At 47.0% G+C, this 1153433-nt stretch overlaps 7 protein-coding genes, 1 non-coding gene and 3 pseudogenes across 21 annotated transcripts; 6 read left to right on the top strand and 5 right to left on the bottom strand.

Moving 5' to 3' along the window:
- Window positions 1-432996: 432996 nt before the first annotated feature.
- OCA2 (OCA2 melanosomal transmembrane protein) lies at window positions 432997-691992 on the bottom strand. The gene is made up of 24 exons (XM_057747088.1): window positions 691951-691992; window positions 665525-665794; window positions 613971-614069; window positions 610278-610466; window positions 607578-607635; window positions 605553-605625; window positions 601484-601644; window positions 599603-599685; window positions 597883-598036; window positions 575103-575174; window positions 573803-573868; window positions 565144-565200; window positions 563512-563636; window positions 561408-561546; window positions 542310-542442; window positions 534040-534187; window positions 531262-531319; window positions 528477-528585; window positions 480168-480295; window positions 472712-472771; window positions 471689-471793; window positions 448369-448462; window positions 434713-434806; window positions 432997-433974 (listed from the first exon to the last, which is right to left on the bottom strand). Exons 2-24 carry the CDS (start codon window positions 665770-665772, stop codon window positions 433890-433892), a joined length of 2538 nt encoding a protein of 845 aa, XP_057603071.1. The 5' UTR covers window positions 665773-665794; window positions 691951-691992; the 3' UTR covers window positions 432997-433889.
- On the bottom strand, window positions 522545-523236 carry LOC130859555 (CD302 antigen-like). Its single transcript, XM_057747089.1, is given in 3 exon segments — window positions 522545-522645; window positions 522648-522776; window positions 522942-523236. Coding segments are annotated over 3 exon segments (525 nt in total).
- Window positions 626889-627455, top strand: LOC130859556 (60S ribosomal protein L12-like; annotated as a pseudogene).
- A 13293-nt stretch (window positions 691993-705285) lies between the features above and the next one.
- Window positions 705286-937572, bottom strand: HERC2 (HECT and RLD domain containing E3 ubiquitin protein ligase 2). Of its 5 annotated transcripts, none has more exons than XM_057747098.1 (94): window positions 937261-937570; window positions 936782-936884; window positions 925757-925871; window positions 904597-904734; window positions 901007-901226; window positions 898256-898356; window positions 897603-897759; window positions 897044-897154; window positions 896357-896528; window positions 894461-894634; window positions 892402-892590; window positions 891653-891804; window positions 889496-889653; window positions 889294-889407; window positions 886123-886374; window positions 881026-881219; window positions 875600-875800; window positions 871162-871390; window positions 870933-871057; window positions 866192-866370; window positions 861289-861473; window positions 859570-859725; window positions 856801-856986; window positions 851740-851910; window positions 851261-851364; window positions 850082-850232; window positions 847787-848001; window positions 847426-847558; window positions 847191-847318; window positions 846903-847098; window positions 844516-844649; window positions 843794-843967; window positions 843581-843717; window positions 843312-843463; window positions 842468-842659; window positions 836777-836964; window positions 834530-834722; window positions 833073-833252; window positions 832807-832845; window positions 831047-831228; window positions 830280-830427; window positions 830009-830205; window positions 829528-829758; window positions 828425-828563; window positions 826848-826991; window positions 824172-824314; window positions 819532-819799; window positions 819247-819383; window positions 818660-818758; window positions 816492-816660; window positions 816265-816390; window positions 814634-814742; window positions 814377-814516; window positions 807757-807947; window positions 806927-807032; window positions 806751-806842; window positions 793526-793701; window positions 790034-790145; window positions 788629-788710; window positions 788383-788526; window positions 786866-786956; window positions 786379-786556; window positions 786109-786190; window positions 785857-786028; window positions 784747-784891; window positions 783856-784081; window positions 776310-776481; window positions 774816-775005; window positions 774113-774253; window positions 770059-770250; window positions 768706-768859; window positions 751374-751481; window positions 743617-743748; window positions 742997-743155; window positions 742795-742913; window positions 742070-742195; window positions 741487-741642; window positions 740971-741086; window positions 740673-740871; window positions 732480-732694; window positions 724827-725004; window positions 724136-724297; window positions 721940-722031; window positions 721598-721737; window positions 717756-717943; window positions 717035-717232; window positions 714527-714610; window positions 711217-711358; window positions 710908-711102; window positions 710138-710250; window positions 709200-709390; window positions 708171-708276; window positions 707644-707856; window positions 705286-706168 (listed from the first exon to the last, which is right to left on the bottom strand). In XM_057747098.1, exons 2-94 carry the CDS (start codon window positions 936851-936853, stop codon window positions 705896-705898), a joined length of 14550 nt encoding a protein of 4849 aa, XP_057603081.1. In that variant the 5' UTR covers window positions 936854-936884; window positions 937261-937570; the 3' UTR covers window positions 705286-705895. The 5 variants fall into 5 exon arrangements, with proteins under 5 accessions (XP_057603081.1, XP_057603080.1, XP_057603082.1 ...); XM_057747097.1 differs by having other exon boundaries at window positions 833073-833255; window positions 937261-937569; XM_057747099.1 differs by lacking the exon at window positions 832807-832845 and having other exon boundaries at window positions 833073-833255; window positions 937261-937569.
- Window positions 779714-780065, top strand: LOC130859564 (NADH dehydrogenase [ubiquinone] 1 alpha subcomplex subunit 5-like; annotated as a pseudogene).
- On the top strand, window positions 796636-796891 carry LOC130859565 (40S ribosomal protein S27-like). The gene has a single exon (XM_057747102.1). It carries the CDS (start codon window positions 796636-796638, stop codon window positions 796888-796890), a length of 255 nt encoding a protein of 84 aa, XP_057603085.1. The 3' UTR covers window position 796891.
- Window positions 915267-915373, top strand: LOC130859682 (U6 spliceosomal RNA). Its single transcript, XR_009055248.1, has one exon. It is a non-coding gene; the product is annotated as a U6 spliceosomal RNA (small nuclear RNA).
- A 30091-nt stretch (window positions 937573-967663) lies between the features above and the next one.
- NIPA1 (NIPA magnesium transporter 1) lies at window positions 967664-1010361 on the top strand. Its single transcript, XM_057746454.1, has 5 exons — window positions 967664-967862; window positions 986335-986382; window positions 987372-987462; window positions 1002454-1002614; window positions 1004535-1010361. Exons 1-5 carry the CDS (start codon window positions 967700-967702, stop codon window positions 1005044-1005046), a joined length of 975 nt encoding a protein of 324 aa, XP_057602437.1. The 5' UTR covers window positions 967664-967699; the 3' UTR covers window positions 1005047-1010361.
- A 6180-nt stretch (window positions 1010362-1016541) lies between these two features.
- On the top strand, window positions 1016542-1040855 carry NIPA2 (NIPA magnesium transporter 2). 7 transcript variants are annotated; one of them, XM_057745401.1, is made up of 8 exons: window positions 1016542-1016815; window positions 1017592-1017727; window positions 1020785-1020928; window positions 1024467-1024696; window positions 1026037-1026093; window positions 1032699-1032789; window positions 1033964-1034124; window positions 1038186-1040855. In XM_057745401.1, exons 4-8 carry the CDS (start codon window positions 1024558-1024560, stop codon window positions 1038818-1038820), a joined length of 1083 nt encoding a protein of 360 aa, XP_057601384.1. In that variant the 5' UTR covers window positions 1016542-1016815; window positions 1017592-1017727; window positions 1020785-1020928; window positions 1024467-1024557; the 3' UTR covers window positions 1038821-1040855. The 7 variants fall into 7 exon arrangements, with proteins under 7 accessions (XP_057601384.1, XP_057601379.1, XP_057601380.1 ...); XM_057745396.1 differs by having other exon boundaries at window positions 1032672-1032789; XM_057745397.1 differs by lacking the exon at window positions 1017592-1017727 and having other exon boundaries at window positions 1032672-1032789.
- On the bottom strand, window positions 1020661-1021750 carry LOC130859149 (DNA-directed RNA polymerases I, II, and III subunit RPABC4-like; annotated as a pseudogene).
- A 518-nt stretch (window positions 1040856-1041373) lies between the features above and the next one.
- On the bottom strand, window positions 1041374-1148940 carry CYFIP1 (cytoplasmic FMR1 interacting protein 1). 4 transcript variants are annotated; one of them, XM_057743774.1, is made up of 31 exons: window positions 1148838-1148940; window positions 1117548-1117670; window positions 1117384-1117473; window positions 1115414-1115491; window positions 1115000-1115101; window positions 1113984-1114165; window positions 1106859-1106955; window positions 1106641-1106769; window positions 1098739-1098843; window positions 1096658-1096749; window positions 1094088-1094205; window positions 1086729-1086851; window positions 1085729-1085854; window positions 1079948-1080114; window positions 1078563-1078710; window positions 1077279-1077432; window positions 1076197-1076353; window positions 1075047-1075143; window positions 1072831-1072907; window positions 1072613-1072721; window positions 1071566-1071685; window positions 1069624-1069823; window positions 1063535-1063622; window positions 1055540-1055683; window positions 1055209-1055299; window positions 1052736-1052866; window positions 1047024-1047096; window positions 1046369-1046463; window positions 1045374-1045612; window positions 1044808-1044955; window positions 1041374-1042176 (listed from the first exon to the last, which is right to left on the bottom strand). In XM_057743774.1, exons 2-31 carry the CDS (start codon window positions 1117662-1117664, stop codon window positions 1042012-1042014), a joined length of 3762 nt encoding a protein of 1253 aa, XP_057599757.1. In that variant the 5' UTR covers window positions 1117665-1117670; window positions 1148838-1148940; the 3' UTR covers window positions 1041374-1042011. The 4 variants fall into 4 exon arrangements, with proteins under 4 accessions (XP_057599757.1, XP_057599759.1, XP_057599758.1 ...); XM_057743776.1 differs by having other exon boundaries at window positions 1052781-1052866; XM_057743775.1 differs by having other exon boundaries at window positions 1117548-1117665; window positions 1148838-1148911.
- Window positions 1148941-1153433: the final 4493 nt, after the last annotated feature.

The following is a 1153433-nucleotide window of genomic DNA, read 5'->3' as shown; positions in this document are numbered from 1 at the left end:
TCCGACTCACTCTCTCTCTGCCTCTCTCCTTACTGCCCCCCCACCTGTCTAAAAAGTGGGCCGAGTTACAACGCAAGCCATGTCCAAAGGAACTCAAAACCCAAATGCACGTGGAATCCTAACGTTGTGGCAGGTGATCTCTTCCACTGCTTCTTTCCAAAAGGGTTCTGAAGATAAGTCCCTTGTACACTCTGTGTGGAGGGATTCTCCACTCACGCAGTTCATGCAGCATGTGCAACATGCCTGTGGCAGTTGCAGGAAGTAGGAACCCTTCTGAGAGTTGCCACTTGAATGTGTAGACACCAAGGTAGCTGAGTCTCTTGCTACAACTGCATCTGGGCGTCTAGGTCTATAGGACTTATCTCTGTGGATGCAATGAGTCCTCAGATCCCTCCCAGTCACTCCCTGGGCTCCCCTTTCTCCACAGCTCTCGAGCAATAGACAGTATTGGCTCTGTCTCATTCTCTCTCGCTCTCTCTCTCACTCTATCTCCCTCTCACTCTCTTCTTTTTCAACAGAAAGGAAGAGTCTGTTTCAAGAGCCACACAGGGAGGGATAGGGCTTCAGGGAAAAGAGTCTGAACCCAGTAGCCTCAGGGCAAGTAGGAGTGGAGTTCTGGAAAAGGATGCCTTGTGGAAAGGACGGGGCAGGAGGAAGACGGCATCAGGGGTGCTGGGAAACACTCAGATTGCTGTGGGCAGCAGGACATGTGCAGACTCTAGCAAGAGCTAGGTGCTGTGGCTGAGCCCCTTGGCGGTCCAATGCCACCCGCTCCAGAGAGACCTCGGAGCCCAGGGATGGGCAGTGGAGCCCCAACCTACAGTCAGCCAGTGGCCTGTGCCAAAACACACCTGTGGCTTCTCAGGAGACCCTGGCATCCAGGTAGAGCAAGGATGCCGCTCTCTCCAGCATCCTTCCACCATCTGGGTGGTCCAGGTGGGAGCCAGTGGAAGTCAGGCAGCCAGGGCCTTGGCGGGATGAGCCATTGAATCCCACGTTTCAGTGGATTCCCTTAGCCCAATCGTCCACCTTCTTGGGGAAAACCACCCTGATCCAACAAGATGGTCCCCCCACTCTCTGAACTCTGGCACTGAGGACAGGGAACTAGGACCTGGACATCCTCAAGACAACACCTTGGGCCTCCTGGGTCTGGCAGACAGCTACTCGTCCTGGTGGCATCCTTCCACAGGGACCATCTGACCACTGTCCTTAGTGGGTGCACAGAAATCAATCACACAGATCACACACACACACACACACACACACACACACACACACACACACACACACACAGGCCAGCATTAGGTTAAGGAATCATTGGCATAAGTCATCCCGTTCCCAGCTGTTTGCAATTAAGGTTATTGTCCCCATGTGAATCCAAATGGCTGAGATGTATACCCTCGTGTGGCAAAAGGCTTCGTGCATGATGGTTCTGTGTTTCCGTGTGTGTTCTCTCCCTTAACTATCTCAGTTCTCTGCAGCCTGAACAGAACACAAATGTCAGGGTGCTTGTATTTGGAATCCAAAGCATTCCTTTCAAACCAGCTCTGTCAGCATCCCACATCTAAGTTCCTTCATGCCTCTTCTTCTGCTTTTCCTTGTTTTACTTTCTTTCCTTCTTCTTTCTTTCTGCCTGCCTTCCTTCCTCCCTTCCTCTCTCCCTCCCTTCCTCCCTCTCTCCCTCTCCTTCCTCCCTTTCCTTTCTTCTTTCTTCCTTCCGTTCTTTCTTTCATGTTAACTACAGGTGGACTGGAGGGGTGAAACCTACTCCTCTTGTGGTCGCCCAGGAGATGCATTGAAAGCAAATTCTCTGGCTTATGATGCCTACAGTGTGGGGTGCCCTTTTCTCCCGTCCTCCCATGGCCCGTGAGCAAGGGTGTGGGTTTCGGGTTCCACTTGCAAAAGTCCCGAACGGCTGAGGACCACAGGTAGACCCTGGATCAGCAGTGAAGCTTCCTGTGCGAATTATCGGGCACTCAACCCCCAGGCGAGGAAATGCTTTCCAGGTGGGATGCAATGAGGTCCAGGAGAGGATGAGTGAAGTGGGACACGTACACAAGGAAAGCTGGGCTCTAGGCTCTCTCTCCGATGTGGAAAGCACACTGCCCCACCTGAGCGGGAAGAGCGCAGAGTCTGGGAAAGCCCCCTGGAGCAAAAGTATGCATGGAATGTGGAAAGGTGTGAAAACAGGAGAGGCCTGGAACCCAAGCTTCCTGGGAAAGGATGGTGGGGGCGGCAACATCAAAGGGACCTGGGAGCCTCCGAACGGGCCTCCCATTCCAGTGCCCACCTGCCTCAAGGGAGTCCTTCCACGTGATCCTCCAGGTGATGCCTCGGTCCACAACTATTTCCATAAATGGGGAGGGGCCTCTGCACCCTTTATAAGTCCCGTGCTTCTGGGCACGGAACAGTTGGACAGCAGCTTCTGCGCCATCCGGGTGGGTGTCCCACCATGGATTCCTCCAGCTGCTCCAGCACGTCCAGCAGCTCAAGCGGTACGTTGATCTCAGCATCTGGGCTCTGGGTTGCATCATCCGAGGGTCTCGATGCCCCCCACCCCCGACGGGGTGGATCGCCACGAAGATGGGTGGTCAAGGTCCAGCAAGATGGCACAGACAGATCTGCTGGGCCTTGTGTGTGGAATCAGTTGGGGAAAGAGACGGACCATGGCTGGGGCATTGGACGTGCATATTCCGGGCTTGGTTGTCTGTTGGTTTGCTTGCTTGTTTCTTGAAATGGAAAAGGAAGTTGGTAGCCCTGTTGCCCATCAATGGCTTCTCTACCAAAAGTCCCACCTCGTGGTTGCAGAGAACAGAACACGAGCATTTGGTCATGTTCCCAATGCAATTGACACAAGCTTGGGATTTGCAGTTGGTTTCCTTTGCTGTCTGCTTGTTGTTGGTGCAGATTTGCTCTCTTGGGGTTCGTTTTCCCTCGGAACTGGCTCACTTCTATGGTGTCCAGGGAAAGACACCACATCCAATTGGTATGAAGAAGAGAAGAGAGTTTTTGCTTTGAGCCAAATGGAAAACTAGAGCGTGGGAAGCACAGATGCCGCAAGCACTGGTACTGTGTCCCACGGGAGTCTAAGGTGGGGTTGGGGGAGCCTCTTGAAAGGCAAGTGCCAAAATGCGACCACTTGGTTCTTTGAGTTCTTTGCCAAGAAGGTTTCTTGGAGCAGCCCAAAGGCAGGGCACTTGTGAAGGCAGCCTTGGTTGGGGGTCTGAACCCCTTGCCTTGCCTCTTTCCAGGGGGAGACCTGGAGACGACCCTACATTGCCAGCTGCCAGCTGCTAGAGGAGGGGTCCCTTGGAGAAGGATGGGTGTTGCCCCAGAGTCGGAGCGAGTGGGGGAAACAAACTCAAGATCTCAGGGATGCGGCAGACGTGCCTGAAACCACCAAACACGCTTCTCTTCTGTGCCACCACAGAGACCCCACCTCCAATAGGACAGGGGCCCAGCCCTTCAGGGGTCCCCAAGGGAGAGAAGACCATGGACACATGGCAAGGCAGCATGTCTTTGCTGCCTAGAAAGGGAAGCCCATCTTCCCGGGAGGACTGGTGTTGGTAGGGGTGGGGTGTGGGGGTGGGGGGTGGGCGCCTTCAGAAGGGATAGCACAGTCGTCCTTGTCTCCAGAAAGTGGGTCTTCAGAGCAATCTCCTAGTGCGTTCTGTGTTGCGAGTTGTGTTGTGTGTGTGTCTGGCTTCGTTTCTGTTTTGTCTCGGTTCCTTTCCAATCGTGAGAGTGCATGTGCCCCGGGACTAGGAGAGGCCAGAAGACAGGCTCCTCTCCTCCACAGAGAGTGCCAGGTCTACCTGGTAGAAGCCATCAAGACTCCTAGGCATCGATAGGTGGAGAATCCTTGCAGGCACTGGTCACAATCACCTGTTTGTGGAGGGATTTCCATGCTGGCAGCGTGGCATCCTGTGCAGCATTGGCAGCCGGTGGGGAGATCCCCGTAGCCTTGGCTCTCAGCTGAGCTTGTACCCCCAGAGCGCCACGGGTTTGGCCTGGCTCTCCCGAGGGAACCCAGGGCATTCCAAATGCAGAGTCGTCCTGTCGCTGAGAGGGTCAGCCCCTGGCATGGCACGAGGACAGCCACTGGGCGGGCACCATGGGTTTGCAACTCCATGGATTCCCCGCTGACACAGGTCCCCTTTTCTCTCCCACAGGCCTGCTCTCTGGAGGTGCACGAAGGAGGAGGCTCGTTCTGAGGCTGAGTCAGAAGGACGCCCTGCAAGCGCTCTTTCAGCAGAACCCTTACCCTGGCATAGCCACCAGAGAACGACTGGCCCAAGAACTGGGCATTCCAGAAAGCAGAATTCAGGTATGCCCACATCTCTCCATCCCTTCTCCCTCTCGGGGTCCATGTCCAGATGCGCACGTCATCCTAGGCCATCTGGAGTCCCCGCCCCTGGCACTTCCTCTTCTGGCTCCTCGAGATAGCAGGGACTAGAGTCTGGGTGAGCAAGGTTGCCTCCATTGGGAAAATGTGGCCAGAAGGAGCTGTGTGGCATGGCGAGGGGTCCATTCAAATGGCTGGTCAGGAAGTGGAAAGGGCCAGAGACCAAGGAAGCATGAGGGGCTGTGGTGCCAGGGAGGGGTGGTTCCTTGATGGCTGGCCTCCAAGGAACTGCCTGGGCTGAAGATGTCCCTCTCTGGGCAGGTGAGAGAGGAGGCATGAAAGGAAGAGAGGGAGCCTTGCAGCACCCCACCTGCGACCTCGGGAGGCATTGCCAAAGACTGCTGGGCTTTCCCCAGGGACACTTTTTCCTGGGGTATCAAATTGTCTTCACAGAAACTTCAGAAAATGCCCAAACACATGCACACACGCAGACGTGCACACAGCACTTTGGTCTAGGAGAGTGAGGCAGCAAGCACACGGTTTCACTGTGGAAGACGAGGACACGGATGGTGAAGATGGGGAGCAGGGACACAAGAGCTTCCTGACGTCCACGTGACAGAGGCATGCAGTTGCTGAGAGGTAACTGACAACGAGCAGCTCCCAGGCAGCAGGGCACGTTTGATTTGGATGGGGGCTGTGGCCAGTGGATGTTATCGTGCGTGAGGAAACAGTACCGCCTGGAGGGACAGAAGAGAGGCAGGCAAGCAGGAATCAGGCCTGGAACATGCCAAAGAGGAGGCAAGGAGACCAGCTGAGAGGCAGAGGAGAGAGAGAGCCTGAGACAGAGACAGGGCCGCCATTGCAGTGGGGCGTGCGGAGGAGCGCGACAGAGACAGACATCCAAAGCGCGATGGAGAGCATTGGGTTCAGATCCCAAAGGACCCACAGAGAAACTGGTCGTTTGGGTGGGAACGCGGTCAGGGGGAGAGAAAGAGAGGAGGGACAGAGGGGCAGAGAAAGAGAGGGGCAGAGACAGGGACAGAGACAGGGAGGGAGGGAGAGACACAGGAAGAGAGAGACAGAGGCACACACACACAGAGAAAGAGAGAGGGAGAGAGAATGAAATAGAGAGAGAGGGCCACAGAACTAGAGGCAGAGAGAGAGAGAGTGGTAGCAATCTCATCCTGACCCTGGGAAAGCAGGCATTGTCTCCTCCTCTGTCACAGGCCATGCCTTTGGACTCCAGCTTGGTGACTAGAGGAGAAAAGATGATTTTCACGGACACAGGTTGTGCCCTGTGGAATCCTGTGCACTTCCCCAGAGAGGAAAGCAGGGCTCGAGCTTCTCCCGAGAGTCCAGTCCCTTTGAATCCTACCTCTTTCCACTGGGAGCAGACGGGCCCCAGTGCATTTCCAGCAGCTGGCTGGCTGGCGCGTTGGTTCTTGTGTCCGAGGGTGCCTCCCTGCAGTCGATCTTGGAGGTATGTGGGGCAGCACGGAGTGACAGTGAACTCTCTCTTTGTGCCTAGGTCTGGTTTCAAAACCAACGAAGAAGACGTCTAAAGCAGAGCCGATTGCTGTCTGAGGCTGTCTGCCAAGAAGGGCAGCCTCAGCCACCCCCGCTGCCACCACCACCTCAGGCTTCCACTCAAGGTACGTAGCCAGCAGGGCAAAGGTCCACCTCTCTCCGGGACACTGCGTGTGCTACGTCGCACACACTGCCTCTGCAGGCACTGTGCAGTCGGCCTAAATGGGCTCTCTTCTGTGTGTGTTCTCCTCTAGGAAGTGTGGGACGAGAGGCCAGGAGAAAGAGGACCTTCATCTGTCCTTCTCAAACCAGAATCCTTGTGCAGGCCTTTGAGAGGGATCGCTTGCCAGGTATTGCCGCCAGGGAAGAATTGGCTCGGCAGACAGGCATTCCGGAACCTCGCATCCAGGTAAGCTGTCCCCCAGTGGGTGGAACATGACGGGTCCCATGGGCAAGGAGTGGTGAGCCCTGGGTGGACGTAGGCTTCTGGTGAGGGTGGGAGGGGAGGGGTTTGGGGAGGGGGTTCTCTTGGCCCTAGCAGTTGGCTCATGGGGCTGATCTGAAGGCATCCACTTCCAGAATGGGAGAGGGCAATGGAGGTGCTGGGCAGCCAGGGGGAGGGGGGGAGCTGCCGTGGGAGCCAATCGATGGGGACCCTCCTCCAAGCTGGGCTGGGTGGTCCTGGGTTGCCCTGATGGTCGCCCTCATTGTCAAGGGCCAAGGCGACAGGTCTAGGGGAAATTGCCCCGAGCTAAGGCCCACCGAAACTTGCCCTGTGCCTGACAGATTGGAGGGCAGGGCAGGTTAGACGGGGCGGAGCATGGTGGGGCGGGGGATGGGCCGGTGGCGAGGCGATCTGGAGTGTCACACCTCTGATGGGCCTCTCTCCCCGTGTGCTTCCCTAGGTATGGTTTCAGAACCGAAGAGCTCGGCACCCAGAGCAGAGGGCGAGAGGGCCTGGGAGTGCACTGGCCGAAGTCCCCCCAGCAACCGCCACCACGCCTGCTCCGTGGGACCACAGCCCCCTGCCCACCGTCCACAGCAGCTCTCGTCATGCACCTGCCTCGCAGCCACCTGAAAGCGTGCCAGCCTTGGCTGCAGCAGCTCCTGGTTATGCCCCCACCTTCGTGGTGCCTGGGGCCAGCTCTGGGGCCTGTGTGGGCCAGCCGTTGATGTTCATGGTGGTCCAGCCCAGCCCGGCGGCTCTCCTGGGGAGCCAGTCCCCACCCCCTCCCTCGGGAAGTGTGCCCTGGGATGAGGTCTCCCACGCTGTCATCCCCAGTGGGCTGCCTGGCCAAGGGGCTGTCCTGCCCCCTGTACAGCCCGAGGCCCACATGTGGCAGCAGCAGTGGGCACCCTCAGGGGATGAGCCGGCCCCCCCACTGGAGCCCCAACCCCAGCCCCAGCATGCAGCCCTTCCAGGCTGCTCCAGCCTCCTGGATGAACTCTTGTCTGACACAGACATGTTGCACAAGGCAGGATCTTTGCTGAATGTGGACGCAGAGCAAGAGGAACTTGGGGCAACCCTGGAATCACCCCTCAGCGAGGAGGAATTCCAGGCCCTGCTCGACACGCTGCCAGGCTCCCCAGGGCCTCAGGCTTAGGGGCAGGCAGGAGTGCCTTCCCCTGAGCCCCTTTCAGGCCTTCTTGCCTGCAACCAAGAGCCACTGGGGAGAGAAGAGAGGAGACAGCCACACTCATGGGCGCGTCCCACAGCAGGACCGAGGCAGCAAGACTGGTGCTGGCAACGGGCTCTCATCGCATCCCTGAGCCTTGCCGAGCTGCCCACGGACCGTCAGGATGCATGGGCCTCAGGAGGGGCATCTCCCGCAAGCCTCCAAGCCTTCCAGCCTTCCAGCGACAGGGAGGAAGAGCCCACTCTGATCTGCCATTGCCCCTCATCTGTGACGTTCCATTGATCCAATCAATAAATGTTGGCACTCCATGCAAGTCCTTGCCTGGCCTTTGGTCCCTTTGTATTGTGCCCCCCATCGTTCCAGCAGCTCCTCACACGGGGGAAACCCCTCCCTTGGCCTGGGATAGCATGGGAAAGGGGTCCAGATGCCCCTGTCTAGGCCCTCAGCTTCCACCACACACACCCCCTAGTGGAATCACAAAAGCACTCTCTCCCTGACAACCTTCACTTGCTGTCTGGGGCGCGGTTTGGTCCGATTCCTTGAGGGCATAGCCATTGTGCACACGGACACAGCTATCCCAGCACTTTCAGTACCAGACTCCCGAGTCCCAAATGTGCACAGGATAGTATTATGCAGGCAAGTCACCTCTCTCTCTCTCTCCGACTCACTCTCTCTCTGCCTCTCTCCTTACTGCCCCCCCACCTGTCTAAAAAGTGGGCCGAGTTACAACGCAAGCCATGTCCAAAGGAACTCAAAACCCAAATGCACGTGGAATCCTAACGTTGTGGCAGGTGATCTCTTCCACTGCTTCTTTCCAAAAGGGTTCTGAAGATAAGTCCCTTGTACACTCTGTGTGGAGGGATTCTCCACTCACGCAGTTCATGCAGCATGTGCAACATGCCTGTGGCAGTTGCAGGAAGTAGGAACCCTTCTGAGAGTTGCCACTTGAATGTGTAGACACCAAGGTAGCTGAGTCTCTTGCTACAACTGCATCTGGGCGTCTAGGTCTATAGGACTTATCTCTGTGGATGCAATGAGTCCTCAGATCCCTCCCAGTCACTCCCTGGGCTCCCCTTTCTCCACAGCTCTCGAGCAATAGACAGTATTGGCTCTGTCTCATTCTCTCTCGCTCTCTCTCTCACTCTATCTCCCTCTCACTCTCTTCTTTTTCAACAGAAAGGAAGAGTCTGTTTCAAGAGCCACACAGGGAGGGATAGGGCTTCAGGGAAAAGAGTCTGAACCCAGTAGCCTCAGGGCAAGTAGGAGTGGAGTTCTGGAAAAGGATGCCTTGTGGAAAGGACGGGGCAGGAGGAAGACGGCATCAGGGGTGCTGGGAAACACTCAGATTGCTGTGGGCAGCAGGACATGTGCAGACTCTAGCAAGAGCTAGGTGCTGTGGCTGAGCCCCTTGGCGGTCCAATGCCACCCGCTCCAGAGAGACCTCGGAGCCCAGGGATGGGCAGTGGAGCCCCAACCTACAGTCAGCCAGTGGCCTGTGCCAAAACACACCTGTGGCTTCTCAGGAGACCCTGGCATCCAGGTAGAGCAAGGATGCCGCTCTCTCCAGCATCCTTCCACCATCTGGGTGGTCCAGGTGGGAGCCAGTGGAAGTCAGGCAGCCAGGGCCTTGGCGGGATGAGCCATTGAATCCCACGTTTCAGTGGATTCCCTTAGCCCAATCGTCCACCTTCTTGGGGAAAACCACCCTGATCCAACAAGATGGTCCCCCCACTCTCTGAACTCTGGCACTGAGGACAGGGAACTAGGACCTGGACATCCTCAAGACAACACCTTGGGCCTCCTGGGTCTGGCAGACAGCTACTCGTCCTGGTGGCATCCTTCCACAGGGACCATCTGACCACTGTCCTTAGTGGGTGCACAGAAATCAATCACACAGATCACACACACACACACACACACACACACACACACACACACACACACACAGGCCAGCATTAGGTTAAGGAATCATTGGCATAAGTCATCCCGTTCCCAGCTGTTTGCAATTAAGGTTATTGTCCCCATGTAAATCCAAATGGCTGAGATGTATACCCTCGTGTGGCAAAAGGCTTCGTGCATGATGGTTCTGTGTTTCTGTGTGTGTTCTCTCCCTTAACTATCTCAGTTCTCTGCAGCCTGAACAGAACACAAATGTCGGGGTGCTTGTATTTGGAATCCAAAGCATTCCTTTCAAACCAGCTCTGTCAGCATCCCACATCTAAGTTCCTTCATGCCTCTTCTTCTGCTTTTCCTTGTTTTACTTTCTTTCCTTCTTCTTTCTTTCTGCCTGCCTTCCTTCCTCCCTTCCTCTCTCCCTCCCTTCCTCCCTCTCTCCCTCTCCTTCCTCCCTTTCCTTTCTTCTTTCTTCCTTCCGTTCTTTCTTTCATGTTAACTACAGGTGGACTGGAGGGGTGAAACCTACTCCTCTTGTGGTCGCCCAGGAGATGCATTGAAAGCAAATTCTCTGGCTTATGATGCCTACAGTGTGGGGTGCCCTTTTCTCCCGTCCTCCCATGGCCCGTGAGCAAGGGTGTGGGTTTCGGGTTCCACTTGCAAAAGTCCCGAACGGCTGAGGACCACAGGTAGACCCTGGATCAGCAGTGAAGCTTCCTGTGCGAATTATCGGGCACTCAACCCCCAGGCGAGGAAATGCTTTCCAGGTGGGATGCAATGAGGTCCAGGAGAGGATGAGTGAAGTGGGACACGTACACAAGGAAAGCTGGGCTCTAGGCTCTCTCTCCGATGTGGAAAGCACACTGCCCCACCTGAGCGGGAAGAGCGCAGAGTCTGGGAAAGCCCCCTGGAGCAAAAGTATGCATGGAATGTGGAAAGGTGTGAAAACAGGAGAGGCCTGGAACCCAAGCTTCCTGGGAAAGGATGGTGGGGGCGGCAACATCAAAGGGACCTGGGAGCCTCCGAACGGGCCTCCCATTCCAGTGCCCACCTGCCTCAAGGGAGTCCTTCCACGTGATCCTCCAGGTGATGCCTCGGTCCACAACTATTTCCATAAATGGGGAGGGGCCTCTGCACCCTTTATAAGTCCCGTGCTTCTGGGCACGGAACAGTTGGACAGCAGCTTCTGCGCCATCCGGGTGGGTGTCCCACCATGGATTCCTCCAGCTGCTCCAGCATGTCCAGCAGCTCAAGCGGTACGTTGATCTCAGCATCTGGGCTCTGGGTTGCATCATCCGAGGGTCTCGATGCCCCCCACCCCCGACGGGGTGGATCGCCACGAAGATGGGTGGTCAAGGTCCAGCAAGATGGCACAGACAGATCTGCTGGGCCTTGTGTGTGGAATCAGTTGGGGAAAGAGACGGACCATGGCTGGGGCATTGGACGTGCATATTCCGGGCTTGGTTGTCTGTTGGTTTGCTTGCTTGTTTCTTGAAATGGAAAAGGAAGTTGGTAGCCCTGTTGCCCATCAATGGCTTCTCTACCAAAAGTCCCACCTCGTGGTTGCAGAGAACAGAACACGAGCATTTGGTCATGTTCCCAATGCAATTGACACAAGCTTGGGATTTGCAGTTGGTTTCCTTTGCTGTCTGCTTGTTGTTGGTGCAGATTTGCTCTCTTGGGGTTCGTTTTCCCTCGGAACTGGCTCACTTCTATGGTGTCCAGGGAAAGACACCACATCCAATTGGTATGAAGAAGAGAAGAGAGTTTTTGCTTTGAGCCAAATGGAAAACTAGAGCGTGGGAAGCACAGATGCCGCAAGCACTGGTACTGTGTCCCACGGGAGTCTAAGGTGGGGTTGGGGGAGCCTCTTGAAAGGCAAGTGCCAAAATGTGACCACTTGGTTCTTTGAGTTCTTTGCCAAGAAGGTTTCTTGGAGCAGCCCAAAGGCAGGGCACTTGTGAAGGCAGCCTTGGTTGGGGGTCTGAACCCCTTGCCTTGCCTCTTTCCAGGGGGAGACCTGGAGACGAGCCTACATTGCCAGCTGCCAGCTGCTAGAGGAGGGGTCCCTTGGAGAAGGATGGGTGTTGCCCCAGAGTCGGAGCGAGTGGGGGAAACAAACTCAAGATCTCAGGGATGCGGCAGACGTGCCTGAAACCACCAAACACGCTTCTCTTCTGTGCCACCACAGAGACCCCACCTCCAATAGGACAGGGGCCCAGCCCTTCAGGGGTCCCCAAGGGAGAGAAGACCATGGACACATGGCAAGGCAGCATGTCTTTGCTGCCTAGAAAGGGAAGCCCATCTTCCCGGGAGGACTGGTGTTGGTAGGGGTGGGGTGTGGGGGTGGGGGGTGGGCGCCTTCAGAAGGGATAGCACAGTCGTCCTTGTCTCCAGAAAGTGGGTCTTCAGAGCAATCTCCTAGTGCGTTCTGTGTTGCGAGTTGTGTTGTGTGTGTGTCTGGCTTCGTTTCTGTTTTGTCTCGGTTCCTTTCCAATCGTGAGAGTGCATGTGCCCCGGGACTAGGAGAGGCCAGAAGACAGGCTCCTCTCCTCCACAGAGAGTGCCAGGTCTACCTGGTAGAAGCCATCAAGACTCCTAGGCATCGATAGGTGGAGAATCCTTGCAGGCACTGGTCACAATCACCTGTTTGTGGAGGGATTTCCATGCTGGCAGCGTGGCATCCTGTGCAGCATTGGCAGCCGGTGGGGAGATCCCCGTAGCCTTGGCTCTCAGCTGAGCTTGTACCCCCAGAGTGCCACGGGTTTGGCCTGGCTCTCCCGAGGGAACCCAGGGCATTCCAAATGCAGAGTCGTCCTGTCGCTGAGAGGGTCAGCCCCTGGCATGGCACGAGGACAGCCACTGGGCGGGCACCATGGGTTTGCAACTCCATGGATTCCCCGCTGACACAGGTCCCCTTTTCTCTCCCACAGGCCTGCTCTCTGGAGGTGCACGAAGGAGGAGGCTCGTTCTGAGGCTGAGTCAGAAGGACGCCCTGCAAGCGCTCTTTCAGCAGAACCCTTACCCTGGCATAGCCACCAGAGAACGACTGGCCCAAGAACTGGGCATTCCAGAAAGCAGAATTCAGGTATGCCCACATCTCTCCATCCCTTCTCCCTCTCGGGGTCCATGTCCAGATGCGCACGTCATCCTAGGCCATCTGGAGTCCCCGCCCCTGGCACTTCCTCTTCTGGCTCCTCGAGATAGCAGGGACTAGAGTCTGGGTGAGCAAGGTTGCCTCCATTGGGAAAATGTGGCCAGAAGGAGCTGTGTGGCATGGCGAGGGGTCCATTCAAATGGCTGGTCAGGAAGTGGAAAGGGCCAGAGACCAAGGAAGCATGAGGGGCTGTGGTGCCAGGGAGGGGTGGTTCCTTGATGGCTGGCCTCCAAGGAACTGCCTGGGCTGAAGATGTCCCTCTCTGGGCAGGTGAGAGAGGAGGCATGAAAGGAAGAGAGGGAGCCTTGCAGCACCCCACCTGCGACCTCGGGAGGCATTGCCAAAGACTGCTGGGCTTTCCCCAGGGACACTTTTTCCTGGGGTATCAAATTGTCTTCACAGAAACTTCAGAAAATGCCCAAACACATGCACACACGCAGACGTGCACACAGCACTTTGGTCTAGGAGAGTGAGGCAGCAAGCACACGGTTTCACTGTGGAAGACGAGGACACGGATGGTGAAGATGGGGAGCAGGGACACAAGAGCTTCCTGACGTCCACGTGACAGAGGCATGCAGTTGCTGAGAGGTAACTGACAACGAGCAGCTCCCAGGCAGCAGGGCACGTTTGATTTGGATGGGGGCTGTGGCCAGTGGATGTTATCGTGCGTGAGGAAACAGTACCGCCTGGAGGGACAGAAGAGAGGCAGGCAAGCAGGAATCAGGCCTGGAACATGCCAAAGAGGAGGCAAGGAGACCAGCTGAGAGGCAGAGGAGAGAGAGAGCCTGAGACAGAGACAGGGCCGCCATTGCAGTGGGGCGTGCGGAGGAGCGCGACAGAGACAGACATCCAAAGCGCGATGGAGAGCATTGGGTTCAGATCCCAAAGGACCCACAGAGAAACTGGTCGTTTGGGTGGGAACGCGGTCAGGGGGAGAGAAAGAGAGGAGGGACAGAGGGGCAGAGAAAGAGAGGGGCAGAGACAGGGACAGAGACAGGGAGGGAGGGAGAGACACAGGAAGAGAGAGACAGAGGCACACACACACAGAGAAAGAGAGAGGGAGAGAGAATGAAATAGAGAGAGAGGGCCACAGAACTAGAGGCAGAGAGAGAGAGAGTGGTAGCAATCTCATCCTGACCCTGGGAAAGCAGGCATTGTCTCCTCCTCTGTCACAGGCCATGCCTTTGGACTCCAGCTTGGTGACTAGAGGAGAAAAGATGATTTTCACGGACACAGGTTGTGCCCTGTGGAATCCTGTGCACTTCCCCAGAGAGGAAAGCAGGGCTCGAGCTTCTCCCGAGAGTCCAGTCCCTTTGAATCCTACCTCTTTCCACTGGGAGCAGACGGGCCCCAGTGCATTTCCAGCAGCTGGCTGGCTGGCGCGTTGGTTCTTGTGTCCGAGGGTGCCTCCCTGCAGTCGATCTTGGAGGTATGTGGGGCAGCACGGAGTGACAGTGAACTCTCTCTTTGTGCCTAGGTCTGGTTTCAAAACCAACGAAGAAGACGTCTAAAGCAGAGCCGATTGCTGTCTGAGGCTGTCTGCCAAGAAGGGCAGCCTCAGCCACCCCCGCTGCCACCACCACCTCAGGCTTCCACTCAAGGTACGTAGCCAGCAGGGCAAAGGTCCACCTCTCTCCGGGACACTGCGTGTGCTACGTCGCACACACTGCCTCTGCAGGCACTGTGCAGTCGGCCTAAATGGGCTCTCTTCTGTGTGTGTTCTCCTCTAGGAAGTGTGGGACGAGAGGCCAGGAGAAAGAGGACCTTCATCTGTCCTTCTCAAACCAGAATCCTTGTGCAGGCCTTTGAGAGGGATCGCTTGCCAGGTATTGCCGCCAGGGAAGAATTGGCTCGGCAGACAGGCATTCCGGAACCTCGCATCCAGGTAAGCTGTCCCCCAGTGGGTGGAACATGACGGGTCCCATGGGCAAGGAGTGGTGAGCCCTGGGTGGACGTAGGCTTCTGGTGAGGGTGGGAGGGCAGGGGTTTGGGGAGGGGGTTCTCTTGGCCCTAGCAGTTGGCTCATGGGGCTGATCTGAAGGCATCCACTTCCAGAATGGGAGAGGGCAATGGAGGTGCTGGGCAGCCAGGGGGAGGGGGGGAGCTGCCGTGGGAGCCAATCGATGGGGACCCTCCTCCAAGCTGGGCTGGGTGGTCCTGGGTTGCCCTGATGGTCGCCCTCATTGTCAAGGGCCAAGGCGACAGGTCTAGGGGAAATTGCCCCGAGCTAAGGCCCACCGAAACTTGCCCTGTGCCTGACAGATTGGAGGGCAGGGCAGGTTAGACGGGGCGGAGCATGGTGGGGCGGGGGATGGGCCGGTGGCGAGGCGATCTGGAGTGTCACACCTCTGATGGGCCTCTCTCCCCGTGTGCTTCCCTAGGTATGGTTTCAGAACCGAAGAGCTCGGCACCCAGAGCAGAGGGCGAGAGGGCCTGGGAGTGCACTGGCCGAAGGCACCCCAGCCACCGCCACCACGCCTGCTCCGTGGGACCACAGCCCCCTGCCCACCGTCCACAGCAGCTCTCGTCATGCACCTGCCTCGCAGCCACCTGAAAGCGTGCCAGCCTTGGCTGCAGCAGCTCCTGGTTATGCCCCCACCTTCGTGGTGCCTGGGGCCAGCTCTGGGGCCTGTGTGGGCCAGCCGTTGATGTTCATGGTGGTCCAGCCCAGCCCGGCGGCTCTCCTGGGGAGCCAGTCCCCACCCCCTCCCTCGGGAAGTGTGCCCTGGGATGAGGTCTCCCACGCTGTCATCCCCAGTGGGCTGCCTGGCCAAGGGGCTGTCCTGCCCCCTGTACAGCCCGAGGCCCACATGTGGCAGCAGCAGTGGGCACCCTCAGGGGATGAGCCGGCCCCCCCACTGGAGCCCCAACCCCAGCCCCAGCATGCAGCCCTTCCAGGCTGCTCCAGCCTCCTGGATGAACTCTTGTCTGACACAGACATGTTGCACAAGGCAGGATCTTTGCTGAATGTGGACGCAGAGCAAGAGGAACTTGGGGCAACCCTGGAATCACCCCTCAGCGAGGAGGAATTCCAGGCCCTGCTCGACACGCTGCCAGGCTCCCCAGGGCCTCAGGCTTAGGGGCAGGCAGGAGTGCCTTCCCCTGAGCCCCTTTCAGGCCTTCTTGCCTGCAACCAAGAGCCACTGGGGAGAGAAGAGAGGAGACAGCCACACTCATGGGCGCGTCCCACAGCAGGACCGAGGCAGCAAGACTGGTGCTGGCAACGGGCTCTCATCGCATCCCTGAGCCTTGCCGAGCTGCCCACGGACCGTCAGGATGCATGGGCCTCAGGAGGGGCATCTCCCGCAAGCCTCCAAGCCTTCCAGCCTTCCAGCGACAGGGAGGAAGAGCCCACTCTGATCTGCCATTGCCCCTCATCTGTGACGTTCCATTGATCCAATCAATAAATGTTGGCACTCCATGCAAGTCCTTGCCTGGCCTTTGGTCCCTTTGTATTGTGCCCCCCATCGTTCCAGCAGCTCCTCACACGGGGGAAACCCCTCCCTTGGCCTGGGATAGCATGGGAAAGGGGTCCAGATGCCCCTGTCTAGGCCCTCAGCTTCCACCACACACACCCCCTAGTGGAATCACAAAAGCACTCTCTCCCTGACAACCTTCACTTGCTGTCTGGGGCGCGGTTTGGTCCGATTCCTTGAGGGCATAGCCATTGTGCACACGGACACAGCTATCCCAGCACTTTCAGTACCAGACTCCCGAGTCCCAAATGTGCACAGGATAGTATTATGCAGGCAAGTCACCTCTCTCTCTCTCTCCGACTCACTCTCTCTCTGCCTCTCTCCTTACTGCCCCCCCACCTGTCTAAAAAGTGGGCCGAGTTACAACGCAAGCCATGTCCAAAGGAACTCAAAACCCAAATGCACGTGGAATCCTAACGTTGTGGCAGGTGATCTCTTCCACTGCTTCTTTCCAAAAGGGTTCTGAAGATAAGTCCCTTGTACACTCTGTGTGGAGGGATTCTCCACTCACGCAGTTCATGCAGCATGTGCAACATGCCTGTGGCAGTTGCAGGAAGTAGGAACCCTTCTGAGAGTTGCCACTTGAATGTGTAGACACCAAGGTAGCTGAGTCTCTTGCTACAACTGCATCTGGGCGTCTAGGTCTATAGGACTTATCTCTGTGGATGCAATGAGTCCTCAGATCCCTCCCAGTCACTCCCTGGGCTCCCCTTTCTCCACAGCTCTCGAGCAATAGACGGTATTGGCTCTGTCTCATTCTCTCTCGCTCTCTCTCTCACTCTATCTCCCTCTCACTCTCTTCTTTTTCAACAGAAAGGAAGAGTCTGTTTCAAGAGCCACACAGGGAGGGATAGGGCTTCAGGGAAAAGAGTCTGAACCCAGTAGCCTCAGGGCAAGTAGGAGTGGAGATCTGGAAAAGGATGCCTTGTGGAAAGGACGGGGCAGGAGGAAGACGGCATCAGGGGTGCTGGGAAACACTCAGATTGCTGTGGGCAGCAGGACATGTGCAGACTCTAGCAAGAGCTAGGTGCTGTGGCTGAGCCCCTTGGCGGTCCAATGCCACCCGTTCCAGAGAGACCTCGGAGCCCAGGGATGGGCAGTGGAGCCCCAACCTACAGTCAGCCAGTGGCCTGTGCCAAAACACACCTGTGGCTTCTCAGGAGACCCTGGCATCCAGGTAGAGCAAGGATGCCGCTCTCTCCAGCATCCTTCCACCATCTGGGTGGTCCAGGTGGGAGCCAGTGGAAGTCAGGCAGCCAGGGCCTTGGCGGGATGAGCCATTGAATCCCACGTTTCAGTGGATTCCCTTAGCCCAATCGTCCACCTTCTTGGGGAAAACCACCCTGATCCAACAAGATGGTCCCCCCACTCTCTGAACTCTGGCACTGAGGACAGGGAACTAGGACCTGGACATCCTCAAGACAACACCTTGGGCCTCCTGGGTCTGGCAGACAGCTACTCGTCCTGGTGGCATCCTTCCACAGGGACCATCTGACCACTGTCCTTAGTGGGTGCACAGAAATCAATCACACAGATCACACACACACACACACACACACACACACACACACACACACACACACACACAGGCCAGCATTAGGTTAAGGAATCATTGGCATAAGTCATCCCGTTCCCAGCTGTTTGCAATTAAGGTTATTGTCCCCATGTAAATCCAAATGGCTGAGATGTATACCCTCGTGTGGCAAAAGGCTTCGTGCATGATGGTTCTGTGTTTCTGTGTGTGTTCTCTCCCTTAACTATCTCAGTTCTCTGCAGCCTGAACAGAACACAAATGTCGGGGTGCTTGTATTTGGAATCCAAAGCATTCCTTTCAAACCAGCTCTGTCAGCATCCCACATCTAAGTTCCTTCATGCCTCTTCTTCTGCTTTTCCTTGTTTTACTTTCTTTCCTTCTTCTTTCTTTCTGCCTGCCTTCCTTCCTCCCTTCCTCTCTCCCTCCCTTCCTCCCTCTCTCCCTCTCCTTCCTCCCTTTCCTTTCTTCTTTCTTCCTTCCGTTCTTTCTTTCATGTTAACTACAGGTGGACTGGAGGGGTGAAACCTACTCCTCTTGTGGTCGCCCAGGAGATGCATTGAAAGCAAATTCTCTGGCTTATGATGCCTACAGTGTGGGGTGCCCTTTTCTCCCGTCCTCCCATGGCCCGTGAGCAAGGGTGTGGGTTTCGGGTTCCACTTGCAAAAGTCCCGAACGGCTGAGGACCACAGGTAGACCCTGGATCAGCAGTGAAGCTTCCTGTGCGAATTATCGGGCACTCAACCCCCAGGCGAGGAAATGCTTTCCAGGTGGGATGCAATGAGGTCCAGGAGAGGATGAGTGAAGTGGGACACGTACACAAGGAAAGCTGGGCTCTAGGCTCTCTCTCCGATGTGGAAAGCACACTGCCCCACCTGAGCGGGAAGAGCGCAGAGTCTGGGAAAGCCCCCTGGAGCAAAAGTATGCATGGAATGTGGAAAGGTGTGAAAACAGGAGAGGCCTGGAACCCAAGCTTCCTGGGAAAGGATGGTGGGGGCGGCAACATCAAAGGGACCTGGGAGCCTCCGAACGGGCCTCCCATTCCAGTGCCCACCTGCCTCAAGGGAGTCCTTCCACGTGATCCTCCAGGTGATGCCTCGGTCCACAACTATTTCCATAAATGGGGAGGGGCCTCTGCACCCTTTATAAGTCCCGTGCTTCTGGGCACGGAACAGTTGGACAGCAGCTTCTGCGCCATCCGGGTGGGTGTCCCACCATGGATTCCTCCAGCTGCTCCAGCACGTCCAGCAGCTCAAGCGGTACGTTGATCTCAGCATCTGGGCTCTGGGTTGCATCATCCGAGGGTCTCGATGCCCCCCACCCCCGACGGGGTGGATCGCCACGAAGATGGGTGGTCAAGGTCCAGCAAGATGGCACAGACAGATCTGCTGGGCCTTGTGTGTGGAATCAGTTGGGGAAAGAGACGGACCATGGCTGGGGCATTGGACGTGCATATTCCGGGCTTGGTTGTCTGTTGGTTTGCTTGCTTGTTTCTTGAAATGGAAAAGGAAGTTGGTAGCCCTGTTGCCCATCAATGGCTTCTCTACCAAAAGTCCCACCTCGTGGTTGCAGAGAACAGAACACGAGCATTTGGTCATGTTCCCAATGCAATTGACACAAGCTTGGGATTTGCAGTTGGTTTCCTTTGCTGTCTGCTTGTTGTTGGTGCAGATTTGCTCTCTTGGGGTTCGTTTTCCCTCGGAACTGGCTCACTTCTATGGTGTCCAGGGAAAGACACCACATCCAATTGGTATGAAGAAGAGAAGAGAGTTTTTGCTTTGAGCCAAATGGAAAACTAGAGCGTGGGAAGCACAGATGCCGCAAGCACTGGTACTGTGTCCCACGGGAGTCTAAGGTGGGGTTGGGGGAGCCTCTTGAAAGGCAAGTGCCAAAATGCGACCACTTGGTTCTTTGAGTTCTTTGCCAAGAAGGTTTCTTGGAGCAGCCCAAAGGCAGGGCACTTGTGAAGGCAGCCTTGGTTGGGGGTCTGAACCCCTTGCCTTGCCTCTTTCCAGGGGGAGACCTGGAGACGAGCCTACATTGCCAGCTGCCAGCTGCTAGAGGAGGGGTCCCTTGGAGAAGGATGGGTGTTGCCCCAGAGTCGGAGCGAGTGGGGGAAACAAACTCAAGATCTCAGGGATGCGGCAGACGTGCCTGAAACCACCAAACACGCTTCTCTTCTGTGCCACCACAGAGACCCCACCTCCAATAGGACAGGGGCCCAGCCCTTCAGGGGTCCCCAAGGGAGAGAAGACCATGGACACATGGCAAGGCAGCATGTCTTTGCTGCCTAGAAAGGGAAGCCCATCTTCCCGGGAGGACTGGCGTTGGTAGGGGTGGGGTGTGGGGGTGGGGGGTGGGATGTGTGTGTGGGGGGTGGGCGCCTTCAGAAGGGATAGCACAGTCGTCCTTGTCTCCAGAAAGTGGGTCTTCAGAGCAATCTCCTAGTGCGTTCTGTGTTGCGAGTTGTGTTGTGTGTGTGTCTGGCTTCGTTTCTGTTTTGTCTCGGTTCCTTTCCAATCGTGAGAGTGCATGTGCCCCGGGACTAGGAGAGGCCAGAAGACAGGCTCCTCTCCTCCACAGAGAGTGCCAGGTCTACCTGGTAGAAGCCATCAAGACTCCTAGGCATCGATAGGTGGAGAATCCTTGCAGGCACTGGTCACAATCACCTGTTTGTGGAGGGATTTCCATGCTGGCAGCGTGGCATCCTGTGCAGCATTGGCAGCCGGTGGGGAGATTCCCGTAGCCTTGGCTCTCAGCTGAGCTTGTACCCCCAGAGCGCCACGGGTTTGGCCTGGCTCTCCCGAGGGAACCCAGGGCATTCCAAATGCAGAGTCGTCCTGTCGCTGAGAGGGTCAGCCCCTGGCATGGCACGAGGACAGCCACTGGGCGGGCACCATGGGTTTGCAACTCCATGGATTCCCCGCTGACACAGGTCCCCTTTTCTCTCCCACAGGCCTGCTCTCTGGAGGTGCACGAAGGAGGAGGCTCGTTCTGAGGCTGAGTCAGAAGGACGCCCTGCAAGCGCTCTTTCAGCAGAACCCTTACCCTGGCATAGCCACCAGAGAACGACTGGCCCAAGAACTGGGCATTCCAGAAAGCAGAATTCAGGTATGCCCACATCTCTCCATCCCTTCTCCCTCTCGGGGTCCATGTCCAGATGCGCACGTCATCCTAGGCCATCTGGAGTCCCCGCCCCTGGCACTTCCTCTTCTGGCTCCTCGAGATAGCAGGGACTAGAGTCTGGGTGAGCAAGGTTGCCTCCATTGGGAAAATGTGGCCAGAAGGAGCTGTGTGGCATGGCGAGGGGTCCATTCAAATGGCTGGTCAGGAAGTGGAAAGGGCCAGAGACCAAGGAAGCATGAGGGGCTGTGGTGCCAGGGAGGGGTGGTTCCTTGATGGCTGGCCTCCAAGGAACTGCCTGGGCTGAAGATGTCCCTCTCTGGGCAGGTGAGAGAGGAGGCATGAAAGGAAGAGAGGGAGCCTTGCAGCACCCCACCTGCGACCTCGGGAGGCATTGCCAAAGACTGCTGGGCTTTCCCCAGGGACACTTTTTCCTGGGGTATCAAATTGTCTTCACAGAAACTTCAGAAAATGCCCAAACACATGCACACACGCAGACGTGCACACAGCACTTTGGTCTAGGAGAGTGAGGCAGCAAGCACACGGTTTCACTGTGGAAGACGAGGACACGGATGGTGAAGATGGGGAGCAGGGACACAAGAGCTTCCTGACGTCCACGTGACAGAGGCATGCAGTTGCTGAGAGGTAACTGACAACGAGCAGCTCCCAGGCAGCAGGGCACGTTTGATTTGGATGGGGGCTGTGGCCAGTGGATGTTATCGTGCGTGAGGAAACAGTACCGCCTGGAGGGACAGAAGAGAGGCAGGCAAGCAGGAATCAGGCCTGGAACATGCCAAAGAGGAGGCAAGGAGACCAGCTGAGAGGCAGAGGAGAGAGAGAGCCTGAGACAGAGACAGGGCCGCCATTGCAGTGGGGCGTGCGGAGGAGCGCGACAGAGACAGACATCCAAAGCGCGATGGAGAGCATTGGGTTCAGATCCCAAAGGACCCACAGAGAAACTGGTCGTTTGGGTGGGAACGCGGTCAGGGGGAGAGAAAGAGAGGAGGGACAGAGGGGCAGAGAAAGAGAGGGGCAGAGACAGGGACAGAGACAGGGAGGGAGGGAGAGACACAGGAAGAGAGAGACAGAGGCACACACACACAGAGAAAGAGAGAGGGAGAGAGAATGAAATAGAGAGAGAGGGCCACAGAACTAGAGGCAGAGAGAGAGAGAGTGGTAGCAATCTCATCCTGACCCTGGGAAAGCAGGCATTGTCTCCTCCTCTGTCACAGGCCATGCCTTTGGACTCCAGCTTGGTGACTAGAGGAGAAAAGATGATTTTCACGGACACAGGTTGTGCCCTGTGGAATCCTGTGCACTTCCCCAGAGAGGAAAGCAGGGCTCGAGCTTCTCCCGAGAGTCCAGTCCCTTTGAATCCTACCTCTTTCCACTGGGAGCAGACGGGCCCCAGTGCATTTCCAGCAGCTGGCTGGCTGGCGCGTTGGTTCTTGTGTCCGAGGGTGCCTCCCTGCAGTCGATCTTGGAGGTATGTGGGGCAGCACGGAGTGACAGTGAACTCTCTCTTTGTGCCTAGGTCTGGTTTCAAAACCAACGAAGAAGACGTCTAAAGCAGAGCCGATTGCTGTCTGAGGCTGTCTGCCAAGAAGGGCAGCCTCAGCCACCCCCGCTGCCACCACCACCTCAGGCTTCCACTCAAGGTACGTAGCCAGCAGGGCAAAGGTCCACCTCTCTCCGGGACACTGCGTGTGCTACGTCGCACACACTGCCTCTGCAGGCACTGTGCAGTCGGCCTAAATGGGCTCTCTTCTGTGTGTGTTCTCCTCTAGGAAGTGTGGGACGAGAGGCCAGGAGAAAGAGGACCTTCATCTGTCCTTCTCAAACCAGAATCCTTGTGCAGGCCTTTGAGAGGGATCGCTTGCCAGGTATTGCCGCCAGGGAAGAATTGGCTCGGCAGACAGGCATTCCGGAACCTCGCATCCAGGTAAGCTGTCCCCCAGTGGGTGGAACATGACGGGTCCCATGGGCAAGGAGTGGTGAGCCCTGGGTGGACGTAGGCTTCTGGTGAGGGTGCGAGGGCAGGGGTTTGGGGAGGGGGTTCTCTTGGCCCTAGCAGTTGGCTCATGGGGCTGATCTGAAGGCATCCACTTCCAGAATGGGAGAGGGCAATGGAGGTGCTGGGCAGCCAGGGGGAGGGGGGGAGCTGCCGTGGGAGCCAATCGATGGGGACCCTCCTCCAAGCTGGGCTGGGTGGTCCTGGGTTGCCCTGATGGTCGCCCTCATTGTCAAGGGCCAAGGCGACAGGTCTAGGGGAAATTGCCCCGAGCTAAGGCCCACCGAAACTTGCCCTGTGCCTGACAGATTGGAGGGCAGGGCAGGTTAGACGGGGCGGAGCATGGTGGGGCGGGGGATGGGCCGGTGGCGAGGCGATCTGGAGTGTCACACCTCTGATGGGCCTCTCTCCCCGTGTGCTTCCCTAGGTATGGTTTCAGAACCGAAGAGCTCGGCACCCAGAGCAGAGGGCGAGAGGGCCTGGGAGTGCACTGGCCGAAGGCACCCCAGCCACCGCCACCACGCCTGCTCCGTGGGACCACAGCCCCCTGCCCACCGTCCACAGCAGCTCTCGTCATGCACCTGCCTCGCAGCCACCTGAAAGCGTGCCAGCCTTGGCTGCAGCAGCTCCTGGTTATGCCCCCACCTTCGTGGTGCCTGGGGCCAGCTCTGGGGCCTGTGTGGGCCAGCCGTTGATGTTCATGGTGGTCCAGCCCAGCCCGGCGGCTCTCCTGGGGAGCCAGTCCCCACCCCCTCCCTCGGGAAGTGTGCCCTGGGATGAGGTCTCCCACGCTGTCATCCCCAGTGGGCTGCCTGGCCAAGGGGCTGTCCTGCCCCCTGTACAGCCCGAGGCCCACATGTGGCAGCAGCAGTGGGCACCCTCAGGGGATGAGCCGGCCCCCCCACTGGAGCCCCAACCCCAGCCCCAGCATGCAGCCCTTCCAGGCTGCTCCAGCCTCCTGGATGAACTCTTGTCTGACACAGACATGTTGCACAAGGCAGGATCTTTGCTGAATGTGGACGCAGAGCAAGAGGAACTTGGGGCAACCCTGGAATCACCCCTCAGCGAGGAGGAATTCCAGGCCCTGCTCGACACGCTGCCAGGCTCCCCAGGGCCTCAGGCTTAGGGGCAGGCAGGAGTGCCTTCCCCTGAGCCCCTTTCAGGCCTTCTTGCCTGCAACCAAGAGCCACTGGGGAGAGAAGAGAGGAGACAGCCACACTCATGGGCGCGTCCCACAGCAGGACCGAGGCAGCAAGACTGGTGCTGGCAACGGGCTCTCATCGCATCCCTGAGCCTTGCCGAGCTGCCCACGGACCGTCAGGATGCATGGGCCTCAGGAGGGGCATCTCCCGCAAGCCTCCAAGCCTTCCAGCCTTCCAGCGACAGGGAGGAAGAGCCCACTCTGATCTGCCATTGCCCCTCATCTGTGACGTTCCATTGATCCAATCAATAAATGTTGGCACTCCATGCAAGTCCTTGCCTGGCCTTTGGTCCCTTTGTATTGTGTCCCCCATCGTTCCAGCAGCTCCTCACACGGGGGAAACCCCTCCCTTGGCCTGGGATAGCATGGGAAAGGGGTCCAGATGCCCCTGTCTAGGCCCTCAGCTTCCACCACACACACCCCCTAGTGGAATCACAAAAGCACTCTCTCCCTGACAACCTTCACTTGCTGTCTGGGGCGCGGTTTGGTCCGATTCCTTGAGGGCATAGCCATTGTGCACACGGACACAGCTATCCCAGCACTTTCAGTACCAGACTCCCGAGTCCCAAATGTGCACAGGATAGTATTATGCAGGCAAGTCACCTCTCTCTCTCTCTCCGACTCACTCTCTCTCTGCCTCTCTCCTTACTGCCCCCCCACCTGTCTAAAAAGTGGGCCGAGTTACAACGCAAGCCATGTCCAAAGGAACTCAAAACCCAAATGCACGTGGAATCCTAACGTTGTGGCAGGTGATCTCTTCCACTGCTTCTTTCCAAAAGGGTTCTGAAGATAAGTCCCTTGTACACTCTGTGTGGAGGGATTCTCCACTCACGCAGTTCATGCAGCATGTGCAACATGCCTGTGGCAGTTGCAGGAAGTAGGAACCCTTCTGAGAGTTGCCACTTGAATGTGTAGACACCAAGGTAGCTGAGTCTCTTGCTACAACTGCATCTGGGCGTCTAGGTCTATAGGACTTATCTCTGTGGATGCAATGAGTCCTCAGATCCCTCCCAGTCACTCCCTGGGCTCCCCTTTCTCCACAGCTCTCGAGCAATAGACGGTATTGGCTCTGTCTCATTCTCTCTCGCTCTCTCTCTCACTCTATCTCCCTCTCACTCTCTTCTTTTTCAACAGAAAGGAAGAGTCTGTTTCAAGAGCCACACAGGGAGGGATAGGGCTTCAGGGAAAAGAGTCTGAACCCAGTAGCCTCAGGGCAAGTAGGAGTGGAGTTCTGGAAAAGGATGCCTTGTGGAAAGGACGGGGCAGGAGGAAGACGGCATCAGGGGTGCTGGGAAACACTCAGATTGCTGTGGGCAGCAGGACATGTGCAGACTCTAGCAAGAGCTAGGTGCTGTGGCTGAGCCCCTTGGCGGTCCAATGCCACCCGTTCCAGAGAGACCTCGGAGCCCAGGGATGGGCAGTGGAGCCCCAACCTACAGTCAGCCAGTGGCCTGTGCCAAAACACACCTGTGGCTTCTCAGGAGACCCTGGCATCCAGGTAGAGCAAGGATGCCGCTCTCTCCAGCATCCTTCCACCATCTGGGTGGTCCAGGTGGGAGCCAGTGGAAGTCAGGCAGCCAGGGCCTTGGCGGGATGAGCCATTGAATCCCACGTTTCAGTGGATTCCCTTAGCCCAATCGTCCACCTTCTTGGGGAAAACCACCCTGATCCAACAAGATGGTCCCCCCACTCTCTGAACTCTGGCACTGAGGACAGGGAACTAGGACCTGGACATCCTCAAGACAACACCTTGGGCCTCCTGGGTCTGGCAGACAGCTACTCGTCCTGGTGGCATCCTTCCACAGGGACCATCTGACCACTGTCCTTAGTGGGTGCACAGAAATCAATCACACAGATCACACACACACACACACACACACACACACACACACACACACACACAGGCCAGCATTAGGTTAAGGAATCATTGGCATAAGTCATCCCGTTCCCAGCTGTTTGCAATTAAGGTTATTGTCCCCATGTAAATCCAAATGGCTGAGATGTATACCCTCGTGTGGCAAAAGGCTTCGTGCATGATGGTTCTGTGTTTCTGTGTGTGTTCTCTCCCTTAACTATCTCAGTTCTCTGCAGCCTGAACAGAACACAAATGTCGGGGTGCTTGTATTTGGAATCCAAAGCATTCCTTTCAAACCAGCTCTGTCAGCATCCCACATCTAAGTTCCTTCATGCCTCTTCTTCTGCTTTTCCTTGTTTTACTTTCTTTCCTTCTTCTTTCTTTCTGCCTGCCTTCCTTCCTCCCTTCCTCTCTCCCTCCCTTCCTCCCTCTCTCCCTCTCCTTCCTCCCTTTCCTTTCTTCTTTCTTCCTTCCGTTCTTTCTTTCATGTTAACTACAGGTGGACTGGAGGGGTGAAACCTACTCCTCTTGTGGTCGCCCAGGAGATGCATTGAAAGCAAATTCTCTGGCTTATGATGCCTACAGTGTGGGGTGCCCTTTTCTCCCGTCCTCCCATGGCCCGTGAGCAAGGGTGTGGGTTTCGGGTTCCACTTGCAAAAGTCCCGAACGGCTGAGGACCACAGGTAGACCCTGGATCAGCAGTGAAGCTTCCTGTGCGAATTATCGGGCACTCAACCCCCAGGCGAGGAAATGCTTTCCAGGTGGGATGCAATGAGGTCCAGGAGAGGATGAGTGAAGTGGGACACGTACACAAGGAAAGCTGGGCTCTAGGCTCTCTCTCCGATGTGGAAAGCACACTGCCCCACCTGAGCGGGAAGAGCGCAGAGTCTGGGAAAGCCCCCTGGAGCAAAAGTATGCATGGAATGTGGAAAGGTGTGAAAACAGGAGAGGCCTGGAACCCAAGCTTCCTGGGAAAGGATGGTGGGGGCGGCAACATCAAAGGGACCTGGGAGCCTCCGAACGGGCCTCCCATTCCAGTGCCCACCTGCCTCAAGGGAGTCCTTCCACGTGATCCTCCAGGTGATGCCTCGGTCCACAACTATTTCCATAAATGGGGAGGGGCCTCTGCACCCTTTATAAGTCCCGTGCTTCTGGGCACGGAACAGTTGGACAGCAGCTTCTGCGCCATCCGGGTGGGTGTCCCACCATGGATTCCTCCAGCTGCTCCAGCACGTCCAGCAGCTCAAGCGGTACGTTGATCTCAGCATCTGGGCTCTGGGTTGCATCATCCGAGGGTCTCGATGCCCCCCACCCCCGACGGGGTGGATCGCCACGAAGATGGGTGGTCAAGGTCCAGCAAGATGGCACAGACAGATCTGCTGGGCCTTGTGTGTGGAATCAGTTGGGGAAAGAGACGGACCATGGCTGGGGCATTGGACGTGCATATTCCGGGCTTGGTTGTCTGTTGGTTTGCTTGCTTGTTTCTTGAAATGGAAAAGGAAGTTGGTAGCCCTGTTGCCCATCAATGGCTTCTCTACCAAAAGTCCCACCTCGTGGTTGCAGAGAACAGAACACGAGCATTTGGTCATGTTCCCAATGCAATTGACACAAGCTTGGGATTTGCAGTTGGTTTCCTTTGCTGTCTGCTTGTTGTTGGTGCAGATTTGCTCTCTTGGGGTTCGTTTTCCCTCGGAACTGGCTCACTTCTATGGTGTCCAGGGAAAGACACCACATCCAATTGGTATGAAGAAGAGAAGAGAGTTTTTGCTTTGAGCCAAATGGAAAACTAGAGCGTGGGAAGCACAGATGCCACAAGCACTGGTACTGTGTCCCACGGGAGTCTAAGGTGGGGTTGGGGGAGCCTCTTGAAAGGCAAGTGCCAAAATGCGACCACTTGGTTCTTTGAGTTCTTTGCCAAGAAGGTTTCTTGGAGCAGCCCAAAGGCAGGGCACTTGTGAAGGCAGCCTTGGTTGGGGGTCTGAACCCCTTGCCTTGCCTCTTTCCAGGGGGAGACCTGGAGACGAGCCTACATTGCCAGCTGCCAGCTGCTAGAGGAGGGGTCCCTTGGAGAAGGATGGGTGTTGCCCCAGAGTCGGAGCGAGTGGGGGAAACAAACTCAAGATCTCAGGGATGCAGCAGACGTGCCTGAAACCACCAAACACGCTTCTCTTCTGTGCCACCACAGAGACCCCACCTCCAATAGGACAGGGGCCCAGCCCTTCAGGGGTCCCCAAGGGAGAGAAGACCATGGACACATGGCAAGGCAGCATGTCTTTGCTGCCTAGAAAGGGAAGCCCATCTTCCCGGGAGGACTGGCGTTGGTAGGGGTGGGGTGTGGGGGTGGGGGGTGGGATGTGTGTGTGGGGGGTGGGCGCCTTCAGAAGGGATAGCACAGTCGTCCTTGTCTCCAGAAAGTGGGTCTTCAGAGCAATCTCCTAGTGCGTTCTGTGTTGGGGGTTGTGTTGTGTGTGTGTCTGGCTTCGTTTCTGTTTTGTCTCGGTTCCTTTCCAATCGTGAGAGTGGATGTGCCCCGGGACTAGGAGAGGCCAGAAGACAGGCTCCTCTCCTCCACAGAGAGTGCCAGGTCTACCTGGTAGAAGCCATCAAGACTCCTAGGCATCGATAGGTGGAGAATCCTTGCAGGCACTGGTCACAATCACCTGTTTGTGGAGGGATTTCCATGCTGGCAGCGTGGCATCCTGTGCAGCATTGGCAGCCGGTGGGGAGATCCCCGTAGCCTTGGCTCTCAGCTGAGCTTGTACCCCCAGAGCGCCACGGGTTTGGCCTGGCTCTCCCGAGGGAACCCAGGGCATTCCAAATGCAGAGTCGTCCTGTCGCTGAGAGGGTCAGCCCCTGGCATGGCACGAGGACAGCCACTGGGCGGGCACCATGGGTTTGCAACTCCATGGATTCCCCGCTGACACAGGTCCCCTTTTCTCTCCCACAGGCCTGCTCTCTGGAGGTGCACGAAGGAGGAGGCTCGTTCTGAGGCTGAGTCAGAAGGACGCCCTGCAAGCGCTCTTTCAGCAGAACCCTTACCCTGGCATAGCCACCAGAGAACGACTGGCCCAAGAACTGGGCATTCCAGAAAGCAGAATTCAGGTATGCCCACATCTCTCCATCCCTTCTCCCTCTCGGGGTCCATGTCCAGATGCGCACGTCATCCTAGGCCATCTGGAGTCCCCGCCCCTGGCACTTCCTCTTCTGGCTCCTCGAGATAGCAGGGACTAGAGTCTGGGTGAGCAAGGTTGCCTCCATTGGGAAAATGTGGCCAGAAGGAGCTGTGTGGCATGGCGAGGGGTCCATTCAAATGGCTGGTCAGGAAGTGGAAAGGGCCAGAGACCAAGGAAGCATGAGGGGCTGTGGTGCCAGGGAGGGGTGGTTCCTTGATGGCTGGCCTCCAAGGAACTGCCTGGGCTGAAGATGTCCCTCTCTGGGCAGGTGAGAGAGGAGGCATGAAAGGAAGAGAGGGAGCCTTGCAGCACCCCACCTGCGACCTCGGGAGGCATTGCCAAAGACTGCTGGGCTTTCCCCAGGGACACTTTTTCCTGGGGTATCAAATTGTCTTCACAGAAACTTCAGAAAATGCCCAAACACATGCACACACGCAGACGTGCACACAGCACTTTGGTCTAGGAGAGTGAGGCAGCAAGCACACGGTTTCACTGTGGAAGACAAGGACACGGATGGTGAAGATGGGGAGCAGGGACACAAGAGCTTCCTGACGTCCACGTGACAGAGGCATGCAGTTGCTGAGAGGTAACTGACAACGAGCAGCTCCCAGGCAGCAGGGCACGTTTGATTTGGATGGGGGCTGTGGCCAGTGGATGTTATCGTGCGTGAGGAAACAGTACCGCCTGGAGGGACAGAAGAGAGGCAGGCAAGCAGGAATCAGGCCTGGAACATGCCAAAGAGGAGGCAAGGAGACCAGCTGAGAGGCAGAGGAGAGAGAGAGCCTGAGACAGAGACAGGGCCGCCATTGCAGTGGGGCGTGCGGAGGAGCGCGACAGAGACAGACATCCAAAGCGCGATGGAGAGCATTGGGTTCAGATCCCAAAGGACCCACAGAGAAACTGGTCGTTTGGGTGGGAACGCGGTCAGGGGGAGAGAAAGAGAGGAGGGACAGAGGGGCAGAGAAAGAGAGGGGCAGAGACAGGGACAGAGACAGGGAGGGAGGGAGAGACACAGGAAGAGAGAGACAGAGGCACACACACAGAGAGAAAGAGAGAGGGAGAGAGAATGAAATAGAGAGAGAGGGCCACAGAACTAGAGGCAGAGAGAGAGAGAGTGGTAGCAATCTCATCCTGACCCTGGGAAAGCAGGCATTGTCTCCTCCTCTGTCACAGGCCATGCCTTTGGACTCCAGCTTGGTGACTAGAGGAGAAAAGATGATTTTCACGGACACAGGTTGTGCCCTGTGGAATCCTGTGCACTTCCCCAGAGAGGAAAGCAGGGCTCGAGCTTCTCCCGAGAGTCCAGTCCCTTTGAATCCTACCTCTTTCCACTGGGAGCAGACGGGCCCCAGTGCATTTCCAGCAGCTGGCTGGCTGGCGCGTTGGTTCTTGTGTCCGAGGGTGCCTCCCTGCAGTCAATCTTGGAGGTATGTGGGGCAGCACGGAGTGACAGTGAACTCTCTCTTTGTGCCTAGGTCTGGTTTCAAAACCAACGAAGAAGACGTCTAAAGCAGAGCCGATTGCTGTCTGAGGCTGTCTGCCAAGAAGGGCAGCCTCAGCCACCCCCGCTGCCACCACCACCTCAGGCTTCCACTCAAGGTACATAGCCAGCAGGGCAAAGGTCCACCTCTCTCCGGGACACTGCGTGTGCTACGTCGCACACACTGCCTCTGCAGGCACTGTGCAGTCGGCCTAAATGGGCTCTCTTCTGTGTGTGTTCTCCTCTAGGAAGTGTGGGACGAGAGGCCAGGAGAAAGAGGACCTTCATCTGTCCTTCTCAAACCAGGATCCTTGTGCAGGCCTTTGAGAGGGATCGCTTGCCAGGTATTGCCGCCAGGGAAGAATTGGCTCGGCAGACAGGCATTCCGGAACCTCGCATCCAGGTAAGCTGTCCCCCAGTGGGTGGAACATGACGGGTCCCATGGGCAAGGAGTGGTGAGCCCTGGGTGGACGTAGGCTTCTGGTGAGGGTGCGAGGGCAGGGGTTTGGGGAGGGGGTTCTCTTGGCCCTAGCAGTTGGCTCATGGGGCTGATCTGAAGGCATCCACTTCCAGAATGGGAGAGGGCAATGGAGGTGCTGGGCAGCCAGGGGGAGGGGGGGAGCTGCCGTGGGAGCCAATCGATGGGGACCCTCCTCCAAGCTGGGCTGGGTGGTCCTGGGTTGCCCTGATGGTCGCCCTCATTGTCAAGGGCCAAGGCGACAGGTCTAGGGGAAATTGCCCCGAGCTAAGGCCCACCGAAACTTGCCCTGTGCCTGACAGATTGGAGGGCAGGGCAGGTTAGACGGGGCGGAGCATGGTGGGGCGGGGGATGGGCCGGTGGCGAGGCGATCTGGAGTGTCACACCTCTGATGGGCCTCTCTCCCCGTGTGCTTCCCTAGGTATGGTTTCAGAACCGAAGAGCTCGGCACCCAGAGCAGAGGGCGAGAGGGCCTGGGAGTGCACTGGCCGAAGGCACCCCAGCCACCGCCACCACGCCTGCTCCGTGGGACCACAGCCCCCTGCCCACCGTCCACAGCAGCTCTCGTCATGCACCTGCCTCGCAGCCACCTGAAAGCGTGCCAGCCTTGGCTGCAGCAGCTCCTGGTTATGCCCCCACCTTCGTGGTGCCTGGGGCCAGCTCTGGGGCCTGTGTGGGCCAGCCGTTGATGTTCATGGTGGTCCAGCCCAGCCCGGCGGCTCTCCTGGGGAGCCAGTCCCCACCCCCTCCCTCGGGAAGTGTGCCCTGGGATGAGGTCTCCCACGCTGTCATCCCCAGTGGGCTGCCTGGCCAAGGGGCTGTCCTGCCCCCTGTACAGCCCGAGGCCCACGTGTGGCAGCAGCAGTGGGCACCCTCAGGGGATGAGCCGGCCCCCCCACTGGAGCCCCAACCCCAGCCCCAGCATGCAGCCCTTCCAGGCTGCTCCAGCCTCCTGGATGAACTCTTGTCTGACACAGACATGTTGCACAAGGCAGGATCTTTGCTGAATGTGGACGCAGAGCAAGAGGAACTTGGGGCAACCCTGGAATCACCCCTCAGCGAGGAGGAATTCCAGGCCCTGCTCGACATGCTGCCAGGCTCCCCAGGGCCTCAGGCTTAGGGGCAGGCAGGAGTGCCTTCCCCTGAGCCCCTTTCAGGCCTTCTTGCCTGCAACCAAGAGCCACTGGGGAGAGAAGAGAGGAGACGGCCACACTCATGGGCGCGTCCCACAGCAGGACCGAGGCAGCAAGACTGGTGCTGGCAACGGGCTCTCATCGCATCCCTGAGCCTTGCCGAGCTGCCCACGGACCGTCAGGATGCATGGGCCTCAGGAGGGGCATCTCCCGCAAGCCTCCAAGCCTTCCAGCCTTCCAACGACAGGGAGGAAGAGCCCACTCTGATCTGCCATTGCCCCTCATCTGTGACGTTCCATTGATCCAATCAATAAATGTTGGCACTCCATGCAAGTCCTTGCCTGGCCTTTGGTCCCTTTGTATTGTGCCCCCCATCGTTCCAGCGGCTCCTCACACGGGGGAAACCCCTCCCTTGGCCTGGGATAGCATGGGAAAGGGGTCCAGATGCCCCTGTCTAGGCCCTCAGCTTCCACCACACACACCCCCTAGTGGAATCACAAAAGCACTCTCTTCCTGACAACCTTCACTTGCTGTCTGGGGCGCGGTTTGGTCCGATTCCTTGAGGGCATAGCCATTGTGCACACGGACACAGCTATCCCAGCACTTTCAGTACCAGACTCCCGAGTCCCAAATGTGCACAGGATAGTATTATGCAGGCAAGTCACCTCTCTCTCTCTCTCCGACTCACTCTCTCTCTGCCTCTCTCCTTACTGCCCCCCCACCTGTCTAAAAAGTGGGCCGAGTTACAACGCAAGCCATGTCCAAAGGAACTCAAAACCCAAATGCACGTGGAATCCTAACGTTGTGGCAGGTGATCTCTTCCACTGCTTCTTTCCAAAAGGGTTCTGAAGATAAGTCCCTTGTACACTCTGTGTGGAGGGATTCTCCACTCACGCAGTTCATGCAGCATGTGCAACATGCCTGTGGCAGTTGCAGGAAGTAGGAACCCTTCTGAGAGTTGCCACTTGAATGTGTAGACACCAAGGTAGCTGAGTCTCTTGCTACAACTGCATCTGGGCGTCTAGGTCTATAGGACTTATCTCTGTGGATGCAATGAGTCCTCAGATCCCTCCCAGTCACTCCCTGGGCTCCCCTTTCTCCACAGCTCTCGAGCAATAGACAGTATTGGCTCTGTCTCATTCTCTCTCGCTCTCTCTCTCACTCTATCTCCCTCTCACTCTCTTCTTTTTCAACAGAAAGGAAGAGTCTGTTTCAAGAGCCACACAGGGAGGGATAGGGCTTCAGGGAAAAGAGTCTGAACCCAGTAGCCTCAGGGCAAGTAGGAGTGGAGTTCTGGAAAAGGATGCCTTGTGGAAAGGACGGGGCAGGAGGAAGACGGCATCAGGGGTGCTGGGAAACACTCAGATTGCTGTGGGCAGCAGGACATGTGCAGACTCTAGCAAGAGCTAGGTGCTGTGGCTGAGCCCCTTGGCGGTCCAATGCCACCCGCTCCAGAGAGACCTCGGAGCCCAGGGATGGGCAGTGGAGCCCCAACCTACAGTCAGCCAGTGGCCTGTGCCAAAACACACCTGTGGCTTCTCAGGAGACCCTGGCATCCAGGTAGAGCAAGGATGCCGCTCTCTCCAGCATCCTTCCACCATCTGGGTGGTCCAGGTGGGAGCCAGTGGAAGTCAGGCAGCCAGGGCCTTGGCGGGATGAGCCATTGAATCCCACGTTTCAGTGGATTCCCTTAGCCCAATCGTCCACCTTCTTGGGGAAAACCACCCTGATCCAACAAGATGGTCTCCCCACTCTCTGAACTCTGGCACTGAGGACAGGGAACTAGGACCTGGACATCCTCAAGACAACACCTTGGGCCTCCTGGGTCTGGCAGACAGCTACTCGTCCTGGTGGCATCCTTCCACAGGGACCATCTGACCACTGTCCTTAGTGGGTGCACAGAAATCAATCACACAGATCACACACACACACACACACACACACACACACACACACAGGCCAGCATTAGGTTAAGGAATCATTGGCATAAGTCATCCCGTTCCCAGCTGTTTGCAATTAAGGTTATTGTCCCCATGTGAATCCAAATGGCTGAGATGTATACCCTCGTGTGGCAAAAGGCTTCGTGCATGATGGTTCTGTGTTTCCGTGTGTGTTCTCTCCCTTAACTATCTCAGTTCTCTGCAGCCTGAACAGAACACAAATGTCAGGGTGCTTGTATTTGGAATCCAAAGCATTCCTTTCAAACCAGCTCTGTCAGCATCCCACATCTAAGTTCCTTCATGCCTCTTCTTCTGCTTTTCCTTGTTTTACTTTCTTTCCTTCTTCTTTCTTTCTGCCTGCCTTCCTTCCTCCCTTCCTCTCTCCCTCCCTTCCTCCCTCTCTCCCTCTCCTTCCTCCCTTTCCTTTCTTCTTTCTTCCTTCCGTTCTTTCTTTCATGTTAACTACAGGTGGACTGGAGGGGTGAAACCTACTCCTCTTGTGGTCGCCCAGGAGATGCATTGAAAGCAAATTCTCTGGCTTATGATGCCTACAGTGTGGGGTGCCCTTTTCTCCCGTCCTCCCATGGCCCGTGAGCAAGGGTGTGGGTTTCGGGTTCCACTTGCAAAAGTCCCGAACGGCTGAGGACCACAGGTAGACCCTGGATCAGCAGTGAAGCTTCCTGTGCGAATTATCGGGCACTCAACCCCCAGGCGAGGAAATGCTTTCCAGGTGGGATGCAATGAGGTCCAGGAGAGGATGAGTGAAGTGGGACACGTACACAAGGAAAGCTGGGCTCTAGGCTCTCTCTCCGATGTGGAAAGCACACTGCCCCACCTGAGCGGGAAGAGCGCAGAGTCTGGGAAAGCCCCCTGGAGCAAAAGTATGCATGGAATGTGGAAAGGTGTGAAAACAGGAGAGGCCTGGAACCCAAGCTTCCTGGGAAAGGATGGTGGGGGCGGCAACATCAAAGGGACCTGGGAGCCTCCGAACGGGCCTCCCATTCCAGTGCCCACCTGCCTCAAGGGAGTCCTTCCACGTGATCCTCCAGGTGATGCCTCGGTCCACAACTATTTCCATAAATGGGGAGGGGCCTCTGCACCCTTTATAAGTCCCGTGCTTCTGGGCACGGAACAGTTGGACAGCAGCTTCTGCGCCATCCGGGTGGGTGTCCCACCATGGATTCCTCCAGCTGCTCCAGCACGTCCAGCAGCTCAAGCGGTACGTTGATCTCAGCATTTGGGCTCTGGGTTGCATCATCCGAGGGTCTCGATGCCCCCCACCCCCGACGGGGTGGATCGCCACGAAGATGGGTGGTCAAGGTCCAGCAAGATGGCACAGACAGATCTGCTGGGCCTTGTGTGTGGAATCAGTTGGGGAAAGAGACGGACCATGGCTGGGGCATTGGACGTGCATATTCCGGGCTTGGTTGTCTGTTGGTTTGCTTGCTTGTTTCTTGAAATGGAAAAGGAAGTTGGTTGCTCTGTTGCCCATCAATGGCTTCTCTACCAAAAGTCCCACCTCGTGGTTGCAGAGAACAGAACACGAGCATTTGGTCATGTTCCCAATGCAATTGACACAAGCTTGGGATTTGCAGTTGGTTTCCTTTGCTGTCTGCTTGTTGTTGGTGCAGATTTGCTCTCTTGGGGTTCGTTTTCCCTCGGAACTGGCTCACTTCTATGGTGTCCAGGGAAAGACACCACATCCAATTGGTATGAAGAAGAGAAGAGAGTTTTTGCTTTGAGCCAAATGGAAAACTAGAGCGTGGGAAGCACAGATGCCGCAAGCACTGGTACTGTGTCCCACGGGAGTCTAAGGTGGGGTTGGGGGAGCCTCTTGAAAGGCAAGTGCCAAAATGCGACCACTTGGTTCTTTGAGTTCTTTGCCAAGAAGGTTTCTTGGAGCAGCCCAAAGGCAGGGCACTTGTGAAGGCAGCCTTGGTTGGGGGTCTGAACCCCTTGCCTTGCCTCTTTCCAGGGGGAGACCTGGAGATGACCCTACATTGTCAGCTGCCAGCTGCTAGAGGAGGGGTCCCTTGGAGAAGGATGGGTGTTGCCCCAGAGTCGGAGCGAGTGGGGGAAACAAACTCAAGATCTCAGGGATGCGGCAGACGTGCCTGAAACCACCAAACACGCTTCTCTTCTGTGTCACCACAGAGACCCCACCTCCAATAGGACAGGGGCCCAGCCCTTCAGGGGTCCCCAAGGGAGAGAAGACCATGGACACATGGCAAGGCAGCATGTCTTTGCTGCCTAGAAAGGGAAGCCCATCTTCCCGGGAGGACTGGTGTTGGTAGGGGTGGGGTGTGGGGGTGGGGGGTGGGATGTGTGTGTGGGGGGTGGGCGCCTTCAGAAGGGATAGCACAGTCGTCCTTGTCTCCAGAAAGTGGGTCTTCAGAGCAATCTCCTAGTGCGTTCTGTGTTGCGAGTTGTGTTGTGTGTGTGTCTGGCTTCGTTTCTGTTTTGTCTCGGTTCCTTTCCAATCGTGAGAGTGCATGTGCCCCGGGACTAGGAGAGGCCAGAAGACAGGCTCCTCTCCTCCACAGAGAGTGCCAGGTCTACCTGGTAGAAGCCATCAAGACTCCTAGGCATCGATAGGTGGAGAATCCTTGCAGGCACTGGTCACAATCACCTGTTTGTGGAGGGATTTCCATGCTGGCAGCGTGGCATCCTGTGCAGCATTGGCAGCCTTGGCTCTCAGCTGAGCTTGTACCCCCAGAGCGCCACGGGTTTGGCCTGGCTCTCCCGAGGGAACCCAGGGCATTCCAAATGCAGAGTCGTCCTGTCGCTGAGAGGGTCAGCCCCTGGCATGGCACGAGGACAGCCACTGGGCGGGCACCATGGGTTTGCAACTCCATGGATTCCCCGCTGACACAGGTCCCCTTTTCTCTCCCACAGGCCTGCTCTCTGGAGGTGCACGAAGGAGGAGGCTCGTTCTGAGGCTGAGTCAGAAGGACGCCCTGCAAGCGCTCTTTCAGCAGAACCCTTACCCTGGCATAGCCACCAGAGAACGACTGGCCCAAGAACTGGGCATTCCAGAAAGCAGAATTCAGGTATGCCCACATCTCTCCATCCCTTCTCCCTCTCGGGGTCCATGTCCAGATGCGCACGTCATCCTAGGCCATCTGGAGTCCCCGCCCCTGGCACTTCCTCTTCTGGCTCCTCGAGATAGCAGGGACTAGAGTCTGGGTGAGCAAGGTTGCCTCCATTGGGAAAATGTGGCCAGAAGGAGCTGTGTGGCATGGCGAGGGGTCCATTCAAATGGCTGGTCAGGAAGTGGAAAGGGCCAGAGACCAAGGAAGCATGAGGGGCTGTGGTGCCAGGGAGGGGTGGTTCCTTGATGGCTGGCCTCCAAGGAACTGCCTGGGCTGAAGATGTCCCTCTCTGGGCAGGTGAGAGAGGAGGCATGAAAGGAAGAGAGGGAGCCTTGCAGCACCCCACCTGCGACCTCGGGAGGCATTGCCAAAGACTGCTGGGCTTTCCCCAGGGACACTTTTTCCTGGGGTATCAAATTGTCTTCACAGAAACTTCAGAAAATGCCCAAACACATGCACACACGCAGACGTGCACACAGCACTTTGGTCTAGGAGAGTGAGGCAGCAAGCACACGGTTTCACTGTGGAAGACGAGGACACGGATGGTGAAGATGGGGAGCAGGGACACAAGAGCTTCCTGACGTCCACGTGACAGAGGCATGCAGTTGCTGAGAGGTAACTGACAACGAGCAGCTCCCAGGCAGCAGGGCACGTTTGATTTGGATGGGGGCTGTGGCCAGTGGATGTTATCGTGCGTGAGGAAACAGTACCGCCTGGAGGGACAGAAGAGAGGCAGGCAAGCAGGAATCAGGCCTGGAACATGCCAAAGAGGAGGCAAGGAGACCAGCTGAGAGGCAGAGGAGAGAGAGAGCCTGAGACAGAGACAGGGCCGCCATTGCAGTGGGGCGTGCGGAGGAGCGCGACAGAGACAGACATCCAAAGCGCAATGGAGAGCATTGGGTTCAGATCCCAAAGGACCCACAGAGAAACTGGTCGTTTGAGTGGGAACGCGGTCAGGGGGAGAGAAAGAGAGGAGGGACAGAGGGGCAGAGAAAGAGAGGGGCAGAGACAGGGACAGAGACAGGGAGGGAGGGAGAGACACAGGAAGAGAGAGACAGAGGCACACACACAGAGAGAAAGAGAGAGGGAGAGAGAATGAAATAGAGAGAGAGGGCCACAGAACTAGAGGCAGAGAGAGAGAGAGTGGTAGCAATCTCATCCTGACCCTGGGAAAGCAGGCATTGTCTCCTCCTCTGTCACAGGCCATGCCTTTGGACTCCAGCTTGGTGACTAGAGGAGAAAAGATGATTTTCACGGACACAGGTTGTGCCCTGTGGAATCCTGTGCACTTCCCCAGAGAGGAAAGCAGGGCTCGAGCTTCTCCCGAGAGTCCAGTCCCTTTGAATCCTACCTCTTTCCACTGGGAGCAGACGGGCCCCAGTGCATTTCCAGCAGCTGGCTGGCTGGCGCGTTGGTTCTTGTGTCCGAGGGTGCCTCCCTGCAGTCAATCTTGGAGGTATGTGGGGCAGCACGGAGTGACAGTGAACTCTCTCTTTGTGCCTAGGTCTGGTTTCAAAACCAACGAAGAAGACGTCTAAAGCACAGCCGATTGCTGTCTGAGGCTGTCTGCCAAGAAGGGCAGCCTCAGCCACCCCCGCTGCCACCACCACCTCAGGCTTCCACTCAAGGTACGTAGCCAGCAGGGCAAAGGTCCACCTCTCTCCGGGACACTGCGTGTGCTACGTCGCACACACTGCCTCTGCAGGCACTGTGCAGTCGGCCTAAATGGGCTCTCTTCTGTGTGTGTTCTCCTCTAGGAAGTGTGGGACGAGAGGCCAGGAGAAAGAGGACCTTCATCTGTCCTTCTCAAACCAGAATCCTTGTGCAGGCCTTTGAGAGGGATCGCTTGCCAGGTATTGCCGCCAGGGAAGAATTGGCTCGGCAGACAGGCATTCCGGAACCTCGCATCCAGGTAAGCTGTCCCCCAGTGGGTGGAACATGACGGGTCCCATGGGCAAGGAGTGGTGAGCCCTGGGTGGACGTAGGCTTCTGGTGAGGGTGGGAGGGCAGGGGTTTGGGGAGGGGGTTCTCTTGGCCCTAGCAGTTGGCTCATGGGGCTGATCTGAAGGCATCCACTTCCAGAATGGGAGAGGGCAATGGAGGTGCTGGGCAGCCGGGGGGAGGGGGGGAGCTGCCGTGGGAGCCAATCGATGGGGACCCTCCTCCAAGCTGGGCTGGGTGGTCCTGGGTTGCCCTGATGGTCGCCCTCATTGTCAAGGGCCAAGGCGACAGGTCTAGGGGAAATTGCCCCGAGCTAAGGCCCACCGAAACTTGCCCTGTGCCTGACAGATTGGAGGGCAGGGCAGGTTAGACGGGGCGAAGCGTGGTGGGGCAGGGGATGGGCCGGTGGCGAGGCGATCTGGAGTGTCACACCTCTGATGGGCCTCTCTCCCCGTGTGCTTCCCTAGGTATGGTTTCAGAACCGAAGAGCTCGGCACCCAGAGCAGAGGGCGAGAGGGCCTGGGAGTGCACTGGCCGAAGGCACCCCAGCCACCGCTGCCACGCCTGCTCCGTGGGACCACAGCCCCCTGCCCACCGTCCACAGCAGCTCTCGTCATGCACCTGCCTCGCAGCCACCTGAAAGCGTGCCAGCCTTGGCTGCAGCAGCTCCTGGTTATGCCCCCACCTTCGTGGTGCCTGGGGCCAGCTCTGGGGCCTGTGTGGGCCAGCCCTTGATGTTCATGGTGGTCCAGCCCAGCCTGGCGGCTCTCCTGGGGAGCCAGTCCCTACCCCCTCCCTCGGGAAGTGTGCCCTGGGATGAGGTCTCCCACGCTGTCATCCCCAGTGGGCTGCCTGGCCAAGGGGCTGTCCTGCCCCCTGTACAGCCCGAGGCCCACGTGTGGCAGCAGCAGTGGGCACCCTCAGGGGATGAGCCGGCCCCCCCACTGGAGCCCCAACCCCAGCCCCAGCATGCAGCCCTTCCAGGCTGCTCCAGCCTCCTGGATGAACTCTTGTCTGACACAGACATGTTGCACAAGGCAGGATCTTTGCTGAATGTGGACGCAGAGCAAGAGGAACTTGGGGCAACCCTGGAATCACCCCTCAGCGAGGAGGAATTCCAGGCCCTGCTCGACATGCTGCCAGGCTCCCCAGGGCCTCAGGCTTAGGGGCAGGCAGGAGTGCCTTCCCCTGAGCCCCTTTCAGGCCTTCTTGCCTGCAACCAAGAGCCACTGGGGAGAGAAGAGAGGAGACGGCCACACTCATGGGCGCGTCCCACAGCAGGACCGAGGCAGCAAGACTGGTGCTGGCAACGGGCTCTCATCGCATCCCTGAGCCTTGCCGAGCTGCCCACGGACCGTCAGGATGCATGGGCCTCAGGAGGGGCATCTCCCGCAAGCCTCCAAGCCTTCCAGCCTTCCAGCGACAGGGAGGAAGAGCCCACTCTGATCTGCCATTGCCCCTCATCTGTGACGTTCCATTGATCCAATCAATAAATGTTGGCACTCCATGCAAGTCCTTGCCTGGCCTTTGGTCCCTTTGTATTGTGCCCCCCATCGTTCCAGCGGCTCCTCACACGGGGGAAACCCCTCCCTTGGCCTGGGATAGCATGGGAAAGGGGTCCAGATGCCCCTGTCTAGGCCCTCAGCTTCCACCACACACACCCCCTAGTGGAATCACAAAAGCACTCTCTTCCTGACAACCTTCACTTGCTGTCTGGGGCGCGGTTTGGTCCGATTCCTTGAGGGCATAGCCATTGTGCACACGGACACAGCTATCCCAGCACTTTCAGTACCAGACTCCCGAGTCCCAAATGTGCACAGGATAGTATTATGCAGGCAAGTCACCTCTCTCTCTCTCTCCGACTCACTCTCTCTCTGCCTCTCTCCTTACTGCCCCCCCACCTGTCTAAAAAGTGGGCCGAGTTACAACGCAAGCCATGTCCAAAGGAACTCAAAACCCAAATGCACGTGGAATCCTAACGTTGTGGCAGGTGATCTCTTCCACTGCTTCTTTCCAAAAGGGTTCTGAAGATAAGTCCCTTGTACACTCTGTGTGGAGGGATTCTCCACTCACGCAGTTCATGCAGCATGTGCAACATGCCTGTGGCAGTTGCAGGAAGTAGGAACCCTTCTGAGAGTTGCCACTTGAATGTGTAGACACCAAGGTAGCTGAGTCTCTTGCTACAACTGCATCTGGGCGTCTAGGTCTATAGGACTTATCTCTGTGGATGCAATGAGTCCTCAGATCCCTCCCAGTCACTCCCTGGGCTCCCCTTTCTCCACAGCTCTCGAGCAATAGACAGTATTGGCTCTGTCTCATTCTCTCTCGCTCTCTCTCTCACTCTATCTCCCTCTCACTCTCTTCTTTTTCAACAGAAAGGAAGAGTCTGTTTCAAGAGCCACACAGGGAGGGATAGGGCTTCAGGGAAAAGAGTCTGAACCCAGTAGCCTCAGGGCAAGTAGGAGTGGAGTTCTGGAAAAGGATGCCTTGTGGAAAGGACGGGGCAGGAGGAAGACGGCATCAGGGGTGCTGGGAAACACTCAGATTGCTGTGGGCAGCAGGACATGTGCAGACTCTAGCAAGAGCTAGGTGCTGTGGCTGAGCCCCTTGGCGGTCCAATGCCACCCGCTCCAGAGAGACCTCGGAGCCCAGGGATGGGCAGTGGAGCCCCAACCTACAGTCAGCCAGTGGCCTGTGCCAAAACACACCTGTGGCTTCTCAGGAGACCCTGGCATCCAGGTAGAGCAAGGATGCCGCTCTCTCCAGCATCCTTCCACCATCTGGGTGGTCCAGGTGGGAGCCAGTGGAAGTCAGGCAGCCAGGGCCTTGGCGGGATGAGCCATTGAATCCCACGTTTCAGTGGATTCCCTTAGCCCAATCGTCCACCTTCTTGGGGAAAACCACCCTGATCCAACAAGATGGTCCCCCCACTCTCTGAACTCTGGCACTGAGGACAGGGAACTAGGACCTGGACATCCTCAAGACAACACCTGGGGCCTCCTGGGTCTGGCAGACAGCTACTCGTCCTGGTGGCATCCTTCCACAGGGACCATCTGACCACTGTCCTTAGTGGGTGCACAGAAATCAATCACACAGATCACACACACACACACACACACACACAGGCCAGCATTAGGTTAAGGAATCATTGGCATAAGTCATCCCGTTCCCAGCTGTTTGCAATTAAGGTTATTGTCCCCATGTGAATCCAAATGGCTGAGATGTATACCCTCGTGTGGCAAAAGGCTTCGTGCATGATGGTTCTGTGTTTCCGTGTGTGTTCTCTCCCTTAACTATCTCAGTTCTCTGCAGCCTGAACAGAACACAAATGTCGGGGTGCTTGTATTTGGAATCCAAAGCATTCCTTTCAAACCAGCTCTGTCAGCATCCCACATCTAAGTTCCTTCATGCCTCTTCTTCTGCTTTTCCTTGTTTTACTTTCTTTCCTTCTTCTTTCTTTCTGCCTGCCTTCCTTCCTCCCTTCCTCTCTCCCTCCCTTCCTCCCTCTCTCCCTCTCCTTCCTCCCTTTCCTTTCTTCTTTCTTCCTTCCGTTCTTTCTTTCATGTTAACTACAGGTGGACTGGAGGGGTGAAACCTACTCCTCTTGTGGTCGCCCAGGAGATGCATTGAAAGCAAATTCTCTGGCTTATGATGCCTACAGTGTGGGGTGCCCTTTTCTCCCGTCCTCCCATGGCCCGTGAGCAAGGGTGTGGGTTTCGGGTTCCACTTGCAAAAGTCCCGAACGGCTGAGGACCACAGGTAGACCCTGGATCAGCAGTGAAGCTTCCTGTGCGAATTATCGGGCACTCAACCCCCAGGTGAGGAAATGCTTTCCAGGTGGGATGCAATGAGGTCCAGGAGAGGATGAGTGAAGTGGGACACGTACACAAGGAAAGCTGGGCTCTAGGCTCTCTCTCCGATGTGGAAAGCACACTGCCCCACCTGAGCGGGAAGAGCGCAGAGTCTGGGAAAGCCCCCTGGAGCAAAAGTATGCATGGAATGTGGAAAGGTGTGAAAACAGGAGAGGCCTGGAACCCAAGCTTCCTGGGAAAGGATGGTGGGGGCGGCAACATCAAAGGGACCTGGGAGCCTCCGAACGGGCCTCCCATTCCAGTGCCCACCTGCCTCAAGGGAGTCCTTCCACGTGATCCTCCAGGTGATGCCTCGGTCCACAACTATTTCCATAAATGGGGAGGGGCCTCTGCACCCTTTATAAGTCCCGTGCTTCTGGGCACGGAACAGTTGGACAGCAGCTTCTGCGCCATCCGGGTGGGTGTCCCACCATGGATTCCTCCAGCTGCTCCAGCACGTCCAGCAGCTCAAGCGGTACGTTGATCTCGGCATCTGGGCTCTGGGTTGCATCATCCGAGGGTCTCGATGCCCCCCACCCCCGACGGGGTGGATCGCCACGAAGATGGGTGGTCAAGGTCCAGCAAGATGGCACAGACAGATCTGCTGGGCCTTGTGTGTGGAATCAGTTGGGGAAAGAGACGGACCATGGCTGGGGCATTGGACGTGCATATTCCGGGCTTGGTTGTCTGTTGGTTTGCTTGCTTGTTTCTTGAAATGGAAAAGGAAGTTGGTTGCTCTGTTGCCCATCAATGGCTTCTCTACCAAAAGTCCCACCTCGTGGTTGCAGAGAACAGAACATGAGCATTTGGTCACGTTCCCAATGCAATTGACACAAGCTTGGGATTTGCAGTTGGTTTCCTTTGTTGTCTGCTTGTTGTTGGTGCAGATTTGCTCTCTTGGGGTTCGTTTTCCCTCGGAACTGGCTCACTTCTATGGTGTCCAGGGAAAGACACCACATCCAATTGGTATGAAGAAGAGAAGAGAGTTTTTGCTTTGAGCCAAATGGAAAACGAGAGCGTGGGACGCACAGATGCCGCAAGCACTGGTACTGTGTCCCACGGGAGTCTAAGGTGGGGTTGGGGGAGCCTCTTGAAAGGCAAGTGCCAAAATGCGACCACTTGGTTCTTTGAGTTCTTTGCCAAGAAGGTTCCTTGGAGCAGCCCAAAGGCAGGGCACTTGTGAAGGCAGCCTTGGTTGGGGGTCTGAACCCCTTGCCTTGCCTCTTTCCAGGGGGAGACCTGGAGACGAGCCTACATTGCCAGCTGCCAGCTGCTAGAGGAGGGGTCCCTTGGAGAAGGATGGGTGTTGCCCCAGAGTCGGAGCGAGTGGGGGAAACAAACTCAAGATCTCAGGGATGCGGCAGACGTGCCTGAAACCACCAAACACGCTTCTCTTCTGTGCCACCACAGAGACCCCACCTCCAATAGGACAGGGGCCCAGCCCTTCAGGGGTCCCCAAGGGAGAGAAGACCATGGACACATGGCAAGGCAGCATGTCTTTGCTGCCTAGAAAGGGAAGCCCATCTTCCCGGGAGGACTGGTGTTGGTAGGGGTGGGGTGTGGGGGTGGGGGGTGGGATGTGTGTGGGGGGGGTGGGCGCCTTCAGAAGGGATAGCACAGTCGTCCTTGTCTCCAGAAAGTGGGTCTTCAGAGCAATCTCCTAGTGCGTTCTGTGTTGGGGGTTGTGTTGTGTGTGTGTCTGGCTTCGTTTCTGTTTTGTCTCGGTTCCTTTCCAATCGTGAGAGTGGATGTGCCCCGGGACTAGGAGAGGCCAGAAGACAGGCTCCTCTCCTCCACAGAGAGTGCCAGGTCTACCTGGTAGAAGCCATCAAGACTCCTAGGCATCGATAGGTGGAGAATCCTTGCAGGCACTGGTCACAATCACCTGTTTGTGGAGGGATTTCCATGCTGGCAGCGTGGCATCCTGTGCAGCATTGGCAGCCGGTGGGGAGATCCCCGTAGCCTTGGCTCTCAGCTGAGCTTGTACCCCCAGAGCGCCACGGGTTTGGCCTGGCTCTCCCGAGGGAACCCAGGGCATTCCAAATGCAGAGTCGTCCTGTCGCTGAGAGGGTCAGCCCCTGGCATGGCACGAGGACAGCCACTGGGCGGGCACCATGGGTTTGCAACTCCATGGATTCCCCGCTGACACAGGTCCCCTTTTCTCTCCCACAGGCCTGCTCTCTGGAGGTGCACGAAGGAGGAGGCTCGTTCTGAGGCTGAGTCAGAAGGACGCCCTGCAAGCGCTCTTTCAGCAGAACCCTTACCCTGGCATAGCCACCAGAGAACGACTGGCCCAAGAACTGGGCATTCCAGAAAGCAGAATTCAGGTATGCCCACATCTCTCCATCCCTTCTCCCTCTCGGGGTCCATGTCCAGATGCGCACGTCATCCTAGGCCATCTGGAGTCCCCACCCCTGGCACTTCCTCTTCTGGCTCCTCGAGATAGCAGGGACTAGAGTCTGGGTGAGCAAGGTTGCCTCCATTGGGAAAATGTGGCCAGAAGGAGCTGTGTGGCATGGCGAGGGGTCCATTCAAATGGCTGGTCAGGAAGTGGAAAGGGCCAGAGACCAAGGAAGCATGAGGGGCTGTGGTGCCAGGGAGGGGTGGTTCCTTGATGGCTGGCCTCCAAGGAACTGCCTGGGCCGAAGATGTCCCTCTCTGGGCAGGTGAGAGAGGAGGCATGAAAGGAAGAGAGGGAGCCTTGCAGCACCCCACCTGCGACCTCGGGAGGCATTGCCAAAGACTGCTGGGCTTTCCCCAGGGACACTTTTTCCTGGGGTATCAAATTGTCTTCACAGAAACTTCAGAAAATGCCCAAACACATGCACACACGCAGACGTGCACACAGCACTTTGGTCTAGGAGAGTGAGGCAGCAAGCACACGGTTTCACTGTGGAAGACGAGGACACGGATGGTGAAGATGGGGAGCAGGGACACAAGAGCTTCCTGACGTCCACGTGACAGAGGCATGCAGTTGCTGAGAGGTAACTGACAACGAGCAGCTCCCAGGCAGCAGGGCACGTTTGATTTGGATGGGGGCTGTGGCCAGTGGATGTTATCGTGCGTGAGGAAACAGTACCGCCTGGAGGGACAGAAGAGAGGCAGGCAAGCAGGAATCAGGCCTGGAACATGCCAAAGAGGAGGCAAGGAGACCAGCTGAGAGGCAGAGGAGAGAGAGAGCCTGAGACAGAGACAGGGCCGCCATTGCAGTGGGGCGTGCGGAGGAGCGCGACAGAGACAGACATCCAAAGCGCGATGGAGAGCATTGGGTTCAGATCCCAAAGGACCCACAGAGAAACTGGTCGTTTGGGTGGGAACGCGGTCAGGGGGAGAGAAAGAGAGGAGGGACAGAGGGGCAGAGAAAGAGAGGGGCAGAGACAGGGACAGAGACAGGGAGGGAGGGAGAGACACAGGAAGAGAGAGACAGAGGCACACACACACAGAGAAAGAGAGAGGGAGAGAGAATGAAATAGAGAGAGAGGGCCACAGAACTAGAGGCAGAGAGAGAGAGAGTGGTAGCAATCTCATCCTGACCCTGGGAAAGCAGGCATTGTCTCCTCCTCTGTCACAGGCCATGCCTTTGGACTCCAGCTTGGTGACTAGAGGAGAAAAGATGATTTTCACGGACACAGGTTGTGCCCTGTGGAATCCTGTGCACTTCCCCAGAGAGGAAAGCAGGGCTCGAGCTTCTCCCGAGAGTCCAGTCCCTTTGAATCCTACCTCTTTCCACTGGGAGCAGACGGGCCCCAGTGCATTTCCAGCAGCTGGCTGGCTGGCGCGTTGGTTCTTGTGTCCGAGGGTGCCTCCCTGCAGTCGATCTTGGAGGTATGTGGGGCAGCACGGAGTGACAGTGAACTCTCTCTTTGTGCCTAGGTCTGGTTTCAAAACCAACGAAGAAGACGTCTAAAGCAGAGCCGATTGCTGTCTGAGGCTGTCTGCCAAGAAGGGCAGCCTCAGCCACCCCCGCTGCCACCACCACCTCAGGCTTCCACTCAAGGTACGTAGCCAGCAGGGCAAAGGTCCACCTCTCTCCGGGACACTGCGTGTGCTACGTCGCACACACTGCCTCTGCAGGCACTGTGCAGTCGGCCTAAATGGGCTCTCTTCTGTGTGTGTTCTCCTCTAGGAAGTGTGGGACGAGAGGCCAGGAGAAAGAGGACCTTCATCTGTCCTTCTCAAACCAGAATCCTTGTGCAGGCCTTTGAGAGGGATCACTTGCCAGGTATTGCCGCCAGGGAAGAATTGGCTCGGCAGACAGGCATTCCGGAACCTCGCATCCAGGTAAGCTGTCCCCCAGTGGGTGGAACATGACGGGTCCCATGGGCAAGGAGTGGTGAGCCCTGGGTGGACGTAGGCTTCTGGTGGGGGTGGGAGGGCAGGGGTTTGGGGAGGGGATTCTCTTGGCCCTAGCAGTTGGCTCATGGGGCTGATCTGAAGGCATCCACTTCCAGAATGGGAGAGGGCAATGGAGGTGCTGGGCAGCCGGGGGAGGGGGGGAGCTGCCGTGGGAGCCAATCGATGGGGACCCTCCTCCAAGCTGGGCTGGGTGGTCCTGGGTTGCCCTGATGGTCGCCCTCATTGTCAAGGGCCAAGGCGACAGGTCTAGGGGAAATTGCCCCGAGCTAAGGCCCACCGAAACTTGCCCTGTGCCTGACAGATTGGAGGGCAGGGCAGGTTAGACGGGGCGAAGCGTGGTGGGGCGGGGGACGGGCCGGTGGTGAGGCGATCTGGAGTGTCACACCTCTGATGGGCCTCTCTCCCCGTGTGCTTCCCTAGGTATGGTTTCAGAACCGAAGAGCTCGGCACCCAGAGCAGAGGGCTAGAGGGCCTGGGAGTGCGCTGGCCGAAGTCCCCCCAGCAACCGCCGCCACGCCTGCTCCATGGGACCACAGCCCCCTGCCCACCGTCCACAGCAGCTCTCGTCATGCACCTGCCTCGCAGCCACCTGAAAGCGTGCCAGCCTTGGCTGCAGCAGCTCCTGGTTATGCCCCCACCTTCGTGGTGCCTGGGGCCAGCTCTGGGGCCTGTGTGGGCCAGCCCTTGATGTTCATGGTGGTCCAGCCCAGCCCGGCGGCTCTCCTGGGGAGCCAGTCCCCACCCCCTCCCTCGGGAAGTGTGCCCTGGGATGAGGTCTCCCACGCTGTCATCCCCAGTGGGCTGCCTGGCCAAGGGGCTGTCCTGCCCCCTGTACAGCCCGAGGCCCACATGTGGCAGCAGCAGTGGGCACCCTCAGGGGATGAGCCGGCCCCCCCACTGGAGCCCCAACCCCAGCCCCAGCATGCAGCCCTTCCAGGCTGCTCCAGCCTCCTGGATGAACTCTTGTCTGACACAGACATGTTGCACAAGGCAGGATCTTTGCTGAATGTGGACGCAGAGCAAGAGGAACTTGGGGCAACCCTGGAATCACCCCTCAGCGAGGAGGAATTCCAGGCCCTGCTCGACATGCTGCCAGGCTCCCCAGGGCCTCAGGCTTAGGGGCAGGCAGGAGTGCCTTCCCCTGAGCCCCTTTCAGGCCTTCTTGCCTGCAACCAAGAGCCACTGGGGAGAGAAGAGAGGAGACAGCCACACTCATGGGCGCGTCCCACAGCAGGACCGAGGCAGCAAGACTGGTGCTGGCAACGGGCTCTCATCGCATCCCTGAGCCTTGCCGAGCTGCCCACGGACCGTCAGGATGCATGGGCCTCAGGAGGGGCATCTCCCGCAAGCCTCCAAGCCTTCCAGCCTTCCAGCGACAGGGAGGAAGAGCCCACTCTGATCTGCCATTGCCCCTCATCTGTGACGTTCCATTGATCCAATCAATAAATGTTGGCACTCCATGCAAGTCCTTGCCTGGCCTTTGGTCCCTTTGTATTGTGCCCCCCATCGTTCCAGCGGCTCCTCACACGGGGGAAACCCCTCCCTTGGCCTGGGATAGCATGGGAAAGGGGTCCAGATGCCCCTGTCTAGGCCCTCAGCTTCCACCACACACACCCCCTAGTGGAATCACAAAAGCACTCTCTTCCTGACAACCTTCACTTGCTGTCTGGGGCGCGGTTTGGTCCGATTCCTTGAGGGCATAGCCATTGTGCACACGGACACAGCTATCCCAGCACTTTCAGTACCAGACTCCCGAGTCCCAAATGTGCACAGGATAGTATTATGCAGGCAAGTCACCTCTCTCTCTCTCTCCGACTCACTCTCTCTCTGCCTCTCTCCTTACTGCCCCCCCACCTGTCTAAAAAGTGGGCCGAGTTACAACGCAAGCCATGTCCAAAGGAACTCAAAACCCAAATGCACGTGGAATCCTAACGTTGTGGCAGGTGATCTCTTCCACTGCTTCTTTCCAAAAGGGTTCTGAAGATAAGTCCCTTGTACACTCTGTGTGGAGGGATTCTCCACTCACGCAGTTCATGCAGCATGTGCAACATGCCTGTGGCAGTTGCAGGAAGTAGGAACCCTTCTGAGAGTTGCCACTTGAATGTGTAGACACCAAGGTAGCTGAGTCTCTTGCTACAACTGCATCTGGGCGTCTAGGTCTATAGGACTTATCTCTGTGGATGCAATGAGTCCTCAGATCCCTCCCAGTCACTCCCTGGGCTCCCCTTTCTCCACAGCTCTCGAGCAATAGACAGTATTGGCTCTGTCTCATTCTCTCTCGCTCTCTCTCTCACTCTATCTCCCTCTCACTCTCTTCTTTTTCAACAGAAAGGAAGAGTCTGTTTCAAGAGCCACACAGGGAGGGATAGGGCTTCAGGGAAAAGAGTCTGAACCCAGTAGCCTCAGGGCAAGTAGGAGTGGAGTTCTGGAAAAGGATGCCTTGTGGAAAGGACGGGGCAGGAGGAAGACGGCATCAGGGGTGCTGGGAAACACTCAGATTGCTGTGGGCAGCAGGACATGTGCAGACTCTAGCAAGAGCTAGGTGCTGTGGCTGAGCCCCTTGGCGGTCCAATGCCACCCGCTCCAGAGAGACCTCGGAGCCCAGGGATGGGCAGTGGAGCCCCAACCTACAGTCAGCCAGTGGCCTGTGCCAAAACACACCTGTGGCTTCTCAGGAGACCCTGGCATCCAGGTAGAGCAAGGATGCCGCTCTCTCCAGCATCCTTCCACCATCTGGGTGGTCCAGGTGGGAGCCAGTGGAAGTCAGGCAGCCAGGGCCTTGGCGGGATGAGCCATTGAATCCCACGTTTCAGTGGATTCCCTTAGCCCAATCGTCCACCTTCTTGGGGAAAACCACCCTGATCCAACAAGATGGTCCCCCCACTCTCTGAACTCTGGCACTGAGGACAGGGAACTAGGACCTGGACATCCTCAAGACAACACCTGGGGCCTCCTGGGTCTGGCAGACAGCTACTCGTCCTGGTGGCATCCTTCCACAGGGACCATCTGACCACTGTCCTTAGTGGGTGCACAGAAATCAATCACACAGATCACACACACACACACACACACACACACACAGGCCAGCATTAGGTTAAGGAATCATTGGCATAAGTCATCCCGTTCCCAGCTGTTTGCAATTAAGGTTATTGTCCCCATGTGAATCCAAATGGCTGAGATGTATACCCTCGTGTGGCAAAAGGCTTCGTGCATGATGGTTCTGTGTTTCCGTGTGTGTTCTCTCCCTTAACTATCTCAGTTCTCTGCAGCCTGAACAGAACACAAATGTCGGGGTGCTTGTATTTGGAATCCAAAGCATTCCTTTCAAACCAGCTCTGTCAGCATCCCACATCTAAGTTCCTTCATGCCTCTTCTTCTGCTTTTCCTTGTTTTACTTTCTTTCCTTCTTCTTTCTTTCTGCCTGCCTTCCTTCCTCCCTTCCTCTCTCCCTCCCTTCCTCCCTCTCTCCCTCTCCTTCCTCCCTTTCCTTTCTTCTTTCTTCCTTCCATTCTTTCTTTCATGTTAACTACAGGTGGACTGGAGGGGTGAAACCTACTCCTCTTGTGGTCGCCCAGGAGATGCATTGAAAGCAAATTCTCTGGCTTATGATGCCTACAGTGTGGGGTGCCCTTTTCTCCCGTCCTCCCATGGCCCGTGAGCAAGGGTGTGGGTTTCGGGTTCCACTTGCAAAAGTCCCGAACGGCTGAGGACCACAGGTAGACCCTGGATCAGCAGTGAAGCTTCCTGTGCGAATTATCGGGCACTCAACCCCCAGGCGAGGAAATGCTTTCCAGGTGGGATGCAATGAGGTCCAGGAGAGGATGAGTGAAGTGGGACACGTACACAAGGAAAGCTGGGCTCTAGGCTCTCTCTCCGATGTGGAAAGCACACTGCCCCACCTGAGCGGGAAGAGCGCAGAGTCTGGGAAAGCCCCCTGGAGCAAAAGTATGCATGGAATGTGGAAAGGTGTGAAAACAGGAGAGGCCTGGAACCCAAGCTTCCTGGGAAAGGATGGTGGGGGCGGCAACATCAAAGGGACCTGGGAGCCTCCGAACGGGCCTCCCATTCCAGTGCCCACCTGCCTCAAGGGAGTCCTTCCACGTGATCCTCCAGGTGATGCCTCGGTCCACAACTATTTCCATAAATGGGGAGGGGCCTCTGCACCCTTTATAAGTCCCGTGCTTCTGGGCACGGAACAGTTGGACAGCAGCTTCTGCGCCATCCGGGTGGGTGTCCCACCATGGATTCCTCCAGCTGCTCCAGCACGTCCAGCAGCTCAAGCGGTACGTTGATCTCGGCATCTGGGCTCTGGGTTGCATCATCCGAGGGTCTCGATGCCCCCCACCCCCGACGGGGTGGATCGCCACGAAGATGGGTGGTCAAGGTCCAGCAAGATGGCACAGACAGATCTGCTGGGCCTTGTGTGTGGAATCAGTTGGGGAAAGAGACGGACCATGGCTGGGGCATTGGACGTGCATATTCCGGGCTTGGTTGTCTGTTGGTTTGCTTGCTTGTTTCTTGAAATGGAAAAGGAAGTTGGTTGCTCTGTTGCCCATCAATGGCTTCTCTACCAAAAGTCCCACCTCGTGGTTGCAGAGAACAGAACATGAGCATTTGGTCACGTTCCCAATGCAATTGACACAAGCTTGGGATTTGCAGTTGGTTTCCTTTGTTGTCTGCTTGTTGTTGGTGCAGATTTGCTCTCTTGGGGTTCGTTTTCCCTCGGAACTGGCTCACTTCTATGGTGTCCAGGGAAAGACACCACATCCAATTGGTATGAAGAAGAGAAGAGAGTTTTTGCTTTGAGCCAAATGGAAAACGAGAGCGTGGGACGCACAGATGCCGCAAGCACTGGTACTGTGTCCCACGGGAGTCTAAGGTGGGGTTGGGGGAGCCTCTTGAAAGGCAAGTGCCAAAATGCGACCACTTGGTTCTTTGAGTTCTTTGCCAAGAAGGTTCCTTGGAGCAGCCCAAAGGCAGGGCACTTGTGAAGGCAGCCTTGGTTGGGGGTCTGAACCCCTTGCCTTGCCTCTTTCCAGGGGGAGACCTGGAGACGAGCCTACATTGCCAGCTGCCAGCTGCTAGAGGAGGGGTCCCTTGGAGAAGGATGGGTGTTGCCCCAGAGTCGGAGCGAGTGGGGGAAACAAACTCAAGATCTCAGGGATGCGGCAGACGTGCCTGAAACCACCAAACACGCTTCTCTTCTGTGTCACCACAGAGACCCCACCTCCAATAGGACAGGGGCCCAGCCCTTCAGGGGTCCCCAAGGGAGAGAAGACCATGGACACATGGCAAGGCAGCATGTCTTTGCTGCCTAGAAAGGGAAGCCCATCTTCCCGGGAGGACTGGTGTTGGTAGGGGTGGGGTGTGGGGGTGGGGGGTGGGCGCCTTCAGAAGGGATAGCACAGTCGTCCTTGTCTCCAGAAAGTGGGTCTTCAGAGCAATCTCCTAGTGCGTTCTGTGTTGCGAGTTGTGTTGTGTGTGTGTCTGGCTTCGTTTCTGTTTTGTCTCGGTTCCTTTCCAATCGTGAGAGTGCATGTGCCCCGGGACTAGGAGAGGCCAGAAGACAGGCTCCTCTCCTCCACAGAGAGTGCCAGGTCTACCTGGTAGAAGCCATCAAGACTCCTAGGCATCGATAGGTGGAGAATCCTTGCAGGCACTGGTCACAATCACCTGTTTGTGGAGGGATTTCCATGCTGGCAGCGTGGCATCCTGTGCAGCATTGGCAGCCGGTGGGGAGATCCCCGTAGCCTTGGCTCTCAGCTGAGCTTGTACCCCCAGAGCGCCACGGGTTTGGCCTGGCTCTCCCGAGGGAACCCAGGGCATTCCAAATGCAGAGTCGTCCTGTCGCTGAGAGGGTCAGCCCCTGGCATGGCACGAGGACAGCCACTGGGCGGGCACCATGGGTTTGCAACTCCATGGATTCCCCGCTGACACAGGTCCCCTTTTCTCTCCCACAGGCCTGCTCTCTGGAGGTGCACGAAGGAGGAGGCTCGTTCTGAGGCTGAGTCAGAAGGACGCCCTGCAAGCGCTCTTTCAGCAGAACCCTTACCCTGGCATAGCCACCAGAGAACGACTGGCCCAAGAACTGGGCATTCCAGAAAGCAGAATTCAGGTATGCCCACATCTCTCCATCCCTTCTCCCTCTCGGGGTCCATGTCCAGATGCGCACGTCATCTTAGGCCATCTGGAGTCCCCACCCCTGGCACTTCCTCTTCTGGCTCCTCGAGATAGCAGGGACTAGAGTCTGGGTGAGCAAGGTTGCCTCCATTGGGAAAATGTGGCCAGAAGGAGCTGTGTGGCATGGCGAGGGGTCCATTCAAATGGCTGGTCAGGAAGTGGAAAGGGCCAGAGACCAAGGAAGCATGAGGGGCTGTGGTGCCAGGGAGGGGTGGTTCCTTGATGGCTGGCCTCCAAGGAACTGCCTGGGCCGAAGATGTCCCTCTCTGGGCAGGTGAGAGAGGAGGCATGAAAGGAAGAGAGGGAGCCTTGCAGCACCCCACCTGCGACCTCGGGAGGCATTGCCAAAGACTGCTGGGCTTTCCCCAGGGACACTTTTTCCTGGGGTATCAAATTGTCTTCACAGAAACTTCAGAAAATGCCCAAACACATGCACACACGCAGACGTGCACACAGCACTTTGGTCTAGGAGAGTGAGGCAGCAAGCACACGGTTTCACTGTGGAAGACGAGGACACGGATGGTGAAGATGGGGAGCAGGGACACAAGAGCTTCCTGACGTCCACGTGACAGAGGCATGCAGTTGCTGAGAGGTAACTGACAACGAGCAGCTCCCAGGCAGCAGGGCACGTTTGATTTGGATGGGGGCTGTGGCCAGTGGATGTTATCGTGCGTGAGGAAACAGTACCGCCTGGAGGGACAGAAGAGAGGCAGGCAAGCAGGAATCAGGCCTGGAACATGCCAAAGAGGAGGCAAGGAGACCAGCTGAGAGGCAGAGGAGAGAGAGAGCCTGAGACAGAGACAGGGCCGCCATTGCAGTGGGGCGTGCGGAGGAGCGCGACAGAGACAGACATCCAAAGCGCGATGGAGAGCATTGGGTTCAGATCCCAAAGGACCCACAGAGAAACTGGTCGTTTGGGTGGGAACGCGGTCAGGGGGAGAGAAAGAGAGGAGGGACAGAGGGGCAGAGAAAGAGAGGGGCAGAGACAGGGACAGAGACAGGGAGGGAGGGAGAGACACAGGAAGAGAGAGACAGAGGCACACACACAGAGAGAAAGAGAGAGGGAGAGAGAATGAAATAGAGAGAGAGGGCCACAGAACTAGAGGCAGAGAGAGAGAGAGTGGTAGCAATCTCATCCTGACCCTGGGAAAGCAGGCATTGTCTCCTCCTCTGTCACAGGCCATGCCTTTGGACTCCAGCTTGGTGACTAGAGGAGAAAAGATGATTTTCACGGACACAGGTTGTGCCCTGTGGAATCCTGTGCACTTCCCCAGAGAGGAAAGCAGGGCTCGAGCTTCTCCCGAGAGTCCAGTCCCTTTGAATCCTACCTCTTTCCACTGGGAGCAGACGGGCCCCAGTGCATTTCCAGCAGCTGGCTGGCTGGCGCGTTGGTTCTTGTGTCCGAGGGTGCCTCCCTGCAGTCGATCTTGGAGGTATGTGGGGCAGCACGGAGTGACAGTGAACTCTCTCTTTGTGCCTAGGTCTGGTTTCAAAACCAACGAAGAAGACGTCTAAAGCAGAGCCAATTGCTGTCTGAGGCTGTCTGCCAAGAAGGGCAGCCTCAGCCACCCCCGCTGCCACCACCACCTCAGGCTTCCACTCAAGGTACGTAGCCAGCAGGGCAAAGGTCCACCTCTCTCCGGGACACTGCGTGTGCTACGTCGCACACACTGCCTCTGCAGGCACTGTGCAGTCGGCCTAAATGGGCTCTCTTCTGTGTGTGTTCTCCTCTAGGAAGTGTGGGACGAGAGGCCAGGAGAAAGAGGACCTTCATCTGTCCTTCTCAAACCAGAATCCTTGTGCAGGCCTTTGAGAGGGATCGCTTGCCAGGTATTGCCGCCAGGGAAGAATTGGCTCGGCAGACAGGCATTCCGGAACCTCGCATCCAGGTAAGCTGTCCCCCAGTGGGTGGAACATGACGGGTCCCATGGGCAAGGAGTGGTGAGCCCTGGGTGGACGTAGGCTTCTGGTGGGGGTGGGAGGGCAGGGGTTTGGGGAGGGGATTCTCTTGGCCCTAGCAGTTGGCTCATGGGGCTGATCTGAAGGCATCCACTTCCAGAATGGGAGAGGGCAATGGAGGTGCTGGGCAGCCGGGGGAGGGGGGGAGCTGCCGTGGGAGCCAATCGATGGGGACCCTCCTCCAAGCTGGGCTGGGTGGTCCTGGGTTGCCCTGATGGTCGCCCTCATTGTCAAGGGCCAAGGCGACAGGTCTAGGGGAAATTGCCCCGAGCTAAGGCCCACCGAAACTTCCCCTGTGCCTGACAGATTGGAGGGCAGGGCAGGTTAGACGGGGCGAAGCGTGGTGGGGCGGGGGACGGGCCGGTGGTGAGGCGATCTGGAGTGTCACACCTCTGATGGGCCTCTCTCCCCGTGTGCTTCCCTAGGTATGGTTTCAGAACCGAAGAGCTCGGCACCCAGAGCAGAGGGCTAGAGGGCCTGGGAGTGCGCTGGCCGAAGTCCCCCCAGCAACCGCCGCCACGCCTGCTCCATGGGACCACAGCCCCCTGCCCACCGTCCACAGCAGCTCTCGTCATGCACCTGCCTCGCAGCCACCTGAAAGCGTGCCAGCCTTGGCTGCAGCAGCTCCTGGTTATGCCCCCACCTTCGTGGTGCCTGGGGCCAGCTCTGGGGCCTGTGTGGGCCAGCCCTTGATGTTCATGGTGGTCCAGCCCAGCCCGGCGGCTCTCCTGGGGAGCCAGTCCCCACCCCCTCCCTCGGGAAGTGTGCCCTGGGATGAGGTCTCCCACGCTGTCATCCCCAGTGGGCTGCCTGGCCAAGGGGCTGTCCTGCCCCCTGTACAGCCCGAGGCCCACATGTGGCAGCAGCAGTGGGCACCCTCAGGGGATGAGCCGGCCCCCCCACTGGAGCCCCAACCCCAGCCCCAGCATGCAGCCCTTCCAGGCTGCTCCAGCCTCCTGGATGAACTCTTGTCTGACACAGACATGTTGCACAAGGCAGGATCTTTGCTGAATGTGGACGCAGAGCAAGAGGAACTTGGGGCAACCCTGGAATCACCCCTCAGCGAGGAGGAATTCCAGGCCCTGCTCGACATGCTGCCAGGCTCCCCAGGGCCTCAGGCTTAGGGGCAGGCAGGAGTGCCTTCCCCTGAGCCCCTTTCAGGCCTTCTTGCCTGCAACCAAGAGCCACTGGGGAGAGAAGAGAGGAGACAGCCACACTCATGGGCGCGTCCCACAGCAGGACCGAGGCAGCAAGACTGGTGCTGGCAACGGGCTCTCATCGCATCCCTGAGCCTTGCCGAGCTGCCCACGGACCGTCAGGATGCATGGGCCTCAGGAGGGGCATCTCCCGCAAGCCTCCAAGCCTTCCAGCCTTCCAGCGACAGGGAGGAAGAGCCCACTCTGATCTGCCATTGCCCCTCATCTGTGACGTTCCATTGATCCAATCAATAAATGTTGGCACTCCATGCAAGTCCTTGCCTGGCCTTTGGTCCCTTTGTATTGTGCCCCCCATCGTTCCAGCGGCTCCTCACACGGGGGAAACCCCTCCCTTGGCCTGGGATAGCATGGGAAAGGGGTCCAGATGCCCCTGTCTAGGCCCTCAGCTTCCACCACACACACCCCCTAGTGGAATCACAAAAGCACTCTCTTCCTGACAACCTTCACTTGCTGTCTGGGGCGCGGTTTGGTCCGATTCCTTGAGGGCATAGCCATTGTGCACACGGACACAGCTATCCCAGCACTTTCAGTACCAGACTCCCGAGTCCCAAATGTGCACAGGATAGTATTATGCAGGCAAGTCACCTCTCTCTCTCTCTCCGACTCACTCTCTCTCTGCCTCTCTCCTTACTGCCCCCCCACCTGTCTAAAAAGTGGGCCGAGTTACAACGCAAGCCATGTCCAAAGGAACTCAAAACCCAAATGCACGTGGAATCCTAACGTTGTGGCAGGTGATCTCTTCCACTGCTTCTTTCCAAAAGGGTTCTGAAGATAAGTCCCTTGTACACTCTGTGTGGAGGGATTCTCCACTCACGCAGTTCATGCAGCATGTGCAACATGCCTGTGGCAGTTGCAGGAAGTAGGAACCCTTCTGAGAGTTGCCACTTGAATGTGTAGACACCAAGGTAGCTGAGTCTCTTGCTACAACTGCATCTGGGCGTCTAGGTCTATAGGACTTATCTCTGTGGATGCAATGAGTCCTCAGATCCCTCCCAGTCACTCCCTGGGCTCCCCTTTCTCCACAGCTCTCGAGCAATAGACAGTATTGGCTCTGTCTCATTCTCTCTCGCTCTCTCTCTCACTCTATCTCCCTCTCACTCTCTTCTTTTTCAACAGAAAGGAAGAGTCTGTTTCAAGAGCCACACAGGGAGGGATAGGGCTTCAGGGAAAAGAGTCTGAACCCAGTAGCCTCAGGGCAAGTAGGAGTGGAGTTCTGGAAAAGGATGCCTTGTGGAAAGGACGGGGCAGGAGGAAGACGGCATCAGGGGTGCTGGGAAACACTCAGATTGCTGTGGGCAGCAGGACATGTGCAGACTCTAGCAAGAGCTAGGTGCTGTGGCTGAGCCCCTTGGCGGTCCAATGCCACCCGCTCCAGAGAGACCTCGGAGCCCAGGGATGGGCAGTGGAGCCCCAACCTACAGTCAGCCAGTGGCCTGTGCCAAAACACACCTGTGGCTTCTCAGGAGACCCTGGCATCCAGGTAGAGCAAGGATGCCGCTCTCTCCAGCATCCTTCCACCATCTGGGTGGTCCAGGTGGGAGCCAGTGGAAGTCAGGCAGCCAGGGCCTTGGCGGGATGAGCCATTGAATCCCACGTTTCAGTGGATTCCCTTAGCCCAATCGTCCACCTTCTTGGGGAAAACCACCCTGATCCAACAAGATGGTCCCCCCACTCTCTGAACTCTGGCACTGAGGACAGGGAACTAGGACCTGGACATCCTCAAGACAACACCTTGGGCCTCCTGGGTCTGGCAGACAGCTACTCGTCCTGGTGGCATCCTTCCACAGGGACCATCTGACCACTGTCCTTAGTGGGTGCACAGAAATCAATCACACAGATCACACACACACACACACACACACACAGGCCAGCATTAGGTTAAGGAATCATTGGCATAAGTCATCCCATTCCCAGCTGTTTGCAATTAAGGTTATTGTCCCCATGTGAATCCAAATGGCTGAGATGTATACCCTCGTGTGGCAAAAGGCTTCGTGCATGATGGTTCTGTGTTTCCGTGTGTGTTCTCTCCCTTAACTATCTCAGTTCTCTGCAGCCTGAACAGAACACAAATGTCGGGGTGCTTGTATTTGGAATCCAAAGCATTCCTTTCAAACCAGCTCTGTCAGCATCCCACATCTAAGTTCCTTCATGCCTCTTCTTCTGCTTTTCCTTGTTTTACTTTCTTTCCTTCTTCTTTCTTTCTGCCTGCCTTCCTTCCTCCCTTCCTCTCTCCCTCCCTTCCTCCCTCTCTCCCTCTCCTTCCTCCCTTTCCTTTCTTCTTTCTTCCTTCCATTCTTTCTTTCATGTTAACTACAGGTGGACTGGAGGGGTGAAACCTACTCCTCTTGTGGTCGCCCAGGAGATGCATTGAAAGCAAATTCTCTGGCTTATGATGCCTACAGTGTGGGGTGCCCTTTTCTCCCGTCCTCCCATGGCCCGTGAGCAAGGGTGTGGGTTTCGGGTTCCACTTGCAAAAGTCCCGAACGGCTGAGGACCACAGGTAGACCCTGGATCAGCAGTGAAGCTTCCTGTGCGAATTATCGGGCACTCAACCCCCAGGCGAGGAAATGCTTTCCAGGTGGGATGCAATGAGGTCCAGGAGAGGATGAGTGAAGTGGGACACGTACACAAGGAAAGCTGGGCTCTAGGCTCTCTCTCCGATGTGGAAAGCACACTGCCCCACCTGAGCGGGAAGAGCGCAGAGTCTGGGAAAGCCCCCTGGAGCAAAAGTATGCATGGAATGTGGAAAGGTGTGAAAACAGGAGAGGCCTGGAACCCAAGCTTCCTGGGAAAGGATGGTGGGGGCGGCAACATCAAAGGGACCTGGGAGCCTCCGAACGGGCCTCCCATTCCAGTGCCCACCTGCCTCAAGGGAGTCCTTCCACGTGATCCTCCAGGTGATGCCTCGGTCCACAACTATTTCCATAAATGGGGAGGGGCCTCTGCACCCTTTATAAGTCCCGTGCTTCTGGGCACGGAACAGTTGGACAGCAGCTTCTGCGCCATCCGGGTGGGTGTCCCACCATGGATTCCTCCAGCTGCTCCAGCACGTCCAGCAGCTCAAGCGGTACGTTGATCTCGGCATCTGGGCTCTGGGTTGCATCATCCGAGGGTCTCGATGCCCCCCACCCCCGACGGGGTGGATCGCCACGAAGATGGGTGGTCAAGGTCCAGCAAGATGGCACAGACAGATCTGCTGGGCCTTGTGTGTGGAATCAGTTGGGGAAAGAGACGGACCATGGCTGGGGCATTGGACGTGCATATTCCGGGCTTGGTTGTCTGTTGGTTTGCTTGCTTGTTTCTTGAAATGGAAAAGGAAGTTGGTTGCTCTGTTGCCCATCAATGGCTTCTCTACCAAAAGTCCCACCTCGTGGTTGCAGAGAACAGAACATGAGCATTTGGTCACGTTCCCAATGCAATTGACACAAGCTTGGGATTTGCAGTTGGTTTCCTTTGTTGTCTGCTTGTTGTTGGTGCAGATTTGCTCTCTTGGGGTTCGTTTTCCCTCGGAACTGGCTCACTTCTATGGTGTCCAGGGAAAGACACCACATCCAATTGGTATGAAGAAGAGAAGAGAGTTTTTGCTTTGAGCCAAATGGAAAACGAGAGCGTGGGACGCACAGATGCCGCAAGCACTGGTACTGTGTCCCACGGGAGTCTAAGGTGGGGTTGGGGGAGCCTCTTGAAAGGCAAGTGCCAAAATGCGACCACTTGGTTCTTTGAGTTCTTTGCCAAGAAGGTTCCTTGGAGCAGCCCAAAGGCAGGGCACTTGTGAAGGCAGCCTTGGTTGGGGGTCTGAACCCCTTGCCTTGCCTCTTTCCAGGGGGAGACCTGGAGACGAGCCTACATTGCCAGCTGCCAGCTGCTAGAGGAGGGGTCCCTTGGAGAAGGATGGGTGTTGCCCCAGAGTCGGAGCGAGTGGGGGAAACAAACTCAAGATCTCAGGGATGCGGCAGACGTGCCTGAAACCACCAAACACGCTTCTCTTCTGTGTCACCACAGAGACCCCACCTCCAATAGGACAGGGGCCCAGCCCTTCAGGGGTCCCCAAGGGAGAGAAGACCATGGACACATGGCAAGGCAGCATGTCTTTGCTGCCTAGAAAGGGAAGCCCATCTTCCCGGGAGGACTGGTGTTGGTAGGGGTGGGGTGTGGGGGTGGGGGGTGGGCGCCTTCAGAAGGGATAGCACAGTCGTCCTTGTCTCCAGAAAGTGGGTCTTCAGAGCAATCTCCTAGTGCGTTCTGTGTTGCGAGTTGTGTTGTGTGTGTGTCTGGCTTCGTTTCTGTTTTGTCTCGGTTCCTTTCCAATCGTGAGAGTGCATGTGCCCCGGGACTAGGAGAGGCCAGAAGACAGGCTCCTCTCCTCCACAGAGAGTGCCAGGTCTACCTGGTAGAAGCCATCAAGACTCCTAGGCATCGATAGGTGGAGAATCCTTGCAGGCACTGGTCACAATCACCTGTTTGTGGAGGGATTTCCATGCTGGCAGCGTGGCATCCTGTGCAGCATTGGCAGCCGGTGGGGAGATCCCCGTAGCCTTGGCTCTCAGCTGAGCTTGTACCCCCAGAGCGCCACGGGTTTGGCCTGGCTCTCCCGAGGGAACCCAGGGCATTCCAAATGCAGAGTCGTCCTGTCGCTGAGAGGGTCAGCCCCTGGCATGGCACGAGGACAGCCACTGGGCGGGCACCATGGGTTTGCAACTCCATGGATTCCCCGCTGACACAGGTCCCCTTTTCTCTCCCACAGGCCTGCTCTCTGGAGGTGCACGAAGGAGGAGGCTCGTTCTGAGGCTGAGTCAGAAGGACGCCCTGCAAGCGCTCTTTCAGCAGAACCCTTACCCTGGCATAGCCACCAGAGAACGACTGGCCCAAGAACTGGGCATTCCAGAAAGCAGAATTCAGGTATGCCCACATCTCTCCATCCCTTCTCCCTCTCGGGGTCCATGTCCAGATGCGCACGTCATCCTAGGCCATCTGGAGTCCCCGCCCCTGGCACTTCCTCTTCTGGCTCCTCGAGATAGCAGGGACTAGAGTCTGGGTGAGCAAGGTTGCCTCCATTGGGAAAATGTGGCCAGAAGGAGCTGTGTGGCATGGCGAGGGGTCCATTCAAATGGCTGGTCAGGAAGTGGAAAGGGCCAGAGACCAAGGAAGCATGAGGGGCTGTGGTGCCAGGGAGGGGTGGTTCCTTGATGGCTGGCCTCCAAGGAACTGCCTGGGCCGAAGATGTCCCTCTCTGGGCAGGTGAGAGAGGAGGCATGAAAGGAAGAGAGGGAGCCTTGCAGCACCCCACCTGCGACCTCGGGAGGCATTGCCAAAGACTGCTGGGCTTTCCCCAGGGACACTTTTTCCTGGGGTATCAAATTGTCTTCACAGAAACTTCAGAAAATGCCCAAACACATGCACACACGCAGACGTGCACACAGCACTTTGGTCTAGGAGAGTGAGGCAGCAAGCACACGGTTTCACTGTGGAAGACGAGGACACGGATGGTGAAGATGGGGAGCAGGGACACAAGAGCTTCCTGACGTCCACGTGACAGAGGCATGCAGTTGCTGAGAGGTAACTGACAACGAGCAGCTCCCAGGCAGCAGGGCACGTTTGATTTGGATGGGGGCTGTGGCCAGTGGATGTTATCGTGCGTGAGGAAACAGTACCGCCTGGAGGGACAGAAGAGAGGCAGGCAAGCAGGAATCAGGCCTGGAACATGCCAAAGAGGAGGCAAGGAGACCAGCTGAGAGGCAGAGGAGAGAGAGAGCCTGAGACAGAGACAGGGCCGCCATTGCAGTGGGGCGTGCGGAGGAGCGCGACAGAGACAGACATCCAAAGCGCGATGGAGAGCATTGGGTTCAGATCCCAAAGGACCCACAGAGAAACTGGTCGTTTGGGTGGGAACGCAGTCAGGGGGAGAGAAAGAGAGGAGGGACAGAGGGGCAGAGAAAGAGAGGGGCAGAGACAGGGACAGAGACAGGGAGGGAGGGAGAGACACAGGAAGAGAGAGACAGAGGCACACACACACAGAGAAAGAGAGAGGGAGAGAGAATGAAATAGAGAGAGAGGGCCACAGAACTAGAGGCAGAGAGAGAGAGAGTGGTAGCAATCTCATCCTGACCCTGGGAAAGCAGGCATTGTCTCCTCCTCTGTCACAGGCCATGCCTTTGGACTCCAGCTTGGTGACTAGAGGAGAAAAGATGATTTTCACGGACACAGGTTGTGCCCTGTGGAATCCTGTGCACTTCCCCAGAGAGGAAAGCAGGGCTCGAGCTTCTCCCGAGAGTCCAGTCCCTTTGAATCCTACCTCTTTCCACTGGGAGCAGACGGGCCCCAGTGCATTTCCAGCAGCTGGCTGGCTGGCGCGTTGGTTCTTGTGTCCGAGGGTGCCTCCCTGCAGTCGATCTTGGAGGTATGTGGGGCAGCACGGAGTGACAGTGAACTCTCTCTTTGTGCCTAGGTCTGGTTTCAAAACCAACGAAGAAGACGTCTAAAGCAGAGCCGATTGCTGTCTGAGGCTGTCTGCCAAGAAGGGCAGCCTCAGCCACCCCCGCTGCCACCACCACCTCAGGCTTCCACTCAAGGTACGTAGCCAGCAGGGCAAAGGTCCACCTCTCTCCGGGACACTGCGTGTGCTACGTCGCACACACTGCCTCTGCAGGCACTGTGCAGTCGGCCTAAATGGGCTCTCTTCTGTGTGTGTTCTCCTCTAGGAAGTGTGGGACGAGAGGCCAGGAGAAAGAGGACCTTCATCTGTCCTTCTCAAACCAGAATCCTTGTGCAGGCCTTTGAGAGGGATCGCTTGCCAGGTATTGCCGCCAGGGAAGAATTGGCTCGGCAGACAGGCATTCCGGAACCTCGCATCCAGGTAAGCTGTCCCCCAGTGGGTGGAACATGACGGGTCCCATGGGCAAGGAGTGGTGAGCCCTGGGTGGACGTAGGCTTCTGGTGGGGGTGGGAGGGCAGGGGTTTGGGGAGGGGGTTCTCTTGGCCCTAGCAGTTGGCTCATGGGGCTGATCTGAAGGCATCCACTTCCAGAATGGGAGAGGGCAATGGAGGTGCTGGGCAGCCGGGGGAGGGGGGGAGCTGCCGTGGGAGCCAATCGATGGGGACCCTCCTCCAAGCTGGGCTGGGTGGTCCTGGGTTGCCCTGATGGTCGCCCTCATTGTCAAGGGCCAAGGCGACAGGTCTAGGGGAAATTGCCCCGAGCTAAGGCCCACCGAAACTTGCCCTGTGCCTGACAGATTGGAGGGCAGGGCAGGTTAGACGGGGCGAAGCGTGGTGGGGCGGGGGACGGGCCAGTGGCGAGGCGATCTGGAGTGTCACACCTCTGATGGGCCTCTCTCCCCGTGTGCTTCCCTAGGTATGGTTTCAGAACCGAAGAGCTCGGCACCCAGAGCAGAGGGCTAGAGGGCCTGGGAGTGCGCTGGCCGAAGTCCCCCCAGCAACCGCCGCCACGCCTGCTCCATGGGACCACAGCCCCCTGCCCACCGTCCACAGCAGCTCTCGTCATGCACCTGCCTCGCAGCCACCTGAAAGCGTGCCAGCCTTGGCTGCAGCAGCTCCTGGTTATGCCCCCACCTTCGTGGTGCCTGGGGCCAGCTCTGGGGCCTGTGTGGGCCAGCCCTTGATGTTCATGGTGGTCCAGCCCAGCCTGGCGGCTCTCCTGGGGAGCCAGTCCCTACCCCCTCCCTCGGGAAGTGTGCCCTGGGATGAGGTCTCCCACGCTGTCATCCCCAGTGGGCTGCCTGGCCAAGGGGCTGTCCTGCCCCCTGTACAGCCCGAGGCCCACGTGTGGCAGCAGCAGTGGGCACCCTCAGGGGATGAGCCGGCCCCCCCACTGGAGCCCCAACCCCAGCCCCAGCATGCAGCCCTTCCAGGCTGCTCCAGCCTCCTGGATGAACTCTTGTCTGACACAGACATGTTGCACAAGGCAGGATCTTTGCTGAATGTGGACGCAGAGCAAGAGGAACTTGGGGCAACCCTGGAATCACCCCTCAGCGAGGAGGAATTCCAGGCCCTGCTCGACATGCTGCCAGGCTCCCCAGGGCCTCAGGCTTAGGGGCAGGCAGGAGTGCCTTCCCCTGAGCCCCTTTCAGGCCTTCTTGCCTGCAACCAAGAGCCACTGGGGAGAGAAGAGAGGAGACGGCCACACTCATGGGCGCGTCCCACAGCAGGACCGAGGCAGCAAGACTGGTGCTGGCAACGGGCTCTCATCGCATCCCTGAGCCTTGCCGAGCTGCCCACGGACCGTCAGGATGCATGGGCCTCAGGAGGGGCATCTCCCGCAAGCCTCCAAGCCTTCCAGCCTTCCAACGACAGGGAGGAAGAGCCCACTCTGATCTGCCATTGCCCCTCATCTGTGACGTTCCATTGATCCAATCAATAAATGTTGGCACTCCATGCAAGTCCTTGCCTGGCCTTTGGTCCCTTTGTATTGTGCCCCCCATCGTTCCAGCGGCTCCTCACACGGGGGAAACCCCTCCCTTGGCCTGGGATAGCATGGGAAAGGGGTCCAGATGCCCCTGTCTAGGCCCTCAGCTTCCACCACACACACCCCCTAGTGGAATCACAAAAGCACTCTCTTCCTGACAACCTTCACTTGCTGTCTGGGGCGCGGTTTGGTCCGATTCCTTGAGGGCATAGCCATTGTGCACACGGACACAGCTATCCCAGCACTTTCAGTACCAGACTCCCGAGTCCCAAATGTGCACAGGATAGTATTATGCAGGCAAGTCACCTCTCTCTCTCTCTCCGACTCACTCTCTCTCTGCCTCTCTCCTTACTGCCCCCCCACCTGTCTAAAAAGTGGGCCGAGTTACAACGCAAGCCATGTCCAAAGGAACTCAAAACCCAAATGCACGTGGAATCCTAACGTTGTGGCAGGTGATCTCTTCCACTGCTTCTTTCCAAAAGGGTTCTGAAGATAAGTCCCTTGTACACTCTGTGTGGAGGGATTCTCCACTCACGCAGTTCATGCAGCATGTGCAACATGCCTGTGGCAGTTGCAGGAAGTAGGAACCCTTCTGAGAGTTGCCACTTGAATGTGTAGACACCAAGGTAGCTGAGTCTCTTGCTACAACTGCATCTGGGCGTCTAGGTCTATAGGACTTATCTCTGTGGATGCAATGAGTCCTCAGATCCCTCCCAGTCACTCCCTGGGCTCCCCTTTCTCCACAGCTCTCGAGCAATAGACAGTATTGGCTCTGTCTCATTCTCTCTCGCTCTCTCTCTCACTCTATCTCCCTCTCACTCTCTTCTTTTTCAACAGAAAGGAAGAGTCTGTTTCAAGAGCCACACAGGGAGGGATAGGGCTTCAGGGAAAAGAGTCTGAACCCAGTAGCCTCAGGGCAAGTAGGAGTGGAGTTCTGGAAAAGGATGCCTTGTGGAAAGGACGGGGCAGGAGGAAGACGGCATCAGGGGTGCTGGGAAACACTCAGATTGCTGTGGGCAGCAGGACATGTGCAGACTCTAGCAAGAGCTAGGTGCTGTGGCTGAGCCCCTTGGCGGTCCAATGCCACCCGCTCCAGAGAGACCTCGGAGCCCAGGGATGGGCAGTGGAGCCCCAACCTACAGTCAGCCAGTGGCCTGTGCCAAAACACACCTGTGGCTTCTCAGGAGACCCTGGCATCCAGGTAGAGCAAGGATGCCGCTCTCTCCAGCATCCTTCCACCATCTGGGTGGTCCAGGTGGGAGCCAGTGGAAGTCAGGCAGCCAGGGCCTTGGCGGGATGAGCCATTGAATCCCACGTTTCAGTGGATTCCCTTAGCCCAATCGTCCACCTTCTTGGGGAAAACCACCCTGATCCAACAAGATGGTCCCCCCACTCTCTGAACTCTGGCACTGAGGACAGGGAACTAGGACCTGGACATCCTCAAGACAACACCTGGGGCCTCCTGGGTCTGGCAGACAGCTACTCGTCCTGGTGGCATCCTTCCACAGGGACCATCTGACCACTGTCCTTAGTGGGTGCACAGAAATCAATCACACAGATCACACACACACACACACACACACACAGGCCAGCATTAGGTTAAGGAATCATTGGCATAAGTCATCCCGTTCCCAGCTGTTTGCAATTAAGGTTATTGTCCCCATGTGAATCCAAATGGCTGAGATGTATACCCTCGTGTGGCAAAAGGCTTCGTGCATGATGGTTCTGTGTTTCCGTGTGTGTTCTCTCCCTTAACTATCTCAGTTCTCTGCAGCCTGAACAGAACACAAATGTCGGGGTGCTTGTATTTGGAATCCAAAGCATTCCTTTCAAACCAGCTCTGTCAGCATCCCACATCTAAGTTCCTTCATGCCTCTTCTTCTGCTTTTCCTTGTTTTACTTTCTTTCCTTCTTCTTTCTTTCTGCCTGCCTTCCTTCCTCCCTTCCTCTCTCCCTCCCTTCCTCCCTCTCTCCCTCTCCTTCCTCCCTTTCCTTTCTTCTTTCTTCCTTCCGTTCTTTCTTTCATGTTAACTACAGGTGGACTGGAGGGGTGAAACCTACTCCTCTTGTGGTCGCCCAGGAGATGCATTGAAAGCAAATTCTCTGGCTTATGATGCCTACAGTGTGGGGTGCCCTTTTCTCCCGTCCTCCCATGGCCCGTGAGCAAGGGTGTGGGTTTCGGGTTCCACTTGCAAAAGTCCCGAACGGCTGAGGACCACAGGTAGACCCTGGATCAGCAGTGAAGCTTCCTGTGCGAATTATCGGGCACTCAACCCCCAGGTGAGGAAATGCTTTCCAGGTGGGATGCAATGAGGTCCAGGAGAGGATGAGTGAAGTGGGACACGTACACAAGGAAAGCTGGGCTCTAGGCTCTCTCTCCGATGTGGAAAGCACACTGCCCCACCTGAGCGGGAAGAGCGCAGAGTCTGGGAAAGCCCCCTGGAGCAAAAGTATGCATGGAATGTGGAAAGGTGTGAAAACAGGAGAGGCCTGGAACCCAAGCTTCCTGGGAAAGGATGGTGGGGGCGGCAACATCAAAGGGACCTGGGAGCCTCCGAACGGGCCTCCCATTCCAGTGCCCACCTGCCTCAAGGGAGTCCTTCCACGTGATCCTCCAGGTGATGCCTCGGTCCACAACTATTTCCATAAATGGGGAGGGGCCTCTGCACCCTTTATAAGTCCCGTGCTTCTGGGCACGGAACAGTTGGACAGCAGCTTCTGCGCCATCCGGGTGGGTGTCCCACCATGGATTCCTCCAGCTGCTCCAGCACGTCCAGCAGCTCAAGCGGTACGTTGATCTCGGCATCTGGGCTCTGGGTTGCATCATCCGAGGGTCTCGATGCCCCCCACCCCCGACGGGGTGGATCGCCACGAAGATGGGTGGTCAAGGTCCAGCAAGATGGCACAGACAGATCTGCTGGGCCTTGTGTGTGGAATCAGTTGGGGAAAGAGACGGACCATGGCTGGGGCATTGGACGTGCATATTCCGGGCTTGGTTGTCTGTTGGTTTGCTTGCTTGTTTCTTGAAATGGAAAAGGAAGTTGGTTGCTCTGTTGCCCATCAATGGCTTCTCTACCAAAAGTCCCACCTCGTGGTTGCAGAGAACAGAACATGAGCATTTGGTCACGTTCCCAATGCAATTGACACAAGCTTGGGATTTGCAGTTGGTTTCCTTTGTTGTCTGCTTGTTGTTGGTGCAGATTTGCTCTCTTGGGGTTCGTTTTCCCTCGGAACTGGCTCACTTCTATGGTGTCCAGGGAAAGACACCACATCCAATTGGTATGAAGAAGAGAAGAGAGTTTTTGCTTTGAGCCAAATGGAAAACGAGAGCGTGGGACGCACAGATGCCGCAAGCACTGGTACTGTGTCCCACGGGAGTCTAAGGTGGGGTTGGGGGAGCCTCTTGAAAGGCAAGTGCCAAAATGCGACCACTTGGTTCTTTGAGTTCTTTGCCAAGAAGGTTCCTTGGAGCAGCCCAAAGGCAGGGCACTTGTGAAGGCAGCCTTGGTTGGGGGTCTGAACCCCTTGCCTTGCCTCTTTCCAGGGGGAGACCTGGAGACGACCCTACATTGCCAGCTGCCAGCTGCTAGAGGAGGGGTCCCTTGGAGAAGGATGGGTGTTGCCCCAGAGTCGGAGCGAGTGGGGGAAACAAACTCAAGATCTCAGGGATGCGGCAGACGTGCCTGAAACCACCAAACACGCTTCTCTTCTGTGCCACCACAGAGACCCCACCTCCAATAGGACAGGGGCCCAGCCCTTCAGGGGTCCCCAAGGGAGAGAAGACCATGGACACATGGCAAGGCAGCATGTCTTTGCTGCCTAGAAAGGGAAGCCCATCTTCCCGGGAGGACTGGTGTTGGTAGGGGTGGGGTGTGGGGGTGGGGGGTGGGATGTGTGTGGGGGGGGTGGGCGCCTTCAGAAGGGATAGCACAGTCGTCCTTGTCTCCAGAAAGTGGGTCTTCAGAGCAATCTCCTAGTGCGTTCTGTGTTGGGGGTTGTGTTGTGTGTGTGTCTGGCTTCGTTTCTGTTTTGTCTCGGTTCCTTTCCAATCGTGAGAGTGGATGTGCCCCGGGACTAGGAGAGGCCAGAAGACAGGCTCCTCTCCTCCACAGAGAGTGCCAGGTCTACCTGGTAGAAGCCATCAAGACTCCTAGGCATCGATAGGTGGAGAATCCTTGCAGGCACTGGTCACAATCACCTGTTTGTGGAGGGATTTCCATGCTGGCAGCGTGGCATCCTGTGCAGCATTGGCAGCCGGTGGGGAGATCCCCGTAGCCTTGGCTCTCAGCTGAGCTTGTACCCCCAGAGCGCCACGGGTTTGGCCTGGCTCTCCCGAGGGAACCCAGGGCATTCCAAATGCAGAGTCGTCCTGTCGCTGAGAGGGTCAGCCCCTGGCATGGCACGAGGACAGCCACTGGGCGGGCACCATGGGTTTGCAACTCCATGGATTCCCCGCTGACACAGGTCCCCTTTTCTCTCCCACAGGCCTGCTCTCTGGAGGTGCACGAAGGAGGAGGCTCGTTCTGAGGCTGAGTCAGAAGGACGCCCTGCAAGCGCTCTTTCAGCAGAACCCTTACCCTGGCATAGCCACCAGAGAACGACTGGCCCAAGAACTGGGCATTCCAGAAAGCAGAATTCAGGTATGCCCACATCTCTCCATCCCTTCTCCCTCTCGGGGTCCATGTCCAGATGCGCACGTCATCCTAGGCCATCTGGAGTCCCCACCCCTGGCACTTCCTCTTCTGGCTCCTCGAGATAGCAGGGACTAGAGTCTGGGTGAGCAAGGTTGCCTCCATTGGGAAAATGTGGCCAGAAGGAGCTGTGTGGCATGGCGAGGGGTCCATTCAAATGGCTGGTCAGGAAGTGGAAAGGGCCAGAGACCAAGGAAGCATGAGGGGCTGTGGTGCCAGGGAGGGGTGGTTCCTTGATGGCTGGCCTCCAAGGAACTGCCTGGGCCGAAGATGTCCCTCTCTGGGCAGGTGAGAGAGGAGGCATGAAAGGAAGAGAGGGAGCCTTGCAGCACCCCACCTGCGACCTCGGGAGGCATTGCCAAAGACTGCTGGGCTTTCCCCAGGGACACTTTTTCCTGGGGTATCAAATTGTCTTCACAGAAACTTCAGAAAATGCCCAAACACATGCACACACGCAGACGTGCACACAGCACTTTGGTCTAGGAGAGTGAGGCAGCAAGCACACGGTTTCACTGTGGAAGACGAGGACACGGATGGTGAAGATGGGGAGCAGGGACACAAGAGCTTCCTGACGTCCACGTGACAGAGGCATGCAGTTGCTGAGAGGTAACTGACAACGAGCAGCTCCCAGGCAGCAGGGCACGTTTGATTTGGATGGGGGCTGTGGCCAGTGGATGTTATCGTGCGTGAGGAAACAGTACCGCCTGGAGGGACAGAAGAGAGGCAGGCAAGCAGGAATCAGGCCTGGAACATGCCAAAGAGGAGGCAAGGAGACCAGCTGAGAGGCAGAGGAGAGAGAGAGCCTGAGACAGAGACAGGGCCGCCATTGCAGTGGGGCGTGCGGAGGAGCGCGACAGAGACAGACATCCAAAGCGCGATGGAGAGCATTGGGTTCAGATCCCAAAGGACCCACAGAGAAACTGGTCGTTTGGGTGGGAACGCGGTCAGGGGGAGAGAAAGAGAGGAGGGACAGAGGGGCAGAGAAAGAGAGGGGCAGAGACAGGGACAGAGACAGGGAGGGAGGGAGAGACACAGGAAGAGAGAGACAGAGGCACACACACACAGAGAAAGAGAGAGGGAGAGAGAATGAAATAGAGAGAGAGGGCCACAGAACTAGAGGCAGAGAGAGAGAGAGTGGTAGCAATCTCATCCTGACCCTGGGAAAGCAGGCATTGTCTCCTCCTCTGTCACAGGCCATGCCTTTGGACTCCAGCTTGGTGACTAGAGGAGAAAAGATGATTTTCACGGACACAGGTTGTGCCCTGTGGAATCCTGTGCACTTCCCCAGAGAGGAAAGCAGGGCTCGAGCTTCTCCCGAGAGTCCAGTCCCTTTGAATCCTACCTCTTTCCACTGGGAGCAGACGGGCCCCAGTGCATTTCCAGCAGCTGGCTGGCTGGCGCGTTGGTTCTTGTGTCCGAGGGTGCCTCCCTGCAGTCGATCTTGGAGGTATGTGGGGCAGCACGGAGTGACAGTGAACTCTCTCTTTGTGCCTAGGTCTGGTTTCAAAACCAACGAAGAAGACGTCTAAAGCAGAGCCGATTGCTGTCTGAGGCTGTCTGCCAAGAAGGGCAGCCTCAGCCACCCCCGCTGCCACCACCACCTCAGGCTTCCACTCAAGGTACGTAGCCAGCAGGGCAAAGGTCCACCTCTCTCCGGGACACTGCGTGTGCTACGTCGCACACACTGCCTCTGCAGGCACTGTGCAGTCGGCCTAAATGGGCTCTCTTCTGTGTGTGTTCTCCTCTAGGAAGTGTGGGACGAGAGGCCAGGAGAAAGAGGACCTTCATCTGTCCTTCTCAAACCAGAATCCTTGTGCAGGCCTTTGAGAGGGATCGCTTGCCAGGTATTGCCGCCAGGGAAGAATTGGCTCGGCAGACAGGCATTCCGGAACCTCGCATCCAGGTAAGCTGTCCCCCAGTGGGTGGAACATGACGGGTCCCATGGGCAAGGAGTGGTGAGCCCTGGGTGGACGTAGGCTTCTGGTGGGGGTGGGAGGGCAGGGGTTTGGGGAGGGGATTCTCTTGGCCCTAGCAGTTGGCTCATGGGGCTGATCTGAAGGCATCCACTTCCAGAATGGGAGAGGGCAATGGAGGTGCTGGGCAGCCGGGGGAGGGGGGGAGCTGCCGTGGGAGCCAATCGATGGGGACCCTCCTCCAAGCTGGGCTGGGTGGTCCTGGGTTGCCCTGATGGTCGCCCTCATTGTCAAGGGCCAAGGCGACAGGTCTAGGGGAAATTGCCCCGAGCTAAGGCCCACCGAAACTTGCCCTGTGCCTGACAGATTGGAGGGCAGGGCAGGTTAGACGGGGCGAAGCGTGGTGGGGCGGGGGACGGGCCAGTGGCGAGGCGATCTGGAGTGTCACACCTCTGATGGGCCTCTCTCCCCGTGTGCTTCCCTAGGTATGGTTTCAGAACCGAAGAGCTCGGCACCCAGAGCAGAGGGCTAGAGGGCCTGGGAGTGCGCTGGCCGAAGTCCCCCCAGCAACCGCCGCCACGCCTGCTCCATGGGACCACAGCCCCCTGCCCACCGTCCACAGCAGCTCTCGTCATGCACCTGCCTCGCAGCCACCTGAAAGCGTGCCAGCCTTGGCTGCAGCAGCTCCTGGTTATGCCCCCACCTTCGTGGTGCCTGGGGCCAGCTCTGGGGCCTGTGTGGGCCAGCCCTTGATGTTCATGGTGGTCCAGCCCAGCCTGGCGGCTCTCCTGGGGAGCCAGTCCCCACCCCCTCCCTCGGGAAGTGTGCCCTGGGATGAGGTCTCCCACGCTGTCATCCCCAGTGGGCTGCCTGGCCAAGGGGCTGTCCTGCCCCCTGTACAGCCCGAGGCCCACGTGTGGCAGCAGCAGTGGGCACCCTCAGGGGATGAGCCGGCCCCCCCACTGGAGCCCCAACCCCAGCCCCAGCATGCAGCCCTTCCAGGCTGCTCCAGCCTCCTGGATGAACTCTTGTCTGACACAGACATGTTGCACAAGGCAGGATCTTTGCTGAATGTGGACGCAGAGCAAGAGGAACTTGGGGCAACCCTGGAATCACCCCTCAGCGAGGAGGAATTCCAGGCCCTGCTCGACATGCTGCCAGGCTCCCCAGGGCCTCAGGCTTAGGGGCAGGCAGGAGTGCCTTCCCCTGAGCCCCTTTCAGGCCTTCTTGCCTGCAACCAAGAGCCACTGGGGAGAGAAGAGAGGAGACGGCCACACTCATGGGCGCGTCCCACAGCAGGACCGAGGCAGCAAGACTGGTGCTGGCAACGGGCTCTCATCGCATCCCTGAGCCTTGCCGAGCTGCCCACGGACCGTCAGGATGCATGGGCCTCAGGAGGGGCATCTCCCGCAAGCCTCCAAGCCTTCCAGCCTTCCAGCGACAGGGAGGAAGAGCCCACTCTGATCTGCCATTGCCCCTCATCTGTGACGTTCCATTGATCCAATCAATAAATGTTGGCACTCCATGCAAGTCCTTGCCTGGCCTTTGGTCCCTTTGTATTGTGCCCCCCATCGTTCCAGCGGCTCCTCACACGGGGGAAACCCCTCCCTTGGCCTGGGATAGCATGGGAAAGGGGTCCAGATGCCCCTGTCTAGGCCCTCAGCTTCCACCACACACACCCCCTAGTGGAATCACAAAAGCACTCTCTTCCTGACAACCTTCACTTGCTGTCTGGGGCGCGGTTTGGTCCGATTCCTTGAGGGCATAGCCATTGTGCACACGGACACAGCTATCCCAGCACTTTCAGTACCAGACTCCCGAGTCCCAAATGTGCACAGGATAGTATTATGCAGGCAAGTCACCTCTCTCTCTCTCTCCGACTCACTCTCTCTCTGCCTCTCTCCTTACTGCCCCCCCACCTGTCTAAAAAGTGGGCCGAGTTACAACGCAAGCCATGTCCAAAGGAACTCAAAACCCAAATGCACGTGGAATCCTAACGTTGTGGCAGGTGATCTCTTCCACTGCTTCTTTCCAAAAGGGTTCTGAAGATAAGTCCCTTGTACACTCTGTGTGGAGGGATTCTCCACTCACGCAGTTCATGCAGCATGTGCAACATGCCTGTGGCAGTTGCAGGAAGTAGGAACCCTTCTGAGAGTTGCCACTTGAATGTGTAGACACCAAGGTAGCTGAGTCTCTTGCTACAACTGCATCTGGGCGTCTAGGTCTATAGGACTTATCTCTGTGGATGCAATGAGTCCTCAGATCCCTCCCAGTCACTCCCTGGGCTCCCCTTTCTCCACAGCTCTCGAGCAATAGACAGTATTGGCTCTGTCTCATTCTCTCTCGCTCTCTCTCTCACTCTATCTCCCTCTCACTCTCTTCTTTTTCAACAGAAAGGAAGAGTCTGTTTCAAGAGCCACACAGGGAGGGATAGGGCTTCAGGGAAAAGAGTCTGAACCCAGTAGCCTCAGGGCAAGTAGGAGTGGAGTTCTGGAAAAGGATGCCTTGTGGAAAGGACGGGGCAGGAGGAAGACGGCATCAGGGGTGCTGGGAAACACTCAGATTGCTGTGGGCAGCAGGACATGTGCAGACTCTAGCAAGAGCTAGGTGCTGTGGCTGAGCCCCTTGGCGGTCCAATGCCACCCGCTCCAGAGAGACCTCGGAGCCCAGGGATGGGCAGTGGAGCCCCAACCTACAGTCAGCCAGTGGCCTGTGCCAAAACACACCTGTGGCTTCTCAGGAGACCCTGGCATCCAGGTAGAGCAAGGATGCCGCTCTCTCCAGCATCCTTCCACCATCTGGGTGGTCCAGGTGGGAGCCAGTGGAAGTCAGGCAGCCAGGGCCTTGGCGGGATGAGCCATTGAATCCCACGTTTCAGTGGATTCCCTTAGCCCAATCGTCCACCTTCTTGGGGAAAACCACCCTGATCCAACAAGATGGTCCCCCCACTCTCTGAACTCTGGCACTGAGGACAGGGAACTAGGACCTGGACATCCTCAAGACAACACCTGGGGCCTCCTGGGTCTGGCAGACAGCTACTCGTCCTGGTGGCATCCTTCCACAGGGACCATCTGACCACTGTCCTTAGTGGGTGCACAGAAATCAATCACACAGATCACACACACACACACACACACACACAGGCCAGCATTAGGTTAAGGAATCATTGGCATAAGTCATCCCGTTCCCAGCTGTTTGCAATTAAGGTTATTGTCCCCATGTGAATCCAAATGGCTGAGATGTATACCCTCGTGTGGCAAAAGGCTTCGTGCATGATGGTTCTGTGTTTCCGTGTGTGTTCTCTCCCTTAACTATCTCAGTTCTCTGCAGCCTGAACAGAACACAAATGTCGGGGTGCTTGTATTTGGAATCCAAAGCATTCCTTTCAAACCAGCTCTGTCAGCATCCCACATCTAAGTTCCTTCATGCCTCTTCTGCTTTTCCTTGTTTTACTTTCTTTCCTTCTTCTTTCTTTCTGCCTGCCTTCCTTCCTCCCTTCCTCTCTCCCTCCCTTCCTCCCTCTCTCCCTCTCCTTCCTCCCTTTCCTTTCTTCTTTCTTCCTTCCGTTCTTTCTTTCATGTTAACTACAGGTGGACTGGAGGGGTGAAACCTACTCCTCTTGTGGTCGCCCAGGAGATGCATTGAAAGCAAATTCTCTGGCTTATGATGCCTACAGTGTGGGGTGCCCTTTTCTCCCGTCCTCCCATGGCCCGTGAGCAAGGGTGTGGGTTTCGGGTTCCACTTGCAAAAGTCCCGAACGGCTGAGGACCACAGGTAGACCCTGGATCAGCAGTGAAGCTTCCTGTGCGAATTATCGGGCACTCAACCCCCAGGTGAGGAAATGCTTTCCAGGTGGGATGCAATGAGGTCCAGGAGAGGATGAGTGAAGTGGGACACGTACACAAGGAAAGCTGGGCTCTAGGCTCTCTCTCCGATGTGGAAAGCACACTGCCCCACCTGAGCGGGAAGAGCGCAGAGTCTAGGAAAGCCCCCTGGAGCAAAAGTATGCATGGAATGTGGAAAGGTGTGAAAACAGGAGAGGCCTGGAACCCAAGCTTCCTGGGAAAGGATGGTGGGGGCGGCAACATCAAAGGGACCTGGGAGCCTCCGAACGGGCCTCCCATTCCAGTGCCCACCTGCCTCAAGGGAGTCCTTCCACGTGATCCTCCAGGTGATGCCTCGGTCCACAACTATTTCCATAAATGGGGAGGGGCCTCTGCACCCTTTATAAGTCCCGTGCTTCTGGGCACGGAACAGTTGGACAGCAGCTTCTGCGCCATCCGGGTGGGTGTCCCACCATGGATTCCTCCAGCTGCTCCAGCACGTCCAGCAGCTCAAGCGGTACGTTGATCTCGGCATCTGGGCTCTGGGTTGCATCATCCGAGGGTCTCGATGCCCCCCACCCCCGACGGGGTGGATCGCCACGAAGATGGGTGGTCAAGGTCCAGCAAGATGGCACAGACAGATCTGCTGGGCCTTGTGTGTGGAATCAGTTGGGGAAAGAGACGGACCATGGCTGGGGCATTGGACGTGCATATTCCGGGCTTGGTTGTCTGTTGGTTTGCTTGCTTGTTTCTTGAAATGGAAAAGGAAGTTGGTTGCTCTGTTGCCCATCAATGGCTTCTCTACCAAAAGTCCCACCTCGTGGTTGCAGAGAACAGAACATGAGCATTTGGTCACGTTCCCAATGCAATTGACACAAGCTTGGGATTTGCAGTTGGTTTCCTTTGTTGTCTGCTTGTTGTTGGTGCAGATTTGCTCTCTTGGGGTTCGTTTTCCCTCGGAACTGGCTCACTTCTATGGTGTCCAGGGAAAGACACCACATCCAATTGGTATGAAGAAGAGAAGAGAGTTTTTGCTTTGAGCCAAATGGAAAACGAGAGCGTGGGACGCACAGATGCCACAAGCACTGGTACTGTGTCCCACGGGAGTCTAAGGTGGTGTTGGGGGAGCCGATTGAAAGGCAAGTGCCAAAATGCGACCACTTGGTTCTTTGAGTTCTTTGCCAAGAAGGTTCCTTGGAGCAGCCCAAAGGCAGGGCACTTGTGAAGGCAGCCTTGGTTGGGGGTCTGAACCCCTTGCCTTGCCTCTTTCCAGGGGGAGACCTGGAGACGAGCCTACATTGCCAGCTGCCAGCTGCTAGAGGAGGGGTCCCTTGGAGAAGGATGGGTGTTGCCCCAGAGTCGGAGCGAGTGGGGGAAACAAACTCAAGATCTCAGGGATGCGGCAGACGTGCCTGAAACCACCAAACACGCTTCTCTTCTGTGCCACCACAGAGACCCCACCTCCAATAGGACAGGGGCCCAGCCCTTCAGGGGTCCCCAAGGGAGAGAAGACCATGGACACATGGCAAGGCAGCATGTCTTTGCTGCCTAGAAAGGGAAGCCCATCTTCCCGGGAGGACTGGTGTTGGTAGGGGTGGGGTGTGGGGGTGGGGGGTGGGATGTGTGTGGGGGGGGTGGGCGCCTTCAGAAGGGATAGCACAGTCGTCCTTGTCTCCAGAAAGTGGGTCTTCAGAGCAATCTCCTAGTGCGTTCTGTGTTGGGGGTTGTGTTGTGTGTGTGTCTGGCTTCGTTTCTGTTTTGTCTCGGTTCCTTTCCAATCGTGAGAGTGGATGTGCCCCGGGACTAGGAGAGGCCAGAAGACAGGCTCCTCTCCTCCACAGAGAGTGCCAGGTCTACCTGGTAGAAGCCATCAAGACTCCTAGGCATCGATAGGTGGAGAATCCTTGCAGGCACTGGTCACAATCACCTGTTTGTGGAGGGATTTCCATGCTGGCAGCGTGGCATCCTGTGCAGCATTGGCAGCCGGTGGGGAGATCCCCGTAGCCTTGGCTCTCAGCTGAGCTTGTACCCCCAGAGCGCCACGGGTTTGGCCTGGCTCTCCCGAGGGAACCCAGGGCATTCCAAATGCAGAGTCGTCCTGTCGCTGAGAGGGTCAGCCCCTGGCATGGCACGAGGACAGCCACTGGGCGGGCACCATGGGTTTGCAACTCCATGGATTCCCCGCTGACACAGGTCCCCTTTTCTCTCCCACAGGCCTGCTCTCTGGAGGTGCACGAAGGAGGAGGCTCGTTCTGAGGCTGAGTCAGAAGGACGCCCTGCAAGCGCTCTTTCAGCAGAACCCTTACCCTGGCATAGCCACCAGAGAACGACTGGCCCAAGAACTGGGCATTCCAGAAAGCAGAATTCAGGTATGCCCACATCTCTCCATCCCTTCTCCCTCTCGGGGTCCATGTCCAGATGCGCACGTCATCCTAGGCCATCTGGAGTCCCCACCCCTGGCACTTCCTCTTCTGGCTCCTCGAGATAGCAGGGACTAGAGTCTGGGTGAGCAAGGTTGCCTCCATTGGGAAAATGTGGCCAGAAGGAGCTGTGTGGCATGGCGAGGGGTCCATTCAAATGGCTGGTCAGGAAGTGGAAAGGGCCAGAGACCAAGGAAGCATGAGGGGCTGTGGTGCCAGGGAGGGGTGGTTCCTTGATGGCTGGCCTCCAAGGAACTGCCTGGGCCGAAGATGTCCCTCTCTGGGCAGGTGAGAGAGGAGGCATGAAAGGAAGAGAGGGAGCCTTGCAGCACCCCACCTGCGACCTCGGGAGGCATTGCCAAAGACTGCTGGGCTTTCCCCAGGGACACTTTTTCCTGGGGTATCAAATTGTCTTCACAGAAACTTCAGAAAATGCCCAAACACATGCACACACGCAGACGTGCACACAGCACTTTGGTCTAGGAGAGTGAGGCAGCAAGCACACGGTTTCACTGTGGAAGACGAGGACACGGATGGTGAAGATGGGGAGCAGGGACACAAGAGCTTCCTGACGTCCACGTGACAGAGGCATGCAGTTGCTGAGAGGTAACTGACAACGAGCAGCTCCCAGGCAGCAGGGCACGTTTGATTTGGATGGGGGCTGTGGCCAGTGGATGTTATCGTGCGTGAGGAAACAGTACCGCCTGGAGGGACAGAAGAGAGGCAGGCAAGCAGGAATCAGGCCTGGAACATGCCAAAGAGGAGGCAAGGAGACCAGCTGAGAGGCAGAGGAGAGAGAGAGCCTGAGACAGAGACAGGGCCGCCATTGCAGTGGGGCGTGCGGAGGAGCGCGACAGAGACAGACATCCAAAGCGCGATGGAGAGCATTGGGTTCAGATCCCAAAGGACCCACAGAGAAACTGGTCGTTTGGGTGGGAACGCGGTCAGGGGGAGAGAAAGAGAGGAGGGACAGAGGGGCAGAGAAAGAGAGGGGCAGAGACAGGGACAGAGACAGGGAGGGAGGGAGAGACACAGGAAGAGAGAGACAGAGGCACACACACACAGAGAAAGAGAGAGGGAGAGAGAATGAAATAGAGAGAGAGGGCCACAGAACTAGAGGCAGAGAGAGAGAGAGTGGTAGCAATCTCATCCTGACCCTGGGAAAGCAGGCATTGTCTCCTCCTCTGTCACAGGCCATGCCTTTGGACTCCAGCTTGGTGACTAGAGGAGAAAAGATGATTTTCACGGACACAGGTTGTGCCCTGTGGAATCCTGTGCACTTCCCCAGAGAGGAAAGCAGGGCTCGAGCTTCTCCCGAGAGTCCAGTCCCTTTGAATCCTACCTCTTTCCACTGGGAGCAGACGGGCCCCAGTGCATTTCCAGCAGCTGGCTGGCTGGCGCGTTGGTTCTTGTGTCCGAGGGTGCCTCCCTGCAGTCGATCTTGGAGGTATGTGGGGCAGCACGGAGTGACAGTGAACTCTCTCTTTGTGCCTAGGTCTGGTTTCAAAACCAACGAAGAAGACGTCTAAAGCAGAGCCGATTGCTGTCTGAGGCTGTCTGCCAAGAAGGGCAGCCTCAGCCACCCCCGCTGCCACCACCACCTCAGGCTTCCACTCAAGGTACGTAGCCAGCAGGGCAAAGGTCCACCTCTCTCCGGGACACTGCGTGTGCTACGTCGCACACACTGCCTCTGCAGGCACTGTGCAGTCGGCCTAAATGGGCTCTCTTCTGTGTGTGTTCTCCTCTAGGAAGTGTGGGACGAGAGGCCAGGAGAAAGAGGACCTTCATCTGTCCTTCTCAAACCAGAATCCTTGTGCAGGCCTTTGAGAGGGATCGCTTGCCAGGTATTGCCGCCAGGGAAGAATTGGCTCGGCAGACAGGCATTCCGGAACCTCGCATCCAGGTAAGCTGTCCCCCAGTGGGTGGAACATGACGGGTCCCATGGGCAAGGAGTGGTGAGCCCTGGGTGGACGTAGGCTTCTGGTGGGGGTGGGAGGGCAGGGGTTTGGGGAGGGGATTCTCTTGGCCCTAGCAGTTGGCTCATGGGGCTGATCTGAAGGCATCCACTTCCAGAATGGGAGAGGGCAATGGAGGTGCTGGGCAGCCGGGGGAGGGGGGGAGCTGCCGTGGGAGCCAATCGATGGGGACCCTCCTCCAAGCTGGGCTGGGTGGTCCTGGGTTGCCCTGATGGTCGCCCTCATTGTCAAGGGCCAAGGCGACAGGTCTAGGGGAAATTGCCCCGAGCTAAGGCCCACCGAAACTTGCCCTGTGCCTGACAGATTGGAGGGCAGGGCAGGTTAGACGGGGCGAAGCGTGGTGGGGCGGGGGACGGGCCAGTGGCGAGGCAATCTGGAGTGTCACACCTCTGATGGGCCTCTCTCCCCGTGTGCTTCCCTAGGTATGGTTTCAGAACCGAAGAGCTCGGCACCCAGAGCAGAGGGCTAGAGGGCCTGGGAGTGCGCTGGCCGAAGTCCCCCCAGCAACCGCCGCCACGCCTGCTCCATGGGACCACAGCCCCCTGCCCACCGTCCACAGCAGCTCTCGTCATGCACCTGCCTCGCAGCCACCTGAAAGCGTGCCAGCCTTGGCTGCAGCAGCTCCTGGTTATGCCCCCACCTTCGTGGTGCCTGGGGCCAGCTCTGGGGCCTGTGTGGGCCAGCCCTTGATGTTCATGGTGGTCCAGCCCAGCCCGGCGGCTCTCCTGGGGAGCCAGTCCCCACCCCCTCCCTCGGGAAGTGTGCCCTGGGATGAGGTCTCCCACGCTGTCATCCCCAGTGGGCTGCCTGGCCAAGGGGCTGTCCTGCCCCCTGTACAGCCCGAGGCCCACGTGTGGCAGCAGCAGTGGGCACCCTCAGGGGATGAGCCGGCCCCCCCACTGGAGCCCCAACCCCAGCCCCAGCATGCAGCCCTTCCAGGCTGCTCCAGCCTCCTGGATGAACTCTTGTCTGACACAGACATGTTGCACAAGGCAGGATCTTTGCTGAATGTGGACGCAGAGCAAGAGGAACTTGGGGCAACCCTGGAATCACCCCTCAGCGAGGAGGAATTCCAGGCCCTGCTCGACATGCTGCCAGGCTCCCCAGGGCCTCAGGCTTAGGGGCAGGCAGGAGTGCCTTCCCCTGAGCCCCTTTCAGGCCTTCTTGCCTGCAACCAAGAGCCACTGGGGAGAGAAGAGAGGAGACGGCCACACTCATGGGCGCGTCCCACAGCAGGACCGAGGCAGCAAGACTGGTGCTGGCAACGGGCTCTCATCGCATCCCTGAGCCTTGCCGAGCTGCCCACGGACCGTCAGGATGCATGGGCCTCAGGAGGGGCATCTCCCGCAAGCCTCCAAGCCTTCCAGCCTTCCAGCGACAGGGAGGAAGAGCCCACTCTGATCTGCCATTGCCCCTCATCTGTGACGTTCCATTGATCCAATCAATAAATGTTGGCACTCCATGCAAGTCCTTGCCTGGCCTTTGGTCCCTTTGTATTGTGCCCCCCATCGTTCCAGCGGCTCCTCACACGGGGGAAACCCCTCCCTTGGCCTGGGATAGCATGGGAAAGGGGTCCAGATGCCCCTGTCTAGGCCCTCAGCTTCCACCACACACACCCCCTAGTGGAATCACAAAAGCACTCTCTTCCTGACAACCTTCACTTGCTGTCTGGGGCGCGGTTTGGTCCGATTCCTTGAGGGCATAGCCATTGTGCACACGGACACAGCTATCCCAGCACTTTCAGTACCAGACTCCCGAGTCCCAAATGTGCACAGGATAGTATTATGCAGGCAAGTCACCTCTCTCTCTCTCTCCGACTCACTCTCTCTCTGCCTCTCTCCTTACTGCCCCCCCACCTGTCTAAAAAGTGGGCCGAGTTACAACGCAAGCCATGTCCAAAGGAACTCAAAACCCAAATGCACGTGGAATCCTAACGTTGTGGCAGGTGATCTCTTCCACTGCTTCTTTCCAAAAGGGTTCTGAAGATAAGTCCCTTGTACACTCTGTGTGGAGGGATTCTCCACTCACGCAGTTCATGCAGCATGTGCAACATGCCTGTGGCAGTTGCAGGAAGTAGGAACCCTTCTGAGAGTTGCCACTTGAATGTGTAGACACCAAGGTAGCTGAGTCTCTTGCTACAACTGCATCTGGGCGTCTAGGTCTATAGGACTTATCTCTGTGGATGCAATGAGTCCTCAGATCCCTCCCAGTCACTCCCTGGGCTCCCCTTTCTCCACAGCTCTCGAGCAATAGACAGTATTGGCTCTGTCTCATTCTCTCTCGCTCTCTCTCTCACTCTATCTCCCTCTCACTCTCTTCTTTTTCAACAGAAAGGAAGAGTCTGTTTCAAGAGCCACACAGGGAGGGATAGGGCTTCAGGGAAAAGAGTCTGAACCCAGTAGCCTCAGGGCAAGTAGGAGTGGAGTTCTGGAAAAGGATGCCTTGTGGAAAGGACGGGGCAGGAGGAAGACGGCATCAGGGGTGCTGGGAAACACTCAGATTGCTGTGGGCAGCAGGACATGTGCAGACTCTAGCAAGAGCTAGGTGCTGTGGCTGAGCCCCTTGGCGGTCCAATGCCACCCGCTCCAGAGAGACCTCGGAGCCCAGGGATGGGCAGTGGAGCCCCAACCTACAGTCAGCCAGTGGCCTGTGCCAAAACACACCTGTGGCTTCTCAGGAGACCCTGGCATCCAGGTAGAGCAAGGATGCCGCTCTCTCCAGCATCCTTCCACCATCTGGGTGGTCCAGGTGGGAGCCAGTGGAAGTCAGGCAGCCAGGGCCTTGGCGGGATGAGCCATTGAATCCCACGTTTCAGTGGATTCCCTTAGCCCAATCGTCCACCTTCTTGGGGAAAACCACCCTGATCCAACAAGATGGTCCCCCCACTCTCTGAACTCTGGCACTGAGGACAGGGAACTAGGACCTGGACATCCTCAAGACAACACCTGGGGCCTCCTGGGTCTGGCAGACAGCTACTCGTCCTGGTGGCATCCTTCCACAGGGACCATCTGACCACTGTCCTTAGTGGGTGCACAGAAATCAATCACACAGATCACACACACACACACACACACACACAGGCCAGCATTAGGTTAAGGAATCATTGGCATAAGTCATCCCGTTCCCAGCTGTTTGCAATTAAGGTTATTGTCCCCATGTGAATCCAAATGGCTGAGATGTATACCCTCGTGTGGCAAAAGGCTTCGTGCATGATGGTTCTGTGTTTCCGTGTGTGTTCTCTCCCTTAACTATCTCAGTTCTCTGCAGCCTGAACAGAACACAAATGTCGGGGTGCTTGTATTTGGAATCCAAAGCATTCCTTTCAAACCAGCTCTGTCAGCATCCCACATCTAAGTTCCTTCATGCCTCTTCTTCTGCTTTTCCTTGTTTTACTTTCTTTCCTTCTTCTTTCTTTCTGCCTGCCTTCCTTCCTCCCTTCCTCTCTCCCTCCCTTCCTCCCTCTCTCCCTCTCCTTCCTCCCTTTCCTTTCTTCTTTCTTCCTTCCGTTCTTTCTTTCATGTTAACTACAGGTGGACTGGAGGGGTGAAACCTACTCCTCTTGTGGTCGCCCAGGAGATGCATTGAAAGCAAATTCTCTGGCTTATGATGCCTACAGTGTGGGGTGCCCTTTTCTCCCGTCCTCCCATGGCCCGTGAGCAAGGGTGTGGGTTTCGGGTTCCACTTGCAAAAGTCCCGAACGGCTGAGGACCACAGGTAGACCCTGGATCAGCAGTGAAGCTTCCTGTGCGAATTATCGGGCACTCAACCCCCAGGTGAGGAAATGCTTTCCAGGTGGGATGCAATGAGGTCCAGGAGAGGATGAGTGAAGTGGGACACGTACACAAGGAAAGCTGGGCTCTAGGCTCTCTCTCCGATGTGGAAAGCACACTGCCCCACCTGAGCGGGAAGAGCGCAGAGTCTGGGAAAGCCCCCTGGAGCAAAAGTATGCATGGAATGTGGAAAGGTGTGAAAACAGGAGAGGCCTGGAACCCAAGCTTCCTGGGAAAGGATGGTGGGGGCGGCAACATCAAAGGGACCTGGGAGCCTCCGAACGGGCCTCCCATTCCAGTGCCCACCTGCCTCAAGGGAGTCCTTCCACGTGATCCTCCAGGTGATGCCTCGGTCCACAACTATTTCCATAAATGGGGAGGGGCCTCTGCACCCTTTATAAGTCCCGTGCTTCTGGGCACGGAACAGTTGGACAGCAGCTTCTGCGCCATCCGGGTGGGTGTCCCACCATGGATTCCTCCAGCTGCTCCAGCACGTCCAGCAGCTCAAGCGGTACGTTGATCTCGGCATCTGGGCTCTGGGTTGCATCATCCGAGGGTCTCGATGCCCCCCACCCCCGACGGGGTGGATCGCCACGAAGATGGGTGGTCAAGGTCCAGCAAGATGGCACAGACAGATCTGCTGGGCCTTGTGTGTGGAATCAGTTGGGGAAAGAGACGGACCATGGCTGGGGCATTGGACGTGCATATTCCGGGCTTGGTTGTCTGTTGGTTTGCTTGCTTGTTTCTTGAAATGGAAAAGGAAGTTGGTTGCTCTGTTGCCCATCAATGGCTTCTCTACCAAAAGTCCCACCTCGTGGTTGCAGAGAACAGAACATGAGCATTTGGTCACGTTCCCAATGCAATTGACACAAGCTTGGGATTTGCAGTTGGTTTCCTTTGTTGTCTGCTTGTTGTTGGTGCAGATTTGCTCTCTTGGGGTTCGTTTTCCCTCGGAACTGGCTCACTTCTATGGTGTCCAGGGAAAGACACCACATCCAATTGGTATGAAGAAGAGAAGAGAGTTTTTGCTTTGAGCCAAATGGAAAACGAGAGCGTGGGACGCACAGATGCCGCAAGCACTGGTACTGTGTCCCACGGGAGTCTAAGGTGGGGTTGGGGGAGCCTCTTGAAAGGCAAGTGCCAAAATGCGACCACTTGGTTCTTTGAGTTCTTTGCCAAGAAGGTTCCTTGGAGCAGCCCAAAGGCAGGGCACTTGTGAAGGCAGCCTTGGTTGGGGGTCTGAACCCCTTGCCTTGCCTCTTTCCAGGGGGAGACCTGGAGACGACCCTACATTGCCAGCTGCCAGCTGCTAGAGGAGGGGTCCCTTGGAGAAGGATGGGTGTTGCCCCAGAGTCGGAGCGAGTGGGGGAAACAAACTCAAGATCTCAGGGATGCGGCAGACGTGCCTGAAACCACCAAACACGCTTCTCTTCTGTGCCACCACAGAGACCCCACCTCCAATAGGACAGGGGCCCAGCCCTTCAGGGGTCCCCAAGGGAGAGAAGACCATGGACACATGGCAAGGCAGCATGTCTTTGCTGCCTAGAAAGGGAAGCCCATCTTCCCGGGAGGACTGGTGTTGGTAGGGGTGGGGTGTGGGGGTGGGGGGTGGGATGTGTGTGGGGGGGGTGGGCGCCTTCAGAAGGGATAGCACAGTCGTCCTTGTCTCCAGAAAGTGGGTCTTCAGAGCAATCTCCTAGTGCGTTCTGTGTTGGGGGTTGTGTTGTGTGTGTGTCTGGCTTCGTTTCTGTTTTGTCTCGGTTCCTTTCCAATCGTGAGAGTGGATGTGCCCCGGGACTAGGAGAGGCCAGAAGACAGGCTCCTCTCCTCCACAGAGAGTGCCAGGTCTACCTGGTAGAAGCCATCAAGACTCCTAGGCATCGATAGGTGGAGAATCCTTGCAGGCACTGGTCACAATCACCTGTTTGTGGAGGGATTTCCATGCTGGCAGCGTGGCATCCTGTGCAGCATTGGCAGCCGGTGGGGAGATCCCCGTAGCCTTGGCTCTCAGCTGAGCTTGTACCCCCAGAGCGCCACGGGTTTGGCCTGGCTCTCCCGAGGGAACCCAGGGCATTCCAAATGCAGAGTCGTCCTGTCGCTGAGAGGGTCAGCCCCTGGCATGGCACGAGGACAGCCACTGGGCGGGCACCATGGGTTTGCAACTCCATGGATTCCCCGCTGACACAGGTCCCCTTTTCTCTCCCACAGGCCTGCTCTCTGGAGGTGCACGAAGGAGGAGGCTCGTTCTGAGGCTGAGTCAGAAGGACGCCCTGCAAGCGCTCTTTCAGCAGAACCCTTACCCTGGCATAGCCACCAGAGAACGACTGGCCCAAGAACTGGGCATTCCAGAAAGCAGAATTCAGGTATGCCCACATCTCTCCATCCCTTCTCCCTCTCGGGGTCCATGTCCAGATGCGCACGTCATCCTAGGCCATCTGGAGTCCCCACCCCTGGCACTTCCTCTTCTGGCTCCTCGAGATAGCAGGGACTAGAGTCTGGGTGAGCAAGGTTGCCTCCATTGGGAAAATGTGGCCAGAAGGAGCTGTGTGGCATGGCGAGGGGTCCATTCAAATGGCTGGTCAGGAAGTGGAAAGGGCCAGAGACCAAGGAAGCATGAGGGGCTGTGGTGCCAGGGAGGGGTGGTTCCTTGATGGCTGGCCTCCAAGGAACTGCCTGGGCTGAAGATGTCCCTCTCTGGGCAGGTGAGAGAGGAGGCATGAAAGGAAGAGAGGGAGCCTTGCAGCACCCCACCTGCGACCTCGGGAGGCATTGCCAAAGACTGCTGGGCTTTCCCCAGGGACACTTTTTCCTGGGGTATCAAATTGTCTTCACAGAAACTTCAGAAAATGCCCAAACACATGCACACACGCAGACGTGCACACAGCACTTTGGTCTAGGAGAGTGAGGCAGCAAGCACACGGTTTCACTGTGGAAGACGAGGACACGGATGGTGAAGATGGGGAGCAGGGACACAAGAGCTTCCTGACGTCCACGTGACAGAGGCATGCAGTTGCTGAGAGGTAACTGACAACGAGCAGCTCCCAGGCAGCAGGGCACGTTTGATTTGGATGGGGGCTGTGGCCAGTGGATGTTATCGTGCGTGAGGAAACAGTACCGCCTGGAGGGACAGAAGAGAGGCAGGCAAGCAGGAATCAGGCCTGGAACATGCCAAAGAGGAGGCAAGGAGACCAGCTGAGAGGCAGAGGAGAGAGAGAGCCTGAGACAGAGACAGGGCCGCCATTGCAGTGGGGCGTGCGGAGGAGCGCGACAGAGACAGACATCCAAAGCGCGATGGAGAGCATTGGGTTCAGATCCCAAAGGACCCACAGAGAAACTGGTCGTTTGGGTGGGAACGCGGTCAGGGGGAGAGAAAGAGAGGAGGGACAGAGGGGCAGAGAAAGAGAGGGGCAGAGACAGGGACAGAGACAGGGAGGGAGGGAGAGACACAGGAAGAGAGAGACAGAGGCACACACACAGAGAGAAAGAGAGAGGGAGAGAGAATGAAATAGAGAGAGAGGGCCACAGAACTAGAGGCAGAGAGAGAGAGAGTGGTAGCAATCTCATCCTGACCCTGGGAAAGCAGGCATTGTCTCCTCCTCTGTCACAGGCCATGCCTTTGGACTCCAGCTTGGTGACTAGAGGAGAAAAGATGATTTTCACGGACACAGGTTGTGCCCTGTGGAATCCTGTGCACTTCCCCAGAGAGGAAAGCAGGGCTCGAGCTTCTCCCGAGAGTCCAGTCCCTTTGAATCCTACCTCTTTCCACTGGGAGCAGACGGGCCCCAGTGCATTTCCAGCAGCTGGCTGGCTGGCGCGTTGGTTCTTGTGTCCGAGGGTGCCTCCCTGCAGTCGATCTTGGAGGTATGTGGGGCAGCACGGAGTGACAGTGAACTCTCTCTTTGTGCCTAGGTCTGGTTTCAAAACCAACGAAGAAGACGTCTAAAGCAGAGCCGATTGCTGTCTGAGGCTGTCTGCCAAGAAGGGCAGCCTCAGCCACCCCCGCTGCCACCACCACCTCAGGCTTCCACTCAAGGTACGTAGCCAGCAGGGCAAAGGTCCACCTCTCTCCGGGACACTGCGTGTGCTACGTCGCACACACTGCCTCTGCAGGCACTGTGCAGTCGGCCTAAATGGGCTCTCTTCTGTGTGTGTTCTCCTCTAGGAAGTGTGGGACGAGAGGCCAGGAGAAAGAGGACCTTCATCTGTCCTTCTCAAACCAGAATCCTTGTGCAGGCCTTTGAGAGGGATCGCTTGCCAGGTATTGCCGCCAGGGAAGAATTGGCTCGGCAGACAGGCATTCCGGAACCTCGCATCCAGGTAAGCTGTCCCCCAGTGGGTGGAACATGACGGGTCCCATGGGCAAGGAGTGGTGAGCCCTGGGTGGACGTAGGCTTCTGGTGGGGGTGGGAGGGCAGGGGTTTGGGGAGGGGATTCTCTTGGCCCTAGCAGTTGGCTCATGGGGCTGATCTGAAGGCATCCACTTCCAGAATGGGAGAGGGCAATGGAGGTGCTGGGCAGCCGGGGGAGGGGGGGAGCTGCCGTGGGAGCCAATCGATGGGGACCCTCCTCCAAGCTGGGCTGGGTGGTCCTGGGTTGCCCTGATGGTCGCCCTCATTGTCAAGGGCCAAGGCGACAGGTCTAGGGGAAATTGCCCCGAGCTAAGGCCCACCGAAACTTGCCCTGTGCCTGACAGATTGGAGGGCAGGGCAGGTTAGACGGGGCGAAGCGTGGTGGGGCGGGGGACGGGCCAGTGGCGAGGCGATCTGGAGTGTCACACCTCTGATGGGCCTCTCTCCCCGTGTGCTTCCCTAGGTATGGTTTCAGAACCGAAGAGCTCGGCACCCAGAGCAGAGGGCTAGAGGGCCTGGGAGTGCGCTGGCCGAAGTCCCCCCAGCAACCGCCGCCACGCCTGCTCCATGGGACCACAGCCCCCTGCCCACCGTCCACAGCAGCTCTCGTCATGCACCTGCCTCGCAGCCACCTGAAAGCGTGCCAGCCTTGGCTGCAGCAGCTCCTGGTTATGCCCCCACCTTCGTGGTGCCTGGGGCCACCTCTGGGGCCTGTGTGGGCCAGCCCTTGATGTTCATGGTGGTCCAGCCCAGCCTGGCGGCTCTCCTGGGGAGCCAGTCCCCACCCCCTCCCTCGGGAAGTGTGCCCTGGGATGAGGTCTCCCACGCTGTCATCCCCAGTGGGCTGCCTGGCCAAGGGGCTGTCCTGCCCCCTGTACAGCCCGAGGCCCACGTGTGGCAGCAGCAGTGGGCACCCTCAGGGGATGAGCCGGCCCCCCCACTGGAGCCCCAACCCCAGCCCCAGCATGCAGCCCTTCCAGGCTGCTCCAGCCTCCTGGATGAACTCTTGTCTGACACAGACATGTTGCACAAGGCAGGATCTTTGCTGAATGTGGACGCAGAGCAAGAGGAACTTGGGGCAACCCTGGAATCACCCCTCAGCGAGGAGGAATTCCAGGCCCTGCTCGACATGCTGCCAGGCTCCCCAGGGCCTCAGGCTTAGGGGCAGGCAGGAGTGCCTTCCCCTGAGCCCCTTTCAGGCCTTCTTGCCTGCAACCAAGAGCCACTGGGGAGAGAAGAGAGGAGACGGCCACACTCATGGGCGCGTCCCACAGCAGGACCGAGGCAGCAAGACTGGTGCTGGCAACGGGCTCTCATCGCATCCCTGAGCCTTGCCGAGCTGCCCACGGACCGTCAGGATGCATGGGCCTCAGGAGGGGCATCTCCCGCAAGCCTCCAAGCCTTCCAGCCTTCCAGCGACAGGGAGGAAGAGCCCACTCTGATCTGCCATTGCCCCTCATCTGTGACGTTCCATTGATCCAATCAATAAATGTTGGCACTCCATGCAAGTCCTTGCCTGGCCTTTGGTCCCTTTGTATTGTGCCCCCCATCGTTCCAGCGGCTCCTCACACGGGGGAAACCCCTCCCTTGGCCTGGGATAGCATGGGAAAGGGGTCCAGATGCCCCTGTCTAGGCCCTCAGCTTCCACCACACACACCCCCTAGTGGAATCACAAAAGCACTCTCTTCCTGACAACCTTCACTTGCTGTCTGGGGCGCGGTTTGGTCCGATTCCTTGAGGGCATAGCCATTGTGCACACGGACACAGCTATCCCAGCACTTTCAGTACCAGACTCCCGAGTCCCAAATGTGCACAGGATAGTATTATGCAGGCAAGTCACCTCTCTCTCTCTCTCCGACTCACTCTCTCTCTGCCTCTCTCCTTACTGCCCCCCCACCTGTCTAAAAAGTGGGCCGAGTTACAACGCAAGCCATGTCCAAAGGAACTCAAAACCCAAATGCACGTGGAATCCTAACGTTGTGGCAGGTGATCTCTTCCACTGCTTCTTTCCAAAAGGGTTCTGAAGATAAGTCCCTTGTACACTCTGTGTGGAGGGATTCTCCACTCACGCAGTTCATGCAGCATGTGCAACATGCCTGTGGCAGTTGCAGGAAGTAGGAACCCTTCTGAGAGTTGCCACTTGAATGTGTAGACACCAAGGTAGCTGAGTCTCTTGCTACAACTGCATCTGGGCGTCTAGGTCTATAGGACTTATCTCTGTGGATGCAATGAGTCCTCAGATCCCTCCCAGTCACTCCCTGGGCTCCCCTTTCTCCACAGCTCTCGAGCAATAGACAGTATTGGCTCTGTCTCATTCTCTCTCGCTCTCTCTCTCACTCTATCTCCCTCTCACTCTCTTCTTTTTCAACAGAAAGGAAGAGTCTGTTTCAAGAGCCACACAGGGAGGGATAGGGCTTCAGGGAAAAGAGTCTGAACCCAGTAGCCTCAGGGCAAGTAGGAGTGGAGTTCTGGAAAAGGATGCCTTGTGGAAAGGACGGGGCAGGAGGAAGACGGCATCAGGGGTGCTGGGAAACACTCAGATTGCTGTGGGCAGCAGGACATGTGCAGACTCTAGCAAGAGCTAGGTGCTGTGGCTGAGCCCCTTGGCGGTCCAATGCCACCCGCTCCAGAGAGACCTCGGAGCCCAGGGATGGGCAGTGGAGCCCCAACCTACAGTCAGCCAGTGGCCTGTGCCAAAACACACCTGTGGCTTCTCAGGAGACCCTGGCATCCAGGTAGAGCAAGGATGCCGCTCTCTCCAGCATCCTTCCACCATCTGGGTGGTCCAGGTGGGAGCCAGTGGAAGTCAGGCAGCCAGGGCCTTGGCGGGATGAGCCATTGAATCCCACGTTTCAGTGGATTCCCTTAGCCCAATCGTCCACCTTCTTGGGGAAAACCACCCTGATCCAACAAGATGGTCCCCCCACTCTCTGAACTCTGGCACTGAGGACAGGGAACTAGGACCTGGACATCCTCAAGACAACACCTGGGGCCTCCTGGGTCTGGCAGACAGCTACTCGTCCTGGTGGCATCCTTCCACAGGGACCATCTGACCACTGTCCTTAGTGGGTGCACAGAAATCAATCACACAGATCACACACACACACACACACACACACAGGCCAGCATTAGGTTAAGGAATCATTGGCATAAGTCATCCCGTTCCCAGCTGTTTGCAATTAAGGTTATTGTCCCCATGTGAATCCAAATGGCTGAGATGTATACCCTCGTGTGGCAAAAGGCTTCGTGCATGATGGTTCTGTGTTTCCGTGTGTGTTCTCTCCCTTAACTATCTCAGTTCTCTGCAGCCTGAACAGAACACAAATGTCGGGGTGCTTGTATTTGGAATCCAAAGCATTCCTTTCAAACCAGCTCTGTCAGCATCCCACATCTAAGTTCCTTCATGCCTCTTCTGCTTTTCCTTGTTTTACTTTCTTTCCTTCTTCTTTCTTTCTGCCTGCCTTCCTTCCTCCCTTCCTCTCTCCCTCCCTTCCTCCCTCTCTCCCTCTCCTTCCTCCCTTTCCTTTCTTCTTTCTTCCTTCCGTTCTTTCTTTCATGTTAACTACAGGTGGACTGGAGGGGTGAAACCTACTCCTCTTGTGGTCGCCCAGGAGATGCATTGAAAGCAAATTCTCTGGCTTATGATGCCTACAGTGTGGGGTGCCCTTTTCTCCCGTCCTCCCATGGCCCGTGAGCAAGGGTGTGGGTTTCGGGTTCCACTTGCAAAAGTCCCGAACGGCTGAGGACCACAGGTAGACCCTGGATCAGCAGTGAAGCTTCCTGTGCGAATTATCGGGCACTCAACCCCCAGGTGAGGAAATGCTTTCCAGGTGGGATGCAATGAGGTCCAGGAGAGGATGAGTGAAGTGGGACACGTACACAAGGAAAGCTGGGCTCTAGGCTCTCTCTCCGATGTGGAAAGCACACTGCCCCACCTGAGCGGGAAGAGCGCAGAGTCTAGGAAAGCCCCCTGGAGCAAAAGTATGCATGGAATGTGGAAAGGTGTGAAAACAGGAGAGGCCTGGAACCCAAGCTTCCTGGGAAAGGATGGTGGGGGCGGCAACATCAAAGGGACCTGGGAGCCTCCGAACGGGCCTCCCATTCCAGTGCCCACCTGCCTCAAGGGAGTCCTTCCACGTGATCCTCCAGGTGATGCCTCGGTCCACAACTATTTCCATAAATGGGGAGGGGCCTCTGCACCCTTTATAAGTCCCGTGCTTCTGGGCACGGAACAGTTGGACAGCAGCTTCTGCGCCATCCGGGTGGGTGTCCCACCATGGATTCCTCCAGCTGCTCCAGCACGTCCAGCAGCTCAAGCGGTACGTTGATCTCGGCATCTGGGCTCTGGGTTGCATCATCCGAGGGTCTCGATGCCCCCCACCCCCGACGGGGTGGATCGCCACGAAGATGGGTGGTCAAGGTCCAGCAAGATGGCACAGACAGATCTGCTGGGCCTTGTGTGTGGAATCAGTTGGGGAAAGAGACGGACCATGGCTGGGGCATTGGACGTGCATATTCCGGGCTTGGTTGTCTGTTGGTTTGCTTGCTTGTTTCTTGAAATGGAAAAGGAAGTTGGTTGCTCTGTTGCCCATCAATGGCTTCTCTACCAAAAGTCCCACCTCGTGGTTGCAGAGAACAGAACATGAGCATTTGGTCACGTTCCCAATGCAATTGACACAAGCTTGGGATTTGCAGTTGGTTTCCTTTGTTGTCTGCTTGTTGTTGGTGCAGATTTGCTCTCTTGGGGTTCGTTTTCCCTCGGAACTGGCTCACTTCTATGGTGTCCAGGGAAAGACACCACATCCAATTGGTATGAAGAAGAGAAGAGAGTTTTTGCTTTGAGCCAAATGGAAAACGAGAGCGTGGGACGCACAGATGCCACAAGCACTGGTACTGTGTCCCACGGGAGTCTAAGGTGGTGTTGGGGGAGCCGATTGAAAGGCAAGTGCCAAAATGCGACCACTTGGTTCTTTGAGTTCTTTGCCAAGAAGGTTCCTTGGAGCAGCCCAAAGGCAGGGCACTTGTGAAGGCAGCCTTGGTTGGGGGTCTGAACCCCTTGCCTTGCCTCTTTCCAGGGGGAGACCTGGAGACGACCCTACATTGCCAGCTGCCAGCTGCTAGAGGAGGGGTCCCTTGGAGAAGGATGGGTGTTGCCCCAGAGTCGGAGCGAGTGGGGGAAACAAACTCAAGATCTCAGGGATGCGGCAGACGTGCCTGAAACCACCAAACACGCTTCTCTTCTGTGCCACCACAGAGACCCCACCTCCAATAGGACAGGGGCCCAGCCCTTCAGGGGTCCCCAAGGGAGAGAAGACCATGGACACATGGCAAGGCAGCATGTCTTTGCTGCCTAGAAAGGGAAGCCCATCTTCCCGGGAGGACTGGTGTTGGTAGGGGTGGGGTGTGGGGGTGGGGGGTGGGATGTGTGTGGGGGGGGTGGGCGCCTTCAGAAGGGATAGCACAGTCGTCCTTGTCTCCAGAAAGTGGGTCTTCAGAGCAATCTCCTAGTGCGTTCTGTGTTGGGGGTTGTGTTGTGTGTGTGTCTGGCTTCGTTTCTGTTTTGTCTCGGTTCCTTTCCAATCGTGAGAGTGGATGTGCCCCGGGACTAGGAGAGGCCAGAAGACAGGCTCCTCTCCTCCACAGAGAGTGCCAGGTCTACCTGGTAGAAGCCATCAAGACTCCTAGGCATCGATAGGTGGAGAATCCTTGCAGGCACTGGTCACAATCACCTGTTTGTGGAGGGATTTCCATGCTGGCAGCGTGGCATCCTGTGCAGCATTGGCAGCCGGTGGGGAGATCCCCGTAGCCTTGGCTCTCAGCTGAGCTTGTACCCCCAGAGCGCCACGGGTTTGGCCTGGCTCTCCCGAGGGAACCCAGGGCATTCCAAATGCAGAGTCGTCCTGTCGCTGAGAGGGTCAGCCCCTGGCATGGCACGAGGACAGCCACTGGGCGGGCACCATGGGTTTGCAACTCCATGGATTCCCCGCTGACACAGGTCCCCTTTTCTCTCCCACAGGCCTGCTCTCTGGAGGTGCACGAAGGAGGAGGCTCGTTCTGAGGCTGAGTCAGAAGGACGCCCTGCAAGCGCTCTTTCAGCAGAACCCTTACCCTGGCATAGCCACCAGAGAACGACTGGCCCAAGAACTGGGCATTCCAGAAAGCAGAATTCAGGTATGCCCACATCTCTCCATCCCTTCTCCCTCTCGGGGTCCATGTCCAGATGCGCACGTCATCCTAGGCCATCTGGAGTCCCCACCCCTGGCACTTCCTCTTCTGGCTCCTCGAGATAGCAGGGACTAGAGTCTGGGTGAGCAAGGTTGCCTCCATTGGGAAAATGTGGCCAGAAGGAGCTGTGTGGCATGGCGAGGGGTCCATTCAAATGGCTGGTCAGGAAGTGGAAAGGGCCAGAGACCAAGGAAGCATGAGGGGCTGTGGTGCCAGGGAGGGGTGGTTCCTTGATGGCTGGCCTCCAAGGAACTGCCTGGGCCGAAGATGTCCCTCTCTGGGCAGGTGAGAGAGGAGGCATGAAAGGAAGAGAGGGAGCCTTGCAGCACCCCACCTGCGACCTCGGGAGGCATTGCCAAAGACTGCTGGGCTTTCCCCAGGGACACTTTTTCCTGGGGTATCAAATTGTCTTCACAGAAACTTCAGAAAATGCCCAAACACATGCACACACGCAGACGTGCACACAGCACTTTGGTCTAGGAGAGTGAGGCAGCAAGCACACGGTTTCACTGTGGAAGACGAGGACACGGATGGTGAAGATGGGGAGCAGGGACACAAGAGCTTCCTGACGCCCACGTGACAGAGGCATGCAGTTGCTGAGAGGTAACTGACAACGAGCAGCTCCCAGGCAGCAGGGCACGTTTGATTTGGATGGGGGCTGTGGCCAGTGGATGTTATCGTGCGTGAGGAAACAGTACCGCCTGGAGGGACAGAAGAGAGGCAGGCAAGCAGGAATCAGGCCTGGAACATGCCAAAGAGGAGGCAAGGAGACCAGCTGAGAGGCAGAGGAGAGAGAGAGCCTGAGACAGAGACAGGGCCGCCATTGCAGTGGGGCGTGCGGAGGAGCGCGACAGAGACAGACATCCAAAGCGCGATGGAGAGCATTGGGTTCAGATCCCAAAGGACCCACAGAGAAACTGGTCGTTTGGGTGGGAACGCGGTCAGGGGGAGAGAAAGAGAGGAGGGACAGAGGGGCAGAGAAAGAGAGGGGCAGAGACAGGGACAGAGACAGGGAGGGAGGGAGAGACACAGGAAGAGAGAGACAGAGGCACACACACACAGAGAAAGAGAGAGGGAGAGAGAATGAAATAGAGAGAGAGGGCCACAGAACTAGAGGCAGAGAGAGAGAGAGTGGTAGCAATCTCATCCTGACCCTGGGAAAGCAGGCATTGTCTCCTCCTCTGTCACAGGCCATGCCTTTGGACTCCAGCTTGGTGACTAGAGGAGAAAAGATGATTTTCACGGACACAGGTTGTGCCCTGTGGAATCCTGTGCACTTCCCCAGAGAGGAAAGCAGGGCTCGAGCTTCTCCCGAGAGTCCAGTCCCTTTGAATCCTACCTCTTTCCACTGGGAGCAGACGGGCCCCAGTGCATTTCCAGCAGCTGGCTGGCTGGCGCGTTGGTTCTTGTGTCCGAGGGTGCCTCCCTGCAGTCGATCTTGGAGGTATGTGGGGCAGCACGGAGTGACAGTGAACTCTCTCTTTGTGCCTAGGTCTGGTTTCAAAACCAACGAAGAAGACGTCTAAAGCAGAGCCGATTGCTGTCTGAGGCTGTCTGCCAAGAAGGGCAGCCTCAGCCACCCCCGCTGCCACCACCACCTCAGGCTTCCACTCAAGGTACGTAGCCAGCAGGGCAAAGGTCCACCTCTCTCCGGGACACTGCGTGTGCTACGTCGCACACACTGCCTCTGCAGGCACTGTGCAGTCGGCCTAAATGGGCTCTCTTCTGTGTGTGTTCTCCTCTAGGAAGTGTGGGACGAGAGGCCAGGAGAAAGAGGACCTTCATCTGTCCTTCTCAAACCAGAATCCTTGTGCAGGCCTTTGAGAGGGATCGCTTGCCAGGTATTGCCGCCAGGGAAGAATTGGCTCGGCAGACAGGCATTCCGGAACCTCGCATCCAGGTAAGCTGTCCCCCAGTGGGTGGAACATGACGGGTCCCATGGGCAAGGAGTGGTGAGCCCTGGGTGGACGTAGGCTTCTGGTGGGGGTGGGAGGGCAGGGGTTTGGGGAGGGGATTCTCTTGGCCCTAGCAGTTGGCTCATGGGGCTGATCTGAAGGCATCCACTTCCAGAATGGGAGAGGGCAATGGAGGTGCTGGGCAGCCGGGGGAGGGGGGGAGCTGCCGTGGGAGCCAATCGATGGGGACCCTCCTCCAAGCTGGGCTGGGTGGTCCTGGGTTGCCCTGATGGTCGCCCTCATTGTCAAGGGCCAAGGCGACAGGTCTAGGGGAAATTGCCCCGAGCTAAGGCCCACCGAAACTTGCCCTGTGCCTGACAGATTGGAGGGCAGGGCAGGTTAGACGGGGCGAAGCGTGGTGGGGCGGGGGACGGGCCAGTGGCGAGGCAATCTGGAGTGTCACACCTCTGATGGGCCTCTCTCCCCGTGTGCTTCCCTAGGTATGGTTTCAGAACCGAAGAGCTCGGCACCCAGAGCAGAGGGCTAGAGGGCCTGGGAGTGCGCTGGCCGAAGTCCCCCCAGCAACCGCCGCCACGCCTGCTCCATGGGACCACAGCCCCCTGCCCACCGTCCACAGCAGCTCTCGTCATGCACCTGCCTCGCAGCCACCTGAAAGCGTGCCAGCCTTGGCTGCAGCAGCTCCTGGTTATGCCCCCACCTTCGTGGTGCCTGGGGCCAGCTCTGGGGCCTGTGTGGGCCAGCCCTTGATGTTCATGGTGGTCCAGCCCAGCCCGGCGGCTCTCCTGGGGAGCCAGTCCCCACCCCCTCCCTCGGGAAGTGTGCCCTGGGATGAGGTCTCCCACGCTGTCATCCCCAGTGGGCTGCCTGGCCAAGGGGCTGTCCTGCCCCCTGTACAGCCCGAGGCCCACGTGTGGCAGCAGCAGTGGGCACCCTCAGGGGATGAGCCGGCCCCCCCACTGGAGCCCCAACCCCAGCCCCAGCATGCAGCCCTTCCAGGCTGCTCCAGCCTCCTGGATGAACTCTTGTCTGACACAGACATGTTGCACAAGGCAGGATCTTTGCTGAATGTGGACGCAGAGCAAGAGGAACTTGGGGCAACCCTGGAATCACCCCTCAGCGAGGAGGAATTCCAGGCCCTGCTCGACATGCTGCCAGGCTCCCCAGGGCCTCAGGCTTAGGGGCAGGCAGGAGTGCCTTCCCCTGAGCCCCTTTCAGGCCTTCTTGCCTGCAACCAAGAGCCACTGGGGAGAGAAGAGAGGAGACGGCCACACTCATGGGCGCGTCCCACAGCAGGACCGAGGCAGCAAGACTGGTGCTGGCAACGGGCTCTCATCGCATCCCTGAGCCTTGCCGAGCTGCCCACGGACCGTCAGGATGCATGGGCCTCAGGAGGGGCATCTCCCGCAAGCCTCCAAGCCTTCCAGCCTTCCAGCGACAGGGAGGAAGAGCCCACTCTGATCTGCCATTGCCCCTCATCTGTGACGTTCCATTGATCCAATCAATAAATGTTGGCACTCCATGCAAGTCCTTGCCTGGCCTTTGGTCCCTTTGTATTGTGCCCCCCATCGTTCCAGCGGCTCCTCACACGGGGGAAACCCCTCCCTTGGCCTGGGATAGCATGGGAAAGGGGTCCAGATGCCCCTGTCTAGGCCCTCAGCTTCCACCACACACACCCCCTAGTGGAATCACAAAAGCACTCTCTTCCTGACAACCTTCACTTGCTGTCTGGGGCGCGGTTTGGTCCGATTCCTTGAGGGCATAGCCATTGTGCACACGGACACAGCTATCCCAGCACTTTCAGTACCAGACTCCCGAGTCCCAAATGTGCACAGGATAGTATTATGCAGGCAAGTCACCTCTCTCTCTCTCTCCGACTCACTCTCTCTCTGCCTCTCTCCTTACTGCCCCCCCACCTGTCTAAAAAGTGGGCCGAGTTACAACGCAAGCCATGTCCAAAGGAACTCAAAACCCAAATGCACGTGGAATCCTAACGTTGTGGCAGGTGATCTCTTCCACTGCTTCTTTCCAAAAGGGTTCTGAAGATAAGTCCCTTGTACACTCTGTGTGGAGGGATTCTCCACTCACGCAGTTCATGCAGCATGTGCAACATGCCTGTGGCAGTTGCAGGAAGTAGGAACCCTTCTGAGAGTTGCCACTTGAATGTGTAGACACCAAGGTAGCTGAGTCTCTTGCTACAACTGCATCTGGGCGTCTAGGTCTATAGGACTTATCTCTGTGGATGCAATGAGTCCTCAGATCCCTCCCAGTCACTCCCTGGGCTCCCCTTTCTCCACAGCTCTCGAGCAATAGACAGTATTGGCTCTGTCTCATTCTCTCTTGCTCTCTCTCTCACTCTATCTCCCTCTCACTCTCTTCTTTTTCAACAGAAAGGAAGAGTCTGTTTCAAGAGCCACACAGGGAGGGATAGGGCTTCAGGGAAAAGAGTCTGAACCCAGTAGCCTCAGGGCAAGTAGGAGTGGAGTTCTGGAAAAGGATGCCTTGTGGAAAGGACGGGGCAGGAGGAAGACGGCATCAGGGGTGCTGGGAAACACTCAGATTGCTGTGGGCAGCAGGACATGTGCAGACTCTAGCAAGAGCTAGGTGCTGTGGCTGAGCCCCTTGGCGGTCCAATGCCACCCGCTCCAGAGAGACCTCGGAGCCCAGGGATGGGCAGTGGAGCCCCAACCTACAGTCAGCCAGTGGCCTGTGCCAAAACACACCTGTGGCTTCTCAGGAGACCCTGGCATCCAGGTAGAGCAAGGATGCCGCTCTCTCCAGCATCCTTCCACCATCTGGGTGGTCCAGGTGGGAGCCAGTGGAAGTCAGGCAGCCAGGGCCTTGGCGGGATGAGCCATTGAATCCCACGTTTCAGTGGATTCCCTTAGCCCAATCGTCCACCTTCTTGGGGAAAACCACCCTGATCCAACAAGATGGTCCCCCCACTCTCTGAACTCTGGCACTGAGGACAGGGAACTAGGACCTGGACATCCTCAAGACAACACCTGGGGCCTCCTGGGTCTGGCAGACAGCTACTCGTCCTGGTGGCATCCTTCCACAGGGACCATCTGACCACTGTCCTTAGTGGGTGCACAGAAATCAATCACACAGATCACACACACACACACACACACACACAGGCCAGCATTAGGTTAAGGAATCATTGGCATAAGTCATCCCGTTCCCAGCTGTTTGCAATTAAGGTTATTGTCCCCATGTGAATCCAAATGGCTGAGATGTATACCCTCGTGTGGCAAAAGGCTTCGTGCATGATGGTTCTGTGTTTCCGTGTGTGTTCTCTCCCTTAACTATCTCAGTTCTCTGCAGCCTGAACAGAACACAAATGTCGGGGTGCTTGTATTTGGAATCCAAAGCATTCCTTTCAAACCAGCTCTGTCAGCATCCCACATCTAAGTTCCTTCATGCCTCTTCTTCTGCTTTTCCTTGTTTTACTTTCTTTCCTTCTTCTTTCTTTCTGCCTGCCTTCCTTCCTCCCTTCCTCTCTCCCTCCCTTCCTCCCTCTCTCCCTCTCCTTCCTCCCTTTCCTTTCTTCTTTCTTCCTTCCATTCTTTCTTTCATGTTAACTACAGGTGGACTGGAGGGGTGAAACCTACTCCTCTTGTGGTCGCCCAGGAGATGCATTGAAAGCAAATTCTCTGGCTTATGATGCCTACAGTGTGGGGTGCCCTTTTCTCCCGTCCTCCCATGGCCCGTGAGCAAGGGTGTGGGTTTCGGGTTCCACTTGCAAAAGTCCCGAACGGCTGAGGACCACAGGTAGACCCTGGATCAGCAGTGAAGCTTCCTGTGCGAATTATCGGGCACTCAACCCCCAGGTGAGGAAATGCTTTCCAGGTGGGATGCAATGAGGTCCAGGAGAGGATGAGTGAAGTGGGACACGTACACAAGGAAAGCTGGGCTCTAGGCTCTCTCTCCGATGTGGAAAGCACACTGCCCCACCTGAGCGGGAAGAGCGCAGAGTCTGGGAAAGCCCCCTGGAGCAAAAGTATGCATGGAATGTGGAAAGGTGTGAAAACAGGAGAGGCCTGGAACCCAAGCTTCCTGGGAAAGGATGGTGGGGGCGGCAACATCAAAGGGACCTGGGAGCCTCCGAACGGGCCTCCCATTCCAGTGCCCACCTGCCTCAAGGGAGTCCTTCCACGTGATCCTCCAGGTGATGCCTCGGTCCACAACTATTTCCATAAATGGGGAGGGGCCTCTGCACCCTTTATAAGTCCCGTGCTTCTGGGCACGGAACAGTTGGACAGCAGCTTCTGCGCCATCCGGGTGGGTGTCCCACCATGGATTCCTCCAGCTGCTCCAGCACGTCCAGCAGCTCAAGCGGTACGTTGATCTCGGCATCTGGGCTCTGGGTTGCATCATCCGAGGGTCTCGATGCCCCCCACCCCCGACGGGGTGGATCGCCACGAAGATGGGTGGTCAAGGTCCAGCAAGATGGCACAGACAGATCTGCTGGGCCTTGTGTGTGGAATCAGTTGGGGAAAGAGACGGACCATGGCTGGGGCATTGGACGTGCATATTCCGGGCTTGGTTGTCTGTTGGTTTGCTTGCTTGTTTCTTGAAATGGAAAAGGAAGTTGGTTGCTCTGTTGCCCATCAATGGCTTCTCTACCAAAAGTCCCACCTCGTGGTTGCAGAGAACAGAACATGAGCATTTGGTCACGTTCCCAATGCAATTGACACAAGCTTGGGATTTGCAGTTGGTTTCCTTTGTTGTCTGCTTGTTGTTGGTGCAGATTTGCTCTCTTGGGGTTCGTTTTCCCTCGGAACTGGCTCACTTCTATGGTGTCCAGGGAAAGACACCACATCCAATTGGTATGAAGAAGAGAAGAGAGTTTTTGCTTTGAGCCAAATGGAAAACGAGAGCGTGGGATGCACAGATGCCGCAAGCACTGGTACTGTGTCCCACGGGAGTCTAAGGTGGGGTTGGGGGAGCCTCTTGAAAGGCAAGTGCCAAAATGCGACCACTTGGTTCTTTGAGTTCTTTGCCAAGAAGGTTCCTTGGAGCAGCCCAAAGGCAGGGCACTTGTGAAGGCAACCTTGGTTGGGGGTCTGAACCCCTTGCCTTGCCTCTTTCCAGGGGGAGACCTGGAGACGACCCTACATTGCCAGCTGCCAGCTGCTAGAGGAGGGGTCCCTTGGAGAAGGATGGGTGTTGCCCCAGAGTCGGAGCGAGTGGGGGAAACAAACTCAAGATCTCAGGGATGCGGCAGACGTGCCTGAAACCACCAAACACGCTTCTCTTCTGTGCCACCACAGAGACCCCACCTCCAATAGGACAGGGGCCCAGCCCTTCAGGGGTCCCCAAGGGAGAGAAGACCATGGACACATGGCAAGGCAGCATGTCTTTGCTGCCTAGAAAGGGAAGCCCATCTTCCCGGGAGGACTGGTGTTGGTAGGGGTGGGGTGTGGGGGTGGGGGGTGGGATGTGTGTGGGGGGGGTGGGCGCCTTCAGAAGGGATAGCACAGTCGTCCTTGTCTCCAGAAAGTGGGTCTTCAGAGCAATCTCCTAGTGCGTTCTGTGTTGGGGGTTGTGTTGTGTGTGTGTCTGGCTTCGTTTCTGTTTTGTCTCGGTTCCTTTCCAATCGTGAGAGTGGATGTGCCCCGGGACTAGGAGAGGCCAGAAGACAGGCTCCTCTCCTCCACAGAGAGTGCCAGGTCTACCTGGTAGAAGCCATCAAGACTCCTAGGCATCGATAGGTGGAGAATCCTTGCAGGCACTGGTCACAATCACCTGTTTGTGGAGGGATTTCCATGCTGGCAGCGTGGCATCCTGTGCAGCATTGGCAGCCGGTGGGGAGATCCCCGTAGCCTTGGCTCTCAGCTGAGCTTGTACCCCCAGAGCGCCACGGGTTTGGCCTGGCTCTCCCGAGGGAACCCAGGGCATTCCAAATGCAGAGTCGTCCTGTCGCTGAGAGGGTCAGCCCCTGGCATGGCACGAGGACAGCCACTGGGCGGGCACCATGGGTTTGCAACTCCATGGATTCCCCGCTGACACAGGTCCCCTTTTCTCTCCCACAGGCCTGCTCTCTGGAGGTGCACGAAGGAGGAGGCTCGTTCTGAGGCTGAGTCAGAAGGACGCCCTGCAAGCGCTCTTTCAGCAGAACCCTTACCCTGGCATAGCCACCAGAGAACGACTGGCCCAAGAACTGGGCATTCCAGAAAGCAGAATTCAGGTATGCCCACATCTCTCCATCCCTTCTCCCTCTCGGGGTCCATGTCCAGATGCGCACGTCATCCTAGGCCATCTGGAGTCCCCACCCCTGGCACTTCCTCTTCTGGCTCCTCGAGATAGCAGGGACTAGAGTCTGGGTGAGCAAGGTTGCCTCCATTGGGAAAATGTGGCCAGAAGGAGCTGTGTGGCATGGCGAGGGGTCCATTCAAATGGCTGGTCAGGAAGTGGAAAGGGCCAGAGACCAAGGAAGCATGAGGGGCTGTGGTGCCAGGGAGGGGTGGTTCCTTGATGGCTGGCCTCCAAGGAACTGCCTGGGCCGAAGATGTCCCTCTCTGGGCAGGTGAGAGAGGAGGCATGAAAGGAAGAGAGGGAGCCTTGCAGCACCCCACCTGCGACCTCGGGAGGCATTGCCAAAGACTGCTGGGCTTTCCCCAGGGACACTTTTTCCTGGGGTATCAAATTGTCTTCACAGAAACTTCAGAAAATGCCCAAACACATGCACACACGCAGACGTGCACACAGCACTTTGGTCTAGGAGAGTGAGGCAGCAAGCACACGGTTTCACTGTGGAAGACGAGGACACGGATGGTGAAGATGGGGAGCAGGGACACAAGAGCTTCCTGACGTCCACGTGACAGAGGCATGCAGTTGCTGAGAGGTAACTGACAACGAGCAGCTCCCAGGCAGCAGGGCACGTTTGATTTGGATGGGGGCTGTGGCCAGTGGATGTTATCGTGCGTGAGGAAACAGTACCGCCTGGAGGGACAGAAGAGAGGCAGGCAAGCAGGAATCAGGCCTGGAACATGCCAAAGAGGAGGCAAGGAGACCAGCTGAGAGGCAGAGGAGAGAGAGAGCCTGAGACAGAGACAGGGCCGCCATTGCAGTGGGGCGTGCGGAGGAGCGCGACAGAGACAGACATCCAAAGCGCGATGGAGAGCATTGGGTTCAGATCCCAAAGGACCCACAGAGAAACTGGTCGTTTGGGTGGGAACGCGGTCAGGGGGAGAGAAAGAGAGGAGGGACAGAGGGGCAGAGAAAGAGAGGGGCAGAGACAGGGACAGAGACAGGGAGGGAGGGAGAGACACAGGAAGAGAGAGACAGAGGCACACACACACAGAGAAAGAGAGAGGGAGAGAGAATGAAATAGAGAGAGAGGGCCACAGAACTAGAGGCAGAGAGAGAGAGAGTGGTAGCAATCTCATCCTGACCCTGGGAAAGCAGGCATTGTCTCCTCCTCTGTCACAGGCCATGCCTTTGGACTCCAGCTTGGTGACTAGAGGAGAAAAGATGATTTTCACGGACACAGGTTGTGCCCTGTGGAATCCTGTGCACTTCCCCAGAGAGGAAAGCAGGGCTCGAGCTTCTCCCGAGAGTCCAGTCCCTTTGAATCCTACCTCTTTCCACTGGGAGCAGACGGGCCCCAGTGCATTTCCAGCAGCTGGCTGGCTGGCGCGTTGGTTCTTGTGTCCGAGGGTGCCTCCCTGCAGTCGATCTTGGAGGTATGTGGGGCAGCACGGAGTGACAGTGAACTCTCTCTTTGTGCCTAGGTCTGGTTTCAAAACCAACGAAGAAGACGTCTAAAGCAGAGCCGATTGCTGTCTGAGGCTGTCTGCCAAGAAGGGCAGCCTCAGCCACCCCCGCTGCCACCACCACCTCAGGCTTCCACTCAAGGTACGTAGCCAGCAGGGCAAAGGTCCACCTCTCTCCGGGACACTGCGTGTGCTACGTCGCACACACTGCCTCTGCAGGCACTGTGCAGTCGGCCTAAATGGGCTCTCTTCTGTGTGTGTTCTCCTCTAGGAAGTGTGGGACGAGAGGCCAGGAGAAAGAGGACCTTCATCTGTCCTTCTCAAACCAGAATCCTTGTGCAGGCCTTTGAGAGGGATCGCTTGCCAGGTATTGCCGCCAGGGAAGAATTGGCTCGGCAGACAGGCATTCCGGAACCTCGCATCCAGGTAAGCTGTCCCCCAGTGGGTGGAACATGACGGGTCCCATGGGCAAGGAGTGGTGAGCCCTGGGTGGACGTAGGCTTCTGGTGGGGGTGGGAGGGCAGGGGTTTGGGGAGGGGGTTCTCTTGGCCCTAGCAGTTGGCTCATGGGGCTGATCTGAAGGCATCCACTTCCAGAATGGGAGAGGGCAATGGAGGTGCTGGGCAGCCGGGGGAGGGGGGGAGCTGCCGTGGGAGCCAATCGATGGGGACCCTCCTCCAAGCTGGGCTGGGTGGTCCTGGGTTGCCCTGATGGTCGCCCTCATTGTCAAGGGCCAAGGCAACAGGTCTAGGGGAAATTGCCCCGAGCTAAGGCCCACCGAAACTTGCCCTGTGCCTGACAGATTGGAGGGCAGGGCAGGTTAGACGGGGCGAAGCGTGGTGGGGCGGGGGACGGGCCAGTGGCGAGGCAATCTGGAGTGTCACACCTCTGATGGGCCTCTCTCCCCGTGTGCTTCCCTAGGTATGGTTTCAGAACCGAAGAGCTCGGCACCCAGAGCAGAGGGCTAGAGGGCCTGGGAGTGCGCTGGCCGAAGTCCCCCCAGCAACCGCCGCCACGCCTGCTCCATGGGACCACAGCCCCCTGCCCACCGTCCACAGCAGCTCTCGTCATGCACCTGCCTCGCAGCCACCTGAAAGCGTGCCAGCCTTGGCTGCAGCAGCTCCTGGTTATGCCCCCACCTTCGTGGTGCCTGGGGCCAGCTCTGGGGCCTGTGTGGGCCAGCCCTTGATGTTCATGGTGGTCCAGCCCAGCCCGGCGGCTCTCCTGGGGAGCCAGTCCCCACCCCCTCCCTCGGGAAGTGTGCCCTGGGATGAGGTCTCCCACGCTGTCATCCCCAGTGGGCTGCCTGGCCAAGGGGCTGTCCTGCCCCCTGTACAGCCCGAGGCCCACGTGTGGCAGCAGCAGTGGGCACCCTCAGGGGATGAGCCGGCCCCCCCACTGGAGCCCCAACCCCAGCCCCAGCATGCAGCCCTTCCAGGCTGCTCCAGCCTCCTGGATGAACTCTTGTCTGACACAGACATGTTGCACAAGGCAGGATCTTTGCTGAATGTGGACGCAGAGCAAGAGGAACTTGGGGCAACCCTGGAATCACCCCTCAGCGAGGAGGAATTCCAGGCCCTGCTCGACATGCTGCCAGGCTCCCCAGGGCCTCAGGCTTAGGGGCAGGCAGGAGTGCCTTCCCCTGAGCCCCTTTCAGGCCTTCTTGCCTGCAACCAAGAGCCACTGGGGAGAGAAGAGAGGAGACGGCCACACTCATGGGCGCGTCCCACAGCAGGACCGAGGCAGCAAGACTGGTGCTGGCAACGGGCTCTCATCGCATCCCTGAGCCTTGCCGAGCTGCCCACGGACCGTCAGGATGCATGGGCCTCAGGAGGGGCATCTCCCGCAAGCCTCCAAGCCTTCCAGCCTTCCAGCGACAGGGAGGAAGAGCCCACTCTGATCTGCCATTGCCCCTCATCTGTGACGTTCCATTGATCCAATCAATAAATGTTGGCACTCCATGCAAGTCCTTGCCTGGCCTTTGGTCCCTTTGTATTGTGCCCCCCATCGTTCCAGCGGCTCCTCACACGGGGGAAACCCCTCCCTTGGCCTGGGATAGCATGGGAAAGGGGTCCAGATGCCCCTGTCTAGGCCCTCAGCTTCCACCACACACACCCCCTAGTGGAATCACAAAAGCACTCTCTTCCTGACAACCTTCACTTGCTGTCTGGGGCGCGGTTTGGTCCGATTCCTTGAGGGCATAGCCATTGTGCACACGGACACAGCTATCCCAGCACTTTCAGTACCAGACTCCCGAGTCCCAAATGTGCACAGGATAGTATTATGCAGGCAAGTCACCTCTCTCTCTCTCTCCGACTCACTCTCTCTCTGCCTCTCTCCTTACTGCCCCCCCACCTGTCTAAAAAGTGGGCCGAGTTACAACGCAAGCCATGTCCAAAGGAACTCAAAACCCAAATGCACGTGGAATCCTAACGTTGTGGCAGGTGATCTCTTCCACTGCTTCTTTCCAAAAGGGTTCTGAAGATAAGTCCCTTGTACACTCTGTGTGGAGGGATTCTCCACTCACGCAGTTCATGCAGCATGTGCAACATGCCTGTGGCAGTTGCAGGAAGTAGGAACCCTTCTGAGAGTTGCCACTTGAATGTGTAGACACCAAGGTAGCTGAGTCTCTTGCTACAACTGCATCTGGGCGTCTAGGTCTATAGGACTTATCTCTGTGGATGCAATGAGTCCTCAGATCCCTCCCAGTCACTCCCTGGGCTCCCCTTTCTCCACAGCTCTCGAGCAATAGACAGTATTGGCTCTGTCTCATTCTCTCTCGCTCTCTCTCTCACTCTATCTCCCTCTCACTCTCTTCTTTTTCAACAGAAAGGAAGAGTCTGTTTCAAGAGCCACACAGGGAGGGATAGGGCTTCAGGGAAAAGAGTCTGAACCCAGTAGCCTCAGGGCAAGTAGGAGTGGAGTTCTGGAAAAGGATGCCTTGTGGAAAGGACGGGGCAGGAGGAAGACGGCATCAGGGGTGCTGGGAAACACTCAGATTGCTGTGGGCAGCAGGACATGTGCAGACTCTAGCAAGAGCTAGGTGCTGTGGCTGAGCCCCTTGGCGGTCCAATGCCACCCGCTCCAGAGAGACCTCGGAGCCCAGGGATGGGCAGTGGAGCCCCAACCTACAGTCAGCCAGTGGCCTGTGCCAAAACACACCTGTGGCTTCTCAGGAGACCCTGGCATCCAGGTAGAGCAAGGATGCCGCTCTCTCCAGCATCCTTCCACCATCTGGGTGGTCCAGGTGGGAGCCAGTGGAAGTCAGGCAGCCAGGGCCTTGGCGGGATGAGCCATTGAATCCCACGTTTCAGTGGATTCCCTTAGCCCAATCGTCCACCTTCTTGGGGAAAACCACCCTGATCCAACAAGATGGTCCCCCCACTCTCTGAACTCTGGCACTGAGGACAGGGAACTAGGACCTGGACATCCTCAAGACAACACCTGGGGCCTCCTGGGTCTGGCAGACAGCTACTCGTCCTGGTGGCATCCTTCCACAGGGACCATCTGACCACTGTCCTTAGTGGGTGCACAGAAATCAATCACACAGATCACACACACACACACACACACACACAGGCCAGCATTAGGTTAAGGAATCATTGGCATAAGTCATCCCGTTCCCAGCTGTTTGCAATTAAGGTTATTGTCCCCATGTGAATCCAAATGGCTGAGATGTATACCCTCGTGTGGCAAAAGGCTTCGTGCATGATGGTTCTGTGTTTCCGTGTGTGTTCTCTCCCTTAACTATCTCAGTTCTCTGCAGCCTGAACAGAACACAAATGTCGGGGTGCTTGTATTTGGAATCCAAAGCATTCCTTTCAAACCAGCTCTGTCAGCATCCCACATCTAAGTTCCTTCATGCCTCTTCTTCTGCTTTTCCTTGTTTTACTTTCTTTCCTTCTTCTTTCTTTCTGCCTGCCTTCCTTCCTCCCTTCCTCTCTCCCTCCCTTCCTCCCTCTCTCCCTCTCCTTCCTCCCTTTCCTTTCTTCTTTCTTCCTTCCATTCTTTCTTTCATGTTAACTACAGGTGGACTGGAGGGGTGAAACCTACTCCTCTTGTGGTCGCCCAGGAGATGCATTGAAAGCAAATTCTCTGGCTTATGATGCCTACAGTGTGGGGTGCCCTTTTCTCCCGTCCTCCCATGGCCCGTGAGCAAGGGTGTGGGTTTCGGGTTCCACTTGCAAAAGTCCCGAACGGCTGAGGACCACAGGTAGACCCTGGATCAGCAGTGAAGCTTCCTGTGCGAATTATCGGGCACTCAACCCCCAGGTGAGGAAATGCTTTCCAGGTGGGATGCAATGAGGTCCAGGAGAGGATGAGTGAAGTGGGACACGTACACAAGGAAAGCTGGGCTCTAGGCTCTCTCTCCGATGTGGAAAGCACACTGCCCCACCTGAGCGGGAAGAGCGCAGAGTCTGGGAAAGCCCCCTGGAGCAAAAGTATGCATGGAATGTGGAAAGGTGTGAAAACAGGAGAGGCCTGGAACCCAAGCTTCCTGGGAAAGGATGGTGGGGGCGGCAACATCAAAGGGACCTGGGAGCCTCCGAACGGGCCTCCCATTCCAGTGCCCACCGGCCTCAAGGGAGTCCTTCCACGTGATCCTCCAGGTGATGCCTCGGTCCACAACTATTTCCATAAATGGGGAGGGGCCTCTGCACCCTTTATAAGTCCCGTGCTTCTGGGCACGGAACAGTTGGACAGCAGCTTCTGCGCCATCCGGGTGGGTGTCCCACCATGGATTCCTCCAGCTGCTCCAGCACGTCCAGCAGCTCAAGCGGTACGTTGATCTCGGCATCTGGGCTCTGGGTTGCATCATCCGAGGGTCTCGATGCCCCCCACCCCCGACGGGGTGGATCGCCACGAAGATGGGTGGTCAAGGTCCAGCAAGATGGCACAGACAGATCTGCTGGGCCTTGTGTGTGGAATCAGTTGGGGAAAGAGACGGACCATGGCTGGGGCATTGGACGTGCATATTCCGGGCTTGGTTGTCTGTTGGTTTGCTTGCTTGTTTCTTGAAATGGAAAAGGAAGTTGGTTGCTCTGTTGCCCATCAATGGCTTCTCTACCAAAAGTCCCACCTCGTGGTTGCAGAGAACAGAACATGAGCATTTGGTCACGTTCCCAATGCAATTGACACAAGCTTGGGATTTGCAGTTGGTTTCCTTTGTTGTCTGCTTGTTGTTGGTGCAGATTTGCTCTCTTGGGGTTCGTTTTCCCTCGGAACTGGCTCACTTCTATGGTGTCCAGGGAAAGACACCACATCCAATTGGTATGAAGAAGAGAAGAGAGTTTTTGCTTTGAGCCAAATGGAAAACGAGAGCGTGGGATGCACAGATGCCGCAAGCACTGGTACTGTGTCCCACGGGAGTCTAAGGTGGGGTTGGGGGAGCCTCTTGAAAGGCAAGTGCCAAAATGCGACCACTTGGTTCTTTGAGTTCTTTGCCAAGAAGGTTCCTTGGAGCAGCCCAAAGGCAGGGCACTTGTGAAGGCAACCTTGGTTGGGGGTCTGAACCCCTTGCCTTGCCTCTTTCCAGGGGGAGACCTGGAGACGACCCTACATTGCCAGCTGCCAGCTGCTAGAGGAGGGGTCCCTTGGAGAAGGATGGGTGTTGCCCCAGAGTCGGAGCGAGTGGGGGAAACAAACTCAAGATCTCAGGGATGCGGCAGACGTGCCTGAAACCACCAAACACGCTTCTCTTCTGTGCCACCACAGAGACCCCACCTCCAATAGGACAGGGGCCCAGCCCTTCAGGGGTCCCCAAGGGAGAGAAGACCATGGACACATGGCAAGGCAGCATGTCTTTGCTGCCTAGAAAGGGAAGCCCATCTTCCCGGGAGGACTGGTGTTGGTAGGGGTGGGGTGTGGGGGTGGGGGGTGGGCGCCTTCAGAAGGGATAGCACAGTCGTCCTTGTCTCCAGAAAGTGGGTCTTCAGAGCAATCTCCTAGTGCGTTCTGTGTTGGGGGTTGTGTTGTGTGTGTGTCTGGCTTCGTTTCTGTTTTGTCTCGGTTCCTTTCCAATCGTGAGAGTGCATGTGCCCCGGGACTAGGAGAGGCCAGAAGACAGGCTCCTCTCCTCCACAGAGAGTGCCAGGTCTACCTGGTAGAAGCCATCAAGACTCCTAGGCATCGATAGGTGGAGAATCCTTGCAGGCACTGGTCACAATCACCTGTTTGTGGAGGGATTTCCATGCTGGCAGCGTGGCATCCTGTGCAGCATTGGCAGCCGGTGGGGAGATCCCCGTAGCCTTGGCTCTCAGCTGAGCTTGTACCCCCAGAGCGCCACGGGTTTGGCCTGGCTCTCCCGAGGGAACCCAGGGCATTCCAAATGCAGAGTCGTCCTGTCGCTGAGAGGGTCAGCCCCTGGCATGGCACGAGGACAGCCACTGGGCGGGCACCATGGGTTTGCAACTCCATGGATTCCCCGCTGACACAGGTCCCCTTTTCTCTCCCACAGGCCTGCTCTCTGGAGGTGCACGAAGGAGGAGGCTCGTTCTGAGGCTGAGTCAGAAGGACGCCCTGCAAGCGCTCTTTCAGCAGAACCCTTACCCTGGCATAGCCACCAGAGAACGACTGGCCCAAGAACTGGGCATTCCAGAAAGCAGAATTCAGGTATGCCCACATCTCTCCATCCCTTCTCCCTCTCGGGGTCCATGTCCAGATGCGCACGTCATCCTAGGCCATCTGGAGTCCCCACCCCTGGCACTTCCTCTTCTGGCTCCTCGAGATAGCAGGGACTAGAGTCTGGGTGAGCAAGGTTGCCTCCATTGGGAAAATGTGGCCAGAAGGAGCTGTGTGGCATGGCGAGGGGTCCATTCAAATGGCTGGTCAGGAAGTGGAAAGGGCCAGAGACCAAGGAAGCATGAGGGGCTGTGGTGCCAGGGAGGGGTGGTTCCTTGATGGCTGGCCTCCAAGGAACTGCCTGGGCCGAAGATGTCCCTCTCTGGGCAGGTGAGAGAGGAGGCATGAAAGGAAGAGAGGGAGCCTTGCAGCACCCCACCTGCGACCTCGGGAGGCATTGCCAAAGACTGCTGGGCTTTCCCCAGGGACACTTTTTCCTGGGGTATCAAATTGTCTTCACAGAAACTTCAGAAAATGCCCAAACACATGCACACACGCAGACGTGCACACAGCACTTTGGTCTAGGAGAGTGAGGCAGCAAGCACACGGTTTCACTGTGGAAGACGAGGACACGGATGGTGAAGATGGGGAGCAGGGACACAAGAGCTTCCTGACGTCCACGTGACAGAGGCATGCAGTTGCTGAGAGGTAACTGACAACGAGCAGCTCCCAGGCAGCAGGGCACGTTTGATTTGGATGGGGGCTGTGGCCAGTGGATGTTATCGTGCGTGAGGAAACAGTACCGCCTGGAGGGACAGAAGAGAGGCAGGCAAGCAGGAATCAGGCCTGGAACATGCCAAAGAGGAGGCAAGGAGACCAGCTGAGAGGCAGAGGAGAGAGAGAGCCTGAGACAGAGACAGGGCCGCCATTGCAGTGGGGCGTGCGGAGGAGCGCGACAGAGACAGACATCCAAAGCGCGATGGAGAGCATTGGGTTCAGATCCCAAAGGACCCACAGAGAAACTGGTCGTTTGGGTGGGAACGCGGTCAGGGGGAGAGAAAGAGAGGAGGGACAGAGGGGCAGAGAAAGAGAGGGGCAGAGACAGGGACAGAGACAGGGAGGGAGGGAGAGACACAGGAAGAGAGAGACAGAGGCACACACACACAGAGAAAGAGAGAGGGAGAGAGAATGAAATAGAGAGAGAGGGCCACAGAACTAGAGGCAGAGAGAGAGAGAGTGGTAGCAATCTCATCCTGACCCTGGGAAAGCAGGCATTGTCTCCTCCTCTGTCACAGGCCATGCCTTTGGACTCCAGCTTGGTGACTAGAGGAGAAAAGATGATTTTCACGGACACAGGTTGTGCCCTGTGGAATCCTGTGCACTTCCCCAGAGAGGAAAGCAGGGCTCGAGCTTCTCCCGAGAGTCCAGTCCCTTTGAATCCTACCTCTTTCCACTGGGAGCAGACGGGCCCCAGTGCATTTCCAGCAGCTGGCTGGCTGGCGCGTTGGTTCTTGTGTCCGAGGGTGCCTCCCTGCAGTCGATCTTGGAGGTATGTGGGGCAGCACGGAGTGACAGTGAACTCTCTCTTTGTGCCTAGGTCTGGTTTCAAAACCAACGAAGAAGACGTCTAAAGCAGAGCCGATTGCTGTCTGAGGCTGTCTGCCAAGAAGGGCAGCCTCAGCCACCCCCGCTGCCACCACCACCTCAGGCTTCCACTCAAGGTACGTAGCCAGCAGGGCAAAGGTCCACCTCTCTCCGGGACACTGCGTGTGCTACGTCGCACACACTGCCTCTGCAGGCACTGTGCAGTCGGCCTAAATGGGCTCTCTTCTGTGTGTGTTCTCCTCTAGGAAGTGTGGGACGAGAGGCCAGGAGAAAGAGGACCTTCATCTGTCCTTCTCAAACCAGAATCCTTGTGCAGGCCTTTGAGAGGGATCGCTTGCCAGGTATTGCCGCCAGGGAAGAATTGGCTCGGCAGACAGGCATTCCGGAACCTCGCATCCAGGTAAGCTGTCCCCCAGTGGGTGGAACATGACGGGTCCCATGGGCAAGGAGTGGTGAGCCCTGGGTGGACGTAGGCTTCTGGTGGGGGTGGGAGGGCAGGGGTTTGGGGAGGGGGTTCTCTTGGCCCTAGCAGTTGGCTCATGGGGCTGATCTGAAGGCATCCACTTCCAGAATGGGAGAGGGCAATGGAGGTGCAGGGCAGCCGGGGGGAGGGGGGGAGCTGCCGTGGGAGCCAATCGATGGGGACCCTCCTCCAAGCTGGGCTGGGTGGTCCTGGGTTGCCCTGATGGTCGCCCTCATTGTCAAGGGCCAAGGCGACAGGTCTAGGGGAAATTGCCCCGAGCTAAGGCCCACCGAAACTTGCCCTGTGCCTGACAGATTGGAGGGCAGGGCAGGTTAGACGGGGCGAAGCGTGGTGGGGCGGGGGACGGGCCAGTGGCGAGGCGATCTGGAGTGTCACACCTCTGATGGGCCTCTCTCCCCGTGTGCTTCCCTAGGTATGGTTTCAGAACCGAAGAGCTCGGCACCCAGAGCAGAGGGCTAGAGGGCCTGGGAGTGCGCTGGCCGAAGTCCCCCCAGCAACCGCCGCCACGCCTGCTCCATGGGACCACAGCCCCCTGCCCACCGTCCACAGCAGCTCTCGTCATGCACCTGCCTCGCAGCCACCTGAAAGCGTGCCAGCCTTGGCTGCAGCAGCTCCTGGTTATGCCCCCACCTTCGTGGTGCCTGGGGCCAGCTCTGGGGCCTGTGTGGGCCAGCCCTTGATGTTCATGGTGGTCCAGCCCAGCCCGGCGGCTCTCCTGGGGAGCCAGTCCCCACCCCCTCCCTCGGGAAGTGTGCCCTGGGATGAGGTCTCCCACGCTGTCATCCCCAGTGGGCTGCCTGGCCAAGGGGCTGTCCTGCCCCCTGTACAGCCCGAGGCCCACGTGTGGCAGCAGCAGTGGGCACCCTCAGGGGATGAGCCGGCCCCCCCACTGGAGCCCCAACCCCAGCCCCAGCATGCAGCCCTTCCAGGCTGCTCCAGCCTCCTGGATGAACTCTTGTCTGACACAGACATGTTGCACAAGGCAGGATCTTTGCTGAATGTGGACGCAGAGCAAGAGGAACTTGGGGCAACCCTGGAATCACCCCTCAGCGAGGAGGAATTCCAGGCCCTGCTCGACATGCTGCCAGGCTCCCCAGGGCCTCAGGCTTAGGGGCAGGCAGGAGTGCCTTCCCCTGAGCCCCTTTCAGGCCTTCTTGCCTGCAACCAAGAGCCACTGGGGAGAGAAGAGAGGAGACGGCCACACTCATGGGCGCGTCCCACAGCAGGACCGAGGCAGCAAGACTGGTGCTGGCAACGGGCTCTCATCGCATCCCTGAGCCTTGCCGAGCTGCCCACGGACCGTCAGGATGCATGGGCCTCAGGAGGGGCATCTCCCGCAAGCCTCCAAGCCTTCCAGCCTTCCAGCGACAGGGAGGAAGAGCCCACTCTGATCTGCCATTGCCCCTCATCTGTGACGTTCCATTGATCCAATCAATAAATGTTGGCACTCCATGCAAGTCCTTGCCTGGCCTTTCGTCCCTTTGTATTGTGCCCCCCATCGTTCCAGCGGCTCCTCACACGGGGGAAACCCCTCCCTTGGCCTGGGATAGCATGGGAAAGGGGTCCAGATGCCCCTGTCTAGGCCCTCAGCTTCCACCACACACACCCCCTAGTGGAATCACAAAAGCACTCTCTTCCTGACAACCTTCACTTGCTGTCTGGGGCGCGGTTTGGTCCGATTCCTTGAGGGCATAGCCATTGTGCACACGGACACAGCTATCCCAGCACTTTCAGTACCAGACTCCCGAGTCCCAAATGTGCACAGGATAGTATTATGCAGGCAAGTCACCTCTCTCTCTCTCTCCGACTCACTCTCTCTCTGCCTCTCTCCTTACTGCCCCCCCACCTGTCTAAAAAGTGGGCCGAGTTACAACGCAAGCCATGTCCAAAGGAACTCAAAACCCAAATGCACGTGGAATCCTAACGTTGTGGCAGGTGATCTCTTCCACTGCTTCTTTCCAAAAGGGTTCTGAAGATAAGTCCCTTGTACACTCTGTGTGGAGGGATTCTCCACTCACGCAGTTCATGCAGCATGTGCAACATGCCTGTGGCAGTTGCAGGAAGTAGGAACCCTTCTGAGAGTTGCCACTTGAATGTGTAGACACCAAGGTAGCTGAGTCTCTTGCTACAACTGCATCTGGGCGTCTAGGTCTATAGGACTTATCTCTGTGGATGCAATGAGTCCTCAGATCCCTCCCAGTCACTCCCTGGGCTCCCCTTTCTCCACAGCTCTCGAGCAATAGACAGTATTGGCTCTGTCTCATTCTCTCTCGCTCTCTCTCTCACTCTATCTCCCTCTCACTCTCTTCTTTTTCAACAGAAAGGAAGAGTCTGTTTCAAGAGCCACACAGGGAGGGATAGGGCTTCAGGGAAAAGAGTCTGAACCCAGTAGCCTCAGGGCAAGTAGGAGTGGAGTTCTGGAAAAGGATGCCTTGTGGAAAGGACGGGGCAGGAGGAAGACGGCATCAGGGGTGCTGGGAAACACTCAGATTGCTGTGGGCAGCAGGACATGTGCAGACTCTAGCAAGAGCTAGGTGCTGTGGCTGAGCCCCTTGGCGGTCCAATGCCACCCGCTCCAGAGAGACCTCGGAGCCCAGGGATGGGCAGTGGAGCCCCAACCTACAGTCAGCCAGTGGCCTGTGCCAAAACACACCTGTGGCTTCTCAGGAGACCCTGGCATCCAGGTAGAGCAAGGATGCCGCTCTCTCCAGCATCCTTCCACCATCTGGGTGGTCCAGGTGGGAGCCAGTGGAAGTCAGGCAGCCAGGGCCTTGGCGGGATGAGCCATTGAATCCCACGTTTCAGTGGATTCCCTTAGCCCAATCGTCCACCTTCTTGGGGAAAACCACCCTGATCCAACAAGATGGTCCCCCCACTCTCTGAACTCTGGCACTGAGGACAGGGAACTAGGACCTGGACATCCTCAAGACAACACCTGGGGCCTCCTGGGTCTGGCAGACAGCTACTCGTCCTGGTGGCATCCTTCCACAGGGACCATCTGACCACTGTCCTTAGTGGGTGCACAGAAATCAATCACACAGATCACACACACACACACACACACACACACAGGCCAGCATTAGGTTAAGGAATCATTGGCATAAGTCATCCCGTTCCCAGCTGTTTGCAATTAAGGTTATTGTCCCCATGTGAATCCAAATGGCTGAGATGTATACCCTCGTGTGGCAAAAGGCTTCGTGCATGATGGTTCTGTGTTTCCGTGTGTGTTCTCTCCCTTAACTATCTCAGTTCTCTGCAGCCTGAACAGAACACAAATGTCGGGGTGCTTGTATTTGGAATCCAAAGCATTCCTTTCAAACCAGCTCTGTCAGCATCCCACATCTAAGTTCCTTCATGCCTCTTCTTCTGCTTTTCCTTGTTTTACTTTCTTTCCTTCTTCTTTCTTTCTGCCTGCCTTCCTTCCTCCCTTCCTCTCTCCCTCCCTTCCTCCCTCTCTCCCTCTCCTTCCTCCCTTTCCTTTCTTCTTTCTTCCTTCCGTTCTTTCTTTCATGTTAACTACAGGTGGACTGGAGGGGTGAAACCTACTCCTCTTGTGGTCGCCCAGGAGATGCATTGAAAGCAAATTCTCTGGCTTATGATGCCTACAGTGTGGGGTGCCCTTTTCTCCCGTCCTCCCATGGCCCGTGAGCAAGGGTGTGGGTTTCGGGTTCCACTTGCAAAAGTCCCGAACGGCTGAGGACCACAGGTAGACCCTGGATCAGCAGTGAAGCTTCCTGTGCGAATTATCGGGCACTCAACCCCCAGGTGAGGAAATGCTTTCCAGGTGGGATGCAATGAGGTCCAGGAGAGGATGAGTGAAGTGGGACACGTACACAAGGAAAGCTGGGCTCTAGGCTCTCTCTCCGATGTGGAAAGCACACTGCCCCACCTGAGCGGGAAGAGCGCAGAGTCTGGGAAAGCCCCCTGGAGCAAAAGTATGCATGGAATGTGGAAAGGTGTGAAAACAGGAGAGGCCTGGAACCCAAGCTTCCTGGGAAAGGATGGTGGGGGCGGCAACATCAAAGGGACCTGGGAGCCTCCGAACGGGCCTCCCATTCCAGTGCCCACCTGCCTCAAGGGAGTCCTTCCACGTGATCCTCCAGGTGATGCCTCGGTCCACAACTATTTCCATAAATGGGGAGGGGCCTCTGCACCCTTTATAAGTCCCGTGCTTCTGGGCACGGAACAGTTGGACAGCAGCTTCTGCGCCATCCGGGTGGGTGTCCCACCATGGATTCCTCCAGCTGCTCCAGCACGTCCAGCAGCTCAAGCGGTACGTTGATCTCAGCATCTGGGCTCTGGGTTGCATCATCCGAGGGTCTCGATGCCCCCCACCCCCGACGGGGTGGATCGCCACGAAGATGGGTGGTCAAGGTCCAGCAAGATGGCACAGACAGATCTGCTGGGCCTTGTGTGTGGAATCAGTTGGGGAAAGAGACGGACCATGGCTGGGGCATTGGACGTGCATATTCCGGGCTTGGTTGTCTGTTGGTTTGCTTGCTTGTTTCTTGAAATGGAAAAGGAAGTTGGTTGCTCTGTTGCCCATCAATGGCTTCTCTACCAAAAGTCCCACCTCGTGGTTGCAGAGAACAGAACATGAGCATTTGGTCACGTTCCCAATGCAATTGACACAAGCTTGGGATTTGCAGTTGGTTTCCTTTGTTGTCTGCTTGTTGTTGGTGCAGATTTGCTCTCTTGGGGTTCGTTTTCCCTCGGAACTGGCTCACTTCTATGGTGTCCAGGGAAAGACACCACATCCAATTGGTATGAAGAAGAGAAGAGAGTTTTTGCTTTGAGCCAAATGGAAAACGAGAGCGTGGGACGCACAGATGCCGCAAGCACTGGTACTGTGTCCCACGGGAGTCTAAGGTGGGGTTGGGGGAGCCTCTTGAAAGGCAAGTGCCAAAATGCGACCACTTGGTTCTTTGAGTTCTTTGCCAAGAAGGTTCCTTGGAGCAGCCCAAAGGCAGGGCACTTGTGAAGGCAGCCTTGGTTGGGGGTCTGAACCCCTTGCCTTGCCTCTTTCCAGGGGGAGACCTGGAGACGACCCTACATTGCCAGCTGCCAGCTGCTAGAGGAGGGGTCCCTTGGAGAAGGATGGGTGTTGCCCCAGAGTCGGAGCGAGTGGGGGAAACAAACTCAAGATCTCAGGGATGCGGCAGACGTGCCTGAAACCACCAAACACGCTTCTCTTCTGTGCCACCACAGAGACCCCACCTCCAATAGGACAGGGGCCCAGCCCTTCAGGGGTCCCCAAGGGAGAGAAGACCATGGACACATGGCAAGGCAGCATGTCTTTGCTGCCTAGAAAGGGAAGCCCATCTTCCCGGGAGGACTGGTGTTGGTAGGGGTGGGGTGTGGGGGTGGGGGGTGGGATGTGTGTGGGGGGGGTGGGCGCCTTCAGAAGGGATAGCACAGTCGTCCTTGTCTCCAGAAAGTGGGTCTTCAGAGCAATCTCCTAGTGCGTTCTGTGTTGGGGGTTGTGTTGTGTGTGTGTCTGGCTTCGTTTCTGTTTTGTCTCGGTTCCTTTCCAATCGTGAGAGTGGATGTGCCCCGGGACTAGGAGAGGCCAGAAGACAGGCTCCTCTCCTCCACAGAGAGTGCCAGGTCTACCTGGTAGAAGCCATCAAGACTCCTAGGCATCGATAGGTGGAGAATCCTTGCAGGCACTGGTCACAATCACCTGTTTGTGGAGGGATTTCCATGCTGGCAGCGTGGCATCCTGTGCAGCATTGGCAGCCGGTGGGGAGATCCCCGTAGCCTTGGCTCTCAGCTGAGCTTGTACCCCCAGAGCGCCACGGGTTTGGCCTGGCTCTCCCGAGGGAACCCAGGGCATTCCAAATGCAGAGTCGTCCTGTCGCTGAGAGGGTCAGCCCCTGGCATGGCACGAGGACAGCCACTGGGCGGGCACCATGGGTTTGCAACTCCATGGATTCCCCGCTGACACAGGTCCCCTTTTCTCTCCCACAGGCCTGCTCTCTGGAGGTGCACGAAGGAGGAGGCTCGTTCTGAGGCTGAGTCAGAAGGACGCCCTGCAAGCGCTCTTTCAGCAGAACCCTTACCCTGGCATAGCCACCAGAGAACGACTGGCCCAAGAACTGGGCATTCCAGAAAGCAGAATTCAGGTATGCCCACATCTCTCCATCCCTTCTCCCTCTCGGGGTCCATGTCCAGATGCGCACGTCATCCTAGGCCATCTGGAGTCCCCACCCCTGGCACTTCCTCTTCTGGCTCCTCGAGATAGCAGGGACTAGAGTCTGGGTGAGCAAGGTTGCCTCCATTGGGAAAATGTGGCCAGAAGGAGCTGTGTGGCATGGCGAGGGGTCCATTCAAATGGCTGGTCAGGAAGTGGAAAGGGCCAGAGACCAAGGAAGCATGAGGGGCTGTGGTGCCAGGGAGGGGTGGTTCCTTGATGGCTGGCCTCCAAGGAACTGCCTGGGCCGAAGATGTCCCTCTCTGGGCAGGTGAGAGAGGAGGCATGAAAGGAAGAGAGGGAGCCTTGCAGCACCCCACCTGCGACCTCGGGAGGCATTGCCAAAGACTGCTGGGCTTTCCCCAGGGACACTTTTTCCTGGGGTATCAAATTGTCTTCACAGAAACTTCAGAAAATGCCCAAACACATGCACACACGCAGACGTGCACACAGCACTTTGGTCTAGGAGAGTGAGGCAGCAAGCACACGGTTTCACTGTGGAAGACGAGGACACGGATGGTGAAGATGGGGAGCAGGGACACAAGAGCTTCCTGACGTCCACGTGACAGAGGCATGCAGTTGCTGAGAGGTAACTGACAACGAGCAGCTCCCAGGCAGCAGGGCACGTTTGATTTGGATGGGGGCTGTGGCCAGTGGATGTTATCGTGCGTGAGGAAACAGTACCGCCTGGAGGGACAGAAGAGAGGCAGGCAAGCAGGAATCAGGCCTGGAACATGCCAAAGAGGAGGCAAGGAGACCAGCTGAGAGGCAGAGGAGAGAGAGAGCCTGAGACAGAGACAGGGCCGCCATTGCAGTGGGGCGTGCGGAGGAGCGCGACAGAGACAGACATCCAAAGCGCGATGGAGAGCATTGGGTTCAGATCCCAAAGGACCCACAGAGAAACTGGTCGTTTGGGTGGGAACGCGGTCAGGGGGAGAGAAAGAGAGGAGGGACAGAGGGGCAGAGAAAGAGAGGGGCAGAGACAGGGACAGAGACAGGGAGGGAGGGAGAGACACAGGAAGAGAGAGACAGAGGCACACACACACAGAGAAAGAGAGAGGGAGAGAGAATGAAATAGAGAGAGAGGGCCACAGAACTAGAGGCAGAGAGAGAGAGAGTGGTAGCAATCTCATCCTGACCCTGGGAAAGCAGGCATTGTCTCCTCCTCTGTCACAGGCCATGCCTTTGGACTCCAGCTTGGTGACTAGAGGAGAAAAGATGATTTTCACGGACACAGGTTGTGCCCTGTGGAATGCTGTGCACTTCCCCAGAGAGGAAAGCAGGGCTCGAGCTTCTCCCGAGAGTCCAGTCCCTTTGAATCCTACCTCTTTCCACTGGGAGCAGACGGGCCCCAGTGCATTTCCAGCAGCTGGCTGGCTGGCGCGTTGGTTCTTGTGTCCGAGGGTGCCTCCCTGCAGTCGATCTTGGAGGTATGTGGGGCAGCACGGAGTGACAGTGAACTCTCTCTTTGTGCCTAGGTCTGGTTTCAAAACCAACGAAGAAGACGTCTAAAGCAGAGCCGATTGCTGTCTGAGGCTGTCTGCCAAGAAGGGCAGCCTCAGCCACCCCCGCTGCCACCACCACCTCAGGCTTCCACTCAAGGTACGTAGCCAGCAGGGCAAAGGTCCACCTCTCTCCGGGACACTGCGTGTGCTACGTCGCACACACTGCCTCTGCAGGCACTGTGCAGTCGGCCTAAATGGGCTCTCTTCTGTGTGTGTTCTCCTCTAGGAAGTGTGGGACGAGAGGCCAGGAGAAAGAGGACCTTCATCTGTCCTTCTCAAACCAGAATCCTTGTGCAGGCCTTTGAGAGGGATCGCTTGCCAGGTATTGCCGCCAGGGAAGAATTGGCTCGGCAGACAGGCATTCCGGAACCTCGCATCCAGGTAAGCTGTCCCCCAGTGGGTGGAACATGACGGGTCCCATGGGCAAGGAGTGGTGAGCCCTGGGTGGACGTAGGCTTCTGGTGGGGGTGGGAGGGCAGGGGTTTGGGGAGGGGGTTCTCTTGGCCCTAGCAGTTGGCTCATGGGGCTGATCTGAAGGCATCCACTTCCAGAATGGGAGAGGGCAATGGAGGTGCAGGGCAGCCGGGGGGAGGGGGGGAGCTGCCGTGGGAGCCAATCGATGGGGACCCTCCTCCAAGCTGGGCTGGGTGGTCCTGGGTTGCCCTGATGGTCGCCCTCATTGTCAAGGGCCAAGGCGACAGGTCTAGGGGAAATTGCCCCGAGCTAAGGCCCACCGAAACTTGCCCTGTGCCTGACAGATTGGAGGGCAGGGCAGGTTAGACGGGGCGAAGCGTGGTGGGGCGGGGGACGGGCCAGTGGCGAGGCGATCTGGAGTGTCACACCTCTGATGGGCCTCTCTCCCCGTGTGCTTCCCTAGGTATGGTTTCAGAACCGAAGAGCTCGGCACCCAGAGCAGAGGGCTAGAGGGCCTGGGAGTGCGCTGGCCGAAGTCCCCCCAGCAACCGCCGCCACGCCTGCTCCATGGGACCACAGCCCCCTGCCCACCGTCCACAGCAGCTCTCGTCATGCACCTGCCTCGCAGCCACCTGAAAGCGTGCCAGCCTTGGCTGCAGCAGCTCCTGGTTATGCCCCCACCTTCGTGGTGCCTGGGGCCAGCTCTGGGGCCTGTGTGGGCCAGCCCTTGATGTTCATGGTGGTCCAGCCCAGCCCGGCGGCTCTCCTGGGGAGCCAGTCCCCACCCCCTCCCTCGGGAAGTGTGCCCTGGGATGAGGTCTCCCACGCTGTCATCCCCAGTGGGCTGCCTGGCCAAGGGGCTGTCCTGCCCCCTGTACAGCCCGAGGCCCACGTGTGGCAGCAGCAGTGGGCACCCTCAGGGGATGAGCCGGCCCCCCCACTGGAGCCCCAACCCCAGCCCCAGCATGCAGCCCTTCCAGGCTGCTCCAGCCTCCTGGATGAACTCTTGTCTGACACAGACATGTTGCACAAGGCAGGATCTTTGCTGAATGTGGACGCAGAGCAAGAGGAACTTGGGGCAACCCTGGAATCACCCCTCAGCGAGGAGGAATTCCAGGCCCTGCTCGACATGCTGCCAGGCTCCCCAGGGCCTCAGGCTTAGGGGCAGGCAGGAGTGCCTTCCCCTGAGCCCCTTTCAGGCCTTCTTGCCTGCAACCAAGAGCCACTGGGGAGAGAAGAGAGGAGACGGCCACACTCATGGGCGCGTCCCACAGCAGGACCGAGGCAGCAAGACTGGTGCTGGCAACGGGCTCTCATCGCATCCCTGAGCCTTGCCGAGCTGCCCACGGACCGTCAGGATGCATGGGCCTCAGGAGGGGCATCTCCCGCAAGCCTCCAAGCCTTCCAGCCTTCCAGCGACAGGGAGGAAGAGCCCACTCTGATCTGCCATTGCCCCTCATCTGTGACGTTCCATTGATCCAATCAATAAATGTTGGCACTCCATGCAAGTCCTTGCCTGGCCTTTGGTCCCTTTGTATTGTGCCCCCCATCGTTCCAGCGGCTCCTCACACGGGGGAAACCCCTCCCTTGGCCTGGGATAGCATGGGAAAGGGGTCCAGATGCCCCTGTCTAGGCCCTCAGCTTCCACCACACACACCCCCTAGTGGAATCACAAAAGCACTCTCTTCCTGACAACCTTCACTTGCTGTCTGGGGCGCGGTTTGGTCCGATTCCTTGAGGGCATAGCCATTGTGCACACGGACACAGCTATCCCAGCACTTTCAGTACCAGACTCCCGAGTCCCAAATGTGCACAGGATAGTATTATGCAGGCAAGTCACCTCTCTCTCTCTCTCTGACTCACTCTCTCTCTGCCTCTCTCCTTACTGCCCCCCCACCTGTCTAAAAAGTGGGCCGAGTTACAACGCAAGCCATGTCCAAAGGAACTCAAAACCCAAATGCACGTGGAATCCTAACGTTGTGGCAGGTGATCTCTTCCACTGCTTCTTTCCAAAAGGGTTCTGAAGATAAGTCCCTTGTACACTCTGTGTGGAGGGATTCTCCACTCACGCAGTTCATGCAGCATGTGCAACATGCCTGTGGCAGTTGCAGGAAGTAGGAACCCTTCTGAGAGTTGCCACTTGAATGTGTAGACACCAAGGTAGCTGAGTCTCTTGCTACAACTGCATCTGGGCGTCTAGGTCTATAGGACTTATCTCTGTGGATGCAATGAGTCCTCAGATCCCTCCCAGTCACTCCCTGGGCTCCCCTTTCTCCACAGCTCTCGAGCAATAGACAGTATTGGCTCTGTCTCATTCTCTCTCGCTCTCTCTCTCACTCTATCTCCCTCTCACTCTCTTCTTTTTCAACAGAAAGGAAGAGTCTGTTTCAAGAGCCACACAGGGAGGGATAGGGCTTCAGGGAAAAGAGTCTGAACCCAGTAGCCTCAGGGCAAGTAGGAGTGGAGTTCTGGAAAAGGATGCCTTGTGGAAAGGACGGGGCAGGAGGAAGACGGCATCAGGGGTGCTGGGAAACACTCAGATTGCTGTGGGCAGCAGGACATGTGCAGACTCTAGCAAGAGCTAGGTGCTGTGGCTGAGCCCCTTGGCGGTCCAATGCCACCCGCTCCAGAGAGACCTCGGAGCCCAGGGATGGGCAGTGGAGCCCCAACCTACAGTCAGCCAGTGGCCTGTGCCAAAACACACCTGTGGCTTCTCAGGAGACCCTGGCATCCAGGTAGAGCAAGGATGCCGCTCTCTCCAGCATCCTTCCACCATCTGGGTGGTCCAGGTGGGAGCCAGTGGAAGTCAGGCAGCCAGGGCCTTGGCGGGATGAGCCATTGAATCCCACGTTTCAGTGGATTCCCTTAGCCCAATCGTCCACCTTCTTGGGGAAAACCACCCTGATCCAACAAGATGGTCCCCCCACTCTCTGAACTCTGGCACTGAGGACAGGGAACTAGGACCTGGACATCCTCAAGACAACACCTGGGGCCTCCTGGGTCTGGCAGACAGCTACTCGTCCTGGTGGCATCCTTCCACAGGGACCATCTGACCACTGTCCTTAGTGGGTGCACAGAAATCAATCACACAGATCACACACACACACACACACACACACAGGCCAGCATTAGGTTAAGGAATCATTGGCATAAGTCATCCCGTTCCCAGCTGTTTGCAATTAAGGTTATTGTCCCCATGTGAATCCAAATGGCTGAGATGTATACCCTCGTGTGGCAAAAGGCTTCGTGCATGATGGTTCTGTGTTTCCGTGTGTGTTCTCTCCCTTAACTATCTCAGTTCTCTGCAGCCTGAACAGAACACAAATGTCGGGGTGCTTGTATTTGGAATCCAAAGCATTCCTTTCAAACCAGCTCTGTCAGCATCCCACATCTAAGTTCCTTCATGCCTCTTCTTCTGCTTTTCCTTGTTTTACTTTCTTTCCTTCTTCTTTCTTTCTGCCTGCCTTCCTTCCTCCCTTCCTCTCTCCCTCCCTTCCTCCCTCTCTCCCTCTCCTTCCTCCCTTTCCTTTCTTCTTTCTTCCTTCCATTCTTTCTTTCATGTTAACTACAGGTGGACTGGAGGGGTGAAACCTACTCCTCTTGTGGTCGCCCAGGAGATGCATTGAAAGCAAATTCTCTGGCTTATGATGCCTACAGTGTGGGGTGCCCTTTTCTCCCGTCCTCCCATGGCCCGTGAGCAAGGGTGTGGGTTTCGGGTTCCACTTGCAAAAGTCCCGAACGGCTGAGGACCACAGGTAGACCCTGGATCAGCAGTGAAGCTTCCTGTGCGAATTATCGGGCACTCAACCCCCAGGTGAGGAAATGCTTTCCAGGTGGGATGCAATGAGGTCCAGGAGAGGATGAGTGAAGTGGGACACGTACACAAGGAAAGCTGGGCTCTAGGCTCTGTCTCCGATGTGGAAAGCACACTGCCCCACCTGAGCGGGAAGAGCGCAGAGTCTGGGAAAGCCCCCTGGAGCAAAAGTATGCATGGAATGTGGAAAGGTGTGAAAACAGGAGAGGCCTGGAACCCAAGCTTCCTGGGAAAGGATGGTGGGGGCGGCAACATCAAAGGGACCTGGGAGCCTCCGAACGGGCCTCCCATTCCAGTGCCCACCTGCCTCAAGGGAGTCCTTCCACGTGATCCTCCAGGTGATGCCTCGGTCCACAACTATTTCCATAAATGGGGAGGGGCCTCTGCACCCTTTATAAGTCCCGTGCTTCTGGGCACGGAACAGTTGGACAGCAGCTTCTGCGCCATCCGGGTGGGTGTCCCACCATGGATTCCTCCAGCTGCTCCAGCACGTCCAGCAGCTCAAGCGGTACGTTGATCTCGGCATCTGGGCTCTGGGTTGCATCATCCGAGGGTCTCGATGCCCCCCACCCCCGACGGGGTGGATCGCCACGAAGATGGGTGGTCAAGGTCCAGCAAGATGGCACAGACAGATCTGCTGGGCCTTGTGTGTGGAATCAGTTGGGGAAAGAGACGGACCATGGCTGGGGCATTGGACGTGCATATTCCGGGCTTGGTTGTCTGTTGGTTTGCTTGCTTGTTTCTTGAAATGGAAAAGGAAGTTGGTTGCTCTGTTGCCCATCAATGGCTTCTCTACCAAAAGTCCCACCTCGTGGTTGCAGAGAACAGAACATGAGCATTTGGTCACGTTCCCAATGCAATTGACACAAGCTTGGGATTTGCAGTTGGTTTCCTTTGTTGTCTGCTTGTTGTTGGTGCAGATTTGCTCTCTTGGGGTTCGTTTTCCCTCGGAACTGGCTCACTTCTATGGTGTCCAGGGAAAGACACCACATCCAATTGGTATGAAGAAGAGAAGAGAGTTTTTGCTTTGAGCCAAATGGAAAACGAGAGCGTGGGACGCACAGATGCCGCAAGCACTGGTACTGTGTCCCACGGGAGTCTAAGGTGGGGTTGGGGGAGCCTCTTGAAAGGCAAGTGCCAAAATGCGACCACTTGGTTCTTTGAGTTCTTTGCCAAGAAGGTTCCTTGGAGCAGCCCAAAGGCAGGGCACTTGTGAAGGCAGCCTTGGTTGGGGGTCTGAACCCCTTGCCTTGCCTCTTTCCAGGGGGAGACCTGGAGACGAGCCTACATTGCCAGCTGCCAGCTGCTAGAGGAGGGGTCCCTTGGAGAAGGATGGGTGTTGCCCCAGAGTCGGAGCGAGTGGGGGAAACAAACTCAAGATCTCAGGGATGCGGCAGACGTGCCTGAAACCACCAAACACGCTTCTCTTCTGTGCCACCACAGAGACCCCACCTCCAATAGGACAGGGGCCCAGCCCTTCAGGGGTCCCCAAGGGAGAGAAGACCATGGACACATGGCAAGGCAGCATGTCTTTGCTGCCTAGAAAGGGAAGCCCATCTTCCCGGGAGGACTGGTGTTGGTAGGGGTGGGGTGTGGGGGTGGGGGGTGGGATGTGTGTGGGGGGGGTGGGCGCCTTCAGAAGGGATAGCACAGTCGTCCTTGTCTCCAGAAAGTGGGTCTTCAGAGCAATCTCCTAGTGCGTTCTGTGTTGGGGGTTGTGTTGTGTGTGTGTCTGGCTTCGTTTCTGTTTTGTCTCGGTTCCTTTCCAATCGTGAGAGTGGATGTGCCCCGGGACTAGGAGAGGCCAGAAGACAGGCTCCTCTCCTCCACAGAGAGTGCCAGGTCTACCTGGTAGAAGCCATCAAGACTCCTAGGCATCGATAGGTGGAGAATCCTTGCAGGCACTGGTCACAATCACCTGTTTGTGGAGGGATTTCCATGCTGGCAGCGTGGCATCCTGTGCAGCATTGGCAGCCGGTGGGGAGATCCCCGTAGCCTTGGCTCTCAGCTGAGCTTGTACCCCCAGAGCGCCACGGGTTTGGCCTGGCTCTCCCGAGGGAACCCAGGGCATTCCAAATGCAGAGTCGTCCTGTCGCTGAGAGGGTCAGCCCCTGGCATGGCACGAGGACAGCCACTGGGCGGGCACCATGGGTTTGCAACTCCATGGATTCCCCGCTGACACAGGTCCCCTTTTCTCTCCCACAGGCCTGCTCTCTGGAGGTGCACGAAGGAGGAGGCTCGTTCTGAGGCTGAGTCAGAAGGACGCCCTGCAAGCGCTCTTTCAGCAGAACCCTTACCCTGGCATAGCCACCAGAGAACGACTGGCCCAAGAACTGGGCATTCCAGAAAGCAGAATTCAGGTATGCCCACATCTCTCCATCCCTTCTCCCTCTCGGGGTCCATGTCCAGATGCGCACGTCATCCTAGGCCATCTGGAGTCCCCACCCCTGGCACTTCCTCTTCTGGCTCCTCGAGATAGCAGGGACTAGAGTCTGGGTGAGCAAGGTTGCCTCCATTGGGAAAATGTGGCCAGAAGGAGCTGTGTGGCATGGCGAGGGGTCCATTCAAATGGCTGGTCAGGAAGTGGAAAGGGCCAGAGACCAAGGAAGCATGAGGGGCTGTGGTGCCAGGGAGGGGTGGTTCCTTGATGGCTGGCCTCCAAGGAACTGCCTGGGCCGAAGATGTCCCTCTCTGGGCAGGTGAGAGAGGAGGCATGAAAGGAAGAGAGGGAGCCTTGCAGCACCCCACCTGCGACCTCGGGAGGCATTGCCAAAGACTGCTGGGCTTTCCCCAGGGACACTTTTTCCTGGGGTATCAAATTGTCTTCACAGAAACTTCAGAAAATGCCCAAACACATGCACACACGCAGACGTGCACACAGCACTTTGGTCTAGGAGAGTGAGGCAGCAAGCACACGGTTTCACTGTGGAAGACGAGGACACGGATGGTGAAGATGGGGAGCAGGGACACAAGAGCTTCCTGACGTCCACGTGACAGAGGCATGCAGTTGCTGAGAGGTAACTGACAACGAGCAGCTCCCAGGCAGCAGGGCACGTTTGATTTGGATGGGGGCTGTGGCCAGTGGATGTTATCGTGCGTGAGGAAACAGTACCGCCTGGAGGGACAGAAGAGAGGCAGGCAAGCAGGAATCAGGCCTGGAACATGCCAAAGAGGAGGCAAGGAGACCAGCTGAGAGGCAGAGGAGAGAGAGAGCCTGAGACAGAGACAGGGCCGCCATTGCAGTGGGGCGTGCGGAGGAGCGCGACAGAGACAGACATCCAAAGCGCGATGGAGAGCATTGGGTTCAGATCCCAAAGGACCCACAGAGAAACTGGTCGTTTGGGTGGGAACGCGGTCAGGGGGAGAGAAAGAGAGGAGGGACAGAGGGGCAGAGAAAGAGAGGGGCAGAGACAGGGACAGAGACAGGGAGGGAGGGAGAGACACAGGAAGAGAGAGACAGAGGCACACACACACAGAGAAAGAGAGAGGGAGAGAGAATGAAATAGAGAGAGAGGGCCACAGAACTAGAGGCAGAGAGAGAGAGAGTGGTAGCAATCTCATCCTGACCCTGGGAAAGCAGGCATTGTCTCCTCCTCTGTCACAGGCCATGCCTTTGGACTCCAGCTTGGTGACTAGAGGAGAAAAGATGATTTTCACGGACACAGGTTGTGCCCTGTGGAATGCTGTGCACTTCCCCAGAGAGGAAAGCAGGGCTCGAGCTTCTCCCGAGAGTCCAGTCCCTTTGAATCCTACCTCTTTCCACTGGGAGCAGACGGGCCCCAGTGCATTTCCAGCAGCTGGCTGGCTGGCGCGTTGGTTCTTGTGTCCGAGGGTGCCTCCCTGCAGTCGATCTTGGAGGTATGTGGGGCAGCACGGAGTGACAGTGAACTCTCTCTTTGTGCCTAGGTCTGGTTTCAAAACCAACGAAGAAGACGTCTAAAGCAGAGCCGATTGCTGTCTGAGGCTGTCTGCCAAGAAGGGCAGCCTCAGCCACCCCCGCTGCCACCACCACCTCAGGCTTCCACTCAAGGTACGTAGCCAGCAGGGCAAAGGTCCACCTCTCTCCGGGACACTGCGTGTGCTACGTCGCACACACTGCCTCTGCAGGCACTGTGCAGTCGGCCTAAATGGGCTCTCTTCTGTGTGTGTTCTCCTCTAGGAAGTGTGGGACGAGAGGCCAGGAGAAAGAGGACCTTCATCTGTCCTTCTCAAACCAGAATCCTTGTGCAGGCCTTTGAGAGGGATCGCTTGCCAGGTATTGCCGCCAGGGAAGAATTGGCTCGGCAGACAGGCATTCCGGAACCTCGCATCCAGGTAAGCTGTCCCCCAGTGGGTGGAACATGACGGGTCCCATGGGCAAGGAGTGGTGAGCCCTGGGTGGACGTAGGCTTCTGGTGAGGGTGGGAGGGCAGGGGTTTGGGGAGGGGGTTCTCTTGGCCCTAGCAGTTGGCTCATGGGGCTGATCTGAAGGCATCCACTTCCAGAATGGGAGAGGGCAATGGAGGTGCAGGGCAGCCGGGGGGAGGGGGGGAGCTGCCGTGGGAGCCAATCGATGGGGACCCTCCTCCAAGCTGGGCTGGGTGGTCCTGGGTTGCCCTGATGGTCGCCCTCATTGTCAAGGGCCAAGGCGACAGGTCTAGGGGAAATTGCCCCGAGCTAAGGCCCACCGAAACTTGCCCTGTGCCTGACAGATTGGAGGGCAGGGCAGGTTAGACGGGGCGAAGCGTGGTGGGGCGGGGGACGGGCCAGTGGCGAGGCGATCTGGAGTGTCACACCTCTGATGGGCCTCTCTCCCCGTGTGCTTCCCTAGGTATGGTTTCAGAACCGAAGAGCTCGGCACCCAGAGCAGAGGGCTAGAGGGCCTGGGAGTGCGCTGGCCGAAGTCCCCCCAGCAACCGCCGCCACGCCTGCTCCATGGGACCACAGCCCCCTGCCCACCGTCCACAGCAGCTCTCGTCATGCACCTGCCTCGCAGCCACCTGAAAGCGTGCCAGCCTTGGCTGCAGCAGCTCCTGGTTATGCCCCCACCTTCGTGGTGCCTGGGGCCAGCTCTGGGGCCTGTGTGGGCCAGCCCTTGATGTTCATGGTGGTCCAGCCCAGCCCGGCGGCTCTCCTGGGGAGCCAGTCCCCACCCCCTCCCTCGGGAAGTGTGCCCTGGGATGAGGTCTCCCACGCTGTCATCCCCAGTGGGCTGCCTGGCCAAGGGGCTGTCCTGCCCCCTGTACAGCCCGAGGCCCACGTGTGGCAGCAGCAGTGGGCACCCTCAGGGGATGAGCCGGCCCCCCCACTGGAGCCCCAACCCCAGCCCCAGCATGCAGCCCTTCCAGGCTGCTCCAGCCTCCTGGATGAACTCTTGTCTGACACAGACATGTTGCACAAGGCAGGATCTTTGCTGAATGTGGACGCAGAGCAAGAGGAACTTGGGGCAACCCTGGAATCACCCCTCAGCGAGGAGGAATTCCAGGCCCTGCTCGACATGCTGCCAGGCTCCCCAGGGCCTCAGGCTTAGGGGCAGGCAGGAGTGCCTTCCCCTGAGCCCCTTTCAGGCCTTCTTGCCTGCAACCAAGAGCCACTGGGGAGAGAAGAGAGGAGACGGCCACACTCATGGGCGCGTCCCACAGCAGGACCGAGGCAGCAAGACTGGTGCTGGCAACGGGCTCTCATCGCATCCCTGAGCCTTGCCGAGCTGCCCACGGACCGTCAGGATGCATGGGCCTCAGGAGGGGCATCTCCCGCAAGCCTCCAAGCCTTCCAGCCTTCCAGCGACAGGGAGGAAGAGCCCACTCTGATCTGCCATTGCCCCTCATCTGTGACGTTCCATTGATCCAATCAATAAATGTTGGCACTCCATGCAAGTCCTTGCCTGGCCTTTGGTCCCTTTGTATTGTGCCCCCCATCGTTCCAGCGGCTCCTCACACGGGGGAAACCCCTCCCTTGGCCTGGGATAGCATGGGAAAGGGGTCCAGATGCCCCTGTCTAGGCCCTCAGCTTCCACCACACACACCCCCTAGTGGAATCACAAAAGCACTCTCTTCCTGACAACCTTCACTTGCTGTCTGGGGCGCGGTTTGGTCCGATTCCTTGAGGGCATAGCCATTGTGCACACGGACACAGCTATCCCAGCACTTTCAGTACCAGACTCCCGAGTCCCAAATGTGCACAGGATAGTATTATGCAGGCAAGTCACCTCTCTCTCTCTCTCTGACTCACTCTCTCTCTGCCTCTCTCCTTACTGCCCCCCCACCTGTCTAAAAAGTGGGCCGAGTTACAACGCAAGCCATGTCCAAAGGAACTCAAAACCCAAATGCACGTGGAATCCTAACGTTGTGGCAGGTGATCTCTTCCACTGCTTCTTTCCAAAAGGGTTCTGAAGATAAGTCCCTTGTACACTCTGTGTGGAGGGATTCTCCACTCACGCAGTTCATGCAGCATGTGCAACATGCCTGTGGCAGTTGCAGGAAGTAGGAACCCTTCTGAGAGTTGCCACTTGAATGTGTAGACACCAAGGTAGCTGAGTCTCTTGCTACAACTGCATCTGGGCGTCTAGGTCTATAGGACTTATCTCTGTGGATGCAATGAGTCCTCAGATCCCTCCCAGTCACTCCCTGGGCTCCCCTTTCTCCACAGCTCTCGAGCAATAGACAGTATTGGCTCTGTCTCATTCTCTCTCGCTCTCTCTCTCACTCTATCTCCCTCTCACTCTCTTCTTTTTCAACAGAAAGGAAGAGTCTGTTTCAAGAGCCACACAGGGAGGGATAGGGCTTCAGGGAAAAGAGTCTGAACCCAGTAGCCTCAGGGCAAGTAGGAGTGGAGTTCTGGAAAAGGATGCCTTGTGGAAAGGACGGGGCAGGAGGAAGACGGCATCAGGGGTGCTGGGAAACACTCAGATTGCTGTGGGCAGCAGGACATGTGCAGACTCTAGCAAGAGCTAGGTGCTGTGGCTGAGCCCCTTGGCGGTCCAATGCCACCCGCTCCAGAGAGACCTCGGAGCCCAGGGATGGGCAGTGGAGCCCCAACCTACAGTCAGCCAGTGGCCTGTGCCAAAACACACCTGTGGCTTCTCAGGAGACCCTGGCATCCAGGTAGAGCAAGGATGCCGCTCTCTCCAGCATCCTTCCACCATCTGGGTGGTCCAGGTGGGAGCCAGTGGAAGTCAGGCAGCCAGGGCCTTGGCGGGATGAGCCATTGAATCCCACGTTTCAGTGGATTCCCTTAGCCCAATCGTCCACCTTCTTGGGGAAAACCACCCTGATCCAACAAGATGGTCCCCCCACTCTCTGAACTCTGGCACTGAGGACAGGGAACTAGGACCTGGACATCCTCAAGACAACACCTGGGGCCTCCTGGGTCTGGCAGACAGCTACTCGTCCTGGTGGCATCCTTCCACAGGGACCATCTGACCACTGTCCTTAGTGGGTGCACAGAAATCAATCACACAGATCACACACACACACACACACACACACAGGCCAGCATTAGGTTAAGGAATCATTGGCATAAGTCATCCCGTTCCCAGCTGTTTGCAATTAAGGTTATTGTCCCCATGTGAATCCAAATGGCTGAGATGTATACCCTCGTGTGGCAAAAGGCTTCGTGCATGATGGTTCTGTGTTTCCGTGTGTGTTCTCTCCCTTAACTATCTCAGTTCTCTGCAGCCTGAACAGAACACAAATGTCGGGGTGCTTGTATTTGGAATCCAAAGCATTCCTTTCAAACCAGCTCTGTCAGCATCCCACATCTAAGTTCCTTCATGCCTCTTCTTCTGCTTTTCCTTGTTTTACTTTCTTTCCTTCTTCTTTCTTTCTGCCTGCCTTCCTTCCTCCCTTCCTCTCTCCCTCCCTTCCTCCCTCTCTCCCTCTCCTTCCTCCCTTTCCTTTCTTCTTTCTTCCTTCCATTCTTTCTTTCATGTTAACTACAGGTGGACTGGAGGGGTGAAACCTACTCCTCTTGTGGTCGCCCAGGAGATGCATTGAAAGCAAATTCTCTGGCTTATGATGCCTACAGTGTGGGGTGCCCTTTTCTCCCGTCCTCCCATGGCCCGTGAGCAAGGGTGTGGGTTTCGGGTTCCACTTGCAAAAGTCCCGAACGGCTGAGGACCACAGGTAGACCCTGGATCAGCAGTGAAGCTTCCTGTGCGAATTATCGGGCACTCAACCCCCAGGTGAGGAAATGCTTTCCAGGTGGGATGCAATGAGGTCCAGGAGAGGATGAGTGAAGTGGGACACGTACACAAGGAAAGCTGGGCTCTAGGCTCTCTCTCCGATGTGGAAAGCACACTGCCCCACCTGAGCGGGAAGAGCGCAGAGTCTGGGAAAGCCCCCTGGAGCAAAAGTATGCATGGAATGTGGAAAGGTGTGAAAACAGGAGAGGCCTGGAACCCAAGCTTCCTGGGAAAGGATGGTGGGGGCGGCAACATCAAAGGGACCTGGGAGCCTCCGAACGGGCCTCCCATTCCAGTGCCCACCTGCCTCAAGGGAGTCCTTCCACGTGATCCTCCAGGTGATGCCTCGGTCCACAACTATTTCCATAAATGGGGAGGGGCCTCTGCACCCTTTATAAGTCCCGTGCTTCTGGGCACGGAACAGTTGGACAGCAGCTTCTGCGCCATCCGGGTGGGTGTCCCACCATGGATTCCTCCAGCTGCTCCAGCACGTCCAGCAGCTCAAGCGGTACGTTGATCTCGGCATCTGGGCTCTGGGTTGCATCATCCGAGGGTCTCGATGCCCCCCACCCCCGACGGGGTGGATCGCCACGAAGATGGGTGGTCAAGGTCCAGCAAGATGGCACAGACAGATCTGCTGGGCCTTGTGTGTGGAATCAGTTGGGGAAAGAGACGGACCATGGCTGGGGCATTGGACGTGCATATTCCGGGCTTGGTTGTCTGTTGGTTTGCTTGCTTGTTTCTTGAAATGGAAAAGGAAGTTGGTTGCTCTGTTGCCCATCAATGGCTTCTCTACCAAAAGTCCCACCTCGTGGTTGCAGAGAACAGAACATGAGCATTTGGTCACGTTCCCAATGCAATTGACACAAGCTTGGGATTTGCAGTTGGTTTCCTTTGTTGTCTGCTTGTTGTTGGTGCAGATTTGCTCTCTTGGGGTTCGTTTTCCCTCGGAACTGGCTCACTTCTATGGTGTCCAGGGAAAGACACCACATCCAATTGGTATGAAGAAGAGAAGAGAGTTTTTGCTTTGAGCCAAATGGAAAACGAGAGCGTGGGACGCACAGATGCCGCAAGCACTGGTACTGTGTCCCACGGGAGTCTAAGGTGGGGTTGGGGGAGCCTCTTGAAAGGCAAGTGCCAAAATGCGACCACTTGGTTCTTTGAGTTCTTTGCCAAGAAGGTTCCTTGGAGCAGCCCAAAGGCAGGGCACTTGTGAAGGCAGCCTTGGTTGGGGGTCTGAACCCCTTGCCTTGCCTCTTTCCAGGGGGAGACCTGGAGACGAGCCTACATTGCCAGCTGCCAGCTGCTAGAGGAGGGGTCCCTTGGAGAAGGATGGGTGTTGCCCCAGAGTCGGAGCGAGTGGGGGAAACAAACTCAAGATCTCAGGGATGCGGCAGACGTGCCTGAAACCACCAAACACGCTTCTCTTCTGTGCCACCACAGAGACCCCACCTCCAATAGGACAGGGGCCCAGCCCTTCAGGGGTCCCCAAGGGAGAGAAGACCATGGACACATGGCAAGGCAGCATGTCTTTGCTGCCTAGAAAGGGAAGCCCATCTTCCCGGGAGGACTGGTGTTGGTAGGGGTGGGGTGTGGGGGTGGGGGGTGGGATGTGTGTGGGGGGGGTGGGCGCCTTCAGAAGGGATAGCACAGTCGTCCTTGTCTCCAGAAAGTGGGTCTTCAGAGCAATCTCCTAGTGCGTTCTGTGTTGGGGGTTGTGTTGTGTGTGTGTCTGGCTTCGTTTCTGTTTTGTCTCGGTTCCTTTCCAATCGTGAGAGTGGATGTGCCCCGGGACTAGGAGAGGCCAGAAGACAGGCTCCTCTCCTCCACAGAGAGTGCCAGGTCTACCTGGTAGAAGCCATCAAGACTCCTAGGCATCGATAGGTGGAGAATCCTTGCAGGCACTGGTCACAATCACCTGTTTGTGGAGGGATTTCCATGCTGGCAGCGTGGCATCCTGTGCAGCATTGGCAGCCGGTGGGGAGATCCCCGTAGCCTTGGCTCTCAGCTGAGCTTGTACCCCCAGAGCGCCACGGGTTTGGCCTGGCTCTCCCGAGGGAACCCAGGGCATTCCAAATGCAGAGTCGTCCTGTCGCTGAGAGGGTCAGCCCCTGGCATGGCACGAGGACAGCCACTGGGCGGGCACCATGGGTTTGCAACTCCATGGATTCCCCGCTGACACAGGTCCCCTTTTCTCTCCCACAGGCCTGCTCTCTGGAGGTGCACGAAGGAGGAGGCTCGTTCTGAGGCTGAGTCAGAAGGACGCCCTGCAAGCGCTCTTTCAGCAGAACCCTTACCCTGGCATAGCCACCAGAGAACGACTGGCCCAAGAACTGGGCATTCCAGAAAGCAGAATTCAGGTATGCCCACATCTCTCCATCCCTTCTCCCTCTCGGGGTCCATGTCCAGATGCGCACGTCATCCTAGGCCATCTGGAGTCCCCACCCCTGGCACTTCCTCTTCTGGCTCCTCGAGATAGCAGGGACTAGAGTCTGGGTGAGCAAGGTTGCCTCCATTGGGAAAATGTGGCCAGAAGGAGCTGTGTGGCATGGCGAGGGGTCCATTCAAATGGCTGGTCAGGAAGTGGAAAGGGCCAGAGACCAAGGAAGCATGAGGGGCTGTGGTGCCAGGGAGGGGTGGTTCCTTGATGGCTGGCCTCCAAGGAACTGCCTGGGCCGAAGATGTCCCTCTCTGGGCAGGTGAGAGAGGAGGCATGAAAGGAAGAGAGGGAGCCTTGCAGCACCCCACCTGCGACCTCGGGAGGCATTGCCAAAGACTGCTGGGCTTTCCCCAGGGACACTTTTTCCTGGGGTATCAAATTGTCTTCACAGAAACTTCAGAAAATGCCCAAACACATGCACACACGCAGACGTGCACACAGCACTTTGGTCTAGGAGAGTGAGGCAGCAAGCACACGGTTTCACTGTGGAAGACGAGGACACGGATGGTGAAGATGGGGAGCAGGGACACAAGAGCTTCCTGACGTCCACGTGACAGAGGCATGCAGTTGCTGAGAGGTAACTGACAACGAGCAGCTCCCAGGCAGCAGGGCACGTTTGATTTGGATGGGGGCTGTGGCCAGTGGATGTTATCGTGCGTGAGGAAACAGTACCGCCTGGAGGGACAGAAGAGAGGCAGGCAAGCAGGAATCAGGCCTGGAACATGCCAAAGAGGAGGCAAGGAGACCAGCTGAGAGGCAGAGGAGAGAGAGAGCCTGAGACAGAGACAGGGCCGCCATTGCAGTGGGGCGTGCGGAGGAGCGCGACAGAGACAGACATCCAAAGCGCGATGGAGAGCATTGGGTTCAGATCCCAAAGGACCCACAGAGAAACTGGTCGTTTGGGTGGGAACGCGGTCAGGGGGAGAGAAAGAGAGGAGGGACAGAGGGGCAGAGAAAGAGAGGGGCAGAGACAGGGACAGAGACAGGGAGGGAGGGAGAGACACAGGAAGAGAGAGACAGAGGCACACACACACAGAGAAAGAGAGAGGGAGAGAGAATGAAATAGAGAGAGAGGGCCACAGAACTAGAGGCAGAGAGAGAGAGAGTGGTAGCAATCTCATCCTGACCCTGGGAAAGCAGGCATTGTCTCCTCCTCTGTCACAGGCCATGCCTTTGGACTCCAGCTTGGTGACTAGAGGAGAAAAGATGATTTTCACGGACACAGGTTGTGCCCTGTGGAATGCTGTGCACTTCCCCAGAGAGGAAAGCAGGGCTCGAGCTTCTCCCGAGAGTCCAGTCCCTTTGAATCCTACCTCTTTCCACTGGGAGCAGACGGGCCCCAGTGCATTTCCAGCAGCTGGCTGGCTGGCGCGTTGGTTCTTGTGTCCGAGGGTGCCTCCCTGCAGTCGATCTTGGAGGTATGTGGGGCAGCACGGAGTGACAGTGAACTCTCTCTTTGTGCCTAGGTCTGGTTTCAAAACCAACGAAGAAGACGTCTAAAGCAGAGCCGATTGCTGTCTGAGGCTGTCTGCCAAGAAGGGCAGCCTCAGCCACCCCCGCTGCCACCACCACCTCAGGCTTCCACTCAAGGTACGTAGCCAGCAGGGCAAAGGTCCACCTCTCTCCGGGACACTGCGTGTGCTACGTCGCACACACTGCCTCTGCAGGCACTGTGCAGTCGGCCTAAATGGGCTCTCTTCTGTGTGTGTTCTCCTCTAGGAAGTGTGGGACGAGAGGCCAGGAGAAAGAGGACCTTCATCTGTCCTTCTCAAACCAGAATCCTTGTGCAGGCCTTTGAGAGGGATCGCTTGCCAGGTATTGCCGCCAGGGAAGAATTGGCTCGGCAGACAGGCATTCCGGAACCTCGCATCCAGGTAAGCTGTCCCCCAGTGGGTGGAACATGACGGGTCCCATGGGCAAGGAGTGGTGAGCCCTGGGTGGACGTAGGCTTCTGGTGGGGGTGGGAGGGCAGGGGTTTGGGGAGGGGGTTCTCTTGGCCCTAGCAGTTGGCTCATGGGGCTGATCTGAAGGCATCCACTTCCAGAATGGGAGAGGGCAATGGAGGTGCTGGGCAGCCGGGGGGAGGGGGGGAGCTGCCGTGGGAGCCAATCGATGGGGACCCTCCTCCAAGCTGGGCTGGGTGGTCCTGGGTTGCCCTGATGGTCGCCCTCATTGTCAAGGGCCAAGGCGACAGGTCTAGGGGAAATTGCCCCGAGCTAAGGCCCACCGAAACTTGCCCTGTGCCTGACAGATTGGAGGGCAGGGCAGGTTAGACGGGGCGAAGCGTGGTGGGGCGGGGGACGGGCCAGTGGCGAGGCGATCTGGAGTGTCACACCTCTGATGGGCCTCTCTCCCCGTGTGCTTCCCTAGGTATGGTTTCAGAACCGAAGAGCTCGGCACCCAGAGCAGAGGGCTAGAGGGCCTGGGAGTGCGCTGGCCGAAGTCCCCCCAGCAACTGCCGCCACGCCTGCTCCATGGGACCACAGCCCCCTGCCCACCGTCCACAGCAGCTCTCGTCATGCACCTGCCTCGCAGCCACCTGAAAGCGTGCCAGCCTTGGCTGCAGCAGCTCCTGGTTATGCCCCCACCTTCGTGGTGCCTGGGGCCAGCTCTGGGGCCTGTGTGGGCCAGCCCTTGATGTTCATGGTGGTCCAGCCCAGCCCGGCGGCTCTCCTGGGGAGCCAGTCCCCACCCCCTCCCTCGGGAAGTGTGCCCTGGGATGAGGTCTCCCACGCTGTCATCCCCAGTGGGCTGCCTGGCCAAGGGGCTGTCCTGCCCCCTGTACAGCCCGAGGCCCACGTGTGGCAGCAGCAGTGGGCACCCTCAGGGGATGAGCCGGCCCCCCCACTGGAGCCCCAACCCCAGCCCCAGCATGCAGCCCTTCCAGGCTGCTCCAGCCTCCTGGATGAACTCTTGTCTGACACAGACATGTTGCACAAGGCAGGATCTTTGCTGAATGTGGACGCAGAGCAAGAGGAACTTGGGGCAACCCTGGAATCACCCCTCAGCGAGGAGGAATTCCAGGCCCTGCTCGACATGCTGCCAGGCTCCCCAGGGCCTCAGGCTTAGGGGCAGGCAGGAGTGCCTTCCCCTGAGCCCCTTTCAGGCCTTCTTGCCTGCAACCAAGAGCCACTGGGGAGAGAAGAGAGGAGACGGCCACACTCATGGGCGCGTCCCACAGCAGGACCGAGGCAGCAAGACTGGTGCTGGCAACGGGCTCTCATCGCATCCCTGAGCCTTGCCGAGCTGCCCACGGACCGTCAGGATGCATGGGCCTCAGGAGGGGCATCTCCCGCAAGCCTCCAAGCCTTCCAGCCTTCCAACGACAGGGAGGAAGAGCCCACTCTGATCTGCCATTGCCCCTCATCTGTGACGTTCCATTGATCCAATCAATAAATGTTGGCACTCCATGCAAGTCCTTGCCTGGCCTTTCGTCCCTTTGTATTGTGCCCCCCATCGTTCCAGCGGCTCCTCACACGGGGGAAACCCCTCCCTTGGCCTGGGATAGCATGGGAAAGGGGTCCAGATGCCCCTGTCTAGGCCCTCAGCTTCCACCACACACACCCCCTAGTGGAATCACAAAAGCACTCTCTTCCTGACAACCTTCACTTGCTGTCTGGGGCGCGGTTTGGTCCGATTCCTTGAGGGCATAGCCATTGTGCACACGGACACAGCTATCCCAGCACTTTCAGTACCAGACTCCCGAGTCCCAAATGTGCACAGGATAGTATTATGCAGGCAAGTCACCTCTCTCTCTCTCTCCGACTCACTCTCTCTCTGCCTCTCTCCTTACTGCCCCCCCACCTGTCTAAAAAGTGGGCCGAGTTACAACGCAAGCCATGTCCAAAGGAACTCAAAACCCAAATGCACGTGGAATCCTAACGTTGTGGCAGGTGATCTCTTCCACTGCTTCTTTCCAAAAGGGTTCTGAAGATAAGTCCCTTGTACACTCTGTGTGGAGGGATTCTCCACTCACGCAGTTCATGCAGCATGTGCAACATGCCTGTGGCAGTTGCAGGAAGTAGGAACCCTTCTGAGAGTTGCCACTTGAATGTGTAGACACCAAGGTAGCTGAGTCTCTTGCTACAACTGCATCTGGGCGTCTAGGTCTATAGGACTTATCTCTGTGGATGCAATGAGTCCTCAGATCCCTCCCAGTCACTCCCTGGGCTCCCCTTTCTCCACAGCTCTCGAGCAATAGACAGTATTGGCTCTGTCTCATTCTCTCTCGCTCTCTCTCTCACTCTATCTCCCTCTCACTCTCTTCTTTTTCAACAGAAAGGAAGAGTCTGTTTCAAGAGCCACACAGGGAGGGATAGGGCTTCAGGGAAAAGAGTCTGAACCCAGTAGCCTCAGGGCAAGTAGGAGTGGAGTTCTGGAAAAGGATGCCTTGTGGAAAGGACGGGGCAGGAGGAAGACGGCATCAGGGGTGCTGGGAAACACTCAGATTGCTGTGGGCAGCAGGACATGTGCAGACTCTAGCAAGAGCTAGGTGCTGTGGCTGAGCCCCTTGGCGGTCCAATGCCACCCGCTCCAGAGAGACCTCGGAGCCCAGGGATGGGCAGTGGAGCCCCAACCTACAGTCAGCCAGTGGCCTGTGCCAAAACACACCTGTGGCTTCTCAGGAGACCCTGGCATCCAGGTAGAGCAAGGATGCCGCTCTCTCCAGCATCCTTCCACCATCTGGGTGGTCCAGGTGGGAGCCAGTGGAAGTCAGGCAGCCAGGGCCTTGGCGGGATGAGCCATTGAATCCCACGTTTCAGTGGATTCCCTTAGCCCAATCGTCCACCTTCTTGGGGAAAACCACCCTGATCCAACAAGATGGTCCCCCCACTCTCTGAACTCTGGCACTGAGGACAGGGAACTAGGACCTGGACATCCTCAAGACAACACCTGGGGCCTCCTGGGTCTGGCAGACAGCTACTCGTCCTGGTGGCATCCTTCCACAGGGACCATCTGACCACTGTCCTTAGTGGGTGCACAGAAATCAATCACACAGATCACACACACACACACACACACACACAGGCCAGCATTAGGTTAAGGAATCATTGGCATAAGTCATCCCGTTCCCAGCTGTTTGCAATTAAGGTTATTGTCCCCATGTGAATCCAAATGGCTGAGATGTATACCCTCGTGTGGCAAAAGGCTTCGTGCATGATGGTTCTGTGTTTCCGTGTGTGTTCCCTCCCTTAACTATCTCAGTTCTCTGCAGCCTGAACAGAACACAAATGTCGGGGTGCTTGTATTTGGAATCCAAAGCATTCCTTTCAAACCAGCTCTGTCAGCATCCCACATCTAAGTTCCTTCATGCCTCTTCTTCTGCTTTTCCTTGTTTTACTTTCTTTCCTTCTTCTTTCTTTCTGCCTGCCTTCCTTCCTCCCTTCCTCTCTCCCTCCCTTCCTCCCTCTCTCCCTCTCCTTCCTCCCTTTCCTTTCTTCTTTCTTCCTTCCATTCTTTCTTTCATGTTAACTACAGGTGGACTGGAGGGGTGAAACCTACTCCTCTTGTGGTCGCCCAGGAGATGCATTGAAAGCAAATTCTCTGGCTTATGATGCCTACAGTGTGGGGTGCCCTTTTCTCCCGTCCTCCCATGGCCCGTGAGCAAGGGTGTGGGTTTCGGGTTCCACTTGCAAAAGTCCCGAACGGCTGAGGACCACAGGTAGACCCTGGATCAGCAGTGAAGCTTCCTGTGCGAATTATCGGGCACTCAACCCCCAGGTGAGGAAATGCTTTCCAGGTGGGATGCAATGAGGTCCAGGAGAGGATGAGTGAAGTGGGACACGTACACAAGGAAAGCTGGGCTCTAGGCTCTGTCTCCGATGTGGAAAGCACACTGCCCCACCTGAGCGGGAAGAGCGCAGAGTCTGGGAAAGCCCCCTGGAGCAAAAGTATGCATGGAATGTGGAAAGGTGTGAAAACAGGAGAGGCCTGGAACCCAAGCTTCCTGGGAAAGGATGGTGGGGGCGGCAACATCAAAGGGACCTGGGAGCCTCCGAACGGGCCTCCCATTCCAGTGCCCACCTGCCTCAAGGGAGTCCTTCCACGTGATCCTCCAGGTGATGCCTCGGTCCACAACTATTTCCATAAATGGGGAGGGGCCTCTGCACCCTTTATAAGTCCCGTGCTTCTGGGCACGGAACAGTTGGACAGCAGCTTCTGCGCCATCCGGGTGGGTGTCCCACCATGGATTCCTCCAGCTGCTCCAGCACGTCCAGCAGCTCAAGCGGTACGTTGATCTCGGCATCTGGGCTCTGGGTTGCATCATCCGAGGGTCTCGATGCCCCCCACCCCCGACGGGGTGGATCGCCACGAAGATGGGTGGTCAAGGTCCAGCAAGATGGCACAGACAGATCTGCTGGGCCTTGTGTGTGGAATCAGTTGGGGAAAGAGACGGACCATGGCTGGGGCATTGGACGTGCATATTCCGGGCTTGGTTGTCTGTTGGTTTGCTTGCTTGTTTCTTGAAGTGGAAAAGGAAGTTGGTTGCTCTGTTGCCCATCAATGGCTTCTCTACCAAAAGTCCCACCTCGTGGTTGCAGAGAACAGAACATGAGCATTTGGTCACGTTCCCAATGCAATTGACACAAGCTTGGGATTTGCAGTTGGTTTCCTTTGTTGTCTGCTTGTTGTTGGTGCAGATTTGCTCTCTTGGGGTTCGTTTTCCCTCGGAACTGGCTCACTTCTATGGTGTCCAGGGAAAGACACCACATCCAATTGGTATGAAGAAGAGAAGAGAGTTTTTGCTTTGAGCCAAATGGAAAACGAGAGCGTGGGACGCACAGATGCCGCAAGCACTGGTACTGTGTCCCACGGGAGTCTAAGGTGGGGTTGGGGGAGCCTCTTGAAAGGCAAGTGCCAAAATGCGACCACTTGGTTCTTTGAGTTCTTTGCCAAGAAGGTTCCTTGGAGCAGCCCAAAGGCAGGGCACTTGTGAAGGCAGCCTTGGTTGGGGGTCTGAACCCCTTGCCTTGCCTCTTTCCAGGGGGAGACCTGGAGACGACCCTACATTGCCAGCTGCCAGCTGCTAGAGGAGGGGTCCCTTGGAGAAGGATGGGTGTTGCCCCAGAGTCGGAGCGAGTGGGGGAAACAAACTCAAGATCTCAGGGATGCGGCAGACGTGCCTGAAACCACCAAACACGCTTCTCTTCTGTGCCACCACAGAGACCCCACCTCCAATAGGACAGGGGCCCAGCCCTTCAGGGGTCCCCAAGGGAGAGAAGACCATGGACACATGGCAAGGCAGCATGTCTTTGCTGCCTAGAAAGGGAAGCCCATCTTCCCGGGAGGACTGGTGTTGGTAGGGGTGGGGTGTGGGGGTGGGGGGTGGGATGTGTGTGGGGGGGGTGGGCGCCTTCAGAAGGGATAGCACAGTCGTCCTTGTCTCCAGAAAGTGGGTCTTCAGAGCAATCTCCTAGTGCGTTCTGTGTTGGGGGTTGTGTTGTGTGTGTGTCTGGCTTCGTTTCTGTTTTGTCTCGGTTCCTTTCCAATCGTGAGAGTGCATGTGCCCCGGGACTAGGAGAGGCCAGAAGACAGGCTCCTCTCCTCCACAGAGAGTGCCAGGTCTACCTGGTAGAAGCCATCAAGACTCCTAGGCATCGATAGGTGGAGAATCCTTGCAGGCACTGGTCACAATCACCTGTTTGTGGAGGGATTTCCATGCTGGCAGCGTGGCATCCTGTGCAGCATTGGCAGCCGGTGGGGAGATCCCCGTAGCCTTGGCTCTCAGCTGAGCTTGTACCCCCAGAGCGCCACGGGTTTGGCCTGGCTCTCCCGAGGGAACCCAGGGCATTCCAAATGCAGAGTCGTCCTGTCGCTGAGAGGGTCAGCCCCTGGCATGGCACGAGGACAGCCACTGGGCGGGCACCATGGGTTTGCAACTCCATGGATTCCCCGCTGACACAGGTCCCCTTTTCTCTCCCACAGGCCTGCTCTCTGGAGGTGCACGAAGGAGGAGGCTCGTTCTGAGGCTGAGTCAGAAGGACGCCCTGCAAGCGCTCTTTCAGCAGAACCCTTACCCTGGCATAGCCACCAGAGAACGACTGGCCCAAGAACTGGGCATTCCAGAAAGCAGAATTCAGGTATGCCCACATCTCTCCATCCCTTCTCCCTCTCGGGGTCCATGTCCAGATGCGCACGTCATCCTAGGCCATCTGGAGTCCCCACCCCTGGCACTTCCTCTTCTGGCTCCTCGAGATAGCAGGGACTAGAGTCTGGGTGAGCAAGGTTGCCTCCATTGGGAAAATGTGGCCAGAAGGAGCTGTGTGGCATGGCGAGGGGTCCATTCAAATGGCTGGTCAGGAAGTGGAAAGGGCCAGAGACCAAGGAAGCATGAGGGGCTGTGGTGCCAGGGAGGGGTGGTTCCTTGATGGCTGGCCTCCAAGGAACTGCCTGGGCCGAAGATGTCCCTCTCTGGGCAGGTGAGAGAGGAGGCATGAAAGGAAGAGAGGGAGCCTTGCAGCACCCCACCTGCGACCTCGGGAGGCATTGCCAAAGACTGCTGGGCTTTCCCCAGGGACACTTTTTCCTGGGGTATCAAATTGTCTTCACAGAAACTTCAGAAAATGCCCAAACACATGCACACACGCAGACGTGCACACAGCACTTTGGTCTAGGAGAGTGAGGCAGCAAGCACACGGTTTCACTGTGGAAGACGAGGACACGGATGGTGAAGATGGGGAGCAGGGACACAAGAGCTTCCTGACGTCCACGTGACAGAGGCATGCAGTTGCTGAGAGGTAACTGACAACGAGCAGCTCCCAGGCAGCAGGGCACGTTTGATTTGGATGGGGGCTGTGGCCAGTGGATGTTATCGTGCGTGAGGAAACAGTACCGCCTGGAGGGACAGAAGAGAGGCAGGCAAGCAGGAATCAGGCCTGGAACATGCCAAAGAGGAGGCAAGGAGACCAGCTGAGAGGCAGAGGAGAGAGAGAGCCTGAGACAGAGACAGGGCCGCCATTGCAGTGGGGCGTGCGGAGGAGCGCGACAGAGACAGACATCCAAAGCGCGATGGAGAGCATTGGGTTCAGATCCCAAAGGACCCACAGAGAAACTGGTCGTTTGGGTGGGAACGCGGTCAGGGGGAGAGAAAGAGAGGAGGGACAGAGGGGCAGAGAAAGAGAGGGGCAGAGACAGGGACAGAGACAGGGAGGGAGGGAGAGACACAGGAAGAGAGAGACAGAGGCACACACACACAGAGAAAGAGAGAGGGAGAGAGAATGAAATAGAGAGAGAGGGCCACAGAACTAGAGGCAGAGAGAGAGAGAGTGGTAGCAATCTCATCCTGACCCTGGGAAAGCAGGCATTGTCTCCTCCTCTGTCACAGGCCATGCCTTTGGACTCCAGCTTGGTGACTAGAGGAGAAAAGATGATTTTCACGGACACAGGTTGTGCCCTGTGGAATCCTGTGCACTTCCCCAGAGAGGAAAGCAGGGCTCGAGCTTCTCCCGAGAGTCCAGTCCCTTTGAATCCTACCTCTTTCCACTGGGAGCAGACGGGCCCCAGTGCATTTCCAGCAGCTGGCTGGCTGGCGCGTTGGTTCTTGTGTCCGAGGGTGCCTCCCTGCAGTCGATCTTGGAGGTATGTGGGGCAGCACGGAGTGACAGTGAACTCTCTCTTTGTGCCTAGGTCTGGTTTCAAAACCAACGAAGAAGACGTCTAAAGCAGAGCCGATTGCTGTCTGAGGCTGTCTGCCAAGAAGGGCAGCCTCAGCCACCCCCGCTGCCACCACCACCTCAGGCTTCCACTCAAGGTACGTAGCCAGCAGGGCAAAGGTCCACCTCTCTCCGGGACACTGCGTGTGCTACGTCGCACACACTGCCTCTGCAGGCACTGTGCAGTCGGCCTAAATGGGCTCTCTTCTGTGTGTGTTCTCCTCTAGGAAGTGTGGGACGAGAGGCCAGGAGAAAGAGGACCTTCATCTGTCCTTCTCAAACCAGAATCCTTGTGCAGGCCTTTGAGAGGGATCGCTTGCCAGGTATTGCCGCCAGGGAAGAATTGGCTCGGCAGACAGGCATTCCGGAACCTCGCATCCAGGTAAGCTGTCCCCCAGTGGGTGGAACATGACGGGTCCCATGGGCAAGGAGTGGTGAGCCCTGGGTGGACGTAGGCTTCTGGTGGGGGTGGGAGGGCAGGGGTTTGGGGAGGGGGTTCTCTTGGCCCTAGCAGTTGGCTCATGGGGCTGATCTGAAGGCATCCACTTCCAGAATGGGAGAGGGCAATGGAGGTGCTGGGCAGCCGGGGGGAGGGGGGGAGCTGCCGTGGGAGCCAATCGATGGGGACCCTCCTCCAAGCTGGGCTGGGTGGTCCTGGGTTGCCCTGATGGTCGCCCTCATTGTCAAGGGCCAAGGCGACAGGTCTAGGGGAAATTGCCCCGAGCTAAGGCCCACCAAAACTTGCCCTGTGCCTGACAGATTGGAGGGCAGGGCAGGTTAGACGGGGCGAAGCGTGGTGGGGCGGGGGACGGGCCAGTGGCGAGGCGATCTGGAGTGTCACACCTCTGATGGGCCTCTCTCCCCGTGTGCTTCCCTAGGTATGGTTTCAGAACCGAAGAGCTCGGCACCCAGAGCAGAGGGCTAGAGGGCCTGGGAGTGCGCTGGCCGAAGTCCCCCCAGCAACCGCCGCCACGCCTGCTCCATGGGACCACAGCCCCCTGCCCACCGTCCACAGCAGCTCTCGTCATGCACCTGCCTCGCAGCCACCTGAAAGCGTGCCAGCCTTGGCTGCAGCAGCTCCTGGTTATGCCCCCACCTTCGTGGTGCCTGGGGCCAGCTCTGGGGCCTGTGTGGGCCAGCCCTTGATGTTCATGGTGGTCCAGCCCAGCCCGGCGGCTCTCCTGGGGAGCCAGTCCCCACCCCCTCCCTCGGGAAGTGTGCCCTGGGATGAGGTCTCCCACGCTGTCATCCCCAGTGGGCTGCCTGGCCAAGGGGCTGTCCTGCCCCCTGTACAGCCCGAGGCCCACGTGTGGCAGCAGCAGTGGGCACCCTCAGGGGATGAGCCGGCCCCCCCACTGGAGCCCCAACCCCAGCCCCAGCATGCAGCCCTTCCAGGCTGCTCCAGCCTCCTGGATGAACTCTTGTCTGACACAGACATGTTGCACAAGGCAGGATCTTTGCTGAATGTGGACGCAGAGCAAGAGGAACTTGGGGCAACCCTGGAATCACCCCTCAGCGAGGAGGAATTCCAGGCCCTGCTCGACATGCTGCCAGGCTCCCCAGGGCCTCAGGCTTAGGGGCAGGCAGGAGTGCCTTCCCCTGAGCCCCTTTCAGGCCTTCTTGCCTGCAACCAAGAGCCACTGGGGAGAGAAGAGAGGAGACGGCCACACTCATGGGCGCGTCCCACAGCAGGACCGAGGCAGCAAGACTGGTGCTGGCAACGGGCTCTCATCGCATCCCTGAGCCTTGCCGAGCTGCCCACGGACCGTCAGGATGCATGGGCCTCAGGAGGGGCATCTCCCGCAAGCCTCCAAGCCTTCCAGCCTTCCAGCGACAGGGAGGAAGAGCCCACTCTGATCTGCCATTGCCCCTCATCTGTGACGTTCCATTGATCCAATCAATAAATGTTGGCACTCCATGCAAGTCCTTGCCTGGCCTTTGGTCCCTTTGTATTGTGCCCCCCATCGTTCCAGCGGCTCCTCACACGGGGGAAACCCCTCCCTTGGCCTGGGATAGCATGGGAAAGGGGTCCAGATGCCCCTGTCTAGGCCCTCAGCTTCCACCACACACACCCCCTAGTGGAATCACAAAAGCACTCTCTTCCTGACAACCTTCACTTGCTGTCTGGGGCGCGGTTTGGTCCGATTCCTTGAGGGCATAGCCATTGTGCACACGGACACAGCTATCCCAGCACTTTCAGTACCAGACTCCCGAGTCCCAAATGTGCACAGGATAGTATTATGCAGGCAAGTCACCTCTCTCTCTCTCTCCGACTCACTCTCTCTCTGCCTCTCTCCTTACTGCCCCCCCACCTGTCTAAAAAGTGGGCCGAGTTACAACGCAAGCCATGTCCAAAGGAACTCAAAACCCAAATGCACGTGGAATCCTAACGTTGTGGCAGGTGATCTCTTCCACTGCTTCTTTCCAAAAGGGTTCTGAAGATAAGTCCCTTGTACACTCTGTGTGGAGGGATTCTCCACTCACGCAGTTCATGCAGCATGTGCAACATGCCTGTGGCAGTTGCAGGAAGTAGGAACCCTTCTGAGAGTTGCCACTTGAATGTGTAGACACCAAGGTAGCTGAGTCTCTTGCTACAACTGCATCTGGGCGTCTAGGTCTATAGGACTTATCTCTGTGGATGCAATGAGTCCTCAGATCCCTCCCAGTCACTCCCTGGGCTCCCCTTTCTCCACAGCTCTCGAGCAATAGACAGTATTGGCTCTGTCTCATTCTCTCTCGCTCTCTCTCTCACTCTATCTCCCTCTCACTCTCTTCTTTTTCAACAGAAAGGAAGAGTCTGTTTCAAGAGCCACACAGGGAGGGATAGGGCTTCAGGGAAAAGAGTCTGAACCCAGTAGCCTCAGGGCAAGTAGGAGTGGAGTTCTGGAAAAGGATGCCTTGTGGAAAGGACGGGGCAGGAGGAAGACGGCATCAGGGGTGCTGGGAAACACTCAGATTGCTGTGGGCAGCAGGACATGTGCAGACTCTAGCAAGAGCTAGGTGCTGTGGCTGAGCCCCTTGGCGGTCCAATGCCACCCGCTCCAGAGAGACCTCGGAGCCCAGGGATGGGCAGTGGAGCCCCAACCTACAGTCAGCCAGTGGCCTGTGCCAAAACACACCTGTGGCTTCTCAGGAGACCCTGGCATCCAGGTAGAGCAAGGATGCCGCTCTCTCCAGCATCCTTCCACCATCTGGGTGGTCCAGGTGGGAGCCAGTGGAAGTCAGGCAGCCAGGGCCTTGGCGGGATGAGCCATTGAATCCCACGTTTCAGTGGATTCCCTTAGCCCAATCGTCCACCTTCTTGGGGAAAACCACCCTGATCCAACAAGATGGTCCCCCCACTCTCTGAACTCTGGCACTGAGGACAGGGAACTAGGACCTGGACATCCTCAAGACAACACCTGGGGCCTCCTGGGTCTGGCAGACAGCTACTCGTCCTGGTGGCATCCTTCCACAGGGACCATCTGACCACTGTCCTTAGTGGGTGCACAGAAATCAATCACACAGATCACACACACACACACACACACACACAGGCCAGCATTAGGTTAAGGAATCATTGGCATAAGTCATCCCGTTCCCAGCTGTTTGCAATTAAGGTTATTGTCCCCATGTGAATCCAAATGGCTGAGATGTATACCCTCGTGTGGCAAAAGGCTTCGTGCATGATGGTTCTGTGTTTCCGTGTGTGTTCTCTCCCTTAACTATCTCAGTTCTCTGCAGCCTGAACAGAACACAAATGTCGGGGTGCTTGTATTTGGAATCCAAAGCATTCCTTTCAAACCAGCTCTGTCAGCATCCCACATCTAAGTTCCTTCATGCCTCTTCTTCTGCTTTTCCTTGTTTTACTTTCTTTCCTTCTTCTTTCTTTCTGCCTGCCTTCCTTCCTCCCTTCCTCTCTCCCTCCCTTCCTCCCTCTCTCCCTCTCCTTCCTCCCTTTCCTTTCTTCTTTCTTCCTTCCATTCTTTCTTTCATGTTAACTACAGGTGGACTGGAGGGGTGAAACCTACTCCTCTTGTGGTCGCCCAGGAGATGCATTGAAAGCAAATTCTCTGGCTTATGATGCCTACAGTGTGGGGTGCCCTTTTCTCCCGTCCTCCCATGGCCCGTGAGCAAGGGTGTGGGTTTCGGGTTCCACTTGCAAAAGTCCCGAACGGCTGAGGACCACAGGTAGACCCTGGATCAGCAGTGAAGCTTCCTGTGCGAATTATCGGGCACTCAACCCCCAGGTGAGGAAATGCTTTCCAGGTGGGATGCAATGAGGTCCAGGAGAGGATGAGTGAAGTGGGACACGTACACAAGGAAAGCTGGGCTCTAGGCTCTCTCTCCGATGTGGAAAGCACACTGCCCCACCTGAGCGGGAAGAGCGCAGAGTCTGGGAAAGCCCCCTGGAGCAAAAGTATGCATGGAATGTGGAAAGGTGTGAAAACAGGAGAGGCCTGGAACCCAAGCTTCCTGGGAAAGGATGGTGGGGGCGGCAACATCAAAGGGACCTGGGAGCCTCCGAACGGGCCTCCCATTCCAGTGCCCACCTGCCTCAAGGGAGTCCTTCCACGTGATCCTCCAGGTGATGCCTCGGTCCACAACTATTTCCATAAATGGGGAGGGGCCTCTGCACCCTTTATAAGTCCCGTGCTTCTGGGCACGGAACAGTTGGACAGCAGCTTCTGCGCCATCCGGGTGGGTGTCCCACCATGGATTCCTCCAGCTGCTCCAGCACGTCCAGCAGCTCAAGCGGTACGTTGATCTCGGCATCTGGGCTCTGGGTTGCATCATCCGAGGGTCTCGATGCCCCCCACCCCCGACGGGGTGGATCGCCACGAAGATGGGTGGTCAAGGTCCAGCAAGATGGCACAGACAGATCTGCTGGGCCTTGTGTGTGGAATCAGTTGGGGAAAGAGACGGACCATGGCTGGGGCATTGGACGTGCATATTCCGGGCTTGGTTGTCTGTTGGTTTGCTTGCTTGTTTCTTGAAATGGAAAAGGAAGTTGGTTGCTCTGTTGCCCATCAATGGCTTCTCTACCAAAAGTCCCACCTCGTGGTTGCAGAGAACAGAACATGAGCATTTGGTCACGTTCCCAATGCAATTGACACAAGCTTGGGATTTGCAGTTGGTTTCCTTTGTTGTCTGCTTGTTGTTGGTGCAGATTTGCTCTCTTGGGGTTCGTTTTCCCTCGGAACTGGCTCACTTCTATGGTGTCCAGGGAAAGACACCACATCCAATTGGTATGAAGAAGAGAAGAGAGTTTTTGCTTTGAGCCAAATGGAAAACGAGAGCGTGGGATGCACAGATGCCGCAAGCACTGGTACTGTGTCCCACGGGAGTCTAAGGTGGGGTTGGGGGAGCCTCTTGAAAGGCAAGTGCCAAAATGCGACCACTTGGTTCTTTGAGTTCTTTGCCAAGAAGGTTCCTTGGAGCAGCCCAAAGGCAGGGCACTTGTGAAGGCAACCTTGGTTGGGGGTCTGAACCCCTTGCCTTGCCTCTTTCCAGGGGGAGACCTGGAGACGACCCTACATTGCCAGCTGCCAGCTGCTAGAGGAGGGGTCCCTTGGAGAAGGATGGGTGTTGCCCCAGAGTCGGAGCGAGTGGGGGAAACAAACTCAAGATCTCAGGGATGCGGCAGACGTGCCTGAAACCACCAAACACGCTTCTCTTCTGTGCCACCACAGAGACCCCACCTCCAATAGGACAGGGGCCCAGCCCTTCAGGGGTCCCCAAGGGAGAGAAGACCATGGACACATGGCAAGGCAGCATGTCTTTGCTGCCTAGAAAGGGAAGCCCATCTTCCCGGGAGGACTGGTGTTGGTAGGGGTGGGGTGTGGGGGTGGGGGGTGGGATGTGTGTGGGGGGGGTGGGCGCCTTCAGAAGGGATAGCACAGTCGTCCTTGTCTCCAGAAAGTGGGTCTTCAGAGCAATCTCCTAGTGCGTTCTGTGTTGGGGGTTGTGTTGTGTGTGTGTCTGGCTTCGTTTCTGTTTTGTCTCGGTTCCTTTCCAATCGTGAGAGTGGATGTGCCCCGGGACTAGGAGAGGCCAGAAGACAGGCTCCTCTCCTCCACAGAGAGTGCCAGGTCTACCTGGTAGAAGCCATCAAGACTCCTAGGCATCGATAGGTGGAGAATCCTTGCAGGCACTGGTCACAATCACCTGTTTGTGGAGGGATTTCCATGCTGGCAGCGTGGCATCCTGTGCAGCATTGGCAGCCGGTGGGGAGATCCCCGTAGCCTTGGCTCTCAGCTGAGCTTGTACCCCCAGAGCGCCACGGGTTTGGCCTGGCTCTCCCGAGGGAACCCAGGGCATTCCAAATGCAGAGTCGTCCTGTCGCTGAGAGGGTCAGCCCCTGGCATGGCACGAGGACAGCCACTGGGCGGGCACCATGGGTTTGCAACTCCATGGATTCCCCGCTGACACAGGTCCCCTTTTCTCTCCCACAGGCCTGCTCTCTGGAGGTGCACGAAGGAGGAGGCTCGTTCTGAGGCTGAGTCAGAAGGACGCCCTGCAAGCGCTCTTTCAGCAGAACCCTTACCCTGGCATAGCCACCAGAGAACGACTGGCCCAAGAACTGGGCATTCCAGAAAGCAGAATTCAGGTATGCCCACATCTCTCCATCCCTTCTCCCTCTCGGGGTCCATGTCCAGATGCGCACGTCATCCTAGGCCATCTGGAGTCCCCACCCCTGGCACTTCCTCTTCTGGCTCCTCGAGATAGCAGGGACTAGAGTCTGGGTGAGCAAGGTTGCCTCCATTGGGAAAATGTGGCCAGAAGGAGCTGTGTGGCATGGCGAGGGGTCCATTCAAATGGCTGGTCAGGAAGTGGAAAGGGCCAGAGACCAAGGAAGCATGAGGGGCTGTGGTGCCAGGGAGGGGTGGTTCCTTGATGGCTGGCCTCCAAGGAACTGCCTGGGCCGAAGATGTCCCTCTCTGGGCAGGTGAGAGAGGAGGCATGAAAGGAAGAGAGGGAGCCTTGCAGCACCCCACCTGCGACCTCGGGAGGCATTGCCAAAGACTGCTGGGCTTTCCCCAGGGACACTTTTTCCTGGGGTATCAAATTGTCTTCACAGAAACTTCAGAAAATGCCCAAACACATGCACACACGCAGACGTGCACACAGCACTTTGGTCTAGGAGAGTGAGGCAGCAAGCACACGGTTTCACTGTGGAAGACGAGGACACGGATGGTGAAGATGGGGAGCAGGGACACAAGAGCTTCCTGACGTCCACGTGACAGAGGCATGCAGTTGCTGAGAGGTAACTGACAACGAGCAGCTCCCAGGCAGCAGGGCACGTTTGATTTGGATGGGGGCTGTGGCCAGTGGATGTTATCGTGCGTGAGGAAACAGTACCGCCTGGAGGGACAGAAGAGAGGCAGGCAAGCAGGAATCAGGCCTGGAACATGCCAAAGAGGAGGCAAGGAGACCAGCTGAGAGGCAGAGGAGAGAGAGAGCCTGAGACAGAGACAGGGCCGCCATTGCAGTGGGGCGTGCGGAGGAGCGCGACAGAGACAGACATCCAAAGCGCGATGGAGAGCATTGGGTTCAGATCCCAAAGGACCCACAGAGAAACTGGTCGTTTGGGTGGGAACGCGGTCAGGGGGAGAGAAAGAGAGGAGGGACAGAGGGGCAGAGAAAGAGAGGGGCAGAGACAGGGACAGAGACAGGGAGGGAGGGAGAGACACAGGAAGAGAGAGACAGAGGCACACACACACAGAGAAAGAGAGAGGGAGAGAGAATGAAATAGAGAGAGAGGGCCACAGAACTAGAGGCAGAGAGAGAGAGAGTGGTAGCAATCTCATCCTGACCCTGGGAAAGCAGGCATTGTCTCCTCCTCTGTCACAGGCCATGCCTTTGGACTCCAGCTTGGTGACTAGAGGAGAAAAGATGATTTTCACGGACACAGGTTGTGCCCTGTGGAATCCTGTGCACTTCCCCAGAGAGGAAAGCAGGGCTCGAGCTTCTCCCGAGAGTCCAGTCCCTTTGAATCCTACCTCTTTCCACTGGGAGCAGACGGGCCCCAGTGCATTTCCAGCAGCTGGCTGGCTGGCGCGTTGGTTCTTGTGTCCGAGGGTGCCTCCCTGCAGTCGATCTTGGAGGTATGTGGGGCAGCACGGAGTGACAGTGAACTCTCTCTTTGTGCCTAGGTCTGGTTTCAAAACCAACGAAGAAGACGTCTAAAGCAGAGCCGATTGCTGTCTGAGGCTGTCTGCCAAGAAGGGCAGCCTCAGCCACCCCCGCTGCCACCACCACCTCAGGCTTCCACTCAAGGTACGTAGCCAGCAGGGCAAAGGTCCACCTCTCTCCGGGACACTGCGTGTGCTACGTCGCACACACTGCCTCTGCAGGCACTGTGCAGTCGGCCTAAATGGGCTCTCTTCTGTGTGTGTTCTCCTCTAGGAAGTGTGGGACGAGAGGCCAGGAGAAAGAGGACCTTCATCTGTCCTTCTCAAACCAGAATCCTTGTGCAGGCCTTTGAGAGGGATCGCTTGCCAGGTATTGCCGCCAGGGAAGAATTGGCTCGGCAGACAGGCATTCCGGAACCTCGCATCCAGGTAAGCTGTCCCCCAGTGGGTGGAACATGACGGGTCCCATGGGCAAGGAGTGGTGAGCCCTGGGTGGACGTAGGCTTCTGGTGGGGGTGGGAGGGCAGGGGTTTGGGGAGGGGGTTCTCTTGGCCCTAGCAGTTGGCTCATGGGGCTGATCTGAAGGCATCCACTTCCAGAATGGGAGAGGGCAATGGAGGTGCTGGGCAGCCGGGGGAGGGGGGGAGCTGCCGTGGGAGCCAATCGATGGGGACCCTCCTCCAAGCTGGGCTGGGTGGTCCTGGGTTGCCCTGATGGTCGCCCTCATTGTCAAGGGCCAAGGCAACAGGTCTAGGGGAAATTGCCCCGAGCTAAGGCCCACCGAAACTTGCCCTGTGCCTGACAGATTGGAGGGCAGGGCAGGTTAGACGGGGCGAAGCGTGGTGGGGCGGGGGACGGGCCAGTGGCGAGGCAATCTGGAGTGTCACACCTCTGATGGGCCTCTCTCCCCGTGTGCTTCCCTAGGTATGGTTTCAGAACCGAAGAGCTCGGCACCCAGAGCAGAGGGCTAGAGGGCCTGGGAGTGCGCTGGCCGAAGTCCCCCCAGCAACCGCCGCCACGCCTGCTCCATGGGACCACAGCCCCCTGCCCACCGTCCACAGCAGCTCTCGTCATGCACCTGCCTCGCAGCCACCTGAAAGCGTGCCAGCCTTGGCTGCAGCAGCTCCTGGTTATGCCCCCACCTTCGTGGTGCCTGGGGCCAGCTCTGGGGCCTGTGTGGGCCAGCCCTTGATGTTCATGGTGGTCCAGCCCAGCCCGGCGGCTCTCCTGGGGAGCCAGTCCCCACCCCCTCCCTCGGGAAGTGTGCCCTGGGATGAGGTCTCCCACGCTGTCATCCCCAGTGGGCTGCCTGGCCAAGGGGCTGTCCTGCCCCCTGTACAGCCCGAGGCCCACGTGTGGCAGCAGCAGTGGGCACCCTCAGGGGATGAGCCGGCCCCCCCACTGGAGCCCCAACCCCAGCCCCAGCATGCAGCCCTTCCAGGCTGCTCCAGCCTCCTGGATGAACTCTTGTCTGACACAGACATGTTGCACAAGGCAGGATCTTTGCTGAATGTGGACGCAGAGCAAGAGGAACTTGGGGCAACCCTGGAATCACCCCTCAGCGAGGAGGAATTCCAGGCCCTGCTCGACATGCTGCCAGGCTCCCCAGGGCCTCAGGCTTAGGGGCAGGCAGGAGTGCCTTCCCCTGAGCCCCTTTCAGGCCTTCTTGCCTGCAACCAAGAGCCACTGGGGAGAGAAGAGAGGAGACGGCCACACTCATGGGCGCGTCCCACAGCAGGACCGAGGCAGCAAGACTGGTGCTGGCAACGGGCTCTCATCGCATCCCTGAGCCTTGCCGAGCTGCCCACGGACCGTCAGGATGCATGGGCCTCAGGAGGGGCATCTCCCGCAAGCCTCCAAGCCTTCCAGCCTTCCAGCGACAGGGAGGAAGAGCCCACTCTGATCTGCCATTGCCCCTCATCTGTGACGTTCCATTGATCCAATCAATAAATGTTGGCACTCCATGCAAGTCCTTGCCTGGCCTTTGGTCCCTTTGTATTGTGCCCCCCATCGTTCCAGCGGCTCCTCACACGGGGGAAACCCCTCCCTTGGCCTGGGATAGCATGGGAAAGGGGTCCAGATGCCCCTGTCTAGGCCCTCAGCTTCCACCACACACACCCCCTAGTGGAATCACAAAAGCACTCTCTTCCTGACAACCTTCACTTGCTGTCTGGGGCGCGGTTTGGTCCGATTCCTTGAGGGCATAGCCATTGTGCACACGGACACAGCTATCCCAGCACTTTCAGTACCAGACTCCCGAGTCCCAAATGTGCACAGGATAGTATTATGCAGGCAAGTCACCTCTCTCTCTCTCTCCGACTCACTCTCTCTCTGCCTCTCTCCTTACTGCCCCCCCACCTGTCTAAAAAGTGGGCCGAGTTACAACGCAAGCCATGTCCAAAGGAACTCAAAACCCAAATGCACGTGGAATCCTAACGTTGTGGCAGGTGATCTCTTCCACTGCTTCTTTCCAAAAGGGTTCTGAAGATAAGTCCCTTGTACACTCTGTGTGGAGGGATTCTCCACTCACGCAGTTCATGCAGCATGTGCAACATGCCTGTGGCAGTTGCAGGAAGTAGGAACCCTTCTGAGAGTTGCCACTTGAATGTGTAGACACCAAGGTAGCTGAGTCTCTTGCTACAACTGCATCTGGGCGTCTAGGTCTATAGGACTTATCTCTGTGGATGCAATGAGTCCTCAGATCCCTCCCAGTCACTCCCTGGGCTCCCCTTTCTCCACAGCTCTCGAGCAATAGACAGTATTGGCTCTGTCTCATTCTCTCTCGCTCTCTCTCTCACTCTATCTCCCTCTCACTCTCTTCTTTTTCAACAGAAAGGAAGAGTCTGTTTCAAGAGCCACACAGGGAGGGATAGGGCTTCAGGGAAAAGAGTCTGAACCCAGTAGCCTCAGGGCAAGTAGGAGTGGAGTTCTGGAAAAGGATGCCTTGTGGAAAGGACGGGGCAGGAGGAAGACGGCATCAGGGGTGCTGGGAAACACTCAGATTGCTGTGGGCAGCAGGACATGTGCAGACTCTAGCAAGAGCTAGGTGCTGTGGCTGAGCCCCTTGGCGGTCCAATGCCACCCGCTCCAGAGAGACCTCGGAGCCCAGGGATGGGCAGTGGAGCCCCAACCTACAGTCAGCCAGTGGCCTGTGCCAAAACACACCTGTGGCTTCTCAGGAGACCCTGGCATCCAGGTAGAGCAAGGATGCCGCTCTCTCCAGCATCCTTCCACCATCTGGGTGGTCCAGGTGGGAGCCAGTGGAAGTCAGGCAGCCAGGGCCTTGGCGGGATGAGCCATTGAATCCCACGTTTCAGTGGATTCCCTTAGCCCAATCGTCCACCTTCTTGGGGAAAACCACCCTGATCCAACAAGATGGTCCCCCCACTCTCTGAACTCTGGCACTGAGGACAGGGAACTAGGACCTGGACATCCTCAAGACAACACCTGGGGCCTCCTGGGTCTGGCAGACAGCTACTCGTCCTGGTGGCATCCTTCCACAGGGACCATCTGACCACTGTCCTTAGTGGGTGCACAGAAATCAATCACACAGATCACACACACACACACACACACACACAGGCCAGCATTAGGTTAAGGAATCATTGGCATAAGTCATCCCGTTCCCAGCTGTTTGCAATTAAGGTTATTGTCCCCATGTGAATCCAAATGGCTGAGATGTATACCCTCGTGTGGCAAAAGGCTTCGTGCATGATGGTTCTGTGTTTCCGTGTGTGTTCTCTCCCTTAACTATCTCAGTTCTCTGCAGCCTGAACAGAACACAAATGTCGGGGTGCTTGTATTTGGAATCCAAAGCATTCCTTTCAAACCAGCTCTGTCAGCATCCCACATCTAAGTTCCTTCATGCCTCTTCTTCTGCTTTTCCTTGTTTTACTTTCTTTCCTTCTTCTTTCTTTCTGCCTGCCTTCCTTCCTCCCTTCCTCTCTCCCTCCCTTCCTCCCTCTCTCCCTCTCCTTCCTCCCTTTCCTTTCTTCTTTCTTCCTTCCATTCTTTCTTTCATGTTAACTACAGGTGGACTGGAGGGGTGAAACCTACTCCTCTTGTGGTCGCCCAGGAGATGCATTGAAAGCAAATTCTCTGGCTTATGATGCCTACAGTGTGGGGTGCCCTTTTCTCCCGTCCTCCCATGGCCCGTGAGCAAGGGTGTGGGTTTCGGGTTCCACTTGCAAAAGTCCCGAACGGCTGAGGACCACAGGTAGACCCTGGATCAGCAGTGAAGCTTCCTGTGCGAATTATCGGGCACTCAACCCCCAGGTGAGGAAATGCTTTCCAGGTGGGATGCAATGAGGTCCAGGAGAGGATGAGTGAAGTGGGACACGTACACAAGGAAAGCTGGGCTCTAGGCTCTCTCTCCGATGTGGAAAGCACACTGCCCCACCTGAGCGGGAAGAGCGCAGAGTCTGGGAAAGCCCCCTGGAGCAAAAGTATGCATGGAATGTGGAAAGGTGTGAAAACAGGAGAGGCCTGGAACCCAAGCTTCCTGGGAAAGGATGGTGGGGGCGGCAACATCAAAGGGACCTGGGAGCCTCCGAACGGGCCTCCCATTCCAGTGCCCACCGGCCTCAAGGGAGTCCTTCCACGTGATCCTCCAGGTGATGCCTCGGTCCACAACTATTTCCATAAATGGGGAGGGGCCTCTGCACCCTTTATAAGTCCCGTGCTTCTGGGCACGGAACAGTTGGACAGCAGCTTCTGCGCCATCCGGGTGGGTGTCCCACCATGGATTCCTCCAGCTGCTCCAGCACGTCCAGCAGCTCAAGCGGTACGTTGATCTCGGCATCTGGGCTCTGGGTTGCATCATCCGAGGGTCTCGATGCCCCCCACCCCCGACGGGGTGGATCGCCACGAAGATGGGTGGTCAAGGTCCAGCAAGATGGCACAGACAGATCTGCTGGGCCTTGTGTGTGGAATCAGTTGGGGAAAGAGACGGACCATGGCTGGGGCATTGGACGTGCATATTCCGGGCTTGGTTGTCTGTTGGTTTGCTTGCTTGTTTCTTGAAATGGAAAAGGAAGTTGGTTGCTCTGTTGCCCATCAATGGCTTCTCTACCAAAAGTCCCACCTCGTGGTTGCAGAGAACAGAACATGAGCATTTGGTCACGTTCCCAATGCAATTGACACAAGCTTGGGATTTGCAGTTGGTTTCCTTTGTTGTCTGCTTGTTGTTGGTGCAGATTTGCTCTCTTGGGGTTCGTTTTCCCTCGGAACTGGCTCACTTCTATGGTGTCCAGGGAAAGACACCACATCCAATTGGTATGAAGAAGAGAAGAGAGTTTTTGCTTTGAGCCAAATGGAAAACGAGAGCGTGGGATGCACAGATGCCGCAAGCACTGGTACTGTGTCCCACGGGAGTCTAAGGTGGGGTTGGGGGAGCCTCTTGAAAGGCAAGTGCCAAAATGCGACCACTTGGTTCTTTGAGTTCTTTGCCAAGAAGGTTCCTTGGAGCAGCCCAAAGGCAGGGCACTTGTGAAGGCAACCTTGGTTGGGGGTCTGAACCCCTTGCCTTGCCTCTTTCCAGGGGGAGACCTGGAGACGACCCTACATTGCCAGCTGCCAGCTGCTAGAGGAGGGGTCCCTTGGAGAAGGATGGGTGTTGCCCCAGAGTCGGAGCGAGTGGGGGAAACAAACTCAAGATCTCAGGGATGCGGCAGACGTGCCTGAAACCACCAAACACGCTTCTCTTCTGTGCCACCACAGAGACCCCACCTCCAATAGGACAGGGGCCCAGCCCTTCAGGGGTCCCCAAGGGAGAGAAGACCATGGACACATGGCAAGGCAGCATGTCTTTGCTGCCTAGAAAGGGAAGCCCATCTTCCCGGGAGGACTGGTGTTGGTAGGGGTGGGGTGTGGGGGTGGGGGGTGGGCGCCTTCAGAAGGGATAGCACAGTCGTCCTTGTCTCCAGAAAGTGGGTCTTCAGAGCAATCTCCTAGTGCGTTCTGTGTTGGGGGTTGTGTTGTGTGTGTGTCTGGCTTCGTTTCTGTTTTGTCTCGGTTCCTTTCCAATCGTGAGAGTGCATGTGCCCCGGGACTAGGAGAGGCCAGAAGACAGGCTCCTCTCCTCCACAGAGAGTGCCAGGTCTACCTGGTAGAAGCCATCAAGACTCCTAGGCATCGATAGGTGGAGAATCCTTGCAGGCACTGGTCACAATCACCTGTTTGTGGAGGGATTTCCATGCTGGCAGCGTGGCATCCTGTGCAGCATTGGCAGCCGGTGGGGAGATCCCCGTAGCCTTGGCTCTCAGCTGAGCTTGTACCCCCAGAGCGCCACGGGTTTGGCCTGGCTCTCCCGAGGGAACCCAGGGCATTCCAAATGCAGAGTCGTCCTGTCGCTGAGAGGGTCAGCCCCTGGCATGGCACGAGGACAGCCACTGGGCGGGCACCATGGGTTTGCAACTCCATGGATTCCCCGCTGACACAGGTCCCCTTTTCTCTCCCACAGGCCTGCTCTCTGGAGGTGCACGAAGGAGGAGGCTCGTTCTGAGGCTGAGTCAGAAGGACGCCCTGCAAGCGCTCTTTCAGCAGAACCCTTACCCTGGCATAGCCACCAGAGAACGACTGGCCCAAGAACTGGGCATTCCAGAAAGCAGAATTCAGGTATGCCCACATCTCTCCATCCCTTCTCCCTCTCGGGGTCCATGTCCAGATGCGCACGTCATCCTAGGCCATCTGGAGTCCCCACCCCTGGCACTTCCTCTTCTGGCTCCTCGAGATAGCAGGGACTAGAGTCTGGGTGAGCAAGGTTGCCTCCATTGGGAAAATGTGGCCAGAAGGAGCTGTGTGGCATGGCGAGGGGTCCATTCAAATGGCTGGTCAGGAAGTGGAAAGGGCCAGAGACCAAGGAAGCATGAGGGGCTGTGGTGCCAGGGAGGGGTGGTTCCTTGATGGCTGGCCTCCAAGGAACTGCCTGGGCCGAAGATGTCCCTCTCTGGGCAGGTGAGAGAGGAGGCATGAAAGGAAGAGAGGGAGCCTTGCAGCACCCCACCTGCGACCTCGGGAGGCATTGCCAAAGACTGCTGGGCTTTCCCCAGGGACACTTTTTCCTGGGGTATCAAATTGTCTTCACAGAAACTTCAGAAAATGCCCAAACACATGCACACACGCAGACGTGCACACAGCACTTTGGTCTAGGAGAGTGAGGCAGCAAGCACACGGTTTCACTGTGGAAGACGAGGACACGGATGGTGAAGATGGGGAGCAGGGACACAAGAGCTTCCTGACGTCCACGTGACAGAGGCATGCAGTTGCTGAGAGGTAACTGACAACGAGCAGCTCCCAGGCAGCAGGGCACGTTTGATTTGGATGGGGGCTGTGGCCAGTGGATGTTATCGTGCGTGAGGAAACAGTACCGCCTGGAGGGACAGAAGAGAGGCAGGCAAGCAGGAATCAGGCCTGGAACATGCCAAAGAGGAGGCAAGGAGACCAGCTGAGAGGCAGAGGAGAGAGAGAGCCTGAGACAGAGACAGGGCCGCCATTGCAGTGGGGCGTGCGGAGGAGCGCGACAGAGACAGACATCCAAAGCGCGATGGAGAGCATTGGGTTCAGATCCCAAAGGACCCACAGAGAAACTGGTCGTTTGGGTGGGAACGCGGTCAGGGGGAGAGAAAGAGAGGAGGGACAGAGGGGCAGAGAAAGAGAGGGGCAGAGACAGGGACAGAGACAGGGAGGGAGGGAGAGACACAGGAAGAGAGAGACAGAGGCACACACACACAGAGAAAGAGAGAGGGAGAGAGAATGAAATAGAGAGAGAGGGCCACAGAACTAGAGGCAGAGAGAGAGAGAGTGGTAGCAATCTCATCCTGACCCTGGGAAAGCAGGCATTGTCTCCTCCTCTGTCACAGGCCATGCCTTTGGACTCCAGCTTGGTGACTAGAGGAGAAAAGATGATTTTCACGGACACAGGTTGTGCCCTGTGGAATGCTGTGCACTTCCCCAGAGAGGAAAGCAGGGCTCGAGCTTCTCCCGAGAGTCCAGTCCCTTTGAATCCTACCTCTTTCCACTGGGAGCAGACGGGCCCCAGTGCATTTCCAGCAGCTGGCTGGCTGGCGCGTTGGTTCTTGTGTCCGAGGGTGCCTCCCTGCAGTCGATCTTGGAGGTATGTGGGGCAGCACGGAGTGACAGTGAACTCTCTCTTTGTGCCTAGGTCTGGTTTCAAAACCAACGAAGAAGACGTCTAAAGCAGAGCCGATTGCTGTCTGAGGCTGTCTGCCAAGAAGGGCAGCCTCAGCCACCCCCGCTGCCACCACCACCTCAGGCTTCCACTCAAGGTACGTAGCCAGCAGGGCAAAGGTCCACCTCTCTCCGGGACACTGCGTGTGCTACGTCGCACACACTGCCTCTGCAGGCACTGTGCAGTCGGCCTAAATGGGCTCTCTTCTGTGTGTGTTCTCCTCTAGGAAGTGTGGGACGAGAGGCCAGGAGAAAGAGGACCTTCATCTGTCCTTCTCAAACCAGAATCCTTGTGCAGGCCTTTGAGAGGGATCGCTTGCCAGGTATTGCCGCCAGGGAAGAATTGGCTCGGCAGACAGGCATTCCGGAACCTCGCATCCAGGTAAGCTGTCCCCCAGTGGGTGGAACATGACGGGTCCCATGGGCAAGGAGTGGTGAGCCCTGGGTGGACGTAGGCTTCTGGTGGGGGTGGGAGGGCAGGGGTTTGGGGAGGGGGTTCTCTTGGCCCTAGCAGTTGGCTCATGGGGCTGATCTGAAGGCATCCACTTCCAGAATGGGAGAGGGCAATGGAGGTGCAGGGCAGCCGGGGGGAGGGGGGGAGCTGCCGTGGGAGCCAATCGATGGGGACCCTCCTCCAAGCTGGGCTGGGTGGTCCTGGGTTGCCCTGATGGTCGCCCTCATTGTCAAGGGCCAAGGCGACAGGTCTAGGGGAAATTGCCCCGAGCTAAGGCCCACCGAAACTTGCCCTGTGCCTGACAGATTGGAGGGCAGGGCAGGTTAGACGGGGCGAAGCGTGGTGGGGCGGGGGACGGGCCAGTGGCGAGGCGATCTGGAGTGTCACACCTCTGATGGGCCTCTCTCCCCGTGTGCTTCCCTAGGTATGGTTTCAGAACCGAAGAGCTCGGCACCCAGAGCAGAGGGCTAGAGGGCCTGGGAGTGCGCTGGCCGAAGTCCCCCCAGCAACCGCCGCCACGCCTGCTCCATGGGACCACAGCCCCCTGCCCACCGTCCACAGCAGCTCTCGTCATGCACCTGCCTCGCAGCCACCTGAAAGCGTGCCAGCCTTGGCTGCAGCAGCTCCTGGTTATGCCCCCACCTTCGTGGTGCCTGGGGCCAGCTCTGGGGCCTGTGTGGGCCAGCCCTTGATGTTCATGGTGGTCCAGCCCAGCCCGGCGGCTCTCCTGGGGAGCCAGTCCCCACCCCCTCCCTCGGGAAGTGTGCCCTGGGATGAGGTCTCCCACGCTGTCATCCCCAGTGGGCTGCCTGGCCAAGGGGCTGTCCTGCCCCCTGTACAGCCCGAGGCCCACGTGTGGCAGCAGCAGTGGGCACCCTCAGGGGATGAGCCGGCCCCCCCACTGGAGCCCCAACCCCAGCCCCAGCATGCAGCCCTTCCAGGCTGCTCCAGCCTCCTGGATGAACTCTTGTCTGACACAGACATGTTGCACAAGGCAGGATCTTTGCTGAATGTGGACGCAGAGCAAGAGGAACTTGGGGCAACCCTGGAATCACCCCTCAGCGAGGAGGAATTCCAGGCCCTGCTCGACATGCTGCCAGGCTCCCCAGGGCCTCAGGCTTAGGGGCAGGCAGGAGTGCCTTCCCCTGAGCCCCTTTCAGGCCTTCTTGCCTGCAACCAAGAGCCACTGGGGAGAGAAGAGAGGAGACGGCCACACTCATGGGCGCGTCCCACAGCAGGACCGAGGCAGCAAGACTGGTGCTGGCAACGGGCTCTCATCGCATCCCTGAGCCTTGCCGAGCTGCCCACGGACCGTCAGGATGCATGGGCCTCAGGAGGGGCATCTCCCGCAAGCCTCCAAGCCTTCCAGCCTTCCAGCGACAGGGAGGAAGAGCCCACTCTGATCTGCCATTGCCCCTCATCTGTGACGTTCCATTGATCCAATCAATAAATGTTGGCACTCCATGCAAGTCCTTGCCTGGCCTTTCGTCCCTTTGTATTGTGCCCCCCATCGTTCCAGCGGCTCCTCACACGGGGGAAACCCCTCCCTTGGCCTGGGATAGCATGGGAAAGGGGTCCAGATGCCCCTGTCTAGGCCCTCAGCTTCCACCACACACACCCCCTAGTGGAATCACAAAAGCACTCTCTTCCTGACAACCTTCACTTGCTGTCTGGGGCGCGGTTTGGTCCGATTCCTTGAGGGCATAGCCATTGTGCACACGGACACAGCTATCCCAGCACTTTCAGTACCAGACTCCCGAGTCCCAAATGTGCACAGGATAGTATTATGCAGGCAAGTCACCTCTCTCTCTCTCTCCGACTCACTCTCTCTCTGCCTCTCTCCTTACTGCCCCCCCACCTGTCTAAAAAGTGGGCCGAGTTACAACGCAAGCCATGTCCAAAGGAACTCAAAACCCAAATGCACGTGGAATCCTAACGTTGTGGCAGGTGATCTCTTCCACTGCTTCTTTCCAAAAGGGTTCTGAAGATAAGTCCCTTGTACACTCTGTGTGGAGGGATTCTCCACTCACGCAGTTCATGCAGCATGTGCAACATGCCTGTGGCAGTTGCAGGAAGTAGGAACCCTTCTGAGAGTTGCCACTTGAATGTGTAGACACCAAGGTAGCTGAGTCTCTTGCTACAACTGCATCTGGGCGTCTAGGTCTATAGGACTTATCTCTGTGGATGCAATGAGTCCTCAGATCCCTCCCAGTCACTCCCTGGGCTCCCCTTTCTCCACAGCTCTCGAGCAATAGACAGTATTGGCTCTGTCTCATTCTCTCTCGCTCTCTCTCTCACTCTATCTCCCTCTCACTCTCTTCTTTTTCAACAGAAAGGAAGAGTCTGTTTCAAGAGCCACACAGGGAGGGATAGGGCTTCAGGGAAAAGAGTCTGAACCCAGTAGCCTCAGGGCAAGTAGGAGTGGAGTTCTGGAAAAGGATGCCTTGTGGAAAGGACGGGGCAGGAGGAAGACGGCATCAGGGGTGCTGGGAAACACTCAGATTGCTGTGGGCAGCAGGACATGTGCAGACTCTAGCAAGAGCTAGGTGCTGTGGCTGAGCCCCTTGGCGGTCCAATGCCACCCGCTCCAGAGAGACCTCGGAGCCCAGGGATGGGCAGTGGAGCCCCAACCTACAGTCAGCCAGTGGCCTGTGCCAAAACACACCTGTGGCTTCTCAGGAGACCCTGGCATCCAGGTAGAGCAAGGATGCCGCTCTCTCCAGCATCCTTCCACCATCTGGGTGGTCCAGGTGGGAGCCAGTGGAAGTCAGGCAGCCAGGGCCTTGGCGGGATGAGCCATTGAATCCCACGTTTCAGTGGATTCCCTTAGCCCAATCGTCCACCTTCTTGGGGAAAACCACCCTGATCCAACAAGATGGTCCCCCCACTCTCTGAACTCTGGCACTGAGGACAGGGAACTAGGACCTGGACATCCTCAAGACAACACCTGGGGCCTCCTGGGTCTGGCAGACAGCTACTCGTCCTGGTGGCATCCTTCCACAGGGACCATCTGACCACTGTCCTTAGTGGGTGCACAGAAATCAATCACACAGATCACACACACACACACACACACACACACAGGCCAGCATTAGGTTAAGGAATCATTGGCATAAGTCATCCCGTTCCCAGCTGTTTGCAATTAAGGTTATTGTCCCCATGTGAATCCAAATGGCTGAGATGTATACCCTCGTGTGGCAAAAGGCTTCGTGCATGATGGTTCTGTGTTTCCGTGTGTGTTCTCTCCCTTAACTATCTCAGTTCTCTGCAGCCTGAACAGAACACAAATGTCGGGGTGCTTGTATTTGGAATCCAAAGCATTCCTTTCAAACCAGCTCTGTCAGCATCCCACATCTAAGTTCCTTCATGCCTCTTCTTCTGCTTTTCCTTGTTTTACTTTCTTTCCTTCTTCTTTCTTTCTGCCTGCCTTCCTTCCTCCCTTCCTCTCTCCCTCCCTTCCTCCCTCTCTCCCTCTCCTTCCTCCCTTTCCTTTCTTCTTTCTTCCTTCCGTTCTTTCTTTCATGTTAACTACAGGTGGACTGGAGGGGTGAAACCTACTCCTCTTGTGGTCGCCCAGGAGATGCATTGAAAGCAAATTCTCTGGCTTATGATGCCTACAGTGTGGGGTGCCCTTTTCTCCCGTCCTCCCATGGCCCGTGAGCAAGGGTGTGGGTTTCGGGTTCCACTTGCAAAAGTCCCGAACGGCTGAGGACCACAGGTAGACCCTGGATCAGCAGTGAAGCTTCCTGTGCGAATTATCGGGCACTCAACCCCCAGGTGAGGAAATGCTTTCCAGGTGGGATGCAATGAGGTCCAGGAGAGGATGAGTGAAGTGGGACACGTACACAAGGAAAGCTGGGCTCTAGGCTCTCTCTCCGATGTGGAAAGCACACTGCCCCACCTGAGCGGGAAGAGCGCAGAGTCTGGGAAAGCCCCCTGGAGCAAAAGTATGCATGGAATGTGGAAAGGTGTGAAAACAGGAGAGGCCTGGAACCCAAGCTTCCTGGGAAAGGATGGTGGGGGCGGCAACATCAAAGGGACCTGGGAGCCTCCGAACGGGCCTCCCATTCCAGTGCCCACCTGCCTCAAGGGAGTCCTTCCACGTGATCCTCCAGGTGATGCCTCGGTCCACAACTATTTCCATAAATGGGGAGGGGCCTCTGCACCCTTTATAAGTCCCGTGCTTCTGGGCACGGAACAGTTGGACAGCAGCTTCTGCGCCATCCGGGTGGGTGTCCCACCATGGATTCCTCCAGCTGCTCCAGCACGTCCAGCAGCTCAAGCGGTACGTTGATCTCAGCATCTGGGCTCTGGGTTGCATCATCCGAGGGTCTCGATGCCCCCCACCCCCGACGGGGTGGATCGCCACGAAGATGGGTGGTCAAGGTCCAGCAAGATGGCACAGACAGATCTGCTGGGCCTTGTGTGTGGAATCAGTTGGGGAAAGAGACGGACCATGGCTGGGGCATTGGACGTGCATATTCCGGGCTTGGTTGTCTGTTGGTTTGCTTGCTTGTTTCTTGAAATGGAAAAGGAAGTTGGTTGCTCTGTTGCCCATCAATGGCTTCTCTACCAAAAGTCCCACCTCGTGGTTGCAGAGAACAGAACATGAGCATTTGGTCACGTTCCCAATGCAATTGACACAAGCTTGGGATTTGCAGTTGGTTTCCTTTGTTGTCTGCTTGTTGTTGGTGCAGATTTGCTCTCTTGGGGTTCGTTTTCCCTCGGAACTGGCTCACTTCTATGGTGTCCAGGGAAAGACACCACATCCAATTGGTATGAAGAAGAGAAGAGAGTTTTTGCTTTGAGCCAAATGGAAAACGAGAGCGTGGGACGCACAGATGCCGCAAGCACTGGTACTGTGTCCCACGGGAGTCTAAGGTGGGGTTGGGGGAGCCTCTTGAAAGGCAAGTGCCAAAATGCGACCACTTGGTTCTTTGAGTTCTTTGCCAAGAAGGTTCCTTGGAGCAGCCCAAAGGCAGGGCACTTGTGAAGGCAGCCTTGGTTGGGGGTCTGAACCCCTTGCCTTGCCTCTTTCCAGGGGGAGACCTGGAGACGACCCTACATTGCCAGCTGCCAGCTGCTAGAGGAGGGGTCCCTTGGAGAAGGATGGGTGTTGCCCCAGAGTCGGAGCGAGTGGGGGAAACAAACTCAAGATCTCAGGGATGCGGCAGACGTGCCTGAAACCACCAAACACGCTTCTCTTCTGTGCCACCACAGAGACCCCACCTCCAATAGGACAGGGGCCCAGCCCTTCAGGGGTCCCCAAGGGAGAGAAGACCATGGACACATGGCAAGGCAGCATGTCTTTGCTGCCTAGAAAGGGAAGCCCATCTTCCCGGGAGGACTGGTGTTGGTAGGGGTGGGGTGTGGGGGTGGGGGGTGGGATGTGTGTGGGGGGGGTGGGCGCCTTCAGAAGGGATAGCACAGTCGTCCTTGTCTCCAGAAAGTGGGTCTTCAGAGCAATCTCCTAGTGCGTTCTGTGTTGGGGGTTGTGTTGTGTGTGTGTCTGGCTTCGTTTCTGTTTTGTCTCGGTTCCTTTCCAATCGTGAGAGTGGATGTGCCCCGGGACTAGGAGAGGCCAGAAGACAGGCTCCTCTCCTCCACAGAGAGTGCCAGGTCTACCTGGTAGAAGCCATCAAGACTCCTAGGCATCGATAGGTGGAGAATCCTTGCAGGCACTGGTCACAATCACCTGTTTGTGGAGGGATTTCCATGCTGGCAGCGTGGCATCCTGTGCAGCATTGGCAGCCGGTGGGGAGATCCCCGTAGCCTTGGCTCTCAGCTGAGCTTGTACCCCCAGAGCGCCACGGGTTTGGCCTGGCTCTCCCGAGGGAACCCAGGGCATTCCAAATGCAGAGTCGTCCTGTCGCTGAGAGGGTCAGCCCCTGGCATGGCACGAGGACAGCCACTGGGCGGGCACCATGGGTTTGCAACTCCATGGATTCCCCGCTGACACAGGTCCCCTTTTCTCTCCCACAGGCCTGCTCTCTGGAGGTGCACGAAGGAGGAGGCTCGTTCTGAGGCTGAGTCAGAAGGACGCCCTGCAAGCGCTCTTTCAGCAGAACCCTTACCCTGGCATAGCCACCAGAGAACGACTGGCCCAAGAACTGGGCATTCCAGAAAGCAGAATTCAGGTATGCCCACATCTCTCCATCCCTTCTCCCTCTCGGGGTCCATGTCCAGATGCGCACGTCATCCTAGGCCATCTGGAGTCCCCACCCCTGGCACTTCCTCTTCTGGCTCCTCGAGATAGCAGGGACTAGAGTCTGGGTGAGCAAGGTTGCCTCCATTGGGAAAATGTGGCCAGAAGGAGCTGTGTGGCATGGCGAGGGGTCCATTCAAATGGCTGGTCAGGAAGTGGAAAGGGCCAGAGACCAAGGAAGCATGAGGGGCTGTGGTGCCAGGGAGGGGTGGTTCCTTGATGGCTGGCCTCCAAGGAACTGCCTGGGCCGAAGATGTCCCTCTCTGGGCAGGTGAGAGAGGAGGCATGAAAGGAAGAGAGGGAGCCTTGCAGCACCCCACCTGCGACCTCGGGAGGCATTGCCAAAGACTGCTGGGCTTTCCCCAGGGACACTTTTTCCTGGGGTATCAAATTGTCTTCACAGAAACTTCAGAAAATGCCCAAACACATGCACACACGCAGACGTGCACACAGCACTTTGGTCTAGGAGAGTGAGGCAGCAAGCACACGGTTTCACTGTGGAAGACGAGGACACGGATGGTGAAGATGGGGAGCAGGGACACAAGAGCTTCCTGACGTCCACGTGACAGAGGCATGCAGTTGCTGAGAGGTAACTGACAACGAGCAGCTCCCAGGCAGCAGGGCACGTTTGATTTGGATGGGGGCTGTGGCCAGTGGATGTTATCGTGCGTGAGGAAACAGTACCGCCTGGAGGGACAGAAGAGAGGCAGGCAAGCAGGAATCAGGCCTGGAACATGCCAAAGAGGAGGCAAGGAGACCAGCTGAGAGGCAGAGGAGAGAGAGAGCCTGAGACAGAGACAGGGCCGCCATTGCAGTGGGGCGTGCGGAGGAGCGCGACAGAGACAGACATCCAAAGCGCGATGGAGAGCATTGGGTTCAGATCCCAAAGGACCCACAGAGAAACTGGTCGTTTGGGTGGGAACGCGGTCAGGGGGAGAGAAAGAGAGGAGGGACAGAGGGGCAGAGAAAGAGAGGGGCAGAGACAGGGACAGAGACAGGGAGGGAGGGAGAGACACAGGAAGAGAGAGACAGAGGCACACACACACAGAGAAAGAGAGAGGGAGAGAGAATGAAATAGAGAGAGAGGGCCACAGAACTAGAGGCAGAGAGAGAGAGAGTGGTAGCAATCTCATCCTGACCCTGGGAAAGCAGGCATTGTCTCCTCCTCTGTCACAGGCCATGCCTTTGGACTCCAGCTTGGTGACTAGAGGAGAAAAGATGATTTTCACGGACACAGGTTGTGCCCTGTGGAATGCTGTGCACTTCCCCAGAGAGGAAAGCAGGGCTCGAGCTTCTCCCGAGAGTCCAGTCCCTTTGAATCCTACCTCTTTCCACTGGGAGCAGACGGGCCCCAGTGCATTTCCAGCAGCTGGCTGGCTGGCGCGTTGGTTCTTGTGTCCGAGGGTGCCTCCCTGCAGTCGATCTTGGAGGTATGTGGGGCAGCACGGAGTGACAGTGAACTCTCTCTTTGTGCCTAGGTCTGGTTTCAAAACCAACGAAGAAGACGTCTAAAGCAGAGCCGATTGCTGTCTGAGGCTGTCTGCCAAGAAGGGCAGCCTCAGCCACCCCCGCTGCCACCACCACCTCAGGCTTCCACTCAAGGTACGTAGCCAGCAGGGCAAAGGTCCACCTCTCTCCGGGACACTGCGTGTGCTACGTCGCACACACTGCCTCTGCAGGCACTGTGCAGTCGGCCTAAATGGGCTCTCTTCTGTGTGTGTTCTCCTCTAGGAAGTGTGGGACGAGAGGCCAGGAGAAAGAGGACCTTCATCTGTCCTTCTCAAACCAGAATCCTTGTGCAGGCCTTTGAGAGGGATCGCTTGCCAGGTATTGCCGCCAGGGAAGAATTGGCTCGGCAGACAGGCATTCCGGAACCTCGCATCCAGGTAAGCTGTCCCCCAGTGGGTGGAACATGACGGGTCCCATGGGCAAGGAGTGGTGAGCCCTGGGTGGACGTAGGCTTCTGGTGGGGGTGGGAGGGCAGGGGTTTGGGGAGGGGGTTCTCTTGGCCCTAGCAGTTGGCTCATGGGGCTGATCTGAAGGCATCCACTTCCAGAATGGGAGAGGGCAATGGAGGTGCAGGGCAGCCGGGGGGAGGGGGGGAGCTGCCGTGGGAGCCAATCGATGGGGACCCTCCTCCAAGCTGGGCTGGGTGGTCCTGGGTTGCCCTGATGGTCGCCCTCATTGTCAAGGGCCAAGGCGACAGGTCTAGGGGAAATTGCCCCGAGCTAAGGCCCACCGAAACTTGCCCTGTGCCTGACAGATTGGAGGGCAGGGCAGGTTAGACGGGGCGAAGCGTGGTGGGGCGGGGGACGGGCCAGTGGCGAGGCGATCTGGAGTGTCACACCTCTGATGGGCCTCTCTCCCCGTGTGCTTCCCTAGGTATGGTTTCAGAACCGAAGAGCTCGGCACCCAGAGCAGAGGGCTAGAGGGCCTGGGAGTGCGCTGGCCGAAGTCCCCCCAGCAACCGCCGCCACGCCTGCTCCATGGGACCACAGCCCCCTGCCCACCGTCCACAGCAGCTCTCGTCATGCACCTGCCTCGCAGCCACCTGAAAGCGTGCCAGCCTTGGCTGCAGCAGCTCCTGGTTATGCCCCCACCTTCGTGGTGCCTGGGGCCAGCTCTGGGGCCTGTGTGGGCCAGCCCTTGATGTTCATGGTGGTCCAGCCCAGCCCGGCGGCTCTCCTGGGGAGCCAGTCCCCACCCCCTCCCTCGGGAAGTGTGCCCTGGGATGAGGTCTCCCACGCTGTCATCCCCAGTGGGCTGCCTGGCCAAGGGGCTGTCCTGCCCCCTGTACAGCCCGAGGCCCACGTGTGGCAGCAGCAGTGGGCACCCTCAGGGGATGAGCCGGCCCCCCCACTGGAGCCCCAACCCCAGCCCCAGCATGCAGCCCTTCCAGGCTGCTCCAGCCTCCTGGATGAACTCTTGTCTGACACAGACATGTTGCACAAGGCAGGATCTTTGCTGAATGTGGACGCAGAGCAAGAGGAACTTGGGGCAACCCTGGAATCACCCCTCAGCGAGGAGGAATTCCAGGCCCTGCTCGACATGCTGCCAGGCTCCCCAGGGCCTCAGGCTTAGGGGCAGGCAGGAGTGCCTTCCCCTGAGCCCCTTTCAGGCCTTCTTGCCTGCAACCAAGAGCCACTGGGGAGAGAAGAGAGGAGACGGCCACACTCATGGGCGCGTCCCACAGCAGGACCGAGGCAGCAAGACTGGTGCTGGCAACGGGCTCTCATCGCATCCCTGAGCCTTGCCGAGCTGCCCACGGACCGTCAGGATGCATGGGCCTCAGGAGGGGCATCTCCCGCAAGCCTCCAAGCCTTCCAGCCTTCCAGCGACAGGGAGGAAGAGCCCACTCTGATCTGCCATTGCCCCTCATCTGTGACGTTCCATTGATCCAATCAATAAATGTTGGCACTCCATGCAAGTCCTTGCCTGGCCTTTGGTCCCTTTGTATTGTGCCCCCCATCGTTCCAGCGGCTCCTCACACGGGGGAAACCCCTCCCTTGGCCTGGGATAGCATGGGAAAGGGGTCCAGATGCCCCTGTCTAGGCCCTCAGCTTCCACCACACACACCCCCTAGTGGAATCACAAAAGCACTCTCTTCCTGACAACCTTCACTTGCTGTCTGGGGCGCGGTTTGGTCCGATTCCTTGAGGGCATAGCCATTGTGCACACGGACACAGCTATCCCAGCACTTTCAGTACCAGACTCCCGAGTCCCAAATGTGCACAGGATAGTATTATGCAGGCAAGTCACCTCTCTCTCTCTCTCTGACTCACTCTCTCTCTGCCTCTCTCCTTACTGCCCCCCCACCTGTCTAAAAAGTGGGCCGAGTTACAACGCAAGCCATGTCCAAAGGAACTCAAAACCCAAATGCACGTGGAATCCTAACGTTGTGGCAGGTGATCTCTTCCACTGCTTCTTTCCAAAAGGGTTCTGAAGATAAGTCCCTTGTACACTCTGTGTGGAGGGATTCTCCACTCACGCAGTTCATGCAGCATGTGCAACATGCCTGTGGCAGTTGCAGGAAGTAGGAACCCTTCTGAGAGTTGCCACTTGAATGTGTAGACACCAAGGTAGCTGAGTCTCTTGCTACAACTGCATCTGGGCGTCTAGGTCTATAGGACTTATCTCTGTGGATGCAATGAGTCCTCAGATCCCTCCCAGTCACTCCCTGGGCTCCCCTTTCTCCACAGCTCTCGAGCAATAGACAGTATTGGCTCTGTCTCATTCTCTCTCGCTCTCTCTCTCACTCTATCTCCCTCTCACTCTCTTCTTTTTCAACAGAAAGGAAGAGTCTGTTTCAAGAGCCACACAGGGAGGGATAGGGCTTCAGGGAAAAGAGTCTGAACCCAGTAGCCTCAGGGCAAGTAGGAGTGGAGTTCTGGAAAAGGATGCCTTGTGGAAAGGACGGGGCAGGAGGAAGACGGCATCAGGGGTGCTGGGAAACACTCAGATTGCTGTGGGCAGCAGGACATGTGCAGACTCTAGCAAGAGCTAGGTGCTGTGGCTGAGCCCCTTGGCGGTCCAATGCCACCCGCTCCAGAGAGACCTCGGAGCCCAGGGATGGGCAGTGGAGCCCCAACCTACAGTCAGCCAGTGGCCTGTGCCAAAACACACCTGTGGCTTCTCAGGAGACCCTGGCATCCAGGTAGAGCAAGGATGCCGCTCTCTCCAGCATCCTTCCACCATCTGGGTGGTCCAGGTGGGAGCCAGTGGAAGTCAGGCAGCCAGGGCCTTGGCGGGATGAGCCATTGAATCCCACGTTTCAGTGGATTCCCTTAGCCCAATCGTCCACCTTCTTGGGGAAAACCACCCTGATCCAACAAGATGGTCCCCCCACTCTCTGAACTCTGGCACTGAGGACAGGGAACTAGGACCTGGACATCCTCAAGACAACACCTGGGGCCTCCTGGGTCTGGCAGACAGCTACTCGTCCTGGTGGCATCCTTCCACAGGGACCATCTGACCACTGTCCTTAGTGGGTGCACAGAAATCAATCACACAGATCACACACACACACACACACACACACAGGCCAGCATTAGGTTAAGGAATCATTGGCATAAGTCATCCCGTTCCCAGCTGTTTGCAATTAAGGTTATTGTCCCCATGTGAATCCAAATGGCTGAGATGTATACCCTCGTGTGGCAAAAGGCTTCGTGCATGATGGTTCTGTGTTTCCGTGTGTGTTCTCTCCCTTAACTATCTCAGTTCTCTGCAGCCTGAACAGAACACAAATGTCGGGGTGCTTGTATTTGGAATCCAAAGCATTCCTTTCAAACCAGCTCTGTCAGCATCCCACATCTAAGTTCCTTCATGCCTCTTCTTCTGCTTTTCCTTGTTTTACTTTCTTTCCTTCTTCTTTCTTTCTGCCTGCCTTCCTTCCTCCCTTCCTCTCTCCCTCCCTTCCTCCCTCTCTCCCTCTCCTTCCTCCCTTTCCTTTCTTCTTTCTTCCTTCCATTCTTTCTTTCATGTTAACTACAGGTGGACTGGAGGGGTGAAACCTACTCCTCTTGTGGTCGCCCAGGAGATGCATTGAAAGCAAATTCTCTGGCTTATGATGCCTACAGTGTGGGGTGCCCTTTTCTCCCGTCCTCCCATGGCCCGTGAGCAAGGGTGTGGGTTTCGGGTTCCACTTGCAAAAGTCCCGAACGGCTGAGGACCACAGGTAGACCCTGGATCAGCAGTGAAGCTTCCTGTGCGAATTATCGGGCACTCAACCCCCAGGTGAGGAAATGCTTTCCAGGTGGGATGCAATGAGGTCCAGGAGAGGATGAGTGAAGTGGGACACGTACACAAGGAAAGCTGGGCTCTAGGCTCTCTCTCCGATGTGGAAAGCACACTGCCCCACCTGAGCGGGAAGAGCGCAGAGTCTGGGAAAGCCCCCTGGAGCAAAAGTATGCATGGAATGTGGAAAGGTGTGAAAACAGGAGAGGCCTGGAACCCAAGCTTCCTGGGAAAGGATGGTGGGGGCGGCAACATCAAAGGGACCTGGGAGCCTCCGAACGGGCCTCCCATTCCAGTGCCCACCTGCCTCAAGGGAGTCCTTCCACGTGATCCTCCAGGTGATGCCTCGGTCCACAACTATTTCCATAAATGGGGAGGGGCCTCTGCACCCTTTATAAGTCCCGTGCTTCTGGGCACGGAACAGTTGGACAGCAGCTTCTGCGCCATCCGGGTGGGTGTCCCACCATGGATTCCTCCAGCTGCTCCAGCACGTCCAGCAGCTCAAGCGGTACGTTGATCTCGGCATCTGGGCTCTGGGTTGCATCATCCGAGGGTCTCGATGCCCCCCACCCCCGACGGGGTGGATCGCCACGAAGATGGGTGGTCAAGGTCCAGCAAGATGGCACAGACAGATCTGCTGGGCCTTGTGTGTGGAATCAGTTGGGGAAAGAGACGGACCATGGCTGGGGCATTGGACGTGCATATTCCGGGCTTGGTTGTCTGTTGGTTTGCTTGCTTGTTTCTTGAAATGGAAAAGGAAGTTGGTTGCTCTGTTGCCCATCAATGGCTTCTCTACCAAAAGTCCCACCTCGTGGTTGCAGAGAACAGAACATGAGCATTTGGTCACGTTCCCAATGCAATTGACACAAGCTTGGGATTTGCAGTTGGTTTCCTTTGTTGTCTGCTTGTTGTTGGTGCAGATTTGCTCTCTTGGGGTTCGTTTTCCCTCGGAACTGGCTCACTTCTATGGTGTCCAGGGAAAGACACCACATCCAATTGGTATGAAGAAGAGAAGAGAGTTTTTGCTTTGAGCCAAATGGAAAACGAGAGCGTGGGACGCACAGATGCCGCAAGCACTGGTACTGTGTCCCACGGGAGTCTAAGGTGGGGTTGGGGGAGCCTCTTGAAAGGCAAGTGCCAAAATGCGACCACTTGGTTCTTTGAGTTCTTTGCCAAGAAGGTTCCTTGGAGCAGCCCAAAGGCAGGGCACTTGTGAAGGCAGCCTTGGTTGGGGGTCTGAACCCCTTGCCTTGCCTCTTTCCAGGGGGAGACCTGGAGACGAGCCTACATTGCCAGCTGCCAGCTGCTAGAGGAGGGGTCCCTTGGAGAAGGATGGGTGTTGCCCCAGAGTCGGAGCGAGTGGGGGAAACAAACTCAAGATCTCAGGGATGCGGCAGACGTGCCTGAAACCACCAAACACGCTTCTCTTCTGTGCCACCACAGAGACCCCACCTCCAATAGGACAGGGGCCCAGCCCTTCAGGGGTCCCCAAGGGAGAGAAGACCATGGACACATGGCAAGGCAGCATGTCTTTGCTGCCTAGAAAGGGAAGCCCATCTTCCCGGGAGGACTGGTGTTGGTAGGGGTGGGGTGTGGGGGTGGGGGGTGGGATGTGTGTGGGGGGGGTGGGCGCCTTCAGAAGGGATAGCACAGTCGTCCTTGTCTCCAGAAAGTGGGTCTTCAGAGCAATCTCCTAGTGCGTTCTGTGTTGGGGGTTGTGTTGTGTGTGTGTCTGGCTTCGTTTCTGTTTTGTCTCGGTTCCTTTCCAATCGTGAGAGTGGATGTGCCCCGGGACTAGGAGAGGCCAGAAGACAGGCTCCTCTCCTCCACAGAGAGTGCCAGGTCTACCTGGTAGAAGCCATCAAGACTCCTAGGCATCGATAGGTGGAGAATCCTTGCAGGCACTGGTCACAATCACCTGTTTGTGGAGGGATTTCCATGCTGGCAGCGTGGCATCCTGTGCAGCATTGGCAGCCGGTGGGGAGATCCCCGTAGCCTTGGCTCTCAGCTGAGCTTGTACCCCCAGAGCGCCACGGGTTTGGCCTGGCTCTCCCGAGGGAACCCAGGGCATTCCAAATGCAGAGTCGTCCTGTCGCTGAGAGGGTCAGCCCCTGGCATGGCACGAGGACAGCCACTGGGCGGGCACCATGGGTTTGCAACTCCATGGATTCCCCGCTGACACAGGTCCCCTTTTCTCTCCCACAGGCCTGCTCTCTGGAGGTGCACGAAGGAGGAGGCTCGTTCTGAGGCTGAGTCAGAAGGACGCCCTGCAAGCGCTCTTTCAGCAGAACCCTTACCCTGGCATAGCCACCAGAGAACGACTGGCCCAAGAACTGGGCATTCCAGAAAGCAGAATTCAGGTATGCCCACATCTCTCCATCCCTTCTCCCTCTCGGGGTCCATGTCCAGATGCGCACGTCATCCTAGGCCATCTGGAGTCCCCACCCCTGGCACTTCCTCTTCTGGCTCCTCGAGATAGCAGGGACTAGAGTCTGGGTGAGCAAGGTTGCCTCCATTGGGAAAATGTGGCCAGAAGGAGCTGTGTGGCATGGCGAGGGGTCCATTCAAATGGCTGGTCAGGAAGTGGAAAGGGCCAGAGACCAAGGAAGCATGAGGGGCTGTGGTGCCAGGGAGGGGTGGTTCCTTGATGGCTGGCCTCCAAGGAACTGCCTGGGCCGAAGATGTCCCTCTCTGGGCAGGTGAGAGAGGAGGCATGAAAGGAAGAGAGGGAGCCTTGCAGCACCCCACCTGCGACCTCGGGAGGCATTGCCAAAGACTGCTGGGCTTTCCCCAGGGACACTTTTTCCTGGGGTATCAAATTGTCTTCACAGAAACTTCAGAAAATGCCCAAACACATGCACACACGCAGACGTGCACACAGCACTTTGGTCTAGGAGAGTGAGGCAGCAAGCACACGGTTTCACTGTGGAAGACGAGGACACGGATGGTGAAGATGGGGAGCAGGGACACAAGAGCTTCCTGACGTCCACGTGACAGAGGCATGCAGTTGCTGAGAGGTAACTGACAACGAGCAGCTCCCAGGCAGCAGGGCACGTTTGATTTGGATGGGGGCTGTGGCCAGTGGATGTTATCGTGCGTGAGGAAACAGTACCGCCTGGAGGGACAGAAGAGAGGCAGGCAAGCAGGAATCAGGCCTGGAACATGCCAAAGAGGAGGCAAGGAGACCAGCTGAGAGGCAGAGGAGAGAGAGAGCCTGAGACAGAGACAGGGCCGCCATTGCAGTGGGGCGTGCGGAGGAGCGCGACAGAGACAGACATCCAAAGCGCGATGGAGAGCATTGGGTTCAGATCCCAAAGGACCCACAGAGAAACTGGTCGTTTGGGTGGGAACGCGGTCAGGGGGAGAGAAAGAGAGGAGGGACAGAGGGGCAGAGAAAGAGAGGGGCAGAGACAGGGACAGAGACAGGGAGGGAGGGAGAGACACAGGAAGAGAGAGACAGAGGCACACACACACAGAGAAAGAGAGAGGGAGAGAGAATGAAATAGAGAGAGAGGGCCACAGAACTAGAGGCAGAGAGAGAGAGAGTGGTAGCAATCTCATCCTGACCCTGGGAAAGCAGGCATTGTCTCCTCCTCTGTCACAGGCCATGCCTTTGGACTCCAGCTTGGTGACTAGAGGAGAAAAGATGATTTTCACGGACACAGGTTGTGCCCTGTGGAATGCTGTGCACTTCCCCAGAGAGGAAAGCAGGGCTCGAGCTTCTCCCGAGAGTCCAGTCCCTTTGAATCCTACCTCTTTCCACTGGGAGCAGACGGGCCCCAGTGCATTTCCAGCAGCTGGCTGGCTGGCGCGTTGGTTCTTGTGTCCGAGGGTGCCTCCCTGCAGTCGATCTTGGAGGTATGTGGGGCAGCACGGAGTGACAGTGAACTCTCTCTTTGTGCCTAGGTCTGGTTTCAAAACCAACGAAGAAGACGTCTAAAGCAGAGCCGATTGCTGTCTGAGGCTGTCTGCCAAGAAGGGCAGCCTCAGCCACCCCCGCTGCCACCACCACCTCAGGCTTCCACTCAAGGTACGTAGCCAGCAGGGCAAAGGTCCACCTCTCTCCGGGACACTGCGTGTGCTACGTCGCACACACTGCCTCTGCAGGCACTGTGCAGTCGGCCTAAATGGGCTCTCTTCTGTGTGTGTTCTCCTCTAGGAAGTGTGGGACGAGAGGCCAGGAGAAAGAGGACCTTCATCTGTCCTTCTCAAACCAGAATCCTTGTGCAGGCCTTTGAGAGGGATCGCTTGCCAGGTATTGCCGCCAGGGAAGAATTGGCTCGGCAGACAGGCATTCCGGAACCTCGCATCCAGGTAAGCTGTCCCCCAGTGGGTGGAACATGACGGGTCCCATGGGCAAGGAGTGGTGAGCCCTGGGTGGACGTAGGCTTCTGGTGGGGGTGGGAGGGCAGGGGTTTGGGGAGGGGGTTCTCTTGGCCCTAGCAGTTGGCTCATGGGGCTGATCTGAAGGCATCCACTTCCAGAATGGGAGAGGGCAATGGAGGTGCAGGGCAGCCGGGGGGAGGGGGGGAGCTGCCGTGGGAGCCAATCGATGGGGACCCTCCTCCAAGCTGGGCTGGGTGGTCCTGGGTTGCCCTGATGGTCGCCCTCATTGTCAAGGGCCAAGGCGACAGGTCTAGGGGAAATTGCCCCGAGCTAAGGCCCACCGAAACTTGCCCTGTGCCTGACAGATTGGAGGGCAGGGCAGGTTAGACGGGGCGAAGCGTGGTGGGGCGGGGGACGGGCCAGTGGCGAGGCGATCTGGAGTGTCACACCTCTGATGGGCCTCTCTCCCCGTGTGCTTCCCTAGGTATGGTTTCAGAACCGAAGAGCTCGGCACCCAGAGCAGAGGGCTAGAGGGCCTGGGAGTGCGCTGGCCGAAGTCCCCCCAGCAACCGCCGCCACGCCTGCTCCATGGGACCACAGCCCCCTGCCCACCGTCCACAGCAGCTCTCGTCATGCACCTGCCTCGCAGCCACCTGAAAGCGTGCCAGCCTTGGCTGCAGCAGCTCCTGGTTATGCCCCCACCTTCGTGGTGCCTGGGGCCAGCTCTGGGGCCTGTGTGGGCCAGCCCTTGATGTTCATGGTGGTCCAGCCCAGCCCGGCGGCTCTCCTGGGGAGCCAGTCCCCACCCCCTCCCTCGGGAAGTGTGCCCTGGGATGAGGTCTCCCACGCTGTCATCCCCAGTGGGCTGCCTGGCCAAGGGGCTGTCCTGCCCCCTGTACAGCCCGAGGCCCACGTGTGGCAGCAGCAGTGGGCACCCTCAGGGGATGAGCCGGCCCCCCCACTGGAGCCCCAACCCCAGCCCCAGCATGCAGCCCTTCCAGGCTGCTCCAGCCTCCTGGATGAACTCTTGTCTGACACAGACATGTTGCACAAGGCAGGATCTTTGCTGAATGTGGACGCAGAGCAAGAGGAACTTGGGGCAACCCTGGAATCACCCCTCAGCGAGGAGGAATTCCAGGCCCTGCTCGACATGCTGCCAGGCTCCCCAGGGCCTCAGGCTTAGGGGCAGGCAGGAGTGCCTTCCCCTGAGCCCCTTTCAGGCCTTCTTGCCTGCAACCAAGAGCCACTGGGGAGAGAAGAGAGGAGACGGCCACACTCATGGGCGCGTCCCACAGCAGGACCGAGGCAGCAAGACTGGTGCTGGCAACGGGCTCTCATCGCATCCCTGAGCCTTGCCGAGCTGCCCACGGACCGTCAGGATGCATGGGCCTCAGGAGGGGCATCTCCCGCAAGCCTCCAAGCCTTCCAGCCTTCCAGCGACAGGGAGGAAGAGCCCACTCTGATCTGCCATTGCCCCTCATCTGTGACGTTCCATTGATCCAATCAATAAATGTTGGCACTCCATGCAAGTCCTTGCCTGGCCTTTGGTCCCTTTGTATTGTGCCCCCCATCGTTCCAGCGGCTCCTCACACGGGGGAAACCCCTCCCTTGGCCTGGGATAGCATGGGAAAGGGGTCCAGATGCCCCTGTCTAGGCCCTCAGCTTCCACCACACACACCCCCTAGTGGAATCACAAAAGCACTCTCTTCCTGACAACCTTCACTTGCTGTCTGGGGCGCGGTTTGGTCCGATTCCTTGAGGGCATAGCCATTGTGCACACGGACACAGCTATCCCAGCACTTTCAGTACCAGACTCCCGAGTCCCAAATGTGCACAGGATAGTATTATGCAGGCAAGTCACCTCTCTCTCTCTCTCTGACTCACTCTCTCTCTGCCTCTCTCCTTACTGCCCCCCCACCTGTCTAAAAAGTGGGCCGAGTTACAACGCAAGCCATGTCCAAAGGAACTCAAAACCCAAATGCACGTGGAATCCTAACGTTGTGGCAGGTGATCTCTTCCACTGCTTCTTTCCAAAAGGGTTCTGAAGATAAGTCCCTTGTACACTCTGTGTGGAGGGATTCTCCACTCACGCAGTTCATGCAGCATGTGCAACATGCCTGTGGCAGTTGCAGGAAGTAGGAACCCTTCTGAGAGTTGCCACTTGAATGTGTAGACACCAAGGTAGCTGAGTCTCTTGCTACAACTGCATCTGGGCGTCTAGGTCTATAGGACTTATCTCTGTGGATGCAATGAGTCCTCAGATCCCTCCCAGTCACTCCCTGGGCTCCCCTTTCTCCACAGCTCTCGAGCAATAGACAGTATTGGCTCTGTCTCATTCTCTCTCGCTCTCTCTCTCACTCTATCTCCCTCTCACTCTCTTCTTTTTCAACAGAAAGGAAGAGTCTGTTTCAAGAGCCACACAGGGAGGGATAGGGCTTCAGGGAAAAGAGTCTGAACCCAGTAGCCTCAGGGCAAGTAGGAGTGGAGTTCTGGAAAAGGATGCCTTGTGGAAAGGACGGGGCAGGAGGAAGACGGCATCAGGGGTGCTGGGAAACACTCAGATTGCTGTGGGCAGCAGGACATGTGCAGACTCTAGCAAGAGCTAGGTGCTGTGGCTGAGCCCCTTGGCGGTCCAATGCCACCCGCTCCAGAGAGACCTCGGAGCCCAGGGATGGGCAGTGGAGCCCCAACCTACAGTCAGCCAGTGGCCTGTGCCAAAACACACCTGTGGCTTCTCAGGAGACCCTGGCATCCAGGTAGAGCAAGGATGCCGCTCTCTCCAGCATCCTTCCACCATCTGGGTGGTCCAGGTGGGAGCCAGTGGAAGTCAGGCAGCCAGGGCCTTGGCGGGATGAGCCATTGAATCCCACGTTTCAGTGGATTCCCTTAGCCCAATCGTCCACCTTCTTGGGGAAAACCACCCTGATCCAACAAGATGGTCCCCCCACTCTCTGAACTCTGGCACTGAGGACAGGGAACTAGGACCTGGACATCCTCAAGACAACACCTGGGGCCTCCTGGGTCTGGCAGACAGCTACTCGTCCTGGTGGCATCCTTCCACAGGGACCATCTGACCACTGTCCTTAGTGGGTGCACAGAAATCAATCACACAGATCACACACACACACACACACACACACAGGCCAGCATTAGGTTAAGGAATCATTGGCATAAGTCATCCCGTTCCCAGCTGTTTGCAATTAAGGTTATTGTCCCCATGTGAATCCAAATGGCTGAGATGTATACCCTCGTGTGGCAAAAGGCTTCGTGCATGATGGTTCTGTGTTTCCGTGTGTGTTCTCTCCCTTAACTATCTCAGTTCTCTGCAGCCTGAACAGAACACAAATGTCGGGGTGCTTGTATTTGGAATCCAAAGCATTCCTTTCAAACCAGCTCTGTCAGCATCCCACATCTAAGTTCCTTCATGCCTCTTCTTCTGCTTTTCCTTGTTTTACTTTCTTTCCTTCTTCTTTCTTTCTGCCTGCCTTCCTTCCTCCCTTCCTCTCTCCCTCCCTTCCTCCCTCTCTCCCTCTCCTTCCTCCCTTTCCTTTCTTCTTTCTTCCTTCCATTCTTTCTTTCATGTTAACTACAGGTGGACTGGAGGGGTGAAACCTACTCCTCTTGTGGTCGCCCAGGAGATGCATTGAAAGCAAATTCTCTGGCTTATGATGCCTACAGTGTGGGGTGCCCTTTTCTCCCGTCCTCCCATGGCCCGTGAGCAAGGGTGTGGGTTTCGGGTTCCACTTGCAAAAGTCCCGAACGGCTGAGGACCACAGGTAGACCCTGGATCAGCAGTGAAGCTTCCTGTGCGAATTATCGGGCACTCAACCCCCAGGTGAGGAAATGCTTTCCAGGTGGGATGCAATGAGGTCCAGGAGAGGATGAGTGAAGTGGGACACGTACACAAGGAAAGCTGGGCTCTAGGCTCTCTCTCCGATGTGGAAAGCACACTGCCCCACCTGAGCGGGAAGAGCGCAGAGTCTGGGAAAGCCCCCTGGAGCAAAAGTATGCATGGAATGTGGAAAGGTGTGAAAACAGGAGAGGCCTGGAACCCAAGCTTCCTGGGAAAGGATGGTGGGGGCGGCAACATCAAAGGGACCTGGGAGCCTCCGAACGGGCCTCCCATTCCAGTGCCCACCTGCCTCAAGGGAGTCCTTCCACGTGATCCTCCAGGTGATGCCTCGGTCCACAACTATTTCCATAAATGGGGAGGGGCCTCTGCACCCTTTATAAGTCCCGTGCTTCTGGGCACGGAACAGTTGGACAGCAGCTTCTGCGCCATCCGGGTGGGTGTCCCACCATGGATTCCTCCAGCTGCTCCAGCACGTCCAGCAGCTCAAGCGGTACGTTGATCTCGGCATCTGGGCTCTGGGTTGCATCATCCGAGGGTCTCGATGCCCCCCACCCCCGACGGGGTGGATCGCCACGAAGATGGGTGGTCAAGGTCCAGCAAGATGGCACAGACAGATCTGCTGGGCCTTGTGTGTGGAATCAGTTGGGGAAAGAGACGGACCATGGCTGGGGCATTGGACGTGCATATTCCGGGCTTGGTTGTCTGTTGGTTTGCTTGCTTGTTTCTTGAAATGGAAAAGGAAGTTGGTTGCTCTGTTGCCCATCAATGGCTTCTCTACCAAAAGTCCCACCTCGTGGTTGCAGAGAACAGAACATGAGCATTTGGTCACGTTCCCAATGCAATTGACACAAGCTTGGGATTTGCAGTTGGTTTCCTTTGTTGTCTGCTTGTTGTTGGTGCAGATTTGCTCTCTTGGGGTTCGTTTTCCCTCGGAACTGGCTCACTTCTATGGTGTCCAGGGAAAGACACCACATCCAATTGGTATGAAGAAGAGAAGAGAGTTTTTGCTTTGAGCCAAATGGAAAACGAGAGCGTGGGACGCACAGATGCCGCAAGCACTGGTACTGTGTCCCACGGGAGTCTAAGGTGGGGTTGGGGGAGCCTCTTGAAAGGCAAGTGCCAAAATGCGACCACTTGGTTCTTTGAGTTCTTTGCCAAGAAGGTTCCTTGGAGCAGCCCAAAGGCAGGGCACTTGTGAAGGCAGCCTTGGTTGGGGGTCTGAACCCCTTGCCTTGCCTCTTTCCAGGGGGAGACCTGGAGACGAGCCTACATTGCCAGCTGCCAGCTGCTAGAGGAGGGGTCCCTTGGAGAAGGATGGGTGTTGCCCCAGAGTCGGAGCGAGTGGGGGAAACAAACTCAAGATCTCAGGGATGCGGCAGACGTGCCTGAAACCACCAAACACGCTTCTCTTCTGTGCCACCACAGAGACCCCACCTCCAATAGGACAGGGGCCCAGCCCTTCAGGGGTCCCCAAGGGAGAGAAGACCATGGACACATGGCAAGGCAGCATGTCTTTGCTGCCTAGAAAGGGAAGCCCATCTTCCCGGGAGGACTGGTGTTGGTAGGGGTGGGGTGTGGGGGTGGGGGGTGGGATGTGTGTGGGGGGGGTGGGCGCCTTCAGAAGGGATAGCACAGTCGTCCTTGTCTCCAGAAAGTGGGTCTTCAGAGCAATCTCCTAGTGCGTTCTGTGTTGGGGGTTGTGTTGTGTGTGTGTCTGGCTTCGTTTCTGTTTTGTCTCGGTTCCTTTCCAATCGTGAGAGTGGATGTGCCCCGGGACTAGGAGAGGCCAGAAGACAGGCTCCTCTCCTCCACAGAGAGTGCCAGGTCTACCTGGTAGAAGCCATCAAGACTCCTAGGCATCGATAGGTGGAGAATCCTTGCAGGCACTGGTCACAATCACCTGTTTGTGGAGGGATTTCCATGCTGGCAGCGTGGCATCCTGTGCAGCATTGGCAGCCGGTGGGGAGATCCCCGTAGCCTTGGCTCTCAGCTGAGCTTGTACCCCCAGAGCGCCACGGGTTTGGCCTGGCTCTCCCGAGGGAACCCAGGGCATTCCAAATGCAGAGTCGTCCTGTCGCTGAGAGGGTCAGCCCCTGGCATGGCACGAGGACAGCCACTGGGCGGGCACCATGGGTTTGCAACTCCATGGATTCCCCGCTGACACAGGTCCCCTTTTCTCTCCCACAGGCCTGCTCTCTGGAGGTGCACGAAGGAGGAGGCTCGTTCTGAGGCTGAGTCAGAAGGACGCCCTGCAAGCGCTCTTTCAGCAGAACCCTTACCCTGGCATAGCCACCAGAGAACGACTGGCCCAAGAACTGGGCATTCCAGAAAGCAGAATTCAGGTATGCCCACATCTCTCCATCCCTTCTCCCTCTCGGGGTCCATGTCCAGATGCGCACGTCATCCTAGGCCATCTGGAGTCCCCACCCCTGGCACTTCCTCTTCTGGCTCCTCGAGATAGCAGGGACTAGAGTCTGGGTGAGCAAGGTTGCCTCCATTGGGAAAATGTGGCCAGAAGGAGCTGTGTGGCATGGCGAGGGGTCCATTCAAATGGCTGGTCAGGAAGTGGAAAGGGCCAGAGACCAAGGAAGCATGAGGGGCTGTGGTGCCAGGGAGGGGTGGTTCCTTGATGGCTGGCCTCCAAGGAACTGCCTGGGCCGAAGATGTCCCTCTCTGGGCAGGTGAGAGAGGAGGCATGAAAGGAAGAGAGGGAGCCTTGCAGCACCCCACCTGCGACCTCGGGAGGCATTGCCAAAGACTGCTGGGCTTTCCCCAGGGACACTTTTTCCTGGGGTATCAAATTGTCTTCACAGAAACTTCAGAAAATGCCCAAACACATGCACACACGCAGACGTGCACACAGCACTTTGGTCTAGGAGAGTGAGGCAGCAAGCACACGGTTTCACTGTGGAAGACGAGGACACGGATGGTGAAGATGGGGAGCAGGGACACAAGAGCTTCCTGACGTCCACGTGACAGAGGCATGCAGTTGCTGAGAGGTAACTGACAACGAGCAGCTCCCAGGCAGCAGGGCACGTTTGATTTGGATGGGGGCTGTGGCCAGTGGATGTTATCGTGCGTGAGGAAACAGTACCGCCTGGAGGGACAGAAGAGAGGCAGGCAAGCAGGAATCAGGCCTGGAACATGCCAAAGAGGAGGCAAGGAGACCAGCTGAGAGGCAGAGGAGAGAGAGAGCCTGAGACAGAGACAGGGCCGCCATTGCAGTGGGGCGTGCGGAGGAGCGCGACAGAGACAGACATCCAAAGCGCGATGGAGAGCATTGGGTTCAGATCCCAAAGGACCCACAGAGAAACTGGTCGTTTGGGTGGGAACGCGGTCAGGGGGAGAGAAAGAGAGGAGGGACAGAGGGGCAGAGAAAGAGAGGGGCAGAGACAGGGACAGAGACAGGGAGGGAGGGAGAGACACAGGAAGAGAGAGACAGAGGCACACACACACAGAGAAAGAGAGAGGGAGAGAGAATGAAATAGAGAGAGAGGGCCACAGAACTAGAGGCAGAGAGAGAGAGAGTGGTAGCAATCTCATCCTGACCCTGGGAAAGCAGGCATTGTCTCCTCCTCTGTCACAGGCCATGCCTTTGGACTCCAGCTTGGTGACTAGAGGAGAAAAGATGATTTTCACGGACACAGGTTGTGCCCTGTGGAATCCTGTGCACTTCCCCAGAGAGGAAAGCAGGGCTCGAGCTTCTCCCGAGAGTCCAGTCCCTTTGAATCCTACCTCTTTCCACTGGGAGCAGACGGGCCCCAGTGCATTTCCAGCAGCTGGCTGGCTGGCGCGTTGGTTCTTGTGTCCGAGGGTGCCTCCCTGCAGTCGATCTTGGAGGTATGTGGGGCAGCACGGAGTGACAGTGAACTCTCTCTTTGTGCCTAGGTCTGGTTTCAAAACCAACGAAGAAGACGTCTAAAGCAGAGCCGATTGCTGTCTGAGGCTGTCTGCCAAGAAGGGCAGCCTCAGCCACCCCCGCTGCCACCACCACCTCAGGCTTCCACTCAAGGTACGTAGCCAGCAGGGCAAAGGTCCACCTCTCTCCGGGACACTGCGTGTGCTACGTCGCACACACTGCCTCTGCAGGCACTGTGCAGTCGGCCTAAATGGGCTCTCTTCTGTGTGTGTTCTCCTCTAGGAAGTGTGGGACGAGAGGCCAGGAGAAAGAGGACCTTCATCTGTCCTTCTCAAACCAGAATCCTTGTGCAGGCCTTTGAGAGGGATCGCTTGCCAGGTATTGCCGCCAGGGAAGAATTGGCTCGGCAGACAGGCATTCCGGAACCTCGCATCCAGGTAAGCTGTCCCCCAGTGGGTGGAACATGACGGGTCCCATGGGCAAGGAGTGGTGAGCCCTGGGTGGACGTAGGCTTCTGGTGGGGGTGGGAGGGCAGGGGTTTGGGGAGGGGGTTCTCTTGGCCCTAGCAGTTGGCTCATGGGGCTGATCTGAAGGCATCCACTTCCAGAATGGGAGAGGGCAATGGAGGTGCTGGGCAGCCGGGGGGAGGGGGGGAGCTGCCGTGGGAGCCAATCGATGGGGACCCTCCTCCAAGCTGGGCTGGGTGGTCCTGGGTTGCCCTGATGGTCGCCCTCATTGTCAAGGGCCAAGGCGACAGGTCTAGGGGAAATTGCCCCGAGCTAAGGCCCACCGAAACTTGCCCTGTGCCTGACAGATTGGAGGGCAGGGCAGGTTAGACGGGGCGAAGCGTGGTGGGGCGGGGGACGGGCCAGTGGCGAGGCGATCTGGAGTGTCACACCTCTGATGGGCCTCTCTCCCCGTGTGCTTCCCTAGGTATGGTTTCAGAACCGAAGAGCTCGGCACCCAGAGCAGAGGGCTAGAGGGCCTGGGAGTGCGCTGGCCGAAGTCCCCCCAGCAACTGCCGCCACGCCTGCTCCATGGGACCACAGCCCCCTGCCCACCGTCCACAGCAGCTCTCGTCATGCACCTGCCTCGCAGCCACCTGAAAGCGTGCCAGCCTTGGCTGCAGCAGCTCCTGGTTATGCCCCCACCTTCGTGGTGCCTGGGGCCAGCTCTGGGGCCTGTGTGGGCCAGCCCTTGATGTTCATGGTGGTCCAGCCCAGCCCGGCGGCTCTCCTGGGGAGCCAGTCCCCACCCCCTCCCTCGGGAAGTGTGCCCTGGGATGAGGTCTCCCACGCTGTCATCCCCAGTGGGCTGCCTGGCCAAGGGGCTGTCCTGCCCCCTGTACAGCCCGAGGCCCACGTGTGGCAGCAGCAGTGGGCACCCTCAGGGGATGAGCCGGCCCCCCCACTGGAGCCCCAACCCCAGCCCCAGCATGCAGCCCTTCCAGGCTGCTCCAGCCTCCTGGATGAACTCTTGTCTGACACAGACATGTTGCACAAGGCAGGATCTTTGCTGAATGTGGACGCAGAGCAAGAGGAACTTGGGGCAACCCTGGAATCACCCCTCAGCGAGGAGGAATTCCAGGCCCTGCTCGACATGCTGCCAGGCTCCCCAGGGCCTCAGGCTTAGGGGCAGGCAGGAGTGCCTTCCCCTGAGCCCCTTTCAGGCCTTCTTGCCTGCAACCAAGAGCCACTGGGGAGAGAAGAGAGGAGACGGCCACACTCATGGGCGCGTCCCACAGCAGGACCGAGGCAGCAAGACTGGTGCTGGCAACGGGCTCTCATCGCATCCCTGAGCCTTGCCGAGCTGCCCACGGACCGTCAGGATGCATGGGCCTCAGGAGGGGCATCTCCCGCAAGCCTCCAAGCCTTCCAGCCTTCCAACGACAGGGAGGAAGAGCCCACTCTGATCTGCCATTGCCCCTCATCTGTGACGTTCCATTGATCCAATCAATAAATGTTGGCACTCCATGCAAGTCCTTGCCTGGCCTTTCGTCCCTTTGTATTGTGCCCCCCATCGTTCCAGCGGCTCCTCACACGGGGGAAACCCCTCCCTTGGCCTGGGATAGCATGGGAAAGGGGTCCAGATGCCCCTGTCTAGGCCCTCAGCTTCCACCACACACACCCCCTAGTGGAATCACAAAAGCACTCTCTTCCTGACAACCTTCACTTGCTGTCTGGGGCGCGGTTTGGTCCGATTCCTTGAGGGCATAGCCATTGTGCACACGGACACAGCTATCCCAGCACTTTCAGTACCAGACTCCCGAGTCCCAAATGTGCACAGGATAGTATTATGCAGGCAAGTCACCTCTCTCTCTCTCTCCGACTCACTCTCTCTCTGCCTCTCTCCTTACTGCCCCCCCACCTGTCTAAAAAGTGGGCCGAGTTACAACGCAAGCCATGTCCAAAGGAACTCAAAACCCAAATGCACGTGGAATCCTAACGTTGTGGCAGGTGATCTCTTCCACTGCTTCTTTCCAAAAGGGTTCTGAAGATAAGTCCCTTGTACACTCTGTGTGGAGGGATTCTCCACTCACGCAGTTCATGCAGCATGTGCAACATGCCTGTGGCAGTTGCAGGAAGTAGGAACCCTTCTGAGAGTTGCCACTTGAATGTGTAGACACCAAGGTAGCTGAGTCTCTTGCTACAACTGCATCTGGGCGTCTAGGTCTATAGGACTTATCTCTGTGGATGCAATGAGTCCTCAGATCCCTCCCAGTCACTCCCTGGGCTCCCCTTTCTCCACAGCTCTCGAGCAATAGACAGTATTGGCTCTGTCTCATTCTCTCTCGCTCTCTCTCTCACTCTATCTCCCTCTCACTCTCTTCTTTTTCAACAGAAAGGAAGAGTCTGTTTCAAGAGCCACACAGGGAGGGATAGGGCTTCAGGGAAAAGAGTCTGAACCCAGTAGCCTCAGGGCAAGTAGGAGTGGAGTTCTGGAAAAGGATGCCTTGTGGAAAGGACGGGGCAGGAGGAAGACGGCATCAGGGGTGCTGGGAAACACTCAGATTGCTGTGGGCAGCAGGACATGTGCAGACTCTAGCAAGAGCTAGGTGCTGTGGCTGAGCCCCTTGGCGGTCCAATGCCACCCGCTCCAGAGAGACCTCGGAGCCCAGGGATGGGCAGTGGAGCCCCAACCTACAGTCAGCCAGTGGCCTGTGCCAAAACACACCTGTGGCTTCTCAGGAGACCCTGGCATCCAGGTAGAGCAAGGATGCCGCTCTCTCCAGCATCCTTCCACCATCTGGGTGGTCCAGGTGGGAGCCAGTGGAAGTCAGGCAGCCAGGGCCTTGGCGGGATGAGCCATTGAATCCCACGTTTCAGTGGATTCCCTTAGCCCAATCGTCCACCTTCTTGGGGAAAACCACCCTGATCCAACAAGATGGTCCCCCCACTCTCTGAACTCTGGCACTGAGGACAGGGAACTAGGACCTGGACATCCTCAAGACAACACCTGGGGCCTCCTGGGTCTGGCAGACAGCTACTCGTCCTGGTGGCATCCTTCCACAGGGACCATCTGACCACTGTCCTTAGTGGGTGCACAGAAATCAATCACACAGATCACACACACACACACACACACACACAGGCCAGCATTAGGTTAAGGAATCATTGGCATAAGTCATCCCGTTCCCAGCTGTTTGCAATTAAGGTTATTGTCCCCATGTGAATCCAAATGGCTGAGATGTATACCCTCGTGTGGCAAAAGGCTTCGTGCATGATGGTTCTGTGTTTCCGTGTGTGTTCCCTCCCTTAACTATCTCAGTTCTCTGCAGCCTGAACAGAACACAAATGTCGGGGTGCTTGTATTTGGAATCCAAAGCATTCCTTTCAAACCAGCTCTGTCAGCATCCCACATCTAAGTTCCTTCATGCCTCTTCTTCTGCTTTTCCTTGTTTTACTTTCTTTCCTTCTTCTTTCTTTCTGCCTGCCTTCCTTCCTCCCTTCCTCTCTCCCTCCCTTCCTCCCTCTCTCCCTCTCCTTCCTCCCTTTCCTTTCTTCTTTCTTCCTTCCATTCTTTCTTTCATGTTAACTACAGGTGGACTGGAGGGGTGAAACCTACTCCTCTTGTGGTCGCCCAGGAGATGCATTGAAAGCAAATTCTCTGGCTTATGATGCCTACAGTGTGGGGTGCCCTTTTCTCCCGTCCTCCCATGGCCCGTGAGCAAGGGTGTGGGTTTCGGGTTCCACTTGCAAAAGTCCCGAACGGCTGAGGACCACAGGTAGACCCTGGATCAGCAGTGAAGCTTCCTGTGCGAATTATCGGGCACTCAACCCCCAGGTGAGGAAATGCTTTCCAGGTGGGATGCAATGAGGTCCAGGAGAGGATGAGTGAAGTGGGACACGTACACAAGGAAAGCTGGGCTCTAGGCTCTCTCTCCGATGTGGAAAGCACACTGCCCCACCTGAGCGGGAAGAGCGCAGAGTCTGGGAAAGCCCCCTGGAGCAAAAGTATGCATGGAATGTGGAAAGGTGTGAAAACAGGAGAGGCCTGGAACCCAAGCTTCCTGGGAAAGGATGGTGGGGGCGGCAACATCAAAGGGACCTGGGAGCCTCCGAACGGGCCTCCCATTCCAGTGCCCACCTGCCTCAAGGGAGTCCTTCCACGTGATCCTCCAGGTGATGCCTCGGTCCACAACTATTTCCATAAATGGGGAGGGGCCTCTGCACCCTTTATAAGTCCCGTGCTTCTGGGCACGGAACAGTTGGACAGCAGCTTCTGCGCCATCCGGGTGGGTGTCCCACCATGGATTCCTCCAGCTGCTCCAGCACGTCCAGCAGCTCAAGCGGTACGTTGATCTCGGCATCTGGGCTCTGGGTTGCATCATCCGAGGGTCTCGATGCCCCCCACCCCCGACGGGGTGGATCGCCACGAAGATGGGTGGTCAAGGTCCAGCAAGATGGCACAGACAGATCTGCTGGGCCTTGTGTGTGGAATCAGTTGGGGAAAGAGACGGACCATGGCTGGGGCATTGGACGTGCATATTCCGGGCTTGGTTGTCTGTTGGTTTGCTTGCTTGTTTCTTGAAGTGGAAAAGGAAGTTGGTTGCTCTGTTGCCCATCAATGGCTTCTCTACCAAAAGTCCCACCTCGTGGTTGCAGAGAACAGAACATGAGCATTTGGTCACGTTCCCAATGCAATTGACACAAGCTTGGGATTTGCAGTTGGTTTCCTTTGTTGTCTGCTTGTTGTTGGTGCAGATTTGCTCTCTTGGGGTTCGTTTTCCCTCGGAACTGGCTCACTTCTATGGTGTCCAGGGAAAGACACCACATCCAATTGGTATGAAGAAGAGAAGAGAGTTTTTGCTTTGAGCCAAATGGAAAACGAGAGCGTGGGACGCACAGATGCCGCAAGCACTGGTACTGTGTCCCACGGGAGTCTAAGGTGGGGTTGGGGGAGCCTCTTGAAAGGCAAGTGCCAAAATGCGACCACTTGGTTCTTTGAGTTCTTTGCCAAGAAGGTTCCTTGGAGCAGCCCAAAGGCAGGGCACTTGTGAAGGCAGCCTTGGTTGGGGGTCTGAACCCCTTGCCTTGCCTCTTTCCAGGGGGAGACCTGGAGACGACCCTACATTGCCAGCTGCCAGCTGCTAGAGGAGGGGTCCCTTGGAGAAGGATGGGTGTTGCCCCAGAGTCGGAGCGAGTGGGGGAAACAAACTCAAGATCTCAGGGATGCGGCAGACGTGCCTGAAACCACCAAACACGCTTCTCTTCTGTGCCACCACAGAGACCCCACCTCCAATAGGACAGGGGCCCAGCCCTTCAGGGGTCCCCAAGGGAGAGAAGACCATGGACACATGGCAAGGCAGCATGTCTTTGCTGCCTAGAAAGGGAAGCCCATCTTCCCGGGAGGACTGGTGTTGGTAGGGGTGGGGTGTGGGGGTGGGGGGTGGGATGTGTGTGGGGGGGGTGGGCGCCTTCAGAAGGGATAGCACAGTCGTCCTTGTCTCCAGAAAGTGGGTCTTCAGAGCAATCTCCTAGTGCGTTCTGTGTTGGGGGTTGTGTTGTGTGTGTGTCTGGCTTCGTTTCTGTTTTGTCTCGGTTCCTTTCCAATCGTGAGAGTGCATGTGCCCCGGGACTAGGAGAGGCCAGAAGACAGGCTCCTCTCCTCCACAGAGAGTGCCAGGTCTACCTGGTAGAAGCCATCAAGACTCCTAGGCATCGATAGGTGGAGAATCCTTGCAGGCACTGGTCACAATCACCTGTTTGTGGAGGGATTTCCATGCTGGCAGCGTGGCATCCTGTGCAGCATTGGCAGCCGGTGGGGAGATCCCCGTAGCCTTGGCTCTCAGCTGAGCTTGTACCCCCAGAGCGCCACGGGTTTGGCCTGGCTCTCCCGAGGGAACCCAGGGCATTCCAAATGCAGAGTCGTCCTGTCGCTGAGAGGGTCAGCCCCTGGCATGGCACGAGGACAGCCACTGGGCGGGCACCATGGGTTTGCAACTCCATGGATTCCCCGCTGACACAGGTCCCCTTTTCTCTCCCACAGGCCTGCTCTCTGGAGGTGCACGAAGGAGGAGGCTCGTTCTGAGGCTGAGTCAGAAGGACGCCCTGCAAGCGCTCTTTCAGCAGAACCCTTACCCTGGCATAGCCACCAGAGAACGACTGGCCCAAGAACTGGGCATTCCAGAAAGCAGAATTCAGGTATGCCCACATCTCTCCATCCCTTCTCCCTCTCGGGGTCCATGTCCAGATGCGCACGTCATCCTAGGCCATCTGGAGTCCCCACCCCTGGCACTTCCTCTTCTGGCTCCTCGAGATAGCAGGGACTAGAGTCTGGGTGAGCAAGGTTGCCTCCATTGGGAAAATGTGGCCAGAAGGAGCTGTGTGGCATGGCGAGGGGTCCATTCAAATGGCTGGTCAGGAAGTGGAAAGGGCCAGAGACCAAGGAAGCATGAGGGGCTGTGGTGCCAGGGAGGGGTGGTTCCTTGATGGCTGGCCTCCAAGGAACTGCCTGGGCCGAAGATGTCCCTCTCTGGGCAGGTGAGAGAGGAGGCATGAAAGGAAGAGAGGGAGCCTTGCAGCACCCCACCTGCGACCTCGGGAGGCATTGCCAAAGACTGCTGGGCTTTCCCCAGGGACACTTTTTCCTGGGGTATCAAATTGTCTTCACAGAAACTTCAGAAAATGCCCAAACACATGCACACACGCAGACGTGCACACAGCACTTTGGTCTAGGAGAGTGAGGCAGCAAGCACACGGTTTCACTGTGGAAGACGAGGACACGGATGGTGAAGATGGGGAGCAGGGACACAAGAGCTTCCTGACGTCCACGTGACAGAGGCATGCAGTTGCTGAGAGGTAACTGACAACGAGCAGCTCCCAGGCAGCAGGGCACGTTTGATTTGGATGGGGGCTGTGGCCAGTGGATGTTATCGTGCGTGAGGAAACAGTACCGCCTGGAGGGACAGAAGAGAGGCAGGCAAGCAGGAATCAGGCCTGGAACATGCCAAAGAGGAGGCAAGGAGACCAGCTGAGAGGCAGAGGAGAGAGAGAGCCTGAGACAGAGACAGGGCCGCCATTGCAGTGGGGCGTGCGGAGGAGCGCGACAGAGACAGACATCCAAAGCGCGATGGAGAGCATTGGGTTCAGATCCCAAAGGACCCACAGAGAAACTGGTCGTTTGGGTGGGAACGCGGTCAGGGGGAGAGAAAGAGAGGAGGGACAGAGGGGCAGAGAAAGAGAGGGGCAGAGACAGGGACAGAGACAGGGAGGGAGGGAGAGACACAGGAAGAGAGAGACAGAGGCACACACACACAGAGAAAGAGAGAGGGAGAGAGAATGAAATAGAGAGAGAGGGCCACAGAACTAGAGGCAGAGAGAGAGAGAGTGGTAGCAATCTCATCCTGACCCTGGGAAAGCAGGCATTGTCTCCTCCTCTGTCACAGGCCATGCCTTTGGACTCCAGCTTGGTGACTAGAGGAGAAAAGATGATTTTCACGGACACAGGTTGTGCCCTGTGGAATCCTGTGCACTTCCCCAGAGAGGAAAGCAGGGCTCGAGCTTCTCCCGAGAGTCCAGTCCCTTTGAATCCTACCTCTTTCCACTGGGAGCAGACGGGCCCCAGTGCATTTCCAGCAGCTGGCTGGCTGGCGCGTTGGTTCTTGTGTCCGAGGGTGCCTCCCTGCAGTCGATCTTGGAGGTATGTGGGGCAGCACGGAGTGACAGTGAACTCTCTCTTTGTGCCTAGGTCTGGTTTCAAAACCAACGAAGAAGACGTCTAAAGCAGAGCCGATTGCTGTCTGAGGCTGTCTGCCAAGAAGGGCAGCCTCAGCCACCCCCGCTGCCACCACCACCTCAGGCTTCCACTCAAGGTACGTAGCCAGCAGGGCAAAGGTCCACCTCTCTCCGGGACACTGCGTGTGCTACGTCGCACACACTGCCTCTGCAGGCACTGTGCAGTCGGCCTAAATGGGCTCTCTTCTGTGTGTGTTCTCCTCTAGGAAGTGTGGGACGAGAGGCCAGGAGAAAGAGGACCTTCATCTGTCCTTCTCAAACCAGAATCCTTGTGCAGGCCTTTGAGAGGGATCGCTTGCCAGGTATTGCCGCCAGGGAAGAATTGGCTCGGCAGACAGGCATTCCGGAACCTCGCATCCAGGTAAGCTGTCCCCCAGTGGGTGGAACATGACGGGTCCCATGGGCAAGGAGTGGTGAGCCCTGGGTGGACGTAGGCTTCTGGTGGGGGTGGGAGGGCAGGGGTTTGGGGAGGGGGTTCTCTTGGCCCTAGCAGTTGGCTCATGGGGCTGATCTGAAGGCATCCACTTCCAGAATGGGAGAGGGCAATGGAGGTGCTGGGCAGCCGGGGGGAGGGGGGGAGCTGCCGTGGGAGCCAATCGATGGGGACCCTCCTCCAAGCTGGGCTGGGTGGTCCTGGGTTGCCCTGATGGTCGCCCTCATTGTCAAGGGCCAAGGCGACAGGTCTAGGGGAAATTGCCCCGAGCTAAGGCCCACCAAAACTTGCCCTGTGCCTGACAGATTGGAGGGCAGGGCAGGTTAGACGGGGCGAAGCGTGGTGGGGCGGGGGACGGGCCAGTGGCGAGGCGATCTGGAGTGTCACACCTCTGATGGGCCTCTCTCCCCGTGTGCTTCCCTAGGTATGGTTTCAGAACCGAAGAGCTCGGCACCCAGAGCAGAGGGCTAGAGGGCCTGGGAGTGCGCTGGCCGAAGTCCCCCCAGCAACCGCCGCCACGCCTGCTCCATGGGACCACAGCCCCCTGCCCACCGTCCACAGCAGCTCTCGTCATGCACCTGCCTCGCAGCCACCTGAAAGCGTGCCAGCCTTGGCTGCAGCAGCTCCTGGTTATGCCCCCACCTTCGTGGTGCCTGGGGCCAGCTCTGGGGCCTGTGTGGGCCAGCCCTTGATGTTCATGGTGGTCCAGCCCAGCCCGGCGGCTCTCCTGGGGAGCCAGTCCCCACCCCCTCCCTCGGGAAGTGTGCCCTGGGATGAGGTCTCCCACGCTGTCATCCCCAGTGGGCTGCCTGGCCAAGGGGCTGTCCTGCCCCCTGTACAGCCCGAGGCCCACGTGTGGCAGCAGCAGTGGGCACCCTCAGGGGATGAGCCGGCCCCCCCACTGGAGCCCCAACCCCAGCCCCAGCATGCAGCCCTTCCAGGCTGCTCCAGCCTCCTGGATGAACTCTTGTCTGACACAGACATGTTGCACAAGGCAGGATCTTTGCTGAATGTGGATGCAGAGCAAGAGGAACTTGGGGCAACCCTGGAATCACCCCTCAGCGAGGAGGAATTCCAGGCCCTGCTCAACATGCTGCCAGGCTCCCCAGGGCCTCAGGCTTAGGGGCAGGCAGGAGTGCCTTCCCCTGAGCCCCTTTCAGGCCTTCTTGCCTGCAACCAAGAGCCACTGGGGAGAGAAGAGAGGAGACGGCCACACTCATGGGCGCGTCCCACAGCAGGACCGAGGCAGCAAGACTGGTGCTGGCAACGGGCTCTCATCGCATCCCTGAGCCTTGCCGAGCTGCCCACGGACCGTCAGGATGCATGGGCCTCAGGAGGGGCATCTCCCGCAAGCCTCCAAGCCTTCCAGCCTTCCAACGACAGGGAGGAAGAGCCCACTCTGATCTGCCATTGCCCCTCATCTGTGACGTTCCATTGATCCAATCAATAAATGTTGGCACTCCATGCAAGTCCTTGCCTGGCCTTTGGTCCCTTTGTATTGTGCCCCCCATCGTTCCAGCGGCTCCTCACACGGGGGAAACCCCTCCCTTGGCCTGGGATAGCATGGGAAAGGGGTCCAGATGCCCCTGTCTAGGCCCTCAGCTTCCACCACACACACCCCCTAGTGGAATCACAAAAGCACTCTCTTCCTGACAACCTTCACTTGCTGTCTGGGGCGCGGTTTGGTCCGATTCCTTGAGGGCATAGCCATTGTGCACACGGACACAGCTATCCCAGCACTTTCAGTACCAGACTCCCGAGTCCCAAATGTGCACAGGATAGTATTATGCAGGCAAGTCACCTCTCTCTCTCTCTCCGACTCACTCTCTCTCTGCCTCTCTCCTTACTGCCCCCCCACCTGTCTAAAAAGTGGGCCGAGTTACAACGCAAGCCATGTCCAAAGGAACTCAAAACCCAAATGCACGTGGAATCCTAACGTTGTGGCAGGTGATCTCTTCCACTGCTTCTTTCCAAAAGGGTTCTGAAGATAAGTCCCTTGTACACTCTGTGTGGAGGGATTCTCCACTCACGCAGTTCATGCAGCATGTGCAACATGCCTGTGGCAGTTGCAGGAAGTAGGAACCCTTCTGAGAGTTGCCACTTGAATGTGTAGACACCAAGGTAGCTGAGTCTCTTGCTACAACTGCATCTGGGCGTCTAGGTCTATAGGACTTATCTCTGTGGATGCAATGAGTCCTCAGATCCCTCCCAGTCACTCCCTGGGCTCCCCTTTCTCCACAGCTCTCGAGCAATAGACAGTATTGGCTCTGTCTCATTCTCTCTCGCTCTCTCTCTCACTCTATCTCCCTCTCACTCTCTTCTTTTTCAACAGAAAGGAAGAGTCTGTTTCAAGAGCCACACAGGGAGGGATAGGGCTTCAGGGAAAAGAGTCTGAACCCAGTAGCCTCAGGGCAAGTAGGAGTGGAGTTCTGGAAAAGGATGCCTTGTGGAAAGGACGGGGCAGGAGGAAGACGGCATCAGGGGTGCTGGGAAACACTCAGATTGCTGTGGGCAGCAGGACATGTGCAGACTCTAGCAAGAGCTAGGTGCTGTGGCTGAGCCCCTTGGCGGTCCAATGCCACCCGCTCCAGAGAGACCTCGGAGCCCAGGGATGGGCAGTGGAGCCCCAACCTACAGTCAGCCAGTGGCCTGTGCCAAAACACACCTGTGGCTTCTCAGGAGACCCTGGCATCCAGGTAGAGCAAGGATGCCGCTCTCTCCAGCATCCTTCCACCATCTGGGTGGTCCAGGTGGGAGCCAGTGGAAGTCAGGCAGCCAGGGCCTTGGCGGGATGAGCCATTGAATCCCACGTTTCAGTGGATTCCCTTAGCCCAATCGTCCACCTTCTTGGGGAAAACCACCCTGATCCAACAAGATGGTCCCCCCACTCTCTGAACTCTGGCACTGAGGACAGGGAACTAGGACCTGGACATCCTCAAGACAACACCTGGGGCCTCCTGGGTCTGGCAGACAGCTACTCGTCCTGGTGGCATCCTTCCACAGGGACCATCTGACCACTGTCCTTAGTGGGTGCACAGAAATCAATCACACAGATCACACACACACACACACACACACACAGGCCAGCATTAGGTTAAGGAATCATTGGCATAAGTCATCCCGTTCCCAGCTGTTTGCAATTAAGGTTATTGTCCCCATGTGAATCCAAATGGCTGAGATGTATACCCTCGTGTGGCAAAAGGCTTCGTGCATGATGGTTCTGTGTTTCCGTGTGTGTTCTCTCCCTTAACTATCTCAGTTCTCTGCAGCCTGAACAGAACACAAATGTTGGGGTGCTTGTATTTGGAATCCAAAGCATTCCTTTCAAACCAGCTCTGTCAGCATCCCACATCTAAGTTCCTTCATGCCTCTTCTTCTGCTTTTCCTTGTTTTACTTTCTTTCCTTCTTCTTTCTTTCTGCCTGCCTTCCTTCCTCCCTTCCTCTCTCCCTCCCTTCCTCCCTCTCTCCCTCTCCTTCCTCCCTTTCCTTTCTTCTTTCTTCCTTCCGTTCTTTCTTTCATGTTAACTACAGGTGGACTGGAGGGGTGAAACCTACTCCTCTTGTGGTCGCCCAGGAGATGCATTGAAAGCAAATTCTCTGGCTTATGATGCCTACAGTGTGGGGTGCCCTTTTCTCCCGTCCTCCCATGGCCCGTGAGCAAGGGTGTGGGTTTCGGGTTCCACTTGCAAAAGTCCCGAACGGCTGAGGACCACAGGTAGACCCTGGATCAGCAGTGAAGCTTCCTGTGCGAATTATCGGGCACTCAACCCCCAGGTGAGGAAATGCTTTCCAGGTGGGATGCAATGAGGTCCAGGAGAGGATGAGTGAAGTGGGACACGTACACAAGGAAAGCTGGGCTCTAGGCTCTCTCTCCGATGTGGAAAGCACACTGCCCCACCTGAGCGGGAAGAGCGCAGAGTCTGGGAAAGCCCCCTGGAGCAAAAGTATGCATGGAATGTGGAAAGGTGTGAAAACAGGAGAGGCCTGGAACCCAAGCTTCCTGGGAAAGGATGGTGGGGGCGGCAACATCAAAGGGACCTGGGAGCCTCCGAACGGGCCTCCCATTCCAGTGCCCACCTGCCTCAAGGGAGTCCTTCCACGTGATCCTCCAGGTGATGCCTCGGTCCACAACTATTTCCATAAATGGGGAGGGGCCTCTGCACCCTTTATAAGTCCCGTGCTTCTGGGCACGGAACAGTTGGACAGCAGCTTCTGCGCCATCCGGGTGGGTGTCCCACCATGGATTCCTCCAGCTGCTCCAGCACGTCCAGCAGCTCAAGCGGTACGTTGATCTCGGCATCTGGGCTCTGGGTTGCATCATCCGAGGGTCTCGATGCCCCCCACCCCCGACGGGGTGGATCGCCACGAAGATGGGTGGTCAAGGTCCAGCAAGATGGCACAGACAGATCTGCTGGGCCTTGTGTGTGGAATCAGTTGGGGAAAGAGACGGACCATGGCTGGGGCATTGGACGTGCATATTCCGGGCTTGGTTGTCTGTTGGTTTGCTTGCTTGTTTCTTGAAATGGAAAAGGAAGTTGGTTGCTCTGTTGCCCATCAATGGCTTCTCTACCAAAAGTCCCACCTCGTGGTTGCAGAGAACAGAACATGAGCATTTGGTCACGTTCCCAATGCAATTGACACAAGCTTGGGATTTGCAGTTGGTTTCCTTTGTTGTCTGCTTGTTGTTGGTGCAGATTTGCTCTCTTGGGGTTCGTTTTCCCTCGGAACTGGCTCACTTCTATGGTGTCCAGGGAAAGACACCACATCCAATTGGTATGAAGAAGAGAAGAGAGTTTTTGCTTTGAGCCAAATGGAAAACGAGAGCGTGGGACGCACAGATGCCGCAAGCACTGGTACTGTGTCCCACGGGAGTCTAAGGTGGGGTTGGGGGAGCCTCTTGAAAGGCAAGTGCCAAAATGCGACCACTTGGTTCTTTGAGTTCTTTGCCAAGAAGGTTCCTTGGAGCAGCCCAAAGGCAGGGCACTTGTGAAGGCAGCCTTGGTTGGGGGTCTGAACCCCTTGCCTTGCCTCTTTCCAGGGGGAGACCTGGAGACGAGCCTACATTGCCAGCTGCCAGCTGCTAGAGGAGGGGTCCCTTGGAGAAGGATGGGTGTTGCCCCAGAGTCGGAGCGAGTGGGGGAAACAAACTCAAGATCTCAGGGATGCGGCAGACGTGCCTGAAACCACCAAACACGCTTCTCTTCTGTGCCACCACAGAGACCCCACCTCCAATAGGACAGGGGCCCAGCCCTTCAGGGGTCCCCAAGGGAGAGAAGACCATGGACACATGGCAAGGCAGCATGTCTTTGCTGCCTAGAAAGGGAAGCCCATCTTCCCGGGAGGACTGGTGTTGGTAGGGGTGGGGTGTGGGGGTGGGGGGTGGGATGTGTGTGGGGGGGGTGGGCGCCTTCAGAAGGGATAGCACAGTCGTCCTTGTCTCCAGAAAGTGGGTCTTCAGAGCAATCTCCTAGTGCGTTCTGTGTTGGGGGTTGTGTTGTGTGTGTGTCTGGCTTCGTTTCTGTTTTGTCTCGGTTCCTTTCCAATCGTGAGAGTGGATGTGCCCCGGGACTAGGAGAGGCCAGAAGACAGGCTCCTCTCCTCCACAGAGAGTGCCAGGTCTACCTGGTAGAAGCCATCAAGACTCCTAGGCATCGATAGGTGGAGAATCCTTGCAGGCACTGGTCACAATCACCTGTTTGTGGAGGGATTTCCATGCTGGCAGCGTGGCATCCTGTGCAGCATTGGCAGCCGGTGGGGAGATCCCCGTAGCCTTGGCTCTCAGCTGAGCTTGTACCCCCAGAGCGCCACGGGTTTGGCCTGGCTCTCCCGAGGGAACCCAGGGCATTCCAAATGCAGAGTCGTCCTGTCGCTGAGAGGGTCAGCCCCTGGCATGGCACGAGGACAGCCACTGGGCGGGCACCATGGGTTTGCAACTCCATGGATTCCCCGCTGACACAGGTCCCCTTTTCTCTCCCACAGGCCTGCTCTCTGGAGGTGCACGAAGGAGGAGGCTCGTTCTGAGGCTGAGTCAGAAGGACGCCCTGCAAGCGCTCTTTCAGCAGAACCCTTACCCTGGCATAGCCACCAGAGAACGACTGGCCCAAGAACTGGGCATTCCAGAAAGCAGAATTCAGGTATGCCCACATCTCTCCATCCCTTCTCCCTCTCGGGGTCCATGTCCAGATGCGCACGTCATCCTAGGCCATCTGGAGTCCCCACCCCTGGCACTTCCTCTTCTGGCTCCTCGAGATAGCAGGGACTAGAGTCTGGGTGAGCAAGGTTGCCTCCATTGGGAAAATGTGGCCAGAAGGAGCTGTGTGGCATGGCGAGGGGTCCATTCAAATGGCTGGTCAGGAAGTGGAAAGGGCCAGAGACCAAGGAAGCATGAGGGGCTGTGGTGCCAGGGAGGGGTGGTTCCTTGATGGCTGGCCTCCAAGGAACTGCCTGGGCCGAAGATGTCCCTCTCTGGGCAGGTGAGAGAGGAGGCATGAAAGGAAGAGAGGGAGCCTTGCAGCACCCCACCTGCGACCTCGGGAGGCATTGCCAAAGACTGCTGGGCTTTCCCCAGGGACACTTTTTCCTGGGGTATCAAATTGTCTTCACAGAAACTTCAGAAAATGCCCAAACACATGCACACACGCAGACGTGCACACAGCACTTTGGTCTAGGAGAGTGAGGCAGCAAGCACACGGTTTCACTGTGGAAGACGAGGACACGGATGGTGAAGATGGGGAGCAGGGACACAAGAGCTTCCTGACGTCCACGTGACAGAGGCATGCAGTTGCTGAGAGGTAACTGACAACGAGCAGCTCCCAGGCAGCAGGGCACGTTTGATTTGGATGGGGGCTGTGGCCAGTGGATGTTATCGTGCGTGAGGAAACAGTACCGCCTGGAGGGACAGAAGAGAGGCAGGCAAGCAGGAATCAGGCCTGGAACATGCCAAAGAGGAGGCAAGGAGACCAGCTGAGAGGCAGAGGAGAGAGAGAGCCTGAGACAGAGACAGGGCCGCCATTGCAGTGGGGCGTGCGGAGGAGCGCGACAGAGACAGACATCCAAAGCGCGATGGAGAGCATTGGGTTCAGATCCCAAAGGACCCACAGAGAAACTGGTCGTTTGGGTGGGAACACGGTCAGGGGGAGAGAAAGAGAGGAGGGACAGAGGGGCAGAGAAAGAGAGGGGCAGAGACAGGGACAGAGACAGGGAGGGAGGGAGAGACACAGGAAGAGAGAGACAGAGGCACACACACACAGAGAAAGAGAGAGGGAGAGAGAATGAAATAGAGAGAGAGGGCCACAGAACTAGAGGCAGAGAGAGAGAGAGTGGTAGCAATCTCATCCTGACCCTGGGAAAGCAGGCATTGTCTCCTCCTCTGTCACAGGCCATGCCTTTGGACTCCAGCTTGGTGACTAGAGGAGAAAAGATGATTTTCACGGACACAGGTTGTGCCCTGTGGAATCCTGTGCACTTCCCCAGAGAGGAAAGCAGGGCTCGAGCTTCTCCCGAGAGTCCAGTCCCTTTGAATCCTACCTCTTTCCACTGGGAGCAGACGGGCCCCAGTGCATTTCCAGCAGCTGGCTGGCTAGCGCGTTGGTTCTTGTGTCCGAGGGTGCCTCCCTGCAGTCGATCTTGGAGGTATGTGGGGCAGCACGGAGTGACAGTGAACTCTCTCTTTGTGCCTAGGTCTGGTTTCAAAACCAACGAAGAAGACGTCTAAAGCAGAGCCGATTGCTGTCTGAGGCTGTCTGCCAAGAAGGGCAGCCTCAGCCACCCCCGCTGCCACCACCACCTCAGGCTTCCACTCAAGGTACGTAGCCAGCAGGGCAAAGGTCTACCTCTCTCCGGGACACTGCGTGTGCTACGTCGCACACACTGCCTCTGCAGGCACTGTGCAGTCGGCCTAAATGGGCTCTCTTCTGTGTGTGTTCTCCTCTAGGAAGTGTGGGACGAGAGGCCAGGAGAAAGAGGACCTTCATCTGTCCTTCTCAAACCAGAATCCTTGTGCAGGCCTTTGAGAGGGATCGCTTGCCAGGTATTGCCGCCAGGGAAGAATTGGCTCGGCAGACAGGCATTCCGGAACCTCGCATCCAGGTAAGCTGTCCCCCAGTGGGTGGAACATGACGGGTCCCATGGGCAAGGAGTGGTGAGCCCTGGGTGGACGTAGGCTTCTGGTGGGGGTGGGAGGGCAGGGGTTTGGGGAGGGGGTTCTCTTGGCCCTAGCAGTTGGCTCATGGGGCTGATCTGAAGGCATCCACTTCCAGAATGGGAGAGGGCAATGGAGGTGCTGGGCAGCCGGGGGGAGGGGGGGAGCTGCCGTGGGAGCCAATCGATGGGGACCCTCCTCCAAGCTGGGCTGGGTGGTCCTGGGTTGCCCTGATGGTCGCCCTCATTGTCAAGGGCCAAGGCGACAGGTCTAGGGGAAATTGCCCCGAGCTAAGGCCCACCGAAACTTGCCCTGTGCCTGACAGATTGGAGGGCAGGGCAGGTTAGACGGGGCGAAGCGTGGTGGGGCGGGGGACGGGCCAGTGGCGAGGCGATCTGGAGTGTCACACCTCTGATGGGCCTCTCTCCCCGTGTGCTTCCCTAGGTATGGTTTCAGAACCGAAGAGCTCGGCACCCAGAGCAGAGGGCTAGAGGGCCTGGGAGTGCACTGGCCGAAGACCCCCAGCAACCGCCGCCACGCCTGCTCCATGGGACCACAGCCCCCTGCCCACCGTCCACAGCAGCTCTCGTCATGCACCTGCCTCGCAGCCACCTGAAAGCGTGCCAGCCTTGGCTGCAGCAGCTCCTGGTTATGCCCCCACCTTCGTGGTGCCTGGGGCCAGCTCTGGGGCCTGTGTGGGCCAGCCCTTGATGTTCATGGTGGTCCAGCCCAGCCCGGCGGCTCTCCTGGGGAGCCAGTCCCCACCCCCTCCCTCGGGAAGTGTGCCCTGGGATGAGGTCTCCCACGCTGTCATCCCCAGTGGGCTGCCTGGCCAAGGGGCTGTCCTGCCCCCTGTACAGCCCGAGGCCCACGTGTGGCAGCAGCAGTGGGCACCCTCAGGGGATGAGCCGGCCCCCCCACTGGAGCCCCAACCCCAGCCCCAGCATGCAGCCCTTCCAGGCTGCTCCAGCCTCCTGGATGAACTCTTGTCTGACACAGACATGTTGCACAAGGCAGGATCTTTGCTGAATGTGGACGCAGAGCAAGAGGAACTTGGGGCAACCCTGGAATCACCCCTCAGCGAGGAGGAATTCCAGGCCCTGATCGACATGCTGCCAGGCTCCCCAGGGCCTCAGGCTTAGGGGCAGGCAGGAGTGCCTTCCCCTGAGCCCCTTTCAGGCCTTCTTGCCTGCAACCAAGAGCCACTGGGGAGAGAAGAGAGGAGACGGCCACACTCATGGGCGCGTCCCACAGCAGGACCGAGGCAGCAAGACTGGTGCTGGCAACGGGCTCTCATCGCATCCCTGAGCCTTGCCGAGCTGCCCACGGACCGTCAGGATGCATGGGCCTCAGGAGGGGCATCTCCCGCAAGCCTCCAAGCCTTCCAGCCTTCCAGCGACAGGGAGGAAGAGCCCACTCTGATCTGCCATTGCCCCTCATCTGTGACGTTCCATTGATCCAATCAATAAATGTTGGCACTCCATGCAAGTCCTTGCCTGGCCTTTCGTCCCTTTGTATTGTGCCCCCCATCGTTCCAGCGGCTCCTCACACGGGGGAAACCCCTCCCTTGGCCTGGGATAGCATGGGAAAGGGGTCCAGATGCCCCTGTCTAGGCCCTCAGCTTCCACCACACACACCCCCTAGTGGAATCACAAAAGCACTCTCTTCCTGACAACCTTCACTTGCTGTCTGGGGCGCGGTTTGGTCCAATTCCTTGAGGGCATAGCCATTGTGCACACGGACACAGCTATCCCAGCACTTTCAGTACCAGACTCCCGAGTCCCAAATGTGCACAGGATAGTATTATGCAGGCAAGTCACCTCTCTCTCTCTCTCCGACTCACTCTCTCTCTGCCTCTCTCCTTACTGCCCCCCCACCTGTCTAAAAAGTGGGCCGAGTTACAACGCAAGCCATGTCCAAAGGAACTCAAAACCCAAATGCACGTGGAATCCTAACGTTGTGGCAGGTGATCTCTTCCACTGCTTCTTTCCAAAAGGGTTCTGAAGATAAGTCCCTTGTACACTCTGTGTGGAGGGATTCTCCACTCACGCAGTTCATGCAGCATGTGCAACATGCCTGTGGCAGTTGCAGGAAGTAGGAACCCTTCTGAGAGTTGCCACTTGAATGTGTAGACACCAAGGTAGCTGAGTCTCTTGCTACAACTGCATCTGGGCGTCTAGGTCTATAGGACTTATCTCTGTGGATGCAATGAGTCCTCAGATCCCTCCCAGTCACTCCCTGGGCTCCCCTTTCTCCACAGCTCTCGAGCAATAGACAGTATTGGCTCTGTCTCATTCTCTCTCGCTCTCTCTCTCACTCTATCTCCCTCTCACTCTCTTCTTTTTCAACAGAAAGGAAGAGTCTGTTTCAAGAGCCACACAGGGAGGGATAGGGCTTCAGGGAAAAGAGTCTGAACCCAGTAGCCTCAGGGCAAGTAGGAGTGGAGTTCTGGAAAAGGATGCCTTGTGGAAAGGACGGGGCAGGAGGAAGACGGCATCAGGGGTGCTGGGAAACACTCAGATTGCTGTGGGCAGCAGGACATGTGCAGACTCTAGCAAGAGCTAGGTGCTGTGGCTGAGCCCCTTGGCGGTCCAATGCCACCCGCTCCAGAGAGACCTCGGAGCCCAGGGATGGGCAGTGGAGCCCCAACCTACAGTCAGCCAGTGGCCTGTGCCAAAACACACCTGTGGCTTCTCAGGAGACCCTGGCATCCAGGTAGAGCAAGGATGCCGCTCTCTCCAGCATCCTTCCACCATCTGGGTGGTCCAGGTGGGAGCCAGTGGAAGTCAGGCAGCCAGGGCCTTGGCGGGATGAGCCATTGAATCCCACGTTTCAGTGGATTCCCTTAGCCCAATCGTCCACCTTCTTGGGGAAAACCACCCTGATCCAACAAGATGGTCCCCCCACTCTCTGAACTCTGGCACTGAGGACAGGGAACTAGGACCTGGACATCCTCAAGACAACACCTGGGGCCTCCTGGGTCTGGCAGACAGCTACTCGTCCTGGTGGCATCCTTCCACAGGGACCATCTGACCACTGTCCTTAGTGGGTGCACAGAAATCAATCACACAGATCACACACACACACACACACACACACAGGCCAGCATTAGGTTAAGGAATCATTGGCATAAGTCATCCCGTTCCCAGCTGTTTGCAATTAAGGTTATTGTCCCCATGTGAATCCAAATGGCTGAGATGTATACCCTCGTGTGGCAAAAGGCTTCGTGCATGATGGTTCTGTGTTTCCGTGTGTGTTCTCTCCCTTAACTATCTCAGTTCTCTGCAGCCTGAACAGAACACAAATGTCGGGGTGCTTGTATTTGGAATCCAAAGCATTCCTTTCAAACCAGCTCTGTCAGCATCCCACATCTAAGTTCCTTCATGCCTCTTCTTCTGCTTTTCCTTGTTTTACTTTCTTTCCTTCTTCTTTCTTTCTGCCTGCCTTCCTTCCTCCCTTCCTCTCTCCCTCCCTTCCTCCCTCTCTCCCTCTCCTTCCTCCCTTTCCTTTCTTCTTTCTTCCTTCCGTTCTTTCTTTCATGTTAACTACAGGTGGACTGGAGGGGTGAAACCTACTCCTCTTGTGGTCGCCCAGGAGATGCATTGAAAGCAAATTCTCTGGCTTATGATGCCTACAGTGTGGGGTGCCCTTTTCTCCCGTCCTCCCATGGCCCGTGAGCAAGGGTGTGGGTTTCGGGTTCCACTTGCAAAAGTCCCGAACGGCTGAGGACCACAGGTAGACCCTGGATCAGCAGTGAAGCTTCCTGTGCGAATTATCGGGCACTCAACCCCCAGGTGAGGAAATGCTTTCCAGGTGGGATGCAATGAGGTCCAGGAGAGGATGAGTGAAGTGGGACACGTACACAAGGAAAGCTGGGCTCTAGGCTCTCTCTCCGATGTGGAAAGCACACTGCCCCACCTGAGCGGGAAGAGCGCAGAGTCTGGGAAAGCCCCCTGGAGCAAAAGTATGCATGGAATGTGGAAAGGTGTGAAAACAGGAGAGGCCTGGAACCCAAGCTTCCTGGGAAAGGATGGTGGGGGCGGCAACATCAAAGGGACCTGGGAGCCTCCGAACGGGCCTCCCATTCCAGTGCCCACCGGCCTCAAGGGAGTCCTTCCACGTGATCCTCCAGGTGATGCCTCGGTCCACAACTATTTCCATAAATGGGGAGGGGCCTCTGCACCCTTTATAAGTCCCGTGCTTCTGGGCACGGAACAGTTGGACAGCAGCTTCTGCGCCATCCGGGTGGGTGTCCCACCATGGATTCCTCCAGCTGCTCCAGCACGTCCAGCAGCTCAAGCGGTACGTTGATCTCGGCATCTGGGCTCTGGGTTGCATCATCCGAGGGTCTCGATGCCCCCCACCCCCGACGGGGTGGATCGCCACGAAGATGGGTGGTCAAGGTCCAGCAAGATGGCACAGACAGATCTGCTGGGCCTTGTGTGTGGAATCAGTTGGGGAAAGAGACGGACCATGGCTGGGGCATTGGACGTGCATATTCCGGGCTTGGTTGTCTGTTGGTTTGCTTGCTTGTTTCTTGAAATGGAAAAGGAAGTTGGTTGCTCTGTTGCCCATCAATGGCTTCTCTACCAAAAGTCCCACCTCGTGGTTGCAGAGAACAGAACATGAGCATTTGGTCACGTTCCCAATGCAATTGACACAAGCTTGGGATTTGCAGTTGGTTTCCTTTGTTGTCTGCTTGTTGTTGGTGCAGATTTGCTCTCTTGGGGTTCGTTTTCCCTCGGAACTGGCTCACTTCTATGGTGTCCAGGGAAAGACACCACATCCAATTGGTATGAAGAAGAGAAGAGAGTTTTTGCTTTGAGCCAAATGGAAAACGAGAGCGTGGGACGCACAGATGCCGCAAGCACTGGTACTGTGTCCCACGGGAGTCTAAGGTGGGGTTGGGGGAGCCTCTTGAAAGGCAAGTGCCAAAATGCGACCACTTGGTTCTTTGAGTTCTTTGCCAAGAAGGTTCCTTGGAGCAGCCCAAAGGCAGGGCACTTGTGAAGGCAGCCTTGGTTGGGGGTCTGAACCCCTTGCCTTGCCTCTTTCCAGGGGGAGACCTGGAGACGAGCCTACATTGCCAGCTGCCAGCTGCTAGAGGAGGGGTCCCTTGGAGAAGGATGGGTGTTGCCCCAGAGTCGGAGCGAGTGGGGGAAACAAACTCAAGATCTCAGGGATGCGGCAGACGTGCCTGAAACCACCAAACACGCTTCTCTTCTGTGCCACCACAGAGACCCCACCTCCAATAGGACAGGGGCCCAGCCCTTCAGGGGTCCCCAAGGGAGAGAAGACCATGGACACATGGCAAGGCAGCATGTCTTTGCTGCCTAGAAAGGGAAGCCCATCTTCCCGGGAGGACTGGTGTTGGTAGGGGTGGGGTGTGGGGGTGGGGGGTGGGATGTGTGTGGGGGGGGTGGGCGCCTTCAGAAGGGATAGCACAGTCGTCCTTGTCTCCAGAAAGTGGGTCTTCAGAGCAATCTCCTAGTGCGTTCTGTGTTGCGAGTTGTGTTGTGTGTGTGTCTGGCTTCGTTTCTGTTTTGTCTCGGTTCCTTTCCAATCGTGAGAGTGGATGTGCCCCGGGACTAGGAGAGGCCAGAAGACAGGCTCCTCTCCTCCACAGAGAGTGCCAGGTCTACCTGGTAGAAGCCATCAAGACTCCTAGGCATCGATAGGTGGAGAATCCTTGCAGGCACTGGTCACAATCACCTGTTTGTGGAGGGATTTCCATGCTGGCAGCGTGGCATCCTGTGCAGCATTGGCAGCCGGTGGGGAGATCCCCGTAGCCTTGGCTCTCAGCTGAGCTTGTACCCCCAGAGCGCCACGGGTTTGGCCTGGCTCTCCCGAGGGAACCCAGGGCATTCCAAATGCAGAGTCGTCCTGTCGCTGAGAGGGTCAGCCCCTGGCATGGCACGAGGACAGCCACTGGGCGGGCACCATGGGTTTGCAACTCCATGGATTCCCCGCTGACACAGGTCCCCTTTTCTCTCCCACAGGCCTGCTCTCTGGAGGTGCACGAAGGAGGAGGCTCGTTCTGAGGCTGAGTCAGAAGGACGCCCTGCAAGCGCTCTTTCAGCAGAACCCTTACCCTGGCATAGCCACCAGAGAACGACTGGCCCAAGAACTGGGCATTCCAGAAAGCAGAATTCAGGTATGCCCACATCTCTCCATCCCTTCTCCCTCTCGGGGTCCATGTCCAGATGCGCACGTCATCCTAGGCCATCTGGAGTCCCCACCCCTGGCACTTCCTCTTCTGGCTCCTCGAGATAGCAGGGACTAGAGTCTGGGTGAGCAAGGTTGCCTCCATTGGGAAAATGTGGCCAGAAGGAGCTGTGTGGCATGGCGAGGGGTCCATTCAAATGGCTGGTCAGGAAGTGGAAAGGGCCAGAGACCAAGGAAGCATGAGGGGCTGTGGTGCCAGGGAGGGGTGGTTCCTTGATGGCTGGCCTCCAAGGAACTGCCTGGGCCGAAGATGTCCCTCTCTGGGCAGGTGAGAGAGGAGGCATGAAAGGAAGAGAGGGAGCCTTGCAGCACCCTACCTGCGACCTCGGGAGGCATTGCCAAAGACTGCTGGGCTTTCCCCAGGGACACTTTTTCCTGGGGTATCAAATTGTCTTCACAGAAACTTCAGAAAATGCCCAAACACATGCACACACGCAGACGTGCACACAGCACTTTGGTCTAGGAGAGTGAGGCAGCAAGCACACGGTTTCACTGTGGAAGACGAGGACACGGATGGTGAAGATGGGGAGCAGGGACACAAGAGCTTCCTGACGTCCACGTGACAGAGGCATGCAGTTGCTGAGAGGTAACTGACAACGAGCAGCTCCCAGGCAGCAGGGCACGTTTGATTTGGATGGGGGCTGTGGCCAGTGGATGTTATCGTGCGTGAGGAAACAGTACCGCCTGGAGGGACAGAAGAGAGGCAGGCAAGCAGGAATCAGGCCTGGAACATGCCAAAGAGGAGGCAAGGAGACCAGCTGAGAGGCAGAGGAGAGAGAGAGCCTGAGACAGAGACAGGGCCGCCATTGCAGTGGGGCGTGCGGAGGAGCGCGACAGAGACAGACATCCAAAGCGCGATGGAGAGCATTGGGTTCAGATCCCAAAGGACCCACAGAGAAACTGGTCGTTTGGGTGGGAACGCGGTCAGGGGGAGAGAAAGAGAGGAGGGACAGAGGGGCAGAGAAAGAGAGGGGCAGAGACAGGGACAGAGACAGGGAGGGAGGGAGAGACACAGGAAGAGAGAGACAGAGGCACACACACACAGAGAAAGAGAGAGGGAGAGAGAATGAAATAGAGAGAGAGGGCCACAGAACTAGAGGCAGAGAGAGAGAGAGTGGTAGCAATCTCATCCTGACCCTGGGAAAGCAGGCATTGTCTCCTCCTCTGTCACAGGCCATGCCTTTGGACTCCAGCTTGGTGACTAGAGGAGAAAAGATGATTTTCACGGACACAGGTTGTGCCCTGTGGAATGCTGTGCACTTCCCCAGAGAGGAAAGCAGGGCTCGAGCTTCTCCCGAGAGTCCAGTCCCTTTGAATCCTACCTCTTTCCACTGGGAGCAGACGGGCCCCAGTGCATTTCCAGCAGCTGGCTGGCTGGCGCGTTGGTTCTTGTGTCCGAGGGTGCCTCCCTGCAGTCGATCTTGGAGGTATGTGGGGCAGCACGGAGTGACAGTGAACTCTCTCTTTGTGCCTAGGTCTGGTTTCAAAACCAACGAAGAAGACGTCTAAAGCAGAGCCGATTGCTGTCTGAGGCTGTCTGCCAAGAAGGGCAGCCTCAGCCACCCCCGCTGCCACCACCACCTCAGGCTTCCACTCAAGGTACGTAGCCAGCAGGGCAAAGGTCCACCTCTCTCCGGGACACTGCGTGTGCTACGTCGCACACACTGCCTCTGCAGGCACTGTGCAGTCGGCCTAAATGGGCTCTCTTCTGTGTGTGTTCTCCTCTAGGAAGTGTGGGACGAGAGGCCAGGAGAAAGAGGACCTTCATCTGTCCTTCTCAAACCAGAATCCTTGTGCAGGCCTTTGAGAGGGATCGCTTGCCAGGTATTGCCGCCAGGGAAGAATTGGCTCGGCAGACAGGCATTCCGGAACCTCGCATCCAGGTAAGCTGTCCCCCAGTGGGTGGAACATGACGGGTCCCATGGGCAAGGAGTGGTGAGCCCTGGGTGGACGTAGGCTTCTGGTGGGGGTGGGAGGGCAGGGGTTTGGGGAGGGGATTCTCTTGGCCCTAGCAGTTGGCTCATGGGGCTGATCTGAAGGCATCCACTTCCAGAATGGGAGAGGGCAATGGAGGTGCTGGGCAGCCGGGGGAGGGGGGGAGCTGCCGTGGGAGCCAATCGATGGGGACCCTCCTCCAAGCTGGGCTGGGTGGTCCTGGGTTGCCCTGATGGTCGCCCTCATTGTCAAGGGCCAAGGCGACAGGTCTAGGGGAAATTGCCCCGAGCTAAGGCCCACCGAAACTTGCCCTGTGCCTGACAGATTGGAGGGCAGGGCAGGTTAGACGGGGCGAAGCGTGGTGGGGCGGGGGACGGGCCAGTGGCGAGGCGATCTGGAGTGTCACACCTCTGATGGGCCTCTCTCCCCGTGTGCTTCCCTAGGTATGGTTTCAGAACCGAAGAGCTCGGCACCCAGAGCAGAGGGCTAGAGGGCCTGGGAGTGCGCTGGCCGAAGTCCCCCCAGCAACCGCCGCCACGCCTGCTCCATGGGACCACAGCCCCCTGCCCACCGTCCACAGCAGCTCTCGTCATGCACCTGCCTCGCAGCCACCTGAAAGCGTGCCAGCCTTGGCTGCAGCAGCTCCTGGTTATGCCCCCACCTTCGTGGTGCCTGGGGCCAGCTCTGGGGCCTGTGTGGGCCAGCCCTTGATGTTCATGGTGGTCCAGCCCAGCCCGGCGGCTCTCCTGGGGAGCCAGTCCCCACCCCCTCCCTCGGGAAGTGTGCCCTGGGATGAGGTCTCCCACGCTGTCATCCCCAGTGGGCTGCCTGGCCAAGGGGCTGTCCTGCCCCCTGTACAGCCCGAGGCCCACGTGTGGCAGCAGCAGTGGGCACCCTCAGGGGATGAGCCGGCCCCCCCACTGGAGCCCCAACCCCAGCCCCAGCATGCAGCCCTTCCAGGCTGCTCCAGCCTCCTGGATGAACTCTTGTCTGACACAGACATGTTGCACAAGGCAGGATCTTTGCTGAATGTGGACGCAGAGCAAGAGGAACTTGGGGCAACCCTGGAATCACCCCTCAGCGAGGAGGAATTCCAGGCCCTGCTCGACATGCTGCCAGGCTCCCCAGGGCCTCAGGCTTAGGGGCAGGCAGGAGTGCCTTCCCCTGAGCCCCTTTCAGGCCTTCTTGCCTGCAACCAAGAGCCACTGGGGAGAGAAGAGAGGAGACGGCCACACTCATGGGCGCGTCCCACAGCAGGACCGAGGCAGCAAGACTGGTGCTGGCAACGGGCTCTCATCGCATCCCTGAGCCTTGCCGAGCTGCCCACGGACCGTCAGGATGCATGGGCCTCAGGAGGGGCATCTCCCGCAAGCCTCCAAGCCTTCCAGCCTTCCAGCGACAGGGAGGAAGAGCCCACTCTGATCTGCCATTGCCCCTCATCTGTGACGTTCCATTGATCCAATCAATAAATGTTGGCACTCCATGCAAGTCCTTGCCTGGCCTTTCGTCCCTTTGTATTGTGCCCCCCATCGTTCCAGCGGCTCCTCACACGGGGGAAACCCCTCCCTTGGCCTGGGATAGCATGGGAAAGGGGTCCAGATGCCCCTGTCTAGGCCCTCAGCTTCCACCACACACACCCCCTAGTGGAATCACAAAAGCACTCTCTTCCTGACAACCTTCACTTGCTGTCTGGGGCGCGGTTTGGTCCGATTCCTTGAGGGCATAGCCATTGTGCACACGGACACAGCTATCCCAGCACTTTCAGTACCAGACTCCCGAGTCCCAAATGTGCACAGGATAGTATTATGCAGGCAAGTCACCTCTCTCTCTCTCTCCGACTCACTCTCTCTCTGCCTCTCTCCTTACTGCCCCCCCACCTGTCTAAAAAGTGGGCCGAGTTACAACGCAAGCCATGTCCAAAGGAACTCAAAACCCAAATGCACGTGGAATCCTAACGTTGTGGCAGGTGATCTCTTCCACTGCTTCTTTCCAAAAGGGTTCTGAAGATAAGTCCCTTGTACACTCTGTGTGGAGGGATTCTCCACTCACGCAGTTCATGCAGCATGTGCAACATGCCTGTGGCAGTTGCAGGAAGTAGGAACCCTTCTGAGAGTTGCCACTTGAATGTGTAGACACCAAGGTAGCTGAGTCTCTTGCTACAACTGCATCTGGGCGTCTAGGTCTATAGGACTTATCTCTGTGGATGCAATGAGTCCTCAGATCCCTCCCAGTCACTCCCTGGGCTCCCCTTTCTCCACAGCTCTCGAGCAATAGACAGTATTGGCTCTGTCTCATTCTCTCTCGCTCTCTCTCTCACTCTATCTCCCTCTCACTCTCTTCTTTTTCAACAGAAAGGAAGAGTCTGTTTCAAGAGCCACACAGGGAGGGATAGGGCTTCAGGGAAAAGAGTCTGAACCCAGTAGCCTCAGGGCAAGTAGGAGTGGAGTTCTGGAAAAGGATGCCTTGTGGAAAGGACGGGGCAGGAGGAAGACGGCATCAGGGGTGCTGGGAAACACTCAGATTGCTGTGGGCAGCAGGACATGTGCAGACTCTAGCAAGAGCTAGGTGCTGTGGCTGAGCCCCTTGGCGGTCCAATGCCACCCGCTCCAGAGAGACCTCGGAGCCCAGGGATGGGCAGTGGAGCCCCAACCTACAGTCAGCCAGTGGCCTGTGCCAAAACACACCTGTGGCTTCTCAGGAGACCCTGGCATCCAGGTAGAGCAAGGATGCCGCTCTCTCCAGCATCCTTCCACCATCTGGGTGGTCCAGGTGGGAGCCAGTGGAAGTCAGGCAGCCAGGGCCTTGGCGGGATGAGCCATTGAATCCCACGTTTCAGTGGATTCCCTTAGCCCAATCGTCCACCTTCTTGGGGAAAACCACCCTGATCCAACAAGATGGTCCCCCCACTCTCTGAACTCTGGCACTGAGGACAGGGAACTAGGACCTGGACATCCTCAAGACAACACCTGGGGCCTCCTGGGTCTGGCAGACAGCTACTCGTCCTGGTGGCATCCTTCCACAGGGACCATCTGACCACTGTCCTTAGTGGGTGCACAGAAATCAATCACACAGATCACACACACACACACACACACACACAGGCCAGCATTAGGTTAAGGAATCATTGGCATAAGTCATCCCGTTCCCAGCTGTTTGCAATTAAGGTTATTGTCCCCATGTGAATCCAAATGGCTGAGATGTATACCCTCGTGTGGCAAAAGGCTTCGTGCATGATGGTTCTGTGTTTCCGTGTGTGTTCTCTCCCTTAACTATCTCAGTTCTCTGCAGCCTGAACAGAACACAAATGTCGGGGTGCTTGTATTTGGAATCCAAAGCATTCCTTTCAAACCAGCTCTGTCAGCATCCCACATCTAAGTTCCTTCATGCCTCTTCTTCTGCTTTTCCTTGTTTTACTTTCTTTCCTTCTTCTTTCTTTCTGCCTGCCTTCCTTCCTCCCTTCCTCTCTCCCTCCCTTCCTCCCTCTCTCCCTCTCCTTCCTCCCTTTCCTTTCTTCTTTCTTCCTTCCGTTCTTTCTTTCATGTTAACTACAGGTGGACTGGAGGGGTGAAACCTACTCCTCTTGTGGTCGCCCAGGAGATGCATTGAAAGCAAATTCTCTGGCTTATGATGCCTACAGTGTGGGGTGCCCTTTTCTCCCGTCCTCCCATGGCCCGTGAGCAAGGGTGTGGGTTTCGGGTTCCACTTGCAAAAGTCCCGAACGGCTGAGGACCACAGGTAGACCCTGGATCAGCAGTGAAGCTTCCTGTGCGAATTATCGGGCACTCAACCCCCAGGTGAGGAAATGCTTTCCAGGTGGGATGCAATGAGGTCCAGGAGAGGATGAGTGAAGTGGGACACGTACACAAGGAAAGCTGGGCTCTAGGCTCTCTCTCCGATGTGGAAAGCACACTGCCCCACCTGAGCGGGAAGAGCGCAGAGTCTGGGAAAGCCCCCTGGAGCAAAAGTATGCATGGAATGTGGAAAGGTGTGAAAACAGGAGAGGCCTGGAACCCAAGCTTCCTGGGAAAGGATGGTGGGGGCGGCAACATCAAAGGGACCTGGGAGCCTCCGAACGGGCCTCCCATTCCAGTGCCCACCGGCCTCAAGGGAGTCCTTCCACGTGATCCTCCAGGTGATGCCTCGGTCCACAACTATTTCCATAAATGGGGAGGGGCCTCTGCACCCTTTATAAGTCCCGTGCTTCTGGGCACGGAACAGTTGGACAGCAGCTTCTGCGCCATCCGGGTGGGTGTCCCACCATGGATTCCTCCAGCTGCTCCAGCACGTCCAGCAGCTCAAGCGGTACGTTGATCTCGGCATCTGGGCTCTGGGTTGCATCATCCGAGGGTCTCGATGCCCCCCACCCCCGACGGGGTGGATCGCCACGAAGATGGGTGGTCAAGGTCCAGCAAGATGGCACAGACAGATCTGCTGGGCCTTGTGTGTGGAATCAGTTGGGGAAAGAGACGGACCATGGCTGGGGCATTGGACGTGCATATTCCGGGCTTGGTTGTCTGTTGGTTTGCTTGCTTGTTTCTTGAAATGGAAAAGGAAGTTGGTTGCTCTGTTGCCCATCAATGGCTTCTCTACCAAAAGTCCCACCTCGTGGTTGCAGAGAACAGAACATGAGCATTTGGTCACGTTCCCAATGCAATTGACACAAGCTTGGGATTTGCAGTTGGTTTCCTTTGTTGTCTGCTTGTTGTTGGTGCAGATTTGCTCTCTTGGGGTTCGTTTTCCCTCGGAACTGGCTCACTTCTATGGTGTCCAGGGAAAGACACCACATCCAATTGGTATGAAGAAGAGAAGAGAGTTTTTGCTTTGAGCCAAATGGAAAACGAGAGCGTGGGACGCACAGATGCCGCAAGCACTGGTACTGTGTCCCACGGGAGTCTAAGGTGGGGTTGGGGGAGCCTCTTGAAAGGCAAGTGCCAAAATGCGACCACTTGGTTCTTTGAGTTCTTTGCCAAGAAGGTTCCTTGGAGCAGCCCAAAGGCAGGGCACTTGTGAAGGCAACCTTGGTTGGGGGTCTGAACCCCTTGCCTTGCCTCTTTCCAGGGGGAGACCTGGAGACGACCCTACATTGCCAGCTGCCAGCTGCTAGAGGAGGGGTCCCTTGGAGAAGGATGGGTGTTGCCCCAGAGTCGGAGCGAGTGGGGGAAACAAACTCAAGATCTCAGGGATGCGGCAGACGTGCCTGAAACCACCAAACACGCTTCTCTTCTGTGCCACCACAGAGACCCCACCTCCAATAGGACAGGGGCCCAGCCCTTCAGGGGTCCCCAAGGGAGAGAAGACCATGGACACATGGCAAGGCAGCATGTCTTTGCTGCCTAGAAAGGGAAGCCCATCTTCCCGGGAGGACTGGTGTTGGTAGGGGTGGGGTGTGGGGGTGGGGGGTGGGATGTGTGTGGGGGGGGTGGGCGCCTTCAGAAGGGATAGCACAGTCGTCCTTGTCTCCAGAAAGTGGGTCTTCAGAGCAATCTCCTAGTGCGTTCTGTGTTGGGGGTTGTGTTGTGTGTGTGTCTGGCTTCGTTTCTGTTTTGTCTCGGTTCCTTTCCAATCGTGAGAGTGCATGTGCCCCGGGACTAGGAGAGGCCAGAAGACAGGCTCCTCTCCTCCACAGAGAGTGCCAGGTCTACCTGGTAGAAGCCATCAAGACTCCTAGGCATCGATAGGTGGAGAATCCTTGCAGGCACTGGTCACAATCACCTGTTTGTGGAGGGATTTCCATGCTGGCAGCGTGGCATCCTGTGCAGCATTGGCAGCCGGTGGGGAGATCCCCGTAGCCTTGGCTCTCAGCTGAGCTTGTACCCCCAGAGCGCCACGGGTTTGGCCTGGCTCTCCCGAGGGAACCCAGGGCATTCCAAATGCAGAGTCGTCCTGTCGCTGAGAGGGTCAGCCCCTGGCATGGCACGAGGACAGCCACTGGGCGGGCACCATGGGTTTGCAACTCCATGGATTCCCCGCTGACACAGGTCCCCTTTTCTCTCCCACAGGCCTGCTCTCTGGAGGTGCACGAAGGAGGAGGCTCGTTCTGAGGCTGAGTCAGAAGGACGCCCTGCAAGCGCTCTTTCAGCAGAACCCTTACCCTGGCATAGCCACCAGAGAACGACTGGCCCAAGAACTGGGCATTCCAGAAAGCAGAATTCAGGTATGCCCACATCTCTCCATCCCTTCTCCCTCTCGGGGTCCATGTCCAGATGCGCACGTCATCCTAGGCCATCTGGAGTCCCCACCCCTGGCACTTCCTCTTCTGGCTCCTCGAGATAGCAGGGACTAGAGTCTGGGTGAGCAAGGTTGCCTCCATTGGGAAAATGTGGCCAGAAGGAGCTGTGTGGCATGGCGAGGGGTCCATTCAAATGGCTGGTCAGGAAGTGGAAAGGGCCAGAGACCAAGGAAGCATGAGGGGCTGTGGTGCCAGGGAGGGGTGGTTCCTTGATGGCTGGCCTCCAAGGAACTGCCTGGGCCGAAGATGTCCCTCTCTGGGCAGGTGAGAGAGGAGGCATGAAAGGAAGAGAGGGAGCCTTGCAGCACCCCACCTGCGACCTCGGGAGGCATTGCCAAAGACTGCTGGGCTTTCCCCAGGGACACTTTTTCCTGGGGTATCAAATTGTCTTCACAGAAACTTCAGAAAATGCCCAAACACATGCACACACGCAGACGTGCACACAGCACTTTGGTCTAGGAGAGTGAGGCAGCAAGCACACGGTTTCACTGTGGAAGACGAGGACACGGATGGTGAAGATGGGGAGCAGGGACACAAGAGCTTCCTGACGTCCACGTGACAGAGGCATGCAGTTGCTGAGAGGTAACTGACAACGAGCAGCTCCCAGGCAGCAGGGCACGTTTGATTTGGATGGGGGCTGTGGCCAGTGGATGTTATCGTGCGTGAGGAAACAGTACCGCCTGGAGGGACAGAAGAGAGGCAGGCAAGCAGGAATCAGGCCTGGAACATGCCAAAGAGGAGGCAAGGAGACCAGCTGAGAGGCAGAGGAGAGAGAGAGCCTGAGACAGAGACAGGGCCGCCATTGCAGTGGGGCGTGCGGAGGAGCGCGACAGAGACAGACATCCAAAGCGCGATGGAGAGCATTGGGTTCAGATCCCAAAGGACCCACAGAGAAACTGGTCGTTTGGGTGGGAACGCGGTCAGGGGGAGAGAAAGAGAGGAGGGACAGAGGGGCAGAGAAAGAGAGGGGCAGAGACAGGGACAGAGACAGGGAGGGAGGGAGAGACACAGGAAGAGAGAGACAGAGGCACACACACACAGAGAAAGAGAGAGGGAGAGAGAATGAAATAGAGAGAGAGGGCCACAGAACTAGAGGCAGAGAGAGAGAGAGTGGTAGCAATCTCATCCTGACCCTGGGAAAGCAGGCATTGTCTCCTCCTCTGTCACAGGCCATGCCTTTGGACTCCAGCTTGGTGACTAGAGGAGAAAAGATGATTTTCACGGACACAGGTTGTGCCCTGTGGAATCCTGTGCACTTCCCCAGAGAGGAAAGCAGGGCTCGAGCTTCTCCCGAGAGTCCAGTCCCTTTGAATCCTACCTCTTTCCACTGGGAGCAGACGGGCCCCAGTGCATTTCCAGCAGCTGGCTGGCTGGCGCGTTGGTTCTTGTGTCCGAGGGTGCCTCCCTGCAGTCGATCTTGGAGGTATGTGGGGCAGCACGGAGTGACAGTGAACTCTCTCTTTGTGCCTAGGTCTGGTTTCAAAACCAACGAAGAAGACGTCTAAAGCAGAGCCGATTGCTGTCTGAGGCTGTCTGCCAAGAAGGGCAGCCTCAGCCACCCCCGCTGCCACCACCACCTCAGGCTTCCACTCAAGGTACGTAGCCAGCAGGGCAAAGGTCCACCTCTCTCCGGGACACTGCGTGTGCTACGTCGCACACACTGCCTCTGCAGGCACTGTGCAGTCGGCCTAAATGGGCTCTCTTCTGTGTGTGTTCTCCTCTAGGAAGTGTGGGACGAGAGGCCAGGAGAAAGAGGACCTTCATCTGTCCTTCTCAAACCAGAATCCTTGTGCAGGCCTTTGAGAGGGATCGCTTGCCAGGTATTGCCGCCAGGGAAGAATTGGCTCGGCAGACAGGCATTCCGGAACCTCGCATCCAGGTAAGCTGTCCCCCAGTGGGTGGAACATGACGGGTCCCATGGGCAAGGAGTGGTGAGCCCTGGGTGGACGTAGGCTTCTGGTGGGGGTGGGAGGGCAGGGGTTTGGGGAGGGGATTCTCTTGGCCCTAGCAGTTGGCTCATGGGGCTGATCTGAAGGCATCCACTTCCAGAATGGGAGAGGGCAATGGAGGTGCTGGGCAGCCGGGGGAGGGGGGGAGCTGCCGTGGGAGCCAATCGATGGGGACCCTCCTCCAAGCTGGGCTGGGTGGTCCTGGGTTGCCCTGATGGTCGCCCTCATTGTCAAGGGCCAAGGCGACAGGTCTAGGGGAAATTGCCCCGAGCTAAGGCCCACCGAAACTTGCCCTGTGCCTGACAGATTGGAGGGCAGGGCAGGTTAGACGGGGCGAAGCGTGGTGGGGCGGGGGACGGGCCAGTGGCGAGGCGATCTGGAGTGTCACACCTCTGATGGGCCTCTCTCCCCGTGTGCTTCCCTAGGTATGGTTTCAGAACCGAAGAGCTCGGCACCCAGAGCAGAGGGCTAGAGGGCCTGGGAGTGCGCTGGCCGAAGTCCCCCCAGCAACCGCCGCCACGCCTGCTCCATGGGACCACAGCCCCCTGCCCACCGTCCACAGCAGCTCTCGTCATGCACCTGCCTCGCAGCCACCTGAAAGCGTGCCAGCCTTGGCTGCAGCAGCTCCTGGTTATGCCCCCACCTTCGTGGTGCCTGGGGCCAGCTCTGGGGCCTGTGTGGGCCAGCCCTTGATGTTCATGGTGGTCCAGCCCAGCCCGGCGGCTCTCCTGGGGAGCCAGTCCCCACCCCCTCCCTCGGGAAGTGTGCCCTGGGATGAGGTCTCCCACGCTGTCATCCCCAGTGGGCTGCCTGGCCAAGGGGCTGTCCTGCCCCCTGTACAGCCCGAGGCCCACGTGTGGCAGCAGCAGTGGGCACCCTCAGGGGATGAGCCGGCCCCCCCACTGGAGCCCCAACCCCAGCCCCAGCATGCAGCCCTTCCAGGCTGCTCCAGCCTCCTGGATGAACTCTTGTCTGACACAGACATGTTGCACAAGGCAGGATCTTTGCTGAATGTGGACGCAGAGCAAGAGGAACTTGGGGCAACCCTGGAATCACCCCTCAGCGAGGAGGAATTCCAGGCCCTGCTCGACATGCTGCCAGGCTCCCCAGGGCCTCAGGCTTAGGGGCAGGCAGGAGTGCCTTCCCCTGAGCCCCTTTCAGGCCTTCTTGCCTGCAACCAAGAGCCACTGGGGAGAGAAGAGAGGAGACGGCCACACTCATGGGCGCGTCCCACAGCAGGACCGAGGCAGCAAGACTGGTGCTGGCAACGGGCTCTCATCGCATCCCTGAGCCTTGCCGAGCTGCCCACGGACCGTCAGGATGCATGGGCCTCAGGAGGGGCATCTCCCGCAAGCCTCCAAGCCTTCCAGCCTTCCAGCGACAGGGAGGAAGAGCCCACTCTGATCTGCCATTGCCCCTCATCTGTGACGTTCCATTGATCCAATCAATAAATGTTGGCACTCCATGCAAGTCCTTGCCTGGCCTTTGGTCCCTTTGTATTGTGCCCCCCATCGTTCCAGCGGCTCCTCACACGGGGGAAACCCCTCCCTTGGCCTGGGATAGCATGGGAAAGGGGTCCAGATGCCCCTGTCTAGGCCCTCAGCTTCCACCACACACACCCCCTAGTGGAATCACAAAAGCACTCTCTTCCTGACAACCTTCACTTGCTGTCTGGGGCGCGGTTTGGTCCGATTCCTTGAGGGCATAGCCATTGTGCACACGGACACAGCTATCCCAGCACTTTCAGTACCAGACTCCCGAGTCCCAAATGTGCACAGGATAGTATTATGCAGGCAAGTCACCTCTCTCTCTCTCTCCGACTCACTCTCTCTCTGCCTCTCTCCTTACTGCCCCCCCACCTGTCTAAAAAGTGGGCCGAGTTACAACGCAAGCCATGTCCAAAGGAACTCAAAACCCAAATGCACGTGGAATCCTAACGTTGTGGCAGGTGATCTCTTCCACTGCTTCTTTCCAAAAGGGTTCTGAAGATAAGTCCCTTGTACACTCTGTGTGGAGGGATTCTCCACTCACGCAGTTCATGCAGCATGTGCAACATGCCTGTGGCAGTTGCAGGAAGTAGGAACCCTTCTGAGAGTTGCCACTTGAATGTGTAGACACCAAGGTAGCTGAGTCTCTTGCTACAACTGCATCTGGGCGTCTAGGTCTATAGGACTTATCTCTGTGGATGCAATGAGTCCTCAGATCCCTCCCAGTCACTCCCTGGGCTCCCCTTTCTCCACAGCTCTCGAGCAATAGACAGTATTGGCTCTGTCTCATTCTCTCTCGCTCTCTCTCTCACTCTATCTCCCTCTCACTCTCTTCTTTTTCAACAGAAAGGAAGAGTCTGTTTCAAGAGCCACACAGGGAGGGATAGGGCTTCAGGGAAAAGAGTCTGAACCCAGTAGCCTCAGGGCAAGTAGGAGTGGAGTTCTGGAAAAGGATGCCTTGTGGAAAGGACGGGGCAGGAGGAAGACGGCATCAGGGGTGCTGGGAAACACTCAGATTGCTGTGGGCAGCAGGACATGTGCAGACTCTAGCAAGAGCTAGGTGCTGTGGCTGAGCCCCTTGGCGGTCCAATGCCACCCGCTCCAGAGAGACCTCGGAGCCCAGGGATGGGCAGTGGAGCCCCAACCTACAGTCAGCCAGTGGCCTGTGCCAAAACACACCTGTGGCTTCTCAGGAGACCCTGGCATCCAGGTAGAGCAAGGATGCCGCTCTCTCCAGCATCCTTCCACCATCTGGGTGGTCCAGGTGGGAGCCAGTGGAAGTCAGGCAGCCAGGGCCTTGGCGGGATGAGCCATTGAATCCCACGTTTCAGTGGATTCCCTTAGCCCAATCGTCCACCTTCTTGGGGAAAACCACCCTGATCCAACAAGATGGTCCCCCCACTCTCTGAACTCTGGCACTGAGGACAGGGAACTAGGACCTGGACATCCTCAAGACAACACCTGGGGCCTCCTGGGTCTGGCAGACAGCTACTCGTCCTGGTGGCATCCTTCCACAGGGACCATCTGACCACTGTCCTTAGTGGGTGCACAGAAATCAATCACACAGATCACACACACACACACACACACACACACAGGCCAGCATTAGGTTAAGGAATCATTGGCATAAGTCATCCCGTTCCCAGCTGTTTGCAATTAAGGTTATTGTCCCCATGTGAATCCAAATGGCTGAGATGTATACCCTCGTGTGGCAAAAGGCTTCGTGCATGATGGTTCTGTGTTTCCGTGTGTGTTCTCTCCCTTAACTATCTCAGTTCTCTGCAGCCTGAACAGAACACAAATGTCGGGGTGCTTGTATTTGGAATCCAAAGCATTCCTTTCAAACCAGCTCTGTCAGCATCCCACATCTAAGTTCCTTCATGCCTCTTCTTCTGCTTTTCCTTGTTTTACTTTCTTTCCTTCTTCTTTCTTTCTGCCTGCCTTCCTTCCTCCCTTCCTCTCTCCCTCCCTTCCTCCCTCTCTCCCTCTCCTTCCTCCCTTTCCTTTCTTCTTTCTTCCTTCCGTTCTTTCTTTCATGTTAACTACAGGTGGACTGGAGGGGTGAAACCTACTCCTCTTGTGGTCGCCCAGGAGATGCATTGAAAGCAAATTCTCTGGCTTATGATGCCTACAGTGTGGGGTGCCCTTTTCTCCCATCCTCCCATGGCCCGTGAGCAAGGGTGTGGGTTTCGGGTTCCACTTGCAAAAGTCCCGAACGGCTGAGGACCACAGGTAGACCCTGGATCAGCAGTGAAGCTTCCTGTGCGAATTATCGGGCACTCAACCCCCAGGTGAGGAAATGCTTTCCAGGTGGGATGCAATGAGGTCCAGGAGAGGATGAGTGAAGTGGGACACGTACACAAGGAAAGCTGGGCTCTAGGCTCTCTCTCCGATGTGGAAAGCACACTGCCCCACCTGAGCGGGAAGAGCGCAGAGTCTGGGAAAGCCCCCTGGAGCAAAAGTATGCATGGAATGTGGAAAGGTGTGAAAACAGGAGAGGCCTGGAACCCAAGCTTCCTGGGAAAGGATGGTGGGGGCGGCAACATCAAAGGGACCTGGGAGCCTCCGAACGGGCCTCCCATTCCAGTGCCCACCTGCCTCAAGGGAGTCCTTCCACGTGATCCTCCAGGTGATGCCTCGGTCCACAACTATTTCCATAAATGGGGAGGGGCCTCTGCACCCTTTATAAGTCCCGTGCTTCTGGGCACGGAACAGTTGGACAGCAGCTTCTGCGCCATCCGGGTGGGTGTCCCACCATGGATTCCTCCAGCTGCTCCAGCACGTCCAGCAGCTCAAGCGGTACGTTGATCTCGGCATCTGGGCTCTGGGTTGCATCATCCGAGGGTCTCGATGCCCCCCACCCCCGACGGGGTGGATCGCCACGAAGATGGGTGGTCAAGGTCCAGCAAGATGGCACAGACAGATCTGCTGGGCCTTGTGTGTGGAATCAGTTGGGGAAAGAGACGGACCATGGCTGGGGCATTGGACGTGCATATTCCGGGCTTGGTTGTCTGTTGGTTTGCTTGCTTGTTTCTTGAAATGGAAAAGGAAGTTGGTTGCTCTGTTGCCCATCAATGGCTTCTCTACCAAAAGTCCCACCTCGTGGTTGCAGAGAACAGAACATGAGCATTTGGTCACGTTCCCAATGCAATTGACACAAGCTTGGGATTTGCAGTTGGTTTCCTTTGTTGTCTGCTTGTTGTTGGTGCAGATTTGCTCTCTTGGGGTTCGTTTTCCCTCGGAACTGGCTCACTTCTATGGTGTCCAGGGAAAGACACCACATCCAATTGGTATGAAGAAGAGAAGAGAGTTTTTGCTTTGAGCCAAATGGAAAACGAGAGCGTGGGACGCACAGATGCCGCAAGCACTGGTACTGTGTCCCACGGGAGTCTAAGGTGGGGTTGGGGGAGCCTCTTGAAAGGCAAGTGCCAAAATGCGACCACTTGGTTCTTTGAGTTCTTTGCCAAGAAGGTTCCTTGGAGCAGCCCAAAGGCAGGGCACTTGTGAAGGCAGCCTTGGTTGGGGGTCTGAACCCCTTGCCTTGCCTCTTTCCAGGGGGAGACCTGGAGACGACCCTACATTGCCAGCTGCCAGCTGCTAGAGGAGGGGTCCCTTGGAGAAGGATGGGTGTTGCCCCAGAGTCGGAGCGAGTGGGGGAAACAAACTCAAGATCTCAGGGATGCGGCAGACGTGCCTGAAACCACCAAACACGCTTCTCTTCTGTGCCACCACAGAGACCCCACCTCCAATAGGACAGGGGCCCAGCCCTTCAGGGGTCCCCAAGGGAGAGAAGACCATGGACACATGGCAAGGCAGCATGTCTTTGCTGCCTAGAAAGGGAAGCCCATCTTCCCGGGAGGACTGGTGTTGGTAGGGGTGGGGTGTGGGGGTGGGGGGTGGGATGTGTGTGTGGGGGGTGGGCGCCTTCAGAAGGGATAGCACAGTCGTCCTTGTCTCCAGAAAGTGGGTCTTCAGAGCAATCTCCTAGTGCGTTCTGTGTTGGGGGTTGTGTTGTGTGTGTGTCTGGCTTCGTTTCTGTTTTGTCTCGGTTCCTTTCCAATCGTGAGAGTGCATGTGCCCCGGGACTAGGAGAGGCCAGAAGACAGGCTCCTCTCCTCCACAGAGAGTGCCAGGTCTACCTGGTAGAAGCCATCAAGACTCCTAGGCATCGATAGGTGGAGAATCCTTGCAGGCACTGGTCACAATCACCTGTTTGTGGAGGGATTTCCATGCTGGCAGCGTGGCATCCTGTGCAGCATTGGCAGCCGGTGGGGAGATCCCCGTAGCCTTGGCTCTCAGCTGAGCTTGTACCCCCAGAGCGCCACGGGTTTGGCCTGGCTCTCCCGAGGGAACCCAGGGCATTCCAAATGCAGAGTCGTCCTGTCGCTGAGAGGGTCAGCCCCTGGCATGGCACGAGGACAGCCACTGGGCGGGCACCATGGGTTTGCAACTCCATGGATTCCCCGCTGACACAGGTCCCCTTTTCTCTCCCACAGGCCTGCTCTCTGGAGGTGCACGAAGGAGGAGGCTCGTTCTGAGGCTGAGTCAGAAGGACGCCCTGCAAGCGCTCTTTCAGCAGAACCCTTACCCTGGCATAGCCACCAGAGAACGACTGGCCCAAGAACTGGGCATTCCAGAAAGCAGAATTCAGGTATGCCCACATCTCTCCATCCCTTCTCCCTCTCGGGGTCCATGTCCAGATGCGCACGTCATCCTAGGCCATCTGGAGTCCCCACCCCTGGCACTTCCTCTTCTGGCTCCTCGAGATAGCAGGGACTAGAGTCTGGGTGAGCAAGGTTGCCTCCATTGGGAAAATGTGGCCAGAAGGAGCTGTGTGGCATGGCGAGGGGTCCATTCAAATGGCTGGTCAGGAAGTGGAAAGGGCCAGAGACCAAGGAAGCATGAGGGGCTGTGGTGCCAGGGAGGGGTGGTTCCTTGATGGCTGGCCTCCAAGGAACTGCCTGGGCCGAAGATGTCCCTCTCTGGGCAGGTGAGAGAGGAGGCATGAAAGGAAGAGAGGGAGCCTTGCAGCACCCCACCTGCGACCTCGGGAGGCATTGCCAAAGACTGCTGGGCTTTCCCCAGGGACACTTTTTCCTGGGGTATCAAATTGTCTTCACAGAAACTTCAGAAAATGCCCAAACACATGCACACACGCAGACGTGCACACAGCACTTTGGTCTAGGAGAGTGAGGCAGCAAGCACACGGTTTCACTGTGGAAGACGAGGACACGGATGGTGAAGATGGGGAGCAGGGACACAAGAGCTTCCTGACGTCCACGTGACAGAGGCATGCAGTTGCTGAGAGGTAACTGACAACGAGCAGCTCCCAGGCAGCAGGGCACGTTTGATTTGGATGGGGGCTGTGGCCAGTGGATGTTATCGTGCGTGAGGAAACAGTACCGCCTGGAGGGACAGAAGAGAGGCAGGCAAGCAGGAATCAGGCCTGGAACATGCCAAAGAGGAGGCAAGGAGACCAGCTGAGAGGCAGAGGAGAGAGAGAGCCTGAGACAGAGACAGGGCCGCCATTGCAGTGGGGCGTGCGGAGGAGCGCGACAGAGACAGACATCCAAAGCGCGATGGAGAGCATTGGGTTCAGATCCCAAAGGACCCACAGAGAAACTGGTCGTTTGGGTGGGAACGCGGTCAGGGGGAGAGAAAGAGAGGAGGGACAGAGGGGCAGAGAAAGAGAGGGGCAGAGACAGGGACAGAGACAGGGAGGGAGGGAGAGACACAGGAAGAGAGAGACAGAGGCACACACACACAGAGAAAGAGAGAGGGAGAGAGAATGAAATAGAGAGAGAGGGCCACAGAACTAGAGGCAGAGAGAGAGAGAGTGGTAGCAATCTCATCCTGACCCTGGGAAAGCAGGCATTGTCTCCTCCTCTGTCACAGGCCATGCCTTTGGACTCCAGCTTGGTGACTAGAGGAGAAAAGATGATTTTCACGGACACAGGTTGTGCCCTGTGGAATCCTGTGCACTTCCCCAGAGAGGAAAGCAGGGCTCGAGCTTCTCCCGAGAGTCCAGTCCCTTTGAATCCTACCTCTTTCCACTGGGAGCAGACGGGCCCCAGTGCATTTCCAGCAGCTGGCTGGCTGGCGCGTTGGTTCTTGTGTCCGAGGGTGCCTCCCTGCAGTCGATCTTGGAGGTATGTGGGGCAGCACGGAGTGACAGTGAACTCTCTCTTTGTGCCTAGGTCTGGTTTCAAAACCAACGAAGAAGACGTCTAAAGCAGAGCCGATTGCTGTCTGAGGCTGTCTGCCAAGAAGGGCAGCCTCAGCCACCCCCGCTGCCACCACCACCTCAGGCTTCCACTCAAGGTACGTAGCCAGCAGGGCAAAGGTCCACCTCTCTCCGGGACACTGCGTGTGCTACGTCGCACACACTGCCTCTGCAGGCACTGTGCAGTCGGCCTAAATGGGCTCTCTTCTGTGTGTGTTCTCCTCTAGGAAGTGTGGGACGAGAGGCCAGGAGAAAGAGGACCTTCATCTGTCCTTCTCAAACCAGAATCCTTGTGCAGGCCTTTGAGAGGGATCGCTTGCCAGGTATTGCCGCCAGGGAAGAATTGGCTCGGCAGACAGGCATTCCGGAACCTCGCATCCAGGTAAGCTGTCCCCCAGTGAGTGGAACATGACGGGTCCCATGGGCAAGGAGTGGTGAGCCCTGGGTGGACGTAGGCTTCTGGTGGGGGTGGGAGGGCAGGGGTTTGGGGAGGGGATTCTCTTGGCCCTAGCAGTTGGCTCATGGGGCTGATCTGAAGGCATCCACTTCCAGAATGGGAGAGGGCAATGGAGGTGCTGGGCAGCCGGGGGAGGGGGGGAGCTGCCGTGGGAGCCAATCGATGGGGACCCTCCTCCAAGCTGGGCTGGGTGGTCCTGGGTTGCCCTGATGGTCGCCCTCATTGTCAAGGGCCAAGGCGACAGGTCTAGGGGAAATTGCCCCGAGCTAAGGCCCACCGAAACTTGCCCTGTGCCTGACAGATTGGAGGGCAGGGCAGGTTAGACGGGGCGAAGCGTGGTGGGGCGGGGGACGGGCCAGTGGCGAGGCGATCTGGAGTGTCACACCTCTGATGGGCCTCTCTCCCCGTGTGCTTCCCTAGGTATGGTTTCAGAACCGAAGAGCTCGGCACCCAGAGCAGAGGGCTAGAGGGCCTGGGAGTGCGCTGGCCGAAGTCCCCCCAGCAACCGCCGCCACGCCTGCTCCATGGGACCACAGCCCCCTGCCCACCGTCCACAGCAGCTCTCGTCATGCACCTGCCTCGCAGCCACCTGAAAGCGTGCCAGCCTTGGCTGCAGCAGCTCCTGGTTATGCCCCCACCTTCGTGGTGCCTGGGGCCAGCTCTGGGGCCTGTGTGGGCCAGCCCTTGATGTTCATGGTGGTCCAGCCCAGCCCGGCGGCTCTCCTGGGGAGCCAGTCCCCACCCCCTCCCTCGGGAAGTGTGCCCTGGGATGAGGTCTCCCACGCTGTCATCCCCAGTGGGCTGCCTGGCCAAGGGGCTGTCCTGCCCCCTGTACAGCCCGAGGCCCACGTGTGGCAGCAGCAGTGGGCACCCTCAGGGGATGAGCCGGCCCCCCCACTGGAGCCCCAACCCCAGCCCCAGCATGCAGCCCTTCCAGGCTGCTCCAGCCTCCTGGATGAACTCTTGTCTGACACAGACATGTTGCACAAGGCAGGATCTTTGCTGAATGTGGACGCAGAGCAAGAGGAACTTGGGGCAACCCTGGAATCACCCCTCAGCGAGGAGGAATTCCAGGCCCTGCTCGACATGCTGCCAGGCTCCCCAGGGCCTCAGGCTTAGGGGCAGGCAGGAGTGCCTTCCCCTGAGCCCCTTTCAGGCCTTCTTGCCTGCAACCAAGAGCCACTGGGGAGAGAAGAGAGGAGACGGCCACACTCATGGGCGCGTCCCACAGCAGGACCGAGGCAGCAAGACTGGTGCTGGCAACGGGCTCTCATCGCATCCCTGAGCCTTGCCGAGCTGCCCACGGACCGTCAGGATGCATGGGCCTCAGGAGGGGCATCTCCCGCAAGCCTCCAAGCCTTCCAGCCTTCCAGCGACAGGGAGGAAGAGCCCACTCTGATCTGCCATTGCCCCTCATCTGTGACGTTCCATTGATCCAATCAATAAATGTTGGCACTCCATGCAAGTCCTTGCCTGGCCTTTGGTCCCTTTGTATTGTGCCCCCCATCGTTCCAGCGGCTCCTCACACGGGGGAAACCCCTCCCTTGGCCTGGGATAGCATGGGAAATGGGTCCAGATGCCCCTGTCTAGGCCCTCAGCTTCCACCACACACACCCCCTAGTGGAATCACAAAAGCACTCTCTTCCTGACAACCTTCACTTGCTGTCTGGGGCGCGGTTTGGTCCGATTCCTTGAGGGCATAGCCATTGTGCACACGGACACAGCTATCCCAGCACTTTCAGTACCAGACTCCCGAGTCCCAAATGTGCACAGGATAGTATTATGCAGGCAAGTCACCTCTCTCTCTCTCTCCGACTCACTCTCTCTCTGCCTCTCTCCTTACTGCCCCCCCACCTGTCTAAAAAGTGGGCCGAGTTACAACGCAAGCCATGTCCAAAGGAACTCAAAACCCAAATGCACGTGGAATCCTAACGTTGTGGCAGGTGATCTCTTCCACTGCTTCTTTCCAAAAGGGTTCTGAAGATAAGTCCCTTGTACACTCTGTGTGGAGGGATTCTCCACTCACGCAGTTCATGCAGCATGTGCAACATGCCTGTGGCAGTTGCAGGAAGTAGGAACCCTTCTGAGAGTTGCCACTTGAATGTGTAGACACCAAGGTAGCTGAGTCTCTTGCTACAACTGCATCTGGGCGTCTAGGTCTATAGGACTTATCTCTGTGGATGCAATGAGTCCTCAGATCCCTCCCAGTCACTCCCTGGGCTCCCCTTTCTCCACAGCTCTCGAGCAATAGACAGTATTGGCTCTGTCTCATTCTCTCTCGCTCTCTCTCTCACTCTATCTCCCTCTCACTCTCTTCTTTTTCAACAGAAAGGAAGAGTCTGTTTCAAGAGCCACACAGGGAGGGATAGGGCTTCAGGGAAAAGAGTCTGAACCCAGTAGCCTCAGGGCAAGTAGGAGTGGAGTTCTGGAAAAGGATGCCTTGTGGAAAGGACGGGGCAGGAGGAAGACGGCATCAGGGGTGCTGGGAAACACTCAGATTGCTGTGGGCAGCAGGACATGTGCAGACTCTAGCAAGAGCTAGGTGCTGTGGCTGAGCCCCTTGGCGGTCCAATGCCACCCGCTCCAGAGAGACCTCGGAGCCCAGGGATGGGCAGTGGAGCCCCAACCTACAGTCAGCCAGTGGCCTGTGCCAAAACACACCTGTGGCTTCTCAGGAGACCCTGGCATCCAGGTAGAGCAAGGATGCCGCTCTCTCCAGCATCCTTCCACCATCTGGGTGGTCCAGGTGGGAGCCAGTGGAAGTCAGGCAGCCAGGGCCTTGGCGGGATGAGCCATTGAATCCCACGTTTCAGTGGATTCCCTTAGCCCAATCGTCCACCTTCTTGGGGAAAACCACCCTGATCCAACAAGATGGTCCCCCCACTCTCTGAACTCTGGCACTGAGGACAGGGAACTAGTACCTGGACATCCTCAAGACAACACCTGGGGCCTCCTGGGTCTGGCAGACAGCTACTCGTCCTGGTGGCATCCTTCCACAGGGACCATCTGACCACTGTCCTTAGTGGGTGCACAGAAATCAATCACACAGATCACACACACACACACACACACACACACAGGCCAGCATTAGGTTAAGGAATCATTGGCATAAGTCATCCCGTTCCCAGCTGTTTGCAATTAAGGTTATTGTCCCCATGTGAATCCAAATGGCTGAGATGTATACCCTCGTGTGGCAAAAGGCTTCGTGCATGATGGTTCTGTGTTTCCGTGTGTGTTCTCTCCCTTAACTATCTCAGTTCTCTGCAGCCTGAACAGAACACAAATGTCGGGGTGCTTGTATTTGGAATCCAAAGCATTCCTTTCAAACCAGCTCTGTCAGCATCCCACATCTAAGTTCCTTCATGCCTCTTCTTCTGCTTTTCCTTGTTTTACTTTCTTTCCTTCTTCTTTCTTTCTGCCTGCCTTCCTTCCTCCCTTCCTCTCTCCCTCCCTTCCTCCCTCTCTCCCTCTCCTTCCTCCCTTTCCTTTCTTCTTTCTTCCTTCCGTTCTTTCTTTCATGTTAACTACAGGTGGACTGGAGGGGTGAAACCTACTCCTCTTGTGGTCGCCCAGGAGATGCATTGAAAGCAAATTCTCTGGCTTATGATGCCTACAGTGTGGGGTGCCCTTTTCTCCCGTCCTCCCATGGCCCGTGAGCAAGGGTGTGGGTTTCGGGTTCCACTTGCAAAAGTCCCGAACGGCTGAGGACCACAGGTAGACCCTGGATCAGCAGTGAAGCTTCCTGTGCGAATTATCGGGCACTCAACCCCCAGGTGAGGAAATGCTTTCCAGGTGGGATGCAATGAGGTCCAGGAGAGGATGAGTGAAGTGGGACACGTACACAAGGAAAGCTGGGCTCTAGGCTCTCTCTCCGATGTGGAAAGCACACTGCCCCACCTGAGCGGGAAGAGCGCAGAGTCTGGGAAAGCCCCCTGGAGCAAAAGTATGCATGGAATGTGGAAAGGTGTGAAAACAGGAGAGGCCTGGAACCCAAGCTTCCTGGGAAAGGATGGTGGGGGCGGCAACATCAAAGGGACCTGGGAGCCTCCGAACGGGCCTCCCATTCCAGTGCCCACCTGCCTCAAGGGAGTCCTTCCACGTGATCCTCCAGGTGATGCCTCGGTCCACAACTATTTCCATAAATGGGGAGGGGCCTCTGCACCCTTTATAAGTCCCGTGCTTCTGGGCACGGAACAGTTGGACAGCAGCTTCTGCGCCATCCGGGTGGGTGTCCCACCATGGATTCCTCCAGCTGCTCCAGCACGTCCAGCAGCTCAAGCGGTACGTTGATCTCGGCATCTGGGCTCTGGGTTGCATCATCCGAGGGTCTCGATGCCCCCCACCCCCGACGGGGTGGATCGCCACGAAGATGGGTGGTCAAGGTCCAGCAAGATGGCACAGACAGATCTGCTGGGCCTTGTGTGTGGAATCAGTTGGGGAAAGAGACGGACCATGGCTGGGGCATTGGACGTGCATATTCCGGGCTTGGTTGTCTGTTGGTTTGCTTGCTTGTTTCTTGAAATGGAAAAGGAAGTTGGTTGCTCTGTTGCCCATCAATGGCTTCTCTACCAAAAGTCCCACCTCGTGGTTGCAGAGAACAGAACATGAGCATTTGGTCACGTTCCCAATGCAATTGACACAAGCTTGGGATTTGCAGTTGGTTTCCTTTGTTGTCTGCTTGTTGTTGGTGCAGATTTGCTCTCTTGGGGTTCGTTTTCCCTCGGAACTGGCTCACTTCTATGGTGTCCAGGGAAAGACACCACATCCAATTGGTATGAAGAAGAGAAGAGAGTTTTTGCTTTGAGCCAAATGGAAAACGAGAGCGTGGGACGCACAGATGCCGCAAGCACTGGTACTGTGTCCCACGGGAGTCTAAGGTGGGGTTGGGGGAGCCTCTTGAAAGGCAAGTGCCAAAATGCGACCACTTGGTTCTTTGAGTTCTTTGCCAAGAAGGTTCCTTGGAGCAGCCCAAAGGCAGGGCACTTGTGAAGGCAGCCTTGGTTGGGGGTCTGAACCCCTTGCCTTGCCTCTTTCCAGGGGGAGACCTGGAGACGACCCTACATTGCCAGCTGCCAGCTGCTAGAGGAGGGGTCCCTTGGAGAAGGATGGGTGTTGCCCCAGAGTCGGAGCGAGTGGGGGAAACAAACTCAAGATCTCAGGGATGCGGCAGACGTGCCTGAAACCACCAAACACGCTTCTCTTCTGTGCCACCACAGAGACCCCACCTCCAATAGGACAGGGGCCCAGCCCTTCAGGGGTCCCCAAGGGAGAGAAGACCATGGACACATGGCAAGGCAGCATGTCTTTGCTGCCTAGAAAGGGAAGCCCATCTTCCCGGGAGGACTGGTGTTGGTAGGGGTGGGGTGTGGGGGTGGGGGGTGGGATGTGTGTGGGGGGGGTGGGCGCCTTCAGAAGGGATAGCACAGTCGTCCTTGTCTCCAGAAAGTGGGTCTTCAGAGCAATCTCCTAGTGCGTTCTGTGTTGGGGGTTGTGTTGTGTGTGTGTCTGGCTTCGTTTCTGTTTTGTCTCGGTTCCTTTCCAATCGTGAGAGTGCATGTGCCCCGGGACTAGGAGAGGCCAGAAGACAGGCTCCTCTCCTCCACAGAGAGTGCCAGGTCTACCTGGTAGAAGCCATCAAGACTCCTAGGCATCGATAGGTGGAGAATCCTTGCAGGCACTGGTCACAATCACCTGTTTGTGGAGGGATTTCCATGCTGGCAGCGTGGCATCCTGTGCAGCATTGGCAGCCGGTGGGGAGATCCCCGTAGCCTTGGCTCTCAGCTGAGCTTGTACCCCCAGAGCGCCACGGGTTTGGCCTGGCTCTCCCGAGGGAACCCAGGGCATTCCAAATGCAGAGTCGTCCTGTCGCTGAGAGGGTCAGCCCCTGGCATGGCACGAGGACAGCCACTGGGCGGGCACCATGGGTTTGCAACTCCATGGATTCCCCGCTGACACAGGTCCCCTTTTCTCTCCCACAGGCCTGCTCTCTGGAGGTGCACGAAGGAGGAGGCTCGTTCTGAGGCTGAGTCAGAAGGACGCCCTGCAAGCGCTCTTTCAGCAGAACCCTTACCCTGGCATAGCCACCAGAGAACGACTGGCCCAAGAACTGGGCATTCCAGAAAGCAGAATTCAGGTATGCCCACATCTCTCCATCCCTTCTCCCTCTCGGGGTCCATGTCCAGATGCGCACGTCATCCTAGGCCATCTGGAGTCCCCACCCCTGGCACTTCCTCTTCTGGCTCCTCGAGATAGCAGGGACTAGAGTCTGGGTGAGCAAGGTTGCCTCCATTGGGAAAATGTGGCCAGAAGGAGCTGTGTGGCATGGCGAGGGGTCCATTCAAATGGCTGGTCAGGAAGTGGAAAGGGCCAGAGACCAAGGAAGCATGAGGGGCTGTGGTGCCAGGGAGGGGTGGTTCCTTGATGGCTGGCCTCCAAGGAACTGCCTGGGCCGAAGATGTCCCTCTCTGGGCAGGTGAGAGAGGAGGCATGAAAGGAAGAGAGGGAGCCTTGCAGCACCCCACCTGCGACCTCGGGAGGCATTGCCAAAGACTGCTGGGCTTTCCCCAGGGACACTTTTTCCTGGGGTATCAAATTGTCTTCACAGAAACTTCAGAAAATGCCCAAACACATGCACACACGCAGACGTGCACACAGCACTTTGGTCTAGGAGAGTGAGGCAGCAAGCACACGGTTTCACTGTGGAAGACGAGGACACGGATGGTGAAGATGGGGAGCAGGGACACAAGAGCTTCCTGACGTCCACGTGACAGAGGCATGCAGTTGCTGAGAGGTAACTGACAACGAGCAGCTCCCAGGCAGCAGGGCACGTTTGATTTGGATGGGGGCTGTGGCCAGTGGATGTTATCGTGCGTGAGGAAACAGTACCGCCTGGAGGGACAGAAGAGAGGCAGGCAAGCAGGAATCAGGCCTGGAACATGCCAAAGAGGAGGCAAGGAGACCAGCTGAGAGGCAGAGGAGAGAGAGAGCCTGAGACAGAGACAGGGCCGCCATTGCAGTGGGGCGTGCGGAGGAGCGCGACAGAGACAGACATCCAAAGCGCGATGGAGAGCATTGGGTTCAGATCCCAAAGGACCCACAGAGAAACTGGTCGTTTGGGTGGGAACGCGGTCAGGGGGAGAGAAAGAGAGGAGGGACAGAGGGGCAGAGAAAGAGAGGGGCAGAGACAGGGACAGAGACAGGGAGGGAGGGAGAGACACAGGAAGAGAGAGACAGAGGCACACACACACAGAGAAAGAGAGAGGGAGAGAGAATGAAATAGAGAGAGAGGGCCACAGAACTAGAGGCAGAGAGAGAGAGAGTGGTAGCAATCTCATCCTGACCCTGGGAAAGCAGGCATTGTCTCCTCCTCTGTCACAGGCCATGCCTTTGGACTCCAGCTTGGTGACTAGAGGAGAAAAGATGATTTTCACGGACACAGGTTGTGCCCTGTGGAATCCTGTGCACTTCCCCAGAGAGGAAAGCAGGGCTCGAGCTTCTCCCGAGAGTCCAGTCCCTTTGAATCCTACCTCTTTCCACTGGGAGCAGACGGGCCCCAGTGCATTTCCAGCAGCTGGCTGGCTGGCGCGTTGGTTCTTGTGTCCGAGGGTGCCTCCCTGCAGTCGATCTTGGAGGTATGTGGGGCAGCACGGAGTGACAGTGAACTCTCTCTTTGTGCCTAGGTCTGGTTTCAAAACCAACGAAGAAGACGTCTAAAGCAGAGCCGATTGCTGTCTGAGGCTGTCTGCCAAGAAGGGCAGCCTCAGCCACCCCCGCTGCCACCACCACCTCAGGCTTCCACTCAAGGTACGTAGCCAGCAGGGCAAAGGTCCACCTCTCTCCGGGACACTGCGTGTGCTACGTCGCACACACTGCCTCTGCAGGCACTGTGCAGTCGGCCTAAATGGGCTCTCTTCTGTGTGTGTTCTCCTCTAGGAAGTGTGGGACGAGAGGCCAGGAGAAAGAGGACCTTCATCTGTCCTTCTCAAACCAGAATCCTTGTGCAGGCCTTTGAGAGGGATCGCTTGCCAGGTATTGCCGCCAGGGAAGAATTGGCTCGGCAGACAGGCATTCCGGAACCTCGCATCCAGGTAAGCTGTCCCCCAGTGGGTGGAACATGACGGGTCCCATGGGCAAGGAGTGGTGAGCCCTGGGTGGACGTAGGCTTCTGGTGAGGGTGGGAGGGCAGGGGTTTGGGGAGGGGGTTCTCTTGGCCCTAGCAGTTGGCTCATGGGGCTGATCTGAAGGCATCCACTTCCAGAATGGGAGAGGGCAATGGAGGTGCTGGGCAGCCAGGGGGAGGGGGGGAGCTGCCGTGGGAGCCAATCGATGGGGACCCTCCTCCAAGCTGGGCTGGGTGGTCCTGGGTTGCCCTGATGGTCGCCCTCATTGTCAAGGGCCAAGGCGACAGGTCTAGGGGAAATTGCCCCGAGCTAAGGCCCACCGAAACTTGCCCTGTGCCTGACAGATTGGAGGGCAGGGCAGGTTAGACGGGGCGGAGCATGGTGGGGCGGGGGATGGGCCGGTGGCGAGGCGATCTGGAGTGTCACACCTCTGATGGGCCTCTCTCCCCGTGTGCTTCCCTAGGTATGGTTTCAGAACCGAAGAGCTCGGCACCCAGAGCAGAGGGCGAGAGGGCCTGGGAGTGCACTGGCCGAAGTCCCCCCAGCAACCGCCACCACGCCTGCTCCGTGGGACCACAGCCCCCTGCCCACCGTCCACAGCAGCTCTCGTCATGCACCTGCCTCGCAGCCACCTGAAAGCGTGCCAGCCTTGGCTGCAGCAGCTCCTGGTTATGCCCCCACCTTCGTGGTGCCTGGGGCCAGCTCTGGGGCCTGTGTGGGCCAGCCGTTGATGTTCATGGTGGTCCAGCCCAGCCCGGCGGCTCTCCTGGGGAGCCAGTCCCCACCCCCTCCCTCGGGAAGTGTGCCCTGGGATGAGGTCTCCCACGCTGTCATCCCCAGTGGGCTGCCTGGCCAAGGGGCTGTCCTGCCCCCTGTACAGCCCGAGGCCCACATGTGGCAGCAGCAGTGGGCACCCTCAGGGGATGAGCCGGCCCCCCCACTGGAGCCCCAACCCCAGCCCCAGCATGCAGCCCTTCCAGGCTGCTCCAGCCTCCTGGATGAACTCTTGTCTGACACAGACATGTTGCACAAGGCAGGATCTTTGCTGAATGTGGACGCAGAGCAAGAGGAACTTGGGGCAACCCTGGAATCACCCCTCAGCGAGGAGGAATTCCAGGCCCTGCTCGACACGCTGCCAGGCTCCCCAGGGCCTCAGGCTTAGGGGCAGGCAGGAGTGCCTTCCCCTGAGCCCCTTTCAGGCCTTCTTGCCTGCAACCAAGAGCCACTGGGGAGAGAAGAGAGGAGACAGCCACACTCATGGGCGCGTCCCACAGCAGGACCGAGGCAGCAAGACTGGTGCTGGCAACGGGCTCTCATCGCATCCCTGAGCCTTGCCGAGCTGCCCACGGACCGTCAGGATGCATGGGCCTCAGGAGGGGCATCTCCCGCAAGCCTCCAAGCCTTCCAGCCTTCCAGCGACAGGGAGGAAGAGCCCACTCTGATCTGCCATTGCCCCTCATCTGTGACGTTCCATTGATCCAATCAATAAATGTTGGCACTCCATGCAAGTCCTTGCCTGGCCTTTGGTCCCTTTGTATTGTGCCCCCCATCGTTCCAGCAGCTCCTCACACGGGGGAAACCCCTCCCTTGGCCTGGGATAGCATGGGAAAGGGGTCCAGATGCCCCTGTCTAGGCCCTCAGCTTCCACCACACACACCCCCTAGTGGAATCACAAAAGCACTCTCTCCCTGACAACCTTCACTTGCTGTCTGGGGCGCGGTTTGGTCCGATTCCTTGAGGGCATAGCCATTGTGCACACGGACACAGCTATCCCAGCACTTTCAGTACCAGACTCCCGAGTCCCAAATGTGCACAGGATAGTATTATGCAGGCAAGTCACCTCTCTCTCTCTCTCCGACTCACTCTCTCTCTGCCTCTCTCCTTACTGCCCCCCCACCTGTCTAAAAAGTGGGCCGAGTTACAACGCAAGCCATGTCCAAAGGAACTCAAAACCCAAATGCACGTGGAATCCTAACGTTGTGGCAGGTGATCTCTTCCACTGCTTCTTTCCAAAAGGGTTCTGAAGATAAGTCCCTTGTACACTCTGTGTGGAGGGATTCTCCACTCACGCAGTTCATGCAGCATGTGCAACATGCCTGTGGCAGTTGCAGGAAGTAGGAACCCTTCTGAGAGTTGCCACTTGAATGTGTAGACACCAAGGTAGCTGAGTCTCTTGCTACAACTGCATCTGGGCGTCTAGGTCTATAGGACTTATCTCTGTGGATGCAATGAGTCCTCAGATCCCTCCCAGTCACTCCCTGGGCTCCCCTTTCTCCACAGCTCTCGAGCAATAGACAGTATTGGCTCTGTCTCATTCTCTCTCGCTCTCTCTCTCACTCTATCTCCCTCTCACTCTCTTCTTTTTCAACAGAAAGGAAGAGTCTGTTTCAAGAGCCACACAGGGAGGGATAGGGCTTCAGGGAAAAGAGTCTGAACCCAGTAGCCTCAGGGCAAGTAGGAGTGGAGTTCTGGAAAAGGATGCCTTGTGGAAAGGACGGGGCAGGAGGAAGACGGCATCAGGGGTGCTGGGAAACACTCAGATTGCTGTGGGCAGCAGGACATGTGCAGACTCTAGCAAGAGCTAGGTGCTGTGGCTGAGCCCCTTGGCGGTCCAATGCCACCCGCTCCAGAGAGACCTCGGAGCCCAGGGATGGGCAGTGGAGCCCCAACCTACAGTCAGCCAGTGGCCTGTGCCAAAACACACCTGTGGCTTCTCAGGAGACCCTGGCATCCAGGTAGAGCAAGGATGCCGCTCTCTCCAGCATCCTTCCACCATCTGGGTGGTCCAGGTGGGAGCCAGTGGAAGTCAGGCAGCCAGGGCCTTGGCGGGATGAGCCATTGAATCCCACGTTTCAGTGGATTCCCTTAGCCCAATCGTCCACCTTCTTGGGGAAAACCACCCTGATCCAACAAGATGGTCCCCCCACTCTCTGAACTCTGGCACTGAGGACAGGGAACTAGGACCTGGACATCCTCAAGACAACACCTTGGGCCTCCTGGGTCTGGCAGACAGCTACTCGTCCTGGTGGCATCCTTCCACAGGGACCATCTGACCACTGTCCTTAGTGGGTGCACAGAAATCAATCACACAGATCACACACACACACACACACACACACACACACACACACACACACACACAGGCCAGCATTAGGTTAAGGAATCATTGGCATAAGTCATCCCGTTCCCAGCTGTTTGCAATTAAGGTTATTGTCCCCATGTGAATCCAAATGGCTGAGATGTATACCCTCGTGTGGCAAAAGGCTTCGTGCATGATGGTTCTGTGTTTCCGTGTGTGTTCTCTCCCTTAACTATCTCAGTTCTCTGCAGCCTGAACAGAACACAAATGTCAGGGTGCTTGTATTTGGAATCCAAAGCATTCCTTTCAAACCAGCTCTGTCAGCATCCCACATCTAAGTTCCTTCATGCCTCTTCTTCTGCTTTTCCTTGTTTTACTTTCTTTCCTTCTTCTTTCTTTCTGCCTGCCTTCCTTCCTCCCTTCCTCTCTCCCTCCCTTCCTCCCTCTCTCCCTCTCCTTCCTCCCTTTCCTTTCTTCTTTCTTCCTTCCGTTCTTTCTTTCATGTTAACTACAGGTGGACTGGAGGGGTGAAACCTACTCCTCTTGTGGTCGCCCAGGAGATGCATTGAAAGCAAATTCTCTGGCTTATGATGCCTACAGTGTGGGGTGCCCTTTTCTCCCGTCCTCCCATGGCCCGTGAGCAAGGGTGTGGGTTTCGGGTTCCACTTGCAAAAGTCCCGAACGGCTGAGGACCACAGGTAGACCCTGGATCAGCAGTGAAGCTTCCTGTGCGAATTATCGGGCACTCAACCCCCAGGCGAGGAAATGCTTTCCAGGTGGGATGCAATGAGGTCCAGGAGAGGATGAGTGAAGTGGGACACGTACACAAGGAAAGCTGGGCTCTAGGCTCTCTCTCCGATGTGGAAAGCACACTGCCCCACCTGAGCGGGAAGAGCGCAGAGTCTGGGAAAGCCCCCTGGAGCAAAAGTATGCATGGAATGTGGAAAGGTGTGAAAACAGGAGAGGCCTGGAACCCAAGCTTCCTGGGAAAGGATGGTGGGGGCGGCAACATCAAAGGGACCTGGGAGCCTCCGAACGGGCCTCCCATTCCAGTGCCCACCTGCCTCAAGGGAGTCCTTCCACGTGATCCTCCAGGTGATGCCTCGGTCCACAACTATTTCCATAAATGGGGAGGGGCCTCTGCACCCTTTATAAGTCCCGTGCTTCTGGGCACGGAACAGTTGGACAGCAGCTTCTGCGCCATCCGGGTGGGTGTCCCACCATGGATTCCTCCAGCTGCTCCAGCACGTCCAGCAGCTCAAGCGGTACGTTGATCTCAGCATCTGGGCTCTGGGTTGCATCATCCGAGGGTCTCGATGCCCCCCACCCCCGACGGGGTGGATCGCCACGAAGATGGGTGGTCAAGGTCCAGCAAGATGGCACAGACAGATCTGCTGGGCCTTGTGTGTGGAATCAGTTGGGGAAAGAGACGGACCATGGCTGGGGCATTGGACGTGCATATTCCGGGCTTGGTTGTCTGTTGGTTTGCTTGCTTGTTTCTTGAAATGGAAAAGGAAGTTGGTAGCCCTGTTGCCCATCAATGGCTTCTCTACCAAAAGTCCCACCTCGTGGTTGCAGAGAACAGAACACGAGCATTTGGTCATGTTCCCAATGCAATTGACACAAGCTTGGGATTTGCAGTTGGTTTCCTTTGCTGTCTGCTTGTTGTTGGTGCAGATTTGCTCTCTTGGGGTTCGTTTTCCCTCGGAACTGGCTCACTTCTATGGTGTCCAGGGAAAGACACCACATCCAATTGGTATGAAGAAGAGAAGAGAGTTTTTGCTTTGAGCCAAATGGAAAACTAGAGCGTGGGAAGCACAGATGCCGCAAGCACTGGTACTGTGTCCCACGGGAGTCTAAGGTGGGGTTGGGGGAGCCTCTTGAAAGGCAAGTGCCAAAATGCGACCACTTGGTTCTTTGAGTTCTTTGCCAAGAAGGTTTCTTGGAGCAGCCCAAAGGCAGGGCACTTGTGAAGGCAGCCTTGGTTGGGGGTCTGAACCCCTTGCCTTGCCTCTTTCCAGGGGGAGACCTGGAGACGACCCTACATTGCCAGCTGCCAGCTGCTAGAGGAGGGGTCCCTTGGAGAAGGATGGGTGTTGCCCCAGAGTCGGAGCGAGTGGGGGAAACAAACTCAAGATCTCAGGGATGCGGCAGACGTGCCTGAAACCACCAAACACGCTTCTCTTCTGTGCCACCACAGAGACCCCACCTCCAATAGGACAGGGGCCCAGCCCTTCAGGGGTCCCCAAGGGAGAGAAGACCATGGACACATGGCAAGGCAGCATGTCTTTGCTGCCTAGAAAGGGAAGCCCATCTTCCCGGGAGGACTGGTGTTGGTAGGGGTGGGGTGTGGGGGTGGGGGGTGGGCGCCTTCAGAAGGGATAGCACAGTCGTCCTTGTCTCCAGAAAGTGGGTCTTCAGAGCAATCTCCTAGTGCGTTCTGTGTTGCGAGTTGTGTTGTGTGTGTGTCTGGCTTCGTTTCTGTTTTGTCTCGGTTCCTTTCCAATCGTGAGAGTGCATGTGCCCCGGGACTAGGAGAGGCCAGAAGACAGGCTCCTCTCCTCCACAGAGAGTGCCAGGTCTACCTGGTAGAAGCCATCAAGACTCCTAGGCATCGATAGGTGGAGAATCCTTGCAGGCACTGGTCACAATCACCTGTTTGTGGAGGGATTTCCATGCTGGCAGCGTGGCATCCTGTGCAGCATTGGCAGCCGGTGGGGAGATCCCCGTAGCCTTGGCTCTCAGCTGAGCTTGTACCCCCAGAGTGCCACGGGTTTGGCCTGGCTCTCCCGAGGGAACCCAGGGCATTCCAAATGCAGAGTCGTCCTGTCGCTGAGAGGGTCAGCCCCTGGCATGGCACGAGGACAGCCACTGGGCGGGCACCATGGGTTTGCAACTCCATGGATTCCCCGCTGACACAGGTCCCCTTTTCTCTCCCACAGGCCTGCTCTCTGGAGGTGCACGAAGGAGGAGGCTCGTTCTGAGGCTGAGTCAGAAGGACGCCCTGCAAGCGCTCTTTCAGCAGAACCCTTACCCTGGCATAGCCACCAGAGAACGACTGGCCCAAGAACTGGGCATTCCAGAAAGCAGAATTCAGGTATGCCCACATCTCTCCATCCCTTCTCCCTCTCGGGGTCCATGTCCAGATGCGCACGTCATCCTAGGCCATCTGGAGTCCCCGCCCCTGGCACTTCCTCTTCTGGCTCCTCGAGATAGCAGGGACTAGAGTCTGGGTGAGCAAGGTTGCCTCCATTGGGAAAATGTGGCCAGAAGGAGCTGTGTGGCATGGCGAGGGGTCCATTCAAATGGCTGGTCAGGAAGTGGAAAGGGCCAGAGACCAAGGAAGCATGAGGGGCTGTGGTGCCAGGGAGGGGTGGTTCCTTGATGGCTGGCCTCCAAGGAACTGCCTGGGCTGAAGATGTCCCTCTCTGGGCAGGTGAGAGAGGAGGCATGAAAGGAAGAGAGGGAGCCTTGCAGCACCCCACCTGCGACCTCGGGAGGCATTGCCAAAGACTGCTGGGCTTTCCCCAGGGACACTTTTTCCTGGGGTATCAAATTGTCTTCACAGAAACTTCAGAAAATGCCCAAACACATGCACACACGCAGACGTGCACACAGCACTTTGGTCTAGGAGAGTGAGGCAGCAAGCACACGGTTTCACTGTGGAAGACGAGGACACGGATGGTGAAGATGGGGAGCAGGGACACAAGAGCTTCCTGACGTCCACGTGACAGAGGCATGCAGTTGCTGAGAGGTAACTGACAACGAGCAGCTCCCAGGCAGCAGGGCACGTTTGATTTGGATGGGGGCTGTGGCCAGTGGATGTTATCGTGCGTGAGGAAACAGTACCGCCTGGAGGGACAGAAGAGAGGCAGGCAAGCAGGAATCAGGCCTGGAACATGCCAAAGAGGAGGCAAGGAGACCAGCTGAGAGGCAGAGGAGAGAGAGAGCCTGAGACAGAGACAGGGCCGCCATTGCAGTGGGGCGTGCGGAGGAGCGCGACAGAGACAGACATCCAAAGCGCGATGGAGAGCATTGGGTTCAGATCCCAAAGGACCCACAGAGAAACTGGTCGTTTGGGTGGGAACGCGGTCAGGGGGAGAGAAAGAGAGGAGGGACAGAGGGGCAGAGAAAGAGAGGGGCAGAGACAGGGACAGAGACAGGGAGGGAGGGAGAGACACAGGAAGAGAGAGACAGAGGCACACACACACAGAGAAAGAGAGAGGGAGAGAGAATGAAATAGAGAGAGAGGGCCACAGAACTAGAGGCAGAGAGAGAGAGAGTGGTAGCAATCTCATCCTGACCCTGGGAAAGCAGGCATTGTCTCCTCCTCTGTCACAGGCCATGCCTTTGGACTCCAGCTTGGTGACTAGAGGAGAAAAGATGATTTTCACGGACACAGGTTGTGCCCTGTGGAATCCTGTGCACTTCCCCAGAGAGGAAAGCAGGGCTCGAGCTTCTCCCGAGAGTCCAGTCCCTTTGAATCCTACCTCTTTCCACTGGGAGCAGACGGGCCCCAGTGCATTTCCAGCAGCTGGCTGGCTGGCGCGTTGGTTCTTGTGTCCGAGGGTGCCTCCCTGCAGTCGATCTTGGAGGTATGTGGGGCAGCACGGAGTGACAGTGAACTCTCTCTTTGTGCCTAGGTCTGGTTTCAAAACCAACGAAGAAGACGTCTAAAGCAGAGCCGATTGCTGTCTGAGGCTGTCTGCCAAGAAGGGCAGCCTCAGCCACCCCCGCTGCCACCACCACCTCAGGCTTCCACTCAAGGTACGTAGCCAGCAGGGCAAAGGTCCACCTCTCTCCGGGACACTGCGTGTGCTACGTCGCACACACTGCCTCTGCAGGCACTGTGCAGTCGGCCTAAATGGGCTCTCTTCTGTGTGTGTTCTCCTCTAGGAAGTGTGGGACGAGAGGCCAGGAGAAAGAGGACCTTCATCTGTCCTTCTCAAACCAGAATCCTTGTGCAGGCCTTTGAGAGGGATCGCTTGCCAGGTATTGCCGCCAGGGAAGAATTGGCTCGGCAGACAGGCATTCCGGAACCTCGCATCCAGGTAAGCTGTCCCCCAGTGGGTGGAACATGACGGGTCCCATGGGCAAGGAGTGGTGAGCCCTGGGTGGACGTAGGCTTCTGGTGGGGGTGGGAGGGCAGGGGTTTGGGGAGGGGGTTCTCTTGGCCCTAGCAGTTGGCTCATGGGGCTGATCTGAAGGCATCCACTTCCAGAATGGGAGAGGGCAATGGAGGTGCTGGGCAGCCAGGGGGAGGGGGGGAGCTGCCGTGGGAGCCAATCGATGGGGACCCTCCTCCAAGCTGGGCTGGGTGGTCCTGGGTTGCCCTGATGGTCGCCCTCATTGTCAAGGGCCAAGGCGACAGGTCTAGGGGAAATTGCCCCGAGCTAAGGCCCACCGAAACTTGCCCTGTGCCTGACAGATTGGAGGGCAGGGCAGGTTAGACGGGGCGGAGCATGGTGGGGCGGGGGATGGGCCGGTGGCGAGGCGATCTGGAGTGTCACACCTCTGATGGGCCTCTCTCCCCGTGTGCTTCCCTAGGTATGGTTTCAGAACCGAAGAGCTCGGCACCCAGAGCAGAGGGCGAGAGGGCCTGGGAGTGCACTGGCCGAAGGCACCCCAGCCACCGCCACCACGCCTGCTCCGTGGGACCACAGCCCCCTGCCCACCGTCCACAGCAGCTCTCGTCATGCACCTGCCTCGCAGCCACCTGAAAGCGTGCCAGCCTTGGCTGCAGCAGCTCCTGGTTATGCCCCCACCTTCGTGGTGCCTGGGGCCAGCTCTGGGGCCTGTGTGGGCCAGCCGTTGATGTTCATGGTGGTCCAGCCCAGCCCGGCGGCTCTCCTGGGGAGCCAGTCCCCACCCCCTCCCTCGGGAAGTGTGCCCTGGGATGAGGTCTCCCACGCTGTCATCCCCAGTGGGCTGCCTGGCCAAGGGGCTGTCCTGCCCCCTGTACAGCCCGAGGCCCACATGTGGCAGCAGCAGTGGGCACCCTCAGGGGATGAGCCGGCCCCCCCACTGGAGCCCCAACCCCAGCCCCAGCATGCAGCCCTTCCAGGCTGCTCCAGCCTCCTGGATGAACTCTTGTCTGACACAGACATGTTGCACAAGGCAGGATCTTTGCTGAATGTGGACGCAGAGCAAGAGGAACTTGGGGCAACCCTGGAATCACCCCTCAGCGAGGAGGAATTCCAGGCCCTGCTCGACACGCTGCCAGGCTCCCCAGGGCCTCAGGCTTAGGGGCAGGCAGGAGTGCCTTCCCCTGAGCCCCTTTCAGGCCTTCTTGCCTGCAACCAAGAGCCACTGGGGAGAGAAGAGAGGAGACAGCCACACTCATGGGCGCGTCCCACAGCAGGACCGAGGCAGCAAGACTGGTGCTGGCAACGGGCTCTCATCGCATCCCTGAGCCTTGCCGAGCTGCCCACGGACCGTCAGGATGCATGGGCCTCAGGAGGGGCATCTCCCGCAAGCCTCCAAGCCTTCCAGCCTTCCAGCGACAGGGAGGAAGAGCCCACTCTGATCTGCCATTGCCCCTCATCTGTGACGTTCCATTGATCCAATCAATAAATGTTGGCACTCCATGCAAGTCCTTGCCTGGCCTTTGGTCCCTTTGTATTGTGCCCCCCATCGTTCCAGCAGCTCCTCACACGGGGGAAACCCCTCCCTTGGCCTGGGATAGCATGGGAAAGGGGTCCAGATGCCCCTGTCTAGGCCCTCAGCTTCCACCACACACACCCCCTAGTGGAATCACAAAAGCACTCTCTCCCTGACAACCTTCACTTGCTGTCTGGGGCGCGGTTTGGTCCGATTCCTTGAGGGCATAGCCATTGTGCACACGGACACAGCTATCCCAGCACTTTCAGTACCAGACTCCCGAGTCCCAAATGTGCACAGGATAGTATTATGCAGGCAAGTCACCTCTCTCTCTCTCTCCGACTCACTCTCTCTCTGCCTCTCTCCTTACTGCCCCCCCACCTGTCTAAAAAGTGGGCCGAGTTACAACGCAAGCCATGTCCAAAGGAACTCAAAACCCAAATGCACGTGGAATCCTAACGTTGTGGCAGGTGATCTCTTCCACTGCTTCTTTCCAAAAGGGTTCTGAAGATAAGTCCCTTGTACACTCTGTGTGGAGGGATTCTCCACTCACGCAGTTCATGCAGCATGTGCAACATGCCTGTGGCAGTTGCAGGAAGTAGGAACCCTTCTGAGAGTTGCCACTTGAATGTGTAGACACCAAGGTAGCTGAGTCTCTTGCTACAACTGCATCTGGGCGTCTAGGTCTATAGGACTTATCTCTGTGGATGCAATGAGTCCTCAGATCCCTCCCAGTCACTCCCTGGGCTCCCCTTTCTCCACAGCTCTCGAGCAATAGACGGTATTGGCTCTGTCTCATTCTCTCTCGCTCTCTCTCTCACTCTATCTCCCTCTCACTCTCTTCTTTTTCAACAGAAAGGAAGAGTCTGTTTCAAGAGCCACACAGGGAGGGATAGGGCTTCAGGGAAAAGAGTCTGAACCCAGTAGCCTCAGGGCAAGTAGGAGTGGAGATCTGGAAAAGGATGCCTTGTGGAAAGGACGGGGCAGGAGGAAGACGGCATCAGGGGTGCTGGGAAACACTCAGATTGCTGTGGGCAGCAGGACATGTGCAGACTCTAGCAAGAGCTAGGTGCTGTGGCTGAGCCCCTTGGCGGTCCAATGCCACCCGTTCCAGAGAGACCTCGGAGCCCAGGGATGGGCAGTGGAGCCCCAACCTACAGTCAGCCAGTGGCCTGTGCCAAAACACACCTGTGGCTTCTCAGGAGACCCTGGCATCCAGGTAGAGCAAGGATGCCGCTCTCTCCAGCATCCTTCCACCATCTGGGTGGTCCAGGTGGGAGCCAGTGGAAGTCAGGCAGCCAGGGCCTTGGCGGGATGAGCCATTGAATCCCACGTTTCAGTGGATTCCCTTAGCCCAATCGTCCACCTTCTTGGGGAAAACCACCCTGATCCAACAAGATGGTCCCCCCACTCTCTGAACTCTGGCACTGAGGACAGGGAACTAGGACCTGGACATCCTCAAGACAACACCTTGGGCCTCCTGGGTCTGGCAGACAGCTACTCGTCCTGGTGGCATCCTTCCACAGGGACCATCTGACCACTGTCCTTAGTGGGTGCACAGAAATCAATCACACAGATCACACACACACACACACACACACACACACACACACACACACACACACACACACAGGCCAGCATTAGGTTAAGGAATCATTGGCATAAGTCATCCCGTTCCCAGCTGTTTGCAATTAAGGTTATTGTCCCCATGTAAATCCAAATGGCTGAGATGTATACCCTCGTGTGGCAAAAGGCTTCGTGCATGATGGTTCTGTGTTTCTGTGTGTGTTCTCTCCCTTAACTATCTCAGTTCTCTGCAGCCTGAACAGAACACAAATGTCGGGGTGCTTGTATTTGGAATCCAAAGCATTCCTTTCAAACCAGCTCTGTCAGCATCCCACATCTAAGTTCCTTCATGCCTCTTCTTCTGCTTTTCCTTGTTTTACTTTCTTTCCTTCTTCTTTCTTTCTGCCTGCCTTCCTTCCTCCCTTCCTCTCTCCCTCCCTTCCTCCCTCTCTCCCTCTCCTTCCTCCCTTTCCTTTCTTCTTTCTTCCTTCCGTTCTTTCTTTCATGTTAACTACAGGTGGACTGGAGGGGTGAAACCTACTCCTCTTGTGGTCGCCCAGGAGATGCATTGAAAGCAAATTCTCTGGCTTATGATGCCTACAGTGTGGGGTGCCCTTTTCTCCCGTCCTCCCATGGCCCGTGAGCAAGGGTGTGGGTTTCGGGTTCCACTTGCAAAAGTCCCGAACGGCTGAGGACCACAGGTAGACCCTGGATCAGCAGTGAAGCTTCCTGTGCGAATTATCGGGCACTCAACCCCCAGGCGAGGAAATGCTTTCCAGGTGGGATGCAATGAGGTCCAGGAGAGGATGAGTGAAGTGGGACACGTACACAAGGAAAGCTGGGCTCTAGGCTCTCTCTCCGATGTGGAAAGCACACTGCCCCACCTGAGCGGGAAGAGCGCAGAGTCTGGGAAAGCCCCCTGGAGCAAAAGTATGCATGGAATGTGGAAAGGTGTGAAAACAGGAGAGGCCTGGAACCCAAGCTTCCTGGGAAAGGATGGTGGGGGCGGCAACATCAAAGGGACCTGGGAGCCTCCGAACGGGCCTCCCATTCCAGTGCCCACCTGCCTCAAGGGAGTCCTTCCACGTGATCCTCCAGGTGATGCCTCGGTCCACAACTATTTCCATAAATGGGGAGGGGCCTCTGCACCCTTTATAAGTCCCGTGCTTCTGGGCACGGAACAGTTGGACAGCAGCTTCTGCGCCATCCGGGTGGGTGTCCCACCATGGATTCCTCCAGCTGCTCCAGCACGTCCAGCAGCTCAAGCGGTACGTTGATCTCAGCATCTGGGCTCTGGGTTGCATCATCCGAGGGTCTCGATGCCCCCCACCCCCGACGGGGTGGATCGCCACGAAGATGGGTGGTCAAGGTCCAGCAAGATGGCACAGACAGATCTGCTGGGCCTTGTGTGTGGAATCAGTTGGGGAAAGAGACGGACCATGGCTGGGGCATTGGACGTGCATATTCCGGGCTTGGTTGTCTGTTGGTTTGCTTGCTTGTTTCTTGAAATGGAAAAGGAAGTTGGTAGCCCTGTTGCCCATCAATGGCTTCTCTACCAAAAGTCCCACCTCGTGGTTGCAGAGAACAGAACACGAGCATTTGGTCATGTTCCCAATGCAATTGACACAAGCTTGGGATTTGCAGTTGGTTTCCTTTGCTGTCTGCTTGTTGTTGGTGCAGATTTGCTCTCTTGGGGTTCGTTTTCCCTCGGAACTGGCTCACTTCTATGGTGTCCAGGGAAAGACACCACATCCAATTGGTATGAAGAAGAGAAGAGAGTTTTTGCTTTGAGCCAAATGGAAAACTAGAGCGTGGGAAGCACAGATGCCGCAAGCACTGGTACTGTGTCCCACGGGAGTCTAAGGTGGGGTTGGGGGAGCCTCTTGAAAGGCAAGTGCCAAAATGCGACCACTTGGTTCTTTGAGTTCTTTGCCAAGAAGGTTTCTTGGAGCAGCCCAAAGGCAGGGCACTTGTGAAGGCAGCCTTGATTGGGGGTCTGAACCCCTTGCCTTGCCTCTTTCCAGGGGGAGACCTGGAGACGAGCCTACATTGCCAGCTGCCAGCTGCTAGAGGAGGGGTCCCTTGGAGAAGGATGGGTGTTGCCCCAGAGTCGGAGCGAGTGGGGGAAACAAACTCAAGATCTCAGGGATGCGGCAGACGTGCCTGAAACCACCAAACACGCTTCTCTTCTGTGCCACCACAGAGACCCACCTCCAATAGGACAGGGGCCCAGCCCTTCAGGGGTCCCCAAGGGAGAGAAGACCATGGACACATGGCAAGGCAGCATGTCTTTGCTGCCTAGAAAGGGAAGCCCATCTTCCCGGGAGGACTGGCGTTGGTAGGGGTGGGGTGTGGGGGTGGGGGGTGGGATGTGTGTGTGGGGGGTGGGCGCCTTCAGAAGGGATAGCACAGTCGTCCTTGTCTCCAGAAAGTGGGTCTTCAGAGCAATCTCCTAGTGCGTTCTGTGTTGCGAGTTGTGTTGTGTGTGTGTCTGGCTTCGTTTCTGTTTTGTCTCGGTTCCTTTCCAATCGTGAGAGTGCATGTGCCCCGGGACTAGGAGAGGCCAGAAGACAGGCTCCTCTCCTCCACAGAGAGTGCCAGGTCTACCTGGTAGAAGCCATCAAGACTCCTAGGCATCGATAGGTGGAGAATCCTTGCAGGCACTGGTCACAATCACCTGTTTGTGGAGGGATTTCCCATGCTGGCAGCGTGGCATCCTGTGCAGCATTGGCAGCCGGTGGGGAGATTCCCGTAGCCTTGGCTCTCAGCTGAGCTTGTACCCCCAGAGCGCCACGGGTTTGGCCTGGCTCTCCCGAGGGAACCCAGGGCATTCCAAATGCAGAGTCGTCCTGTCGCTGAGAGGGTCAGCCCCTGGCATGGCACGAGGACAGCCACTGGGCGGGCACCATGGGTTTGCAACTCCATGGATTCCCCGCTGACACAGGTCCCCTTTTCTCTCCCACAGGCCTGCTCTCTGGAGGTGCACGAAGGAGGAGGCTCGTTCTGAGGCTGAGTCAGAAGGACGCCCTGCAAGCGCTCTTTCAGCAGAACCCTTACCCTGGCATAGCCACCAGAGAACGACTGGCCCAAGAACTGGGCATTCCAGAAAGCAGAATTCAGGTATGCCCACATCTCTCCATCCCTTCTCCCTCTCGGGGTCCATGTCCAGATGCGCACGTCATCCTAGGCCATCTGGAGTCCCCGCCCCTGGCACTTCCTCTTCTGGCTCCTCGAGATAGCAGGGACTAGAGTCTGGGTGAGCAAGGTTGCCTCCATTGGGAAAATGTGGCCAGAAGGAGCTGTGTGGCATGGCGAGGGGTCCATTCAAATGGCTGGTCAGGAAGTGGAAAGGGCCAGAGACCAAGGAAGCATGAGGGGCTGTGGTGCCAGGGAGGGGTGGTTCCTTGATGGCTGGCCTCCAAGGAACTGCCTGGGCTGAAGATGTCCCTCTCTGGGCAGGTGAGAGAGGAGGCATGAAAGGAAGAGAGGGAGCCTTGCAGCACCCCACCTGCGACCTCGGGAGGCATTGCCAAAGACTGCTGGGCTTTCCCCAGGGACACTTTTTCCTGGGGTATCAAATTGTCTTCACAGAAACTTCAGAAAATGCCCAAACACATGCACACACGCAGACGTGCACACAGCACTTTGGTCTAGGAGAGTGAGGCAGCAAGCACACGGTTTCACTGTGGAAGACGAGGACACGGATGGTGAAGATGGGGAGCAGGGACACAAGAGCTTCCTGACGTCCACGTGACAGAGGCATGCAGTTGCTGAGAGGTAACTGACAACGAGCAGCTCCCAGGCAGCAGGGCACGTTTGATTTGGATGGGGGCTGTGGCCAGTGGATGTTATCGTGCGTGAGGAAACAGTACCGCCTGGAGGGACAGAAGAGAGGCAGGCAAGCAGGAATCAGGCCTGGAACATGCCAAAGAGGAGGCAAGGAGACCAGCTGAGAGGCAGAGGAGAGAGAGAGCCTGAGACAGAGACAGGGCCGCCATTGCAGTGGGGCGTGCGGAGGAGCGCGACAGAGACAGACATCCAAAGCGCGATGGAGAGCATTGGGTTCAGATCCCAAAGGACCCACAGAGAAACTGGTCGTTTGGGTGGGAACGCGGTCAGGGGGAGAGAAAGAGAGGAGGGACAGAGGGGCAGAGAAAGAGAGGGGCAGAGACAGGGACAGAGACAGGGAGGGAGGGAGAGACACAGGAAGAGAGAGACAGAGGCACACACACACAGAGAAAGAGAGAGGGAGAGAGAATGAAATAGAGAGAGAGGGCCACAGAACTAGAGGCAGAGAGAGAGAGAGTGGTAGCAATCTCATCCTGACCCTGGGAAAGCAGGCATTGTCTCCTCCTCTGTCACAGGCCATGCCTTTGGACTCCAGCTTGGTGACTAGAGGAGAAAAGATGATTTTCACGGACACAGGTTGTGCCCTGTGGAATCCTGTGCACTTCCCCAGAGAGGAAAGCAGGGCTCGAGCTTCTCCCGAGAGTCCAGTCCCTTTGAATCCTACCTCTTTCCACTGGGAGCAGACGGGCCCCAGTGCATTTCCAGCAGCTGGCTGGCTGGCGCGTTGGTTCTTGTGTCCGAGGGTGCCTCCCTGCAGTCGATCTTGGAGGTATGTGGGGCAGCACGGAGTGACAGTGAACTCTCTCTTTGTGCCTAGGTCTGGTTTCAAAACCAACGAAGAAGACGTCTAAAGCAGAGCCGATTGCTGTCTGAGGCTGTCTGCCAAGAAGGGCAGCCTCAGCCACCCCCGCTGCCACCACCACCTCAGGCTTCCACTCAAGGTACGTAGCCAGCAGGGCAAAGGTCCACCTCTCTCCGGGACACTGCGTGTGCTACGTCGCACACACTGCCTCTGCAGGCACTGTGCAGTCGGCCTAAATGGGCTCTCTTCTGTGTGTGTTCTCCTCTAGGAAGTGTGGGACGAGAGGCCAGGAGAAAGAGGACCTTCATCTGTCCTTCTCAAACCAGAATCCTTGTGCAGGCCTTTGAGAGGGATCGCTTGCCAGGTATTGCCGCCAGGGAAGAATTGGCTCGGCAGACAGGCATTCCGGAACCTCGCATCCAGGTAAGCTGTCCCCCAGTGGGTGGAACATGACGGGTCCCATGGGCAAGGAGTGGTGAGCCCTGGGTGGACGTAGGCTTCTGGTGAGGGTGGGAGGGCAGGGGTTTGGGGAGGGGGTTCTCTTGGCCCTAGCAGTTGGCTCATGGGGCTGATCTGAAGGCATCCACTTCCAGAATGGGAGAGGGCAATGGAGGTGCTGGGCAGCCAGGGGGAGGGGGGGAGCTGCCGTGGGAGCCAATCGATGGGGACCCTCCTCCAAGCTGGGCTGGGTGGTCCTGGGTTGCCCTGATGGTCGCCCTCATTGTCAAGGGCCAAGGCGACAGGTCTAGGGGAAATTGCCCCGAGCTAAGGCCCACCGAAACTTGCCCTGTGCCTGACAGATTGGAGGGCAGGGCAGGTTAGACGGGGCGGAGCATGGTGGGGCGGGGGATGGGCCGGTGGCGAGGCGATCTGGAGTGTCACACCTCTGATGGGCCTCTCTCCCCGTGTGCTTCCCTAGGTATGGTTTCAGAACCGAAGAGCTCGGCACCCAGAGCAGAGGGCGAGAGGGCCTGGGAGTGCACTGGCCGAAGGCACCCCAGCCACCGCCACCACGCCTGCTCCGTGGGACCACAGCCCCCTGCCCACCGTCCACAGCAGCTCTCGTCATGCACCTGCCTCGCAGCCACCTGAAAGCGTGCCAGCCTTGGCTGCAGCAGCTCCTGGTTATGCCCCCACCTTCGTGGTGCCTGGGGCCAGCTCTGGGGCCTGTGTGGGCCAGCCGTTGATGTTCATGGTGGTCCAGCCCAGCCCGGCGGCTCTCCTGGGGAGCCAGTCCCCACCCCCTCCCTCGGGAAGTGTGCCCTGGGATGAGGTCTCCCACGCTGTCATCCCCAGTGGGCTGCCTGGCCAAGGGGCTGTCCTGCCCCCTGTACAGCCCGAGGCCCACATGTGGCAGCAGCAGTGGGCACCCTCAGGGGATGAGCCGGCCCCCCCACTGGAGCCCCAACCCCAGCCCCAGCATGCAGCCCTTCCAGGCTGCTCCAGCCTCCTGGATGAACTCTTGTCTGACACAGACATGTTGCACAAGGCAGGATCTTTGCTGAATGTGGACGCAGAGCAAGAGGAACTTGGGGCAACCCTGGAATCACCCCTCAGCGAGGAGGAATTCCAGGCCCTGCTCGACACGCTGCCAGGCTCCCCAGGGCCTCAGGCTTAGGGGCAGGCAGGAGTGCCTTCCCCTGAGCCCCTTTCAGGCCTTCTTGCCTGCAACCAAGAGCCACTGGGGAGAGAAGAGAGGAGACAGCCACACTCATGGGCGCGTCCCACAGCAGGACCGAGGCAGCAAGACTGGTGCTGGCAACGGGCTCTCATCGCATCCCTGAGCCTTGCCGAGCTGCCCACGGACCGTCAGGATGCATGGGCCTCAGGAGGGGCATCTCCCGCAAGCCTCCAAGCCTTCCAGCCTTCCAGCGACAGGGAGGAAGAGCCCACTCTGATCTGCCATTGCCCCTCATCTGTGACGTTCCATTGATCCAATCAATAAATGTTGGCACTCCATGCAAGTCCTTGCCTGGCCTTTGGTCCCTTTGTATTGTGTCCCCCATCGTTCCAGCAGCTCCTCACACGGGGGAAACCCCTCCCTTGGCCTGGGATAGCATGGGAAAGGGGTCCAGATGCCCCTGTCTAGGCCCTCAGCTTCCACCACACACACCCCCTAGTGGAATCACAAAAGCACTCTCTCCCTGACAACCTTCACTTGCTGTCTGGGGCGCGGTTTGGTCCGATTCCTTGAGGGCATAGCCATTGTGCACACGGACACAGCTATCCCAGCACTTTCAGTACCAGACTCCCGAGTCCCAAATGTGCACAGGATAGTATTATGCAGGCAAGTCACCTCTCTCTCTCTCTCCGACTCACTCTCTCTCTGCCTCTCTCCTTACTGCCCCCCCACCTGTCTAAAAAGTGGGCCGAGTTACAACGCAAGCCATGTCCAAAGGAACTCAAAACCCAAATGCACGTGGAATCCTAACGTTGTGGCAGGTGATCTCTTCCACTGCTTCTTTCCAAAAGGGTTCTGAAGATAAGTCCCTTGTACACTCTGTGTGGAGGGATTCTCCACTCACGCAGTTCATGCAGCATGTGCAACATGCCTGTGGCAGTTGCAGGAAGTAGGAACCCTTCTGAGAGTTGCCACTTGAATGTGTAGACACCAAGGTAGCTGAGTCTCTTGCTACAACTGCATCTGGGCGTCTAGGTCTATAGGACTTATCTCTGTGGATGCAATGAGTCCTCAGATCCCTCCCAGTCACTCCCTGGGCTCCCCTTTCTCCACAGCTCTCGAGCAATAGACGGTATTGGCTCTGTCTCATTCTCTCTCGCTCTCTCTCTCACTCTATCTCCCTCTCACTCTCTTCTTTTTCAACAGAAAGGAAGAGTCTGTTTCAAGAGCCACACAGGGAGGGATAGGGCTTCAGGGAAAAGAGTCTGAACCCAGTAGCCTCAGGGCAAGTAGGAGTGGAGTTCTGGAAAAGGATGCCTTGTGGAAAGGACGGGGCAGGAGGAAGACGGCATCAGGGGTGCTGGGAAACACTCAGATTGCTGTGGGCAGCAGGACATGTGCAGACTCTAGCAAGAGCTAGGTGCTGTGGCTGAGCCCCTTGGCGGTCCAATGCCACCCGTTCCAGAGAGACCTCGGAGCCCAGGGATGGGCAGTGGAGCCCCAACCTACAGTCAGCCAGTGGCCTGTGCCAAAACACACCTGTGGCTTCTCAGGAGACCCTGGCATCCAGGTAGAGCAAGGATGCCGCTCTCTCCAGCATCCTTCCACCATCTGGGTGGTCCAGGTGGGAGCCAGTGGAAGTCAGGCAGCCAGGGCCTTGGCGGGATGAGCCATTGAATCCCACGTTTCAGTGGATTCCCTTAGCCCAATCGTCCACCTTCTTGGGGAAAACCACCCTGATCCAACAAGATGGTCCCCCCACTCTCTGAACTCTGGCACTGAGGACAGGGAACTAGGACCTGGACATCCTCAAGACAACACCTTGGGCCTCCTGGGTCTGGCAGACAGCTACTCGTCCTGGTGGCATCCTTCCACAGGGACCATCTGACCACTGTCCTTAGTGGGTGCACAGAAATCAATCACACAGATCACACACACACACACACACACACACACACACACACACACACAGGCCAGCATTAGGTTAAGGAATCATTGGCATAAGTCATCCCGTTCCCAGCTGTTTGCAATTAAGGTTATTGTCCCCATGTAAATCCAAATGGCTGAGATGTATACCCTCGTGTGGCAAAAGGCTTCGTGCATGATGGTTCTGTGTTTCTGTGTGTGTTCTCTCCCTTAACTATCTCAGTTCTCTGCAGCCTGAACAGAACACAAATGTCGGGGTGCTTGTATTTGGAATCCAAAGCATTCCTTTCAAACCAGCTCTGTCAGCATCCCACATCTAAGTTCCTTCATGCCTCTTCTTCTGCTTTTCCTTGTTTTACTTTCTTTCCTTCTTCTTTCTTTCTGCCTGCCTTCCTTCCTCCCTTCCTCTCTCCCTCCCTTCCTCCCTCTCTCCCTCTCCTTCCTCCCTTTCCTTTCTTCTTTCTTCCTTCCGTTCTTTCTTTCATGTTAACTACAGGTGGACTGGAGGGGTGAAACCTACTCCTCTTGTGGTCGCCCAGGAGATGCATTGAAAGCAAATTCTCTGGCTTATGATGCCTACAGTGTGGGGTGCCCTTTTCTCCCGTCCTCCCATGGCCTGTGAGCAAGGGTGTGGGTTTCGGGTTCCACTTGCAAAAGTCCCGAACGGCTGAGGACCACAGGTAGACCCTGGATCAGCAGTGAAGCTTCCTGTGCGAATTATCGGGCACTCAACCCCCAGGCGAGGAAATGCTTTCCAGGTGGGATGCAATGAGGTCCAGGAGAGGATGAGTGAAGTGGGACACGTACACAAGGAAAGCTGGGCTCTAGGCTCTCTCTCCGATGTGGAAAGCACACTGCCCCACCTGAGCGGGAAGAGCGCAGAGTCTGGGAAAGCCCCCTGGAGCAAAAGTATGCATGGAATGTGGAAAGGTGTGAAAACAGGAGAGGCCTGGAACCCAAGCTTCCTGGGAAAGGATGGTGGGGGCGGCAACATCAAAGGGACCTGGGAGCCTCCGAACGGGCCTCCCATTCCAGTGCCCACCTGCCTCAAGGGAGTCCTTCCACGTGATCCTCCAGGTGATGCCTCGGTCCACAACTATTTCCATAAATGGGGAGGGGCCTCTGCACCCTTTATAAGTCCCGTGCTTCTGGGCACGGAACAGTTGGACAGCAGCTTCTGCGCCATCCGGGTGGGTGTCCCACCATGGATTCCTCCAGCTGCTCCAGCACGTCCAGCAGCTCAAGCGGTACGTTGATCTCAGCATCTGGGCTCTGGGTTGCATCATCCGAGGGTCTCGATGCCCCCCACCCCCGACGGGGTGGATCGCCACGAAGATGGGTGGTCAAGGTCCAGCAAGATGGCACAGACAGATCTGCTGGGCCTTGTGTGTGGAATCAGTTGGGGAAAGAGACGGACCATGGCTGGGGCATTGGACGTGCATATTCCGGGCTTGGTTGTCTGTTGGTTTGCTTGCTTGTTTCTTGAAATGGAAAAGGAAGTTGGTAGCCCTGTTGCCCATCAATGGCTTCTCTACCAAAAGTCCCACCTCGTGGTTGCAGAGAACAGAACACGAGCATTTGGTCATGTTCCCAATGCAATTGACACAAGCTTGGGATTTGCAGTTGGTTTCCTTTGCTGTCTGCTTGTTGTTGGTGCAGATTTGCTCTCTTGGGGTTCGTTTTCCCTCGGAACTGGCTCACTTCTATGGTGTCCAGGGAAAGACACCACATCCAATTGGTATGAAGAAGAGAAGAGAGTTTTTGCTTTGAGCCAAATGGAAAACTAGAGCGTGGGAAGCACAGATGCCACAAGCACTGGTACTGTGTCCCACGGGAGTCTAAGGTGGGGTTGGGGGAGCCTCTTGAAAGGCAAGTGCCAAAATGCGACCACTTGGTTCTTTGAGTTCTTTGCCAAGAAGGTTTCTTGGAGCAGCCCAAAGGCAGGGCACTTGTGAAGGCAGCCTTGGTTGGGGGTCTGAACCCCTTGCCTTGCCTCTTTCCAGGGGGAGACCTGGAGACGAGCCTACATTGCCAGCTGCCAGCTGCTAGAGGAGGGGTCCCTTGGAGAAGGATGGGTGTTGCCCCAGAGTCGGAGCGAGTGGGGGAAACAAACTCAAGATCTCAGGGATGCAGCAGACGTGCCTGAAACCACCAAACACGCTTCTCTTCTGTGCCACCACAGAGACCCCACCTCCAATAGGACAGGGGCCCAGCCCTTCAGGGGTCCCCAAGGGAGAGAAGACCATGGACACATGGCAAGGCAGCATGTCTTTGCTGCCTAGAAAGGGAAGCCCATCTTCCCGGGAGGACTGGCGTTGGTAGGGGTGGGGTGTGGGGGTGGGGGGTGGGATGTGTGTGTGGGGGGTGGGCGCCTTCAGAAGGGATAGCACAGTCGTCCTTGTCTCCAGAAAGTGGGTCTTCAGAGCAATCTCCTAGTGCGTTCTGTGTTGGGGGTTGTGTTGTGTGTGTGTCTGGCTTCGTTTCTGTTTTGTCTCGGTTCCTTTCCAATCGTGAGAGTGCATGTGCCCCGGGACTAGGAGAGGCCAGAAGACAGGCTCCTCTCCTCCACAGAGAGTGCCAGGTCTACCTGGTAGAAGCCATCAAGACTCCTAGGCATCGATAGGTGGAGAATCCTTGCAGGCACTGGTCACAATCACCTGTTTGTGGAGGGATTTCCATGCTGGCAGCGTGGCATCCTGTGCAGCATTGGCAGCCGGTGGGGAGATCCCCGTAGCCTTGGCTCTCAGCTGAGCTTGTACCCCCAGAGCGCCACGGGTTTGGCCTGGCTCTCCCGAGGGAACCCAGGGCATTCCAAATGCAGAGTCGTCCTGTCGCTGAGAGGGTCAGCCCCTGGCATGGCACGAGGACAGCCACTGGGCGGGCACCATGGGTTTGCAACTCCATGGATTCCCCGCTGACACAGGTCCCCTTTTCTCTCCCACAGGCCTGCTCTCTGGAGGTGCACGAAGGAGGAGGCTCGTTCTGAGGCTGAGTCAGAAGGACGCCCTGCAAGCGCTCTTTCAGCAGAACCCTTACCCTGGCATAGCCACCAGAGAACGACTGGCCCAAGAACTGGGCATTCCAGAAAGCAGAATTCAGGTATGCCCACATCTCTCCATCCCTTCTCCCTCTCGGGGTCCATGTCCAGATGCGCACGTCATCCTAGGCCATCTGGAGTCCCCGCCCCTGGCACTTCCTCTTCTGGCTCCTCGAGATAGCAGGGACTAGAGTCTGGGTGAGCAAGGTTGCCTCCATTGGGAAAATGTGGCCAGAAGGAGCTGTGTGGCATGGCGAGGGGTCCATTCAAATGGCTGGTCAGGAAGTGGAAAGGGCCAGAGACCAAGGAAGCATGAGGGGCTGTGGTGCCAGGGAGGGGTGGTTCCTTGATGGCTGGCCTCCAAGGAACTGCCTGGGCTGAAGATGTCCCTCTCTGGGCAGGTGAGAGAGGAGGCATGAAAGGAAGAGAGGGAGCCTTGCAGCACCCCACCTGCGACCTCGGGAGGCATTGCCAAAGACTGCTGGGCTTTCCCCAGGGACACTTTTTCCTGGGGTATCAAATTGTCTTCACAGAAACTTCAGAAAATGCCCAAACACATGCACACACGCAGACGTGCACACAGCACTTTGGTCTAGGAGAGTGAGGCAGCAAGCACACGGTTTCACTGTGGAAGACAAGGACACGGATGGTGAAGATGGGGAGCAGGGACACAAGAGCTTCCTGACGTCCACGTGACAGAGGCATGCAGTTGCTGAGAGGTAACTGACAACGAGCAGCTCCCAGGCAGCAGGGCACGTTTGATTTGGATGGGGGCTGTGGCCAGTGGATGTTATCGTGCGTGAGGAAACAGTACCGCCTGGAGGGACAGAAGAGAGGCAGGCAAGCAGGAATCAGGCCTGGAACATGCCAAAGAGGAGGCAAGGAGACCAGCTGAGAGGCAGAGGAGAGAGAGAGCCTGAGACAGAGACAGGGCCGCCATTGCAGTGGGGCGTGCGGAGGAGCGCGACAGAGACAGACATCCAAAGCGCGATGGAGAGCATTGGGTTCAGATCCCAAAGGACCCACAGAGAAACTGGTCGTTTGGGTGGGAACGCGGTCAGGGGGAGAGAAAGAGAGGAGGGACAGAGGGGCAGAGAAAGAGAGGGGCAGAGACAGGGACAGAGACAGGGAGGGAGGGAGAGACACAGGAAGAGAGAGACAGAGGCACACACACAGAGAGAAAGAGAGAGGGAGAGAGAATGAAATAGAGAGAGAGGGCCACAGAACTAGAGGCAGAGAGAGAGAGAGTGGTAGCAATCTCATCCTGACCCTGGGAAAGCAGGCATTGTCTCCTCCTCTGTCACAGGCCATGCCTTTGGACTCCAGCTTGGTGACTAGAGGAGAAAAGATGATTTTCACGGACACAGGTTGTGCCCTGTGGAATCCTGTGCACTTCCCCAGAGAGGAAAGCAGGGCTCGAGCTTCTCCCGAGAGTCCAGTCCCTTTGAATCCTACCTCTTTCCACTGGGAGCAGACGGGCCCCAGTGCATTTCCAGCAGCTGGCTGGCTGGCGCGTTGGTTCTTGTGTCCGAGGGTGCCTCCCTGCAGTCAATCTTGGAGGTATGTGGGGCAGCACGGAGTGACAGTGAACTCTCTCTTTGTGCCTAGGTCTGGTTTCAAAACCAACGAAGAAGACGTCTAAAGCAGAGCCGATTGCTGTCTGAGGCTGTCTGCCAAGAAGGGCAGCCTCAGCCACCCCCGCTGCCACCACCACCTCAGGCTTCCACTCAAGGTACATAGCCAGCAGGGCAAAGGTCCACCTCTCTCCGGGACACTGCGTGTGCTACGTCGCACACACTGCCTCTGCAGGCACTGTGCAGTCGGCCTAAATGGGCTCTCTTCTGTGTGTGTTCTCCTCTAGGAAGTGTGGGACGAGAGGCCAGGAGAAAGAGGACCTTCATCTGTCCTTCTCAAACCAGGATCCTTGTGCAGGCCTTTGAGAGGGATCGCTTGCCAGGTATTGCCGCCAGGGAAGAATTGGCTCGGCAGACAGGCATTCCGGAACCTCGCATCCAGGTAAGCTGTCCCCCAGTGGGTGGAACATGACGGGTCCCATGGGCAAGGAGTGGTGAGCCCTGGGTGGACGTAGGCTTCTGGTGAGGGTGCGAGGGCAGGGGTTTGGGGAGGGGGTTCTCTTGGCCCTAGCAGTTGGCTCATGGGGCTGATCTGAAGGCATCCACTTCCAGAATGGGAGAGGGCAATGGAGGTGCTGGGCAGCCAGGGGGAGGGGGGGAGCTGCCGTGGGAGCCAATCGATGGGGACCCTCCTCCAAGCTGGGCTGGGTGGTCCTGGGTTGCCCTGATGGTCGCCCTCATTGTCAAGGGCCAAGGCGACAGGTCTAGGGGAAATTGCCCCGAGCTAAGGCCCACCGAAACTTGCCCTGTGCCTGACAGATTGGAGGGCAGGGCAGGTTAGACGGGGCGGAGCATGGTGGGGCGGGGGATGGGCCGGTGGCGAGGCGATCTGGAGTGTCACACCTCTGATGGGCCTCTCTCCCCGTGTGCTTCCCTAGGTATGGTTTCAGAACCGAAGAGCTCGGCACCCAGAGCAGAGGGCGAGAGGGCCTGGGAGTGCACTGGCCGAAGGCACCCCAGCCACCGCCACCACGCCTGCTCCGTGGGACCACAGCCCCCTGCCCACCGTCCACAGCAGCTCTCGTCATGCACCTGCCTCGCAGCCACCTGAAAGCGTGCCAGCCTTGGCTGCAGCAGCTCCTGGTTATGCCCCCACCTTCGTGGTGCCTGGGGCCAGCTCTGGGGCCTGTGTGGGCCAGCCGTTGATGTTCATGGTGGTCCAGCCCAGCCCGGCGGCTCTCCTGGGGAGCCAGTCCCCACCCCCTCCCTCGGGAAGTGTGCCCTGGGATGAGGTCTCCCACGCTGTCATCCCCAGTGGGCTGCCTGGCCAAGGGGCTGTCCTGCCCCCTGTACAGCCCGAGGCCCACGTGTGGCAGCAGCAGTGGGCACCCTCAGGGGATGAGCCGGCCCCCCCACTGGAGCCCCAACCCCAGCCCCAGCATGCAGCCCTTCCAGGCTGCTCCAGCCTCCTGGATGAACTCTTGTCTGACACAGACATGTTGCACAAGGCAGGATCTTTGCTGAATGTGGACGCAGAGCAAGAGGAACTTGGGGCAACCCTGGAATCACCCCTCAGCGAGGAGGAATTCCAGGCCCTGCTCGACATGCTGCCAGGCTCCCCAGGGCCTCAGGCTTAGGGGCAGGCAGGAGTGCCTTCCCCTGAGCCCCTTTCAGGCCTTCTTGCCTGCAACCAAGAGCCACTGGGGAGAGAAGAGAGGAGACGGCCACACTCATGGGCGCGTCCCACAGCAGGACCGAGGCAGCAAGACTGGTGCTGGCAACGGGCTCTCATCGCATCCCTGAGCCTTGCCGAGCTGCCCACGGACCGTCAGGATGCATGGGCCTCAGGAGGGGCATCTCCCGCAAGCCTCCAAGCCTTCCAGCCTTCCAACGACAGGGAGGAAGAGCCCACTCTGATCTGCCATTGCCCCTCATCTGTGACGTTCCATTGATCCAATCAATAAATGTTGGCACTCCATGCAAGTCCTTGCCTGGCCTTTGGTCCCTTTGTATTGTGCCCCCCATCGTTCCAGCGGCTCCTCACACGGGGGAAACCCCTCCCTTGGCCTGGGATAGCATGGGAAAGGGGTCCAGATGCCCCTGTCTAGGCCCTCAGCTTCCACCACACACACCCCCTAGTGGAATCACAAAAGCACTCTCTTCCTGACAACCTTCACTTGCTGTCTGGGGCGCGGTTTGGTCCGATTCCTTGAGGGCATAGCCATTGTGCACACGGACACAGCTATCCCAGCACTTTCAGTACCAGACTCCCGAGTCCCAAATGTGCACAGGATAGTATTATGCAGGCAAGTCACCTCTCTCTCTCTCTCCGACTCACTCTCTCTCTGCCTCTCTCCTTACTGCCCCCCCACCTGTCTAAAAAGTGGGCCGAGTTACAACGCAAGCCATGTCCAAAGGAACTCAAAACCCAAATGCACGTGGAATCCTAACGTTGTGGCAGGTGATCTCTTCCACTGCTTCTTTCCAAAAGGGTTCTGAAGATAAGTCCCTTGTACACTCTGTGTGGAGGGATTCTCCACTCACGCAGTTCATGCAGCATGTGCAACATGCCTGTGGCAGTTGCAGGAAGTAGGAACCCTTCTGAGAGTTGCCACTTGAATGTGTAGACACCAAGGTAGCTGAGTCTCTTGCTACAACTGCATCTGGGCGTCTAGGTCTATAGGACTTATCTCTGTGGATGCAATGAGTCCTCAGATCCCTCCCAGTCACTCCCTGGGCTCCCCTTTCTCCACAGCTCTCGAGCAATAGACGGTATTGGCTCTGTCTCATTCTCTCTCGCTCTCTCTCTCACTCTATCTCCCTCTCACTCTCTTCTTTTTCAACAGAAAGGAAGAGTCTGTTTCAAGAGCCACACAGGGAGGGATAGGGCTTCAGGGAAAAGAGTCTGAACCCAGTAGCCTCAGGGCAAGTAGGAGTGGAGTTCTGGAAAAGGATGCCTTGTGGAAAGGACGGGGCAGGAGGAAGACGGCATCAGGGGTGCTGGGAAACACTCAGATTGCTGTGGGCAGCAGGACATGTGCAGACTCTAGCAAGAGCTAGGTGCTGTGGCTGAGCCCCTTGGCGGTCCAATGCCACCCGCTCCAGAGAGACCTCGGAGCCCAGGGATGGGCAGTGGAGCCCCAACCTACAGTCAGCCAGTGGCCTGTGCCAAAACACACCTGTGGCTTCTCAGGAGACCCTGGCATCCAGGTAGAGCAAGGATGCCGCTCTCTCCAGCATCCTTCCACCATCTGGGTGGTCCAGGTGGGAGCCAGTGGAAGTCAGGCAGCCAGGGCCTTGGCGGGATGAGCCATTGAATCCCACGTTTCAGTGGATTTCCTTAGCCCAATCGTCCACCTTCTTGGGGAAAACCACCCTGATCCAACAAGATGGTCTCCCCACTCTCTGAACTCTGGCACTGAGGACAGGGAACTAGGACCTGGACATCCTCAAGACAACACCTTGGGCCTCCTGGGTCTGGCAGACAGCTACTCGTCCTGGTGGCATCCTTCCACAGGGACCATCTGACCACTGTCCTTAGTGGGTGCACAGAAATCAATCACACAGATCACACACACACACACACACACACACACACACACACACAGGCCAGCATTAGGTTAAGGAATCATTGGCATAAGTCATCCCGTTCCCAGCTGTTTGCAATTAAGGTTATTGTCCCCATGTGAATCCAAATGGCTGAGATGTATACCCTCGTGTGGCAAAAGGCTTCGTGCATGATGGTTCTGTGTTTCCGTGTGTGTTCTCTCCCTTAACTATCTCAGTTCTCTGCAGCCTGAACAGAACACAAATGTCAGGGTGCTTGTATTTGGAATCCAAAGCATTCCTTTCAAACCAGCTCTGTCAGCATCCCACATCTAAGTTCCTTCATGCCTCTTCTTCTGCTTTTCCTTGTTTTACTTTCTTTCCTTCTTCTTTCTTTCTGCCTGCCTTCCTTCCTCCCTTCCTCTCTCCCTCCCTTCCTCCCTCTCTCCCTCTCCTTCCTCCCTTTCCTTTCTTCTTTCTTCCTTCCGTTCTTTCTTTCATGTTAACTACAGGTGGACTGGAGGGGTGAAACCTACTCCTCTTGTGGTCGCCCAGGAGATGCATTGAAAGCAAATTCTCTGGCTTATGATGCCTACAGTGTGGGGTGCCCTTTTCTCCCGTCCTCCCATGGCCCGTGAGCAAGGGTGTGGGTTTCGGGTTCCACTTGCAAAAGTCCCGAACGGCTGAGGACCACAGGTAGACCCTGGATCAGCAGTGAAGCTTCCTGTGCGAATTATCGGGCACTCAACCCCCAGGCGAGGAAATGCTTTCCAGGTGGGATGCAATGAGGTCCAGGAGAGGATGAGTGAAGTGGGACACGTACACAAGGAAAGCTGGGCTCTAGGCTCTCTCTCCGATGTGGAAAGCACACTGCCCCACCTGAGCGGGAAGAGCGCAGAGTCTGGGAAAGCCCCCTGGAGCAAAAGTATGCATGGAATGTGGAAAGGTGTGAAAACAGGAGAGGCCTGGAACCCAAGCTTCCTGGGAAAGGATGGTGGGGGCGGCAACATCAAAGGGACCTGGGAGCCTCCGAACGGGCCTCCCATTCCAGTGCCCACCTGCCTCAAGGGAGTCCTTCCACGTGATCCTCCAGGTGATGCCTCGGTCCACAACTATTTCCATAAATGGGGAGGGGCCTCTGCACCCTTTATAAGTCCCGTGCTTCTGGGCACGGAACAGTTGGACAGCAGCTTCTGCGCCATCCGGGTGGGTGTCCCACCATGGATTCCTCCAGCTGCTCCAGCACGTCCAGCAGCTCAAGCGGTACGTTGATCTCGGCATCTGGGCTCTGGGTTGCATCATCCGAGGGTCTCGATGCCCCCCACCCCCGACGGGGTGGATCGCCACGAAGATGGGTGGTCAAGGTCCAGCAAGATGGCACAGACAGATCTGCTGGGCCTTGTGTGTGGAATCAGTTGGGGAAAGAGACGGACCATGGCTGGGGCATTGGACGTGCATATTCCGGGCTTGGTTGTCTGTTGGTTTGCTTGCTTGTTTCTTGAAATGGAAAAGGAAGTTGGTTGCTCTGTTGCCCATCAATGGCTTCTCTACCAAAAGTCCCACCTCGTGGTTGCAGAGAACAGAACATGAGCATTTGGTCACGTTCCCAATGCAATTGACACAAGCTTGGGATTTGCAGTTGGTTTCCTTTGTTGTCTGCTTGTTGTTGGTGCAGATTTGCTCTCTTGGGGTTCGTTTTCCCTCGGAACTGGCTCACTTCTATGGTGTCCAGGGAAAGACACCACATCCAATTGGTATGAAGAAGAGAAGAGAGTTTTTGCTTTGAGCCAAATGGAAAACGAGAGCGTGGGACGCACAGATGCCGCAAGCACTGGTACTGTGTCCCACGGGAGTCTAAGGTGGGGTTGGGGGAGCCTCTTGAAAGGCAAGTGCCAAAATGCGACCACTTGGTTCTTTGAGTTCTTTGCCAAGAAGGTTCCTTGGAGCAGCCCAAAGGCAGGGCACTTGTGAAGGCAGCCTTGGTTGGGGGTCTGAACCCCTTGCCTTGCCTCTTTCCAGGGGGAGACCTGGAGACGAGCCTACATTGCCAGCTGCCAGCTGCTAGAGGAGGGGTCCCTTGGAGAAGGATGGGTGTTGCCCCAGAGTCGGAGCGAGTGGGGGAAACAAACTCAAGATCTCAGGGATGCGGCAGACGTGCCTGAAACCACCAAACACGCTTCTCTTCTGTGCCACCACAGAGACCCCACCTCCAATAGGACAGGGGCCCAGCCCTTCAGGGGTCCCCAAGGGAGAGAAGACCATGGACACATGGCAAGGCAGCATGTCTTTGCTGCCTAGAAAGGGAAGCCCATCTTCCCGGGAGGACTGGCGTTGGTAGGGGTGGGGTGTGGGGGTGGGGGGTGGGATGTGTGTGGGGGGGGTGGGCGCCTTCAGAAGGGATAGCACAGTCGTCCTTGTCTCCAGAAAGTGGGTCTTCAGAGCAATCTCCTAGTGCGTTCTGTGTTGGGGGTTGTGTTGTGTGTGTGTCTGGCTTCGTTTCTGTTTTGTCTCGGTTCCTTTCCAATCGTGAGAGTGGATGTGCCCCGGGACTAGGAGAGGCCAGAAGACAGGCTCCTCTCCTCCACAGAGAGTGCCAGGTCTACCTGGTAGAAGCCATCAAGACTCCTAGGCATCGATAGGTGGAGAATCCTTGCAGGCACTGGTCACAATCACCTGTTTGTGGAGGGATTTCCATGCTGGCAGCGTGGCATCCTGTGCAGCATTGGCAGCCGGTGGGGAGATCCCCGTAGCCTTGGCTCTCAGCTGAGCTTGTACCCCCAGAGCGCCACGGGTTTGGCCTGGCTCTCCCGAGGGAACCCAGGGCATTCCAAATGCAGAGTCGTCCTGTCGCTGAGAGGGTCAGCCCCTGGCATGGCACGAGGACAGCCACTGGGCGGGCACCATGGGTTTGCAACTCCATGGATTCCCCGCTGACACAGGTCCCCTTTTCTCTCCCACAGGCCTGCTCTCTGGAGGTGCACGAAGGAGGAGGCTCGTTCTGAGGCTGAGTCAGAAGGACGCCCTGCAAGCGCTCTTTCAGCAGAACCCTTACCCTGGCATAGCCACCAGAGAACGACTGGCCCAAGAACTGGGCATTCCAGAAAGCAGAATTCAGGTATGCCCACATCTCTCCATCCCTTCTCCCTCTCGGGGTCCATGTCCAGATGCGCACGTCATCCTAGGCCATCTGGAGTCCCCGCCCCTGGCACTTCCTCTTCTGGCTCCTCGAGATAGCAGGGACTAGAGTCTGGGTGAGCAAGGTTGCCTCCATTGGGAAAATGTGGCCAGAAGGAGCTGTGTGGCATGGCGAGGGGTCCATTCAAATGGCTGGTCAGGAAGTGGAAAGGGCCAGAGACCAAGGAAGCATGAGGGGCTGTGGTGCCAGGGAGGGGTGGTTCCTTGATGGCTGGCCTCCAAGGAACTGCCTGGGCCGAAGATGTCCCTCTCTGGGCAGGTGAGAGAGGAGGCATGAAAGGAAGAGAGGGAGCCTTGCAGCACCCCACCTGCGACCTCGGGAGGCATTGCCAAAGACTGCTGGGCTTTCCCCAGGGACACTTTTTCCTGGGGTATCAAATTGTCTTCACAGAAACTTCAGAAAATGCCCAAACACATGCACACACGCAGACGTGCACACAGCACTTTGGTCTAGGAGAGTGAGGCAGCAAGCACACGGTTTCACTGTGGAAGACGAGGACACGGATGGTGAAGATGGGGAGCAGGGACACAAGAGCTTCCTGACGTCCACGTGACAGAGGCATGCAGTTGCTGAGAGGTAACTGACAACGAGCAGCTCCCAGGCAGCAGGGCACGTTTGATTTGGATGGGGGCTGTGGCCAGTGGATGTTATCGTGCGTGAGGAAACAGTACCGCCTGGAGGGACAGAAGAGAGGCAGGCAAGCAGGAATCAGGCCTGGAACATGCCAAAGAGGAGGCAAGGAGACCAGCTGAGAGGCAGAGGAGAGAGAGAGCCTGAGACAGAGACAGGGCCGCCATTGCAGTGGGGCGTGCGGAGGAGCGCGACAGAGACAGACATCCAAAGCGCGATGGAGAGCATTGGGTTCAGATCCCAAAGGACCCACAGAGAAACTGGTCGTTTGGGTGGGAACGCGGTCAGGGGGAGAGAAAGAGAGGAGGGACAGAGGGGCAGAGAAAGAGAGGGGCAGAGACAGGGACAGAGACAGGGAGGGAGGGAGAGACACAGGAAGAGAGAGACAGAGGCACACACACACAGAGAAAGAGAGAGGGAGAGAGAATGAAATAGAGAGAGAGGGCCACAGAACTAGAGGCAGAGAGAGAGAGAGTGGTAGCAATCTCATCCTGACCCTGGGAAAGCAGGCATTGTCTCCTCCTCTGTCACAGGCCATGCCTTTGGACTCCAGCTTGGTGACTAGAGGAGAAAAGATGATTTTCACGGACACAGGTTGTGCCCTGTGGAATCCTGTGCACTTCCCCAGAGAGGAAAGCAGGGCTCGAGCTTCTCCCGAGAGTCCAGTCCCTTTGAATCCTACCTCTTTCCACTGGGAGCAGACGGGCCCCAGTGCATTTCCAGCAGCTGGCTGGCTGGCGCGTTGGTTCTTGTGTCCGAGGGTGCCTCCCTGCAGTCGACCTTGGAGGTATGTGGGGCAGCACGGAGTGACAGTGAACTCTCTCTTTGTGCCTAGGTCTGGTTTCAAAACCAACGAAGAAGACGTCTAAAGCAGAGCCGATTGCTGTCTGAGGCTGTCTGCCAAGAAGGGCAGCCTCAGCCACCCCCGCTGCCACCACCACCTCAGGCTTCCACTCAAGGTACGTAGCCAGCAGGGCAAAGGTCCACCTCTCTCCGGGACACTGCGTGTGCTACGTCGCACACACTGCCTCTGCAGGCACTGTGCAGTCGGCCTAAATGGGCTCTCTTCTGTGTGTGTTCTCCTCTAGGAAGTGTGGGACGAGAGGCCAGGAGAAAGAGGACCTTCATCTGTCCTTCTCAAACCAGAATCCTTGTGCAGGCCTTTGAGAGGGATCGCTTGCCAGGTATTGCCGCCAGGGAAGAATTGGCTCGGCAGACAGGCATTCCGGAACCTCGCATCCAGGTAAGCTGTCCCCCAGTGGGTGGAACATGACGGGTCCCATGGGCAAGGAGTGGTGAGCCCTGGGTGGACGTAGGCTTCTGGTGGGGGTGGGAGGGCAGGGGTTTGGGGAGGGGATTCTCTTGGCCCTAGCAGTTGGCTCATGGGGCTGATCTGAAGGCATCCACTTCCAGAATGGGAGAGGGCAATGGAGGTGCTGGGCAGCCGGGGGAGGGGGGGAGCTGCCGTGGGAGCCAATCGATGGGGACCCTCCTCCAAGCTGGGCTGGGTGGTCCTGGGTTGCCCTGATGGTCGCCCTCATTGTCAAGGGCCAAGGCGACAGGTCTAGGGGAAATTGCCCCGAGCTAAGGCCCACCGAAACTTGCCCTGTGCCTGACAGATTGGAGGGCAGGGCAGGTTAGACGGGGCGAAGCGTGGTGGGGCGGGGGACGGGCCGGTGGTGAGGCGATCTGGAGTGTCACACCTCTGATGGGCCTCTCTCCCCGTGTGCTTCCCTAGGTATGGTTTCAGAACCGAAGAGCTCGGCACCCAGAGCAGAGGGCTAGAGGGCCTGGGAGTGCGCTGGCCGAAGTCCCCCCAGCAACCGCCGCCACGCCTGCTCCATGGGACCACAGCCCCCTGCCCACCGTCCACAGCAGCTCTCGTCATGCACCTGCCTCGCAGCCACCTGAAAGCGTGCCAGCCTTGGCTGCAGCAGCTCCTGGTTATGCCCCCACCTTCGTGGTGCCTGGGGCCAGCTCTGGGGCCTGTGTGGGCCAGCCCTTGATGTTCATGGTGGTCCAGCCCAGCCCGGCGGCTCTCCTGGGGAGCCAGTCCCCACCCCCTCCCTCGGGAAGTGTGCCCTGGGATGAGGTCTCCCACGCTGTCATCCCCAGTGGGCTGCCTGGCCAAGGGGCTGTCCTGCCCCCTGTACAGCCCGAGGCCCACATGTGGCAGCAGCAGTGGGCACCCTCAGGGGATGAGCCGGCCCCCCCATGGAGCCCCAACCCCAGCCCCAGCATGCAGCCCTTCCAGGCTGCTCCAGCCTCCTGGATGAACTCTTGTCTGACACAGACATGTTGCACAAGGCAGGATCTTTGCTGAATGTGGACGCAGAGCAAGAGGAACTTGGGGCAACCCTGGAATCACCCCTCAGCGAGGAGGAATTCCAGGCCCTGCTCGACATGCTGCCAGGCTCCCCAGGGCCTCAGGCTTAGGGGCAGGCAGGAGTGCCTTCCCCTGAGCCCCTTTCAGGCCTTCTTGCCTGCAACCAAGAGCCACTGGGGAGAGAAGAGAGGAGACAGCCACACTCATGGGCGCGTCCCACAGCAGGACCGAGGCAGCAAGACTGGTGCTGGCAACGGGCTCTCATCGCATCCCTGAGCCTTGCCGAGCTGCCCACGGACCGTCAGGATGCATGGGCCTCAGGAGGGGCATCTCCCGCAAGCCTCCAAGCCTTCCAGCCTTCCAGCGACAGGGAGGAAGAGCCCACTCTGATCTGCCATTGCCCCTCATCTGTGACGTTCCATTGATCCAATCAATAAATGTTGGCACTCCATGCAAGTCCTTGCCTGGCCTTTGGTCCCTTTGTATTGTGCCCCCCATCGTTCCAGCGGCTCCTCACACGGGGGAAACCCCTCCCTTGGCCTGGGATAGCATGGGAAAGGGGTCCAGATGCCCCTGTCTAGGCCCTCAGCTTCCACCACACACACCCCCTAGTGGAATCACAAAAGCACTCTCTTCCTGACAACCTTCACTTGCTGTCTGGGGCGCGGTTTGGTCCGATTCCTTGAGGGCATAGCCATTGTGCACACGGACACAGCTATCCCAGCACTTTCAGTACCAGACTCCCGAGTCCCAAATGTGCACAGGATAGTATTATGCAGGCAAGTCACCTCTCTCTCTCTCTCCGACTCACTCTCTCTCTGCCTCTCTCCTTACTGCCCCCCCACCTGTCTAAAAAGTGGGCCGAGTTACAACGCAAGCCATGTCCAAAGGAACTCAAAACCCAAATGCACGTGGAATCCTAACGTTGTGGCAGGTGATCTCTTCCACTGCTTCTTTCCAAAAGGGTTCTGAAGATAAGTCCCTTGTACACTCTGTGTGGAGGGATTCTCCACTCACGCAGTTCATGCAGCATGTGCAACATGCCTGTGGCAGTTGCAGGAAGTAGGAACCCTTCTGAGAGTTGCCACTTGAATGTGTAGACACCAAGGTAGCTGAGTCTCTTGCTACAACTGCATCTGGGCGTCTAGGTCTATAGGACTTATCTCTGTGGATGCAATGAGTCCTCAGATCCCTCCCAGTCACTCCCTGGGCTCCCCTTTCTCCACAGCTCTCGAGCAATAGACAGTATTGGCTCTGTCTCATTCTCTCTCGCTCTCTCTCTCACTCTATCTCCCTCTCACTCTCTTCTTTTTCAACAGAAAGGAAGAGTCTGTTTCAAGAGCCACACAGGGAGGGATAGGGCTTCAGGGAAAAGAGTCTGAACCCAGTAGCCTCAGGGCAAGTAGGAGTGGAGTTCTGGAAAAGGATGCCTTGTGGAAAGGACGGGGCAGGAGGAAGACGGCATCAGGGGTGCTGGGAAACACTCAGATTGCTGTGGGCAGCAGGACATGTGCAGACTCTAGCAAGAGCTAGGTGCTGTGGCTGAGCCCCTTGGCGGTCCAATGCCACCCGCTCCAGAGAGACCTCGGAGCCCAGGGATGGGCAGTGGAGCCCCAACCTACAGTCAGCCAGTGGCCTGTGCCAAAACACACCTGTGGCTTCTCAGGAGACCCTGGCATCCAGGTAGAGCAAGGATGCCGCTCTCTCCAGCATCCTTCCACCATCTGGGTGGTCCAGGTGGGAGCCAGTGGAAGTCAGGCAGCCAGGGCCTTGGCGGGATGAGCCATTGAATCCCACGTTTCAGTGGATTCCCTTAGCCCAATCGTCCACCTTCTTGGGGAAAACCACCCTGATCCAACAAGATGGTCCCCCCACTCTCTGAACTCTGGCACTGAGGACAGGGAACTAGGACCTGGACATCCTCAAGACAACACCTGGGGCCTCCTGGGTCTGGCAGACAGCTACTCGTCCTGGTGGCATCCTTCCACAGGGACCATCTGACCACTGTCCTTAGTGGGTGCACAGAAATCAATCACACAGATCACACACACACACACACACACACACACACAGGCCAGCATTAGGTTAAGGAATCATTGGCATAAGTCATCCCGTTCCCAGCTGTTTGCAATTAAGGTTATTGTCCCCATGTGAATCCAAATGGCTGAGATGTATACCCTCGTGTGGCAAAAGGCTTCGTGCATGATGGTTCTGTGTTTCCGTGTGTGTTCTCTCCCTTAACTATCTCAGTTCTCTGCAGCCTGAACAGAACACAAATGTCGGGGTGCTTGTATTTGGAATCCAAAGCATTCCTTTCAAACCAGCTCTGTCAGCATCCCACATCTAAGTTCCTTCATGCCTCTTCTTCTGCTTTTCCTTGTTTTACTTTCTTTCCTTCTTCTTTCTTTCTGCCTGCCTTCCTTCCTCCCTTCCTCTCTCCCTCCCTTCCTCCCTCTCTCCCTCTCCTTCCTCCCTTTCCTTTCTTCTTTCTTCCTTCCATTCTTTCTTTCATGTTAACTACAGGTGGACTGGAGGGGTGAAACCTACTCCTCTTGTGGTCGCCCAGGAGATGCATTGAAAGCAAATTCTCTGGCTTATGATGCCTACAGTGTGGGGTGCCCTTTTCTCCCGTCCTCCCATGGCCCGTGAGCAAGGGTGTGGGTTTCGGGTTCCACTTGCAAAAGTCCCGAACGGCTGAGGACCACAGGTAGACCCTGGATCAGCAGTGAAGCTTCCTGTGCGAATTATCGGGCACTCAACCCCCAGGCGAGGAAATGCTTTCCAGGTGGGATGCAATGAGGTCCAGGAGAGGATGAGTGAAGTGGGACACGTACACAAGGAAAGCTGGGCTCTAGGCTCTCTCTCCGATGTGGAAAGCACACTGCCCCACCTGAGCGGGAAGAGCGCAGAGTCTGGGAAAGCCCCCTGGAGCAAAAGTATGCATGGAATGTGGAAAGGTGTGAAAACAGGAGAGGCCTGGAACCCAAGCTTCCTGGGAAAGGATGGTGGGGGCGGCAACATCAAAGGGACCTGGGAGCCTCCGAACGGGCCTCCCATTCCAGTGCCCACCTGCCTCAAGGGAGTCCTTCCACGTGATCCTCCAGGTGATGCCTCGGTCCACAACTATTTCCATAAATGGGGAGGGGCCTCTGCACCCTTTATAAGTCCCGTGCTTCTGGGCACGGAACAGTTGGACAGCAGCTTCTGCGCCATCCGGGTGGGTGTCCCACCATGGATTCCTCCAGCTGCTCCAGCACGTCCAGCAGCTCAAGCGGTACGTTGATCTCGGCATCTGGGCTCTGGGTTGCATCATCCGAGGGTCTCGATGCCCCCCACCCCCGACGGGGTGGATCGCCACGAAGATGGGTGGTCAAGGTCCAGCAAGATGGCACAGACAGATCTGCTGGGCCTTGTGTGTGGAATCAGTTGGGGAAAGAGACGGACCATGGCTGGGGCATTGGACGTGCATATTCCGGGCTTGGTTGTCTGTTGGTTTGCTTGCTTGTTTCTTGAAATGGAAAAGGAAGTTGGTTGCTCTGTTGCCCATCAATGGCTTCTCTACCAAAAGTCCCACCTCGTGGTTGCAGAGAACAGAACATGAGCATTTGGTCACGTTCCCAATGCAATTGACACAAGCTTGGGATTTGCAGTTGGTTTCCTTTGTTGTCTGCTTGTTGTTGGTGCAGATTTGCTCTCTTGGGGTTCGTTTTCCCTCGGAACTGGCTCACTTCTATGGTGTCCAGGGAAAGACACCACATCCAATTGGTATGAAGAAGAGAAGAGAGTTTTTGCTTTGAGCCAAATGGAAAACGAGAGCGTGGGACGCACAGATGCCGCAAGCACTGGTACTGTGTCCCACGGGAGTCTAAGGTGGGGTTGGGGGAGCCTCTTGAAAGGCAAGTGCCAAAATGCGACCACTTGGTTCTTTGAGTTCTTTGCCAAGAAGGTTCCTTGGAGCAGCCCAAAGGCAGGGCACTTGTGAAGGCAGCCTTGGTTGGGGGTCTGAACCCCTTGCCTTGCCTCTTTCCAGGGGGAGACCTGGAGACGAGCCTACATTGCCAGCTGCCAGCTGCTAGAGGAGGGGTCCCTTGGAGAAGGATGGGTGTTGCCCCAGAGTCGGAGCGAGTGGGGGAAACAAACTCAAGATCTCAGGGATGCGGCAGACGTGCCTGAAACCACCAAACACGCTTCTCTTCTGTGTCACCACAGAGACCCCACCTCCAATAGGACAGGGGCCCAGCCCTTCAGGGGTCCCCAAGGGAGAGAAGACCATGGACACATGGCAAGGCAGCATGTCTTTGCTGCCTAGAAAGGGAAGCCCATCTTCCCGGGAGGACTGGTGTTGGTAGGGGTGGGGTGTGGGGGTGGGGGGTGGGCGCCTTCAGAAGGGATAGCACAGTCGTCCTTGTCTCCAGAAAGTGGGTCTTCAGAGCAATCTCCTAGTGCGTTCTGTGTTGCGAGTTGTGTTGTGTGTGTGTCTGGCTTCGTTTCTGTTTTGTCTCGGTTCCTTTCCAATCGTGAGAGTGCATGTGCCCCGGGACTAGGAGAGGCCAGAAGACAGGCTCCTCTCCTCCACAGAGAGTGCCAGGTCTACCTGGTAGAAGCCATCAAGACTCCTAGGCATCGATAGGTGGAGAATCCTTGCAGGCACTGGTCACAATCACCTGTTTGTGGAGGGATTTCCATGCTGGCAGCGTGGCATCCTGTGCAGCATTGGCAGCCGGTGGGGAGATCCCCGTAGCCTTGGCTCTCAGCTGAGCTTGTACCCCCAGAGCGCCACGGGTTTGGCCTGGCTCTCCCGAGGGAACCCAGGGCATTCCAAATGCAGAGTCGTCCTGTCGCTGAGAGGGTCAGCCCCTGGCATGGCACGAGGACAGCCACTGGGCGGGCACCATGGGTTTGCAACTCCATGGATTCCCCGCTGACACAGGTCCCCTTTTCTCTCCCACAGGCCTGCTCTCTGGAGGTGCACGAAGGAGGAGGCTCGTTCTGAGGCTGAGTCAGAAGGACGCCCTGCAAGCGCTCTTTCAGCAGAACCCTTACCCTGGCATAGCCACCAGAGAACGACTGGCCCAAGAACTGGGCATTCCAGAAAGCAGAATTCAGGTATGCCCACATCTCTCCATCCCTTCTCCCTCTCGGGGTCCATGTCCAGATGCGCACGTCATCTTAGGCCATCTGGAGTCCCCACCCCTGGCACTTCCTCTTCTGGCTCCTCGAGATAGCAGGGACTAGAGTCTGGGTGAGCAAGGTTGCCTCCATTGGGAAAATGTGGCCAGAAGGAGCTGTGTGGCATGGCGAGGGGTCCATTCAAATGGCTGGTCAGGAAGTGGAAAGGGCCAGAGACCAAGGAAGCATGAGGGGCTGTGGTGCCAGGGAGGGGTGGTTCCTTGATGGCTGGCCTCCAAGGAACTGCCTGGGCCGAAGATGTCCCTCTCTGGGCAGGTGAGAGAGGAGGCATGAAAGGAAGAGAGGGAGCCTTGCAGCACCCCACCTGCGACCTCGGGAGGCATTGCCAAAGACTGCTGGGCTTTCCCCAGGGACACTTTTTCCTGGGGTATCAAATTGTCTTCACAGAAACTTCAGAAAATGCCCAAACACATGCACACACGCAGACGTGCACACAGCACTTTGGTCTAGGAGAGTGAGGCAGCAAGCACACGGTTTCACTGTGGAAGACGAGGACACGGATGGTGAAGATGGGGAGCAGGGACACAAGAGCTTCCTGACGTCCACGTGACAGAGGCATGCAGTTGCTGAGAGGTAACTGACAACGAGCAGCTCCCAGGCAGCAGGGCACGTTTGATTTGGATGGGGGCTGTGGCCAGTGGATGTTATCGTGCGTGAGGAAACAGTACCGCCTGGAGGGACAGAAGAGAGGCAGGCAAGCAGGAATCAGGCCTGGAACATGCCAAAGAGGAGGCAAGGAGACCAGCTGAGAGGCAGAGGAGAGAGAGAGCCTGAGACAGAGACAGGGCCGCCATTGCAGTGGGGCGTGCGGAGGAGCGCGACAGAGACAGACATCCAAAGCGCGATGGAGAGCATTGGGTTCAGATCCCAAAGGACCCACAGAGAAACTGGTCGTTTGGGTGGGAACGCGGTCAGGGGGAGAGAAAGAGAGGAGGGACAGAGGGGCAGAGAAAGAGAGGGGCAGAGACAGGGACAGAGACAGGGAGGGAGGGAGAGACACAGGAAGAGAGAGACAGAGGCACACACACACAGAGAAAGAGAGAGGGAGAGAGAATGAAATAGAGAGAGAGGGCCACAGAACTAGAGGCAGAGAGAGAGAGAGTGGTAGCAATCTCATCCTGACCCTGGGAAAGCAGGCATTGTCTCCTCCTCTGTCACAGGCCATGCCTTTGGACTCCAGCTTGGTGACTAGAGGAGAAAAGATGATTTTCACGGACACAGGTTGTGCCCTGTGGAATCCTGTGCACTTCCCCAGAGAGGAAAGCAGGGCTCGAGCTTCTCCCGAGAGTCCAGTCCCTTTGAATCCTACCTCTTTCCACTGGGAGCAGACGGGCCCCAGTGCATTTCCAGCAGCTGGCTGGCTGGCGCGTTGGTTCTTGTGTCCGAGGGTGCCTCCCTGCAGTCGATCTTGGAGGTATGTGGGGCAGCACGGAGTGACAGTGAACTCTCTCTTTGTGCCTAGGTCTGGTTTCAAAACCAACGAAGAAGACGTCTAAAGCAGAGCCAATTGCTGTCTGAGGCTGTCTGCCAAGAAGGGCAGCCTCAGCCACCCCCGCTGCCACCACCACCTCAGGCTTCCACTCAAGGTACGTAGCCAGCAGGGCAAAGGTCCACCTCTCTCCGGGACACTGCGTGTGCTACGTCGCACACACTGCCTCTGCAGGCACTGTGCAGTCGGCCTAAATGGGCTCTCTTCTGTGTGTGTTCTCCTCTAGGAAGTGTGGGACGAGAGGCCAGGAGAAAGAGGACCTTCATCTGTCCTTCTCAAACCAGAATCCTTGTGCAGGCCTTTGAGAGGGATCGCTTGCCAGGTATTGCCGCCAGGGAAGAATTGGCTCGGCAGACAGGCATTCCGGAACCTCGCATCCAGGTAAGCTGTCCCCCAGTGGGTGGAACATGACGGGTCCCATGGGCAAGGAGTGGTGAGCCCTGGGTGGACGTAGGCTTCTGGTGGGGGTGGGAGGGCAGGGGTTTGGGGAGGGGATTCTCTTGGCCCTAGCAGTTGGCTCATGGGGCTGATCTGAAGGCATCCACTTCCAGAATGGGAGAGGGCAATGGAGGTGCTGGGCAGCCGGGGGAGGGGGGGAGCTGCCGTGGGAGCCAATCGATGGGGACCCTCCTCCAAGCTGGGCTGGGTGGTCCTGGGTTGCCCTGATGGTCGCCCTCATTGTCAAGGGCCAAGGCGACAGGTCTAGGGGAAATTGCCCCGAGCTAAGGCCCACCGAAACTTGCCCTGTGCCTGACAGATTGGAGGGCAGGGCAGGTTAGACGGGGCGAAGCGTGGTGGGGCGGGGGACGGGCCGGTGGTGAGGCGATCTGGAGTGTCACACCTCTGATGGGCCTCTCTCCCCGTGTGCTTCCCTAGGTATGGTTTCAGAACCGAAGAGCTCGGCACCCAGAGCAGAGGGCTAGAGGGCCTGGGAGTGCGCTGGCCGAAGTCCCCCCAGCAACCGCCGCCACGCCTGCTCCATGGGACCACAGCCCCCTGCCCACCGTCCACAGCAGCTCTCGTCATGCACCTGCCTCGCAGCCACCTGAAAGCGTGCCAGCCTTGGCTGCAGCAGCTCCTGGTTATGCCCCCACCTTCGTGGTGCCTGGGGCCAGCTCTGGGGCCTGTGTGGGCCAGCCCTTGATGTTCATGGTGGTCCAGCCCAGCCCGGCGGCTCTCCTGGGGAGCCAGTCCCCACCCCCTCCCTCGGGAAGTGTGCCCTGGGATGAGGTCTCCCACGCTGTCATCCCCAGTGGGCTGCCTGGCCAAGGGGCTGTCCTGCCCCCTGTACAGCCCGAGGCCCACATGTGGCAGCAGCAGTGGGCACCCTCAGGGGATGAGCCGGCCCCCCCACTGGAGCCCCAACCCCAGCCCCAGCATGCAGCCCTTCCAGGCTGCTCCAGCCTCCTGGATGAACTCTTGTCTGACACAGACATGTTGCACAAGGCAGGATCTTTGCTGAATGTGGACGCAGAGCAAGAGGAACTTGGGGCAACCCTGGAATCACCCCTCAGCGAGGAGGAATTCCAGGCCCTGCTCGACATGCTGCCAGGCTCCCCAGGGCCTCAGGCTTAGGGGCAGGCAGGAGTGCCTTCCCCTGAGCCCCTTTCAGGCCTTCTTGCCTGCAACCAAGAGCCACTGGGGAGAGAAGAGAGGAGACAGCCACACTCATGGGCGCGTCCCACAGCAGGACCGAGGCAGCAAGACTGGTGCTGGCAACGGGCTCTCATCGCATCCCTGAGCCTTGCCGAGCTGCCCACGGACCGTCAGGATGCATGGGCCTCAGGAGGGGCATCTCCCGCAAGCCTCCAAGCCTTCCAGCCTTCCAGCGACAGGGAGGAAGAGCCCACTCTGATCTGCCATTGCCCCTCATCTGTGACGTTCCATTGATCCAATCAATAAATGTTGGCACTCCATGCAAGTCCTTGCCTGGCCTTTGGTCCCTTTGTATTGTGCCCCCCATCGTTCCAGCGGCTCCTCACACGGGGGAAACCCCTCCCTTGGCCTGGGATAGCATGGGAAAGGGGTCCAGATGCCCCTGTCTAGGCCCTCAGCTTCCACCACACACACCCCCTAGTGGAATCACAAAAGCACTCTCTTCCTGACAACCTTCACTTGCTGTCTGGGGCGCGGTTTGGTCCGATTCCTTGAGGGCATAGCCATTGTGCACACGGACACAGCTATCCCAGCACTTTCAGTACCAGACTCCCGAGTCCCAAATGTGCACAGGATAGTATTATGCAGGCAAGTCACCTCTCTCTCTCTCTCCGACTCACTCTCTCTCTGCCTCTCTCCTTACTGCCCCCCCACCTGTCTAAAAAGTGGGCCGAGTTACAACGCAAGCCATGTCCAAAGGAACTCAAAACCCAAATGCACGTGGAATCCTAACGTTGTGGCAGGTGATCTCTTCCACTGCTTCTTTCCAAAAGGGTTCTGAAGATAAGTCCCTTGTACACTCTGTGTGGAGGGATTCTCCACTCACGCAGTTCATGCAGCATGTGCAACATGCCTGTGGCAGTTGCAGGAAGTAGGAACCCTTCTGAGAGTTGCCACTTGAATGTGTAGACACCAAGGTAGCTGAGTCTCTTGCTACAACTGCATCTGGGCGTCTAGGTCTATAGGACTTATCTCTGTGGATGCAATGAGTCCTCAGATCCCTCCCAGTCACTCCCTGGGCTCCCCTTTCTCCACAGCTCTCGAGCAATAGACAGTATTGGCTCTGTCTCATTCTCTCTCGCTCTCTCTCTCACTCTATCTCCCTCTCACTCTCTTCTTTTTCAACAGAAAGGAAGAGTCTGTTTCAAGAGCCACACAGGGAGGGATAGGGCTTCAGGGAAAAGAGTCTGAACCCAGTAGCCTCAGGGCAAGTAGGAGTGGAGTTCTGGAAAAGGATGCCTTGTGGAAAGGACGGGGCAGGAGGAAGACGGCATCAGGGGTGCTGGGAAACACTCAGATTGCTGTGGGCAGCAGGACATGTGCAGACTCTAGCAAGAGCTAGGTGCTGTGGCTGAGCCCCTTGGCGGTCCAATGCCACCCGCTCCAGAGAGACCTCGGAGCCCAGGGATGGGCAGTGGAGCCCCAACCTACAGTCAGCCAGTGGCCTGTGCCAAAACACACCTGTGGCTTCTCAGGAGACCCTGGCATCCAGGTAGAGCAAGGATGCCGCTCTCTCCAGCATCCTTCCACCATCTGGGTGGTCCAGGTGGGAGCCAGTGGAAGTCAGGCAGCCAGGGCCTTGGCGGGATGAGCCATTGAATCCCACGTTTCAGTGGATTCCCTTAGCCCAATCGTCCACCTTCTTGGGGAAAACCACCCTGATCCAACAAGATGGTCCCCCCACTCTCTGAACTCTGGCACTGAGGACAGGGAACTAGGACCTGGACATCCTCAAGACAACACCTTGGGCCTCCTGGGTCTGGCAGACAGCTACTCGTCCTGGTGGCATCCTTCCACAGGGACCATCTGACCACTGTCCTTAGTGGGTGCACAGAAATCAATCACACAGATCACACACACACACACACACACACACACAGGCCAGCATTAGGTTAAGGAATCATTGGCATAAGTCATCCCATTCCCAGCTGTTTGCAATTAAGGTTATTGTCCCCATGTGAATCCAAATGGCTGAGATGTATACCCTCGTGTGGCAAAAGGCTTCGTGCATGATGGTTCTGTGTTTCCGTGTGTGTTCTCTCCCTTAACTATCTCAGTTCTCTGCAGCCTGAACAGAACACAAATGTCGGGGTGCTTGTATTTGGAATCCAAAGCATTCCTTTCAAACCAGCTCTGTCAGCATCCCACATCTAAGTTCCTTCATGCCTCTTCTTCTGCTTTTCCTTGTTTTACTTTCTTTCCTTCTTCTTTCTTTCTGCCTGCCTTCCTTCCTCCCTTCCTCTCTCCCTCCCTTCCTCCCTCTCTCCCTCTCCTTCCTCCCTTTCCTTTCTTCTTTCTTCCTTCCATTCTTTCTTTCATGTTAACTACAGGTGGACTGGAGGGGTGAAACCTACTCCTCTTGTGGTCGCCCAGGAGATGCATTGAAAGCAAATTCTCTGGCTTATGATGCCTACAGTGTGGGGTGCCCTTTTCTCCCGTCCTCCCATGGCCCGTGAGCAAGGGTGTGGGTTTCGGGTTCCACTTGCAAAAGTCCCGAACGGCTGAGGACCACAGGTAGACCCTGGATCAGCAGTGAAGCTTCCTGTGCGAATTATCGGGCACTCAACCCCCAGGCGAGGAAATGCTTTCCAGGTGGGATGCAATGAGGTCCAGGAGAGGATGAGTGAAGTGGGACACGTACACAAGGAAAGCTGGGCTCTAGGCTCTCTCTCCGATGTGGAAAGCACACTGCCCCACCTGAGCGGGAAGAGCGCAGAGTCTGGGAAAGCCCCCTGGAGCAAAAGTATGCATGGAATGTGGAAAGGTGTGAAAACAGGAGAGGCCTGGAACCCAAGCTTCCTGGGAAAGGATGGTGGGGGCGGCAACATCAAAGGGACCTGGGAGCCTCCGAACGGGCCTCCCATTCCAGTGCCCACCTGCCTCAAGGGAGTCCTTCCACGTGATCCTCCAGGTGATGCCTCGGTCCACAACTATTTCCATAAATGGGGAGGGGCCTCTGCACCCTTTATAAGTCCCGTGCTTCTGGGCACGGAACAGTTGGACAGCAGCTTCTGCGCCATCCGGGTGGGTGTCCCACCATGGATTCCTCCAGCTGCTCCAGCACGTCCAGCAGCTCAAGCGGTACGTTGATCTCGGCATCTGGGCTCTGGGTTGCATCATCCGAGGGTCTCGATGCCCCCCACCCCCGACGGGGTGGATCGCCACGAAGATGGGTGGTCAAGGTCCAGCAAGATGGCACAGACAGATCTGCTGGGCCTTGTGTGTGGAATCAGTTGGGGAAAGAGACGGACCATGGCTGGGGCATTGGACGTGCATATTCCGGGCTTGGTTGTCTGTTGGTTTGCTTGCTTGTTTCTTGAAATGGAAAAGGAAGTTGGTTGCTCTGTTGCCCATCAATGGCTTCTCTACCAAAAGTCCCACCTCGTGGTTGCAGAGAACAGAACATGAGCATTTGGTCACGTTCCCAATGCAATTGACACAAGCTTGGGATTTGCAGTTGGTTTCCTTTGTTGTCTGCTTGTTGTTGGTGCAGATTTGCTCTCTTGGGGTTCGTTTTCCCTCGGAACTGGCTCACTTCTATGGTGTCCAGGGAAAGACACCACATCCAATTGGTATGAAGAAGAGAAGAGAGTTTTTGCTTTGAGCCAAATGGAAAACGAGAGCGTGGGACGCACAGATGCCGCAAGCACTGGTACTGTGTCCCACGGGAGTCTAAGGTGGGGTTGGGGGAGCCTCTTGAAAGGCAAGTGCCAAAATGCGACCACTTGGTTCTTTGAGTTCTTTGCCAAGAAGGTTCCTTGGAGCAGCCCAAAGGCAGGGCACTTGTGAAGGCAGCCTTGGTTGGGGGTCTGAACCCCTTGCCTTGCCTCTTTCCAGGGGGAGACCTGGAGACGAGCCTACATTGCCAGCTGCCAGCTGCTAGAGGAGGGGTCCCTTGGAGAAGGATGGGTGTTGCCCCAGAGTCGGAGCGAGTGGGGGAAACAAACTCAAGATCTCAGGGATGCGGCAGACGTGCCTGAAACCACCAAACACGCTTCTCTTCTGTGTCACCACAGAGACCCCACCTCCAATAGGACAGGGGCCCAGCCCTTCAGGGGTCCCCAAGGGAGAGAAGACCATGGACACATGGCAAGGCAGCATGTCTTTGCTGCCTAGAAAGGGAAGCCCATCTTCCCGGGAGGACTGGTGTTGGTAGGGGTGGGGTGTGGGGGTGGGGGGTGGGCGCCTTCAGAAGGGATAGCACAGTCGTCCTTGTCTCCAGAAAGTGGGTCTTCAGAGCAATCTCCTAGTGCGTTCTGTGTTGCGAGTTGTGTTGTGTGTGTGTCTGGCTTCGTTTCTGTTTTGTCTCGGTTCCTTTCCAATCGTGAGAGTGCATGTGCCCCGGGACTAGGAGAGGCCAGAAGACAGGCTCCTCTCCTCCACAGAGAGTGCCAGGTCTACCTGGTAGAAGCCATCAAGACTCCTAGGCATCGATAGGTGGAGAATCCTTGCAGGCACTGGTCACAATCACCTGTTTGTGGAGGGATTTCCATGCTGGCAGCGTGGCATCCTGTGCAGCATTGGCAGCCGGTGGGGAGATCCCCGTAGCCTTGGCTCTCAGCTGAGCTTGTACCCCCAGAGCGCCACGGGTTTGGCCTGGCTCTCCCGAGGGAACCCAGGGCATTCCAAATGCAGAGTCGTCCTGTCGCTGAGAGGGTCAGCCCCTGGCATGGCACGAGGACAGCCACTGGGCGGGCACCATGGGTTTGCAACTCCATGGATTCCCCGCTGACACAGGTCCCCTTTTCTCTCCCACAGGCCTGCTCTCTGGAGGTGCACGAAGGAGGAGGCTCGTTCTGAGGCTGAGTCAGAAGGACGCCCTGCAAGCGCTCTTTCAGCAGAACCCTTACCCTGGCATAGCCACCAGAGAACGACTGGCCCAAGAACTGGGCATTCCAGAAAGCAGAATTCAGGTATGCCCACATCTCTCCATCCCTTCTCCCTCTCGGGGTCCATGTCCAGATGCGCACGTCATCCTAGGCCATCTGGAGTCCCCGCCCCTGGCACTTCCTCTTCTGGCTCCTCGAGATAGCAGGGACTAGAGTCTGGGTGAGCAAGGTTGCCTCCATTGGGAAAATGTGGCCAGAAGGAGCTGTGTGGCATGGCGAGGGGTCCATTCAAATGGCTGGTCAGGAAGTGGAAAGGGCCAGAGACCAAGGAAGCATGAGGGGCTGTGGTGCCAGGGAGGGGTGGTTCCTTGATGGCTGGCCTCCAAGGAACTGCCTGGGCCGAAGATGTCCCTCTCTGGGCAGGTGAGAGAGGAGGCATGAAAGGAAGAGAGGGAGCCTTGCAGCACCCCACCTGCGACCTCGGGAGGCATTGCCAAAGACTGCTGGGCTTTCCCCAGGGACACTTTTTCCTGGGGTATCAAATTGTCTTCACAGAAACTTCAGAAAATGCCCAAACACATGCACACACGCAGACGTGCACACAGCACTTTGGTCTAGGAGAGTGAGGCAGCAAGCACACGGTTTCACTGTGGAAGACGAGGACACGGATGGTGAAGATGGGGAGCAGGGACACAAGAGCTTCCTGACGTCCACGTGACAGAGGCATGCAGTTGCTGAGAGGTAACTGACAACGAGCAGCTCCCAGGCAGCAGGGCACGTTTGATTTGGATGGGGGCTGTGGCCAGTGGATGTTATCGTGCGTGAGGAAACAGTACCGCCTGGAGGGACAGAAGAGAGGCAGGCAAGCAGGAATCAGGCCTGGAACATGCCAAAGAGGAGGCAAGGAGACCAGCTGAGAGGCAGAGGAGAGAGAGAGCCTGAGACAGAGACAGGGCCGCCATTGCAGTGGGGCGTGCGGAGGAGCGCGACAGAGACAGACATCCAAAGCGCGATGGAGAGCATTGGGTTCAGATCCCAAAGGACCCACAGAGAAACTGGTCGTTTGGGTGGGAACGCAGTCAGGGGGAGAGAAAGAGAGGAGGGACAGAGGGGCAGAGAAAGAGAGGGGCAGAGACAGGGACAGAGACAGGGAGGGAGGGAGAGACACAGGAAGAGAGAGACAGAGGCACACACACACAGAGAAAGAGAGAGGGAGAGAGAATGAAATAGAGAGAGAGGGCCACAGAACTAGAGGCAGAGAGAGAGAGAGTGGTAGCAATCTCATCCTGACCCTGGGAAAGCAGGCATTGTCTCCTCCTCTGTCACAGGCCATGCCTTTGGACTCCAGCTTGGTGACTAGAGGAGAAAAGATGATTTTCACGGACACAGGTTGTGCCCTGTGGAATCCTGTGCACTTCCCCAGAGAGGAAAGCAGGGCTCGAGCTTCTCCCGAGAGTCCAGTCCCTTTGAATCCTACCTCTTTCCACTGGGAGCAGACGGGCCCCAGTGCATTTCCAGCAGCTGGCTGGCTGGCGCGTTGGTTCTTGTGTCCGAGGGTGCCTCCCTGCAGTCGATCTTGGAGGTATGTGGGGCAGCACGGAGTGACAGTGAACTCTCTCTTTGTGCCTAGGTCTGGTTTCAAAACCAACGAAGAAGACGTCTAAAGCAGAGCCGATTGCTGTCTGAGGCTGTCTGCCAAGAAGGGCAGCCTCAGCCACCCCCGCTGCCACCACCACCTCAGGCTTCCACTCAAGGTACGTAGCCAGCAGGGCAAAGGTCCACCTCTCTCCGGGACACTGCGTGTGCTACGTCGCACACACTGCCTCTGCAGGCACTGTGCAGTCGGCCTAAATGGGCTCTCTTCTGTGTGTGTTCTCCTCTAGGAAGTGTGGGACGAGAGGCCAGGAGAAAGAGGACCTTCATCTGTCCTTCTCAAACCAGAATCCTTGTGCAGGCCTTTGAGAGGGATCGCTTGCCAGGTATTGCCGCCAGGGAAGAATTGGCTCGGCAGACAGGCATTCCGGAACCTCGCATCCAGGTAAGCTGTCCCCCAGTGGGTGGAACATGACGGGTCCCATGGGCAAGGAGTGGTGAGCCCTGGGTGGACGTAGGCTTCTGGTGGGGGTGGGAGGGCAGGGGTTTGGGGAGGGGGTTCTCTTGGCCCTAGCAGTTGGCTCATGGGGCTGATCTGAAGGCATCCACTTCCAGAATGGGAGAGGGCAATGGAGGTGCTGGGCAGCCGGGGGAGGGGGGGAGCTGCCGTGGGAGCCAATCGATGGGGACCCTCCTCCAAGCTGGGCTGGGTGGTCCTGGGTTGCCCTGATGGTCGCCCTCATTGTCAAGGGCCAAGGCGACAGGTCTAGGGGAAATTGCCCCGAGCTAAGGCCCACCGAAACTTGCCCTGTGCCTGACAGATTGGAGGGCAGGGCAGGTTAGACGGGGCGAAGCGTGGTGGGGCGGGGGACGGGCCAGTGGCGAGGCGATCTGGAGTGTCACACCTCTGATGGGCCTCTCTCCCCGTGTGCTTCCCTAGGTATGGTTTCAGAACCGAAGAGCTCGGCACCCAGAGCAGAGGGCTAGAGGGCCTGGGAGTGCGCTGGCCGAAGTCCCCCCAGCAACCGCCGCCACGCCTGCTCCATGGGACCACAGCCCCCTGCCCACCGTCCACAGCAGCTCTCGTCATGCACCTGCCTCGCAGCCACCTGAAAGCGTGCCAGCCTTGGCTGCAGCAGCTCCTGGTTATGCCCCCACCTTCGTGGTGCCTGGGGCCAGCTCTGGGGCCTGTGTGGGCCAGCCCTTGATGTTCATGGTGGTCCAGCCCAGCCTGGCGGCTCTCCTGGGGAGCCAGTCCCTACCCCCTCCCTCGGGAAGTGTGCCCTGGGATGAGGTCTCCCACGCTGTCATCCCCAGTGGGCTGCCTGGCCAAGGGGCTGTCCTGCCCCCTGTACAGCCCGAGGCCCACGTGTGGCAGCAGCAGTGGGCACCCTCAGGGGATGAGCCGGCCCCCCCACTGGAGCCCCAACCCCAGCCCCAGCATGCAGCCCTTCCAGGCTGCTCCAGCCTCCTGGATGAACTCTTGTCTGACACAGACATGTTGCACAAGGCAGGATCTTTGCTGAATGTGGACGCAGAGCAAGAGGAACTTGGGGCAACCCTGGAATCACCCCTCAGCGAGGAGGAATTCCAGGCCCTGCTCGACATGCTGCCAGGCTCCCCAGGGCCTCAGGCTTAGGGGCAGGCAGGAGTGCCTTCCCCTGAGCCCCTTTCAGGCCTTCTTGCCTGCAACCAAGAGCCACTGGGGAGAGAAGAGAGGAGACGGCCACACTCATGGGCGCGTCCCACAGCAGGACCGAGGCAGCAAGACTGGTGCTGGCAACGGGCTCTCATCGCATCCCTGAGCCTTGCCGAGCTGCCCACGGACCGTCAGGATGCATGGGCCTCAGGAGGGGCATCTCCCGCAAGCCTCCAAGCCTTCCAGCCTTCCAACGACAGGGAGGAAGAGCCCACTCTGATCTGCCATTGCCCCTCATCTGTGACGTTCCATTGATCCAATCAATAAATGTTGGCACTCCATGCAAGTCCTTGCCTGGCCTTTGGTCCCTTTGTATTGTGCCCCCCATCGTTCCAGCGGCTCCTCACACGGGGGAAACCCCTCCCTTGGCCTGGGATAGCATGGGAAAGGGGTCCAGATGCCCCTGTCTAGGCCCTCAGCTTCCACCACACACACCCCCTAGTGGAATCACAAAAGCACTCTCTTCCTGACAACCTTCACTTGCTGTCTGGGGCGCGGTTTGGTCCGATTCCTTGAGGGCATAGCCATTGTGCACACGGACACAGCTATCCCAGCACTTTCAGTACCAGACTCCCGAGTCCCAAATGTGCACAGGATAGTATTATGCAGGCAAGTCACCTCTCTCTCTCTCTCCGACTCACTCTCTCTCTGCCTCTCTCCTTACTGCCCCCCCACCTGTCTAAAAAGTGGGCCGAGTTACAACGCAAGCCATGTCCAAAGGAACTCAAAACCCAAATGCACGTGGAATCCTAACGTTGTGGCAGGTGATCTCTTCCACTGCTTCTTTCCAAAAGGGTTCTGAAGATAAGTCCCTTGTACACTCTGTGTGGAGGGATTCTCCACTCACGCAGTTCATGCAGCATGTGCAACATGCCTGTGGCAGTTGCAGGAAGTAGGAACCCTTCTGAGAGTTGCCACTTGAATGTGTAGACACCAAGGTAGCTGAGTCTCTTGCTACAACTGCATCTGGGCGTCTAGGTCTATAGGACTTATCTCTGTGGATGCAATGAGTCCTCAGATCCCTCCCAGTCACTCCCTGGGCTCCCCTTTCTCCACAGCTCTCGAGCAATAGACAGTATTGGCTCTGTCTCATTCTCTCTCGCTCTCTCTCTCACTCTATCTCCCTCTCACTCTCTTCTTTTTCAACAGAAAGGAAGAGTCTGTTTCAAGAGCCACACAGGGAGGGATAGGGCTTCAGGGAAAAGAGTCTGAACCCAGTAGCCTCAGGGCAAGTAGGAGTGGAGTTCTGGAAAAGGATGCCTTGTGGAAAGGACGGGGCAGGAGGAAGACGGCATCAGGGGTGCTGGGAAACACTCAGATTGCTGTGGGCAGCAGGACATGTGCAGACTCTAGCAAGAGCTAGGTGCTGTGGCTGAGCCCCTTGGCGGTCCAATGCCACCCGCTCCAGAGAGACCTCGGAGCCCAGGGATGGGCAGTGGAGCCCCAACCTACAGTCAGCCAGTGGCCTGTGCCAAAACACACCTGTGGCTTCTCAGGAGACCCTGGCATCCAGGTAGAGCAAGGATGCCGCTCTCTCCAGCATCCTTCCACCATCTGGGTGGTCCAGGTGGGAGCCAGTGGAAGTCAGGCAGCCAGGGCCTTGGCGGGATGAGCCATTGAATCCCACGTTTCAGTGGATTCCCTTAGCCCAATCGTCCACCTTCTTGGGGAAAACCACCCTGATCCAACAAGATGGTCCCCCCACTCTCTGAACTCTGGCACTGAGGACAGGGAACTAGGACCTGGACATCCTCAAGACAACACCTGGGGCCTCCTGGGTCTGGCAGACAGCTACTCGTCCTGGTGGCATCCTTCCACAGGGACCATCTGACCACTGTCCTTAGTGGGTGCACAGAAATCAATCACACAGATCACACACACACACACACACACACACAGGCCAGCATTAGGTTAAGGAATCATTGGCATAAGTCATCCCGTTCCCAGCTGTTTGCAATTAAGGTTATTGTCCCCATGTGAATCCAAATGGCTGAGATGTATACCCTCGTGTGGCAAAAGGCTTCGTGCATGATGGTTCTGTGTTTCCGTGTGTGTTCTCTCCCTTAACTATCTCAGTTCTCTGCAGCCTGAACAGAACACAAATGTCGGGGTGCTTGTATTTGGAATCCAAAGCATTCCTTTCAAACCAGCTCTGTCAGCATCCCACATCTAAGTTCCTTCATGCCTCTTCTTCTGCTTTTCCTTGTTTTACTTTCTTTCCTTCTTCTTTCTTTCTGCCTGCCTTCCTTCCTCCCTTCCTCTCTCCCTCCCTTCCTCCCTCTCTCCCTCTCCTTCCTCCCTTTCCTTTCTTCTTTCTTCCTTCCGTTCTTTCTTTCATGTTAACTACAGGTGGACTGGAGGGGTGAAACCTACTCCTCTTGTGGTCGCCCAGGAGATGCATTGAAAGCAAATTCTCTGGCTTATGATGCCTACAGTGTGGGGTGCCCTTTTCTCCCGTCCTCCCATGGCCCGTGAGCAAGGGTGTGGGTTTCGGGTTCCACTTGCAAAAGTCCCGAACGGCTGAGGACCACAGGTAGACCCTGGATCAGCAGTGAAGCTTCCTGTGCGAATTATCGGGCACTCAACCCCCAGGTGAGGAAATGCTTTCCAGGTGGGATGCAATGAGGTCCAGGAGAGGATGAGTGAAGTGGGACACGTACACAAGGAAAGCTGGGCTCTAGGCTCTCTCTCCGATGTGGAAAGCACACTGCCCCACCTGAGCGGGAAGAGCGCAGAGTCTGGGAAAGCCCCCTGGAGCAAAAGTATGCATGGAATGTGGAAAGGTGTGAAAACAGGAGAGGCCTGGAACCCAAGCTTCCTGGGAAAGGATGGTGGGGGCGGCAACATCAAAGGGACCTGGGAGCCTCCGAACGGGCCTCCCATTCCAGTGCCCACCTGCCTCAAGGGAGTCCTTCCACGTGATCCTCCAGGTGATGCCTCGGTCCACAACTATTTCCATAAATGGGGAGGGGCCTCTGCACCCTTTATAAGTCCCGTGCTTCTGGGCACGGAACAGTTGGACAGCAGCTTCTGCGCCATCCGGGTGGGTGTCCCACCATGGATTCCTCCAGCTGCTCCAGCACGTCCAGCAGCTCAAGCGGTACGTTGATCTCGGCATCTGGGCTCTGGGTTGCATCATCCGAGGGTCTCGATGCCCCCCACCCCCGACGGGGTGGATCGCCACGAAGATGGGTGGTCAAGGTCCAGCAAGATGGCACAGACAGATCTGCTGGGCCTTGTGTGTGGAATCAGTTGGGGAAAGAGACGGACCATGGCTGGGGCATTGGACGTGCATATTCCGGGCTTGGTTGTCTGTTGGTTTGCTTGCTTGTTTCTTGAAATGGAAAAGGAAGTTGGTTGCTCTGTTGCCCATCAATGGCTTCTCTACCAAAAGTCCCACCTCGTGGTTGCAGAGAACAGAACATGAGCATTTGGTCACGTTCCCAATGCAATTGACACAAGCTTGGGATTTGCAGTTGGTTTCCTTTGTTGTCTGCTTGTTGTTGGTGCAGATTTGCTCTCTTGGGGTTCGTTTTCCCTCGGAACTGGCTCACTTCTATGGTGTCCAGGGAAAGACACCACATCCAATTGGTATGAAGAAGAGAAGAGAGTTTTTGCTTTGAGCCAAATGGAAACGAGAGCGTGGGACGCACAGATGCCGCAAGCACTGGTACTGTGTCCCACGGGAGTCTAAGGTGGGGTTGGGGGAGCCTCTTGAAGGCAAGTGCCAAAATGCGACCACTTGGTTCTTTGAGTTCTTTGCCAAGAAGGTTCCTTGGAGCAGCCCAAAGGCAGGGCACTTGTGAAGGCAGCCTTGGTTGGGGGTCTGAACCCCTTGCCTTGCCTCTTTCCAGGGGGAGACCTGGAGACGACCCTACATTGCCAGCTGCCAGCTGCTAGAGGAGGGGTCCCTTGGAGAAGGATGGGTGTTGCCCCAGAGTCGGAGCGAGTGGGGGAAACAAACTCAAGATCTCAGGGATGCGGCAGACGTGCCTGAAACCACCAAACACGCTTCTCTTCTGTGCCACCACAGAGACCCCACCTCCAATAGGACAGGGGCCCAGCCCTTCAGGGGTCCCCAAGGGAGAGAAGACCATGGACACATGGCAAGGCAGCATGTCTTTGCTGCCTAGAAAGGGAAGCCCATCTTCCCGGGAGGACTGGTGTTGGTAGGGGGTGGGGTGTGGGGGGGGTGGTGGGGGATGTGTGTGGGGGGGGTGGGCGCCTTCAGAAGGGATAGCACAGTCGTCCTTGTCTCCAGAAAGTGGGTCTTCAGAGCAATCTCCTAGTGCGTTCTGTGTTGGGGGTTGTGTTGTGTGTGTGTCTGGCTTCGTTTCTGTTTTGTCTCGGTTCCTTTCCAATCGTGAGAGTGGATGTGCCCCGGGACTAGGAGAGGCCAGAAGACAGGCTCCTCTCCTCCACAGAGAGTGCCAGGTCTACCTGGTAGAAGCCATCAAGACTCCTAGGCATCGATAGGTGGAGAATCCTTGCAGGCACTGGTCACAATCACCTGTTTGTGGAGGGATTTCCATGCTGGCAGCGTGGCATCCTGTGCAGCATTGGCAGCCGGTGGGGAGATCCCCGTAGCCTTGGCTCTCAGCTGAGCTTGTACCCCCAGAGCGCCACGGGTTTGGCCTGGCTCTCCCGAGGGAACCCAGGGCATTTCCAAATGCAGAGTCGTCCTGTCGCTGAGAGGGTCAGCCCCTGGCATGGCACGAGGACAGCCACTGGGCGGGCACCATGGGTTTGCAACTCCATGGATTCCCCGCTGACACAGGTCCCCTTTTCTCTCCCACAGGCCTGCTCTCTGGAGGTGCACGAAGGAGGAGGCTCGTTCTGAGGCTGAGTCAGAAGGACGCCCTGCAAGCGCTCTTTCAGCAGAACCCTTACCCTGGCATAGCCACCAGAGAACGACTGGCCCAAGAACTGGGCATTCCAGAAAGCAGAATTCAGGTATGCCCACATCTCTCCATCCCTTCTCCCTCTCGGGGTCCATGTCCAGATGCGCACGTCATCCTAGGCCATCTGGAGTCCCCACCCCTGGCACTTCCTCTTCTGGCTCCTCGAGATAGCAGGGACTAGAGTCTGGGTGAGCAAGGTTGCCTCCATTGGGAAAATGTGGCCAGAAGGAGCTGTGTGGCATGGCGAGGGGTCCATTCAAATGGCTGGTCAGGAAGTGGAAAGGGCCAGAGACCAAGAAGCATGAGGGGCTGTGGTGCCAGGGAGGGGTGGTTCCTTGATGGCTGGCCTCCAAGGAACTGCCTGGGCCGAAGATGTCCCTCTCTGGGCAGGTGAGAGAGGAGGCATGAAAGGAAGAGAGGGAGCCTTGCAGCACCCCACCTGCGACCTCGGGAGGCATTGCCAAAGACTGCTGGCTTTCCCCAGGGACACTTTTTCCTGGGGTATCAAATTGTCTTCACAGAAACTTCAGAAAATGCCCAAACACATGCACACACGCAGACGTGCACACAGCACTTTGGTCTAGGAGAGTGAGGCAGCAAGCACACGGTTTCACTGTGGAAGACGAGGACACGGATGGTGAAGATGGGGAGCAGGGACACAAGAGCTTCTGACGTCCACGTGACAGAGGCATGCAGTTGCTGAGAGGTAACTGACAACGAGCAGCTCCCAGGCAGCAGGGCACGTTTGATTTGGATGGGGGCTGTGGCCAGTGGATGTTATCGTGCGTGAGGAAACAGTACCGCCTGGAGGGACAGAAGAGAGGCAGGCAAGCAGGAATCAGGCCTGGAACATGCCAAAGAGGAGGCAAGGAGACAGCTGAGAGGCAGAGGAGAGAGAGAGCCTGAGACAGAGACAGGGCCGCCATTGCAGTGGGGCGTGCGGAGGAGCGCGACAGAGACAGACATCCAAAGCGCGATGGAGAGCATTGGGTTCAGATCCAAAGGACCCACAGAGAAACTGGTCGTTTGGGTGGGAACGCGGTCAGGGGGAGAGAAAGAGAGGAGGGACAGAGGGGCAGAGAAAGAGAGGGGCAGAGACAGGGACAGAGACAGGGAGGGAGGGAGAGACACAGGAAGAGAGAGACAGAGGCACACACACACAGAGAAAGAGAGAGGGAGAGAGAATGAAATAGAGAGAGAGGGCCACAGAACTAGAGGCAGAGAGAGAGAGAGTGGTAGCAATCTCATCCTGACCCTGGGAAAGCAGGCATTGTCTCCTCCTCTGTCACAGGCCATGCCTTTGGACTCCAGCTTGGTGACTAGAGAGAAAAGATGATTTTCACGGACACAGGTTGTGCCCTGTGGAATCCTGTGCACTTCCCCAGAGAGGAAAGCAGGGCTCGAGCTTCTCCCGAGAGTCCAGTCCCTTTGAATCCTACCTCTTTCCACTGGGAGCAGACGGGCCCCAGTGCATTTCCAGCAGCTGGCTGGCTGGCGGCGTTGGTTCTTGTGTCCGAGGGTGCCTCCCTGCAGTCCGATCTTGGAGGTATGTGGGGCAGCACGGAGTGACAGTGAACTCTCTCTTTGTGCTAGGTCTGGTTTCAAACCAACGAAGAAGACGTCTAAAGCAGAGCCGATTGCTGTCTGAGGCTGTCTGCCAAGAAGGGCAGCCTCAGCCACCCCCGCTGCCACCACCACCTCAGGCTTCCACTCAAGGTACGTAGCCAGCAGGGCAAAGGTCCACCTCTCTCCGGACACTGCGTGTGCTACGTCGCACACACTGCCTCTGCAGGCACTGTGCAGTCGGCCTAAATGGGCTCTCTTCTGTGTGTGTTCTCCTCTAGGAAGTGTGGACGAGAGGCCAGGAGAAAGAGGACCTTCATCTGTCCTTCTCAAACCAGAATCCTTGTGCAGGCCTTTGAGAGGGATCGCTTGCCAGGTATTGCCGCCAGGGAAGAATTGGCTCGGCAGACAGGCATTCCGGAACCTCGCATCCAGGTAAGCTGTCCCCCAGTGGGTGGAACATGACGGGTCCCATGGGCAAGGAGTGGTGAGCCCTGGGTGGACGTAGGCTTCTGGTGGGGGTGGGAGGGCAGGGGTTTGGGGAGGGGATTCTCTTGGCCCTAGCAGTTGGCTCATGGGGCTGATCTGAAGGCATCCACTTCCAGAATGGGAGAGGGCAATGGAGGTGCTGGGCAGCCGGGGGAGGCGGGGAGCTGCCGTGGGAGCCAATCGATGGGGACCCTCCTCCAAGCTGGGCTGGGTGGTCCTGGGTTGCCCTGATGGTCGCCCTCATTGTCAAGGGCCAAGGCGACAGGTCTAGGGGAAATTGCCCCGAGCTAAGGCCCACCGAAACTTGCCCTGTGCCTGACAGATTGGAGGGCAGGGCAGGTTAGACGGGGCGAAGCGTGGTGGGGCGGGGGACGGGCCAGTGGCGAGGCGATCTGGAGTGTCACACCTCTGATGGGCCTCTCTCCCCGTGTGCTTCCCTAGGTATGGTTTCAGAACCGAAGAGCTCGGCACCCAGAGCAGAGGGCTAGAGGGCCTGGGAGTGCGCTGGCCGAAGTCCCCCCAGCAACCGCCGCCACGCCTGCTCCATGGGACCACAGCCCCCTGCCCACCGTCCACAGCAGCTCTCGTCATGCACCTGCCTCGCAGCCACCTGAAAGCGTGCCAGCCTTGGCTGCAGCAGCTCCTGGTTATGCCCCCACCTTCGTGGTGCCTGGGGCCAGCTCTGGGGCCTGTGTGGGCCAGCCCTTGATGTTCATGGTGGTCCAGCCCAGCCTGGCGGCTCTCCTGGGGAGCCAGTCCCCACCCCCTCCCTCGGGAAGTGTGCCCTGGGATGAGGTCTCCCACGCTGTCATCCCCAGTGGGCTGCCTGGCCAAGGGGCTGTCCTGCCCCCTGTACAGCCCGAGGCCCACGTGTGGCAGCAGCAGTGGGCACCCTCAGGGGATGAGCCGGCCCCCCCACTGGAGCCCCAACCCCAGCCCCAGCATGCAGCCCTTCCAGGCTGCTCCAGCCTCCTGGATGAACTCTTGTCTGACACAGACATGTTGCACAAGGCAGGATCTTTGCTGAATGTGGACGCAGAGCAAGAGGAACTTGGGGCAACCCTGGAATCACCCCTCAGCGAGGAGGAATTCCAGGCCCTGCTCGACATGCTGCCAGGCTCCCCAGGGCCTCAGGCTTAGGGGCAGGCAGGAGTGCCTTCCCCTGAGCCCCTTTCAGGCCTTCTTGCCTGCAACCAAGAGCCACTGGGGAGAGAAGAGAGGAGACGGCCACACTCATGGGCGCGTCCCACAGCAGGACCGAGGCAGCAAGACTGGTGCTGGCAACGGGCTCTCATCGCATCCCTGAGCCTTGCCGAGCTGCCCACGGACCGTCAGGATGCATGGGCCTCAGGAGGGGCATCTCCCGCAAGCCTCCAAGCCTTCCAGCCTTCCAGCGACAGGGAGGAAGAGCCCACTCTGATCTGCCATTGCCCCTCATCTGTGACGTTCCATTGATCCAATCAATAAATGTTGGCACTCCATGCAAGTCCTTGCCTGGCCTTTGGTCCCTTTGTATTGTGCCCCCCATCGTTCCAGCGGCTCCTCACACGGGGGAAACCCCTCCCTTGGCCTGGGATAGCATGGGAAAGGGGTCCAGATGCCCCTGTCTAGGCCCTCAGCTTCCACCACACACACCCCCTAGTGGAATCACAAAAGCACTCTCTTCCTGACAACCTTCACTTGCTGTCTGGGGCGCGGTTTGGTCCGATTCCTTGAGGGCATAGCCATTGTGCACACGGACACAGCTATCCCAGCACTTTCAGTACCAGACTCCCGAGTCCCAAATGTGCACAGGATAGTATTATGCAGGCAAGTCACCTCTCTCTCTCTCTCCGACTCACTCTCTCTCTGCCTCTCTCCTTACTGCCCCCCCACCTGTCTAAAAAGTGGGCCGAGTTACAACGCAAGCCATGTCCAAAGGAACTCAAAACCCAAATGCACGTGGAATCCTAACGTTGTGGCAGGTGATCTCTTCCACTGCTTCTTTCCAAAAGGGTTCTGAAGATAAGTCCCTTGTACACTCTGTGTGGAGGGATTCTCCACTCACGCAGTTCATGCAGCATGTGCAACATGCCTGTGGCAGTTGCAGGAAGTAGGAACCCTTCTGAGAGTTGCCACTTGAATGTGTAGACACCAAGGTAGCTGAGTCTCTTGCTACAACTGCATCTGGGCGTCTAGGTCTATAGGACTTATCTCTGTGGATGCAATGAGTCCTCAGATCCCTCCCAGTCACTCCCTGGGCTCCCCTTTCTCCACAGCTCTCGAGCAATAGACAGTATTGGCTCTGTCTCATTCTCTCTCGCTCTCTCTCTCACTCTATCTCCCTCTCACTCTCTTCTTTTTCAACAGAAAGGAAGAGTCTGTTTCAAGAGCCACACAGGGAGGGATAGGGCTTCAGGGAAAAGAGTCTGAACCCAGTAGCCTCAGGGCAAGTAGGAGTGGAGTTCTGGAAAAGGATGCCTTGTGGAAAGGACGGGGCAGGAGGAAGACGGCATCAGGGGTGCTGGGAAACACTCAGATTGCTGTGGGCAGCAGGACATGTGCAGACTCTAGCAAGAGCTAGGTGCTGTGGCTGAGCCCCTTGGCGGTCCAATGCCACCCGCTCCAGAGAGACCTCGGAGCCCAGGGATGGGCAGTGGAGCCCCAACCTACAGTCAGCCAGTGGCCTGTGCCAAAACACACCTGTGGCTTCTCAGGAGACCCTGGCATCCAGGTAGAGCAAGGATGCCGCTCTCTCCAGCATCCTTCCACCATCTGGGTGGTCCAGGTGGGAGCCAGTGGAAGTCAGGCAGCCAGGGCCTTGGCGGGATGAGCCATTGAATCCCACGTTTCAGTGGATTCCCTTAGCCCAATCGTCCACCTTCTTGGGGAAAACCACCCTGATCCAACAAGATGGTCCCCCCACTCTCTGAACTCTGGCACTGAGGACAGGGAACTAGGACCTGGACATCCTCAAGACAACACCTGGGGCCTCCTGGGTCTGGCAGACAGCTACTCGTCCTGGTGGCATCCTTCCACAGGGACCATCTGACCACTGTCCTTAGTGGGTGCACAGAAATCAATCACACAGATCACACACACACACACACACACACACAGGCCAGCATTAGGTTAAGGAATCATTGGCATAAGTCATCCCGTTCCCAGCTGTTTGCAATTAAGGTTATTGTCCCCATGTGAATCCAAATGGCTGAGATGTATACCCTCGTGTGGCAAAAGGCTTCGTGCATGATGGTTCTGTGTTTCCGTGTGTGTTCTCTCCCTTAACTATCTCAGTTCTCTGCAGCCTGAACAGAACACAAATGTCGGGGTGCTTGTATTTGGAATCCAAAGCATTCCTTTCAAACCAGCTCTGTCAGCATCCCACATCTAAGTTCCTTCATGCCTCTTCTGCTTTTCCTTGTTTTACTTTCTTTCCTTCTTCTTTCTTTCTGCCTGCCTTCCTTCCTCCCTTCCTCTCTCCCTCCCTTCCTCCCTCTCTCCCTCTCCTTCCTCCCTTTCCTTTCTTCTTTCTTCCTTCCGTTCTTTCTTTCATGTTAACTACAGGTGGACTGGAGGGGTGAAACCTACTCCTCTTGTGGTCGCCCAGGAGATGCATTGAAAGCAAATTCTCTGGCTTATGATGCCTACAGTGTGGGGTGCCCTTTTCTCCCGTCCTCCCATGGCCCGTGAGCAAGGGTGTGGGTTTCGGGTTCCACTTGCAAAAGTCCCGAACGGCTGAGGACCACAGGTAGACCCTGGATCAGCAGTGAAGCTTCCTGTGCGAATTATCGGGCACTCAACCCCCAGGTGAGGAAATGCTTTCCAGGTGGGATGCAATGAGGTCCAGGAGAGGATGAGTGAAGTGGGACACGTACACAAGGAAAGCTGGGCTCTAGGCTCTCTCTCCGATGTGGAAAGCACACTGCCCCACCTGAGCGGGAAGAGCGCAGAGTCTAGGAAAGCCCCCTGGAGCAAAAGTATGCATGGAATGTGGAAAGGTGTGAAAACAGGAGAGGCCTGGAACCCAAGCTTCCTGGGAAAGGATGGTGGGGGCGGCAACATCAAAGGGACCTGGGAGCCTCCGAACGGGCCTCCCATTCCAGTGCCCACCTGCCTCAAGGGAGTCCTTCCACGTGATCCTCCAGGTGATGCCTCGGTCCACAACTATTTCCATAAATGGGGAGGGGCCTCTGCACCCTTTATAAGTCCCGTGCTTCTGGGCACGGAACAGTTGGACAGCAGCTTCTGCGCCATCCGGGTGGGTGTCCCACCATGGATTCCTCCAGCTGCTCCAGCACGTCCAGCAGCTCAAGCGGTACGTTGATCTCGGCATCTGGGCTCTGGGTTGCATCATCCGAGGGTCTCGATGCCCCCCACCCCCGACGGGGTGGATCGCCACGAAGATGGGTGGTCAAGGTCCAGCAAGATGGCACAGACAGATCTGCTGGGCCTTGTGTGTGGAATCAGTTGGGGAAAGAGACGGACCATGGCTGGGGCATTGGACGTGCATATTCCGGGCTTGGTTGTCTGTTGGTTTGCTTGCTTGTTTCTTGAAATGGAAAAGGAAGTTGGTTGCTCTGTTGCCCATCAATGGCTTCTCTACCAAAAGTCCCACCTCGTGGTTGCAGAGAACAGAACATGAGCATTTGGTCACGTTCCCAATGCAATTGACACAAGCTTGGGATTTGCAGTTGGTTTCCTTTGTTGTCTGCTTGTTGTTGGTGCAGATTTGCTCTCTTGGGGTTCGTTTTCCCTCGGAACTGGCTCACTTCTATGGTGTCCAGGGAAAGACACCACATCCAATTGGTATGAAGAAGAGAAGAGAGTTTTTGCTTTGAGCCAAATGGAAAACGAGAGCGTGGGACGCACAGATGCCACAAGCACTGGTACTGTGTCCCACGGGAGTCTAAGGTGGTGTTGGGGGAGCCGATTGAAAGGCAAGTGCCAAAATGCGACCACTTGGTTCTTTGAGTTCTTTGCCAAGAAGGTTCCTTGGAGCAGCCCAAAGGCAGGGCACTTGTGAAGGCAGCCTTGGTTGGGGGTCTGAACCCCTTGCCTTGCCTCTTTCCAGGGGGAGACCTGGAGACGAGCCTACATTGCCAGCTGCCAGCTGCTAGAGGAGGGGTCCCTTGGAGAAGGATGGGTGTTGCCCCAGAGTCGGAGCGAGTGGGGGAAACAAACTCAAGATCTCAGGGATGCGGCAGACGTGCCTGAAACCACCAAACACGCTTCTCTTCTGTGCCACCACAGAGACCCCACCTCCAATAGGACAGGGGCCCAGCCCTTCAGGGGTCCCCAAGGGAGAGAAGACCATGGACACATGGCAAGGCAGCATGTCTTTGCTGCCTAGAAAGGGAAGCCCATCTTCCCGGGAGGACTGGTGTTGGTAGGGGTGGGGTGTGGGGGTGGGGGGTGGGATGTGTGTGGGGGGGGTGGGCGCCTTCAGAAGGGATAGCACAGTCGTCCTTGTCTCCAGAAAGTGGGTCTTCAGAGCAATCTCCTAGTGCGTTCTGTGTTGGGGGTTGTGTTGTGTGTGTGTCTGGCTTCGTTTCTGTTTTGTCTCGGTTCCTTTCCAATCGTGAGAGTGGATGTGCCCCGGGACTAGGAGAGGCCAGAAGACAGGCTCCTCTCCTCCACAGAGAGTGCCAGGTCTACCTGGTAGAAGCCATCAAGACTCCTAGGCATCGATAGGTGGAGAATCCTTGCAGGCACTGGTCACAATCACCTGTTTGTGGAGGGATTTCCATGCTGGCAGCGTGGCATCCTGTGCAGCATTGGCAGCCGGTGGGGAGATCCCCGTAGCCTTGGCTCTCAGCTGAGCTTGTACCCCCAGAGCGCCACGGGTTTGGCCTGGCTCTCCCGAGGGAACCCAGGGCATTCCAAATGCAGAGTCGTCCTGTCGCTGAGAGGGTCAGCCCCTGGCATGGCACGAGGACAGCCACTGGGCGGGCACCATGGGTTTGCAACTCCATGGATTCCCCGCTGACACAGGTCCCCTTTTCTCTCCCACAGGCCTGCTCTCTGGAGGTGCACGAAGGAGGAGGCTCGTTCTGAGGCTGAGTCAGAAGGACGCCCTGCAAGCGCTCTTTCAGCAGAACCCTTACCCTGGCATAGCCACCAGAGAACGACTGGCCCAAGAACTGGGCATTCCAGAAAGCAGAATTCAGGTATGCCCACATCTCTCCATCCCTTCTCCCTCTCGGGGTCCATGTCCAGATGCGCACGTCATCCTAGGCCATCTGGAGTCCCCACCCCTGGCACTTCCTCTTCTGGCTCCTCGAGATAGCAGGGACTAGAGTCTGGGTGAGCAAGGTTGCCTCCATTGGGAAAATGTGGCCAGAAGGAGCTGTGTGGCATGGCGAGGGGTCCATTCAAATGGCTGGTCAGGAAGTGGAAAGGGCCAGAGACCAAGGAAGCATGAGGGGCTGTGGTGCCAGGGAGGGGTGGTTCCTTGATGGCTGGCCTCCAAGGAACTGCCTGGGCCGAAGATGTCCCTCTCTGGGCAGGTGAGAGAGGAGGCATGAAAGGAAGAGAGGGAGCCTTGCAGCACCCCACCTGCGACCTCGGGAGGCATTGCCAAAGACTGCTGGGCTTTCCCCAGGGACACTTTTTCCTGGGGTATCAAATTGTCTTCACAGAAACTTCAGAAAATGCCCAAACACATGCACACACGCAGACGTGCACACAGCACTTTGGTCTAGGAGAGTGAGGCAGCAAGCACACGGTTTCACTGTGGAAGACGAGGACACGGATGGTGAAGATGGGGAGCAGGGACACAAGAGCTTCCTGACGTCCACGTGACAGAGGCATGCAGTTGCTGAGAGGTAACTGACAACGAGCAGCTCCCAGGCAGCAGGGCACGTTTGATTTGGATGGGGGCTGTGGCCAGTGGATGTTATCGTGCGTGAGGAAACAGTACCGCCTGGAGGGACAGAAGAGAGGCAGGCAAGCAGGAATCAGGCCTGGAACATGCCAAAGAGGAGGCAAGGAGACCAGCTGAGAGGCAGAGGAGAGAGAGAGCCTGAGACAGAGACAGGGCCGCCATTGCAGTGGGGCGTGCGGAGGAGCGCGACAGAGACAGACATCCAAAGCGCGATGGAGAGCATTGGGTTCAGATCCCAAAGGACCCACAGAGAAACTGGTCGTTTGGGTGGGAACGCGGTCAGGGGGAGAGAAAGAGAGGAGGGACAGAGGGGCAGAGAAAGAGAGGGGCAGAGACAGGGACAGAGACAGGGAGGGAGGGAGAGACACAGGAAGAGAGAGACAGAGGCACACACACACAGAGAAAGAGAGAGGGAGAGAGAATGAAATAGAGAGAGAGGGCCACAGAACTAGAGGCAGAGAGAGAGAGAGTGGTAGCAATCTCATCCTGACCCTGGGAAAGCAGGCATTGTCTCCTCCTCTGTCACAGGCCATGCCTTTGGACTCCAGCTTGGTGACTAGAGGAGAAAAGATGATTTTCACGGACACAGGTTGTGCCCTGTGGAATCCTGTGCACTTCCCCAGAGAGGAAAGCAGGGCTCGAGCTTCTCCCGAGAGTCCAGTCCCTTTGAATCCTACCTCTTTCCACTGGGAGCAGACGGGCCCCAGTGCATTTCCAGCAGCTGGCTGGCTGGCGCGTTGGTTCTTGTGTCCGAGGGTGCCTCCCTGCAGTCGATCTTGGAGGTATGTGGGGCAGCACGGAGTGACAGTGAACTCTCTCTTTGTGCCTAGGTCTGGTTTCAAAACCAACGAAGAAGACGTCTAAAGCAGAGCCGATTGCTGTCTGAGGCTGTCTGCCAAGAAGGGCAGCCTCAGCCACCCCCGCTGCCACCACCACCTCAGGCTTCCACTCAAGGTACGTAGCCAGCAGGGCAAAGGTCCACCTCTCTCCGGGACACTGCGTGTGCTACGTCGCACACACTGCCTCTGCAGGCACTGTGCAGTCGGCCTAAATGGGCTCTCTTCTGTGTGTGTTCTCCTCTAGGAAGTGTGGGACGAGAGGCCAGGAGAAAGAGGACCTTCATCTGTCCTTCTCAAACCAGAATCCTTGTGCAGGCCTTTGAGAGGGATCGCTTGCCAGGTATTGCCGCCAGGGAAGAATTGGCTCGGCAGACAGGCATTCCGGAACCTCGCATCCAGGTAAGCTGTCCCCCAGTGGGTGGAACATGACGGGTCCCATGGGCAAGGAGTGGTGAGCCCTGGGTGGACGTAGGCTTCTGGTGGGGGTGGGAGGGCAGGGGTTTGGGGAGGGGATTCTCTTGGCCCTAGCAGTTGGCTCATGGGGCTGATCTGAAGGCATCCACTTCCAGAATGGGAGAGGGCAATGGAGGTGCTGGGCAGCCGGGGGAGGGGGGGAGCTGCCGTGGGAGCCAATCGATGGGGACCCTCCTCCAAGCTGGGCTGGGTGGTCCTGGGTTGCCCTGATGGTCGCCCTCATTGTCAAGGGCCAAGGCGACAGGTCTAGGGGAAATTGCCCCGAGCTAAGGCCCACCGAAACTTGCCCTGTGCCTGACAGATTGGAGGGCAGGGCAGGTTAGACGGGGCGAAGCGTGGTGGGGCGGGGGACGGGCCAGTGGCGAGGCAATCTGGAGTGTCACACCTCTGATGGGCCTCTCTCCCCGTGTGCTTCCCTAGGTATGGTTTCAGAACCGAAGAGCTCGGCACCCAGAGCAGAGGGCTAGAGGGCCTGGGAGTGCGCTGGCCGAAGTCCCCCCAGCAACCGCCGCCACGCCTGCTCCATGGGACCACAGCCCCCTGCCCACCGTCCACAGCAGCTCTCGTCATGCACCTGCCTCGCAGCCACCTGAAAGCGTGCCAGCCTTGGCTGCAGCAGCTCCTGGTTATGCCCCCACCTTCGTGGTGCCTGGGGCCAGCTCTGGGGCCTGTGTGGGCCAGCCCTTGATGTTCATGGTGGTCCAGCCCAGCCCGGCGGCTCTCCTGGGGAGCCAGTCCCCACCCCCTCCCTCGGGAAGTGTGCCCTGGGATGAGGTCTCCCACGCTGTCATCCCCAGTGGGCTGCCTGGCCAAGGGGCTGTCCTGCCCCCTGTACAGCCCGAGGCCCACGTGTGGCAGCAGCAGTGGGCACCCTCAGGGGATGAGCCGGCCCCCCCACTGGAGCCCCAACCCCAGCCCCAGCATGCAGCCCTTCCAGGCTGCTCCAGCCTCCTGGATGAACTCTTGTCTGACACAGACATGTTGCACAAGGCAGGATCTTTGCTGAATGTGGACGCAGAGCAAGAGGAACTTGGGGCAACCCTGGAATCACCCCTCAGCGAGGAGGAATTCCAGGCCCTGCTCGACATGCTGCCAGGCTCCCCAGGGCCTCAGGCTTAGGGGCAGGCAGGAGTGCCTTCCCCTGAGCCCCTTTCAGGCCTTCTTGCCTGCAACCAAGAGCCACTGGGGAGAGAAGAGAGGAGACGGCCACACTCATGGGCGCGTCCCACAGCAGGACCGAGGCAGCAAGACTGGTGCTGGCAACGGGCTCTCATCGCATCCCTGAGCCTTGCCGAGCTGCCCACGGACCGTCAGGATGCATGGGCCTCAGGAGGGGCATCTCCCGCAAGCCTCCAAGCCTTCCAGCCTTCCAGCGACAGGGAGGAAGAGCCCACTCTGATCTGCCATTGCCCCTCATCTGTGACGTTCCATTGATCCAATCAATAAATGTTGGCACTCCATGCAAGTCCTTGCCTGGCCTTTGGTCCCTTTGTATTGTGCCCCCCATCGTTCCAGCGGCTCCTCACACGGGGGAAACCCCTCCCTTGGCCTGGGATAGCATGGGAAAGGGGTCCAGATGCCCCTGTCTAGGCCCTCAGCTTCCACCACACACACCCCCTAGTGGAATCACAAAAGCACTCTCTTCCTGACAACCTTCACTTGCTGTCTGGGGCGCGGTTTGGTCCGATTCCTTGAGGGCATAGCCATTGTGCACACGGACACAGCTATCCCAGCACTTTCAGTACCAGACTCCCGAGTCCCAAATGTGCACAGGATAGTATTATGCAGGCAAGTCACCTCTCTCTCTCTCTCCGACTCACTCTCTCTCTGCCTCTCTCCTTACTGCCCCCCCACCTGTCTAAAAAGTGGGCCGAGTTACAACGCAAGCCATGTCCAAAGGAACTCAAAACCCAAATGCACGTGGAATCCTAACGTTGTGGCAGGTGATCTCTTCCACTGCTTCTTTCCAAAAGGGTTCTGAAGATAAGTCCCTTGTACACTCTGTGTGGAGGGATTCTCCACTCACGCAGTTCATGCAGCATGTGCAACATGCCTGTGGCAGTTGCAGGAAGTAGGAACCCTTCTGAGAGTTGCCACTTGAATGTGTAGACACCAAGGTAGCTGAGTCTCTTGCTACAACTGCATCTGGGCGTCTAGGTCTATAGGACTTATCTCTGTGGATGCAATGAGTCCTCAGATCCCTCCCAGTCACTCCCTGGGCTCCCCTTTCTCCACAGCTCTCGAGCAATAGACAGTATTGGCTCTGTCTCATTCTCTCTTGCTCTCTCTCTCACTCTATCTCCCTCTCACTCTCTTCTTTTTCAACAGAAAGGAAGAGTCTGTTTCAAGAGCCACACAGGGAGGGATAGGGCTTCAGGGAAAAGAGTCTGAACCCAGTAGCCTCAGGGCAAGTAGGAGTGGAGTTCTGGAAAAGGATGCCTTGTGGAAAGGACGGGGCAGGAGGAAGACGGCATCAGGGGTGCTGGGAAACACTCAGATTGCTGTGGGCAGCAGGACATGTGCAGACTCTAGCAAGAGCTAGGTGCTGTGGCTGAGCCCCTTGGCGGTCCAATGCCACCCGCTCCAGAGAGACCTCGGAGCCCAGGGATGGGCAGTGGAGCCCCAACCTACAGTCAGCCAGTGGCCTGTGCCAAAACACACCTGTGGCTTCTCAGGAGACCCTGGCATCCAGGTAGAGCAAGGATGCCGCTCTCTCCAGCATCCTTCCACCATCTGGGTGGTCCAGGTGGGAGCCAGTGGAAGTCAGGCAGCCAGGGCCTTGGCGGGATGAGCCATTGAATCCCACGTTTCAGTGGATTCCCTTAGCCCAATCGTCCACCTTCTTGGGGAAAACCACCCTGATCCAACAAGATGGTCCCCCCACTCTCTGAACTCTGGCACTGAGGACAGGGAACTAGGACCTGGACATCCTCAAGACAACACCTGGGGCCTCCTGGGTCTGGCAGACAGCTACTCGTCCTGGTGGCATCCTTCCACAGGGACCATCTGACCACTGTCCTTAGTGGGTGCACAGAAATCAATCACACAGATCACACACACACACACACACACACACAGGCCAGCATTAGGTTAAGGAATCATTGGCATAAGTCATCCCGTTCCCAGCTGTTTGCAATTAAGGTTATTGTCCCCATGTGAATCCAAATGGCTGAGATGTATACCCTCGTGTGGCAAAAGGCTTCGTGCATGATGGTTCTGTGTTTCCGTGTGTGTTCTCTCCCTTAACTATCTCAGTTCTCTGCAGCCTGAACAGAACACAAATGTCGGGGTGCTTGTATTTGGAATCCAAAGCATTCCTTTCAAACCAGCTCTGTCAGCATCCCACATCTAAGTTCCTTCATGCCTCTTCTTCTGCTTTTCCTTGTTTTACTTTCTTTCCTTCTTCTTTCTTTCTGCCTGCCTTCCTTCCTCCCTTCCTCTCTCCCTCCCTTCCTCCCTCTCTCCCTCTCCTTCCTCCCTTTCCTTTCTTCTTTCTTCCTTCCGTTCTTTCTTTCATGTTAACTACAGGTGGACTGGAGGGGTGAAACCTACTCCTCTTGTGGTCGCCCAGGAGATGCATTGAAAGCAAATTCTCTGGCTTATGATGCCTACAGTGTGGGGTGCCCTTTTCTCCCGTCCTCCCATGGCCCGTGAGCAAGGGTGTGGGTTTCGGGTTCCACTTGCAAAAGTCCCGAACGGCTGAGGACCACAGGTAGACCCTGGATCAGCAGTGAAGCTTCCTGTGCGAATTATCGGGCACTCAACCCCCAGGTGAGGAAATGCTTTCCAGGTGGGATGCAATGAGGTCCAGGAGAGGATGAGTGAAGTGGGACACGTACACAAGGAAAGCTGGGCTCTAGGCTCTCTCTCCGATGTGGAAAGCACACTGCCCCACCTGAGCGGGAAGAGCGCAGAGTCTGGGAAAGCCCCCTGGAGCAAAAGTATGCATGGAATGTGGAAAGGTGTGAAAACAGGAGAGGCCTGGAACCCAAGCTTCCTGGGAAAGGATGGTGGGGGCGGCAACATCAAAGGGACCTGGGAGCCTCCGAACGGGCCTCCCATTCCAGTGCCCACCTGCCTCAAGGGAGTCCTTCCACGTGATCCTCCAGGTGATGCCTCGGTCCACAACTATTTCCATAAATGGGGAGGGGCCTCTGCACCCTTTATAAGTCCCGTGCTTCTGGGCACGGAACAGTTGGACAGCAGCTTCTGCGCCATCCGGGTGGGTGTCCCACCATGGATTCCTCCAGCTGCTCCAGCACGTCCAGCAGCTCAAGCGGTACGTTGATCTCGGCATCTGGGCTCTGGGTTGCATCATCCGAGGGTCTCGATGCCCCCCACCCCCGACGGGGTGGATCGCCACGAAGATGGGTGGTCAAGGTCCAGCAAGATGGCACAGACAGATCTGCTGGGCCTTGTGTGTGGAATCAGTTGGGGAAAGAGACGGACCATGGCTGGGGCATTGGACGTGCATATTCCGGGCTTGGTTGTCTGTTGGTTTGCTTGCTTGTTTCTTGAAATGGAAAAGGAAGTTGGTTGCTCTGTTGCCCATCAATGGCTTCTCTACCAAAAGTCCCACCTCGTGGTTGCAGAGAACAGAACATGAGCATTTGGTCACGTTCCCAATGCAATTGACACAAGCTTGGGATTTGCAGTTGGTTTCCTTTGTTGTCTGCTTGTTGTTGGTGCAGATTTGCTCTCTTGGGGTTCGTTTTCCCTCGGAACTGGCTCACTTCTATGGTGTCCAGGGAAAGACACCACATCCAATTGGTATGAAGAAGAGAAGAGAGTTTTTGCTTTGAGCCAAATGGAAAACGAGAGCGTGGGACGCACAGATGCCGCAAGCACTGGTACTGTGTCCCACGGGAGTCTAAGGTGGGGTTGGGGGAGCCTCTTGAAAGGCAAGTGCCAAAATGCGACCACTTGGTTCTTTGAGTTCTTTGCCAAGAAGGTTCCTTGGAGCAGCCCAAAGGCAGGGCACTTGTGAAGGCAGCCTTGGTTGGGGGTCTGAACCCCTTGCCTTGCCTCTTTCCAGGGGGAGACCTGGAGACGACCCTACATTGCCAGCTGCCAGCTGCTAGAGGAGGGGTCCCTTGGAGAAGGATGGGTGTTGCCCCAGAGTCGGAGCGAGTGGGGGAAACAAACTCAAGATCTCAGGGATGCGGCAGACGTGCCTGAAACCACCAAACACGCTTCTCTTCTGTGCCACCACAGAGACCCCACCTCCAATAGGACAGGGGCCCAGCCCTTCAGGGGTCCCCAAGGGAGAGAAGACCATGGACACATGGCAAGGCAGCATGTCTTTGCTGCCTAGAAAGGGAAGCCCATCTTCCCGGGAGGACTGGTGTTGGTAGGGGTGGGGTGTGGGGGTGGGGGGTGGGATGTGTGTGGGGGGGGTGGGCGCCTTCAGAAGGGATAGCACAGTCGTCCTTGTCTCCAGAAAGTGGGTCTTCAGAGCAATCTCCTAGTGCGTTCTGTGTTGGGGGTTGTGTTGTGTGTGTGTCTGGCTTCGTTTCTGTTTTGTCTCGGTTCCTTTCCAATCGTGAGAGTGGATGTGCCCCGGGACTAGGAGAGGCCAGAAGACAGGCTCCTCTCCTCCACAGAGAGTGCCAGGTCTACCTGGTAGAAGCCATCAAGACTCCTAGGCATCGATAGGTGGAGAATCCTTGCAGGCACTGGTCACAATCACCTGTTTGTGGAGGGATTTCCATGCTGGCAGCGTGGCATCCTGTGCAGCATTGGCAGCCGGTGGGGAGATCCCCGTAGCCTTGGCTCTCAGCTGAGCTTGTACCCCCAGAGCGCCACGGGTTTGGCCTGGCTCTCCCGAGGGAACCCAGGGCATTCCAAATGCAGAGTCGTCCTGTCGCTGAGAGGGTCAGCCCCTGGCATGGCACGAGGACAGCCACTGGGCGGGCACCATGGGTTTGCAACTCCATGGATTCCCCGCTGACACAGGTCCCCTTTTCTCTCCCACAGGCCTGCTCTCTGGAGGTGCACGAAGGAGGAGGCTCGTTCTGAGGCTGAGTCAGAAGGACGCCCTGCAAGCGCTCTTTCAGCAGAACCCTTACCCTGGCATAGCCACCAGAGAACGACTGGCCCAAGAACTGGGCATTCCAGAAAGCAGAATTCAGGTATGCCCACATCTCTCCATCCCTTCTCCCTCTCGGGGTCCATGTCCAGATGCGCACGTCATCCTAGGCCATCTGGAGTCCCCACCCCTGGCACTTCCTCTTCTGGCTCCTCGAGATAGCAGGGACTAGAGTCTGGGTGAGCAAGGTTGCCTCCATTGGGAAAATGTGGCCAGAAGGAGCTGTGTGGCATGGCGAGGGGTCCATTCAAATGGCTGGTCAGGAAGTGGAAAGGGCCAGAGACCAAGGAAGCATGAGGGGCTGTGGTGCCAGGGAGGGGTGGTTCCTTGATGGCTGGCCTCCAAGGAACTGCCTGGGCTGAAGATGTCCCTCTCTGGGCAGGTGAGAGAGGAGGCATGAAAGGAAGAGAGGGAGCCTTGCAGCACCCCACCTGCGACCTCGGGAGGCATTGCCAAAGACTGCTGGGCTTTCCCCAGGGACACTTTTTCCTGGGGTATCAAATTGTCTTCACAGAAACTTCAGAAAATGCCCAAACACATGCACACACGCAGACGTGCACACAGCACTTTGGTCTAGGAGAGTGAGGCAGCAAGCACACGGTTTCACTGTGGAAGACGAGGACACGGATGGTGAAGATGGGGAGCAGGGACACAAGAGCTTCCTGACGTCCACGTGACAGAGGCATGCAGTTGCTGAGAGGTAACTGACAACGAGCAGCTCCCAGGCAGCAGGGCACGTTTGATTTGGATGGGGGCTGTGGCCAGTGGATGTTATCGTGCGTGAGGAAACAGTACCGCCTGGAGGGACAGAAGAGAGGCAGGCAAGCAGGAATCAGGCCTGGAACATGCCAAAGAGGAGGCAAGGAGACCAGCTGAGAGGCAGAGGAGAGAGAGAGCCTGAGACAGAGACAGGGCCGCCATTGCAGTGGGGCGTGCGGAGGAGCGCGACAGAGACAGACATCCAAAGCGCGATGGAGAGCATTGGGTTCAGATCCCAAAGGACCCACAGAGAAACTGGTCGTTTGGGTGGGAACGCGGTCAGGGGGAGAGAAAGAGAGGAGGGACAGAGGGGCAGAGAAAGAGAGGGGCAGAGACAGGGACAGAGACAGGGAGGGAGGGAGAGACACAGGAAGAGAGAGACAGAGGCACACACACAGAGAGAAAGAGAGGGAGAGAGAATGAAATAGAGAGAGAGGGCCACAGAACTAGAGGCAGAGAGAGAGAGAGTGGTAGCAATCTCATCCTGACCCTGGGAAAGCAGGCATTGTCTCCTCCTCTGTCACAGGCCATGCCTTTGGACTCCAGCTTGGTGACTAGAGGAGAAAAGATGATTTTCACGGACACAGGTTGTGCCCTGTGGAATCCTGTGCACTTCCCCAGAGAGGAAAGCAGGGCTCGAGCTTCTCCCGAGAGTCCAGTCCCTTTGAATCCTACCTCTTTCCACTGGGAGCAGACGGGCCCCAGTGCATTTCCAGCAGCTGGCTGGCTGGCGCGTTGGTTCTTGTGTCCGAGGGTGCCTCCCTGCAGTCGATCTTGGAGGTATGTGGGGCAGCACGGAGTGACAGTGAACTCTCTCTTTGTGCCTAGGTCTGGTTTCAAAACCAACGAAGAAGACGTCTAAAGCAGAGCCGATTGCTGTCTGAGGCTGTCTGCCAAGAAGGGCAGCCTCAGCCACCCCCGCTGCCACCACCACCTCAGGCTTCCACTCAAGGTACGTAGCCAGCAGGGCAAAGGTCCACCTCTCTCCGGGACACTGCGTGTGCTACGTCGCACACACTGCCTCTGCAGGCACTGTGCAGTCGGCCTAAATGGGCTCTCTTCTGTGTGTGTTCTCCTCTAGGAAGTGTGGGACGAGAGGCCAGGAGAAAGAGGACCTTCATCTGTCCTTCTCAAACCAGAATCCTTGTGCAGGCCTTTGAGAGGGATCGCTTGCCAGGTATTGCCGCCAGGGAAGAATTGGCTCGGCAGACAGGCATTCCGGAACCTCGCATCCAGGTAAGCTGTCCCCCAGTGGGTGGAACATGACGGGTCCCATGGGCAAGGAGTGGTGAGCCCTGGGTGGACGTAGGCTTCTGGTGGGGGTGGGAGGGCAGGGGTTTGGGGAGGGGATTCTCTTGGCCCTAGCAGTTGGCTCATGGGGCTGATCTGAAGGCATCCACTTCCAGAATGGGAGAGGGCAATGGAGGTGCTGGGCAGCCGGGGGAGGGGGGGAGCTGCCGTGGGAGCCAATCGATGGGGACCCTCCTCCAAGCTGGGCTGGGTGGTCCTGGGTTGCCCTGATGGTCGCCCTCATTGTCAAGGGCCAAGGCGACAGGTCTAGGGGAAATTGCCCCGAGCTAAGGCCCACCGAAACTTGCCCTGTGCCTGACAGATTGGAGGGCAGGGCAGGTTAGACGGGGCGAAGCGTGGTGGGGCGGGGGACGGGCCAGTGGCGAGGCGATCTGGAGTGTCACACCTCTGATGGGCCTCTCTCCCCGTGTGCTTCCCTAGGTATGGTTTCAGAACCGAAGAGCTCGGCACCCAGAGCAGAGGGCTAGAGGGCCTGGGAGTGCGCTGGCCGAAGTCCCCCCAGCTACCGCCGCCACGCCTGCTCCATGGGACCACAGCCCCCTGCCCACCGTCCACAGCAGCTCTCGTCATGCACCTGCCTCGCAGCCACCTGAAAGCGTGCCAGCCTTGGCTGCAGCAGCTCCTGGTTATGCCCCCACCTTCGTGGTGCCTGGGGCCAGCTCTGGGGCCTGTGTGGGCCAGCCCTTGATGTTCATGGTGGTCCAGCCCAGCCTGGCGGCTCTCCTGGGGAGCCAGTCCCCACCCCCTCCCTCGGGAAGTGTGCCCTGGGATGAGGTCTCCCACGCTGTCATCCCCAGTGGGCTGCCTGGCCAAGGGGCTGTCCTGCCCCCTGTACAGCCCGAGGCCCACGTGTGGCAGCAGCAGTGGGCACCCTCAGGGGATGAGCCGGCCCCCCCACTGGAGCCCCAACCCCAGCCCCAGCATGCAGCCCTTCCAGGCTGCTCCAGCCTCCTGGATGAACTCTTGTCTGACACAGACATGTTGCACAAGGCAGGATCTTTGCTGAATGTGGACGCAGAGCAAGAGGAACTTGGGGCAACCCTGGAATCACCCCTCAGCGAGGAGGAATTCCAGGCCCTGCTCGACATGCTGCCAGGCTCCCCAGGGCCTCAGGCTTAGGGGCAGGCAGGAGTGCCTTCCCCTGAGCCCCTTTCAGGCCTTCTTGCCTGCAACCAAGAGCCACTGGGGAGAGAAGAGAGGAGACGGCCACACTCATGGGCGCGTCCCACAGCAGGACCGAGGCAGCAAGACTGGTGCTGGCAACGGGCTCTCATCGCATCCCTGAGCCTTGCCGAGCTGCCCACGGACCGTCAGGATGCATGGGCCTCAGGAGGGGCATCTCCCGCAAGCCTCCAAGCCTTCCAGCCTTCCAGCGACAGGGAGGAAGAGCCCACTCTGATCTGCCATTGCCCCTCATCTGTGACGTTCCATTGATCCAATCAATAAATGTTGGCACTCCATGCAAGTCCTTGCCTGGCCTTTGGTCCCTTTGTATTGTGCCCCCCATCGTTCCAGCGGCTCCTCACACGGGGGAAACCCCTCCCTTGGCCTGGGATAGCATGGGAAAGGGGTCCAGATGCCCCTGTCTAGGCCCTCAGCTTCCACCACACACACCCCCTAGTGGAATCACAAAAGCACTCTCTTCCTGACAACCTTCACTTGCTGTCTGGGGCGCGGTTTGGTCCGATTCCTTGAGGGCATAGCCATTGTGCACACGGACACAGCTATCCCAGCACTTTCAGTACCAGACTCCCGAGTCCCAAATGTGCACAGGATAGTATTATGCAGGCAAGTCACCTCTCTCTCTCTCTCCGACTCACTCTCTCTCTGCCTCTCTCCTTACTGCCCCCCCACCTGTCTAAAAAGTGGGCCGAGTTACAACGCAAGCCATGTCCAAAGGAACTCAAAACCCAAATGCACGTGGAATCCTAACGTTGTGGCAGGTGATCTCTTCCACTGCTTCTTTCCAAAAGGGTTCTGAAGATAAGTCCCTTGTACACTCTGTGTGGAGGGATTCTCCACTCACGCAGTTCATGCAGCATGTGCAACATGCCTGTGGCAGTTGCAGGAAGTAGGAACCCTTCTGAGAGTTGCCACTTGAATGTGTAGACACCAAGGTAGCTGAGTCTCTTGCTACAACTGCATCTGGGCGTCTAGGTCTATAGGACTTATCTCTGTGGATGCAATGAGTCCTCAGATCCCTCCCAGTCACTCCCTGGGCTCCCCTTTCTCCACAGCTCTCGAGCAATAGACAGTATTGGCTCTGTCTCATTCTCTCTCGCTCTCTCTCTCACTCTATCTCCCTCTCACTCTCTTCTTTTTCAACAGAAAGGAAGAGTCTGTTTCAAGAGCCACACAGGGAGGGATAGGGCTTCAGGGAAAAGAGTCTGAACCCAGTAGCCTCAGGGCAAGTAGGAGTGGAGTTCTGGAAAAGGATGCCTTGTGGAAAGGACGGGGCAGGAGGAAGACGGCATCAGGGGTGCTGGGAAACACTCAGATTGCTGTGGGCAGCAGGACATGTGCAGACTCTAGCAAGAGCTAGGTGCTGTGGCTGAGCCCCTTGGCGGTCCAATGCCACCCGCTCCAGAGAGACCTCGGAGCCCAGGGATGGGCAGTGGAGCCCCAACCTACAGTCAGCCAGTGGCCTGTGCCAAAACACACCTGTGGCTTCTCAGGAGACCCTGGCATCCAGGTAGAGCAAGGATGCCGCTCTCTCCAGCATCCTTCCACCATCTGGGTGGTCCAGGTGGGAGCCAGTGGAAGTCAGGCAGCCAGGGCCTTGGCGGGATGAGCCATTGAATCCCACGTTTCAGTGGATTCCCTTAGCCCAATCGTCCACCTTCTTGGGGAAAACCACCCTGATCCAACAAGATGGTCCCCCCACTCTCTGAACTCTGGCACTGAGGACAGGGAACTAGGACCTGGACATCCTCAAGACAACACCTGGGGCCTCCTGGGTCTGGCAGACAGCTACTCGTCCTGGTGGCATCCTTCCACAGGGACCATCTGACCACTGTCCTTAGTGGGTGCACAGAAATCAATCACACAGATCACACACACACACACACACACACACACACACAGGCCAGCATTAGGTTAAGGAATCATTGGCATAAGTCATCCCGTTCCCAGCTGTTTGCAATTAAGGTTATTGTCCCCATGTGAATCCAAATGGCTGAGATGTATACCCTCGTGTGGCAAAAGGCTTCGTGCATGATGGTTCTGTGTTTCCGTGTGTGTTCTCTCCCTTAACTATCTCAGTTCTCTGCAGCCTGAACAGAACACAAATGTCGGGGTGCTTGTATTTGGAATCCAAAGCATTCCTTTCAAACCAGCTCTGTCAGCATCCCACATCTAAGTTCCTTCATGCCTCTTCTGCTTTTCCTTGTTTTACTTTCTTTCCTTCTTCTTTCTTTCTGCCTGCCTTCCTTCCTCCCTTCCTCTCTCCCTCCCTTCCTCCCTCTCTCCCTCTCCTTCCTCCCTTTCCTTTCTTCTTTCTTCCTTCCGTTCTTTCTTTCATGTTAACTACAGGTGGACTGGAGGGGTGAAACCTACTCCTCTTGTGGTCGCCCAGGAGATGCATTGAAAGCAAATTCTCTGGCTTATGATGCCTACAGTGTGGGGTGCCCTTTTCTCCCGTCCTCCCATGGCCCGTGAGCAAGGGTGTGGGTTTCGGGTTCCACTTGCAAAAGTCCCGAACGGCTGAGGACCACAGGTAGACCCTGGATCAGCAGTGAAGCTTCCTGTGCGAATTATCGGGCACTCAACCCCCAGGTGAGGAAATGCTTTCCAGGTGGGATGCAATGAGGTCCAGGAGAGGATGAGTGAAGTGGGACACGTACACAAGGAAAGCTGGGCTCTAGGCTCTCTCTCCGATGTGGAAAGCACACTGCCCCACCTGAGCGGGAAGAGCGCAGAGTCTAGGAAAGCCCCCTGGAGCAAAAGTATGCATGGAATGTGGAAAGGTGTGAAAACAGGAGAGGCCTGGAACCCAAGCTTCCTGGGAAAGGATGGTGGGGGCGGCAACATCAAAGGGACCTGGGAGCCTCCGAACGGGCCTCCCATTCCAGTGCCCACCTGCCTCAAGGGAGTCCTTCCACGTGATCCTCCAGGTGATGCCTCGGTCCACAACTATTTCCATAAATGGGGAGGGGCCTCTGCACCCTTTATAAGTCCCGTGCTTCTGGGCACGGAACAGTTGGACAGCAGCTTCTGCGCCATCCGGGTGGGTGTCCCACCATGGATTCCTCCAGCTGCTCCAGCACGTCCAGCAGCTCAAGCGGTACGTTGATCTCGGCATCTGGGCTCTGGGTTGCATCATCCGAGGGTCTCGATGCCCCCCACCCCCGACGGGGTGGATCGCCACGAAGATGGGTGGTCAAGGTCCAGCAAGATGGCACAGACAGATCTGCTGGGCCTTGTGTGTGGAATCAGTTGGGGAAAGAGACGGACCATGGCTGGGGCATTGGACGTGCATATTCCGGGCTTGGTTGTCTGTTGGTTTGCTTGCTTGTTTCTTGAAGTGGAAAAGGAAGTTGGTTGCTCTGTTGCCCATCAATGGCTTCTCTACCAAAAGTCCCACCTCGTGGTTGCAGAGAACAGAACATGAGCATTTGGTCACGTTCCCAATGCAATTGACACAAGCTTGGGATTTGCAGTTGGTTTCCTTTGTTGTCTGCTTGTTGTTGGTGCAGATTTGCTCTCTTGGGGTTCGTTTTCCCTCGGAACTGGCTCACTTCTATGGTGTCCAGGGAAAGACACCACATCCAATTGGTATGAAGAAGAGAAGAGAGTTTTTGCTTTGAGCCAAATGGAAAACGAGAGCGTGGGACGCACAGATGCCACAAGCACTGGTACTGTGTCCCACGGGAGTCTAAGGTGGTGTTGGGGGAGCCGATTGAAAGGCAAGTGCCAAAATGCGACCACTTGGTTCTTTGAGTTCTTTGCCAAGAAGGTTCCTTGGAGCAGCCCAAAGGCAGGGCACTTGTGAAGGCAGCCTTGGTTGGGGGTCTGAACCCCTTGCCTTGCCTCTTTCCAGGGGGAGACCTGGAGACGAGCCTACATTGCCAGCTGCCAGCTGCTAGAGGAGGGGTCCCTTGGAGAAGGATGGGTGTTGCCCCAGAGTCGGAGCGAGTGGGGGAAACAAACTCAAGATCTCAGGGATGCGGCAGACGTGCCTGAAACCACCAAACACGCTTCTCTTCTGTGCCACCACAGAGACCCCACCTCCAATAGGACAGGGGCCCAGCCCTTCAGGGGTCCCCAAGGGAGAGAAGACCATGGACACATGGCAAGGCAGCATGTCTTTGCTGCCTAGAAAGGGAAGCCCATCTTCCCGGGAGGACTGGTGTTGGTAGGGGTGGGGTGTGGGGGTGGGGGGTGGGATGTGTGTGGGGGGGGTGGGCGCCTTCAGAAGGGATAGCACAGTCGTCCTTGTCTCCAGAAAGTGGGTCTTCAGAGCAATCTCCTAGTGCGTTCTGTGTTGGGGGTTGTGTTGTGTGTGTGTCTGGCTTCGTTTCTGTTTTGTCTCGGTTCCTTTCCAATCGTGAGAGTGGATGTGCCCCGGGACTAGGAGAGGCCAGAAGACAGGCTCCTCTCCTCCACAGAGAGTGCCAGGTCTACCTGGTAGAAGCCATCAAGACTCCTAGGCATCGATAGGTGGAGAATCCTTGCAGGCACTGGTCACAATCACCTGTTTGTGGAGGGATTTCCATGCTGGCAGCGTGGCATCCTGTGCAGCATTGGCAGCCGGTGGGGAGATCCCCGTAGCCTTGGCTCTCAGCTGAGCTTGTACCCCCAGAGCGCCACGGGTTTGGCCTGGCTCTCCCGAGGGAACCCAGGGCATTCCAAATGCAGAGTCGTCCTGTCGCTGAGAGGGTCAGCCCCTGGCATGGCACGAGGACAGCCACTGGGCGGGCACCATGGGTTTGCAACTCCATGGATTCCCCGCTGACACAGGTCCCCTTTTCTCTCCCACAGGCCTGCTCTCTGGAGGTGCACGAAGGAGGAGGCTCGTTCTGAGGCTGAGTCAGAAGGACGCCCTGCAAGCGCTCTTTCAGCAGAACCCTTACCCTGGCATAGCCACCAGAGAACGACTGGCCCAAGAACTGGGCATTCCAGAAAGCAGAATTCAGGTATGCCCACATCTCTCCATCCCTTCTCCCTCTCGGGGTCCATGTCCAGATGCGCACGTCATCCTAGGCCATCTGGAGTCCCCACCCCTGGCACTTCCTCTTCTGGCTCCTCGAGATAGCAGGGACTAGAGTCTGGGTGAGCAAGGTTGCCTCCATTGGGAAAATGTGGCCAGAAGGAGCTGTGTGGCATGGCGAGGGGTCCATTCAAATGGCTGGTCAGGAAGTGGAAAGGGCCAGAGACCAAGGAAGCATGAGGGGCTGTGGTGCCAGGGAGGGGTGGTTCCTTGATGGCTGGCCTCCAAGGAACTGCCTGGGCCGAAGATGTCCCTCTCTGGGCAGGTGAGAGAGGAGGCATGAAAGGAAGAGAGGGAGCCTTGCAGCACCCCACCTGCGACCTCGGGAGGCATTGCCAAAGACTGCTGGGCTTTCCCCAGGGACACTTTTTCCTGGGGTATCAAATTGTCTTCACAGAAACTTCAGAAAATGCCCAAACACATGCACACACGCAGACGTGCACACAGCACTTTGGTCTAGGAGAGTGAGGCAGCAAGCACACGGTTTCACTGTGGAAGACGAGGACACGGATGGTGAAGATGGGGAGCAGGGACACAAGAGCTTCCTGACGCCCACGTGACAGAGGCATGCAGTTGCTGAGAGGTAACTGACAACGAGCAGCTCCCAGGCAGCAGGGCACGTTTGATTTGGATGGGGGCTGTGGCCAGTGGATGTTATCGTGCGTGAGGAAACAGTACCGCCTGGAGGGACAGAAGAGAGGCAGGCAAGCAGGAATCAGGCCTGGAACATGCCAAAGAGGAGGCAAGGAGACCAGCTGAGAGGCAGAGGAGAGAGAGAGCCTGAGACAGAGACAGGGCCGCCATTGCAGTGGGGCGTGCGGAGGAGCGCGACAGAGACAGACATCCAAAGCGCGATGGAGAGCATTGGGTTCAGATCCCAAAGGACCCACAGAGAAACTGGTCGTTTGGGTGGGAACGCGGTCAGGGGGAGAGAAAGAGAGGAGGGACAGAGGGGCAGAGAAAGAGAGGGGCAGAGACAGGGACAGAGACAGGGAGGGAGGGAGAGACACAGGAAGAGAGAGACAGAGGCACACACACACAGAGAAAGAGAGAGGGAGAGAGAATGAAATAGAGAGAGAGGGCCACAGAACTAGAGGCAGAGAGAGAGAGAGTGGTAGCAATCTCATCCTGACCCTGGGAAAGCAGGCATTGTCTCCTCCTCTGTCACAGGCCATGCCTTTGGACTCCAGCTTGGTGACTAGAGGAGAAAAGATGATTTTCACGGACACAGGTTGTGCCCTGTGGAATCCTGTGCACTTCCCCAGAGAGGAAAGCAGGGCTCGAGCTTCTCCCGAGAGTCCAGTCCCTTTGAATCCTACCTCTTTCCACTGGGAGCAGACGGGCCCCAGTGCATTTCCAGCAGCTGGCTGGCTGGCGCGTTGGTTCTTGTGTCCGAGGGTGCCTCCCTGCAGTCGATCTTGGAGGTATGTGGGGCAGCACGGAGTGACAGTGAACTCTCTCTTTGTGCCTAGGTCTGGTTTCAAAACCAACGAAGAAGACGTCTAAAGCAGAGCCGATTGCTGTCTGAGGCTGTCTGCCAAGAAGGGCAGCCTCAGCCACCCCCGCTGCCACCACCACCTCAGGCTTCCACTCAAGGTACGTAGCCAGCAGGGCAAAGGTCCACCTCTCTCCGGGACACTGCGTGTGCTACGTCGCACACACTGCCTCTGCAGGCACTGTGCAGTCGGCCTAAATGGGCTCTCTTCTGTGTGTGTTCTCCTCTAGGAAGTGTGGGACGAGAGGCCAGGAGAAAGAGGACCTTCATCTGTCCTTCTCAAACCAGAATCCTTGTGCAGGCCTTTGAGAGGGATCGCTTGCCAGGTATTGCCGCCAGGGAAGAATTGGCTCGGCAGACAGGCATTCCGGAACCTCGCATCCAGGTAAGCTGTCCCCCAGTGGGTGGAACATGACGGGTCCCATGGGCAAGGAGTGGTGAGCCCTGGGTGGACGTAGGCTTCTGGTGGGGGTGGGAGGGCAGGGGTTTGGGGAGGGGATTCTCTTGGCCCTAGCAGTTGGCTCATGGGGCTGATCTGAAGGCATCCACTTCCAGAATGGGAGAGGGCAATGGAGGTGCTGGGCAGCCGGGGGAGGGGGGGAGCTGCCGTGGGAGCCAATCGATGGGGACCCTCCTCCAAGCTGGGCTGGGTGGTCCTGGGTTGCCCTGATGGTCGCCCTCATTGTCAAGGGCCAAGGCGACAGGTCTAGGGGAAATTGCCCCGAGCTAAGGCCCACCGAAACTTGCCCTGTGCCTGACAGATTGGAGGGCAGGGCAGGTTAGACGGGGCGAAGCGTGGTGGGGCGGGGGACGGGCCAGTGGCGAGGCAATCTGGAGTGTCACACCTCTGATGGGCCTCTCTCCCCGTGTGCTTCCCTAGGTATGGTTTCAGAACCGAAGAGCTCGGCACCCAGAGCAGAGGGCTAGAGGGCCTGGGAGTGCGCTGGCCGAAGTCCCCCCAGCAACCGCCGCCACGCCTGCTCCATGGGACCACAGCCCCCTGCCCACCGTCCACAGCAGCTCTCGTCATGCACCTGCCTCGCAGCCACCTGAAAGCGTGCCAGCCTTGGCTGCAGCAGCTCCTGGTTATGCCCCCACCTTCGTGGTGCCTGGGGCCAGCTCTGGGGCCTGTGTGGGCCAGCCCTTGATGTTCATGGTGGTCCAGCCCAGCCCGGCGGCTCTCCTGGGGAGCCAGTCCCCACCCCCTCCCTCGGGAAGTGTGCCCTGGGATGAGGTCTCCCACGCTGTCATCCCCAGTGGGCTGCCTGGCCAAGGGGCTGTCCTGCCCCCTGTACAGCCCGAGGCCCACGTGTGGCAGCAGCAGTGGGCACCCTCAGGGGATGAGCCGGCCCCCCCACTGGAGCCCCAACCCCAGCCCCAGCATGCAGCCCTTCCAGGCTGCTCCAGCCTCCTGGATGAACTCTTGTCTGACACAGACATGTTGCACAAGGCAGGATCTTTGCTGAATGTGGACGCAGAGCAAGAGGAACTTGGGGCAACCCTGGAATCACCCCTCAGCGAGGAGGAATTCCAGGCCCTGCTCGACATGCTGCCAGGCTCCCCAGGGCCTCAGGCTTAGGGGCAGGCAGGAGTGCCTTCCCCTGAGCCCCTTTCAGGCCTTCTTGCCTGCAACCAAGAGCCACTGGGGAGAGAAGAGAGGAGACGGCCACACTCATGGGCGCGTCCCACAGCAGGACCGAGGCAGCAAGACTGGTGCTGGCAACGGGCTCTCATCGCATCCCTGAGCCTTGCCGAGCTGCCCACGGACCGTCAGGATGCATGGGCCTCAGGAGGGGCATCTCCCGCAAGCCTCCAAGCCTTCCAGCCTTCCAGCGACAGGGAGGAAGAGCCCACTCTGATCTGCCATTGCCCCTCATCTGTGACGTTCCATTGATCCAATCAATAAATGTTGGCACTCCATGCAAGTCCTTGCCTGGCCTTTGGTCCCTTTGTATTGTGCCCCCCATCGTTCCAGCGGCTCCTCACACGGGGGAAACCCCTCCCTTGGCCTGGGATAGCATGGGAAAGGGGTCCAGATGCCCCTGTCTAGGCCCTCAGCTTCCACCACACACACCCCCTAGTGGAATCACAAAAGCACTCTCTTCCTGACAACCTTCACTTGCTGTCTGGGGCGCGGTTTGGTCCGATTCCTTGAGGGCATAGCCATTGTGCACACGGACACAGCTATCCCAGCACTTTCAGTACCAGACTCCCGAGTCCCAAATGTGCACAGGATAGTATTATGCAGGCAAGTCACCTCTCTCTCTCTCTCCGACTCACTCTCTCTCTGCCTCTCTCCTTACTGCCCCCCCACCTGTCTAAAAAGTGGGCCGAGTTACAACGCAAGCCATGTCCAAAGGAACTCAAAACCCAAATGCACGTGGAATCCTAACGTTGTGGCAGGTGATCTCTTCCACTGCTTCTTTCCAAAAGGGTTCTGAAGATAAGTCCCTTGTACACTCTGTGTGGAGGGATTCTCCACTCACGCAGTTCATGCAGCATGTGCAACATGCCTGTGGCAGTTGCAGGAAGTAGGAACCCTTCTGAGAGTTGCCACTTGAATGTGTAGACACCAAGGTAGCTGAGTCTCTTGCTACAACTGCATCTGGGCGTCTAGGTCTATAGGACTTATCTCTGTGGATGCAATGAGTCCTCAGATCCCTCCCAGTCACTCCCTGGGCTCCCCTTTCTCCACAGCTCTCGAGCAATAGACAGTATTGGCTCTGTCTCATTCTCTCTTGCTCTCTCTCTCACTCTATCTCCCTCTCACTCTCTTCTTTTTCAACAGAAAGGAAGAGTCTGTTTCAAGAGCCACACAGGGAGGGATAGGGCTTCAGGGAAAAGAGTCTGAACCCAGTAGCCTCAGGGCAAGTAGGAGTGGAGTTCTGGAAAAGGATGCCTTGTGGAAAGGACGGGGCAGGAGGAAGACGGCATCAGGGGTGCTGGGAAACACTCAGATTGCTGTGGGCAGCAGGACATGTGCAGACTCTAGCAAGAGCTAGGTGCTGTGGCTGAGCCCCTTGGCGGTCCAATGCCACCCGCTCCAGAGAGACCTCGGAGCCCAGGGATGGGCAGTGGAGCCCCAACCTACAGTCAGCCAGTGGCCTGTGCCAAAACACACCTGTGGCTTCTCAGGAGACCCTGGCATCCAGGTAGAGCAAGGATGCCGCTCTCTCCAGCATCCTTCCACCATCTGGGTGGTCCAGGTGGGAGCCAGTGGAAGTCAGGCAGCCAGGGCCTTGGCGGGATGAGCCATTGAATCCCACGTTTCAGTGGATTCCCTTAGCCCAATCGTCCACCTTCTTGGGGAAAACCACCCTGATCCAACAAGATGGTCCCCCCACTCTCTGAACTCTGGCACTGAGGACAGGGAACTAGGACCTGGACATCCTCAAGACAACACCTGGGGCCTCCTGGGTCTGGCAGACAGCTACTCGTCCTGGTGGCATCCTTCCACAGGGACCATCTGACCACTGTCCTTAGTGGGTGCACAGAAATCAATCACACAGATCACACACACACACACACACACACACAGGCCAGCATTAGGTTAAGGAATCATTGGCATAAGTCATCCCGTTCCCAGCTGTTTGCAATTAAGGTTATTGTCCCCATGTGAATCCAAATGGCTGAGATGTATACCCTCGTGTGGCAAAAGGCTTCGTGCATGATGGTTCTGTGTTTCCGTGTGTGTTCTCTCCCTTAACTATCTCAGTTCTCTGCAGCCTGAACAGAACACAAATGTCGGGGTGCTTGTATTTGGAATCCAAAGCATTCCTTTCAAACCAGCTCTGTCAGCATCCCACATCTAAGTTCCTTCATGCCTCTTCTTCTGCTTTTCCTTGTTTTACTTTCTTTCCTTCTTCTTTCTTTCTGCCTGCCTTCCTTCCTCCCTTCCTCTCTCCCTCCCTTCCTCCCTCTCTCCCTCTCCTTCCTCCCTTTCCTTTCTTCTTTCTTCCTTCCATTCTTTCTTTCATGTTAACTACAGGTGGACTGGAGGGGTGAAACCTACTCCTCTTGTGGTCGCCCAGGAGATGCATTGAAAGCAAATTCTCTGGCTTATGATGCCTACAGTGTGGGGTGCCCTTTTCTCCCGTCCTCCCATGGCCCGTGAGCAAGGGTGTGGGTTTCGGGTTCCACTTGCAAAAGTCCCGAACGGCTGAGGACCACAGGTAGACCCTGGATCAGCAGTGAAGCTTCCTGTGCGAATTATCGGGCACTCAACCCCCAGGTGAGGAAATGCTTTCCAGGTGGGATGCAATGAGGTCCAGGAGAGGATGAGTGAAGTGGGACACGTACACAAGGAAAGCTGGGCTCTAGGCTCTCTCTCCGATGTGGAAAGCACACTGCCCCACCTGAGCGGGAAGAGCGCAGAGTCTGGGAAAGCCCCCTGGAGCAAAAGTATGCATGGAATGTGGAAAGGTGTGAAAACAGGAGAGGCCTGGAACCCAAGCTTCCTGGGAAAGGATGGTGGGGGCGGCAACATCAAAGGGACCTGGGAGCCTCCGAACGGGCCTCCCATTCCAGTGCCCACCTGCCTCAAGGGAGTCCTTCCACGTGATCCTCCAGGTGATGCCTCGGTCCACAACTATTTCCATAAATGGGGAGGGGCCTCTGCACCCTTTATAAGTCCCGTGCTTCTGGGCACGGAACAGTTGGACAGCAGCTTCTGCGCCATCCGGGTGGGTGTCCCACCATGGATTCCTCCAGCTGCTCCAGCACGTCCAGCAGCTCAAGCGGTACGTTGATCTCGGCATCTGGGCTCTGGGTTGCATCATCCGAGGGTCTCGATGCCCCCCACCCCCGACGGGGTGGATCGCCACGAAGATGGGTGGTCAAGGTCCAGCAAGATGGCACAGACAGATCTGCTGGGCCTTGTGTGTGGAATCAGTTGGGGAAAGAGACGGACCATGGCTGGGGCATTGGACGTGCATATTCCGGGCTTGGTTGTCTGTTGGTTTGCTTGCTTGTTTCTTGAAATGGAAAAGGAAGTTGGTTGCTCTGTTGCCCATCAATGGCTTCTCTACCAAAAGTCCCACCTCGTGGTTGCAGAGAACAGAACATGAGCATTTGGTCACGTTCCCAATGCAATTGACACAAGCTTGGGATTTGCAGTTGGTTTCCTTTGTTGTCTGCTTGTTGTTGGTGCAGATTTGCTCTCTTGGGGTTCGTTTTCCCTCGGAACTGGCTCACTTCTATGGTGTCCAGGGAAAGACACCACATCCAATTGGTATGAAGAAGAGAAGAGAGTTTTTGCTTTGAGCCAAATGGAAAACGAGAGCGTGGGATGCACAGATGCCGCAAGCACTGGTACTGTGTCCCACGGGAGTCTAAGGTGGGGTTGGGGGAGCCTCTTGAAAGGCAAGTGCCAAAATGCGACCACTTGGTTCTTTGAGTTCTTTGCCAAGAAGGTTCCTTGGAGCAGCCCAAAGGCAGGGCACTTGTGAAGGCAACCTTGGTTGGGGGTCTGAACCCCTTGCCTTGCCTCTTTCCAGGGGGAGACCTGGAGACGACCCTACATTGCCAGCTGCCAGCTGCTAGAGGAGGGGTCCCTTGGAGAAGGATGGGTGTTGCCCCAGAGTCGGAGCGAGTGGGGGAAACAAACTCAAGATCTCAGGGATGCGGCAGACGTGCCTGAAACCACCAAACACGCTTCTCTTCTGTGCCACCACAGAGACCCCACCTCCAATAGGACAGGGGCCCAGCCCTTCAGGGGTCCCCAAGGGAGAGAAGACCATGGACACATGGCAAGGCAGCATGTCTTTGCTGCCTAGAAAGGGAAGCCCATCTTCCCGGGAGGACTGGTGTTGGTAGGGGTGGGGTGTGGGGGTGGGGGGTGGGATGTGTGTGTGGGGGGTGGGCGCCTTCAGAAGGGATAGCACAGTCGTCCTTGTCTCCAGAAAGTGGGTCTTCAGAGCAATCTCCTAGTGCGTTCTGTGTTGGGGGTTGTGTTGTGTGTGTGTCTGGCTTCGTTTCTGTTTTGTCTCGGTTCCTTTCCAATCGTGAGAGTGGATGTGCCCCGGGACTAGGAGAGGCCAGAAGACAGGCTCCTCTCCTCCACAGAGAGTGCCAGGTCTACCTGGTAGAAGCCATCAAGACTCCTAGGCATCGATAGGTGGAGAATCCTTGCAGGCACTGGTCACAATCACCTGTTTGTGGAGGGATTTCCATGCTGGCAGCGTGGCATCCTGTGCAGCATTGGCAGCCGGTGGGGAGATCCCCGTAGCCTTGGCTCTCAGCTGAGCTTGTACCCCCAGAGCGCCACGGGTTTGGCCTGGCTCTCCCGAGGGAACCCAGGGCATTCCAAATGCAGAGTCGTCCTGTCGCTGAGAGGGTCAGCCCCTGGCATGGCACGAGGACAGCCACTGGGCGGGCACCATGGGTTTGCAACTCCATGGATTCCCCGCTGACACAGGTCCCCTTTTCTCTCCCACAGGCCTGCTCTCTGGAGGTGCACGAAGGAGGAGGCTCGTTCTGAGGCTGAGTCAGAAGGACGCCCTGCAAGCGCTCTTTCAGCAGAACCCTTACCCTGGCATAGCCACCAGAGAACGACTGGCCCAAGAACTGGGCATTCCAGAAAGCAGAATTCAGGTATGCCCACATCTCTCCATCCCTTCTCCCTCTCGGGGTCCATGTCCAGATGCGCACGTCATCCTAGGCCATCTGGAGTCCCCACCCCTGGCACTTCCTCTTCTGGCTCCTCGAGATAGCAGGGACTAGAGTCTGGGTGAGCAAGGTTGCCTCCATTGGGAAAATGTGGCCAGAAGGAGCTGTGTGGCATGGCGAGGGGTCCATTCAAATGGCTGGTCAGGAAGTGGAAAGGGCCAGAGACCAAGGAAGCATGAGGGGCTGTGGTGCCAGGGAGGGGTGGTTCCTTGATGGCTGGCCTCCAAGGAACTGCCTGGGCCGAAGATGTCCCTCTCTGGGCAGGTGAGAGAGGAGGCATGAAAGGAAGAGAGGGAGCCTTGCAGCACCCCACCTGCGACCTCGGGAGGCATTGCCAAAGACTGCTGGGCTTTCCCCAGGGACACTTTTTCCTGGGGTATCAAATTGTCTTCACAGAAACTTCAGAAAATGCCCAAACACATGCACACACGCAGACGTGCACACAGCACTTTGGTCTAGGAGAGTGAGGCAGCAAGCACACGGTTTCACTGTGGAAGACGAGGACACGGATGGTGAAGATGGGGAGCAGGGACACAAGAGCTTCCTGACGTCCACGTGACAGAGGCATGCAGTTGCTGAGAGGTAACTGACAACGAGCAGCTCCCAGGCAGCAGGGCACGTTTGATTTGGATGGGGGCTGTGGCCAGTGGATGTTATCGTGCGTGAGGAAACAGTACCGCCTGGAGGGACAGAAGAGAGGCAGGCAAGCAGGAATCAGGCCTGGAACATGCCAAAGAGGAGGCAAGGAGACCAGCTGAGAGGCAGAGGAGAGAGAGAGCCTGAGACAGAGACAGGGCCGCCATTGCAGTGGGGCGTGCGGAGGAGCGCGACAGAGACAGACATCCAAAGCGCGATGGAGAGCATTGGGTTCAGATCCCAAAGGACCCACAGAGAAACTGGTCGTTTGGGTGGGAACGCGATCAGGGGGAGAGAAAGAGAGGAGGGACAGAGGGGCAGAGAAAGAGAGGGGCAGAGACAGGGACAGAGACAGGGAGGGAGGGAGAGACACAGGAAGAGAGAGACAGAGGCACACACACACAGAGAAAGAGAGAGGGAGAGAGAATGAAATAGAGAGAGAGGGCCACAGAACTAGAGGCAGAGAGAGAGAGAGTGGTAGCAATCTCATCCTGACCCTGGGAAAGCAGGCATTGTCTCCTCCTCTGTCACAGGCCATGCCTTTGGACTCCAGCTTGGTGACTAGAGGAGAAAAGATGATTTTCACGGACACAGGTTGTGCCCTGTGGAATCCTGTGCACTTCCCCAGAGAGGAAAGCAGGGCTCGAGCTTCTCCCGAGAGTCCAGTCCCTTTGAATCCTACCTCTTTCCACTGGGAGCAGACGGGCCCCAGTGCATTTCCAGCAGCTGGCTGGCTGGCGCGTTGGTTCTTGTGTCCGAGGGTGCCTCCCTGCAGTCGATCTTGGAGGTATGTGGGGCAGCACGGAGTGACAGTGAACTCTCTCTTTGTGCCTAGGTCTGGTTTCAAAACCAACGAAGAAGACGTCTAAAGCAGAGCCGATTGCTGTCTGAGGCTGTCTGCCAAGAAGGGCAGCCTCAGCCACCCCCGCTGCCACCACCACCTCAGGCTTCCACTCAAGGTACGTAGCCAGCAGGGCAAAGGTCCACCTCTCTCCGGGACACTGCGTGTGCTACGTCGCACACACTGCCTCTGCAGGCACTGTGCAGTCGGCCTAAATGGGCTCTCTTCTGTGTGTGTTCTCCTCTAGGAAGTGTGGGACGAGAGGCCAGGAGAAAGAGGACCTTCATCTGTCCTTCTCAAACCAGAATCCTTGTGCAGGCCTTTGAGAGGGATCGCTTGCCAGGTATTGCCGCCAGGGAAGAATTGGCTCGGCAGACAGGCATTCCGGAACCTCGCATCCAGGTAAGCTGTCCCCCAGTGGGTGGAACATGACGGGTCCCATGGGCAAGGAGTGGTGAGCCCTGGGTGGACGTAGGCTTCTGGTGGGGGTGGGAGGGCAGGGGTTTGGGGAGGGGGTTCTCTTGGCCCTAGCAGTTGGCTCATGGGGCTGATCTGAAGGCATCCACTTCCAGAATGGGAGAGGGCAATGGAGGTGCTGGGCAGCCGGGGGAGGGGGGGAGCTGCCGTGGGAGCCAATCGATGGGGACCCTCCTCCAAGCTGGGCTGGGTGGTCCTGGGTTGCCCTGATGGTCGCCCTCATTGTCAAGGGCCAAGGCAACAGGTCTAGGGGAAATTGCCCCGAGCTAAGGCCCACCGAAACTTGCCCTGTGCCTGACAGATTGGAGGGCAGGGCAGGTTAGACGGGGCGAAGCGTGGTGGGGCGGGGGACGGGCCAGTGGCGAGGCAATCTGGAGTGTCACACCTCTGATGGGCCTCTCTCCCCGTGTGCTTCCCTAGGTATGGTTTCAGAACCGAAGAGCTCGGCACCCAGAGCAGAGGGCTAGAGGGCCTGGGAGTGCGCTGGCCGAAGGCACCCCAGCAACCGCCGCCACGCCTGCTCCATGGGACCACAGCCCCCTGCCCACCGTCCACAGCAGCTCTCGTCATGCACCTGCCTCGCAGCCACCTGAAAGCGTGCCAGCCTTGGCTGCAGCAGCTCCTGGTTATGCCCCCACCTTCGTGGTGCCTGGGGCCAGCTCTGGGGCCTGTGTGGGCCAGCCCTTGATGTTCATGGTGGTCCAGCCCAGCCCGGCGGCTCTCCTGGGGAGCCAGTCCCCACCCCCTCCCTCGGGAAGTGTGCCCTGGGATGAGGTCTCCCACGCTGTCATCCCCAGTGGGCTGCCTGGCCAAGGGGCTGTCCTGCCCCCTGTACAGCCCGAGGCCCACGTGTGGCAGCAGCAGTGGGCACCCTCAGGGGATGAGCCGGCCCCCCCACTGGAGCCCCAACCCCAGCCCCAGCATGCAGCCCTTCCAGGCTGCTCCAGCCTCCTGGATGAACTCTTGTCTGACACAGACATGTTGCACAAGGCAGGATCTTTGCTGAATGTGGACGCAGAGCAAGAGGAACTTGGGGCAACCCTGGAATCACCCCTCAGCGAGGAGGAATTCCAGGCCCTGCTCGACATGCTGCCAGGCTCCCCAGGGCCTCAGGCTTAGGGGCAGGCAGGAGTGCCTTCCCCTGAGCCCCTTTCAGGCCTTCTTGCCTGCAACCAAGAGCCACTGGGGAGAGAAGAGAGGAGACGGCCACACTCATGGGCGCGTCCCACAGCAGGACCGAGGCAGCAAGACTGGTGCTGGCAACGGGCTCTCATCGCATCCCTGAGCCTTGCCGAGCTGCCCACGGACCGTCAGGATGCATGGGCCTCAGGAGGGGCATCTCCCGCAAGCCTCCAAGCCTTCCAGCCTTCCAGCGACAGGGAGGAAGAGCCCACTCTGATCTGCCATTGCCCCTCATCTGTGACGTTCCATTGATCCAATCAATAAATGTTGGCACTCCATGCAAGTCCTTGCCTGGCCTTTGGTCCCTTTGTATTGTGCCCCCCATCGTTCCAGCGGCTCCTCACACGGGGGAAACCCCTCCCTTGGCCTGGGATAGCATGGGAAAGGGGTCCAGATGCCCCTGTCTAGGCCCTCAGCTTCCACCACACACACCCCCTAGTGGAATCACAAAAGCACTCTCTTCCTGACAACCTTCACTTGCTGTCTGGGGCGCGGTTTGGTCCGATTCCTTGAGGGCATAGCCATTGTGCACACGGACACAGCTATCCCAGCACTTTCAGTACCAGACTCCCGAGTCCCAAATGTGCACAGGATAGTATTATGCAGGCAAGTCACCTCTCTCTCTCTCTCCGACTCACTCTCTCTCTGCCTCTCTCCTTACTGCCCCCCCACCTGTCTAAAAAGTGGGCCGAGTTACAACGCAAGCCATGTCCAAAGGAACTCAAAACCCAAATGCACGTGGAATCCTAACGTTGTGGCAGGTGATCTCTTCCACTGCTTCTTTCCAAAAGGGTTCTGAAGATAAGTCCCTTGTACACTCTGTGTGGAGGGATTCTCCACTCACGCAGTTCATGCAGCATGTGCAACATGCCTGTGGCAGTTGCAGGAAGTAGGAACCCTTCTGAGAGTTGCCACTTGAATGTGTAGACACCAAGGTAGCTGAGTCTCTTGCTACAACTGCATCTGGGCGTCTAGGTCTATAGGACTTATCTCTGTGGATGCAATGAGTCCTCAGATCCCTCCCAGTCACTCCCTGGGCTCCCCTTTCTCCACAGCTCTCGAGCAATAGACAGTATTGGCTCTGTCTCATTCTCTCTCGCTCTCTCTCTCACTCTATCTCCCTCTCACTCTCTTCTTTTTCAACAGAAAGGAAGAGTCTGTTTCAAGAGCCACACAGGGAGGGATAGGGCTTCAGGGAAAAGAGTCTGAACCCAGTAGCCTCAGGGCAAGTAGGAGTGGAGTTCTGGAAAAGGATGCCTTGTGGAAAGGACGGGGCAGGAGGAAGACGGCATCAGGGGTGCTGGGAAACACTCAGATTGCTGTGGGCAGCAGGACATGTGCAGACTCTAGCAAGAGCTAGGTGCTGTGGCTGAGCCCCTTGGCGGTCCAATGCCACCCGCTCCAGAGAGACCTCGGAGCCCAGGGATGGGCAGTGGAGCCCCAACCTACAGTCAGCCAGTGGCCTGTGCCAAAACACACCTGTGGCTTCTCAGGAGACCCTGGCATCCAGGTAGAGCAAGGATGCCGCTCTCTCCAGCATCCTTCCACCATCTGGGTGGTCCAGGTGGGAGCCAGTGGAAGTCAGGCAGCCAGGGCCTTGGCGGGATGAGCCATTGAATCCCACGTTTCAGTGGATTCCCTTAGCCCAATCGTCCACCTTCTTGGGGAAAACCACCCTGATCCAACAAGATGGTCCCCCCACTCTCTGAACTCTGGCACTGAGGACAGGGAACTAGGACCTGGACATCCTCAAGACAACACCTGGGGCCTCCTGGGTCTGGCAGACAGCTACTCGTCCTGGTGGCATCCTTCCACAGGGACCATCTGACCACTGTCCTTAGTGGGTGCACAGAAATCAATCACACAGATCACACACACACACACACACACACACAGGCCAGCATTAGGTTAAGGAATCATTGGCATAAGTCATCCCGTTCCCAGCTGTTTGCAATTAAGGTTATTGTCCCCATGTGAATCCAAATGGCTGAGATGTATACCCTCGTGTGGCAAAAGGCTTCGTGCATGATGGTTCTGTGTTTCCGTGTGTGTTCTCTCCCTTAACTATCTCAGTTCTCTGCAGCCTGAACAGAACACAAATGTCGGGGTGCTTGTATTTGGAATCCAAAGCATTCCTTTCAAACCAGCTCTGTCAGCATCCCACATCTAAGTTCCTTCATGCCTCTTCTTCTGCTTTTCCTTGTTTTACTTTCTTTCCTTCTTCTTTCTTTCTGCCTGCCTTCCTTCCTCCCTTCCTCTCTCCCTCCCTTCCTCCCTCTCTCCCTCTCCTTCCTCCCTTTCCTTTCTTCTTTCTTCCTTCCATTCTTTCTTTCATGTTAACTACAGGTGGACTGGAGGGGTGAAACCTACTCCTCTTGTGGTCGCCCAGGAGATGCATTGAAAGCAAATTCTCTGGCTTATGATGCCTACAGTGTGGGGTGCCCTTTTCTCCCGTCCTCCCATGGCCCGTGAGCAAGGGTGTGGGTTTCGGGTTCCACTTGCAAAAGTCCCGAACGGCTGAGGACCACAGGTAGACCCTGGATCAGCAGTGAAGCTTCCTGTGCGAATTATCGGGCACTCAACCCCCAGGTGAGGAAATGCTTTCCAGGTGGGATGCAATGAGGTCCAGGAGAGGATGAGTGAAGTGGGACACGTACACAAGGAAAGCTGGGCTCTAGGCTCTCTCTCCGATGTGGAAAGCACACTGCCCCACCTGAGCGGGAAGAGCGCAGAGTCTGGGAAAGCCCCCTGGAGCAAAAGTATGCATGGAATGTGGAAAGGTGTGAAAACAGGAGAGGCCTGGAACCCAAGCTTCCTGGGAAAGGATGGTGGGGGCGGCAACATCAAAGGGACCTGGGAGCCTCCGAACGGGCCTCCCATTCCAGTGCCCACCGGCCTCAAGGGAGTCCTTCCACGTGATCCTCCAGGTGATGCCTCGGTCCACAACTATTTCCATAAATGGGGAGGGGCCTCTGCACCCTTTATAAGTCCCGTGCTTCTGGGCACGGAACAGTTGGACAGCAGCTTCTGCGCCATCCGGGTGGGTGTCCCACCATGGATTCCTCCAGCTGCTCCAGCACGTCCAGCAGCTCAAGCGGTACGTTGATCTCGGCATCTGGGCTCTGGGTTGCATCATCCGAGGGTCTCGATGCCCCCCACCCCCGACGGGGTGGATCGCCACGAAGATGGGTGGTCAAGGTCCAGCAAGATGGCACAGACAGATCTGCTGGGCCTTGTGTGTGGAATCAGTTGGGGAAAGAGACGGACCATGGCTGGGGCATTGGACGTGCATATTCCGGGCTTGGTTGTCTGTTGGTTTGCTTGCTTGTTTCTTGAAATGGAAAAGGAAGTTGGTTGCTCTGTTGCCCATCAATGGCTTCTCTACCAAAAGTCCCACCTCGTGGTTGCAGAGAACAGAACATGAGCATTTGGTCACGTTCCCAATGCAATTGACACAAGCTTGGGATTTGCAGTTGGTTTCCTTTGTTGTCTGCTTGTTGTTGGTGCAGATTTGCTCTCTTGGGGTTCGTTTTCCCTCGGAACTGGCTCACTTCTATGGTGTCCAGGGAAAGACACCACATCCAATTGGTATGAAGAAGAGAAGAGAGTTTTTGCTTTGAGCCAAATGGAAAACGAGAGCGTGGGACGCACAGATGCCGCAAGCACTGGTACTGTGTCCCACGGGAGTCTAAGGTGGGGTTGGGGGAGCCTCTTGAAAGGCAAGTGCCAAAATGCGACCACTTGGTTCTTTGAGTTCTTTGCCAAGAAGGTTCCTTGGAGCAGCCCAAAGGCAGGGCACTTGTGAAGGCAGCCTTGGTTGGGGGTCTGAACCCCTTGCCTTGCCTCTTTCCAGGGGGAGACCTGGAGACGACCCTACATTGCCAGCTGCCAGCTGCTAGAGGAGGGGTCCCTTGGAGAAGGATGGGTGTTGCCCCAGAGTCGGAGCGAGTGGGGGAAACAAACTCAAGATCTCAGGGATGCGGCAGACGTGCCTGAAACCACCAAACACGCTTCTCTTCTGTGCCACCACAGAGACCCCACCTCCAATAGGACAGGGGCCCAGCCCTTCAGGGGTCCCCAAGGGAGAGAAGACCATGGACACATGGCAAGGCAGCATGTCTTTGCTGCCTAGAAAGGGAAGCCCATCTTCCCGGGAGGACTGGTGTTGGTAGGGGTGGGGTGTGGGGGTGGGGGGTGGGCGCCTTCAGAAGGGATAGCACAGTCGTCCTTGTCTCCAGAAAGTGGGTCTTCAGAGCAATCTCCTAGTGCGTTCTGTGTTGGGGGTTGTGTTGTGTGTGTGTCTGGCTTCGTTTCTGTTTTGTCTCGGTTCCTTTCCAATCGTGAGAGTGCATGTGCCCCGGGACTAGGAGAGGCCAGAAGACAGGCTCCTCTCCTCCACAGAGAGTGCCAGGTCTACCTGGTAGAAGCCATCAAGACTCCTAGGCATCGATAGGTGGAGAATCCTTGCAGGCACTGGTCACAATCACCTGTTTGTGGAGGGATTTCCATGCTGGCAGCGTGGCATCCTGTGCAGCATTGGCAGCCGGTGGGGAGATCCCCGTAGCCTTGGCTCTCAGCTGAGCTTGTACCCCCAGAGCGCCACGGGTTTGGCCTGGCTCTCCCGAGGGAACCCAGGGCATTCCAAATGCAGAGTCGTCCTGTCGCTGAGAGGGTCAGCCCCTGGCATGGCACGAGGACAGCCACTGGGCGGGCACCATGGGTTTGCAACTCCATGGATTCCCCGCTGACACAGGTCCCCTTTTCTCTCCCACAGGCCTGCTCTCTGGAGGTGCACGAAGGAGGAGGCTCGTTCTGAGGCTGAGTCAGAAGGACGCCCTGCAAGCGCTCTTTCAGCAGAACCCTTACCCTGGCATAGCCACCAGAGAACGACTGGCCCAAGAACTGGGCATTCCAGAAAGCAGAATTCAGGTATGCCCACATCTCTCCATCCCTTCTCCCTCTCGGGGTCCATGTCCAGATGCGCACGTCATCCTAGGCCATCTGGAGTCCCCACCCCTGGCACTTCCTCTTCTGGCTCCTCGAGATAGCAGGGACTAGAGTCTGGGTGAGCAAGGTTGCCTCCATTGGGAAAATGTGGCCAGAAGGAGCTGTGTGGCATGGCGAGGGGTCCATTCAAATGGCTGGTCAGGAAGTGGAAAGGGCCAGAGACCAAGGAAGCATGAGGGGCTGTGGTGCCAGGGAGGGGTGGTTCCTTGATGGCTGGCCTCCAAGGAACTGCCTGGGCCGAAGATGTCCCTCTCTGGGCAGGTGAGAGAGGAGGCATGAAAGGAAGAGAGGGAGCCTTGCAGCACCCCACCTGCGACCTCGGGAGGCATTGCCAAAGACTGCTGGGCTTTCCCCAGGGACACTTTTTCCTGGGGTATCAAATTGTCTTCACAGAAACTTCAGAAAATGCCCAAACACATGCACACACGCAGACGTGCACACAGCACTTTGGTCTAGGAGAGTGAGGCAGCAAGCACACGGTTTCACTGTGGAAGACGAGGACACGGATGGTGAAGATGGGGAGCAGGGACACAAGAGCTTCCTGACGTCCACGTGACAGAGGCATGCAGTTGCTGAGAGGTAACTGACAACGAGCAGCTCCCAGGCAGCAGGGCACGTTTGATTTGGATGGGGGCTGTGGCCAGTGGATGTTATCGTGCGTGAGGAAACAGTACCGCCTGGAGGGACAGAAGAGAGGCAGGCAAGCAGGAATCAGGCCTGGAACATGCCAAAGAGGAGGCAAGGAGACCAGCTGAGAGGCAGAGGAGAGAGAGAGCCTGAGACAGAGACAGGGCCGCCATTGCAGTGGGGCGTGCGGAGGAGCGCGACAGAGACAGACATCCAAAGCGCGATGGAGAGCATTGGGTTCAGATCCCAAAGGACCCACAGAGAAACTGGTCGTTTGGGTGGGAACGCGGTCGGGGGAGAGAAAGAGAGGAGGGACAGAGGGGCAGAGAAAGAGAGGGGCAGAGACAGGGACAGAGACAGGGAGGGAGGGAGAGACACAGGAAGAGAGAGACAGAGGCACACACACACAGAGAAAGAGAGAGGGAGAGAGAATGAAATAGAGAGAGAGGGCCACAGAACTAGAGGCAGAGAGAGAGAGAGTGGTAGCAATCTCATCCTGACCCTGGGAAAGCAGGCATTGTCTCCTCCTCTGTCACAGGCCATGCCTTTGGACTCCAGCTTGGTGACTAGAGGAGAAAAGATGATTTTCACGGACACAGGTTGTGCCCTGTGGAATGCTGTGCACTTCCCCAGAGAGGAAAGCAGGGCTCGAGCTTCTCCCGAGAGTCCAGTCCCTTTGAATCCTACCTCTTTCCACTGGGAGCAGACGGGCCCCAGTGCATTTCCAGCAGCTGGCTGGCTGGCGCGTTGGTTCTTGTGTCCGAGGGTGCCTCCCTGCAGTCGATCTTGGAGGTATGTGGGGCAGCACGGAGTGACAGTGAACTCTCTCTTTGTGCCTAGGTCTGGTTTCAAAACCAACGAAGAAGACGTCTAAAGCAGAGCCGATTGCTGTCTGAGGCTGTCTGCCAAGAAGGGCAGCCTCAGCCACCCCCGCTGCCACCACCACCTCAGGCTTCCACTCAAGGTACGTAGCCAGCAGGGCAAAGGTCCACCTCTCTCCGGGACACTGCGTGTGCTACGTCGCACACACTGCCTCTGCAGGCACTGTGCAGTCGGCCTAAATGGGCTCTCTTCTGTGTGTGTTCTCCTCTAGGAAGTGTGGGACGAGAGGCCAGGAGAAAGAGGACCTTCATCTGTCCTTCTCAAACCAGAATCCTTGTGCAGGCCTTTGAGAGGGATCGCTTGCCAGGTATTGCCGCCAGGGAAGAATTGGCTCGGCAGACAGGCATTCCGGAACCTCGCATCCAGGTAAGCTGTCCCCCAGTGGGTGGAACATGACGGGTCCCATGGGCAAGGAGTGGTGAGCCCTGGGTGGACGTAGGCTTCTGGTGGGGGTGGGAGGGCAGGGGTTTGGGGAGGGGGTTCTCTTGGCCCTAGCAGTTGGCTCATGGGGCTGATCTGAAGGCATCCACTTCCAGAATGGGAGAGGGCAATGGAGGTGCAGGGCAGCCGGGGGGAGGGGGGGAGCTGCCGTGGGAGCCAATCGATGGGGACCCTCCTCCAAGCTGGGCTGGGTGGTCCTGGGTTGCCCTGATGGTCGCCCTCATTGTCAAGGGCCAAGGCGACAGGTCTAGGGGAAATTGCCCCGAGCTAAGGCCCACCGAAACTTGCCCTGTGCCTGACAGATTGGAGGGCAGGGCAGGTTAGACGGGGCGAAGCGTGGTGGGGCGGGGGACGGGCCAGTGGCGAGGCGATCTGGAGTGTCACACCTCTGATGGGCCTCTCTCCCCGTGTGCTTCCCTAGGTATGGTTTCAGAACCGAAGAGCTCGGCACCCAGAGCAGAGGGCTAGAGGGCCTGGGAGTGCGCTGGCCGAAGTCCCCCCAGCAACCGCCGCCACGCCTGCTCCATGGGACCACAGCCCCCTGCCCACCGTCCACAGCAGCTCTCGTCATGCACCTGCCTCGCAGCCACCTGAAAGCGTGCCAGCCTTGGCTGCAGCAGCTCCTGGTTATGCCCCCACCTTCGTGGTGCCTGGGGCCAGCTCTGGGGCCTGTGTGGGCCAGCCCTTGATGTTCATGGTGGTCCAGCCCAGCCCGGCGGCTCTCCTGGGGAGCCAGTCCCCACCCCCTCCCTCGGGAAGTGTGCCCTGGGATGAGGTCTCCCACGCTGTCATCCCCAGTGGGCTGCCTGGCCAAGGGGCTGTCCTGCCCCCTGTACAGCCCGAGGCCCACGTGTGGCAGCAGCAGTGGGCACCCTCAGGGGATGAGCCGGCCCCCCCACTGGAGCCCCAACCCCAGCCCCAGCATGCAGCCCTTCCAGGCTGCTCCAGCCTCCTGGATGAACTCTTGTCTGACACAGACATGTTGCACAAGGCAGGATCTTTGCTGAATGTGGACGCAGAGCAAGAGGAACTTGGGGCAACCCTGGAATCACCCCTCAGCGAGGAGGAATTCCAGGCCCTGCTCGACATGCTGCCAGGCTCCCCAGGGCCTCAGGCTTAGGGGCAGGCAGGAGTGCCTTCCCCTGAGCCCCTTTCAGGCCTTCTTGCCTGCAACCAAGAGCCACTGGGGAGAGAAGAGAGGAGACGGCCACACTCATGGGCGCGTCCCACAGCAGGACCGAGGCAGCAAGACTGGTGCTGGCAACGGGCTCTCATCGCATCCCTGAGCCTTGCCGAGCTGCCCACGGACCGTCAGGATGCATGGGCCTCAGGAGGGGCATCTCCCGCAAGCCTCCAAGCCTTCCAGCCTTCCAGCGACAGGGAGGAAGAGCCCACTCTGATCTGCCATTGCCCCTCATCTGTGACGTTCCATTGATCCAATCAATAAATGTTGGCACTCCATGCAAGTCCTTGCCTGGCCTTTGGTCCCTTTGTATTGTGCCCCCCATCGTTCCAGCGGCTCCTCACACGGGGGAAACCCCTCCCTTGGCCTGGGATAGCATGGGAAAGGGGTCCAGATGCCCCTGTCTAGGCCCTCAGCTTCCACCACACACACCCCCTAGTGGAATCACAAAAGCACTCTCTTCCTGACAACCTTCACTTGCTGTCTGGGGCGCGGTTTGGTCCGATTCCTTGAGGGCATAGCCATTGTGCACACGGACACAGCTATCCCAGCACTTTCAGTACCAGACTCCCGAGTCCCAAATGTGCACAGGATAGTATTATGCAGGCAAGTCACCTCTCTCTCTCTCTCCGACTCACTCTCTCTCTGCCTCTCTCCTTACTGCCCCCCCACCTGTCTAAAAAGTGGGCCGAGTTACAACGCAAGCCATGTCCAAAGGAACTCAAAACCCAAATGCACGTGGAATCCTAACGTTGTGGCAGGTGATCTCTTCCACTGCTTCTTTCCAAAAGGGTTCTGAAGATAAGTCCCTTGTACACTCTGTGTGGAGGGATTCTCCACTCACGCAGTTCATGCAGCATGTGCAACATGCCTGTGGCAGTTGCAGGAAGTAGGAACCCTTCTGAGAGTTGCCACTTGAATGTGTAGACACCAAGGTAGCTGAGTCTCTTGCTACAACTGCATCTGGGCGTCTAGGTCTATAGGACTTATCTCTGTGGATGCAATGAGTCCTCAGATCCCTCCCAGTCACTCCCTGGGCTCCCCTTTCTCCACAGCTCTCGAGCAATAGACAGTATTGGCTCTGTCTCATTCTCTCTCGCTCTCTCTCTCACTCTATCTCCCTCTCACTCTCTTCTTTTTCAACAGAAAGGAAGAGTCTGTTTCAAGAGCCACACAGGGAGGGATAGGGCTTCAGGGAAAAGAGTCTGAACCCAGTAGCCTCAGGGCAAGTAGGAGTGGAGTTCTGGAAAAGGATGCCTTGTGGAAAGGACGGGGCAGGAGGAAGACGGCATCAGGGGTGCTGGGAAACACTCAGATTGCTGTGGGCAGCAGGACATGTGCAGACTCTAGCAAGAGCTAGGTGCTGTGGCTGAGCCCCTTGGCGGTCCAATGCCACCCGCTCCAGAGAGACCTCGGAGCCCAGGGATGGGCAGTGGAGCCCCAACCTACAGTCAGCCAGTGGCCTGTGCCAAAACACACCTGTGGCTTCTCAGGAGACCCTGGCATCCAGGTAGAGCAAGGATGCCGCTCTCTCCAGCATCCTTCCACCATCTGGGTGGTCCAGGTGGGAGCCAGTGGAAGTCAGGCAGCCAGGGCCTTGGCGGGATGAGCCATTGAATCCCACGTTTCAGTGGATTCCCTTAGCCCAATCGTCCACCTTCTTGGGGAAAACCACCCTGATCCAACAAGATGGTCCCCCCACTCTCTGAACTCTGGCACTGAGGACAGGGAACTAGGACCTGGACATCCTCAAGACAACACCTGGGGCCTCCTGGGTCTGGCAGACAGCTACTCGTCCTGGTGGCATCCTTCCACAGGGACCATCTGACCACTGTCCTTAGTGGGTGCACAGAAATCAATCACACAGATCACACACACACACACACACACACACACAGGCCAGCATTAGGTTAAGGAATCATTGGCATAAGTCATCCCGTTCCCAGCTGTTTGCAATTAAGGTTATTGTCCCCATGTGAATCCAAATGGCTGAGATGTATACCCTCGTGTGGCAAAAGGCTTCGTGCATGATGGTTCTGTGTTTCCGTGTGTGTTCTCTCCCTTAACTATCTCAGTTCTCTGCAGCCTGAACAGAACACAAATGTCGGGGTGCTTGTATTTGGAATCCAAAGCATTCCTTTCAAACCAGCTCTGTCAGCATCCCACATCTAAGTTCCTTCATGCCTCTTCTTCTGCTTTTCCTTGTTTTACTTTCTTTCCTTCTTCTTTCTTTCTGCCTGCCTTCCTTCCTCCCTTCCTCTCTCCCTCCCTTCCTCCCTCTCTCCCTCTCCTTCCTCCCTTTCCTTTCTTCTTTCTTCCTTCCGTTCTTTCTTTCATGTTAACTACAGGTGGACTGGAGGGGTGAAACCTACTCCTCTTGTGGTCGCCCAGGAGATGCATTGAAAGCAAATTCTCTGGCTTATGATGCCTACAGTGTGGGGTGCCCTTTTCTCCCGTCCTCCCATGGCCCGTGAGCAAGGGTGTGGGTTTCGGGTTCCACTTGCAAAAGTCCCGAACGGCTGAGGACCACAGGTAGACCCTGGATCAGCAGTGAAGCTTCCTGTGCGAATTATCGGGCACTCAACCCCCAGGTGAGGAAATGCTTTCCAGGTGGGATGCAATGAGGTCCAGGAGAGGATGAGTGAAGTGGGACACGTACACAAGGAAAGCTGGGCTCTAGGCTCTCTCTCCGATGTGGAAAGCACACTGCCCCACCTGAGCGGGAAGAGCGCAGAGTCTGGGAAAGCCCCCTGGAGCAAAAGTATGCATGGAATGTGGAAAGGTGTGAAAACAGGAGAGGCCTGGAACCCAAGCTTCCTGGGAAAGGATGGTGGGGGCGGCAACATCAAAGGGACCTGGGAGCCTCCGAACGGGCCTCCCATTCCAGTGCCCACCTGCCTCAAGGGAGTCCTTCCACGTGATCCTCCAGGTGATGCCTCGGTCCACAACTATTTCCATAAATGGGGAGGGGCCTCTGCACCCTTTATAAGTCCCGTGCTTCTGGGCACGGAACAGTTGGACAGCAGCTTCTGCGCCATCCGGGTGGGTGTCCCACCATGGATTCCTCCAGCTGCTCCAGCACGTCCAGCAGCTCAAGCGGTACGTTGATCTCAGCATCTGGGCTCTGGGTTGCATCATCCGAGGGTCTCGATGCCCCCCACCCCCGACGGGGTGGATCGCCACGAAGATGGGTGGTCAAGGTCCAGCAAGATGGCACAGACAGATCTGCTGGGCCTTGTGTGTGGAATCAGTTGGGGAAAGAGACGGACCATGGCTGGGGCATTGGACGTGCATATTCCGGGCTTGGTTGTCTGTTGGTTTGCTTGCTTGTTTCTTGAAATGGAAAAGGAAGTTGGTTGCTCTGTTGCCCATCAATGGCTTCTCTACCAAAAGTCCCACCTCGTGGTTGCAGAGAACAGAACATGAGCATTTGGTCACGTTCCCAATGCAATTGACACAAGCTTGGGATTTGCAGTTGGTTTCCTTTGTTGTCTGCTTGTTGTTGGTGCAGATTTGCTCTCTTGGGGTTCGTTTTCCCTCGGAACTGGCTCACTTCTATGGTGTCCAGGGAAAGACACCACATCCAATTGGTATGAAGAAGAGAAGAGAGTTTTTGCTTTGAGCCAAATGGAAAACGAGAGCGTGGGACGCACAGATGCCGCAAGCACTGGTACTGTGTCCCACGGGAGTCTAAGGTGGGGTTGGGGGAGCCTCTTGAAAGGCAAGTGCCAAAATGCGACCACTTGGTTCTTTGCGTTCTTTGCCAAGAAGGTTCCTTGGAGCAGCCCAAAGGCAGGGCACTTGTGAAGGCAGCCTTGGTTGGGGGTCTGAACCCCTTGCCTTGCCTCTTTCCAGGGGGAGACCTGGAGACGACCCTACATTGCCAGCTGCCAGCTGCTAGAGGAGGGGTCCCTTGGAGAAGGATGGGTGTTGCCCCAGAGTCGGAGCGAGTGGGGGAAACAAACTCAAGATCTCAGGGATGCGGCAGACGTGCCTGAAACCACCAAACACGCTTCTCTTCTGTGCCACCACAGAGACCCCACCTCCAATAGGACAGGGGCCCAGCCCTTCAGGGGTCCCCAAGGGAGAGAAGACCATGGACACATGGCAAGGCAGCATGTCTTTGCTGCCTAGAAAGGGAAGCCCATCTTCCCGGGAGGACTGGTGTTGGTAGGGGTGGGGTGTGGGGGTGGGGGGTGGGATGTGTGTGGGGGGGGTGGGCGCCTTCAGAAGGGATAGCACAGTCGTCCTTGTCTCCAGAAAGTGGGTCTTCAGAGCAATCTCCTAGTGCGTTCTGTGTTGGGGGTTGTGTTGTGTGTGTGTCTGGCTTCGTTTCTGTTTTGTCTCGGTTCCTTTCCAATCGTGAGAGTGGATGTGCCCCGGGACTAGGAGAGGCCAGAAGACAGGCTCCTCTCCTCCACAGAGAGTGCCAGGTCTACCTGGTAGAAGCCATCAAGACTCCTAGGCATCGATAGGTGGAGAATCCTTGCAGGCACTGGTCACAATCACCTGTTTGTGGAGGGATTTCCATGCTGGCAGCGTGGCATCCTGTGCAGCATTGGCAGCCGGTGGGGAGATCCCCGTAGCCTTGGCTCTCAGCTGAGCTTGTACCCCCAGAGCGCCACGGGTTTGGCCTGGCTCTCCCGAGGGAACCCAGGGCATTCCAAATGCAGAGTCGTCCTGTCGCTGAGAGGGTCAGCCCCTGGCATGGCACGAGGACAGCCACTGGGCGGGCACCATGGGTTTGCAACTCCATGGATTCCCCGCTGACACAGGTCCCCTTTTCTCTCCCACAGGCCTGCTCTCTGGAGGTGCACGAAGGAGGAGGCTCGTTCTGAGGCTGAGTCAGAAGGACGCCCTGCAAGCGCTCTTTCAGCAGAACCCTTACCCTGGCATAGCCACCAGAGAACGACTGGCCCAAGAACTGGGCATTCCAGAAAGCAGAATTCAGGTATGCCCACATCTCTCCATCCCTTCTCCCTCTCGGGGTCCATGTCCAGATGCGCACGTCATCCTAGGCCATCTGGAGTCCCCACCCCTGGCACTTCCTCTTCTGGCTCCTCGAGATAGCAGGGACTAGAGTCTGGGTGAGCAAGGTTGCCTCCATTGGGAAAATGTGGCCAGAAGGAGCTGTGTGGCATGGCGAGGGGTCCATTCAAATGGCTGGTCAGGAAGTGGAAAGGGCCAGAGACCAAGGAAGCATGAGGGGCTGTGGTGCCAGGGAGGGGTGGTTCCTTGATGGCTGGCCTCCAAGGAACTGCCTGGGCCGAAGATGTCCCTCTCTGGGCAGGTGAGAGAGGAGGCATGAAAGGAAGAGAGGGAGCCTTGCAGCACCCCACCTGCGACCTCGGGAGGCATTGCCAAAGACTGCTGGGCTTTCCCCAGGGACACTTTTTCCTGGGGTATCAAATTGTCTTCACAGAAACTTCAGAAAATGCCCAAACACATGCACACACGCAGACGTGCACACAGCACTTTGGTCTAGGAGAGTGAGGCAGCAAGCACACGGTTTCACTGTGGAAGACGAGGACACGGATGGTGAAGATGGGGAGCAGGGACACAAGAGCTTCCTGACGTCCACGTGACAGAGGCATGCAGTTGCTGAGAGGTAACTGACAACGAGCAGCTCCCAGGCAGCAGGGCACGTTTGATTTGGATGGGGGCTGTGGCCAGTGGATGTTATCGTGCGTGAGGAAACAGTACCGCCTGGAGGGACAGAAGAGAGGCAGGCAAGCAGGAATCAGGCCTGGAACATGCCAAAGAGGAGGCAAGGAGACCAGCTGAGAGGCAGAGGAGAGAGAGAGCCTGAGACAGAGACAGGGCCGCCATTGCAGTGGGGCGTGCGGAGGAGCGCGACAGAGACAGACATCCAAAGCGCGATGGAGAGCATTGGGTTCAGATCCCAAAGGACCCACAGAGAAACTGGTCGTTTGGGTGGGAACGCGGTCAGGGGGAGAGAAAGAGAGGAGGGACAGAGGGGCAGAGAAAGAGAGGGGCAGAGACAGGGACAGAGACAGGGAGGGAGGGAGAGACACAGGAAGAGAGAGACAGAGGCACACACACACAGAGAAAGAGAGAGGGAGAGAGAATGAAATAGAGAGAGAGGGCCACAGAACTAGAGGCAGAGAGAGAGAGAGTGGTAGCAATCTCATCCTGACCCTGGGAAAGCAGGCATTGTCTCCTCCTCTGTCACAGGCCATGCCTTTGGACTCCAGCTTGGTGACTAGAGGAGAAAAGATGATTTTCACGGACACAGGTTGTGCCCTGTGGAATGCTGTGCACTTCCCCAGAGAGGAAAGCAGGGCTCGAGCTTCTCCCGAGAGTCCAGTCCCTTTGAATCCTACCTCTTTCCACTGGGAGCAGACGGGCCCCAGTGCATTTCCAGCAGCTGGCTGGCTGGCGCGTTGGTTCTTGTGTCCGAGGGTGCCTCCCTGCAGTCGATCTTGGAGGTATGTGGGGCAGCACGGAGTGACAGTGAACTCTCTCTTTGTGCCTAGGTCTGGTTTCAAAACCAACGAAGAAGACGTCTAAAGCAGAGCCGATTGCTGTCTGAGGCTGTCTGCCAAGAAGGGCAGCCTCAGCCACCCCCGCTGCCACCACCACCTCAGGCTTCCACTCAAGGTACGTAGCCAGCAGGGCAAAGGTCCACCTCTCTCCGGGACACTGCGTGTGCTACGTCGCACACACTGCCTCTGCAGGCACTGTGCAGTCGGCCTAAATGGGCTCTCTTCTGTGTGTGTTCTCCTCTAGGAAGTGTGGGACGAGAGGCCAGGAGAAAGAGGACCTTCATCTGTCCTTCTCAAACCAGAATCCTTGTGCAGGCCTTTGAGAGGGATCGCTTGCCAGGTATTGCCGCCAGGGAAGAATTGGCTCGGCAGACAGGCATTCCGGAACCTCGCATCCAGGTAAGCTGTCCCCCAGTGGGTGGAACATGACGGGTCCCATGGGCAAGGAGTGGTGAGCCCTGGGTGGACGTAGGCTTCTGGTGGGGGTGGGAGGGCAGGGGTTTGGGGAGGGGGTTCTCTTGGCCCTAGCAGTTGGCTCATGGGGCTGATCTGAAGGCATCCACTTCCAGAATGGGAGAGGGCAATGGAGGTGCAGGGCAGCCGGGGGGAGGGGGGGAGCTGCCGTGGGAGCCAATCGATGGGGACCCTCCTCCAAGCTGGGCTGGGTGGTCCTGGGTTGCCCTGATGGTCGCCCTCATTGTCAAGGGCCAAGGCGACAGGTCTAGGGGAAATTGCCCCGAGCTAAGGCCCACCGAAACTTGCCCTGTGCCTGACAGATTGGAGGGCAGGGCAGGTTAGACGGGGCGAAGCGTGGTGGGGCGGGGGACGGGCCAGTGGCGAGGCGATCTGGAGTGTCACACCTCTGATGGGCCTCTCTCCCCGTGTGCTTCCCTAGGTATGGTTTCAGAACCGAAGAGCTCGGCACCCAGAGCAGAGGGCTAGAGGGCCTGGGAGTGCGCTGGCCGAAGTCCCCCCAGCAACCGCCGCCACGCCTGCTCCATGGGACCACAGCCCCCTGCCCACCGTCCACAGCAGCTCTCGTCATGCACCTGCCTCGCAGCCACCTGAAAGCGTGCCAGCCTTGGCTGCAGCAGCTCCTGGTTATGCCCCCACCTTCGTGGTGCCTGGGGCCAGCTCTGGGGCCTGTGTGGGCCAGCCCTTGATGTTCATGGTGGTCCAGCCCAGCCCGGCGGCTCTCCTGGGGAGCCAGTCCCCACCCCCTCCCTCGGGAAGTGTGCCCTGGGATGAGGTCTCCCACGCTGTCATCCCCAGTGGGCTGCCTGGCCAAGGGGCTGTCCTGCCCCCTGTACAGCCCGAGGCCCACGTGTGGCAGCAGCAGTGGGCACCCTCAGGGGATGAGCCGGCCCCCCCACTGGAGCCCCAACCCCAGCCCCAGCATGCAGCCCTTCCAGGCTGCTCCAGCCTCCTGGATGAACTCTTGTCTGACACAGACATGTTGCACAAGGCAGGATCTTTGCTGAATGTGGACGCAGAGCAAGAGGAACTTGGGGCAACCCTGGAATCACCCCTCAGCGAGGAGGAATTCCAGGCCCTGCTCGACATGCTGCCAGGCTCCCCAGGGCCTCAGGCTTAGGGGCAGGCAGGAGTGCCTTCCCCTGAGCCCCTTTCAGGCCTTCTTGCCTGCAACCAAGAGCCACTGGGGAGAGAAGAGAGGAGACGGCCACACTCATGGGCGCGTCCCACAGCAGGACCGAGGCAGCAAGACTGGTGCTGGCAACGGGCTCTCATCGCATCCCTGAGCCTTGCCGAGCTGCCCACGGACCGTCAGGATGCATGGGCCTCAGGAGGGGCATCTCCCGCAAGCCTCCAAGCCTTCCAGCCTTCCAGCGACAGGGAGGAAGAGCCCACTCTGATCTGCCATTGCCCCTCATCTGTGACGTTCCATTGATCCAATCAATAAATGTTGGCACTCCATGCAAGTCCTTGCCTGGCCTTTGGTCCCTTTGTATTGTGCCCCCCATCGTTCCAGCGGCTCCTCACACGGGGGAAACCCCTCCCTTGGCCTGGGATAGCATGGGAAAGGGGTCCAGATGCCCCTGTCTAGGCCCTCAGCTTCCACCACACACACCCCCTAGTGGAATCACAAAAGCACTCTCTTCCTGACAACCTTCACTTGCTGTCTGGGGCGCGGTTTGGTCCGATTCCTTGAGGGCATAGCCATTGTGCACACGGACACAGCTATCCCAGCACTTTCAGTACCAGACTCCCGAGTCCCAAATGTGCACAGGATAGTATTATGCAGGCAAGTCACCTCTCTCTCTCTCTCTGACTCACTCTCTCTCTGCCTCTCTCCTTACTGCCCCCCCACCTGTCTAAAAAGTGGGCCGAGTTACAACGCAAGCCATGTCCAAAGGAACTCAAAACCCAAATGCACGTGGAATCCTAACGTTGTGGCAGGTGATCTCTTCCACTGCTTCTTTCCAAAAGGGTTCTGAAGATAAGTCCCTTGTACACTCTGTGTGGAGGGATTCTCCACTCACGCAGTTCATGCAGCATGTGCAACATGCCTGTGGCAGTTGCAGGAAGTAGGAACCCTTCTGAGAGTTGCCACTTGAATGTGTAGACACCAAGGTAGCTGAGTCTCTTGCTACAACTGCATCTGGGCGTCTAGGTCTATAGGACTTATCTCTGTGGATGCAATGAGTCCTCAGATCCCTCCCAGTCACTCCCTGGGCTCCCCTTTCTCCACAGCTCTCGAGCAATAGACAGTATTGGCTCTGTCTCATTCTCTCTCGCTCTCTCTCTCACTCTATCTCCCTCTCACTCTCTTCTTTTTCAACAGAAAGGAAGAGTCTGTTTCAAGAGCCACACAGGGAGGGATAGGGCTTCAGGGAAAAGAGTCTGAACCCAGTAGCCTCAGGGCAAGTAGGAGTGGAGTTCTGGAAAAGGATGCCTTGTGGAAAGGACGGGGCAGGAGGAAGACGGCATCAGGGGTGCTGGGAAACACTCAGATTGCTGTGGGCAGCAGGACATGTGCAGACTCTAGCAAGAGCTAGGTGCTGTGGCTGAGCCCCTTGGCGGTCCAATGCCACCCGCTCCAGAGAGACCTCGGAGCCCAGGGATGGGCAGTGGAGCCCCAACCTACAGTCAGCCAGTGGCCTGTGCCAAAACACACCTGTGGCTTCTCAGGAGACCCTGGCATCCAGGTAGAGCAAGGATGCCGCTCTCTCCAGCATCCTTCCACCATCTGGGTGGTCCAGGTGGGAGCCAGTGGAAGTCAGGCAGCCAGGGCCTTGGCGGGATGAGCCATTGAATCCCACGTTTCAGTGGATTCCCTTAGCCCAATCGTCCACCTTCTTGGGGAAAACCACCCTGATCCAACAAGATGGTCCCCCCACTCTCTGAACTCTGGCACTGAGGACAGGGAACTAGGACCTGGACATCCTCAAGACAACACCTGGGGCCTCCTGGGTCTGGCAGACAGCTACTCGTCCTGGTGGCATCCTTCCACAGGGACCATCTGACCACTGTCCTTAGTGGGTGCACAGAAATCAATCACACAGATCACACACACACACACACACACACACAGGCCAGCATTAGGTTAAGGAATCATTGGCATAAGTCATCCCGTTCCCAGCTGTTTGCAATTAAGGTTATTGTCCCCATGTGAATCCAAATGGCTGAGATGTATACCCTCGTGTGGCAAAAGGCTTCGTGCATGATGGTTCTGTGTTTCCGTGTGTGTTCTCTCCCTTAACTATCTCAGTTCTCTGCAGCCTGAACAGAACACAAATGTCGGGGTGCTTGTATTTGGAATCCAAAGCATTCCTTTCAAACCAGCTCTGTCAGCATCCCACATCTAAGTTCCTTCATGCCTCTTCTTCTGCTTTTCCTTGTTTTACTTTCTTTCCTTCTTCTTTCTTTCTGCCTGCCTTCCTTCCTCCCTTCCTCTCTCCCTCCCTTCCTCCCTCTCTCCCTCTCCTTCCTCCCTTTCCTTTCTTCTTTCTTCCTTCCATTCTTTCTTTCATGTTAACTACAGGTGGACTGGAGGGGTGAAACCTACTCCTCTTGTGGTCGCCCAGGAGATGCATTGAAAGCAAATTCTCTGGCTTATGATGCCTACAGTGTGGGGTGCCCTTTTCTCCCGTCCTCCCATGGCCCGTGAGCAAGGGTGTGGGTTTCGGGTTCCACTTGCAAAAGTCCCGAACGGCTGAGGACCACAGGTAGACCCTGGATCAGCAGTGAAGCTTCCTGTGCGAATTATCAGGCACTCAACCCCCAGGTGAGGAAATGCTTTCCAGGTGGGATGCAATGAGGTCCAGGAGAGGATGAGTGAAGTGGGACACGTACACAAGGAAAGCTGGGCTCTAGGCTCTCTCTCCGATGTGGAAAGCACACTGCCCCACCTGAGCGGGAAGAGCGCAGAGTCTGGGAAAGCCCCCTGGAGCAAAAGTATGCATGGAATGTGGAAAGGTGTGAAAACAGGAGAGGCCTGGAACCCAAGCTTCCTGGGAAAGGATGGTGGGGGCGGCAACATCAAAGGGACCTGGGAGCCTCCGAACGGGCCTCCCATTCCAGTGCCCACCTGCCTCAAGGGAGTCCTTCCACGTGATCCTCCAGGTGATGCCTCGGTCCACAACTATTTCCATAAATGGGGAGGGGCCTCTGCACCCTTTATAAGTCCCGTGCTTCTGGGCACGGAACAGTTGGACAGCAGCTTCTGCGCCATCCGGGTGGGTGTCCCACCATGGATTCCTCCAGCTGCTCCAGCACGTCCAGCAGCTCAAGCGGTACGTTGATCTCGGCATCTGGGCTCTGGGTTGCATCATCCGAGGGTCTCGATGCCCCCCACCCCCGACGGGGTGGATCGCCACGAAGATGGGTGGTCAAGGTCCAGCAAGATGGCACAGACAGATCTGCTGGGCCTTGTGTGTGGAATCAGTTGGGGAAAGAGACGGACCATGGCTGGGGCATTGGACGTGCATATTCCGGGCTTGGTTGTCTGTTGGTTTGCTTGCTTGTTTCTTGAAATGGAAAAGGAAGTTGGTTGCTCTGTTGCCCATCAATGGCTTCTCTACCAAAAGTCCCACCTCGTGGTTGCAGAGAACAGAACATGAGCATTTGGTCACGTTCCCAATGCAATTGACACAAGCTTGGGATTTGCAGTTGGTTTCCTTTGTTGTCTGCTTGTTGTTGGTGCAGATTTGCTCTCTTGGGGTTCGTTTTCCCTCGGAACTGGCTCACTTCTATGGTGTCCAGGGAAAGACACCACATCCAATTGGTATGAAGAAGAGAAGAGAGTTTTTGCTTTGAGCCAAATGGAAAACGAGAGCGTGGGACGCACAGATGCCGCAAGCACTGGTACTGTGTCCCACGGGAGTCTAAGGTGGGGTTGGGGGAGCCTCTTGAAAGGCAAGTGCCAAAATGCGACCACTTGGTTCTTTGAGTTCTTTGCCAAGAAGGTTCCTTGGAGCAGCCCAAAGGCAGGGCACTTGTGAAGGCAGCCTTGGTTGGGGGTCTGAACCCCTTGCCTTGCCTCTTTCCAGGGGGAGACCTGGAGACGAGCCTACATTGCCAGCTGCCAGCTGCTAGAGGAGGGGTCCCTTGGAGAAGGATGGGTGTTGCCCCAGAGTCGGAGCGAGTGGGGGAAACAAACTCAAGATCTCAGGGATGCGGCAGACGTGCCTGAAACCACCAAACACGCTTCTCTTCTGTGCCACCACAGAGACCCCACCTCCAATAGGACAGGGGCCCAGCCCTTCAGGGGTCCCCAAGGGAGAGAAGACCATGGACACATGGCAAGGCAGCATGTCTTTGCTGCCTAGAAAGGGAAGCCCATCTTCCCGGGAGGACTGGTGTTGGTAGGGGTGGGGTGTGGGGGTGGGGGGTGGGATGTGTGTGGGGGGGGTGGGCGCCTTCAGAAGGGATAGCACAGTCGTCCTTGTCTCCAGAAAGTGGGTCTTCAGAGCAATCTCCTAGTGCGTTCTGTGTTGGGGGTTGTGTTGTGTGTGTGTCTGGCTTCGTTTCTGTTTTGTCTCGGTTCCTTTCCAATCGTGAGAGTGCATGTGCCCCGGGACTAGGAGAGGCCAGAAGACAGGCTCCTCTCCTCCACAGAGAGTGCCAGGTCTACCTGGTAGAAGCCATCAAGACTCCTAGGCATCGATAGGTGGAGAATCCTTGCAGGCACTGGTCACAATCACCTGTTTGTGGAGGGATTTCCATGCTGGCAGCGTGGCATCCTGTGCAGCATTGGCAGCCGGTGGGGAGATCCCCGTAGCCTTGGCTCTCAGCTGAGCTTGTACCCCCAGAGCGCCACGGGTTTGGCCTGGCTCTCCCGAGGGAACCCAGGGCATTCCAAATGCAGAGTCGTCCTGTCGCTGAGAGGGTCAGCCCCTGGCATGGCACGAGGACAGCCACTGGGCGGGCACCATGGGTTTGCAACTCCATGGATTCCCCGCTGACACAGGTCCCCTTTTCTCTCCCACAGGCCTGCTCTCTGGAGGTGCACGAAGGAGGAGGCTCGTTCTGAGGCTGAGTCAGAAGGACGCCCTGCAAGCGCTCTTTCAGCAGAACCCTTACCCTGGCATAGCCACCAGAGAACGACTGGCCCAAGAACTGGGCATTCCAGAAAGCAGAATTCAGGTATGCCCACATCTCTCCATCCCTTCTCCCTCTCGGGGTCCATGTCCAGATGCGCACGTCATCCTAGGCCATCTGGAGTCCCCACCCCTGGCACTTCCTCTTCTGGCTCCTCGAGATAGCAGGGACTAGAGTCTGGGTGAGCAAGGTTGCCTCCATTGGGAAAATGTGGCCAGAAGGAGCTGTGTGGCATGGCGAGGGGTCCATTCAAATGGCTGGTCAGGAAGTGGAAAGGGCCAGAGACCAAGGAAGCATGAGGGGCTGTGGTGCCAGGGAGGGGTGGTTCCTTGATGGCTGGCCTCCAAGGAACTGCCTGGGCCGAAGATGTCCCTCTCTGGGCAGGTGAGAGAGGAGGCATGAAAGGAAGAGAGGGAGCCTTGCAGCACCCCACCTGCGACCTCGGGAGGCATTGCCAAAGACTGCTGGGCTTTCCCCAGGGACACTTTTTCCTGGGGTATCAAATTGTCTTCACAGAAACTTCAGAAAATGCCCAAACACATGCACACACGCAGACGTGCACACAGCACTTTGGTCTAGGAGAGTGAGGCAGCAAGCACACGGTTTCACTGTGGAAGACGAGGACACGGATGGTGAAGATGGGGAGCAGGGACACAAGAGCTTCCTGACGTCCACGTGACAGAGGCATGCAGTTGCTGAGAGGTAACTGACAACGAGCAGCTCCCAGGCAGCAGGGCACGTTTGATTTGGATGGGGGCTGTGGCCAGTGGATGTTATCGTGCGTGAGGAAACAGTACCGCCTGGAGGGACAGAAGAGAGGCAGGCAAGCAGGAATCAGGCCTGGAACATGCCAAAGAGGAGGCAAGGAGACCAGCTGAGAGGCAGAGGAGAGAGAGAGCCTGAGACAGAGACAGGGCCGCCATTGCAGTGGGGCGTGCGGAGGAGCGCGACAGAGACAGACATCCAAAGCGCGATGGAGAGCATTGGGTTCAGATCCCAAAGGACCCACAGAGAAACTGGTCGTTTGGGTGGGAACGCGGTCAGGGGGAGAGAAAGAGAGGAGGGACAGAGGGGCAGAGAAAGAGAGGGGCAGAGACAGGGACAGAGACAGGGAGGGAGGGAGAGACACAGGAAGAGAGAGACAGAGGCACACACACACAGAGAAAGAGAGAGGGAGAGAGAATGAAATAGAGAGAGAGGGCCACAGAACTAGAGGCAGAGAGAGAGAGAGTGGTAGCAATCTCATCCTGACCCTGGGAAAGCAGGCATTGTCTCCTCCTCTGTCACAGGCCATGCCTTTGGACTCCAGCTTGGTGACTAGAGGAGAAAAGATGATTTTCACGGACACAGGTTGTGCCCTGTGGAATCCTGTGCACTTCCCCAGAGAGGAAAGCAGGGCTCGAGCTTCTCCCGAGAGTCCAGTCCCTTTGAATCCTACCTCTTTCCACTGGGAGCAGACGGGCCCCAGTGCATTTCCAGCAGCTGGCTGGCTGGCGCGTTGGTTCTTGTGTCCGAGGGTGCCTCCCTGCAGTCGATCTTGGAGGTATGTGGGGCAGCACGGAGTGACAGTGAACTCTCTCTTTGTGCCTAGGTCTGGTTTCAAAACCAACGAAGAAGACGTCTAAAGCAGAGCCGATTGCTGTCTGAGGCTGTCTGCCAAGAAGGGCAGCCTCAGCCACCCCCGCTGCCACCACCACCTCAGGCTTCCACTCAAGGTACGTAGCCAGCAGGGCAAAGGTCCACCTCTCTCCGGGACACTGCGTGTGCTACGTCGCACACACTGCCTCTGCAGGCACTGTGCAGTCGGCCTAAATGGGCTCTCTTCTGTGTGTGTTCTCCTCTAGGAAGTGTGGGACGAGAGGCCAGGAGAAAGAGGACCTTCATCTGTCCTTCTCAAACCAGAATCCTTGTGCAGGCCTTTGAGAGGGATCGCTTGCCAGGTATTGCCGCCAGGGAAGAATTGGCTCGGCAGACAGGCATTCCGGAACCTCGCATCCAGGTAAGCTGTCCCCCAGTGGGTGGAACATGACGGGTCCCATGGGCAAGGAGTGGTGAGCCCTGGGTGGACGTAGGCTTCTGGTGGGGGTGGGAGGGCAGGGGTTTGGGGAGGGGGTTCTCTTGGCCCTAGCAGTTGGCTCATGGGGCTGATCTGAAGGCATCCACTTCCAGAATGGGAGAGGGCAATGGAGGTGCTGGGCAGCCGGGGGGAGGGGGGGAGCTGCCGTGGGAGCCAATCGATGGGGACCCTCCTCCAAGCTGGGCTGGGTGGTCCTGGGTTGCCCTGATGGTCGCCCTCATTGTCAAGGGCCAAGGCGACAGGTCTAGGGGAAATTGCCCCGAGCTAAGGCCCACCGAAACTTGCCCTGTGCCTGACAGATTGGAGGGCAGGGCAGGTTAGACGGGGCGAAGCGTGGTGGGGCGGGGGACGGGCCAGTGGCGAGGCGATCTGGAGTGTCACACCTCTGATGGGCCTCTCTCCCCGTGTGCTTCCCTAGGTATGGTTTCAGAACCGAAGAGCTCGGCACCCAGAGCAGAGGGCTAGAGGGCCTGGGAGTGCGCTGGCCGAAGTCCCCCCAGCAACTGCCGCCACGCCTGCTCCATGGGACCACAGCCCCCTGCCCACCGTCCACAGCAGCTCTCGTCATGCACCTGCCTCGCAGCCACCTGAAAGCGTGCCAGCCTTGGCTGCAGCAGCTCCTGGTTATGCCCCCACCTTCGTGGTGCCTGGGGCCAGCTCTGGGGCCTGTGTGGGCCAGCCCTTGATGTTCATGGTGGTCCAGCCCAGCCCGGCGGCTCTCCTGGGGAGCCAGTCCCCACCCCCTCCCTCGGGAAGTGTGCCCTGGGATGAGGTCTCCCACGCTGTCATCCCCAGTGGGCTGCCTGGCCAAGGGGCTGTCCTGCCCCCTGTACAGCCCGAGGCCCACGTGTGGCAGCAGCAGTGGGCACCCTCAGGGGATGAGCCGGCCCCCCCACTGGAGCCCCAACCCCAGCCCCAGCATGCAGCCCTTCCAGGCTGCTCCAGCCTCCTGGATGAACTCTTGTCTGACACAGACATGTTGCACAAGGCAGGATCTTTGCTGAATGTGGACGCAGAGCAAGAGGAACTTGGGGCAACCCTGGAATCACCCCTCAGCGAGGAGGAATTCCAGGCCCTGCTCGACATGCTGCCAGGCTCCCCAGGGCCTCAGGCTTAGGGGCAGGCAGGAGTGCCTTCCCCTGAGCCCCTTTCAGGCCTTCTTGCCTGCAACCAAGAGCCACTGGGGAGAGAAGAGAGGAGACGGCCACACTCATGGGCGCGTCCCACAGCAGGACCGAGGCAGCAAGACTGGTGCTGGCAACGGGCTCTCATCGCATCCCTGAGCCTTGCCGAGCTGCCCACGGACCGTCAGGATGCATGGGCCTCAGGAGGGGCATCTCCCGCAAGCCTCCAAGCCTTCCAGCCTTCCAACGACAGGGAGGAAGAGCCCACTCTGATCTGCCATTGCCCCTCATCTGTGACGTTCCATTGATCCAATCAATAAATGTTGGCACTCCATGCAAGTCCTTGCCTGGCCTTTCGTCCCTTTGTATTGTGCCCCCCATCGTTCCAGCGGCTCCTCACACGGGGGAAACCCCTCCCTTGGCCTGGGATAGCATGGGAAAGGGGTCCAGATGCCCCTGTCTAGGCCCTCAGCTTCCACCACACACACCCCCTAGTGGAATCACAAAAGCACTCTCTTCCTGACAACCTTCACTTGCTGTCTGGGGCGCGGTTTGGTCCGATTCCTTGAGGGCATAGCCATTGTGCACACGGACACAGCTATCCCAGCACTTTCAGTACCAGACTCCCGAGTCCCAAATGTGCACAGGATAGTATTATGCAGGCAAGTCACCTCTCTCTCTCTCTCCGACTCACTCTCTCTCTGCCTCTCTCCTTACTGCCCCCCCACCTGTCTAAAAAGTGGGCCGAGTTACAACGCAAGCCATGTCCAAAGGAACTCAAAACCCAAATGCACGTGGAATCCTAACGTTGTGGCAGGTGATCTCTTCCACTGCTTCTTTCCAAAAGGGTTCTGAAGATAAGTCCCTTGTACACTCTGTGTGGAGGGATTCTCCACTCACGCAGTTCATGCAGCATGTGCAACATGCCTGTGGCAGTTGCAGGAAGTAGGAACCCTTCTGAGAGTTGCCACTTGAATGTGTAGACACCAAGGTAGCTGAGTCTCTTGCTACAACTGCATCTGGGCGTCTAGGTCTATAGGACTTATCTCTGTGGATGCAATGAGTCCTCAGATCCCTCCCAGTCACTCCCTGGGCTCCCCTTTCTCCACAGCTCTCGAGCAATAGACAGTATTGGCTCTGTCTCATTCTCTCTCGCTCTCTCTCTCACTCTATCTCCCTCTCACTCTCTTCTTTTTCAACAGAAAGGAAGAGTCTGTTTCAAGAGCCACACAGGGAGGGATAGGGCTTCAGGGAAAAGAGTCTGAACCCAGTAGCCTCAGGGCAAGTAGGAGTGGAGTTCTGGAAAAGGATGCCTTGTGGAAAGGACGGGGCAGGAGGAAGACGGCATCAGGGGTGCTGGGAAACACTCAGATTGCTGTGGGCAGCAGGACATGTGCAGACTCTAGCAAGAGCTAGGTGCTGTGGCTGAGCCCCTTGGCGGTCCAATGCCACCCGCTCCAGAGAGACCTCGGAGCCCAGGGATGGGCAGTGGAGCCCCAACCTACAGTCAGCCAGTGGCCTGTGCCAAAACACACCTGTGGCTTCTCAGGAGACCCTGGCATCCAGGTAGAGCAAGGATGCCGCTCTCTCCAGCATCCTTCCACCATCTGGGTGGTCCAGGTGGGAGCCAGTGGAAGTCAGGCAGCCAGGGCCTTGGCGGGATGAGCCATTGAATCCCACGTTTCAGTGGATTCCCTTAGCCCAATCGTCCACCTTCTTGGGGAAAACCACCCTGATCCAACAAGATGGTCCCCCCACTCTCTGAACTCTGGCACTGAGGACAGGGAACTAGGACCTGGACATCCTCAAGACAACACCTGGGGCCTCCTGGGTCTGGCAGACAGCTACTCGTCCTGGTGGCATCCTTCCACAGGGACCATCTGACCACTGTCCTTAGTGGGTGCACAGAAATCAATCACACAGATCACACACACACACACACACACACACAGGCCAGCATTAGGTTAAGGAATCATTGGCATAAGTCATCCCGTTCCCAGCTGTTTGCAATTAAGGTTATTGTCCCCATGTGAATCCAAATGGCTGAGATGTATACCCTCGTGTGGCAAAAGGCTTCGTGCATGATGGTTCTGTGTTTCCGTGTGTGTTCTCTCCCTTAACTATCTCAGTTCTCTGCAGCCTGAACAGAACACAAATGTCGGGGTGCTTGTATTTGGAATCCAAAGCATTCCTTTCAAACCAGCTCTGTCAGCATCCCACATCTAAGTTCCTTCATGCCTCTTCTTCTGCTTTTCCTTGTTTTACTTTCTTTCCTTCTTCTTTCTTTCTGCCTGCCTTCCTTCCTCCCTTCCTCTCTCCCTCCCTTCCTCCCTCTCTCCCTCTCCTTCCTCCCTTTCCTTTCTTCTTTCTTCCTTCCGTTCTTTCTTTCATGTTAACTACAGGTGGACTGGAGGGGTGAAACCTACTCCTCTTGTGGTCGCCCAGGAGATGCATTGAAAGCAAATTCTCTGGCTTATGATGCCTACAGTGTGGGGTGCCCTTTTCTCCCGTCCTCCCATGGCCCGTGAGCAAGGGTGTGGGTTTCGGGTTCCACTTGCAAAAGTCCCGAACGGCTGAGGACCACAGGTAGACCCTGGATCAGCAGTGAAGCTTCCTGTGCGAATTATCGGGCACTCAACCCCCAGGTGAGGAAATGCTTTCCAGGTGGGATGCAATGAGGTCCAGGAGAGGATGAGTGAAGTGGGACACGTACACAAGGAAAGCTGGGCTCTAGGCTCTCTCTCCGATGTGGAAAGCACACTGCCCCACCTGAGCGGGAAGAGCGCAGAGTCTGGGAAAGCCCCCTGGAGCAAAAGTATGCATGGAATGTGGAAAGGTGTGAAAACAGGAGAGGCCTGGAACCCAAGCTTCCTGGGAAAGGATGGTGGGGGCGGCAACATCAAAGGGACCTGGGAGCCTCCGAACGGGCCTCCCATTCCAGTGCCCACCTGCCTCAAGGGAGTCCTTCCACGTGATCCTCCAGGTGATGCCTCGGTCCACAACTATTTCCATAAATGGGGAGGGGCCTCTGCACCCTTTATAAGTCCCGTGCTTCTGGGCACGGAACAGTTGGACAGCAGCTTCTGCGCCATCCGGGTGGGTGTCCCACCATGGATTCCTCCAGCTGCTCCAGCACGTCCAGCAGCTCAAGCGGTACGTTGATCTCGGCATCTGGGCTCTGGGTTGCATCATCCGAGGGTCTCGATGCCCCCCACCCCCGACGGGGTGGATCGCCACGAAGATGGGTGGTCAAGGTCCAGCAAGATGGCACAGACAGATCTGCTGGGCCTTGTGTGTGGAATCAGTTGGGGAAAGAGACGGACCATGGCTGGGGCATTGGACGTGCATATTCCGGGCTTGGTTGTCTGTTGGTTTGCTTGCTTGTTTCTTGAAGTGGAAAAGGAAGTTGGTTGCTCTGTTGCCCATCAATGGCTTCTCTACCAAAAGTCCCACCTCGTGGTTGCAGAGAACAGAACATGAGCATTTGGTCACGTTCCCAATGCAATTGACACAAGCTTGGGATTTGCAGTTGGTTTCCTTTGTTGTCTGCTTGTTGTTGGTGCAGATTTGCTCTCTTGGGGTTCGTTTTCCCTCGGAACTGGCTCACTTCTATGGTGTCCAGGGAAAGACACCACATCCAATTGGTATGAAGAAGAGAAGAGAGTTTTTGCTTTGAGCCAAATGGAAAACGAGAGCGTGGGACGCACAGATGCCGCAAGCACTGGTACTGTGTCCCACGGGAGTCTAAGGTGGGGTTGGGGGAGCCTCTTGAAAGGCAAGTGCCAAAATGCGACCACTTGGTTCTTTGAGTTCTTTGCCAAGAAGGTTCCTTGGAGCAGCCCAAAGGCAGGGCACTTGTGAAGGCAGCCTTGGTTGGGGGTCTGAACCCCTTGCCTTGCCTCTTTCCAGGGGGAGACCTGGAGACGACCCTACATTGCCAGCTGCCAGCTGCTAGAGGAGGGGTCCCTTGGAGAAGGATGGGTGTTGCCCCAGAGTCGGAGCGAGTGGGGGAAACAAACTCAAGATCTCAGGGATGCGGCAGACGTGCCTGAAACCACCAAACACGCTTCTCTTCTGTGCCACCACAGAGACCCCACCTCCAATAGGACAGGGGCCCAGCCCTTCAGGGGTCCCCAAGGGAGAGAAGACCATGGACACATGGCAAGGCAGCATGTCTTTGCTGCCTAGAAAGGGAAGCCCATCTTCCCGGGAGGACTGGTGTTGGTAGGGGTGGGGTGTGGGGGTGGGGGGTGGGATGTGTGTGGGGGGGGTGGGCGCCTTCAGAAGGGATAGCACAGTCGTCCTTGTCTCCAGAAAGTGGGTCTTCAGAGCAATCTCCTAGTGCGTTCTGTGTTGGGGGTTGTGTTGTGTGTGTGTCTGGCTTCGTTTCTGTTTTGTCTCGGTTCCTTTCCAATCGTGAGAGTGCATGTGCCCCGGGACTAGGAGAGGCCAGAAGACAGGCTCCTCTCCTCCACAGAGAGTGCCAGGTCTACCTGGTAGAAGCCATCAAGACTCCTAGGCATCGATAGGTGGAGAATCCTTGCAGGCACTGGTCACAATCACCTGTTTGTGGAGGGATTTCCATGCTGGCAGCGTGGCATCCTGTGCAGCATTGGCAGCCGGTGGGGAGATCCCCGTAGCCTTGGCTCTCAGCTGAGCTTGTACCCCCAGAGCGCCACGGGTTTGGCCTGGCTCTCCCGAGGGAACCCAGGGCATTCCAAATGCAGAGTCGTCCTGTCGCTGAGAGGGTCAGCCCCTGGCATGGCACGAGGACAGCCACTGGGCGGGCACCATGGGTTTGCAACTCCATGGATTCCCCGCTGACACAGGTCCCCTTTTCTCTCCCACAGGCCTGCTCTCTGGAGGTGCACGAAGGAGGAGGCTCGTTCTGAGGCTGAGTCAGAAGGACGCCCTGCAAGCGCTCTTTCAGCAGAACCCTTACCCTGGCATAGCCACCAGAGAACGACTGGCCCAAGAACTGGGCATTCCAGAAAGCAGAATTCAGGTATGCCCACATCTCTCCATCCCTTCTCCCTCTCGGGGTCCATGTCCAGATGCGCACGTCATCCTAGGCCATCTGGAGTCCCCACCCCTGGCACTTCCTCTTCTGGCTCCTCGAGATAGCAGGGACTAGAGTCTGGGTGAGCAAGGTTGCCTCCATTGGGAAAATGTGGCCAGAAGGAGCTGTGTGGCATGGCGAGGGGTCCATTCAAATGGCTGGTCAGGAAGTGGAAAGGGCCAGAGACCAAGGAAGCATGAGGGGCTGTGGTGCCAGGGAGGGGTGGTTCCTTGATGGCTGGCCTCCAAGGAACTGCCTGGGCCGAAGATGTCCCTCTCTGGGCAGGTGAGAGAGGAGGCATGAAAGGAAGAGAGGGAGCCTTGCAGCACCCCACCTGCGACCTCGGGAGGCATTGCCAAAGACTGCTGGGCTTTCCCCAGGGACACTTTTTCCTGGGGTATCAAATTGTCTTCACAGAAACTTCAGAAAATGCCCAAACACATGCACACACGCAGACGTGCACACAGCACTTTGGTCTAGGAGAGTGAGGCAGCAAGCACACGGTTTCACTGTGGAAGACGAGGACACGGATGGTGAAGATGGGGAGCAGGGACACAAGAGCTTCCTGACGTCCACGTGACAGAGGCATGCAGTTGCTGAGAGGTAACTGACAACGAGCAGCTCCCAGGCAGCAGGGCACGTTTGATTTGGATGGGGGCTGTGGCCAGTGGATGTTATCGTGCGTGAGGAAACAGTACCGCCTGGAGGGACAGAAGAGAGGCAGGCAAGCAGGAATCAGGCCTGGAACATGCCAAAGAGGAGGCAAGGAGACCAGCTGAGAGGCAGAGGAGAGAGAGAGCCTGAGACAGAGACAGGGCCGCCATTGCAGTGGGGCGTGCGGAGGAGCGCGACAGAGACAGACATCCAAAGCGCGATGGAGAGCATTGGGTTCAGATCCCAAAGGACCCACAGAGAAACTGGTCGTTTGGGTGGGAACGCGGTCAGGGGGAGAGAAAGAGAGGAGGGACAGAGGGGCAGAGAAAGAGAGGGGCAGAGACAGGGACAGAGACAGGGAGGGAGGGAGAGACACAGGAAGAGAGAGACAGAGGCACACACACACAGAGAAAGAGAGAGGGAGAGAGAATGAAATAGAGAGAGAGGGCCACAGAACTAGAGGCAGAGAGAGAGAGAGTGGTAGCAATCTCATCCTGACCCTGGGAAAGCAGGCATTGTCTCCTCCTCTGTCACAGGCCATGCCTTTGGACTCCAGCTTGGTGACTAGAGGAGAAAAGATGATTTTCACGGACACAGGTTGTGCCCTGTGGAATGCTGTGCACTTCCCCAGAGAGGAAAGCAGGGCTCGAGCTTCTCCCGAGAGTCCAGTCCCTTTGAATCCTACCTCTTTCCACTGGGAGCAGACGGGCCCCAGTGCATTTCCAGCAGCTGGCTGGCTGGCGCGTTGGTTCTTGTGTCCGAGGGTGCCTCCCTGCAGTCGATCTTGGAGGTATGTGGGGCAGCACGGAGTGACAGTGAACTCTCTCTTTGTGCCTAGGTCTGGTTTCAAAACCAACGAAGAAGACGTCTAAAGCAGAGCCGATTGCTGTCTGAGGCTGTCTGCCAAGAAGGGCAGCCTCAGCCACCCCCGCTGCCACCACCACCTCAGGCTTCCACTCAAGGTACGTAGCCAGCAGGGCAAAGGTCCACCTCTCTCCGGGACACTGCGTGTGCTACGTCGCACACACTGCCTCTGCAGGCACTGTGCAGTCGGCCTAAATGGGCTCTCTTCTGTGTGTGTTCTCCTCTAGGAAGTGTGGGACGAGAGGCCAGGAGAAAGAGGACCTTCATCTGTCCTTCTCAAACCAGAATCCTTGTGCAGGCCTTTGAGAGGGATCGCTTGCCAGGTATTGCCGCCAGGGAAGAATTGGCTCGGCAGACAGGCATTCCGGAACCTCGCATCCAGGTAAGCTGTCCCCCAGTGGGTGGAACATGACGGGTCCCATGGGCAAGGAGTGGTGAGCCCTGGGTGGACGTAGGCTTCTGGTGGGGGTGGGAGGGCAGGGGTTTGGGGAGGGGGTTCTCTTGGCCCTAGCAGTTGGCTCATGGGGCTGATCTGAAGGCATCCACTTCCAGAATGGGAGAGGGCAATGGAGGTGCTGGGCAGCCGGGGGGAGGGGGGGAGCTGCCGTGGGAGCCAATCGATGGGGACCCTCCTCCAAGCTGGGCTGGGTGGTCCTGGGTTGCCCTGATGGTCGCCCTCATTGTCAAGGGCCAAGGCGACAGGTCTAGGGGAAATTGCCCCGAGCTAAGGCCCACCAAAACTTGCCCTGTGCCTGACAGATTGGAGGGCAGGGCAGGTTAGACGGGGCGAAGCGTGGTGGGGCGGGGGACGGGCCAGTGGCGAGGCGATCTGGAGTGTCACACCTCTGATGGGCCTCTCTCCCCGTGTGCTTCCCTAGGTATGGTTTCAGAACCGAAGAGCTCGGCACCCAGAGCAGAGGGCTAGAGGGCCTGGGAGTGCGCTGGCCGAAGTCCCCCCAGCAACCGCCGCCACGCCTGCTCCATGGGACCACAGCCCCCTGCCCACCGTCCACAGCAGCTCTCGTCATGCACCTGCCTCGCAGCCACCTGAAAGCGTGCCAGCCTTGGCTGCAGCAGCTCCTGGTTATGCCCCCACCTTCGTGGTGCCTGGGGCCAGCTCTGGGGCCTGTGTGGGCCAGCCCTTGATGTTCATGGTGGTCCAGCCCAGCCCGGCGGCTCTCCTGGGGAGCCAGTCCCCACCCCCTCCCTCGGGAAGTGTGCCCTGGGATGAGGTCTCCCACGCTGTCATCCCCAGTGGGCTGCCTGGCCAAGGGGCTGTCCTGCCCCCTGTACAGCCCGAGGCCCACGTGTGGCAGCAGCAGTGGGCACCCTCAGGGGATGAGCCGGCCCCCCCACTGGAGCCCCAACCCCAGCCCCAGCATGCAGCCCTTCCAGGCTGCTCCAGCCTCCTGGATGAACTCTTGTCTGACACAGACATGTTGCACAAGGCAGGATCTTTGCTGAATGTGGATGCAGAGCAAGAGGAACTTGGGGCAACCCTGGAATCACCCCTCAGCGAGGAGGAATTCCAGGCCCTGCTCAACATGCTGCCAGGCTCCCCAGGGCCTCAGGCTTAGGGGCAGGCAGGAGTGCCTTCCCCTGAGCCCCTTTCAGGCCTTCTTGCCTGCAACCAAGAGCCACTGGGGAGAGAAGAGAGGAGACGGCCACACTCATGGGCGCGTCCCACAGCAGGACCGAGGCAGCAAGACTGGTGCTGGCAACGGGCTCTCATCGCATCCCTGAGCCTTGCCGAGCTGCCCACGGACCGTCAGGATGCATGGGCCTCAGGAGGGGCATCTCCCGCAAGCCTCCAAGCCTTCCAGCCTTCCAACGACAGGGAGGAAGAGCCCACTCTGATCTGCCATTGCCCCTCATCTGTGACGTTCCATTGATCCAATCAATAAATGTTGGCACTCCATGCAAGTCCTTGCCTGGCCTTTGGTCCCTTTGTATTGTGCCCCCCATCGTTCCAGCGGCTCCTCACACGGGGGAAACCCCTCCCTTGGCCTGGGATAGCATGGGAAAGGGGTCCAGATGCCCCTGTCTAGGCCCTCAGCTTCCACCACACACACCCCCTAGTGGAATCACAAAAGCACTCTCTTCCTGACAACCTTCACTTGCTGTCTGGGGCGCGGTTTGGTCCGATTCCTTGAGGGCATAGCCATTGTGCACACGGACACAGCTATCCCAGCACTTTCAGTACCAGACTCCCGAGTCCCAAATGTGCACAGGATAGTATTATGCAGGCAAGTCACCTCTCTCTCTCTCTCCGACTCACTCTCTCTCTGCCTCTCTCCTTACTGCCCCCCCACCTGTCTAAAAAGTGGGCCGAGTTACAACGCAAGCCATGTCCAAAGGAACTCAAAACCCAAATGCACGTGGAATCCTAACGTTGTGGCAGGTGATCTCTTCCACTGCTTCTTTCCAAAAGGGTTCTGAAGATAAGTCCCTTGTACACTCTGTGTGGAGGGATTCTCCACTCACGCAGTTCATGCAGCATGTGCAACATGCCTGTGGCAGTTGCAGGAAGTAGGAACCCTTCTGAGAGTTGCCACTTGAATGTGTAGACACCAAGGTAGCTGAGTCTCTTGCTACAACTGCATCTGGGCGTCTAGGTCTATAGGACTTATCTCTGTGGATGCAATGAGTCCTCAGATCCCTCCCAGTCACTCCCTGGGCTCCCCTTTCTCCACAGCTCTCGAGCAATAGACAGTATTGGCTCTGTCTCATTCTCTCTCGCTCTCTCTCTCACTCTATCTCCCTCTCACTCTCTTCTTTTTCAACAGAAAGGAAGAGTCTGTTTCAAGAGCCACACAGGGAGGGATAGGGCTTCAGGGAAAAGAGTCTGAACCCAGTAGCCTCAGGGCAAGTAGGAGTGGAGTTCTGGAAAAGGATGCCTTGTGGAAAGGACGGGGCAGGAGGAAGACGGCATCAGGGGTGCTGGGAAACACTCAGATTGCTGTGGGCAGCAGGACATGTGCAGACTCTAGCAAGAGCTAGGTGCTGTGGCTGAGCCCCTTGGCGGTCCAATGCCACCCGCTCCAGAGAGACCTCGGAGCCCAGGGATGGGCAGTGGAGCCCCAACCTACAGTCAGCCAGTGGCCTGTGCCAAAACACACCTGTGGCTTCTCAGGAGACCCTGGCATCCAGGTAGAGCAAGGATGCCGCTCTCTCCAGCATCCTTCCACCATCTGGGTGGTCCAGGTGGGAGCCAGTGGAAGTCAGGCAGCCAGGGCCTTGGCGGGATGAGCCATTGAATCCCACGTTTCAGTGGATTCCCTTAGCCCAATCGTCCACCTTCTTGGGGAAAACCACCCTGATCCAACAAGATGGTCCCCCCACTCTCTGAACTCTGGCACTGAGGACAGGGAACTAGGACCTGGACATCCTCAAGACAACACCTGGGGCCTCCTGGGTCTGGCAGACAGCTACTCGTCCTGGTGGCATCCTTCCACAGGGACCATCTGACCACTGTCCTTAGTGGGTGCACAGAAATCAATCACACAGATCACACACACACACACACACACACACAGGCCAGCATTAGGTTAAGGAATCATTGGCATAAGTCATCCCGTTCCCAGCTGTTTGCAATTAAGGTTATTGTCCCCATGTGAATCCAAATGGCTGAGATGTATACCCTCGTGTGGCAAAAGGCTTCGTGCATGATGGTTCTGTGTTTCCGTGTGTGTTCTCTCCCTTAACTATCTCAGTTCTCTGCAGCCTGAACAGAACACAAATGTCGGGGTGCTTGTATTTGGAATCCAAAGCATTCCTTTCAAACCAGCTCTGTCAGCATCCCACATCTAAGTTCCTTCATGCCTCTTCTTCTGCTTTTCCTTGTTTTACTTTCTTTCCTTCTTCTTTCTTTCTGCCTGCCTTCCTTCCTCCCTTCCTCTCTCCCTCCCTTCCTCCCTCTCTCCCTCTCCTTCCTCCCTTTCCTTTCTTCTTTCTTCCTTCCGTTCTTTCTTTCATGTTAACTACAGGTGGACTGGAGGGGTGAAACCTACTCCTCTTGTGGTCGCCCAGGAGATGCATTGAAAGCAAATTCTCTGGCTTATGATGCCTACAGTGTGGGGTGCCCTTTTCTCCCGTCCTCCCATGGCCCGTGAGCAAGGGTGTGGGTTTCGGGTTCCACTTGCAAAAGTCCCGAACGGCTGAGGACCACAGGTAGACCCTGGATCAGCAGTGAAGCTTCCTGTGCGAATTATCGGGCACTCAACCCCCAGGTGAGGAAATGCTTTCCAGGTGGGATGCAATGAGGTCCAGGAGAGGATGAGTGAAGTGGGACACGTACACAAGGAAAGCTGGGCTCTAGGCTCTCTCTCCGATGTGGAAAGCACACTGCCCCACCTGAGCGGGAAGAGCGCAGAGTCTGGGAAAGCCCCCTGGAGCAAAAGTATGCATGGAATGTGGAAAGGTGTGAAAACAGGAGAGGCCTGGAACCCAAGCTTCCTGGGAAAGGATGGTGGGGGCGGCAACATCAAAGGGACCTGGGAGCCTCCGAACGGGCCTCCCATTCCAGTGCCCACCGGCCTCAAGGGAGTCCTTCCACGTGATCCTCCAGGTGATGCCTCGGTCCACAACTATTTCCATAAATGGGGAGGGGCCTCTGCACCCTTTATAAGTCCCGTGCTTCTGGGCACGGAACAGTTGGACAGCAGCTTCTGCGCCATCCGGGTGGGTGTCCCACCATGGATTCCTCCAGCTGCTCCAGCACGTCCAGCAGCTCAAGCGGTACGTTGATCTCGGCATCTGGGCTCTGGGTTGCATCATCCGAGGGTCTCGATGCCCCCCACCCCCGACGGGGTGGATCGCCACGAAGATGGGTGGTCAAGGTCCAGCAAGATGGCACAGACAGATCTGCTGGGCCTTGTGTGTGGAATCAGTTGGGGAAAGAGACGGACCATGGCTGGGGCATTGGACGTGCATATTCCGGGCTTGGTTGTCTGTTGGTTTGCTTGCTTGTTTCTTGAAATGGAAAAGGAAGTTGGTTGCTCTGTTGCCCATCAATGGCTTCTCTACCAAAAGTCCCACCTCGTGGTTGCAGAGAACAGAACATGAGCATTTGGTCACGTTCCCAATGCAATTGACACAAGCTTGGGATTTGCAGTTGGTTTCCTTTGTTGTCTGCTTGTTGTTGGTGCAGATTTGCTCTCTTGGGGTTCGTTTTCCCTCGGAACTGGCTCACTTCTATGGTGTCCAGGGAAAGACACCACATCCAATTGGTATGAAGAAGAGAAGAGAGTTTTTGCTTTGAGCCAAATGGAAAACGAGAGCGTGGGACGCACAGATGCCGCAAGCACTGGTACTGTGTCCCACGGGAGTCTAAGGTGGGGTTGGGGGAGCCTCTTGAAAGGCAAGTGCCAAAATGCGACCACTTGGTTCTTTGAGTTCTTTGCCAAGAAGGTTCCTTGGAGCAGCCCAAAGGCAGGGCACTTGTGAAGGCAGCCTTGGTTGGGGGTCTGAACCCCTTGCCTTGCCTCTTTCCAGGGGGAGACCTGGAGACGACCCTACATTGCCAGCTGCCAGCTGCTAGAGGAGGGGTCCCTTGGAGAAGGATGGGTGTTGCCCCAGAGTCGGAGCGAGTGGGGGAAACAAACTCAAGATCTCAGGGATGCGGCAGACGTGCCTGAAACCACCAAACACGCTTCTCTTCTGTGCCACCACAGAGACCCCACCTCCAATAGGACAGGGGCCCAGCCCTTCAGGGGTCCCCAAGGGAGAGAAGACCATGGACACATGGCAAGGCAGCATGTCTTTGCTGCCTAGAAAGGGAAGCCCATCTTCCCGGGAGGACTGGTGTTGGTAGGGGTGGGGTGTGGGGGTGGGGGGTGGGATGTGTGTGGGGGGGGTGGGCGCCTTCAGAAGGGATAGCACAGTCGTCCTTGTCTCCAGAAAGTGGGTCTTCAGAGCAATCTCCTAGTGCGTTCTGTGTTGCGAGTTGTGTTGTGTGTGTGTCTGGCTTCGTTTCTGTTTTGTCTCGGTTCCTTTCCAATCGTGAGAGTGGATGTGCCCCGGGACTAGGAGAGGCCAGAAGACAGGCTCCTCTCCTCCACAGAGAGTGCCAGGTCTACCTGGTAGAAGCCATCAAGACTCCTAGGCATCGATAGGTGGAGAATCCTTGCAGGCACTGGTCACAATCACCTGTTTGTGGAGGGATTTCCATGCTGGCAGCGTGGCATCCTGTGCAGCATTGGCAGCCGGTGGGGAGATCCCCGTAGCCTTGGCTCTCAGCTGAGCTTGTACCCCCAGAGCGCCACGGGTTTGGCCTGGCTCTCCCGAGGGAACCCAGGGCATTCCAAATGCAGAGTCGTCCTGTCGCTGAGAGGGTCAGCCCCTGGCATGGCACGAGGACAGCCACTGGGCGGGCACCATGGGTTTGCAACTCCATGGATTCCCCGCTGACACAGGTCCCCTTTTCTCTCCCACAGGCCTGCTCTCTGGAGGTGCACGAAGGAGGAGGCTCGTTCTGAGGCTGAGTCAGAAGGACGCCCTGCAAGCGCTCTTTCAGCAGAACCCTTACCCTGGCATAGCCACCAGAGAACGACTGGCCCAAGAACTGGGCATTCCAGAAAGCAGAATTCAGGTATGCCCACATCTCTCCATCCCTTCTCCCTCTCGGGGTCCATGTCCAGATGCGCACGTCATCCTAGGCCATCTGGAGTCCCCACCCCTGGCACTTCCTCTTCTGGCTCCTCGAGATAGCAGGGACTAGAGTCTGGGTGAGCAAGGTTGCCTCCATTGGGAAAATGTGGCCAGAAGGAGCTGTGTGGCATGGCGAGGGGTCCATTCAAATGGCTGGTCAGGAAGTGGAAAGGGCCAGAGACCAAGGAAGCATGAGGGGCTGTGGTGCCAGGGAGGGGTGGTTCCTTGATGGCTGGCCTCCAAGGAACTGCCTGGGCCGAAGATGTCCCTCTCTGGGCAGGTGAGAGAGGAGGCATGAAAGGAAGAGAGGGAGCCTTGCAGCACCCTACCTGCGACCTCGGGAGGCATTGCCAAAGACTGCTGGGCTTTCCCCAGGGACACTTTTTCCTGGGGTATCAAATTGTCTTCACAGAAACTTCAGAAAATGCCCAAACACATGCACACACGCAGACGTGCACACAGCACTTTGGTCTAGGAGAGTGAGGCAGCAAGCACACGGTTTCACTGTGGAAGACGAGGACACGGATGGTGAAGATGGGGAGCAGGGACACAAGAGCTTCCTGACGTCCACGTGACAGAGGCATGCAGTTGCTGAGAGGTAACTGACAACGAGCAGCTCCCAGGCAGCAGGGCACGTTTGATTTGGATGGGGGCTGTGGCCAGTGGATGTTATCGTGCGTGAGGAAACAGTACCGCCTGGAGGGACAGAAGAGAGGCAGGCAAGCAGGAATCAGGCCTGGAACATGCCAAAGAGGAGGCAAGGAGACCAGCTGAGAGGCAGAGGAGAGAGAGAGCCTGAGACAGAGACAGGGCCGCCATTGCAGTGGGGCGTGCGGAGGAGCGCGACAGAGACAGACATCCAAAGCGCGATGGAGAGCATTGGGTTCAGATCCCAAAGGACCCACAGAGAAACTGGTCGTTTGGGTGGGAACGCGGTCAGGGGGAGAGAAAGAGAGGAGGGACAGAGGGGCAGAGAAAGAGAGGGGCAGAGACAGGGACAGAGACAGGGAGGGAGGGAGAGACACAGGAAGAGAGAGACAGAGGCACACACACACAGAGAAAGAGAGAGGGAGAGAGAATGAAATAGAGAGAGAGGGCCACAGAACTAGAGGCAGAGAGAGAGAGAGTGGTAGCAATCTCATCCTGACCCTGGGAAAGCAGGCATTGTCTCCTCCTCTGTCACAGGCCATGCCTTTGGACTCCAGCTTGGTGACTAGAGGAGAAAAGATGATTTTCACGGACACAGGTTGTGCCCTGTGGAATGCTGTGCACTTCCCCAGAGAGGAAAGCAGGGCTCGAGCTTCTCCCGAGAGTCCAGTCCCTTTGAATCCTACCTCTTTCCACTGGGAGCAGACGGGCCCCAGTGCATTTCCAGCAGCTGGCTGGCTGGCGCGTTGGTTCTTGTGTCCGAGGGTGCCTCCCTGCAGTCGATCTTGGAGGTATGTGGGGCAGCACGGAGTGACAGTGAACTCTCTCTTTGTGCCTAGGTCTGGTTTCAAAACCAACGAAGAAGACGTCTAAAGCAGAGCCGATTGCTGTCTGAGGCTGTCTGCCAAGAAGGGCAGCCTCAGCCACCCCCGCTGCCACCACCACCTCAGGCTTCCACTCAAGGTACGTAGCCAGCAGGGCAAAGGTCCACCTCTCTCCGGGACACTGCGTGTGCTACGTCGCACACACTGCCTCTGCAGGCACTGTGCAGTCGGCCTAAATGGGCTCTCTTCTGTGTGTGTTCTCCTCTAGGAAGTGTGGGACGAGAGGCCAGGAGAAAGAGGACCTTCATCTGTCCTTCTCAAACCAGAATCCTTGTGCAGGCCTTTGAGAGGGATCGCTTGCCAGGTATTGCCGCCAGGGAAGAATTGGCTCGGCAGACAGGCATTCCGGAACCTCGCATCCAGGTAAGCTGTCCCCCAGTGGGTGGAACATGACGGGTCCCATGGGCAAGGAGTGGTGAGCCCTGGGTGGACGTAGGCTTCTGGTGGGGGTGGGAGGGCAGGGGTTTGGGGAGGGGATTCTCTTGGCCCTAGCAGTTGGCTCATGGGGCTGATCTGAAGGCATCCACTTCCAGAATGGGAGAGGGCAATGGAGGTGCTGGGCAGCCGGGGGAGGGGGGGAGCTGCCGTGGGAGCCAATCGATGGGGACCCTCCTCCAAGCTGGGCTGGGTGGTCCTGGGTTGCCCTGATGGTCGCCCTCATTGTCAAGGGCCAAGGCGACAGGTCTAGGGGAAATTGCCCCGAGCTAAGGCCCACCGAAACTTGCCCTGTGCCTGACAGATTGGAGGGCAGGGCAGGTTAGACGGGGCGAAGCGTGGTGGGGCGGGGGACGGGCCAGTGGCGAGGCGATCTGGAGTGTCACACCTCTGATGGGCCTCTCTCCCCGTGTGCTTCCCTAGGTATGGTTTCAGAACCGAAGAGCTCGGCACCCAGAGCAGAGGGCTAGAGGGCCTGGGAGTGCGCTGGCCGAAGTCCCCCCAGCAACCGCCGCCACGCCTGCTCCATGGGACCACAGCCCCCTGCCCACCGTCCACAGCAGCTCTCGTCATGCACCTGCCTCGCAGCCACCTGAAAGCGTGCCAGCCTTGGCTGCAGCAGCTCCTGGTTATGCCCCCACCTTCGTGGTGCCTGGGGCCACCTCTGGGGCCTGTGTGGGCCAGCCCTTGATGTTCATGGTGGTCCAGCCCAGCCCGGCGGCTCTCCTGGGGAGCCAGTCCCCACCCCCTCCCTCGGGAAGTGTGCCCTGGGATGAGGTCTCCCACGCTGTCATCCCCAGTGGGCTGCCTGGCCAAGGGGCTGTCCTGCCCCCTGTACAGCCCGAGGCCCACGTGTGGCAGCAGCAGTGGGCACCCTCAGGGGATGAGCCGGCCCCCCCACTGGAGCCCCAACCCCAGCCCCAGCATGCAGCCCTTCCAGGCTGCTCCAGCCTCCTGGATGAACTCTTGTCTGACACAGACATGTTGCACAAGGCAGGATCTTTGCTGAATGTGGACGCAGAGCAAGAGGAACTTGGGGCAACCCTGGAATCACCCCTCAGCGAGGAGGAATTCCAGGCCCTGCTCGACATGCTGCCAGGCTCCCCAGGGCCTCAGGCTTAGGGGCAGGCAGGAGTGCCTTCCCCTGAGCCCCTTTCAGGCCTTCTTGCCTGCAACCAAGAGCCACTGGGGAGAGAAGAGAGGAGACGGCCACACTCATGGGCGCGTCCCACAGCAGGACCGAGGCAGCAAGACTGGTGCTGGCAACGGGCTCTCATCGCATCCCTGAGCCTTGCCGAGCTGCCCACGGACCGTCAGGATGCATGGGCCTCAGGAGGGGCATCTCCCGCAAGCCTCCAAGCCTTCCAGCCTTCCAGCGACAGGGAGGAAGAGCCCACTCTGATCTGCCATTGCCCCTCATCTGTGACGTTCCATTGATCCAATCAATAAATGTTGGCACTCCATGCAAGTCCTTGCCTGGCCTTTCGTCCCTTTGTATTGTGCCCCCCATCGTTCCAGCGGCTCCTCACACGGGGGAAACCCCTCCCTTGGCCTGGGATAGCATGGGAAAGGGGTCCAGATGCCCCTGTCTAGGCCCTCAGCTTCCACCACACACACCCCCTAGTGGAATCACAAAAGCACTCTCTTCCTGACAACCTTCACTTGCTGTCTGGGGCGCGGTTTGGTCCGATTCCTTGAGGGCATAGCCATTGTGCACACGGACACAGCTATCCCAGCACTTTCAGTACCAGACTCCCGAGTCCCAAATGTGCACAGGATAGTATTATGCAGGCAAGTCACCTCTCTCTCTCTCTCCGACTCACTCTCTCTCTGCCTCTCTCCTTACTGCCCCCCCACCTGTCTAAAAAGTGGGCCGAGTTACAACGCAAGCCATGTCCAAAGGAACTCAAAACCCAAATGCACGTGGAATCCTAACGTTGTGGCAGGTGATCTCTTCCACTGCTTCTTTCCAAAAGGGTTCTGAAGATAAGTCCCTTGTACACTCTGTGTGGAGGGATTCTCCACTCACGCAGTTCATGCAGCATGTGCAACATGCCTGTGGCAGTTGCAGGAAGTAGGAACCCTTCTGAGAGTTGCCACTTGAATGTGTAGACACCAAGGTAGCTGAGTCTCTTGCTACAACTGCATCTGGGCGTCTAGGTCTATAGGACTTATCTCTGTGGATGCAATGAGTCCTCAGATCCCTCCCAGTCACTCCCTGGGCTCCCCTTTCTCCACAGCTCTCGAGCAATAGACAGTATTGGCTCTGTCTCATTCTCTCTCGCTCTCTCTCTCACTCTATCTCCCTCTCACTCTCTTCTTTTTCAACAGAAAGGAAGAGTCTGTTTCAAGAGCCACACAGGGAGGGATAGGGCTTCAGGGAAAAGAGTCTGAACCCAGTAGCCTCAGGGCAAGTAGGAGTGGAGTTCTGGAAAAGGATGCCTTGTGGAAAGGACGGGGCAGGAGGAAGACGGCATCAGGGGTGCTGGGAAACACTCAGATTGCTGTGGGCAGCAGGACATGTGCAGACTCTAGCAAGAGCTAGGTGCTGTGGCTGAGCCCCTTGGCGGTCCAATGCCACCCGCTCCAGAGAGACCTCGGAGCCCAGGGATGGGCAGTGGAGCCCCAACCTACAGTCAGCCAGTGGCCTGTGCCAAAACACACCTGTGGCTTCTCAGGAGACCCTGGCATCCAGGTAGAGCAAGGATGCCGCTCTCTCCAGCATCCTTCCACCATCTGGGTGGTCCAGGTGGGAGCCAGTGGAAGTCAGGCAGCCAGGGCCTTGGCGGGATGAGCCATTGAATCCCACGTTTCAGTGGATTCCCTTAGCCCAATCGTCCACCTTCTTGGGGAAAACCACCCTGATCCAACAAGATGGTCCCCCCACTCTCTGAACTCTGGCACTGAGGACAGGGAACTAGGACCTGGACATCCTCAAGACAACACCTGGGGCCTCCTGGGTCTGGCAGACAGCTACTCGTCCTGGTGGCATCCTTCCACAGGGACCATCTGACCACTGTCCTTAGTGGGTGCACAGAAATCAATCACACAGATCACACACACACACACACACACACACACAGGCCAGCATTAGGTTAAGGAATCATTGGCATAAGTCATCCCGTTCCCAGCTGTTTGCAATTAAGGTTATTGTCCCCATGTGAATCCAAATGGCTGAGATGTATACCCTCGTGTGGCAAAAGGCTTCGTGCATGATGGTTCTGTGTTTCCGTGTGTGTTCTCTCCCTTAACTATCTCAGTTCTCTGCAGCCTGAACAGAACACAAATGTCGGGGTGCTTGTATTTGGAATCCAAAGCATTCCTTTCAAACCAGCTCTGTCAGCATCCCACATCTAAGTTCCTTCATGCCTCTTCTTCTGCTTTTCCTTGTTTTACTTTCTTTCCTTCTTCTTTCTTTCTGCCTGCCTTCCTTCCTCCCTTCCTCTCTCCCTCCCTTCCTCCCTCTCTCCCTCTCCTTCCTCCCTTTCCTTTCTTCTTTCTTCCTTCCGTTCTTTCTTTCATGTTAACTACAGGTGGACTGGAGGGGTGAAACCTACTCCTCTTGTGGTCGCCCAGGAGATGCATTGAAAGCAAATTCTCTGGCTTATGATGCCTACAGTGTGGGGTGCCCTTTTCTCCCATCCTCCCATGGCCCGTGAGCAAGGGTGTGGGTTTCGGGTTCCACTTGCAAAAGTCCCGAACGGCTGAGGACCACAGGTAGACCCTGGATCAGCAGTGAAGCTTCCTGTGCGAATTATCGGGCACTCAACCCCCAGGTGAGGAAATGCTTTCCAGGTGGGATGCAATGAGGTCCAGGAGAGGATGAGTGAAGTGGGACACGTACACAAGGAAAGCTGGGCTCTAGGCTCTCTCTCCGATGTGGAAAGCACACTGCCCCACCTGAGCGGGAAGAGCGCAGAGTCTGGGAAAGCCCCCTGGAGCAAAAGTATGCATGGAATGTGGAAAGGTGTGAAAACAGGAGAGGCCTGGAACCCAAGCTTCCTGGGAAAGGATGGTGGGGGCGGCAACATCAAAGGGACCTGGGAGCCTCCGAACGGGCCTCCCATTCCAGTGCCCACCTGCCTCAAGGGAGTCCTTCCACGTGATCCTCCAGGTGATGCCTCGGTCCACAACTATTTCCATAAATGGGGAGGGGCCTCTGCACCCTTTATAAGTCCCGTGCTTCTGGGCACGGAACAGTTGGACAGCAGCTTCTGCGCCATCCGGGTGGGTGTCCCACCATGGATTCCTCCAGCTGCTCCAGCACGTCCAGCAGCTCAAGCGGTACGTTGATCTCGGCATCTGGGCTCTGGGTTGCATCATCCGAGGGTCTCGATGCCCCCCACCCCCGACGGGGTGGATCGCCACGAAGATGGGTGGTCAAGGTCCAGCAAGATGGCACAGACAGATCTGCTGGGCCTTGTGTGTGGAATCAGTTGGGGAAAGAGACGGACCATGGCTGGGGCATTGGACGTGCATATTCCGGGCTTGGTTGTCTGTTGGTTTGCTTGCTTGTTTCTTGAAATGGAAAAGGAAGTTGGTTGCTCTGTTGCCCATCAATGGCTTCTCTACCAAAAGTCCCACCTCGTGGTTGCAGAGAACAGAACATGAGCATTTGGTCACGTTCCCAATGCAATTGACACAAGCTTGGGATTTGCAGTTGGTTTCCTTTGTTGTCTGCTTGTTGTTGGTGCAGATTTGCTCTCTTGGGGTTCGTTTTCCCTCGGAACTGGCTCACTTCTATGGTGTCCAGGGAAAGACACCACATCCAATTGGTATGAAGAAGAGAAGAGAGTTTTTGCTTTGAGCCAAATGGAAAACGAGAGCGTGGGACGCACAGATGCCGCAAGCACTGGTACTGTGTCCCACGGGAGTCTAAGGTGGGGTTGGGGGAGCCTCTTGAAAGGCAAGTGCCAAAATGCGACCACTTGGTTCTTTGAGTTCTTTGCCAAGAAGGTTCCTTGGAGCAGCCCAAAGGCAGGGCACTTGTGAAGGCAGCCTTGGTTGGGGGTCTGAACCCCTTGCCTTGCCTCTTTCCAGGGGGAGACCTGGAGACGACCCTACATTGCCAGCTGCCAGCTGCTAGAGGAGGGGTCCCTTGGAGAAGGATGGGTGTTGCCCCAGAGTCGGAGCGAGTGGGGGAAACAAACTCAAGATCTCAGGGATGCGGCAGACGTGCCTGAAACCACCAAACACGCTTCTCTTCTGTGCCACCACAGAGACCCCACCTCCAATAGGACAGGGGCCCAGCCCTTCAGGGGTCCCCAAGGGAGAGAAGACCATGGACACATGGCAAGGCAGCATGTCTTTGCTGCCTAGAAAGGGAAGCCCATCTTCCCGGGAGGACTGGTGTTGGTAGGGGTGGGGTGTGGGGGTGGGGGGTGGGATGTGTGTGTGGGGGGTGGGCGCCTTCAGAAGGGATAGCACAGTCGTCCTTGTCTCCAGAAAGTGGGTCTTCAGAGCAATCTCCTAGTGCGTTCTGTGTTGGGGGTTGTGTTGTGTGTGTGTCTGGCTTCGTTTCTGTTTTGTCTCGGTTCCTTTCCAATCGTGAGAGTGCATGTGCCCCGGGACTAGGAGAGGCCAGAAGACAGGCTCCTCTCCTCCACAGAGAGTGCCAGGTCTACCTGGTAGAAGCCATCAAGACTCCTAGGCATCGATAGGTGGAGAATCCTTGCAGGCACTGGTCACAATCACCTGTTTGTGGAGGGATTTCCATGCTGGCAGCGTGGCATCCTGTGCAGCATTGGCAGCCGGTGGGGAGATCCCCGTAGCCTTGGCTCTCAGCTGAGCTTGTACCCCCAGAGCGCCACGGGTTTGGCCTGGCTCTCCCGAGGGAACCCAGGGCATTCCAAATGCAGAGTCGTCCTGTCGCTGAGAGGGTCAGCCCCTGGCATGGCACGAGGACAGCCACTGGGCGGGCACCATGGGTTTGCAACTCCATGGATTCCCCGCTGACACAGGTCCCCTTTTCTCTCCCACAGGCCTGCTCTCTGGAGGTGCACGAAGGAGGAGGCTCGTTCTGAGGCTGAGTCAGAAGGACGCCCTGCAAGCGCTCTTTCAGCAGAACCCTTACCCTGGCATAGCCACCAGAGAACGACTGGCCCAAGAACTGGGCATTCCAGAAAGCAGAATTCAGGTATGCCCACATCTCTCCATCCCTTCTCCCTCTCGGGGTCCATGTCCAGATGCGCACGTCATCCTAGGCCATCTGGAGTCCCCACCCCTGGCACTTCCTCTTCTGGCTCCTCGAGATAGCAGGGACTAGAGTCTGGGTGAGCAAGGTTGCCTCCATTGGGAAAATGTGGCCAGAAGGAGCTGTGTGGCATGGCGAGGGGTCCATTCAAATGGCTGGTCAGGAAGTGGAAAGGGCCAGAGACCAAGGAAGCATGAGGGGCTGTGGTGCCAGGGAGGGGTGGTTCCTTGATGGCTGGCCTCCAAGGAACTGCCTGGGCCGAAGATGTCCCTCTCTGGGCAGGTGAGAGAGGAGGCATGAAAGGAAGAGAGGGAGCCTTGCAGCACCCCACCTGCGACCTCGGGAGGCATTGCCAAAGACTGCTGGGCTTTCCCCAGGGACACTTTTTCCTGGGGTATCAAATTGTCTTCACAGAAACTTCAGAAAATGCCCAAACACATGCACACACGCAGACGTGCACACAGCACTTTGGTCTAGGAGAGTGAGGCAGCAAGCACACGGTTTCACTGTGGAAGACGAGGACACGGATGGTGAAGATGGGGAGCAGGGACACAAGAGCTTCCTGACGTCCACGTGACAGAGGCATGCAGTTGCTGAGAGGTAACTGACAACGAGCAGCTCCCAGGCAGCAGGGCACGTTTGATTTGGATGGGGGCTGTGGCCAGTGGATGTTATCGTGCGTGAGGAAACAGTACCGCCTGGAGGGACAGAAGAGAGGCAGGCAAGCAGGAATCAGGCCTGGAACATGCCAAAGAGGAGGCAAGGAGACCAGCTGAGAGGCAGAGGAGAGAGAGAGCCTGAGACAGAGACAGGGCCGCCATTGCAGTGGGGCGTGCGGAGGAGCGCGACAGAGACAGACATCCAAAGCGCGATGGAGAGCATTGGGTTCAGATCCCAAAGGACCCACAGAGAAACTGGTCGTTTGGGTGGGAACGCGGTCAGGGGGAGAGAAAGAGAGGAGGGACAGAGGGGCAGAGAAAGAGAGGGGCAGAGACAGGGACAGAGACAGGGAGGGAGGGAGAGACACAGGAAGAGAGAGACAGAGGCACACACACACAGAGAAAGAGAGAGGGAGAGAGAATGAAATAGAGAGAGAGGGCCACAGAACTAGAGGCAGAGAGAGAGAGAGTGGTAGCAATCTCATCCTGACCCTGGGAAAGCAGGCATTGTCTCCTCCTCTGTCACAGGCCATGCCTTTGGACTCCAGCTTGGTGACTAGAGGAGAAAAGATGATTTTCACGGACACAGGTTGTGCCCTGTGGAATCCTGTGCACTTCCCCAGAGAGGAAAGCAGGGCTCGAGCTTCTCCCGAGAGTCCAGTCCCTTTGAATCCTACCTCTTTCCACTGGGAGCAGACGGGCCCCAGTGCATTTCCAGCAGCTGGCTGGCTGGCGCGTTGGTTCTTGTGTCCGAGGGTGCCTCCCTGCAGTCGATCTTGGAGGTATGTGGGGCAGCACGGAGTGACAGTGAACTCTCTCTTTGTGCCTAGGTCTGGTTTCAAAACCAACGAAGAAGACGTCTAAAGCAGAGCCGATTGCTGTCTGAGGCTGTCTGCCAAGAAGGGCAGCCTCAGCCACCCCCGCTGCCACCACCACCTCAGGCTTCCACTCAAGGTACGTAGCCAGCAGGGCAAAGGTCCACCTCTCTCCGGGACACTGCGTGTGCTACGTCGCACACACTGCCTCTGCAGGCACTGTGCAGTCGGCCTAAATGGGCTCTCTTCTGTGTGTGTTCTCCTCTAGGAAGTGTGGGACGAGAGGCCAGGAGAAAGAGGACCTTCATCTGTCCTTCTCAAACCAGAATCCTTGTGCAGGCCTTTGAGAGGGATCGCTTGCCAGGTATTGCCGCCAGGGAAGAATTGGCTCGGCAGACAGGCATTCCGGAACCTCGCATCCAGGTAAGCTGTCCCCCAGTGAGTGGAACATGACGGGTCCCATGGGCAAGGAGTGGTGAGCCCTGGGTGGACGTAGGCTTCTGGTGGGGGTGGGAGGGCAGGGGTTTGGGGAGGGGATTCTCTTGGCCCTAGCAGTTGGCTCATGGGGCTGATCTGAAGGCATCCACTTCCAGAATGGGAGAGGGCAATGGAGGTGCTGGGCAGCCGGGGGAGGGGGGGAGCTGCCGTGGGAGCCAATCGATGGGGACCCTCCTCCAAGCTGGGCTGGGTGGTCCTGGGTTGCCCTGATGGTCGCCCTCATTGTCAAGGGCCAAGGCGACAGGTCTAGGGGAAATTGCCCCGAGCTAAGGCCCACCGAAACTTGCCCTGTGCCTGACAGATTGGAGGGCAGGGCAGGTTAGACGGGGCGAAGCGTGGTGGGGCGGGGGACGGGCCAGTGGCGAGGCGATCTGGAGTGTCACACCTCTGATGGGCCTCTCTCCCCGTGTGCTTCCCTAGGTATGGTTTCAGAACCGAAGAGCTCGGCACCCAGAGCAGAGGGCTAGAGGGCCTGGGAGTGCGCTGGCCGAAGTCCCCCCAGCAACCGCCGCCACGCCTGCTCCATGGGACCACAGCCCCCTGCCCACCGTCCACAGCAGCTCTCGTCATGCACCTGCCTCGCAGCCACCTGAAAGCGTGCCAGCCTTGGCTGCAGCAGCTCCTGGTTATGCCCCCACCTTCGTGGTGCCTGGGGCCACCTCTGGGGCCTGTGTGGGCCAGCCCTTGATGTTCATGGTGGTCCAGCCCAGCCCGGCGGCTCTCCTGGGGAGCCAGTCCCCACCCCCTCCCTCGGGAAGTGTGCCCTGGGATGAGGTCTCCCACGCTGTCATCCCCAGTGGGCTGCCTGGCCAAGGGGCTGTCCTGCCCCCTGTACAGCCCGAGGCCCACGTGTGGCAGCAGCAGTGGGCACCCTCAGGGGATGAGCCGGCCCCCCCACTGGAGCCCCAACCCCAGCCCCAGCATGCAGCCCTTCCAGGCTGCTCCAGCCTCCTGGATGAACTCTTGTCTGACACAGACATGTTGCACAAGGCAGGATCTTTGCTGAATGTGGACGCAGAGCAAGAGGAACTTGGGGCAACCCTGGAATCACCCCTCAGCGAGGAGGAATTCCAGGCCCTGCTCGACATGCTGCCAGGCTCCCCAGGGCCTCAGGCTTAGGGGCAGGCAGGAGTGCCTTCCCCTGAGCCCCTTTCAGGCCTTCTTGCCTGCAACCAAGAGCCACTGGGGAGAGAAGAGAGGAGACGGCCACACTCATGGGCGCGTCCCACAGCAGGACCGAGGCAGCAAGACTGGTGCTGGCAACGGGCTCTCATCGCATCCCTGAGCCTTGCCGAGCTGCCCACGGACCGTCAGGATGCATGGGCCTCAGGAGGGGCATCTCCCGCAAGCCTCCAAGCCTTCCAGCCTTCCAGCGACAGGGAGGAAGAGCCCACTCTGATCTGCCATTGCCCCTCATCTGTGACGTTCCATTGATCCAATCAATAAATGTTGGCACTCCATGCAAGTCCTTGCCTGGCCTTTGGTCCCTTTGTATTGTGCCCCCCATCGTTCCAGCGGCTCCTCACACGGGGGAAACCCCTCCCTTGGCCTGGGATAGCATGGGAAATGGGTCCAGATGCCCCTGTCTAGGCCCTCAGCTTCCACCACACACACCCCCTAGTGGAATCACAAAAGCACTCTCTTCCTGACAACCTTCACTTGCTGTCTGGGGCGCGGTTTGGTCCGATTCCTTGAGGGCATAGCCATTGTGCACACGGACACAGCTATCCCAGCACTTTCAGTACCAGACTCCCGAGTCCCAAATGTGCACAGGATAGTATTATGCAGGCAAGTCACCTCTCTCTCTCTCTCCGACTCACTCTCTCTCTGCCTCTCTCCTTACTGCCCCCCCACCTGTCTAAAAAGTGGGCCGAGTTACAACGCAAGCCATGTCCAAAGGAACTCAAAACCCAAATGCACGTGGAATCCTAACGTTGTGGCAGGTGATCTCTTCCACTGCTTCTTTCCAAAAGGGTTCTGAAGATAAGTCCCTTGTACACTCTGTGTGGAGGGATTCTCCACTCACGCAGTTCATGCAGCATGTGCAACATGCCTGTGGCAGTTGCAGGAAGTAGGAACCCTTCTGAGAGTTGCCACTTGAATGTGTAGACACCAAGGTAGCTGAGTCTCTTGCTACAACTGCATCTGGGCGTCTAGGTCTATAGGACTTATCTCTGTGGATGCAATGAGTCCTCAGATCCCTCCCAGTCACTCCCTGGGCTCCCCTTTCTCCACAGCTCTCGAGCAATAGACAGTATTGGCTCTGTCTCATTCTCTCTCGCTCTCTCTCTCACTCTATCTCCCTCTCACTCTCTTCTTTTTCAACAGAAAGGAAGAGTCTGTTTCAAGAGCCACACAGGGAGGGATAGGGCTTCAGGGAAAAGAGTCTGAACCCAGTAGCCTCAGGGCAAGTAGGAGTGGAGTTCTGGAAAAGGATGCCTTGTGGAAAGGACGGGGCAGGAGGAAGACGGCATCAGGGGTGCTGGGAAACACTCAGATTGCTGTGGGCAGCAGGACATGTGCAGACTCTAGCAAGAGCTAGGTGCTGTGGCTGAGCCCCTTGGCGGTCCAATGCCACCCGCTCCAGAGAGACCTCGGAGCCCAGGGATGGGCAGTGGAGCCCCAACCTACAGTCAGCCAGTGGCCTGTGCCAAAACACACCTGTGGCTTCTCAGGAGACCCTGGCATCCAGGTAGAGCAAGGATGCCGCTCTCTCCAGCATCCTTCCACCATCTGGGTGGTCCAGGTGGGAGCCAGTGGAAGTCAGGCAGCCAGGGCCTTGGCGGGATGAGCCATTGAATCCCACGTTTCAGTGGATTCCCTTAGCCCAATCGTCCACCTTCTTGGGGAAAACCACCCTGATCCAACAAGATGGTCCCCCCACTCTCTGAACTCTGGCACTGAGGACAGGGAACTAGTACCTGGACATCCTCAAGACAACACCTGGGGCCTCCTGGGTCTGGCAGACAGCTACTCGTCCTGGTGGCATCCTTCCACAGGGACCATCTGACCACTGTCCTTAGTGGGTGCACAGAAATCAATCACACAGATCACACACACACACACACACACACACACAGGCCAGCATTAGGTTAAGGAATCATTGGCATAAGTCATCCCGTTCCCAGCTGTTTGCAATTAAGGTTATTGTCCCCATGTGAATCCAAATGGCTGAGATGTATACCCTCGTGTGGCAAAAGGCTTCGTGCATGATGGTTCTGTGTTTCCGTGTGTGTTCTCTCCCTTAACTATCTCAGTTCTCTGCAGCCTGAACAGAACACAAATGTCGGGGTGCTTGTATTTGGAATCCAAAGCATTCCTTTCAAACCAGCTCTGTCAGCATCCCACATCTAAGTTCCTTCATGCCTCTTCTTCTGCTTTTCCTTGTTTTACTTTCTTTCCTTCTTCTTTCTTTCTGCCTGCCTTCCTTCCTCCCTTCCTCTCTCCCTCCCTTCCTCCCTCTCTCCCTCTCCTTCCTCCCTTTCCTTTCTTCTTTCTTCCTTCCGTTCTTTCTTTCATGTTAACTACAGGTGGACTGGAGGGGTGAAACCTACTCCTCTTGTGGTCGCCCAGGAGATGCATTGAAAGCAAATTCTCTGGCTTATGATGCCTACAGTGTGGGGTGCCCTTTTCTCCCGTCCTCCCATGGCCCGTGAGCAAGGGTGTGGGTTTCGGGTTCCACTTGCAAAAGTCCCGAACGGCTGAGGACCACAGGTAGACCCTGGATCAGCAGTGAAGCTTCCTGTGCGAATTATCGGGCACTCAACCCCCAGGTGAGGAAATGCTTTCCAGGTGGGATGCAATGAGGTCCAGGAGAGGATGAGTGAAGTGGGACACGTACACAAGGAAAGCTGGGCTCTAGGCTCTCTCTCCGATGTGGAAAGCACACTGCCCCACCTGAGCGGGAAGAGCGCAGAGTCTGGGAAAGCCCCCTGGAGCAAAAGTATGCATGGAATGTGGAAAGGTGTGAAAACAGGAGAGGCCTGGAACCCAAGCTTCCTGGGAAAGGATGGTGGGGGCGGCAACATCAAAGGGACCTGGGAGCCTCCGAACGGGCCTCCCATTCCAGTGCCCACCTGCCTCAAGGGAGTCCTTCCACGTGATCCTCCAGGTGATGCCTCGGTCCACAACTATTTCCATAAATGGGGAGGGGCCTCTGCACCCTTTATAAGTCCCGTGCTTCTGGGCACGGAACAGTTGGACAGCAGCTTCTGCGCCATCCGGGTGGGTGTCCCACCATGGATTCCTCCAGCTGCTCCAGCACGTCCAGCAGCTCAAGCGGTACGTTGATCTCGGCATCTGGGCTCTGGGTTGCATCATCCGAGGGTCTCGATGCCCCCCACCCCCGACGGGGTGGATCGCCACGAAGATGGGTGGTCAAGGTCCAGCAAGATGGCACAGACAGATCTGCTGGGCCTTGTGTGTGGAATCAGTTGGGGAAAGAGACGGACCATGGCTGGGGCATTGGACGTGCATATTCCGGGCTTGGTTGTCTGTTGGTTTGCTTGCTTGTTTCTTGAAATGGAAAAGGAAGTTGGTTGCTCTGTTGCCCATCAATGGCTTCTCTACCAAAAGTCCCACCTCGTGGTTGCAGAGAACAGAACATGAGCATTTGGTCACGTTCCCAATGCAATTGACACAAGCTTGGGATTTGCAGTTGGTTTCCTTTGTTGTCTGCTTGTTGTTGGTGCAGATTTGCTCTCTTGGGGTTCGTTTTCCCTCGGAACTGGCTCACTTCTATGGTGTCCAGGGAAAGACACCACATCCAATTGGTATGAAGAAGAGAAGAGAGTTTTTGCTTTGAGCCAAATGGAAAACGAGAGCGTGGGACGCACAGATGCCGCAAGCACTGGTACTGTGTCCCACGGGAGTCTAAGGTGGGGTTGGGGGAGCCTCTTGAAAGGCAAGTGCCAAAATGCGACCACTTGGTTCTTTGAGTTCTTTGCCAAGAAGGTTCCTTGGAGCAGCCCAAAGGCAGGGCACTTGTGAAGGCAGCCTTGGTTGGGGGTCTGAACCCCTTGCCTTGCCTCTTTCCAGGGGGAGACCTGGAGACGACCCTACATTGCCAGCTGCCAGCTGCTAGAGGAGGGGTCCCTTGGAGAAGGATGGGTGTTGCCCCAGAGTCGGAGCGAGTGGGGGAAACAAACTCAAGATCTCAGGGATGCGGCAGACGTGCCTGAAACCACCAAACACGCTTCTCTTCTGTGCCACCACAGAGACCCCACCTCCAATAGGACAGGGGCCCAGCCCTTCAGGGGTCCCCAAGGGAGAGAAGACCATGGACACATGGCAAGGCAGCATGTCTTTGCTGCCTAGAAAGGGAAGCCCATCTTCCCGGGAGGACTGGTGTTGGTAGGGGTGGGGTGTGGGGGTGGGGGGTGGGATGTGTGTGGGGGGGGTGGGCGCCTTCAGAAGGGATAGCACAGTCGTCCTTGTCTCCAGAAAGTGGGTCTTCAGAGCAATCTCCTAGTGCGTTCTGTGTTGGGGGTTGTGTTGTGTGTGTGTCTGGCTTCGTTTCTGTTTTGTCTCGGTTCCTTTCCAATCGTGAGAGTGCATGTGCCCCGGGACTAGGAGAGGCCAGAAGACAGGCTCCTCTCCTCCACAGAGAGTGCCAGGTCTACCTGGTAGAAGCCATCAAGACTCCTAGGCATCGATAGGTGGAGAATCCTTGCAGGCACTGGTCACAATCACCTGTTTGTGGAGGGATTTCCATGCTGGCAGCGTGGCATCCTGTGCAGCATTGGCAGCCGGTGGGGAGATCCCCGTAGCCTTGGCTCTCAGCTGAGCTTGTACCCCCAGAGCGCCACGGGTTTGGCCTGGCTCTCCCGAGGGAACCCAGGGCATTCCAAATGCAGAGTCGTCCTGTCGCTGAGAGGGTCAGCCCCTGGCATGGCACGAGGACAGCCACTGGGCGGGCACCATGGGTTTGCAACTCCATGGATTCCCCGCTGACACAGGTCCCCTTTTCTCTCCCACAGGCCTGCTCTCTGGAGGTGCACGAAGGAGGAGGCTCGTTCTGAGGCTGAGTCAGAAGGACGCCCTGCAAGCGCTCTTTCAGCAGAACCCTTACCCTGGCATAGCCACCAGAGAACGACTGGCCCAAGAACTGGGCATTCCAGAAAGCAGAATTCAGGTATGCCCACATCTCTCCATCCCTTCTCCCTCTCGGGGTCCATGTCCAGATGCGCACGTCATCCTAGGCCATCTGGAGTCCCCACCCCTGGCACTTCCTCTTCTGGCTCCTCGAGATAGCAGGGACTAGAGTCTGGGTGAGCAAGGTTGCCTCCATTGGGAAAATGTGGCCAGAAGGAGCTGTGTGGCATGGCGAGGGGTCCATTCAAATGGCTGGTCAGGAAGTGGAAAGGGCCAGAGACCAAGGAAGCATGAGGGGCTGTGGTGCCAGGGAGGGGTGGTTCCTTGATGGCTGGCCTCCAAGGAACTGCCTGGGCCGAAGATGTCCCTCTCTGGGCAGGTGAGAGAGGAGGCATGAAAGGAAGAGAGGGAGCCTTGCAGCACCCCACCTGCGACCTCGGGAGGCATTGCCAAAGACTGCTGGGCTTTCCCCAGGGACACTTTTTCCTGGGGTATCAAATTGTCTTCACAGAAACTTCAGAAAATGCCCAAACACATGCACACACGCAGACGTGCACACAGCACTTTGGTCTAGGAGAGTGAGGCAGCAAGCACACGGTTTCACTGTGGAAGACGAGGACACGGATGGTGAAGATGGGGAGCAGGGACACAAGAGCTTCCTGACGTCCACGTGACAGAGGCATGCAGTTGCTGAGAGGTAACTGACAACGAGCAGCTCCCAGGCAGCAGGGCACGTTTGATTTGGATGGGGGCTGTGGCCAGTGGATGTTATCGTGCGTGAGGAAACAGTACCGCCTGGAGGGACAGAAGAGAGGCAGGCAAGCAGGAATCAGGCCTGGAACATGCCAAAGAGGAGGCAAGGAGACCAGCTGAGAGGCAGAGGAGAGAGAGAGCCTGAGACAGAGACAGGGCCGCCATTGCAGTGGGGCGTGCGGAGGAGCGCGACAGAGACAGACATCCAAAGCGCGATGGAGAGCATTGGGTTCAGATCCCAAAGGACCCACAGAGAAACTGGTCGTTTGGGTGGGAACGCGGTCAGGGGGAGAGAAAGAGAGGAGGGACAGAGGGGCAGAGAAAGAGAGGGGCAGAGACAGGGACAGAGACAGGGAGGGAGGGAGAGACACAGGAAGAGAGAGACAGAGGCACACACACACAGAGAAAGAGAGAGGGAGAGAGAATGAAATAGAGAGAGAGGGCCACAGAACTAGAGGCAGAGAGAGAGAGAGTGGTAGCAATCTCATCCTGACCCTGGGAAAGCAGGCATTGTCTCCTCCTCTGTCACAGGCCATGCCTTTGGACTCCAGCTTGGTGACTAGAGGAGAAAAGATGATTTTCACGGACACAGGTTGTGCCCTGTGGAATCCTGTGCACTTCCCCAGAGAGGAAAGCAGGGCTCGAGCTTCTCCCGAGAGTCCAGTCCCTTTGAATCCTACCTCTTTCCACTGGGAGCAGACGGGCCCCAGTGCATTTCCAGCAGCTGGCTGGCTGGCGCGTTGGTTCTTGTGTCCGAGGGTGCCTCCCTGCAGTCGATCTTGGAGGTATGTGGGGCAGCACGGAGTGACAGTGAACTCTCTCTTTGTGCCTAGGTCTGGTTTCAAAACCAACGAAGAAGACGTCTAAAGCAGAGCCGATTGCTGTCTGAGGCTGTCTGCCAAGAAGGGCAGCCTCAGCCACCCCCGCTGCCACCACCACCTCAGGCTTCCACTCAAGGTACGTAGCCAGCAGGGCAAAGGTCCACCTCTCTCCGGGACACTGCGTGTGCTACGTCGCACACACTGCCTCTGCAGGCACTGTGCAGTCGGCCTAAATGGGCTCTCTTCTGTGTGTGTTCTCCTCTAGGAAGTGTGGGACGAGAGGCCAGGAGAAAGAGGACCTTCATCTGTCCTTCTCAAACCAGAATCCTTGTGCAGGCCTTTGAGAGGGATCGCTTGCCAGGTATTGCCGCCAGGGAAGAATTGGCTCGGCAGACAGGCATTCCGGAACCTCGCATCCAGGTAAGCTGTCCCCCAGTGGGTGGAACATGACGGGTCCCATGGGCAAGGAGTGGTGAGCCCTGGGTGGACGTAGGCTTCTGGTGGGGGTGGGAGGGCAGGGGTTTGGGGAGGGGGTTCTCTTGGCCCTAGCAGTTGGCTCATGGGGCTGATCTGAAGGCATCCACTTCCAGAATGGGAGAGGGCAATGGAGGTGCTGGGCAGCCGGGGGGAGGGGGGGAGCTGCCGTGGGAGCCAATCGATGGGGACCCTCCTCCAAGCTGGGCTGGGTGGTCCTGGGTTGCCCTGATGGTCGCCCTCATTGTCAAGGGCCAAGGCGACAGGTCTAGGGGAAATTGCCCCGAGCTAAGGCCCACCGAAACTTGCCCTGTGCCTGACAGATTGGAGGGCAGGGCAGGTTAGACGGGGCGAAGCGTGGTGGGGCGGGGGACGGGCCAGTGGCGAGGCGATCTGGAGTGTCACACCTCTGATGGGCCTCTCTCCCCGTGTGCTTCCCTAGGTATGGTTTCAGAACCGAAGAGCTCGGCACCCAGAGCAGAGGGCTAGAGGGCCTGGGAGTGCGCTGGCCGAAGTCCCCCCAGCAACCGCCGCCACGCCTGCTCCATGGGACCACAGCCCCCTGCCCACCGTCCACAGCAGCTCTCGTCATGCACCTGCCTCGCAGCCACCTGAAAGCGTGCCAGCCTTGGCTGCAGCAGCTCCTGGTTATGCCCCCACCTTCGTGGTGCCTGGGGCCAGCTCTGGGGCCTGTGTGGGCCAGCCCTTGATGTTCATGGTGGTCCAGCCCAGCCCGGCGGCTCTCCTGGGGAGCCAGTCCCCACCCCCTCCCTCGGGAAGTGTGCCCTGGGATGAGGTCTCCCACGCTGTCATCCCCAGTGGGCTGCCTGGCCAAGGGGCTGTCCTGCCCCCTGTACAGCCCGAGGCCCACGTGTGGCAGCAGCATTGGGCACCCTCAGGGGATGAGCCGGCCCCCCCACTGGAGCCCCAACCCCAGCCCCAGCATGCAGCCCTTCCAGGCTGCTCCAGCCTCCTGGATGAACTCTTGTCTGACACAGACATGTTGCACAAGGCAGGATCTTTGCTGAATGTGGACGCAGAGCAAGAGGAACTTGGGGCAACCCTGGAATCACCCCTCAGCGAGGAGGAATTCCAGGCCCTGATCGACATGCTGCCAGGCTCCCCAGGGCCTCAGGCTTAGGGGCAGGCAGGAGTGCCTTCCCCTGAGCCCCTTTCAGGCCTTCTTGCCTGCAACCAAGAGCCACTGGGGAGAGAAGAGAGGAGACAGCCACACTCATGGGCGCGTCCCACAGCAGGACCGAGGCAGCAAGACTGGTGCTGGCAACGGGCTCTCATCGCATCCCTGAGCCTTGCCGAGCTGCCCACGGACCGTCAGGATGCATGGGCCTCAGGAGGGGCATCTCCCGCAAGCCTCCAAGCCTTCCAGCCTTCCAGCGACAGGGAGGAAGAGCCCACTCTGATCTGCCATTGCCCCTCATCTGTGACGTTCCATTGATCCAATCAATAAATGTTGGCACTCCATGCAAGTCCTTGCCTGGCCTTTGGTCCCTTTGTATTGTGCCCCCCATCGTTCCAGCGGCTCCTCACATGGGGGAAACCCCTCCCTTGGCCTGGGATAGCATGGGAAAGGGGTCCAGATGCCCCTGTCTAGGCCCTCAGCTTCCACCACACACACCCCCTAGTGGAATCACAAAAGCACTCTCTTCCTGACAACCTTCACTTGCTGTCTGGGGCGCGGTTTGGTCCGATTCCTTGAGGGCATAGCCATTGTGCACACGGACACAGCTATCCCAGCACTTTCAGTACCAGACTCCCGAGTCCCAAATGTGCACAGGATAGTATTATGCAGGCAAGTCACCTCTCTCTCTCTCTCCGACTCACTCTCTCTCTGCCTCTCTCCTTACTGCCCCCCCACCTGTCTAAAAAGTGGGCCGAGTTACAACGCAAGCCATGTCCAAAGGAACTCAAAACCCAAATGCACGTGGAATCCTAACGTTGTGGCAGGTGATCTCTTCCACTGCTTCTTTCCAAAAGGGTTCTGAAGATAAGTCCCTTGTACACTCTGTGTGGAGGGATTCTCCACTCACGCAGTTCATGCAGCATGTGCAACATGCCTGTGGCAGTTGCAGGAAGTAGGAACCCTTCTGAGAGTTGCCACTTGAATGTGTAGACACCAAGGTAGCTGAGTCTCTTGCTACAACTGCATCTGGGCGTCTAGGTCTATAGGACTTATCTCTGTGGATGCAATGAGTCCTCAGATCCCTCCCAGTCACTCCCTGGGCTCCCCTTTCTCCACAGCTCTCGAGCAATAGACAGTATTGGCTCTGTCTCATTCTCTCTCGCTCTCTCTCTCACTCTATCTCCCTCTCACTCTCTTCTTTTTCAACAGAAAGGAAGAGTCTGTTTCAAGAGCCACACAGGGAGGGATAGGGCTTCAGGGAAAAGAGTCTGAACCCAGTAGCCTCAGGGCAAGTAGGAGTGGAGTTCTGGAAAAGGATGCCTTGTGGAAAGGACGGGGCAGGAGGAAGACGGCATCAGGGGTGCTGGGAAACACTCAGATTGCTGTGGGCAGCAGGACATGTGCAGACTCTAGCAAGAGCTAGGTGCTGTGGCTGAGCCCCTTGGCGGTCCAATGCCACCCGCTCCAGAGAGACCTCGGAGCCCAGGGATGGGCAGTGGAGCCCCAACCTACAGTCAGCCAGTGGCCTGTGCCAAAACACACCTGTGGCTTCTCAGGAGACCCTGGCATCCAGGTAGAGCAAGGATGCCGCTCTCTCCAGCATCCTTCCACCATCTGGGTGGTCCAGGTGGGAGCCAGTGGAAGTCAGGCAGCCAGGGCCTTGGCGGGATGAGCCATTGAATCCCACGTTTCAGTGGATTCCCTTAGCCCAATCGTCCACCTTCTTGGGGAAAACCACCCTGATCCAACAAGATGGTCCCCCCACTCTCTGAACTCTGGCACTGAGGACAGGGAACTAGGACCTGGACATCCTCAAGACAACACCTGGGGCCTCCTGGGTCTGGCAGACAGCTACTCGTCCTGGTGGCATCCTTCCACAGGGACCATCTGACCACTGTCCTTAGTGGGTGCACAGAAATCAATCACACAGATCACACACACACACACACACACACACACACACAGGCCAGCATTAGGTTAAGGAATCATTGGCATAAGTCATCCCGTTCCCAGCTGTTTGCAATTAAGGTTATTGTCCCCATGTGAATCCAAATGGCTGAGATGTATACCCTCGTGTGGCAAAAGGCTTCGTGCATGATGGTTCTGTGTTTCCGTGTGTGTTCTCTCCCTTAACTATCTCAGTTCTCTGCAGCCTGAACAGAACACAAATGTCGGGGTGCTTGTATTTGGAATCCAAAGCATTCCTTTCAAACCAGCTCTGTCAGCATCCCACATCTAAGTTCCTTCATGCCTCTTCTTCTGCTTTTCCTTGTTTTACTTTCTTTCCTTCTTCTTTCTTTCTGCCTGCCTTCCTTCCTCCCTTCCTCTCTCCCTCCCTTCCTCCCTCTCTCCCTCTCCTTCCTCCCTTTCCTTTCTTCTTTCTTCCTTCCGTTCTTTCTTTCATGTTAACTACAGGTGGACTGGAGGGGTGAAACCTACTCCTCTTGTGGTCGCCCAGGAGATGCATTGAAAGCAAATTCTCTGGCTTATGATGCCTACAGTGTGGGGTGCCCTTTTCTCCCGTCCTCCCATGGCCCGTGAGCAAGGGTGTGGGTTTCGGGTTCCACTTGCAAAAGTCCCGAACGGCTGAGGACCACAGGTAGACCCTGGATCAGCAGTGAAGCTTCCTGTGCGAATTATCGGGCACTCAACCCCCAGGCGAGGAAATGCTTTCCAGGTGGGATGCAATGAGGTCCAAGAGAGGATGAGTGAAGTGGGACACGTACACAAGGAAAGCTGGGCTCTAGGCTCTCTCTCCGATGTGGAAAGCACACTGCCCCACCTGAGCGGGAAGAGCGCAGAGTCTGGGAAAGCCCCCTGGAGCAAAAGTATGCATGGAATGTGGAAAGGTGTGAAAACAGGAGAGGCCTGGAACCCAAGCTTCCTGGGAAAGGATGGTGGGGGCGGCAACATCAAAGGGACCTGGGAGCCTCCGAACGGGCCTCCCATTCCAGTGCCCACCTGCCTCAAGGGAGTCCTTCCACGTGATCCTCCAGGTGATGCCTCGGTCCACAACTATTTCCATAAATGGGGAGGGGCCTCTGCACCCTTTATAAGTCCCGTGCTTCTGGGCACGGAACAGTTGGACAGCAGCTTCTGCGCCATCCGGGTGGGTGTCCCACCATGGATTCCTCCAGCTGCTCCAGCACGTCCAGCAGCTCAAGCGGTACGTTGATCTCAGCATCTGGGCTCTGGGTTGCATCATCCGAGGGTCTCGATGCCCCCCACCCCCGACGGGGTGGATCGCCACGAAGATGGGTGGTCAAGGTCCAGCAAGATGGCACAGACAGATCTGCTGGGCCTTGTGTGTGGAATCAGTTGGGGAAAGAGACGGACCATGGCTGGGGCATTGGACGTGCATATTCCGGGCTTGGTTGTCTGTTGGTTTGCTTGCTTGTTTCTTGAAATGGAAAAGGAAGTTGGTAGCCCTGTTGCCCATCAATGGCTTCTCTACCAAAAGTCCCACCTCGTGGTTGCAGAGAACAGAACATGAGCATTTGGTCACGTTCCCAATGCAATTGACACAAGCTTGGGATTTGCAGTTGGTTTCCTTTGTTGTCTGCTTGTTGTTGGTGCAGATTTGCTCTCTTGGGGTTCGTTTTCCCTCGGAACTGGCTCACTTCTATGGTGTCCAGGGAAAGACACCACATCCAATTGGTATGAAGAAGAGAAGAGAGTTTTTGCTTTGAGCCAAATGGAAAACGAGAGCGTGGGACGCACAGATGCCGCAAGCACTGGTACTGTGTCCCACGGGAGTCTAAGGTGGGGTTGGGGGAGCCTCTTGAAAGGCAAGTGCCAAAATGCGACCACTTGGTTCTTTGAGTTCTTTGCCAAGAAGGTTCCTTGGAGCAGCCCAAAGGCAGGGCACTTGTGAAGGCAGCCTTGGTTGGGGGTCTGAACCCCTTGCCTTGCCTCTTTCCAGGGGGAGACCTGGAGACGACCCTACATTGCCAGCTGCCAGCTGCTAGAGGAGGGGTCCCTTGGAGAAGGATGGGTGTTGCCCCAGAGTCGGAGCGAGTGGGGGAAACAAACTCAAGATCTCAGGGATGCGGCAGACATGCCTGAAACCACCAAACACGCTTCTCTTCTGTGCCACCACAGAGACCCCACCTCCAATAGGACAGGGGCCCAGCCCTTCAGGGGTCCCCAAGGGAGAGAAGACCATGGACACATGGCAAGGCAGCATGTCTTTGCTGCCTAGAAAGGGAAGCCCATCTTCCCGGGAGGACTGGTGTTGGTAGGGGTGGGGTGTGGGGGTGGGGGGTGGGCGCCTTCAGAAGGGATAGCACAGTCGTCCTTGTCTCCAGAAAGTGGGTCTTCAGAGCAATCTCCTAGTGCGTTCTGTGTTGGGGGTTGTGTTGTGTGTGTGTCTGGCTTCGTTTCTGTTTTGTCTCGGTTCCTTTCCAATCGTGAGAGTGCATGTGCCCCGGGACTAGGAGAGGCCAGAAGACAGGCTCCTCTCCTCCACAGAGAGTGCCAGGTCTACCTGGTAGAAGCCATCAAGACTCCTAGGCATCGATAGGTGGAGAATCCTTGCAGGCACTGGTCACAATCACCTGTTTGTGGAGGGATTTCCATGCTGGCAGCGTGGCATCCTGTGCAGCATTGGCAGCCGGTGGGGAGATCCCCGTAGCCTTGGCTCTCAGCTGAGCTTGTACCCCCAGAGCGCCACGGGTTTGGCCTGGCTCTCCCGAGGGAACCCAGGGCATTCCAAATGCAGAGTCGTCCTGTCGCTGAGAGGGTCAGCCCCTGGCATGGCACGAGGACAGCCACTGGGCGGGCACCATGGGTTTGCAACTCCATGGATTCCCCGCTGACACAGGTCCCCTTTTCTCTCCCACAGGCCTGCTCTCTGGAGGTGCACGAAGGAGGAGGCTCGTTCTGAGGCTGAGTCAGAAGGACGCCCTGCAAGCGCTCTTTCAGCAGAACCCTTACCCTGGCATAGCCACCAGAGAACGACTGGCCCAAGAACTGGGCATTCCAGAAAGCAGAATTCAGGTATGCCCACATCTCTCCATCCCTTCTCCCTCTCGGGGTCCATGTCCAGATGCGCACGTCATCCTAGGCCATCTGGAGTCCCCACCCCTGGCACTTCCTCTTCTGGCTCCTCGAGATAGCAGGGACTAGAGTCTGGGTGAGCAAGGTTGCCTCCATTGGGAAAATGTGGCCAGAAGGAGCTGTGTGGCATGGCGAGGGGTCCATTCAAATGGCTGGTCAGGAAGTGGAAAGGGCCAGAGACCAAGGAAGCATGAGGGGCTGTGGTGCCAGGGAGGGGTGGTTCCTTGATGGCTGGCCTCCAAGGAACTGCCTGGGCTGAAGATGTCCCTCTCTGGGCAGGTGAGAGAGGAGGCATGAAAGGAAGAGAGGGAGCCTTGCAGCACCCCACCTGCGACCTCGGGAGGCATTGCCAAAGACTGCTGGGCTTTCCCCAGGGACACTTTTTCCTGGGGTATCAAATTGTCTTCACAGAAACTTCAGAAAATGCCCAAACACATGCACACACGCAGACGTGCACACAGCACTTTGGTCTAGGAGAGTGAGGCAGCAAGCACACGGTTTCACTGTGGAAGACGAGGACACGGATGGTGAAGATGGGGAGCAGGGACACAAGAGCTTCCTGACGTCCACGTGACAGAGGCATGCAGTTGCTGAGAGGTAACTGACAACGAGCAGCTCCCAGGCAGCAGGGCACGTTTGATTTGGATGGGGGCTGTGGCCAGTGGATGTTATCGTGCGTGAGGAAACAGTACCGCCTGGAGGGACAGAAGAGAGGCAGGCAAGCAGGAATCAGGCCTGGAACATGCCAAAGAGGAGGCAAGGAGACCAGCTGAGAGGCAGAGGAGAGAGAGAGCCTGAGACAGAGACAGGGCCGCCATTGCAGTGGGGCGTGCGGAGGAGCGCGACAGAGACAGACATCCAAAGCGCGATGGAGAGCATTGGGTTCAGATCCCAAAGGACCCACAGAGAAACTGGTCGTTTGGGTGGGAACGCGGTCAGGGGGAGAGAAAGAGAGGAGGGACAGAGGGGCAGAGAAAGAGAGGGGCAGAGACAGGGACAGAGACAGGGAGGGAGGGAGAGACACAGGAAGAGAGAGACAGAGGCACACACACACAGAGAAAGAGAGAGGGAGAGAGAATGAAATAGAGAGAGAGGGCCACAGAACTAGAGGCAGAGAGAGAGAGAGTGGTAGCAATCTCATCCTGACCCTGGGAAAGCAGGCATTGTCTCCTCCTCTGTCACAGGCCATGCCTTTGGACTCCAGCTTGGTGACTAGAGGAGAAAAGATGATTTTCACGGACACAGGTTGTGCCCTGTGGAATCCTGTGCACTTCCCCAGAGAGGAAAGCAGGGCTCGAGCTTCTCCCGAGAGTCCAGTCCCTTTGAATCCTACCTCTTTCCACTGGGAGCAGACGGGCCCCAGTGCATTTCCAGCAGCTGGCTGGCTGGCGCGTTGGTTCTTGTGTCCGAGGGTGCCTCCCTGCAGTCGATCTTGGAGGTATGTGGGGCAGCACGGAGTGACAGTGAACTCTCTCTTTGTGCCTAGGTCTGGTTTCAAAACCAACGAAGAAGACGTCTAAAGCAGAGCCGATTGCTGTCTGAGGCTGTCTGCCAAGAAGGGCAGCCTCAGCCACCCCCGCTGCCACCACCACCTCAGGCTTCCACTCAAGGTACGTAGCCAGCAGGGCAAAGGTCCACCTCTCTCCGGGACACTGCGTGTGCTACGTCGCACACACTGCCTCTGCAGGCACTGTGCAGTCGGCCTAAATGGGCTCTCTTCTGTGTGTGTTCTCCTCTAGGAAGTGTGGGACGAGAGGCCAGGAGAAAGAGGACCTTCATCTGTCCTTCTCAAACCAGAATCCTTGTGCAGGCCTTTGAGAGGGATCGCTTGCCAGGTATTGCCGCCAGGGAAGAATTGGCTCGGCAGACAGGCATTCCGGAACTTCGCATCCAGGTAAGCTGTCCCCCAGTGGGTGGAACATGACGGGTCCCACGGGCAAGGAGTGGTGAGCCCTGGGTGGACGTAGGCTTCTGGTGGGGGTGGGAGGGCAGGGGTTTGGGGAGGGGGTTCTCTTGGCCCTAGCAGTTGGCTCATGGGGCTGATCTGAAGGCATCCACTTCCAGAATGGGAGAGGGCAATGGAGGTGCTGAGCAGCCGGGGGGAGGGGGCGAGCTGCCGTGGGAGCCAATCGATGGGGACCCTCCTCCAAGCTGGGCTGGGTGGTCCTGGGTTGCCCTGACGGTCGCCCTCATTGTCAAGGGCCAAGGCGACAGGTCTAGGGGAAATTGCCGCGAGCTAAGGCCCACCGAAACTTGCCCTGTGCCTGACAGATTGGAGGGCAGGGCAGGTTAGACGGGGTGAAGCATGGCGGGGCGGGGGATGGGCCGGTGGCGAGGCGATCTGGAGTGTCACACCTCTGATGGTCCTCTCCCCCCGTGTGCTTCCCTAGGTATGGTTTCAGAACCGAAGAGCTCGGCACCCAGAGCAGAGGGCTAGAGGGCCTGGGAGTGCGCTGGCCGAAGGCACCCCAGCCACCACCGCCACGCCTGCTCCGTGGGACCACAGCCCCCTGCCCACCGTCCACAGCAGCTCTCGTCATGCACCTGCCTCGCAGCCACCCGAAAGCGTGCCAGCCTTGGCTGCAGCAGCTCCTGGTTATGCCCCCACCTTCGTGGTGCCTGGGGCCACCTCTGGGGCCTGTGTGGGCCAGCCCTTGATGTTCATGGTGGCCCCGCCCAGCCCGGCGGCTCTCCTGGGGAGCCAGTCCCCACCCCCTCCCTCGGGAAGTGTGCCCTGGGATGAGGTCTCCCACGCTGTCATCCCCAGTGGGCTGCCTGGCCAAGGGGCTGTCCTGCCCCCTGTACAGCCCGAGGCCCACGTGTGGCAGCAGCAGTGGGCACCCTCAGGGGATGAGCCGGCCCCCCCACTGGAGCCCCAACCCCAGCCCCAGCATGCAGCCCTTCCAGGCTGCTCCAGCCTCCTGGATGAACTCTTGTCTGACACAGACATGTTGCACAAGGCAGGATCTTTGCTGAATGTGGACGCAGAGCAAGAGGAACTTGAGGCAACCCTGGAATCACCCCTCAGCGAGGAGGAATTCCAGGCCCTGATCGACATGCTGCCAGGCTCCCCAGGGCCTCAGGCTTAGGGGCAGGCAGGAGCGCCTTCCCCTGAGCCCCTTTCAGGCCTTCTTGCCTGCAACCAAGAGCCACTGGGGAGAGAAGAGAGGAGACAGCCACACTCATGGGCGCGTCCCACAGCAGGACCGAGGCAGCAAGACTGGTGCTGGCAACGGGCTCTCATCGCATCCCTGAGCCTTGCCGAGCTGCCCATGGACCGTCGGGATGCATGGGCCTCAGGAGGGGCATCTCCCGCAAGCCTCCAAGCCTTCCAGCCTTCCAACGACAGGGAGGAAGAGCCCACTCTGATCTGCCATTGCCCCTCATCTGTGACGTTCCATTGATCCAATCAATAAATGTTGGCACTCCATGCAAGTCCTTGCCTGGCCTTTGGTCCCTTTGTATTGTCCCCCCCGTCTTTCCAGCGGCTCCTCACACGGGGGAAACCCCTTCCTTGGCCTGGGATAGCATGGGAAATGGGTCCAGATGCCCCTGTCTAGGCCCTCAGCTTCCACCCACACACACCCCCTAGTGGAATCACAAAAGCAGTCTCTCCCTGACAACCTTCACTTGCTGTCTGGGGCGAGGTTTGGTCCGATTCCTTGAGGGCATAGTCATTGTGCACAAGGACACAGCTATCCCAGCACTTTCAGTACCAGACTCCCGAGTCCCAAGTGTGCACAGGATAGTATTATGCAGGGAAGTCGGGGGTTGAGGGGGGGATTGGGTGTGGTGTGGGGATCGGGTACCGGGCAGGCCTTGGCAAGGGCTCCCCTATTCTGTCCACCCCCTCCTCCTCACACGGGTCCTCTGGAGTCTCCCGCGGAGTCACCCTGGGGATTGGGGTCCTCGGCGTTCCACCTCGGCTTTCCTCTCCTGCAAGACAAACTAAAGGGGTGATGGGGAGGGGGAGGGGCCGGAGGAGGGGGCGCGGGAGCACTGACGTGCTGTGAACTCGGCCAAGAATTCCCCTTTCTTCACCTGTAGCCACTGGCCCACTCCAGGGGGTTGTCCCAGGCTTTCCCAGGCATGATGCAATTGTTTTGGCCCGAGTTCCCATAGGTGCCCCATTCTATGCCGCTCAGGGACTCTCAAAGGGTAGAACGAGCCCCTTCCTCCTTGTGGACCCGCAGAGGATATGGATCTCTTGGTGGCTTCTCTCCCCGTTGCCTCTCCTTGCCCGGAGATGGCCACGCACCTGGTGCAGAGGTGGAGAGACAGCACCTCCAGGACACAGTCCACTCCCCCTCCCCCTAACCCTTCCTCACCAATGTCTATGTTCCTTCCTTTGGTCTTGGGGAAGTATCCTGGGCTTTGATGATCCCCCCAGGTCCTCTGGGTTCTCCCTCCCGCAATTCGACCCCAGGGCTAGGGAAACAGAGCCCCACCTCTGCCCTTCGTGGGACAGCTCCTGTGCTCACCCCCTCGCTTGCTCCGCTGGCTCACGTGTGCACTTCCTGTGCTGTGGCCAGATGACACTGCTGTCCTCACAGGCAGCTGCAATCAGTGAATCAGTGGCAATCACTGTCAGCTTTCAGAGGGAAAATTGAGGATGTGTTCAAGCTCCTACTTACCCCTGGGTTCCTCCTTCCCAGTGTGAAGACCCCTCTGCCACACTGGTCCCCACAGTCCCTGACACCCCATTCTCAGCTGTGCAGGTCTTTCAAGCAGACTTTTTTGGTCTTGACCTGCCATATGCCTCATCTTCCTGAAGCCTTAGGCCAGTCTTCCTCTGGTATTCATGTAAGAGACCCTGAATCACAGGAGAAGGGAAATGATGTCCCATAGACAGACCAGCCAGATAGACGTCCCGCTTACATCTTCTTCTCCAATTGGAGCAGGCAGGGCCCCTGCAACCATGTATCCAACCAATCAGCACTTTCTTCATTTTTCCACAAGGTGGTGTCCCTGAATGTGACACAGACTGTCCTCTGCCAGGATGACCCCTTCCCAGGGTAGAGCCCACCCCACATTGACAAGACTGAGATGATTTCTCAAGGCTGAATGGTTCACATTGGTTCACTGAGGAAAGACTGGACTTGGAGATCCCTAGGAAGGTTACCCCCTTAGACAATAGGAAAGGGGAAGAGACCCAACCCTTCCCACAACCTCCAAAATCAAATGAAAGATGCGAGGAATGCTCCAGCCAGCCTGGGGCTGCCATGTCTCAATGTGTAGAATGAAAGGCGCTCTCCTCCTGCTAACCACTGGAAAATCCAAATGCGCCCCTCACACGGGACAGGAGGCAGTTTTCAACTACAAGGTAACGTAGAAAAGGGGTTTCTCTCCCTGTTGGCCTGAGAGCATCAGAGCTGAGGGGGTGCACTGTGTAATTCACCACTTTTGTCCAGCACCCACCTTGAAAAATGGATCTTATCATTTGGAAATGTCTACATTGGCCCAAGGAGGGCAAACAATCCATCCATCCATCCGTCCATCCATCCACCCAGCCATCCATCCATCCATCCATCCTTCCATCCATCCATCAGCTTCTACATATGCCTGGCACACCACCAGACTCTGGAAATGCTCATGCCACTGCCACTCGCCCATCAGGGGAACTAGAACTACCCTTTACTCTGGATCCATGGAGTGGAGCCACCACACTCTCACCTAAGCAGCACGAGCACCCCATCTATGAAAAGCCACTTCAGTGGTGCCTGTTTCTCCAAGTTAGGCTGTTTATCCGGGGGGATGGTGGACCCCAAATTGAACGAGAACCAACCTGAAACCCTTCTGTCTCCTCTGTGTGTTAAGCAGATTCTCCGAGAAGCGGATGCTCCCAAATGCTGCTGGACAGGATGCAGCTGCCAGAAAGCTGGTGGGGACGTTTCCTTACCTGCTTCTGCTCAAGGGCAGGAGATCCTCCAGGGCAGATCCCCTGTCAGCCGCAGGATCTAACCCCATCGCATCCAATCAGATCCTGGAAAACAGGTCATCCTCTGCTGGTGACCTTGCCAAGCAACAGAAGATGGGCATACACATACATGCGATTCCTGGGACCACAGCTCCTTTCTGAGAGCAGAACATGCACACGGATCAAGACAGTCTCCTTCTTCTGAACTGTACCTGTGGACTCAAACAGCTCTTGCTAACAAGTCTCCCTGCTCACACAGCTCTCCTCGTTCACATTCAAGTCCAGCGTGCTTGGCCTTGCTCTTTCTTCAAATACAGAAGATGCACTGAGTCTGTCTCTTGTTGTTGGGGTTTCATCATTGTTGCTGGTGTTGCCGCAGGGGTGGGTGGTTTGCATCGTTTCTCCTGATTGGCATTTGGAGAGTCTCCAACATATCCCTTTCAAAGGACATCCAGCCCCAGGTGTCTCTGGAGAAGCATCCTTGTGAAGTCTCCAGGGCAACTGATGAATGGGTGACCGGGTCATTCCTTTCAGGTATTTGCACAAGGCCTCGGATTGACGGCCACCCTTAGAGCCTGCTTGCCCGGCTCCCATGGAATCCTCTGCTAGGTGTCGGAAATATTTAGACTTCTCTGTGCAGCACTGAGCCAGGCAGAGGGTATTTGGACCTAGGCTCATCTCCAGTTAGCCTTCTGTCCTTGCATCCAGACCTGGCTTAGACTCTAGCTCAACCCCCACCACCCCACTCTTCTGGTCAGTTTTCCTCTACTGACTACCCTTATCTGAGGTCATGTCTTCAAGGTGCAGGCCAAGAAAGATACCTGGCTCTCCTGCATGCAGAGAAGGTCACCTGTGAAGAGGTGGGAAAGAGAAGGTGACACATACCAAGGGCTGCAGCTGGTGCAGAGAGCACCAACTACACCCTTGTGGCATGGAAGGCTGAGGTACAGTAGACCAAGGTCCTCCCCATCCATCCAAGGGTGTGGAGAGGAACACAGCTGGGACAGGCACAGAAGCCAGTGGGCATGGGACTGATAGGCCAGAGAGGGGCTGCTCAATGCCCAGACCAGCCAGAGGCATTGCAGCAAGGAGGAGAGTGGAGTGGAAGGGTGAGGGAAGGTGGAGAATCCTGGCAGTCACCCCCAACTGCTGAGCCCTCCTGCCTGCTCAACCCTCTCCCAGCAGTCCTCTACAAGGCCACAAGGTGTCCCAACTAGCAAGAGACACCTTTCACCCTCACACCCACCTCTCTGGGCTCAGGGGCAGGAAGCACAGGACAGCAGCCACCTGGGGGAAAGCACACTGCAGTGAAAGCCACAGCATCCCCTGGGTCACCACCAGGACACACATCTGCAAGGTGCAGCAGCGCATCTGTCTCAGCCTCAGCACAAGCTGCCTGCCCTGACAGGGCAAGAGTGGTGGGGACAGGCACAGACCCCAGACACACATGGCACCCACTGCTGGCTGGGAGCCAGGACACTGCCAAGGGCAGGCATCAAACAAATAGTGGCCCAGACTCACCTCCACCACAGGTCCCAGCTGCATGGCCCAGGATCATCCCCTAAAGCTCCAGGGGGCACAGCCAAAGACCACCTGCAACAGAAGGAAGGTCCCAAAGGGACCATGGCAGCCACAGACACAGCATGAGCTCTCTCTTTCCTCTCATGGGCAGCACCCCAAGCCTAGACACCACTCCCCTCACCACCCAGCAGGCAGCAGGGCCTGGAACGGGGGGATACAACACAGGTGTACTCTCTCTGCACTTCAGATTGGGGTCCAGCAGCCCTGTGAAGACACCCCTTGCCAAGAGACCCTGGAAGGCACACACTCTAGGGAGCAATCGCTTGTGAAGCAATGCTCAGAGAGGCTCAGAGAGGCATATCCCAGGGAGGAACCCAGGGCCACAAGTGCGGTCAAAATGTCTATGATTAATCTGTCCTGCAATTCACATTAATTCTCACCACTAGCTGCATTCTTCATCAACTCACAAGCTGAGTGACCTACCATGAAGAGTCGTACAGGTTTGATTTTCTCTTGGCAGGGTCCACCATGGAGTACCACCCACAGCACAGCACATTTCCCAGAGGGGTGGCCTCTGGGTGACCAAGTCAGGTTGAAAATGTCAGACCAGAGGTGAAAACATCTCACAACAGGGCATCCAGCACTGACCCACAAGGGTGGGCTCAGGCACCCCACAGGTGCCTATGGGTTGCCCCCCCCCCCCAGGGACCCAGGGCACAGGCATACATGTGCCCAGCACCATGGCCCACTTAACAGCCACCAAGTAGCCCCCTCCCAAAGGGTACAGTGGGGGGAACCTGGCACACCACAGCTGGGCTCCCAGCCAGGGGTGGCGGGAGAGTCTGGGGAGAAGGGACAGGCCTCTCAACTCCCCTCAGACCCAACCACCCTGGCCCCAAGGCATGCAGGCAACCCCCTAAGGGTCTTCAAACCTCAATGCCACAACACACTAGGTGTCCAGAAAAGGGGAGGTGGGCACAGTGAGGATTGGGCACTCCATGGCCACAGCCTGGATGCCAGAGCACGATACTCCATCTCAGTCCACTCAGAAGACAATAAGACACAGGCCTCAGCACTGCCAACCCAGCAGGCATGGACTGCCAGGCACCAGCCAACCACCAGAATACCACCACCCTACACATCCATCAAAGCTGAGTGTACTCTCTTGTGCCTGGATGGCCCTCCCTGCACCCATGTCCCAGGCCCCTCTCCAGTGGCAGATGGAGCCTCCAACTGGAAGTAGGGCACAAGGGGGTTGGGGCACACAGGGACTGTGAGAAAGAAGAGAGCCAGATGGAGGAGAAACCCAATAGTCAGAGGGCAGGGAGAGGCACCTAGCCAGGGACAAAGTGTGAAGAGGTGCTCAGAGTAGAGGAGAAGAGACCAGTGTACTGGTCCAGGGCCTACAGAGTCACACAGGCAGCCATGACCCAGAGGCCACAATCAGCAGCAGCAGTGAAGGCACACAGGTTCACAGCCCCTCAGAACCACTGGGCCCACCTCCTGGGACATGGCAGGAGGTTGTGCAGAGGAGACATGCCAGAGGCAACATCACAGGACACAGGTCACCTGCCAGCCAGGGGCAGGGTGTCCAGGGGAGGGAGACAGGAGGAAGGAGAAGAGCCACCCTCCCCTGAACCCTTCAACCCCACCCCCTCCTTTACATCCCTCCTCTGGAAGGCCACCAACCTGACCACCAGCTGTCCAGGTGCACCATCTCCAAGGGCACACACCACTAGACACCACCCTCCCCCCTTCCCATCCCGCACTGAAAGGGCAGAGGCTCACAAGCAGGCTGATCCAGGCCACAACTCTCTCAGAACCAAGTTAATGATCCTTCCACAGGTTCACATATGGAAATCTTATTATGACTTACCTCTACTAGTCAAGTTCAACCATCTTCTCAGCATGCCACCAGGGACACAGGCCAACCCGAGAAGGGCCAATGGAGGGTCTCACTGAACCATCCAATCAGTAGTAGCAAAAGACAACATGTACAAAGGGCATTATGACCCACACTTACTGGGAATTCCCCCTTTATGGGGAATAATTGCAATCCTTGATCCCCATCATGAATGGGGTTCAAAAGGTGACCTGCAACTGCTGGTGTAAGGTGCATGCCCTGAGCCACTCAGTGTAGCACACCTCTCTTCCCAGACACCTCAGGGCATCACAGACCTGTTTTTGCTCAATCTCAGGTGGCTGAACACCACTAGTCTCTCTAAAAAGTTGGGGAGTACCAACTGCTTGTGTGTCAAGTAACTAGTCAGCATGTCAGTCTCATTCATTTGACTTTAACCAGACAAATCACTGCCCTAAGAACAGCCATGCACCACCACACACAGAATTGAGAAAGTGCTATCAATCTGTCAGTCCTGTCCATGTCCAGGCAAGGTTTTCTGTGTTGAGTCAAATTAAGCCACAGGCCCCACTCCTGGCTGGTGCCCTTCCATCAATTCAAGTTTCAGCTTTGCAATCATATTCCCCCCAGAACACAAAGACTGTGGTTTCCCCAGAAGCTACCCAGTGGGCCAGGGGCATAGCCAGCACATCACCTGTCAGCATCATGCGTGGTAGGAACAATGGTATCTGACTGTTTCCTAACCTCTCACTTCTGTTCTTAAGTAGTGAAAACATCCTTGGCAAACGCTTTTTGCTCTGGTCCATCTTATGCTGATCCAAAAATGTCACCTCTAGTGCTGCAATACAAATGCTCCCACAGCCTTTCCTCTTAATTAGTCTCAGTTCTGAAAACTACCAAAATTGAATCACAGTCCTATTCCACTATTCCTAGGTATGGTATCCAGGCAGCTCACACCTGCTTTGAACTTTCAACTTTTTTCCAAAGTAAATGCTTCCAGCCCCTCAAGACACTCAGCTAAGAGCATCAATGGGGCCATGGGAGGCAAGGGGCAGGGATGGGCACTGGCTCATCTTATGGCAGACAGCACACTTGCTCACACAATCCAACTAGGAGCTTTTTAACTGCAGCACTTTTAACATACAGTATTGGAGCTGGAATTACCATGCCTGCTGGCTTGAGACTTGCTCTCCAATGGATCAATATGAAAGGATTTAAACTGGACTTACTCCTCTTACATGGTTATAGAATAGTCCTATGTTATTTTTTTGTCACTAACTCCCTGAGTGGGGAGTGGGTAATTTGCACACCTGCTGCCTTCTTGGATGTGGTAGGCCCTTTCTCAGGCTCCCTTTCTGGTACTGAAACCCAGTCAGCCAGACACACACCCAAGAGCTGGCACACAGGCCCAGGCAGGTGGCTCAAGAAAGAAGGGCAGAGCCAGATGTAAGGCTGCAGACAATCCCAGAGTCCTGCACATGTCAAGAGGCCCCAAATCTTCAGTGACAAACACCATGCAAGGTGTTGTCACTACCCACCTGGCAGCCAAAAATGCCCACTTTGGGTGAAAAAATTACCACACCCTGCAGTGGGGTCTATGTATGAATTGCAAGGGGGTACCAGGACCACATTCCAGCCGCTGGCCCCCAGAACGACTCCATCACTGCCAGCCCTGGAGCCACTGGGGCCATCTGGTGGACCCCCGTAGCGGGGTGGCAGAGGGAGGGGGACTGAGGACGTGAGGGAGCCAGAGTGGGCCGGATACGCCCTCCCGGTTCGTCCAAGTGGACTTGGGAAAAATTCCACAGAGACACCTCTGACGACCAGGCCTCCATGAGGGACAGTGCCCAGGCCCTGCTGCCCTAACTAACTCCCAGGGCTTGGGGTCAGTCTCCACCTCCAGAGTGTGGCTAAAACATCGACCAGAAAGAACCCAGCAACCTGGACCTGAGCATGCCTGCCGCCACGCCTGTGGAGCCCTCCACGGGCCCCGCCACACGCCAGTCCTCGTCTGAGAAGTGGGAAGCCGAGAGGCCGTGAGAAACGAATAAGGCTGCCAGAACAACCCGGTCACAGGAGTCCGGGCTCCGGACACTCTCCCTTTCTACCGCGCGGCCGGACCCAGGTCACACCGGGCCAGGTGGGTTCCAGAGGCCAGGGGGGCACAGGCAGATGCTGCTGGACCTAGTCCAGCGGCCCCGCACCCGGTCCGGGAGCGCAACGACGGTCGCCCTCCTCGTACCCCTGCACGTCCAATCTCCGGAGACAGCAGGAAGCGCCCACGTCCCTGCGCGAGCAGGTCCATCTCCGCCAGGGCCCCCAGCCTCCTGGGAGCCGGCCTCGGCCCGGCGGCCCAGTCCGATTCCTCCCGAGTCTTCCAGCGCCCGAGGGAAGGGTCTATACTGGCAGATGGCGCCCGACAGGCAGCGCGCACGTCCCAGGGAGGGATCCCGATGGCTGCCGGCCTCCGAGGACTCAGCAGCGTCGGGCCGCCAAACTCCCGAGGTCGTCCCGGGGCGAGGCGGCAAGCGTCCGGCGTGACAGCGAGGCGTCGGTCTAAGAGCTCGCTCCGGCCTCGACTCGGCGCAGGACTAGGTGGCGCGCGACCTCGGCGGCAGACGGAGGGCGGGGCGGGGCGGGGCGAGGCGGGGCGGGGCGGCGTTCGGCGGGGGCGGTGGGGCTGGGCGGGGCGTGGGGCGGGGCGTGGGACTTGGCGGGGGCGCGGCGGGGGCACGGCGGGGGGCGCGGGGCGTGGCGGGGTGGCGCAGATCTCGCCTGGAGGCTGCCTCGCGGGAGACGCGCTACCCACGAGATTTCAGGGCGGGGGAAATTCCACGGAGAAGCCGGCGGTGCCGGGGTGGCCGGCACAGGCTGCCCAGAGCGCCAGAGCGAGATCCTGCTCCAGGCTCCCGGAACAGAGGGAGGGAGGGAGGGAGGGAGTGTGAGAGGGAAGGAAGGCGGCGACTGGCAAACCCACAGCAGGCAAGCGTTCAGAGAACAGCAGCTCAAGAATCCGTTTGGAGTTCATCCTTTCGAATGGAAACGGTCTTTTGAAAGCCCACAGGCAAAGCCCAAAAGCTAGAAAGGAAAAGGAGGATACCCTCCACCCCGTAAAAGTGGAAATAAAAACCTCATTTTTCAATGACCGCAACAAAATCCAAAGACAACAAATGGGGGCTCGAGGAGAAAGCACTTGAGATCATGATAACAAGGATTTCAGCATGACTTACCTCAATAACGGGAAAAAAAATGTGTGGGGGAGTCAATACCTGTCTGGTAAGTAAGCCGAGTTCTCGTACACCTATACAATGCAACACTATAAATGTGTGTTGTGTGTGTTTGGAATATACTAAAGGTTAATGAAAAACTGTAGTGTAATCAAAAATAAACACACCCAAAACTCGAGTTGTAGAACTTCCTCTGGCTTTGAAAAATATTAATAAAAATGGGGAAAAAATGCACACATATTTGATAAGCGATTCCTATCCAAAACCTATCCAAGACCAAAAGCTTATACAACTCAACCTCGTAAACACAAACAACTCAATGAAAAGCATGGACAGGAGACCTGAACAAACGGGAATCCCAAATGAATCACGCACTTCCACGTTCGCATTTGGCATACCATCTACAAAAATAAACTCACCAGGGGTCAAAGGCTTCAGCCTTAGATCTGAAACCCTTAAACTCCTAGAAGAAAACACAAGCAGTATGTGTGCTCCTTGACATCACACTTAGCAAGATTTTCTTTGGATCTGTCTCCTAAGGCAGTGGGGAAAAGAACGGAAATAAACCCACCCACAGGATTCCACCCAACTGTGAAGCTGTGGCACAGTGAAAAAAAAATCCGCAAAATGGAAAGGTAGCCTGCTGAAGGTGAGGTTTACAAACGATATATCCAATAAGGGGTTCCTATCCAAAACAGATTAAGAACATACAACTCAACCTCCAGAAAACAAAAAAACCTGGTGGAAAAAATAAGCAGGAGACCAGAATGGACTCCCCTGCCCCAAAGACATACAGATGGCCAAGAGGAACATGAAAAGATGCTCAACATCACTAATCATCAGGGTAGTACACACCCTCAACTGAAATTCACGAAACAGATATTCAGAGCCAGTTCAGACAAGGATAGTGGCTGCTTAAGGATTTTCAAAACCAAAGGTACCAGTTCAAAATACCAGAAAGTTAAGACTTCAGACCAAAAACACAGTACAGATTACCTCTGTCATGTGTAAATCATTATAACTTATACAATCATTTAATATGATGAGTCATATTTTTTGCTTTTTATATTTACATGAGTGTGATTCTCATTAGACTATTACCTCCTCAAGGGAATGACATGTATTTTACTCATCCTATGTTTCTACTGCCTAGACTAGGGCCTGATATACAGAAGTGTTCAAAAAGAAAATAATGAATAAGTAAACAAATTAAAAATGCATTCAGAGGTATTTGGTCCCTCCATCATGTTCACAAAATCTTACCAGAACCTTAGAATCTCTGAAGCATAGTGTCTTATCACTAACATGGTTACCAGGTGCAAACCCAGACAACAAAGGACCCTCTTCTTCCCTATGCCATCTGAAGAAGATACAGTGTAACAAATTCTCACTATCTTATGAACCATTACTTCATCTTTAAACAGCTAAAATTAGAAATCTGTATGTTTAGTGGAGCTGACATCTCTAGCTGAACATTCTAGTTGTGTCCATGGGACTGAGTGAGTTAATACAATCCCTCCGAAGATACTTTGCCATTAATTTGAGAGCCATGTCTGGGCCATATCTGAGTTTAGACTAAACTTCCTGCAGGTCTTAACTCCCCTCATTCACCAGCTCTCATAAAGACCATTAGAAACCCATATGCAATTGCTCAGAGCAGCAATAGCAAAGTGATGGTATCTTCTTAGGGTCTTCTCCCTGTTTACTCCAAGAAGGGAGAAAAGAATAACATGTTGTTGTCTACCAGCAGTGGGTGAGCTAGTTTCCACACATTTCTTGCTCCATCTGACTTAATTTGTCTCATCAAATTACGGTATAAAGTATCATTATTCACCTTTTGCAGAAAAACTAATAGAGATAGTCAAGGGAGTAAATTGTCCATGGTTCAAAAATATAATGAAACACATTACACATTGATTTGACTGAAGAATGTGCAGAAATCAATACACATTTTAAAAGCAAATTTATTGGTGTCAGAGAACTTTCAATGTACTCCCATATTTATTCCAATTAATCTGTACAGCAACAGCATCAGATGGGTAACTATTCATTCCTAATAATTAATTGCTAGTAAGCAGATAGGTAATTATAAATTACTTGTTAAAAATAGAAAGCCGCTATACAGGGAAAGGGAAGGATAATACACACGCCACATGAGCAAAACTTGGATCCCTCCATTAGAACGTGGATACTGTCTGAATAAGAATGTCCAGTTAAGGGAAGCCTTCTATTTGTCTAGATTCTCTGGCAAATTGTCTGACACTTGAGCCCATGAATGAGAGGCAGGGAGGACAGAAAAGAGGGAGGAAGGTGCTGCTACTAGCCACCAGCTCACAGAAAAGGACCCGGCTTTAGAGAAGCTAAAATGTGATGCTTAGAGCAATTATCACTTAAAACAAGAAGGAAACAGAAGTGGGGAACAGGGGTTTCTAAGTTCATGTTCCCAAGATTGTGGAATAAATACTTAAGTATTTATCAAGTATTAAGTATTGAATAAATATTTAATTATTTATTAGGTATTAAGTATTGAATACTTAATCCTCATCAGGATTCTTTTTATAATTGTATTGATAACCTTTATTTTATACTCATTTTTAAACTTAGTTGCATTTTCAGCTTATATATAACTTAACAGTCACATCATAATTTTATAGGTTATTTGCAAAAAGTAAGCTTATGTACACATGTTTTCTTAGAGATAAAAAGCACATAAGGAATGAACGTGAGACGAGGGGCCACATCTGGGGATTACACAACAGTTTAGCTCTGTGGCAGCCACTATAATACTCTAATATCTGGGAAAGCAGAGGTCAGAAAGATGAGAAAATGACCCTCAAAGAAACAATGTTGTCTTTCCATCACTTTCTGTGGATTGAGGCTAGTCCTAAAGAGACTTGCTAGGCTACGTCCATCCCACTTAGCTGAACAGGGCTGAGCTGCCACCAATGATTATGGGAACTGATTCAGGAAAGTCTAAATTTCTGACACAAGACCTGAATGTATCCAGCATTACACACCAGTGTTAGCATGCACTAGAAAACATGACTTAGTCATCAGGGAACACAGGAAGTCAATTTATTTCAAATAACACTACAAGTAATAGGTTCTCCAAGTCCTAAATCTAAGTCCTAGAATTGTTGCAACCTCTCCATCTCCTCTTGGTTCTCCAGATACATCCAAGCATGGCACCAGCTATTTGGGGAGGCTGGATGTCTCCAAGTTGTGTCAGTTTAGAAAAGGAGCAGAAACCACCTTCTCACTCACTGACCCACCACCTTTGGATTTCTCATGTCTACCCTCTTAACACTTTATCCTTTAGTTTTTTTAAACTGTGACCCACTTTTTGTTTTTCATTGTCCACTGGCAAAGTTTCTTCTTCTCTGAAGTTCTAATTCCAAAGAGATGGCTTCTGTTTTCCTTATTTACACTTAGATTAGGGTTGCATCCTCTCCATACAAAAGTGTATGCTTTTAGAGAGCTACCTCTATTTAAAATACTATTTTATTCACCCAGCGAAAATAGATCATGAACAAACAGCAAAATAAATCTGCTCTTCTTTGAGCTGCCTCTTGGCCTCTTCCCATCATAGGAAATGCCTTATTCAGTTTCAAGTTTTACTTGAGTGTGTTTAACTATTTCTGCTCAAAGAACTCAGTCAATGTAATATGGAAAGTACATCTCTGATCACATCTCCCTGTTTCTTCAACATGTATTTAAATTTCTACAATATTCCATACAGGATGAATTCATATAGAAGAACTGGGCTTTGGCTAAAACCCTTTCCACACTAATATCTTTAGTTTAGGTTTTCAATTTCTAGTAAAAGGTACATGATGTCTAAATGCCTTCCTGCATCTTCTGTAGTCTTAGGGTTTCTTTTTATCATGAGTTTTCAGATGTTGAGAAAGTTTAGAGTTTAGACTGAAAGCTTTTCCACATTGATTACATACAAAGGGTTTCTCTCCAGTATGGATTTTCATGTGCTTAGTAAGATTTGAACTATGGTTAAACACTCACTACATTTATAGGGTTTCTCTTTGGTGTGAATTTTTTTATGTCGGTTAAGGTCGGAGTGATAGCGAAAGGTCTTTTCACATTCATCGCATGTAAAGGGCCTCTCTTCAGAATGAATTTTCTGGTGTTTAATAACATTGGACTGATGTTGAAAGGTTTTTTCACAAACATTGCATTTGTAGGGTCTCTCTCCAGTATGAGTTCTTCGGTGTCGCGTTAGATCTGAGAAACGGACAAAGGTCTTTTTACAGTTATCACAGATGTAAAGTTTCTCCCCGGTGTGGATTTGTTGATGACGATTAAAATCTATGAGCTGGGTAAAGGTCTTCTCACATTCATTACATGAAAAGGGCTTCTCTCCAGTATGAATTTTCTGATGTTTGTTAAGATTCGATTGGCTTTTAAAGGATTTTTCACAATCATTACATTTGTAGGGTCTCTCTCCAGTATGAACTCTTTGATGCAGGAGAAACTGTGAATACGGATTGAAGTCCTTTTTGCAATGATTACATGTGTAATATTTCTTTCTAGTATGAGTTTTTTGGTGTTGAATTTTTTTCTGAGAAACTGTGAAAGGTCCTTCCACAAAATGTACAAAGAGTTTCTTTCGAGTATGAGTTCTTTGATGCTGAGTCAGATTTGGTCTCTTGCCAGCATGAAATCTCTGATGTGTAATAAGGGATGAAAGAAACCTGAAGGCCCTCTGACACATGTCACACTTGTGTAGTTTCAGTCCGCTGTGGATGCTCTGATGTTGAACAAACTTTGAGGCTCTGTTAAAGGTTTTGCCCCATTGATTGCATTCAAGGTGTTTATCCAGAATATACATCCTTTGTAGCATCGTAAATGATGCGGGATGCCTAAAGGTCTTTGCATTTTCATTGTATCTGTGGGCTTTCTCTACCTTGTGAATTCGCTGGTGTTAAGTTGTGCACTATAGCTAAAAGCCATGCTGCAGTCACCACATTCATAATGCTGAACAAAAGTAGAAGGTTTTTGATCTTTTGCACTGTGAGAGCTTTGCCTGAAGGTATTCATAGATTCATAAAGGGCATGATAATTCACCAATGATGGTTGACATGCTGGACAAGGAACACTTGTCACCTCTGTCTCCACCATCCAGGGCTCTTTCCCTCGCCTCAAAGAGGATATCACTTCAGCCTTATAAGTCCAGTGTCCCAAAAACACAAGGTGATCACAGGTATCCAGCATCACATCCTGATACAATTCTCTGTCTTCAGGGCTCAGTTAAGCCCACTGGTCTGGAGAAAAGACCACAGCCACATCTCTAAACTTCACTGACTCCTGTGATGTCACCTTTAGGAATGAAAGAACCATTTTTCTCCTCCTCCTCCTTCTGTTCTCAGGGCAAAACAGACTCCAGATAGCTCACACCCTCTCAGACAGATCAGCTCAAGCACAGTCAGCCCTCATCAGGATTTTGATTTCAGCCATATGCCTAACAGATCTGCCATGTGGGGCAAACCTCTTCACCTTTCTGGGCCGCTGTTTACTCATCTGTAAGATGAGATGTTTGGGACTCCCCAAATGGTGCAATGGTTAAGAATCCACCTGCCAATGCAGAGGACATGGGTTCAATCCCTGGTCCAGGAAGATTCCACATGCCATGGAGCAACTAAGCCCATGTACCACAACTACTGAGCCTGCGCTCTAGAGCCTGCGAGCCACAACTAATGATGAGCATGTGCTCTGCAACCACTGCAGCCTGCTCTCCTAAAGCCCATGCTCTGCAGTGAGAAGCCACCACAATGAGAAGCCTGCACACTGCAACAAAGAGTAGCCCCTGCTCTCCGCAACTACAGAAAGCCCGTGCACAGCAAAGAAGACACAACACAGCCAATAAAAAATAAATAAATAAATAAATAAGTTTATTAAAGAAATAAGTGAAATGCTTGGATCAGATTATCATTCAGATCCTTTATGACACAAACATTAAGTGGTTCTATAACAAATTATAGTATCTACTCTGAGCATATTATTTTTTGAGACAACATAAGGTGTTCACATTGCTTTAATCAATCACATTTAATTATCACTGTAGCTGTTTAGTATCCTAGTTTTAACACTTTTTCTCTCCAGATGTAAAATTCCTTAGATTGGAGAAAAGGGTACAATGAAGGATGTTATCACTCTCCATGGTGAGTAGCAGATCTGGGGAAGGAGTAACATTATTTGCAAAATAATGGACCTACCTGATTTAGCCAACCTCTAGTCAACTGACCTGCTCACAAGGGAAGGGGAAGATCAGGACAGATTTGGGAACACAAAGACAAACAAGGTAAAATGAAAGAAGGACAAACAAGAAAAGAAAATGAAGAACTGACAGGAAAAAAGGGAAGAGATGGGCCATCTCAACCTTAGCACTAAGTTTGTTAATGACGAATGTTATAAGTGGATCGTCAGATAGGTATGGAAGTCCCCCCTTTATACGTGGAAGAATTAACCTGCTGAGAGGTTGTGAAGGTCTATAAACATCTCAGCCTCTGAAGAAAGGATGTAACATCTTCTGGCTCTGGAGTCACTGGCTGAGTTCTCCACAGTGTCTGTGTTCTTAGCACCCCTCCAACCACATCAGAGGATTAATTTACCAAACTCAGGTAAGAACACCCTCTTCATACACATGGATAGCTAATCTTGAAGGGTGGTATATATATCCGGATGGCAGGGAGAGGTTTTTAAAAAATTTTCTTTCAGGTGAATAGATTTCAGGTTTTATTTTTGCCTCTCAGTGTAATTTTGCCTGAATCCCAAATATTTTGATTTGCCTGGTGACATATCACTTTTAAATGTCTTAAACAAGAAGATATTTTTAATGAAAATATATGTTTTGAATTTTATTTCTTGAAATTTAGAATACTTACTTTGTGCACAAATGGCATTCATGTTAGGGGTATTGCTTTCATCTTTACCAGCCAGGTTAACTGGAGTATCTGAGGATGTAGGCTGTGTTGGTCCACATGACACTCCTCTTCCCATAGATTTAGGGCTCTAAGTAGTTGTCTGAAAGTCTTCCCCAAATAAAAATTAGAGTCAGCTTTCAGGCTCCCTGGTACCCACTTGCCAGTGGGACATGAATTGAGCAAAGCAATGGATGGAACTGAATGGGCTAGTGGTTAATTTTCCTCCTCCTTGGTACATGTGAGATGCTTGTTGTGAATCCAGTAGGGAAAGAGTTATAGCTTTGTGACCACTGAGCCCAGAGTGTAATATGTGCTAAGTGAGGCACCTCCACGCCTGCCAGAGCAGTGACCTTGGCCCTGAGTAGATTTCTCTGAAGAGATGAGAGATAGTCTTAGGTGTGCTCATGCTCAGCCTGAAATAGATGCCTTGTTCCCTGGTAGTTTCCACAGAATTCCTTTTGGATCAGAGTTAGGATGAGTATTTGGACCACTCCCAGACTCCTGGAGCTGGCAGCATTGAACCTGCTGAGGGAAGAGGCCTCAGCCTTTTCTGGTCTGGAGGATCTATTCATGGAGTCCTTCCCACCACTGTTCATGGAGGCCTTTTAAGGGAGGCACATTGAGACCCTGAAGGCCATGGTGCTAGCCTGGCCCTTTGTCCACCGGCCTCTGTGGGTGGGGGGGGGGGGGGATGAGCTGATGGACATGCCTTATATGGGGCCCCTACAAGCAGAATTGGAAACACTTTATGTCCTCCTTGCTCAGAAGCTTTGCCCTAGATGGGTCAGACTCATGTAGCTTGGTAAAATCCTGGGCATACTGAAGGAGAGAGCTGGAGTCAGGGAAAGTGGATTGAAAAGGAATGGTGGGATCAAGAAAAGATGGCGGAGGAGTAGGACATGGAGATCACCTTCCTCCCCACAAATACATCAAAAATACACCTACTTGGGGAGTGGCTCCTGCAGAACACCTTCCGAGTACTGGCAGGAGACCTCAGACCTCCAAAAAGGCAAGAGAATTCCCACATAATTGGGTAGCACTAAGGAAAGAAGGGAAAAAAAGAGACAAAGGAATCCTGAGGAGACCAGCCCCTCTGGGAGGGAGCTGTGAGGGGAGGAAGGCTTCCACACACTGGGGAGCCCCCTCACTGGTGGGGACAGATGGGGGGAGACTTGGAGTCCCCAGAAGAGAGAGTGATGGCAGGTGTGTGGAGGGCAGAGCAGAGAGATCCCTGCACAGAGGATTCAGGCAGCACTCCCCATCCAGAGATGCTAATCTGCTTACCTGTGGCAGTGGTGGGGACTGGGTCCCAAGGGTTGGGCTTCAGAGAACAGACACCAGATAGAAATCTGGGGCTAGCTGTATGAGAACAGCCTGTGGGGCAGGTGCACCAGCTAGGTGGAAGGCAGTTTCAGGGAAATCCTGGGCCTAATGGAGAGGCAGGGGACCTTCCTTTCATAGTGCTTGGGAGGAGCTATCATCTCCATGAACTCAAAGGCTGTGGAGCAGTGTCTGTGTGGGAGCCACCCACGACCAGCAGCTATTGGGTCAAAATACAGAGATGGCCACCACCCATTGCCATGCACACTGCTACCCTTCCACCTCCCTGTCCCACTGCTTGCCTTCCACCATGCACTGCTGCACTCTGCTGCCACGTCCCACCACCTGTCTGCACATTGCTGTGCACCACCGCCAGTGTCCTGTGTGTAAGGCAGGTCATTGGCCACACCCTCCCAGCAGTAGGTGAAGCCTGCCAACACCAGAGGTCCCACCTTCAGGACCAGCTTCCCTGGGAGCATGCACAGCATGCCTCAGGCTCACACTGACCTCTGCTGCTGCAAGCACTCCCACAAATTTCAATTAGACTACCATATCCCTCCCTCCCCTTGACCCAAATTTGCAATTGAGCCCCAATCACCCTCTTTTGCCCCCTTTTGCCTGGGTGGGGAACTGACTCCTGAGAGCAGTCCACTTCCACATGTAAAGAAAGGACCAAAACCAAAACTGATCCCCAAGGACTGCAGGACCAAAGAAGAGAAAGGGAAACAGCCACAGGAGGAGCAGATTTAATACCTGCAATAGGCTTGATAGATCCTGCATCTGTGGATCACCTGAATAGACAAGTGTTGCTACAGTAGGGGCTTGTAGACTCAGGGGGCAACTGTGGACTGTGGTGACAAATACACACAGGACTAATACCAGATCACAGTCTGAGTTCTCCACAGTTCTCTCCACAGCAGGTGCAGAGACCTACCTAGAAGTATTGGAGGACTTCCTGGTATGTTTGACTTGTTTCTGGTTTTATGTATGATAGTTTAATCTATACTGTGTACGTTTGTATGTGGATTTGCTTGTAATTGGTATGAGTACTCCCTTCTTTCTCTTCTTTGTTCTCTCTCTTTCTCATTTCTTTGGTTTCTCTTCCTCTTCTCTTTTTGCAAGAGCAAGTGTCCACATCTCCTTGTATGATTTTGACTGATTAGAGTTGCTTTTGCCACCAATCTTGGGGATTTGTCTGTCCTTTCCCTTTCTTCCTTTTTCCCCCCTTTTTTTCTGTCCTCTCTTTCTACCTCCTTTTTCTCTGTTTTGTGCAGCTTCAAAGGGCTTGGTGCCCCAGCTGGGGTTCAAACCTGGACCACTGAGACAGCAGAGCAGAGTCCAGGATATTGGACCACCAGAGAACTCCCAACCCCATGGAATATTAATCAGCAAGTGCTCCCCCAGAGTCCTTATTTTCAACACCAAGCTCCAAATACAACCAAACTCTAGCAAGCTCCAGTGCTTGATACCTCAAGCCAAACAGAAGACACCCAAGAGGAATTACTACCAGGCAACATAGGAAAAGGAGACAGCAAATACAATAAATTAGACAAAATGAGAAAACAAAGAAACACCTTGCAGGCAAAGGAGCAAGATAAAAACCCACAAGACCAAATAAATGAAGAAGAAATGGGCAAATTGCCTGAAAAAGAATTCAGAGTAATGAGAGTAAAGATGATGCAAAATCTCAACAAAAAAAAGGAAAGAAAAAATACAGGAAACATTTAATAAGGACCTAGAAGTACTAAAGAGCAAACTTTAATGAACAACACAATAACTGAAATTAAAAATTCTCTAGATGGTATAAACAGCAGAATAACTAGGCAGAAGAATGAGTGAGTTGGAAGATAGAATAGGGGAAATAACTGCCACAGAGCAGGAAAAAGAAAAAAAGAATGGAAGACAGTCTCAGAGGCCTTGGGGATAACATTAAGCACACCAACATTTGATTCATAGGCATCCCAGAAGAAGAAGAAAAAAAAGGGGGGTCTGAGAAAATATTTGAAGAGATTATAGTGGAAAACTTCCCCAACATAGGAAAGGAAATAGTAAACCAAGTCCAAGAAGTGCAGGGAGTCCCATACAGAATAAACCCAAGAAGAAACACACCGAGGCACATGTTAACCAAACTAACAAAAATTAAACACAAAGAAAAAAATATTAAAAGCAGCAAGAGAAAATCAACAAATAACATATAAGGGATAACCAATAAGGATAACAGCTGAGCTCTCTGCAGAAACTCTGCAGGCCAGAAGGGAGTGTCAAGAGATAATTAAAGTCTTGAAAGAGAAAAACCTACAGCCAAGAATACTCTACCCAGCAAGAATCTCATTCAGATTCAATGGAGAATTCAAAAGCTTTACAGACAAGCAAAAGTTAAGGGAATCCAGCACTACCAAACAAGCCTTACAATAACTGCTAAAGGAACTCTTCTAGGCAGTAAACACAAGAGAAGGAAAATGCCTATAAAAACAAACCCAAAACAAAGAAAATGGTAATATAAACATACATGTCAATAATTACCTTAAATGTAAAAGGAATAAATGCTCCAACCAAAAGACACAGAATAGCTGACTGGATACAAAAACAAGACCCTTATATATGATCTCTAAAAGAAACCCACTTCAGACCTAAGGACACATACAGACTGAAAGTAAGTGGACCGAAAAACATATTCCATGCAAATGGAAGTCAAAAGAAAGCCAGAGTAGCAATACTCATATCAGACAAATTAGACTTTACAGTAAAGACTATTACAAGAGAGAAGGAAGGACATTACATAATGATCAAGGGATCAATCCAAGAAGAAGATGTAACAATTGTAAATATCTATGCACCCAACATAGGAGCACTTCAATGCATAAGGAAAATGCTAACAGCCATAAAAGGGGAAATTGACAGTAACACAAAAACAGTAGGAGACTTTAACACCCCTCTTACACCAATAGACAGATCATCCAATCAGAAAAAAATGAGGAAACACAAGCTTTAAATGACACATTAGACCATCTCGACTTAACTGATATTTATAGGACATTCCATCCAAAAACTACAGAATATACTTTCTTCTCAAGTGCACATGGAACATTCTACAGGATAGGTCACATCTTAGGTCACAAAACAAGCCTCAGGAAGTTCAAGAATGTTGAAATCATATCAAGTATCTTCTCTGACCACAACGCCATGAGACTAGATATCATTTACCAGAAAACAACTGTAAAAAATACAAACATATAGAGGCTAAACAATGCATTATTGAACAACCAGGAAATCACTGAAGAAATCAAAGAGGAAATTGAAAAATACCAAGAAACAAATGACAGTGAAAACACAATGACCCAAAATCTGTGGAATGCAGCAAATCACTTCTAAGAGAGAAGTTTATAGCAGTACAACCCTACCTCAACAAACAAGAAAAATCTCGAATAAACAACCTAATCTTACACCTAAAAGAGTTGGAAAAAGAAGAACAAAAAACCCCGAAGTGAGCAGAAGGAAAGAAATCATAAAGATCAGATCAGAAATAAATGAAAAAGAAATGAAGGAAACAACAACAAAGATTAATAAAACTAACAGCTGGTTCCTTGAAAAGATAAACAAAATTGATAAACCGTTAGCCAAACTTATCAGGAAAAAAAGGAAAAGATGCAAATAAACAAAATTAGAAATGAAAAAGAAGTAACAACTGATACTGCAGAAATACAAGGGATCATGAGAGACTACTCCAAGCCACTGTATGTCAATAAATTGGATAACCTGGAAGAAATGGATAAATTCTTAGAAAAGTACAATCGTCCAAGACTGAACCAGGAAGAAATAGAAAATACGAACAGACCAATCACAAGCACTGAAATTGAGATGGTGATTTAAAATCTCCTAACAGGGAACAGTTTCTCAGAGCTGTCTGGGATGCTGTCTCCCAGGTGGCAGTCCTAATTTTGCCTCAAATAAACTCAACTCGCAACTCTCACGTTGTGAAATTTTTTTTAAGTCAACAGTTTTGGCAACCATGAATAAGGGACCCAGAGTGGACTTCTTGGCCTGAACTCTGAGAGGAACCAGAGCCTTGGTACTAGCAGAGGCCCCTTGAACCCATCAGCTTCTTCGGGGAGTCCAGGTGAATTTGGGTAAGTCTCTCCAGGTTCTCAGATCTTCTGTATTTGTTGATGATCCTGAGTTTTATTTGGTGGTGTAGCAGGTACCTGCCTCCTCTCAGTTAAAAAATACTGGGGGATGGGGGGGATGGTTGAAAAATACCAGAGAAATACCCACCCAGAGGATAAATACTGGGTGGGGCTTGGTTGAAAGACACTGAGGAATACCCACCAGGTGAAATATCCTGGGGGGCCTGGTTGAAAAATACCAAGGTAATACCTACTCAGCAGATAAATACTGGTTGGGGCTCAGTTGAAAGATACCGAGGAATACCCACCAGGTGAAATATCCTGGGGAGGCCTGGTTTAAAGATACTGGGGAATAGCCACCCAGGTGAAAGGTGCTGGGGGGAGCTCTACTGAAAGATACCAGGGACAACCCACCTAGGTGAAATATCCTTGTTGGGGGGGGGGGGGGGCTGGTTGAAAGAAAACAGACTGAATGGAATGCTTACTTTGTTATATCTAGAAGCTTCTAAAGAGGAAACCAAAGAGTAACTTCTTTGCAGGAAACCCAACAATTAATTACTTGAAACTCTATCAGATCAACTTTTCAAAATCATTTTAAAAAAATAGCAAAAGGGGGTTATCTATGAAAATTATGAACCTTCAATAATGTCAATTAAGTACACAATGCCAGTTGAAGGTTTAATTGACCCCCATTTAATTCCCAACCAATAGAAAAAGCTAGTTTGAAGAAAAAAAAAATTATCTGCAGAATTCTGACCCTAAGGGAATAAGTCCTACTATGGAGATCCTGATTTTCTCTCCCTCAGTCTTGAGACCAGAGCTCTCAGGAAGAAATATCTTATCTAAACCATCTCTAATTCTTGAGATTGAAAAGGAAAAAAAACTGGAAGAAGCCCTTTAAAATTTTTCTTATTTCAACTGTTTATAAACTAGTGAGTTTTTATATTGTGATATCTAATTCATGACTAAGTTTGGAAAATGAAGCTTTGAGATCTCTCATTGTCTGTCTGGATATATGTATGTCTCAGTGTGTGTCTTTGTCTTTGGATATTGATTGTTGTTGAGGTTAATTTGTAGATGAACTCTATTTGATTGGCTTTACAATTCTAAAGTACAAGAGAAATTAAGCTAAATAAATTTCAGGTTAATGTGAACTGGGAAATATTTAGTATCAAATTAATAACTAATATTAATGTTTGTTTGTTGATCTAATTGTGGCTCCAAAAATAATCTGAAGTCCACCAATTCTTTTACCACTCCCAAAACCTTCCCTATTTATCTTAAGAGGCTTGTAAGTATTAAATGAGGGGAAACAAAGTCATCTTAGGAGGAACATCTGATCATCTAAGGAACCCTTATTAAATGCAAATTAAAAAAAGAGGTAAAGTAATTTAAAACTTGACTTGTCAAGAATAAACAGAAATCCTTCAGTGTCTTTTCTGTAAACAGTAAAAGGGTTTAGCCATCTAGATAGGTGACCTTTAGATAGGTGATCATCTGCTAGAAGCCAATTTGAATCCAACCCCTTGTAACTGACTTTTATATTGTACCTGACTCAGTGCTGAAATTTTGGAATTAGAATTATGAGGTCTCTGTGTTTGTTTGTGTGTTCATATGTATCTATATGTTTGTTGTAGGAGTATGGTATTGCCAAAAATGAATTCATAAAAGAGCTTTAATTGGCTTTAAAAAATTAATTAAGTGCTTATATAAATACTCAGGAATAGAAAATAATCTGGCCAGAATGAATTTCAGGTTCATGTCATCTGGAAAATTCAGTACTAAACTGATATTTGGTATTGAAGGTGGCTTAAACTTGTTGGTTTGATTAATATAGACATGTTTTAGAGTCATCAACATTAAGTATAATTCTTATATAAATTTTTATTGTGCCTAGGTGTAATATAAGCTAAATGAAATCTTATATCTGTTACAAATTTGTCAGCAAGGAAAGTAACTTGATGTGAAGAAACTTCTAAGGAAAGAAAATGTAAATGACATAAGAGCTTTTAGATAAACTCTGTTAAGAAGAATACTTATGCTTTAGGAATATCTACTTAAAATAGTCTCTCTAGATTCTGGTAACTTGAAATTTGAGAGTTGCACTAAATTAAATAATAAAAGCTTATTGACTAGCTAGGTCATTCCCAAATAAAATAAGATACTGAAACATTAATTACTGAACATTGGCTTCCTTTTACAGAGAAACGAAAGGGTATTTAGGACTATTGATAAATATGTTTGTGCCACACTCTGTAAAAAAAAAAAAGCAAATGTTTTTAGAAAGTATCACTGGTATTTATGTTCACCAATCTACAGAATACTGTCATAAAGGACAGTTCATGCTTGCTTAAGGAAAGTAGGATGTGTGTTTTCAGCAAAGAAGGCCTGAAGAATGGGATTACATTTTATTAAGGGAAAAGAAAGTAGGTCTGACTTACTGGTGACTATTTCTGAATGGGAAATAAAGTAATGATACAGAAAGTGATAAGAAGTTTTGTGGAAAGTGGAGCCTGAGAAAAGAGTTTTGTGCATTATCAGGATTGACTAAGTTTAGATAAATTTAGTTGAGTAAATTAATTTTAAAAGTAAGCTGGTGCAAAACTTGAATTTGGCTTTTCTCTCTGTTAAGAGGACAAGTTTTCTTAAAATGTTGAACTGCCTTTTGATAATAGATTTTAACTTTCCTTACCTTTTATGTGATCTGTTCTTCTTAGTTTGGGTATGTGAATAACTATTGTTTCACGGTGACCTGTGAGCCTATCTGACTGAGTGTTCTAAGCCTTTTTTGGCATTTATGACAAAACTTCCTAAAACAAATTCTGATGAAGTCCTTTTGACTTCTAGCTAACTTTGGGATGCTTCAAAGGGTCCCTGAAACATCCCAAAGAGAGATAAACTAGGTTCATTTGGTACATTAAGTTACATGGGCAGTATTGTCAGATGAATAATAAATCTTAGATTTTAGTGTATGGTAACTGTTATTAATACAGATATTCTAGAAATTATATGGAGTTCCTAAAATTCTGATATGTCCTGGTAAAATGTTATCAGTCATAATTCTAGTTATTATCTTAAAGTGTTGTATGTCAAAACAGTAACCAAATTTGTCAATTGACATTGCAGTCAGATTTTAAACATGCCTTCTTAAGCTTTATGTCATTATAGATGGTTCTGGTTTTATTCTGATGCCTTTGCAGAAGATTTATAAAAATGACTCTCGGATAAATACAGGTTTCTGACTTTCAGACCATAATGCTGAATGGGGTAAGAAATTAAGGAATCCTAATGAGAAACCTGATGGCTTCATAAGCTGTTAACAAAAAGGATAAGTTACATAGGACTGAGTAAACTGGTGAATATGATTATAAATTTTATGGTTTCTATCTGAAAAATTACTGGTTTAAATCTATGTTTTCCAGGTGTAAGGAAAACCTTCCCCTCAAACTAATTATGACTTACAATAATTTGGTAAATTATACATTAGTAAGCAGGAATGAAACATTTATATTTTCTATCTGTTCCCTCCAGACATTGGGCACTCTTAGGTTCCCAGCAGCTTTATCAGATAAATTAGAAAGGCTATCTCACTAACAGATATAAAAAACTCAAGGTATTTTGGGAATCTTGAAAAGGGAGGAATTCACCTACATCTGTTATGCAAAAATCTGTGATAACCCCAAGCCCTTGGTGTGGCTTTCCTAGCCCTGAGAAGTCTTTTAAAAGTCCAGTCTGAGACTCCATATAAAGAAAAAAGCCTAGATGATCAATTATAGTTACATAAATTATCAAGCCAAGTTTCTTTTGAGACCAGACTTATTTTGCAAACAAATTAGTCTCCATTTGGTTATATTGGGTAAAAATGAGGGTAATTTTAGAGAGAAAAAGATTATGTGCCAATTTTGCTGCTGGAGGTCTGTATTTACTAAGATTCACTCCCTGGGTAGTTCCTTGCTTTTACGCTATAGTAATGTAAAGTCCAACTGAGTTTTTAAAAGGACACTCAGTTTGTTTCTGAAGCTTATCTCAGTAATCTATCTTTGGATGAAAACCAGATGCCCCACAACCTGCAACCAGGGGATTATGGATACTAAAAAGAACATAATTTAAATAACAATCTCCAACCCAGACAGAAGAACTCTTATTGGAAAAAAAAAAAACTACACTCACACCAGGACAAGAAGAAGCCGACATCAGAAGTAGAGAGCTAGCCCAAATGCTGGAACTTTACATATAAATCAAAGGTTTTTCTACCATGGGCACAATCCTATGCTAATTTTAAAAATCAATCCAATTGTTGGGTTTGTGGCCAATTACCTATGACGTACTTTTGGGTTGCCTTGGTGGATTTCTCCCCTCCACGGATCTAATTGGATGGCCTTAGGAAATTTACTCTAGAGAAAGAAAAAATTATAGTCCTGTTCGGGGGATCCTGTCTCCTGGCCAATTAATACCTGCTCAGATTTCTGCTTTAAGCGACCCATTCTGAAGTCTTGACCTCTTCAAAAACTGGTTTGGCATGGGAAGCTCTTGGCTTAAGTATTTACTTGTAACTCTGTTGACGCTACTAGCTATGTTATTGGTATTTTGCCAGCTTTTCAAGATTATTGCTTCTTGTATTACCAAATGTGTGACTGAACTGCCAACAAAAATAACGATGACTAGGCTACTTGAAGCAGTTGATCAAATATATAGTTTTATATGCGATCAATGATTGTAATAGTGTAACTCTAGATATGGGAAGATGCAACAAGAGGGAATTTTTCCTGGACCATAACAGATTAGGAATACAGGTGGTCCAGAGAGCTTCGGCTTTTGTTAAAAAGACCTAGCCCAGTACCGGCACACTGAGTGGCCCACTGGTGAAATCTTCATCAGACCTAGGAATGAACCTTTCTAGCATCATGGGATGAAATGGTCATGAAATTCCTCCCAAAGGCATTTATGACCATGAGGGGGCCCTGTCAACTATAAACTGGAACTTGCCATCTGCCTGTACAAGGACTAAATCACATTGCGCTACTACTGCTGCTGACCTTCCACATCCCCTGAAGGGAATTCAGGGTGGAGATCAGAAATGAGGCACTCTGTGCTGTGGGGGATGGGCAGAACAGGTCTTTAGATAGTTAGATGTTTTCAGGAGCTGATTTTATGAGCCCAACCCTTGCATCCCCTCATATCTGGAAAAGCACTAAGTCCCTACATGGTGACATCTGCTCCTCATGACTAGCTGAAACCCCTTACAAAAAAATGTATTTGATTGCATTTACTCCTCCTTTACCAAGACTACATATATATTAATCATCTCCCCTGCCTCTTTGGAACAGTTTCTCAGAGCTATCTGGGATGCTGTCTCCCAGGTTGCAGTTCTAATTTTGCCACAAATAAACTCAACTTGCAAAACAAACAAACAAAAAATCTCCCAACAAACAAAAGCCCAGGGCCAAATGGCTTCACAGGTGAATTCTATCAAACATTTAGAGAAAAGCTAACACCTATCCTTCTCAAACTCTTCCAAAATATAGCAGAATGAGGAACACTCCCAAACTCATTCTACAAGGCCACCATCACCCCAATACCAAAAACCAGACACAGATATCACAAAAAAAGATAATTACAGGCCAGTATCACTGATGAATATAGATGCAAAAATCCTCAACAAAATACTAGCTAACAGAATCCAACAGCACATTAAAAAGAACATACACCATGATCAAGTGGGGTTTATCCCTGGAATGCAAGGATTCTTCAGTAGACACAAATCAATCAATGTGATACATCATATTAACAAATTGAAGGATAAAAACCGTATGATAATCTCAATAGATGCAGAAAAAGCTTTTGACAAAAATCAACATCCATTTATGATAAAAACTCTCCAGAAAGTGGGCATAGAAGGAAGTTACCTCAACATACTAAAAGCCATATAGACAAACCAACAGCCAATATCATTCTAAGTGGTGAAAAACTGAAAGCATTCCCTCTAAGAACAGGAAAAAGACAAGGGTGCCTGCTTTTACCACTATTATTCAACATAGTTTTGGAACTTTTAGCCATGGCAATCAGAAAAGAAACAAAATAAAAGGAATCCAAATTGGAAAGGAAGAAGTAAAACTTTCACTCTTTGCAGAAGACATGATATTATACATAGAAAACCCTAAACATGCTACCAGAAAACTGCTAGCACTAATCGATGAATTTAGTAAAGTAGCAGGATACAAAATTGATGTCCAGAAATCTCTTGCGTTCCTGTACACTAATAATGAAAGAGCAGAAAGTGAAATTTAGGAAACACTCCCATTTACCATTGCAACAAAAAGAATAAAATACCTAGGAATAAACCTTCCTAAGGAAGCAAAAGACCTGTATGCAGAAAATTATAAGACTCAGATGAAAGAAATCAAAGACGATACAAACAGATGGAGGGACATATCATGTTTTTGGATTGAACGAATCAACAGTGTGAAAATGACTATACTACCCAAAGCAATTTACAGATTCAATGTAATCGCTATCAAATTACCAGTGGCATTTTTCATAGAAGTATAACAAGAAATTTTATGATTTGTATGGAAACACAAAAGACACGAATAGCCAAAACAATCTTGAAAAGGAATGATGGAGCTGGAGGAATCAGGCTCCCTGACTTCAAACTATACTATCAGGCTACAGTGATCAAGACACTATGGTACTGGCACAAAAACAGAAATATAGATCAATGGAACAGAACAGAGAACCCAGAGATAAATACACACATATATGGGAATCTTATCTTTCACAAAGGAGGCAAGAATATACAATGGAAAAAAGACAGCCTCTTCAATAAGTGGTGCTGGGAAAACTGGGCAGCTACATGTAAAAGAATGAAATTGAAACACTTCCTAACACCACATGCAAAAATAAATTCAAAATGGATTAAAGACCTAAATGTAAGGCCAGACACAATAAAACTCTTAGAGGAAGACATAGGTAGAACACTCTATGACATAAATGAAAGCAAGATCCTTTTTGACCCACCTCCTAGAATAACAGAAATAAAATCCAGAATAAACAAATGGGACCTAATGAAACTTAAAAGCTTTTGCACAGCAGAAGAAACCATAAACAAGACATGAAGACAGCCCTCAGAATGGGAGAAAATATTTGCCAGTGAAGCAACTGACAGAGGATTAATCTCTAAAATATACAAGCAGCTCATGCAGCTCAATATCAAAAAAGCAGATAACCAAATCCAAAAGTGGACAGAAGACCTAAACAGGCATTTCTCCAAAGAAGCCATGCATATGGCTAACAAACACGTGAAAAGATGCTCAACATCACTAATCATTAGAAAAATTCAAGTCAAAGCCACAAAGAGATATCACCTCACACCAGTTAGAATGGCCATCATCAAAAAATCTAGAAACAGCAAATGCTGGAGAAGGTATGGAGAAAAGGGAACCCTCCTCCATTGTTGTGGGAATGTAAATTGGTACAGCCACTATAGAGAACAGTATGGAGGTTCCTTAAAATACTAAAAATAGAACTACCTTATGACCCAGCAATCCCACTCATGGGCATATACCCAGAGAAAACTATAATTCAAAAAAAAAAAAAAAATGTACCACAATGTTCATTGCAGCACTATTTACAGTAGCCAAGACATGGAAGCCACCTAAATGCCCATCAACAGATGAATGTACAAAGAAATGTGGCACATACATACAATGGGATACTACTCAGCCATAAAAAGGAATGAAATTGAGTTATTTGTAGTGAGGTGGATGGACATAATGTCTGTCATACAGAGTGAAGTAAGCCAGAAAGAGAAAAACAAATACTGTATGCTAACTCATATATATGGAATCTAAAAAAATGGTATTGATGAACCCAGTGACAGGGCAAGAATAAAGATGCAGAGATAGAGAACGGACTTGAGGACACAGGGTGGGGGGTGGAGATGAAGCTGGGATGAAGTGAGAGATTAGCACTGACATATACCCACTACCAAATGTAAAATAGATAGCTAGTGGGAAACTGCTGCATAAAACAGGGAGACCAACTCAATGATGGGTGATGACTTAGAGGGCTGGCATAGGAAGGGTGAGAAGGAGTTGCGAGAGTGAGGGCATATTGGGATATATGTATAAATACAGCTGATTCACTTTGTTGAACAACAAAAACTGGCACAATAGTCTAAAGCAATTATATTCCAACAAAGAGCTTAAAGAAATAAAATAAAATATCATCTTTTGTCTTTTCATAGGAGCATAGCTGATGACTCCCAAATTTTGTAAAATACAGGAGACAAGAAGAGGGAACAGAGCTCTGATTTCCCATTTTGTCAAAATGCAAATACAGACACACACACATAGGCACACACAGACACAGACATACACACACACACACCCTTAAACAACATTTACAGCCACACAGTTAAAATCAAACAATTCCAATCCCCCTCATAAATGGAGGCCTCCAGATAAACCAAACTAGCCCAATTCCCATAAGAGAAGCAAGGCTGAATTGGCTCAATTCTCAAAGAAGAATGAGCCCAGATGGAGGTGGATGAGGGTATTCTCAGCCTCTGTACCCCAGAGAAACCTACTTCAGAACAAAACCAAAGCCTTGCTGACGTGGCTGGCACTTGTCAGGAGTAGTCCCTCCAAGTTCCCTGGAGCAAAGTGGGGCCCTGGAAGCTGTTAGGAATTCAAGAAAGACCTGCCCCTGGCCAGCACTGACCTGCCATGGGCACAGGCTCCTGGCTGGCTCACCAGAAAATGTTGTCAAACTCAAGTTCATGTGCCTGATTCACAGTGACATCAAACAAAATGAAACATTGGAGTGTGGAGCAGAGAAAGGTTTATTGAAGGAGAGGTCACCAACCAAGAGGATGGGAGACTTAGGTTTGTCTCAGATCCATCTTGCTTGCTGGCTGAGGCTGATCTATTGTTTAAATTGTTACCAGTTCTCCTGGCCCAACTGCTATTCTTTGTTACCATATGTACACATTCTTCCAATTATTAATTCTTGATCTAGACTTTTGAGACTCAGGGGAGGTCTGGGAGACTAAAGCAAAAGCTTTATACTTCAAAAGATGGGGACGTGGGGGCTTGTATATGGTTCCATTGGAGGAAGTGACTTTGTAGTAGAAAAGAGGGCTAGGGCAATAGTGGGAGCACTATGACCATCAGATTTGCAAGGCTCTCAAAGGTCAGTCAGAAGGGGATTTTCTGTCATGGGGTTGGGAGAACAAGACTAGACAGAACTGGGTCAGGGAGATGGGTGAGTGGGTGACGTGATCCCATAGTTGAGCAGGAAATGTTCACAGGTGGGCGTTAAGGAGGACTGTTTTGCACTGTGATGCTCATGGCGGGCCCCTATTGAGGGATCTTGGAGGAAGGCATTTCATCTGGATTGGTGACTGAATGTAATCAGTTCAGGTGATCATTTGTGAGACGAAGAATCAAAATTTGGAAGGTCTGTGTCTGGCCTTATTCTAGATAAACAATGGGGGACATCCATAAGTCTTGTCTAAGTTACATGGGGCAGGTGGGGGGCTTTTAGTAAGTCATTTCTAGGAACATAAAGGAAGTTTCTTAACCTCCACTGTTTCCAGGAGCACTGACTCTGGGAAAATTTAACATCATCACTATGAATTGTTTCAAATTACTTTTATTCACACATCTTACACAAATTGTTTTGAATAGCATACTGTTGGTTATTGTTACAAGATAAATGTTTATCATCATGTGGAACAGCTCAGAGCCACAGAAGCAGCATCTGCACCAAGCTACCTTTTCCAAGGGACTGGACATTCAGCAATGATTTAAACTTCTTTTTATTGACCATTTCTTTTGTCAAAAATAATGATTTTATTAAATACACACTGAAGACTTACCTGAGTTGCCTGTGTATAATAAATTTTGTAATGATATATTAATCCACACACATTTTTTTTTCTTTCTTGAGGTCTCACCACATGCAAGGGCATCTGAGTAGTCTGATTGTATTAAAGAGTTTGCCAACACTTAGTAGCAGCCTCAGGGAGAGATTGAGTAGAGAGAAAGTGATGAAATATGGGCTTCTTTGTAAAAGCTCCTGGAAGGCAGGGGCTGGCTGTTTCCTGTTTCTTCTGTACACACCTCATGGGGCTTAGGCACTTAATTAGAAAGTTTGTTCTTAATTCATTCACAATATAAAATGTCCTCAAAATAGACATTCCTAAAGAAATCATTTTGCCACCTCTTAGTTCTGTTTCTTCCCATTGGCAGGAGAAAATAAACACTACACGTACATCCACTCTTTTTTTTTAAGAACTTTTATTGAGATACAGTTAACATACAATAAACTGCATATATTTAGAGTGTACTATTTGGTATCCCAATCTCCCAATTCATTCCCCCCCAACCCTCCTCACTTTCCCCACTTGGTGTCTATATGTTTGTTCTCTACATCTGTGTCTCTATTTCTGCCTTGCAAACTGGCTGATTCGTACCATTTTTCTATAGTGCGCATATATGTGTTAATGTAAGATATTTTTCTGACTCACTTCACTCTGTATGATAGTCTCTAGGTCTCTTTCTGACTCACTTCACTCTGTATGATAGTCTCTAGGTCCATCCATGTCTCTACAAATGTCCCAGTTTCATTGCTTTTTACAGCTGAGTAATATTCCATTGTATATATGCACCACATCTTTTTTATCCATTCATCTGTTGATGGACATATCGGTTGCTTCCATGTCCTGGCTATTGTAAATAGTGCTGCAATGAACATTGGAGTGCACGTGTCTTTTTGAATGATGGTGTTCTCTGGGTATATGCCCAGGAGTGGGATTGCTGGGTCATATGGTAGTTCTATTTTTAGTTTTGCAAGGGACTTCTATACTGTTCTCAGAGTGACTGTATCAATTTACATTCCCACCAACATGCAAGAGTGTTCCCTTTTCTCCACACCCTCTCCAGCATTTCCTGTTTGTAGATTTGCTGATGATGCTCATTCTCACTGGTGTGAGGTGATACCTCATTGTAGTTTTGATTTGTAATTCTCTAATAATTAGTGATGTTGAGCAGCTTTTCCTGTGCCTCTTGGCCATCCGTATGTCTTCTTTGGAGAAATGCCTATTTAGGTCTTCTGTCCATTTTTTGACTGGGTTGTTTGTTTTTCTGATATTGAGCTGGATGAACTGTTTATATATTTTGGGGATTAATCCTTTGTCTGATTCATTTGCAAATATTTTCTCCCATTCTGAAGGTTGTCTCTTCATCCTGCTTATAGTTTCCTTTGCTGTGCATAAGCTTTGAAGTTTCATTAGGTCTCATTTATTTTTGTTTTTATTTCCATTACTCTAGGGGGTGGGTCAAAAAAGATCTTGCTGTGATGTATTCCGAAGAGTGTTCTTCCTATGTGTTCCTCTAGGAGTTTTATAGTGTCTGGCCTTACATTTAGGCCTTTAATCCATTTTGAGTTTATTTTTGTGCACATACATCCACTCTTGATGGGCTGCTGTGGTGTGCAGGTGAGGAATGTGCTGCTGGTTGCTGCAGAGACTAACAAGAGGAACTAACATTCTGCCACACTCTTGAGAAAGGGGCGGGAAAGACTTTATTCCAGTCGATTTCAGGCTGCCTTGAAAACCATCAGCTATAATCCAACAAAATGATGTGCTTATCAATCATCTGTCCCCTGTTTCCTGCACACCAGGGCAGAGAGCCTTCTGAAGGACTTGGCTGAAGTTTCAGCTTTTGTCCTCTTCTGTCTTTCCACAAAGCTTATTTCAGAGCAGCAGCAATGGGTCTAGGACAAGTCTATATATGTCACAAGTGGTCTGCCTGTGTGTCACTGTGGGTGTCTAGGGGCCTACAAATTGGTGAGTTCAGCACCTAAAAGACTGCTGTTCATAGGCAAAGGCCAGGAGTTCCATCACCATACAGACAATGGATTTCAATCAAATGCCCTTGTTTTCAGGCCCTCTTTATGTCCTGATAGTGCTTGGTAAATGACTTCTATTGACCACAGCAGGGGAAGGAGGCTTCTTCCATTTAGTCTTGGTAAGGCTCCTTCCCAACACCAGCACTGTCACCCCCTCTAGACCTATCAGCCCCTCTCTCTACAACCAGCCCACTGATGCTGTCTTTCCACCTGAACATTGACAAGGTCTCTGCTCTTATCTTTTACCAGCTGCTTCCCTTTTCACAAGTGCTTCCCTGGAACCATTTCCCCAATGAAAGTTTTCATTGATTTCCTACCACCGTAGGATCCATAAAACAGTGTATGAAAGAGACTGAAAGTCAGTGAAAAGCTGGCTGAGCCCATTCACAACACAATGTCTGTGCCTTATTTTAGTGTCCCTTAGTACTAAAGAAATGCTGGTGTAATGGGGAGAAAACTAAAAACAATTATTACAATCTAGTTCTAGCCCTCTTCCTACCTTACCCTGGGCATCTGAGACTGCATCTCTGAGAGAGGGACCACCAGGGAGGAAGAAGGTGGTCTTTTCATAAGTTTACATATTAAGGTGTTTAAAAAAAAAAAAAGGAACAGTTAAAAGAAGCAAAGGCAGGATTGTGGGAATTTTACATAGAAAATGTAAGACTGGCAGGAATAGAAGATAAACCCAGGAAGGCTGGAGGTAGGTGGAGAAGGAATGGGCTGAGGGTGGGGCATTTGGGGCCCTGAGAGGCAGAGCTCAAGGACCAGCCAGTGCTGAAGACAGGGAGAGGGATGGAGAAGAAAGGATTTGCTCCTCACAAGTTCTGCTGTGGATTTTGCACTGGCTCTTTTTGTTTTCCTCCTAAGAGACTTTTGTGGAAGCAACTATTATGGGGTCTATTGCTCCTCCCTGGGATTGCACCTCCAGTGCCCCAGGCATAGAGCATTGTCTTAGCCCTAAAGTCTTCTTCCTCATTAGAAGAAATTTTTCTTTGTCCTGGGGTGAAATTTGTGTGGATGAAGTTTGCGGTGAACTTGCTTCTCCTGCTTAAAAGCTTGTGTGTCATACGATGCCTGGCAAGCCTGCTAGTTTATCTGCCCTGCAGTGGGTGCAGCTTGCAGTGGGCAGACCACTACTGGTGGTGGACGGCCTAGTATTCCTCACCTCCTCGAAATGAGACCCTCACCAGGGCTCTGTAGCTGGAGCTTCGGGCAGGACAATGCAGGTAAAGATTTATATTTGTATTCAGATACTTATATTTATATTGAAATAGTCTCAATTGCAAGATGGGTTTTACTTGAATGTTGTTCTATTTGAAACAGGGTGACCTAGGGCCCTGTGGTTAAACAATTGCAACTGCCAATGGCAAACACAGGCCCTCCAACTTCTTGTACTTTATCTCATGGTTGATTAGCAAAGATTAAAACTATTTCTCATGATTGATCAGCTAAAATGATAACCAAGACTTCCCCTTTCATAAAACAACTCTGATTGCAAATCACTCCATCTGCAGCTTGTTTACTTTTCACTAAAAACAGCAAGTCTACTCTTCTGAGACACTCTGATCTATGGATCTGGGGGTGGTCTCCCCATTGCAAATAAAATCAGTCTCCCTGCTTGCCCAACTTTTGTCTCTAACAGTGAGGGAGATAGCAGCAAGTTTCTAAGACAGCTGGGATGTGACCTTCTCCCTTCAACATGCCACTCATTCACTTAGCTTTTTCTTCCAATAAACCAATATCTAAAGTCCTTCCCTTGGGACTTCCCTGGTGGAGCAGTGGTTAAGAATCTGACTGCCAATGCAGGGGACATGAGTTCGAGCCCTGATCTGGGAAGATCCCACATGCCATGAAGCAACTAAGCCCAGAATCACAACTACTGAGCCTGTGCTCTAGAGCCTACAAGCCACAACTACTGCGCCTGTGTGCTACAACTACAGAAGCCTATGTGTCTAGAGCCTGTGCTCTGCAACAAGAGAAGCTACCACAATGAGAAGCCTGTGCACCACAACAAAGAGTAGCACCCACTTACCACAACCAGAGAAAGCCCGCGGGCATCAACAAACACCCAACACATCCAATAAATAAATGAATAAATTTAAATAAGTAAATAAATAACATCCTCCTCTTGGCCTACAATCCTGCAGGGTCAGACCCAGGATTCCTCTTCCCTTAGCTCACTCTGCTATGACAAGAACACCCCAATATACCCTTGCCCTGGGGGCCCACTTCATGAACACTAAGCAGCTCTTTCCTTCTTCAGACATTTCCATAGCTGGTCCCTCACTTTGTTTCTGCCCAGATATCCCCTCCCCAACCAGCCTATCTAGAACTGTTCACTGCACTTTTCTTCCCACCACCACCTGAACATATTTATTTAATCTACCCTTTGCCTCCCTTGAAGATAAATACCTATAGAGCAGGTGCCTAGAAAATTGTCCAGCACAAAGAACACACTCAGTAAGTGCCTGTCACTTGCCTGCAGAGAGAAAGAGCCCCCAGTGCAGCTAATGCACAAGCACAGGTAAGGCATGGTGTTGACAATGACACAGGGTCAAGGCCATGTAATGACATGGGAGAGTTTGATTGTATAAAGTAGAGCAAAACCATCAAATCTATGCTTATAGTTACCTCTAGTGGGGGGAGATGTTATTGGGAAGATAGAGAGTAGTCTTGGTTTATACATAGTATTTTTTTTTTAAGTAAGATGGGTAGTACACAGACAGATATTCATTATATTTTCCAAGTTTTGTATGCCTAAATTATTTATAGTAATAAAAAGAGAGTAAAATGAAAAAGAGATGTAAATGGCACAGAAGGAAATTGTTTCAAAAAGTTTTAGGGATGATATGGGGGCTAGAGGAAGATGATGATTTTTAATATGGGATTAATGGAAGTTCCATACAATTAGAGTTTTTTTTTGTTTGTTTGTTTTGTTTTTATCTTCTCACCTTTAGAACCTGGAAACGTTGCCTGCAACATAAAAAACATTATATAAATGTCTTTAAATGAATGAACGAGTAGATGAATGGGTGAGTGAATGAATGAAGCCTACAAAATCACGTCTGCTTGCGGGTGGAAATGGTGTGGTAGCTGATGCAGAGGAGAGTGGTTTCTTATTAGAAAAAGTGAAGCTTCTGAGAAAATGAGGGCTTAAGATTCAGAGCATACATGGAGGGCTTTGACAAAGCCAGAGGTACTGCTTTTATTCTGTAAGACAGAAATTTGGATCCAGCTCCAGATAAATTTGTAGTTACTGATGACAGTATTCTTCTCTGAGGGTCTACATGTACTCAGTGAAGTAAAAGCGGAAGTGGAGGTTGATACATTGTGAGGGCTTAGAGGAGAGGAGGCATGGAATCTTCCCAGAGCAAAGAAACATGAACTTCTTAGGTGAGCCGCAGCTCCTTCCATGGACCCAGAGGCTTATCCCTCCTTCCCCATCCTGCTTCCAGCCCAGAAGCTGGCCAACACAGGCAACATGAATGGTTTCCCACAACATGAATGTTGGTTGGGTTTGGCCAATGGAGATTGCTGGCAAGAGCTAGAAGAAAGGGAGATTGATATTGGTATTGCTTTTCCTCTTTCCTGCAGACTGGCAGGCTGGCTGCAGCCCTTGGCCACAGATCATCTAGAGGTCCTCTCCACATAGCTTTAGGGGTGATAATGCTGTTTCATTGTTACCAACTCCAGGCTCTTCACTTCCCTTTGTAGTTTTTTTATACTGTGCCCATACTTTGCAAAGTCCATCTTCATCAAACTCTTATTTTGCAGTTTGATTGTGTTTTCCATTCCCTGCCTAATCCATAACCTAAGTGGCCTCAGGAAATAAACTCCTATCATGAGAATTGGAATTGTTTTCCTCACATCTCTGAGGGAAGCAGGGCTAACCTCCATTCCAGGCAGAAATAGAACCAAGACCACTCACGGCTGCAGCAGTATCACTATCCCTGAAGGTCAGTGGGAGGGCAAGACATTGGACCCCAGTGGTCATTGTGTCTGGGATCACCTGGCTCCTCCTGACAGCCTGGGAGACCCTAAACAGGACCCAGGACAGGAACTGAAAGCCATGGGTATTTGTTCAACTGAAAACATGTGTGGTTGATCAGCAAAGTTTGAAGGCAGCTTGGAAGGAGCCAGCAGATCTGGGTGAGGCCCAGGCCTGGATTCTGACTGTGAGGGTTGGCAAGGATGCTGGTGGGGAAGAAGTGGGACCCTGATGGTGGGCCTTAGGCATGGGATCAGACTCAGATGCAGCTGAGAACTCTGAACCAAGAAACCCTGCCTGGGCCTCCCTCAGGAGTATGCAGGAAAGCAGCCTTCTCGTGTAACAACCATTTTGTTGCTGCACTTAGATCAGCTGCCTCCCAAGATGATATGAACTTGCCTCAAGACTCATCCCCAGTACCCCTCATTTCTCCAGGAACCTAACAAACTAGTATGTGCTGGATAGAGAAGCATAAAGTCTACTTCAAGAAAAACTACCTTGCCTATTGAAAAAGTTACTACTCTGTGTAGGGAGCACATAGGGGCTGGGAGTCTGTGGATACCACAGCAAGAAGAATGAAATATAAGGCTTCAACAAGCCAAACCTTGAGTCGGTGCACTCACCTGGAATTTGAGATTCCATGCGTTGGCTTCAGCACTTGGAAGAGGTGTTAATTCTAGGTAAAGCTGGTTAGTTCTTGGCATATAGATAAAGGAATCCAAAGGCTCAGACTGATTGTATATGAACTACCCCATGTCCCATGCATTCTCTGAAAGAGAATCCAGAGGCCACCTCCTTCCCAGAGGCATGAGGAAGTGCAGGGTGTAGAGGAGGGCACAGCATCCTTGGAAACCCCTGGATGGCTGTCCTCTGGAGACTACTGATAACAGCAGGGGACACAGTAATAGAATTGAGTCCTTTTTTCCCAATGGCAATAATAGGATCCCAAAGCAGGAGAGGCCAGGGAAGCATTTCATTGTCACAGTCAAGATGGGCACATTGACCACAGTGAGCTTCAGAGACCTATGCCAAAAGGCAAGTTGACCACAGAGTTCATAGTAGTGAATTATATGAGCAACTTCACATATAAAACTAGAAGGAATCTGGATCTGATAAGAAGTATAAAGGATCTTACAAAGGATTAATGACCTCAGCCACTTCCTGTGCCTAAGTGTGTTCTCTGAAGGGAGGCCACGTGGCTTTGAGAAAGAACCTGCAACACAGCTGCAGATGCACTTCTGCTCTCCCCTCACACCATCTTCAGACGAAGCTCAGAAAAACAGCACAAGTCATTTGTGGCCATTTAACAGGAAATTTGCACACTGGTGAAAATAAATTTTCTGGTGTTAATTTTGTGCAATTCTTGGTGACTCAAAAATGCCTTCTAGTTCACTTACAGTAGAGGCCTAAAGGGGTGGAATTGTAGATTTATTCTTGGCTAAGCTCATACAGTAGCTGATCCTGTGGAATAGCAGATCCATCCTGAGGTTATTTCCCAGATGCAGAATGAGTCCTGGGATGGGTAATATGTCGAATATCTGTCAGCATCTCCAAGTTTATTCTCTATCCTATTAGGAAGCTTCTCATTCCATACCAAGATAGTAAAACAAAAGAAATACAATATCCTGATGGAAATTTTAGAGGCTAGTGCCAATCAGTGACTTAAAATTACCGTGCAAAGTGAGAGACAAATTGTTGCACTAATCACACACAAAACCAAAAAAGTACAATTCTTGGTGTCCACTTTCAATCTTGCAAGAAACATATAACACATTAGAGAAGCTACTCCAACCCCGTTACCAGGTAACCTCCTGAAGCTGCAAGGTTTGAGGGACACTGAAGCAAGAAAAGGCCCTTCAGCAGGCCCAGGCTGCTGTGCATTTTGCCCTGCCACTTGGGCCTTCTGCAATAGCATAGCACATTGAAAGACTCCCCAGTGTCTGTGGCAGACCTCAATGGGAAAACCACAGTGCAAACCATGAGCAGTTGGATAAGATCCATGCCCTCCCATTTTGACTACCAGTCTCCACTTTAAAAGCAGCTCTTGGCTGCCACTGGGCCCTGCTACAGATTGAGGACCTTATTGTGGGAAACAATGTCACCAGGCAAGTTGAACTGCTCATTGTAAACCAAGTGTCATCTAACCAACAGATCCACAAAGTTAGATATGTACACTAGTCTTCTGTTATGCAGCATTTAGGAGACTGGGCCCAAGCAGGTCTAGAAGGCACACATAAATTACAGGAGGAAGTCATTCCAATCCCCACGGTAGCTGTGTCTTCTTCTCTACTTCTTCCTCCACCCTTGCCTGCACATGACCTCTATCTGGGGCAAGGTGCCTGTCAAAGCTGTACATAGCTACTAATGCAATTCAGGAAGGACAGGATTGTCAAGTGCAGCAAAAGAGCAAACAGACTCTTCGTCCTGAATTCAGGCTGTAAAAGTGTGTCCTCACAGTGCTTGTGACCTTTAGGGGTTTATGCATGAGGTGTCAGAACAACGCCTGACTGTGGGAGTTCAATATTCATAGCAAAGCCACCGTTTGCTCCTTCAGTGCTGTCTTTTTCTATCATCATGAAACAGGATTTAATAAGCACTGGACTGTTTACCTACTAATTCTGGAGACAGTATCAGGAGAGAGAATCGACAAACTTGATAGAAAATCTGATGGCATTTTCATTGTTTCCTGTTTTGCAGGCATGAACTTTTTTTTCATCTGCTGAAAATGGTGGGCAGAGCTGTGTATCTTCCATCTGCCCATTCAGATCCACTCTCCTACTTGTCCTGCCCTGTGTCCACAGGAGCTGACCTACATGGACAACATCAACAGTTCCTCTCGCCCCTGGCTCCTGGCTGGCTTCAGACAATGGGAAGGATGGTGAACATCACAGGGAGGAAAAGGAGTGAAATCAGACAATTCCCACAGCCCCTTGCCTGCAAAGTGATTCTTGCTGACCACAACTCTCCACAGAAGCTCCTGTCATGGGTCCCTTTCCATACTGCTCCCTGCATCTGCAGGTCCTGCTGACCCTCATCCTCAGAGGCCTGCAAGTGCCTCCTCTGACAAGTTCCAAGGACTGCACCATCCCTGATTGAATTCCCCAATTGAACAGCCATCTGTTCAGCCAGGGCTCTGACTGCTACACTGGGGAAATGTAATAAATGATCCAGGCAGCCTTGAGTGCTTGTTGATGTTTGTAATCTTTATTTTAAAATAAAGCCAGTCATCCCAGTCAAATGATTTACCTCAGTATCATTTAGGTGCTTAGGCACAAGAAAAGGTAGAACAGTGCCAGTTAATTGACAGAGTTTTGAATGTAAGAGCAGAAATAGAAAACTGAGCTTGGAGGGGACGGATGCAGGAAGTTAGAGAAAGGGAGGGGCCGATGAGTTGGAGCTGTCACTGGAGGACTCTGTTGAGGAGGAGAGAGCTGGGAATATCGGAAGTATCAGAGAGAGACATTTGAGATGAAGAATTCAAGGTGCAGTTACTGGTGATCCAGTTAGGGGTATAATGAGGCCTGAATGTCAAATCTCAGGGAATGCTGAGAAGGTTTAAGGGGTAAAGGGGAGAGGTAGAAATGAGTCAGGTATTTAAGAATGAGAAGGGATGACTGAGGAGCTGAGGTGGGAGGAGGAGAGAGAGAAGCTGTGCACCACAGGGGAGGAGATGCTGAAGGAGAAGAGGACAGACATGAATTAGGAGCAGTTTCTGGGCACAAGGAAGGTGCCAACACCACCTCCAGGCATGGAAAGGTGGGAAGATAGAAAAGAAAGCCTTTTGGTGGAAGGGTTGAGGGCATCTAAGCTTCAGTGAAATAGTATGAAAGGGAGCAGAGCTGCAACTCTGGCAGAGCTCCTTTCCTGAAAGACTGGGAGTGAGGGCTCCACCAGAGCACTGAGTCAGGTGAGCGTATGGTTTCTGTGACTTCCTCAACCCAGATTTTAAAGCAAAAATGAGGCTTTGTGTCACTTTTGCTGACAAGGAATTCAAAGATTGCTCATGAAGCTAAAGGACATATTTTCATAAACTTTCTCCTACTTTTCTGGAAAGAAACAGGTTGCCACTTTACAAATATAGATTCTAAACTATAGAAAGGGCACAACTACCCTTAGGTTGCCAGGGACAGAAATGGGATCTCCTATGTTTTAGTTCTTGGTGCCCTGGAAATCTTAAATCTTTCACAATCATATACCTTATACAACTACTGCTTCTGAGCAGAATCTCCAGAAAGCAGCTTCTTTATTTTCATCTCATCTCATCTCAAGGTATCACATACAGTAGACCAAAACTGACGAAGAGGTCTGCTGTCTGAGGCAGGGCCATAGTATTGACCAAGCAGAGAGATGAGACTTCAGCTGAAGCCCAGCTTCCTCTTGTTCTTTGCTCTCATTGTCCTTGCCTCATGTTAAATGTTCCACAAAAGAATAGCATTTAGTAAGCACTGACTGGACCACTGGAGTCCAGCAGGTGTGCAGAGCTGAATGTATTGGCAACACTTTGGGATAACTGATGGAAATAGCATACACCATCTTCAAAATCGAAGATTATTATTCCAGGTTGGTAAATATTCAAAATGTTATTTTTAAAAAGCACTTATTATTTCTGCAAGTCAAATTTCTGGACTTTTAGTTGATGACTTAAAAACTCTAGAGAAAAACATAAATGAGTAAAATGCAATTTTATATAATGTAAACTACTAAAAAACTAAGAGTAACAAGTCCTAAGACCCTTTGTCAAGGGGCAGTATTTTTTTTAATACATAGACTGTTTCCTTACAAATTGTATGCCCTTCCCAAGAAGAGTATGCATTCAGAGGGTATGCAATTTGAATGCTCATTATTTTAATATGAAAAGTGATTACATGAAGAAAAACTACTGATAACCTCAGGAGAAGTGACATTTAAACAACATAGGCCATTTGGAGTGGATTATTGCATTTGTGTATTTTCCTACAGAGCATAGCAAGATGTGTTTTGAAATATATATATTTTCCTGTAGTAGAATCTTGGATAAGTTATCTTGTATTTACCACAATTTGCCAGCATTACCCAAGTAAGAGTGTAGATAGCAAATGTGCTCATTCCAGAGCACCCCCATGGTAAGCACCTTTTCTTCTCCAAAGACTGGTTTTGGAGCAGTTTTCTACTGCTGTTGGTGATGGGTCAAGTTCCCCTCAGTCTTCACACATCGTATATCTACTAATTCCATCCCATCACAACATGTACAACAAGGAGGTAACACATCCCCACCATGCAGGAGACCACCATCATTGGGAAGCCCAACCTGAAACATAAAGAGAAGTGGATTATGGTCTCTGGTGTCTGGAGAGTACTGTGAGGCCTAGACTCATTATTATATTATGTTATTGCAAAAGAATGTGGCTTTACAAGCTTTATATGTCCATAAAGGTAATTATCTCTTATTTCTAGAAATCAAAAGTTAGGTTCAGCCTAGATGATCTGGATGCGTACCTCCATTAGATATCTCCCATGGTAACCCCCAAATGAACATCAGTTCATTTTGGCAGCATTACAGGCACCACCAATGTCTATTTTGCCCAGTTCCTGCACCCAAAGTGCAAAGGTTGCATATGAAAGCAAGCATGCAGGGGCCAGGACCCCAGAGCGGACCCGGCTTCCTCAAAGCAGGTCCTCCTTTGCAGGAGCTGGCATCAGCTGCTCTCCCCCATCCAGGGTCTCCTCTCTGTGCTGTCCTCCTGAGAGGTGCCTGCTCCCAGGCTGCCTCCAGTCTGCAATATTCCTTGGTCCTTTCAAATATGAAATTTCTTGCTGGGCAATCTGGTAGGGGGATGTAAGACTCTCTTTATGCACCCTCAACACAGACAGTCAAGGCACAAATCCCCATTGAAATTTTCAAGATAACAACAACACAAAATACCAATGTCTCTCTAATTATTAAAATATGCTTATATTAGTGCTTAGCAGTATGTGTGGCTGATTTTTTAATTAAGTTAGTTTAGGGAGTATATAAACAGAAATTTTAAATAAGGTTTTAAAGTACCTGAAAAATTCCATGAAAGAGAATCCATATCCGTGCTGCTCTGCAATTCCTGCACAAACCACATTTGCTGATGCTCCAATCAGTGTCCCATTACCTATAATCAAAATTCAGAAAGTAAAATAAAATCTCAGTTCATCTAGGTGGTAGGCTTCTCTTCTCTTTTGTTCTATAATATCTGGATCATCTCACAGGCTTTTGATTGATGATTACTTTACAGTTCACTATCAAAGTGACTGCTGTGCAAATATCTGCAGAAAAAAAAAACACTGGCAAACAAAAAATAAATTCACTGCTTGTAAATATAGTAATTCATTTGTGAATAGGGCTACTGCTGTTGGATGTGACAGGGAAGAGGGAATGCTAAGGAGAATTGGTAAATCACTGTGGGACATGGTGGCATACATTTTTTGAGGAAAATGCAAGTAGGGTTAACATCCACAAGAGAGAATGTGTGTCTTCAGAGCAGGGGGATCTCAGATGAGAACCACCATCCTCTGGACTCTAGGTCTGGACACCTACCAGGAGATCCTTTGTGTGGATAGAAAGATGGGTGTAAACAACCAGGATAATAAAATGCCTTTCTGCGGGGGGTGTGGGGGGATGCTTTTTGACAGCATGCATGATCTGCAGGGAAACTAATGTGCACACACATACACAAGTGTGGCCCCATAGTGAGGGATGTGACTCAAACTCAGCCCCCAGGAGGGGGATGGGTTCAGGGAAGGGTACATTTACTTGCTAAAGCCCATTGGCATCTTTTATCCCCCAACCACAGAGGTAAGGGATTGGGGATGGGCACACGACATGGGCTCAGCTATGTTGGATCAGTTCTGGGATTGTGCATCACTGAGGACTGTGAACTGTGAGACACAAAACTGCAGCTTCCAGCAGCCCTCATTGGCCTGAGGGGCTGGCCTTTCTGAAACTGGACAGTAGAGCTGGAGAGCAAGGACCAAGGAAGCTGTGCCCCTCAGTACTACAATGGCTCAGAACTCCACAGTGGAACACTGAGGATGGAGAAAAGTGAGGAATAAATAACCTCAGAGCCATGTCATCTATGAGGAGGACCACAACACCCAATCTGTTGCCCAGGAAAGGCCCTTGCAGGTGTGGTGTGAGCATTCAGCTGCACATGAATTCCCCCTCCACCCAGTCCTTAAATTCTCCTGAAACACAAAGGCATCCAACAGAACTGCCCGGCCCACAGGCTGCCAGTGCAAAGGCTCACGGAAGAGCCTCATCTCACCCTCCCTGCCTTTACTCCACATAAGAATTCGACTCAGGGTGTGTTGGTGAAAACTTCTGAAGTAGCATGCCACATCTATTTACATGCTTGCTCTAAGGATGCAATATATTTGACATATCAATAATCTAAGACTTTGGATGTTAAGAGCACAATAAAAACCTCCAGGGTCTCCCCAGAGCTCGGAAGCCCACCAAACCCATGCCCCAATCTGCTTGTGGTCGCTGTGTTTCTGGTGCCCCATTTTGTGACAGTCTCCCTGTTCCTTAGTGTAGTTCACAGTGTATGGACTCACCCAGAGTTTTAGGAAGGGTGCAATGGAGGTGGAAGGGCAAGACAGGCAACCCTATCACCAAAGGGAGAAGGACAGCTGCCCCACAGCTGGGGAGGACATGACAGGCCAACACCCAAGCTGCCTGTGCAGGACAGACTTTAGGGAGTCAACAGAGGAGGTATGGAGCCTGGTTGGCAGACAGTCCAGGCTAAAAGTGATGTTGCCTTATTCCAGGTGGCATTCAATAGAATGACGCCCACCCCCACTCCCATAGAGAAGCCCACACCTTGGTCCTCAGAACATGTGCTTATGTCATTAGGTTACTATGTATGGCAAGAAGGACTTTGCAGAAGAAATTCACCCCCTTGAGATGGGGTCTTACCCTGAATTATCTGAGTGGGCACAACTGACTTCCATGAACCCTTAAAAGTAGAGAACTTTCTCCAGCTGGAAGCAGAAGAGAAGCCTCAGAGGGAGAGTCATAGAGATCCTGGGGGCTCCAGAGGGCTGCAGTGATGGAAGGGTAGGAGAGATCCCAGAAGGGAGTTGGAGGGACCCTAGGGTGAGGAATTGGAGAGATTCAAGGAGGTGGAGAGATTCCCACCATGAACAGGATTCCACAAACCATTGCTGGTTCTGAGATTTAGGCCCAAGGGCCACAACTAGAGAGGCCTCTAGGAACTAAGGGCAGCCTGAGCTGATAGCCAGCTAGGGAACAGAGACTCAGTATTACAGCTCCAAGGAAGTGGATTCTGCCAAAAACCTGAGTGAGTTTGGAAGCAGACCCATCCTCAGAGCCACCAGAAGGGAGCACAGCCTGCAGACACCTTGATCATGGCCACATGAGGCTCTAAGCAGGGACCCAACCAAGTCATCCTTACTTGGAAGACAAGAACTTGTAAGATAAAAAATCCCCAAAGTTTGGGGGGAGGGAAAGATGGTGGTGGAGTAGAAGGACATGAAGTGCATCTCGCTCCACAGCTGCATCAGGACTACATCAAAAGATGCTATAATTCCCATAGAAAACTGGCTAAACACTAGCAGAAGACTTTGGACACCATAAAGGACTGCAAAGATCCCGACATAACTGGGTAGGATGGGGGCAGGGGGGAGAAAGAGAAGGAGAAGAAAGGAAAGAGATGGGTCTTACAACCTGGGTCAGGGGGAGCTGAAACAGAGGAGAGATTGCCGAATTTGGGGAAATTCCCCTTATCTGAAGAGGAACTCTCTGCTCCAATGGGGAATTTGATTGGGTCAGAAGGGAGGCATTTGGGACTGTCCAAAGAGGGTGAAGTGGCTGATCTGTGGCAGATGAGAAAGAGTGAGAAACATGCAGAGCGTCTGTACCACGGCTCTGTGTGTCCCGGACTGAGGCATGGGTTCACAGCTATATAGGGGGTTGGAGAGCTGGAACATGGGAACTGGAGAACTGGTTCAGGGTGAGAAACACTGTTGGCTGTGGGAAAACAGACTGAGGGGACAGGAGAGAAGAAATCCACAGCAGGGAATGGGTACCACAGAAAGCTGGGTGGCCATGGTGGCGGTGCGCTACTGCTGACTCGCAAGCAGGGGGGAGGAGCCACTGTTGTAGCCTCTCTCTCAGTGCCTGCAACAAACAAAGGGAGGTCCCCTCTGAGCCTGGATGTTGCAGTTGACAAGGGATAGAAAAATCCCCTGGCAAGGCTGGCCTGATGTGCCTGCAGCTGAAAGCCAGAAGAAGTCTGCAGAGAAAGACATCTCTGGAGACATTTTTATTACACCCAAGCCCATTGGCTTCCCTCTGCAATTGGCACTGCCACTGCCACCAGGGCTCCCATGAGCCAAGCAGGGCACTACTGCTGACTCACACGCAGGGGAAGGAGCCACTATTGTACCTTCTCTTTCCCCACACACCGGCACCTACAGATGAACAATAAAGGAAGCTCTGTTGGTCACAGAGTAATATAAAAAGCCCCTGAGTGCTGCCCATCAGGCACCTTGCACCAGGCACCAGTAAAGAAAAACACTAAGGCCAGATTTCCTATACGCATGGCTGCCAGCATCCCTGCACATTCGGCGTCATTCCCAGGGCTCCCATTATCCAAACATGAGGCTACTGTTGAGTCACATGCAGGGAGAAGAGCCACTATCAAAGGCTCTCTCTCTCCACACACCTACATCTGTAGATGAACAATAAAGGAAATCCTCAATGAGGCACACCCAAGAGCTCCAAGGCAGCCTCAGGACCAGACTCCGGCAGTTAGACCACATGCAGAAGCAGGGACAAAACCAAAGCTGAACACCAGGGAGAGGGGGTTAATGAAGAGGTTCTAAAATATATCCATCAGATATACATGCTTCAGACTAAATCCCTGTGATCAGCTAGGTAGACCCTATGTCTTTGGAATATCTAAGTAAACAATGAACATTCCCACAAATGAAAAAGGTCCAGCTGTGGACTGTGGGAGCAAACACACACAGGAACTGGGCCAGATCAGAACCTAAGTGGATGCCATAGGACCCACAGCAGGTCCAGAGCTCAACCCAGAGGCAGAAGAGGGTCTCCTGAGGAGACAAAGGTGGCCTGAAGCTCAAGGCAGGTACAAGGACACTTACAGCTGAGATGCGAAGGAAACAGAATTATTATTATTATTTCTATTGATCTGATCCATTCTGTGGTCAGTTCTAGCTTTTTTTTTTTTTTTTTTTATCTTTGTCCTAAGGGATCTCCATGTTTTATAACATGTTTTTTACTCTATTTTTTACTTTTATTTTTATTTTTAGCCTTTTTATATATTTCAATTTCTAGCTAGCTTTTTTGTAGTGCTGAGTTTATCTCCTGTATCTTCTTTTCCTCTTTATCTTTAATGCATTTCTATTTTATTTTATTTTTATTTTTCCAGTCTTCATGCTCTTCTGTTGCTCTGTGTTCTATCCCTTCTTATTAAAATTTTATTTTATCTTATTATACTTTTAATCAATATTATTGGTATGCACTGTTTCCTTGCTTTATTCTTCAGATGATACACTACTTTATGTTTTGATATTAGATTTTATCTTTATCTTAGTTCTAATTATAATTGTCTGATTTTGTTTTGGGGATCTTCAGTCTATCTGGTTGTTTTCTTGCTCTTTGTTATATTTGCTCCCTGTTTCTATTTGGTCCCTGTTATATTTGGTCCTCATTTTCACAATTTCCCTGTTTGTTTGTTTTGTTTCTTTTCTTTTTGTTTTGTTTTCTTCTCTTTTGTTTTGAATTTTTGTTTGTTTTCTCTTTGTCTGAATGCATTCTGGGGTTCTGCTGTCAGGTTGTTCTGGCACTTTATGTTCTATTGGGTTCGTTTTTGTGTTTCTTGTTCATGTACATGTAAGTCAGTATTTGTTTATTTGACTTAACCTTTTACCATTAGTCTGGGGCTTGGATAGTCTTTTTTAATCCCTTTTATTGCTGGGACACATGACCTTTGGAGTCTGGATTCCTCGACCAGAAGTCAAGTCAGAGGCTCTGGGGAGGGAGCACCAAGTCCAGGATGCTAGACCACTAGAGAGCCCTCAGTCGCAGATTAACCACAGAGAACTCTCATGGAGGCCTCTCTCAGCATCTAAAATCCAGCTTCATCATACTGCTTGCAACTGCCACTGTTCGATACCTCACACCAAACTACAAGCAAGACAGAAACAAAAACACACCCATCAGCACACAGACTACCTAAAGCCATATTAAGCCCACAGATACTCTAAAACACACCACCTGACATGGCCCTGCTCATCAGAGGGAAAATCTTGGATCCACACACCAGAAAGCAGGCACCAGAGCCTCCCATCAGGAAGGCTACACAAAACACCGCACCAACCCCACCACAGGGGGCAGAGAACAGAAACAATAGGAATTACTACTAGGCAGGAAAGGGAAAGGAGATAACAAATACTATAAATTAGAAAAAGGAGAAAACAAAGAAACACTTTGCAGGCAAAGGAGCAAGATAAAAACCCACAAGAGCAAATAAATGAAGAGGAAATAGGAAAATTGCCTGAAAACTAATTCATGGTAATGATAGTAAAGATGATCCAACATCTCAAAAACAAAATAGAAAAAATACAGGAAACATTTAATAAAGACCTAGAAGAACTAAACAGCAAACAAACAGTAATAAATGACACAATAACTGAAGTAAAAATACTCTAGATGCTATAAACAGCAGAATAACTGAGGCAGAAGGACGAGTAAGTGAGTTGGAAGATAGAATGGTGGAAATAACTGCCACAGAGCAGGAAAAAGAAAAAAAAATAAAAAGAATGGAAGACAGTCTCAGAGACCTCAGAGACAACATTAAGTGCACCAACATTCGAATCATAGGTGTCCCAAAAGAAAGAGAAAAAAAGAAAGGACCTGAGAAAATATATGAAGAGGTTACAGTGGAAAACATCCCCAAGATGGGAAAGGAAATAATTACTCAAGTCCAGGAAGCACAGAGAGTCCCATACAGAATAAACTCAAGGAGAAACACACCAAGGCACATATTAATCAAACTTACAAAAATTAAACATAAAGAAAAAGTATTAAAAGCAGCAAGAGAAAAGCAACAAATAACATATAAGGGAAAACCCATAAGGATTACATCTGATCTTTCTGCACAAACTCTGCAGGCCAGAAGGGAGTGGCAGGAGATAATTAAAGTCTTGCAAGTGAAAAACCTACATTCAAGAATACTCTACACAGCAAAAATATCATTTCAATTAGATGGAGAAATAAAAAGCTTTACAAACAAGTAAAAGTTAAGAGAATTCAGCACCATCAAACCAGCCTTCCAACAATTGCTAAAGGAACTTCTCTAGGCAGGAAATACAAGAGAAGAAAAAGACCTATGAAAATAAAACCCAAAACAATTAAGAAAATGGTAATAGGAACATACATGTCAATAATTACCTTAAATGTAAAAGGAATAAATGCTCCAACCAAAAGACACAGACTGGCTGAATGGACACAAAAACAAGACCCTTCTATATGCTCTCTAAAAGAAACCCACTTCAGAGCAAGGGACACATACAGACTGAAAGTAAAGGGATGGAAAAAGATATTCCATACAAATGGAAGTCAAAAGAAAGCTGGAATAGCAATACTCATATCAGACAAATTAGATTTTACAGTAAAGACTATTACAAGAGACAAGGAAGGACATTATATAATGATCAAGGGATCCATCCAAGAAGAAGATATAACAATTGTAAATATCTATGCACCCAACATAGGAGCACCTCAATACATAAGGCAAATGATAACAGCCATAAAAGGGGAAATCAACAGTAATACAATAATAGTAGGAGACTTTAACATCCCACTTACATCAATGGACAGATCATCCAAATAGAAAATAAATAAGGAAACACAAGCTTTAAATGACACATTAGACCATCTCAACTTAATTGATATTTATAGGACATTCCATCCAAAAACGACAGAATACACATTCTTCTCAAGTGCACATGGAACATTCTCCAAGATAGATCACATCTTGGGTCACAAATCAAGCCTCGGTAAATTCAAGAAATTGAAATCATATCAAGCATCTTCTCTGACCACAATGCCATGAGACTAGATATCAATTACAGGAGAAAAAACTATAAACAATACAAACCCATGGAGGCTACACAATACGTTATTAAACAACCAAGAAATCACTGAAGAAATCAAAGAGGAAATCAAAAGATACCTACAAACAAATGACAATGAAAATACAACGACCCCAAACCTATGGGAGGCAGCAAAAGCAGTTGTAAGAGGGAAGTTTATAGCAATACAACCCTACCTCAACAAACAAGAAAAATCCCGAATAAACAGCCTAAACTTACACCTAAAACAATTAGAGAAAGAACAACAACAACAAAAAAAAAAAAACCCAAAGTGAGCAGAAGGAAGGAAATCATAAAGATCAGATCAGACATAAATGAAAAAGAAATGAAGGAAGCAATAGCAAAGATTTATATAACTCAAAGCTGGTTCTTTCAGAAGATAAACAAAATTGATAAACCATTAGCCAAACTTATCAGGAAACAAAGAGAGAAGACACAAATCAACAGAATTAGAAATGAAAAAGGAGAAGTAACAATGGACACTGCAGAAATACAAAAGATCATGAGAGACTACTACAAGCAACTATATGCCAATAAATTGGATACCCTGGAAGAAATGGATAAATTCTTAGAAAAGTTCAATCTTCCAAGACTGAACCAGGAAGAAATAGAAACTATGAACAGCCCAATCACAAGTACGGAAATTGAGGCAGTGATTAAAAATCTCCCAACACACAAAAGCCCAGGGCCAGATGGATTCACAGGTGAATTCTATCAAACATTTAGAGAAGAGCTAACACCTATCCTTCTCAAACTCTTCCAAAAGACAGCAGAAGGAGGAACACTCCCAAACTCATTCTACAAGGCCACTATCACCCTGATACCAAAACCAGGCAAAGATGTCACAAAAAAAGAAAATTACAGGCCAATATCACTGATAAATATAGATGCAAAAATATTCAACCAAACACTAGCTAACAGAATCCAACAGCACATTAAAAAGATCATACACCATGATCAAGCGGGGTTTATCCTTGGAATGCAAGGATTCTTCAATATATGCAAATCAATCAATATGATAAAACACCATATTAACAAATTGAAGGATAAAAACCATATGATCATCTAGATGCAGAAAAAGCTTTTGACAAAATTCAACATCCATTTATGATAACAACTCTCCAGAAAATGGGTATAGAAGGAAATTACCTTAACATAATAAAAGCCATATATGACAAACCAACAGCTAACATCATTCTAAATGGTGAAAATCTGAAAGCATTCCCTCTAAGAACAGGAACAAGACAAGGGTGTCCACTCTCACCATTATTATTCAACATAGTTTTGGAAGTGTTAGCCACAGCAATCAGAGAAGAAAATGAAATAAAAGGAATCCAAATTGGAAAAGAAGTAAAATTGTCATTCTTTGCAGATGACATGATATTATACATAGAAAACCCCAAAGATATACCAGAAAACTGCTAGTACTAATTGATGAATTTAGGAAAGTAGCAGGATATAAAATTAATGAGCAGAAATCTCTTGCACTCCTATACACTAACAACAAAAGGGCAGAAAGAGAAATTAAGGAAACTCTCCCATTTACTATTGCAACAAAAAGAATAAAATACCTAGGAATAAACCTGCCTAAGGAGGCAAAAGACCTGTACACAGAAAAGTAAAAGACACTGATGAAAGAAATCAAAGACGATACAAACAGATGGAGGGATATACCATGCTTTTGGACTGGAAGAATTAACAGTGTGAAAATGACTATACTACCCAAAGCAACTCACAGATTCAATGTAATCCCTATCAAATTACCAATGGCATTTATCACAGAACTAGAACAAGAAATCTTATGATTTGTATGGAAATGCAAAAGACACAAATAGCCAAAGCAATCTTGAGAAGGAAAGACAGAGTTGGTGGAATTAGACTTCCTGACTTCAAAGTATACTACAAGGCTACAATGATCAAGACAGTATGGTACTGGCACAAAAATAGAAAGGTAGATCAATGGAACAGAATAGAGAACCCAGATGTAAACCCAAGCACATATGGGCACCTTATCCTTGACAAATCAGGTAAAAATATACAATGGAAAAAAGACAGCCTCTTCAATAAGTGGTGCTGGGAAAACTGCACAGCTGCATGTAAAAGATTGAAATTAGAACACTTCCTAACACCATACACAAAAAGAAACTCCAAATGGATTAAAGACCTAAATGTAAGGCCAGACACTATAAACTCCTAGAGGAAAACATAGGCAGAACACTCTATGACATACATCAAAACAAGGTCCTTTTTGACCCACCTCCTAGAATAATGGAAATAAAATGAAGAATAAACAAATGGGACCTAGTGAAACTTAAAAGCTTTTGAACAGTGAAAGAAACCATAAACAAGACCAGAAGACAGCCCTCAGAATGGGAGAAAATATTTTCCAACAAAGCAATGGACAAGGGATCAATATTCAAAATATACAAGCAGCTCATGCAGCTCAATATCAAAAAGGCAAATAACTGAATTCAAAAATGGGCAGAAGACCTAAATAGACATTTCTCCAAAGAAAACATGCATATGGCTGGCAAATACATGAAAAGATGCTCAACCTCACTAATCATTAGAGAAATGCAAGTCAAAGCAAAAATGAGGTATCACCTCACACTGGTCAGAATGGCCATCAAAAATTCTAGAAACAACAAATGCTGGAGAGGGTGTGGAGGAAAGGGAACACTCCTGCACTGTTCATGGGAATGGAAATTGGTACATCAACTATGGAAAACAGTATGGAGGTTCCTTAAAAAACTGAAAGTAGAACTGTCACATGACCCAGCAATCCCACTCCTGGGCATATACCCAGAGGAAACCATAATCCAAAAAGAAACATATACCACAATGTTCATTGCAGCACTATTTACAATAGCCAGGACATGGAAGCAACAAAATGCCCATCAACAGATGAATGGATAAAGAAGATGTGGCACAGATATACAATGGAATATTACTCAGCCATAAAAAGGAATGAAATTGAGTTATTTGTAGTGAGATGGATGGACCCAGAGTCTGTCATATAGAGTGAAGTAAGCCCCAAAGAGAGAAACAAATACCATACTCTAATGCATATATATGAAATCTAAAAATGTGGTACTAATGGACCCAGTGACAGGGCAAGAATAAAGATGCAGGTGTAAAGAACAGACTTTGGGACACAGGGTGGGAGTGCATGAAGGGGAACCTGGGATGAAGTGAGAGAGTAGCATTGACATACATACACTACCAAATGTAAAATAGATAGCTAGTGGCAAGCTGCTGAATAAAACAGGGAAATCAAGTCAAGGATGCTTGAGGACTTAGAGGGCTGGGATAAGGAGGGTGGGTGGGAGTCACGGGAGTGAGGGGATATTGGGATATATGTGTAAATACAGCTGATTCACTTTGGTGTACAGCAAAAACTGAACAACAGTGTAAAGCCATTATATTCCAATAAAGAGCTTAAAAAAAAACGAATCCACTTGTCAATACAGGGGGCACAGGTTCAAGCCCTGGGCCAGTAAGATCCCACATGCCACAGAGCAACTAAGCCCATGTGCCACAACTACTGAGCCTGTGCTCTAGAGCCCACAAGCCACAACTATTCAACCCACATGCCACAATTACTGAAGCCTCTGTCCCTAGAGCCTGTGCTCTGCAACAAGAGAACTTGCCGCAATGAGAAGTCCGCACACCACAACGAAGAGTAGACACCACACACCGCAACTAAAGAAAGCCCGTGAGCAGCAACAAAGACCCAATGCAGCCAATAAATAAACAAACAAATTAATTAATTAAATTTTTTAAAAAAGATGTCAATGGTTGTTTCAGTAGTTTAATAAGATGCTAGCAGGCTTTTGATAGTACCCACAAGGCATGGATTCCACATGGTGGGGAGAAAGAAGTCCTAGGTGTCACTACTCTGGCTTAAGTCACCTTGCTGGTTTCCATTTACAGAGGAGTGAATTAGAAGTTGGGGTGTGCACACAAATAGCTGCTGCTAGTCTTGGCATGTGTGGATAATCCTACATGAAAAGGTTATATATGGATCTAGAGGCAGAACAAGAACATTTTCCAAAACTATTCCTTGCCTTGCACTTGATGGCCATTTTAAACGTTTATAAAGAATCTTCATTCTAATGTCCTATGTCAACCAATCCAAGTGGAGTTAAATAAACCATGTTCTCAGACCAGTGATAATTTTTTATTTGACAGAAAACATAAAAATTAATTCTATGCACTGGCATTCACTTTGAAAGTATTAATAGAAGAACTACCTGCCACTCAGGATATGAACTTGATCAAAAGGAAGCAACAGGTTTTGATGTAGTCCTGTGCTGCCTGGATTACCCACAATCTCTAGATAACTTTGGCAAGGATGCCATGCGTACTTGGACCTAAAGCAGTCTTCAGTTTTATTTGTTTTCTGTGTCTTAAAAATAGGTATTTAAATTAGAAAATGTCCCATTCCCACCTAGCTAAAAACTGGCTTTGATTTCTTTTGAAGCTGTTACTAGCTTGGTAATAATGTACCTTGTATTTACTTTCTCTCTTTCACTGTCTCACCTCACTTCCTCCCTCAGTCTTTGTGCCCTAGGATTGCATGCAAACCTTCAGCATGCAAACTTGCCCCAACCTCTGCTTTCTAGGAAGCCCAGCCTAAGGCAGATTTTTCTTAAGACTTATTTGAATGGTTCTTAGCTCTTAGTAAAAAGAGCAACAAAAAGGCATTGAGATCCGACCAGGAAAGACTTCTTGTTTCAACTATTTAGTGACTCACACCCAATTTATAAAACAAATGACATTTCTCAAACCAACTGAAAACTTCTATTTGAAGTGGGCTTCAAAATGCCAAACCCTGTGGGACTGGGGAGTTAGGTTTAATGGGTACAAAGTTTTGGAATCGGGAGATGGATAGTGGTGATGATCACACAACACGAATGTACTTAATGCCACTGAACTGTACACTTAGAATTGGTTAAAATTGTAAACTTTATGTTATGTATATTTTACCACAATTTTTAAAGTTGTCAAACTCTGAGTTAACAAGCAAATGTCCCCCAACAGAATAAATGTAGAGCTAACATCCAGCACAACTAGGCATCTGCTGTACCAGGAAACAGGACCATTCAATGACCAGAGCTACTAGGTTAAAAAGATCCCATGGCTTAACACCTTTATTGCTCACCACAGTATATCCCTGCTACAAAAGGGGCTCAGTCAACAAATGTTTAATCGTACTTTAGGTTATTAGCCATATAAATGGTCCATGTTAACTTCTCTCCTTGATAATCCCCTCCATATTCATTCTACTTGTTCTGGGGGAATCCGAACTAGCCCAGGATGCTTCTCATCCCTTGAGACCCAGCTCAAAACTTCCCCTCTGGAGAGCCATTCCTGACATTCCCCAGTCTTCCTGGTGCCTCCTGAGTACTCTCTGCCCATGGTCATGAGGGGACCCATTTATGTTGTCAACTTAGCTTAGGTGACTACCTCTCTACTCAGGAGAACAATGCCAGCATATAGAACAGGCTCAATAAAGTTTAATGAACAAAATTCCACACATTTTGGAGGACACATTTCCAGGTATCTTTGGATTCTGTTTTCATCACTGATATTAAAAGTAGCTGTAATGCAGTTACCACTTTTCCTGGGGCTGATCTCAGATGAGAGCAATTTTAACAAGTCCGCACTCAGAACTTGAGGCCTCCATTGCTGAGTTAGGTGAATTAGCTGTCTCCAGAAATCATAGCAACTTCACTGAATGACATTAATCCCCCTTTACAAACAAGAAGATAAACTAAAAAGAAAGCTGTTGCTTTAATAGTCAGAGACCAATCAAAGAACAGAGAAAGCTAGATTATCTAAGCATACCTGGATGTAAAAATAAAAACTTAAAAGGTATCTAGTCTATCTAAGATTTTTTACAATCCTCTTGTGTTCCCAAAGGTACTTAGGCCTCCTTCCAAATACAATCACATCCAAAGCCCTTGTGTTTACTCACCAGAGGTTAGTCTATCCTGACATTTTTCTAATTGACTTCTCATTGTCTCCTAAGGATGACACACTCCTCCCACCAAAAAAAAAAAAAAATTTTTTTTTAATCTTTCTCCTTACTCTTAGGTTAGAGTCTCTACTTCTTAGCTTACTTATTCATCACTTCACACCCCATGCCCCCACCATCACACACTCCTTAAAAAGGGAATAAGAAGCTGCCACTGAGGATGGTTTCTGATTTAAAATCTGTTTCTAAACCTAAGCCACATCTGCATGCAGTGTGGGAGCATGTTAACTTTGAGCTATCAGTAAAGATCACCCTCGGGCCACAGCCTTAGAATGTTAGGGGCAGTTTTGCAGAGAGTGAGAAGTGACAGCCTTTGCAGAGGAACTGAATAGATCTAGAACTGCTCCAGTCAACGGTGAAAATGGGTTTCCACTCAAGAAATCCTCTGGACTATTCTTACTTTACTTTCAATTTGGTATACACTAATCATCACTTCAGGCTCACCACAGTGTCGGGGGCCCTTCCTCAAATGCATCAGCACCCCCTTACCTCCCAGGCAGGCACCGAGGGCCAGGGCATACATGAGTGGCGGTGCAGGCAGGCTGACCTCAGGGTCTCTGCTCAGGTTCAGGAGCACAGGAATCTGTGGAGGAAAAGGACACTGACATCATTTCCATGGAAGCCCAGGGGAGTTGACCAACTTGCAAAATCCAAAGCACTTTTTCACCAGCCAAACTGTACAGAGCACAGGATGTTCAAAAGAAAGCCAAAGCAAACTTTGGAATCCACAAAACCTTGAGTTTGAACCCATCGGTAAATCTTTGTTTCCAGCCACATGACCAGCTTGTTCACCTTCTCCTTAGTTTCCCCCAGCTGCTGCTGTGGATCCTAAATGGGGTGAAGTTATGTAGAATCTCACACAGTGCTTGGGACCACAACTTCTAACCAGCATTCATCAGCCCTGTAGTGGGTCAAGTCCTACACTAACTCCACACATACATCATTTTATTTAATCCTCGAACATCCTCCAAGTGTGTTTGTTATTCCCTCAATTGATAGATAAGGACATCGAGACATGGAGAGACACAGATCTTATAAGTGGCCAAGCCAGACATGAACACAGTTCTCTGATTTCAAACTGCATGCAGGTAAACCAGTGCTAAACCATTTCTCACCACTGCCTCTGTGGAGTCATCCCACACCTGCTGATGTTCATGATGTAACAGGCATCAGATTCAATGACTAGGAAGTAGTATTCTCTAGTAAATCATGATGACATCCAGTGAATTTATCTGATAGGTATACATTTCACATTATAGTAATCACTGAAATGTAGCAGTTGTGATGTTTCTGTGAGAAATTTGTGTTCCAAAAACATGTCCGCTTGTGGCTCATGTTTCTAATGAAGGACAGAAGGTGACGTAGTTACTGGGCCTGCTTCCAGCATGCTCAGATGTTGGTCCATGTTATCACTGCTAGGCACCTCAGAGCAGCCCATTAGAGGTTAAGGAGGGACCCCTGGACCTGATGCCTCAAGGCAGTTGCTTTGTGTGAATCTCTGTAAAGAGCAGGAGGAGGAGGGCTCCAACATAGCCCACCTGGAAAGGACTACCCAAAATCACAGACAGAAAGCTAAAAACAATGTGGATATATGTAAATGACATGAGATTTCATTTGCTATAGAGAATTAGGGGACAACAGAGCCACACTCTACTCGACATCAGGTTACCCAAAGCCATAAAAGCAATGTCTCATTGCTTATTTGGGAAGATTGGATCACTCCCCAACTTTTTATCCCTGCAACAGGACTTCACTTGCATGCCCTCTGCAGTGGCCCCCAGTGAAACAAACAGATCTACTTCCCCCTCCCACTGACTCTGGGCTTGGCCAGTGGCTTATTTGACCAATGGAGGTGGGTGGACTAGACAAAAGCACCACATGTTACTGCAAGCCTCTCTGAAGCTTCAGGCTTGGCTATAAGAAGAGCAAATCCCAGGAAGCTTTGCTGCCCTTTGGGGTACTCAGAGGGAGGAGGTTTGGAGGAGCCCCAGCAGCCCCAGCAGAGTCCTGACCAATGGGCTGCAGCCAACCCACAGACCCATGCACATACGGTATACACACTCCTCTTCCGGTCCTGCCAACAGCTCTCCAGAGTTGCTTTGTATGGTCTGAGAAAGAGCCCTTCCTATTAGCTGGGTCCAAGAAGCATTTTGAAAAGTTCATTGTTTAATTCTCAATAGCAGCAAATATTTCCTGGAAAAGAAATGAGTAACATCCTGGGAAGTCTACCTCACACAGAAGCAGAAATTCCTGGCAGAGTGGTCCCTGAGCAGTCCCCATGGCACATTTGAATCCTTGCTTCTGTTGTCACATGATGAATCCAATTATTGTCCCAGAGGCAATTTCAGACTTGAAGTCTTGGTTCTTTGGAGAAGCGAGCAAACTAGGGCTTCTCCCAGTACCCAGTCATCAATGAGCAGAGCAAACACACACACAGTGTGGTCATCAGGCACTATATACACCAAGCAGCATGCTGTCAGTCAAGGCCAGCCTCCTCTCTAAAAGACTTCATGTGCTACCTGGCTCGAAGAAACAGACTTGGAAAAACTAAGCACAGGATGCTGAGCCCTTGTCAGGGGTACTGAGGTGTAAAAGTAGGAAGGGATGCCTTGACCCTAGTGCTGCTAAAAATCAAGACAAGTGCTCCTGTGCACATGTTCCAAACTACATAGTTACACATGCCAGATTATGATATAGGCTGATGGCTGCAAAAAGCTATCCACCAAAAAAGCTCTGGGAGAGCTCTAGAGTCCGCTGAAGAAATGTCAGCAACATAGTGGAACAAAAAAATTGAGAATAACCACACGAAAGAAGGAAAACAACCTTGGTCAGGCCCCCACTCCATTCCTTGCAAGAATGGGTTGTTGTCTCACTGGCCTCATACCAGGTCCCAGAAAGCTTCGTTTTGCCTGCATCATCCCATTCCCCAAGCTGGAACTGCTCAACATCAAGGGGAAATTTCCTATCTAGAAATAGTTCTCCTCACTGGGAAACGGATAGCAGGGTAAGCAAACTATTCCCCCACCTTTGAGGGAACTGCACAAAGGACCCAGTTTGGTTTCACCCCAGCCATAAACTGTCAAACCTGAGATGTATATAAGCAGTTAAGAACAAGGAAGAAAAGCAGGTGCTACCAGTGTCAGCCTTGTATCAGGAGTTATTATGGTTCCCAGTGACCTGCTCTATAGATGATTTTGGTAGCTTTCACCACTGAAGCAACCAATGGCCAGCTGCTGCAGACCTCCTGAAGATTTTACTGGTTTTTCCCCCGCAAGTATTTGTTTTCACTGACACCAGCCACCTGACTCCCTTCCCAGGCCCTCACACAAGACACTACCATAGCCTGAGACCAGGACCAGTAGCCAGCCCACACCACAGCAGCTGTGCAAATACAAGACACCAGCCTAGAACCCTGTAGGTGACACCCACCCCCATGCATATGCTCAGGGTTAGCTCCTCCAGCTGTGCACTTATGCACCACCGGCCTGACACCAGTAATTGATTTGCCATGTACACACCCATGGCAAGATCTTGCAGACACAGGAGTGTACACCACCAGCCAAGGCCCCCACAGTTGCTTGTGGGCCCAGGTTCAGCTCTATATCCTATCACTGGCCTATAATGCTCTGCTCTACTATAGCTAGCCCCTCCAACTGTATACCTACATGCCCCCAGTCTGACTCCCAAAACTAGCCTCTATTGCCATGCACCCATGGGAAGAACCAGCAGCTACAGAAGTACACACAAAGAGCAGGGCCCCTGCAGCTTCCAGGGAAACTACAGCTGGCCTCAATCCTTGCTGCTTGGGCAGACCCCCACCAGTATATGTGTGTTTGTAGCTGGCCTTTGTGCCACCACACAGGCACTTTCTCCTGGCCCCTGCAGCCAAGTGTGTGTATATCACCAGCTCTGATCACCACTTTTACCAACCTTGGTCCCTAGCTGAAGGACCTTGGAGCACCAATGAGGACCACAACAGTCCTTGCAGCCTCTGCGAACCACTCACACCACTCACCAAGGACCACATAGTGCCAATGCTCTGGACTCAAGCATGCTGAGCCAACAAATCACCACGTACCCTGGAACCAGAGCAACCACATGCCCTCACAATTGGTGCCCTGTGGCCAGGTCATGGTACTCTCTAGCATGTCCCCACCTGCAGGCGAAGATATTTCCCTACTGAAGTCAGTTCATAAAGTCTGGAAGAGGTGACTGCTTCTCCAAATGTGCAAACACTTGTGCCAGGCTACAGGGAACATGAAGAATGAGGGAAGCATGACCCCATCAAAGAAAGAGAGTAAACTTCCAATGACTGACCCCAAAGAAATGGAGATTCAGGAATTGTCAGACACAGAATTCAAAATAGTTGTTCTAAAGATCCCCAGAGAGCTACAAGAGAATGCAAATAAACAATTTAGAAAAAATAGGAAAACAAAACAAGAACAAAATGAGAAGTTCAATAAAGAGACAGAAAACATTAAAAAGAACCAAATAGAAATTTTGGAGCTGAAGAATACAATGGCTGAACTGAAAAATTCAATAGAGAGCTTCAATAGAAGACTGGATTGAGCAGAAGAATCAGTGAGCTCAAAGACAAGTCATTTGAAATTATCCAATCAGAGAAGCAAAAAGAAAAGAGAATGAAGAGAAATGAAGTAAGCCTACAGAAAAAATCCGTGTATCATTGGAGTCCCAGAAGGGGAAGAGGAAAGTGGTCAGAAAGTTTATTTAAAGAAATAATGGCTGAGAACTTCCCAAATGTGGGGGAAAGATATGGATATTCCAAGTTCATGAAGCTAATAAATCACCCCAAAATTTCAATCTAAAATATTCTTCTCTAAGACACACTACAATAAGTGTCTAAAGTCAAAGACAGAGAATTTTAAAAGCATCAAGAGAAAATAAATTTCTCTCATACAAAGGAATCCCCCATAAGCCTATCAGTGGATTTCTCAGTAGAAATCTTACAATTCACAAGAGAATGGGATGACACATTCAAAGTGCTGAAAGAAAAAAAAAACTGTCAACCAAAAACACTTTACCTAGTGAAGCTCTGCTTCAGAAATGAAGGAAAAATAAAGACTTTCCCAGACAAATAGAATCTGAGGAAGTTCATCACCACTAGACCAGCCTTGCAAGAAATGCTGAAGGAATTTCTTCAAGCTGAAATGAAGACATGCTAACTAATAACATGAAGAAAGGAAAGTATAAAATTCACTGGTAAGTATACAGTCAAATTCAGAATACTCTAATACTGTAATGGTGATATGTGAATCACTTAACACTAGTATAAAGGTTAAAAGACAAAAGTATTAAAATAACTATAGCTACAACTTGTTAATGAATACACAAGATTAAAAGATGTAAATTGCAACATCAAAAACATTAAATGTGGTATGAAGTAAAACAATAGATTTTTTGTATGCAAATTACAGTTAAGTTGTTAGTTAAAATAGAGTGTTGTAAGATGTTTTTTTTTTAAGTGTATTTCCTTTCCACATATTTATTTATGTAAAATTATACCTTCAAGAATTCACATAATTTATATGGGGAAATGTTCTGCAGGGATTTTTGTCATCAATCTTTGTCGGAGCACATTTTTGTATTGGAGCAGAGTTGATTAACAATGTTGTGTTAGTTTCAGATGCACAGAAAAGTGTTTCAGTTATACAAATACATGTGTCTATTCTTTTTCAAATTCTTTTCCCATTTAGGTTATTATAGAGTACTGAGCAGAGTTCCCTGTGCTATACAGTATGTCCTTGTTGGTTATCTATTTTTTTTTTGTATGTTTTCTTTTTTTTTTAATTTTTTTATTTTTTTTTTATTTTTTTGGGGGTACACCAGGTTCAATCATCTGTTTCCATACACACATCCCCATACTCCCTCCCTTCCCCAACACCCCCCTCTCGAGTCCCCCCACCCTCCCTGCCCCAGTCCTCCAAGGCATCTTCCTTCCTCGAGTTGGACTCCCTTTGTTATACAACTTCCCACTGACTATTTTACAGTTGGTAGTATATATATGTCTGTGCTACTCTCTCGCTTCGTCTCAGTTTCCCCTTCACCCCCCGCCCCCTCCCATACCTCGAGTTCTCCAGTCCATTCTCTGTATCTGCATCCTTATTCTTGTCACTGAGTTCACCAGTACCATTTTTAGATTCCGTATATATGAGTTAGCATACAATATTTGTCCTTCTCTTTCTGACTTACTTCACTCTATATGACAGATTGTAGTTCTATCCACCTCATTACATATAGCTCCAGCTCATCCCCTTTTATAGCTGAGTAATATTCCATTGTATATATATGCCACATCTTCTGTATCCATTCATTTGTTGATGGGCATTTCGGTTGCTTCCATGTCCTGGCTATTGTAAATAGTGCTGCAATAAACATTATGGTACAAGTTTCTTTGGGGATTATGGTTTTCTTTGGGTATATGCCCAGGAGTGGGATTACTGGATCATATGATAGTTCTACTTGTAGTTTTTTAAGGAACCTCCAAATTGTTTTCCATAGTGGCTGTACCAACTTACACTCCCACCAACAGTGCAGGAGAGTTCCCTTTTCTCCACACCCTCTCCAACATTTGTGGTTTCCAGACTTTGTGATGATGGCCATTCTGATTGGTGTGAGGTGATACCTCATTGTGGCTTTGACTTGCATTTCTCTGATGATGAGTGATGTTGAGCATCTTTTCATGTGTTTGTTGGCCATCTGTATGTCTTCTTTGGAGAAATGTCTATTTAGGTCTTCCACCCATTTGTGGATTGGGTTATTTGCTTTTTTGGTGTTAAGCTTCATGAGCTGCTTGTATATTTTGGAGGTTAATCCTTTGTCCGTTGTTTCATAGGCAATTATTTTTTCCCATTCTGAGGGTTGCCTTTTAGTCTTGTTTATGGTTTCTTTTGCTGTGCAAAAGCTTTTAAGTTTCATGAGGTCCCATTCATTTATTCTTGATTTGATTTCCCTGATTCTAGGAGGTGGGTTAAAAAGGATGTTGCTTTGATGTATGTCATAGAGTGTTCTGCCTATGTTTTCCTCTAGGAGTTTTATAGTGTCTGGCCTTACAAGTAGGTCTTGAATCCATTTGGAGTTTCTTTTTGTGTATGGTGTTAGGAAGTGTTCTAATTTCATTCTTTTACATGTAGCTGTCCAATTTTCCCAGCACCACTTATTGAAGAGGCTGTCTTTTTTCCATTGTATACTCGTGCCTCCTTTGTCAAAGATAAGGTGCCCATATGTGTTTGGGCTTACTTCTGAGTTCTCTATTCTATTCCATTGATCATCCTTTCTATTTTTGTGCCAGTACCATACTGTCTTGATCACTATGGCCTTGTAGTATAGTTTGAAGTCAGGAAGCCTGATTCCACCAACTCCATTTTTCCTTCTCAAGATTGCTTTGGCTATTCAGGGTCTTTTGCGTTTCCATACAAATTGTAAGATTTCTTGTTCTAGTTCGGCTATGTCGGGCTCCCCACAGCCCTCTCTGTTGTCCGAGGCCGTCTGCTGGTGTTCAGCTGGTTCTCTGTGGGAATCACTGCGTCCTTCCGTGAATTCCCAATGCATCTGTGGAGAGGGATGCACTCCACGTCTCTCTACTTCGCCATCACCTTTTCTCCATCTCTGTAAGATGTTTTATTAAAGCTTTGGGGTAACCACACTACAAAAACCTATAGCAAATACACACGAGATAAAGAGAAGAGAATGAAAACACACCACTACAGAAAATTATCAATTTACAAAGGAAGGCAACAAGAAAGATACAAAGGAACTACAAAATAACCAGAAAACAACAGTTAACAAGATAGCCATAGTAAGTCCTTACCTATCAACAATTACTTTAAATGTATGTGGATTAAATTCTCCAGCCAAAAGGCACAGAGTCACTGAATGGATTTTAAAAAATCCCCAACTATATGCTGCCACAGGACACATATAGGCTCACAGTGGGTGATGGAAAAAGATATTCCATGCAAGTGAAAACCAAAAGAGAGCAGAAGTAGCTTTTTTATATCAGACAAAATAGACTTTAAGTCAAAAACTGTTGAGACCAAAGAGTCACTATATAATAATAAAGGGGTCAATTCATTGATAGTTATTACAATTGTGAATATATGTGCATCCTACATTAGAGCACCTAAGTATATCAGGCAAATATTGACAGGTCAGTGGATTTCCATACCCTGTGTAAAATACCCCTGGACAGATCATCCAGACAGAAAATCAATGAGGAAATATTGGATTTGAACTACACTTTAAAATAAATAGTCCTAACAGTCATATACAAAACATTCCATCCAATAGCAGCAAAATGCACATTCTTCTCAAGCACACACTGAGTATTCTCTAGGATAGATCATATATTAAGTCACAAAACAAGTCTTAAGACATTTAAGAAGAATGAAATCATATCAATCATCTTTTCCAATTACAGTAGTGTAAAACTAGACATCAATAATAAGAACAATGCTGGAAAACCCACAAATATGTGGAAATAAAACCACCTGCTCCTGAAGAATCAGTGGGTCAAAGAATAAATGAAAAGGGAAATCAAAAATTATCTAGACAAATAAAAATGGAAACACAGCATACCAAAAGCTATGGAACACAGCAAAAATAATTCTAAGAGGAAAGGTTATAGTAATAAATGCCAACATTAAGGAAAAAGAAAGATCTCAAACAACTTAACTATTTATACCTCAAGGAACTGGGAGAGCAAACTAATCCCAGAGGTGGCAAAGTAAGAAAATAAAGATTAGAGCATAAATAAATGAAACAGACTACAAAACCAGTAGAAAAGATCAACAGAAACTAAGATCCAGTTTTTTGAAAAGAAACAAAATTGACAAACCTTTAACTAGAATAAAAGAAGAGAGAGAGGACTCAAATAAATAGAAATGAAAAAGGAGGTATTATAACTGAACCACAGAAACACACAAGATCACAGGAGACTACTATGAACAATTATACAGAAAAGTTGACAGCCTGGAGGAAATGGACCTCAAAACATACAACCTACCAAGACTGAATCACGAAGAAACAGAAAATCTGAATAGACCCATAACTAGTAAGGAGATTGAATCAATAATCAAAAATCTCCCAAAAAGAAAAGACCAAGACAAGATGGCTTCACTAGTGAATTCTACCAAACATTTAAAGAAGAATTAATGCCAATCCTTCTCAAACTCTTCAAAAATATTGAAAAGGAAGGAACTCTTCCAAATTAATGAATTTTATGAAACATTTAGAGAAAAAAAAGTAAAACATTTAAAGAAAAATTAACACCAATACTTCTCAAACTATTCCAAAACCTGAAGAGGAAATATTTTCTTACTCATTTTATGAGGTCAGCATTACTCGTGTCAAAGCCAGATAAAGACACTGCAAGCAAATAAAACTACACACCAATATCCCTTAGGAAATTTGGCACCAAATTACTGAACTTCAGGAAGTCATTGCCTCTTGAAATATAAGCCAAGTGTAGAGACTCTAGGTCTCAGGCAAAAGAGGACAAAACCACAAAAGAAGCAGAAACACAGGTAACATCACTCAGGAAACAAGAAATAAAATTAAAAAGCAGCAGGGCTTCCCTGGTGGTGCAGGGGACATGGGTTTGAGCCCTGAGCCGGGAAGATCCCACATGCCATGGAGCAACTAAGCCCATGCGCCACAACTATTGAGCCTGCACCCTAGAGCCTGTGAGCCACAACTACTGAGCCCACATTCCACAACTACTGAAGCATGAGCACTTAGAGCCCATGCTCCACAACAAGAGATGCCACTGCAATGAGAAGCTTGAGCACCACAATGAAGAGTAGCCCCGCTCACCGCAACTAGAGAAAGCCTCTTCACAGCAACAAAGACCCAATGCAGCCAATAAATTAACTAATTAGTCATATTAAAACTTCTGTTGACCTCACAGTCTTATCAGTGCTTTCCATTCAAGGTTACAGTCTTCCCAGTCACTGCTGTGCAGGTGTGAACGTATTACACGCATTCATTTGTAACTGCAGTGCGAGCAAAAATGGATGCCGCACTTGTGACTTGCACGAAAGAAGGGCAGCATGCAGTGACTCATTTTTTTGTGCTCTGAGGGTGTATCTGATGCCATTATTTATTGACGACTTTGTGTGCAGTGTGGAGAAAGTGTTTTGTCATGAAGAAGGTCACCTATAGCTCCATCGGACTCTCATCTGTTTCGTCCCCTGAAAGCAGCCCTACGAGGATGAAGATTCACTTCTGATGAAGAAGTGAAGACAGTGGTGCATTCGTGGCTAAACAGCTCAAAATAGTGAATAAGTAAAATGTTGGGTGGTATAAAGTGCCATGGGAAAAAAATAATGCAAAAGGAAGATAGGGTGTTCAATTTAGCGCTGGGAAGAAGACATTTTACAAAAACTCAATAAAGGTGAGGAAGCAGGACCAAACCCAAAATAATATGTGTAAATAGAGCTGCTGGCAGAAGGAGTAGAAAGAGCAAAGGCCCCAAGGCAAGAGCTCACTAGACATGTCCAAGGGAAACTAAGGAAGACAGTGTGGTAGGAGCAAGATGGTCAAGGAGAAGAGTGATAGGAGAAGATTAGAGGTGACAGTGGCCGTATCTGTAAGACATGTAGGCCACCACAAGACTTGGAGTTCTGCTGAGTGAGGTGGGAATCTTCTCTGGAGAATAGACACCCAGGGGTGGAGCAAGACTGGAAACAAAGAGGACAACTTGGATGTGGCTGCAGTACACAAGAGGGAAACATTGGCTAGATTTTGGAGCAGTGGTGGATTTGATGTGAACTTGCCAGATTTAGAAGCTTTGAAACACAGCTGGTTGTAGGGTATAAGAGAAAGCAAAGAATCAGGCTGGTTCTAAGATGTGGGGCCTCAGAAACTGAGGAAATGGAATTGTACTGTTATTTATGAAAATGAGGAAGACTGGGGAAGGGTAGAATCAGGATCGAAGTTTACTTTAAGACACATGTCATATCCCAGTAGAAGTAAGAGAGGGAGCTGGATATGCAGCCTCCAGGTCTGAAGAGAAGCCCAGGAGTGGTCAGGTACAGATAGAGTTTAGAGAAGACCACTCACAATGAGTCTGGAGCACAGTGGCCAGAGCTGAGTCCAGTGTTTGGAGGCTGTAAGATGAAGGGGTCCATGGACAAGACTGAGAGGAAGTGACAGCATGGATAGAAGGAGAACCTAGAAGAGTCAGACAGGGAAAGGGTTTTAAGGAGGAGGGAGGTTGCCTCCAGCACATGTTGTCATTTGCTGTCGAGCCAAGTTAGGAGAGAACAAGAAGCATCACGGGATCTCTCATGAGGGTGGATACTGAGAGGTCATCACGACTTTTGAGGCAACTGTGTCCATTGATCGTGGGAAAAATGCTTGACTGTGGTCAAGAGGAAAGAGAGGTTACAGTGAGACTAGGATGGCAAGGGTGGACAACACTTTCAAAGTTTTCTGTCACAGAAGCAAAGGAATGGGAGGGAGCCAGCTGCAATTCATGGCCCTGTGAGAGTTTTAATGAGAGGAGAAAGGGCAGTGTATTTGGATACTGATAAGAATGATCCAGTGGAGACTTAAAAAGAAATTCTGCAGGGGACAGCTGTGGGATCTGGTGGCAGGTGAAGGGCAGGAATTCCCCCGAGAGCTGGAGGAAAGCAGCACGCATTGGGTTACAGAGCTCATCACTCTTGGAAGCCCTCACATGACTGTTTTCATTTCCTCACAAATGGGAAACAAGGTCATCAACTCAAGGAAGAAAGGGGAGGTGCCGGGGGCTTGAAAAGATGAAGGGCATGCAGAAGTGTTCAAGAGGCATGGGCAGATGAGGCCCAGGGAGCAGGTGTGTGACATGTGGCAGAGAGGGCCCTTGAAGGGCTGTGGTTGTGAAGCCAGATGGCAGCCTGGGCACTCGGTCAGTAGGTGGGTGGTGGGCTTCACCTACTTCACCTACTTCAGTGGGGGCTTTGCCAAGTGAAGGCAGTGAAGTCAAATAGGCAGAAGGAAGCTGACAGTTAATGCACAGAGATAATCATATGATAGTCATGACAGGCAAAGTGTTTAGGGAAGAAGGGGAGAGTGAAAAGAAGAGGGGCCAGCAGGAGGGGATCCATGTTGTCAGGTCTATTGACTTGGGTCACAGAGTTTTCAGCCATAGCAAACTCTAAGGCAGGTCCAGGACTGGGCAGTATTAAGGGAATCGATTTCCAAATCTTCCAAACATATCCAAGTGACCTGCTTTCAGTCTTAGACAATAGATATTCTAGGTCATGGCCATGTAGATGTGGAGAATTATGTAGGTATCAGAAGAGGTTCTGTTTGGGCCAATCCCAGCTGAGCCCCAAGGCATCCCCAACACAGGGAGGAACACAGGTTGAGGTCAGATTGCTGCCAACCTCAGGGCTCATGGGGATACCTGCCAGGGCCACAAGCACTGCCTGTCAGGCTGAGCCAAGACCCTCATTGTTCCCCTGAGACCACTGGTCTGACTTCAGTTCTGCATATGGCATTTTCCTCAAAACATCATCTTCCTGTCTGACATTGTCCTAGGACAGCTGTTTCTTCACCCCATGAAATGTTACTTGAGTCGGTCCAGCATACAGTGCTCCACAGAAGGACCAGCTGGGTACCTGCTCCTGGACTAGTCACCTCAGCCATGCTGCCAAAGAATTCTAAAAAAAAAATGTGACATGCTCATACATCTTAAGTGAATATGTAGTATTTGGCACCCCAATTAAAAATAGTTCCCAAGGATGTAATTGCTAACCTATGTTGACATTCTTAAACAAAAGCACTATATCATTCTTTTAAATGTATACATTTATTTCTTCCAGTTATACTGAGATATAACGGACATATAGCACTGCATAAGGTTGAGGTATATAGCATAATAATTTGACTTACAAACATCATGAAATGATTTCCACAAGTTTAGTGAACATCTATCATCTCATATAGATACAAAATAAAAGAAAAAGAAAAAATATTTATTTCTTGTGATGATAACTCAGGATTTACCCTCTTAACAACTTTCATATATAATATACTGTAATGTTAATTATATTAATCATGCTGTACATTTTCTTAGTACTTATTTAGCTTATAACTGGAAGTTTGTAACTTTTGACCACCTTCATCAAATTCCTCCTTTCCCACACCCCACCCCTTTCAACTACAAATCTGATCTTTCACTATGAACTTTGTTTTTGAAGTATAATTTACCTACAATACTATATTAGCTCCTGGTGCACCACTTGGTGATCTGATATTTCTATACATTGCAAAATGACCACCACAGTAGGTCTAGTTACTGTCTGTCACCATACAAAGATATTACATTACTATTGACTATATTCCCCATGCTGTACATTTCATCCCTGTGACTCATTTTGTTTCTTGAAATTTGTACCTCTTAATTTCTCTCTTTTAAATATATGCATTTAAATTTAAATACCATAATATCAATTCATCTAAAAAACATATGATGCACCTCTTTTGCACTCTGAACAAGAGGGCACAGTCCTTGCTGCTTGACATGTAGCCACTACAATGGACATCTGATCTAGGACCATGGGGAGGACAGCTCAGGTGAGTGCCAGATGAATAACAATGAAAAGGAGGCTGGTAGGACTGTCTCTTACAGGAATGACAGGACCCATGGATGGAGCTCCCAGGAGAGGAAATGTGGCCTGGCAGAAAAAAAGCAGAGAGTTTGGAGACAAGATGGCAGAGCAGAAGGACCCTGCAAGGCTCTCATTCACATTCAGTGGAGAAATCAACAGTTTTACAGAGAAGTAACAGCTAAGAGAATTCAGCACCACTGAACCAGCTTTACAACAAATGCTAAAGGAACTTCTCTAGGTGGAAAAGAAAAGGCCACAACTTGGAACAAGAAAGTTAAGAATGGAAAAGTTCACCAGTAGAAGAAAACAGTAAAGGTAGGAAGTCATCCACACAGAAATATGACATCAAACCCAGCAAATGTAAGATGAGGAGAGTACAAATGCAGGATATTTGAAATGCATTTAAAATTAAAAGAAGAGCAATTTAAAACAATCTTGTATATATATAGAGTGCTATATCAAAACCTCATGGTAACCACAAAACAAATATCTACAATAGATACACACACACACACACACACACACACACACACAAGAAAAAGGAATCCAAACACAACACTAAAGTTAGTCATCAAATCACAAGATAAGAAAATAAAAGGGAAGAAAAAAAAGACATACATAAACATACCCAAAACAATTAACAAAATGGCAATAAGAATATACATATCTATAATTACTTTAACTGTAAATTGATTAAATGCTCTAACCAAATGACACAGACTGGCTAAATGGATGCAAAAACAAGACTCATATATATGTTGCCTACAGGAGATCCACTTCAGGTCTAGGGACACATACAGACTGAAAGTGAGGGGATGGAAGAAAGGTATTCCTTGCAAATGGAAATCAAAAGAAAGCTGGAGTAGCAATACTCATATCAGACAAAATACACTTTAAAATAAAGACTGTTACAAGACACAAAGAAGGACACTACATAATGATCATGGGACTGTTCTAAGAAGAAAACATAACAATTGTAAATATACATGCACCCAACATAGGAGCACCTCAATATATAAGGCAAATACTAACAGCCATAAAAGGAGAAATTGACAGTGACACAATAATAGTCAGGACTTTAACACCCCACTTTCATCAATGGACAGATTATCCAGACAGAAAATCAATAAGGAAACACAGGCCTTAAATGACACATTAGACCATATGAACTTAATTGACATTTATAGAGCATTCTATACAAAAGCAGCAGAATACACATTCTTCTCAAGTGCACATGGAACATTCTCCAAGACTGACCACATGTGGGGCAAGCCTCAGTAAATTTAAGAAAATTGAAATCATATCAAGCATCTTTTCCAACCACAACACTATGAGATTAGAAATCAACTACAATAAGAAAAACTGTAAAACACACACACACACACACACACAAAAACACAAACACGTGAAGGATAAACAATACACTACTAAACAACCAAGATATCACTGAAGAAATCAAAGAGGAAATCAAAAAATACCTAGAGACAAATGAAAACAAAAGAACAATGATCCAAAACCTAGGCGATGCAGCAAAAGCTCTTCTAAGAGGGAAGTTTATAGCAATTCAATCTTACCTCAGGAAACAAGAAAAATCTCAAATAAACAACCTAACCTTATACCTAAAATAACTAGAGAAAGAAGAACAAACAAAATCCAAAGTTAGTAGAAGGAAAGAAATCATAAAGATCAGAGCAGAAATAAATGAAATAGAGATGAAGAAAACAACAGAAAAGATCAATGAAACTAAAAGCAGGTTCTTTGAAAAGATAAATAAAATTGATAAATCTTTAGCCAGATGCATCAAGAAAAACAGGGAGAGGACTCAAATGAATAAAATTAGAAATGAAAAAGAAGTTACAATGGACACCACAGAAATGCAAAGGATCATAAGAGTCTACTAAAAGCAACTATATACCAATAAAATGGACAACCTAGAAAAAGTCTTAGAAAAGTACAGTCTTCCAAGACTGAATTAAGAAGAAAAAGAAAATATGAACAGACCAATCACAAGTACCGAAATTGACTTAAAAACTCCCAACAAACAGAAGTCCATGACCAGATGGCTTCACAAGCGATTTCTAACAAACATTTAAAGAATAGTTAACACCTATCCATCTGAAACTATTCCAAAAAGATTGCAGAGGAAGGGACACTCCCAAACTCATTTCATGAGGCCACCATCACCCTGATACCAAGATTAGACAAAGATACCACAAAAAAAAGAAAGTTACAGGTCAATATCACAGATGAACATAGATGCAAAAATCCTCAACAAAATACTGGCAAAACAAATCCAACAATGCACTAAAAGGATCATACACCATGGTTAAGTGGGATTTATCCCAGGGATGCAAGGATTTTTCAATATCTTCAAATCAATCAGTGTGATACACTGCATTAACAAATTGAAGAATAAAAACCATATGATCATCTCAATAGATGCAGAAAAAGTTTTGACAAATTCAACACCCATTTATGATTAAAAGCTCTCCAGAAAATGGGCATAAAAAGAACCTAGCTCAACATAATAAAGGCCATAATTGACAAACCCACAGCTAACATCATGCTCAATGGTGAAAAACTGAAAGCATTTTCCCTAAGACCAGCAACAAGACAAGAAAGCCTACTCTCAACACTTTTATTCAAAATAGTTTTGGAAGTCCTAGCCATGGCAATCAGAGAAGAAAAAGAAATAAAAGGCATCCAAGTTGGAAAAGAAAAACTGTCACACTGTTTGCAGATGACATGATATTATACTTTAAAAGTCCTAAACATGCTTCCAGAACTCATCAATGTATTCAGTAAAGTTGCAGGATACAAAATTAGTGCATAGAAATCTCTTGCAGTTCTATATACTCACAATAAAATATCAGAAAAAGAAATTAAGGAAATAATCCCATTTACCATTGCATCAAAAAGAAAAAAATACCTAGGAATAAACCTACCTAAGGAAGCAAAAGACCTGTACTCCAGAAACTATAAGACACTGATGAAACAAATCAAAGATGAGACAAACGGATAGAGAGATATACCATGTTCTTGAATTGGAAGAATCAATATTGTCAAAATGGCTATACTACCCAAGGCAATCTACAGATTCAATACAATCCCTATCAAATTGCCAATGGCATTTTTTTGCACAACTAGAACAACAACAACAAAATCTTAAAATTTGTATGGAGGCACAAATGAGCCCAAATATCCAAAGTAGTCCTGAGAAAGAAAAAAGGAGCTGGAGGAATCAGGCTCCCTGACCTCAGACTATACTACAAAGCTACAGTCATCAAAACAGTATGGTACTGGCACAAAAACAGAAATATAGATTAGAAAAAGCCCAGAAATAAACCTATGCACCTACAGTCAATTAATCTATGGCAAAGGAGGCAAGAATACACAATGGAGAAAATACAGTCTCTTCCATAAGTAGTGTGGGAAAAACGGGATAGCTACATGTAAAAGAATGAAATTAGATCTCCAGTCCATTCTCTGCATCTGTGTCCTTGCTCTTGTCTTGTCACTGAGTGCATCAGTACCATTTTTAGATTCCGTATATATGAGTTAGCATACAATATTTGTCTTTCTCTTTCTGACTTACTTCACTCTGTATGACAGACTCTAGGTCTATCTACCTCATTACATATAGCTCCATCTCATTCCCTTCCATAGCTGAGTAATATTCCATTGTATATATATGCCACATCTTCTTTATCCATTCATTTATTGATGGGCATTTAGGTTGTTTCCATGTCCTGGCTAGGGCGGGGGGTGAAGGGGAAGCTGAGATGAAGTGAGAGAGTAGCATAGACATATATATACTACCAACTGTAAAATAGATAGCCAGTGGGAAGTTGCTGTATAACAAAGGGAGATCAACTCGAGGATGGATGATGCCTTAGAGGACTGGGACGGGGATGGTGGGGGGGGAGTCGAGGGAGGGAGGGAATACGGGGACATGTGTATAAAAACAGATGATTGAACTTGGTGTACCCACCCCAAAACTAATAAATAAATAAATAAAATGAAAAAAAAAAGAATGAAATTAGAACATTCTCTAACACCATACAGAAAAATAAACCAAAAATGGATTAAAGACCTAAATGTAAGATAGAATACTATAAAACTCTTAGGGGAAATCATAGGCAGAATACTATGAAATAAACTGCAGCAATATTATATTGCATCTACCACCTAGAGTAAGGAAAATAAAAACAAAGTAAATAAATGGGACCTAATTAAACTTAAAAGCTTTTACACAGCAAAGGAGATCATCAACAAAATGAAAAGACAGCCAACAGAATGAAAGAAAATATTTACAAACGATGCAACCGACAAGGGATTAATCTCCAAAATATACAAACAGCTCATGAGCTCAATATCAAAAAAATAAACAACCCAATCAAAAAATGGGCAAAGTAAATAGACATTTGTCCAAAGAAGACATACTGGTGGCCAAAAAGTGCATGAAAAGATGTTCAATATTGCTTATTATTAGAGAAATGCAAATCAAAACTACAATGATGTATTACCTCACAGCAATCAGAATGACCATCATCAAAATATCTACAAACAATAAATGCTGGAAAGGGTGTGGGGAAAAGGGAACCCATTTACACTGTTGGTGGGAGTGTAAATTGGTACAACCATTATGGTGAACACTATGGAGGTTGCTTAAAAAACTAAAAATAGAACTACCATATGACCCTGCAATCCTGGGCATATACCTGGAGAAAACTGTAATTTGAAAAGATACATGCACCCTAACATTCTTTGCAGCACTATTTACAATAGTCAAGAAATGGAAGTAACCCAAATGGCCATCAATAGATGAATGGATAAAGAAGATGTGCTATATATATAATACACACACACACATATATAATGGAATGTTACTCAGCCATAAAAAGAATGAAATAATGCTATTTGCAGCAACATGGATGGACCTAGAGAGTATCATCCTACATGAAGTAAGTCAGACATAGAAAGACAAATATCATATAATATCCCTTAAATGGGGAATCTGAAAAATGATATAAATGAGCTTATTTACAAAACTGAAACAGAGTCATAGACTTCAAAAACAACCTTACGGTTACCACAAGGGAAAGATTGGGGGGAAGGACAAATTATGAGGTTGGGCTCAACATATGCACACTACTGTATATGAAATAATCAATAAGGACCTACTGTATAACACAGGAACTCTATTCAATACTCAGTAATAACCTATAGGGGAAGAGAATCTGGAAAATAATAGATATATGTTGTACACCTGAAACTAATGCAACATGGTAAATCAACTATACTCCAATACAAAGTTTAAAGAAAAAAGAAGCAAACAAGCAGGAAGCAGCAGTGGTTCTGGGAGTTGGAGAGAGTGCCTGGGGCACAGGGTGCCATCCAGGCAACACTGCAAGGGCAGGCACGGCACAGGACTTCTAGATTGATGGTTATCCTGGGACATAATGAGTAATACCAGACAGAGAGCACTAAGAGTAGAGGCTGCTCTGGAAAAGAATATGTAAAGAGAAGCCAGAAGGATCTGTTTTGAAATTTTTATTTATTGATAACATTTGGAGTTGAAATTTTTCATAGAAAATTGTGCTATCCACCTTTTCTTGAAAAATCAGAGAAGTTCACAGGCTATGCCCACTTGCCTACAGAGAAAAGATGCAGTAGTCTTTTACAAGCAAAGACAGATGTTAATCTCCCCCTACAGCCTTATCCCCTGCACCAACCATGCCTGTCCTTTCTGCACGCATCACACATGCTTCCCTGTTCCAACCACACCTGTCCTCCCTGCACCCACCATACCTACAGAATGTTCTTGGGTCTCCTTCTTCAGTCCCCCAGAAAAATAGCAAAACTGAGAATATGGGAATCTCACCAAAGTACAAATCCACACAACAGCCAATCCACACAAATATCCACACAACCTTGAGCAGGCCTCCCCAAGAGTGTGCAGTGAGGACCAGGTACTCTAAGGGATGTCTGGTTGGAGCTGACCCCAGAAACACCCCAAGAAACTAGACCTCAAAGAGTAAAGGAGACACTACATTTCTAGAAATGCCAGAACTCTGTAGGTCCACACAAGCCAGGCCAGACCACAAAGATTCCAGAACACAAAGGATGAGGGCACAGTTTCAGAGGGACACAAATGGCTGCAGAGATCTCAGACAAGAGCCAGAGTCCCCCTTCCTTCACACACTCCAAGTTCAGAGGGCTTCTCAGCCATGCAGACTGAAGATGCTCCTGGTTGGGAGAAGGGCTGTGAAATGTGCAGGAGTTATCCTTTCTAGGAAGGAAATCTAAATCACCTCCCTAGGACCCATTCATGTCATTGCATCAGTCAGAGACCAGAAACAGGAGGAGATGTCTATATACATATGGACTTTTTATGAGGACAATTGCAGGGCTGAAATTGAGGAAGCCCTGTATCCACAGGGCAGGCAGCAAAGAAGGAAAGATGATGAACACCTGCAGCCCATAGTCTTGTGGTCAAGAAGGAAGGTCCAAGGGAAGCAGAGCATCTGAAAGTGAGCAGAACCCTGTTGGGCTCCTGGGGACAAAAGGCTTTCTGTGTCTCCTTCCCTGAGTTCCAAAGGGCAGGTTCAAGCAGTTGCTAATCAGGGAAGGGAGGGGATGCAGAGACAAGGGAGGAGCAGCCAAGAAACAATAGTGCAGCTTTGGTGCAGGGTCCTTGTTCCCCCTCAGGGAATACACAAAACAATATCTTTGAGCTCTTCTACAGAACTAAAACCCTCAACAAATGGAAGATGTTAACTACTTGATGAAGGACTCTTCACTCCAGAGAAAGTCACAGTTCACCCATCATCACCTTACACCAAATGATCTCTGGACTGAAGGAATGTGGGCCCTGTGAGGGCCCTAACCCTTATCAGCAACTCTGCCCCTTGACTATAAAATTTCTCATAAACCCCCTCCCCAGATTTGGACACACAGTTTTCAGGGCATTATCCCACTGTGGTCCCCTTTCCCTGGCACAGCAATAAAGCTATTCTTTTCCATGTCACCCAAAACTCTGTCTCCAAGATTTAATTTGGTGTTGGGGTACAGAGGCCAGATTTGGCTTCACATTGGCCAACCTTGGCAGTGTCTCCAACACTTATGCCTTCATAATATCCATCTATTCCCAGGGCCTTCTCGGGGCACACCAGAGATCCCCAGTGCTGATGCATTCCACCAGCAGTGACAGTGGCTGCCACAGGGAAGAAGAATCCAGAGAAGGGACAGCCTCCCACTGGGGGAACACAGAGAGCTCTATGGTGGTGAGACCAACTCTCAGGGCAAGGAAGGAGAGAGTTGAGGGGAAAGGCTGAAACCAGCAGCCAAGAATATTGTAGGCAAAGGCACAAGAAAGATGCCCAGCATCATGCTAAGAAAAGTGGCACCAGCCCAGATGGAAATGAGGGTATGTCTCAGATGTCAGGGAGGCCTGGCAGAGAGATGGTTCAGCAATATTGTCTGTGACTCTCAGAAACACAGTGAGCACTGAGGTGTCCATTTCCCTCAGTGAGTGTAACAGAGAGTTGCTGGAGGATGATAAGCCAAGGGTGAGGTGAAGCGAGAGTTACTTTGGAAAAATTAATCTGTTGCAGTTTATTTACTTCTTTATTCATATGCACACCTGCTAAATATCTTCTTGGTGTCAGGCACAATGCTAGTGAATAAGAGAATGCAGCTGCAGATGTCTCGATAATCAGTTCAATTATGGCCATAGTGGGGCTATGTGTAAAGTGCTCTGGGGCCTCAGAGGACAAGCAAGGCCCTGCTTGGAAAATAAAGAAAGCATTGCAGAGGAAGCATTTCAGTGGGTGTTGAAGGAGGCTCTGAGGAACTCCTGTGCTTGAGGAACTCTGCTTCATGAACTCTGGCTTCCCAAGGCAGAGGCTGGAAACTCACTGTCTCCACCCCTTTTCAGCTAGAACAGGCATGTGACATGGGCTTCTCCAATCAGACACTTCTACTTGAGAGGCAGGCTTGGAGAATTTGAGGAAATGTGGATATGTGCAAAACTCTGCTCTCACATGGGGTGAACTGGCTGCATGCTAGGTCAAAGGACATTTTGGGGGTGTCTAAGTATGAAATTCTACAGACCACATCCCCTGACTACACCAAAAATGAAAAATAAGTGGCAAAAAAGCAGCCAAGTGGAAAGGAGGGGGGAAGGAAGCAAGGGACAGTGGTGCAGACCTTAGTGCCCACTCAGCTCTCTGTGCTGCACACTTCCCAGGCCCCTGCCTGCATCTGGGTATGGCCATGTGTCCACTTCTCACCCAAGGACTGTGACAGGTCACTTCTGATGTCACTTCCAGACTAAAGCAGAAACTCAAGTGGCCTTCCACTGATGCAGCCACCATAGACACCAAATACTGACACAGTAAATGCAGGTGGCAGAGATCCATGAGCCCACACCTGTGCATGCCAGCTGTGCATGCAACGGCTGCTTTGGTCTCTCAGGAGTTAGTTTCCATGGCATGCTGACTCACACAAACCAAGATTTTTTTTTAATCCTTTCCTGTGGTATGCCCCAGATTTACGACAGTAGTTCCCTCAGGAGAGAGAAGGACAGAATGATACTGGGGTTGAGGAAACGAACAGAGAATGTCACATTCATTTATAATATTTTATTTCCTAAAAACAAAACAAATAAGAAAACCTGAGGCAGAAGGAATAACATTTTCCTCATTTTGGGTGGCAAGCAAACAGATATTTTTTATACTATCCTCTGTGATTCCCTGGAGGTATTTTATTTAAATTTTAAGTAGCTATTAAAATTTGGGGGAAAAAAATGTCAAAAGTGTGATATTTTTTAGAAAGTAGAGGAATCTAAATTTTCAACAATAGGGACCATTTTGTTCAGTCCAAAAGATTTTCGGGGTCCTAAAACCTGGAAGCCCCCCAGAAGGTGGGTGCATCAGCTGTAAGTGTGCAGGGCCTCGAGGAAGCACAGATAAAGGTTTGTGGATGAAACCCTCTGGGCTGTGGCTGCACAGCGTTCTTCTATAGAATCTACTTCAACTAAGAAAGGGGTTCACCCACAAGCTGATCTGGCATGTCAGGAGCCCAGGACCCTGCTGCTTTAGCCTGCCTGGGAGGTGCTGCTCTCCCTGGCCCCCTGCATGACCACAGTAATGACAGCACCTGCGGAGCATACCAGCACATTCAACAACACCCAGATGACTTCTCTAACTCAGGACTTCATGAAGAAATAATAGCCACAGAATTAACTCAGCATTATCAAACCCAGACCATGGAAGAACAATAGCTAGGTAACTGGAGCATCAACCCAGCAGATACTGTGATTCCCAGCAATGCACGGTGACATACAGTCCCAGTCACCCTGCGGTCCTGTTAGAGAGGAATTGCTCTCAAGGTCACAAGAACAAGAGATAAGTTACCCCTGTCTAGAATCCAGCCATGAGGAGTGTTCACACACACCCAGCACACCTGGAACACCAGGTGCTGTGTCAGGACCACAGATTCTTGTTCCCACCTTTACACTGTCATACCAGGGATTCAGAATTCTGCCTTAAGTTGAGCAATCAGTGATGTCAGAAGAAACAACAAGAACAGGGCTCCACAGCCTTTAACAGCCCTCTAATATGGACCCCTCATCTCGACTTGGGTCAAGACCACACAGATAATTCAAAATCTTATCCAGGCCATAGCACCAGAAGCTGCCCCAGCCAGATAGGATATCTTCTGCATTTGTAGGGAATAAAGGATAAACACCTTCAACCAGCCTCTGTATTTGGTGTCTTCCAATTTAAAAAAAAAAAAAAAAAAAAAAAGGAGGAAGGAAGGAGAAAAGAAAGGAAGAAAGAAAGAAAGAAAGAAAGATAAGGAAGGGAGGGAGGGAGGGAGGGAGGAAGGAAGGACGGAAGGGAGGGAGGGAGGGAGGGAGGGCTGTCTTTTTCATGGGAGGTGTCGGACTGACCCTGAAACAACCAACCTTCGGACTGACCCTGAAACAACCAACCTTCATGTGTTTCACTGCCCACAGCAGCTCAGCTTCCAGCTGCTATCCAGGATCCAACATATCTGTCCCCTAAACCTGTGAGTGTAGTAAAGGGACAGGGCTCCCTCTCTGCTTCCTCTGGAAGGAAGAGTGAGCCCAGGTTATGTGCAGGTGAAAGTTGGGCCATCATCCCATGCAGGAGACTGTGACTCACCATGGTAGCAGTGAATGGTATGTTGTCAATCAGGGACGATGCAATGGCTGAGACCCAGACCACCAAGATGATGGCAGCTGCAAGGCGCTGATCTTCTGGTACCATCTGGAAGGAACAGATAAGAGCAGGGTTGTGTACCACAGCTGCATAGATCATGCACACTGAGGATCTGATACTAGGACATGTGAGACTCAGAAGGGAACACAGGACTATTGGTCCTTCCTCTTCCACACAAGGAGACCAAGGGAGACCCAGGTGTGCAAACAAGACCAGCTGGGCTTTCCCAGCTCCCACCAGGAGACTGGGTCAGGGTCTAAAGTAACTGAGAGTAGTGACTCCCAACCATGCTCAAGCCAACCAACCCTTGGGAGCTGAGTGGGTGGGGGTGGGGACAGTGGGCAGAGTGTCCCCATTCCTGGTGGGACACCAGGTGACACACTGGTCACACTGACCTCATTTCCCGTTTGGTGACCCAAGGATGGGACCTCTGTGCATCACTTACTGAGACTGCTGTCTCGATTCTCTCCTTCCTATAAAGGGTTTAACTAGAGGCTAATAGCAAAATTGCAGGCATCTATAATATATTCTTTGAAAAAAGTCTCTTTTCATCTCTTGGCTACATAGGATAAAATAGGTTTCCTACTATACTTTTTTACATAATTAATGTGATCTATTCTTGCCAATTTTTTCTTTGCCTAAATTGGGTCTTTGTTGTTGCATGCAGGCTTTCTCTAGTTGTGGCAAACAGGGGCTACTCTTCGCTGTGCTGCACAAGTTTCTTATTGCAGTGGTTTCTCTTGTTGTGGAGCACCAGCTCTAGGGGTGCAGGCTTTGGTAGTTGTGGCACATAGGCTTATTTACTCTGCAGCAGGTGGGATCTTCCTGGCCCAGGGATTAAACCCGTGTCCCATGCATTGGAAGGTGGATTCTTAACCACTGTACTACCAGGGAAGCTCTTCAACAATTTTTTTTAAATCAAAGGAACAGTGGCTGGATCACATTATATTGCAGTATTTAATGTACCTTTATTAGTAAAGCAGTCGTTTCTCCAACATATTCTATTAAGTGCAGATGTGCCAATGCCTAGAAGAAATAGATTATGATGATAATCAGTTTAAAACTGAGAATATATCAAATTTTTAAACATCTTTAAAATCAAAATAAGTGAACATGGGGCTCTCATTTCTTATAAAAGATCAAACACACACAGTCTATAATTTACTATCATATATGCACACTGAAGATTCATTGAGAAGAGAGCACAGTAGCAGAGGCAGGAACTTCTCATTAATTGGTGTTAATATCCATGCTAAATTTAAATTCGGATGGAAGGCCATTTCTTTAAGATCACTGCATAGGAGTACTGTTCACCTGTACAGAATGAAATGTCTCTCCATATAGAATGTCTTTCAAGTAAGTTGCATCTGAAATTTCTTTTTAAAGTTAAACATAACAGAGTTTTAGAAGAATAAAAAGAAAATGCATGGTTTTTATAACTTTCAAAGGACAGTCTATTTAACTGAAGTGTGTACTCTTTTCATAGTAATTTAGAAAATTGTGTCCAGAGAAGGTAGGAAAGAAGATTAGATGAAGATGTAAGTGCAGGAGCCATTCTGCTCAGCCTGCCCACTTTATCCCAGCCGAGGAGGAGATCCTCTGTTGTCCATGACAGATCCCAGACAGGAAGCACCAAGAGGGAACCAGACATGGGGGTGACATAGCTCCTCTAGCATCTCTCAAACGTGGCCTTTTCACTGTGTTTCCATCATGCTGAATGATTACATATACTGAAAACATCAGCTTGACTATGTTTAAATATAAGTTTACAACTTCCCTATCCATGTGTAGAGCTCTTTGTTAGCCTTCATATAAAAGCTGTGGAGCCAAAATATTGGGTCTTCAATCACAATGATCAATCAAGATTGCTATCATATCAACTAAATCATAAATATAAATCTACTTAGAGCATGGTTTCTCAGTCTCAGCATTCTAGACATTGGGAACTGGATCATTGTTTCAGGAGCTGTCCTGCTCATTGTTGAATGTTTACCAGCATCCCTTGCCTCTACCCACTAGGTGCCAGGTGCATCTCCCTCTGACCTACCGTGACAACCAAAATGTCTCCAGACAGTGCCAATGTCACTACAAAATTGCCTCTTGTTAATAATCACTGATTTATACTAATCCAAATTTTACAAAAATGAACAAAATTTTTAATTTTCAAAAAAATTGAATGTAAGGCAAAAAACTTTATTGTGTTATATACTGTTGATTGAAAGAAAAGTAAGAGGTCTAAGCCAGATTAAAACTTTTTGCTAGATATTAAATAGAGATGATATACATACACACACATACATGCATAAACATTTACATACACACACAAGCACATACATACATAATGTATTCTGTGTACGCCTTGATGTATGCCTAAAGACAACTAACTATTTATACACTTAGTGTCATATAATTACCCCAAATATCATGGTCTGTGGTGCACAGTATAAGACAAAATAAAGTCCTCAAAATACTTGAACATGGCATCTAATAGTTCAGTTCAAACTAACTCATCTCTTAATTGAAAAAAGAAAGTCAACATATGAGGAAAATACAAATAGCCGATAAGTGCTCCTTCATAAAATGACAAATGAAATAACTACATAACATCTAATTCTATCAAGTCTAAAGTTGTAAATATATAATATATTTTTTACTCTTCAGCAAACTAAAGTTTGTGTATAGTTGAAGATTATACACATCGCTTGTCTCCTCCATCAATTTATATAGTGAAAAGATGATTGTGTAATATTATGTAAATCCCTCACAATAAGAAACATTATTATCCTTCTGTTGCAGTGACAGGTTGCAAAAAGCTGGTTCAGCAATGAGCTGACATCCCTGCCCCATTGAAATTAGAGAAATACAATAAATCAATGACACTACTTCCTTCAAAATGATGGACTAGGAGGTCCAAAGTTCCCTTCTGCAGCTAAATAAATAGATCCTGGATAAAACACACTTTTAGGGCATTACTGGATTAGCAAGACAATGAATCTCCCTTCCCATGAAAATGTTTCCTGCAGCTGGCTGGGAGCTGCAGACTTGAATGTCAAGGAAGATGAAATTGCCTTGAACTTGATGCCAACCAAGCCTGAAGTCAGGGCACTGAGGTGTGAGGAGCAGCAAGGTTGTAGGCTGAAACAAGGATTCTCACACTGAACTGAGAGCTTTGAAACAGGCTGAAAAAAATATCCCGTGGCATCCAGCAGAAGCAAACACAAGCAGTTTCTGGAAGAAAGTACCCCAGATGTAATCTTTCAAGGGTCCCACAGATTAAGATGAAGCAATAAAATTATAATCTAGGGTCATCAAAAAGACAAATAACATGAATGAGAACAGAAATAACCAAAACAGATTTGGATATACCACCAACATGCAAGAATGAGAATCCACAGGTACTGGATATAGTAGAGGAATTTTGTTTAAAGAAATTAGAGTTGAAGAGTGTAAAAGTAACAATTAACATTTGCCCTTGATGAGGCAATGTAAGTGTCATCTCTAGAGTAAACCACTAAAAGAGAATGTAACTGCCAAAAAGTGGGCAAACAAATTTTACATAATCCTTAATCAATTCAGATTAAGGAGAAAAAATGAAAATAAAAATATACAAGGTCAGACTAATAAAAAGATGGCAGATTTAAACCCAAAGATATTAGTAATGTCATTAAATGTAAACAGAATGAATATATTGCTAAAAAGATAAAGATTGTCAGACTGGACTAAAAAATTTGAGTTTTATACCCAAATACATGCTATTTGCCAGATACATGTTTTAGATAAAACATAGGTGAGAAAATTTGAAAGTTAAAAGATAGGAAAAAATGAAAGTTTTCTAACTTTCAGTACCTCATGAATAGTTAACAATTCTAAATTTCTACATGCCTAATAACACAGCTTCAAAATATATAAAGCATCCATAGGACTATGAGGACAATAAAACACACCCACAATCAATTTGGGAAATTGGCTAAATAAGAAAAAATAAACATGATTTAAGAAATCACAATAGAAATTAAAAAGAAGCTTGAATGAATGAAAATACAGTCCAAATACATACCAAGACTTGGGGGAATGTAGCTAAATGTATGCCAAATGAAAATTTATAGCACTAAATACCATATTGGAAAATATAAAGCATAAAAATTAAAAAGCTAAGCATCCATTTTGAGAAGGTAAAAAAATAACAACAAATCTAACCCAAAGGAAGAAGAAAATAATAAAATGGAAAACATTCAATTGAGAGAAAAGACTAGTAAAGTTTATATGCTAATGGAGACAAATAGAAAGGAAGAAAGAGGATGAGAGAGAGAAATCACAAGTCACCAATTTAGCAATGAAAAGGAGACCATCACTAAAGAGACTATTAAACAGATAAAGGAGTGCTGGAAAAATTGGACAGCTATATGTAAAAGAATGAAATCAGAACACTCCATAACACCATACACAAAAATAAACTCAAAATGGATTAAAGACCTAAATGTAAGGCCAGACACCGTAAAACTCTTAGAGGAAAACATAGGAAGAACACTCTTCGATGTAAATCACAGCAAGATCTTTTTTGATCCACCCCCTAGAGTAATGGAAATAAAAACAAAAATAAATAAGTGGGACCTAATGAAACTTTAAAGCTTCTGCACAGCAAAGGAAACCATAGGCAAGATGAAAAGACAATCCTCAGAATGGGAGAAAATATTTGCAAAGGAATCAACAGACAAAGGATTAATCTCCAAAATATATAAACAGTTCATCCAGCTCAATATCAAAAAAACAAACAACCCAATCATAAAACATGGGCAGAAGACCTAAATAGGCATTTCTCCAAAGAAGACATACGGATGGCCAAGAGGCACATGAATAGCTGCTCCACATCACTAGTTATTAGAGAAATGCAAATCAAAACTACAATGAGGTATCACCTCATACCGGTCAGAATGGGCATCATCAGAAAATCTACAAACAGTAAATGTTGGCGAGGGTGTGGAGAAAAGGGAACGCTCTTGTACTGTTGGTGGGAATGTAAATTGATACAGCCACTATGGAGAATGGTATGGAGGTTCCTTGAAAAACTAACAGTAGAGTTACCATATGACCCAGAAATCCCATTACTGGGAATATACCCAGAGAACACCATAATGCAAAAAGACACATGCACTCCAATGTTCATTGCACTATTTACAATAGCCAGGACATGGAAGTAACCGAAATGTCCATCAACAGATGAATGGATAAAGAAGATGTGGTACATACATACAATGGAATATTACCCAGTTGTAAAAAGCAATGAAACTGAGACATTTGTAGAGACATGGGTGGACCTAGAGACTGTCATACAGAGTGAAGTGAGTCAGAAAGAGAAAAACAAATATTGTGTATTAACACATATATGCGGACTATAGAAAAATGGTACAAATCAACCGGTTTGCAAGGCAGAAATAGAGACACAGATGTAGAGAACAAACATATGGACACCAAGTGGGGAAAGGGGGGAGGGTTGGGGGGGATGAATTGGGAGATTGGGCTTGCCATTTATACATCACTAATAAGAAAAAAAATACCAAATTGTATACTCTAAATATATGCAGTTTATTGTATGTTAACTGTATCTCAATAAAAGTTCTTTAGAAAAAAGTTTTACTGGATGATCTTCTCAACTAAATAAATGAGTAGTCATCAATATTAGTTTTTTGGGGATAGATGGTATTTGTTATCATGTATATGTTTTCCTTAGTGTTTCACAAAGTACCTTGCAGACAGTAAATAGTCAATGAATTTCTGCTTGTTCAATCATACTATGAATCAAAAACTTTCCTACTATTAAATTCTGATCAAATGATACCCAGATTTTTATTTTGTTCATTAAATTCATACTTGCGGTAGTGACTAGTAAACTCTTAACTGTTTATAAGTAAGAGCTTTTATACTGTAGCTGTGTGTGTATGTATACAAAAATAGATAAATACACAAATTTACTATTACTACATTTTACTACATTTTGTTACATCAAATATCAAAAATGATAACCTCATAACACTTTATTTCAGGGAGGTATTTTAAGGAGCTAGAGAAAATGCTTTTAAAATAACATTTACTGTTCCATTTATGTTAAAAAATTAAGGTTGATAATTAAGGTGCAAACAACCAGTCATTGACAGTGACAGATATGCTAATTTATACCATTGATGATTACACCAAAATTTAAACCTATATACTGTAATTCTTTTAAGTAATAAGGGAATTAATGCCTTACTGCATCTTTCTAACAATAATCTTATCTGCTTCTCCCAGGAGTTTGAGTAATTCTGATTCTTTTTCCCCATCATATACACTATGAATATTCATGCTAAATGAGAACTATTAAAACAAAGCATAAATTATTTACTGCTGCCCAGAGCTTCATTAACTTCATGGAATATTTCTAATTCACCAAGGCTTTGAACATCTACCTGAGGTCAGTTAAGCATTTAAAACACATGATTCTAAAAATAATGTTCTCCAAAGTGTGCAACTTTCAATTGAAAAAGTCAATACAAATCTAGTGGCAATGAGAAAAAAAAAAGTCTACAAACAATAAATTCTGGAGAGAGTGTGGAGAAAAGGGAACCCTCCTACACTGCTGGTGGGAATGTGAACTGGTACAGCTACTATGGAGAACAGTATGGAGGTTCCTTAAGAAACTAAAAATAGAATTACTATATGATCCAGAAACCCCACTCCTGGGCATATACCTGGAGAAAACTATGCTTTGGAAAGATTTTTCCCCATATTACCTTTAAAAAAAATTAAATACCATTTCACATCTACTAGAATGTCTGTAATCAAAAGGAATGGCAACATGTGACAGCTAGGATGTAAAGAGACTGGAATCTACTATGTTACTGGCAGGAATGTAAAATGGTACAGCCACTGTGAAAAACATTTTGGCAGTTTCTTAACTTATGATAAGACCTAGCATCTACATAAAAGAAATGAAAATATATGTCCACATAAAGACATACACAAATATACACAATTGTTTATAATAATAGGTAAATAAAATATGGTGTATCCATTTAGTGGAATGCTATTCAGCAAGAAAACAGATGAGAATAAGATACATACCAGAACATAGATGAACCTCAACATCATTATTCTAATTTAAAGAAACCAGACAGAAAGTAGTACATAGTATATCATTCCCTTTAGGTGAAACTTACAGCAAAGGCACATCAATAGATAGAAAAAAGATTAGTGATTGTCTAGAGCTGCAGTTGGGAGCTGGAACTGACTTTAAATGGGCATAAGGGTCATAGGGATAAAATGTTCAAAATTTACTAAAAATTATTAAACTGTAAACTTAAAATGAGTGAATTTCATGATATACAAGTTATATCTTAATAAGTTGCATTAAAAATTCCAGTATTTACCCTATCAAGTCAAAGAGAAGTATAAAATTGAGAACAATATGCCTAAAACCCAGATGAGATAGCAATTTACACCTTGAATAAACAGGTAATTGAGGCAGGGACTTCAAAAGCCAATCATAAGACAGTAACCAGAATTTTCCCCTCAATAGCCTATGTGTTTTTTGTGGAAAGAAGACTCAGAATAGAAAAGGTGAGGTTTTTGAGTAGGCAACTGATGCAGTAGAATATGATTCATGACTCCCTGACATATTTGGAGGGCGTATATGAGTCATTTGATTACATCTACACAATCCATTATGAGTTAAAGACATAGATTTCAATGATTCAGAGGCCTGTTTAAAAAAAAATTAGAAAAAAACTGCCAAAATTTTATTCAAGAGAATAATGAATATTGAATGGGCCTGTCATCAATAAGTTAGGGAAATTAATGTGAAACATTTGGTGTACTTAAGGGGATCCTTTGGAGAGTAGTATTTTTTTGCATCTGTAAAGCTTTGTATTTGAAGAGGACACAAGTTTATAAATCAAGTCTCAAGATTAAAAAGTATTGTGAATAATTTTGTAGCAACAATTATATCTAAATAAAACAATACATATTATTCATTCTTTTCTTTGGTGTAGTCTTTTCCATTATAACAGGATATTTACTTAAATATTGCACAAAATAGATCAAGATAATATCTCCCTGTAAACTTTCTGTAACAAGTTAATTTGTTCCAAAATTAGAGCAACTCTTATTGTACCTTGTAGCAAGTGAAATTAAAATAAATTTACAAACTACAAATGTTATTCAAGAAAAAAAAAGCAACCAAATAAATAATTTTATTAATTAATATTTAGGTGCCTGAGATAAAACTTGGTTGAACTTAAAGTAGTCTAACTTCAACCCCCATAATTTTCCACTTAGTGAATATGTAGAAAGACTTACAGACTTTGGGCTTTCTCTAATCACTAAATAAAATGTAAAATATAAAAATCAGGTAAAAAATCATATTGCAAAATTTCAACTAAAGTCTTACCTCCATCAGAACAAAAAGTGCTGCAAAGAATAGAAGGGTTGCCCATTCTACTCGGTGTAGAATTATCTCAAAATCATGGATATCAGCTAAAATTAGCAACCAGATGGCACCCAGAATAGCAATCCACCCTGAAAAACAAATAAAAAGACATAGATGTAGTTCAATTGTTAAAACACTAATTTTCATCTTTGGATTCCTTTTTAAAATTGAAGATAATTGATATTCTGCACACTGAACATAATTAAAATGTAGAATTTATATTTTGGCTTATGTGTACACCAAAGAATACATCAACACAACAATCAAGATAATAAATATATCCACCACCCCAGCAGTTTCCTCGTGCTCATGTTCTTTTCTCCCTCTCCCTCCTGTCACCCCACCCCACCCCCAGGAAACCATTTCTCTTTTCTTTCACCATGGATTAGTTTACATTTTCTATATTTTCTACAAATGCAATCATAAAGCATCTATTTTTTTATCTGACTGCTTCCATTCAGCACAATTATTTTAAGATTCTTCAGTGCTGGTGTGTGGACCAGTAATTCATTCTGCTTTATCGTTTAGTAAGGCATAGTATGGCTATGCCGCAATGGACATACTCATTCACACTTGATGGGCATTTGCATTGCTTCCAGGGTTTGGCTATTACATGTGAATGTGCTATGAACTTTCATATAAATTACCTGTATCTACATTACACCTTCAGTTCCCTTGGGGCAATATCTAGGAATGGAATGGTTGAATCATATGATTGGCTAGTATTATGGAATATTTATGTTTTAAGAATCTGTGAAACTGTTTCCCAAAATTGCTGTAGCATTTTACAATCCCACCAGTAGTATATAAGAATTACAGTTTTTCCACATTTTCAACACTTAGCTTTTTTGATTTTTGACATGCCAGTGGGTATGAAATGGTATCTCAATGTAGTTTCAAATTGTATTTCGCTAATGACTAGTGATGTTGAGCATCATTTCATATAGTTATTTGCCAACCATATACCTCCTTTTGTGAAGTTTTTGTTCAGATAGGCTGAAGAAATTTTTTTTTTCCAAGTAGAGCAAATAAAACTCAAAATAAATAGAAGAAAAATGTGCTGGATCAGAAATCAATGAAATAGAAAAATATTAGAGAAATGCAATAATACCAAAACTTGGTTCTTTGAGAAGATCAAGAATATTGATAAAATTTAACCAATCTGAATAGGACAAAAAGTGAAAAGGAAAAAAATGCCAGTATCAAGCATAAGATCAGTGATATGGCTAAACATTATACAGACATAAAACAAGTACTAGTTTTCTATAGCTTCCATAACAAACTACTACAAACATAGCAGCTTGAAATAGTACCTCCTTATTATATCACAGTTTTCATAGGTCAGAAGTATGATGAGCTCAGCTGGGCCTCTAATTAGAATCTCAAAATAAAGTCAAGGTGTTGGCCGGGCTGCATTCCTTTCTGGATGCTCCAGGACAAAAACTGTTTCCCTGCTCACTTGGGTTGTAGACATAATTCAATTCCTGCTTATTTGGGTTGTAGACATAATTCGCTTTAAACTGATGTCCCCATTTCCTCACTTGTTGTCATCCAGGAGTTGTTCTCAGCTTCTAGAGGCCATCCACATTCCCTAACCAATGACCCCTTTTCCTCTGTCTTCAAAGACAGCAATAGTGGGTCAAGTCAAGTCACTCTCACAATTCAAATCTTTCCTGCTGCTTCTGTTTCATTTCTCTAATCGACTCCTCTCCCTTCCACTTCCATTTTAAGGGCCTGTGTCATTATATTGGGCACACCTGAATAATCCAGGAAATTTTCCCTATTTTTAGGTTTGTAATCTTAATTTTATCTGCAAAATCCCTTCTGCCATGTAACATAACATACACAGGTATTAACATCATGAATCAGAGTGTGGACACATTTGAGGAACCATGTATAGATTAACTTGGGAAGAACTAGCATTTTAACAATATACGGTCTTCTTATCTATGAACATGGTATATGTCTCCATTTATTAAGGTCTCCTTTAGTTTTTCCTAAGAATATTTTGTAGAAATCCCAGAATTCACATGGAAATGCAAAGGACCTAGAATAGCCAATACAATCTTGAAAAAGAAGAACAAAATTGGAGAGCATACATTACCTCACTTTAAGACTTATTATAAAGCTATGGTAATCAAAACAGTGTTATATCAATATAGTCAAACTAATCAACGGAGAGTCCAGAAATACACCCACAAGTTAAAGATCAGCTGATTTGTAAGAAAAGTTCAATGATAGTTCAGTGAAAAAATTGCAATTTTTTCCATAAATGGTGCTGAAATAATTGGATATTCACAAGAAAAATTTCTTTTTTACTTTGATCTGTTCATTGAATCATACACAAAAGTTAGCCACATGGACAATAAGGCTAAATGTAAAATTTATAACTTTAAAACTTCTGGAATAAACATAGGCAAAAAATTATTTGGTCTTGGGGGAGTTTCTTAGATACACTAAAAGCATGTGTCCATAAAAGAAAATTTTCATACATTGGACTTTATCAAAATAATAAATTCCTGCTTCTCAAGTCACTGTTAAGAAAAAGCAGACAAGCCAAAGACTAGGAGAATATACCATTAAACCATCTAGGACTTATATCCAGAATACATTTCTTAATTCTCAAAACTCAAAAATGAGTAAACAACCCAATTAAAATGGGGAACATTTTGAACAGACACCTCACCAAAGAAGATAAAAGGATGGCAAACAAGCACATGTAAAGATGCTGAATATCACTAGTCACCAGGGAAATGCAAGGTAAAACCACATGACATTTCACTATGTACCTTAAAATGTATAAAGTCAAAAAAACCAACCAAACCAAGTGTTGACAGGTACATGGAGGAACTGGAAATCTCATATCCACTGGTGGGATTGTAAGATGTGCAACCACTTTTGGGAAACAGTTTCACAGTTTTCAAAACATTATTCATAAAACCTCTCAATGGTCCAACCATTCCACGTTCAGGTATCATCCCAAGAGAAATTAAAATATATGATGATACAAATGAACACAAATGTTCACTGCCAGTTTCATTGTCATAAGCAAATGCTAGAAACAATCCAATGTCCATCAGTTGGTGAATGGATGTACAAATGGTGGCATATCAAGCCATAGAATACTGTTCAACAATAAAAAGGAATGGACTATTGATGTACACTGCCACATAAATCTCATAATAATTATGCTGAATGAAAGAAGTCAGACTAAAAAATATTACTATACAATTTTTTATATAAACCTCTAGAAAATGCAAGTAGCAGATTTTGACAAACTACAGCCCATGGGCCAAATCTGGCCTACTGCCTCCTTTCATAAATAAATTTTTATTGGAACACATCATAACCATTCATTTACACATTTTCTATGGCTGCTTTAGCACTACAACAGCAGTGTGAGTATTTATAATGGAGAGTGTATGGCCTACATACACTCTCAAATATTACCTTCTCTGGCCTTTTACAAAAAGTTTGCTGGACTTCCCTGATGGTGCAGTGGTTAAGAATCCACCTGCCAATGCAGGGGACACAGGTTCAATCCCTGGTCTGGGAAGATCCCACATGCCATGGAGCAATTAAGCCCATGTGCCACAACTATTGAGTCCATGTGCCACAACTACTGAAGCCCATGTGCCTAGAGCCCATGCTGCACAACAAGAGAAGCCACTACACTGAGAAGCCCTCACACCACAACAATGAGTAGCCCCTGCTCACTGCAACTAGAGAAAGCCCATGCACAGCAATGAAGACCCAATGCAGCCACAAACAAAACAAAACAAAAAAAACAAAAAAGCTTGCCAACCTCTGATCAATAGTGACAGAGATCAAATCAAAGACAGCCTGTGGAGAGAAGGCCTGGTAGAGTCAGGAGGGGGTATTTGCAAAAGGCCTAAGAAAACCTTTGGTAGGACGCCTGCTCTGCTCTTCATCAGGCAGAGGGCCCAGCACTTCCTCTCTAAACATTCTGTGTCTGATGACAATTCTAAGGCTCACAGAATTTTACTAGAGTATTTGCCATCTTTTGGTTCATTGTTAATGTTTCTTGCAAAGTGAACTAAAAGTTCAAAGAACTAGGACACCATCAGGTTAATGAAACAGGCTGCACAAACTGATTTCTGCTTGCTTGTAACTGTGTATTTAAAAGACATTTCTCTGTGTAGTTTTCATTAAACCGTTACAGAGTTCATTAAACCATTACACTTTCAAGAGTTAGAGGCTACTGTTGTCCACCAAAAAGATAGAGGAGTTCTCCTAGGCCAAAGTTTGTAACTGGGAGAAGCAGGAAACTATTCATTTTAAAAAGAAAGCATTTAGACTTCAATTGTTTACATATTTGAGGAAAAAAACTCTTGAATAAGAATTATCTGGGTGAATCAAGTATCCTGTCAACCAACAATTCTTGACAATCCTCCACCTTTCACTTAAAATAACATTAAAATTTTATGTGCTGATTCCAATTCTTTATTACCCTTATTCTACTCTGAGGGCTTACATGTAGATTATCTTCTAGAAAACAATAGTTATTGCATGTGAGCTACAGAATTTGAAGATGTATATTCAAACTACCCCTTGTCTAGTACTCTCCTTCCTAATTTCTGTTTTTCAAAGTGTACCTACTGCCATACTCTTGTAAGACCAGTCTTCTTACCACAACAGAGGATACTCCTATTCATCTTGTCCTCACTGAGTGTCCCCTTAATCTAAACTCTTCTATATGTGACTCTTGGGTGCCTGTTCTGTGCCAGGCTCTGAGCTTAGGGGTTATGGGTGGAAATGTAAGCAAGATACCACATGAATTTCAAAAGGCTTACTATCCAGTGAAGAACACACACCTACAAGTAAAGAGTTATATTGGATGTAATAGTGTGTATGCATACAAACAATTACGGAGCAGCCAGAGAGTAACAAAATGTGGTGGCTGAAAGAAAGTTTCACAAAGAAGGTCATACTGAAGCAAGACCTTAGAGGATGAAAATAACCTTCCAGGTAAAGAGGCAAAGGGCATTCAAGCCAAAGGCAAAAGTACATCCGAGGACAGAGCATTTAAGAAGAAAGACGTCAGAGTGACACCAGCAAAACTGTGGATAGGCAATTCTAAGCTCTCATCCTATATAGAAATATCCAAAAACAAGCAGAAACTTAAAACTTTTTCAGACTCTAGAAAACAGTCAAATATTTACAACTGAGCAAATGCTAAACCAAGAAAAAAGCAATTTCAAAATGGTAGGAAAATCTCGTGACATTTTTATTTGCCCTTGCCCACCCCTCTCCCAAATAATTCAATGATCTTGAAGTGGTGACAGCCTGTGTTCCCTGGTCCCTACTTCACAGAGGGGAGAGAAGACCTTAGTCATAAACTATCGTATATGTCTGTTCTAATCTGACTGCAGCTACCTGAAGGACTGATGCAAGGCACTCACTCTGTTCCATCTAACTCAAAACTTAGGCCAGAAAAGTGGAGTCATAGCTGTTTTGAACAAGCCAGACTAACAACCCACAGATACCTGGGCAAAGAGTTCTAGTTGAAACATGCCACCTGAGGCACTGTAGCAAAGGCTAGAGTTTCTTTGGGAAATTAGGACATTCAAAAGCATCAATGTATTTGGGGGAATATAGATCTGCCCAGGGAAAGATTCAGGCTCAGAAAAAGCTGGAGATTCCCTAAGCTCTCACCTTCAGTTGATGCCTAGTCTCAGTGCAAGCCTGGATATGTGTGGGAGGAGTGCTCCTCATAAAGGCATCTGTAAAGACTAGGAGAGGTGCTTTTATTATTGTTGTGTTCATTTATTTATTTTTGGTTTTTAGCTCCTGGCTTTCAAGGAAATCTCTGTCAAAACACTAACTGAACACACTCAGAACACAGATTTCAGTGACCATGCATAACAAGAAATATAGCCTATGCAAAAATAGTTTGGGAAAATCACAAAACAAATGGACTACTACAGCCTTCAGTTATTCAAAATAAAAACAGCAATGTCTGAGAAATGGGCCAGGGAACAATTACCACAGTATAATATTCAAATGTCCCACTTTCAGCAACAACAACAATAACATCACAAGGCACACAAAGGAAATGGCCACTGAGGTGGTGCAGCAGAAACATGCACAGGTTTGTCCCCAAGTGAGAATGCCCCGGTTCACCAACTCCACAAGTCAGTGTAGCACTGGTCTGGGGCAAACAGGCCCTGGGAGAAGACTGTTATAGAGACAGTCCAGATTTCAGGCAGCAAAGCAGCCACCTCAATTCCTGCAGCCACAATGCCCCAACCCCTCAATCCCAGCCTGCTCAACACCACAGTCTTGCCCTAAATCTGGGATGAACACAACAGGAGAATGGAGTGCTTGGGCTGTTTCTGAGCAGAACCATGGATGCCCACAACAGTGACACATAGGTCCTCTGTGATCGCATGGGCTTCACTTGCCTCAGCAATCAGCTCCTTTAGGGCAGGCCAAGTACTCAAGGGCAACAGAACTTAAACCCTACCCTCAGGGCTTCTACTCCAACAACTAGGGAGCAGACCCCATCCCTGGCAGGGGAGCAACAGGCATGGAGCAGAGAAGTCCTGCCTCACATCCTATACAGGCTTTAGATCTCCCCAAAACCAACCACATGCCCTATCAAGGGGATAATGGCCAGCACACCCTGAGGAAAGACATAGGTTGCACCCATATCAAAACCAGACCTCCCACCAAAGACACTGGACACACAGAGTCTATACAGGGACATTCCTACATAAAAACACCCATTCAAGACCAGAGTAGATAACTATTTCTCCTAAATTCATATAGACAGAGAAAGTTAAGTGGAAAGGCAGAGGAACTACTCCAAATCAAAGGAGCAAGAGAAATCTCCTGAAAAAATAAATAATGAAACAAAGTTCAACAACCTACCAGACCCCAAGTTCAAAAAGGTGGTAATAAAAAACGCTAACTGAATTTAGAAATATTTTCAAGAGAAATGCTGATCACTGTAACAAGGAACTAGAAACTATAAAGATGAACAAGTCAAAAATAGACAACTCCATTGCTGAGATAAAAAAAAAATCTAGAAATGATGAATAGCAGACTAAATGAGACAGAAGAACAAATAAGTGATCTAGAAGAGAGAATAATGAAAATCATCCAATCAAAACAGCAGACAGAAAGACAAATTTTAAAAATGAAAGAAGCATACAATATCTATGGGATAATATAAACCATGCCAACCTATGCACAATAGGGATTCAAGAAGAATAGGGGATAGAGAAGGAGATTGAGTATATTTGAAGAAATTATGGCTAAAAACTTCCCAAACTTAAGAAGGAAGTGCATATCCAGGTACAGGAAGCACAGAAGGTCCCAAACAAGATGAACCCAAACAGACCCACACCAAGACATATCATAATTAAAATGGCAAAAGTAAAAAATAAAGAGAGGATTCTGAGGCAGCATAAGAAAAACAAAGAGTCGGTTACAAGGGGACCCCTATAAGGTTATCAGCTAATTTCTCTGGAAAAACTTTGCAGGCCAGAAGGGAGTGGCATGATATATTTAAAGTCCTGAAAGGGAAAAAGTTGCAATCTAGGATACTCTACCCATCAAGATTATCATTTAGAATAGAAGAAGGAACTAAGAATTTCTCAGACAAGCAAAAATTAAAGGAACTCATCAATACTAAACTTACCCAAAAAGAAATATTGAAACAACTCCTCTAAACAGAAAAGAAGCAAGCAACCACAGGAAAGGGAAAATTCCAATAAGAAAGGCAAATATATAGTAATGATTGAAGATCAAGTCAGAAGGTGGATCAAAAAAGCAATTTAAAATTATAAAAGGGATTATGACTACAATAAACACAAAAAAGATAAATATGAAGATGTAAAATAGGACAACAAATGCACAAAATGTGGGGGAAGACAGTACAAAAATGTAGATCTTTTAGAATGTTTGAACTTGAATGCATATCAGTTTAAGGCAAGTAGATATAGTTATGGGTAAGCATACTTGAACTCCATGATAACCACAAATCAAAACATACACTGATTCACAAAATCCAAAAGGAAAGGACCTCAAAGATACTGAAAAAGAAAATCATCAAACCACAAAAGGAAAAGCAAAAAGAAGAAATGAAAAAAGAACAACAAAAGCAACTGGAAATCAAGGATTCAAAGGGCAATAAGTACATACCTATCAATAATTACTTTAAATGTCACTGGGCTAAATGTTCCCATCAAAAGACACAGACTGGCATATTGGATAAAAAAAGAACTTACAGTATACTTCTTACAAGAGAGTCACTTCAGGGTGAAAGACACATACAGACTGAAAGTGAGGGGATGAAAAAGTATATTTCATGCAAAGAAATATATTTCATTACAAAAAATATATATATTTCATTACACAAAAGCAGGGATAGCAATATGCATCAGACAAACTAAACTTTTTTAAAAAGTCTATAACAAAAGACAAATGAGGGCATTATATAATAATAAAAGGATAAATACAAGAGAGAATATTATATTCATTAACATATGCACCAAATAGAAAAATACCTAATTATATGAGAGTGAGTCAAAAATTATCCGCACTCTAGTTATATTAAAACTTCTATAAATTCTACTGCCAGAGTGCAGATAATTTTTGACTCCCCTTCGTATAAAGCAAGTACTAACAGACATAAGGGGAAAACTGTAAATAATAAAATAATATTAGGAGAATTTAACACCCCACTGACAGAAATAGACAGATCATCCAGACAGAAAATCAATAAGGCAACAGAGGTCCTAAATGGCACAATAGACCACATGAACTTAATTAATATCTACAAGATACTATATCTGAAAGGAAAAAAATAATAATACATATTCTTTTCAAACACACATGGAACGTTCTCTAGGATAGACCATATACTAGGTCACAAAACAAGCCTCAACAAATTTAAGAGGACAAAATTATTTCAAGTTCTTTCCTGACACAATGGTGTGAAACTAGAAATCAACCACAGAGATAAAAACAGGAAAAGAAGAAACACATGGAGACTAAACAACATGTTACTAAAAACCCACTGAGTCAATTATGAAATCAAAGAAGAAATAAGAAAATAACTTGAGACAAATGAAAATGAAAACACACTTTACAAAATCTATGGCATGCAGCAAAAGCATTTCTAAGAGGGAAGTTCATAGTGATACAGGCCTTCCTCAAGAAACAAGAAAAATCTCAAATAAACAACCTAACCTACCACCTAAACAAATTAGAAAAAGAAGAACAAACAAAACCCAATGTCAGCAGAAGGAAGGAAAAAGATCAAAGAGGAAATAAATAAAATGGAGATCATAAAAAGAATAAAATAGATCAATAAAAGCAAGGGCTGGTTTTTTGAAAAGAAAAACAAAATTTAAAAAAACCTCTAGCTAGGCTCACCAAGAAGAAAAGAGAGAGGACAAAAATAAACAAAATAAGAAATGAAAGTGAAGGAATAAAAACTGATACCACAGAAATACAAAACACAAAAACAAAAAACAAGAGAATACTATAAACAACCATATGCCAACATATTAGAAAAACTAGAAAAAATGGACAAATTTCTAGGAAAACACAGCTTGCCAAAATAGAGACAGAAAGAAATAGATAATTTAAACAGACATCACTAAAGTGAATAGAATCTGTAATTTAAAAAAAACAAACAAACTCCCTGAAAACAAAAGTCCAGAACTGGACTGCTTCACTTGGGAATTCTACCAAACATACAAAGAAAAACTTATACCTATTCTTCTCAAGCTATTCTAAAAATTTGAAGAGATAGCAAAACACCCAAATTCATTCTATGAGGGCACCATTATCCTGATACCAAAACCAGACAAGTACACTAAAAAATGATAATAATAATAAAATCAGACCAATATCTTTGATGAATATAGTTGCAAAAATCCTCAAGGAAATATTAGCAAATTGAATCCAACAATATATAAAAAGGATTATACACCATGGTGAAGTTGGATTCATTGCAGAGCCTCAAGAACATTTCAACATATGCAAATCAATCAATGTGATACACCACACTAACAAAAGTAAAGAGAAAACTACACAATCATCTCATTAGTCACAGAAAAATCATTTGAAAAAATTCAACATTCATTCATGATAGAAACTCTTACCAAAGTGGGTATAGAGGCAACATATCTCAATATAATAAAGGCCATTTATGACAAACTCACAGCAAACATAATACTCAAAAGCTTAAAGCTTTCCCACTAAATTCAGGAACAAGACAAGGATGTTGACTCTCACTGCTTCTAGGTAACATAGTTTGGAAGTCCTAGCCAAAACAACCAGACAAGAAAAACAAATAATAGTCAACAAAATTGGAAGGGAAGAAGTAAAACTTCACCATTTGCAGGAGACATGATATTTTATACTGAAAACGTAAAATCTCTACCCAAAAACTATTAGAGCTAATGTATGAATTCAGCAAAGCTGCAATATACAAGAATAGTATACAGAAATCTGTTGTGTTTCTTTACACTAATAATGAAATATCAGAAAGAGAATGTAAAAAAAACTCCCATTTAACATTGCATCAAAAAAGAAAAACTATTTAGAAATAAACTTAATCAAGGAGATGAGAGACTTATACACTAAAAACTATAAAAAGTTGATAAAGGAAATTAAAAAATGATTCAAAGAAATGGAAATATACCCAGTGCTCTTGGATTGGAAAAATTAATACTGTTAAATGGCCATACTACCCAAACCAATATACAGATTTAATGCAATCCCTATCAAATTACCCAGGACATTTTTCACAGAGCTAGAACAAATAACCTAAAATTTATATGGAATAACAAAAGATCCTGAATTTTCAAGGCAATCCTGAGAAAAAGAACAAAGCTGGGGGCATAACGCTTCCAGACTTCAGACAAACCACAAACCTATAGTAATCAAAATATTGTGGTACTGACACAAAAACAGACACACAGACTAACGGAACAGAATGGAGAACCCAGATATTAAAACCATGCACCTATGACCAATTAATTTATGGCAAATGAAGCAGGAATATACAATGGGGGAAAGACAGTCTCTTCAACAAATGGTATGGGGGAGGGGTAAAGATGGTGGAGTAGAAGGACATGGAGTTTGCTTCTCCCTACAAGTATATCAAGAATACATCTACAAATGGAAAAATTCTCACAGAGCACCTGCTGAATACTAGCAGAAAACCTCAGACACCTAAAAGGACAGGAAAAGATCCCCATATAACCAGGTAAGATGAAAGGGAGAAAAGGAAAAAAAGAATAATGGAAGTGGGACAGGCCCTGTGTCCTGAGGGGGAGCTGAAGGAGAGGAGAGGTTCCTGCACCTGGGGAAGCCCTCTTACTGGAGGGGAGATCAGCTGATAGAAAGGGAGCTTTAGGGCAGGGAGGAGAGTGCAGCAACTGTTCTGTGGCAGGCAGGACAGAGTGAGACTACATAGATAGTCTTTACCACAGCTCTGGGCTCCCCAGCCTGAGATGTGTGTCCACCAGTGCACACAGGGGCTAGGTGCTGGAACGTGGGTTATGGAGAGCAGACCTGGAGAAGGACTGCTGTTGACTGTGTGGAGACAGCCTGAGAGGATGAGAGTGAGGATCTCCACAACTATGAATGCTCCTGGAGGAAGCCCAGAATGCCACAGAAGTGAAGCGCCATTGATGAGTGACAGACAAAGGGTGTGGCTGCCATTACAGCCTGTCTCCTCATACACTGGTCCCCACCTCTACAGGCACTACGAGGGACTCCCACTGGAGCAGGTTCGCATAGCTCAACTGGTTGCCACCACCACCCCTCCTGCCTGAGCAAGCATACATGCCCCAAGTGGTTGCCACCTGTGCCCCCTCTCACCTGGGTGGGGAAGCAGATGCCTGTGGGTGGCCCACAGGCAGAGCTGGGGCTGAAACCAAAACTGAGTCCCAGGGGCCATGCAACTAAGGAAGAAGATCTGAGATCTCTCCTTGCAGCAGTGTGAACCATGGATTAAACCCATGACCAGCTTGGTAAACTCAGCACCTGTGGGACATCTGAACAGACAATGAGTGCTTCCACAACTGAGATGTGTTCAGTTTTAGCAGCTGTGGACTTTGTGGTCATGTACAGGTGGGCCAGGTCAGACTCTGAGCTGCCTCCATAGCACCCACAGTAGGTCCAGATCCATGATTACTGCAATCCTGCGACCTGACTTCAGTGGGTCTACACTGGTGGCCTGGCAAACAGCATGGCTGAGAGACAACAGGGACACTTGCTGGAATACCCATGGTTAAGGTAGGGTCAAGACCAGTACCAACAACAGAGTAACTTGTGAGCTTGCACAATAGGTGAAAGGTGACACAACAAGCACACTCACAGGTGAACAGCTCCAGAGGAGGAATACTCAGTGGCTTCTCTCCCAGTGGGAGTGCTTGAAACCCACCTGCCTCACACCAAAGATCAGAAACACCGTGAAGAAAGAGCTCTGGCAGCCTCTACTCCAACAACTAGGGAGCAGTCCCTGCCCCCGATAGGGCAGAGACAACCACAAAACAAAGCGGAGGCCCTGCTCAATATCCAGGGAAGGCTCTGGTCACATCAGTCATACCCCCTTTCAAGGGGACAACAGCCAGCATACGTTGAGGAAAAAGGTGGTAGAACTCCATACCAAAAACAGCCTTCACACCAAAAATAACAGTAATAAGAATAAGAATAAACATGCAGACTACATAAGGACATTCCCATGTAAAAACAGACCTCCAAGGCAGTCTGAGAGTTTGGCATCTGGAAGAAGAACCCCCAGAGCATCTAGCCTTGAAGGCCATCAGGGTTTGAGTGTAGGAGCTCCACAGGGCTGAGGGAAACATAGACTCCACTTGTGAAGTGTGCATACAAGGTTTCACATGCACTGGGACCCAGCACAAAGCAGTACCTCCATAGGAACCTGGACAAGACCTACCTAGGGGTCTTGGAGGGTCTCTTGGGGAGGCAGGGGTTGGCTGTAGCTCACTGTGGGGGCAAGGACACTGGTAGCAAAGGCCCCAGGGGATATTAATCAGCGTGATCTCTCCTGGAGATCCCCATTTTGACACAAAGACCTGGCCCCACACAACAGCTTGCAGGCTCCAGTGTTGAACACCTGAGGCCAAACAACCAGCAAGACAGAAACACAGCCCCACCCATCATCAGACGGGCTGCCTAAAGTCATACTAAGCTCACAGCCACTCCAAAACACACTCCCTGACAGGGCCCTGCCCACCACTGGGACAAGACCCAACTCCACCCACCAAACAGCCTGCACAAGCCCCTTGACCAACCTTAACCAATAGAGGTCAGAAATCAGAAGCAAGTGGAACTACAATCCTGCAGCCTGTGGAAAGGAGACCACAAATGCAGTAAGTTAGACAAAATGAGATGACAGAGAAATATGTTGCAGAAAAGGAGCAAAATAAAAACCTACAAGAACAACTAAATGATGAGATAGGCAATCTACATGAAAAAGAATTCAGAGTAATGATAGTAAAGATGATCCAAAATCTTGGAAAAATAATGGAGGCACAGACCAAGAAGATACAAGATATGTTTAACAAAGACCTAAAAGAACTAAAAAACAAAAAGAGATGAACAATATAATAACTGAAATGAAAAATACTCTAAAAGGAACCAATAGCAGAATAACTGAGGCAGAAGAATGAATAAGTGACCTGGAAGACAGAATGGTGGAAATCACTGCTGCAGAACAGAATAAACAAAAAATGATTTTTTAAATGAGGACAGTCTAAGAGACATCTAGGAGAAGAATAAATGCACCAACATTTGCATTATAGGGGTTCCAGAAGGAGAAGAGAAAGAGAAAGTACCTGAGAAAATATTTGAAGAAATAATAGCTGAAAAATTTCCTAACATGTAAAAGGAAACATCACCCAAGTCCAGGATGCATACAGAGTCCCAGGCAGGATAAACCCAAGGAGAAACATACTGAGACACATAGTAATCAAACTGACAAAAATTAAAGACAAAGAAAAATTATTAAAAGCAACAAGAGAAAACCAACAAATAATGTATGAGTGAACTCTCATAAGGTTATCAGCTGATTTCTCAGCAGAAACTCTGCAGGCCAGAAGGGAGTGGCATGATATATTTAAAGTGATAAAAGGGAAGAACCTATAACCAAGAATACCCTATCTAGGAAGGCTCTCATTCAGATTCAATGGAGAAATCAAAAGCTTTAGAGACAAGCAACAGCTAAGAGAATTCAGCATCACCAAACCAGCTTTACAACAAATGCTAAAGGAACTTCTCTAGGCAGGGAAAACAAACAAACAAACAAAAGAGGCCATAACTAGAAACAAGAAAATCACAAATCAGAAAACTCACTGGTAAAGGCAAAAATACAGAGAAAGCAGGAAATCATCCACACAAAAAATATGATTTCAAAACCAGCAATCATAAGAAGAGGAGAGTACAAATGCAGGAAATGGGAATTGCATTTGAAATGAAGAGGCCAGAAACTTACAACAACCTTGTACATATATAGACTGCTATATCAAAACCTCATGGGAAATGGAAACCAAAAACCTACAATAGATACAGGCACCAAAAAGAAAAAGCAACTCAATACAACACTAAATATGGTCGTTAAACCACAAGAGAAGAGAACAAAAGAGGAGAAGAAAAAAGACCTCCAAAAACAAACTACAAACAATTCAAAAAATGGCAATAGGAACATACATATCGATAATTACCTTAAATATAAATGGATTAAATGCTGCAACCAAAAGACATAGGCTGACTGAATGGATAAAAAAACAAGACATGTATATATGCTGTCTAGAGGAGAGTAAATTCAGTCCTAGGGACACATAGACTGAAAGTGAAGGGATGGGAAAAGATATTCCATGCAAATGGAAATCAAAAGAGAGCTGGAGTAGCAATATTCATATCAGATAAAATAGACTTTAAAATAAAGACTGTTACAAGAGACAAAGAAGGACAATACATAATGATCATAGGATTATGCCAAGAAGAAGACATAACAATTGTAAATATATATGCACCCAACATAGGAACACCTCAATATATAAGGCAAATGCTCACAGGAGAAATCAGCAATAAATAATAATAGTGCGGGACTTTAACATCCCACTTATAGCAATGGACAGATCATCCAGACAGAAAATTAATAAGGAAACACAAACCTTAAATGACACATTAGACCAGATAGACTTAATTGATATTTATGGGACATTTCATCTGAAAGCAACAGAATACAATTTATTTTCACGTGCTCACAGAATATTCTCCAGGATAGATTACATCTTGGGGCACAAATCAAGCTTCAATAAATTAAAGAAAATTGCAATCATATAAAGGATCTTTTCTGACTACAAAGCTATGAGATTAGAAATCAGAGGGGAAAATAGTAAAAACAACAAACAAACAAAAAACACAAATATATGAAGTCTAAACAACATGCTACCAAACAACCAATGGACCACTGAAGAAATCAAAGAAAAAAATCAAAAAATACCTAGAGACAAATGAAAATGAAAACACAATGACCCAAAACTTATAGGATGCAGCAAAAGCAGTTCTGAGGGAAGTTTATAGCAATACAATCTTACCTTAAGAAACAAGAAAAACCGCAAATAAATAATGTAACTAAAAGAACTAGAGAAAGGAGAACCAACAAAACACAAAATTACTAGAATGAAAGAAATCATAAAGATCAGAGCAGAAATAAATAAAAGAGAGATGAAGAAAAAAAACAGAAAAGATGGTTCTTTGAAAAGATAAACAAAATTGATAAAACTTTACCCCAACTCATCAAGAAAAAAAAGGGGAAAGACTCAAATTAATAAAATTAAAAATGAAAAAGAAGTTACAACAGACACCACAGAAATACAAGGATCATAAAAGACTACCACAAGTAACTACATGCCAATAAAATGGAAAACCTAGAAGAAATGGACAAATTCTTAGACAGGTACAAACTTTCAGGTCTGAACCAGGAAGAAATAGAAAATATGAATAGACCAATCACAAGTACTGAAATTGAAACTGTGATTTAAAAACTCCCAACAAACAAAAGTCCAGGACCAAATGGTTTCACAAGTGAATTACATCAAACATTTAGAGAAGGGTTAACACCTATTCTTCTGAAACTATTACAAAAACATTGCAGAGGAGGGAACACTCCCAAATTCATTCTAAGAGGCCACCATCACTCTGATACCAAAACCAGACAAAGATGTCACACACAAAAAGAAAATTATAGGCCAATATCTTGCTGATGAACATAGATGCAAAAACCCTGAACAAAATACTGGCAAAGAAAATCCAACAGCACATTAAAAGGGTCATACACCATGATCAAGTGGGATTTATCCCAAGGATGAAAAGTTTCCTCAGTATATGCAAATCAATCAATGTGGTACACCACATTAACAAACTGAAGAATAAAAACCATATAATCATCTCAATAGATGCAGAAATAGCTTTTGACAAAATTCAACACTCATTTATGATTAAAAAGAAGCTCTCCAGAAAGTGGGCATAGAGGGAACCTACCTCAACATAATAAAGCCCATATTTGACAAACTCACAGCAAACATCATTCTCAGTGGTTAAAAACTGAAAGCACTTCCTCTAAGATCAGGGGAAAAAAAGGATGTCCACTCTCACCACTTTTATTAAACAAAGTTTTGGAAGTCCTTACCATGGCAATCAAAGAAGTAAAGGAAATAAAGGGAATCCAAATTTGAAAAGAAGTAAAACTGTCACTGTTTGCAGATGACATGATATTACTATACATAGAAAATCCTAAAGATGCTACCAGAAAACTACTAGAGCTCAACAAATAATTTGGTAAAGTTGCAGGGTAAAAAGCTAATACACAGAAATCTCTTACATTCCTATATACTAGCAATAAAAGATCAGAAAGAGAAATTAAGTAAATGATCTCATTTACCATTTATCATTGCATCAGAAAGAATAAAATACCTAGGAATAAACCAAACAAAGAAGGCAAAAGATCTGTACTCAGAAAACTATAAGATACTAAAAGAAATCAAAGATGACACAAGCAGAGAGGTATACCATATTCTTGGATTGGAAGAATCAATATTGTCAAACTGACTCTTCTACCCAAAGCAATCTACAGATTCAATGCAATCATTATCAAATTACCAATGGCATTGTCACAGAATTAGAACAAAAAATGTTACAATTTGTATGGAAACACAAATAGCCAAAGCAATCTTGAGAAAGAAAAATGGAGATGGAGGAAACAGGCTCCCTGACTTGAGATTACACTACAAACGTGCAGTCATCAAGACAGTATGGTACTGGCATAGGGACTTCCCTGGTGGTCCAGTGGTAAAGAATCCACCTTCCAATGCAGGGGACATGGGTTCAATCTCTGGTCGGGGAGCTAAGATCCCACATGCTACAGGGCAACTAAGCCAACATGCCACAACTACTGAGCTCACACACTTCAATGAGAGACCCACATGCTGCAAATACAGACCTCATGCACTCTGGAACCCACACATCACAGCTAGAGAGAGAAAATCCACATGCCACAACTAGAGAGAAGCCAGTGCACCACAACTAGAGAGAAGCCCACACAACACAACAAAAGATCCCACATGCCATAACTGAGACCCGACACAGCCAGAAAAAATAAAGAAAAATTTTTAAAAAGACAGTATGGTACTGGCATTAAAACAGAAATATAGATCAATGGAACAGGATAGAAACTCCAGATAAAAACCCAAGCACCCATGGTCACCTAATTTATAACAAAGGAGGCAAGAATATTCAGTGGAGACAAGACAGTCTCTTCAATAAGTGGTACTGGGAAAACTGAACAGCTACATGTAAAAGAATGAAATTAGAACACTCCCTAACACCATACACAAAAATAAACTCAAAATGGAGTAAAGACCTAAATGTAAGGCCAGACATTATAAAACTCTTAGAGGAAAACATAGGCAGAACGCTCTCTAACATAAATTGCAGCAAGATCTTTTTTGATCCACCTCCTGGAGTAATGAAAGTAAAGATAAAATGAACAAATGAGACCTAATTAAACTTAAAAGCTATTGCACAGGAAAGAAAACCAGAAACAAAACAAAAAGACAACCCACAGAATGGAAGAAAATATTTGCAAATGAAGTGACTAACAAGGTTTTAACCTTCAAAATATATAAACAGTTGCACAGCTCAATATAAAAAAAAACTGAATCAAAAAATGGGTGGCAATTCTCCAAAGAAGACATATAGACAGCCAAAAAAGCATGTGAAAAGATGTTAAACATCACTAGTTATTAAAGAAATGCAAACCAAAACTACCATGAGATATCACCTCACACTGGTCAGAATGGCCATCATCAAAAAATCTACAAACAATAAATGCTGGAAAGGGTGTGGAGAAAAGGGAAGGGAACCCTCCTGCACTGTTGGTAGGAATATAAAGTGGTACAGCCACTATGGAGAATAGTATGGAGGTTCCTTGAAAAACTAAAAATAGAGCTATTATATGATCCTACAATCCCACTCCTGGGCATATATCCAGAGAAAACCATAATTCAAAATGATACATGCACCCCAATGTTCATTGCAGCACTATTTACAATAGCCAGGACATGGATGTAACCTAAATGTCCATTGACAAAGGAATGGATAAAGAAGATGTGGTATATGTATACAATGAAATATTACTCAGCCGTAAAAAAGAATGAAATAATGCCATTTGCAGCAACATGGATAGACCTACAGATTGTCATACTGAGTGAAGTAAATCAGATAAAGACCAATATGATATCATATGATATCACTTACATGTGGAATCTAAAAAATGTTACAAATGATCTTATTTACAAAACAGAAATAGAATCACAGATATAGAAAACAAACCTATGGTTACTGGCAGGGATGTGGAGGGGGCAGGGGGAGGGATAAATTGGGAGACTGCGATTGATATATACACACTACAATATATAAAATAGATAACTAATAAGGACCTACTGTATAGCACAGGGAACTTTTCTCAGTACTCTTTAATGACCTCTATGTGCAAAGAATCTAAAAAAGAGTGGATATATGTACACATATAACTGATCCACTTTGCTGTACAGCAGAAATTAACACAACACTGTGAATCAACTATACGTCAATAAAAATTTTAAAAAAAAGTGGTGTAGGAAAGCTGAACAGCTGCATGTAAAAGAATGAAATTAGAACATTTCCACACAACATATACAAAAATAAACTCAAAAGTGTTTAAAGACCTAAATGTAAGACATGACACCATAAAACTGTTAGAAGAGAACAAAGATGAAACTTTTTTATTGAGTATAGTTGATTTACAATGCTGTGTTAATTTTTGCTGTATAGCACAGTGATCCACTTTTATATATTTTTTCATAATCTTTTCCATTATGGTTTATCATTGGGCATTGAATATAATTCCTTGTGCTATACAGTAGGACCTTGTTGTTTATCCATCCTATAAATAATAGTTTGCATCTGCTAATCCCAAACTCCCAACGCTTCCCTGCCCCCTAGGCAACCACAAGTCTCTTCTCTATGTCTACGAGTCTGTTTGTGTTTTGTAGGTAAGTTGAAACATTCCCTTCATAAACTGAAGCATTCTTTTCTTTTTTTTTTAAACTCTTTATTGGAATATATTTACTTTACACTCTTGTACCCGTCTCTGAGGTACACCAAAGTGAATCAGCTACATCTACACACATATGCCCATATCCCCTCCCTCCTGAAACTCCCCCCCACCCTCCCCGTCCTGGCCCTCCAAGGCATCTCCCATGAAGTTGATCTCCTTTCGTTATACAGCAATTTCCCACTAGCTATCTATTTTACAGCTGGTAGTGTAAATATGTCTATGCTACTATCTCACCTCATCCCAACTTCCCCTTTGCCCCTCACCCCAGGCCCATGTCCTCAAGTCTATTCTGTACTTCTGTATCTCCACTCTTGCCTGTCACTGGTTTCATCAGTAACATTTCTTCAGATTCCATATATAAGTGTTAGCATACAGTATTTGTTTTTCTCTTTCTGGCTTACTTCACTCTGTATGACAGACTCTAAGTCTGTCTACCTCATGATATATAGTTCAATTTCATTCCTTTTTATGGCTGAGTAATATTCCATTGTATATATGTGCCACATCTTCTGTATCCATTCATCTGCTGATCGGCATCTAGGTTGTTTCCATGTCCTGGCTATTGTAAATAGTGCTGCAATGAATATTATGCTACTTCTTTCTTTTTGGATTATGGTTTTCTCTGGGTATATGCCCAGTAGCGGGATTACTGGATCATATGGTATTTATATTTGTAGTATTTTAAGGAACTTCCAAATTGTTTTCCATAGTGGCTGTACCACCTTACAATCCCACCAACAGTGCAGGAGAGTTCCCTTTTTTCCACACCCTCTCCAACATTTATTGTCTCTAGATTTTTTGATGATGGCCATTCTGACCAGTGTGAGGTGATACCTCATTGTGGCTTTGATCTGCATTTCTCTAATAATTAGTGATGTTGAGCATCTTTTCAAGTGTTTGTTGGCCTTCTGTATGTCTTCTTTGGAGAAATGTCTATTTAGGTCTTCTGCCCCTTTGTGGATTCGGTTATTTGCTTTTTTGGTATTAAGCTGCATGAGCTGCTTGTATATTTTGGAGGTTAATCCTTTGTCCATTGCTTCATTGGCAACTATTTTCTCCCATTCTGAGGGTTGTCTTCTGGTCTTGTTTATGGTTTCTTTCACTGTGCAAAAGCTTTTAAGTTTCATGAGGTCCCATTTGTTTATTCTTGATTTTATTTCCATGATTCTAGGAGGTGGGTCCAAAAGGATCTTGCTTTGATGGATGTCATAGAGTGTTCTGCCTATGTTTTGCTCTAGGAGTATTAGAGTGTCTGGCCTTACATGTAGGTCTTGAATCCATTTGGAGTTTCTTTTTGTGTATGGTGTTAGGAAGTGTTCTAATTTCATTCTTTTACATGTAGCTGTCCAATTTTCCCAGCACCACTTATTGAAGAGGCTGTCTTTTTTCCATTGTATATTCATGCCTCCTTTGTCAAAGATAAACTGCCCATATGTGCTTGGGTTTATCTCTGAGTTCTCTATTCTGTTCCATTGATCTACCTTTCTATTTTTGTGCCAGTACCATACTATCTTGATCACTGTGGCCTTATAATATAGTTTGAAGTCAGGAAGCCTAATTCCACCAACTCCATCTTCCCTTCTCAAGATTGCTTTGGCTATTCGGGGTTTTTTGCGTTTCCATACAAATCGTAAGATTTCTTGTTCTAGTTCTGTTAAAAATGCTGTTGGTAATTTGATAGGGATTGCGTTGAATCTGTAAATTGCTTTGGGTAAGATAGTCATTTTCACAATATTGATTCTTCCAATACAAGAACATGGTATATCCCTCCGTCTGTTTGTATCACCTTTGATTTCTTTCATCAGTGTCTTATAGTTTTCTGCATAGAGGTCTTTTGCCTCCTTAGGCAGGTTTATTCCTGGGTATTTTATTCTTTTTGTTGCAATGGTAAATGGAAGAGTTTCCTTAATTTCTCTTTCTGTTCTTTCATTGTTAGTGTATAGGAATGCAAGAGATTTCTGCTCATTAATTTTTTATCCTGCTACTTTACTAAACTCATCAATTAGTGCTAGCAGTTTTCTGGTAGAGTCTTTAGGGTTTTCTATGTATAATATCATGTCATCTGCAAAGAGTGACAATTTTACTTCTTCTTTTCCAATTTGGATTCCTTTTATTTCATTTTCTTCTCTGATTGCTGTGGCTAACAATTCCAAAACGATGTTGAATAATAATGGCGAGAGTGGACATCCTTGTCTTGTTCCTGTTCTTAGAGGGAATGTTTTCAGTTTTTCACCATTTAGGACAATGTTGGCTCTTGGTTTGTCATATATGGCTTTTATTATGTTGAGGTAATTTCCTTCTATGCCCATTTTCTGGAGAGTTGCTATCATAAATGGATGTTGAATTTTGTCAAAATCTTTTTCTGCATCTATTGAGGTTATCATATGGTTTTTATCTTTCAATATTGATTTGTGTATATTGAAGAATCCTTGCATTCCAGGGATAAACCCCACTTGATCATGGTGTATGATCTTTTCAATGTGCTGTTGGACTCTGTTAGCTAGTATTTTATTGAGGATTTTTGCATCTATATTCATTAGGGATATTGGCCTGTAATTTTCTTTTTTTGTGACATCTTTGCCTGGTTTCGGTATCAGGATGATGGTGGCCTTGTAGAATGAGTTGTGGAGTGTTCCTCCTTCTGCTATAATTTGGAAGAGTTTGAGAAGGATAGGTGTTAGCTCTTCTCTAAATGTTTGATAGAATTCGCCTGTGAAGCCATCTGGCCCTGGGCTTTTGTGTGTTGGGAGATTTTTAATCACAGTTTCAATTTCCATACTTGTGATTGGTCTGTTCATATTTTCTATTTCTTCCTGGTTCAGTTTTGGAAGATTGTACTTTTCTAAGAATTTATCCATTTCTTCCAGGGTATCCAATTTATTGGCTATAGTTGCTTGTAGTAGTCTCTCATGATCTTTTGTATTCCTGCAGTGTCCATTGTTACTTCTCCTTTTTCATTTCTAATTCTGTTGATTTGCATCTTCTCCCTTTTTTTCCTGATAAGTTTGGCTAATGGTTTATCAATTTTGTTTATCTTCTCAAAGAACCAGCTTTTAGTTTTATTGATCTTTGCTATTGTTTCCTTCATTTCTTTTTCATTTATTTCTGATCTGATCTTTATGATTTCTTTCCTTCTGCTCACTTTGGGGTTTCTTTAATTCTTTCTCTAGTTGTTTTAGGAGCAAGGTTAGGTTGTTTATTTGATATTTTTCTTGTTTCTTGAAGTAGGACTGTATTGCTATAAACTTCCCTCTTAGAACTGCTTTTGCTGCATCCCATAAGTTTTGGGTCATTTTGTTTTCACTGTCATTTGTTTCTAGGTATTTTTGGATTTCCTCTTTTATTTCTTTAGTGATTTCTTCGTTGTTTAATAGCATATTGTTTAGTCTCCGTGTGGTTGTATTTTTTACCTATTTTTTCCTGTAATTGATATCTGGTCTCATGGTGTTATGGTCAGAGAAAATGCTTGATATGATTTCAATTTTTTTGAATTTACCAAGGCTTGATTTGTGACCCAAGATGTGATCTATCTTGGAGAATGTTCCATGTGCACTTGAGAAGAAAGTGTATTCTGTCGTTTTTGGATGGAATGTCCTATAAATATCAATTAAGTCGAGGTGGTCTAATGTGTCATTTAAAGCTTGTGTGTCTTTATTTATTTTCTGTTTGGATGATCTGTCCATTGGTGTAAGTGAGGTGTTAAAGTCTCCTACTATTATTGTGTTACTGTCAATGTCTCCTTTTATAGCTATTAGCATTTGCCTTATGTATTGAGGTGCTCCTACGTTGGGGGCATAGATATTTACAAGTGTTACATCTTCTTCTTGGATTGATCCCTTGATCATTATGTTGTGTCCTTCCTTGTCTCTTGTAATAGTCTTTACTTTAAAGTCTAATTTGTCTGACATGAGTATTGTTACTCCAGCTTTCTTTTGACTTCCATTTGCATGGAATATCTTCTTCCATCCCTTTCCTTTCAGTCTATATGTCTCCCTTGGTCTGAAGTGGGTTTCTTGTAGGCAGCATATATAAGTGTCTTCTTTTTGTATCCATTCAGCCAGTCTGTTCTTTTGGTTGGAGAATTTAATCCATTTACATTTAAGGTGATTATTGACATGTATGTTCCTATTACCATTTTCTTAATTGTTTTGGATTTGTTTGTGTAGGTGTTTTCCTTTTCTTGTGTTTCCTGCTTAGAAAAGTTCCTTTAGCAATTGTTGTAAAGCTGAATTCTCTTAACTTTTGCTTGTCTGGAAAGCTTTTGATTTCTCCATCGAATCTGAATGAGATTCTTGCTGGGTAGAGTATTCTTGGCTGTAGGTTTTTCTCTCTCAGGACTTTCAATATATCCTGCCACTCCCTTCTGGCCTGCAGAGTTTCTGTAGAAAGATCAGCTGTTATCCTTATGGGTTTTCCTTTATATGTTATTTGTTGCTTTTCTCTTGCTGCTTTTAATATTTTTTCTTTGTGTTTAATTGTTGTTAGTTTGATTAATATGTGCCTCAGTGTATTTCTCCTTGGGTTTATTCTGTATGGGACTCTCTGTGCTTCTTGGACTTGATTAATTATTTCCTTTTCCATGTTGGGGAAGTTTTCCACTATAACCTCTTCAAATATTTTCTCAGACCCTTTCTTTTTTTCTTCTTCTTCTGGGATGCCTATGATTCGAGTGTTGGTGCACTTAATGTTATCACCGAGGTCTCTGAGACTGTCTTCCATTCTTTTTATTCTTTTTTCTTTTTCATGCTCTGTGACATTTATTTCCCCCATTCCATCTCCTAACTCACTTATTCGTTATTCTGCCTCAGTTATTCTGCTGTTTATACCATCTAGAGTATTTTTAATTTTGGTTATTTTGTTATCTAGTACTGTTTGTTTGCTCTTTAGTTCTTCTGATTCCTTTTTAACTGTTTCTTGTATATTTTGGATCATCTTTACTATCATAATTCTGAATTCTTTTTCAGGCAATTTTCCTATTTCCTCTTCATTTATTTGGTCTTGTGTATTTTTACCTTGTTCCTTCATTTGTGGCATATTTTTTTGTCATCTCATTTTCCCCCCACTTTGGATGGGCGAAATTGTGTTCCTGCTGGGTCTTGGTGTTAAGCTGAGAACCTCTGGGAGACCTCACAGTAAAGGATATTTCCTGGGAACTGGGTTTTCCTGTTAGTCCAATGTTTTGGCCTCAGAGCTCCCACCTGAGGAACGCAGGCCTGACACTGGGCTTGTGTATCAAGATCCCACAAGCCAGTTGCTGCAGGGTTCCCACAGTCTGCTTGGGCCTCAGGTCCCCCGCTGGCATCTGGTAACTGTTCTATTTGTGGAGAGACATGATCTCTGTGTCTTCCCATGCCGCCATCTTGACTCTGCCCCCTTTGAAGCATTATTTTCTTAGATCAATCTCCCAATGCAAAAGAAATAAAAGCAAAGATAAACAAATGGAACATAACCAAACTTAAAAGCTTTTGCATAGCAAAGGAATCATTAACAAAATGAAAAGACAACATATGGAATGGGAGAAAATATTTGCAAACAATGGGACTGACAAGGGGTTAATACCCAAAATATTCAAACAGCTCAAACACCTCAATATCAAAAAATCAAACAACCCAATCAAAAATGGGCAGAAGACCTAAGTAGACATTTTTCTAAAGAAGACATGCAGATGGTCAACAGGCACATGAAATGGCGCTCAATATTGCCAATCATCAGGGAAATGCAAATCAAAATCACAATGAGATATCACCTCACACCTGTCAGAATGTCTATCATCAAAAAGAACACAAATAAGAAATGTTGGGACTTCTCTAGTGGCGCAGTGGTTAAGAATCTGCCTGCCAATGCAGGGACACAGGTTTGTGCCCTGGTCCGGGAAGATCCCACGTGCTGCAGAGCAAGTAAGCCCATGCACCACAACTAATAAGCCTGCACTCTAAAGCCCTCGAGCCACAACTATTGAGCCCATGTGCCACAACTACTGAAGCCTGCGTGCCTAGAGCCCATGCTCTGCAACAAGAGAAGCCACTGTAATGAGAAGCCTGAGTACCACAATGAAGAGTAGCCCCCACTCACCACAACTAGAGAAAGCCCACGTGCAGTAATGAAGACCCACAGCAACCAAAATTAAATAAAGAAATAAGTTTATAAAGAAAATAAGAAAAAAAGAAATCTTGGTGGGGCTTGGAGGAAAGGGAGCTGTTGGTGGCAATGTAAATTGGTGCTGCCACTGTGGAACAGTATGAAGATTCTTCAAAAAACTAAAAATAGAACTACAATATGACCCAGCAATTCCACTCCTAGGTACACATCTGAAAAAAAAACCACTAATTTTAAAAGATACATGGAAACCAATATTCATAGCAACATTATTTACAATTGCCAAGATATGGAAAAGCAACCTAAGTGTCCTTCACCAGATGAATGGATAAGGAAGATGTGGTATGTATATACAAAGGAATACTGCTCAGCCATAAAAAAAATGAAATTTTGCCATTTGTAGCAACATGAATGGACCTAGAGAATATTATCCTTAGTGAAACAAGTCTGACAGAGAAAGACAAAAATATACAATATCACTTACATGTGGAATCTAAAAGAATAGTACAAACGAATCTACATAAAGAATAGAAACAGACTCATAGACATAGAAAAAAACCTATGTAACCAAAGGGAAGAGGGAGGAGGGAGTGACAAATTAGGGGTATGGGATTAAAAGATACAGATTACTATATGTAAAATAGTTAAGCAACAGGATTTACTGTATAGCACAGGGAATTATATCCAATACCTTGTAATAACCTATAATGAAATATAATGTGCAAAAAAAAAAGAATTACTATGCTATACACCTGAAACTAATGCAATACTGTAAATCAACTATACTTTGCTAAAAAGGAAGGAAGGAAGGAATGGAGGAAGGGAGGGAGGCAAAGGAAGGTGCCAATGGACTAGTATAGAGAAACTCTTGCAAATATGGTCAAATGCTCTTCAACAAAAATGCCAAAGAAAGGACAGTCTCTTCAACAAATGTTGTTAGAAAAACTGAATATTCACATGCAAAAGAATGAAATTGGAATCTTATATTACACCATATACAAAAATTAACTCAAAATGAATTAAAGATTTCGATGTAAGACCCAAAACTATAGAACTTCTAAAGAAGAACTTAAGAGAAAATCTTCATGACATTGAACTTGGCAATGTTTCCTTGGCTATAACACCAAAAGTCAAGGCAACAAAAGCAAAAATAGGTAAGTGGAACTACATGAAACTTTAAAACTTTTGTGTATCAAAGGACACAATCAGAGTGGAAAGGCAACCCACAGAATGGGAGAAAATATCTGGAAATCACATATCTGATAAGGGGTTCATATCCAAAATATATAAAGAACTCCTACAATTCAGCAACAAAAAAAAACAAATTATGTAAACTGATTCAGAAATAAATATAAATCTCAATGGACCTAAAACAAGTAAAGAGATCCACTAATCAAAAACCTCCCAACAGAGAGTAATGTAGAAGCAGATGGCTTCACTGGTGAATTCTACCAAACATTTAAAGAAAAGTTAAACCAAATCTTAAATACTTCCAAAAATAGAAGAAGAGGGAATATTTCCTAATTCATTCTAAGAGGCCAGCATTACCCTAATACCAGAGCCAGAAAAATACATCAAAAGAAAAGAACATTACAGACTACCATCTCTTATGAATAGAGATGCAAAATTTCTCAAAAAAAAAAAAAAAACTAACAAATGGAATCCAACAGTATATTAAAAGGATTTATGCCAAGAATATGGTCAACATAGGAAAAATCAATGTTATATACCACATCAATAGGGTAAAGGGGAAAAAAGTATATCATTATCTCAATTGACACCGAAAAGGAATTTGAAAAAATCCAACATCCCTTCAAGATTACTATACATAAAATATCAGTTAAAATAGGAACAGAAAGAAAACTAGGAATAGAAGGAAAGTTACTTCATCAACATGATAAAGGAACTTTATCAAAAACCCACAGCTAACATCATACTCATTGGTGAAAGGACGAAAGTTTTTGCTTAATATCAGAGATAAGACAAGTATTCCCACTTTTACTACTTCTATTCAACGTTGAACTGGAACCTCAATGCAGAGCAAGCAAGAAAAAGAAATAATAGATATCTGAACTGGAAAGGAAGAAGTAAAACTAACTATTAACACATGACATGATCCTATACATAGAAAATCTTAAAGAATTCAGAATAAAGCTACAAACACAGACAATTTGCAGGGTATGAGGTCAACACACAAATATCAGCTGTGTTTCTACACACCTGCAATAAATTATCTGGAAAAAATTAAGAAACAACTGAATTTCAAAGGCATCTAAAAGAACAGACCATGTGAATAAATAAACCAAGAAGGTGAAAGAATTGTACACTGAAAACTACAAAACATTGCTGAAAGAAATTAACAGAAACAAATAATTGGAAACACATCCCATCTTCATGAGTAGAAAGACAATATTTCTAAGATGTTGATACTACCCAAAGAGACCTACAGATTAAGTGCAATTCCCAACAAAACGCCTTTCTTGCATAAATGGAAAACCCAACCTCAAAGTCATATGGATGGCAAGGGGTCCCAAAGAGCCAAAACCATTTGAAAAAGAACGAAGTCAGAGAACTCACACTTTCCAATTTCAGAACTTACTAAAAGCTACAGTAATAAAAACTGTGGTACTGGAATAGAATTTAGAGTCCATAAATAAACCCATATATCTATGACCAACTGATCTTTGACAAGGCGACCACATCCATTCAATAGGAAAAGAATCATCTCTTCACCAAACAGAGCTGGGACAACTGAATTTCCAAATGCAAAAGGATAAAGTTGGGCCTCTACATCACATCATATACAAAAATTAACTCCAAATGAATCAATGATTTAAATATAAGAGCTAAAGCCATAAAACTCTCAGAAGAAAACATAAAGGTTAATGTTCAAGACCTTGGATTTGGCAATGGATTCTTAAATATGACACTAGAACACAATCAACATATGAAAAAATAGATAAATTGGACTTCGTCAAAATTAAAAACTTTTGTGCATCAAAAGACATTTTCAAGAAAGTGAAAAGATAACCCATAGAAAAGGATACAACATTTGCAAATCACATATCTGATAATGGTTTAATAAGGAGAACATAAAAATACATAAACTCAGAGAAAAAAGATGGCAGTGAAGTAGAAGGACGTGGAATGCATCCCTCTCCACAGATGCATTGGGAATGCACCGAAGGATGCAATAATTCCCACAGAGAACCAGCTGAACACCAGCAGACAACCTCGGACACCAGAAAGGACTGCAAGGATCCTGACATAACCGGTAGGGAGGCATCTACGATGGCTCAAAGAGGGTGAAGTGGCAGAGCCGTGGCAGACAGGAGGGAGTGAGAAACATACAGAGGGTCTGCACTGTGGCTCAGCGTTCCCGGACTGAGATGTTGATCCACAGCTGAACAGAGGGTCTGGGAGTGGAAGTGTGGGAACCAGAGAGCTGTTTCAGGGTGAGAAACATTGTTGCCAGTAAGGTGAGGGACCGAGAGGTCAGGAGGGAAGAGATCTGCGGCAAGGAGTGCCTGCCGCTGAGAGCTGCCTGGCCATGATGGTGGCTGGATGCTGCAGGCTCATGGGTGGGGGGGGGGAGGAACCACGGGCATAGCCTCTCTCTCTCTCTCTTTCGTTGCCTCTGCAACAGGCAGTGGAGAGACGCCCTGTGGGCCACCTAAGGCGCTCAGGGATAACAAGGACCCTCAGGCACTCGGGCGGGGCTGGATTAAAACCCCTTGGAACGCCGGCAGCAGGAGGCTGCCAACAACAACAACAAAAAAAAAAAACCCAAGAGAGGCCCAACTCTGAGACTTTCTGTTTACACCTGAGCCACCGGCGTCCCTCTGCAACAGGTACCTCCAAGACCGACTGAAACAACAGTGCACCACTGCTCACTCACTCCCAGGGGAAGGAGCCACTATTGTACCCTCTCCCTCCCCACACACCGATGCTTACAGATGAACAATAAAGGAAGCTCTGCTGGTCACAGAATAATGCAAAAAAACCCAAGGCAAGTAGAAGGACACTTACAGCTGAGACTAAGGAAACAGAAATATTAGTATCAATCCTATTGAACTGGTCCATTCTGGGATCAGTTCTGGATTTTTTTTCTCTCTTTTTTTTTTTCTTTTTTTCTTTATTAATTAAGATCTTAGTCCTAAGGGATCTACAAGTTTTATAACATAATTTTTTAATGATATTTTTTATTCTATTTTTATTTTTTTGCCTTTTTATATACTTCTATAGCAAAGTTTTTGGTAGTATGGACAATACATCTCTCATACTTTCCTTTCATCGCTATCTTTTATACATTTCTATTCCTTTCTTTTTATCTGCATATTTCTTTCATCCCAATCTTTTATACATTTCTATTCCTTTCTTTATATTTACTATGCTCTTCTGTTCCCCTTTTTTCCAGCCATTTTTAGTTTATCTTAACATACTTATAAGCAACACTATCGATCTGCTCAGACTCCTTGCTCTATTCTCCAGATGATGCACCACCTTGGTATTTAATATTAGGTTTTTGTCTTTATCTTAGTTCTTAGTACAATTGTCTAATTTCATTCTGAGAATCTCCATTCTGTCTGGTGGTACTCTAGCTCTTTTCTATATTTGATCCTAGCTTACAAAATCTCCCTGGATTAATGTTTGTATGTGTAAGGTGTTATTTGTTTGTTTGTTTGCCTTTGCTTTTGTCTCTGATTTGTTCTGTTTCAGTTGTCTATTTCTGTTGGGTTTCTCTTTGAATATCTGATAGCACACTGGGGTTCTGTCAGGTCTTTCCAGAGCCTTATGTCCTAATGGATTCAGTAATTGTGTGTCTTATACATGTATGTGTTTCCTAGACTTAGTATTTGTTTAATCCAATACTTGGACATTAGTCTGAGGCTTGGACAGTCTTCTATAGACACCTCTATCGCCAGGACAAGCAACCCCAAAAGTTTGGACAACCATGAGGAAACAAAGAAACACCATGCAGGCAAAGGAGTAGGAAAAAAACCCACAAGACCAAATAAATGAGGAGGAAATAGGAAAAATGCATGAAAAAGAATTCAGAGTAATGGTAGTAAAAATGATACAAAATCTTGATAACAAAATAAAGTACAAGAAACAGTTCATAAAAACTCAAAAAACAAACAGCAATGGATAACAAAATAACTGAAATTAAAAATACTTTAGATGCTATAACCAGCAGAATGACTGAGGCAGAAGAACGAATAAGTGAGTTGGAAGTGAGAATGGGGGAAATAAATGCCACAGAGCAGGAAAAAGAAAAAAGAATAAAAAGAATAGAAGACAGTCTCAGAGACTTCAGTGATAACATTAAGCATACCAACATTCGAATTATAGGCATCCCAGAAGAAGAAGAAAAAAAGAAAGGGTCTGAGAAAATATTTGAAGAGGTTATAGTGGAAAACTTCCCCAACATGGAAAAGGAAATAATTAATCAAGTCCAAGAAGCACAGAGAGTCCCATACAGAATAAACCCAAGGAGAAATACACTGAGGTACATATTAATCAAACTAACAACAATTAAACACAAAGAAAAAATATTAAAAGCAGCAAGAGAAAAGCAACAAATAACATATAAGGGAAAACCCATAAGGATAACAGCTGACCTTTCTACAGAAATTCTGCAGGCCAGAAGGGAATGGCAGGATATACTGAAAGTCCTGAAAGAGAGAAAACTACAGCCAAGAATGCTCTACCCAGCAAGAATCTCATTCACATTTGAGGGAGAAATCAAAAGCTTTACAGACAAGCAAAAGTTAAGAGAATTCGGCAACACCAAACCAGCCTTACAAGTGCTAAAGGAACTTCTCTATGTAGGAAACACAAGAAAAGGAAAACACCTACACAAACAAACCCAAAACAATTCAGAAAATGGTAATTGGAACACACATGTCAATAATCACTTTAAATGTAAATGGATTAAATGCTCCAACCAAAAGACACAGACTGGCTGAATGGATACAAAAACAAGACCCTTCTATATGCTGCCTACAAGAAACCCACTTCAGACCAAGGGATACATATAGACTGAAAGGAAAGGGATGGAAAAAGATATTCCATGCAAATGGAAGCCAAAAGAAAGCTGGAGTAGCAATACTCATGTCAGACAAATTAGACTTTAAAGTAAAGACTATTACAGGAGACAAGGAAGGACACAACATAATGATCAAGGGATCAATCCAAGAAGAACATATCACAATGGTAAATATCTATGCCCCCAACATAGGAGCACCTCAATACATAAGGCAAATGCTAACAGCTATAAAAGGAGACATCGACAGTAACACAATAATAGTGGGAGACATGAATACTCCACTTACATCAATGGACAGATCATCCAAACAGAAAATAAATAAAGACACACAAGCTTTAAATGACACATTAGACCATCTCGACTTAACTGATATTTATAGGACATTCCATCCAAAAACGACAGAATACACTTTCTTCTCAAGTGCACATGGAACATTTTCCAGGATAGATCACATCTTGGGTCACAAATCAAACCTCGGCAAATTCAAGAAAATTGAAATCATATCAAGCATCTTCTCAGACCACAACGCCATGAGACTAGATATCAATTACAGGAAAAAAACTGCAAAAAATACAAACACATGGAAGCTAAACAATTCATCATTAAACAACCAAGAAATCACTAAAGAAATCAAAGAGGAAATCAAAAAATATCTAAAAACAAACGACAATGAAAACACAACAACCCAAAACCTATGGGACGCAGCAAAAGCAGTTCTAAGAGGGAAGTTTATAGCAATACAGTCCTACCTTAAGAAACAAGAAAATTATCGAATAAACAACCTAACCTTACACCTCAAACAGTCAGAAAAAGAAGAACAAAGAAACCCCAAAGTGAGCAGAAGGAAAGAAATCATACAGATCAGAGCAGAAATAAATGAAAAAGAAAGGAAGGAAGCAATAGCAAAAATTAATAAAACTAAAAGCTGGTTCTTTGAGAAGATAAACAAAATTGATAAACTATTAGCCAGACTCATCAAGAAAAAAAAGGAGAAGATGCAAATCAACAGAATTAGAAATGAAAAAGGAGAAATAACAACGGACACCTCAGAAATACAAAACATCACGAGAGACTACTACAATCAACCATATGCCAATAAAGTGGATAACCTGGAAGAAATGGATAAATTCTTAGAAAAATACAATCTTGCAAGACTGAACCAGGAAGAAATAGAAACTATGAACAGACCAATCACAAGTATGGAAATTGAGGCAGTGATTAAAAATCTCCCAACTCACAAAAGCCCAGGACCAGATGGATTCACGGGCAAATTCTATCAAACATTTAGAGAAGAGCTAACACCTATCCTTCTGAAACTCTTCCAAAATATTGCAGAAGGAGGAATACTCCCAAACTCATTCTACAAGGCCACCATCAGCCTGATACCAAAACCAGGCAAAGATGTCACAAAAAAAGAAAATTACAGACCAATATCACTGATGAATATAGATGCAAAAATCCTCAATAAAATACTTAGCTGACAGAATCTAACAGCACATTAAAAAAATCATACACCATGATCAAGCAGGGTTTATCCCTGGGATGCAAGGATTCTTCAATATACGCAAATCAATCAATGTGATACATCATATCAACAAATTGAAGGATAAAAACCATATGATAACCTCAATAGGTGCAGAAAAAGCTTTTGACAAAGTTCAACATCCATTCATGATAAAAGCTCTCCAGAAAATGGGCATAGAAGGAAATTACCTCAACATAATAAAAGCCATATATGACAAACCAAAAGCCAACATCATTCTAAATGGTGAAAAACTGAAAGCATTCCCTCTAAGAACAGGAACAAGACAAGGATGTCCACTCTCGCCATTATTATTCAACATCGCTTTGGAAGTTTTAGCCACAGCAATCAGAGAAGAAAAAGAAATAAAAGGAATCCAAATTGGAAAAGAAGAAGTAAAATTGTCACTCTTTGCAGATGACATGATATTATACATAGAAAACCCTAAAGACTCTACCAGAAAACTGCTAGCACTAATTGATGAGTTTAGTAAAGTAGCAGGATAAAAAATTAATGCACAGAAATCTCTTGCATTCCTATACACTAACAATGGAAAAGCAGAAAGAGAAATTAAGGAAACTCTTCCATTTACCATTGCAACAAAAAGAATAAAATACCTAGGAATAAACCTGCCTAAGGAGGCAAAAGATCTGTATGCAGAAAACTGTAAGACATTGATGAAAGAAATCAAAGACGACACAAACAGATGGAGGGACATACCATGTTCCTGGCTTGGAAGAATCAATATTGTGAAAATGACTGTACTACCCAAAGCAATCTACAGATTCAATGCAATCCTATCAAATTACCAATGGCATTTTTCACAGAACTAAAGCAAGAAATCTTATGATTTGTATGGAAACAACAAAGACCCCGAATAGCCAAAGCAATCTTGAGAAGGAAAAATGGAGTTGGTGGAATCAGGCTTCCTGACTTCAAACTATACTACAAGGCCATAATGATCAAGACAGTATGGTACTGGCACAAAAATAGAAAGGAAGATCAATGGAATAGAATAGAGAACTCAGAAGTAAGCCCAAACACACACGGGCATCTTATCTTTGACAAAGGAGGCATGAATATACAATGGAAAAAAGACAGCCTCTTCAATAAGTGGTGCTGGGAAAATTGGACAGCTACATGTAAAAGAATGAAATTAGAGCACTTCCTAACACCATACACAAAAAGAAACTCCAATTGGATTCAAGACCTACATGTAAGGCCAGACACTATAAAACTCCTAGAGGAAAACATAGGCAGAACACTCTATCCATCAAAGCAAGATCCTTTTGGACCCACCTCCTAGAATCATGGAAATAAAATCAAGAATAAACAAATGGGACCTCATGAAACTTAAAAGCTTTTGCACAGTGAAAGAAACCATAAACAAGACTAGAAGGCAACCCTCAGAATGGGAAAAAATAGTTGGCTATGAAACAATGGACAAAGGATTAACCTCCAAAATACACAAGCAGCTCATGCAGCTTCATACCAAAAAGGCAAATAATCCAATCCACAAATGGGTGGAAGACCTAAATAGACATTTCTCCAAAGAAGACATACAGATGGCCAACAGACACATGAAAAGATGCTCAACATCACTAATCATCAGAGAAATGCAGATCAAAGCCACAATGAGGTATCACCTCACACCGATCAGAATGGCCATCATCACAAAATCTGGAAACAACAAATGTTGGAGAGGGTGTGGAGAAAAGGGAACTCTCCTGCACTGTTGGTGGGAATGTAAGTTGGTACAGCCACTATGGAAAACAATTTGGAAGTTCCTTAAAATACTACAAATAAAACTACCATATGATCCAGTAATCCCACTCCTGGGCATATACCCAAAGAAAACCATAATCCCAAAAGAAACATGTTCCATAATGTTTATTGCAGCACTATTTACAATAGCCAGGACATGGAAGCAACCTAAATGCCCATCAACAAATGAATGGATAAAGAAGATGTGGCATATGTATACAATGGAATATTACTCAGCTATAAAAAGGGATGAGATGGAGCTATATGTAATGAGGTGGATAGACCTAGAGTCTGTCATACAGAGTGAAGTAAGTCAGAAAGAGAAAGACAAATATTGTATGCTAACTCACATATACGGAATCTAAAAATGGTACTGATGAACTCAGTGACAAGAACAAAGATGCAGATGCAGAGAATGGACTGGAGAACTCAAGTTTTGGTGGGGGCGGGGGGTGAAGGGGAAGCTGAGATGAAGCAAGAGAGTAGCATAGACATATATATACTACCAACTGTAAAATAGATAGCCAGTGGGAAGTTGTTGTATAACAAAGGGAGTCCAACTCGAGGATGGAAGATGCCTTAGAGGACTGGGATGGGGAGGGTGGGGGGGACTCAAGGGAGGGTGGGGGGGGAGTTGAGGGAGGGAGGGAATACGGGGATATGTGTATAAAAACAAATGAACTTGGTGTACCCCCCCAAAAAATAATAAATAAAAAATAAATATATAAAAATACATAAACTCAATGACAAAAAGACAAACAACACAATTTGAAAATGGACTTGAATAGACATTTCTCTAAAGATCTCAAAGAACCAATGAGCATATGTAAAGCATATCATCATTAGTTATTAGGAAAATGCAAATCATAGCCACAGTAGGATACCATTTCACACCTACTAGGATGGTTATAATTAGAGGACAAAAAACAGGAAAATAACAACTGTTGGAGAGGAGCTGGAGAAATTAGAACCCTTATATATTTCTGGTGGGAGTGTAAAATAGTGAAATTGATGTGGAAAAATAATTTTTCAGGTTCTCAAAAAGCTAAACATATACAAACATAAATGGTACCTCATTGTTTGTTCTGCTATATGGCAATAAGAATCTCTAAAACTCAGTAAAAAACACAAGTTATTTTCCATGATCATAAGAGAAATATCAGTCAGGACAGGAAGATGGAAGCTCCTCTAAGACTCTCTATTTTCCTTTATCATTTGTGGAGGCCTGAATTTTCTTCCAGCCAAAACTCCTGTAATAGTACTCATGAGGCCAACTTTATAATAGGTTCTCTATTCACAAAGTTTAATTGTGTCAGAAAAATTCCTTACAATAACCTACAATTGAATGAAGTCTCCCTGAAAAACCTCAATTTCTCCCTTAGTTTTAATAACACTTCCTGCAGAAACCAGTAGCACTAATCAAAATGCCTGTGCATAAGTACATCTGCTTGGAAATGCCTGGTGCCTTCACTGAGGAGTCCAAGAAGCACCTTGTAATGTGTCCCCCCAGGGCACTGTTAATAACATTTCATTCTGCTCTCATTCAGTGCTGGCTCCTCAATGACAGCCAGGGATAAAGGATGAAATGGTATTTCCTCTATAGCATGCTGGAAGAAAAGACTGCTGATGGGAACAACTCAATTGCCAGCTTCACATTCTATTAAAAATTCTAACAATGTGCCACCGAGACTTTTCTAAAAATTAAAAGTTTGGTTTGGTGGAGATGGATAAAGATAAAAAATACCATGTACCTGAGCTGTCTTTATCCTGTGGTGCTCCTACCAACCCCCTCCTGGGGCACAAGTCTCTCCAGGGCTCTGCCACTCCTTCAAGCAGAATCTGTGATCAGCGGCTCTGTATGTTCTCACTCAACCCCCCAGCAGGGCCAACTTTCAATGCAAAACAAAGAGCTAAATAGGTCACTTTACCCCCATTCCTAAAGCCTGGGCAACACAATTCAGAGGAAAGCAGAACAAGAACTTTGACCATTTGTTAAGCAACCTCCTTGGCAAGGTGCTCTGGTCACCTTGCAGCAACCCCTCCCATGAGGAAACCCTGAGGCTCCCAGTGATGAACTGGTTTTCTTCAGGCTACATGGCTGGTTGGAGACAAAAACCTAGATTTAGCCCCCAGTCTGTGGGAATGTCTTTCCATTGCACCAAGGTGGACTCCTCTCATGTGCTCAGTCTTCAAATGGGATGCTTTCACTACCTAAAAACGCATCCGGTAACTCCACATATGAAACTTCTCCCCAAAAGGTGATCTGTCACAGTTGCTCAGAGATACAACTTGAATGTGTTCTATCTGAAACCTTGCAGTCTTTTATAAAGCACTTATTGTACCTGGTCCTGCTCTGGACATTTTTCAGGTGCCTTTGATCAAAAGCAATACTATCCTGATGAATCCACTGCCTATGGTTAAGATGAGATAACCTGTATGTCGTAAGCCACACGGGAATCATCTCTAGAGAATATCTCAACAGCAACACACTTCATATTCATCCTTCAAACCAGAAAAACTCATGAGTGGGCCATGTGTACTGGATAGAGCTCAAACCACCCTGCCTTCCTCCTTTGGTGAGCTATCTAATGTGTGTTGGCCATTGACTACATGTAATAGGCCACATGAGATTTATCACAAATAATTAAAGACTTTCAGTTGCAAGGAAACACTGTGGGTGTCCAAGGGGTAGTTTTAAATCTACCACTGAACCTCTCATTCACCCAAGCATAGAGCTTCCAGGGTACTAGCTTGAGCCTGCTCTTGGGGAGCTCCCAGTCCACAGTTGGGTGGGCAGGTAGGACAGGCAGCATGGGATGAGTTAGATTCCAAGGTTACTATCAGCAGAGTCACCAAGAGCTTAAGGTCTACTAACCACACATAGGGCTACTGCCTAGGACCAAAAGGAGGGAGCATCTCACTACCTGTGCAATTATTATATAGTCTGCAAGGCGTACCCTCATGAGAAAAGTCCTATTCTTTCTAGTTTCCCTTTAAAATCTGGCAAAAGCAAAGCCATTTTTTATCATCCTGTATTTTCCTGAGTTGCTTAGCAATCAGTATAAACTATCCATTCACATCACATTCAATCTGGCACCAGGTGCTGTTTCTAAGACCTCTGCCTGCATGAGGTGAATCAGTCCTCACAGCCTCCTTACCGGGAGCACTGAGGCACAACTGCAGGTGCCCACTGGCATCAAGCACCTGAGTACTGGAGCTATACTTTGAGTCAGAGCAATCTGGCCTCAGATCTGCCCTTTCCCTGCTCAGTCCAGGGATGTGGCTGCAAACATCCAGCAGCAGCTCTGACATCAAAGCTCAGAGTGAAGCTCATAGCTCCATTTCAACACCTGCAAAGCTTCTGTGTGGCTTCCAATCAGGCTTAGGAAACACCATGATTACACTGTCATTAGTTTTTAAATAGTTGAGGTTGAAAAAATAAAGGTAATTTAAAAATAAGTGATCCTCTTTCTAAGCATTTTGCTGCAGCTAAAGCTTTCCACTAACACTGATGGGCAAACGTAGGTGGACAGGACTTTTCTGAGCTGCCTGTCCCACTCCATGCTCCTCCATCCCCTCCAGCTCTCCCACCTGTGTGGGCCAAAGCAAAAGGTTCTCATACCCAGGATTCCAGCTGTGCTCTGCCAAGGGGAGGCCCAGCAGGAGATGGAGTCTGGGTGTGAGGTCTCACAGCATTCATTATTTTGGACCCCTCCCTACAGGGTCCTTTCAATGAAGGTCACGTAACTCATCAAGGTGGCCTTGTCATTACATCCTTCTAGTTCCTAGAAAGAGTGCTCTCTCTCTCTCTCTGTCACACACACACACTCACACACACACACACACACACAACACACTCGCTCTGGGACACAACTTTACCTCTTGTGGATTCCTCCATCTTGCCCAATAGTAAATTCATTCAAATCACCAAGTTTGAGTATGCCATCTGAATCATACACTAAATCATTTTATAAACATATTTTTCATTTTATAAACATTTTAATTGAACTATGGCATACATGCAGAAAAGTGCATTGATTTTAAATAAACCATATAGCTCAATCACAAAGGAAACTCAACCATGTAATCTCTTCCCAGGGCAAGAAACAGGACATTATCAACATTCCAAAAGCCCAGTTAGATCTCCTTCTGTTCCTTACACTCTCCCTTCAACCCCTGATGGCTAACATCATAAAGCAGATCTGCCTGTTACTGAGTCTTCATACATGGAACCATACACTACGTGTTCTTTGAGTTTCTATCAGACTTCTCTTTTGCTCAACATGTTTGTGAGATTCAGTCACTCTGTTACAGTTTCAGTAACACATTTATCTTGATGTCTGTGTACTATTCCACTGCATGATTATCCCACAATTTACCAGTTCCAGAGTTGATAGATATGTGAATGGTTTCCCTTAGGGCTATTATAAATAATGCTGCCATGATCATTTTATTTTTTTTTATAAATTTGCATTGTTTTGTTTGTTTTTGTGTGTTTTTAATTTTATTTATTATTTATTGGCTATGTTGAGTCTTCGTTGCTGTGTGCGGGCTTTCTGTAGCTGCAGAGAGTGGGGGCTACTCTTCCCTGCAGTGTGCAGGCTTCTTATTGTGATGGCATCTCTTGTCGCAGAGCACCAGCTCTAGGCGTATGGGCTTCAGTAGTTATGGCACTCGGGCTCAGTAGTTGCAGCTCACAGGCTCTAGAGCACAGGCTTAGTAGTTGTGGTGCATGGGCTTAGTTGCTTCATGGCATGCGGGATCTTCCTGGACCAGGGCTTGAACCCGTGTCCCCTGCATTGGCAGGTGGATTCTTTTTTTTTTTTTAACCCACAAAATTTTTTATTTACAATTTTTAAGTAAATGGTAGAAAACATTCCATTGGTGTGCATACATTTTATAGTTTTGCTGTATTAACTGCTAAATGACAGAGATGCACAGGCAGTGGCTTGAGCTTTATAGCATTCTCATAGTTCCTTAGTACCACTTAGTATTTTAATGTTGTATTAGCTTCTGATATCCTGTAAATGTGAATTAGAAGGAATAAGAAAAGTTTTTCATTGGTTATTACTTTTAAATTCTGAACAAAATAGAGACTGTACACTACTCAAATTCCCAAGATTTTAAGAATGCAAATTCCTAATAAAATGTAGTTAAAATTAAATGGTAGCTAAAAGTAATGTTAGTAATAATAGCTGCCAAACATAAGAATTAAACTGTTAGAACCAAGATGTTTGAAGAAAAGCAGTTTATACATTCTGAATGTAAACAGGCATGCTTATGTTATTGTTAATATTAAAAATAAATACAGACTTGAATGATCCAGTTATCTGTTGACCACATATTGACAAGGGCTTGTTACAGATGTTTTCCGGTATATAAATAGGACTAAGATTTAGCACTGCATTACCGGCACCTTGCAGGACTTTTTTGAAAATGAAATTAAACATGGAAAATTACATAAGTTAAAACAGCCATTTTGGTAGAGCTGTCTGTCATTAGGTAGAATTTACTGAAATGAACTGAAGAAAATTTGTTATATAGAAGTGGGAGACTCTAGAGCAGCATTGTCCAGTGAAACTTTCTATGACATTAGAAATATTCTATAATTTGCATTGCCCAATATGCAAGTGATTTGAGCATTTGAAATATGGCTAGTGCAACTGAGGAAGTGAAATAGCCACATGTGGGTAGTAGCTACTGTATTAAATATTGTAAAGATTTGTGATAGAAAGTTTTAAGGAACAGAAGGCTGGTCTTAGTTCTTAAAGGATTGGTAGAATTTGAGTCAGAAAAGCAGGAAGTAATTCCAGTCTAATGTTCACAATTAGTAGCACTATTAATACTCTATCCACAATAAAATGGACATTTCAATCAATACACAAAATTTCAAAGCTTTTACAGAGTATAATTGTGTAATAACACAGTATAAAATTTGTTCTTTAGTACCACAGTCACGTTGTCATCACTTTGTAGTTATTCATGTCATTAAGAAAACTGTCATTAATGGTGGCCAGTGGGAAAAGATGGCACAAGCTAGGACTTTGTTGCCACTGGTCAAGCTTGAGAGACAGTGTCTCTCCCCATGTGAAAAATATTCCCATAAGATGACTGATGGGGTATGTGTTAGGGAGAGAGATTACTTTCTTTGCACTTTCAAGTTTCTACATATAATGAATACAATTTTATGTGAAGAATTTTCTAATACTGTGTTTTTAAGTTGTAAAAGTTGCTAAAGAAACCATTCTTCTTTCAGCTTTTTTCTGTTTTCATTTTTTATCTCCCAAATGATTATTTCACCAGTCTTAAAATATACAGTACACATACTGAAAACTAAACACCATCACTACAGTAGTATATAGTTTTTCTCTGCAGTTATTGCTTACACAGTCTTCATGTCATTGAATGATAAACTTCATCAAAGTTTGGGAAGCATGAGATACATAGGAACAGATATGGTGGTAGGAAAGAAATCCTTGAAGGGCACTATGATCCAAGAGTTATCCACAATGTCAGCCTCCTCTACACCTTCCCGGTATGGGTGTAATTCTTTTGGTTTCACAAGCTTTATTAAATCTTATGAAACTCTGACCATTTGTGATCAGTGCTAAATACTGTTTGTGGTCCAAAACAGCGTTCTAAAAGTACTGAAATTGTATAATTATGTGGCATATGGGGTGTTAAAATCTGTAAAATTTTCTACATCTACATCACAAAGGAAGATTGATATCTAAATGTAGAGAATCTATTTTAAGGTCAGGATTATCCTCCATAATTTATTGATAAAGGAGAAAGACCATAGAAATTGCTAAAGACCTAGTGATTGTTAAAACCATAGTGGTAAGCAGATTTTTTTTTTAACTCAACTATAAACTAAGGTGGTTGAACTCCTTGGGAGGGAAGATAGAGGAGGTAAGACAAGTAGACTGGCTTTTTATTTTTACCTGATTTACTATTAATACTTGGGCTTTAAACTTTTTTCAAGTGAAAGGTACATTTGGGGAGGTGGTTAAAACCATTAAATTATATCTAAGATTATTCCTTTTTAAAAACTTTGTTCTTATAATGATCTTAAAGATTATTTTTTATCACAATCAATGATTACATGAGAATAGTGAATGTTACTAGAATAAGGTAATATGAAAACTGATTTTCATTGTCAGGTTCTATATTGAAATCTTGCATAAGAATCACTGTCAAGGTATTTGGTGTCTTAATCTGAGATTTCCACAATCTCAGTCAAATTGAACATCATATTCATTTTCCTCTGCAACTACTAAAACACAGTCATCATTATAAGGTGATTGGGGTGCAGCTGAAAAAACTGTGGTGAAACAGAATCCAAACTTCTTTTGTACAGGAATCAAACGACTGCTCCCAAAACTATCAAAATTACTGTGCTGGCAATCACCAAAGCTGATATTAAAATGTGGTTATCTGATAAATATTTCTTTTCATATGGAATAGCTGCTTTACAAAGGGTTCCTTCCACGGAAAAAACTTCACAATTTCCTTTCTTCCAATCACCTGTCTTGGTGTGCAAAAAGGCACGGGTGTCAACCAGATCCTCGCCATCTTCTCGGTCTGACCACTTAACAAATGTCACATTTGACTTAACAAACCACTTGAAACTGGCATCATCTGTGTCAAAAGACATGCCTAATAGGATATCATCTGGGCCTTTCCATTGCTTTTTCAAAGTATCCAGTATAAAAGCATTTTCTTCCTCATTATGTATGCTTATCATGTCAGCTCCATGGTCAGTACACTGATTTCTGACATCCTCTATGCTTTCTACTTTGATGGCTTCTTGAAGAAAAATGTAACAACTGTCTTGGAACTGAACCCAGGTGGATGAAGGGCAGTCCGCGGCGGCGGCGAAGCCCAGCAGCTGCAGCAGGAGAGCTGGCGGCGCGGCGCGGGGCATGACGGCGCTGGCAGGTGGATTCTTAACCACTGTGCCACCAGGGAAGCCCAAGCATAAGCATTTTAAGACATGACTTTTTGGTGTGCATACATACACGTTTCTGTTGGGCATATAACTAAGAACAAACTTCCTAGGCAATAGATATGCATTGTCCTAAATTTTAGTAGATGCTGCCAAATCATTTTCAAAAGTCTGTACAAATTTACAATCTTATCAGCAATGTATGACACTTCCTTTTGCTCTATATTCTCTAATATTTGGTGTTGTCAGCCTTTAATTTTAGCCACTTAGGTGTGGATATAGCAGTATCTTGTGGTTTAGATTCACATTTCACTAATGACACAAGGTTAAGCACCTTTTCATATGCTTATTGGTAATTTCATTCATTTTAATATCCTTTTTTGCAAAGAGTCTATTCAGGATTCCTGTCCATTTTCTATCTTTCAATTAATTTATAGGTATTTTTAATATTTTAGTTATATTTTCCTTTTAATTTGTTTGGCCATGCTTTCCATGTGACCCTGTTATACTGGTCATAATTTCTGGGTTAGGAAAGGAAATTAAGCCAACCTAGGGCCAATCAAACTCTTCTCCAGGGAATTTGGGATCCAAAATAGTCTTTTCTCTGTGTGTGGCTGAAACTGAGATCCTATAAATTAGGAAACTAATGAGACCATCTCTATTCTGCCGTAAGCAGAAAAAAAAACAAGAAAATGGTCCATGAAGAAGCATGAGGCAATTAGAAGAGAAGAGAAGAGGGTGTTTGTGGGACAGGAGCATCCCTTCAGACTGGGTGCCTTTCTACTCCCTAAGTCTGCTTCCCCCACCCCACTCCAACTCCTGTCCCCCAGAGCCCACTGTCCCTTGAAGTCTGAGGGTTAGCCTAGTATATTTCTAATAATCCCCTATTTTGCTTAATATCAAGTAGATTGTTTTACTGGTAGCTAAAAATACTTTAACAAAGGTAATAAAATTTCTCAACAAAGGACACCAAGAGATACTGACAACACCAGCAATTTTGAAGACATATCAGGAAAATAATTACAGAAATATCTCCAGAACTGAAATCTAATCAAACTTATTGTAAGAGAACCTATGCCTTTGGGTCCTTTGGGGTTCTCCTGTCACTCACAGAAGTTTGTGGCAGTGCCCAGCTCTGTGTAAATGTGTTCTCATACAAGTGTGCCCTGACCAAATCTGCCTTTGAGCCCATGCACCAACACCTGCTTCCCAGATGGGGCTCCTCTGGTGCGTGGCCTTCGTGCACTTATTAGCTGAATGCACTTGCAAGTTGGCATTCCACGGGGATGAACTTGGAGCAATGGGTGATGGGCACCAATGGGTAAATGCTTCCTCTTTCTCCCACGCAACCCCATGGACAGTTCTGAGACACATCTCATATTTCTTCTCAGACTATCCTATGGAATGGAGTGACCAGTGGCCCATAATGTGGGCAGATAATGACTCAGCCTTGCTTTGACTCACACCCTTCTCTACTCTACTTCTCTTTCCTGGAATTACACTCTCTAGTGAAGAGTATGAGAACAGTAGATACTCTCATATGAGGCTTTGCTCTCTAGAGAATCCAGGCTGAGTCAGCCACACATGACATTCTCACAATAATGAAACTGGAATCTATGAGAATCAATAAGAAGTTTGTTCATGCATTCTATTAACCTATATCTTACATCTACTAATGTGTCAGTCATTAAAACAAGGCACTGAGTAGAGAAAAGCCTAGAAGGCATGGACCATGCCCTTGAATCTAGCTAGGGAGGGGGACACCAGAGGACAGAGAGGTAAGCAAATGATTATCACACATGAGTTCTAGATTTAAAGAATAGTCTAATTATGCCAAGTGCTGGTGAGGATGTAGAGCTGCTGGAGCTCCCATATACTACTGTGGAAGTGTAAAGTGCTACAGTCGCTCTGAAAAATGGTACAGCAGCTTCTTTTAAAGCTAAACACACACCCCCAATATGATCCAGCAATCCCAGTCTTTGAAAATTACCCAAGAAAAATAAAAACTTAAGTTCACACAAAACCACATACACAAATGTTTGGAGTAGCTCTATTCACAATCACCAAAAACTGGAAACAATCCAAATGTCCTTCAATGGGCCAATGGATAAACAAAATGTGGTATATCCACACCATGGAAGACTACTCAGCAACGGAAAGAATGAGCTATTAACACCTGCAATAACTAGGATGAATCTGAGTGAGAGAAGTCAAACCCAAAGGTTGTCTGATTTCACGTATATGACATTCTCCAAAAGAAAAAACTATAGTGATGGAGAACATATCGGGAGTCACCAGGATTAAGGCAGAGGGTGACACAAAAGAATAACACAAAGAAATTGGCGGGGGTGGGTGATGGAACTATTCTGTATTCTGATTATAGTGGCAGTTACATAAATGTACATCTTTGTTAAAGTTCATAGAATTTTGAATTTGAAAAGAAAAATCAATTTTGCTCTATGATAACTTAAAAAATAAAGTAAGGGAAGAAAAGAATGATAATCACTGCTGTGCTTAGGTTATGTTGTTTACATAAAGGAATGTGTTTTGTGATGTCATGTTTTATTACATGACATGGTGTTATATGACACCACATTGTATTATGTGATGTCATGTTGTGTTACATGGTACAGCTTACATGACACCATCTTGTCATATGGCATCACATTGTGTTATACGATATCACATGTTACATGATGCACATTGTGTTATGTGACATCACCACACGTTATATAGCATTACATTGTATTATGTTTGACTTACCCAGTATTTCATATTCAAAATAGCACTTCACGAAAGACAAATGATCATATCTCTATCTGCTGAATCCCTGGGAAGATCCTGTGTTAATTTTGCCCCTGTTCCCATTTAGAGAGTGACTGTAACTCTAAGGAAACTGTATTCTGTTTAAAATATATGCCAACCAAGCTTTTCTCCTAGTCAACCTAATTTTTTCCCATCACGGTGAATATGCAAATGTATAGCTTACATGTTCTAGGATCCCCAGATAAAAGCATTTGTACACAATCTTAACTGAAAACACAAGATTTAAAAGCAGAAACAAAGCCCTTCAATCCCAGATGCAACAACCACACAAAGATGTGACTAACTTAGTAAGAAGTGTAGACTTCTAAGGCTAAAATAAAAATTTAGGGGTAATCAAGATTTTTTTAAGTCCATAGTTATGGTAAAATATCTGACTTGAACTTTTAAAAGCATTGTCATCTCTACAAAGACCACTGCCAAATGCTAACAAAATTACATGCAAACTCCAATATATTTTTTCAGTCTTTAATATACATGATGTGTTCTTTTAAAGTAGAATCTCAAATAAAATTAGAAACAAAATAACAAGCTTCTACTGTAGAGCACAGGGAACTATACTCATATCCTGTGATAAACCATAATGGAAAAGACTATGAAAAAGAATGTATATGTATGTATAACTGAGTCACTTTGCTATATAGCAGTAACACAACATTATAATTCAAATATACTTCAATTAAAAAAATTGTAAGCAGAACAAATGAGAATATGATGGTAAAGTTTAAATATAATTTTATGACTTGTTTCTCATAAAGTAGCTGCCAGTGGAATATTACAGATTTTAAAGCTCCTGCAGCTGAGACAATAACTTTCCTTCAAGCTTAATAAACTTAGCCAACATGGAGAAAAAAAAAAAGAAAAGAAAAGAAACAGAATAATCTGTGAACACCAAAAAAATTAGCTAATGGAACCCTTCTGCCCACAAAATACCAGTTTTGTTGCATTTGTTTAACCTTTAGAGATATAAAGGTTCCTAGTGGTAGCCAAGAACCAAAGGAGCATAACCAAACCTGCCCATTTTATGTGTCTATTTTACACAGTTAAGAGGCTTTGCTTTCTACAGAAGTTATATTCTTCAAATGTTGCAGTAGTCAAATATTTATAAAAACAAAGTAGCAGAGCTCACTTTTGAAGGAAAACCATAGGTAAAGATTTTGTTTAAAGAAAATATTCCTTGACCCTTCCTCAAACTTAACTTTCTCATAAATCTATACTTTCATGTGAGGTGGGTTTTGGAAGTGGTTTTATTTTGTTTTCAATAATGACAGCAATAGAGAAAACTATTAAATCAATTAGAAAGATCTAAGAAACATGGGAAATGTTGATGGAGAGTGGAAGAATGCCAGGGTAAACAAGATACCTGGTGAGCTTCTTCTGTAAGATGGCCATGTCTCAGGTGGGGATGGGCCATGCAACCTAGACCTTGGGGCAGGTACAGAGTGAGAGCCATAGCTTGTGAGAGTGAGAGAAGAGCAGATGGGAGAACAGAGTCCTGCTACACAGGGAAAATGGATGCACCATCGGGTAAGGAGAGGGACCAGTGTAGACTTCTAGTAATTCTCTGGCCTTTTCACTAACAGTCTCTCATTTAATCGTCAGGTGGGTTGCACAAACTGCAGGACTGGGGGCTTGCTGATATGACCTCTTATCTCTTCTGGAGATGCTTCTCAGGTAACAGTTTGAAGATCTGATTATTAAGTATAATGGATATGATGCTATCCACCCTGTTCTCTATCCCTTCTTTTTTTAATTTTATTTTATATTTATTGGAGTATAATTGCTTTACAGTACTGTGTTAGTTTCTGCTGTACAACAAAGTGAATCAGCTATATGTATACACACATCCCCATATCCCCTCCCTATTGAGCCTCCCTCCTACGCTCCCTATCCCACCCCTCTAGGTCATCACAAAGCATCAAGCTGATCTCCCTGTGCTCTGTAGCAGCTTCCCACTAGCCATCTGTTTTACATTTGGTAGTATATATATGTTAATGCTACTCTCTCACTTCATCCCAGCTTCCCCTCCACCCCCACCCCCACCCAGTGTCCTCAAGTCTGTTCTCTACCTCTGCATCTCTATTCCTACCCTGCCACTAGGTTCATCAGTACCATTTTTCTAGATTCCGTATATATGCATCAGCATATGGTATTTGTTTTTCTCTTTCTGATTTACTTCACTCTGTATATCCCTTCTAATGGGTTGAGGGATAAACCTGGAGGGGCTGAGGATGTGGCACTGAGATGTATCTCTTTCTCCCACTCCCTCTCCTCCAGAAAACTAGCCCTGTCGGCCCTCACCAGTGTCTTGAAACAAGCTTTGAAACCTTCCCTTCCAGACGGTGATGCCACTTGAAAAGCCTACCAACAAAAGATATTCAAAAAATTAGACTCACCAAGATCAAGATGAACACCAGGGACAAAGGAACTGAGAAAGAACATGAGGATGACGAATCCCAGTACTGTCAGGCATTTGGCAAGCAGGGTCCTGTCTGATATCCTGTGCTGGAGAGAGGAAAATATCTTTTACTCAGTACAATCTGATTTCTGTGATGTGTCCACAATCCTACATGATTTGAATCACTACAAATTTCTCCTTATGATGGAAAATATAACATCTTGAACCTGAGAGAAGATGATAAGATCATGCCTTACAAGGAAAACTACATATTCAAGATGACAGCATTCAAAATCTTGAAATCAAAATCAATGAAAAATAAACACAATAAATTAAAACCTAGTACAATCCTTTTTGTGACAGCTGACTAAATAGATTTTCAATATGGCACAGAGATGCTAAGCTGTTTCCAGCCCCACTGTCAGCATTAATTGAGATAGAACCATTGGGAAACCCACGCATAAGTTCCAGGGACCTGGCCCTTCAAGACACATGCATTTCCATAGGTACTGTGTATTCACAGCCTTTAGCTCACCTTTCCCTCTATTTTGCGAATCCCTGCTCATGTGGCACTGAGGTTACAATGTTCTTGCAATAATAGGACTCCTGCTGAATGCACTTAGCAGTCCCCTAGTCACCACATGGCACATATGGGATCCTGCCCCAGGCATTCAGGGGGCGAGGCGAGGTGCTGTGCAGCACCTTCATTAACCTTGGAGTTGCAGACCTCCTTCCAGTGGGCCTGAGCCGCAGGGCAGGACAGGGCAAGATCCCCAGAGGGTGCTGTGCTCCGAGGGCCACAGTTGTGTGGGGCTGGGGCAGGGGGTGAGGTCCTGACAAGCACACAGATGCTTGCACATGGGGCACAGCTAAACAGGCCCCTGTGTGACTCACACTCTATCGCGTGAACCAACAACTGCATCGTGTCCTTTCTCCAGTGTGGTCTCCCCAGCACCTCTGTCTGGTGGTCTATGCCTAGGATATCCACGTCTAGATGTAAATATAGATAAGGCTATAAATAGAGATTTAGGTATAGGTATAGGTAAGTATAGACAGAGCTATAGGTAAGATAGGTGTAGATAAAGATATAGATATAGATACAGAGATAGATATAGATATAGACATTGCTACACACACAAGTACAGACATGGACACAGACACAGACTTGAGTATGGGTGTGGTGGTAGGTAGACATACAGATAGAGATAGATTTTCTCTCTTGATTTCTCTGGTCACACAGTTAAAGCTGCTGCCACAAAAACCTCAAGCATAACTGTCTGTGTCACAGTGGCTCTGGTGGCAGTGTCTGGCCCCCTGCTCACAGACTGTGGGGGCTGCCTTGGGAGCACTGTCTTCCTTCCCCAACCACTGCCAAGGCTAGCGGCTTGGCTGGCACCCACTCATCCTCCCCTTCCCCCTTCAAGGAAGCCAATTTTGCTAGATGGGTCTGTGATGAACAATCAGGAAGGAAGGGGCATGGCACTTCACTGGGCCAGGTTAACCATAGAAACTGGGTATTACTAGGGCTGACTCCAGGATTGGAAACAGAGGGAGCAGGGAGGTCAAAGGATAGTCCAGTGTCGTTCAGCTGGTATAAGATGATCAAAAGTTTGTGCTTTGTTATCCTGGAGTGTCTGTCAAATTTTATCCCTTGGTTATCTGGGGTCATCACAGTGAGAAGTCTGAGAAACAATGCAGGGGTAGTGCCCAGCGCCCCACTCCCTGTCCACCAGGTACACAGAGAGGTACACAGTCTCACCCCTAACTTGCGGCCAGAACTACACAGTCTAGGAAAAGTGGTCAGGGTCTATTTAAACCTGAGGCCAGAAAAGTGTCACAGCCACACCCGTCTTCCCTAACCCTGACCATCTGAGTGGGACAGATGCTGGGAGGAGAGACACCAAGAACACGTTACCCACCAGGCCCCAACATCTAAATTTCCTTTAGCAAAGGAAAATATTCCTATCATAATTAGAGAGTGGGTATTCAGCCTCTCCCTAGGAAAGAAACCACCTGGATTTGAAATTTCATGAAGATACAAGTGACTTCCAGCAGATCTTGAGCAGAGCTCTCTTGGCTGGGAGAGGGGCACTATGTGTCCTGAAATTCCACCAAGGCAGGCAAATGAACAAAAGAACCCAAAATGGAGATCAACTCAATGATGGGTGATGACTTAGAGGGGTGGGATAGGGAGGGTGGGAAGGAGTTGTGGGAGGGAGGTGACACGGGGATATATGTTTAAATACAGCTGATTCACTTTGTTGTACAGCAAAATCTGGAACAACAGTGTAAAGCAATTACATTCCAATAAAGCCCTTAAAAAAAAAAAAAGAACCCAAAATGAGCTTTGCCTCATGAAGTGAGAGCCCTATGGCAGAAGACATACACCCCATCTCTGGCCCCAAAAGGTGTTTCGTCTCAAGCAGCATGCCTCTCTCATCTTGGCTTTCATCTCCTCAGATGCACAGTGGGAACCACAGACTTGCCTTTCAGGGTCAGGGGAGCTGAGAGCCGGCCAACGTTACCTGTGGCCACATTAACCACAGAAAGAGCTGCCCTACCTTAAAGGGAACATAAAGAGTTTAACTTTTCAATTCCTGGACAAAATAAGCCCACCATGTCTGGAAAATTATCTTTCCCATTAATTCCTGGAAATAACTTTTGTCTTATGTATAACTACAGGAATAAAAGAGAGATGACTTTCAGTAGCAGCTTCACATGAAGCAAAGAAAAGGAAGCTACTCTGTTCTTCAAGAAATCCCCAAGAACAGAAACCACAGTACCTTTCTTTGTAGTTCCTGGATGTTGGTCTCCCAGTTTTTATCTTCCTGTGAGATCTGTCTAAAAGAGAAAAGGGCAGACATCATTTTCCTGGTGGCATCGAGCACTGAGGCCAGCAGGATGGCAGTCAGCATCGTCCCCTGGCCTGGACGCTGTCCACTGGGTGACTCCAGGTGCAGCCATGGAACGGGGCAGGCATCATGGTGTAAGGTGCCCAATGCAGCTGCATTCATGGACTGGGAGAGATGCTCACTCAAGATTTCCAAGGAAAAGTAATACATGAAGTGACCAGACTGTTCAATGAGGCATGTGTGAGCACAGCACAGGAAACATCAGAACAACACTGGCCAAAATGTCAACAGGGGAATGACACAGTAAGCCACCTTGGTTTTCCTCTTTTTACTTCTTAATTTCCTGAATTTTTTTTTCAAAATTAGGATGTATTACTCGATGATTGGTGATGACTTAGAGAGATGGGAGGGAGGGGATATGGGGATATATGTATAAATACAAATGATTCACTTTGTTGTACAGCAGAAACAGGCACAGCAGTGTAAAGCAATTATACTCCAATAAAGAGCTTTAAAAAAAAGGAGGATGTGTTATACTTATAATTTCATTAAAGGAAAAAGTAAAAAAAAAAAAAATGCCAGCTGCTTCAGTGGTGATTTTTATCAATTGGAAATCTACTTTGAAGCATTTATGTCTGCCTCCTTCCCCTGTGGTCATGGCTCCTGCACATCTCTGTTTCCATTCCAGTCACCTCTGTTTGTTCCAGCTAGCCTTTCTTTTTTAACCTTTCCTATTGACACATCTTTTCTGCTTCATTTCCTCCCTCACCAGTTAGGACAAAGAAGCCGTGCGGTGGAGAAGTTAGTCTACATGAGCACTCACGTGTCATAGTATCAACAGAGGTCGACCACGCAGCCAGTACGGTAGACCCAAGTGAGTGGTTCTAAAGACAATTTTTTAAAGCTCTTTATTGGGGTGTAATTGCTTTACACTGTTGTGCCAATTTCTGCTGTATAACAAAGTGAATCATCTGTATTTATACATATATCCCCATATCCCCTCCCTCCCACGACTCCTTCCTGCCCTCCCTATCCCACCCCTCTAAGTCATCACCCATCATTGAGTTGATCTCCCTGTGTTATGCAGCAGCTTCCCACAAGCTATCAATTTTACATTTGGTAGTGGAAAATTTTTTTAAATAAAATGTAGAAACAAGACCTGCAGAGATAGTACACACCTTAGATCACCCTTAGATCAGTGACTGTGTGGCCTTACAAAGCCACTGCCCCCTCTGGGCCTCAGTTTCCCTTTCTGTGATCAAAACAGGATGAGCTGATGGAAACTTGGTGAATCTCTGAGGTCACATGTTTCTTCACATTTTAACCCTCAGATACACTGACTGTGTCTTAACACCCATACCAAATGGAGCATGTTGAAACTTGAAGGTTAGTCAAATGCATGCAGGGCAATTTACTCCTGCATCTTTAATTTACAAAGTCTTTCCTTTTAACACCTATGCCTGTTGTTGAAGTTGTTCACTCTGTCCCAGCCTGCAACTCAGGGCCTTCCTGTAGCCTGGGGACACCAGGTCCTGCTTCTCCAGCGTCACGGGGTACAGGTAGGTCCTGGGCTGAGATGGAGCTGAGGCCACTGAGACAGAGCTTCACCCTGGGCTGCATCTCTGGACAAGTGAGTCTCCACATACGTGCTTGTGCCGTCTCCCCCCACTTCTCAGACCCGGCTGCAGCTACGCTGGAAGACCCTCAGCAGCTGCTGGTGGCAGTGCACCCAGCTCCTGTCCTCAGCCTGCTTGCCTGGTCTCTGGGAACACAGGGCTGGTCTCAGCAAACTGCCACATGTAAGATCATTCTCACTACCTTCACAAGCACTCACATTTCCCCTGCTGTGACAGACTTCTCGTCTCCACCCAGTTCCCGACCCTGCTGTGGGCACGCGTCCACACCCCTGAGGGGTGAGCCCACTCTTGCTCTTCTGCCAGTACTTCCAGAGTAAAGACAGGAGGGAACTCAGCACCTCATCGGAGTGGGGAGGAAAAACTCAGCACCTCACTGCTACCGTTAGGTCTCAGCTTTGATTAAAAACAAACCCAAGGGACTTCCTTGGTGGTCGAGTGGTTCCGACTCTGCGCTTCCAATGCAGAGGCCGAGGGTTCAATCCCTGGCCAGAGAACTAAGATCCCACATGCTGCACAGCAACCAAAAAACAACAACAAACAAACAAAAAAGTCCAAGAAATGAACTGAGTAAGACTAAGGTGTTCTTTGAGCTCCCTGAAAATCAACTACTGGGAGAATATTTTGTTAGATTAGTGTGTTATATTAATTGATTTTTATTCTTTTTATGCATCAAGTGTTAGGTGTGAAGTGTGACAGGCAGTAGTTGAGTGTGAGCTCAATTCCTGGCAACACTCTTTCCTAGATGTATAACCCTGGGCAAGTTGCTCAAATTCTCGAAGCCTCCGTTTTCTCATCCTTAAACTGGGGCTAATACCAGCACACATTCCAGAGAGCTAACTGAGGGTTAAATAAGATAATGCACCGTGACAGGCTTGGCACAGCAGCTCAGGTACTCTCTCACAGTACCCTGTACCCTGCAGTGTGCTTCACGATCATTTTAGCTCACATTTTGCACATGACTTTTGGACACTCTCAGAGTGGTCATAAATAGGTTGTTGATACAATCCATCCATTGAGCATAACTGGTAAAGATGAGAACCAAGAGTGGTCTGAGTAGGGCCTGGCTTGATACCTGTGGAAGCTGTGCAGCCTTCGGGCCAGCAGGTGCTCCAGCGCCAGCACCTTCCCCAGGAGCAGACCTCGAACCGCTGTCTCCTCGCGGCTGGCTGGGCTAATGCGCTGTGCAGTCAGGCGCCAGACGTGGATCTCATGCTTCAGTTCTGCAGGAAAGGAAAGCCGAGGCTTCAGTCTCCCGCAACCTCAGACATCAGCACCACCAAGAACAGAAAACACGCACCCGTGATGCAGATCTCCAAGGGCCAAATCAAAGCAATGGCTTCTTAGCTTTCATGTTATTGTGACAGAACCAGAAGACAAAGCTGACTTCTAAAAATTGCAGTGAATGCAAAATAATGTAATTTCAATGCTTTGAGTGAAGAATAAATTCCTCAAGAGGCATATCAAAGCTAGCACCCAACAACCTTTTCCCTCCCAAGAAATTACTTCTTGCAGCCAGTAGTTCAGATCTCAGTTCAAAATCCAGACATTGCTTAATCTTTGAAACAGATCTAGTAAACGTTGGAAATACAAGTTTAGTAGGTGGTGCCTGGTCTCCCCAACAGGGCAGTTGGTAAAAGCAGGAGATGCGGAGAACCCTCCCTCCTGATCAGGTCCCCAAGTTGAGCTTGCATCTACAAAAGCACACAAAGGAGAGAAATGTAGACAATTTTATGAACTTCTGAAATTAACATAATGAGGCAAATTTTTACCCATCAATGAATTCAAGCCCCTTCTGATATAGAAGAGTGGAGAGAAATGAATTTTCAATTCATTGGCTCCTAAAGTACTAGAATATCCTTTGAAATTTTACTTTTAACTTCTTTTTTACTGTTAAAGATACTACATAAATTTCTCAAAATATCCACTAAAACAATATAAGGAAACACAGTATTTTCATGAATCACCTGTTATGTGCAATGGACTATATTATTTTTAAGTGCAATGCACTACTTTTATATCATAAAAATTCAAAATGAAATTATAATACCACACACTTTCAAGCAAGATTAGAGCTTAGAGCAGAGTCAAGGCAGGGCAATTCTCCCAAGACCTGTGAAGCAGTGCGCACGTCTGGGTTCAGTTGACAAGGAAAACACCACTGTGGTTTTCTCTAAAGGGTCAGCATTTGAAAGATGAAAACTCTTTAGAACCAAGATAAGTAAAGTGTTTCCATTTAGTACATATTTATTCTTTGCAGCTTGCTAAAACAGAAGAAACTTGAGTATAATTTGAAAGCTTCTTCAGAGAAACAGATCCATAATTCCCTCATGAAACATAATTTGCACCTCATTAGACAACCTATGAGGTTGTGATAATATAAAAAGGAGGAGAAGGAAGAGGATAAAAACATATGAGCTAGCCTTCTGAAAGGTTAAGCACGTGCATGCGCACGCACACACACATACAGACACAAACGCCACACTGGGACAAGAAAGGGGAGACAAGGTTGTGCAGCAGCTTCAGAGAAGGTGTAGACAGTGCCGTTACTTCGTCCAATGCTCTGAACCTCATTATATAGTTGATATCATTCAAAGCCCATCCCTAAAGTATCAGAGACTTTCTAGCCATCTTTTCAAGCCAGACTAGTGACAGCCACTTTCTCAAGCAGCTGATTGACCTTGAAGAGCTACACAAGACTCCCAGGGCAGTCTATGGGATCCTCCCCACCTCTGTGTTTAGAGAAGCAGAAACTGTGAATCTGGCCTTCCAGGTCCCCAGGGCTCCTTTCTGCAGGTGTCTTCTCCAGCGGCACCCTCAGCCCCTCATGCACACCCAGAGCTTAGTTGCTTCTAAGCCATCAAATCAAACAGGATGGGCTGCTCTCCCCAGATCAACCCATGGGTTAATGCTCATGTAGTTTTCCTTTGTTTCCCTAGTTATGGAATAAAATAAATATATCATCCATTGTGGGAAAATTTAGTCGAGAGAGATTTTGGCCAGGAGAAGGAAGCTCACTGCCTGCACCCAGAGCTCAGTTCAGTCAAGTGTCCACTCCTCAGTTCCCAGGCCTCCCCTGCACCCCCTCTGCCATTTCCCCACCCTGTCTCTGCTGAGCTCTAAGACTTTGATCCCAATCAGCTACTTGATATTGCCCTCTGAGCCCTATGCTACAAGATTCACAGATAAACATTCCATCTTCCCCCACAAAACTCTCTCTCCCCTCATTGTCTTAGTTTTTATATGACATCATTAATCTTCCAGGTACATGAACCTGAAATGTCATTTTGGTCTTATCAATGTCATTTGCCTCTACATTTCTGCACTGAACATGTAATAGGTGTCAGATACCATGCTAGATGCTAAAGGAGAAGAGTAAATTCACAAGTTATAGGACAGTCCTCCAATAAGCTAGACAGAGAAAAAGATACATCATAAATGAACATGGGCTAAGGCAGTAGTGGGCCACAAGAGCAGTTCAGGACACAATGGCGTGGGTCTTGCAGGGTCCATGTGTTCCTGCCTCTGGTCACCAGTTTATCCGGGCTTCATCTCCTCACATTTACCAATGCTGACTGCTCCTCAGTAAACTTTGACTAAAGTCACTTCCTACCAACCCACCCCCTGGTTAATCATAAAACACTGTTTGCCCTATCTATCTATCTATCATCTATAGAAACTATATATCTGTTTATCTATCTATAAATAAATACAGTTATAAAGATACATAGAAACAAAGAATCTATCTTCCTATTTACCTATCTTCTAAGAGGATAGATCTATCTAGGCCGACCAATCTAAAAGGATATATGATAGACAGATGATAGACAGATAGCTGATAGATGATAGATATAGATAGATAGATGATAGATAGATAGATAGATGATAGATAGATAGATAGATAGATAGATAGATAGATAGATAGATGATTGATAGGTAGATAGATGATAGATAGATAGATAGATAGATAGATAGATAGATAGATAGATATAGATAGATAGATAGATAGATAGATAGATAGATAGATAGATAGATAGAGATAGAGTCCTTCTTTCATATATCTAGTGGTTCCCCATGGCCTGCAAAGATCTTTGGGGACAACTCAAGAACCTCAAATGGTGAGCGCCATTGTGAGCTCTGATCCCAGTGTATACATTTTAGCTCTTGCCTTTGCCCAACTCGCCCTAACCAGAACACATCATCAGATGTCTCATTTCTACCTCTCCAATTACCACCAGCCACTATCTTCCTGAGCTTCTTAACCAACCTCTTATGGGATTACTTTTGTTTGCCCTATACATGTTACAAACCAGCAAAGCCATTACCATGTGGGATGTGCTGTCTCACAGGTGGTGGTGGCTGCCAGGGAGCCTAGAGGGGGGTCACCTGCTCTAACTCAGGATGGGGGAATATACCTAGGCCAAGTGATATAATATAACTTGAAGTTAGTGATATAATTATAACTAAAATCACAATTAGAAAATGCAACATGATGATACACTTAAATTCAACCATATCACTAATCAGGTTAAATATCAATGATCTAAGCATAATAATTAAAAGACAGATTATCAGATTAGATAAAAAAGCAAGACCCAGCTATAAGCTATTTGCAAGAAATGCACTTTAAATATGACACAAAAAGGTTAAAAGTAAAAGGATGACAAAAATATGCCACACTAACACTAGTCAAGAGAAACCTGGAATTGCTATGTTAAGATCAAATTAGACTTCAGAGCAAGAATATTACTATGGATAGGGAAGGTCACTTCATAATGATAAAGGTGTCAGTTCTTCAAGAGGACATAATAACCCTAAATGTTTATGTACCCTAGTGACAAAATTTTGAAATATGTAAAGCAAAAATCATAGAATTGAAAAAATAGACAAATCCACAGTCATAATCAGAGATTTCTATATCCAGCTCTCAGTAATTGATAGAACAAGTGGACAGAAAATCAGTAAGAATATGGATGACCTGAATAACGTTATCAGCCAACTTGACCTAATTGGTCATATTGACATAACTCCAACCAACAACAGCAGAATATGTATTCTTTTCTAGTGCAAATAGAATATCATGAGAATAGGCTACATTCTACCATGAAACAGGTTTCAATAAATTCAAAAGGATTCAAATTTTACAAAATATATTCTCTGACCACTGTGAAATTAAATTAGGTAACTGCAAAATTCCCCAAATTTGATCTAAGTAAATACACCTAAAATATCCAAGGATCAAAGAAGAAATCAAAATGTAAATTAGAAAGTAATTTGAACCGAAGGGAAATAAAACAAAACATATCAAAATTGGTGGGAGGCCACTACTTAGAAGGAAATTTAGAGTACTAAATACCTGTATTAGAAAATAAGACATATATAAAATCAATAACCTCAACCCGCACGTTAAGAAACTAGTAAAAGAAGAATAAATAAACCCAAAGTAAGCTGAGAAAATAAATAATAAATATCAGAGTATAAATCATTAAGAGAGAAAAAAATGTAGAAAACATCTATATAATCAAAACCTGTTTGAGATCAATAACACTGATAAATCTTTAGACAGACCAATCAGAAAAAAAGTGAAGACATAAATCCAATATCAGGAATGAGAGAGGTTACCTTACCAAAAATTCTATAGCCATTACATAATCCTCCCAGACTTCAGACAATACTACAAAGCTACAATAATCAAAACAGCATAATACTGGCACAAAAACAGACATATAGCTCAATGAAACAGAATAGAGAGCCCAGAAATAAGCCGAAACACCTATGGTCAGTTAATCTATGACAAAAGAGGCAAGAATATACCCCTACAAATTCCTTTAAAGACATAAACCACCAGTGAGCCCTCAAGAAGAAATAGGTAACCTTAATAGCTAGCCCTATATCTATTAAGGAATTTGAATATGTAGTTAAAAACTAGAAGGAACAAAGAGAGGGAGGGAGGAAGAGAAATCAAGAGAGGGAGAGAAAGAGGAAGGGAGGAAGGAAGGAAGGAAGGAAGGAAGGAAGGAAGGAAGGAAGGAAGGAAGGAAAGAAGGGAGGGAGGGAGGGAGGTGGGGCTAAGCCTTTAAATTTCCTGGCAGATGTTTAAGGGAAAAGATAATAGCAATTTAACACCATCTTTTCTCAAAAACTGAAGAGGAGGGTATATTTCTATATTCATCCTTTGAGGACAGCAAAAAGTAGGCATTTCAAAAGAGGACACTGCACACCAATATCCCTAATGTACAAAGATATAAAAATTCTATATAAAATACTAGGAAGAAGCAGCATGAGTTTTTATTTGGTGGCCAGAAGGACATACTCTGGTGATATTTGTGCTTTTCAACAAATAAGTCAAATTCTGTCCCATTCTGACCACTTATCAGGCTGACTCATCCTGGCCCCTGCTACTGTGGGGGCCTGGTGATAGTCAGGATAAGCTGTGTCACTCAGTGGTAGAGTGGAACACATGGCTCTCTGTCTATGATGATCAGCAGCTCAGGGCTCTGAGAACTATCAGCCAGCAATGCACTGCTAGCCCACAGTGGACATGAGGCCAGAGTGAGGAAGAGCCACCGAGATGTCAGGGTTACTTTTTACTGCAGCATAACCAAGCCTATTCTAACAGATGCTCTGGACACCCCACAGACCTGCTGAACCCAAATCTCTGGGGTAAGGCTTAGGAATCTAAAGTTATACCAAGCAACCCACATTGGAGACCCGTTTACCCAATGGTGGCTCAGAATGCTTGCTCTGGCTCTGCACAGCTCACTGTGCACTGATTACAGCCTGTCTTGATATTGCCATGGGGTTTCTGCATCATCTGTGTCCCAGCCACCGCCTCCATCTCCCCTTGAGGCTTTCCTCATCTCCTTACTCAGGAGGAGTGGAGGAGTCAGTTATACAGATTTGTTTTCTACACTTCCAAATCAGTATATCCAAATTAATCTCAAGATACGACTCTCCAGAAGATCTTATTCACAGCATAGATGTTCTGGGGGTGGGCCTGGTAATCTGCATGTGTAACAGTCATTCCTGAGTCATTCGGATCACCAGGGAAGTTGAGGATGCTGGGGAGAGGGGCAGCTGTGCCCCCACAAGCTTCTAGAGACAGATTAGCCACTGTGATTGATGACAGTCTCCCTAGCTATCCATTGTATGATCCTTTCCATGAGAAAACTAAACCTAAATATTGTTACCCCACTTTCCATATACTAGTTGATGATAAAACATTTTGAACACCTCTAACTGGTGGCTATGGGTTGAATTGTGTCCCCCTAAAAATTCATGTGTTGAAGTCCTAACTCCCAGTACCTCAGAACATGACCTTATTTGAAAATAGGGTCATTGCAGATGTAATTAGCTAAAGTGAGGTCATTAGGATGGTCCCAAATTCAAGATGACTGGTGTCCTCACAAATGGGGAAATGTGGACACAGACACACACAGGGAGAATACCATGTGAACATGAATGTGGCTGTCTCAAAGCCAAGGACACAGGCCTGGAGCAGCCCCTTCCTCACAGCCAACCAGTACATGACTTTGGACTTCCAGCCTCCAGAACTATGAGGTAATAAGCCACCTATTGTGGCTGACTAAGCCACCTTAACTTCTACAGAAATAAGCCATCTTCTGTTTAAGCCACCCAGTCTGCAGTACTCTGTTATAGCAGCCAAAGCAAGTTAATACACTGGTCAATGAGAAACACAGATCAAGATATTGTAAGAAATAACTATTCAAAAAAAAAAAAAGCAAACATTGATTACAATTCTCTTCAAAACAGAGAAGTAATGGAATCACTTGCAGTTGTCCTCTCTATAACAGCTGTAAGAGGATCTGGGACTCTTTTTTTCCTCAAGGGAGGCACATGTCCTGCTCTATAGACCACCAGGATGAGGAATTATCTATGCTGTCAAGAAAACACATTCTTCCTAAATGAAGAAAACTATGCTACATGGTAGGAAGCTTCCATGGCCCTGCGGCGTAAAGGACTGTTCCATTTGGCACCCCAGCACTTCTGTCTGTGTCCCCCCTTCCCTCCAGCCCCCCACATGTGATCACCCCCCACAGTTTGGGGCTACTTTGATGAGGCCCAAGCCCACGCCTCCACGAGCAGCTGAGCACAGGAAGCTGCCCACTTGTCTTGCATCTACATCACCTTCACCCACAGCTGGGCCAAGAGGCTGCCCAGGAATTTCCTGCTGTTTGATTATATTTAAAGTACCATTTTTACATCCACAAGAGTACTCCAAATTTTTGTGCAGTCAATAAATATTGCCTAGAATAGAAATTTCTGCTTATCATCCCATTTCTCTGGTAGAGGTGGATGACTAAATTCTACTAGGACAAGCATGTTTTATATAGATGACTCCTGAGAATGTATATATGATATGTTCCTAACTAGAACAAAAATGGTCAAATTCTGAATACAAAAGTCACACAGGAAAGAAAGGCACATCTACCTTGTATAGTCACCATCTGATGAGCAGGAGGGCTCGTGAGAGCACACTTAGGTCCCCAACTATTTACACAGAAATGGGATTTGGTTATCTTAATATTATCTTAATAAAGACAAAGCTCAAAGTCGGAAGACAGAGGAATAACAGAGGTAAACATACAATCTATGAGCTCTGTGAGGACACCCATAAACTACATCATCTGAAACTGCAGAGGAAGAAATGCACCTTCATCACTATGCTCCACTTCATCAGATGTGCCCTGTTGTCCAGGCAACCTGCACAGTGTCCTGCTCGGGGCCTGGCCAAGAAAAGGCTGGCTGTTTCCCAAGTAATCTATTGCTTCTAATCTATCCTGACCAATAATGTTCTCAATAAAACATCTACTAAAACTTTTAAAAATTTTAGTGAGGAAAATGCAAACCCACAAGATGGCCATGAGCCCTCTTCCTCCTGGCTGCTCTCTCACCAATAAGACCTTGATTGACGTGGCATTTTATCCCCTGTGCTGGGTTATGTTGCCATTTTTGTAATCACATTTAGTTTCAAACTACAACATATTGGAACAATACAGTCTATATGCTATGCTATTTGTATTGTATACACGTAGTTTAATGCGGTCTTGATGTGTAAACTGTATACAGTGGACACTGCTTCCCACATTTCACCACACCTCACTCTACAGAAAACTAAAGAGGTAAAGCTCATGGACTTAAAGCTCCTGAAAGCACGCTGGTACCAGGAGGCAGATGAGGACATACATGCAGCATCCCAATGACGGATACATCCCTGATGTTTTGCATGTGGTTAACCTCCTGCTTCTTTTGTGGCAACTTCCCTGGGAAAAAATAACATCATGGTCATAAACTCAGGCTACATGAGGAGGCACTTTCACTCACCAACAATTTCACTGGGCTCCTTGTTATAGAGCTTTTTGTTCCAGTAAAGCAGTCTGAGGAGTGGAAAGGAGAAAAGCAGAACAAAGCAAATCCCAGCGAACATGTGTGCGGTGAACCTGGCGAAGTCCAGACCCTAGAGACAGGAAAGGAGAGGTGAAATCACAGATGCACCTTCCTGTGGCACAGGCACAGCCCCATGCACAGGAAAGGGTGCAGAAGGGCTGAGCTTTCTGGCCTCGGAACCTAGCAGAAAGCCCACAAGACAGCTACTCTTCACCACGATTTGAAAACATTCAAGATTTGTTTCTTTCACAGCGAAAAACCAATTATTACCTGAATTATAAGCAAACTTGGGAGGAAACAAAAACAGGTCATCACATCTAATCCCAGCCTTAGCTGGTTCTACTTCACCGCTGGACTGACACGTTCCCCAGGATCTGGTGACACAGGACCGAGGGGGACAAAACATAAAACTATCACTACTATATATAAAATAGAGAACCAATAAGAACCTACTGTGTAGCACAGGGAGCTCCACCCAACATCCAACATACCTATAAGGGAAAAGAACCTGAAAAAAAGAGTTATATACATACATATAACTGAATCACCTTGCTGTACACCTGAAACTAACGCAATGTTGTAAATGAACTATGCTTCAATTAAAAAAAAAGACTATGAGGCAATATTCACCCATTTGAAGTTAAATTGGGTTTTTAATATTTCACTGAAGTCACTGCCATCAATTTGAAAGGCCACTGCCATGGCTGGAAAGCACAGTCCTCCACTGGTCCCCTGGTGGCCATTAGGACTGAAGCTCCCCAGGATGTCCCGACAGCCTCAAGGATCCCAAGCAGGAGTCCCCTCCTTCCCCTCATGCTTCCTTTGCCCATCTGTGGGCTATTTTCCATGGTTAGCCACTGAAGACATCTTTGTTGTTGGATAAACCCCGCTAGGTTAATTTGTTAGGGATTAAGTCAGCAACAATATTGGTCAGTTTTGTCCTTTTGTTTACACTGTGCTTAAACCTTCAGAAAATACATGTTGGCACCCTCTGAGCTCCTCCTAGGAAGAGGAGGCTGCTGTCCCCACAAAGTGGGCTGTGAGAACCAGCCTCTCACTAGCAAGACTCCAGGTCTTCTCTGTAGTGTTAATGGACCACTGATGCCACGAAAGAGGGTCAGAGGCACAATGACAAAGCATTGGGGGTGATCCCCAGGCAAAACCTGTACCAAAACTATAAAGTTTGTCCCATTAGAAATGATGAAGCAGTTGAAGAAAAAATGACTGAATTAAAGAAAGAAAAGGATGAAAGGGGTCCTGGGAGGGCCTCTACAGTAAAATAACACAGCGTGGAGTAGAAGTATTTGGTTGCATCTAGAACTGTAATGAGGAGATTTATTAACTAAACAATACAGAATGGAAAAATCCAAACTGAAAACTTTAAGACACAACACAGACAGATACAAGAGACAATCAGCAGCACATGTTTTTTCTAAGCTTCTTGGGTGCATGTGTCAAGGCCCTCCAGCTGCCTTTACATGTCTCTATAGTATCCTAGACTCCTCTCCTTAATGTCCTCAGTAACAAGCGATGCGCTATCACACTCACATCAGTGTGGTGCTTAAACGCAGCCCTTTCTTGCAAGGTGCTGGTTCTGCTTCTTCCCTCCTAGCCTCATTTTGTACTGTTTTGGTTGTGGCTCCACTAATCCACTTTCTTCTTAATTTTCCACAATGTCTTCATTTGATAGAGTAAGTGGTCAAATGTTGGTCAAAACCAAGGATCCCTCAGAATCAGATTAGAACATTCAGAGCCTCATAAAATACATATATTTAAGGGAGATCCAGCTCCTGGCCCACCAGTGCCAGTTTCTAGGGATGAGGCTTTCAGGCTAGCTTTGTGACAAGTCAAAACAGTCCGTTGGGTTGTAGCAGGGCAATTCAAGAAACAATTTTGGCTTGAATTACACTGCTACAACAATTCCTTCAAAGAAATTCTCCTGAAGTGTTTAACTGAATCTATTGAAGATTTTACTAAATATCATGGTGTAATTTGCAGGCAGAATCGTGTCTGGAGACGCAGCAAGGACATGACCCCAGCACTGCACAGTGGGTGTGATCTGACCTGGGTGGGGCATGCTGTGTGTGAGGGGTCTATCAAGTACGTGGAGGAGAGGGCACCAGCACACACGATCTGAGGGAGGTAAGACTCTGGCAACGACACGGAGGTGGGCAATCCCAGCACATAGGGAACAGAGCAAGCCATTAAGGGCATGAGCTCCACTACAAAATGCTGACCCAAGAAGGAAAAGTGTCCCAAAAGTAGAACCCTAAGGTCCATAGATAAGCAGAAAATGCACAAAGGAAACTGAGAAGAACTGACTGAAGACGCAGCATGGGAACTAGCAGAGAGTGACACAGTCAACGTTGTGGGTGGAAGAAAACAGTAGTGGATGAGCAGCGGAAGCATGCCCCAAGGACACAGCTGCTGGCAGGAGAGCTGTGAGCAAGGTCCCAGCACGCACACCATGGGGTCCTTTGGGGAAGGCCTGAAGACTGCCCTAGTGTAAACATCTCTGGGGCTCAGTGGGAAATGCCTTCCTCTCATGTGGGAGATGCCGTTCAGAAGCACAGGGTATGTGGCTCCCCTAAAGAGACTTTTCTAGTGTTGTCTAAAAGGTGGTTGAATAATTGTGTTTACTAGTGGTGAGCCTGCCTAGAACTGGCAAAACAAAAATGTCACCAGCAACGGAGGACAATATCCCCTTCAGCCAGTTGGGAGATGCAGGGACAATGCGTCATTGCACGTGGTATCCTACAGCCCTGCACACTGGTGCCTACCCTGGAGGTCTCCTCATCTGCCTGTTCAGTACTGGAAATTCTGCCAATGGCAAGCCCTCCCAAGAGACCTAGGAGGAGTGAGCAGAGTGTGCAAAGGGTAAATTGGAAGAACATTCCTCACAACTTGCTGTAACTTCTGCCTCATCTTCAGACAGAGAATGTAGAGATTTTTCAAATGCGACTGCTGACTGTTCTAAATCCTAGGAGTGGTTTTCTGTTTTGTTTTGTTTTGTTATTTTATATTTTATATTGGAGTACAGTTGTTTTACAATGTTGCGTTAGATTCAGGTGTAGAGCGAAGTGATTCAATTATACATATACCTATATCTATTCTTTTTCAGATTCTTTCCCCCTATAAGTTATTACAGAATATTGAGTAGAGTTCCCTGTGTTATACAGTAGGTCCTTGCTGGTTATCCATCAATATTTTATATATAGTAGTGTGTATATGTTAATCCAAAACTCCTAATTTATCCCTGGCCCCCATTTTCCCCTTTGGTAATCAAAAGTTTGCTTTCGAGGTTTGTGAGTCTGTTTCTGTTTTGAAAATAAGTTTGTTTGTATCATTTTTAGATTCCACATATAAATGATATCATATTATATTTGCTTTCACTGTCTGACTTACTTTACTTAGTATGATCATCTCTAGGTCCATCCATGTTGCTACAAATGGCATTATTTCATTCTTTTATATGGCTGAGTAATAGTCCATTGTATATATGTACCACATCTTCTTTACCCATTAATCATGGACATTTAGGTTGCTTCCATGTCACGCTGTTGTAAATAGTGCTGCCAGGAACATTACGGTGCATGTAACTTTTTATATGATGATTTTCTCCATATATATGACAAGGAGTGGGATTGCTGAGTCATGTTGTAGTTCTATTTTTAGTTTTTAAAGGAACCTCCCCATACTGTTCTCCACAGTGGCTGTACCAATTTATATTCCCACAAAAGTGTAGGAGGGTTCCCTTTTCTCTGCACCCTCTCCAGCATTAATTTTTTTAAATTTATTTTATTAAAGTATAGTTATTTACAAAGTTGTGTTAGTTTCTGCTGTACAGCAAAGTGATTCAGTTACACATATATTCTTTGTCATATTCTTTTCCATTATGGTTTTTTTAAGCTCTTTATTGGAATATAATTGCTTTACACTGCTGTGCCAGTTTCTGCTGTACAACAAAGTGCGTTAATTTTTTTGTAGATTTTTTAATAATGGCCATTCTGACCAATGTGAGGTGATATCTCACCGTAGTCTTGATTTGCATTTCTCTAATAATTAGTGATGTTGGGCATTTTTTCATGTGCCTTGTGGCCATCTGTATGTCTTCTTTTGAGAAATATCTATTTAGGTCTTCTGCCCATTTTTTTGATCAGGTTGTTCATTGTTTTGATATCGAGCCACATGAGCTGTTTGTAAATTTTGGAGATTAATTGTTTGTCAGTCGCATCATTCACAAATATTTTCTACCATTCAGTAGGTTGTATTTTTTGTTTGTTTGTTTATGGTTTCCTTTGCTGTGCAAAAGCTTTTAAGTTTAGATACCATTTCTTTATTTTTGCTTTCATTTCCATTACTTTGGGAAATGAATCAAAAAACATCTTGCTGCACTTTATGACAGAGAGTATTCTGCCTATATTTTCCTCTAAGAGTTTTATAGTATCTGGCCATACATTTAGGTCTTTAATCTATTTGAGTTCATTTTTGTGTATGGTGTTAGGGAGTGTTCTAATTTCATTCTTCTACACATAGCTGTCCAAATTTCCCAGCACCACTTATTGAAGAGGCTGTCTTTTCTCCATTCTCACCTCCTTTGTCATAGATTAATTGACCATAGGTGTGTGGGTTTATTTCTAGATTTTCTATCCTGTTCTATTGATTTATATTTCTGTTTTCGTGCTAGTACCATACTGTTTTGATTACTGTAACTTTCTAGTATAGTCTGAAGTCAGGGAGCCTAATTACTCCAGCTTAATTTTTCTTTCTCAGGATTCCTTTGGCTATTCAGGGTCTTTTATGTTTCCATACAAACTTTAAAAGTTTTTGTTCTAATTCTGTGAAAAATACCACTGGTAACTTAGGGATTGCATTGAATCTGTAGATTGCCTTGGATAGTATAGTCATTTTGACAATATTGATTCTTCCAATCCAGGAACATGGTCTATCTTTCCATCCGTTAGTGTCATCTTCAGTTTCTTTTATCAGCATCTTATACTTTCCAGAGTACAGGTCTTTTACCTCCCTAGGTAAGTTTTTTTTTTAATTTTCTATTTTTTTAATTTTTACAATAAACTGCATATGTTTAGAGTGTACTATTTGGTATCCCAATCTCCCAATTCATTTCCCCCCAACCCTCCCCCCTTTCCCCACTTGGTGTCCATATGTTTTTTCTCCACATCTGTGTCTCTATTTCTGCCTTGCAAACAGGTTGATTTGTACCATTTTTCTATAGTCCACATATATGTGTTAATATGCAATATTTGTTTTTCTCTTTCTGACTCACTTCACTCTGTATGACAGTCTCTAGACCCATCCATGTCTCTACAAATGTCCCAGTTTCATTGCTTTTTGCAGCTGAGTAATATTCCATTGTATATATGTACCACATCTTCTTTATCCATTCATCTGTTGATGGACATTTCGGTTGCTTCCATGTCCTGGCTATTGTAAATAGTGCTGCAGTGAACATTAGAGTGCATGTTCCTTTTTGAGTTATGGTGTTCTCTGGGTATATGCCCAGTAGTGGGATTGCTGGGTCATATGGTAATTCTATTTTTAGTTTTGCAAGGAACCTCCATACTGTTTTCCATAGTGGCTGTATCAATTTACATTCCCACCAACAGTGCAAGAGCGTTCCCTTTTCTCCACACCCTCTCCAGCATTTACTGTTTGTAGATTTTCTGATGAGGCCTATTCTGACCAGTGTGAGGTGATACCTTATTGTAGTTTTGATTTGCATTTCTCTAATAATTAGTGATGTTGAGCAGCTTTTCATGTGTCTCTTGTCCATCCCTATGTCTTCTTTGGAGAAATGCCTATTTAGGTCTTCTGCCCATTTTTTGATTGGGTTGTTTGCTTTTTTGATATTGAGCTGGATGAACTGTTTATATATTTCTGAGATTAATCCTTTGTCTGTTGATTCATTTGCAAATATTTTGTCCCATTCTGAGGGTTGTCTTTTCATCTTGCTTATAGTTTCCTTTGCTGTGCAGAAGCTTTGAAGTTTCATTAGGTCCAACTTGGTTATTTTTGGTTTTATTTTCATTACTGTAGGGGGTGGATCAAAAAAGATCTTGCTGTTATTTACATCAAACGGTGTTCTTCCTATGTTTTCCTCTAGAAGTTTTACAGTGTCTGGCCTTACATTTAGGTCTTTAATCCATTTTGAGTTTATTTTTGTGTATGGTGTTATGGAGTGTTCTAATTTCATTCTTTTACATGTAGCTGTCCAGTTTTCCCAGCACCACTCATTGAACAGGCTGCCTTTTCTCCATTATATATCCTTGCCTCCTTTGTCATAGATGAGTTGACCATAGTTTATCTCTGGGCTTTCTATCCTGTTCCATTGATCTATTATTTCTCTTTTTGTGCCACTACCATGCTGTCTTGATCACTGCGGCCTTGTAGTATAGTTTGAAGTCAGGAAGCCTGATTCCACCAACTCCATCTTTCCTTCTCAAGATTGCGTTGGCTATTCGGGGTCTTTTGCATTTCCATACAAATTGTAAAGTTTCTTGTTCTAGTTCTGTGAAAAATGCCATTGGTGATTTGATCGGGATTGCATGGAATCTGTAAATTGCTTTCAGTAGTATAGTCATTTTCACAATGTTGATTCTTCCAATCCAAGAACATGGTATGTCTCTCCATCTGTTTGTGTCGTCTTTGATTTCTTTCATTAGTGTCTTATAGTTTTCTGAGTACAGGTCTTTTACCTCCTTAGTTAGGTTTATTCCTAGGTATTTTATTCTTTTTGTTGCAATGGTGAATGGGATTGGCTCCTTAATTTCTCTTTCTGACCTTTCATTGCTAGTGTATAGAAATGCAAGAGATTTCTGTGTGTTAATTTTGTATCCTGAAACTTTACCAAATCCATTGATGAGCTCAAGTAGTTTTCCTTAGGATTTTCTATGCATAGTATCATGTCATCTGCAAACAGTGACAGTTTTACTTCTTCTTTTCCAGTTTGGATTCCTTTTATTTCTTTTTCTTCTCTGATTGCTGTGGCAAGGACTTCCAAGACTATGTTGAATAGTAGTGGTGAGAGTGGACATCCTTGTCTTGTTCCTGATCTTAGAGGGAATGCTTCCAGTTTTTCACCATTGAGAATGATGTTTGCTGTGGGTTTGTCATATATGGCCTTTATTATGCTGAGGTAGGTTCCCTCTGTGCCCACCTTCTGGAGAGTTTTTATCATAAATGGGAGTTGAATTTTGTCAAAAGCTTTTTGTGCATCTATTGAGATGATCATATGTTTTTTATCCTTCAGTTTGTTAACATGGTGTATCACATTGATTGATTTGTGTGTATTGAAGAATCCTTGCATTCCACGGATAAACCCCACTTGATCATGGTGTATGATCCTTTTAATGTGTTGTTGGATTCTGTTGGCTAGTATTTCGTTGAGGATTTTTGCATCTAAATTCATCAGTGATATTGGCCTGTAATTTTTTTGTGGTATCTTTGTCTAGTTTTGGTATCAGAGTGATGGTGGCCTCATAGAATGAATTTGGGAGTGTTCCTTCTTCTTCAGTTTTTTGGAATAGTTTCAGAAGGATAGGTGTTAACTCTTCTGTAAATGTTTGATAGAATTATCATGTGAAGACATCTAGGTCTGTACTTTTATTTACTGGGAGTTTTTAAATCACAGTTTTAATTTCATTACTTGTGATTGGTCTGTTCTTATTTTCTATTTCTTCCTCATTCAGTCTTGGAAGATTGTATCTTTCTAAGAATTTTTCCATTTCTTCCTGGTTGTCCATTTTATTGGCATATAGCTGCTTGTAGTAGTCTCTTATGATCCTTTATATTTTTGTGGTGTTATTTATAACTGCTCTTTTTTCATTTCTGATTTTGTTGATTTGAGCCCTCTCCCTTTTTTTCTTGATGAGTCTGGCTAAAGGTTTATCAATTTTGTCTATCTTTTTAAAGAACCAGCTTTTTGCTTTATTGATCTTTGCTATTGTTTTCTTTGTTTCTATTTCATTTATTTCTAAGCCAATCTTTATGATTTCTTTCCTTCTACTAACATTGGGTTTTGCTTGTTCTTCTTTCTGCAATTGCTTTAGGTGTAAGGTTAGGTTGTTTATTTGAGATTTTTCTTATTTCCCAAGGTAAGATTGTGTTGCTATAAAACTTTCTCTTGCCTTTTGCTGCATCCCATAGGTTTGGGATCATCGTGTTTTCATTTTCATTTGTCTGCAGGTTTTTTTTATTTCCTCTTTGATTTCTTCAGTGATGCATTGGTTGTTTAGTAGCATATTGTATGGCCTCCATGGGTTTGTATTTTTTGCAGTTTTTTCTTGTAGTTGATTTCTAATATCATACCATTATGGTTGGAAAAGATCCTTGATATGATTTCAATTTTCTTAAATTTACCAAGTCTTGATTTGTGACCCAAGACATGATCTATCCTGGAGAATGTTCCATGCGCACTTGAGAAGAATGTGTATTCTGCTGCTTTTGGATGGAATGTCCTATAAATATCAAGTCCATGTCATCTAATGTGTCATTTAAGGCCTGTGTTTCCTTAATAATTTTCTGTCCACTGATGAAAGTGGGGTGTTAAAGTCCCCCATGATTCTTGTGTTACTGTTGATTTCTCCTTTTATGGCTGTTAGTATTTGCCTTATATATTGAGGTGATCCTATATTGGGCTCATAGATATTTACAATTGTTATATCTTCTTCTTGGATTGATCCCTTGATCATTATGTAGTGTTTTTCTTTGTCTCTTGTAACAGTCTTTATTTTAAAGTTTACTTTATCTGATATGAGTATTGCTACTCCAGCTTCCGTTTGATTTCCCTTTATATGGAATACATTTTTCCATCCCCTCACTTTCATTCTGTATGTGTCCCTAGATCTGAATTGAGCCTCATGTATACAGCATATATATGGGGCTTATTTTTGCATCCATTCAGCCAGTACATGTCTTTTGGTTGGAGAATTTAATCCATTTACAATGAGGTAATTATCCATATATATGTTCTTATTGCCATTTTAACTACTTTGGATTTGTTTTTGTAGGTCTTTTTTCTTCCCTTCCTCTTTTGTGATCTGATGATTAACTTTAGTGTTGTGTTTGGATTGCTTTTCCTTTTTTGTGTGGCTATCTATTGTAGATACTTGGTTTGCAGTTACCATGAAGTTTTGATACAGCACTCTCTATATATATAAGATTGTTGTAAGTTGTTGGTCTTTTAATTTCAAATGCATTTCCAATATCCTGTATTTGTACCCTCCTCTTCTCATGATTGTTGGTTTTGATGTATTTCTGTGTGGATGATTTCCTACCTTTACTGTATGTTTGCCTTTTCCAGTCAGCTTTTCCATTCTTAATTTTCTTGCTTCTAGTTGTGGCCTTTTCTGCCTAGAGACTTCCTTTAGTATTTGTTGTAAAGGCGATTCAGTGGTGCTGAATTCTCTTAGCTTTAACTTGTCTGTAAAGCTTTTGACTTCTCTGTTGAATCTGAATGACAGCCTTGCTGGGTATTCTTGGTTGTAGGTTTTTCCCTTTAATCACTTTAAATATATCATGCCACTCCCTTCTGGCCTGCAGAGTTTCTGCTGAAAAATCAGCTGATAACATTATGGTGGTTCCTTTGTATGTTATTTGTTGATTTTCCCTTGTTGTTTTTAATATTTCTCTTTGTCTTTAATTTTTGTCAATTTGATTAATATGCATCTCAGTGTGTTCCTCCTTGGGTTTATCCTTCCTGGGACTCTCTGTGCTTCCTGGACTTAGGTGACTGTTTCCTTTCCCATGTTTGGGGAGTTTTTAGCTATTATCTCTTCAAATATTTTCTTAGGCCCTTTCTCTCTCCCTTTCCTTCTGGGACCCTGTATAATGTAAATGTTGGTGTGTTTAGCATTGTCTCAGAAGCCTCTTAAACTGTCCTCATCTTTTTCCATTCATCTCTCTTTATTCTGTTCTGTGGCAGTATTTCCACCATTCTGTTTTCTGGCTCACTTATCCATACTTCTGTCTCATGTACTCTGCTATGGGTTCCTTCTAGTGTATTTTTCATTTTGGTTATTGTATTGTACATCTCTATTTGTTTATTCTTTATATGTTCTAGATCTTTGTTAAACATTTCTTTTATCTTCTCAATCTGTGCCTCCATTCTTTTTCCAAGATTTTGGATCGTCTTTACTGTCATTACTCTGAATTCCTTTTCAGTTATATTGTTCTTATGATTCAAGTAAATTAGTTATTCTTCTGGGGGTTTTCTGGATCCTTCATCTGAAACATATTCCTTTGCTGTCTCATTTTGTCTAATTTTCTGTGATTGCACTTTCCATTCTACAGGCTGCAGGATTGTGGTTCTGCTTGCTTTTGGTGTCTCCCACCAGTGGGTGCAGCTGGTCTAAGAGGCCTGTGCAGGCATCCTGATGTGAGGGACTGGTGCCTGCCCACTAATGGATGGAGCTATGCCCTGTCCCTCTGGTGAGCAGAGCCATGACAAGGGGTGTGTTAATTTTGTTATTTTTTAATTGAATTATTGTTGATTTACAATATTGTGCCAATCTCTGCTGTACAGCAAAGTGACTCAGTTTTACACATATATACTTTTTTTTTAAATATTCTTTTCCATTATGGTTCATTCCAGGAGATTGGATATAGTTCCCTGTGCTATACAGTAGGACCTTGTTGTTTATCCATTCTAAATATAATAGTTTGCATCTACCAACCCCAAATTCCCAGTCTATCCCTCTCCCTCCCTTTGGCAGCCATAAGTCTGATCTCTACATTTATGAGTCTGTTTCTGTTTTATAGATAGAAGGGGTGTGTTTACAGGTGGCTGTGGGCTTAGGAAGATTTTAGGCAGCATGTCTGATGATGGGTGGGTCTGTGTTCCTGCCCTGTTGGTGGTTTGGCTTAAGGCATCCCAGCACTGGACCCTACAGACTGCAGGGTGGTGCCAGGTCTTGGTGACAAAGTGGCAACCTCCATGAAAGCTCAGGTAAATGAGTACTCCCTGGTATCTCCACAAGGTTTAAACTTTGGGTATTTACTATAGCATGTCAGGATGCCATGGAGGAATGTGGGAATAGTCTGACAGACTGCTCTTTCCCTTCAGCCTTCTATGTGACTTCATAGAGGCCCAGGACCCAGGGCCTGTGTTGGGTCACATCCCACTGTTTAGTCAAAGCATTCAGACCTAGGTGTCTAAGGACTGGTTTAAAATGATGTAGCATTAACTCAATTTGTGTCCAAGAAGGACATTATGCCTGGGGTTTTACATTAAAACTAATGTGATGCCAGCCAGGGGCAGCTAAGCTATTGAAGCATTAATTAATATATTGTCATAAAAAGAAGAGACAAATAATAGATACAGAAAGCCAAGTTCTAAAATTAGTCTAATAAATTACAGTAGCCATGATCTCACTTGAGCTACTTCTATACCTTTTCTACTACAAATTATATTTGCTACTAGAAATTTTTAAGTTTTGGCCTTTACATTTATGTCTATGATCCATGTTTGAGTTAATCTTTTGATAAAATGGGAGGTGTGGACTGAAGTTCATTTCTCCTGCATATGTATATCCATTCATTCCAGGACTATTTGTGAAAAAACTATCTTTTCTCCATTTAATTATCTTTGGACCTTTCTCAAAAATAACTTTGTCAAAAGTCATGTATGTGGGGAATTATATCTAAACTCCCTGCTTTTTTCCATTTATTTACCCACCTATCTTGATGCCAATACAACACTGTCTTTGTTATTGTGGCTTTATCATAAGTAGTGGAATTAGGTAGTACTAGCCCTCCCAATTTGTTCTGCAAATTAAGAGATGTTTTTGACCATTCTGGATACTTTGAATTTCCAAATAAATTTTAAAATCAGTTTGTCAATTTCTACAAAAAACAAAAACAAACAAAAACCTGCTATAGTTTTGATAGGAATCTAGAGATCAATCTAGGGGGAACTGATACCTTAATGATATTGAGTCTTCTGATCATGACCAGAATGTATCTCCTCATTTATTTAGATCATCTTTTATTACTCTCTGCAATAATTTGCTGTTTTCTTGCATATGTTTGGTCAGGTTTACTGTATTTTATATATTGATGCTATTGTAAATGGCACTTTTATTCCAATTTCCAATTGTTTATTGCTAGGTATAGAAAACCATTAATTTTTTCTATATTGATCTTGTATTATACACTTGTCAATTTTACTTATTATTTCCAGGAACTTTTTTTTTTTTTCTGATTCCTTCAGATTTTCTATGTGGACAATCATATCATATGCAAATAAAGAGTTAATTCTTCCTTTCTGATATAGATGCCTTGTATTTCTTTTCTTGACTTATTGTACCAGCTAGAGCCTCCAGTAAAATGTTGCTTTTAAGTGGTGAGAACAGACATCTTTGTCTTGTTTCTGATCTAAGGAGGAAAGCATTCAATTTTTCCCATGTAAGTATGATGACAGTTGTAAAGTTTTCATAGATGCTCTTTATCAGGCTGATGAAGCTCTCTTCTTTTCCTGGTTTATTGAGAGATTCTATCAGCAATGGATGTTGAATTTTGCCAAATTTTTTTCTGCATCTATTGAGATGGTGATATGGACTTTCTCATTTAGTTTGCTAGCAAATTGCATTGGTTGATTTTTCAAATATAACACCAATCTTCCATTTCTAGGATAAATTCCACTGATTGTGAAGTATATGTTGTTAAATTGGATTAGCTATTTTTTAAATATATATCTATGTTCATAAGAAATATTTGTCAATAGTTTTCTTATCCTGCTTTTGTCTGGTTTAGGTATTAGGGCCTTTTAGAGTAAGTTGAGAAGTATTCTCTCCTCTTCAATCTGCTATAAAGTTTGTGTAGAATTGGTATTTTAGCATTATTTCTTCCTTAAAGATTTGGAAGAATTCACCAAAGAAGCTATCTTAGCCTGAGTTTTTGTTTCTTTTGTATTTTTTCTTTCTTTCTGGGAAGTTTTTTTTTTAACTATTTATTATATTTATTTGGTCACACCTGGTCTTATTTGCGGCCAGTGGGCTCCTTAGTTGTGGCATGTGAACTCTTAGTGGCAGCATGTATGTGGGATCTAGTCTTCTGACCAGGGATAGAACCCTCATCCCCTGCATTAGAAGGTGGGGTCTTAACCACTGGACCACCAGGAAATTCCTTGGGAAAGTTTTTTACTACAAGTTCAATTTCTTTAAAAGATACAAGGCTACTCAGGTTATCTAGTTCTTCTTGAGTGAGGTCTGGTAGAGTGTGTCTTTCAAGGAAATTGTCCACATTAAGTTGTCAAATTTATTGGCATAGAGTTGTCCGTAACACTCCCTAACAATGTCTTCAATGTCTGTGTGCTCTGTAGTGATGTAACCTCTCTTATTCCTGATACTGGTAATTTATGTCTTCTCTTTTATTTTCTTCATCAGTTTGCCCAGAAGTTTGTCAGAATTGTTTATCTTATCAATGAACTACCTTTTGCTTTCATTGATTTTCTCTGTTGTTTTCCTGTTCTCCATGCTGGTCTGTGTTTATTTCTTCTGCTTACTTTTAATTTAATTTTCTCTTCTTTATCTAGTTTCTTCAGATTGAAACTGAAAGTCATTGATTTGAGACATTTCTTTTTTTCTAATATTTGTATTTAATGGTGTAAATTGCCTTCTAAATACTGTTTTAGAGCAGGGACTAGAAAACTACACTTGCAAGGTTGGAATACAGACATGCACATTCATATATGTGTTGTCTGCGGCTGCCTTCCTGAGACAGTGGCAGAGTTGAGTGACTGCAACAGAGGCCATAAGACCCATGTGCATATAATATTAATTATATATCCTTTTAAGAAAAAGTTTACTGACTCCTTGAGAGGAATCGCATGAAATTTGTTTTTGTAATTCAATTCAAAATATTTTGCAATTTCACTTTCTTATTTGACTCTTGGAATTTTTTTACACAGGTTTTTCAATTTTCTGCTGTTAAAAATAGCTATTTTAATAGATCTTTTAAAATATCTGTTTAAAAAATAACTATTTCTTATTATTTCCAAAATGAAATACCCAAGTCAAAGCATAGCCTTTGAAAAAGCAAATGACCCATTATGCCTTTTTTTAAATCATAGCATCATTGGTTGATAACATTATGTAAGCTTCATGCGTACAACAATTATGACATGGCCTAGTGTAGCTTTCTTCATGTTTCTTGTGCTCTGACTTTATTGAAATTCCTGATCTCTGGATTTATATATTTCATAAAATTTGAAATTTTAAACCATATTTTCTTCAAATGTCTTTTTCTGTTCCCTTCTCTCCTTCAGAGACAAGAACTACAGATATATTAGGCCACTGGAAGTTTTCCCTTAGCTTACGAATGCTTTTCATTACTTTTCACTCTGTTTTATTTTGCATCTATATCTTCAAATTCACTAATCTTTTCTTCTGCAATTCTTAATTTGCTGTTTTAATCCAAACAAGAAATTTTTATCTTACACATTATAGTTTTCATCTTTAGAAGTTTGATTTGGGTCTTTTTTAAAAAAATCTTCCATGTTTCTGCTTAACTTAATGAACATCTGGAATGCAATTATAATAACAGTTTTAATGCCCTTTTCTATTAATTCTAACACCTGTGTCTATTCTGGGTTGATTTCAAATGGTTCATATCCTCCTTGTGGTAGGTCAATTTTTCTTGCTTCTTTGCATGCCTGGTAATCTTTGATGGGATATCAGACATTGTGAATTTTACTTCGTGTGTTGCTGGATATTTTTGTATTTCTATAAATATTCTTGAGGTTTCTTCTTGGTTGCAGTTAAATGACTAAGGAACAATTTGGTTATTTGGGGCCTTTATTTTAAGATTTATTAGGTGGAATCAGGACAGTATTCAGTCTAGAGCTAATTACTCACCATTATGAGGCAAGACCTTTCAGAGTGCTCTATCCAATGCCTCATGAATTAAGAGGTTTACAATCTTCCTGGCAGGAACAGACAATATTCTTGGCCCTGAGTGTATCAAGCACTCTTCCCTCTAATCTTTTTGGGTTGTTCTTCCCTGGGCCACAGGTAGTTTCCCTCTGCAAATATTCTGGGTTTCTCTCTGTGTGCAGCTCTCTCCTTTCTGGCTCTCTGTCTTGCAAATTTTAGCTGCCTTGGTTTCTCCAGAGTCAGTTCTATCCCCTCAACTCCAGGAATCAGGTGGGATCCACATGGGTTCTCTCTTCCTGCCCTGCATCCTGGAAAATCTCTCAATACAGTGAGCTGGGGCAATCATAGGCTCATTCCATTTGCTTCCCATTTCTCAGGCATCACTGCCATTTTTTACCTGATATCCAGTATGTTGACTGCCACTGCTTGGTTTTGGTTTGTTTCTGGTTTTGTTTATTGGATTTTGGTTTATTTTCTTTTTGGATGTCTCAAGCAAGAGGGTAAATACAGTCCCTGTTACTCCATCTTGGACAGAGAAGAAGCTTTTTTTTTTCCCCTGCAGTGTCCATTGTAACTTCTCCTGTTTCATTTCTAATTTTATTGATTTGAGTCTTCTCCCTCTTTTTCTTGATGAGTCTTGCTAAAGGTTTATTGATTTTATTTATCTTCTCCAAGAACCAGCTTTTAGTTTTGTTGATTTTTTTCTATTGTTTTCTTTGTTTCTATTTCATTTATTTCTGCTCTGATCTTTATGATTTCTTTCCGTCTACTAACTTTGAGTTTTGTTTGCTCTTCTTTCTCCAATTTATGTAGGTGTAAGGTTAGATTGCTTATTTGGGATTTTTCTTGTTTCTTGAGGTAGCATTGTGTTGCTATAAACGTACCTCTTAGAACTGCTTTTGCTGCATCCCACAGGTTTTGGATCATTGTCTTTTCATTGTCATTTGTCTCTAGATAATTTTTTCATTTCCTCTTTCATTTCTTCAGTGATCTCTTGGTTATTTAGTAGTGTACTGTCTAGCTTCCATGTGTCTGTGTTTTTTATGGGGTTTTTTTTCCTGTAATTGATTTCTAATCTCATAGCATTGTGGTCAGAGAAGATGCTTGATATGATTTCAGTTTTCTTAAATTTACCAGGTCTTGATTTGTGACCCCAAATGTGATCTATACTTGAGAATGTTCTGTGTGCATCTGAGAGGAAAGTGTATTCTGTAGTTTTTGGATGTAATGTCCCATAGATATCTATTAAATCTAGCTGGTTTATTGTGTCATTTAAAGCCTGTGTTTCCTTATTAATTAATTTTCTGTCTGGATGATCTGTCCATTGGTGTAAGTGGGGTGTTAAAGTCCCCCACTATGATTGTGTTCCTGTCGATTTCCTCTTTCATAGTTGTTAACATTTGCCTTATGTATTGAGGTGCTCCTATATTGGGTGCACATATATTTATAATTGTTATCTCTTCTTCTTGGATTGATCCCTTGCTCATTATGTAGTGTCCTTTCTTGTCTCTTGCAGCATTTTTTATTTTAACATCTATTTTATCTGATATGAGTATTGCTACTCCAGCTTTCTTTTGATTTCCATTTGCATGGAATATCTTTTCCATCCCCTCACTTTCAGTCTGTATGTGTCCCTACATCTGAAGTGGGTCTCTTGTAGACAGCATATGTATGGGTCTTGTTTTTGTATCCATTCAGACAGTCTGTGTCTTCTGGTTGGAGCATTTAGTCCATTTCCATTCAAGGTAATTATCAATATGTATGTTCCTATGACCATTTTTTAATTGTTTTGTTTTTGTTTTTGTTTTTGCAGGTCCTTTTCTTCTCTTGTGTTTCCTACTTAGAGAAGTTGCTTTAGCATTTGTTGTAGGACTGGTTTGGTGGTGCGGAATTCTCTTAGCTTTTGCTTCTCTGTAAAGCTTTTGATTTCTCCATCGAATCTGAATGAGATCCTTGCTGGGTAGAGTATTCTTGGTTGCAGCTTCTTCCCTTTCATCACTTTAAATAGATCGTGCCACTCCCTTCTGGCTTGCAGAGTTTCTGCTGAGAAATCAGCTGCTAACCTAATGGGAGTTCCCTTGTATGTTATTTGTCATTTTTCCCTTGTTGCTTTTAATAATTTTTCTTTGTCTTTAATTTTTGTCAGTTTGACTACTATGTGTCTTGGTGTGTTTCTCCTTGGGTTTCTCCTGCCTGGGACTCTCTGCACTTCCTGGACTTCGGTAGCTATTTCCTTTCTCATGTTAGGGAAGTTTTCACCATAATCTCTTCCAATATTTTGTTGGATCCTTTCTCTCTCTCTTCTCCTTCTGGGACCCCTATAATGCGAATGTTGGTGCATATAAAGTTGTCCCAGAGGTCTCTTAGGCTGTTTTCATTTCTTTTCATTCTTTTTTCTTTATTCTTTTCTGCATCAGTGATTTTCACCATCTGTCTTCCAGGTCACTTAATTATTCTTCTGCCTCAGTTAATCTGCTATTGGTTCCTTCTAGTGTATTTTTCATTTCAGTTATTGTGTTACATATCTGTTTGTTTGTTTTTTAATTCTTCTAGGTCTTTGGTAAACTTTTGTTGCATCTTTTCGATCTTCGCACCCAGTGTTTTTTCAAAGTCCTGGATCATCTTCACTATCATTATTCTGAATTCTTTTTCTGGAAGGTTGCCTATCTCCACTTCATTTAGTTGTTTTTCTGGGGTTTTATCCTGTCCCTTCATCTGGTACAAAGTCCTTTGCTTTTTCATTTTCTCTGTCTTTCTGTGGCTGTGGTTTTCAGTTCCACAGGACGAAATACTGCTGATACTGCTTGATACTTTTGTCTGCCCTCTTGTGACAAATCATTCTTAAATTATGTGTGGAACAGACTTTCTTAATAGTTCCGTTTCTCTGTGCTGTCCACCCACTGATTATGATCACCAAGCTGCTTCATGGCCCCACTTGGATTCAAACCTACGTCTGGAGAAGAAGCTCTTTTTATCCATGTATCTCCACATTATTGGAGACTACATGCACCAAAATATTAAGAGGACATATCTCTGGGTGGTGGCATTATGACAATTTTTTATTTGTGGTGTGTGTGTGTGTGTGTGTGTGTGTGTGAGAGAGAGAGAGAGAGAGAGAGAGAGATTTACATTTTCTAAAATAAATGTATTACGGTAAAATAAAAATAATAAAAGAATATTTTTCTCTGAAAATAGTTCTTTCCCATGTGTATGCAGCCTATCCAGGATGATAGGTGCCCCCAAGGCAGATCACAGGGTTCTGCCACTTTCTGGTGTGCTCTTGTGACCTGGTCATGGGCCTGCTGCTCAGCTCATGCAGCAAGACTGATGAACTGTCACAGGTGGTTTTCCAGGGCAACCAGGGAGTATTAAAGTTTAGTCAAAGTATCTAAGTTGTACTCTGAATCTCTAGAATGTGGTGGGCCCAAAAAATGGCCTTAGAGCCACGAACTCTCAAAGGCTTAAATATTTTTATGAAAGACAGCACATATACACAAACATACTGACACACTTCACAGATACACAGGCATAAATATATCATCTATAATAAATGACACCAAATTAGAGTCATTTTTACTGATACTTCAGAAAAGAGATATTGAGAAAATTCTAATGACCAAAGAATGACAAATGAAAATTGTATAATTTAATTTTAACTCTAAAATATGTAAAATACAATTTGCACTCTCTTTAATGCTTTTTTTGTGTATAACAAAATTATATATCAATATTTATAAGAGCTTTCCAAAAATCCCTAAAGACCTTCATTTTCTGACCCTTTTTAAAGAAAAACATTAAGTTCTTCACTGGTGAATTCATCTACCTCAGTTGAAAAGTGAGAGGAGATAGGTCATTTTATTCTTAATATTTGTTGGAAGAAATCTCAGTTCCCATTAATATAACATACTATGACTAAATAGAAAAATGTAATCATTTTCTTAAAATTTTACCAGAATGAGAATGAAATCAATTCAGACCACTTAACTCTACATTAGAGGATCAGTCACGTAACCTCCCACTCTCAAGATGACGAAGAGCACTCCAGATGCAGAAGTGACATCCATGTTGGGTAAAATGCTATTCAGTGTGTGAGTAAGCTGAGGTCTATATTTATTGGAAGCAAGCCTGTTATACTGATACATACCATCTTCCTCAATTCCTGGTTGGAAACAATAATGACATTTGGTGGGTCCCCAATGGCAGTGGCAGCTCCTCCAATGTTTGTGAAGATCACTTCTGCAATCAGGACTTGTCTTGGATCAAGGTTGAGCACCTCACACAACCTGTCATGGATGGAGGAAAATGAAAACAGTCCTGCTGTTCACATTGTGAAAGGCCCAGGTGGGACCTAAATATTTCTAAACCACTTGCTTGTACAAGGGAGGCATGTGTGCATGCACACATACACCCCCACCCCAACCCCCTTGAGAAGGACAACACTGGGGGGTAAATAATGACAACAGTGCTGCAGACCTACAGGATGAAGTTGACTCTCAGCGTTAGACTTCACTGAAGGTTAATGTACAGCCCATCTGAACCATCCATGTGAAAATACATTCCTGCCTCACCATGCACAGGTCTGGAGGGAGCACTCAGGGTGCAGGCCCCCATGTGGGGCAGGCACTGGCACAGATGGGCACGCTTTGCCACCAGATCCCTCTGAGGAGGGTGGGGCTAGAGCAGAAAGCACTGCCACCCAGGGGCTCACACCTCACCTGCCAACCTAACTCCTTACCCACCTTCCCTTTTCAAATGCAGAGGCCCTAAGCCTAACCCCAACAAGGAGCACACACTCTACAGCAGTGGTTCTCCACTTCAGCTACACACTGGCTTTGTCTAGGAATCTTGACAGTCTTGTTGCCCAGCTCGCCACGGAACTATCTCTGCGGGTGGGCCTGGGCAGCAGCATTTACAGCTCCCCAAGTGGGTCCACAGAGCACATGGTTGTGAAAGGCTGCTCTAAAGAAAGTGTAGGAAATACCTCATGGTGTCGCCTCCATCTGCCCATCACATTGCCCACTTCCTTACAGAAGCCAGGCCTGGGTCTGGAAGTTGGTGGCAAGGGGGGGCTCCTGCTACACACAAAGGTCCTTTCTTTCTTTTCTTTTACTCTTCTTTTTCTTTTTTTTTTTTTTTTTTTTTTTTTTTTTTTTTTTTTTTTTGGCTTCCCAGTGGCATGCAAGGTCTTAGTTTCCAACCAGGGATTGAACCTATGCCCCCTGCAGTGGAAGCATGGAGTCTTAACCAGTGGACCACCAGGGAAGTCCCTCAAGGGTCCTTTCTACCACCTCCAAGCTCAGAGCACAGCTAGCAGCTCTTCTGAGGGGGACTAGCCTACAGAGCCATGTGGTAGCTGAGAAGGAAGTGGTATCCAGGGACCAGGGACAGAAATGAGTCCAAAAAAGAGGATCAGACCCCTACCAGCAGCAGCGGCAGCTCTCAGCTGAGGAAGCCCCAGTATCCACTTCTAGCAAAAAATGGAATAGCGTGTGCTAATCAACAACACAAGATCTGGCTGCTTAACTGTAAAGACTGACACTACTCAATCCAGACAAAAGCAGAAGAAGTATGACTAAACTTAAAGAGTGACAAAGAATATGGTAGTCTGAACAGTGAATCTGAGCACACAAACACATCAATCTTGAAAGATGTAATTTTCAGACTAATAAATGGAATTGCTATTGTCACATAAAATTACAAAGCCAGCTCCTAGAACAGTGAGGATATAAACAAATCCTGGTAAGGCTGAGACAACCCTCAGCTATCCAGGCTGTGTGGGGATGCTGAGCACGCAGGTGCCATCATCAGGGAAGGCAGGGACATGCTGGAATCTGGCACATCGTGCTATGGTTTTCAGAGCAAAATGGAGTCAAACTGAATTTCTCTTTCCCAAGGTTACCTTACAAAACCTTGCCAGGTCACGTGGTGCGACCCTCCAAACCTCCCACGAGGAGCCTGCCAGAGCAGGACAGCGGCCCCACCTCCCACCCTCTGGCTGGGCGCCCCATGGAGCCCATGGACTAGAACTCCTGGCCCCGATGGTGTCTCCCACAGGACACAAAGGCCCATGTGTGCTGACTCCTGTAGGCATTTCTGCAACCACAATTGCTGCTGTCACAGCCATGTGCACAGAGCCACAATCCCAGTGGGTATGGAGGCTGGACCCCCAGCTCATGAGCAGAGGGCAAGGTCAGCAGTCAGCTGAGCCTGAGCCTGGCCTGCTGCCCACATGGGGCCACTCTGCATACCTTATGGTCACGGGAGTGAAGAGGAGCGCTGTGGTGACATTGTCCAGGAAGGCGGAAAGGACAGCGGCAATGAGACACAGCATAATGATCATGGCCCACACTCTTCCCCGGGACAGTTGATATGCCTGGAATCGAATAAAGAACAAGCCAGGATCAGCAGGGTCAAAGAACAGATGCGACTCTTCATTAGAGAAGCTAAGAACTACGGGTCTAAATAAACACTGCATGGTGGATTAAACCTTAGACCCATAAACTCCTAAATCTGCTGAGATGAGGTGGTAATGGCTGGACCTGGATGTTTTAAATCCACCCTGGCCTACATTCCTGCCCTCTGATTCCCCATCTCAGTGCCCTGTGACAGTCCATCTGTCACAAGGTGATGGCCTGTCACACACATGTATCCTGCAGTCTTTTACACACTCCTTTTGGTTGGACAGCCTGGGTTGTGACTTTGGGATCCACCTGACCCTAGAGTCTGCTGATCTTTGGGGATCAAAGGGTTACTTTTGTACCAAGGTACTGGGAGGAAGAGGCTAGATAGCTATCCAGGAGGTGCAAGATGGTGCACAAAGATGACAAAAATCACAGCATGGTTCTATCATTCAGAGTTTGGAAAGGGCTTTGTTAAGTAAACAATTTTTTTAAAGAACTTTTCAGGTCCAAATAAAAAAAAATTAAGCCAAGCACTAGTCTTTGGATCAGCAAGCATGACAAGACCTCTTCCTGCCAACCCTGAGTAATAGGACCACGATAAATTCTGTCAGTCAGAACTTGCTGGTGGATTCCCCAGGGTTCCAGTTATAAAAGTTAATGTTTATATGAGGATGAGTCAAAAATCATCTGCACCCTGGCTGTAGAATTTATAGAAGTTTTAATATAACCAGAGTGCAGATAATTTTTGACTCACCTTCATATGTTCAATGTTTAGAAAGTGATCATTGAAATTATTTCACCAAAAAGCAGAGTAATCAGAAGCTGATGCCTTAAAGTATTTAGATACTCTGAAGTGCAAAACAGTTTTGGTGCATAGCTCTCCACCTGCCAATTTGAACACTGTCAGACAAACACTCAACTCAAGGACGCTTGTTCTTGATCCTCTTCTTCAGTTACTTATTGAGAAGCTGAAAGTGTTGCTCAGAGCCACCTAACTTAGCACAGCAATGATATCCAGCTTTGCAGCAGTGATTTCTTTTTTATTCATCAAAGGATATTTTTATTACATTAAAAATCAAAATGAAATTCACTGACATGCCATAGCAACTTTGACAATATCAACTAATATGCTGGATTAATACACACTAAATAAGGGTTTCTTAGGTGGCACAGTGGTTAAGAATCTGCCTGCCAATGCAGCGGACATAGGTTCGATCCCTGTTCCAGGAAGATCCCACATGCCATGGAGTAACTAAGCCTGTGTGTCACACACACACACACACACACACACACACACACACACACAAATACACTAAATATATGTAATTATCAAGTTTCTCTGCAGCAGTGATTTTGAAAAGGAGGACAGAATTTTAAAATGTTTGCTTTAAATGGTAGTTTTATTCACTAAACACGTAAAGGTGAAAAATAAATGTCAATTAATTAATACATAACTATTAAATACCACATCAAACTTACCTTTACAGCACAATAATCAAAAAATCCAGTTTCCGAAAATATGGCTACTAAGATCATCTGTGGGGAAAAAAGAAAAAGGAGACAAGGAGAATGTTTCAGCAGAGCACCATACGGAAATGACACCAGAGTCATCAACCACAAATCTCATCTCTAGCCTCTGCATGAAAGCTATCACCTAATCATGCTTCTTTCTCTTGCTGAGTGTGGTCCAATTACTAACTCCCTGAATCAAACACTTTGCTAGTGGGTTTGCACCTCTATATTTGCCCAGAAATATGTGCCCAAGTTACATTAAAATTCCATCTAATCTTCACAGTAAACACCTGTGTTATAACTACTCTCTGTCTTATAGAACAGGAAGTTGGCAGGCAGTGATGGAAGGTGACTTGCTCACAGTCACAAAGCTAGAAACAGGGAAGCAAATGGGGCAGAATGGGACCTTCTGCACATAAGAGTCCATATAAACAACAATTAAATATTTTAAGACTCTGGGGGACAGATCAAGATGGCGGAGAAGAAGGACGTGCGCTAACTCCCTCTTGCAAGAGCAACAGAATTACAAATAATTGCAGAACTCTCATTGACAAAAAGACACTGGGACTCACCAAAAAAGACACTCGACATCCAGAGACAAAGGAGAACACGCAATAAGATGGTAGGAGGGGTGTAATCACAATAAAATAAAATCCCATAACCACTGGGTGGGCAACTTACAAACTGGAGAACAGTTATACCACAGAAGTCCACCCACTAAAGTGAGGGTTCTGAGCCCCACAGCAGACTTCCCAACCTGGGGATCTGGCAATGGGAGAAGGAATCCCTAGAGAATCAAACTTTGAAAGCCAGTGGGATTTGATTGCAAGACCTCAACAGGACTGGGGAAAACAGAGACTCGACTCTTGGAGGGCATACAAAAAATAGTGTGCACACCAGGACCCAGGGGGAAGGAGCAGTGACTCTATAGGAGACTGAACCACACCTATCTGCTGGTGTTGGAGGGTCACCTGCAGAGGTGGGGGGCAGCTGTGGCTCACCAAGGAGAAAGAGACACTCATGGCAGGGGTTCTGGGAAGTGCTCATTGGTGTGAGCCCTCCCAGAGTTGACATTAGCCCTGCCAAAGAGGCTGTAGGCTCCAGTGCTGGGTAGCCTCAGGCCAAACAACCAACAAGGTGGGAAAGCAGCCCCACCCATTGGCAGATAAGAGGACTAAACTTTTACTGGGTTCTGCCCACCCAGCCCTACTCACCATCAGTCCCTCCCATCAGGAAGCAACCCCAAGCCTCCTAGATAGCTTCCTCCACAAGAGAGCAGACAGCAGAAACAAGCAGTATCAGCAGTATTTCATTCTGTGGAACTGAAAACCACAGCCACAGAAAGACAGAGAAAATGAAAAAGCAAAGGACTTTGTACCAGATGAAGGGACAGGATAAAACCCCAGAAAAACAACTAAATGAAGTGGAGATAGGCAACCTTCCAGAAAAAGAATTCAGAATAATGATAGTGAAGATGATCCAGGACTTTGAAAAAACACTGGGTGCGAAGATCGAAAAGATGCAACAAAAGTTTACCAAAGACCTAGAAGAATTAAAAAACAAACAAACAGATATGTAACACAATAACTGAAATGAAAAATACACTAGAAGGAACCAATAGCAGATTAACTGAGGCAGAAGAATAATTAAGTGACCTGGAAGACAGATGGTGAAAATCACTGATGCAGAAAAGAATAAAGAAAAAAGAATGAAAAGAAATGAAAACAGCCTAAGAGACCTCTGGGACAACTTTATATGCACCAACATTCGCATTATAGGGGTCCCAGAAGGAGAAGAGAGAGAGAAAGGATCCAACAAAATATTGGAAGAGATTATGGTGAAAACTTCCCTAACATGGGAAAGGAAATAGCTACCGAAGTCCAGGAAGTGCAGAGAGTCCCAGGCAGGAGAAACCCAAGGAGAAACACACGAAGACACATAGTAGTCAAACTGACAAAAATTAAAGACAAAGAAAAATTATTAAAAGCAACAAGGGAAAAATGACAAATAACATACAAGGGAACTCCCATTAGGTTAGCAGCTGATTTCTCAGCAGAAACTCTGCAAGCCAGAAGGGAGTGGCACGATCTATTTAAAGTGATGAAAGGGAAGAAGCTGCAACCAAGAATACTCTACCCAGCAAGGATCTCATTCAGATTCGATGGAGAAATCAAAAGCTTTACAGAGAAGCAAAAGCTAAGAGAATTCCGCACCACCAAACCAGTCCTACAACAAATGCTAAAGCAACTTCTCTAAGTAGGAAACACAAGAGAAGAAAAGGACCTGCAAAAACAAAAACAAAAACAAAACAATTAAAAAATGGTCATAGGAACATACATATTGATAATTACCTTGAATGGAAATGGACTAAATGCTCCAACCAGAAGACACAGACTGTCTGAATGGATACAAAAACAAGACCCATACATATGCTGTCTACAAGAGACCCACTTCAGATGTAGGGACACATACAGACTGAAAGTGAGGGGATGGAAAAGATATTCCATGCAAATGGAAATCAAAAGAAAGCTGGAGTAGCAATACTCATATCAGATAAAATAGATGTTAAAATAAAAAATGCTGCAAGAGACAAGAAAGGACACTACATAATGAGCAAGGGATCAATCCAAGAAGAAGAGATAACAATTATAAATATATGTGCACCCAATATAGGAGCACCTCAATACATAAGGCAAATGTTAACAACTATGAAAGAGGAAATCGACAGGAACACAATCATAGTGGGGGACTTTAACACCCCACTTACACCAATGGACAGATCATCCAGACAGAAAATTAATTAATAAGGAAACACAGGCTTTAAATGACACAATAAACCAGCTAGATTTAATAGATATCTATGGGACATTACATCCAAAAACTACAGAATACACTTTCCTCTCAGATGCACACAGAACATTCTCAAGTATAGATCACATTTGGGGTCACAAATCAAGACCTGGTAAATTTAAGAAAACTGAAATCATATCAAGCATCTTCTCTGACCACAATGCTATGAGATTAGAAATCAATTACAAGAAAAAAAACTGTAAAAAACACAAACACGTGGAGGCTAAACAATACTAAATATTGTACTACTAAATACACCAAGAGATCACTGAAGAAATCAAAAAGGAAATCAGAAAATACTTAGAGACAAATGACAATGAAAACACAATGATCCAAAACCTGTGGGATGCAGCAAAAGCAGTTCTAAGAGGTATGTTTACAGCAACACAATGCTACCTCAAGAAACAAGAAAAATCCCAAATAAGCAATCTAACCTTATACCTAGAGAAACTAGAGAAAGAAGAGCAAACAAAACTCAAAGTTAGTAGATGGAGAGAAATCATAAAGATCAGAGCAGAAATAAATGAAATAGAAACAAAGAAAACAATAGCAAAAATCAATAAAACTAAAAGCTAGTTCTTGGAGAAGATAAATAAAATCAATAAACCTTTAGCAAGACTCAACAAGGAAAAGAGGGAGAAGACTCAAATCAATAAAATTAGAAATGAAACAGGAGAAGTTGCAATGGACACAGCAGAAATAAAAAGCATCATAAAAGAATAACACAAGCAAGTATATGCCAATAAAATGGATAACCTGGAAGAAATGGACAGATTCTTAGAAAGGTATAAGCTTCCAAGACTGAATCAGGAAGAAACTGAAAATATGAACAGACCAATCACAAGTAATGAAATTGAAACTGAGATTAAACATCTTCCAACAAACAAAAGTGCAAGACCAGGTGGCTTCACAGGTGAATTCTATCAAACATTTAGAGAAGAGCTAACACCCATCCTTCTCAAACTCTTCCACAAAATTGCAGAGGAAAGAATACTCCCAAACTCATTCTATGAGGGCACCACCACTCTGATACCAAAACTAGACAAAGATACCACAAAAAAATTACAGGCCAATATCACTGATGAATTTAGATGCAAAAATCCTCAACGAAATACTAGCCAACAGAATCCAACAACACATTAAAAGGATCATACACCATGATCAAGTGGGGTTTATCCGTGGAATGCAAGGATTCTTCAATACACACAAATCAATCAATGTGATACACCGTGTTAACAAATTGGAGGATAAAACCCACACGATCATCTCAATAGATGCACAAAAAGCTTTTGACAAAATTCAACTCCCATTTATGATAAAAACTCTCCAGAAGGTGGGTACAGAGGGAACCTACCTCAGCATAATAAAGGCCATATATGACAAACCCACAGCAAACATCATTCTCAATGGTGAAAAACTGGAAGCATTCCCTCTAAGATCAGGAACAAGACAAGGATGTCCACTCTCACCACTACTATTCAACATAGTCTTGGAAGTCCTTGCCACAGCAATCAGAGAAGAAAAAGAAATAAAAGGAATCCAAACTGGAAAAGAAGAAGTAAAACTGTCACTGTTTGCAGATGACATGATACTATGCATAGAAAATCCTAAGGAAAACTACTTGAGCTCATCAATGGATTTGGTAAAGTTTCAGGATACAAAATTAACACACAGAAATCTCTTGCATTTCTATACACTAGCAATGAAAGATCAATGAGAGAAATTAAGGAAACAATCCCATACACCATTGCAACAAAAAGAATAAAATACCTAGGAATAAACCTAACTAAGGAGGTAAAAGACCTGTACTCAGAAAACTATAAGACACTAATGAAAGAAATCAAAGACGACACAAACAGATGGAGAGACATACCATGTTCTTGGATTGGAAGAATCAACATTGTGAAAATGACTATACTACTGAAAGCAATTTACAGATTCCATGCAATCCCGATCAAATCACCAATGGCATTTTTCACAGAACTAGGACAAGAAATTTTACGATTTGTATGGAAACGCAAAAGACCCCGAATAGCCAACGCAATCTTGAGAAGGAAAGATGGAGTTGGTGGAATCAGGCTTCCTGACTTCAAACTATACTACAAGGCCGCAGTGATCAATACAGCATGGTAGTGGCACAAAAAGAGAAATAATAGATCAATGGAACAGGATAGAAAGCCCAGAGATAAACTATGGTCAACTCATCTATGACAAAGGAGGCAAGGATATATAATGGAGAAAAGGCATCCTGTTCAATGAGTGGTGCTGGGAAAACTGGACAGCTACATGTAAAAGAATGAAATTAGAACACTCCATAACACCATACACAAAAATAAACTCAAAATGGATTAAAGACCTAAATGTAAGGCCAGACACTATAAAACTCCTGGAGGAAAACATAGGAAGAACACTCTTTGACATACATCACAGCAAGATCTTTTTGGACCCACCCCCTAGAGTAATGGAAATAAAAACAAAAATAAATAACTGGGACCTAATGAAACTTCAAAGCTTCTGCACAGCAAAGGAAACTATAAGCAAGATGAAAAGACAACCCTCAGAATGGGACAAAATATTTGCAAATGAATCAACAGACAAAGGATTAATCTCCAAAATACATAAACAGTTCATCCAGCTCAATATCAAAAAAGCAAACAACCCAATCAAAAAATGGGCAGAAGACCTAAATAGGCATTTCTCCAAAGAAGACATAGGGATGGCCAAGAGACACATGAAAAGCTGCTCAACATCACTAATCATTAGAGAAATGCAAATCAAAACTACAATGAGGTATCACCTCACACTGGTCAGAATAGGCATCATCAGAAAATCTACAAACAGTAAATGCTGGAGAGGGTGTGGAGAAAAGGGAACGCTCTTGCACTGTTGGTGGGAATGTAAATTGATACAGCCGCTATGGAGAAAAGCATGGAGGTTCCTTGCAAAACTAAAAGTAGAGTTATCATATGACCTAGCAATCCCACTACTGGGCATATACCCAGAGAAAACCATGGTTTGAAAAGACACATGCACCCCAATGTCCATTGCAGCAGTATTTACAATAGCGAGGACATGAAAGCAACCGAAATGTCCATCAACAGATGAATGGATAAGGAAGATGTGGTACATATATACAATGGAATATTACTCAGCTGCAAAAAGGAATGAAACTGGGACACTTGTAGAGACATGGATGGGTCTAGAGACAGTCATACAGAGTGAAGTGAGTCAGAAAGAGAAAAACAAATATCGTATATTAACACATTTATGCGGCATATAGAAAAATGGTACAAAGAAACCTGTTTGCAAGGCAGAAATGGAGACACAGATGTGGAGAAAAAACATATGGACACCAAGTGGGGAAAGTTGGGGGAGGAGTTGGGAGGGGATGAATTGGGAGATTGGGATTGCCATATACACATTACTAATAAGAAAAAAAATCAAACTGTACACTTTAAACGTATGCAGTTTATTGTATGTCAATTGTATCTCAATAAAAGTCCTTAAAAAAGAAAAATAAATAATTTAATACGTGAATTAATTAATTAATTAATATTTTAAGACTTTTAAACTGGCTCAAATTTTATTTCCTAAAGTAATTTAACATATTTTTTTCACCAATGTGGTCAAGACAAGCAAATAAGAGTAGTTACATTTGAAATGATTGTTCTCTGGGTTCTATATGAACCCAGAAGGCCTATTCACTTGCATTTTTCTACCAATGACACTGAGTTGGTGAGAATAACTATCCCAGATAGTAACAAAAAGTAATGTCCCATTTATTCCAAGTCTAATCAATGAACTTTCTGGAAGATTCTCTATTCCACCTTCTTAGATAGTAATGTACCACATGCTGAACTTGGAGTGAGAAGATATGGGTTCAAATGTCAATTCTGTCACTTAGGAGTCATTCAACCTTGAGCAAAAAATTAATTTAATTCTCTGTACTTCAGTTTTCTTGCCTTACCTCTGAATGTCTTGTTTCTTGTAAGGTTGTTATGAAAATTCAATAGATATTGAAAAGCTATCTATTCAATAGATATAAATTCAATTACACAATAGAATTATGTAAATTAAAGTACTTAGAAAATGGTGGGCCCAATATTGTCTTTCAAATGAACAGTGGAAAACAAAAAATGTCCAAAAATTAATTTAGACTCAGTACAAATATCCACCTTGTCTAGAGTACCCTCAATGTTCATCCTAACCCAAACGGCCACTATGAGACCATTTATAGAATGTGGAGCTTCACACACCAATGGAAGCTTCACATGAGCGTGGATGGTTAGGTCCTGTGTGGTCTTCCATTGCCGTGGTGAAGCTCTTCCACACGTCTGCTGCCAGAACCACCCAAGAGAGACTGGAGCTCAGGGACTAGGTAAGGGGCCCCATGGGTGGTTTACTGGCATGGAATGGGGTGGAAAAGGCAGGAGCCTAGTTATATAGACTGTCTCTTCACATCCCAAAGTTCTACATAGAACCTTACTGAGCTGATTCCATTTGAGAAAAAAATTAAGCCACTCGTTAAAATCCTAACTGCCCCCCCACCCCCGCCACCAGTAGCTCCAAATGTGACTATATTAAGAAGGTAATTACAGTGAAACCCTAACCCAATATGACTGGCAACCTTATAAGAAGAAGAGGTGAGGGCACAGATATGACTAGAGGGACAATCGTGTGAGGACACAGGGAGAGGATGATCATCTACAAGTCAAGGAGCAAAGCCTCAGAAGAAACCAACCCTACCGACCTTGACCTTGGACTTCTAGCCTCCGGAACTGTGAGGAAATGCATTTCTGTTGTTTAAGCCCCCCAGTCTGTGGTACTTTATTAGGGTAGCCCCTGCAAACTAATACACCAATCATTTAAGTTTTTTAAAAAACTTATTTTATAAGATATCTAGTCTACCTTCCTTCTTCCTTCCATGTGCCCAAACCGTATATACTTTTCAGGACCCAATACGAATGTTACTTCCTCCATGAAGCCTGAGTCCAGAGCACTGACCCTGCTTCCCGTACTCCACCCGCAGAGGGTCACACTGAAGCCTAGAGCAGCAGGACCCTGCATGGTGCTTGGGTGGAGAGAATAGCCAGGAATGAGGGTATCGAGTGACCTGCTTTACATAGGGTAGTCTTCTAGCCCTCAGAGGGAACACCCTCCTCACGTCACTCAGCTGCTGTGGGGTCTGTTCAAGAATGCATGAGCCATTCCCACTGCTGTCCAGACCCCTGTCAAATTCCACTTATTCCAGTTAAATCTGTTTATGAATCATGTTCCACACTAGCCACTAGTGTGTCTTAAAGTTCCCTCCTTGCAAGTTGATTTGGTGACACTCTTCACAGCACACAGTAGAGTGGCCACTTGACAATGTCTGATAAATTAGCAAACATACAAACTCTTACTTAGGGACAATTTCTTCACTTCTTCCTTTATCTATATAATTAAAGGTAGTTTTTCACTGAAAAACATGGTTCATCTACTTAGGATATTCCATTTTATACTTTAAGGACAGTAACAAAAAAATTGCTAAATTTTCTAAATGGCAAGATTATTTCACTGTCAGACAGGCCTTAGGCTACAATTTTCCAGCTAACTAACCAGAGCACCAATCACTCCATTCCTCCTCAGGAGACATCAGCTAGACCTGTACAAACACTTCTCAACCAAGCCCTAATTGTCAAGCAGCACAGTGTCTTTAAGAATTAGCAGTGGCAAAAGAGAAGGTCCAGGTTACAACAAGTTTGGGGTCCTGTGCCCCCAGGAGGACTGTTATTACCATGCCAAACAGCAAGGCCAGAGTCTCGAAATCAATCCACTCCACCACGTGGGCCAGGCTGGGTCTCTGCAATCAAAGCACAAGTTTGCCCATTAGTCCTGGGGATCACCCTCCTGGTGATAAGCTATAAACGTTTGCCGCCCTTTACAGAAAACCCATCACTGGGCCAGAGTCAGAAATCACACCATCTGCTTGCCTCTGAAATCAGATTATATCATCACTGAAAAACACGCATGACCCAACACATCATAACATCAAACCTACGCACTTGACAATAAGAAGAGCAGATTTCTTAAGCCCCATCCCTGTCCCTAAGGGAAGGCAGGATCACGGGGAACTGGGAGCCCAGACTGGGAAGTGAGGGCACTTGGAGAGCGGTTGTTGGAAAATGACTGCACAGTGGTCCAGGGAGTTTCCTGCAGCACAAGCCATGTGCCACATCAATGATTTCTAAAATTAAATAACTACTACTACACTACTCCTTAACAACTAATAAAAATAACAGTGGTTTATGTGCAAGTTTTAGGATTCTGGGACATTTTACCCTTAGGTTTAGTGTTTGTTTATACCAACTCTACCCAAGAAAAAGAAAAAAAGAAAACAATAAATAGCTAGCTGAACATAGCCCCACATAGATTTTTAAACCAATTATTCTTTGGTTGACTGAATGGCCTTTAGTAGCACTTTTCATAACAATCCCTGGAATTCTACAGAATTGTTTTCAATCCCAAGCTCTGTGTGTTGCCACCTTGGTCAGTTCCAACACTGCTCCTCAAGCAACTCTGGGCCTCCCTCTCCAGTGGGCACTTGGCCTCTTTTGCTTCCCTACGTTCATTCAAATGTCCAGGAATGGTCCATGCTCAGACCCCGAGGGGCTGCTGTCACCCACCAGACATGTGCCTTCAGGGACCTCCTGATGTCTGCAGGACAGAACCCCAACCTCACTGTCTCCCACCTCTCTGCTCCAGCCAGGATGGCCTCCTCTAGTTTCCATGGGCTGACAGCACATAGGGCCGGCTCTCACATCACTCAGCTGCGTGTCCTGGGCAAATGCTTGACCACCATGAGTCAAGCATTTCCTCAGCTGGGATGGAGAATAACACCACTGGGATGTGTGTGATAAAACCAAATGTTAATTACTCATCAACGTTGTAAAGTTTGTTAGGTCATGCCTCTAATGGGAAATGTGAAATAGTATATTAAAAAATTAAAGTCACCAGCTAACGCCCAATTCTTGGACTGTCTTTGAATCTGACATTCTGTTGAGCACTAGGCCTTTGACTCAAAATGTCACACTTACGTCACCAACCACAGCCAGGGCCGCTAGTGCTGCAAGGGAGCCCAGCATTGCTGCCAGCGTTCGGTGGACGATCTGGAAGGAGACACAGAAGATTACTGCCTTCTCACCAACAGGACTTTAAAACACATAGAAGCCTGTATTGGTATAAATATCTGTGAAAATGAGCCATCCTATACCATATCTATTAGGACAATAAATAAATCATGGGTTTCTCTGTTTCACAGTCTGATGCCCTAGAGACACACACAACCATCACTAGTCTGCTTCCTAAAGAAAGCTACTTCCATTTCCTGCATAATTAGATGACTCTGAAGTAGAAGCAGAAAGCCGGATAAAAGAAGCCTGCAGTAAATTATCTTTAATTATTTATTATATAATCCCTAGGCAACTGGAGAATAGTTCCACAACATAAATTAATTCTGCCTAATTACTGAGAGTATTATTAAACCAAAAGTACACAGCTAAATGCTTAATCAATTGAAACTTCAGTATTACCATTGAACCAAGAAAATACTTTTTCTATTTAATCATAATTCAAATGGGCATGGAATTTCTAAAACAAAATCTAAATAAAGGCAAAGATGCAGAGAAACCGAAACCCTCAAACATTGCTGGTGTGAATGTAAAATGGTGCAGCCATTGTGGGAAAGTTTGGCGGTTTCTTACAAAGTTAAATAATAAATTTACCACATAACCAGCAATTCCACTCCTAGGAATCTACCCAAGAGAAATGAAAGCATGTGTCCTGTTAAAATAGTTTAAAAAGGCCATTTTTTGTTGGAATACAGTTGATTTACAATATTGTGTTAGTTTCAGGTAGCAAAGTCAGTCAGTTATACATATACATATACCTACTCTTCTAGAAGTTCTTTTCCCATACAGGTCATTACAGAGTATTGAGGAGAGTCCCCTGTGCTATACAGTAGGTCCTTATCAGTTATCTATTTTATATATAGTTGTGTGTATATATCAAGCCCAATCTTCCAATTTATCCCTCCCCTCTTTCCCCCACAGTAACCATAATTTTGTTTTCTACATCTGCGACTCTATTTCTGTTTTGTAAATAAGTTCATTTTTACCATTTTTTTAGGTTTCACATATAAGCGATACCATATGATATTCATCTTTCTCTGTCTGACTTCACTCAGTATGACAATCTCAGAAGTGGCTTTAATGCTTTAGCAGCCTATGTAAGAAAACCAAAATCTAAGTCTGTAATGCCTCAAGGTTAAAAAATCAAAACCGAAGGACAACTGAATACAGACAGCTAACTAGCCTTTCCCGAATAAGGCAAACACTTAAGTGATAGCCAGTCAAATCATTTCCTTGCTTTGCTTCTGCCTTTTCTCTATACAAGCCTCTCCCTGCTCCCATTGGTGGAGCCTCCTAACCACTTCCAGTCTGGCATTGCCCAATCTGAATTGATACTTGCTCAATAAACTCTTAAAAATTTAATATGCCTCAGTTTATCTTTTAACAGTCTACAGAAAGCATGAATGTTCATAGCAACATTCTTCAAAATAGGCAAAAAATGGAAACAATCCAAATGTCATCCATGGTGAGTGGATAAAACAAAATGTAGTACATGCTACAACATGGAACTACTTGATACATGCTATGTAATGCAAGAATCCCAAATACATTAGGCTAAGGGAAAGAAGGCAGACACAAAGAACTGTATATTGGATCATTCCATTTATATGAACTGTCCAGAAAGGGCCATACAGAGGGATAGAAAGATCAGGATCACCTAAGACTGGAGGTGGCCATAGGGACAGACTGCAAACAGGCCCTAGGGCTATTTAAGGGGTGATGGAACACCTAAAAACTATGTTGTGGTGATGACTGCTGCTATGGTATGGATGTTTGCATCCTTTCAAAATACATATGTTGAAATCCTAATCCTTAAATTATTGGTATTAGGAGGTAGGTTCTTCGAGAGGTGGTTAGGTCATGAGGCTGCAGCCCTCATGAATAGGATTAACTTCCTTAAAAAGAAGACTCCAGAGAGCTCCATCACCCCTTCTACCATGTGAGGATACAACGAGAAGTCTGCAACCCTGAAGAGGGCCCTCACCCAACCTTCCTGACACCTTGATCTTGGACTTCCCACCTCCAGAACTATGAGAAATAAGTTTCTGTTGTTCATAAGGCACCCAGTCTGTGGTGTCTTGTTACAGTGGCTCAGAGAAACATGGCACTGAGATGTGGGGGTACTGCAGTCACACCTAGACATGTGGAAGCAACTTGGGAACTGGATAATGGGGAGAGGCCGAAAGACTTTGGAGGGGCATGCTAGAAAAAGCCTACATTGCCATGAAAAGATTGTCAAAAGCAATTCTGGTGAGGGCTTAGAAGAAGAGGAGAGCTGTAGAGAAAGTCTCAATCTTCTGAGAGAATTATGAAGTGGTCACAAACAGAGTGTTGGTGGAACCATCAATGGTAAAGGCCATTCTGATGAGGTCGCAAGTAGAAATGAGAAAGATATTATGGGACAATGGAGAGGAGGCAATCCTTGTTACAAAGTGGCAAAGAACTTGGTTGAGTTGTGTTCACATCCTAGTGTTTTGTGGAAGGCAGAACTTGCAAATAATGACATTGGCTGTTCGGTTGAGGAGATTTTTAAGCAATGCATTGGCTGGTTCCTCTTGAATGATTTTACTAAAATAAGAGATGAGAAAAATGACTTAAAGATGGAACCGATAATCAAAAAGGAAGCAGAACTTAAAAATTTGGCCTGTCCATGTGAAAGAAATGAGGAAGGTTTCTGAGGAGCTACAGGAAAGGACATGGTCATATCTGGTAAGACATTACTGTGGCTTTGTCGGCCCTGCAGAAGCAGGAGCTAGTCATCAAGACAACGGGGCAGCCAGTCAGCCATCTGAACAGAAGCAGATACCTACTGTCCAAGATAATCAAAGAATAACCCTGAAGGCATTTCAGAGATCACCTGTGCTGCCCCTCCCATCACAGGCCCAAAGTGAAAGGGCCTGCTTGACAGAAAGACTTCAAAGACGTCAAAGGAAGGATGCTTCACACTGCAAGCTCCAGTAGGCAGAATGCCCAGCACAGCACAGGGGACACAGCTACCTTTGCTTAGATTTTGAAGGATGTAGGCACCTTGAGTCTTAGGCTTGACCCAGGCATAGAGCAGCCAAGAGCATGGGGCCAAAGCAGAAAACCCCTGCCAGGGCTATGCCCAGTAGAGCCACTGGTATTTGATTCCAGCCCAGGAGAGTCACAAGCATCTGATCCCAACCTGTGAGAGCTGCAGTGTGGGCTGTGCCCGGCAAAGTCATGGGGTGAGCAGTGGGAACAGGACCCCTGCCCCAGTGAGCGTCAAGGTTGTTGACTTGCCAGGGACCTGCCATTTCCATCTTTCCTATTTTGCCACTTTGGAATGGGAACATGTCTCCTATGGGAATATCTGTCCTATAGGACAGATCCTATCTCTCCTGTCCAAGCACTGTCCTGTGGAAGCATATTTGATTTCACAGATTTGGCATGCTTGGTTCACAGCACGGAGAATTTGCTTCAAGATATACATTGAGTTTCGTCTACGTCTGATTTGGATGACATTTAGATGAGACTTTGGACTTAGTCTTTGGAGTTGCTGCTGGAAAAAGTTAAGACTTTGGGGGCTATTGGTGAGACAGGAAGACTAGAGTACAGCCATTTTGGAAAAGAACTGAGAGAACAGCTTTGAGCAAGTTAGGCCCAGGAAAACAAAGTGCCTAAAGGCTCAGGCTTCTGAGACAATAACCAGAGACCCACAGGAGTAACAGCCCTATTTCTGTTCCCCTGATGTACACAGTTTCCAAAGGACAAAGGTGAGACTATAAATCCACCACATGCAGAATCATTGAACTGCCAGGTCCCTGAAAGTTGAAGGCCTGACACACGTTTCTAAGTTGTTTTGCAGGAAGCAGACCTCCACCAGATGAAGAATGTTGACTGCAAGCACGAAGACCCAAGACTCGTTGGAACCAGAAGATTGCTGATGCTCAGAACTTCACCCTGAGGCCCAGACCCCAACACAAGCTGATGAGGCACCTTGCAGCCTCCTCCCTCACACTGCCTTTAAAACCCCTTCCTTGAAAGTTCTTGGGGAGTTGGCATTCTTCCATCTTCTCCCTTGTGCACAAGCTATAAATAAATAAAATTAAAAGCTTTTAATAAAAAGCTCTGCTTGCCTAAGAGTCTTGTAGGAGAGATACTCATTTCTATGGTACTGCTGTCCAAGAATCAGGAGATGGCCCAGGTACACTGATATGGAATAAATGTATTTTGCATTCAAGAAGGATGTGAATTTGGGGGAACTGAAGTTGGAATGCTATGGTCTGAATGTCTGTATGTCCCCAGAACTATGAGAAATAAATTTCTGGTGTTAACAAGCCTCCCAGTCTGCGTATTTTACTACAGCAGCCCAAAGAGTGAGACAGGTACTGAAGGTCCCTGGACACAGAAGGGAACTCCTCTGTCCCAGCACAGATGGACACCTAGGGCCCCCGGACAGAGCAAAAAGCCCCTCTCCCCATCAGTCAGGGACTCCCAGGGTAAGAACCACCCCGATCCCTCAGATGACCTCTAGAGGAGGCCAGCGACCTCAAAAGATAAGTGCGGCTGCTTCCTACTCACAGAACAGTCAAGGCACAGTATGCAGGCAGTGATAGACAACCAGGGTCAGGAAATTAAAGCCAGTGGTTCCCCTCACAGAACTCATGACCCACAGCAGGGAAGCTGTGGTTCTGCGCCTTAGAACAAGCCAGAGGGAGAATAGGGGGTAGATGCTTCTCCCACAGAGTCCTGCAGGGACTTCAGGGCTTGAAACAATGAGATGTCCCTACACACCTATGAGCATGGATAAAATTAAAAGCAGAAACCACACCAAATGCTAATGAGAATGCAGAAACTGAATCCTCACACATTTCTGGTCGAAAACACTAAACATGAAACTGCCATACCACCCAGCAATTCCATGCTGGGCATCTTACCCCAGAGAAAGGAAAATCTGTGTTCACACAAACTCTGCACATTAGTAGAATAGCAGCTTTATTTATAATTGCTCCAAACTGGAAATAATCCAGATATCCTTCGATGAGTGAGTGTTTAAACAAATTGGTACACTCATACCACAGAATCCCACTCAGTGATGAAACAGCACAAATTATTGATACACAAAACAACGTGGATGGATCTCCAGAGAATTATAGTGAGTAGGAAAAAGCAAATCTCAAAATGTCGCTGACTGTAGGTTTCCAGTTTTACAACATTCTTGAAATGATGAAATTATAGAAATGGAAGACAGACAAGTGATTGTCAGCAGGAAAGGAGTTATAAGGAAGAGAGAGATGTTGTGGTTAGGAAAGGGAAATGTAAGAGGACCTTGCAGGGATGGAAATGTTCTGTATCTTGACTGTGGCAACATCAGTGTCCTGGATGTGGTGCTCCACTAGAGTTTTGTGAAGGGGGTCAGAATGTGCCACCCCAAAATATGCCACTTTGGCATATTGATTATTTTGGATTAAAGTTACTTTGGAAACAAGCAATGTGAGAAGGACACTCTGACCTGCCTGTGTCCCCCTAAAAGCCAGAAATACATCTCGCATGTGAAAGGTAACCTGCCTGGACCAGGAGGTAAAGAGAAATCCAGAAACAGGGAATTTAGGGCCAAGAAGGTTATATAAATAAACCATGTTGATTCTTAACTAATTTACTACCCCATGCCCAAACCCCTTTGTTTCATGAATTCTTTACAGATTTATTTTTAGTTTGTCTGCAAGGTATAAATGATACCTGCTTTGGTCACTTCTTTGAGTCTCACATTTTTATGGGGCTCCTGTACATACAAAATTAAATTTGTTTTTCTCCTGTTAATCTGCCTTATATCAATTTAATTATTAGACCAACCAAAGAACCTAGAAAGGAAGAAGGGAAAAGTTTCCCACTCGGACATTTGCAAGATGTTACCGTTGGGAAAAACTGGATGAAAAGAGCAGGGGTCTCTGCATTTCTTCCAACTACATGTGAATATGCAATTATCTCAAAATAAAAACTTTAAAATTAAGAAAAAAGCATTGCTGCTCTCCTCCAAATCACTGCTAAACTTAAATCAAGGATAGAATTTAGGATCCTATTCAGCTTACCACTCACAGTAAAAAAAAAAAAATTGTTTAAAAAGAAGAATGCATGGGGTCGAAATGGATGACCCTCAATGATCCTTCTTATTTCAGAATTCCGTAGTAGTATCTTCCTCAATTTGGAAAGGTGAGATTACTTCCACTGGAGCTTTCAGAACAAGACGCTTACTTTAGCTGAAAAATGACGCAGCAACAACTATGCACCAGGCACTGCTCTTGGTATTCTGCACTCAGCAGTAAAGAGACAGGTGTGCCCTGACTGCTCCCCTAGGCAACGAACGAGTGTTTGGGAACCAGGGTGAGCCAGTTCCTGGGACAGGGAGGCCTGAGGCTTGGCAGAGGCAGCACACCAGACACCCAGTCTGAGTAGGGGTTGAGGGCCCAACGGGGCTGCACTGCCAGGGGCAGAAAGAAAGGTGAGGAGGGGCCAGAGCCCAGGGCCAGGCACTGGGGCTGTGCCCAGGAGGAGCCTGGGTGTAATTTATCACTTCTCATTTAAAACACAGCAGTCAAAACAAAACAAAAACAATGTATGTTTTTCCCTCTTTGTGTGTATGTGTGTGTGTGTGAGAGAGAGAGAGAGAAAGAGAGAGAGAGAGAGAAAGAAAGGGTGAGAACAGTGAGAAGGAGTGAAAGGTAAATGTTGAAGATCAACAAACCTCATAATCACAGCGGAATCACCTGAGGGAGGCATTCCATGCGGCCTATTTGCATCGGGGTTCATTTCTCCCGTTTTTGTTTAATCCAGGGAGGCCACCTGTCATATGCAAAGCTCTTTTCCTTCTTACTGCTGTTTCAAGGCAGGTTGCAGTTGTCTTATTTTCTCTATTTTTGAAAAGCATTTACATAGAAAATCTTTTCAAATTCGTCAAAAGGGGGGTTTAATGCACTTGACATTAAAATCAGTGAAAGCTCTGATAAGTGGAATATTTATAAATGGAATATTTCCCACCATATCAATAAACAAAGGATGTTACAGTCATCAAGGATTGCAGCCCTAGCTGAAAAGAATACCTGCCATCAGACTGCAGCCCCTCAAGATGAGCCCTGAGGAAACTCAGGATGTGAAAATACAGGAGACTGGCCCAGACAGTGGAGGTGCAGATCAAAGGGATGATTTCAGTGAGCCCAGAGCTTGCATCTCCCATACATAGTAAAGCACTAAATTCCTTAACTTGAGATATCTGTTTTTCTTTAATTAACAGCAATCTTTTGACGTTCCCACTACCTGTCCTTTGTTGCAAACTCCTATAAATCCTGACTTGCCCCCTCACCTCCTCTGAGCAGTTTCTCAGAGCTATCTGAGATGCTGTCTTCCAGGCTACAGTCCTCATTTTGCCCCAAATAAAACTTAACTCGCAACTCTCACATTGTGTATATATTTTTTTAAGTCAAAAGCTTCATGAAAGATAATAAGTTAAAGCATTGTATATAATTTCATGAAATCTGCACGTAAATGTATTCTGCTCAGAGATTTCAAATCACTGTAGAAACAGCTTTCATGAGTGACAACGTATCCCTATATTTTGTTTGTTATGTGTGATATACCACATAAAGCTAAAATTACACTCAAAATCCATGTTGAAATGCAATTCTTGTCAACAGCACTCACAGAGATGTGATTTGATATCTATGTAACTATTATTTTTATAAATAACACAGGCGAAGTTGTTTCAAAATTTTAATAAACGATTCTGGGCAATTCAGGTTCCAACTACCTTGACAGGGGTCCTCGTGCCCACTGCAGGGTCTCTATTAACATGTGGGGCCCCTTTCAATGTATTATGAGGCAGGCTGCAAAGGTGACGGCAAAGTTCCACTTTGATTGCATTCTTTGTGATCTAGTTAAGGACATAAAGTCAGTTATATTCAGTTGTGTCAGTTATTCTGTTATGTAATAAATATGTAACAAATGCTACATATTCTGCTATTACGACAATATAGCCTTACGCTACTGAAAGAGAGGAGAAAAGAAGGAGAAGAGGCAGGAGGAGAAAGAGGAGAAGGTCTAAGGAGGAGGAGTAGAAGGTAGAGAAGAAGAAGAGAGAGAGAAAGTGAACATTATCAAAGGAGTCACAGTAACCCAGGTTCAGTATTGTGATTAGGATCAGTGCCTTGGAACCTGAACTTCAGGAATCGATGAAGGAACATGCACCATGGGAGGGGCTGCAGGCCCCAGGCGTGGTGCTCTAGGAATCAACATCCGGCCCCACTGCCCTCTGAGGCCACATAAGCAGCCCCAGGAAATGATGAGTCTGAGCAGAGCTTCGGAGAGTTAGGAGAAACGGTCATGCCTAATGTGTTGTTTTCACTGTGTGCTAGAAAGAATGTCCATTTGATGACGTGTGGCCAGAAAGTGGTCATTTTGGAAGAATGTTCCAAGGAAGTTGTAGGAAATTTGGAACAGAATGGGTTCTAATCACTGTTTCAACTACATGAAAAATGTTTTTTTGGTAATATCGCAATTCCCTAAATGGAATTGTGGGGATGTGGATAGCTCTCGTGATTCTCCAAAGCTGGAAGAGTTACCAACTCACATTCTCTCTTTCACTGTTATAGCTAAGCTTTCACAGTTTCTTACCAGAAATGTTTGCAATATGCAATAGGAATTTATATGTTAGGAACTTAGCAGTGAAAATTCACGGATGCAGTTATCTTTATTCTTCCATTAGCAGAGAATCCAAGCTGTCTTCTCAGGCAACACAGGATCACTCAGCGACCAGGTTGAGCTGGGCATGGCCACATGCTCGGTAGCCCACAGCTGTGGGACTTTAAGTCCTAAAGCCGGAGTCAGTATGTGTTTTTTATGCTTGAGGACTGTCCCTATGTTTCAGCATCTGCCTCATTCCCATGGGCCCAAAGCTCCAAGCTCATTAGGTGCATTTACAACATTCTCGTTTATCACAGGTGCCCCTCGTACTGTTCCCTGCTGTGTGAGCTGAGGTGCCATTCTCCTCGCCTCTTGGATCAGCTCCTTTGTGGCCTGCTGCCCAGCCTGGAAGCCTCGCCACACACTTTTGGCTTTTGCATCTGCAGTGCCCACCTCTGGACCAGTTTCTGTATTAGTCAGCATTTTCTGTGTCCACAACCCACCCAGACATCCAGTGGCCTGTGCTCTCTGGCAATGCTGCACAAGGACCGTGGGCCCAACTCCACTGGGACCCGGCAGCTGGCCCGTCGTCGGCACAGCTGTTCTCACACAGAACCGGCTTCCCACCCTCTCCCTATCCAGGCTGCTTCACACATGCTGCCACTGAGGCAGGAAGAAGGGGCGTCACTCTGCTCACATCCCGACAGCCAGGGCACGGGCCACGACCAAATGTGACTTCAGAGGGGAGGGTGGGCAGTCCACCGTGCACCAAAGGACCAGAATGCATTCACATGGAGGGACAGAGGGGCAAGGGCCCACACCTGTAAAGGGGCCAGAACACCCTCTTCCTAGGTAGAAAGAGGACCCACCTGGCAGGCAGTGCAGCAAGCAGGGCACCATTACTACCCCATGGTCAGACAGCACCCAGTACAGGAAAATACAAGCTGGCCCAGGTCTCACACCAGGATACAGAGAGACAGGGTATCACCTCCAGGGACAGCCGGTCCTTGCCCTGCCCACACTGCCCCCATTCATCTTTCACAACAAACTGAAGAGTTCTCTAAGTTTTGCAGGTGAAGAAAATGAAATGTGGAGAAGTACTGAAATTTACTTAGCATCACAAAGCCCATATTCATCCTACCACACGATGGCAGTAAGAAACAACTGGAAAACAGGGCTGTCGCCTGCATGCAGGCTATAAAGGCTGAAATGCCTACGATATGCAGGACGGTACTGAATTCAAGGCCCAGAACTGTACCACTTGTACACTCTCCTGGGGATTTTAGAAACAAGATTTAGAGCTGAGAAATGTCTAGGAAACCCACCCTCACTGCGGCCCCCATAGTTATGGACCAGCTGGCTCCAGCCATTGCCCCAGTGTGCTGGCGGGGGTAGGGGCTCAAGAAGCCACAGGCACCACCCTCCATGAGCAGCCCCTCCCCAGACAGAGGCAGCCCTGCTGCCCACTGCTCCCCAGTCTAGGAGAGTTAATGTGCGATGACACAAAGCAAAGGCTCCCAGCTCATGTGGGGTCCCCAGAGCCCAGGGCACACATGCGGTGGCACACAGCTGCTAGGGGACAGTGTGCAAAAGCCACCACACCACACAGACGGAAACGGGAGCCGTGGGAGTCCCACATGTCTGCAGACACTTAGGTGCCTCATTCTTCTTCTGATGGGTCTCCCTGCACTTCATTTATCCTTCCATTTACCAAAGTAGCACTAGGAAGAACATTAGTCAACCATCACATGGTCTGAACATTTTTTTTTTTTTTTTTTTACGGTCTGAACATTTAAAAGCAAACTGGGAGGTAATGTCAACTCATGGCAGCCTGAGATGTCCCCCCTTTTTGTCCCTCTTTTTTGACAGCTAACTGGGCATCCATCCACAAAGAAAAGTACCTCTGTAGAAGCAGTGGGATCCAGAGGACCTAGGAGGAAGCTCTCCTGCCTGTGCATCCAGTAATAAGCAGACAGACCCCAGCTCAGGCTGTGAAACCAGCAGGAGCCAGCAGCGCTGCCCTAATCCATCTTGGCCATGATCAGCAAAAACCTGGAGAGTGCTGACGTGGGCAGATACCCATGAACAAGAGAGAATTTGTAGAAGACCAGCCTTCCTGAGAGGAGATTCCAGCATGTCATTGAAGGAAAACAATATGAGTCAGGACACATTTGAGAGGGTAACAGGAACTTGGTCAGCGCTGCCCCTCCCCCAAGGCCACACTGCTCTGGCTGAAGTAGCTGACAGGGGAAGGACAGCACGGAGTGAGTGCTTGGCTTTGTCAGCTGTGCAGGATGCAGCTGGAGAACCCACTTCTCCCCACCAGCACCAGAGTGCTCAGGCAGGGCTTCCATGCCTGTAGGGAGGGAGGAAAGAGTCAGATGAGACTATCAAAGGGCATTAAAAGAACACAGTTCCTGCTGACCACACCCAGTACTTCAGCAAGAAGTTTGACCACAATTCTCTGGGAGAAACTCACCCTCGGATTCCCACCAAGGCCCGCAGGCACCCCTAACACCACTTCCCTGCCTCTGCAGCAGCTCCTAGTATGTGCTCCCTGTGCAGTGGTGAGAGCACTTCTGGTCAATGGTGAATGGAGTGCTGCCAGAAAACAGACCAGGTCTGCAGGCCAGCGAGGACCGCAGCTGTAGTACCACCTGCTGCAAACAAAAGGGAGATTTCAGCAGCCAGCCTGGGGAGCTGTGAGAACCAGAGAACACATAAAGGCTTCCAAATTCTGCCACAAGAAGGAACAAGAAGAGTGCACAGGTGTGTCCACACCAGGTCAGAGAAAGTCTCAGGTATAACAGGACCAACAAATGGTATATCCCACCTGAATACAACCAGTAAAGATTTGAGGAGATGTCTGCTACTTCAAAGAGAAAGCAGCAATGCACAACTACAAGGAACATGAAAAATCATGGAAATATGCCATCACCAAAGATAACAACACTCCTCCAATAACTTAACTCAAAGGCACAGAACTTTGCTATCTAGCTGATAAAGAATTCAAAATAGCTGCACTGATCTAGAGAACAAACTAGTGGTTACCAGTGGGAAGCGGGTGGAGGGGCATTATAGGGGTGGGGGAGTGGGAGCTACAAACCGTTAAGTGTAAGATAGGCTAAAGGATGTACTGTACGACACGGGGAATATAGCCACTATTTTGTAATAACTGCAAATGGAGTGTAAACTTTAAAATTGTCTAAGAGGGCATATACCCAAAGAAAACCATAATCCCAAAAGAAACATGTACCCTAATGTTTATTGCAGCACTATTTACAATAGCCAGGACATGGAAGCAACCTAAATGCCCATCAACAAATGAATGGATAAAGAAGATGTGGCATATATATACAATGGAATATTACTCAGCTATAAAAAAGGAATGAGATTGGGCTATATGTAATGAGGTGGATAGACCTAGAGTCTGTCATACAGAGTGAAGTAAGTCAGAAAGAGAAAGACAAATATTGTATGCTAACACATATACGGAATCTAAAAATGGTACTGATGAACTCAGTGACAAGAACAAGGACACAGGTGCAGAGAATGGACTGGAGAACTCGAGGTTTGGGAGGGGGTGGGGGGTGAAGGGGAAGCTGAGACGAAGCGAGAGAGTAGCACAGACATATATATACTACCAACTGTAAAGTAGATTGCCAGTGGGAAGTTGTTGTATAACAAAGGGAGTTCAACTCGAGGATGGAAGACGCCTTAGAAGACTGGGACGGGGAGGGTAGGGGGGACTCGAGGGAGGGTGGGGGGGGAGTCAAGGGAGGGAGGGAATACGGGGATATGTGTATAAAAACAGATGATTGAACTTGGTGTACCCCCCCAAAAATAAAAAAATTAAATTAAATTAAATTTAAAAAATTGTCTAAGAAAATAAATAGCTGTATTGAGGACATTCAATGACCTACAAGGAAAGACAGAAAGACAATTCAGTGAAATCATGAAAACAACACATGAACAAAATGAGGAAACTAACAAGTGGAAAGAAATCATAAAAGAGAACCAAACAGAAATCCTGGAGATAAAGAACTCAGTGAATGAGACAGAAAATGCAATAGAGCATCAAGAGCAGAGTAGACTAAATGGAAGATAAAATAAGTGGCCTAGAGGACAGGAACTATGAAATAACTGAATCAAAGGAGACCAAAGAGGAAAGAATGAAAAAGAGCAAAGAAAGCCTTCGTGATCTGTGGGGCTCTGTCAGATGTTCATGTAGGATAACTGGGGTTCCAGAAGATTAGAGAGAGAAGGGGGAAGAAAGTTTATTTAAAGAAGTAATAGCTGAGAACATCCCAAACCTGGGGAAAAACTTGGATGTGCAAGTTCATGTAATCTCAGTGTTAAAAAGTTCCTCTCTGACACAGTATAATAAAACTGTCAAAAACAAAAAATGAAGAGAGAATCCTAATATCTCTCAATAAACCCTACAGGCCAGGAGAGAGTGAAATAACATATTCAAAGTGTTGAAAGATAAAAATTGCCAACGAAGAATATCCAGCAAAGTTATCCTATAGATACGAAGGAAAAATAAAGATCTTCTCAAACAAAAGCTGAGGGAGTTCACCACCACTATGCACACCCTGTAAGAAATATTGAAAGGAGTTCTTCAATAACAACAACAATACAAACAATCTGATTGTAAAATGGGCAGAAGACCTGAATATTTTTCCAAAGAAGACATACAAATGGCCAACAGGCACATGAAAAGATGCTCAACATTGCAAATTATCAGGAAAATGCAAATTAAACTGCAAAGACATAATACGCCACATCTATTAGAAAGGCCAGGATCAAAAAGATAAGAGATAATAAGTGACAGTTAGGATGTGGGCAAATCAGAGCACTTGTGCACTGTTGGTAGGAATGTAAGCTGGTGCAGCCACTATGGAGCTTCCTCAAAAAATTAAAAACAACAGAACTACCATATGATCCACCAATTCCACTTCTGGGTATATATCCAAAGGAGATGAAGACAGGATCTTGAAAAGATATCTGTGCTCCCATGTTTACTGAAGCATTATTCACAATAGCCAAAATATAGAGACAAGCCACACACACACACACACACACACACACACACACACACACACACAGAGGAATATTATTCAGCCATATCTGCTATTTATAACAACTGGGAAAGACCTGGACGGTATTTTGCCAAGTGAAATAAATCAGACAGAGAAAGACAAATACTGCATGATTTCACTTATATGTGGAATCTAAAAAAGACAAACTTGTACAGAGAGTGAAATGGTTACCAGGGGCTGAGGGGTGCGGAATTGAAGAGTTGTTGTTTATGGATACAAACTTCCAACTAGAAGATAAATAAGTCTTGAAGATCTAATGCGCAGCACAGTGATTCTAATCAACAACACTGTATTATCAACTTCAAAACTGCCGAGACTAGATCTTAATTGTTCTCACCACATAAAAGAATTGATAAATTTTTCGTGACATGATAGAGGTGTTAGCTAAAGTTACAGTGGTAATCATTTGCAATATATAAATGTATTAAATCAACACATTGTACACCCTAAACGTACACAATGTTACATGTCAATTATATCTCATTTTTAAAAAGGGTGTGCATCCCAGACCTCCAGTGCTCTAAAAATGGCAAAAAGAAATAAAAGGGTGAAGTATTCTGGAAAATATAAAAACAGACTGTTTTGAAGCACATGTTGTCAGCAATAAAATAATTCTCAACAACAACAACAGTTAACTGTACTATTAAGTGACTTGTCCCTGCTAGATCATAAAAGCAGGAGGAACCCCGGCTGGGACAGGGACATCCCACAGCTCCCATCACTCTCCCCAACCCCTGCAGGTGGGCCCTGATGCCACATGCCCCCTGAGGCTCCCATTTCTCCCTGGTGTGGGACCAGGTTCCAAAGCACTGGAGAGAAGGCTGGTGCCAGGCCACACCCTGGGGGTCTCAAGGGACAGAGGAAAGGAGACAAGCCAGTCCTCATCTCAGCGTAATGTGGGTGAGCCACACACAGCTCCCAAGGGGGCATGGCCATGACCCCATACCCTGACCAGGTGAGGTCAGCTGAGGAGAGGCACAGACCGCACTTGATAGAACACGGCCATGGGAACTCCCTGTGCAGTCAGGACTCGTCTGCTCCTGCTCCTGAGAGCACCCGCTCATCTGGGGAACCAACTTCCCAAACCACAGGTGTGGTCAATGGCCAGGCCCTCCACCCCTGCCTCAGAGCAGCTGGGTCATGGTCATTAAGGCAAAAGGAGCACTGAGGCACACACTCACACACTCAGTCTCACACCCGCACACAGTCACACACATGGTCTCACACACTCAAACACTTGCACACACACACTCTCACTCATACACAGTTGCTTACAAATGCATACACGTACCCCAGATGTCTCTCCAATTGATCCCTCCAGCTCATGGCACCCAGACCTTTTGATTACAAACAAGGCTCTGACGGATCATCAAACTGGGGGACGAGGAAAGCCCCCTCTGAACCTCAGATATCCTCAGGTATGCAGAAGGAGAGCTGTCACCTCACTGCATGTGCGTGGGGTGCTGGGGTCAGGATGCTGGGAAGGCCAGGCCAGGGCACCTCCTCTCAGCAGCTGATGCAGCCCAGCAACCCCGTGGCATCCACTGGCTCCCCCACTCCCCTTGGAGGGGGGGCACCTGCACATGGATGAACCTGAGCTCAACTCTGCCTCTCCCACCAACCAAGACTGGAACCTACGTCAATCATCTTCTCCAGTCCCCAGTTTCTCCACCTGTCAAACAAGAGTGTAAAACCTCCCTGAAGCAGGCCTACTGTGTTAATTTCCAGGTGGCTTAAAACCACGGACTTGTCCTCTTACCATTCTACAGATCGTAAATCCAACACAGCGGTGAAACTCAAGAACACTGTCCTGAGCTGCTCTGTGGGTTCTATGGAAGTGTCCCCTTCCTCACCTTTCCCAGCCTGCCTTTTACATCCTCTAAGCCAGCAACAGTGGGTCAAGTCCTCACATCACCTCTCTATGACCCTTATTCCATAGCTGCATCTCCCTCTGACCACAGAAAGCTTCTCCACTTTAGGGAACTGGGCCCACCTGAATAATCCAGAAAAATCTCCCCAGGTCCTTATTCCAATCACATCTGCAAAGTCCCTTTTGCCTTGTAAGGTCACTCATCCACAAGTTCTGAGATCAGGAAGTGGGGTCAGGGGAGGAGTCATTATTCAGCCCACCGTATCTTTTTGGAATTGAGTAACATTACGTGTGCAAACACAAAGCCCGGCCCCAGCATGTGCATGGGGTTTCATTCACCCTGGTGTTGCCTTCCCTGCTGTGGGTGCAGAGATTTCCTTGCTCCTTGAGAAACGATGCAGCCTGGTGGGAAGCCCGGGCTCCAAAGGCAGCCCACCGAGGATCCACCCTCGCTCCACCTTCACCAGTTCACGGACTTTGGGCAAGTGATTTTTCTCTGTGCTTCAGTTTCCTCACTTATAAAAGACGGTTGTGGTGGGTGTTCCATTAATACATGGAATTCTCAGAACTGTGCTGCCTCTCCACACACACTAGCTCTGCTGGTACCAACGTCATCACCATTTTCTTTGAAGTTGAAGCTCTCAGATCCTGCTGTGGCCCTTCTTCATGACTGAAAATAATATTTTTGGAAACTTTCACCCACAGTGATTCAAGGGAGATATACTACACTATTGTCAGGGTCTTATTAAGGCACTTAAATTTAAAGATTGATAACTAACTCCTTTTACAGCAAGCTCCCAGAAGACAGAAACTTTAAGAATCATGGATTACAACCCAGAAAATCTGTTTATTAGAGAGGGCATCAAATTAAAGATTATTTGCAGCCACGAAGGAAAGGACCTTATCAGGTAGTATTACCTAAGCCATGTACAACCAACCTGAAAGACATAAACTCATGTATTCTCATCTCGAATTTTAAAAAGGCCCCTCCACACAAATGGGCTTTGATCCCTGTTTCTAACACCTGACTTCAACTAACTAAGACAAGCATCACCAAGCTAGGATGAGAAAAAATGACAAGAGTAGCAGACAGCTAACCTAAAAGTCCAGAGCAGGCCTGTAAGACGCATCCTACCAGTTCAATTGTACTGTTTACCAAATGTTTATCTCTCTGTCAAAACTTAAAGTTATTGTTTTACCTCCAGCTATACTTTTGACACAGTGTTTAAGACAGAAGGAAAATTCTTTTAGTAAAATTGTCACAGAGTATAGCTACTAGAGGCAATTTAACCAATTGTTGGATCTGTTATCAAATTCCTCAGTCAATTTAAGACTGATATAGGCCCCTCATAATTCCTGTACTTAAATTTGATCTCCCTCTGGCCTAAACTTTCAAGTCCAAATTCTCCTACATATTAATGTGTCCATCGTTGTCTTACACAATCTTCTGTCCTTAGACAATTGGCAAAACTTACCCTAGGACCCTCCCCCACAACTACCTCCCTTAGTTAACAAATGTTTTCAAGAGAAAAACATAAGTAACTTGTGCCAGCAACTATCCTATACCAAACACCATATAGATGGCTTTTTGAAAGCCTGGAGGAGAAATGATCCAAGGTTTAATACTATGTTAACAAAACTTCCGACCAATGAAGCTATCAATTAGAGCACTCTGGGAGGGATCGCCTGTGCTCCCCCAGGTTTTGTCTCATGTGTGGTACTGGAATTGACGCACCTTCCCAAGGATAAGCATGGAAATGCCTAACAGCTGGGGCGTAGAAGGTTTACGCTTACTGGGATGTTATATGAACCCGTTGTCTATGTACAAAGAGACAGGTGAATCTCCTTTCTCTACCAATTACAGACTTAAGAGATTCATGTTAGCAGGATACCAAGATAGCTGGTGACAAAGGCTTTTAGGAATCTTGGTTCCTAGTGCAGGAGTGTATGTAAACAAAGATATACTCAGAATCTATCAGCCATCACTGCCAAATGGCCAAAGAGACTACAAGAGCATTGCAACACAACAGACATGCCTAATTCCCTCATCCCAGCAACACAACAGATGCCCTCAACTTCTTAACCCAAGAATAGGGTTGCTTTATAAAATGTATTGCCTATAAAATGTTTCCCCGTTGGCATATACTTCTATATTTGTTTACTATATTCGATTAATTTACTCAATTCTGAAGTTTCTATGATGGGAAGGCAATGTTGTAAAACCAAATGGGTCTTGATATTTAAAACCACTTTGTAAGGGAAACTTATGCTATAATCTAAACTGAATATTGTATTTTCCTACCAGATGAGCCCTCTAATATGGCTAATCTAATGACTCACATGAAAAATCAAATTTCTGCCTTTAAAGATCCCCTTCCTAGCCTAGGTGAAATCTTATGCAAACGGTTCCACTCTGGGGATTCGTGGTTTAAATCTCTCTTATAACTTTGCTATTGTTGGTTAGCTATATTGATATGTTCTGTATCATTTCTAGAGTAATAATCTCCTATGCGTCTCAGGTATATCCAAACCCCAATTAAAATAATGACATCTAAATGACTTGAAACGATTGATTGTGTCTATCACAGGGTAAAAGTGGCTTAAGTCCCATTGGACAACCTGGAATTGACTTTCAGTCCCTGCCAAGCATTCTACTAGTCTAACTCCTAAAAGGAAAGAAAGACCCAGGCTATTAAGATCTAGCATCAAGGGACATGATGGACCCAGGACAGATGAGCACCTGGCATTGGGGGACCAGATATCTGATCACCTAATACTTTCTATTGAAAGACTGATGATTAAAAGGGAGAAATTGATTAAATAAAATTTATATTTTAAGTCAGGACAAGAAAATTTAAACATAAAATGCCCCCCTCCCCCCCCACGCCACCCCACACAGTTCCTTTGGGTCTCCTCCCTCCCTCCCTAATGTGCAGAGTGCATCTGCATTCCACATTAACCAGAGCTCCTCAAAGACAGGCATGCCTGCTCAACTGTAAAGATCACTTTTTTTCCCTTTCTTGTGATGCTAGCAATATAACTTCTTAAAAGACTAGCAAACTCTCCTAACTCTATAGGGGGGTCATAGGGACTTGCTGCTCGCTTTGTATGTGCTTATCTGAGCTATGTATCTTTGGTGAACTTCATGTAAAACGTCAGCATGTCATTTTGATGTGTGACTCTCTGTCTCAAATATGTATATGACTGTGCCTTCAACAGGTGAACAGTTCTCAGAGCTTCTGAGAGTTGGTCTCTCAGGTTATAATCCTCAGTTTAGCTCAAATAAAACTCTTTTTTCTTCTTAACTTGATTGTCTATTGATTTTTCATTGACAATACCATTTATAATTGCTCCAAAGGAAAGGACAAAGTTATAAATTTAACAAAAAATGAACATGATCTGTGTGATGAAAAATTACTTTTAAAAATAAAAAAAGATCTAACTAAATGGAGAGATATGCCATATTCATGTACTGGAAGGCCATTCTAAAATGTATATGGAAAGAGAAAGGCCATAGAATAGCCAAACCAATTTTCTTGAAGTGGGTGAAACCATCCTTCCCAATGTCAAGACTTATGATAATCAAATAGTAATCAAGATGGTGTCTTACTAGTGGAATAACAGACACATAGATCAATGAAACAGAATAAAGAACTCAGAAATATATCCACACAAATATGCCCAAGTAATTTTTAACAATGGGGCAAAAGCAATTCAAAAGGAATAGCCTTTTCAATAAATGGTGCTGGAGCAATTGGACATCCATAAGTTAAAAAATGAATCTCCCCCCATACTTCACACCTTAAAAACTAACTCAAAGTGTATCATGGGCTTAAATATAAAAAAAAAGTAATACAATAAAAATTTTAGGAAAGAACATAGGAAAAAAAACTTTGGAATCTAGGTCTCAGCAAAGAGGTCTTAAACTTGACACCAAAAGCACAGTCTTTAAAAGGGAAAATTCATAAACTAGACTGAGAGAAAATACTTCCAAACCACATATTCAATGAAGTCCTTACATCCAGAATGTATAAAGAATATTAAAATCTCAACATTAAAAAAAACATAAAAATTCTTTTAAAAAACATTTTAAAATATTCATAGCAGCCTTACTTTTAATACCTCACCGCACACACATACAAAGAATTTTTTAGCCCTTCAAAGGAGGAATGCTTAAACAAACCATTCCATCTATACCATGAAATGTTATTCAGTAATAAAAAGCAACAAACTATTGATATATGCAACAATTTGGGTGAACCTCAAGAAATCATGCTGAGTGAAAAAAACAATTTCAAAAGATACATATTACCCTATTCCATTATAAAGCATTGGTGAAATAACATAATTATAGAGGAGAAAAAAGTAGTAGTTGCCCGGCTTAGGGATGGGGAGGGAAGGACGGGTGCTGCTTCACTGGACTATCAGAGGGAGTGAGTCTGGAGAAACGGTATGGCTTGTACCCATGCCAGTTCCTTGGTCTTGATGTTGAATCACAGCTGTGTAACCTGCTAACACTGAAAGAGGCTGGGGAAGGGTGCATGGAACGTCCCTGTATATTTCTTTGCAATCTCCTGTGAATCTATAATTATTTCAAAACAGAAAAATGGTTTTTGAATAGGTGATATAGCCAGCACCTTCTACTGCAGAGCAGCAGGGGCTGATGCCTCATCCTGAGAGGCATCAGTGCACCTGACCGACTGATAGGGCGTCCAAGCGTTCCCTCAATAAGCCAAAATCAAAGAATCAAAGTGCCTGGTCTCTTCTCACCTAACCACTTTTTGTTTCTGCCAGGGTAGAAGCCATGTTGAATTGACCTCTTTCCAGGGCCTTAATTACCTCAGGATGGCTGTTAGCAGGGAGGGACAGGGTTTTTTTCTAAGTAGCTATTAATAACTGCCATTAAATTATGAAAGTAATAAAATTTACAAATTATGTAATTTTCAAAGGCTGTACAATTATACAAAAAAAGATGAACAAAGCCTAGAATAACAGAGAAGTGTTTTAAAAAATAAATTGGCATGGGGCTGTATTTTTTTAATTACTAGTGACTGTGACTGATTAAAGCACATTGAGTCTGTTAAATCCATAAGTTAAAAATGATATTCAGAAAAATCTGAGAGACACAAAATAACAGTGGATACCACTGTACGTTGCTAAGCCAACAACTCGCTACTATAAAAATCAATAATTAATGAAAGTTAATCTTGTGTCTGGGGCATGAAGTGTGTTTCACAATAACGAAATTGGGTGGGAGAAAGTTCTTCAATACAGAATGAGTCATTTACAATGCAGATGGAATGACAGAAAGTTCATTGTAAATGCTAATGAAACCACTGAGTCAGGCAATGGTCCCTGGTGGATATTAAAGCCATTAGGAGCAAAGGTAGCAGCAGGGAATGTGACAACAAACAGGCCAGGATGCTACCACCTAGACTCACTGGGCCGTCTCAGCGCCCCTGGGAGGAGGACACCCAGGCACCACGTTCTTTCTCCTTGACCAAGTCAAACTCCCAGCCAGCTGTGGAGTTCACGGGCCCCACAATTTCACCTGAAGTCTTCAGGTCTAAATTGTAGGAAACAGAGGGAACAGAGTAGCAATCAAGGCTGCGGGATGTTCTACAGGACGACAGAATAGAATTTTTCAAAGATGGTGGTGCATAAACACCTGGCAGGCCTGAGGCAGCCATCATTGGAAGGGCCTTTGGAAGTGTCTGCTCCAGGGTTGGCCTTGGCTGACATCTGGGTACTTGGCTTTTGAGATGTCCCCTGTGTCACCAGCTGATAAGTTTGCTCTGTGGGCCTGCAGCACTGCTTTCTGCTGTACCAGTAGGCTTAGACTGCTAGTATAAAAATGTGACTTACGGTGAACATCTGCCTTCCTTCTGGGAGCCTGGGACTTTGCTGGGCTGAGGGTGCCTGTGTGACAAGCCCCCGACAAAAACATTGGGCTCTGAGACTCAAGCAGCCTGCCCTTGGCAGAAACACTACCCTGGAAGAAGGAGTGTGTTCTCTGTGGCCCCTCGGGAAGGAAACTGCTCAGAAACCTGCTCCTGGACTTCTCCAGACTCTGCCTGATCACAGAGTGTGTGTGTGGCCATAGGAACCCTGAAACAATGATAATATTGATTGAAAAGAAAATAAAAAAAGAATAGAGAGAATAGAGCTACCCCAGAATAAAAGAGACATAAGAGACAAAGCAACTAAACCGATAAGTGGACCTTATTGGACAACTAGGGGCTCAACTTGCTGGAGCCAGCATTCCTCACAGGCAGCCCAGACGGCCAAAGGGAACTTCGGGAACACTCCTGGCCACTCCTCCCTCAGGCCACCTCCATGACACTCCAGGGTACTTCTCATTCCTCGAGAAGAAACAACCCTTCACAGTTACATCCTCTCTTGACCCTCCAGGCTCACCCCCTGGAGCCAACTTTCCTGCCAACATTTTGCTGTAAATCTGGTTTCACAATTAAACCAACAATGGACCTGCCCAGCCCAGGCAGCATCTGTGCTTTGTTTCATGCTATTGAAGGTACAGCCACACTTAAAGTTTCCCAGAAACACTGAACTTATAGACCATCAGATCACTTATGAAAAGGCCCATTAGCTAAGTTGATAAACATAACAGATAATAATCCTTTCCCACACATAACCCAAGGTCTACCAGGTCCCCATCGTGCACACAATCCTATGAAGCAGGTAGAGGACATTTTAACATGCCTGTCTTACAGAAGAAGACCCTGAGCCTCAGGGAGGCTCAACACCTGTCCCCTCAGGATCACACTTTGTGTGAGCAGCAAAGTGAGGGTGAGAAAATCACGTGCGTATTCAGTTTTCTCAGTAAGTTTTTGCTGGTGCCTAGCAAAACCCATCTGTATACGTTAATTGCCAAGATTCAGCAAACTTTCCAGTACAGAGTAATTTTCTACCTAGAATGAGAGAAAATGTTACTTTTTAGGAAAGACACGATTTCAATTTGATTAAGATGCAAGACTGAGCCCATCCCTAGCACTCAACATATTAAAATCCACTTATATGTGGGCACAGATAAACCCAGGAGAGCAGGCACGCAAGTTACCTCAAATATGATCAGCACATAGACCCCAGCGAGGATGACCGCAGCCATGGTCACTTGTGCTTCCACGCTTGCACGGAGGTACTGGTGAGCCATCAAAAGAGGAACGAGCTGAGTCTGCTGGAGGGAGGCTCGGATGCTGATGGAAACAGGCTCTCTGCAGAACGAAGAAAAGACCTTACCACTGGGCAGGGAAACAGGCCGACATCAGCCATTAGTGCTTGCCCCCTCAGTGTCCTTCCCAACACCAGCCACCCATGGCCATAATCAGAGCCTGCACTGATCTCAGAGTGACTCACACCTGCCTGACCTGGTGCATGAGGAGCCCCGAGCACAGGTGAGCTGTGTGAGATACATGCACAGCCTCCCACGGCCAGGCCCTCTGACGTCGCTCCCCAGCCCTGTCGCCACTTCCTCACCACAGTCACTACATCAACAGTGAACCGGAGCAGTGAGCAGGAATGTTCACAGTGGTTCCAGCCATTTAATTTTCCCTCGTCCTCCTCACCACACACCTGACTGCTTTACCTGCTAGCAAGTAGCAAAGCCAATTATTCTCACATGTGAGAGATTTGGAAAGGGACCATGTGCAACCTGAGAACAGGCAGACAGGTTGTCTGTCACGAGTGGTGGGAAAGCACCAGAAACAAGAAGTATGCAGGTCATTGACAGCATGGTGAGACCAAAGCACTTCTAAACTTCCAGTAACTGTTCTGAGCTGAATTGTGTCCCCTCAAAATTCATGTGGGGACTTCCCTGGTGGCACAGTGGTTAAGAATCCACCTCCCAATGCGGGGCACATGAGTTCAATCCCTGGGCCGGGAAGATTCCCACATGCTGCGGAGCAACTAAGCCCATGCACCACAACTACTGAGCCTGCACTCTAGAGCCTGCGAGCCACAACCACTGAGCCCATGCACCACAACAAGAGAAGCCACTGCAGTGAGAAGTCCGTGCACTACAACGAAGAGTAGCCCCCGCTCATTGCAACTGGAGAAAGCTGGCACGCAGCAACAAAGATCCAACTCAGCCAAAAAAAAAGAAGCTAAAGTCCCCTTAAAAAAAAAAAATTCATATGGGGACATCCTAACCCCACTTCAGAATGTGACTGTATTTGGAGATAAGGTCTTTACAAAGGTGATAAGTCAAAAATAATGACACCAATATGACTGGTGTCCTTATAAGAAAAGGAGTTTGGGGCACAGGCATGCACAGAGGGACGACCAGGTGAGGACACAGGGAGAAGATGGCATCTACACACCAGGGCGCGGGGCCTCAGGACAGACACACCCTGCTGACAACGTGAGGAAATACATTTCTACTGTTTAAGCTACCCATCTGTGGTATTTGTTACAGCAGGCCTAGCAAACTCATACAGTAACCCAGAGTACAGACTTAATTTGGAGTGGCATTAAAGACAGAAAGAACTCTAAAATTTCCTAGAATTCCCCATTGCATAGCTCCATGATATTATGAACTTAAAGCATCAGCTATAAAACACCTTTTGCTTCAAAATGGGCCCTGCAATCAGTCCTCTGACTTGCTGACACACTTGGTTTTGATGTCCGGGCACAGCCCGATGTTCACTGTCTACACAAGAGGAGCATCTCGTCCAAGTCCACAGCTGGCCAGGCTATTCACAACTGGAGTCCCAAGGGTCACACGTGTCTAGGTAAGCATGTCCCAGAGAAGCTTTTCCGAGACCTCAGTCACTGAGACTCACCTGCTCAGAACCTCAAAGGTCCTGCTCACCACTGTGCGCTCACTTCTGCTTGGATTTAAAAATACCGTCCAGTTATGAGTGACCTGTAAAAGTCGAAGCATGAGATCCTGGTCAGGCTTTGAACCCGGGCCGTCACCTGGGGTCCAGCGCTGTTCAATGTAGGTGCTTGTTTAGAATAAGAAAAGGAGACAGAGAGGAGCATGAGGCCTTTCACACGGAGACATGAGAGACAGCCAGGCGGGGTGCAGCTGGAAACGTCCACAATGTGGAGGCCTGTGTTTAAGAAAAAGAATACAGAAGTACAAATACAGAATTCATACACTAAGGCATAAAGATATAGAAGTAAATACAATTTATTAAGAGAAAAAGAAATCACTGCACGTTACTGGAGACTTGGAGTCTTCCGAACCTGCTAAGGCAAGTGACGAGAAAGGGTTGCTTAGAACTGCTTCTTGTTTGCAAACTGAAGGCAGGAAACTCTCCGCACCCAGGTCACAGGAGCCTGTGGGAGGGAGGGACCGAGAATGAGCTCCCTTGGCTGCAGGCCAGCGTGCCTGCACGTTCTCATCAGGAGCAGGGGAGTGGAGAAGCCAGCTGAGAGGGGCCAGATGCGTGCAGGGATGGAGGTGCTGGCTGGGCAGAGGTGGGGGCCCTGGCTGTGGTTGCCAGGGAACTGTCAATGGGAGAACAGGAGTCTTGCTGGCCACAAATCATAAGGAAAATTGAAAATAGGAATCATGAAATTGGTCAAAGCGTGAGTGAGAGATCAAAGTTCTCTTAAACATTTCTGTGTTTGGAAAGAGTGTATCAGAAAAAACAATCATCCTTCAGTAAAGATCTACTGTGTTGTGTTTCTGGAACAAGGAAGCTCCACACAGACCTAAGGGCAGGCAGCTGCGTTAGCAGGCTGCAGAAGGCCATGTCCTCCTCCACGCAAGGTCACAAAATGAGCCAACAGCAGATTAAACGTGCCCACCTCGTCTTTCCTGAGAAGCCCTCGCCAGTGAGACGTGCGCTGCACACAGGGGAGCTGAGTACATGTCCTAAGATCACAGCCAGAGCAGCTGGTTTAGCCCATCAGTGCCGCACCTGCCACTGCCCGTGAAACCTCAGGCATCTTCATAACGAGACCTTGGCCCTGGGGACACTGCTTTGCATGGTAGAAACATGTGATGGGTGCAGTAACCCACCATTACTCCAATGGATACTCCATTTTGGATGACACAGCCTTGCGTACCAGCAGGGCTTCCTTCTGTTAGTTATAATAGGCAAAAGCCATGAACTAGGGCTATGACTCCATATGGAAGTCATCATGATAGTCCAGGGGAGTCACTGAGGCCAAGACGTGGGGGACAAGTCAGGATGCACAGAGAAGGGCTCGGTCTTGTCTGTGCTCTGGTACATGGTGACAACAGGGCTCTCCCAGCCTTCGCAGGGTGTGAACTGAGGGCTCTGGCTTAGACACCGAGCACAAGGTCCTACTGCTACAGAAGCAGAAGCTCAGGAAAACCAGACACCTGTCTTAGCCAAGTGTCCACAAACCCAAGAGAACCGTGGTGTTGGAGTATCTTCTGTACCATGAGGTAAGGCTCAGGTTTAACGGCACTTTCAAATATATAATGTTTCCCTGAATTGCCCAGTAAAATCACTCTAAATTAAAAAAAAAAAAAACTTCAAAAGCCTGACTTTGCTGAAATGGTGAGAGTTTTATACCTGTCTTAGAGAAAAGAGAATTTCAAAGACAAAGCAAAAGATAAAGGCTTGCCTAATAATGGTGTCATTGCCTTCCAGCTCCCATCAAATCCATTCGAGAGGAAATTCAATTTATAAAGAGATGAAATGGTTTTTTCCATTTCCTTTCAAATAACTCATAAGTGTCACCTGCTGTGGCCGCCGCCGCCTGGAGCCTGCAGCATACGCCTCGGTCACCTCCACCACCACGTGCTCTTCACTCCCGAGATGACTTGGGCCACTGGCCACCAGGGCCCCGGACAGGTCCACCCGGAGCAGCATGGAGTCTGCATGGCTGCTGAGGTTCGCAGCTGGAGGATCGTCAAGGTGAACAACAAAGGAGGAGGAGAGGGCTGAAGTGCCCCGCTCCCACCCTCCCAGGGAACACCTATCTTGGAAGGTGCACAAGGTGCATATTCAGGCCACCCCTTCTACCTGTGCTGCTGCCATGACTGCTCCTACCTCTTCAGTCCCTCACCCTGACATGCGGAGTTGGTTTTGCTTTGTTGAATTGTGTTTTGAATGCTCTGGTTTAACATCTAGGTGACGTCTCCCATCCTACTATCATCTCTGCTTCCACTCTTTGCAGCCAGCATAAAACACCTGCCCCAGTTCCTAGACTCATGGTGAGCAGTAGACAGGACGGCTGCATGAGTGACCAGATGAATGAATAATCCACAGCCATTCCCAAATTCTCAGGTGCCCAGGGAGAAATAACAAGGAGAATTGAGCAAGAAATCCAAAATCAGCCAAAGCATGGCTTCCACTGCAGTGAGAGGAGGGAAATCCCTTCAAATCTCGTGAAGGGTTCTTGATCAGGGAAGAATTACAGGGAAAAGAGGCTCCTTTCCCTCAAAATGTACCTCCCATGGCACTTACGTCCCCACCACAGCCTGGCCCCTTCGCCTACATCCTGCACTGGTGTGCTGCCCAGATGCAGGCATTTGTGCTGCTCAGGCTTCCTCTCACCTCTGCTGTGAGGTCTGGGGAACATACAACGGATTCTAAATCGCAGCTAGCTCAGTCATTTTGCTCCATTTTGCTCCAGAGAAAGCTGCTGTAGGCGGGAAAATGAATCTCAAAATGATCCCTGCTTTGTATGAGGTCACAAAAGTCTTAGCAGCAGCTCACTGGTTGCAGGAGGATTCAGGAGCCAATTCCTTTGCTCTTCCTTAAAACCCTAAAAGAAACAAGTGGTTTATGGAGCTGACTTGGGAGAAGGGAGATGTTCACTGTTGCCAGAGTGTCTACAGGATTTGTACTGAGTGTTGGGGAGTGCCAGTGAATAGTTAACCCTTTTTCATTGTCTAATTCCTCCAACAAGATGCACTGGCTTTTAAAAAAAAGAGTACAAAAACATCCTGGTAAAGAAGTGTTTTATCACCACTGTTGTGTCTATGAGAGCCGAGAGTGGGCAGCCACCCCAGCACTTGGAGAGAAAGCATCGCCACACGCCTATGCTGCTACATGGGTTCCAAAAAGGACAAAAGGCAAACAGACGTCACATACGAGGCAGGATGCACTAACAATAGGCCTGAAGAGATGTTGATGCTTCTGCCACACCAAAATCATTCCTTTCTTGGTCTTTCCCCAGGGCAGACACAGGATATGCATGGGGTGGAGAAAGATATTTCAGCACAGAATACACTCTCAAGACCTTGCAGAAACCCAGGAGATGGAACAGCACCCTTGGAGGCTAACATCGGAAGAGCAGTGGCTTCTCTCTCGAATAATTTAGTGAATATTTATGGAGCATCTATTGTGAACCAAGAGCACATAGAGCAGAAGAAGGCCTTTGTTTTCGGGGGTCTCATGCCCAAGATTAAAGCTCACCATGACTAACCACCTCCTAAGTGGAGTGCACACAAAATCCAAGGGACACGGGACCACATGTACTTCTGCCCTCCCTTCCCTCCATCCTTCCAAACCCCCATCATGTGCCTGGGAGTCAAAGCCCACTGCGACATCCTGGTGTCAGCAGTGACTTGTGGATCCCAGCAAACTGGAGCCTATGGTCAAGCCCACCCCTGCAGGCAGCTTTTATCCTTGCCTTCCAGCCATGCAGAACAGTCTGCTGTGCTGCTAACACGTGTGCAGTCCCCTGCCTTTGCCTCAGATGCCTCTCCTGAATCTGGAGAACCCCACTACCTTCTGAGATACCCTCCTCTCCTTAAATCCTCCCTTGTCATCCACAGCTTGAGTGAATCCTCACTCCTTCCTGCGTCCTCCATAGGTCAGGCTTACTCTAAGTGCTGGCTCACAACATACTGCAGTTTGTTTTAGATTTTTCTCTCCAACCTGTCTAGCTCCTCAAAGGAAGAAACTGCATCTTATTCATTTCTCTACTTCTCTGGAGACTAATATAGTTCTCACCACATTTCATGTTCCCAACAAATATTTGTCTAACTAATAAATATTTCTTTACAGCATCATCCTTGAAGTCTTTTGAACACACACCAGAGTCCCAGCCAGATCAGGTCGTGGAATAGAGAATTCAGAGGAATCACCTTCTTCCTCTGGCTGTATCCAACCACGGTCCTCCTGCCTTTCCCATCAAATCTAAGCCGTCTTTCGAGCCTGACTTGACCCGCCCCCGCTGGGAGCCCCTGGGCACTTGTCTCAGAGTTCCAGGCTCACAGTCTCCATGCTGTTCTGATAAACGTGACCACCTACTCCACCCTGGTTGTCCCAGCATAGAGGCCCATGTCCTGGAGGCCCACGCATGGTGGGGAGAAAGATACACGAGCCAAGCGCTTCCGAGCAGCAGGTAATGTGCTGCTGTGGAGCACGGAACACGTCTGTGAGATCCACCTAAACTGTAGAGTCCTTTCAGGCTTACCCTTCAGTTTGCTTTCGAGTTTACTGAATGCCGGGCTCAGCTGCACTGGCCAGGACCTCCTCCTTCACCAAACGTGAGTCAGGCTCCTCTGAGCCCTCTTCTCGACTAGGCCTTGATGTTGGCCTGGTGACCCACAAAATAGGGGTGTTAACACCTTATAGGCTTTTCCTCCATGAACCCCAGCAGGCACTCACGAGGAAGATGGGTAGAATGGGGAGACCCCTGAGAAAGCCTTAGTTTGCTGGGGAAGCACATTAAATCTGGTAGCCTGAGGGTGCAGTAGAACCCCAGCAGCTGGGGGCAGGTAAGAGCGGGAGAGTAGCTCTGCCTCTAAGGGAGGGGTAGGAACAGTGCAGGGCCTGGCAGACAGATGGAAAGGGGCCAAGAAATTCCAAGTGTCTGGGGCATAAAGGTTACCATGACAACTACAAACTACAACACAATCAACCTCTTACTAGATTTACACAACTCTCCCTGTCCCAAAACTAAGGCCCAGAAAAATTAAGGTGTACTCATCTCCAAGCTTAAAACTTTATCTCAGACTGAAGGTCCATGTCCCCTCTATTCATATGTTGAAGCCCTGACCGCCAGTGTGGCTGTACTTGGAGATGGGGCCTCTAAAGTAGTAACTGTGGTTAAAGTAAACATTTAAATAAGGTGAGACCCTGATCTCATAGGATCAGTGTCCTTGTAAGAAGAGACACCAGAGAGCTCTCACTCTCTCTACACACACACACAAACACACACACACAGGAAAGGCCCTGTGAGGACACGGCAGGAAGGTGGCCATCTGCAAGCCAGAAAGAGAGCCCTCACTAGAAATCAAATCAGCCCACCCTGACCTTGGATGTCCAGCCTCCGGGACTGTGAGAAATTAATGTCTGTTGTTTAAGCCACCCAGGCTGTGGTATTCTGTCTGGCAGCTGAGGCCTGCAAAAACAGAGCCCAGAGTATAAGAAACTAAGCAGTCATCAAACTCTGATGACACAGTCAAGGAAAGAACCAATGAACTTAAAGACGGGTCAAGAGGAACCACCCTCCAAGCCAAGACACAAGAGGGAGGGGGTGTGGGGGGGACAGAACAGAGTATCCCAGAGCCACAGGAAGCTAGGCCTTAACCAAAACGCACAGTTTGGCTGCTGTCACCCTTCCATGGGGAACCTCACCACCACCCCCCCATCGCAGTCTCACTAATGCCCCCTCCCCTTCAGTTCTGAAACCTCATCTTTCACCAAACATCCTGGAGGAACGAAGCACACATGGGGAGGAACAGTAATCACTTATGCTGCGACCTTGGGCAATAGTCATAATAGTTCTCAGGTGTCTTCACTTTGTGACTCAACCATGGGCGACTGTCCGTCTCAGTACAGGTTTGGATACAGTAGCTTTCCAGCGGTGACACAGCCAGCAACTGCCAGAATGTTCCTTGATCTGGATACAGGCTAAATAAAATCTGTAACAATCAAAAACATTTAATGATAGACTTGTCGTGTGAGAGCAATAGGATTTAAGGGACTTTGGTAAGAGCTGAAAATAGGGGTGTGATAATGGTGCCGTTTGATGTACCCAGAATTCACCAGCTTACTCTAAATAGTTTTTCTGAGATACTAAAAGATAAAATTCTGATCCATTATACTATTTTCTGCTACGATGGGCCTTGATTATTGATATTTGCCAATTTTAAGTATTAAATACCCAGTCATAAAATTAAATTGTCCGAGGAGAGTAAACGTAGTTTTCCCATACTGGAGAGCTGGGAATACAACCCCTGTGACGGTGGGAGCACACACTTGTGGAATCTGCAGAGTATCTTATACACTATCAAAAAGTAAATTAAAGTGATGATGAGTTAACAGATTACAGAAGTTCAAAACAAATTCCTCAAATTCTATTTTGGACTGTGTCCACAAATCACCAAAATCTCAATCACCAGAAGACAGCTGAAGACTAGACACAGAGCTCAGGTCAGCTCTCAGGGGTCACGGGAGACTTGGCCCACACATACCTCCTCCTTGGATACCACAGTACACCCACCCACCAGGCTGTGCTAAGCAGCTGGGCCTTCAGAACCACACAGTTGTGTGAATAGAAGTAGAGAGGCAAATTGGTAGCCAAAAAAGTAAACTCATGAAGTTTTCAGAGTTCAATATGATTGTTTTTTTCTTATGCTTAGATTTCCTTTCTCTAGGCCACTGCTCTCCTCCCTGTGGTTTATTAAAGAATTGCCTGTACTCGATTCAAGTCAGCCAGTATTGACTTATACACCCCTGCTGTCCAAGATGCAAGACTGTTCTCCATGTGTCACACTGAGAAGAGGAGACTTGTCCACGTGCAATCCTGCATACACACAGAGCCCCAGTCCCCATGCCCACACACAAAGATAATGAAGACATGTGTTCACAGCTATACAGGGTCACAGCCAGCATGGCTGTCACCACAGGCTGCCTGTGCAGAAGAGCCACAGCCACACCAGTTCTGCGGTCCATGGGGCACAGGTAGAGAAACTCCACTCACCCACCCCTTCCTTGCTCACAGTCTCATACCCTGTCACAGCAGCACATTCCAACCACCGGCTGGGAGTCTCCCAGAAATGGCCCACACAAACTCACCTATGCACACACACACAACCTCAAAATGGTCACAGACCACAGAAGACCCACGTGTCCCACAGAGGCACATGCACACACGCACACACACACACACAGCCAGGCACTTGGTACCTCACACCCATGTGCACACACACAGGTGGGGGGCCGCACGCTCACTCTTTCAGCAAATATATTTTGATTGCCTACGATGTGATCTTGGCTAGGGCCACATCAGGGCACAAACCACACAAATGCTATCAGTGAAACACGTGACCCCTCAGGTCAGAGGGAACACTCATGTCACCTGCAGCGCCCTGGCTCTGCAGCTCTCCCTGGGGATGTATGGGCCAGTAAAGTCACAGCAGCCTCCAGGGAAGGGACAAACACGGAACTTCACTCTCTCCCAAAAAGGGTGGTTCAGCTGGGCGCCATCCCAGAGGGGCACTGAGACATTCTTGGGGCACCCATGATTGCTAGACATGGCCCAACACAAATAAAGACTGTTTACTGCATCCGGTTGAAAAGAGAATTTGGCAAGCCACTTAAGGTGGGAATTGAGACCCTGGGGGCAAGCTAACTGCCTTCTACAGAGCAAAGCCAGGTCCTCAAGGCTTCCATCGTATGACTGGGGACAAAAGCAGAGGAGCACTGCTAAGGGTAGGCCTCCCTAGCCACCCCTAGGCTGCCATCCCACACACCCTCAGCATCTCCTCCAAAGAAATGTGTGAGCCACAGCTCAGGTGCCCTGCTACCCAGCCCGATGCAGCCGGGGGCTCTGCTGAGCAGACAGCAGAGCTCAGGGTTCCATGGTACTCACAGAGCACAGCACCACAAAGACAAATAAGCCCGTGACTTTCAGCCACTGCACACAGCACCTGCAAGAGAAAAGACAGGCCCCAGGTCACACTGACGGCAGTCCCGTTTGCATGTGTCCAGAACTGTCAAACCTCAGATGCCTGCTGAAGCCTTGGCTAATGTCCATCTCAAAGCATATGTGTGGCATGCTTTCCATAACATGGTATGAAGGAGGATAGTGCTGAGGACACCACTGACCTGTTACAAGCATGCAGCTTCATGAAAAGCAGACTGGTGGAGGTTACAGAGGAGGACAAAGTTAACCCTGAGTGTCTGAACACGGCTTCTTGCTGGAAATGCTAAAGTTCAGGATTTGAGCCTCTTCACTAGCCTTTTAAATGCTCTAGTTTCCTGGAAACAAGCTTTATCTCGGCTCTCAGATGCATATTCATCAATGATTTTCCCCTAAGTTTTCTGGAAGGTAGGAATATGGGTTTGATCATCAAATAAACTTTGACTGAGACATAACCAAACAATTCAAGAAAGAAATTGCAGTGCTATAACTGGTTGTACCTGCAGAGTCTTGTAAGAATTCCTTAGGAGATAATTTAACAGACAATCAGGCCCTCTGAGGACTCCTGACGGTGCCCTGGCCCAGGCATCACTACATACTTCTTAATTGTGGCCCTCAGGCCCTGGTGAATGTGGGCCTGGTAGCCATTCCAGGCTTACCTCTGCTCCTGTCACCTCCCCAGGGCCCACCAGATTCCATCACCTGAAGACACTGTCACTGCCCAGTGCTGGAGGGTGCTCTACCCTGGCCACTCCTTGAGGGCAGGCACTGGGGTATTTGTGCTCTGCCCCCTGCGAAAGGAAGGCTGGGACACAGCCTGCTTGACACATGTTTGTAGAATAAAGGACGAAAGTCTATATCAGGATATCTTTTTCAGAACCATTCTGATCCTGGTAAAACCTTGTTTTGCATTCTCTTAGATTTAATGAATTTGATGAATAATCATTTCATACTTCCAAATTATGATCAATAGCTCCTATTCAAATGGGAATTTAAAAAAATTCTTTTTAAAGCATGAAGCATTAATTGAACTATTCTAAATACCAATTTCTTTCTACATAACTGACATACAGCAGAGCTGACCATCCAAAATAATTTTTACAAGTTTCTTCAACAATCATGTTTAGTAGTTTCTAGACATGTTAAAAAGAATGGCACTAAGTCTTTCAGTTAAGTGGCAAGTTTGGGCAACTATTCTATGAGTAGATAAAACAACCACTGAATGTAAAGGCTTAAATGTGCTTGATTCTATTTTCCATGGTATGGGACATTTGAGGAAACTCACATCCTCTGAAGCTGTGAGCCAGCCAGCTGGAGAAGGGTGTAAACAATGTCAGGGCTTACCACCACGGTGACCTATGGGGCCAGGTCTCTGTTGACACACTTTCACATGATTCAAACAATTTTTACAGCAGATTAATGTGCGAATATTTGTCACACCTATGAGAAGAGCTAAGACCATCATGGTGAAGAAACTACAGGTGGCTGGGAGGCATGGTGGAAAAAGCCATCTCCATGGTCAAGCAGTGGTCGGGACCTGGGTCACATTCCTCCTCCCAGGCCTTTGCTCCTCTCACAACCTACATGACCTCAGCAAAATCCTTACCCTCTGTGAGGCACCTTCCTTCACCTACCTACCTACTGCCGGAAAGATCAATAAGACAACTGAGAGTGGGCCTCTCTGGGTAAAGACAGAGAGTGTATCTTTGGGATGCAGGTAGATACTCTTCGAATCAGCCCTTCAAACGCCTTCAGAAAAGACGATGCCCCTAACTCACGTTTGATACCTTCATGGTGTCTTCTCACCTATCCACCAGTTTTCGTATAGACCATCTCAGTGGAAGCCCACGTGAGGCTGTGGAGCGAGGGGAACGTCAAGTGACAAGGAGACAGCTGCACAGACATGTCTGTCCCTGCTGGTTCCTCAGCTACCTCGGAGCAGATATAGAAGGGGGGCCCAGTCCCCAAGCCTTATTCTGTCCTTGGGAAAGCCACTTTCAAACATGTGGCTCTCAATGGAACCCTCCCTTCAAGCAAATGCTCAAGCAAAAGCCCCAACAGACAAAGCAGAGAGAGAGCATTCCTGCTCCATCTGGGGCGGGTGGTCCTGCAGAAGGACCTCAGATCCCCCGCGCTGGTGCACCCTCTGCCCTCCTACGCATGCGCGGAGTACTCGGCCTCGCTCTGCCCCAAGCACCCTGTCGCCTCTAAAAACCCTCTTTTTCTTGCCTGTGCAGATCCCTTCTAATAACATGGTGCATCACTAACCACAAATGGTAATATCCGCTTCTAAAAGACCGCAGGGATTACTTCCACATGCAAACCCTCATGGGCATGAAGCCCCAGCCACAACAGAAAGTAGAGGAGCATAGGACATTGGTCATTTAGGTCTGTAACTGGGTTTTCTTATAGACTTAAAGGCTCCATGCTGGTTCGAACGCCGCCTTATCTGTCTTCCACGGCCTGGAGAAAAGGTAGATTACCTTCCAGGAAAGTGCCATCTAGCCTTCTTCCTCACCTCCACCCTGTCCTTGGGAAGGATGTCCCGAGGGCAAGACCCGCCCCCCATCCCCAGCCCAGTCCCAGGTGGACTGCGTGCGCTGTGCGACCATCACTCTGTGCCCGTGCTAGCACTCCACATCTTCCTACCTCAGCTTGGAAAGACGGAGCCTGATGTGCGCGCTATCCAGAAGCTCCCCCTTCTCTAAGGAGGTGGATCCTGAGGAACCTGCCAAGGCGCTGCTCAGCAGGGATCCTCCCTCCCACTCAGCTGAGCTGTTCTCCCACGATTCTTCAGCAGTGATGAACTCTGGGTGGCAAACGGGCATGCACCGTGAGCTGGAAATCGAGGCTTTGTGGTTATTTTCACGGAAATACTAGCATCTCCAAAACAATATTTCATCACAGTGGTGAGCGTGAAATGTGTAATCAATCCGTGTGTTTAAAAGGACCAGAGACATTGTAGTACTGACAAACTTAGTGGGAATGGGTCTTTCCTGACATCACAGACCCTTGACAGGAGGGAAATGTTCTGGGCTCACACAATCTTCAAAATAAATTGTAGACTTTAGAGAAACATCACCTTGTTCTGAGTTTGGAACTTTCCAGTAAAGTTTTTTCTGGCTCAGACCAGCTCCAGCTCATTTCAGTTTTTGCTTTCTCTTTCATTGTGCTGGAGTTCTCCATACCTGGTCCTGTTATACTCTTCCTGAAGCAGAGTGAGTAGTGTAAGCCTTTCCTCCTCTGTGCAGGGATCTTTCTGTAATGGAGCTGTAGGGGACATGGTCTATCTGGCTTTCCCACCAACATCTACATGAGCATGTGCAGGAGTGGGGAACATCAGTGCTGGACCAGAGGGGCCCAAAAACGGGACCTGTGTCTTGGAGGATGAATCAAGGGGGATCGTAAACTTTTATCAAAATTACATGTGGATACACCCATTTAATTTTGGTTGAATCCCTGGGCTTCTGAACAACTCATTCTGTACAGATTCTCAGCACACGACTCTAGGAAGACTGCACCACAGCCCAGAATTTTCCTGTATTACGGGGAGTACTTGTGGGATGGCAATGTTGACACAAGAGCCACAATCTATTACGTTATGCCTCTCAAGCAATGCTTTCCTTTTTTTTTTAATCTTCATTTAATTTTTTTTTAATTTTATTTATTTATTTATTATTTTGGGGGGTACACCAAGTTCAATCATCTGTTTTTTTTTTCTTTTTTAAAAATTTTTTTTAAATTTTTTTGGGGGTACACCAAGCTCAATCATCTGTTTTTATACACATATCCCTGTATTCCCAATGCTTTTCAAACCCAGTTAGCTAAACAAGGCATTGTGCTTCTCCTGAACTCTTATCACCGCTTTAGGACTGGTTCACAACAAGAAAAAAAGTCTTATTCATAAGAAGAAGCCCAAAGATGCAAATTAGGCTGTAGAAAACCAATATGTGACAAGATAACAAATGATGCTGACCCTGTGCACACTTTGAAAATGATCAGTAATCTTTGGGATAAGCAGATGCAAACTATTGTATAGAGAATGGATGAACAACAAGGTCCCATTGCATAGCACAGGGAACTATATTCACTATCCTGTGATAAACCATAGTGGAAAAGAATATGAAAAAGAATGTGTACATATGTATAACTGAATCATTTTGCTGTACAGCAGAAACTAACACAACATTGTAAATCAACTATAATTTTAAAAAAAATTTAAAAGCCAAATAATAATAATAATCAGTAATCTTGTCCAAGAATTTTGTGACTGGGAAATGTCACTGATGTGTGAGGAATAATATCACAAACCCCCTCAACTGATGAACAAACACAACTGTAACTAAAATTGGAACCAAGGAAACTTTTTAAGTAGAAAGAGGAAAGCTTGTGTCAGTGTTTCTGGACTAGTGCATTGCAATAGAACTTCCCATGGTGATGGAAATATTCTCTGCATGTCCAATATGGTAGCTACATGTGCTCACTGGCCACTTGAAATGTGTAACTGGAGAAGTGAATTTTTAATTTGATTGAATTTTAACTAAGTTGACTTTGAATAACCATGTGTGACATGTGGCCACCATGCTGGTCAGTATAAGTATGGGGCATATTTTGACTCTTGTATCATTAGCTGCACATTCCTGCCCTCAACATCTTGAAAAGGACACACTAACTTCTGAAAATATGTACATTAATGGATGTTATCCTATTAAGCCATTTGATCAAATTAAAATTGCAACAAAATTAAGTTGGCAAAAAGTAAAGCATCAAAAAGACCTTGCCACCACTAATACTTCAGTGAGCTTCATGCAGAACGATGAAAGGAAAACATTATGTAAGCAAACCTGCCTCATGTTCTGCTCCTCTGAAGTGATTTTTTGATGTGAGGCACAGTTCAGCATCCCAGGGCCAATCTCTGTGTTTCACAAGCCAGAATAAATGTTTTCATGTTATTGGTTTTCCAGAGAATCATGAGTTGTAAAATGTCTCAGGCCTTCATAGTTTACCAAGTAATTCAACAGAAAGCATTAAAGGGAATAGATTGTGCAGTGTTTGTTTGCAAAGCTGCTAGTTAGAAGAGATGGAAGAGAGTTGCTCCCCCTGGTGGCAGAGGCCTTGCTGGGCGCTGGGTTGCCAGGCATAACCACAGATAACACAAGAGCAAGTTCCAAAGTCGACGTGAATTATGTGTTTAAGAGCAAAGAAGAAGCATTGACTCTTGAAGGAGTTGTGGAGGAACCAAGGTTTCACAAAGGAGGTGACATTTGAGCCCCCTTAAACTTCAGTGGGACTGGCCTAGAGAGCCAGAGAGGAGAGGAGGTCCCTCTAGTAAAATGGGCTCAATGAGACAAGGGAAACACAGCTTGTCATCAGGAGTCTCTGGAGGAAGCCAGAATGGCTCTGCATTGGAGGGGTGAAGAAATTAAGACCCTCCACCCTGTCCAAATCCTGTGAACTTGAGTCTTTGGACGGTGAGACCAGGAACCCACGTGGCATAGGAGCACCCCAAAATTCCGATGCACCCTGAAGTGTGAAGGACCCCCCAACAGTTACAGACAGGGCTAGAGAGAGGGTGGACGGCTCCTCAGAGGCTGTGGGAGGGAGGCCGAGTGCAAGGGTCAGTGGGCAGGAAAGGAAGCTCCATGACAGTGTCACCACGTTTGTAATGTGTGGGTAGTCGGGGGACACCAAACGGGTGGCTCAAGCTTCTGGAAGTTTGTCTGCAGAAGAAAGAAGAGAGGAGGAGGGAGGCCTGAGCCGGGGCCCTTCACCCTAATGGAGAGAGTCTGTAACTCATCCTGCAGATCAGCTCTGCTCATAGGTTCTGGAACCACTCAGGTTTATCCCCAAAAGGAACTTCAGACTTACAGGAAGTAGAGTTTTCTTTTAAATCATACATTTTTCAACTTCATAACTACTGACGTTGCTTGTCGTTGGGAGGTACCCTGTGCAACTCAGGATGTTAGCAGCAGCCCTGTCCTCTACCCTAAATGCCAGCAGGACCCCTCCGCCACTTGTGACAACAAAAAATGTCCCCTGACATTGCCAACCTCAAGCCGGTTGAGAAGCCGTGGCCTGGCAAGATGGCCTGTCCCAGCTGCGAGCATGTGTGATTGTGTCCATGTGCTAGTCAGTCACTGCAGGCTTATGCTCAAGCTCACTTGGAAATTCATAAGGCACAGAATACAACCACTGGAATCACAAACACACACTGAATTGACAAGGATCTAGCAGAGACCAAACATGTCAGGTAAAAATTCATATCTCAGGAAGAAATTCTCCAGTATAAGTATAATGCTCAGAGATTTCTTAATTTTGTAGGAAAGAAAGAAAAAACCTCACCGTTTCTCTTGTGAGAAATTCCTCAGCAAAGGCGTGTTTTCTGAAAAGCAGGGGTCTTTAGACCTGGAGCTGAAGAACTGGGGGAACGGAAGGTGAGACCTGAAAGACACAGTGAAGGAAAGGGGTCACCAACGCAAAGTGATGGCTGTGCTCACTGGGGTTGCAGCTAGAGTCCAGAATATGCCCCAAAAGTCAGTGGTAAATTTCACACGTTACATCTCAGCTGTAAAAAGCTGGAGTTTTAGGAAAGAAAATTAGAAACAACTCTCCTCCCCAGCCTAAACCAGATTGGAAATGCAAAGCACAAACTAGGTGCTTTGGGATGGATACTTTTAGGCCCACTTTAGCATTAATATAGATTCCAGCCATCTTTGCCATCCCACACAGAGTTTCCTCAAGAAAAACATTCAGAATCTGATGGGCCCGTTTATACTCAGAAAATTCTATTTCCTAAGATCACGATATTTAAATATCACACACTTAAAATATCCTAATAGCTTCCCTTGAGAGATCAAACAGCAGAAGTCAGGCTGATGGAGTCACATTGAAATGGAAACCAGGATAGCAGGGAGGGGGCTCTCAGTGGAACAGAAGCCACAGCTGGAGAAAAGCAAACATTCACACTGCATGGGCCCCCTGTCTGCTGTGCTTTGGGCTGTCCATAAACTTATGGTCCCAGTCAGAAGCTTTTTAAAAGGGAAATAACGACAGAGGCACAACAGAGTCCCCCACCCCCGCATATATGGTCAACTTCATTAAAGGACATGAGATGTTTAAAAGCAACCAGCTTTTCATGAAAAGCTGTGGAAATCATTTTCATTCCTAATTGTTGGGAATAACGTCCTTTTATATGCTAGTGCATTGCCCTTCCTAAAGGGGTCCAGGCCACGTGGACACACTGACACACTGACCTTGGGAAACAATAGTACTTCAGATAACAAATGCAGAGCAAAGCAAGGAAACTATTTCCACCCACTTTCTCTTTCTCGTTCAAGCATGCACCTGTGACACAAACAGTAAGACTGGTCTCATGGGTGAGTGAAACCCTAACCTGTATCTGACAGCACCCATCATGTCACACTGAAGTCAGGAAAGGAGTCTGGAGTCAGCAAGAGTCCTCTGGGCACCACCTCAGGGCAGCCCTGAGCACTTCCAGCGGGGAACACAGATGACCGAGGACTCCAGGGGCTTTAACAGCCAGTGGAGGAGAGTGTGGCAGGGAACGAGGTGTAGATACCTTGACTAGCACAGATTAGAGTGGAGAGATGGAAGATGAAGTCTGCCTGAGGGATTCCATAGTTAATGTACTTTCTTTTAGTTGTTCAAACTGGCTTAAACAATTAGTTGGGCTTTTTAAATGTTCACCTCTCATAACTGTAAATCCAGAAGGACCTCAGGTACATTTAGCTAAATGTCCCTATGAGTCAACTAATATCTGAGTGTTTTTCTGTCACTGTCTGGGTTGGTTTGTTACACAGCATTTCTGTGAGAGGTGACTGTTACAGTGACCTCAGTCATATTATTTAACCACCCTGAGCTTCAATTTTCTCAGCTGTGTAATGTAGATTAAAGGAAAAAACTCAGCTTTGTTGCATTAAATAAGGAGATATAAATGGAAAGCATAAAGACAGAGTTTGGCTATTGATTCAATGATTTCCATTATACTGTGAGCCCCTTATGAATGGCTGCCATGTTATTTCCATCTTGTTTTATCTGGTACCTTAAGTGGTACCCAGGTCAATGCAGATTCTTAATAAATACTTAACAATGAATGAGTTAAATACCAGCAATCATAACTTATTTGCATAAGATTGGCTTTTTGACTCAAAAAAAGAAAAAGAAAACAGTTTTCTAATCCAATAAACCAATGATGTGCAATCACCACTGGCCCCTTGAAGAGGAGAGAGTGCTCAAGAGACCAGAGGTGCTATTGTTCCTCAGAAAGCACAACCTGCCTGTTGCCCTAAAGCAGGAAAATTAGAAATGGGGAAAGTCAATAGTACATTTTATTTTCTCTTAGGTGGCCACATGGGGCTGATTTCATTATTTAACATTTGTGCTATACTTTGTGTACACAGTTAACAGCAAAAATACTTTGTACACAGAGTATTTTATAATCATGGTTAAGTGGTTTCTAAGCTTTTTTATATTTAGTTATGTCTCTAAAGAGCCAAAAGTAAAATGAATTTCACTAGGAAATTTCCCAGAGACTTCAGGGCATTCCAAATTTAAACTTAATTTGACACTGTCCAGATATTATTTCTCGTCATTCCAAGTCCATTGCCTTCTGCAAAGAGGAGAAACAGAGAGGCCTGCACAGGATCCCTGACCCGCCAACCTGGAGGACAGACAACTCACAAGCTGCACATAAGGAACATCCAGGATTGCCCAAGAAACATATATCCCAGAGCCTGGAAATAAAAATGTCAGTCCACAGAACTGAAAGCCTCAAATTTTCTTTCTGACTTAAGATTAAAAAAAAATTGATAAGATCTACATTATTCCTGACCTTTTAGTCCTTCTGAAAAAAAGAAATCACATCAATAATTCTCTAACCTCACATCTAAGCCAGGGTGCTTTCAAAATTCACAAATTTCAACAATATGTATTTTCCCCCATGTCTTAACAACTCTGTATAAATACATTTGCAAAATTCATATGTGCTTTTAAATTTCTAAGGGGGCTATATTTATTTTTAATAACTTGGAAACTATATAAGAGTATATCAAATAAAATAACAACTGTGTATAATTCTATAATTCACAGACACTGGCTATTAACATTTAAAGAACTTCCCTTCAGTCTTTTTTTGCTACATACAAATGAATATTTTTTTATTTATTTAAATATTTATTTATTTTTGGCTGTGTTGAGTCTTTGTTGCTGCACACGGGCTTTCTCTAGCTATGGCGAGTAGCCCCTACTCTTCCTTCTGGTGGGCAAGCTTCTCATTAAGGTAGCTTCACCTGTTGCGGAGCACAGGCTCTAGGCAGGCAGGCTTCAGTAGTTGTGGCATGCGGGCTCAGTAGTTGTGGCACATAGGCTCAGCTGCTCAGCGGATTGTGGGATCTTTCCCAGACCAGGGCTTGAACCTGTGTCCCCTGCACTGACAGGCAGATTCTTAACCACTGCACCACCAAGGAAGTCCCCAAGTGAATATTTTTAAGTCAGGCTCAAATATATGTGTATATAGACCTACACTTACATGTATAAATGGCTCTGTCCTCGACTGTTTAGCTTAACCACATCATTAGCATCTCCTGTGTTATTAAATACCCTCTACAGTGTAATTTTAATGTCAGCATCACATTATGTGGATCACCACATTAAATTTGACCATCCAAACATTATTGGAAATTTAAGGAATTTCTAGGTTTTTACAAAAATAAGTAACAAAATTTGTAAGATTCCTGGTAGATAAGTCTGTGTATGTGTCTGGTATCTCCTTAGGATGGATTCCTAGAAATGGAGTCAATGGGTCAAGAGGTGTCTCAGTGCCTACAGTCCACAGAGAGCCTGCCTCCATTATTGTGCTTTCCAGCAAGGAGAAGGAACAAATTCCTGTCCCTGCAGTCCTGAGTATTAGCCACATTTTAGATGCTCAAGCAGTAAATTGTAAACAGCCAGAACAGATTCAGGTCCACCACTGTCAAGAAACTCCACTGCCGTGATTATTAAAAAGACCCATTTTTACCAACCTGAAATAGGGATACAGCATGTTGGCCACACCTCCCAGCCCTCCTGTGTCAATAGTTTCCTTAGCTCCAGATGTCCTAGTTCTTTCTAGATCCAAACACTTGATGGTCCCATGATGCTTATGTCCTTTTATTGAAGAAAAATGATCTAAGAATGCTGAAAATATCAAGTACCTAGTGTATTAACATTTCTGAAAGGATTTACGTTTCTAAAGACCAGAGATGAGTCAATGATTATTGCAAAGGACACCCTGTGGAGGTAGTGATTTGCATATCAGTGGTGGAGGAAGAGGTTTGTTCACAGTCTTTCTTGAGCCCTACATAGGGCTCCGTCAATGCAGACACAGCTTTGCTTGGCAGGGGGCCCAGAGCCAGTAGCAATGAGTGCAAAGTGCTGTCACTGCCTTTCTCTATCTATCTGACTATCATTTGTGGCCTGTCTTCATACTGGCTTCACTGGCCCAGCCTACCTTTTCAGAAGGAAAACAAGCAAAGTAGCAGGCAGAGGAAAAGTTGGGTTTGCCCCAAATGTGATCACACAGAAAACAGCATAGTGTGTGGTCCATTGACAGAAAGCAGATCTGAGAAAGGAAACTGAGCAGGGAAGCTGCCACTCACTCATGTGCAAGTTTGCAGAAGGCTTGAGAGGTGACTAATTCCTCATCTGAAAGTCGTTCATTTTTCTGTACAACAGAGCCAGTGTTTTCAGTTTAATTAAGCACAGAAGGAGAGCCCACAGCCCGGGCTGCTCAGAGGTTGCATTTGTATTTAGTTGTCAGTGAAGAAGCAGAAAACTTGAGCACAGCTTCCTGCTTCTTCAGCCTAACACCTCCACCACGAGGACTAGTAAAACCAGAAGGCCACAGGTTGATCCCTTTAGTGTCCACATCTCTGAGTTTGGGTGTAAATACACAAAGAGAAGGATGCTGTAATGTGAACAATGGCTGGTGTGAATGTCTGTACAGGCTGTGACCCACAACTTCCTGGTGAGCAGCATATGCATTGAGGACACACTTGGGATCTCTCCCCTGTGCCACTGATTCCTCATTGTGGACCCTGGGCAAGCCACTGGACTGCACATGTCCCCATATGCTCAGCTATAGGGGAGAAGAGCAACAGTGGCTACTTTACAGAGTAATTGAGAAAATTAAATGAGGCACAGTAGCCCTGTCTGACCCCAGAGCCTGTTGCAGTGTCTGGGGCAGAGCTGGTTTAGATTCCAGTGCTCCCAACCATACCATGAGACCCCACCATAAAACACCCAAGGTTTTCCATGTGTTTAGCCTGCATCTGTACCCAGTACTTCCCCTCACTGGATACAGAGCACATACCTTCTACCCTCCCACTCTATGAGTTTTGTTGAGCACCTGTTCAGAGTAGAAATGCTCTCCCTCTGAATGTCACTTTCACAGGTCTTGTCTTCTCATGAAGGAGTGTACCACCACAGGCATGGAGCAGAGTCATCTCTTCTACTACCCACCTCTAGAAGTGAGAGGCATGGTGTCTGAGACACATCAGGTATGGGTTATGGCCGTGGGCTCCCTAGTAACAATGACTCTTATGATGAGCTTGATAACCAAATGAAACTAAGGTATCCACTTTTATGAGGGAGGACAAAGTATGCTTTTAAATTTTCCTTTATACGGAGATGGTTCAAGATGGTAGAGTAGGAGGACGTGCGCTCACTCCCTCTTGCAAGAGCACCAGAATTACAACTAACTGCCAAACAATTATCAACAGAAAGACACTGGAACTCACCAAAAAAGACACACCACATCCAGAGACAAAGGAGAAGCCAAAATGAGATGGTAGGAGGGGTGCAATCATGTTAAAATCAAATCTCATAAATGTTGGGTGGGTGACTCACAAAATGGGGAATAGTTATACCACAGAAGTCCACCCACTAAAGTGAGGGTTCTGAGCCCCATGTCAGACTTCCCAACCTGGGGGTCTGGCAACGGGAGGAGGAATCCCAAGAGAATCAGGCTTTGAAAGCGAGTGAAATTTGTTTGCAAGACCTCCACAGAACTGTGGGAAACAGAGACTCCATTCTTGGAAGGCACACAAAAAATAGTGTGTGCACCAGAACCCAGGTGGAAGGAGCAGTGTTCCCATAGGAGACTGAACCAGACCTACCTGCTTGTGTTGGAGGGTTGCCTGCAGAGGTGGGGAGCAGCTGTGGATCACTGAGGGACCAGGGAAACTCGTGGAAGGGGTTCTAGGAAGTGCTCATTGGCATGAGCCCTCCCAGAGTTGCCATTAGACCCACCAAAGAGGCTGTAAGCCCCAGTGCTGGGTAGTATCAGGCCAAGCAATGAACAAGGTGGGAACACAGACCCACCCATTGGCAGACAAGAAGATTAAAGTTTTACTGAGCTCTGCCCACCAAATTGGATTAAAGTTTGACTAAGCTCTGCCCACCCAGGCTTGCCCAACATCAGTGCCTCCCATCAGGAAGCACCCACGAGCCTCCTAGATAGCTTCCTCCACAAGAGGGCAAACAGCAGTAACAAGTAGTATCAGCAGTATTTAGTTCTGCGGAACTGAAAACCACAGGCACAGAAAGACAGAGAAAATGAAAAGGCAGAGAATTTTGTACCAGATGAAGGGACAAGATAAAAGCCCAGAAAAAGAACTAAATGAAGAGGAGATAGGCACCCTTCCAGAAAAAGAATTCAGAATAATGATGGCCAAGATGATCCAGGACTTTGGAAAAACACTGGATGCAAAGATCAAAAAGTTGCAAGAAAAATTTACCAAAGACCTAGAAGAATTAAAGAACAAACAAAGAGAGATATGTAACACAATAACTGAAATGAAAAATACACTAGAAGGAACCAATAGCAGATTAACTGAGGCAGAAGGGTGAATAAGTGACCTGGAAGACAGAATGGTGAAAATCACTGATGCAGAAAAGAATAAAGAAAAAAGAATGAAAAGAACTGAAGACAGCCTAAGAGACTTCTGGGACAACATTAAACGCACCAACATTTGCATTATAGGGGTCCCAGAAGGAGAAGAGAGAGAGAAAGGACCACAGAAAATACTGGAATAATTATAGTTGAAAACTTCCCTAACATGGGAAAGGAAATAACCACCCAAATCCAGGAAGCACAGAGAGTCCCAGGCAGGATAAACCCAAGGAGAAACACGCCAAGACACATAGTAGTCAAACTGACAAAAATTAAAGACAGAGAAAAGTTATTGAAAACAACAAGGGAAAAATGAAAAAATAACATACAAGGGAACTCCCATAAGATTAGCAGTTGATTTCTCAGCAGAAATTCTGCAAGCCAGAAGGGAGTGGCGTGATATATTTAAAGTGATGAAAGGGAAGAAGCTGCAACCAAGAATACTCTACCCAGCAAGGATCTCATTCAGATTCAATGGAGAAATCAAAAGCTTTATAGAAAAGCAACAGCTAAGAGAATTCAGCACCAACAAACCAGCCCTACAACAAATGCTAAAGCAACTTCTCTAAGTGGGAAACATAAGAGAAGAAAAGGACCTACAAAAAAAAATAAAATAATTAAGAAAATGGTAATAGGAATATACATATCAATAATTACCTTGAATATAAATGAACTACATGATCCAACCAAGAGACACAGACTGGCTGAATGGATACAAAACCAAGACCCATATACATGCTGTCTACAAGAGACCCACTTCAGACCTAGGGACACATACAGACTGAAAGTGAGGGGATGGAAAAAGATATTCCATGCAAATGGAAATCAAAAGAAAGCTGGAGTAGCAATATTCATATCAGATAAAATAGATGTTAAAATAAAATATGTTATAAGAGGCCAGAAAGGACACTACATAAAGATCAAGGGATCAATTCAAGAAAAAGAGATAACAATTTTAAATATATAAGCACCCAATAAAGGAGCACCTCAATACATAAGGCAAATGCTAACAACTATGAAAGACAAAATTGACAGTAACACAATCATAGTGGGGGACTTTAACACCCCACTTACACCAATGGACAGATCATCCACACAGAAAATTAATAAGGAAACACAAGCTTTAAATGACACGATAAACCAGCTTGATTTCAGAGATATCTATAGGACATGACATCCAAAAACAGCAGATTACACGTTCTTCTCAAGTGCACATGCAACATTTTTCAGGATAGATCACATTTTAGGTCACAAGTCAAGCCTTGGTAAATTTAAGAAAATTTAAATCATATCAAGCATCTTCTCCAAACACAAACCTATGAGATTAGAAATCAATTACAGGGGGAAAAAACTGCAAAAAACACAAACACATGGAGGCTAAACAATACATTGCTAAATAACCAAGAGATCACTGAAGAAATCAAAGAGGAAATCAAAAAATATCTAGAGACAAATGACAATGAGAACAAGGCTGCAGATACAGAGAATGGACTGGAGAACTCGAGGTATGGGAGGGGGCAGGGGGTGAAGGGGAAACTGAGATGAAGCGAGAGAGTAGCACAGACATATATATACTACCAACTGTAAAACAGTCAGTGGGAAGTTGTTGTATAACAAAGGGAGTCCAACTCGAGGATGCAAGATGCCTTAGAGGACTGGGGTAGGGAGGGTGGGGGGGACTCGAGGGGGGGGAGTCAAGGAAGGGAGGGAATATGGGGATATGTGTATAAAAACAGATGATTGAACCTGGTGTACCCCCCCCAAAAAAAATAAAAAATAAAAAAAATAAAAAAATAAAAATAAAAAAAGTAAACAAATAAAATAAAATAAAATAAAACCAGAAAAAAAAAAAACACACAATGATCCAAAACCTATGGGATGCAGCAAAAGCAGTTCTAAGAGGGAAGTTTAGAGTAACACAATCCTACCTCAAGAAACAAGAAAAATCCCAAATAAACAATCTAACCTTACACCTCAAGAAACTAGAGAAAGAAGAGCAAACAAAACCCAAAGTTAGTAGATGGAGAGAAATCATAAAGATAAGAGCAAAAATAAATGAAATAGAAACAAAACAAATAATAGCACAAATCAATAAAACTAAAAGCTGGTTCTTTGAGAAGGTAAATAAAATTGATAAACCTCTAGCAAGACTCATCAAGAAAAAGAGGGAGGGGACTCAAATCCATAAAATTAGAAAGGAAACAGGAGAAGTTACAATGGACACAGCAGAAATTAAAAAAAAAAACACCATAAGAGACTACTACAAGCAACTATATGCCAGTAAAATGGACAACCTGGATGAAATGGATAGATTCTTAGAAACATACAAATTTCCAAGACTGAATGAGGAAGAAATAGGAAATATGAACAGACCAATCACGAGTAATGAAATTGAAACTGTGGTTAAACATCTTCCAACAAACAGAAGTCCAGGACCAGATGGATTCACAGGTGAATTTTATCAAACCTTCAGAGAAGAGCTAACATCCATCCTCCTCAAGCTCTTCCAAAAAATTGCATAGGAAGGAACACTCCCAAACTCATTTTATGAGGCCACCATCACCCTGATACTAAAACCAGACAAAGATACCACAAAAAAAGAAAATTAGAGACCAATATCTCTGATGAATCTAGATGCAAAAATCCTCAACAAAATGCTAGCCAACAGAATCCAACAACACATTAAAAGGGCCATACACCATGATCAAGCGGGGTTTATCCCTGGAATGCAAAGATTCTTCAGTATAAGCAAATCCATCAATGTGATACGCTACATTAACAAATTGAAGGATAAAAACCACATGATCATCTCAATAGATGCACAAAAAGCTTTTGACAAAATTCAACACCCATTTATGATAAAAACTCTCCAGATGATGGGCACAGAGGGAACCCATCTCAGCATAATAAAGTCAGTATATGACAAACCCCCAGCAAACATCATTCTCAATGGTGAAAAACTGGAAGCATTTCCTCTAAGATCAGGAACAAGACAAGGATGTCCACTCTCACCACTACTATTCAACATAGTCTTGGAAGTCTTTACCACAGCAATCAGAGAAGAAAAAGAAATAAAAGCTATCTAAATTGGAAAAGATCAAGTAAAACTGTCACTATTTGTAGATGACATGATACTATACATAGAAAATTCTAAAGATGTCACCAGAAAGCTACTTGAGCTAATCAGTAGATTTGGTAAAATTTCAGGATACAAAATTAACACACAGAAATCTCTTGCATTTCTATACACTAATAATGAAAGATCAGAAAGAGAAATTAAGGAAATAATCCCATTCACCATTGCAACAAAAAGAATAAAATACCTAGGAATAAACCTAACTAAGGAGGTAAAAGGCCTGTACTCAGAAAACTATAAAACACTAATGAAAGAAATCAAAGACGACACAAACAGATGGAGAGACATACCATGTTCTTGGACTGGAAAAATCAACATTGTAAAAATGACTATACTACCAAAAGCAATTTACAGATTCAATGCAATCCTGATCAAATCACTAATGGCATTTTTCACAGAACTAGAACAAGAAATTTTACGATTTGTATGGAAACGCAAAAGACCCCAAATAGCCAAAGCAATCTTGAGAAGGAAAGATAGAGTTGGTGGATTCAGGTTTCCTGACTTCAAACTATACTACAAGGCTACAGTGATTAAGACAGTATGGTACTGGCACAAACACAGAAATATAGATCAATGGAACAGGATAGAAAGCCCAGAGATAAACTATGGTCAACTCATCTATGACAAAGGAGGCAAGGTTATACAATGGAGAAAAGGCAGCCTGTTCAATGAGTGGTGCTGGGAAAACTGGACAGCTACATGTAAATGAATGAAATTAGAACATTCCATAACACCATACACAAAAATAAACTCAAAATGGATTAAAGACCTAAATGTAAGGCCAGACACTATAAAACTCTTAGAGGAAAACATAGGATGAACACTCTTCAATGTAAATCACAGCAAGATCTTTTTTGATTGAACCCCTAGAGTAATGGAAATAAAAACAAAAATGAAACTTCAAAGCTTCTGCACAGCAAAGGAAATTATAAGCAAGGTGAAAAGACAACCCTCAGAATGGAGGAAAATATTTGCAAATGAATCAACAGACAAAGGATTAATCTCCAAACTGTGTAAACTGCTCATCCAGCTCAATATCAAAAAAACAAACAATCCAACCAAAAAATGGGCAGAAGACCTAAACAGGCATTTCTCCAAAGAAGACATACGGATAGCCAAGAGACACATGAAAAGCTGCTCAACATCACTAATTATCAGAGAGATGCAAATCAAAACTACAATGGTTAGAATGGGCCTCATCAGAAAATCTACACACAGTAAATGCTGGAGAGGGTGTGGACAAAAGGGAATGCTCTTGCACTGTTATTGGGAATGTAAATTGATACAGCCACTGCGGAGAACAGTATGGAGGTTCCTTGAAAAACTAAAAATAGAATTACCATATGACCCAGCAATCCCACTACTGGGTGTACACCCAGAGAACACCTTAATTCAAAAAGGAATATGCACTCCAATGTTCATTGCAGCACTATTTACAATAGCCAGGACATGGAAGCAACCTAAATGTCCATCAACAGATGAATGGATAAAAAATATGTGGTACATATATACAATGGAGTATTACTCAGCTGTAAAAAGCAATGAAACTGGGACATTTGTAGAGACATGGATGGACCTAGAGACTGTCATACAGAGTGAAGTGAATGAGAAAGAGAAAAACAAATATCATATATTAACACATATATGCAGAATATAGAAAAATGGTACAAATCAGCTGGTTTCCAAGGCAGAAATAGAGACACAGATATAGAGAACAAACATATGGACACCAAGTGGAGAAAGTGGCGAGGGTGGGAGGAGGGGATCAATTGGGAGATTGGGACTGCCATATATAAGTTACTAATAAAAAAAACAAAATTGTACACTCTAAATATATGCAGTTTATTGTCTGATAATTTTATCTCAATAAATGTTCTTAAAAACAAAACAAAACAAAAAAATTTTCCTTTATGTCTGAATACAAATAACAAGAAGGAAGAAACATCAGATATGGCTCATATTTTAAAGACTCTATTGGATATAGCTATATCCTGTTTCTATAATTTAGGTCCACATAAGCCAAAATGAATGTTCTCAAGTATCATTCTCCTCTTATGTGTAATACAGATATCTGAAAAGACACATCAGTCACTAGATTATTTGTATGTAAGCCCTCTATTGCAGCTTCTAGAATGAGAATGAGCTGACCTAAATAATTATTTGGAGGTGACTTTCATTGATAGCTCTGAAACTCCAAGGCATGTCTAGGGAAATCCACAGGCCATCATTTGGATTGACCAGAATGGCTAGGAATTCCCAGTTTTGCCCTGAGGATCAGGATTGGATGTCTCCTTAGCTGGCTTTACTTTTATGTGAACCTTGTGAAAGAACCTCAGCCTAGAGGCTGCTGGCCACCCCTGCAGATCTTCTGCCTGCTCCTCATGGTCTGGAAGGAAGTCAACAAGGCTTGGTGGCACTAGTTCTGGGACAAGGCAGTGCAAAGATCAGCCCAGCTTTGTATAGTGGGTCTGTGTGCATGTTCTAGTTGTCTAGGCAATGTTAGGAGGTGGAGTCACACAGCAGGGAGACTACAGACCTGCAGGCTCCTGGGGCTAGAGATAATGGGTAGAGATATACAATGGACCTTCTAAGGTACCCAGGGGAGAATGGAGTGAGAATCCTCGGGAAATTAAAATATTCAAAATCAGTCAGGGAATTGAAAAAGCCACACACAGCACCAAGCAAGATAAATGCTTATTAAAGCCCTAAGAAGTGCTTAAGTATTCATCTCATGCTGTTCCCTATACTCAGAGCATGCCTAGCTAATTAGTGAAGGACTGCCTCAGCACAGAGCTGACCTACAAAAAATGGGCAAAGAAATACAAGAAATTAGGAATATGGTGTATAAAAGCAATGAAAATATCAACAAAGAGAGAAATTATCAAAAACAACCAAGTAGAAATTCTGGAGCTGAAATGTACAATAAATGAATTGAAAAAAAACATTAGAGGCATTCAACTGTAGGTTTTAGCAGGTAAAAGAAAGAATCCACAAACTTGAGGACAGTATAAATGTAATTAATGAGTCTGAGGAGCAGAATAAAAGTGAATGGAACCTAAGGAACCTACATAACATCATCAAGTGGACAATACAAGCATTATGGGAGTCCCAGAGTACAAGGGAGAGAAAGGTCCAGAAAAAAATTTTTGAAGAAATAACAGTTGAGCTTTCAGCTCAGAGGAGGCCAAGGTGCAATTTTCTTTGGTCATCCCGAATCTGGGTTCATCCGACACCAGCCGCCTCCACCATAATGCCTAAGTTCAACCCCAATGAGATCAAAGTCATGTTCCTGAGATGCACCAATGGGGAAATCAGTGCTATGTCTTCCCTGGCCCCCAAGATTTGCCCCCTGGGACTGTCTCCAAAAAAAGGTTGGTGATGACATCACCAAGGCAACTGATGACTGGAAGGGTCTGAGGATTACAGTGAAACTGACCATTCAGAACAAACAGGCCCAATTGAGGTGGTACCTTCTGCTTCTGCCCTGATCATCAAAGCCCTCAAGGAGGGCAAGAGACAGAAAGCAGAAAAACTTTATGCACAGTGGAAACATCACTTTTGATGAGATTGTCAACATTGTCCAACAGATGTGGCATCAGTCTTTAGTTAGAGAACACCTGGAATCATTAAAAAGATCCTGGGGACCCCCCAGTCTGTGGGCTGCAATGTTGGTGGCTGCCACCCTCATGACATCATAGATGACATCAACAGTGGCATGGTGGGGTGCTCAGCTAGTTAAGAACTGCAAAGAAAAATATTAAAGGATTATTTGACAACAACAACAACAACAAAAAATAACAGTTGGAAAATTCCCAATTTAATAAAAGACATGAATCTACAAATCCAAGATGCTCAATGAACTCCAAGTAGGATAAATCCAAGAAACCCACACTAAGACACATGATAATCACATTGTTGAAAGACAGACTCCTGAAAACAGCAAGATCATCATGTACAAGGGATCGTCAATAAGATTATAACTTGAATTCTCAGCAGAAACCTTAAAGAACAGAAGGCAATATATATGGATGATATATTTGAAGTCCTAAAAGAGAAAAAAAACAAAAAACTGTTAGCCAGAATTCTATACTCAGCAAAACTATTCTTCCAAAAGAGAGAGAAATTAAGACATCCTCAGATAAACAAAATCTGAATAATTCACTACCAGTAGACCTGGCCTACAAGAAATGCTAAAGGGAGTCCCTTGGGTTGAAGTAAGAGGACACTAGAGAGTAATTTAAAGCCATGTGAATGTATAAAGATCTCTTGTAAAGGTGAACACATGGGAAAATATAAAAATCAGTATTATTATAACTTTGGCTTGTAACTCTACTTTTTATTTTCTATAGCATTTAAAAGACATGTATAAAAATAATTATAAATCTATGTTGATGGGTACACACTGTACAAAGATGCAATTTGTGATGTCAATAAATAAATCAAAATAAAATAAATAATAAATAAAAACTAAACTATACAGTAGAGTTTTTATATGCAATTGAAGTTAAGTTGGTATCAATGCAAATTAGATTGTCATAACTTTAGAATGTTGTGTCTAATTGCCATGGTAAACACAAAGATTATACATATAATAAAATATATACAAAAAGAAATGAGAAGTGAATCAAAATATATCACCACAAAAAAATGACCTAAACAAAAAAGAGGGCAATAATGGAAAAAGGCAGTAATGGAAGAAATGAAAGACAAAAAAAATGGCAAAAGTAATTTTTTGTATCAGTGATAACCTTAAATGTATATAGACTAAACTCTTCAATCGAAAGACATAGATTGGCAGAGGGATTTTTAAAAACATGATTCAACTATATGTTGTCTACAAGAGACTCATTTTAAATCTTAAGACATAAATAGGTTGAAAATGAAAGGGTGAAAAAGAAGTATTCCATGAAAAAGAAATCTGGGGTGGCTACACTAATATTAGAAAAAATATACTTAAAGACAAAAACTGTTACAAGAGACAAAAGATGAACAATATAAAGTGATAAAAGGGTCAATTTGCCAAGAAGTTATAATAATTATAAACAATATGCACCAAATATCAGACTTCCAAAATATATGAAGCAAACATTGACAGAATTCAAGGGATAAATCACTCTACAATAGTGGTTGGATACTTCAATACCCCACTTTCAATAATGGATAGAAACCAGACAGAAGGTACATAAGGAAATAAAGGGCTTATGCATTACTATAAACCAATTAGGCCTAAAAGACATATATGTGACACTACACCCAACAACAGCAGAATACACATTTCTTTCAAGAGCACATGGAATGCTGTCCAGGAGAGACTATGAGTTATGCCACAAAACAAGTTTTTTTTTTTTAATTTTTAAAGATTGAAATCATGCAAAGAATCATTTCCAATTACTATGGAATTAACTGGAAATCAATAACAGAAAGGAAACTGGAAAATTTACAAATATATAAAAATTAACCGATGAGTTAAACAACAAATGAGTTAAAGAAGAAATCAAAACAAAAATTAGAAAATATCTGCTATGAGCTGAGTTGTGTCCACCCTATGCATACAAATTCATATGTTGAAGACTTAACCTCTACTACTTCATCATATGACTGCTTTGAGATGTGTTTAAATAGATGATTAAATTAAATGAGGCTGTTAGTTGGATCCTAATCCAATTTGACCAGTGTCCTTATAAGAAGAGGAAATTTGAACACAGAGAGACACCAGAGGTTTACATGCACAGAGGGATGACCATGTGAAGAGGCAGTAATAGGGCAGTCGTCTGAAAGTCAAGGGAAGAGGTAGGTAACCAACACTGCCAGCTCCTTGATGTTGGACTTATAGACTCCAGAACTGTAAGGAAATAAAGTTCTGTTGTTTAAAGCACCCAGTCTGTGGTATTTTGTTACAGCAGCCCTAGCAAACTAATACAATACCCTGAGACAACTGACAGTGAAAACAAAATGTACCAAAATTTATGCAATGTACCAAAAGCAGTACTAAGAGGAACATTTATAGCTGTAAATGTTTATATTAAACCCCTCCAAAAAAAATCTCAAATCAAAAATATGTGTAAGGATTTAACAAAATGGTTGAATATGAATGAATATTACTAATTACACACACAAAAAGCATAATGGTGTATCCAAAAGCTTGGTGTGAACTTTACTGAGACTTACAGGAACAATTTTAGAATTTATTTGAAGGTAAGAAAATCAGATGTATTTAAGGCCTAATTTGAATTGTTCTAGGTTTAGCAGTGTGATTTTTGAAGTTTATAATTCAACAAGATAGATTTGGGGACTTCCCTGGTGGTCCAGTGGCTAAGACTTCATGCTCCCAATGCAGGGGCTGGAATTTAATCCCTGGTCAGGGAACTAGATCCTGTATGCCACAACTAAGAGTTTTCATGTCACTACTAAATATCCCACATGCTGCAACTGAAGATCCCATGTGCCAACTAAGACCCAGCACAGCCAATAAATAAATAAATATTTTTTTAAAAAAGGAGTTGGGGTGGTTGGGTGGTAACTGAGCCCACTTGGGTGTATGAAGTAGATATGTCAGTAACAAAGCCAAACACACATGGGTGTTCTTAGCCAGCTTGCTGCAGGATCTGTGATTGCCCAGTAAATGTCAAAAAATATCACAGTAAAAAAAACTGGTAAAAAAAAAAAAAAAAAAAAAAAAAGACTGATACCCATTTTTCCCAGGATTTACACACAAGGAGTAAAATAGAATAGTCAATCCTTAGGCTAAGTAATTCCTCAGGCATAAAAGATGCAATCCTTTCTTTTCAAAGCAAATTATTGGCACAAGAAGGACTGCTGTTTAGAGGATCACTGCATTATAATAAAGAAGTTTTCAAATTTCAACCCAACAAGCAATGAAATCAGTATTGGAAAGGTAGTTTTCAATCAGAAAAAAATCTGTGGGAGGAAATCAGACTAACATTCACTCCAGGTAGCTGGAAAACCCAGAAAATTAATCATTAACATTGGATAGGCTTATGACTGGGCTGGTTATTGAAAAGAGAAATCATTTTTATCACACAAAAAACCCCAAAAGTATACTTCTCCAAAAACAAACCAGATGGGCTTATGTGTTTTCATGGAAGATGATTCAAGACTCCCCATATTAATGAAAGGTATACAACCCCTAGGTAAAAAGCTATAATCATTCCTGATAGTCATCCTTTCCCAGAGAGACTAACTTGAGTTCAAGGATAGAAAACATTCAGCATTGTCAATAGGAATACGGATGGGTTCAAATTGCAATAATATGTTACTGTATGAAACCTAAGGTCATTACTATTTTGATGGGGTAAACAGTTCTTTGAAAGATCATTCTACAATTTTTGTCAATATTTTTCATATCACATGTATGTATGCATACCACTTTCTCAGCAGTGATGTCCCATATAAGGGAAGTCTATTTTTTAAAAATTGTTCTAACCAATCTCTAATTTGAAATCAATAAAATATTCAAGCATGAATGAAGCTGATGGCAGATTTGGTCCCTATCTCTTATTTCTAGGTAGACTCTGTCAGCAGCACATTTTTGTATGTTTCTTGAGCTCTTCTTGGAGAAAACTGCCTGGGTAGAGATACTTGTTATGGTGGCCTGGTGTGGACACATGGACTGGAGATTTAGCACAGAGAATTATGCACTGCACCAGGTTCCTCTGCAGACCACAGTTCTCTTCCCTTTTTACTACATGCATGTGAATAAGTCCAGGCTTTGGAGGGTTTTCTGTCTACTTGTTCTATCAATTAATGAGAGAGAGTCCTGAAATCTCCAACCATGGTTTTAGGTTTGTCTGTTTCTTTTTGTGTTCTATCAGTTTTTGCTTCGTGTATTTTGAAGCTATGCTATTAATCCATAAACATTGAGAATTATGCCCCTTTGATAAACTGACCCCTTTATGACAGTCTTCTTTATCCCTCATATTCTTTGTTCTGTAAACTACTTTTTCTGATATTAATGTAGCCACTTTCCACTTTTCTTGTATCCATTTTAGCATTGTATGTCTTTTTCCATCTTTCTACCTTTAACCTATCTGTGTTTTTATATTTAAAGCATTATAGTATGCTTATGTTTGTTTTGGTTTTTGTGAATCTATTGTATGTTTTTGATTTGTAGTTGCCCTGTTTTTCAAGTTATGTTAACATCTTCCTATATTAACTTGCTATAGGCTGAAAGTCATATAGGCTCAAACACACTCTAGAAAAAAAAAATCTGCCTTTTCCTACTCTCCTCCCCCACATGGTATGATTTTGCTGTCCTCTTTTGCATCTTCACGCCCATGCTTTTGCTGTCCTTTGTGGTTATTATTGCTTTCACAGAAATTTTTTGATATTTTTTAATGTGTACTGGCTTATTTATTTACTTTCCAATTGTGATTTTCTCTTTCCTATAGATTCTTACTTCTGTTCTATTTAGAGGAGAACTTTCAATATTTCCTTTAGGATAGGTTTAGTATTGCTGTATTCTTTTAGTTTTTGCTTGTCTGAGAAATGCTCTCTCTCTCCTTCCATTCTAAATGATATTCTTGCTGGGTAGAATATCCTACATTGCAGATTTTTCCCTTTCAGGATGTTGAATATATCTTGCCACTCCCTTCTGGCCTGCAGTGTTTCTGTAGAGAAATCAGCTGATAGCCTTATGGGGGTTCCCTTGTAATTAACTCTTTGTTTTTGTCTTGCTGCCTTTAGAATCCTCTCTTTAACTTTCTTTCCATTTTTATTATAATATGTCCTGGTGCAGGTGTGTTTGTGTTCATCTTGTTTGGGACTCTGTGCTTTCTGTTTCTGAATATCTGTTTCCTTCTTTAGTTTTGGGAAGTTTTCAGCCATAATTTCTTCAAATACATTTTCAATCTCCTTTTCTCTTTCTTTTCCTTCTGGGTTACCTAGTAAGCATAGATTGGCATGCTTTACATTGTCCCATAGGTCTCTTGTATTGCTTTCATTTTCTTCTTCATTTAGTTTTCTGTCTGGGGTTCTGATTGGGTGATTTGCATTGTTCCATCTTCCAGGTCACTTATTCGTTCTTCTGCATTATTCATTCTGCTAGTCATAGCCTTTAGTTCAGCTTTCATCTCTTCAAATGAATTCTCTAATTTTTCTTGGCTCCTCTTCTAGTTTCTAGTTCCTTTCTACAGTAATCTGGATTTCTGTCCATAGCCTTCTTAATTCCTTCAGTATTTTCATTACCTCCTTTTCGAACTTGGTGTCTGTTAGACTGAGGAGGTCTGTTTCATTGTTTGTTCTTTCAGGGAAATGCTCTCATCTTTTAATTGGGAGTGGTTCTTCTGCTTCATTTTACTTATATTTCTTTTGCTATATAAGTTTAGAAGAAACAATTATCTACTGTAGCCTTGGAGGGCTATTTTTATGTGGGAGTGTCCCTGTGTAGCCTGTGTGGGTTTAATATTTTTTGGTGCAAGGGCTGTTTTTACTGTGGATGCCTGCTGCCTCTTTCCTCACTGTGCGCTGGCCATTATCCCCTTGATAGGAGGTGTGACTGATGTTGTGGTGACCAGAGCCTGCACAGGATAGTGAGTGGGGCCTCCTCATTGCTCTGTGGCTGTTACTGCCCTCTCAGGGGCAAGGTCTGCTCCCTAGTTGTTGGAGTAGAAGCCCCCAGATCTGTTTCTGAGCTGTGTTTCTGATCTGAAGTGCAAGGTAGGTAGGATTGGAGCACTCCCACTGGGAGAGGGGTCACTGAGAATTCCTCTGCTGGAGATGTTCACCTGTGAGTGTGCTCTATTGTGTCACCTTTCACCCATTGTGCAGGCTAACAAAGTACACTGTTGTTGGCACTGCCCTTGGCCCCACCTCAATGGTGGGAATGCCAATAATTAGCCCTGCTGCCTCCAGGCATTGTTTTCATCAGGACATCAGCACAGACCCACTGAAGTCAGGTCCCAGGACAGCAGTAAGCATGCACCTTGACCCACTGTGGGAGCTATGGAGGCAGCTCTGACCTTGGCTGGGCCCAGCCCCCATATGTACATGCCCACAAAGCCCACAGCTGCTGAGGCCAGACCCATCCCAGACTCAGGAGCACCTGTTGCCTATTCAGATGTTCCACAGGCACTGAATTTACAAAACCAGCAGCTGAGGTGTAAACCTGTGGTTCACACAGCCACAGGAGAGATTTCAGCTCTGCTTCCTAAGTCACACAGTCCCTGGGGCTCAGATATGGTTTCAGCCCCACCTCTGTGGGTGGGCAATCCACCAGCATTTGTTCCTGGTGCTGCCAAGGCATTGGCCAGGGCTCACAAGCCTACACAGGCAGGAGCCTCTCCAGAAGCCCAAAGAGACAGGGGCAAAGAGTGTGGGGAAAGAGGCTGCCATGGCAGCCACGCCTCTCCCTTGTACACCACTTATCAATGGTTCTTAGCTTCTATCGCAGACTGGGCTTCTTCTGTGAACACTCCTGGCTGTGGCGCCCCACACTCCAGCCCCTTCAGGCTGTCTCCACACAGCCAATAGCTGTCCCCCTTCTGGGTTTCTAAACCTCATGTTCTAGCACCCAGCCTTTGCCTGGACTGATGGAGGAGTCTATCAGGCTGGGGCTCACAGGGCGGCTGCACAGAGCTTCTGTGTAGGTCTCTCTCTTTCCTGCCTGCCACAAGCCAGTTGGTGCACTCTCCCCTGAGCCTCTGAAGCTCCTCTTCTGTCCCTGCAGACCTCCCTGCCTGTGATGGGACTTTCAGCATTCAGGAGCCTCTCCTTTCCTTCAGCTCCCTCCCAGGGTGCAGTCCCATCCCACTTTCTCTTTTTTTCCCTTCTGTCCTACCGGTTATGTAGAGATCTTTCTCATCCTTTCAGGTGTTCGAGGTCTTCTGCTTGTGTTCAGTAGCTCTTCTGTGAGAATTGTTCCATTTGTTGATATATTCTTGATGTTTTTGTGGGAATAGGTGAGTTCTACATCCTATACTCTGCCATCTTGCTTCCTCCCCAAAAGTGGGTTCCATTATAGATAGCATATAGTTTTTATCCAATCTGACAGTCTGCCTTTTAACTGGAAATTCAATCCATTCACATATAATGTGATTATTGATATACTTAGGTTTAAATCTACCACCTTGCTACTTATTTTCTATTTGTCCTTCTCTCCCTTATTCTCTGTTTCCTCTTTTTCTGCCTCACTTTGCAGTAATTATTTCATATGATTTCATTTTATCCACTTTGTTGGCTGGCTTATTAGTTATAATTCTTTTTTGTTATTTTATTTGCTGCTTTAGGGTTTAAAATGTACATCTTTAGTTTTTTACAATCTAACTTACAATGATATTATACCTGTCCACATATAACATACAATAGTATATACACACACACAGGCACACACCTCTATAGTAAACAGTGGTACACTTAGAATGTAAGCATCTCTTTGTAGGAAACTTTCCTCTGAGGGAAATCCCTTTTGTCTCATCACTTTAGCAAAGCTATGTGGTAACTAACCTTAAACCAGGTGTCCCCATGCTCTACTCATCTCCAGCCCAAGCATACCTTGTAAATCTCTTGATCACACAACACCTTGCCTAACCTGTTGTTTCTATCCATAGGTCAAAGAAGTTGATGAAAAATAAGTAATGAACAGATGCCCAGATCTCTGCCCTAGCTTCCCCTTCAATAATCTCACAAGCAAACTGTGTGAACAAGATAGTATCTAAAAAAAGATCACAAGGAATCAACAAGCTTACACACAGTGGGAGATGGCAAGGAGTCTGATCCCCATCTCAATTATTAACTGAGATCACCTCCCCTTTTCCCTTTAAAACCTTTCATGGCCAAGCAGAATCTTCAGACTTGGTTTGGGGATACAATTCTGCCTTCTCCCTAGATTGCTGGCTTTCTGATTAAAGCAACATTTTTCATTTTTACCAACACTTGCCACTTGCGTATTGATTTTCAAGCAGCAAACAGCTGGACCTGACTTTAGTAAAAGAATAATCTGCTTCCCTTTCTTCCCAACCTTTGTGCTATTGCTGTCATACTTTTACATCTGTTATACAACCCACACTGCATTTTTATTATTTTTGTTTAAACAATAAATTATCTTTGAAAGATAATAAAAAGAAGCATATATTTACTAAAGCTGTTTGCATTCCTGGTGCTCTTCATTCCTTTGTGCAGATTAGTTTTCCTCCAAGGGAGTTGGAACTCACCCTCCTTCTGCCCTTGGCTATACCTTACACTCACCTCTGTTGCATCATGTAACTCAACACGTGCAGCTACATGCTTATATATCTTGCCCCTCGACTAGACCATGAGCCCAATGCCCAGCACAGAACCTGGTACATAGCCCAGAAAATGCCAGAACTACTTGGATCTAGGCTTCCAGAATTTCCCTCCAACAAATATTTCTTAGTTGTCAATCACAATTTCCTCCAAACTCATATATATGAGTTTCTGGCACAGAATCTTGTGCTACCATCACTCTTAAGAGACCTAAGACATACAAGCAATGTCAGATTGAGTGATATTGAATATTCATTCTCTAGGAGGAAAGAAACATGCATAATCGAGCAGAACAAAACAACTGCTTCTTCATGCATATGTCTGTTGTTCTGTAAAAATGGAAAATATCAAAACACATACTTCATGATGTCATTATCATGCGTAGGAATGAAAATCCTAAAGATGTCGGCAACTGAGGGATCAGTCCTGCTCCAGCCTCAGCCAGGGAAGGTGGGCTAGGTGTAAAGATCAGGGTGCCACTGGGGGCTCCAAAAGGTACAGATCAAGCAAGCAGACCTGCAGCCTGGCTGACAGTAACAACACTCCCACAGAACTAGAGCATCAATGTGAAGTGGGCAACATGACTAGGCCGGGACATGAGCATGGTCCCTGGACTCCCAGGCTGGCAGATGGCTGGGATGTGATGGACTACACTGAGGGGGCACCAGGCACTCCTCTGCAGAGTGCCCATGAGAACACCCAGGTGCTAGGCCAATGGCTCTGGGAGCAGGCCTTCTTAGCCCTTGCTGGGAGAGCCCTGGAAATTCTTATATTTAAAGAACCCAGTCCCAATATCCCAATGTAATAGCAAAACTTCACCAAAGAAAAAACACTGAATTATTTGGCTTTGTTGATGATTTTCAAATTGGTAGACATTTCACATACTTTAATTTTTAAGTATAGACACACAGAATGAATGGAAAGATTGGACCAGATAGAAAATTATAAATGGGTGATGGTGCAGTTGCTCCACAAATAGATCAGAGTGGAATTTCACTCCTAACCTAGGTCACAGTGGTTGTTTGGATTTTTTTTTTTTACAAAGAACCCTATTTCTTGAGTGTCTTTTGTTTATTGTGTTATGTTGACATCAGAAATCATGTCATGCACACTGCCAGCTATGAATATGCTTATGCTGACAGTAGCCCCAACTTCTATTGTAAAGGAATTAGAAGCCTATCCAGTCTGACTTCCTTTGCTTCTTGGCTTAATAAATGCATATGTAGAAAGACAGGGTGGTAAGATTTTGTAGGGGAGCAAAACTTGCCACCCCAAAATGTCTCTTTGGCATGTGGATTATTTTGAGGGGAAGACAATCAAAGACCAAAAGACTCTGGAAGAAACTTTGACCTTCTCTCAACTGCCTAAAAAATATTCAGATGGAGACCCTGGTCCTGGAATAGAGCTATTACCAGAGATAACTGCAAGGAATATGGGCTAGGTGTGGTAGGGAAAGCTCAACCTAGAGATTAGAATCCACTCCCTGTCCCACTGTCTCTGTAAGGCCCAGCAGACTTCTGTTTACCAAACATTTGCTTTTCCTCTTTATGTGAATTGCCTTCTTCTCCTTTGAAGTCCCAAACCCCTGCCCCCCAAATCCTTTTTTATTTTTAGCTGAGGATGGTATTTAAGGTGAGGTCTTCACCCATTTTGGTAAGCTACTCAGTTTTCCTGGTCTCTCCCATGTATACAGGTATAGCAGAGCATGAAGGACATTAAAAGATAACAGTCTGTACAAAATTCACCTCCCTGTTTAAAAGCTGACAGAATTGTCCTCTCTCTGAAGATGTCTGAAAGCCTGCACTGTCCAGTAGCACCCAGGTTCCTCCCTGTTCCCACAGAGAGTGTAGGAAAGAGGAGGGGAGAGTCTGGCCCAGGGACACCCCAAGGACTTGAGTTCCAGGGTTACCGGAGCACATGGACTTGGGCTTAAGCAGTGGAGAGACAAAGCTAGTCTGCATTTGGAGAACGTTCAGGCAGCTATGGAGAGAATGGGTCAAGTCCCATAGCCTTTCCTACAAATCAAGCTGGGGACCAGTCTCAGTGAAAGACTTCCTGTCCCAGGAGTCATTTCCTGCTTATACACAACTGTTAGAAGTGATGCTGAAACCAAACTAATGACTTGACTCCTTGAAATTATGGAAAAGTACATTTGTGTAGATTTGCAGCAGTTTACACTGCCTTAATTTGCTACTAGTGAGTACAGACACGAACAAGCCCAGGGGCCAACACAGGCTTCCATCCTCTACTGATGACACTTCCCTGTCCCAAACCTCCACCAAAAGTCAGACAGCCACCACCGCCAGGCAGTGGCAGCCTTTTGTGCTTGTTGCCACCATATATGTCCCTGGGCAATTCTTGTCATGCCACTTTCCATGTTGAATGGAAAGTGAAGGAAAGAGGGAATCCAGGCAGCCCTGCCACAGAGGGAAGTGTGGGAGCCATGGGTGATAAGCTCAGAGTTAGAGGCAAAACCTGAACTGTTCCAAGTCCAGCCCCTCACTGAAGACAGAGAGGTGAGAAGACCCACCAGCTTCACCTGGCATCACACTAACTGAGACACAGACTCACAGGCATTCAAGACTGGTGACCCAAATTCTCCCTCTGAAGTAGAAGTTGGGCCATGTGCTGGGGGAGAGGAAGACCAATGAGAGTGGGAAAGGTTTGGGATAGCTGCCATGGGTCATAAAACTGAGAGGGGACAGAATCGACCCCTGAATGGACTGCTGCTGGGAACCTTGGGGCTGGAAGTTTGTGAGGGTCTCTGCCAGAGCACCCAGCCCCTGAGGGCTGGAGTGGGGGAGCCAGTGCTGAGGTGCTACTGGAGGAGCAGTGAATGCACAGTGGGAGAGAGGCAAAGGACGCAGCCTGGGGCATATGATGGAGGAGGAGGGAAGTGCTTCAAGGCACCAGCAGGAAGAGGGGGTGTGTGGGAGGAGGCTGAGGAGCTGGATGAGCTCAAGATGTGCTGGGCATAAGAGGATATGAACACCAGAAGTGGAGGACCTGAAGCTTTCACAGCCTGAACAGCTCTGGAGCAGACATGAGCAGAGACAGTCACAGGTGTAAGCCATCGACACTACACATGGAGAAAAGCTGCTAGGGGCAAGGAGGCAGAGGAACTGCAGAGCTGAGAGGTTGGAGTGGAGCTCATAAGAGAATGACTCATAAGAATGATCGTGACTGGAGGAGAAAGGAGAATAATGACTCAAGTGTCAAAATCCCCACAGGGTTGCAGAGTGACTGGAACACTGTGATGCCAGCAAGAAAGAGGATGCTAATGAGCCCTTAGATAACCCAACACCACCACAATAAAGTCAATTCAGACGAGAAGCATCAACAAAGGCAGAAACTAAGGGGTGGAAAAGTCAGGTGAGGAAGGAGATACTCACATTTCCAAAAAGCATTAGTTACAGAAGTGAAAAAAGCAGCTCCACAGTGGGAAAGCCTGGTGGACATCACCGTAATCAAGTGATCAAAGTGATCATCATCAGTATGGTGAAATCAAGTGAAATCAAGCACCACCTAATATGATGGAATGAGAAGTGCACAGCCTCACCTCTGCTGTTGCTGCCAAAAAGGCATAAACTAAATGCAGACAGGACAACATCAGCCAAATGAAAGTGAGGGAATCTTCTATAAAATAATAGGACCCTAATCTTGAAAAGGTTTGGCATCAGGAAATTAACAAGAGATTGAAAAATCCTAGGCTAAAAGAGACTGAAGAAATATCACAAGAAAATGCAATATTGTGCTTCTGAATTGGGTCCTTTTCTGTAAAGGAAGGGCATTACTGGGAGAGTTGGCAAAACCTGACTGGAGTTTCGGGTTGAACAGTTTATGAAAATTTTTCATACTATTCTATAACTTGCCTCTAAGATTAAAATTTTTTAAAATAAAATAATAATTTATAAAAGTCCAGAAGTAAGCCTAAAATCACCAAAAGAATAAGCTAAAACTACTGATTAATCTAAATAACCCATGAGATTAAATGATATTCTACATAAAAACTATATAAAAAATGAGACTAATTTTTAAAGATTTCCCAATGTCTTTTTCTTCCCAGTAATAAAGTCTTTTGCAGATTTTTCACCATGTTGACTCAAGGAAGGGCTGAGCAGATTCCATCCTAGAAGGAAGACCTGTTGGAGCAGAGTTGGAACACCCACTGTATCACTTCCAATGTGTAAGTAATTAACTCTAGTTTCTGTAAATGGGCCCCAGTCCACTTGGTGAATGGGAGAATGTGATGCCACTGAGGAGCTGGTCAGTCTCCTATTTAAAACAGTCTCTTTTTATGTATGCATTCACTTCATTCAAGGTTCAAATGCCTGACCAGGACAATTGCTCCCTTTCCAAGGAATGCCACGTGCACACAATTGCACCCCATCATTGGAAGATTGTGGGAACCAGCACACACCCACATGCCCCTCATCACAACAGTGCTGCTTACACCAGGCCCCGGGGAAAATGTGCAAGCTCCCAGAACTCTCTGTTATGTCTGCTGCAAAGTCCTCACATTTTACCTTTCTGATCCCTGTCAGGCTCCTCAAGTATGTTGGCAGGTGGGAGGTATAGGTCCCCAGCAAATCTGTCAGGATTGTAGACCAAGGATCTGTCTCAGAACACCCATACCCACACTTCCTCTGGCAATGCTAGCATACCCTCTAGGTGGAGCACTGCAAGTGGTGATATGCCCAGCGGGCCAGCACTTCCCTGCCAGCCTTACAAAGGTACCATCCTGATGCTATGGATTTTTTTTTCCTAGTTTGACATACAGAACTGAGCAACAACTTGTTTGCTGTAAGCCAAATCCAAACTTCCTGTACATTTGTATGGATAGAAAAGTACTTACACTTAGTATCTCAAAAATATTATCTTTATGTTATAAGACTTTCTTTCAAATGAAAGCAGTAGGAAATAACAGCAGGAATGGCAGAGTAAGGATTTAAGAAAATTCTCTCCTCCATAGAAGGAACAGACACTGACAAAAATTGTCAAAATAATATTATCAGAACTTTAGAAATAAACCAAAGTCTGCAACAATTCAAGTAACATTTATTCAAGAATAATGGCTGAATCTTGATAAGAACAGTGGCATTTTAACTTGTCTTGTTCCCACATCACTTTACCGCATTTCATGGTAGGTTTGAAAACCAACAGCGCTGCAATGACAGTGAAAACCAGCAGCTTGGTAGCCACTGGAGGAAGAAGTATTAGAGTTGGAGCACCTGTAAACTTCAATTACAAGAGAACTGTCACTGAGATGTCTGGCAGTATCCTGAAAATCCCCACTCAACAGGTATTGTCTGTATTTGACCTAATTCAGCATTCCCATAGTGGACAGACTTTTCCTCAGGGGCATTTGTCACAATCAGCAGCAACTGTTTGACATCACAGCTACCTGAGGCAGCAATATCAGTTGGGGCTAACAAGAAGTTGACCAAAACACTTAAAAAGAAAAGGTAGGTAATGACGTGCTGATTGGGGCTTTTGAAAAGATCCAACACATTCCAGGGGATCTAGAACCCACATACATGTACAAGGCTGTGTGCATTTCTAGGGTGGTGCACAAGAAAGCCCTGAGAGCCCTAAGCTCTCATCTCTGGCTGACCTTAAGGTTCTGCACAAGCAAAAAATTAAGAATAAGGCAGAATGCCTTGTTGAGTGTTGAAGGCTTATCCCAATGTGCACACATAGCCCCTTGGCAAAAGCTTATGGGGGGACTCTTATGGGTTCCAGCCATTTAAGAGTATTTCTGCCCAGCCATTAAGCTAACTGAACAAAGTATTCCATGGCCACATGCAATAAAGAATACAGGCTTTACAAAATTAGTTCAGGAAAGTCACTAAAGAACAACACCAACCATAAACCCTAGGAAAGGGAAAGAATCTGATTTCCAGAATTTCCACATTATTTTAAATGTCCAATCTCAACGGAAACTTATGAGATATGCAAAGGTATGTATGGCCAATATACAGGGGGAGAATGGTTAATAGGAACACTCCCTTAAGAAAGCCAGACATTGGACTTCCTAGACTTTAAATCAGCTATTTTAAATATGTTCAGAGAAAACTCTAATTCAAAAAGACACATGCACCCTAAAGTTCATAGCAACACTATTTGCAATAGCCAAGACATGGAGTCAACCTAAATGTCCATTGATAGATTAATGGATGAAGAAGATGTGGCATACATACACAGTAGAATATTACTCAGCCATAAAAAGAATGAAATAATGCCATTTGTAGCAACATGGATGGACCTAGAGATTATCATACTAAGTGAAGTAAGTCAGACAGAGAAAGACAAATATTATATGATATCACTTAATGTAGAATCTAAAAAATATGATATAAATAAACTTATTTACTAAATAGAAATAGACTCACAGACATAGAAAACAAACTTATGGTTACCAAAGGGATAAAGGGAGGGGGAGGGATAAATTAGGAGTTTGGGATTAACAGATACAAACTATCAATACTATAAAAAGAGAGGGGAAAAGATGACGGTGAAGTAGAAGGACGTGGAGTGCATTCTCTCTCCACAGATGCATCAGGAATACACCAAAAGATGCAATAATACCTGCAGAAAACCAGCTGAACACTGGCAGAAGACCTTGGACACCAGAAAGGACTGCAAAGATCCTGACATAACTGGGTAGGACAGAGGGGAAAAAATGGAGAAAGAGGAGAAGAAGAAAGGAAAGGGACAGGTCCTACACCCTGGGGTGGGGGGAGCTGAAATGGAGAGATTGCCGAATTCAGGGAAACCCCCCTTGTCTGACGGGAAAACCCCCACTCCAGTGGGGAATTTGATTGGGTCAGAAGGGAGGCATTTGGGACTGTCCAAAGAGGGTGAAGTGGCCAATCTGTGGTAGACGGGAAAGAGGGAGAAACACACAGAGGGTCCGTACCACAGCTCTGCGTGTCCCAGACTGAGATGTGGGTTCACAGCTGTACAGGGGGTCTGGGAGATGGAACGTGGGAACTGGAGAACTGGTTCAGGGTGAGAAACATTGTTGGCTGTGGGGAGATGGGCTGAGGGGACAGGAAGGGAGAAATTCACAGTGGAGAATGCCTACCATGGAAAGCTAGGTGGCCATGGTGGCAAGACGCTACTGCTGACTTATAAGCAAGGAGGAGGAGCCACTGTTGTAACCTCTCTATCGGCACCTATGATGAACAAAGGGAGGTCCCCTCTGGGCCTGGCTGTCACCATCAACAAGGGATAGAAAAAGTCCCCTGTGGGGGGCTGGCCTGGTATGCCTGCTACCAAGAGCCAGAAAAAGTTTGCAGAGAAGGACATCTCTGGATACATTTCACTTATACATGAGCCCTCTGGCATCCCTCTACAATTGGTGCCACCACTGCCAGGGCTCCCACCAGCCAAGCAGGGCACTACTGCTGAGTCACACGCAGGGGAAAGAGCCACTATTGTACCCTCTCTCTCCCCACACACCGGCGCCTGAAGATGAACAATAAAGGAAGCTCAGCTGATTGCAGAGTAATACAAAAAGCCCCTGAGGGCTGCCCATCAGGCACCTTGCACCAGGCATGAGTAAAGAACCACACTAAGGCCAGATTTTCTATACCGCAGCCACTGGCATCCCTGCGGTATAGAAAATCAGCATCATCCCTGGGGCTCCCGTGATCCAAACAGGACATTACTGTCGAGCCACATGCAGGGAGAGGAGCCACTATCAAAGCCTCTCTCTCCACACACACCTGCGTCTACAGATGAACAATAAACTAAGCCCTCACTGAGGCACACCCAAAGAGCTCCAAGGAAGCCTCAGGACCAGACTTGGGCAGTTAGACCACATGCAGAAGCAGGGACAAAACCAAAGCTGAACACCAGGGTCGGTGGGCTAAGGAAGTGGTTCTAAAATCTTTCCATCAGATATACATGCTGCAGACTAAAACCCTGAGATCAGCTAGGTAGACCCTATGTCTTTGGAATATCTGAGTAGACAGTGAATGTTCCCACAAATGAAAAAGGTCTAGCTCTGGCAGCTGTGGACTGTGGGAGAAAGCACACACAGGAATTAGGCCAGATCAGAGCCTAAGTGGAACCCATATGACCCACAGCAGGTCCAGAGTCCAACCCAGAAGCAGAAGAGGGCCTCTTGGGGAGGCAAAGGTGGCCTGAGGCTCAAGGCATGTGCAAAGACACTTACAGCTGAGACTCCAAGGAAACAGAATTATTAATATTATTTCTATTGATCTGACCCATTCTGTGGTCAGTTCTAGATTTTTTTTTTCTTCCTTTCTTTTTTTTTTTTTTTTTTAAATTATGATCTTAGTCCTAAGGGACCTTCATGTTTTATAACATATTTTTAATTCTATTTTTTACCTTTATTTTTATTTTTTAGCCTTTTTCTATATTTCAATTTCTAGCCAGCTTTCTTTTAGTGCTGAGCTTATCTCCCCTATCTTCTTTTCTTCTTTATCTTTAATACATTTCTATTTTTTTCCTTTTTCTTTTTATGTTTCCAGTCATATTATGCTCTTCGGTTGTTCTGTGTTCTATCCCTTCTTATTTTACTTTATCTTATTATACTTTTAATCAATATTATTGGTCTGCTCTGTTTTCTTGATTTATTCTTCAGATGACACACTGCTTTGGTTTTTGTTATTAGGTTTTGTCTTTGTTCTAATTATAATTGTCTGATTTCATTTTGGGGATCTTCAGTCTATCTGGTTGTTCTCTTACTCTTTGTTCTGTTTGCTCCCTGTTTCTATTTGGTCCCTGTTATATTTGGTCCTCATTTTCACAATTTACCTGTTTGTTTGTTTTGTTTTGTTTTCAATTTTTGTTGGTTTTCTCTTTAATTGTCTGATTGCATTCAGGGGTTCTTCTGTCAGGTTGTCCTAGTGCTTTATGTTCTATTGGGTTCTGTTTTTCTGTTTCTTCTGTGTGTATGTGTTTCCTTGATTCATATTTGTTTGTTTGACTTAAACTTTCACCATTAGTTGGGGGCTTGGATAGTCTTTTAATCCCCTTTATTGCCAAGATGAGCAACTTATGGAGTCTGGATTCCTCAGCCAGAAGTCAAGTCAGAGGCTCTGGGGAGGGAGCACCAAGTCCAGGACACTAGACCACTAGAGAGTCCTCAGCCACAGGGTAGATTAACTGCAGAGAATTCTCACAGAGGCCTCTATTAGAGTCTAAGACCTGGCTTTGCCTGACTGCCTGCAACTGCCAGTGCTGAATGCCTCACACCAAACTACAGACAAGACAGGAACACAAATCCATCCATCAGCACACAGACTACCTAAAGCCATATTAAGCTAACAGATACCCTAAAACACACCACCTGACGTGGCCCTGCTCGTCAGAGGGAAAAGACTCAGATCCACACACCAAAAACAGGCACCATACCCTCCAATCAGCAAGCCTACTCAAGACACTGGACCAACTCCACCACTGGGGGCACAGAACATAAACAAGAGGAATTACTACTAGGCAACATAGGCAAAGAAGACAGCAAATACTATAAATTAGACAAAATAAGAAAACAAAGAAACACCTTGCAGGCAAAGGAGGAAGATAAAAATGCACAATACCAAATAAATGAAGAAGAAATAGGCAAATTTCCTGAAGAAGAATTCAGAATAATGATAGTAAAGATGATCCAAAATCTCAAAAACAAAATAGAAAAATACAAGAAACATTAATAAGGACCTTAAGGAACTAAAGAGCAAACAAACAGTAATGAAGAAAACAATAACTGAAATAAAAAATACTCTAGATGGTATAAACAGCAGAATAATTGATGCAGAAGAATGAGTAAGTGAGATGGAAGATAGAATGGTGGAAATAACTGCCATGGATCAGGAAAAAGAAAATAAATAAAAAGAACAGAAGACAATCTCAGAGACTTCAGGTAAAACATTAAGCACACCAACATTCGAATCATAGGCATTCCAGAAGAAGAAGAAAAAAAGAAAGGGTCTGAAAATATTTGAAGAGGTCATAGTGGAAAACTTCCCCACATGGGAAATAAAATAGTTAATCAAGTCCAAGAAGCACAGAGAGTCCCATACAGAATAAACATAAGGAGAAACACACCAAGACACATACTGAGACACATATTAATGAAACTAAAAAAATTAAACACAAAGAAAAAATATGAAAAGCAGCAAGAGAAAAGTAACAAATAACATATAAAGGAAAACCCATCAGGATAACAGCTGATCTTTCTGCTGAAGCTCTGCAGGCCAGAAGGGAATGGCAGGATATACTGAAAGTCCTGAAAGAGAAAAATCTACAGCCAAGAATACTCTACCCAGCAAGAATCTCATTCAGATTTGAGGGAGAAATCAAAAGCTTTGCAGACAAGCAAAAGTTAAGAGAATTCAGCACCACCAAACAAGCCTTCCAACAATTGCTAAAGGAACTTCTCTAGGCAGGAAATACAAGAGAAGGGAAAGACGTACAAAAACAAACCAAAATAATTAAGAAAATGGTACTAGGAACACACACGTCAATAATCACCTTAAACGTAAATGGATTAAATGCTCCAGTGAAAAGACACAGATTGGCTGAATGGATACAAAAACAAGATCCTTATATATGCTGTCTATTTGAAACTGACTTCAGACCTAGGGACACATACAGACTGAAAGTAAGGGGATGCAAAAAGATATTCCATGCAAATGGAAGTCAAAAGAAAGCTGGAGTAGCAATACTCATATCAGAGAAATTAGACTTTAAAGTAGAGACTATTACAAGAGACAGGGAAGGACAATCCATAATGATCAAGGGATCAATCCAAGAAGATGATATAACAATTGTAAATATCTATGCACCCAACATAGGAGGACCTCAATACATAAAACAAACGCTAAGAGCATTAAATGGGAAATTGATAGTAACACAATAATAGTAGGAGACTTTAACACCCCACTTACACCAATGGACAGATCATCCAAACAGAAAATAAACAAGAAAATACAAGCTTTAAAAGACACATTAGACCATCTGAACTTAATTGATATTTATAGGACATTCCATCCAAAACCTACAGAATACACTTTCTTCTCAAGTGCACACAGAACATTCTCCAAGATAGATCACATTGTGGGTCACAAATCAAGTCTCAGTAAAGTCAAGAAAATAGAAATTGTATCAAGCATCTTCTCTGACCACAATGCCATAAGACTAGATATCAATTACAGGAAAAAAATACTGTAAAAAATACAAACACATGGAAAAAAACACAGAATGGTCTTTCATGGCTTTAAGACCACCACCATAATAGGGAAGGGATGGTGCAAAGGCAAGTAAAAATGCCATGAAACTTTCTTACCATTTTCAAGTTATCTTTCACTTGGTTCAGCATTTTGGTTGCTATAAATTTCTGACTGGTTTCCAGAGTTCTGACGGTGTTGGTTATGAGAGTTTCTGCTTTGTTTTCAACATTTCTATGAAATAACAAGGGCTAGGAAATGTTTACTTTGCCATTTTACTGATATTATTCTTCTGAAGTTTTAAATCAAGGAGAAAAAAAGGTTATGAACTTTGTTTTATGTTTTGAAGACTGTTTTACTGCTTATAGATTCTTTGCCTTTTCTTTTAAACTTTAGGATCATTGTATCAATTTGTGCACCTCAAAAACAAACAAACAAACAAAAAAGCTGCTGGGATTGTTTTAAGGATTGTGTTGAATTTATAAGTCAGTTGGGGGGGGAATGTTATCTTAATAATAGTGTTTCCTACACTATGAACTTTGAGTGTCTCTCCATTTATCTAAATTTAGTTTAATTTTTCTCAGCACTATTTTGTAATGTTCAGTGTATGAGTCTTGCACTTCTTTTGTTAAATATAATCCTAAGAATTTTATTCTTCTTGATGCTTTTGTCAATGGAATTGTTTTCTTAATTTTATTTTCAGATTATTGATTACTACTGTATAGGAAAACAGTTGATTTCTGCTGTTGATTTAAAAACTGTTTTTATTCGCATATATAATTAAATACTTAGAAAATCAAAAAAAAACTACGTGAATACTACTAGAATTAATAGGTGAATTTAGTAAGGATACAAGATCAATGCACAAAATTCAATTATATGTATATATTAACAATTAACAAGTGTAAATTAATGTTTAAAAATACCATGTAAAATAACATCAAAAAATCTGGAGAAAAATCTAACAAATATGTCCAGCACTTGTTCCCTGAACACTACAAAATACTGCTGAGAAATTAAATAAGAACAAAATTAATAGAAAGATATACTATTTTCCCGGGTCAGAAGACTCAATATTATTGATATCAATTCTCCTTAAACTCATCATACAGACTCAATGCAGTTCTAATTAAAACCCCAACAACATGGGGTTTTTTTGGAAATTGTAAATTGATAGTAGAATTTACATGAAAAGACAAAGAGCATAGAATAACCAAAACAATTTTGAGAAAGAACAAAGTTGGAAGACTCACACTATTTGATTTTATAACTTCCTATAAATCTACACACACACACAAAAGACAGTGCACTATTAATGACATGACAGTCAAATCGATGGAATACAGTAGAGAGTTCAGAAACAAACCCACGGATACATGGTCAATTTATTTTTGACAAAAGAGCAAGGGCAATTCAATGAAGAAAGGTTAGTGTTTGCAACAAATGGTGCAGGGACAATTGGGTGTCCATAAGCAAGATGTAATCCATACCTTGCTGCATATGCAAAGATTAACTCAAAATGGATCTTAGATGTAAGTATAAAATCTAAAACTACAAAACTTCTAGAATAAAAAACAAAAGAAAATCTTGGTGACCTTGGGTTAGGCAAAAATTTCTTAGCTACAACACCAAAAGCATAAATACATAAAAGAAAAATTGATGAATTGGACTGCACTAATTTTTAAATTTCTCCTCCAAAAGATGTTCTTATAAAAATACAAATACCATTCACAAACTATTACAAAATTTAAAAAAAACATATTTGATGAGACTTGTATTGAAAATATATAATAAATCACAAATAGTAAAAAGAAAACAAACAAATTCCAACCCTAAAAAGTATAAAATCACAGTAAGATACTTCTACACACCTATTAGAATGGCTAAATTTTTAAATAAAGTCAATATTAAGAGCTAGAAAGGATGCAGTGCATTGGGAATTTTATACCTTGCTGATGGAAATTGACAAAATGACACCACTTCTTTAGAAAGCAGTTTGCCAATTCTTGATACAGTTAAACATATAATTATCAAATGACTCGGCAACTCAGTCCTAGTCATTCCTATGGGAACAGTTCTCATGAAAAACAAACTGGAAACTGGTCAGAAAAGTCCTATACAGCCAAGGTTGCAAGAAAGATCCGCACATAGCCAGATAGGATGGGAAGAAAAGCATCAGGTTGGGACTTATGCCCCTGGGAGGGGACTAATAGGAAAAAGGAGATCGCAGAAGCAGACATTCACCTTGGGGAATGAGAGGGTTGAGCCACATACTGGGCATCCGAGTCCTGGGGTCTCATGCAGAGGAGATAAGCCCCCTAGGCTGCTGGGAGAACTGCTGGGAAAGACAGAAAGTATGAAAAAGCCTAGTCTCCACCCATAAGTAGTGACCACCCATGTGGTGCTGGCTTGCCTCCCAGAAGGACAGTGAGAGCTCTGCACTGCCAGCAACTGCCTTGTCTGTCTTCCCAGTTTGAGCTGGGCAAACACCCCAGCCACACTCAGTCCATGTCACAGCTTGGCATGGGACCTAGGGAAGCTGGGTCCTAGAAAAAGACTCAGTCTAACAATGTAGAGATGGCCATAGGGCCTGAGGTCTGATCTAGTGGGGCAGTAGCAGCCATTGTTGGCACTTGCACAAACAGTATCATAGAGGCAGCCCAGACCTCTAGCAGCTACAAAGGTGTTTGAATCCCCACAGCCAAAAAGCTGTGCTCCCCAATCTCAGCCAAGTGAATGCTCCAGCCCCACCCACTACATGACACAGGTTGGCACTGGATCTGGGGCTGCCAGATCATGGTAGATGACTCAATATAGGACCAGAAGAGCAGTCCAGGGGCCTTGGGTATGGTCTGAGTGGGGAGGTGGCAGCCAGTGTTGGCACTTGCTCAAACAGTGCCCTAGAAGCAACCCAGATTTTTGATGGCAGGGCATGTACTTCAATTCCTGCAGCCACAATGCCCCAACCCCTCAGTCCCAGCCTAGCAAATGCTGCCCACTCCATGTTACAACCTTGCACTAGAACTGGGACAACTAAAACAGAGGAAAGGACATGACCATGGCTGCATCTGAACAGAGCCCCAGATACCTTCATAGGCAGCACACCAGACCTCTGTAAGCACACAAACCTCAAGTACTTCAGCATTTCCATTCTTCGGGGTAAAAGCCCCAATGAGGGGAGAAGGGGAAATACACACTTAAAGGGAACAGAACCAGCTTGAATTTGACCCTCAGGGCTTCTGCCTCAGCAACTAGGGAGCAGCCCCTGCCCTTGACAGGGCAGCAATAGCCACAGAGCAGAGAGGAAGTCCTGCCTCACACCCTGCACAGACTTTAACTCCCCCAACAACAATGAGACCACCTATCAAGGTGATAGTGGCCAGCACATCCTGAAGAAAGATGTAACTGGTATCCACATCATATCCAGCCCTTGCACCAAAGACAGTGGGAACACACAATCTATACAGGGATGGTCTCACATAAAAACACCCCTTTAAGACCACAATAGATAACTGTTTCACCTATATTCATAGGGACAGAGAAAGTTAAGTAAAATGAAAATACAGAGGACCTACTCCCAATTGAAACAGCAAGAGAACCCCCCTCAAAATAACAAACAGAGATAGTCTACCAGACACGAGTTCAAAAAGTTGGTAATAAAAAAAATGCTAACTGAATTAAGAAAGAGTATCACTATAAACTCAGATCATTTTAGCAAGGAACTAGAAACTACAAAGACAACCCATTTAAAATAGATAATTCCATTTTGGAGATAAAAAGCACTCCAGAAGCAAAGAATAGCAGACTAAATGACACAGAAGGATGCATGATGATCTGGAAGATAAATTAATAGAAATCTCCCAATCAGAATAGCAAACAGAATGACAAGTTTTAAAAAACTATATGAGATCTATGGGATAATATAAAGGATACAAATCTATGCATAATGTGGGTTCCAGAAGAAGAAGGAGAAAAAGGGATCTAAAATATATTTGAAGAAATTATGGCTGAAAACTTCTCAAACCTAAAGAAGGAAACAGATATCCTGATATAGGAAGCACAGAAGGTTCCAAATAAGATGAGCCTAAATAGACCCACACTGAGACATATCATAATTAAAATGGCAAAATTTAAAGAAAAAGAGAGAATCCTAAAGGCAGCAAGAGAAAAAGTCAGTTACAAGGGACTCCTCCCCCTCCCCACCCCCCAGCAATAAGGCTATCAGCTGATTTCTTTACAGAAAGTTTGCAGCCCAGAAGGGAGTGACATGATATATTTAAAGTCCTGAAAGGGGAAAACCTGCAACCTAGGATACTCTACCCCACAACATTATCATTTAGAATAGAAGGAGAAACTAAGAATTTCTCAGACAAGCAAAAACTGTAATAATTCAGCAATACTATACCTACCCTAAAAGCAATATTAAAAGGTCTTCTCTAAATAGAAAAAAAAAAAAAAAAAAAGCAAAAATCTATAGGAAAAGGAAAAACACAATAGGGAAAGCAAATATATAAAAGGATTGAAGATCACTTAAGCAAGCCAGTACATAGATAAAGAAACAATCACACAATTTTTGTAAATCTGATTATAACTATAATTAATAGCAAAAGTATAAACATGAAGATGTAAAATAGGATATCAAAATTACAAAATGTGGGAGAGGGGAGTAAAAAATGTAGATCTTTTAGAACGTGTTTGAACATATATGACTATCAGTCTAAAGAAGTAGATATAGTTATGGGTTAACATACTTGAAAACCAGGGTAACCACAAGTCAAAAACGTAGAATAGATTCACAAAAAACAAGAAGAAAGGAAATCAAACATAATACAAAAGGAAATCATCAAACCACAAGAAAAATAAAAAGAAGAAGAAATGAACAAAGAAAAACTACAAAAACAACTGGAAAATAAGGAATAAAATGGTAATGAGTACATACCTATCAATAATTACTAAACATCAATGGACTAAATGCACTGATCAGAGGACATAGGGTGACTGATTGGATAGCAAAGCAAGACCCTAGAAGAGACTCACCTCAGTGAGAAAGACACACACAGACTGAAAGTGAAGGGATGGAGAAAGATATTTCATGCAGATGTAAATGACAGGAAAACAGGGGTAGCAATACCCGTATCAGACAAAATAGGCTTTAAAACAAAGGTTATAATGAAAGACAAGGAAGGGCATTAAATAATGATCAAAGGATCAATATAATAAGAGTATATTATACTTGTTAACATATACACACCCCACACAGGAACACCTAAATATATAAAGCAAATACTAACAAACATAAAGGGAGAAATTGAAAATAATACAAAAATAGCAGGGGACTTTAACACCCCACTGACATCAATGGACAGATCAACCAGACTGAAAAATCAATAAGGCATCAGAGGTCCTAAATGACAGAATAAACAAGTTGAACTTAATTAACATTTACAGGTGACTACATCAAAAAAAAAAAAAGCAGACTACACATTCTTTTCAAGGAACTTTTTCTAGGACAGACTACATACTAGGTCACAAAAGATTCATCTGTTTAAGAGGAGAGCAATGATGTCAAGCATGTTTGTCAACCACAACAGTATGAAACTAGAGATGAATGACAGAAAGAAAAACAGAAAAAGAGCAAACGCGTGGACACTAAACAACATGCTACTAAAAAACCAATGAGTCAATGATAAAATCAAAGAGGATATCAGAAAATACCTCAAGACAAATAAAAATGAAAATACGGACTTCCTAGGTGGTACAGTGGTTAAGAATCTGCCTGCCAATGCAGGGCACATGGTTCAAGTGCTGCCCCAGGAAGATCCCACGTACTGTGGAGCAACTAAGCCGATGCACAACAACTATTGAGCCTGCACTCTAAAGCCCATGAGCCACAACTATTGAGCCCATATGCTGCAACTACTGAGGCCCATTCACCTAGAGCCCATGCTCCACAACAAGAGAAGCCACAGCAATGGGGAGCCCACACACCACAATGAAGAGTAGCCCCTGCTCTCTGCAACTAGAGAATGCCCATGTGCAGCATTAAAGACCCAACACAGCCAATAAAAATAAATAAATCCAATAAATAAATAAATTTATTTTTAAAAAAATGAAAACGTAACTTTCCAAAACCTATGGAATGCATCAGAAGCAGATCTAAGAGGGAAGATCATAGTGATACAGGCCTTACTTGAGATACAAGAAAAGCCTCAAATGAACATTAACCTACCAAATAAAAGAAATAGAAAAAGAAGAACAAAGCCAAAAGTCAGCAAAAGGAAGGAAATAAAGATCAGAGAGGAAATAAATAAAATAGAGATTTAAAAAACAATATAAAAGATCAATAACACCAAGAGCTGGTTTTCTAAGAAGATAAACAAACTTGACAAATCTCTAGCCAGGCTCACCAAGAAGAAAACTGAGAACCCAAATAAACAAAATAAGAATGAAAGAGGATAAATAACAGCCAATACCATAGATATACAAAAAATTATAACAACAGAATACTATGAACAGTTATATGCCAACAAATTGGACAACCTAGAAGAAATGAATAAATTTCTAGAAACATACAGGCTGCCAAGACTGAGTCAACAAGAAATAGAAAATTTGAAGAGACTGACCACTAGGAGTGAAATAGAATCTGGAAAAGAAAAGAAAAGAAAAACCTCACTGTGAACAAAAATCCCAGACTGGACAGCTTCCCTGGGAAGTTTTACCAAACATATAAAGAAGAATTTTTATCTATCCTTCTCAAACCATTCCAAAAGATTGAAGAGAAAGGAACAGTACCAGATTCATTTTATGAGGCCACAATTACCCTGATACCAAAACCACACAAGTACACTACAAACAAAGGAAAATTACAGGCCAGTATCTTTGAAGAACATAGATGCAAAATTCCTCATCAAAATATTAGCAAACAAATGCAACAATACATAAAAAGGATCACACACCTTGATCAAGTTGGAGTTATCCCAAGGTCACAAGGATGGTTCACTGTATGCAAATCAATCAATACGATACAGGACATTAACAAAAGGAAAGACAAAAACCACATGATTTTCTCAAAAGACACAGATAAAGCATTTGAAATAATTCAACATTCATTCGTGATAAAAACACTCATCAAAGTGGGCACAGAGGGGACACATCTCAACATAATAAAGGCCACTTATGAAAAACCTACAGTCAGATTAATACTCAACAATAAAAAGCCAAATACCTTCCTGCTAAATTCAGGAAAAAGACAAAGATGCTTCTATTTAACATAGTATTGGAAGTCCTAGCCACAGCAGTCAGACAAGAAAAAGAAATTAAAAGTATCCAAATTAGAAGGAAACAGGTAAAAATAATGAAAGGAAAAATGTCATTTGCAGATGACATATTTTATTTAGAGAACCCTAAAGTTTCCACCCAAAAACTATTAGAACTAATAAAATAAAGGAATTCATCAAGGTTTCAAGATACAAGATTAATATATAGAAATCTGTTGTATTTCTAAACACTAATAAGGAAATATCAGGAAGAGAAAATAAAAAAACAACCTCATTAAAAATCACATTAAAGGGGCTTCCCTGGTGGTGCAGTGGTTAAGCATCTGCCTGCCAATTCAGGGGACATGGGTTTGAGCCCTGGTCCAGGAAGATCACACATGCCATGGAGCAACTAATCCTGTGCACCACGAGTTCTGAGGCTGCACTCTAGAGCCCAGAGCCACAACTACTGAGCCCACGCACTACAATTGCTCAAGCCCATGAGCCTAGAGCCCATGCTCTGCAAAAAGAGAAACCATCACAATAAGAAGCCCTTGCACCGCAATGAAGAGTAACCCCCACTCTCCACAACGAAGAGTAGTCCCTGCTCTACGCAACTACAGAAAGCCCAACCACAGCAATGCAGCCAACTTTCCTAAAAAGATCATTTTTAAAAAAACCTAGGAATAAACTTAACTAAGGGAGGAGAAAGACTTATATAACTAAAAACTATAAAAATTCATAAAGGAAATTGAAGATGGTTCAAAGAAATTGAAAGATATCCTGTGCTCTTGGGTTGGAAAAATTAATATTATTAAATTGGCCATATACCCAAAGCAACCTACAGACTTAATGCTATCCCTATCAAATTACCCATGACATGTTTCACTGAACTAGAACACATAACTCTAAAATTTATATGGAACCACAAAAGACCCCAAGTTGCCAAGGCAATCTTGAGAGAAAAAGAACAAAATTGTAGGTATAACACTTCCAGACTTCAAACTGTACTACAAAGTTACAGTAATCAAAACAGTGTGATATTGGCACAAAACAGTCACATAGATCAATGGAACAGACTAGAAAGCCCAGAAACAAACCCACACACCTACAATCAATTTATGACAAAGGAGGCAAGAATATACAATGGAGAAAAGACACTCTCTTCAACAAGTGGTGCTAAGAAAACTGGACAGCCATGTGTGAAACAATGAAATTAGAACACTCTATTACACCATATATAAAAATGAACTTAAAGTGGTTTAAAGACCTAAATATAAGACATGACACCATAAAACTCCTAAAAGAGAACATAGGCAAAACATTTTCAGACATAAATCATAGCAATATTTTCTTAAATTTGTCTCCCAAGGCAAAAATAAATAAATAAAAATATAAACAAAAAAAAATAGGACCTCATCAAACTTAAAAGCTTTTGCACAACAAAATGAAAAGACAACCTACAGAATAGGAGAAAATATTTACAAATGATGGAGCTGACAAGGGATTAATATCCAAAATACATAAACAGCTCATATAACTAAGTATTTTTAAAAATCCAATCAAAAAATTGACAGAAAACTTAAATAGACATTTTCCAAAGAAGACATATGAATAGCTAACAGGCACATGAAAAGAAGTGCAAATCACTAATTATTAGAGAAATGCAGACCAAAACCACAGTGAGATATCACCTTACACATGTCAGAATGGCTGTTATCAAAAAGTCTGCAAATAACAAATGTTGGCCAGGATGTGGAGAAAAGGGAAGCCTTGTACACCACTGGTGGGAATGTAAATTGGTGCAGCTACTATGGAAAACAGTACAGAGTTTCCTTTAAAAACTAAAAATAGAACTATATATGATCCAGCAATTTCACTCCTAGGAATATACATGGAAAAAATGAAAACACTAACTCAAAAAGATACATGCACCCCAATGTTTATAGTAGCACTATTTACAATAGCCAAAACATGGAAGTTATCCAAGTACCCATCAACAGAAGAATAGATAAAGATGATCTGGTATATGTATATATAATGGAATATTATACAGCCATAAAAAGAATGAAATACTGCCCATTGTAACAATGTGGATGGACCTAGAGAACATTGTGCTTAGAGAAATAAATCTGACAAAGACAAATGCTATATGATAACACTTATATGTGGAATCTAAAAAATAATAGAAATGAGTGTATATACAAAGCAGATATAGACTCAAAGACACAGAAAACAAACTCATGGTTACAAAAGAGGAGAGAGAAGGGGTGAGGGACAAATTAGGATTATGGAGATTAACAGACATAAACTACTACTGTATAGCACAGGGAATTATACCCATTATTTGTAATAACCCATAATGGGATATAGCCTGTTAAAAGGGAACTATATAAAATAGTAAAAATATTGAATCTCTATGCTGTACTCCTGAAATTAACACAATACTGTAAAACAACTATATTTTAATAAAATTCATATATATAAAATAATAGCTTTGGACAATATGTAACAACACTGATAGTATTTATAATATACAATTACATAAAGGAATTACAAAATAAGACACTATGAGCACAAAAATATAAAAATACATATTACATATGGAGAAGGCCAGAAGGGAACACAGGTAAATGCCAATAGACAATAATAACTGTCATAAAATAATTTTCCCTCTCAATTTCCAAATTATTTATTTATTTATTTTGGCTTGGCAACAATAAAAACAGTAATCAATTCATGATAGATGAATTGGCCGCATCAGACAATTCAGTCTGACAATATACTATATTTAATCCATATCTTAGATCTTATGTGCTTTTCATAATAAAAGAAGAATCCATTCAAAATTTTATGAGATTTGAGTTCAAAACTACGCTATATTTAGATAAGGGAATGAGAAAGCGAGTGAAGAAATGGGGGAAGTGGAGTGAAACATTGTTTATTTTTTATGAAGAAAACTAGCATATTAGAAAAGATTCATTCATCATTAATTTGGTAATTTTGTTTGTTCTATGTCATTAAAAATGTACAAAGACCTCAAATAGCAAAGGGGTGGAATTTCCTCAGTGAGGACAGGGGGAAAACAGCATCAAGAAGTATCTTGCAGGATTGAGTAAAGATGGTGGAATAGGAGGACGTGGAATTTGTCCAAAAACATATCTACAAATGGAACAGTTCCCACAGAGCACCTACTGAAAATTAGCAGTAGACTTCAGGCACCTAAAAGAATGAAAGAAAGAAGAAAAAAGAAAAAAAAGAAAAGAGGAATTGAAAAAGAGGCCAGCAGCCCTGGTGGGAAGCTGAAGTTAAGCAGAGATCTCCACATTAAGAAAGACTCCCTCACAGAGGGGAGATCAGCTGGGACAAAAAAGGAACTTCAGGGCATCAAAGGAGAATGCAACAGATGGTCTGTCTAAGGCAAGACAAAGTAAGAACCAACTGCATGCATGATCTACACAGCAGCTCTGCACATTCCAGCCTGAATCGTGAGTTGCTGGTTGCAAAGGGGGCTGGGTGCTGGAAAGAGGGGTTTGGAGTGCAGACCCAGTGAGGACAGCCTGAAGGGACAGGAGCAAGGGGCACCACAACTGGGAAAGTCTGTGGACAAAGCCTGAGACTCCTTAGCTAGGCAACATCATTGAGTAGCATGCAAGGAGTATACCCACCATTATAAACCCCTTCCCAACCCACCAGCTTCTTCAGCTGCTGCAGGCATTAGAGCGGCTCCCACCTGAGCAGGCCTGCCCACCCCTCAGGCTGTGGTTGCCTCTGCCTGGGTAGGCTCCAGGGGCCTGAGAACTGCCCACCCCAAAACTTCCCTGGGAATCAGCCCTGGGCACCCCTGTTGTCAGGGTCTAAAGGCTAAAGTGTGGGGTTGGAAGAACAGACCCAGGGAGAGAAATGCAGTTGGCTGTGCAGATACAATAGAAGGACAGGAGTGAGGGGATGTGTGACCGGGAATACCCCCAGAGGAATCAGGGTCTGCCTGGAAAGTGAGGCACCATTGTTGAGAGACACACAGAGGGCAGGGCTAACCATGCTCCCAGGCACCAGCTCCTGCTGCTGTAGCTACTGGGAGTACCCAAGTGTGCTCGAAGCAGCCACTGCTTTCACTCCCTCTCACCTGGGCAACGATCAGATGCCTGAGGGCGGCAAACATGCAGAGGTGCAGTTAAAACCAAAACTGAGCCCAAGGGGCAGTGCAACTAAGGAAGAGAAACACAAATCTTTCCATGCTGTGAATTAAATCCCCAAGATCAGCTGGGAAAATCCTGCATTTGTGGAATACCTGAATAGATGAGCGCTTCAACATCTGAGATCAGTCTAGCCTTCTCAGCACTGGACTTTCTGGGCAAATACCTATGGGAATTGGACCAGGTCAGAGTCTGAGCTGGCACCACAGAGTCCACAGCAGGTCCAGAGACCTACCTAGAGGTATTCGAAGGCCTCCTGGGGAGGCGGCCCCAGGAAAATATTCTTATTATTATTATTCTTTGTTGGTTTGTTTCATTTTATTCAGTTGTTGGTGTTTTCTTTTATTATTATTATTTTTAACTAATTAATTTATTTTATTGGATGTGTTGGGTCTTTTTTGCTGTGTGTGGGCTTTCTTTTAGTTGCAGTGAGTGGGGGCTTCTCTTCATTGTGGTGCACGGACTCCTCATTACCGTGGCTTCTCTTGTTGTGAAGCACAGGCTCTAGGCACGTGGGCTTCAGTAGTTGCAGCACAAGGGCTCAATAGTTGTGGCTTACGGGCTCTAAAGCACAGGCTCAATAGTTGTGGCACATGGGCTTAGTTGCTCCGTGGCATGTGGGATCTTCCTGGAGCAGGGATCAAACCCATGTCCCCTGCATTGGCAGGCAGATTCTTAACCACTGCACCACCTAGGAAGCCCTTCTTTAATTATTTTTTATCATTTATTTTTTATTCTCTATTTTTATTTTTATCTTTTATCTTATGTTATTTTCTTCATATATATGTTTTTATTTTTATATTTTTCCTTTACTTTTTTGTTGCTCTATGGATTTTGTCTTGTTTTTGATCTTCATTCTCTACATTTTGTTTCATTTTTCTTTTTTCTTCAGTTGTTTTTAGGTGTATATTGTATGTTTTATTTGCTTTTTTGTTATTGTTGTTGTTGATGCTGTTTGATTGCCCCTGTTTTTATTTTGTTTTTCATTCTTTGTTTTTGTTAGTATAATCCCTATCAATTGTTCTCACATTCGAATTCTCTTGTTTGGTTGTCTGTTCCTTGTTTTTTTTTTTTCTTTTCTCTGTGTGTGTCTGTGTGTCTGTGTGTGTATTGCTGTTGCTGCTGTTTCTTTGCTGATGTTCTTGCTGTTTGCCCTGAGCTTCATTTCTCTGTTTTTTGTTGTTGTTTTGGGGTTTTTGTTTGTTTTGTTTTGTTTCTGTTTTTTCTTCTATTTTCTCTATTTTTTTATCAGAATGCGCTATGCAGCTTGCAGGCTCTTGGCTCCCTGAGCCTCCAGGGTGGAAACATAGAATCCAGGATGCTGGAACACCAAAGAATTCCTGAGCCTAGGGAATATTAATTGGCATGTGTGTTCCTGAAGGTATCCATATCAACACCAAGACCCAGCCCCACACAACTGTCTGCAGGCTCCAGTGCTAAACATCTCACACAAAACACCCAGCAAGACAAGAACACAGCCCCATCCATCAGCAGACAGGCTGCCTAAAGTCATACTAAGCTCACAGACATCCCAAAACACACTACCTGACACAGCCCTGCCCATTGGAGGGAAAAGACTCAACTCCACCCAACAGAGGGCAGGCACCAGACCCTCCCACCAAGAAGCCTGCGGAAGCCTCTGGACCAACCTCACTCAGCAGGGGTCAGTCAACAGAAACAAGAGAAATTACGGCCCTGCAGCCTGAGGAAAGAAGGCCATAAACATAGCAGGTTAGACAAAATGAAACAACAGAGAAATACTGCAGACAAAGGATAAAGGTAAAATCCCACAAGACCAAATAAATAAAGAGGAAATAGGCAAGCTATCTGAAAAAAAATCAGAGTAATAATAATAAAGGTGATCCAGGTCTAGGAAAGAGCAGAGAGAAAATACAAGAAATTTTTAACAAGGACCTAGAAGAACTAAAAAACAAATAATCAGTGATAAACAACACAATAACTGAAATGAAAAATACACAAGAAGGCATCAACAGCAGAATACCTGAGGCAGAACAACTAAGTGAGCTGGAAGATAGAATGGTGGAAATAACTGAATAGGAACAGAATAAAGAAAAAATACTGAAGAGAGTTGAGGACAGTCTCAGAGACCTTTGAGACAACATCAAATGCACCAACATTCAAATTATAGGGGTCCCAGGAAAGAAAGAAAAAGGGAAAGGGCCTGAGAAAATATTTGAAGGGATTATAGTCAAAAACTTCCCTAACATGGAAAAAGAAATAGTCAATCAAGTCTAGGAAGTGCAAGGAGTTCCATACAGGATAAACCCAAGGAGAAACAGACAGAGACACATATTAATCAAACTAACAATTAATTAAATACAAAGAAAAAATATTAAAAGCAGCAAGGGAAAAGAGACAAATAACACACAAGGGAATCACCATAAGGTTATCAGCTGATTTTTCAGCAGAAACTTCACAGGCCAGAAGGGAATGGCAGGACATATTGAAAGTGATGAAAGGGAGAAACCTACAACCAAGATTACTCTACCCAGTGAGGATCTCATTCAGAATCAATGGAGAAATCAAAAGCTTTAAAGAGAAGGAAAAGAATTCAGCACCTCCAAACCAGCTCTACAATAAATGCTAAAGGAAATTCTCTAGGTTGAAAACACAAGAAGAGAAAAAGTTCTACAAGAACAAACCCAAAACAATAAAGAAAATGGTAATAAGAACATACACATCTATAATTACCTTAAATGTACTCCAGCTAAAAGACAAAGACTAGCTGAATGGATACAAAAACAAGACCCTTATATATGCTGTCTACAAGAGACACTTCAGACCTAGGGACACAAACAGACTGGAAGTGAGGGGATGGAAAAAGACATTCCATGCAAATGGTGATCAAAAGAAAGCTGGAGTAGCAATACTCATATCAGACAAGATAGGCTTTAAAATAAAGAATGTTACAAGAGACAAGGAAGGACAATACGTAAAGATCAAAGGATCAATCCAAGGAGGAGAATTAACAATTGTAAATATCTATGAACTCAACATGGGAGCACCTCAATACATAAGGCAAATGCTAACAGGCATAAAAGGGAAAATTGACAGTAACACAATAATAGTAGGAGACTTTAACACCCCACTTACACCAATGCACAGATCACCCAGACAGAAAATAAATAAGAAAACACAAGCTTTAAATGACACGATATACCAAATAGACTTAATTAATGTTTATAGGGCATTCCATCTAAAAGCAGCAAAATACACTTTCTTCTCAAGTGCTCACAGAACATTGCCTAGGATAGATCACATGTTGGGTCACAAATCAAGCCTCAGCAAATTTAAGAAAATTGAAATATCAAGCATCTTTTCCAACAACAATGATATGAGATTAGAAATCAATTACAGGAAAAAAAACTGTGAAAAAAAATACAAACACATGGAGGCTAAATGATACACTACTAAATAACCAAGAGATTACTGAAGAAATCAAAGAGGAAATCAAAAACATATCTAGAAACAAATGACAATGAAAACACAAAGACAAAAAAACTATGGGATGCAGAAAAAGAAGTTCTAATGGGAAAGTTTATAGCAATACAAGCCTACTTCAAGAAACAAGAAAAATCTCAAATAAACAACCAAGCCTTACACCTAAAGCAACTAGAGAAAGAAGTTGCTTCCAAGCAAGCAGAAGGAAAGAAATCATAAAGAACAGAGCAGAAATAAAGGAAATAGAAACAAAAAAATAGCAAAGATAATAAAACTAAAAGCTGGTTCTTTGAGAAGATAAATAAGATTGATAAACTTTTAGGCAGACTCATCAAGAAAAAAAAAGGAGAGGACTCAAATTAGTAAAATTAGAAAAGAAAAAGGAGGTTACAGTGACACCATAGGAATAGGATCATAAGAGATTACTACAAGCAACTATATGCCAATAAAATGGTCAACCTGGATGAAGTGGATAAATTCTTAGAAAATTACAACCTTCTAAGACTGAACCAAAAAGAAATAGAAAATATGAACAGGCCAATCCCAAGTAATGAAAGTGAAACTGATTAAAAATCTTCCAACAGGACCAGATGGATTCACAGGTGAATTCTATCAAATATTTAGAGAAGAACTAACACCTATCCTTCTCAAACTCTTCCAAAAAATTGCATAGGGTGGAAGGCTCCTAAATTCATTTTATGAGGCTACCATCACCCTGATACCAAAAGCAAAGATATCACAAAAAAAGAAAATTACAGACCAATATCATTGAGGAACATGGACGCAAAAATCCTCAACAAAATACTAGCAAACAGAATTCAACAACACTTTAAAAGGATCATACACCATGATCAAATGGGGTTTATTCCATGAAGAAAGAAATCTTCAACATATGCAAATCAATATGATATATTAATAAATTAAAGAATAAAAACCATATGATCATCTCAATAGAAGCAGAAAAAGCTTTTGACAAAATTCAACACCATTTATGATTAAAAACCCTCCAGAGAGTGAGCATAGAGGGAACCTACCTCAAAATAATAAAGGCCATGTATGACAAAGCCACATCAAATATCATTCTCAATGGTGAAAAACTGAAAGTATTTCCTCTAAGATTAGGAACAAGACAAGGGTGCCAACTCTTGCCACTATCATTCAACATAGTTTTGGAAGTCCTAGCCATGGCAATTAGAGAAGAAGAAAAATAAATAAAAGGAATCCAAATTGGAAAAGAAGTAAACTGTCACTGTGTGCAGATGACATGATACTATATATAGAAAATCCTAAAGATGCCATCAGAAAACTACTAGAGATAATCAATGAATTTGGTTAATGAATTAATACACAGAAATGAATTAATACACAGAAATCTCCTGCATTCCTAGACACCAACAATGAAAAATCAGGAAGGGAAATTAAGGAAACACTACCATTTACCATTGCAACAAAAAGAATAAAATACCTATGAATAAACCTAGCTAAGGAGGCCAAAGAACTGTACTCAGAAAACTATAAAACACTGATGAAAGAAATTAAAGATAACATAAACACATGGAGAGATATACCATGTACTTGGATTGGAAGAATCAACATTGTGAAAATGACTATACTACCCAAAACAATCTACAGATTCAATGCAATCCCTATCAAATTACCAATGGCATTTTTCATAGAACTAAAACAAAAAGTTATACAATTTATACAGAAACACAAAAGACCCTGAATAGCCAAAGCAATTTTGAGGTAGAAAAACAAAGATGGAGGAATCAAGCTCCCTGACTTCAGACTACACTACAAACCTACAGTAACTAAGAGAGTATGGTACTGGCACAAAAACAGAAATATAGATCAATGGAACAGTATAGAAAGCCCAGAGATAAACCCACATACATATGGTCACCTTATCTTTGACAAAGGAAGCAAAAATATACAACGGAAAAAAAACAGCCTCTTCAATAAGTGGTGCTGGGAAAACTGGACAGCTACATGTAAAAGCATGAAATCAGAACACTCCCTAACACCATACACAAAAATAAACTCAAATGGATTAAAGACCTAAATGTAAGGGCAGTCACTATAAAACTCTTAGAGGAAAACATAGGCAGAACACTCTATGACCTAAATGACAGCAAGATCTTTCTTGACCCACCTCCTAGAGTAAAGGAAATAAAAACAAAAATAAACAAATGGGACTTACTGAAACTTAAAAGTTTTTGCACAGCAAAGGAAACCATAAATATGACGAGAAGACAACCCTTGGAGTGGGAGAAAATATTTGCCAATGGAGCAACTGACAAAGGATTAATCTCCAAAATATATAAGCAGCTCATCCAGCTCAATATCAAAAAAGCAAACAACCCAATCCACAAATGGGTGGAAGACCTAAATAGATATTTCTCCAAAGAAGACATACAGATGGTCAACAAACATATGCTCAAAAGATGCTCAACATCACTAATTAGAGAAATGCAAATCAAAATCGCAATGAGGTATCACCTCACACCAGCCAGATTGGCCATCATCAAAAAATCTAGGAACAATAAATGCTGGAGAGGCTGTGGAGAAAAGGGAACACTCCTGCACTGTTGGTAGGAATGTAAATTGGTACAGCCACTATGGAAAACAGTTTGGAGTTTCCTTAAAAAACTAAAAATAGAACTACCATATGACCCAGCAATCCCACTACCAGACATACACCCTGAGAAAACCATAATTCAAAAAGATACATATACCACAATGTTCACTGCAGCACTCTTTACAGTAGCCAGTACATGGAAGCAACTTAAATGTCCATCAACAGATGAATGGATAAAGAAGATGTGGCACATATATACAATAGAATATTACTCAACCATAAAAAGGAATGAAATTGAGTTATTTGTAATGAGGTGGATGGTCCTAGAATCTATCATACAGAGTGAAGTAAATCAGAAAGAGAAAAACAAATACCATATGCTAACACATATACATGGAATCTTAAAAACTGGTATTGATGAACTCAGTGGTAGAGGCTGAATAAAGATGCAGATGTAGAGAATGGACTTGAGGACACGGGGAGGTTGGGAAGGGGAAGCTGGAACAAAGTGAGAGAGAAGCATAGACACAAATATACTACCAAATGTAAAACAGATGACTAGTGGGAAGCAACTGCCTGACACAGGGAGATCAAACCGAGGGTGGGTAATAACTTAGAGGGGTGGCTTAGGGAGGGTGGGAAGGAGTCACGGGAGGGAGGGGATATGAGGATATATGTATAAATACAGCTGATTTGCTTTGTTGTACAGCTGAAATCCACACAACAGTGTAAAGCTATTTTACTGCAATAAAGATTGAAAAGAAAAAAAAAAGAATATCTAGAAATTTTTCCCACAAAAAAATGTGAGGGCACTATGTTCATGGAAATCCAGTATTTGTGAATTCCACATTTGCAAGATAAAACTGTTTTTAACTCACCTGTGCTCCGTGAGGAAGGAGCCAAAATCCCGGTCCACAGAAGCCCAGTAGCTCTGCCTGGCTGCGCCTCTGGGGTAGAGGTCCGGGGAACCTGCCTTGCCATCTTCCTGTGGTGGCCTGTGACTGCTGGTGTGGAGTCCCACCAGCCTCTGCCCTCCCCGGCCAGCACCCGTGGGAGCAGATGTCTGGTATAGTTCCACCTCCAGGACGCCAGAGGCCAGCCTGCCATCTTTGCTCTCTAGGTGCATGTTTCTGTTGCCACTCTTCTCACTAGAGTCAACCAGAAAGAAACCACTGTTGATAAAAAGCAAATTGGGAATTTTGCACCCTGGAGAATTCATACTACTGAATGGTACAGCAGAAGCACCTCTTATAACAAGGTCCTTCCCATGTTTCAGCATTCTCATATCATATGAAAAACAGTGTAGGCTTATCTCCAAGGATGAATATTTTAGCACATTCCACATTAGTAGTGACCTAATTATTCAACAACAGAGCATTAGTTAGGTAAATTGTGATATGTGCATAGTATGAAATAATGTGAAAACATAAGCATCCACTAGAGATACTGATATTGGGAAATGTTTAAAATATGGTAAACACTATTGATTCACTGGGATACATCTCTTGAAATAAATATGTACATAGAATATACATAGGACAGAAAACCAAAGAGACACAGTTTCCAAAGAATGGCTCCCCCTGTGTGGCGGAGGTACAGATGATTGGGGCATTCTCCTTTGTCTTTGTTTAAGCTATGGCTTTAATGATTTTTGCATCTTGCAAATTAATAATCTTGAAATGAGGAAATAATAACACCTATTTAAAAATCAGAAAAATCATTATACTTGCAGGGTTGTGGCGTCCTGCTTTGGGGAGTATGTTTTAACCCATTACCATTTTATTTGTTTACAATTGGGTGGAGTGACTACAATTCGTGAGTCCACCATTCTTTGTCACCTAATTCACAGAGGCTCACAAAGCCCCATGATCACAAATTCTGGAGAACCCAGGATGCGTGGGTGTCCGAGCAAGTCTAAGGTAAGTGTGTTATGTCTACAACTGAGTAAGAGGGGGCAGGGAGTGCTGACAGCCCAAGAGGCCACCCTTTCTGGTGGAACAAGAATTTACCTTAAACATAGAAAGGCAACAGCTTTTGAAGAAACCCAAATGACCAAGGAAGTCTTAGTATTTTCTTATTGCTATGATTTCCTTGCTTTAACCCACCATTTATGTTGAAAAGATGACTTACTCATCAGTAAGTAGAAGGCAGAAGGTGTTGATACGAGGGTGAGTCAAAAATTATCCCCACTCTGGCTGTAGAATTTACAGAGGTTTTAATATAACCAGAGTGCAGATAATTTTTGACTCAAGCTCGTAGAATGTACTTGTATCAAAAGATGAAATAAAAACATTAGAGTTAGTTTCATGCAATATTTCCATTGCCTGGTAAGAATAAACTCCATACGCACATTTGAGCTACAAAATACAAATTGTATGACTTCTGTGATTCCACCTGCAAGTTAAATGCTCTCGTATTTGTACTTTAAACTAATATTGTACAATATAAAGATAAATGATAAAATTTATGCTGATAATTTAAATTTTTAATATTTCTTTAATTTAGAATAATAACACATACAATTTGAGACAGCATCACAAGTTCAACGACTGTGGAAGAAAAGAAAATCTTTGTATTTTAGGATTGTTAACAACAGTTTTTCCTGCTTTTTGAACAAGGGGCTCCACATTTTCATTACACACTGGGTCCCACTCTCTCCCCTTCAGAGAGTTATCCTCTTAGCTCCCCACTGCCAGCTTCTCCCCTCCCTAAAGCATTCTGGCTGACACTGGAATACGCCACCCACTTTTTACTACTGTCTTCCTGGCCATGTTCCTCCTTCATTCTTTGAAGATAGCTTATGTTCCCTCCCCTCTCCCCCTCTCTACTACACTAGCTATTATTTTTTGGCTTCACCATCTGCACCCTGGGCTCTTGGTTTTGTGAATGCCTCACCAGCAGGAAGCTTGCCTGCTCCCACATCAGCCAAGACGTCCTCACTCCCCTTTCCCTGCTGAGATTCTGTGAGCCAGCAAACACCCTCCTTTTATTTGCCTCTTCTTACATTCTTTCAAGTTCACCTGATATATGAGTTTTCTATTACTGCATAATAAACTACCACAAAATAAGTAGCTTAAAACAATACACATTTATAATCAGAGTTTTGGTGGGTCAGGGGTCACTGGTGGGTCTTCTGCTTAGGATTTAAAGTGTCATTTGGCTGGGAATCAGCTTCCAAGGTCATTCAGTGTTGACAGAATTTACTTCCTGGTGGCTACAGAACTGGGCACCCAGCTGGAGGCTAGAGGTCACACTCACTTCCCACAGTCTTCCTGCAGCTCTTTGCCATGTGGGCCCCAATATGTGTGTTCACTTCATCAAGCAACATCAAGAGTGAGTCAGATAACAAGGAAGAATTTCCTGTAATGTAACAGTCACAAAGTAACATCTTGTCCATCACCTTTGCCATATTCTATTCATTGGAAGACAGTAGAGATCCCACCCTTACTCAAGGGCAGGGACCATCACACAAGAGTGTGAACACCAGACACAGGAGCAGCTGCAATGAGATGGTAGGAGGGGTGCAATCACATTAAATCAAATCCCATAAATGCTGGGTGGGTGACTCACAAACAGGAGAACAATTATACCACAGAACTCCACCCACTAAAGTGAGGGTTCTGAGCCCCACATCAGACTTCCCAACCTGGGGATCTGGCAATGGGAGGAGGAATCCCAAGAGAATCAGACTTTGAAAACCAGTGGGATTTGATTGCAAGACATCCACAGAACTGTGGGAAACAGAGACTCCATTCTTGGAGGGCACACAAAAAATAGTGTGCACACCAGAACCCAGGGGGAAGGGGCAGTGATCCCATAGGAGACTGAACTAGACCTACCTGCTGGTGTTGGAGGGTTGCCTGCAGAGGTGGGGGGGGCAGCTGTGGCTCACTGAGGGAACAGGGATACTCGTGGCAGGAGTTCTAGGAAGTGCTCATTGGCGTGAGCCCTCCCAGAGTTGCCATTAGACCCATCAAAGAGTCTGTAAGCTCCAGTACTGGGTAGCCACAGGCCAAACAAACAACAAGATGGGAACACAGCCCCACCCATTGGCAGACAAGCACATTAAAGTTTTACTGAGCTCTGCCCACCAAATTGGATTAAAGTTATATGGAGCTCCACCCACCCAGGTCTACCCACCATCAGTCCCTACCAACAGGAAGCACACACTAGCCTCCTAGATAGCTTCCTCTACAAGAGGGAAGACAGGGGCTTCCTAGGTGGTGCAGTGGTTAAGAATCCACATGCCAATGCAGGGGACATGGGTTTGATCCCTGCTCCAGGAAGATCCCACATGCTGGAGAGCAACTAAGCCCGTGCACCACAACTATTGAGCCAGTGCTTTAGAGCCCATTAGCCACAACCATTGAGCCCATGTGCTGCAACTACTGAAGCCCATGTGCCTAGAGCCCATGCTCCGCAACAAGAGAAGCCACAGCAATGAGAAGCCCGTGCACTACAACAAAGAGTAGCCCCCACTCACCACAACTAAAAAGAAAGCCCGTGCACAGCAAAAAAAAAGACCCAACACAGCCAATAAAATTAATTAATTAATTCATTTTAAAAAAAGAGGGCAGACAGCAGTATCAAGTAGTATCAGCAGTATTTTGTCCTGTGGAAATGAAAACCACAGCCACAGAAAGATAGAGAAAATGAAAAGGGAGAGGACTTTGTACCAGATGAAGGGACAAGATAAAACCCCAGAAAAACAACTAAATGAAGAGGAGATAGGCACCCTTCCAGAAAAAGAATTCAGAATAATGATGGCCAAGATGATCTAGGACTTTGAAAAAAGACTGGATGCAAAGATCAAACAGTTGCAAGAAAAGTTTACCAAAGATCTAGAAGAATTAAAGACCAAAAAACCACAGATATGTAACATAATAACTGAAATGAAAACTACACTAGAAGGAATCAATAGCAGATTAACTGAGGCAGAAGGGCAAAAAAGTGACCTGGAAGACAGAATGGTGATAATCATTGATGAAGAAAAGAATAAAGAAAAAAGAATGAAAAGAACTGAAGACAGCCTAAGAGACCTCTGGGACAACATTAAATGCACCAAAACTCACATTATAAGGGTCCCAGAAGGAGAAGAGAGAGAGAAAGGACCGCAGAAAATATTGGAGGAGATTATAGTTGAAAACTTCCCTAACATGGGAAAGGAAATAACCACCCAAGTCCAAGAAGCTCAGAGAGTCGCAGGCAGGATAAACCCAAGGAGAAATACACTAAGACACATAGCAGTTAAATTGACAAAAATTAAAGACAGAGAAAAGTTATTAAAAGCAACAAGGGAAAAAATGACAAATAACATACAAGGGAACTCCCATAAGGTTAACAGCTGATTTCTCAGCAGTAACTCTGCAAGCCAGAAGGGAGTGGCATGATATATTTAATGTGAAGAAAGGGAAGAACCTACAACCAAGAATATTCTATCCAGCAAGGATCGCATTCAGATTCGATGCAGAAATCAAAAGCTTTACAGACAAGCAACAGCTAAGAGAATTCAGCACCAACAAACCAGCCCTACAACAAATGCTAAAGCAACTTTCTAAGTGGGAAACATAAGAGAAGAAAACGACCTACAGAAACAACAACAAAACAATTAAGAAAATGGTAATAGAAACATACATATTGATAATTACCTTGAATGGAAATGGACTAAATGTATGAACCAAAAGAAATACACTGGCTAAATGGATACAAAACCAAGACCCATATATATGCTGTCCACAAGAGATGCACTTCAGACCTAGGGACACATACAGATTGAAAGTGAGGGGATAGAAAAAGATATTCCATGCAAATGGAAATCAAAAGAAAGCTGCAGTAGAGATACTCATATCAGATAAAATAGACGTTAAAATAAAATGTTACAAGAGACAAGAGAGGACACTGCATAAAGATCAAGGGATCAATCCAAGAAGAAGAGATAACAATTATAAATATATATGTACCCAATATAGGAGCACCTCAATACATAAGGCAAATGCTAACAACTATGAAAGAGGAAATCGACAGGAACACAATCATAGTGGGGGACTTTAACACCCCACTTACACCAATGGACAGATCATCCACACAGAAAATTATTAAAGAAACACAAGCTTTAAATGACACAATAAACCAGCTTGATTTCAGAGATATCTATAGGACATGACATCCAGAAACAGCAGATTACACGTTCTTCTCAAGTGCACACTCAACATTCTACAGGATAGATCACATTTTGAGTAACAAATCAAGCCTTGGTAAATTTAAGAAAATTTAAATCATATCAAGCACCTTCTCCAAACACAACCCTATGAGATTAGAAATCAATTACAGGAAAATAATTGTAAAAAACACAAACACATGGAATCTAAACAATACGCTACTAAATAACCAAGAGATCACTGAAGAAATCAAAGAGGAAATCAAAAAATATCTAGAGACAAATGACAATGAAAACACAATGATCCAAAACCTATGGGATGCAGCAAAAGCAGTTCTAAGAGGGAAGTTTATAGCAATACAATCCTACCTCAAGAAACAAGAAAAATCCCAAATAAACAATCTAACCTTACACCTCAAGAAACTAGAGAAAGAAGAGCAAAAAAACTCAAAGTTAGTAGATGGAGAGAAATCATAAAGCTCAGGGCAGAAATAAATGAAATAGAAACAAAGAAAACAATAGCAAAAATCAATAAAAGTTAAAGCTGATTCTTTGAGAAGGTAAATAAAATTGATAAACCTCTAGCAAGACTCATCAAGAAAAAGAGGGAGAGGACTCAAGTCAATAAAATTAGAAATGAAACAGGAGAAGTTACAACAGACACGACAGAAATAAAAAGCACCATAAAAGACTACTACAAGCAACTATATGCAAATAAAATGAACAACCTGGATGAAATGGACAAATTCTTAGAAACGTACAACCTTCCAAGAGTGAATCAGGAAGAAATAGAAAATATGCACAAACCAATCACAAGTAAGGAAATTGAAACTGTGGTTAAACATCTTCCAACAAACAAAAGTTCAGGACCAGATGGATTCACAGGTGAATTTTATCAAACATTTAGAGAAGAGCTAACACCCATCCTCCTCAAGCTCTTCCAAAAAATTGCAGAGGAAGGAACACTCCCAAACTCATTTTATGAGGTCACCATCATCCTGATAACAAAACCAGACAAAGATACCACAAAAAAAGAAAATTACAGACCAATATCACTGATGAATTTAGATGCAAAAATCCTCAACAAAATACTAGCCAACAGAACCCAAAAACACAATAAAAGGATCATACACCATGATCAAGTAGGGCTTATCCCTGGAATGCAAGGATCCTTCAATACAAGCAAATCCATCAATGTGATATGCCATATTAACTAATTGAAGGATAAAAACCACATGACCATCTCAATAGATGCATAAAAATCTTCTGACAACATTCAACACCCAATTATGATAAAAACTCTCCAGAAGGTGGGCACAGAGGGAACCTACCTCAGCATAACAAAGTCCATATATGACAAACCCCCAGCAAACATCATTCTCAATGGTGGAAAACTGGAAGCATTCCCTCTAAGATCAGGAACAAGACAAGGATGTCCACTCTCACCACTACAATTCAACATGGTTTTGGAAGTCCCTGCCACAGCAATCAGAGAAGAAAAAGAAATAAAAGGAATCCAAACTGGAAAAGAAGAAGTATAATTGTCACTGTTTGCAGATGACATGATACTATACATAGAAAGTCCTAAGGATGCCACCAGAAAACTACTTGAACTAATCAATGAATTTGTTAAAGTTTCAGGATAGAAAATTAACACACAGAAATCTCTTGCATTTCTATACACTAACAATGAAAGATCAGAAAGATAAATTAAGGAAACAATCCCATACACCACTACAACAAAAAGAATAAAATACCTAGGAATAAATCTAACTAAGGAGGTAAAAGTCCTTTACTCAGAAAACTGTAAAACACTAATGCAAGAAATAAAAAACGACACAAACAGATGGAGAAGTATACCACGTTCTTGGATTGGAAGAATCAACATTGTGAAAGTGACTATACTACCCAAAGCAATTTACAGATTCCATGCAATCCCTATCAAATTACCAATGGCATTTTTCAAAGAACTAGATAAGAAACTCTAGGATTTGTATGGAAACACAAAAGACCTGGTATAGCCAAAGCAATCTTGAGAAGGAAAGATGGAGTTGGTGGAATCAGGTTTCCTGACTTCAAACTATATTACAAGTCTACAGTGATCAAGACAGTATGGTAGTGGCACAAAAACAGAAATATGGATAAATGGAACAGGATATAAAGTCCAGAGATAAACTATAGTCAACTAATCTATGACAAAGGAGGCAAGGATATACAAAGGAGAAAAGGCAGCCTGTTCAATGAATGGTGCTGGGAAAACTGGACAGCTACATGTAAAAGAATGAAATCAGAACACTCCATAACATCATACACAAAAATAAACTCAAAATGGATTAAAGACCTAAATGTAAGGGCGGTCAGTATAAAACTCCTAGAGGTAAACATGGGAAGAACACTCTTTGACATAAACCACAGCAACAGCTTTTTTGATCAACCCCCTAGAGTAATGGAAATAAAAACAAATATAACTAAGTCAGACCTAATGAAACTTTAAAGCTTCTGCACAGCAAAGGAAACTATAAGCAAGACGAAAAGACAACCCTCTGAATGAGAGAAAATATTTGCAAACGAATCAACAGACAAAGGATTAATCTCCAAAATATATAAACAGTTCATCCAGCTCAATATCAAAAAAAGCGAACAACCCAATCAAAAAACGGGCAGAAGACCTAAATAGGCATTTCTCCAAAGAGGACATACAGATGGCCAAGAGGCACCTGAAAAGTTGCTCAACATCACTAATTATCAGAGAAATGCAAGTCAAAACTACAATGAGGTATCACCTCACACTAGTGAGAATGGGCATTATCAGAAAATCTACAAACAGTAAATGCTGGAGAGGGTGTGGAGAAAAGGGAACACTCTTGCACAGTTTGTAGGAATGTAAATTGATACGGCCACTATGGAGAACAGTATGGAGTTCCTTGAAAACTAAAAATAGAGTTACCATATGACCCAGCAATCCCAATGCTGGGCATATACCCAGAGAACACCATAATTCAGAAAGACACATGCACTGTAATGTTCATTGCAGCACTATTTACAATAGCCAGGACATGGAAGCAACCGAAATGTCCATCAACAGATGAATGGATAAAGAAGATGTGGTACATATATACAATGGAATATTACTCAGTTGTAAAAAGCAATGAAACTGGGACATCTGTAAGGACATGGAGGGACCTAGAGACTGTCATACAGAGTAAAGTGAGTCAGAAAGAGAAAAACAAATATCGTATATTAACACATATATCTGGACTATAGAAAAATGGTACAAATTAACCAGTTTGCAAGGCAGAAATAGAGACACAGATGTAGAGAACAAACATATGGACACCAAGTGGGGAAAGTGGGGAGGGTTGGGAGGGAATGAATTGGGAGATTGGGATACCAGATTGTACACTCTAAATATATGCAGTTTATTGTAAAAAATAAAAAAAAAAGTTAAAAAAGAATAAAAGAAAAAAAAAGAAAAATGGTACAAATCAGCCGGTTTGCAAGGCAGAAATAGAGACACAGATGCAGAGAACAAACATATGGACACCAAGTGTGGAAAGCAGGGAGGGTTGGGGGGAAATGAATTGGGAGATTGGCATTGCCATATATACATTACTAATAAGAAAAAAAATACCAAATTGTACACTCTAAATATAAGCAGTTTATTATATGTTAACTGTATCTCAATAAAAGTTCTTAAAAAAAAAAAAAAAGAGTGTGAACACCAGGCAGTGGGAATCATGGGGGCCACCCTGGAATCTATCTGCTGCCTGTGGCAAGACCCAAACCTGGCTCACCTACTCTGAGCCACCACTGAAGTGGCTGAACGTGGCCATGTACAGCCCTGGATGCTGCTACTGGTCTCACCTGGCCTCCACATGCAGGATTCTCAGTGGGCCCCAACACTGCCCAGCAATCCTACTGCATATCTCCAGGCAATTTTCACTCCTGCTTTCTTCCACCTCCCTCCTTAAATCCCTATATACCTTCCTTCTTTCTAGTCTCAGCCATGGACTTTGCATCTTCCTTCCTTCACTGATGGAATCAGCCAGGTCCAAGAAGGAAATAGAAGCGGCTCTGAGTACATAACCACAGATGCTAGTTGCATGGGAGATGGACATGCTGAGAAGCTAACCAGAGGCCAAAGATTAGCAGTAGCAGGACATCTCCACCACCATGGCTGAGGTGCAGAGGGAGAAGGTAAGTGCAGAAACCCAGGGGGGATTTCTGGAAGGAGCTGGAGCCCCAGAAGTTATGCCTTCTAAAGCAGGGTGGAATGGGACAAAGTACTGGCCTCTCTCTTACTCCTTTCCCCAATCCCCCAGTTAGACCCTCCTATTGGTCAAAATCATCAGAAAGCTGCTGACCCTGGAGCCCAAGCTAGAGCCAGACACTGAGATTCAGAGCAGAGTACAGCAAGGCCCAGGAATGTCTCCAAGAGAAAAAAGTCCCAGGTTTCGCACACCAACAAAATGAAGCAATGAGAATAAAGTAACCAGCCTTCCAAGGACATGCCTACCTACAGCCCTACTGAGTACACTGGAGCCCACTCACTCTCACCTGTTCAGACTGCTTTGTTACATTTCTCCTCCTTCTTTGCTGAATCATTCGGGCCAGCATGCAAACATACAGTCAACTCTAAAAAATTACATATCAGGACTTGTGTTCTCGGAACATGGACTAGAAGTACTTTTCCCTCTTCCTCCTACTAAGTACGATGAAAAACCTCACATGTTATATAAAACATCCGTAAGAAGACTCTGAAAGGTGGACAGAAGGAGGCAAACAAGTTAGGTACCCAAGAAATAACACAGCAGTGAGGCTGTGTCCTTGGATTTTTATCATGTCTCATATATACCAGGCTGGTTGCTGAAGATGTCAGAAAGCTGGAAACACCAACAGATGTAGACCAAAAAAGCCCCAAGATAAACCTGCCCTCTCTAGCCAAAAGAACATGAATGTAGCAGCCTAGTAGGATAGAAAACTTTTAGACAATAACTACTTTACTGCAGCCAAACACTGCAGACTCAGGTTCACAGAGAGCAAAGGCCAAGTGATGAGCCTAAACCCCCAGCCTCACCAGGCTGTAATAAGGGGCTCAGTCCCCCATTCCCACTGGGGTGGTGAGAGAAGGTGAATAGGGAGCTGGGACATTCATGTCTGCTGGGTGCTACATCCTCCCTATGCATGCCCCCACCCCATGTAGGTGGAGACCAAGAGTAGGGAAGCTGAGTTTCAGCCCCACCTTGCACCTCCTTGTTGAGGAGTCAGAGGAGGCCAAGTAGAGAATCAGAGCTTTCTCCACTGCAGTAATGAGGCCACCTCACAACTGTGTCCCTGGTGGGCACATGAGGAGCAGTAACAAGGTGACCTAATCCATCAGAAAGGTATCAGCAGAGGCCCAGTAGGGAGCCAGAGCTCCCACACCACCACCCAGAAATAACAGGGAACCCTTCCCTACCATTATATCAACTGAGGCCAAGTGGGGAACTTGAATTTCTAATCCCATCTGGCAGCAATGAGGCAGTACTAGGACCTTCTGCTGGAGTGGTGTCAGAGGAAACCAGCTAAACAGAAAGTTTAAATAGGAATTAGAGCCTCATAATACTCAAAATATGCAAGTTTCAATCAAAATCACCTGTCACAGTGATAACCAAGAAAATATCAATTTAAAAGAAAATAGATGACAACACTAAGATGACAGGGATGCTGGAATTATCTGACAAAGATTTTTTAAGACAGCCAAAATGAAAATGCTTCAATAGGCAGTAACAGACACACTTGGAACAAATGAAAAAACAGAAAGTGTCAGCAAATAAATAGAAAGCCTCAACAAAGATGAGCCAAGTGGAACTGAAAAACATAGTATCAAAACTAAAAATTCAATAGGTGGCTCAATAGCAAAATGGAGGAAACAGAAAAGAAGCAATGAACTAGGAGTTAGAACAATAGAGATTACCTAATACAAACAATAGAGAAAAAAATTAACAGGCCCTCAGAGACCTGCGGGATTATAACAAAAGATACAATCTTCATGTAATCAGAATCCAGGGAAACACTATGTAGATGAAAAAGTATATGAAGAAATAATGACTGAAAACTCTCCAAATTTGACAAATTATATATACCTATACATTGAAGAAGCTTAGTAAATCCTAAAGAAGATAAACCCAAAGAAACCTACACCAAGATGTATTTTAGTCAAACTTTTAAAAACGAAAGAGAAAAACAAAGTCTTGAAACCATCAAGAGAAAAATGAAGATGTACCTATGGGGGGAAAATTCAAATAACAGAAACCATGAAGGCCAGAAGAAGTGGCACCATATTTTTCAAGCAGTGAAAGGAAAGAACTTCCAACCCAGATATTTTCCTTTACCTAGTGAAAATATCCTTCAGGAATGTAGGGGAAATCAAGACCTTAGATGAAAGAAAACTGAGAGAATTTGTTGCCAGCAGACCTATCCTAAAAGAATGGCTAAAGAAAGTTCCCTAAACAAAAAAGAAAGATTAAGAGAAGAAATTTTGGAGCAGCAGGAAGGTGAAAAGAACAATAGAAACAGGAAAAATATGGGTAAATACAATATATTTTCTCTCTCCTCTGGAATTTTCTACATTTTGATTTTTGAAGCAAAAATTGTAACACTATCTGATGTGGTTATCAATGTATGTAGAGGAAATATTTAAGACAATTTATCACAAATGGGTGAGGTAAAGGATGGAGAGGGAGGTAAGCTTTCTAGATTTTACTCAAACTGATGAAATAGTGACAACAGTACTGTGACATGTAATGTATATATAATTTAATATGTAGAGAAACCACTTTGAAAAGCTATAAAAGATACATTCAAAAATACTATAAATCAGGACTTCCTAGGTGGCGCAGTAGGTAAGAATCTGCCTGCCAATGCAGGGGACACAGGTTCGATCCCTGCTCTGGGAAGATTCCACATGCCACAGAGCAACTAAGCCTGTGCACCACAGCTATTGAGCCTGTGCTTTAGAGCCCGTGAGCCACAACTATTGAGCCCATGTGCTGCAACTACTGAAGCCCATGTGCCTGGAGCCCGTGCTCTGCAGCAAGAGAGGCCACCGCAATGAGAAGCCCGTGCACCACAAGGAAGAGTAGCCCCCTCTCGCTGCAACTAGAGAAAGCCTGTGTGCAGCAATGAAGACCCAACACAGCCAATAAAATAAATAAATAAATAAATACTAGAAATCAAAATGGGATTATAAAATATATTTAAGTACCCCACAGCCCTAACATATCAAAAATCACATTGAATGTAAGTGGTTTGAATACAAAAACTAATGCAGAGATTGGTAACATAGATTAAAAAACACAACTCAAGTATATGTAGTCTACAAGAAATTCACTTCAAAAATAACAAGATAGGTAGGCTAAAAGATATATCATTCAAGTATTAATCCAAAAAAAGACCATGAGTGGCTGTATTGTTACAAGATATGGTAGACTTCAGATCAAAGAAAATCACTAGGGACAGAGAGAGACATTGTATAACAATAAATGGGTCACTTTAGCAAGAAAACACGAAAATCTTAAATGTATATGCACCAAACCACAGAGCTTCAAAATACATGATGAAAACTGACAGAACTGAAAGGAGAAACAGACATGTAGAGTCATAGCATTGGATATTTCATTTCTCTCTCAGCAATCATTAGAACAAGACAGAAAACTGGCAAGGATATAGAACTGAACAATACCATCAATCAATGGGATCTAATTCATATCTATTGAACAATCCACCCAACAACAGCAAAACATTTTTTAAATGCCCACAGAACATATATCAAGGCTATATACACCTTGAGCCATAAAAAAATCTCAATGAATTCAAAAGAATTGAAATAATACAGTATATTCTATAGGCAAAATGGATTCAAATTAGAGATTAATAACATAAAGCCCAAAAATGTGTACACTTGGAAATTAAAAAACACACTTCTAAATAATCCATGAGTCAAAGACAAAGGCTCAAGGTAAACCAAAATTATGTTGAACTGAATTAAAATGAAAATAGAAAGTATCAGAATTTGTGGAACACAACAAAAAAGATGATGAGAGGGAAATTTATAGCACTAAATGCTCATTAGAAAGGAGAAAGAGTCTCAAATCAATCTAAGCTTCCCTCTCAATACCCTAGAAAAAAAAAGAGCAAGACAAACCCAAAGCAAACAAAAATAAGAAACTAATAGGTATAAAAGCAAAAAAACAACAAAATAGAAAACAGAAAAACAAAAGAGAAAATCAATGAAACAAAGAACTGGTTCTTCAAAAACATCAGTAGAATTGACAAACCTCTAGCACAACTGACAAAGAAGAAAGAGAATACAAATTACCAACACAAGGACTGAAATGAGGGATATCACCACAGACCACCAGACATCAAAAGGATAATAACCCAACATTATGAGCAACTCTACACACATAAATTTGACCACTTAAATGAAAAGGACCAATTCCTCAAAAAGCACAAATTAGTACAACTCACCCAGTATATAATAATTTGAATACCCTATAACTATTAAGTAAATTAAGTTTGCATTTTTAAGTTCCCTGCGAAAAAACTCCAGGCCGAGATGATTACACTGGAAAATTCTTCCCCACAATGAAAGAAGATTTAACACCAATTCTACCCAATCTCTTCCAGATAATAGAAGATGAGGTACACTTCCCAGTTACTTTTATGAGGCCAGTATTACCTGATACCACAATCAGACAGAGAAAGTATGAAAAAAGAAAACTACAGACCAATATCTTATATGATTATGATACGAAAAACCTTAACAAAATATTAGCACAGGAAATTCATCAATATGTAAAAAGAATTATATACCATGACCAAGTAGGGTTTTTTCCAGTGATGCAAGGCTAGTTCAATATTCACAGGTCGATCGATGTTAAATTTAGAGTTACTATATTAACCACTTCTAGATATATACTCAAGAGAAATGAAAACATATGTTCACACAAAAACTTGCACATTAATATTCACAGAAGCATTTTTTAATACTCAAAAAGTATTATGAATACTCTCTGTAAAAGTATTATGAGTACTTTTTTGTATCGTTTTGGAAACAACCCAAATGTTGATCATTGATTAAGGGTAAATAAAATGTGGAATGGAATATTATTTAACAATAAAAAAGGAATGGTATACCAATGCATGCTACAGCATGGACGAACTTTGAAAACATTATTAAGTGAAAGAAACTATTCACAAAAGAGCACATATTGCCCGATTCCATTTATATATGAAAAATTCCGGATAGGAAATCTATAGAGACAGGGAGTGGATTTGTGGTTGCCTAGGATGGAGGGAGGAGGGCATGGTTGGAGAAAAGTGAGGAGTGGCTGCTTATGTGTATGGGCTTCATTTTGGGGTTGGTGAAAACGTTCTAAAACTGACTGTGGTGATGCTCATACAGTTCAGTGACTATACTAAAAACCACTGAACTGTACCTTTTAAATTGATGAATTGTGTGGTATGTTAGGTTATACCTCAATAAAGCTAATGAAAACATCAGTCAATATTATCTGCCATATTAACAGGCTAAAGAAGAAAAATCACAGGATCATATTAATTGATGCAAAAAAAATGCATTTGACAAAATTCCACACCCTTCATGATAAAAACTCCAAGAAAAAACAGGAATAAAGGGTAACTTCCTCAACTTGATAAAGATTACCTACAAAAAACCTATAGCTAACATCATACTCAATGGTGAGAAACTTGAAGCTTTCCTGCTAAGCAGGAACAAGGCAAGGATGTCCAATCTTACCACTCCCACTCAACATAGTACTTGGAAGTTCTAGCCAGGGCAATATGGCAAGAAAATGAAGTAAAGGCATACAGAGTAGAAAAGAAGAGATAAACCTGTCCTAATGTGCAGATGGTATGATTTTCTAAACAAAAAAATTCCAAGGAACCTACAAAAAACTCATACAACTAATAAGTGAGTTCAGCAAGGCCATAGAGCACAACATAAACATTTCAAAATTTAATATTTCTATATACTTTCAATGAACATGTTGACCTCAAAATTAAAAATATAATACCATTTACAATTGCTTAAAAAATTAAATATTTAGGTATACATCTAATAAAACATTTACTGACTTATATGCTGGAAATTATATAACACTGATGAAAGAAATCACAGAAGATCTAAATAAATGGAGAGAGAAATGAAGCTCATGGATTGGATGATTCAACATAGTCAAGATGTCAATGTTCCCCAAATTGGGATTTCACACAATGTTTATCAAAATTCCAGAAGGAGTTTTTACAGATATAAATAAGATTATTCTAAAATTTATATGGAAAAGCAAATGATTGAGAATAACTAAAACAATTTAGAAAAAGAAGATTTAAATGGGAGGAACCAATCTATTCAATTGCCAGATTTACTCTATAGCTAAAAGTGTGTTATGAGGGCAGAGACATACACACAAGGACCAACGCAACAGAACAGAGGACCCAGAAATAGGCCCACACAAGTGTGCTCAATTGATTTTGACAAAGGTGCAAAAGCAATTCAATGCAAGAAATATAGGCTATTCAACAGGCAAAAGAGAGAGAGAGAGAGAGAAGATATTTTAGCTGTGTCATATATCTTATATGAAAGTTAATCCAAAACGGACCACAGACTTAAATGCAAAATGTAAAACTATAAAAGCTTAAGAAATAAACATAGGAAAAAAATCTTCAGGAGTTGGGGCTTAGCAAATAGCCTTAAACTTGACACCAAATGCACAATCCATAAAACAAACAAAAAAATTGATAAATTGAAATTCACCAGAATTAAAATTTTTTTGCTCTGTGAAAACTTAAGAGGATGAAAAGGCAAACTACAGGCTGAGAGAAAATATTTGCCAATCACATATCCAGAAAGGGACTAATATCCCTAACATATAAAGAACCCTCAAAACTCAAGAGTAAAGGGACTAATATCCTGAACCCTCAAACCTCAACATAAAGAAACAACCCAATTAGAAAAAGGACAAAGACATGAGGAGTCACTTCACTGAAGAAGATATATAGATGGCAAACAAGCACATGAGATGTTCAACGTCATTAGCCATTAGGGAAATGCAAATTAAAATTATGATGACATATCACTGCACACCTATGAGAATGCCTAAAATTTAAAAATAGAGACAACACCAAATGCTGGTAAGCAAGCAGAGTCTGGACCCCTCACACACGGCTGGTGGGAATGCAACATGGCATAGACAGTCTGGAAAGCAGTTTGACAGTTTCCCCCAGAAACTGAACCCCTGGTCAGTTATCCTAGATAAATGAAACTTAGTTTCACACAAAAACCTGTATACAAATATTCATAGCAACTCTATCCATAATAGGCCAAAATTTGAAACAATCCAGCTGTCTGTCAACATCTGTCAATATCTGAGTGGTTAGGAGGCAGGAGGAAGACCCCGAGCTCACTTCTCCCCATGAACACATCAAAACTACAATTACATATAGAGCAAACTCTCACTGAGAGTTACCTGAGACTAGCAGAACAGCTCATCTCCAGCCAAGGCTCTAAAGGAAGAAGCACACAAAGTCTGGTAGGAGGGGAGGAGAAGTAATCTAGTTGGGACCGACATGTCAAGCAAGGGACCCAGAAGAAGAAGAGGATATCACAGGCTGAGGGATCTTCCCTAAGCAGTGACAGGTTCAAGCCATATATTAGGCATCCCAAACCTGGGGTTTCACACTAGGAAGATGAGCCCACTTAGCTGATTTGAAAACCAGTGGGGCTTACCAAAGGGCTGCAGGAAATCAACACTCCACTCTTGAAGAGCGCATGTACTTACTTACTCCCAGTCCCAGTGCAGAAGCAGCAGATTGAAAATTACCTGAGGCCCTGGCTGGTATCCCAGGACTGCCAAAACATGCCCCCCAGCCCACACCAGGAACCTGTTCAAGCCTCTCCTACTCCAACACTGCCCCCACTAATGCAGAGGTTGCCATTGTCAATACGAGTGCACACTCTTGAAAGGAGCAGAGCCAATACAGGCACTGACTCTACCTCTAGCCAGAGAAGAGACCACCTACACCAGGGAAGGAGCAAAGACAGCTCAGTGATGTAGCTCCAGCCATCTGGCCCTGTTCCTGCCCCCAAATAAGGCAGAGAATGCCATCACACCAGAGAGAAGCACAACCCCCTTAGGGCTCTGCTCCAACCACTCAGGCCCCAGCCCCATCCCTAAAAGGGCAACAACTGCCATTGAACCTGGGAGAAGCCCCACATGGCACCTGGTTCTGGCTCTAGCTTTTCCAACTCCAGCCTTAATCCCAACCAAGGCACTAGATGCCAGCACATCCCAGGGGAAGGTGTGGCCTGTGCTCATTTCAGATTGATCTCCTCCCAAAGCCACTGAGCACATGCAGGCTGTGTAGGGACATGCCCACAAGGACACTTCTTCAAGACTGGGATAGGTAGCTGTATCACCCAATTTGATAGAGACAAGAAGAGAAAGTGAAACAAAATGAGAAAACAGAGAAATATGTGTCAAACAAAAGAATATGATAAACCCCAGAAAAAGCCCTAATGATACAAATAATTAATTTACATGATAAAGAGTTCAAAGCAATAGTAATAAAAACTTCAACAAAGAATTAGAAAATATAAAAAAAAAACCACTCAGAGCTGAAGAATATGATAACTGAAATGAAAAATAAACTAGAAAGAATTAAGAGCTGACTAGGTGATACAAGAGAACACGTAGTCAATCTGGAAGACAGAATAGTGGAATTCACCCAATCAGAACATAAAAAAGAAAAAAAAATTTTTAAATAAGGATAGTTTAAGGGACAACATCAAGTAAATGAACATTTGCATTATAGGGGTCCTGGAAGGAAAAGAGAGAGAGAAAGGGATAGAAAATGTATTTGATGAAACTATAGATGAAAACTTCCCAAACCTAAGGAAGGAAACATATACCCAAGTATAGGAAGCATGGAGGGTCCCAAACAACATGGACCCAAAGAGATCAACACTTAATCATATCATAATTAAAATGGCAAAAGATAAATCTAGAGAAAATTTTAAAGGCAGCAAGAGAAAAACAAAAAGTAACATACAGGGGAACTCTTGTAAGTGTATCAGCTGATATTTCTTCAGAAACTCTGCAGGCCAGAAAGAAGTGGCATGACATATTTAAAGTGCTGAAATGGAAAAACTTACAACCTTGGATCTGCTACCCAGTAAGGTTATCACTCAAACTGAAGGAGACATAAAGAAATTTTCAGGCAAGCAAAAACTAAAAGAGATGATAAATATTAAACCAACCTTAAAGGAAGGGTCTTCTCTAAGTGGAAAAGAAAAGGCTACAACAAGAAGTAAGAATTTATAGGAAAGGAAAAGTCCCACTAATATAAGCAAATATATAGTAAAGGCTGTGGATCAACAACTTAAATAAACTATTACAAATATTAAAAGACAAAAAATATAAAATCAAGTATAACAAAAACAGTTGAGGGATAGACATGAAGATGTAAATATGACATCAAAAACACAAAACATGGGGGACAGGAGTAACAAATGTACTCCGTTTATCAATGTGTTTGAATTTAATCAATATGCTTGAACTTAAATAATTATCAGTTTAAAACAAGTAGATATAGTTATAGGTCAACATACACAAACCCCACAGTAACCACAAATGGAAAACCTACAATAGATACACAAAAACTAGAGGGAAAAGAATACATGCATACCACTAAAGAAAATCATAAAACCACAAAGGAAGAAACTAAAAGAAGAAAAAAACAGGGAATAACTATGAAAACAACCAGAAAACAAGTAAGTAAATGGCAATAAGTACATACCTATCAATAATAACTTTAAATGTCCATGGAATAAATGCTCCAATTAAAAGATATAGGGTGGTTGATTAGATTTTTTAAAAGATCCATCTATTTGCTGCCTACAGGAGACTCACTTCAGAGCTAAAGACAACTACAGACTGAAAGTGAGGTGACGGGAAAAGATATCCCATGCAAATGGAAATGAAAAGAAAGCTGGAATAACAATGCTCATATCAGACAAAGTAGACTTTAAAACAAAGTCTATAACAAAAGACAAAGAAGGGCTTTATATAATAAAAGGATCAATACAAGGAGAGGATATAACATTCCTTAACATATATGCACCTAAGATAGGAGCATCTAAATATATAAAGCAAATACTAACAGATGTAAAGGGAGAAGCTGACAATAATACAATAATAGTAGGAGACTTTAACACCCCACCTACATCAATGGACAAATCATGCAGACTGAAAATCAATAGGAAACTGTGGTTTTAAATGATGCATTAGACCAGCTGGCCTTAATAGATATCTATAGGATATTACATCCAAAAATAGCAGAATATACAGTCTTTTCAAGTGCGCATGGAATGTTCTCCAGGGTAGAGCACATGGCAGGCCATAAGTAAGTCTCAACAGACTTAAGAGAACAGAAGCATTTTTTTTCTTGGCCATGATGGTATGAGACTAGAAATTAAACACAGGAAGAAAAATTGGGAAAATAATGAGTTAGAAAGAGAAAACAAGAAAACAATTCCACTTAAAATCTCATCAAGATGAATAATATATCTAGGAATAAACCTTAACTAAGGAGGTGAAAGACCTATATGCTGAAAACTATGAAATATTGATGAAGGTAACTGAAGATGATAACAAATAAGTGGAAAGATAACCTATGTTCATGGGTTGGAAGAATTAATACTGTTAACATGTCCATACTACCCAAAGCAATCTATAGATTTAATGCAATTCCTATCAAAATGCCCATGACATTTTTCACAGAACTAGAACAAATAATCTTAAAATGTATATGGAATCATAAAAGCCCATGAGTAGCCAAAGCAATTTTGGGGAAAAAAGAACAAAACTGGAGGTATCATGTTGCCTGACTTCAGGCTATACTACAAAGCTACAGTAATCAAAACAGTATGGTACTAGCACAAAAACAGGCACATAGATCAATGGAACAGAATAGAGAGCTCAGAAAAAAAACCATTTTGTATATTCTCCAAGAATGTACAATGGAGGGAAGACAGTCTCTTCAATAAGTGGGGCTGGGAAAACTGGACAGCTACATCCAAAAGAATAAACTTAGGACATTTTCTCACACCATACACAAAAATAAATTTAAAATGAATTAAAGATCTAGATATAAGACCTGAAATCATGTAACTTCTAAAAGAAAACATAGGCAATATGCTCTTTGACATCGGTCTTAGCAATAATTGTTTTGAATCCATCTCCTCAGGCTAAGGAAACAAAAGCAAAATAAACACATAGGACTATATCAAACTAAAAAGTTTTTGCACAGGAATCCATCAACAAAACAGAAAAGAAACCAACTGAATGAAAGAAGATATTTGCAAATGATATATCTAATAAAGGGTTAATATCCAAAATATACAAAGAACTCATACAACTCAACATCAAAAACAAAACCAATAAATCAAAAAAAAATTGATCTTAAAATGAGCAGAGGAACTGAACATTTTTTCCAAAGAGGATATACAGATGGCCAATACGCATATGAAAAGATGCTCAACATCACTAATCATCAGTGAAATGCAAATCAAAATCACAATGAGAGATCACCTCACACAGTCAGAATAGCTATTGTCAAAAAGACAAGAAGTAACAAGTGTTGGTGAGGATGTAGAGAAAACTGAATACTGAATACTTAACACTGTTGGTCAGATTGCAAATTGGTGCAGCCACTGTGAAAAACAGTATGATGGTTCCTCAAAAAATTAAAAATAGAACTACCATGATCCAGCAATTGCATGCCTGGGTATATATATGAAGAAAATGAAAATGCTAATTTGAAAAGATATATGCACCCCAATGTTCATAGCAGCACTATTTACAATAGCCAAATATGGAAGTAACCTAAGTGTCCATCAAAAGATGAATGGATAAAGAAGATGTGACATATATATATATACACATGTGTGTGTTTATACACACATATATAATGGAATATTACTCAGCCATAAAAAAGAATGAAATATTGCCATTTGCAACAACATGAATGATGACCTGAAAGTTATTATGCATAGTAAAATAAGTCAGACAAGACAAATACTGTAAGTTTTTACTTATATGTAGAATCTAAAACAAAACAAAAACGAATATAACAAAACAGAAACAGACTCACAGATATAGAGAAAAAACTAGTGGTTACCTACGGGGAGAGGTGTGGGGGAGGGGCAAGATGGGGAAGGGGATTAAGAGGTACAAACCACAAGTTATTAAAAAACTAAGATATAAGGATATAATTTGCAGCACAGGAAATATAGCCAATATTTTAGAATAACTTTATATTGAGTATACACTACAAAAATATCAAATCACTATGTTGTACACCTGAAACTAATATAATATTGTAAGTCAACCACACTTTAATAAATAAAAAAAAAGAAGAGAAACATTATCAATAACAATAAATGGGGGCTTCCTAGGTGGCGCAGCGGTTAAGAATCCACGTGCCAATGCAGGGGACACGGGTTCGATCCCTGCTCCAGGAAGATCCCACATGCTGCGGAGCAAATAAGCCCATGAGCCACAACTATTGAGCCTATGTGCTGCAACTACTGAAGCCCACGCGCCTAGAGCCCATGCTCCGCAACAAGAGAAGCCACCGCAATGAGGAGCCCGCGCACCACAACCAAGAGTAGCCCCCACTCACCACAACTAAAGAAAGCCCACGCACAGCAAAAAAAAGACCCAATACAGCCAATAAAATAAATTAATTAATTAAATAAATAAATTTTTTTAAAAAAGAACAATAAATGGCATTTGCTGGAAAGAAAGAAAAGAAATGGGTGTTATCAAAACATGAAGTTGGGGACTTCCCTGGTGGCACAGTGGTTAAGAACCCACCTGCCAATGAAACATTCTTGAAATGACAAAATTATAGAAATGGAGAACAGATGAACAGTTTCCCATTTCCCCCAGGGTTAAGCAGGAGGTGGGGGCAGAAGGAACATAAGTGTGGCTATAAAAGGGCAACACGAGGGGTCCTGGTAGTGATGGGAATGTCCTGTGTCCTGAATATCCTGGCAGTCATGTTGTACTACAGTGCAAGAGGCTTAGCATTGGAGGAAATTGTGTGAAGCTTACAGGGGATCTCCTACAACTATATACCTACAATTACCTCAAAATAAAAAATTGAATCTCCCTGTCTTCCCAGAGCCATTTACCCACTGCCCAATTCCTCTCCTGTCCTTTATCGCACAACTTCTCAAGGCTGTATTTTACTTCTCCTTTATTGAACCCCCTTCACCCAAGCTTATGTCCCCCAGTTTGATGGAAAACAATCTTGTCAAGGTCACCAGTAACCTCCCAGCTCTGTCCCCCTCTGGGGTTCTCAGCAGCCTTCCCTGTAGCACCCTCCCTTTCGGTCCCAGGGTTCACTGGGCCTCTGGCTCTTCTCATTCTCCTCTGCAGACTCCCTCCCCTCTTCCCAGCCTCCATCTTAGGCTCTCCCTCCCTAGATCTCAGTCTCAGGGCTTTAAACACTGGCCACTCTCTGAAGACGTCTGTCTCCCCAGCCAACCTGCCCTGAGCTCAGACTCCCACTGGCAGCCTCCTCTACACCCCCACTCAGCACTGCTGGGTGACCCTAGTCTTGCTTAGCCCACTCCCTGGCCACTTTCTCGGGGTGACCGAGGGCTCTGCTCACCCAGGGTCCCTCTCTTTCTCTTATCTTCCTCATCCCATTCTTCTAAACACATCCCAAATCCTTCTGCTCACACCTGGTGACACCTGCTCACACCTCTCACACGTATGACTAGAGAATCCTGGCCCACAGCCTGTCCTCTGGGAACATCCCAGCACCCTGGCCCCTGGCTGAACTTCCCTTGGACCCAAAGGTTGAGTCTGGCTTTGTCCCACAGAGCTCCATGCAACTAACCCATCAAGAGACATCTAGTGCTCACCCTGAGGACTCCACAGAAGAGGGCCTGCCCAAAACATGAGGCTAAGCTCGGGCTGGGACAGACACCTGCAATCAGTAGGAGATGGGCCATCCCTGGCACCCTGGGCATAGCTGTCCAGAGCAGGAACCCTCCGTTCAGCCAGGCTTCCACCATAGCTGCAGGTGGTTTTACAGTAGCACATAAATCAGCAGCAGAAATACACATCAAATGGAAAATAGTTTCTTCGTAAATTTTAGGAAAACTTTTCTCCAAGTTCTTTAATCATTTGACATAATACAATAATGAAGAGAAGACAGAAAGAAAAAAAAACATACTAGCTGCTGTGAAAACTTTAAGACTAAGAAGAAATTACTCCACAGGCAATTCCCTCCTCCTATGGACAATGTCTCAATGTCCAAGTTCTGAGAAAACAGCCCAGTCCTCAAATGTCCCTCTCCACACATCAGGGACCAAAGCTTCCTTCCTGGTGCAGAACTGTCCAGGTGGCTGCATCCTCAGGGCTGTGGCTGGGTCCACTGAATTTGGTGCACTCTTTCTAGGTGATGAAGCCCAGGGAAGGTGCAGGCGTAGGCCCTGGGGCCGTCGGGGCTGCCAGGAGTCAGCCTTCTCTCAGCCCACCCTGTGCAAGAGACAGACATTTCCCAGCAAGGGCAGAGCAGGGGCCCTTGCCCTTAATACTCCAGGCCAGGACCAGACTGCGGAGTCTGATCCTTAATCCCTTCAGATGGCTCTGGCAATGAAAGAACTTGGTTAAAAGCCTCCGTTTATGTTCTCATTTTAAAGTGTGGAAGAAGAATGTCGCCTGCCATATCAGTGAACAAAGGATGTTGCGTCCGTCAAGCCAGCGGCATCTGCAGCACCTGACTATACACCCTAAGGAAGTTCAGAATGCAGAAATGGCCCCAGAGAGCTGAGGTGCATAGAAAAGGGATGATTTCAATGAGCCTAAACTCCAGTATCTTCCCATACATAGAAAGGCACTAAATTCCTTAACTTGAGATATCTGGTTCTTTTTAATTAACAGTAATCTTTTGATATTCTGACTACCTGGTTTTTGTGCCAAAAAATGCCTATATATCCTGACTCCTCCCTTACCTCTTCAAAGCAGTCCCTCAGAGCTGTCTGAGAGGCTGTCTTCTGGGGCATGTGTCCTCAGAAAGTCCACTGAATAAAACATAATTCTCAACTTTTAGGTTGTGCTTTTTTTTTTCAGTGCGCAAAAGAGTTGTCCTCCTCTGAGCTGTGAGAAGAGCTTGGAAGCCCCAGGAGTTTGCCCTCCACTCAGTGCTCTGGGAAGGGGGATGGGCTTTGCCAGCCAGGATGCAGTCTCTCCCTCCCCTTGTCCCTTCCCCCACCTCCCCCAGTTGCTGGAGACGCAGATCCTGCTCCCTGAAAAGAGACCGGAGCTGGGAGGAGGAGTCCTGCTCCTGCCCCTGCCCAGTGGGCCTCCTGTGCACTTGGGGTCTCAGGTCCCCAGCACGTGGGCAACCTGCCCAGGCAAGCAGCTCTCTGAGGAGCAGGCAAGTGCCTCTGTGTACCCCATAGTGCAGCACAGTTGGAAATAGTGACAAAATCCAGAATCAAGACTGTAAAATCCAACCAGCAAGTGAGGTTCTCACCCACAGACGGGTGACTCCCCAGCTCCCTTCTGCAGCCCACCACTGTGTCCAGCTGTCTTCTTGTCTACTGTGATGTCTCCAAGGTGCCCAAACACCCCCACGGAAGTCCTGCGGCCTGGCCCTCCCCCACCTTCACCAGGCCCTGAGACCATTCAGGTGCACACATCACAAACCAGGACACCTCTGACGACTCCCTCTGACCCTGCAGAACCCTCACCTAGGCAGTGCCCCCCGACCTGACTGTGCAGCCCCCTCTTGGCCAGCAGGACTCAGCAGTGGCTCTCTAGAGCCCCCTAGCTGCTCCCCACCACCTAACCACAGCGATCTTTCCAAAACGCACGTGATGCCCTGGACTTGGCTAAAACCTTTCTCAGGCATCTAGGCTGCGGGGTCTCCCCTCCCCCATGACTCCTGATGGTCTCAGACCTCAGCTAACCCCAAGGGTGTTTGTGGCTTCTCAAAGAACAAGACAGTATCAGCATTTGTTTTTCATCAGTGTAATAAAACCTAAATCACCCCCACATTACACCTGACTTGAACAACTGCACGCAAGTATTTATAAACTAAATTTACAATAAGAAGCAGTTTTTGTGCAGTCCTTTAGAGTGTACCTTGAGCTTTCACCTCTGTTGTTTCTAATGAGATTTAATCCTTATTAGCAACTATGTGAGAGTAGGTATCCCCAGATGCATTCAAGCTCCCTGGCCCTCCAAGTCCTGGCAAGCCTTGCCCCAGGGGCCTGGACAGCAAACCTCATGCCTACCCCTGACAAGCAAACCTCAGGGATGGCATTTCCTCGATGATTTATGTGACAGTGAACTGCCTTGTATTTAGGAGGTAGAAACTGCCCACCCTGCTCACAGCCCCCTGTTGGCTCTTCCTCAGAATCATGGCACGTGATAGAGTTGTCGCATCCCTTAAGTCAGTGTTCAGTCACCTGGGGAGCCTCACAAGCGGCCAGCCAGTGAGGTGGGAGCCCCAGTGCCTGCCCTGGAGCCCCTGGCCCAGGCCTAGACGTGCAGACCCAAGCACGTCTACACCCGGGACGCCTGTGCTTAACATCCACATCTGTGGAAACAGTTGGTGACATTAAATCCACTTATTCCACTGTGTGTGGCCAGAGTGCCGAGAAGCAGCTCTGAGGGATTTAATGTTTTCACCCTGGTGCATTGCATTCCATGGGGACGCCTGACCAGCACTCACGTGGGTTAAGCCAGCAGTGGGAGCAGATGCCACAGGGCAGTTCAGGCAGAACATCAAATTCTCCCCCTCCATATCCCCAGGGCCCACCCAGGCTGGGGGCACCTTTTGTCCTGGGAACTTGGCTCTCAGTGAGCCATTAAATCCAGGAAATGCTTGGTGTAGGGGTCAGCCCACGTCCTCACACCCGCTACTCTGTCTTAGACTCTGCACATTTTCCCTTAGAGGAATTTCCCTTGCTCCTTAAAGCAACAACTCAGCACAAGTTTATTAAAACCCTGCCTGCTCCCTAGAACAGGCTAGTTCCTCACCACTTCTCTCCCAACTAACCTGAAGACTTGATCTTCCTCCAAGAGTGAGTTTGCTGTCCAATGGTGATGGAGGCAATCCCAGGACTCAGGCGAGCTCCCAGCCGCTAGGTCCTCCTGCCTGCCTGGCCACGCCCACAGAATCAGGACAGGCAGCCCGCCCACCCCCTCAGTCCCCACTCCCACCCCTGCTCCCTCACCCCAGCAGCTGCAGGAGACTGTCAGGAAATGAAGGCAAGAGGCTCCTGGTCAGAGGCCAGAGTCCTCTCTGAATGTCGGGTGCAACATGCACTTGCTATGTCCTTGTCAGGCTCTACTTGTAGAAGGTAGCCAAGTATCAACACTTGTAACAGGTTTTTCCCTGTGAACAAGAATTGGGAAAATGCAAAATGAGTGAATATGCTGCCTACTTTTTTCTACTCTGCATTTTAAGAGTTCTCTGCTAGAGCTGATAAACCTGATCAGTGTTCCTCTTATTTTCTCATGCATTTCCCCCCTCCAGCCTAAGGCTGTGGCCAAGGTTATGCTTGTGGAAAGCACTGTCTCATACAACACACAGACACGCACACAGATAAACAATACACAGATGCACCCATTTACAGATGCTTACATGGACACACACACAGACACACACAGACACACACACACACCACAGACACTACACACACAAGGATGCAGAAACACACACAGGGGGACTTCCCTGGTGGCACAGTGGTTAAGACTCCATGTTCCCAATGCTGGGGGCCCTGGGTTTGATCCCTGGTCAAGGAACTAGATCCCACATGAGTGTCGCAACTAAGAGTTTGCATGCCACAAATAAGGAGCCAGTGAGCCGCAACTAAGAAGCTGGTGAGCCACAACTAAAGGAACCTGCCTGCTGCAACTAAGACCTGGCACAACCAAATAAAGAAATAAACACACACAGAAATATAAACAGGCACACAGAGAGAGACATAACTGCACATATTCCAACTCGGAGACACATGCACAGACACACACATACACAGACACAAAAACTACACAGACACAGATACACAGGCCTGCAGTGGACTGGACAGCCTCACAGGGGATTGGCCTATTGGGCACTGCCCAGAGACTGACAGGAAATCCAAGGTTCCTTGCTTGTTGACAATGTAACAGGCAGAACACAAAAGGGCGTCCTTATGGGAGGTTCCTCTCCAAGCCTCTCTGGGAGAAACATTTATTCATGGAACCCAGCTGCACTAGGTGTTTGGAAGCACAGACTTATAACAAGCCTGTTGTATGAGCCAGGGGGCTGCCCAGGAGCAAAGACCAATGATGCAGAGCTGCCGGGCCTCCCAGAGCACTGTAGGCACTGCCACAGTGCAGGGCCAGTGCTGCCATGCCAGCAGGGGAGCCTGGCCTCTCCTAGAAGAGACCCAGTGCCACATTTGTAGATGTCTCTATTCAGATTGCCACATGCAGCCAGTGTGGACACAGCAATGACCCTATCCATGTGGAGTGGGGGCCACACAGGGCCTGTGACCACCCCAGGAATACCAGCACATCTGCACTCAACCATAGCCAAGCCTTCCTCCAGCACTTCAAGGAGAGAGCATGAATATGCAGGCATCTGGGGCAGACAGAAGGTTCCAGGCTGCCCTACCCTTACAGAATGGCCTCCACATATTAGGATCCTTACTGTGGGGCCAAGATGTCCAAAGGAGGGTCATGAAGCACCAGCGGGGCAATCGTGGTCACTGCATGGCTCTCTGTGCCTAACGCCCAAGTCCCTAGCATCCACATGCTGACCCCAAACCTAGCCCATGTCCCTTATGTAGCTGCTAAACATTTGTAGTGGAACCAGCCCTATTCCTGCCCCAGGGGTAGTTTTATGTGGCCTAAATTATGAAGGAAATCTCACCCCTGCCAGGAATTGGCATTTGCCATGTCCAAACCCACATGGCAGTGAAGCCCCCTCAGAGCAGGTTAGGGTCTCCAAGACCACGCGTCACACTGGACCAAACCATAAGCTCTCCATCTCTGGGCTCCTGGGTCATTGCCAGCCCTCCTCTTGGTTGCTGAAGCCAGGTCCAACTCAGGGTACCCTTCCTAGCAGCTGGGAACAAGGATTAGATACAGCAGCATCATTAGACGCCTGCAGCGTAATTCAGGTGGCCCTGCCATCCCGTGAATGGGGCCTGGATTTCTTCAGTCAGATGTGGTGATTTGACAAAGACATCACCATAAAGTCACACTTTTCTTGGATGGCTCAGGAAATTCCTGAAGGAAATCTCAAAACAGGAGCTCTTTAAGTGTTGTCAGCAAAGAGCAGCATCACTAGAATCTGATATAAAGGCCAAAGGTAGCTATTTTGAAAAATATGGTACAGTTGACCCTGGAACAACATGGGTTTGAACTGTGCGGGTCCATTTACACATGGATTTTCAGTTGTGCAGGGGGTGGGCATCCCTAACCCCCACACTGGTCAAGGGTAAACTGTACTTGAATGTATAAATTCCAGTGTATCTGTAATAAAATCCCTGTGCTTACATTACACGTAGTGGTAGGTTTGTGTGAATGTGTGTACACGCATATCTTATGTTTGTCAGTTATCCCGTGAGGTGCCCCTGGCCTCTGATCCTTAATTGACAGATATGACTCAGAGTGATTCCCTTCCCAGTCCTCCAGCCACCTCTTCAGTGGAAAACTGCCTGCAGCCTCCCTTTATGAACCCCACCCTCCCCCAAGGGTCCCTGTGGCCACTCACTCTGCAGGCTTCTGTGACCCCCAGCCTTTCCCTGCTGACTGCACAGCCCATGTGTCCTGCTCATCCACTGGTTCCCACAGGTGGTCGGCTTAGCCCAGCCTGTGCACTGACCTTTAATAGATACGGGAAAAGAGGGGACACTGGAGGAGATGCCCAGAGCAGCTTCCTTCTGTCTCTTGGCCCATATCAGAGAGTGACCTCAGAAAGAGGAAAAATCAAATGCAGATTCACATGGGTCTTTTTCTACTGCTGTAACAAACCACCCCAAGTTTAGTAACAAAAATAGTGACCATTTATCACACTCCCAGATTCTTTGGGCCTGAAATTCAAAAAGGCACAGTGGAAATAGCTCATCTGTGTCCCGAGACAGTCAGGGTGGCACAAAGGTAGGAAGTAACTTGAGTCTGGGGGCTGGAAACATCTGGAGGTGTGCTAGCTTACCTGTGGGGTGGGTCTGCTGGACTTGCCATGTGGCCTGTGCCCTGACTCTTGGACAGCCTCACAGCATGGCAGCTGGGGCCCAAGAGTCAGGAAGGGGAAGCCAACAGGTCCATGAGGCCTGACCCGGGACTGGCAGGTGTCACTTCCACCATATTCCATCAAACAAGTATCCACAGAGGCCAGGTCCAAGGGGAAGGACACAGCCCCCAGTTGTTGCTGGGAGGAATGTCAAAAAACATTACAGCCGTGTTTTAAATTGCCATAGCCAAGGATACAACAACTGAACAACGAAGGATTGATGCAAGCAATGGGAGAAATGCTGGATTAAATTCTGCAGTTTACAGGCATTTAGTGGGGAGGAGAGAACATAGCAGAGTAAAAGGACATGAGTTCACCCATTCTTACAGAAATACCTAAATCACAATCAACTACTGAACAACCACCACCACCAACAAAAAAAAACACACACACTGGAACCTACCAAAAAAAGATATCCTACATACAAAGATAAGGAAGGAGCCACAATGAGATGGCAGGAGGGGTGCAATTGTGATAAAATCAAATCCCATATATGACAGGTGGGCAACCCCCAAACTGGAAAACAATTATACCACAAAATTTCTCCCACAGAAGTAAAAGTTCTGAGTCCCACATGAAGCTTCCCAACCTGGAGGTCTGGCAATAGGAAGAGGAGCCCAAGAGTATCTGGCTTTGAAGGCTAGGGGTTCTGATCACAGGAATTTGACAGGACAGAGAGAAACAGAAACTCCATTCCTGGAAGGCACACACAGGATCTCATGCACACCAGGACCCAGGAAAAAAATTGGTGACCTTATAAGAGACTGGGCCAGACTTACCTGCTGGTATTGGATGGTCTCCTGCAGAGGTGGGGGCAGCTGCAGCTCACTGTGGGGACAAGGACACTGGCAGTGGCAATTCTAATGAGTACTCATTGGTATGAGCCCTCTCGGAGGCCACCATTTTCTCACCAAGACCTGGCCCTACCCAAGTTCCTGTAGGCTCCAGTCCAGGAATGCCTCAGGTCAAACAACCAACAGGGTGGGAACACAGCCCCAATCATCAGCAGACTGCTTAAAGTCCCCTTGAATAAATAGCTGCCAGATAACACACCCCCTGACACAGCTCCACCCACCAGTGGGCAAGAACCAGCCCCTCCCATTAGGAAGCCTGCAAAAGCCTCTTAGACCAGCCTCACCCACCAGAGGACAGACACCAAAAGCAAGAGGACCTAAAACCCTGAAGCCTGTAGAACAGGAAACATAATCACAGAAATTTAGACAAAATGAGACAGCAGAGGAATACGTTTCAGATGAAGGAACAAGAAAAAAACCCAGAAGAATAACTAAGTGAAGTGGAGATAGGCAATCTACCTGAAAAGGAATTCAGAGTAATGACAGTAAAGATGATCCAAAATCTCAGAAAAAGAATGGAGGCACAGGTTGAGAAGATATAAGAAATGTTTAACAAAACCTAGAAGAACCAAAGAACAAATGAACAGAGATGAACAATAAAATAACTTAAATGAAAAATACACTAGAAAGAGTCAATAGCAGAACAACTGAGGCATAAGAATGGATAAGTGACCTGGAAGACAGAATGGTGGAAATCACTGCCATGCAGCACAATGAAGAAAAAAGAATGAAATGAAATGAGGACAGACTAAGAGACCTAGGGGACAACATTAAATGCACCAACATTTGCATTGTAGGGGTCCCAGAAAGAGAAGAGAAAGAGAAAGGACCAAAGAAAATATTTGAAGAGACAATAGCTGAAAAATTCCCTAACATTGGAAAGGAAACAGTCACCCAAGAGCAGGAAGTGTAGAGAGTCCCAGGCAGGACACACTAAAGGAGGAAAATGCTGAGATGCAAAGTAATCAAATTGACAAAAAATAAAGACAAAGAAAAAAATTAAAAACCATGAGGGAAAAGCAACAAATAATGTACAAAGGTTTTCCCATAAGGTCATCAGCTGATTTTTCAGTAGAAACTGTGAAGGCCAGAAGAGAATGTCATAATATACTTAAAGTGTTGAAAGGGAATGACCTACAACTAAGAATACTCTACCCAGCAAGGCTCTCATTCAGATTTGACAGAGAAATCAAAAGCTTTACAGACAAGCAAAAGCTAAGAGAATTTAGCACCACCAAATCAGCTTTACAACAAATGCTAAAGGAAATTCTATAGGCAGAAAAGAAAAGGTGACAACTAGAAACAAGAAAATTATGAATGGAAAAACTCACCAGTAAATGCAAACACACAGTAAAGGTAGGAAACCATCCACAAACAAATATGATATCAAAACCAGCAATTGTGAGAAAAGAAGAGTACAAATGCAGGACAATGGAAATGCATTTGAAAATAAAAGACCAGCAACTTAATACAATCTTGTGTAGATATATGTAGATTGATATATCAAAATCTCATGGTAACCGCAAGCCAAAAATCTACAACAGATACACACACAAAAAAGAAAAAGGAATCCGAAAACAACACTAAATCATCAAACACAAGAGAAGAGAACAAATGAGGAAAGGAAGTAAAAACACCTACAAAAACAAATCTAAAGTAGTTAACAAAATGGCAAAAGAGCATATATATCAATAATTACATTAAACGTAAACTGAATAAATGCTCCAACCAAAAGACATAGACTGGCTGAATGGATGCAAAAACAAGACCCATATATATGCCGTCTTCAAGAGACCCAATTCAGATCTAAGGACACATACAGACTGAAAGTGGGGGGATGGAAAAATGTATTCCATGTAAATGGAAATCAAAAGAAAACTGGAGTAGCAATACTCATATCAGACAAAATAGACTCTAAAATAAAGACTGTTACAAGAGACAAGGTAGAACACTACATAATGATCAACAGATCAATCCAAGAAGAAGATATAACAAATGTAAATATATAGCACCCAACATAGGAGCACATCAATATAAAGGCAAATACTAACAGCCATAAAAGAAGAAATTGACAGTAACACAATAAGAGTGGGAGACTTTAACACCCCACCTTCATCAATAAATGGATCATCCAGACAGAAAATCAATAAAGAAACAGAGGCCTTAAATGACACATTAGACCAGATGGATTTAATTGATATCTACAGAGCATTCCATCCAAAAGCAGCAGAATACACATCCCTCTCAAGTGCACATGGAATATTCTCAAGGATAGATCACAAGCTGGGCCACAAAGCGAGCCTTGGTAAATTTAAGAAAATTGAAATCATATCAAGCATCTTTTCCAACCATGACACTATGAGATTAGAAATCAACTACAATAAGAGAAAAAAAACAGTAAAAAACACACACATGCAGAGGCTAAACAATACCCTACCAAACAACCAATGGATCACTGAAGAAATAAAGGAGGAAATTTGAAAATACCTACAGAAAATGAAAATGAAAGCACAATGACCCAAAACCTATGGCACACAGCAAAAGCAGTTCTAAGAGGGAATTTTATAGCAATACAATTCTACCTCAGGAAACAAGAAAAATCTCAAATAAACAACCTAACCTTACACCTAAAGCAACTGTAGAAAGAAGAACAAACAAAATCCAAAGATAGTAGAAAGAAGAATATCATAATATCAAAGCAAAAATAAATGGAGACTAAAAAGAAAAATGGAAAAAAACAATGGAACTAAAATCTTGTTCTTTGAAAAGACAAAATTGATAAACCTTTAGAATCCTCATCAAGATAAAGAGGGAGAGGACTCAAACCAATAAAATTAGAAATGAAACAGAAGTTACAACAGACACCACAGAAATACAAAGCATCATGAGAGATTACTACAAGCAACTATATGCCAATAAAACAGACCACCTAGAAGAAATGGGCAAATTCTTAGAGAGATACAATCTCACAAGACTGAAACAGGAAGAAATAGAAAATATGAGCAGATCAATCACAAGTACTGAAATTAAAACTGATTAAAAACTCCCAACAAACAAAAGTTCAGGACTAGATGTCTTCACAGGTGAATTCACCCAAACATTTAGAGAAGAGTTAACACCTATCCTCCTGAAAGCATTCCAAAAAATTGCAGAAGGAACACTCCCAAACTCATTCTATGAGGCCACCATCACCCTGATACCATAAGCAAAGACACCACAAAGAAAGAAAATTACAGGCCAATATCACTGATGAACATAGATGAAAAAATCCTCAACAAAATACTAGCAAACCAAATCCAACAATACATTAAAGGGATTATACACCATCATCAGGTGAGATTATCCCAGGATGCAAGGATTCTTCAATACACACAAATAAAGCAGTGTGATACACCACATTAACAAACTGAAGAATAAAAACCATATGATCATCTCAATAGATGCACAAAAACCTTTTGACAAAACTCAACACCCATTTATGATAAAAACCCCCAAGAAAGTGGGCATAGAGGGAAAATACCTCAACATAATGAAGGCCATATATGACAAACTTAGAGCTAACATCATACTCAATGGTGAAAAACTGAAAGCATTTCCTCTAAGATTAGGAACAAGACAAGGGTGTCCACTCTTGCCACTTTTATTCAACATAGTTTTGGAAGTCGTAGCCAAGACAATTAGAGAAGAAAAAGAAATAAAAGGAATTCAAAGTGGAAAAGAAGTAAAAGTGTCACTGTTTGCAGATGATATGGTACTGTACATAGAACATCCTAAAGATGCTACCAGAAAACTACTAGAGCTCATCAATGAATTCGGTAAATTTGCAGGATACAAAATAAACACACAGAAATATTTTGCATTTCTATACACTAACAATGAAAGATCATAAAGAGAAATTAGAGAAACAATTCCATTTAGCATAGCATCAAAAAGAATAAAACACCTAGGAAAATACCTACCTAAGGAGACAAAAGACCAGTACTCCAAAAACTATAAGATGCTGATGAAAAAAATCAAAGATGACACAAACAGATGGAAAGATATACCATGTCCTGGGATTGGAAGAATCAACATTATCAAAATGACTATACTACCCCAGGCAATCTACATATTCAGTGCAATACCTACCAAATTACCAATGGCATTTTTCACAGAACTGGAACGAAAATTTTTTAAATTTGTATGGAGACACAAAAAACCCCAAATAGCCAAAGCAATTTTGAGAAAGAAAAATGGAGCTGGAGGAATCAGGCTCCCTGACTTTGGACTATACAACAAAGCTACAGTCATCAAAACAGAATAGTACTGGCACAAAAACAGAAATATAGATCAATAGAAAAGGATAGAAATCCCAGAAATAAACACATGCACCTATGATCAATTAATCTATGACAAAGGGGGCAAGACTTTACAATGGAGAAAAGACTCTTTGATAAATGGTGCTGGGAAAACTGGACAGCTACATGTAAATGAATGAAATTAGAACATTCCCTAACACCATACACAAAAATGGACTAAATAAACACAAAATGGATTAAAGACCTAAATGTAAGACCAGATAGTATAGAACTCTTAGAGGAAAATATATGCAGAACACTCTTTGACATAAATCGCAGCAAGATCTTTTTGATCCACCTCCTAGATTAATGAAAATAAAAACAAAAATAAACAAATGGGATCTAATTAAACTCAAAATCTTTTGCACAGCAAAGGAAGTCATAAACAAAATGAGCAGACAGCCCACAGAATGGGAGAAAATATTTGTGAATGTTGTGACTGACAAGGGATTAATCTCTAAAACTTACAGAGAGCTCATGTGGCTCAATATCAAAAAAACAAACAGCCCCCTCCCCCCCCAAAAAAAGGGCAGAAGACCTAAACAGACTTTTCTCCAGAGGACATACAGATGGCAAACAGGCACATGAAAAGATGCTCAACATCACTAATTATTTGAGAAATGCAAATCAAAACTGCAATGAGGTATCACCTCACACCAGTCAGAATGGCCATCATAAAAAAAGTCTACAAACAGTAAATGCTGGAGAGGGTGTGGAGAAAAGGGAACCCTTCTACATTGTTGGTGGGAATGTAAATTGATAGAGCCACTATGGAGAACAGTATGGAGATTCCTTAAGAAACTGAAAATAGAGCTACTATATGACCTAGCAATCTCACTACTGGGCATATATCCAGAGAAAAACATGTTTTGAAAGGATACATGCACCACAATGTTCACTGCAGCACTAGTTACAATGGCCAAGACATGGAAGCAACCTAAATGTCCATCGATAGATGAATGGATAAAGAAGATATGGTACATATATATAACGGAATATTACTCAGCCATTAAAAAGAATGAAATATTGCCATTTGCAGCAACATAGTGGGACCTGAAGATTATCATACTGAGTGAAGCAAGTCAGACAGAGAAAGACGAATATCACATGGCATTACTTATATGCGGAATCTAAAGAAAATGGTACAAACGAACTTATTTACAAAACAGAAACAGACTCAACAGACTTAGAGAACAAAGCTATGGTTACCAGGGGGAAAGGATTGGGAAGAGGGATAGATTGGGAGTTTGGGACTGACATGTACACACTGCTATATTTAAAATTGATAATCAACAAGGACCTACAGTATAGCACAGAGAACTCTGCTCAGTACTCTGTAATAACCTAAATGGGAAAAGAATTTTAAAAAGAATAGATACATGTATAATGAATTACTTTGCTGTGCACCTGAAACTAACAGAACATTGTTAATCAACTATACTCCAATATAAAATAATTTTTTTTTTTAAAAAAAGTCATTTAAAAGTGTAATGACCTGTAGAGCAGCAGGAACTCCCATTTTCATTGCTGGTGGGAATGCAAAATGGGACAGCCTCTTTGGAAGATAATTTGGCAATTTCTTACAAAACTAAATATACTCTTACCATGTCATTCAGCAATTGTGTTCCCTTGCATTTATCCAAAAGGTGTTCAAAATACATTCACACAAAAGGCTGTACATGGATGTTTATGGCAGCTATATTCATAATGGCCAGAACTTGGAGGCAACCAAGATGTCCTTTAATTGGTGAATGGAAAAACGGTGGTATACCTAGACAATGGAATAGTATTCAGCACTAAAAAGAAATGAGCTCTCAAGCCATGAAAACACATGGAGGAACCTTAAATGCATTGGTAAGTGAACGAAGCCAATCTGAAAAAACTCCAAACTGCATGATCCCGATACACAGTTCTGGAAAAGGGAAAACTGAATAAAAAAATAAAAGAGGTTGGGGTGAGGGAGGAATGAATAAACAGAACACAGAGGATTTTTAGGGCAGTGAAACTATTCTGTGTGATACCAAAATGATGAAAACACTTCATTATATATTTCTCCAAACCCACAGAATATACCACCACCAGGAGTGAGCCCTAATGTGAACTATGGATTCTGGGTGACAGTGATGAGTTGTGTAGGTTCATCAGTTATAATAAATGCACCACTCTGGTGGGGAGGCTGATAATGGTAGATGTGTGGGGGCAAGGGGCATATGTGAATTCTCTGTGCCTTCTACTCCATTTTGCTGTGAGTCTAAAACTGCTTTAATAGTCCTTTTTTTTAATATAATGAGCTAGAGGAAAATTCATTGTGCAGAATTCCTCAGAGGAAAGTCTCATTTGTGTATAGAAAAAAACAAAAACAAACAAACAAAAAACTTTCAAAAGTGGCTGGAGCAGGGCCCACCTGGCTCAGGTCCCTGCATGGGGGAGGGCCTGCACCTCACACCCCTCACAGAGGTGGAGGTGCCCTGTGGCATGCCACCAGCACCACTCCAGTTGTTAGAGAGCAGGGCCTGGTCCCAGGACTAGGACATACAATGTCCAGTACTCCCTCCTATAGGACCAGCATGTCAACTACAGGTTTCCAGTGTCCCACACTAGGACTGCGGGTCACTGCTTCGAGAACTCATCGTCCCTCCAAGTGGCTCTCTCCATCCAAGCCAACTAAAGCAAAGTGAGAGCAGAGGACCAGGCGCTGGTGGCTTCCACTGGGTGTGCACTTGCACCGTGGGTGCAAAGCAGTGCCACAGAAGAAAGAGGAAAAACAGAAACCTCCAGGATTCCTGAAGTTAAAAAAAAAAGCTCACAGCCAGTATGTCTTATGCAAATGCTTGTGGACAGGGCCATGACTGTAGAGCCCCCTGGGAAGAAGCAGTTTTGGTCTCAGGACACTTTTTCACTCTCCAAGCCTTTTTAGGATCCTCAATGATTTTTATCTAGATTATATCTATTGATAGCTACCATACTGGAAATTAAAACTGAAAAAAAAAAGTTTTTTTAATAGTCCCACAAGCACCGTTAGATAGCAGTGGTAGAGGGGAGAAACACAGCAAGGATGCTAGTGCATAAAACTGAACATTTTAAAAATACTTATTCATTTTAACATAAAAACAAGGGACTCCTCTGGTGGTGCCGTGGTTAAGAATCCACCTGCCAATGCAGGGGACACGGGTTCAATCCCTGTTCCAGGAAGATCCCACATGCTGCGGAGCAACTAAGCCCGTGCACCACAACTACTGAGCCTGCGTGCGGCAACTACTGAAGCTCACATGCCGAGAGCCCACGCTCCACAACAAGAGAAGCCAGCGCAACGAGAAGCCCACTCGCCACAACTAGAGAAAGGCCGCACACAGCAACAAAGACCCAACACAGCCAAAAAAATAAAAAAAAAAAATTCAAAAAATAAAAAATAAATAAAATAAAAAGCCAATTACTTACTGACAGGGATGCTGTTTTGAGAAGTTATTTTCCAAAACAAAAAACTTAATGAGAATGGTATTTACATTTTTATCAGTCTCTTTACTCTCTGCATTGCAATAGCTGGATTCTCACATCTGCCTCTGAGTCCGCTAACTGCAGCAGCTGGCCCTCCACTATAGCTCCACATCTGCAGATTCAACCACCCTTGGATCAAAAACATTTGGGAAAAAAATATCAGGAAGTTCCCCAAAGCAAAACTTGAATTTGCTGACAACTATTTGCATAGCATTTACATTGCATTAGGTATTATAAGTAATCTAGAGATAATTATTTAAAGTATACGGGAGGATGTATATAGGTTATGTACAAATACTACACTATTTTACATAAGGGACTTGAGCATCCACAGAGTTTGGTAGCCTTGGAGGTCCTGGAACCAATCTCATGCCGATATAAGGGGACAACCGTATAATGTTTTGATTGAAGGATATGAAGAAAATTTGGCCTTGTGCAGATATGTAGTGGAAAAGGGAGGACTTCGTGGACTTGGAAGGGACTCAGGAACCTCCAGGTTCCCGGAACAGGGCTTTCAGAACACTGTGTGGAAGCAGTACCTTGGCCAGCCTGACCCTGAGAGTGGAGGGGGAAGTGCAGGCCAACCTGCTCTCACGTGCTCTCCCGCCCTGGATGGTCAAAAGGTATGTGAAGCAGAGCTGCACCGACCCATGGTCTAGAGCCACGCAGCCAAACTGGCCAAGCCGGGCCCGACAAGAAATAGCACTTCTCGTGCGCTAACTTCACAGGGGAGTTATCACACAGCCAAAGCTGATCACCAACAACCGGGGTGCTGATTAAAACACACCAAACAGAGTATGGAAATTTTGAGACAAGCTGAAAAAAGGGCTCATCTGGGCATTCAGCAATTTGCTCACGAATAATCTCCCAGAAAAAAACTTCTCTTTGGGTCTTTTAATGCAACACTTTGAACCCCTGAGGAAAGAAAGTCTTTCAACATGAAATACCTACCTTCTGTCGCCACCTGGTGCCTACCGTTCACCCCAAGCTCCACCACTGCACTAGGCCTGTCAGCCCATCTCCCTGCTGTGTGTGGTCTCAGTCCTTCACTCTGCTGAGCCCACCACACACATGACCCTGGAATGAGCAGCGCAAATCCTATCCCGTGGCCGACGGGACCAGAGACACCCCCCTGCCCCCAGTGCACAGGACAGGAAGCAAGGCTGAACAGGAAGAAGGCGAGGAGGAGCAGGAGGACACTGGAGGCTCCTGACCCAGCCGCTGCCCTGGAGCCCTTCAGTCTCCTGGTGACCATTCCCTTTGTTACTGCAGTTGAGTTTGGTTTTGTAACCAAGAAAGTCTACCTAGACTGGAATGGCTTTAACTAATGCCGCACCAAACACTAATCGACTTCCTGGTGGCAGCACATCCACCAGTGCTGGTCTAACCATGTAAGAAAGTTCAGCTTACAACTTTGTGACAGACGTTTTATTTATAGGGAATTAAAATTTAGGCATATACATGACACAGACATTATATATAGTACTCTTCATGATAGAAGTTATGATACCGCTCACAGAAAGGCCTCAATTCAAGTTACGCACCGCATACACTAGAATGTGCACCTTGGGAGGAGAGGGGGACTGATGGCCTTTTGGTTTTGGTTTAAATAACCTCTGGATGCACTCAAGTAATACTGATCATATAATGTTCAAAAAACTTTTAATAAACAAATTCCGAGTAAAATTAATTCAAATATTTATAATACGATTTAATTGTTACACAGTATTTCCAATGTACAATCAAGGCAATGCACAACACTTAAAAGGAAGGGGAAAAAATCTATTGCACCCACAAGGAAAAAGGCTTTTTATTCATTTTTGGGACGCTGCGATTCAGTATTTATATTGAACATTTACACAGTAGTGGACACAGAAGTTCTACAGGTACTGCAGCACGGCGGGCAAGGCTGACGGACCCATCTCCACTCACAGCTGGAGGACTACCCTTCTCTCAGCACACCCTGAACTGCAGCACTCCGCCCCCCAGTGCAGTCTCAAGCTGTCTTGTGATGAACGGCATCTCTCCACCTCAGTGTCCTGTTAAATAATCCTGTGTAGAGTCTGAAGCAAACGAATCCACATCCTCATTCTCCGAGTCGTCACTGCTGTCGTCTGCGGCCGGCTCCCCGGTGAGGGCTATGCGGGCATAATCGTCTGTGTCGATAGACTTGCAGAAGTGGATGGCGTACTTCAGCTTCTCCTCCAGCACCTGCTTACAGGAATACCTGGGCAACTTCAACAGAAAGAAGCAGGTGTAGGACTCAGGAAGGAAGTGGTCAGGAGGGTTGTATTTATCCAACACCTGTTCGTGAAAAATGGTAAATAATCAGAGACTACGTACAGGACAGATAAAACTGCAATTCATTTTATTATGTTCACTAGACTCCTGACTCTCACCCACATAAAGCATCATCTTTTTGGCTAAGAATAACAAAATTTCAGAAAACACATAATCTAGCCCATTTTAGAGATAAAAATGAGCAACCGTGACAATTACTTTTTACAAACCAATGCTGTGGAAAGTCGGGTGGCTCCACCCACCCCCGGCCAACAAGGTGGGGCCCCAGACCCGCAGACACAGGGCCCAGGCTTAGCCATCACCCACGTGGGGAAGCTCTCCTTGAATCCATCAGCCTGATTTCTTACTTTTTTTTTTTTTAAAGATTTATTTTATCATTTATTTATTTATTGGCTGTGTTGGGTCTTTGTTGCTGTGCACAGGCTTTCTCTAGTTGCGGCAAGTGGGGGCTATTCTTTGTTGTGGTGCACGGGCTTCTCAGTGTGGTGCAGTGGCTTCTCTTGTGAAGCATGGGCTCTAGACATGCAGGCTTCAGTAGTTGCAGCACGTGGGCTCAACAGTTGTGGCTCGCAGTTTGTAGAGTGCAGGCTCAGTAGTTGTGGCACATGGGCTTAGGTGCTCCGCAGCATGTGGGATCTTCCCAGACCAGGGCTCGAACCCCTGTCCCCCGCACTGGCAGGCGGACTCTTAACCACTGCTCCACCAAGGAAGCCCCATCAGCCTACTTTCAACCACAACAGATTAAGAAACTAGGAAGCTAGCAAGAATTATAGACAAAACCCACAAATTACCTTCCTTTTGAGAGAAAAACTACACATGCTCTCAAAGATCTCCCTGAGAGATGACTACTTTTGTAACCCTTGTCAGAGACCCAAGCCATGCTGTGCTCGGCAAGAAGCCACCCCCAAATCCTCCCAAACATGCGGGAGAGCGGACTCCCAACCCATCTCTCTGCAGTGCCCCCTCCCCCACAGCACTGCTACTGGCAAAGTCAGCCGAGAGCAGGCAGTGGGGAAATCAGGTCATCTCAGCCCCGGGGCCTGGCAGGTAAGCAGAGCCAGTTTCTGACCATGCACCACAGAGTCAGAACTCAGAGCAAAACTCTTGTTCTCAATCTGATGAACCCTCTAATTTTCCTCAGTGAGCAGCATTACTTAGTGATTTGCCTGATTCAACCAGAGAATCAAACAAATGCTTTAAGTGATGCATGTGCTCAAAATCTAGAATACGCTGACATAACAGCAGTATATTCTGGTGGTGGCCAGATAATCTTTTTAGAAGTAGGTAGTGGTACCCAAGACCTGTAGTTATAAAATTCTGAGCTATCAAATCAAAGGAATTAAGTGTTCTTCACTTCTGTTTCCAGAGGGAAGGAAAATCATGTAACAGGAGAGACCTGTCTGTCTCCCCATCTGCGGCAGAGCTGTGTGTGAGAGCGTGACCCTCAGCTGACCCCACGGGACACGCAGAAGCCGCACCTGGATGACGAAATCTCTGCCCCGAAAGTCAGCGATGGTCCTGGGCAGCCTTGTGCGGCCCCACACGAAGCGAAGGAAGAGGGAGCGCTCAGTGTTGGAGAAGGACTCCATCACCTCCCAGAACCACTGGATCAGGGATGCAGAAGGCTCCACCCCCTTGTACGTTGCCACCGACTTTAACAGATGCAGAGGGATGTCTGGGCTGCCGCACACCTGTGGAGGGACACACTTCACATTAGCACAGAGTCCACCACCCCTTTCTACAAGGGCCGGTGTGGGGAGGGTCAGGTGTGAAAGGCCCAAGGGGATGGGTGGGAGGACAGGACCTGCGGCCCACCCTGCGGGGGCCAGGGCTTAGGGGGAGGCAGGGAATACTCGCTTCCTGAGCACATCTTACTTCATCCTAAAGGCTGGAGCATAGCTCAGGCCTCCAAGTGCAAGACGTAACTGGGAGGGTAACCAGCAGCACTGACTCAGTGCATCACCACAAGAAGGGCACCCCAGAGCAGCACACGGGGTGGACATACCATCGTCTCCAATTCATATCCGGTGAACAGAGAAAGGAGAGGCACGGGCACGACTCGGGCCATCCCCTCCCGAACGGCAGCCACCTGCTCATCAAATTCGTGGAGTCTGAAAGAAAACACCCACTCTGCATTTCCATCTTTGGTGATGTAGATCTTGTTCAACTCATACCAAGCCTCACCACAGAGACGAGCAAGGTGTGTGCTTTGCAGACACAGAGTCTCAGAACTTCTCACAGACTGAGGTCAGCTGACCGGCACACGGAATTGTACCTCAAAAACTAGCTACAGCTATTCACGTCCCAAAACACAATTCTCAGCATTTCCCTCCTTCCCAGGAAGGAGCCAGAACCAGACGTGCAGAATCAGAAGGGCCAGGCCTCGTGACACCCACGGTAAGAACCTTCTGAAAGCAGATGCTGTGTCGAAGGCCCTCGTGATGGGCAAGTCAGGGTACAAGACAGAAATGAACACAGGTGGACAGCACAGGATACCTGCCAGGACCGCCCTCAGCCAAAGCCCAGCAAGCAAAGCCCACCTGACACACAGGGCCTCGTTCCAACACCCAGCCAGGTGCCTCTGCAGGATAAGGCCCCCGAGGACCATGCTGAGGGGCCCTGGGCAGCGTGGACCCTGGGTGGCAGTCATGCATGCTGCTGGCCTGCCGTGCAGCAACCACAACTCACCGGTGGTACGAGGGCCCACTGAAGGGTGGAGACAACCCAAACACCGCCCACCCTGCCCCAGGAGAGGGGCACGCAAAGGCTCTGTGACCTCTGCAGGGACAGCCCAACAGGCCATTCTCTTCACCTCAGTACTCTGCTCAGAGTTAGGAATCTTGGCTGGGAATCATACTGAATAAGTACCCTGACCCTGATCACAAAGTAAGTTTTGATGATGTAAGATCGGCAATTGTTGGAGCCAAGTCCATTAAATTCTACATGTGGAAGAAAAGCAGCCACCCAAGCCAACCATTTTCTGCTATTTTTGCTGTTTATTGAGCTGAAATACTGAGGGGGGAGGACCACGCACCTGTAGTTGATCGCAAGCCGGACATACTCCGCGCGGTTGTCCAGGGTGATATGTGCATACTTGGAGCTCAGCTGGATGTCCTGGCCGCTGGCGCTTGGCACCGTGAAGGGCAGGCTCATGGCCTCAAACTCCTCTGAGGTGGCTTCATTGTCACGGATGTACATGAGCCCAGGGATAAAATCTTTATCAACCTGTGAAGGGGAGTAGGGAGCCGTGTGTTGAGTCAGGGTCGTCCCCACTCACTCACGCAGGGGCCCCTTCTGCCTGGGCACGTGGCGAGGCTCCAAGGGCACTGCACGTGCCGGGAAATAAAAATGGGCAGTGCAGAAGCATTCAACCCAGGAACTGAAGAAAGAAGCTGTAACAAAGAAGTCTTGAAAACCGAGGATGGATGATGATGACTTCAAGAGCTGGGATAGGGAGGGCGGGAGGGAATCCATCCTAGGAGGGAGGGGATACGGGGAGATATGTATACATACAGTTGATTCACTTTGTTGTACACAACAAACTGGCACAACAGTGTAAAGCAATTATATTCCAAAAAAGGGCTTAAAAACAAAACAAAACAAAACAAAAAAAAACCGCTGCTAGAGCTGCGAGAGCAACAGGCACTGATCAGAGGTGAGCCCACCTTGCACTTGCGGCGCCGAGGGAGCCCTCCACGGGGAGGCCCTGGGAGCCTGCACTGCCCTCTGGCCATCCACGGGCTCGGCTGTGCCACACGCTGTATCATCTGACAAGCCTGCACAAGTGGGAAAGCCCACAAAGCAGGTGGTCTTTCATGTTCTAAGAGCAGAACCCCACTGTGCTGTTAGAAGGTGGCTGACGGCCAGCGGCCTGACCGCTGTGAGCATCTCGGGACCTCGGGACAGGCTGTGGCTTGTAGCCAGAACCCGGGGGACCCCCACCATGCCCGCTTGCTCCCTCCCAGAGGTTACCTCACTGAGGTCTGCAATGGTGAGGCTCATCCCAGCCAGCTGCTTCCAGACGGGCTCGGCAAGGTTCAGACTCAGGGGACTCCCAGTCCGGATGGCAATTCCCAGTAACACACCTACTCGTTCAAAGCATAAGAGACAGGAGATTCTTGGAACTGATGACAAAACATCTAGTCCATGCAACAACACAGTGGAGACTAGCCCCTCACTGGGGCCTCAGGGCCTTCTAAACCAGTGCTGCCTCCCTTCACCCAGACTTAGGTCTGTCCTTGAAACCTCATACCCCACTCTAAAGTCATCACTTCCTTCTGTCCCTATGGGCTAAGTCTGTAACTCTTCTGCTCTTTCCGCCAACAGCTGTAGCCACAATGGCCAATCCTTGCTCCTTTGATGACAAAGCAAACAGCTAGAGCTTCTCAAGGAAGGTGGGTGTAGTGACTGGAGAGGTGCCGGCAGCGCCGTGAGTGATGGGCACAGACCCTCAGTGAACAGGAGGGAGGGACTGGCTAAACATCAAGACCCTCTAAGATCTGAGCCCAAGTTTCAGACACGTTTAAGATGCAGAAACGTAGTATCTCAGATCCTCTGAGGCCCAAAGGCACCTTCTGGTGCTTGGCACCCAGCTGCTAAGTGTCCAGCTCTGCCTGTCCCTGCAGCTACACACTGAGGAAGCTAAAGGAAGCTACCACCACTCCCACGACAGTGCAGCCGCCAAGCTAGCAGGGCACACGCAGCTGCACAACTGCAGCACTGCAACCACGCATGAGGCCCACCCAGGAAGCGGAACATGTTGGTGTGCACGGGCGCCCTGGCAGCTGGGCTGAACAGGTAGCAGTCTCGGTTGGCCCCCGACTCATCCCTCCCGTTTGGCGTCACAATCAGAAGTGGGGTGAGTCCATTCTGCAGCTCCTCACAGATCTCGGCGATGGACTCACTGTAGCCACCACCACAGTCATCCACAGATTCACCTGGGGGGAAAGGAGGGTCAGCAGCTCACAGGCCCTGCATCGGAGCCCCCTGGGGAGCACGTGGGGGCCCCTCAGCTCTCCACGCCCTGCCTCTCAGCACACGCAAGCTCTCACCCACAAACTTGACCTTCCAGACGCGGTGCGGGAGGAGGAGGCTGTCAGGACTGAATGAGCTCATCTTCGCACACATCTGCCCAAAGACAGACTTGGTCCCATCAGGGCCTGCTAGACCACCTTTACTCCTTGAACGCTTGACCTAGAGAGAGAAAAGAAGAAAATACAGAACAGGGGCCACAGCAGAAAGCACACAGGTCCATCTTCAGCAGCTGACTGGCCCTGGAGCCCCTGCATCCAAAGTAGGGCCCCCCTCCCGTTACCCTCGACTGCCCTGTCCTGGTCACAGGTGGGGGTTGGGGGGTACAGCAAGCAGCACTCAGATGGGCGGCATAGCCCCTACACCCTCAGGCCACTGTGAGCACCCAGCAAACTCAAGCACAACCCCCTGAGCACACCTGTGCGAGCAGGAAGGGCTGCTGGACCACCCAGGACGAACTCCTGTCCTCACCTCCTCACCCACACCTGCTGAGGACCCCAAAGACCTGCCTTGAACTCCTCTCTCTCCCTCCCTTGTCACAGACTGCCTGCTGGACAGCTGTGTCGACGGGACCAGGGCCTGCTCACCAGCGCACGCAGAACATCAGGCCGGGCAGTGATGGCTAAGCAAACCCATCCTTGAGAAATTGCAGACCACAGGGAGAGCTGTGGGCAGCGCAGGTGGGCACCAACTGCAGCCTGGTTCACCCTCACACATGTAACCTTATTCATGGTCTCCATGAAGAAGAGGCCAGGAGCCCTGAAAGCACCCTCCCAGCAGACCATCAGCCCTGGGAGGGTCACACCAAGTGGCTCTGAGACCAAACCTGGATGTGCTCTTGGTGCCAAACAGAACCTTCCTCCCCTCCTTTCCTCACCTGCACAGATCTTACTCAATCCTTGGGGTCACTGTCTCTCCAAGTATGATCACTTGTCCCACCTGTATTTCTCATCATACACTAAGATTCCCCAACAGATCAGAAAAAATAGCCCCTCACGTCCTCACACGGTGTGGACTCAGTAACCCTGCAGACTGCAGCCTAGGCTGTGCCTCAGAATCACCCAAGAAGCTCAATCTGAAATGTTGGCAAAATGAGAAGTTAAGGAAAAAATGATCATGAGAATGTACTTTTACGTTGACTCTTCTGGCTAAACTCTTACCATCCTTAACTTCTTTGTGAGTTCCAGGTTGAGTTTAACAGCCAATTCTCCTCACTGCATAAATTAACATTCTCAAGATTAAAAATATAAGAACAATGACGATACTAATAGCAGTTCCCTGTGGGGGGAGTCGTCCTGTGCATCACACATTCGGCACACATTCTCACGTGCCATTTCATTTGGCCTTACTGCAGCTCTCCAAGGCACACAATACCCCAGAGGAGAGGGAGCCACATAAAAGAAGTAGGATGTGTTCCCATATGAGGGGTGAGACACAGACCTGCTTCCCACTCGAAGGTCATATCACCTCCATTTACAGTGCCAGTTAACACAGACTGATGCTCTCAGCTGCTAGGAAGGAACATGGCTACGTGAACACAGCCGGGACACTGCAAGGACGGGGCTGTGCACCTGACACCTCTGGACAGCAGAAATATAGGTGGCGTGAACTGTCTGTAATTTGACTTTTCTAAATTTTCAGAAATGAGCATGCATTATCTGCAATACATTTAAAATTTTTAACGTACACAGATTTTCAGAACCTGTTACAAAATTAAATCAAATTCAAACAGAAAAACCTTCCAAGAACATGGCCTACTTTGAGTGTTTCGAGAGCACTTTTGACAGTGGGTAAGAGAATGACTCTGAGGGCTTCCCCACAAGAGAAGGGTGCAGCCCTCAGATGGCACAGGGAAGAGGCTGCCCACACCACCTTTCTGGGCCACTGCTGGTGTCTCCGTTCAATCTGGATTCATGGAACATTGCCCCACCACTCTGCTCTATTTTATTTCCATCTTTGTGGAGGATCTTCTCAATTTCAAGAGTGGGTATGAAACTGAACTGAAGGGAACTAAGGGCCGCCAGGTGGCCCAGAGTGGCCTCTCACTGCACGCTGCATTGAAGGTTTATATGCTTTCTAAAAATGTATAATATAAATTTGTTTGTCCTCTCACCCATTCTGTTGTTTCAGATGTGCATCAAGCATCCTCACAACTCAAGGCCCTGTGCTGGCGATGTAAAGATGAGAAAGGAAGAGGCATCAAGCACACCATGCCTGGAAACTGTGCCTGCTGTGGATCCCAGGCTACCCAGGTTCCCTGGCACCCAAGGCCCCTGGGCTTGGACTTGCACATCTGCCCACTGGCCCCACTGTGGTACCTGTACAGGCTGAGGGAGACCTGGGATCCAGGAACACCCAATTGTCTGAATTAGATGGTCAGCTTTCCTTCCTCACTTATGATCTTTAGTATTTAAGACCTAATAATGCAGAGCAAACCAAAATGATCCTGCAATGTGGGGAAATAATAGCTGTTTTATGAACATAATTAAACAGCCCATTTGTTTGTGGAACAGGCTGACTGGCCTCCAGCTTCACATTTAGCACGATGACGTTGGTGAAGGAACCACTTCCATCAGCGAGGTCACATGTGTTCTCCAACAAAGGACAAGAGTTTGATGTCTTAATTAAAAATGCCCCCAAGAACAACTCTGGAAGAATTTCTAGTCACATAACCAACATCAGGGTAAGAATCATGTGTTAACACAAAGGTTCAGGAACAAAGCATTTGTTCTTCATGGCTCTGTTTCTGCTCCAAGAGGTGGGGTCAGTTTCATCTGCGTGGTAAATGTCAAGTGCACACAATATCATCATCAGTGCTAGGGTTCCTCTTATTTTAATTAATTCTTTTAACTTGAAGCTTATATACATTTGGCAGCAGTATAAATTCAGAGATGGTCTACTTTTCATTTCCTTGGCTACTACAATGACACAGTCCTAGTATTAGAGATCCTGCCCTATTAAATTGGAAAAGTAAGCCATCAGAGCCAGGAGGGTGTGAGGCTGGCGGGACCAGGGAACCTGCTCTGTATCTCAGAACCTAACCCAAGGGGATGACTGAAGACACGCACACAGCTGGAGCCACACCAACTGGCCCTGCTGTATCCTAGGAAACGAGCACAGCCATTTGTGCTTTGGGTTATCAGAAATAAGCCTTTCTTCTTCTGTTATAAAGAAAACAATTTACATTCCCCCTGGACGTCTCAGCCCTGGACATCGTGCACATGTGCACCTTGCAAGAGTAGGTCTGCTATGAGTACTTGCCCGCAGCTGCGGGACGTGACTCGCGCCCGCAGAGCACCACACCTAAGCACAGAGGCCCCCACTCGCTACCTGGATCCGGTTCAGCTCCACCACGGGGCCATGCTGGCGATCGCGCACCATGGTCGCTTGCACTACTTTTCGGAACGCCGCCTCCTAAAACATGACAGACACAATTTAGAATGTGACATATATTACTCATAGATACTTCATGTCATAAAACTCCCTTTTCCAGGTCATGAGGTGGCCCAGGGGAGCAGTCTGGCATCAACACACAAGCCCAGGCAGAGGCCCAGGCAGCCAGCAGGGCCAGTGCTTGGCAGCACCCCTGTGTGCCATCTGCAGGCAGGAGGTGCCCAGCACGCACTGGACACAGAGGAGGAGGGCCCACGCCTGGGGAGCACATGCTTTGACTCAGGTCTCAGGCCAGGCTCTGAGGGTTAACTAGAAAACTGAGGTTTCCCAGCCAGAGCACAAGTCCACCAGTGGCAGGACTGAGGCACTGACTATACCTCAGCATTGCTGTCCTGACAGAGATACCTCAGTATTGCTGTCCTGACAGAGATACCAGTCACGAGGCCGCAGCAGAGCTGGGCAGCCTTGGGGAGCAGGCCAGGGTTGGGGTGGGGATGGGGAGACCAGTGAGGGAGGGAACGCGTCAGCACCACGCACTGAAAGAAACCTGGAAAACCCAGGTGAAGACGGTGAGCAAAGGGTGCAGGTCCCAGCTTCGCCCAGGGAGAGGCATGCCGGTGAGGACTGGGTGCAGGGAACATAGTTGTGTGTGTGCACGAGGACAGGAGGAGACTCCACACACACTCGAAGGAGGCAGCATCAGTGGCGGCCTCAGTGGATGACCATGCTCTCTTCTGGAGCCAGGGTGGCTCAGGGAGAGGTGGAGGGTGGGGCACAAGGTGCCGACAGCAAGGTCTGCACCCCACTCTTAGGTCAGAGCCTGAGAACTCCAACCTGTGAAGGTGGGAAGGGCAGAGGTGCTCCCATCAGCGCGGAGGGGCCCACAGACCCGAACACCACACCACAGAGGACCCTGCAGAGGCAGGCCCCTCCCCACACATCCCTGTACACCAACCAGCTACTTCTGCCCTCGACTCTGCCTGGCCACGCTCTCCCGACTGCCAGCCCTCTGCCAGGGCAGCTCCCCTGCTCTGAACAGTGTCCCCTTCCCTGCGCAGCAACCCCACCTAGTCCCAGCCTCTACGGCTCGCTGCTCTCTTCTGGGCTCTCAGGATGACTCTCCACAGTCACCAACAAAACCCACTTCCCAAATTTCCAGCAGAGGCGACCCTTTCCAACTTGGACCAGAATAGAGGCCGACACCCCACTGCTGAGGGTGCCTCTCAGCCTCCACCGGCAGCCCCGCCACCCCCCCAGCAGCCCCACCCCGACGCTCGCAGCCTGCAGGAGGCGCTGTGTGAGACACGTGCTGCCTCTCCTGTTGTTTTCTCCCTACAAGGAGAAGCTTTTTCCCCTTTACTGCTTATTATCACCTCCACTTTGAGGGATTAAAAATCAGTGAAAGTCATCAAATTTGCCATTTTACTGAAAAATGGTTGAAGTGAAGTTTCATATTGATTTTTCCTGGCCATGATTTTTTCCTGCTCTCCATCGTCAGAGCGATCTCACCATTACCACAGTCCTCACCACTGTCTACATGTCTCTAAGCCACGCATGAAATAAAATGTGTGCACCAGTCTCCTTTGGCTAGGTATTTTAGGAAATAAACCCAATGCTGAAAAAAAAATCTGTTTAGACAGTGCTCCACAACATCTAGATTTTATTATCACTAGGAAGAGACCATAACCTTGCATAACAACATGTCACAGCATCACAGACGCTTCAGGACCAGTGCTCCTCAATCTGACCTCTGTGCTTTTTTCCCTGTACAAATATTCCCCCTACCACACAACCACTGAGCCTCTTCTAGGACACCCTTTCAAGCTGCTTGCCAGAAACATGATGACTTCAGGCATTCCATTTCTAGAAAGCTCAAATTATTACAAATATCAATGGGTCAAAATTTGTCTGGTGACTTTTGAAAATCCTCACTCAACATTGTTTTCAGAGCCTGTTAAACTACCCTTCGACCAGGAATTTCTACATATCCTGGTACATTAACTTCTTTCTAAGTGATCTGTAACTTCTGGGTCCCTCTGCTGGACAGCCCCGGGGAAGAAATTATCCCAATATTTTCCCTTCCTGCTGTCAGCAGGGATCTGCCGTAAAGCCTCAAGACCAGGACAGCAGAGAGCATCCCAAGAAAAGAAGCTTAGTTTCACAGAACCCCTTCTGGGGAGGTGGGAAACAGCGATTGCAAGGGGGAAAGGCAACACCACACTATTCATTTTTAACATAAGTTTCAAGAGAGAAGCGATTTTTGTGTGTTTGTCACTGATGCATTCTAAGTACCCAGCACAGAGCCTGGCACATAGTAGGTGCTCAGTGAACATTTGCTGAATGAGCTGTATTTGATACATTCCTAAGTTTAGGAATTTTTATTGGATTAAAATTTACTGAAGATACCAACATTGCCTACAGTAAAAATGGCTAGCAGAGCAGTACCTTTCCCTGGGATATCAGAATTCCTCGCAGAGTGTCAAACCCGACAGAAGGCCCGAGTCCAGTTTCATCGAGAGCGCCCTCCAGGTCAAACATGGGGATGCAGGGACAGAAGAGCTCTGAGATGTGGTGCAGCAGCAGCAGCCGGTTCCGCAGGGCTATGACGGGGATCTCCTGCAGGTGATTGTACTCCATGGGCACCTGGGACATGGAGATGCATTAGGTCAACCTAGGTGCCACGCACACAGGAGAGTCATGCTGTAGCAGATGGACTCTGAAAACACTGTTGTTAAAAACAGAGCAGCACTATGACTTCTGAGTGTGGTCTGAAAAATCTTGCTGTTTTTAAAATAATATTCTAGCCATTTTGCCTGAGCCAAGAAATGCAAACCAAGGAGAATGTTAAAAAATTAGCTTTTAGAAATATATTTACTACAGAAAACATGCAGCCTGTACTACCAGAACGGTTTTGTATAGTTTATAAAATTTTGAATAAAGGTGACACACTGATATACACAGAATGCTGACCATGGTGAATAATTAATGTTCTTAAAAATACTGTTTTTACCATTATGAACCTAAATTATTCTCAGTGGAGCACCTCTGTAAATATATGCTGGGAAAAAGAAGTGTGTGCGTGCTTGCACACGCATAATGCAATACAGCGGCCCTCACTTGTCACCAACTGCGTGCCTGCTAGCCCACTGGCCCAGCCAGTACTGACCTGTGCAGGGAGCTTCCCGGCGCTGGCAGGCTTGCTGGTAGACCAGGCGAGGGTGTGTGCTGAGCCACAGGCCACACGGTTGACCTTCTTACCCTGAAGGGCAGCTACCAGCCGAGGCCTCTGGATGGCATTTGTTGTTCCGTCTCCCAGCTGTCCCTCATCGTTGTCGCCCCACGTATAAACTTCACCTAATGCAGCAGATTTAGAGCGAGGACTTGTATCCTAGGACCAGTGAACGCACAACCACCACCACCTCCCCACACATACAGTCCTCGCCATCCTCCAACTGGTGCTGGTGGTCATCTGTGCAAATGTCAACCTTATGGTGACCTAGATGTCTCTAATCACAACACTCAAAGAAGCAGCAGGCTTCCCAGGACCCCTGACAGCCCCTGTTGGCTAACACGCCTTTTCCAACTGCATCTGTGCACAGGACTAACCATGTAACTGGAGCAGTTCTTAATCAGAACAAATAACACATCAGAACAGATGGTAACTACTTAATCCAAATTGATTTGGTATGTTAAAGGAAGAGAAAGTCAATTTTTAGCTAAACAAAATCCATGTTTTAAAGGAGCATGTTGTTCTTCTGATGGTTATTCATATCCTAAACATGAGATTCACTGATAAGAATCATCTTTTTCAGCACACCATGCTAGATCCCAACCATGGAACACCACTGTATGCGTGAGGTGGTGACTAGAACAGAAATGAGTTCGGTTTTCAAGAGACGTCACACACCTTGCCGAGTCCACAAAGGCTCCTCAGGGTGCCGTGCAACCAAAAGCACCACTCTGCAAAGCACAAGGCCTGCGTGCTCATGCGCAGTGTGCTTGTGTCCTGCCCGCTCCTGCTCCATACGGCTCAGTCCTAAAGCTAACCGGCAGGTGTCAGAGCGTAGGCAAAGGTAAGAGCACCTCTCTGTGGAGGCGCAGTGGCTGCCAGAAATCACACACGAGTAACAAGGACTTCTACATGGTAGGTGGCCGGCGGGGGGGGGGGGGGGGCAGGCGGCCAAAGAAGGGATCAGTATACCCTATGTGGGGGCCAGGATCCAAGCAGGGGAGGAGGCAAAGGCAGTGATGAGACACCAGTGACTACAGAAGCCACTACAGTAAGTGAACCACTACATTAGGGTACCCAGGATTCTTAACCAAAAGAGAAAGGAGTTTCAAGTATGGAGAGAGAGAAAACTAGAACGAACCTGTGGTCCAGCACTAGAGCTTCAGGTACTGGTGTGAACAAGTGGTAGCCAATGTACATATATACATACAGAAATAAACACAGATGTAATTTTGTGTATTATTTACACATATACTCCCTAGCTCTGTCCGCTAAGAAGGCCTGGGAGCAGTGACATCCCATCAGCAATGAGCACACCTATAGAGCGGATCTTGTCTTTTAAACACCACTTTCCTCTAAAGGCAAACAGGACTCCTTGGGGAAACAGTAAATTCTAGGCTTGAAACATGGAGAGTCAAGATGAGGTTAGAATGTCTCGTTGTGCCAGAAAGCAAGGAAGTACTCCGTGAAAGATGGGGGCACTTCAGGAGATGAAGCCAGCCAACAGGGCACCATGGGAGCATCAAGGTAAATAACAGCAACAGCTTACCTATAATTCATTAAATAAATTAGGACACCATGACCTGACAAGATGAAAACAAAAGAAAAATTTAAATATCTGATGAGAATAAACAAAATGTTCGCTGGAAAATACCTGCACTTACACCACCTTAATCAAGTGACTGATGCTAACACCGCTAGCAATGGCACAGAGAGAACATGCCTGCCACCTGATGAATTAAGAATGAATTAGAGGGCTTCCTAGGTGGCACAGTGGTTAAGAATCCACCTGCCAATGTTGGGGACACAGGTTCGATCCCTGCTCCAGGAAGATCCCACATGCTGTGGAGCAACTAAGCCCATGCGCCACAACTACTGAGTCTGCGCTTTAGAGCCCGTGAGCCACAACTATTGAGCCCATGTGCTGCAACTACTGAAACCCGCATGCCTAGAGCCCGTGCTCCGCAACAAGAGAAGCCACGGCAATGAGGAGCCCGTGCACCACAACGAAGAGTAGCCCCCACTCACTGCAACTAAAAAAGAAAGCCTGCGCACAGCAAAAAAGACCCAACACAGACAATAAAAGAAAGAAGGAAAGAAAGAAAAAGAAAGAAAGAAAGAAAGAAAGAAAGAAAGAAAGAAAGAAAGAAAGCAAGCAAGCAAGCAAGCAAGCAAGCAAGCAAGCAAGCATACATGCATTAGGATGCAGGATGGATTAAGATCAAAGGTGTACAACCTAAATCCACTGAGGAAACATCAGCCAAACTCAAGTTGAGAAATGTTCTACAAAATAACCAGCCTGTGACCTTCAAAAGCATCAAGGTCCAAAAAGTCCCAGAAGACTGCAGAAGACTGACGAGGATGACTCTGAGGAGTGACTGAGGCTTGTCTCTGACCAGAGAAGAGAGCATGACAGCCAATGGAACCCATGTTGTGAGGGGAAAGAGAGGGGCCAGGTGGGTGACCATGGTGTGTGTTTTCTAATTGCAGGCCATGTGTGATTCTGCAGCACAGGGCTCCTCACTGTATGAAACACTCACTCGCTCAGGGCAATAAGGCACCATGCCATCACCTATCTCTCACGTGGAAAAGGAAAAAGTTCTTCGTACGATACTTCCACCTGTTCTCTAAGTGTTGTATGTTTCAAAATTTTTTAAATTAAAATAAAGCAAATAAAAAGTGCTGTAATTTCTTCATCAAGAACTACATCAGTCCCACCACAAGCCATAAAAGTTGCTAATTCACATATGAAACTCATTCAACAAAACTAATTAAAGGGCATGTGTTCATATAATTCACCAAATTTTTCTTTTTAAAGGGAGTAAAATTTGGAGAACGGCAGTTTTCCAGCAGCCACCCACATTCCCTGGCCCTTCACTCCACCTTCAATGTCAGCAATGGCAAGTTGAGACCCTCTCGTAATTGAAACTCCCTCCTTCCCCTTCTTCCATCACATCTCTCTCACTGATCTTCTGCCTCCTTTTTTCCACTGAAGGGTCTCCACTAGGCTCACCTAACAATTCAGAATATTTCCATACTGTAAAGTCAGCTGATTTGGCAATCTTAATTCCACCTGCAATTCCCTTCGCCATTGTCTTGGTTCCCAAGACCACCCTCAGTTTTGATGATTCACTAGGAAAACTCCAAGACTCAGCATATATCACACTCAGAGCTACAGTTTGTTACAGTGAGAGGACACAAAGCAAAATCAGCAAAGGGAAAAGGCACATGGGGAAAGTCCAGGGGAAACCAGGAGCAAGCTCCCAAGGGTCCCCTCCCAGTGGAGTCACAGGGATGCACTCAGCTCCTTCAGTAACAAGTTGTGAAGTGCTGTCCACCAGAGATATGAAAGATTCGGTGCCCAGGGTTTTGACCAGGGCAAGTCATGTAGGCACCTCTGCCTGGCATGTACCCAAGTTCCAGACCCCCAGATGAAGCAGGTTTCAGCAGAGGCCACACGCTTTGCAAACATTCTAATGAGGCCTCTTTCAATTAGGGCTGGTGGGAGCCCTCCTGAAATCCAGGTTCCCAGAAGCCAGCCAAAGGCCAACGGACCTTTCTAAAAAAAGCTGTATCAGGCCTGCTCTGTTAGCTCTTTTTTGCACAGCCATGAAACACAACACATTCACAAGTGTTAACACCAGGGGCTGAAGACGATGAGGGCCAAAACCACAGATGTATTTTCAGAATATAGTATGACTCCCCCATCCCCCCCTTCACCTTAGAGCTGTATATATTATCCCCGAGCGGACCTCTCAGGTCAAACACCTCCCACCTACCGTCCTCAGTGCAGCACACACAGTGCAGGGAGCCAGTGGCAATGGCAATGACTTTCTTCCCCTGCAGCCCTTGTACCTGCCGCGGTCTTCTAACATGGTCATCGGATCCATGGCCCAGCCTGTGATAATCACCTTTGCCCCTGCACACAAGGAAATGTGGAACTTTTGAGTGCAAGGCCAACTCATTTACCACTGTGCCCCACCCTCTTGGTGCAAATACCATACAAGACACAACTCACAGCCTGTCACAGAAGTTATATTTCAACTACAAAAAGGCAGTTAACGTAACTTCTAATTAACAATCTGGTTTCGATGGAATTAAATAAACAGAATCTTGCATACCAAGTATAAACAGCGCCAGATTTGGTCAGGGCGACAGAAAACTGGGATCCACATTCCACTTTAACCACTCCAAGGCCTGTAAGAGAATCGATCTAGAAGGGAAAAGGTTCAATCAGACTGATTCAATCAAGGTTTTTGCTGACGGCTGCACCCACATAGACTGAACTAAATCTAAAAAACAACTCCAAAAACCCTTACTTCTACGCCAAATATTACAACTTAAAAATCCTACTCCATATAACCAACTGTTCTCAGAAGGAGCAGTAACACCTGGCTCTAAGGGCACACAGGCCACAGGCCAGGAGACCCGTCGCGTATCACTGGAAATGAACACGTCCACAGTTGAAGGTCTACAATTGCTTTCCCTAGGATTCACTCTCCCAACTCCATTTCTCTTTGAGATGTGGTGGCCCCTTTCTCCAGCAAGCCCTGCACTTCATATCTGCCCTCCAGTCCTCCCACAGGGGAGAAGCATCAGGTAACACGGGGAGGGATGGCCAAGACAACCAGCACTCTGGCCTTCAGACACTAGCGATCCATCTGTCCAGGTTACTCCAGTTAAACACGACGCTGATCATGCCAGTATTAAAACCACTTCCAGCCTTGCATGCCCGAGGCTCCAGAACTTACAAGCCAGCACCCAGAGGTCTTGTAGGGATTCATTTACCTAGCTGTCATTTTTCCTCACCTAGCAAACTATGCTCCTTATTACCTGTGACTGTTTCCACACTCTAGTTCTCATAATCTTAAATTTAAATTAATTACAACCTAATTCTCTTAGTTTTCTCCTCATCCTACCCCCATCACAATGATATCAGTAACGGCCTCCACTCCCTCCCCTCCCCCATGCATCTCAAACCTGGAAGGTGCAAAGCCTTTGTCTAAAGCCTTCTTAGCTTAACAAAGTCCACAATAATTTTTTCATAAATGCTTGAAAGCATAAGTAAAGTGTAATGTGGTTAAAATACTGTGTAACTATAAGGGAAAAGAGCAAGTGGTGATAAGGACAAGGAGGCAGCCTTGAGTCCCAGGCTTTCCAGCAGCACCTGCCAAGGAGGCCCTGAAGAAGGGGGTGTGTCTCCTTGCAGCCACAGCCTCACGGCACAGAGGTGCAGGTGCCTTCAGGGGACTCTGTCTTCTCCATCAGGCCTGGCTCTAGCCAGCACCCGCCAATACCACTCTCCATGGAAATGGAAGCTTGCTGGGTTCATTCTGCCCAGCATGGAAGCACGTGCATGCAGCTCCTGAGCACATGAAATGTGGGCAGTGCAAGTGAGGGAGTGAACTGTAATTTTACTCACTCTTCACTGATTTAAGTTAAAATTTAAGCAGTCATGTGTGGCCAGCGGCTACTGTACCGGGCAGTACAGCTCTGAGAAGAAGAGCTCAGCAGTCCCAGCTCAGACTCCTATTCTGACGGGCCTCTAGTGGCTCCCCGCCCCCGCCCCAGGCCGCCCGTGCACCATGTGGGCCTCTGTTCCACATGTGCAGGCTCAAAGCCCCAACAAGAGAGGATGCCAAGCAGAGGCAGCCTCTAGCTTTCTTTCACAGCACCTACACTCCCTCAGCTGAACAGCCCTATTGTGTTCTCATATTGCAGCCCACTAGTAGTCAGCACGCAACCTGAACACACCAATGACCTTAACCTCTGCCAACTACTAGTTCACAAAGGCAAAATACAATCGTGATTACAAATGTTAATAAACTACCAGAGCCACTCAGCTCAAGTGGAGCCTCTTCTCTTGGCTCCTCACAGGATGTCTATCTAATAGCCTCTGGCCAAGCCAGAGGCAGCCTTTCAACAAGGACTAGCGCCCTGCACAGCTACAGACCTCTGTACCCTCAGGAATATGAACAGGTTGTCATCCTCTTCCTCAAACAGGTCTAACACACTAAATAAAACCACAGGCCGTGTGATGCCCCACTGATCACAGACACTTCCGAAGACAGCACAAAACAGCACTTAAAATATCTTTATATCCCTGGGTCTTTCACTCACTTTTCACCCAATGATCCATTATGTTTTCTGCAAAGAAGTGAAAGATGAAATTAGGCTACTCCTGAGAAGCATGCAGCGAGGCACAGGGCACGAGCCCAGGAGGACCCTGGCATGTGCACCAGGGATGGTGCCCGTGAGCCACCTGAGCTCCAGAGAGACCTCACACCTGACAGCCCCAGGAGTGTCAAGAGAGATACCTTCATGGGCACCTTGCAGCCATCGCTGCCTCCTCTGCCCAGCTTGCCATAGTCCCCATCCCCCCAGGACCAGACAGTGTCATCGTCCGTGAGGCAGAGGGTCTGGGCGTCTCCACTGCCACAAGCCACATCGACCACACGGTGGCCCTGCAGCGCCTCCACCTGCAGAGAAAAGGGACATCGAGGTTACGTGACCACAACAGGAAGGAGATTCTCCCCGGGAGAGGCTACATTGCAGGGGTTTTTTGTGTGTGTGTGGAGGGGGTGCCTGTTTTAATTCTTTTCAAAGAACAGGTAATCTTAATAATCCTACCAGACAAGACAGAAGACACCCTCATATATCTGAATTATAAGCATCTCAGCTGTAGAAGGCAGGTCTCAGTGTCCAGCACTCAGTCCTGTCACTCACCCTACTGCCTGACCCAAAATAGAGCAGGCCTTCTAAAAGACAAAGCCTCCAGCTAGATGCCAAGTAATATTTACTAGTGTAGATTAAAGGGTATTTCAAACACTATTCTGTTTAAATGACCCATGTAATTTATACCAAGATGGTTTTTATTCCCACCAAAAATAAAACGGTTAACTCTGAAAGTAAAAAGAATCTGGAACAGAAGATACTTGTGACTGTTAAAAAGCATAATGACAATGGCAAGCTGTCCCTCCAGGCCTCCCGAGCACAGCTCCTCCTCACCAGCTTCGGCTTTAACTGGTCCTCACTGTCACTGTGCCCCAGGCGGCCATACCGGCCTTTGCCCCACGTGTAGAGGTCCCCAGCTGCAGTGACACAGGCACTGTGGGCTCCACCTGCAGCAACGTCAACCACCTCGATTCCTCTGAGAGACTCAATGACACGAGGACGGTCACATGGACTGCAAAAAAGATCACCAAACAGAATTGAAATAGTTTAATTCTTAAATATTTTTCAATTATTAAATATAGGCTTTTGATTTGCTGCTCACTTATTCAATGTACACCTCTCAATCTATATACATCCGTCAAGGCAATCATTAAATCAATCTGGAAGAATCATTCAGGCCTGAACTCAAAATCACATAATTCCCTACCTACCTCCTTTTATACAAGCTGCCCAAATGACAGAGAGGCAATGTACAGTCTAAATCAGGGGCTGGAAGACTAGCACTTACAGGTGGCCAAGTCTGGCCTATGACCTGTTTTTGAAAGGCCAGTGAGCTGAGAATGGATTTTACATTTTTTAACGGTTGTAAAACAAACACACACACACATACCACAAAAGAAGCGTATACAACAAAGACTGTATGTGGCTGGCCTAACATATTTACTACTATCTGGCCTTTTGAAGAAACAGGGGTCCACCCTTGCTATAAATCAACACTTCATTTAAGGAGTCAACTAGTCTATAATATGGCAAGCTCTGACAACAAACTTCTTTTCCTTATTACTGAGTTTTGAAAGCTCTTTATAATGATTTTGGATACAAGACCTTAGATATATAATGGCAAATATGCTCTCCCAGTCTGTAGCATGTCCTTTCCATTTCTTAACAGTGTCTTTCAAAGAGAAGTTCACGATTTTTATAAAGTCCAATTTATCCTATTTTTCTTTACTGGATTGTGCTTTTGGAGTTCTATCTAAAAATTTTTGTCTGACCTAAGACCACAAAAGTTTTCTCTCATGCTTTCTTCTAGAAGTTTTTGGTTTTAGGTTTTAGATTTGTGAGTTAATTCGGATATGATGCAAGACAATAATTCAAGTTTAAAGCCTGAGGTGTTCCCACAGGCAAGGTTGTGGTACTTGGACTTCAGGCTGCAGTCCTTGTTTCCAGATGCATCACTGGGTGTGTGGCCTAGGCCATGCTTTACACCAGATCTGAAAAGAAGAATGGCTACCTGGCCCACGTAGAAGTAGATGAAGTATTCGATTTAATTTTGGATATTAATGGTGCAAGATAAGAATTTAAGTTCATTGTTTACCATATGGTTATCCAATTGTTCAAAATCATTTGTTGAAAAGACTATCTTTTCTCCAATAAATTCTTTGCACTTTTGTAAATTATGCATTGCAAATTGTGAGGGAGGAATCAAGGTTCATTTTTCCAAACTCATTGTGTCAGTATTTGTTGGTACATTTTGGGCTTCCTATCCTACTCTACTCCACTGATCCATTTCTCTCTCTTTACAACAACACTGCACCGTATCTTTGACACGAGACTGGAAGTCAGGTGCTGTCAGCCCTCCAGCTCTGCTCATCCTTTTCACAGTTGTTTTGGCTCTTGTAGGTGCTCTGCATTTCCATATGGATTTTATAATCAGCTTGTCGATTTCTACAGAAATTTTGATTGGGCAGGGGTTGAATGAATAGGTTAATTTGGGAAAAACCAACAAATCAACACTATTGAGTCTTCCAATCCATGAACACAGTATACTCCTCCATAATTTCAGGTCTTTGAAAATTTCTCTCAGCAATATTTTATAGTTTTTTATCTATAAGTTATCCATCTCTTTCGGTCAAATTTATTCCTTATTGTTTCAATTTTAGGAGGAGGGTACCATAAATGGTATTTTAAAATTTCAATTTCTGATTGCATATGTATCTGTAGAAAGACATGCAGATGATTTTTTTTGATGCAGAAATGTTTCCTTTATTTGCCTACAATTGTCTTTTATTTACTGATCTTCTATCCTGCAACCTTGCTAATCTCATTTACTAATTCTAGTAGCTTTTTTGTAGATACCATCAGATTTTCCACATAAATAATCATATTATGTGTAAATGGACAGCTTTAATTCTCTTTCCAATCTGAATGCCTTTATCTCTTTGCATTGTTGTACTGCACTTGCTAAACCTGCTGAACAATACTGAATACAACTGCTGACAGCAGCGGATGTCCTTGTCTTGCTCCTGGAGACAGGAAAAGCAGTCAGCCTGTCACCATCAGGTACCATGGGAGCTCTAGGTTTAATAAAGATGCCCTTTACCAAGCTTAGGAAGTTTTCTCTCATTCCCAGATTGCTGAAAGTTTTTAATCAGAAACAAATGTTAGTTTGCCAAATGCTTGTCCACCTTTCATCTACTGAGATAATCAATACAGTTTTTCTTTTTTACACTGATCGATTTTCAAACGTTAAAAAAATTATTCGATTTTTGGCATAAATCTCATTTAGCTATATTGCTTTATCCTTTTACATACTGTTGGACTCAAGTCTCTAAAATATTAAGAATTTTTACATCTATGTTCATGAAGGATATTGGTCTGTATTTTCCTAATAACATCTGAGTCTGGTTTTGATATAAGAATAAAGCTGTCCTCAAAAAAGTGAATTGGGGATAATTCCCTCCTCAATTTTCTGAAATAGTCTGTGAAGAACTGGTGTTATCTGTTACTTATATGTATGGTAGAAATCACCAGTCATCTACCTGGTCCTGAGGATTTACTTGCGGGAAATTCAATTTCTTAAACAGACACAGGGCCATTCAAGTCATCTATTTTTTCTTGAGTGAGCACTACAAAATGTGTGCCATTTGAGGAGTTTGTCCATTTTATCTAAAAAGTTGATTCTGTTGGCATAAAGTTATTCAATATACTTCCATCTTTCAATAACTGTACATTCTGCGGTGATGAAACTGCCTCATTCCTGATACTGCTATAATCTGTGTGTGTATATAGATAGGTGGATAGATCAGTCTAGATGGAGGTTTTATTGATTATGCTAACTTTCTCAAAGAACCAACTTCTGTTTAGTTTTTCTCTGTTCTTCTGTTTTCTACTTGTATCTCATGGATTCTTGCTCTGGTCTTTATTTCCTTCATTCTCCTCACTTTGTCTTTATCTTATTCTTGTTTCTTAGAGTAGAAGCTGAGGTCATTGTCTAGAGAGCATTTTTCTCTTATAAAAAGGCATTTCATGCTATAAATCTCCTTCTAAGTAGTGCTTCTGCTGGGCCCCACACATTTTTATATGCTGTCTCCATTTTCACTCGGTTCAAAATTACTTCTAATTTGGCTCTGATTCCTTCTTTGACCCATCAGTCATTTTTACATGTCTTATTTACTTTCCAAATACATGGAGGATTCTCCATACTTTATTGTAACTGACTTCTAATTAATCCCACTATGGTCAGATAAAACCATTTATACATAACTTGAGTCTTTTTGATTTATGAGATTTGTTTTCCGGCCCAAATTACAGTCTACATTGGCAGCTGCTCCATGTGTGCTTGACAAGAATGTGCTTTTGTTAAGTAGCGTTGTACAGTGGGAATTAGACCAAGCTGCTCAGTAACACTGCTCAAATCTTCTGACACATTTTCTATCCACCTGTTCTATTGAGGGAGGAAAATTAAAATCTCCAACTGTAGATCTGTCTGTTTCTCCTCACAGCTCTTTTTATTTAATTTCATGTACTTGGAAGATCTATTATTAGTGGTGTAAACATTTAAGGTTATTATGTCCTCATGACAAACTGACCACATCTTCATTTTAAAATGACCCTTTTTATCCTTGATAATACTCTCTGATGTGAAATCTAGTTTGCATAATATTAATATAGGCATTCCAGCTTTTTTGATCAGGGTTAGCATATTTTCTCATCCTTTTACTTTTAATCTATTTATGTATCTAAATATAGACATGTGCTAAATTATAGTTTGTTCTATGCAGCATATTGTTTGATCTTACTTTTACATCCATTCAGACAATGACTTTTAATTGTGGTGTATAGATCATTTAACATTTGATGTGATTCTTAATCTATTTTGGTTTAGATCTACATCTTACTACTTGTTTTCTTTTTTCTGGTTTCTTTCGAGTATGTTTTATGATTCACTTTAACTCCTTTGTTGCTTAGCAGATAAAACTTTTTGTTGCACCATCTTCATGGTTGCTTTGGGGGAAAGTATGGAATAAGAACTTCACAACAGTGTACGTCCATTTCCTGCCTCCACCCCCAGCCTCTGTGCTCCTGCTGTCATATATTTTTATTTTACTTCTCTGTATGTTTTAAGCATATCCATTCATTTTTATCATATCCTGAAAATATTCAATTATCTCTTTAAAAAGTTTATATAATATGGGAAAATATCACAATATTAACACGTAGCAATTTCCTCATTCATTTGCATAGATCCATCTGGTATAATTTTCCTCTGGTTTGAAGTAATTTCTTTAAATTTTTAGTTGTACAGATATGGAGGTATTGAATTCTTTCAGCTTTTGTATGTTTGCATAAGTCTACTTCAACTTCGTTCTTGAAAAAATAATTTCACTGAGTAAAAAAAATCTAGGCGACAGTTTTTACTTTCAGTATCTTCACTGTATTCTAGCTTGCATTACTTCTTATCAGAAATTCACTGTCACCCTTTATCTTTTATTCTGTATGTAACTAGTATTTTTCCCTCTGGCTGCTTTAAAATTTTTTTGTCCTTATCAATGGTCTTGAGCAATTTGATTATGATGTCCTTTGGTGTAGTTTCCTTCATGTTTCTCTTGCTTAGGGTTCTCTGAGCTTCTTGAATGTGTGGGTTATAATTTTCATCAAATTTGACATTTTTTCAGCCATTACTTCTTCAAACTCCCATCCTCCTCACCTTTGGTGACTCCAATTATGCATATATTGGGCCACTGGAGGTTGTTCACAGCTCACTGATACTACGGTCATTTTACATATTCTTTGTTTTTCTGCTTCATTTGGATAGTTTCTACTGTTAGGTATTCAAGTGCACTAATCTCTTTCTTCTTCAATGTTCAGTCTGTCATTAATTCCATGCACTGCATTTTTCATCTTAGACACTGTATTTCTCTTACACATTGTATTTCTTTAGGATTCTGATTTGGGTATTTAAATATCTTTCAGTCTCTACCTAACATGTTCAGGTTTTTCCTCCAGTGTACTGAAGATATACATATGGCTAAAATAACTGCTGCAATGTTCTTATCTAGTAATTCTATCACCTGTGTCATTTTTGGGTCAGTTTCAACCAAATGACTTTTCTCCTTATATGGGTTGTATTTTCCTGTTCTTTTGTGTGCCTAATAATTTTTTATAGCTTTATTGAGATAAAATTGACATATAACATTGTTAAAGGTACACAATTTGATTTGACAGATGTATACATTATGAAATGATCACCACAACAAGGTTAGCTAACACATCCATCACCTCACATATTTACTTCTGTATGTGTGTGGTAAGAACATTTACTGTGCACACTCTCAGCAACTCTTACATACACAATACAGTACTGTTAACTTCACTCACCATGCTGTACACTAAACCCCCAGAACCTACTGATCTCATAACTGGGAGTTCATACCCTTTGGGCAACATCTCCCAATTTCCTGGTCCACACCCAACCCCTGGCAACCACCAATCTAATCTCTATGTGAAGTTCAGCTATTGTAAGGTTCCACATATGAGTGAGATCATACAGTTTTTTTGTCTTTCTCTGACTCTTTTCACTTAGCATAAAGTCCTCATCCATGTTGCTGCAAATGGCAGGATTTCCTTTTTCATGGTTTAATAATATTCATACATTTTTCTTCCTCCATCTGTCCACTGATGAACACTAAGGGGTTGTTTCTTTATCTTGGCTACTGTAAATAATGCTGCAATGAACATAGGGGTGCAGATATCTTTTCGAGACAGTGGTTTCATTTCCTTCGGATGTATACCCAGAAGTGAGATTACTGGATCATGTACTAATTCAATTTTAAATATTTTGAGGAACTTCCACGCTGTTTCCCATAGAGGCTGCACCAAAGTACATTTCCAGCAACAATGTACAAGGGCTCCCTTTTCCCCACAACCTCACAATTACTTGTTACCTCTTGTCTTCCTGATGACAGCCATGCTAACGTGTGAGGTAATAACTTTTCATAATTTTGATCTGCATTTCCCTGATGACTTAGCGAATTTGAGTAATTTCTCAGGTGCCTGTTGGCCATCTGTATGCCTCTTGGGAAAATGCCTATTCAGGGCCTTTGCCCATTTGTTAATTGGATGATTTGGACTTTGTCTGCTATCTAGTTGTATGAGTTTCTTATGTATTTTGGATACTAACCCCTGATCAGTTATATGATTTGCAAATACTTTCTCTCATCCCATAGGTTGCCTTTTCATTGTATTGTTTCTTTTGCTGTGCAGAAGCTTTTTAGTTTTATGGAGTCCCACTTGTTTATTTTTGCTTTTGTTGCTTGTGCTTTTGGTGCCATATCCAAAAAAATCATTGCCAAGATCAATGTCAAAGAGCTTTTCCCTATGTTTTCTTCTAGGAGTTTTATGGTTTCAGGTCTTATGGTCGAGACTTTAATCCACTCTGAGTTAATTTTTTTGAGTGGTGTAAGGCAGGGGTCCAGTTTCACTCTTCTACATCTGAGTATCCAATCTTCCCAGCACTACTGAAGAGGCATGTGCCTGGTAAGTCTGGCTGGATGGGCAACACCGTGAGCATTATCTTGCTGGGTGGTTGATATGTCTGTATCTATAAAAATATTCTTGAGCTTTGATCTCTACAACACGGTTTAGTTACCTGTAAACAGTTTAATCCATTCAGTCTTACTGTTTAGCTTTGTTGGTTGGATCAGAAAAACAGTCAGTCTATGGTTAATTTTCTCCCCTCCTTTGTGCACCATCATTCTTGGTCCTCTACTCAGTGCCCTATGAACTATGAGGTCTGGGGAGCAGGCACTGTCCTCTGCCCTCTGTGAGCTCAGCAACGTTTCTGCTAATCTTTTTAGGTGGTCTGTTCCTTGGCCTCTCAGCTATTCTCCTCATACACACGAATGTCGGTATTCACCCGTGAAGATCACTGAACGTACTTTACTGCCTGTTACCCAATGTCTTGAGGGCTGCTGTTTCATAGATTTTGTCTGGTGCTTTAGCTATTTCAGACGCAAAGGCCCATGTCACTCCAATTTGGCAGGTAATTCCCATTACTTTTTAAAAATTACTGGATTTGGTTGCTTTGCTTAAAAAACTATGTCATTTGTGGGTCCCCTTCCCCCCACTACCATTTTCTCCAAGTTTGCAGTTTTAACAGCTGCATATTAAACAAAGTGCCAACTGTGACCCTCCGGATGGCTCGGGACCAGGGAGGGGACTCGGAGAAAAGTACAAGGTGAAGCTCACCATACTCAGCAATCAGGAGTCAAATTTCAGAATTGATATCCCCCCAATAGAGGGGTCATGGAGGCAAGCCTAAATCATGTCACATGAACTTATTTCTGCTAAATGAATCATGAATATTAAGTTTGAGTAGATTACTGCAAATGTCCTGAAAAACAAACTGCCAATACACTATACAAGCATTAACACAAACAAACAAGAAAAGGAAAACATAGCATTGAAAATGATGTTTTCACATAATACCTTCTGTTGCCATGACCCAACTTCCCATCTTCTGCCTCACCCCAAGAGTAAACTTCTCCTTCTGAAGAGAGGGCAAGACAGTGTTTTCCTCCTGAGTTCACAGCTACTTTCTTAATAAACACATGCTGAATGGATTCAAGTAATGTTGGGGTAGATACCGACTCTGTCCCTCCAATTCCTAGTCTGCCGCCTGCACCATATCCAGTGGCATACAGCTAAGACAAGAAAAAGTAATATAAACATCAGATTTTTATCTAAGTATATTTTAGTAATTAATAAATCAAATCAATGCTCTAGATATTTTTACCACACAAAAATGAAATTTAAAATTAAAAATCATAGGAATGTTTAAGGCTTTAGGAATGTTTATTTTTGCTTTATCAGATCTCTAAAAATTAAAGAAAAATTATAATTAATAGATACCCCACATTCAGAAAATGTATGCAGGTGAGTCAAAAATTATCCACACTCCGGTTATATTAAAACTTCTGTTGGCCACACAGCCAGAGTGCAGATAATTTTTGACTCACCCTCATATTTTGAAAGCATGGTCTTTTCCCTGGAAGTATTTCTATTTTTGTCTAGAACAGCATCAATTAATACCAAGAAAAACAAAAAAAATTTAATTATCTACTATACGCAAATCCCAGATAAATGACACCTACAGAAATACACATAGGAAAACTACACATATACTTAATGTTTCAGCAAGGCAGCATACAAATCACACAGTAAAATACACTATTTTTCTTTCATTCCAAGCAGGTAATGGATTTGAGACATAAAACAACTTTATCATAAAAAAAAGTATTTATCATAAAAAAACATCAAGACTGCCATTTCCAAACGCATATCAAACACCCCTCCTATAACAATTTAAATGCTGTTTCAGATTATTTCAAACGCTCTGCTGCACTGACACAACAGTAAGGAAACTTCAAGGGCTACAATAGGAAGTGAAATCAAGAATTCAGACAGATAAATGAACCCAAAGGCAGCTTCCCCGGGAGGGTCTTGAGGATGCCAAGTGCACAGCGTGCGGTGGGTAAGGTGCTAAAGGAGAGGCTTCAAAGCGCTTCCCTTACTCAGACTGTGCACGACAGCTAAGAAGAAAGCAAAGAAAGCTGCCTTTCTCAACCTCAGGACTGAACGAGAGGGTGGAGGATCTCTCCTGAGAATTCGTAACTACAAAAGCTGGTCACTGAGTCAGTTTTCAGTCTGAATTAATGCTACCTATGATCTAAATTCCGTAAGTAGAGAATTTAATTTACTATGGCTGAAGCTGGTAGCACCCCAGGGTTATAAGCTCTCTTCTGATTAGTAACTTCAAACTAGGCCTCTAACACCACAGACTTCTTAACCAGCACAGGCAAGAGACCACACTATGAAAAAGCAAAAACGTGCTGGCAGCCCCTTTTCCTTTCCCTCTGCCTGACCCCTCAGTCTTCTACCCAGAGCTCCTCCCCTCAGACCCTTTCATGCAGCTATTCCTAGGCAGTTTTCCATGCCTCAAAACTGTCCCATCCTATCAGAATTCTATTGTTCAGAGTCCCATTTCTGTGAGATATTTAGCTTTCTAAGATGTTAATAGGTTCTGATACTTTAGGATATCATTGTTTAAAATGTGTACAGTAAATGTATGTACCCTGTAATAAAATATCTTAGCTGAGAGAAATAAAAAAAAACAAAACAAAAAAACCCAAAAAGCTAGGTCTCAAAGAATTTCTACAAAAAATTTCCAAGGAAAATGGTCAGCTCATAGTTTTAACAATTCCTATTATCTAAAAGGAAAGAAGGCACCATGAGAGAGAGTGAGAGGAAAAAAAAAGTCTCATATTATGTTTAAAGAAATAAAAGCTTGAAAGTATCCCCAAGGAATAAGAGACTATAAGATAACCCAAAGCAGAACTTCCAGAAATTAAAACAATAAAGTTGAAATTAAAAAGCCCAGATGTATTAAACAGGAGATTATAAACAGGTGAAGAAGTATTAAACAACTAGGAAATGCACCTGAGGAAATCATCCAGTGTATGGTGCAGAAACACAAAGAAAAGAGGAAAGGGAAAAAAAGAGAGAATTTGGGATAGACCCCTCACCTGAACATCAATCAGAACTCAGTCTTAGGTACAGATTATACAGAGAATAGGAGAGAGGAAATATTTGAAAAAATAATGTCTGAGAATTTACCACAGTTGTTAAAAGACCACTTCTCAGAGCCAGTAAGCCCAGCCCCTTATCCCTCACCACCTGGCAAAAACAAAACAATACAAAAAAGGCAAGGAAAAATAAAAAGAAGCTGACATCTACATATATTCCAGTGAAACTGCAGATCACTAAAGAAAGTCACTGAAAACGGCTACCAAGAAAACATTAATTACCTTCATTTGGGTAAAAAATTATCTGACGGCTGGCATCACATTAGCAACAAAGAAGGCCAAAAACCGGAAGAACAAAACTTTTAATAGGCTGACTGAAAACAACAGTGAATTGAAAATGTTATACTCTAGAACAGGGCTTGGAAATTACAGGCCAAAGGCCAAATCAGGCCTGCCACCTGATTTTGTTAAAAAAAAGTTTCATTAGTGCACAGCCACACCCATTCATTTACACATTCTCCACAAGCTGCTTCCATAACTGCAGAGACCAGACTGACTCCCATAGCCAAAAAAACTATCGCACCATGTACAGAAAATGTTTGCAACCTTAACCTAGAAAAAGGACAAAATTAAGATATTTTTAAATAAAAAACAAAATCAGGAGATGAGTCAACAACAAATCCTCATCAAAGGAAAATGAATATACATGCTAAAAGTAGAAGAAAAATGATTGCAGATAGAAAATCTGAGACATAAGAAATAATTGATAAACCATTAGCCAAACTTATCAGGAAAAAAAGGACGAAGATGCAAATCAACAGAATTAGAAATGAAAAAGGAGAAGTAACAATCAACACTGCAAAAATACAAAAGATCATGAGTGACTACTACAAGCAACCATATGCCAATAAAGTGGATAACCTGGAAGAAATGGATAAATTCTTAGAAAAATACAATCCTTCAAGACTGAATCAGGAAGAAATAGAAATATGAACAGACCAATCACAAGCACTGAAACTGAGACTGTGATTAAAAATCTCCCAACAAACAAAAGCCCAGGGCCAGATGGCTTCACAGGCGAATTCTATCAAACATTTAGAGAAGAGCTAACACCTATCCTTCTCAAACTCTTCCAAAATATAGCAGAAGGAGGAACACCCCCAAACTCATTCTACGAGGCCACCATCACCCTGATACCAAGACCAGACAAAGATGTCACAAAAAGAGAAAATTACAGGCCAATATCACTGATGAATATAGATGCAAAAATCCTCAACAAAATACCAGCTAACAGAATCCAGCAGCACATTAAAAAGATCATACATCATGATCAAGTGGGGTTTATCCCTGGGATGCAAGGATTCTTCAATATACGCAAATCAATCAATGTGATACACCATATTAACAAACTGAAGGATAAAAACCATATGATAATGTCAATAGACGCAGAAAAAGCTTTTGAGAAAATTCAGCGTCCATTTATGATAACAACTCTCCAAAAATGGGCCTAGAAGGAAATTACCTCAACATAATAGAAGCCATATATGACAAACCAACAGCCAACATCATTCTAAATGGTGAAAAACTGAAAGCATTCCCTCTAAGAACAGGAACAAGACAAGGGTGTCCACTCTCACCATTATTGTTCCACATAGTTTTGGAAGTTTTAGCCACAGCCATCAGAGAAGAAAATGAAATAAAAGGAATCCAAACCAGAAAAGAAGTAAAATTGTCACTCTTTGCAGATGGCATGATATTATACATAGAAAATCCTAAAGACTCTACCAGAAAACTGCTAGCACTAATCGATGAATTTAGTAAAGTAGCAGGATACAAAATTAATGAGCAGAAATCTCTCGCATTCCTATGCACTAACAATGAAAGAGCAGAAAGAGAAATTAAGGAAACTCTCCCATTTACCATTGCAACCAAAAGAATACAATACCTAGGAATAAACCTGCCTAAGGAGGCAAAAGACCTGTATGCAGAAAACTGTAAGACACTGATGAAAGAAATCAAAGATGACACAAACAGATGGAGGGACATACCACGTTCTTGGGTTGGAAGAATCAGCATTGTGAAAATGACTATGCTACCCAAAGCAATTTACAGAATCAACGCAATCCCTATCAAATTACCAATGGCATTTTTCACAGAACTAGAACAAGAAATCTTATGATTTGTATGGAAACGCAAAAGACCCCAAAGAGCCAAAGCAATCTTGAGAAGGAAAGATGGAGTTGGTGAAATTAGGCTTCCTGATTTCAAACTATACTACAAGGCTACAGTGATCAAGACAGTATGGTACTGGCACAAAAATAGAAAGGAAGATCAATGGAACAGAACAGAGAACCCAGAGGTAAACCCACACACACACGGGCACCTTATGTTTGACAAAGGAGGCAAGAATATACAATGGAAAAAAGAGCCTCTTCAGTAAGTGATGCTGGAAAATTGGACAGCAACCTGTAAAAGAATGAAATTAGAACACTTCCTAACACCATACACAAAAAGAAACTCAAAATCGATTAAAGACCTAAATGTAAGGCCAGACACTATAAAACTCCTAGAGGAAAACATAGGCAAAACACTCTATGACATTACATCAAAGCAAGATCCTTTTTGACCCACCTCCTAGAATCATGGAAATAAAATCAAGAATAAACAAATGGGACCTAACGAAACCTAAAAGCTTTTGCACAGCAAAGGAAACCATGAACAAGACAAGAAGGCAACCCTCAGAATGGGAGAAGATACTTGCCAACGAAGCAATGGAGAAAGGATCAATCTCCAAAATATACAAGCAGCTCATGCAGCTTAATACCAAGAAAGCAAATAACCCAATCCACAAATGGGTGGAACACCTAAATAGACAGTTCTCCAAGGAAGACATGCAGATGGCTAACAAACACGTGAAAAGATGCTCAACATCACTAATCATTAGAGAAATGCCAGTCAAAGCCACAGTGAGGTATCACCTCACACCGGTCAGAATAGCCATCATCAAAACATCTAGAAACAACAAATGTTGGAGAGGATGTGGAGAAAAGAGAACTCTCCTGCACTGTTGGTGGGAATGTAAGTTGGAATAGCCACTATGGAAAACAGTTTGGAGGTTCCTTAGAAAACTAAGAATAGAACTACCATATGATCCAAAAATCCCACTACTGGGCATATACCCAGAGAAAACAATAATCAAAGAAAAACATGTACCACAATGTTCACTGCAGCACTATTTACAATAGCCAGGACATGGAAGCCACCTACATGCCCATCAACAGATGAATGGATAAAGAAGATGTGGCACATATATACAATGGAATATTACTCAGCCATAAAGAGGAATGAAATTCAACTGTATGTAATGAGATGGATAGACCTAGAGACTGTCATACAGAGCGAAGGAAGCCAGAAAAAGAAAAACAAATACCGTATGCTAACTCATATATATGGAATCTGAAGAAATGGTACTGATGAACCCAGTGACAGGGCAAGAGTGGAGATGCAGATGAAGGGAATGGACCTGAGGACACGAGGCTGGGGTGGGGGGCAAAGGGATGAAGTGAGAGAGTAGCACAGACATAGATACGCTACCAACTGTAAAACAGATAGCTAGTGGGAAGTTACTGTATAACAAAGGGAGATCAACTCAATGATGGGTGATGCTTTAGAGGGCCAGGACAGGGAGGGTGGGAGGCAGTCACGGGAGGGAGGGGATATGGGGATATATGTATAAATACAGCTGATTCACTTTGGTGTACCTCAAAAACTGGCACAAGAGTGTAAAGCAATTATATTCCAATAAAGAGCTTTAAAAGAAAAAAAAGAAAGAAATAATTGGTGAGCAAAGATGTGTATAACACTTGGGTAAATCCAGAAAATACATGCTCTGTATAAAATAACAACAACGCCTGATACTAGGGGCACAGGTTAGTACTAAAACACAGGATAACAAAGGACCAAGCCTTCTTAACTGGGGAGGAGTACAGAAATACTAATTAACTTTAGATCTTAAATATGCAAGTTAAAATAACCAGGAAACAACTAAAAGAATTCTCCAGAAAACAGAAAAAGAGAGCTACACTTCAACCCCTGTTATGAGGCTATCACGACCCTGATACTTGGCGGGCAGCCTCTGACGTGGTTCCAGGAGTTCCTGCTTGCAGGGATTCCCACCCCTATGTCATCCCTTCTTGGCTGTGGGTTAGACCTAGTGACTCTCTTCTAATGGACAGAACACAGTAACAGGGATGGAGTATCACTTCTGGGTTAGCTCACACAAGAGTGTGACTCCTGTCTTGCTCTCACACTCTCCTGCCCTCCCTCTCCCCTGCTCACTCTGGTAAAGCCAGATGCCATGTTGTGAGACAGCAAAGAGCTGAGGGCAACCTTAGCCAACAGGTCACGGGGAGCCCTCTCTTCTTCAGGCCAGCCTTGCAGCAACTGCAGCCTGATGAGAGATTTAGGGCTGGAGGACCAAGCTAAGCCACCCAGAGAAAGTGTGAAATAATAAGTGTGCATTGCTTTACATGAACTATTGTAAGGTAAACAGATAACTAATATACTGATAGCACCATAAGCAGACATGGAGTGGGCAAGACAAGAATCTTATGACAACCACACTCATGATCCTGGATCTCCAAAAATTCCAAACACAAACCAAAAAATATAAAACCAAAAACCTGACCAAGAAAGGTTTTTCCAAAGAATGCAAGACTACTTGATATAAGAAAAACAATCCAATTCACTATATTAATCCTCTAAAGGAGAAAAACACCTCTATGATTATTTTTCAAACATAGAAAGAATGTTTTACAAAAGTCAGTATCCATTCATAAACAGAAAAAAACAAGGGAACTTCCTTAGTTTGATAAAGGGCATCTACCAAAACCCCACGGTAAGTCTGCAAAGCACTGCATCACAGTTTCCTTTGCAGTGTGGATCAAGACAAGAACAGGCCCACTACCACCACCCCTGTTCAATATTAAACAGCAACTCCCACCCAGACCAATAAGCTCCCTTTTTCCCGGTAAAAGACAGCTGAACTGGAAAGGAACAAAATTTATTTATGGAACATGACTTTATAAAGAAGATAACAAAACAGTTTGAGATACTAAGACAGTAAAGAGTATAATAAAGTCACTAGACATAAAGTCAATATATAAATATCAACTATTTCCACGTATCAGTAGCAATTAATTTTTTAAAAGATAGAATTATGATAGTAAACAAAAAAAGAATACACACATCTAACAAACTGATAAACGAGGTGAGTCAAAAATTATTTGCACTCTGGCTGTATAATTAACTTTTAGAAAAGGCAAATACATCATTTTTCAACATAATCTCCTTGCTTTTCAAAACACTCTGTCCATATATCAACAAGCTTTCACATTCCCTCATTAAAAAATGTTTTAGGCTGAGCTGTGAGCCACGAATGTACCACTGTCTTCACTTCTTCATCAGAAGTGAGTCTTCGTCCTCATAGGGCTGCTTTCAGAGGTCCAAACAGGAGAAAGTCCAATGGAGCAAGATCAGGACTACAGCGAGGATGCTTTAACACCTCAAAACAAAGTCTCTGCAGAGTGTCGACAGTGTGGGCAGAAGTGCGCAGACATGCACACCCTGAGACCACAAAAAAACGAATCACTGCTCGCTGCTCTTCTTTCATGCAAATCACAAATGGGGAATCCATTTTTGCTCACACTGCAGTTACAAATGAACTGATACAACACGTTCACAGCTGCACAGCAGTGACTGGGGAGACAGTAGCCTTGAACAGAAAGTGCTGATAAGACAGTGCAGCCAAAAGAAGTTTTAATATAACCAGAGTGCAGATCATTTTTGACTTACCCTCGTACAATTATAATACACTTGTATGTATGCTGCATCTCAAAAAATTCTAGAGAACACATTAAAGGTTATATAGAAATACTTTAGGACAATAACTGCTTCCAGCACACCATAAGTACTGTTAATCTTGAGATAACATTTTAGCACAGAATCCTTATACAGACTGTGAACTAAAGAAATGCCCTCCAGCCACAGCTGTCTCTCAGTTCCAGTGTCAGTATGACACAGAAAATCGCCTTCTTACCTTCCCATCAGCTGTCACTGCAAAGAGCGTCTGCTCTCCTCCAATTAGCTGCACGGGTCTGAGAGCTGCAAGGGCTTCACATGGAGTGGGGACTTTGACTTTTGCACCTTCGATGCCCCCAAGCTGACCCCTGTGATTATGACCCCATCCATAAATCGTTCCACTGCCACCAGCAGAAAGAGTCCAGTCATCTGGTCGCCTGTAACAAACATTAAGAGAACAAGTGACGTGGAGAACCACACGTGAAGCACCGTTCTGTCGCAGGCAAAACTATGTCTCATCTCTGATTGTAGTAAACCTGTTCATCCACTGCACCAGCTGTTCGTCTTGCTCTCTTCTAAACGTGCCATGGCTCTCGTGCAGAACATCCATGTTTTCCCCATCTGCCATTAATTCACGGATTTTCTTAGCCACCTGGACAACATCATTACAAGATTATAAATCAAACACTCATCTCTCAAGAACAGAACAAATAATACTAAGGTAAGAAGACAGGAGAGGAGGTCTCTCCATCCGAGCATATGAGGGAATGTCAACGTCAACACTGTGACTTTATGGTTAATAAGCAAAACCAACATGTTTATATCATGTTAAAGAGATTTTAAAATGTCAAGGCAGTATCACTATATCTTTACTAAAATAAACTTTAACTGAAAATTTACAGTGTCAGCTTACTCATTTTCACCTCTGTACTTTTTTCTTTATGATACTCCTTGGCAAGAGAAATGTTACTGTCTCATAATACTGGCATCTTTTTAGACTATAAAGAAAACACTTTGCATCCCAAAAGTGGTTCCAAAATAACGTGCAATACCTCATCGAGAAACAGACGGGGCAGCGGTGTTCTCTTGTCCAGGGCAACAGCAACGCGGGAGGCCATGCAGTACCTTCGGAACCAAGCCCACTTGTGTGTCTCAGCACAGCAAGGAAGAGTGTCTAATTCCAGGTCACAAGCAAGAGCTACTAGTACCTGCAGCCACCACAAATCAACAACTCAGGGACACTCAAAGACAGAGCTAACATCCCACTTCACCAACACTGCATGCCAAAGATGGCCCCCCCCAAAGGCTCTCTCATCCCAGGCTGCCTGCCACGTGCCCAGCAAGAATCTCAGCATCGCCAGTGACATGCATGATTCCTACCCAGTCACCAGCAATGCACCTGACAACAGGACCTCACATCGGACCACTGCTACCATACTTGCCCCCTAAGTCAAAGCATCTGAAAGTGCACTGACTTAAAGTACAAGGGCTTAGATCACACAGTTGCTCCTGAAAATTTTTATACTCAATTTCAGCAATGCCTACACCTGTGCTCAAGGACGCTTGAGACTTGATGCACTGTACTTGATAGCTCCCTGTGACTCTCTCGTCACTTCAAAACAAGTCAAGCATTACCTTAAAGAATGGGCTGTGCAGCAGCTGTTTGCCACCTCTCACAATAGGATCTTCATATTCAAACTGCCTTTGCAAAGCTTCTGGGAGGCCTTTCACCAAAGCAGCAAGAGCACTGCCTGAAAAACTCTTAAGAAAACAACACAACTATTACCTACTCAGGAAACCAAATGCAGGGGAGTTGAGTGTTTTGTTTCTGTGAGTCAAATGTTTAATTATATTGACACTATTCTTCCCTAAAACACGTGATTCACATTTTCAAATAGGAAAAAAAATCTAAAAGGACGTGATAAACACTAAAATAAAAAAAAGAGGAACATGAAAATTCACCTCAGGATGTTTGGTCTTAATTTCAGTATAGCAACCCCCAGGGAACAAGGAACTTTCTGGTCTACAAGTCCCCATCTCCAACACAGTTAAGATCAAGCATTCTTTTAATAGCAACTACTCAGTCCAGCAAAACAAAGGGGATGAGCTGAGTCAGACTCATAAAGTCCAACAGACAATCCTATTCTCACAGCCACTGACATAGGGGTGTTTTTAAGATCAAAGTCCAGCCTGCACTCAATACTGTAGCAATATAAGGGAGTCTGGATGCAAGAAAGGCAATGTTATTCCTATGTGAAATTTCCTGACTCTTGTAGGTGATTTAGAAGTTTAAATTATTAAAGCAACATTTTAGTCCCATACGGTCACACGACTAGAAACTATAATGCAGTGTTTCATACCAAAGCTCTCATTTCCCCATCATTATCTCCAAGTAGCCTGTTTATGTTAATCGACTGCCCAAATTCAGTTGTAAGAAGCTTCCTCAGTCTTTGAAGGGCCCACATTCTATGACTGGCAGCTGAAACGAGAAGACAGGAAATGTCACAGGAGGCCCACTTTTCTCAGGACTATGACAGACCTGATGACAGCGGCCCCACTCACCTAAGGCACTCAGCTGCGCACAGGCTGCCAGAGACGCAGCAAGGCGGGGGATGATGCTTCTGTTTGAGGCAAGGTTGAGTCGAAAGTCCAGCAGACACGTTACCAAGTCCATGGACGGACAGGAGAGGACACAGCGATCGGAAAGGAGGTCCTTAGGGCCTGAAGATAGAGCACTATAAATGTCCCCTTATTGAACACGGCGAGAACCATCCCACAAGGAGGCTTGGACAGATTCAACCAACAACGAGTGGGCCGCATCCATCTGGATGCCACTGTGAGAGGGCTGCCTGGGGTGCTGCCACTGTCTGGTCACATAACTATGTTCTCCACACTGACAGTTTACCTGAAAAATCACATGGCTTAAGAACTGCAACCAGCTGTTGGGAACTGGTTCCCCAGATGGGAACTCTGGGTGAGAATGGAGCGCTACCACCCCAGAAGCCAGACAGCTGAAGCATGAAGCAACTTGTTGCAGTTGTGACCCTTGCACGGTGAGACCTTGGGCAGTGCCAGCTCCCAACACAATGGGAGAAGGCAGACCACAAACTACTAAATGACGACAACATGCGTTTCCCTTGCTTGAGACATTGAGCCTTGGTTGCCGCAGGCCCCCTCCTCACCTGCAGCTGGCATGATGGGGTAGACTGTGAAGCGCCAGCCCCACCCATTCACAGACCCATCACTGATGAACTTCCACTTCAACTCATCCCCCGGGATGCGCAGTTCGCTGGACCAGTCGGACCACTCCCGGCCTGGTGGACAAAAGCACACTGGTGTTGGGTTCACCCATCATCACATCACCATGAGCTCCTTTTTTTTTTAAGCTCTCTATTGGAATATAATTGCTTTACACTCTTGTAACAGCTTTTGAGGTACACCAAAGTCAATCAGCTGTATTTATATGTATATCCCCATATTCCCTCCCTCCCGTGACTCCCCCCACCCTCCCCATCCTGGACCTCCAAGACATCTCCCATCATCGAGTTGACCTCCCTTTGCTATACAACAACTTCCCACTTGCTATCTATTTTACACTTGGTAATATATATATGTCTATGCTACTCTCTCACTTCGTCCCAGCTTCCTCTTTGCCCCCCGCCCCTCCAACCCCAAGTCCTCCAGTCCATTCTCTGCATCTGCATCCTTATTCTTGTCCTGTCACTGGGTTCATCAGTACCATTTTTTTTTTTTTTTTTTTAGATTCCGTATATATGAGTTAGCATACAATATTTGTTTTTCTTTTTCTGGCTAACTTCACTCTGTATGACAGTCTCTAGGGTCTATCCATCTCATTACATATAGCTCCATTTCATTCCGTTTTATACCTGAGTAATATTCCATTGTATATATGTGCCACATCTTCTTTATCCATTCATCTGTTGATGGGCATGTAGGTGGCTTCCATGTCCTGGCTATTGTAAATAGTGCTGCAGTGAACATTGTGGTACATGTTTTTCTTTGATTATTGTTTTCTCTGGGTATATGCCCAGTAGTGGGATTTTTGGATCATATGGTAGTTCTATTCTTAGTTTTCTAAGGAACCTCCAAACTGTTTTCCATAGTGGCTATTCCAACTTACATTCCCACCAACAGTGCAGGAGAGTTCTCTTTTCTCCACATCCTCTCCAACATTTGTTGTTTCTAGATGTTTTGATGATGGCTATTCTGACCGGTGTGAGGTGATACCTCACTGTGGCTTTGACTGGCATTTCTCTAATGATTAGTGATGTTGAGCATCTTTTCACGTGTTTGTTAGCCATCTGCATGTCTTCCTTGGAGAACTGTCTATTTAGGTGTTCCACCCATTTGTGGATTGGGTTATTTGCTTTCTTGGTATTAAGCTGCATGAGCTGCTTGTATATTTTGGAGATTGATCCTTTCTCCATTGCTTCGTTGGCAAGTATCTTCTCCCATTCTGAGGGTTGCCTTCTTGTCTTGTTCATGGTTTCCTTTGCTGTGCAAAAGCTTTTAGGTTTCGTTAGGTCCCATTTGTTTATTCTTGATTTTATTTCCATGATTCTAGGAGGTGGGTCAAAAAGGATCTTGCTTTGATGTAATGTCATAGAGTGTTTTGCCTATGTTTTCCTCTAGGAGTTTTATAGTGTCTGGCCTTACATTTAGGTCTTTAATCGATTTTGAGTTTCTTTTTGTGTATGGTGTTAGGAAGTGTTCTAATTTCATTCTTTTACAGGTTGCTGTCCAATTTTCCAGCATCACTTACTGAAGAGGCTCTTTTTTCCATTGTATATTCTTGCCTCCTTTGTCAAACATAAGGTGCCCGTGTGTGTGTGGGTTTACCTCTGGGTTCTCTGTTCTGTTCCATTGATCTTCCTTTCTATTTTTGTGCCAGTACCATACTGTCTTGATCACTGTAGCCTTGTAGTATAGTTTGAAATCAGGAAGCCTAATTTCACCAACTCCATCTTTCCTTCTCAAGATTGCTTTGGCTCTTTGGGGTCTTTTGCGTTTCCATACAAATCATAAGATTTCTTGTTCTAGTTCTGTGAAAAATGCCATTGGTAATTTGATAGGGATTGCGTTGATTCTGTAAATTGCTTTGGGTAGCATAGTCATTTTCACAATGCTGATTCTTCCAACCCAAGAACGTGGTATGTCCCTCCATCTGTTTGTGTCATCTTTGATTTCTTTCATCAGTGTCTTACAGTTTTCTGCATACAGGTCTTTTGCCTCCTTAGGCAGGTTTATTCCTAGGTATTGTATTCTTTTGGTTGCAATGGTAAATGGGAGAGTTTCCTTAATTTCTCTTTCTGCTCTTTCATTGTTAGTGCATAGGAATGCGAGAGATTTCTGCTCATTAATTTTGTATCCTGCTACTTTACTAAATTCATCGATTAGTGCTAGCAGTTTTCTGGTAGAGTCTTTAGGATTTTCTATGTATAATATCATGCCATCTGCAAAGAGTGACAATTTTACTTCTTTTCTGGTTTGGATTCCTTTTATTTCATTTTCTTCTCTGATGGCTGTGGCTAAAACTTCCAAAACTATGTGGAACAATAATGGTGAGAGTGGACACCCTTGTCTTGTTCCTGTTCTTAGAGGGAATGCTTTCAGTTTTTCACCATTTAGAATGATGTTGGCTGTTGGTTTGTCATATATGGCTTCTATTATGTTGAGGTAATTTCCTTCTAGGCCCATTTTTGGAGAGTTGTTATCATAAATGGACGCTGAATTTTCTCAAAAGCTTTTTCTGCGTCTATTGACATTATCATATGGTTTTTATCCTTCAGTTTGTTAATATGGTGTATCACATTGATTGATTTGCGTATATTGAAGAATCCTTGCATCCCAGGGATAAACCCCACTTGATCATGATGTATGATCTTTTTAATGTGCTGCTGGATTCTGTTAGCTGGTATTTTGTTGAGGATTTTTGCATCTATATTCATCAGTGATATTGGCCTGTAATTTTCTCTTTTTGTGACATCTTTGTCTGGTCTTGGTATCAGGGTGATGGTGGCCTCGTAGAATGAGTTTGGGGGTGTTCCTCCTTCTGCTATATTTTGGAAGAGTTTGAGAAGGATAGGTGTTAGCTCTTCTCTAAATGTTTGATAGAATTCGCCTGTGAAGCCATCTGGCCCTGGGCTTTTGTTTGTTGGGAGATTTTTAATCACAGTCTCAGTTTCAGTGCTTGTGATTGGTCTGTTCATATTTCTATTTCTTCCTGATTCAGTCTTGAAGGATTGTATTTTTCTAAGAATTTATCCATTTCTTCCAGGTTATCCACTTTATTGGCATATGGTTGCTTGTAGTAGTCACTCATGATCTTTTGTATTTTTGCAGTGTTGGTTGTTACTTCTCCTTTTCCATTTCTCATTCTGTTGATTTCCATCTTTTGCATTTTTTTCCTGTTGAGTCTGGCTAATGGTTTATCTGTTTTGTTTATCTTCCCAAAGAACCAGCTTTTAGTTTCATTAATCTTTGCTATTGTTTCCATCATTTCTTTTTCATTTATTTCTGATCTGATCTTTATGATGGCTTTCCTTCTGCTCACTTTGGGGTTACTTTGTTCTTCTTTCTCTAATTGTTTTAGGTGTAAGGTTAAGTTGTTTATTTGAGATTTTTCTTGTTTCTTAAGGTAGGAGTGTATTGCTATAAACTTCCCTCTTAGAACTGCTTTTGCTGCATCCCATAGGTTTTGGGTTGTTGTGTTTTCATTGTCATTTGTTTCAGATATTTTCTGATTTCCTCTTTGATTTCTTTAGTGATTTTTTGGTTGTTTAATATTGTTTAGCCTCCATGTGTTTTTACTTTTTACAATTTTTTTTCTGTCATTGATATCTAGTCTCATGGTGTTGTGGTCTGAGAAGATGCTTGAAACAATTTCAATTTTCTTGAATTTACTGAGGCTTGATTTGTGACCCAAGATGTGGTCTATCCTGGAGAATGTTCCGTGTGCACTTGAGAAGAAAGTGTATTCTGTCATTTTTGGATGGAATGTCCTATAAATATCAATTCAGTTGAGATGGTCTAATGTGTCTTTTAAAGCTTGTGTGTCCTTATTTATTTTCTGTTTGGATGATCTGTCCATTGATGTAAGTGGGGTGTTAAAGTCTCCTACTATTATTGTGTTCCTGTCGATTTCCCCTTTTGTGGCTGTTAGCATTTGCCTTACGTATTGAGGTGCTCCTGTGTTGGGTCCATAGATATTTGCAATTGTTATATGTTCTTCTTGGATTGATCCCTTGATCATTATGGAGTGTCCTTCCTTGTCTCCTGTAATAGTCTTTACTTTAAAGTCTAATTTGTCTGATATGAGTATTGCTACTTCAGCTTTCTTCTGACTTTCATTTGCATGGAATATCTTTTTCCATGCCTTTACTTTCAGTCTGTATGTATCCCTTGGTCTGAAGTGGGTTTCTTGTAGGCACCATTTAGAAGGGTTTTGTTTTTGCATCCACTCAGCTAGTCTGTGTCTTTTGGTTGGAGAATTTAATCCATTTATGTTTAAGGTGATTATTGACATGTGTGTTCCAATTACCATTTTCTGAATTGTTTTGGGTTTGTTTTTGTAGGTCTTCTCCTTCTCTTGTTTTTCCTGCTTAGAAAAGTTCCTTTAGCAATTGTTGTAAGGCTGGTTTGGTGGTGCTGAATTCTCTTAACTTTTGCTTGTTTGTAAAGCTTTTGATTTCTGTCTCAAATCTAAATGAGATTCTTGCTGGGTAGTGTATTCTTGGTAGATTTTTCTCTTTCAGGACTTTCAGTATATCCTGCCATTCCCTTCTGGCCTGCAGAGCTTCGGCAGAAAGATCAGCTGTTATCCTTATGGGTTTTCCCTTATATGTTATTTGTTGCTTTTCTCTTGTTGCTTTTAATATTTTTTCTTTGTGTTTAATTTTTGTTAGTTTGAATAATACGTGCCTTGGTGTATCTCTCCTTGGGTTTATTCTGTATGGGACTCTGCGCTTCTTGTACTTGACTAATTATTTCCTTTTCCATGTTGGGGAAGTTTTCCACTATAACCTCTTCAAATATTTTCTCAGACCCTTTCTTTTTTCTTCTTCTTCTGGGATGCCTATGATTGGAATGTAGGTGCGCCTAATGTTGTCACCAAGGTCTCTCAGACTATCTTCCATTCTTTTTATTCTTTTTTCTCTTTTCTGCTCTGTGGCAGTTATTTCTCCCATTCTCTCTTCCAACTCACTTATATTTGTTCTTCTGCCTCAGTTATTCTGCTGTTTATACAATTTAGAGTATTTTTGATTTCAGTTATTTTGTTGTCCATTACTCTTTGTTTGCTCTATAGTTCTTCTGAGTCCTTATTAACTGTTTCTTGTATTTTCTGTATTTTGTTATTGAGATTTTGGATCATCTTTACTATCATTACTCTGAATTCTTTTTTAGGCATTTTTCCTATTTCCTCTTCACTTATTTGGTCTTGCGGATTTTTTTCCCTGCTCCTTCGCCTGCATGGTGTTTCTTTGTTTTCTCATAGGAGCCCAAACTTCAGAGGTTGCTTGTCCCAGCAATAAAGCGGTTTAAAGAAGACTGCCCAAGCCCCAGACTAATGGCAGAGTGTTGAGTCAAACAAATACTAAGTGAAGGAAACACATACATGTATAAGACACACAAATAATGAATCCAATAGAACATAAGGCACTAGAAAGACCTGACAGAAGAATCCCAGTATACTATCAGACAATCAAAGAGAAAACCAACAGAAATTCAAAACCAAAACAGAACAAAACAAAAACAAAAACAAAAGCAAACAAACAAACAAAACCACCATACACACACAAACACAAATCCAGGGAGATTTTGAAAGCTAGGATCAAATATAATAATGAGCAAGAGTACCAGCAGACAGACTGAAGATTCTCAGAATGAAATCAGGCAATTATACTTAGAACTAAGATAAAGACAAAACCTAATAATAAAAACCAAAGTAGTTTGTCACCTGGGGAATAAAACAAGGAAACAGAGCAGACCAATAATATTGCTTATAAGTATATTAAGATAAAAGAAACTAAAAAAATATAGAAGACAGAGCAACAGAAGTGCATAGTGCAACTGGAAATATGAAAATAAAAAGAAAGAAATAGAAATGCATAAAAGATAGAGATGAAAAGAAGGTAGGAGAGATACAGTCAGCACTGCAAAAAACTTAGCTAGAAATAGAAATATATAAAAAGGCTAAAGATAGAATAAAAAGTAGAATTAAGAAATGTTATAAAACGTGTAGATCCCTTAGGACTAAGATCATAATTAATAATAAAAAAACAACAACCTAGAACTGACCCCAGAATGGACCAGATCAATAGAATTGATACTAATATTTCTGTTTCCTTGGGGTCTCAGATGTAAGTGTCCTTCTACCTGCCTTGGGCTTTTTGTATTATTCTGCGACCAGCAGAGCTTCCTTTATTGTTTGTCTGTAAGTGCTGGTGTGTGGCGAGAGAGAGGGTACAACAGTGGCTCCTTCCCCTGGGAGTGAGTGAGCAGTGGCGTCCTGCCTGGGTCATGGCATCTTGGGCGGCTCAGGCCGGGAGAGGGACTCCAACCACGGCTCCTCCCCGCTGCTACCCATGAGCTTCTTTAGATACAAAGCAAAGTCATTCACACCATGGCTGAAGAACAGCTGGCTCCTCCAGCCCACTCCCCATGTGCATTCACACACGCCCTTCAGCTCACACTGCAGCAAGCAGTTGGGAAGTGGAGCGTAGCAGGCACTGCCCCAGCGGAGATGGTTACACACAACCATGATGCTGTGTGAGAGGCCCACAGAACCAGCCTGTGCTCACACCCAGGGTCAGGGGCCCTAGGGAGGTTTCTTGGGGAAGGTGTCACATAACGTTCATTACCCAGGCAACAAAAGAGAAAGCCCCTGTCTTCCCCAAAGAGGGAGCACATATTCCAAGGCACAGGGGCAGCTCAACATGGAAGAGACACCATCAAGGGAGAATGGAGCAGCCCGGCCAGGGCCCAGGGCCTAGGGTGCCATGGAGAGGAGCCAGGGGGACAGCTGTGTGGTGCCATTGGGCAGCGGGGTGCACATTGCCTGAAGGGGACCAGGCTAGAGGCACAGAAACTAGGAACACCTCACAGCACTACTGAAGATCACATCAACATTTGTCAAACTACCAGAGGAAAAACCCATGCTCATCGGTGACACCACTTCACCTGAAGTATCGTCTTGTGAGCAAAATTCTCCTGGGTCACAGAAAGGCCCATTATTTACTCATACATTCAGTCTGTGGCTGCCTTCACCACAAAGGCAGAGGGGAGTAGTTATGTCAGGAAACGTCTGTTGACCCCTGCTCCAGATGAAGGATAAAGAAGTCTGAAGAGATCTACACACACACACACACACACACACCCTGCACTGATGATGCTGAAAAGCCCAGAGAAGAACATTTAACAAGCCCCTAGATACAGTGAGTCACTCTTGCTCAACCTAATGGAGGACATCAGCAGAGCAGAGAGAGGCCCAAAGGAGGTATCTCTCGTCTGCTCCAGGGCTGTGCACCACACACAAAGAACACTTACTCTGTGTGTAGCCCAAGTCCTCACTGCAATCCATTAAAAAAAAACCAAACCCTTTAAGAAGCCTTGTAGTATGTCAACCTTTACCTTGCATGAGCCTGGTACTCGCACATACCTTACAGCACCACCTCTGTGTCTGGGTGAGACTGGGCCCCCCAGACAGTCAGTGCCCCCCAAAAAGAATCCACGCTTGCATTGGTCACCCACTAATCCCACCCATCAGTGGTGAGGTGGCAGATAGAGCCTACTGTATTTTGCAGCTAGACCATTACTGTCCCTTGCTTAAGCCTCACATGAGAACGAAGCAGCAGGACTGCTCTGTTTAGTAATGCTAACGGCTCCGTTTTACAAAAGTAAGCTCAACTCCCCTTCCCACCTGATCGCACGGAGACAATCCTGTTGACACCGTCCATGACTGTGAGGGGGTCGTGGCGCCTCTCTGTGGAGCACTGCCGGTCAAACTCCACCCTGAGTCCTTCTGCACCTGGAGGACAAGTGAGCACAAAACACAAAGTAACAACTCCCAACCAACACACCACAGACAAGGCCAAAAGTCATGGCATACCACACAGAAGCAATGAGACTAAAGTGATGTGTAACAGCTAATGAAAAGCAAAAAGTCAGGAAGAACTAACCTTAAAAAACAAGGAGCTAAGACTGACCAACCCTTCTCTCCCACCCTGCCTCCCACAAAAGAATTCACCTCTGATGGAAACGTCAGAAGACACTTTCACTTGGCCAACTGGTTTTGTGGTCTCACTTCTGGGCAGATTTTCATGCTGCAGTCCCAACTATGAGGCCAAGCTTTTTTATCCCATCCCCCACATTTAAAAGGCCACATAAAATCGCATCCATCAAGCATTTAGCATCAGATCTAGAGTCTGCTCTGGTACAAATTAGCTTACAGAAGAATCAGTGAAGGGTAGGACATGGGTTATGGTGGAGGGAAGATGCTGGCAAAATAAATATAAAACCACTCAAAATTGAAAAGAAACAGGAATTCCAAGGCTCTTCAAATCAATTAAAGGCAAACAACAAATTGGGAAGTGATTATTTATGAGAAACCTGCCAAGCATGGACAGGGTCCATGAGAACCTGTGGTGTTCTCACCTGGGGCTGCTCTATGAAGCTGGAGCACAGCTCTACCAGGAAGAGCTCTGCCTGCAGCGACCACGCTCATGGGTGTGAAGCCAAGAAAGTGCTGGCAGGGACTGAGGACACACGGAAAAGCTTGCATTTTTGCTGGCCTGAGGATGTGGCGTGGATGGGAGGGTGCCACACCTGAGAACTAGCAAGAACCCAAACAGGAAGATCCTGAGGGTCAGAGAGCAAAGAAGGGCTCAATGAGGACGTCATGGAGGCCTGGATGACACGAGGGGAGAGGTGGGCATGCACACGCACACACATGCAAGGAAGACTGTCAAAACACGGACACCCTCCTTGCTCCCACCCACAGAGAGATCCATCCACAGAAGGGGAAATCAGCAGGCTTGAGCACTAAACCAAGCAGATGTGGAGCAAATCCTAGAAGTCAGGCTAGGAAACAAAATTCGAAATAGAAAAGTGAACTGGGATGTCAATGTATATGTGATGTGGGGGAGAGATTTCAGAGAGCAATTCCAAGCATGTTACAAAATAAACATAAAACCACCAAAGAAACCCAGCAATAATTGAAAATCTTAAAAAGAAAGGTCAGAATCCAAGTGACACAGTAATATCTAAAATGTCCAGTTTTCAATAAAAAATAATGGGTGTGAGTCATACTGAGGAAGAAAGTCAGGCAACAGAAACTGACCCTGAGGCCAGATGCTGAATTGAGTAGACAACAATTTCAAAGCAGCTGTAATAAGCATGTTCGAAGAGTTCAAGAAAACCAGAGATGGGCTTCCCTGGGGTCCAGTGGTTAAGACTCTGCCTTCCAATGCAGGGAGTGAGGGTTCGATCCCTGGTGGGGGAGTTAAGAACCTACATGCCTCAGGGCCAAAAATCCAAAACATAAAACAGAAGCAATATTGTAACAAATTCAATGAAGACTTTAAAAATGGTCCACATCAAAAAAAAGAAAAAGAAAAACAGAGAGAGAAAACATGATCACAAATGAAAATATGATAACAGTGACTCAATGAAAAAAGTACTAAAAGGAATTTCTGGGGTGAAAATTACAGTAATCAAAGTGAAAAACTGACCAGCTGGACAAAACAGAATTAAAATGGCAGAAGAAAAGAATCATTATACAACTTGAAGACTATGTAATTTCTATTACTCTCTCTGGAGAACAGAAGAAAAAAGACTGAAGATAAGTAAACAAAATCTCAAAAACCTGGGAGACAATAACAAGCATACAAACAGAAGCATAATGGTAACTCACCACCCCTGCCCCCCAGAAAAGAGGGAACAGGAAAACAGGGCAGAAAAAGTACTTGAACAGATATAGCCCCAAATCTCCAGTCTGATGAAAAACACTAATCCACAGCTCCAAGAATTAATAAACTCCAAGTAGGAAAACACAAAGAGATCCACACTCAGAAACATTATGCTGATACTGTTGAAAACTGAAGACAAGGAGAAAATCAGGAAAGCAGCAAGAGAATACAGACACATAACATACAGGGCACAAAATACAATTAACTCTGCCTTCTCTTGAGGAACAGTGAACACAAGAAGCCAGTGGGATGACAAATTTGAAGTGAGCAGAAAAAAATTCTATCCACTTAGAGTTCTAGGACCGAAAAAAGATGGCAGAGAAGCAAGACGTGGAGATCACCTTCCTCCCCACAAATACATCAAGAATACATCTACTTCATTCCCCCCCAACCCCAATGAATTGGGAGATTGGGATACCAAATTGTACGCTCTAAATATATGCAGTTTATTGTATGTTAACTGTATCTCAATAAAAGTTCTAAAAAAAAAAAAAAGAATTAATATGATAAAGACTATAAAACACCTACCTAGTGAGTAGCTGTTCCAAAAATGATCGCTATTATTATTGAGTTGGTTAAGTACTGAGGTAGAAATAAATCAGAGTTTGAGAATCAAGCTAAACCAAAAAAAAAAAAAAAAAAAAAAAATACATCTACTTGTGGAGAAGCTCCTACGGGACACCTTCCGAATGCTGGCAGGGGACCTTGGACCTCCAGAAAGGCAAGAAAAACCCCATGTAACTGGGCAGCACAAAAGAAAAAAGGGAAAAAAAGAAACAAAGGAATCTCAAGAAGACATGCCCCTCTGGGAGGGAGCTGTGAAGCGGGGAAAGTTTCCACGCACTGGGAAGCCCCTTGCTGGCACAGACAGACAGGGGGATCTTTGGAGCCCCCAGAGGAGAGAGCAACAACAGGTGTGCGGAGGGCAGAGCAGAAAGATTCTCGCACCGAGGATTCAGGCAGCACTTCCCAACCAGAGATGCTGGTCTGCTCACCCGCAGCAGCAGGTGAGGGGCTGGGCACCAAGGCATGGGTTTTGGAGAACAGACAACAGGGAGAGAGCTGGGGCTGGCTGCGTGAAGATGGCCTGTGGGGGGGAAGTATGCCACAGCTAGCTGGGAGGGAGTCTGGGAGAAAGCCTGGGCCTGACAGAGAGGCAGATAACCTTTGTTTCGGGGTGCTCGAGAGGAGCTTGCTGCTCCACGAACTCACAGGTTGCAGAGCGGCGCCTGTGCTAGCACCACCCACTATCTTCAGCTGCTAAATCGAAGCACAGAGCCTGTCGCCACCACCACACGTGCCGCCGCACCCACCACCATCACTGCCAAGGGCCCTGTCTGTAGGACAGGTCAATGGCCACACCCTCCTGTCGGCGGGTGCAGCCTGCCAGCGCTGGAGGGTCCTGCATTCAGGACCAGCTTCCCTGGGAGAGTACAAGGCATGCCTCAGGCTCACGCTGACCTCTGCTACTGCATGCACTCTTGCAAATTTCAATTAGACTACCATACCCCTCCCTCCTCCTGACCTGAATTTGCAAGTGAGCCCCAGTCACCCTCTTTCGCCCCCTCTTGGCTGGATGGGGAACCAACTCCTGAGAGAAGCCCACACGCAAAGAAGGGACCAAAACCAAAACTGATCCCTGAGGACTGCAGGAACAAAGAAGAGAAAGGGAACCAGCCACAGTAGGAGCAGATTTAATACCCACAATAGGCTTAAAAAAACCTGCATCTGTGGATCACCTGAATAGATGACTGTTTCTACAATAGAAGATGTAGACGTAGGGGGCAACTGTGGACTGTGGGGACAAATACACGCAGGACTAATACCAGATCACAGTCTGAGCTCTCCACAATCCTCCCCACAGCAGGTAAAGAGACCTACTTAGAAGTAATGGAGAACTTCCTGTGCAAGTGTGCACATCTCCTTGTGTGATTTTGACTGCTTAGAGGTGCTTTTACCACCTGTCTTACAGATTTGTCTGTCCTTTCCCTTTCTTCCTTTTTTTTTCTTTTGTTCTTTTCTCTCTTTCTACCTCCTTTTCCTCCGTGCTGTGCAGCTTCAAGGGGCTTGGTGCTCCAGCTGGGGGTCAGACCTGGACCTCTGAGGCAGCAAAACTGAGTCCAGGATATTGGACCACCAAAGACCTCTCGACCCCATGGAATATTAATCAGCAAGAGCTCTCCCACAGGTCTCATTCTCACATTAAGATCTAAATCCAACCAAAGGCCAGCAAGCTCCACTGCTGGATACATCAAGCCAAACAACTAGCAAGACAGGAACACAATCCCATCCATTAGCAGACAGAGAGCCTACAGTCATACTAAGCCCACAGACACACCAAAACACACCAACAGACGTGGCCCTGCACACCAGAAGGATAAGATCCAGCTCCACACACAAGAACACAGGCACCAGTCCCCCCCACCAAGAAGCCTACACGACCCACTGGACCAACGTCCCCACTGTGGACAGATAAAAGAATTAAAAAAAAAAATACAACCCTGAAGCCTAATGAGAGAAGAGCCCAAACACAGTAAGTTAAACAAAATGAGAAAACAGAGAAAGATGCAGCTGATGAAGGAACAAGATAAAACCCCACAAGACAGGCAAATGAAGATGAGATAGCCAGTTTACGTGAAAAAGAATTCAGAATAATAACAGTAAAGATGATCCAAGATTTCAGAAATAGTATTGAGGCACAGATGGAGCAAATGAAAGAAATGTTTAACAAAGAGCTGGAAGAACTAAAGACAAACGGCAATGAACAACACAACACCTGAACTTAAAAATACTCTCTAGAAGGAATGCAGAGCAGAATAACAGAGAAAGAAGAATGGATAACTTACCTGGAAGATAGAATGCTGGAAATAACTGACACAGAACAGAATTAAAAAAAAAAAAAAAAGAATGAAAAGAATTGAGGACAGTCTCAGAGACCTCTGAGACAACATTAAACATACCAACATTAAAATTATACGGGTCCGAGAAGGGAAAAAGGGTCTGAGAAATATTTTAAGAGATTACAGTGGAAAACTTCCCAAACATGGAAAAGGAAACAGTAAATCAAATCCAAGGAGTGCAGAGAGTCCCACAGAGAATAAATACAAGGAGAAATACATCGAGGCACGTATTAATCAAACTAACAAAAATTAAACACAAAGAAAAGATACTGAAAGCAGCAAGAGAAAAAAGCAACAAATAATATATAAGGGAAAACCCATCAGGATAACAGCTGAGCTCTCTGTAGAAACTCTGCAGGCCAGAAGGGAGTGGCAGGATATACTTAAAGTCTTGAAAGAGAAAAACCTCTAGCCATGAATACTCTACCCAGCAAAAATCTCTTTCAGATTCGACAGAGAAATCAAAAGCTTTACAGACAAGCAAAAGTTAAGAGAATTCAACACCACCAAAACACCTTACAACAATTGCTAAAGGAACTTCTCTAGGCAGGAAACACAAGAGAAGGAAAACACGTACAAAAACAAACCCAAAACAATTAAGAAAATGGTAATTGGAACACACATGTCAATAATCACCTTAAATGTAAATGGATTAAATTCTCCAACCAAAAGACACAGACTGGCTGAATGGATACAAAAACAAGACGCTTCTATATGCTGTCTAAAAGAAACCCACTTCAGACCTAGGGACACACACAGACTGAAAGTGAGGAGATAGAAAAAGATATTTCATGCAAATGGAAGTCAAAAGAAAGCTGGAGTAGCAATACTCATATCAGACAAATTAAACTTTAAAGTAAAGACTATTACAGGAGACAAGGAAGGACACTCCATAATGATCAAGGGATCAATCCAAGAAGAATATATAACAATTGAAAATATCTATGGACCCAACACAGGAGCACCTCAATACATAAGGCAAATGCTAACAGCCACAAAAGGGGAAATCGACAGGAACACAATAACAGTAGGAGACCTTAACATCCCACTTACACCAATAGACATATCATCCAAACAAAAATAAATAAGGACACACAAGCTTTAAATGACACATTAGACCATTTCGACTTAATTGATATTTATAGGACATTCCATCCAAAACTACAGAATACACTTTCTTCTCAAGTGCGCACGGAACATTCGCCAGGATGGATCACATTCTGGGTCACAAATCAAGCCTTGGTAAATTCAAGAATATTGAAATTGTATCAAGCATTTCCTCTGACTGCAATGCCAGAAGACTAGATATCAATTACAGAAAAAAAATTGTAAAAAGTAAAAACACATGGAGGCTAAACAATACTCTATTAAACAACCAAGAGATCACTGAAGAAATTAAAGAGGAAATCAAAAAACACCTAAAAACACATGACAATGAAAACACGATGACCCAAAACTTATGGGACGCAGAAAAAGTAATTCTAAAAGGGAAATTTAGAGTAATACATTCCTAACTCAAGAAACAAAAAAATCTCGAATAAACAAACTAACCTTACACCTAAAACAATTAGAGAAAGAAGAACAAAAAAATCCCAAAGTGAACAGAAGGAAAGCCATCATAAAGATCAGATCAGAAATAAATGAAAAAGAAATGATGGAAACAATAGCAAAGATCAATAAAACTAAAAGCTGATTCTTTGGGAAGATAAACAAAACTGATAAACCATTAGCCAGACTCAACAGGAAAAAAAGGGAGAAGACGCAAATCAACAGAATTAGAAATGAAAAAGGAGAAGTAACAACCAACACTGCAAAAATACAAAAGATCATGAGTGACTACTACAAGCAACCATATGCCAATAAAGTGGATAACCTGGAAGAAATGGATAAATTCTTAGAAAAATACAATCCTTCAAGACTGAATCAGGAAGAAATAGAAATATGAACAGACCAATCACAAGCACTGAAACTGAGACTGTGATTAAAAATCTCCCAACAAACAAAAGCCCAGGGCCAGATGGCTTCACAGGCGAATTCTATCAAACATTTAGAGAAGAGCTAACACCTATCCTTCTCAAACTCTTCCAAAATATAGCAGAAGGAGGAACACCCCCAAACTCATTCTACGAGGCCACCATCACCCTGATACCAAGACCAGACAAAGATGTCACAAAAAGAGAAAATTACAGGCCAATATCACTGATGAATATAGATGCAAAAATCCTCAACAAAATACCAGCTAACAGAATCCAGCAGCACATTAAAAAGATCATACATCATGATCAAGTGGGGTTTATCCCTGGGATGCAAGGATTCTTCAATATACGCAAATCAATCAATGTGATACACCATATTAACAAACTGAAGGATAAAAACCATATGATAATGTCAATAGACGCAGAAAAAGCTTTTGAGAAAATTCAGCGTCCATTTATGATAACAACTCTCCAAAAATGGGCCTAGAAGGAAATTACCTCAACATAATAGAAGCCATATATGACAAACCAACAGCCAACATCATTCTAAATGGTGAAAAACTGAAAGCATTCCCTCTAAGAACAGGAACAAGACAAGGGTGTCCACTCTCACCATTATTGTTCCACATAGTTTTGGAAGTTTTAGCCACAGCCATCAGAGAAGAAAATGAAATAAAAGGAATCCAAACCAGAAAAGAAGTAAAATTGTCACTCTTTGCAGATGACATGATATTATACACAGAAAACCCGAAAGACTCTACCAGAAAACTGCTAGCACTAATCGATGAATTTAGTAAAGTAGCAAAGTAGCAAGATACAAAATTAATGAGCAGAAATCTCTCACATTCCTATACACTAACAATGAAAGAGCAGAAAGAGAAATTAAGGAAACTCTCCCATTTACCACTGCTACAAAAAGAATAAAATACCTTGGAATAAACCTGCCTAAAGAAGCAAAAGACCTGAATGCGGAATACTATGAGACACTGATGAAAGAAATCAAAGACGACACAAACAGATGGAGGGACATACCATGTTCTTGGGTTGGAAGAATCAACACTGTGAAAATGACTATACTCTCCAAAGTAATTTACAAATTCAATGCAATCTCTATCAAATCATCAATGGCATTTTTCACAGAACTAGAACAAGAAATCTTATGATTTGTATGGAAACACGAAAGACCCCGAAGAGCCAAAGCAATCTTGAGAAGGAAAGATGGAGCTAGTGGAATCAGACTCCCTGACTTCAAACTATACTACAAGGCTACAGTGATCAAGACAGTATGGTACTGGCACAAAAACAGAAATGTAGATCAATGGAACAAAATAGAGAGCCCCAAGATAAATCCATGCACACACTGGCACCTTATCTTTGACAAAGGAGGCAAGAATATACAATGGAAAAAGCCTCTTCAGCAAATGGTGCTGGCCAAATTGGACAGCAACCTGTAAAAGAATGAAATTAGAACACTTCCTAACACCGTATATACACAAAAAGAAACTCAAAATCGATTAAAGACCTAAATGTAAGGCCAGACACTATAAAACTCCTAGAGAAAAACACAGACAGAAGAACCTTCTATGACATAAATCAAAGCAAGATCCTTTTTAACCCACCTCCTAGAATCATGGAAATAAAATCTAAAATAAACAAATGGGACCTCATGAAACTTAAAAGCTTTTGCACAGTGAAAGCAACCATAAGCAAGACAAGAAGACAACCCTCAGAATAGGAGAAAATATTTGCCAAAGAAGCAACTGACAAAGGATTAATCTCCAAAATATGCAAGCAGCTCATGCAGCTTAATACCAAGAAAGCAAATAACCCAATCCACAAATGGGCAGAAGACCTAAATAGATATTTCTCCAAAGAAGACATGCAGATGGCCAACAAACACATGAAAAGATGCTCAACATCACTAATCATTAGAGAAATGCAAGTCAAAGTCACAATGAGGTATCACCTCACATGGATCAGAATGTCCATCACCAAAAAATCTAGAAACAATAAATGTTGGAGAGGGTGTGGAGAAACAGGAATACTCCTTTACTGCTGGTTGGAATGTAAACCAGTACAGCCAGTACGGAAAGCAGTATTGATGTTCCTCAAAAAACTAAAAATACAAGTACCGCATGATCCAGTAATCCCACTACTGGGCATATACCCAGAAAAAACTATAATCCAAAAAGAAACACATACCACCATGTTCACTGTAGCACTATTTACAATAGCCAGGACATGGAAGCCACCTAAATGCCTATCAACAGATGAATGGGTAAAGAAGATGTGGCATATATATACAATGGAATATTACTCAGCCATAAAAAGGGATGAAACTGAGATATTTGTAGTGAGGTGGATGGACCTAGAGTCTGTCATACAGAGCGAAGTAAGTCAGAAAGAGAAAAACAAATACTGTATGCTAACGCACATATACGGAATCTTAAAAAAATAATGGTACTGATGAACCCAGTGACAGGGCAAGAATAAAGATGAAAATGTACAGAATGGACTTGAGGATACGGGGGGTGGCCCCAGGGAAGCTGGGACGAAGTAAGAGAGTAGCATCAACATAGATGCACTAGCAAATGTAAAATAGACAGCTAGTGGGAAGCTGCTGCATAACACAGGGAGATCAACTCAATGATGGGTGATGACTTAGAGGGCTGGGATAGGGAGGGTGGAAGAGAGTCGCAGGAGGGAGGGGATATGAGGATATATGTAAAAATACAGCTGATTCACTTTGGTGTACCTCAAAAACTGGTACAAGAGTGTAAAGCAATTATATTCCAATAAAGAGCTTAAAAAAAACCAATTCAATTTAAAATATAATTTGTATTTTTGAAATAAAATCAACCTGATTTTCAATAAATAAATAATAAAATATAAAATAAAAATAAAATAAAATAAAATAAAATAAAATAAAATAAAATAAAATAAAATAAAATAAAAGAGTTCTATATCCAGCAAAACTATCTTTCAAAACTGAAGGCAAAATGAAAACATTTCCAAATATACACACACAGAGAATCCAACGCCAGCAGACAGGATTTGGAAAAACCACTTAAAGTATTTCAGGCTGAAATAAAATGATACTGGATAGTAACTTGAATCCACAGGAAGAAATAAGAGCACTAAAAGTGTGAAGTACATGATTTGAGAGTAAGAGGTTTTTTTCCCTTTTCTTAACACATTATTGATCAGAGACATATTAATATGTCTTCTGTTACCCAAACCCTATTGACTGGAGACGTATTAATATGTTTTTAGAGAGTGATACAATCAACATCACCGTGCAAAATCATTAGAGCTCAAAACTGATCAAGGGTTCATTATACAACTTATGATTGTCAATATCATTCACATTTTGCTCTGCTAGGCTTTTGTTCCAACCTGTTTATATTATAACTGCACAATTTTGAAAAATGACACATCATGAAATTTTGAGCGAAGAAGAATTTTTCAGTGAATTTTATGCAGATACTTTCTCTGATCGTCTGAGTGACATATGTAGTAGTGTCTCAGAAGACAATAGTTCTTCAGAATATACTTCTGATTCAGATGATGTGAATACTAGACTGACAAAAAACCTTAGTGACTGATTCTGATACAGAAAGTGAAAAGGAAACTCATGGTACAGGAGAATGCTCCTTTGCTTCTACAGAAGAGTGGACTGAAGGCAACATTTCACAAAAATTAGGAGACTTTACAGGTGTGTAAGGTGTAACTACTGACTGTAATAACCCACAAAGTGTTAGTGAAATAAAAGAATTAATTTTTTGGTTGACCAAAATAAAAATCGCCAGCCACAGGTATTGGTTTCTGCAAACCAAATCCTCTGGTAATAATGAGTTCATATTTTTAAAAGATGAGACTGCATAGAGCAGAGCTTAGAAAACTATAGTCCACAGGCCAAATCTGTCCCACTCACCATTTTTACATAGCCTCTGAACTAAGGATAGCTTGCATATTTTTTTAATGGTTGGAAAAAATTCAGAATAATATTTTGTGACATATGAAAGCTGGCAAATCCCTGGCACAATGCAATAATTACTAAATCACATATATATATTTGTAACACATATAGTTACAAATATGTTGCACAGGTTTGCAACATACACAGATACAGTATATATAACAATAACAGCAAAAGTGAGGGAAGAGGAAATAGAACTCAAAGCTGCTACACTTTACCGGAACTAAAATAATAACCTGAAGCAGACTATGAGAAATTAAAGAATGTATTTTAATCCTTAGAGCAAACACTAAAAAAGTGGTTTAAAATCAACAGAGGAATTTAAATGGTACACTAAAAAAATTTTTTATTTAACATAAACAAAAGCACTATAAGAGGAACAGAAAAAGACATAAGGCACAGAGAAAACACAAAGCAAAATGGCACGCGTAAATCCCACCATGTCTGTAATTACATTAGGTATGAAGGGCCTAAGCATCTCAACCAAAAGGCAAAGACTGCAAGGCTGAATAAGAAAAAGCAAGCTCTAACCATGAGGTGCATAACAAGAGACAAACTTCAGACTCAAAAACATAAAAGGTTTGAAGTAAACGGATGGAGAAAGATCTCCATGTAAACAATAACCATTAAGAGAGCTGGAATGGGTGTACTAACATTACACAAAGTAGACTTTAAGACAAGAAATGTTAACAGAGACAAAGAGAGACTTTTCACAGTGAAAAGTGGGTCAAACATCAGGAATATATAACAAGTACAAAAGTATGCATACCTAACAACAAAGCCCCAAAACATATGACAGAAAAACTGATACAAATGAAAAAAGTAGGCAAATCCACAATTACAGCTGGGGATTTCAAAACCCAGCTTTCAACAACGGATAGAACAAGCAGACAAAAAAAACAGTAAAGATACAGAATGTTTCAACAAGACTATCTACCATCTGGACCCCATGCACCTCTGCATCTGGCTGTTCATCTGTATCCTTCATCATCCCTTTATAATACACTAACAAACAGAAGCAAATGTTTCTCTGAGTTCTGTGAGCTGCTGTAGCAAATTAATTGAACCTAAGGAGGAGGCTGTTAGAAACTTCTGATTTATTAAAGCAAGTTACCAGGCAGCACAGGTAAGAATTTGGATCTGTGACTGGCATTTGAAGTGTGGGCAGTCTTGCAGGACTTGAGCCATTAACCTACAGGACCTGATGCTTTCTCTGGGTCGACAGTGTCAGGATTCAGTTAAATCGTAGGACACCAGCTCGTGTTGCAGAACTGCATAATGTGTGGAAACCCCTACACATCTAATGTCAGGAGTGGAGTGCTATAGTACTGAGAATAGAGGAGCAACAGTGCTTTTTCATTAGAAACAACCAACCCTACAGAAATATAGTGGATTTTGAGAGATACTATGAACAAATTTATACGAACAAATCAGACAACTTAGATGAAATAAACAAATTCCAAAAAGACACATGTACCAAAACTGGTTCAAGAAGAAAGAGAACATCTGACAAGATCTAGCTTCCCACAAAAGAAGTTAGGCCCAGAGGGCTTCACTGGTGAATTTTACCAACTATTTACAGACGAATACTAACCCTACATAAACTCTACCAGAGAGCACAGGAAGAGGGAACGCTCTGCAACTCAATCTGTAAGGCCAGCATGACCCTGATACCAAAACCAGATAGAGATATAACAAGGATAAAAAGCTATATAAATAAATTTTAAATTTGTTAATAAAAACATAAAAAGAAAGGAAAGCTACAAACCAATACTATTCATGAAAATAGAAAAACTCCTTGACAAAATATTAGCAAACCAAATTCAGCAACATATACTATATAGATCAGGGTTCCCCAACCCCTGGGCCATGGACCACTACCAGTCTGCACAGCAGGAGGTGGGCAGCAGGCGAATGAGCAAAGCTCATCTGCCTCTCCCCATAGCTCACATTACTGCCTGAACCCCACCCCCACCCCCATTCATGGAAAAATGGTCTTCCTTGAAACCTGTCCCTGGTGCCAAAAAGGTTGGGGACTGTGCTATAGATTATACATTGTGGACAATTATGATGTGTCAAGGAATGCAACATTAGTTTAATATTCAAAAACTGATTGATGAATATGCCATACTAATAAAGAAACAGTATGTCAATACACACAGAAAAAGCATGGGACAAAATCTTCCCCACAAACTAGGAACAGAAACTTCCTCAACCTGATAAAGGCATCTATGAAACACCCACAGTTAACACACTTAATGCCAACAGAATGATATGTACTCACCCCACTGGAACAGGCAAGGATTTCCACTCTCACCCCTTGTATATAACACTGACTCCAGCTAGTCCCTGCTCTAGCAGAAGATAAACAGGTGATGTCTGTTAAATGTCACAGGGTATAACTGCTATGAAGAAGGAGGTGTATGAAATGAGGTTGGGAAAGACCATTTTGGTACATGGTGGCAAGGAAAGGATTCTCTCAGCAGGGGAAATATGATCAGAAAGCTATAACTAACTTTCTACAGGAAGACGATTTCAGGCAGATGGCAAGTACAAAATGGGACAAACAGCCTAAACCTGGAACATATTTAAGGACCAGCAAAGACAATGACGTGGAGGGGCCAGGAGAGAGAGACAGGTAGAGAGGAAGGGAACGTTGTTGGAGAGGTGAACAGCGTCCGTGTGAAGTTGCACAGGCCACCATCAAGGGTCTAGGTCCTATTTTAAGCTTACAGGGGTATATTGGCGGATTTTAAGCAGTGCACCAGTATGTTCTGACTCAGTTAAGAGAATCTCTCTGGATGTCATGTAAGGAGTTGATTCTGGGGGACATAGGAGGTGAGAAGTAGAAGCAGAACATGTATATTATACTAGTATATGACACCTAGTATAGTAAACCAAGTGAGACTAGATGGTTGGACTCACAATGATCTGGAGTTGGTGATAAATGGCTGAATCTGGAATATTTTTAAAGTAGAAATGATAGTCCACTTGCTGGTGGACTGGTTATGAAGTAAGAGAGAAACAGAAAAGAGGAAGAGGGATACCAGATTTTTGTCTTAGGCAACTGCTGAGTGGAATTACAAGGGTGAGTTAAAAATTATTCGCACTCTGGCTGTAGAATTTACTTTAATTAACTTTTAGAAAAGACAAATACAATACACTTTGTCCATCTGTCAACAAGCTTTCATATTCCCTCATTAAAAAAATGTTTTAGGCTGAGCTGCAAGCCACAAGTGTACCGATTTCAATTCATCAGAAGTGAATCTTCGTTCTCATAGGGCTGCTTTCAGAGGACCAAACCGATGGAGCAAGATCAGGACTATAGGGAAGATGCTTTAACACCTCAAAACGAAGTTTCCGCAGAGTGTCAACAGTGTGGGCAGAAGTGTGTGGACGTGCACACCCTGAGACCACAAAAAAACAAATCGCTGCTCGCAGCTCTTCTTTCGTGCAAATCACAAATGGGGCATCCATTTTTGCTCACACCACAGTTACAAATGAACTGATGTAACACATTCACAGTTGCACAGCAGTGACTGGGGAGGCAGTAGCCTTGAACGGAAAGTGCTGATAAGACAGTGCGGCCAACAGAAGTTTTAATATAACCAGAGTGCGGATAATTTTTGACTTACCCGTGTATCTTCTGTTTTTTAAATTTCTACTATGAAAGAGTAAGAGCTCAAAGTTAAAGAAGCTTCTATGAATTCCATCTCATTTTAAAATTTAAGAAAACTAGTTGTACATAAAAATGATCAGGACAAAAGCATCAAGGTCAGAAGTCCAAAAAAGAGGGGATAGAAGTATATGTACAGCTGATTCATTTTGCCATACAGTAGAAACTAATACAACACTGTAAAGCAACTATACTCCAATAAAAATTAATGTTAAAAAAAAGTATCAAAGTCAAATGCAATATACAGCTGTTAGAAAAGAGAGAATAAGAAGAGAATAACGTTTTCCTACAGACAATGAAAAGCAAGCCAGAAAGATGTACCCCCAAAACACATGAAAATTATAGACTATTATTTCAAACCAAGCTAAAAGAAATCAGGAAAATGATTCAAGATATGAAAGCACAACACCAATTAGATTTAGAACAACCAAGACACTAAATACGAAAAATTGAGTATTTTTTTTAAACTCAGAAATGAAAATTAAACTAGAAAGAGCAGAGGAGCAAATAAACACAACAAATAATGCTTTGAGACAAACAGAAGGAGAAAAGAGAAAAAAAAAGGAAGAGGTAAAAAGCATTTGAGAGGAAGTAGCCAACACTGACTCTAAAAGGCATCCTGCACAAGAAAACAACCACATATCCATGAAAAAGAAAACTGAGGCAAGGATGCAAAAAATACTACAGACTGTAATGCAAAAAAAAATGTCTTGAAAGACAAGACCTGAAACTACATTTTAAAGGGGCACAACCCCTCATCTGAGAATACTGCCTACAACAACCAACATGAACACATTCTAGTAAAGTCACAGAAAGAAGGCACAACTTGTAAGGGAGAAAAATAGATTATCATTTTCCCACTTTCACAGGAGAAAAATATGCTATCCAAAAAAGCTAACTTTCAAATTTGGGCAAGAACTCTTAGAACGAGCTAACCTTGGTCGGGACTGCCAGCCCCTGAACTCTGCTAAGGAACTGATGAGAGAGTGAGCTTCAGACAATTACAATAAGGAAGGAGACAACTAGAACTGAATGAAAGTTAAAAGGAAGAAGCAGAGTATGTAATAGCTGCCATGCTCTGGGATATATAGTATAACCACTTAAACAAAGCTGCAACAATGAAGACAGCAAGAAAGCAAGAAAAAATTTTGTTACCTACTTTCAGCAACTATATAGATGGTTGGTAGTATTAGAATTGTATCCTGAGTCTTTTGTGCGTGTAATGCGGGATAAAGCAAATAAGTAATCATGAAATCTAATTCTATCACTCCCTGTCTTAGAACCAGGATTTGGGATATGAAATAAAAGAAACATAGATGTAACAGAAGAGATTAAGTAGAAACCTTGTAGTTCTGAATCTGGCTCTATCATATCATTATGAACTCAAAAGAAAGTCAGTCAGTCAGTCAGTCTGACTGTCCACTCACTCACCCTATCTCTGCCCACTGAAAAACTCTAGAAACAATGACAGCCCAGTGATCTGAAATGCTGTCTCCACTAAAATACACCAGGGCAGATTCCAGGTGGAGGGGAGAAACCACATGACAAGCCTAAAGAAACCTGTCATGTGAGGTGATACAAAAGTTATTGTTGGACCATGAGAGTCAATGCAAGAGCCAAACTGAAGAGGTTCCCGATGTCTGCAGATGCAATAATTTGAGCGTCAATAGGATAATAGTCACAACAGATTAAAGCTCATCATATATGTTTAAATCCATCAGTTCATTATGACATAAAAGAAAAAATAGGTAATTCCCTGGCTGTCCAGTGGTTAGGACTCGGCACTTTCATTGTCATGGGCCCAGGTTCAATCCCTGGTCAGGGAACTAAGATCCTATGAGCCACAAGGTGCAGCCAAAAAAAGAGAAAAAACAACTGGTCACCTTCAAAGAATGATAGGTAACCAGTTCACGCTCTTGCAAATGTAAACAGAAGAAAAGAATCAAGCTTTTACCCTGCCTTTCTTACACAAACAATACCCCTGGGTAACCGACCAAAGGAGGGGAACATCTCTATATAAAGTATTCTAGCTAATAAGAAAGAAATGAAACGGTTAGAATAGCACCACTGTGCAACCTCCACTGGATTTAACAGCCTCAGGCAATGAGCATCAGTAGCAGCCGCCATCACAAAAGGAGAGACAAGCAGTACCAGGTGCTTTCAGATGCTGGGTCACAAACACCAATGGTCCTGCCAAAGGCTGAACTAACTGGGCCTCTGAATCAGGGGAAACTGCATAAAGACAGGGCTGAGGAACAAGTGGAAGTGCAGCAGGAGTGTGCAGGTCAAAGGCCCAGGTTCCTCCATAGGTGAATCATTGAAAAAAATGAAAAAAACTATAGGTTAAAAGAAATTTAAAAGATGGAAATTAGTAATTAAGAGGGTTAAGATGAGAATGCACACTTGGGTAATAGAAACTGTCCAGAAATACAAGCCGGGACAGTGTTACTTTAGGGGAGGGCTCAAGGAGGGCTGCTGAGGATGGGCACAAAACTCTAGACCTGAGTTTTGGTGACTAAGGCATCCACCTAATAAGCATTAAGTTAAATACTTACTTTGCATGCTTTTCTGTATTGTGCTGTATTGGGGAGGGAGGGGGTCTAGAAAAGGTGGGAAAAGTGACTAAAGCAATTCTGTAGCTTCTTTTCTATAAAACAATGACGCTTTCTTCTACTGATGCAATTGCAGAAATGAAGCTGCTCTATAAGCAGGGACCCCCCCCCCCATTTCCTCCCTGGCGCCAGCCCTAATTACCTGGTATCTTCACTGTGCCGCTGGAGGAAGTGTCATCAGTGTAGGGGTGGCTACTCTCCACCACCACAGGCTGAGAAGACAGGCGGCCACTCTGTGAGTCTGTGGCAACATCCTCCAACTCGGTGACACACAGCTCCAACAACATATCTGCCACCTGCAGGAGGAAGCGAGATACAAAGCAGGAGCACGTCAGGATGCCTGCCCGATTCAGATCTTTCCACAGGGATGGGGCAGAGTGGAGGCCTTGGGAGTTTGAGAAATCTAGTTTAAATCAGGGCTGGGTTTCCTGACCTATAAAATCAAGACAGCATAGAGCTCGCAGAGGTGCTGTGAAGCTTGGAGGGATTGATGTACAAGCAGCCAGGAGGTGCCTGACACACACAAAACACCCAATGCATGCCAACGAAATGCCTGTGATTACAACAGTTTCTCTTTACATTAAGACAAGATTACTTCTGCCCCAGGAACAAAACCATCACGCAAAGGAGCAGAAGGTATAAAAATGAACAAGATCCCAGAAGGCATGGCAGGGTCCAGCAGGAGAGGTCAGGATGGAGAGGATCAACCGAGCTGCCCAGGTTGAACACGGGCAGACGGCATCTGAAATGAGGGCTACAAACACGAAGACAGCTGGGCATGTCTCCTGACCCAAGATGTTTAGGGTCAGCCCCCACCACATTCTTCCAACAACCCATAATGTTCTGATTTCATCTGAAAACTTCAGTGATTCTCACTATTTAAATGGTCAATACTGGAGATTAGAAACTCCCTGATTACCATTTTTAAAAACAAACAAGTATATGTTGTTACAGTAGTAACACATTAACCTCCAACATTTTTTAATTTAGAGAAAAATGAAATTATTCTCTATTCTGTTCTTTTTAGAAACAGATTAGCTTAGTAAATAGTTCTATTAATGACAAACTAAGATCACTTCCATTTAGGTGTTATCATTATAAATCCAGAAGCTTCTCTTTTTTTAAAGAGCCCCAAATATTAGGCCAGTGAAGGGCAAAGGAGTAGCATCTTGCCCCTGGCAATACGCTATAATAACAAAAGAAAACATAAAAAAATGATTAGAAGAAACTTGAGAATTTCTTAAACAATGTCATGCTGGTAGCATATTTTCAGAATAATACAAAATCCAGAAGCCATAAATGAAGAAAACTGGCAGATCCGACTTCGTAAAACCAGACATTTCCGAATTCTAGAATTCTAAAACAAGGTCAAAAGGCAAACTGGGGAGCAACTGCAGCAGAGACGACAGGAGGAGACTCACTGCTACCAGGAGCCCTTCAAGCACAAGACAGCAGCACCTCCTCCAGCCAGCCTGCCCGCCCACCTGCAGCTCACCTGCGGGTAGGCGGTGCCCATGCCAGACAGCACGGCTGAGAGCACGTCCCTGCCCTTGTCCCCTGCCCGGCCACACACAGACAGCTTGAGCAGGTCCACCATGACACGTGTGTCGTCCACAACCAACAGACTGGTGAACTCATCCAAGGACTGAAGTTCTGGGCCTGACACTTTATTTTGGCTTTCAACATCCTAAAAAGTCAAACAATTAAAGAGGAATGATATGTTAAGAGATAAACAGTCATAAACTCAAAGGATACATGATTATCAATGATGAATAAGGGACTTTTTGAGGCATTTAAGACCATGAATTACTAGATTAAGAAATGATAAGCCCCTAAAAGGTACTATGTACTATGCTTTCAAGATCAATTAACTATTTTACAAATTACCAACAGCAGCTGTCAAAAGGAATGCCTATATTATAAAGAAATGACAACTTATACTGTGACCAAGTTCATATCTGAGGTACGCTACAAGGAGACACTCGGAATGAAATCACACCATGTAAAATCTACCCCTATAGGGTATGTTTGGGAGTTTTCTGTCAACTAAATTTGTACATTATACTTTTACATATTTTGTCCAGATCCTCTCCATAACTCTTAGAATCTTACTTAATGGACTTACTGGCATGTAACACATTGTCCATAATCTCCTGTTCTTTAGGCTCTTTTAAAAAGAAAATAAAGTAAGAGTCTTCTCAATATTCTCCTCTTACTTCCCATTCACAGTATGTCAGTTAAAACAAACCACACCTGTGATCATTTACCGCTCTCCCCAGGTTTGCAGAGGAAAGGAGACGCCTGTTGGCTTGTGGCAGCATCACTGACCCCCACCCCCACGTCATGAGGGTGTCCCGCCTGGGACGGCCACCCCACAGCCTGCTGCCCACCACAAAGGGGCCTCTTGAAGGTGGACACTGGGGTCCAGCTTACAGAGGTGAACACAGAGCCATCAAAGCCAGGAAATCCCACAGCTTCTGAGCTTAGAGGGAGTGGGAATCACTGAGACCTGTGCTGAACAGGGGAGAACCTGGGCCCTTCCCATTCCCTAGGCAGAGTCCAGCTCTCCACGGAAAGAACAAGGTGCCACAAGTGCCTCTTCTCTTCTCTCTTGCTTTCTGAGTCTCACTAAAACCAGTGTCAATGCTTTTCAGAAACAGAAATGAGCCAGGGGAAGCACAGGCCCCACTTAGCAACCTTAAGGGAAATGTGACCCGTCCAATGTGCAAATTCCATCAATGCTCAAGTTGGCCCTGGAAACCACAGCTCTCTGAAGCAGGAGCATGGTTTCTCCCTTTAAAGAAATAGGCCCTGCTCCTACCTCCGAATGAAGACTCAGCAAATCAGCAAGTGAAATTCATCAGAAACGATGACTTTCCAGAATCTCACTCACTGAAGACCAGCGGAAGCATTCAGTGGAATATACTAATCATACATAACATCTCTGGTCTTACTTGAAACAATATCAAACATTTTTTTGGTGGGGGTGTTTAAAGAAAATAGAGAACAAGTCCAAAGGAACTGCTAAAAAATAAAATCACTAGCTGCATATCCTTGAATAAGCCCAAAACGAACATGAAAATTACTTTGCCATCATTTATGAAGCAAACCAAAACTGAAATGATAGGAATTAAGGGCTATAATCTGGATAATGCCTATGTCTCATAAATAAATTGGTGAGAAAGAAATTATACTATTCCTCTTCAACCTAAAAGCAAAAATTTTGCAAAATTCAGATTAATTTCTGCATTAAACCCGCACCCTAGGAGACTGCCAGATACCAGAAGCTGAGTCCAGACAGCTAATTTATAAATAACAATTTTCTTATTACCACAGATGGTTATGAATATTTTCCATAGGAGATGTTTTCATCAGCAGCAAGAGCATAATAAATCAAAAGGTCCAAATGTAATTGAAAACAATGTGTGTTAGTTCCCGAGGTGAGGATGCTAGCAAGGGAGACGGTGTGAGCAGGTGAGCTGGCCTGGCACAGGCAGCACCTGAGTAGGCTTGGGAGGGCACTCATGTTGCGGGGAGGGGCCACAGTGTGACAGAGCCAAGCCAAGTGGAATATGTCCCTGCTTCAAGCCAGTTGGCTTTGGGGGTGGGGGGGGGCCACAGGTTAAGGAGGGTGAGAGGTCATCCCTGCGAAGGGCAGACTGGTTTTGAGTGCCAGAAGATGTTTTAGGGAGGGAGGGTGTCCATGAGGGAGAGGAATGGCAGCTAAAATGGGAGGGTGGCTACCTAAGGGGAAGTTATTAAACTGTCAATAACAGGAGCCAGATTTCTCACTTTCAGAAAAGAGAGTTATCAACACAGAAAGGGAGAAAACTTCTTAGAAGGAATCCTGTGCAGTTATTAGAATTGACTGTATTGCTGTGAACCAGTGGTTTTCAAATATGTAGACACATAAAACAAATACTAATGTGTATGACTTACTGCATGGATGCACACACAGACACTTATTTCCTAGCTCTGCCCAGTAAGAGGGGTTGTGAATAGCAACACGACCACCACCCCCAACAGCAACAGCACATGAAGGCCCAGATCGTGGCTTCTAAGTACCATTCTCCACTAAAAAGAATCAAGATCTCTTGGAGAAACATCTGATTTCTGTGCTGGAGCACAAAACCTCTTGCTGAATCTAGAATTCTGTGTTGTGCCAGGAAACAAGGAAATAAAAGAATAATGAGAACATATTAGAACAGAGAAAATTCTACCAAATATTTAAAGAATTAACATCAATCGTTCACAAACTCTTCTAAAAAACAGAAGGGGAAGGAACACTGCCCAGCTCATTCCAGGAGGCCAGTATTACACTTTGACCCAAATCAGGAGAAGAGATAGGTGCAAAATAGCAAAAGCACTCCAACAACATGTAGAAGGATTATACACCTAAAATATAGAAAGAGACCAAGGGTAAACTCTACGATGTTGGACTGAAAACTGAAGTACTGGTTTGAACCACTCATGGTTTTCATTATACAGATAAGATGCCAAAGGAGAAATAAATGCCTATGGGCATGCCTGAGTGTTTGCTAAGAGGGCTTAAACCAAGGACACCCAGTAGCAGTCAACTTGACTGGGTGACCCACTAAAAGGAACCAGGGCTCCTTAGAGAAATGGCTGACTTCAGGGTGGGGGCAGGGTAGGTGAAAGATAAGTTTGGAATACACTATTGTGCTAGAAAGTAAGGAAGTGCTCACAGAATTATGGGGACACATTGGAAGGACAAACCAGCTAGAAAGGGCTTCCAATGGCCAAGCCTGGGACAACTTGGGTGTCAAATGATGACAGTAACGTATGTCATTATTTAAGTAAAATAGGATCCCATGAATCTACACCAACAGACAGACAGATAGATGAAGTGAGAAAGTCTCGCTTACAGAAGAACAGCAACAATGATATTCCAAAAGGAATGATGAAATTTGAAAAATCGCCACATGACTACTAGCACCGTAATAATAGATCCAGCTAGAGTCATCAAGAGGTACTAAAACTGGCAGGTGAAAACACAATGCAGGATAAGGCAGTACACAGTCTCAAATATCTCCCTGGAATACTTACGAACACTCTGTTGTTACAAGAAGCAACCTCACCTATAATGCAGCAAATCAACGCACACACCCCAGTGGGGGACACTGAAAAGAACTCTGCATCTTCCCTGCGGTATTTCCGACAAAAACAGATACTGAAGGACTGTTCCACTGTGAAGACCACACAGGCAGCACTCAGCCCTGGGCGGGATCCTAAACCTATAAAGGACACCACTGGGACAAGGAGCAAAGTCTGAGTAGGTCTGTGGACTAGGAGTAATCCTGGGTCAAGGGCAATGTCCTGATACTCAGGAAATACTAAGTATTAAGGAGAGTTGGGGACTGTGCCCTACAGCTGCCCTGCCAATGCTTTAGAAACACTAACAACTAGAGAACCCAGAGAGACAGTACACAGGAGTACACCATGTTCTATTTCTAGGAACTACTTTCGCAACTTCTGTATACATTTAAGATTATTTCCAAATAAAATGTTAAAGAAGAAAGCCCCTTGACCTCTTTGGTTTTGGTCATGGTTTCTGCAATGATGCTGGCAGCTCCTGGGTCATCTGTTACCGGGATAAATGGCCGAGAAGAAGCTGAGGAAGCAGACGGGGTCACTGCGGAGGGGGTCACAGCATCCTCAGAAGAGATCATCTAGTTTAAAAATGAAGAAGAAAAGGAGAAACTTGGCAACATGGCTCACTTTCCATCCAACTCCAAAAGCCTTACCCCACGGGCTATTTGGAATATACCAGATTTTATAGAGGTAACAAGGCACTTACACCACCAGCTACCACCTCCAGTGGGGCCTGAACAGCCCTGCAAAGTGAAGCATAGTCATATGCCCGGGAAAACCTATTAACAGTCATAACAGGTCACATGAAAACAACTAAAATGAGTTCACATCTCTTCAAGTTGAATTCTTTCCCAAAATAAGTTACAAAAACCTTTAGCTTTCGGAGCTTTCAGGTTTCAGAATTGCAGATAAACAACTGTGCACTTGCACTGAGCAACTTTTTAAAAGAATAATCTATTTCCACCTACGTACTAAAAAGGCTCCTTTTTTAGAGTATTTTCTAATTCAAGCCAAATATCATAGCAGTAGGCACAAAAACACTGAATTAAGTGAAAGAACAACATACTTTTCTAGACACAAATTAGCTACCTTCTCCTTTCTGATCAAATACTGTTTTACTGCTTTACCATTTATTTTTACCTCTCCTCTCTTTTCTTGCCATAGATTTGGACTCAGTCTGTCTTCAATATCAACAGCCAGCACACACTCCTCTCCATTCATGGGGCTGGCCACGGCAGACACGTCGGAAGCAGGTGCTGAGGAAGAGAAGGAGGGACACTCCACCGGGGCAGCCATGCCGGCTGGCATCAGGGCCCCAACCACGGCGTCTCTGTCAGGAGAGAAAGCCAGGCCTGCGCTGAGCTGCCGTTCACCTCTGCAGGACGGCAGAGTCAGGGGCAGGACAAGCACTGGTCGAAGGGCTCCCTCATCTTTATAGGATAAGTATAAAGGGAGGTTTAGAAAAATATTCACTGTTACTCCTATGTATCCATCAGCCAAAAGCTAAAATATTTACTCCTGATCTTATTTATTGAATGACCACAGTGATGACAGGTGAAAAACTGCCAACATAAAAATCAGCCTCTGAATTTCCCTGAGAGATCTTCTTGCTTTGTTAGAGTCTGAGGGTAATTCTGTGTTTACTGAAGGCCAAATACCAAGGGCGCCTCACACAAAACAGCAAGGTCTAAATGACTAAGTCAGCCTTTGGCCTAAACTAATGTTCCTGTGCAAGTATTAATTTCCATTCATCAGGTCCCTCACCATGACACAATGACGGATGGGCCGCTGATTTAGGTTGTGAGAAAACAGCAGCAAAATGGTGGAAAAGACAGCACTATCAAAGCTGCCTTATCAAAAGTGAAGGAGGGACTTCCCTGGTGGTGCAGTGGTTAAGAATCGACCTGCCAATGCAGGGAACATGGGTTCAATCCCTGGTCCAGGAAGATCCCTCATACCATGGAGCAACTAAGCCTGTATGCCACAACTACTGAGCCTGCGCTCTAGAGCCCGTGAGCCACAATTACTGAGCCCATGCGCCACAACTACTAAAGCCCGCAACCTAGAGCCCATGCGTCGCAACTACTGAGCCCACAAGCTGCGACTACTGAAGCCAATATGCTCTGGGGCCTGCGTGCCACAACTTATGAGCCTGCGTGCTGCAACTACTGAAACCCACACACCTAGAGCTCATGCTCCTCAACAAGAGAAGCCACCGCAATGAGAAGCCCATGCACAACAATGAAGAGTAGCTCCCACTCGCCACAACTAGAAAAAGCCTGCGCACAGCAACGAAGACCCAATGCAGCCAAAATAAATAAGTGAAGGAGATGACAAACGTCTTAAACATTACTATATATTAGTATCAACTAATTCTTCTTCTCATCCCCCAAAATATGTTTAAAGTTTCTTGGCCATAAAGAACAACGAAAATGTTCTATAACTTGATTTTCTAATTCACATTTCAACCTCCATTAAAAAAAGCACAAAGATACCATCATTCACCACCAAAGGGTGTATGACCTAAAACTCACAGTATTTAAAGACAACATACACAACATTCTCCATCAAAAACTTACAAAAACCCAAAGCTTACATAATTGTGGGATTCCAAAAGTTAGCAAACGAGCCTACCTGGCATACATGATTTGTAATGCTGTAAGTATATGAGATAAGGCCTGCTGTTTGGCCAGATTTCCATCTAATGACAGGATAATCTTGGCAAGAGAAGGGCGATTTGGTTTAGCATTATTTGCACCACTGATTTTATTACTGGCAGCAGAAGAATCAGCATCAGAAGGCACACCTGAAAAAGGAAAGTAAAATTTGGGTTCAATTTTTAAGATCACAGTTTGCTCTATTTTTATAATTTGACCTTTCAGTTTAGTTCCAAAACGCACAGCAATCTGCATTTTGCTGCTTAACAAAATAAATATTAGTTTCATTAATGGTCTTTCGGAGTTTAAAAAAAATTACCTATACTTCTCTAAAGAAGCTATTTTCAGCAAAGGTTCACTATAACTGCAAAAAGATGTAAATACTTTTGCAAAATACACTTAAAATAATTTACACTATACATATATAAGCTGTGAAAATACTACAGTAACTATCTGTATTTACTTATCATTGAAATGTGAGACAAAAAATAACAATGGTGAGAAGACAAGATGTTCACCATACATAGTCTTGGTGGACACATGTTCCAGCTCACTGCCCTGAGAGCTCCTCAGGCCTCAGCAGAGCGAGAGAACCAGGGGGAGCCCAGTGAGCAGAGGAAGTGGAGCTCAGAGCCTGGGAGTCCAATGTGGCCAAAGTTCACAGGATAGGACAAGAGGAGATAGTTGCCCAGAGAGTGTCTTAGAGACATGCCAGTGCTCTCACTCACCTAGCGAAGGATGCAACAGAAGCTGATGTGTGCCTGCATAAAATGGCACTGCCCAAAGCCAAAGAAAGAACTGCATGAAAGGATAGAGGCTGGGAGAACACAGAGGGGTCCAGCTAGTGCCTGCTCCCATCAGCCAGATGGGAAGGCCTCATAACTCACAAGGCACTAAGTAGAATACTCAGTGGTGGGGAATAATTAGCCCCAGACTAATACCAGGTCTGAATCCACTTAACAAAACCAAGACCCAAAAGATCAAACTGTTTGAGAATAACTTAACTGTATCTAAGCTCAAGAAGATTTATACACACACAAAAACCTCCAGCAACATTCTGGGTAAAATTCACAATGTATGGTATTGCAGAAAAGCAGGAAAATACCATTCAGTTCAGAAATCAGAAGAAAAATAAATTGATCAAAACAATCCAGAACTGACACAGATATTACAATCAGCAGACAAGTAAGTTAAAACACTTATTACACCTGTAATCCACAGGTTCAAAAGAGAGCCAGAGACATGACAGATATAAACATACCCGAATAAAATTTCAAGAGAGGTAGCTCGGATGTCTGAGATTTAAGTAGTTTGGTAACATTAACAGCACATTAGAAAATGAAGAAAAGACGAGTGAATTTGAACACACAGCAATAGAAACTATCCAAAATGAAACACAGTAGAGAAAAGAAAGTTTAAAAATGAACATCATTTATCTGTGGAACAACTTCAAGAGACCTAATATACATGGGACTAGACCTCCCAAAAGAGGAGAGAGAGAGGTACAGGAAAGTAATTTTTTGTGAAGAACAGTGACTGAAAATTTTCCAGATCTGATGAAAATTAGAAACCCAAAGATCCAAGAAGCACAATGAACCACAAGCACAAGAACCCTGAAGATAAAAACCAGGGAAATAAAGAGAAAATCCTAAAAGTGGTCTGAGATAAAAGACATGTATGTACAGAAGAACAAAGACAAGAATGACAGCAAATTCTCAATGAAAACTACATCAAGCTAAAATATTATACCCAGCTAAAATATATTGCAAACATGAAGCAAAATAATAACTAGCTCAGATGTAAAAGACTAAAAGGAGGAACACCAGATGTGAGCTACAAGACATAAAAAAGGAAGTCCTTCAAACCCAAGGAAAATGGTGCCAGATAGAAACGTGGATCTCCACAAAGGAATGAAGAACAATGGGAACTGTCACTACATGAGTAAATATAGAGACATTCTTTTCTTTCCAACTCCTTTAAATACATAACCTAATGTTTAAAGAAAATTAATTTCAAAAACTATAAACGTTTACAACATATGAATAAATGTTTAACAACAGCACACAGGCTAGGAGGGAAAAAATAGAGATATACTATTGTATGATTCACATACTATACAAGAAAGTGTAATATCACCTGAAGGTAGGCTATGATAAATTAAAGGTGTATAATATATATCCTAAAGCAATTACTAAAATAACATAATAAGTTACAGCTAAAAGGCAAAATAAAAAAAAAGGAGAAAAAATAAAATCATAAAGAACAATTCATTCAAAGAAAGGCAAAAAAAAAAAAAAGAGAAGAAAAAGAACAATGAACAGCTAGGACTAATAGAAAACAAACAGCAGGATATTGATTGAAAACAAATACATTAATCATCATATTAAATGTAAGTGAAATAAATACCCCAACTAGAGACTGTCAGAGAAAAAAATTAAAAAGCAAAATCCAACTATATGTTGCCTACAAGGAAGCTTCTTTTAGTAGGTTAAAAGTAAAAGAACAGAAAAGATATACCATAGTGCCATGGTATATGGAATACCATTGTTTAAATACTACATAGCAGCAGTCAGGAGAAAGCTAGAGTCATACTCATATCAGACAAATTTGACTTTAAAGCAAGAATTCCAAAGCAAAGGGATAAAGAGCATAGGTAATCTGTTGTAATGATAGCAGAGTCAATTAATCCAGGACAGAAAAGTAAATGTCTACATTAAAAAAGTAGGAAGATCCTACGCCAATGACCTAAGCTTCTTAGAAGAAAAGAATTAATGAAGATAAGAGCAGAGATAAGTGAAATAGAAAACAGGAAAACAATGAAGAAAAATCAAGGAAACCATAAGTTTATTCTTTGAAAGAACTTGATAAAACTGATAAACCTTTAGACAAACTGGAAAGAGAAGATACAGTAACCAATATAAGGAATGAGTAATGACATCACTACAATCTACAGTTAAAAGAAAAATAAGCAAATATTGAGAGCAACTTTATGCCAGTAACTTCAACTTCCATCAAAGACATAAATCTTACTAGAAAAGAAACAGATAACCCTGAATCTATTACAGGAATTAAATTTGTGGTTAAAAAACATAAAGAAACTGCACAAAGAACTCTAGGCCCAGATGGCTTCACTGAATTCTACTGAAAGAATACCAAATCTACACAAAATAAAAAGGAAAACTGAAAAGAAGGGAACACAACACTTCATGCTATGAGGCCAGACAGATATAGTTATTACAGACCCACATCCATCATGAATAAAGGGGTAACAGTTCTTAACCCTTTTTAGCAACTTGAAATCAACAAGGTACAAAAAGAATAATCCACAGGGCAAAAACAAAGCTGCAAAGAAATTTTTAAAATATATAAAACTGGGCTGTCATGGTGGGCTTGCTGAAGAAGACCACAGCCTTGTGGGATTGGGGGTATGTTAAGAGTCCACAATAAGAGGCTAAAAATCTTGTATACAAAGATTCTGGATGTTCTTGGACAAATCCCTAAAAATGCACCATTATAGAAGGTATATAGAACAGATTACACATGAGAAGCTGAGTATAGTTAAAGCAGAACTAGATGTTAAAAAATTAGAAGAGCAACTTCAGGGTGGCCAAAGAGAAGAGGCAATTCTTTAGGCTGAAAATAAGTGAGTCTGGTGAGAAAAGTGGTGGAATGGAAACCATGGGATTCTTCAGTAGAAGAGCCTCCTGCCAATCAATGGAAATGGCTAATATAAACATCGTTAAATGACTTGTGCATTCATTGGAAATTAATGTAATTAAATATTCTATTATATTTAAAAGGTTTCCATATTCATCTTATAATCAAGAAAACTGACACAAAACATTCAGGAGAGTTGTAAAAACTTATGATTATGGTAATAGGGACACTTGTGAATCAATTCTTGATTTGCAGAGCACTCATTCAAATTATTTCAAAGGTGATACATATATATTTTTTAACAGAGGTTGTGGGAAATTTTGAAAGTAAATAGGAAAAATTCCTATAGATTTTCAATGCAGGGATCATATTTGAAAGGTGAAGTATTTTTAGTAGTATCTTCAACACATCATTTAATTTTTTTTCATTCTGAAAAAACAGAAAAGGTACTTAATTATTATTACTACTTAAATTTATAGAGCACTGTTTGAAGTGAAGTAGTAAGAAAAAAACATTAAATTAGAATTTGTTGTATACTTGAGAAAACTGATCTGATATATGAAAGATTTTTATTTATAGTGGTAGCTGGAAAATTTTTTCCTTTTGTCTCATTTAAGAAAGTTAGCTTTCTGGCCATTTGCCTTTAGTTTTTATGGTCAACCAAAGTACATTAGGACACAGAGAGAATTTCTGTAAAATAAGAAATACTAAGAGTTCCTAAAGTTTATCCAACATACAGATAGACTTATATTCAAAATATCTAGCTGTATGCTTATAACTTCAAAGTGGAATCACTAAGCAGTTTTCACTCATTTCCAACATGAGTGCAGCCTGGGTATCAAACAGAAGATAAATGCTGTTCAAAGAATGAAGCAGTTTGGCAAGTTTAAGGTTAAATAAAAGTAAAATTACTTTTCATATGTTCTTAAAATACACACACACACACACATAAAACTGAATGAAAAAGAAAATACAACATAAAATTTGGGGGATGTAGCTAAAGCAGCGCTGAGAGGGAGATTTATAGTACTAAAAGTTTACATTAGACAAGAGGAAAGGTCTCAAATCAATGATCTAAGCTCTTACCTCAAGAAACTAGGAAAGGTATAGAAAATAAACATTAAGCAAGCATAAAGATAAGAACAGAAACCAATAAAACTGAAAACAGATAAACAACACAAAAAAATCAAAGAAACAAAAAGTAGCAAAACCAAGTGGGGTTTATTCAAGGTATGGAAGACTGGCTCAAAAACCTGAATATGCATATTCACAGCAGGGTTTACTTGTAATAACCCAAAACTAGAAATAATCCAAATGTCCTTAAAAACATCAACTGTATTTCTACACACTAGCAAGGATGGACTTGAATGCTTCTAGATAATAGCAAGGAACAAAACAAATTTTTTAAATACCATTTAAAACAGGATGAACAATATGAAATATTTAGGGATAAATATGACAAAAGATATACAACACCGGTACACTGAGACTACAAAATACTGCTGAAAAATATTAAAGACCTACACAAATGGAGAGAAATACTACATTCATGGGTTGGAGGCTCAATACTGTGAAGCAAGTCCCAAATTGATCTATAGTCAGTGCAATCAAAATCCCAAGCAGACTATTTTATAAAAATTGACCAGCTGATTCTAAAAGTTATGTGGAAATGCAAAGGGTCTAGAATACCCAAAAAATATCTGCAAAAGAACAAAACTAAAAGAGTTACCAAAGCCTGAATTCATTCTTTTATAAAGCTACAGTAATAAAGACAACGTGATATTTGTATCAAAATACAAAAATAAACAAAGAATCCAGAAATAGATCCACACACACACAAACTGATTTTTGACACAAGCGCAAATTCTTTCAATAGAGAAAGGATAGTTTTCTTGACAAATGCAATTGAAACAACTGGATATCCATATATCAAAAATAAATAAAAATTTCAAGCCATACTCACACCACATATGAAATTTAATTCAAGATCAAGCATATACCTAAACAAATACCTAAAACTACAGAACTTTTATAAGAAAACATAGAAAAAGAATCTTTATGATCTTGAGTCAAGCAAAGGTTGTTTGAATACAACACCCAAAGTATGATCCATGAAAGATAAAAATGGATAAACTGGACTCCATCGAAATTAAAAATTTTTTGCTCTTTAAAATTCACCTAAGAGACAAGGTACACTGGGAGAAAATATGTGCAAATCATGTATCTAATGAAAGACTTGTACCCAGAATACATAAAAAATGCTCAAAACTCAATAATAAGAAAAACAGGACTTCCCTGGTGGCGCAGTGGTTAAGAATTCACCTGCCAATACAGGGGACACAGGTTCAAGCCCAGGTCTGGGAAGATCCCACATGCCATGGAGCAGCTAAGCTCGTACACCACAACTACCGAGCCTACACTCGAGAGCCCACAAGCCACAACTACTGAGCCCACGTGCCACAACTACTGAAGCCCACGTGCCTAGAGCCCATGCTCCGCAACAAGAGAAGCCACTGCAATGAGAAGCCTGTGCACCGCAACAAAGAGTAGCTCCTGCTCGCCACAACTAGAGAGCCCACATGCAGCAACGAAGACCCAACGAAGCCAATAAATAAATAAATAAATAAATAAATAAATAAATAAATAAGGGGCAAAACAAGAGAGAAAACAAACCACCTAGGTTTAGATACAGGCAAAAGATCTGAATAGACACTCAAAACGTATTTGGGTGGTAAATAAGCAAGACCTTCAACATCATTAGTCATCATGGAAATGCAAAGTAAAACCACAATGAGACACCACTACACATCTACAGGAACGGCTTAAATTAAAGACTGACCACACCAAGTACAGACAAAAGTAAGCAGGAGCTAGAGCTTTAGAATAACCACTTTGTAAACCAGTTTGCAGTTCTTAAGAAGAAGATAAACCTACACCTACCATATGATCAACCATTCATCTCCTAGGTATTTACCCTAGTGAAAAGCAAGTGTATGTCCACATAAACACCTGTCCACAAATGTTCACAGCAATTTTATCTGTATAGCCAAAATTTGGAAACAACCCAAAAGTCCATCAACAGGCAAATGGATAAACCAACTGCAGTCTACCCACAAATAAAATGCTATTCAACAGTAAAAAAAAGAACTAAATACTGATACATGCAATGAATCTCAAAATAATTATGGTGAGTGAAAAAAGTGAGATTAAGAAAAAAGTACATACTGTATGATTCCATTTACAGGGTGAGTCAAAAATTATCTGCACTCCAGTTATATTAAAACTTCTATAAATTCTATAGCCAGAGTGAGGATAATTTTTGACTTGCCTTCATATATAAAACTCAAAAAAGGCAAACTGATCTATAGTGACAGAAAGCAAGTCAGTGGTTGTGGGAGGCAGGGGTGGGTACATGAAGGGGCACAAGGAAACTCAAGGGTGCCTATGTTTGTCCATTATCTCGACTGTGACAATGCTTTCACAGGTGCACAGGTATCAAAGCTGATGAGAAGTACACTTTAAATATGTACGGCTCATCGTATGTGGATTATACCTGAACAGAGCTACGGAAGATACAAATTGCCTACACATGTCAAGTAGTTACTATGAAGTCTCCTCTGTTTGCACATGCGCACAGCATTGCCAGAGCTACCCCGAACAGTACAAGAACCAGCATTCGTCTTCCTCCTCAGGTTTTCCTTCCAGCATGAATCACAGCACAGTGCACCGTGACGACTGCGGCTGTGGTTCAGAATGCAGTTAGCACTGCACTACAACCTCTAACCTGGTAGCGATATTAAACCTTCTATCCATGATGCCGCTGTAACATACAGAAGGATCTCATATAAAACAGAAGCCTGTGTTACCTAAATAGGAAGCACCCAAAGGGTCTCTTGCAGTCTGGAAGAGGACAGGCTCGTGCACAGAGGGCGTTGCCACATCGACGGTCGTCCACGCCACACTGTGCGAAGACCCGCAAGCCACTCGCGTGATCTTCTGGCCTTCTAAGCCTTGCACAAGTGTGGGCTTCCTATTAACCGTGGTCGTGCCATTGCCCTGTTGGCCATGGTCATTGTCACCCCAAGCATATACCTGTTAAGGAAAACAAAAAACAAAAAAACGGAATTTTTCAATATTTCATATTATTTTCTTTAAATTTACTTCAAAATTCTTGCCAATGACTATAGAGTATTTACTTAACATCAACCCAATAAACTTATCTATTTTGTTCTGTTAAAGGAAGCAGGGAAGTTCTCCTCTTCAACTAAATAAACTTATTTTTTCCTTTATTTTGCAAGGAAAAATGATCAAAACAATATGCTTGAAAATATTTTCAAAGAATTTACTTCTTGGCTTTACAGAATTAGACAGTATAATTCACTTTTAATTCATTTTGATTAAAGTACAGTGTGCTGATTTGTTATCATAAATGAATTTCAAAGTATATCATCTATGAACCTATCATGGGATGGCCTCTCATGGTGGAAGAATGAGTCACACCTGCCAAGAATAACTTTATTTCTGAAATGAAACACATGCATCTCCCCGTCAGACACCAGCATGGGAAAACCCATTACTTTATAACCTGTGTCAGTCAGCAGCTCTTTCCCAGGTGCCCTCACCCATGCTGACAATTAGGTAGATATATACAGGAACACAATGGACAAAGCTCACCCTCCTGGTTCTCCAAGTACGACTCCCCTCATTTCATCAAAAGTCACACTACAGACACAAGGACTTGTCACGCGCTCACTTACCTGCCCTGCATCAGTGACCGCCAGGCAGTGCAGGGCCCCAACGGCCACATGCACAATCTTCTTCCCTCTCAGCCCTTCCACCACCTGCGGTTTCCGCACATGCACGTCGGAGCCATGGCCCAGCCTAAAGTAGTCCCCTTTTCCCCTGCAAGGAGGTCAAGAGTGAGCATTTTATTTATTTATTTATTTTTAAGCTCTTTATTGGAGTATAATTGCTTTACACTGTTGTGCCAGTTTCTGCTGTGCAAAAAAGTGAATCAGCTGTATTTATACATATATCCCCATATCCCGTCCCTCCCATGACTCCTTCCCACCCTCCCTATCCCACTCCTCTAAGTCATCACCCATCATCAAGTTGATTTAGCATTGACATATACACTACCAAAGAATGAGCATTTTCATACGTGACTAGTCTGGCAATGCCCAACAGGAAAACACTGTCACAGCACTAGAGCCAGCTCAACGACAACATCACACACAATGCCCAAGGTCTTTGAAATTACTGTTGTTATTATATCGTTATAAAACCGCATATCATTAATTCAAATTCATTCATTAATTCTGCTAGCAAGATCCTTAATGTGCGTTTTACAATATTTAAGTTACTGATGTAGGTTTCACATAAAGAGATTGAAAACATGACACACAGCTTCAAATGGCTCTTAAAAGACCTCTCTGCTGTAATTCTTTCTCAGCGGACTCTGGATCACGACACTCAGGCTTAGGCCATCACACTGTCCACCCATGGTAAGCCAGATATTTCATTCATTTCTTTCACGAGAAACACACATGAACTTTTTCAGAGATCAAAGAAATCAGAAATCTGTTTTCCACCCACTGGATCACTAGGCTTCTGGCATAGCAAAGAAACAGAAAAAACCCTCTACATATAACTCACTTAAACAAGAAAGACAAGTTAGGCTAAAATTTCTCCAGTGTTCTTTTCTAAACAACCCAGTTATAATGTTGAATTTCTTATAATACTGTCGCTAATCCCAACTCAAAATAAATGAAAAAACAAAGATGCCTGGACAAGGAAGAAAACAAAAGCTTTCCCCTCCCGGCAAGGCCTGGAGCAGAGGCACTGATGGGTGCCAGACATCCACGTACCATGTCCACACCACTCCCGACTTGGTGAGGGCCAGGGAGAACTGCGCGCCGCACTCGATCTGGCACACCCCCTGTCCATTCAGCCTCTCAATGTTCTGGGGGATGTTACAACCTTCGCTTCCTCCCCGGCCCAGTTTTCCAAAGTCACCATCACCCCAGGAAAACACCAAACCTAGGTGTAAAAATGCATGCTTCAGGCCAATGTCTCACGAAGTTCCTCCCCCAGCAATGTGGAGTCAGGACAGGACTCACCTTCATCAGTCAGAGCCAGGGTCTGGGCATCTCTGCTTCCGCACGCCACCTGGATTACTCTGTGACCAAGAAGGACTTTCACCTACTCAATTACAAATTTAAAAACAGAATCAAGCACAGGCACTAAGAAAGCAAGGGGAATTTTCCCCCACAGACTGAAAGCCAATACTGCACATGTCTTTATGAACTGTCCTAGACTTGGAGCTTATCTTCTCTGGAAATCAGCAGATCGGTAAGCTTTCTGTAAGCAACAAAAATGTGTATAATCACCATTTTGGGCTTCAGTTGTGTTGTGTTATCCCCATGTCCCAAGCGGCCATACTCTCCAAGGCCCCAAGTGTACAGTTCACCACTGGATGTGAGGGCTGCACTGTGCGAGCTCCCACAGGCAATATCTCGGATTCGCTTGGTTTTCAAGGCCTCTATCAGCCGCGGCTTGTCACAGTTCCTAAAGCAAGATTAAATAATATCCCCTAAAATCAATCCAGCCTTTTTTAAAGAAGGAAAAAAAGGACAACTACACTAATCCACATTTAGTCAAAATAACATCTTTAAATTAACTTAACTATCAAACCTTAAAACAGAACATATAAGGCCAAACCACATTCATAAATATTTTTAAAATGTATTTCTTAAGTTCCATTTTTATTAATAACCCATCCTATTCAATTTTCTACCAAAAAAACTATCAAAAAGCATTCACGGTTATTATCAGTAGCAGTTTCTTGTTAGCAAGTGATGAAGAAAGTATTCTTACATTCTACTGAAGTGCCCAAGCTTGCCGTCATCACCTTCGCCCCAGGAAAACACTTTCCCATCAACAGTTAAGGCTGTGGCGTGCCGTCCACCTGCAACATTCACACAGACAGAGGCTGCCAAAGTTGGTTTACAAAAGTTAACAGCATAACTACCCATGCTGTACATAACTACCTATGCTGTACATATGAATATGTGTTGAAGAACTGAGTAAATAAGCTCAACATTTCAGGATGACAAATATATAAAATAAATGAACATTTATTAAACTACAAAGTTTAAGTCCTAGAGAGAATTTTACTTGCAAAGAAGCAGCAAAATATGCTATTTATTAATGGGGTGCTGCTATGTAAATATATAAAATATTTATATATATAAATATATAAAAGATCAAAATTCATATGGAAGAAGTAAAAATAAGTACCTTTGTAATTAGACAAATTATCAAATGCACTAGCAATTAGGCTTTTGTGAAATGCACGTCAGCAATGGAATTATTAAGCAAGAGAACAATCAACTGCAATTAAGGCACCATGCTCACTCTTCCCAGCACAGCCCCCTCTCCCAGTCTGTCCACTGCAGCTCAGGGCTGAGGACGTTTCCTCTTGGTCTGTGTCCACCAGTTCCTAGGCCCCCAACACCCCTTCGCGCCCTGCCCCTTACCAACAGAACCCCCGTGATCCAGGGCAGTGTGCTCAGCTCAAACGCACGCTTCCCAGACTCCCTGCCCAGGGAGGACGGTGACAGAGATGCGACAGACGTGAGCGAGGCTTCCGGGAAAGCTCTCTGGAGGGGGTGGATTGCGCCTGAGGAAAGGCCTATCTTATGTGCTCACCTGCAGCTGCCACAGGGTGGACCGCAAGCTAGTGCTCCTTGAAGGTCCTGGAGCTGCACCCCACCTCCAGATTTTAACAGAGGAGGTAAAATGCTACCCCGCTCAAGCCACTACTGTCTGGATGTTATGTTATATGGAGTTAAGTCTAACCCTATATTATACAGACACGAACTCAGTTTGTATCTAATTCAGTTTCATTCCTCAGAGGCCAACTACAATGCTTTGAAATAATACTCAATAAAACTTTCCTGAATTGAAGGAGTGTGACCTTTTTTTAAATAGTTCTTTCTTATCACTGGAATTTACAGACTCTGGGAATCTGATGAAAGTTACAGGCTCTTTCCCCAGAAAAATAACACCTGTTTAAACACAGAACATGATGACTGCAAAGATGCTATGAACCTGAGACCACAGATCCAAGATTAAAAGCCCCTCCTTCAGAGAGGTAGGCCCCACACTCCTGCAGCACCAACAACCGCGGTCTCCAAAAAGCCTCGTGCAGCAACAGTGATTCAACTATAGACCACCTGGAGTTTTATACTATCCGACTTTCACTCCTAACAATTCAGTAAAACTTAAAAAAGAATGCAAAGACACTTTAGGGGAAATTGTTTCAGGCCCAGTTAACTACAGAGTGTGAGCAACAGGCTTGTCTGCACACCAGTGCCAATCCTGGCCCTCACCTGAGTGAACGGCCACCTTCTTGACCACGTAACTGCTGAGAGCTGTGATCTGTCGAGGAATAGGCACAGTCCCGCTGGAGATGCCCAGCCCCAGCCGGCCGTTCGTGGCTTCTCCACAGGCATATACCTTCCCTTCCACTGTCACTGCAAGGAACAGGAGGAAAGGACTCACTTTTCCCAACACAACAACTATGTTTTTAGTGTTAAGCATCATTTAAAACTTTTAAAATATTAGAATAATCATACCTGCAAACAAACTTTTAGAACCACCAGCCACCTGTACTACATTCAAAGCAGACAGTGTCTCAGAGAATGAAGGAACTTTTATCTAAAACAAGATTTTTTTTAAAGGCAAAAGAGAAAAGAGAGAATTTTATTTACACTTTTTAAATTACAAGTAATTTTATTAGATGGTACAAAGAATTACTGTTAATTTACATGTTTACATTAACCAAAGAAGTTCTTGTCTCTTAGAGATACATAAGTACTTTAAGGATGAAATGATACACTGAGATTTACTTTAAAATAAATAGGGGTGAGGCTGTGTAGAAAATAAAGACAAAAATGTGCCCATCTACAACTGCTGAAGCTGGTGCAGGGACAAGAGGACTCAGGTCCCTGTTCCTCCTACCTCGGCACATCTGAACACACTCATAACACAGGTGAAAACTCAATACACACAGTGTAAAGAGATGAACAAACATCTGGTACACCACACTTTATTCCAGGTCGTGTCCTGCTTGTTCTTGCTAATGCTGACTTCCCTAAGAAATCACATGCTTAAATTTTTCATTACAGATGGATGTGATTTAATTTTAAATTATAAAGCCCCTTTATGATTCCCATGTGTTCAAAAGTATCAAACAGTCACTACTACTGTGGAAGAAGGATGTTTATCACAATCGTGATGTGCCAATCTACCCTTCACGTGCAAACTCCCAAAAGGGCAACGTGCCCTCCAGACCCCCTAGACAGCCCACTGTCACAACTGAGGCTCCCAGAGCTTCTGGGCCCAACACACCTCCAAATGCAGGGCAGGGACCTCAAAAACAAGTGTAACTCAAGGCTGCTGAGTTACATAAGATTATTTTCATTGTACTAGAACCATGAGACTTAAAATGAATGAGTTCTAAACATCCTCTTCAGCTTCGTGACAATGCAGATAAGGGACCCTACACTGGGTGACGTCTCGTGGAATACTAAGCAGTAGAGAGGCTCCTCTGAGCAGAAACTGTTTCCAGACACTACAATTTGGAGGACTTTGTCCTGCGGCTCCTCAGTTAGGAGCCACACTGGATTCCACTTTAGTTCAAATGCATCACTTGTTGTACCTACTCTTCAAAATATAATTTTACTCTACAATTTTCACCTCTATGCTTGTCCAATCTTTTCAAACGTGTATGTTCTAGTTTATAAGACAGCAGCAATGCAACTATGTCTAAAGTGCACTATTTTCCAAGGACAGAGGCTCTCAGAAACTAAATTTGATAGTCTGTGAGTTCATGTCAAGAGTTACTTAAGAAAAGTCAATTTTAAAAACAACATATAGAAGGTAAAGCCATTATAAAAACTTCAAGAGGCCTGGCTATGCTGGGCCTGTCTGGGCCCGAGCAGGATGGGGTGGCGAGGACACGGGGTATCAGGCAGGTACCTTGGAGCCCTTCAGCCCTCCCAGCTGGTCCTTGTCATTCAGGCCCCACACAAACACTTTGGTTCTTATCGTAGCTGCTGATTCCAGACCTGCAGACTTCTTTCTAATAAGGCTAATCGAAGGAAAAATAAAACAGAAAGAGAGATCAATCAGCATAAAAAATTTTTTAAATAAAAAGGAAAACAACCTCAAGCACACAGTTTGCCGGTTACTAACAGAAAGCTTTACTTCAACAAAACCTGAAGTATACACAGGAGTTAGTGTTCCAGAGGGTCAAAATTTCTAGAAACCAGCATGCTACCTTTCAATACTAGAATTTAACTTAAGCTTTTTATTCTGGTGATCTTCCTAGGTATACTTCTTGTATACCAAGTTGAGTGTAACAGCTTTTACTGCTTTTACAACAATTACCACCCACCACCTTAATATATAGCTACTACAGATGTACCTGGAGAGAATGCTGGTTAAATGGCCCCAAGAATCACCACTGGGACCAGCACTGTGGCCATGTCCCTAAACCCAGACATCTGGTCATATTTTTCCCCAAAAGAAATAATAAAATGGATGTAGCCATGTGACCCCTGATGTACTCCAACACAAACACATGTCCCAAGGCAAAATGCAATGTTCTTCCTTTACACCCTCTGCCCACTGTGCTGACCAGCTGGGACGGAGGAGGAGGTCCAAACCACCATTCCACCAGGGGAGCCTGCCCGGCACCCCGGCTCCTAAGCACAGGCAGCTGGCTCCTGCCATCTTACTCTTCGCATCTCCTGACCAAAAACTCTTCAAAATAAAATAAAAATTAAATTTAAAAACAAATATAATGATAGAATCAGCAAGTGATGTCTGTGAGTTAGGTGTTAACTATACTGTTAACACTTAAGAAAAATGGCTATTGTTACTTCCAATTTTTTGTACATCAGAAATAAATTAGACTGACTCAGTTAAAAAAAAACAAAGTCCGTCAATTCTTGAGCATGATAAGAACAAAAAGTACATGGAACAGTGTTAGATTTTCTTGGTTGTTAGCCTGAAGCCAGGTGGTAATAAAGTGCTGCTTCTGTGTTTGAGGTTTTGGCTTTCTGCTTTTGTTCTATTTTTATAAGCCACAATAGACATCTGAAGAATCCAGAGATTAGCTTATAGATATGTAAGGTTTTTTAACGTGTTACATACTAATGAATATTTACTTTCAGGGATCAAAATTTTATGGTCTGCGGATAAATATGTAGGAAAACTCCCATCCTATACCAGGCATAGAAGAGCATGTATATGTACATCCTAACAACTTGAAATACAGCGTTACTCAAAAATACATATAGGACACCACCAGTGTCAAGACGTGTAACAGCTGGTACCATGTGAACATCAGCACTGGGAATGAATGCCAGAGAGACCAGGAGGGTACACCCGTGGGGGCCTGCCCTGTGGAAGACTGCTTCGACCATTCAGTAGTTATTAGCTGATTAATGATATCTGACAGGAAGAGAAAATTACATTCAAATATCTAGAATTTCTTTTGTGAACGTATCCAATTGTGTAAAAATTTCATGCATGAGTAAAGCTCAAACTTTTTTGGTTATTTCAAATATATAGTACATGTACTAATTATATTTGCCCAATTAATTTTAGTAGCTACTGAATAAGAAAAATGTGACTCTACAATTGTTTCACTTAAATATCCCAATGATTTATTTACGTTAACTGTCATTTTCCTCATTTAATTAAATTAATGCATGCAGACACAGTTTGAACTATAACATACAGCATAACATATGTCTAGATAAGGTAATGTTATACATACTATTTTCTTTTCAACTTCTTTGCAAAGTTTCCAAAGTGAAACAAGATGGGATCCAAGCCCCAGATCCCTAGAATGACCGGACTTACCACCCCAGTGGCCACCTGATCATGACTAATAGTATGAGCCTAAGATCAGTGCAAGGCCAAGTTCCTTTGTTTCAAAAAGACACCTCGTCACACACTAGAAAGCACTCAGTGCTAAGGGCAGTGACAGCAAAGCTCAGCTGACACTGTTACCTGCCTCCAGTGCACATCTGCAAGGACCCAGCTACACCAGCAATACAACAGAAACACCCATCAACTCAGCCAATTTATGAAAAGACAACTGAGGACAGTAACTGTCTACATTGTTTGCTGCTGGGACATAAACAGAGCTCAAAACAGAGGCTGCACATGAGCCCTCTGTACAGGTCTTGAGATAAAAGGCCAACGTGTGCAGACAGGGCAGACGTCTTCCTTCACCCTTGGTGTATGCTGTTCCCCTGCAACACCCTTCCTGCCCGCTTTGCTCTGATGGGGCAGTTTTTCCTGTTCTCCTGAGAGCTCAATTCTCCTCTGCAGACTCTCAAAGCACCAGGCCCTTCTCCCTCATGCACTTCCCCCAGCCCTGAGGCCACTGTAATGTGTGTGAGTTTGTCTTATTTTATTTTGCATGTTCACTACAGCATTCGCATGACAGAGAACAGGGCCTGGCCTACAACAGGTGTTCAATAAACACATGGAGGATGAGTAAATATAGTAATAGTCATCCTGACACTGCTCATACAAAGTAAGGAACTGAGTGAGGAAATGAAAGCTTCATCGTAAGGTGAAATACTGCACCAAATAAAACTAAACAGCAGAAGGCTCATGACACAGCTATGCTAAATACAGATGTCGCTCACGGTTGCAAAACAATGTAAGTGCACTTAATGCCACTCAACTATACACTTAACAACTGGTTAAGAGGTAAATTTTATGTATATTTTATTATAATAAAAATTTTTTAATTTAAAAGTTAACAACAAAAAAGGCTGTAAAATATATACCATACCATACTATTACCATAGGAAAGCACAATTAGGGACAGGTAAAAAAGAAAACTACAAGAATACATACCAGGGCTTCCCTGGTGGCGCAGTGGTTAAGAATCTGCCTGCCAATGCAGGGGGAAAAGGGTTAGGGCCCTGGTCTGGCAAGATCCCACAGGCTGAGGAGCAACTAAGCCTTTGAGCCACAACTACTGAGCCCATGTGCCGCAACTACTGAAGCCTGTGTGCCTAGAGCCCATGCTCCACAAGAGAAGCCACTGCAATGAGAAGTCCTCGCACTGCAACAAAGACTGGCCACTGCTCACTGCAACTAGAGAAAGCTCACGTGCAGCAACAAACACCCAACACAGCCAAAAATAAAAAAAAATTTTTTTTAATTTTTAAAAAAAGAATATATACCAAAATATTAACAGTAATATTTCAGGTAGAAAAATTAAACATTTTTTTCCCTTTTAAATGAATTTTTCTAAATACAATGTGTGTTCATATTAAATTTTTCCTAAAATTAAATTAAACCATAATTTTGAAAACTTTAATTACCAAATAGTCCTATGGACACTAAACTATTCTCATTATGAGATACACTCCAGTTAAATATTGGCTTTTGAAAGTGATAATCTGGGCATGAGCACCACCAACAGCAAACAGCTCTCACCTCCCACTGTTGCCTTTTTCGTCTTCTTCCTCCTCATTATCTGAAGCTAAGAAAGGAACTGCAGCCAAATCTTCCTCCTCTGCACGTATCCGTCCCAGAAGGATGAGACCATGGATTTTACAATCAATTCCTGAGCTCCTGCACTGTTTTATTGCAATTTCAATAAACCTGTGATACTGGACACAAACAAAGCAAGCTACAGAGTTTTCAGAATCAAACACATTAGATACTTTAACTGGAGAGAAGGACATATGAGACATGGAATGTGTGAAACGTTAGAGCTCCTTTACTTAAGTTCTGGAAATACTAGGCAGGGTTGATGTAGCCAAATCTGAGTGGCGTTTGCTTTCAAAAGAAGTCATTAATTCACAAGTATGTCCATCCAAGGCATGGTACTCACAGTGATGTTCTTATTACACTGAAACAGTATGATAGCCTACTGAATGACTGTAAAACATCTCTGTCTTCAAGCTTTCTTAAACCAAGATGCATTAAGAAAGAGATTAGGTGTCAGGTAGTCACAAAGCCTTCATAATTTTTAAAACATAATAAAAGTACTTGATTACATACAAATTAGAGAAAACAATACACAGAGCCTCATAATCCCATCACCTAGTTCAACAATTATCAACAGATGACCAATGTTGTTTATAAAGGGATTATCATAAGAAAACTCCAGGCAGAATCTTGTTTCAAAACTTCAGTATGTATTACTGAAACACAGGCATTTAAAAATATATCCACAGTACTATTATGATAGCTAAAACAATAATCTTATACCATCTAAATGCAACCAATGATCAAATTTTGTGTTCATCTCATAAACACTTTTCAGTTTTGGGCTTATTCAAATCAGAATCCAAACAGGACGCAATCTCCCTCTGTTACGCCTTTGCCATTCATTTTTTACAGCTGGCTCTCTGTCCCACGGAATGCACCACACCCTGTACTTGGCATTAAGAGTACTCCTCATCCCTGTGGATCATGTGAACAAAGTCTGCAGTGGCAGGAAGCACACACACCACCAGTGACTTCTTACTGCCTCAATGGGATCTAATCAAACTTTAAGATCTACCTATGATGTCACATGAAGCACAGGTTGAATGAAAGACACAAATGGAGAAATGAAAAATTCTACACGAAAAAACGACCCTTTTTCTTTCTTTAGTAGGAAAAAACAAGACAATTAATATTTTAATGAAGTGCAAAGTGCAGGCATTGAATCACGATTCACAGAAACCAAATGCAAAAGAACATTTATTGGATAACTGGGAAAATTTAAACACTGACTGGATATTGTATGGTATTAAAGAAATATGGTTACATTTTTAAAGTCCTTGTTAGAAATGAATAATTGAAGTATTCGCTCCTAAAATAAGGCCATGTCTAGAACTTGCTTTAAAACAATCAAAAAATGGGGTGGGGGGGGGGGGGAGACAGGGACACACACATGGAAGGAGTTAGTGAAACATAGCTGGCAAAAATGTTGATAATCACTGAAACTGGGTGACAGATTCAGGGAGGACTCAGTGTACTTACTATTTCCAGTTATGTTAGAAAATTTTTGTAACAAGTCATTTTGATAGGAAAGGCAATGCTAGAAGAGTCCTGTAGCTTCACAGGAATGGTAATATTCTAGTTCTTAAGTTGGTTTGAGGGATGGAGAGCGGGCCTTGAATTTTCTGAATACTCACAATGTTTCATATTTCTCATACATGTGATATACACTACTCTGTACTTATCAAATATCAAATAATAAACTGTTTTGAACTGAAAATTTATTAAAATCAATATACCTTTTATGAATACCAATCTCAGTTATTAAATGAATTATTTCTGTGGTTACTGATTTACTTAAAATACAAAAACAAAACAAAAAATATTCAGTAGCATAATTAAGATATCAGAGAAGCCGCATTCCATTACCCAGCAATAAGTTAATAAAATGCACTAAAATGCAATATTATCTTTTCTCAGAAAAACTCAGTATCTCCAATTTTCATCATTTGCCACTTTATTAATTTATTACCAACATTGGTATTTACTATTAATTTATTACATGCTATTCCATAAAAGAGTTTAATGACATTCGAGAATGAATGGTGTTCCACAATTTTATTTAGTGAAGACTAGAGGAAAATAAACAAAACAAAAAACTTCTGATGTACACAAAGGCCAGATTATCAACTCTTGGACCTGGGGGAAAGTGCTGGTATAGTCCCATAGTCTCTACATAGAATTTACCAACCTTTCACCCTTGAAAATATTAACCTATGGCTGGCTGTGTATCAGCTTCTTTAATGTAACACACTGGGATCACATTGAACTTGTCTACCCTTATGTGGGCAGACAAAAATAATAAACAATGATTCTTACCTAAGGAGGCAAAAGAACTGTACTCAGAAAACTATAAAATACTGATGAGAGAAATCAAAGACAACACAAACAGATGGAGAGATGCACCATGTTCTTGGACTGGAAGAATCAATATTGTGAATATGACTATACTACCCAAAGCAATCTATAGAGTCGATGCAATTCATTTCAAATTACCAATGGCATTTTTCACTGAACTAGAACAAAAATTTTTACAAATTGTATGGAAACACAAAAGACCCTGAATAGCCAAAGCAATCCTGAGAAAGAAAAACAAAGCTGCAGGAATCAGGATCCCTGACTTCAGAATATACTACAAAGCTACAGATCTAAACAGTAAGGTATTGGCACAAAATACAGAAATACAGATTAATGGAACAGGATAGAGAGCCCAGAGGTAAACCCACACATTTTTGGTCAATTAATTTGACAAAAGAGGCAAACACTGTACAATGGAGAGAAGAGTCTTTTCAGCAAGTGGTGCTGGGAAAACTCAACACCTACATATAAAAGAATGAAATTAGAACACTTTCTAACACAATACACAAAAATAAATTCAAAATGGATTAAAGACCTAAATATAAGGCTGGATACTGTAAAACTCTCAGAGGAAAACATAGTCAAAACACTCTTTGAAATAAATTGCAGCAAGATCTTTTTTGATCCACCTTCTAGAGTAATAAAAGTAAAAACAAAAACAGCCTTTCCAACAGTGACAACCTCCCCACGAGAACATGCCTCTCACAAAGGATCTCCTTCATCCCTCTCCAGCAGAGAAGAAGAGGAAACACAAGAAGAAGCAACTGGTGCAGAGCCCTAATTCCGATTTCATGGATGTGAAATGCCCAGGATGCTATAAAAGTACCACTATCTTTAGCCATGCACAAACAGTAGTTTTGTGTGTTGGCTGCTCTACTGTCCTCTGCCAGCCTACAGGAGGAAAAGCAAGGCTTACAGAAGGCTGCTCCTTCAGATGGAAGCAGCACTAAAAGCCCCCAGAATCAAGATGAATGAGAAACTATCCCAATAAACATATTTTGGATTAAAAAAAAAGGGAGGGGGAGGGATCTAATTAAATTCAAAAGCTTTTGCACAGCAAAGGAAACCATAAATAAAACAAAAAGCCCTCAGAATGGGAGATAATATTTGCAAACGAATCAACTAACAAGGGATTAATCTCCAAAATATACAAATAGCTCATGTGGCTCAATATTAAAAAAAAAGAAAAAACACACACACACACAATCAAAAAATGGGCAGAAGACCTAAACAGACATTTCTCCAAAGAAGACATACAGATGGCCAACAAGATGCTCAATACCACTAATTATTATAGAAGTGCAAACCAAAACTACAGTGAGGTAACACCCCCACCAGTCAGAATGGATATCATCAAAAAGTCTACAAACAATAAATGCTACAGAGTGTGGAGAAAAGGGAATCCTCTTACACTGTTGGCAGGAATGTAAATTGGTACAGCCACTATGGAGAACAGTATGGAGGTTCCTCAAAAAACTAAAAACAGAACTACCATAGGACCCAGCAATCCCCCCTACTGGGCATACACCCAGAGAAAACCATAATTTGAAAAGATACATGCACCCCAATGTTCACAGCAGCACTAGTTACAATGGCCAAGACATGGAAGCAACCTAAATGTCCATCAACAGAGGAATGGATAAAGAAGATGTGGTGCCTATACACAATGGAATATTAGCCATAAAAAAGAACAAAATAATGCCACTTGCAGCAACATGGATGGACCCAGAGGTTGTCATAATGAGTGAAGTAAGTCAGACACAGAAAGACAAATATCATATGATATTGCTTACATGTGGAATCTAAAAAAGAAAGGGTGGGGGTACAAATGAACTTATTTACAAAAGAGAAGTAAGAGTCACAGATGTAGAAAACAATCTTACAGTTATCAAGGGATAAGGGGGGAGGGATAAACTGGGAGACTGGGATTGACATATAAACACTACTATATAAAATAGATAACTAAAAAGAACCTGCTGTACAGCACAGGGAACTCTACTCAATACTCTGCAATAGGCAATATATATGGGAAAAGAATTTTTTAAAAAAAGAGTGGATGTATGTACAACTGGTTCACTTTGCTGTATACCTGAGAATAACACAACAATTAAGTCAACTATACACCAATAAATTTTTTTTAAATAATAAATCAATGATTGGCAAACGGCATTTAATAATTTAAAAATAAACTCACTTATGATAAACTTTAGATGATTAAAAAGTCAACTATTTGATATCTTTATCCACTATCATACCAGATAAGTAAGTTCTCATGAAATAAACATACAGGTAGAAAAAATGCGCTAACCTGCATTATTTTAAATATATTTAATTTACTAAAACAGTGTTCACCTCTGTGTGGAAAGATTTACTGGAGGATTTATAAGGCAGTCTTACTGATCTGTAATACACATTCTTTAAAAGAACCTTCACTGATTCTCTCAGACAGAATTTTCAAGAGATAAAATTAACTTGGATTCATTTTGAAAATTAAAGGTATGGAAACAGGGACTTCCCTGGTGGTCCACTGGTAAAGAATCTGTCCTGCAATACAGGGGACATGGATTCGATCCCTAGTCGAGGAACTAAGACCCACATGCCGTGGGGCAACTATGCCTGCACACCTCAACTACTGAGTCCGTGTGCCGCAAACTACAGAGCCTACGCGCCCTAGAGCCCAACTGCCACAACTAGAGAAGAGAAAACCTGCAAGCCACAACTAGAAAGAAGTCCATGTGTCGCAGCAAAGAGCCCACGTGCCACAACGAAGACCCAATGCAGCCATAAATAAAAAATAGAAATGTTGCTTCTAAAAAAAATAATAAAATAAAGGTTAAAGGTATGAAAACACAAAGGCAATTTCAGTGCCATGTATATGGTCAGAAAGAACTATTGCATATTAACAGATATTTAATGTGAATAACACAATACTAAATGCACAAACCACCCTGACATGCTTGGCAATGACTTTTTTTTATTTTGCACCTTTTTTTGGGTAAACATCAGCTGTTTCCTTTTTTTTCTTTTTAATTAATTTCTTTGTTGGCTGCATTGGGTCTTCATTGCGGCACACGGGTTTTCTCTAGTTGCAGCAATCGGGGGTTACTCTTCATTGTGGTGCATGGGCTCCTCACTGTCGTGGCTTCTCTTGTTGTGGAGCACAGGCTCCAGAAGCGCGGGCTTCAGCAGTTGTGGCACATGGGCTCAATAGCTGTGGCTCACGGGCTCCAGAGCACAGGCTCAACAGCTGTGGTGAGGGGCCCAGCTGTTCCACGGCATGTGAGAGCCTCCTGGAGCAGGGATCGAACCCGTGTCCCCTACACTGACAGGTGGATTCTTAACCACTGTACCACCTAAGAAGTCCCGGCAATGACTTTTGCCAAGAGCTTTCACCCCCGCTTCTTACCAAAGATAGCGAGGAAGAAATGTGCTTTGTTTTCTTTTCATGCTGATCCGATAAGCAACAAATTCAAATTGTACATATGCCCAATTTTAAAATAAATACAATTATTTAACTAAGGGGGAAAAAACTGGCTCAATGTTATTATACAGATGGTCAAAAAAAAGAAACCTCCATTGTCATTTTCAAACCATCAAAAAGGAACATTATGGGAGTGTGGCCAAGATGGCACAGTAGAAGGACCTTAAGCTCACCTTTTCTCACAAACACAATAAGATCACAACAATCTGCAGAACAACTATCATTGAAAAAAGACTGACACCTACTAGAAAAGATCCTCTACAGCTAAAGACATTAAGATGGGGCTTCCTAAGTGGCGCAGTGGTTAAGAATCCGCCTACCAATGCAGGGGACATGGGTTCGATCTCTGCTCCAGGAAGATCCCACATGCCGTGGAGCAACTAAGCCCATGCGTCACAACTATTGAGCTTGTGCTTTAGAGCCTGTGAGCCACAACTATTGAGCCCATGTGCTGCAACTACCGAAGCCCACGCGCCTAGAGCCTGTGCTCCGCAACAAGAGAAGCCACGGCAATGAAGAGCCCGCACACCACAACGAAGAGTAGCCCCCACTCACCGCAACTAAAGAAAGCCCGCGCACAGCAAAAAAAAAAGACCCAACACAGCCAATTGAATAAATAAAAATAAATACATTAAAATAAATAAATAAATAAATAAAGACATTAAGATGGACCACAACAAGACTGGTAGGAGGGGCAGGCTCATGATATAATCAAATCCCACACCTTCCAGGGTTGATGACAAACAAATTGGAGAATAATTATACTACAGAGGTTCTCCCATAGGAATGACAGTTCTGAGCCCCACATCACACTCCCCAGCCTGGGGGTCTGGCACCAGGAAGAGGAACCCTGATAGCATTTGGCTTTGAAGATCACCAGGGCTTGACTGGAGGAGCTCCAGAGGACTGGGGGAAATAGAGGCTTTACTCATAAAGGGTGCACACAAAACCTCACATGCACCGGGACCAAGAGCAAAAGCAGCAATCTGATAGGTTTCAGGGCCAGATCTACCTACTGATCTTGGAGGGTCTCCTGGGGAGGCAGGGGATGGCTGTGGCCCACCCTGGGGACATAGACACTGGCTGCAGACATATTGGGAGAATATTCATCTGCATGAGCTGTTCTGGAGGCTGACATTCTGGCACCAAGACATGGCCTCACTCACCAGGCTCGAGGCTCCAGTGCTGGAATGCCTCAGTCCAAACAACAACCTAGTGGGGAAACAGCCCCATCCATTAGCAGACAGACTGCTTAAAGACTTCCTGAGCCCACTGCTGTGTCTATACACGGTCCTGCCCACCAGAGAACCAAGACCCAGCTCCACCTACCAGGGGGCAGGCAGGAATCTCACTCAACTATCTAGATCAGCCTCACTTGCCAGAAGGCAGATACCAGAAGCAAGAAAACTACAGCCCTGCAGCCAACAGACCAAGTATGCAAATGCAGGCCAGACCCCACCCTGGAACCAGTGGCCCTGGTCCTTCCTTGGGTGATGAGGAGGAAGTGCACTGCTGGGACGCACAGGACATCTCTTACAGGAGGCCACTTCTCCAAGGTTGAGAAACAGAACCAACCTACCACATACATAAAAATAGCAATTTAGACAAAAAATGAGGCTACAGGATTATGTTTCAGATGAAGGAACAAGATAAAATGCCAGAAGAAAAACTAAGAGATGTGTAGATAGGCAATCTACCCAAGAAAGAGTTCAGAGTAATGATCATAAAGATGATGAAAGAACTCAGAAGGAAAATGGATGCACAGAGTGAGAAATTAGAAGTTTTTTAACAAAGAATTAGAAAATATACAGAAAAACCAAACAGAATTAAAGAATATAATAACTGAAATGAAAAATACACTAGAATGAATCAATAGTAGCCTAAATGAGACAGAAGAATGGATTAGTGAGCTGAAAGACAGAATACTGGAAATCACAGCCACCAAATACAAAAAAGAATGAAAAAAAATAAGGACAGTTTAAGAGACCTCTAGGACAACATCAAGTGCGGAAATATTCATATTATAGCGGTCCCAGAAGGAGAAGAGAGAAAGGGCTTGATAAAATATTTGAAGATACAATACCTGAAAACTCACCTAACCTGGGAAAGGAAAAAGTCAACCAAGTCCAGGAAGGGGAGAGAGTCCCAAAGAGGATTAACCCGCAAGGGAATACACGAGGACATACTGTCATCAAAATGAAAAAATTAAAGACAAAGAAAGAACATTAAAAGTAACAAGGGAAAAGCAAACAATAACATACAAGGGAACTCCCATAAGGCTCAGCTGATTTTTCAATAAAAACTCTGCAGACCAGAAGGGAGTGGCAAAATATACTTAAACTGATGAAAGAGAAAAACCTATAACCAAGAATACTTAATCCAGCAAGGCTCTCATTCAGATTTGATGGAAAAAACAAAAGCTTTACAGACAAGCAAAAGCTAAACGAATTCAGGAACACCAAACCAGCTTTACAACAAATGCTAAAGGAACTTCTTTAGATGGAAAAGGAAAGGACACAACTAGAAACATGAAAATTACAAAATAAAAGCTCACTGGTAAGGGCAAACAGACAACACAGGTAAGAAATCATTCACACACAAAGCTAGCAGGGAGGAAAAAGACAAAAGGAGTAAAATCATCTGTACCACAATAAGGGTTTAAGGGATACACAAAACAATTAGATGTAAAATATGAATTCAAAACCAGTGACCATGAAGGGAGAAGAGTACAAATGCAGGGCACCTACAATGCATTTAAAATTAAGAGATGAGCAACTTAAAACAAGCACATATATAACTAGACTGCTATACAAAAACCTCATAGTAACCACAAAACAAAAGCCTGCAATAGAAACACACACAAAAAAGAAAAAGGAATCCAAAATAACATTAAAGATAGTCATCAAATCACAAAAGAAGAGAACAAAAGAAGAAAGGGAGAAAAAAGACCTACAAAAACAAATCCAAAACAATTAACAAAAAGGTAATAGGAACATACATATGGATAAATACCTTAAATGTAAATGGACTAAATGCTACAAGTAAAAGACACAAACTGCCTGAACAGATGCAAATATAGGACCTGTATATTTGCTGCCTACAGGACACCCACTTCAGATCTAGACACACATACAAACTGAAAGTGAGGAGATTGAAAAAGGTATTCCACACAAACGGAAATCAAAAGAAAGCCAGAGTTGCAATATTTATATGAGACAAAATAGACTTAAAGACTGTTACAAGAGACAAAGAAGGACCCTATATAATGACCAAAGCATCAATCCAAGAAGAAGATATAACAATTGTAATACAACATATATATACACCCAACATAGGAGCATCTCAATATATAAGGCAAATATTAATAGACATAAAAGGAGAAATTGACAGTAACACAATAAGAGTGGGGAACTTTAATACCCTACCTTCATCAATGGACAGACTGTCCAGACAGAAAATCAATAAGGAAACACAGGCCTTGAATGATACATTAGACCGGAGGGGCTTAAATGATATTTATAAAGCATTCCATTGGAAAGCAGCAGAATATACATTCTTTTCAAGTACATGTGGAACATCCTCCAGGATCAATCACATGTTAGGCCACAAAGCAAGCCTCTGTAAATTTAAGAAAACTGAAATAATATCAAGCATGTTTTTCAACCACAATGCTGAGATTAGAAATCAACTACAAGAAAACAACTGCAAAAAAAAACACAAACACAAGGAGGCTGAACAATATGCTACTGAACAACCAATGGATCACTGAAGAAATCAAGGAGGAAATCAAAAAATACCCACAGACAAATGAAAATAAAAACATGATGATCCAAAACTTATGAGATGCAGCAAAGCAGTTCTAAGAGGGGAGTTCTCAAATAAACAACAAATCTTATGCCTAAAGCAACTAGAGAAAGAAGAATAAACAAAATCCAAAGTTAGGAGAAGGAAAGAAATTATAAAGATTAGAGAAGAAATAAATGAAAGAGAGACTAAAAAAAAAAATAGAGAAGATCAATGAAACTAAAAGCTGGTCCTTTGAAAACATAAATAAAATTGAGAAACCTTTAGCCAGAATCATGAAGAAAAACAGGAAGAGGGCCAGAATCATTAAAATCAGAAATGAAAAGTAGACACTATAACCAAGAGCACAGAAATACAAACAGTCATAAGAGACTGCTATGAGCAACAATATGCCAATAAAATGGACAAATTCCTAGAATGGTACAATCTCCCAAGACTGAACCATGAAGAAATAGAAAATATGAACAGACCAATTACAAGTACTGAAATTGAATCTGTGATCTTAATAATTGCAACAAACAAAGGTCCAGGACCAAGTTTCATAGGTGAATCCTACCAAACATTTAGAGAAGAGTTAACACCTATCCTTTTGAAACTACTGCAAAAAAATTACAGAGGAAGGAACACTCCCAAACTCATTCTATGAGGCCACCATCACTCTGATACCAAAAGGAGACAAAGATGGATGGATGGATGGATAGGAAGGAAGGAAGGGAGGGAGGGAGGGAGGGAGGGAGGGAGGGAGGGAGGGAGGGAGGAAGGAAGGAAGGAAGGAAGGAAGGAAGGAAGGAAGGAAGGAAGGAAGGAAGGAAGGAAGGAAGGAAGGAAGGAAGGAAGGAAGGAAGGAAAATTTACAAGCCAAAATCACTGATGAACACAGACACAAAAATCCTCAACAAAATACTTAGCAAATCAAATCCAACAATTCATTAAAAGGATCATACACCATCATCAAGTGGGATTATCCCAGGGATGCAAGAATTTTTCAATATCCACAAATCAATCACTGTGATACATCACATTAAAAAATTTAAGAATAAAAACCACATGATCATCTCAATAGATGCATAAAAAGCCTTTGGCAAAATTCAAAACCCATTTATGTGGAGGGAATATACATCAACATAATAAAGGCCATAGAGCCCATCCTGTGCTTGAAATAAAGATACTGTACTACTGTACTCTATACAGTACTGTAAAGTACACAAAAGCACAACCACTTGTAGAGGATGCACACTCATGACAATGTATGCCAGACACATAAACTAACTTACACAATTGTTTTTTGAAAGTTTGCAACTTGAAGGTTCATATGCAGGGGACTTACTGCACTTCAAAAACTATAGGACACTAACAAAGGAAACAGAAGACGACACAAACAGATGGAAAGATATACCATGCTTTTATTTTTTATTTTTTTATAAATTTATTTATTTATTTATTCATTATTTTATTGGCTGTGTTGGGTCTTTTTTTTGCTGTGCGCGGGCTTTCTTTTTAGTTGCAGTGAGTGGGGGCTACTCTTCGTTGTGGTGCGCGGGCTCCTCATTGCCATGGCTTCTCTTGTTGTGGAGCATGGGCTCTAGGCGCGTGGGCTTCAGTAGTTGCAGCACGTGGGCTCAATAGTTGTGGTGCACGGGCTTAGTTGCTCCGCAACATGTGGGATCTTCCTGGAGCAGGGATCGAACCCATGTTCCCTGCATTGGCAGGCGGATTCTCAACCACTGAGCCACCTAGGAAGCCCCTATACCATGTTTTTAGATTGGAAGAGTCAATATTGTGAAAATGACTATTCTATCCCAGGCAACCTACAGATTCAATGCAATCCCTATCAAATTACAAATGGCATTTTTCACAAAACTAGGACAAAAAAGTTTTTAATTTGTATGTAGACACAAAAGACCTTGAATAGCCAAAGCAATCTTGAGAAAGAAAGCTGGAGCTGGAGGAATCAGGATCCCTGCCTTCAGACTATACTACAAAGCTACAGTCATCAAACCAGTATGATACTGGAACAAAAACAGAAATATAGATCAATGGAACAGGATAGAAAGCCCAGAAATAAACCCACACACCTTTGGTCAATTAATCTATGACAAAGGAGGCAAGACTGTATAATGGAGAAAAGACAGTCTTCAATAAATGATGCTGGGAAAAACTGGACAGCTACATGTAAAAAAATGAAATTAAGACATCGTTTAACACTGTACACAACAATAAACTCAAAATGAGCTAAAGACATAAATGTAAGACCAGATACTATAAAACTCAGAGAAAAATAGAGACAGAACACTCTTGACATAAATTGCAGCAAGATCTTTTTCCATCCATCTCCTAGAGTAATGGAAATAAAAACAAAAATAAACAAATGGGACTTAATTAAACTGAAAAGCTTTTGCACAGCAAAGGAAACCATAAATAAAATGAAAAGACAACCCAGAAGATGGGAGAAAATATTTGCAAACAATGCAACTGATAAGGGATTAATCTCCACAATTTACACACAGCTCATGAAGCTCAATATCAAAAACACAAACCACCCAATCAAAAACTGGGCAGGAGACCTAAATAGACATTTCCCCAAAGAAGACATATACATGGCCAACAAGCACACAAAAAGATGCTTAATATTACTAATTATTAGAGAAATGCAAACCAAAACTACAATGAGATATCACCTCACCAGTCAGAACAGACATCATCAAAAAATATACAAACAATAAACGTTACAGAGGGTGTGGAGAAAAGGGAACCCTCCTACACTGTTGGTGGGAATGTAAATTGGTACAGCCACTATGGAGGACAGTATGGAGGTTCCTCAAAAAACTAAAAACAGAACTACCATAGGACCCAGCAATTCTACTCCTTGGCATATATCCAGAGGAAACTCTAATTCGTAAAGATACACACACCCCAATGTTCACAGCAGCACTAGTTACAATGGCCAAGACATGGAAGCAACCTAAATGTCCATCAACATAGGAATGGATAAAGAACGTGTGGTGCCTATACACAACGGAATATTACTCAGCCATAAAAAAGAATGAAATAATGCCATTTGCAGCAACATGGATGGGCCTAGAAATTATCATATTAAGTCAGACCGAGAAAGACAAATATCATGTGATATCACTTATATGTGGAATCTAAAAAAAATGATACAAATTAACTTATTTACAAAGCAGAAATATACTCAGACATAGAAAACAAACTTATGGTTATCAAAGGGGAAGGAGGACAGGGATAAATTCGGAGTTTAGGATTAACATAAATACACTACTATATATAAAAGAGGTAAACAACAAGGACCTACTGTATAGCACAAGGAACTATACTCAATATCTTGTAATAACCTATAATGGAAAAGAATCTGAAAAAGTATATATATACACACACATATATACGTATAACTGAATCATTTTGCTGTATACTTGCAACTAACACAACATTGTAAATTAACGATACATCAATAAAAAATGTACATATTATAGCTTAAAAAAAAGGAACACTATCTAAGCTACTTACCTCTGTGCAGTCATTCAGAAGGGACACTGTGGTGTCAGTAGGGTTAATGTTGATTGTCTTTAATTCAATTAGGTTATTTAGGGAATTTCCACCTAGGAAAGAAAAGGGGGTAAAGGAATCAAAGGAGTTTTTATTGTATGATAGAAGATAGTTTTTGAGTAAAGTAATTCAATTACCTGACACAACAACCAGGGAAGGCATGTAGCTACTGTCAGCAGGATCTACTATCATTTTTAATCTATGAACAAGAACATCTGGGAAAATCTCCAAACGAATCCAATGCTTTATAGAGAAAAAAAAAAACAAGGCTTCTTAGTAAAATAGGGCTATATTTTAGCTAGAAAGACAGTATAAGCTAAAGCTTGAATCTCAATGAGATTTTTAAAATATATAATTTCACAAGAGAGATAGAATTTGCCTTTAAGCTGGCAGAAACAAGAGTATTCTACTCCATTACCTGTTTATTACAAGAAAGTCTCCCTCTAACCCCCAGAAATGATGTGTTTATAGACTGACCTAGGGAGGTCCCTTAATACCCATCAAAGAGTGGGTTACAGAAAACACTAGAGTTAAAGTGGAGGGAAAGCACCTTTCTCCAAGTCTAACCTGCACATCTGGATGAAGCACACCCATGTGTCAGTGGAATTAGAACAGCATTCCAAAGATAAACACATATTTGTTAGGATTTATCAGAGAAACTTCTAACCAGAAGCAGAATCTGAACTCATATATTTTATGTGGGGGAGTAAAACAAAACAAAACAATGGCTATTACAGCCTCTATCAGTTACATAAAATCTATCACCTGCACTGTTTAAAAATCTCCTACAGTAAAAACTGGATGGCACATTTCTCTGCAACTTTAAAGGAATTATGAACTAAAATATAAAATGAGTACGGAGGTGCCACCACAGTATAACTTAGTAGGATTTCAAAGTTCGTGCTGAAGCTCTCAAAGGTAAAGTCGCCTAAACGAGCGTCTCTGGAAGTGCCCTGCGGCACACTACCTTTCCTTGCGAGCCGGAGGACTGCCAGCAGGGCTCGCTGCCATCAATGAGACGGGATGCCTGGTTCACAGAGGACGACACATTGAGGCTCTTCACCATCCGCGCCCAGCTATCCAGCAGCATTCCTGGCTGGCTGCTATGAGACCGCTTCAGCTGCTTTCCAGAACGGCCACAAAATACTGCAGACTGTCCTGTTTAATTGTGGTATAACAGTGTCAACACTTGTGGTGCAGAACCTTCACAACCACGAGACAGGGAGTATTATGTAGTGCTAAGCTCCTTACTTCAAGAAAATAGTAAGTTTCCAAATTAAAAGGAGCTAATAAATACCAAAAAGGGCTTCAAAAACCTAGTCTAGGTATTTGACCCCAATTTATGAGATGAAGTTCACATAATGCTACGATTTATTCCACTTGAGTGACATATTTCCAGAGAGCGTGATACATACAAGCTGGGGTGGGGTCAGTAACTGTGCTTACAGAAAACATTCTTATCAAAAAAGCTTTCACAAATGCAACAAAAACAAATCTGTGAAGTTTCTACCTCTACTAATGGTAAATCTGGAAATTCATCTAGCTCCCCCACTGAGGACAACTAGAAGAGGCAGACAAAACATTTAAAGATGAATAAATCTTGAAGGAATCAGAGTTAACACAGTGATAAAGAATTATGGGACCGAAATCAGAGGAAGGCTGAAATGAACGGTGTGCAGATGAGCTGCCCACGGATCAGAGGCTGCTTTCCCCGGAGGTATTTATCAATTTCTAAGCAAAGCCTTAACGAGGACACATGGCACTTCTGATGGCTTCCTGGGGGGCAGGAACTGGAGTCCAGAGCCCACCCGGAAAGAAGAGGATGACCCCAGGAAAACTCACACTTTGGGCTGGGATCCCAACAGGAAGAACTCCTAGAGGAAGGGTGAACTCTGCAGGGTTGTCTGTGTGTATTCAGATGGCAGCTCTGCATGAAATCATCTCAATCAATGAAAACTGGATTGAGGTGAGCCCAGATAGTTACTTAGCCCAATTACCTAGAAGATCAACCCTCTCCCCTGCAGTCCCTGGAGAAAGATATCTTAGGCCTCAAATTGACTCAACAAATAATTTTTAAATATAATGTCCAGTGCATGACAGAACATGAGACAAGAAAACATGACTAAAAACTATGAGAACGACAGACAACAGAAAGAGACCCAAGAGGCTCCAGATATTAGAATTATAAGGTACAAATTTTATAATAATTATACTTACTATGTTTGAAAAGATAAGACACTGAATATCTCAGTAGATAATTAGAAACTATTTTTTAAAAAAGAAAGACTACAGGCTTCCCTGGTGGCACAGTGGTTAAGAATCTGCCTGCCAATGCAGAGGTTCAAGCCCTGGTCCAGGAAGATCCCACATGCTGCAGAGCAACTAAGCCCATGTGCCACAACTATAGAGCCCACGTGCCACAACTACTGAAGCCCGCGTGCCTAGAGCCCATGCTCTGCAACAAGAGAAGCCACCTCAATGAGAAGCCCATGCACCGCAATGAACAGTAGCCCCACTCTCCGCAACTAGAGAAAGCCCAAGCCCAGCAACGAACACCCAACACAGCCAATAAATAAATAAATGTATTTTTTAAAAAAAGATTAGAACTGTTAAATATATTAATTAAAATTAAAAACAATGAATAAGTTTACCAGCAGACTTGACTCGGGTGAAAAGAGAATTAGTAAAATATATCTAGAATGAAGAACTGAAGAGCAAAAGTTTAGAAAACATATATGAGAAGGTGAAAGACTTAGAAGACAGAGATAAGATCTATCAAATGAAAGTGGAGTCCCAAGAAGGACGGAAGAGGAAACAGGGCTTTGGTAATATTGGAAGAAATACTGAATGATGGAAAGTTTTACAAAGCAGACAAAACATATCAAGGCACAGATTTTAAAAGCCCTACTCTGAAAGCTGGAAAAGTAGATCTTAAATGTTCTTACCATACATACACAAAAGGGTAACTATGTAAGGTGATGGATGTGTTAACTACCAATCTTATTGCGGTAATCATTTTGCAACACATATGTGTACCAAATCATCATGTTGAACACTTTAAACTCACACAAAGTCATATGACACTTAAAGCTCAAAAAAGCTGGAAAATTAATTAATTAAAAGCTCAACTAACCACAAGAAAGATAAACACACAGAAACACATATGTATGCACATGTAAAGTTTGTGTAAGATAAAAACAAAAGAATATTGGGTTTCCTAGGTGGTGCAGTGGTTAAGAATCTGCCTGCCAATGCAGGGGACATGGGTTTGATCCCTGCTGCAGGAAGATCCCACATGCCACGGAGCAGCTAAGCCCGTGCACCCAAAAAAAAAAAAAAACAGAGAATATCTCAAAAGCAGGCTAAGGGGAAATACAAAGATTGAATAGCTTTAATGGAACAATAACTACACTTGTAGCTCACTTCAGAAGAAATAACATAAAACCAAATTACAATGGAATAGTATTTCTAAAGTGCTAAACATCCCAGCAAAAATATTTTTCAAAAATAAAGGAGAAATAAAGACACACAAAAACAGAATTCATAACCACAAAGATGCATTAACAAAAATATTAAAGGCTATTCTTTAGGCAGGAGAAAAATGATGATAGGTGAAAAGTGAAACATTAAAAAAAGGAATAGACAAAAACTACAATATTAAGCATGTGAAAAAAATCTTGACAAATACTGACTACAGAAAATAACATATCTTGTACTGTTTAAAATTTACATGTGTAAAAATTTTAAACACAATAATAAAAACATGGTAATTTACATCAGAATGAGGGTTAATGAAGTTAAAGGGATCGCAGGTCCTAGCGCTGCTTTGGAGGAGGGTAAAAATACTAAATAATATTAGATTTTATAAGTCAAAAAAGGATGTCCTAATATCTTGAGTAACTACTAATGCCAAAACTGTATATAACATACACCACTCATATAGTATATGAATAAAATGTGTAACTTCTAAGCCAAGTGTGTGTGTTGGGGAGTGGCAGCTGGCTAAATAATAAAGAACGTATCAGTACAAAGGAAGATAGAATGGAGAAAAAAGGGAACAGAAAACAGGCGGAACAACTGAGAAGTTGATCAATTTAAAAAAACATATTTCAGTAACTGCCTTAAATGTAAATAGATATCTAAATGATCCAAATAAGTGACAAAGATAATCACACTGCAAATTTTTTAAAAAACAAAACTATCTACAACCTCCAAGAAATATAACTAAAACACAAGATTACTGAAAGATTGAGGGTAAAGGCTAGAAAAAGATACACTAAGCAAACACTAACTTCACCACAGACCTGCAGGAGACATTCTTTCAGGCATGCATAAATCATGTAAAATCCTACTATATGCTGAGTCTTATGATTATACAAAAGTTTCCCCCCAAAATGTCAAAGATCAATCACGATACACAATCTGAGTGCAATGCAGAAACCAATAAATAGGTAGAGGTAGAAAATGCTGACATGTTTGAAAACTTAAAAATCAATGAACACAAGAAAATAATTCCAGTAGAATTTTAAAAATACTTTTAAATGAATGATGATAAGATATTACTACATATCAGCATTACAAGATACAGCTTAAGTCACGCTTAAAGATAAATTTAAAACTTTAAGTTCATATATTAGAAAGTATGAAAGTGAGAAAGTAATGAACTAAATAAGCATTCCACAGGGGAGACGGACATCAACATAAACCTAAATTCCATAGGAAAAAGAAATGAAAAAGATATGAGAGACAGCAATTCAAAGCCAAAAATTAGTTCTTTGAAAAGACTAATAAAATTGATAAACCCACTGCAGGCTGATCCAAAAAAAAAAGAAAAGAAAAGAAAAGTATTCAAAGTTAGCCTTGAAAGGGAGATAGCTCTGCAGAGTCTACAGATCTCCTTCATAAAGATAAGAGAATATTACAAATTAGACTAGAAAGGAACTTCCTCAACATGATAAAGGCTATTTATGAAAAACCCACAGCTAACATTATATTCAAGCTTAAAGACTGAAAGCTTCCCCACTAAGTCCAGGAACAAAACAAGGATGCCCGCCCTTGCCACTTCTATTCAACCTATAGTAGAAGATGTAGCTGAAGCAATAAGGCAGGAAAAAGAAATATAAGGCATCCAAACTGGAAAGGAAGAAGTAAAACTATCTCACTTCACAAACAACATGATCTTATATGCAAAAAACCTTAAAGACTCCACCAAAAAAAAACCCTGCCAAAGCTAATAAATTCAGCAAAGTTGCTGGATATATATTCAACACAAAATGTGTTGAAAACATGCAGTGTGTATTCATAGTGTATATTTCTATACACTAGCAACAGATATTCCAAGATGGAAATTTTAAAAAATAATTTAATATAGCATGAAAAATAAACACTTTGGAATAATTTTAACCAAGAAAACATAAGGCTCATAACACTAATCACAAAGCACTGCTGAAAGAAATTAAAGAAGATCTAAGTAAATAGAAAGACAATTGACAATTCTGTCCAAAGTAATATAGAGAATCAGTGCAATTCCTATCAAAACACTGTTTTTCACAGATGTAGAAAAATCCATCCCAAAATTCATATTGACTTCCAAAGGACACCAAATAGTCAAAACAATCTTTTTCAGAGTTGGAGAAGTCACATTTCCCAGCTTCAAAACTTACTACAAAAGCTACCATAATCACAGCCTATGGTATGGTACTGATGTAAAGATAGGCAAAAAAAACAGACCAATGAAATAGCCCAGGAAAAAACTCACATCTATGGTCAATCGATTTTCAAAAGGGTGCCAAGACCATTCAAGAGTGAAAAGACAGTCTTTTTTAACAAAGTGTTGGGAAAACTGGATACACACATAAAAGAATGAAATTATACATTATACCATGCATAGAAATTAACTCAAAGTGATGCAAAGACCTATTTACAGTTAAAACTGTAATCCTCTTATAAACACAGGGTCTGATCTTCACAACTTTGGATTTAAACAATGATTTCCTAAGTTGACCCAGAAGTGAGTATGACACGAAATGTACAGACAACAAAAGAAACAATAAATTGTTTCATTAAAATTTAAAACTTAAAAAAAAAATTAAAACTTTCATACATCACAGAATCCTATCAAAAGAGTGAAAAAAACAACCCACAGAACAGGATAAAACATTTGTAAATTACAATATATAAAGAACTCCTACAACTCAATATCAAAAGTTTCAAAAGTGAATTGACATGCCCCCCACCCCCCGAAAGATATACAAATGGCAAAAAGCACATGAGAAGAGGCTCAATGTCATTTGTCATTAGGGAAACTCAAATCAAAATCACAAGATACTACTTCTCACCCATGAGGATGTCTGTAATTTAGAGGAGGAGGAGGGGAGGGAGGGGGAGGGGCGGGGAGGGAGGGGGAGGGGCGGGGAGGGGAAGAAAATAATAAATGTTGGTAAGGATGTGGAGAACTGGAACAGCAAAAACATTGCTGGTAGGAATGTAAAATGATGCAGCCACTATGGAAAACATTTTGGCAGTTCCTCAAAAAGTTAAAGAACTACTTAACGACCCTGCAATTCTATGAGGGCAAGTCAAAAATTATCCACACTCTGGCTGCGTGGCCAACAGAAGTTTTACTATAACCAGAGTGTGGATAATTTCTGCCTCGCCCTCATACTTCTAGTTTTGAAAATAGGGACTCAAACAGATCTGTACATCAATGTTCACAGCAACATTACTCACAATAGTGGAAAGGGACAAGCAACCCAAATGCCCATTAACGGATGACTGGAGAAGCAACATGTGGCATATGCACACAATGGACTATTACTCAGCCATGACATGAGGTTCTGACACATGCTACAACACAGATGAACCTTGGAAACCTCACGCAAGGTAAGATAAGGCAGTCACACAAAAACACAAATTCTGTGTGGTTCCACTTACAAATGAGGTACCAGAATTGTCAAATTCATAGAAACAGAAAGCGGATTAGAGGTTGCCATGGGTTGGGGGAGGGAAGAATGGGGATTATTGCTTATTGGGTACACTCCTATTTTAGAATGGTGAAAAAGTCTTGGAAATAGATAGTGGTGACAGTGTGCAATATCCCCTTAATTGTACACTTAAAAGTGATTAAAGTGGGAAATTTTATGCTGTATATATTCTACCATAATAGAAAAAATATATAGCAAAAGATATACAAATACAAGGGTGAGTCAAAAATTATCCACATGCCAATTCTATAAATTCAGAGTGCGGATGATTTTTAACTCACCCTCTTAAAAAGACTCACTCTCCATCTATCGAATTCCACATCTCATTCAATGAAACATTTACTAGTTTCTAGAGATCCTTTCACTGTTCTTTATTGAAATACAAGCAAACAAACCCTGTTATTCTAGTCCCAGTGACCACTCATTGCTTGAAAAAAAAAAATTCATCAAGTGGGTAGGACAACCTTTCCTGCTTTGCTGGGCACACAGTACAGTGCTCTCCATATAAATATGAACTTTAAATAGCAAAATTAAGCACATTTGTTTCCACAATAATTATCTCAATAACAGTTTGATGAAAGAGAACATAACCAATCTACTATACCTGGTTCATTTATTCTGCCAAATGTATGCCTGGTGTTATGCTTTCTGGTTTTGAAACAAGTTTCACAAAAATCAAAGTCATCACAGTTTCTGCATTTGAATCTAGATCCATTGATGGGAAACATCTGACAACCATCGCACCTATTTTTAAAATAGCCATCGAGTTGATAAGAAAAAGATGAGGTCATTTATTAAATTTAATTCCAAAGAAAACCATTCCTCCCAAACAAATCTAGCAAAATAAAAATAAAAACTCACGTAACGCCAGGATGAACACTAGGTACCAACTCCATTTCTGATAACAGACCAGTCCAGTGAGACTGCTGAGGAAAGTCAACAATAACATCTTTTCCATTGGCACTGAAAGCTAGGACAGAACAGAAATTGTCTGAAACATCTTTGTCACCAATAAAAACCTAAAATTAAAATTATATCTATACATAGCTATACTTATTTCTGCTTTACCAAGAGTACGTCTCTTTTAGAGAGACATACTAAGATACTTATGGATGAACTAACACATGATGTCAATCAGGGATCAGCATCAAAATAACGGAGGGAGGGGTCATGGATGGACAACTTTGGCCAGGAGTTGTAAACTGTTGAAGCCAGGTGATGGGTACACAGAAGTTCATTATACTATATTCTCTACTTTTGTATATGTTTGAAATTTTCCACAATAAGAAGGTTTGTTTAATTACTGCAAGCAAAAACTCCATTCAGTATGTTAGGGAATAAACATTACATTAATAATGTTAAGACTTCTATTGCCCTTTCGTGAAAGCTACTCTAAACATAAATTTCTAAATCAAGTTATTTCAATTTATCTTCGATTTGATTTGTAAAACTTTGAAGACCCTCTTAAGTAAACTGTCAAATTAAAATGAAAACTGTTAAAACTAAATTGAAAACTGTTAAAGTAAAATGTTAAATAGCTATTTGTTCTTATGTAACCTAAGAAATACTAAAACCCCTGTCACCACCATGGCGGCCATTTCTAATCTAAGTTTTTTGACAGTAAGAGAGTTTTTCAGTACAAGACTGAAACAAGACAACACAAAAAAATGGCATCAAAAAAGTTTAAAGATAAAATAAAACCACACATATACTTGATCATTTCTCATACAGTTGTTAAAATGGACACAGTATAGCTTTTAAAGTATGCCATGCATTTGATATGAAATCTCAAGAATATCACATTAAATATAAACTGAGGAGAATTTTATGTTTTCAGTTACTAACCCCTATCATTTGCACATATGAATTTCTTAAATTTAGTCCTAAATTCTTACATAGCACTAAAAGAAAAAAAAACAACACTGAGGAAGCTAGCCATTTGGCAGAAGGATGGACAGAACAAGTTTACAGAACCCCAACATGAGACAAGGCCACCCTGAGACTGTAACAGGTTGAGATAAAAACAAAACCACTCTTTAACATATCTGGTCACATTCAATCCACTCCAAACCACAAATCCACCCTGGCTGCTGTGAACAGTGCTTCCTTGCCAAACATAACCTCATGGTGAGTCCATTGTTTCTTCCTTCTAAGTAATATTTATTAAGATATCCATTCTTAGAATTACCCCACTCCTGAAACCTCCCCAAAATATACAATGCAACCCCATTAGTCTTTTTTACATCCACTTATGGAGACACCCCATTTTCAGGGTGTGCATCCTCCCAAGTTGCAGTGAGTTAACACATCTGACTCTGTCCAACAACAGGTGTGCTTCTGGTCTACAGAGCACTGACAGGCAAAAGAACACTATTTACGTATCATACGGCTTGCCTTCCACTTGTTTTTCTTGCCCTTGAATGAGAAAAATAAAGTTCACACTGGTTGATGAAAAGCTAACACTTGGCGTTTTCCTTCCTAGGTAACATTACCTTTCACAACCCCCACACTTTGATGAGTCACAGATCCCCACTTGTATTTTGGTGTGGTGACTGAGGCTTTGACACGAACTTTATCACCAATCTTGATATGAGAAGGGGAACTCGGTGGAGGATAGCCTAGAGGTTCCGATAAAAAATGAACTATAATTAGCATTCATTTCTGGGAACTCTGAATCTAATTAAGAAAGACAAAAGAACTTAATAAAGAATGTTCTCACCTATAAGTTCCACGTGAATATACCTGACCCAGTAAGTGCCTCCTTTCTGCTGCCAGTCACACTGCACGTTGAGGTCATGTAGTCCATCTCTATCCAGCTTGATCACTTTGCCCACATCGCCTTCACACACTTCTTCATACGTGCGGCAGCATCTAACCATCATCCCCACCTAAAATTAAGTTAAAAATCCAGTGCGGCATATCAGTAAGTAGCATTATTCTAGTCCTAAGAAAAAATTTCCTCTAGCACCCAGCGTGCTCTCAGAATCATTTCACACTAAATGGAACCAGGGCTCTTTAGAAAACTGCCTGGCTTGATCTCTGGGGCAGGAAATAAACAAAATGAATTTGGGGACTTCCCTGGTGGCGCAGTAGTTAAGAATCCACCTGCCAACTCCTGGTCCAGGAAGATCCCACCTGCCACGGAGCAACTAAGCCCATGCACCACAACTACTGAGCCTGCGCTCTAGAGCCCACGTGCCGCAACTACTGAAGCCCATGCACCTAGAGCCCGTGCTCCCCAACAAGAGAAGCCACCACAACGAGAAGCCCACACACCAAAACAAAGAGTAGCCCCCGCTTGCCGCGACTACAAAAAGCCCGTGCACAGCAACACAGACCCAATGCAGCCAAATACATAAGTAAATAAATAAATAGGGAGTGGGGAGGAGACGGATTTAGATCAACTTGTGCTGTAAAGCAAGGGAGCTATCAAAGATTAATGGGGCCCAGGACTTCCCTGGCTGTGCAGTGGTTAAGGCTCTGTGATCCCAATGCAGGAGGCCCAGGTTCAATCTCTGGTCAGGGAACTATATCTCACATGCATGCCACAACTAAGGAGCCCATGTGCCACAACTCAGGAGCCCACCTGCCACAACTAAGACCTGGCACAACCAAATAAATCAAGATTAACAGGGTCCCTCTAAAGAACAACCTGACCAAGAGGAAAAATGGCTGAAACACATCAAATCCATGACAGCCAATAAATTCACCATAATGATAATAAGCAAAATAAAGGTTCTCAGTCATCTTTTTAAGTACCAGGGCACCGATTCACTACCCTGAAAATTGATAAATGCAAGCAAACAAACAAAAGACAAATATTTATTCTGCCTTTCCTGTATACGCAAACTATAGCATAGTCCATCAACCAGAGCTGATAAGAAAGTTTTCTTCAATGAATAGAACTCCAGCTAATAATGTGGAAGGGAAGGGAAGACAAATTTAGAAAATCATGGATGTGCGACCCTTCTTGATGGGTCTAGATAGTGACGTTAATGGCTACTGAGCACTGAGACGGACAGTGGCTAGAGAGCAGATGGCGTGGATGACACGTGGCTGCATGCTGGTCGACACAGCATATTCTTCCCTAAGATGCAGCCCGAGTCCACTCATCCTCCAGCCCTCACTCTCACTTCACGGGAGATGCAGAGGAGAGGGAGGCAGACCCGGGCCACTGTAATTTCAGCCACAAATAAGTGGCAAGAAAAGGAAAAAAGAGGGAGAAACTGTTCTAGGTTAAAAAGACATATCACCCAAATGCAAGATGTGTGATCTTATTTGTATCCAACTCTTAAAAAATTACTATAACAAGCCATTTTTGAGAAAATTGGGAAAATCTGAGCAAGCATTAGATATGCGATGATAGTAAGGAATTGTTTATTTTGTTAGGCAATGCTAGGTAACAGTAATGTCATGTTAAAAATAAAATCCTTTATCTATTAGGGATACATATTGTTGACATACTTATAGGAGAAATGAGATGACTTCTGGGATTTTCTCTGAAGTATACTAACTAGAACAAAAGAATTAAACCAGGAAAAGAAAGGATTTAAGGTTAAAAAGGAGTACATAAAAAGCATAACTAAATGTTTAAAATTAGATGGCAGTGAGAATAATATATTTTTTAAAAAAAGCAAAAATAGATTGTAAAAGTGTTCAAAACGGGACTGATGGAGTAGCACAGGTCTGTGTGCCCTGTCACTGTGGACAAGCCTCCTTCTGCCCTCTGGCTCTGGCCCCTCGCTAGTCTCCTGCTCCTCTGTCCTCTGCTCCAGCCACAGTCGCCTCCCTGCTGGTGCTGCACCTTCCCTCTCTGACCTTCTGAGATGCTCAAACATTTGCTGAATGAAAGCCTAAGTAAAGTTCCAGCCTAAGACAATTACTCACCTGAATATTCTCTCTCACATATACAGCATAATCATCATTACTCAAGAAATCAGCTCGCTTTTTGTAAGTCTGGCTCTCCGTTACAACAGCGCCAGTAGACTACAAAAGATAAATACATTTTCTTTAAATGATGAACCAGATAAACCCACTTAAAAAGAAAGTACTATGTGAAATCTATAATATTAAAAAAAGTATAAAATTTATTATTCTATGTTTTCACTATAAAATTCTTCATTTAAAAGAGACTAATAGCAACAGCACTGTAAGCAGAATAAATTTCAAAAGCTTAAAGTACAGAAAATTTCTGAGGCATTTCCAAATTAATCCCATAAAACAACTTACTCAAATCAGAAGTCAATGTGTCATATAAATAATGATTTTTTATTAATATGTCCTCTAAAGGCAACCCACCATCATCAGATGTTGTAACAAGGGTCTGTCTTAAAACTAAAAGTAATTAAGAGACAGAAAACCCAGGCAGCACTTCACAGCTCTGCCCCATGCCCGGCAGAACCACAGAGAGGCTCCACGGAGTGGTGAGGAGGAATCCAGAGCTCAGGACAGATGGGCACGAGGGGAGCACTGACCACCGCGTAGGCCGTGTCGTCCACATCCTCTACCACCTCCTCGTCTGAATACTCCTCAGACCCAGTGTCTGCATCTGAGAGATCCGTGACCTGCACATCAGCGTGGTCCAGCAGCCACCCAACCAAGGCTTCCACACCTAGGAGCAAGCACACACAGCACAGCCACAGTGAGGACCGCAGCACCTACCCACCTGCCTGCGGGACCTCTGACGTTAGCATGTCAAGGGAAACCTACAAACAAAGGGTGGGCACATTAGCTCAACACCCACGAGCAGAAGACAGTACCCGGCAAGCCTGCAGCATTCCCAGAGGCACCAGTGAGTGACTTCAGCGCAAACTCTATGTTCCTTCTAGGGAACCCCATTTCCATGAGCTGAACCACAATAGGCAGAGCAGGACCAGGAGACTGCTTGTGCTTCTTCGCTCTGACGGGGCGGACGTGCTGCACAGGGACAGGAGTCGTGGCCTCACTGGAGCTGCAGTCTTCAAACACAGGGCTCAGCGGGTGAGTAGACTCCACAGCCAAACACTGACACACAGCCAACGCGGCAGCCTGGGCAAATGAGATGGAGATAGGGGGTCTGTAAGCCAGGGGACTAAGAAGTCTAGGGAAGTGGAAAGTACAGACGACAACTATGAACTGCAGTGCAGAACTATAGCAAGCCCAGGCTTACACATGTATTTTCATTTCTTAAATTTTTTTTTAAGTGTACAATTTGATATTTTTTTTCTTATTAGTAATGTATATATGGCAATCCCAATCTCCCAATTCATTCCCCCCAAAACCCCCTGCTTTCCCCACTTGACGTCCATGTTTGTTCTCTACGTCTGTGTCTCTATTTCTGCCTTGCAAACCAGTTGATTTGTACTATTTTTCTATATTCCACATATATATGTGTTAATATAGGATATTTGTTTTTCTCTTTCTGACTCACTTCACTTTGTATGACAGTCTCTAGGTCCACCCATGTCTCTACAAATGTCCCAATTTTGTTCCTTTTTACAGCTGAGTAATATTCCATTGTATATATGTACCACTTCTTCTTTATCCATTCATCTGTTGATGGACATTTAGGTTGCTTCCATGTCCTGCCTATTGTAAATAGTGCTGCAATGAACACTGGAGTGCATGTGTCTTTTTGAATTAAGGTGTTCTCTGGGTATATGCCCAGTAGTGGGATTGCTGGGTCATATGGTAATTCTATTTTTAGTTTTGCAAGGAACCTCCATACTGTTTTCCATAGTGGCTGTATCAATTTACATTCCCACCAACCGTGCAAGAGCATTCCCTTTTCTCCACACCCTCTCCAGCATTTACTGTTTGTATATTTTCTGATGATGCCCATTCTAACCGGTGTGAGGTGATACCTCATTGTAGTTTTGATTTGCAATTCTCTAATAATTAGTGACGCTGAGCAGCTTTTCATGTGCCTCTTGGCCATCTGACATACGTTATTTTTAAGTGAATGCATCAAATGTGTTTAAAAACAACAAAGACAACTTTCATAGTTTAATGCAGAGGAAAGATTCAATGGTCAAATAACTCCTGCCTCACTACAGACACAGTCTACCTAGAACATCAGCTAATCATCAACGTCCAATAAGGAAGCTTCCAAGCAGCCCCGAGCTGAGTGGGCAACACGCTGAGCAGGCTAACGCACTGGGAGGCCTGATGGGCGGCAGGAAGGGACCCTAACCTTCCTGGTGACCGGTCAGCACCCACAGGAAAGTCTCCTACTTCCCTCCCTCTGTACGACAGGTCAGAGATGGCAAGGGGCCCCCTCGTGTGCCACCAAATTAACTCCCAACTGTCCAAAGGCAGAAAACCACTCTGGGTGTTAAACATGGCATAAAAAATTAAGGAAACAGAGAATCAGTATTCCTTAGAAACAGACTGCAATGAGTCAATGAATACACGCACCCTTGTGGCCTCCAGGACAGGGTGCCCTCTTCCTAGTCCACGTGCCGCTCTCCCTTCCTCCTCTACACTTGTTTTCACAGCACTGAGACTTGCTTTTTTTTAACTGAACATGTGAGGAAGGCATTAGGAAGCAGCAGAAGACAAGCCTTCTTAGGAAGGCGTAGGAAGCGTCAAAAGCCTAGGGCTTTGCTGTGAAGTGTGCATAACTCAAAAGTGACAGGCGTCCTAAAGGCTCACAATTCAGAACCAGATCAAGCTAGGTTCTGCTTCTGGTAATGGAGAGGCAACTAGACTAAGCCTCTGCTGATGCTAATTATGAATTCTGCATAAAATATTTTTAAAAACTGTTTGAAGGCCCCGGAGAAAACAGGAACAGGTGCAACCCTGACCACAAGGGAAGCCCACAGGCAAGCTGCTAACAGGACAAGTGTCACTGGACTGCGGCCTGCCACAGCAAGCAGAGGTGAGGAGAACCACAAAATGTGCGTGCAGTCTGCCCTCAAACTATGGCTGACTGAGAAATGAGCACACGTGAGACTAAAGAACTAAGCCAAAAGAAAGTGCTGGAAGGCCCAACGCTAGGGAGACAGCGTGACATCCCAGTCCAACCAAGTTTCAGCACGTTGGTCAAGATGTAAAGGTTTCCACTGAAACCTCAGTCTAAATCCCACAGAAGTAGAGACCAGGAACGAGGACTAAGGGTAAAACAAAAATAAATCATCACCAAAAAGTGTAGAATAGGACTTCTCTGGTGGTGCAGTGGTTAAGAATCCACCTGCCAATGTAGGGGACATGGGTTCGAGCCCTGGTCTGGGAAGATCCCACATGCGGCGGAGAAACTAAGCCCGTGCACCACACAACTACTGAGCCTGCACTCTAGAGCCCTCGAGCCACAACCACTGAGCCTGCATGGTGCAACTACTGAAGCCCACACGCCTAGAGCCCATGCTCCACAACGAAGAGGAGCCCCTGCTCGCCACAACTAGAGAAAGCCCATGCGCAGCAACGAAGACCCAAGCCTGAAGAAGACTTGGTAGAATGAAGAAAACTGAAGCATCTACAAGAATAAAATTCCACATTCTCCAGAGGAAGGTGACAGAACCCAGAGCCCATACAACCTGACATCCAAAACATTCAGAACACAATAAATTTCTTTAGATATATAAATAAGCAGATCAATAATCAGCAGAATAACTGCCAATGATGATAGACCAAGTGGCCTAGGTGTTAGAATTAGCAAATAAGAAATTTACCATGACAATCAGAGATGTTTTAAAATGTACAGTAAAAGACAGATATAAAGGGTGAACAGAAGGGAACTGTCAAGAATGATAAAACTATAAAATAAGAACTAAATGGAAATATGAGATCTTAAAATATAAAATAAGGAATTTCTTGGGTGGCTTACAGCAGATTAGTCCCAATGAAGCAACACACCCTGACCTCTAAAGCAGTTCAATACAGTTAACCAAGCCATTTAACCAAGACACTTAAAAATAACAGAAACTCACTAACAATCTAGCAGACTATAGCAGTAATCTTAGGAAAGAACAAAAGAGAGTGGGATAGGAAAAAATATCACAGTCAAATGTATCCAAATTTTGATGGCTCAGAGGGGTGGGAAGGAGTCATGGGAGGGAGGGAAAATGTATAAATACATCTGTTTCACTTTGTTGTACAGCAAAAACTGGCGCAGCAATGTAAAGCTATTATACTCCAATAAAGAGCATAAAAAAAAAAGTATCCAAAGTTGATGGGGCAGTGGGGGGAAACCAAGTCAGAGATACAAATAACTTAAACCCCAAGGAGGATGGGGGGAAAAAAACACATACACTATAGGCACACTTGGTCAATCTGCAGAAAACAGAAAATATTAAATGTAGCCAGAGAAAATAAAAGACATTTCACACAGAACAATAAGAATGTCAGCTGAATTTCCATCAGAATCAATGAAGACAAAACAATGGAAGCTCTCTCTCTGGTACAACAGCCCTTCCTGGTCCTTGAAGGACAATTCTAGTCTCCTGGTCTTGTCTTCCCTCAACACTGGGCACCTGCCAGCATGGTCTGGGCTGCATCTGCTCAACACCCTCTTCTCTGCTCCATGTCCTGTTTTTATCTGACAGGCGACTGGCAACACAGCTTGCAGCGACTTTAACCCCATCTCCCATCTCAGATTTCAGGCACAGCTGGCACTCAGGCCTACTCAGAGAAGCCCTGGCCCCTTCCTCTCCTGCTGCCCTCTGTGCCCAACATTTCCTGCCTGCTCCCTCCGCATCCCACCAGCTTCCTAGCTCACTCTGCACCCTGGCTCCCCATAGGAGTCTGACTCTCTGAAGATTTCTACTAGGGTATTTTCTGCCTGCCAAATTGAGCCCTCGAGGTTTTGTTTTTGTCTTCGATATTTTGTCCAGAATTTCTGATGCAGTAGAAAGCAAGAAGGATTTTTTAAAATACCTAGTCCTCCATGTGGAGGGCCATGAAAGTTCTCATCATGCTTAGAGCTAGTCAGACGTCAGTCTCTTCTACAGGAACGTGCCCACGACCCCACCCCCAAGGATGCACTGCAGTGTAGTGCACGTGTTCCAAAACAGCATGCTGGCTGAGAGCCTGGCAGCAACAGGGTACACTCAGAAAAGGCTGAGGTGCGAGTGAAACAGAGGCACAAGTGCCATGTTTTTGGATCTAATGGGGCTCTTTCAATAATATTTCCTGGAAAAAGACCCCTCCGTATTTGACCTTTAACCCAAATGCTGAATCTAGTTAATTTTTACAAATAATTCACAGAAACTCAAAATGAGATTAAACTTTAACTCATTCATTCTCTAACTAGTTCTATAATGTTCTATGACAAGCGTGGTTAAAACCTATCTAGTCATAAGGATTATTTTGGCATATCATTTAAAATTCAGACTATATCCTTAAGAAAATACACATTTAGAAAAAAAAAAAGCTGTTCAATATTTAATGCACTGGATTAAAGCTGGCAAGGCTACGACCGTACCTCAAGCTCCTGTTTGTCAAATATGGCCTTCACTGGAGACGGCTGGGTGGCCGAGGCCAGTAACTGCTGCAAGAGGATCATCGGAGGCTGTGGCCCTTCAGGAGACATGTCCCCAAGGTCAGGGGACGCAGCTGCTCCATCATCTGAATTTAAAAACAAAATATGGGTGACACTGTATTTTCAACAGCAAGCATCTCTATACTATGAAAGATAGTGCACTGAGCATGTTAAACCAGGTATGATTCCTACCTCGCCAAGCATCAGACAACCAAACTCTTCATGGCTTTTTCCACTCCCTGCTTTCTGGCCTCGGTCCCTCTTTAGTTCATCTGTCTGTGTCTTTAGAGCCAACCAAAACTACCTCCCAGATTCCTGCCCCCAGTCCAGTTCTTAACCTTCTCTATCTTGTTGTGTACTCATTGCTCCCGAAGCCCCTTCTGTGAACACTCCCAAGTTTGTATCTCTAGCCCTGGTTTTTCTGTTAACTCCTGTTCAGACTTTAAACTGACACCAATTCCAAATATGACGTGTGGTCAGGGTCTTTTGTTTTAATCTGAGCAGCTTCGGGTGAAGTGTCTGGCACTTCCTGTTTGCCCTGGGACCGCTGATAGCCAGGTTTGCCTACAATTTCCACTAACCCTCTAGATTAGGGGTTGTAAATCGCCTTGAAGTGCCAGAGAATAATCAGCTCAGGCTTAATGACCACAGCTACTCAACACTGCCATGTAGGTGCAAAAGTGGCCAGAGAGGACAAGCAAACAAGCAGGCATGGCTATGATCCCATACAACCTTACAGAACAGGTGGCTGTGGTGGTTTCTGAGCCCTGTTCTGGACAGCTCCATCCGAAGCTCTTGTTCTGCCCCAAACGCGGGCTGGCAGCCCTGCTTCAGTGCTGCCACAGTTCCACATCAGGGTGACCGCAGAACAGCCGGCCAGTTCCCTGGGCTCTGGTTTCCTGATCTTCTAATTCAACTGTTGATTATCTTCAAGGTCCCTAATGTCTAATACGGAATGAATCTGCACCTTCATTAGATTCACCTCCTACTCAGCATTTATAATTAAATTCATGATGCCCTCTTAAATCTAGGAAACAAAACACCCCACACTCCACTGGACTTTCTAATTTTTGTCAATAGCCCTCCTACCTGTCCCTCCGATAACTATTAGCCATCTTTGACTTTTCACTGGTTTTCCAAAAAGTTATCATCTAAAAGACCACACCATCACAGGGTCTACTGGTACCTTCTTTACATTTTTCATGCCTTTCCCTGGATAAAGTGAAGACTTTATCACTTCATACAATTTCCCCCACCTCATGATCTCCCTGCTTCAGACAACTCACTAGCATATACTGAATATCAATCCTTACCACGGGAGGCCCTGCCACAGCTTCCCAGTCAGCCTTACATTTCATCCTATCACATGACTTCAACTGACCTCTCCAGCTTTAGCCCCATAATTATCGATAAACCCCGAGCCCCTTGCAAAGCTCAGTCCCCAAATACTTAGTGCTTATGCCTGTGCTCCAACTGTCTCCTCCCCTAGGATGGAGACTCCTCAATACCCTGCACCCATAGTCCGCCACACACTTCAAAGGCTGCTTTCCAAGCCCTCAGCTGCCAGCATCCCCAGGACACCTGTGAAACTGTGCTCACTCGTCTTACAGCACACAGGCCCGTACCCCGGACAGAGCCATGTGCATCTATTTTCTCTCCCTACCCTGACCCCAGAGAGTAAAAAATCATAAACAAGGACTATCTTGTTCCCCAAACTATTTAGCACAATGTCTTTCAATAGTAGATAATCAAAAAATATTTCATAGCTCTATTTTTTCTATGCAAAATGATATGAGCTCATCCTAGAAAACTGAGGTAATATAGAAGAATACAAAGAAAATACAGTCAGCAGAAGTTCTAATGCCACTATTTTGGTAAGCAGATGAATCTGTGGCAAGTCTATAAACAGATATACACAGCAATGTGCTGCTTTGTCTATCATCCTCATGCTTCCATGGCATTAACATGTATGTGTGTGTCCTCGCTGAGAACGGCACTGTGGTACCCACCGCATGGGAGCATGGCCTGATAATGGGCATTCAGGTGTCTCCAGCTTCCACAACAAAAACACCACCAACAAAAAACCACGCATGTCCATGCCCTTTCATGTGACAAATTCCCACAAGATGACTTGCTGATCAATGGATATACAGATATAGATATGTGTGCGTATGCATTTTAATGTCTAACATTTCCTCAAGTGCCCATTAAATGTTTGTACCAACTGAAATTCCCACTAGAAAGTGTTAGAGCAGAGCCACTTTACGTGCATATGAACCACCTTAGGGCCTTGTTAAAAATGCAGATCCTGACATCCCAGCTCTGGAGTGCGGCCTGAGAGTCCAGAAGTCTACAAGTTCCTGTGGGCCATCAATGCCACTGGTCCTCAGGCCACACTTTAAATGACAAGGCAGCAGAGCACTGTTTTCCCGCCCTCCCACCAAATCCCCTCAGGCTCTGTCTATCACTTTAATCAACTACCAGCCAGGCTGCACATGTTCCTTGTATGTGCACAAGTCATCTGCACTTTCCTTTTCAGGCACTGCCTGTTCATGTCCCTTGCCTGCTTTCTATTGGAGTGTCTGCCTTTCTCAGATCCAAAAGCACTCAATAAGATACCTGCATGGGCAGCTGCAGCCTCCTGAAGAGCTGGCTGAGACAAGATCTGCCTGAGCTGGTCCTGGTGGGAAAGCAGAGCACGACCCGCCTTCAGAATGTACAGCTTGAGCTGCTGGCACCTCAGCAGGTCCAAGTCTACTTGTCCTGTGGGGAAAAAGGACTCAGCAGGGATGGCACATGCTGCTTGGGGTCTCCCCTCAGCAGGTGCCCAGCCCTGAGGAAGGCCCCACCCCAGGGGACTCAGCTGACCACATCAGAGCCTGTCCGTAACGAAGGACCTGCCTTTCCCAGTGCTGTGGGTAAGCATCCTCTGCCCCCGCCCGCTCCCCCCCCCCCTCCAGGTCTTCTCCCTTTCTTGCTCCCCATGCGTTACCTTGGGTTGGGGCAACTATTAGATGGTTTAACACAGTTAAAACCATGTCAGCTATTGCTAGTACAATCAAATGTTTCCCAAACTGCTAAAATTTCAACCAGATACCTATATCACGAATAAATTACTTTCACCTTGTCTTGCCAAGACGCCTATGAGACTAATTTGTTCAGATACTCACAACATGCAGTTCTCTAACTCATCAAAATCATGGCGCGCTCCAGAACTTTATCTAATCAAAAGACTGCAGTAATGTCCAAGGGCCAACCAAGGAATGGACTCGGGAAGCCACCACAAGGATGTAGGCAGACCACAAGGACAGCCAGACTATAGTCACAGCAGCAGTGTTCCAAAGCAGGACATGCTGGAGGCCACAGAAGGCAGTACGGGGATGTGGGAATGTGGCATGGGAGGGCACAGGAAGCGCCAGAGGTGCTACTGGGGCACAAGCTCGAATACCTGGCACACGGGTTTATTCACTGTGACAGGAAACACTGGCTGAGGGACAAACTTAGTTGAACTGTGGACATGCTGTGGCTCACAAGCACCTGGCCCCCCAGCCAGAGATGTGAACTGGGGGCCCAGAGTTAAAGGTGTTCACCATCGTAAACGCTGCAGTGGCAATTACAGGAATGGGGAGAAAACTCAAGAAGAGTTGGCAGAAAAAGCCAGAAGTTATGGATGAAACCACAAGGATTTCCAATGTGTAAAAAACAGTCAGGGAGAAGAACTCTTGAAGAATACGCGAGGGGCAATGTAAGGAAAATGAGGAGAGCAGTGGAAGAGGAAGAGTGTAAGCCTGAGTGGCCTTGCTCTTGGTCTTGGACTGGTAGTCAGCATCCAGATACCAAGCAAGACAGGTCCAAACACACAATCCCTGCTGGGTATGGCTGTGATGAGACCAGGAACAAAGCCCCCAAAGTGCAACTAGGCCCGGAGTTAATGGGGAGACTCCTCTTCAAAAAGTGTGCTCAGAGTAAACACTGGCACTGGGTGGTGGGGTTCTTCAGGTGCCACTCCCGCCCCAGCATCCTTCTTTGTATCACATACTCTCATCTCCACACCCACCATCACTCAACCAATGGCCAATCCATCTGAAGCCAAAGACTTCAGCAGTGACAGAACTTGCTCTGACAAAACGACAAACATTATCCAAACAACACTAGTTAAGATTGTAGCTGTTTCATCATGAAGCACGTATACTAACCTGCAAAACCCTGTTTAGGTGACTTCTTTATTTTGTACTTTTCCAATTTGCTTCCAGCCAGGTCCACCAACTGAGCCCAGACCGAGAGCATGGGCTCTGTGAAGGGCAAGTTGGTAACGCTGAACGACACAGCAGGGAGCTGAAGAGGGAGCACAGAAACCTTCAAAGTATGTCCAGTGAGAAGAACAAATGAATGTTCTGAAGGTTAACCATGAGTTTTAATTCTGAAATAACACACATCTTTGAAAGTCTTTTTACATCTGAATATAATTTTAAATAAATGACCCTGAAGCCAAGATAAAGGATTACATATATAGTAAATAAAACCTAAACTAATTTTTTCTTTACCAACTTGTTAACAGTAATTGCATCACAGTGATAGTTATTATCTTCTAGATATTTTCCACACATTTCAAATTTTCTAGAACATGCATATATTCCTATAATAATCAAAAACAGTATTTTATTAAAAGATATAGTCAAATTGCACTTAGGTTACATCCAAGTAATATAAATCACTCACTTTCCCTATGGATCCATAATTTACAGACTTAAGACAACAGTAGCTGCTACATAAGTCATGTCACTCAACACAGTCATTATGTATTTTCTACATGAAAAAAGATCATTTTTTTAAAGGAATCATTTTTAGGTTTTTTTTTTGAAAGTTGAGTTGTTCAATAAAAAATAAATTTCATAAATTCACATTTTACAATAAATAAAACTAACTTAGGACCCTCTAAGCTGTTAATGCCCTTTCATGCCTTTTTAGGCTAAAATAAAAAACATGAACTACTAGCCTATGTAGGACCCTGTGAGATAGGCCTTATTAATCACAGGAGTGGAATGGAAAGAAAGAAAGAGAAAGAAAGAAAGGAAGAAGAGAGAGAGAGAGAGAGAGGGAGGGAGGGAGGGAGGGAGGAAAGGAGGGAGGGGAGGGGAGGGGAGAGAAGGACAGGAAGAAAGAAAAAGAAAGATGGTTTTCCTCAAGTTGGATAGCTTCCTAGGAGGCAGACCTAAACTACAAGAATCAAGTTCTTTGCAGTTCTAGCATAAAACCCCTTTCCCTTATCACCTAGTAACCGAGACACAAGTTCACCTACAGGCCTCAGCTGATTCAGCAGACAGACGCGACACGCCCGCATGTCGGAGAACTGCACGGTGATCCTGCCCTTCGGAGTGATGCGCGTCACGGTGCCTTCTCCAAACTCATCATGCATGACTTGTCCCCCTAGGCGCAACCGGCCGTCAATGCCTCCGATCACAGCCAGGACCGCCATGAGGCCCCCCACTTCAGGGTTCTCAGAGTCAGGGAAGGAGTCCTCTAAGAGAGCCTAATGCACACAGACAGCAAGCTTGAGCAGCGGAGCCGGGGCCACCTGCTTCCTACACGTGTACAACTAAGCCAAGTTCACTTCTATACTAGTTTCCTCAATAATTCTTTCCAACAAAAATAAATAAATAAAATTTTAGACATATCCTTGAACAAAATAGACAGCATTTAGAAAGATAGTCTGCAAATTAAATGAAGCCGGTACAGAGAAAAATCAACCGCTGTGAAAAGGTGGCGGCGGCGGCACCCACCGCGTCGGCCGGCGTCCCGGCGCAGCCGCGGGCCACGCACTGCAGCTGCGCGTTGATGTACTTGTTGATGAGTCCGCTCCACTGGCCCAGCGCGTGCAGCGCGCGCAGCAGCGCCACCACCTCCTCGGCCAGCGTGCTGCTGTGCGTGGCGGTCAGCGAGGCCTGCGGGCGCGCCCTCCGCCTCCTCAGCGCCGGCTCTGCGGGAACACAAGGAGGGCCACGTGACGCCGCGCGTGCTCACCCCGGACCCCAGCCAGGAGGGGATGCCCACCTCGGAGGAACGTGACATCCGACGAGCAGGTGGTGAGCAGGCTACCCAGGAAGGCGAACAGCTTCTCCACGAGGCTCTCCATGTCCCTCGCCCTGTCGGCCTTGTCCCACGACGGAAGCACCGCTTGCAGCAGATGCACAGCTAAGATCTGACAAAGGCAATGTAAACAGCAGGCATTAGAGAAAGCCACTGTCTGATGGATTAAGAGAGAAGAAAGTTTACTTTCTCTTTACTTTTCGTTCCTGTAATGCAGTTAATCACGTGGAAATTCTAACATTCATTATTTTACAGCCAGATAATTACATCCAGGTTGATTAATGATATGGATTACCAGAGGTTAAAAAATAAGCTACATTACACATGCAGATATGCATTTAATCAAAAAATAATTCCTGTTAGGTTTTTGTGTGGTTTTGTTTTTTTTTTTTTATTTGTCCATTCAAAACCATAATTTTATATAATTTAAAGCATGGTACAGGTACAATTTCATTGTTCAATGTAAAATTAAATAGTTATTTTAATTTCCTTTTAGTTTAATTCTTCTTAAGACAATTCTACCACAACTCCTGTGAAGCAAATCAGGGCAGCTGCCAGAATTTCACTTAATAGAAAAGCAAATCAACTAAGGCTGAACAGCTTAATCAATTTAAAACAATCCCCTCAGCGTCTGGACTCCAGGAAATCTACTGTTAGTTCTTGCTGGTTTCTGCACTAAGACGCCCCTCCGACGGGCCGCACCCCCAAAGCTCACCCTGGGTGCCGGTTACCTGCCGCTGCAGCGAGGCGGCCGTGAACGGCGCGTGTCCCTCCACCACCTTGGTGAGCAGCGCAATCCAGGGCGGGGAGCTGAGCGCGGCGCACATGTGCGGCGTGAGCGCGATGCTGCGCAGGAAGCCCAGGGTGCACCAGCTCCGGTGCTGCTCGCGGCACACCAGCCTGCCTGGGGAGCCTGCCAGGGCGAAACGAGCCAGCTTGGCATCCAGCTTCCGGAGGTGAACGCTCAGTACAGGTTGTCATCTACCCACACCACATCAGTTTCCACAACAAGCCCCTTTACAAATACTTCAGTTATTCCAAGTGAGAGGCACAGGAGAAGACTTGCGAGTTAGCTCAGGGAACATTTTACATTTTAAAAATCTCTAAGGTACATGGAATAATTCAAACTCGTTAAGGAATTTCATCTACTTCCTGTCTGTAAGCAGTAGCAAAACAATTCAGAATTCAGATAGCAGTTATCTGTGGCAGGGCAGCTGGTATAGCTTGAACAACTCACATTTTAAATATCACCCATGAGCTTGTTTATATTTGATCTGCATCATAAACTTCCAATCCAAGTTTAAGAAGGCTATCATAGTACAATTAGAGTAAGAGGTTTTCACAGGGTCTATCCAGTTTGACTCTCTCTGCTCCTCCCAGGGTCTCCACGCTCCCCCGGCTCACACAGGCCCTGAGGTGGGGTCACGGGGAGTGACTTGCTCAAACCGGCCCAGCCCTCCTGCTCTCCAGACTTCCGGGGACACCACCCTTCAGACCACATACTCACTCCCACACTCAGTCACACTCACCCACACACATGCACAGGCACAGACACTCACACCCCACCACATCGCAGATACACACGCTCACAGTCACTCAAACACAGGCACTCACACATACCCAGTTACTCACACACATTCACACCCACACTCAGTCTCACTCGTACTCACATGTACACATACACTTAAACCTGCACACATACACACACACACTTGCTCCACCCCCTTCCTCAACTTCTCCCACACTCACACATACTCACATTCACATACTCAAACACTTTGGTAGGCTGAACTGTATCCCCCGACATTCATGTTCACCCAGAACCGCAAATGTGACCTTATTTGGAAACAAACTCTTCACAGACGTAACTAAGGTAAGGACTGAGATGATGTTATAGTGGATTAGCGTGAACCCTAAAGCCAATTAAAGCCCTTACAAGAGACAGAAAAGACAGAGGAGGCAACCAAGTGAATATGAGGCAGAAACTGGAGATGCAGCCACGTGCCAAGGAGGCCTGGAGCCACCGCAGCTCAGAGAGAAAACGAGGGGTCCTCCCCTAGAGCGTTCTGGGGAGCACAGGCCTGCCAACACCTGGAGTTTGGACTTCTGGTATCCAGAATCCTGAGAGAATGCAGCTGTTGCTCTAAGTCACTGTTAAGGGTTGAAATATGCTCCCCCACAATTCATATGCAGGAGTCCTAACCCCTAGCACCTCAGAATTGGACCTTATTTGGAAACAGGACCATGGCAGATGTAATTAGTTTAGATGAGGTTAAACTAGATTACGGTGGGTCCTTAATCCAATGTAACTCACGTCCTTATAAAAAGGGGAAATTTGGAGACACACACACACGGGGAGAACGCCATGTGAAGATGAGGGCAGAGATCTATATGCCAAGGAATGCCAGAGACTGCCAGCACACCATTGGAAGTTAGGGAAGAGGCCTGGAACAGATCCTTCCCGCCCTCACAGTCCTCAGAAGGAACTTACCCTGCCCACACCTTGATCTTGAACCTCCAGCCTCCAGAACTGTGAGGAAATAAATGTCTGTTACTGAGGCTGCCCAGTCTGCGGTACTTTGATGTGGCAGCTCAAGCAAACTAATACAGCTACCATGTGTGTGGTGATTCGTTACAGCAGCCCGATGACACATGCGCGCACGCGCACACACACACACACGCACACACACACACACAAAAGCACACAACATACCCACAGCCCAGCTGTGACCCTGCCCACAACCATGCACCACATACATGTCCTGTCTGTCGTCCCACTCTCCACCAGCATGCGCAGAAGCCCACACAGAGTCCTGACAGCTTCGCTCTGCATGACTTCCGCGTGGACTCCAGCAGAAAGACAAAGAGTCTGCAGTAAGTTAATGGTGCTGGTAAGCATCACTGCGGTGGGGTGAATGTTCCTCTCGATCTGCTCAGCTTCTGAAAGAAAGAATCAAAATACGGGACTCTACTCCCAAATAAACTGGAAAATGTCTCTGCATGCAACTTACTAATATCACATTCCTCTCTTCTTACTGTGGAAAGGAAAGCAGCTCTTTACAATTAAAGAAGGAATTCAGGATGCACTGGGTGCTCACCCTGACCAGCTCTGGCCCCACCTCACTGAAAGGAAACAAGCTTTTTAAACTACAGCCAAATTTTTTAAAGCAATCTCAGCATACAGCTCAGAAGCACTAAAACGATTTCAAGGATTCACTCCTTAGAAAAACAACTTATCAAATGTCAAAAGCTGGTTGCTGATGAGTGGGCTATGGCCTGGATGAAGATGAGGTGGCTGCCTCCGTGGAGGGGGGCCAGGTACTCCCATGTCCAGGCCACTGGCTTTGGATGAAGAAGGCACGTGGAACTGGGCCATCTTTCTGTCACTTGGCCTGCCCTGCTCAGGCCCCGACTTCACAAATGAAGCCCCCAGGCAGAGAGCTGGAAGGCGAGACACCTGGCCTGGATACTGTCAGATGCAGTGATGATAAAACCAGCACCGACTATCTAGGCAGGCCCACACAGCTTCCTGCATGCTACTCGTAACATGTCCAAGACAGGAGTATCTGTGTACGTATGACACGCATGGAATGGCCTGCACACGCGATGGAGACAGAACACAGCCTCTGCCACCTTCCATGCCACCCTTTCTCTAGTGAGCTCAGCCTCTTGGGTTTCCTCTCCTAACCATAAAGGTGATGCTGGGAGCCTGCCATGCTATGCATACAGCAGACACCTGAGCCCAAGGAGCGGTGCTGGCCTCCTAGGCAGGCTCACCAAGATCGGCATCCCAAGGTCTTTCAGAAACGTCTGAAAAAACATCATGAAGCCCTCCTCCCACAATCTTACCTCTCCTTAAATAGGTTTTAACTTTCTGAGGTCACTCTAAATTCTTGCCTTCACTTTCTCAAAGGCAGTAAAGTACTGACTAACTCCACATTACGTGCCACATTCTAAGGGGAGGGCCTCGGGGGAAAGGTGACAGAAGGACGAACACATGCTCAGGGCACGGCAAGGCAGTGCCCACTACTGCAGGCACAGGCTCGGGACACCAGGAGGCCCAGCAGAGGCGAGGACACAGCAAGCCCTACACTGCCCCACCCTGCCCTCCACACCGTCTCAAGGGGAAAGCCTGACCTACAGAGCACCTCTCTCACTCCCAAATGAAAGGACAGACAGCCAACAAACAGCTCGCCAGGCCCCTGAGCACCCACCAGAGTCGTCCTCCGTATCCGAGTCCTCTGCAGAGGGCTGCGTAGAGGCTGGGAGCTCCGCCAATTTCAGGTCATACTTCCCCTCCTTCCCCATCCTGTAGGAGTTGGTGCTGCCTGTGTCCCACTGGACCCTGATCCACCCATCCTCTCCAAGTTCACCAATCACGCGGCCGAGGCCAGGAGGAGGTCCATCCTGAGGAAGCCAAAAACGAAGACTGGTTAAGATTGTGCAGCTATTTACAACAGCCAGGATATGGAAGCAACCTAAATGCCCATCAACAGATGAATGGATAAAGAAGCTGTGGCACATATATACAATGGAATATTACTCAGCCGTAAGAAGGAATGAAATTGAGTTATCTGTAGTGAGGTGGATGGACCTAGAATCTGTCATAAAGAGCAAAGTAAGCCAGAAAGAGAAAAACAAATACCGCATGCTAACACATACGTGTGGAAGCTAAAAAAATGGTACTGATGAACCCAGTAACAGGGCAAGAATAAAGATGCAGATGTAGAGAATGGACTTGAGGATATAGGGCCAGGACGAAGTGACAGAATAGCACTGACATATATACACTACCAAACGTAAAACAGCTAGTGGGAAGCTGCTGCATAACACAGGGAGACCAACTGGATAATGGATGATGACTTAGAGGGGTGGGATAGGGAGGGTGGGAGGGAATGGTGGGAGGGAGGGGATATGGGGATATATGTATAAATACAGCTGGATTCACTTTGTTTTACAGCAAAAACTGGCACAACAGTGTAAAGCAATTATATTCCCAAAAAAAAAGCTTAGAAAAAAAATGTGTGCAGACCTGGGTCTTCCCTGGTGGGGCGGTGGTTAAGAATCCACCTGCCAAGGCGGGGAACACGGGTTCGATCCCTGGTCCAGGAAGATCCCACATGCCATGGAGCAACTAAGCCCATGTGCCACTAAGCCTGTGTGCCACAAACACTGAGCCTGAGCTCTAAAGCCCACGAGCCACAACTAATGACCCCACATGCCACAACTACTGAAGCCCGTGTGCCTAGAGCCCATGCTCCACAACAAGAGAAGCCACTGCTATGAGAAGCCCGTGCATCACAACAAAGAGTAGCCCCCGCTCTCCGCAACTACAGAAAGCCCACACACAAGCAACAAAGACTCAAACGCAGCCAATAAATGAAAATAAATAAATTTTAAAAAAAGAGTATGCGGGCCTATCTATCACAGGAACATTGCCTATAAGGGTGACTGTAGCACTGCATACAGAATTCAAGTCCACAGAGGACTCCAAACCCACCAACATGCACAGCTCACATCATCACTGCAAAGTGAACACCAGAACTAATCTCCTCACACTCCTTTACCAAAGAGGTAAGCATGGAAAGTACCACCTCAATAAGCAGCCTCTCTAAGCCAATGCAGAGACCAGACTTTCCAGCCTGGTCCTGCCACCCTGCGCCTTGGCCTCCCCAATCCCTCACGGGGCTTCACGAGGTCAGAAGCCTCAAGCAAGCACCAGTATCTCCTCGTTGCCTCTCGTTCTTCAGACTTCCCTCAGAGCTTAGAGGGAAACTCCACCTCTCATTTCTATGAGTAGAAGCTGTTTTTAGGATGCTGCCACCTGCTCTGGACACTGATTTCTGAGATGACTTTCAGGAGGCTTAAGAGTGAGGCTGAGAAAATCCGGACGTGACAAGAATGTCCCCATGACAGGAAGGTAAGCGCTGTGCTCAGCGCATGGCTCCAGCCACGGGGCAGAGCTCAGCCCCTGACCTCCACCTGAGGAGGCCTGACAAGCATGGGAGCAACGAGCTGGCAGAGAAGAGGGAAGATGGGCACCGCCCAGGCAGTGCCTGTAGCTGCTGGGTCAGACGCCTACCCGGCACATGGCCACCAGCTCACAGAGGCAGTGCCAGAGCTTTTGCCACACAGGGACTACACCCTCCTACTCACTCGCACTCCTGCTCTGGGCTGCTCTTCAGGTCGCGCCTATGCCAGAGGGTTCCTGAAAAAGAGTCCCCACTCCTCACAGACCTGATCCTGTTCGAGCGCCCTACAGCAGGCCACTACTACTCTCTACTGGTTTTGAGATTCTATTCACCTGCCCAGGAATCAACAACTACATCACCTGACAATCACACACCCTTGGATGAAGGCAGGTATTTATTCTAGTGTCCACCTAGTCACAGCATGCAAGTCAGGATGTGCAGAAGGTGACTAACGTATGGCTAATGTGTTTAAGTCAAATCTCTAGGTACCTGATCCCCCCATTTCCAGTCCACGCCTCTCATGACCCTGGTTCCAACCTTCATCATGGCGGCCAGCTCTGGCCCTGAAACTGGGAGCTGTACCGGGGCTGTTTCTTTCCGTGTCTCTTCCAGAACTGTAGCAGAAGCCCCTCGAGCGGAAGCATTCATATCTTCTTCAACATTATCACAACTAGGGCCTATCAGAACATCAAAAACAGCAGATGAGCCAATAAGTCGTTATAATATATATATTTTAAAATATCTTTTTTAAATATTAAATATTAATGAAGATAATAATTTTAAAGAATCCACAGTATATTTTGTTATGAATACAACAAATATCATGAAAAATTTACTGATAAGCACTAAAATTTTTTAAAAGGTAAGTGGAGGACAAAATATATAAATATGTATCAGAAGATGTAAAAGATATAAAAATTCTCAAGAAAGACATTTACTCTATTTCTAGGAATTATACCCCACTCCAAAAAGCAAAATGATTTAAGTTATTAGAAAGACACATCACTCATATTTTTATTAGAACAGAAAAACAAAAGATAACCACCTGTTTAACAGTGTGAGAAATTAACAAACATCAATTATGGCACTGTGAAGAAAAGAGCTGACAGAGCAGGCCTGATGCTGCTATCCCTAGAAAAGCCTGTTGGCAAGCTGGCCATTAGTCAGCCTCTGGGAACCTGGATCTCATGAGGGCTCCCACCATCCCCCAACTGCCGAGAATGCATCCCTGTGCCTAAACTGTTAACACAAACAACACAGTCTCTGCTGAAGCCTGCTTCCTTCTGGGGGGGGTCTGAAACTTACTCAAGTGCCAGGCAGAGATGCAGGCATCCGCGTGACCTGCCCCCATGAAGGCACAGGGCACCAGTCTCCACACTTTGCATGTGAAGGCAGCACTTCACATGTGTGGTCACAACTCCCTGCTGGGGGAACTAAGTGCACCCTGTGGGTCTCCACTGGGAGAGGACCTGTGTCTAGTTCCTCCCAGACTTTGCCCACATGCCAGCACTCATTCTGCTTTCTATCCTTTCACTGTAATAAACTTAACCCTGAGTATGACTGTATCATAGTCTTGTGAGGCCTGCTAGTAAGTCATTAACACTGGGGGTGGTCTTGGGGACCCTGACACAGGGATGGCAGTGATGGGATTCTCTAGAACAACCCTGAGTCACTCAAATATTGCAAAAGCATTGTTTGGTACAAGGAAAAATGAAGGGCTGAGACATGATGAATATTTGGTCCCTGGTGACCATGGAATCACCCACAGCATAATACAGAAGCTGAACTATTTACAACAGCCAGGTCATGGATGCAACCTAAACGTCCATCGACACAGGAATGGACGAAGAAGATGTGGCACATATATACAATGGAATGTCACTCAGCCATAAAAAGGACTGAAATTGAGTTATTTGTAGTGAGATGGATGGACCTAGAGTCTATCATACAGAGCGAAGTAAGCTAGAAAAACAACTCATATATATGGAATCTAAAAAAGAAAAAAATGGTACTGATAAACCTAGTGACAGGGCAAGAATAAAGATGCAGATGTAGAGAACGGACTTGAGGACACAGGGTGGGGGGCGAAGGGGAAGCTGGAACAAAGTGAGAGAGTAGCACTGACATATACACACTACCAAATGTAAAACAGATAGCCAGTGGGAAGCTGCTGCATAACACGGGGAGATCAACTTGATGATGAGTGATGACCTAGAGGGGTGGGATAGGGAGACTGGGAGGGAGGGGATATGGGGATATATGTATAAATACAGCTGATTCACTTTATGGTACAGCAGAAACTAACACAACATTGTAAAGCAGTTATATTCCAATAAGGATGTATAAAATAAATAAATACATAAAACAGAAGCTGAGCGGTCAGCTATGAGAAGTAAAATTTACCAGTATATTTGAAAACAATAAATTCAACCCCAGGAGTCAGCTTGCTGGACTGAGGGAGGGGAAGCACACCCCTGGTAACCCTGTGGTCTTTGTTCTGTTTCCAGGGAGGAGGAAAAAGTGCTGCAAACATTCCCAAAGATGGGCTTGGGAGGGTCAAAAATGTTAAGTTTGTGCTCCACTCTCCTCCAAGAGGGAGAAAAAAAGGTTATTCAATTCCCAGGCCTGGAGTAAAGCTTTAGATAAACTGGAGGGAAAACAGTCTTATCTTCAGCCTGGCAGTGCTTCTGTGAGGCCCCAGAAGGGGGAGGCGTGGCATCCCAGCTGGGATCTCCCCTGGCAGCTGTAATGTTAACCCTGTATAAGCTGAATTTGCTGCTAAGGGTTTAAAAACATTTTGCAACAAGAAAAAAAGGAGAATCTTTTTTTAAGTGGCTTTGTATTTTGTGGCTATTGTATGTAGATGTATACATAAAAATTAATATAAAATATATGCTTATAATTTCTTATATGAAAAAGAAATCACCTTGATCAAGGAAAGCGACAAAGATAGATATGTATTCATTGGACACAACTCCCTGGCTTTCTGCGGCCAGTCACTGGAATGTAAACTCTTGAGTACTGTTAACAGAGGAAGCCCCCATAATTAATGATTTGTGCTATGACTTTTATCTATTGGAGTCTCTGAAAAAAAGGGAGACAGAAAAAGAGAGGCAATTTCTAGATGGAAATACACTTTCAAGATTTTTTAAAAAAAGTTTTAGTTGCTAATGAGGTCTGCAGAAATCAGATGCTGACTCAGAGTCTGGTGCATATTTCTCAGCGGTCGTGTGGGCACAAAGACTGACAAAATCAAAGAGCTTAGGAAAGCCTGTCGTTCCATTTGGACTTGGAACACTGGACCTGTAGTATCTCAAAATCTCAGGCAAAGAACAACATTATAATCATATCTAACAAACATGTAGAGACACTCTACACAAAAAGAGCAGAACACACACTCTTCTCAAGGACTCAGGAAACTCCCTCAAGGAGACACAAAACAAGTCTCAATAAATAGAAATAACGAAAATCACATAAATTATCTTCTCTGACCACAATGGAACAAAACTAGAAATTAATAACAGAAGGAAAACTGGAAAATTCACCAGTATGTGGATATTAAACAAAACACACTTAAACAGCCAGCAAAAGAAAGAAAAATCACAAGAGAAAATAGTTTGAGACAAATGAAAACAAAAACACAATATACCAAAACTGATGAGATGCAGCAAAATCAGTGCAAAGAGGGGATTTAAATCCATAAATGCATACATTAAAAAAAGATCTCAAATCAATAACTTAACTACACCTGGAGGAATTAGGAAAATAAGAACAAACTAATACAAAGTTAGCAGAAAGAAGGAAATAATAAAGATTAGAGCAGAGATAAATAGAAAATAGAAAAACAACAGAATCAACAAAACCAAAAGTCGTTTTTCTGAAAAATGTCAAAAAAATTGACAAACTTTTAGGTAGATTAACTAAGAAAAAAGAAGATGCAAATAACTAAAACAAGAAATGAAAAGTGCGGACATAGCTACTGATCATACAGAAATAAGAATTATGAGAGTACTATGAACAGCTGTACACCAATAAATTAGCAACCCTAGATGGAATAGATGAATTCCTAGGAACAGATAAATTGCCTGCCTCAAGAACAAACAGAAAATGTGAACAGACCTAAAACAAGTGAAGAGATTGAATCCGTAATCAAAAACCTCTCAACAACAACAACAAAAAACCCAGGACTAGATGGCCTAACCACTGAATTCTACCAAAAATCTAAAAAAGAATTAACACTAATTCTCTTTCAAAGAAAGAATAGGAGGCAACTACTTCCTAACTCACTGTATAAGGCCAGCATTACCCTGATAACAATAAAACTATAAAATATTGCTCAAAGAAATAAAAGAAGACTTAAATAAATATAAAGCTATCTCATATTCATGGAATGAAAGACTTAATATTGTTAAGATGGCAATACTCCCCAACAGGATCTACAGATTCAATGCAATCCCTAGAAAATCCCAATGGCCTTTTCTGCAGACGTGGAAAAGCCAGACCTGAAAGTCATACGGAAATGCAAGGGACCCAAAATAACCAAAGTAATCTTGAGAAAGAAAAACAAAGTTGAAGGACTTACTTATCGACTTCTAAACTTACTGCAAAGCTACAGTGTTCAAGACAATGTAGGCCTGGCATAACGACAGACACATAGACCAACAGAATAGAACCGAGAGTCTAGAAATAAACATCTATAATCAAATGATTTTTGACAAGGGTGCTAAGAACTTGAGAAAAGAAGAGTCTCTCCAACAAATGATCCCGGAACAACTGGATAACCAAAAGAAAGAAAACGAACCCTTACCCCATCCCACATTAAAAATTACCTTATATGGTATGTCAATTATATCTCAATACAAGTTCTTAAAAAAATTAGCTTAAAACGGATCAAAGACCTAAATATAAGACTTAAGGAAGAAAACATAACGGGTAATCCTCATGACCTTGGATTTGGCAATGATTTCTTAGACACGACATCAAAAGCACAAGCAATAAGAATAATAATAACAGTAGATAAACTAGACTTAATAAAATTTTAAAACTTTTGCGCATCAAGGTAAAGCAAAACCCAGGGCAGGAAAAAAATGTCTTTAAATCATATAACTGCTAACAGTCTAGTATCCAGAATATGTAAAGGGCCCCTGCAACTCAACAGCACAAACGACCCAGTTTTAAAACGGGCAAAGGATCTGAATAGACATTTCTCCTAGATAAACAAATGGCCAATGAGACAGGTAAAGAGGCTCAACATCATTCAATATTAGTAAAGCATAAAACAAACCACAATGAAATATCACTTCACACCAACTAGGGCAGCCTTAATTAAAAAAAAAAAAAAATCAGAAAATACCTAGCACTGGCAAGGACATAGGGAAGCTGACACCCAGCCCACAGCTCGGGGGAATGTAAAGTGTCACAGTGCTGTGGGATAGCTCGGCAGCTTCTGAGTGAGCTAAGCACAGGATTACCATACCACCCTGAAACCCTACTCCCTGGTACATAACACAAGGACCGGTAACAGGTGTGCAAACAAGAACTTGTACACAAATGTTCCCAGCAGCACTATTCACCGTGGCCAAGAGGTACATACAAGCCAATGTCCATCGATGGATGAAGGGATAAATAAAACAGAGTATACTGATATACTATTTTTTAACCATAAAAAGAAATTAAGTACTGATACATGCTAAATGAAATAAGCCAGATACAAAAGGCTACATTTTGTATGAGTGTATGAGATATCCAGAATGAGCAAGGCCACAGAGACAGAAAGCAGATCTGCTGTTGCCAACAGCTGGGGGCTGGGGGTGGGGGGGGTTAAGAGTCACTGCTAAATGGACACAGGTTTGCACTTGGGGCGATGAAAAGTTATAGAATTAGATAGTGGGCGATGAAAAGTTATAGAACTAGATAGTATTAATGCTTGCACAACACTGTGGATGTGCTTACTGACAATGAGTTATAAATGCAAAGTGTTTACAGTGGTAAATTTTATTTTACCACAATAAAAAAAGTTTATAAAAAGAGGGAAAGAGATCAAGGCAACACCATGGCACTCAGTTGGGAGACTGGGATTGACATATATACATTAATATGTATAATGTATATCGACGACTGCATTTATATAACATACACATATGGCATTTTTACAAAGGGCCTGGGCCACTGGCAACGCACCGATGAGCCGCAGCGCCGTCTGAGTTAGGGCGAGCGTGCCGGAGTTCAGCAGGAGGCTCAGGTTGTGGGCGCCGTGCTGCAGGGTGAGCATGCTGAGCATCACCAGGAGAAAGCGCGCGTGTGGGGTCGTCCCCAGGCTTGGTCCCGACGGGTTCTCGTTGGTGATGGTCTGCAGCGGGACAGGCTGGATACCTAAAAAGCATTGGCTCCTACATAAATTTCTCGGGTGTGGATACAAGAACATACAAGACACAGAAAGCATTAGCAATTTTTTTTTCTGTAAGTCTGTCTTTTTCACCAGATATTTGTAGACAGCGGAAGTCGGGCAGCTCTGCACTGCCCACCATCACTCCACATTACAGCTGTCGTCTGTCTACAAAACTTACCACACTGCGCTTCTAAATATTCCTGCTGGCATACTCATTTCATGTGAAATAGAAGACAGATATTTCACTTCTCTTGCACAAAACTAATGCTACCACTTCTCTGTACATGCTCAAACTGTCCAGGAAATTAGGTATTAATATAGGATACACATTTTAGGGTACATTGTGTAAGTGACACACATGAAAATGTTAAAATGCAAAAGCCTTATATTAGGATACTACAAGATAGTAGTATCTTCTGCCAAATTTTGAAAGTTTTGTTTAGAATTTGAGAAAACGAAGCAGCTTAGATTATCATTCTAATGTACAAAGTTATTAAAGTCTTCAAACCAAAAATAAGCATTTGCAAGTTTCCAGAATATATAATTAAGAGCCAAACTATGAAATAATGCTGCTGTGATCACTGACACCAACAGCAACTTTAATGCAGCTGTTTAACCGTCAGAGTTTTAACTCACCTAGTTCTTTAAATTTGTTATTTGCATCCATCAAAACGTTGCGAATATTCTGAACAGCCCAAGCATACAGCTTGCCAAAAGTTACTTCAAGCAGCATCCGATTAAAAGGTGGGATCAAATCAACATCCTTTAGACAATCAGTAAGGGGTTCCCTTTCAAACAAAGATGAAGAATTTTACTTAGAATATTGCCAGACTGTTAACTTCAATAAAACAATGCTTTGTTGTCACAGTTTCCCTTAATTAAGAAAAAATATTACAAAGTTTTACCCTATATCAATCCCCTCTGGAATAAGTCTTTGCCATCCACAGAACATAGCATACTGCACAGACGGAAGTAAGAAATTTTTGGCTGCCAGTTTTAAAATTGTATCTATCCCTTCCAGGCGAACCTCTGCTCTCTCCAACTGCAAAATATCAATGCATACTGTTAAGTGTTCATGTATTACCCAATATAGAGAAGAATGTTCTTAGCACATTCACCTGTTTTAGTAGGCACTTCCTCATTTTTTCCACATCCACTGGCTCTTCTTTAAGGGCAAATTCAGCAATAGTACTGAGGAGTGCAGACTGAGGATACAGACCCTGCACATTCTGCTTCAACCACTTGTATCTGTGAACACCTGGAACCGTATTCAACAGCGGCTGCCACTTCTCCTGACAAAGGAAACCATTTTCACCATTAGTCCACCCTGTTCATATCAGCATGTGCTCTAAAACAGTTACCCAGAAAGTATAAATAAATGCCACTAGGTTTAAACCAGTAAAACAGTTTAACTTTAGTAACTAATTTATGATAAAAACAACTATGTCATAAACAAGCTTATAAGTAAATTTATAATCTGATATTTACACACTTTGGAATCAGCTAACCTGACATACAAAGCTAAATTATCATCCACATTAATAGTTTCTGCAGCAAAGGATACATTCAATGAATGAATTCATGGATAAAATGGTGAACAAATGATACAATATACTACTAACAGTAAAAGGAAACACTTCCCCAGCTATCGATTTGACCAGGGCACCGTAAGTCAAGTGCATTGAGCATCACTGGGGGATAGTTACTCATACTTTTAATAACCCACCGCAGTCTCTACTGTATAGACATTTAAAAACAAAAAGCGGCAATATCTGTAGATTCCCTTGCAATGTGCTGTGTTTCTACACAGCCAGTCTTAGAATCCTAAAAAATACTTCACCTTGGGTGATTTAATTGTAATGGGTCTTTTGTCCACATTTATAGGACTGTGAGGCAACATGCAAGCTTCTTCTAAATCACTCTCTCCATTTCCAATCTTTTCTTCATCATCAGTAGATTCTGGCTTCTTAGGAACTATGTTTAAAAACATCACTCATTATAAAAATCAGTAAACATGATTTTAAAGTAAGAAATGTTTAAATTTGCATGAAGGTAAAGGATATGAATATTTTATTCACAGAAACATATAAAGATCATTGTCAAGTGCTCACATTACAAAAATAAAAACTATCATAATTATTCTCATATGATATCCAATAATAAGACTTTGCCACTCCATGTCAGGGACAGAAAGACAGCGACAGTGTTACAACGGAGAAGCCCTAAAGAAGGGGAAGCCCATGGGTTGGCAAACTTTTTCATAAAGGGCCAGACAGTGGATATTTTAGTCTTCGCAGGCTACTTCAGTCTACTGCAAATACTCTACTGTTGCAACATGAAGAGCAGCTAACTTTATTTACGAATGCTGTCATTTAAACTTCATGTAATTTTCATGCAGCATATTCTTCTTCTGATTTTTTAAAAAATCATTTAAAAATGCAAAACCCAGCCTTAGCTTATGGGCAGTACACAGCAAGTGGCAGGCTGCATTTGTCCCCAGACCCTAGTTTGCCCACTCTGGACTAGAACACTGGTTCTGTCACCAGTGTGCAACTGAATTAATTAGATGCCTTTGACTATGTTAGTCTTTTTTAATCAGAGAAATTTTTATTGAATTCACAATGTGATATGTGGTGTTGCTTCCATACTTTTGGTCCTCTTCAAGGTTTTTGGTCTAATTCTTCTCAGTATATAATATAAATAACAAGCAACACAATAATAAACCTAGGCAATAAAACATTAACACAGCAGTTCTGGGTTGATCAAATCCTGCAAATTCCCAAGAAAGGCCTGTCCCATCAGCACTGGCCCTTGGCCAGCTCCTGTGGACTGAGCTCTGAAACCCTGGTACATGTTCTGCCTAAGAAGCGTGTGCCTGAGGCATAGGCCCACCTTCACCGCGCCACCAGACAGTTTGTGACTTACGGCAACTGCCTGTTTCTACTGTGGGTGGAGTCTGGGCAGCTGAGAGCAATCACACAGGCCCTACATGGCCATGAGGCTGACCCCCAAAATAACCCTGGACCCCAAGGTTCAGGTGGGCACCCGTGACTGACAGCCCTTCACACATGTCACAGGTCACTGTTTAGAGAACCAAGCATGACCCTGTGCAAACCACTGGCGGGAACAGTGGAAGCCTGGACACTGTTTCCTCTGGAATTTCCTCATGCACCTCTCCTCTTGCTAACTTTTATCTGTACCCTTTCACAGTAATAACCAAAAGTATAACATGGAGCCCTACCAGTGAATCATCAAAGTTAGCACAGCACCAGTAGTAGTATCTATATGTTACGATTAAATATATAAACCCACATCAAGAAATTTTAAGAGGTGACAGTGTGAGCTCAGAGTCCAGGGAGGCACTGGCCATGTGGGGCTGGGACCATTCTCCCTCAAGCTGAGACGGCAGTCTCCTGAGCGTTCTGGCTACCTGGGTTAAAGGGATCTCAGAAGTATGCTGACCATATTTCCTGATTCAGATCATCCCCAGGATTCAGATAAGTTGTGGTTTATGCTCAGGAACCACCAATTCAGGATGGCTTCTAAAATAAGTTAGTCTTTCATGACATTATTGTTTGTAATGTCCATCAAAAACTCAACAATTAATATTGCTTAATAAGCTAATCTGGGAAAAAATCCATATAATTCATAAAAATATAATCAGATATTTTGGTAGACTTGTTTATAATCACAAGTGACCAAATTATATATATTTATATATTTTCACTCAGATTTTGGTTAATACAAAATCTCTTTTCCATATCCCTACACAGCTGCTTCCCCAAAAATATCAGTAACTCTTCCGGTTCCTTTTGTAACAATCCTCCACGTTTCAGAACACTCAGTATTTCCAAAGAAAAACATTTCTTCACAAGAATGACAAGACTAACTGAAAGATTAAACGTTCCCATATATCTCATTACCAGGATAAGTGATTTAAAAAACATTTCCTTTTTCCCCATCAATTTAATAAAGTTTATAGTATTTCCAGCATCAATTTACTAGTCACCAAATCATAACATACTCACTTCCAAAGTGGCATCATTATCGGATGTCTTGGAAAAATAAGCAAGATTTGTACACTTCATCATCAATACACACAACAAACGTTATGGCAACTGTGAAAATGCCACATGTGGTGAGCAGCAGCCAACAGCCTCACCCAAACCACAGACACCCATACAGGGACACACTCTGAAAGCATCCTCCTGCCTTTTACCTTCTTACCTCTCTTCTTCCTTCGTTCTCGAATTATCTTCTGAGCTATTCTCCTCCAGCGGGGCAAAGAACTTAACAGTTTAAACTTGGACATTATAGACAGGTCATTACAAACTGCAGGTCTCAGTTCATTAAAGAGGAACCTCAAACGTTCAATGACTGGGGCACAGACCTCCTTATAAGAACGGCCCTGTTCTTGATGTGTCTACAAAGTGAAATATGAAAGAACAACTTAATAACAAATATTTTGCCAACTGTCCACAGAGCACAGAAGAAAGAGAACCAAGATCTATTTACCTTAATGAGTGAGCATTTTGCTTGGTAGACAACTCTACAAACATCCACCACTGATTTAGGCAACGTTCTGTGCTTTATTTGCTCAATACCAAGTGTACCTGCATGAACTAAAGATAATGCCACGTGACCTGTAAAAGATATTTAGAAGAAAGGGCAGGGTAGGAATGACTGTGTACTACATATCAGCTGAAAGATCTATATATATATAGTACAGCTGAAATATTGACCATCATACCTAAATCTTCATGTTTTAAGAGGCAACATAACAGCAAGCGGCCGACCTCCTCCACAGGATGCTCAGGAGGAAAGGTGATGGGTGTGGTTAAGTGGCATTGCCTACAGTACCTTTCTATCTGACACAGAAAGTCCTGCAACAGAAACAGCTAGAGGTAACTTCCAACCAACCTTGCAACAAAGTCATGAGTTCTAAACCAAGTGCCACAGCCTCTACAGCCGCGCTGGACACTGAATGGAACCAGCCTCTCACCTCAAAACCAGCCCTCCAAATAATATGTAAACAAAGTCTGTGCTAAGGTGCTCACAAGCCCAAGTCCTCAGGTAAACAGAGGACACTGAGGATGGAAGGCCTCGCTCACCTTCACGTTGTGGTCCTGAATGTTGTTGTCAGCAATGGCTTGCAGGAACGCCTGGGCGTGGTCGCCCAGCGCCTGTCTGTGGGAGCAGAGCCGGGACTTGCTGGCAGGGGTGCCCCCAGGAGAGCTACAGTGGTCCTCGTCCTTCTCCTCATTGTAGCTGTAGTGGATCTGACTAGTCTGCAGGCCTCCAGAGAAGATGGATGACTGAAGCCACTCTAGAGAGTGCACATGTAAACATTAGAAAGAAACCTGCGGGCACAGTTCAGAAATAAATACTGAAAGCAAAAAAGATAAAAAACTAAGTACTTCAGTTAGGAGGTGAAATTCAGGATCATTCACGTGAAAGTCACATCTAACATCTTTACATTTGCATGCACTGGCTTATAATTCCTATATCTACGTGAAAAAAGGGAACACCTTCTAGTTACTCAATACATCTTAAGCATGGTCTCAGAACCCAATATAATAGTTCCAGTCCAACATTTACCAGATACTGCTCAAGCATGGAGCTGTGCAGCTCCACAGACACCAGGTGACGATGGGGGCTCTGCCTTCTAACAGGGAGAAAAGCACTGAGCACCCCTCACACAAGCAATCACCACAGGCTACACAGCACTGGGGGGATGTCTGTGCCATAGCAAGCTCCCCACTATTTGGAGGGATGGTAAGGAATCTGCTGTGATCTGGATGAAGACCAAGACACTGAGCATCCTCTCAGGTAGGAGAACAGTACATGTGAGGGGTTCCATGAAGAAAAACATGCTCAGGGCAGCACGTCCCCCTAGGGCATTAATCCATTAATAGTCATAATAGATTACTGAACATACAGTACAAGATCTTAAGCAAGGGATGGATCCTGGAAACCTGAGATCCAGTAGGCTGTAGAGAAGACCTGTGTGAGGCATAGGTCAGACCCCACAAGAACGTGCCACTCATCAGTGCAAATAGGGATACTCACCCTAACTGCTATGAGTGAGATTCGCCAAAACAGAATCAGGTTTTATATAACTACTGATGTTTTTAATAACTTGTACTATCAAAATATTCCTCCAAAACCCAAGCAAACAAATCTGGGATGCATTCAGTGTTCTTTTTACTGGAAATTTAGATTTTAGAGCATTCACGAGCATTCTCCAAAGTGCCACGTTAATTCTTCTAAAACACAAACGTAATCAGACCCTCCCTGAACCTCTCCATTTAGAACTCCCTCTTGTCTCTCAAAGATACTGCTCCAATGGTGGCTTCTGATGTTCTAGGGTAGACAGACCCCCCCACACAGCAGGCCCATAGCACCTACTGCTTTCATCTACTCTGACACTTCCCAGTTCCTTGCTGCACAGGTCTTTAAAGGAAGACAAGCCCACTGTCTTAGAGGTTCTGCAGACAGCAAAGTACCCAGCATATGCACCAAACCAAGGGTTTGCTCCAGAAGGCAGGCTGAGCAGGCACCATGGCCATTCTTGCCCACTAGCCTTCTCCCTGACCCTCCACATACACAAGCAGCTCGAAGCTGATTTTCTCAATGATGCCCTCATATACCCAGCCTGCTGGGACTCCAATTTCAGGATGGTTCCACCTCCATGAAGTCTTTCCTTCCACCAGCTGCTCACCTCCCAAACCACTTACAAATGTCTCCATTTTATCCTCTACCACCATCCAACCTGACCTGCTTATCATGTCTGGCTCATCACCATATAGGAAGCACCTGAGGGCAGAGGTGCATCTAATTCTACACCTACTACATTCTCAGTGCCTAACATGGCAACTCATATGAGAAATTCCTCGATAGATGCTTGTCAGATAGTCAGTGGAAAGACAGATGGAGAAATGTACACATATGTGAAGAAATATTTAAACCTATCAAATGGGATCTGGAGAAAATGTATTACTCCAGGTGGTTACAAAGGTTGCCATCCCAAAATGTACTGGGTTTGAGTCTGGTAAAAATACAATCCTCAAATAGAACAGCAATCCTAAGAGGAACAGCCAACCCACATCACATGGATTTCTGGGCACACAGGGGGATGACAGTCGAGTTGACCATCTAATAGGATGTGGAAGTGAGGCCACACAGGCCCAACCTTCCCACACACCTGTTAGCATCCTTTGCTGCCATAGGTCGGAAGCACAAGTGAAAGCCACTCACAGCCATTTCTATTAACTGGTTTAGTCTCACTTTCCTTATTTTTCCTCATCAACAACTGTGCTGATTCTTCCTGTTCTATTCTCAACAGCACTTACAGCTCAGCTAAAATAACCTGCTAATCTGTTAGCAGAAAACAAAATTTTTCTTACTGGCGCATTCAACCTCAACTGGAGACAGTGGTGTGCTCATAGCTAAATATGAAGCATGTAATCCAAGAAGCAGGCCCAGATTCCTTTCAGTGTCTATCAGAGGTGAAGACAGGCTTCCCAAATCTGGTATGGTAACAACTTCTTGGTCAGGCTGCGAAGGATAAATTTCATCATCAGTATGAGAAGTCAGGGTTAATTAAAAATATTAAATGAAGAAAACCAACAGCTTTATCCTTAAACAAGACACACTGCTATAATAAAGACTACATTCTGTAACAGTGAGATCAGGCTGCTGCCAAGACCACACAAGATATAAAACAGACAGTACACGCAGATCTGCTGGTAGAAAATCCAAAGCAATGATAAATGACTCAGCTAGAAAATTCCTTAGGGAATCAAAAATAAGTTAGAAAAGAAAGGGCTCAAATGAAAATAATCTTAAATGTTGCCAGTCCCATGACAATTTATAAACAAAGTTTATCTTCCCCTTCATAGTATGCTTTAAATAAGCATTACCCTTGAAGCATAAATTAGTAAATTTTACTACCTCTGTATCCATATCAGAAAAGCCAATCCCAATATATGAACCTCAATGCTAATGAATATGTAAGATGGACATATTTCTAATCTAAAAAATTATGCTACTAAACAATTCCTCCCGAAAAATATATATCTCAAGATGTTAAGTCCTTCCAAACTTCTACAGAGGATTACAATAAAATTGTAAAGACAAAAAGTTAACCTCTTTGTGTGTGTAGAATAGGGTCTACATTTCTTACAAATTAACAATTTTAAAATACTTTTTCAAGGCCAGTACATCATAAATCTACATGAATAAATGCAAATTGATTTAGGAAAAATAAATCTCTGAAAGATCTTTGTGTTCACCACTTAATGACCCACTCCCCCAAAAGATACAGCTATCAATATTTGAGCGTAAAAACCACTTATCAGAAATATCCAGGGACTTCTCTGGTGGTCCAGTGGGAAAGAGTCCACCTTCCAATGCAGGGGACGCAGGTTCAATCCCTGGTTGGGGAACTAAGATCCCACATGCCGAGTGACAACTAATAAGCCTGCGTGCCACAGCTCAACAAGAGAGCCCATGTGCCTCAAACCACAGAGCCAGAGCCGGTCTCCACTGATGTGCACCTTGGTGCTCACTGCACACAGCCTCACCTCCAGATACTGGCCAACACAGAAGGCATGCATTGATTCCCGCGTGTCTTCAAACTGCAGAGCAGCTTCCAAAGCTACCACTGGGTCTTCCCCGACAAACTGGGCTGGAACAAAACAGACAACAGCAATATGACCCCAGTACAGTTTGCCTAGGCATTTATAGTAGAAACAGCGAGTAGGAAATAGATGAGGCAGGTTAACGCCAAAGTGAGGGTCACCAAAGTAATGTGATCTCTCACCCTCTCCCAGGGTTGTCTGGGTCAACTCAGAACCTGGAACAAGTCCCAACAAGTACTGGAATAAAAAATGCATCACGATAAGGAATCTTCAAATGTGCCTGAATCTTCTGTGACAGGACAGACGCCAAAGTCACTGACAGATTACAGCGTATGGGGGCCGCAGCAGTACTAAAGTGATCATTGTAAACCAAAAGCTCTGCTTAAAATGGCACATCTGCGAAGTAAAAAGTGAGGCCTTACCAAGAATGCTGTTTCCTGTTAAGGACTGCGTCTGGAAGTCTTTGATATCGTACACTCTCCCATCAATTACGGTCCAGAAGCCCCCATCTTTATTGTGGTTCTCCAAATCCGCTCTGCGTATAAGTGCTACTTCCTCGTTGTTTTTACAGTTCTGACCTGTAAAAAATGGCTCTGTGTATACAGAAACCAAAATCAATGAATCAACAGATCAATAGATAAAATGACTACAACAAATTGTGTGAAAGAACTACAAGATGAAATAGACAAATTCACAAACACAATGAGAAATAACATACCTCTTACTATAACTATCACCACAAACAAAAATTCAGCAAGAATACAGAATGACTTAACAAAAACAAAAACACCAGGTGAACAGCATGAATAGCAAGCCTGGCCGTATATCAAGCATTAGAGCAAATCTCAAAAAATTCCAAATAAGTCAAGTTACAGAGCATGGACACTGACTACAATGCAATTAAGTTAGAAATAGGTAACGGCACTCCCTGGTGGTCCAGCGGTTAGGACTCCACGCTTTCATGGTCGAGGGGCCAGGTTCAAATCCCACAAGTCTCACAGTGCAGCCAAAAATAAATAAATAAATAAACGAACGAATGAATGAATAACAGAAATAGGTAACAAAAAATAAATAAAAATCTCTACATATTTGAAAAATTATGAAATACATTTCATTAATTCCGGGGAAAAAAATTACTATGGAAATCAGAAAACTGAAAGGAAAAATGATGAAAATACTACAGATCAACACTTGTGACAACACAGCAAAATGTATGTTTGAGGGTATTTCTATCTGTAAATGCATATATCAGGAAAAAAGAAAAGCTAAAAAGTTAATAAAATTCAATGAGTTCATAATTAAACTCAAAAAAAAAGACAACCTCACTGGTCACCTTTGGAAACACCAGGACTCCAGCTTAATCCTACAAACAATGGTTAAAGTGGGTGAGGGTGGGGGTGGGGGTAAATCATACTAGGATCACACCCTTCCTCTGCAAACTGTACCTCGTGCCACCAAACAGCTGCACGCAGGGCTGTGGGGGGACTGCGCAGAGAACACATGACACATGAGCTCCCTGGTCCATCTGAGCAGAACTGAAGGTGGGGCCAGCTAGCATTACAGAGCACACAGCACGACCCTGGACATACTATGCCCCATCACAACCAAACCTAAGCCTCATCAAGCCAGTACACATAATCAGCAGTTTACAGAAAATGTAACTGTCAGAGATGTGAAGACTTGAAGGAGAGAACGTAATCAACCAAGTTCAGAAAATGTGAAATTCTCCACTACAAATGTCCTACTTCGTTGAAAAATAAACAGCACGACCAAAAGAAATGGAGAGGAGAGCCTGGAGATATGCTCCTGGGGAAAAGGAGACTAGGAGTATACATCATCCAACTACAACACACAGAACTCGTTTGGCTCCTGATTCAAAAGAAACACTATAAAAAAATTAATGAATCACTGTCAATCTTAGGATAATGAGACTGTGGTTATATTCACCCAAAAAAGTTCTTATCACTAACAGCTGGAGTGTGTGAAAATGTTCTGAAGACAGAAAATGCTTTAAAATAATACAATCAATCAATCAGATAGAAAGCAAGGAGTGCTTCAGGAATGTGAATAATTGTGGGGGTTTTGTGGCCATGCCATGCAGCACACGGGATCCTAGTTCCCAACCAGGAATTAAACCTATACCCCCTACAGTGCAAGCTCAGAGTCACCACTGGAACACCAGGGAATTCCCCGGGAATCTGAATGCTTTTTATTCTACATTCATTATATTATTCTCTCTACTTTTATCTCTGTTAGAAAATTTTCATAATAAACATATCACAAAAATACCAGTATGCTAAAAAGCATCATTTATCAAAAAGTTGAAAAATGTCAGATTAAACGCTAAGAAAAAATTTTAAAAAAAAAGAACAGTGTGGTATTAGCATAATGACAGACATTTAGATGAGCAGAACAGAACAGAGAGCCCAGAAATAAATCCTCACAATATATAGTTAAATGATTCTTTTGACAAGAGTGGCAATACCATTCAATGGAGAAAGGACAGTCTTTAGAAACAAAAAGTGCTGGGAAAACTGAATATCCAATTGCAAATGAAGCAAATTGGACCCTTACCTTTCACCATACACAAAAATTAACTCAAAATAGATTAAAGACCTAAGCATAAGAGCTAAAACTATAAAATATAAAACTCTTGGGACCTCCTAGGTGGCGCAGTGGTTAAGAATCCACCTGGCAATGCAGGGGACATGGGTTCAATCCCTGGTCCTGGAAGATACCACATGCCACAGAGCAACTAAGCCCATGCGCCACAACTACTGAGCCTGCGCTCTAGAGTCCATGAGCCACAACTATTGAGCCTGTGTGCCACAGCTACTGAAGTCCATGCCCCTAGAGCCCGTGCTCCTCAACAAGAGAAGCCACCACAATGGGGAGCCTGCACACCACAATGAAGAGTAGCCCCTGCTTGCCGCAACTAGAGAAAGCCCGTGTGCAGCAAAAAAGACCCAACACAGCCAATAAATAAATACATTGTTAAAAATAAATAAATAAATAAAACTCTTGGACTTCCCTAGCAGTCCAGTGGTTGAGACTCCACACTTCCAAGACAGGGGGCATGGGTTCAATCCCTGGTCAGGGAACTAAAGATCCTACATGATGCACGGCATGGCCAAAAAATACACACACACACACACACACACACACACACACACACACACAACTCTTAGAAGAAAACACAGGAGAGCTTCATGACACTGGATTTGGAAATGATTTTAGACAAGACACCAAAAGCACAGGCAACCTTCATTAAAAAAAAAAAAGAGTACACTATCAACAGAATGAAAAAGCAACCCACAAAATGACAGACAAAATATCTGCAAATCGTGTATATTCAGAATACATAACAAACTCCTACAATTCAACAATAACAACAACAAACCTGATTCAAAAGTAGGAAAAAGGGGAATTCCCTGGCAGTCCAGTGGTTAAGACTCTGCACTTCCACTGCAGGGGGCATGGGTGTGATCCCTGGTCAGGGAACTAAGATTCCCACGTGCCATGCAGGGTGGCCCAAAAAAAAAAAAAAAAAAGTAGGAAAAAAACTTGAAAAGACATTTCTCCAAGATATGCACATGGCCAATAGGCATGTGTTTAACATGCACGACACCACTAATCAGCAGGGAAAACCAAATCAAAACTACAATGTAATACCACTTCATCCCAATAGGATGGCTATCATTTAAAAAACAAACAACAACATTGTTGGCAAAGAGATGGAGAAATTAGAACCCTTCCTTGTGCACTGCCTGTAGGAATATAAAATGTTACAGCTACTGTGGAAAATAGTAAGGAAATTCCTTAAGAAATTAAACATGGAATTATCATATGATTCAGCAATCCCACTTTTGGCCATATACCCAAAGAAAGTGAAAACAGGGACTCAGACAACTACACACCCATGTTCACAGCAGCATTAGTCAGAACACTTGGAAACAATCAAGCATCCATTAACAGATGAACAGATGAAGATGTGTGTGTGTGTATACATGTGTGTGTATACACACATATACCAAATATATATGATGGAATACTACACAGCCATTAAAAAAGAATGAAATTTTGGCACTTGTAACAACATGGATGGAAAAAAATTGTATAATCATCAAGAGATGCAGAAAAAGTATTTGATGAAATTTAATACCCATTCACCATTAAAACCTCATCACAAAACAGAAACAGAAGGAAACACCCTTAATATTTTAAGGTAGCAAAAAGAAAACCCTACAACAAAAACCATACTTCGTGTGTGAACTATGAAGCTCCCCTCTGCTCCTAGGAACAAGACAGGATGCCCATTATCACCACATTGTGCAAAGCAAGGCACAAGCACGTGCAAATTTCCAGGGGGAAGCCCTACGCTCAGAAGCAGACACGGGCAGGGAGTCACCTGATTTAGACAAAAGTGGTACTCTGGAGGAGAGCCCACACAGTCCTCTCACCCAAAGGTGCTGCCACAGCCACCCTACAGACAAAACACACGTGGAAAGAAAGGGCACGTGCTCTCCTGGCACAGAGGTGGAACAGCGAGAACTCCCATGCTTTGAAGACCAGCCCTATCCCTGTGGAAACCTGGCATCCTGAACTAAAACATGCCTTACAAACCACCGAGAAACAGACATGAGAATGTTTACGCGACTCAGCTGTTATGGGCCCAGGCCCATCTGATAAAATGATCAAGAGAAGCAGGGGCACGGTAAGAACACAAGCCCAGAGAGGGAAAACATTCAGGGAGACAGTGATAGGCTTGGGACGGTCCTGCTTAATAAATGGTTTCCGCTGTGATCAGTCCCAAAGCTGCTTTAGGTACTTTCGTATAGGTAATACTTCACAATAAAAAAAAGGTTTTACAATGAGTATGTTTGAACAGCTGATCAAGTGAGACGCCCTCAACCATATACAGTAAACAGACCATTTAAGTTTGCTAAAGTAGACGAACTGTGTTGAAACTATCAGCTATACTAAAAAAATAAAAAATTATGCTCTATACCCTAAGGTTGGTTATTTTCCTCAGGACAACTGTTACTTTTTGTTTTAAGCTCCTATATTGTAGAAATGACAGTCTACATAGGTAGAGCTCAGCTGACTATGGGAATTCTACAACTCATGAACGCCACATAACGCCAATGAGTTTAAGAAAGTCCTCCAATATCCATGTCTGCCTCCAAAGCGGGACCACATCTAACCACCTCAACAGTACCTTCTGGAGACAGTTTCCAAGAAAGGGTTTTCCAGAATGTTCTAAAATAATCCAATTCAGGATGTAACAACCATAACTAACAGAAAAACTTTCCTTAAATATAACCCAAATCTGTTCTGATTTGGATTATCTTCATTTTCCATGTATACTACCATCAGTGAAAATGGCAAGATCCAGTCTTCCTTTGCCAAACAGTCTTTCAAATGGAAAAAGCAAGAATACATGAGATTAGGAGGGTGCAAGTCTTTAAGCTAGGACGCCATACCCATGATGCCAGGCCAGGCCAAGTCCTCGTGGTCATCCCTCTCCTTCCCTGGGGCCAGGTGGTTGAACCGATCCAGATGCTCTAACAGGCCACCCAGCAGGGGGACGGCTCCAGCCTCCTGCATGAGACCAGCATTTTTACTGAGCAGAAGCACTACAGAAACTACTAGCTCTGGAAGGAGAATACCTACATTTAAAAAGAAAAAAAAAAAAAAAAAAAAGGCATAAGACAAAATTTTTGTCTTATAAAACTACTTTATAAGCTTGTGCTGTGTTTAAATTCTGATAAATCAAAAATAATGGAATTCTTGTCCGTTAGCATATTTCTATAGGATTATTTTACCGTTCACTCTGAAAGAAACAAATATAGGTATCAAACAGAATCCTCTGAGTTATAAGAACACTTTTCAAAAACAGTGTGCTTCAACACAAAAGTATTAACTAGAGTCTTTTATTCAGAAAACTAAGAGTTTTCAACTAAGTTTATTATCAGAAAAAAGGCACTCAATAATAATACTCTACTGTCACAGAAAACTTGAAAAAATATTAAGCAATGTAGGAATTTATTAAGGTCCTAAAAGGGGGAACTAATTCTTATGCTGCTGAAATAAAATTAGACGATTACCTCATTAGACAATTAACCTCATTACCGAAGTGTTAATAATGGTGGTATGACTCCAAATCACCAATTATATGCATTGGATTGGCCAAAAATCTCCTTCGGTCTTTCCGTAAAAATAAAAGACATATTCTTCATTTTCACCAAGAACTTCATCGAACAACATATTCACTGTTCTGTTCCACTACATTCTGCCATTTTTCAGGCAACTTCATAATTCCATCTTCCCAAAACTTTTCATCTTTTTTGAGCAAACAACTGTTCCAGTGCCTTTTACAGTCTTCCAGGGAACTGAAATTTTTTCCATAAAGGGAATTTTGTAAAGACTGAAATAAATGGAAATCTGAAGGTGCAATGTCTGGTGAATGTGGTGGCTGAATCAGAAGTTCCCAGCCAAGCTGTAACAGTTTCTGCCTGGTCATCAAAGAAACATGCGGTGGGACTTCCCTGGTGGCACAGTGGTTAAGAATCCACCTGCCAATGCAGGGGACATGGGTTCAAGCCCTGGGCCAGGAAGATCCCACATGCTGTGGAGCAACTAAGCCTGTGCGCCACAACTACTGAGCCCATGTGCCACAACTGAAGCCCATACAGCTAGAGCCTGTACTCTACAATAAGAGAAGCCACCACAATGAGAAGCCCGCGCACTGCAACAAGGAGTAGCCCCCACTCACAACTAGAGAAAGCCTGTGCATGGCAACAAAGACCCAATGCAGCCAAACATAAATGAATAAATTTTTTTTTAAAAAGAAAAGAAATATGCTGTCTTATGTTATCCTGATGGAAGGTTATGCATTTTCTGTTTATTAATTCTGGACACTTTTTTTTAAGCTCTTTATTGGACTATAATTGCTTTATACTGTTGTGCCAGTTTTTGCTGTACAACAAAGTCAATCAGCTGTATTTATACATATATCCCCTCCCTCCCCCAACTCCCTCCCACCTTCCCTATCCCTCTAAGTCATCCCCCATCATCGAGTTGATCTCCCTGTGTTATGTAGCAGCTTCCCACAAGCTATCTATTTTACATTTGGTAGTGTGTATACGTCAGTGCTACTCTCTCACTTCATCCCAGCTGGACACTTTTCGTCAAGTGCTGCTTTCAATTGGTCTAACTGGGAGCACTGCTTGTTGGAATTAAACATTTGGTTTTCAGGAAGGAGCTCACGATAGAGGACTCCCTTCCAATCCCACCATACACACAACATCACTTTCTTTGGATGAAGACTGGCCTTTGGTGTAGTAGGTGGTGGTTTATTTCAGTTGCCCCACTATCTCTTCCTTTCCACACTTCTGTACAGTATCCACTTTCCATCACCCATCACAATGTTTTAAAAACTGAACATTTTCATTACTTTTCAGTAGAGAATCACATGCGGAAATAGTCACGAAGGTTTTTTTCACATAACTTACGTGGAACCCAAACATCAAAGTGATGAACATAACCAAACTGGTGCAAATGATTTTCAGCACTTGATTTGGATATTTTGAGTGTGTCTGCTAACTCCCGCGTGGTATAACGTTGATTGTTCTCAATTAATGTCTCGATCTGGTCGCTATCAACTTCAAATGGTCTACCCAACCATGGAGCTTCATCCAGCAAGAAATCTCAAGCACGAAACTTCGCACACCACTTTCAACACATTCGATCAGTCACAGCACCTTCTCCACACACTGCACAAATCTTTTTTTTGCATTTCAGTTGCGTTTTTACCTTTCTTGAAATAATAAAGTATAATATGCTGAAAATGTTGCCTTTTTTCTCCCATCTTCAATATTAAAATAGCTACATCAAAATTCACCAATTTTGTTAAGTATTTTTTAATGCACACTGGTATGACAGCTGCCACAATACAATCTAACAAAATTGATTTGAATGGAGTTAAAGACAACTAAGCGCTATAGAGCCATCTTATGGAAAAAAAAAAACAAACAAACCTTTTGGCCAATCCAATACAGTGATGTGACTCCCATATTGTGTTGCTTAGCTACAGAATTGTCAGTAACTAAAAAAACAAAAGGAGAAAGGGCTACAGGACTAGGAGATGTGTGGGGTAAAGGCATGCAGGTTTACCACAAAACAATAAATTTTAAATCTTGTCAATCTCCGAAAATAAATACATGCCCACATTTAGGAAACAAGATTAGTACCGGTGAAGTCCCCTTCCACAATGCAGGCCACCTCTGCAAAGTGTCGCCAGCTGGTAGAAGCAATGCTGGCTGCCACGGGCAGTATATCTCCAATGTGCGTGCACAAAAGGGCTGTGTACTTCTTCAGCAAGGAACCAACCCCCATTAGTTCAGGACCTGGAGGGAAGATTTTAGACAATTTCATTTGCACTGTTAAAATTTACTTTGCAAATAAACTTCGTTGTTCCACTATTCTACTCTCATCTATACATCTTTTACCTATAATAATTTTCTCAAACAGAAGTGGTTAACCCTTACTTATTTATTTAGTCCCTGGCTCCTTTTATATCACATAATTTGAGAAATAGTGAATTTGGATATGCTGATTTTTATACACTGCACTATACAGTGTCCAAAAGCTTTGGGTAAAAATACTAAAGTCGTAACTTAAAGAGTTCTAAAACCTTATATCCAATATACATATTTTCTAAGTCCAAGTCTTAATGCATGAAAATTACTCCCGACGAACAAAGTTAAGCAATTTGCAATCTCATAAAAATCTTCAACTTTTCACGACTTCCCTGGTGGTCCAGTGGTTAAGACTCTGTGCTCCCAATGCACGGGGCCCAGGTTCAATCCCTGGTCAGGGAAATAGATCCCACACATGGCAACAAAGATCCCACATGCTGCAATTAAGACCCAGCACAGCCAAATAAATAAATATTAAAAAAAACAAACAAAAAAACAAAAACCTTCAACTTTTCCTCCTACATGGCTCTTAATAGCTTCTTAGTCCTTATGACTTTATGACATAGAGATGGTCACCTCTTTCAGACTGAAATAGTTCACTGATTTCAACCTGAAATTTTCCATCCTCTACAAGTGCCTAATGATTTTCAGGAAGTAACTAAGTTGTTTTAGAATACACTAGCTATAAAAATATTAACAAACATAGCAGACCTTTCCATCACTGACAGAGAAAACTGCCTTATATAAAGAGCCAGCCACTCCTTCTGGAGCTGGTGGAAAGTGCTCTGCTCTACGTTGTACCCAGAACTGCATATTTACATATCACCCTATTTTAATTCTCACAGGCACCCTCAAGTCTTAACCCTGTAGGTGAGCAATCTACAGCCCCCAGGAGACTTAGGCCTGTGTGCAGCAGCTAATAAACCAGAGCTGTAATTGGGATTAAGTCTTCCTCCTGGTGATGCACTCCTCCTAATGCACCTGCCTAGCTTACCAGGGTGACATACAAGTATTAGGTCACTATTTCATCCCCACATTATGTCAATCTCTAACAGTCCATAACTAACCCGTGGAATAAGTCTGATAAACCTTCTGTAAAGCTAACCTGAACATAAAGGGTGCTATTTCTCAAGTCTAAAGAATTTAAATGTTGGGCTTCCTAGGTGGCGCAGTGGTTGGGAATCCGCCTGCCAATGTAGAGGACATGAGTTCAAGGAAGATCCCACATGCCGCGGAGCAACTAAGCCCGTGCACCACAAAAAAAGAAAAAAAAAAAAAAAAATTTAAATGTTAATACAATGAAATAAAAAATATTGATGATTCTAACACAGAAATGTTTGTTCAAAAAAAGTGGATGCAAAATGAAGTCCCCCCAAAACTAATAGTATAAAAACTACACACCTGGGCCATGCAGAACAGGCACATCAAAAGCCTAACTAAATAAAAAAGCTAAAATACACACATGACACTTTCACGTTTTAAGTAACTTACTAGAAATATCTGAAGTCTGACCAACACTTTCTCCTGGATAAAGTTTACTGATAAGTAAGCGCTGAAAACGCAGCAACAAATCCAGTGATGCAGATCTTTCATGACTATGTTGCTCAAAGTCCAGACATGATGATATTCGACGGGCAACGTCTTTCAACCTGGCTACTGTCTGAGAAGCAATATTTCTGTGCAGGAGAAAGAGGATTGCAAAATTAAACAAGTTAAGTTTGTTTTTAAAACAGGAGCGGGACGGGGGGTGCGTAAAAAAAATCACAACATAAACTAAAATCAGAAATAAAGATTATACACCCGGGTGACCTGCAGCTTAGCTTCCTTCCCCAAATGTGTGTCAGGTGTATCTGCAATAAGCGCACCTCATTCAAAACTGAGCAGAGGCACATGGAAGATACAACAGGTAGAATGATACCCTTTGCTTTACAAATGTGCTCCTAAGAGTTGCATGGACTGGTCCAAAATGACAGAAAACTCCTGTACAAACCTTTGTAAGGAAAAGTAACTTATTATTTTTTGTCCAAAGCTGCATTTCAAATACAAATATACAATAGAATATTACTCAGCCATGAAAAGGAACAAAATTGAGCTATCTGTAGTGAGATGGGTGGACCTAGAGTCTGTCATACAGAGCGAAGTAAGTCAGAAAGAGAAAAACAAATACCGTATGCTAACGCATATATATGGAATCTAAAAACTGGTACTGATGAACCTAGTGGCAGGGCAGGAACAGAGATGCAGATGTAGAGAACGGACTTGAGGACACGCAGCAGTGGGGGGAGCTGGAACGTAGTGAGAGAGTAGCATTGACATATATACACTGCCAAATGTAAAACAGATAGCTAGTAGGAAGCTGCTGCATAACACAGGGAGATCAACTCAATGACTGCTGATGACCTAGAGGGGTGGGATAGGGAGGGTGGGAGGGAGGCTCAAGAGGGAGAGGATATGGGGGTATATATATATGTATAGCTGATTCTCTTTGTTGTACAGCAGAAACTAACACAATACTGTAAAGCAATTATACTCCAATAAAGAAAACACACACACACACAAATGTGACACTATTCTTAAAGACAAGATCCACTTGCACTTCTGCATCTGCTTCACAAGTCTGTCTTCAGATCTACTCAAGTGAGCACCAGGATGGGCCATGTGGAGGATACCCAGGGCTCAAAAAGTACAGGAAGGAAGAGCAAAGTGGGTACAAATAAAACAGGTCAGAGTAAGAGGTGCTCAAAGAACACGGCAGCAAGGAAAGGAGCAGAGGATCCAATTCCACCTGCAGGATCCAACTTGAGCCATGAACCATCAATAAGTAAATGGGGAGAAAGGAGAAAGTACAATTACAAGAGTAGTAAGTGTTCTGGTTCCATGAGCAGAATGTAAAGGAACAAGAGCAGAGAGGTGAAAACAAGGAAGGGGAGTGGACACATCAGACACTGCAGGTGACAGAGTGCTGGGCTGCTGGGACCAGATTCTGCAGTGCTTAGCCGCCAGAGTTCTGAAAGGAAAGGGATATCCTGTTTATGTCCAAGGAAGATAACTAAAGTCAGTGTGAAAGCAGATTTCAGAGGGGACACGGAACACCAGGTAAGACCCTGCCCTCGAGGGACAGCCTCAGCGCCAGGTGAACAAGGCCTGATGGACAATACTGAAAACAGGAGGAAGAAGTGAGTTAGTGAAGGAAAAGAGCCGAAGCAGAGCCTGGCTCTGGAACTTCCATCAACGTAGCTCCACCACACAGTCCCATCCCAGCCAGGAGGGAGGCAATTCTGGGACCCCTGCACAACACTCAGCCATGGAGAAGCACTCGGCCCCACTTCTTCGACTTCTAACATAACAGCAGCTTTGAGGAGAACGTCTGTCAACCTGCCTGCCCCCAGGGTTCATCCACGACAGCAGTGGAGTGAGGACACACACCAACTCAGGTCCACAGGGCTGCGAAGAAGAGCAGCAGGCACCCCTGGCGTGTGCTCAGCACTCCCAGCCACACGTGCAGTCCACCTCACCTTTCTGCTCCACGACCAGATAACCATATCACAAGAGAAGAGATGGTCTAGAATCTGGGCTTTATACCATACATGATGGAGCAAAGGACAGTAAAAAAATACAAGACAAATGTTAACTTATTTCCCTAATATAAAATTCAGAACCATAATCAAAGTGTGTAATTCTGACAGAGTTCGTTAATTTAAAAATCTTCATAGCTCTCTATTCCCAAACATAAATGGTTTTCTGTGGCTCTTTGCCAGCATAAGAGTTACTGTGAAATCTGTTTCATGGCTTACTTTTGGCAAGCTGCAGTTTCTCCAACCTATTTTCCAAAGAATAAAATACGTGAAATGTCTCCAAAATCTCCAAAATGTAAATCTTCAGACTATTTTTCAACAATTGCATCAGCCAAGTCAACACACAGAAGCTCCTTTAGTCACAAACACTTAAGGTAAGAAATAAATGTTAAAGTCTGTCTCTGCAGGGGGAGCAGTACATCATCTATGCTTATGAAAGGAGCCTGGATCTCACAGGCATTCTATTCTATTAGTGAGAAAACTGTACATGCATTTTTCTTTTACTATTTTCCAAAAGCTTTTAAGGTACTATTTATTTCCATGTTTCAGTTTTTGTCTTGTGTTTTCCAATCAGGTACATCTTCGTTATAAACCTGCTGTGGAGCTGACTCCTCCCCACATGCCAAAGGAACCAACAGTAAAGAGGAAGGCTCAGAAGACAACGTGTGAGGACAGGCGAGAGAGTGCTGCCCAACAGAAAAGTACTGTCAGGGAGTCACATGTGTACTTTAAAATGTCTACCAGTCACGTAGGTAAAGACAAAAAGAACATGTGAAATCAGTATTAATAATGTATTTATTCCCATATATTTAAAATAGTATCATTTCAGCATAAAACCAATTAAAAAAAGCATTGAGATATTTACATTAGTTTTTTCACACAAAGTCTTCAAAAGCCACCGTGTATTTTGTATATATAGCACATCTCAATCCAGGTAACTAAATTTTCACTGCAAATACCTGATCTGCACTTAAGTCTCATAAAAATGCACAGCTGAAAAGGTAACTTCGTATGACCAAGATATTCCAAACATAATTACAAGTTTTCTAATAGCTGAATCAGGTCTAAGTGCTTTAATCTGAATTTTAATTAATAAAAAGTAAAAACTCAGTGTCTCGGCTACACTGGACACACTTCAAATGTTCAGCAGGCAAGTGTGGCCAATAGCTGCCAGACTGAACAGCACAGGTGCAGATGGACGGTAAGAAGGACGGTCTCTACACACCAAGAGAGCAAGGAGTCTGAACGAGCAGGAGAGCAGGAGAGCTGGCCCCTCCTGGGAAAAGTAACCTATGACAGGACCGAGGCCAGAGAACCCAGACACAGCCTCCTCAGAGGAGGGAGGGACAGTCAGGAACACAGAAGAGCACGTCTTGAGATGCTTGCTTTTGCTTTAAAACTTCTGCATAGATCTTTACCTTTTAATTGCAAGCACTCAATGTCCACTTCCTCACTGGGTCCTTAATTCACTCTGCAATGTGAACATTGCTCTTGTTATTACTCCCACAGTTACCACACTGGGCAGAGTTTCAGATGCCAATTTTATACAAGCCGTCACAACTGCAATTTTCTAGGAACAATTCCCAAGCTCTCTTCACTACCACCAAGTACACTGACTTAATTCACTTTATTTCAAACTGTAATATTGAAGATCAGAATGTGTGAATACTGATTTTAAGAAATCATCATCAGATTATAAAAAATAGGAAAAAGGGTTTTTTTTTTATTAGCATTTACTAAAATTTATGTAAGGAACTAGCTTTAAACTTGCTCTTCTTCACCACATGCCCAGTATAATTCTGGTGTTTCCGGGTGTGAAGGGCAGCCACTCGACACCAGCACACTACTCACCACCTCTCAGGACTTAGGTACCTGAGCCAACCCTCCAGGGCTCTCTTTCCTTTCTGTGTAAAAAAGAGGCCAGGAGCCAGGTTTACACAGAATGGAGTTGTACTCCATAAAGGAACAATAATGTTCCATTGTTTAGCAAATGCCTTTCTGAACACCTGGCTTTTCTGCTCTTCTTGAGAGGCCTGCAGCAATGCAGGCTCACATGTTTTAGCAAACAGTGACAGACTACTTCAGCCCTTATCAAGTTAGTCTCTGCTTATATTCTGACTCTGACTCTTCCCTTCTACTGATCAAGCCTTTGAAAACAACACTCATCATTCTTTTATTTACTTTAGATTTTAAAAGCTATCTTAGAAACTAATACATATAAATCTACAACATATAGAATGAGGCAACGACCAACAAGAGATTTAAAAAAAAACCTTACGGGGACGTCCCTGGTGGCACAGTGGCTAGGACTCCACGCTCCCAATGCAGGGGGCTCGGGTTCGGTCCCTGGTCAGGGAATTAGATCCCACATGTATGTCGCAACTAAGACTTCCCATGCTGCAACTGAGGAGCCCACCTGCCACAACTAGGGAGCTGGCAAGGCACAACTAAGGAGCCCATGAGCCGCAATTAAGGAGCTCGCCTGCCACAACTAAGACCCAGCACAACCAAATTAATTAATTAAATATTTTTTAAAAACTAACCTTACCATGATGATTTTCTCACCAATGAGGCTAAGAATCTCATCCTACGTTTACCACACACTCCAAACTTTCTTGTGTGAAAACTTTTAGAATCTCTAGTTCCACTTCATCTCCTCTCACCTCTATTTAAGAATCTGCTCTAAAGTCTATCCTAGGTAATTTTCAGAGTATTTCATCAACAACCAAACACATTTTTGAGACCCCAGCCCTCGATTTCACTATATTAATATAAAAATTAACAGTCCTCCTAATTAAAATATATCTAATGCTGTTTACCTAAGAAGCTGTTGTATGAGCTGAACCAGAGGCAAGCACTGTTTTCCAGAAGATTCATAGATTCCCGTATTAATAAGATCTTTATCCAAAGGAGTCCTACTTCTGTGAAATGTCGAGGCATTCGCTTCCTGTTCATCAATTTCTTTTTCCTTCTGTGCTTCTTTTTTGGCTTCAATATCCTGTAATTCATGAAACAGAAGCTGGTTACCGGTTATCTTGGTAGCAGGTATGACGGCACTGTGAGCTGAGCCCTGATCCACAGCCTCACTGTGTGCTGACTTACACACTGGTGACACCAGCCCTCAGCCACCCCCTGGAAATCACAGTCCACAGTTGCTCAGTTACTAAACACACAATCTGTCCTACAAACCCAATGTCCAGGCTGCCAACGCTGATGGTCTCCAGCCTCCTTCTGTGAAGTTCCTAAAATCTTTACCCCTGCTACTGGCTCTCACAACACCCAATGTGATCACCCAGGCAGAGTCTACTTGCTTTGTAAACATGAAGCAATAACCCACAGAATGGGAGGATATATTCCCAAGTCCTGTATCTGACATGAGATATACGAAATACAGAAAGAAGTCTTACAAGTCAACAATTAAAAGATAAATAACCCAATTTTAAAATAAAGAAAAAATCTGAATAGACATATCTTCAAAGAAGAAATACAAATGGCTAACGAGCACACGAAAAGATGCTCAACATCATTAGTCATTAGGAAAATTCACATCTTCTAGGACAGTATAATAAAGATGAACAGTAGCAAGCACTGGCAAGGATATGGAGAAACTGGGACTGTCATACATTGCTACTGGGAATGTAAAATGGTACAGCCACTTAAGGAAACAGTCTGGCTACACCTTGAAACATTAAACAGAGAGGTACCGTAAAACTCAGCAACTCCACTCCAAGGCACACTCCCATAAGAAACAAAAACACATGTCCACACAAAAACCTACACACAAATGTTCATAATGGCATTATTAACAGTAAAGAGGGAACAACCTAAATGTCCATCAGCTGATGAACGGATAAACAAAATGTGCTCTATCTGTACAACAGAGTACTGTTTAGCAATTGCTTAAAATTAAGTACAACATGGAGGATACAACCTGGCTGAACTTCTCTGTGAAAACACTGTGTCAAGTGGAAAGAAACAGACACAAAAGGCCATACACTGTACAAATCCACTGATATGAAATGTCCAGAACAGGGACATTTAGACAGAAAGTAGATTAGTGGTTGTCAGTGGTTGTGACGAGTGGGAATGGGGAGTGACTGGTAAAGGGCACAGAGTTTCTCTTTGGAGTGATCAATGTGTTCTGAAATTAGATAGTGGTGACGATGGTTGCACAACTCTGTGAATATACCAAAAAAAATCACTAAATCATACACTTTAAAAGACTATTTTATAGATTAATTAATCTCAATAAAGTTATTGTTATAAAAAAATTTTAAAAGAGGTATCTTTTGCCAGTCATATGCAACCAATATTCCTAAGGATCTAGTATACACCAAGCAGTGTTCTAGTAATCCAATTTACTGTGAAAAAGCACACAAGTTCTTTCCCACTGGGCTTTACTTTCTTTTTCTTGTTTTTTGTGAATTATTTTTAGAGCACATTATAATTTTTTTAATTTATTTATTTTACTTTTGGCTGTGTCGGTCTCAGTTACGGCACACAGGATCTTCTGTTGCAGTGCACAGGCTTCTCTCTAGCTGTGGAGTGAGTGTTTTCTCTTCTCTAATTGTGACGCGCAGGCTCCAGGACACGTGGGCTCTGTAGCTGTGGCGCACGGGTTCCAGAGCGCACAGGTTCTTTAGTTTGCGGCACACAGGCTCTCTAGTTGAGGAACTTGAGCTCAGTAGCTGTGGCACACTGGCTTAGTTGCCCCGCAGCACATGGGATCTTAGTTCCTTGATCAGGGCTTGAACCCACATCCCCTGCATTACAAGGCGGATTCTTTACCAATGAACCACCAGGGAAGTTCTGGGCTTTATTTCCTAACAGCAAAAGCTAGAACAAGTCTAAACACAATCTTCCCCATTCTGAGGGGTATGGGGACAAAGACTTTGACTAAGTAGTTGGATTGGAACTGTGCCACCTACTCTTAAGCATAAGAAGACAACACAAATCAGAAAGTTTGAAAATCTACATGCTTTTGACCCAATTTCATTTCTAGAACTTTTTCCTAATAATCATTCTTATACCCAATGACTTATAATCTTAAAGAATGTACTTAAAAATTATTTACAGCAGTAAAAATAGCTAAAACCTAAATGGTAAACAATAGGAAACTGCTTTAAAAAAAAAAGGGGGGGATTCCCTTTCCATATCACAGACTTCACCAAAGCAACAGAACAAATGGACAGAGCAGAAGAGTATTCAACATAGAAGACGTGGCAACCTGATAAGTGAAAAAGATACAAACCCCTGAGACCAGTTCTGGAATCATAATTAGTACTGTTAGTAAACATTTGCATTTTTGAAAGTTTGGAAGACTATACACGAAAAACGTTAACAATGGTTATTCCCAAATGATGAAGGTTTTTCTGTTTATGCCTTTCTGTAGCTTCAAAACACTTTGTTTTAAAATAAGTGGCCTTTTGGCTATTTCTTTAGGCACTGTAATTATTATCACAGGGAACACAATCTCTATAGCCCACCTCCCCCTCGCGAGGTCCGGCTCTCCAGCAGGAAGCACAGAATAAACATCTGCTAGCTAAATTAATAGGTTCTAAGAATATTGCTCGGGGGGACTTCCCTGGCAGTCCAGTGGTTAAGACTCTGCGCTTCCAATGCAGGGGGCGTGGGATAGATCCCTGGTTGGGGAACTAAGAGCCCGCATGCTGCACAGTGCGGCCAAAAAATGTTTTAAAATAATGAAATAAATTTAAAACATAAAAAAATAAAAATGCTGCTTGGGCCTGGCCCACATGTGGACTGCCTCTGCCTGTTCTCTGTGCTGTCATTGCTCCTACCAGGTGAGCTGTCCCACTGAGCCACGTGGACACAGGCACAAAGAGAAGGGGCTTGGAGTCAGCAAACCTGCCACTCACTAGTCCTGACACCTTAGCAAATCACCAAACTTCTCTGGTACTTACGTCCATAACTACAAGACAGAATCTTAAAACAACTTTTTCACTCAATGCAGGAAAAAAATTCACATTTTCTAGCAAGAAAAGAAAAATTTAAACATAGAAAAATGTTCTCTGCCCTTTGGCCCCCTCTCTGCCCCTACACCGTGTCTGCATCACGCATCCACCAGGCTCCCCAGCAGCAGATGCGCCTGCGCAGCTGTACAGCGCATCAACAAGACAACGCCTCCTCCTCCAGCTTGGGAAAGGTCACGATAACGCTTAGATCTGGACTGCGTAGACTGTCAATAATACATCATTTCATGTACAGTCCTCTGTCTCAAAAAGCTTCTGTAACTGTGCCTCGACTTGTAATGGGCGCGATAGTTCTCAGAGCTTTCTGAGATGCTGTTCCTGGGTTATAATCCTCAGTTTGGCTCGAATAAAATTTTCTCTCTCTTTCTTAGATCGACTGATTGATTTTTTGTGGACATTAACATGGCTGACAAGGTTAAAAGAGAAAATGAAAGTAAAGTACACAGCATAGCAACTGGAAAATAAGCAGGTACACAAAGAATGATAGTTGCTACTAACATCATTACATATATGATTTCCTCTGAAGTTTTTCAATTTAATCAAAGTAGGCATATTTTCAAAAACATTTTTAATACAATCGCTTCGTCCAATTTTTTCAGTGTAAGTTTTTAAATTGAAAACTATTATGACAATGAAAGCAACAAAAGAAGCTATGGCCAAAAAGCACATAGAAATAACACCCCGCCCTGCCCCAGAATAGCTAAAGCTTTAAAACCCCTGATGTGCCTCATGTTGACAAGGTCAAGAAAGGGCCAGCGCTCTCACACTAGCTGGCTCAAATGAAAACGGCACAACCACTCAGGGAAACTGTAAACACACACCCATCTGAGACCCAGCAAATACTAATCCAAAGTATTTACCCAAAATAAAAAAACACGTGTTCACTTAAAGGACTTGCATGCAGCATGACCAGAGCAGCTGCGCAGAGTAACAATCATCAAACATCTACCAACAGGAGAACGGAGGGACCAGGAGTGCCATAACCACACAGCGGGGCACCCCTCCACAGCAAAAACAAGCTAAGCCTGCCTCCAACACAGGCGAATCTCAAAATCATTACCAAGGCAAAATGAAGCAGACACAAATGAGGACATGCTGCACGATTCCATCTGTGGAACAGTCAAAATTGACAAAATCAACACCATCTGAGGGGGCAGGAAAGTACCCTAATTCCAAACGCACAGGGGCACAAAGGCACTTTCCAGGGTGACAGAAATGATTCACGTTATGATTGGGGTATCTGTTGAATTCATTTAAATAGACATTTAAAGTGGGTATATTTTATCATACTTAATAACTCAATATTGTTTTAAACTAGTGAAAGAATTTTAATTACAGAAATATTTGGATGATACTAAAAGTTTTGTATTTTAAAAATTTTTTTTAACAATTTTGGCAAAGTTTCAATTTCCGCTCACTGGGAAGTAAAACTGCCTCCTAATATCAGCGCGCGCGCGCACACACACACACACACACACACACACACACACACACACACACACACACACACACACACACACACACACACACACACACACACACACACACACACTTCTTAGGACCATACCTGGATTTCTGCAGTAATGGCTGCATTTAAGGCTGACTCTAAGCCTCCGTCAGCCATCAAGCTGCCCACGAGAAGATCGATCATGAAGCGCCGACCTGGACTTATGTTAACTTCATTGCCTGAAACTGGAAAAGGGAAAGTGTTGTTGCCAACGTGAGGTAAGCACCACCTCCTCCTGGCACCCCCTCCTGCGCCAACCCCACCCAGCCCTGCTCCTGGCCCAGCCAACCTGCACAGGGCAGCAGAGCAGAGAGTGCCCGGGCCCGCTCCTCGGCGGTGGGCAGCAGCACTGACCACCCGCTCTGCAGCACAGCCTGGGCGGCTGCCTGCACAGTGCTCAACACGCCCGCGCTGCTGGCCAGAGCCACCACGGTCTGCTTCAGGCTGTTGAGGAGGACGCTGCCCAGACCTAAACCAAGGAATTCTGGGTCAACCTGGTGACTAATGGCAGCATGCAACTGAAAGGAGAAAAACAATTTTCACTTAGAAGCCCTAAAAATGAATGCTTTTCAAATCTTATTAAAGATGAAATACCTCAAATTGAGTTTTATCCAAGTAAAGGAAAAACTTCCAGTGTAGGTATTTTTTTTAACCATACTAAAAAACTTTTAGCCATAGTAGTTGAGAATGCATGGTAAGGTATTTTATAAGAGGAATTTTTTAAACCCGACTATAAGTACATATATGGAAAAGCTGAAGTTCAACAAAGAGGTTAATCCCTGTAGAAACAGCAACCTCTACCCCACCCCCAACCATCTGCACCAAACACAGAAATAGTGAATGCAATATATCCAAAAAACTATTAACAGAGTAGATAGCCAAGCTGAGGGTATACAAGGAAAAGTATACAAGGACAAGCTCTGGTTTGGCCTCAAGAGCCAAACCAGAACTCACACAGACAGACACAGCAGGAGCCAAGAGGTTCTGGACTCTCAGAGCAGATCAAAGCCTTTTGAGAAACAAAATGCCCAGGACAGCCCACTAAAGCTGAGCTTCCTGTCAGCCAGCCAGGGCCTGAGGGCAACATACTACCTACACAAGGCTTTGGGCACCAAGAGACCCCACAGGAAATCAGAGACCCAGCCTGCTCTGTGAGCAGATGGAAATCATTTATACCAGCCATCTAGGTATGGACATCACAAGGCAAGCAGTGAACACCAAAACTCATCTAGAGCCCGAGGAACTCAATGGAGCCTCACAGACACAAGTACAAAACTGCCCTCTGAGGACTTCTCCACAGCCAAGGGCAAAGGGGTACTCCACATACGCCCCAAGGGTGGCCTCGCAGTCAAAAAGGACAAGCCATACCAGGTCATCATGAAGACGTGTCACAGACAGGCTAAGAGGCAGAGCGCACGCCCCAACACATTGTGGCAGTTTTAAAAAATTGGAATGGGCCTTCCCTGGTGGCCCAATGGTTAAAAATTGGCCTGCTGATGCAGGGGGACACGGGTCTGGGCAGATCCCACATGCTGCGGAGCAACTATGCACCAGAACTACTGAGTCTGCGCTCTAGAGCCCGCAAGCCACAACTACTTAGCCTATATGCCACAACTACTGAAGCCCATGTGCCTAGAGCCCGTGCTCTGCAACAAGGGAAGCCACTGCACTGAGAAGCCCACGCACTGCAACGAAGAGTAGCCCCCACTCACCTCAAGTAGAGAAAGCCTGTGCAAAGCAACATAGACCCTACGCAGCCAAATAAATAAATGAATTAATTAATTTAAAAAAAAATACTCTGCACTCCCAGTGCAGGGGGCCCGGGTTCATTCCTTGGTCAGGGAACTATATCCCATATGCATGCTGCAACTAAGAGTTTGCATGCCACAACTAAGGATCCCACGTGCTGCAACTAAGGAGCCAGTGAGCCGCAACTAAGGAGCCCACCTGCCACAACTAAGACCTGGTGCAACTAAATATATAAATAAATAACAATGTAGTTTTAACAATAAATAATTTAAAATTTAAAATTGGAACAAACCCATAAAATAGGTAAATGTTCTTAGAGATCAATGAAGGAACAGAAGTCAGAAGATGACACAAATAGCAAATGGAAACCTTGCAAAAACCAATAACATAAATTCTGAAAATGAAAAAAAATAGCTACAGGAATAAATACCTCAAGGCAGAGGTGTGAAGAACCTGGGTCCCAGCTTCCAGCCCTAAACCTTTGTGCACTGGGTACCCGACCTGGGCAACATTCCTGAACCACGTGCCTCCCAGCCATGCAACACAGAGGGAGGGTCCCACCTCCCAGAGGGCTGCACAGGGATTTGATGACTGAATCAACATGTATAAAGCAGTGATCATACAAATTTGTTAAAGATAAAGAGGTTTTAAAATATCAAAGAAGTTGTGATACTTGGGAAAATAAAATGAAAAAGTTCAACATGCCTTTAGTAGGACTTTTCCAAGGGGAAAAGTAGATAAAAAGGAGAGAGCAATTTCAATGGTAAATAGTGAAGATTTTTCAAAACTTAACAGGACTTCCCTGGTGGCCTGGTGCCAACTACTGAAGCCAAAGTACCTAGAACCAGTGCTCTGCAACAAGAGAAGCCACTGCAATGAGAAGCCCGCACACCACAACTACAGAAAGCCCATGCACAGCAACGAAGACCCAACGCAGCCAATAAAAATAAATAAATAAATAAAACTTAACAAAGATAAGTAATCTCAGATTGAATGAGAATCATAATCTCAAATTATACATATTAATACAAGAATAAATCCTGACTTAGACATAATGTACTAAAATGACAAAGACAAAAATCCAAAAGGCTACCAAAGAGAAAGACAAATTAGCTATAAAGAAACAACAATTGCACGAAAATAAGATTTCTCATTGGCAAACAACTGCACTAATATAAGATTTCTCACTGGCAACAATAAAGGTGAGAAGACAGTAGAACATCTTCAAAAGTGCTGATAAAATAACATATAACCTAAAAAACTAAGCCCCACTAAATTATCCTAAGAGATGTTGAAGCCAACAAAGTTTTCAGACATTATAACTCACAGACCTTAACGAAGAAACGTACTGAAGGAGGTACCCAGGACAGAGGTGACATGATAACAGTGACAAAAACAAAATGGTTAAAAAAAAAAAAAAGGTACTATATATCTAAATATGTCCTCTTAAAAAATGATTATGATAATAACTGAAGGAGAGTTTAAAAATAATTACTACATTTCACCAATCCTAAGAGGTATTTTCTTTCATGTCTTAACTCTAAAATCAGAATGTATCTTACACACTGCAATTGGGAGCATTTTTCTTTTAGCAGCACACACAAAAAAATAGTGTGCCTTGGAGTCAATGTAACAACAGACTACCAAGCAATTCAAATACTGAAGGAGGAAACAGGACTTTAGGTTTAATGTATCCTATAACTTCTATATTTTTCAGGAAGAGAAGTACTGATTAACTTAACACTTTGTGGAATTAACAAATACTTAATTTTTTTGTAATATGATTAATGTCCAGAAATCAAAATTTCAAAACTTAGGAAAAGGGATTTGAAAGGGAAAAAAATTTTAGAAATTTAATCAAAAGCTAATAAAATGATGAACAAACTTACACAAAACTAAATTCAAATACATTAGTAATCACAATAACTGTAAAAGATTAAATCCACATATTTAATAAAGACTCTAAAATTGGATTCTTTTTCAGAATTAAGCTTTATGAGTCAATTTTTTAAAAGACACAATTAAAACAAAGACCTCAAAAGACAGAACAGAGCAATGGAAAAATATATGGCATCAGGAAAACATGGACCAAATGGAATAGAGCCTAGGACATGTCCAAGGTCTTTCTCCACAGCACCAACCAGAGCACCAATGTCACTACAAGACCATGGGAAGCCACAAACAACTGGGCAGATCCCTGACAGGGATCCTACACCACAGATGTCCAGCTAAATGAGCTCCTACAGAAGACTTCTGGGGAAGGTGGGTACTCTCCAAACCTCTGCTAATTCTATTTTGTGGCTAAACATTACATTCAGTTCTGTGCTTTTCGGAAGCCAAGACAAAAAAGGGTAGGGAACAGAAGAGGGACAGGATGGGTCACACAGAAACCCTCACATTATGAAGGCGGAAAATTACTTTGCTGAGAAAAACTGTTCTCTTGACATTAAGTCATAGGGTTTTATTACAAAGAAAAGCATGATGATCAAACATGATGCGGTTTTACTTTAAAAAAGAAAAAGAAAGCAAAAAAATTTTTGTAGCTTTTCTTATTTTGATATTTAACCTTAACCTTCCCAGTGAGGAAGTGGAGGTACTAGTGGAGGAAGCAGAGGAGAGACTGGCAACCACGTCTAGCTGACCTCTCAATCAGCTACTGTCTCACTCAGTTACTTCTTCACACACAACAGCAGTAAATTCAAGACTGATTCCCTGATGAATGCCAACAAGCTGAATTTAGCAGTAATAACACAATCCATATACACTCTTACCTGCATGCAGAGACTGACTTTCAGGATAAACACAAAATGATTTTTTAAGCCTCATACACATTACACTCCATCATAATCTTACTTTAAAACACTCTAAAATTTTCATTAGCCGTTCATTTAACAGGCTAAACCCTTTAATATGCATTAACATCGTCACAAACACATGACACTTACAAAATGAGAGAAAGGAAAGAAAATCATTAATACCTGAAGTCGTAGAAGATTCAGTGTCGCCACAGCCATACATTCCTTCTCCTGGGGCGGGGGCCAGTCAGCAGTGCCATCCATCCCCTCACTCACTTGCCGCAGTAGGAGGTCTAACTGCTCAAAAGTCATTGAGCAGATGTCCACCACAAAAGGGACACGGAGGCCAATGGACCACTCAGAACAAGATGACCAAGCAAAACTCTAAGGAAGAAACACAAGAACCCAAAATGAACCCACACATTCAGCTATCAGCCTGTTCCACAAGGGAGAGTCACCGTTATGAATGACGAAGATGCCCTAAATTACTACTTATTCATCCCTCTAGTCGTCCCAAATGCACAAGCACTTTCGGTTATCTAACGCATGTACTAACAGTTTCCAACTTTCTCTCTCATTTCACTACCCCATCTTGTTTGCCACAAACAAACAGGTAAAAAAGTTTTTCAAAAATTTTTTCACTATCCAAATTAAGCAACTCAATAAGTTAAAACTGAATACTAAAAGCTACTCAAATAACCCAAAAGAAATCAGGAAACAATAAACAAAAAGATGAGAGCAAATGAAAAACAAACAACAGTAGATTAAATTTAAACGGTTTGAACATAAAAACAAACAGATATAGATCATCGAGATGTCAGAAAAATGGAACAGAACGATACAGTAGCTACAAGAAATCTACCTTAAATATGAAGATAAAAAAGTGGCTTAGTAAAGGGATGGAAAGTGGCTTACTAGTATCAAAGTAGACTTAGAGGAAGGAAACTACCAGGGCTAAAAAGGGACATTATATAATGATAAAAGGCTCAATTCACAAAGAAAACAGAACAATAATGAATGTACATGCCCCTAACAACAGAACTATAAAACACATGAAAATAAAATCTGAGAGAAATGAAAAGAGAACAGATAAATCCACAAATATAGTTGAAGATATCAAAACTACCCTTCTAATAACAGATAGAACAAGTAGACAAAAGATTAGTTAGGATTTAAAAGAAATAAACAAAACCTTCAATGAACTAGATAAAAATGACATTTATAAAACACTTCACCCAAAGAGCAAAATACACATAATTTCCAAGGATGCAAGGAACATGCACCATGATAAACCACATTTAAGACATATAATAATTCTTAACTATTTAAAAGAACTGAAACCATATAGAGTATGTTCTCATAACATAATAAAATTAAGCTAGAAACCAGGAACAGAAACTAGAAATCAATAAGAATAAATTAGATGTAAATAACTGGAAAAATCTCCAAGCACTTAGAAATTAAACAACAGGTTTCTACGTTCCAATTAAAGTAGTAAAATACTGATTCTAAGTAGGCTGTAAAGAGTTATCTAGTATACAGGAATTCCTACAGCAACCACAAAAACAAAAACCTACACAAATAGTCAAATTCAAAATAAATAATGGTAAATGAAATAGTTAAAAAAAAGTTCATATATCCCCCAAAAAAGCAAAGGAAGCAAAACAGAGGAACAAATATAGAAAACAGACAAAAGTCAAACAATAAAATGGAAGACCTAAATCTATACATGTCAAATACAGCAAATGTAAATGATCTAAATATACCAATTAAAAAGATTGATGAGGATAAAAAAAATGCAACTATACACAGCATCCAAGAAACTCACCATACAGACAATGAGACAGACAGGTTAAAAGTTAAAGATATAAATTTAACAAAACATGGACAGGACTTGTATGCTGAAAACCCTGATAAATGAAAATCAAAGAAGATGCAAATAAATGCTTGGACATAACATTTTAATAGATTAGAAGACTCAGTGTAGCAAAAATGTCAATTCTCCACAAACTGACACAATCCCTACCAAAATATAAGCAAGATATTTTTGTAAATGTAGACAAGATTATTCTAAATTTTAACGGAAAGGCAAAGCAACTGAAACATATACTTCTCAAATTTTTTTCAAATAAAAGAATGGAAAAGTTATAGTACTCAAACACTAATTAAATGAAAATAAAACTGGAACACCTGCATTAAAATCAGACAAAAGAGACTTCAGAGCAAGGAAGAACAAGGATAAAGTGGCGACAGTGAATAACAATTATAGGGTCAATTCACCAAGACAACCAAACAATCCAAAACGTGTATAAGTCAAACAAAAGAGTTTCAAAATACATAAAACAAAAATTGATAGACCCATCCTAAAATTCATATGGAATCTCACGGTACCCCAAATAACCAAAGGAATCTTGAAGAGGAATAATGAAGTTGAAAAAAGACTCAATTCCTAATTCAAAACTTACTACAAAGCTACAGTAATCAAAATGGTGTGGGTCTGGCATAAAGACATACTTACAGACCAATGAAACAGAATACAGAGTCTATAAATAAACCCTTGCCTATATGGTCAAATGATTTCAACAAGTACCAAGACCATTCAATGGGGAAAGATCAGTGTTTTCTATAAACAGTGCTGGGAAAACTGCAGAAGAAGCAATGTGATCCTTATCTTACACCATATATGACAAGTCAAAATGGATCAAAGACCTAAACATATAACCTAAAACTATGAAACTATTAGAAGAAAAGACTGGAAAATCTACATGACCATGGATTTCTCAGGTACATATAAGACACCCAAAGTACAGACAACAGAAGAAAAATTAAAACTTTTGTGCATAAAAGAACACTATCAACAGAATAAAAAGAAAACCACAGATTGGGCAAAAAAAACAGTTGTAAATCATACACCTGATAAGGGATTAATATCCACAATGTAACAAGAACTGCTACAACTCAAAAAAAAAAAAACCCTAATTCAAAAATAAGCAAAGAACTTCAATCTATTTCTTCAAAAGAGATATGCAAATGGTCAATAAGCACATGAAAAGATGTTCAACATCTTTTCCATTAGGCAAGTGCAAATCAAAACCACAATGTGATACCACTTCATACCCACTGGGATGGCCTTTAAAAAAAAAAAAAAAAAAAAGAAAGGAAAATAACCAGTGTCAACAAGGATGTGGAAAATTGAAACCTTTGTGTATCTGATGGGAATGTAAAAATCATGCAGCTGTTGTGGAAAAACAGTAAGGCAGTTCCTCAAAGATTTAAACAGTTACCATAATGATCCAGCAATTGCACTCCTAGATACATACTGAGAAAAACTGAAAGCAGGGACTCAAACAGATGTTTCTACACTAATATTCACAGCTGCATTATTCACAATAGCCAAAAGAGATAAAACAGCCCGTGTACACTTATGCTAAGTGAAATAAGCCAGACACAAATAGTCAAATATTATGTGATTCCACTTATATGAGATACCTCGAATAGGCAAATTCATAGAAACAGAAAGTAAATTTCAGGTCCCAGGAGGTGCGAGAGGAGAAATGGAGAGTTATTGTTTAATGGGTACAGAATTTCTGTTTGAGATGACGAAAAAGTTGTGCAGGTAGACAGCAGTGATGGTAACATAACACTGGGAATATACTTAATGCCACTGTATATTTTACCATAATTAGTGATCAAAAGCATTAACATAAAAAAAAACCTGACAGAACCAAAAAGAGGAATGGACAAATCCACGATTATTCTTGGAGATACCAACACTACCCTCCCAGAAAGAAGACAGAACACACAGACAGAAAATCAGCAAGGATCTAGAAAAAGTGAAGACCACCACCAAGGAACTAGATCTAATTGACAATTATAGAACACTTCACCCAACAGTGGCAAAATATATTAATGGCAAAATAAATACTCTTTAAGCACACATTCAGAACATTCACTAAGAGAACACATTCTGAGATATACAACACACCTAATCAAATCGATAAGAACTGAAATCATATAGTTTATTCTCTAACCGCAGTGGTATTAAACTAGAAATCAGCAACAGAAAGATAACAGAATGACCTCCAAACACTTTGAAACTAAACAACACACTTAATCCATGGGTCAAAGAGCAAGTCACAAAAGAAATTAGAAAATATTTTGAAATGAACAAAAATGAAACTATATCAAGATTAGTGAGTGCAATTAAAGCACCGCTTAGAGGAAAATTTATAGCATCAAGTGCTTATATATTACAAAAGAAGAAATGTCTAAAATCAACAACCTAAGCTTCCTCCTGAAGAAACTAAGGAAACAGTAAAGCGATGCCAAAGCAAGCTGAAGGGGGATAAAGGGACAAGAGGAGAAACCAATGAAATTGAAAGCAAAAGAACAAGGGGAAAATTAATTAAACTAATAACTAGTTCTTTGAAAAGATCAACAAAATGGATAAACATCTGGCAAAACTGGCAAAGAGAAAAGACACAAATCACCCATATCAGGAATGAAAGAGAAGATATCACTGTAGACCCAAAGACTTCAAAAGATCAGTAAGAGAACACTGATAAGGAAAACTTTATACATAAAATCTGGGTAACTTGGATGAAATGGAACAATACCTTAAGTGCCACAAACCAGGAATACTCACCCAAGAGAAAATACTCTGAATAATTCTGTATTAAAGAAATTGAATTTGTGGTTAAAAACCTTCTGAGAAAGAAATCTCCAGGCTCAGATGGAGTCACAGAAAAGCATTTAAAGAAGAAATGACACTGATTCTATACAACCCATTCTAGAAAACAGAAGAGGAAAGAACACTTGCCAACACTTTTTATGAGGCCAGTTTTGTCCTGATAAAAAGTCAGACATGAAGGTACTAAAAAAACCACAAACTAGTATCTCTGAAGAACACTGACAGAAAAATCCTCAACAATATATTAGCAAATCAAATCCTGCAATATAAAAAAAGAATGATATGCAGTGACCAAGTGGGGACTATCTCAAAAACACAAGGTTTGGTCAGTATTTGAAAATCAATGTATTCCACTATATAAACAGACTAAAGAAGGAAAACATGATCATGCCATTTGAGAAGAAAAAGCATTTGACAAAGTTTAACATCATCCAGGATTTAAAAAAAAGAAAAACTCGAAAAAAGAAGTTAAAGGAAACTTCCTTAATTTAACAAGACATCTACCAAAAACAAACAAAAACAAAACAAAAAACAAAACAAGACAAAAATACAGCTAACATCACAGTTAATGGTGAAAGACTGAATGCTTTCCCCCAACAGCTGGGAACAGGGCAAGGATGCACCTCCTCCACACTCTTACTCAACATCATGTTGGAAGTCCTGACCAGTGCAATAAGTCAAGAAAAAGAAATAAAAGGCATACGTATTATAAAAATAAACCTATCTCTATGTACAGACAACATAACTGTTTCTGAAGAAAACCCCAAGGAGTCACAATGAAGCTCTTAGAATTGATATATGAGTTTAGTACATCTATGGTATATATGGACCACACACAGAAGCCAATGGTATTTCTACAAACTAGCAACAAACCGTGGGAAACCAAAATTTACAAAACACCGAGCTATCTAGTCAGTACCTGTGCAGGCCCGCAGGCAATCCCAACTATGTGCTTGGTGTCCAATCCTGGCAGCGCAGCAGGTTCTGGCTTGGTCACACGCAAGGTGTCAAAGTGCTGGCACTGGTCATTGCTCCCCCAGCTGTGGACCTCACTGTCCTCGGTCAGGGCCAGGCAGTGGGTGGAGCCTGCAGCCACATCGATCACCTTCTTCCCTGGGAGGAAAGAGGGATGTAGACACAGCTTCATGCCTATGACTTCTGTTGCAATAGAGATATTTACTCTAGGCCACTCAGGTCAGAAGGCATTTAATGTCAACTTCTAAAGGATAATTCATTGCTTTAATGTTATTCACAATTCATCTGCTTTGTGTGCATTACTAAAATCCCTGTTGTGTTTTACTAACTACAATTTAAGACCTACAGCCTGTAAATAAATCATGCTAGGGTATAAAAAGGACCTGTTCACTTTCCTCATCCTTACTCAGACTTTCATTCAGAAAACACAAGTGTATTTTTAATTACCTACTAGATCATATTCTCCTGTCCCAATGTATAACCATGTCAAGTGCACTCTTTTTTAAAAGACTTTATGTTTTAGAGCACTGTCAGGTTCACAGGGAAACCGAGGAGAAGGCGCAGGAGACTCGCCGTGCACTCCTCGCCCTGCAGATGCTCAGCCTCCCACTGTTTACTGTCCATCTCTCAGCACACCAATGTCCAGTTGTTTCGGCATCACCTGTTGAGACGACCATCTGTGCTCCACTGTATTGCCTTTGTTCCTCCATCAAAGACCAGTCACCTGCATTTACGTGGGTCTGTTTCCGAGCTCTCTCCGTGCCAATCATCTATTAGTTCATACTTTAGCCAATACCACACTGTCCTGTAGTTTTACAGTTAAGTCTTGAAATGGGATAGCATCCGTCTCCCACCTCATTCTTCTCCGTTAACACTGTGCTGGCTATTCTGCATCTTTTGCCTCACCACACAAACTTTAGACTCAGTTTCTCGATATTCATAATCCCTTGCTGGGATTTTGGTTGGGATCACACTGAATCTATAGATCAAGTTAGAAAGAACTGACACCTTGACACTACTCTGTATTCCAATCAGTGAACATGGAATATCTTTCCATTTATAAAGTTCTTCTTTGATTTCATGCATCAGTTTGCAGTTTTCCTCATATGTATCTCATATATATTTTGTTAGGTTTATACCTATGTATTTCATTCCCTGGATACAAATACGAGAGTGAGTCAAAAATTATCCGCACTCCGGTTATATTAAAACTTCTGTTGGCCACACTGTCTCATCAGCACTTTCCGTTCAAGGCTACTGTCTCCCCAGTCACTGCTGTGAAGGTGTGAATGTGTTACATCAGTTCATTTGTAACTGCGGTGCGAGCTGCGAGCAAAAACGGATGCCCCACTTGTGATCTGCACAAAAGAGCAGTGTGCGGTGATTCTTTTTTTTGTGGTCTGAGGGTGTACCTGGTGCTGTTATTTATCGAAGACTTTGTGCAATATGGAGAATGTGTTTTGTCATGAAGAAGTGAGTATGAATGGATAGAGAAGTTTAAGGAAGGTCGCACAAGTATTAGCCATCAAGAAGGAGCCGGATGCCCATCCATGTGAAGACATGAAGACAACAGTGCATTTGTGGCTCACAGCCTCAGCCTAAAACATTTTTTAATGAAGGAATATGAAAGCTTGTTGACAGATGGACAAAGTGTATTGAAAAGCAAGGAGACTGTCGAAAAATGATGTATTTGGACTTCCCTGGTGATGCAGTGATGAAGAATCTGCCTGCCAATACAGGGGACAGGGGTTTGAGCCCTTGTCCGGGAAGATCCCACATGCCGCAGAGTAACTAAGCCCGTGAGCCACAACTACTGAGCCTGTGCTCTAGAGCCTGCAAGCCACAACGACTGAGCTCGCTTGCTACAACTAATGAAGCCCATGCACCTAGAGCCCATGCTCTGCAACAAGAGAAGCCACCGCACTGAGAAGCCTGCGCACCGCAACAAAGAAGAGTAGCCCCCGCTCCCCACAACTAGAGAAAGCCCGCACACAGCAACGAAGACCCAACAAAGCTAAAATTTAAATACATTCATACATACATACATACATAGTAAGAAAAATGATATATTTGTCTTTTCAATAAATTCTACAGCCAGAGTGCGGATAATTTTTGACTCACCCAGTACAAATGGTATTGTGTATTTAATTTCAAATTTCACTTATTTGTTGCTTGTATACAAGAAAGAAATTAACTTTGGCATATTAACTTTGTATCTCACAACCCTGTTAGTTCCAGGCAGATTTTCTGGTCAATTCTTTCAAATTTTCTACATCCACAATCATGCCATTTGTGAATACAGAGAATTTTAGTTCTTCCTTCTCAATCTGTATAGCTTTTATTTCCTTTTCTTTTCTTATTCAGTAGCTAAAAACTCCAGTATAATTTTGAAAAGGAACAGTGAGATGGGACATCCTTTCCTGGTATCTGATCTTCGAGTTTCCCAACATTAGGTATGACATTAGCTGTAGGATTTTTATAGACAGTCTTTATCAACTTGAGGAAGTTTCCTTTATTCCTACTTTACTGAGAGTTGGGGGTTTTTTTTATCATGAATGGGTGTTGGATTTTGTCAAAAGCTTTTTCTGCACCTACTGATGTGATCATGTGATTTTTCTTCTTTCATCTGTCAATCTGACGGATGACATGAACTGATTTTTTTACGCTGACAAGCCTTTCATGCATGTCTGAGTGCATATATACACATATGCATTTTCTTTATATGTCACCCATCAGTGGACACTTCGGTTGTATCCACGCCTCAGCTGTTGTGAATAATGTTGCAAGGCACATGAGGATGCAGGCAGTTTTTTCAAGTTAGTGTTTCTGACACCCAGAAGTAGGACTGCTGGATCATAACGTAGTTCTGTTTTTATCTATTGAGGACCCTCCACACTGTTTTCCCAATTTCTAGTCCTACCAGCAGTGCACAAAGTTTCCCTTTTCTCTACCTCCTGGCCAACTCTTGCTATTTCTTGTCTTTTTCATAACAGACATTCTAAGAGGTATGAAGTGATCTCTCACTGTTTTGAAACATATTTCATTTGATGATCAGTGATGCTGAACATCTTTTCATGCACCTGTAGGCCATCGTATGTCTTCTTGGGAAAAATGACTATTCAGATCCTCTGCCCACTTTTTAGTCAGATCAAATATATGACTTACAAATATTTCCCTCCACTTCATAGATTGCGTTTTCATTTCTTTGATGGTTTCCTTTGCTGTACAGAAAGATTATTGATTTTAGATCTTTCTTCTTTTCTAATATATACATTTGATATTAGAATTTCCATCTAAGCTTTCACTGCATCCTACAAATTTTGAAAGGTTGTATTTCCATTTTCATTTAGTTCAAAATATTTTAAAATTTCTCTTGAGATTTCTTCTTTGACCTATGTGTTATTTGGAAGTATACTGTTTGGGATTTTGCAGGTAATTTTCTGTTACTGATTTCTAGTTACGTCCACCATGGTCTGAGAGGAGGTGTTGTTTGATTTCTCTTCTTTTAAATCTGTCAAGGTGTGTTTTATGGCCCAGACTGGGTCTATCCTGGTGAAAGTCAAAGTACACTGTTCACTGAGAAAGTTTTCTAAAACAAAATCTATTTTTCTCCAAAGTTAAATGATATAAATATAAAATGTATTTTTTCTATATAAGTGTTAGCAAAGTACTGTCTTTTTGCTTATTAGTATATCTAACATAACCAACACGAGGGGTGTTTTCAGACATGGCAAGATAAAAAGTAATTCAGCTGAAAAAGCTCTACTACAGTAAGTGCAACAATTCTACCCTAAGAGCCCATCTTAAGAACAACTACCAAACGACTGTGTGTATCAACAATCACTGAAATACTCTCATACTACGCTACCTCTGTATCTAATCAATACAGCTGAAGAAGTTGATTTCCTCTACTAAATGAAAGGAATATAAACAAGAAGGCAAATAAAATTCAAATACAGCTCCATAATTAACAACCAATTGTATTACTCTATAACTTACCTGAGACACTTAGAAAAGAATAAACACCAGATGAGCACACAAAACTTCAAATCACCAAGGTATTAACATGCTCTAAAATAAAAATGATGGGGAAAGGAACTGGCAAGTCCTACTTAAAAGTTTCACTTCCAAACTCCCCTGACAAAAAAGCAAAAACATAACGGAGAATCCAGCTCGGCTATCCAACAAACTTCATCCCTGGTGCCAAATGCAGCCAAGGCCTGCGTCTGTGAATAAAGGTGTATTGGAATACAGGCCCATTTGTTTTCATATTGTCTACGGCTGCTATGGGGCTGCAACAAGAGGACTGCATAGTTAGGAGAGACAGCATAGGCCCTCAAACCTAAAATTATATATAGAGTCTGGTTCATTAAAACATAGGCTGCCCACACCATATAGTGTAGAGATAAAGCACTGTAGGCCCCACTGATAAACCTATCACGAAGCTCTCCCATACTTCAGAAGGCACCTGCAAAGCACACCTACATGCCCTGGCTCCCATCCCTCCCATTTGCAGAGGACGCATGCTGGACACCCTTGAAGCCAAACGAGAAGGTTCATCCGTCAAGGATAAGTTCAAACAAGCCCACTCCAGTCTGGCCCAATCTCGTCTCCCTCTTTGCTCCCATGACACCATGCATATCTATGTATTAGCAAGGTCTACAGCAAAACTGCAGATGACCTCCCCAAACAGAAGCTACTCTCATTGAGGCCAGCTCAGTGAGTAATGGGCAGGCATTGGCCACAAAAAAGAACTTTACAATAAAAAAGAAAAAACAAATGAAAACAAAAAAAAGAACTCTTCAATATTAGTAAATTTAATAAGTTTAAAGTTAAATTTGGTGAGAATAATTCTAGGTTACTTTTTAATACAGACAAACCACTTTTCATTTATTATCTATACCTATCAAAATGTGGGTAAAAGCTCCTAATGATGGGCCATTCATGGATGTCAGGTAAAGAAAAAACACCTGCAAACTTTACAAGATTACTAAAGAAAACTACCTGAAACGGTTTTAAAAAGTTTACATTTTGCACTCACCTTGCAGTCCTTCTAAGAGTTTGGGGTAACGAACATGTTCCTCGGTTCCATGCCCAAGTCTCTGGTTGTCACCTTTCCCCCATGAATACACTTGGCCATCTTTTGTCAAAGCAATAGAAAACTGACTTCCACATCGGACTTTGACAACATCCAAGTCTTGAAGCTTTTCAATCAGCTTTGGTGTTTTGCAGCCATCACTACCTCCTCTGCCCAGCTTCCCATAGTCACCATCTCCCCAAGACCACACTTGACCTAAAAAATACAAATTATTTGAGTAAAAATCACTATACATCTAAATAAAATTTCTAAATGTCTGAAAATAATCAATATAGCCAATAACACAAATAACACAAAAGTCTAGACCGCTAATACTGACCAAATGAAATCTAGTTTCTACTTCAGGTTGATACAGAAACAATTAAGAAATGGAAAGCTGACCCCGAATAGCCAAAGCAATCTTGAGAAGGAAAAATGGAGTAGGTGGAATCAGGCTTCCTGACTTCAAACTGTACTACAAGGCCATAGTGATCAAGATAGTATGGTACTGGCACAAAAACAGAAAGGAAGTTCAATGGAATAGAATAGAGAACTCAGAGGTAAGCCCAAAGACATATGGGCACCTTATCTTTGACAAAGGAGGCAAGATTATACAATGAAAAAAAGACAGCCTCTTCAATAAGTGGTGCTGGGAAAATTGGACAGCTACATGTAAAAGAATGCAATTAGAACACTTCCTAACACCATACACAAAAAGAAACTCCAAATGGATTCAAGACCTACATGTAAGGCCAGACACTATAAAACTCCTAGAAGAAAACATAGGCAGGACACACTATGACATACATCAAAGCAAGATCCTTTTGGACCCACCTCCTAGAATCATGGAAATAAAATCAAGAATAAACAAATGGGACCTCATGAAACTTAAAAGCTTTTGCACAGCGAAAGAAACCATAAACAAGACTAGAAGGCAACCCTCAGAATGGGAAAAAATAGTTGCCAACGAAACAATGGACAAAGGATTCATCTCCAAAATATACAAGCAGCTCATGCAGCTTCATACCAAAAAAGCAAATAACCCAATCCACGAATGGGCGGAAGACCTAAACAGACATTTCTCCAAAGAAGACATACAGATGGCCAACAAACACATGAAAAGATGCTCAACATCACTAATCATCAGAGAAATGCAAGTCAAAGCCACAATGAGGTATCACCTCACACTGATCAGAATGGCCATCATCAAAAAAATCTGGAAACAACAAATGTTGGAGAGGGTGTGGAGACAAGGAAACTCTCCTGCACTGTTGGTGGGAGTGTAAGTTGGTACAGGTACTATGGAAAACAGTTTGGAGGTTCCTTAAAAAACTGCAAATAGAACTACCATATGATTCAGTAATCTCACTACTGGGCATATACCCAGAGAAAACCATAATCTGAAAAGAAACATGTACCATAATGTTTATTGCAGCACTATTTACAATAGCCAGGACATGGAAGCAACTGAAATGCCCATCAACAAATGAATGGATAAAGAAGATGTGGCATATATATACAATGGAATATTACTCAGATATAAAAAGGAATGAGATGGAGCTATATGTAAAGAGGTGGATAGACCTACAGTCTGTCATACAGAGTGAAGTAAGCCAGAAAGATAAAGACAAATATTGTATGCTAACTCACATATACGGAATCTAAAAATGGTACTGATGAACTCAGTGACAAGATAAGAACAAGGACGCAGATGCAGAGAATGGACTGGAGAACTCGAGGTTTGGGGGGGCAGGGGGTGAAGGGGAACTGAGACGAAGTGAGAGAGTAGCATAGACATATATATATCACCAGCTGTAAAATAGATAGCCAGTGGGAAGTTGCTGTATAACAAAGGGAATTCAACTTGAGGATGGATGATGCCTTGGAGGACTGGGACGGGGAGGGTGGGGGGTAGTCGAGGGAGGGAGGGAATACGGGGATATGTGTATAAATACAGATAATTGACCTTGGTGTACCTCAAAAACTGGTACAAAAGTATAATGCAATTATATTCCAATAAAAAAAAAAAAAGAAAGAAATGGAAAGCTGAGTTTCCTTTTTGTTTTAACGGAACAAATAATGAATAATAAAGTCCTCATCCTGACTAGTTTGGGTTCAATGATACTGTTTCCACTAAGCACTAAACACAGAGCCAAAGTTCTACTGCCTCCGTAAAACATAGCAACTGGGCCCACAGCACGCTACACACCACTCTGGGGTCTGCCTGCACACAATCCTTGTGGTGCTGACCGCAAGTCAAAGGTATGACTGTATTCTCTCAACAGCATTTGTTATTGTAATTTAATTAAATATTACACAAAGAGATAAAATAAAGTTGCTCTCTGTGGCAGAGCAAGGCTGAGAGGCTCCCCGCTAATCCTGACAGGCACCCCGCTAATCCTGACAGGCAGACACCACAATTCAAAGGACAGGTGTCCACAATACTGAAAGACAAATACAGTTTAAAAACATCATCATCGGGAATCCCTGGCAGCCCAGTGGTTAGAACTCTGTGCTCAGAACTCCGTGCTCAGAACTCCGTGCTCTCACTGCTAAGGGCCCAGGTTCAATCCCTGGTCAGGGACCTAAAATCCCACAAGCTGCACGGTGTGGACCAAAAAAAAAAAAAATCATCAAACTTGATAAATATATCCTCAAAAAGTGTCAAATGAGTACAATCCCACTAACGACCACAAACATAAAACTAGGATTAAAAGCAAGAATCGTGCGGGGAACACACACAGACTAATTAAGCAGGATTTCCCACAGGGAATCAAGGGCAGCTGAACACTAGGAAATGTAATCACAATAAATAGAGACGACTTAAAACGTCAATTATTCCATATATTTTTGTTTCTTTGTTAAAAAATAAAATGTCCAAACAGGAAGAATGGTAGCTCTCTGGCCTTGGACCACGGAAGTTACAAGTCCCATAGCTTGTGCACCTCCTCCGAAGACGCTGAGGTGCACACTCACTTGAAGACTCCAGAGACTTCCCTGGCAGTCCAGTGGTTAAGACTCTGCATTCTACTGCAGGGGGCCCAGGTTCTATCCCTGGTCGGGGAACTCAGATCCCCCTAGGAAAGCGGCCCCCCACCCAGAGAGCCTGCTCAGCGCAGCACGTGCTCCACATACCGTTCTCCGTCACAGCCAGGGTCTGAGCATCGCCACTGCCACATGCCACATCGATGACCTTCAGTCCCTTGAGCCCAGCCACCAGCATTGGAATGGCCTCGTCTTCACTGGAGCCTTCAAACAGACAGGACTATTGTTACTGCAAGTCCCTCAAAAGAGAAAGCCTCGTGCTACACGCGTGAGCTGCCCAGGGCAGACGTACCGTGGCCCAGCCGGCCGTAGTTCCCCCGGCCCCAGGTGTACAGCTCCCCCTCGGCAGTGATGGCTGCGCTGTACGTGCTGCCACACGCAATGTGCACCACATGCTTTCCGGCCTGCTTTCCAGAGAAAGCGGAGATCACCTTAGGCTCCTCAAGAGGCCTGTGGAGAGGAATGGCACAAACGTGAACGCCCTTCTGAGCCTTTCCTGTTAGGGATGCTTCTGGGAATGAACTTTAGAGCGTCAAGCTGGCCTTGCCTTGCAGGTGTCTTATGAAATAATTCAGAGGCACACAAGTAAACACCTAAAACCTCCATGGTTTTGTTAAGCAGACACCTAACGCCAAGCGTGGCATCTGGCAGGACTATCACAGACGGGTCTGTTGAAGGCTCAGGTCTTCAAGTCCATGGCAGCTTCAGCCATAGTGGTCTGAATGGAGGCCTCTCCACAGACAGTACTCAGCAACGGGAACTGCACCAAGTGACAGAGCCAGAAACAGGATGCTACCCAGCGGCTGAGGGCGGTCAGTGGCACCCAGGAGATGGACGTGGGGAGCAGGGGTTGGCTGCAAAAGGGTCCAGAGAAAGTGGAGTAGGGGTGGTAGTGGAAGTGCTCTGTATCTCAGTTATACTGGCTCCCACATGCATGCATTCATGAAGTATAAGTAAAGCTGATGAATTTGTAAATCTCATACACATGGTTGAAATTTATACATATTTGTTAAACAAATGAGGAAGGAATGATGGAGCAAGGATTACTAATCACACTGCAATCTGTATTTTACAAATGAAAAGGAGGAAGCAGCAAGGACTAATTGGGTAAAAGAGTCCCTAAACTGATTCTTTACTTTCAAAATTAGCAAAACGCCCTACGCTTATTTATAATCTAAAATATGTCTGTTGTGATTTGTAATACTCACTCTAGCCTCTCTAAAGACACAGTTCACTTCCTTTGTGACCCACTATTCTGCAAAATAAACACACACAGAGGCAGGGGCGCACACGGGAAGGGGGACAAATGACTCTACTCTGTACCACTTCCCCCTCTTCCATTCCGCTCAAATTTCAAACACCGCCCCCCCCCAAGTTTCTCTGCAGCTCCTGCCATTTGCACTGGTCTCCTTTCCTTCCCTCGACTCCCCGAGCAATGGACAACTTACTCGACCTAGTACTTAACTTCAACTGAGTATTATTTTATTACAAAGTAGTTGTATACTAATTACATATAACATAAAAAAAAAAAAGACTAATGCCTCCATCCTGTACCTCAACCCTTTAAAATCCCGTATGCCCCACGTTTATCCTGCCCCCCGCTGCTAACCTGAGAGTGACAATCATTCTAAGTTCTGTACTCCTCATTCCTTTTTTTCACCATCATTTTACCACATTTGTCTGAATCCCCTACACTGACAAGTCTGGAATATCAAGTCCGCTGAATGCTACACCCAGCATGCAGGACTCTTCCGTCACCATCTGGGATCCCTCCTGGCAGACATCTGCCTCCACACCAGTAAGGACCGGCCGGTCTCCCCTTGACCGCTGCTGCCCAACTCCCGGCTCAGGGCTCTGGCCACTGCAACATGGGGCTGCATCTTCAATTTCAACCTAAAGCCAGTGTTTCCTCCACCAGTCTCCACTCACAACAGCTACAAATGAAAGGGTTCCTGTGAATCTGAGGCAGCTGTCAGAATTCTGTATTTTCACAACCCTGAATTTAGAACAACCATTCTGGGTTTTTTTTCTGGTCTCTTACAATAATCAAAAGCTTCCGCAAAATAAGATATTAGGAAACTCTTGATTTCTGTAGCTGTGAAAATGACAGTAAGGCTCAAGGAAATGAGAACCTTATCTGATCGAGACATCTTGAGGTTGTAAATGAAGGAAGAGGAGTGTGCGATTTGGTTTAGAAAACTCCGCGCTGAGGGTACAGTGTGTGTAGCTAAAGCAGGAGTAGCCGAAGGCCAATGGATATCACTCTCTAGTGGTGGGCAGAACTCCCACCGCGTCACCCAGTGGAGAGCCATCCTGGCCGACCTTGCACCCCAGCCCTACATGTCTGAGCAGCTGCAAAACACCTCACCACACTTTTCTGTGCCAGCCTCTCTTGGTTATAGCAACACAAAAGAAGAGTGTGTCAGTTACAGGAATAGGCTGTACGTACACAGTGTCCCCGTGGCCTAGACGTCCGCCATCCCCACAGCCCCAGGAATACACCTCTCCAGTAGCTGCCAAGGCCAGATAGTGGTGACCGTCCGAATGGGCAGCAATTTTTACAATGTTTCTGGAGGCAAGACCCTGGACCAGCTGTGGGGCCTAAAAAGGTAAAAATACAAGAAAATTAGTAAGCAGTCCAAGGACAAAGCAAACAGCATGACTCGCCTCAACTGTGTACCTTACTTTAACAGACTCCTCTCGAATTAAAAGAACGTGAGCCCCTGGTGGTCGCCAGGCCACCTGTCCAGCCACTCTGCCCAGCACCAAGAGCACAGCATCAGGCGGGCGGCCTCCACATGCGCCGGGGCAGGACGAGGCCGCCCTCGCGCAGGGAAACCTGCCGCTGGAGGTGAAGAGCTCCTTCCTTTGACAGGAACACACCCAACCTGCCCCCAGCCCGACAATTTCCTCATTCATTACTTTCTGGCCCCCAAAGTGAAATGACTTTACAGTTTATAAATGGGAATAATAGTTGGCAATAATTGGCACTGTAAAGAGTTTCTGAGCTTAAGAACTAAGAAATTCTGCCCCAAAAAACTTGACAATAATGACTACGATTAAAATTTTCAAACATGACTAATAATAGACAACACACAAGTGCTTATAAATCTTCAGAAATCAACTGACATAAAGAAAAACAAGATCCATAGTATCTACAGCAGAGAGGCCCCTCCACCAACCCGCCCCAGCACCTACCAGAGTGTCACTGTTGTAGGCCTGCGTGTACACACGGCCATTTCTTGATAAGATCAGGAAGCGCTTCTCCGCACAGGCAATCTGCGTGACCCCCAGGTTGGCAAGACCTTCACACTGAATTGGACCGATCACATTGGCGTAGTATTTCCATCCTATTAACCCCCATCCTATGACCTCTTGCAATGATCCCTGTCAGATAACAAAGTAAGTAAACATTTTCTTTATATCAGCAAGAAAATATCTTTCTTAAACAAAAGGAAGAATAATCCATGCAAGGAGTAACAATGAGATACAGTAAGATAAAAATAAAGCAATTAAAGAAAGAAGCTGATTCACAATATCAAAATGACTCAGGATACCCCATACGGCCTCAGTTAGCAGGTAAGATGAAGTGACTGAACAGGGTTCTTTTCCACAGCATTTCGTTTTAACAGAGCCCATTAAAAAGCAGTACAAGTAGACCTGAAACATATTTTAAATGCTGAAACCATATCGGTTGCCACTTGTGGTTACAGGCACGGACCGAAGGTGCGAGGACGCACCTAGGAGACTAGCACCCCACTGCTGGTGGGATGAGAGGCATGAGCCACACGAGGGCAACACGGGGGTAACTGGCTCACACGTCCACACAATGGGCACATCTCCGCTGCACACGTGGGCACACACAGACAGGAACAAAGGTGCAGGGCACCATCGCAGCACCACCTGAGTAGCAAACTTCTCACAACACAAGTGTCCACCAGTGGGAGACTGATTCTAAAACATTACGACACATCCACAGGTGCACCACTAAGCTGCTTTTAAAAAGAAAGAGACAAGCGCTGTATATATACAGAGAACTCTTCAGTATTCTGCTTAGTGCAAAAACAAGCTACAGAAGTGATATAATACACAACCACTGAGAGAACACTGCATCAGAGACCAGAAAATTGAGAAGCAATAGGTGGAAAACGGGGTGCGAGGAGGCAGCGGGTGAAGAAGTGACAGTGTCTTTGCATTTAGTTTTTATTTTTGAACCATGTGAATGTATAACTTATTTGGAAAACATAAATAACTATAAAATAAAATAAATACTCTTCATATTAAAAATTAAGTTAGAAGGAATTCCCTGGTGGTCCAGAGCATAGGACTCTGTGCTCTCACTGACAAGGGCCCAGCTTCAATCCCTGGTCAGGGAACTAAGATCCCACAAGCCACGTGGTGCAGCCAAAAAAAAAAAAAATTAAAAGTTAGAAAAATCTGCACTTTGCTGTACAGCATAAACTAACAACACTGTAGATCAACTATACTCCCATTAATTTAAACAATATTATTAATATAGTATTTATTAAAAATTAATTTCATAAATAAAAGTACTTATGCTGCCAAAACAAACAAACAAAAAAGTTAAGAAAAATCTGGATTCAAAACCAGGATTCTTCCGTGTGACCTTGGCAAGTTCACTGCCACTCCAAACGACAGCCTTCTCACTCATGCTATGGGCAATGCTGTGATGACCAGGTGTGACTGTGTGAGGTCCCCACACACACAGACTAGTGTCGGACACATCACTCCAGTTGTCCTGAGGAAGACAGCACGGCATGTGGCCGCGTGAGCACAGGCGAGCTCTGTGGGGAGGTGCCTCCTGAATCTGGAACCTGGGGCACGGGATGGCCCTGAGCCCCAGTGCCTCAGCCTGCCCATCACTCATTGTGACCGCCGGCGACACCTTAAAGCAGCAGTCCCCAACCTTTCCGGCACCAGGGGCCAGTTCCATGGAAGACAATTTTTCTGCAGATAGGGGAGCGGGGGGGGGGGGGGATGGTCAGGCGGTAATGGAGCGATGGGGAGTGACAGGGAGCGGCAGGTGGAGCTTCACCCGCCCACCGCCGGTTCCTAACAGGCCATGGACTGGCACCAGTTTGCCGCCTGGGGTTGGGGACCCCTGCCATAAAGTGTATACATGTTTAAAAGCTGAAAGCCAAATCCACCCCAGCACCAGAGAAAGTGAGTCTCCCCACAGGCACACAATGAAAATCCAGGAACACGCACACACAGTCAGCACTGCTGCCACACTTACCTTATGAGACGTCGGAGAGCTACAGAGGGGCGGCATACAGGGGGCGGCCAGGCGGTCTAAGTGGGCCACGACCACAGCGGCGGTCTGCCGTAAGTCTATGGCGAGCTCGTTGTCTTGTGGAAGAGTAAGGTGCCTCAGGAAACTCTCATTGGGGCTCAGAGGGCCAGACAAAAGCTAGAGAAGAAAAGTAAAGAAACGCCTTTAGAAATGGTGGGAAACATTAAAGTAACACATGAGCCTTTCAGCACTCTACATTTTGGTATTCACAGTTAGCCACTATCACAGTTAGCCACTATCTGTAAACCTGCCCCTTTCTGGCTATCAAATAAGACGTGCTGCTGATGCACTGAGCCCCACACGTACTGCACACAGCGGGGCCCACGCATCCGCACAGCCGTCACCCGTGTGCCGCCTCCACACGGGTCAATCGCACAGCCTGACCGTCCTCGGGCTCACCACCCCAAGGACCCTCAAAAGAACGCAGAGCAATCTTCCTGGGAACAAAGCACTGTACCTCAACCTGACTTTGAAAATTAAAAACAAAAAACAGTTACTTTAATCTAAATGCTGCCCACTCATCAGAAAACCTAATTTCATATGCACACTAAGTAATAATTCTAATTCTTCTAAAGCCAGAATAGCCTTACTATCATTAAAGACTGCAAAGTAAAAATTAAGCCAAAACTTCATAATGGAATAGCTAAGCCTTTCCAGAAAAGACCTGCAAAATCAAACGTACCTCTAAAAAGCAGCAGTCCCAGGGGTTCGGCCCTGGGCAAGCCCTGCTCTGTCACCAGCCTCAGTTTCCTGCGACTAAACACCATGATGACTTAGGTGACATTGTGTGACGACCCACACTCAGGAAGGGCCAACAAAGTGAGTCACTATTTTCAATGCTCTTTTTCTAATATTTTTCTAGAAGTGTGCATTTCAGTCTTGGCTCCTTGCTGCCAACGCAGCTGTTGCTGGCTGATGGAGGTGCTGTCCATAAACGGCACGTGGAGGAGGACTGAGCAGAAGAGAAGATTTGCCTGGGCCCCCAGCACAGTCAAAACCCAGCCACAGTAACTGCTCTCCACTCAGACAGAGCAAGGGGTCATGGCAGAGCAGCCCCTCTGAAGTGGACGCGCCTTCCCGCTCCAGCTGAGCCTCGCCTCCCTGGGCCCAAGTCAGCGCTGCAGGTGCCGTAGAATGCACTGGACTCACACTTTCTTCCCGAAACACCATCAGGATTTTCACCCACCTTCACGCCGCTACTAACTCGCCCCTACATGGAGGGGAATGTGCCTTCTTTACACCCTCCACAGCCCATCACAGCCAAGCACAGCACCTGGGGCTGCTGGGACACACAGGCACTAAACCCGCAAAACAAAGGGCTCCGTAGCTGCAGTGCAGCGGCAGGAAACCGCGTGGCCAGCAGGGCAGCAGATGGTCTAAGAGCACGAGCCGATAAACACTAGGAAATGTGCTTCTAATACACGCAAGCACCCAGGGTCTGCAAAGCACAGCTGGCTCTGGTCACTCCTTTGCTACAAAGAACCCAAATGTGATCATGTGATATTCTGCTACATCAGCTGTGATCCACCCATGACCTCCACATCCATCCCACTCCTGACTCACTGTTTGCTTTGGTTTTTTTATTTTTGGCCATGCTACCCAGCTTGTGGGATCTTAGTTCCCTGACCAGGGAATGAACCCATGTCCCCTGCAGTGGAAGCACAGACTTCTAACCACCGGACCACCAGGGAACTCCCTGACTCACTGTTGTAACACTCCCCCCAGAAGCAACTACCACCACAGACATGTGCTCTGGTCTTGTGTATAAAAGACCACCTCCTTTAGGATAAGCAAAATGAAGAGAGCTACTCAAGTGCAAAGTCTTGTGATGGCACCTACATGAGTGTCGCCCTCTGTATGGGGGGCATCTTTATTGCAGATGATGCTCTGGAACCTCTGCAGCAAAGGAAGAAGGGGGGCACTGGTGCCCTGGGCAGACCGCTCATTGTCAGTTTCCTGGGTCCCGCTGTCCCACAACTGAAGCAGCAACAGGATAGCAGATAACATTTGGCTGGAAGAGAAAATATTTTTATTCTCTAGTAAAAACAGATTAACTTTTTTTGTCATGGTCTGTAAAAAATAAAAGCAAATAGCTAAATAAAATTGAAGAAATACTTTAGATTTGAAAGGAAACGAAAACAAGGCCATGAAAACAATTCTTGGCAGTAAAATCACTAAATCAATGCCAAGATTTCAGCACAAGATATCCACCTTCTGTGGATAAGAAATATAAAACCATTAAGAAGCTCAAACATCACTTTCTACAGGGAATTTCTAGGGCCTTAAATTAATGGAATAAAAATAAGTATTAGAAGAAAATTGAGAGAAAAAAAAGAACAGTTCCTAGACTACTGGAAAGTTGAACACAAAAGGAAGTAAAGAAAACTTAGGTGTACCCAGGTCTGAAAAAAAAGGGTCTTGGGACACAGTTCTTTGGTCACAGACGACCACGCATTTGCTGCAATCACAAACAGCTCAACGAAATGCAGCAGCTGCTCGGATACTCCCAGCCTAGGGCACCCTCACCTCAGCGTGCCTCTCTGCACAGCCAGCTCTAACAGGATGGCCAGGGCCAGGTGCTGGTCCTGCAAGGGGATACTTCCTGGCCCTTTGGTACCAGGCGTTCCATGAACATCCCTGAAATGACAGCAGAGGATGCAGGGACAAGGTAACAACAGAGCTTAAAGACAGCATGCTTAAAACAAGCATGTTAATAATGTTAAATTAAGTACCATCCCTTTCCCACAGAGAAATATATTTTTAAAATTTAGAATCAAGTTTCTGAGACTTGCTTACTCAAATTTAATCTGAGATTCTAAAGTATACAATTAACTTGTAAAGATATGGTTTTATTAAAAGTATTAATTTGGATACTATATGATGATTACATTAGAAAACATATTCCAAGTTGCTGTAGCATAAAACTACTTATATCATTATTCAAATCATGAGTCTGAGGGTGTGCTGGAAACTTGCCAGGAATCAACCTACTAAGTTTCTTAGCTCTAAAGAGAAGAAGGTGAGACAAGACTTTGAAGCATGCTGGAATCATTCACACAGAAAGATGTGAAAAGGAAGAACTCACCCGGTCACAACGGACCTGAGGAACCGGGTTGCTCTTTCTACCACCTCCAGCCACACAGAGGACACTGTGCTCTCATCAAAGAGTGAGGCCTCGGGCAGGGCTCTCAGGGCATCCAGGGATTCCTGCAACAGCTCACTGCAGAGGTCTGCGTCCTCCCCTGGGCACACACAAGGCAGATGAGGCCACCCATCCCCGGGCAGCACACAGACAGAGCCCTCCCCTCTCTCCCAGGCAGGTCTCCTACATCAGAGTGAGAGGAGGCCATTGGCACATTTTCCATCTCTCACTTGCCTCTCAATGAGATACCCCAAGAACTCAGAGACTAACACTGAACAGTTGCTCCAACATCAATTCTTTATTGTATGACTCTCATGTGAGCAACTCTAACTTCTAGTTCTCCTAGAAAATAAATCAGTACTGAGGCACTGTGGTGGTTCACCTGGGATGTGTGTGCACACACACCCTTTTTTTTTTTTTTTGAGAAACACAGGCCTGCAAAGTCAAACAGACTATGTCGCTTCTCATTTTACAAATAGGGAAAATGAGGCATAGAGAGCACATGGGATCAACCCAGGGGCATGTGGTGGCAGAGGTGAGGAAAGAACCCACATCTCCTGATGTGGCAGGAAACAAAACACGCAGGGCACACATACCTGACCGCCAGGCCCTGCGCAAAAACGCAAAGGCAAAGGAGAGAGCTGCTCGGGACCCAACTCTCGCAAGGCCTTCCACCCCTCTGCCTGTTGGCCGGGAGCTGCAGGCAACACATGGGGGGGTGGGAATTGGTCAGTCAGAGGCATGTGCAAATTCTAAAATAAAGTAAGTAATACGAAAGGATTTGTTCCAAAATGTGATCAGTGGGTTTCTTTAGATAGCGGGATCACAAATGACTCAGTTTCATACTTAAAAACTTTTATCAAATGTCCTTTGTAAAGGAAAAGTTTTCTCTTTGAGGGGAAAAAAAAGACATTTACAAAGAATTTTAAATGACTTGCAAAAACACGTGACATAATTTCAGAGAACTAATATTATTAGTTGGGGGAAGACAGACGGTAAACAGAAAACAAACAGATAAACATAAAAGGGGGGATAAAACTTCATGAAGTAAAGAAGAGGTGAGTGAGGAGTGAGGAGCACACAAGGAACAATGCGACAAGTGCCTGGGACGCACCAGGCCTAGCAGCCTGCTCTGGCTCTCCCTGCTTAGCCCACGTGAGGGATGCCGGCCGCCGGCCCTGAACTCATGCTACTCTCCTTCAACCCCCCGCTGAGCGGACCCTCGCCCGAATGCAGTGTCATCATTCTCATGTGTCTTTTTAAGCTTTTTACTACTTACACATGTTAATTGAACAAGACATGGTTTCATTTTGCATGTATTAAGAAGTTATACAAACCAGAAATATCATCCTTTTTTAAAAAAAACTAAAATACAAAAATGTGTGTACAATATAAACTTAATCATACGAAGCAAACAATTTTATTTTCAACTTTATACTGTTATATATTTCTACCATATACTTCATTCTCCAAATTCACTATAATTTGCTTTCATAATCAGGGAGAAATGCTATTAAAAATGGGCAATGATATGGAATGATCTTCCCAAGATACAACACCAAGTCAAATTAGCGGTGAGGAACATGGGAACCCAACAGAGGCAGCCGCTATGCACAAGTCTGTGAACCTGACCAATGCAGGATACGTGCTAGGGGAGCTCTAGGAGGAAACACAAGAAACTGTAATTAGTGGCTGCTTCCTATTAGGGGACTGGATGCCTGGGAGACAGGAATACGGAGATTTACAGTGAATGAGAACTATAAACTTTACAAGATACAGATGTATATTAAGACATGTGGTCTTTAAAACAGGAAATACACATGCAAAATAAATTCAGATGAGGTGGGAGGAGAATCCTGCTCAGGGTACCCACTAAGAAAGCTGTTCCAGGAGAAGCAGGAAGCTGGGGCTCCCCTCAGCCAATTGTGATCTTATCCAAGGAGAGAGAGCCCAACAGTCCTAAACCTGTACAGTGTAAGAACTACTAAATCTTCTACAAGCGGCTCTCTATTTTATAGCTACTTAAGAAAACAGAAATAGAAATAGCTTGGACATACCCCCATCTATGCTAATCAACTACCCAACCCATAGCTAGTTCTGTGAAAAAAGTAAAACCCAGTACTACCCAAATAAGTTGAGAAATGAGGGAAAGAAATCCACAAAAATTTAGGAGATCGCACTACACACCTAACAGAATGGCTAAAATAAGAGACATCACAGAACGCTGACGAGGACATGGAGAAACGGAACCACTCATACATGGCTTATGAGAATGTAAAATGGTACAGCTGTTCTGGAGACAGTAGGAATATGTCTTTCAAACCTAAACATAAGACCCAGCAATCGCACTCTAGGCCTTTATTCCAGAGAAATGAAACTTAGGTTCACACAAAAACCTGTACACAAATATTCATGGCAGCTTTATTCAAGATACTCAAAAATTATGAACAACTGAGATGGCCTTCAAAGGCTGAGTGGTCAAACAAAATGTGGTGCATCCCTATACAGAGTCCCGCTCAACAGTGAGGACACATGCTCCCACCTGGGAGGATCGCAGAGGAATAACACTGAGTGGAAAAGCCAGCATCAAAAGGTTACATAATAAACATGGAGAACAGTTTAATGTTTGCAGCTATGAAAAAGGGTCCTTGTCCTGTATCCTGACTGTACCAATACTGACAGAAATCTACACCTGTGATAAAATGACATGCAAACTCACACACACACACACACACACACACACACACAGAGGACTCAGAGCATGCAAAACAGGAAATCTGAGTATGACAGGTAAAAATGTATCAAAGTCAACATCGTAGTTGTGATTTTGTACTACAGTTTTGCACGTGGTCACCACTACGGAAACTGGCTGAAGAGTATAAGGAATCTCTATGTTATTTCTTACAACTGCATATGAATCTATAAAAGCATCTCTTGTAATAAAAAATAAGTATATCACATTAAGAAGAAAAAAATGAAGCATCTAAACTAGTTAAGCACTACTGTGATCTGATAATCCCTATCCAGTACACACATAAAAGGAGTATAATGTTCAGATTCCATTCTCAAACTAAACACGCTGATCTAAACTTCTGATTTTCTGACTGGCTTCTACAGTTACTGACCGAAAAGCGTCTTTAAATTAATGGTTCAGGGTACAGCCTGTTACTTTATGAGCAAACTAGGAAAGCCATTCTCCAGATTATATGAAACATACAAAAAGGGAAAGCAAGAATAAAATTTCAGAAAACAAAAACAGGCTATATTGAAAGCATTAAACTTTCTTAAACAAAACAGCCTGAGATTTATATTTAGCTGGTATCAGGATTCTTTCTTAATTATATTACCTTTTTTTGTCCACAGGAGGCAAAGAAACATTGCTGCTTTTCCATTTAACTTTGACATTCTCCTGGAAAACAGTTCTATTCAAGGCAATGAAATACCGTTCCAAAACAACAAGCCTCTGCTTGAGTCTCAGGGCTGAAAGGGTAGTGGTGGCTGACTGGATGGCCAGAGCTTGTTGCTCTTTAACCAACACGGAAAGACACTCCTTCAGTTCATTCACATCTAGAAAACAAGATAAACACCCACCCCTGAATATCATGGGCACAGTCTGCTGTAATGTTGGTAAAATAGGTAACAATAACAGGTAACAGCTGAGTGCTTAACGTGTGCCATGAACAGTGTGAAGCACTTTGCACACATTAGGTAACCCTCACGAGCACCATCAAGAGGTAGCACTGCGCGTGCATTCTGTGCAGGAGGGACCCTGAGGCACAGAGTTATTTGCCCAAGGTCCTAGACAGAGAGAAACCATATCCAGCATTTTCATGGTATGAAACCAAATTCAAAATAAAAACCATGTTTCAGTAAGTTGCCCAGCATACGTGGCTGATGAAAGGTAATACATTTACTGACTATTTCAGAGAAAGATGAAGTAACCAGTCAAATGTGCTATGGGTAAGTGTATTTCATCATACTACTCTCTCTACTGTGTATGTTTGAAATTTTCTATGTTTAAGGACTTTTTTTTTAGGTACCTACAAGAAAATTACATGAATGAAAATAATTAAAAGGAGTCTTGTCTTACAATTAGGCATAAGGCTGCCTTAAGTTGAACTGTAAATTAAGTTACCTTCCACCAATCCCCTATACCAATGAAGCACCCAGTGGTGATGAGAGCAGGGATGTCCTGTGCCTGCTGTTCTCTCTCTGATATTTATTAGCTATGAGGCCAAAACAGTCATCACCCTGGTAGCCTCACATCCCAAGAGACAACAGCCACACACCTGACTTCCCCTATATGGAAGACATTCATTTTTAGCTACCCATGACCTAAACATGCTTTTCCTATGAGAGACGAGGGGATCACAGAGGCGTCAGATGGACACACCTCACCACTCTCTAGGGAGGCCACCAAAACAAAGCTTCCCTCCCCACCCACAGGCACTATGGCCCAGAGACGCACATCCAGACACCAGAGGTTGGATGCTAAGTCTGGAAAGCTCCACTACCTAAAATGGCTGTTACAGAAAACTAGATGAAAAAATATTGGGTTTTGGGGGGATTTTTTTGAAAAATACTTTAGGAACTTCCCTGGTGGTCCAGTGGTTAAGACTCCACACTTCCAACACAAGGGGCAGGGATTCGCTCCCTGGTCGGGGAACTAAGATCCCTCATGCCATGTGGCGTGGACAAAAAAAGAAAAAAAAAAATTTTTTTTATTTTAAAAAAATATATAGATTTCAAAAACACTAAAAGTAATGTAATAGAAAAATACATGAGAAAAGCATTAATAAAAATAAATGTTTTTTTAAAATATTTTAAATTCCATCCTAGGCTCAGGATGAAGAAACAAAAAGACTTACACAAGAAGGGCTATCCCAACCCTTCACAGGCATCCTTGCAGAATCATCCTTGGCCCAGGTGAGTAAGTAAAGAAACAAAGAAACAAATCATGAAGACCATAGGGGGGCAGCAGGTGGGGAGCCAGAACTCCCATCCCCTTCTGACAGTAACAAGGTAGAGCACACCCGCGCCCTGCCAAGACGGTGTCAAAGAAAGCCAATGAAACGATCTCAGAACATAACATGAAGATGTCCATGTTTCAACAGACAGTCACTCATCACACCAAGAACCAGGACAATATCAAAATGAATTTTAAAAAGACAATCAACAGATGGAAATACCAGATGACAGAGACGTTAGAATATGCTGACACAGATTTTTAAGAAGCCACAATAAGGAAATAGTACAAGAAGCAAAAATAAACACACTTGAAACATATGAAAAAGTACAAAACCTAAGACAAGAAAAAAGGAGATTTATTTACCAAAAAACAAAAAAAAAACACCAAATGGAAATTTGGGGACCAAAAAACCTAATAACCAAAATAAAAAGTTTGGTGAAAGGGCTCAACAGTAGAATAGAAAAAAACAAAAGATAAAGAATCACTAAATCAGAAGCTACAAGTTGCCGAATGTGAATAAAGAGAGAAAGTGCTCTGGAAAAATAAAACTGCACAGAACTGAAAATATGCTAGAGGGACTCAATAGCACATTACATGAAGCAGCAGAAAAGGTCAGCAAACTTGAAGACAGCGCACTGTAATTCCCCCAACCAGAGCAACAGAAAGAAAACAGAATGAAAAATGTGAAAACAGCTTAAGAGATATATGACACTCTATCAAGCAGATGAACATTCACAAGGTCCCAGAAGGGCAAGAAGCAGAGAAAGGGACAGAAAACTTATTTGATGTAATAGAGGTAAAAACTTCCCTAACCTGAGGAAGGAAACACTGAGATCCAGCAAGTCCTGAGAGTTCCAAACAGAAAACAAAAGACACCCACAACAAAACAACATAATTAAAATGTCAAAGGTTAAAAACAAGGGCTTCCCTAGTGGCGCAGTGGTTAAGAATCCCCCTGCCAATGCAGGGGACATGGGTTCGAACCCTGGTCCAGGAAGATCCCACATGCCACGGAGCAACTAAGCCCATGAGCCACAACTACTGAGCCCGTGAGCCACAACTACTGAAGACCGCATGCATAGAGCCCATACTCCAAGACAAGAGAAGCCACTGCAACGAGAAGCCTGTGCACTGCAATGAAGAGTAGCCCCCACTCTCTGCAACAAGAGAAAGTCTGCACACAGCAATGAAGACCCAACGCAGCCAAAACTATTAAATAAATAAATAAATAAATAAATAAATAAATAAATCCACCTGCCAATGCAGGGGACACGGGTTCGAGCTCTGGTCCAGGAATATCCCACATGCCACAGAGCAACTAAGCCCGTGTGCCACAACTACTGAGCCCACATGCTTCAACTACTGAAGCCCACATGCCTAGAGCCAGTGCTCCACAACAAGAGAAGCCACAGCAATGAGTAGCCTGTGCACCACAGCAGAGCAGCCCCCGCTCACCACAACTAGAGAAAGCCCAGGCACAGGAACGAAGACCCAATGCAGCCACAAATCAATCAATCAATAAATTGATAAAAGCCATTATTTAAAAAAAAGAAAATTACAGCTTTAACATATACAGAGTTTTAAAAAAAATAAATAAAATAAGTAAATAAAAATAAAAATTCCATGACCAAAAAGAAGTCCATCTATTCTATCTAGAAAATGAGTGCCAGGGACTTCCTTGGTGGTCCAGTGACTAAGACTCCAAGCTCCGAATGCAGGAGGCCCTGATTCAACCCTTGGTCAAGGAATTAGATCCCATATGAATGCCACAACTAAGACTCAGCACAGCCAAGTAAATAAATAAATAAATATTTAAATATCAAAAAAAAAAGAAATAAAGAAAGAATAGTGTGGAACGTAATAATGTGCTTTAAAAGAAAAAAGAAAAAAAGAAAGAGAAAAAGAAAGAAAGGAAATGAGTGCCAGATCAATCATTCCAAAGAGCCAGAAGTTAAAACATCACAGTACCTGGTTGCTTGCCCCATACCCAGCTCTCTAGGATTGATTTGGCCCTATATGCAGGTGCAGGAGTTTCTTCCTCTTCTTTTTTCTCTTTGTCATTCAGATCTTCTTTCTTTGTTCCAATCTGAGTATCAACACCATCATCTGGAAAATTTTTTTAAAATTTAAGTGTATAAATTGCTTTTTAAAATGTAACATCTCTTTGCCAGTCCCTCCCAGAAATGGAAAGGTCAAGTTACTACACACATCATTAGCTGACCATTTGATGACTGGGAGATAAAAATGACATGAATCATCAATGTAACAGAAACAGTGTGATTTATGAAGTAATGAATGGCCCGGTGACCCTTTTAATTTAAAAAATCAATATATATCCAAATTGTTCTTGGAAGCGTATCTTTCAAAATAATTCCAATTTCCTACTATATTTCACAACTAAGAAACTTAGTCTTTGATATTAACATTAATTGTTTTTATCCAGTGATTCCCAATTGCTGTGTGTCCACAAGAAGGGAGGTTGTGGAATGGGAATATGATTCAAAAACCATTTTCAACCCTATATGTATGGCCCTATCCACCACCACTGAGAAACACACAAGACCACTACCACCGCCTGAGTATAACTGAGGAGCACCACAATGCACGAGAAAACGGAGAACCACGATTTCAGGCCTCTGACCATTTCAGTCCAGAAAAAATGTCATCAAACTCCTTACACAGCAAGTTAAGAGGGAACTAATATTAACCTTGAGGTGTAAATGTGTCCTAGCCTAGAAGGTCCTGATTAAAAGAACTATTTTCTAAATGACATAATTAGAAACATATGAGTGACCCTTGAACAACATGCAGTCGAAAATCCACGTGTACGTTATCATCAGCCCTCCACATCCGTTCTTCCGTGTCCAGCAATTCAAACACCCAAGAATCATGCAGTACCGCAGTATGTTCACTACTGAAAAAAAACCTGCTTATACGTGGACCTGTAAAGCTCAGACCCGTATCATTCAAACCCGTCAACTGTATATCGTATCACAAACAGTGAGGGGCATCTAAAAATACCTAAAACCAACAAGGGACAGAAGAAACTCCTACATACTATAAGAAAAATATCAAATATCCAACAGAAGGAACCCCAAACAGCTAATGCTATGAAGAGATAAACTCATATTCAGAAAAATATAAATTAAAATAATGAAATATTACTTTACACTCACCAAATTCACAACTGTTAGAAAGTTAAAATATAAGCTCCAAGGCAGGAATTTTTTTTTCCTTTCTCATCTGGTTTGCTCTCCTATATATCCCAAGTGCCTAGAACAATGCATGCCCGGGAATAAGCCAAGTGTCAGTGGAAATGTGGGGCTGGAGGCACCAATCTGCAGGCACAGCTGGTGGGAGCGGACCCCACAGCCCAGCTGGAGAGCAGTCTAGCGCAGCAGAGTCCCACAGAGGTGCTCCAGCGCCGCCAGGGGCTACGCCCACAGAGCCCACACCCAGGCCTGTGACTGGGAGGACTCGGAAGACAGAGACACACGCAATCTAACAACCCGGACACAACTTAAAAATACAGCGCTGGGCTAAGGAACCGCACATTCCACGTACACGAACTTACAATACGCGCACATTGTACGCTAGTATGTTTTCAATGGCATAGAAATAAGTACATTACAAAGAAAAATACTTAAAAATATGGATTTGGAAATGGTGTGCCAGAAACTGACGAGTGTCATTAACTCAACCCTCTGCCCCTGAGGCCCGAGAAAAGGCCCTTGTCACCAGCACACTTCATGTGTCCCGTTCTCTCAACCTCCCGCCACAGCTATGGCTAACAGTACCTCTCCTAGTTTCAGAAACGTCCAGGGAGTTCCTGAGCAGTCCAGTGGTTGAGACTCTGCGCGCTCACTGCCAAGGGTCCAGGTTTAGTCCCTGGTTGGGGAACTGAGATCCCACAAACCATGCAGCACAGCCCAAAAGAAAAAGGTATATCCAACAAGCTCCTGGGCATTAAATATAGATTTTTTTGTAATGTGTACATTTTATACATTACAGATGTAAAACCATATAGTGCCTCTAAAGTAAGCACTATAGATTTGCTTAAGTCACAGAAAAAGTCAGTCTTGAAATCAGGTTCTCAACCCTTAAAACACATCAGAAGCAGGAGGTGAGGGACACAGACACGTATTCACCCCCCCCCACACACACACACACACATGCACATTTTCAACACCAAGCCTCAGTTTTATCACCAGAGATTCTGATTCAGCTGGTCTGGGATATAGCCTGGGCACCAGCATTTTTAAGTTCCCAGGTATTCCTAATATTCAGCCAGATTTAAGGACCACTGGCACAGACAGTAAAACCTTAGTAAGACAACACAAATGCAACTGAGCAAACAACAATGGCTGTCTCAGATATCACAGCCACTCTCACTGTAACAAACTAAGGTCATGCAGAAGTAAACAAATCTTTTTCAAAAGATAAGACAAGTGAGAGAAAGGGCAAATAACTTTGGCACTTCTGTTTTTCACAAACTGATTATCTTTTCACTAAAACTTGAATAATGAAATAACTATTACTGAGTTTTGTGATTAAGAGGAGAGATCTGTTAATTTTTGTTTTTTTCACAAGTGTGAGATAAGTATCCAGGACTAGAAACCTGATTCTCGGAATGCAACCTTCTCACGAGCAATGAAGCACTGCTTCTGGTCTCAGCACAGCTCGGAAGATCACCCCCAGCCTGCCCTGCAGCAGGGAGGACCAGCACCTGTGGGGGGCACTTAGTTGCAGCTCCATGTCGCCCATTTGGTCCTCGTCAGGGCAAAGACAAAACAAGCAGACTGGCTGTGGACCACGACCTCGGGAGGCTGACCGGCATTCCCTGAAAGAGGACCCCCATCTCCCCCGTAACCACCCAGAAGACCCTCACTGTGAGTAACGGCACAGGGACGGGAACCAAAAGCCTGGACTCCACTTGGCTAGAAATCTAACCTACTGAGGGACTGTGGAGAGGCAGGGGGAGGAGCGAGAAAGGACAGAGGGAGAAGGGAGTGCGCTGCAGGAAAAGGCAAAGCTGCAACAGAGGACGGTGTCCATGCATCCACCTCTGGGGCTGTGGCCCGGTACTCTCCCACTACACCACTCTGCTGCCCAGGCCTCTGTCACTACAAAGACCCTGATCCCCATGGTTGTAGAGAAAATCCCCAGAGCAGCCACGGGCATAGCAAAGTGCTTAATACAAAACCAATGGAAGCCCAGCAGCCTTAAACCCTGCAAGTAACCTTCGCCATGGGGAGGCCCTTTACCCCGAAAATACTGAAGCTCTCCGGAGAAAAAAAATTAAATTAGAAACAAAGGTCCACAATTTAACCTAAGTGGAACTCCAAAGTTTACTGAAAGAACTTGTACAATAAGAAGACAAAGGGTTTTGGTGCCACTATGACAGAGGTTCCGAATTCACTTAAAAATCTGCTGAAATGTACCAACTGGCAAACCTTCATGAATTTAAATCAATACTGGGGCTCAAATTACATTTATACCTGGAGATCCCACTAAGTTTAAACAACGGACCCCTATAACCTTAGGGGAATTACCACATATAATCTAGAGGACAATTGCCTAGATTCCCCATGGTCCTAGCACCCACTGCCCTAAAGGACCCCACAGTGGGCATGGACACTCTGACGCGATGAGCAATAAACAAATTAAACTAAGTATTTAGCAATCACAAATAGGCTTGATAAATACAGGGCCTGTTATGGGTTGGACAGTATCCCCTCCAAAAGATGCTCAAGTCCTAGCCTCCAGTACCTGTGAATGGACCTTATTTATAACTAGAGTCTTTGTAGATCACGAAATTAATATGAGGTCATTAGGGTGGGCCCTAATCCAACACAACTGGTGTCCTTACAAAAAGAGGAAATTTAAGCACAGGAAGACACGCACGGAGGAAAGACAACATGAAGACACAGGGAGAACATGAGCATCTACATGCCAAGAAGAACGCCCCAGGACAGAGACTTCCCTCACAGCCCTCAGAAGGAAGCAACTCTGCCAGCACCTTGCTTTCAGACCTTCAGGCTCCAGAATGCGAGGCAGTATGTATGTTTCTGCTGTTTAAGCCACCTAGTCGGTGGTGCTGTTACAGCAGCCCCAGGGCATTAATAGATATACGCTGCCACCCCTCCTCCAACCCCCGCCCCCTGCCCCGACTCCTTCACTGAAGAGGCTTCAGCAACCTCCTCTCATGCCCCTGGGGGTCTCTGCACCATGCATGATGACTACTTGTTGCCCTGGGGCTTCATATGCAAGAAACTGCCCTTCTCAGCCCTGCACTATACTGTACCTCATTAGTGTGGAAACTGCTGGTCATGAGCTTCCTGAGAACAAAGGCTCCCAAAGGCCCCTGAGCCTGTGGCCTCCACACCCGGCTCCCACTGTGCTTTGGGCCATGGAGGCAGCACTCTACGAGCTCAGCACAGCTTCAGAATGGAACCAAAACCTGGGCCCCCTGGCATATGGCACCCCCAGGAGGAGTGGTCTCCTCTGTCCTCAGACCCCTGACAGACACCATGGTGTTGGAAGTCACCCCTCCTCAGACCCCACTGCTGCTGGGGGAACCCCTTAGATCAACTGCCTGAATAGCACTGGGAGCTTACAGGCTTGCAGGCAGCACCACCGCCATTCATGATGGGATGGAGCACAGTGGACCACTGCTGCTTTCACCCCTTAGCCAGGGTGTTCCCAGTAAGGACAGGACCCAAGGGTCAGCACAACTGGCCAAACTTTGGGCAGTCATCTTAGCACTGGATGTCCTGGCCAACAAATGGCCCCATGTGCATCTTTTTAGAAACCCTTGGGCCATAGCCTTAGAGTTGCTCTTTTGGGGCTTAAGGACCCTAGGAATCTCTTGCCTCACAGATACCCAAAATATAAATCGAAGTAATATGTCTCTACATATATCAAGACCACAATACAAGGCCTCAATTGCCTTATCCTTGTAAGGACAAGGACATGCCTTACCCCTTTAGAGTTCCAGACATTACTGAGAGGGACCAAGGTACTCATTCTGCTTCCCAGAATACACATGCTGGGCTCTTAGAGAAGCATTCAATGACACGTCTACCTCTCCTATGGGGAGAGGCAGCAAGTTTACTGAGAGGCATAAGAGACTCCTCAGAGAACTCCTGTTTAAGTGGAATTTTGTCACTATTGCCACAAGCACTGAGCAACCTAAATTCACGCACCCTGGGGACACATACTCCTCAACACAGGTCACTCAACTGCCTGTGTTGACAGTAATGGAGGAGACCTGTAAAGCTCATGTTTTTGACAACCACCTCACCATGTGGTCCTCTCCCTTCTGGTCAATGCCAACTCATTTCCTGAAGGGCAATTCTCCTGTTCCCTAAAAGTCACAGTCATCACCAAGGTTTAAACTCATGCCACAGCACCAAAAGGCCAACTGTGGCGTAAGGTCTGGGAGTCACATCCTACATTTTTAAAGTGCTGAAACAAAACAACTCTCAACCAGACATTCAAGATCTAGCAAAAATATCCATCATTCTCAAATGAAGAAAAACTAAGAGAATTTGTAGTCAGCAGACCTGTTCTAATAGAATCACTAAAGGAAGATCTTAAGAACAAAGGAAACAATACCAGAAGGAAATTTGGAACAACCAGAATGAAGAATGAGTAACAGCAACAGCATACACCTGAATAAGTGCCAACATTTTATACAACGAGCCACCCAGCCACAGCAGAACATGCATTCTTTCTAAAATACACATCGAAAGACTCACCAAAACAGACCACATTCCAAAAACACAGGACTTAAGTAGAGGGGACAAAAAGGAAGCAGCTAATGGAAAATGAAAATAAGCTAACGTGTACTATACAAAGTACCTGGGTAAACAACAGGGCATTATCTTTTTTAATCCTTACAAACAATTCTTCAAGGAGGAAGGCTTGTATCTCGCATTCATGGGTACAAAAGAAACTGTGCCTCTCAGCGTGACCCAGCCACAGAGCTCACTGTGCTGGCTCCAACTGCTAGCCCTGCTCACCCGTGGGCTCCACCTACAAGGCTGGGAGGAAACTCCAGCCCAAGGTTGGTTTATGTATGGTCCAAAAGCTAAGAAAAGATTTTACATTCTTCAATGATTGAAAAGTAATCAAAAGGAGAAGAATATTTTGTGATGAAAACATGATAAATCAGTTTCACCATTCCAGCGTACACTTAGCTGTGTGCATGGGCTGCTTTGGCACAACTGCAGGCTCCCACAAGTACCAAAGCTTAAAATATTTACTGCCTGGCCCTTTAGAGAAAGTCTGCCAACCCCTGATGTACACCTTGCTATAAATTTTACAAATAAAAAAAAAGAACTCAAAATGCTCATTTAAGTACCAGCCATATAATCGCTTATCCACGGTGAAAACTTTGGACAAATCACGAGGAAGCAGACAAGAAGCATCACTAAGCACACTTCAAGTTCTATTCTCAGGAGCATAAATGAGAAATTTACAACAGCAAAGGCAGGAGGAAGTTACTGGAGGATACAAAAACAACCAAGAAGAGCTCTACAAGCAGCTCCAAGGCAAGAGGCACAGCACCTCCAGTATTTGTCAGCCCTCCCTTTCATCAATGCGGGGCTCAGCGTCTACAGGGAGAACACAAACAGAACATAAGCTGTCATGGAACACACACACCACAGATTATGGAAAGCTGGGGATGGGGGCAGTGGGGGAACTGACCTTCCTAAGATTCCAGGGCTATACCTTGAAGGGGACGAGCAGATTCCAGGAAACAGAACCAGGACTGGATGACTTTAACACCCTCTTGTCTAGTTACAATGAGGGGGTTTTTCACAACCACCCCATGAGATTTCCACTCAAAGCACCGTCTCTAAGACCTACACACAAAATAAATACATAAATCATAAATAAGATTTTACAAAGGGCTTCCCTGGTGGCGCAGTGGTTAGGAATCCGCCTGCCAATGCAGGAGACACGGGTTCGATCCCTGCCCCAGGAAGACACCACATGCCGTGGAGCAAATAAGCCCGTGCACCACAACTACTGAGCCTGTGCTCTAGAGCCCGCGAGTCACAACTACTGAGCCCGAGTGCTACAACTACTGAAGCCCTCGGACCTAGAGCCCATGCTCCACAACAAGAGAAGCCACTGCAATGAGGAGCCCACGCACCACAACAAAGAGTAGCCCCTGCTCACCACAACTAGAGAAAGCCCAGGCACAGCAACAAAGACCCAATGCTGCCAAATATAAAATAAATAATAAACAAGACCTAGAGAAAGGCGAGTGCCAAGGCAGAAAGGCTTGGGGCACAAGGGCCACAGCAGCCTAGAGGTAGGGGGCAGCCCCTGCGCAGCTCCCCCAGGTGGGCAGGGGCCACAGCCCGAGGGCGCTCCTGTAACAACCCCCGGCCACCATCAGAGAGGCCTGCACGCTACTGCTCCACAAGGTTCAACGGTGTTTCGTTTTCACTTTAATCACTACCTTGAAGAAAGCTTGTTCACTAACATATGCTTCTCAAAAAATAGAGTGCAGTTAAAAAAAAAAACTATGGGTATCCAAATATATTAGTGAGGAGTCTCCACAGAAACAGAACGGGGGTTCAGGGGAGGGGGGCCCAGGATAATGTGCATGTTGTTTTGGGGGGGTGGAGACTGATTTCTTTATTTTAAGGAACTGGCTTCCACAACTGTGGGGGTTCAATTCCAAAATCTGCAGGGCAAGCCAGCAGACTGGAGAGGCAGGGGACAGCTGATGCTACAGTGAGTCCACAGGCCCTGTGGAGGCAGCACTCCTCCTGCTGCAGGGAGGTCAGGCTTCACTCTAGCCAGGCTCTTCAGCCAACTGGAGGAGGCCCACCCACATTACAAAGGGTAATCTGCTTTACTCAAAGTCCATGGATTCAAATGTGAATCTCATCAAAAATCACAGTCACAGAAACATGCAGAATAGTATTTGATCAAATCAATATCTGGGCACCAGTGCTTAGCAAAGTTGATACAGAAAGTTAACCATTACAATTAATTACATATTAGCTAAAAAGAGATGCCGTATTATTTTTATATTGACGTTGAAATTTTTTTTTCTATTTACAAAGAAGTACAAGTACAATTTTAAGAGATTTTAGGTGTGAAAACTTTCTAACTGAACAGAAGCACAAAGAGGCCAATCAAATTTCCCTGGACTCCACTGCATTAGGAAGATACAGAGCAATATTCGTTATCTCTAGCTCACTTGATTAGGGATGTAGTACTGGTAGCATGGCAACCTCACAAACTATTCAAAGATTTTAGGAACAGATTAAGGGAAAAAGATGTTTATGTTCATTTAACAGGAAAATTTAACTCTGACATGAAAAATAAAGTGACCCATCAAGTCAATAATGGGATTTTTTTTTTTTGGCCGCACTACGCAGCTTATGGGATTTTAGTTCTCCAATGAGGGATCGAACCCAGGGCCCCAGCAGTGACAGCATAGAGTCCTAACCACTGGACTGTCAAAGAATTCCCAATGATGGGATTTAAAAGATGTAGAAATAAAATTACAAAAGACTACTCAGCAGGCAGGAAGCATCCACCTGAGTGACATGTCTCCAGCATCCCATCCTCCACTGGGGAGCTGCTACAGCCCTAATCAGCCTGAAGCCATGACACAAAGCCTGACTGGTCCTCCTGCATGCAGCTCTCTGCCAGGTGCAGGGGCACCAGGGAGGAAATGACAGTGCCTGTCCTCACAGGTCAGGGCAGATGCAGAGTCGCTACAGGCAGGTGAGGGACATGAGAGTAAACGCAGGCACCCTCCCTGGCAGCTTCTTGCATCACTCTGCTGTTTTCTTCCCACTGCCACTCTGTCCATCCTTGCTGGTTGTCCCAGGTGGTACATAAGCTCCAGGAAGGCAGGAGCCACGTCCGGCTCATTCGCCACCACATTCCAGTGCCGAAAACCACCCTTACCAACAGCCGGATGAGTCCGTGAATCAGTGAGCAAACGAACGAATGACCCACAGGCTGCACAATCACTCAATCTCCCCTCAACGACAGTGCACGTCAGTGAAATCCCCGGAGCTGCAGTGTGGAGAAGGGTCTGGAAGGGCTGGCCCAGGGAGCAAGGAGGAAGCTCCGACCCGCAGCGCTGCCCACAAGGACCCTCGGCCCCAAGCAGCCTGGCTGTGCTCCCTGCCCGCTCACTGGCCTCTCCTAGACTCGATGGAGCTGGGCCCAGGAGGCGTCACCTTACTGATTTCAAACAAGGATAAAATAAAGTCAAGCCAGAGATTGAGGGTTAGACTCTAAACACTGTACCATTACACTTTTTTTATACATTTCTTCTAAATTCTGGTGTACCTCACATCCTAGAAGGCTTTAATTACTATTGAAAATAACGTGTGTATGTTTCATATATGTACTTATATCCCCACGTTACCTCTGGAAAGATACTGAAACTAGTAACAATACCGCTGAGAAGGAGGGGGAAAAAAAGCAGGTATCTGAAGAATAGGACTTGGAAGGAGCTCGCTCTTGGCTGAAAACTCTGTGTTAGCTTTTGAATGCTATAATCCAGGCAAGTATTTTTTAATAAGATAAAAATGTTTAAAAGTTCTAACACTGAATTCAAAAATAAACATGTGATATAAAAGATTTGAATTCATTCCTGCTGCAACTCCTTTAATCAAAAACAGGAGTTCCAGTCTCTCAGGCAGGCACATCCCTTCACAAGCTGATTCAACACAGGAACATAGGACAGCCTGTATCATAGGAACTGACACCTCCTACGTGCCAGGCACTGTGCTCAGCGCAGGGGACTAAGGGAGGCGGGATACTGACACTCCTGCCTGCACCTCAACAACCACTGTGAGAATCACAAACCCTAAAACAGCACAGACGGGGAGCCAGGCACGGTTTTGCACATGTCATAAACCATAATCAACTCATGAAACAACTCAGTAACTCGAAGTGGGTGTTCCATCAATCCAGAGACACACCTTTTGCAAATTTCAGCGTGTCAAATTGACATGCACCAGGTTCACAGCAGTACATTCTCTTCTGGCAATAAATAAGTTCACATCTTACTAATATCACATCTTAGCCTTGCTGAAACGCATTTCTTACCACCCAGACAGTGCTCAGAGCATGTATCTCACCAAGAGCCTTGGGCTGGTAAGGAGAGCTACGCCTCTGCCAGCCCCAGGGTCTGTGTGCCTCATCATCTCACAGCTAACTGAAAGACCAGACACCAAAATGCTGACGAGACTTGTCTGGGGTTGGATAAGATTGCGGTGGAACTTTGGATCATTAAAAATAATTCAGCGGACTAAGCCTGCACACCACAACTACCGAAGCCCGAGTGCTCTAGGGCCCACGTGCCACAACTACTGAGCCTGCATGCTGCAACTACTGAAACCCGTGCACCTAGCCTGTGCTCCGCACCAAAGTCACTGCACTGAGAAGTCCAAGCACTGCAACAAAGAGTAGCCCCTGTTCACCACAACTAGAGAAAGCCCACGCACAGGAACAAAGACCCAACACAGCAAGCAAGCAAGCAAGCAAGCAGGGAAGGAAGGAAGGAAGGGAGGGAGGAGGGGAGGGGAGGGGAGGGGAGGGGAGGGGAGGGGAGGGGAGGGGAGGGGAGAGGGGAAAGACAGATTCAGGTGCTCACTTCCACAGCACATATACTAAAACTGGAATGATATAGGGGAGATTAGCATGGCCCCTGTGCAAGGATGACACGCAAATTCATAAAGTGTTCCACATTTTGTACACTTCCCCATCAACCTGACACCGTCTGCTGATTAACACAGACACACACACACACACACACACACACACACACAATTCAGACTCCTTCAATGGAAAACCCTATGCAGCAGCAGATTCTTGATATCAGTACCCTTCATTGCATATGTATATTTTCTTACCTCTGCAAGGAATTATTAACTATGAAGTCTATTAAATCTAGTGGTACTCCTATTCTGATTGCTTTAAAAAGAATAACAAAAACTTACATAATCTAAGAAAATAGAAATCAAGAATCCCCGGAAAAGAAAGAAACTTCTGATACTTTAAAGAGTGGCCAGCCTAAAGCCAGCATCATTCTAAATGGTGAAAAACTAAAAGCATTCCCTCTAAGAACAGGATCAAGACAAGGGTGTCCACTCTCACCATTATTATTCAACATAGTTTTGGAAGTTTTAGCCACAGTAATCGGAGAAGAAAATGAAATAAAAGGAATACAAATTGGAAAAGAAGTAAAACTGTCACTCTTGGCAGATGACATGATATTATATACAGAAAACCCCAAAGACTCTACCAGAAAACTGCTAGCACTAATCGATGCATTTAGTAAAGTAGCAGGATACAAAGTTGATGCACAGAAATCTCTTGCATTCCTATACACTAACAGTGAAAGAGCAGAAAGAGAAATTAAGGAAACTCTCCCATTTACCATTGCAACAAAAAGAATAAAATACCTAGGAATAAACCTGCCTAAGGAGGCAAAAGACCTGTATGCAGAAAACTATAAGACACTGATGAAAGAAATCAAAGACGACACAAACAGATGGAGGGACATACCATGTTCCTGGATTGGAAGAATCAAAATTGTGAAAATGACTGTACTACCCAAAGCAATTTACAGATTCAATGCAATCCCGATCAAATTACCAATGGCATTTTTCACAGAACTAGAGCAAGAAATCTTACGATTTGTATGGAAACGCAAAAGACCCCAAATAGCCAAAACAATCTTGAGAAGGAAAGATGGGAGTTGGTGGAATTAGGCTTCCTGACTTCAAACTATACTACAAGGCCATAGTGATCAAGACAGTATGGTACTGGCACAAAAACAGAAATACAGATCAATGGAACAGAATAGAGAACTCAGAGGTAAGCCCAAAGACATATGGGCACCTTAACTTTGACAAAGGAGGCACGAATATACAATGGAAAAAAGACAGCCTCTTCAATAAGTGGTGCTGGGAAAACTGGACAGCAACATGTAAAAGAATGAAATTAGAACACTTCCTAACACCATACACAAAAAGAAACTCCAAATGGATTCAAGACCTACATGTAAGGCCAGACACTCTAATACTCCTAGAGGAAAACATAGGCAGAACACTCTATGACATACATCAAAGCAAGATCCTTTTGGACCCACCTCCTAGAATCATGGAAATAAAATCAAGAATAAACAAATGGGACCTCATGAAACTTAAAAGCTTTTGCACAGCGAAAGAAACCATAAGGACAAGAAGGCAACCCTCAGAATGGGAGAAAATAGTTGCCAACGAAGCAACGGACAAAGGATTAATCTCCAAAATATACAAGCAGCTCATGCAGCTTCATACCAAAAAAGCAAATAACCCAATCCACAAATGTGCAGAAGACGTAAATAGACATTTCTCCAAAGAAGACATACAGATGGCCAACAAACACATGAAAAGATGCTCAACATCACTAATCATCAGAGAAATGCAAGTCAAAGCCACAGTGAGGTATCACCTCACACCGGTCAGAATGACCATCATCAAAAAATCTAGAAACCACAAATGTTGGAGAGGGTGTGGAGAAAAGGGAACTCTCCTGCACTGTTGGTGGGAATGTAAGTTGGTACAGCCACTATGGAAAACAGTTTGGAGGTTCCTTAAAAAGCTACAAATAGAACTACCATATGATCCAGTAATCCCACTACTGGGCATATACCCAGAGAAAACCATAATCCAAAAAGAAACATGTACCGTAATGTTTACTGCAGCACTATTTACAATAGCCAGGACATGGAAGCAACCTAAATGCCCGTCAACAAATGAATGGATAAAGAAGATGTGGCATATATATACAATGAAATATTACTCAGCTATAAAAAGGAATGAAACAGAGCTATATGTAATGAGGTGGATAGACCTAGAGTCTGTCATACAGAGTGAAGTAAGCCAGAAAGAGAAAAACAAATACTGCATGCTAACTCATATATATGGAATCTAAAAAAAAAAAAAAAATGGTACTGATGAACCCACTGACAAGACAAGAATAAAGATGCAGATGCAGAGAATGGACTGGAGGACACGAGGTTCAGGGGCCAGGGGGCGATGGGGAAGCTGGGACGAAGTGAGAGAGTAGAATAGACATATATATACTACCAACTGTAGAATAGCCAGTGGGAAGTTGCTGTATAACAAAGGGAGATCAACTCGATGATGGGTGATGCCTTAGACGGTCGTGACGGGGAGGGTGGGGGGGAGTCGCGGGAGGGAGGGAATATGAGGATATGTGTATAAATACAACTGATTGACTTTGGTGTACCTCAAAAACTGGTACAAGAGTGTAAAGCAATTATATTCCAATAAAGAGCCTAAAAAAAAAAAAGTGGTCAGCCTTTTGAGGGGGGAAAGAAACATCTCCCAGGAATGGACTATATATAAAATACACAACTAATAAGAACACACTGGGAACACAGGGAACTCTATTCAAAACTCTGTAATGACCTATATGGAAGAGAATCTAAAAAACAGTGGACACATGTATATGTATAACTGACCCACTTTGCTGTACATCAAAAACTAAAACAACATTGTAAATCAACTATACACCAATTTAAAAAATTAATTTAAAATATCTCTCAATAGCACTTCGAAAGATGAACCTGAAATGGAGTAAAGACTTAAAGCCCAATACGGTGGCAAGAGCACACTCTCCTTTCCCAGAATCACCCTACATGTCCTACCCCAGGGGACATCCTTTATCACCATTCATGGGCTATGGGCCACCTCCACCCCCTCCAGCTTGGTGCCCTCTGGGACCACACCCACCACCTCCTCCTCCACCATTTGATTCAGGACCTGATGCAGCCTCTGTGAGGAATGGCAGCTCCTTAACTACTAAGGACGCAGAGAATGGCAGGTCAACATGGATACAAGAGGGCGCCCTCATTTCCCAGAACCACCCAGCCTGCCCTACCCCATGGGCTGCCCTTCATCACCACTGAAGGGCTATGGGCCTCCTCCACCTCCTGGTGGCCTCTGGGACCTCACCCATCGCCTCCACCTCCATCACATGGACAATCAGTTTGAAATTTGAAGAGGACGCTGAGCCGTGACAAACAGGCTGCGGCAACTGTATATTAGAGAAGATGTCAGATCTTCATCATGGCCCCAGTGTCTCCCTGCTCAGTCCCGCCCCTCCACTGCTGTCTCTCCCATTGTCAGCCCTAGTAAACCTTCCACAGTGCTGTTAAAAAAAAAAAAACCTCTCAGAAGTGAAACCCTTGGACACTGTTGATGGGAATGGAAATTGGTATAGCCACTATGGAAAACAGTATGGCGGTGCCTCAAAAGAAATTAATAGTGAGATCCAGGATTCTCGCTCCCTGATAAATATCCAAAGAACATGAAATCACTGTCTCAAAAAGACATCTGCACCCCCACGTTCACTGCAGCATTATTCGCAACAGCCATGACATGGAAACAACCTAAGTGTCCACCAACAGAAGAATGGATAAAGAAGATGTGTGTACACACACACACACACAAAATGGAATATTATTCAGCCATTAAAAACAAGAAAATCCTGCCATTTATGACCCCATGGTTGACTAGGACATTACACTAAGTGAAATTAAGTCAGACAGACTATATGATCCACTTATATGTGGAATCTAAAAAGACTTCAACATAGAGAGCAGATTGATGGTTGCCAGAAGCTGCGGAGATGGGACACGTTAGTCAACTAGTACAGACTTCCAGTTATAAGAAAATAAGTTCTGGGGATCTAACGCACAATGTGGTGAACTAGTGCTAACAACAGTCTTCTATACTTGAAAATTGCTACGAGAGTAAGCTGTAAATGTTCACACCACACATCAAAAAGTGGTAATTACATGAAGTGATGGAAGTGTTAACTAACCTTACTGTGCTAATCATGTCATTTGATATGCATATCAAATCATCACACTATGCATCTTAAACTTACACAGTTTTGTACGTTAATTATATCTCAATAACTATGAAGGAAAAAGACATCTCTCAGAAACTGCTTAGAGGCACCTTTACATTCAGGATTTAAATTCACATACTCAGATGAACCCTTGGATTAATCACACTGACTTGATAAATCTGGTTAAAAATGGCTCTCTGTCCATTCCCTGATGTACTAAGCAGTGTGGCATATAACACAACATACATGTTTTATAAGCCTTGGGTTTGCTTTCTCAAGGAGAGCCTAGTTAATCTGAATTTTCTAAACTTTCCACATGACTTTCACTCATCAGAAAGTTGACATGACTTCCAAATGTAAGACTGAAAATATAAGATTACAGACTTACTCTAATTGAATTATAAAATTCTGACAAGCTTTTTTATATCAATACAAATCACACTGTTCTGTAGTGTAATACCTTAAAAGTCTTTCATTAACTTACACCTGTCCCAATATGAAACTGATTTAATGAATGGCTAATCTGTGAATCCCGGTAGAAATGCTAAGAGAAAATACTAGATCATCAGTCACCAAGCACAAGTTAACAAATAAATGCACACATGCTTTTACCTCTTGTTGTTACTGCATGTCAGTATGCTAAACCACCTGTGTACCCCTTAATGAGTACAGTCTTCTTGCTTATTAAACACGTAAAATGGGACTCTTATAATGTGGACTCCAGAGCTCTGCTAAAGTGCTAAAATGCTCTAACACTTCCTACTTTTTTATCTGTGGTATAATAAAAATACATATTTGGTCTTTGCTCTAGGTTCCTGCACAGAGCTCCCACAACCCTTGGAATTTTTACTGAGGATAGGAGTGTCTATTTATATTCATAACAAGCCCCTCTCCACTACACCTGAGTTTATGCTAATGAGCTGACTCGGGGTGGGGCCACTAGTCTCATGGTATGGGCTGGACACCAGAAAGACCAAACAGTGATGAGAGGGTGAGAACTATCAGGCGCAGCCCCTGACCTCTAGAGAGAGGTGGGCTGGAGATTAAATTATAAAATCTCTTGAACAACAAAATCTGGGGAGATTTCAAGTTGGTGAACACACAGATGTGCTGGGAGGGTGGAAGGCCCAGAGAAGGCATGCAAGCTCCTTCCCCCACACTTTGCCTTCTGCATCTCTTCCATTTGCCTGCTTCTGAACTGTATTCTTCATAATAAACCAACAAAGTGTCTTCCTGCTTTCTGTGAGTTGTTCTAGTGAATTACTAAACCTGAGGGTGTCATGGTAATGACATGGTCTGAATTTGTAGTCAGCCAGGCAGAAGTGGGAGTAGTCTGGGAATCCCATTTGAGGCTGGCATTTGAAGTGGAGGCAGTCTTGCAGGACTGAGCCCCTAATTTGTGGGGCCTGAGCTAACTGCAGTAGTTAAGTGTCAGAACTGGACTGAAGTATTAGACATCCAGTTGATGCTGGAGAATTACAAACTTGGTGTGGAACCACTAACTGAATTAGAGGCTACTTAATGTAGATAAAAGTCATAATTAACACGGATGGTTGAGACTAAACCAGAAAGAATGGTGGTAGAGAAACGTAAATATATAAGCAAGATGATAAATGTTACTATCAAGGAAGAAAGATGGAAGAAAGACAGGACTTCCCTGGTGGTCCAGTGGTTAAGACTCCATGCTTCCACAGCAGGGGCTGTGGGTTCAATCCCTGGTGGACGAACTAAGATCCTGCATGCCGCATGGCACGGCGCAGCCAAAAAAAAAAAAAAAAGAATAGGAAGAGAGACAGTAATTTTTGTCTCAAAGAAAAATGTCCAATTATGCCAAAACATGAAAGCAGATGGTAAGAGATAAGTAAGCAGATATAGCAAATTGCAGAAGATTTGAGGGAAAGTAAACTTTATCTGCCTCAGTTAACAAAACTTGCAAAAATGTGTCAGAATTGACAAAAGTTGATCAACAAACAAAAGCATGAGCCCTTTACTACCAGACTGGGCTTTCTCTCTGTGACTACAGCACAGCCATTCTCTCTCGAGCCCAGATCAGCTTCCTCTGAAAGCTGTTTGATGCTGTCTTCCCAGGATCAGCCTCTCAATTCTGAACTATAAAACTGTCAAGGTATTTTTACACTCAGATGTCTCTGGCGCTTCCTAGATGATCAGAATAACAAACATTGGCTCCCACATCATGGAGCTCATGACACAACACCCACGTGCGGGAGAAAGACTGGACATAAAAATAGGTAGAGATGGGGTGCTCCTTATTTCTTCATGAGCTCACTGCTACCATTAGAGTTTCCCTGTGCTTTAGGGCCACAATATGGGAAAAGCAAGCATATCAAAAAGAGAAAATTAGCATTCCCTTGATTAACTTCATACAGGTAAGACATTATTTACACAAACACCTGCAGTTCCCAGCACAATGGGGGGGTCTAGAGCTGCTTCTATGTCTTGCTGCCTTTGCTATGTTCTAACCTCCAGGATGGACAAGGACCGAATCCTCACACAACAGCCAAGAAGCCCATCCTGCAAAGGATTTTACTCCTGTGCATTCTGATAATGTTGCTAAGTGTAACCAACCAATCAGTGCCTCAAGCTTCTCATCTGCTTCCTTCCAAAGCTAAAGGCCTGAAACTGGGTCTGCAACAAACAAGAGCAACAGCACCAAACCTCAGGGAACAGACTCCAGCAGAAGCTGACATCCCTGCTTCCAACAAACAGCAGGCAGGCTCCCAGAAGTGGGTTAAGTTTTCCATAAACGACTCAAGATTCAAAGCAGTAAGAATTAATTATGAAGGACAGAATATATTTATGAGGGGAATCTAATCATGGTCATTTGCTTAATTTTTTTTTAATGTTCTATCTTCTAAGGAGCACATGAGGAAGCTCTTTTCCTCTTTCTGTCTCTGAAACTCCCAACATAACAGACTGCAGCCATACAGACACAATATACTCTTTGAAAAGCAAGCATCATCAGCAGGACTTGGAAACACGTTAGAAATGAAAATTCCCAGGCCCTATCCCAACTCTAAGAAATCAAAAACTGGAAGGGTGGGGCCAGTCATGGGTGTCTGACCAAGCCTCCAGGTGAGCCTGATGAACTACAGTTTGAGAACCCTTGGGCTATGGAATCAGGATTCAATTCTTTGCATTCCCGTTGCTGGGGGTAGGAGTCCTGACTACGCTTCCTCACACATGCGGCCCTTGGAGCAGTGGCTTCTAGCCTTCAGTGTGTAAATGCACCCCCGGAGGTGTCCACTGCATCAGCAGGCACGCCCTCCTGGATTTAGATGCAGCTGGGCACTCAAAGGAGTCCACTCCCCTCAGGCTGCCCCACCCCCCACCTCTGCTGCTCCCCGTCACCTGCACATGGCTGCTCTCTGGAGTCCTCACCTGGAGGCCTGTGCTTGTTTCTCCCTGGGGACCCCACACACCTAGACCCCAGGCCAGGTCTCCCTGACAGACCACAGGAAACACTCCACTCCTGAACTCCTCCATCCACGGTTGTGGGTAACATCATGGGGTCTTTATCATCCTGTTACACACCTTGATATACAGATGCCTTTTCTGTCCAAATAATCATGAGTTATTTGGGGAGAAAGGCCACATTCAAAGTTTTACACCCTCCACAGAAAAACTATAAAACCAGCAGAAAAGTTGTCATGTTCTGAAAAAAAAACAAACAAAAACTCACCTCATGGAACACATAACTAAAGAGTACTAACTAGACCAAGGAGAAACAAACAAACAAAAAACCCTCAAAACAATTAATGCTCTTAAGTACAATATGAAGTCAGAAAAAGCCAAAAATAAGCTCCATGAAACTACAAAATGTTGGTCCTGATGTCAATAAATTACATTTGTAATGTAAAAGAAATAGCAATGAAACCTTCTCAAGAGGCCTAGCTAAGCAAAATATTGGCTAGTGTATTCCTACTATCTGCACAGACTGAGAAGGTTTATAGTAAATGAAACGGTTCATGATACTTAAACTCTTCACATAAAGGCCAGCCCTAGACAAAAATAAAAAATAAGTTTAGCATATCTTACAGTAGCCTCCTAACTTTCCTTTCTTTATATCCTAGTCCCTCCTCTACTTTCCCTCAAAATAATAAATACAAACAACCCTAAACAGGGTTGAAAGAAATGTTCGCTTAAAAAAAAGTATAAGACTATAATCTAGCCTGTCTTTTGTAGGGCAGGCCCCCAAAAGGAAACACAGAAGCTTAGTCCCTAGGAGGAAGCATTCTTTCCTCATCAGTAGGACCAGAACATTCTAAACGTGACTGCAAAAGAAAGGAAAGTTTACTCCAAGGGAAGTGCAAGTTATCAGAAGCCACTCTTTCCCAGAAATGAATCATGAACAAACCCAACTTGACAACAGTGAGAACTCATCCCAGCATAAGTGTGTGCAGAAGAAAGGGACTGATCCCTGGGGAAAACAGAATAAAAAAACAAACAAACAAAAACAAAACAAAACAAAAAAGTGTGTTTAAGGAACTTCTGCTCTAACCTGTATTTTCCTCACAATCAGCTACAATATTACTACATATTAGTCTTAAAAATAAAATTTGTCCTGTATAAACTTATCTGTGAAAAAAAAGTATTTTCTAATAATAAAAAGCATATCTCATGCCACATTAAAAATAGAAACTTTTACTGAAGGTCAAAGAAACTACTCAGTTGGGAGCTACATAAAGAACACATGATTTTTAAAAGAAGAACAAAAAATATTCATCAAATGTAACGAAAAAGAAATACACTATGAATTTTTCCATGTAATTAGCTTTTCTCCATAATATCTAATGTTTGAGAGAAAACATTTTGGGAAACGTGTTTTAATGCATTAACATGTACTGGAGGACTGAGACGGAGAGGCACAAAATCTTTAAAAACATACAGAATGAACTACTAAAACTACTAAAACATCACAGAGTGGAAGAAGCACAAAACAGCACACATGACTACATGATTCTATTTACATGAAAGTCTAGAACAGGCAAAACGAATCCACCGTGGAGAAAGAGCACGCCAGTAGCTGCCTCTGAGCAGAGAGGGCAGGGATGAGCCCGGAAGGAGCACCAGAGAACCTTCGAAGTGAGAGTAACGTTGAGAGGTTTCGGTTACACTGATTACATCTGTCGAAACTTATGGAACAGTAAACTTAACATGCATTTTATTACGCATGAGTAAAGACAAAAAGCTGCACTAAACTCAATCTTGTTAATAATAAGCATGAAGTGCCTAAGGGAGCCAGATGGAACACACCAATGGACAGAGGACAGAGACTGGTAGGGTCTGGGGGATGCGTGTGCAGCTGCTTGCTGAGAAGACCTTTCAGTTGTGGCTATGTGGAAATTTTCACAATAAAATATCAGAAAAAAAAAAAAAATAGCTCACTCTGCTAGACACTGTAACTGAAAAGACATCCTAACATTTTTCCAATGTATTTTCAGGTGGACACTATCCCAATTCATTCCACAAAGAGAAAAGTTAACTACTTTCTAAAATAAAATTTTTATCCATCTTGATGCTTTTCAAATAGCGAGACTCACAAACTTCAGCCGTGCATCTCAAGTGGGGCTTTTCAGGTCTGGAGTGGGTAGAGGCATTCATTTTTTCTAAAGCCTAAACAGTGATTCTGATTCACAGCCAAAGTCAAGAACAACTGAATGACAGACTTTCATCGCGATTTCACAACTACAGTCCCAACAAGAGTGTTCACTGGTATTTCCCTGCACAGACAATAAGCTACAATCAAAGAAGGAGCCAAGTCCAGTCCACAGGCCAAAGGCTTCCAAAAAGTGTTCTATACACTCCCACTGGAAAGCCATACAGGAAAAACTTCAGGAATACTCAGCATTTCCACTCGACCCTGTAATAGCTGTAATTTATAGTTAGCCAAGGCAACATACATTACTTGAAGAAACATTAAGTGGAGTTCCTATAAGCTGAAAACAGGACCGCAAAGGCAGGACACCACCATGAGGCAGTGCTGCCATGGCAAGGCCTTCAGTGTGCATAGAACAGTGAAGTCCAGGAAGCTCCTAATATTAGCTATCACTAAGACGTCTCCAAAGTGAAAAAAAACTTCAGTTATAGTCAAGCACCCTTCTGTTCCTATAGCACATTCCAAAATGTCTAGAAAATGCAAATTATAAAGGTCTTTACAAAATGAAAAATACTAGTTAAAAGCCCTTACCTTTTCTAGGAGGAAGCTCTCCATTCTGTGTTAATTCTGACCCAGTGTATACAATTTCTCCATCTTTAACCATTTCATTCCACAGACCACAGAGTCCATCTCTCGTGAAGGCAAGCTGGCAATGACAGATAAAGTAAGCTCACAGAGTAATCACACTCACAATGCAATTCTTAAATATAACATGAAAAACTCTCATCCACTCAACATTTAATGAAAACTGTCCCAGGAAATAGTTAAGCAAAAAAGGCACCACGCATAATAGTTCATATACCATGCTAAGTTTCGCTTAAGATACAAGAAAAAAGACACGGAGGTGCTCTGGAAGATAAACCAGACCCAAATAACGTGATCACTGATGGGGAGACAGGAAGGGGAACGTGGGTACAAGGCAGCAGAGGTGAATTCCAAAGGCAAGATTTTGAGTACACACTTACTTCTAAAATGTATAAATGATTTCCATTTTCAAAAAGTAAAATTAAACCATAAAGAGCAAAACTTACAACTGGTAACATGCAAACTAATCTAGTTATCAAAAGGAAAAGTACACTAGACCCCTAAACAACTTGGGGGTGAATTCAAATATAACTTTTACAGTCAGCCCTTTATACACATGGTTCCTCCACACCCCCAGACTCAACCAGCCACAGATCGTAAGTACTTTAGATTCACTACTGAGACACAGCCACGGATACATGGACCCCCGCAGTTCACACCCATACTGTTCAGGGTCAACTGTACTTCAAGGGCCTTTTTAACTACACATCTTTAGTCGGATGTACTTTAAGGGAAAAGGAAACCTTAAACCTTACTAATTGGTCTCATTCATAACCATAATATTGACATTAAAATCTTTAAACTATTTCATGTATATATATTGTGTGATAAAGCAATGTTAATATAATAAAATGTATGTTTATGATAAGAATGTTAGTATGATTAGAAACTAAGGTTTTAAGTTTAAAAGATAAAATCAAGGAAGTTTTTAAAAACAATTTGAATTGGAAATCTAAATATGAATTTATATTTAAATATATCTGCTTGCACTGTCTTTGGAAAAGACCTAAAAGCAATAGCACTCTGAGAGCAGTGAGTACACCCAGCACCCAGATGCTGGTTTCCAAGTACCAGGTCCCACGAAACGAAAGCTGGGCTCTAGGAAAAAAGGCTGAATCAAGGGCCAGGGCAGAAAGGTAAGCCTGGAATATCTTACGTGTGCACCAGAAAAGATGCTCAAAGCCTGGTGAGGACTCCCCCACTAGCCAAATTTAGAATAATTTTGAACATCAAAATACATAATAACTATATTGTACTGAAAAACTAAATCAAAACACAAGTCCATAGTGATATTCAAAGACAAAACAAAAATGCTCACAAAAATGCTCTTGGTTGTCAGTATTTGGGAGTCAGAAAAGGTTTCCCAGAGCAAGCAGTCACTGAAGGGCGGTGGCGTGGTGAACACCAGAGAAGGCATCTGCCCTGAAAACTGCAGGTGCAACAGAAACCCTTTTCTCAGACCCTTTACACTACAGCAGACACGTGTTTGCCCATCTCTCAATGGAAGGCCAGGGCCTCTTCTTTGTTCACAAGTCCACTAGCTTGTCCCGTCATCAACCCAGCACTCACCACGCTCAGGGAGCAGCCACTATTTCCAGACTCAGCTTCTTAAATGCAGCAAGAATTGAAGGGCACTTTGTGAGTAATCTCAGTATACAATTCCTTTAGACTTTCAAGACCTTTCCCTCAATCCATTACAGTTCTCTCCCACCTAATCTGTATAAGTAATTTTTTTAGCATCTCACTTTTATCCAAACAATGTGTAGTAGGCAAATCTAAGACACCCTTAAGATCCTTGCCCCCTGGTGCACACACACCTTGTGTAACCCTCTCTCTGAGTATGGGCAGGACCTGTGAATATAGGACAGGACATCACACCTGTGACTAAGCTTTGTTTCCTTCTGTGGCAAAGGTGAAGGGATTTCTCATATATAATTAAGGTCTCACATCACTGATTTCTAGTTAATCAAAAGGAAGATTATCCTAGGGCCCTGTCAGGTAAAAGCCCTCAAGAAGTGGGGCCACCCAGAAGAGACACTCTCCCAGCCACTGCCATGAGCTGCCTATGGAGAGGGGCATCTCCTAGGAGCCCACAACTCAGTCCCACAGACCCAACAAACCAAATTCTGCCAACAAGGACCCTGATGAGACTCCGGGGGGAAAGCGGATTGATCAGCACCCTGACTGACTGCAGTCTGTGAGTTCTGAAGCAGAAGACCCAGCTAGCTGGGTCCTTGTTGGCCCCACATGTGTGTGCTCCAGCAGTTACATGCCAACTTTAGGCACTCCAGGGAATAAATGATCACACCTCCAGTCATAACGCAGTGTCAGGGCAGTGGAGGAGGACAGAGGAAGAAACCAGAAACAGAGAAAATAACTTAGCAGGCCTCTGCCAAGAGCTCCCAAAAAAAGGATGAGAGCCTAAGCCAAGACTGCAAGAGTATTTAAGACATTTCAGATCAAATGGGACAGAACATATATGAAAAGTGAAAAACAAAGTCGGGAACAGAATGAGAATGAGAAAGAATTAGTTTTAACCACTGAGATTTGCAGCAACTACTGAACATAAACATGGAGATCCTTTCCCTATGCACGCACACACACATACACACATACACACACTCATACAGACACACAGTGAATGTGTACTGCAAATACACATTCAGATCTTAGCAGAGTGTTCAGGGCTAGAGATTCAAATCCGGGAGTCGTCAGCAAACAGGCTGCAGACCTGCAGAAGATGCTGACACCCATGGAGGAAGCGTGGACCAGCCCCGACTGCCCACTAGGATTACCCTAGGGTGGCTGGGGATGAAACGTTTATTAAAGGATAAGCCAAGGAAGAAGCCCAGTCTCCATGTAAACAGGAACTATCACTATCACCCATTCATCACCACTTGGGTAGTGCTGGGAAGGATGAGGGTAGGACAGAAGCTGTGTGGAAGGTAGACACGGGGTGTCTGGAGGGATTCTCGCTGCAGAAGCCTACTAGGAACTGGGGACATGAACTCAAGTAACCACCACTCAAACTACAATGGTTTGGGCATCTGAAAGGATTTAAGGAAGGAGAAACATTGCTAAGGCAACAAAGCAAACTTCCATGGAGGAGAGCTTGAAAGAGCTAGACTCAGAAGGCAGGGGTGAAGCCTCTGGGAGAGCATTCCAAGGCACTGGGAGGGAAGCACAGGATCCCAAGCAGAAAGAAGCTGGGAAAACTGGGAAATAATCATGGCACTGGAAGAAGAGCCTGCACAAGCAATAACAGTCACTTCAATTTGTCAGTTTAGGAGTATTTGTACAACAGTCTATGAATAGCTTGTCTTTATTAGTAGCTAATGTACATAAATGTTCCCAATGGGTGACAATATAGATCTTAAATTTTAACTTTTTTCAGAATCCAGATGCCTCTAATTAGTATTATTCAGTCTTAGTACCCTTTTCCAATTTGCTCCTACATTCTTACCTCTAAAATTACATAGCAGGTAAAGGCATTTTCATCCTGAAAAGAAGCCAACAAGCGGGGTAGTAACAGGCCCAGTTTTGAGTAACTAAAACTTAGAGGTTCAAATAGCTGACCAAGATCACACAACACCAAGGCTGTCCTAGTTTGCAGGGAGCTTGTCCTCGTCTCACCAACACCACCACGTGCACCAATACGCGTGGTAAGGACGCCTGGGTAAACCATCGCAGGTGCTACTAACACCTGAAAACCAAACAGAATGCGGCAGGCAGACCCTTAAGGTATCTATTAAAATGACTACTTCAGAACTGTGTAATTACACAATACAATCCAAAACAGAATACGCCAAATGAAATAAATGGCATTTTGATTAACTTATAGGTTAGAAAATGTTTATTTCTTCTATCTTCAAAATATGCCTGAAATGTTATCTCTTCAAATATTTGCAGATGACTGAAGTAAAGATACCTGGCTTTTTTTCTTAGCCTTGCAAAAAATTACTTTCTAAGCACCTACCAATTCCAAAAAAATTTAAGAACACGTTTCTAGAACAACTGGAAAGGTCAGAAAGAAACCTAAAGTCCACCTGTTTGAAGACATCCAGGCAACAAGAAGAGGAGGACAGCCCAGGGAGCCGAAGGCTGCTTCCCTAGAGGCACCTGCCAATTCTGCAAGCAGGGCTGAGACTAAGCAGAGCTCAGTGGAGCTGCTGAGAGAGGCTGGAACCATGGTCCTCACAGGTGAGAGGCCTGGAAAACATGCCATGCTCTGAGCAGAACCACGAAGGGCCACACACACAGAAGCAAGGCTGAGGTGCGAGCAGATTGGCAGGAGCCCAGTTTTGAACCATCACAGTTCCCTGCTGCTCTGCAGGAACCTAGGGTCACTGGTGCTACTAGTTCCACAGAGCCTCTCTGGAGTAACACGGTGTTAGCCAGTGCCCCAGATAATCACAACAATTTTTCATATACAATACCTAGAACTCAAACAAAAACAATAATGGGTAAGATAAGACCACATGACTGAAAAATGAAAAAAATGGAAGACAGCATAAACAAATCAAGAGCAGATCCAGAAAACAGAAACACAGATATGGACTTTGCCCTAAAAAGGAAAGCCCAGAGTAATGGATTAAAGTGCGGACACTTTCTCTGGACAGGCAGAGGGGGAGGCAAGACAAGGAAGCACAGGAAGCAAATGATGCAGAAAGTCAATACGGGGGTCAGTAAATTAAGGCCTGGCCCACGACCTAATTTTATATGGCCCTCAAGCTAAGAGTGGCTTTTACATTTTTCAGTGATCAAAAAATAATCAAGAAAAGAAAAATATTTCATGACACCTGACAATTATGAGATTCAAACATCGGTATCCATAAAGTTTCCTGAGCCTACCAATATGCACTTGTTTTACATATTGTCTGCAGCTGCTTGTCATTCAGATGACAACAGCGGAGGTGAGCAGTTGTTACAGAGAACGTATGGCCCACAGAAGTGTTTACCATCTGGCCCTTTACAGAAGAATTTTGCTGACTCCCGTTTTCCTGCACCGGCCCCCCACTCCTTGGTGCGCTGCAGACACACTCACTAGGCATGTGGGGCTCTTGGCCAAGGTTTGCAAGGAGAAGCCATAGAACCGTCCAAGGAGGGGAAGAAAGCAGGTATTAAAATACCCAGTTCCCTTATCTCTCCTTACCAAGTGATGTTCACCCCATGGAAAGGGAGCTCCTGCTCTCCCCCACCTTCCACACTATGTCACCTACAACACCATGGCAGGCAGTTGGGAAGCCATAACCTAAACCCTGTTGTGTAACATTACACCTAAGACTAGGAGTAGAAAGGAGGCCCACAGGCAAGCTGGAGTATCAACCCAGAGGAAATGGCAGATGCAGTTGAGGAAGCCAGAGAGGCTGCACAAGGTCTGATGTGTTCAAGCAATTAAAAGATCACATTAACAATTTCAACAGAGGACTGGAAACTATAGAAAAGTACCTAATGTGGCAGTTAGGCAAACTGCCAGAACACTTCATACTAAACACTTAAAACAGATGCATTTTACTAAATATAATTATAAAATGAATTCAATAAAATGCATTCAAACAAAAATGTAGAAATTCTAAAACCAAAAAATACAATATCTAAAATTAAGAAGTTAATAAATGAGATTAAAAGCAAATTGGGAAGGCCTGTGCTTCCACCTGTGAAGATTTAACTTCTTTAGGAATTACCTCTTTGGTAGAAAACCAGACAGAGTATATCAAACAGCTGTTTTCCAACACTGGCCAACAAACAGCCCAGAACTGTGATCCCTGAGAAGGGCAACAAATGAAGTAAGGGCTACAACTTCCCAAGCTTAATGCCTAGAAGCAGCTTCCAGGCTGCAACACAGGAAAGGGGAACCCAAATAGACCCCAGAGGTCTTGCTGAATGGAGGAGACAGATCAGCTATAAGTAGGTCAAAATGACAAGAATACAGCAGAGGAAGTTAGCTGCAGAGAGACATCTCTGGAGATGAGCAGAGGGGACCCCTTGAGACTCTGGCTGAGAGCTGATCTGGGTATGGGTTGAGAACACTACCAAGGCTGGGGAAAGATGCACTAAAAAGGAGTAGGCAGAACCCCCATGTTTTACAGCCTGGGAAAAGCTGGTGTTTCCACCAACCAGAACAGAAAGATCTCCTAACACACCAAGCATTAGACAAAGTTTCAAGGACATTGCCTTAATGAGGCAGATAAATTAGCCCAAGATTAAAAGCTGTGCTAGATCAGCCCAAACAAACCTTAGGATCAATCTTTGAAAAGACCAAATTGATCCCAAGTAACTTACATGCATGCCAGACAAAACTAATGCCCTGTAAAAGAATAAAACAAAATCTAGCACAAAATAACAGAGTATTTATAATGTCCGACATTCAATAAAGAATTACCAGGCATGCAAGACGCCCCATAACCAGAGCAATGAATCAACAGATAATGATAAAATCAATCAATCGAAATAAATGCAGAAATGAGAGAGACGATGGAATTATCAGACAAGAATGTTAAAAGCTCTATGACAGATACATTCCATACACTGACAGGGAGGAAAACAGGAACATGAGGATAAGTGAACTGGAAGATATAAAAGGACTGGAATGGAACCTCTAGAGATGAAAAATGCAAGACCTAAAGTGAAAACTTCAATGCATAGGACACTGCAGAACAGTTCTACTATAATCTACCATGTCTAAGCATATAGCTGTCAGGTTACGGCTCTCTCCCTTTTAAAACTCACTCACTCTGAGTTCTATCCATAACTATAGGTTTAATGCCCACTGCCAGTCCTGTCAATCTACAGTCATTCAGTCATCTAAGGGTCCTTCTCTATTCAATTCCTCAGGAAGGGCTCAAGGAAACAAAATTTTCTGAGTTTCTGTTCATTGATAAACGTGTGTCCTTTTCACCTGAAAAGTCAGTTTTGCTAGAACATAAAATCTTTGGCTCACCTTTTCTTTTCTTGGGTGCCATGAATATGTTACTCTGCTTTCTTCTACGTAAGGCCTTATTGTCAAGTCTGATGATAAACTCATTTTCTTTCTTTTACAATAATTATTAGTCTTTTCCAAGAACCAAAGCTAAAAGTTAGTTCTTTAAATAAAAAAGACTAACAAAATATATAAACCCCTGACAACATAGATCCAAAATACAGAAGAGATACAAACACCCAAAATCATGAATAAAAAAATGAACAATGCTACCTTTTCTACAGACATGAAAGGCATCACAAGAAGTCATTATGAAAATCAATCAAGGGACTTCCCTGGTGGTCCAGTGGTAAAAAAATCCATCCTGCAATGCAGGGGACGTGGATTTGATCCCTGGTCGGGGAAGTAAGATCCCACATGCCACAGGGCAACTAAGCCCACAACAACTACTACAGAGCCCACGCGCCCTGGAGCCCCCACACAACTAGAGAAGAGAAAACCCACACACCACAACTGGAGAGAAGCCCACATGCTGCAGTGAAGAGCCTGTGCGCCACAAGAAAAGATCCTGCATGCTGCAACGAAGACCCGACACAGCCAAAAATGAAAGAGAGAGAGGGAAAGAGAGAGAGAGGAAGAGAGGAAGGAAGGAAGGGAGGGAGGGAGAGCAGGAGGGAGGAAGGGAGGGAGAAAATCAATCAAGTTACCTGTATTTACAACATTCTTTTATTTCTACGTACCACCTATCAACTGGAAAATCTGAGATTAGAATTTACGGAGAGGTTCATGTTTACATTTTTTAACCTACTGACACTTTTCTAAGCATAAAGTGACAATATACACACTTAACAACTTTAAGTTTAATTTTAAAAGCTTTTATGTTGAATCATTTTAAATTGATGACTAGAAGAAAAGAAAATTTCAATCTGAGTCGAATTACTGATATACTCAACAACTTTGATCGGCCTCAAAGACATTATACCAAGTGAACAAAGCCAATTTCAAAAGGTCACATACCATACAACATTCTCAAAATGACAACATTATAGAGATAGTGAAGAGATTAGTGACTGCCAGGGGTGAGAGATGGTAGATGGAGCTGAGTGTGACCACAAACAGACAGCAGGAGGGAGAGCTTTGTGGCACTAGAATACCTCTGGATCTTAACTCTGTGGTGGTTACATGAATAGACACATGTGATAAAATGGTACAGAACTATGTACACACTGTACCAGTGTCAATTTCCTGGTTTTAATATTGTACTATAGTTACCTAAGATTATACCACTGGGGGAGTCTGGGAGAAGAGTATACAATGACCTCTCTACCTTCTTTGCAACTTCCTATGAGTCTATTATTATTTCAAAATAAGAAGTTTTAAAAATTACTTCATACATATCTAATTTCATGTTCTACTTCAAAGAACCCAAAAATAGAAACTGCAGGAGATTCATCTGAGTACAGCTTATGCATGAAAGAACAGGATAACACCATTCTTGGACCCATGCTCAAAGACACACCCTTAACCTTACATCAAGACTAGCAAGAGACTTCCCTGGTGGTCCAGTGGTTAAGACTCCGTGCTTCCACTGCAGGGGGCACGGTTTCTATCCCCTGCAGGGAACTAAGATCCCACATGCCGCGTGGCATGGCCAAAAGGGGAAAAAAAAAACAAACTGGCAAATAAATATGCGTGTACATTTTAAAAATAAAAAGTTTTTACGGTATTATGTACTAGTTTAATAGTTCTTTTGCTTAATTGACTCTTTAGTTCACCAAAAAAAAACTACCAATCACATCAAACAGAAGGACTTTTACTGTCAATATGAAAATGGTACTGGTAGCAATTATGTAGCTAACACTTCTTAGTTCTGTATTTGTTGCCTCCTCAAGAGAGTTGTGAAGGAAAACATGGCGATTCAAGGGACTCCACACAACAACCAGGAAAGAGTACTGAAGAAGTACAAAGCATTACATATGTAAAAACCAGATATATGCTTGCCATGTAACGGATGCTCCATTAGAGGCAGCGGGTTGCAAGGTCCCAGGCCTGAGGCATCTAAACATCACTAACCAAGAAGTCTAGGATTGGGGTCTATACTGTCTGCAATAGACACATATTAAAACCTTTCACAATCTCCAAAACTTTTATCTTTCTAAAGCCACCAAAAACTTCAAGGGCATTTCATAGCAAAAGAAAAACAGATTAGCTAAATCTTCTGGCTAAGAAATATGTTTCTACCTCACGTATCATTCCTCAACCAGGTGTCTATCCTGCTCCCAACACAAAAGCTCTACCTAAGGGGTGGGACACTTCCCACTGCAGAGGGGAGAGACATCCCCAACAAGACAAGGGTAAAATCTATCCGCACAGGCCTGCATCCACAACATGTGTTTTCAGGAAGGATTCCGAAGAATAAACTACATCTGAGTTATTCCTTAGGGCAAAACAACAATATTTATTCCTCACATTTAATAAGCAATGCTGGGAAATTGTATAAACTAAGTTCAGCAATCACTTTTTTCACACTAGTTTCACATTTTTCCTCTATCCAAAACTTAGGTCTCTTCACTTATTCCTAGGAGCCTGGAAGTCTTCTGAATAGTACTCAGATCTCTAAGAAGGACGAAGCACTGTATGTTACACTAAATAACTCAAAAATAAAATGATAATCACTCTAAGGCATAAGTGGTGTTTCTTTTTATGTATATCTGCCTGACCCAGTGTATGCACTCAACTCAGCATTAAACTGGTGTTAGATCAAGCTGCTAAAATTCATATTTAGCAGCTATTCAATTATGATTATTGAGGAAAAAAAAACTTCATCAGGTAAAGTTCTTTACTTCAATAAATTTTGTAAAATATATAAACGCTAATAAAAAACAATTCTTAAAATCAGTTTGCCGGAATCTCAAGATTTCAAAAATTAGAAATTATTCATCTCTCACCTCCCCCAACCCTGTTTTAAAAAAAAAAAACATAAAGTAATTGCTAAATAAAGGCAATTTTTAAACAAACAAACAACCAAAGTCAATACTATGCCAACTCTTAACCCAACTCTTCTTTTCTCCTTATCTAACATTACGCCATTAAAAACAATTCTATCATCCACAGCACAGTTCTTAACACTTGGCTCTTAAACCGACTGGGACTCAGCACTTAAAAAAAAATTAGGAGGGGCAATAATGCTTCACTACAAGTATCTAAGATCAACTGCTTACAGAATATATGACTTGCATCATATACAATGTGTAAGACTATTTAAACAAGATTAGGATTACTTGAGAAATACTTAAAATGGTTAACCTCAGGGAAGAGGTAAAAACAGTTACACTACAAAATATTTCATCCATTTCTTTCTGAGGGCAATAGGGAGTTACAAAAGCAGTTTTTCCATTTGCAAACAAAACTAACTTGGGATAAAGAACAGACTATAGAAACATCACTATTCTTTATTTGATAACTTCTGAACAAGCTTGCAATTACCTTAAAACAAAATATTAAGAGAGTCTAAGGCTAACATTTTGTTTCCACATGTTCTTGATGCGAAAACCCAAGCACTCCTCTTAATAACACCAGTAACAATTACAAAACAAACGGCTCAACTGAACTTTTGTCTCTCCAGGAACACAAACACAGTATCCCATAAAAATGAGTGAGTTTCTGAAGGACATAATAAGTAACTGCAGGTCACTTCTCCCCCACATAATTAACTGAACATCTCAAAAAGTATCACTAAACAGTCACCAAGATATGGCTAAGAACGATACAGACCTCTTAAAAAATAACAGAAAACATTTTTGCATAACTGTATCTCAGGTTACCTGCACTTATAAATAACTGTAATTAAAATATAGCCACACGCTATATAAAAAGAGCAATAAAAATTGATACAATAAAAGGTACATTTTAAGTTATAGAAAATAAACTTGCTTCTCTAATATGGCAAGATCCTATCTGCATGCCCGTATATATCCTAAATAAACGGTTAACCAGAAATTTAACTATGAAGGCAGAAAAACACCAGGAAAAAGGAATGTCAAAAAGCCCACCTGTATATCTGTTTTCAACCATTTGGAGTCAAGTCGAGCCTGAGCAGCCAAGCAGAAAGAATCAGAAGGCATCTTTCCCCCGATATTCTCCCAGCCGTCAAACCTGCAAGTAAAACAGAAATGTTGAAGACCTAAACCTTTTCAGAATTTTACAAAAACCCTACCGCAAGGTTTAATGCGGCAAATAGAGAGAACAGAAAGGAGGGAGAGGAGAAGCTCTGGGGGAGGGGCGTAAGAGGAGGAGAGAGGGAAAGAGAAAGATGGAGCGAGGAAAGAAACAGCCTACTTCCAGCCCAGGTAAGGGTCACACCCAGGATTCTCCCGGATCTGTACTACGTTGGCGAGACCTTGAGGATGGACGGTCACAAGACCAAATCACAATGTCATCCCCTTCCCTTAAATCCAGAAGGTAAACACACAGACTGCAGGAAGCCCACATCTCAACGGCAAATGACACCAGCATGCATCCTCCGCTTTACCTCGGACCAGCAACTGGTGCGTGAAATAAATTGATCAAAATTCACGTCTGCAGAAAAATCCAAAACAACAGTCACTTGGAAATAAAAAGACAGCCCGAGATGCGCGCCGCGGGCGGTCCGCACAGGCCCGGGCCCGGCGGCTGCGCCAACGCCCGCCGTGCCCAGGCTTGGCCCGGCCCCGGCCCGCACCGCCCCAGCGGCCGGCCGCCCTGCCGCCCCGCCGCCCCTGGAGGACGGAGACCGGACGGCAGAGGCCCCGCTGCCTGGCTCCGGCGCGTGCGAACACAGCCCCAGCAGCCACTGGCTCCGCTGGCGCTCGCAACCCGGGTGCCTCCCGAGACCGGAGGGAGAGCCGTCGCGGACGGCCCCCCCGGTCCAGCCAATCGCATCGAGGCATCTCCGCGGGCCCAGCCAATGGAGAAGAGGATCCTCCTCGCCCCTCCTCCCGACTCTCCAGTTTCCTTCAATCCGGCTCCTCTTCCTCCTTGAGCTCACCCCCTTGCGGTCGAGACCAACCGAAGTCGGAGAGAGGCGGGATTTCCGGCGCACGCACGCGCTCCTGACCCGCACTTCGCACCGCGCTCTCAGAGAGCCAACTGGTGAGGAGAAACTGGATGGTTACAGGATGGTGCGACTTGGGCGGGCGCCAGGGCTGCAGGTGAAGCTGGCTGGGGTCTGCAAGAGCCTCTTCCTGCCTGTGCCACTGAATGCAACTAAAACCTTGCGCAGAATACGTGGAGCAACTGGTAGTAGGGGAATCAGAGAAGGAAATGAGAGCTTTCCACTGAACCAGTAGCCAGAAAACAGTTCTTAAGAAATTTAAAACAAAGTCATACAAAGTATGTTCTCTGATCATAATAGAATTAACTACGAATCATTAAGAGATACAGGACAATCTCCAAACACTTGGAAGTTAATACACTTCTAGATAATCCATGCGTCAAAGAAGAAATCTCAAAGGAAAAGAACTATTTTGAATTGAACAAAATTAAAATACATCAAAATTTGTAGGCTGAAATTAAAATACTGATTAAAGTGAAATTTATAACACTGCTTATCTTAAAAAATAAGAAAGGCCTCAAATCAACAATCTAAGCTTACATTTTTTTATTGTTTTCCCGTTCTTTATTTTCTTGATTTCTAGACTTTATTTTTTTTAAGTTTTATTGGAGTATAGTTGACTTATTGATCAATACAATGTTATATTAGTTCCAGGCGTAAAGCAAAGGAAATCAGTTATACAATCTTTTTTTAGATTGTTTTCCCATATATTGGCCATTACAGAGTATTGAGTAGAGTTCCCTGTGCTAAGCTTAAATTTTAAGAAACTAAGAAAATAAGAGCAGTACACATTCAAAACAAGAAGAGGGAGGAAATAGTAGAGGAGCAGAAATAAATGAAATTGAAAACAGAAAAACTATAGAGAAAATCAATGAAACTAAAAGCCAGTCCTTTGAAAAGATTATAAGCTCTGATAAGACTGCCAAAAAGAGAGAAAATACTCAAGTTACCAATATCTGGACTGCAAGAAAATTTATCACTAAAGACCTGAAAGAACAGTAAGGGAATACAGGTTTCTCCAACTATCTGAAAGAGAATTCCTATGAAACCTTTGGGAATGGAAATGTTGTAAAGCAAAGAAAGGACACATCTTGCTAAGGGATGCATAAAGTAAATTCAGATAAAGCTCAGATACAGACACAATTCAAAACTACAGTGGCTTGATGTTGAGATGCTGGGTGTAGTTCCCAGGGAAGGAACCTGCAGCTTGGGGTGCAGGCTACCTCTGTAACAGCTCACAGCAATACAAATGCTGAATGCTACTCTCACTTTTTTGCCTGTTTTCATAAAAGCAAAAATTCGCTTTGGGATTTCTTTTGATTAGTGAAAACATGTAGTAATATAGGTCATTTCATAAAAGCAACATGGTGTAAAGTGAACTTTTGAAAAGTAGGGGGTACCTGTCCTAGAAATAATTCTATACATAATTTGACAATTTATATGAAATGCACTAATTCCGTGAAAGTCGAATACTGCCAAACTCACTCAGAAAGAAATAGATAACCTGAACAGGACTGTACCCATCAGAGAAATTTAATTCACAGTTAACAACCTTCCAAAAAAGAAATCTCCAGGCCCAGATTGTGTTATTGGTGGATTCTGGTTCTACCAAATATTCAATAAAGAAGTAACACAAATTCTATACAAACTCTTCCAGAAAATTGAAGAGGAGTGAACATTTTCATTCTATAAGCCCAGCATTACCCCGTTAAAAAACCAGAAACATTACAAGAAATGTAATTTTTGTACATTACAAGAAAACTTAAGACCAATATCCTTACAAACATAGATACAAAAGAATTTAGCCAACTTTTTGTAAATGGATTCCATCAACACACAGAAAGAATAATACATCATAATTAAGTGGAGTTTACCCCAAGAATTCAAGATTGATTTAACATTCAAAGCACCTCAATAGATACCAAAATATGCTTTTGACAAAATTCAACACCTCATTATAAAAATTCTCAGAAAACTAGAGAAAGAAGAGAACTCCTCAACCTGATAATGGACATTTGTGAAAACCTACATGCAGGGACTTCCCTGGTGGTGCAGTGGTTAAGGCTCTGTGCTCCCAATGCTCCTGGGTTTGATTCCCTGGTCAAGGCACTAGATCCCACTTGCATGCCACCACTAAGACTTTGCATGCCACCACTAAGGAGACTGCCTGCCACACAACCAAATAAATAATAAATTTTTAAATTATTATTAAAAGAAAAAGAATAGAAAACCTACACATAAGCCAAAACAGTCTTGTAAAAGAACAAAGTTAGAGGACTCATGCTTCCTGATATGAAAACTTACTACAAAACTATAGTAAACAAAACAGTGTGATACTTCCAAAAGAATAAACATATAGATCAATGGAATAGAATACAGAACCCAGAATAAACATTCACAAATCTGGTCAATTGATTTCTGACAAGACTATTTAATGGTGAAAGGGCAGCCTTTTCAATAAATGGTTCTGGGAAAACTGGATATCCACATGCAAAAGAATGAAGTTGGACCCTTACCTTACACAGTATATAACAATTAACTAAAAATTAATTCAAACCTAAAAGTAAGAACTAAAAGTATAAAAAGTATAGAACACATGGGGGAAAGCTTCAGCTCTATGACATTGGACTTAGCAATGATTTCTTAGATGTGACATCAAAAGCACAAGCAACAACAACAACAAATGGGTAAGTTTAAAGCTTTGTTTATCCCTGATCTTATTTAGGTTCCTACTTCTCATCTATTTCCCTGAAGAACTTACAGGCTATCTTCAGCAACATCTTCAATTGATTTTTAAATATTCTCATCATGTTATTATTCTAATGAAAAACGTGTTGTCCCCTGTGGAAACAGTCACTTTTATTCTCCCACATCTGTACATCTTAGGGCATGAAGTCATCTCCTGCCACTTTGAAACCATTTTTCCTCCTGCTTCACTTAAGAAAACAAAACAAAACAAGACAAAAAGCTGAACTTCTTTGAAACACTTGCTATTCGACTATACTACCCTCTGCTCCTGATTGCAATAACCCATACTCCTTTTCATTACTTCTTATGTCCACTGAAGAACGTGAGTCACCAGCCAGGTCCCTGACCTCTCAGTTCCTCAAGGCCTCACTTTTTTTTTTAAGCATTTTTTAAATTTTATTTATTTATTTATTGGTTGCGTTGGGTCTTCACTGCTGCACACGGGCTTTCTCTAGTTGCAGAGAGCAGGGGCTACTCTTTGTTGCAGTGCTCAGCCTTCTCATTGCAGTGACTTCTCCTGTTGCAGAGCACGGGCTCTAGGCTTCAGTAGTTGTGGCACGTGGACTCAGCAGTTGTGGCTCACGGGCTCTAGAGCACAGGCTCAGTAGTTGTGGTACACGGGCTTAGTTGCTCCCGGGCATGTGGAATCTTCCCAGACGAGGGCTCAAACCCATGTTCCCTGCGTTGGCAGGTGGATTCTTAACCACTGCTCCACCAGGGAAGCCCTGAGGCCTCACTTTTAACCATCTTGCTTCCTGCTCCACCTGAGCCACTCACCACCATGATCACTTGCATTCACTAAGTCACCTTGAGGATCACAGTTGTGAGCCTCTGACTCTTGACCTCTTATCTCTCTAGTTCACTTCCTCTAGTAACTATGCCAACAGTCTTCAACCCCTCTAGGAATCTTGACTCACTTTTTCACTTCTCTTTTTGTCCAAGTTAGATTTTGCAGTCCAGCATATCACTTGCCCATAATCTCTCATCCCTTTTTCCTCTCTCCCTCCACTATTCTTGCCTGGCAAACCTCAACACTGGGTAAGTCCAGTCCACTCACCTGGCATGTAGCTGAACTCCTGAGGTACACTATTGAGTATCTACTCAATAGTTTTTCCATTCCCCTAGTGCTACCCGGATATCTGGTACCCAGGATAAAAGAGGCCTGAGCACACAAAGGCAGCCAGCTGGGGGCAGCAGAGTGGAGGGATGGAAGGAGACCTGGAAGATGTACATTCACCGCTCACCTAATCTTGAGCCCATTCACCCCAAGACTTACTAAGGGTAGAAAAAATAAACAACCAGATATTATTGCAGCCTAACTAATAAAACGTCTCACCATGAAAATTACTGTCATAATTTCTTTCTGTAGTTTCTTTCTTTCCTCTGTTAACTGTGGATAAAGCTTCCAGTATCGTAATATAGGTAGACGATCCCCTGCCAGGACTCTGGATTCACCCCCTCACCTATCAATGACTCCACGCAGGTATCAGTCCTTGCCTCACCTCCTCTCCATCTTTCTCTCTCTGCTGCATCTGTTCTATCAACTTATAAATATGCCCAGGATCTAGCTTTAAAGGCCATCCTTTGAACTCCACATATCCCTTCAGAAGCTACCTCATTTCTCTCTCTTTTTTTATAGCAAATTTTTTTCAAGTGGTCTCACTTTCTACCTTTACTTCTCCATCCCTGTCTCACTTGAACCACAACAGGTAGGCTTTGTTTCCACCACTTCACCAGAACACTCTAGGAGAGGTTACCAATGATGTTCACTTGGCCAGATCTCATGTCAGTCATCAGTCCTCACCATATGTGAGCTCCCACTAGTAAGCTCATAGTTGTTCACATCTTCATTATTGAAACCTTTTCTTCATATTTTCCCAGGTTTCCTCCTACATGACTGGAAATTCTTCATCAGGCTCCTTATTTTCCTAACCTTTCTCTATTGGAATGACCCAAGCTTATTTCTCAGCGCTCTCTCTCTTTTTTTTTTTAATTCTTTAACATCTTTTTTTGATTATAATTGCTTTACAATGTTGTGTTAGTTTCCGCTGTACAGCAAAGCGAATCAGCTATATGTATACCTATATCCCCTCCCTCTTGAGCCTCCCTCCCACCCTCCCTATCCCACCCCTCTAGGTTGTTACAAAGCACTGAGCTGATCTCCCTGTGCTATGCAGCAGCTTCCCACTAGCTATCTGTTTTATGCATGGTAGTGTATTTATGTCAATGCTACTCTCTCATTTCATCCTACCTTCCCTTTCCCCCACTGTGTCCACAAATCCATTCTCTACATCTGTGTCTCTATTCCTGCCCTGCCACTAGGTTCATCAGTACCATTTTTCTAGATTCCATATATATTCATTAATATATGGTATTTGTCTGTATCTTTCTGACTTACTTCACTCTTTATGATGGACTTTAGTTTTATTTCTTTATTTTTTGGCCTCACTGTGCAGCATGCAGGATCTTTAGTTCCCTGACCAGGGATCAAACCCGTGCCCCCTGCAGTGGAAGCGCAGAGTCCTAACCACTGGATCACCAGGGAAGTCCCCTCAGCTCTCTTCTTTAATAACATTTACTCCCCGGGTGGTGTCATCTAATCCTGTGACTTTCAATATGCTAATAATTTGCAGGTTTGACATCTTTCATTAAATCTAAGATGCACTGATGCTGTTATTTTCTTGATCTTTCTAAAAGGCGGCAAAGATGTCATGACTGAGTCATAACTTCCACTTGTCTGACAGCCATTGATAACAGGATGCATCCTGATTTCAGAGATATTAATACATAGAAAATGTGTACCTCGGAATTCAGGAAATACGATGTATAGATCTCCAGTTCTAAACACCATAGTCCTACATCCAATGACCCATTTGGAAGAATAATATGTATCTCAAATTTAACATGTCCAAAAGTGAATGTAGGGTCTCCCCTTCCACCCCCTAGTCTTCTCAATAAATAGACCATCTTTCACCCAGTTGCTCAGCCCAAGACCTTTGGAATCATCCATAACTCCTCTCTTTTTCTCATGTTCAACATCCAATCCAAGAATAAATCCCACTGGCTCTATCTTGAATTAGATCACTTCTCATCACCTCCACAATAATGTGATCCAAAACACCTTTATCTCTCACCTGGACCTACACAAAAGCCTCCTAGCTGCTCCCCCTGCTTCCTTTTTGTGCCCCTATCATCCGTTCTCCACCCAGAAACCATATGATGATTTTCAAATATGCTTCAGATTACCTCTCCCTGACCAAAACCCTCTAATGGCTTCTCATCATACTTTTAATAAAATCCAAGGTCACCTGTTCTTTCTTCCTTCTATGTTCTTCTTCACCCACTTCACTCCAAGCACACTGGTCTTCTTGCTACTTCTTCAACATGCCAAACATGTCTGGGTCCCAGGGCCTTTGCACTTGCTGTTCTCGCTACTTGGAAAAATCTTTCCTCAGAAACTTGTCTGGCTTTCATCTGTTTATACACGGCTCAAAGACCCATCACCATCTGTCTGACCCCACACCCTAACTCCCAATATCCAAGAGAGGGTACCTCCTTGACTATTTCCAGGCCATGGAGGGGGCCCCTCTCTCTTGAGGCAGGTATCCACCCTTGGCTCAATCATCAGAGACAAGAGGAAAGTCATGTGGTACAAAACACCCACTTAGACCCAGTCCTTCAGCAGAAGCTATAGGTTCAATGTATTTGAAATAACATGCATGTGTTGGGTAGGCAATTGTAACACGTCTGTTACAATTTCTTTACCTCTCTGATTGGTCAGGTTTGCAGTGATTAAGAGGATGGGCAGCCAGACTACCTGTGTCAAATCTTGTTTCTGTCACTTACTAGCTATGTGACTTTTGGTGAGTTATTTTCTCTCACTTTAAAATGAAGATAATAAAAGTATTCACCTCATAGAGTTCCTTTGAGGACTGAGAGAGTTGATGCAATGTGCCTAGAACAGTGCCTAGTAAGGTTAGCCACCACCATCATCATCATCTTTCCCCTTGGCCACATTCTGGCTCCATATAGTTATTCAGAGCTGAAGATTTATCCCCCAGGAAAAGAAAAAGAAGAAGAAGAAAAAAGATACTTTTATCCCACCAAAAGTTTCCTCCATGTGCTATAGAGTCAGAGAGACCTGAATTCTAAGTTAGCTGCCTTCTGTGTGACCTTGTGGAAATTGTTTAACCTCAGTTTCTTTATCTATGGTATGGGAGCATCACTGCCTACCTTTTGGAATGTTCAGTCAGTCAGAGACAATGTATGTGACGTGTCAGGCAATCTGTAACTACTCAGTAATGAGCAGTAGCACCAAAAACAGTTCCTCTTCCTTTCCAGGCATATGGGAAAATTGTATTTTCCACTGAAGTGAGGTAGTGTCATGTCAGTGGGTCATGGGTAGAAGTGGTATGCATCGCTTCTGGGCTAGAATATTAAGTTGCTAACGTGAGACCCTCTAGCATTCTCTTCTTCTGCATGACAGTTGTAGGAGCAGGTGCTGAATTTAAGCCTCCATCAGCCTGAGTCCCTACATGATTGTGAGAGTCCCACTGTCAACCCATATTTGACATGTAGCTTGACCAAGAAAGAAACTTTTGTGGGGTTTTTTAGTCACTGGGATTCAAGAGTTGTTACTGCAACATATCTCCACCTATTCTGATGTTACACTTTTCAAAAGAAGCCAGATAATAAATGTAGAAGTAATGACATAATTAGGAAAGCATTGTTTTCAAATCCTAATAACATTGACTCAGGCAACTCATACTAAAACCATTAGGCAAAAGATTGATGGGGAATTGGGCATTCCTACAGCAACACTACCCAAATGGCTTTCTAGTCACAAGGGGAAAACCCTCATTGTCCTGACTGACATCATCCTAATCCAGTGGCCACTGTTAGTGACACTTATAAAAGGTCAACTACATAGACACTTTGAGTCTTCTGACACAATATGAAATACACAATATTACCCATGATGCATTTGTAGAGAAGTGGATGGACCTAGAGTGAAGTGAGTCAGAAAGAGAAAAACAAATATCGTATAGTAAAAACTAGAGACACAGGTGTAGAGAACAAACATATGTACACCAAGTGGGGAGAGCGGGGGGGTGGGGGTGGGGAAGAATTGGGAGACTGGAATTGCCATATATACATTACTAATAAGAAAAAAAATCAAATTGTACACTTTAAATATATGCAGTTTATTGTATGTCGATTGTATCTCAATAAAAGTTCTTAAAAAATGTCTTCGTTAAATCTATCAAGTCTCTAGGCTCTTATAACTTTTAAATTTATTTATTTATTTTTATGTATTTATTTGGCTGCGTTGGGTCTTAGTTGCTGGCATGCAGGACCTTTAGTTGTGGCATGCAAACTCTTAGTTGTGGCATGTGGGCTCCAGTTCCCTGACCAGTGATTGAGTGTGGGCCCTCTGCATTGGGAGCTCAAAGTCTTAAGAGCTGGACCACCAGGGAAGTCCCGTAGGTTTTTATAACTTTTGACTTATAAGAAACATAGGAATTAGAGGAACAAGCTGAAAGCATCACAAGAAAATAATTTGGGGCTTCCCTGGTGGCACAATGGTTAAGAATCCGCCTGCCAATACAGGGGACATGGGTTTGATCCCTGGCCTGGGAAGATCGCACATGCTACAGAGCAACTAAGCCCATGCACCACAACTACTGAGCCCACATGCCACAACTACTGAAGCCTATGCGCCTAGAGCCCGTGCTCCGCAACTAGAGAAGCCACAGCAATGAGAAGCCTGTACACCACAACGAAGAGTAGCCCTAGCTCAATCCATTCAAGAAGAACATATCACAATGGTAAATATCTATGCCCCCAACATAGGAGCACCTCAATACATAAGGCAAATGCTAACAGCTATTAAAGGGGACATCGACAGTAACACAATAATAGTGGGAGACTTGAACACCCCACTTATATCAATGGACAGATCATCCAAACAGAAAATAAATAAAGACACACAAGCTTTAAATGACACATTAGACCATCTCGACTTAACTGATATTTATAGGACATTCCATCCAAAAACGACAGAATACACCTTCTTCTCAAGTGCACACGGAACATTTTCCAGGATAGATCACATCTTGGGTCACAAATCAAACCTCAGCAAATTCAAGAAAATTGAAATCATATCAAGCATCTTCTCAGACCACAATGCCATGAGACTAGATATCAATTACAGGAAAAAAAATGCAAAAAATACAAACACATGGAGGCTAAACAATTCACTACTAAACAACCAAGAAATCACTAAAGAAATCAAAGAGGAAATCAAAAAATATCTAGAAACAAACAACAATGAAAACACAACAACCCAAAACCTATGGGACGCAGCAAAAGCAGTTCTAAGAGGGAAGTTTATAGCAATACAGTCCTACCTTAAGAAACAAGAAAATGATCAAATAAACAACCTAACCTTACACCTAAAACAATTAGAAAAAGAAGAACAAAGAAACCCCAAAGTGAGCAGAAGGAAAGAAATCATAAAGATCAGATCAGAAATAAATGAAAAAGAAAGGAAGGAAGCCATAGCAAAAATTAATAAAACTAACAGCTGGTTCTTTGAGAAGATTAACAAAATTGATAAACCATTAGCCAGACTCATTAAGAAAAAAAGGGAGAAGATGCAAATCAACAGAATTAGAAATGAAAAAGGAGAAGTCACAACGGACACCTCAGAAATACAAAACATCATGAGAGACTACTACAAGCAACTATATGCCAATAAATTGGATAACCTGGAAGAAATGGATACATTCTTAGAAAAATACAATCTTGCAAGACTAAACCAGGAAGAAATAGAAACTATGAACAGACTAATCATAAGTACAGAAATTGAGGCAGTGATTAAAAATCTCCCAGCACACAAAAGCCCAGGACCAGATGGATTCACGGGCGAATTCTATCAAACATTTAGAGAAGAGCTAACACCTATCCTTCTCAAACTCTTCCAAAATATAGCAGAAAGAGGAACACTCCCAAACTCATTCTACGAGGCTACCATCACCCCGATACCAAAACCAGGCAAAGATGTCACAAAAAAAGAAAATTACAGACCAATATCACTGATGAATATAGATGCAAAAATCCTCAACAAAATACTAGCTAACAGAATCCAACAGCACATTAAAAAAATCATACACCATAATCAAGTGGGGTTTATCCCTGGGTTGCAAGGATTCTTCAATATACGCAAGTCAATCAACGTGATACATCATATCAACAAATTGAAGGATAAAAACCATATGATCATCTCAATAGGTGCAGGAAAAGCTTTTGACAAAGTTCGACATCCATTTATGATAAAAGCTCTCCAGAAAATGGGCATAGAAGGAAATTACCTCAATATAATAAAAGCCATATATGAGAAACCAAAAGCCAACATCGTTCTAAATGGGGAAAAACTGAAAGCATTCCTTCTAAGAATAGGAACAAGACAAGGGTGTCCACTCTCACCATTATTATTCAACATCGCTTTGGAAGTTTTAGCCACAGCAATCGGAGAAGAAAAAGAAATAAAAGGAATACAAATTGGAAAAGAAGAAGTAAAATTGTCACTCTTTGCAGATGGCATGATATTATGTACAGAAAACCCTAAAGACTCTACCAGAAAACTGCTAGCACTCATTGATGAGTTTAGTAAAGTAGCAGGATACAAAATTAATGCACAGAAATCTCTTGCATTCCTATACACTAACAATGGAAGAGCAGAAAGAGAAAGTAAGGAAACTCTCCCATTCACCATTGCAACAAAAAGAATAAAATACCTAGGAATAAACCTGCCTAAGGAGGCAAAAGATCTGTATGCAGAAAACTTTAAGACATTGCTGAAAGAAATCAAAGACGACACAAACAGATGGAGGGACATACCATGTTCCTGGATTGGAAGAATCAACATCGTGAAAATGACTGTACTACCCAAAGCAATTTACAGATTCAATGCAATCCCGATCAAATTACCAATGGCATTTTTCACAGAACTAGAGCAAGAAATCTTACGATTTGTATGGAAACGCAAAAGACCCCGAATAGCCAAAGAAATCTTGAGAAGGAAAAATGGAGTAGGTGGAATCAGGCTTCCTGACTTCAAACTATACTACAAGGCCATAGTGATCAAGACAGTATGGTACTGGCACAAAAATAGAAAGGACGATCAATGGAATAGAATAGAGAACTCACAAGTAAGCCCAAACACATATGGGCACCTTATCTTTGACAAAGGAGGCACGAGTATACAATGGAAAAAAGACAGCCTCTTCAATAAGTGGTGCTGGGAAAATTGGACAGCTACATGTAAAAGAATGAAATTAGAACACTGCCTAACACCATACACAAAAAGAAACTCCAAATGGATTAAAGACCTACATGTAAGGCCAGACACTATAAAACTCCTAGAGGAAAACATAGGCAGAACACTCTATGACATACATCAAAGCAAGATCCTTTTGGACCCACCTCCTAGAATCATGGAAATAAAATCAAGAATAAATGAATGGGACCTCATGAAACTTAAAAGCTTTTGCACAGCGAAAGAAACCATAAACAAGACTAAAAGGCAAGCCTCAGAATGGGAAAAAATAATTGCCTATGAAACAACGGACAAAGGATTAACCTCCAAAATATACAAGCAGCTCATGAAGCTTAACACCAAAAAAGCAAATAACCCAATCCACAAATGTGCAGAAGACGTAAATAGACATTTCTCCAAAGAAGACATACAGATGGCCAACAAACACATGAAAAGATGCTCAACATCACTAATCATCAGAGAAATGCAAGTCAAAGCCACAATGAGGTATCACCTCACACCAATCAGAATGGCCATCATCACAAAGTCTGGAAACCACAAATGTTGGAGAGGGTGTGGAGAAAAGGGAACTCTCCTGCACTGTTGGTGGGAATGTAAGTTGGTACAGCCACTATGGAAAACAATTTGGAGGTTCCTTAAAAAACTACAAATAGAACTACCATATGATCCAATAATCCCACTCCTGGGCATATATCCAAAGAAAACCATAATCCCCAAAGAAACATGTACCATAATGTTTATTGCAGCACTATTTACAATAGCCAGGACATGGAAGCAACCTAAATGCCCATCAACAAATGAATGGATACAGAAGATGTGGCATATATATACAATGGAATATTACTCAGCTATAAAAAGGGATGAGATGGAGCTATATGTAATGAGGTGGATAGAACTACAATCTGTCATACAGAGTGAAGTAAGTCAGAAAGAGAAGGACAAATATTGTATGCTAACTCACATATACGGAATCTAAAAATGGTACTGATGACCTCAGTGACAAGAATAAGGATGCAGATACAGAGAATGGACTGGAGAACTCGAGGTATGGGAGGGGGCGGAGGGTGAAGGAGAAGCTGAGACGAAGCGAGAGAGTAGCACAGACATATATATACTACCAACTGTAAAATAGTCAGTGGGAAGTTGTTGTATAACAAAGGGAGCCCAACTCGAGGATGGAAGATGCCTTAGAGGACTGGGGCAGGGAGGGTGGCGGGGACTCGAGTGGGGGAAGTCAAGGAAGGGAGGGAATACGGGGATATGTGTATAAAAACAGATGATTGAACCTGATGTAAACCCCCCGAAAAAAAAAATAAAAAATAAAAAAAATAAAAAAAAAAAAAGCTTTTGCACAGCGAAAGAAACCATAAACAAGACTAGAAGGCAACCCTCAGAATGGGAAAAAATAGTTGCCAACGAAACAATGGACAAAGGATTCATCTCCAAAATATACAAGCAGCTCATGCAGCTTAATACCAAAAAAGCAAATAACCCAATCCACAAATGGGCGGAAGACCTAAACAGACATTTCTCCAAAGAAGACATACAGATGGCCAACAAACACATGAAAAGATGCTCAACATCACTCATCATCAGAGAAATGCAAGTCAAAGCCACAATGAGGTATCACCTCACACTGATCAGAATGGCCATCATCACAAAATCTGGAAACCACAAATGTTGGAGAGGGTGTGGAGAAAAGGGAACTCTCCTGCACTGTTGGTGGGAATGTAAGTTGGAATAGCCACTATGGAAAACAGTTTGGAGGTTCCTTAAAAAACTACAAATAGAACTACCATATGATCCAGTAATCCCATTCCTGGGCATATACCCAAAGAAAACCATAATCTGAAAAGAAACATGTACCATAATGTTTATTGCAGCACTATTTACAATAGCCAGGACATGGAAGCAACCTAAATGCCCAACAACAAATGAATGGATAAAGATGTGGCCTATATATACAATGGAATATTACTCAGCTGTAAAAAGGGATGAGATGGAGCTCTATGTAATGAGGTGGATAGACCTAGAGTCTGTCATACAGAGTGAAGTAAGTCAGAAAGAGAAAGACAAATATTGTATGCTAACTCACATATACGGAATCTAAAAATGGTACTGATGAACTCAGTGACAAGACAAGAACAAGGACACAGATGCAGAGAATGGACTGGAGAACTCGAGGTTTAGGGGGGCGGAGGGTGAATGGGAAGCTGAGATGAAGTGAGAGAGTGGCATAGACATATATATACTACCAACTGTACAATAGATAGCCAGTGGGAAGTTGCTGTATAACAAAGGGAGTTCAACTCGAGGATGGAAGATGCCTTAGAGAGCTGGGATGGGGGGGGGGGGTCGAGGGAGGGAGGGAATACGGGGATATGTGTATAAAAATAGATGATTGAACTTGGTGTACCCCCCCAAAAATTAATTAATTAATTAATTAATAAAAAAAGAAATAAGTCTGATTTCAAAACAAAAGACAGATTAAAGAGAAGAATGTAAAGAGAGACCATGTAAAATGTTCAATAAATTGCTTACAAATTAAAAAAAAAAAAAAAAGAAAGAAACCTAAAGACTTTCTACCTAAGAACAGACAAGGCCTTAGTCTTCGAATAGTTGCCAATACTTGAAACCTAGAGGCATGAGATCCAACAAGTAGAGGTGGTCAGTCTTTGTGTATTCTGGTTTGTCCCTCTACTGTGAACCTAGACTTTGGCACCAATAAGAGAGGAGGTCAGCCCTGGGCACCCAGTGAGTAGCTGTTGATGCTTTGAGCCTAGAGACTTTAGATCCAACAAGTATAGACACTTACACTTGAAATCCCGACATCTTGTTTTGTGGCAGCTCCACCAATCTATAGTGGTGCTATTAGCTGGGAATGCCTGGGGCACTCACCGGGTCCCGTACCACTTGTGGCAACCCCACAGACATTTCTCCCATGATATGGCTGGACCGGCCTTCTGGTTTTTATTGTGACTGCAAGATGCACTTCAGCTACAAACATCAGGGAACTTTGAAAAAGCAAGTTTTATTACTCATAGGTCCTGAGGCCATATGGCAAGGTTATAGGTATACAGAGAGAAAGTACATACAGATGTGGGATTCTGCCTAGGGTTTCACGGGTTCACTGTTGGTGAATTTACAACATAAGTGCAGGGATTAAAGTGCAGGAAGGGAAAAAAGCAGGATTGGTAAGTTATCTAGGTCTGTGATCCCCAAATTTTTGGCACCAGGGACCAGTTTCATGGAAGACAACTTTTCCACGGATGAGGATGGGTGGGGGAGGGGCAGGGGGGAGTAATGGGAGCGATGGGGAGGGCAGATGAAGCTTTGCTGGCTCGACCACTGCTCACCTCCTGCTGGGCGGCCTGGTTCCTAACAGGCCGCGGACAGGCACCAGTCCATGGCCCACTGATCTGGGTCATCATGCACTTTCTACACGGGGAACTTCATGGGTGGGCTGGCTCTTTATCTAGTTGGGTAGCTGGCAATATCTTCACTCAAGATGGACGTCTTTGAAATGGATGACTGCTCTCAAAAGCTTAATGTCACCTTACTACAAATAGCCCTAGAGTCTGTCATACAGCGTGAAGTAAGTCAGGAAGAGAAAAACAAATACCGTATGCTAACTCATATATATGGAATCTAAAAAATGATACTGATGTCCCCAGTGACAGGGCAAGAATAAAGATGCAGATGTAGAGAACAGACTTGAGGACATGGGGTAGAGGGTGAAGGGGAAGCTGGGACATAGTGAGAGAGTAGCATTGACATACACACACTACCAAATGTAAAAGAGATAGCTAGTGGGAAGCTGCTATAGAGCACAAGGAGATCAGCTCGATGCTTTGTGAAGACCTAAAAGGGTGGGACAAGGAGGGTGGGAGGGATGCTCAAGAGGGAGGGTCTATGGGGATATATGTACACATAGCTGATTCACTTTGTTGTACAGCAGAAACTAATATAATACTGTAAAGCAATTATACTCCAATACAGACAAAAAAAAAAGCTTAATGTCAGGCACTTAAATTACATTAAAAAAAGCTGATTGTCAGGCACTTACACTACACATCTGGGATCTAACAAGCAGTGGAAACAAGCTTTGAAGCTCTGGAAATAGGTGTACATACTGGGAACCCAGAGATGTTTATCCAAAAGGCAGCGGCCTTGCTGACCTGGGAGTAGTTCACATACTCAGAACCAAAACCTTGGATCCAACAAGCAGAAGACACAGGAGAAGTGGTCATACTTGGAACACAGAGAGCTGTTATCCAACAATCAGTGCCTTGGTGCCTGAAGGCAGTGGCCTCCTGGATCTCACAGTCACAAGAAACGGGGTCACAGTGCCTAGGGGATTAGTACCATACTTGAATCCTAATGATTTGGGATCTGACAAACTGTGGAGATGTGGCACTGAAACCATTGAAATAGGTGCACATGCTTAGAACTCAGAAATGTATTGATATAAACCAACAAAGAAGGATAAGGCAGGCTTCCTAGGTGGCGCAGTGGCTAAGAATCCACCTGCCAATGCAGGGAACACGGGTTCGATCCCTGCTCCAGGAAGATCCCACATGCCGTGGAGCAACTAAGCCCGTGTGCCACAACTATTGAGCCTGAGCTTTAGAGCCCATGAGCCACAACTATTGAGCCCATGTGCCACAACTACTGAAGCCCATGTGCCTAGAGCCCAAGCTCTGCAACAAGAGAAGCCACGGCAATGAGGAGCCCACGCACCACAACGAAGAGTAGCCCCCACTCAACGCAACTAAAGAAAGCCCGCACATAGCAAAAAAGACCCAACACAGCCAACAAAATAAATAAATAAATAAATATTAAAAAAAAAAAAAAAGAAGGAATAAGGCCTTCTTGGAACCTAGAGATGCTGGATGTAAAAGTAGAGAGATGACACTTTGTTGCTTTGGAAGTGGTTTCACTCACTCATGTTCTGGAGACCTTTGAATAGTGAAGCAGCAAGGAAAAGGCCACGGTAACTGGAAGGCATTGCCCGTTTTCACAGTATACATATTTGTTTTCTACCCGACACAGGATTTAATGTCTTGGTGTCCTGGGTGTAGTTGCCCATCCTCAGAACCTAAACACTCTGGATCTAATACAAAGAGGGAACAAGTTTTTCTTGCCTAAGGGACACTAGTCCAAAAGTGGATCATAGACACCAGGGATCTCAAGAAGAGTAAAAGAGGTCTTGGAAACCTAGATGTTTGCTATAGATTGAATATTTGCATCCCCCCCCCACCTCAAATTCATATGTTAAAATCAATTCAATACTCTAGGTTTTGAGAAAGGGCACCCAGAGGAAACAAGGCCTTTAGGATCCGGGAGTCTAATCTCGGGTTATAGGTTCTGAGTATGAGCAAGCATTCCCATTGCCCAATGTGATGTTATTAGGATATGTGGCCTTTGGGTTATGAGGTTGGAGCCCTCATAAATGAGATAGGTACTTTAACAAAAGAGACCCCACAGAGCTCCCTAGCCCCTTCCCCCATGTAAGGGTACAGTAAAAAGATAGCCAGCTGACTAAGAGAAAGTGGACCCTCACCTGAAACCGAATCTACCAGCACCCTGGTCTTGGACTTCTAGCCTCCAGCCTGTGAGAAATAAAAATCTGATGTCTATAAGCCATCCGGCTTATACAAGCAGAGGACGTTTGCTACAGTAGGCTGAATGGACTAAAACACGTTGTTGCCCATATTCAGAACCTAGGGAACTTGAATCCAAGAAGCAAAGGCAACAAAGCCGTGGTGCTGTGGCAGTAAATGCTCTTCCCCAGAACCTAGAAACATTGGATCCAGCAAAAGAGTAAACAAGGCTGTGTTGTCCAGGGAAGAGTTGCCAATATTTGGATCCTGGACATTAGAGAAATAACAAGCAAAGAAAACAAGATTTGGTATCCTGGGAATACTTGCCCATACTCAGAATCTATAACTTGGAATTCAACAAACAGAAGAAACTAAGCCCGTTATGTCTTGGGAGTAATTGCCCCTACTCAGAATCAGAGGATTGAAATGGTTTTCTTGCCCATACAGAGAGTAGTATTCATACTCTGAACCTAGTGATTTTGAAGCAGAAGAGTCAAGGCCTTCTTGTTCTATAGTAGTTGCTCTTTTTTAGAACCTAGAGACCGAAGACCCAAAAGGTAGAAGAGACAAATTTGTAGTGCTTTGGGAATAGTTGCTCCTACTTGGAACCTAGAAAACTAGGAGCCAATAAGCCTTCATCCTTTGGAGTAATTGCTTATACATGTAACCTAGAAACTGAGGGGCAAAGAACTAAGAAAGGGTCTATGCAAGGTGTAAAAGTGGAATTTAGACAACCTCCTGCACACCCACACAGGAAGCTATAATTTTTGTGGGGATGTGAGACTTGTAAACTAGAAAAATTCTGCCTGGTGCAGGTAAAAAAAAAAACTGTTTTAGCATTTCATGGAAAACAAAGTTTAAAATCTTGTCTAAGCATGCACATGGCCAGCAAACACATGAAAAGATGCTCAACATCGCTAACCATTAGAGAAATGCAAGTCAAAGCCACAGTGAGGTATCACCTCACACCAGTCAGAATGGCCATCATCAAAAAATTTAGGAACAATAAATGCTGGAGAGGGTGCAGAGTAAAGGGAACTCTCCTGTACTGTTGGTGGGAATGTAAATTGGTGCAGCCACTATGGAGAACAGTATGGAGGTTCCTTAAAAAACTAAAAGCACAACTACCATATCACCCAGCAATCCCACTATGGGGCATATACCCTGAGAAAACCATAATCCAAAAAGAAACATATACCACAATGTTCATGGCAGCACTATTTACAATAACCAGGAATTAGAAGCAACCTAAATGTCCAACAACAGATGAATGGATAAAGAAGAAGTGGCACATATATACAATGGAATGTTACTCAGCCATAAAAAGGAATGAAATTGAGTTATTTGTAGTGAGGTGGATAGACCTAGAGTCTGTCATACAGAGTGAAGTAAGTCAGAAAGAGAAAAATGAATACCATATGCTAACACATATACATGGAATCTAGAAAAATGGTACTGATGAACCCAGCGGCAGGGCAGGAATAAAGACGTAGATGTAGAGAACGGACTTGAAGACATAGCGGGGGAAGGCAAGGCTTGGACATAGTAAGAGTAGCATTGACATATATATACACTACCAAATGTAAAATAGATAGTTAGTGGGAAGCTGCTGCATAACACAGGGAGATCAATTTGGTGCTTTGTGATGATCTAAAGGGGTGGGATAGGGAGGTTGGGAGGGAGGCTCAAGAGGGAGGGGATATGGGGATATATGTATACATATAGCCCATTCACTTTGTTGTACAGCAGAAACTAACACAACATTGCAAAGCAATCATACTCCAATAAATGTGTATTAAAAAAAGAATGATGTCTAGTCAAATAGAGAATATTAATTAAGAGATATAAATTACAAAAATGAGCCAAATAGAAATTCTGGTGTTGAAAAGTACAATAACTGAAATGAAAAATTCACTGGAGGGACAAAACAGCAGATATAAGCAGGAAAAAGGAAAAAAAATCAGTGACTTGAAAGTATGTCAATTGAGATTATCTAGTGTGAGGAATAGAATGAAAGGACAAAGAAAACAAGCAGTCTCAGAGGTGTACACACCATCAAGTGTACAAATATACACATCATGGAAGCTGCAGAAGAGGAGTAGAATGAGCCGTGTGCACTTAGGAAGAATCTGTGTCCTGCTGTTGTTGGATGGAATGCTCTAGAGAAAAGCAGGAGAGTGGTTCCTCTAGTGCGGGAGGCAGAAGGAGCAGGCAGGTGCTTCTAGGCTGCTGCCAACAGTGTAGGTCTTGGCCTGGGAGATGTTTAGCTGGGAATTGACTTTATAATACTTTGTTTCACTGTGCATTTATTTGATTACTCTTCTATGTACGTTATAGTTCACAATAAAGTATAAAAACAAAAATAACTGATAGCTATGTACAATCAAAGGCATTTAAATTTCACTCCCCACAAAGAATTTTTTTCTTCTCCATACTTGGATAGTTACCTCTGTAGAAATGCTGGGAGAGTTTTGGATATGGGACGTGTTTATTTATTTATTTGCTTATTTTGGCTGCATTGGGTCTTCATTGCTGCGCATGGGCTTTCTCTAGTTGTGGAGAGTGGAGGCTACTCTTTGCTGTGGTGTGCAGGCTTCTCATTGCAGTGGCTTCTCTTGTTGCAGAGCACCAGGTCTAGGCGAGAGGGCTTCAGTAGTTGCAGCATGCAGGCTCAGTAGTTGTGGCTCGCAGGCTCTAGAGCACAGGCTCAGTGGTTGTGGCACACGGGCTTAGTTGCACTGCGGCATGTGGGATCTCCCCAGACCAGGGATCTAGCCCGTGTTCCTGCATTGACAGGTTGATTCTTAACCACTGCACCACCAGGGAAGTCCCCATGGGAAATTAAAAAAAAAAAAACTTTTTAGTAGATCTAGCTCAAAACCTCACTTTGAATTACCCATATCACCTTAAATTATAATCATCCTTCCTTATCCTATGTGAATGAAAAATATTGCCTGCCATATCAGTAAATAAAGCGTGTTGCAGCCATCAAGCCACTGCAGCCAACCCCAATGGTGAGCCTCAAGGGAACTCAGGGTGGAGACGAATGGGCTGCCCACTGCCAAGCCCTCAGCCACTACAGCCACCGCCAATGGTGCAACCTGAGGGGACTCAGGATGGGAAACCATAGAATACTTAGAGAGCTAAAGTGCATATTGAAGGAATGATTTCAGTGAGCCCAGACTTTTGCATCTTCCCAGACAGAGAAAAGCACTAAATTCCTTAATTGAGAAATCTGGTTCTTTTTAATTAACAGTGATCTTTTGATGTTCTGACCACCTGGTCATTATTGCAAAACCCCCCATATACCCTGCCTTCTCCCTTACCTCTTTGGAGCAGTCCTTCAGAGCATCTGAGAGGCTGCCTCCCAGGCTGGAAGTGTTAAGAATGTCCGCCAAGTAAAACACAAATCTGAACTTTTAGGCTGTACATTTTTTTCAGTTGATGTATAACTTTAAAGCTTACCCCAAAGACTACCACTGCACTTAATGAAATCTAATCCACTTGCCAGGGCCCCCAACAGGCTGCTGCTGCTGCTGCTGTAGTGCTTCTAGTTTTTGTAAAACATACATGTTGATTTAGATTAGATGGTCCCAAAGCCCTTCTCAGCTCTAAAGATCTATTATTCACCAGTTGGTGTGTGGGTCAGCATTTCTGGGTGTGGCTGGAAATTACACAGTAGGTGCCCAAGACTCACCTAGACGGGTGCCTGGGAGAGTTTTGCTTCTTTCACAGCTGGAGCCACCGGGCCCCCCTGTGCTTGCCCCAGCCCTGCTCAGAGTTGGTTGACTTAGCCCAGAGTTACACACCCCTGACGCTTGCATGAGTATATGCAGCTCTTTACAGAAAACCGCCCTCAGCAGGAAGCCCCTCTTCTTATCAAAGCTATACTGTAACTAACTTTTATACCAGGCACCCCCATGGTCTACTCCTCTCCTGCCCAAGCACACCTTTCAAATCTTTTAATCACATAACACCTTGCCTAAATTACCAGTTCTTTCTGTAGATCAAAGAAATAGAAATGAAGAATAAGTAATTAACAGATGACCACATCTCTTCCCTAGCTTCCCTTTCAGTAATCTCCCAAACTGTGTGACCAAAACTGTGTGAACAAGATAACATCTACAGGAAGATGGTGGGGAGTCGACAAGCCTGCACCAGATGATTACCTGAGATTGCCTCTCTGTTTCCCTTTAAAAGCTTTCATGGCTGAGCAGAATCTTTGGAGGTGGTTTTTGGGGGGATGCTGAGTCCACCATCTCCCCAGATTGCTGGCATTTTGATTAAGGTCGCCTTTCTTTTCTACAGTTTATATGTAATTGATTTTGTAAATTGCAAGTGGGGGATTCACTTGGTAACATGAGTGCTCTTTCAGATGGAGCCAAACACTGACTTCTCAAGGCCTTTTGGCTCCACCACAGTTCCTGGGGCCTGTTGGGGTCACTTCTGTAGGCTCCCTGTCCCAGCCAAGAAGGCTTTCCCTAGAGAGCCTCACCTGGGTCACAAGACCTGGAGGCCCAAAGGCTCTGACTGAGGGGGGAGATAGATGAGCTCCAGGCTAGGCATTTACAACTAGCCTCCTGTTTACATTTTTGGGGTGAGAAATACATGGGCTTCAGGCTGGACACTTACAAGTAGCCTCCTGTATGCATTTCCTGAGACAGGAGATAGGTGTCCAGGTTAGATATTTACAACATGCCTCCTGTTTGCACTTTGAAATAGAAATAACAACAGAAACAGGGTGGGCAAGGGAGACACTACACCTGGGCAGAAAGGCTCCTTGAGGGGTCAAAAAGGAGGGGGCGCCACTCCATTATATGTGATGCTAAGTGCTTCGCATAGGCCTCTGGGCTGAAATCCATCTTAGAAAAAAGTTACACATGAATGATGGGGAGGGTCCTAGGACAGGTCAGGTGTAGAAAAAGAAACCAGATAATTGACCAAAGGTAAACAAAGACGCAAGACCTTCCCTATATAAATGACTTAACCCCCTCTTTACTGCGCTCCTCGTTAGGGAGCATGCCCACACCCTTTCTCTCTGGGTGTGCATTTCTGCTTTGCTTCTGTCTTAACTAAACAAACCATATCTCCGTGTACTCGCCCACTTGTTGTTATGCTGCGTCTCTAATAATAAACTCTGTACCTGTTCTTACAGTTTTTGCCTCTGTGAGAAATGCATATTTCACTGGGGGCAAGAGCCAGGGAAAAATAGCTTCTAGCCTCTAGTCCTTGCTGGTCTGGTGGCTAGGACTCCCGGTTTTCACCCAGCCTACCCAGGTTCAATTCCTGGGCAGGGAATTGAGGTCTCACTTCACTCAATTAAGATCGCCCTTCGGGGCTTCCTAGGTGGCGCAGTGGTTAAGAATCCGCCTGCCAATGCAGAGGTCATGGGTTCGATCCCAGCTCCAGGAAGATCCCACGTGCCACGGAGCAACTAAGCCCGTGTGCCAAAAAATAAAAAAATAAATAAAAAATAAAAATAAAAATAAAAAAGATCGCCGTTCATGCTCCTCTCACTGATGCCTCTCCAAGATCATAACCAAAGGGCTTCTTCCTTCAAGAAAGGACCCTGTGTCAGCCCCAGTTCTCTTCAAGGGACCTGTCCAACAGAACTAGGAAGACCTTGCTTTAAACCACATTCAATGAATAAGTACACCAAGGACCTACGGATTTCATAATTCCTGAAAGGGGAGATGAGGGGCTGCCCCCTCCATGGAAGGTGGGGCAGAAGACAATGCTCTCTACATAGTCTCACTTCTCTCTCTGCCCAAGCAAGAAAGGCCAGAAGAGACCAGCATGCCCAAAAGCAAGCTCCTCCACCCCTCTCTTCCTTCTGTGACTTGAGTGTATGAGACACATGCCTCTCTGGGACTGTTCTGTGGGCTTCCTTCTCCAACCTGGCTGCATCGTGGTTTTCAGCACCAGAATTAGATGAACAAATTTGGCACTTTACTGAGTATTCCTTGGGAATGTGCATACTACTTTGGATGTTTCCATTGTTTTTTCTCTGTTAAACATTAAATGCTGTGTTATACTGAGTATTAGTGAAGCTGTGATGGTACCAGACTGTCAAACAATGGTGGTGGGAGTACAGAGTGATATAATCACATTGGAAAGCTGTTTTGTGGTTTCTACTAAAGCTAAACGTATGCCTATCCTCTGAAATTCCACTCTTAGCTGTGTACACAAGAGAAATGAGGGTATATATCCACAAAAAGACTTTTATAAGAATGTTCATAGCCATTTTTATTTGTAATAGTCCTCAAGTGGATACAACCTAAATGTCCATCAACAACAGAATGGATAAGTTGTGTTATATTCACTTAATGGAATACTACACACACACACACACACGAATGAGATGATAGAACATTCAACAACATGGATTAATTGCACAGAACTAGGTTGAGTGAAGAAACCAAACACAAGGGAGAAGCCACTGTATACTTTCACTTGCATGAAGTTCAAGAAAGCAAAACTAAATGATAGTATGAAGGTACAGAATGGGAAGGAACTTTCTGGGGTCCTAGAAATCCTCTCTATGTTGATCTGGGAAAGCAGATAGATAGACAGCTAGACAGACAGCTAGACAGACAGACCAAGCTGTACACATAAGAAAGATTCCAGTTAGTAAATGTAAAAAAACTGATTGAATTATAAAAATCACCATTTCACCATATTAAATTAATTTCTGTATTCAGGCAAAGACGATTGGTGGATGAGACTATTAGTTGAAAGGATGGTGGAAGAGTTTAGAGTGGAGGAGTCAGGCTCTTACCACCTGAACCCACTGAACTTATGGGCATTGGGTGCCTCCAGATTCGATGCAATAGCAATAAAATCACTAGCACTATCTAGGTCATATTTTTAATATTAAAAAGTAGCACTGGGATCTAATCAAACATGTAGAAGTAACATTCAGTTTACAGAAAATGCGGAGGATAGAGGAACAATTAAAATTCTATCACAGAGAAACTAGCAGACTTCATTCGTTATCTATTGCTGCATAACCAATTACCACAAACTTAGAGGCTTAAAGATATTTATTGTCTCAGTTTCTGTGGGTAAAGACTCAGTGTGGCTTAGCTGTGTCCTCTGCTTAGCCTCTCACGAGGCTGAAATCAAGACGTTGACTGAGGTTCATTTTCACATTAAAAAACTCATCTACTTGGAATTTATTTGGCTACAGGTTATGATAAATGGATGCAATTTAATGTTTTCTATGTGGTCACCCAGTTGCCCTCAGCCTGTCTATTAACATTTTCCACCAGACAATAGTTTAGGCAGTTCTGATCAAGTTTACAGCTTGCCAGTTCTGTGTGTAAAATAAGTAAACAGTTTTTCTGAGTGAGACTTGAGTTCCTCCTGCTTTAAAAATTAGATACCTAGTTTATCTATTCAAATACCTTTTTTGAGCATACTTCCCTGAGTCAAGTTGATTTCTGGTTCAGAGGAGGCTACTACAAACACACAAGAGAAAAAAAAGAAGGGATGAAGAGAGAAAGGGAGGGAAGGAAAGAAGGGAGGGAGGGAGGAAGAAAGAGAGAAAGAAAGAGAGAAAGAAAGAAAGAAAGAAAGAAAGAAAGAAAGAAAGAAAGAAAGAAAGAAAGAATGAAAGAAAGAAAGAAAGAAGGAAGGAAGGAAGGAAGGAAGGAAGGAAGGAAGGAAGGAAGGAAGGAAGGAAAGAAAGAAAAGAAAGAAAGAAAAAGAAAGAAAGAAAGAAAGAAAGAAAGAAAGAAAGAAAGAAAGAGAGAAAGAAAGAAAAAGAAAGAAAAAGAAAGAAAGAAAGAAAAAGAAGGAAAGGAAGGAAGAAAAAGAAAGAAAGGGAGAGAGAAGGAGGGAGGGAGGGAGGGAAGAAGGAAGAAAGGAAGAAAAGAAAAAGACATATAGGCAGATATACAGATATGGTAGATGATAAACAGATGATAGATAGATGATAGATAGATAGATAGATAGATAGATAGATAGATAGATAGATAGATAGATAGATAAAGAAACTGTCCTAAGAGAAGCCTGCTTGCAAAGTTTTCCCTTGGCTGGCCTCTGGGAGCCTGGATTTAGTTAGGCCTCTCACAACTCCATCATTATCTTTTTCCCTAACTGGTAAGAGTGGTCCACCATGCCTAAACTGTACAAACAATATGGTTCATGCTGAACACTTGCTTTCCTGTAAGAAGTATTGAATTTTGGAGTGGGACTGACCACAGAGAAAACTTCTGGACTCCTAGGCTCAGGCAAGTTTTCCTGGCAGATAACATTTCATACATATTGTCACAACTTATTGTTGAAGGAATTAAGCACATGCTGTGTGACTTCGGAAGAGAACCCTTGGAAGCCCACTCCTGGTTTCCTCCAGACTTCGACCCATGGACCTTTTCCCTTTGCTGATTTTGCTTTACATCCTTTTGTTGTAATAAGCCAAAGTCATGAGTTCGACTATATGCTTGTCCTATGGGTCTTCCTAGTGAATCACCAAACCTCTGAGTGGTCTTGGGAACCCCTGACACAGACGCTTCATAAGAATATAGAATTAATGAAAGAAAAACTCAGATATTGGATAACAACAGATAAAATGAAAAAAAAAAATTCAGAGCTAAGGAAATAAACAGAACATCACCTACTAGTTCCTTTAGACAGATGATATATATTGAGATAATTAAGAAAATAACAATATATTTAAAGTGTTAAAAAAAAAAAAGAAAATAACAGATAAAATACTATTCAGTATAAGGATCATTGGTGTCTTTAAAACAGAGAATTTACCTGATGGAACCCAAGAAGAGGAGGGGTAGTTTGGGGATATTTAAAAACACAGTGGTGGAAAATTGCCTGAAAGAAGGAAAAACAATCTACACAAGAGAGGATATGCCGTGGACTAGGAAGAATGATATAGAGTGAGCAATACTATAATATAACCTGTTTGAGTTATTGAGCTTCCAGAATACATAATCCTGGAAGCACTAAGCAAAAGAAAGAGTGGTGAAGTAAAAGAGAGCCTCTATGACTACCTATTTCCTTAAAACATTTGAAGCAAACAGCAAAATAATAGGATTCGATAGATTTGGAAGAATGAATACATGGATTTTTAAAAAAATGTTATCCTCTCTACTTTTATGTACATTTGAAATATTTTATGATGAAGAAAAACAACAGATTTTGCAGTCCTTCCTGCTTTCTCATTTGCATTTCTCATTTGCATCACTGCCCATGAGGGACCAATGCCCCCTTGTGAAGCTGACTTTGCTCCGCCTCTTCTGTATGTGAGTAAAGCATTCCATCCAGTGCCTATGGGAGTTGAGTCTCTCTCAGCAATCCTGGCATCTGTAAACCATGGAGAGAGTAGATATCCCAGGACTGCTACTCGTGGTGGCAGGGAATTCTTACACTGCTGGCTGTCCTCCGTGCAGTAGGACTTTTCCCTGAGGGTGGTAACAGGTATCATTTGCTTGACAAATCCATTTCCACACATGCTCACACACATTTTTTTTCCTTGTGAAATTAAAAAAATCAAATCCGCAACATAATTATTTCTCCTGTAAGTACTTCGGTAGTTGTCTGTAAATTAATATAATCACAATTTCATTACTGTACCCAACAAAATTAACAATCGTTCCTCAACATTATTTATACTGTTTGCATTCAATTTCCCCTGACTGTGGCCTCAGACTTTTAAAATAACATTGAATGCCAGAAGACAATGGGACAATGCTAGCAAAATTTTAGGAAAAGAAATTATGATCTGTAAATACTATACTTGTCCATTTTATAGTTCAGGCAAGCTTTCTATAGATAAAAAAAAGTTCAAAGATTATAGCACCCATGGTTGTTTATTTTTAATATACACTCATTGAAAATCTTCCAGTGAGTTAAAGATGAATGGGAAAATTTGGTAAAAGGAAGACACGAACAAAGAACCCACATTCATATATACTTAAGATAACACAAATATAGAAGTATGAATATAGAGTAGTCTCTAAATGTTATATGCCTGGACATATAAAACATTTTCATGGAGCTGGAAAGTAAGCTGATTTCCTCACTTCTCATTGTGAGGAGTCAGTTGATACTGTCTAAATTTGAAACATGGAATTAAGAGAAACATAGTAACTCCCACCTCAAAGTTTTTTACTTACTTTCAGTGGCATCTTTTAGGAACTAATATCTCATGGTAAAATACATTTTATCTCAATTTGGTAGTTTAGTTTCATTTCAGTTTTTTAAATGTTAAATCCAAGTAACATATATATACTTGCATATATGTGTTTTTATACGTATATACCTTCCCATTTGATAAAATCTCTATCCTCTTACCCATATACGCATATACTGGAAAAATGTCTGGAGTGGAGTTCTTAATGGTAATAATAGTTACTTTAGCGTGATGAAATTTGGGGTGATGTTTTATATTCTTTGGCATTTACTGAATTTATTGAGTTTTTTAAAAAACCAGCATGTCTCTTTTTTGCCAAAAGCACTTAAGTTTTTTTTTTTTTTCTAGCGTTATTAGTGAAGTAAAACATGATTACGTTGGCAATGCTGTTGCTGGTGTGTCCACTTGCTTGCTTCTGCTGAGATTTATGATAGAAGTTATTGTTTATGTTTTCAAAAAACATCATTGATGTTCAGAAGTGTATTTAAAAAGAATAAGCAACCACTTCATACCTACTAGGATGGCTATTATAAAAAAGACAATGAGAAAATAAGTATTGGTGAGAATTTGGAGAAATTGGAAACCTAGTGTGTTACTGGCGAGAACATAAAATAGTGCAGTGGCTGTGGAAAAGTTTGGTGGTCCCTCAAAAAGCTGAACATAGAATTTATGACTCAGCAATTCCACTCTTGGGTATATACCCCAAAGAATTTAAGTCAGAGCCTCCAATAGATACTTTCATGCCAATGGTCATTACAACAACATTCACAATAGCCAAAAGGTGGAAACAACCTAAGTGTCCATCAAAAGATGACCAGATAAAAAAAATGTCGTACAGTAGTCCCCCTTTATCTGTTGGCGATACACTCCAAGAACTCCAGTGGATGCCTGAAACCTCAATAGTACTGAACTCTGTATATACTATATTTTTTCCTACACCTACATACGTACATACATACCTATGACAATGTTTAACTTGTAAATTAGGCACAGTAAGAGATTAACAATGATAAAATAGAACAATTGTGACAATATACTGTAATAAAAGTTATGTGAATGTAGTCTCTCTCTTTAAATATCTTCTTGTACAAACTTAATGTGTCTTTCATCTTAACTAAGCACTTATGCACTGTGGCCATAAATTTTGCAGTTTGAGGTGTGACAGCAAAACTAGCACAAACTTCTTTGTCCTTCTTCACAATTTATGGATAGAAGATTCATTCTAAGCATGAATCTTATTGACCTCAGAATACAATTTTTTTGTTCTTTCCTTATTAAATTGAAAACTTTTACCTTTTCACTTAAAGGAAGCACTTTACAGCTTCTCTTTGGCACAATCAAATTATCAGCATCACTACTCTTGTGCTTTGGGACCGTTATCAAGTAAAATAAGGGTTACGTGAACACAGGCGCTGTGATACCCAGTAGTCGATGTGATAACTGAGATGCTAATAAGTGACTAAATGGATGGTATACAATGGGCAAAGGGATGATTCTTGCAACGGGCAGGATGGCATGAGATTTCATCATACTACTCAGAACAGCATGCAATTTAAAATTTATGAATTGCTTATTTCTGGAATTTTCTATTTAACATTTTTGGACCATGTTTACTTTGGGTAACTGAAACCAAGGAAAGTGAAACCTTGCATATATACATACTATATATACATACAATGTAATATTACTCAGCCATGAAAAGGAATGATGTTCTGACACACGCTATGACATGGATGAACCTTGAAAACATTATACTAAGTGACATGGGTCAGTCTCAGGAGGACAAATATTGTACAATTCCACTTATATGAAATATCTAGAATAGGAAAATTCATAGAGGCAGAAGGTAGATTAGTGGTTAGCAGAGGCTGGGGGGAGGAGAAATGGGTGATAACTGCTTTATGGGAATAGAGTTTCTATTTGGTGTGATGGAAAAGTTTTGTCAATGTAATTAATGCCACCGAACTGTACATTTAAAAATGGTTAAAATGGCAAGTTTTATGTTATGTATATGTTACCAGAACAAAAAAAGAATAAGTAAAGGACTAGATTCATTCAGCATAAAAGTTTACATACAGAAACAGCATTTATATACAGTGATGTATATAGGTAGAGGTTGATACTCTTTAGCATTTTCAAAATTTATGGAGTCGTTCACTATGGCATCACTTATAACAGGAAAAAAAAAAAAAACTGGTAGCAACCTAACAACCAACAACGGCTGAACAGTTAGACAAATCATGGTAATTAACTTCATGGGAAATTATACCCGTATTAAAATAATCCTTATGTAGCAAGGTAAAAACTGATTATATATTAAATAAAAAGGATATTTTTGTATATTGTAATTGGAATTGTACTTTGGGTGGGAAAACAAAAAAATATTAGACTACGGTTGTGCGATTGGGTAATTTAAAAATATTGTCACGTTTTCTGTAATTCTGATGTATTTTATTAAAAATTAATTGGTAAATTAGACGGTACGATCACAAGCTCACGGCTCCACTGCGGAGGGAGATGATTTCACTTCATTCAGGGCTCCCACCCGAGTTTCCACAACTGACTTTCTTGGTTTCAGGCCCCAGGGGCGGCTCCCTGCTAGCCTCCGACCCGCTTTGTGAGGGTCCGTGATCCCAGCGAGGGCTGCGTCTTGCGGGCGCTCTTCCAGTCCCAAATGTTGCGTGGGACACCCACTAAAAATTATTTATCTGAAACTCAAACTTAACTTGGGGTCCAGTATTTGCATTGTCAAATCTGGAAACTGCCTCTGCAGCCACTCATCTACCGTCTCACCCCACTGCTCACCCCCGCCGCCTCTCACCCTCGTTCCCCGGCTCTCCACGCTCACCCTCCTCCCGCAGCCCGGGATCCACCCTCCGCCTCGCGGCCGCGAGCGGCCCAGGCTCCACCCCGCCTCTGCCGCGCCCCGGGTGCCCCCGCACCCCAGTGGCTCCCGGCCGCGGCGCCGGCCCTCCCCCCCAGCCGCCCCAGGTCCGGCGGGCGAGCGCGCAGGCGCGGAGGGCGGGCACGGGCGGAATGGGGACTGCAGCGGCGGCAGCGGCGGCGGCCGGGGAGGGGGCGCGCAGCCCGAGCCCCGCCGCCGTGTCGCTTGGCCTGGGCGTGGCCGTGGTGTCGAGCCTGGTGAACGGGTCCACGTTTGTGCTGCAGAAGAAGGGCATCGTGCGCGCCAAGCGGCGAGGTAGGGCGGGCCGCGGCCCTGCTGGGGTGGGGGGGCGTGGAGGGAGCAGCCGCCGGGCGTGGGGAGGGGAGCGGCCGCAAGTCGGGGTGGTGTTCCGGTCGCGGGGTGTAGAGACGGGGCAGGGCACCTCGGGGAGGGGGCGAGCTGCGCGGGTGGGCGGGCGGAAGGCCCCTAGCGCACCCCGGAGCGCAGGCACGGACGCGGCCCTGCGCGCCAGGAGCGTCTCCGCCGCGGCTGCGTCTAGTCCTCCCGCAGCTCCGGAAGCGGCCAGGGAATTTCGCGGTGCGCCCTCAGCGATGGCAGGTGTGTCGCCGCCACGGTTTTCTCCCTTCCAGCGGCTGGCGAGGCCTTTTTCAGTTTTATAACGTTTCTCCAGCTGACTTCTTTCCTCCCTCCCGGACCCAGTCGCGTTGTAGCCCTGCAGCCCACCGATCTGCCCTCTGGTTGGCTCCCAGGCTTCCCTGGCACCCGCACCCGCCGGCTGCTAGGGAAAGCTTGCAGTTTACGGTGTCCCCCGAATGCTCGGAGCCCCGTGCCAGCTCAGAAAGAGCGACGGGCCTCCCGCCTTTGCTGTGCCTCTGGCCTGGGGTGCAGTTGGAGGGCAGTGGCTGTATGCTAGGCAGGCCGGGGTGGGAACTGCGGACCAGGAAGGCGCTCGCCTTTAGGGTCGAGCGAGAGGTCTGTCCTTTCTGGTGGCTTCTGTTCCTGGGCTCCGTGATCGAATCATCTGTGGTTTAGGTGTGACCCGTTGGACTACAAGTGATCTTCATTGTGAAGAACACGCAAGGCAGGTTGAACAACCAAAAATGGGCCGAGTAGTCTTTGGGAGGATGTCATCAATGTGGAAGGTGATAGGTGTAGCAGAGGTCTTTACCAGAGTTCCTCTGTGCGGAGAGGCCCGAGACGGTTTACAGAGTGCACGATGTAGCATGCTTTGAGGCTGAAAATGAACGTGTCCAGAGGACTGAGAAACTCCTGTGGTTGTTCTACAAGAGTTGTGTTAGGAGTTCTCTGGGAAGGAGGAAACCTCCAGGTCATACGTTTGAGAATAAGTAAACTCATTTAAAGCTGAGATTCCGGAATGCAAGTGAAACTCTCGAGTGCCTGGATGATCAGCCAGGAGCGAATTGAGGAAAGAGGTAAAAGCTCCTACAATCTCGCGTGAAAATATAAAATCATAGATATTTGTTAAGGAATTCAGCTTCGAAGTGAAAACATTGCAGCCTGTGCATAAAATCTAAATAAAACCGAGTGTGGTTTCCCTAGGATGCGGATGTATCTCTAAGGTAACAAATAGACATCTGGCGGCAGCACACTTTTCAGGGGGCACCTTTCAGTTTGAGGGGCTCCCGGGGTGGGTGAAGTGTTTGCTGTGATTCAAAAATAAACAACACACGTGCCCCTTAATAGGATGGGTACATGATCTCCAAAACCCACGACCCCAGTCTAACCATGAGAAAAACATCACACACACCTGAATTCAGGGACAGCCTGCAAAATAGCTGACCAGTCCTCCTGTCAAGGTCGTAAAGCCTGAGAGACTGCCACAGCCAGGAGCCTGAGGACACATGGCCATAAGACATTAGGTAAAATCTAAGCAAACCTGAATGTAGACTTGAGAACCATAATTATTGAGTAAAACTAAATGTCTTATTTCAGCTCAGTTTGTGTGTTCAAGGAAATTCGTAAAAAATAAAAAACAGCAATCTGAAAAAAAAATTATTCATGCTTTTATTTATACCTACATAGAACATGTGATATTTGCTGATTTCATACTTCTACCAGTTACTCCCCACCACTGCTAATTCAAGCTAGCTGGGTTGCTTATGACAGTGGAAGACAGACATATAGTCTTATTTTGATACATTTAGTTTTGATTTGTTCAGCAGATATTCACGAAATTCTTATTATGTGGCAGGCACTGTTGTAGGTATTGAGGATGGGTAGTTTTAGAATCTACTCCCCCACACCTTTTTCTGCCTCTGCTGGCATAGTTGGCTGATATGAAATGACTGAAATGGAGGAGATGGGAGGAAAGAGGAGATGGCTAAAAACTGCGGAGTCAAGCTCTTGTGTTAAGGGAGACCTGATGGTTTCTTACACTGTAAAAAGCTGTCTGGCTGAAAGTTTCAACTTTAATGCATTGCCATGCACCAGCATTTCTTTCAGGTCTCAGCTTGAGGAGAGCCAGGTTCTGGTCACAGCCTTTCTGTTGTTGGGGCAGGGATTGGGGTGCAGCTTCCTGTGTTACCAGCTGTCACTCACCTTTGAAAGGACCTTTCTGATGAATGGATTATCCTTCATGGAATGGGATGGGTGGGCTGGGAGCCTCATTGGCAACACAGGCTCAGGGAGATCTGCTTCACTCCTGGGGTGGCTTTGAAGGACTCTGAAGATGGGAAGAGGGCAGGGGCACCTGGGGCCGCAGGCCATTGTTAGTGTGTTTAGTGTTAGAGCCGCTTGAAGCAGAGCTTGGATGAGAGAAACAAGTTAATCATCGAGCATGGAGATAATTTGCTGAAAGCCAGTTGCAGCATTAGAATTCCTGTGCTGAGACATGGAAGCAACCTAAATGTCCATCAACAGATGAATGGATAAAAAAGATGTAGTACATATGTACAATGGAATATTACTCAGCTGTAAAAAGCAATGAAACTGGGACATTTGTAGAGACATGGGTGGACCTAGAGACTGTCATACAGAGTGAAGTGAGTCAGAAAGAGAAAAACAGATATCGTATATTAACACATATATGCGGACTATAGAAAAATGGTACAAATCAACTGGTTTGCAAGGCAGAAATAGAGACACAGATGTAGAGCACAAACATATGGACACCAAGTGGGGAAAGCGGGGAGGGTTGGGGTGAATGAACTGGGAGATTGGGATACCAAATAGTACACTCTAAATATATGCAGTTTATTGTATGTTAACTGTATCTCAGTAAAAGTTCTTAAAAAAAAAAAAAAAGAATTCCTGTGCTGGTGGGTAGGCCAGGATGGCCTGGGAGCCTCTCAGCTGGGGGGACGACGTCCTGCCCTTAGACAGATGTTGTGGAGACAGCCTCAGGAAAATCATAGGTGTGGATTTGCTGGAGGCTGTGGAGGATTGCATAGATGAGTAATTGTATGTAGAATGTCTTAGGCCAGGAAGAACCATGATCTTTTTAAAATCCCTTTCATCAAAACCAGGAGATACTAGCTGACACCCATTAGGATGGCTATGGTTTAAAAAGAAAAGCAGAAAATAAGCATTGGTGAGGATGTTGAGAAATTGGAACCCTTGTGCATTGTTGCTGGAAATGTAAAGTGGTGCCGCTGCTATGAAAAGCAGTGGTGAAGATTGCACAGCAAGGTGAATGTAGTTAATGCTATGGAACTGTACACTTAAAAATGGTTAAAATGGTAAATATTATGTTATATATATTTTACCACCATAAAAAAAATCCTTTTCAGATTTCACAGTCCCCTACCTGAGAGGAGTACAGCATAGTGGTGTAGTCTGTCACTCTGTTAAGATGCTGGGAAGCTGAGCGAGTTGTCTCATAAGAGTGGAAACTGGGATCCAAGCATCGTCCCACCTGCTAATCTCAAGCCTTCTGTAGTGATTTTGCAGGGCATGTGCTCTCTGGGCATAGAATGTACACGTTTTCTCCTTGCCTCTCTTGCCATTCCCAGGCACACACCTGGGTGCATGTACCCTCACACCCACAGCTGAGACAGACACATGTTTTCTTCACCCCTGCAGCCCTTTGGGTCTGTGGTTAGTTTCTCCTGCTTCTCTGAACCCTCCAGACTCTGACAGGTGGGGTCAGCTTCCTCTCCTGCCATGTGTCCTCTTAGTGCCTGTCCTCAGCCCCTTCCTGCCCCTGAAACCTGTGGTATGATGGCTTGTTCACTCATCTGTGCTCCCCCTGGATCTTGGCTCTTCAAGGCAGGGCACATGTCTTGTCCACTGGAGGCATGTGGTGGACACTCAGTAATGCTATCTCACTGGCCATGAGTAACCATGGAGTAAAGACGGTAAAACTGAACTTTGTATTTTTTTTAAGAGAACTTTATTATTTTTTGGCTGCTTTGGGTCTTTGTTGCTGCGCTCAGCTTTCTAGCTGTGGAGAGCAGGGGCTACTTTTATGTTGCAGTGCACAGGCTTCTCATTGTGGTGACTTCTTTTGTTGCAGAACACGGGCTCTAGGCACGAGGGCTTCAGTAGTTACAGCATGTGGGCTCAGTAGTTGTGTGGCTCTCGGGCTCTAGAGCATAGGCTCAGTAGTTGTGGTGGTTTCTTAACCACTGCACCACCAGGGAAGTCTTGAACCTTATATTTTATTTCTGAGCTTTCTTCAAATTATTCAGAGCTGACCTCATTCACCTGTGGCCTCTACTAAGTAACAGAATCCTGAGGTACTGCTAGATCTGAAAATCTGCAACCCTGATATCTATCTAGCTCTGAGAGCAGATCATTGAAAAGGAGCATGTGAGAACAGTGCGAGTGTTAAGAGCATTTGAGTGGCTCCACAGCCTGTACATACCTGGTTTACTTGATAATATTTCCATGAGAAGAGAAGATAAAGAAGGCTGCTGCTTACAGAAGATTTGTGGTGTCCCAGACTCATGCATCTTTCATAGTTACATGGGCTGACTGGACTCAGATGGGCCCTGCTTCCTTGAGGTCTGCCAGTGGGTTGTAGTCAGATGGTGGCTGGGGCTGGTGTCAGGAGAGAAATTCTCATGGTAGTCCTTTTTTAAGAACTCTGTAATAACTATGTAACATCTTTTTGCACACTTTTTAAAGTTAAGGCATTAGTTAATTAGTAAAGGCCTTAGTGACCCACTGTTGCTTTGTTGTTAGCAGCAGCTTCTGTTGTTGCTGTCAGGAGTGTATGTGAGTGGAAGTAATTTTTCTGTGGTGTAATCAGAAGGTCAATAAACTAGGTGACTGCCTATATTTTTGTGCTAGAAAGTCATATGTTAAGGACATTTCCAATACACATTTATAACTAAATGGAAGGTTTTAAAAGCCATGAGTCCATGCTTGGACAACATCAGTGCCAATTGATATTATCGCCCTGACAAGTCTCTTTTGTATTTGCACAACACTTCTTTGTCTTATAGTTCAGCTGTTGTAAACAACCATTCAACTCTCAGTTAGCATCCAAGGTTTCCAGTATGAGGGGGAAAAATTCTAGACTTTAGGTATTGCTACCTTTGCAACCCAAACCTACGAGTGGAAGGGAGGAGGCATGAGTATAGTCAAATAAACAAACAGAAAATCATCGGTGTTCTGGAGTTCTGAGGCTCCTTGTTCTTGCTGAGACCAGAGAACTCGAAGAGTCCCAGGCGATGCTGGGAAAAAGATGAGCATGGACGTAGGCTTGAACAGGTGCCTCGTGAGGGTGTCAGGTGAGTAACTTTAGGATTTTTAGGGCAAGTGGTGAAGGTGAAACTGTGAAGAAACCAAGTAATTTCAGGACATAAGAAAATGATATCCATTACAGGGCAGATAGCTGACATGGGATGCAGGCTCCTAGGAGTTCCTGGCTGCAGAAAGATAGAACCTGGGGCAGCCAGCTTAGTGAGGATGCTTGGCACAGGTGGATGGGCAAGGAGAGCCATGGGCTCTTCCATAGGCACTGGGGATACTACTGAACTGGGACCTTTGGGGACCATGTCAGGGAATAGTATCACTTGGATCTGTGGGGCAAATGTCCAGACAGAAAATCTTATTTAAGGCCCATGGAAGCAGAAAAATTTTGCCTAATATTGGCTTAAAGTTGAGGGTGATTGCAATACCTTTGGATTTCAGCAAATACAAGCTCCCTCTGGGGAGTGTGAGTGGGAGGACCCTAAACACTTGGAACTGCCTTGTACCCTTTGACTAAAGGGAGACCAAAAGCTTGTTATTTCTCCATCCCTGGTACGTGGTATCCCAGGTTCTTCCCCATTTTAGAGGCAGAGTCTGTTTCAAACCATCAAAAGCGTGTTCTGTATGGTAGTTCATGGAGTGGGGGAAACTAGAGCAGAGAAAGAGGAGCACATCAGTGGGTCCCATTGTGCTGGCATCCTTGGACAAGCTTTCGCTGTAGGAGTGTTGCCCACATTCTAACTGCTGCAGTATCAGTGATCCCAGGACTTCATAAGCACTCATGACAAAACTATATTCATTACAGTAAAAGGAATTGGCCTTTCCCTGCCCCCAGCATAGACCCCCAACAGAAAAGATTGTGACTGCTTCCTTGATCTCAGAGTCCCTAAAATCTTTTGAATATCATATATAGAATTTTGAAAAGCTCTTGAGCTGTTGTGTGCATCTGCTGTAAAAACAAGCTTCAAGATCTAGAATGAAATATGTTCACAGTTACTTTAAACAATAAACAAGAATATTTACTTATACACAAAAGAGAATGGGGTGGCCATGGTAGTATGAAACAGAACAGACTTTAAGACAAAAATTGTTTCTATAGACAAAGAAGGACATTTTATAACAATGAAATGATCCATCCATCAGGAGGATATAACAATTATAAATATACATGCTCCTAGCAACAGAGGCCCCAAATACATGAAGCAAAACCCAGCAGAATAAAGAGAGAAATAGGTAGTTAAAAACAGTGGTTGGAGATGTTAGTACCCTACTTTGAAAATGGTTAGAAAAATGAAGCTGAAGATCAGCAGAGAATTAAAAGACCTGAACAACTGGCATTTAATGTTTTAATTATTACACATAATGTTTAATTACTACAGTTTATGCCATTTACTCTTCTACTCATTTATTGCTTTATTTGCATTAAGTGAATTTTTTAATGTAATATTTTAATTCCTTTAATGATTTTTCACCATATTTTTTAGTTATTTGCTCTAGGACTTACCATTTCATCTTAACTTACAGAATCTACGTCAGACTTACACTAACTTAAATCCAGTTAGATATAGAAACATTACTTTTGTATAGCTGCATTGCTTCTTTCCTTCTTTTATTACTGTTATATATGTTACATTTTTTTAATGTTACAAACCCAAGAATATATTGTTGTAACTTGTTATTAAGGTAATGTAAACTTATTTTATATGCTAAAGAAGCTTAGAAAACAAAGGGAATCAAGAATAGAATTACAGTGTTTGTTATGTTACTTTCTTATTTACCATTTCTTATTCTCTTCATTTGTTCCTGTGGATCAAGTTACCATGCCCTTACTCAGTAAAACTTTGCTCACACACATGTCCTTTGTACCGTTCTTATCAAATATATTACATGTTATATATATATACATTTACCATCTGGAGTTACTTGCTTTCACTGGAAGAACTTCATTTAATATTTATTTTAAGGCAGGTCTGTTCTCAGTTCATTCTCTGCAGTTTTACTTATCTGGGAATATCTTTGTTTTGCCTTCATGTTTGAAAGGTAGTTTTGCTGGATATAAGAGTCTTGGTTGATAGTTTTTTTTCTCCTTTCAGAACTTTGAATATATTATTCTACTGCTTTCTGGCCTCCAGTATTTTGCTGAGAATTCAGCTGCTTATCTTATTGGGATTCCCTTGTTGTCAGTTGTTTTTCTGTTCTTTTAAAATTTTTTCTTTGAGCATTTTTACCAACATGTGACTGGGTGTGGATATCTTTGTGTTTGTCTTATTGGAGTTTTTTGAGCTTCTTGGATGTGCAGATTTTTCTCACATTTGGTAAGTTTCAGCTATTTTTCCCTTGAATATTTTTTCTGGTACTTTCTTTTCTTCTGATACATTATGTCTGTTGATATGCTTAATGATGTCCCACGTTTCTCTGTGCCTCTTTCTCTGTGTTCTTCAGAATGTATAATCTTTATCAACATGTCTTCAAGTTCACTGATTCTTCTTCTGCCAGAAAATTCAAATCGTCTGTTGATTTTTTTTAATTGTAGTTATTGTACTTTATCAACCCAGAGTTTCCATTTGACTTTTTAAAATTTTTTTAAATTTTTTTATTTTCTTTTATTTTTTTTAAGAACTTTTACTGAGATACAGTTAACATACAATAAACTGCATATATTTAGAGTGTACTATTTGGTATCCCAGTCTTCCAATTCATTCACCCCAACCCTCCCCACTTTCCCCACTTGGTGTCCATGTTTGTTCTCTACATCTGTGTCTCTATTTCTGCCTTGCAAACCAGTTGATTTGTACCATTTCTCTGTAGTCTGCATATATGTGTTAATATATGATATTTGTTTTTCTCTTTCTGACTCACTTCACTCTGTATGACAGTCTCTAGGTCCACCCATGTCTCTACAAATGTCCCAGTTTCATTGCTTTTTACAGCTGAGTAATATTCCATTGTATATATGTACCACATCTTTTTTATCCATTCATCTGTTGATGGACATTTAGTTTGCTTCCATATCCTGGATATTGTGAATAGTGCTGCAGTGAACATTGGAGTGCATGTGTCTTTTTGAATTATGGTGTTCTCTGGGTATATGTCCAGCCATGGGATTGCTGGGTGTTATGGTAGTTCTATTTTTAGTTTTTCAAGAACCTCCATACTGTTCATAGTGGCTGTATCAGTTTACATTCCCACCAACACTGCAAGAGCGTTCCCTTTTTTCCACACCCTCTCCAGCATTTACTGTTTGTAGATTTTCTGATGATGCCCATTCTCACTGGTGTGAGGTGCTACCTCATTGGTGTTTTGATTTGCATTTCTCTAGTAATTAGTGATGCTTTTTATTTCTGTGGTGTCTGTTGTAACTTCTCCTCTTTCATTTCTAATTTTATTGATTTGAGTCCTCTCCCTCTTTTTCTTATGAGTCTTGCTAGAGGTTTATCAATTTTATTTATCTTCTCAAAGAACCAGCTTTTATTGATTTTTGCTATTGTTTTCTTTCTTTCTATTTCATTTATTTCTGCTCTGATCTTTCTGATTTCTCTCCATCTACTAACTTTGGGTTTTGTTTGCTCTTCTTTCTCTAGTTTCTTTGGGTGTAAGTTTAGATTGTTAATTTGGGATTTTTCTTGTTTCTAGAGGTAGGATTGTATTGCTATAAACATCCCTCTAAGAACTGCCTTTGCTGCATCCCACAGATTTTGGATCGTTGTGTTTTCATTGTCATTTGTCTCTAGGTATTTTTTGATTTCCTCTTTGATTTCTTCAGTGATCTCTTGGTTGTTTAGTATTGTATTGTTTAGCCTCCATGTGTTTGTGTTTTTTACAGTTGTTTTCTTGTAATTGATTTCTAATCTCAAAGCATTGTGGTCAGAAAAGATGCTTGATACGATTTCAATTTTCTTGAATTTACCAAGGCTTGATTTATGACCCAAAATGTGATCTATCCTGGAGCATGTTCCATGTGCACTTGAGAAGAATGTGTAATCTGCTGGTTTTGGATGTAATGTCCTATAGATATCTATTAAGTCAAGCTGATTTATTGTGTCATTTAAAGCTTGTGTTTCCTTATTAATTTTCTGTGTGGATGATTTGTCCGTTGGTGTAATTGGGGTGTTAAAGTCCCCCACTATGATTGTGTTACTGTCGTTTTCCTCTTTCATAGTCGTTAGCATTTGCCTTATGTATTGAGGTGCTCCTATATTGGGTGCATATATATTTATAATTGTTATATCCTCTTCTTGGATTGATCCCTTGATCATTATGAAGTGTCCTTTCTTGTCTCTTGCAACATATTTTATTTTGACGTCTATTTTATCTGATATGAGTATTGCTACTCCAGCTTTTTTTGATTTCCATTTGCATGGAATATCTTTTTCCATCCCCTCACTTTCAGTCTGTATGTGTCCCTAGGTCTGAAGTGGGTCTCTTGGAGACAGCATATATATGGGTCTTGTTTTTGTATCCATTCAGCCAGTCTGTGTCTTTTGGTTGGGGCATTTAGTCCATTTATATTCAAGGTAATTATTGATGTGTATGTTTCTATTACCATTTTCTTAATTGTTTTGTTTTTGTTTTTGTAGGTCCTTTTCTTCTCTTATGTTTCCCACTTAGAGAAGTTCCTTTAGCATTTGTTGTAGGACTGGTTTGGTGGTGCTGTGTTCTCTTAGCTGTTGCTTGTCTGTAAAGCTTTTGATTTCTCTGTCGAATCTGAATGAGATCCTTGCTGGGTAGAGTATTCTTGGTTGTAGGTTCTTCCCTTTCATCACTTTAAATATATCGTGCCACTCCCTTCTGGCTTGCAGAGTTTCTGCTGAGAAATCATCTGTTAACCTTGTGGGAGTTCCCTTGTATGTTATTTGTCATTTTTCCCTTGTTGCTTTTAATAACTTTTCTCTGTCTTTAATTTTTGTCAATTTGACTAGTATACGTCTTGGTGTGTTTCTCCTTGGGTTTATCCTGCCTGGGACTCTTTGTGCTTCCTGGACTTGGGTAGCTGTTTCCTTTACCATGTTAGGGAAGTTTTCAACTAGAATCTCTTCCAATATTTTCTCAGGTCCTTTCTCTCTCTTCTCCTTCTGGGACCCCTAGAATGTGAATGTTGGTGTGTTTAACGTTGTCCCAGAGGTCTCTTAGGCTCTCTTCAGTTCTTTTCATTCATTATTCTTTTCCATATCAGTGATTATCACCATTCTGTCTTCCAGCTCACTTATTCGCCCTTCTGCCTCAGTTAATCTGCTATTAGTTCCTTCTAGGAACTATTTTTCATTTCAGTTATTGTGTTGCATATCTCTGTTTGTTCTTTAATTCTTCTAGGTCTTTGATAAACTTTTCTTGGAACTTTTCGATCTTTGCATCCAGTCTTTTTTCAAAGTCCTGGATCATCTTCACCATCATTATTCTGAATTCTTTATCTAGAAGGGTGCCCATCTCCTCTTCATTTAGTTGTTTTTCTGGCGTTTTATCTTGTCCCTTCATCTGATACAACATCTTTTGCCTTTTCATTTTCTCTGTCTTTCTGTGGCTGTGGTTTTCAGTTCCACAAGATGAAATACTGCTGATACTGCTTGATTCTGCTGTCTGCCCTCTTGTGGAGGAAGCTCTCTCAGAGGCTGGTGCATGCTTCCTGATGGGAAGCACTGATGGTAGGTTGGGCTGTGTGGGCGGAGCTCAGTAAGACTTTAATCTGATTTGGTGGGTGACACTTTAATCTGCTTGTCTGCCGATGGGTGGGGCTGTGTTCCCACCTTTTTTGATGTTTGGCCTGAGGCTACCCAACACTGGAACTTAAAGGCTCTTTGGTGGGGCTAATGGTGGACTCTGGGAGGGCTCATGCCAATGAGCCCTTCCCAGAACCCCTGCTGCCAGTGCCCCTGTCTCCTCAGTGAGCCACAGCTGCCCCCCACCGCTGCAGGCAACCCTTCAACACCGGCAGGTAGGCTGGTTCATTCTCCTGTGGGGTCACTGCTCCTTCCCCCTGGGTCCTGGTGAGCACACTTTTTTGTGTGCCCTCCAAGAGTGGAGTCTCCATTTCCCCCAGTCCTGTGGAGGTCCTGCAATCAAATCCCACTGGCTTTCAAAGTCTGATTCTGTGGGGATTCCTCTTCCCGTTGCTGGACACCCAGGTTAGGAAGCCTGATGTGGGGCTCAGAACCCTCACTTTAGTGGGTGGACTTCTGTGGTATAACTGTTCTCCCACCCAGCATTTATGGGATTTGATTTTAACATGATTGTGCCCCTCCTACTGTCTCATTGCGGTTTCTCCTTTTCTCTGAATGTGGGGTGTTTTTTTTTTTGGTGAGTTCCAGTGTCTTTTTGTCGATGATTATGCAGCAGTTAGTTGTAATTCCAGTGGTCTTGCAAGAGGGAGTGAGCGCACGTCCTCCTACTCCGCCATCTTGATTCCTCCTCCTAAACTATTTTAAGGAGCTACGTTCACAGTAGTGATGTTAGGACCACGATAGAGAAAGTAGGGAAGTTGGCTTTTTTTTTAATACAACTGTTAAAAATTTATTTATTTTATATATTCTTGGCTGGCTTCTTTTTTAATACAACTGTTAAAAATTTATTTTATTTATTCTTGGCTGCATTGGATCTCAGTTGCAGCATGCAGGATGTTTTGTTGAGGCATGTTGGATCTTTCGTTGTGGTTCATGAGCTTCTCTCTGTGTTGTGGCATGTGGATTTTCTCTTCTCTAGTTGTGGTGCCCAGACTCCAAGGCATGTGGGCTCTGTAGTTATGAGGCATGGGTTCCAGAGCGAGTGAGCTCTGTACTTGGCGGCATGTAGGCTCTCTAGTTGAAGTGCGCAAGCTCAGTAATTGAGGCATGCCAGCTTAGTTGCCCCGCAGCACATGGGATCTTAGTTCCCTGACCAGGGATTGAACCTACATCCCCTGCATTTGAAGGAAGATTCTTTACCATCAGACCACCAGGGAAGTCCCTGGCTTTTTTTTTTTTTTTTTCTTTTTCCTGGCTTTTAATTTTTTTATAATTTCTGTCTCTTTATTGATGCTCTGTTTGAGATGAGTTGTCATCATATTTTCCTTTGCTTCTTTAAGCATGGTTTCCTTTAGTTATTTGAGCATATTTTTAATGGTTTGAAATTTTTGTTAAATCTAATGTCTAAATGCTCTCACAGGCAGTTTTTGTTGCCTGTGTTTTCCTGCACTTAAATAATATATGTAATATAGGCCACATTTTCTTGTTTCTTTGTGCATCTTGTAATTTTTTTCAGTTAAATTTTTTTTTATTGTTACCTGACTGTGCTGTCTCCCCATTACTCTTTTTACCAGAACTTTTACACTTGGTACAAGACACCAACACTACTAGTGCATTTTATACTGTTTGCCATTTCATGTATAACGAAAAGGAACATATAGATTGTACTTTGTTTATCAATTTATTTATCTGTTCATCCATTGATAGACACTTGGGTTCTATCCAGCTGTTGGCTATTGTGAATAATGCTGCTAAGAACATAGGTGTGTAAATACCTGTTCAAGTCCCTGCTTTCAATTCTTATAGATATATACCCAGAAGTGGAATTGCTGGATCATATGCTGAGTCTATATTTAACTTTCTGAGGAACTGCCATTCTGTTTTCCGCAGCAGGTGTCCCATTTTCCATTCTCACCAGCAGTCAAAAAGGGTTCCAGTTTCTCCACATCCTTACCAGCACTTGTTCTTTTCTGTTTTTGTTTGTTTGTTTGTTTTTGATAGTAGCCATCCTAATAGGTATGAGGTGGTATCTCGTCATGGTTTTGATTTGCATTTCCCTGATGATTAGTGATGTTGTTCATGTGTTTATTGGCTACTTGTATATCTTCTTTGGAGAAATGTCTATTCCAGTCTTTTGCCCATTTTTGATGTTGTTGTTGTCTCATGATTTTTTGTTGATATCAGGGTATTTTAGGTAATATGTGGTGGCAACTCTGGATGCAGATTCTTCTACCCCTCTCTCTGAATTGTTATTCGCTTGTTTGTTTGTTTAGTGACTTGGCTGGAGTACTTTGATACAGTGTATTTCCCCTGCAGTGTAAAGTCTCTGATGTCACTCCTCAGAGAGTATAGGCTTGGGTATGTGTACCTTTGCCCTGGGAGACAGTGGTTTTAGTTGGGCAATCTTTGACTCTCTCTGCCTTGTTGGGTATCACATACAACTGTTAGGCTCTACTAATTGCTGGCTGGTTGCTCTGTTGTTTTTGATAATGCTTTAGTGCATTAATTACTGTAGAGTCTTGTCCAGTTAAATTCAGGCAGGTGTATTTGTTGAGAACAGTTACTGGGTAGGGGTGGTAGCCTCTGATCTTCTTTTCTTGCCTCTCCAGATGTAGGATCTGCACCCTGTCTTCATGCTTGGGCCAGGATGATCAGGGCCTGCTATGCTTTGGGTAGAGTCTCCACCCTAAGAGTAGGGGCTGAGTGGAGGAAGCGAGCCTCCAACCTGTTGGATGGATTAACCAGATATTTAGTCTCTTCAGCTTGCAGTTGGAAGGGATTAGAAATGCTGGAGGCCTGTTCTCTTATGATTGAGAACTGAGAGGGGAAGGAGCCCTTTCGTTTTGGTCACAGCAGCCTGGAGTGGAGCTTTTGTCCAGCTGAACTGCAGCAGGGAGAGAGGAAGTGGGTCTTGGCTCATGTGCTATAAAAACTCTTACTATTCTTACTGAGATTTTATAGATTTTCTTGAATAAATGTTTCCTCATTTGCTGTGTGCTCTTGGGACAATTTCCAAAGACTTTATTTTTTTACTACTTTATTTAGCAGTTATGGTTGTTTTGCTGGGGAACTGTCCATGAAGCTCCCCTCACATCAGCATTTGGAAATGGGCTTTATGACCTTTCATTTTTAAATAAACAGCATACATTTTCTTAGGTACGGGGACATTGCCTTTCTTTAAAATATATTTTTGCTATTTTTTACTTTACATGTGTATGTCTTTCTGTCTGTTTGCCTCCTGATGAATTGGTAGACTTCCCTTAATGAAGTAAACACAGATGAATGGCTGATTTTTAAATTGTTATTTTTATTGAGGTAAAGTTGATGTACAATATTATATAAGTTATAGGTGTACAACAATGATTCACAAATTTTTTTTTTGTTATTTTAAATGGGTGCATAGTATCCTTTTTAAAAAAAATATAATTGACATATATTAATTTCAGTTATACTACGTAATTATTTTATATATGTATGCATTGTGAAATGATCATCACCGTAAGTCTATTTAACATTTATCACCACACATGGTAACTATTTTCCCCTGTGATGAGGCTTTTTAAGATCTACTGTTAGCAACTTTCAAATACAATATTGTTAACTATAGTCACCATGCTGTACATTGTGTCCCCAGGACTTGTTTATTTTATGGCTGGAAGTTTGTACCATTTGACCCCTTCACCCGTTTCCCCCACCCCTACCCCTTGCCCCTGGCAACCACCAATCTGTTCTTTGTATCTATGAGTTCGGTTTCGTTAAACATTTTTTAAATTGAAATATAGTTGATTTACAATATTGTATTAGTTTCAGGTGTTCAGCAAAGTGACTGCATTATATATATTGCATTTTTTCAGATTATTTTCCATTACAAGATATTGAATATTGTTCTCTGTGTTATACAGTAAATTCTTGTTGTTTATTTTATATATAGTCATGTATATCTGTTAACCCCATGCTCCTTATTTATCCGCTCCCCTGCCCTTCCCCTTTGGTAATCGTAATCTTATTTTCTATGTCTGTGAGTCTGTTTCTGTTTTGTGTATAGATTCATTTGCATTATTTTTAGGCTCCACATATAAGTGATATCATTTAGTGTTTGTCTGACTTACTTCATTTAGTATGATATTCTCTAGGTCCATTCTCAGTTGCTATAAATGGCAATACTTCATTCTTTTAATGCTGAGTAATATTCCATTGTGTGCGTGCGTGCGCGCGCGCACACACACACACCCCCCCCATCTTCTTTGTCTGTTCATCTGTTGATAGACACCTGTGTTGCTTCCATGTCTTGGTTGTTGTAAATGGTGCCACTATGAACATTGGGTTGCATGTATCTTTTCAGATTAGAGTTTTCATCTTTTCCTAATATGTAATCAGGAGTGGGATTGCTGACTATGATAGCTCTATTTTTAGTTCTTTAAGGAACCTCCATACTGTTTTCCATAGTGGCTGCAGCAATTTACATTACCACCAACAGTGTAGGAGAGTTCCCTTTTCTACATACCCTCTCCAGCATTTATTATTTGTAGACTTTTTGATGATAGCCATTCCAACCAGTATGAGACAATACCTAATTGTGGTTTTGATTTGCATTTCTCTAATAATTAGCGATGTTGAACATCTTTTCATGTGTTTGTTGGCCATCTGTATGTCTTCTTTGGAGAAATGTCTATTTAGATCTTCTGCCTATTTTTTGATTGGGTCGTTTCTTTTTTTGATATTGAGTTGTATAAGCTGTTTGTATATTTTGTCAGTCATATCATTTGCAAATATCTTGTCAGTCATATCATTTGCAAATATCTTCTCCCATGCTGTAGGTTGTCTTTTTGTTTTGTTGATGGTTTTTTTGCTGTGCAAAAGTTTTTAAGTTTGATTATGTACCATTTGTTTATTTTTGCTTTTATTACTTTTGCCTTGGGAATATGATCTAAGAAAATATTGCTACGATTTATCTCAGAGAATGTTTTGCCTATGTTCTCTTTAAGGAGTTTCATGGTGTCGTGTCTTATATTTAGATTTTTAAGCCATCTTGAGTTTATGTTTGTATATGGTGTAGGGAGTATTTTAATTTCATCAGTTTATGTGAGGCTGTCCAGCTTTCCAGGCACCACTTGCTGAAGAGAATGTCTTTTTTCCATTGTATATTCTTGCCTCCTTTGTCGAAGATTAATTGACCATAGGTGTATAGGTTTATTTTGGGGCTCTCTATTCTGTTTCATTGATCTGTCTGTCTGTTTTTGTGCTGGTACCTTACTGTCTTAATTACTGTAGTTTTGTAGTATCATTTGAAGTCTGGGAGGATTATGTCTCCAGCTTAATTCTTTTTCTTCAGGATTGCTTTGACAATTCTGTGTGGGTTTTTTTGGTGGTGGTGGTGGGGTTTTGTTTTGTTTTAGATTCCACTTATAAGTAAAAGACATGCTCTAAAATAGCCACAGTGTGGTTAGCACATTTGGGAAATTGATCAAGGATTCTGTACTGATAGTTGATCATTGTTCTGCAGTGTTCACTGCAGTGCATCCTTAAGCTCAGCTATGCCTTCTGACATGTAGGACACCATCGGCTGTGTTTGTATCAGACAAACTTAGAAGGACATGGGACAGGAGCCACAGCCAGTGTCAGGCCCTCTCTGTTGGAGCCTGGTAGCAGACACAGAGCATGGTTTAGGGGCCCAGAGGCAGAACTGCAGCAGGTGGTGCCATGGCTGCTCAGCCTCACAAGCCACCTGCCCTCCAGTATAAAGTCATAGCAGCAGAGCTCCCAGCCCTGAAAGAGCTATGCCTGTTCCCTCAAGTGTTGCACTCGGGGATCCCAAATGATAATCTCTGACAGGTGTTCACAGACCTCCAGTCAGATGCCATTTGCCCATCACAGGTCATTTTTACTGTAAGTGTTGTCCCCCAGCCATGTGGCTGTCAGCTTTATAGATTCAGAAAGTGGACCATAAGTCACATTCTTATGCAGGAAGTAAAGGGGTTTTGTTACTCACTTGTCTACAACAATCTATACTGAAGTTTTGCCAGTTGCCCTAATGCTGTCTTTTATAGCAGCCTTTTCCCATCTAACATCATGTGCTGTGTTTAGTCACATCCTGTCATCTGCAACAGTGCCTTAGCCTTTGTCTTTTGTGACCTTGCTTATTGTGACATGTGGACCATTTCACAGTTTCCTTGTGATTAGATTCAGGTGATGCACTCTGGCAGGAGCACTGCAGATGTGATGATGTGCCTTTCTCAGTGCACACCCAGAAGGCACAGGATGTTGGTGGTGGTAACCTTGACCACGTAGTTAAGGTGATGTCCATCAGGATCTTAGAGTACTGTAAAGATGACTTTTTCTCTTTGTGATTAATAAAGAAAGCAGGTGGAGGTGATTCACAGAGACTACATGACAGTCCTGTCCCTCAACAAATTTTCATTCCCTTATTTTAGTCTCCATTGATGGTTCTTGCCGGAGTCAGTTTTTACTGTGATGTTATCAAATGGTGCTATTTGAGCTAGACCATTCTTTCTATTCTGTCATTACTTATTGGTCTCATTTTCTTTGAAGTACTTTTTAAATACCTATAGCTCTGCTCCTCAGTGAAGCAGGCTGACTTCCTATGTTCATTATACTAAATTACTGAGAATTAAAACATCCAAATAGATTAGGTATTTTAATCCGAAGTGAAAAAATCCTGTCAGACGAGGAGCATTTTGATATACCTGAAGCAGGACAAGAGGAGGGATGGATGTGACGAGGAGACCTGGACAGCTGCTCCCATCTCTGCTTGCCCTGGCATGCATGGAGACATAGGAGGGTAATCCAAGAGAGTAAAAGGGAAAAAAAATAAGTAAATTAAAAAAATAAATAAATAAAAGGGAAAACACTGTGTACAGTGTCCGATCTTTGAATGAGTGTAAGGGTCTGCTTTCAACCATTTTCACATGGTTGCAATAAAAGCCATGTCACAGAGGTTCTGCATTATGAACATTGGGTAACCTGTTTAAGTAACAAGTCACTGAACCCTGTGCTAGTAAAATTATAAATAGGTTTCAATAAATGCATGAGAGAACTGAACTTTGAGGATCAAATCTCATTTGAAATCAACATATAAAAAAATACTCCAAAGAATATTTGTCTCTAGGTGATATATTGAGCCAAAAAAAAATTATGAAGATTTTATTTGTTTGGGTCAACTTGTGTTGATTGTAAAAAATATTTTTGCCACTTTTAGTGGTTTCTCATGCTGCTATTTATAGACTAATTTAAAGATTCTTTGTAGGATGAATAAATAGTATGGTATTCATTATTCTTTTCAATCTTAGTTTCATTTAAAAATTCCTCTTTAAATATGTAGATTGTCAACCTCCTGGTTTGTACTTTCCTGAGGTTTTTATCTCACTCTTTTGTAGGTACCTCCTATTTAACAGACATTGTGTGGTGGGCAGGAACAATTGCAAGTAAGTATCCTTTGTGGTGAAGTGGGTGGTCTTCTTTTCTAAGCTCAGTCATTTGTCTGGCAGGGCGGGATGGAGGGGGTGGGATTAGTTTAGCTTGTTCTTTGGAGTGAGGACTTGGATGGTGGGAGGCTGTGTTTCCTGCTTCCTGCAGTTAGCCCTGAATTTTGTCCAGGTCAGACTGTCCCTGGGGCTGAAGAAATTAACACAGCTCCTGCTTCCTCATCTGTAGTTGAGCCAGTGAGCATTTGGTGAACTTTCACTCAACACAGTTGGTTTTACAGGGAGAGTTTCTTCACTCAACCTTAAGTACTTGATCAGAGGTGGTGTTATAATATAGAAATAATAAAATTAGAGTTCAGAACTTTAAATATAGGAAGAAAAATTGTGTTAGATATTTCAGATATATCTTGACATCCATTTGTCACACATTGTCTTTTAGGCAGGAAATTTTCTAGCAGACGTTGATTCATTAAAGAACTCATGTTTAAGTTCCATCTATTGATCTATCTATCTATCTATCTATCTCTCTATCTATCAATCTGTCTGTGTCAGTGCAGTCCCAGGCACAGTCCTCTGCAGGCAGTAGTGTTTCCACTTGATGTGCCAGCAGCATGTCACTGGAATAGATCCCAGGCCACTTGAAGAGACGTGGAAAGCTCTACATGATCTGTCTTAAAACAGGGATGTGTTAAGAAGGAAGTGGAAATACACTCTGTTGCACCCACTGTCGATCACTGCCAGTTAGAGTGGGAATTTCCCCAGAGGGTTGAAACTGCTCTCCTGGCTACTTGGGCCAGTGGTGCTATGCAGCCTGCTCTCCTCTGCCCTCAGGACTCTTAAACATGCCGTGATGCCCCATATTTCCTTCCTCACCATCAATGGAAAAGCAGTATCCCTTTCAGAGCACGGTCTTGCAAAATTCAACTCTGTGATGAATGCTCAAAGCGAGTTCTGTAATTGCAGTGATATCCTTGTGATTCTCTTGACAGTGGCTGTTGGCCAGATTGGAAACTTCCTGGCTTACACGGCAGTCCCCACAGTCCTGGTGACTCCGCTTGGTGCCCTTGGAGTGCCGTTCGGGTGAGAGCTGGGATTCTGTGTTTTGGTTTTTAATGTGTAGTTGAGGTATAAGAAAACTTTTCATTTTTAAGTGTTTCTGTTAAAATAATAAAAGTAAAAGTGTAACTGAAGATAGGTCTTCAGTATTGCACTCCATATGGTTTAATTTTATCCCTTCAGATTTAGTTGTGTGAATTATGACCCGTCTCTTAGATATTTGCTTTAGTATAGTTCAAATCCTAACTTATTCGTGGATACCAGCATGATGCCGTCACTCTCCTGGTCTTTGCTCTGGAAGACCTCCTAGAGACTGGAGTCTTCCCAGCTCCTTGATAAGTGATTCTGAGAAATCAATAAGCAAAACCAGTCAGTTGGTGTTTTATTTGGGTCCCTAGCATCCCCTGCTGGATGCTGGGCAGTCCCCATCTCAGGAAATTATGGAGGTTGGGACAAATGACACACGGGCTCCAGTGAGTGTGAAAAGGATTCATGACACACAACAGTCCACAGCAAATGTGTCACCCAAGGAGAATGGCTCTGGTTTGGTCTGGAGTGGAACAGGAGCAGCACGAGGCCTTCAGCTATATTACAGTTAGGAGGTGAGCCAGGCGGAAGTTCCCGTGCTCAGGCTGGGGCTCTCATGGTTTCCAGTTTTAGTGCCAAGGGACTGAGGATGCCAAAGGTCTTAGGGTGTGAGCTGTCCTTATCAGATGGCCTGGATATGGGGCAAAAGTGAAAAGAGAGGGTTGGGGACATGAAAGTTGCCAGCCACCGCAAATGGCGTCTTTCTCTTTATTACGCTTGGCTTGCCTATGAAAATGATTTTATGAGACATTTATTAAACACATATCCTCTTGTGAACCTATTTATATTATTTTACCTTTGAAGATGTCATTAATAAACAGTTAGAAATAGAGTCCAAGTTTCTAACTCATCAGTTGGTATTCTGCTGTATTCCAGACAGAGGTTCAAATCCTTGCAGAGATAGTGATAGATGTATTTTATTGTGTACCTTAAAGTCACTTAGGCTTTAAGGGTCTGTGGCCTAAAAAGCACAAAAGCGTTCTCCACATGTGAATCTTCGAAAATGCGTTTGTAGTACATTATTCTAATCCAAACATATGCCTAGTATCACATGTGGCTTCACATCACTTTGCATTTTGGATGGCCCCGAAAAGCCTGGATTAGTGGTGCTGTCATTGGGGAATCACTACTTTAGCTTCTCAGAGCCCAGCCTCACTCTCCGTTTCCTGAAAAATAATCAGGCAAATAAACAGCCCAACCATGTGATCTTTGCAGATTTAATGCACACATATTAAAATGCCTTGCTTCATTAATTTCTAAAGAACTGTCTATTCTCATGGACTTTGATAATTAAGTCTCCAAACCAGACATGTTCGCTGCTCCAAGTCTTCAGGAGATGTTTCCCAAAGAACTGTGTGAGATGGCATTCTGGATTAAAAGAGTGCTTTCAACTCAAGATCACAATAAGAGGTTTTTTAAAAATAAAAAAACTAAAATTAATTTGGAAAAAGTAAAGATATAAATTTGTAGGTACACATGTATATATATTTTAAAAGAAGTTCTATTTTTGTTAATGGGTTGAGGTTGCTAGAATTACATAGAAACAGAAATGAAAAGAATGTGGCACTAGGAAAAAAGATGTCTAATATCAGTGAAATAGAATAGAGAGCCCTCAAATAGGTCCACTTTCGATGCAGTGGTTTAATGTATGATAAAATAGTCATCACAACATAGTGCTTTTAAAAAGGCTTTAAAAATGGTTTATTTGGAATTAATTTCCAAATTACAGAAAAATTATAAGGTAAGAATAATCATATACCCCTCACTCAGGTATACTGATTGTTGACATTCTGTCCCACTTGCTCCATCATTTGCTTTCTCTGTATCAGGGTTTTTTCAGCCTTGATACTATCAACATTTGGCACCAGGTCATTCTTCGTTTTGGGGGCTGAACTGTGCTTTGTAGGATGCTGAGCTACTTCCCTGGCCGCTACCCACCAGATACTGGTAGCTCCCTTTCCCCAAAATGTCCCTGGCATAAGCAGATATCTTCTTGTGGGGAACATCACTCTTGTTTGAGAAGCACTGTTCTATTATGAATGTGGTATTTGTTTGTTTTTGGATTTTTTTGATCCATGTGAGAATAGTTAACATATATCATGATCCTTTACCCTTAGACACTTTGACTTGTATTTCCTAAGACTAGAGACATCCTTTGCATGACAGTAGTATAATCATCAGTTTTGATAAGTTTAACATTATTATAGTAAATGTATCTTTCTAATCTGCCTTCCACATTTCAATTTTGTTAATTGAGCCATTATACCATTATTCTATAACATTTTCCTTTATACCATTATTTTTCCTTGTAGTGCAAGATCTAGTCTAGTATCAGGAGCTCATTTGGTTGTTGTATCTCCAGTTTAAAAGAGAGGGTTTCTCTTTCTTTCTTTCTTTAAAATAAATAGTGTTGGGAAAACTGATAAACAATTTGTAGGAACATCAATTTAAATCCTAATCATAGTACCATCCAAATATGATCTAAGCGAACTAAGCCCGCCCGAGCATCTGTGGCATGCAGCTACAGGTAGTTTATGTCTCTGATTTTCATTGGACACACCTGCATCTCTAGCACAACCCAGAGTGAATCATGCAGAGATTTAATCTGTAAAAAAGAAGAGTTTAGCTATGTACTTAGAGTGTATGGTCCATGTATAATAAAACTCTTAATGTGTTTCAGATCTTAGAAGGCTAAGAAGTTTCAAACATTTGAAGCAATAAAAATGAAAAGGTTGATTTTCTACACTGAAAGATAAAATAAGAAGAAAGGGAAAATTTCAACAAATACGACAATAATTAAAACCATGATATAAAGAATTTCTTAAATTGACCAAAATAACATGAAAATCCCAACAGATAAAATGACAAAGGGCAAAAAGTACCACTTTATATGTAGGAAAATAAATTTATTCTGCTAATGCTAAACCTTATTTTCAATAAATGCACATAAGCAAACAGATATGATAAACACCATATATACACACACATACATATATATATACACACACACACACACACAAAGGAAGAAGAGGAAATAGAGCTATATAAGATAACATTATTATAGCTCACTGTAGTTGTTAGTGTTAATTTGAAATGTATTCTGACAAGCCTTAGAGAAACCATAAGGAAAATAACTTAAAAAAAAAGTATAGTGAACAAAATCATTAAAGGAATTAAAATGTGGCACTGTGAAGATTCACTTAATGCAGAAGAAAGCAGTGAGAAATAGGCAAGAAAAAAAAAGACATGAAACAGAAAATAAAAAGTAAGATGGCAGACATAATCTAACTATATCAATAAAAAATGTCAGTGGATTAAACATTCCAATTAAAAGGCAAAGCTTGTCAGGCAGGATGAAAAAACAAGATCCAGCTATATGCTTTCTACTTGAGACATACTTTAGATTCAGAGATACAAATAGCTTGAATGTAAGAGGAAGGAAAAAGATGTTATGCAAATAAGGTTAGAGAGGTTGTGTATCAGACAAAATAGACTGTAAAAAAAAAGTTACTAGAGATGAAGAGAGACATTTTATAATGACAAAAGGGCAGTCTGTTAAGAAGACATAATAATTGTAAACAAATATCTACCTAAAAACAGCTCCACAGTATGTAAAAGGAAACCTGGCAGAATGGAGAAATAGAAAGTTCAGCAGTAGTCACAGGCTTCCATACCCCACTACTAATAATGGATAGAAAATCTAGGTAGATGATCAAGAAGGAAACAGAAGCCTTGAATGACACTATAACCACCTAGATATAATAGATGTCTAGTTTAGAGCACTCCACCCAACAACAGCAGAGTTCACCTTCTTCCCAAGTGTACATGAAACATCCTTCAGGATGGACCATGTGGTAGGCCATTAAAAAATTATCAGTAAAGTTGAAAGGATTGAAGTTATTCTCTGACCACAGTGGAATGAAATTAGAAAGCAAAATCAGCGAGGTTGTGAAATTCACAAATATGTGGACATTAAATAACTCACCACTAAATGATCAGTGGATCAGGAAATAAATCACAAGGGGAATTAGAAAATACTTTGAGATGAATAAAAGTGAAGAAATGGCATACCAAAGCATTTAGGATTCTGCTAAAGCAGTACACAGGGAGAAATTTATATTTATAAATGCCTACATTTTTTTAAAAAAGGAAAGATCTCAAAATCAACCACTTAACCTTCCATCTTAAGACACTGGAAAAACAGCGCAAACTAAACTCAGAGCAAATAGAAGGAAGGAAATAATAAAGATTAGTGTGTAAATTAATGAAATAGAGAATAGAAAAAACACAGAGAAAATCAATAAAGCCAGTAAGGCCCTTGAAAATATCATAGAATTGATAAGACTTTAGCTGGATTGACAAAGCAAAAAAGAGAGAACACTAAAAATACTAAACTCAGAAATAAAAAAGGAATATTACTGTCAGCTGTACAGAAATAAAAAGAATTATAGGCAAATATAATAAACAACTGCATGCCAACAAGTTAGATAATGTAGGTGAAATGGACACATTCCTAGAAAGACACAAACTACCAAAACTGTTTTGAGAATAAATAGAAAATTTGAAATGACCTATAACAAGTAAATAGATTGAATTAATAATAAAAAAAATTGCCATCAGGGAAAAGCTTAGGTATAATTCGTGAATTCTACCAAACATTTAAAGAATAATTAATGGCAATTCTTGACAAAGTCTTCCAAAAAGTAGGAAAGGAGGGATTCCTTCTCAACTGACTATATGAAGTCAATGTTACCCTGGTAAGAAAACCAAACAGCACAACAAAACTACAAACTAATTCTCTTACGAATATAGACAAATAAATCATCCACAAAGTACTCTAATTGAATCCAGCAATATATAAAGGGGTTATATATCATGGTCAAGTGGGATTTATCTTAGGAATGCAAGGTGTATTTAACATCAAAAATAATGTAATACACCACATTAAAAGAATAAAGGATAAACACCACATCTCAACAGACACGGAACATTATTTTATAATATTCAACACCCCTTCATGATAAAAAACAGTCAATATGCTAGGAGTAGAGGATAGTTTCCTAATCTTGCAAAGCATCTGTATGAAAAAGCCCCAGCTAACATCATACTTACGGGTTAAAGACTAAATGCTTTCCGCTTAAGATTAGGAACAAGACAAGTTGTCTACTTTTGCTACTTCCATTCAGCATTGTACTGGAGGTTCTACCCAAAGCAGTTAGTCAAGCAAATGATTTAAAAGTCATCCACATTAGAAAGGAAGAACTCAGCCTCCATCTCCCCACCAAAATCAACAATTAGCTATCCATGAACAAAAACAGCTCTGGGAAAATGCTGGCGTTCACTTAAGAAAAGTTAGTGAGGGGCTCCTCTGGTAGCACAGTGGTTAAGAATCCGCCTGCCAACGCAGGGGACATGGGTTAGATCTCTGGTCCAGGAAGATCCCACATGCCGCGGAGCAACTAAGCCCGTGCGCCATAAATACTGAGCCTGTGCTCTAGAGCCTGAGAGCCACAACCACTGAGTCCATGCCCTGCAACTACTGAAGCCTGCGCACCTAGAGCCAGTGCTCTGCAGCAAGCGAAGCCACTGCAATGAGAAGCCCATGCACTGCAACGAAGAGTAGCGCCCGCTCTCCACCACTACAGAAAGCCCACTTGCAGCAGCGAAGACCCAACACAGCCAATAAATAAAAATAAATTAATTTAAAAAGAAAAAGAAAACTTAGTGATACAGTGGAACCAAAAACCTGAGAATAACTGCAGAGAAAAGCAAGGAAGACAGCTTCATTTTGACTGCATTATCCTTTCCCCCAAGTTGGGTGAGTGAACGTCCCAGATGAGAAGAGTTCCCCGGCCAGAAAAGGAGTGGAGTAAGTGACCCATTTCCCCAGGACTTTCCGAGCACTGCGTGAAGGTCACGTACTGAAATGGTTGGAAACAAGGAGGAAAAGCAGGGAATACCAGTGGCAGCCGTGCAGTGGGAGTGGCTGTGGTGCTCAGTGACCTGTCCTGCAACTGCATATTTCACCAGCTTTTGCGCTGTAGGTATTCTGACTCACTGATGCCAGAGGCCTGAGTCCTTCCTTGCTCCTTGCTCCCCACTCTCTTCCCTTGCACTTGGGGAGCCTTGGAACTGCAGTGACAGCAGGCCGCCCTCTGTGGCTGTGTGAGTTCAAGGCACCATCCTGTGCCCCCACAGCTGACCCCCACCACCGCGTGCTTCTTGGAGCTAGCCCCTCCAGCTGTGCCTTTCCACATCACAGGCCTCCACTGCAGTGTGCATATTGGGAGAGGGTAGACTGGCAGGCAGCCACAGGAGAGCACTCTGACAGCCAGCCCCTACACCTACATGTTGGTCTGGATCAGGCCCTGTTTTGTCACTAGCCTGCACCACTGCACTGACCAGCATCTAGACACTTGAGCTGTGCACCCGCACACCCCTGGCCTGACCCTTGTCACCAGCTTCCATTACACTGTGCATGGCTTGTGGGGGTGGGGACTGTGCAACTACACTAGGGCCGTGGTAGGAATCCTGCAGCTAGTGAACTTATAGTTGGTCCCTGCCCTTGCTGCATGCCTCGGCCCCCACCACTATCTGTGTGTCTGCAACTGGCAGGCACTGTATAGGCACCTGAAGTTATATAGGCACCTGCAGCTGGCCCTCAAAGTTGAGTGTGTGTGCATCATTGGCTCTGACCACTATCTCTGCCTATCCTGGTCCTTAGCCACTGGACCCCAAGTGTTGCTGAGGACCCCAGTCTCCCTTATAGCCACTGTGGAACCTCAGCAGTTCTCACCAAAAAACACACAGTTGTGGATGTTGTAGACCCTAGCAGCCTGAGCCAAAGAGACATTATGCCCCAATGGACCTGGTGCCACCATATGTGTCTGCTCTTGGTGCCCTGCACCACTAGACCTAGGGCCACAGCAAACTCCAGCATGCCCCCAACCCCTAGGTGAAAATCTTCCCTTACCTATGAAGTCTGCAAAAGGTGTTTGCTTCTTCAAGTGTGCAAACACCTATGAAAGTTACAGGAATCATGAAGAATCAGGGAAACGTGACTCCGCCAAAGAACCTCCAGTAACACCCAAAGAAATGAAGATCCTGAATTTCCTAACAAAGAATTCACAATAACTGTTCCAAAGACTCTTAGCTACAAAAGAACACAGATAAACAAATTAATGATATCAGGAAAACAATACAAGACCAAAATAAGAAGCTTAATGAAGGGATGGAAAATGTAGAAAAGAACCAAACAAATTTTGGAGCTGAAGAATGAAATGACAGAACTGAAGAATTCAGTAGAGAACTTTTAACAGCAGACGACCAAACAGAGGAATTAGTGAGCCTGAAGACACATCAATTGAAATTATCCAATGTGAGAAACAAACAAAAAAAGGAATGAAGAAAGCTGGTGGGACTTACATAACACCATTAAGAAAAACAATGTAGGCATCATTGGAATCCCAAGAGAAGAAGAGAAGGAGAAAGGAGTAGAAAGCTTTTATGTAAAGAAATAATGGCTGAGAATCTCCCAAACCTGGGAAGAGATTTGGATATCCAAGTTCATGAAGCTCAAGGTTACCCTAAAATTTCACTCCAAAATAATCTTGTCCAATACACATTATAATAAAACTGTGTAAAATCAAAGACAGAATTTTAAAAGCAGCAAGAGAAAAAAAATCATAGAAGGAAACCCCCATAAGGCTATGAATGGATTTCTGAGCAGAGACCTTGCAGGCCAGGAGAAAAGGGGATGATATATTTTGAAGTGCTGAAAGGAAGAAACTGCCAACCAAGAAAACTATACCTAACAAAGTTGTCCTTAAGAAATGAAGGCGAGAAAAAGACAAATAAAACCTGAGGGAGTTTATTACCACTAGGCCTGCCTACAAGAAATTGCCTAAAGGAGATCTTCAAGCTGAAATGAAAGGACACAGTTGGTAATATGGAAATATATGAAAATATACAACACAGTGGCAGAGATAAGCATATAGTCAGATTCGGAATACTGAATACAGATTACTGTAATGTGGTATGTTAACTACCTATCTCTATTAGAAAGGTTAAAGGATAAAAGCTTAAAAAGAGCCATAGCTACAACAATTTATTAATGGATACACAGTAGAAAAAGATAAATTGTGGCATCAAAAATATAAAAAAAAAAGATCAGAGCTTCTGTGTGCAATAGAAGTTAAATTGTTATCAGTATAAAAGACTTATATCTCTAAGATGTTTTAACCTAAGCCTCATGGTAACCACAAAACAAAACCTTCAGTAGATTCACAAACAAGAGAAGGGAATCAACACATACCACTATGGAAAAGCATAGTTCACGAAGGAAGGCAGCAAGAGAAGGGAAATTACAAGGGAACACCAATAAGCCAGAAAACAGTTAATAAGATGGCATTAATAAGTTTCCTTACCTATCAATAAGTACTCTAAGTGTTAATGGATTGATTTCTTCAATCAAAATACATAGAATGGCTAGCTGGATTAAAAAATAGGACCCTACTATATGCTTCCTACAAGAGACTCACTTCAGTTTTAAGGAAACACATACACTGTGAAGGGATGTGAAGTGAAGGGATGGAAAGTGAAGGGATGGAAAAAGGTCTTCCTTGCCAATGGAAACCAAGAAAGGTCTACCTTTGCCAGTGGAAACCAAAAGAGAGCAGGAGTAGCTATACTTATATCAGACAAAGTCGACTTTAACCTGAAAACAGTAACAAAAGACAAAGAAGGTCATCAGACAATGATCAAGTGGTCAGTTCATCAAAAAATATAACAATCACAAATATATTCACGCGCAGCATCAGAGCACCTAAACATATTAAGCAGATACTAACAGAGCTGAAGGGAGAAATAGACAACAATACAATAATGGTAAAGGACTTCAGTACCCCACTTTCAACAATGGATAGATCATCCAGATGGAACATCAAGGAGACATTGGACTTGAAGCCTATGTTAGACCAACCTAACATATACAGAACATCCTACCCAACAGCAGCACAGTACACATTCTTCTGAAGTGTGCAGGAAACATTTTCCAGGATAGAGCTTATGGTAGGTCACAAACAAGTCTTAGCAGATTTAAGGAAATTGAAATCATGCCTGGTGTCTTTTCTGACCACAGTGGTATGGAACTATAAATCAATAACAGGGGGAAAGCTGGAAAATTCCCAAATATGTGGATATTAAATAAACACCCCTGAACAACTAATGTGTCAAAGAAGAAATCAAATGGGATGTCCAAAAGTATCTTGAAACCAATGAAAATGGAAACCTAATATATCAAAACCTATGGAATGCTGCAAAAGCAGATGTAAGAGGGAAGTTTACAGCAATAAATGCCTACATTAAGACAAAAGAAAGATTTCAAATAAACAACCTAATTTTTCACCTCAAGGAATTAGAAAAAGAAAAAACTATCCCCAATGAAGGCAGAAAGGAGGAAATAAAAAGCCAAGCAGAAATAAATGAAATAGTGTCCATAAAAACAATAGAGATGCTTAACAAAACTGAGCTGCTTTTTTTTGACTAGATAAACAAAATTGAGAAACTTTTAGCCAGAGTACGTAAGGGAAAAGAGAGAAGATTCAAATAAATAAAATCAGAAACGAGGGCTTCCTTGGTGGTGCAGTGGTTAAGAATCTGCCTGCCAATGCACAGGACATGGGTTCGATCCCTGGTCCAGGAAGATCCCACATGCTATGGAGCAGCTAAGCCCGTGCACCACAACTGCTGAGCCTATGAGCCACAACTACTGAAGCCTGAGCACCTAGAGCCCATGCTTTGCAACAAGAGAAGCCACCACACTGAGAAGCCCATGCTCCGCAACAAAGAATAGCCTCCACTCGCCACAACTAGAGAAAGCCCGTGTGCAGCAACGAAGACCCAATGCAGCCAAAAATAAATAAATAAATAATAAAATTTTAAAAACATCAGAAATGGAAGAGGAGACATTACAACTGGACCACAGACATAGAAAGCATCAAAAGAGATTACCATGAACAACTATACACCAACAAACTGGATAACCTAGGAAAAAACAGATTCCTAGAACATGCAACCTACCATGACTGAATCTTGAAGAAATAGAAAATCTGGACAGGTGAAGAAGGTTGAATCAGTAACTTAAAACATCCCGACAAAGAAAAGTCCAGGAAAAGATGGCTTTACAGGTGAATTCTAGCAAATATTTAAAGGAGAATCCTTCTCAAATCTTACCAAAAATTGAAGAGGAGGGAACACTTCCAAACTCATTTTACAAGGCCAGCATTACTGTGATACCAAAACCAGACAAAGACACTACAAAAAAGGAAATTACCAATATCATTGATGAATATTGATGCAAAAATTCTCAACAAAATATTAGCAGACTGAATTCAGCAATGCACTAGAGAATCATATACCAGGATCAAGTGGGATTTGTACCAGCGATGCGAGGATGGTTCAGCATCCAAAAATCAATCAGTGTGCTACACCACATTAACAAGATGAAGGATAAAAGTCCTATGATCATCTCGTAGGTACAGAAAAAGCATTTGACAAAATTCAATATCTATTCATGATAAATACTCTCAACAAACTGGGTACAGAGGGAACATACTGCAACATGATAAAGGTCACATGTGATATTCCCACAGCTAACTTTATACTTAACAGTGAAAAGCCAAAAACTTTTTCTCTAAGATCAGGAGCAAGACAAGGATGCCCTCTTTCACCACTTTTATTCAACATAATACTGGAAGTCCTAGCCAGAGCAAGGCAAGAAAAAGCAATAAAAGGCATCCAAATGGGAAAGGAAGAAGTAAACTGTCTCTATTTGCAGATGACATAAAATTGTATATAGAAAATGCTAAAGATTTTACCAAAAAACTGGTATAACTGATAAATTCACTGAAGTTGCAAGATACAAAATCAATATGCAAAAATCAGTCATGTTTCTACACACTAAGAAAGAATTATCAGAAAAAGAAATACAGAAAATAATCCTTTTACAGTTGTATCAAAAAGTAAAATAGGGACTTCCCTGGTAGTTCAGTGGTTAAAACTCTGTGCTTCCAATGCAGGGTGTCAGGTTCAATCCCTGGTTGGTGAACTGAGATCTCCTATGCCACATGGTACAGCCAAAAAAAAAAAAAAAACCTAGGAATAAATTTAAGAGTGCACACAACTTGTACACTAAAACCATTAAGACATCGATGAAAAAAAATTGGAGAAGACACAAATAAAGGCAAAGATATTTCATTGTTATAGATTAGAAGAATTAATACTGTTAAGATGTCCACACTGCCAGTGCAATCTACGAATTCAGTGCAATCCCTAACAAGATTCCAGTGGCATTTTTTTTCACAGAAATAGAACAAACAATCTTAAAATTTGCATGGATCCACAAAAGAAGCAATCTTGAGGAAGAACAAAGGTGGAGACATCAAGCTTCCTGACTTCAAACTATGTTGTAAACTATAGTAATCCAAACAGTATGGTACTGGCATGAAAGCAGACACAGATCAGTGGAACAGAATAGAGAGTCCGGAAGCAAACCCACACGTGTATGGTCAATTAATTTAAGACAAAAATGTCAAGAATATCTAATGGAGAAAGGATAGTCTCTTCCATAAAACTGGCCAAGCCACACATAAAAGAATGAACCTGGATCACTGTCTTAACACTGTACACAAAAATCAACTCAAAGCAGATTAAAGACTTGAATGTAAGACCTAAAGCTATAAAACTCTTAGAAGAAGAACATAAGGAGTAAGCTCCTTGATATTGGTCTTGGCAATTTTTTTGATCTGACATCAAAAGCAAAGACAACAAATGCAAAAATAAATAAGTGGGACTACATCATACTAAAAAGCTTCTGCATAGCAATGGAAACCATCAATAAAATAAAAAGGCAATTTATAGAATGAGAAAAAAAATTTACAAATCAAAGATCTGGTAAGGGGTTAATATCCAAATTATATAAAGAACTCTTACAACTCAGTAGTAAAAAAAAATCACAATCTAACAAATAAAACATGGGCAGAGGAACTGAATATTTTTTCAAAGAAGACATAGAAGCAGCCAATAGGTACGTGAAAAGATGCACAACATCATTGTCACGAGGGAAATTCATATCAAAACCACAAGGAGATATCACCTCACACCTGTTAGAATGGCTGTCATAAAAAATAAACAAGGGTATGGAGCGAAGGGAACCCTTGTGCACCTCTTGTGCACCCCATGTGCACCTTGTACTTATTCATTCATCTGTCAGTGGGCACTTGAGTTGCCTCCACATTTTAGCTATTGTGAATAATGCTGCTATGAACATGGGTTTACCTTGCTGTCAATTCTACAGCACATTTTTTGTTTGTTTACTATTACCGTAAGTTTACTGAGATAGTTTATTGACTGTCTTGGCATTAAGTTTCTTTCCCTCCTTTTCCATTGTCTTTTATCACACTGCTTCTCACCCCACCCTCCCACCCGTGCTCTAGTCCCCAGCCCCTCCAGTGAGGACACCACTCCCCTGTGCTGTTGTGGCCCTGATGCCAGCATGCAACTTGTGCCTCCACCTCAGGCCAACTCTCCAGGCAGATGTGTGATCAGTTCTGTAGATCATTTACCTTAGGGGGCGGCCACATTTTTCTGTAAAGGGCCAGATGGTAAATATTTTAGGCTTTGTGGTCCATGGGTAACTTTGGACATGGCTGTGCTCCAATAAGATGTCATTTACAAAAACAGGTGAAGGGCTGGGTTAGGGCTTCAGCCATAGTCTGTTGACTTCCTAAATCAAAGAGATTTTGTATGTTTTTTGTTTAATCTCAGCTCAGAATGTGGCAGGCTCTTTGTTACTGCAGCCCAGGAAGAGTGAGAGGAGAAAGATTTTGATCCTAGACAGTTGGTGGGTTCCCTGCTGGGGAGGCCTGATGGTAGACGGCCCCTATTCCAGCCACTCTGGGGTTGTCCATTCACAGCCACAGAGGGGAGGCAAGGACTAGTTCTCCAAGAGGAGCAGTTGCCCAGATCTTTACTTGGCGTGTCCTTAAATGACACGGTACTTTACTGACTGTGTTCCTAGCATCCCTAAACTAGACGCTCTACCATCTGCCCTGCATGCATGTGCCACACGTGCCTGTTCTGGGCCATCCATTATGTGCCGGAGTCACCTTGCCTTGCTTGTGTGTCCCTTGGCACCTGCACCCCTCTCCTCAGGAGGAGTTTTTCCCTTGCTCAGACATGCATTTCAAATCTGAACCAACTTATCCAGAGCCCACACTCCAACTACCTCCTTTATTGGACCTTCACACTCCTGCACACTACCTACCTGCTCTGACTCCCCAGGACCAGGTAATTGACAGCTCTGGACAGACCCTGTGCCCAAGAGCCCACTGAGATATTCACACTGGCCAGTCCTACACTGCTTACGCTGCCTCACACACTCCTTCCCGCAGAAACCACAATAAAGTCTCTTGCCACAGTCCCCCCGCAGCCCCCACTCAGCGCCTCCTGACTGGTCCTAGTGCTTCCCTGTGTAGTCCTGCATAGGGTGCTGTGACCCCCCTCATCTTGGAAACTGAGTAATAAACTGTTTTTCAATGACAGTTGGTTCGTGATCTTTTGGCCTTAGTACCCCTCGGATTTTCTGTTAAACACTGTTTTATAACAGTACTGTTTAATTCGTACTCTGGCATAAGACCAAGAGTGGAATAAGAGGTGCATTGGCCTCGTGGTCCAGGGTTGTCCCTGCCCCCTTCTCTCAGGCATGGCAGCCCCTTCCCCCTTGGCACAGGCCCAGCCACTGTCCCAGGCTGACTGCAGGCCACCTCTTGTTCTCGGAGCCTCCCACTCCTCTGGTGTCCACCTCTCTGTGCCGCTATTTAGAGCCCCTCAATGGAACATCCAATTCTGTGCTGTTATATCCTGTGTAGTTTCTTTCAGTGGAGTTGCTTATTTTCCCAGCTGCACTGCTGGGTCTCCTTGGGGACCAGGCTGTCCAGGGTGAGGGACACAAAGTGCTATAAGGGAAGGATGGACGCTTTGACCTCTCCATGGCTTCACCTCTTGTAGCTTTGTGGCCTTGGGTTCAGTGCTGATCCTTCCTGAGGCTCGGTTTCCTTATCTGTGAAATAAGGATGAATGGAAATAGTCCTGTATATGTTGATGCCTGGGTCTGGTGTGCCCTCCCTGTGGATGTTCATGTTACCTGAGTGCCTTTGGCATGAACATCAGCAAATTGACAATGACAAATTCCATGATTTAGAAACAGCCCAGGTTTCCCGATTCAAATTATGTACTGATGTTATACAGGGAAATGAGAAACACTATTGCCAGTGTTAAGATTATAGATATTTTGTGAGGAATGCTTTTTTTTTTTTTTGCATTAAAAAAATAATGTGACCACATCTTAAAACTTTCCATATTAGAGAAGAGAAAAATAATCACCCGTACTCTTTCTACCATAATGCAGTTACTATTAGCATTTTGTTTTTTTCTTGTTTGTGCATTTTCTCAATTTAAGTGTTCTGAGCCATGAATTACTTGTAATTATTTTAACAATTTTCATATCCTACTTTCCTACTTAGCATAGTAATTTTGGACTGTATACTTTTAAAAATATGGAAACAATATTTTTATTTTTGATCAATCATAAAACTTATTTTTCTACCCTGGTATATTTCATATCTACTGAAATAATACAATATAGTGGTACGAGTTAAGAGTATCATTATGTACTGGCTATGCATGGAATTGGTATGAAAATCCTATTTGTATTGAAATAGCAACATCAATAAATTCCTACTCTTTGTACACTTAAAAACTAATTTAAAAATAAAATGTAACTATAAAAGAAAATGTAGCTTTAATAACATCTGCAGTTAAGAAAGATCAGATAATTTGATTTAATCATTTCTTATTTTACAATTGAAGGTCCATTTTAGCCTCTTATCTTCTGAAAGAAAAGCTTAACATCTTAGGCAAGTTGGGGTGTCTGCTAAGCTGTGCGGGTTCTGTCGTGCTGATTATCCACTCCCCGAAATCCGAGAGTGTGACCACTCAGGCCGAGCTGGAGGAGAAGCTGACCAACCCAGGTAACTCAGAGCCACGCTGCCAGGGAGCTGGCCGCCTCCAGCGCGGTTCTCCCGGCCGGAGCTGCGCCCCCTGCCCCGCTGTGGTCTGTCCTCTCTGCTCACCACTGTCCGCAGCAGCCCCCCGGGGCTGTCCTGCTGACCTGGCCCCTTTGCTGCCTCCTTGTGCATCGACGCATCCCCCAACCCCACCCGCGGTGCAGCCGCAGGGCGCCCCTCTCAGGACCACCGTGTGTCCAGTCTCCGCGCTTGGCATCCGACGTGAAAGTCTCTGAGAGCGGATTTAATTCATCTTCGGAGCCCCCACAGAAACCTGTGCTTTTTTTTTTTTTTTGGTATCTATTTTTGACATAATTTCTTTTATTTTTTTTTTCAAAACTGCAGTCACCGGCACCCACCCCCCATGAGAGAAAGCCCAAACTACTACACACTCAGGCCCAGCAGCGTTTTCTGAAATAAAGCCTGCACACTTGCATTCAAGCTACTTATGCTTTTTCCACAAACAGCGCACGCTTGGGCAGTATGTTCCGTTTGCGCATGCGGCTCTCTCTGCCCTCTACTACCCCTCCCCAGTGCGTTGTACAGGGCAGGCTCCCGGGCAGCTCTCAGCCGGAGCGTCTCTCTGCAACCTTCCCCTGCAGCAGCTGCATACTCCTTTCCCTTACCCTCGGGCAGAGGGGACTCCTCCCACCTGCTGGCTGACACAGGTGTCCAGGCTGTTCCCAGCCCTCAGGCCCAATGCTTGGCACCCCCTTTACAATCTGGGAATGAAATTCATGGAAAATTCCACCTCCTTGTACATATAACAGCAGTCAGCATAATGCCCTAAGAACAGTACTTTGGAATAAACTAGAATGCTCAGATATGACAACAGGAGAAGACACGTTAAAGCCAGCAGACCCCACAGCATATGTGGAGTTACTGAGAATCTGGCAGGTGCAAAACAGACTGATGTGGAGGTGTTGTGTTATTGACTCAAACGCTAAGGATTTTGCCATTAGTGATGGGAGGTGTTTGTTTTTTTTTTTTTTTTGGCTGTGCCACGCAGCTTACACAGTCAGTTCCCTGACCAGGAACTGAACCCAGGCCCTGGCACTGAAAGCCCGGAATCCTAACCACTAGGCAACCAGGAAACTCCCAGCAATAGAATCTTCTGAAATGGAGAATAACTCTTGAAGTTCTGAGAAAACCAATGTATATTAAATCCTTGCCAAATTACTTTGTTTTACAAATAAAACAGGTTCTAGGCTCTGATTATTATAAGTATTTTTCAATTACCTGTCCAAAGTAACATTCAGAAGTTGTCAGGAGAACAGGATGATTTTTCATTGTGTGGAAACGTCTGCACATCCCAGGACCCCTGGTCACTGCCCACTGTGTGCAGCCCCCATCCCTGCAACAGCCACAAACACCCCCACAGTTTTCCTACATGTTCTTTAAGACCCCCACATGACTCTCTTTCCCTCCCCACGTGGGCCACACATAGGAGTACTCTCTGCTAGGGTGTGTTGAATTGACCATCTTGTGAAACAGCTTTAAAAAAACTCTCAGGACTATCCTGACGGACCAGTGGTTGGGACTCTGTGCTTCCGCTGCAGGGCAGAGGTTCGATCCCTGGTCAGGAAGGTTCTGCATGCTGCACGGTGGGGCTGAAAAAAAAAATGCTCAGAGCAGCTATGTTGACTTTTATGGTTATAAAAATATTACTAATAGAAGACTTATTTATTGACATGTAATATGTAGGAGCTTTGAATGTTTTAATGGTGAAAATGATGATGGGAATAGTTTTTGTGGAATGACTCTGGATCTGGTAGAGCACATCTGGAGCCGTGGGTGTCCGGTGACAGTGGTGGGGCAGGTGGTGGAGCATGTGCAGGGCGGGGCTGTCTCTGCCCGTGGTCACGGTGCACCTCTGTCTTGCAGTGTTCGTGGGCTACCTGTGCATCGTGCTGCTCATGCTGCTGCTGCTCATCTTCTGGATCGCACCGGCCCACGGGCCCACCAACATCATGGTCTACATCAGCATCTGCTCCTTGCTGGGGAGTTTCACCGTGCCTTCCACCAAGGGCATTGGGCTGGCAGCCCAAGACATCTTCCACAACAACCCATCTAGCCAGCGGGCCCTCTGCCTGTGCCTGGTGCTCCTGGCCGTGCTTGGCTGCAGCATCATCGTCCAGTTCAGGTATATCAACAAGGCCCTCGAGTGCTTCGACTCTTCTGTGTTTGGGGCCATCTACTACGTTGTGTTCACCACACTGGTCTTGCTGGCCTCGGCCATCCTCTTCCGGGAGTGGAGCAACGTGGGTCTGGTGGACTTCCTGGGCATGGCCTGCGGGTTCACCACCGTCTCTGTTGGGATTGTCCTTATACAGGTGTTCAAAGAGTTCAACTTCAACCTTGGGGAGATGAACAAATCGAATGTGAAAACAGACTAGGATGTAACAGGGGGTTGGATGGCTTGAGAAACAGGAAATGGATATGACTTCTGGCCATGATTTGATGTGAAGTAGAAGAGACCCTAAATCGCTGGTGTTGGAGTTGCCTGTGTATTAACGGATGGGCTGGTGGAGTGTGAGGATGCATTGCTCAGTACTGGGGTGGGGCCCAGCCTTCTGTACTCTGAAGTGGCTCAGTGGTTGCCTGGGGGTCATCTCTCTCTGATGAGAGGAGTCTTATGTTCATTGCCATTAACATGGAAGCTTTCATGAATACTCTCTGCTTTTAAAACACTTCATCATTATTTAAATAGAATGGGCCTTTTCTGGTTAGTCTTCGCAGGGGAACAGATATTCTTACTTAGAATCTTACTTTGGAAGTGGGAGAAATTGTTGTCTTGAAGTCTGACTCTACAGTTTTGTTATTTTGCATTAAGCATGTTTAACATTCAGGTGTCTCATCCAAATCAAAGGTATATACATTTAATTGTTTTTAATCCTCTGATGTGTCAACTTTCCTACCCCCCAACTCGTAGACATTTTAATTGCAAACAGAGAGAGAAGAGTGAATAGACACAATATTCTGTTCCATTTGCAGGATGATTTTCAACAGATCAGATCAATTTCAGTGCCTTTATTACTTAAACTATTCACTTAATTTGACTATTACTGTTCGTATGTTCTCTTAGATTAGAATAATGCAACCTCCTTGATTATACTTTAATATTTCACTGTTCAAAATATAAGTGTTCAAAGCAGTTAGAATTATAGTATATTCATTCATTGGAAGAGAGTCAAGACAAGACACATTAGAGTAAATCGACCCTTTCAGCATGTAGTTATAGTCCAATTAAAGACAATTGACTTAAGGTATTTTATTTGCATTGTCTGATGTAATTGGGATCCAGTATTAAATATATCCATGTTCTCTTTCAGCAAGCACTGTGGCCACTAAGAAAATTATTTAACTTGATAATAAGGCTGTTAAATGAGAAAGTAACTGTTCAATAGTACATATGAGTTCCCTGTAATTTAGGAACAAGTTAAAGGACACAATTAAGTTTAGGCTGTTTTCTACCAGTGGGAACACACATAGTTTTCTGAAGAATTTCTAGCAAAGATGAAAACAGTTTAGCTATCTCCCCGTTGTTTGAGATGGCAGAACACTCTACAGTTCCCCACGCAAACTTCTGAAATGCCCAGTAGCCATTAATTGTTTCAGTATTTGATGAAAGATGTCATCTGGCTGTCTGTAGTAACCTTCCACGTGTATTAAATGGGAACAGAGCCTAAAGCGTTGCAGCTGTTCATCAAGATGTCATGTACTCGTGTGCAGTGTTCCCCCACCCCCACCCCACAGGGCATGCCGGATCTTAGTTCCTCAGCCTGCGATGAACCCGTGCCCCCTGCAGTGGAAGTGCACAATCTTAAGCACTGGACCGCCAGGAAAGTCCCGTGGGTAATGCTTTATCTAAATAGGGAACTGTGCCAAGTTGAAAGACGGGATTGGATAAGGTAGATTTGAAGTACAAAATGAACTTTAAATACCCAATTAAAATTACTATGGCATGTCAATAGGAGAAAAGTGTTTTTTTCAGACAAAAAGAACATTTTTAAAGACCTAAGGAATAGTTCTCTGTAGTGTTGAACAGAGACAATAAAATGAGGATAGTTTAACACAGAGCAAAAAACACCTTTATAAATTAAAAGTACATGTGATGATCAGGGCTTCTCAGTGATCTGTGAACTAACAGCAGCAAGATTATTTAAAAAATTAAAAAAATCTTAGAGTAACTGGTAGTTAATAAATGCTCAAAAAATCCATTACTCTTTTTATCAGCTCTTGAAGATTTGCTTTTTATCATCAGTATTTTTAGGAATGCAGGCCTTAATTTATTGAAGTGAACTTTCTGAAAATATAATGTAGGAGTATAAATATACTTTCAGGCATAAAAATAGTTTCCTAGGTAAGGAGTTTGAGATGTTCAAAGATTGCATGTGGCTATACAAATATAATGGGAAAGTTCATGTGTCACATGGAAGTTGCCATTTTTTTTGGTTACAATTTACACGTGAAGCCTAGTTCATTTACGAGTAAATGCATCCATAGGTGTTCCTGATTACAGTTAATCCGTGATTATTCCGTACATACTTAGAGGTGATATTTTCTGCATTGTCTCCCTATGATTTTTTTTAGAGTAAAGTAAAATCTCAGAGTATTAATAGCTTGTCTCCTCTTGAAGGTGATAAGTCCCAGAACAGTTAGACTTTCCCGAGTTTACACCTGTTCAGCAAATTATCTTGGTAGGATACACAACTTTGCTTCCAGTGGCACACAGTTCGTTCCACCCATTATAGTCCAGAAGTGTGACTCCAGCCTGGAAGTAATTGACATGACCAGCAGTCTAACAGCCTAATTTTCAAATTTAACATAGAGCATAGAACTTCTGACTTAGTGTTTATTTTACAAATTCATGTTTTTATCATTTATTTGGAATTACAAAAAATATTTAAAAAGTAAAAGCTTTGAAGGGGAGGGCCCAGAATGGGGATAGGTCTTATGCTGGTCTTTCCAAAAGTAAATACATGTAAAACATTTTCATTATTATGCTATTCTTTGGGTTTTGTCTTTGATAAAACCAAGGAAAAAATACCTACCGTCTGCTTGTTTTCAAGCCTCCTCTAAAATCATACTTTTGTGATCACAACTTGCAGACTTACTCTGGATAGATACTTAAATAGGCCATTTCTTCTCTCTTACTTGGACAATGCCTTGTTTTCTTATCTGAATCTTTGCATTTAAAAAGATTGCTTCCTGTTCTGCTCAGTGATCAAGTGTAGGGCCTATTAAGGATTCTAACCCAAACCCAGCACCAGGACCACCCTGGGTGTTTCGCTGTTCTGCAGGACTGTTCCACCTCTGCAGAGAAGGATCTGGAGAGGAATGGCAGTCTGTTCCCTGCCACCTGGGGAGCAAGAACTGCCCACAGCTGGACCTTCATGGGGAATCATTACTCAGATGTTATTATGGTCTTTTCACATTAGAAAGTTAGTGAAATACACTTTGCTGCTCTTGGTTCAGCAATAAGAAATATTCTTTCAAGTCCCACATTTCAAGCCAATTTGTTTTATGCAGTTTTATTTCCAGAAGTTCATTCCAGGTGTAGTAGATTGGTCTTCAGGTTTTTCTTTGGGTTTCACGTCTGATAGAAGAGAGCACTACTGAAGTATGCAGTCACCTCTCATCTTCCTTCTTCCTTGACCACTCAGCTCTTTGTAAATACTGTGCTCACTTCTAGAGGCCAGTTCCTAGACATCCGTAAAGTGCTTGAGAGGCACCGTCTACAGGTGTGGATGAGTCCCCGGACACTGAGGTGTTGATCACAGGCCACTGTCCTGCTGCCTGATTCTTGTTGCGAAATGATACCTCTCTTTTCTAAGCTGCTCAACTAACCCAGGAGAGCAGTCTGCAGAGCTGTGCCCATCACTCTTCTTTGATGCCTACTTGATCCTGACTTAGACTTCCTGGGACTGAGTAGGAACCTGGAAAGAGAAGACGCTTTAGTTTAGATCTGTCCATGCCTGTCTGATTGGCTTCAGTGGTCTGAAGAAGTTGTCCTTACTGTGTCTGACACCACGGCAGTAGTTCACCCATCAAGCAGGATTAGATGGAATCTTGGTGTTCCACCTTCTCAGGGACCGAAAACGTAACATTAACTCCTTAGCGTTGACCTTCCTCCCAAGGACATGTCTGTGTTAGTTTTCCGTATGTTTTACTCATATTTACAGCTAGAGGCCTGTTAGCTTGAGTTGGGAAGAGAAAATATTAGTTTGCACACCAGTCACACCATAAAACAGTTTATCATGTAAAATACCTCAACTTTATGTATTCCTCACTTCCGCCTCAAAGTTGTACTGGTGATGAATTTTAAGAGTCTGTCCTTTAGCTTATAGGTGATTTTTCACATCTGGCCAGATTCTTATACCTCCATCATATACTTGAAAAGATTAAGAATTATAGGAAAGGGAACAAGAATTTGGCCCAATATCTACTCATTTATTTTCATACACATTTCTCACATGCTATTAAATGCAACAAAAGAATTATATTTTAAGAAAATGTAACTTTGTGTTACATCAAAAACATATTGTCTGGTGAAAAGTTGATATTCAGTAGAACAATGATCATGTAAATAAACATCTATTTCAAATGTACCCAATGTGATAAAAAGCATAGTCTAGGGCCCAGAGCATAAGCCGGGGAGGATTTATTTGTTCTTTTCTCTATTTTTCCTTGAATTGTGCAACTATAGGTGAGTCACTTAACCTTTCTGTGCCTCAGTTTCTCTACCTCTAAAGGATGGGATGGGTCTCCAAATCTGTGTTAGAGCACTCAATGTTTAGTGTGTACTGGTAGCCTCAGCCCAGAGCGTGTGTGCAGGACTCCTCTGGAGTGATGCACTGTGCGTCCTGTCTTCTCAGGACCGTGCTGTAGACACACAGCTTCGAGCACTGAGTAAGCAAAGGAAGCACTGGGTGTAAATTTTGCATGATTCCATGAAGCTTTAATTTTCCTTTTTTTGTTTTAAAAGGAAGGGTTTTATATATTCTGTTGTAAAATATGAAAATTAAGCAGGGACTTTAAAAAACTGCACGGAGAGATCACATTCTGATGGTGTGTTGAGCTTCTCTGACATTCTGCAAAGGTTTATGTTCTGCAGGAGAATCAGTGACCTGTGAACAGATTGATTCTGTTGCGTTGAATTTGTAACGAATGATGCTGTACTTCCTGCTTCCAAGCGGCTCAACCCTGACCATGAACTCCCTGACACCAGGTAAATGTCAGGAACTCCCAAACCACTAGTGCCAAAGGGTCACATTGAAAATTCAGAATATTTCTTTTATTTGTCAGACTATACTAATTTGTCCCCCTCCATGTCAGTGTTTTTGCACTTTGGAAAAATTAAAGGGTACTCTTTTTCAGTAGCATTCCTGAGTGTTTTTGCCTTTTTAAATGATAACTACTACTTTCTTGTAAAATGGAATATAATTGTGAAAGAGAGGAAGAAGACTAGATAAAAAAAATGTAAAATATTGATTGGTTGCATAAAATTTTTTTCATGTAAATGTATCAGGGGAGCTTCCAAGTAGCATACACACTCATTTGTCAATGACTAAGACTTGCTTATGTTTTGCTTTATAGAAGTAGTCATAGCATGTTGTAAATTGCCTTATGTAAATAAAAAGGCTATTTATTAAGTTTTCCAATAATATTTATTAATCTGTATGTGTTTTAAAATAAAATAACTTATTTCTAGCTGAACTCGTTGCTTTTTTGCCCTTTACGTGAAATGTTTGTGTAGTCTCAGGTTCCACATCATCCTAATTTCTTAATCAAATGCTTCCCATTTTCTTTGTAGAAATGAATAGCCCAGGTCTCTATCATGATGTAGAAAATGTCCACCTGTGCATACCTTAGGGAGCAAACCCATGATGTATGAAGGAATTCACCATCCAGTGATTACCTTCTGATACGATGAAATGATTGGTATTAAAGAAAACCAGTTATATTTTATTACCTTTTACATGTTTTTGAGATATGTGGGAAGACATTTGGGAACCTTTCTGAAACCTTGAAAATGTTAAGTATGTGGGCTGAGCGATGGGATTCAGAATGTCCTGCTTGAGCAGTGGAGGAACTGAGGGTGCGGGGCGTGGAGACTAATATCACCCTGTTTGGCCCTGAAGGATGGCTGGTTAGCCAAAGACGGGTAAGATTCCTCAGAGGAGGAACAACCTAAGACAGGCACAGCTGCAGAGGGGCCAACAGGGGTGGTGCATAGAGCCTTCCTTGTATCACCCTGTTTGGCCCTGGAGGATGACTGGTTAGCCAGAGACGGGTAAGATTCCTCAAGGGAGGAACAACCTAAGACAGGCACAGTCGCAGAGGGGCCAACATGGGTGGGGCACAGACCCCTAATATCTGAGAGAGGTCTCCTGCCCCCAGGGCTGTTTTGCTCTCCACCCCCAGCTCAAATCCACACCTGCTCAACTCGGACCCAGGAAGTAAACAAAGATAATTGCCTCAGTCATGTGAGGGCTTTGATTGTTTATGGGTGTAACCTGAGAATGTTAGCCCAGGAACTCAATAAAAGCAACCTGGGATGAGTCAGCAGGGCTCTTGATCCGAGAGGTCTTGAGCCCCCCAGGTCCCACTTTTCTCTTCAGTCTGTGTCTGTGTCTTCTTCAAGCTTGCGGCACCCGTCACTCACCTCGAGTCGCCGAGCTGGTCTCGGCAGAGATATATAACATATAACATATTTTAAACACATGGAAAGTTTGAGAATCATAACACATTTTAATACTCCAAGTGTCATCAGAAATCTTGTCATTAATCTTTATTAGTGTCCTATAAGTTATTTTATTAAATGAAGAAAATATTTTATTTGAGCAAAAATATTTTTCTTTAGGCTCTATCCGAAAAGATTTAATTTTGATCAAATTAAAATTTCAATCAAAGTAGAAATCAGGAACAAACATTTTAGGAAACCACTAAATGTTTCTATGGGTAACCCTTTTCACATAGGTTTCTGGGTCATGAAATGTATGTAAGTGCCAAATTCTACAAAAACTTGCTTGGGTTGGTTACTATTACAAAACTGTTAGTTGTAGCTGCTAGCCAAGCACAGTACCACGGAACATGAGCTCTGCATCTGGTTCTGAGGCATGTAGAAACCCAGGCATGTGCCCTACCCTCTACTTCCTTTGTTAATGAGTCATGTCCCTGTTAGGTGACCCTTAGGCATGACATTATCAGCATCTTTGATGTAATATTAATCACACCATATTTTGAACCTCATATGGTAGGGGCTTTTTATGTTGGAGAGCTGAGGCACAGTCAAGAAATAAAGGGAATAAAAAGATACCTCTATTTGTTAGTTCAGAGAAGAGAGGTGTTAATTCTAGCTGAAGAAATTTGGAAGAATTGGGATTGGAATTGCACCATGGCAAGCAGGATAGGAGAGATGACACTCAAGTAACAAACACAACCAATCCATGAAAAACAACTGGGAAAACATGCTGGAAGGTGGCGGAAGGGTCAGACCAGGTCATCTGTGTATAAACTGGAATCTTTTTATTTCGAGTGAAGATGTCTGGGGGATCTGAGTGTCCTCATTCCCTTAATTTGGCATGCTTATTTACTGTATTGGTTTTCTGTTGTTGTTCTAACAAATTACCACAAACTTTGTGGTTTACAACTACACAAACATTATCTTACAGTTGTGGGGGTTAGATGTCCAACACAAGTTTAGCTGGGCTAAAGTCAAGGTGTTGGCAGGATTACATTCCTTCTGGAGGCTCTATGGGAGAATTTTTTCTCCGCCTTTTTCAGTTTCTAGAGGCCTTGCACATGCTTTGGCTTGTTCCCCTTTCCCCATCTTCAAAGCCAACAGTGTTGCATTTCTCTGACCCTTCTTTCATTGTCGTGTCTCATCCTCTGACTCTGACACTCCCGCTTTCCTCTTACAAGGACCCCTGTGATTATTTTGGTCCCACCTGGACAATCCAGGATGATCTTAAGATGCTTAACTTAATCACATCTGCAAAGTCCCGTTTTCCTGTTAGGTAACATAATCACAGGTTCTGAGGATTAGGACTGTGCACATCTTTGGGGGGTTGGGGGGGCACAATTCTGCCTACCAGATCCACTCACCATTTCATCAAGTGAGGCAATTATTCAAAGCCAACTCCTGGCTTTTTTTTTTTTTTTTCCCAAAAGCAGCATTCCAAGAAAACTTTTATTTTCTTAGCAGAGAGAGAAAACCAAATTCCAGTCTGGTACCAGCTTACTGTTAATAACATATATATATATTTTTTAAAGCTCTTTATTGGAATATAATTGCTTTACACTCTTGTACCAGTTTATGAGGTACACCAAAGTGAATCAGCTGTATTTATACACATATCCCCATATCCCCTCCCTCCTTTGACTCCCCCCCACCCTCCCTGTCCCGGCCCTGTAAGGCATCACCCGTCATCGAGTTGATCTCCCTTTGTTATACAGCAACTTCCCACTAGCTCTCTATTTTACAGTTGGTAGTATATATATGTCTCTGCTACTCTCTCACTTCATCCATGCTTCCCCTTCGCCCCCCCACCCCTCCAACCCCGTGTCCTCCAGTCCGGTCTCTGCATCTGCATTTTTATCAACTCCTGGCTTTTAATAAATATCCCAGTGTTTTACCCAAATTCATTTCAAGTTATTGCTGTCTTTTCCAGAGAGCTCTCCCCTCTCTCTCCAACATTGTTGGAAAATGCCCTACTACATGTGTAGGTCACCCATGGCCTTGAATAAAGTAAATATTAATTGAAAAACATGTATATAATACTAAACTTTTAAAATGCTAGAGAATGTCACTATTCACTTTGGATGGAAAAAGGGCAAATTTACTGACGGGGGTTGAGCTAAAGAAAAAAAGATCATCTGTAATGCTGTTCTCATGTTTCTGGCTGGCATCTGATAACAAAGCCAAAACACAGAAGAGTAATTAGAGAACAATGTGTACGTGAGAAAACAATTTGATTTACTAATACATGATTTAAAAAAGATAATATTTTAATAAGAAGTCTTACCTTTACTTCTATAACAATGACAAAAAGTAGATTTTAAGTTTTATTAAGGTATGATTGACATGCAATAAACTGCACATGTATAAAATATACAATTTGGTATGTTTTGATGTGTGTCATATGATGTCATAGATGAAAACATCACCATGAGTAAAACAGTGAACATACCTATCACTCTCAAAGTTTCTTTTTACCCCATGTAATCCCTCTGCCTTCTTTGCCCCGTCCACTCATCTGCTTTCTGTCGCTACATATTACCAACCATTTCCTAGAATTTTATACAAATGTAATCATTTAGTATATACCCTTTCTTTGGTCTGGCTTCTTTCACTTATAATTATTTTGACAGTCCCACATATTATAGCATGTATCAATAGTTCATTGCCTTTTTTTCTAAGTAGTATTCCATAATATGACATACCATAGTTGTTTATTCATTCATCTGTTGGTGGACATTTGGATTGTTTCTATTTTTTTTTTTTTGCTATTATAAATAAAGCTGCTACTGAATGTTCATTTACATTCATATTACATTCATTTACATTGTATCTTTTAATGGTATATGCTTTCATTTCTCTTGGGTAAAAATACCTAGGAGTTGAAGAGCTGGGTCATATGGTTGGTTTACGTTTAACTTTTTAAGAAACTGCCAAACTGTTTTACAAGGAGGTTGTACCATTTTACAATCCTACCAGCAGTGTGTGAAAAGGCATTCAACTTTTAAACGTTTAAAAATATCTCATGATCAACGCTTGAACAGTTCCGGTATGTAAGATGTGCAACATCTTGTGCTGGAGAAGTTATTTGGGCATTTAAGGGGCTTGCGTCACAGCCAGCAAGGAATATTATATACACTTATTAAAAACAATACGCTGTGCAATATGACAGTAAGTGTCAAGTGTGGGAGGAGTCCAGATGATGAATGTGAGATGCGTCTGTGAGCTACAATGATGAGAGAAAGATGATTAGATGAGACAGGGTTTAGCTGGGATGATTAGAATACTGGCAGAAAAAAGCTGCAAGCAAATTTACTTGTTAGGTTAAGTCGTAATTGCTAAGCATTCTTGTGCATATGAACCAACCACTTTCATTACAGCCATCTGCCTCCTAGAGGTATCTGTTGGGATTTCTTAGTTACTGCTACATACCAATTCATGTCAAAAAGAGTGGCTTAATACAAGATTCCTTTATTCTTTCTCCTATGTCTGTGGGTCAACAGCACAGTTTTGTGAACCTCAACCAACCTGGCTTAATGTCTAGTCTCTGGGTCAGCTAGGTGGCTTTGCAAGTTGCTCTGCTCTACCTGGTCTCCTCCTGCAAGCTAGTCCAGCTTCTTTTCATCGTGATTTAGGTTAGGAACCACCACATTTTCTTGGCCAAAGGCAGTCCCAAGGCCAAGGCATTTTCTTGGCCAAAGATGGTCCCAAGTTCCAAGGCCAAGTCCAAGGCCAAGGATGGAGTGGAACCGCAAAGCCACTCTGCAAAATGGGTGGGCACATGGATGGGCAGAGAATCAGAGGCATTTTTATCAATCTACCACATCATCAGAGACCAACTTGCCAACTATCTTTCAATAGTCAATGTAATTCCTCATTTGACGATGTCATCCAGCTAGAATTCGGCTGAGAACAAAAAAGTAAGCAAGAAAGTTCCTCCGAGCCATTTCTAAAAAGCACAGCTGTCTGGTTGCCAAGCTTATAGAAGATTAAATTAGAAGCTGCATAGTTATGAAAACCAGACTGGTCAGGGGCTTTGCAGTCTGCAACGGTCCAGTGGGCCTACAGTTTGAAATGAGCAAATTATATCTGGCATTTTCTGGCTAAATAAGCAGACTTCAGTTTAGAAAGATTCCCACCCAAAATGATTTAAATCTGGTATAACAGTGTTTCTGTATCTACTCAAAAACTGGAAGAATATCCCCAGAGGACCTTAGCACCTGTAACCAAGGTATTATTTATTAACAGGTCTCACTCCAGATGTAGCTAGCTGCGCTTCCCGGTTTCTAATAAATGCGCCCTGTGTCTTTGTCCTTTTTCGAGGAAACTATGAGGATGGGTCCCAGGAACTTTCTACGTTCCAGGAGGAGCCAAGGCTGGACAGCTTAACAGTGGGTTTCCTATGCATCTCATGAAAAATAAATCTCTGCTCCAAGTGTCGGGAGACCGGCTTTTACCAAACCACAAAGTCTCCCAAAGAACGCACGTATTCCCGGATTCCGTTAGTCACCTTTTGGGAACAGAGGGCCTTACCCTGAGCCTAGCCTAGCCTAGCCTAGCCTAGCCTAGCCTAGCCTAGCCTAGCCTAGCCTAGCCTGCCCTGCCCTGCCCTGCCCTGCCCTGCCCTGCCCTGCCCTGCCCTGCCCTGCCCTGCCCTGCCCTGCCCTGCCCTGCCCTGCCCTGCCCTGCCCCGCCCCGCCCCGCCCCGCCCCGCCCCGCCCCGCCCCGCCCCGCCCCGCCCCGCCCCGCCCCGCCCCGCCCCGCCCCGCCCCGCCCCGCCCCCTTGGTCTCGCCCCCCCCCGCGTCCCCGCACCCGCCCCGGCCTCCGGGCCTCACTCTAGTCCCGCCCTTTGCCCTCTCGGAGCACCTTTCCCTAGGGTATCTTAGGGACACCGCCTAAAAGGCATCTTCACGTGCTAACCGCGCGCGGGAATTCACGGCACACGGTAACCTGACTTTTACCACTTGGTCCGCCGGCAATACTTCGCAACATAATGTCTCCAAACCTTCTCCCTTTGGCCCGCCCCCTGCCCTCCGCCAACCAGGACTTGGAAAAGAAACCGGAACACGACCGGAAGGCGCGCCGGGGGCGGAGCCTTTGCCGCGCCGCATTGCGCGTGCGCGCGCCTCCGCTTGCGTCACTTGGCCGCGCCCAGGTTCTCCGCGGCTGTGCCCCTTGGTCCCGGTGGCGGCCGTCGTGGCCGGAGGTCGTCCGGGACGAGTTCCCCTGGGCGCTCCCCCATGGAGGAAGAGGTGCGCACGGCTGCAGCCCCGGATGCTCGCACCTCCCACTGGACGGCGACGAAGGCGGTGGCCGCGAGAGCTGTGGAGGGGGTGGCCCGCGCGGCCTGTGTGGGGGTGTGAGCGGAGGTGACCGGGGCCGGAGAGTGGAGGGAAGCCGCGCCGCGGGCCTGCGAGCTGGGTGAGGTCGCCGCTTCTTCTTTTCGGGCGAGCGCGAAGGGGCGCGCTGTGGGCACGCCTGCCCGCCTTGGGTCGGGAAGGGCTCTTCAGGGGCGCCTCTCTTTCCCTGGGGATACTGAGCCGCGCGTGTTCTGAGATGGGAGTAGTTTTCCCCCAGCCTGCATCAAGGAATACCGCCGTGAATTCGATGGCCAGTAAATCCCACGGAAACCTGGCCTGGCCCTGTTGGGGGCGCGTGTTCATTAAGTTCATTAAAACAGTTTCATGTTGTTGTGAGTTTTAGAAGATTGTTTCATCTACTGCGGAGATGTTAACTGACAGTTGAACGAGCCTTAGATGTCGCTGTAACGTTTTGAACATGGCTTGTTTAATTTCCTAACTTTTGTAAAGTCAGTGATTCCTCTCCCTCTCCATACACCTGAACAAAACTCAGTATACCTTTAGTTTTGTGTTTATGTCTCTTGAGCGCTCTTTACTTGACTTTTTAATTCATTTACTACAGATTATGTCTTATTTCTGTTTCTAGAAATTCTCTGTATACCACGAGCCCAGTTAATATTTTTATTTTTTGTTAAGGTACTAATATTGTATGTGAGAGAATACAGATCTTTGTTTCATACCAGTAAGCTGTCTGTTGAAGCAGTATGTTATGCTCAGTTGAGTAGATTTTATGTTAGTTGGTAAGTAAAACGAGTATGGAGGCTAGTAGCCAAATTTTTAAAAGTATTCAGTAACTGTTCATTCCTTTTGCCTACTTCTGTATTTTCTTCTTTCTAGGCTGGAGCTACTCTGCCAGGGCTTAAAACGTTAAATGAGAATAAAGGGTATTATTTACGAGGAAATGAGAGTGAATAAGTCATCTCTAAGCTTTTCCAGCCTTTTTTTCATAAGAGAGACCATATTAAACTTACATGTAAGTTAAAATTTTAATTTATAACTAATGTTGCTAAATAAGGTTGGAAATTTAGATTCTGTAGTGTTTATAAGTACTGCTTTTAAAAATAAATAGCCAAATGAGAGGTTGGAAAAAATTAACGCCATGGAAACCAAGCAGAAGTAAAGAGTGAGAACTCTAAGGTTTTAATATGATGTGGACAGTCTATATGGAAGTTGAGTCCAGTGGACACTTAGGTTCCATTTCAGGCTGTGTAACTTTCTGTGTGATCCTCTACCTGTGATTTAACCTTAGAGAGGTTTGGTGCCTTTACCTGAAAGGTGAGGGTCATGATACCTTTTTCTCATTATTGTGTGGGTTAGAATTAATGTGTATCAGTCACCAGGAGCAGTGCCTCCATAGGCATTGAATACGTGATAGCTATCGCTGTTAGGGAGACGTAATAAAAAAACAGTTACTCTAGTTTTCGGGATATTTCTATTGTATAAAAATACCCTGCTGTGGTATCCCACCTACCCTGGTTCAGTTAGTGTCAGCCAGAGTGGGCTTTCTTTTCCCAGAAAATTGCATAGTTGCTCATGCCTCAGTGCCTTTGCACTTGCTTCTTTTGCTGCTTTGTTCTTTTACTATCTCTTTCAAGCCTTTAACTCTGTTAACCTTCTCCACTAGGCCTCCTATCCAACTTAGTTAAAATAGAAGCCCCCCACCCCAACTCCCCAGTGCTTTTAACACACTTTACTTTTCACCATAGTATTCGCCACCTTCCAATATCATGTCCTTATTTACCAACAGAAGGTAAACTCCATGAGGGCAGGGTTTTGGTCTGTTGTATTCACTGCTGTATCCCTGTGCCTAGAACATAGTAATACTTCTAATACTTGTTGACTGAGTAAATGAGATAAGTATACCACATAGGGAGCCACTATGAAACGGGTATGAGTCACGTACATTGGTAATCATAATAAGGGCTAGAAAAGTGTCCAGTGAGAGGTTCAGATTAAAGGCTAGAGAATTCAGAAAAGGTTGGCTTATGGAATTCAAACAGGGCTTCATTGTGGAGGTTTTTTTTGAAGTAGGTCCTTAATGATGAAAGGGATAATGTAAAAAACTTATAGAGGAGTGAAAGGAATGGGTAAGAATGGCTGCAGTGTTTTGACCTGGGGTGGAACCAGGGTATGTGAAATACAATACTGGGAAATAAAGATTGAAAAGATAGGTTTGGAACAAATGGTGACAGGTCTTAGTCACGAGATTACAAAATTTGGAATTCTTTCTGTAAACAGCGGGTAGCCATTCTAAGTTTATAAGCAGGAGAATGCGATGGCAGAGATGTGTTTTATAGAGCAGTTTGGTAACATGATGTTTTTAAACTGGATTAGGGTCAGGAGAGACATGGAGATGCCAGGCTACATTTCAAAGGGAGAATCCACCTGGCACCCTTGGCCCTTGTGTGCAGTTTGGGTGATGAGGATGGTGAAGCCACAGTCAGAACACAAGGTGGAGCAGATTGGGTGCAAAGGCAGTGACCTACACTGAGAGCCTGGTGTGAGCTGCCGCTTGCTTGTATTCCAGCTCTGGGACTAAAAGGAGCCTCCAATGGGAAAGGCAAAAGGCTGAGGAGGAGGAGACCTGGATTCTGGTCCTGGGTCTGCTACCCACCAGCTGCATGAGAAGTTCCTTGGTAACAGCTCTCTGCCTGTTTTCTCATGGGGCTTTTATCACGTCTTTTCAAGCTTTTGTGAAAATGAAATGTCAAAAGTGCTGTGACAAGTTTAAAGCTGTAAATGTACTTCAGTTGGTGTAATTTTTAAAGTTAGCTAACTTTGGTGATTGATAAGTCGTTTTGCAAAGCAGTTCTGTTTTTGGTTTTTTTTTTTTTTTTTTGGTGGGGGTCACTGCGCGACTTGCGGGATCTTTCCCCAACCAGGGATTGAACCCAGGGCCATGGCAGGGAAAGCATCGAGTCCTAACCACTGGACTGCCAGGGAACTTCCAAAAGAAATCTTAATTTAGGCTTTTTGTATAGGTATTAGAATGCTTGTCCATGTTTTCCTGTTTCCTAAATTATGTGTTCTCCATGTTTTAGAAGGAGGTGGACCAATTTCATAATTATTTTCTTTGAGCTATATTAATTTCATTTTTGACATAATTGCCTTTGATGGAAGCTAACAGTATAAGTATTTGTAGATATTAGTGAAATCACTTGTGAAAATTAAGTGTGTTAAAGTTTAGAAAGAACAAGCTGAAAATTCTAAAAGTCTTTAAAAGTGCAAGTGTGTTTAAAATTTGGGTAGTTTATTTTCAGAGTTCTTGCTTAGCTGTGTAAGTCTTAAGGCCAGGAACTTCTGGTCATCTTTGTAACTCCAGTGCCTGGTACAGCATAGCTGCTCACTTTGTGTTTATTGAACAGATGACCACATGTAAACAAACAGTAACAGCCAGGGGAAGGGGAGTGGGGCCTTCCACCTGAGTCCCTTTAAGAGGTAGCATGGGCAGGTAACCACCTGCAGCTCCTTATATCTGGTTTGGGAACCTAGTTGAAGTGAAACTTAGCAAGTTTTATTTTTTAGCTGACTTTAAACCTGGCCGTGCCTCATAGCTAAACTTTAAGAAATAAAAGATAATCTCTGTTTCAGGCTCTCCTGGCTGTGATTGACCTCTAGTTACACAGAGTAGGAACAGAACATCACCGAATCTGTGAATAGTGAAGCAACTCTTCCTTTCAAGACATTCACACTGATGTCCTGTTTTCTTTCCTAGTTTTTAATTGAACAAAAACAATATCTTTATATAAACTATTAATAGATGCCTAAATACAATATGGCTTTTAAAATGAAATCATGTGTATATTCATAAAGTACATATGCATAAAGTACAGTAACCAGAAGCTGTACAACAACATTAACAGCAAATCTAAATACAAATGAAGATAGTCCTCAGAATTTCATGTTTCATTGAGCAGCAGAAACCACCCATCTTTTGGTTCTTTTCTTGTGCATTATTCTGTATCCACATTCTCTGCATCAGACTGGATCCCTTAATTTTATTTTGTTTTCTGTGTGACATTCTCCACAGATATATATCATTGGCTGCTGCTTTGGGGGTTGAACATCCTTCTGGGTGTCCGTTGTTGTCCCCACGTAGCACGGAGGAACTTGTCTGCACTTCCAAACAGATTCTGACTCACCGCTGTGTCCACAGATGTCCTGTTTGCAAACTGTGAGTCAAATGAGATGATTTGTTTACTTAGTTTGGTGGCTGGAAGCTGCTTCATAACTTAACACATGTAACTTTTACGTTACTTGGCATCCTCCCCCACTCACTACTCATCCATTTAGTTCAGTAAGTGAACGGACAAACACAACAAATAACCTTAATTCTAGAAAAGCTTATAAATCAAGTTTGCCACTATAAATGAATGCCTTTTGTGGGGAAACCACCACAAAGAACCAGTCATTGTCTTTAAGAATCTTAGAATTTATCTTTGAAGATAGAACAGTAATTAAAAAATAAACTTTATGAAGCTGTCTATAAATAAAATAAGTGCAAAGGAGAGAAAATGCCTGTGGGTTGTAGCTGCTGGAGAAGTCTTTGTAGCATAGCTTGAAGTGTGACCTGGCCTGGAGTGAAGAGCAGCCTCTAAGCAGTGGAATGGAGGATGGGAGGGCTGTGGCATGTCTGGGCAGTGATGACTTGTCTGAAGGGAGCCAATCTTTGGGAAATGAAGTGGGCACAAGGGGTACAGCTCTGCAAAGTCACTTGCATAAGATCAACCCAACTGGTCAAAAAAGGCCTTCTCTCTACTTTTGTGTGTTTGAAATTTTCCATGATAAGTTAGTAACAATAAAAAGAAAAGGGGGAGAAAGATTTTAAATAGCATTGTGCAAGTTTATGTCAAATGCAGAGAAAATTTATATGTAGACATAGTAAAGTTAAGAACAGTCAACTTTCAGTGATCTTAGGATAAAATGAGTAAGATTCCGTTATAACGTATTGGGTTAATCACCTCTTCTTCACCTTGGTGGTGGTGGCCTCCCCCATGACACTTGACACTGGGCACATGAGAGCAGTTTATTAGATAGCAGTCATCTAGGAAGAGGACACCGCATACCACACAAGGCCACACGGGGCTACAGAGAAAAGAACCAGGGATGGTGGGAGGCAGGCTTTGTAGTGCAAGAGGTTGAGGGGCCCCTTGGTTCCTGCAGGAGGATGTTATTGGCTTGTTTTAATAATCTGCAGTCTGTCAAGGCAGTGAAGCCCACTACTCAGGGATAAGCAGGAAATGTGCCTGGTCCCCATGGTAAGGAGGGTTGTTTGGCTTCAGGACCTATCCATGAAAGCAGAGTGGGGGCGGGTCGGAACTCGTGTTTATTAGGTCATCCCAGTTTTACCAGGTGTCAAGGCGTCACAATATATTGGGTCTTAATTTTAGACCTTACACCATTTAATAAGTTAGCATTGTGTTAGTAGATATTAGTAAGTTTTGTAGTTACACATTTGGTATTTGAAGGTCAAGTTTATATCATTAAAGTCTGAATTTGGTTTTGTGAGGCTGTCATTATACCGGGATTGGAATTACAGGTAAACCTGACTTGTTTCTGGGTATCATCCTTGCAGATAACAAAGTTCCATTTTATTGATTCAAACTAAACCACCAGATTTGAAAAACTAGCATATTTGCAGAGAGCTTCATTCCTTTGTGTTTAAGTATGTTTTTTCATACCTGTAAGTTTAGTATGGAAAGTTCTGGGGCTTTTTGTTTGTTTCTTGTGTGGTTTTTGTTGAGGTATAATTGACCTGCAACACTATGTTAGTTCCAAGTACACAACATAGGGATTTGATGTTTTTGTATGTTACAGAAGGATCAATAGTAAGCCTAGTATCCATCTGTCACCTGCAGAAATGTTACATTGTTGCTGACTGTATTCCCCCTGCTGCACACTGCAGCTGGAAGTTTGTACCTCTTAATCTCCCTCACCTATTCCTCTTATCCCCCCAACCCTCTGCTTATAACCTGTCTTTGTCTCCGCACAGAAGTCTAAAAGCTATTACCATTTCATCCAGAGAGCTTATCAAATGCTTAGTGCACATAGCATATGTTCAGTAAAAACTGAGTGGATGGATAAGGTAATTGAGGGGCTAGGTGGATAGGAATTTAAGTTCCTTTTGTTAAAGGCCCAAGTCCCTTAACCTGAAGAATGGAAAGATTTGACTAGTCAGTGAGTGTTAATGACTAAGGACCCTGACTGAGTTGCAGATTAGTTCTGGGATTCAGTCGTTAAATTGCAGGATTAAAAATCTCAGGACATACCAGAAAGCTGGGCTGGCATTTAGTTATAACCAGTCATAAACCTTGTAGCTGAGTAAATCTTTTTTCCTCTGCTTTCTACACTTTGCTTTAGTTCATTTGTCAACAGAGTTCTGAGTTCTGGCTGTTTGGAAAAAAAAATCTTGCAGTCGTTGGAATGCCACTGCATCCTTTCTGGGCTTAGGACTCGAGTCCTCTGGCCCATGGCCCTCATGTTCTCTAAAAAGTCCACCAGTACCACACACACACCCTGGCAAACATCTGTCTGCTAGAATCATCGTCCTCTGCTAACAAAATAATGTGACATCTGCCTTCTCCTTACACACCCCTAAATAGGCTAAATGAGAAATAAATTACCATATGCTTATATCTACATACATTTCTAAGAAGAAAATGTATGGGTGGAAAATTATTTGTTTTCTCTGTATAGATTATTCAAAGAGGACATGTTTGTGAAATTGGTAAATGTATTTATAAACTAGGTTTTTATATTTTTATGCCTGATTTTCATTCTGTAGAAGTTTTTTTCTTTTTCTTTTTTTGGAGAAACTAACCTTAAAAAATTTTTTCTTTCTTTATTTGTGTATTTATTTATGGCCACACTGTGCGGCATACAGGATCTTAGTTCCCCAACTAGGGATTGAACCTGTATGCCCTGGAGTGGGAGGGCAGAGTCATAACCACTGCACTGCCAGGGAAGTCCCTAGAAGTTTTTTTCTTACCAACAAAGTTTTGTTACTATGGACTATCCGGCTAAGACTGGAAAGATTTTTAAAATATGAAACCAGAGTTTATAAAATCAATTTAAATATGGTTTTATTTTTATTTTCCCCCCATTTTTATTGTGTTATAGATGATATGTAACATTGTGTTAGTTTAAGGTTTACTCCATAATGTATATATTACAAAATGATTACCACAGTAAGTTTAGTTAATATTCATTACCACATGGAGTTACGCATTTTTTTTTCTTATAATGAGAACTTTTAAAATCTGCTGTCTTAGCCACATTAAAATATACAATGTGGTATTATCTTGTAACTGGAAGGTTGTACCTTTGACCACCTTCACTCCCTTCCCCTGCCCCCTAACCTTTTTTTTTTTTTTGACCGTACCATATACCATGTTGGCTCTTAATTCCCCGACCAGGGATCACAGCTGCGCCCCCTGCATTGTAAGAGCGGAGTCTTAACCACTGGACTGCTAGGGAGGTCCCTATGAGTTCAGTTTTTAAGTATGGTTTTGTATCAAGATCCCATCTTTCACCATAATTGGAAGAAATATAATGAGATTAGTGCTAAATACAAATGGTGAATATATTTATGTTATTAATAGTAGTAATAAAAATGTTATTTTATGAGAAGAGAAACAGTAAAATTTTGTATTGTATATGATCATGCATCCTGTCATTCTGTGAAAAAACTCATTTTGTTTTGCATCATTTAGATTTGAAGACTGCATCTTCCTGCCTCCAGCACCAGCAGTTTCTCCTACTTGATCAATGTGATTCACAGTAACTTTTTAAGTAACAAACGAAATGAGCCAGGGGCGTGGAAAATATGACTTTTATTTTGGTCTGGGTTTGGCTATGAGCTCCAGCATTTTCATTGGAGGGAGTTTCATTTTGAAAAAAAAAGGCCTTCTGCGACTTGCCAGAAAAGGCTCCATGAGAGCAGGTAGGTTATTGTGTGACTTTGAAATGACATCAGTGTGTGCCTCTGTGCTTGGGTTCTTTGACTGTCCAAGACCATATCTTCATTCCTAGTGACTATACTCAAAACTTTGAACTGTGCAGGAGTTGTGAATGGTCATGGAGAATCATTTCTGTAATGAGAAAAGTAAAAAGTATAAGGTGTCAAAATAAGTTAACTGCTCACTCTTACAGTTATTATCAAAGTGGGAAAAGGGACCAATGTCCAATTAGCATCTAGCCTTTTCTGTAAATTTTTAAATGACTGCAGAGAAGGAAATGAGGGTATGTGGATAGAAACAGAATCTTACTGAAGGCTAGGATCTTTTGTCTATGATAGTAGAAGTTTGACTTTTCCTTAGACATCTTCCCTGATGATCTCCAATTGTCAGGAAGGAAAGAGAGGGCTTCCTTGGATTGAAGTGTCCACAGTTGAGTGAAAGTGTGATGGGTGGTGTAGGTTGATCCCCAGAAACTACTGACAAGTCATGGGGCCTGGGGGATGCCCGATGTGATTGACACCCCCCAGCCTACTTCGTCTGGTGCACCGTGACAGCTCCCAGCATTATGCTGCATTCTGGGTATGTTCTGTCATTCAGCCTCTGTCTCAGTTCTAGACCCAGTTCTGACCTCTCAGGAAAACCTGCTTTGGCAGTAAAAAAATATTATCTTCTTCCTCTTTTCTGTGCCATCTCTATGGCCAAAGCTAATCAAACTCTCTTGAAACAGTGGCCTCAGTTGGATTTAGTGCAAAGAGGAGAAAGTATTGGCATATGCTGCTTGAACAAGTGTATCCTCATTCCATGTGGATACGCTTGTCAAAGGGTTCATTCGTGTTGACTTTTTCTTTTGAACAATGGCTTAAGTACTGATTGCTTTTGGATTTTATTAGTTTGGTCTGGAGGAAAGTCAAGTAAAAAGGCAGGATGAGCATCCTGGAGGCCCCAGACTGATGGGACCCCTTTCTTCAGGGTTACTGCCTCATAAGCGGGACTAACCCATACCTAAATGGCTTGTCCACTGTCTAATTCATTTGAAGTTGGGCTACTTCTTATTGGTTTATTTTCTTTCTTTATTGAAACTGAGTTTACAAAACAAAGGAATGAAGTTATGGACTGAATATAAGGATTGATGTAACATCCCTTACTCTGAAATTATCATAAAGAGATTATCTAGGAAATCCCATATGTGATCATGGTGAAACCTTTATTCAATGAAGTAATAATTAGCAAATGATATTTTAAAATCTGTCATTACTGATAGTTGTCATAAATTTATTAAAGTCTGATAATCTTCCAAAGAAGTGCAATATGTTTTCATTCACAGGTCAAGGTGGCCATGCATATCTTAAAGAATGGTTGTGGTGGGCTGGACTGCTGTCAAGTATGTATAGAGGATATTTCAAGAAGATATTATAGCCATATATTGAAATATTTACATATACTATCACAGCTTCATATTACCAGCAGTTTTAAAACATTAGATTCTGTTTTTTTAAATGAACAAAACTCAAAATATGTAAAATTTAAGCCTGTTAAAGTCATTATGCAGTTTAATAGCTTATTTAATTTGAATGAGAAGACTTTTACTATCTGATTAAAACATGTCTGATTATATTGTATATGTATTTTTTAAAATTATGCTCAGTTTAATAAGGTGATTTTGAAAGTGAAAGATCAGAGAACACATCCAGTTTTTAATTCCTGTGCCTCCATTAATTTTCATTCCAAATTGGAAACGAGGTATGCATTTGATAAGACTGTCTGCACTTGTTTTGATGATTACCTTTTAAAAGGTACATGGAAAAAGTGATTCTTAAGACAGTGAGCCTTCCAAGTATTCAGGATTAAATTATGTAAATTTTTTTCTAAGTTTAAAGGCAGTTGAAATAACAAAGAAACCGATTTGACTCGTCATTCAGTAAATATTTCTGGATCACTTTTTATATGCCAGGTGTTGTAGGTGCTGGAGATGTAATAAACAGAATAAACAAACAGGAAAATTCTTACCCACATGAGATGTTATGTCTAGGTGGACAGCGCACAATAGACAAGGTAGAACGTGTGTTAGTGATAAATGCTAGCATCTGCTAGGAGTAAAGTAGGGAAGAGATGTAGTAAAATGAAGGAGAGAGAGGTTTAGATTTTAGTTAGGGGGCCAGGGCAGGCCTCTGAAAAGATAATATTTGATTAAAAGATATAAAGAAAGTGAGGAAGCTGGCCATATGTATATTTGGGGGAGGAACATTTTAAGCAGGAGGAAATAATAAGTATGACGGCCACGAGGTGGGACCAGGCCTGGCCTATTAAAGTGTGGTGGGCAGAATGCAAGATAGCCCACAAAGACTCTTGCCCCCTGGTAGTAATACCTTTGTATGATCCCCTCTCACACCAAGTTAGTGCTGGTCTGGTGTGATCACTGAAAACAACGGAATTGATGATGTGTGACTAAGTCATCAGAGGCATTAAGGTTTTGCCTTGATGGATTGGACTGGTCATTCTGAAGCCAGCTACGTTGCTGGAGGACAGTCAGGCAGCCTGAGGAGAGGCCCCCAGGCTACACCAGTTACTGACAGGAGTGAGTAGCCTTGGACGTGAGTCCTCCAAACTGCAGCAGGGTACAGGTTGCAGATTGTATCTTCACTGCAACCTCTTGAAAAATCCCGAGTGAGAAGTACCTACTGATCACCAGAAACTATGAGAAACTGTTAAGTCTTGAGCAACAGAAAACCTGGCTTTTGTTGTTTTAAACCGCCAGTTTTGGGGGTGCTTTGTTATATAGCACTGGATTACTAAACCCTTAGGAAACATTAAAGAAGCAAGAATAGTAAGGGAGTGGATGTGCAGGGACACAGTAGGGGTAGGTTTAGAGAAGTAATGATCATGTGGGGCTTCGTAGGTTATAGAAAGGACTTTGACTTTTATGTTTGATGGGGAGTCATTGGAGGCTTGAGCAAAGCTGTAACGTGCTCGGACTCAGGTTTTAATAGGAACTCTCAGGCTGCTGTATTGAGGCACAGACTGCATAGGGGCAAAAGCAGAGAAACCAGGTAAGAAGCTATTGAAATAATTAGGTAAGAGGTGGTGACGGCATGGACCCAGAGTGGTGGCAGTGAGTATGGTCAGAAGTGGTAGAATTCTGGATGTGTTTTGAAGATAAAACTAATAAGATTTGTTGAAAACAAGTTAAAAGGCTGGACAGGATATAAAAAAGCATCCTCTTAAAAGAGCTAACATGATAGTGAAGCATTACCTGGCCAAGGTCAGGGACAAGCACAGAGCTCAGGGTGAGCTGAGGCACTTCTGTCTGGGAGGTGATCGCAGACTCCAGAGCAGACAGCTGAAAGAGAGCTTGTGAGCTGGACTAGTAAGAGTCAGAGCCAGGTGATGACACCGTGCAGTCTGGGTGGTGGATGCATAGATATTCAGATGTATCAATAACTATTGTACACGCAATGCTATTATTCTCCTGGAAGTATAAAAACAACAAGCAAAACAACTACATGCCTTTTACAAGGTGCACTATAAAACATGAGGATATAGAATGGTTAAAAGAGAAGGATGGAAAAATATGCCTGAAAAAAGTTGAGATTTCTGTTATTGATATTAGAAAAAATATACTTCAGAGCAAAAAAACAATAGTAGAGATAGAGGATTACTTCTTAAACACAAAGGGTTCAACTCAGGAAGCTTTAACACTTCTAACTTTAATAATATGACCTTGAAATATACAAAGCAGCAGTTGGTAGAACAGCAAGGAGAAATAGACAAATCCAAAATCATATAGTGAGATTTTAATATAACATTCTGAGCAGTTGATGGGGCCAGCAGAGTAAAATCCTTAAGGTGATAGAAAATTTGAACAGCAGATTTAAGAACCTTAACTCACTGAACTCAGCAGCTTCAGATCTACATTCTTTTCAAGTGCATATGGAATATTGATGCTGGACCATAAGCCAGTCTTAATTTTTCAAAGGATTTAATGAAGTTTTTCACAGATCATTATTTAGAAATCAGTAACAAAAAGGTATTATGAAAAACGTGTGTGGAAATTTAGAAGTATGGTTTATGTAACTCATGGTTCAAAGAAGTCAGAATGGAAATTAGAAAATATTTTAAAAGTATGTTTAATTTAGAAAATACTTCAATATGTTGATATAAAATACAAAATATAACTTGTAATTACAAAATAACAAGTAATTAGAGTAAAATATATGGCTCAAATAAATATAATTGAAAATAAGAAAGGTGATGCATCTAGTTCAAGAAGATAGAAAAAGAATGGCAGGATAAACCCCAAAATGTAGAAGAAAGTAAAGAGAAAAGCTAAAATTATTTAAATAGAAAACAGGGCATTAAAGTGAACATTTGGGTCTATTATGAGAGTAATGAACTTGATAAACCTTTTGTTGAAACTGATCAAGAAAAGGAAAAGGTAGACTAGCTAGGTGTTGTAATTAGGGTTTTATAGATATTAACAGGATGTTATGAAAAATTAATTCCAGTTTATAAGTAAGTAGGTAAAATAAAATTTCTAGAAAAATAAAATTTATCAACACTCATGAGGAAATAGAAAACTGGAATACTCCTCTAACTTAACACAGTTGAGTCTAGTTTTAAAACCTTTTCATATACTAAACCTTGGGCCCAGATGGTTTCATTCATTTATTCAGTCAGTTAAAGAAGAAATAATTTTAGTCTTGAGAAATTTCCTAATGATAGAAAAAGGGGTATATATTCCCCCACTCTTTTTAAAAAGCTAGCATAATTCTAATACCAAAAGCTGATTAGGACAGAATAAGAAAGGAAAAATAAAGTCTAATCTCATTCACAAACATGTATATAAAAATCACAAAAAATAATGTCATGAGCAAGTTAGATTTATTCTTTGGGTGCAAAGTTGGCATAATCTTGGAAAAAGCAGTCACTGTAATTTACCATGTTAAATTGAAGGAGAAAAATTATATGATTATTTCAGTAAAATTCATGACTAAAAAGAAACCACTTCAAATTAATAATTTAAGTGAATTTCCTTAGTATGATAAAGGATTTCTAAGATGAAAAGAAGCCAGAACCAACAATTGGCACAGTAAACACCAAAATGGGGAAATATTGAAGACTTACTCTTTGGAACTGGGAACAAGCAAATTAACCTATCATCACTTTTTCAATATTTTACTGGAATATCTAGCCAATGCAGAAATGCAAGGGGAGAAAATAGGTTTAGAAAGGAACATATAAACTGCTGTTATTTGCCAATTATATGATTGTGGGTATAAAAATTCCAAAGAAACATACAGATGAATTATAAAATTAAAATTTAGCAAGGTTGTTGGATACAAAGTCAGTATACAAAACAGCTGTATTTCTATATATCAGTAACAAGCAATTTGAAAATGAAATGTTAAAATGTTACTATCTGCATATAATTTTAAGAAATAGGAATTAGTTATGAATTTAAGAAAAGGTGGTAAAGATTCCCACAGAGAAAATGAAAACATTGAGGCGAATTGTAGAAGAATATGTCATTTTCATGGAGTGAAGGATTCATTATAATAGTTGTAATTGTAAAGTTGTCATTTCTCTCCATGTCGATTTATAGATTAAATGCTATTCCATTTGAAATTAGATTGTTAGGTGGTATGTGATAAGTTGATTTAAGTTTTGTGTGGAAAACTTAAATGTCTGAGAAAAGCAAAGATACTCTTTAAGGAGAAGAGGTGAAAGGACTGGGTATCAAGACTTATGAAGTAAAAAAAAAAAAACTTACTAGGTTACACTAATTAAGTCAGTATGATATTGCGACAAAATAGATACCTAAGCCAATAGAATAGGCCCATGGACAGTGCATTTATTGAAATAGGGAAATGTACTTTTTAAGAAAATTGAGTTCCTGCCTCACTCGGTATAAAGATCAGCTGCAGGTAGTTCATAGCTTAAATGTGAAAGCAGAGCACTAAAGGATTTAGATGAAAAAGAATTTTGAGACAAATTTCTTGTACAAGTTGTATGAAGCATTAACCATAAAGGAAGATATTTTAAAATTTGACATTAAAATTAAGATCTTTTTTGATTAAAAAAAAAGTTTTTAATTAAAAGAGGGACTTCCCTGGTGGTGCAGTGGTTGAGAATCTGCCTGCCAGTGCAGGAGACATGGGTTCAATCCCTGGTCTGGGAAGATCGCACGTGACACAGAGCAACTAAGCCCATGCACCACAACTCCTGAGCCTGCACTCTAGAGCCTGTGAGCCAGACCTGGTGAAGTCCTTGTGCCTAGAGCCCATGCTTCGCAACTAGAGAAAGCCTGCATGCAGCAGCAAAGACCCTGTTGCAGACAGGAAAAAAAAATTAAAAATTTTTTCAAAAAGTGCATACTTCAAAAAAAAAAAGAGTTTAAGGGAATTAAAAAAGCAGATCACAGTATTTAAAAATATTTTTAACCAACGAAAGACTTGTGTTCAAAATATATGAAGAATTACCTAAAATCAGTAAGAGAAAACAAACAGCCTAATAGAAAAACAGGGAAAAAACTTGAACAGCTACTTAACTAAAAGATTTCACTTGGCCAGTAAACACATGAAAAGGGGAAGTGCAGATTGAAAGCATAATAAAATAATCCCATTTCCCATTAACAGCTTAGCAAACTTTAAAATCTGACAATACTAAATGTTGGGGAAGTGAGAGACAAAGGAAATTTTGAGACACAGCTAAGTGAAATTTGGCATACCATTTTAGAAAACAGTAGCCAAGAGTGATCCTTTTATGAGGTCACATGTCCCTCCCCTGCTAAAATTCTCCAGTGGCTTTTCAGCTCAGATAAAATCCATTTCGAGACTCACAGAGGTTGCATTCTCTCTGGCCACTCTCCCCCTGGCTCGCTCTGCTGGAGTCACCCCGGCTTCCTTGCTGTTCAGGCACGCCAGACATTTTCCTGATGCAAACTTCTATACATGCTCTTCTCCCTGCTTGGAATGTTTTCCCCCTCCCCACATGCAGAGCTGCTGGTAAATCCCTCCATATCAGATTGGTCAAAGTTTCCTACCAGAGCACCCTTGCCTGGCACCGAGTCCTGCCTCTCACCAGCTCTCCATCCCTGTCCCTTGCTTTGTTTTCTTCACAGCACACTGAACTACTTGGCGTGTGTGTTTTGTCTGTTTTCCGTTACTAAAATTTAAGTCTTAGGAGGGAGTATCTTTATTTTGCTCCCTGCTGTATTTCCTGATTCTAGAACAGCATCTGGCACATAGTAGGAGCCCAAAAATATCTTTTGAATGTAAGAGTTGGGTTTTAAAAAGTGAAAAAGGCTTGGGAGAAGTGCTTTCATATCAGTTTTAGCTCATTTGTATTTGTTGTCATAGGATGTAAGTATCTATTAAAATTTTTAATTTAAGAAACCCATATATAAGCATAAATCAGATCTCTTCCATTAAAATTATAGATTGTATTTTCTTTTTTTAAATTAATTATTTATTTCTATTTATTGGCTGTGTTGGGTCTCCGTTGCTCTGCACAGGCTTTCTCTAGTTGTGGTGAGCAGGGGCTACTCTTCATTGCAGTGCACGGGCTTCTCACTGGCTTCTCTTGTTGCAGAGCATAGGCTATAGGCACGCGGGCTTCAGTAGTTGTGGCTCTCGGGCTCTAGAGCGCAGGCTAAGTAGTTGTGGTGCACGGGCTTAGTTAGCTCTGCGTCATGTGGGATCTTTTCTGGACCAGGGCTCAAACCCGTATCTCCTGTCTTGGCAGACAGATTCTTAACCACTGCGCCACCAGGGAAGTCCCAATTGTATTGTTTCTGATAGGTTTGAACTCTCTTCTAATGTTCATAATTTACAGGAGAACCCTTATGAATAGATGGGAGAAAATACAGATATTATAGAAGATACGATTGAAATAGTATGTTATGAAGTATAAGTAAATAAAATGCAGGCATTTCCATTTTGACTGCATATGTTCCTTTGTGAGAGTTTTCCTTTGTTGTCTGTCTCCAAGTGGGAGCTGGCGAGGTGGCCAACTTTGCTGCGTATGCCTTTGCACCAGCCACCCTGGTGACTCCATTAGGAGCACTCAGTGTCCTAGTAAGGTAAGGACCCTGCGCTTCACATGTGGGAACAACAGTTAGGGTTTCAGTCTATAAGGTATTCAGTACCATCTAATTGTACATGTTCAGCATAATGTACGTTTATACAACCTTGAGAACTTTATGCTGTGTAATTTGCTTTCAGAATGTTCTCCTCTGCATAGGCAAGCTATCAAGCTGTGGGAGAAGATGCTTTTATTTTCTTGTGTTCAGAATCAGCACTAGTTCTGCTTTAATTTCAAGTTTTAAAATTCCAAGTTGCACTTGTCACAGTATTTATCATTTGATACATGCATACTTTGGTAAGTGATGGTTGGTGATGAGTAGATTTCTACACCTTCTACAGAAAATCATTGGGACGTGGTTGAAGACTGGGCCCAGGTACTTGTTTAGAAGGAGCAGTCCAAGACTTGTCCTGTTTCTGTTATTTTAATCATTAACTCTAACAGCTAAGCCCATATTGAAGTCTGGATTTTGGCGATTGTTCCCAAAGTTGGTTGATTGATAGGTATTTTCATCCTTTTTGTTTTTAAGATAGTGTTTATATAAATCAATATTATATGCAAATTACCTAATTTTCAAGATACTATATATTATACATAATATATAAAGATATAAGATGCTATGTATTATGTAAAATAAAGATGTAATATGGTACATTTCTTTTATCCTTAATTTTCTGTATATTATGCCATTATTATATTTATAGTTTTATTTTTTTAAAGATTTTGATAAACCTAGCTACAAATTATTAAAACTTGATAGTTTAAGTGATAGGAAAATTACATAGAATTAAATGAAAATGTACAAAGGATGCATCAACCAGTAGGGATAAATTAAAGTTGAGCAAATATTAAGCATTGGTTTGGACAGAGTTTTTTAAATAGAATATACATTTGTACCATAGCTCTGTTTATTATAAATTTCACTTTGATGTCCTACAGTAGAAAGATGGTAACTATACTGGTTTAGTGTATGATGAAACAGGTGGTTCCCAGAAACTTTCATTTTATGCTTGAATTTGCATTTTCTTTACCTTGGCTGAAAGCCAGAATTTTTATAAGCTCACAGTGTTTTAGTTTGAGTTCAGTAATTTAAATTCTGAGTTGTGTTGATATTTAAAAGTGAGAAAAGTAGTTGATTCTTTTAATATTCTCCACCTTTCCCACCATTTTAGTGCCATTCTTTCTTCATACTTTCTAAATGAAAGATTGAATCTTCATGGAAAAATTGGATGTTTGCTAAGTATTCTGGGATCTACAGTTATGGTTATTCATGCTCCAAAAGAAGAGGAAATTGAGACTTTAAATGAAATGTCTCACAAGCTAGGAGATCCAGGTAAGGAAAAAAAAAAGCTTCATTAGTCATACTGTATTTTACTTTTTAACTTAATTTTTGTTGTAATCAAAATTTTATGTGACTATAAAGAAGCCAGTTGTTCTATGAGGCTTATTAGGAAAATTGCTGCCAGCCACCTCAGCTGTTGTTTCTTTTGTTCTTTAGCTTGGTGTCTCTAAATAACATGCTATATTGCTACTACTTCCTTGTGTTTAGGCATTATTATATCTATTACCTATTGGATCTATTTAGTTTTGTTTAAATGATTCATTTCACATTATCACTACATAACTTTTGTTAGCTTGGACACAGTACATTATGATTACTTTTCCTTTCTTGCTTGACTTCTGATTTTCCTGAACTAATAATGATCTTATTTGCTTAGTTTTCTACAAATTTATCAGTCCATCCTGAAGTTTTTCCCCTGTGGTCTGATTCTCCTTTCAGTCATTTTAGACATATTTGGTGTTCTTGTAGTGTCATCTCTTATGGAAATCTCTCCCTCAGAGCCTTATTTGGCCTCAGTTTAGACTGATGTCTTAAGGCCAGCAGCAGAGCTGACAGCCTGGGTTCCTTTGCCAGCATCCAGGGGGATCTCTTTCACTTTGTTTTTTCTTGGATCTCTTGTCTCCCAAATCCTGGGTTTGCTCCTTCATTTTGGTGGAGTCACTCTTGTAGGACTTTTTGAGACCCTGCATATATCAAGATGTCTTTAATCTGCCATGACCTCATTATCTTCTCACTTCCAGTATTGCTGAGAAATCAAACACAATTGATTCTTTTTATTATTATTTTTTTGGCCACACCACACAGCTTGTGGGATTAGTTCCCTGACCAGGGATTGAACCCGTGTCCTTGGCAGTGAAAGCGTGGAGTCCTAACCATTGGACCGCCTGGGAGTTCCTGATTCTTTATCTTTTATATGAGACTATCTTTGGAAACATGTAGAATGTCCTCTTTGCCCTCATTGTCTGACATTTCCCAGTAATGTGCCTAGATGTGCGTCAGGTTTATCCATTGTGTTCGGTACTTGATGTATCTTTTTAATTTAAAAATTCATGCCTTACTCTAGGCAAATAATTCTCTTTGAGAAATTCTTCTTGTTTTTTTTTTAATAAGTTTTTAAAATATTTATTTATTCCCTGACTGCATTGGGGCTTCATTGCTGCGCGCAGGCTTTCTCTAGTTGCAGCGAGTGGGGGCTACTCTTTATTGTGATGCGTGGGCTTCTCATTGTGGTGGCTTCTTTTGTTGTGGAGCATGGGCTCCAGGTGCATGGGCTTCAATAGTTGTGACACATAGGCTCAGTAGTTGCAGCTCATGGGTTCTGGAGCATATAGGCTAGTAGTTGTGGTGCACAGGTTTAGTTGCTCCTTGGCATGTCAGATCTTCCTGGACCAGAGATTGAACCTGTGTCCCCTGCATTGGCAGGCAGATTCTTAACCACTGCACCACCAGGGAAGTCCCTTCTTATTCTTCTTGTTGATTGGACCTCCTGAACTATACCATCAATTTTCTTACATAATTTTCCCCATTTTGCCTTTTTACTTTGTTTTTTGGGAGATTTCCTCAAATCTTCCAGCCCTTCTTTTGAGTTTTTAGTTCTGCTATGGTAGTTTTAATTCCAAGTTTTAATTGCCTTTGTTCTTTGATTCTTTTTTTTTTTTTTTTTTGGTGGCAAAAAAAACACATAACGTGAAATTTAGCATCCCACCAGTTTCCAGATGTACAGTACAATATCATCAGCCACATGCATGGTGTTGTGCTTCAGGTCCCTGGAGAGTCCTAGGTATTTTAAAGTCTTTATCTGCAAACTTTAATATTTGTGGGCCTATTTCTATGATCTATTTTTTCTTTTGTTTTCAGTCATTTAGTTTTGTGTTTGGACAGTTTTGATTGAATGTTGGCCATAGTATATTAAAAAGTGTAAAGTCTCTAAGTGCTGTTTTCTTCCTTCAGAGGGAACTTAAATTTCCTTGGGCAGGGAAATAAGAGTACAGCAGATCACCTTCAACCTGAAGTGTTGTTTCAAGCTTTGCTGCGGCTAGTTTTTTTCCATTTTGCCATTATTCTTGGTCGTAGCCCTTCTGGCTCCCGATTGATAAGCTGGGACTCTCCAGCTTGGTGAGCTGTGGATGCTACTGTCTCTTCTCGGCACCCCAAGACAAGGCGGGCCTCTCTGCTCAGTCCTCTGGCCTTCTCACCAGGCTGTCCACTTGGCTCCTTTGACCTCAGCGTGTACAGCTCGGTGCCCACAGACCCCACACAGAAATTTGTGCGCCCCTCTGCAGTTCCCTCCTTTCCGGAATCTTGGGCCATTGTGTCCCAGCTACTTAGGTAGCCCCAAATTCCCGCTTTTTTTTTAAACCTCCTCTCCTGAAACTTCCATAAGCCCCAAGTTACCACTCTCTGCTCACCTTTGTGCCTGCCCTTGCTCCTGCTCTATGTTTGGCATTTGCCCTGCGGGGACAAGCAGAGGTGAGTGTTGCTGCTACCAGGGTGCTTCCTTTCTCCCCGGATTTCGGCTGCTTTGAGTCCTCTCATATTTCGTCACTGTCTCTCTGAGGAAATTAGTGGTCGTTTTTATTGATTTGGGGGGAGTAATTTATCTGTTTGGAAGTTTCCCTCTGCCTGCATTGAGCTGACCAAGACTTTGTTTTCCTGTTTGTTTTGGCTGCTCTCCTAGTGACCCTCGACTGCCTCCTGAGCTGGGTGGGTCAGATCCCCAGCAGTTTCCTGTCCAGCTTACCGGGTCCTCAGAGGGGAGTGGGGAAGAGGGGTGACTGCTGTCACAGACATGTATGTGCCTTACTCCAACCCCTCTTAGGCACCACCGCAGCTGGGTTAGGGTCTTCCAGTGCTCTGTGGCAGGGGGAGCGGCCACTCAGATAGATACTCGGAACTGGGCAGGAACCAGGCGTCTCAGTACTTCTCGAATGGACTTTCACCCAGGCCTCCTGTTTTCAGTCTCCCCTTCAACCCACTTCCAGAGGTGGTTTATATTAATATCTTTACGGCATTCTTTGTAAATTGAGTCACTTTCTAATCTTTGATCACTGCTGATATAGGATTCAGCTTCCTTGGATCTGCTGTTATCAGTTTTTAGTTATCTTCTGTTTTCTGGCTTTCATAATGTTTGTCACCTCCTTACCTGTTCTTGTTTTTGTATCTGCTTCTTTAAAAATCTTATTACTATTTATTTTGTTAGCAGAATTAGAGGAGTGAAAAGACTAAATACTGTTGTGTCTGTTTCCTCATGTTGAAATGCAGATGACAGTGTCTATATTATAGGGTAATTGTGAGAATTTAATGAGTTACTCAGTGCAAATTGCTGAGAAAAGTGCCTGGCCCATGGTGCTACAGAATCTTTAGCTATTATGCGGGGTTCAATTCTTCATATCCAATTTGAACCCCGACATTTATTTTCAAGTTGTCATATTGATTTGTTTTTTACCCCAGTGGTTGTCCTTAAATCTTTAAAAAAATTTACTCATTTTAGACAAATATTCTTTAGCATCTGTAAATCATCTCTTGATGTCTCTCCACTAGTTTCTTACTGTTCTGATTGTATCTGTCCTTGGAGTTAGCGCACCCCAGTGGGTGGGAAGTTGTGCATGTTCTAGGATAGATGGCTGTGAATCAGCCTGCTGCCGTTCTCTCTGTTTGACCCTTTAACAACACAGGGTTAGGGACACCCGAGAAAACCCACTTACAGCCCCTCCTCCATAGCTGAGGTTCCGTACCCACAGGTTCAGCCCTCAGATTGTGTAGTGCTGCAGTGTGTATTTATTGGGAAAAAACCCACATATAATTGGATCCGTGCAGCTCAATCCCTTGTTGATCGAGGGGTAGCTGTGTAATTATGAGGCCTAAGATGCTACTTTAGAAATGTTAGTGGTATACTGACTTGTGAATATGAAGTACAGTTTAATCTTCCAATGTGTGCTTTTGCTGGGGCAGCAAAAAAAAAAGCTAATTTTTATGTGAACGCCACACCTTTTCTCCTTCCTATCAAGTACTTAAACATTTGACTGAATATAATTTTCCTTTGCCTCCTCCAGGTTTTGTGGTCTTTGCAACGCTTGTTGTCATTGTGTCCTTGATATTAATCTTTGTGGTGGGACCTCGCCATGGACAGACAAACATTCTTGTGTATATCACAATCTGCTCTGTAATTGGAGCATTTTCAGTCTCCTGTGTTAAGGGCCTGGGCATCGCTATCAAAGAGCTGTTTGCTGGAAAGCCTGTGCTGCGACATCCCCTGGCCTGGATTCTGCTGCTGAGCCTTATAGTCTGCGTGAGCACACAGATTAATTACCTGAACAGGGCCCTGGACATATTCAACACTTCCATCGTTACTCCAATATATTATGTATTCTTTACAACGTCAGTTTTAACTTGTTCAGCTATTCTTTTTAAGGAGTGGCAAGATATGCCTGTTGATGATGTCATTGGTACTCTGAGTGGCTTCTTTACAATCATTGTGGGAATATTCTTGTTGCATGCCTTTAAAGACGTCAGCTTTAGTCTTGCAAGTCTGCCTGTGTCTTTTCGGAAAGACGAAAAAGCAGTGAATGGCAGTCTCTCTAATATGTATGAAGTTCTTAATAATAATGAAGAGAGCTTAACCTGTGGAATCGAACAACACACTGCTGAAAATATCTCCCGAAGAAATGGAAATCTGACAGCTTTTTAATAAGAAAGATGTAATTAAAAAGGTTAATCTATAATTGTGTTATAAAGTGAATTTGAGTATCAGAATGTCTGAAAAAGCATTGTTCTCAAATAATGTTCTCTAGAGACAATCTTTTTTAAGGTTTCATTAATTTGGACCAAGAAATTACTTTTCTTATATTTAAATGATGGTAGCTCACTAAAATGACCTCAGTACCTAGCCAATTTCTTTTAACATTGTATTGTTGTAGAGGTATTTAAAATTTTCCTTCACCAAAATCTAAATGCACTAATGAGTTTTAAGTCTATAAAAATGCTTTATTTTTTCACTGTGATGAAAGTCTGAAATGTGCATTTGTCATGCCCACTGTATCAATTCCTGACCATTTTAAGGCTTTTTTGATTTAAAAAGACAAAACTAACTCAATATATCATCCTATAATTTACCTTACCCGTAAAAAAGACTTCCGTTTGATGAGTTATTTTAATTTTGAAGTATTAATTTGAGACTCCTAAGTTATTAAATGTAAGAAATTCATTTACAAAAGAAAAAAAAGGTAGGAAATCACCCCATGGAAATCTCTCTCAGGCTGAGCTGTCACCATGAACACTGATGGCCTTCCTAGGTGGCACCTTGTTAAACCAGCGCACTGCACCCTTTGTCGGACTACAGCCTGGCTGGTTCTATTCTTCGGTTACTCTGATCCCTTGATGCCTGGAACCTTGATTACCGTTTTACATCAGCTCTTGTACTTTTCCATGTATTTTCATAATGAGTTATATTGCCTTTAGCTCTTCTAACAACTCTGGGAAATAAAGTCAGAAGAATAGGGTAATTTCTTAAATTTAGCTCATGTTGAAATAAAAAGACAAATTGAAACAAAGTTCTTTTAAGTCTGAGTGCTTAGAACAAACAGGATGTCTGTAAAATGTGGTACCAAATATTTTACTTTGGACCACTATATATTTTGGTTTTTTTAAAAATGCCCATGAAAAAAAATGTTTACAGGAAACTTCAAACATATGCAAAAAAGGTAAAATAGTATAATGAACTCTATCAACCTTCCAAACCTGTCATCATGGGACTTCCCTGGTGGTCCAGTGGTTAAGAATCTGCCTCCCAGTGTAGGGGACACAGTTTTTATCCCTGGTCGGGGAACTAAGATCCCACATGCTACTGGGCAACTAAGCCTGCAAGCCACAACTGCTGACCCTACATACCACAACTAGAGAGCCTGTGTGCTGCAACTAGAGTCCATGTGTTCTGGAGCCTGTGCGCCACAATGAAAGATCCCACCTGCCACAACTAAGACCCAGTGCAGCCAAAAATATTTTCTAAAAAAAACTCGGGGGCTGGTTGTGCTACATCTTAGCTCTGAATGCAGGCAAGGGGTAACAATATATCAGAGCCTCAGATTCCTTGTCTGTAGAGAATGTTAAATAATGTGAACATTATAAGAAAAAAACAACCCTGTCATTGACTGATTAATTGGCCTTAGCAATACTGACAACTGATTTCCACTCGGGTTGTGTTGGGCTTGTTTCCACTCTGTGTCTCCTGCCTCAGGTCACCACGTGGCCCACTGCATAAGAGGCCACCGCGGGAGCCTCAGTGTCCACTGACCACACTTACACGGGCAGAGTTGACAGTTTCCACGTTTCATGAAATTCCGTTTTCCCACTTTTATTATTGACCCTCTAAGCAGCCTTTAGACATTTTTTTCCTGCCTCTCTCCATGTAATTTTAACACCACATATATAGTATTTCTCTGTGTGAATTATATGACATTCAGACACAATACTGCAAAATATTTCAGAGTCAACTTTGACTCTAATTTGGTACTGAAAGGAAATCACTTTACCTTTTAATTCTAGGTTTTTGTATTTGAAAAATTGACTAGGAGGAGAAAAGGATGGGTGGAAATAATACAATATACCTTATAGGGTTGTGAGAAATAATACATGAAAAGAAAAAAACACCACATATATATTTGTTTATGTACTGTGTCTGTATCTGTGCTTTGTACACAATAGATTAAAAACCGATTTTCACCCCCCTTGGGTGTGATATTGCCCTCATTGAGAATGTATAGGTTATTGGTAATAAATTCTTAACATCTGAAATTTTTATTTGGTTTTATAAAACTCAGTAGTGTGAATTATTTAAATTTAGTCATTAAACAGTTTTTCATCATATTTTATTCTTTCATTATAGGGTGAGCACAGATACTGCCTCTTAATCTGCAGCAGAATGTTGGCCCCAGGCTTATTATCTCACACTACCAAAAGCAACATTTTAAGGTAACTTTCTGTAAAGATCAGTTCTGTGTGAGGTCACTCAAGGTTCAACAGTACAGCAGAATAGCTGGTGGACTATTTTTGTTAATGGGTGATGCCCCTAGACGTCCTTGGTGGTAACATTTCTAAAGCCACATGGAAGTTACTACCGTGATCTCCCCTCTCCCAAGGCTGCAGGTGACCTAGGCCCCCAGCCTGGTGTGTGCACTCGCATGAGTAGAGAAAGTACCTTGCCCACCCAGGCCACACAGGGTCACAGTCAATGAATGAACACAAACAGGTTTCATTAGTTTTATTTCTGTAACCTTTAAATCATACCTCACAAATTAGATTTTGTCATAACCGGATTTAGTAAAAGCAGAGAAATCAAGTTCACTATTTTCTGGAATACTGACACAAAAAGTGGAAAGGAACAAATGACAGGTTTTCATAAAAAACCAGAAAAATTCCTAAATAAAAGCTAAAAAATCATTGTTTAATTCTAATTGGTAATGGGTTTTATCACAATGAGCTGGTAATTAAGTCTCTTGCTTAAGTTCACAAGTCTTCCCCTAAATGTCACGGACCCTTTGTTAAAGGATGAACGTGTGAACCAAGCAGCACTTCGTGACATAGTTGGCTGCTGGAAGATTCCATAAGAAATAGAAAATAATTTTGTAAGAACGTGATGGCAACAGCAGCCAACATTCTCAGATGTCCCAATTACCAAAAGTATATACAATTTTAGTGTAGAAAAATAAGTCAATTTATAAAATTAAGTTTTTAGATTGGAAACACCCCCTTAAACAGGCACAGAGATACTGAAAAATAGTTCCTAAAAATCTCACTAATAGTTTATGGAAAGAAACACATGCCCTTATAGTTCTTCAATGCAGCCAGTACTGGGACTCTTGAGAACAGGTGGCATCCGTGCCCTCAGCTGCCAGCCAGGGACTGGTGGATGGGTGGCTGAAAGCAGCGGACGTGCTCCACGGGCGTGCTCTCGCCATCGCCTGACTTCAAGTACTTGTCCAAGATAGTGATTATCTCATCGTTCAGAATCTGGAACTTACGAATTCTCTCCACCATCTTCTTCAAAGGCTACAACAGTGAACATTATGTTTTACTAATAAAAGTTGTTCATTAATCCTTCATGCTTCAAAATGTCAGGATTTTCATATTTTCTCAGAAAAATATCAGCAAACTATTGACACATACCATCTCTTTAATGTAACTATTGGACCAATGAATATATTTTGCAGCATTTCTCTGTTGGTTTCATGGTACTAACTGTAGATTCATTTGTAAAACTTACAGACCTATTTATTCAACAAACAGGTATTAAGAACCTACGGTGTCCTAAAAGCCAGCAAGGTAAAGATGAAGATAATACGGTCAGTGGGGAAAGACCAGTAAACTAATATAACACGAATTTAAAAAATTTCCAGTTATTAGGGCTTCCTAGGTGGCACAGTGGTTAAGAATCTGCCTGCCAATGTAGGGGACACAGGTTCGATCCCTGCACGGGGAAGATCCCACATGCCGCGGAGCAACTAAGCCCGTGCGCCACAACTATTGAGCCCATGTGCTGCAACTACTGAAGCCCACGTGCCTAGGGTCCATGCTCCACAACAAGAGAAGCCACGGCAATGAGGAGCCCGCGCACCACAATGAAGAGTAGCCCCCACTCACCGCAACTAAAAGAAAGCCCGCACACAGCAAAAAAGACTGAACACAGCCAATAAAATAAATTAATTAAAAAATATATATTTCCAGTTATTGTGGACAGGATCCTTTGACAGAACTGCTACAACAGAACTGGATTAAAAAAAGAAAGACATGAAATCAGAACAAACTTTAAAAAGCACTGCAGGTTCTGCCTATGTAGGAAGTAAAGCAAAAGCCAGGACTTCCTCAGGGTCAGATGCCACCAGCAAGCAGCAGTGGGATGAGGAGACAGCTTGGGCTGTAAGCAAGGTGACCACGGACCTGGAGGCTCTCCACCAAGCCTGAACCTCTCATGAGGCTAATGTGGCCCCAGGTTCGCAATGCAGGGAGAGGAGCAGTAAATGAAAATCCTGGGAGAAAAGCAATCCAGATTAAGGTCAGTCAAACAAGAGCTGCCAAATAAGTAAAATCCAACACAAAGTGAAACACTTCAGGGTTTCAGATGCCCCTTGAGGCCTTGGACACTAGAACTAGAAAATGAAGAGTATAAGATACATGAAATGTGTGAAGAAATAAAAAATGGAAAAAATTCCATGAAAAAGCTAAAATTATCAATTACTACCATGATTTAAAGAAGAACCAAATCAACATTTTAAATCTAAATGAATGACTTTCAAAAGTAAAAGAACAGCAGAAGAGACTGAGCTGAGGTGTGTTAGTTAAATGAAGATAGTACTCTGGGTACAGCCTAGAGAGCCAAGGAAATGCACGTGTGGGAGGCAGAGTGGCCCCTCAGAGATGTCCAGGCCCCAATCCTTGGAACCTGTTAACATATTACCTTCCAATGGCAAAGGGGACTTTGCAAAATATAGTCAAGGTTACAGACTTTAAAGTAGGGAAAGTAGCCCGGATCACCCAGGTGGATCCAATCTAATCACAAGCAGAGACCTTCCTCCAGCTGGAGGCAGGAGAGATGCAGCAGGAAATTAAATTGGAAGATGAGTAGTGTGAGAGGGACTTGAACACGTTGGCTGGAGGGGGCCATGTGAGAAGCATGAGAAGGAATGTGAGCTAAATAACCAGCAAGGAGATGGAGACCTCAGTTCCCCAACTGCAAGAATGGAACCGAGCCAACCACCTGAATGAGTCTGGAAGCAGACCCACAACCAGAGGCTCCAGAAAGGAACACAGCCCTACAGACACACTGATAGTGACCTTGTGAAACTGTAAATGGAAGATCCAGCTGAACTGTGCTGTACCCGACTTCTGACCCAGGAAACTGAGATAAGTGGAGACCAGATAAGCAGGTCTAACACACATCTAACCAAAGTCCCCAAAATGGAAGAAAAACGAAAATATTTGAAAAGATAATGAGAGTATTTTCTGGAATTCAATTACAAAGAATCCATAAAATACAAAAAGATCTTTAAAAAAGCCCCAAATGGGGACTTCTCTGGTGGCGCAGTGGTTAAGAATCCACCTGCCAGTGCAGGGGACACGGGTTCAATCTCTGGTCCGGGAAGATCCCACATGCCGTGGAGCAGCTAAGCCCCTGCGCTGCAACTACTGAGCCTGCGCTCTAGAGCCCGTGAGCCACAACTGTTGAAGCCCATGCGCCTAGAGCCTGTGCTCCACAACGAAAGAAGCCACCACAATGAGAAGCCCATGCACCACAACAAAGAGTAGCGCCCACTCGCTGCAACCAGAGAAAGCCCGCACGCAGCGATGAAGACCCAATGCAGTCTAAAATAAAGTAGCGAAAAAAAAAAAAAGCCCCACACACTTTAACTACAATGAAAGAAGCCAGAAGACTTAAAGAGTACAGCAATAATGTGAAAATGCAGATCTTAACAAGACTCTCTGAAATGAAGTAGGTCTATGTACCTTGAAAACAGAAGGAAAATGGACCCCTGAGTATTTCACTACCAGACTCCTTTACTAAGTCTATTTAGATTCACTTGGGGAGTGAAAAGAAAGCTTCAGTTGTCCTGGGATGAGAAACATTCCCAGAAAAATAACTTTAAATAACTAGAAAGTATCTTTTTTTGTGAAACTTGCACATACCACATTTTTGATAATTTCGTCTTTGCCATCGTGTTTTTGGACTTTGAGCAGATGGTAGCAGAAGTCCAGCACAGCGAAGCGCCGCTGCTGGCCGAGCAGCACGATGATCATGCAGCCGGCCCAGTGCAGCCCGTCGCCAAAGCACTGCCTGTGGAGAGAAACAGCAGGGAGGATGGGGCCCGGGCGTGACCAAGTCGCCTGCGTGCCCTGCAGGGATGCTGAGCAGAGGCGCGGCCCTGGCTTGTAAACACCTCGTCAGGGTTCCTCTGGCAAACTGCTTCCTAACCTCTTTTTAGATCATGGCTCCTCCATGAAGGATGAGTTCATGAAGTTGTGGCCGTCCTATCGAGCAAAACACACACCTGATGTGCACACGTTTCCATGAGTTCACAGAACTCCAGAAGCCCAGCTCTGAGGCACTTTCTGGGCATCAGGTAAAAGCCCCCTCTTAAGCAGCTTTACAGCAGCTCAGCAATTTGAGGGTCCATTTCCAGAGGAAGGTGGTCCTCTGTGTTAGCCTAATGCCAGCTTCTCTCCCACCTCCCCCTCCTTGAGCACACGCTTACTCGACTGTGAACTCGTGTGTTCCCACAGGGATGCAGTAGACAAACTGCATGGCGCTCCACAGCCTATGAAACTCGACACAGTCATCCACGTGCATGACGCCGTTGCTGGGCAGAGGCCCACGCCAGATGGGGTCGTCCAGAAAGGTCCGGATGCGAGTCAGGATGACTTCAAACATAGACAGGCCACAGCAGAGACGCTCCTTTGTCAGCAAGTCCCCCTCTCTCGCTATTGCAATTTGCTGCAGACAGGACAAAATGTCACGGGCATGGCCGAAGGCTGCAGTGCTGAAATCACAGTACCCCGGTTGTGTTTCTGACTCACCGGAAACCATCCCAGCTTGCAGAAGAGGGTTTTTAGATACAAGCATCGACAAAATAAATATGTCAGCTATTACCTATGTCTCACCAGACTAAATGTATTTCAGAGTGAAGGAGAACTGGTGAGTACAGTTGTTGTTAACAGGGAGTGATTTGTCTCCGGGGGACACCTGGCAGTGTGTGGAGACACTGTGGGCTGTTGCAGCCTGGGGTGGGGCTAGTGGCCTCCAGTGGGTACAGGCTAGGGGTGCTGTTCAGTGTTCTACAACTCAGAGGACAGTCCCCATGACAAAGAATTATCTCATCCAAAATGGCAGCAGTGCTGAGGCTGGGAGATGCTGATGCAGCTAGCTTAAGTTCACGGACCTCCTCCCTGCCTTCTGTTCTCAAGAACCTACAAGAAAGCGTTCTTCGTGAAGGGATGGACAAAAACAGCGACATTTACTGTGTGTGTCTCATGTGCCAGGTGATGTTCTAAGTTCTTTCCACGTGTTAGCTCATTCACTTTCCAGCCACCCTGACAACCCAGCTGGGTTGGCGGCTGAGCGGCCCGTCCCACCTCACGATGCTTCGGGGCTGGGTCTCACCCAGAGCCCTGCTCTCAAGCCCCAACCCTGCCAATGGCCTGATATGGGTGTCCAGCTCACAGCAGTGACAGCGCCCCCAACATGCGTTACCTGAGGGGTTCCCAGTCTTTCAATTAGAGGGACAAGATGCAGTGGGGCATACTTTGATTCTAGTCTTTTCATTTTGGCATCAAGTCTCTCTCCCTCTGCAGTGGAAAAAAGTATTTTACACTCTATTCCTTTGTATAAATAACAATTGCACGAGTTTAATTTTGTAAAAAAAAAAAAAAAAGGAAAAGAAAACCCAAAAAACAAAACAACCAAATGAAAAATTTTTAACATTACATGTGTAGGTTCTCTTTGAAAATTCTTTTATGGAACTGGCTCATCTGTTGTTTTAACTCAAACAGAAAATTGATTTTTCTGTTCAATATTCACTTTTTAAAACTTACTAAAAAATGTAATCAAAACCAGAGCACAGTAAACCCTCTGTGCCCATCTGCTGCAACAGTCATACGCTTAAGGCACTCTTGTTTCATAGATACCAACACCCCTGCTCCCGTGCTCTTCTGAAGTACATTCAAGACACAGCATTTCAGCCCTAAGTATTTCCGTTATTCGATACTCATTTAACTACATTATATTAACAATTACCCCAGGTTATGACTGAACAGGCACCAAACTCAAACAGAGCTGGCCTCTAACTAAAGAGAACTCTCTGGCCACACAGACACGTGTCCCTGCCCTGGTCAGAGGACCGGCTCACCTTTCACGTGGACTCTCGGCAAGATGTTCTGGAAAGGGGCTGCATGCAGCAGGTCACATACTTCTTCTAAAGACTGCAGCAAAGAAAGAGAAAGCTACATTAGGAAGCCTATCTTACAGCAAAAATGGGCAAAGAAATCGGGTGCTGAAAATTAGGCACATCTATTGTCATTTAGTGTAAATTAAACACTGAGAACAGTGCTGCCCAACAGGAGTCTCTGGGATGGTGGAAATGTCCCCTAGATGTGCTGTCAAGGTAGCCACCAGCCACATGTGGTGATGAAGTACTTGGAACGTGACCAAGGAACTGAATTTTCATTTTTACTTACTTTTGACTAATTTAAACATAGACATGCATACAGAGCCAAGTAAGCCAGAAAGAGAAAAACAAATACCTGATGCTAACGCATATATATGGAATCTAAAAAAATGGTACTGATGAACCCAGTGACAGGGCAAGAACAGAGATGCAGATGTAGAGAATGGACTTGAGGACACGGGGTGGGGCGTAGGGGGCGGCGAAGGGGAAGCTGGGACGAAGTGAGGGTAGCATTGACATATATACACTACCAAATGTAAAACAGATGGCTAGTGGGAAGCTCCTGCATAACACAGGGAGATCAATTTGATGATGGGTGATGACTTAGAGGGCTGGGATAGGGAGGGTGGGAGCGAGTCGCGGGAAGGAGGGCTATGGGGATATATGTATAAATACAGCTAATGCACTTTGCTGCATAGCAGAAAGTGGCACAGCAGTGTAAAGCAATTATATTCCAATAAAGAACTTAAAAAAATTAAAAACATAAAACACAGACATGAATAAACCCAGCACTGAATGCAGCCTTCCTATTTACAGTTTTGCAGCCCTCCCTGCAGAGAGAGGAAGAAGGTGCTTCCTGTGTAAACAGCGTAGGAGGAAGAAGGAAGGGGCAGAGTCAGCGATTCCCCAGTCTCTCTGAACCTATGGCTGGATCACAAACACCTTTAAAGAGGCAATAAAACCCCATGCTATACAAGACCTGTTCTCTAGAACAATGCAATGCAGGGAGAAACTGCTTCCAATATCACAGGGGTGGCAGAACTCTAAAACCCCAGCAAGAACCCAAAGACGGTCCAGAACAGGGCACCTTCCTGAGTCTGAGGGCCCGTAAATAAGGGAAAGCTCCTTAGATGGGGTGTGTTCGCCTCTAGGCAAAAAGGCAGAAGACAGAACAGACTCTCGTGCCTCCTACTCTACACCCATCCCGAAACCTTAATAGAATGAACTGTTTAACAAAGAAATGGTTATCAGAGAGTCAAAACATACTGACTGGTGAGAGTTTCCCTTCTGAGGATCTCCGCAAAGATGACAGCAAAGCTAAGCCCAAGAGGAGGAAGAGAAGGCTTTCTGTACCTATCCAGTGAGGCTGCCGTCGTTGCCTGACGTAAGGCTGGTGCAGCAGCCAGTCAGCCACGCTGCTCCTCCAGAACCTTCCAGAGGGAGGCTGACCCCTCCACCCCATCTCCTGTGCCAGAGTCCAGCAACAACATGATTCTTCATGCAGAATACACGTGACGGGAGCCCCTCTAGGCCAGTATACACAGGACCTGGTCCCCAAGCCTCCTGTACAGGGAGGAGGAGGTGCGAGGGCGGAGAGAGGACACGTTTAAAGAAGGAAGGTGTCAGACGGTGATGGCACACCATGCAAACAGAAGAGGGGGTGATGTCTGTGGGACAGCACGCAGCTGAAGAAGGCTGAGGACCTCACCACTTACTTACGTGGAATGATCTCCAGAATACATTTACCGTCAAGTGGAAAAAGCCAAGTGAAGATGGGCAATCAGCCCACCTGCACCACAGAGGGTTGGAGGGCACCTGGAAGGTGACTAACTGCTAGAAAGCGGCCCGGCCAATGGGTGGGAAATGGGAGACTGATGGGGGAAGAGAGCTGCTGGGTGGAATGCTGGAGTGGAGCCACACGGATGGAGGCCTCTACAGGTGGTAAAGGCACCTGCCTGCTGCACACCACTTTAGAGGGACCACCTGGCTCTCGGTGCTGCTTCCAGGTGTCATTGCCAATGAACTCAAATTTCTGCACCCAATCCAAGCCAGAGAAAGAGGGAGAATGGCTATAAAATCCAATATTAAAAACAATCTAACTAAAACTACTCTAAAACAAAAAGTTTAGTGAACACGCACACATATAAGCTAAAAAGAACTATATCATCAAAAATTTCATGTTGGATTTTGAAGAGCAGAATTTTAAAAACAAAATGAAAAAACCCTCCTTCAGAAAGCTGGCAGTGTCTATCCAATGCAGAGGTTCACAGTAAGATCAACATTTTTGGTTACTGAACCAAATCTTGGTGCCAGTTGGGGTCACCAATACCCCGGGGGCCTCATCACAGGCTCAGTGCCCCCTGCAGCTGGGGGACAGTTACCCCACTTTCTAATGGGACAAGTTGAAGAACACGTCTACGCTTAACATCTCCATTTGTATTAATGGGAGCCCACACAAATGCCGAACATACTCTATCACCACCTTCCTCGGAGACACCAAAACCACCACCAAGAAGGCATCAGTGTCTGGAGTCTGGGTTTGATGAGATGGAATGAGAAGAGCCATGCATCTTTCACCTTACAGAGTCCCACCCTGGTAAACCTACTGGAAAACATCACCCCTTTCCAAAGGACAAATGCAAGACTACAAAATTCCAGTCTGGAGCAGGGCCTGGGAGCAGATCAGCCCAACACAGAGAGTGTGGCTTCTCGCCACTGCCCCGAGGTGCACTGACCGGTGAGAGGAGAAGAAGGAAGTGAAGGGTGACGGTGCACAGAGGGCAGGAGGGGCGGGGACAGAGACTCCTGCAGGCAGAGCCACCATGTCCAGGGACCACACATGGGCCATGGAATCTGCAGTGAAAGGAAGACGGCATTCAAGTGAGTTGTAGATGACCTTTTTAATCATTTCAGAAACAGCCACCCACTCATAAGCCAAAGTTTGCTTTAAGATCAACTGACAGAGCTTCCCTGGTGGTGCAGTAGCTAAGAATCCACCTGCCAATGCAGGGGACACGGGTTCAAGCCCTGGCCCGGGAAGATCCCACATGCCTTGGAGCAACTAAGCCCGTGTGCTGCAACTACTGAGCCCACATGCCACAACTACTGAAGCCTGTGCCACTAGATCCCATGCTCTGCAACAAGAGAAGCCACCGCAATGAGAAGCCCACCCACCACAACAGGGTAGCCCCTGCTCACCACAACTAGAGAAAACCCGTGTACAGCAACAAAGACCCAACACAGCCAAAACAAATAAAAATAAATAAAATTAATAAATTAAAAAAAAAAAAAAAGATCAACTGACAACTATTTAGTGTCTTTCCTGGATGCCTAGCACTGTGGTCATCACTCTAGGGAGCCAAGTACGGCGTGTAGACTTGAGACCCGGCGCTGGTCTCAGAGGGGAAGAGGCACTGGAAATCTGTCACCTGGGTGCTGAGGCCCAGCTCCTGGGACCTGGGAGGCTCATCACATTGAGGCTGGTCCCCAAGAACTGCAGGGGGCCACTGAGAGTGCTGGGTGCCTCAGAAGGGCTGCACTCGTGTCCAGGGATAGACAACAGGGATTATTGAAGAGTCTGGGCAGGTAAGGGTCACATCAGTTCCAGATTTCTTGTTTCCTAAGTTTCTAACACAGGATCACACTCCTTCCAGAAGGCAACACATGTCCAAGTGTTTTCTTTATGTGTGTGTTTTAGGCAAAGTCACACATGAAGGGAATTTTCCTATATTAAATATTTAAAATTCATGATGAGTGATTTACTATTTAAAGGAATTTTCTCTAACTTACCTGGTTGTTAAAAATTCACATGTAAACAAAACAAAACAAAAGGAAAAAAAAATTCACATGTAAATACATGTGAAAGGTAAAAGATTCAGTTCTCCCTCAGCTGTTCCTGGAGTGAGGCTGCCCTGGATACCAGCTCCTTGGGGAGACACCTGCCGGCCCTGTACCACCACTCCTGCTGCAGGGAAGGGCAGCTGCACCGGGTCCCAGATAGTGGCACAGCATGGGCCTGGGAGTCAGCCGTCTCTGGTACCACATGGGCGCGGAGCGGCAGAGGGGAGCCGGAAGGTGAGGTCCTGACCAGAGGCTGTACCCTGTACTGGACCTTGGGCTCCCTGACACGAGAGCCAACATACTATTTTTGTGTGTACCCAGGTGTAAGGTGGCCAGTCCAATGGCTCAGCCCCTACAGGCCTAGCAGTCTGACTGCCACACCCTGTAGAGTGTACGGGGCACCCCAGCCTGGCCTTGCCTCTGTCAAGCTGCTGAGGCCCTGGAGACAAGAGACTGCTTTAAGAAGTAACAGAGAAAAGATCTCCCAGGATGGAGCTAGAAACGCAAAACAATTCTCATCGAAATGCCAGTAGGCTTTTTCAATGCGTTTGGTAAGCCGGTTCTAATACTTTCAGAGCAGAGCCAAGGTCCACAAAGAGGCAGCATGCGCCTGAAGAAGAATAAGGTAAGAAGCATGTCCTGTCACGTGTCAAAGACTTAAGTTAGAGCTACCATGAATCAGACAACGTGTTAGAAGCCACGGACAGACACACAGACCGGTGGAATAAGGAAGAAAGCCAAGACACAGACCAGCACGTTCACAGAAAGCTGCAGGATGATGAGCAAGGAAAGGAGGAGGGACACCTGATTACCCCAGGGAGGAAAGAACCTTCACCCACATCTCACATGACACACAAAAACCAACTCCAGAAAGATTATAAACTAAAGAAAAGCAAAACTTAGAACCTTTAGAAGAAAACATGAAAAAATATCTTTATGACCCCTAAATAGGAAAGCATTTCTTTGAAGAGATACAAAAAGTGCTAACCATAAAAAAAAAGGAGAGAGGCTACATTCAAATTAAGACAGTTTATCAAACATCACCACTATAAGGGTGAAAAGACAAGCCCAAAACAGCGAGGGGTATTTGCATTTAAATGTAGCACACAGAAGATACACAAATTGCAGTAAAATGGACAAAGGTAGAAATGGAGCATTTAACAGACCAGGAAGAGGCCAGCACCAGGAAAGGCGTCCAGCTCTTCAGACCTGAGGGGAAGGCAGAATGAGGCCACGCGAGAGCCCATGCTACACTTGAGCTCTCAGTGCAGACCCGTCTGCTGCCATGATCGACAGGGGACAGAGGGTGAGGTAAATGACACCAGCAGGACACAGTCAGTGGAGAAGCGGGTGTCTCATGTGTGAGCTCTTCATGGTGGTGGGTCCACACAGCAGGCGTGGGGCTTATGCAACTATTGAAATGTGAGAAAAGAAAATTCGACAGAATTTAAAAATCAGTTCTTCAGTCACATGGACCCACACTTTGAGGGCCCAGCAGCCTTGCTATGGAACTTTCCATCACAGACAATTCTCTTGGGCAGCAGTGCTTTATACTTTATACACATGTCACATATGTTAATTTAGATGCAGCAAATACTGTAAGATAAGACATTCTTACAATGTTTACATAATAAAACATTCTTAAACTATGAACTGCATTGCATTTTTGTCTTCCAACTGTAGGGAACAAATTCAAATTAAAGTCTAAATAGTCATGAAAAAAGAACAGTGCTTTACAACACTTGCTCCCCTTCCCCCATAAATAACCCCACTAAGTCAAGCCTCTAAAGAATGGCCTCTTCCATCACCCCCAGGGCAGGGCTGAGCACTCACCAGGCTCTGCTCTATGAGCAGGCAGAAGAGGACAGCGTTGCCTACCTCCCGCAGGTTCTGGAAGCACACAGTCTTTAGTTCCGCATACTCAACAATGTCCTTCAGCTGGTGGTGGAAAAACTCCAGAATGCCTGTGGTGGCAGAGAACGAGGGTGGGGCTGGGGGAGGCTGGAGGGGAAGGAGGCCCACAGTGCGTAGCCTGGGGTCTGTGGCCGGGAGCACCTGTGCTGGCCACGAGCATTCTCTGACATGGCCGTCATGCCCTCAAGGACATGGCCACAGTCTCCTGACCCCAGCAGCTTCCCTGCACAGGTGGCTTGTCCACCACCTGGGCGCTGGGCCTCAGCTCCAAAGCCTCTTTTTCTCTGCCAGCCCTGTACAGGCATAGCTTGTTTTACTGTGCTTTGCAGATACTGCCTTTTTTTTTTTTTTTTTTTTAAACAAATTGAAGGTTTGTGGCAAATACACTGGTGCCATTTTCCCAACAGCGTCTCCTTACTTCACGTCCATGTGTCACATTTTGGTAATCCCTGAAATGTTTTAAACGTTTTCAGTATTATTATATTTGTTGTGGTGATCTGGGATCAGTGATCTTTGATGTTACTATTGCAGAAAGATTACAACTTGCTAAAGGCTTAGATGATGGTTGGAATTTTTTCGCAATGAAGTGTTTTTAATTAAGATCTGTATGTTTCATAAGGCATAGTGTTATTGTACACTTAACAGACTGCAGTATAGTGTAAATGTAACTTTATATGCATCAGGAAGTAAGAAAATCCATGTGGCTTGCTTTATTGCAATATTCACTTTATTGCGGTTGTGTGGAACCAAACATGCAGTATCTCCTGCCTGTATCTTCAGAGGAGGCACCACGTTGCAACAGATGAGAAAGAAAACATTGTCATCTCCAGCAGAGGTAGAAAAGATATTTGATAAAATTCAATACCCCTTCACAGGCACAGAAGGGAATGTACTTAATCTGATAAAGGGCATCTACAAAACCCTGTAGCTAATGTCACACTCAGAGCTTCAGAGCAAGACAACGCATCTCCACTACTGTCCTGGAGGCCCTGGATGTTGTAATAAAGCAGGAAAAGGCACAAGGCATAAGGTCTGGAAAGAACTCAATCTATCCACTCAATGCTGACGCAGTCAAAAATCCCCAAGCTGACTCCACAATCTATGGTCATGCAGAAGACCTAGAATAGCCAAAACAACCCTGAGCAGAACAAAGTCTGAGACTTAAAAGATTTCAAACCCCTCATCCCAAGAGGTCAGGCCCTGAGTGCTGTCTGGCAAGGACCCCACAGCCCTGTCTTCCTGAGAGGCCATCCTTTCCTCTCCACAGTCCACCCCGCAATGGCCACGAGAGCAGGGGTGCTCCCAGCAACATGATGCTATCCGCACGGTGGTGCAACGCCAGCTGGGGAGGACACCAGCTGGCCAGCCGCTCTCTTCAGGACAGCAGCCCTTAAGTCCACAGCTCTGCCCCAGCCCAGCTCTGGATTTGGCCTAAATGCCTTGTCTTTGACATTTAAAATATCTACCTGTCGTCAGGATCTGAGTACCGGTTTTATTACCCCAACATCACTCATCTACTTTCTGAGATTCTCCTAAGCCAGGCCAGACCAACAGTTACTTCCCTTCCTGGTGGCCAAACGGGTTGCCTCACTGTCTCCCCAAACACCAACAGCACCCCTGGTGGGGCCAGGCGCACCTGGGGCTCAGCCACGCCAGCCCACTGCCTGTCAGAATGGGCTCTCACTGGCGACCCACGTTTGGGCCCAAGTCACTTAATAAGATAGTTGCCCAGCTTTCAAGAAAGTATTAACAAATATGAGACAAAAGGCAGTTTTGGTAACATGTAAGGGTTGCTGCAGCCCAATTTTATCACGAACAATACTTTCTGAGGTCACAAAGGCTGTTCACATGGAGAGCCCCAAACAAACTCTGGTCAGCTCACCCCGAAGGGCACGTCTGCCCAAGGGCCCTACAGTTAGCCAGTCAAAGAGACAGGCTCCTGTTAGAGGGAGGCTGCCAGACAGACAGACAGGCTGCAAAGTGGGGGCAGCGGCACCCTCGCACGAGGCTGCCCCTGAGGTCTGGGCCGCTCAAGCCCAGTGGGCAGCTGGACCTGGCAATGGTGCTCCCTGCCCCTCCCTGGTCAGTGATCTTCAAGACCCTGGTGTTGCAGGAGAGCGAGGTGCACGGGTTTTGCAGCCCTGTCGCCCCCGCCCCATAGCTTTCCCGCCCCAGCAGCAGCTCCTCCACAGTGTCCCTGCACACTGCTCCAGGTTGAAAGGCTGGCAGGTTGGTTCTGCTGGAGAAATCAGGCTCTGGCTGGGCTCCACCTCCTCCCACCCGGGGAAGGCAGATCTGATCCTTATCAGTAGTTTCTCACTTGATTTCCCTTCCTGTGGCCCAGGGCTGACACTGCCACTCCCTGTGCACCCCAGGGAGACGCTGTACTCACCAGGGGAGCCGTACTCGTGCCGCGGCAGCCGGCAGACTTTGGGCATGACCTCCATCAGCGTCTTCACATACTGTAGGATTGTGCCTTGCAGCTGTGAGAAATGGGCTGTGTCAGCCACCAGCCACATGACCCCACAGGCCGTGGGTGTGCTGGGGACTTCTGCAAAGGAGCTTGTTAGTAGAATGCATGGTAATGACCCAGGACTTTGGCTGGAAAGGAAATCTCACACATGGAGATGATGTGAGCAATGGAGTGGAGAGCCCCTCCCCACACAGGAACTGTGTGCAGAATCTGTTCCCCCAGGGAAGGAAGCCCACTGGGGAAAACGCACCAGGCTTTTGACCACCTTCAGCAGCTCCTCCATGACAACGGCAATGCCCTGGTAGCCAAGCAGGCGGCAGATGACTTGGAAGTGCGGGGGCCCCACGAAGTTCCGGTAGCTGCTGTAGATGCTTGAGTAGGCCAGGTTTAAAGCCTGGGGACAGAGAACGGCAGTGCTTGATGAAGCTGTCAGGGTCTCCAATGCAGCCCCAGCACACATGACGATGAAGAAACCTTACATAAAGTGCATTAGCACACAGCGCCCTCAGGTTGGAGGGATCCAGAGAACTGGTTAGACTGCCCTTTACTGGTGTCTATGATTTCAACCTGAAGACATGAAAGCAAGCTTGCTAAAACAGCAGGAAGAAAACAAAACCATTTGGTTTTTCAACATCTATTAAACTGCCAGTCCTACAGAAACCATTCTGAGGTCCTGGAATGAGAAATGAATGTATCTTAGAGCCTCACTGCTGCCCCCATGTTACTGCTCCCAGTCTCCTGAGGGAGACACCAAGGACAGACTCTGATGGGGCAGTGGAGTACACAGGGAGTGGGGCACAGCAGCCCCTGCTGTGTGAGCAGGCGAGAAAGGTAGTCAGGGTGGTTTCTTTTAAGACAGAACCTCCAAGCTTGTCTAAGGACACTGGCACATACTTATCAGGGAGGCTCCTAATATAAGCATTCAGTGCTATGTATTTTCCTCTTAGCACTTCTTTAGCTGCACCCTGCAAATTCTGATATATTTTCATTTCATTTAGTTCAATGTCTTTTTAATTTTATTTATTTTATTTATTTTGGCTGCATTGAGTTTTCATTGCTGTACATGGGCTCTCTCTAGTGGTGGAGAACAGGGACTACTCTTTGTTGCAGTGCATGGGCTCCTCATTGCGGTGGCTTCTCTTGCTGTGGAGCACAGGCTCTAGGCATGCAGGCTTCAGTAGTTGCAACACATAGGCCCAGTAGTTGTGGCACAAGGGCTTAGTTGCTCTACATCATGTGGGATCTTCCCAGACCAGGGATTGAACCCATGTCCCCTGCACTGCCAGGATTCTTAACCACTGCGTCCCTAGTTCAGTGTCTTTTTAAAAAATTTCCCTTGAGACTTCCTCTCGCACTAAGGATCATTTAGAAATGTGTTCATTTCTGATTTTCTTGTCATCTCTTTGTTATTGATTTCTAGTTTGAGTTCACTGTGGTCTGATAACACACTCTGTAATACTTCCATTCTTTGAATTTTGTTGAGGTTGTTTTATGGCCCAGGATACGGTCTATCTTCGAGATGATTCATGGGTACTTGAAAAGAATGTGTGTTCTACTGTTGTCGGGTGAAGTGTTCTACACACGTCAATAATATCCTATGGGTTATTCTTTTTTCTGATTTTCTGTGTACTTAGTCTTTCGATTACTATGTGAGAGGAATGTTGACTTCTCCAACTACAACTGTGGAGTTGTTCATTTCTCCTTCCACTTATGTCAGTTTTTCCTTCAAGTATATTGAAACTCTATTCTTTGGTGCATAAACAGTTAGGATTGCTATATTTTCTTGGTGACTTGACCTTTTTATCATTATATAAATGCCCCTCGCAGGAGGGAGGGGATATGGGGGTATATGTATAAATACAGCTGATTCACTTTGCTGTACCTCAAAAACTGGTACAAGAGTGTAAAGCAAATATATTCCCACAAAGAGCTTAAAAAAAAAAAGCCCCTCCCTCTTTGTCCCTGGTAATATTCTTTGCTCTGAAATCTACTTTATTCTATACTCACACAGTCACTCCTGCTTTCTTCTGATTAATGGTTGTGTGATACATCTTTTTGCATCCTTTTACTTTTAAGCTATAAATATCATTGACTTGAAGTGAGTTTCTTATATAGTCATATTTTTTAATCCACTCTGTCAATCTCTGCCTTTTAACTATCTTCAGACCACTTAAATTTAATACATTTACACATAATGTAATTACTGATTTTTAAGTAGGCTCTGTTTCATTCTTCCTGTCTTCCTGTGGGTCACTTAAACATTTTTTAGAATTCTGTTGTGATTTAACTGTGGTATTTTTGAGAGTATCTCTTTGTACAGGTCTTTTAGTGATATTCCAGGTCTTACATTATATGTTATGTAACTCACAACCTACTGCAATCAACATGTTACCACTTGGAGTGAAGTGAACCACCCTTAACTCCTTTTGCGTCCCTATATCCTTTCCCCTGCCAACTTTATAACTGTCTTAAATATTTCCTCCACATACATGGAGAACCACATCAGGACAGCAAGGGTTCTGAAGAACTGGCATAGGAAGTCTGGTGCTCAGCTGTGAATGAGTATCCTCAGGAGGCCTGCTTGCAATTCCTGGGAACTCAGCCCTTGGAATGATGCCTATGTTACCAACTGATACAGTTGTTTTCTACACTTGGGGCACTTACCGTACAAGCTTGTCTAGACTGTCTGTACAAATACTGATTTACGGTGAGCCCCTCCTTTCCTTCTTGGGATTCTGGGGTTTCAGTAACTTGGGCCAGTCACACAGGTGGCTGTGTCTATGCCCCTAGGCCCAGTGAAAGCCCTGGACCTGGTGTTCCTGTGGGCCTCTCTCTTCTGGGCAGGATCACACTGTCCGTCCCATGCGATCCCCATGAGGGACCACTGGAAGTGCACACCTGCTTCCATCACCACCAGATGCATCTTTCCCCTTACTGATCCTGCTCTGTGTCCTTTAACTGTAATAACCTGCAGCTGTGAATGCTTCTGGAGCATCACCAAATGTGCAGGTGGTCCTGGGACCATCAAAACAGAAGGTCTGAGTCTAAACCAATGATCTAATGCAAGATTCACCAAGGTGGAAACACTGCAAATGCCTGTCTCACATTCACCCCACAACCCTATCAGGCTCAAAAGCACCGTATCTTGATTGTGGCTCAGACACAACCTGCTCCCGCCATCCTTCCTCAAAGCACCAACTGTGCTTTATTATTATCTTTAAATCCAGAGAAGGAAGGGTTTCCTACTTGCAGCAATTAAAGAAAACACTTGTTTTCTCAAAGCAGTGTCTCTAAACTGCGCTTTAAATGCTGGGATTCTGGATGAGGTTTTTGCTTGATAATAAATTCTTAATGCTTGAAAAACATGAAAATCATTAGTGAAATCAAATGGCCTCATGTTACAAGCGAGAAAATTCACCCCCAAAGCCACCCTCACTTGTTTGGGGCCTGGGACTCAATGATACCTGGTCCCCCCCACCCCCAAAACGAGTGTCTGGCTTCCTGGAGACCTCACTCACCCCAAAGGTGACACATCCCAGGGACAACATGACCAGAGCAAGGGGAGGAGGAATTACCTCTGGAGAGGGCAAAATTACAAACCCTACACTATAAAACACTCAGACTCAGAGGAGGGGAGCCTCACAGCTTAATTCAAAAAATGCTGCTGTGACTCCCCTGGTGGCACAGTGGTTAAGAATCTGCCTGAGAATGCAGGGGACACAGGTTAGATCCCTGCTCCAGGAAGATGCCACAGGCTGTGGAGTAACTAAGCCCATGCTCCACAATTACTGAGCCCATGCACCACAACTACTGAAGCCCACGCACCTAGAGCCCGTGCTCTGCAACAAGAGAAGCCGCTGCACTGAGAAGCCCGTGCACCACAACAAAGAGTAGCCCCCACTTGGTGCATTAGAGAAAGCCCGTGTGCAGCAATGAAGACCCAATGCAGCCAAACACAAACAAACAAACAAACAAACAAACAAGAAACACTGCAAAGACTGGGCCCTCGCCTGGAAACCAGAGGATGAGGGCTCCAGACTCACTAGTCATGTGCCTTCGGTTCTCTAATGCCCTCAACACTGTATTTTCAACTGTGAAGTAGGGACAATCTTACCTATTTTACAGGCAAGAGAACATCCCTCAAGAGAGTGTTCACTCAGAGTGGTGATATTATCAGGAACCACAAACGGGCACTCACCTAAGTCGATTTCATTACCAGAAGACACCAGCCCTTGTTCATCACTCATAACAACAGAACAGACTGGGGTTTTGAATTGGATTCCCATGTCTCCCATAATCTCACAGGCATGAAAATCCTAACTGCACAGCAGCGCAGTGAAGTGCAGCTGCCACGTCTTGACTGCTCACAAGGAACACGGCCATTCAACTCTGACAGTATGATGTTTTGGCATCCTGCCTTTCTTTGATCCTCAAAAGAGTGTCACATAAGATGAAAAGTCAACATCAGTGCTGCTCACGCAAACTTTTGGGTTAAGAGTCCGAACAACCTAACAAAAAATACTGGTTTAGGTTTTAAGAATAAAAATGACACAAGCAATTTCTCAAACAGGCTGAAATCCCTAAGTTCAAGTTCAGTCACAGCTGGTCACTTTAAAAAGAACAATCTAGGGACTTTCCTGGTGGTCCAGTGGCTAAGACTCGGGGCTCCCAATGCAGGGGGGCCTAGGTTCGATCCCCGGTCAGGCAACTAGATCCCACGTGCTACAACTAAAAGATCCGGTGTGCTGCAACTAAAAGATTCCGCATGCTGCAACTAAGACCCGATGCAGCTAAATAAGTAAATAAATATTTTTTAAAAAATCTAATCTTTCTTTCCCCCCAGTGGGTACCTACTTTGCAGATGCCCCTGAAGTGCCCCCTGTGGATACACGAAATATGAAGGCAGACCCCAGGCTCCTCAGGAATTGTGGGCTCACAGCTCTGTCCTACGGGAAGCAGAAACACTGCCGCCTCCCAGCACTCCTGGAGGAAAACCTTACAGAACAGCCTTCCACACCAGGATGCACACAGCAGTACCAGCCCCACAGGCCCTCTCTCCAGGAATCCATCCTCCCCGAGACTTTGGAGGAGGCTGGTCGGAGGTTGTGAAGATCTGGGGTAAATGGCCAGCAGCCACCTTCCCCGACTCTGAGTCATCCTCTCCAAACACTGGGGCAGGGGGAGTGGAGGACAGAGAACAAGAGAACCACTTTGTTTCTTGGTTCCTCCTTTCCACGGACTCTTCTCTCTTTATCAGCGTAACGAAAACTCATTTTGTGGTCATGCCCAAGAGAGGGATGCCAAGTTCATGGCAAATCTTTCAGTTAACAAAGACCCAGGAAATTTCTATCTTAATTGACAAACTTTCTAGTTCTATCTTCTAAAATTACATAAAACTTCTTTGAGTTCCTAGGGGGTAAACCATTACATTTTAACTTCAGAAAAGGGGCATTAGAGCACTTATTCTAATCCTTTTTAAAGTTCTCCACCTCATGCCCTTCCTGAGTGATGCAGGAGGTGGGCAGTGCCCACACAGCAGCCTGAACTGCAGTGTCTACCCATTTCCAAGCTGCAAACGCTCCCGTAGGGCTGAGTTCAAGCTGCTGTCTGCAGTGAGAGGACAGGAATGAAAGCTTCACATTCTAGGGAGGCTCCTGACCTACACCCTGGCCTTGATGAACCCAAGTTTAAAGGGTGGGCTGGCACCTAGCTTCACTTGACCAGCAGCTCAGAGAGAACGAGAATGGTTCCTCATGGGGCCCACAGAGCCTGGGCGTCACCTGGTGTGGGGAAAAGGCAGAGCCTCAGGCCACATGTCCCATCGCAGGTGTCACCTGTCCCATCTGTGGCCACTTGGCAGCAGCTGCACTGAGCCGGGTGCTCTCATCCCCCACCCCCTCCTGGGGGCAGGTGACACTGTGGATCCCTCTGCAGGTGAGACACCTCGCACAGTGTGGGATGCAGGAAGAGGGCCGTGGTGTGAGGCCCTGCACCTGTGTCTCAGCAGCTGCAGCCTCCGTCTTGCCCTCCCTGCCTCGCAGGCCCCTCCCCTTGTCCAGCCCAGGCTATTCCGGCTCCTAGGCACTGGTCTGCACCAGGGGTACCTGGCCAGTGCCTTCAGGCCTCTCCAGAGCCACTGCCCAAAGCTCTATCCCATCGGTCCCTTCGCGGTGCTCCTAGGAGGGCAGCCACCCCACAGAGCTCACAGAGCACAGGGCACCTCCCCAGTGCAGCAAACAGAAAGAGCCTCACTCTCAGCTTGAAATCCCATTATCCTTGCAAAACACAGGCAGTTTCTATTTCTACCAACACTGGTTTCCCATCCCTCCCAAATACATCTTCTCCTTAAACTCTGGCTTATCCTGCTAACACAGCTACGGTTTCCTTCCTTGCGGGCAGGTTGGAAACTTTCCATGGATACGTTAGCTTGCAAAATGTCGCGACGCTGTGATATAGAAGTGGGCAGCCTGAGGGCCTGTTCGCCAGACACACCAGGACAGCATCAACCGCCTGGAGAGGCTGGAGGGAGAAACGGCTCGCAGACTCCTATGAGACTGACCAGGAACGGCAGCCTGGCGCACTGAGACCTCTGGAGGATCACGGCATGGGCCTGAAGGGCGGTCCTCTTATGCCACTACGTTAATAGGCTCATTTCTGCACCAGGGAGAAGAAGGTGTAGAAAATATGGAGAAGGTATTGCCCAAATCTCAGCCTCTCAGAGCTTCGGACCAGAATGAAGCGGTGGCTCTCAGACCCGAAGGCCATGGGGCCACAGGAAGCTGGCCCCGTGGAAACCAGAGGGAACAGCTTAAAAAAACTAATGAGAAAAATGGAAACAAATGCATCATGAGTAGAATTCAAAACCCGAAAACACTTCTCAGACTCGGCACCCCTAGAGACAGCCACTGTTCAATATCCCAACATCCTTTTCTCTGCCACGTCTATCTTTTCGCAGTTAGGACCACTCTGTTTGGAGCTGGATATTTTTTACCCCCACGACCTGTCAGTAAGATCTACATGATTATTTTCAATGAGGACACTGCACTGCATTGGACGATGACTTGCTCTTAGTGCTCTTGGTGGTCAGTTCATTTGCTGCCATGTTTTTTACAGTGATGATATATTACTGTCCCTGTAACACACCTTACTTTGCACTTGTCTGATTTATTTCCTTACAAGTCCGGCTTCCTACAAGTGAAAACATTTAAATACTGATGAATGCTGGCAGACAGCCTCCTAGGAGTCTGTGCTCTCTTGCAGCCACACTTCAGGCAATTTCACTCCTCCAAACTTTTTTTTTTAATTAATTAATTCATTTATTTTTTGGTTGCATTGGGTCTTCGTTGCTGTGCATGGCTTTCTCTAGTTGCGGAGAGCAGGGGCTAGTCTTCGTTGTGGTGTGTGGGCTTCTCATTGTGGTGGTTTCTCTTGTTGTGGAGCACGAGCTTGAGGCATGCAAGCTGCAGTGGTTGTGGCACGTGGGCTCAACAGTTGCGGCTCATGGGCTCAGTAGTTGCAGCACATGGGCTTAGTTGCTCCGCGGCATGTAGGATCTTCCTGGACCAGGGATTGAACCTGTGTCCCCTGCATTGGCAGGCAGATTCTTAACCACTGCACCACCAGGTGAGCCCCTGTCATTTGTTTTTCTGATATCTATTTTAATTTTTTTTACTACATTTTTGGAAAAGGTCTTCTCATTGCACCTAGCTCTTTTTTTTACTAGAGAATGCTTGTGTTTTCTTTATTAAATTTTAAGAGGGCTTTAAATACTACCAATACTAACCCTTAACAATACCCTTGTTGCTGCACATCAGCTGGGACACCTGCCTCATCTCCCGGGATGGCGGGTGTCCTGTGGTTTGTACCCTGGTCTGCTTGCCTGTGGTTTCTGGATGTCAGCTGTTTTCTGCGAGCCCACTTCCACCCCAGCTCCTCCCTTTAAGGTGTCACAGCTGGATAGGCCACCCTGCTCCTCCATCACAGATGTGCCCCCAAGCCTCTTACAAAAACTTTCTTGGCTTGATATTTTTAAACCTTTAAATCTGCCAACTCACAGCTGACACCCATCACATGGCCAGAAGCTGTCCCAGCACTACATTACTTTTCAGAAAGGTGCTAATTAAAGGGAACAATAACATTTTATTTGTGGCATTTAAGTCATTTCAACTACACTGATTCAAACTAAACTTCAAAATACGCTTCACTGTGAACTTAAAAACTGTAATACAAACACAAGATAACCTACCTTTGATCCATGCAAATACTGCGGTTGTGCATTTGGCTGTTTATCTCTTTGAAATTCTTGAGAAAATGGTAATACTGTCCGAACAAATCTAAACAAGAAAGATTAAAAAAAAAGAAAAAGAAAATTTAATGGTAGTTCTTTAAAATTCAGAATGTCTCCATTACTCATCAATTAAATCTTCCTCCCAATTAATCATCACACAGGAAAATTCTGGGAAATCAAAACCCATAGAGGAATGTGCTATAAATACTCTGAAGTATGATAAATGTATCCAAAGTTCAGGAACAGAGTGAGGACACTGGGGGCCCTGTGAACACATAAACAGTCTCCAAACTTGACACCAGAACCATTTCAAGCCTAATTCAGCTTTTGAAAAGAAGTAATGCAGGGACTTCCCTGGTGGCGCAGTGGTTAAGAATCTGGCTACCAAGGCAGGGGACACAGGTTAGAGCCCTAGTCTGGGAAGATCCCACATACTGCAGAGCAATTAAGCCCTGTGCGCCGCAACTACTGAGCCTGTGTTCTAGAGCTCACAAGCCACAACTACTGAAGCCCAAGTGCCTAGAGCCGGTGCTCCACAACAAGAGAAGCCACCACAATGAGAAGCCTGTGCACTGCAAGGAAGACCCAACGCAGCCAAAAAATAAAAAATTAATTAATTATTTATTTAATTTAAAAAAAAGAAGTAATGCAGGCACTCAGGCCTTGATGGCAGGGACAGCAGTGGAAGTGATGTGGTCACTCAGGTCACTGGGGACAAGCTGACAGAAGAGGAGTCTATAACACACCTGCGGAGCCAAGAGACTGTGGCTTCATAATGGACTAGGAGCCACTGAAAATCAAATGCTTGGATCTTAAAGCAGAAATGTCAAAATCAACTAACTTTTAAATCAGAAGGGTTCACTGACACATAAAAACTTCTACAAGGAAGCATGATAAAATTCATGGATTGGCTAATTATTAATTCTAAGGACTTCATTAATACATATTGCACTTTAATAAATAAAAGAGGACGTAACTGTCAAAACACCACTAGTACATGAAACAAACGTGTGCATCTGAGGGGAAGACAGCAGCCTTTGGAGCCGAGCACACGTGCATGGAAACGTCATGGTGCTAGTGGCTGGGTTCTGTCCTTATCCTTTAAAGAGCGTTGAGTTTTTGTGGGCAGATGGTTAAACTGCCTGCAAGTCAGCAGGATCCTTTCATGACCTGTCAGGGTATGAAGCAGTCACTACAGCAGCTCTGGTAGTAAGATAGGCCCTGCTGGCAATTCTATCAAATGCCTGAGTATTCAGTGAGCTTTCCCCATTTTTTAAAATAATTTTTAAAAAATTAATTAATTAATTAATTAATTAATTGGCTGTGTTGGGTCTTCATTGCTGCGCATGGGCTTTCTCTAGTTGTGAAGAGCAGGGGCTACTCTTTGTTGTGGTGCACAGGTTTGTCATTGTGGTGGCTTCTCTTGTTGCGGAGCACGGGCTCTAGGCTCACGGGCTTCGTAGTTGCAGCACATGGGCTCAGTAGCTGCGTCACACAGGCCCTAGAGCATGCAGGGTTCAGTAGTTGCAGCTCTGGGCTCTGTAGTTGCAGCTCCTGGGCTCAGCAGTTGCGGCTCCTGGGCTCAGCAGTTGTGGCGCACAGGCTTCCCAGCCCAGGGATCATGTCCCCTGCATTGGCAGGCGGATTCTTAACCACTGTGCCACCAGGGAAGCCCTTCCCCATTCTTATAGGCAGCCTCAGATGACTCCCAGTGCTGGCGAGCTCTGGGAACACTTCTGTCTACCGCTCCCTGGCAGCCGTTCTTCTCCCAGCCTTGCAGACCTTCACCCAGCACACACAGTTTCATACTCAAGCATAGACTAATGGGCTCCAAAGTTGGTTTCAGGAGATCTTTCTCTGTGTGGCTCTCTCCTCTCCCACACTCTGCCCTGCAAAGCCCAGCCGTCTCAGCTTCCTCGTCTCCTCCACCAAGCGAGACCTCCAAAGAACTTCTGGGCAGGAAGCCAGCGGAAGTCACACTGCTCTCCCCCTCTGTTTCCCTTCCCTCTGGGAAACACCCAATGAGAACAGTTGTTTCATAAATACTGTCCAGTATTCCACTTGTTTAAGGCAAAAGAGTAAATCCAAACTCTGTTACTCCATTATCTCAAATGACTTTTGAACACCACATTTGACTACGTACATGTCTCAATAAAGACAAAAATAGGAAAGAAATATTGAATTCCAGTTAGTGGGTTTGTGTTTCACAGTGGGAAGGGTAAGTAATTCTGAAACTACTTTCTCTGTGTTCGAGAGCTGAGCAAATAATATATTAGGAACGATGAAACAGGAATTCTCAGTGTAGAAGGAAGTTACAAAAATGGAGATGATGGGAGGTTGGGATACCAAATTGTACACTCTAAATATATGCTGTTTATTGTCTGTTAACTGTATCTCAATAAAATTTCTTAAAAAAAAAAAAAAAGGAGATGAAGCCTGTGTTGCTGAACTGGAACTGAGGGCAGCAGTGTGAATTCATGATTTCAACATACAGAGAGCTGGACCGAAGCAGACACATGCGTGAACACGAGGGGCTTGTGTACCCCAGAAGATAACGTGAAGTCTCAATTACTAGTACCGCAGCATGTGCTCCCATTCAGAAACAGGCTTGTGCAGACGTAATTAGCTAAGATGAGGTCACGCTGGAGCAGGGTGGGCCCGTAACAACTTGACTCCCGTCCTCACAGGAAGAGGAGACAGAGGCAGAGGCTGGAGCCATGCGGCTCGGCTGCAGACCAGGGACTGCTCAGCACACTGGAGGCGGAAAAAGTCAAGAGGAGACCCTGCCCAGGGCCTCAGAGGGAGCACAGCCCTGCTGACTCCTTGATTTTGGACTTTTTGCCCCCAGAACTGTGAGAGAATAAATCTCTGTTGTTTTAAGCCCCCCAGTTTATGGTAACTTGTTATGGCAACCACAGGAAATTGAGACAGCACACGTGCAAGTCCTTCCTAGCTCTGACCACTGAAAGGGACTAGAAACAAGGACACACCAGTAGCAGTGTGCATACCTAATGCCCAGCCTGCTTAATATTAAAATATTCTCCATGAAAAGAAATTTTTGCAGAATCACAGGTTACAAGGATAAAGCAGCAGAATTCCAAGATGAACCTGGGACTTCTTCTGGTGCAGAAAGTAAGACAGGGCTTAAGAATCATGGGGACAGGACATCCCTGGTGGCGCAGTGGTTAAGAATCCGCCTGCCAATGCAGGGGACACGGGTTTGATCCCTGGCCCGGGAAGATCCCACATGCCGCGAAGCAACTCAGCCCATGCGCCACAACTACTGAAGCCCCCACGCCTAGAGCCCATGCTCTGCCACAAGAGAAGCCACCACAATGAGAGGCCCAAGCACCACAAGGGAGAATAGCCCCCACTTGCTGCAACTAGATAAAGCCCGAGTGCAAAAACAAAGACCCAACACAGCCAATAAAAAAAAATCATGGGAACAGCCAGGAAGATATAAAAATGGGGCGAAGGGGCTCCCACTAGCCAAAACAGGGCTGACGTGAGCCACAGAATCAAGTCACGACTGTAACAGATTATAACCCTGCGTTAGAATCCCCTTACTAATCATAAACAAATAAAAATGCTAACGTGTACAGCAGGATGCCAACTAATCACTGTAGAAGGAATGAAAAGGTTAGAAAATCACCACTGTTCAAACACCACAGTGATAACTGACGTGGGTAAGAATCATCAATAGATGCTAAAACTAGTGGGTCAAGTTTTAACAAGGAACTGGAAGTCTCAGATTACCTCCCTCTACGTTACTTACAAATTTCAAACAGAAAAATGGAAACACACCAGGGGGAGAACTTGGCAGCATGACCCTAACCAAGGGGCAGATGTTAAGCTGGCCTGTGCTGGGACAACCTTGTGGTGCACTGAGCCCAGGACACAGGCTCCTCAGTGCTCTTCCTGCCAAGGGAGCCCGACTCTGGTCCCAACTGCTGGCTTACATTGCGGGCCATGGCACTGTCAAAATTAGTAGCTAGGGGCTTCCCTGGTGGCACAGTGGTTAAGAATCCGCCTGCCAATACAGGGGACATGGATTCGAACCCTGGGCCGGGAAGATCCCACATGCTGCAGAGCAAATAAGCCCATGGGCCACAACTACCAAGCCCGCATGCTGCAACTACTGAAGCCTGTGCGCCTAGAGTCCGTGATCTGCAACAAGAGAAGCCACCACAATGAGGAGCCTGTGCACCACAACAAAGAGTAGCTCACTGCAGCTAGAGAAAGTCCGAGTACAGCAACAAAGACCCAACGTGGCCAATAAATAAATAAATAAATAAATAAATAAATAAATAAATAAATAAATAAATTTATACTAGAAAATGCAATGTAAAATAATACAACAAAAAAAATTACAACTCCCTGTGCTGCCTGATTCTACACCCCCCCTCCCCTGCTCCTACTGTAACATATTTTCTCCACTTGTGGGGGGTTCTGTTGCGTGTCACCTTTAGAGACACCAGTTCTAAGCACTAGGCAAAATGATTTAAGGAATGTAACAGAAATTAATTCCGAAAGTTCCAAACGGACCAACCAAAGCAAAGAAAACCTTGCAAATGTTGGCCATGACTTAGATTTTCAGAAGCACAACAAGCACCTATGTACCCTCACTAACACAGATGCCCCCATCATGAAATACGATGTGAAAAAATAATGTGCATTTAATAGTATGCCTAATAACATCCATTTCTGCAGAACAGAAAATACACATGTATATCTGACCATGTGGCAAAAATTCTAAAGACAGACATTTATTTTATAAGGGAAATCTCTAGAGATTTAATTATCTCCCTCATATATCTACTCCATATATATACATACACATATGTGTATATATATGACTTCTAGCTTTTCTACAATTATGAGGCATTACTTGTGTAATAAAGATATTCTGTCAATTAATTCCAACTCTAAAACAACTTGAAAAACACCTGTTTCAAGAAACCAGGCGCTCAGAAGGGAGTTTTCAGGGATGAGCAGTCTCTAAAGTCTGGTTCAGTGGACTGTGCCCAGCTAGGCACAGGGTGCCCTGACCCAAAGAGGCCAGCCCGGGCTCCTGCACCTGTGGCTCTTGTGGCCATGGCCACGTGCCCTGGCTGCTGCGTGGGGCTGGGGCGAAAGCCCTAACAGCACACCTCCAGGTACCAGCAACATGCCTATGTTCCCATAAGGAAACAAACCCAGGGTCCAATCAGGCCACAGGAGGGCCCCCCTTCTGCCCCCGGGGTCGAAGCTCAGCACCCCCAGATCAAGAATCTAGGCCTAAAAGTCAGTCGTGATTAAGCTAGCACGTGGTGGGATGTTCAGATGCTGTAGAGAAGTGAAGTAAAAGCAAAAGACACTCATTTTAATAAGCTGGTTGTAACACACACAGCACAGCATCTCTCACACATGCCCTCACTCATACTCACCCCCACTTCTCACACTCTTACACACTCACACACGTCTCCTCTCTCACATAAACACGTTCACATGTGTGGAGTGAAGCTCAGTGCAGAGAGGACGAACTTCAGGCAGGCGGGTGCCAGAGTGCGCAACACAGGGCCATCCCAGGACCGTGGCCGTACCTCGAGGCTGGACCACATTACACTGCGGCCAGCAGCCATGCCACGCCCCCCACCAGCGGGCCACTTTGTGTCGCTCAACATAGCAGTAAAGTGGGAGGTGGGTGGAGGACGGCTAATGGCCGGACCCTCATGTGGCTCGACACCCCAGAATGGAGGCATGCAAAGCAGAGTCACCCAGCACGTTCCAGCGTCAGCAGATGTGCGAAGTGTGGAGTGGTACAGCCCAGCAGCTGCTGTCCACACGCACTGCAGATGCGGCCCTGAGCCCCAAGGCATTGCTCTGGACCTGAACCCTGGGCCTGCACATGGTTTGCAGGCGAGAGGCATGACCACACACCCCAGGGCTGGCCCAGGGCTGCACCTGCAAACGGAAGAGACCAGGAGGGCCCGAGTACCCTGGACACGGGAAAAGACGGGCCTCAAGACCACTCTGTTTGGATGCCACCTGTGTGGGCGCACGCTCACCGGTTGGTGGAGCCATTGTAGCAGTAGTTGGGCAGGAAGTCGTAGTTGAGCTCCCAGAAGACGTGCAGGGTGATTCTCCCATAGGGCGCTGACACGTTGTGGTTGGCCTCCCGGAACATGGCATCGAAACTGTCCAGAGTCAGGTACCTGCTCAGCAGCTTGTGGGTCATGCGGTTGATTTCCAAGAGGCCATCCAGCTCCTATGGGACCAAAAAGGACGTGAGGACAGAGCTGGGCCTGGCATGGCAGCCTCCGTCCTCTATGCGCGCAGCCCACGGTGGTGGGCTGCGAGCAGGCAGAGCAGGACGCGGATGGCGAGAGGCTGCACTGAGGTGAGGGAGGCCAAGAGCGCCCGTGGTGGGGTCTGGCAGGTGACGCGAGCTTACATCTCACACCTGAATTTATCACTTCCTCTCCACTACCCTGAAAATGCCCCTCCTTTCCGTGGTCATTCCCACAGGGCCACTGTCCATCCTCTACTGCAGTCTCCTCCCCGCTGTCCACTGCTGGCCTCCAAACCCCTCACAGGGCAGAGAACACTGCGCTGTGTCCACCCCCAGCCACTGGCACCCTGTGCGTCCTCAGGTGGCAGCCTCAATCAGCTTCCCTAATGCCCCTGAAGCTATTCAAAAGCACAGCTGTGTGGCAGAGCTGGCCAGCCAGGCTCTCACACTGACTGTTCATAAACCTGCTCAGGCCTGTACTGTATCCACGGGGCAGCCACTGGCCACATGTGGCGGCAAGGACGTGGCAGGTCTGAGCTGAGATGGGCATGCGTGTGAGACACACGGATTTCAGAAACCGAACACAAAACCAAACGACATGAGATATCCATGTCCACAGAGTTCTTACAATGATTATATGTTGAACTGTTAATTTCTGGATACATTGGGTTAAATGAAATAGATTATTAAAATTAATTCCCCTCATTTCTTTCTCCTTTTCTAATGTGACTGCAAGTAAATTTAAAACGGTCTCTGGCTTGCACTTTATTTATATTGGTCAAAACCTCATCCGAGCCATGTAAGATCAAGGGCAATGGAAACACCACGGCCCAGCCCCAGGCAGGCTGCAGGACGCGCCACAGTGGGCTCTGCATCCCAGGACAGCCTGGCTTCCGAGGAAGGATGGGGGAGCACGCTAACGCCTGCGGAAACGCTCTGCCCAGAGTGGGGCCTGGCAGACACCCGCCTCCACCCATCCCCCAGCTGCCTCTCTAGGAACAGTCTTCCTGCAGTTCTCACAAGTTCATTAGCATCTGCCTGCAGTCATTGTTCTTCCAGGGAAAATTCAGCACAGAATGCTTAAGTGGCATTTCCCTTCCTGCCGGCAAAGGTCTGAAGACAACTGGATTTTCCTTTACTGATCACCCTGCTCAGATACCCCAGGACCCTTCCTTTTCCTTGACATGTCCAACGCTACAATGTTAACTATAACACTCCTTGGTGTTGGCCCCCTAGGTCCGTTTTCCTACCTATGCGATATTTGGTTCTAATGTGTATTTATACTGAGTTTTGTATTTCATCAAAGTTTTCTTGAAATAACATTTTTAATGTTTGTTCCATCTCACTGGCTTGGTCTTTGTCTTCAGGGGCCTCCACGATACGTATATTGAATCTTCACTGTCCACCATCTACATAATTTTCTCTCAAATCCTTTTGGCCTGCTTTCACTTCCTTTTAATTTTTAAAACGTTCTTCCTTTCATTCTTTTGCCAAATCTTTTGCCACGGTGAGGTGTAACTATTTGTTCTTTGAAGTTAATTTGGAATTGTGAACACGAAGAGCAGATGCCCAGACAGGCCCGGCTCAGTGAGTGCACACCTCATGAGCTCTATGCAAAAAGCGAACCTCCCGTCAGGTCAACTTATCAATAACGACAGAAGTAGAAGTAGCTCCAATGCCCCCAACCTGCTGAGCCTGAGAAAAGGGAGAGCACTTACAACTATTGACGTCAGGTCCTCACTCTCAAATCTCCCAATTGCCAGCTCCAGGGACTTGTACATGGCAGTGGAGACACGCTGAGTAATCAGACGATTGAGGTCTATGGACCTGCCCAAGAGCTGGGCACACAGGGTGGAAAGCATGAACAGCAAAAAACAAATGAGCAAGAGAATGTGCATCTACCCCCAGAAACTGATTCCAAAAGATAAGACAAATAACACGCAAAATTTAAAGGACAGTATGATCAAATATCCTACTTTCCTAGAGCTGAAATTCTGCACCTCAAAGCTGTAAAAGGACTTTTATAATGTCCTCTGCAGTGAATTTACACTTACATCATGGACAGAAACCCCAAGCCTCCCCAGAGATCCCAGAGAACTTGGGTCTGTCACTTAGCGCACCCCTTGTGATGGGTTCGGGCCTCCTCCCAGCACAGAGCGGCCTGCGTGTGCCTTACCCCACCCAACATGTCACAAGGATGAGTAAGCGAAAACTACTCCATCTGCAGAGTCCTAACAACATGTATGTACCTCAGTATCATTTCAATAACATAAAAAAACAGACAAAACCCTGGTAAAAATGTCCCAAAATGTGAGTGGTGGTTATCTGTAGATAGAATTACATGAAATTTCCCTAAAGTTTTCATATTTTCCTTTTGGTGATGTATATATGTTATTTTTAAAGAAACAAAAAAACAAGCACTATATTTTCACTCTTTGTGCTCGCCAAGAAAAAGCTCCTTCCCACCACTCTGAGCTGAGTAGAGTTCACATCTTCTTTCTTTAAAGCTCTGGCTTTTGGGCTCCTCTCCGGGAGGAGCCCTGCTTCGGCCAGGCCTCCTGGGAGCTGTGATGGGCAGCCTTCCCTTGTATCTCAGGTTGTCCAAGAGAAACTGCTTGTCTTTAAAATCTCAGCTCTTTATAAGGATGTTCCCACAGCCATATACACACTGACATCTATTAAAACTTGAGGAGCTCTAAGAAGACCTCGCTATCTCCACTGCCAGCTCCACGCCTCACTGCACCCAGGAGAGAGGCCTGGCTCACCTGCACGTGCCTCTGCTTAAGCAGCGTCTCATAGCGGTTAGATGGCGGGAGATGGATTGTTGCGCCCTGATTCTTGCATTCTGATCGTAACCGTTTATCAAGAAGCAAACTAGCATGGAAGGAAGAGAGGACAATATCTCACATGCTGTGAATGTTAATGGAAATGTCAGATCAAGCTGCCCAAGGTTTTGTACCCAAATTACAAACCACATACTTACCTTCCTGCCATAACCTTATAATATGCAAATATCTGATCGGCCAGCTTATAAACAAATTGGTCAAAGCAGAGATTCACCTGAAGAAAAGGAAAGTATGCATCAAATTTTGCTTCCCTAGGGAATTCCCTGGTGGTCCAGTGATTAAGACTCTGAGCTTTCTTTCACTGCCAAGGGCCGGGGCTCAATCCCTGGTCAGGGAAATAAGATCCCGCAAGCTGCGTGGTGCACCGCCCCCCTCAAAAAAGAAGCTTCCCTAACTCAAGATCAAATAACAGAACTTAAAAACATTTTCTTTTGGATCCAACAATTCCACTTCTAGGTATTTAAATGGAAACACTAACTCAATATGCTATCTGTACCCCAATGTTCATTGCAGCATAATAGCCAAGACATGAAAACAACCTAAGTGTCCACTGATGGATAAATGGATAAAGACGGTGTGGTATGTGTGAAAACACAGACACAGACACACACACACACACACACATAGGAATATTACTCAGCCATAAAAGAGAAGGAAACCCTGCCATTTTCGACAACACAGATGGACCTTGAGGGTGCTATGCTAAGTGAAATAAAAAAGACAAGCACTGCATGATCTCACTTATATGTGGAATCTAAAAAAAACAAACACAAACTCATAAATACAAAGAACAGACTAGTGGTTGCCAGAGGCGGAGTATGGGAGAAATGGGTGAAGGTGGTCAAAAGGTACAAACTTCTAGTTATAAAACAAATAAGTTCTGGGGATGTAAATTAAAAATAAAACAAAACAAAACACCAAAACCCCAACCCTTTGTTAAGGCAACTAAACAAGGCTATTACGAGAAAAGAGAAACAGCTTTACTATCCAACAATAGCAGATTAAATCCATTTCAGTGTGACCAATAGTGACCACCACACCACCACTGAAAGTTATGTCAGAACCTTGCTTACTGATTGAGAAAAATGCTCCAATCTCTTAAATACAATGGAATATGAGAAAGTCTGTTCAGGACTTCCTAGGTGGCGCAGTGGTTAAGAATCCGCCTGCCAATGCAGGGGACCCAGGTTCGAGCCCTGCTCTGGGAAGATCCCACATGCCAAGGAGCAACTAAGTGCATGCACCACAACTACTGAGCCTGCGCTCTAGAGCCCACGAGCCACAACTGTTGAGCCCATGTGCCACAACTACTGAAGCCCACGCACCTAGAACCTGTGCTCTGCAACAAGAGAAGCCACCACAATGAGGACCCCGTGTACCACAATGAAGGGCAGCCCCCGCTCTCTGCAACTAGAGAAAGCCTGTGTGCAGTAATGAAGATCCAACACAGCCAATAAAAAAAATAAATCCAATAAATAAATAAATTAAAAAAAAAAAAGAAAATCTGTTCATCTTGTGCTCCCAGGGGGCTACTATGCACTACATTTGGGGTCCCCACCCTGGGGACAGCTGCTGCCTTGAGGCTCTATGTCCCGAAAGCCGCTGCCCGTGGCCTCCTCTTGGCTCCCAAGGTCGGTCAGGAGATGCAGGGTGGACACAGTCTGTGACTTCACCCTCAAAACTGTGTCCTCACTTGCAAATGGCATTAGCACATACCCCCAACTGTGATGAGGACCCCTGTGCTGGAGGGGAGCTACCCCAGGACCCACAGGTCTCTGTCCTCAGCCCACCTGCCTCACCTGGGAGCCCACAGCATCTCCCTGAAGAAGCACTTCCTGGGGGTTTTGTGAGGACGTGGGGAAGGAGACCCAGATGTATAATATAATCTGTTGAGGTTAAATTCTCTTATATCTTGAGCTAGAAAATCAGATTTATCTCCTTAGCTGCATGCACGCAGACTTAATAATTCCACTTGAAGGAATTTGTCCTCAAGAATAATCCAACACAACTAAAAAGTTACATGCAAGGAAGTTCATTAAAGCATTATTTATAATAAATAAAAACACAAAGCTAAAACTAGAGAAATAAAACAGAGGTTGGTTCAGAACATACATTGCTCTGCAACAAGAGAAGCCACTGCAATAAGAAGCCCATGCACTGCAACGAAGAGTAGCCCCTGCTCATCAGAACTAGAGAAAGCCCACGCACAGCAATGAAAGACCCAAAGCAGCCAATCAATCAATCAATAAAATTATGAAAAAATAAATAAAAATGTATAAAAAGGTTGCTTCCTTTAACACTAAGAGGAAAAAGGAAATTAAAGAAAATCTGTTGAAAGTGCCTGGGCCCTCACCTCTGCCTCGATTTCATCATAGAGGAACTGCTTGTTGAACCTGGTGAGGGCGTAGTGGGCGCTGTCATTGTACAGGTCCAGTGAGTAGAGGACATACCTGCAGAGGGGGGAGAGAGGTCAGGCCAGCCCCCCAGATGGGCTTTCTCAGCTCTTACACCCTGCCCTCCACGAGGAATATGACTCTCACTGTTTTCCTCTCTTGAGGAAAAACAATCTCTTACTTCAGATGCCAAGCTCGGTTTCCATGAGAGCCCTGACAGAGCAGCCCTGCCAAGCTGGCCGCAGCCACGGCACCTGGTGGGCCCACGAGGGCCTCCTGCAACTTCATCTTCTCACTTATCCTTTCAAAGATTTTCACCCCAATTTGCAGTATTTTTAATCACCACAAGAATGAGTCATTTTCTTATTTTTAAGAACAAACTGACCTAAAAAGAAAAACATATGAAGGCCCCAGGCCCACAGCTGACCATGAGCATGTCTGGTGTGGCCGAAGCCCCTCTCTCCCTGGACAAAAGGTGGCAGCCAACGGCCTCCCAAAGGAAGGTCTCTCGTGAGCAGTGGCCGGATGAGGCCTAGAGGCCACACACGCTCATCAAGGCCCCTAACGCTGCAGAACAGACAGCACACTGCTGCAGAGCGAGGAAAGGCCTCCCTCCTGGCGTGCATGGGCGACAAGGGTGCGGGGAGGACCCGCCAGGTGCGGCCTCTATCTGCTCACCACACGATACCCTGTTTGCTATTACTTACCCTCCTTGGACTTCATACTGTCCAAGTCTCTGACCCCCTGCCCTGACCCTGAGCCTCAAACTCTAAACAAAAATGTTAGATGAACATTTCCTCCCAAATCCATCTGAGTCAGAGACCATGCCACACTAGGAGCCAGGCGGCCTCTTCCCCTGCCAAGTTCCCAGGGCCTCACCAGCACCTGGACACAGTGGACTTAATCAGTTCTATTGCCTGAGCTCCAGATTTCAGTCTGAAGCCAAGACACCTGTTTCCTGTATTGATCTATGAAGCCTCACCCTAAGAATTAGACTTCAAATTAAATGCTGACAACAGCTGGCCCCTCCCCCACCTCCAGCTTCCAAACGCCGCCAAGGGCCTCCATCACCACAGACAGGAGGCTGGGACAGGCCTCCAGGACACTCACTCCATCATCGACGCTTCCTTGGTCTCCAGGATGTGGTCTGTCAGGATCCAGGGCATGGACATCTCAATGGGGAACTGGATCCTCCGGCCCATCGTCAGCTCCAGGAAGAACTCTCGGAACCACAACTGCGAGAGGTCGCAGCACTGCTGGAGCGTCTCTTAAGGGATTCAAATGACACCATGTTAACCTTCTGCTAGCAGAAAAGACGCCACAGGGTGATGCGAGGAGGTGCGTGTCAGGCTCTCACCTGGACACTTTGGGGAATGGACATGAACAGGGAGGGGTTGCACGTGCCTTGCACACAGTACTGCCACAGGCAAAGCCATCTGAACATGCTGATTCTCGCTCACAAACAGAGCAGAGTCAGCAGCATCCAGCCCCACAGGCCCAGCATGGACAGCACTGCCCACCAGCGGGACCCGGTCAACGCTGTGTGCCTCCTGGCGGGATGTGTTTTACTTGGGATACAGATACAGCATTACATGCACACTTGGTTGTAGGTCTATCTAATGCAAAATAGATTGGAAAAAAAAATGCTTCCATCCTTTTAGGAGGAGAAAAACAAAAGCCTTACTACTACTCTAAACCTGCAGCACTTGCAGCCAAGATAGAGGCCTCCCACCCTGAGTAACGGCTGCAGCATAGAAGCACATGTGACTGGTTCCACGATGACAAAGGGTCAGCCCAGGACAGGCTGTGCACGTCAGGTCACCTGCCACCTTCTACACATTGCAGTCTGGGGTGGCCTCTGATATCATCACCCCCTGGGGCTCCAGCCAGGTGAAGGTCACAGTGGCCGGTGCTGCTGACCCAGTTCGGGTTAGAAAGACTTTGCGTCCAGGTTACTGGGCCAGCCCCGGCCCCATGGGCCTCACCCTTCTAATGGCACAGGGAGGGGGCCCCTGGCCAGCAGTGCATTTAAAGCAACAGGTAAGGGAACACCACGAGCGTGACAACATGTGTCACTGCCTGGGCATGTGAAGGGACCACAGCAGGGGCGGCCAGGCAGGCAGAAGCACTCTAGACCATGTTAGTGGTGTTAGAACATGCTGGGCCGGACACTGGTCAGCAGTAGCTCTTACCACTGAAATTTATCAAGTGGGTGTAGAAGAATGACTCGCGATGAAATTTTTCTATGTCCAATATGGTAGGCCCCTCAAGGCTACTTCTCAGGGTTTTCTTGGAACCACTTTTGTCTGCAATGAGGGACTCTAGCATGGTTCTCACCATGTAAAGCTGCGTTATCCAAGGAAACATTTGTGGGGGAGAAAATATACATGGCACATTAGTCATGACAAACGCAGATAAACCACGAGCGGGACTGCTCTAAGGGAGGCGCCCATCCTCGCGACCAAGTCGCTGCTGCTTGGAACAGAGAACTTGGAGAGAGCCGTTCACCTCGTGCCGTAAATGTCAACAAGAAAAACAAACAATGTCTTACCACCAAAGGCTAAAAGAGGTGGATAGGTGTAGGACTGCCTCAGAAACGCGTTAACCACATGCAAGAGCCTTTCCGCGCCCACAGACTTGAGCTGCCTCAACAGCTCGGCGGAGTTCAAGGACTCCGCCATGGTGCGCACCAGGTAGAGCTAGACAGACAGACAGACGGGAGAGCAGAGAGAGCGTTAGTCACACGTGGCACAGGGCAGGGGCAGACACGGGGACAAGTGAGGAGGGCGCCGGAGTGCTGGCAGACAAGGGGCAGCAGACCCTGGACGGCACCCTCCCTGGGCAGCAATGACCTCCCCCGACGTACCCCAGAGGTTAACTCTCTGAAAGGCTGACAGAAGAGATTCTAAAAGCCCCCAACACAGAGATGATGAGTAAGAAGTACAAAGTCCCCAACAGGAGAGGAAAAGCAGAAGGGCATATTAAACCAGGTATGCGGGTCGGAGGAAAGCTGCCTGGGGCAGGAGGGAGCTGAGTGTCCTGGGAGACGGACTGGAGGTGGTAGCTGAAGACCAGGGACACACTCAAGTTATGTTTTTAAATTTCCCCAAATTTTATCCCTAGGAATGATCATTTTTAGACCCAACATAAAAATTTTAACCATACATTTAAACTTTACCCACTAGTAAAGACAGCATAAGTACAGACACATAGACTTTGTCCCACATTTTTGGGACAGGAGTTGATGTTGTCAAATTAAGTTCTGTATGCAAATTACCAAACCCGAGAATCACAGGGTGTCTATGCCCCAGATTCACTTGGGCAAGGAATAAAGGAGCGAAAAAGACACAGGCAGTACCTGACCAGCCCAAGCAGACAGTGGTGAGGTCACTTCACTCGCAGCCCCCCGTCACCCCCCAGCGCAGGGTCAGCGCACTCAACGGAACAGGCAGAGGCAGGCGAGTGGGAACAAGAACCTGGGTGCTTGAGGGTCCCACGGCGCGCCGCGGGACTTTAATGTCAAAGCCGCTCTTGGGGTCCTTCTCGCCCCGCAAGGCTGGGTCGTTGAAGGGCTCGTGCCCTGTCTCCCAGTCGCACACGGTCTTCCTGATGGCCTGCAGGACACTAAACCGTGCGTCAAGTTGTCAAGGTGGATGCAGTGCTGACACCCTCCATACTTTTACAACCACAGCAGCTCCTCGCCTAACACACTACCAGCTCTTATGAATTCCCCCAGGGGCAGCGGGGGATGTGGTGACGGACCAGCGCAACACGAAACTAAACATAGATCGAGTCCTTAGGGACATCACTACCCCCAGAAGATCTAATGTAGTTGCATTTTCCATCAATTAGCCCAGAAGTGCTGTTTTATTTCCTAAACCCTGAGACATTCTAAGGGCAGCAAGAGGACAGACCCCAAACATCCACCCAGAGCTGAAACTCAACCTCCATGGGACCCATCCCGTTTTCTAACTTGAATATGAAGTCACCAATATAATCCCGGGGACTGGGCCTGTGTCCCCAACTCATCTGGACATTGGGATGCCCCCACCCCCAACAGGGCTCCACCATGGAGAGTCCCCCACAGGCAGACACACCCACTCACCCATCATAATCATCTTGCGGGGAAAGTTCCCAGCTAAAGCTAAGTTACTCTTAGACTACACTGCACATTTCCCACATGGTGAGGCCCCATCACAGCAAGCGTGAGCAAAATCAAGGCACTGCTGAAAACACGAAAACCTTCACCAAGCTCTCCAGGGCAGAGAGCAAACACTGGGAAGCCTCACCATCATATCACACCAGGTGATAATTATATCAGCCATAAAGCAACAAAATGAAATCAATACATGTAAGCCCCTGAGAGCTTCATTTTATATAAATGTCTCTGAAAGACAACTTTACCTACAAGGCTAAACATTAATAGAAAACTAGCTTGAGACTGCTACAGGATCTCTGCAATCCATATGCAGTTTTTGACTAATTTGTAGGATAGGCAAAAAGGAACAGAAGCAAAAATTCTGAAGATAACACACTTTGAGATGGGAGATGAGATGCTGGGCTGTGTATCCCTATCGGCCTGGTGAGCAGAATTCTCAGACAGATTTTGAGACACTCCCAGGCCTCAGATAAACACACCATTGTCCCTGGGTCTCCAGACTGCTTAGACCCTCTGTAGCTGATGTATCATGGGTTGTTCAGGTTAATAATTAGACCCACATTTAGAGGGAATTCACCAAAAGGGTGCCCGGAGGTTGAACATAAATGCACTTTATGAAAATGTAACTCTACAGCTGTTCACACCCAGGCTGATCCTTCAGTGCTGGACCACTCTGCACGGAGGTGTGTGCAGCAGGCTGACCTCTGGATGACGTTCTTCTTCTTCTTGATGGCCTGCCTGAGCGGCTCCCTCAGGGTGACCTGGGAGAAGTCCTGCAGCGCGGCATAGACGGTGTGACGGATGGCGTGGTTGAACACGCTCTCCATCCTGCCCATCAGCACCTGCAGGCCTTTGATCATGGCGATCACCTGCAGGGGACACATGACTTCAGTGTGCTGGAGGGTGGCAGCTGAGCTCCACGGGCCTGCCGCACGCCAGGATGCTGCCTCCCCAGAGCACGGGCCTCTCCCTGGCCTCCTGTGTTTCTGCTCTGCACCTGCAGCTGTCCCTGTTCCTGGGTCTGACCCCATCAGACCACGCGTGCATTCAGGGCAGGGACAGATCTGCTTGGCCTGGTGCTAACAGGGGCATCTGGTAACTGACTCAAAATACTTCTGAATCCATTAGGGTGCACCTCTCTGTGAAAGACTTCAAACAAAAAAGAAGAAAAGGATTCAGGAAAGCAAATTTGCTATTATCTGGAAAGGAAGAAAGAAGTTACAAGCTTGTAACCCAAATCCCATCTGTTAAACAATAATGGCACAGTGAATTAATATGCATAAAAAGGTCAGAAGAGAATGCACTGAACTGCTTAAAGTTCATTTTGTGATGGCATCAGAGACATGATACTGTCCTAATTTCACGTGCGTTTTTTCTGCTTGCTTTGAGGATTTACATGATGAATCTGGGTTGCTTTTCTAATGAAGAAAAAGGGAAATTTTCTGTTTAAAAAAAGCAAATTCTCCAACTGAAGTTGAATTGAATTCAAATTCACAGCAATCTGAATGAAAATGAAATTACTACATATTCAAACTTATGGGATGTAGGAAAAGGTGTGCTGAAAGGTAATTTTGGGGTTTTGGATGCATATATTAGAAAACAAAAAAGCCTAAAGATAATAATAACCTAATACTCATCACTAATTTATAAAAAGATAAAATACCACCCCCCCAAAAGTAGAGGGAAATGACTATCTAAAAGCAAAAATTAATGAAACAGAAAACAAGCATAAAATAGAGGGTGATCAACTAAGATAAAGCTGTTTTATAAACAAATAAACACATGCTCAGCAAGACTGATCAGGAAAAAAAACAAAACAGAGAAAGCATGAATTACAAGCATTACAAATAAAGAAGGGACACCACCACACAATTTACAGATATTAAAAAATTATGAGACTATACTGGAATAGGATAAACATACAGATAATGGACCAGAATTAAGAGTCTAGAAATAACCCTTCACATTTACAGTCGATTAATTTTCAACAAGGGTGTGAAAACAATTCAGTGGGGAAATATTATCTTTTTAACAAATAGTATTGGGACAACTGAATATCCACATGCAAAAGAATGAAGCTGGACTCCTGTGTAGGAAATGGTCATCTCAGGAGGCCTGGGACAACCAAACCCTGTACATTCCCAGGAAAGGTCCGGCCCTTGGCTGGTTCCTAGGAACTGACTCAGAAACATCTGTGTGTCTGAGGCTTTGGGCCAATGCAATACAGTTGCACCAGATACTTAATGCTAACAATGTGATTTATAGCAAACAGCTGTTTTTGCTCTGAGTCTGGAGTCTTGAGTAGCTGAGGTCAATCGTGCATGTGCTACATGCCTACATTACCGACCCTCAATAAAACTACTGGACATCAAGGCTCAGGTGAGCTTCCCCAGTTGGCAACATTTTGCATCTGTTATCACCCATCACTGCCAGGAGAATGAAGCACATCACCTGCAGCTCCAATAGGAGGGGACACCTGGAATTTGCACCTGGTTTCTCCTGGACTTCACCCAGGTGTCTTTTCCCTTTGCTGATTTAATCTGTGCCTTTTTGCTATAATAAATCATAACCTTGAATAGAACAGCTACTTAGTCCTGTGAGTCCTCCTAGCAAATCTAGCCTGAGGGTGGTCTTGGGGACCCCTGACATAACACCCTACCTCACACCATAAAAAAATTAACTCAAAATGGATCATACATTTAAACATATGAGGTAAAATATAGGAGTAAATCTTTGTGACTTAGGTTAGGCAGTGATTTCTTATGATATGACACCAAAAGTACAAGTAACCAAAGGAAAAATTGAAAAACTGAACTTTATCAAAATTAAAGACTTTTATGCTTCAAAAGACTCCATTAAGAGAGTAAAAAGTAAACAGGAGAAAATACTGCAAATCATACATCTGATAAGAACCGGTATCTAGAATATATAGAGAACTAATAATAAAAAGACAAGTAATTCAATTAAAAATGGGCAAAGGATCTGAATAGACATTTTTCCAAAGATATACAAACTATCAATAAGCATATGAAAATATGCTCAACAGCATCAGTTGTTATAAAAATGCAAAATCAAAACCACAATGGGATACTACTTCACATCTAGCAGGACAGCTGGAATCAGAGGACAGACATCAGGTGTTAGTAAGGAGAGAAAGTGGGACCCTCGTGCACTGCTGGTAGGAATGTAAAGTAGTGCTACCACTTTGCAAACCATCTGGTAGTTTCTCAGAATGTTAAATGTAGAGATACCATATGACCCAGCAATTCTACTCCTAGGTATATCACCAGAAGGAATGAAAACAAGTACACAAAAATCTATACACAAAAGTTTATAGCAGCATTATTCACAAGTGAGAAACTAGAACAATCTAACTGTCCATTGGCTAATATGGAAAAAGGTACATACAACGGAATATTACTTGGCAATGAAAAGAACAGAATACTGATACATGTGTGAACCTTGAAAATATTATGTTAAGTGAACAATGCCAATCACAGCCACATATTGCATGAAATGCCCAGAATAAGCAAGTCTAGAGTCAGACAGTAGACTGGTAGTTGCCATGGGAAAAAGGAAGGCGAGAATGGGGGTGACTACTAATGGATTTCTTTTTGAAGTGACAAAATGTTCCAAATTTGACCGTGATTGCACAATTCTATGAATATATCCCCCTCAAAGCACTGAATTTTATATTTTAAATGGGTGAACTGTATGGTATGTGGGGGAAAACACTGTTACCAAAAAGATGAGAACTTATAAAAACTATGTCAAAATTTAGAAAATTTAGAAAGATTCTTAGAAAATCTTTGAAAATACAACTTACCAAAACTGATACAAGAAGAAATAGAAAATCTGAATACTCCTACACATAGCAAAGAAACGGAAAGTTTCAAAAACCATCCTCAAAAGGAAAGGTTTCACCAGTAAATGCTAGCAAACATTTAAGGAAAAAATAACGTCTTACACAAACCACTACAGACAACAGAAAAGAAGGAACTGCTGTGGGCCATTTTACAAAGCCAGCATCCAAAAATTAGAACAGAAGGTTATAAAAAAGGAATGTTACCCACTGCTTAGGTGTGGGCTGAGCAAAGTGACTTCCTCCCCAGAAGCACCCTATGAAAGGGGGTGCTGGTGGTCAGTGTGGGTGACTCCATGATAGACACATGATAGACGCCCTCAGCCAGATGACTAAGGTCAACACCAGCACTGATGAATCACATTGACAGCACGGACCTGTGATGTGATGTGATGTGATGGGATGGGATGTGATGAAAATAGCATTTCAGGTCTGTGGTCCTCCTTCGCAAAAGCTACAACCCCAATCTAATCATGAAAAAAACATGGGATAAATTTCAACTGAGGGACATTCTAAAAACACCTGACTAGCACTCCTCAAGGTCATCACAAACAAGGACAGTCTGAGACACGGTCATGACCCAGAAGAGCCAAAGGACACATGAGGACTACATGTGATGTGGGACCTGGATCAGAGGAAGATTGTCATAGAAGAGTGAGGAGCTAGGAACAAAGCATGGGCTTTAGCTAATAATAATGTATCGGCACTGGCTTCTTAAGAACGTAACAATACTCATGTAAGATTTTAGTAATAAATGAAAATGGGTGTTGGGTATACAGGAATTCACTGTACTATCTTTGCATTTTTCTGTAAATCTAAAAGTATTCTAAAAGAGAACATTAAAAGAAGAAAGTATGATCAAAAGCCACTCTTACTCATGAACTTTGATGCAAAAATCCAAATCAAGATATTAGCAACTTTGGCTTCCTAGGTGGAGCAGTGGTTAAGAATTCGCCTGCCAATGCAGAGGACATGGGTTCAATCCCTGCTCCAGGAAGATCCCACATGCTGTGGAGCAACTAAGCCCGTGTGCCAAAAAAAAAAAAAGATATTAGCAACTTATCTAGCAATATGTAACAAGGATAATATACCCTGATCAAGCTGAGTTTATACCAGGAATGCAAGGCTAGCTTAACATCATACCAGATCCAAAAAATCCTACCAATGTAAACCTACCACATTAATGGAATAAAAAAGTCATAAAACTATCTCAATGGATGCAAAGTGTTTTATAAAACTAATATAAAATCCGTGATAAAAATCTCTTAGCAAACAAGGAATAGAAAGGCAACTTCCCTGATCTGAGGAATGGTGGCTATAAAGGAACCTACAGCAAATATATGGTGAAATGTTGGAAGCTTTCCCTTTGAGATGAGAAGCAAGACAAAGATGCCTGGAGCCTCCTTCTATTTAATGAGTAGAGATCTTACCCAGTGTGATTTAAAAAAAAAAAAAAAACAGAAGGGGGAGAAACAAAACTGTCGTCATTTCCAGATGATATGATTCTATAAGCAGAAAATCCAAAAGAATCTATGGATAATTTATTACAATTAATAAGTTAGTACAGACAAGTTGGTAGAAATGAGGAAAATACAAAAAATAATTTTAATTTTAAACACCAGTGATAAACATTTAGAAAAAATTAAAATGGCATCAAATATCAAATACCTAGAAATAAAGCCAACGAAAGATGTGTAAGAGTTTTACAGATGAAAGAGATATTAGAGAATCTTAACAAATGGAGGGACATACCAGATTCATAAACGACTTAATATTATAAAGGTCAATTCTTCCTAAAATGATCTATAGGTTTATTCATATCCTCATAAAAAATTCTAACAGGTTTCACTGAGACAGGGAAAGATGATTCTAAGATGTATATGAAAATACAAAGGGCAAGAATAGCTAAGGAACTCTTGAAGACAGAAAGACGTGCTTCACCAGACACACAATTAACTACTGTAATTAAGACAGAGGGGTGTTAGGAAAGGATAGACAAACTGACCAATGGGTTAGAACATGAGCAGAAACACACCTGCCCAGGTATGGTCACCTGACTCACAACAGAGGTGGCAAGCAGAGCAGTTGGGAGGGTTGGTGGGAACATTGCAGATCCAAATGTGAAAGGCAGAATAAGACATCCAGAAGACAACGTAGGAGACTATCTTCACGGCCTTGGGGCATGCAAAGATTTCTTCAACAAGGCTGGAAACACACAGCTACAAAATCTACATCCAAAATCTGAATGGCACAAAAATTAGGAACTGTTCACCAAAAGGGTCCTAAAGACAGTGCAGAGCTAAGCTGCGAGAGGGGCCCTTCTCCCTCAGACGCCCAGGTCCTGGCTCCTCCTCCTGTGCGCGGCAACAAGGAGCTACTGTGCTCCCAGGCTCTCACTCAGAACACACCCTGATCTGCTCCAGGGGAATGTGCGTGCAGAGACCGGGAATCCACAACCTATCTTACTCTCTGTTTTGACAACTGTGGCAGATGCAAAGGGCCGCCCTACACAGATACAATGACATAAAATGAGTGGTTTATTCATGGTTTTGCCTTTGCTTTGTAAAGAAGACAGCTTGAGGCCAGACTGAAAGGAGGAAGACAAAGCAGACGAGCCGCACCTCCACCAGGGCGAACTTCTCCTCGCTGGTGTAGTTGTAGCGGGTGGCACGCTCATACTCCTCGGCGTTGTCGGGGCAGTCCTTGTTGGAGTACTTGTCCGTTGGGTGCACAAGTTTCCATGAATACTGGTGCGGTCAAAAGAGAGGGGAGACAGCCACACTGAACATGACAGGCGGAACTGCTGGCCTGACTCCCAGGACCATCGCCAAAGCTACCGAAGGTCAGCCTTCTACTGTTCACTGAGTCTGAGAGTCACACACCGGCATGTGTACACACACACACACACACTATACACGCACACATGTGCACACACATGCACACATGTGCACACGCACGCACACACAGACACCACACATAGTCCACCTCCACAGAGCTGCAAAACAGTCTGGCAATGTGACTTCAGGTTCAAGTAATACATCAGAAACTTAAGAAATACATCAGGTAAAATGGCCTGGATATTTTGTGTGGAATATCTAAGACTACAAGCATTTTATCACCATTTCTAAAAGAATTAGCCTTTCAAACAATCAGGTACCGATCCAAACATATACCCTTGTCTGAGCAAAACAAACAACAAAAGGGAAAAACCTTCTATGAATCATGGGTCTCCAAATCTTTCTAGGCATCGGAAACCACTTTACTAACCCTAAACAAAAGAAACCGGTGGCTAGAAATACAGAGAGTGTTGTTTTTTAAAAAATGAGAATTAAAAATCATCATAACAATACAAATTTAATTCTATCGATATGTTTTAAAAGATAAGGCCCTTTATTTGTAATATACGTAAGTGAAATGTACACTGAGCCTTCTTAGAAACATTTAAATTAATACATACCCTTATTTCTAGTGCCAAAGATAAAAAGTCAATTTGTTCTTTATCCAAAGACCAACGTTAATGCAGAAAAAATATAACTTAGTCAATTTATTGACAAGTTTGGGAAGAAAAGCACTTCTAACCAACGAGGAGGTGCATTTCCAAATAAAAGGGAGAGTGCCTACCACTTCCATCACGTGCGCACTCCACTGGGACAGCAGCTGCAGGCCCTGCAGCGCCAGGTCGAAGAGCTTCCGGTACTCGGCATCCGTCTTCTGAGCCTCCTGGCGGCCTGAGCCTGTGACCACCTAGAGGTGACAGAGCATCAGGAAGTCACCAATGTCCAGCAAATCACCTATCCAACCCAATCTAGGCACCTACCCCAAACGTATACTCGCAAGGTAGGAAGTGATATGAGCACAAGGCTCTTCACTGCATCAAACGGCAGAGCCCCCATGACGAGCACAGAGAAAGGCCCCCCCAGGTTGCGCTGCAGGGGACTCCACACCTGGTCCTTCCTGAGGAAAACATGCACATAGCATGTTTCTAACGAAGCTAATAAAGGAAAACGTGATCACATGTGTATCTGCTTATATCAAATCATGAAAACTTAGATTTAAGAATGTTTATCTACAGGCCAGGAAGGCAGAGGGTAGAAGGAAAGCAGACGTCTTCGAACACACTTCCTCTGATGCATCTGACTTTAGAACCACGTAAACAGTTTATAGATTAGGACATAAAATTAAATTAGAGGGAAAACATCCCCCAAACTCAAAAGCAAAATGAAACGATGAACTGAACTGTGCAGGTCTGAATTGGCATCGTGACCGCACAGAGGAACCTAAGGTTGAGATTTTGGTCGACGAGGCATCCATTTCAAAGATGTCCATCTTGAATAAACATTGCCAGCTACCCAAGTCGATAAAGAGCCAGCCCACCCATGAAATTCCCGTTGTAGAAAACAACTGCCAACCATGCTTTTCCCCTCCCGCACCCTAATTCCTGCTCCTCTGTTTTCAATTCCCCAATAGTGAACCTGTGAAACCACAGGCATGGCACCCCACCCTCAACCCTGATAAAGGCAGAGTCCCAGGTCTGTGTACCCTCCCTCCTGCCTTCTCTCTCTACCTATGACCTTGCTTTGTGGCTCTGGGTGTGCTGTGTTCCCTCTAGGACCTGTGAGTAATAAAAATAGGTTTTTTTCAAAGTTCCCTAATGGTCACTGCTGAGGGTACCCTGCAGTCACAAGGACCACAAGGGCCAGTCCAGCCCCAGCACTGGTTCTGCTGCGGCTGGGGTGGAGTGTTTGTGGGGGCTGTCAAGAGCAATACAGTTCCGGGCATCATTATTTACAGGCTGAGACCAACACAAAACAAACCACTTCAGTAACTTTGAAAAACAATGATTTGATTTAACATTGCTACAGGAAGAAAGCTAAGGACAAAATTAAGCGCAAAATAGGGGCTTCCCTGGTGGTGCAGTGGTTAAGAATCTGCCTGCCAATGCAGGGGACATGAGTTCAATGCGTGGTCCGAGAAGATCCCACATGCTGTGGAACAACTAAGCCCATGCGCCACAACTGCTGAGCCTGTGCTCTAGAGCCCATGAGCCACTACTATTGAGCCCACCTGCCACAACTACTGAAGCCCATGCTCCTAGAGCCCGTGCTCTGCAACAAGAGAAGCCACAGCAATGAGAAGCCAGTACAGTGCAAAGAAGAGTAGCCCCCGCTCCCTGCAACTAGAGAAAGCCCGCGCACAGCGACGAAGACCCAAGGCAGCCAATAAATAAATAAAAATAAAATTAAAAAATTAAAAAAAATTAACTGCAAAATAAATCTGAATTTCTAGTAATTAATTGTTACTAGCAATGCCAGTACTGATATTTTAAGACTGCTGAGGGTATATTGAGATATTAAGCCAGATATGCTGGCATCTTGAAGAACGAGGACTTTCACCATGGAAGAAAAAAGAAAAAGAAAGAAATTGACGTTGAAATTGACTAGAAAACAGTACTCAAAAAACTGGCTTGTTCCTTTAGATGATGCTAGGGAGTCAATTATTTTAACAACTGATACATAGAGCAAAGCAATCCAGCTCTGGACGGAGCAAGGAGCTGAGAGGACCGCCATGCTGAGCCCTGGCAACGTCACATGGCCGGGCAGTGGATGCAGCCCCCCATATCCCAGAGAATCAGCTCGACTCCCAGCAGCCCTCAGCACAGCTGCAGAGGGGCCAAACGGGCCGGGAGAGTGGGAGCTGCCTTTGACCAGGCCCCAATCCAGCCGTGTACAGGACACCCAGGGGACGGGGTCATGGCAAGTGACACCACAGGGAATGAGGGAGACGGTGGGGTGGGGGGGGCGGGCATGTCAACCAACTGCGGTGTATGGGGCTCATCTAGGCCCTGAGGCGCACCAACCTGGAAAAACAAACCACAAATGATAATGAACAAACAGGGCACATCTGAACAATGACCAGCTATTAAGTATTAAGGAATATGTTTGTTGGTTTTTTAGGCGTGATGGTATTATGGTTATGTTCAAAAAAAGGGCCCTTATTTTCTAGACACACGGGAAATACTTTCAGAGGGAGTGCTATGTTATCTTGGATAGCTTCAGACTAACCCAGACCAAGGCACAGGGCTGGAGGAGTAATTGAAAAGGAGCAGGTCCACTTCCCTGGTGGCACAGCGGTTAAGAACCCGCCTGCCAATGCAGGGGACATGGTTCAATCCCTGCTCCAGGAAGATCCCACATGCCACAGAGCTACTAAGCCTGTGTGCCACAACTACTGAGCCTGTGCTCTAGAGCCCGTGAGCCACAACTATTGAGCCCATGTGCCACAACTACTGAAGCCTGTGCGCCTCGAGCCCATGCTCCACAAGAGAAGCCACCGCAATGAAAAGCCTGTGCACCACAACAAAGAGTAGCCCCTGCTCTCCGAAACTATAGAAAGCCTGTGTGCAGCAGCAAAGACCCAATGCAGCCAATAAATAAATAAATTAATAAAGTAAAAAAAAAAAAAGAAAAGGGGCAGGTGATGAAGCTCAGTGTGGCAGAGGGGCCGGGACTGGTCTCTCCTTTTGTATGCTTGAAAATTTACGTACTGGAGAAATAAAACAAAGAAAAAAAACTGCCCAGAATCTGGCTCTGGTCACTGTCAGAAAGTGACCAGATCTGGGGGCTCTTGGGGACCCAGGGTCTGTGCACACCTGCACTGACATTCTCATGAACTATTCAAACCCAGCCACTGTCCCTGCTCAATACAAATCCTTACCCTCTAGTCAAAAGAAACTGAGCAAACAACTTGAAAATAAAATTAATAAGATAACTCCATTTACAATAGTATCAAAAGGAATAAAATACTTAGGACTAAATGTAACAGAAGAAGTACAAAACTTGTACTCTGAAAATGATAAAACACTTTTGAAAGAAATTAAAGAAGGAGTAACTAAAGAGAAAGACCTCCCCATGTTCGTGGACTGGAGGACTCAATCTTGTTAAGACAGTAACACTTCCCAAACTGATGCACAGATGCAATGCGATCACTATTAAAATTTCAGATGCCTTTATTTTGCAGAAATTGACAAGCTGATCCTAAACTTCGCATGGGAATGCAAAGGATCCACAAATAATCTTGACAATGATGACAACACAATCTTTAAAAAGAAGAGCAAAGCTGTAGGGTTTACATGATCTGGTTTTAAGGTTTACTATAAAACTATATAATCAAGACAGTGTGGTAATGACATAAGGACAGACATAAAGGTAAATGGACAGAGTTGAGAGGTCAGAAATAAAGCCTCAGGATGATAATCAACTGATTTTCCCCCACCCAGTTTTACTGAGATATAGCTGACATATAACTCTGTATTAGTTCACGGTGTGCAATATGATTTGATTTGATATGCATACATTGTGAAATGAGTACATAGTAAGTTAACATTCGCCAACTTACATGGTTACTGTTTTTTTTCTTGTGATGAGAACTTTTAAGACTTACTCTCCTAGGAATTTTCAAATATACAATACCATATTTTTTGTTGTTGTTATTGTTTTTTTGGGTTTTTTTGGGTTTTTTTTAACCTCTTTATTGGAGTATAATTGCTTTACACTGTTGTGCCAGTTTTTGCTGTACAACAAAGTGAATCAGCTATATGTATACATATATCCCTATATCCGCTCCCTCTTGAGCCGCCCTCCCACACTCCCTATCCCACCCCTCTAGGTCATCACTGATCTAGCTGATCTCCCTGTGTTATGCAGCAGCTTTCCACCAGTTATCTATTTTACATTTGGTAGTGTGTATATGTCAATGCTACTCTCTCACTTTGTCCCAGCTTCCCCTTCGCCCCCCATCCCGTGTCCTCAAGTCCGTTCTCTACACCTGCATCTTTATTCTCGCCCTGCCACTGGGTTCATCAGTACCATTTTTTAGATTCCATATATATGCTTTAGCATACCGTACAATACCATATCGTTAACTGTAGTCACCATGCTATATATTACTTCCCCAGAACGTATTCACCTTATGACTGAAAGTTGGTACCATTTGTCCATCTTCACCCATTTCTCCCACCTCTTGCCTCTGGCAACCACCAATCTGTTCTCTGTATCCACAAGTCTGGTTTTTTTAAGAGTCCACATAAAAGTGGACTATACAGTATTTGTCTTTTGCAGTTTGACTTATTTCACTTAGTATAATGCCCTTAAGGTCCATCCATGTTGTCACAAATGGCAGGATTTCCTTTTTTTTTTTTTAAGTTTTTTTTTTTTTTGACGTGGACCATTTTCAAAGTCTTTATTGAATTTGTTACAATATTGCTTTTGTTTTATGTTTTGGTTTTTTTTTGGCCACGAGGCACGCAGCTCCCTGACCAGGGACTGAACCCACACCCCCTACACTGGAAGGCGAAGTCTTAACCATTGGACTGACAGGGAAGTCCCAGGATTTCCTTCTTTTGTATGGTTGAATAATAATATTCCATTGCATAATATATATTACATTTCCTTTATTCATCTGTCTATAGATACTTAGGCTGTTTCTTTGCTTTGGCTATTGTAAATAATGTTGCAATGAGCACAGAGGCGTAAGCTCGATCGATTCTTGTTGAGGGTGCCTTTAGTGGGGAAAGAAGTCTTTAAAAAACAGTACCGGGAAAACTGGATATCCACACACAAAAGAATGAAGTTGGACCCTTACCTTATACCACATTTAATAAGTAACTTAAAATTGATCGCAGATCTAAATATAAGAGCTAAAACTACAAAACTCTTAGAAGAAAACAAGGGGTAAATTTTTGTGACTTGGGTTAGACAATGGTTTCTTCATTATGACCAAAGCACAACCAACCAAAGAAAAAAGATAAAATTGGACTACATCAAAAATAAAAAATTGTGCTTCAAAGGACACCATCAAGACAGCAAAAAAACACCCCAAAAGAACAGAAAATATTTGAAAATCACATAACAGATAAGAGAATATAAAAACTCACACAACTCAATAGTAAAAAAAAAAAAAAAAGGTAAATAACCCAATTTAAAAATAGGCAAATGACTTCACGAGACATTTTTAAAAACTGGCCAACAAGCATATGAAAAGATACTCAGTTTCATTAGTCATTAAGGAAGTGCAAATCCAAACCACAACCAGATACCACTTCACATTCACTAGGATGGCCAGAACCAAAAAAACAGAGAGCAACAAGTGCTGGCAAGGATGCTGAGAAATCAGACCCCTCACAGACAGCTGGCGGGTGTGAAACAGCCTGGCAGTTCCTCCAAATGTTCCACACAGAGTGCCATGTGACTCAGGAATCCCATTCCTAGATATCCACCCAAGAGAAACGAAAGCTTATGTCCACACAAACGCTTGTACATGGATGTTCACAGCAGCATCACTCATAACCCAACTGTCCATCAGGCAACAACAGACGACCAAATCAGCAATGGGGTATTATTCAGCTATAAATTATTATAAATAAGCCATAAAATTATTGATACATGCTATAACATGGACAAACCTTGAAAATACCACGTTAAATGAAAAAAGCCAGTTGCCAAGGAGCACACATTACACGATTCCATTCATAGGAATGTCCAGTAGGCAAATCCATAGACAGAACGTGGATTGCCACGTGCCAGAAGGAAGGGGATGTGGAGTGACTGCTGCGGGTGTAGGGTTGCTCAGTGGGATGAGGAAAACGTTCAGAAATAGACATGACTCAGTAAATATACTAAAAACCTTTGAATTGTATACTTGAAATGGGTGAATTGTCTGGTATGTGGATTATGTCTTCATAAATCTGTTTAAAAATACACTGAGCAAAGCTTTTAAAGGTGCATCTCTTTTCTCTTGTTAAAACCATCATCTGATTATAAAGGCACTACAGCGGACCCCAGAAGGCAGACAGGAACCATGCATGTTGTCAGATGCTCCTATTTGGAAAGGTAGAAACCAGCACTCTGTTGTTTGAGAGCTTCTCATGAACTCAGTTTACAACTATATCATGAAGTCCTGGGGGCTGGCCCCCATCTCCACTCTGTGGGCTACACTGGCCTCAACAGAGGGGTGGGTAACGCTTCCTCACTGGGGAATCGGCTGCCCACCTGGGGTCTGCAAGGAGATGACATGCCTCCAGCGTCTGGGCTGTCTTTCAGTCATCTTGGTTACACAACGACTAGTGGCTGGGAGTAAGGGACGGAGTGCTGACTGTCCTGCAATGGACAGGACCAACAGACAGAGTTGATTCCCCCAGATATAATGGTCCTCCTGAGAACCCCGAGGTACCAGTCTCAAAAACCAGACCTGTGTACATGGCCCCAAGTCCCTGGGTCCCTCTAGACCATTCGCAGCACCCACGCCACTGACCACCGCTCTGACCCTGACCTTGGTGCCTTATCCACCAAGACGAGAGAAATGACATTCCCACTGCTGCTCCTCCTCTCTCAGACCCCCGTCCTGCCCACCCCACACTGGCTTGGAACAGGTGTGGGGAATGTGACCGGCCCAAACAAGGACACAGAAAACCCGACTGCAAAGCTAGAAGGAATTAACAAGGCCCACGGCCGAAGAGACGGCACTTCCTCCCACACCCAACTCCAGGCCTCCTCTGGGCATGCGACACATCTTCCTGCCCACCCGGAGGTTCCTACACTTCCTCCCTCTAGACACAAAGGGGCACAAGTTAGAACCACCCCTTCTCTTTCTGACGTCCTCCACTCTCCCCACCCCTCTCCTAGCAGCTTGGAACTGTGGAACTACACTAGGAAACGCACTTAATTCACAGTCTCACCTCAGTCCTTTCTTTTGGGATCCCTGTGAATGTTTTTCCAAACACAAAAAGATGCTTTTTGTACAGCTGAACAGATCCAAACAAACTCCATATTTGCACTGCCCCATTTATTATAACGAACGCTTTTTAAGTATGTGGTGCTAAACCATGTTTCTCAAAGTGATTGAAGGTAGTATCTGAGTGCAGAAAACACAAGGGCCACACCAGACCCTGTGTCCCTGGATGCCCGCTGCAGGAGGGGCACTCACCTCGCTGTTGCTGTAGCGCGCCAGCTCCGAGATGAAGCGCATGTGGTCCTCCCGGATCTGCACCATCTGCTCGCAGATGTTGTACTGTGGGCTGCTGCTGGAGGATGTGCATGTCCATCTGGTAGTAAAGGGGAAACGTGTGTGACCTGAGGGGCGCCCACCCACTGCCCCGGGAGCCCCACTGCAACAAAGAGGTAGAGGTGCAGAGGAAATGTGGAATTCTCCATGTGGAAACAGAGCCAGGCCTGCCTCAGCTCCCTGCATCAGGGCTGTGTCCTACCCTCTCATGTCTGCATTCTGGAAAAAGAACCGTAATTTCTCCTCAATCGGCAAACTACTTTCCACAAAGCTGAGAGGCACGGCAGAATTCGGGACACTGCATCACCCCTGCAGGGCCCCTCGACACATTACTGCAGAGCAGGCAGGAACTAATATTTCCTCATTACTCACATGTGACAGCACAAGCTACAGTACAAAACACATCTGCCAAAGACTCAGGAACAAGTTACCCCTAATGGAAGAGTTGAAACTGACATGACTTGGAAATCAGACAGTGTGGCCATAACTGGCTATATGCACAACACACCATTTCAGCAGCAGACAGATGCAGTCCACGTAGTGGAAAGAAGTATATCGAGAATTAAATCTGTTGGAGTTCTTGGGCAGAAAGCACGGGCCTTCCTTTGGGCTCAGGGCAGTTCCCTCAGCTCCCTCGCACTCAGCACCAGCTCATACCATGTTTTTAATAAGTTGGTCCCCTCTGCTGGAAGGAATGGATGCAGATGACCAATTCTCAAGACCATCAGGACACTGTCTCAAGCAGCACCACTTTCTAACTCTCTGATTCTGCTACCGGATGACAACAGCCAAGGCAGCTCCTGAGTCTGCAGTGAACACACACGGCCCAGACCCTGTGCCAGGGTCCACCCTCAACACGCTGGCCTCCCCTGCAGGCCACAGGCAGCATGTCCACCTCAGGAGATGTTAGGAGCCCAGGGTCCGATGCTGACATCTGTCTGCTCTGCGCCCATGCTCTGGGGCCAGATAGGTGCTGGTCGTCAGGCTGAGCTCTCAGAGCTGACTGCTGCACGCTCAGGCACGTGCCTCAGTGGCTGTGAAACACAGCATCTAACTGGTAATAATGGCCATGGACATACAATAGAGCACATCAAAAACAAAGTATGCAAAATTCCTTGCTTCCTGACTCTCTTACTGATTTTACCATTACTTATGATCTAGATCTGACTATTTGTTAGGGTAGGAGCTATTAGCATTGTACACTGTTAACTTAAACTCAGGCATTTCCATTTATACCATGGAAATCAGCACACCCTCCAAATCAGCACACCCTCCAAATCAGCTCAAGTCGATGCTGAACTGAAGAGAGATTTCAGTTTAATGAATGTAATTTAGAGGAAGGTGATCACATCAGATTTAATGGCAGATGTGTTAGGAAATAAGCTGGAGCAGGGGCTGGCGAACTACACACAGCACGGGCCCAACGCGACCACCTTTTGGGTGGCCCTAGAACCATACAAAATGGTTTTTATAGTTTTAAAGAGTCGTTTAAAAAAAAACAAAACAACAAACAACAAAACAGAGTATGTGACACATGTAGCCAGAAAGGCCTAATGTGTTTACAATTTGGCCTTCACAGAGAAAGACTGTTAACCTTTGAGTAACCAGACTGAGGTACAACTGGTTTTTTCAAAACCATGGCTGAATGGAGACCACGTGTCTGGCAAAAGTCAACAAAAGCCTCCTGTAAGACCCAAGTGGCTATGTGGAAGCTACAATAAAAAGTACTGTGTATCAACTATCATTTCTAACCATGAGCTGCAGATCCTTTACGACAGGAATTGGCCAACTTCCTCAGTACAGGTCCAGAAAGTAAATACTTTAGGATTTGGGGCCTACACTGTCTGTGTCACATCAGTCATAGAGACATCATCTTAAGAAACAAAACAGGGGATATGTGTATAAAAACAGATGATTGAACTTGGTGTACCCCCAAAAAAATAATAAATAAAAAAGAAAGAAAGAAAAAAAAAGAAAAAAAACAAAACAAAAGAAAACAAAACAGCTCTTTAAAAATGTAAAGAGCATTCTCAACAACAGAGACCTTACAAAAATAGGCCTGGCCTGGTTTTGGCCCTCAGGTGATAGTTCTGTAACCTCTGTAAGCTACATGTAAACATCCAGCCCTCCCTACCAGGCTGTTGTGACGCTGTCATCAGCACCTAGAGAATCTGTTTATATTTCTGTACTTGCAACCAGCGCTGTTTAACAGCACTCTTTGGAATGAAAAGTTCTGTATCTCTGCTGACCAGAACAGTAGTCCCTAACTACTAAATATTTGAAATGTGGCTATTCAACTAAGGAAATAAACTGCATTTGTAAATGAATTTGAATGTAAACATCCACATGTGGAAAAGGCGACCATATCAGGCATTCGGTTCCCTGTGGTTGAAAATGTCAAAGGCGGCATCTCTGGACAGATGAGTGGAGTGGCAGGAACCACAGTGAGGACCTGCAGGACGCTCTGACCGGGCAGCTCACTCTCTGCCTACCGAGATTTATTTTCCTCGTAGTGGGCGCTGGTCTTGATGTATCTTGCCAGTTCTATTTGCATGTCCCCGAACAGCGGAACCACCTGGAGCTGCTGTATTCAGAGAATAAAAAAAAAAAATCCAGGGTCATTAAATAGGTTTAGTCACCAAATACAATCGCAAGAAGAATGGATAATCCTAGTAATTACTGTGGGTTGAATTCTATCTCTGCAAATCACTTACTGCAAAAAAGGTGTAAACAACTTCTACGTTTACTTTAAGAAGAATGAAATTTAAGTTAAAAAACAACTTTCATAAAACCAATTCAAATGTTAAAATCAACCTACCTTGTTGCTAGATTCATGGTCATAAAAAAAAAAACACGACCATTTCTATATACTAGGAACAATTAGAAAACAAAAATCTAAAGAGGAAAAAAAATCACAATAGCATCAAAAAATAAAAACTATGTATTATTAAATCTAACAAAATATGTGTAAGACTTCTTAACAAAAATAATACCAAAAATCCTAGAGAAATTTTTAAAATTCTACGTGAATAGAGAAATATATTAGGTTCATATATTGGAAGACATGGTATTTTAAAAATATCCATTCTCTATAAATTGATCTATAGATTCAATGGAATCCCAAACAATATTCCAAGAGGAAAAATGGTTTATAGGTTTTGTGTGTGTGTGTGTGTGTCCGTGTGTGTGTGTAAATCAGCAAGTCAATTCTATAAACGTATTTCAAAAGATGGAGGGACACTACTCAAGAGAATCGTGAAGAGCATAACTTGAAGATTTCCTGGTAAGCAGACCTATTGGAAACCTACAGCAGCTAAGGCAGCATGGCCTTGGAGCAAAGGTGCAGACCAGGGGCAGAATGGGGAACTTGAGCCAGAGTCACATACATACAGACACCTGCTTAATGATCCAGGTGACTCCTCAGAGCAACGGGGGGAAAACAGTCTTTGCAATAACTGGACAGAATCAACTGGATATCCATAACAGGAAAAAAAATTCAAGAATGTCAAGTCCCTACCTCATAGCATACACATGGTCAGTTCCAGGGGGATTATAGATCTAGATGGAAAAGGAAATGGTGATGCTTCTAGAAGGTAACACAAAGAAAATTCTCAAGAGCCTGCTTTATCAAAGATTTCTTAAAGTGGACACCAAAGATTAATAGATTGGAGCACATTAAAATTAAGAGCCTTAGTTCACCAAATGACTCTTCAAGAAAGTGAAAAGAGCCACATAGGGGAAATGCAAGTATTTTAGAACACATGTTTCCGACAAAGGACACATACCCAGAATACACAGAGAACTACGACTCAACAGGGAAAAAAAGAACGAGGGACTTGACACTTCGCAAAGAGAATACACAAAAGACTACTAATACCATGAAAAGCCACCAGGAAAACATCAACTAAACCACAAGGAAACACTAGCCAATAAAATTACCATGGCATACGTACACACTCTTCAGGATGCCCCCCTCCCCCGCTAAAAAGGACAGAGCCAAGCACTGGTGATGATGTGGGGCCCCGAGAATTTTCACTAGCTGCTGGTGGTGATGCAAGTCCACATCGCCGTGTGGGAGCGTTGTGAGGCTGTATCTACTGCACTGGAAACGTTCATTCTGTTGGATGAATACCCTCCACCACTGGGTATTCAGCCAACAGAAACATGCACAGATGTGAGCAAATCAGAGCAGCACTGCTGGGACAAGCCAAAGTGCAGAAACAATCTCACGTTCATTATGACAGAATGGATAAATAAACTGTGGTTTAGTCATAAAATGCAGTACTACACCACAATGAAAATGTAAAAACTATAGCTGCAGGCTCCCACAGGGATGATCTACGAACAAAGGGAGTGGGGGCAGCCAGAGACAAAAGAGTACACGTAGCACGATTCCATTAGACAAGGTTCAAACCCAGGCAAAACTGGTACAGGGTAAAGAAACAGTCTACCCCCACCTACCCACCCACCTGCCACCACTGCATTTCCCAGGACAAAGTCACAGAGGTTGACGTCCCAAAGCTCAAACTGCATACACTTCAATAAAAAGGTTTATCCAGAAACCGTAACTTACCTTGAAGTATTTGTCAATTTTGGATAAGTTTATTCTTTTCTTGGCGTCTAGTTTATAAATGTTGCTGACACTCCCATCCATTAAGTAAAGACCAAACCCCATGACCTGAAAATCACAAAATGGCACATAAAGCTCAGACCTGCAAGTTTAATTACCCATAAACACTTACACTGCTACAGTTCATAACCTGGATATGACAATTCATTCTTCTTTCAAAAAGCACTTAAAAAAAATTGAACTATAGTTGACCTACAGCACTGTTAGTTCCAGAAGCACAACATAATGATTTTATGTTTCTACACATTAAGAAATGATCACTATGATAAATCTAGTTACCACCTGTCACCATACAAAGATGTTACAATATTAATGACTATACTTTCAACGGAGTACATTTCATCCTAGTGACTCATTTATTCCGTAGGTGGAAGTCTGTACCTCTTAATCTCACCTATTTCATTCATTTCCACCCCCTCCCATAACCCCACTGGGAGGTTCCCAGTGGGGTTCTCTGTATCAATGAATCTGTTTCTATTTTATGTTTGTTCATTTGTTTTGTTTTTTAGATTCCACATATAAGTGATATCATATGGTATTTGTCTTTCTCTGTCTGACTTATTTCACTTAGCATAATACCCTCTAGGTCCATTCATGTTGTCACAAATGGCAAGATTTCATTCTTTTTTAAGGCTGAATAGTATTCCTTTATATATATATATATATATATATATATATATATATATATATATATAATATTCTTATGCATTTATCAATATACACTTAGGTTGCTTCCATGTCTTGCTATTGTTAACAGTGCTGCTGCAATGAGCACTGGTGTGCATATATCTTCTTGAATTAATATTTTTCTTTTCTTCACATAAACATCCAGAAGAAGAATTGCTGGGTCCCCTGGTAATTTCAGAAGAACCGCCATAATGCTTTCTAGTGGCTGCAGCCATTGACATTCCCACCAGGGTTCCCCAGGGTTCCCTTTTCTCCACGTCCTTGCCAGCACTTGTCATCCCTAGTCTTTCTCACGATATCCTTTCTGACATGTGTGAGCTGATACCTCACTGTGGTTTTGATTTGCATTTTCCCTGATGATGAGTGATGTTGGGCATCTTTTCACCTGTCTCTTGGCCATTTGTATGTCTTCTTTGGAACAGTGCCTATTCAGATCCTCTGCCCATTTTAAAATTGGATTGTTTTTCTGATATTCAGTTGTACAAGTTCTTTGCATATCTTGGATATTAACCCTTTATTGAATATATTGTTTGCAAAAATCTCCATTCAGTAGGTGGCCTTTTCATTTTGATACTTTCTGCAAAAGCTTTTTAGTTTGGTATAGTCCCATTTATTTTCACCTTTGTTTCCCTTTCCTGAGGAGATAGATCCAAAAAATATTGCTAAAACTAATGTCAAAGAATGTTCTGCCTATGTTTTCTTCTAGGAGTTTTATGGTTTCAGGACTTAACATTTAAATCTTTAATCCCCTCTGAGTTTATTTTTGTATATGGTGTGAGAGAAAAGTCCAGCTTGATTCTTTTGCAAGTAGCCATCCAGTTCTACCAATACCACGTATAGAAGTGGCTGTCTATTCCCTGTCATGCATTCTTGCCTCCTCTGTCATGGATTAATTCCTATTTAAGCATGGGTTTACTTCTGAGCTCTCTATTCCACTGATGCATGTGTCTTGTTTTTGTGCCATACCTTCCTGTTTTGAATACTGCAGTATTGTGGTATAGTCTGAAATGAGGGAGTGTGATCCCTGCAGTTTTGTTCCTTCGTAAGATTGTTTTGACTATTTGGGGTCTTTTTTGTTTCCATACAAATGTTAGAATTATTTGGTCTAGTTCTGTGAAAAATGCCATTGGCATTTTGAAAGGGGTTGCACCTAAACTGTAGATTGCCTTGGGTAGTATGGTCATCTTAACAATGTTAATTTTTCCAATCCCCAAAACACAACAGATCTTTCCATTTGTTTGTGTTGTCTTCAATTTCTTTCAAAGTCTTATATTTTTCAGGGTATAGGTTTTTACCTCTTTGGTTAGATTCATTCCTAGGTATTTTATTCTTTTTGATGCAAATGTAAATGGGATTGTTTTTTAAATTTCTCTTTCTGATAGTCTGTTGGAGTACAGAACCACCATAGTTTTCTGTATGTTAATTTTATATCCTGCAATTTTACTGGATTTATGTATTAGATCTAGTAGATTTTTGTGAGTGTCTTTAGGATTGTGTATGTATAGTATCACGTCATCTGCAAACAGTGACAGTTTTACTTCTTCCTTTCCAATTTGGACCCCTTTAATTTCTTTTCTCTCTCTGACTGATGTGGCTAAGACCTCCAATACTATGTTGAATAAAAGTGCTAAGAGTGGGCACCTTGTCTTGTGCCTGATTTCAGATGATATGCTTTCACTGTTGAGTAGGATGTCAGCTGTGGGCTTATCATATACGGCCTTTATCATGAGGAGGTATGTTCCCTCTATATCCACTTTGCTGAGACTTTTTAATCATAAATGGATGTTGAATTTTGTCAAGTTTTTTCCACATCTATTTAGGTGGTTGTATGATTTTTTTGGGGGGCTGCACTGAGTCTTCATTGCTGCACACGTTTTCTCTAGTTGTGGTGAGTGCGGGCTACTCTTCATTTCAGTGCACAGGCTCCTCACTGTTAGTGGCTTCTCTTGTTGTGGTGCTTGAGCTTCACTAGTTGCAGCATGTGGGCTCAGTAGCTGTAGCACATGGGCTTAGTTGTTCCTTGGCATGTGGGATCTTCCTGGACTAGGGCTCGAACCCATATCCCCTGCTTTGGCAAATGGATTCTTTTTTTTTTTTTTAAGCTCTTTATTGGAATATAATTGCTTTATACTCTCGTGCCAGTTTTTGAGGTACGCCAAAGTGAAGCAGCTGTATTTATACATATACCCCCACATCCCCTCCCTCCCGTGACTCCCTCCCATGACTCCCTCCCACCCTCCCTGTCCCGGCCCTCTAAGGCATCACCCATCATTGAGTTGATCTCCTTATGTTACGCAGCAACTTCCCACTAGCTACCTGTTTTAAAATAGGTAGTGTATATATGTCAATGCTACTCTCTCACTTTGTCCCAGCTTCCCCTTCATCCCCCGCCCCCAACCCTGTGTCCTCCAGTCCATTCTCTTCATCTGCATCCTTATTCTTGCCCTGTCACTGGGTTCATCAGTACCATTTTTTTAGATTCCATATATATGAGTTAGCATATGGTATTTGTTTCTCTCTTTCTGGCTTACTTCACTCTGTATGACAGTCTCTAGGTCTATCCACCTCATTACATATAGCTCAATTTCATTCCTTTTTATGGATGAGTAATATTCCATTGTATATATGTGCCACATCTTCTTTATCCATTCATCTGTTGATGGGCATCTAGGTTGCTTCCATGTCCTGGCTATTGAAATCGTGCTGCAATGAACATTATGGTACATGTTTCTTTTTGGATTATGGTTTTCTTTGGGTATATGCCCAGTAGTGGGATTATTGGATCATGTGGTAGTTCTATTTTTAGTGTTTTAAGGAACCTCCAAACTGTTTTCCATAGTGGCTGTACCAACTTACATTCCCACCAACAATGTAGGAGGGTTGGTTCCCTTTGCTCCACACCCTCTCCAACATTATTGTTTCTAGATTTTCTGATGATGGCCATTCTGACCAGTATGAGGTGATATCTCATTGTGGCTTTGACTTGCATTTCTCTAATGATTAGTGATGCTGAGCATCTTTTCATGTGTTTGTTAGCCATCTGCATGTCTTCTTGGAGAAATGTCTATTTAGGTCTTCTGCCCATTTGTGGATTGGGTTATTTGCTTTTTTAGTATTAAGCTGCATGAGCTGCTTGTATATTTTGGAGATTAATTCTTTGTCCGTTGCTTCGTTGGCAAGTATTTTCTCCCATTCTGAGGGTTGTCTTCTTGTCTTATGGTTTCTTTCACTGTGCAAAAGCTTTTAAGTTTCATTAGGTCCCATTTGTTTATTTTTTATTTTATTTCTGTTATTCTAGGAGGTGTGTCAAAAAGGATCTTGCTTTGATGGATGTCATAGAGTGTTCTGCCTATGTTTTCCTCTAGCAGTTTTATAGTGTCTGGCCTTACATTTAGGTCTTTAATCCATTTGGAGTTTATTTTTGTGTATGGTGTGAGGATGTGTTCTAATTTCATTCTTTTACAGGTTGCTGTCCAATTTCCCAGCACCACTTATTGAAGAGGTGGCAGATGGATTCTTAACCACTGCCCCATCACTGAAGTCCTGGTTGCATGATTTTTATTTTTTAATTTGTTAATGTGGTGTATCACATTGATTGATTTGCAGATACTGAACCATTCTTGCATCCCTGGGATAAACCCCAGCTGATCATGGTGCATGATCCTTTTAATGTATTGAATTTGGTTTGTTAATATTTTGTTGAGGATTTTTGCATCTATGTTCATCCGTGATATTGGCCGGTAGTTTTGTGTGTGTGTGACATCTTTGCCCGGTTTTGGTATCAGAGTGATGCTGGCCTAGTAGAATGAGTTTGGAAGGCATCCTTCCTCTTCATTTTTTTGGAACATTCTGAGGATAGGTGTTAACTCTCCTTTAAATGTTTGGCAGAATTCACCAGCGAAGCCATCTAAGCCTTGGCTTTCGTTTGTTGGAAGTTTTTTTGATTACTGATTCAATTTCATTAGTGGTAATCACCCTATTCATATTTTCTGTTTCTTCCTGATTCATCTTGAGAGACTGTACGTTTTTAGCAATTTATCCATTTCTTCTAGGCTGTCCATTTTATTGGCATATAATTGTTCATAGTAGTCACTTATGACCTTTTGTATTTCTTTGGTGTTGGTTGTAACTTCTTTTTTCATTTTTGATCTTACTGATTTGAGCCCTCTACTTTTCTGGAGGCGTCTAATTAAAGGTTTATTGATTTTGTCTATATTTTTGAAGAACCAGCTCTTAGTTTTGCTGGTCTTTTCTATTATTTTTAAGTCACTATTTCATCTATTTTCACTCCACTTTTTGTTATTCCCTTCTACTAACTTGGGGTTTTGTTTATTCTTCTTTATTTAGGTCCCTTAGGTGCCAGCTTAGATTGGCTATTTTAGACTTTTCTTGTTCCCTGAAGTAGGTTTATACTGCTATAAACTTTCCTCTTAGAACTGCTTTTGTTGTGTCCCATAAATTTAGGATCATTGTGTTTCCATTTTCATTTGTCTCCAGGTATTTTAAAATTTCTTCTTTGATTTCATAAGTGACCCATTCATTCTTTTTTTTTTATTTTATTTATTTATTTATTTATTTTATTGGCTGCATTGGGTCTTTTTTGCTGTGAGTGGGCTTTCTTTGGTTGCATTGAGTGGGGGCTACTCTTCATTGTGGTGTGTGAGCTCCTCATTGCCATGGCTTCTCTTGTTGTGGAGCTCGGGCTCCAGTAGTTGCAGCACATGGGCTCAATAGTTGTGGCTCACAGGCTCTAAAGCACAGGCTCAATAGTTATGGCACACAGGCTTAGCTGCTCTGCAGCATGTGGGATCTTCCTGGAGCAGGGATCAAACACATGTCCCTGCATTGGCAGGCAGATTCTTAACCACTGTGCCACCTAGGAAGCCCCCATTCATTCTTTAGTAGCATATTGTTTAGCCTCCATGTAGTTGTGTTTTTTGCAGTTTTTTTTCTTATAGTTGATTTCTAGTCTCATGGCATTGTGGTAGGAAGAGAGGCTTGATATGATTCCAATCTTCTTAAATTTACTCGGACTTGTTTTGTTGCCTAGCCTGTGATCTATCCTGGAGAATGTTCCATGTGCATTTGAAAAGAATGCATATTCTGCTGCTTTTGGTGGAATGTTCTTTCTCTCTCTATATATATATATTTATGTGTATATAAAGTCCATCAATCTAACGTGTTATTTAATGTGTTATTTACTACCAGTGTTTCCTGACTGATTTTCTGTCTGGGTGATCTGTCCATATGATATAAGTTATAGTCCCCTATTATTATTGTGTTATTGTCAACTTTTCCCTTTATGTTTGTTACATTTTTTGTTAATACTGTTAATATTTGCTTTCTGTATTTAAGTGTACCTATGTTGGGTACATATACATTTATAATTATTATATCTTTTTGTTGGATAGACCTCTTTATCATTATGTTATGTCCTTCTTTGATTCTTGTTAAGTCTTTGTTTTAGCCTATTTTGTCTGATATACATATTGCCACCCTAACTTTCTTTCCATTTCCATGAAATATCATTTTCCATCTCCTCACTTTCAGTCTGTGTGTGTCTTTATATCTGAAATGAGTCTCTTGAAGACAGCATACATATGGGTCTTGTTTTTCAATCCATTCAGCTACTGTATGTCTTTTGATTGGGGCATTTAGTCCACTCACATTTACAGTAATTACTGACATATACATACTTATTGCCATTTTATTAATTGTTTTCTGGGTTTTTTTTTAATAGTTCCTTTTTGTTCCTTTCTTCTTCTTTTGCTCTCTTCCCTTGTGATCTGATGACTATCTTTAGTGTTATGTTTAGATTTCTTTCTCTTTTTTGTGTATCTATTATACATTTTTGATTACGGTTATCATGAGGTTGAGATACATATAAAAAACCTTAAGTTATGATCTTTTAAGTTCAGACTCATCCTAATAACCCTGCATTTTTACTCTCCCACCAACGCTTAATGTTTTTGACATCATATTTTCCATCTTTTTTGTCTTGCGTATCCCTTAACTACTTATTGTGAATATAGATGATTTTACTACTTTTGTCTTTCAACCTCACTACTGGCTTTGTAAGTAGTTGATCTACTACCTTTACTGTATATTTGCCTTTACTAATGAGATTTTTCTTTTTGCAATTTTAATATCTCTAGTTTGGGTAAGAAGCATTTTTAAAAGGCCCTCAGAAATGACTAGCTATCTCTTCACATGAAGCTATTTTATGTCATCTCCTGTGTCCTCTTCCAGGTGCACACATCAGCTCCACCTCTCGTCAAGCACAACGCAATACAAAAATGTGGATTTCCATAAGCAGTTATGGCCAGGGGGCTCTTGCACCAGTATGTGCAAACAGAATGTTTCCATGTCACAAAGCACTCCACTGGACAGTGCCCTCTTGCTCTGACCCTTCTGTGCTGCTCTCCTGCAGGGAAGAAGTCTTGGAGCTGGGGCCATTTGCACAGAGGGCTCCAGGCCATCTGGACACCCAGTACAGGGACCCCCAGAGCTGCAGTCCATGAAGGTAGAGAGCAGCATGAAAAGCATGGCAGAACCATCTTCTGGGGGTTACTCAGTTTTCCTGGGTCTCTTCCATGTACATGTTACTACACTTTTGTTTGGAAAAAAAAGAAAAAAAGAACTGTCTTCTCATCTTCCCAATGAGAAACGTCATTGAAAACCGTCCCAATTTGAAATAGAATAATAATGAGGAATATGATAAATGGCATATTTCTTGACCAAGAGAAGTCTGCTATAATCATGGCGACACAGTATACTAAACTTCTAGGAATTACATCCTTACCAAGTAGAATCTGGTATAATCTCTGCTACAAGAAGCTTTATGCTGAGAAAAGCCCTTGACCTCCTCACCCACAAGCACCTTCTCCAGGGATGGGCGTGTGATCTACCTGGCACTGGGGTCAAGCATGGGACACACTCACAGGAATGTGTCAAGGACTTGTGGTGCAAACTGCATGCAGGGTGGAGGATGCTATATGTATACACACACACACACACACACACACACACACACACACACACACACGCGCGCACGCGCGCGCATGAGAGAAAAGGTTAGCCAAACGACCATAAAGTGCTGCCTATTCATGAAAGCAGGGCTGCCCCATCACACGGCACATCTACTCTCAATACACGTACTTTGAGAAGCATGTGTTTCTCACTGGGCGTCAAGTACATCCTATTCTCATAGTAATCCACACACAGATTCACGATGTCTGCCAAGAGCTCTTCATAGCCAGCAATCACTTCGAGCTGCTGCTGCAGAGACTGGAACACAGAGTGAGACCTGCATCACTGACTGCGCTCCAAGCCCTCAGCCCCCAGCGATGTGCCCCATCAGCCAGCATGTGAATTACTTGTGTGATCTTGTTGTGGTTGGCCAGGAACATGGACAGATTCTGTGATTCCTGGATGGACTGTGGATCTGCCATTTTACGTAAAAACTGAGCAGCCCTACAAAAGGGGGAAAAAAAGGGTTAATCAACAAACATGCTTAATGACTTAAAAAAAAAGACCTTGGAAAATCAAAATTACTTTACTCTCACGACAGTTATCTGTAGAAATGTGCATCTTAGATACTGATTACAATTTCAGCTTCTTCCGACTTCTCCCCTGAACTCCAAGCAATTCTTTTTGCAACCTGGACAGTCCATGACCCCACTGTTCACAGCTGACAGACTTCCTAAGAGATGTGACAGCACCGTCCACAGGCCTGCCTGAAGGGCACCTACACATTGCCCTCTCCCCTGAGTTCCCTGTCCCCAAATTTGAGAAAGGATGACACTCCCTCTTATGACTTCCAGAGCTGAGTGACAAAGATGGCCAGCATTGTTTAGGTTCTCTGCTAGGAAACTTTTGGGCAGCCAAACCTCCCACCAGTCAGGGACCACACCAAGCACAGTTCTGGTGCCAAAGGTCTGAGACAGAATCCTGACTCTACCACCAATCTGCAGCTCCATCTGGACAAACTAAAGATACAGTAGCAAGTCTAACGTGAGGGGTGGGTTTTCCTACCACCAAGCAATTCTGTAACACCAGTTGGGTGCCCTACAATTCTGACACTGCCTGAAGATAGCATCAGATCCCACGGGTTAAGGGCTCGGTCCTACAAGACTGCCATGTCATCCCTCCACTTCAGACACCAACTGCAGGTCCATGTTGTCACTGTGCCTCTGACCAACCAACTACAGATTGGCAGTCCCAACCACCCCTTCTTTGGGTTCAATTCATTCGTTAGAGTAGCTCACAGAACTTAGAAGACATTTTATGTTCTAGATTAGCAATTCATTATGCAGACTTCCCTGGTGGTGCAGTGGTTAAGAATCCGCCTGCCAATGCAGGGGACATGGGTTCAGTCCCTGTCCCAGGAAGATACCACATGCCTCAGAGCAACTAAGCCTGTGCACCACAACTACTGAGCATGCGCTCTAGAGCCTGAGAGCCACAACTATTAAGCCCACATGCCACAGCTACTGAAACCTGCACACCTAGAGCCCGTGCTCCATAACAAAAGAAGCTGCCATGAGAAGCCCACACACCACAATGAAGAGTAGCCCCTGCTCTCTGCAACTAGAGAAAGCCCACGTGCAGCCAATTAATTAATTAATTAATGAAAAAAAAACCCAAAAAACCAATTCATTATGAAAGCAAATAAGTCAGAACAGCCAAATGGAAGAGATACACAGGGCAACACATGGGGAAGGGTGGGGACTTCTATGCCCTCTCCAAGCACCACTCCCCTCCAAATGTTCACCAACCTGGAAGCTCTCCGAACCCTCTCCTGTGAGGTTTTTACAGAGGAGTTCTCACATAAACATGTTTGATTAGATCACTGGACATTGGCAATGGATTTGACTTCTAACCCTGCTCCTCCCTGAGGTCAGGAGGGTAGGACTGAAAGTTCCAACCCTCCAGTCACAGGGTTGATTCCTCTGGTGACCAGCCCCCATCCTTAGGGTAACCAAAGTCACCACACTAACCTAACAAAAGAAACTTTATTGTTTTCATCACAGGAAATTCTAAGGGTTTTAGGAGATCTGTGTCAGAAATGGGGATGAATATATACTTCTTATAAATCAATACCACACCTCCTGAACTCTCCTGACTCTCACCATATCTGTGAAAAACAACAGCTATATCGGGCTGACAAGGGAACAGCAGACACAGAAGGACCTGTACACTGAGGTCCAACAATCCTGTGCAACACTTCCCTCTAAGAACAGGAGCAAGACAAGGGTGTCCACTCTCACCATTATTATTCAACACAGTTTTGGAAGTTTTCGCCACAGCAATCGGAGAAGAAAATGAAATAAAAGGAATACAAATTGGAAAAGAATAAGTAAAATTGTCACTCTTTGCAGATGACATGATATTATACATAGAAAACCCTAAAGACTCTACCAGAAAACTGCTAGCACTAATCAATGAATTTAGTAAAGCAGCATGATACAAAATTAATACACAGAAATCTCTTGCATTCCTGTACACTAACAATGAAAGAGCAGAAAGAGAAATTAAGGAAACGCTCCCATTTACCATTGCAACAAAAAGAATAAAATACCTAGGAATAAACCTGCCTAAGGAGACAAAAGACCTGCATGCAGAAAACTATAAGACACTGATGAAAGAAATCAAAGATGATACAAACAGATGGAGGGACATACCATGTTCTTGGATTGGAAGAATCAACACTGTGAAAATGACTGTACTACCCAAAGCAATTTACAGATTCAATGCAATCCCTATCAAATTACCAATGGCATTTTTCACAGAACTAGAGCAAGAAATCTTACGATTTGTATGGAAACACAAAAGACCCTGAAGAGCCAAAGCAATCTTGAGGAGGAAAGACGGAGTTGGTGGAATTAGGCTTCCTGACTTCAGACTATACTACAAGGCCACAGTGATCAGGACAGTATGGTACTGGAACAAAAATAGAAATGTAGATAAACAGAATAGAATAGAGAGCTCAGAGGTAAACCCACACACATATGGGCACCTTATCTTTGACAAAGGAGGCAAGAATATACAATGGAAAAAAGACAGCCTCTTCAATAAGTGGTCTTGGGAACATTGGACAGCAACATGTAAAAGTATGAAATTAGAACACTTCCTAACACCATACACAAAAATAAACTCCAAATGGATTAAAGACCTAAATGTAAGGCCAGACACTATAAAACTGCTAGAGGAAAACATAGGCAGAACACTCTATGACATACATTAAAGCAAGCCTTTTTGACACACCTCCTGGAATCATGGAAATAAAATAAAAAATAAACAAATGGGACCTCATGAAACTTAAAAGCTTTTGCACAGCGAAAGAAACCATAAACAAGACAAAAAGACGGCCCTCAGACTGGGAGAAAATACTTGCCGATGAAGCAACAGACAAAGGACTAATCTCCAAAACATACAAGCAGCTCATGCAGCTTAATACTAAAAAAGCAAATAACCCAATCCACAAATGGGCAGAAGACCTAAATAGACATTTCTCCAAAGAAGACATGCAGATGGCTAACAAACACATGAAAAGATGCTCCACATCACTCATCATTAGAGAAATGCAAGTCAAAGCCACAATGAGGTATCACCTCACACTGGTCAGCATGGCCATCATCAAAAAATCTAGAAACAATAAATACTGGAGAGGGTATGGAGAAAAGGGAACCCTCCTGCATTGTTGGTGGGAATGTAAGTTGGTACAGCCACTGTGGAAAACAGTTTGGAGGTTCCTTAAAACACTAAAAATAGAACTACCATATGACCCAGTAATCCCACTACTGGGCATATACTCAGAGAAAACCATAATCCAAAAAGAAACATGTACCATAATGTTCATTGCAGCACGATTTCAATAGCCAGGACATGGAAGCAACCTAGATGCCCATCAACAGATGAATGGATAAAGAAGATGTGGCACATATATACAATGGAACATTACTCAGCCATTAAAAAGAATGAAATTTAGTTATTTATAATGAGGTGGATAGACCTAGAGACTGTCATACAGAGTGAAGTAAGCCAGAAAGAGAAAAACAAATACTGTATGCTAACTCATATATATGGAATCTAAAAAAAAATGGTACTGATGAACCCAGTGACAGGGCAAGAATAAAGATGCAGATGTAGAGAACAGACTTGAGGACAATGGGTTGGGAGGGGGCGAATGGGAAGCTGGGACGAAGTGAGAGAGTAGCATTGACATAAATACACTGCCAAATGTAAAATAGATTGCTAGTAGGAAGTTCTTGCATAACATAGGGAGATAAACTCGATGATGGGTGATGACTTAGAGGTCCAGGATAGGCAGGGTCGAAGGGAGTCGCGGGAAGGAGGGGATATGGGGATATATGTATAAATACAGCTGCTTCACTTTGGCATACCTCAAATACTGGCACAAGAGTGTAAAGCAATTATATTCCAATAAGAGCTTAAAAAAAAAAAATCCTGTGGAACATGGGCTGAGTCTCTAGTTTCTGCAAAGCAGTATGAAAGCACATATGAGGATTCTGCACACCTAGGGTTTCCCCAAAAAGTTGAATGGAAACTGCCCACATCAGGACCTGTCTGTGCAACCTAGAACCTCTGGGGTTTTACTAAAGAAAAGCTTTCATGGCAAAGACTAGTAACTATCCCAAGTGTCATTTCCTTCCCTTTCTGCTTCAGAATAAACCCTGAATTTCTGTGGTGCAGCAATGTTCCTCATCTACATATCATGACCAACTGCTGAGCCATAAGAGAGAATGCAAAACTTTGTAAGGCACCTGAAAGTTTACTTGTTAAGGATACTGTGGGCCCTGCAATCCTCCTTCCTTCCTGCTGATGGGAATGCAGGGGTGACAGCTGGAGCTCAAGCAGCCATCCTGAGCCCACAGGCAACACATGAAGACATCAGGAGCCCTGCTTCCTGAACAGCTGCAGACCACCCATGTCAGGACTTCTCAGGTGAGAAATGAACTGCTATCTTGCTTATTTCTATAAGTTTTGAAAAATTATATACACCAAAACAATATTAAATGATATGTTTACATTCTTTTTAAAAGGGTTCACTTTACTGTATTGATTTGAGTGGCTATTGAAGCCACAGGAGTGGAAACTAAGGAAGGGACCAAGAACACCTGCTTCTATCTTCCTTAAGCCTCAGCATGACTATACGGGTTACCTGGCATTTACACTCAGAAGAGGCTGTAACTACCAGCTGGGTGAGAGTGTGGGAGTGTGAGGGCTGGGGAGGAGTGGGGGTCATTGCCTGGGAAAGTGAACCACCAGGGGGTTCCAAACATAGGTCACAGGAAGAGGCTGCTAGAAGGGTGAGGAGCTCCCAGGCCCTCTTCTGTGCTCAGGGGAGCCTGGGGGGTGGCAAACACGCTGGGCAACTTCTGAAGGGGGTGCCCAGGGGCCTTCCACAGAGCAGCCCCATCTTTAAACTATTTTCCAGACTGGGCTTTGAAATAAAGGTGCTGCTGCTGAGAGAGAGAGAAAATAAACCTTTTTAAAATTAAAAACTACTGGTGCCGTCCACTTTGCCGTTTCCCCGACAAAGGCAGAAAGGCTGAGAAAGCTGCTCAAAATCACGTGACACGTGATTTGTGCCACCAGGAGCAGAAGCTGTTCTCCTGGGCTGGGAAGCTCAGAAGCCCAGACAACTCCACCAAGAGTCACACGCACTTGGAATCCCACAAAACTGGCATCAAATGGAGACAACTCCAGACTTTCCTACTGGAGAGGAGTTAACAGGACAATTCAAAAGATTTTGTCGTGCTGAAGACCTAGGCTCTGTGCAGAGCTGACTCCAGGTGATGAATGAAACGCCTGAACTTAACTTCACATGAATAAGGCTTAAAGTCTGGGAAATCTAGCTCAACTCCCAGTGCCACCCCATACTCAAATCTGTTTCAAAGTTACTTAAGAAACAGCCGCAGCAAGGACATTCTAACCTCCTCTGTGCCCTGAGAGCCCAAAACAAACCTCCCATATGAAAGGTACCCTCCGTGCACCAGGAGGTCGGGAGACAGCCTCATCACCACAGACAGGGCATTCAAGGCTGAGGAGGCTGTGTGAACAAACCTTCCTACCTCCTCACTCACTGACCAACCCCAAATTGAACTTCTTTGTCTTGTCAATTCTTCACAAATTTATTCTTTCTTTTTTAAAAGGTATAAATGCTGGGACTTCCCTGGTAGTCCAGTGGTTAAGACTCTGCATTCCTAATGCAGGGGGCACAGATTCCATCCCTGGTTGGGGAACTAAGATTCCACATGCTGCAGCCAAAAACAAAAACAAAAACAAACACACAAACAAAAAAGGTATAAACGCTGCCTCCTTTGGTAACTTCTTTGGGTCTCATATCTTGGGACCCCCATACTTATAAAGTTAAATTACATTAATTTTTCTCCCAGGAGTTTTCTTAAAGGCGGTACTCAGGCAAGAACCTAGAAGGGCAGAGGAAAAATTGTTTTTCCTCCTCTACAAAAAAAACCACAGCCTATTCAGACACAAAATAAAATCTCTTCCAATTTAATTTCATAGCTAAGATTCCTTGTCTACCAAAGGAAACAGAAGACAGCATCTCATTCCAGCCAACATGTTTTAACAGCCCCAGGCACAGACTTTCTAGAGAGTGGGTTAGAGGACAGCAGCTCCGTTCTACCTGCCACCAACACACTCAGTCTCGCAGACATAGTGCCCTGCTGTGCCCACCTTTTCTAAATCTCTTCTCCAGAAGTTGTCTACATTCAAAAAGAAAACAGTTCTGGGGACTTCCCTGGCAGTGCAGTGGTTAAGAATCCACCTGCCAATGCAGGGGACACGGGGTTCAATCCCTGGTCCAGGAAGATGCCACATGCCGAAGAGCAACTAAGCCCTTGCTCCACAACTACTGAGCTTTTGCTCTAGAGCCCGTGAGCCACAACTAATGAGCCCACCTGCCGCAACTACTGAAGTCTGCGTGCCTAGAGCCCATGCTCTGCAACAAGAGAAGCCACCCCACTGAGAGCCCAAGCACTGCAACAAAGAGTGCCCCCCCCCACACTGCAACCAGAGAAAGCCAGGTCAGCAGCAAGAGGACCCAACACAGCCAATAAATAAATAAATTTATTAAAAAAAAAAAAAGAAAGAAAGAAAACAGCTGTGGAGGACAACTGGTCTGGGGGATCCCGTGGGTCCAGGGCCAGCTGTGCCCGCCACGGGGACGCTGCGCACCTGCCGGGTGCCCACCAGCCAGCCAGTGACGAGCAGCGGGGCCCCGGCAGGGCGGCGCCTCCTGCCCCCGAGAGAAGAGGCTCCCGAGTCAGCGCCCAAGTGCCCACCCCAAGGCTCCCGTGTGCTGTCCTCCAGGGTGCTGAGAACCTAGAGCTCACCCCGCCCCGCACCCCGCCCGCAGGAAGGCCCGCAGCGCTCGGCGCCGCCCTGGGCGCACCCCCAGCCCCCGCACCCCTGCACGCGGGCGCTGCGCCCTCGGCACCGGGCCAGGCCCTCACCTCTTGTAGGCTGAGTGGTCATTCTTGACGCTGCACTTCATGTTCTTCAGCTCGTCCAGCACGGCAAACATGTTGATGAACTTGCCCAGGGTGATGAGGTAGGCTTCGGACACGAAGTCCTTCCTTCTCTCCGCATGGCACAGGCGCCTCACCTCCCCGCAAAAACGCTCGATGGCGTTCCTCTGCGCGAGGAAGTGGGGCAGAAACGCGCTGTCAGGGACAGGCAGCCCCAGGCCCGGCTCCACGCACAGGGTCAAACTCACGTTCTTCGCTGATGAAACACTCCACAAACAAGCGCATATTTACAGCTCAGGTAAAAAACACGTGTTTCTAGAAAGCAATTTCCACCTGCCTTTGCTCTGTAACAGTTATCATCAATTTTGCGCTTTACCAACTACATCCCCAAAGTAAAAGAATTTTGTTGATTATTCCAGCAAAGTTCCTGAGCAGAATGCTCCAACAGAATGTCTATAAAGCAGACTGTTCTAGCCTTCAGAGCTGAAAAAGGGGGCGGGGGGGATTTCTGCTCGACAACTTTTAAGATAAAACAATAATTCATCACCTGAGAAGTTCTGTCTCCTCCCCTTGCTAAAGGAATCTATAATAAAAACTTGCCACATTTCTAAAGTATGTCTTTAAAATGCCAGCATGTCCCCTCCCTGTGGCCACTCTGCTTAACTCAAGGGACAGAAGGAGCCAAGGCCAGAAAGAAGCCCACCGGAGTGGACAGTGGGGGGAAAACACCTGAAAACCAGATGAATCCAAAGTAAAAGTGCACTGACAGAAAGCAGTCCTCGTGCAGAAAACAGAAATTCACTCTCAAGGGGAGAAGGAAGTGAAACACAGAGGCACCATTTACTCTGAAAGGGCCAGGAAAGCTTTAGACTATGAAGGCTTAGTTCCCTGTGGTCTCAGGGCGGCTGTGATCGCTTGAATCTACACGCACTTTTAATTAGTAGATGGTGCCAGCATCTCACTCCTCTTTCTAAACCGCTACGATTATTGCACTGTTTTACCTGGAAGTACATAAAATTCATCAGTTTTGTGACCTCAGGCTCAAGGACCTCCACGGTTTTCTCATAAATTTCCACTCTGTTAGGCTGTTCATTACATTTCACCTGGGAGTAAACAAGCATGACAGAGAGAGGCTTCAACCCAGGGGGAATGTAGGGGGTGTGCTAGGGTGGAGCAGGCCAGGAGGTGGGGCATGGTCTGACTGGGTGAGCACAGCTGGAAGGATGAGGGCCTGGTCTGTCTGGGGTGGGGCATGGTCTGACTGGGTGAGCACAGCTGGAAGGATGAGGGCCTGGTCTGTCTGGGGTGGGGCATGGTCTGACTGGGTGAGGACAGCTGGAAGGATGAGGGCCTGGTCTGTCTGGGGTGGGGCGTGGCCAGTGGAGATGGGGTGGGGTCTGGCTGGGATGGGGCACCTGCGGGATGGCCCGAGAGCAGCTCCTCCAGGTGTACAGCATGACAGCATACTCCTGGCCTTCCTCCAGCATCTCATTCTGTAAGAGTACACAGGGCAAATCAAAGGCAAATAGAACAATCATAAAAAAGGAGATGCCAAATTGCCAACATCTAGAGTCATGGTGGAAAGATCAGGAGGACCCTCCCTTTGAGGGACAGAAAAGCACCAGGACCTGTCTGCTAAGAGACAGCTGCTAAGATGTCTGGTGACACTGCAGAACAGAGGTGTGGCCACATGACCACTCCAAACACCTCCATGGCTTCTGCAGGCTGAAGAAGGGTGTCAGCGACATGCAGGTACCTCTGCCCAGGGGCCAGCACAGCCCAGGGCACCTGCCACAGCCGCCACACCTCAGTTCCACTCAGCCCTGAACCACCTGTTAGCAGTGCAGACCTGAAGCTGGGGACACAAGGGGCGTGCAGTGCCGTCAAATGTACACGGGGTATTCACAGCCTCTCCACCAGGGGGACTGACGCACTGCTGTCCTCAGGGCGGGGAGGAAAAGCACTTAAAATCCAGGAAGAGTATCCATGGGAAGGGGACTGCCATCATTTCAAAGTAGACACTGCTTTAGTGTCTACTTTTTTTTTTTAAGAACTTTTATTGAGATACAGTTAACAGGCAATAAACTGCATATATTTAGAGTGTACAATTTGGTGTTTTTTTTATTAGTAATGTATATATGGCAATCCCAAACTCCCAATTCATTCCCCTCCAACCCTCCCAGCTTTCCCCACTTGGTGGCCATACGTTTGTTCTCTACATCTGTGTCTGTTTCTGCCTTGCAAACTGGTTGATTTGTACCATTTTTCTATATTCCGCATATATGTGTTAATATATGATATTTGTTTTTCTCTTTCTGACTCACTTAACTCTGTATGACAGTCTCTAGGTCCATCCATGTCTCTACAAATGTCCCAATTTCATTCCTTTTTAGTGTCTGCTCCTTCTTTCACATTATTTCCTTTGTTAAACTGGCAAAACTTGCATAGATGTTCCTTGAAAATGTTGACTACAGTTTGATAATGTTTTTAAGATGCTTTACAATGCTCACAACCTTTGACCTAGTAACTTCACTTCTACAAATCTAGCCAGTCAGAATAATGATGTATTTACAAAGATGTTCGTCTAGCATTTTTTACTAGAAGAAATCAAAGCAAACTAAGTAAACATGCAAAAAGAGTTAAATTTTGAACATTTACAAAATGGACTAGACAGCCATTAAAAATTACTTCATCTTGCGTATTTTAATGACATGTTAAAATGTTCATGAAATCATTAAAATACATAATTATAATAACAATGCAATTCACTGATGCAGTCTAAACCCCATATGGGTGTGTACCTGGTATGCTTGAGTACAAGTTGAAAGAGGGAGAATGGGGCTCCCTCACAACGCTGCAGAGGTATTCTCTGAGCTGGGACGAAGTGAGAGAGTAGCATTGACATATACACACGAGCAAATGTAAAACATGGCTAGTGGGAAGCTGCTGCATAACACAGGGAGATCAACTCGATGATGGGTGATGACCTAGAGGGGTGGGATAGGGAGGATGGGAGGGAGTCGAGGGAGGGAGGGGATATGGGGATATATGTGTACATATAGCTGATTCACTTTGTTGTACAGCAGAAACTGGGACAACAGTGTAAAGCTATTATACTCCAATAAAGACCGAAAGGAAAAAAAAAAAAGCTATTCTCTGGGCCACAGAAGTCAGATTTTCAGAGAGCATGTATTGTTCTTATAATTTAAAAAAAAATTTTTTTTTTTTAAACATAAAGCCCTACATTCACTTTCTTCTCTTCTTCCTTACTGTCTATCCTATCAGGATAATACAAAAAAAGCAACAGTTGCCATTCAGATATGCCGCCCCCCGCCCCCCCTTCCCAGCACCGCCTCCCGCGAGGAAACCGCGCAGGCAGAGTTACCATGCTAGAGTGGACGGTCGCTTGTTCAATGTATCTTGCAATGCCAGTGACGAATGCATTTCGGTCTTCAAAATTCGTGTTGAAATTTGGCTGAAAGGAAGAAGAAGACCATCACACGAAGGTCAGCACCGCAGGCCAGCGTCCCAAGGCTGCCCAGCACCCACCTGGTAGAGCAGTGAGGATGGAGGGGGCTCGATGCAGGGCTGCTGGTCGGGCAGGGGCAGCTCTTCCAAGAGGTCCACGTTGGACAGTGCATCCTCCAGTGTCACCTGGGCTGCCATCCTGCCCTAGGGCAAAACACAAAGCCCCCCGTGCCGTGAGGAAGGGCAGGGCACACTGACAGTCCTTCCAGGGTGGGGTACTTAGGGCCCTCTCCTCAGGGAGCTGGGGATGGTGGAGGAGTCTCGGCCCATCCCTGGGGTCTGGCATCTCTCTCCAGGCTCACCAGCAGGGAAGTTACAACACAGCCTCTGCTGGTCGAGGTATTTAGGACAGATGGGCCGATACACATGCCATCACTTCCTGCCGCCTTGCCACCTCAGGGCCACCATCCTGGAGGGCTCTCTGTGAGGGTCTGACAACTCCTTCACAGAGCTGGAGGCAGGAACATCCCCTCCAATACCAGGTCTGCCCACAGGAGGCCGACACAGCCTCCCAGGGTCAATAGTGCTTCCTTGCCAATGATGTTTCCTAGGCACATCCTCCCAGCAAGGCCACACACTAGGGACAGAGATGGACAACGCCAGACACCTGTCTCCAGAAACACAGGTCAGCCTGCAGGGCCCACGAAGCAGGGCGGGTGGCCAAGGGAAGGGAAGAGGGAGGGGGCCGCTGGCAGAGGGCTGAGAGCAGGAACTCTGCAGCTGCCCGTACAGAAACACAGAACTAGAGACAGACCTCATCTGCTGCATCTACACCAGCTCCAGCAGAGAGGAGTCAGCACACGTCAGCCTGCTGCCTGCTGAATGCTGCTGTGATCCTGGACAGGACTCAGGGAGTAGCTCTAACCCCAGACGGACACGCCAAGCAGCTCTGATCCTGGCAGGATACTGGGGTAGCTCTGAGCTGAGACAGGATGCATGGCGCAGCTACATGGGAAGCTACGTTCATTCTGGGATGGAAAGAGCAGCAGGCGGGCTGGACAAGAACAGTGAATAGGAGAAGCACCTAGCCCTCGGCCCCAGACAAGGCATAGGTATGGAAATGTGTGGCAAGGCAGGTTCCCAAAGCCCCGGCATACCAGTTAGAGGTTGAAAAAGGAACCCTAGGGCCCTGGAAAGCCCAGGCGCAGTGTGGAAAGGAAGAAGCTCAGAAGAGCAAGCCCACAAAGTTGCTCATGAACGTCAGGCCCACCCCCAAGCCGCACATGCGTGGATCTGATCCTCACACCCCAAGCCCTGAGACCACAGCCAGGTCCCAGACAGACACAGGAGACACACACAGGACAGATCCAACCGCACTGCGGAGGCTCTGAAGACAGAACTGACACGGAATCATAACCCGGAGAGAGCAGGTCCAAACTGCAGTCTCAATCAAACCAGGTTGTTTGCCTGCTAAAATAAAAACATCAACATTTTCCTAGGATTTAAACAAGACCCAGAGTCGCATACTATAATATCCAAAATGTCCGGCAGAAATCCAAACTACTCAGCAAAGAACCAGTAAGTGTCTTAACTCCTATGGGAAAAGATGAGTGACAGATACCAGTGCCAAAATAACAGAGATGCTACAATTATCTACCAGACTTAAAGCACCTACTATAAAAATGCTCTGAACAAACACAGCACTCCTGAACTGAACAAAAAAACCTGAAAGTCAGCAAATAAAGATATAAAGAACCAAATGGAAATTTAGAACTAAAAATTACCATACTGAAATTTTAAAAACTCCCCACATGAGCTTAAAAGCAGAGCAAAGATTCAGTGAACTTGCAGACAGAGCAATAGAAATGATCCAAGCTGAATGACAGAGAGAAAAGAGACTGAAAAAAATGAAGAGCCCTGAGGACCTTTGGGGCAAGAGAAAAAGTCTAACACTCTCATCAGAGTGCAAAGGGGAGCAAAGTGGGCATGGCTGGAAAGACAGCTGCAAGCAAACATGACTGAAAACTTTGCAAAGGTGGCTGCTCTTTGGTCTGCAGATTCAAGAAGCTCAACGGACCCCAAACAAGATAAACCTAAAGAAATCCCTACCCAGACACATCACAGTCACACCGCTGAAAAATACAGACAATGAGAAAATATCTTAAAAAGAGCCCAACAAAAGTGGCTCATGACTTAGAGACCACATTCTCAATCTGAATGTGGACTTATCCCCGGAAACCAGGGGGACCTAAGGAAGTAGAAGAAAAGAAGTGTCAGGACTTCCCAGGTGGTGCAGTGGCTAAGAATCCGCCTGCCAATTCAGGGGACGCGGATTTGAGCCCTGGTCCAGGAAGATCCCACATACCACGGAGCAACTAAGCCCATGCACCACAACTACTGAGCCTGCGCTCTACAGCCCATGAGCCACAACTACTGAGCCCGATTGCCACAACTACTGAGCCCACATGCCACTATTACTGAAGCCTGCACACTCTAAGGCCTGTGCTCTACAACAAGAGAAGCCACCGCAACGAGAAGCCTGCACACCCCAACGAAGAGCGGCCCTCACTTGTCACAACTAGAGAAAGCCCACACGCAGCAACAAAGACCCAACACAGCCAAAAATAAAAAAATAAAATAAAAGGATTTATTCTAGTTTGCAAGGCAGAAATAGAGAAACAGATGTAGAGAACAAACATGCGGACACCAAGTGGGGGAGGGGGGGAAGGGCTGGGGGGGAATGAATTGCGAGATTGAGATTGCCATACATATATTACCAATAAGAAAAAATATCAAATTGTACACTTTGAATATATGCAGTTTATTGCATGTCAAAAAAAAAGAATTTATTCTATTAAAAAAAAAAGAAAAGAAGCGTCACGAGGATGAAATAAGGACATGCTGAGATAAAGGAAAACCAGAAGCACTCGTAGACAGCAGGCTAACATAAGTCCTTCAAGTAGAAGGGAAATGATACCAGAAGGAGACCTGGGACATGAAAAACAAAAGCAAAAGCAGGAGAAAGAGTAAATAGTGAGGAAACAGAGTAGACTACTTCCTACAGAGTTCTTTAAAAGATGTTTGGTGGTTGAAAGCAGAAATGAAAATATTGTCTGAAGGGGTTTTCAGGGTATAGAAATGTAACCTATAAGAGAAGTATAACATAAAGGGGGAAGGCAAAAGGACCTACATGGTGTAAGATGTTTGCATTTCACTTGAAGTGGTGCAGTATGGATTCCAACTAGACTGAAAAGTTAGCAAGTATTTGTAATTCCTAAAGCAACCACCAAAAAAACTATACAAAGCAATATAGGTAACTCATAAAGAGATTGTTTAGAATAAATTTAAATGGAATACTAAAAAATATTTAAGTAACCTAAGAGCTGTGATCTTCTTTGCGCAGCTGGTGTCTGCAACCCAGAAAAGGGCCCTCTGATTCTGTAACCAGTGCCAAGGTGTGGCTTCCCCACATCCTACAACTCAACTCAGTTCTGACGTTACCCACCTGCAGGCTAAGAGTTCAGTCCCACAAGACGGCCACTCCCCGCCATGCCGGGTTACCACCTGTGCTTCTGACCAACCAGCTGTATATGGAGGTCCCAATCACCCCTGCCTTGGGTTCCATTAATTTGCTAGAGCAGCTCACAGAACTCAGAGAAACATTCTACTCACTAGATCACTGGTTTATTATAAAGGATACAACACAGGAACAGCCAGCGGGAAGAGACGCACGGGGCAAGGTGTGCGAGGAGGGGCAGGAGCTTCCATGCCCTCTGCAGACGCTCCACTCTCCCTGAACCTCCACACGTTCACCAACCTGGAGGCTGTCTGAACTCCTATCCTTCTGGGGTTTTATGGAGGCTTCATTACACCGACATCATTGATTAAATCATTGGCCACTAGTGACAGCAGTCAGTGAATGGGACTGCAAGTTCCAACTCTCTATTCCTAGTTGGTTCCCCTGGCAGCCAGCTCTCACCTTTAGGTGCCTTCCAAAAGTCTCTGCATTAACAAACTCTGGTGTGGTTGAAAGGAGTTGGCTGTGAATACCAAGATACCTTTATCACTCTCAACACTTAGGAAATTCCCTGGATTTAGGAGCACTGTGGCAGAAACAAAGACCAAATATTATTTGGTCTTATTATAAATCACAATATCACAGGCTCTTACCAGAACCTGACCATGCTGGCCCCCTGACACCCTAATATCAGACCTCTAGCCTCCAGAATGGTGAGAAATAAACTTCTATTTTTTTATAAGCCAAAAAAAAAAAAGAGAGAGAGAGAGGGAGGGATCTAACAGGAATCAAATAATAAAATGGTAGACCCAAACACAAACATGTCAATAATTAAATTTATCACAAATAAGTTGAAACACACCAATTAAAAGACACAGATTGTTGGGACTTGCCTGGTGGTGCAGTGGTTAAGAATCTGCCTGCCAATGCAGGGGGACATGGGTTCAATCCCTGGTCCAGGAATATCCCACATGCCTCAAAGTAATTAAGCCCATGCACCACAACTACTGAGCCTGTACTCTAGAGCCCATGAGCCACAACTACTAAAGCCCACGTGCCTAGAGCCCATGCTCAGCAACAAGAGAAGCCACTGCAATGAGAAGCCTGCCCATCACAACGAAGAGTAGCCCCTGCTCTCCACAACTAGAGAAAAGCCCGTGCACAGCAATGAAGACCCAATGTAGCCAATTAATTAATTATTTCAGGAAAGACACAGATTGTTAGAATGGATTTAAAAACTCCTGACCCAACCATATGCCAGCTATAAGAAACTCACTTCAAACGTAATGACATAAGTAGGCTGACAGTAAAAGGGGAAAAGAGACACCGTGTAAGACTAGTCAAAAGGAAGCTGGACTACTTGAGTGTCAGACAAAGCCAACTTCAGAGCTGGAAATTACCAGGGATAAAGAGTGGGGCTGCATGAGGATAGAAGGTCATTCAGCAAGAAGACAGGACCACGCTCAGTGTGGCAAGAGAGCATCCAATCAGGCAAACACTGACAGCACCGAAAGGAGAAGTGACTCTACCCTGGAGACGGCAGCCACTCACAGCTGGCAACAGATCTGCAGGACACACAGGACAGACACCAAGGGAGACGCAGGGCCTGACAGCGTTTCACAGAACACCCCTCCTGACAGAAGTGAAAGATCTAGTCTGCATGGTTCTAACTATAAATTTTAAACGTAGCAGATTTTTTTTTTCAAAACAATGAAAACTTTTTCCTTCCAATATCAACTTCCTTCTATCATCACAACTTCCTATTCCACACACTCAAGAAAGGATACGCCTAGGACAGAGGGTGCACAGAGCCACGTCCTCATCCTGGTCACTGCCCTGCAAAGCCAGTGCAGGGCCCCGGTGGTGTCCACACAGGGCACCGCAAAGCCGACAGCCTCCAAGGGGCCAGGCTGCCTGCTCTCACCTCTGTGCCTCCCACTCCCATGGAGGAAAACAGTCAGACACACGGCCACACAGCCCGCGTGACCAGCTGCCCTGGCTTCCTGCCCAGTGCGCACGGGACCCCCTTCCTCCCCCACCTCTGCCCAGGACAGGACAGGACCACCCAGTTGCGGAAGAGGGGGTGCAGGAAGGTTGCAGAAAGCCTCTGTGACAGACACAGGTCACATCCTAGGAAAAATGTCAAATGTTCAACGTATTTCAAATCAGTGTTTAAGGACATTTTATATGGTTTATATATACAATGGAATATGATTTGGTCTTTGTAAGGCAGGAAATTCTGACACATGAATGAGCCCTGAAGACATACTAAGGGAAATAAGCCAGGCACAAAGGGACAAATACCGCATGATCCCACTCACATGCGAGGAGTCAAGTTCACAGAGAGAAGTAAAATGGTGGTTACCTAGGCGCTGGAGGAGGGGACTGGGGAGTTATTGCCTCACGGGCACAGAGTCCCAGTTTGGGAAGATGAGATAAGTTCTGGAGGTGGATGGTGGTGATGGTTGCATAGCAATGTGAATGTTTACAATGGTAAATTTTATGTTATGCATATCTTACTACAATGAAAAAATCAGGAGCAAAAAATTAGCAATATTTATTGCAGATAAACCAGAAAATACAGAAAACGTAAAAGAAATTATCCATAATCCCCTGACCCCTCACAGAAACAAGATGATATAAGCTGTTTCATAAACTGCTTTTCCCTTCCAACTTCCACAAAAACCCTGAAGTTGTTGAACATTCTTTCACAGTATCTTTTTTTAACACTTTAAATATATGCAGTTTATTGTATATCAATTATATCTCAATAACTCTTTTTAAAAGAAAAAAAAAAGTGTAGGTAGTAAAATAAACCTTCTAGTATCACTGGGAAGATGTCACTAGATAAGGCATTAACATAGCACTTCACCTGTAACATAATATTGCTCAAAAATTGAGAGCCATAGAATAGTAATGGGGGTATTATTATTATTATAACCATTATGATTTTATTTTCTAATTCTTAACTGCACGCCTCCCTGCACGCCTACCGGTGCCTGCTAGCCTCCTTGGGGCAGCTCACTGCGGAATTACATGCAGACTCCCCAAACCTAATGAAACAGAAAAGTTCCCCATTTTGTCCCCATTAACCTTTCAGCCTTTCCCAATTTTCTTCACTGTCATGTAACACTTCGGGGCAAATTTTTATTCTTCTCTCTTCCATGTCCCACATGTTTAGGACACTGGTTACGTTGGACAGAACTTCTCAAAGTTCTGTTTGAGAAGTTGTTTAGCACTGACTTTTCATCCTTCAGAAACCCACAGAAGAATGTCCTGAATCTGGGTGATTTGGGGGCAGGTATACTTCCAAATATGCTGTCCTGATATCCCCATAAGTACTTTCATACTTGTCAGATGAATATCTTCTTGTTGGATAAGCAGTGTATTTTCACCAGGACTGTGAAATCTTTTATCTGTTTCCTTCTACTCATTCTTTTGGCCAGGACTTGACTGGCCTCCTGGAAAGCCTTCCCGCCTGCATCTCAGCTTGTTCATGAATCCTCCTAGAGCAATTTAAAACCTGCGTAATGCTGGTCCTTCCACTTCTTGCTCAGAATTGTAAAGTGGCACACCGTTTATCTCCATTACAGACGCCCACTCATGCGGACTACCGCTCAAGGCCCTGTTGTCACTCATGGAGGCTCTTTCTTATTTGCTGCATTTTCCTCTCCATGTTTTTTGGTCATAAGACCCCCCTACAAATACCCAGTTCCAGGGCCACAGGTGCCTCCATGACTCTCCAACCTGTGCATCTTCCACAGATGCCTGTCTGCGTGGCCTCTGCCTCACCTCTTCAGGAAACCTGCAACTGTCTGTTCTGAGTCCAAGTCCCCAGACTCCGTCTCGCCTTCTTCTTTGACACCTCACAATTTCACCTCAAAATTTCCTTTAAATCCACGTGCTTTCCTCCACCTGTAATGGCTGCCCCCTTGTCAGAGGTGGCCCACGCTCCCCGTGCCTGCTCTAGCCACCCCAGACCCAGAATCACGGCAGCCCCTCCCAGCCTCACCTGCTCGGGCCACGGGGGTTTCCTCCCAGCACAGCACAGAGGCCTCGTGTACCTGGTCAGTGCACGGCCCTGGGACACAGCCTCCACTACGCCTGAAGGACCGCCGCGCCTCTGCAGTGGGCTTCCACTGGTGCCACAGTCCAAGAGCGTAACTAAAATAACACGTTTGGAATGCACTCAAACCAGCCCCACCTGGCAGTTTACAGCCTAACAACTCGATTCCATTTCTGTCTCCGCTGGTTTGGCTCAAATGAGCTCCTGCGGCTCCACAGCTGGGGGCCTGGGTGCAGCAGGGTGGCCTGCGACCACAGGCACAGAGGGAAGGCCACGTGGCAGCCAAGGTGGCTGTCTGCACACCAAGGAGAGGCGCCTTGGGAACCAGCCCTGCTGACACCTTGATCTGAGATTTGCAGCCCCCAGACTGAGAGAGAACACTCCTGTTGCTTAGGCTGCCCGGGCTGTGGTATGTGCTCCAGCAGCCTGAGCAGGCTAGCACAGGGAGATGGACCGCAGCAGAATCTCCCAGACGGGGTCCCTGCACCCTGTGGCTGACCGGCTGCTAAAACCACCCCCATGCTGGTGTTTTTCTGATCATAAAACACTACAAGCTCGATGAAGAAAAAGCAGAGTGCTGGGAGCAAAAACCAGCTGCCCCACTAGAGCCCTGGTCTGAAGGTGCCAGCGCCAGCACTTCAGGTCTGCGACCTGCCCCCCACTCTTCCTCCCCATGGGGGTAAAGCAGCTGCAAACAGATGTCGTCCCTCGTTCATGTCAGCCAACAACGCAAAAGCCAGGCTTCTGCTTCCTCAATTGATTTCTTTCAGCAGCAGTTCCTAACCCTGTTTCTGATCCCTACAGCTTGTCAAGGTATAAAAATGAATTTAAGTACGTCAGGGGAACTGCCTTTTAACAAGCTATCAACTAATTTATTTTGTAAGTTTAAGAGTTTTTATAATAAAGATTTCAAAAAAGGACATACTAGGACTTCCCTGGCGGTCCAGTGGGTTAAGACTCCACGCTTCCCCTGCAGGGGGCACAGGTTCGATCCCTGGTGGGGAACTAAGATCCCACATGCTGCGTGGTGCGGCCAAAGACGAGAAAAAGAAAAAGACATACTGATCTCACTTTGCTGCTGCTGGAGTGTCCCTGACTCAGGGATGCCTTGGGTTCAGAGGACACGCGTGCTCTGGACAGCCCCTCAGCATCCTCCCCGTGGGCAGGGTGGGAGAGCACAGAGCCAGAGCTCTGAGCTGGTAGCACTTCACTCACACTGAGCACCACCCCCCACCGTGGCAGTGTCCTGAGCCTCCACAGCAGGGCCCTGGCACTCGGACACAGGTGTGCCCATGCCTGTGAGCTGGAGAGGAGAGTGACGCAGGGACGCTGGGTGGGGACACACAGCAACACTCGCAGCCAGTGCAACCCCGGGCCCAGTGGCTTCCTCCTCCTCCTCCTCCTATGCTTCCGCCCCCTGCCCCTTGGTGGGGGGCTCCCAGGGCCCAGGGACCTCTTCTGACTCAGCAGACACACCATCTTGCACCCAAAACTCAGGCTCAGCTCTGTGCACGGCAGGGTCTTTGAAATCCTGCCTCCGTAAGGGGACCTCCCCTCTCCTGCCATGACATGGACTGCAGCCTGGAGCTGCACGAGCCCCACCCCACCCAGGACCAGCACCTGGACAACGCTTCTGGCAGCTACCCAGCAGAGTGAGCTGGGGCACCCCTTCCTCTCACCCCTCGTCTGGACTTGGAGCCCATGCATGACCAGAACTAGGACCCAAGAAGGCACCCTTGCAACCTCAGGTGGCCACCACAGGTAGGCATCAGAGGACCCCAAGTGGGATCAGGGGACCATAGGTGGGGGTCAAGCAACCTCAGGTGGGCAGGAGGTCAAGGTTCCCAGTGCCAGGCCAGAGACCCCACAGTTGCTGACCCCCTTCCTCCCCCACATGGTACAGTCTACCCCTCAGCCTAAATCATCCTACATCTTCCCAACACAGCATCCTCACACTCTGACAGATGCACACAGCCGCACAGCCACAGAGCAGGCAGAGAGCCAACGTGACCGAGCACCAGGTGCTGTGCACACTGGGGCCGAGGACATGGGCAGACAGAGGTCAACACCCTGATTTTCACAAGGATGATGCCAGCAGTACAGCTGCCAACCAGGCCTGAAGGGGAGGAGAGGGCAGCAAGAGCCCGAACCCCAGACCAGCTGCTGGGGTTGAGGCAACAGCACCGGGGACGGGGACTGCGCTGCAGTGAACAGCCCAGGGAGAAGGTGAGATGATTTCTGCAAATCACAGCAGTCATCACACACTCGAAAAGCAAGAACAGTGGGTAACAGAACTTCTGTTGTTTAATAAGTACGATTTGAAAGTTTTCCCTGTTTCTGGGCATGAGGGTAGGTGGGGAGGAAGAAAGGGAAGCCTCCTCTGTTTGCTGGCACTTCAGTTAAAAGGTAATAATAGACAATGAGTCCTTACATAATTCAACAATTTTGAAAAAGAAGAAAAGAACACTTAGGCTAGGCTGCAAAGAATTAATAAAAATCAAAGAGAGATTAATGTTCAACCTGATAGTATGGGTGGTACCAAGAGATTAAGAGGAAAAGAGAAAAAAAATGTGTGTGTGTGTGTTTCTCAATAAGCCAGTAACCCTGGGAGGACACAGGCTCCCCATCAGAACACTAGCTGCAGAGACAAGATGAAACAAAGGAACAAGATGAGACAGGTGCCTTAGGAGATGGACATCGAAGGTGAGATGCAAGACAGATGGTGGGGGGGTAGTGAGGAGGCGCACCCCGGGGGGGGTCCATGCTCCAGATGCCTGTGAAGGCCCCCGGAGAGCATGGCGTTGGGAGGCATCCACTCCTGAAGGGTCCAGGCCTGGTTTAGACCTTTGATGCCCCTCAGGTGACTGCAGGATCACAGAGCTGCCACCCACACACAAGGCCTCCTCCAGGTCCAGGCAACCTCACTGTGCACTGCCTGTGGGGGCTGGCCTGATGCAGGACATGGGCCACAGAGGGAGGGGCCTTGTGTTTTACCAGATTAGAGGATAAACTTCTATCACCATAGAGATGTATATATTTTCTATGACCATCTATCCCCCTAGTACCGCTGTGGAAACAAAAAACAGCTAAAACACTTTCTGGCTGAATAATCTGCATGTATCTGGAAGAGAACATTCATCGAGCAGTGGAACAGGTGAAAATGAAGAGCAAGAATAAGTAAATAGCAATAAAGGTGAAGGGACATCAGCTCGAGGAGGCGACCGTTTAGACGGGTGGGTTAAAAACACTAAGAAAACACTAAGAGAAACAGCTCAAAACATACACAGTTAAGCAAGCAAACTCTGTTTCTGGTTACTCCTCTTTCCAAAAGCAGCTAAATTTAACTCCTCCCCAAATCAAACATTTAAATCGAATTGGTCTTCAAAAAATAAAAAATAATAAATAAATCCAATTAGTCTTACACACCCATAAAAGAACCCCGCACACAGTTTCAGAGAATCTGTGACTCTGTCAAGTCAAGGTCAAAGTTAAAACTGTTATATGAGGTGTGCGTCAGACTGGGGGTGGGGGTGGGATGTGAGGTGGGAGCCAGCTCATAAATGGGACTAAAAATTGACCCTGAGGCCCTGGAGGGTCAGGCAGCAGAAGCTGGCAACTGGAGGCCCTGAGAAAGGGCTGAGGGGGCAGAGATGCCAACCTAGGGCCAGGAGCTGGAGATGGGGTGTGGGGGGGGGTCGTGCTGGCCCAGACACACAGGGCAGAGCCGGCAGGAGGCTGCGTCAGCGCCACCCATAGGTAGGGATGGCATCAAACACAGAGGGGGCCCGGGGTCAGACACAAAGCTAATAACTGAGGGTGCATCCCGGCCCAGAGCCAGCAGCACAGGCCCGCTAAGCTTTAAAATAGAACTGCTAAGGCAGCTCGACACCACGGTTGCAAAACATGGTGAAACCACAGGAGGGAAAATGCAGAACTGATGGTTCAGATGCCCGTCCAGACGTCCTGCCTGTGTGTCAACGCCACCCTCCAAACCCACGTGACCTCAGCCACGAGGGTAGTTTTGCTGGGAAGAGGGTCTCCTCAGCATCTCCAAACTTGTAATTTTTTTACTTGACAGTACTTCACTTGTCAAACTCCACAGCATAATCAAACCACAACAAACTACGAACCGCTCCTGCTAATGTAAGCAAGACAGACATTGATTTTCTTTCTCTTCTGTATGCAAATAACGGTACTCCCCAGAAAAGTACAAACATCCAATTTTTTGTGCAGTCTGTTCACATATAAAATAAATCATCTGAGGAAGAGAAGCATACTTTATTCGACTGTGCCTTTCTCTCCTGCATTTTATTTTATTTTTTTAATAAATTTATTTATTTATTTATTGGCTGTGTTGGGTCTTCGTTGCTGTGCACGGGCTTTCTCTAGTTGTGGAGAGCGTGGGCTGCTCTTCGTTGTGGTCTGCAGGCTTCTCACTGCAGCGGCTTCTCTTGTTGCAGAGCACAGGCTCTAGGCACTTGGGGTTCAGTAGCTGTGGCATGTGGGCTCAGCAGTTCTGGTTCGTGAGCTCCAGAGCACAGGCTCAATAGTTGTGGCGCATGGGCTTAGTTGCTCCGCGGTATGTGGGATCTTCCCAGACCAGCACTCGAACCCGTGTCCCCTGTATTGGCAGGTGGATTCTTAACCACTGCCCCACCAGGGAAGCCCTCTCCCGCATTTTAAAATGTCGTGTTTTTCCAACTCCAGCTTCCTTTCCCAGATTAAGTGGGTCGGGGAGAGAGAATGGGGCTACTATGATCACTAGGCGAAAACGTCATAACTAAAAAACAAACATTATCTTCTGCCTAGCTTTACTACTGAAGAAATTCAATTATACAAAAATTTTAAATTCCATTCTCAAAAGCAGAATTCATCTCTTCTGCAATTACCTCAAAAGAATTGCTGCATCAACAGAAAAACAAAAATCAAGTTTGCTTGAAAATCACAACAATAAGGTGAAGTCTGAGAGCCTGCAGAAGAGTCTTGAGCCTGTCAGCCCCTCCCTCCTGACACTGCTCTGCCCCCACCCCATCCTCAGTCTGCAGACCTGGGACAGGGTTTTCCCAAGACAGAGTGGTCTCTCTGCCTCCTGAATGCCTCCTCCCAGGCGTCCTGCCACTGCCCCATTCGGCCTGACTGGCCCCTTCCCAACCTGGAGCACTGTCTTATGCAGCACTCAAGCCTGCCATGCTCCTTTTTAATTCCTTTTGAACTATGCAGGTAGGGGGACTTCCTAGGTGGCACAGTGGTTAAGAATCCGCCTGCCAATGCAGGAGACACAGGTTCGATCCCTGCTCCAGAAAGATCCCACATGCTGTGGAGCAACTAAGCCCATGCGCCACAACTACTGAGCCTGCACTCTAGAGCCCGAGAGCCACAACTATTGAGCCTGTGTGCCACAACTACTGAAGCCCATGTGCCTAGAGCCTGTGTTCTGCAACAAGAGAAGCCACCGCAGTGAGGAGCCCATGCACGGCAATGAAGAGTAGCCCCCATTCACCGCAACTAGGTAAAGCCCACATGCAACAATGAAGAGCCAATGCAGCCAATAAATAAATAAATTAATTAATTAAAAAAAGAAAATTTAAACTATGCAAGTAGGACTCGATCCTGTCGCTCTCCTGCTTACATGCTTACATTTGTGGTTCTCAAACCACGTCCCCTGGGTGCCCCACGATGGCAAGGGAGAGTAGCCCTGAGTTTATTTTATGAATGGGGGTGGCTCCTGAGATCTGTATGAAAAACGAATATGATGCAAATATAAATCAATCCACAAAAGGTGGAAGTGGGTCTAGGATTCCGCAGAGTAAAGTGTCCATCCCTAAGGTAAATCCCACACAGGGCACAGCCTGACAGCTCTGCTGCGCTCTCCCACTCCCACCGCCCCTGGAGGGTCCCTTGGGGAACCGGAAATGCTCCACGGCTGCTGCGGCCACACACCACACGCACAGGCAAGCCCCTCCGAGCCAGACTCACTGCTGTGGGGTGGAGGCTGGGACGGGGTGGCTTCTGCTCAGTGGGGAGGTTGTTTCCCTCCAGGGTCTGGGAGCCCTCAGGTCTGATGCCTGACCATGTCTTTGTGACTGTGGTAGCCTTCACCTTTCACACAGAATCTGGTGCATGTTTAAGACACAAGGGAAGACGAAGAGTAGCAGCTCAGCGTGTTCCTTCCAGGATGGAGCCACGCTCAGCGGTCTCTGGCTCTGGGCGGTGGTCACACCACAGAGAGGGTGCCACCTATCTCCCCATCCACCATGACCTCAGGCAGCTTCCTGCCCCAGAAAGAGGGAGAGCTAGCCTGCGCACAAGCCCGCCCGCCAGGTGCAGAGACTTCCCCACACACCTGGACCTAGATACTCCCCGCCCAGGCTCCATCACCAGCACCCCTCCATACTGGAAGGCGGCCTCATCCTCGCTGACACAGCCTCATAAATGCTTACCAAGAACTCTTCCTTCAAAGCCTTCCCTCCGTGGCAGCCATTTTAACAGACTTTTCCCTTCTAGAGGAAAGCCTAAGATTATCATATCTGGGCAGAAACATCCAGTATAATCGGTCCTCCGTATCCACAGATGCAAAACCTGGGGTTTCTGTGGACCGACTGTATTCATGGTACAGCTTCCATTTCATGTAAGTGACTTGAGCACCCCTGGAGGCTGGCATGCACAGGAGCTCCGGGAGCCAATCTCCGGAGGGCACCGAGGGACAGCTGTGTTTCCAGATGACTTTCTTGGCAGCACACCCAGGAGTGGATTCTTCAATCTCATGAAAGCCTTCAGAACTGCAGGAGATGATTCGTCCATCCCACTTCTGGCCATTCATCCAAAGGAAACAAAATCACTAATTCAAAAAGATATCTGCACCCCATGTTCACTGTAGTATTATTTACAGTAGCCAAGACATGTGTTATGCTAAGTGAAATAAGTTAGAGAAAGACAAATACCGTATGATCACACTAGTATGTGGAATCTTAAAAAGGAGGGGAGGGAGGGAGGGGGAAAGAAAAAAGAAAGGATACAAAACTCACAGATACAGAGAATAGACTGGTAGTTGCCAGAGGCAGGGAGTGGGAGATTGGGCGAAGGGGGTCAAAGGTACAAACTTCCAGTTACAAAATAAATGTCACAGGGATGTAATGTACAGCGTGGTGACTGTAGTTAACAATACTGTAAAGCATATTTGAAGGCTCCTAAGAAAATAAATCTTGTAAGTTCTCATCACAAGAAAAAAAAATTTTTTTGTGACTATGCAAGGTGATGGAAGTTAACTAGACGTACTGTGGTGATCATTTTACAATATATACATATATCAAATCATTATGTTGTATGCCTGAAACTAAAATAATGTTGTATGTCAATTATTTCTCAGTTTTTAAAAAGCTACAGGTGGATTCAGGTGAGGTGCCCTCCCACAGACACCAGCAGGACGCCTCATCACAGCACCCAGGGATCACTTTCATTTTTACAATTTAATAAGTGGAACCGCATCTCAATGTTCTTTTAATTTGCATTACTTTCACTCCTATTAAGGTTGAACAAATTTTTAAGCTTTTGTGACTTGCCAGCTTGGTTTGTTTTCTTGTTATTTGTCCTTTGAAATCTCGGTATTTTCCTCATCAATGTCAGGTGCTCACTATACCTCTGATATTAAAGACATTAAAACTGGGTGAAAGTTGCTACAAAATATTTCCCCAGGTCACATTACTTGCCTTCTTGTATCACTTTACTTTTTTCTCTGAAACCTCAGTTTAAAAATTTTTACCATATCACCTTTTCAGGCTCTTGCCTATGGAATTCCCTCTTTCACTTACAAATTTACCAAGTAGCCCCAACCAGGGAAGGAAGCAGCTTCTAACTCACAGCCCCCGATTGAGCAAACTGCCGACCCTCTGGCAGAGGTCAGACAATTGCCCATTTGAGAAACAGTTTTGAGACAGCAGGTAATCTTGAAGAATTAACTTAAAAATAATACTGAGATCCATAAAAAGTTCAGATTGATGTTAGGAATTTTTTTTTTTTTTGGACCTCAGATGCATAATGGTTCCTAGACCCTGGCCTGTTCTCACCTCATTATGTTAAAATGATGCCATAAAGACAGGTGAACCACCATCCACAACAAAAGGCAGGGTTCTGCCTGTGATATACAGCACATCCCACCTGGGCATCCATCCCCTGCCTTCTTTTGTAAAAGTTGCACCTCATCTATACATATTCTCAAAAAGGCACTTTTAAAATTCAGTCTTGGGCTTCCCTGGTGGCGCAGTGGTTAAGAATCCACCTGCCAATGCTCAAACACAGCTTTGAGCCCTCGTCTGGGAAGATCCCACATGCTGCAGAGCAACTAAGCCCATGCGCCACAACTACTGAGCCTGCGCTCTAGAGCCCGCGAGCCACAACTGCTGAAGCCTGAGTGTCTAGAGCCCGTGCTCCCCAACAAGAGAAGCACCGCAGTGCCCAGCCCGTGCACTGCAACGCAGAGTAGCCCCGCTCACCACAACTAGAGGAAGCCCATGGGCAGCAACGAAGACCCAACACAGCCAATAAATAAGTAAGTAAGTAAGTAAGTAAATAAATAAATAAATAAATAAATAAATAAAATTCAGTCTTTATAGAAGGGATATTATGCTATCAATACATGTAATTGCCTGACTTGCCTTTTTCTCTGCTATTACTGTCACATGCTGCTCAGAAGTGCTGTTTTGACAGCTGTGTGCTATTCCACTAAGGCGTCTCCTGAGGCTCTTGATAACAGGGTCTTTGTTATCATAAACTGTGAGGAAAATTCTTCCACATGAATATGTGCAATGGATCCTCTAGGACAGGGATCAGCCAACAGTTTCTATAAAGGGCCAGAGTCGGTGACTGTTCTGTGGGTATGTAAGAGAGTATCCTTATCCTTAGGAAATACATGCAGGCCTTGAGGGATAAAGGGCCTCAAATTGATGTTAAAAAGTTTTGTAGTGTGCTCTTTGCACTAGTTTTAATTTTGCAATTTTTGTAAGGTTAGAATTATTTAAAAAGAGTAAAAAATCAAATACCCCTCTGACAGCTTTTGGTGAACTTTTTGTGAGCTTTTTGTGAAGAGAAGGGGAATGAAAAATGGTGAAAACAGATCTATGTCCTTGACTGCAGGTGTTTTGGTGGCTCCTCACTGCTATGACCCACAGCAGGTGACACACCTGCATCCGCTTCAGAGTGAAACACATCTTTCCGATCAGAGCAACTGCCTTGGAAATCCCTGCTGTCTGCCCAGAGTCCTGCACTCCTGAAGATAGCTTCTGACAAGCCCATCAGAGACCTGGGCCGGGGACCACGCATCCTCAAGCAAGTCAGCCCTCAGCTGACTTCATCTTCTTTCTATAATCAAATGCTTCAGATCACTGCAAAATGGTGGGCTTTGTTTAAAATGTACATACACTCCAAATGTTTAGCTTCAATTGCTTAATAATTTTACACTTCCCAGATTTTTAGGATCTGAAGAAACCAGCTTATACAAAATAGCGAGAGGTCTAAAAAAAGCAAAACTATTTGCACTTCTGGCCCAGAAAAAAGCAGCACAACTCCAACAGCATTTATGTTTTGAAGCAGAACCCCTCTCTCGTAGACATGTACTGAAGCGTTTATGACTGAGATGAGACACTGCTCCTGGGACGTGCTTTACAGTGTGGACAGCGGTTACAGGTGAGCCCAGACCACTGCTGAGGGTTCATAATACTATTCGATAGCTTCCATGCCTCTGCACATGAAGGAACTGCCCACAACGAACTGTTTAGTATACACAGATGTGAGGTTTCAGGTTTCAGGCTGAGCTAGAATGTGTAGTCACTGCCTTGTCCCTGCGGGTGAGGCAGCAGCTAGCAGCTCTGCCTGCAGCCACGGGGACCTGAGGCCACCTATTTTTTTTTTTTTTTTTTTTTTTTTTGGGGGGGGTACACCAGGTTCAATCAACTGTTTTTATACACATATCCCCATATTCCCTCCCTTCCTTGACGCCCCCCCCTCGAGTCCCCCCCACCCTCCCTGCCCCAGTCCTCTAAGGCATCTTCCATCCTCGAGTTGGACTCCCTTTGTTATACAACAACTTCCCACTGACTATTTTACAGTTGGTAGTATATATATGTCTGTGCTACTCTCTCGCTTCTTCTCAGTTTCCCCTTCACCCCCCGCCCCCTCCCATACCTCGAGTTCTCCAGTCCATTCTCTGTATCTGCTTCCTTGTTCTTGTCACTGAGGTCATCAGTACCATTTTTAGATTCCGTATATGTGAGTTAGCATACAATATTTGTCCTTCTCTTTCTGACTTACTTCACTCTGTATGACAGATTGTAGTTCTATCCACCTCATGACATATAGCTCCATCTCATCCCTTTTTATAGCTGAGTAATATTCCATTGTATATATATGCCACATCTTCTGTATCCATTCATTTGTTGATGGGCATTTAGGTTGCTTCCATGTCCTGGCTATTGTAAAGAGTGCTGCAATAAACATTATGGTACAAGTTTCTTTTGGGATTATGGTTTTCTTTGGGTATATGCCCAGGAGTGGGATTACTGGATCATATGGTAGTTCTATTTGTAGTTTTTTAAGGAACCTCCAAATTGTTTTCCATAGTGGCTGTACCAACTTACAGTCCCACCAACAGTGCAAGAGATTTCCCTTTTCTCCACACCCTCTCCAACATTTGTTGTTTCCAGACTTTGTGATGATGGCCATTCTGATTGGTGTGAGGTGATACCTCATTGTGGCTTTGACTTGCATTTCTCTGATGATGAGTGATGTTGAGCATCTTTTCATGTGTTTGTTTGAGGCCACCTATTTAAAGTTCCTTCCTGGACAGTTCTGATTGTCTACATCTTTTTTTCCCCAGTGGAAATGAAGAAGTCATCAAGAGGTAAGAGTTTTTGCAAACAAACATTTTCAGGCTACCACAAAGGTGACAGGGTGAGTATACACAGACCTCGGAGATATTGCGGGTTCAGATGCAGAACATGACAATAAAGCAAATAAAGGTTTTTGGTTTCCCAGGGCATATAAAGTTATGTACACACTATACTGTAGTCTAAGTGTGCAACAGCATTATTTCTTAAAACACAAGGTAGAGATTTGGTTTAAAAAATAGTGGCTGATACACAAAAGTGCTTCATAACTACTTGCTAGTGTTTTTATTATCATTCTCTACTATGTGATTTTTTTTTTTAAGATTTATTTTTTATTTTATTTATTTATTTATTTTTGGCTGTGTTGGGTCTTCGTTGCTACACGCGGGCTTTCTCCAGTGGTGGAGAGTGGGGGCCACTCTCTGCTGTGGTGTGTGGCCTTCTCATTGCAGTGGCTTCTCCTGTTGCAGAGCACAGGCTGTAGGCACGCAGGCTTCAATAGTTGTGGCACATGGGCTCAGTAGTTGTGGCTTGCAGGTTCCAGAGTGCAGGCTCAGCAGTTGTGGTGCACGGGCTTAGCTGCTCCAAGGCATGTGGGATCTCTCCCGCCCAGGGCTGGAACCCATGCCCCCTGCATTGGCAGACGGACTCCCAACCACTGCGCCACCAGGGAAGTCCCAACTATACGACTGTTTCATACTGCTGCTGCTGCAAATGTCCCACATCCCTTTGCCAGCATTCAAACTCTGCCATGCTTTTTAGCAGTAGAATATTTTTATTTAACATTGTACACAAGAAATTCAAGACTATTTTTGACAGTGGTATTTATCAAGACTGCAAATTCACTGTATTTTAGTATATTTTAGTACTGCTTGTGAGTTGGAAATAATGTGTGGGGTTCCCCTATGACAGCAGAGGGGACAGCCCAAGAGTCCCATAGGAATGTCAATCAGGAGTATTTGGTGACAATATTGGAGGGAAAATAGTAAGGGTGCTAGAAATGTGTTTTGAAAAGCTTGCCGTCGTGGTAATGTAAAAGCCGCTCAGAATTACTTGGTATTGCGAGACTAAATAACAGTTATTGTCTCTTCAAAAAACTAAAACAAAAACAATGTACATACCTTAATTAAAAAAATACATTATTGCTAAAAATATGCTAGCCATCATCTGAGCCTGCAGCAAGTCATAGTGACATCAAAGATCACTGATCACAGATCACCGTAACAAATATAAAAATAATTTAAAAGTTTAAAATATTGTAAGAACTACCAAAATGTGACACAAAGACATGAAGTGAGCAAATGCTGAGGGAAAAATGGCACCAACAGATTTGCCTGCTGTAGGGTTACCACAGACTTTCAATTTGTAAAAAGTGCACTCTCTGTGAAGTGCAGTAAAGCAAAGAGCCATCAAATGATGTCTGCCTGTGCTTTACTCAGAGTAGCGTAAAATCCTGAACGTGGGCCCCTCCTGTTCCGCACCCCAGGGAGCTGGGGTATAAGCTGGCTGCAAGGAAAGCAGAGTCACCAGGGACACATGGCGCAGATGCTGACACTCGCACCCTGACCTGGTGGAGCTGGGCACCGGGGCACCTGCACCTGTAATCCCCACCCACACACACCTCTTGATTCTGAGGCTGGAGTCTCTGCCCCACACTCTGAGAAAATGTCTTAGTCTCCAACAGAGGGTGTACCATATAATCCTGCAAAGTGATGGAAGAAAACCCTGGAGTGTCTGTATTTTTGCCTTGCAAGGATGAGGAACTAAGCCTCCCTGATGGCTACACATGTCTCCCGCCTCCTTGCCAGGCCCTCAAGGAGCAGCAGGAGCCAATGGCTCCCCGGGCTCACGGGCACCCCACCACTGTAACTAAGTGAACTGCTGGGGCTGAACTGTGTTCCCCTTCCAAGTCCTAGCTCTCAGTACCTCAGACTGACTCTATTTGGAGCTGGGTCTTTATAGAGGGAATTAAAAGTAAAAGGAGGTCATAGGGTGGCCCTAATCCAATGTGACTGGTGTCCTTTATAAGAAGGGGGGATCAGGACACAGACAGGCACGGAGGGTAGACCATGTGAACCACAGGGAGAAGGTGGCCATCTACATGCCAAAGACAGAGGCTTCAGAAAGAACCAACCCTGCTGACACCCTGATCTTGGACTTCCAGCCTCCAGAACTGCAAGGAAATAAACATCTGTTGTTTAAGCCTCTCAGTCTGTGGTATCTTGATGCAGGAGCCCTAGCAAACAGACAAATCTTTAAAAAGGGTTCATTCCTGCAAAGATGTCAGGAATGGAGAAAGACAGGAGGACCTGCAGCCCCAGGTGAGTGCAGTCCCCACTACAGTTCACCAGCCTGGCCCCAAGGCTGTGGCACGGGGAGCTCTTACTGGCACACGGCTGCCACAGCCAACCAGCAAATTCAGGGCTGCCTCCTACATCTTTTTCAAGCTCTCTAGCCACCATGGACTGTGCACACTTCATGGTTTTTCCAGCATGTGTGGACAGAGACACCAACTGGGGCACATGCGCAGAGACCTTTTAGGGATGGAGTGAGCAGTCGACAATGACTGGGACCTGAAATGCTGTAATTCCCAGAATCACCTCTACCCTTTGGGGGGGTGGGGGGCACGCACGAGGGAAGCTAGTAAAGAAGCAGATAAAAGATGAAAGGAGAAATACTTAATAAGTATACATAATTTATTTAAACTTTTGCAAGCGACCCAAGGCACTTGGAAGCATCAACGTGGGCTGCGGCCAGGGCCATGGGATGGCGGGCGGGCGGGCACTCCCCTCCCCCACCCCTTCCTGGGAGTTGTCAGCTAAAGGGACAGAAGGGGCAGAAGGCCAGGAAAGGGAGAGGGGCTGCAATCAGCAGGGAACCGGCCACTTCTAAGGCCAGGAGAGCCACGCAGGAGTGTGAAGACGGCCTGGCCAGATGGCGGCTGGGGGACCGGGACCGACGACTGCAGCAGGCGGAAACAGGGCTGTCCAGCCGGGTGCATTCCCCAATCGCTCTAAACCCAACCACAGAGTTCCTTAAACACACATTCAAAAACACAACGTTGGCCACCTTTGCAGAAATGCATCTGACTTACGTGAAAAGGGAGAAAAGGGAGAACTCGGAGGGAACTCGAACCTTTCATGCTGGTAGTCTACAGGAAGGGCATGCTCGGGCACAACGTACCGAGGCCCACAGCACCCTGGCTGCCTCCACCCCAGTCCGTGGGGACCCCAGGCTGAGTCACACCCCAGAGACCCTATAATACAGCACATCTTCCCTCCTGCCCTGACTTCAAGGCAGAATCAAGGCAACGGAGTGTTCCAGGAGCTTCTCAAGAGCCCTTCCAGAATCACAACCAATTCCACACACCCTATGGGGTTAGCCCAAAATGTACACTGGAGTCCAGGTGATATGCACAGAGAACCTGGTCCAGGGTCACAGAGAAGCAAGGGCAGAAGTCACATCCTCTGTGGCAGCTGCCCCAGGCCTTGGCCATCCTGGCAGAGGCTTCTGAGAGTGAAATAACCCTGCTCTGTCCACCTCTGGTGTACGTGGGGCCACCCGTGGCCACTGAGAGGGTCACAGCCTCTCGGAGCTTGTGTGCAAGGTTTGGCAGTGACACATGTGAAAGGATGTGTTCCCTTTTCCTGGTGGAGGGAGGGTGGAGGTGTTGATTCTTCCCTTGCTCCGCTGACAGTTCCAGAGGACAGGGACCTCTCCCCACTCCCCTTCCACCCTTTGCATGGGGCTTACCTTGAAGCCAAACTTTGTTGGAGGAGGCAACTATCTAAAATGCAAATTAAAATACAAAATAAAAACTACCCCCTATGATGGTTAATTGTACATGTCACCTGGACTCTGCTATGATGTCATCCAGTTTTTGGTCAAACATCAGTGTAGATGTTGCTGTGCAGGTGTTTCTTAGGTGTGATTTACACTTAAATGGGGAGACTCTGCGTAAAGCTGATGATCCTCCATAACGTGGGTGGGCCTCGTCCAAACAGCTGAAGACCTTAAGGGAAAAAGCTGAGGGCCTCTTTGCACCTGGATATTGCCTGCAAAGGGCCTCCGGACTCCAGCTGCAACATCAACTCTTCCTGGGTCTCAGCCTGCTTCCTCCGAATTCAGAATTGGCAGCCTCCACAATCACGTGAGCCAGTTCCTTAAAATAAATCTCCCTCTCTCTCAACACACCCTATTGGTTCTGTGTCTCTGGAGATTCCTGACTAATACATACACCTCCACCCCAATCAAAGCAAAGGAAGAAACACAACTTGCGTGTACAAAATCCTTATCAGTGTGGTCTCCAGGGCAGGCGCAAAGCTGACTCTCCAAAATCTGTGAAGTTATCACGCACATGCACAAGTCTGCCTGATCCAACACAGGTATTCCATGACCCCTGGGCACAGACAACCCCAATGACTCCAGAGTCCAGGAGGATTTCAAGCTCATCGGTTTTGTAGAGACTGGTCCCTCCAGGAAGGATTTGTGGAAAAAGAAGAAAATTCTTTAAAATGGAACAGCTTGAGTAGATCAAGCTTTAGATAGGGATTTAAATACAGCACAGATCCTGGAGTTGGTGGGTCTTCAGAGCAAAGTGTACCTTCTGCGAGTATCTTCAAGGGTGAATCATCTCCCACCACCCCCCCGGCCTGGCCAGGACAGCACAGGTACAAGGAAGGGCCATGCTAGCTCTGGATGTAAAATTCTGGCTATCAAATCAGGTTCCAAGATGAAACTCACTGCTCTCTAAGCGTTCTAAGCGTTCGTTTTTCTCTCCCATGGAACAAAATTTCCCCAAGGGAGAGTGAAGAACAGGGCCTGACGGCCTTGGCTAAAGGAGTTTCTGAGCTACAGATACAAATCACAAATGTGCTTGTTTCAAAGTCACAGTAGCTATCACTGTCCATTTTTCTTATTTACAAGTAAAAAGTCTGAATGCCACAGTTCAAGGCCTGTGATTTCTGTCCCCACAGCCTTGCATTGGAGGTGAGGCAGTCATGATGAAGTTGGATGGGGGCATGGCCAGGTAAATGATACCTCAACGAGTTTCTGATGAACTGCACAAGTGCACACCAGGCTCAAACCAACACAAAGGTTAAAAAAAATCCCTATGTTCTCGAGACCATGTTCTGAGAGATCTTTAACACAAAAAATTCACAAAAATGCAAATCACCCATGGAGGGCTCTGAAATCTTATTAGATAGCCTGAGCTGCCATGTTTAAGCCCCACTCGTGGTGCTATGTTCTCCACTGGCTCCTACAGAGCCTCTGTGTGTAAGCCCCTCACCTATGGCCAAAGGGTCTCCAGAAATAAGATATAAAGAGACCAAATAACAAAACGGCAAATGTAAATCCTACCATATTAAGTATCTGCATTAAGAGTTATATGGAGTAGAGACTTCCCTGGTGGCCCAGTGGTTGGGAGTCTGCCTGCCAATACAGGGGACACAGGTTCGAGCCCTGGTCTGGGAAGATCCCACATGCCGAGGAGCAAATAAGCCTGTGCGCCACAACTACTGAGCCTGCGCTCTGGAGTCCACAAGCCACAACTACTGAGCCCATGTGCCACAACTACTTAAGCCTGTGCACCTAGAGCCCATGCTCTGCAACAAGAGAAGCCAGCACAATGAGAAGCTCTTGCGCAGCAATGAAGACCCAAGGCGGCCAATAAATAAAATACATAAATTTTTTAAAAAAAGAGTAAATGGAGTAGATGATCAAAAGGCAGACAATGATAGACTGGATAAAAAAAAAAACATGAACCAGTTATATGCTATGAGAGACAAACTTTAAATTCAAAGATACAGGGGGGTGAAACCAAAAGGATGGAAAAAGGTACAGCATGCAAAGAGACACCAAAAGTGGCCAGAAGTAGCTATACTAATATTAGACAAAATAACTTGAAAACAAAAATCATTACTAGAAACATTATGATGAAATGGTCACTCCATCAGTGAGCTGTAACAACTATAAACATATTCACCTAATAACACAACCTCGGAATACATGAAACTGCAGAGAACATGATCTCACATGTGGAAAATCCTAAAGATTTCACAAAAAAAACTGTTAGAACTAATAAATGAATTAAGCAAAACTGCAGGATACAAAAGCAACATATAAAAATCAGCTGCATTTCTATACATTAGCAATGAACACTCCAAAAAGAATATTAAGAAAACAATTCCATTTACAATAGCTTCAAAAAGAAAAAAATTTAAGAATAAATTTAACCAAGGAGGTAAGTGAGCTGTATGTTAAGTTACAAAACATGGACTTCCCTGGTGGTCCAGTGGGTCCTGGGTTCGATTCCTGGTCAGGGAACTAGATCCCACATGCATGCCACAACTATGAGCCCACATGCCACAACTAAAGATCCTGCATGCCGCAACTAAGACCCAGTACAGCCAAAATAAATAAATAAGTAAATATTAAAATGTTTTTATAAAACACTACTGAAAGAAATTAAAGACACAAATAAATGGAAAGATATTCCATGTTCATGAACTTGAAGACAATATTGTTAAGATGACAATATAGGTAATTCCCTGGCTGTCCAGTGGTTATGACTCCACACTCTCATTGCCAGGGGCCTGGGTTTGATCCCTGGTCGGGGAACTAAGATCCCGCAAGCCACATGGTGCAGCCGAAAAAAAAAAAAAAAAAATGACAATATCATCCAAAGCCATCTATAGATTCAATGTAATCCCCTTCAAAATTCCAACAGCACTTTTTGCAAAAATAGAAAAACCCATCTTAAGATTAATATGGAATCTCAAAGACCCAGAATATTCAAAACAATCTTGAAAAAGAACAACAAAGCTGGGGGTCTCACATTTACTGATTTCAGAACTTACTATAAAGCTATAGTAATCAAAATAGTGTGGTACTGGCATAACGACTGACACCTTGACCAATGAAACAGAATAAAGAGCCCAGAAATAAACCCTTGTGTATATGGTCAAATGATTTTCAACAAGGGTGTCAAGACCATTCACTGAAGGACAGTCTTTTTAACAAATGGTGCTGGGAAAACTGGATATCCACATGCAAAAGAATTAAACTGGACCATCACCTTACACTATATATAATAATTAACTCAAATGAACAAAAAACCTAAACAGAAGAGCTAAGATTATAAAACTCTTAGAAAAAAACATATGAGAAAAGCTTCATGACACTTGATTTGGCAATGATTTCTTGGAGATGACACCAAGAAAGAAAAAGTAGATAAACTGGACATAAAAATTAAAAATCTTTGTGCACCCAAGGACACTATCATAAGAGTGAAAAGATAACCCATAAAATGGGATAAAATATTTGCAAACCATATATATCTGATAAGGAATTGCTATCCAAAATATTTAAGGAATTCCTACAACTCAACACTAAAAAAACCAAACAACATGATTAAAAACTGGACAAAGGATTTGAATAGACATTTCTGTAAAGAAGATACACAAATGGCAGATAAGTACATGAAGAGATGATCGACACCATTAAGCATTAGGGAAATGCAAATCAAAAACAGAATGAGATACTACTTCACACCCATTAGGGTGGTTATTATTAAAAAAACAAAAACAAAAACAAAACAAAGAAAACAAGCGTTGGTGAGGATGTGAAGAGATCGGAGCCCTTGTGCACTGCTGGAACACAGAAAAGGTCGTGAAGCTGCTATGGAAAACAGTATGACAACTGCGCAAAGAAAGTAAACATTGAATTACCATATGATCCAGCCATTCCAGCTCTGCGTATATAATCTAAACAATTGAAAGCAGGGTCTCAATGAGATATCCACTCACCAATGTTTATAGCAGCATTAAGCCATAGCAATGCTTAACTGCTGTCTGGAATAGTCACATTCATAGACAGGAAGCAGAATGGTTGCTTGAGCTTAAGGAATAAGGGAATGGGGAGTTAGTGTTTAAATGGGTGCAGACACAGACATGGAAAACAAACTTATGGTTACCAAAGGGGAAGTGGGGGGGAGGGATAATTGGGAATTTGAGATTAACAGAAACACACTACTATGTATAAAATAGATTAACAAGGACCTTCTGTATAACACAGGGAACTATGTTCAATATCTTACAATAACCTATATTGGAAAAAGATCTGAAAAAGAATAGATGTGTGTGTGTGTATTTATAAAAAACAGAATCACTCTGCTGTATACCTGAAACACTGTAAATCAACAATACTTCAATAAATAAAGAAATAAATAAGTGCAGAGGTTCAGTTTGGGATGAAGACTGAATGGTGATGGGTAATGGTGATGGCTGTACCACAATGTAAATGTACTTGATGCTACTAAACGGTACACTTAAAACGGTTAATTTGGGGTTATTTATATTTTATTATAGTAAAAAATAATCAGGCAAGGTGATTTCCCCAATTTATTTTTGTTTTTAAACATTTTTTCAGCTATTCCATTTTATTTTCCCCTTCATATAAATTTTAGAGTCAGCTTGTCTTTTATCTATAAAAACATCTTGCTGAGACTTCTAATAATTAAACATAAATATCTTCTGACCCAGCAAGAACACGTCCAGATTTCTATCCAAGACGTTATAACATATGCCCACATAAAGACGTGCACATGAGTCTTCATAGCAGCAGTGACTCAAAACAGGCAAAAAATGGATCTAATGAATGGTTAAACAAAACATGATACATCCATGCAAGCACATACTAGAACAGGAATAAACTCCAAAAACATTATGCTAAGTGAAGGAAGCCACACATGAAAACCACGAACTGGACACTTTCATTTATGTTAAATGTCCAGAAACGGCAAATCTATAAAAGAAAGCATATTAGTGATAAGCTGGAAAAGGGCCTAGGAATGGGGATTAACCGTGAAAGGTCCTGAGCAATCTTATGAGGGTGATACGTATGTTCCAAAACTAGGTTATTGACGATGCCGCCCAACTCTGTAAATCTACTGAAAATCACTGCACACTTAAAGTAATTAAATTTTATAGCATGTACATTATACCACAATAAAGTTAAAATATTTTTTTGCTGCAGTATTTGATTGGAATTGTGATCTATAGATCAATTTGGAGAAAACTGACAACTTTACTATGTTGAGTGTTCCAAGTCATGACCATAATGTCCTTCTCCATTTACTTACATGATCTTCAATTTATTCATCAGCATTTTGTAGTTTTCAGCATACAGATCGTGTACAAGTTTTATTACATTTATATCTAAGTATTTGATTTTTTGAAGCTGCTGAAATGGTACTTTTTAAAATCTCACTTTCTAATTGCACACTGCTGGGATATAGAAATAAGACTGACTTGCATGTGTTGACTGTATTTTGTGACCTTGTTAACTTCACTTACTAGTTCTAACAGTTTTTTCACAGATTCCTTGGATTTTCTGTGTAGATAATGCCATCTGCAAAAAGGGAAAATTTTATTTTCCCTTTCCAATCTGCCTTTTATTTATTTTTCTGGCCTTATTGCCCTGGCTAAAATAAAGTTTTTAAATTACATATATGTAATTAACCCATACTATACTTGTTTTGGTTGCAAAAACAATGAGAGTAGTTAGGACTGGTTAGTTATATAAAAGCTTGAGAAAACACAGCATGAATAGAAACAGCCCCTTATACAGTGCATTTCCTATATATATTATCTCATTTGATCTTCATAACAACCTGATAGGTAGTCCAAGCAACAAATGTACCAGGGCTCAGGTGATCAACAACAGTCAAAGTGGATTTTGCCAGGACCCAACTTGATCTCACCTCCCAAAGCCTGTCTTTCTTCCCACTGGCTAGTGAACAGCCCCAGAAACTGACTGAGCTGATCCCTCTATACACTGGTAAAAGGGTAACACAGATCAAAAGCCAGGACAGAGACTGCACACAGTGAGAGGGGCTGAGGGAACACTGGCCCACCTGGGGAGTGGGGGCAGGTGCTCCTGGAGTGGTACCTGAGCAAGCACAGTGCCTTCACAAATCAGAGGTGAGTTATTCAGTAGGTGTGTGAGGGTCATGCCCCAGGGTCTGACATTTTGGGGAAGGCATTTCTGCAGCTTCTTTCTAATTTTTAACTTATGAGTGTGCAGTCAGATGGTTGGATTCAACATCTGGCTCTACCACTTAGGAGGCATGTAACTTTAGGCACATACTACACCTCTTTGTCAGTCTCCTCACCCATAAAGTGGGAATAATAACTGCACCTACCTCTGAGGGTTGGGAGAATAATCAGTTTGTAAAGTACTCAGTAGTTAGCAAACTACAGCCCATGGTCTGTTTTTATACTAAAGTTTAACTGGAACACAGCCACACTCATTCATTACAAATTGTCTATGCTGACTTGGTGCTACCCCAGTGGAAGTGGAGAGGTTGTGATAGAAACCATATGACCTGCAGAGCTGTAGAGAGTCACCATCTGGACCTTTACAGGAAAAGTAACCCTGGCTTAGAACAACGCTGGAGCAAAATAAGTACTCAAGAAATGTTAGCTATTATTTAAACCCTAATTAATTCACTTCCAGAATGATAAACTTGAGTACTTACATAAAGATATACACACAAGCACTGACTATGGGGGTGACAAACGTAAAACACCAATGTCAATTAACAGGTGGCTGATTAAATAAATTATGGTACATCTATACTATGGAGCACTATACAGCCATTAAAAGGAATGTGTATATATACTGTATATGCCACATGTTTAGACTTCCAAGATCTTTATATAATCCAAGATCATTACGTGAAAAGGTGTGATGATACATGCAATATAACCTCCTTACGTTACAAAAAGAACACACACAAACAAAACCTATATGTATGCAAAGAAAAGGCTGCCTATCAAGATAGAAGTACTGAGGGAATTTCACTTTTAGTATTTGTAGTTGAGTACTGTTTGAATTTTTTAATAAGCTAAAGTCTGTAATTTTTCTCATGACTTAAAAGCGTCATTTGAATGACTCAGGTTGTATCCTAGTGGTACAAGTTTTAAACGTTAATGTCTTTACCCCTCAGGAACAAACTAGTGTATGGATGAAGCGCAAATGTATTATGCTAAGTGGACTAACCAGACTCAAAAACCACATATGACATTATGGAAAAAGCAAAACTGTAGGAATGGAGAACAGATCAGAGGTCAGAAGTTGGAAATGAGGTTGCCCACAAAGGGACAGCAAGAAGGAGTTTGGGGGGGGTGACAATTGTCCTGTACCTTGACTGTGGTGGTAGTCACATGACACTAAGCATTTGCTAAAACTCACTGAACTGGGGACTTCCCCGGTGGCACAGTGGTTAAGAATCCCCCTGCCAATGCCGGGGAGGCGGGTTCAATTCCTGGTCAGAGAAGATGCCTCAGAGCAACTAAACCCAAGCGCCACAGCTACTGAGCCTGTGCTCTAGAGCCTGCGCACCACAACTACTGAGCCCAAGTGCCACAGCTACTGAAGGCCGTGCGCCTAGATCCCACGCTCCACAACAAGAGAAGCCACTGCAATAAGTCTGCCCCCCTCCACCCCCCGCAATGAAGAGTAGCCCCTGCTGGCCACAACTAGAGAAAGCCCGCAGCCAGAAACGAAGACAAAACGCAGCCAATACATAATTAATAATAATAATAAAAACTAACTGAACTGCACACCACAAAGTGAATATTACTATGGCAATTTAAAAATAAATTTAAATAAACACACATACAAAAACACTTGGGAAATACCTTCTTTGAGCGACCTTTGAGCACACAAATGTACGTATCAAGATAGGAAATGTTTTCCACCTCATCTCCCTGGCTCGCCTCTGACACAGAGATGAGGCCCCTGCGCGAAGGCAGCGCTGGCACCATCTTCCCAACTGAATTCCCAGGAACGCAAACCGGCCACGGCTCTGATCATTTCCTTCGGGCTCCGTGCGTATAGACCTGCGCTTTACCCGGGAAACCGCGAAAGGCCCTCAGGGAGAAGGGATGGCAGGCAGCGGCGCCCCAGCCCCGCGGCCCGAGCCCCGAGCCTGAGCCGCTGGTGAGTTGCTCAGCACAGCAACCGGAGCGAGGCAGGGGAATCACGGCTGCTTCCATTACGGATCGCTGACGGAATCACGATGACAACGGCCAAGAAACACCGCCGGGCTCCCCAAGTCCTGGCAAAACCCTGCATAAAGAGGCGCACAGCACCCTCCACCACTGGGAAAGGAACCCCCCAGGGTCTCAGGCACCCACAGAAGCGCAGACCCTGCACCAAGGGGCTTCGTAAGCAATCGCTGTCGGCCGTTCAGACCTGACACTAGAGTGGACGTGATCCGGACACCTCTCTCGGCCGAGAAAACGCTCCTTAAACCCCATGTCCAAATTACCCTTCCACCCTTTTCTCCCGCCCCCCCCCCCCGCCCCCCCCCCCCCCAAGCGCTGCGAATTAGGAGCAGGCATTTCAGGCGTAAAACACACAATTCAGTCTGGCTGTGCTGAACCGCGCTGCGCGATAACAAGCCCGGCTCCTTAACAAAGCCCCAAACTCCCCTCTCCAAGAATCTGCAAAATGGTCTCGCTCGGCCAGTCTCCCTCCTTCCCTCAGACACGGGCACAAAGCACGACCTCAGCGCAGACCGCCCGCTCCTTACTTTCCAACCAAAACTGCAAAATCCCAGAGCACCCCTCCCCACTGGAGCGCCGCCACGTACCCGGGGCGCCCGGGCAGGGGTTCGCCACTCCGGGGCCGGAGCGCGCTGGCCAAGGCGATCCCGGGAGGCCGCGCCGCCGACGAGGCCGCCCCGCGGAGCTCCAAGTCCCGGCTGCCGCGGGGCCCCGGCTGGGAACCGCCGTCTTCCCGCTCCCCGCCCCGGCCGGGTTTCGAGGGAGGCCCGGATCCCACCGGGACCGAGGGGCCGCGCGGAGCGGGGGGTGGGGTGTGGCGGCGGCAGCGTTCCTTACCTGGGTCCGCGACGGCGGCTCCGGGGTCCCAGGCGGGCCCTGGGAGTTTCCTGGCCAAGTGAGTCACTCGGGCGGGTCGGGAATGTGCCAGGAAACACCCGGCCTCCTCCCCTTCCTCCCGGGGCGGGGGCTCTCCCGGCTCGGCCCCTTCCTCCCGGCGCTCCTCCCTCCGCGCTCCAGCCGCAGCCCAGTCGGTTCGCTGCTCAGCGCCGTGCTCCCTCCCGCGACCCCACCGCTCGGCCCTGTGCCCGGCCGCGCGCCCCTCCGGCCACCGAAAATGCTCCCCAGGGAGGAGAGCCTCCAGGGCCACCTGCAGGCTTGGGAGACCTCAGCTCTGCCTGGGCCCACGGGAGTGGGGAGGGTGGGAGGCTTCCTCTTGCGAGCTGCCCGGTTTGGGCCCTAAAAAAAGCAGGGGATGCGCACCCTGTCCCGAGGCTCCGCGGGGTCAGGGCAGTGGGTGAGAGGAGCTGGAAGGGACTCGGGGGGAGGGACGTCCAGGCGCGCTGGCCCGGCGCCCCACAGCAGGGGAGGAGCTGCACACACCTGCGCTCGGTGCGCCGGGCCCCGAAAGCGGCCGAGTGCCGGGTGCCACTGCGACAAGCCGCCAGAACCGAGCCAACCGGGAGAAAGTGACCTGGTGTGGCCCGTGAAGTGATCGCATCGCCCCTTTGAGGCAGGGGCAAAGGCGTGCGCAGGCTTCTGGGAATGGCTGACAGAAGAAATCGTGACGAACTAGCCCCAAAACACAATCTCAAGAGAGGCCGATTGAATAGGACGTCTTGTGGAATTGGTGAATGGAGTGAGCTTGTCGCAAACATGCTAAGGAGAAACATTTCCCTAAGCTACCCTCCCACCACCACCTCCCCCACCAGTTATAAGGGAAAGCAGTAAAGCTGCGCAGCAGGTACTCTAACCTGGCCACGTGACTATGAAAACCACAAGAAGTTTGATTACCTCCTGGCTGTCCTCTAGATGGTGCAAAGGCCTGCAAAACATGGGTTTCGAGTGATCTGGTTCCCAGCCACCCCACACATCTTCAATCAGCAGAATACTGCATCTCTCTGTCCAGGGCTGAGTCTCAAAGTTAGATTCCCAAGGGTTGTGTATTTTGTTTGTTTGGGGGTTTTGTTTGTTTATACTGTAGGTTAAGTGACAAAATACAAATTCAAGGAATATTGTGATAACTTTAAAAATATTGCAATCCCTAGAGCAACTTATAAAAAATAAGTAAAAAATCCAAGAGAAATAAAATAGAATGCTAAGATATAAATCTGAGGAAAGCGCAAAGGAGCAAAAAGCACATGAGACAGTAACAAACAGCAAGCTGTTACGCTTAAATCCAATGATGTTAGTAATTACATTAAATGTAAATGAACTAAACACCTCAAAGAAATTGTCACATTGGATAAAAACAAAACCTAAATATATGGCTGTTTAAAAGAAGCATACTTTTAAGGACACTCAGGACACAAAGAGGTTAAAATTTTAAAAGATGAAAAACCATCTACCATGCCAATGCTAACCATAAGAAAGCTGGTGTGACTATATTAATATCAAAGTAGACCTCAAGGGACTTCCCTGGTGGTCTAGTGGCTGATACTCTGCACTCCCAATGCAGGGGGCCTGGGTTCCATCCCTGGTCAGGGAACTAGATCCCACATGCCACAGCTAAGAGTTCGCATGCCACAACTAAAGATCCTGCATGCCAACAACTAAAGATACCATGAGCTGCAACTAAGACCCGGCCCAGCCAAATAAATACATAAATATTCAAAGTAGACCTCAAGACAAGGAGTGTGACCAGAAATTGGAAGTAACATTTGATAAAGATAAATGGGTCAATTAATTCATAAAAAAATGACAATTTTTAGTGTATGTGCACCAAATAAGCTTTGAGATACTTTAGAAAAATTGAATCAGAAGAAATAGGCAAACACTCATAATTAGAGATATAACACCCCTCTCGTAGTAATTGATAGGACAGGCAGATACCAAAATAAGTAAAGATACAGAAAAAATTTAAAGCAATTGACCTATTTGCCCTTAACCCTCACAAAACAAAATATAGACTATGCTGTATTTGATGAAAGATGTTCAAAATCTTTATACTGAACCCTAAAGGTATTACTGAGAAGAATTAAATTTTTCTAATATCATGCACAAAATATAATATATGTTAGGAAATAAAACAAGTTCCAATAAATTTCAAAGGGTTGCGATCATATGGAACTTTCTCTGACCACCACGAAATTGAACTGAATAGCAGTAAGAAAAGATAACTTTTTAAATGCCTAAATGTTAGAGAACTAAATAATACACTTATAAATATTCCTTTGATCAAAGAAGAAATCACAATGGAAGTTGGAAAATATGTTAAACTAATGAAATAATGAAAAAATAACATCAAAATTTGTGAGATGCAGCTAAATGAATGCTCAGAAGGAAAGTTAATATACCAAATATATACAGCAGAAAACAAGAAAAGTTTAAAATCAATTATCTAAACTTCTATCTCAAAAAAGTTACAAAAACAGAAGCAAATTAAATCCAAAGAAAGTACAAATGAAGAAATAATAAAAATAAGAACAGAGGTCAGGGACTTCCCTGGTGGTCCAGTGGGTAAGACTCTGTGCTCCCGATGCAGGGGGCCTAGGTTCTATCCCAGGTCGGGGAACTAGATCCCACATGCAGGTCGCAACTAAGACCCACACAGCAGAAAGAAAGAAAGAAAGAAAGGAAGGGAGAAAGGAAGGAAGGAAGAAAGAAAGGAAGAACGAACAGAGGTCAATGAACTAGAAAACATGAACAAATAAGAAAATCCACCCTCTCCCCCCAGGGATAAATTAGGAGCTTGGGATTAACAGATACATACTACTATATATAAAATAGGTAAACAACAAGGATTTACTGTGTAGCACAGGGAACTACATTCAGTATCTTGTAATAACCTATAATGGAAACGAATCTGAAAAATTGATATATATATTGAGAGAGAGATATATATATATAACTCAATCACTTTGCTGTATACCCGAAAGTAACACAATACTGTAAACTGACTATACTTCAAAAAGAAAGAGAGAAAGAAAGAAAATCCCCCCTCTGGAAAAAAAAACCGGCTTATTAAAAAAAAAAAAAAAAAGAATTGTTACACCCTAGCAAAACTGTTTTTAGAAAAACATAAATTATCAACAACACAAATTAAAAAGGTGACACCAATAGTTTCTTACCAAAAATAAAAAGGTATAAAAAGTATTGTATGAAAAACTTCATGGTAATAAATTTAATAATTCAGAAGAAATAGATATCCTGAAAAATATGACTTTCCAAAACTGACACAAGAAAAAATTAGAAAATCTGAATAGTCCTATATTGATAGAAGAAAACAATTGAATCTGTAATTTAAAACCATCCCATAGGGACTTCCTAGGTGGTGCAGTGGTTAAGAATCCACCTGCCAATGCAGGGGACATGGGTTTGATCCCTGGTCTAAGAAGATCCCACATGCCGCGGAGAAACTAAGCCACAACTATTGAGCCCATGTGCCACAACTACTGAAGCTCACTCGCCTAGAGCCCATGCTCCGCAACAAGAGAGGTCACCACAATGAGGAGCCTGCACACCACAACAAAGAGTAGCCCCCACTCGCCGCAACTAGAGAAAGCCTGTGTGTAACAATGAAGACCCAACACAGCCAATAAAATAAATAAACAAACAAACAAAAAAACCCATCCCATAACGAAAATCTCCAAGGGTATATAACTTCACTGGTGAATTGTATAAAATTGTTTAAGGAAGACACAATACCAATTTTACAAAGCCACAGTAATTAAAATAGTATAGTCTTGGCATAAGGATGCACAAATAAATCAATGGAACACAATAGTAAGAAATAATCCCTGCTATAGACTGAATGTTTGTGTCTCCCCAAAATTCATATGTTGAAACCTAACCCCCAATGTCTTGGTGTTTGGAGGTGGGGCCTTTGGAAGGTGATTAGGTAATGAGAATAGAGCCCTCACAAATGTGATTAGTTTCAGTAGAAAAGAGACTCCTGAAAGAGCCTTCAGCTCTCCCACTATGTGAGGTTAGAGTTCTATGAAGCAGCAAGTGGGCTCTCACCAGACACCAAATCTGCCAGCACTTTGCTCTTGGACTTCCCAGCCTCCAGACTCTGTAAGAAATAAATTTCTATAGTTTATAAGCCACCCAGTCTATGGTATTCTGTCATAGCAGCCCAAGTGGACCAAGATAAGCCCACACCTCTATACTCAGCTGATTTTTAACAAAGATGCCAAAGGAATTAAACAGAGAAAGGGAAGTGTTTTTTTATTTTAATGGTGCTAAGTAATTGCATAACTGTGGAAAAAGCTGACTCCCTTGTCCACATCATATGCAAAAATTCAGACCTAAATGTGAAAGCTAAATACACAAAGTTTCTGGAAGGAAACATAGAGAACAATTTCACAACCTTAGGTTAGAGGTGGAAAAAATGTCTTAAAACAGAAACTAATCTCTTTGGTCAGTACCTTTAGAAAAAAATGATAAACGATTTGGTCAAAAAATTTTAAACTTATCAAAAACAATGTTAGGAGA

This window comes from Hippopotamus amphibius, chromosome 8, assembly GCF_030028045.1.
Source record: "Hippopotamus amphibius kiboko isolate mHipAmp2 chromosome 8, mHipAmp2.hap2, whole genome shotgun sequence".
Taxonomy (NCBI): domain Eukaryota; kingdom Metazoa; phylum Chordata; class Mammalia; order Artiodactyla; family Hippopotamidae; genus Hippopotamus; species Hippopotamus amphibius.
The sequence above is the reverse complement of the archived record's forward strand: the minus strand, read 5'-3'. Positions and strand labels throughout refer to the sequence as shown.

What these genes read in the sequence shown, in the direction of transcription:
- CYFIP1 (XM_057743774.1), bottom strand. Translation starts at nt 1,117,664, where the DNA reads ATGGCAGCCCAGGTGACACTGGAGGATGCACTGTCCAACGTGGACCTC. An exon ending in AGAAGTTCGCCCTGGTGGAG is followed by an intron (nt 1,080,115 to 1,085,728) that starts GTGCGGCTCGTC and finishes TGTCCCCTGCAG; the next exon opens with GTGATCGCCATGATCAAAGG. An exon ending in ATGATGAAATCGAGGCAGAG is followed by an intron (nt 1,072,908 to 1,075,046) that starts GTGAGGGCCCAG and finishes CCTTTTCTTCAG; the next exon opens with GTGAATCTCTGCTTTGACCA.
- HERC2 (XM_057747097.1), bottom strand. Translation starts at nt 936,853, where the DNA reads ATGCCTTCTGATTCTTTCTGCTTGGCTGCTCAGGCTCGACTTGACTCC. An exon ending in AACAGGAAACAGCATTCTTG is followed by an intron (nt 851,365 to 851,739) that starts GTAAGGCCTCAC and finishes GTTTTGTTCCAG; the next exon opens with CCCAGTTTGTCGGGGAAGAC. An exon ending in CCCGTCTGTTTCTCGATGAG is followed by an intron (nt 741,087 to 741,486) that starts GTATTGCACGTT and finishes GATGTTGTCCAG; the next exon opens with GTGGCTAAGAAAATCCGTGA.
- OCA2 (XM_057747088.1), bottom strand. Translation starts at nt 665,772, where the DNA reads ATGCACCTAGAGAGCAAAGATGGCAGGCTGGCCTCTGGCGTCCTGGAG. An exon ending in TGGCCTTGCTGTTTGGCATG is followed by an intron (nt 565,201 to 573,802) that starts GTAATAACAGTC and finishes TTTTCCCCACAG; the next exon opens with ATGATCTTAGTAGCCATATT. An exon ending in CCTCGGTGCCTGCCTGGGAG is followed by an intron (nt 434,807 to 448,368) that starts GTAAGGGGGTGC and finishes TTTTGATTATAG; the next exon opens with GTAATGGGACACTGATTGGA.
- LOC130859565 (XM_057747102.1), top strand. Translation starts at nt 796,636, where the DNA reads ATGCCTCTCACAAAGGATCTCCTTCATCCCTCTCCAGCAGAGAAGAAG.
- NIPA2 (XM_057745400.1), top strand. Translation starts at nt 1,024,558, where the DNA reads ATGAGCCAGGGGCGTGGAAAATATGACTTTTATTTTGGTCTGGGTTTG. An exon ending in GTGGGCTGGACTGCTGTCAA is followed by an intron (nt 1,026,094 to 1,032,671) that starts GTATGTATAGAG and finishes TTCCTTTGTGAG; the next exon opens with AGTTTTCCTTTGTTGTCTGT. An exon ending in TCACAAGCTAGGAGATCCAG is followed by an intron (nt 1,034,125 to 1,038,185) that starts GTAAGGAAAAAA and finishes TGCCTCCTCCAG; the next exon opens with GTTTTGTGGTCTTTGCAACG.
- NIPA1 (XM_057746454.1), top strand. Translation starts at nt 967,700, where the DNA reads ATGGGGACTGCAGCGGCGGCAGCGGCGGCGGCCGGGGAGGGGGCGCGC. An exon ending in CGTGCGCGCCAAGCGGCGAG is followed by an intron (nt 967,863 to 986,334) that starts GTAGGGCGGGCC and finishes ACTCTTTTGTAG; the next exon opens with GTACCTCCTATTTAACAGAC. An exon ending in GGAGAAGCTGACCAACCCAG is followed by an intron (nt 1,002,615 to 1,004,534) that starts GTAACTCAGAGC and finishes TCTGTCTTGCAG; the next exon opens with TGTTCGTGGGCTACCTGTGC.